This window comes from Cylas formicarius, unplaced genomic scaffold (genome assembly GCF_029955315.1).
Source record: "Cylas formicarius isolate icCylForm1 unplaced genomic scaffold, icCylForm1.1 PGA_scaffold_3__17_contigs__length_32017465, whole genome shotgun sequence".
In the NCBI taxonomy this organism is placed as follows: domain Eukaryota; kingdom Metazoa; phylum Arthropoda; class Insecta; order Coleoptera; family Brentidae; genus Cylas; species Cylas formicarius.
This window is the reverse complement of record NW_026844326.1, coordinates 26164023-27317455: the sequence shown is the minus strand read 5'-3', so window position 1 is coordinate 27317455 and position 1153433 is coordinate 26164023. Positions and strand designations below refer to the sequence as shown.

Genomic DNA, 1153433 nt, shown 5'->3' with positions numbered 1-1153433 from the left:
TGAAGATGCCAAGTGAGATTTTGGCGAAACGTCTGCAGGATTCCAGTCGGATGCAAGATTTGCAGGATTCCAGTCGGAGTTCAACGAGCGAACGGATGATATCCCGGAATATAGTGTCATCACATTTTTCCATCCGTGAAGCAATACGTGAGAATATATATATATATATATATATATATATATATATATATATATATATATATATATATATATATATATATATATATATATATATATATATATATATATATATATATATATATATATATATAAAGATCTTACTTTTAGACATAAATTAGCGATTTCTACGGTTTTATGTCCTGCAGTAGTGATAATAATAAAATTTCTAAATTGATGGGCAAAAATATTTCCTGGATGTGACAAAAAAATCATAGAATAGGTGCATCAACACACACACACCACTGAGACAAAATGGGTTAATTATTGAATTGAATATTATCGTGGAATCCGTAAAAATCTTTGAAACCAAAATGTTATCGTCGGCACTTTGGGGCGATCAAAGGCTTTTACGTGATGAGCCGACACCCGTCTGTTTGAAATCGTTGTTTGCGCAAACACACGAGAAGCGAACACGCCATTTTAGCAACATAAATACAGCCAAAATAAATTTAAGACCGACATCCTAAACTCAAATTTAATTTTCAAGATTAAGAATCGTCCAATATTCATTCATTTAAATATTTGCAAAGGTAAGGATTATCAGTCGTTATAAAAAAAAATTCCACCATACTTAGAGGGTCATCCGTCAATAATAAAACATGGAAAGTGTAGTTATATGTTAAGGTTTCGTGCGTTTAAATGCAATTTTTCATATATATTTTTTAAGTTCTAATTTTATTTTATTTCTCGTGGAATTCTTTGCTAGCATGATATTTGTCATTTAATGATTGGCCAAATAGTTTTTGGCCAAAGAATCTAAATTTTTGTCGGTAAGGAACAAACATAGCAAACAAATTTTACAAAACAAAGAGAAGAGAAGAAGAAAATATAAAGTTGCGTAATAATTTGTTACTGTGTATATTATTCTTGATGATATTTATTTTCACCCTATTATAAAATATACAGGATGTTTCAAAACAAAATTTTGAAAAGTTATTATAGGTCAATAGCCAGCCAATACAGTACAGTACATCGCGCTACAAACGTGGAACGCACTTAATTAATTTAGACCACCTCTTAACTGAATTTACCGAAAACTTTATTCAATGAAGTATAAAAACATAAGGCTGGATACATGGATTTATTGGAAACTTTTCTGTCTTCTGTAATGAAACGGTAAGTATAGAAAAAAAATGCGGGAGACAAAACTTTTCAAATAAAACCTAAATAAAATGTGGTAGTTCGCGCCGACAATTTAAATACTTCTGTTTCTTGTTACCAATCGTCGTTTTAGATAATTTAACGATGCTTTTTCCAAATTTAGTAATCTATCAGTTAACAATGCATTGTTAAATCTGATTTTTAACTCAGCAATCATATTTTTGCTCTTATTTTCGCTAGTAGCTTTGAAATTTGCTTTGTGGATTTTGTGGTAAACCAAAAATGGTTTTGTAAATTTCATGTAAACATTCTAGCTTTTAGGAAATATGGAAGATCAATAAGTTTACAGGTTATTTTCATTTCAACGAATATTTAAACAATCTTTGGCCGGATTTCTGAAAATTGCCGCGGCAGTCAAGGTGTTAAGATGAAAGAAACAGAAACAGATTTTACATACCTCCTATTGCTATCGTTTAAAGTCTTAACAACATTGTTGTTTAACCTTGTAGAAACAGATCTGATTATGTTGATATTTCGAGTTTTAAAACAGAAGAGGTAAGAGAAAGAAGGAAAGGACGACGACGGATAACTTTCGGTAAAAATATATATTTTTTATACTTCCGTAATATTTTATTGATCTATTTTGTTCGTTCGTTCGTTTTTAAGATAAAAAAAATATTTTTTCGTGAATATGGCACTATATCACCACCCCAAATCTAAAGCGCATGTCCATTGAAAATTTAGGCACTAGATTTAAACCAAAATAATATTATATTCAGCTTAAAGGTTTTTAGTTTTTATAATTCAAACGGTATATCAAATAAAATGTACGAGGTTAGCGTCAAAATTTCCAGGCCTGACATAGATGCAGCTCCAGTATCACGATAAAACTTTGTTTTCTTTAAATATATATCTTAATAGTTGTTTATTGACAGCGTTTCAAGCAAGACGTGTCCGAAAAAATGTCGCAAATAACCCAAATTGAGTAGAGAGCAGTCATAAAGTTCTTGGTACAAAAGAAGAGTTACCACCTAAAATTATTAAAGAAAGGCTGGATGGTGTGTACGGCCAAAGTTCTCCTTCGTATTCTGTAGTGAAAGGCCACTAACCAAAACGTTTTCGAATGGGGCTTGAAAATGTTTCAAGAGCTGATCGACCAGTGGATGTCTTAACGGAAAAAATTGTTGCGATTGTGGAAGAGATGGTATTGGGTGATCGACGTTGAAAGGTCAAGGAAATCTGAGAAATTACTATGCTTTCTGATATAAATATTCGTCGAATCCTGCATGATCATTTAGGTATGCATAAGGTTAGTGTAAGATGGGTTCCTAAAAACCTTTCAGCTATTCAACAACAACGCCGTGTCGAGTGCGCGCGGTCTCTTTTGGAACTCTGTGGGATTGAGTTGTTATTAAAGAGATGTAATAAATGTATTGAAGTAAAGGGGGATTATATTGATTGATTATATTTAGAACGGGAAATTTTGGCGCTGCCCTCGTACAAGAAAAAAAAAAAGAATTTTTTAAACTTGTGGAAATCTAAATACTGGTTTCATTAAGAGTTAAAAATATTTGCAGAGTTAAGGCTAAAGTGACGATCATTCCCGCGTGTTTAGTGTCGTTTAAAAGGAAACGTATTAAAGAAATTAAAAAAAATCAAGTTCCCTATTGTAGTCGTTCTCGTTTTGAACCATAGATAAAGTATAGGTCGTGCCGTACGGCAACGGTTACCGACCGAGCGAATAAACGAACGAGGGACAAAAACGCACAATCGCGGCCCCCTCCCGCGCTAAAAAAGTGCAACCCGGAGCACATTCGACGTCGAAAATCGTTTTCGAAGGCGTGGCCAACGACCGAGCGTCGTCGCGTTTATAACAAAAGGCCACAATCGGACCACCACACCACCACACGTATACATAAATTTAATTAGTTCTAAGTGACTTGCGATTGCGTAGATCGGATAATCATTTAACCATTCCGTCTGTTAAGAATTCAATTATAAAGTACAATAAAATATGCATGTGTGTTGCAACAGGTCCTTCGAAAAATTTTTCCTCTCTCCCTCCGCAGGCACGTCTTCGGGTGTATGGGCGCGCTCGCGTCCATCCACGTCGCGATTCGTCCGCCGTCGCGGCCCAATTAAATTTCAAAAACTAAGATTTCTAAAATTTTAACTCTTCTTTCGTTTTCTAATTTTAACGGACGTAATTGAGAGTGCGTCCCGTATACGTAGTCGTCCTGTGGTGTATAAGTAACCCTTATATAACATTGAAAATTTTTAACAATGTGTGTCCTTAATAATACGTGGTTATTATTGTGTCCATTTTTTGGATGCACTTGCAGATTTCCGGAAAAATATGTGTGCGGAAATGTAATTAAGCAATTAATCTATACGAATATTAGTCTAGGATATTTAGAAAATTAATAATAATAATAATAATAATAATAATAATAATAAAAACGTTTATTTTATCAAATACATGAAAAGCGCAAAGTATAAATTGTTACTCTCTAATAAATATAAGAAAAGCGCTTAATATGATCCAATCTTTCGTTTTAGTTTTAAACCTTTGAAAAGATTTTGTTTCCTTATAGAAGTTGTGTGTTTTGTAACTAACTGCTAATATTAACTCTTTCTCTTGTATGTTTTTGCTGTCCAAAAATAAAGTGTGTGTTGGATAGCATCTATCTTTACCATAAATAATTTTGAAAAATTATTTTTGTATTAGGTTTAATTTGCGTAGGTGTTTTTCAGAAGACCAATCAAGAATTTTTAATTGTTTGACATGAAGGAAATCTTTTAAATACGCAAAGTTTATCAGAAAGTTATTCATGTAGATTTTGTTATTTCATAATTATCAAATTTTAGGCTTCCCAATTTTGGAAGGTTATTTTTGTAACTTGTACTTTGTTTTTTGTACGTTTAAAGCCAATTGGTTATGTTGGTACCAGTTCGTTAGTTTTATAAAATCGTCCTTTATTTGTATCGTAAGATAGTCCCACAATTTTGTCTTCGGTAAAACTTATTATTGTGCCTGTAAGCTGCAGATTTAACATATCATTTATATAAAAAGTAATAGTATTAGTAATGATATTAGTAATAGTATTATCATCAAATCTGGCAACTAAAAGAAAATGGATGCATGCATGGATGCAATGGAGATGTAGAAGAGCAACAGGAAAGTCAAAATTGGAAAGGGTTCATAATGACATAATTCGTTCAATCATGGAAATAGGGCATCCAGTAACCCACGAAATAATAAGAGAGCAACTACGGTGGTATGGGCATGTCCAAAGGATGAATGAATGGGCACCTAAAGGGCTCCAAGACTGAAAATTGCAACGAAAGGAACTCTCCCAGCTCGTGGTATAAATAGAAACTTGTCTCAATTACAACGACAAAAGGTAACACCTAGCTGAGGAACATGGTTAAAAAAGTTATCGAAGATGTGAAGCAGCTCGTTTTTCTAATCCAACAGTGAAAAAAAATATAATATTTACAAAAATAAATTATTCTTTTGTACCTATAGCACTCACGAAATTGGAGGCTACCTTGGTTTCTTTGATTGGGTGAGTGGCTTTAAAAGTCAATTTGAGGTAGATTGCAAAAAAGTATCGGATTCTGTTGGTGCTGCGGATTAAAAAAAAAAATAATTGAAAATAACACAAGACTTTTGAACCCTTAAAAATGTTTCCGAAGTTTTTATAGAAAATTTCACTCATTTCGAAATAGAACTGGATTTGTATTAATTATTTTTAAAGAAAATTATTTTTAAAGATATGTTTACAGATAAAAGACACAATTTTTTTTTGGGGATTTTTTTTTTTAATATTAGTATTACTATTATTATTATTATTATTCGTAAATTCGTATATTTTCGTTGATAAAATATCACAGAAAATAGCAAAAAGTAAATGAAAAATGTAAATTTAGAAGGCAATAAAAAAAATTATAATACAATACTTCATAGTTCTTTTTATGCTTTTTATAAAACTTCTGGATTCCTCGCGCGTCGGTATTTGTTGACTCGAACTTGCTAAAGTTTGATGTCAGTTTCAGTCAAGCTCTGAAGAAGCCAACAAGATGATTGGCGAAACGTTAGCAAGTTCGAGTCACCAAAAACCGACGCAGGAGGAATCCAGAAGTTTTATAACAAGTATTACAGTAGCCTGTGTTTCTCTGAAAAGAAAAAAATATTTCATAATTGTTTCTGAAGCAATTAACCTGCTAAAACCTCAAATAACTCTAAAATCAGCTAGTTTTTGACTTAAGACAAGAATATTCTTTTTTAGCAATTTTGTCAACAATATTTTTGCCCTAAAAAATTAAAAATATCCCCCAAAACAAAAGTTCAGTGGCAAAATAAGTGGCGTCCCCATCTAGCGACGCGCGTGAACAAAATATTAAAATTTTGGTCTAAATTTCTTAGGTTGATTATTAAGAGAATATTTTGTTCTGAAGAAGAGCATTGTAATTTAAAAATGTTATATTGGTAACGGTGTGAGATACATGCTAACCGAAACGTTGAGATATAACTCAAAATAAAGGCAATAGAAGTCCAAACCAACTGATTTAACAACTCTTCGCCGACTTCCTTCAAACAGTCATAACGGAACACTGTATTTTTTCAGGCATCAAAATTACATCTTGTGCGGCAATTAAAGCAAATCATTTTTAATAAATAAGATGAAATAAATAAATTTCTTTTCAATCTATTTTCTTTTAAAATTACGTCGGTTTTGTACACCCAGTTAAAAAAAAATTCTATTTCGGATATTAGATTTTTGTTCAATTGGGCCGTGTTTTCGGCACGCCTCGTATACGCAAACACAAATTTTAGCAGTTTATACACACGTAGACACACTGTAATTAACTTGACTATTGACCACGCCTTATATATTCGGCGTCCGTCCAAGAATACCTTTAAGTCGGTCTTTACGAAATCTAATTAGTAGGTGTGTAAACAATATTTATACGCTCAGTTAAAGAGCAAATCACGCAAGCCGTACGAAACTTATTTGGTCGACAGCGAGGCGGGTGTGAACAAGCACTTAATTTTAAATTTAAAATTCGTTGTCATAAAATAAAATTATACATTTTAACTAATTTTGATTTTCTTCAAAAAGGACTGATAAGTTTTCTCTTTTGTTTCTTCACACCCTAGTCGCTCTCCATGAGAATAGAAAAGAAAATCATGCATTGCTTTATTTTTCTACAGATAGTATTATTTTTATCCCGCAGAATGTAATAAGGTAAATAGACATTGCGTATATTTATTACAATCAATTTTCTTTAATCTATGTATTTTCATGACAAAATATTTTTGCAACGGCATCAAAAATGTATTTCGTTAATATTTAATTGGCAAAATTAGAATTTATTGTGTTGAAGATTTCATATTCTAATTTAACCATATGATTTTTATTAATTTTATTTTTATTGCAAAAACAAAACGGTATATCATCCGTTCGCTTGTTGAACTCCGACTGGAATCCTGCAGACGTTTCGCCAAAATCTCACTTGGCATCTTCAATGCTCGCGCGCGAGAGGAACAGAGATGAAGAACTGAAGAAAATTAGTACCTGTCTTCGACAAAACGGATACCAAAGGCGCATCATCAGCAAGGCAATCAGTAAACAACAACAGCCGCAGCAGGGAGTGCGAGACCCAACGAAGATCGATCGCTGTCCTGCCATACATCAAGGGGGTTACTGACAAAATCGGCCGAATATTACGGAAACACGACATATCAACGGCATACAAACCTGATCATACCATCGGAGCAATACTAAGAAACCCAAAACAAAAAATTACTCTGGAAAACCAAGGAGTATACAGTGTAGCATGCGGATCGTGCAGCCTGATGTATGTGGGACAGACCAACAGAAGGATTTCAGCCAGGCTCGAGGAACATCGTTTAGCCATAAGAAACAAACAAACAACATCTGCTTTGTTTCAGCACCAACATCAGGCAGGCCATAAAATTGATTTCGGTACTTGCAAACAAATAGCTAATATTCCAGATTTTAAGACTAGGATTATACGAGAGGCCATCGAGATAGAAAAGTCCGGACATCTGAATACGAGAGACGACGCTCTGCATTTATCCATTACGTGGAGAACGATAATCAAACAGCAGAGCGATACGCAGCAACCAACGGGGACATCGCAACTACGATCGGGCGGAATTAACAACGCGACAATTCGGGGGGCGGAGCCACCACCCCTCCGGCACAAGCAGCACCGTTACCATCTCCGGCGCAGGGTATAAATACCACACGCACCGCCGAAAACCTCCCAGTGTTCGAAATGTTTTCGGAGCGCTAGCATTGAAGATGCCAAGTGAGATTTTGGCGAAACGTCTGCAGGATTCCAGTCGGATGCAGGATTCCCGTCGGAGTTCAACAAGCGAACGGATGATGTCCCGGAGTATAGTGTCATCACATTTTTCCATCCGTGATCAATACGTATTGATTCACGGATGGATAAATAAAATATAAAAATAAACAGATAAACTTTAAAATTGAATATATAGTGAAAACTCTACATAAGTGTGTTAAATGCCACTTACACAAAGTATTGTATAGATATAGTTAGGCGGCTTTGCTTTTGAAGATGATTTGTCATTGAGAAGTTGATAACCTGTCTCATTTTTCCACACTAAGTCCACCTTTCAACTTCAGTTTCATCAAGGCAGTTAGTTCTGTCTTCGTTGTCTCTTCATCGTCAGTTTCCACCATCAGTTTCATCTTCCTCTAGCGACATTATTTTGTAAAAATCTCTTTTGACAGTAATCTTTTTCGCTACATGTATTTGTCACGGACAAATTCTAATAACAATAATAATAAATTTGATTGCTGAACAGTTCACACGAATTACAGTAGAATGTGTAATAAATCAATCGCAATAGAGATTTCAAATACAAAATACTCGCTGAAACGCGACATATGCAAAAGAAACGACAAGAAAAAAAAGAGAAAAGGAAAAATACAATGATGATGATATTAAGCAAGACTTCTGTAATATTTGTTACATATTAATATTAATTTAGGTAAGCGATTGTTAAAAATATATCGATACAGGGGGACCTACGCAGATTAATTTGAGCAAGTAAGTTCATCGAATCAACACGATCCTGCAACAATATATATTAAAATAATTGACCAGCCGTAAGCCGCCTATGATCGAAGACTGAAAGTAAGAAATTATACCAAACATACTCAAGAGACCGAATATGAGTTAAATAAATTAGTTTCCAGATTATGCAAGCGTATTCAAGCTTCGATCTAACCACTAAATACTGAAAATAAAAATAAATCCTAATAGATTAAGAGAAGAATTGACTATAATATCAGTAGCTACATCTGGGTAAAATATTGTTATTGGTTTGTAGAAATATAAGATAGTTGGAAGATTTCGGGCACATGAACAGACATTGCACCCTGAACCGACATAATAAAGGAAAGTATCGTCAGAAAAGATAGTAATAGTTCAAATATTTTTGAAAAATATCGTATTGAGTTATTGCAAACAAAATGGCTTATTTACTATAAAGAAAAGAAAACAACGCGCACACGACTCTAAAGAGGGATTCGTTTCAAACAATTTGTTGAAATTTTAATAAAAATACCTTCGAAAATCCGAATGATATAGCAAAATGCCAACTTTTTTTCACCCTCTCAGAGTCGTCGACATGCATCCGTCCTTGGGTGCGAAACGTATCGCTATAACTGCTGCGAACTTGCTCTACCTTTCCATTTCTTAATAAGTTACCCACGAAAAGTTCTGTGGGTCCTCCCCCATAGAATGCGATGGCCTCAGCTGCGCGTTCGTCATTTTTTTATGTCTCCATCTCAAAGCAAAGCAAATAAATTGGTTCCCAGATTCAAGCTCAGATCTAACCAGCGCCGACAGAGAATGCTGAGCAGTTCTGAAAAATAAATTCTAAAAATTTAAGAGAAGAATTGAACAAACGAAAGCTGTCAATCGAAAGTTACGAACAAACAACTCATAGAGCTACATCGGGGTAAATTTGAGTTATTTAATTTGTATAAAAATAAGAAAGTTTGAAGATCGAGAACGATTTCCAAAATTCATTAGATCAGCTTTCGTTGATTCAGTGGCTGGACAATGCACGTAAGATTAAGTGGAAAACAACCAAGGAATTTCCACCCAAGAGACTTCTTCGTCAAATAATTGTTTACTTCAGGGATAAACTAATATTGCTGCTGGAAGACTGAAATTTCAAAAGTATAATAATCTAGGTCGTACTGTATAGACATTTGCGACACTTTTCTACATTAAAAAAATGTGCAAAATAGCCTTTAAACCGTTGCTTTCATCCAGGACAGCCTGTATGTATCGCTCACATCTCGCCTCTTCCTTTTCCCACAGCGTCGACAGGAAAAAATCGCACCCGATATTTAAACTAGAAAATGGAAATTTTGTACGCGCGTTTGTCGTCGCATTGTTGCGTATAATAAGTGACCGTCTTTTCGCGGAAATGGTTCTGCGCTCAGGCGTTCGATTTGCGAGTCGCGATTCGACGCGCTTCGAGCGATTTTTTTACGCGTACGCCCATGCACCTAAAGGTGTCCCTCGACGCGAAGCTCGTCGTCGACCATCCAAAACGAGCGTGCTTGTAAGATGCGATTTACCGTTCGGTTTACTTCGAAATTGGCCAGAAATAGCCATAGAGTACGTTGGGATTTTTTGGATTTTTTGGAGTTTTGAATTTAACGCTATTTTTTTATTAATATAAATAAATACTTGTACAAGATAAAATAAAATATAGGTTTGTTGTGAGGAAAATTTGACATATTTCTTAATATATACATACATAAATATTTGTTTATTGAAATATTTCATGCAATATTAACAAAATAAAATAGAATTAACGTTAACAGAACGGAAATTGGTACTAACCACTTTGTTGCAACACGGCTATGTGCGCATTTGAATTTAATGTTTTTCTTAAATAAATAAATAAATAAATATTTGTTTAATGACATGTTGAACATTATTATTATTACTGTGACAAGTGGGGAAAACAGTAACAATTCGAGTTTTTTTGTAGGAGTATTTTTTCAATTTGTTATAGTAAGTTTATATGTAATAATCTGAACACCTTTACTTAATAGTATTTCGATTTAGGCATTACCCGAAATCCATAGATTCACTTGAACGTGGTAAACAATAATTCAGTAAAACTATATCCATACATAGATACAAATACAAATACAATATTCAGTAAAAATGAGATATTGTCTTGTCCATTGTCCTTATTTTTAGTTTACACGTCAATGAAGTCGGATCCAGTGAAGGGTGGAGTTGTTCCGCTAGGACTCCAACATTGATGATCTGTATTAAGGGTTACCAAATTGTAGGTATTTCCAAGCTTGGATTGCTTTCCTTAAACTTGCGCTTTTTCCAACAACCCGAGCTTCAGGCAATTTGGTGTGGTGTTGTATGGTTCATACATGTTCAGCGATGCCCCAATGCCCTCATTGTATGTTTTCTATGTTCTTCAACTCTAACAGCGAAAGGCCTTTTTGTTTTCCCAATATATGCCTCTCCGCATTCGCAGGGTATTTGGTGGATACACTCTCTCTCTTGAGTCGATATTTTTGGTTTTATTCTTATAAGTATGCTCCCTGGATCTGCATTTTTAACTTTGTATTGTTTTTTTGCTGAGCTTCTCTGAGATTCCCTTCACATTGGGATGGTCAAGAGAGAGAGATTTGCTTGGTCACTGCATATTGTGCTCTTTTGCAGAGTGTTTGTATGATTCCTAATTTAGTTGTTTGAGAATGGTTAGACTCGAAATTTAAATTCGGTCCGCCATGTGTGGGTTTCCTGTATGCAGAGGTGCTGATTGAGCCATTATTTCTACTTACCAGGACATCTAGAATAGATAGGTAGCGGTTCTTCTTTTTCTCAGCAGTAGAAAGGAATCTAGCTGTCTACCGGAAGTTATCGTCAACATATCGAAGCCAGACCCTAGTTTTAACAGTTGCTGCACCTATAGTATAAGTTTAAAACCTTTACATGTATATACTCGTTCCCACCGATGAGCAAGGAGTGCCCATCGATAGGCCATCATCTTGTGCTTGAAAGTTATCATTGACTTGAAAATAAGAGTTATGGAGACCGCATCTAAGGAGCTACAAGTGTTGTATCATTCCTCAAGCAGGCCTCGACAAACTTTAACGATTCCTCCAAGGGCACGTTGGTGCATAAACTTTCCTCTTCAAATCAAACAAACTTGTCTGACGTTTTTTCTACAAAACACCCGGAATCCTTTACCAAGAAGGCGTTTGTCCCGCAAGGGACAGTTTCTTGTATTCTCCTAAATGACTTTATTTCGTTCCAATAACCTAATTTGTTCTTCAGAACTTTTTTGGTACATTTACCATAAGACCTAAATTGTACGATGCCTGCCGTACATTTATTTAAACATCGAGATTTTTATTACCAAATCACGTTAATTATCAAATTCTGTTTTGTATTCAGCCTAGAAATATTGAATTCAGTCACGACTTCTCAGTAACACCGACCTTATGTTTAGCGATACCGAACCAATAGTAAAGGTTTTTTTTACTTTCCTAATTTAAAAAATGAATTTTTAAAACCGACAATTTTGCAAACTTCATTACTGAGTTATGAAAAAAAAAACAGATGATGACAGACGTTTTTTGCCCAGTGCCTCGACTTTCTTACAATTGCGAAGATAGAAGACTTAAAAAAAAAACATCAAAAATCGAAACCTTTCGAGTTCCAATAAAAATAAAAATAAATTTGAACAAATTTCAATGTTAAGATTTGTTTGTTTGGTCGAAACAACAGTCACGTGACGTCGAAATAAACTGACATTACATTGCCAACTGCAGTTTCAGAACGACGTTACGCAGATAGACAGTCCTCTACTGCAGACCAACTGGAGGCGGTATGGGCACCTTAAGCCGCGTCGCAGCTCGCGGAAAAGATAGTTTTTTTTTTTTTCTAAACGCGAATTAATTAAATCAATATGGAAGGGCGTTTGTTTTTTCGAGAACGATTTTATTTGCGGATAGCCTCGCCTTCTTCAGCCCGGCCGCAATTGCTCGGTGAAAAACAGAGGCCCCTCAATTTCGAAACCGTGGAATGCAATCCGAGTAAATATCTAACAGGCAATTTTGTCGATAACGATGTCGATCTGTGCGCGGACCGTAAATATGGCCGCATCGATTCTCGGATTTTTCAATGATCGAAAAAAAATTGACAGTTTGCTCAAATACCTTCTTATCATGCTATGAAGTCGTTCATATTTTTTTGAGGTATTTAAGTATATATAAGTTTATTATATTATATTTACATATAATAATAATAATAATAAATAATATACTTATAACATGACGGCTCTAATTTCAGAAAAGATTTATTCCTACCTTGAAGACAATCACATTTTAACAGAGGCACAGAAAGGATGTCGAAAAAAAATTATGGGATGTAAAGAACAACTCACCGTAGACTGTGATTCTAGAACCATCGATTACCGAAAGGCCTTTGATTCCGTTCCACACGATTGGCTGATTAAACCCCTGGAAATATATAACATTGACCAAAATATATCGAATCTACTAAAACATAACATGAAGACATGGAACACAAAATTGAGGATTGTGACTGGAGCGTCATCAATAGAAACCAAAAGCATAGAAATAAAAAGAAGAATATTCCAGGGTGAGTCGTTATCGGCTTTATGGTTCTGTCTATCCCTCAACTAAAGCACTAAACAGAACGGGATACGGTGCCACCATAACAACTGGGAGAACAAAAGAAGTTATAAATCATCTATTTTTCATGGACGACTGAAAGATATACACAGCTACCAAGAAGCAACTTCAGATAGTCCTCGAACTAACACAGAGATGGAGCCAGGATATGGGTCTGAAAAAAACTGTTGCAGGCGAGAAAAAAAATTTTTTTTTTCGTTGGTTTCTGAACGGTTTTAAGGATCTCAATTACAATACGAGTCGCCCACCCATTTTGTTAACGTTTCGATTTTGTGTCCTTTTAAGCTGGTCGAAAATCAAACACCTCGGACAATACTATACCGGCGGTGCCGTTCAGGTAGTCGGGATGGCGGCGTTTGATTACAAATAGCCGATTAATTCGGACGTTTCGGCGCGTGGGCGACGGGAACTTGGCCGGTAAGTCAGGCGGGGTCCCCCGCCAAGGCACCCGGACTCTTTTTTTTTGCTCCCTGTCAACGGTCTTGTCGATTTTAATTACCGCGCCGACGCCCGGTCGTGTTCTACACGCTCGCCGGTACGCGCGAAACGAATATTGGAAAAATAATTAGATGTTAACATCTTCGAAGTGGATTAGTTGCTGATTTATGGTCGGGAGGGGGAAACGGTGAAACACGGACTACAACAGAAGATCGGATTTTTAAGGCTGCGTCCCTGGCAAGGGAGTTTTAAATGCAGACCTTTCTTTCAAAAATTACATATTCAATACAGCTCTATTGGAAATTTGGACAATTCAATTGATTCAATAAATTAAGCTTCCAATAATCAAAATTTGAGATTTTCACAACGTGTCTTTATCAAATCGATAAAGACACGGTGTTGTCGTTGTGTTGTGTTGTCATGTGAAAATACATAATTTCGGGAAAATCTGCACTTTTTGTTCTTATTTATTTTGTTAAATGGATTTTCATCAGGTAAGTTCTAAAATAGTAATCGACTTTATTAGAAATTAACAACGTTTAAATGTAAGCAAAATATAAATATATACAGAGTGAAGTCTAACCTAAGACTATTCGAACTTCACCCTGGTAAAAGAAACTGAAAGCTAGTTTCATGTAGATACACCAATTAACATAATTTATGTGTTAAAAGGAAGCTAAGTGTCTCATTATCTACTTTTCCCAATGCAATAAGCGTAATAACAAATTGGTGCCTAGTAACAGAAAGTAAAAAAAAAAAAAAATGACACCGCATCCGTGCATAAAGCCGTAACACTCTAAATGCTTGTTAAATAAACGGAAAGGGCTTTGCATTTTTCAACATTATGTAATTTTTTATAAGCCGCTGTTCTGTGCCTCGGCAGTGTTTTGCTAAACCATGTACAAAAACATCCTTCGATAAAACGTACTCAACCACTGACGTTCAAACGTAAAACGCAAAACGTAACTTTCATTTCGGTCCTCAGAAAATGACGACCGGAGTAAAATTCTTCGGTAAACAGTAAATTGGAAGCACGCAAGGCACCAAGATCACGTGCCGTCTCACTAAACATTAAATTCTGGCCGTCGATACTGATTCTCAAATGCGACAATAGGAAATCCATTTGTCTTCTTACCAAATAGCAGGAGGCGGAAAGACCCTTTAGTAGATTTTGCACCTTGCCTCGTTTAGTACATTGTAGATTCTAAAGAATAGAGGAACAAGTACAGATTAGTGCAAAAACACCGTGAACCAGAACTTTTTGAGACTTTTCACAAAAATAAGAACTGACCAGATTCAAGGACCCATTCTCAAACACATATTGAATAAGTTTTGATAATAGCCGACGGCGGTCAAAGGTTAAAGATGGGATTTTGTTGTTATTAAAGTACAATTATATTTGAGAGTATGGTTATAATGCGCATATCTTTGGTGTTTTGGTTTTGGCCACGGCCTACAGCCTACGCTATGTAACGGGTTCAATTTGTCATTAGGTACTTCGACTTATGTTTCTCACAGGTAGGTTAATAATGCTCGGAGACTACATATCGAATGTTTTATTCTCAGAATTACACACTGTCTTAATCATCAAAACTACTGGTATTGCTAATTATTCTTCACTACTTCATTCTGTTCGAACACACTGTAACTGGTTAATTGCTTGGTGTAGTTTGCCCGCCCTAAAATAAATGTAAATAAGTGTAAACCGGTTGAATTGCACGAGACGATCGTCCTGTATTCCTTCTTATTTCCGAACTAACGGCAATTCCTATTCTTTTCCCTTGCTTTCATTTATTTACACTTGTTGCTTTTTGGAGAGGTTATATTTTAATCCTCTGTCATCGCGAATGCACCCGGCCGTTAGTACAGTTAAGCACTCAACCTTTGGCCCACGTTCGTCTTCGATTTCCTAAGACGTTACTGTATAATCTCGTTTAAGGTTGTGTGATAATTAGTTATTATTGATAATAGCGGGTAGTAGTTAGGTAATATATATATATATATATATATATATATATATATATATATATATATATATATATATATATATATATATATATATATATATATATATATATATATATATATATATTATATATATAGTATATATAAGTGTTATCGACTTAATGAAATTTGGAAAAATCATTATCACAAACTGTTAAAAATTAGTTTCCATTAAAAGATCATATTATCATGTACTGAATATCGCGATGTATATTTTTGCTACGGAAGAGCAAATGGAAATCCAGATCAATCACGGCGGCTTTATATCGAGGCTTATCTCAATGGAAACGTTCCATCTGCTAAGATATTCATCAAAGAGGATCATTCAAACCTGAAGATAAGAATAAAGGGAAACCAAGGTATAAAAGAACCGCTGCAAGAGAAGAAAGAATACTATGACTATTGTTGAAAACAAACGCTTTAAATTTAAATTTTTAAAATCGCCAATTGTTTAATTTTCCCTAGTAGCCCAGAAACCACAGGTAATAGTCAAAATTTGATTACCCAAAAATAGGTTTGAGATGAATTTCCCACCAGGACACATCGAAACAACCGAGAGTTTGTTAAACGCTCTAAAAATGAAGAAGCCGTCAAAATTTTGATACAAACGCAACCAAAAACCTTAGTAAAAACCAGCACACGGCTATCGTAAACTTCGAAGTTGCCCGGCGGGGTGAAAAACTCCTCGGCCTCCGTACGGTCCCGATCGAAACCCTATAGCGCGCTGGCGGACAATTAAACCTCTCTCGCATACCGATAATACAAACGGCGTAATAGCGAATGACACCGAAGGACTGTATTATGGCGGTTGTTGGTCGTTCGCGAGGCAATGGTACCCGCGAGATCTCATTAGAACCATCTGATGGTCACAATCGTTGCTTCGGCGGCGGCGTACCACAGAAAGGAGATGCGGAAAAAATCGGAGCAGCGTGCACTTTTGCTTTGTAGTTCTTTGACAAGATAAGGAGCAATCGTTGCGCTGCGACGTTGCCGTTTTTCCGAACGGTTATGGTCTGTTCATAAATACAAGAAAGTGACCAATTGCTTTTGAATGGGATTATCCAAGGGTGGTCATTAACATACAATGCAACATATTACCTAATTCCAACATCAACTGCATGGAAAATTATGAATAACCCCATTTCAGCGAGGAAAAAAAGAGGCGATGCTGACATTTTCTCGAGTGAAGTGATCAAGATATAATACGGCGTAAAATTTACCAGTTAACAAAGCGTGCCTACATTAGATATCTTAATAGCGATAGTGATACTGATATATTATGTGAATAATTTTAAATAATTTAATTAGGGAATAAAAATAATTTGTAATTTTATTTTTGATTTAAACATAAATACATAAATAAATGTTGTTTAGTATCTTTCATAACAAATCCCCAAATAATTAAATTCTAAGCAAAGTACGGACCTGTTACAGCTTTACACACACTTTACCCGTATGCAGAGAAAAACGAACCCACAGAGAAGCGGAGGCCAATTTTAATTGCCTTGAGTTGACGCATATTCACGTTATTGCACTGAGATAAATAATGTCATTTATTGCAGTTATATGGTGGACACCAAAGGCAAAATGAAGACAATCTTGAGCAAAAATCACCTGGTCCTCCAGGTTGGGGGTTGGAGTATTAAGGTAGTTCCATCCATAAAAAATCTGGCATTATTAAAAAGTCCATCCGAAGCCTCGGGACTCAGGACAGATTTGAAACAGAATCTACGAAAACGGAAACTAGAATACTGAAGGAATAAACGAAAAATACAACGAAAGTTGCCCAGCATATCGTACATTTGGGGATCTAAAGAATGTTAATCTCACTCTCTTGTATGACCAATTTTACAGTCGCTTCAGTGGCGAAACATATATGATATTGATGATATGATATTGACGATAAGGTAACATTTTCCAGTGATAATATTCACACGTTAATGGATCTGCACGCACCTTTAAAAACCGTCATTTTCCATGAACCATATAAACCGTGGATAACAGACAACATCAAACTACTTATATGAACCCGAAATAAAGCCAAAAGAACTAAAAATGTCGTCCTTTTTGAACAATACAAAAGTCTCAGAAATTTTACAAGTATGACAGACAATTAAAAAAGAAAAAAAGGCCTGTATGCAACACGTGTTAAATCATAGCTCGAAAGAAGTGTGGAAATATTTAAAAAACATTAATATCATTAGCACGAAGGAAAAATCAAATATTCCACCTCAACTCCGTAAAGGTAATGAAATCAATAAGTACTCCCTTAATCCAATCCCGGTTTCACCCACCTCTAGTACGGATATCATATCGGATTATTATCATAACCCAATTGTCTTGACTGGTTCGAAGCTGAAATTTTGTCCTATCACAGCGACTGATGTGTCAAAATTTTTATGCACCATTACGTCCGGAGCAGTGGGAGCAGACAGTTTACATGTGAACCTTCTAACCTTTGTTGTCCATTTATTCTTAAATATATCTGCCACATCGTTAATTTTCGCATCAATAATTTCGTTTTTCCTTCCGCGTGAAAGATCGCACATATTATGCCTCTTTCTAAAACTAAAAGTCCCACAAGTTATAGTTAATTACGCCCTATTAGCATTTTGTCTGTAGTTTCCAAAATTCTGGAAAATGTCATTAATACGCAACTGATTGATCGTTTGGAGAAAAATAGTGTTCTTGCTGAAACTCAGCCTGGCTTCAGGAAGGGGCACAGTTGTGCAACTGCTCTCCAAAACGTCACTGATAATTTATGCCGCACAATTGACGAAGTCAAATGTACCATTTTGGTCATGTCGGATTACTCTAAGGCATTTGATACGTTGAATCACCATACTTTGCTAACTATTCTAAAATACATAGGGCTTGATGAAGGTGCTGTCGAATTTATGGGCAACTACTTACAAGGTCGTAACAAAAAGTGGTTCTAAATAGACAGCAAACAGACTGCCGCGCTATAATATCTGGGGTGCCTCAAGGCTCCATTCTGGGGCCAATTTTATACTGCTTCGTTTCCTAGTTTTATGCAGGATTGCAAAACCCAAACGTATGCAGATGATATACAAGTTTATTACTCATACTCGGGAGACAAAATTTTGGAAAGCTATCAAATCATAAATAATAACAGGGTGTCCCTTGAACATTCACGCAATGTTCTTTGGCAGGCCCGTGGATGTTGATCGATTATCGCAACTGGTTGAAATAAAAATATCGAATGTGTGCATTCCTCTGAAAACGGAGACAAAAAACCTTGGGCTTATGCTCGACAGTAAGCTAAGATTTAATGGTCACGTTACACAATGTATTAAAAAATCTATTGCCCACTTAAAATGCTTATATGGTTCTAAAAATATTTTAAATCAATAATTAAAAAAGTCCTGTGTGATTCGATAGTTTTATCTTATTTTAAACACTGTGATGTCGTCTATGGCCCATGTCTGACAGCGGCTCCCTCAGAACGGATTAAAAAAATCCAGAAATACTGTCTAAGATTCATTTTTGGGATTAAACGCGGCAGGCCTGTTAGTCATAAACTGAAGGAAGTCGGACGGCTTAATATGAAAAATCGACGATATCCCCATAAATCTAATATTTATCACAAAATTATAAGATTGAAGTCTCCACGCTATCTTTTCAAAAAAATCAGCGAAAGCACAGTTAGACTATATCAGACAAGATTAAATGACAAATTAGAGATTACAAAACAGGAAACGAAGGAGAAGATATTACAATCAAATAAAAAATTGTATCCACCAAGCCTTGGGTATTGAACCGCAAAAGAACAGTACCAAGAAGATTTAGAATAAGATATAGAAACCACGAGAGTTATATCGGCAGAACGGACATTGTAGGACAAGAAATGTAAATAAATTGATAGGCATCAGTAAGAGGTCTAAAAACAACTGAGGCATGGAAATTCATCAGCAAACATAGAACAACCCAGAAAGTAAGTCTTCTACTCAGAATTATACCAATGCAAAACCCGGTAGACCATTATAAAAAGGTGTTAAAAAGGGACAGTAATAGTAATAGAAGGAGAGGAAATAGAACTGGAGCAGGGCGAAATAGAAAAATTACTTAAAGCACTGAAGACCGGAAAAGGGTCAGATACAGGTGATATACGTGCAGAACTCATAAAATATGGCTCTACGAAACTATTCTCAATAATAGCGGAACTGTTTAACATGCGTATTAATGGATACCCCGTTCCCTAAGAATGGATGACCGCTTATGTAACTTCTATCTACTAAAAAGGTAAGGGACCGGACTACGACTGTAGTGGCCTATGTGCGACGAGTACATTTGGTACACTCTATGGAAGAGTCATCAGAGACCAGGTAGAAGCAGAGCATATCCCAAGCGAAGAGGAAGAACAATTTGAAAATAATAAGAAGATAAAACTGTGGTTCGAGTATCAGAAATGGCGCTAGTTCTAAATACAGAGAAAACCTATCGATAGGAGCAGAACCATCTGACATAGAACTAGAAGATAACAGTGTCATAGGCTCATGAATATATTATTTGGAAGCGATCTTTAATCAAAATGAACAAAATGACAACAAAGAAATCAGAACACTAGTAAGCCAGGCAAGAAAAATTATTGGGCATTTCAATGGATTATTTTGTAGTAAAGAGCCTCTTATATGGGTCAGAAGCATGGCGATTGATGGACTATAAAGAAAAAGACGACGGCGAAGAAAAACCAGCGAAGTAGTTAGAGACAGATTATATTGAAATCAAACAACCGATTTGGCATGGACATGTCAAACTGATCGACAACACAGGACAATGGAAAGATTGAAGGCAATGGAAGGAGGGCATCGGACAATGTCGTAGGACGTTCTAAAACTGATTTTATATTCTTTATAATTTTTTGTTGTTGTCACAGAATCATATTTATAATAAAAGTCATATACATACACACACACACACAGTCACATACCGTTATTTAGGGAACCATTAAGACACCAGCATAGAAAAGGAGCCAGTATTTATGTTGTATTTATTTATTTTTCGAACACAAAAATTTAAAATTAGAAACGCAACGAAGTACATCCGGCAACGTTGCGTGGTGTCAGCGTCGGGCGGGTGGGGGAGAAAAGTCTAGTTTAAGCCACGATATGATTACGATCGCCCGGCGGTACGGTCTTACTGCATATATCACAACGGCTATTATTATTATTATTGCTATTTGTTACTAATGACTGTGTGTGCCGGGGAGAATCGGTCGTGCTTCGTTACTCATTAATATGGTTCGATTTGATCTTCTCGCGGGAACCATGAGAAAAAGATGAGCGTCGTCTTGTTCGCCACACGGTTTTGTGGTTCTGTTACTGGAACTTTTTTTTAATCATAAAAAAATTACGAACAACCGCCGGTTCATAATAAAAACTTGTTTCCCGTAGCCGAGCAAAGCCAACATTGTCTTTTTTAATAGCAATTTTCCCCAGGAAGGAATAAAATTAATAATGAAAAGGCAGGTAATTTGTTTTTAAAAAAGTTAAATGCCGGAATAAGTTTAAAATGGGAAGCGTGAAATAGCATTATCTGCGCCCAAAGTAAAAATGATGTCGCTAACAAATAAACTATAAAGCAAACCGACTAATAAAATCGGGACATCTCTACCTTATTTTTGCGGAAAAACACTTTAAGATTAAAATTTTTCCTAATAAGCAAATTGTAAAGCAAACAAAACAAAGCTAACCAATAACCAATAACCAACACGTTCTCATCTCTGTGAACGCAAAAACTACTTTGTGATCAGTTATGAACGATTTGGATTTGAAGATAGAAAACCAAAATGCAGCGGCGATATTATTGGGTTATACGATAAGTCGAAGCACATTTAAACTAATGCAAAAATAATGAAAGAGGCTTTATAAAATAGTAAAGTGTAAAATATAACTTTATAATAAAAGTGAAATACTGCAATGCGAATATGATCAGTTTACAGCAACAATTTTGAACACATACACATATTTTTCGAACACATTTATTACATAAATACAATACAAATATTAATAATACAAAGCGTGTCTCGCGTTTTGCTGCCTTCGGGTAAGTTTGTGTAAGACGTGATGTTGGAATCATCCTGTATATCGCAGAAATTATTATTTTACAGAGATCTAGCACTCAAGATATTAAGTACTATATACTAGTACCCAGCAACATGAATCTAAATTCGGGGCAGTGAGTCGGAGAGTGTTATGGGAGAGAAAAATTAAGCAATATATAGGTTGCTTAATACTTTTAATACTAAAAAAATCAAAGTTAGATAGATATTGCTTTAAGGCTTTCTCTTTTTACATCTAAAATTAAGGTTGCTAAAAAGTTTTTTTTTTGGACACTCCATCGGATCGGTATATTTGCGCTAGATGCAGTGGAGTATTCCAAGATTGATCTGACGACGCTATGATAAATAAGTGTGTTTATATGTGTTATACAAATAAAAATTTCTCAACCTTTTCTTTACAACATTTTCTACATGTGCTTCAAATGTTAACTGAGAATCTGAGTCTGAGGAACGTTTTTAAGTTTTGTATTATCTAAATTTTAAGTCTGTGAGACAGTAAATCTGTCGAGATCATTCTGGAGTTCTCAAATGTCCAATTGAGATTGGATTTTTTTTCTCACTTTTAAGTCATCTATAGGTTAGGTAACTTTGCAACAAATGGGGTAAGTTGACCTTCACAATTAAGTTTTCAAGCTTTTTTATCAGAGTCGGGTGATGAACCTTGTGGGTTATGGATAAAAGAAATTAGTTTTTAAGTACCGCAAGTGCGAAATTCGTGTTGAAATAATGTGTCAATAGTGTCAAAGGCCTTGGCCAAATGACAGGAGAGAGACGGGACCATAATTCCTCTTGTGTGACATCACCAGACTTCAGGATTGGTACGATTTGGGCAACTTTTTAACGTTTTTTAAATGTACCCTGTCCTAAACATTTATAAAAAATAATATGAAGACGCAGTGCCCAAGTTTTAATTATATTTTTTATGTTTCGGTCAGATTCATGAGTATTATTAGAACACGTTACTAAAATAGTTAGAAAATAGTTGGGAGTTCGTTCGTTGTTACGTTAGATACGACTTGGTGCAAATCTGGAATCAATTTTATGTCCAAATACGTCATTTATTAAACTTATTAATTAATTATATTAATTATTGATTAAATTTTACAATTAACAGTCGACGCGATAAGTTTCTGAATGCTATTTTTTGCGCCTTTTTTGGACAAAATATTGAAAAAAAGTTCTAATGTCTGAAAATTTTACAAACATTCATATTTTTTTTGTGTTTCCTTCTTTCTTTTTTCTACATGTTTTTTTTATAACAATAAATTCGAGAATCTTTCTACAGAAGTCAAAATTTACCGAAATTTCTGAACGAACTAGCAAAGTTATCTAGTTTATGTAATCTTAGCAATTAAAGTTTACAAAAACAAAATAAATTTCTTCATTCAATTAAAATTGTAAACTTTATAGGTTACTATTGTTTAAGGTATTAATATTTTTCTGCCAGAAATTACATTACCTTATAATTTTTATTATTCATTTAATAACATCGTTTATAAATATTCGGTTATATTTAAGCAAAGAACTTTGTATGCAGGTCAGTAGTTAGTCCCGTAGTCAAAACTTTAAATTCAGTATAGTTTTTTCTCCGAACATTCTATTTTAAATACAATTCATATGTTCATGAGATGTACAAAACGTACCTTTTTCATTTAAAATGCAAAAGTTCGGACCTTATTGGAACAATCATACTTAAAAACTCCGGTGTAACGCAGATCCTTCAAAATATTAACTTGTTGCTGAACGTATTTTTAGTTTCAAAAGTTTTTTTTTACAATTTCGATGATAAATTAACATCAAATACTCCACTGGTGCGCCGTACGATACGTAGAGCCAACCATGATCAGACCAATGATCTACTGCGCTCGCGTATGCGATGGGAATCCGGCATGGAATTCCGCCAATAATAACGACCGCACAACGCTCATTACCGGCTATAATTTCATTATGCAACGCGGGCAAAAGAAGCGCAACCAATGACGAAAAAACTCAAACAAACGAAACGAACCTATTGACAAATTTCTGTGGGAACCCGTTCGATTTAACGGTAACGTTTGGCTCGAAATTATTCACGATCTCGCGTGGTGGGGACGTCGAGAACAAAAAAACAGTTGACATAACATTCGCGGCTATCGTCGATTCGGAGTAATAATTAGATTTGGAGGCATGGTATCCGATTATTGGATACTGTGAGAATTTCGACGTACGAAACGGCGAAATTGGTAGTTTCGATATACCGTAGAAGTGTCAACCGTAGACTTTTTTATGTACGACCCAATTGGTGGACATTGTATAACGATAATATCAACCGTAAACCAAACAAATCGAACAGGCTGGTTTTTCATGTTACGATTTGTTTTATTGTTGTTTTCTTTTTCTTAAAGCTTGGAGGAGGAGGAACAACGGCTACAATCCGTCCATTATAGATAAAATTATAATTAAAAAACAAATCCAGGCAACAGTAAACTATTTATCCAAAACTTAATACAGAACACGAACAATTTAAAACAATTACATACATAGGAGAACCCGGTGAAAAAGTTTCAAAACATTTGTCAAAATGTGGTTTAAAAATACCTTTCAGAACTAACAACACAAAAGGAAAATTTTTAAAAAACAATAAAACGAAGTGTCCGAAGTTTCAAAAATCATGTCCTAAAATTTATATTGGACAAACAGGTATCCTTCAAGAAAGGCTTTAACGAACATAAAAGAATGTTTAAAACCAACAGTCTAGATTTTAGACGACAATTTTGATATTTTACATACGGTCACACAAAGCAGAAAATTAAATTTATTGGAAGGCATGGGGATTAACAAAATGAAATATTCAAATGTATTGCCTAACGATCAATTAGATTTAAATACCTCTCCATTATTAAAATTAAGGTTTTATGGTCATTTTTCCGTATATATAGTAGCATGTAGTTTGTAGATATTATATTTGATAAAGACACGTTGTAGTCGAAACAATTGTTATGTGAATATATATAATTTCGTGAAAATCTGAACTTTTAGTTCTTATTTATGTTGTTAAATGGATTTTGATGAAGTAAAAGCCACCTCACTTCGATTCAATTCATTTTATTTAGGTATAAATCTAGGAATCAATTTACTAGCGAAGATTTGGCACATATAAATTGCCTGTAATCAATTTGGGGTTAGTTTAGAACAAATTTAGCAACAGTAATGCACCACTTTAATTTCAAATACAAATTCACCGATTTTTCATAGTTTTCAAATCAAAAATCGATGTCATTTTATTTTCTGAATAGGATTATCGTTAATATGTCATATCGCTTTTTCAAATTCTTTATCTTCATTACTTTTTCTGGTGTGCGTTTTTCTTTTTTGTCTTTTCTCTTCCGAGTTTACTCGCATGAAACACATTTCACTTATAGAAGAAGTGTCATATGTTACTTCAGAAGCTTGCGATAAGTTTCGTCAGGGGCTAGAAATCTTAGAATTACCAACAGTTTAACTGCTGTACCCGAAAATGTGTGTTAATTTTCTCTATCTGGGCTTTCACGCGACTTGTATTTTAACAAAACTCTGTTTGAAACGTTTTGTAGCCAATTTTAGTCCCCTTTTAAATTATTTTTTCTTTCGACGTTATGTAACAAAAAATTATTATTATTAAATGGAAAACCCTGTATATTTTTACATTTTTAGATTCTGCGAAACCTTTTGGAATTTTTTTATGTGACATTTACCATACCCACCTTGAACATTTTTGGAAATAAAAGATAATTTTTAAGAAATTTGGCATCAAACACCCCGATATAAAAGAATATTTTTTTCGCAACCCGTACAGCTAAGCACTTGAGGTTTTGGTTGCGGTTCCCTATTAAATTGCTTTTTCATAATATAGTATAAGACTAAACTTATCGTGTACAGGGCATTCATAAGATGGGGACCAATTGGCAAGATGTAAAAATCTCTATAAAGCTTATTTATGTCAAAGAAAAATGTGTTTACAAAAAACGAAATGTAATTACTTTAATTCGCTTTAATTGCAACATTTTTTTTTGTTTATAACTCGAAAACCAGTAAAAATAAATGGCAAATTAATTGCTCATTTGCACTGTTTTTATTGTGACATGTTGATGATAGATGATAGATTATAATTTAGGTGAAATAGAAAGTAAACAGGACATACGTTAAAAACATTTCCTTAAATGTTATCCATAGGATAACAAACAGTTCTTTTTTTAGCTATAGCGATGCGGCTTGCACCAATATAAGGAGTTTCAAATTACAATTTAAAAAATGGAAAACGTCGATGCCATTGGGACCGGACAAATCGAAAATAGTAGTTTATATGGCACGCCATCCGAGCGTTACGTGTGGGAACATACGTATTTGACAGGTTTTTGCCGCGTTCACTTTTTCGAATCTCGCGTTTCCACACGAATCGAATACCACCGTTCGGTTCACCATCAGACGTCATTGGTTCCGCTTTTTTTTCAAACGGCAGGTTCGTTGTGAATGAACCAGTTCATTCTTTATCCATGAAGAGCACTGGTAATAGTATTGTTTTTCAATATCGCGGCCGATTCGACGCGCCCCGGTAGGAATTTTGTAATTTTCGACAAGGACGGCGCGAGACGATCGGTTTTACATACGTGCCCGGATTTATTTTTTCGGACGGCCAAGCCGGACGGTTGTGGTCAGATGATTTTATAAGTGTTATAACGGCCGCTCATTCGATTAATCTATCAAAAAAAAAATGTTTTTTGTGAATGCTTCATTAATTACGCAGGTCTACAGTGATTTTGATGTTTAAAAGCTGTTTGATTATTTTTATATTTTTGGAGGCGTTTTTTCCAAAATACGTCATTTTTTTTATAGCGCTCTATATCTTAAAAATGTTATTTTATTAATATAACACATTAATTAATGAAATTAAATGCGATTTGGCAACACTGGATAATATTAGATTCCTCTGTAAAGCAACACAGTTGGCGCAGAATTGTAACATTTTATGCGCAGTTTGGTTGTATCTGTTGTCTTCGTTGTTGCGTGTTTTTAGTGTTCTGGAACGTATAAATATGGAAATAAGACATTAGGTGAACATTACAAATAACTTTTGACATTTGTGGTAGGCAAAGGTATACTATATTATAACTTCTTTTGTGAAAAATGTATACCATGCCTATTTTGGTGTAAAAGTTTGGCGATCAAGACAAGTACTGGGCTACTCATATTGTTTATTCCGTTTGCGATAAAACATGAAGAAACTGGCAAAAAGCTAGGAAGAAAGGTTTAAGCTTTCGTGTTCCTATGGTATGGCGAGAACCTAGTAATCACAGTGACGATTGTCATTTTTATGCGTGTAATGTAAGGATTCATAAACAAAAAAAAAAACAAATTGTATATCCCAATCGTGACTTTACTATTCGACCAACGTCATATTTCAGAGAGAAGTCACACCAGATTACGGAGAGCCCCAAGTGTTTACCCAGGGCGAATTAAATGATTTTTAATTAGAGATTTGCATCTTCCAAATGATGCATCCGAATTGTTAGCGTCCAGACTTCGGGACAAGCATTTATTGGCACCTCGCGTCACATCAAGCTTTTATCGGCATCACGAACAAGGACTTCTTCTGAAGAAAATAAACTACCAAGAACATCGGTGGATCCTTTTGGTAACCTTAAAGTGTGGTGCATGCTCCTAGGACAACAGAGGGGTTATCAAAAATTTCGATGCTTTATTTGTGACAATGACCAATGTCGAGAAAAACATTGGTTTCTTGGGAACTCTAAGGGCGAAAACAATGAAAGTATTGTTCAAAATACCAACTTCCATCGTCTGTTTGTTTTCACACTTGAACTATTTTCCTCATAATCTTGGAGCAGTTAGCGAAGAACAGGGAACCAGGGTCTAACTAGCCCATTAAGGAAATATAAATATGCCCTTAAAAACACATAGCCGAATGTTGGGACAAAGCAGCTTTCTGGAAAAAGACGAAGATTTCATTAAAAAAAGTAAAGTTTTTTAACTTTTTTAAAACTAGGATTCCACTTTTGTACTGAATAGAAAAATAAATTGTTTCAGAAATATCGTTTTCTTTCCTAAAATTTGTCAAATAATCTTACGTGATCAAAATTATATAAAATCAGTGTTCAAAATAAAAACATATGTCAAAACGTTGAATTTTGTAGACCTGTGTTATTTATATTATTATATTATAAATTATTATAAAATAAAGATATCAGCAAGTAGCTGCAAGAAAAACGGTATAATACAAAAAATAATTGCTCAGTCTAAAATCTGACTTCAGGTAGGATTCAGAGGAGGAAGAAGAGGAACAAAAAGGCTGGTGCTTTAAATAAAATACTAAGGCTTTAATTATACCAACAGTAATGTACGGACGGAAACTTGGGTGATAAATAGGAAAGAAGAACATAATTTAGGAACAGTAAAACCTATGTAGCTATTAAAGTAAATGAAACGAAAGTGAAGAGGCAAAGGCTCCGCTGATTATTGAAAATCTAAGAGAGAAGAAGCAAAACAACATGGACAAACAAAATAGTAATAATAAGTTCAAAAATCAAAAAGAAAGTAATGTAAAGTCACTTTGACTAAAAGGAGGAGTATAAAATAAGAGTGGAAAAGTGTAAAATTAAAGAGTTATAAACATGAAAAGATTAAAACATCAATGACTTTCCATTTATCAATCTTCACAAAAGCGTCAATCTCTTTGAGTGTGTAGAAATGTATCGCTAAAATGTAACTCGTCCAAATTTCACTTAAAACCATATGTTGACGCACACATTTTTAACTTATTTCTAAATTCCAGTTCACTTTTATTTGTAAAAGTAAAAACAAATAATTTTAACGTAAAAACTGAAGCAGCAATTAAATTTCTGTGTCTTAAAAACTCCTCTACATGATTGTCTGTAGGGAATATTACAAAGTATTCTTACTATTCGCTAATGAATCCCAAACTCCCTTAGCCTCTCTAGATGGACCCCATAAAACTATATTATAACTAATTAGGCTATGCACGGCACTATAGTATACGCACTTTAGTCCATTTATGCCAAGAGAGTTCCTTAACTTCTTTATTAAAAACGCACTCAATCGTTTGAATATAGTTTTTTTTTTATTAAATGACTAACTTTTATAACACCTAATAGCGCTGTAGAAAACAACAACAAAAAAACATTCTTAAGAATAATTTAAAATTATAAGAATCATATTATATTGAATTTGACGGAGACGCCTGCAGAGAAAACGAATATCAAATTGTAATCATCATCAGCAGGACCGGTAATTTTTAACAGGCTACCTGCAGAAATAAGACACGTCAATCGGAAAGAAACTTTAAGTCAAAGCTTAAGAATTGCTTAGTTAAAAAATGGTTTTCCAAAGTTGAAAAGTTTTTATGATTTTACACATTTTTCTTCTCTCTCTCTTCTATTGAAGTCTTTGACCTGGCGATTTCAATTTTAGTTCAGACGCTCAAATCTGCACCATATTACGTTAATCTTCATTTCTTATCCTATCTCCTAATGCACTTATCCTTCAAAGCACAGTCTCTTAATAGGTGTTATTTTTTCCGTCTGGTAAGTCATAACTGGTAATACCCATTGATAAAACACTCCTTCTCTCTCGCATATCACTTTTAAATGTAACTCCAAATGTTGCATCCTTGCATTCTTTCATTCTCTTAATTTGCAAAATTGATGGGGCACACCTTGCTTCATCAACTTTGCCGTATTGACGATACCTATATCTAATCGCTATATAACTCAAAATACCTCCAATACCTACGTGGTGCAATTTAAAATAAAAATGTAGCTGTCATTCCAGCTAAACTTAAAGGTCTGTTTAAAATTTTAAAATGTAGATTAGAAAAATTGTAACAGAGCGTTAAGGTATGAAAAGTCCTTTAAACAAATGCGATCAAGATAATAACGCATACATATTTAATTAGATGACGATGGAAGAGAAAAATTTTTATACATCAGTAAATACATAAAAAAACATAAATAAATAAATTAACATAATGATTGAAAGGGTATATATTTAAATTTATGTTTTAGATATTTTCTTTATTAAAATTCGTATCGCTACTCTGTATAATTTAACTCTAATAGTTTTTATTTTACTGGATGTTCATTTCTATTTGTACAAACAATATGGTGCGAATTTTTGTCTAATCAAAAAAAATATATATATGAATACAGTGACCTCTTATTATTTTTATTATCGTTATTAACATATATTGAAGAAATTCGGGAACCTGGAAATATGGACAAAGCATTTTGTTTCGAAAGCGACCATTTTCGGAAAATAACATTTTAACGAATTAAATCATAGGTGTGTATATTCTAGAACGATGTTCAACAAACTTATATCGTTTAAAAGGCCAAGAGAAATTTTTTCAAATTTTAATTATATCAGTCGGAAACAGTCGAATTTAGTTAAAATAATACTTGCTCGATGGTGTTACGCCAATGGACGCTACGTCGAATTTAAAATAAATAATACATAGGAGGCGTACCGATTCGTTTGACAGAAACGATTCGAATCGGTTTCGTCGGTTTCCATTTTCTAGTGTGCGAATATTACTTAATTGAATTAAATCTCGGTGTATCGGATATGGCCGCCCGTTTTTCTATTATATCGTCGCGGCGCGTTTTGATTGTCGAATATTTTATTTGTTTTTTTTTTCGCTTATTTTTTTTTCCCGGTTCGCTCGAATCTATCTTCCATCCATCTATCGAATCGGAATAGTTCCGGTTATGCTTGATAATATAGATTTTGTGAGGCTAATTTTATTTATAGTGGGACGTGTAAGAATGGGAATTACTTTCTTTGTCGTTAGTACTAGCGACAGATATGCCCAGATAGCACACAATATCCCCAGTATATGCGGTTAATGTCCCATTTAAGTCCCGGGACATGTGGAGGATATTCTTAGGATATACTGTAAAATACAGCCCAGGGATATCCTCTGAATGGATAGCTTGCGGATTTACTGTACACGATATAGCACAGATATCCTCTAAATAGATGGCCTGAGGATATCCCCTTGCGCCATAACGGGGACATTAGAATAGAAACCCAAAAAGTTAAATTTTGAACAACTGAGAAGGAAATACTTTTTTTTACTTTTTTTTTAGATTTGTGGTGTTGTGGGAGACATTTTATTGACAACGTTTTCGTGCACATCTAAGTCCTAAAAAAAAACTCTTTCTATATTGTTTTTAATTTCATCCACCTTAACAATGAATATAGTCTGTTTCAATCTTCATCGTGCTGGTTTTTGCACGCATTTATGGAAGTTACCAGCCGACGGCAATAAGACTCGTGTCCGGTAGAAAATAAAGGACAGAACATTAGGAACAGACTTTCAAAGGTTTTAGTAAGTCCTAAAATTTTATAACGTGCTGTACCGAATTTTTGCAACTCTCAATTGCATGCTGTATGCTGTTAATTATATTTTTTATCAAATTTATAACACACTTATAACACGAAAGATTGTTTCGAAAATATTTTTTAAAAAGTTCGGCACTTGTATCCTCATGATAATCCAAGCTAGAATACTTAATATTCTTTGCGCACAACAGCAAGCACTTTGGGACATATCCGTTTTCTGACCCAGTGTATATTATGGTGATGCGTTTTCCTTTATTTGAGGGTGCTTTCGTCTGGCAGTTTTGAGTGGAATCAATCCATCCCTTGGAAACAGTGTCGTGTGCATGGAACCACGTTACATCAAGGTAAATTATGGATCTGTTGTCTAATTTATATCTTTTAATTTCTTGATGTCTCCAAAGCGTAATCTATTTGATTCCATTACTATATATGGAGGGTTATATTTATATTGGTTTCATCTTTTTCTAGCTTCTTTTTCAATTTATCCAAGGTGGGAACAACTTACCTTTGATAAAGACGATATTTTTTCATTCTTAGCAGATCCTGGTCACCATTGTACATATGGTGAGTTTGAAAATCACTACGTTCATTCCTTTTCATTAATTTTTCACTATTAATAATATCTTCTTCTTGTTACGGACTAAAGTTTGATACACTCACTCACAACATTCAATAAATATATCTTAAAGTCAGAAATATACTTGGCCCACTTCTGCCTTGTCACTCAAGTAAGAATACATTTTTTGTTAACGGCTTTGACACAGAGACAAACTATACAAACAGTGAATACCAAACGAGAGCAAATTTGGCGAGAGTTTCTACTTACTTACTAGGAAAATAACATAAAAACTTAACTGCAGTTGTCTTACCGACGTCAGCAGCTGGCCTAAAATCGGACTGGTGCTCTGCAAGTATGTTAAGGCGTTTTAAATGTTCCCTAATTGGACAATTCATATTTTTTTCTGTAACTTTTGAAAGGACTGCTAATATGCTAATAGGTCCCAGTTCACTATACTGATCAGGATCTTTTTTTTTTAGTTTGTGTCGAATAAAAAATAAAATTTGAAATTTTGCTATGTACTTGTAATAATAAAAACAACATAAATGTTATTGGTATATATGTATAAATTATTGAATTAAATTTGAAATATTATTATTATTAATATTATTATTATTATTATTATTATTATTATTATTATTATTATTATTATTATTATTATTATTATTATTATTATTATTTTGTTATATATAATACTAAATTTTTACATGTAATATGTTTATTTGATTTTTTTCCATTTTGAAGAAATATAGTTTTTATTTCACTGTAAGAATTTAGGTAAATAAGTGTGTGTGTGTGTGTGTATTTTCAGGAGAAAGATAAGAGGCAACTAGCCCCTCTGTTTCGATTATAAAAAATTGGGTTCACTTGCCTAAGAAAATTGAAATTCCATTTTGAATCGAGGTCACTGAATATTTCTAGCCACGTATCTCTAAGGGGTTGCGGGTGAGGGAAGGGAGGGTGTATGGTTTCCTCGCAAATATACGTCCCAGCTATTAATATAAATGGCGTCCGTCCGTGTGTCGTTTCCGTCAAAAATGGGTCGGTAATGTGATTCGGAAATTGGATTTTCATTTGTTTTCCGAGTGTGTGCTTCGTTTCGCTTTTACGTAACTGGTAAAATAATGATTGTAAATGTTGTGGAAAAATTGAGCCCGCATATAGCAAATGGAATCAGAACTATGCCTTTCTTTTTTTATATAAGGTTTTTAGTTTCCATAGAGTACGAAATAAAGAATAATACAAATTTTTAAATTTTTGACTGCTAGCTATGGAAATATCGCCATGTATTGCCCGTATATGCTGCCGACCCACAACAACTAGAAAAATATGGAGCAACTTCGTACGACCTCAATCGTTTTGTTTTATGTGAAACTCGAATTATTTCTGATGATGCATGCCTATATAACATACAGGCATCACTTTGTCAAGAGTTTATAGTGGCCAAATTCTTCTTTGGTTAGGTGTGTAAAATATTTCAATTGAATATTTAAATCTCGAAATATTTCTGACGATGTCAAAAACAAAATGCATGTGTAATACACGGGCATTACCTTTTTAGGATTTTGAGCACCCAATTCGCAATTTTTCAATATTAACCCTCGCACTATAGCTCCTTCTGGAATAATAATTAAAGATATGCCAATCGCCATTTGCTAGAAACCTAAAGTTATCAGTAACCTCACTGATGCCAGGAAACTGTTGCCATAGGTAGTGTTTTGCTTTGATATATGAGCTAATTTGGAAAATAAACAGTGGAAATCACTTAAACTCATTCTATTCAAAAATCATCCTTTATCAACTCTATTGTTTACAGAGCCGTAGAACAATCTCAAGCCAGAATTAAAACACCTTACACCTGATTTTCTGATTAGGCGTTCCATCACAAATACACTTCTCGACAACCTTTCAAAGGCAATGAGTCAATGAGTCCGAAAGCAACCCCATTCTGGCCAATGTTGTTCCTCCTTACATTCAAAACATCATTCACAATTTCGCGCCGGGTCTCCCACGTATTACTGATGTAAAATTTTCCCGATCGGATGAGTGATTTTGGAGGAAAAGATATTTTTCTGGATGCCAAAATAACCACAAAAAAAATCACAAATAAAAAAAAAATACATCGCGTTATTTTATTGCTCCCAATTTAAAGAGTCTAAATGCGGGTCCAGACTTCTACTTCTCTCCCAAGTCTGAAGTCGGTAGCTGCAAATTTGGAGTTCTTATTATGTTTCAACGGAATATCGCGAACACCCTGTACAATACTTAAAAACCGTAAATACAAAAGTTTAAGCTGTCTATATGGGCTATAATGTCACGTAAAAGAAACTGAGATCTAAAACATTGAATGAATGAATTTGCGGCGCCCCCTGTATATTCTTGAAAAATTGTCGCGAATAAAAATTTATAAAGCCGTATCTTCTGCTTCTTCTAGTTCAAGAATTTTTTTGGTCTCGTAAACAGTTTTTGAAAAATGATGTTTTTTGTAGATCCTTGCACAGGCGATTTTTTATTTTTTTAGAATACTTCCCGACCCCCAGCCTCCCCATTTTCAATAAGTTCCGCCACGAGGCAAAGCTGCCAAATATGAGGTCGATTGCTTCAAATTTCGGACACTTATCATGTTTCATAGGAAGGTTCAAAAAACAGTCGAAAATCGCGAAAAAAAGATGGATACCGGAGTCGGATCAGGGCCGTTTCTTATGAGCTTATATGCCTCGTGGAGGGTTAAAAAGGAGGCAAATTTAAATTTTGTAGCTCCAATGGTTCGAAAGTTATTCAGGAAGAAGCAAAAGACGTGAACGAAAAACAGAGAACAGGCAAACACAAAAAACATTTTTTTTCTACTGTGACCATTTCTGTACCAACGGCGATCCCATAGGACCTACCGTTGGATAATCCCTCGTATCATTCGGCCCAAATCACAAAAATTCCAAAAACTTCTTCAAATAAAGAAGAAATTAAAGAATTTCTGTAAGAAAATGATTTATATTTTGAAGAGAGCTACACGAAAAAACAACTTCTGGAATTATTAAAAATAAAACATTTTAATAAAGATCGATCGAAAATCGATTCGAGATTACCCCCGTATGTCTAACCCGATTGAGATGATTTCGTCTGAGTTGAAAGCGCGTATAAGAAGAAATAACACTGCACTAAGTGCTAGTGATAGTATTATAAACGTAAATCGGCAAGTGGTAGCTAAAATACCAGTACAAAGCTGGTCTGAGTGTGATAAACGAAAAATAAAAAAAGAAAATATTTATCTAGGGCGATTAGTGATCATTGAACTAGGTGACGATAGTAACGATAGTGATGATTTTTGAAGTCTAATACTTTATTATCATATTTAATATTTCTGTATATTAATAAGGATACTGTGTAGAAATGTAATGAAATAGACCGGGTAAGGGTCTGCTGGGTAAGCTGTTCTATAAGGGGCTGAGGTTTTCTAGTAACAAACAGTAGGCAAAGTTAATCACGGGGTCGGTTGTAAAGGCACTATATTTCTGGTCGAAGTATACAATTATCTTGATTCCTCGATTATCTGTCTCATATTCAAAAGGTGTTCTCGCGCACCTCTGCCTTTGACAAATCCGGCCTGCTAATCTGGCATTTCTGTTTGGGCCTTGCATTGGTTTATTGAGGGTAGATAGCCTTCCGTTTATGATAGACTAGGCAAGTCATCACAATTTTCGGGTATTCTCTTTTTCTTCGTTTGTATAAGGACGAGTCGCGGTCCCAGGTAAGTTCCCTGCGGAACACACACACACACACGCCCAATATCGTTCTCCGTTAAACGACAATTTGTTTAGATCGCGCGGAGAGCCGCGCATTTCCTCGTCGTCGGGGGCATTAAAAAGCAAACAAGCGCGCATCGGATGTTCACATGGTTGTTTCGCGGAGGGTCACGTACCGCTGAACCGGAACGTGATGGATCCCGTCCTATATTAGATTACACATCACAGATATCTGCTCGGACACGACGCTAATTACCGATGCCCCGTTCCTTTATGTCCGCAAATACACATTCTCTGCCACCCCCGTCGCCGCTGCCCCCGGTCTCCGGCGATCGCCGCTGCTGAATTCGAAATTTACGGTCCTCCACCTCCACGGACGTGAGGATTTTCCGCCAGCTTTCGGAAACAATAAAATAAAAAATCCACTCCTCCCGCACCACCTTCTGTGTAGCACTGCATTCCAGGTAGAATTCTATTATCGATATCCACGACCATATCGAAGTCGACGATGTCGTTTGTCGACAAGCATAGCATCCCTTTTGTAGGCGTTTATCTTGGAAATTTCATACTTCGGTCAATTAAGTACAGTATTTGTCAGGATGAATATAATTAGAGATGATATCGAACGATAAGGGGAGTTAACCAAACAAATGCTTGCACGTCACCAACTCAAACGACAACCGACTGGTCCCTTCTAAGGGTAATAGTATTCAAAATGTAGAACTCTTAGCGGTCGCGTATTTTTTTACGAAGACCACACACACACAGGCGCGCACACATGATCGGCTTTCCTCAAGAGAAACCAAAGGCCGTGTAGCAACCAAACCAGCGGGGATTCCTCACGGACTCATTACCGATACCCGACGATCAACGACCGCCAACTTGGGCGACGTGATCCTAATATTATCGAAAAAGACGCTCACAAACTGCTAAAGACATTACATCCAACGCCGACCCCAGCGCGTGATGTTCTTTGATGGTGTGTAGGGATTTTTGACATTTCGAACCGGAACACTGGTGTACGCAGGTTTAGTTAGTTCTATTTAGCATTTTTTAAAATTCGTTATAAATAAACAATAACAAAAGGCAGTAAAATTGTAAAGTAAACGAAAGGAAACGTCTTCAAAGACTTATTTGCAGTCTGCGGAAAAGGGGCATATACAAACATACCCCCGAGGGGTGTGACATGTAATGCCGATAATAAACTTTTTTTACCTTGCATTCATTTTATATGAAAAATGTTTTTGGTGAATTTCGTACTTACAATGTGTGTCCATTTGAACATTTTTAAAGGGAATTTTTCCTGTCTCAATCAGTGTCTTCTTACGTAATCGCAAAGATTAGAAACGTCGGTGAGGCAAGACGAGCTATAGACCGGGTGGTGGATGGAGCGGGTGCAAGGGGGGGGGGGCGCTGTGTCTGGCACGTTAACCTCGAAAGGTATTTTTTTCCCGCGTTATCACATGCAAGCATTTAGCCGTTGTAGCTCGTTATCTACGAGACTTTAATATGATTTTGTTATATATTAACACGAAGGTGCGAAGCTTTCTTTGTTTCGAGGAGCCTCAAGTCCCGAATTATTCATATTTCAGCGCGCTTTACGTGGATACGACGTATATAAAGTACCCGACAAGACAGATACGGATCTCACATTAGTTACGTTTTGCGCTTGTTGTGTGTGTTTTATTTTCGAAGCTATTTCGAGAAAAGTTATTAATTTTATTATATTTTAACTCATCGATTGCTAGTTTAGCAGTGCTATTTACTTCTAAATTTCGTTTATGTGAGCATATCTTTGAAAAATATACATTTTAGATGTTTAACCTTACTCTGTTGAAGAGCCCAACCTATTGTGTAATGATTTTTTTCCAAACTAGCCGATTCTTCTAGGTCAATTTTTAAATTTCACATTTAGCGGTGCTTTTTGAGTGCAAAATATACGCCGTTCACATATTTTCAAGGAAAAAGCCCTAACAGATTGTTAAATTCGCTGTCTGATTTTAAAATTCGTGAAATTTCTAATTATAATTTTGTAAATTTTCCAAAAATTCAAATTTTGTGAAACTTTCTCTTCAACCTTACTAATTAGCTCTTAATTATCGTAATTTTACTTTTCTAGTTACATACATATCATATCAGAAATTTCCAATTTTAATAAAAAGAAATCTAAAATCTAAACTTCAGATAAAGTCTTAACAAATTAAATTTTTCAATTGAATGGTTTTAATTCTATTCCATATTCCCAATTCTTTTTCAACTTTTCTCCAATTTTTCAGTTTTATTTTTCTAATTACCTATTATATTTTCGAATGTCGAAATGTCAACCCTACTTCCGAGTATATTTCTCAATTCAATTGTTTTTATTATTAAATTCCGTATACAGATTTTAAAATTCCCCTGTAAAATTTTCTAAATATGTTCATATTGAAACTTTTCATTAATTCTTTCATGTGAAATGATATTGTTTTAATTGTAAAATGTGTTGCAATATTCCGATTTTTCGAAATTTCTTTTCAACTTTACTAATTAGTATTTTCCAATTTTGCTCTTCTATTTTTCGAGACTCCCCATTTTTCACAATCCATTGTCGAAGATACTAATCTTCCCCTTTCAAGTATATTTTTCAATTCAAATGTTTTTATTATTAATTTTTAGAATTACCTTTAAAAATTGTGTAAACACGTTTTCAAATTCGCTGCCTGTTTTGAAATCGTCTAGTTTTAATTAAAAAAATTCCCAACTATGTTTCACTTAAATTGCTTTAATTATGTTCCATATACCCCACTTTTTTTCAACTTTTCCAATTAGTTCTGCAACTTTTCTATTTTACTTTGGTAATTACATATTAAATTCTAGAAATGTGTTTCGAAATGCTCGATTTCCCTAAATCAATTTTCAAATATACTTCGAGTACATTTCTGAATTCGATTGTTTTTATTATTAAATTTTTGAATTGTCTTTGGAAATTTCGTAATTAATTAAATGAAACATTTAATTAATTCTTTCGTCCCAATTTTTCAAAATTCTCAAAATCCACTTTCAAACTTTCAAACTATATTTTACAATTCAATTGTATTTATTATTAAATTTTCTTTAAAAATTACGTAAAAAACTAATTTTTCGAAACTTGTTTCGAAATTCAATTGTTTTTATATTAAATTTTCGAATTGACTTTGGAAATAGTAAACAGAGTTTCGAATATTCACCAGTAGTAATAAATAAATAAATAAATAATATCTAAAGAAACCAAATGCCGATAGGAAGACGACGACATATCGCGGACATTTTTGTTTTTAGACGAGCAGCTGCCGCACTTACCGGCTCTCGTTAAATAAATAATTGCAAACGGGCGAAAGCAAACGCCAATTTTATTGCACTCGCTCGTTCAGGACGACGGACGGGACACTTTACGACCGCGGGGAGCCGGGAGGACGAGGTAAAAATCAATCATTTACTGTCGTCGATTAGAGACGGTAACGGCCAGTACGACTACTGTGCCAAAGAAACCACGCGCGATAAGTGCCTTTTACTCACGGTGAAATTTTCAATGAATTTTAAGCGACGACGGTGTCCGTTTACGGCCCAACGGACGATGCATATTCAGCGGCCATTTTTTTCGTTTCGGACGGGTCGTTTTTCGCATGCCTCTTAGGGTTGCCAACCATATTGTTAAAAACAGTACTATGCTTGATTTCGCTTTTTAATACAGTTTATTGGTCTTTTAAAAAACAATATACAAAATACGTTAATTGAATATTTTAACAACCAAACTTCGTGCCTTTGTACGCCGTCGAAAAAAAAGAAGACGCAACGCGACAGAAAGAACGTGAACCTAACCTTGAGAGGTGAAGCGAACATAACATTTTCGATGATTCTGCTGTGAACAATGCACATGGCAGGTTAAGCCCCGCTCCGTCCCGACCGAATCCTCTGTAATCGTCCCCAAAAAACTTGAAATTGGTTCCATTGTGTGAATTTAGTGTTCTAAGTGTTTAGTGAATGATATGTTTTTTGTCTTTCACGCGGGGGAGGCCGTTTTTTGCTATCGGTTAAATGTTTCGAAGAAAGAAGAAATTTCGAAAAAGAAGAAGAACCTTTTCAAGTCATTGGTTTGCATCAGTTTTTTGTACTTTCGTTGTTGGTTTCCGAGTTTTAAGTATTAATTATGTGTCTTTAATGCACAAAAAATGATCCTCGAAGGGATCATAATGCGAAATATAAATTATGTGCTTTATGCTTTAATATTTCTCTGTCTCAGATGGAATTTTTGTAGTCAGCTAATTACGAAATGAGTTAGTAACTCAGTACCTTTTTTGTACTTAAGTTGTTAACATCTGTAATTTAGCCTGGTAACGTATATTATTAGGGAATAAGATTGATTAACTACTTGGATTTTGGGTTGGTTTATAAAAATGTTTCGTTTGTTTTGGTTTAGGTTATGCAGCATGCGGACAGCAAAAAAAAACACAAAAAAATGTAAATGAAGAAATCCAGTGAATTGTTGCATAAGTCTTTCCCTATAAAACATCTGCTTCGGGATCAGCTTCACTTCACACTGTAGTGTAATATGAAATTAAACAAGGATGAGCTTAGTCGGGTCTAAAGTATAAACTAATATAAGATTGGCTAGGACAAAAATGGAGGCATTGGTAACAAATGTTTTTGGACAAAATTCTGTGCAATTACTAATTGACAAATAAAGATGAATTATTGTATTGATGCCTTCAATAAAAAAACATAAAATTGTTTCCTCTGGTGGTGCAATATTTTATCTCACAAAATGGAATTCAATAAAGGTTACTGGAATTTTATGAAAATGCAAATGAATCTGCAAATGGCATGATTCCAGTTATCAAAAACTCTTTAGAGACCCTTGGACTTTCTTTAAGTCAAGCGGCTGGTCTTACATTTTGTGCATAATTGAGTGAAACATGCGATGACTATTTTAAAATATGATTGGTATTATTATTGGTATTGGAATTAAAGGGGGGCGCCCTCGCGGGCGTCCAAGCACTTAGGCCACCAGATGGGTCTGTTGTACCCCCAGGCCGCTCTAGAGGGCGTCCAGAATGCCGCCCCTCCTATAGAAGGTCAGCAACTCCTTTAGCCCAATACGGTACACTGAGTTCGGATCGATCAGGGCCGTTCCGAAGACTCCCAATCTTGCCCATGTCAAGGCAGGGCACTCGGTGAGCAGATGATACGGGGTCTCCTCCCCTTCCATGCACCACCTACACTCCAGGTCGTCTCCAATGCCTAGCAAGCAAAGATGCCTCCTAAGCCTGCAATGTCCTGTGTAGGCCCCTGTTAGTGCTCTACACTCCCTTCTGGTCAGTCTAAGCAGCTCCCTGGTCCGAGGAAGGGCGGGCCCATCCATCATAAGCCTCGCCTGCCTCATTCCCGGAGCAACTCTCCTGCCCCCCGCGGCCCGGTCTCCCGCCCAGGCTTCGAGAGCTCCCCGCCTCACACACGGGGCGATCCCCAAGCGGGGCTCTGGCCCTATATGCCTATGCGAGGAGCCCTCCCTGGCTAAGGCGTCCGCTGCCTCATTGCCCCGGATACCGGTGTGACCCGGGACCCAGACCAACGTGACCTTTCTCTCCTCAGCCACCCTCCTCAGTACCCCTTAAAATATGATACTAAAAAGATTATTTTAAAAATTTTAAAATTGTTCAATTCCGCGACACTTGGCACTTTGTTTGCGGGCATAAAACTAACTCTCTCTCTCTCTCTCTCTCTCTCTCTCTCTCTCTCTCTCTCTCTCTCTCTCTCTCTCTCTCTCTCTCTCTCTCTCTCTCTCTCTCTCTCTCTCTTCCTTCTTCTTCTTCTTCTTTTCTTCTTCTCGTTCCTTCTCCATATTATCATAAAACGACGCAGAACACCTTCGATAAACTTTTTAACTCACTCGTTTATTAAACACTTGCTCCGCTCGTGTCAAATAAATTTGTGAGTCAAATGCCGTTTACCGCACTTGTTGTATAATATACTATGACGGCTGGTTGGTGGCGATACTAGTACTCAAAAATGCAAATAAATATCCATAATCCTGTTAAAGTGTGTGCAATGTGTAATATTTTGCTTTATCTTCCAGAATTTAAGTGTTTATTGAAATTTACAAAAATTCCCAATCTACGTATATAATGTTTTAACTAGTTGGGATTAAAATTTTAAGAAATTAATAACTATCACTAATTTTTAAAAACTTATTTTGATACTTTTAGGTATTTCGAAATTGTCGATTTTTCAAAATTTATTTTAAAATATTTAAATTTCTTTTATACCCAAATTGTATTTAGTGCTAGTCAGTTTTTAAAAGCGGTGTTTAAATTTTTTTTTTTATTTTGCATAATCTATTTTCAAAGTTATCTACTTTTCCGATTTTGAATCTTTAAGTATTTTTGAATCACAAATGTTCCAAAATCTATTTTCCAGCTCTTCAACTTTCTGTTAAACTTCTCCAATTTTTCAAAACGACAGTGATATTTTCTGGTGAACTTTAGCCATTTTTCAATAGTCAATTTTAAATTGTTTCCAACTTTTAAAAATCTATTTTGAAATTTAAAATTTTCAAGATCTTTAAAGAAACATCCAATTTATTATTTTTTCCAAATCACTTTAAACATTTTGGAAATACGTTCGTTTTTCAAAATCTGTTGCCAGAAGGCGAAAAGTAACACAGGTCATTTATATATCATGCGAATAAAATGGGATCCAGTACGGATCCCTGTGGAACTCCCTGATTCACATGTTTGATATCAAGGAATTAACACCCCCTATGCCACCCTTGTTAAATTTCCGACTTTACTCGAGTCATCTTCGGTCTTGTTTTTAGGTTCCAATTCAACCTGTATATATCTAACTGTAGTGGAGGCATTGTGTACGCGTGGACACAGGAAGAGCCACGAGTACCTCGGTACTCCCACGACAACGGTTCTGTGAATAATAGTTAAAAGCCGTAATACATGTTAAAACTATCCGCTTTGAAATGAAAAAGAAAAAGATTGCGGCGAAGATGCACACGCGTGTGGGTGAGCGACAGACAATACAAGGGCGTATTCCGTACCTGTTGTGTGTCGAATTCCTCGACGACGGCAACTTATAGGGACGGGAACGCGACCAAGTCGATACGCTGCCGCGATCGATATCGATTCCGTATCGATTTCAAGTTCGCGATAAATCGAACGCGGTTTTCGAAAAGTTTTCAAATATCGAGCCCAATATATTTGCAATTTCCCCTAGGAGTGAAATTTCTTGACATCCTCCAACTTTTTTACTGCTTTATGATTTTCTCCGGTTGTTTACGGAATATTGTTCGATTTTTTGATTTTAAAAGAGCGCGAGACTTTAACGTTTATATTTATACTCTCCGACTCCTCAGAATTTATTTTCTGTAAGTTTTGAATTTAAACCTGTATTTTGATATTTAGATTTTTGTCTTTGTGGTGCCATTTTTCAAAGTTTCAATATATACATTCCCTGACTTAAATGTTCCTTCTCGGGTATTTTAAAGTTTTCCTTTCAATTAGCTGTCAGAGTCAAATTTTAAGGTCACTTTTAAGTTCTTTATTTTCTGAGACACGACTCTGCGATCTTTTAAGGTCTCGTGTGTAAATTTTTTGAAGAATTATTTTCAAAGTCTATATTTACATAATTGCGAGAATAAAATATTTTAGAAATTTTCAATTAAAATTAATTAAAATTCGACGACTATTCAGTGACCTTAACTTTGACATTTTAATGTCTTCATTAAATTTCCTGACTGCTTATAGTATATTATGCAACAAGTGCGGTAAACGGCATTTGACTCACGATAAACGAGTGACTTAAAAAGTTTACCGAAAGTGTTGCATACTATACTCATTCTACGACCGTTAGTTTTTGACGTGACGTGGTAAAGTGACGCTTCCCGCACACTAGATCGGTCAGTAATTACAGAGTATTTTACAGACGGGACTAGAAAAAAGATTTTAAAAATATTTTGAATGTTCAAGGTCTAGTTTTCATTCTGTGACTACTCATCTACATTTAAATTTTCTAAATGACATGTTTAAATGTCTAGACATTTTTGGAGTTTTATATTATCTGACTTTTTAAGTTGTTAACTATGGGCACCAAATAGGTTCGAAATTTTCAAGCGTTACATTTACAGTTAAAAAAATCTATAAAATCTTTAAAAATTTCAAGGTCCAGTTTAAATTCTGAGACTATTCAGTGTTTAATTTTAACTTTCTAACTAAACAAAAGATCGTGTTTAAATATCCTGACCTTTTGAAGATTTGAATTACCGAACATCAAAGTTATATTTGATTAAACTGGGGGAATGAAAAGTATTCTACATTTTTAAGGTCTAGTTTAAATTCTGTGACAATTGTAGGTCTAGCATTTAAATTCTCCATCTGACTTTTGAACGTTTATACTTACATTAACTGAGACACCAAAATGTTTAAGATTTTCAAGGTCCAGTTAAAATTCCGGGACTATTTATTGTTTATATTTAAACTCTCAACTTCAGAAGATGGTGTTTAAATATCCTGATTTTTAAAGATTTAAATTACCGGACATCAAAATTATATTGAAATTAACGAGCGACAGCAAAAACATTCTGTATTTTTAAAGTCTAGCTTAAATTTTCACTTTTCAAGGTTTATATGTAAATTAACTGAAGGCATCAAAAATATTTTTATTTTTAAAATTCCGGTTTAAATATCCTCATTTTTTGAATATTTAAAATATCTCAATTTTCAACGTTTACATTTACTGAGGCTGTAAAAATGTTTTAAATTTTCAAGGCCAAGATCAAAAATGACCTTGCCTTTTAAAAATTAATTTTTTAATTTTTTTAATAATTTAATTTAATTTATTGATTGAGGGCCTAAAAAATGTTTAAAAATTTCATGGTCCAGTTTAAATTCTGTAAGTATTCAGAGTTAATATTTAAATTTCCCAACTTTCCATTATCGTGTTTAAATATCCCAACTTTATGAAGATTCAAATTAATTAATTAAATTAAAAATGTTCTACATTTTTAAGGTGTTGATTAAATTCTGTGACTATTCAGACACCTAGCATTAAAATGTAAATTGGCAAGGAAGTGTTTAAATATATCGACTTTTTAAAGATTCTGTCTGACTTAAAGCTTTATACTTAATTTAACTGGAGGTTTCAAAAATGTTCTAAATTTTCATGCTATAGATTAAATTCTGTGACTATTCATGGTCTAGCATTTAAATGTTTGTAACTTTTGTAACTGCCAAGGTAGTGTTTAAATATATCTACATTTTAAAGATTTAAATTATCTGACTTAAATGATTATATTTAATTTAACTGGAGGTTTCAAAAATGATTTAAATTTTCATGGTGTAGATTAAATTCTGTGACTATTCATGGTCTAGCATTTAAATTTTTATAACTTTTGTAACTGCCAAGGTAGTGTTTAAATATATCTACTTTTTAAAGATTTAAATTATCTGACTTAAATGATTATATTTAATTTAACTGGAGGTTTCAAAAATGATTTAAATTTTCATGGTGTAGATTAAATTCTGTGACTATTCATGGTCTAGCATTTATATTTTGTAACTTGCCAAGGTAGTATTTAAATATATCTACTTTTTAAAGATTTAAATTATCTGACTTAAATGATTATATTTAATTTAACTGGAGGTTTTAAAAATGATTCAAATTTTCATGGTGTAGATTAAATTGTGTGACTATTCATGGTCTAGCATTTAAATTTTTGTAAGTTGCCAAGGTAGTGTTTAAATATAACCACTTTTTAAAGATTTAAATTATATGACTTAAATGATTCTATTTTTTAACTGGAGGTTTCAAAAATGATTTAAATTCTGATATTGTAGATCAAATTCTGTGACTATTTTTGTAACGTGCCAAGGTAGCATTTTAAATTAAATTTTAAATATACTTTTTAAAGATTTAAATTATCGGGCTTAAATTATTATATTTAATTTAACTGGAGGTTTGAAAAGTGGTTTAAATTTTCATGGTGTAGATTAAATTCTGTGACCATTCATGGTCTAGCATTTAAATTTTGTAACTTGCTAAGATAGCAAATTATCTCACTTTTGAAAATTTATATTTATATTAACTGAGGGCTTCAAGAATGTTTTCAATTTTCAAGGTCTAGTTTAAATTCTGTAATTATGACTATTGAGTGAATATTTGGGGTTTACATTTAAATTTTCTGACATTTTCGGATTCGCAAGGTTTACATTTAAGTTTTTGGCCGTTACAAGGCCTATATTAAAATTATTAGGTTTTTGGGTTTTCCGCGGGCTACTTTAGGTTTTTTGAAATCTCTGCATAAAATTTTTTGATTTTTTTTTTGCAAGTTCTTCTTTTCGACATCCATATTTAAAGTCTCCAATTTGTCGGACTGTTTCGTGTTTCGCAGTCGACACGCACTGAGCATCGACACTCCCCCTCCTCCCGCCCCGAAACGGAACCGATTTAATAATAATTACGCCGACTTTGACCGCGCGGCGGCCGCGGGCACAGCCACCTACTACAAACATTCGAAAATAAAAGCGGGCGAGGCCTCCGCGATCGCTAGATCGAACAACGACGCAAACCGGCAAAAACAAAAAGCGATCGTGCTGATTTGTTCACGCGTGCATGTAGGTAACGCCGGGGCATTACGGAATTAGTTTCGAATAGATAATCGATGTGAAAGTCGAAGAAGAATCGCCGACCCGCTCCCGTCCCCCGCGACCCCGCGTAATTGCCCGGCGATTTGTTGTCTGGAAGGAGACCGATTTAAGACGGTGGGAAAGGACGGCGCCCCCCCTGCCCTTTCACTGTATATACGTGCGTTAACGGCTTCGCGTGCCAAATCGGTAAATCGAGGTGAACGCTTTGGAAACGGTTTTTTTCAGAAAATGCATGCTAAAACCCTAATCCTCCAAAAATTAACCAATTTTTTTTTTCATTATTTTATTTGTAAATTCTGGTTATTTGTAAATTTTTAACCCTTTGCGTAATGCCAGGGACAAAAAAAATCTAGAAAAAAGCTAATCCATATTATTTAACCCAATCAAAATCGGAAGTTTATATTTTTTTGATAATTCTACGGATTTAGCCTAAAGCCAAAGCTTCTCGAAAATCTTATAAATACCAATAACAAATTTTTTAATCGATAGTAAAATAGTTACTAATCAGTTTTTCTTTTATTAAATACTTTTTAATGAATAATAATGATTATTGTATATAACATTATAAATAGGGGCACGACGGCCAGAAGCTTCCCCAAAATTTGGGTAAATTGAGTCTAAAATAAATCGACTTGATGGTTAAAACCAGAAAAAATAATAAAAAGGTTAAGTGGGCCGCCTTGCCTCCCCCCACCCCCTTCAATTCGTTTCGCCCATTCTTTCCGAAATTTTTCTTTTATTTTGTTCCAGCCGATACTCCCATATTTTTAAAATATCAAATATCCAAGACACCAATTTCAGCTTCATTCAAAAATTGAATATGTAGATCACCGTCGAATCTCCCGCGGATTCGTACGAGTTGAGAACCACTGTTCCAGTCTAACTAACTAACTAACCAAAGCTATCCATTGACTAGTTTGGTCAAATTTACCGGAACTAATCAAGATGCGTTGGATCGAATCCGATTTTGTTTTAAATTCGACAGAATGTTCGAAAATTGTTTTCTTTTCTGTAGTTTTTCTAGTCAAAACCATCTACATTGTGTTTGTTGTAGCCTAGCTATCCAAAACTATTCAGACCTAGTCAAATTTCGCTGAATCCAAATGGTTTTTGTTTTACTTTTGCAAAAATTTTCAATTTTTTTTTATTTTCCTTGTTTTTTGCCCCCGACGGACCAAAACTCATCAAGACTAGTCTAATTTTGTTGAATGGAAACCCATTTTGTTCTGTACCTTTCCTAAGCAAAATTGTCATTTTTCTAACCTATCTAACCAAAACTAGCCTGTATAAATAAAACTAACTGAAGCTAATAAAATTTCGATTTTGTTTTAAGTTTGCCAAATTTTTTATATTCTGCGATTTTTCTAGTCATACTAGCCAAACTAGTTTTCTTCGCCCAGCTGGCCAAAACTAATCAAAACTAGTCAAATTTTATCGAATCGAAATTGAATTTATCTTCGTTTCGCCAGAATTTTCGAAATTTGTTTTTTTTTTTCTGTTTTGTACCATCAAAACTGATTTTCTCTTGATTTATGAAATTGTTTAATCAAATTTCTATGGTTGTTCGGGTTAAAATAAGATTATGGCGTTTGTAGCCCAACTAACCAAAACAATCTAACGTTCATTAATTCAAAGTGATTCAGTTACGGTTTCTCCTAAACTAGCCTAATGTTTCCGCTTACGCTTTCGCAGTACCTATTTGAGATGTTTTCTTTTCATGATGTGCTTTCAAGTTCCCTCATTCGTTGAGGCAAATTTTCAGCGACCATTTATAAATTATACAACTTTTTGGTGTCAATTATCTGATATCTTAAAGATACGTTGAAATTATGTAATTTTTCTAGAGGTCTTATTTAAAGTTGTGTGAATTTTGGATTTTCTTACTTTGATATTTTCTTGTCTGCAACTTTCATACGCATATTATTTAATTTTATAACAATCTATTTAAATTACTATCCAACATTTGGAAGTTAAGTAAATTAATCCATTAATGAAATTTTACTTTGTAAAGGTGATTTTTTCTAGTTTTCATTGCCTTCATTGTTATGGTCTACTTATATTCATGTCCTTCAACTTGATAATTCTTCAGTTTTTCAACTAGTATTTGAAATTACCATATTCTATTTCCTCATATTTGCTTGATAGCATTTGAGGAATTATGATTTAAATTCTCGTCTTATTTAATTTGTCCAATTTTTGAAGATCTATACAAATTTATATTTAATATTTTAAGGCATATATCAAAATTCTAGTTATTTTAAAATTTCCTCCCAGCATAAGGCGAAATACAAAAACAATAGAAGTATCGAAGAGGGTTTTGCCCGCCAGCGCCGTTCGGCGGCCAACTGCGGCGTTAAAGTTGTCCCGCCCAATCTCGGAGCGCGGAAATCGACCCCCCCACGCATTGTCAAAACAAAGTCCGGTCCAATAATGGACGGGTGCCGGACCTCGTAAGATATATGCAAATTAAGCCTCGCGTGCGATGGGCGGGGGGGACGGAGGAGAGGCGTCTTGACGTGGCGACCGGTCTTATCTCTGCCTGGCTCGTCCGCTTGCTAGTGTTATCACCTCGTTTAGTCTGGACCCGCCGCTGGTCACGTCACCCCCTCGCCCCTCCAACATTCCTATTGTGTGTCGGATAGTACGCGAAGTAAGGGATGTTTAATTATTCCTTAGAAAAAAGTTTAAAAGTTTCAACATGATCTCCTTTTAATTCCATACATTTGCCGAAGCGTCTTTCCAATTTTTTAAAGTCATCTAAAAAGTTTGTCAAAGAGTCAATCCTTCCTCCTTAAACGTGATCCGCCATGCCATTTCTTCAAATCTGGAAATAGTCACTGGGGGTCAAATCTGGTGAATACGGCGGCGGATGTTATAACTTCAATTTTTCAAAGAAACTTCCACAGGCTACTGGAATACTATTTACAAATCTTCTGGATTCCTCCGCTATCGGTTGTTAATAAATCGAACTGCAGTTTCAGTTAAACTCTGAAGAAGCCCGCGGAATGATCGGCGAAACTTCAAATTGGAACTATCGCAGGTAGGTGTGCAGCAGGGCCAGGGTTCTTCTTTTCCAGATGAGGACCTTTTTCGTCGATTTCTTTGTTCAGCCATTCTCATAATGCTATCGTTGTTCCCTTTGTCCAGTAATCTATCTAATCGCAAAAGACCGTGACCATAACCTTAGAAATAAAAATAGAACTTTACTTATCGGGAACTTTTACAAGTTAAGGTTTACTGACCAACTTGACCATCTTTGCTATTAGGCGCAGTTTGATTAGTAAATCAACTCAAATCATATCGTGGATTTTGTCATTCGTTTTCGGGATAGACACTTCCACATGTGTCATAAATTTCGTCCAGCATTCAGCATTGATTTATTTCTACGTTACCTTTTCATATGCAAGTGTTCATTCGCTGCTCGTAATTCACTTTTATCCATTTTGACAGACAAATGAAAGTTGTTTACTTCAATCGACAGCAACAATGAAAATATGTGTTGGGTGCAGCTGACTATTTAGGAGCGCTACTTTATGGCATGGCGATATTGCGACCGCCGTCTCCTGGACTCTCGTGGCATAAAATGGCATCACGTCGATTTTTATAGTTGGTAATAGCTAATAACAAAGTTAGAAGCAAGTGCGGTAAACGGCATATGACTCACGAGTTAGATTAGACGATTAGACATGAGCGGAGCGAGTGTTTAATAAACGAGTGACTTAAAAAGTTTACCGAACATGTTGCATACTATACTTTTTCTATAACCGCTAGTTTTTGGGTACATTGGTAACACAGAATTGACAAACGTCATAATTAAAGGCGTGGGAAACATCTGTGAAAACATCCGATTGGTCCCAAACCCGTTCGGTAAAGTTACCCTTTCCGCACGCACAAAGTAATATCAGATATAAAAAAAATAAAAAATCCCTCAAACTATTTACGAGGTTAGATGCAGCTCCAGTATCACGATAAAACTTTTTCTTCTTTTAAATAGTTTGTTATTGACAGCATTTTAAACAAGACGTGTCCGAAAAAATGTCGCAAATAACGCAAATTCAGTATAGAGTTTAGCACCTAAAATTATTAAGGAAAAGCTGGATAGTATGTACGGCCAAAGTTCTCCTTCATATTCTCTAGTGAAAAAATGGGCAAAAGGTTTTCGAATTGGGCAGGAGTGCCTTGAAGATGATTCAAGAACTGGTTTACCAGTGGACGCCATAACGGAAGATATTGTTGCGATTGGGGAAGAGGTGGTATTGAGTGATCGATGTTTAAAGATCAAGGAAATCTCAGAAATCACTAAACTTTCTGATACAAGTGTTCTTCGAATCCTGCAGGATCATTTAGGTATGCATAAGGTTAGTGCAAGATGGGTTCCTAAAAACCTTTCGGCTATTCAAAAACGACGCCGTGTCGAGTGTGCGCGGTCTTTTTTGGAACACTGTGGGTCGGAATCGAAGCCTGTGATAGAAACTATTATGAAGGGAGATAAAACTATGGTTCTCTATTATGACCCTCTATCGAAAAACAAATCAATGGAGTGACGTCGTAAGGGCACCTTCAAAAAAATTCAGAGTCTACCAGTCAACAAAAAAGGTGATGGCCACGATCTTTTGGAATTGTGAAGGAATTCTTTTGATAGATTTTAAGGAAACTAATACCACTGTCAATGGTAAATATTACGCAACATTATTACATAAATTGCGAGACTGCATACGTGTAAAACGTCGAGGAAAACTGACCAGAGCCGTGCGTCTTTTGCACGATAATGCACCTGCCCATACTGCTGGTATTGCACAAGCTGCGATTTTAGAGTGCGAGTTCCAACAGTTAGATCATCCTTCCTATAGTCCAGATATGGCCCCCAGCGACTATTATTTGTTTGGATATTTTAAAAAGGAATTAGCTGGACGGCGACTTAACGACAAAGTTGAGTTAAAAGAGGCTGTTTTAGCTCTTTTTGCAGACAAACCAAAAGAATATTTTTTAAAGGGATTGAGTTGTTAATAAAGAGATGTAATAAGTGTATTGAAGTTAAGGGGGATTATTGTTACTCTACTTTGTTTCTTTCATATTCAGGCCGGGCAATTTTGGCGCTGCCCTCGTATATGGGTTGAAAGTCCAAAGTAAGTAAGTGTCTGTATCTGTAAGTGGCAGAGACCATTGTGCTTCCTGCGTGACAGAGCACTCCGCCTTGCATCAAGCCTAGTGACTCCAGGTATGCGATGTCAGCTCCAAGAGTTTTCTTTCTATTTATCGCAGGCGATGGACATCTTGCCCTTAACCATCATATTGTAAGCTTTCAGGGATTTGGAGTAAACTGCGCATCTCGATCGTGTTTTACTCTCTCGTTGATGAGTATACTCTATTAGTTGAATTCGTTGCAATTTTTCTATAATGTTTAATTTTGCGTGGTTTTTTGTTTATGCTTTATGTAATATTTATTTATTAATATTATTAAATTTATGAATTGACTTTCCACAATTGTAATTATTACATTAAATAAAAAAAACGACAAAACCGTGATTTTTTTTTACAAAACTTCTGGATTCCTCCTGCGTCGGTTTTTGCGGAGTCGAACTTGCTAACGTTTCGCCAATCATCCTGCTGGTTTTTTCAGTTTCAGTCAATATCCGAAGAAGTTTTGTAAGAAGTATGACACAACCGTGGTCGAAAATTAAACAAAAAAACATAACAAAACGTAATGATGGGAAATTTGCGATATCGAGCGTGACATCCCGTCACACATGCTCCGATCCCCTTCAGGGGAATCTCCTCGACGCCGCCGGGGTCCAGAATTCCGACCGTCTTGATATTCCGACATGTCAGTCCGGTAAACATTGTTCCGGGGATAATTGGAATACATTATGTCATGTACAGCTGAGTGACCAAGATCCGGAATACATTATACGACTTTGCTTTATCCCCCGAATCTCCGCGCATTCCCCCAAGAAAGGGCTGATACAAGAGACAAAAGCGCCGCGAATGGCCGGCAACGGTTACAAAGGCGGCCAGCAGCGTCGGACACTGGACGGTGTATGCATATATTCCCCCTGGGGTTTTATGTAGTCCGGGACTTCGGGACTGGGCCTGGCGTTTCGCGTCGCCACCTTTGACGGCGAATTTCGAGATGCGGCCCTCGTACTTGAACCTCACCCAGACGATGTTCTTATAGTGAAAAAAAAAAAACATTAACTTCCTCGAGATCTCAAGACCATCCAATAGCTTTTAATCCAGTTTCAGGTAAACTAGCTTCTATATCTATCTATTAGCATTTTGTCTGTGGTTTCCAAAATTCTGGAAAATGTCATTAAAATGCAACTGATTGATCGTTTGGAGAAAAATAGTGTTCTTCCTGAAACTCAGCCTGGCTTCAGGAAGGGACACAGTTGTTCAACTGCTCTCCTACCATTTTGGTTATGTCGGATTACTCTAAGGCGTTTGATACGTTGAATCACCATACTTTGCTAACTATTCTAAAATACATAGGACTTGATGAAGGTGCTGTCGAATTTATGGGGAACTACTTACAAGGTCGTACACAAAAAGTGATTCTATTTATTTTGTATGTGTATTTTTACTGCCTAGCGCTGCTACCCTCTTCTTAGGATAGGTTTAAAAACGGAGGCACAAAATATCTTATTTTGCCCGTTTCATTGTATATCAATACGTGAATAAAAATAATAATAATAATAATAATAATAATAATAATAATAATTATATATATCAACCATCGCTTGTAGCTCCGTTTCTTTTTCTGCAACTATTTTTCTTCCATTTTAAAGAGAGGTTTATCGATGTTTTTTAGCCTTTTCATTGTTTTTGGTGTCTGTGAAAATGTTTTAACTTCAACTTCTTAACTACTGCGTTTACGTTTAATTTCTTGTAAAAACTTGTTAAACTTTATTACATTTTTATATAAAAATGTTAAAGGACCTTGGTTACTAGCTGCTAATTACAACGGTTCTTTTTCTTTATACTACACAACATTCTTATTCAAAAAATACACAACCCACTTTGTTTTTTTTATTACGTTTATAATCTTTTACGTAATTTGACTGACGGAAGAGAATCGGGAGCGCTGGAAGAAGAACCAACCATATTAAAAGACTAGGTCAGAGTCGCACTAAAGAAATTGAAACTAGACAAAACCCCAGGAATAAACAACACACTAAAAGAAGTTTTGCTCGATGTGTTCAATGATAGGCTAGAAGTTAACATGAAAATAGATGATTTGGATAATTTCTTTAGAATTGTAGAAGAAAAGAGACATGGGAAATGCAGACCAGTTTATTAGTGAACTATGTAAACAATATGAAATTAAAAATGCCAGAAAATTGAAAAATTCTGGGATAAGTGTGACACAAGAAAAAGAACAGAAAACTCGTGGTTGAGGCACTACAAACACTAAACAAGGCAGAGTTCTTGGAAACAATCATTAACAGATGATCCCTTTTTCGTAATGCAAGTCCATCCTCTACTCCAACGACAAATAATTCGAGGAAAGATTATTTTGAAGATGATGTAGATGACGAATTTAGAGGTGTTTGAGGAAGAATCTGGAATAGATACCCTAAAGCAGCAAGTTATAGAGGTATCAGAGGAGGGTAGACCATCGATCAAGACCAGAAAAATAAGAGAAAGACATTTGAACCCCCAATTGGAAGAGTTACTAGACTGACTTTGATCAACAGTCCCGAAGAGTTCCTTCACAAAAAGGTTAATTCCTTTTCCTCCGTGCACCTTTTATTGCTTGTTTATTTATTATTTTTTTCTTCTTTGTTGTCATGAAGCTGGGTCACTTAAATGTTCGATCAAACCTTTTAAAAAGAGATTCAAGAATCAGTTCTTATCTGAGAGTAATATTCGGTAATTATATAACAACGTTGTTTTTCTTAGGATTATCGATACGGTTTAGTATATATTATTTTTGTTTCGGTTAGGTTAAAATAATAATAATAATAATAATAATAATAATAATAATAATAGTAATATCTATCGAAGTGATAAAAGCAATAGGAGCAACCGGATTCTGGTCCAAAGATTGGACCACATCAGTAGTTATTCCACTGTATAAAAAAGGCTTTAAGGCAACTACAGAGTACAGAATCTTATTTTCAAATACTAGCAAAATCTTCTTAACTATCATTAACATTACAATGACAAATTCCACCTGGACAGGCTGGCTTCGCAAAAGGCAGGGGAAAGCGAGAAAACATTCTAAACATCAGACAAATCATAAAAAAGGGATAACTGCTGAGCCGTGAGTGCACCAGAGTACAAAGATTTTTTGATAGAAATTCCATCAGGTCTTTTAGCTCAGAAAGAATTTTTTCACGTCTTCTTGGTCAAAGCGAACGTCTTCTAAGAAAATTAGATTCACAGGCCCCTCATAGTATTTCTAATGTTAGGGAGGGATACCCTAGACGATACGTGCTGCCTGATGTAGGAATAAAACGTTTTGGGTCGATTAAATGTGGAAACTACAGATTACAGAGTCCTATATTCACATAATAGCAAAATATTAACTATCATTAAAATTACAATGACAAATTCCACCTGAATAGGCTGGCTTCGCAAAAGGCAGGAGAACGCAAGAAAACATTCTAAACATCAGACACATCATAAAAAAGGGATAACCGCTGAGCCGTGAGTTCAACAGGGACCAAAGATTTTGTGCTGGAAATTCCATCAGGTGTTTTAGCTCAGAAAGAATTTTTTTAACGTCCTCTTGGTCAAAGTGAACGTCTCCTTTGGGCCGATTAAGTAGATTATTTTAGAAAACTATTAGAAACTTTTCTGCGTAGAACATCTAAAGAGATGTCCAATTAGCCAAGATTTTTCAGAATTTAATTTTACAAAATGAGTTTTGGCGCTTATGCCTATGTAATATCCCAGGTTTGATTGGAAATGTGTCCAGGTGTTATTAACGTTGTTATCAGAAAAGTTGGGGCCCGAGATGAATAGAAGGTCAATGGAGCATTGCTCCTCCCTCAGAAGCGTTTTTTGAAAAAAATAAGGAACAGGTATTCTATGGAAGTTACAGCCGCCAGCAATACCCTGTATACCTGAATCTGTAGATTCGTAATGTCCATTAGGAAATAGTTATGTCGGAAATCCTCACTTGTTTCTCAGACGGTAGTTCTATACGCGTATTCTAGCGACTTCGATTCCATTATTATCGGCGTTTTTTTGCCCAAATTAAATGGACACGGAGCACCGTTCAATCGTTCTCGACCGACCGTCCGTCGTCGGTCGCTGCTGTGCGAGAAACTATTGTTTTTTTTTTGCCCCCGCGTACAGCCTCAAAACCGCCTTTTTACATTACCGTCTTTTTTTCGCGGTCCGGCCGCCATTGTGTTTAATCAAACGACGTTATTGTTCGCCTAACTGGTGGCTAGGTATTCAAACATTATTTGATAACTGTTTCGATTTCCATAAATTAGGTTCGTTGTTACGGGATTTTTGTGAAACGACGTACAGGATGGTTCGCGATCGATCGAGCAATTTGATCGGGAAACGCGAAGGTTGTTCAAAAATTTGCGTTAAAGTAATAATGTTGTTATTTTAAAAGTATTTTATTTATTATTTTATTTACCTAAAACATGTATATAAAAGCAAGTAATAAAGATGTATTTCAACTATAAATGAATAAAATTAAAATTTAAAATAAGGAATTTTATTATTACTAATTAAGTAAATAGCTTTATGAAATTACGATGTATTTATAAATCTATTGTTAGAATGTCAATTACGTATGCAGATTATAGTTAAATAAAAATAAATATACAAAAATAAATAAATAAAAGCAGTATTATGTAGATTTAACTTTTGAAATAACGGTTTTGACTAGTCACTCACTCGCTGATGGAGAAAATGAAAATAAACTTGCAAGAATTAAAAATAAAGAATAAAATTTTAACTTTTGAAATAACGAATTTTGCTACTCACTCGTTGATGAAAAAACTGAAATGGAAAAATTGAAAGTAAACATACAAATATAAAAAAATAGAAGCAATAATATGTCGTTTTAACTTTTTAAACAATGGTTTTGACTAGTCACCTTTTATGGAAAAAAAAATAAAAATAAACATACTAGAATAAAAAATAAAAGTAATAATATGTAGTTTTAAATTTTGAAATAACAGTTTTGACTAGTCACCCTTTGATAAAATATATGAAAGTAAACACACAAGAATAAAAAATAAAAGTAATAATACGTAGATTAAACTTTTGAAATAACGGTTTTGACAAATCACCTTTTGATGAAAAAAATGAAAATTAAAATACAAGAATAAAAAATAAAAGCAATAATATGTACTTTTAACTTTTGAAATAACGGTTTTGACTAGTTATTTTTTGATGGAAAAAGTTAAAATAAACATACAATAAAAGCAATAGCATATAATTTTTTAAATAACGGTTTTGACAAGTCACTCTTTGCATTCGATGGCCAAAAGTCTGCTGATGCTAACTTGAGGGTATTAATTTATCTGTTTATGAGTGTTTTTCTCTTGTCATCCCAATTGGTTATCGGTCTAAACAATTCCTTTCCAGTTTCTCCCCGGTTGGAATACGGAACAGAGTTGCACTCTGCTTTACTGATCCATAGTATAGTTATTCTTGAGCGTCATTGGTATCTCATAAAGAATTCGTTTCAGAACTGATGTACATATATTAGGTTTAAGGCATCGTGAATATATATCGCCGCCAGTCCATAAAACTGTTTTCTATCAGAGATCCTTTTCTGTGACTGTGACTTTTATTTACTATTAAATGAAATTATTATTATGAGGCAAGTATTATCTTAGAGACTTTTCAACTGTGGTTACTTTTCGCTATGGATATATTAAAATTGTTAATACTATTCCTACTAGCTTTTTTAAATTGACTTGCAGCCTTCTTTTTGCCATATATATCAAAACGTATAACGTATTGTCGTAAACCAAATGTTGGCAAATAAACGTATTATTATTATTATTATTATTATTATTATTATTATTATTATTATTATTATTATTATTATTATTTTTATTATTATTATTATTATTATTATTATTATTATTATTATTAACATTGTTATTAACACTGGATATTAAAAAAACATATTTACATGTTTTAAACACTGTAACTTGATGTTTTTGTATAATTGCAATCAACCATAATACAGAAAAATCAATATTGATAATTTAATAATAATAAAACAATACAATTTCACGAATTATGACTAACTCTCGATTATAATTGCTTACAAAACTCTCTTTCTAAAAGAAGAGCGTTCGCGAGGAGACCCTATAGAATCACACCTAACAAAAGAGATGGTTCTGCCATGGCCTATAGAACTAGAATGTAGAAACCTAGAAGGCCACGAAACTGAGATATAAAAAAATTAAATTAAAAGTTGAATATTATAAGAATAATAACTCAATTTGTTATTTCGTATCATATTACTGAATGGGAGCTTATCCCAAGGAAAACAAAAGGGGAAAAAAGAGACCTAATCCCTGTGGTGGAGTTGCCGTTTGGGGGAAGTAGAAATTGCTATTAAAATTGAATTTAATTATTCTGAAAGCACATTTGGACTTTAGTAACTTTGTGTTGGAAGATATTTCTAATTTTTTATCTCACTTTCTGCATAAATGATATGCGAAATTTTAAAATTTTAAGTATCTCGAAAAATAACGATTTTCCCAAAGAGTATGTAATTTATAAAATGTTAGAGACTCAAATCGAATTTTTGGATTAAATATTAGTATTTTGAACTGAGGATTCAGCAGCTCATGAATCATTCTGTGCACTCCGACTTTGTCTGAAACGGTAGTAAATTTCGGGAGTTTTTCGAAAATGCGGGGAGTCTAATACCAAATAATTTCTTGAGGTTTCAACGATAATTTTTTTTTAGCTATTATTTAGCCAAGTTAATTAATTTTTCAATTTATTCACAAAGCAATTTAAGTTCGCCTAGAGCTAGTGAGCAGAGCCCATTTGATTTCTAGACAATTAATTGGATTAGTGCATTACCAAAGACTTCTTAATTATTTTTATTGCCCTCTTAGTCGATCCGGCCCGTAAGTGTTCGTGACACCCGGTAACTACTAACTACGTTAAACGTTTTCTCGTTTAGTGTTTTTTCTTCTCGGGCCCGTCGAAACGGATTATTATTATTCAATGAATGTTTAACGCTCCGGAATCAGGTGATGCTGGTTAATTTTCGGCTTTTGTGATTCAAAATAGTGTCACGTCCGTCCATAGAACACGCACCGGCCCATTGTGTTCGTCATACGTGTGTGGCTGATTGAATAGAGCCTGGCCAAGATGGCTGACTAAAAATCGACCGATTCGAGAGAAAAAAAAAAACTGTGAAACTATTTAACGTCTCACGGGAAATTCCTTCGATATTACTTACGAGGAACGTTCGGAAAGGATAGTTCCTGGGTGTGATAACCGATTAACCCATTTTGTACCAGTGGTGCGTTAATGCACCACCTATTCTATGATTTTTTTTGTCACATCCACATATACACATAAATTTAGAAATGTCATTATTATTACTACTAAAGGATGTAAAACCGTAGAAATAGATAATTTATGAGTAAAGGAAAGGTCTTATATATGACTTGAAAAGTTAACAAAAGCGGTACGTAAATTTGTATCACATTTTCAAGTAAATCCGAAATAGTAAAAAAAAATATTTTGTATTGCCAAAATTAAAACAGGGTGTTACCAGTGGTGCGATCACACACCATAAAATGTTATATCTACTTTTAGTTGTTTTTCTATATTTATATATAAATGATATGTTACAGCTTATGTGCCCCAAAACGTTATTTAATGTTTTTTCCCAGTGGTTCGTTTACGCACCAGTATTTTTTGTAATATAATGTATTCTTAAGTGCAACAAAATAAATAATTTCGGAACAAAAAAGTATTTTTTAATTTTTTTTATATTTGGGAAAATTTGGGTTCATTCACAACAGACCGATATTAATCCGTACAGAAACGCTGGTTAAATTTACACCTTAATATCAGGATTTGTGAAGAAGCTGCTAGCGCTAGAAGGTCGAAAACTGGTATTGCGAAAAAGAAAATATTGGGTCCTCTACTACAAATGGAGACACAAGAGTTCCACTGTCACCGAGAATCATGAACAATATTCTGCGGAGTTAGTTTCAAAACTGAGCGACATAATCACAAAATGAAGGCAAAGACGGTGTGCTGTTTCATAAAGACGACGTCCCTGCATTCAAGAGCTGCCATCGAAAGCCGTAACGCTAGCTTTGAATAACAGAAAATACGAACGCACAAAGGAAACCTATTAATCAAAACTATCCCCTTTCTCCATAATTTTTGTGTTCCATAATATACTTAAACAATACAGATACACTTTTATCGGATTTTCAACATTTTTTTCTAGAGAATTGAAGAATACGACAAATAAGAAGTGAGAAGATCACCACTGTTGTGGTTGCAGTCGTATTTAGAACATAGACCTCAAGCAATTACTATTAAGGATCAACAACAAACCTTTCTTCTGAAACTCGTCTTATCTGGCACGGTGTGCCGCGCGGTAGCATTCTCGAGCCCTCGTTTTCTATCATTTATTTAAATTATTTCCAATCTATTCCTCTGCAAAATGTCATTATCAATTACCCTTAGGACACTAATATATTAGCAAGAAATTGGGAAGAAAAACTAGTTTCAGGAAAATGGCCTGCTTTTCAATACCGATAAAACACAAAGCATCATTTAAAAAAAAAAGGAATTAATTAAACAAGAAATTCCCGAAAAAAAATAAAATAAATAATACTGAAGTCAACAGAATCAACAAACTATCTACATCTTGTTATAGGTCGAGAACATTAAACATATAATGGGTGTTTTTTTTCGATGTTGGCATTACTGTTCAAGACGGCGACCGATTTAACAGCTGTCAAGTGATTTATTCTCAGTTTGGTTGGGCAATTCATCATGAATTCATCAAGTAAGGCGTAGATTCGTCGAATGGGCCCAAAACGAGATTGCCGTTGTTCTCGATTTTCATAAGCGAATTTTGTTTAGCGATGAAGGGCACTTCTGGTTGAATGGCTACGTCAACAAACAAAACTGCCGCATTTGGAGCGAAGCTAATCCTCAAGTGTACGTCGAAACACCGTTACATCCAGAAAAACTGACTGTTTGGTGCGCTTTATGGGCTGGTGGAATCATTGGTCCGTACTTCTTCAAATACGATGATGGCCAGAACGTTACAGTCAATGGTGATCGGTATAGAGCTATGATTACTAACTCTTTCATTCCTGAATTGAATAAACATGATGTCCAGGAGATGTGGTTTCAACAAAATGGCGCAACATGTCACAGAGCTCGTGCCACAATCGATTTATTGAAAGACACATGGTGACCGCCTAATTTCACGTTTTGGACCTGTGAATTGGCCTCCAAGATCTTGTGATTTAACACCGCTAGACTACTTTCTGTGGGGCTATGTAAGGTCATTGGTCTATGCGGATAAGCCACAAACGCTTGACCATTTGGAGGACAACATTCGCCGTGTTATTGCCGATATACGGCCACAAATATTGGAAAAAGTCATCGAAAATTGGACGTCCAGATTGGACTACATCCGCGGCAGCCGTGGCGGTCAGAACTCATATTTAAAATGTAATAAAATTATAAATAAAATTCATGTCAATCGAATAATCTATCGTTGTTTTGTTGCAACTTAAAGTTCTATACATAAAAAAAAACACAACTTATTTAAGGGTTGATGATTCTCGCAAGCCATATAAAAATGTTTTTTTCTCGTTTTTGAATGTGTATGTTTACTAGTGTATTTTGAAATTAATGAATCTCTCTCTTTTTCTCGAAATTATCAAAAAAATGTTTTATTCTCCAGATTTGGTACCAGGACCTTCCAAGACAGTACGCCTTTTTTCTGAGAGGCCCCCGTATCGGTTTTATAATCGGCCGACATTCGACACGCTTTTTACTTTTCGAAGTAGAAAACCCGATAGACTCGTTTTACGTCACCGCGACGGGTGACAAAATCGTCGCTATCGTTTTACTGTTAACGAGGCGTTTCGGAAATTAGGTACACCGCGTCGACCACAAAAACTCCGATGATGGAGTGTTTCACAAGGGAGACCCCACGAGCACCACGCGGCGATATTAATCAAGATGAAACGAGACGCCGAACTTGATCAGATGTTACGTAAGACGTGGACATGTTGAGCCGATATTTTTGGTCACGCAAGAAAACTGCCTACAATCGCTAAGGGTTGCCGCTTAGATAATGGCCAACACATAGTCATACCTTTTCCATACCTGCCAGTTTCATTATGGATTTTAATAAATATTAATGACGCTGTCGTACTTGCTATGAATTACAACATTTTCCGGAAAAAGCTGAAAGAGCTAGTTAGGAACATGAACTTTAGTGGACTTAAACTACACCTTAACTAAACTAAACGAATGCGGAGGAGCAAAACCCAAAAACTGGTCAGACATTCAATAGTAAATAACCAGTTAAATCAATACGCTTGTGAGTGGAACAACAATCATCTCAAAATGGAATCAAACCAATCGAAATGCGTGCTGTAACTAGAAAAGCCAGAGCGACAAAAACCTACACTTCCCATGTGTTCTATACAGTTTCACTAATGAAAAAGCTAGAGGTATTACGAAAATAGAAGTACTGCACCTAATGAGACATGACAAATTCCATTTATCGCACCTAAAAATCCATTGAAAGCTATAGAGCAGACGGTGACCAGAAAGAAGAAGATATTCGTGACGCTGCAATCTAAGTCACTGGTTTGGATTGACATCAGTCCAATAACTCTTAAGTGTGGAAAAGGCAATTAGGATTGCCTTCAGGCTACTCGACTTTCGTGATGAATGAAGAGAGTGATCTAAACAAATCGCTTAAGAGACAGTAGTTATCAATGCATTGTGAGAACTTATTGGAACTGATACAATCGATTGTCCTAATTGTGGGATCTCAGGACCAAAAGGCGGTTCGCAGGCAGCAAGCTTGGCAATCGCTTGGCATCTAAGAAAGCACCATAATACCGACGATAGCACATGTAGATTGTGTTTGGAAAAGGAGGAAACTCCGATTAATCTCCTAACCAGAGTAACAGAAAAATTTATTAAGCCTGAGAAGTGACTAAGTAAGTGAGTACTTTATTGCCAACAAGGTCTATAGAGAAACAAGTCTCTACAAAGAACATTTTTACTTGAAATCACCTCAGCAACACACTGCCATGCCATGCAGTCACGTCGTGGGACACCCTGTACATATCAACCAAAACGTGTGGCATATCTTTTAACGAGCACGCTACCAGAAATCCTTAACAACGAGTTAGCAAAAATACGAAGACGTAACGTGAATCGAGGCGGAGGTCCTTTATCATACCCGCTGTCCGTGACACGTTCTCAGATAATACCGCAGGGTCGGGGGAGAGACATCACGTCCACTCTGTATGGGTCGGACGATATATAACGTCGTCGGTGTGGCAGCGCGGGGAACAGGGGGCAGGGCGAGGGGGTCGCTCGGTGACATTAGCAAGCTAAGACAGTGGTTAGCGGGGTTGCAGTAAGACATCGGACACGAGACGAGCAATACTTAGTCTGCAGTGCCCCGATAATTAATCATACATTGTAATTAGTTCCTATGGGGGACCCAGGGGGGGGGAGGCGGGGGATACGCTTCCGTCGCTGCATGTCTTGACCCCCGTTCGTCCCCGCGCCCGTGTGGGGGCGGAAGCCTACCGTTTCGGTGCTAGGCCGGCGTAAATTGAGTTTGGGTATTAGTCGCGTCAGGTGGTGGTAGTCGTATATCCCCTCCGCCTCCCGGAATTTTATTTCTCTTTTATAATTATGACAACGTCCTTTTGGTCGATACGTAGGAAAAGAAGAAGTAAATTTTAAACACTTTCTATTGTTTTGATATTTACCAATCGTACACAATTTTGTTTAAAATTTGAACTGAGGTGGCTTTTACTTGATGAAAATCCGTTTATCAAAATAAATAAGAACTAGAAGTTCAAATTTTCACTAAATTATATATTTTGACATGACAATTATTTCGACAACACCGTGTCTTTATCAAATGTAATATTTACAAACTACCTGCTACTATATATACCGAAAAATGACAATAAAACCTGAATTAATGTTGTTGCGAGAATTTAAGTTCAATAAAGGGAGGTATTTAAATCTAGTTGATCGTTAAGCAATACATTTGAATGTCTCATTTTGTTGATCCCCATGGCTTCCAATAAATTTAATTTTCTACTTTTTGTGGCTGTATGTAAAATATCAAAATTGTCATCAAAAATGTGTTTTTCTGTGTTTAAGTATGTAGCATAATTAGAATCTAGACAATTGTTTTTAGATGCTCTTTTATGTTCGTTGATGCGTTTCTTGAAGAATCTACCTGTTTGTCCAATATAAATTTTAGGACAAGATCCGCATTTCAACCTGTAGACACCTGAATTTTGACATTTTGGACATTTCGTTTTATTGTTTATACGGTGAAACTAGCGTCTTAGCCTTAAAAATTTATTAAACTAAAACGTTTTTTTCATTGGTTAAGATAATTTCATCATTTCACTGTAACCTAAATATTCGTCGACGACATTTCATAACTGTACCTAACCACAAAAACACTTTTTTAAAAGTATTTTTAATTAATGTTCATGAAATAAATAATTTTGCTACAGCCATTTAAAAAAAATGAAGCGCCAATTTAAAATAGGAAAATACGTGGACATTTATTTGGCTGGTAGTTCACTAATGTTAGTAACAAGATATCTTTTTCCTTTTTTTCTTGGAACTTCCCATTTCTCTCTTTTTATCCCTATGGAAGGAAGCTGCGAAGCTATTTTAAAACAGATATTTCCAAGTTTTTCAAAGAAATTTGCAGAAAACGGCAACGTATTAAATGCTAAAAAAGTATACCGAAATCATAATGTTTTAAATGAGGAAAATAAGGCAAACATATAGTTTTTTCTAGTACGAGAGTATATGAAAAACTAAGTGCAGAAAAATATCAAAAAAGGATTCAGTTTTGTTTGAATTATTTTAAATACTCATAATGAGAACAATAATTTTTTGAAAAACATTTTATGGGCGGATGAAAGTTTGTTCACTACAAGAAAGGGTTCTGATAGACAAAATACGCGATACGTCTTTAAATAATCCTATACAAATACACGAAATACAAATCCAGGGATACCCATAAATATATCAGCCTTGATTTTATGACAGTAAGACGGTGCCTTTCCTCACAATGCTGTGCAAGTTAAAAATTTTCTTAACACGGAATATCTCAGGGGTTGGTTAGAGAACGGCAGAACTATGGATTGGCCAGCCAACAGCTCCAACTTAACTTAAATGTGTTAAGGAAAATGGTTGTCACATACAGCAGCAGTATTTAGAATACTTAAAGAATTTTTTACGTTAGTGTGTCTTGTTATTTTTAGTGTTTTTGTTCTACTTTCATTTGTAAATAATTATAAAGAAAATATAAAATATACAGGGTGTTCAATTTAAAAAAAAAGATGCAGGCTTGTATGTCAAACAATCGATAGTGTTTTGGTTATACCTCACTTGGAAAAACACTTGGTTACTAATCCCACGTTTTATTTTTTTGTTTACCTTAATATCTCTACGAACAAAAAAGTTACAGTCAATTAATATGTTATCCATTTAAGAGAATTGACAGACTTTTTTTTGAGCTTTTCGGTATTTCCGCCGTTGCTCCTGCAATGATGGAAATTATTTTTTACAGAGTCCATATTTATTTATGCGATCCGTAAATTATAATTATTATTAACTTTTCAAAGAAACATCTACAGGCTATTGTAATGCTATTTACAAAATTTCTAATGTATCTGAAATGTTGTTGAGAATTTCAGGAATACGAACTTACTTTGACACTAATGAAGAAACCAACAGAATGATTGGACAAACGTTAGCAATCCAGGAGTTTTGTAAATAGTATTATTATTGTTATTATTATAAAACCGTTATAAAGGAAATGGAAACAATCTATTTTGCTTTTTGTCTAGTAACCAACCAATAACCAAAGACTGTTCGTTAAGGAGGAGGAAATTAAAGGACACGCACAAAAATCCTCCACCGGGAAAGTTTTCCGGGTCGCCGGATAATTTTATTATCCGCTTTGATTTTATCGAGAGGCAGCGCGGACTTTCGTAAAAGTTCGTAGCCGCCTCCGGGGGAGGCGAGATTTTAATGCGTATTTCCAATCTCCCCGGCCCCGCGCGGCAATTAGACAACGCACGCCATTTTTTTTCCCGTTTTCTAGGTCGCGCGCGACGTCGTCAAATGTCGCGAATCGAAAGGTCAGAAGTGGGATCGAATCGGGTGCGGGAACGTGCGGCGGAGGGCGTCGCGGGTGGGATGCTGGCGGGTCCGGCGACGGCAGCACGTGCGTGTTAACCGCACTCTACCATCTCTCCGCGTAACCCTTGTAAGGAAATAACGCAACTGCTATGTCTAGTTCCCGATGTGTTGGGCGGCGGCGCCGCTTGCACCAGAAGCGCGCTCAGCGCTGCCTTCATAGGGATTTAATACACAAAAGTCTCTAAGAAAAAAACAGTCGATTATGAATCAGATAACAGAATCATTTAAACAAAGAAACAAAAATTATAAGCTCAAACAATTTCACACTGGAAATTCCCATGTATTAAAGCAAGTTTCAAAGAGTCAAAAAAGCAATACAACAATTTCGATATTTAATAAGATATAGTCCATAAGAAAAATGAAAACTTTAGTATTTACATATATTATTAATTGGTGATTTATAATGGTATATAACGGTTTATGTTTTGCCTTTTAAGATGCATTGCGCATGTAAGGGCGCAGTTTATAGGGCACGACAATGGCATTTTTTGATACGCCTTTTCCTTTTTACTTCGACCCGTGGCGTTCATGCAGACTTGTATTTTAGGAACCTCCACTGATTTCTGAGCAAATCGATGAGTGGCGACTATTTCAATTTCCCCCCGGACGTACGTGAAGGCTTCTTTAAATATACGAGCCCTAACAGGTATGTGTTGAACAAGCAGAAATCCTTTAGTTTAGATTTTAATACGAGGGCTACCTTTTATATTTTGTAATAAAAAACTACACGCTACCAACAAATATGAGTTTATTGCTTCTCAAAACATTCACTCTGATGATCAATACACTTTTGCATTCGATAAAACCAATCGTCAAAACACTTTTCTCACATCGAGTCCGGCACTTCCAAAACATGCTTTTTAAATGCATCAATCGCTTCTTCTGGTGCGAAAAATCGTTGCCCGCGTAATTTATTCTTAATGTATGGGAACAAAAAGAAGTCGTTAGGTGCTAAATCAGGACTATATGGTGGATGGCTCATCAAATCAACGTTTTAACGCTCAATGCTTGGTTTGCATCGCCAGCATTGTCGTCGTGGAGAGTGAGAGTTTTTCTAATTTCTTCGAAGACTTACGACAAACAAATGGTTGTGTACCATTCAGAATTGACTGCTTTACCTTTTCACCAAAGAACCAGTTACAACGTGACCAGTTTTCCTGAAAAAACAGGCTGCTATTTGTTTCAACGTGCTTCGAGCACGAACAACTTTTGTGGGTTTTGTTTCATCCTGAAAGAACCACACAGTCGACTGCTCCTTAATTTCAGGTTCAGATCCATGATTCATCATCTGTCAAGATATCATAGACATATTTGGAAGCACCGCGATCGTATTTTTTTAGCATTTCCTTCGACCAAACAACACGACCCTTTTTTTGAGCTTTTGAGCTTTTACTGTCATATTCTCCCACCCATTTTTTGTTAAATTTATTTAGCCAAGTACTGTTGCTATAATTTATTTATTTGTAGTAACACTGAAGATTGTAATTATTAATACCCAAATGACGCGTGATAATTCTTAATGAGGAAAAGCACAAGGTGTTCCAATATTTAATTATCAATATTTTCCGATTATCAAACAATTAATTAAATAGGAATCAACATCAAATATATAATTAAAACATATAAATAATTTCATGCATCGTAAAACATACTTTTAAATTCATTTGAGAAATTTAAATAAAAGAATTTTATTCGCAAAAATCGCCACTTTAATTATCAACAAAGGCGTCACTTGTAGTGAAGTAAATAAGCAAAACGGAAATGAAAATCGGGATTTCGCGGTGTTATGGTGCAAACAAACTTGCGATACTTTGGCGGGGTGGCCTATCCGAAGGGGGACCGACAAGGGGGTAGTTAAGTCCGGGCGCCCGCTTATACTAATAGCGGCAACACACACGCACATACTAACATCTGGGATGGAATCGATAATCCACATTACCGCCCGGAAACAATGCCCCTCTCCTCAGACGCGGTAATTTCTAGGAATAACCCCCCGATCCCTGGCTTCAAAACCGTGTTCGAATCTTTCCCGACGTTGAAATTGAAACTAGGGGGGGTCCTTTTTTTGCGACTCTGTGACCGGGATAGTTGCCAACATTTATTGGGAATTAATTTTAGAATGAAAAAAAAAATGTTTTTCTTATTTCAATGACACACCTTAACGAATTAAAAAGGCTGAAATTCGTGATACTATCTGAAGCGAAGCTCAAAGACTGGTTACCCCCCGTATCCGTAACGTAACGTCTACGTAAAACTTTGCCCGTAACGCCCGCACTGAGACGTGAACCGCCATTGTTTGCTCGGCTGAAATTTAATCTTTCCGATAAACAGTGTATCGCTAGTAAACTATTAGACCAGCTTCCCGGATCACGATGGATCTACACATCGTGTGGCGTATGGATTTCCCGGAGGAAAAGCTGCTAATAATAACCGCTGACCGAAGGGCCACGTTAACGTTAATACTCTGATGTAATATTCGATATACGGTAATATAGGAGGGTCTCATTTTTGTAACTGTAAATTTGTTTCGCCGAATTGTTTGATGTTATTATATGTCAAGAATGCCTTAAAAAAGAGAGGTGGCAAGAAAAAAATCAGTGCTTCTTGATAAAAATGAACTTCTGCTAAATTCATTATTGACTATCCGATCACTAGAACCATGATGTCACACGAAGTACTCTGCCAGACAGTGATTCTGTAAAATAGCGAACAAAGTTTCCTTGTTACATAGATCTTCTTCTGCTGCATATCCACTGATGGATTGTTCTCAGTCTTGTTCACTGTCTGACGTTGCGCAGCAATGACATTCTCTTCATGCCAACTACTCTCTTTCCTTCAATCTTTCTCTTCAATTATGGTTTGTTTTTCTTGTAGTCCACGGTATCCTCAGTATACGCCGATAAATCCACATCTCGAATGGCTCAATCTTGTAGTACAGACCAGACATAGTGTTTTATAAATCTGTCCCTTAGGCTAAGATCGAAATCAACATTGGTGAGCACTTTTACGAATTTCGTGAACGCATTCAATTCAATTCAATTCAATTCTGAATGGCTTTCCATTTTTCAACAGTCACGTTGACTGATTTAGTCTTCTTGGTGTTCACACTAAGAGCCATGTTCTTACTGCAATTACAGACCATCTTGAGTGTATTCTGCGAATCTTTTATTTTATCTGCAATATTGTTGACCCAGGGGCGCCCTGAAAGATATTTTCATAATACAAATTGAAGCGAATTGGGTAGAGGCAAAGGTGTGCGCCTGTCTAATCTACGTAATGGGTTTAATAAATTGAATACCAAAAAAAAATTTCGTTTGAAAAGAGTCTGGATAAAATCTATAGACACCTCTGTGCAGGAGTGCAAGTGCAGTACGTACGAAGGTTTGACCATAAGAACTCACCAACAATTAGAGGTGTCATACGAAAGACTCTTCAAATGGTCCACGCAAGGAAAGATCTGAGCACACGGCTTCCCGATAGAAAGGAACTGGTAAGATATCGGAAGAACCGACGATCCGACGCTAGAATTGCTATGGATGGAATGAGAGAGATACTTTTTTGACATATGAAGGACTCTTCCGTACCAAAGTCGTAAAGAGTAGTAATTCCCCAAAAACCGCCAAGGAAAACCGATAAAAGAAATTGAAAAGCAAAATAAATCTTTTCGTTTGACAAAAATAGGAAATGGTGCAAGCAGGAGATGATAGGAATGGGTCATCAAATTAAACTTCTATTACTTAAGGACGAGTAATTTGTCAAAGCGGCAAAGGAAGTTTAGTTGTTACATAAATCTGACAAGATCTGAGTGTAGTAGATTTTCGAGGTCTGACCACAAGAACTTATTAAAGGATAGAAGAGAACAATGTGCCTCTCCGATGGAAGCATTTAAAAGCAAAAAAATTAAAAACGCTATTTCTCTACAGACATAAACTTCTGTAACATCAAAACGACTGCCGATCTTGCAGCTCTAGGGATAAATTGAGAGACAATAGCATTGGTTGATATAAAGAGTGGTAATTTGCCAAAGCAGCATAGAAAGTTTACCAATTATTACACGTACATACATATTAAGGACTTTTCGAATGGTCCAAGAAGGTTTTAGTAATTCCCCAAAACAGGGAGGAAAGTTTCCTTTATATATATCTGACAAGATATGACTATATCGCATCTTGAAAAATATTTTCGTATGACAAAAATATGGACAAAACGTACGACAAAAATTTCTTGAAAGGTAGAGGAGGCATATGAAGAATCTTCGAACGGTCTAAGCAGGGGAAGATCTGACTACAGTGCTTCTCCAAAGGAATAAACTTTTGTCAGCTTGAAAGGACCAACGATCTTAAGCATGAATTTCTATAAAGGTAGTGACAGACAATATGTTTCTTTGATATACGAAGGACTCTTTCATGCAAGGTTTTAAAAGTAGTAATTCGTCAAAACAGCCTCTGTGATAGTAAAAATTTAAAAGCAAAAGAAATCTTTTTGTTTTTTATGAATTTGGAATGATCCAGGCAGCGGGAGATCTGACTACAGCGCTTCTCGGTTGGAATGAACTCTGTGATTGAAAGGCTAGTAATTTGCCAAAGTAGCAAAGAAAGAAAGTTCAGTTGTTACATAAATCTGACAAGATCTGATTAAAGTACTTCTACGAGGTTGGACCACAAGAACATCTTACAAGATAGAAGTGACATATGAATGGCTCCTCGGACTTCTAAGAAGAAAGTGAGTGAATTTAAAAAGCAATAGAAATCTTTTGCGTTTTACAAAAATTTGGAATGGAGAAAGCAGGAAAGATCTGACTACAGCGCTTCCCGGTGATCGTAAGTACTGACGATCAGGTCGCCAGAACCTCTATGAAGGAACTGACAGGAAATATCGTTCTATGATTTAAGAATTAATAATTCGTCAAAGCAGAAAAGATCTAGGAAGTCGGAACACACTTAAAGGGTATAGATAACTCTTCAAATGGTATTTTGTTCAAGATCTGACCACAGGGCTTCTCGGCACAAAGTGTGTGAAAGCGAGAGAGAATATCCTTATTTGACATATGAAGGATTCTTCTGTACAAGGCGTTAAAGGGCAATAGTAATTCTCCAAAACCGCGAACGAAATTCGTGGAAAGAAAAATGAGCCTCCGTTAAAAGAAATTCAAAAGCGATCACGTCAGGTGTTCCGCAGGGTTCCAATCTTGGTCCAGTGCTGCATCTTTTGCTTATTAATGATTTGGTTTGCTGCCTAAAACTTTAGCAAATCTTACAGAGAACACGTGACTGGGCTATAAATTGAATACTGATAAATGTTTTGTATTTAGCATTGTTAGAAAGAAAAAACAAGTGGAATTTCAAAATACTATTGAGGGAGCAGTGTTGGCCAGAGTTGTGGAGATGCGAGATCTTGGTGTAATCTTTGATTAATAGGGCTTTATTTCCAATGACCAAATTACAGGAAATATTAAATATCAATCATCCAATATATATTTACCAGGGGACGTACAAACTAATCTTATATCTACTAATCATATAACTAAAAAAAAAGAAAGAAAGAAGGAGAAAGGAAAAGATAAGACTTATCGGTATGGATAACCCGACCCCAAAATGGAATGAAAAGTCAACTTGACCTTGCTTGTTCAGGGAGTCACAAGCAAGGTCAAGTTGACGTTATATACACTGACTTCCACAAAGTGTTTGACCAGATAGATCATCACTTACTGATTGAAAAAACGTTTAAAAAATTTGGTTTGTCCGATTCGCTGATTACGGGTTCTATCTGATGAACCGTCGACAGTTCGCTGAGATGGAGGGGTTTAGATCAGTTCTTTTTCTTCCATGTGCCTCAAGGTTCTAATCATAGACGACTTCTCTGTGAAATTGTAAGGATTTTATTTTAATCTTAAATTGTCAGAAGCATGCTTGAATATTGTTTATATGGAGTTCTTTCTATGACACTCATGAGCATATCATGAAAAAGGTTGCAGCAGAGTGCTTCTAGAGAGGAATGAACTTTTGCGACATAACATCCTTCTATGATTTAAAGACTAGTAATTTGCCAAAGTGGCAAATTAAGTTGGGTTGTTACATAAATAATAATAGTAATAATAATAATAATAACAATAATAATGATAATAATAATAATAATAACAATAATAATAATAATAATAATAATAATAATAATAATAATAATAATAATAATAATAATAATAATAATAAGGGGTGATTGGGGGTAGCGCTGTAGAGGTAGTACCTTTTATCAAAGACGGTGGCACTCAACGATATAATCGGTGAGTGGTCGGCGATAACTGGTCCTCACAGGGCACCCAATTCTCACTTATGGCTCCACGTGCCACACCCCGGAAACTGCTTCCACCGGCAGGCTAAACTAAGTGAGGATAGCCAGATATTGGCGAACAGCGACTGTTCTCCAGGTTAGGAGCGGCTGAACTCAACCCTGTTATACAGGACCCCATTAAAACATGATGGAGAATCAAAATAATGATGCCTCGGATGAACTTTATGGTGAACGGGATTTAGGCAGAGGGTCCCCGGAACCCGAGCTACAGTCTCCTGCAGTCGGTGGTGGACCGAGTGGCGCCACCCTTCGAATGGCTACCACAAGACACAATGGCGGCAACACTTCAGCAAATGCAGCAGATTCAGAAAATGTTCCTCCAGCTCTAGAGCAGGGGGCCATTGATGAAGAAAGGCACGCTGTACCTACAGCACCTCGAATGCGCAAAAAATGGACTAATGAAATAAACACATTTCTTATGCGCATATACTACAGAATTACTAACCTAGAAACAGATATGCTAAGATATAGAGATGAACTACATCAAGAATTCTCTACCACATACCCAGAAATGAACGCTAGTGCACAGAGACTTTCAGACCAAATACGTGCAATCAAACGACGGAATCTCTTACCTTCTGCAACACTTAACAGCATAAAAGATGAGGTCAGGCGAGAAGTAGAAGATCATATTACTCATCAGAAGGAGGACCACACAGAAGAAATGACTCCTATTGACGATTCCCCAAAGCAGCTAATAGTAGACCGCACAAATATACCAAACCGTCAGATCGATACTAGTGCTTTGAATGAATCGCTTAAAACAGAATTTCATACTGCGCTGATCCAATATAAAGATGTAGAGCCGAAATATAGACCTAAGATACCAACACTACATACCTCTGTGAAACTATCTCAGATTGTCGAATTATTAAATACTGAAATTCTCCCCTCTGCCCTACTTGACGCAAAAAATATTGCGCAAGTTCACGCCGTAGTCTATTGCTCCGCAGTTGCAACGGCTAGAGCGATGGGATTTAAAGTTACGTCCGACTCTAGAGTGGTGAATAAACAGGGCGAGCCGGCATGGAAGAAACGATTAAGCCAACTTATTGACACACTTAGGACAGACATCGGTAGGCTAACGAGCTTCCAGAAAAAATCCCACAACACACCTAAATTACTTAAGCAAGTTCAAAATATTAGGGAAAAGTACGGACGCCACGGAGAAGTTCCTAACCTTAACGACCAACAAATCATGGACACTATGAAGCAGAAGCTTTCAGTTTACTCAGCCCGATTGGCAAGATATAATAAAAGCTATAAACGGAAAACCCAAAATCATCTATTTAATGTAAGTGAAAAAGCCTTTTACCGTAGCTTAGATAAAAAGAAACACGAGTGTAATGAAGACCTCAAAATAACACCCCAAGAATTAGAAAATTTCTGGGCCCCAATATACACAAACAAGGATGAACATAACCAACAAGCAACGTGGCTATCTGAAATCTCTTCTACAATCGCAAATCCAATGGAATACTCCAGGATAACAGAAACAGACGTTAAAGCAGCAATATCTAGGACAGCCAACTGGAAGGCTGCAGGTCCAGACAAAATACAAAACTTTTGGTGGAAACGACTGTGGGTCACACATGCGTACCTAGCCGAGCATTTCTCCAAAATAGTGTCTGATCCAGAGTTACTACCGTCATTCTTTACAACAGCCATAACTCATCTTATCCCTAAGGACACAACGAAAATCAATGATCCGTCCAAGTACAGACCAATAGCATGCCTCCCCACTATATACAAAATACTCACGGCATGCATCTCTAACAAAATCTACAACCACCTAGACAGAAATAGTTTGATCGCTGAAGAACAGAAAGGGTGCATTAGAAAAGCGTATGGCTGTAAAGAACAACTAGTCATCGACTCAGTCATATCAAACCAGGCAATAAAAAGCAATAGAAATATTCACATGGCTTACATCGACTATCAAAAAGCATTTGACTCTGTGCCACATTCCTGGTTGAAATATGTACTGAAACTCTATGGTATCCACCCCCAAATACGGACGTTTCTTGGTCTTTGCATGAAAAAGTGGAATACTGACCTAACACTCCACCACCAAGGGAAGTCGCTGATTGTACCGAGGATGAGGATTAAAAAAGGAATTTTCCAGGGCGACAGTCTGAGCGCTTTATGGTTCGTCATGTCAATAAACCCTCTCAGCCTGCTTCTGAATAACAGCCGATACGGCTTCGAATTAAAGACTCCTAATAGATCCCATAGGTTAAGCCACTTGCTCTATATGGATGATCTCAAACTTTACGCATCTTCAAAACAACAACTTTCAAGTATGATCCGGATAGTGGAAATGTTTAGCACGGATATCCGAATGAAGTTTGGTTTGGATAAATGTAGAACTATCCATATAAACAAGGGAAAGTTTTCTAACGTGGTGAACATACAAGAATCAGAGATTCAAAACATGCAAGAGACGGATCTTTACAAGTATCTTGGAATTGAGCAGGCGCGAAATATTGATCATGTTGGCACTCGAGAAAAACTCGAGAAGATAGTGTACGAAAGAACGCGCAAAATAGCCAACAGTTGTATAAATGGTCGAAATATGAGCAAGGCACTTAATACCTTTGTTATTCCAGTACTGACCTACTCTTTCGGCATTATAAAATGGTCAAAAACCAGCATCAAGCTAATAGAAAGCAAAATGCGTTCAATATATAGAAAACACGGTCACCTCCATCCCAACTCGTGCCGTGAGAGATGGACTCTTCCAAGAAGTGAAGGGGGAAGAGGAGTAATACACCTACTCAATATGCACAATAAACAAGTGAACAAGCTACGAGAGTATTTCTACAATAAAGATGCTGCACTACATAAAACCGTAATAGAGGCAGATAAAAAATACACTCCATTAAACATGGCAGATAGAAACGCAGTATTTCAAATTGAAATAAACGATGAAATCTTGCATCAATGGGCTCAGAAGGCGGTCCACGGCGGGCATTTTTCCGACCTGCATCAGGAAGATGTTGACATTAAAGCGTCAAACAAATGGCTGAGCATCGGAGACTTGTACGCCGAGACCGAAGGCTACCTGCTGGCTATTCAGGATAGAGTACTACCAACAAGAAATTATAAAAAATATATCCTTAATACCCCTCACACAGAAGATAAGTGCAGAAGATGTGGCCAAAATGGAGAAACTATTGAACACATACTAAACGGTTGTTCAACTTTAGCACCCACAGAATACACAATAAGGCACGATAATGTAGCAAAAATAGTTCACCAAAACCTTGCAGTTAAACATCACCTTCTTGAACAAAAGTGTCCTTACTTTAAATATTCACCTGAAGCTGTTCTGGAGTCAAATACCCATAAACTGATGTGGAACAGATCTATCATAACAGACAAAGCAATTCAACATAATAGGCCAGATATAATACTCACTATTAAAAATGAAATGATAACCTACTTAATCGATATCGCAGTACCTTGGAACAGAAATCTTTCAAATACTCACAACCGTAAAATACAAAAATACTCTGAGCTTGCTAGCGAGATCAAAAGAGTTTGGCGCCAACGGGAGGTTCATACAATACCAGTGGTCCTATCTTCTACAGGACTAATACCCAAAAAACTTCATAAGTCACTTCAGTCTCTCGGCCTTCAACAATATCTCTATATGGAACTACAAAAAGCCAGCATACTACAGACTTGCCACCTGGTCAGAAATTTCTTACAGTAGAAGGAGTATTTGTCTCAGACCGTACCTTCTTACTAAAAATAAAAACCGACAAAGTCGAGCTAAGGAATATAATAATAATAATAATAATATAATGTATTTATTTTCGAAAATAAATTTTACAAATGAATTTGCGAGAAGTAAGTAAACAAATATTCAAAAAATTGGCAAAGTTCAGATGAGAAACTCACAGGAGTAACTCCCTGATCCACTTAACCAAGTAGGAAATTAATTAATTTTTAAACTTAGCCTAGGCCAGAAGTGTACTTATAATATATAAAAAAAATGAAAAAAAGTAAATAAATAAAAAGCTCTATATATTGCAGAAAACAAACTAGAAACTATGCATGTATGCATTGCCAAATATAATTTTTATATTGTCGTTTAAAATTCGAGATAGACAATGCCTGGAATGAGTCTTTGAATGAGTTAAAAAGTCGGGCAATGTTAAAGGTAAAACTACGGTCAAACATTGCCGTCCTATGAAATGGCGAAAGAACATGTGTTCTGAATACAATGCGTCTGTATAAGTACGTAGGGCATTTGAAGGGCAAGCATAATGTAATTCTCTCCTCCTCTAAATGCTAAGCCACCCTGTTTCAAAGAGTTTGTGTGAAATTGGCTGGTAGTTTCTTATTCCATGAATAAGTTTAAGACATGAATTTAACTGAATGTTTAAACAATTTGTGTAAACAACATCACAGTAATTGAATAAGGATAGTACAAGAGAGTCGCAAAGTAAAGTCTTTACCTTTTTTGATATAAAGTGACGATTACTATATATATGTTTTATTCTGACAAGCTCTTCGACAACAACTATTTATATGAGCGGTAAATCCAAGAGAACCATCAAATACTCAGCCGAGATTACGCACAGTCTCCTTTATGGAGAACACAGTATCCGCGATTTCAACCCTTATATTGTCCTTGCACTGTCAAAATCTGACAAGATGTAGCTATAGTACATCTACGAGGTTTGACGGAAAGAACTACTTAAAGGGTAGAGGTGACGTACGAAGATCTTTTCGAATGGTCCAAAGTAGGGAAAGTAATAGGAAGGAATAGAACTTCTTGAAAGAAACGGATGAAACGAGTCCGCTTTGTATGGTAGTGCGACGTTATGGGAGGTGAGGAAAAAAACCGCGACGGTGACCGGCGGCTTCCCTGTCCGCGGAAGCGCAAAATATTTACCACGAGAGATCGAAGCGAAGGTAATAAACACGAACGCTGCGAGAGCAGGGCCGCCGCCGCGTTCCTATCGTCGACAATGCATCAGTAAATATTGGCTTGAAAACCAAACAGAAAAATTGATTTATCTTAAATGAAAATAAAATACGGGAATGAGGCGTTATCGCGTAGACGTGATCCCGACGTAATAATAATAATAGTGCCTGTGACGAGGCGCGAGTTGACCTCGGGCCCTTCCGAGATAGTTGTCCGGGCCGTGTAATAGATAAAAGCGAATATGGTTCTAAAAGGACGTCCATTTAAATTCTTTCACACTCCGCTGTGCTGCAACGGTCTCTTGCGTTACGGCGACGGCAGGTTCGATAAACCGCCGATGCCGAGGATGAACGTCCTGACGGATGTATCTCTCTCTCTGAGCGTGTTGAACGAGAGCTACGGGTTTTACCAAAGCGATGGTTTGCTTCCGCGTGGTACTGGTATTTAGAGTTACGATTCCGCGGGCCCTTCGCATGTCAGGACTTTTAGCACATTCTTCTGCCCTTCTGAGCACGTCTAGTAGACGAAGTAAATTACTTTTGAGGTATTTTTATAGAACAGAAGTTCGTTATTATTCTTCTGTGTGAAAGAGAAGAGTGCAGGTCTTTGCAGTGGTGGAAAAAAGTATGGAAAATTTTAATAATGTTGTGTAGAGTTGCTACTTTGGGCGAAAGGCTGCGAGGCGTATGGTGCAATGTTTGACAGGGCTCCGTGGAGGTGGTGTCACCGCTTAGCGGAAGGGACCCTTCGACTTGGGCCGAGTATAAAAAGATGGCGTGTTAGTAGGTCAAGGCGAGCAGAAATCGTTTTGAACAAAAACGCCATAATTATCACGTTATACGCTGTTTGCTCACCTGGTTATTCTATGGACTAGGGCTAGGACTAGGACTTGAGCAAGGTCGTAAAAACCCTTTTTTAAATATCGATTGGCTTATATGTGAAACCTATATATTAGGAGTTATCAGTATCATTTAGAGGAGTAAATTTACTGTGTTTTTATATGTTTTTTGGTTTCAATTAATAATTTGCAAATAAAATTTCTAGACGAACTCTGTATCAAAGGTTTGACTCTTTTATGTTTTTTTGCATTAGTCAGTTATCAATGTGTTATTTTAAAACTAAAAAAAATCTAAGTTCCACTGAAACAGTTTAATTAAAATAACATCGGAAGGTTATCAGTTGTTTTTCTTTCTGCGTAATCCGATACCATATTTCTAGCCACCTAGAAAAATTTATAAAACCGTTTAAAATAGAACCTGTTCCAAGTCGCAGGCTTCAGTACCAACATAATTAGGTGAAGGCTTGGTGGCGCCCCAATCATTCTACAGAGAGCGTATCGAACTCGACTGTAGTCGAACAACGACCGAAAAGCTCTAATAAAAGACAGAAGTTGCCCTTTCTTTATTTAAGCCCCGTTTAAGAAAAGTGTACGTTACAGTCTATATCGTTAATGCTTGAGATGCTACTGATAAACTCTTTTATCACGGTTAACGAATGTACAAGAATGTTTTTTATGATAAGCGATTTGTGATTGGAAATAAGTACGGGAACTGTTTATTATTACTCAATAATAATTATATTTCAGTAAAGATAATACATTCAAAAAAATACGTCAAATGCGCAATGAATTTGAGAAATTTGAGCGTGCATTTATTCGTTCATATTAATATTTAAATTGAAATATTAAATTAAAGTTATCAAATTAAATCATATTATAAATTTATCAGCCTAATTTTATTCACAGTTAATTTATCACTCCCAGAATGTCATAGTTAACACTAAACATCCGGGAGTTATCAAGCGTCTTAAGTTTTGTATATTCCCTATTTTGCAAATATATTGGGGGCCTACAAGGGCGTTATTTATTCTATGTGCTGCAAACACAAGGGTCCTCTCCACCGAAATAAATTTTACCATCGGTACTGGTATGACCTGATTTGATACAAAATCTGGTTTTTACTGAACGGCTGATTCTTTCTTTACGAATTTTGTTAAAACTTAATAGACTGTTGACTGTTTTAATGTAGATGTTGTTGAGACAATTCCTAAGAAGAGTATGGTTTGTTTTTGAATAATATTGCTGCAGCACCCGCAGCATCCCAAACACATATACCATTAGATAAAATTGATTCAACCAAAGACGTATACATCCTAACTATTTGATAAACCTTGACGTAATATAAAAAAATTATGAAGATCTCATTTACAATTCGTGCGATAGCCTGGAGATAGTGTGGAGCACCAGCTTTCGTTATGGAATAACTGATGAATTACGGTCTCTCTAAATGATCTAGCCATTTTTTTACCCGACTTAGTAATTTTTCAGCATTTGCGACAGTTTCTTCCATTCATATTCATATATATTGTAACCAAGATTGGCCCCAGAACCGTGCCCTGTAGCACACCATACCTTACCAGAAGGGAGCAGCTCAGGCTGTCACCTAGTTTAACCTTTTGCACTCTATTTTGTAGGTACGATTTAACCAGCTTTTTTTACTAGCCCTCTTCAAGTCTATGCGGCAAGATATGGGACGACATAGTGTCGATTGCTTTGACCAAATCGATAAAAACAGTAATATACTTTTTCTGTCATTAAAAGATCGAACTACCGTTGAATAGGGCACTTTTTTCTAAACACTGTTTTAATCTAATTAAGCTAAGCTAATTAAGTTAACCAAATATAGTAGTGGCGTAGGAATATATTCTGATTGATGGTAATTGCAAATATTATGTAAAAATGTCAGCAATGGCAAAGTTTTTAAAAATGTCCAAAAGTAATATGACATATTACAAAAATATGAAAGGAAGAACCGAAAGGAAAGAGCTCATCTGTTTAGGTGAATTGAATGCGGAGTGATGAAAGCAAATTTTCCCTGTTTAAATCTGATATTAGACAATACCTAAGAAAATCAGTTGGTGCAATGCAAAGTGCCAAATTCCTACTATAAAACATAAAAGAAGGAACTTAATGGTCTAGGCATGTGTCACGTAAAGACAAATATAACCGTACTTGAAAGACCACCCAAATCGCCAGATCGGAACCCCCCAGATCAGAAGTCTTGGATCGGCGTATTCTCATGCATTCCCAAGTGAAAAATCAATAGGACCTCTTAAGTTGATTAAATCAAAGTGGCGACAGATCCATGAGGAAACCTCACCGTTTCTATAATTCTATGCCTAGAAGGTGCCAAGCCGTCTTAGATGCTCGCGGCTAAAAGTTCCATACTTTTCTTCCACTTTTTGTTTGAAATTTCTTTAAAATATGAATCTGAACGAAAATAATTCTTTGTAAAATAACCATATAACCAATAATTTGCAGAAACACATATGTTTATGGTATAAAAAAGTTCCTATACTTTTTTCCATCGCTGTATATATAGAAGGTAAGGTAAAACAGCTCTTAGGGATATTAATCTTCTGCTGTGTAAAATTTCACTCACTTGCTGTTTTTGGTTGTTTTAATTCAAATTAATTTCACAAAAAAAACCTTTCCACGTTTGCGCTGCTGTCATTTATAGAGAAAAAAAATCGATTTCATCTAACGAATGAAGAAAGAATACAAAAAATATTTTCATTGTGTTTTCTATTTATTCAAACATATGAAGGCATCAGATAGATTTAAGGAAGTATTAAGCACAAATATAAAGTGCCTGGTTTTTAAAACTTAATTTATTGTTTACATTTCTGTAATATTTTTTTTATTGTTTCTTTAACATTTTTATTCACTTTCCCTTCTTCCTCAAAATCGCAAAAGTTTTCCATTTACTTTGGTGCGGAAGGGAAAAACCAGATCAGACGAATCAAACGGAGGAAAGTAGAGAAGAAGTTAGAAGATACCGACACGTGCTATACTAAAAGTTGAACCGAAACTTATCTTCCTTGCTTCCTTACTATATACGAGGAGGACGTAGTCGACGTACAATCAATCGCAAAGGACCACCGGAGTCGCGACATCGAACGAGGGCTCCAAACGAGCGTTTATTATACAGATCTAATGCTAATTACTGACACGACGACGTTTTGATGCCACAGGTGCTTAAATGCTCGAGCCGTTTTCGCGAATATCGGGTTAATTATGGGACGCGAGCTAATATTTGCCGGGGATTAAAAGTTGCCGCGCAGAGACGAACGCGTTTTGTCACGTAACGGTGCTGTCTGTTTGTTTGTGCGGATAGTAACAGGGTTGTAGCTCCGCCACTGAGTCCGTACAATTGTTCAAGCCGTTATCAATCTTCTAATCTAATCGTGAAAATGAAATGTATACAGGGTGTTTTAAAACAAATGCGAGAAACTTAAGGGTGTGACTCCTTGTTGAAAATAAAAGCTAGTTTACCACACAGGGTGTCGAAGTAATATATCTCGTTTATTATTTGATTCAGAGAAAAACGTTAAATGCGAAAGTTATAGATGAGATTAAAAGAAATAATTTAAAACTATTTTCAAATATATCGCCCCCTGAGTATATGGTCTATTCAGAGCGTTTTCGGATTTATGGTCATCGGTTTCGTCAAAAAAATTATATTTGAGATTTAAACGAACATAAAATTAGGAACTGAGCAACTTTGGAAAAACAACTTAAACATTAAAAATGCCATATTAATATTGCTATTAGTTCCAAAAAAAAACACTAAAAGTAAGAAAATCATGCACCATCGAAAAATTCATGGTTTAGTTCCAAGTAAAGCAACTAACAACAAATTAATTAAGAAAACTAACACAAAATTGACAGGTTTCATGGCTACATTTGCACTGGAAGACGGGTTCTGAAAACATTATTCACAGTTTAATAATATTTTAGGCTTCTAGAAAGACGGAATTTCTATATTAATGGAAAGAAACGAAACATTTTCTTCGCAAAATTAAAAATTTACTTATTTTTTTTTTAGTTCTTCTTGGTTTACTGCGATATTTTCTCATAATTTAACAAATTGTCATTTTGTTAGTAAAAATGTGTTAGTAAATATGTTTAGACGATAGACCCTACAACCCTACATTGGGTGATGAAGTATAGAACCGAGTATTATACAGGCTGTTCCATTTAAAAATAGAAGTTTAGTTTCGCATATATTTAGGAAGCACCCTGTATATTTGATTATAATTTTAAATTGTTTCTTTTAGTCTTTTCTATAATTTTTTTGTTTAAAATTTTTTTCTAAACAAATAATAAGTGGCTCTGACACTCTGTTTGGACACCCTGTATTGACGTTTGGGCAACAGCTGACCATTAGGAAGATATAGCGCTACACATCTGCCGCAAAAACATTTTTTTTAACTTAAAAACGAAAAAAGATAGAACGATGAAATTGAAAATGAAATTTTGAGGAGGCATTATTTTTGTAAAAACAAACCTACTGCAGATTATTTTTTATTGTTTCAAAATGGATAAAGGGGGTTGAACTAGACTACACCCATCATTCCCCTTAACTAAATTTGAAGACAAATGATATAAAAAATAGATTTTTATTTTATGTTTTATTTAGAAATTTTTTTGTCTACTCCTACATATTTTTATATAATACTTAATTTTTCCAAATAAAAAAATAAAATAAACTAGATCAAAATATCAGTAGATTACAAAAATCTAGCGGGCTGACATCACACTTTATTATTGCTTTATATGACAATGCTACCAACTACTAACCAAAACTAATAACATTTTTTATTCAATAATGTCGAATTGTACTAATGCAGAAACGACGGATATGCATTTTATGTACGGGCGTGCAAACGAAAATTCCTTGGAAACTTGTCGTCTTTATCGTACCCTAATCGTGGACCTCCTCATCGCGGCTGGTTTGGCAGGCTTATTCAAAAGCTACATGAATTTGGAAGTTTCGAAAAAAGGAGTTTTGATACCGTGAAGTTGGAACATCCGGATTAGAAGCTGCTGTACTGTTATTGAAGGGAAAGCGGAAACAAGTGCCAGGCAGACATTTTTAATCATTACTATCATAGTATTATATGCAAGTGTGGCAAACAGCAATAGAGTCACGAGTGCTTAAAAAACGAATGACACAAAAAAAAAGAAAACTGACACTGAATGGAGTAGAGAAAAAATTGTATTTTTAATTTGGCTTAGGTGGCTTATTTATTTGTTGTGTTTTTATTTGAGTTAAACGAAAAAACAAAAAGTAACCTAATAATCCCTTCCATCGAAATTAATTCTATTTTTTTGTCATGTTTTCATGAGTTTTTACTTAAATTTAATTAAAAGGGGTAGTAGCGCAATTCAATTCATTTGAAATCCCAAAAGGTTGTTTTCAGGATAATTGAGAAATGAAATATTCAAATGTTGATTTTTTGAACAATACTGCGTCCTTTATACAATCCATTACAATAAATTGGCTTAAATACAAAAGCATGTTCGGATGTTGAGTTTTAACCCAAGCATATGGACTTTAGTTTTTGGTTAGTGACGATACTTTTTATTCTATGAGGTTACGCCAACAACAATATATTCTTTGAACCTTTGAATTTTGCTTGTGGTATGATTAACAGTAAATATTTAAAAGACATCCAAAAGATATCCGCTGCTGGATCTCCAGGAGTTGTACAAAAGTGATAAGTTTCCTATCTGGAATTAGTGTAATAAAACATTATACTTAAATTATTGTATGTATTTCATACAGTTACTTAAAAAATACAAATTCTGGTCCGAAATTTTAAAACTTAAATTTATTCGATTTTTCGACCAGAGAACAAAATATTTCGTCAAGCCTTGTAGGCAATACGTAGATGACCCAACTGTAATATCCCGTATTTGAAAAAAGTAAATTCTACAAGAGAGTCAAAATATTATTCTATTTTTTATCGACCATGGAGGCAATAATTTAATTTGTTGGTAAACAGAAACTGAAAAAAATTATTTGGCAGTATATTGGGCAGCCCAAAAAACATAACGCAATGAAAATCGCAAAATATAAAGCAACTATGAAAAAAAATTGAGAAGGTCCATTCAACATGCGCATGCCCGAGATTTAAAATCTTGATGCCGACTAATGAACCTGCCGCATTCAAAAACCAACATGGCCGTTGACAGTTAGTCAATAAGTTTGGATGCGGTATAATGGAAATCGCAGTTTAGAGAGAAACGGGCGCAAAGTGCATGTTTATTGTCTAATAGCAGTCGGGTCATCGATATATGAAAAGTAAAACTTAATATCGGGCATGTGAAACGCGAAGGCAATAACTTGAAACAGGTCCCCCCCACCCCCACCCCGAAAACACTGTTTGTAGTTTTAGTATTCCGTATCTGCGTTACTCGCGGCATTAATAACGTAAATACCTTGGGCACGATTAATGGTATCGGGACCGGCTTGCGGGGGGGACCGAAAGGGGACGGGCGGCGGGACGATCCCGGAACGGAGATCTAAGACGGGGGATGAAATTTACATACGAACGGCCAGCGCGGGGACGCCGGGGGGGACGTGTCGGCCGGGCAAGCTATTCGGCATTAGTCTTCGAACTTTCCTCACCGCGGTGTCGTGCATGCACGTATGCTGGAAATTCATTCCTCTCCGTCGTCGACGTCTTTGCAAATTGGATTCGGTGTAGGGGGGAGAAGAAACTAACCCAACTTCCCGAATGAGTAGAAAAAAATGAAATCGGCTGATTTGGCAAAGCCGCGTCGCTTTTGTATGAGGCTTGGTCTACATTGAAAACTATTTGATATATTATGGTGGTCTTCTTTCTTTTCCTCGTGGTTTCCTCTTTACCAAGTTTCGTTGGTATCCAGAATGGAGTCATTGCTCTATCCTTGAATTTCTATTCTATTATATTTTACCTGCGGTGCATCCCTGACCTTTATGGCCAGGGCGCTGCATTCAGACCTTTCGATCGATTATGCCCGAAAGCCTTCACTCCCGCTCCTAGAATCCCTGTATTCTCGTGGAAGTACGCCTTCCTTCGAGTGGAACTCAGTTGGTGACGAGATGAATGAGAGTTTTTTCCTCTTCTAGGCACAGCCTGAATGTACTGTCGTCGCCCACCCTCATGCCCTGTACCCTGCTCTGCTCTTCAGCACGCTTTTGTCTGAGGTCATCCTCACAGAGGTAAGAGCCTAGACTGCCACTCCACTGTCACTGTCTTGCCCGAGCACCCTCTGATGAAGTTCTGAGCGCACACCAATATCGCCTGCACAGTTCTTTGGTATGTATGGTCTTTAGGTGCAAAAAGTAACCTCAATCGTGTCCCTATAAATAGAGAAGGCATCTTGATTCCCGCCTGAGACACGTGTCAGTTGTCGGTGCACCTCTGTCCCTGGCTTCCAGTTTCCCAGAATCTACAACCTAGTTTAGTCCCAGGAGCACCTCCATCGACGCATTTGGCGGTTACCATTATGCAGCCCATTCTCTCCATTCTCCCTAGAGCTGCAATGATAATGTGTCTCTCATTGGAACTCCACCATACCAAATCAGCGTAGGTAACGAGTGGTCCGGACAACCAAAAAAGCAATTTGTGATTGAAGTTCTATTATTTCTTCTATAGTTATCCATTTCTAGAGGCAACAATCGTTCCTTCTTTTGTTTTGCTAACCCCCAGTGCATATTCGCTCAATGATTAAGTTGTGCATCATGTGTTCGGTCCTTTTCGTAATTCTGTCACTCCAAACCAGCGAGTTAGGTTGTCTCTCTGTTTCCTAGCCAGATTTTACTTTATTTATCTTCATTGCTTTTTCCACCTTAAATATCAAGATCGGTCTGATCGTTGTCACTAATTATGCGAAGTTTTCTTTGTATTGATAACTGGGCCGTAATCTTCGAGTCGCTATTTTAAAGCCCTTGGCATATAACAGGCACCGTCCTTTGACTTTTGACCATTGGCTTTCCTCCACGTAATATATTTTAGAAACATTGCTGTACTGCGCTGACATTATGTCTGAAGAGACGAACTTGTGAAACACGAATGAAACCTAATACTCTATTTGTTTAAGAAGAATGCATTTTACATTATAAATTTCCAAAATGGTAAAAAATGTAAAAAACCAGATTTAAAAGTTAATGAATGAAGTATAAATAACACATTCAATCAAGAAACAGTGTCTGTTTAAAAGACGGAGACCCGGAGATTTTATCGTATAAGTCCCAAAATTGACATGGACTAGTCCGCCTTAGACAACAGAATACGAGGTGTGTTTAAAAAGTAAGGTGACTTTTGTAATTGGGCGGATAAGCACATCTTCGATATTTTTTTTATTGTGGGTACGTATGTCCCTAACATGTAAAAGAACCCAGAAGAACCACAAGGTCTAACTTTTTGGCCAAAAACAAGGGAGTGATGATAAGAGGATAACATGGTTGAAGCAAAACCCCATGGGGAAATACATTTTATCAAATCAGAAAAACTTAAGAAAATAAAAAAAATTGTAAAAAACCTTTTGAACATTTTATTTTTTAACCTCTTATTTTATTTAGTTCTTCATACGTAATGATCTAAAATTTAAGATGGTCGGTCGCTGTCTTTTAAACAGACACTCTGTCTTGTGTGAATGTATGAGTTATTTTTCTTTTGGGTTTTTAGTTAAACTTGTTTTGGTGCACTATTAAATCACATTTAGATGAAGAGGCATTCTTGTGAAAAACCATAACTAGAGCTCTCTTTACAATTTTATATGGTCGACTACAATATCGGCGTTATAACTTCCTTGTTAAGGATTATATTATCGAACCGAGCAAATAGTAATCGAACGCACAATGGCGGTGGAAGATAACTTGCTTTTTTTTTCGAGAACACCTTTATACCATCACCGGATCGCGTTGTGTATCTTCCAGCAGCGACCGGCGTAAAAATCGCCGGTCTTATCTTCATCCACGCATCGATACCGATCACGATCTGTCACGCTATCGATATCGACGTCGATGATCGTTCGGCTACAAAAGGGTCGTTTCTCGAACTGCGCGAATAAATCAAGCGAGCCGCGCCGAACAATGGACGAACCACGGCGCGTACGGACATACAATCACACGTCGCTGACATTTTATCGACGCCCGGTAAAAAATAGCGGCCAGCCTAGGTACTTATACGTCACTAATAGGCCGGTTAAAGTCATGGACCTTGGCGATTCTTTGGGGTCCTCCTGATGGAGTCCCGCCTGGGTCCTTAATTATCCTTTTTCTACTATTACTACTTCCTACCCAATTATGCATCGGCTTGGTTAACCACGGTAGTGAGTCACTTTGGACGCGTCCTCCACAGCTGCAGAGGTACATCTGGGTCTCTCTGATTAGATGTCATAGCTTCGATATTAACTTCTCGGTGTAGCTCATTGCATCCGGTATGGTTACACCTTGATATGCCTTCACATTTGGTGTGGATGTGTCTTAGTTCTTAGTTGGTTTGCTCTTAACAACTTAACCCTGGTCATGAGAGCTATTATAATAAGAACGGACAGTGTTTTCTGCGTTTACTTCTTTTATTTCCCGTTTTTATACGATAGGCATCATTTATTATTATTACCGTTTATAACGAATTTTCCTCGGGAACAACTTGTCGACATGAAATATACTCTTTTAGCCTCCAGAATATGCGCTCACCATTATCCTCAAAACGCAATTGCTAAATAATAATAATAATAGAATAGAATAGAATAGAATTTATTGGCCATTCAGATACGTCACAAAAACAACAAATGGTACGTCAAAGGTTAACAATACAAAAGAATTTATATATATAATATAAAAGGTTGTACAATTTTTGAGAACTAACACACTAACGCAGTGGTCTATTCAAGTGTAGTATGTTTGATCAACTCCAAGTATTCATTAATATCATAGAAAGGATTATCAGTAAAAAAACTTTTCATTCTCTTTTTAAATTGTCTGTATGGTAGATTTTTTATATTATTTGGGAGAACATTATACAGTTTAACATTAATCTTATTGTTTTGTGAGGACGTCAGTCTGGAGTGAGGTGGGGTGATCATGTCAACATACCTAGTATTATACTCATGTCTATTGCCAAGTGTCCCATAGACATCCGCGTTTTCGTGAATATACAGGATGGATCGGTATATATAAGTAGAAGGCAGCGTCATAACCTGGAAGTCAGAGAAAATGGGCTTGCAGTGGGCAATCGGGTTGGCACCGCAGAGGACCCGCACAGCCTTCTTTTGCAAACGAAAAGCTCTTTCCGTATATCCAACCCCACTCCAAAGCACAATGCCATAAGACAGCACACTATGAGAAATAATAATAATAATAATAATAATAATAATAATAATAATAAAGTATTGTCTAACAGATAAAAACATCCATTTATAAGACAATTTGATAAATATTAAGCCAAAAATTCCAATTCAACTAAGCAAATGAAATTAAATTTAAGAATTAACCTATAAAAAACACATACATAAAGCATATACTAGCACACAGTACATAGCATATATGCACTAGTAGCATACATAGGTGAGGGTGGGGCGAGGCAGCCCCCCTGGGGCAAGGAGGACAATTTCAAAAATTAACCAAAAAATGTTTTCTCGTTATTTTAATGATAAATTCTGTTAATTCTTTTTAATAAATAATTAGCTTCGCCAAAATTTGGGTAAATTTAGTTAAAGTTAGTCAAAAATAAATCGACTTGATGAATAAAAGCCTCAAAAAATAATAAAAAGCTTACCCTCCCCTACATACATATAGGGAGTAATGGTATAGGCGAGCTTGCATCTAATATAGTTAATCAATGGCGTTGTAAGAACATCAATATTAGTCAAGTCTTTGGTATTGTGGTAAATGAAGAGTTTTGGGAGGCTTCTTACATACATTTTCAATGTGGGCTGCAAAAGATCGTTTAGAGTCATACAGGACGCCAAGATGTACATCGTATAATAGGAGGTATCATCAGTGAAAAGTGCGCAATGTGCTTTATTCGTCAGCAATCAACAGAGTAGAGCTATCTCGTTCACAAGCAATAGGAGAAGGAAAATATCAACATACCTATCCGACAAACACTATTTGAAAAAAAATATATTAGTGCGTCGTTGTGTGTCCCAAGCCTGATCTGTATACTGAGTAAGATTTTGAATGCTAAAGAATCCATTATGTTTAGATGTCATACTGAGTTTTACTTGCATACTTCCTTACTCATAAATAGATGTTCCAAAAGACGAAGGTCAATAAGATAGAAATAGGTCTATAGTTAGTGATATTGTTAACATTTCTATAAGAGTGGTTCGAGCAGCGCATGAATGCAATCCTTGGCGAAGAAACATGAGACATTATTTGGTCCCTCGGTAGCTTTATTTTTCAGTATATTTTCCATATCGAAGATGGTTTTATCTGAGAGGCTGTTAACTGTAATATGAGAGTTGAGACTGATTTGGAGCTTTTCAAAGCAATCTTGATTCAAACATTTTAAGAGTCGCTATTTTTAGCACAGTTTTGAAATAAAACGAAACATCACAAAAAGTAAAAGACATACTCAATCTATTTAAAACCAGCGAGATGTCGCTAATTTATTTTTATTTAAACATAACCTATATTATCTCTGTTAAAAATTGAGTAGAGTACAGTACAGTCCGAAAATAGAAAAAAAACACATACATCAAATATCAAATGACGAGTCGACATTTTAAAATATATAAAATTTAACCATAACTATTTTTTCAAACACCCTGTATAACTAAAAATAAGTTTAACTTCTAAATCTTTATCAATCTTCGAACTTTGGTTAAAAGATCACTTACCGTTTTTTGCCATGGGCCTTGTTTTGCTCTGACTTACTTGAAAACTTTTTCTTATCATCCTGGATTGACAAACAAATATTTTAGAAGAAATTGTCATTTCACAAAAATAGATTTTAAAAATTATTTATCAAAGTGATAGGTGTCAATAGGTGTCAACAATACAAATTTGTAATGAATCGGGTACGCTCCATGCAAGACAACTCCATTTTCAAAAAAGTGCTGTCCAAATCTTTTTCAATAAAATTCAAATTATAAACACCCTTACTCAACCAGAAAAAAAAACCAAGCCACTGTCAAGCCTAAGGCATCTAAAAAAATCTATAATTATCTTCAAGGCGATAATTGGGTATAGTTTTAAGTTGACCAAGTAGTTTATAGTTTATCTAATAGTATTCTGGGGAAGTATTCACTATGATCTTTTTTCCACCTGCGACGATACTTTTCTGGAATGAAAACTGTATTTGTTGTCTTCGTGGGATGTATTGGCTTTGTCTTATAACATTGTATTTGTATGCTATATAATAATAATAATAATTCACGACGAACTTTCAATGCTCCAGGTTTCTTTATATCCTATCGTAAAACTAAGGTACAAGAACAGAAGAGTTTTGAGTAACCACTTTCAATATGAAATATAGATAGATAGACGATCAGATCATTGAAACATTCTAGTTCTCAAAGTTATATTGCATTTTTACTTTGTATGCACGCATCTTTGTTTTAACATCGGCTATGTGGACTCTAAGGATATCGGTTGCGGTTGAAAATTTTAATACTCACGATGACGAACGCCTTACTTACTTACCACCACCCCCTTTCTTCTCCGAGGGGGTGGCAGACTGTCGTGACGTCTTTGTTCGGTAAGTTATAAGCCAAAATAATTACATGTAATATTTTACGTCGTTCTTTGTAATTGTAATATAACGCTCCGGCATTAAGAATTTGAAAATCCCAAATCCTTTCTCATTTCCTGTTTAATTCGTCTAAACCCCGATGGAAATCAGAATTAAAACACAGTTTTCTTGTCGAACTCGGCTAAGGGTTCCGGCGATTTCCGCCAACGGTGCGGTCTTCGCATTCGCCATAGTTTCAAAAAGGCGACTGGTTTATAACATGCAAAACGAAAAAGTACTATTTACTATTTTAATTCCAAATGAGACGCATTTGGTTGCAACAAATAAAATAATCTTTGATTCTTATTCGGAATTAATTTTGCAGTTTATACGTATTAAAATAATAACATAATATTAACTTTTTTAAATATTGTGGGGATCCGGCTCGAAGGACCAGAATAAAGCGACCCCGCGACGAACTGTCGGAACGACGGTCGACGGTACCGTCGGGGCAAACGCCGTCAACCCTCTCGGCACCCCTTCCGCCGTCTCTCGCCGCCCCCCGACCCGTTCTCCTATTTAAAACATCTCGCTTGTTTTATAATCTATCTCTGTCCTGTATTCTTAAATCTATCACAATTCTGCGTGAGTTTTATCGCTGGAATTCCAACAAATTACTCCCGGGGGGGCGGTGGCGGCGCGAGTGCGCGCGGGGGCGGCGGCTAGCCCCTTTTTCTCTGCCGCCGCGAGACAGAAGAGAAACTCTTGGCGCGGGGGAGGGGGCGCCGTCGGGTGGCGGGGGGTGACGCGGGCGGGAGAATTTTACGAAATTAATGTTTATAATTGCATTGTTTCTCCCCGTGCGCCGGAGAAATAATGGAATACATTGATTAAGTTTCTTAAGACACTAATGAGTATTTTCCGAAACTAAGACATACAAATTGAATCGTTTCGAGTTTCGGGAAAAGTTCGGGCGATTAAAAACGTCCGGGCGTAGACGTAGAAAGCGCCCCCTCTCCTTTCCCCCCGCTCCAACAGCTTTGGGCCCTTTTGTAACCGCAAAATTTAAAAATACATAAATCGAAAGGGTCCGAAAGTAGCACAGCGGTGTGTACCGATCTTATCAATGTACGAAGTTTCTCAATCAACTTGTTCATTAAAAGTTTACTAGAATTATTACATGTTCAGATTCGGCATATGGTGAATCTACTTGAGCAAAAAAAAAAGTGGTACAAGCTGTTCCAAGATGGCCGAGAGGACGCCGATGACAAACCTCGCTCTGGTCGCCCCAGCAAGTCAATAAATGATAAAAGCATTGAAGAAGTGAAACAAATGCTGTTGAAAAATCGTCGAAATAAAGATCTGAAGAAATTGTTTAATTTTAAATAAAAGGACCGCCGAAGGAGCATCGCATAAAACCTGTAGAATTTATATATATATATATATATATATATATATATATATATATATATATATATATATATATATATATATATATATATATATATATATATATATATATATGTATATATATATATATGTATATATATATATATATATATATATATATATATATATATATATATATATATATATATATATATATATATATATATATGTATATATATATATATATATATATATATATATATATATATATATATATATATATATATATATATATATATATATATATATATATATATATATATATATATATATATATATATATATATATATATATATATATATATATATATATATATATATATATATATATATATATATATATATATATATATATATATATATATATATATATATATATATATATATATATATATATATATATATATATATATATATATATATATATATATATATATATATATATATAATAACCATATAATAAGTCCTTTGTTAATATTAAAAAAAAACTATTTATGAAATATATCTGGTACTATGAACTGAATTTGTTAAAAATGAAATAAATGAATAAAATGCTGAAAAATTAGCTAGCAGCTCTGATAGCAAGTTTTGCTGATCAAGACTATCAAATAGTATAGTGTATACACTGCACGGAATACTTGGTGCGAAATGGGGACATGGTGATCAAAGTTTTAATAAGGTAAAAAAAGGATATCAGATCAGTCGTACACCTGTTTCTTTGATATGAATGGTGGTGGTCCTTAATGGTGGTAGCTGGATAGTGCAAGCAGCAAACAGAGACAGTTATTGTAGTTTCAAAGTAACAGGAGGAATGGTAATATCTTTGGCTACCAGGGGAACTCTTATCCCATCCATAAAGACCCATATTACTAAGGGCAATTGTTTTCCAATCTAACAGATATAATTACAGAGGAATATCTCATACGGGAGCTTCTATTAAATGAATATGAAAATCCGAATCTCAAATCCATAATATACATAAAATCATCCATAAAACGGAAGTCGAGCTCCAAGAACACTAACTTCCAAGAGATGAGAGATGGCTCGATGTTTAACAGAAATATTGGAAAAATATTCGGCCCCAACATACTCGGAAACCGTCCATAAAAAGAGGTATTATTCATTTTTAGATAATATAACCAGATCCTCTTGTCAGCTCTTGAAGAAAATTACCTCGTAAATCCACGAAACCATTTGATCACAAAGTTCTTGCTATATGTATATGTTTATAAATCATAAATTTTTAACGATTAAGCATTATTCTTTGGCCCACTACGATGGTCTAGTTATTACAAATGGCCCGTCTTAAAAAAAGTTTTCCCACCACTGACCTAAACCATGCTAAATGTCGTGGGTGTGCGTCGGAAAAATTTCCTAGTCCGCCGTCTTAACCGTTTTCTTTGCCGAGTCCGATTCTAAAAGACTCATCGGATGGAAGAAAACGATCGCGCGCGGGTGGGGGTCGCGCCACCCCCTAGCCCCGCGCGGAAGCCCCCGCGCGAACCCTCGGCCCGGCGTATAAAACCAAAAAGCTGCCTGCAATGAGTTCGTCACGTAGCAATCGATAAATGAGGGAAAAGTGCGCGAATACTGCGCGGTGATTAGCATTTCTTTCGCGGCGGACGGCCGTCTCGAAGGCCGGGCCGACGCCGACGTCTTCCACGACGGCATCGAATAGACCGCCACGGCAAATGAAGTCACGCATCTGAGCTGACATTATTTATTTATTTATTTGGTCAAAATGGACGGTCTGAAAAAATGGAAATGGTGGTTTACGTTTAAGTGCGAACGCGCAATATATAGAGCGAGTCAATAAAATTGTCAAGAGGCACAATATTAATTTTACGTTTACATCATATTTTTAAATTTTCTTTTGAATCCCTATTAAAATTCTTCAACATTTTAAAAAAAATAACACACATCTAAACCTAATAGTTATGTCAATATTTTAATTATTTAATAATTTTTATTTTTAATTTAATTAAACATATTTAATATTGGCGGTATTCGAACTTAACGTAAAAGATATATGGAATTTGAACTAGATGGATTTTAAATTGAAAAAACTCGATTTTATTAAAAAATCAATTTTTTTCTGAAAGATATTAAAACAACCTACTACTTTTATTAAGTATGCCAAGTATACAAGTACTTTTAATACTTCATCGGCCAATTAATTCATCAAATTTGTTGTGGTGCCATTAAATTAGAAAATAAAGTAAGTGTGGATTTTCCAAAACCCAAATTAATTCATATGATTTATATATTGAGTGATGCGGAAAAACCAACAAGGTTGGCAGCAAGACTTTATAGGGCGATGTACACCGTGCGCCAAATAAAACGATCCACTATACGATACGATAATCTTATATTTTTGTTGGTACAAGGTGCCCCAAAAGTGTCCCGACATCAACTTTGTTATTTTAAATAGAACACCATGTATCTTTCGACATTTTTAGAATGTTTGGTTAAAATAAAGGTCACTTTCTTAAGAAATTGCTATTCGAATTTTGCATAGGTTAGGCCGAAATTGGGGTTATGTGTTTTTTTTTTTTTCATAATTTGATTGCCCGAAAAAATTTTACCACAGACTAAGGAGATGATGCATTACTCAATTAGTTTAACAGATCCCCTCAGCTTATACAGGGTGTCCCAAATAAGTGGTGCCGTTTTGGTGAATTGAATTAGCAAAATCTCAAGATTTTCAAATGGAACTTCTTATATTTTTGTTCAGCTATAAATTCTAGGACAAAAAATAAGGTAATGTATATTGTTTTTTTCTGATATTCTTGTTGAATTTAGGACCCTTGTTGTTAATATTAGATATTTTTTAAATAGCAAAGACATGATTGGAGACAATAATTTGAAAATATATAAAATATTTTTTTTTGTTTTATAGATTTATTTATTCAAATTTTTTCGAATTTTACTTCAGGTTCAAGATAATCCTCGGTCCAGTAGCTAGCTCATGTGATACATCCCCATCTGCCGTCGATCGCACTACTAGAAAAAGCAAATATCATCCCTTAGATATGGAACTACACCGAGGATATCAAAAGCGCGATTTTCAATAATGGGTAAACTTCTACGCTGTTTTTTGTCTGAAATAAAATGTTTTTCTATGAAGCTACTTTTCGCACTAATGGTGCAGTTGATTGGTATAACTTAATACATTCGAGGTACGGAAAGTGCAAAACCGAAACTATTGGTCAATTAGTGTATGCCGAGGAATAAAACACTTTAAAGTTATTGGACCATATTTTTTTCGCGGATCACTTAACTAGATATTTAAACTTTTTGCGGAACGAATCACCTCAACTTTTTACAACTTCTATACTATAGCTATAGACTAGCGACTAACACATCCAGAGCAGTATAACGAAGACGTCGGAAACTTGATAAAAGTTAAGAAATTGTTTTACCAAAAATTGAATTATGTGACTTAACAGCATTAGATTTACATTTGTGGGGATAGGTTAAAGATCGTGTTTATGTGAATCCCCCTACAACACTATCCATGTAGAATAAATAGTTAAAAATAAGATAATTTTTGTTTGTTTTTTTATTAGGTATTGAATATGATTTACTTTTTTAAAGAATATTTTTTTAAAGGGATTGAGTTGTTAATAAAGAGATGTAATAAGTGTATTGAAGTTAAGGGGGATTATATTGAAAAATAATACAAAATTGTTACTCTACTTTGTTTCTTTCATATTCAGGCCGGGAAATTTTTGCGCTGCCCTCGTATATCGGGGAGGCAAGTGATTCCCAATCCGGTTCTCTTATCGCCAATGTGGGTCTAAAATGTCTACATAATCCTTAAGATCACCCACCTCAAGGCTCTTCTTGGGATCATTTTGATTTCACTGAAAATACCAAATTTCACGTGTGTATATTGTAGAACAGTATCATTAACTTTACCAGCAAAATAAATTTTAGTGTATTATAATTATACTATATTACTTTCAGACTGATATTTCATTTTTCATTTCAATTGAAAAAATTATAACCAATACAAATCATAAGATACAATATCTCAGACATAGTTCCACTATTATATTTCATATACTTATGAAGTTCTTGATGAAAAACCTTAATACAAGCCTTTAATATTAAAATAAATAAAAACAACCATAAGTAATGTCCAATTAAATAAAATTCGAAAAGAGAGTTAATCTATTAGCCGTTACGGTCCTGTTCTGGTTCGAATTCGCTGGCCGAGTCGCCAGATAAGGAAGTCAAAAATTTAATAAATATGCTCGCAAGTTTCTTGATAATGCTTGATGCCATTGTTTCAGTCGTTCGGATGTAGGTAAAAGAGTAAGAACGACGAGAGCTAAAAGCGGCTTTTTGATTTTTATTACCCAAGTTTTTCTATACCCCTTTATGAGATATTGTTCAACGATCGATCCATTGTGTTTTGTTCGACTTGCGAAGTTGGTTGTTGTTTGGATTAGCGCTGCCGTGATGCGATGGAAAAAAAAATGATCTCACGCACCAATGAAGTAAGTGACAAAAGATTGGAGGGTACAATTGTAGACTTTACGGTTTTTACGTTTGTATACAATTATCAGCACTATTATATCTACTAACACTATGCTGTACTATACTAGGACAAAAAAAGCGATTCGTATATTACCTTGCATTCTGGCCTTTATTATTATCAATAATAATTTAATTATTATTATCAAGGAACCATCACTCGTATATGTGTATATGTGTTTATCGATGACATCAAACTTCACGCGCAAAATCCAATTCAGCTGAAATCGCTGCAAAATATAGTAGACGACCTTTAGCTCTGATATTAAAATTTCATCTGGGCTGAAGAAATGTGTTAAGATTCACCTAAATTTTGGCGAAATTGCCTAAGCCAACCCTTATAAGTATTTGGGTAACCAAAAGAATAGACGTATACTATACTAGACTCAAGGCAGAATTTAATGAAAAGTACAGAGTCAGCCTAAAACTCCGGACCAGAATACTTCGCTGTTATTTCTTTACCGTTCTTCTGTACGGATGCGCGAGTTGGACAGACGAACGCTGCGAATATATTGGACGAAACATAAGACAAACATAAAGGTTCTGCAACAAATCGAGAAACATAAAGAACTCCTCACGACAGTCGACGAGAGACAGCTGCAGGACCTGGGACATATTATGAGAGACGAGCGATATGAGATTTTCCGCCTGATAGTACCAGGGAAGATTGAAAGAAACCGTCAGTCGTGGCTATTCAATCTGATACCATCGATTAGGATCTGAGAGGACTTGACAGGCTAGCCCAAAGAAGCCTTACGAAGTTCAGAACGCACCAACGCAAAGGTGCCACGGATAGAATATACCTACCTTAAAAAAAAGGTGGAAGAGGGGTGATTAATATTCAAAACTTGAGCAAAATATGAGACCATAATGAGGTAGCGAAGCTAGTGTTAAGAATTAACTACAACCTCCTGGAAGAGCTTGCACCCTACTATAAATACTCATCTACTGCCGTCCTCGAAACAGAAGATACTTTAATATATTGACATTGCACCATATTTACTGATAGGAGTGTAGATTACAACCGATTGGATTTAGTGATGGTAAAAAAGAGAGAACGAAAAGCAGTTCTAGAGAAGATCAGGAAATACCAGAACTTGTGGATCGACATGGAACATACCTAAAGAGGGGCGAGTGGTTCCTTTAGTGATTTCGGTTACCGGGATAATAACGTGAACGACTCTTGATAATTTAATGGGGAAAATCAGTGGTCTGGAGGCAGTAACAGTCCAATTGCAATTTTCTATAAAAAAAATAGATTTTAGATATTTCTATGTACCTGGAACAACAAATGAAATAGCAAAAACTAGAAATTACTCCCGATGGAATTCTTAGGAAGCAAACGAACGTACGATGCTGTTTTCTTGTGCAAATATCTTACCGCTCGCACACCATTTCAACTCGGAATTGAGCCCCAACCCTTCACGCGTCTGCCCGGCCGACGGAATAGCCCCACGCCGAATTTCATCCCTTTCGGTGTGGGGGCGGCGGCGGAGGGCGGGAAAGGGTCGCCCGAGTGTACGTAGGCCAGGAATCGTTTGCTCATCGCATTTGAAGTTTGATGTACAGATCAATACGACGTACATATATGGAATATGAATATGTATACGGTCCCTATGCAGATGGATCTAATAAGTTTAGTTCGACGGCTTTGGGTCCCACCATAACAACTCCCGACAAGATTTCCAGAGTCCGTGCTGCGTGTGAATTAGGGTTATTTGGTTTTGTTAACTGTTACTTTAAACGAAGTAAAATAAATGTGGAATTCACGATACAGAAGAAGGAAAGAAATAGGTGAGGATAAAGTTGAACCAATCTGAAAAAACCGCACTGGTATAACAAAACATTCTTCATCTATATTGTTTGCAGGGGCACTCCTTCATGCTTCATGTTGATGCACCTTCTTCAGCTCCTGAAGAAGGTGCGTCAGCGATATTTTGAATGTATGGAAGGACAACAGTGGCAAGTGTGGGATTGCTGTCGGTTTCATTGCTATTGGAAGGTTGTGGTGAAGTGTATTTTGTGATGAAACGATTAATATCTTTCAGGTTTAATGGTTGCGGCATCTCAAACGAAATTTTGTCCTTGAGAGTTCGAAGTTGTTAAGAGAATTTTAGACAAGTGGTAAACTTTTGATATGTGGTCAGTGATCACACTTGCCACTGTTGTTATTCCTTTCATTCATAACATCAGGGATCACATATTACATGTCTTAAGAAATCTATAGTTAAAAGTAGATCTAGCACTTGTCCAAAAACCTCTCGACATCTTCAATCCGTCAAAGACAAAATTTTGTTTCAGATACCAGGAGTTTGCAGCATACTACACAAAAGAATATAGATGCAACGTTCATGTATAATATATAAACACGTAAACTTATGTTCTGAAGAAGCGAACAGGATGATTGGTGAAACGTCATCTTGATTGGAGGCCCCATATCCTGAGAGTAATCCCTAAAAATATGAGCAGTTCTTTTTGGGGGTAACTATGATTTTGGCTCGATTTTCTTTCTAGGCAAAAAGTGTATACGTAGTGTCTTTGGAATGATATATCGCGATAGGTAGACCTGTTTTTGTGTAAAATAGTATCCGACACTTGCTGGTGTGTATGTTCTTTTATGTTTGTGTTTAAATTGAGAGATCTGTTTATTGATTCGGTAAATAAACATGATTATGTAACTAGATGTAAAAAAATCTATTCTCAGAAAAATGTCAACGATTTCATAACTGCAATTTATAATAGTTTCCCAGAAATGATTAGTAGCATGTCTAAGAACAAAACGAAAGGTATATATAAAGCAAAAGGCCTTTTATTCATTGATTCATTCTTTAGCGATTACAATCAATCCAATTTAAGATTATACATTGCCGAACTATTTGTATATACAGATGACCTTTAACAAATGCTTTTAAAAATGCTCTGTTTCTTTTTCAAGCCTTTTTTTTGTTCTTTTATGCTATTGTAGGCTATATTCCATGCCACTGGGCTGTGTTTTGTTTGCTTTTTTTTGGCGAAATTTTGACTAAATAAAAAACCTTTCATATATTAGTTTTTCTTTGTTTTAGCATGTCTGTCAGCTTTAGATCTGTTTCTTTTTTACCAATGAATATGGGGAATTGATTTTCTTAAGCATTACAAGTCATTGCGAATAACTGCATAATAATAAATAATTTCTCTAGATTCGTTTCATCAATTGGACAGCTTCGATACTAGTTAACTTTGGTAAGTTCATGACCCTCTTGGCAGAATCCACATTCGGGCAGTTCTTACAAACAAAAGGGTGATTCAATAAGGGTTTCCACATTTAAATAATAAAAAAAAATCGGAAGAATATAAAAATATACAAACATTTTTATTTGCCATTTTAGATTAGTGTATTACAATTAGGTATGAAACATGATGTCATTCAAATGACCCCCGCGGCTCATGTGGCATGACGTAAATCGTTTATTGAAATTTCCTATCACTTTTTGACACAATTCAGGTTCTATGCCGGCTATTTCGCGTCTAATCTCCTGTTTCAGCTCTGGAATAGTGTTTGGTTTATTTCTGTACACTCTGCTTTTTAGATACCCAAAAAAAAAATCTAGGAGAGTAAGACCACATGATCGCGTCGGCCAATTGATATCGCCGTTACGTAAGATAACCTGACCAGGAAACTTGCCCCGCAGCAATTGCATTCTTTCTCTGGATGTGCGACAAGTGGCTCCATCCTGTTGGAACCATAAATCTTCAATGTCCATACCTTCCAACTTCGCCCAGAAAAAATCAGATATCGTGTTTCGATAGCGAACACCATTAACCGTAACAGCGTTCTCCGCATTATCCTCGAAAAAAAAAGGACCAATTGTTCCTCCGCACCAAAATGCTCACCAAACAGTCAGCATTGGTTTTTGGACAATCTCTCTTGGATTTTCTAATCCCCAAATAGGAGCATTGTGTTTGTTTACAAAGCCACCAACGTGAAAATGTGCCTCATCGCCAAAGATGATTTTCTTTGAAAAATGAACCCCTTGTTCTCGTATCCATTCTGCAAACACGCGGCGCTGTTGATGATCTCGAGGTTTCAACACCTGAGTTATTTGGACTTTATACGGGTGTAAATGCAAGTCTTTTGTTAAAATTCGCTGTGTGGTTGAATACGTAAGGCCCAATTGCTGCGATCGATGAGGAATCGATGTGTTTGGATCTTCGGCTACACGTTCGCGAACAATGGCAATATTTTGCTCTGACCGACTGATCGACTTTGAGGTTAGTTACAGATCCAGTTTGCTCAAATTTTTGAACCACATTCCAAATTGTCCTTTCAGAAGGTCGATTTTGCGCGTAGAGCCTGAAATGCATTTTTTCTTTGTCGACCATTTTCATAATAGACTTGCACAATTTTTACACGTTGTTCAGTCGTATATGACTAATTTTGTTTATGTTTTGAGGTTAGATATCTCATATGATAATACACAAATACAGTGGCGTTTCAAAAATATTTCAGATTGTAATTTGGAAACTCTTATTGAATCACCCGTTAATAGTATTCGATGCTTCACTAACCATCGGTATTCTCATGGTCGTCCTTTTATGCTCTAGATATGGTTCGCTATTGGCTTGACAAAACTGTATTCTTTTTCTTGGCCGAATGTTCGTTTAGTATTTTCTTCCGCCATCATTACAGTCAGATAGATGTCTCTTGAGTCTGCAGTGCTTAGTTTGGGAACTTTACATTCATGGGTGAGGAAATGTTTCACCTGCCTTTCATTCGGCCTTTCACTCGTCCATTTGAAACGCCACACGATCGCCGCGAAATTTGTTTACTATGGCGTATACAGGCGTTTGAAAAAAAAACTAGCCATCGGGACAAAAAGGCGCGAAAGAGTAACATCAGATCCACGACCGGCCAATTATAAAAAGCGAACGAGGGTGATATCTCTAGCCGAGACCCTCCGCAACATTTTACGCCGTTATTACCGACCCATACTTGCACCAACTACCCATTACATTAACCTTATCGTCGATCTCGCTTTGTACACTCACGCCCATTGGCGTGCGGCACCGCGAAACGGCCGTATAACAAATGGAAACACCGAAGAGTTAGGCGACATTAGCCGATTTACTTTGCAGATGGTTTTTATTCGTTTTCGATATTTTCAGTTTGTTACTTTTGTTCGAGTAATGGTAACAAGCCACCATAACAGAACAAAATACCAGTAAAAAAAATTAGGAAAAAATGGAATGCTCATTTATGGCAATTAATTGAGCTGATTATATTATTCTTTATTATATAAAAGGATTCTTCGATGATTTTTTTGTTAGAATAGAAGAGAACTTTATTAACCACTCAGATAAGTCACAAAAACAACAAAGAGTATGGCAATTACAATCAAAGTGCAAAAATATATAAAATAAACAATAATAAAGTACAAACAAATTGTACTAAATTATACAAAATTAATAATAATACCAATAATAAAGAGTCTTTACTCATCCAAGACAGAGTTAATCCTTGCCATTGACGAAAAAAAATGATTTGAACAAAGAGGGGAAGTATCACCCAAACAAATATTTTTGTTCAAAGAAACTTCCAGGAGCTACTGTTCTATGCTACTATTTCTAAATATTCTGGATTCCTCATGCGTAAATCGAACTTTCTGATACATTTCGTCAATCATCCTGTTGGCTTCTTCAGTTTTAGTTAACCTCTAAAGAAACCAAAAGGATGATTAGCGAAACGTTAGCAAGTTTGATTTATAAACAACCTAGGTAGGAAGAATCCAGACGATTTGTAAATAGTATCATTTTTCATAGTATTTTAGGTCATTTTATAAGTAGCTCTAAATTTTAAAAATATGGCTAACAAATTACGGGTTTAAAAGGTAACAAAAGAATGACCTCTGTCAAGAGTAAAATATACGTGAAAATTAAACAATATTAAAAAAATTAACTCAAAACAATGTTTAATCGCAAGTGAGTAAAGAAACTCAGCTCCACGCACCTCTAATGGAAAACTAAACATTCTGTTTATCGTTAAGAGAAAAGCTTCAAATTATTATTGATGTCTAACTTCTCTTGATTTCATAGAATTAATACATCCATGAAAAATATTTGACCATTTCAAAAAGTTTCAACTTGTGACGTGTCATAATTTACTATGACACGATGTTTCATTCCAGCTTTTGAAATTAATCAATATATTAATAGAAAATAAGAAAGCCGTGAATAAAGTCTGCTTACAGATTGCATATTACAGGTGAGAAAGTTGCGCGTAGCTGATATGTAACTACGCCCGAAACGACAAACTAACTGTTTCATTTTATTTCTAAATAGCGATCTTCAAACCCCATACTCGTTTTCCCTGCACCTTTAGCGAGATCTGGGAATGTTTTGAGAAAATGCTGTCACAAAAATTCTAGAATATTACCTGAAACTTGTCGAATTGCTGAAGTGTCAGCGGCCATGCCCGTTATTAAACGTTGCTAGGTCTTATTGATGCATTTGAAATGGCATATTTTTTCACCTTCGCTTCAAATATATTAAGTATTATCAGCATATGCTAAATATCTAGTATCTATATGCTTGCTTGGCTTAGACCGTGGTTCTTTTTAAGTTCAATTCTTGCTGATTGAATTTGCTTGTTGCCTTCATAACTCGACGCTTGGTGTCTCGTTTAATGTCTCTTGGCCATTCTTAGATGTGATTTAGCTGGATTGCATACCTAATTTGGTACTCCTAGGTATGTGGTATGGGTGCTTTTGGAAGCAATCCCCTTACACCACAGCACACTAAAATTTTACCATTATCGTCGGTAAGTGTAATTAATAACGTCAAAGTGTTCATATAAAAGCAGCCGGCCACGCCAATGGTCTCGTTGTCCATACCGAAACAATTTTACCAGACATATTACGGCACCATGCATTATCGCGGTTAAAACCGTGTATTTCGCCTCTCGGGGGAGAAAAAAGCGCGAAGCTTTGCGAAAATTCCCATTTAAAGTGTGCTATTTTCTAAGCGATTGATTTATAATGGGCGCATGGGACGCGGAAAGACGGTTTTCGCTACAAACTCGACGCGGACATGTGCGATACCGACGAGGGATATCGGACAGGGGAGGAAAAATCATATAATCATCTCACCTCTCCGTACTCGTAGAGTACCCAGGCATAATTCGATCGATTTATCTTGGCGGGCGGGTCAAAAAGATGAGATTAAGGGTTTAGTTGCTTCAAATTTGTAATGGTGAATAAAACATGGCACTCACAAAAACGAGGTCTAATATGTCTAAAACTATACCAAAATACTATCTTTTCTACGACCGTTAGTTTTTGGATATATTTTTGCAAAACAACACGAACACATTCACTAATATGACCGACAGAATTGACAAACGCTTTGGGTAAAGAAACTGACGTAGTTAAATGACACTTTCCCTACGCTCGATCGGTGTATATTTAGATGTTTTAGAGAAGGAAAGATTTTACAAAGTTATAAATATTTATCTTAATTTGTATGAATGATTCGCCACCATTGGCTCTCTTATAGCCCTGGGGCGACTATATCTGCTTACGTCTGCACCCTGTACAGTTCATCTGGTGTCTTGTGTAAGTAACATTTTCTAACCCAACTATTGTTAAATTTAAATAAATTTATAAATCAAAGGTTTAAGTCATACTATTTGCTTATATTTGTTATATATACCGGGAGAGTAAACTATAGAGTAAAGTTCATTATCTCATTTCAAAGGTTAACACAAAGTGGCTCAAAAACGGATGACAAATTAAACGCACCTATTTTTCAATTTCATATTTTTAATTTTGTTTGGAATTCGGAACTGTTGTTATATTTAAATAAATTTATAAATCAAGTTTCATGTTATAATATTATTTGTTATTGTTGTAGAATGGACAGGATAAGTCAACGACAGAATACAGTTCATTATCCCATTGGTTTCAAGGGTGTATACAGAGTGGATCAATAAAACGCAACGAAAAAACATATATTTTTCTAAATAGAACAACCTATTATTAAATTTTGTTTTAAATTCTGAACTGAATTTATAAATCAAAGTGTTTATATCATATTTTTTGTTATTTGCGGAGAATCTACAGGGTGAGTCAATGATGGAGTAAAGTTTGTTATCTCATTGATTTCAAAAGTGTATACAGAGTGGTTCAAAGAAGCGCGACGAATAGACTTTCATTTTTTAAAATAAAAAACTTAGTTTTGAATTCCTTTTTTTCAACTTTTTTATTGATTATAATGCATACCTAAAGCTAATAGTTTTTCCAATATTTTAATTTTTCTAAAAAAAATGCTACTTTTCGCACTTGAAAAAAAAACAATACTGCCAAAACATATATGCAACGGAATTTGAATTAGCTACTACGAGATGTTTAAAATAAACAATTATATTTGGAGATCATTTTAAATTGAAAAATCTCGATATATATGCTTCTTGCCGCGTACTTTCGGTACCAACATTACCACCAAACGTCATACGTCCGAGAGTTGCAGGACGCGCCAGAATAAATCCGGTTTGTCCGACGAGCGTCTTAACCGATATCGGTGGCGGGTCCCCCAGGAATCCCCTCCGCTGCCCCCTCCCACGGCGGCAGGACAGCGTATATACATATTCAGCAGAAGCGTTGTTGTACAATCAATTCCTTATTCCACTTCTCCGCTGGCCCCTTCCGTTCCCCCCGCCTCCGCCGCCTCCGCCGCCGTCGCCGCAGCCGCCCCCACGACCGGCCACCCCCGAAATCCGTGTGTGTGCATGCAGATATGGCCACAGTGTTTCAATCTATTGATTACATTTCTATTACAAACGCAGGACCGGGCTCGGTGCCTCACTAAGTGCTTTGGTAGAGGGGGGGGGATTTATATATCCAAAAATTGCCTCGATGCAGATCGTAGTGACAAACAATTTCGGCGGTATATATGTGGAACGCTGTGGTTTTTATTTACAGCCCTTACCTGTTCACTAGGTATATTTAACAAAAAAGTTTCACATAAAAGTGATTTAAACTCAAAAAATAACAAACTACCACTGTAATTAAGTGCCGTGTGAAGGTCGAAATGTTTTAATGTAAACTCTACAGTATTTATTAGAAGAAAATGGATAAGTTTTGCATAAAACGCTGTTTTATTTGCTTTAACATTAACGCGTTTCCTACACGCCCTGTAAATACATAGTGTCCCCAAAATTAAACGTCAATATTTTAGCCGCGTAAGTTCATATAAACTAAGGTCCAAAACGTCTTACTTTTTAACATACAGAGTGTTAAATTTGAAGAGGTGATGGCGATTTTTTGTAAATATTTTCGAAACACGTGAATATTTTTAAACAAAACTTGGTACAGTTACTAAACTTTTTAGGTTTTAGGCAGTCGTGGGAAAAATTTTATTTTAATGTTTACTCGAAATCATTACTAAGCCTTGGAAGTTAATGACGCGTTTCATTTGTTTGTGTTGTTGGGTAAATAAAAATTAAATGTCAATTACTCGACAACTTTCGACGATAACACGACTAACACTGTTTCTGCTAACTAACGTCAAAGAAAATATACGAAAAAGATTAAACATGTGTTTTAAAGTAAAAGGGCCATGCCCCATAATAATACTGGTAGTAATAGTAATGTAGTAATTTTTCTATGAATTTAAAATTTGGCCGTTGGTTTCGCCAAAATTGCTAAGAACTGCCTGTCGCTTTACCTGAGTCTCGAACAAAGCTCTTTCTCCTATCAATTTTTTAAATCTTAACAGAGCAGTGTGGCTGTCATGGTCAGCTAATATAATAGCAAAAGCAAAGCAACAAGCAAAAATTAAAATAAATCGCAAGGTATTAAAAATAGATACATGACATACACAACAAAAGTTGTTGAGGAAGACCTCGATGGAGAAGAGTGGACAAAACTGAACGAGACTTGTCCAAAGACGCACCGAAGAGAGCTATTCATGGTGTAAGCCGTCTGCATGCCTCTCTATCCTCTACGGTTCTCATAACATCTGCTACTGACATGTTTCTGTCCATAAATCTAACTGGTAAACTGCCTCTCGTTCTTTTGCCGGCCACTTTCCCTTGGATCACAATCTTCTCCATACCATCTTTCCGTATCACGTGACCAAAGTATTTTAATATACGCTTCTGGATTGTTGGAAGTAACCTTTCATGATCCCGAATATTTAGTTTACTACGTATAGAAGTGTTTGTTCTGTGGGCCGTCCACGGGATCCTTAATATCCTGCGATAGCATAACGCTTCTATCCTCCTGCGGCACGCTGCATTTAATGTCCAAGAACTCCGACTCATCAGTTGCGATGGAAAATATTAGCGCTTTGAGTAAACTCATTTTGGTCTTTCCAGATTTTAGCCAATCTATCCAAAGTTTCTTTTGCCATCGCAATCCTTTGTCCCAAGATGGATGACAGTGTCCCTGGTTTCTATATTATGAATGTATCGAAGTGGTATTGGGATTTTCAGGTCTATCCACAATCCGCAGACATCATTTGGAGCTATTCAGACGTCGACCTGATTCCAAACTAGCAGTTTCCACACGTTGAAGGAGTTCAAATATTTCTTGTTCAGTTTGTGCCACAACTATCGTGTCATCCGCACATCGTAGGTTTGACACTTTCTTCCCGCCAATAGACACTCCGCCATTCCAGTTTTAACATCCAAATGGCTCGCTATGCTTGCGTCTACGGTTGAAATACGAAAAGGGTTGAATCATTTCCCGTTCTCAGCCGGTCGGTATGGAGATTCGTATGTGTAACGGGAGGGGGGCGCGGGGCAATCGATGTATGCGGGCATTAGGGGCGACGTCCTAAGATTAATGAGGGCCGCCGCGACCCCCCCGAACTTATCTTGTAATGAATATCCGAAATTCTAACGTCTTAGGCCCGCCTCGCTTGTCCCCTGGATTAATTATACGTCCTTTCTTCGGTGTCCGGGCCCGGGCGGACCGGGGGAGGAAGAAAAAAGGGCGGCATCGAACCGGTTACGCTTGATCCGATAAGAGCCTCCTGACGTTTAGTAAAGACTCGCGCCCTTGCCCTAAAAAAATATTGAACGTCCACCCGCAGCGTATCCGAAAGAGTTGCAGTTGTCTTGTCTTCTTACTTGTTTCCCTTATCAAGTGAATAAGTATACCAGATTAGGCATACTTACCCCAGAAATATAGTGCTTTTACAATCGACCCAGGGAATAACTTTGCCCAAGACCGTAGCCCCTTATACCTTACCCAGCAGGCCCCCACCCGTAATCATTCCAGGACCGTCCTAGAACTTTATGTGTAGGTAGGTATGGTCTGTTCATAGATATAAGAAAGTGACCAATTACATAACATACAATGTAACAAGATTATTACCTGAAGTTTCGGAATTTAAATTCAGGTAAATTGTGGTCCGTAATAGAAAATAATTTTATACCTACCTGTGTTTAATAATCTCTGGTTTGGTATACTACTTAGTTTAAGTTTATTAGTAATCAATCTTATTTCGTGTGTAATACAGCGTGTGTTGAATCGTGTGCGAATTATGCAAAATATGTGCGAGTCTAGTGTATCTCAAGAGATGCTCCCGCCCAAGTGTAGAAAACACTATTCTGTTGAGACTAAGGAAGTTATAAACAATGTTTATTTGACTCTCATTGAATGTGGTGCCAGCAAGCAAGCATCTTTAGAAGAAACGGGCATATTGACGAAAATTCCAATATCAACTGTATGGAAAATTGTGAATAATCCCATTTCAGCGAGGAAAAGAAGAAGCGATGCTGACATTTTCTCGAGTGTAGGTGAAAGTGATCAAGATATAATACGGCGTAAAATTTACCAGTTATACGAGGAACAAAGCGTGCCTACATTAGATATCTTAATTAGGAGGCTTGAAAAAGATGAAACCGGTGTTAAATGTGGCAGAACTACCTTATGGAAGTGTATTCAACACATGGGTTTTAGATTTTAAAAAAATTGCCAAAAGGCAAGTTTTAATGGATCAAACCTGGTTCGACACTTATGATACCCCGGAAAAGGGTTGGGTTGATTCAACTGATAAGTGTAAAACAAACGCGCCATCAAAAAGAGATAAAAGAATCACTATTTTGCATGCTGGCTCTAAAGATGGTTGAATTCCAAATGAACTTTCACTGTCTGCGAAAAATATTAAAGATTGTTTTCTCGATTACCATGAAGACACCACCGCTGATTTATTTGAAAGTTGGATTAAAAACAAACTAGTTCCAAACATTCTTAATAGGGTAATTGTAATGGACAACAAATCTACATGTATAATAACGACATTTATTTTCACGAAGATTATATCAAAAAGCAATTAATTGAGGTTCTACAAAGCTTGAACCTACAAACGGAATACGACTGTGATAATTATGCAAAAAATCTAGGGCATACAGTTTTAAGGCTTCCACCTTACCACTATACAGTGTGTCCAAGATAAGGATGCACAGCATGGGGATCTCGGAAACTATAAGAGATACAGTGTCGGTTAAATTAGACAAAAGTTGCGCATTTTGATACCGAACAAGATCCCGTTTTACAAATTTGAAAATTCCAAGCCGTTCCGGAAATATCCGAGAAAAACCGAAATATTGCGATTTCGTTTTTATTATTTTTTAAAGCTATTTGAAAAGATATGAAAAAACGGAAAACACTTTTCCATTGGCACTTTTTAATCTCTCCAAATTGACGTTAACAAATTTTCATTACAGCGTTTCGATTCCATGGAACCACCATCAACTTTGATTTTTCTTATGGGACGGAAAAAAAGTACACACAGTATTAGGTTGTGCTTTTCATTGCGAATTCAACGATGTACGATATAATACGGTTACTTATGTTTTTATCCAGAAAAATGGATTTTTAATACATTTCAGCATTTAAATGGAGTAGGCCATGACAAAATGACATCCAGTCAATTTCAATGACACATTAATGTTATTTGTCTTTGTTATCAGTCGATCATAAGTTTATTCCTTTAGTTATTGTTTTTGTATTTTTATTGTTGTTGTCTTTTTCTAATTTATTTTGTTCTACAATGGAGGGAGGTAATTTTACAAACGAAGAAAAATGTGATATGCTGTCTTGCTACATCTGATGCCAAAGAAATTGTGTGGAAGCCGAGCGTATATATTCTAACAAATACCCAGAGCGGAGACAACCTGACAAGAGTATTTTTCGGCGTTTGTTATTTAATCTGAAAGAATATGGATCATTTAAGAAGCCTGCATTATCCCGACAAAAACCTTCCAATGAAGAAAACCAATACATTGTTCTACAATCTGTTATCGAAAATCCACAAACTTCTACCAGAGAAATTGAAGACCAGAATGGGGTAGCTAAATCTACAGCTCAGTTTATTTTAAGGAAAAATGAATTTAAGCCTTACAAATTCAGAATATGTCAAGGATTAAAACCGGGTGACGACGAACGACGTAGACATTTTTGTGAGTGGTATACCAGGATGTGTGATGAGAGTTTTAATTTTCCATATAAAGTGATTTGGTCTGATGAAAGTAGGGTGACCAATAACGGTATTTATAACAGGCGCAATACACACTATTGGTCGCAACAAAATCCACGTGTTAATAGACTATCCAGACATCAAGTTCGCTTTGGGTTTAATATTTGGTGTGGGATTTTTGGTAGCAAGATTATAGGCCCTATTTTCTATAATAATTCCTTAACTTCCGAGCGGTACCTTGACATCTTGAGGCACGATTTAGAAGATGCCTTAGATGATTTACCGCTAGGCGCTGTGCAAGGCTGCTGGTTCCAACAAGATGGTGCCCCAGCCCATAACTCCAGAGAAGTTCGCCAATATTTAACTGAACGGTTTGATGGAAAATACATTGGGACTTACAGTGAAACACCTTGGCCTCCAAGGTCCCCGGACTTAACTCCCTTGGACTTTTTCTTATGGGGCTACATAAAAAATGAGGTATTCAAAGAATGTTTTGACAACGAGGAACAATTACGTCAATCAGTACGAGCAGCGTTTAATAAAATTACTCCTGAAATGTTAAGTCGTGTTTTGGAGTCTACCGTGAGACGGGCGTACTTATGCCTAGAAAATGGAGGTCATTTATTCGAACATTTGTTATAGAATTTGTTTTTCATTAACTTGTTGGATTTAGTTGTTATGTTAAATGAACAGTTAGAGTTAGTAAATAAATAAACACATTAACTCGAACTTGTCAACCATTTTCTTTTGCCTTTCATCGTTCGGATCTCATGGCCTACTACAATAAAATACTAGAAATGTATTAAAAAGCCATTTTTCTGGATAAAAACATAATTAACCGTATTGTATCGTACATCGTTGAATTCGCAATGAAAAGCACAACCTAATACTGTGTGTACTTTTTTTCCGTCCCATAAGAAAAATCAAAGTTGATGGTGGTTCCATGGAATCGAAACGCTGTAATGAAAATTTGTTAACGTCAATTTGGAGAGATTAAAAAGTGCCAATGGAAAAGTGTTTTCCGTTTTTTCATATCTTTTCAAATAGCTTTAAAAAATAATAAAAACGAAATCGCAATATTTCGGTTTTTCTCGGATATTTCCGGAACGGCTTGGAATTTTCAAATTTGTAAAACGGGATCTTGTTCGGTATCAAAATGCGCAACTTTTGTCTAATTTAACCGACACTGTATCTCTTATAGTTTCCGAGATCCCCATGCTGTGCATCCTTATCTTGGACACACTGTATATTTAATCCCATTGAACATGTTTGCCACCAACTGAAATCTGCCATTCGTCGTAGCTATGTTTTTCTCCGTGTTAACTATAATTTTCCTAAAACGTACCTCCACAAATTTGGCAAATTCTGTTAAACATATAGAAAAGCAGAACAATCGTACATCCATATTGCAAATAATATAGAACAAATAATAATTAGAACAGGCGATGATAGCGATAGTGATACTGATATATTATGTGAATAATTTTAGGTAATTTAAGTAGGTAATAAAAATAATTTGTAATTTTATTCAAGATTTAAAGATAAATCCATACATAAATAAATAAATATTGTTTAGTATCTTTCCTAACAAAACCCCACATAATTAAATTCTATGCAAAGTACCGACTTGTCCGGCCATATTTCATTCTTACAGCTTGCCCGGGTCTTTCCATAATTCGTATCAGTTAATCACTTTCTTATATCTATGAACAGACTTTACCGATTGGGGCTCGGTATGGAAGAGTAAAACTATAGGTACGCTCGTGAGCCACTTTGAGGATACTGATTCCGTGATGTGTAGCCTAGCTACCGAGATATTCATGTTCCGCTTAATAATGTACGTCTTCCGAGATCGCTGCTACCGGCTACGCGGATCTGCATTGTAACACGCTTCCGACACTGTCGGACTAATATCCCGAATCTGCGGTGGGACTGTGGGTCATATAGAATTCTACTTATCGGCCAAATTCTATACGACGGAGGACCATCAAAGAACGAGGCGTTCGAAACATAAAATAAATACGTTGATTTTCGTTCGACTACGAAAATATTTTGCGTCAAGGTAAAAAATCTGTAATTCTTTTTACAAAACTTCTGGATTCCTCCTGCGTGGGCTTTTGTTGAGTCGCAATTGCTGACGTTTCGCCAATCATACTGTTGGCTTCTTCAGAGCTTGACTGAAACTGTTTCAGTTAAGCTTACAGTAGCTTGTGGAAGTTTCTTTGAAAATTAAAAAAATCTGTTTTCTGTAAAGGGCGGATGTGGTTTTTCGAACGGTTCGAGTTAGGCTGCTCAAAAATTACCCTTTCTTAATGCTACAGTGTCCGTCGGAGGCTATTGAAATCGGCATCTTTTATTGGCGATTTATAGCCGTTTTTCGAAAATCGCTTCGAGGTAAAGTTTGATTCTGAGGTGTGTCACTTATGAGTGAAAATTCCAAATTGCCTTTATAGTTTTACGAGGGTGGTTACAATATTTGTATTCAATAAATTCGTATATTGTATAGTATATTGCAGTGTACAGTAATGGAGGCTTGCGGTTTGCGGATCATGGTGCTACTTTTTTAGGAAACTAAATATGCCGTCAACAGAATACTTTTTTACAATTGGAGGATGATTTTGAAAATTTCACCATTACCGGCATTCCTTGTATATCCGTTACTATCTAAGGTCTCTACGTCTATAGAGATTTTTTATTATTATTTTTTAAATCATGGCATAAAGTTGTGTATTTTTAAATGGAACACCCTATATAATTCTGACTATTTGTTTTCCATTCAGATCTGTATTCAATATTATATTTTAGAGAAACCTCCAGATGGAACTTGAACACCTAAAAACTGAGTTCGAGGCAAATGGCTACAGTAAGAGGGAGATCGAGAGATCAATGAACTCAAGATCATCAAGATCACGGGATACCGAACAACGACCCTCCACCTCCCACGCATATCTGCCGTATATTCCGAGTGTCACCGACAGGATTGGCAGAGTATTGAAAAGACACGACATCAAAACAATCTTTAAGCCAACAAAGAAGATCCAGCAGACCATCAGGTCAGCGAAGGACAAGAGGGGCTCACTTTCAGCTGCGGGAGTCTACCGCATTCCGTGTTCATGCGGAAAGGTCTACATCGGAACTACCAAGAGATCAATGGGAACGAGACTTAAGGAGCATAAAGCGAGCTGCAGGCTAGGACATACAGAGAAGTCTGCAGTGGCTGAACACGCACTGGGCAGCGGGGAACACAGGATACACTTTGAGAGCTGTAAGTTACTAGCATCAGTCAAGGGCTATCACAACACAATTTCAACCGAAAGGAGGAGACCCTTAGACTCAACCAAATCTGGAACCCGATCCTTAGGAACGCCCGAGCAGTACCGATCGATAGCCCGAGACCAACCGAAGCGGAACAAGCCCCGCCCTCCACCAATCGGCATAAATACAACCTGCGCAGGAGAAATCGTCAGTCTACGTCCAACATCGGAGATGGAAGGACCTCTGAAGAAGCTCGCCACTCGTGCTAGCGAAACGTTAGGAAGTAATTCCAATCGACGACGGCCTTTAAACCCGAATGAAGATAATAGCTTATTATATTTTATTATTGCTTTTTATGGTAGGTATGAAATGTAAATAATATATTATTGTCATTTTATACATTTTACAAATGGTTGTAGTTCATTAACATTAATTACTATCTAATACCAAATTATTCTTTTAACTTAAAAAGTTTATTCAAGAAGTACTTTTACCCTCGTTAATTATTTTTCTCTAGCCGAATTAGTTCCAAAATTGTATTTCTTGGAAAAAAAAATTAATCTAAACGTAAATCAACACTACTTTGAATTTTTCTACAAGAATTTGTAGGAGTTGTTCTAACTGTCGCCAAAACATTAATTTCAATAATTTCCCAATCCAAGTTCTAAGATCCAAAATTAATAGTTTAGTTTTAGGGCTGTCAAAAATTCTTCCAGTGTCTTCATTCTGGATACCTCTATAACGCATTTGTAAAAGTTACATAAATGTAAAATATACTTTATTATTCGTTACACCTGTGCAATAACGGTTCAGATGCTCACCCCTATTTTAACGACACAGCACAAAAAAAAAAAATTATATTTTTCAACATTTCCAGAATATTAAAAATTGCACTTTAATAACTAAAATTAAAAAGATATGGTAGTGTTCTATTATACAGTTTGAAAGTTCTTTGCGGATATAATAAAATGCCGTAAAATCAACTTTATAACGTAATTAAAAAAAAACTGCAAAAACTGGCAACTCCATTGGATTCTATATAAAAAATATTCAATGGGTGTATTTTTAGTTTTTCAAGACAAGACAAGATCTTGCTGAAATGCTTCATTCGGAAAAAAATTTCTTAATTCAATGCGAAAAAGGAAGAAAATGAATTAATTGTTTTAATTAATAATTTAGTTTTGTGACGGAAAGCTACCTATCGAATTTGAAGCGCTTGAATGCAACCGCTGCTTGAGAAAGAATTACCCACGCCCCGCTAATCAATTAGAATACCAAATCCTCTCAGTCCGGTTAGAATATTCCCCGTGATCCTTTTTTTTACCGTCGCTGATCCCTACAGGGACGTTTTTTAATCCTTTCTATATGCGCGGGAGTAGATTTTATTTAGATTTTCGTTTCGAATCTCCGAAATCGGCATTTTCCAAGGGTCATGTGTATACCGGGCGCGTTTCGTTGTAAGGCTGAGTCAGAGGCGTGCAGCGCAACACTGCACGCAATGAGAACGAATCTTAGGTTATGTTCTAGATAAAATATTTCGAACTACCGATCTGTTTCAAAAATTATTATTATACACAAATCCCTAGTTCATGCTACCAAATTAGACAGAATTCAAGAGCAACATGGGCTTTTTTCTTGAGTCCAACCTGGACTCGCAGGTTCCGGTGGACTCTACCTATACCGATCTCTGTAAGGCTTTCGATAAGTTCAACCATAACACGTTGCTTTATAAAGTACAGAGACCAACAATTTTTAAATTTTTGAGAGTTTGATAAGCATTTTCCTCTATCACGTAAGGTTTTTTATCAACATTAAGGGAATTAATAAATGAAAATCTCTGTTGAATTAAACATTAGTTTTTTTTTTTTTTTAATTTTTTTTTTTGAAAGATCTCTCCCTGCCTGGTCGAAAAACTTTGTTTGGTGGATTTTCTTGTATATTCCATTCCAATTCCATATTCCTTATTAATGCAACATCATTGCAACTTTCCTTCTCCCTTGACACCTGCGTCCCATTTATCCATTCCATTTAAATCTTGGTGGAAGCTCTTACGTTGCTCCTCTCACACCGCACCAAGATTGTGTATGTGTGAGTCTAAGAAATGTACTCATATTGCATCCCATTTCCCTAAACATGTTTTCTGCAATGTTTTTTGTAACTTGGATATTTGCTGTTTCTTAGAAAACCTTTTACATCAGTAAATGAAACCCCTGCAACTTTTTTAGATTCGATCATGGTATTCAAAAGTCTTGATTTTGCATTAATCCCCTTATTTCCCTTTGGTTTTGCATCAGAGAGAGGCAAATTTTCCAAATTGCGGATTTAAAACACTTTAAACCTTTAACGTACTGTTTCATCAGTCCTAATTTAATATGAAACAGCGGTAAGAGAAGAACTAACCAAAACAACGTAAGAGGAATCCAGAAGTTTTGTGAACAGTAATTAGCCATATTTTCAACACATTTTAATTTGCGGCAAATAATTTGCTCTGGAAAAGAACAATTTCCAGGGATTTTTAGATTTTTGTTTGTAATGGAAAAACCTTGTATATAATCGAAAAAAAAATAGTTTTGGAGGAAATAATTTCTTTCTCTAAATCAAAATAACCAAAAAAAAAATTCAAAATTTTTGCGATATGTAAGTGCGGACTTCTACTTCCCTGCCAAATGTGAAGTGGGTAACTGCAATTTGGGGCACTTTTTTGGTACGTTTTTCAATATTGCAAGGAATAGTGCGAACACCCTGTACAATAGGTCAAAACTGTAAATGCAATAGTTTTAGCTGTCGATACGGGTTATTACCTTGTGTAAAAGATACTGACATCTGAAACACAGCTTTTCAGTTATGGCGAATTTTCAATAATGGGGGGATCCTATTTCAGTTTTTTTAAATTGGCGGCGTAACCTGCACATTTTCGAAAAATTGTCAGGAAGTTTGTGGAGCGAAATCTTCTGCGTCTTCTGGTTCGGTTTTATAAACGGTTTTCGAGAAACGATCTTTTCCTTAGACCCTTGAAAACGTGTTTTTTATTTTTTTAATACTTCCCGACCCCCCAGCCCCCCCCCCCCCAATTTCAATAAGTTCCGTCCAGGAATTATACGTTTGCCAAATTTGAAGTCGATGGCTTAAAATTTCGGACACTTCTCGTGTTTCATAACAAGGTTCAAAAAACAGTGGAAAAACGAAAAAAGAAAGATGGCCGCCAATGTCCGATTGCTGCCATTTTCGAATATCTGCACCCAGTGGACTGAAAAAATTAACAAAATTTGAAGCGTCTGGCTCGAACCGTTCGGAAGTTATGGTTGAAAAAGTCCAGGAACAAAGAACGGAAAACGGAGATCAGACAGAGAAAAAAAACGTTTTTTCGACGTTGATTCCATCTGTACCAACGGCTGCGGTTATGGCAATGCGACAACTCAGTCAGCTGGGGGGTGACGCATGCGCAAAATATGCACTATATATGCCTGTTGATATTTAATTTTGGTGATAAATATACAAATATATAAAATAATATAAATAAATAAATAAATAAATAAGTAAATAAATAAATAAATAAATAAATACTGTTCAGATAATAAATATCCTCCTTTGACCCTCGTACGTTTACCTGCGATACAAAATAGAAAGGGCCCCGCACCACCACCCCCTTGCGCGCGGCGAAACGTCCCCGATTTGCACGTTAACTTTTAAATAATTACTCCTTTGATTTAAACCAGCGTCCGATTTAAAAAGGTTCGTTTTAATTGCGATAAAATTATTCTGAGGGTGGACGGGGGAGGGCCGCGATTTAATTAAAAACACATAACATCCGTTTCGCTCGGGGGGTAATTAGGCGGAAAGACGGGAGGCAAATCCATCTTGGGTGGCCGAACGAATCTCCCCTTTTTCGGATTTATATATCTCCCCGTGTCGTAACGTAAATCTTTTTTAATCGGACCGGAAAAAAGGAGAGCCAAATATCAAAAATACTGCTATTAGCACAATATCGTGGGATAAAAGCACAGAAAAGGGGTTACTGACGTGTGTACTCGGTTTATTATTTATTGTTTATTTTTTTGTTGCATTCTGGCAGAATCAGATGATCGATATCTATCTGTCATAAGTTTTCCAAACATAATCTTAAGTCATGACGTAGGTCGTGCACCGTATAAGATGTGGCAATCGGGTCAACCTTACTAACTATCATATCCCATACATCTCCAGTGAGCCATTAGAAGCTATAAAATGAGTGACATTATCTTGATCGAGCAACTTTCTAATAAATAAAGGTAGAGTTGTTGTAGACGACGGGTGGTACCCCAAATCATGACGCCCTAGTTTCTCCACATTTTTGATTGTCAACTCTACGATCATCGTGAGCTCACAACCAAACACGTGACTTCTGATTACGGTAACCACGTTCCAGATGTACACTATGTCTCTTGGTTAATGCCAATACCAACCAAGGACGGAAGCTATAGTTCTAATTGTTCGATTCATCGATCTCATCTATATCTAGGGATCCGTAGCTACCCTTCACTGGTGTACGATCGCGAAAGTCATTTAATCTTAGGAGCTGTTCTTCTCGATCATTTGTTCTTCTAAGGGTTCACTCGGTCTACAATGTATATGGCGACAATGTTCCGATCATTCCGGTTTTAAAAAATAAAGATACAGTTCAGTTTATTTCCATAAGGCAAATTTACAATTTGTGTAGGAATTGTCACAAAAAGGCACAAAAATTCTTAAAGGTCTAGTGATGTTATTATAAAAACTCTTCAGTTTTGTAAAAACATTCTTTAGTTTTGACCTAAAGTTTCTTCCTAATTTGCAATTATTTTTGCAGGTTGGTGACTTGTATGAAATGGTCGACCTCCTGATGTTTACACAGAAGTTTTTCTTACCTCACAGTGTTAAACTTATGTAAATATGAGTTTTTCAGGAGTCAGTTTTTAATTTTTGAACACAGGCATCATGCATCAATATTTTTTTTTTAAGTATGATTTGGAGCTGTCTCTTAATTGTTTTTGGTCAAGTGCATGTTCTAATTTTTTCAAAAGGAATGCTTTTAAATGTAGTGTTGAGACTAGATGATGGCAGTCATATTTGAAATTAATGTTACAGTAGAAGATAAGACCTAGGAATTTAGTTTTTTCGGTATGTATGATGAAGTTGCTATGTATTTTAATTGATAGGTTTGTGCTATCGATTTTGATGAATTGAGATAGAAGCTATGGTTAAAGAACCAATTATTAAGCATGTTCATAAATAAATTGCAACCGTTCACCCGTATTTGTGATCAAAGATGAACAGAATACAGTGTGTTTATATACCTTGTGCAACTCCTTCCGCAATTTTCACTGTATTTGAGTTAAAATTTTGTAGCTTAGTTTTAATGTTGACATTTTTACATACCATTTTCTGTTTTGCTGAGACGATTTAATCAATTCTATGCTGTTGCATGCATTTTCTTGAATTTCTTTAGGAGCCGAAACACGTTGGCCACACAATTCATTTTTGATATGAGATAATAAAAAAAGTCACTAGGTGCCAAATCGGGGCTGTACGGCGGATAACCCATCAATTCGATTATTTGGGTGGCCAAAAATTCCTTTATCTGAGCTGAGGTATAAGAATTCGCATTGTCATAATTAATAATAATCGACTTGATTGATAATAATCAAATACGAAAAATATAAATATATACATGGCGAAGTCTAGTCTAATCAAAAGAAAGTAAATACATAAATTATTCTCCACTGTTTTCAATGCAATAAATAGAAGACTCGATAAGACTCTAGCTGCTTGTTAAATAAATGAATTTTGAAAAGGGCTTTGAATTTTTCAACATTCTGATTTATTAAACAATGTGGCAAAGAATTATGAAGTTATTAAAAAAATTAATTTATTTCTGGTATCTCCGTTATACATATCAGAGATCAGGTTGAATTTATTTCTCAGACCTTCTAAAGTAAGGAAAAAGCTTGTTACTAAACCATGTACAAAACAACCCCGGTAAAAAATGTCCAACCACTGAAGTTCATTAATTTTATGATTTAATTAACTTAAATATCTTACTTATCTGCATCTTTTGAATGCGATATTACCCAGACTGTTCAAGCTTGCATAATTAAGAATGGGAGAGTACTAATGCCTCGCACAACGTAACAACTGGAGTAAAGTTGCCCTTTGACATTAAAAAAACTTTATTTGTGCTAAAGTGACGGCATGGTCACCTTCTTTCATGAGAGATTTAAGGTTATCTGTCAGTCCAAGCGCCTTAGATTTTGTCATTAGCTTGCTATAGCAGAGCATGACAACGAAATTTCAAACGGTTTGACACGATGTTATTCGTTAATTTTTTTTTAATGAAACTTCTGGGTTCCTCCTGCGTCGGTTTTTCTTGAGTCGGACTAGTTAACTTTTCGCCAATCATCGTGTTGGCTTCTTCAGAGCTTGACTGGAACAGTTTCAGCCCTGAAGAAGCCAACAGGATGATCGGCGAAACGTTAGCTAGTTCGACTCAACAGAAACCGACGCAGTAGGAATCCAGAAGTTTTATTACAGTACCCGTGGAAGTTTTTTTGAAAAAAAAAATAAGGTTCGAAAAAATCTATATTAAAATAAAGAATAACGTGTTTCCAAGAAGCGGGAAATATTTCTAGCTACTAAATTTTCACGATCACTTAACATCAATGTGACCTAGATGGTTACTTCTCAAACTTCACAAAATAGTGTCTTCTTTCCTTTTCAGTGCTAACTTATGAAGCCAAGGATTAGTAGGAGACGTATTACAGTGCAAACAGCACTTTTAAGTGTTATGATTAAAAATCTTCAATTTTCTATTGGAAACGTCAGATGGCGCCTGTTACCTAGGCCAAATATACAAATATCAACCCTCGTAATATGGCGACCGACAAGGACAGTAGCCCCAAATCGTTTCCGAATGCGACCCTGTCACCGAACCCCGGCCCTTTTAAACCCCGAACGTCATCTTCGCAATTTATAGTATGTGTGTAAGGATTTTATTGTCACACGTTTAAGGGTGGCCCGTTATATCCCCGTCTAAGCGTCCCGGTGACGACGCTTACCTAAAATCTGAAGGTGTATAGGTAAAGGGACATCTGCCGTGACAAATGAACCCGCCGCGCTAACGAGAATATTCGGGCGAACCGGATCGGGATTTTGACGACTTTTATCGCGACGAAATGTATTTTACTAAGGGCGGGAAACTATTTTCCATAATCGTCGGCTCACAATAGCAGCGAACTCGATCCAGGCTGGCCAGGAATGACGACGGAGCGATAAAAAAGTGAGGCAAATATTACTATAGAGAAACACGACTAACAATGGGAATTGCTGTCTTTCTCTTGCACGTTCGTATTAATGGGAGACTGGGGGCGTTCTCGTTGTGCATGATTCCTTTATTTCCGTATTCTACATACAACAAGATTGTCACAGTCAAAAGTAGTCAAAATACGTTCCAACCGCGTGGTCCAAATGAACGATTGAAATGATTTTACAACGATTTACCCCCAAATTACGAGGTGGGTTCAAAAAGTGAGGTGACTTTAAAGTTTTATCAAAAACTATTTATTTACTTATCAAAATGAATGTTGTCCCCTTCAAAGTAAAAAAAAGATATAATACACTTGTGCTAACGTTTTTTACAATCCTCGAAGCACTTGTGTTAAGCACTTTCTGCTATAGCCTTGAGTTCTTGTAGCGATTTATTCTTTATCTCCTCAATTGTTCCATACCTCCATCCGTTCATGGGAAAGGATCACAGGGGCCATATTCAGTGAATATAGTGGCTGGGGTATGATTGTGGTTTAATTTTTGGCCAAAAAGTTAGACACAAGCAACATTGAGTGAGCAGATGTATTATCGTGACACAATTCCGGATGATTTCTTCGTATTGCCTCTCACAAACAGCCCATACCTTCAAGGTCTTGACCGTATGACCTTGTAATAACTCTTGATGTCACAATAATGAAAGAAATCAGTCAGCAAAACCTTGACATTTGATCGAGCTTGACGTACTTTTTAGGTCCTGTATATTCTGGGCTCTTCCATTGGGACGACTAGGCTGGACAGCTATGAGCTTTTTGAGCATATCAGGATGATCATTGACGTCGTTTAACAGCTGTTGAGCGATGCTACTTCGATGGTCCTTTTGTTCAAAAATTAAGCAGATTCGGAACAAATTTTGCTGCTACATGTTTCATGCCCAAAACTTCGGAAAAAAAATCATGACACAAGCCAATAGAGATGGACGTCTTCAGCCACTTCTCTAATAATGATAAGACGACTTTTTAACACCATTTGCTTTACTTCCACGTTTTCATCAGTTATTGACGTGCTGGGGTGCCCAGAGCGAGGTTCTACATCGGCGTCTTCTCGGCCATCTTGGGACATCTTGTACCTCTTATAAATATATTTTTTGCTCAAAGTAGATTCAGAATTTAGGTAATTCAAATTAAATATTCATTTCATCATCAATTTTAGATATTCATATTAAAAATATAAAATTATTCTATTAAAATAAGCATAATTTATATATATATATATATAGATATATACTTCAAAATATTCATATAGTTGGTTTATATCAAGCATTATGTCAATTCCATCCAAGAAGTGATACCTCTTTTGTTTGATCTTATCCCAGATTTATATTGTGTGTAATTTTACCATGAAAAAAAGAGATATTTGTAAAGTGAATTTTGCTATAATTTTGTTTAGACCATTCTACCAATTGAAAACTTTTATTCTTTTATTTTTTTATTTCGGCTTATCTTTTTACTAAAACATGTCAGTGATTGACCAACGATCTTTGATAATTTTTAACAATTAAAGGTAGTTAAAGATACATTAATAATCACTAGAAAAATACATTTCTACCATTGTTAAATAACAGGGATAAATAAAATTATTAAGAAGCTTAGCCGATATTTACATTATTTGCATTAATTTTATCTAACCAAAACTAGAATTTCTATTATTATATACAGATAATTTTTGTGATCCAGAATGCAGACGAAGAAAGAAATTCATTACCAGCTTTTTCTGTTCAACATATAGCTAAATTCAGGTATATTTGGGACAAATCCCTACTGCCTATAACACACTTAAAAGATGTAGGTAGTAAATGCAGTAATAATAATGTTTTGACTTCTTCAGAATTTAACTGAAACTGGTTCGCATTTTACTGTGTAGCTGCTTATATATTGTTTGAGGGGGGCGGAGCTAAATGAGGGGCTTAAACACCGTCTAGGGTGACTGATACCCATACTGGTGACAGATAAAGATTTGAGTCGCGGCTAGGATTGTTTAGGTTGATTATAGATTCATATAGGGCAGTTTAGCTGGCGCTGCGACTTCACGATCTCTTGCGGCACATTCCAGAGTATGCGCTACCTCATCAGACTCGTAAAAATTTCCTTATTCTATAAGAAGGTACCATATTTTATTCAGAATCCACAACTTAGAGAGTCTCGACCCCCACTTTTTAGTTGAGTTTTAACTGGCGGGGATCTGCAGGGTGTGTGGTTTCATCTTGAAAGCACGACAGTTGTCATCTTTTTGTCCCTAATAATTCTTGAGGTTGGTGTGTCAGATTATATCTATCCCTATTGCTCGGCCATTTTGGATATAATAATTATTTTTTCAAAGAAACTTCCACAGGCTACTGCGACACTTTTTGCAAAACTTTTGGATTCCTCTTGCGTCGGTTTCTGCTGAGTCGAACTTGCTACTGACGTTTTGCCAATCATCCTGTTGACTTCTTCAGAGCTTGACGGAAACTGATTCGCATTTCACTCTGTACCTGCTTATATATTGTTTGAGGGGGCTGATTCCCATATTGGTAACAGGTAAAGACTTGAGTCGCTGTTAAGATTGTTAGGTTGCTTATAGATTCCTATAGATTCTCGGATTTTTTGTTGGTAGAAGAATTGATTACATACAAGAATTTTAGTTTTATAGAATACAATTTTATGTCCGGTTTCGTGATTGTGATCGACAACATATTTGTCTTAGTTCTTGAGGCTATTTCATGTTCTTTGAGCCAAGTTGATATTTTTCGTCCCGTCCCTCCAAAGTATTCTTTATATTTCTTTAGAACTTGATATGTGATCAGTGATTTGGTTATTGTGAAGTGTATTTTGTGATGGAACACTTAATATCCTTAATGTGGAAATTATTATAGAGAAAAGCAGAAGGTGTTTTAATTCAAGGAAGTTGATTATCGATGATTTTTGGACCGAATGGTGATGTGACAATGCATTAAGGTATCGATCTGTGTGTAGGTTTTTTGTAAACACAATGAACCAATGTTAGGTCTGATTTTCTATTGATAAGATTATCTAATAATGGAAAAATTATTAAGGTAAAAATGAATTCTTCAGGCAAGCATTTTTCAATTAAGGTGAGAATGGTTGGTTTTAGATTCCCGGAGTTAATATATCAAAAATAATGTACATCTCTTTAATTGTTCAATGAAGTGAAAGCAATTGAGTATGAAACTACCAGCTTCCCCTGTGATAAAGAAGCTAGATATTTTGCTAGAGAATATGTTGGAAAACCAATGATGCCGACAATAGGTCGAAGGGGTGTAATTCTGATTTGTGAATGTTTGGGAGTCTGCAAAAACGAGGAATTTTAGAGTCATGAGGGGTGGCAAATTTTTTCAAGGAGATTGGTAAGGAAGAAGCCTTAATAACAGATTTAAGGTTGCGTTTCATAAATGACGTAGGATCTTTTTTGAGTTGACGAAATGACCCGTCTTGAATCTTTTCCTCATATTCATTTATGTTAGTTACCATCGTAGCATTCCTTTTGTTTACTTTTAGGATTACGATGTCGGGATTAGATTGTAGAGATTTTGGGGCAATGCGTTCGGACTTTGGAATATTAGATTCAGGAGGTTCTGATTTTTTAAGGATTTTTGCGGTTTCAAATGGAATTTCATTAGCTGTTTGAGATGGCAGTTTATTTAGGATAGCCTCGACGTTTGAAATGATTTCCTCTTGTGAAAGAACTGATTTTTCCTTAGTGTTTGGTAGCTGAGTTGTTAGTTTCGCTAGTTTGTTCCCTTTCAATACTTTCTTAACGGACTCTGGAAGTCCCCAACTATTCAATAGGTCGTCTGTATTTATTGCTCCACAACCCTTACATCTTACGCCGGTAAAAATTGAAACTGCACTAAAAATTCGTATGACCCATCGTATGACACTTCGTCAGGTTTCGTACAGCCACGATATGCGACCATCTCAAGCCAAACAGTACTGTACAATTATATACTATATTGGAAAGTACATTTTAAAAGCATTTTCAAAATCATTGCATCAAAGATATGATAATTTTGAGATACTTTATAGACCTTGAGAATACGGCGCAACCATATTTTCAAATCGAAATTATGTTACATTTTTGTCGTTTAAAACAGAAAGTAGTACATTTTCAAAATAGATATATTGGTTCTCCTTCTAAGTAACATTTTCGAAATAAAGATATGATGCAATTTATAATTTAGGAATAAAAATTTGAAACATTTTAAAAAAGACACTGAAAAATATATCTTTAAAATATTATATTCATTTTTCAAGCCTATTTAAATTTAAATGAAGTGGGAAATATTGAAGATATACGCATACGAATTAAGCATTTGTTTTTTCTGGGTAATACTACCCTTCCCACTCAAGATCAAGTTGACTCACTACTCACACTCACTAGGCGTTGAATACGGACGGCAATCGTTAGCGACTGCGGCGCCGCGACGCGAACGTCCTCGGAATCAAACAAAAAAAACAGGTGGCGCTCACCGACTTCTCGGACGACCGCGACGACGTTTCGGACGATTTAAGATGAAAACTGCGCGCGTTCCTCGACCTAATCCCCCTTTCACAGGTCCGTCGAGCCCCCTTTTCTTCGGATTACGACGAAGCGGCAATCGTCGTAGCCGCGGCGGAAACCAAAATCGACGTCGGGGAAAACAAAAACGCGGACAAAACCGGAACCGTGCGGGGGAGGGAGGCGGAGACCCGAAAACGGCCCTTCCTCGAGAATGGCATCGTCAAGGAAGTCTAATCTACATACAAGGGTAAAAACCGGTTGCTTGGACGGCTACTGCAAACTACCACCGGGCCGAGGGTTGTTTTAGGCTAAGCAATCCGACGGAGAGGTCCATTAATCTTGCCTCATCTTGTCCCCTATTGCATATTCACGTCCACACATCACGGAATCCCCGAGCCGGACCGGATATCAGGGGCGGGCGGTCGAATCGATGTCAGATCGATGAGTGGGAATCAAGATATATCGTATAAGCGTTTAAAATAAGATAACGAGAAATTGTAACATACAATAAATTACTTTTTTGTGAAGACGACACCACTATACGCCACAATCAACAACTTAACAATAATATCTCAGCTACACAACAACAACAAAAATATTTTAAATTACAAAACACTCAATACATTGAAAACCTGACTCCTTCGTTGTGCAGACTATTTAATAAATATAATATTACCATTGCAAATTATGATGTGAATAAGCTTAACCTTTTCTGTACTAAACTAAAAGATAAATACCCATTTTTAAAAAAATGTTGTCTATGGCCTACCGTGCCAGTGCGGCCTCATAGGACAGACGTCCCAAAAACTTTCAAAAAGGGTTGCAAGGCACAGAAGTGACTTCAAAAACAAACCTAACTCAACGAGTTTGAGCAAACAAGTGAATGAGACGGGACACAAGGTTTCCTACGATGAGCTTTCCGTTCTGGACGTAGAGTCGAGTTTGTTCAAGCGTAAATTCATTGAACTGTGACAACAGCATACATTTAAAAAAAGATGTAGAGGGGTTGAGTGTTATTTACACTTATATACTCAGTCAAAATATTACAAAAAAGAATAAATTACCATCATTTTATATAACAAAAGTATAGCGTTATTGTTGAATTTTTCATTTAAATAATAATGAAAATTTTAACGCTGACAAAAATATGCCGGCCACTTGCTTTTGGATTGATAATTTTGAGTTTAAATTACCTGCACATTCTGTAAGTGTCAATAGATTATTAATTTGAACATTAAAAAAGTTTTGTGTGTTATAAATTTTAAGTATCAAAATGTAATATAATGTTTTTCCATATATTTTAGTCTTCGTGATGAAGCCTACAATCCTGGGCGAAAGCTTGAAGCATAAGAACTCCTGAACACTTGAAGTGGGTGAACAATAATTGACGACCTTATGAAAGTTAGTATTCGAGGGTTTATAATTATTAGGCTGGAGGCTGGAGTGAAGCCGCGACTACGTTTTTTTCCTAAGCTAACAAACTTTCGTATTTTAAATAGAAACGGTGTACTTTTACTCCATTTTTGGACTGCCCTTGAAATTGTGTTTTTCCACGATTTATGCAGGAATAACAGAAATTAATTAATGTATAAATCAATGAACTTTTAATTTATGAACGACAAAATTAATGATTTCAACAAATTGGCAAACTCAAGTAACAACCAAAAACCGTTTACAAGCAAAAAAAAAGGACTTATTTTAATTAATGCTCAAAGTGTGGTCCTTCTGTTACTGCCGTCTCTGAATTCCCGTACGTTGTTTTGGAGAGAAAATGTTGCTTGTTGGTTTTGCACAACGGTGAAGATCACAAAGAAAAAAATATAGGGAATATAAATCTGGCGTTGATAATGAAAGTCCCTATAATATTTCCACCAATCATTTCAACCCATACGTTTGTCCCTTTGGGGACATGTGCTCATACTTATTTTTTACAAAATTCTTCTCGCTGATGACCGACTAGAATTATTAGCCCCAGCTAACTGTGTTGTTTAAGTTTGTGTATTTTTTCATACTTGATAATGGAAGATTTAGAACCTCTTCATCGTTCGTTAAAGTTTTTGGTCACGCTATCTTTGAGTGGCCTTTTAAACATTTGGTACCTGAAAAAAAAAACAGACGTGTCAACCTCGTCTATGTCATTATTGAATCCAGCCTAATTAGAAACCCTGTATAACAAAATTTCATGAACTTAAGCCTAATATGGCCATCTGCGCAACTTCTGACTAACCCTGTATAACTAATTGAACCACTCGAAATTCTTCAGGTTCAAAAAATACATAAAAAATAAAAACTCAAATTGCGTGATATTATCTTTAAAAAAAGTTTTACAACAAATATTTACATTTTAACTTTCTAACAATGTCAAAAGTAACAAAATGGAATTGGGAAAAAGTTTGCTTTTGCTTTTTGAAAACTAAAACTGTCTCCTCAAAGTGATTCATAAAAGATGGATAATCTTTACACGGGTGATAAGATGATCAAGATGTTCAGCTCATACAAATTTTGCAAGTTTCGGAGATAATTTTTGTGATTAAATGAGACACTTTTTATAGCACAATAATAAAAATTTGCAGATTTCAGTTTTCTGTTTCTCTAGTTTCTCCGTATTATTTAGAAAAATCGATTCATTTTTTAACTGTCGAATTATATTTGAAAAACAACATAAAAAGTACCCTCGATTAGACAGTCTAATCCTGTCGGTTTTTCACTTATTTCACTTAAGAGCAAAAATGTAGTGGAAGCAATAAAAAAGTAACATTTCTTTAAATAGTACTAAAAAAATAAAAAAAAATCAATTTTCGACCATCTGGCTCGATACATTTAACAATACAGCATTTGTCAAATTTACATGTCACCCTGTATCTTTAAAACAAGCGGCATGTTAAGGTCAATTATAATCTTTTGGCGTCTAGTTTCTTCAGTTTACACATTACACATTATTTCGCCCCGTCCGTAGCAGCAGTCATGCACGGAGCAAAATACTCTTAAAAGCGCTACTGGCTTGAAATGGTCGGAATAAAAATGTCGATATCGAGACCGTCGGATGTCGACCCGGAGGCCCATTCCCGTACAAGACTTCATGCGTGCGGAGTTAAGAGTTAAGACGGAGGACGGCCTTTCTGAGATTGGGGTCTCGAGCCCCGGTTTTAGCAAACGGTCAGGGACTTTCCTAGGGTTAATTAGAATAAAGGGATCTGGTCGACGATCCCGCGCGCCCGGACCCAGAAAAAATTTAATTGGCCTCCCGCCTTAAGTCGCGGCATTAATTGATGCAGATTTGAGGGGGAGGAGATTGGAGAAATACTCCATTTCGTCCAGAAACGTTGGTAATGATGACCGAGCAGGTCGTACGCAACTGTACTAATCGATCGCGAACTTTAAGGAAAAGTGGTCCGGTTCGGCAACAGCGCTTATAGTTACTAGATAGAAGAATAACCAAAAATAACCGATATTCTCAAGTCCCGTTATATATTCAAAGAAACACGAGTTAAATGCGTGTTAGTGTAGTACATAGTAAAAAGAACGAAACTACTTATTAGAGTAAATATTTTCATATGTTTTCTCACTTTCCCTTTTGATAATTGTGCTGGGTGGTATAGTTTTTTCTAATTTCAAACCTGGCTTACTGTAGTTCATGATTTCGAGGATACTGAATATCAATTATTTAATGTATTATACAGAGTAATTTCTCAAGTATTTTTAGGGTAACAATTAATACTCTAATAATGGAAATTTTTTCAAGTAAAAATTAAAAAAACATAAAACAGCAATACCAATAGGAATATTCAGCGCCTGTAGCAATTTTTATTAACAAAAGTATGAGTAAAATCAAAAATTAAAATAAAATTATTTCGAAAACCAGTCATTTTAAACCACACTCTTAGACTAACTTAATGGAATACTTGTAAAACCCTGTATTATTAGTTTTTCATAAATTATTTTTGTAATGATGAGTGCATCGTAACAACATTCTTCTAGACAGAGTTTCGTGTAATTAAAAAATAAACTCTGCTCTCTCTGAAACTTCGCTTTCATGCAAAATTTTGAATGTTTGTACTTTACACACATTTTAATTGGAATAACACTGTATTTAGGTTTTAAATGATAACAGCTCTCTTCTTTTACCTAAAATATTTACACTTTGTAAGAGCTATTTTCTTAGTTCTTTACTTAAATTCACCGTTGCACATTACCACAAGAAAAAAAAATCACTTCCTTTTTTTGTTTAACTAAATATTTACTAAGGTCGAACTTTAAGAGGTTTAGGTAAAAGCCCTTTGGAAAATAAATTTTTTTATCTAAAAATGAAATATGATTTGTAAAAATGGTTACAAAACCGTAAAATGGGGGTTACTTTGCTGTATTACAAATAAAATCCGTATTTTCGTTTCTTTTTTTAAATTCTAACAAGGTTTTTTTTTATTATTTTAGGTTTTAACTAAATAACATTATAACATTATAAGAAAAAGATGAAAGGGAGCCATTACGCGAGATGTTTGGAGGCAGACCTTCAAAGGGCACTTGCTGCCATTAGAGGCGGCATGGCGCAGGCGACGGCAAGCCGAAGGTTTGAAATTTCCCGGCAAACCCTTCAAAACAGGTGGAAGGACATCCTCATGCCACCCCTAGAACACTTTATGCCCGAGGAGGAGGAGTTGTCAGTTAAGACTTTGAGAACACTAAGTGATCGGGGCTTCCTTTGCACTCAAAATGATATATGTGAAGTTTTACACGAATATTTGAAATAAAAAGGTGAGGTAGTAATGGAATTTAAATACAATGTTTTTAGTAACGATTTTTTGAAACACTTCATCCAAAGAAGTCAGTTTAATGTTGTATTGTGCAGCAGTAGTTGTAAAAGCGATTGATAAGATTAACGGACGCAAATCTAAGCCTTATATTTAACGACCCAGGGGAACCAAACAAATCGAAAAGGTTCAGCAACATTCCAAGGCATCTGTGGCATCTGTACACTACATCAACGCAGTAAGAGAGCTGCTTGGGCCTTTATGACAATTTTACTCCCGAAACCATTTATTCAAATACTTAAAGACGTGAATAATCGGACATTTTTGCCATTTAGATAGAAGGAAAAATGGAGGGAAATATTAGACGAGTGCCGAAGTAAGTTAATAACTAATATTTTCCTACATTATCAAACAGATTATGGACTGCTGTGGGTTAGAATGTAAGTAAAAACCTTAAATCAAGTTTTGAAGCTGCAGAGATCTGTTCATACGACCCCCAGAAGTTTTGAACAGGATCCCAGGGGCTCTTGCAGAAGACTTCTTCTTCTTCTTCTGGAAATGTGCCAAGAAAGTTGATCCTGGAAGACAACTTCAATCTATCGATACTTCGGCCCTAGAGAGCAGTGACGACGAAGATCTCAAACTCATAACGTCCAAGAAAACAATGGTGACGATAGAAACGATCGTTCGCTTATAACAGTAAAGAAGAAAAAAATAAATCATAAATTCCAAAGGCCAAAACCACCAAGCTGCCACGCAAGGTGGAAAAACTATGCAGCTCCTGACTGAATTTGTTGCAAGCAGTGTCCCAGTTTGTAAAAATTGTTATTGTGAAAGATAAAGAATGTTTTCGAAATTTAGTCTTATATTTTTAATGGTTAAATGTTTATTTAGTTTCATATTTTATAAATTAATAAACAAATGTTAATTAAAGTTGCGTGTTTTTGGTCTTGAATTACATTGGAGCGATTTTACGAGCTAAAAACTGTCTACTCTGGCGCCTAATAAACATTTTTTTTGCTACACCTAGTTGATGAAAGTTAGCTATATTGGCTTCCTTAACCCCAAAGAATCGCGAGGCACGTAGCAATTTTTAAAATTTCACATTTTTAATTAGTTTGCGGTATACTGTATACTATAGACGAAATCTAAAAAATGCTCAAAATCCTCCAAAAGAACCCTGCTATACGGTGGCATATTATCCAGACCTTTTGGGGCACGAGTCTTTATCAATAAATAAAACATGCGCTTCACCTAAAAATTTGTATATTCCGAAAAAAATCTGACTGTTTCCTTTAAAGTTTTTTGCGTTTTACTGAATAATACTTGATTCATAAAAGGTATACGGAAAAATGAAACGTCCCAACCTTGCATTTATTTGCTCATCAGGAAAAAAAAACGAACGTTATACGCCTTTTGACTGGAATATTTTTTGGTAAGTGGTCGCGCGTCCGGAACCCGGAATCTGCAATCGCAACGGGCGAAACCAAAGAGCCGGAAAGAAAACGAGGGAAAATTCCGAGGAAATTACAAGTTCCCGTTCCGTCTTTTAAGTCGGTCGGACCTCGCAGGACCGACCGGATTGCCAAACTAGACTTATTACCATTTTAATGTCTCCATTATGCCGTCCGCCATTATAATTCGGTTAACACGGTCACGAATCGGGGAGAATATTCGAGTGATAAATTCCCTTCTTCTTCTTCTTAGACGCGCGGCGGAGGATTCTCGCAACCCTTTTTCGCGCCCCCAGGAAAATTACTTTAGTTTTTTATTTCATTTAAAAATTGCCCTCGTATACATAAAAATTTTCTTTCTACTCAAAAATATGAAGACTTAGGAGGAACGCAGCAAATTTCTGGTTTGAATTCAACTTTTTCTAAAAATTCTAAATTTTACACCCAAAGCTTGCCCAAATACTGGCTGGATGTCCTGCAGATGCATCAAAACTAAGGTTGTGTTGTTCTTATGAATTTCTGCAGTTAATTTTTAACATTTTCTGTATGGCATAGCGGGTGATTGATAGGCTACAACGTTGCCGCTTTCAACAACAACATGTGACAAGACGTTATTTTTAAAATCACTGCTATCTTCCAGTTGTTTCTGCTTAATACCTATTTAGTGCAGCTTTCGTTTAGTTTCACTTTCTTTTCTCTAAAATTTAATATTAGTAAAACTTTTGCGCAGCTGTCAACAATAATACTTAGTTTCGTTTTTAAAATCTATATTTTCAAAAAATTCTAAAACCTAGAGGGTGTTCAAATAATGCGCCGGATGTGAGGTTAATAACCTAATTTTTTTAAATGTATACAGTATGTCCACAAATGCATCAAAAACTAAGGTTATGTTTTTCTTATGAATTCTGCTATTAATTTTTAACATATTGTCTATAGCCTGCCATGCCATGATAGGTTGATATATTGTAAATATATTTTGAGCGATGCAACGTTGCCACTTTCAACAATAAAATATGGAAAATTGTTAGCCTAAATAGGCATGCACCACATTTGATCATATTTTCAAATTAATTGTTATCTGCTATTGCTTAATACCTATATATTTTTTTTCTACGTAAATTAATTCTTATAACAAATGGACCAACCTATATATTATTTTTGTATATATATTCATTCCATTTTTTAAATAATTTTATTTTAATATGCAAGTGTATTAATCAGCCACGGAACGCCATGCTGTTTCACAATAATTGCTCAATTATTGTTTTAAGTCATTGCCAGATGCCAAAGTTTTCGCCTTAAATCATGAGTTGTTGCAATTCAGTTGGACGCTTGGGGATACGAGGGCAAGTAATACAAAACATTCACGATGAGTGTGTGAAAGTTTGAGTTGCCTTAAGATTCGAACCAGAGGTCGTTTTGTACAAACTTTCTTTCAATATATATATTTTTTGATTTATTAAACATTCTTGTTGCAATGTTGGGACGTGGTTAAAAATTATTCATATGATATCATTCAGTTCAGTTTTCACGAAATTATATATTTTCACATGGCAATTGCTTCGACAACACCGTGTCTTAATCAAATTGGATAAAGACACGGTGTGAAAATATATAATTTCGTGAAAATCTGTACTTTTAGTTCTTATTTATATTGATAAATGGATTTTTATCAAGTAAAAGCCACCTCAGTTCAATACATGAATTCCTCCTAATTAAAATACTAAATTTTGAAATTTAGTTATTTATTTTGGCTGCGGGTATCTCCTCTATGTCTTTGCCGTAACACTAGGCAAAATGTTTCTCACACACTGGCTTTTTCTATCTTCCATATTTCATTTCGTTTGAGTGATCCCACTTTTGGTTTATGTGCAGTCAAATTTGAATGCCCTGCTCCACCGGTGGGATTTTAATAAGAACTTAAAAAATTCAATTCAAATCGAATAGAAAAGTTTATGAGAACTAAAATTGTTCTTTTCGAAATAATACAGGAACTTTTAAAATTTTCAGATTTTCAGACAAAATTCCGATTTAACACACAAAATTATCACATTTCGAGGAAAATCAAGAAATTTCGAAAAAAAACACGAAAGTTTAGAATTTGCAGGTTGTATACCAAATTTTAGGTTAAAATTTCGGGATACAATACGAAATTTTAATGTAAAATCTCGATTTAAAACACACAATTGTCAAATTTCGAAGATGAACAAAGAAATTTCTATTGAGAACATGAAATTTTATTCTTCCTTTTTCATTTATATTTTGACTTCTTCTGAGTGATATTACTTTTCGTTTAAGAAGTGTCCCACGAAGTGAAATTTTAATACCTGTTCCACCAGTAAATTTTTAATAAGAGGTGAAGTTTGCTTTTCGAGTTAAACCACAAATTTTTAAAATGTCAAGATTTTAACGTAAAATTTCGATTTAACACAAAAAATTATAATATTTCCAGGAAAAAAAGGAAAAGAATTTTAACGTGGTATACCAAATTTTAGGTTAAAATTTCTAAATGAAATATAAAATTTTAAGGTAAAATTTTCATTTAAAACACATAATTTTAAAATTTCAAAGATAAATACGAAATTTCGCCTGGAAACAGAAAATTTTATTTATTTATAATTTGACTTCTTTTGAGTGACCCCACTTTTCGTTTATTAAGAGTCCCACGACTTCTTTTTAAAAATTCGAGATTTTAAAATAAAATTTCAATTAGAGGTCCGAAATTATAAAATTTCGATGTAAAACACTTTTTTTTTTTAATTTTGAGATTAAAAAGTGTAATTTCGAATTAAAACATCAAAATGTTAATGTAATTTCGAGTTAACACGAGATTTTAACATAAATTTTCGAGTTTAAATAAGAAATCTTGGGACAGATTATTTACTTTTGTGGTGGATGTCCCTTCTACTCCTTTGTAGATAAAAAAACACTAAGTGAAGTGGCTTTTCTCCTCACAAGTAAGGCCACTTTATAATGAGAGTTTCTGGCTTTTTTCCATCATTCATATTCATATTTACCAAAGCCCACGCGTCCAAATTTTAAAACCTATTTCCCAGCTGCATTTTTAATAAGAACCGAAAGTTTTCTTTGTTTTTCTCGTCTTTCATTCCGTCCTCTTCCAATTCCGGCACATTTTTTTTTTACGTAATTGAAACGACAAAAACGCATTTATCAAATTTTCCACGCGCCGGCACCGCTCGTTACTCATTATTCAAATCGTTTAACGAGCTTTTTTTTGCGGCCATCAAACGGATCGCTGGCAAAAGTGGTCGAAAGTGAAAATTTTACGGTTTATTTTGCACGCCGTATTTGTTCTAGTTGCGCGTTTACCGCTCCGACCATATTCGCAGGCACTTTTTCTCGGCGGCTTTCCCCCTCCGCCCGGGCGTTCGTTTTCTATGATCAACTGCTTTCGGGATCGACCAGTCCGTGAAGTCCCCACAATATCCGAATAACGCACACATGAATAACAGAAAGCAAATAATATCCCCAAGTGAGAAAAATTTGAAAATTAACAGTGATATATCTGACAACACTGCTTTTTTGAATTAGCTCAGTAATAAATAAAAACAAAATACGGAAATTATGAGACTTTACTTGAATTCAACACCATTTAAAATTATGATAATTCCTCGAATGCTTTTGATACAATCAATCATCAACTTCTAATATCAGAGCTAAAATATTATGGATTTTCTCCTAAATCTTTTACTGTTATGCCATAATATCTGAATAATAGAAAGTAAATAATATCTTTTAGTGACAAATTTGTCAAATTAACAGTGACATATATCACAACACCGCTTTTCAAATTTTTGAATTCTGTATATTCAAAAACCTTTAGGTATTAATTTTTTTCGTTTCAGCTTTGGCAATTTTGGAGATATTATTTAACTATTGCGGTACTTCTTACTGAAAAACCGGTGTTGCCGTACCTCAGTAATTAATAGAAACAAAATATCGAAATTATGAGACTTTACTAAATTCAACACAATTTTAAATAACCACCGTCATTTAAAATAACAAAATATTTAAAATAACAAAATTATGATGATTTCTCGAAGGCTTTTTCATATCTGGACAACGGAAAGCAAATAATATCTTCTAGTTACAAATTTGACAAATTAACAGTGGCATATATGACAACACTGCTTTTAAAATTTATGAATTCTGTATATTCAAAAACCCTCAGGTGTTAATTTTTTTTCGTTTCAGCTTTGGTAATTTTGGAAATATTATTTAACTGTTCCGATATGTTTTACTGAAAAAGCGGCGTTGCCGTAGCTCAGTAATTAATAGAAACAAATATCGAAATTATGAGACTTTACTGAATTCAACATCATTTAAATAACCACCGCCATTTAAAATAACAAAATTATGATGATTTCTGGAAGGCTTTCGATACAATCATCAACTTCTAATATCAGGGCTTAAATATTATGGATTTTCTGCTAAATCTTTTACTCTTATGCCATCATATATGAAAAATAGAAAGCAAATTATATCTTCTAGTTACAAATTTGACAAATTAACAGTGATATGTATGACAATGCTTTTAAAATTTTTGAATACTGTATATTCAAAAACCCTTGAGTATTAATTTTTTTTCGTTTCAGCTTTGGCAATTTTGGCAATACTTTTTAACTGTTCCGGTACATTTTACTGAAAAAGCGGCGTTGCCGTAGCTCAGTAATTAATAGAAACAAAATATCGAAATTATGAGACTTTACTAAATTCAACATCATTTAAATAACCACCGCCACCACAAAATTATGATGATTTCTCGAAGGCTTCCGATACAATCAATCTTCAACTTCTAATATCCGAGCTAAAATATAATGGATTTTCTATTGAATCTTTTACTCTTATTCCATCGTATATGAATAATAGAAAGTAAATAATATCCTCAAGTGATAAACTTTCGGATCAGGCGCAAATACCCTCAGGGATGCCACAAGTGTCCATTTTAGGTCCTCTGTTATTTATTGTGTATACTTTCTGTAAAATTCAAGCGTTTGCCGACGATACACAATTTATTATTGTTTTGATGAATAAAACAAAACGTAAGTCAGGATTTATTACAAAAGTTGAGGAAAAAGTTGCTCGAGTCCCTTGTCTTAATTATTGTAATTTTGTATATGGTTTTTATTCAGAAAATGATATTGAGTGCATAATTCAAAAAGTACATTTCTGTACTTTTTTAATAAAGTCTATAAACAAATAAATAAATAAATAAAACCGCCTATATTTAACAAGACGAAACACACTTCATTTAGTATACCAATATTAAATAAAGAGAACTGATTAACAATCTAGTAAATTTAAAAAATTAAGTAGTCTCTTAGATGTATACGAGAAGCCGCTTTTAATCATGGACATCCTAATTTTAGGTATTCCATACTGACAATTGAAGCGGATTCCATGGCGATTACTACCAGGTTTTCTAACAAATATGAAGGGCATCCAGTTTTGAGTAGTTTGTGAAGATATATTTAACCATTTCAAATCGCGAAGTTTATGACTTGCGTGATCTCTTCGTTTAAGGTTATAAATAATTCGAATACAGGAATTCTAAACTTTATGTAATTTACATTACATGGAAAAATTTACGGTAATTTAGATGACTCAAAAACGGTGTTTCTAATAGCTTTTTTTTAATCTAAAGTTTAGAATATCTTTGCTTTGATAGATGTTGTTGAGATTAATATAAGCCTTTTGGAGAACTTTGGAAACCTGTGTCCGAAATCTGAGTTCATTATCAAAGATGATACCCAAGTTTTAACATTCGTCATCAGTTTTGGGCGGCCCAATACTTAGCTGGCCCAAAATATATTAATGCGGACTTATTCGGTAAATTTAAATTACCCTTTGTTACCCTTTGTTATAACCATGCTTTAAAAAATCGTAGCTGGAATAGGACATCATCAATGGTTCAGTAGAGTAGCTATTTATCTGTATTGTATGTTTGTTAGGTTATTATCTGAAATAAAATTCAAACGAAATTTTGCGAACATTTTTTAAATTTTTTGTTTTCACCTCATCAAGTTTTGTTGTTCTTTGACTTTTGCGCAATTTGGCACAATTAATTTGAAAATACTAACAAAATTCACACGTTTTTACATCTCATGAGGACCTCAAAGTTCCAAAATTTTAAAAATTGTTTACCAAGTGGGATTCATAAAAACATATAAACGCAAGAGTACGAGACGTACTTCCATTTTATGTTAAAAGGTTGTCCAGATCATAATATATAGACAGATATCAGTTATTAAACGATGGTACATTTTCCTACGATTTGGAGACAGTGTATTTTTTCACATTTTTATCATTTACAACGGACGTGATGATTTGGTAGAGCAAAGTTTAGGCGTTTAGGGAATTTTGAATATTTTAAATAGGCCGAGCAAGATTCTAATATTACAAAAAAATTTTAAAATATTAATTTGGTTAAGAGGTCTATTAATAATTTTATTAGGCATTACTTTTCCAAAAAAAAAAACAACGAAGAGCTACTTCAAATTTTCAAATACATTATACTGAATGTCAATAATTAAGGGGGCATTTTTGAGTGCATTTTGAAAAGAAAACTTCATATGAACATATATTCTAACAGTCTTAACTTTTGAGTAAAATTTTCAAAAATATATGTTTTCTAATATCTGTAATTCCACTTTAGATATTCTAGTGAAATTTGCCACAGATGTACTATACATCAAGAGGTATTATTTAGCGTCCCGCAATTTTTTTAAAATACACCAGTGGCGTACGGAATTCCACATGTCTATTTTGGCAGACATTGATGGCACAACACTGATTTCTTTTAAAACAAAAATTATTTCTACAATCTCTGTTTATTTCTTTTCTATTATTATTGTTTGTATCGCCTATATTTTTGCCCGGATAGGTTGCACCAAATATTTAAAATGTCTTAAAAACAACATATTTGACCCAGTAATTTTTCTCTTTAAGATGATATTGTCCACTTTATTTATTATGTTAAGCATTTTTTCATAATTTTGAATTACCTCTACTACGAAAAAAAAAATTCTCCCGACCACGCACCGCGATCTTAAGCAATTTCCGCCCCCCTGTCAGCTTCGCACAGTCCAGGTATTTGTTTAAAACGGGAATAAATTAGACAAGTTGAACCGGGGCGTTGTGCCGGGGGGGCCGGCGGGGGGGACAGCGAACGTGTGGTCGGGGATGTCTTGCGGGACGAGTGAAAAGGGTTGACTAATGTTTTCCCGCGTTTTACCTAGGACTTTTAATTTCGGATATGTTGCGGTCGGTGGTGGTATTTCGGGTCCTGCCCCCCCTTCCGATGTTTTGGTACGGGGCGAGATCCTATATACTCTTGGTCGGACGGACTGCCGAAAAGAATGTTACTCGATTCGCTTGTGCGGTCTGAAGTTTTCCCGTCGGTATCCGCCAAAACCGCGTCGGCCCTTTTGTGTCAAACGGCGCAAGAAAAGTTCGACTGTTTAAACGGTATCCCCCCCTTCTCCCATTCCACTTCCGTCGCTCATCCGCGAGCAATTCCAATGCCACTAAAATCCATGCGCCCATATATAGAGACAGTTGCTGGTCTTCACGTAGAGCTGAGCATGTTATCTAAAGTCTGTTGATAGATATAAGAAAGTGACTAACTGATACGAATTAAGGAAAGACCCGGACAAGCTGTGAGAATGAAATATGGCCGAACAGGTCCGTACTTTGCTTAAAATTTAATTATTTGGGGTTTTGTTAGGAAAGATACTAAACAATATTTATTTATTTATGTATGTTTTATATTACTTGCAATATGGATATACGATTGTTCTGCTTTTTCTATATGTTTAACAGAATTTGCCCAACTTTGTGGAGGGATGTCAAAAACTTCGGTTTCTATAAGTTTGAGGACATTGGAGTTAACACGGGGAAAAACATTGTTATGACGAATGGCAGATTTCAGTTCGTGCCTAACATGTTCAATGGGATTAAATATACAGTGGTAAGGTGGAAGGAAGCCTTAAAACTGTATACCCTAGATCTTTTGCATTGTCCATTACAATGACGCTATTAGGAGGAATGTTTGGAACTAGTTTGTTTTTAAACCAACTTTCAAATAAATCAGCGGTGGTGTCTTCATGGTAATCCAGAAGAGAATCTTTAATATTTTTCGTAAACAGAGAAGTCCATTTGGAATCCAACCATCACAGGTAGGTATAAAATTATTTTCTATTACGGACCACAATTTTACCTGATTTTAAATTCCAAAACTTTAGGTAATAATCTTGTTGTATTGTAAGTTAATGACCACCCTTGGATAATCCCATTCAACAGCAATTGGTTTTAAATTCCAAAACTTTAGGTAATAATCTTGTTGTATTGTAAGTTAATGACCACCCTTGGATAATCCCATTCAACAGCAATTGGTCACTTTCTTATAGCTATGAGCAGACCATACCTAGGAATTCATATTGACTCAAATATAAAGTGGAACTTCTGGCACTTTACTAAAGTATTTCCTAAAATCATTATTTCTTTCTAGTTATTTTTGACTGGTACAATCGCTTATATCTTGGGGTGCTACTGTCTATCACACAACTCTTCAGCCCCTTTACGTAATACAAAAAAGAATTTTGAAAATTACATTTGAGTTAAATCTGCGATATATTTTGTTCTTAATAAAAAATAACTTACTGATTAATTCAAAAACTCACGAGTATGAAACACGCTTTAACCTTGAAGAAGAAAAAAATGAAGAAAAAAATTACTTTTATACTGGTCAAAAAATTTATAACACGTTACCTCCAGAACTGGAAAATTAAATTAAATTAAAATCATTTAAAAAAAATTAACTAAGTGACTTATTGATGCTAAATTGTAACTTAGGTTTCCAAGTGTATTTTCACTATATAAAATCGTTTATTTTGTTTTGGTAGAAGATTATGATTCTTTTTTTCATATTATATAACAGATGGAAAACATAGTTTAATTAATCTGCGTCATATTCAAGGATAGCTGTCAAGTTTTTAAGTTAGTATACCTTGAATATAAGTGTTTTTTGTATTAATATTTGTTTAATGTTTACATTACAATAAGTTGTTAAATTATATATTTTTTTATTGATTTAAATTACTATTATTATTATTATTATTATTATTATTATTATTATTATTATATCAATTTTAATGTTTAAGGTGTCAAAATATAATCAAACCGTGAAAAACAGGGAAATATTCAAAAATTTCAAAAACGGTTCAACAAAGGTACTGGCAGCGTTAATTTCCAAAACGAGTCATTTAAAATTACGTTTTACATAGATCGGTTTCAAAAAATAAATAGTTTTGACTTCCTCCATTTTATCAAATAGAAGAACTAATTATCCACTCTGTAGAATAGTGAGAATTTTAAATGATCTGTAGACACAGTTTATGCTATTCTTTTTTGTTTCATTGTTGATTAAATTAATAATAAGTAATAACAAATAAATAATGGAACAATCAAGGCGTCAAAGGTTTATAATATGGAGTCAATCTACACTTATACCAAGTTCGTAAAAAATTACCATCTCCAAAACTCCCAAAGCTCGAATGACAAAGTTGAAGACGTGGGTGTTTTCTAACGTGCAGGAATCAAAAAACAGCAATGTTGTCATATTTCGCAATGATATTTACAATTCTGCTCATCTTTCACTGATACACTTCTAAAGTTTGCCATGTTCAAAAACTTCCAAAATTGACAGCGATATATCTGACAACACTGCTTTTAATATTTTTGAATTCTGCGTGTTCAAAAACCCCCTTTTTGTCGTTTCAACTTTGGCAGTGTTGGCGATATTATTTAACTGTTCCGTAAGTTGTGAGAATTTTGCTAAATTCAACACCATGACATCCATACGACATAAAATACGACACTAAATACGTGCAATAAATTTGTTTGCGCCGAACACGATGATGATGGAGAACCATCTTAAGGTTCATAAATATTCTAATAATTATTCAAAGGCATTTTTGTTTCTAGGTTTCACCTAATGAAGAACACGTCTTTTCATTTGAAGGAATATGTTTGCGTATATTTTGTGATTATATATATATATATATATATATATATATATATATATATATATATATATATATATATATATATATATATATATATATATATATATATATATATATATATATATATATATATATATATATATATATATATATATATATATATATATATAATCAGAGAAGGGAGAATCTGCACTCGGCACTCGTTTGACTTTTAAAGTGTGAAAATTTTACGCTCAGAAAGGCACACAAAAAGACGGGAATTTTATGAAATCCACACACACACACACAAAAAATCTCAGCAAAATTTATCACAACTTAATTAAATAAAGAGACACATTAACCCGTGAATCTCACACAAACAAAAAGAAAGAAGAAAGAAGAAGAAACGTACATCCGGGCTTCGCATTATTGTTTTGGTTCGTCGTCTTATCAATGTGGCTTGTCGATTTACATATTCAATATCAATCAATGTCTGTTGTGAATGTTGTAAAACTGTAAATTACTAAACAACTATATAGTGAACCGTTGATTTTTGGCTTAAGGTATGTATGTAATCGTAATATAAAAAATTATGTATGTTTTATTGTTGTGCATCTATTTTTATACAATTTTTAATCACTTTGTTTGTTCTATTGACTTGCACTAGTAATTTTTAATCATTTCAGTGCTGACTCCTATACAAATTTTTATCTATGTTTTAATTATGACCAGGAAAACAATGCTATAAATAATTTTATTTAAAAACACATTTTTGTAGGTTAAAATTAAATGTCTGAAGAAGGTCTTGAAGGCCGAAACGTCACAAAAAATAAAATGTTTCACAAGTAACGGAAACTTATTTTAATTTCACTAAAAAAGGACCAAAAAAAACCCAAGAATCATTTCTTAAGAATATATATATATATATATATATATATATATATATATATATATATATATATATATATATATATATATATATATATATATATAATTATTTTTCAATAAAAGAGCTGAATTTAGTAAATCCAGTGTTATTTAAATAGTCATAAATAATTTTAATAATACCAAAATATGTATACTTAAATAATAAATAAAGAATAGGTCAATATTGACCTTACTTTGATGATCAAAATTTTCTAGTTATTTCAGTCAGGTGAAGGTTAAGTAACCAATTATAAACAGTTTTTACAACTTCCTTGGCTTCTTCTTAAATAAAATGAGTGAGAAATTAAGATTAAATTTTGAATAACATATAAGCATTTCTACGTAGTTTTGTCGAATAATTCTTTTAGCCTGGCCCATGTCATAGTCCGTAGGTTTACGATTGCAGATGGCAAAACCAACTATTTGTGAAAGTATTATATAATACAGACATTTCCGATACTTTTGAAACGAGTTTGCGAGCGATCGGATATTTTTGGAAAATTTTAGCAACAGATCGTCGTTCGATTTTTGTCAGTTCTGATGGTTACGTCTAAAATAGCCGATACGATAATTTCCTGCAACGACATATTTCTGGATACGCGACCTCAAACGGCACCGTCAAAACACCAAGACGAACCGTTGATTAATATGGGACGCCTCAAAGTGAATATTACGAGGTAAAACACGACGAGTATTGCCATTACCTCCCGCGAGGTGAACCGATTTGATAGATGGGGCAATTTTAGGCCATTACGCGAATATATGAGTCCCGTGCGTGGCAGTTAATCACGTGGATTCATCGTCGGCGGGCACGCTGGCCGCATCAGCCCCTTCGAGAGATGAAGATATTTGCCAGCCAATCAATAAAGAATTTTGCACGACAAAAATATTGCTAGAATACCGTTCGCCCATTTTTCTATTGAAAAAAAAGTAAAAATATAACATAGGCTTCTTTTCTAGTCGACGTCGATCAAATTCCAATCAAAACTATGTGGTATCTCCAGTTATTGATTGCCGCCAAAAACCAACCAATCTACAAATCAATTATTGCACAAAATTTTGTCCTACAAACTATCTCGAATCTGCACTTTTCAATAAAAAAACCTCATTTTTTAAGTTGAACGCAAACTCTAAAGGAGGATTTTTGACCGCCGGTCAAATAATTGTCTTACAGATTTTCATCGTGATTGTCCCGCATTATTACTATTACTATTATTGTGTCTCTATTATCCAAAAAGCAAGGAGTTTAACAATTAAATCAGGTCAAATTGGCGGTTTAAACATAACTTTTTTTTATACAAAGAAAACAAAAGAACAAACATTCATGAGCATCAATCTAAATAATAAAAACACATTGGCAGCCGTATGATTATAATAAAAAATCTTTCTCGTTTTCAAAAATAAATATTTTTAACATTTTTTTATAATTAAGTAAGGTTGAATAGTTTCAAAAATCTACTGATAATTTGTTGGTCAACTTAGGAGCAATATATGAAAAAGATCTTTTAAATAACAAAATGTTATCCCAAGCCAAAAGTATCAACTGCTTTTTTTTTGTATTAAAGCTATTTCCCTCCCTAAAAGCTTTTTAGACAAATAGGTGAGGAGAACGTGAAGGTATTTCAAAGATTTAAGCTTTAGGCGTTTCTGCCTGAATGTAGTGCGACTGATACTGCAATTTGCAAGAAAATCTGAGGTAAGCATTCTGAAGTTTCTGGAGTCTGTCACTATCTCTCGCCGCTAAATAATCGTATATTGACCACTTATATATACAAAAACATATTTTTGAAGTCAGGAAGAGTATAAACAAGATAAATATATTACACATAAACAGTAAAACCGGTGTAACCAGAAAATAAAACTTTGTATATGTAGGTACACTCTAAGAAAAATTAATTTACAAAATAAACTAGATCTCTACTGCGCCTGAAGTGTAACAAATCCGTTTATAGAATAGAAACAATGCTCTTCAAAAAACTTTGCAAGAGTGTTTGCAAAATCTAGATTAAGTTTATTTTTTTGTGTAGTAGACAACCTGCGATATTCAGTATGAGCCGGAAAGACAGACAAATTTCAATGGATTTCAATTAAAGTTTGGAGAATAAACATAACTGGTATTTTTTAATATTTTCAATTTTTTGAATATTGGGCGGCAGTGGCTGGACGGCAGAACACCCCCAAGAATCCGAACCGCAGATTTCTGCAATCTAAAGGCTATCTCGGCCTCCGTCGCGTTCCCCCACAATAGTAGCCCATATGGTAATACACTGTGGAACAGTGCAAAATAAACTATACGGAGAGTGGTTTGCGAGATGGAACATCGTAGTTGTCTCAGAACAAAAACCTACCGCACAGGTAGTCTGTATGAGGCGACCACGTTGACAACGCATCTAGGTAAACACCAAGGAGTTTGATCGGTTCAGATTTTTTACTTCTTCTATTGATATAGACAATTAGAGTCTTCGTTTCATAGGAATTTAATTTAAGTTTAGTTGCAGAGAACCACTGCTCAATCATGGAGAGTGTAGTGACAACCTTTTTATTTAAATTATTTAGATCTTTCTCCGATTCAATCAATAATGTGTCATCTGCATAGAGTATACTGCAAGCAGCATTTGTTGCAAATACTACGTCATTATTGTATATTCTACACAAAAGTGGACCAATGATGGAACCCTGAGGCACTCCATTAGTAATGTCCAACAAAGTAGGTTCCCGATCATTCCAGACAACATATTGCGGTCAAATAAGATTTTAAAAGGGCTAGGGTATTTTCACGAATTCCGTAGTATTCAAGTTTAGAAAGAAGTATATTAGCTGGACCATAAACTGATTCAGCATACTAGAACCTGGTTGGAACTCACTAGATAGGAGTATTGACAGAGGCGATTGGCATGTTTGATGAATCGTATGTTAGTATCCATCCATAGCTCTAGATTTATTGCTTCTGTTTAAAGACTTATTGACATTTAGCACGGGCTGAAGATATATCGAATAGACAATTTAGGTCATCGTTAATCTTTATAGCTGCATCAAATACTCCGAGTAAAGCAGTTTGCAGAGATACATGCTTCAAACCAGAAGGAAAGTCAGAGATGTATGTTGAGAAGAGCAGAAGTCTCAAGATCGCGTCTTGAGGTACTCCCTGTAGCACAGAAAGCGTGGTACATTTACCATCGTTGCACACAACCTGTGGCCATCGTCTATGAGAGTAAGAATAAATTAATTCATCAAAAAATTGACACAAATTTTCAGTATCAGCAGTATATCGCTCTGCTGTAACCGAAGAAGAGAATAGGAAAGAAGGATTTAAAAGTAAGATAAATCTTACCGATGAAACTATACACAAATCAGTCAACTTTCAGCATCTGTATGCAAAAGTACGGTTCTGGAACGTCATTGTGAACTTGCGAAAATTTGCCAAAGTTAAATACCGAATTTTATGTCGTCAAAACGGTATATCGTACGTGGAACTCTATGTGGGATGACCTTGTTCTTCAATGAAGTCTCATTCTAAAACCTTGGATGGAGTAGGTAAGATACTGCGATGGCATCATTGTCTTCTTTAACGAGTAACCTGCTGGTGGTTAAAAGGAGGAAACCTTCTCTATTGAATTCGCCTCGAGGCGCGCGACCAAAAAACCGGAGCGACGACGACCGCGGAAGATAATTCGTGAAATTAATCAGATGGGGAGCGTGGTCGTATCTGTACGTACAACCAGTATTAGAAGTATCCTTTGTTAAGGATAACGCGGGGTCACGGGTTCACATATATGACGCTGAGCGGCAATTTATTATTTCTTAACGTCGGACCGTCACCGCTACAATGCGCGGGAATATTTTCTTCTCGACCGACGACGATGCCAGATGATCACCAGATCCGTAACGGGAAGAATAAACAAATATTTTACGAATTGTAACCAAACACTCTTCGCGATAGACCTATTGATAGATTTTAAAAATTTTAAACCTGAACAAGCTGTAAAAATGATCAAAAAAACTTGTTTGTTGTCGACTTGCATTCGAAAGGGCGTATAGCAGAAAATGAGATACGTGTTGATAATGTGCTCAGTTTTTCACTTTAGGACATATGTCTCTGCAGATTTCTCTCACAATCTTAAAAGGAGTTAAAGTGGAAATAAAATTGGTCGAAAATTTAAAGAGTAGTTTGTAAAAGGAAACAAAAAGGAGTACCTCAATTGCGCCTTTTTGCTAGCTATATTTAGTCAATTGTTGCTGAGTTACGCATTAAGTTATGAATTATTTGAATTAAATATCACCTTTTCGTCTGCACAAGGATTAAATTAACAACATTTAGTGAAAATATAAGCAACTCTTGGTGTTAAATTAAAGGATACCTACTTTTTTTATAATCATTTATAATAGGTTGTGCAGAGTGCAGTGATTCAAATTCTGACCCCTCTTTGGCAGTTAATAAAAAAACAAAAAAAAAGTCAAGAGAACACATCGACTAAAACTTAAGCTAGGGAATAGTGCAGCATCCACTGAAAAGTTAACGTGCGACGCAGTTCAAACTACAGGAAGTGCCGTTGCGGCCAATTTAATTATATTAGAAAATGATTACGTAAAATAATATGCTGTGAGACACGCAATGCAAAAACATAGTTTCATTAGAGTCGCATCTCACCACTGTCGGAAGCTCAGATTTGACAATTCCTTGTACCATGAAATGAAAATGAAAAAGGTAGTATACATACGTATCGACGTATGTTCAAGAATATGAACTTATCAATACATAAACCTATGCATTACTTATAAATAGGGAGACGTTACACAAAATTTAAATTGGAAGAAAGATAATAGGAACACATGATAAAGCTTTTGCAGACCAATCAACTTGCAACAAGTCTATATCTATAAAGAGTGCCTTGCGATTTCAATATTACAGCATACAACTTAGACACCAAAGACTGTTTCTGCTTCACGTGGTCTGAAATTTCTACATGCGTTCTAAGTTTTTGCTATTGATGCTATTATATTTTATCACTAATATTAAAAACGTTGAGTGAGTGAGTCTAAAATTTTTTGAAACTTTTCAAGGGCAAAGTAAACTCATGTCACAGCACAATTTCTCAGCAATATCTGATTCAAGAAACATGTTTGTGCCATTAGACAATATTGTAGACAACCTAGAATTTACAGATTTTTATGCTTTCAAGATTTTAGTAGAGACAATAACAAAAACAAAGTGAACTGGACAGATATCTCGACGTTTAAAGTTGAAAACAAAGACACTAATACAGTCTTCTAGAAGTTGTCACATTGTGATGAACTCCACAGAAGCATTACCTTAATAAGAACAAAGGAAAATGGACTTAAGAATTTTCGTCTATTATAGCTAAATTGGTATCTTAATACGTCAGATAATATTGCCAAATTTGAGATTAGAGTGAATATTTGATGAAGTGTTAATAATAAAAATTAACTGTATCTTGAAAATAAAAAAATAAAAACAGGGTATTCCTGTGTTTATTTATTTTTTAAATATCAACACAGACCACCAGAGGTGAGGAAATCAACCCCACTAATAAAAAAAGCGCTTTCACAAGACATCGCTAGATATAGTTACATCTGCAAACGCCATTTTTGACCTAAAATTCAAAATTTGTCAGAAACTGTAAGACATTATGACTTTATGTACGACACAAGTTCTGGATTTTCGCAAGAATTAAAAAAAAATTATAAAATGCTTTAGCATTATTCTTAATTTGTTTTTTCACATTTTATTAAAGAACAATTTAAATTTCTCAAGAGTATTGTAAAGTAATCAACCTGACTTCAATTTCAACTACAACTTACCTATGTACATATTAATAGGCCTCTTGCACATATTTTTAGATTTATATAAAAACTTTTTAATTACCTTCTAAATAAGTTACAGTACAGAATAGTTTTCCTAAAAGCAAACATATATTTACGCTGTAAATAATACTAGAAAGCTCATCCGCTCCCTTTAATTTTAAACACAAAAAAGTTACTCCATTAGTTGCGACGTGACGTCACGAGGTTATGTAGGGATATTGTGCGTTGCAAATTTTAACTCTGGGGACAATATTATTGCTGCTTAAATTGTTATATTTAAATAAATACATGAACACCTTCACGTTACCAAAGATAAAGTTTTAGATGACATGAATGATACGAATATGAGGTAAGCTTCCAGTTCTAGTTTCTAGTCCACAAAAAATTCATGAAATGTATGATGTTGATTTAACACTAAATCAACCTGAAAATACTGAATTTGAATTTTTCCCGCTTCGAAACCTACACCAATCTTAAACCTAATAGAATTTGTTGTAAATTTTCGAAAATGAAACATAAGCGTCCACATCTATTGAACCTTACGTTAATTGATATCGGTTGACCTAACCTTTCCTACGTGTGTGTTTCTTATGATCGACATGATCACTTAACGAAGAATATAAAAAGTTTATGTCAAGTTCTACCAACATCGTAAACATATATTCAAAGAATACTTGAGCAATAAACATAAGAGGGTAACATAGCAACGCTTGATTTTAGATCAAAATTAGTATCAGGCTCTACTAGCAGTAGTAGCAGATCGAGCCTCTGCGGCCTAAACTCGCAAAACAAAATTCGATTACGGCCCTGCAAACCATTAGACTAACAAAACACGTAAAAGTAATGGCATACAATTTGTCTGGTTGCGAAATATTTTCGGTCACGAATCGTGTGTCCCACACAGCGAATATGAGGCATGCATGATCTCGAATTAGTGAAACGGAGCTCTCCGTGTGTTTGGGAAAGGCGGCCGCTTTTCGTCATCGAGTTTGCGCGTGACGCGAGATTCAGCGCCGCGTGACGTACACGGCAGCACTTCGCCGTCCTACAAGATTTCTGCCAACAAAAAGAAAATCCGTAAGTGTCGGCCGGATATAACGTAGGTACGCTCGTACTTACACCTTAAGTTTATCGCAGAGATCCCCCAGAAGTATCACACCACACAAATCACCAACGCACTACGTTTTCCGTCATTCTACTAATGACAGAACTCGTACGAGCGAAATCTAGGTGGCCGGGAGACGCGTCAAAGGTTTGCGAGTGCTCGACGAGGCAATAATTTTTATCGGGGTAGGCCGTGTACCACAGACCGCTGACGGACAACGCCCGGCAGGCAAATAATAATCATTGACGTTTGATAATAATTAGCAACGCCGTTCTGTGGTAAATTTTGTTGACGGTGCGGTTCGCTCGCAAAGCGAACTCGAATTAAATTGACCTACTACAGCTCGGCAAATTTTACAATAGGAAATATTTTTGACACATCCATTTAGAAATTTTATTATTATCACTGCTAAAGGACATAAAACCATAGAAATCACTAAATTATGGGTAAAGGAAAGATCGTATATATGACTTCAAAAGTTAACATAAGCGGTACATAAATTTGAATCACATTTTCAAGTAAATCCAAAATAGTAAAAAAAATGTGTTTTGGATTTGTATTGCCAGTTTTGTTAAGTCTATAGCATATAGATTACATCGCAAAAAAAATGCGTTGGAAATACTATACTGATTATGCTTTATTTTTTGAAAATATTTACTGGTGCGTGAATGCACCACTGGTTTTATCTTTCATCCAACAATTAGCCTGTTCTTTAGTATTAGTTTGTACCTTGTACAGTGAACGTTACATTTCTTAAAGAATGGCATTTCCGAGGTATTTGACTCAAAAGGAATTAGAGGCGGCCATGGAGGAGATAGTGATGGATGAGAACTATAACAATGAAAGTCGTAAGTATTATTTGGACTTACGTATTCTTATGTATTGTAGCATTCCATTCCCAGTAAATTTATGCTACAAACAACGTGAAAAAATATTTACAGAACATATTGACGCGGTCTATATTCTACCCGACGTGGATACTTTGACTGACGAAGAAGATGTTGGGGAGTTTGGGGAACCAACTGATATAGTTGGAACTTGCGAGTTACATACACCGAATGATACAGCTGTCCTTCAACAGTCCTGTAAAGATTGAGTACACTCACACACCTATATCCGATGAATTTAGATCATGTGTGGAACTAAAAAATAGGCTTTCTGGAAAAACTCCGCTTGAAATATATTTTTTTGTTTTTTGATGATGAAGTGAAGGAATTGATCTTATAAAAAAATGTATGAGCCGCAATAGCTTTCAATTGATAAAGCAAAACTTGCACTTATCTGACAATAATCTGTTGGATAAAAATGATAAATTTTTTAAGTTAGACCCTTCTTTGATGTAAAAAATAAAAACAACCTTCAGTTTGCCATATTTTCGTTCAACTTATCCATAGATGAACCAATGGTACTTTATTTTGGCCGCCATAAGGAGTAAGCCAGTTCGTTTTGGCTTCAAGCTTTGGTGCCTTTGTTCATCTGATGAGTACCTATTTTATTCACTTCCATATAGTGGTGCTCAAAATAAACCACTTTCTGACCTTGGTCTTGGCAGTGACGTTGACATGAGTCTACTTTCTGTTGTAGATAAGCCAGTAAATTATTCTTTTTTCGATAGAGGGTCATAATAGACAACCATAGTTTCATCTCCCGTCACAATAGTTTCTATCACAGGCTTCGGTTCCGACCCACAGAGTTTTTAGGAACCCATCTTGCACTAACCTTATGCATACCTAAATGATCATGCAGGATTCGACGAACACTTGTATCAGAAAGTTTAGTAATTTCTGAGATTTCCTTGACCTTTAAACGTCGATCACTCACCTCTTCCACAATCGCAACAATATTTTCCGTTATGGCCTCCAATGATCGACCAGTTCTTGAATCATCTTCAAGGGACTCCTGCCCCATTCGAAAACGTTTTGCCTCTTCTTTCACTACAGAATACGAAGGAGAACTTTGGCCGTACACACCATTCAGCCTTTCTTTAATAATTTTAGGTGCTTCTTGTTTAAAATGCTGTCAATAAAAAACTATTTGACGCCAGACTTCAATTTTTTTTTCGCAGCCTACTAAGATACATATTTAAAAGAAGACAAAAGTTTTATCGTGATACTGGGGCTGCATCTATGTCAGGCCGGGGAATTTTCTCGCTAACCTCGTATATATTTTAATCACAAAATTTCTTATTTGGGTCTGTGTGCGTTGGAGTTGATTTCTTTTTATGTGCATGTTTCTAATTTATATAAGTTGTTTTGTTATTTTAAAAAGTGCTTTTATAGGTCGGTTGATGTCACATTTTATAAATAATCATTTTTGAGACTTCGGAGTTTTAATTGATTCTTTATAGTTTCGTTAGTCGCATTGAGGATGCCCGATTCGTAGTATAAATGATTTCCTCCCAAATACTCAAACAGGTAGAAAAACTAGGAAATAATTATAATCGTCATAGAAGAGAATCGACGATACCACTCGTCTCACTCTAAATAAAATTGCCATCATAAAATACGTAGAGTCTACTGTTGGGGTGCAACGCTAACCTAAATCGGAGTCTCGAGTTCAGCGCGAGCAGAAAAAAAAAGGTTCGAATCGCGATCCCAGTTCCCCGACCCTTTCGATTCGATGAATGGACAACGTAATGGTTCTTAGGAAAACCGCAAGACGGGCTTATATGAGAAACGAATCTCACCGCGCATCAGATAAAATGGCAGAATGATAAACCGAGGTTTTTGCCGTCGTGAAACGGTCTAGTAAGCACCATAATTTCCCTGCATCGCGAAAGACGAAAGAAGAGTGGTACCAGGTAATCGCCGCGAGTACCGGGACATTTTTCCCGTTTACCTTCGCGCTTATTCGAATCTGGTGCAGGCGACTTAACTTAAGGGTCGCTTTTAGACATTGCACGTAGAAAAGGACAAAAACATTTCCTCAAATACGGCGTTACCGAATCTATCCGAAACAGATTCGGATCTTGTACAAAATTCTGTTGTTAATAACAACGGAAATATTTTTTTAGAAAATCGGGAACAATATATGTTGCTTAGGTTACTCAATTCATAATGATGACTATGCAAGAAATTATATTTTTGTTATAAATGTCCTCCTAAGAAATGCTAACTTAAGTTAAGTTATTTATTAAGTAAATATTTTAAAAGACAACTGCGAGATAAGGACGTTATCTCTGAATTTCCGCCTAAATGATCCTGAATTCATTTCAGTTGATTATTCTCTCATAATTAGACATTAATCACAGATGGTTAAGTCGTATTTGATCTTTAATTCATCTGAGTTGGTTATTTGGTTCAGTTTGTTCTTCACTGGCTCCTTAATTGGTCCTTAGTATGATGCAGACTATCCAAAAAATGACCCTTTTTCTATTAATATCCGCTTGATAAACAATTAGGCAGCCCTAATTTTATTTAAGCTCTCCTAAGAGTAATTTAAGATTGGTAGACGATTTTCCTTAGTTAAAGCTTAAGTTATTTGTTAAGAAAAACTTTTTAAAAACAACTGGGAGATAATGACATTAATGGATTCCTAATTAATCCTTAACTCATCTAATTGGAGATTAATTCAACTGAGTTTCTTTTGTTATCTCAGAATTAGATCTTAATTGATCCCTAATTGATCTCAATTGGTTCCACTGGAACTGAATTTGTTCCAAACTGGTTCTTAATTCCTCTCAGTTGATTAGTGGGCCCCATTAAGTCTAATTTGATCATTAATTCATCCGGGTTGGTTGTTGTTGAGTTGTCTCCTTAATTGGTCTTTGATATGATGCAGACATTCCCTTAACAAATAACTTGGCAGCCCTAATTTTGTTTATATTCTTAAGCTCGTAATTTGCGATTAACAGATGATTTTCCTTACTTATAACTTACTTTGAGGTTCACAGACAATTTACCTTACTTAGCTTAAGAAAGATGAAGACATAGACTATTAATTAACACTTATTCGTTTTAATCAATAATTCATTTCAGTTGATTAGCTCTAAATTGACTCCTAATTGTACACTAATCCATCTAAGACGGTTTTATTAGCTCTGAATTGGCTCTTAATTGACCGTTAATTTATCTCAATTGATTCCACTGGTTCTGAATTGGTTCCAAACTGATTCTTAATTCCTCTCAGTTGATTAGTAGTCCCCATTAAATCGTATTTGATCATTAATTCATCTGAGTTGGTTAGTTGTTCCCGGTAGTTGCAAATTGTATCCTTGATTAGTCCTTAAGATGATGCAGACATCTCCTTAACAAATAACTGGCCAGCACGAGATAAGAACATAAACTGACTACTAATGAAACCTTAATTCACCTCAATTCCTAATTGGTTCAATTATCTCTTAATTGCATCCTAAATCTAACTAACTAACTCATATCAGTTGATTAGTGAGTCCCATTGGCTCTAAGTTGACTCCGAATTGGATATTGACTCATCTGAGCTGAGTTGGTTAGTTGGCTTTAATTGATCCTTGGTTCGTCTCAATTGATTCCACCGGCTTTCAATTGGTTGTAAACTGGTTCTTAATTCAGTTGATCAGTGAGTCCCATTGATCATTAATTCAAGTTGGTTAGTTGGCTCGGTTAGTTCTTAGTTGGCTCGTAATTGATCCTAAAAGTATCTCACTTGGATAGAAGATCCCATTTGGTTAATTGGTAGTTATCTCAATTGGTTCCACTATGCTTCTAATTGATCCTTAATTCACCACGAGTAATTAAGCGTTTTAGGAATTTAATTTCTTTATAAAAAAACATGACTTCTCGTTTTAAATTTCTTCTTTCTTTCGTCTATTGGTCTAAAAACGATGAAAACGACTAGTGCGGCTCTAAAATTTCGAGCAATTAGCACTCGGACGGCGAGCGAGAGAGAAGAAGGACGGAGGGGGCGGTAAAATCGGTCGGACCGGACAAGGAAAAAACGCCGATTACGTTCAGTGACCTCCGCGACGAAGAAGACGACGCCTGACCTTTCTCAAGGGTTGGACGATTGCGGAACGGTCAGTGAAAAAATAAACGAGCGTGTTGGCGAAGTTTTACCTGCCGCCGCCGACGCCGCCGCCGCAACCGCCTCCGAAATTTATCAGATCTCGAGACCGGTTTCTGTCCCGTTAGGTCGCGGGGGGCGGCGGGGGGGCCAATATCCTACTTTGAAACTACATATATGCATAATGTAATGTAATGTAAATAATACGATTAAAATAAATGTAATTGTTTTTTTATGTTTTTAGGCGTGTCGTAAAGAGAATGTAAATTGAGTATACAAAATATATGTGGATGTTTTTTTTTTGAAATTTTTGAAATTTCAAAAATACAAAAAAATTGAAAGCGATTGACCAGAAACTAAAAAAGGAAATATTTATCTTATTTCCATAGTGGAAAATCGAATTTGAAAAATATCAAAAGTATTTGCGGAGCACTTATGCAAATCCGATAGCCAATCCTATACAGTGTCCAAATAGTGTGCGGAAGTAATATATCTCATTTATTGTTTATTTTAGAAAAAAAAGTTAAGCAAAAATTATAGGCAAGACTAAAACAAACAATATACAAGGTGATTTATAATATAACATTGAGTTTTCAGATTTATGGCCAATTTTTTGACAGGGACATCCTGTACAGTATACGCTTAGTAATATCCCCTAGTAATTGTGCACATTACGATTGTATAATATATTCTATACCCAAATCTAATAGTTTGTGAGATAAGGGTCACTTGTAAAGTTTTTTTTTTTATATTTTTCTACATAGACTCCTTGGAACTCTATACACTTCTACCAACGATGCTCCCATCTCTCTAATACGTCCAAAACAAACAAAACAATTGTCCACGAAGGTGATTGTCTCTTCATTCAAAAGGAAAATCAAAAAGAAGTCGCTTAGGGCTAGACCTGTGTTAAACACTCTATATTTTTGACGCCATTTCCATTATGCCAACGATCTAACAAAGTGGTACAGTCATTCATCCCGTACTTGTCTCGAAAAATATTAATTTTCATGAAAAAATCAAAAGGACAACCTGTAGATTATACTTCCATTAATTAGTCATATTCAACTTTATTATGGATTCCGTATACCTAAACTAAATATTTTTTGTGGGATGCACATTTTTACGAACAAAACTTCGAACATTTCTCAAATTATGAAAAAATATCCCAAGAAGTCAAGAAAAAGAAAAATGAATATCTATATTTTCAATTTTATGAAAAAACGTTTCCTTGCTTTCCGCTAATTTAGAAATTCTACCTTTCTTAGATCCCACAATATGTGTTCAGATCGTGCCTTTTAGTGCAGAGGTAAGTCGGCCATGCAAATATAAGTTTGCCATGCAAATGTAGGTTGGCCATACAAATATAAGTTGGCCGTGCAGATAAATAATTAAATAAATTAATTAATTTAATTAAATACATAAAGAAAGTAAAGCTTAACAGTTCTGTTTTGTTTTGCAGGCTTATTCTTAGTTTTTTTAAATGTTTTTGTGGAACTATTATCAATATTGCATTGCATTGCATTTTTAATATTATTGGTATATCAATAAATTATGTTTACATTGGTTTTTGTTTTGTATCTCGGATTTAATAATTAATTCCTCATTACATTTTCATTAAACATGTAACGAATGCTGTTATGTGGAATAATTATCCATAATTCGTCGCTATAGACTTTTCATGTTATATACCTCAAAAAATTGAAAGAGCATTAATAAGAGCAATTAATGGAAGTATAATATACAGGATGTTTCATTTCATTTTTTCAAGAATATTAATTTTTTTCCTTTCGACTCACCCTGTATAAACGATTCGAACTAGCCTCAAGACAAGTATATCATTACCGACACTTTATAAAAATTGTTGGCATAATACAATCACAGCTGTCGGCAACGGCGTCAAAAATATAGGGTATACAACCCAAGGCATTATTGACGTATATTATAGACAAAACAGCTCTACAATGGGTGATTTAATGTAAAAGGCAGTGTCTATTGGTGGCACAATATAAATATATGAGTTTGATTTCCCACATATTTATGAATCACCCTATAGATTTGAAAATTATTTTGAATAGTTTCTTTTGGTCTTATCTATAACTTATGTATTTAACATGGTATGAACGGAAGGCCCTTTAGGCTCAATAAAAAAAGCAATAAGGCAGTAAAAAGCCGATTTACAAGTACAGGGAGGTATTTATATTCTCGTACTATCGATACCATTATTAGACCGTTAAAAAAACAGTCCACGTGTATTATAATAATAATATTTCGGAAACTTTACCATAACAAATAAAAAAGCCGACTAATAATTTTAATATTTTTTAATGCGAATAGAGATTTACTAAAAAGGAAGGAACTATGCTATAAAGGCATAATGAAAGTGTTTTAGGAATGTATGCTATTTATATCACTTGAATCATTGCAATATAAATTTAAAGAAAAAGGTCGATTTACTGGCACTCGTGAAACATTTTACTGATCTTTGCACAAAATCTTATTTAGGTTTAAAAGTATCCCACCCGATAGCGTGGTAGTTTATGATAATGTTAGTTATCACAGCACTAAAAAAGTAGCAGCACGAACTTTAGTTTGAAGAAAATAATTTAAAAAAATCTGACTGTTTTAAGAACTAAATCGTACAGCAAACGAGGGTGCATTGGTAATTTAAGACTATTAGTTTAGCCTATTTTTAGTAGTATTTTGATTGATGGTAGGGGGCAAACACGAATTTAATTGTGGCGTGACTAAAACTTTTTTATTATTTTTTTATTTGATGTATTTTCGAAAAACTTTAATTTCTATAAAACATTAACTAACCGAGTTCAAAGCAATCGACAAACATTCGGTACCACTGGGCGTTGGTTGGTGGATTTGACAATTGAATTAAAAAATAAAACTCTCAGAGGAGGTGGACAAATTTTTAATTGTTAATTAAAGAGATGACAATACCTACATAAAGTACTAGTTAAAATTTCTAAGAAATCAAAGATGAGGATAATTAATTAATAATTAATACAATAAACATAATTATTTGCCCATTTTTATATAAATATTCTGTGAAGATTTCTCAAAATTCACGATTTTAAATCGAACTTGATAATGCCTCGTTTAAAATACACATATTAAAAAAAAAAACAGAGTTACTAAGAATTTTACGTAATTCATGTATTTATGAGTTTATCATTTAATTTGATGTATTTACGAAATCAAATTTTTCGCATTTCTCATGCTCCTAGCCATAACACGAACTTTGCTGTATCCAATGTATCCAACACACGTCACCAATTAATTTAAATGCAATCGACAAACATTCGGTACCACCTGGTCGCAAAATTCTTTCCTTCGAAACGCGACGCGAGTCCAATCGCGAAAAAACGACATCGTTATCGCTGAAGCCCCGCCCACCGCTAATCTTAACGCGTGGTGACAAAACCTTCCGTGGTCGCTGTCGCAGACGACGCTGCCGTCGCCGAAATTGAACAATCGAAGACGCGAGTGGAAGTAGTACCGCGCGGCCAATACAGCTCGTCCGGAGGCGGTCTCTCCTTCATAGCCTCCTCGATCTTCTAGGCCCACTACCGTACGGTACTACTACTCACTAACGATCCGGTACTTGGCGTACGTACAGTACGTCAAACATTGCGAAGTACGGTACCGCAGACCGAACGAGTGTATGCGCGTCGTGCGTCCGTTTCCACAAACACGATCGTACTCGGCGTAATCGGGTGGTACTGTGACGAGCCCAGAGCTTGCTTAGACATTTGGCATAATAAGTTGTTATTAGTGGTGGTGACTGTTGGAAAATCAGCGGCAGTGACGGGGAACGGATTTCAGTAATTACCGAGGTAGTACCTACCGCGCGAGGTACCTGGAATTTTTTCGCCTGGTAAGCGACAATTGATACTGTTAAATAGGTTACCTTATACCTACTTGGTACGGTACTAAAGATATGGTAACCTGGAGTAGTACCCCATAAACGGATGTGGCTGCTCAGAGTTCTAAATTTCTAGTGTTCAAAGCTTTAATTGCACCAAAAAAACGCTTCTTTAGACACTTTTTAGTTTTCATGAGTAAATTCATATTAAGGTACCACAATAGCTTGAAACGGCTCAATAATTAAGATCCCGCGCGCTGCAGTACCGCATCAAATTCATTTTTTATGGATATCATTACCGGAGAAGACGCACATGCTGCAAAACCTATTTAAAAAGGTTTAAAAAAACGCGTTGATGTAGGTTGGTATCACATTATCCCGCGTGGTACCTATGCCACACAGTAAGTACCTTTGCGGGTAAAATTGCAAATTTTCCAACCGCGCAGCGAGATAATTCTTACGCATCCATCAAAGTACGGGCGCAGAACCGCGGGTACGTTAATGGTACCGGTCGTAATTGATAGCTAATGTGCTAATTAGCGGTTGCGGCAAGGTAAACACCCCTCGATAATTGCCGGAGATTTAACAGGCAGATACATGCGTACGAAAATTACAACTTTTTAATAAGCACGGATTATAGTACTTAATGGTAATGGCGGACGTCTGACGTAATTACGGCGAGCTTTCTTTGTTTTGAGGCGTTCGACTATTCCGCGAAGAGTTAACAATTAGTACTGGCTCGGAGGTCCGGATGAGGCCGCGCGGTACCGTTTCAACAGGATGCTGGACGCTGCCAAGAGGAAAATTGTCCATGTCAAATTCGGGAATTAGTTTTAAACGGAAAAACGCTCATTGCTGACGTAAATAATGACAGGTTTTCGCGCAGCTCTCGATGATAGTGCAAAAAATTTGCATACAATCGCGATTCAGTAGCCGCGGGTTCGCGTTAAAAAAATGGTACCACCTCGATTTTTCCAGTAGTTAAGTGTGCGTTTAATTTGCACGCGAATAGGTACCATTTTGCGTCGTTGATGGTAACACCAGAATGTATATGGTGGCTATCGGAAATTATTAGCCAAACAAAAAAGAAACTTCCGAAAATCTTCATTAGTGAAAAAGTTTCAACTAATTTTGGTTTCGGGTTTGAGTTTGAATCTCTTGCAAGGGGAATCTTGTAATATGCCAGGCGTTGAAGTTTTTCTAATTCAAATAAATCCCTAAAAAATCCATGCGATCCTTTTTTTTTCTTCTTCATAGTGATTCAATTGTATTTTCTTCTTTTTTGGTCGTTGTTGAAATAGTATAACTGTACCAGTTATTAATTATTATTTTTAAGATAGGTATAGCTTTTCCGCTTCCCGCTTCTTTATTAATCCTTACAATCCTTAACACTCACACACTAACAAAATATATTTTCAAATACAGGTAGCGCACGTCACCCATAACAGAAAAAAGTTTTTCTAAGAATAAGTATAAGAATTCGTAAAAAAAAAATTGTAAATGTCAAATTACGACAGACTGATTTCTTTTTAATGGAGAGCGTCTTGTGCATAGTTTTTCATTGTTTTAGATTCGTTTTTTGCAACATTTAATCCATTGGTTTTGGAAATATATAGATGGAAAATAACAGAAATGTTTAAAATTACAAAAAAATCTAAACCTGCTAAATTTGACCTTTTTGTTAGAAAATTCTGACGACGGTTTGAAATTTTCCTAATACTGACACTTTTTTGTTACTCATATGGGTGACCCTTTAAGTAAGGGCAACGAAGGCAGTGAAACGGACCATTTTAGAAATTTAAGAAGAAATCGATCGAAATAAAATGCTAAAAATAATTTCAGAGTTCGAGAAATTGCCCTCAGGAGGCCCCCTTGATTTTTAGTATTATATTACCACATTATTAACGATAGTACGACGATAGAGTCCCGTTTTAAACCTGAGACGAAGTCAAATCTTTTGGTTCGAACATTTTTGGAACTAAATGTCGAGAACCCCGAAAAAGAGCAAAAGCATATAGTTAGAAAGGGTTTTTCTCATGAGTAATGCGATTGCGACTGCTTACTTTGCCGCCAGATGGCGTTTTGCAGAATGACAAGGAATAAAATTTTCTGAAATAAAAAGCGAAATGGCCTTTTTACATCGTTACTTTGCCGCAAAAGAGCCCAATAAACCAGTAAAAACCGCATCGTCAACTAAAATATCTATGAACTAATATAAAACTCGAAAAAAAAAGGAATTTTGTTGTTAATGTCTTATTATCCCTAATTTATCAAATGAAACGATTGTTTATTATTTACGATGCCAAGAGACTTTTAAAAACTAAATAAAATTTCATTATGTTTTTCACATGTTTTTTCGTTAAAAATCATGTGACTTAAGCAAACAAATTTTACAGCAAAATAATATTCCACTTTTAGTAATTTTTCAAGACCCGGGAGAGAGGATTTCTCAACAGCATTTCCACCACTTTATTATAATTTCTGTAGTAAATTAATTAAAAGAATTGCAACGGAGTCTGTTTCAAAATATGTAGTATTAACTATTAAATAAAATGGATACAAGAAACAGTTTAGTTAAGTTAGTGACTACACCCACATGTTGTTCATCCGAAGGCTTTGTTAGTATAAATGAAAATGATTGCTGAACTCGAAACTGGAGAGTTGGGGATATTTACTATTTCACCCAAAACACCATCGATTTTAAGTTATTTCATAGCGTGATATATGAACAAACTTCTTCACATATATACACATATAATCTAGATCCAAAACAAAAACCACGAGCAAAGTCACAACAAAATGTATGTATAGAATTTTAGTAAAGGCAAAAAAAATTTTTAAAATCTAAGCTTATTCTCTTATAACTCTCACATTTAATTTTGAATTACTGGTTGACAAACTCATCATTGCCAAATATCATAACACACGACTTCTCTCGATTAAGCTTCAGGTTGTGATCTTGAGACATGTGATTTAGGGTTCTGCATTCTTTGTAATTATCAAAAACAAACAAAAATTAGGAGAACTTAGAATATCGAAAGTGAAAATGGGAAATAAAGACAAAAGACAAAAAAAAATAAAATTTATAGGTTATAAATTGACTTTGTCCTACATTCCTATCATTCGCCAACATAGCAGCATTCCAACTGGAGAGTAAGAATTTCCCTGTTTCATTAAATAAATTTTTTTATAAAATACATACATTTTAACATTCTACTGAAACACGGCACTTTTGGCTATTTGGCCACATAGAAATTTCTATTTCTTGATATTCCAGTAAGTAAGTTGGTTACGGTCCTAAACTATAATAATGATTTTGGCTAAATATTAATTTAGTAATAAAAATATCGTGACTAACATAAAAGACAAAAAAAAATCATATTTTTAGGCTAAAATTTCACTTTTTTACTACATTGCCTTTTTTCAGCGCCAACAAAGTAGGTTTCTACCTGGATAGCAAGAATGTTCCTATTTTATTTAATAGAAATTTTGCAAAAATACGTACGCTTTTGGCTATTTGTTCAAAGACAAATTCTTACTTCATGACATTCAGGAATAGTGACAGAACGTAAGTTTATTAGTCCTCCAGTATAATTACGATTAGCGATAAATATTAATTTAATAATAAACATAAAAGACAAAAAAAAACAAGTTTTTAGGTTATAATCTGAGTTTTCTTCACCATTGCAATTCTTCATCACCAACATAGCAATAGTTAGAATTTTCCTATTTTATTTAATAGAAATTTTTCAAAAATACTTACATTTTAACATTATACTAAAGCACGCCCACTTTTGGCAATTTGTCCATAGACAAATTACTATTTCATGACATTCAAGAACAGTGACCAGTACGTAAGTTTGTTAGGGTCCTCCAGTGTAATTGCGATTAGCGCTAGATATTAATTTAGTAATAAAAATATCGGGAATAAACATAAAACACACAAAAATCAAATTCTTAGGTTATAATTTAAGTTTTTTCCTCTATTGCTATCCTTCACGGCCAACATAGTAAATTTTCTACCCGGAGAGTAAGAATTTCTATGTTTTATTTAATAGATTTAAGAAAAAAACATACATTTTAACATTCTACTGAAAAAGGTTTTCCAGTAACATAATAGTAATAAAAATAATAATAAAAATATCGTGAATAAATATAAAACAGAAAAAAAACAAATTTTTAGGTTAAAATTTGACTTTTTTTCTCCATGGCCGCCATAGTAGATTTCTACATTGAGAGTAAGAAAATCCATGTTTTATTCAATAGAAATTAAAAAAAAACGCATGCACATTTTAACATTCTACTGAAACACGCTCACTTTTGGTTAGTTTCAGAGAGCAATTTCTATTTCTTGACATCCACGAATAATGATCAGTACGTAATAAATAAATATAAAACATAAAAAAACAATTTTCATTACCGACATAGCAGATTTTTACACGGAGAAAATGAAATTTAAAAAAAAGCATGGATTTTAATTTGACGATAAACATATGGTGAATAAACACAAAAAACAAATTTTGGGTCATAATCTTGGCTTTTCTATCAATCACTATCGACGGAACAGATTTCCGCTTGGGCAGTAAAAATATCCCCCCCTTTTTCAAAGAAACGCTTAATTTTAAAATTGTAGAGAAACACGCCCACTTTTAGCTATCTAGCCACAACATTTCTGTTCCCTGAAATCCAACAATAGCGACCCTGGTGGAAATAAACGGCGGGATATTTTTTTAACGACGCGGCAGCGCCAACAGAACGATGATTTTCAACAATTAAGCAATACGGCGGTAATTAATCGTTACTAATTTATGGGAAGGCCGCGGCCCGTTTCTAATGTGTTGCATTAATTTAATTAGTGTTCAAATTAAGGCAGGTACAAATTTGTTCGTTCCCGCGTAAGTATATGGCCGTCGCCATTTGCATATACAAATAGCGGGCGTTCACACGTCCCGGGGTTCTTTACAAGAAAACCAGTAGTCCTTTGTTCCTCACGCGTGAAATTAAAGTTCTCGCGATGCAAGAGCGATTTTTGTTGTGGCGTTGCGTTGATTTGCGACCGCCGTAGCCGTTTTGTTTGAATCGTTTCGGAGGAAACTTACGCGGCAAAATCGAAAATCCCCGTTCCGGCCCGATTATCGCGGAAAAAAATCACACCCACCCGAAACCTGCCCCCAAAGTTAGAATAACCAGGGAACGTGGCGTCTAAAATGTCAAATCAGTAGTATTATTTGAATAGACATGCGAGGTGTGTTCAAAAAGAATGCTAACTTCCAAGTTTTATCAAAAAGTACTTATTTATTTATCCAACTTAATATTGTCCCCTGCAAAGTAATCCCCTTGAGACTTGTACCAACGTTTTTTTCCAGTCATTGAATTGTTCCAGTGCTACACAGGGCGTTTCAGGTTTCTTAGAACTTTTAGTATTTGGGGAAAAAAAATATTGCTCAATTTTTCTCTCAAAATAAAGAAGGACTAAAAGTTCAAATTTTCACGAAATTAAATATTTTGTTTGGACAACACCGTCTTTATCAAATTTAATATTTACAAACTACCTGCTATTATATATAGCGAAAAATGACCATAAAACCTTAATTAATGTTGTGAGAATTTAAGTTCAATAAAGGAGAGGTGAGCGTTAAGCAACACATTTGAATGTCTCATTTTGTTAATCTCCATGGCTTCCAATAAATTTAATTTTCTCCTTTTTGTAAAATATCAAAATTGTCGTCAAAAATGTGTTTTTCTGTGTTTACCTAAGTGTGCCGCATAATTAGAATGTTGACTGTTGTTTTTAAACGCTCTTTTATGTTCGTTAATGCGTTTCTTGAAGGATCTACCTGTTTGTCCAATATAAATTATAGGACAAGATCCGCATTTCAACCTGTAGACACCTGATTTTTGGGATTTTGGACATTTCATTTTATTGTTTTTTAAATATTTTCTTATTGTGTTGTTAGTTCTGAAAACTATTTTTAAACCACATTTTCACAAATGTTTTGAAACTTTTTCACCAGGTTCTCCAATGTATGTAAATTGTTATTTATCAAAATTAATATTGCCCCCTTCAAAGTGATCAGCCCCAGATATAATACACCTGTTCCAACGTTTTGTTCCAACGCTACACATGACGTTTCAGGTTTTTTGGAACGGTTAGTATTTGGGGAAAAAATGTATTGCTCAATTTTTCTCTCCCCTACTATTTTCTGATCCATTTTGAAAAATATTGAAAAAATATTTAGAAAGCTGAAATTTTGACCACACTTTACTTAATATTGTGAGTACTGGTTTCACGTAAAATAATAATTTCTGCCATATACGTCACGTCTTACACAAAATTGCCCCAGTTTCCTGACAACATCGCTGTTGCTAAAATGTTCGATACAAATTGAGGGAAAAACATACAATACAAAGATATCAATAAATTCCAGTTTTATAAGAACGTTGCATCAAGCTCGAGACACCCCGTATATTGTTGATATTTGTGTTGGAATTGAAGTTAAGTGCCGATTTGGACTGTTCAAAATTCCAAATAAAACCTCAATACGTTCTAAATTTGGGATGCAATGATAATCAAAATACATGAAATATATATGAAAACGAAAAATACGAGGTGTGTTCAAAAATTAAGGTGACTTTTAAGATTTATTTAAAAGTATTTATTTATTCAACAAAGTTAATGTTGTGCCAACGTTTTTCCCAATCTTCAAAGTGCTTCTGGTAAGCACTTTCTGGTATAACCTTGAGAGCTATTTTTTCTTTACCTCCTAACTCGTTCCAAAGCTCCTTTCTTTTATGGGTTTCTTGAGTTTTGAGAGCAGAAAAAAGTCGCATTATTGTTAAAGTCGATGCTTATTAGTTTTAATTAATTAACATTTTGAGTAGTAAATTGAAACCATTAAAGAAATTAAGCATCGCACTCATAACACATTTGATAACCTGTGATCTGTTTAATCATCTGAGTCTTAAAGCAATTCATGTTGATATATCGGTCCTCCGAAAAAAAATATTTATTTATTATTTTTTAGGGGGCGTTTGCCAGTTTGCCAGTTTTGAATCTGATCAGTTTGAAAAGTTTGGTTTCTTCCAAAAAAGTTTGTTCCACACCCCCCGCCTATAAAATGTATAAATACAGCGAAAAAAGCTACTATAATCAACGACGTTACCTAGTATCTACCAAATTTAGTTTTTGTTCCTTTTTCCGTTGAAATGACTTCATTTTATGTTATTTCACTTTGTCAAAAACATTATATGATTCCTAAAAAACAATATCAGTTATTTGTTACAGTGTTATTTTTTTTTGTTATCTAGTATATAAAAAAGACGACTTATTTTTTAAGTGTTTTTGAAGCTGTTTATAACATTAGTTGTGCAATAAAGGCTCATATCAAAAATACTTCACAGTGTTTTACTGTGTTAATGCTTTTGTTTGCTTTTTATGTATGCACAAATTTAATACAGTAAAAATGTAGTATGTATCTTTGTTGTTAAAAAAAATGGAAAATATGAATTTCAAAATTCAATACACAGCAATATGCATTTTTGCCTAAGAAGCTAGTTTTTGCTAAGTCCACTCAAATTGGAATCTAATATAACTAATATAACTTAATTAACTATTTCCCCGTTTAATGTAAATGAATATAAGAAAACTTATATTAATTTACATTAAACGGGGAAATAGTTAAATAGTTAAATTTTAATCGTTATAACAAAGCAACTTTTATCCTCATTTTCTCAGAATAATTTGTTTTCCCTTGGGACAGGCGGGCACAGCTTAAAAAAAAAATAGACTCATTTTCCAAAAATTTTTGATTTACCTTGAATAATTTACTTCCGACAAGAACAACTAGATATTTGAACATAACTAAAACAACCTGTAGGTAAAAGTTACAAGATAGCCAATTAGGTATAGTATAGAAACGATTTAAAGAAATATACGACAACTTGGCACCACCGCACACTCAAAACTGTCTCGACAGTCCGTCGCTGCTAACAATTAAATTCGAGCCTGTTGGCGGGAGGGGGCGGTTTTTCCACGGCGGCGATGCTCTCGGACGCGCAAAAAAAAATCGAAACACACGGTGAACCGGCCATCCTTTAACCGCAATCGTCGAGCTCAATACGCCATATTTATTCTCGATACGGTCGACAAAAACGCGGAGATTTTTAACGCCACAACTGTCGGTCACGTAGCCACCGATGTCTGCCGTGGATTTTTTCCCCCCTTCGGCGAAGACGTGGAAATTACTTCTTCGGCGGATGTGACGGTTTACTTTGTTCGAGTGCGATACACCACGCGAGAAGTTCCCACCGATCGAATTCGATTCGCTTGCCCTTCGTTTTCTTATTACCCAAAAATGTTTGAAAATCAGAAACCGACCTAAACAAAGCGCCCCATAGAAATGTCTGACATTCAAGAGAGTGGGGAGATGAAAATTTTAACCAAACAGATATTCAGGCCTATTTTGTTTCTACATTGTTCACACTGTAAACGTTAGGTATGTAAAATTGTATTCTGTTTCTTTTTTTATCTCAATTATAATAGCAATAAAACAAAACATTAATGACATTGCCATTTGGTTAATGAACAAAAGAAGAAGAATGCGACAATCTGCATTGAACATAACGTACTAAAGATAACCTACGTCCTGACCGCGTTTCATTTCTATCTTTATTTTGTTATACCAGTAAGTAAAATGAGAATTCTTAGATTAGATCATAGAGGAACGAAAAAAAATTAGGGGAGAAGGTGAGAGAAGTTAATACAGGCAAGGGGTGAACCGATATGTGGACATTGCTTTGAAAAATTTCTGACTTAATAATTCTGCTAATTCTGTAATGAAATAGTAACACAGACTGTTCAAGTATTCGTTGAAATGAAAATAACCCCAAGAATTACCGAGTTTCCACATTTGCTAAAGCCGTTTAGAAGTTTACGTAAAATTTGGCGACTGCCAAAGCGCAAAAATCTGATTGCCAAGTTAACAACCAGCTTTAACAAGGAATTGTTATCTGGTATTTGAGGTTGATTGAATTTGAAGAAACAGAATACGGATTGTTAGGCATCATCGTTACTTGGCAAGAACCTTTAAGTTATCAATAACTACGATTGCTGACTAGACACAGATTATGTAGCCCCGCTTTTATATTCTGTGATGATTCTGTCGTGAACATTCTACTTGGCGCTCGGTCGGTTCAGAATCGCTTATTTCATTTTCAAAAATATTCATATCCATCTGACTTGAGTCGTTTTAGTTTTTCGTGAGTTTTATTTACGTATTGAAAGTATAAGTATAATTAACGTCAGTTGGACGCCGAGCAGAAGCCTTTTCGTTTGGTATCGGTCCAAGTACATAGGTAACAACTCATGTGATAGTGGAGGAGTTGGTTGAGACTGTGAATATGTGCCGGTGTGTGACCGAACTGTTAAAAAACTTCTTCGATGTGGGCAATGGGCAAGTGGCCAGAGTAGGGTTGGCCACCTTAAAAAATAAAGAAGAGAGATATCTGACATGCTTTTTTCTTGTTGATTGTGCGGATTGCTCAATCATTTGCTATACAATTGTTACAGGCGACAATGGTTTTACACGGTACATTGTGTACAATGAATTTTATAAAAATTCCACAAGCAATCAAAATTTCGAAAACACTTGCTGAAAATTTTATGAGAAGTGGAACTTCTTATAATTGCGGATTGTTTTCTTGTCCTCCACGTTTATGCTATGGACAGATAACAGTAGTAAGATATTATTTAAATTATTTTCTAATTAATTTCCTTTTTGGGGTTTTTGGTCATAACGCGCTTGTTAACGAGTACTGTGTGAAAGCACTTCCATGGTTTCTGCTTCTTTGAACTAAGTGGTTGTGAGATATTTTGGACGGTAACCACCTTCTCTATGTAGAGTATCTACTGCTACTAGTTATTTTGATGCCGGTGTTAACGAATGAACAATTCTTTAAAATGTCCTGTGTTAGTGTGTATAAGTATAACCGACACATGAAATTTTATTTGTTGTAATTAAAAAATGAAGTCATTACTTAATTAATAATAATAATATATAAATAACTATATAAAACAAATTGTTAATTTTAATTATAATGTTCATAAAAAAATTGCTGTTTTTTAAGAAAAGTTGCTGAAAATTTTTCTCTTTTTTAATAAATAGAAAATATTGGTACATATCCGGGAAAAATATATTTCAATTTTTTGAAAAATAAATTTTCCAATATATTTTTTTAATACTTCTTACTTAAATATTTTAAATTTGTAGGTATATCATTTGGTATGGGTCTTTTTTAGAAGAATATTTAAAGAAAAGCAGTTTCGTAATTAATTCCTTTCACTTCATTGAACAATTAAAAAGCATTACATTAGAAACACAAGATATTCTGGTTAGTTTCCACGTAGAATCCTTCTTTACTGAAGTTCCTATTCCTGAAACTCTCGACATCATTTCAGATATATTAAAATCCGAGAATCTGGAACCAAACCTTCTCAACTTGATTGAAAAATGGTTATCGGGTACATATGTTTCTTATAACAGTCAAGGTTTTGAACAAACGTCGGGAACAGCTATGGGTTCTCCACTATCATCAGTAATCGCGAATATATTTATAGAAGCTTTTGAGAAGAAAGCTCTCGACACCTTTCATCTAAACCCAAAATTATGGAAACGCTAGGCCGATGATACTTTTGTTATTTGGCCTCATGGTCAGGAAACCTTAGTAGATTTTCTTAGACATTTAAACTCTATACACACTAACATACGTTTTACCATTGAGTTGGAAACTAATAATAACCTTCCATTCTTAGATATTAGAAGATGAGACCTAATATTGGGTAATTGTGTTTACAGAAAACCTACGCACAGATACAGATACCTTAATGAATGATCACATCACCATCCGGCCCAAAAATCATCGGTTATCAACCCTCTTGTTTACAGAGCCGCAAAACTACCTCAGCCCGAGTCACTGAACCCAGAATTAAAACACGTTACACCTGCTCTTCTCTCTAATAATTTCCACATTAAAGATATTAAGCGTTCCATCAAAAAATACACTTGACCACAACTTTCCAATAGCAATGAGGCCCAAAGCAATCCTACACTTGGGTATATGTATAGTAGCTCCATAATTACAAGAGAGTACTAGAAAATCACAAAATCACTTATTCCAGAATTATAAATTTTATTGACTTTAATGAGTAACACATGACTCAAGTTTGCTATAATGCAATGATTATTCTTATTATTATACTTAGAATTAGTTTATTTAGAAAACGCAATTGGAAAAGAACTATACAGAAAGTTTGTCCTCCTCCCCCACACCCATGGGTGTCAATGTCGGCCATTGGCATTGAACGACAAAACAAGCCGTCGAGAAAAAAAGGTAATAAACTCCCAAATTTCGTTGTGTCAATCTGGTCCGCCTCGGGGACGGGGAAAAAGGGAAAAAACGGGATTTCCTGCGCCGTTCCGGGAGAGGACGTGTGGAACGTGGGGATAACCGGGACTCAACAGGTGGGCCGCTTCAGCGGCGGGTATAGAACCCGAGATGATCGGCAAATAACGGCTCACGAGATGCAGCGAATTGCAATTTGTGTCATTAAAGTTCAAAATATAGAGTGTTCTAAAGTAACTTGTCAATGTTGGCACATTTTGTAAATGGAATTTGAAATATACGCGTCGCAAATTTGTTGGTTAGTTTGTTAAGTATTAAGTATAAAAATAAAGCCATATTTTTGACAATAAAACTAACGCCACTGGATTTTTTTTCCACCAATTAGCTGCCAATCTTTTCTGTTTCTTCCAAATTTTTCTGTATTTTGCGTTTACATACCAGACATCGTATAAATCGCCAAAAAATGGTTATAATATTGAATGCTGCTGTTCTATCTTTTCAAAAATATTTTCCCAATAAGCATGTGACTGCAATTTAGAATTAGAGATTGTTAAATTAATTTTCATAATATGCAGCGCAGATTATACCAGTTGATTTTTTTCTCAAATTGTAGATATCTTTTCGATAATTAAGAAACGTTATAAAATTATTACTATTTACTATTTTAATAACTTATTAACAACTTAATTAGCATTTAATTTAAGTTCTAATTTTTCATCGTTCATTCGCCATACTATATATATGACAAAGTTACATTTTTAGATTTGTTGACTTTTCAATACCAGACAGGCCTATATATAACCTCGAAACCGATTGTTATATTAAAGATCTGAATACAAAAGTTGTTTCCAGCAAAATTATCCTTAATATTTTTGTGTTAATTCAATTTTCTTTCCATTACATACAGGGTGGTCAAATAAACCTACCTTTTTTTAATGAAAAACCCTAAATTTTTTACATGTTTAAATACCTCTTTATAAAGACGATATATAGATATATAAATATCTATATAAGGCACCGTTATTATTGAATTTCTTCGCGATTCAGGTTATGTTGGAAAGATTTTTATTAAGTTGCAACATTTTTCCGTGTAACATATTTTAGAAAATAACACATTTTTCCAAAATTAAAATATTTTTATCAAGTGCATTGCGATCTTTCACACAATGTTACTTTTCCCAGTTTTAAAAGTCCTTAAAATTTTACTATTGCCTTGCTCCAATCCTTTGGCATTACTTCTGTTTTCTAAACCTCTTTTGTAGACATTCTCCTCCATACTTTAAATTTTCCGCTGCAATATTATTTTCACCCGAATTTTTATGGTTTATGGCCTCGTAGGCTCCGTGGTTATATTATCTTCTTGTTCCATTGCCATGTCCTTCAATGACAGCGTCAAAAAATTCTTTCCACCTTTCTAGTATAATTTCTTCGTCGCCGATTAAGGCAACTCCTATATTTCTACTCACAACAGCTTTCAGCACTTAGATTAACGATTAAACAAATATGTTTTCTAATATTTTTGGATTAAATCTACCAATTTTGCTCATAAATAAATAAATAAGAGTACATAAAAATCTCTCACCAACAACTTGCAGCATTATATATATATCAGCTTTTTGACAGGCCATTTAGGCCTAGAGCTGTGTAATCTTCCTCCATTCGATTCTATCTTTTGCTTTATTTCTCCAATTAATAACCCTTCTTTCTGTCTCTCTTAAATTTTCCTTCACGGCTTCTGTCGATCTTCTTCCTGGTCTAGCTCCTTCCCTCTGTTTTTTTTCAATGCTGCATCCTTTACTTCTCTACTAGTTTTCCATTTTGGTGAGGTGTCTTAGCCATTGTAGTCTCCTTGCTTTGGATAATTTCCAAATTGTTCATAGAGTTCACTATTTATTCTTCTCTCGCAGCCAGTTTCTGTTGTTTTTTTTCTTTTTGAGGGCCAATGTCCCACAACAGTAAGTTAAAGTCTTTTTGTTGCCCTTGAGACCTAATTTGACATTAGAATTTGTTGAGCCCCCACAGACAATTATTACATTTTGCAGATCCACTTTCTTGTCCTCTTCACATTTGTTGGTTATTAGTACCCCCAAATAGATATACTCATTTACCTCTTCATATTCGTATATATTGTTAGTCCCCACTTGTACTTGTAGATTTCGTTTGCTTTTGCTCCCTGCACCATTCTTGAGCTCCATAAATTTGGTTTTATAATGGTTAAATTGGAGCCCAAAAGTTTCTGCCGTTCTTATAAGCTGTTTGCTGGTATTTTCGAACTCCGTTCTACTTCTTGCCAACAGTACCACATTGTCTGTTGATCCTACTTTTTGAACAAGTTTTTTCTTGGATTTCCTTGTTAGTTTACTGCAGTTACTGTTCTTTGGAGTGTTATTTTCTTAAATCTTAAATTTGTTTACAGCTTTAATTAATTTTACTCTGCTCACACTACCATATCAATCTACAAATAACATAAATGTAGGAATATTTTGTTCATGGCAACCCATTAAAACTGCTTTTTCTGAATCCTCCTTGGTAATCTCCTGATAATCTTTCCGAGTATTCTTCTATTTTCTTCTTTCATAGTGTTACCAGGACTTTATATGTGAGGGCTAGAATATTTTGGCATTACTTCCGTTTTGCAAACCTCTTTTGTAAGTTCCATTATCCGCTTTTGTAGGAATTCTCCTCCATACTTTAAAACTTCCGCTACAATATTTTTTTCACCAGGGTTTTTATGGTTCTTTATGGCTTTTTTAGAATGGCTCCGATTTTCTCAGTGCTAGGCTCCGTGGTTATATTATCTTCTTGTTCCATTGACATGGCGTTCAATGACGCCATTCTTTCCACCTTTCTAGTAGCATTTCTTCGTCGCCGATTAAGGCAACTCCTATATTTCTACTTACAACCGAACTTAGATTAACAATTAAGCAAATATGTTCTCTACCAATTTTGCTGATGCACAAAAAATAAAAGTGCATAAAAATCTTTCACCAACAACTTGTAACATTAGGGTGGCGATCATCGTCAGTTTTTAATTGTCGGTCCGCCACTGCGAGAAAACGCGACGTTTCCAAATTCGCCGTACTCCCGCGAGACAAAAAAGAACGCTCGAATTCCGCACGGTATTTCTCATGCGCCGAAGGTGGCCCAAATACGACGTTACGAAACGTCACATAGCGATTAGCGTTGCAGCAAGAATCGACACAAAACCATATTCACGGCGTATCAAGGGACAAAAAACAACGGACGCAGCTACTGGAGCACGAATTGTTTTCGTAGGTACCCGTTTTTTTTTTGTTAAATTGCCTCATCGGTTTTCCAACCAGATGGGCTAAAAACCCGTCGAATACAAATAAATCCGATGTTTGGCCCATTCCGAATTCGATCTCGGGTCGAAATCAAAGAAACGATACCGTACGATCTGCGCGAATCTGATTTGTCACGTTATCCTATTTGGTGACGGCGCAACCGGCTTTTACATTGTCATTTGTTTAATAAAGTGTTTTTTTAAGTAAGGGTCAACTTCAAAGTTAATTTTTACTCGAACTGCTGATTTTGAAAAATGTTTTGTTTTTAATGGTAGACTAGATCTTTAGAAATAATGTTATGCAACGCGTTCTGAGTTTTAGTTATGTATAGAGTGCTCAAACTAACAATTTTATATTCAATGTTTGTCACATTCTGTAGGAATTCCCGTCAATGCTGTTGTCTCGGCATCTTGTCTTTTTGTCCAGGTCTCTATCTCAGTTATTAAATAAAACACGTGATTTAATGTCACACGAATAACCCAAAAAGCACAAGGACGTCCGTAAAACATCCTCGGGATATCTGACGGGACATAGGACATGCGACTTAAATAGGACATTGACCGGATATACTGGGGATATTGTGTGCTATCTGGGAAGTTTGCCTGATTACAAGAGGAGTTTCATATCTCAAGAATAGTACTAAATTATTTAAATGAGGCGTATATTGAGACCTTGAACTGACCTCCACGTAGTACAGACCTCAATCAAATAGAATATTTGTGAGATCAAATGGGTCGAGATCATCGACACCCATCTGCCTCCTTGGAGAATGTAGAAAACATTACCAGGAAAATGCAAATACGAAAACACAAATTAAACGTCTTTTTCAAAGTATGAGTCGCCAATATCAATTGGTAATATAATGGAAACACGCGATATTGACTTTTTATTTGCTTAATGTTACTGGGCATAAAAAAAATTGGCTGACTTTATTTTGCGATGCAAATAGTTGATTTTCGATTTTTATTTAAGCATTTATAATTAGACACGATACCCTAAGCATATTAAGAATCTCGTTGCTTTGCACCATTTTTCTGCCGTCCATTTGGAAACAACAGACGGAGGGGCCATTTCAAATTTCCCGCCTTTTTCGAAGCGAACGTCAATCGCGTCTTTTAGGTTGCGAAACGTGTGTGGCGACGCGCGTATTCCCAGTCGCGATTCGAACGACTTTTAATAAAAAAAAAACTAAAGCAGATACGTGAGTGAGCACAATGCCGGCACAATTTCTCGCTAATAACGAGCCCGGTAATTACAATGTACCTGCATTGACAGCCTTGTAACAATTAATAGGCTAATCTTTTTTATATATCACTCCACCAAGCATTAAACGCTTTATCTCTGACCTCCATAAAGAAGTCGAGTCATGTGATATGAGAGATAAAATTGTTGTAACGTCATATAAAATAAACCGGAGCGTAATTATTAATACTTAATCACGCTGAAATAAAAATCACAATGGTAAAAGGGGCCTCGTGCAAAGTCGCAAAATCGTTAAAATTCAAACCAAATCCAGGAAGAATTTTGCAAACCTACTGGTTCAGATGTGCCAGCCTATTATCAATCTTCACAGAAAGTCAACTTATCTACAGATGCTCAGAACTAAAAATCAAGATTCAAAGTGATTGATGTGATATATTTTAAAGCGGACTTACGTGAAAAAAATTATTTCGTTAAATAAAGGGTTCATTACTATGGAAAAAGGTGCATTCTTTTGGTATTAGTGGCAATCATTTTTTATTCCATCATAACGATAAACGGTAGAGATGGGGTTAACCGAGACATTGATCTAAACATTGAGTTCCCTCATGGCGAATCCTTAAATCCCTTGCTTTTTGACATATTTATATCACACATTGGCTATGTTAAGCTCTGAAGAAGCCAACAGGATGATTAGCCGCAAGTTTGATATATAAATAAGCGACGTAGGAGGATTCAACAAGATTTGATAGTAAGTAATAGCATGACACTCGCTTGCCTAGGAAGTAACCACTTCCACCTCTCAATTTTAAGCTAGAAAATTCTGAGCAAAATATGGAACATGAATAATGTGTAGGGTAAAGGAGCCTAATTTGGACCACCTCTCAATATTTCTTTTTTCTTTTTAATTACCACAATTTTATGCAAATGTAAATCTATCAGAATATTATACCAATTATATGTATTACCAAAAAGAAAACACAACATTCAAAAAGAAATTATAAATCACATATTTTCTGGAAAAATATAATTGGACTGAATATAAAAAACATAAAATACTTTAACCGATCATGTCTATGACACTATTTTTTTCACGTATGGCACCGTACCAAGACTCTTTATCCTCTTGAACTTTTAGGAGTTCATTTGTCAAACCTAAGTTTCGCTTGAATGTCGTTTTCTTTTTTGATGGACCTGCTCTTGATTCTTCTGAATCGTTTTTGAAGGGAGAACTGGTTAATTCTACTGCCTCATGATTTCTTGCCACTCTTTGAGAAACTACTTCTTTGCATAGTAGCAAAGGAGAAGTTTCTAAGATAGATTTAAAGAAGAATTAGAGACTTCCGTTGTTTTTGTTCGTTTCTTCAGAAGAGCGAGGGGAATGTCATCTTCACTAGATGAATCCATATTCCTACCTTCACGATAAAAATATTAAATTCTCTCTCTCTCTCTCTCTCTCTCTCTCTCTCTCTCTCTCTCTCTCTCTCTCTCTCTCTCTCTCTCTCTCTCTCTCTCTCTCTCTCTCTCTCTCTCTCTCTCAGAATTCTTTTTAAATTTGGTTGATTCTAGTCTGTGAATCGATTGGGAGGAAAGAGGAAGTTGGTTGTTGGTTGCCTATGAGTTTTTTTAAGTCTATAGTGAATTGTAAGCAAAAATTACTTGAACCTATCGTTAGGGGATAACTTGCCCCACTGACGCACGTTCCCAACTCGATACTAATTAAATCCCCCACGAAAAAAGTTATACCGATAAATTTGGCATTCAATCATGTATGAGCGATAATAACATGTCATTAGACAATCGGAATTGGTATGTGCGGACGCGGGGGAATCGATAGGACGCAAGTAATAGCCGCGATATATTCTTCCCTTGATTAAAATTGTTTGCATGACGACTCGTATGAATTAAAAACGAAGCCCGGCCGACCGGCCACGTTTACACCGGACACTGCTTGGATTTTGAACCTGAAACCTCAAAAGAATCAAAACTTTGTACAAATTTGTTAAATTCATAAACTTCTAATAGGTTACACAAAAAAATCTGTATTTGATCTTGCAATTAGGGAAGCGTCATAGTGTTGGTAATAAAAATTACTATCGATGACGTCACTATAAATTTTTATATAAATATCTGTGTATAACTTGCTCCGACGTCTTTTGATATCCAATCTCCATCTCTCTCTGAAGTTCCACAGATGGTTCTCTAGTTCTTTTCTCTCACTTCCTGATATATACCATCTCTCCGGCTCTTTCTTGGTATGCCTGCACTTTTCTATTTCTTGGTTGACGATTTATAATTTGGTTCTGGATTCGTTCCCTTCTTGATATTCTTGCTACTCTTCGTCACACATTTATCGTTTTTTCCTTAAATATTTGCAAAAAAAAACCTTACTCGATGATTAGAAGCTTTCGAGATGTATATACAGAAGAATACTGCGAATTTCATGAGTACAAAAGGTCACCAACATTGAAGTTCCAAATCGCATGCGCAAATCTCTCGAGTTATTGGACACAATAAAACCATAAAACAGAGAAAGATTCGGTATTTGGGTCACATTATGAGGAGCGAAAAATATGGATCTCTGATGCTGGTAATAGAAGTCAAACTAAAGAACTGATAAGGTGGTTTAACCGCTCATCATTAGAAATATTTGGGGCTGCAGTTTCCCCAGATTTGGATCGCTTCGTAAGGAGAGGGCGTAGTAAAGCACCCTCAAAGTATATTTTTCATAAAGTTGACGACGAACACCATCCCTGTTATAGCCCTTTTAATGCAGTGAAACATGTTGTTATTTGGTTTGATCTTCATTAACGGTTGTTCATATAGACTTTTCGCAGTTCTAATCAGTTCCACATTGATAATAAAGACTAAGTCTTAATACAGGAACGCTATCGCAGGCTTTTTAAGTCGATAATGAGCAGCTAGCTATTAGTTAGGTCGAGCAAATATTGATCTTCCACTTCCATATCCTGGTACTCTTATTCTATTCCATTTTTTAGAACTATTTACTGGGGTGGTAACCCCGATGACCCGATAGTTCACACATTTTCTCCTTTTTTATAAATATTACTTATATTTGAGATTTTACATATTTGAGAAGTTCTTCTGGGACATTTCCTGGACTAGATGATTTTCCACTTTTGGATTCTTTGAATACTTTCTTTGAAAATATAATATTCTTCTCATTTTAGCGGAGGAATCGATTTTCTGAACTTTGACTTCCTCCCAAATATGTGTCCATCATCTGATTCATTTCTCATGATTCTTATCGTAACAACCCTTTAGTCGTCACGAAGACGCAACAGTTCCGCTATGGGACCATGGCTGAAAGCGCCGGTGTAAACGCGGTCGCTTATGGGAACCGGAGCATGTGTGCAAAACCAACATTTATTAGACTAAATAACTGATTGTCTTATTACCCCGGACGGGTGGAGGGCGGGTGCGTAATTATTAACGACATTTCGGACGGGAACGAACTTGATAACGAAGTTCGAACTGCGTACATATAAATTTTATTTGTCGGCGTGTCCGATATTTTTTTATACCCGTCGCTCGTCCCGCAGCGAGATTTTATCAGTTACGGGTAAATTTTGAAAATAATAATAAGACGAGGCTACTCTTGAAATTCGATTTGCTTTGGGACAATTGCAAACGAAAATTGTATTTTATTGATTTATTTTTTCGAATTTTCGGCGACTTTTTGGGACCTCCTGTATCCTCAGTTTCGATAAGAGTTATTTGGAAACGAATTTCAAATTTCAAAAAACGACTGAAAATGGTCAATAAAAGATGTCCGCGTAGGTTGTTTTTAAACGGCTTCTGCGGACCGTAGAGTATTAAAATAAGGTAAAATTTGAACGCCCTGTCTCTGACCGTTCATAAGTTACCGTAATTCAAAATAATTACCTCCGTTCTTTGGAGAGCGGAGCAAGCTCTAACTGACATCCGAAGTTTTTAAAGTTCAGGAAGTATTTTATTAATGTACCTCTCTTTATCCTCGCCTCAATTATTACGTTTTATTTGAAAGTTTCTTGTTAAGGATGGACAATAATAATGAGTGACTATTTGCGACCTATTTTTTAAAATCGAAGAAAATAATCAAGTGAAATACTGCTAGTTTCAAAATTTTGCAAAATATAGTCCACAGCACAAATGAATTTTACTAACCACAACATTAATAATGATTATAATAAACACATTTGTTATTTTTCAGTAGTAAAACAATAATACAAAGGAAAGTATAAGTAAAGTAATAATACAAAAATTGACGTCGCACTTTACATCTTATGCCTGCCCCCCATAAACGAAAAGCAGTTATAGTAATAATACAAACAAATAACAAACGGGAGGTGAGAAAAAAAAAGTATATAATGAATTAATTATTTTTAAATTCTCCTTACAATTAGAAACAATAGTGTACAGTGAGTCAAAGTTAATATCGCACCAGCTGGTAATGTGGTAAATTTTAGACTTATTTGATATATTGGTGATCTATCACATTAATATTATAAAAATGGAATTTAAAAAGGAATTCTCGTCAGTACGCAACTCCGTTTAAGCTTGTCAAACAGTCGAAGTGACAAAATTTGATCAAATCTTCTCGTATTCAGAATCTTAAACGACATAGTAAAATTGAAAAAAGTGGCGCCTGTGTGCGGAAATTTCATTACATTTCCCAGTTTCTTGCATTATAAAATCTTTTATGTCCAAGAAAATAGTATTGGTTTAAGTAAAGTAACTAAACATTAACAAGATTACAAATAATTCAAAATAATAACATATTAGGATAAGATTACACAGTAAAATAGGGAAATTAAAAGTTAGCAACCAGCCTTCAAAAGAAATTGAGTTGTGTAAAGACATACTGATTCATTCATATTGGCATAAAAGTCAGGGTTTTCCTTAGATTAGGATTTTTCTTCAATAACCAGAGGCAAATAATGTAAAGAAAGAACTGGCAAGATGTCCAGCTGTAATCGCATGCTCAGAAGAACCCCAAAACAGTATCCTAAATTAAATCCAAAATCAACAAGTTCAATAGCTAGAGTTCTAAACATCTCTTAGAGCCTCGAAATAAGTGCACAAAAACTGTTTAGATTTGAGCGCAGAGAGTTTAAGGGATCCACCGAACTAAGTGTTTTGTCCTGAAACCTGTTTTACCTATATTCAACTATCCTTTGAGAAGAATAAGGGTAAAATTACAAAATATATAATATAAAAAATAATAAATCTTGGTGAAAATAAAATAATTTTCAAATTTTACAAAAAATTTTACAAATTTGCTAATGTCGTGTAGAAAAATATTAGTATTTGTATATAATAAGTATTTCTCTTTAGTGGCCCCCTCCTTGGTGACATTCTATTTTCAGATATTATTTTTAAATTAAAAGCTAATTTTCCTTACCAAAGGAGTTTATGGTAAATGCTTTGTTAATTAGGTTTTAAATGGAGCATAATTACCAAAGTAAATAAAGTTTGCCCAGAAGGTGTTTTATTTGTATTTTCAATTTTATCAACCATAAATATGCAAAGTTTTCCACTATATTATTCTATACCATTACTATTGTTTCTACACACAGTGTCTTCTTCAGATGGTTATAACGTAGTAAATTTAAATTTTTATATTTTTACAAGGTATTATTGTTCAAGATATCGCGATGCACCATTTATTAAAATGAGACCGAACGACTTTGGAGGCAAAAATCCATTGTGTAGATTGTCATTTTATATTTTTTTTGTATAAACTTTGCAAAATTCACTAATAATTTCGCAGAAAATAAAAACAAGTGAATATGAATTTCAGTATTTTGTAAAGCATTATTATTTCTTCATAAATTTCGTTCGAAAACGCATTGATACTAATTGCAAATACATTCTTTTGTATATACGTATTTTTTGTGGGAAATTTAGTAAATATGAACAGAAGCTAGAATTACACAATGACAACTTTCCTAGGTCTGTACATTGTTCAAAATTTTCTCTGTAATAGAAGTGCAAATACAATATTTCTTATTTTTCAAACAACAAATAAGAAAATTATAAATTTTTCTTTGAAAAAAACTTTTTTGTGGATTTTACAAACTCATTTTTAGAGTGCAGATACGTGGTTCCGTGAGCTGCTCCAAATATTGATACTGATGTGTTCCCCGTTTGGTTTCGATTATTTTATAAAAATATTGCAAATCTGTCTTTTTCTGTCTATATCATTTAGTTCCATAGTCCACGTTTTTGATAAATCCTAACGGTCTGCGCCGGTTTAAAACCCAACGGGTCGCGGCGTTACCGTATAACATCCACGCACTTCGCACAATTATCGTCGTGTAAGGCCATTAAAAAGCAATCACACATATATACATGAGGCCGGCCAATTTTTTTTTTAATACGTATTACCCGTCTTTTGTTATACCGAGAGTTCCTTCGTATCAATCTCGTAATGGCGTGAGAACGAGCTCGTCGCCACATTAATAACCGTACCCCGTTGGTCGGAGTGCTTTTATCTTGATTTTACAAATCGCCTTTTACTTTTACGACATGTAAAGTGCGGAGGCATTTCGCCCCGGCGCGCGCGCGGGGGGGGGGGGGGTCGAAAAAACACCTCGGCAATCCGTATCACCTCTTTCTTTCGGACGTACGAATTAAATCGATTTTCTTTTTCGTTAATAGAATGAGCCACGCCGACCATGACGTTTAATTATTTAATTTTGTTTTTCGACTCCCGCGCGCCAACGCCGACGTTTCGAAATACATTGTACGATTGATTGCTAATGAAATTCGGTCCTTTTTTTCGACGCTGGACATTCCCGCGTCGACGCCGCTGCGGGCAAACGGACCCGGCGTAGCACTCGCGAAAGTTTAATATTTATTTTCCCTTTTTTTTAAAGATCCAAAATATCCGAAAAACTTGGTGGTTATTGGCTTTTTATGCTTTGAATAATTGTCAAGCTAAACCTTACGAAAACCATTGTAATCAGTTTTTTGTTCTTCGAATTAGTACAGGATGAGTCAACGACAGAGTAAACTAAAGAGTTATGAGAACATGGTCAATACTAAAGTATACAGAGTGGCACAATAAATCATACATTTTGTTAAATAAAACACCCTTTTTTAAATGTTGCTTTGAATTCGTGAAATTCTTCGACTTTTTAACTAATGGTTATAAGCTTTGTTTTGTTGTGACATGAAGGTCTTGTTTATTTGAGTGCTTTTGTTTTCCATTACATCACATTATATTTTTAATTTTTATTTGAAAGCTGTAAGTTTTTTGAAAAAATCGCAGGAGACAAAAATGTTTCTAATAAATCATGAAACAAAAAAATATATTTTTTTATGTCATTGCATTGTTTATTAATTACCCCCTTAAAATTTTTGCTTTGTTTTGGTTAGTCTAGAAGAAAAAAATCTAAAAAATATCCTTTCAAAATAGTAATACTTGCGTAATATTTCATTGTTCTGTTTTAGTTTAAAAAAAAACATTATTGACCCAACATTAATATAACAAACTACCCTTTATTAATTACCCCCTTAAGATTTTTGCTTTTGGTTTTGGTTAGTTAAGAAAAAAAATTAAAAAAATATGCTTTTATAATAGTAATATTTCACTGTTCTGTTTTAGTACCCTGTATTTTCTGAGTGAGTGAGTACTGTTCTTTGAGGTGCTGGCATTTTTTTTTCCTGAAAATCGGACGATCAATCAAGCAAATTTTTCAGAAAATGCACATTGAAAACCGCCGCTTCCGATTAAAGCAAAAGAAAAAAAAATTCAGCGGAAACGAGAAGAAGGGAAATTAAAACTGTGTACCTAATAGCGGAAAACATGAGTCCTGGGAAAAGTCGAGTAGGCAGATAATCTTGTTATTGAGTCGGGAAAATAATGCAGATCTCGCAGATTTTGCAGTTTAATAAAATCATGTTTAAATTCCGCCATCTCCGTCTCCCTCTCCCGTTTCCCACCCCCCGTCACCCTATCTCTCTCGGCCTCTGCCGCCGCCGGAATATACATAATTACCCGGGATACCGACGTCATTGGCGAACTTAATTTGCGATGAAATTATTTCCTTCGGTCTGGGGGATGTATATTTGTACGAGTGATACTTCAGGGTTTTTCCGCGCGGATCTGGAGAGCGCGTGCATCGCAGTTTTTACCGGCGATACTTCTAAAATGTTTAGACTTTATTTAATGCCCGCGCCCATTGTCGACGACGTAGTAGAGGAGGCGTTAGTTGGTTTTACCCGATTATTTTATTTTATTTCTAGAAAAACGACTCGTCAACTATATTAATTGGGATGAAATATTCGAACTAACTGACGTTAATAAAATGGTGGAGTTTTTTAATACCAACTTACTCCTCGAAAAACTGCGAAGATAACAAAATCTAAAGCACTGTCTAAGTATAAGAAACAGAAAACCGAACAATCCTAGATTGAGAAATCTTGTAAAAAAAGTTTTTTTACAACACTTTCTGGCATGTACTCAGATATCTTCGGATGCTAATGACCTTAATCAATACTTTTTTAAAAATACCCCTCAAGCAGACTTAAATAATGATAATATTAACCAACTCTACAATAAAAACTCTTTAAATTCACGAAGAACTGATGCCGTGTTATCCCGCAACTTTTGCCGCATATTACGTATGTTATTAATTACTGCTTCCTGTCCCCTCAATTCCCACCTATTAGTATTCTCACTACTAAATCTAAAGTGCTAGAAAAAGTTGTTGAGAAGGAGTTTGGAGATGTTATAGCTCGGCAGAAAATTCTACCCCCAGCGCAATCGGGTTTTAGATTATGGTACAAATACAGCTCTTTTAAAATTTTGTGCCCACATATGTCGGGCAAATGATGTAGGCCTGGATACCTGCTTAATTTTGCTTGATTATAGCTGGGCTCTTTGCTAAACCGAAATACTTTGGTGTACAGGCGGCAGTGCAGAAGTTTTTTAAGTTACTTCTCTGATCGGTGTCAATATCAGCTATTCTAATTATGTTCTGCTCTGTTCTGCGATGCTCTGTTCTCCTTATACCTCCGACTTCTGTAATTTTTTCAAGCGTTGTTACTTCTATCAGTACGCAGACAACACTCAAGTTTATTACTCTTTTAATTACTCTTAAATTAATGCCGCCGTTAATAATATGACCTACGTGCTCTCAGTGATATTTCTAGTAAGTAAATAACGAAAATAAGACGCAACTTATAATTTTTGGTAACGGCAATGAAAAATTAATTAATCTAGACGCGGCCAAAGTTTACTTAAATGACCTCTTACGACCGATTGCCGAATGCAAAAATATGGGCATTTTGAAGGTCACGTAGCTTCATTGATCCAGAAATCTTTTTACTAGCTTTGGATTCTGTATGGTAGTTTACTGGCCTGCCATACTTGAAAAGGACAAGGTTAGTCTCCCGCGTCTTCAGAATGCCTGTCTCAGATTCTCATACAACACTCGTAAATTTGATCACACATCTACTAGCCTAGAGGATTCTCGCTGGCTAACATTAGACGAACGTTTTAAAGCGCAGCTTTTAGTCTTAATTAAAAAAGTAATATTTCTTCAACGTCCGACGTATCTTTTTGACAAACTTGCTCGTGGATCAAATATTCATTCGGTTAAGGCTCGCCATAGGGGGCTGTTGAGATCAATAACTTCATAAACTAGTAACTATCACTTGGCACTTGGCAAAAATGATAATACGCATATGTGTTCTGTAGTATTTAATTATATTTTATACACATTTTTGAACATCTACTTAGGAACATTTTATATAAATATTTAAAAACTACATTTAATGTTTCAAATAATCGGTAATTTTCTTTTGAATTTTTTTAGTATGCCAATAGGTATCTCGTACTTTAACTTAATATAACTTAACTGAATATAGGGCTTGTTGAATGGTTTGTGGTGGTCCCAGATCAACTTCTTCATCTTCTTCTTCCTCTTGGTGCTCTTCCTCACCCTTTCTTGCTGATTGTAATATGACTTCCTCTGTCAAGTGTGCTGTTGTAGGAAAATTCTGGTTTATCACCATAAAATCTTGCAACTCCTCACTTGTAAACGTAATTGTTTTTTGCAACTGCTTTTTCCACTCGGTTAGTGGCTGATCATCGTCCAAGTCCTGTTCGCATTCTGTCTCGATAATAAGCCTTTACTAATAAGGGATTTGGTGATGAGGAATTTGACAGCACCTGCCATAAAAGGGCCTCTATATAAACAAAGGTGTAGTCTTTAGAACCTAAAGCTATGACTAAAACTAATTGAAAAGGATCATCAAGCATCCTGAAGACAGAGAAAATACCATACACCACCAATTAATGAAAACCCTTTTGGGGGGGCAAACGTTGGGGGGTGATTATTTCGGTTTATGTTCATAAATGTGCATAAAATAACTGGGTACCACTACTGCGGCTTGCCTCAGCCTCTTTAGGTGAGAGATGTTTAAAGGTTGGTGTCAGTGTCCTTTTAGGGAACACCCTTTTCTTTTTTTTGTGTGTAATTGTGAGAATAAAACATTTAATAGGTAGTCTCCGAGCATTATTAACCTACATGTGAGAAACATAAGTCGAAGTAGCCAATGACAAATTGAACCCGAACCCTACGTAGCAATCATCATCGCTAATATGATATAATATGCTAATAACATAAAATCGTATTGGTAGATATAGTGAAAATCACTAAACATAACAATTACGTCACATCGTAAATTGGAGACTGAAAACCCGTCCTGCAACTTTATCAAACGTACATGAAAATACCAAAGGGCTTAACAATGGATGAGCGTGGAATTTTCCATTTCCAGCTTGAATTTGGTAAATAATCATAACTCGCAAGTTAACATCATAAATGTCACTAATTTTAAAATAGTTAATTAATTAAAAATTCACTTAAATTAATACTAAAATTAATTTAATTTATTATTTTCAAATGCGTTGTAATAATCATATTTGTCAAATAAATATTATTTCACAAATTGAAATATACATTGAAAGTTGAGAAAAATCAAATTTTATTGCACTGTGCCTCGGGTGCTTTCGTTATTTTCCAAAATCTTTAGGGGCGGCCATTTACAGCCCTACAATGTATCAATCGGCAAAATCTACAAATGCTTTCTTAATTTAAACTTCGAAATTCGAACTTAAACGCCCGGGCCATAAACCGACTTTATTGACGATCTTAAACATCCCGAAATCGCAATTATAGCATTAAAATGGCTTTGTTTTCCGCAACCAACCCCTGCCCCCTACCGCAATCATCCCGCGCTTCCCCGAAACCCGAAAAAAATACATCCCCGCCACTCTCCTGAAACGTCACCTCCCCCGACCTGAGATTAGGGCAATAAACGTAGCGGAGGCCCACAAATTACGCATATTTAGCCCCGATATTTTGCCTTATTCAATTAAAATGCGCCTGGCGAGCGTCAAAAATAATGTATTTTGCGTGCCTGGATGCGTAGCGTATATATATTTTCCGGGCAGACGGTGCCGGAGTAAGCCATGTGTGGCTCCCGTGTCCCGGATCCGGCCCGCCGCCGACTGGATAAACTCTCTCCCGGAAAATCCTTAAACATTTTATTGCTTCGCGGGCGCCCACGTTTTCCACCGACGGTTGTGTCGAGCCACTATCAACAAGTTAACGCGGTTTATCTTCAATCTGGATAATTTTTTTTATATTTGGTTCATCGTCCACCTAAACACTTATTTACATTAAGTAGATGTCTGCGAAGCGTTAAACATAATGCTTAATATATTTTTATGCTTTTCCCTGACCAAATTCGTAGCATTCAAAGTTTTCCATTGCAATTTTCTACTTATCTACTACATGCTACTACTGTTATTTGCTTTATAAAATGAGAAAAATGTATTTTTTTTAATCACGTATTTTGTGACATCATCAAGAAATTTTGCTGGTCTTTCTAGACTTTTGGGAAATTCCACTTGACTTTTCTTTCATCCAATAATACAAATGCCAAATCCCAGTCATTCTTCAATTTTTTCAATATTTTCTTGCCCTTAGTCAGCGGAACTTTTGTTAAAACTCTCGAGTCACCAGAGAGAAATACAGAAAAAAAAAGAAACTGCAAAAAATGATGATGAGGACTGCCATCAAAAGAGTAATAGAAAAGACCTTTCTCGGACAAAATAATATCTGAAATAAAACAGGATGATTCCATTCGATTCCACGGGTAACGAAAAATTGTCAAAAACTTTGAAGGAAGTGAATTTTTGTTACGAAAAAATTCAAAACTGAAATTCACTAGTAGAGTTCGGAACATGATGACTAAAATTTGATTTGATTTTTTTTGATATTATGCTATTTATTACAATTTATTTATTTTAATATTATTCTTACATATATATATATATATATATATATATATATATATATATATATATATATATATATATATATATATATATATATATATATATATATATATATATATATATATATATATATATATATATATATATAAGAATGATATAAAAAAATAATATATATATAAACAACATAATAAGTTTTTATTTAGTTGATCTCAGAATAATCAATATCTCAATTATTTGACCGTATCTATGATTATAATGTAGTATATTTATTATCATATTTATTATTCTAATAAACTAGCTATGGAAATTATTCTTTCTATTCATTATATTTGGGGATCATTAACATCATCACTTTGTGTGGTCCACCTGATTAATGATCCCTAGTGATATTTTGGATTCAAGAAAAAAACATGTTCTCAAAAAGCATTTAACCGATTATGATAAAAAAGCTACCACGTGCATGAATATTGCGTTGTTGCTTAAGAAGAATATTATTGTTTTTGTTGTTGCTTCTGGATATTAACGAAATTTGTCTTATTACTTACCCGTTAATTAACAATGTGATTTACTTTAAAATTAGTGGAAAATTAGTGGCATGCCAGCAACTAGGGAGGTCACGAAGTGTATGAGCACCTTAAGAGAATCGCAGGTAAAGTCTGTTGATAGATATAAGAAAGTGACTAACTGATACAAATTAAGGAAAGACCCGTACAAGCTGAATGAAATATGACCGAACAGGTCCGTACTTTGCTTAGAATTTAATTATTTGGGGTGTTATTAGGAAAGATACTAAACAATATTTATTTATTTATGTATGTATTTATGTTTATATCTAAAATAAAATTACAAATTATTTTCATTACCTATTTAAATTGCTTAAAAATATTTACATATATATCAGTACCACTATAGCTATCATCGCATGTTCTAATTATTAATTGTTCTATATTATTTGCAATATAGATATGCGATTGTTCTGCTTTTTCTATATGTTGAACAGAATTTGCCCAGCTTCTATAAGTTCATGTTCAATATGGGATTAAATATACACTGGTAAGTCTTAAAACTGTATGCCCTAGATTTTTTGTATAATTATCAGAGACGTATTCCTTTTGTAGGTTCAAGCTTTGTAGAACCTAAATTAATTGCTTTTTGTTATAATCTTCGTGAAAATAAATGTCGTTATTATACATGTAGTTTTGGATTGTTGCTTTTGTGTCACATGAGGAAGGGGTTTTAGTCAACTGTCTGCTGTGATAACTTGCATTGTCCTTTGCAATTACGCTATTAGGGGGAATATTTGGAACCATCTTTAGCACCAGCATGCAAAATAGTTATTCTTTTACCTCTTTTTGATGGCGCGTTTGTTTTACACTTATCAGTTGAGTCAACCCAACCCTTTTCCGGGGTATCATAAGTGTCGAACCAGCTTTCATCCAAGTAAATAATGGGCCTTTGTCGTTCTCTGTAAATCCTATTTTTTTCTAGATATTCCAGTCGCCATTTCCGAATTTTAAAAGATTCCATTAAAACTTGCGTTTTGACAATTTTTTAAAATCTAAAACCCATGCGTTGAATACGCTTCCATAAGGTAGGTCTGCCACATTTAACACCGGTTTCATCTTTTTCAAGCCTCCTAATCGTATAATTGGTAAATTTTACACCGTATTATATCTTGATCACTTTCATCTACACTCGAGAAAATGTCAGCATCGCTTCTTTTTTTCCTCGCTGAAATGATTATTCACAATTTTCCATGCAGGTGATGTTGGAATTTTCGTCAATGTGGCCGTTTCTTCTAAAGATGCTTTCTTGCTGGCACCACATTCAATGAGAGTCAAATAAACATTGTTTATAACTTTCTTAATCTCAATAGAACAGCGTTTTCTACATTTGGGCGGGAGCATCTCCCGAGCTACACTAGACTCGCACATATTTTGCATAATTCGCACACGATTCAACACACGCTGTATTAAACTAAGTAGTATACCAAAGCAAAGAATATTAAACACTGGTAGTTATAAAATTATTTTCTATTACGGACAACAATTTTACCTGAATTTAAATTCCGAAACTTTAGGTAATAATCTTGTTGCATTGTATGTTAATGACCACCCTTGGAAAATCCCATTCCAAAGCTATTGGTCACTTTCTTATATCTATGAATAGACCATACTATCTAGACTGGAACCTATTTAAGTGCATGATGCTTACCTGATGTTTTTATAACTGCAATATTTTTCTGTCTCCAAAACTAACCTAAATTGGCGTCCTCATACAGAGAAGATGGCAAAAAGAATCTCATAAAACATTAAGGAGCTGATGACTATATTAGAATGTAATAGAATTTTATCGTTCATTGGGCACAATTAATATTCCGTCAGCCTCGAGTATTCAGAAGTTAAAACCTTCTTCGTGTTATCGTCGACCGATGGCGGAACTTTGATCCGTCGATTCAAATCGGGGGTGAAAATCATTTTATTTCGAGATAAACCAGACCCGCGTAAAGTTTTAGGGGGGTCGGGGTAGGACATTTTACTTATCGCCGTCATGTTGTTGTTGTCGTACGGCGACATTTCGTGCGGGACAAAATCGAAACATTTTTTTCACCACGCGATGGACTTGCGATTCGCCATAGTTGACCATAACGAGCGCGCGGGAACAAGGACGCGTACAAAAACAATTTTATGCATCATAATTACAGAAATGGGATTTTTAATTGTGCCGACCGCAAATGCGCAGTAAATTCTTATATAGTAGCGTGTTAATTTTTTTTTTTCGGCAAGGACTCGAAAAATAACGCCTGACCTTTTCGCTTAAACAAATGATTCGCTTATTTAACAAAAAAAAAAAATCGTTTCTGTTGTATAAGCGCGGTACGTGAAGCCCGATAATGAAAATCATAAAACGCACGAAAATAAATTGGTGCACGCGCGAAAGGGTCCAACGAAAATGGCCGACCGCTTTCGGAAGTCTGAGATTTTATCGGCAGAACGCATTCTGTGAAAATTTCGACGAAAAAAATTTTTTTTTACATGTTTTCGGTTTTTAAGCCTTTTTTCGAAAACCAGACGCTTAAGGGATATTATTGGACATTTTCCAAGTTTTGGAATAACTTTATTAAGAAAATAACAAACAAACAGCAACAAATGTGGAAGTAAATTTTTGATTATTCTTACTTGCCGAATTTATTTTTCTTTTAAATTATTTAAAATTGAAAAGTTTGAATTTACACCTTCAAATATCAAAATAAAAAAAAGAGATGTACACGTAAACTAATCAAAGCTATTAATGGTGTCAAAACTTTCCTAAACTCGTTTTTACTTTAAACACAACTCAACTTAAAATGCGCTTTAGATACTGCTTAAACGAAAAACTTTTGATTTAATTTATTTTTGCAACGCTTGAAATAGCAAAATAAAAAGTAACAATGCATATGTAACTAACCAAAACTATTGATGGTACCAAAACTTTCCTAAGCCTGTTTTTACTTTAAACACAACTTAACTTAAAATGTGCTTTAGACACTGCTTAAATGAAAAACTTTTGATTTAATTTATTTTTGCAACGCTTGAAATAGCAAAATAAAAACTAACAATGCATATGTAACTAACCAAAACTATTAATGGTATCAAAACTTTCCTAAGCCTGTTTTTACTTTAAACACAACTTAACTTAAAATGTGCTTTAGATACTGCTTAAATGAAAAACTTTTGATTTAATTTATTTTTGCAACGCTTGAAATAGCTAAATAAAAACTAACAATGCATATGTAACTAACCAAAACTATTAATGGTATCAAAACTTTCCTAAGCCTGTTTTTACTTTAAACACAACTTAACTTAAAATGTGCTTTAGACACTGCTTAAATAAAAAACTTTTGATTTAATTTATTTTTGCAACGCTTGAAATAGCAAAATAAAAAGTAACAATGCATATGTAACTAACCAAAACTCTTAATGGTATCAAAACTTTCCTAAGCCTGTTTTTACTTTAAACACAACTTAACTTAAAATGTGCTTTAGATACTGCTTAAATGAAAAACTTTTGATTTAATTTATTTTTGCAACGCTTGAAATAGCAAAATAAAAACTAACAAAACTGTTAATGGTATCAAAACTTTTCTAAGCCTGTTTTTACTTTAAACACAACTTAACTTAAAATGTGCTTTAAATACTGCTTAAATGAAAAACCTTTGATTTAATTTATTTTTGCAACGCTTGAAATAGCAAAATAAAAAGTAGCAATGCAGATGTAACCAACCAAAACTATTAATGGTATCAAAACTTTCCTAATCCTGTTTTTACTTTAAACATAACTTAACTTAAAATGTGCTTTAGATACTGCTTAAATGATAAACTTTTGATTTAATTTATTTTTGAAACGCTTGAAATAGCAAAATAAAAACTAACAATGCATATGTAACTAACCAAAATTATTAATGGTATCAAAACTTTCCTAAGCCTGTCTTTACTTTAAACACAACCTAACTTAAAATGTGCTTTAGATACTGCTTAAATGAAAAACTTTTGATTTAATTTATTTTTGCAACCCTTGAAATAGCAAAATAAAAAGTAACAATGCATATGTAACTAACCAAAACTCTTAATAGTATCAAACTTTCCTAATCCTGTTTTTACTTTAAACACAACTTAACTTAAAATGTGCTTTAGATACTGCTTAAATGAAAAACTTTTGATTTAATTTATTTTTGCAACGCTTGAAATAGCAAAATAAAAAGTAACAATGCATATGTAACTAACCAAAACCATTAATGGTATCAAAACTTTCCTAAGCCTGTTTTTACTTCAAACACAACTTAACTTAAAATGTGCTTTAGATACTGCTTAAATGAAAAACTTTTGATTTAATTTATTTTTGCAACGCTTGAAATAGCAAAATAAAAAGTAACAATGCATATGTAACTAACCAAAACTATTGATGGTACCAAAACTTTCCTAAGCCTGTTTTTACTTTAAACACAACTTAACTTAAAATATGCTTTAGACACTGCTTAAATGAAAAACTTTTGATTTAATTTATTTTTGCAACGCTTGAAATAGCAAAATAAAAACTAACAATGCATATGTAACTAACCAAAACTATTAATGGTATCAAAACTTTCCTAAGCATGTTTTTACTTTAAACACAACTTAACTTAAAATGTGCTTTAGATACTGCTTAAATGAAAAACTTTTGATTTAATTTATTTTTGCAACGCTTGAAATAGCAAAATAAAAACTAACAATGCATATGTAACTAACCAAAACTATTAATGGTATCGAAACTTTCCTAAGCCTGTTTTTACTTTAAACACAACTTAACTTAAAATGTGCTTTAGACACTGCTTAAATAAAAAACTTTTGATTTAATTTATTTTTGCAACGCTTGAAATAGCAAAATAAAAAGTAACAATGCATATGTAACTAACCAAAACTCTTAATGGTATCAAAACTTTCCTAAGCCTGTTTTTACTTTAAACACAACTTAACTTAAAATGTGCTTTAGATACTGCTTAAATGAAAAACTTTTGATTTAATTTATTTTTGCAACGCTTGAAATAGCAAAATAAAAACTAACAATGCATATGTAACTAACCAAAACTATTAATGGTATCAAAACTTTTCTAAGCCTGTTTTTACTTTAAACACAACTTAACTTAAAATGTGCTTTAAATACTGCTTAAATGAAAAACTTTTGATTTAATTTATTTTTGCAACGCTTGAAATAGCAAAATAAAAAGTAGCAATGCAGATGTAACCAACCAAAACTATTAATGGTATCAAAACTTTCCTAATCCTGTTTTTACTTTAAACATAACTTAACTTAAAATGTGCTTTAGATACTGCTTAAATGATAAACTTTTGATTTAATTTATTTTTGCAACGCTTGAAATAGCAAAATAAAAACTAACAATGCATATGTAACTAACCAAAATTATTAATGGTATCAAAACTTTCCTAAGCCTGTCTTTACTTTAAACACAACCTAACTTAAAATGTGCTTTAGATACTGCTTAAATGAAAAACTTTTGATTTAATTTATTTTTGCAACCCTTGAAATAGCAAAATAAAAAGTAACAATGCATATGTAACTAACCAAAACTCTTAATAGTATCAAACTTTCCTAATCCTGTTTTTACTTTAAACACAACTTAACTTAAAATGTGCTTTAGATACTGCTTAAATGAAAAACTTTTGATTTAATTTATTTTTGCAACGCTTGAAATAGCAAAATAAAAAGTAACAATGCATATGTAACTAACCAAAACTATTAATGGTATCAAAACTTTCCTAAGCCTGTTTTTACTTTAAATACAACTTAACTTAAAATGTGCTTTAGATACTGCTTAAATGAAAAACTTTTGATTTAATTTATTTTTGCAACGCTTGAAATAGCAAAATAAAAACTAACAATGCATATGTAACTAACCAAAACTATTAATGGTATCAAAACTTTCCTAAGCCTGTTTTTATTTAAACACAACTTAACTTAAAATGTGCTTTAGATACTGCTTAAATGAAAAACTTTTGATTTAATTTATTTTTGCAACGCTTGAAATAGCAAAATAAAAAGTAACAATGCATATGTAACTAACCAAAACTATTAATGGTATCAAAACTTTCCTAAGCCTGTTTTTACTTTAAAAACAACTTAACTTAAAATGTGCTTTAGACACTGCTTAAATGATAAACTTTTGATTTAATTTATTTTTGCAACGCTTGAAATAGCAAAATAAAAAGTAACAATGCATATGTAACTAACTAAAACTATTAATGGTATCAAAACTTTCCTAAGCCTGTTTTTACTTTAAACACAACTTAACTTAAAATGTGCTTTAGACACTGCTTAAATGAAAAACTTTTGATTTAATTTATTTTTGCAACGCTTGAAATAGCAAAATAAAAAGTAACAATGCATATGTAACCAACCAAAACTATTAATGGTATCAAAACTTTCCTAATCCTGTTTTTACTTTAAACACAACTTAACTTAAAATGTGCTTTAGATACTGCTTAAATGAAAAACTTTTGATTTAATTTATTTTTGCAACGCTTGAAATAGGGAAGTAAATTTTTATTTATTTCTAGTTATGATCACACACCGTAATTGGAATTTTTTTTTTAATTATTTAAAATTGAAAAATTGGATGTCACACCAGCAAATAGCAAACTAAAAAGAAACAACTAACTAAAGCTTGTTTTTGCTATAAACACAATTTAACTTAATATATGATTTAGATACTGCTTAAATGAAAAACTTTTGATTTAATTTATTTTTGCAACGCTTGCAACGTAGAAGTAAATTTTTATTTATTTCTAGTTACGCTCTCAGTTCGACTTTCAGATTTTTTTTTTGTTCAGAGGGAAAACTTATATTTGAGAAAATTTTGATAATTGGAAGGTACGCACAGCAAAATATTGCGGAGAGCAAATGTGCGTAGACAGAGACACTTTTTTATTTTTTTAAAGAAACTTTCACAAGGCTACTTTAATACTATTTACAAATATTCTGGATTCCTCCTGCTTTAGTTGTTTACAAATCACACCTGATGTTTTATTTAAACTCTGAAGAAGCTAACAAGATGATTGACTAAAAGTCAGCAAGTTCGATTCATAAACAACTTACTACAAACAAAATTCAATAAAATTAACGCAAATATATTTTTTTCTCATATACGATATTCACGGTTCAGTAAAGCTAGCTGCTGTTTGTGATGAACCTCTTCTTCGTAATGGAAAGAAAGTAATTTTCAAAAATTTTTGGTTAGTTAGAATATTCCATTCACATGTATTTTTGGTTTTGTTTTATACATATTTATTTTTTTGGTTTACTAATAAGTATTGTAAACAGCAGACGCATATGCACAGCTTCTTTTTACCGACGCTATCACATTAATTGGAGAAAGTATTACTGCTGAGGCATTTAGGTACAAGAAGACCTAAAATTATTTAAAAACGAATAAATGAAATTTACATCCGCAGTTGTCAACTTAAAAATACAATGCGTGTAAAATATATTAAAGATATCAATTCCAAGCATGTTTTTGAAATGTGTTCTCAATCAAAAATCTAGCCTTAGATACTGCTCAGATCAAAAAATGTGGAAGTAAGTTTTTATTCATTTCTATTTTTTCTTTCAAACTTGCTGACGTGTCGCCAATGATCCTGTTGGCAGGAGGAATCCCGTTTTGTGAAAATTATTATTTATTTCCAGTTATGTTCGCACTTCGTACTTTCAGAATTTAATTTTTTTGGCCACACAAAAACTCACCTAAAACAAAATTCAATCGAGTAAAAGCAAAGTAACTTTCATTCTAAACATGATACACAGAGTTCGTTAAAACTACCTACTATTTGTGAATGTATACGTAAACTAACCAAAATTATTTATTTATTTCTAATTCTTTGAATACTTTCAAAAAAAATTTTTTTTGCTTATAGGGAAAGCTCATTTTGATAGCTACTCACAGCAAAATATTGCAGAACGCAAATGTGCACAAAAAAAGAGAAAATGAAAAAAAAAACAATCAAATGAAAACAAAGTAACTTTTAATAATTTTCTGTGCAAAGCTATGAATACAAAAAAACAACAACGTCACAAATGGCGCAGAAAAATATGCAAATCACAAAATAAATCCATACATAAATTATTTATCATATCCACTCTGAGCTTTGTTACATACAAATTTCGCATTATTCAGTGGTAAATAATTCCTCCAAGAACAACGATTTGAGGGCCGCTATTGGTTCGATTCTCGCACTTGGGATTTTCAAACAGGCGTATTTTGACAGATACATTATGAGTAACATCTGCTGCAATACCTACTGACACTACAGCTTAATAAAATAGATCGTTTTATATGCCTGCGCGGACGAAGAAAACCAATTCCCACTAATCTAATTTTTCTAACCTAAAAGATCGCGAATTATTCAAATTAATAAATCTCCTCTCCAATTATGCAAACCGAAGAAGACGACGGTCGAAACGAGATCCAAACACGAATCTCTCGGTCGTTCCGCTGTTCTAACTCGAGTGTGCACACCTACCGACACTGTTGGATTTACTTCTCGCATCGGGTCATTTAAATATCGAGTGTACTTTTCGCAATAGAGTACCTGCCCATTCTGCTCGCCCGCGTGCTGCATATACGGAGGTCGATCATTAATTTCTCAGTTCGAAACAACTTCCCAGAATGACAGTCTATGGGAGGACACATAAGTGTCCCTCGCGGTTGCGTAATTAGGCCTATACTATTTGTCGTTAATTTATTTTATTTATTTATTCATTTATTCGAAATCAGAGTCAGTACTGACTATCTGATTCTTCGCAAAATCAGTACACTTCTACCAGAAAAAGCCTTAAAGAAAGTATGAGTTAAATAAAAGAAAAAAAACAATTATAATAGAACAATACAGGTACATTCAAACAATCCTAAGTAAAGGTACTGTAAATTAAAATAAAAAAAAATCATTAAGTAATAGAAACTGTAATTATGCAGTAGTTATGATTTTTTTAAAACAAATTGCAAACTTCATTAAGCAGCGCACAAAAGCTGCTGGCCGAACAGCCTACTATGGGCCACCGGAACGACTCATTAGGTGACAACCATGATCGCTAACACCAACTTCCATAAATGTTTGGATATTCTTCTTAACGAGCTTTAGTTAACCAAATAGAGGTAACTGTAACCGATAGAAGTAAAGCAGATAGCTCTAATAATTTTCTTCTGCACAGTCAGTAGGTTATCACCTGAGCTAACAACACCATAGTTCAAAGCTGAGTGAATGAATGCAAAGTAATGGGATAAACATATCAAAATACACAAGGACTTGTGGATTAAGGACACACGCAAGGCCAAAAATTTATAGCTCATCATCAATCAATGAGACGAGTTGCAAAGAACAAAATCCTAGTCTTTAATATGTTTGTAGTAAGGTCATTAGCGTTAGTGTGACCTTTTGCTCATGTAGTTCATCAGAACAGGTCCACACTATGTGGTCAAGTTACTTGAAATCTTTCTATATACTGTTTACTTCACATCATCCGATAGCATAGCTTTCTTGGTGACACAAATGATATTTTTCATTTTGCAGTTTGTTCAGGCACCAGTAGGTTACATATATTTTCGTGGGGATTTTGAAAGAACCATCCCTTTAGTTCTATGAGTTAGTAGCAAGAATTAGAGTCCACTCCATACCCACCCTTTTCATATTTATTGGAAAAAACAATCTAGAGCAATCTATATGAGTAAGTTAACAGAGAAAAATTTTGAGGTCGTCTTGGAAACATCAGTTGTGCAAGTAGAAGAGGTAATAACGGGATGGAGGGTTTCTTGGAAAGACCGGTCATGCATATACTCAACAGAAAAGAAAGAGATCAGCAGAAAGACCAGTTTTGACGAAAAACGACGCAGACTTCAAGGTTAATGGTTAAAATGGTCGGACCTCGTAGGTGCCGCGTTGCGACACCGCGGATAAGTTATAAAAATAGCGAAAACAATCTAACACAAAGTGAAACAATAGATCTGGTTTGCCATTGTGGGCAACGAGTAATATCATCTCCAAGAAGAAGGGAGCGGCCTTTCTCTTTCCGCGGAGTTAACACACGCCGCCCGCAGGGTGCATACAATAATATATGTTATAAATAAAACCTCGGCGTCTCACAGCGTCGAATGGCGTAGAGTCCTGGGTAGTACCTAGACTTGCTGGTGTCGATAGTGTCTGAGCGACCTTATCATTAAATGTTTCGATGTGTCTGTTTTTTAGGCTGAAAACAAACGTAAGAGGAGAACTATAAAATCAGCTTCGGAGCAAAAAAAACTACAAACATATATTGGAGGTGCCAAATAAGGAACAAATAGAAAAAAAACCTCAAGAGTGACCTAAGGATGGCGTAATAAAATGTTGATACTTACAAAGATGAAATTCTAACCTAAATCATTAATGTCAACAACACGTTCTTGGTAAAAAAACTAAAAATTCAAATTTATGCATGTAAATCTATATTGCCACCTTCAAAGATACTCCCGGAATTTTTTGATCGAGGGGTTAATAATAAATTGTCTGGCTTAAATGATTTTACTCTAACACCATGAGCTTGTTGACTTTTCCTGTCTCCATAGAGACGAGAAAGTAGGCGTTTCTTTGAGAGTACTCTCATATGAGGGGGTTGTAAAATGTCTCATGTAAATATGGGAATATTTTAATTATGCTTAAAAGAACGAACAATTTAAATTTAAACTTTCATCTTATATTTAAACGTTTTTAGTTTTCCAATATTTCTTATTTCAAGGATTATACCAAGCAAAAAATAAATTGTGGTATGTGATACCAAGATTACTCTGACAAGATTTGTTTAACAGAAAATGCGGGATACCCTCTTAAGTAAAGAAATTATTTTTAAACGCAGGACGAGTATGGAAAAACATAACCTTCAAAGAAAAAAAGGCTGATGCTCTTCTTCTGGTTTGGTACTGGCATTGTTAAGTGTCAAAAAAAGGATTTTTTTTGCATCTAACTAGTTGCTAGTTACCTCTAAAAAGTGCTTACCACGTATGAGTTCTTAATATTAATGGGGAGATTATCATATATCATATATAAATAATCATATCTTATCAATAACAGATAGATGAGGAAATTGAACGCTCTGCAAAAATAAAAATAATAATAACAAAAGTAACTTCTGCTTCTGAATTGTGTGAATTATCGTGAAATTATTCAGTTATTCTTATAGAAAATTTAATGCTCTACAAAGACGGGGTCTGTTGTAGTTTATCGATTATACGAACCATTTTGAAGACATTTGGAATCAGAATGGGTACTCGTCAATTTATTCATTAAATTGACGAGTTTTCACAAAATTCATTCCTTTCAGTTTATTTTGACAAAATAACATTCTTTTTGCCTGGGGATTTAGTTTTGAAAAATTGGCAATTCTGTTATTCATTCATTTCTTGAACTGTATGCGCCATCTGTGGCTTTATATCGTTTCTATGTCACTTCTTATATTTCTATATTGCGTACAAGTTTTTGAAGCTTCTCCTTGTGTATTACTGTAATCAAATAATTTACCACTAAGTTTTAATATAATTACCATAATTGTGAAAATTCTTGAAACGAAATTACAAACAGTGAACGAGGTTATGTGTTTATTTTTCTATCAACTTAATTTCCTGAAGTAATCCATGAAACAAAGTGGTAAAAATGTAGCATGTCAAGTTATCGAACTATGGAAAAAATAATATTACGACTTCTGGTGCTGGTAATGTAGTGAAAAGAATTCTCAGATGTCAGAACAAATGGCAAAGAATTAAAAAAAATCGCCATCTTCATCAAAAAGGGAATTAGCATTTCAGGATGGACTTGAAATATTATTTGATATTTGATGTGTATGTTGGCTTAATGATCTATTGGTGATAAAATATGATTTTTTATATATGAGGCTCAATCTAAAATGCAAAACTGTAATGAGGATAACCTTCCCATTAATATTGAGAGCACATACGTGGTAAGTAATGGGTGTTCTTTTTCGATGTATAAAACTTTAAGTTGGCATTACTGTTCAAGATGGCGACCGATTTAACAGTTGTGAAGTGATTTATTCTCAGTTTGGTTTGGCAATTAATCATGAATAGACTCACGCCTGAACAACGCTTGCAAATAGTGCAATTTTATTTCGAAAATAATGGTTCTGTACGGAATACATATCGCGCACTACGTCCATTTTATCGTCGACAAAATCGTCCATCAGAGCAGTTAATTCGATTAAGCATGGAACGTTTTCACACCACGTTTACTCTTATTGATAACTCGCATCCCCAGAGACACCGTACCGTGCGTACAGAAGAAGCTATTGCTGCTGTAGAGCGTAGCATTGAGGAAGACCTGAATGAGTCCATCCGCCATCGAGCACAGGTCCATCCACTTTATGGAAGATTTTGCGGAAGGATCTTGGTTTAGGTGCTTACAAAATCCAACTCGTGCAAGAATTGAAGCCAAACGATCATCAAGTAAACGAGATTGCCGTGGTTCCCGATTTTCATAAGCGAATTTTGTTTAGCGATGAAGCACAGTTCTGGTTGAATGGCTACGTCAACAAACAAAACTGTCGCATTTGGAGCGAAGCTAATCCTCAAATGTATGTCGAAACACCGTTACATCCAGAAAAACTGACTGTTGCGCTTCATGAGCTGGTGGAATCATTGGTCCTTACTTCTTCGAAAATGATGATGGTCAGACCGTTACAGTCAATGGTGATCGGTATAGAGCTATGATTACTAACTCTTTCATTCCTGAATTGAATAACCATGATGTCCAGGAGATGTGGTTTCAACAAGACGGCGCAACATGTCACACAGCTCGTGCCACAATCGATTTATTGAAAGACACCGCCTAATTTCACGTTTTGGACCTGTAAATTGGCCTCCAAGATCTCATGATTTAACACCGCTAGACTGCTTTCTGTGGGGCTATGTAAAGTCATTGGTCCATTCGGATAAGCCACAAACGCTTGACCATTTGGAAGACAACATTCGCCTTGTTATTGCCGATATACGGCCACAAATGTTGGAAAAAGTCATCGAAAATTGAACGTCCAGATTGGACTACATCCGCGCCAGCCGTGGCGGTCATACGCCAGAAATATTAAATGTAATGCCACAAGATTATCTTTCGGATAAATAAAGTTCATGTCAATCCAATAATCCATCGTTGTTTTATTGTAACTTAAAGTTCTATACATCGAAAAAAAAAACACCCCTTACTTTCTACAGGCAACTAGCAACTAGTTTTTGTGTGTCCGTTCAAAAAAAAAAAAAATTGACCCACCGGAGGTATTGTATTCTTCTTCTTTTTTTAATGCTGTATCTAATAATTTTTTCTTTACGCTTTTTTCTATATATCCCACATTGCAAATTTAAGATTAAAGCTGACTGCAACAATATAACATGATTCAGCTTCACTTATGCGGACGCTTAAAAATAATTTCCTGATTTAGTTAACAAAAGCGGGGTCCGGCAAATAAAGTCATTAAAGTTAAAGAGAAAAAACGCTACGTGCAACAATAATTATTTAGATACGCGGCCAGAACAAAATGCGGAAGGCCTTTGCAATAGCAGCCGGTTAATTAATCAGTCGTCGGCTGATTGATTTGTGTGTTACGTTAATCGATTGGATATTAATAACGGATCGGTATAAAAAAGTCCGCTTTGTTACAATTTGAGTGCCGTGTCCGTTGATCTCTTTCGTCCGCTTTTACTCTTCTCTTAACCTAAACTTTTAAAATATTATATTGCTATAGATATATGAATGTTGGTTAGTTAGGCAATTTTAAATACCTACACTTCTTCTGCCATATTTTTAATGTTTCGCTTATTACAGTGTCGAGGTCTTATTTGGTGAATCGTCGGCAGTTTGTTGAGATTGAGGGGTTTAGATCAGTTTCTTTTGTTCCAACTTCTGGCGTGCCTCAAGGTTCTAACCTTGGACCTCTTCTTTTCAATATATTTATAGACTATCTCATATCTTTGATCATCTGCAACAAGCCTGCCTGTGCGGATGACCTAAAGCTATATGAATGCATTGAAACTGGCACGGACTGCATGACTCTCCAGGACAACATCAATATCGTCAGTCAGTGGTGTACCAAAAATAAATTGCATCTTAACATCAGCAAGTGCAATGTGGTTTCTTACCACCGCACGAAAACTCCCATAGTCTTTAATTACAATATGGATGGTACTGTCCTGACTAGACTTGCCACTGTAAAGGATCTGGGGATTTTATTTGACCAGTACCCACATTACTAAAATGGTTTCCAGTGCAATGCAAATTTTATTTAAATTGTTATTTAACTGTTACGTTAGGTCCAAGCTTGATTATGGCTCGCTGATATCGTCACCAATTTATAACTGCCACACTCAGTCCATTGAGAGTGTGCAGATAAGGTTACTAAAGTATCTAATGTTCAAGGAGGACGGTTCCTGTCCTGAGAGGGGAGTTGATCACGATCTTCTGCTAAGAAGGTTCGCTATACTGCCCCTGAGCTTGCGCAGAGACTTGCAATCTGTTTCATTTCTCTATAAGTAAGTTCATTACGGAGTCGATTGTCCGTTTCTTCAGGAAAAATTACGCTTTCATGTGCCGCGCCTGGAAGGGAGACATCACTCAACTTTCTTAGCGCAGTTACCCAGGTCCAATATCCATTTTCAAAACCCTATTTACAATATGTGTGCTACCTTCATCTATCATCGTACTGTGATTTATATTATGATGGTCTCCAGGCCATACTTCAGCAACTTCGATTGGCGTCGGGTTATCCGTACCGATAAGACTTATCCTTTTCTTTGTCATTCTTTCCTTCTTCATTCAGCTATGTATTAATCCACTCTGTATAACGAATTTCTCTCTATACCGAAAGAAAAAAAACTAACCAAAACTAAACGAGTGGATAAAACAGTATAAAACAACAATTACGTTTACAAGTGAGGAGTTGCAAGATTTTATGGTGATAAATCAGGATTTGCCTACAACAGCAGACTTGACAGAAGAAGCCATATTACAACAAGCAAGAAAGGGTGGGAAAGAGCAACAAGAGGAAGAAGAAATGAAGAAGTTCATCTCGAATAAATGTTGAGAATACCAAAGTGCCAGATTGTCCAAACTGGCGATTATTTTCAGATTATTTTCTTCTATCGTCCCTATACGAAACTTCATCTTTTTCGCAAATAGAATTCGCTTTTACTATTGGGCGAAAAAATAAAGTGAAAAATCACGACCGAGGGTTTCGTAACAAAAGGTGGGAAAAGCCTCGGGCACAAATGCGTATATATGAGTCGTGATTTTTATCGAACGTTTCTATAGATCGTCCTACGCCAAGGCGATGCGATTGTTGCTCTTAATTACGCTGCTAAAAAGTCTTGCAGGCGAGCGTGGCTTCTAAAATTATTCGAATGGGGAAAAAGGCGGTGTGGGCAGCGCTCTCACCTCGGGCTACCAATGCGCGGAGTAGCAACCAACCTTAACGTCGTGTTGCGATCGGAAAAATGACGAACAAAGCCGGATGGATTATTTCGGAGATGTGTTTTTCGAAAAAAAAAAAATTATTGTTCGTTCTCCAAAACCATTTATGGTATGCGGTGTTCTTTTCGTTCAGATTTTCAGTTAATTTTTCCAAATTCCTAAATTTTCTACGCATATGGAGTGTTTTACACTGAATTACAAGGAAAGTATTGACAGTTGCCGCTCTGCTGGGAAATTATTAGGATTTTTCAAAAAGATTTTTTAATATTTTTTTACTCTGTAATGTTCATTCATTCAAGTCATTTTCACGAAGTCTGACACTGAAGGAAATTTTAAGGATATTTCAATTTGACTTTTTTATATTTTTTTGTACCGTAATGTTCATTCACTGAAGTCATTTTTTTTGCGTCAATAACAATTTTCACGAACTCTGCCATCGCAATGAAATGCCATTTGGCACACTTGTTGCATAATATACATTTTCTAACGTTACAACAGCACCTGCATTTGTAGTTGAAAGAAACTACAATCCCGGCCATTTAACCCATTGTGTTGTTACAATCGTATTTAGTTCTTCTTGTTAGGGTGCCTGTCTGTTACGAACGTTGGCGATCGTTCTGGCTATGATAATGATAATAAGAATACTCTGAAGTAATTCATATCCTTTGACGATATTGACTATTTCCACATAGATTTACATTCTCCGCAACACTTCTAGGTTCATGGTATCTTCAATGTTCTCGTGTACAGCCAGCATTGAAAGCCTTGGAGTTTGGACATGGTTTCCTGTTTTAAGGTCCATGTCCTCTCAACAACAACCGAGTACACGTAACACTTTAGGAGTCTTTTCATTATTTTCAATGATAGGTTGTGGCTTTTTAATACTTGACCCATGGCTAAGAAAACACTTTTAGCCTTTCCAATTCTGCACCGGATCTCTTGAGAATTGTCTCACTATTCATTAATTATAGTTCCCATTCATATTATTAGACTCTTTGGATTCTTGTTTGGCTTGTTTGATCCGTTAATGTCTTTCTTACTTATCATCATAAGTTTGGTGTTACTGTATTGAGTTACAAAAGGAAAAATATTAAAAATTGAAACATAAAAGAAGATATACAAATATATACATGTTGTCATTATTTTGTATTTTTCATTTTCCTTACTTAGTGCCTTTTTTTGTGCTTTCTTTTCTACCTATCCTTTTTTGGGAGATGTTGTATTGGAGCGACTGAGTCGTATACTGCCTCTTTATCCATCTGTATTAGACATTGCCACTGTGCGAAGAAACAAATAATTTATTATTACAATTATGATTATTATTAAATAAAGACACCATTCTATATTTTTTTCTCGATTCGGCGAGTCGACCGAATATACCAAAATAAACACGGCTCGTCACGTTTAAAAAAAAATCGGCCGTCTGTATTCAAGGATTTCGTCGACATCGGGGTTTTTTTCCGCACACCACGGTGTCCCGAATCGATTAAGCGCGGTTTAAAACAATTAATTTTTGGAAACTTAGACATGGTACGACGCGTTGCTCAAACGCGGGCCCGTAAAAAAGCCGTTCTCCGTACGTATTCTCTTACACGCCGAAAAACAAAAAAAAAAAGCCGCCATCTTGCGACAGTTGCGTCTCACGCGCCGCTGGCTACGTATGGGCTTTACGTAAGACGGACGCGTTTCGAGTAAAACGAAGTAAATTTTCGACGATCGTTTCGTAAGGAATTCAAATCGAACCGTTTTAATTTCACACCTCAAAGCAACGCATCTGATTTGCTAATTGATACGATCGGAGTGGGTTTTTGTAATGTTTCGATTCGGGGTTCACGCCTTATTTCAGACCCCGTAAAAAATGCCAGAAAAACTTACTTGCATTTACTACTAATTTTAAAATACGTTATTGTTATATACCGCGTTTCCAAGATAAGTATGTCTATCACTAGGATAATGGAAACCATAAGAACATCTCAGTCACTTCAAGATGTCGGGCAGACATCCTTCTCTTGGACACACTGTGTATAGAATATTCGTGTTTTCGTGGACAAGTAGGAGCTTTCTTATTTTAAATAAAACACTATAAGGCATTTCTTGAAAAATTTTAGACATATTTTATATATAATATCCTATACTCGTCTTACCGTTTCTGACATATTTTGAATTTTATATCAAAGACGTTTTTATACGTTTTGGGGTCTCCTTTAGTGGTCTGTGTTGATATTTTAAAAATAAATAAATGCAGGATAACCAAAAACTAATATTAAAAATTTAAATAAAAAAGTCGCCTAATTTCAACAAATTTAAAATGACGGCTTTTCATAAGGTTAAGTTATTAGCACAAAACTTATTAAAACATGGAACAAATTTTATCAAAAACATTTTGACATTTGACAAGAAACAATTAATAGAAGCGTTTTATAAAATATCTAATGTTTATATATTTTTCTGAACATTGCAAATAATAAACTATCCTATTAATTCGTTTCATTAAATATTTTTATTATTTTTTTTTTTAAATGACCAAGGTAGGTATTTTTTCCTTTATATTTTTAATATTTAATATTTACTTTTGATCACACTGTATTTATTTGTTTTCAAATATTAACACAGACCACTAAAGTATGATGCAATATCCATATTCAATATGTCAGAAACGATAAGACTTGGGTAAAGAATATTATATATAATAATTACATAAAATAAGAAAATTGCAACTTGTTCATTAAAATACAAACACCCTATATATATATATATATATATATATATATATATATATATATATATATATATATATATATATATATATATATATATATATATATATATATATATATATATATATATATATATATATATATATATATATATATATATATATATATATATATATATATATATATATATATATATATATATATATATATATATATATATATATATATATATATATATATATATATATATATATATATATATATATATATATATATATATATATATATATATATATATATATATATATATGATGACACTATATTCCGGGATATCATCCGTTCGCTCGTTGAACTCCGACTGGAATCCTGCATCCGACTGGAATCCTGCAAATCTTGCATCCGACTGGAATCCTGCAGACGTTTCGCCAAAATCTCACTTGGCATCTTCAATGCTCGCGCTCCGAAAACACTTCGAACACTGTTTAAAAGTTTTACAGGTTCTAAGAGTTTCTCACAATATTCAAACGGTTCTTGTACGCCTGTCAAGTTCGAGAGGAATTCTAAACTAATCTTTATCTTCGAAGGTTGTTATTTGGGACATTATGCACATTCTCAATATACTAATCTTTAATTAAAAAAAAATGTGGACATTTTTGTTTTAACCCAATAACAGAATACAATCAGTCAACAGCTAGCAAACAAAAAAAAGAGAACACAAGCGTAAGGTAAAGAGTTTCGTCTATGTACTAAAATAATAAATTAACATGCTACTTTTTAATAGTTAATTAGGCTATAAGTTAAGAAATAAGTGTAAACTGGTAAAAAACAGAAAATAAAAAAGAAATATGAGCAGATACAGCGATATTGGAGTTCGTTTTAAATTGTAGTTCGAAAGTTGCAGAAACACTAGACAGTGTAAGTGTAAGTTCTAGGACGTTCACAACTGATATTATTCCTTGTTAAATATGTAGGCACAATAAATCTTAATTCACTAATTAGAAAAAAACAATCTATTTTGCCCCAAACCAGCTTATACAAAAATATTGCTTCAGCAATTTTCCGTCTTTTTTAATATCAAATATCATACTTCTTATAATAAGGGCACCTCAAAAACTTCTTCTGAATCTTTTCTAATTCATCTTTATATACAGAATAGTACGGACTCCGATAATCGAACAATATTCGAAAATACTCCTGTCATATGCATTAGACAATAGATTTAGCGTTTCCTCATTCTGAAAACGGGAAGAATTTCGAACCACAAAGCATAACATTTTGTAACCTTTTTTGGTTATGCTGCCTATATGTTTATTAAATTTTAATTCGGAATCAAAAAGTACACCAAGATCCTCCATTTCTGTTTTTCGTTCTATTATAATTTCTTTCATTTTATATTGATACACGATATGTATGGACTTGATTTTCTGCTATATGTCGTGACACAACATTTGCTGATATTCAAATTTAGTTTAATTCTTTCTGACCATTCGATTACTTCATTTAAGTCCTTTTGCAGAAATTCACAGTCTTGTCTACATCGAATTTTTCGAAAGAATTTATAATCATCGGCAAAAAGAAGATTAAGTGAATTTGCTGCAGATTGTGGCATGTCATTGATCAAAATGTCAAAGAAGAGTGGTCCAAGGTTGGAACCCTGCGGTACCCCCGCGTGAGGAGCAAATTGCTCCCTGTATACCACATATTGTTTCCCTTACCTTTACAGTTATCCATACGAATCATGTCAGAGTAGTGACAAAATATATTAACTTGAGCCCTAATTAACATTCCTTTATCAGGAAACGGGATAAATTTCATATTTCCTAAAATGTAAAACACGTCACGGTTTTATTGTAATGTATCAAAAAGCTATGATGTCCTAAATACGCTAGCATCACTTAGTCAAATGTAGAAAAATTAATTTCCTAACCACAAAGTTACTTTAGGTGCCCAGCAAACCAGAGGAAAATATAGACACTCTTGATGGGTGTTAATTTTTCATGAGGTCCCATCTGCCATTTATAGTATGCACAAGCTTCGTACCTAGTAGTATACTCCTCAATTACATTCCTAGTCACTCGAAAGTGCACCATATATTCAGTTTCATTAACCTGGGGCATAATTTCCTTCAAAAAATCTCCTGTTTTTCTGGACTTTCATTTTAAAATGTCCACAAATTTAGTTTTTTCTCTGTTCTGCACAAGTGCACATAAATTAAAGATGTCGTTTCTAATACCATCACTCGTTTTTGTCTAAGTGATCGTGCTTTGGTACAAATCCCAAGGAATCAGATCGGGTCGCCCGGCCGGTCGATACCGGCGAAAAAAAAAGTCACATTAACGCCCTATTGTCGACAGGCCTAGACATGTGAATACCGCTGCTTTTTTGCCGATTTATGGTAATTGAATTTCAGAGAATTGAAAGTTTTGCGTTGATCGCTTCTTTGTGCACCGGCAGTCTTCGGCGGAGTGCAGAAAAAAAATGACGTCGCTGACACGGTAAAAGTGGAACGAGGAAGTGCATTGCGAATTTGACTACGAATCGGGTCAGTACGGGATATACGATCCCGTTCACCGTAAAATTTCGACGGACTAAATGTAGGTCCTATCTGACGGTGTGATCTTCCTTCCCACACGTCACGTATGTAATCGTGTGACTCTTTACACGCTTTGAGACAGATCGCCCGGGATCGAAACAATGGAACGACACGCTTAGTAGGCTAACGACCGCGCTCTTTTGTTTTCCGCTCTTCATTGACGTCGTTTTTTGAAGAGAAGGGCCGGAAGAGGAGAGACCCTTCGACAGATCGACTGAAAAAAATAAGATTGGGAACGGAATTAATTTTTTTTTGTTGTGCGACTAAAATTTGCAGTACGTACAATTTTATGAGAGATTTACAAATTTATTTTGTCGCTTTTAGAAATGAGTAAGATCACGTCAAGTGGACCTATTTTCCACTTGATCATAAAAAATTAATCTATGTATATTTTTTATAAGTACTCCAACGATTTTTTAAAATTTTGACTTTAACAAAAAAAATTTTGTAATGAAAATTTTAAGCACTTTTAATTAAAAAATGTATAAAAAATTAACCGTAAGAAATAAATTTATGAAATTTTCGGCATCCATGGTCAAATGTCTACACTTTAAGTATATATTAGCGACTTAAAATTATTTGCTTATTTTCGTATTAACTTTCAAGTTAACAAATAAAAATTTAACTGATTTCTTGGTAAAAAAAATCATGTTTTTTTTATCGGTCACATGCTTTACAGATTGAAGTCTAAGATTTTGGAAGAAAATTTGACTGCTTGTCATTAGTATAATCAAAATGAATTTATTTTTTTTTATTAGCGCCTCTTATTTGGTTTTATCAGTGATAATTTGAAATAATAATACAAAATGTTATTATAAAACAAATTTTATTATTTATGTTATTTTATTATAACTATTATTAATAAATTTTTATTTTTTTTTAACAATATTAACAAATTTTTATTTCTTTTTAACAATATTAACAAATTTTTATTTTTTTTTAACAATATTAAAATTTTTTATTTTTTTTTAACAATATTAACAAATTTTTATTTTTTTTTAACAATATTAACAATCAAAATATACTGAATAGAGCAAACAAGCTGAAATAATTAAATTGTAAATTTGTCATTTTTTTACTTTTTTTTAAATAAATACTTTTTCATCTTCTGAAACGAGCCTGCATACTAGTGAAAAATTTTCCATTGTTTTGTAATAATGAAATTGAAGAGTATTTTTTGTTGTAGTTAAGCGTTCGAATCGTGGTTGTTATTTTTTTTAAAAGAAATGTGGGCCTACTGAAGAATGGAAAGTGGGATTGTTATGTGTTTTTTTTTTATCACGTTGGAGACTACCACGATAAGCTTGTCTTTTTACAGTCCCTGCTAAGCCATCACAGGCTCCTATGCCGTGAGATGTAGCGAAAAATGTCCAATCAGCATCCGCACCAAAATCATTTCTATTATTAACTAATTTGGCAAAATTATATTCAAATAATAATTAAACCTAATTTTTGAATCACACAATTTCATAATTCACTCCGCCAATTTTAAATCACAGAAAATATTATTATTACATTTAAAAATTATAATACTAAAATATTAATTAATAAAACACAATTCAACAACACTTCATCTTTTATTTTTAATAATTAGTTCATGCTTTGCGTATAAAGTTATGTCACGAATATGCAGGAATGACTTCTAAAATGATTTTGTTATTTACTAGGATACGCGAAAAACAAATGAAAATCGTAACTGGTAAAAATAATAAAGAAATTGATAGTATTCTTTATAACATTGGTAAAAAAAATAAATTTTATTAATAATAAATATCTTAAAATAACACAAATAATAATAAAATTTTTTGTTTAATATTTTAAATTATCACTGTTAAAACCTTCGATGCAGTTCGAGACGCTCGGCGCACGGCGCGCTATCATAAATAAATTCATTTTGTTCAAACTAATGACGAAATGTCAAATTTTCTTCCGGAATCTTAAACCTAAATCGATAAAGCATGTGATCGATAAGAAAACATTTTCATGATCAAGTGAAAAATGGGGGGTCCACTTGACGTGATCTTACTCAAATGTTATGTATAGTATATCAAAACTGACGTTCGTCAGCCATTCCCGTGGAAACCTTAGCATTATCATAACCAATAACAACAACGTTAGGATAATGCCCTATCAATACTGGATTCTGCATCGACGTAGAAGCTTTTGCTACCAAATCTTCAACCAGTTAAGTTCTTGTGTTGATAACGCACCGTTCGTTTTGTCAATTTTGAAGTGTCTGTTTTCCAATTTCCAGTTACGCTGCTCAAAAACTTTGTGAAAATGTAAGTAACAAGTGTTTAAAAAAGAGTTTCATTTATAAAAAGAAAGAATTCGAATTTGTATTGAATAAAATCTATATTGGAGCCCATGTGAGCAGAATCGTAAGTGAAATTCTTTTTTTTTATATTTATTACTCAGTCAAATTTTTCAAATTGCTGCATAAAAATCTTGAATACACAGAACTCCATAGTTCTTTCTCCACACACGCATATTAACTGAAAAACTGACTAGCGTATCATACATTTATTTTTTTGAACTGAGGTGGCTTTCACTTGATGAAAATCCATTTATCAAAATAAATATGAACTAAAAGTTCAGATTTTCACGAAATTATATATTATGACATGACAATTGTTTCGACAACACATTTGATAAAGACACGGTGTTGGCGAAACAATTGTCATGTCATAATATATAATTTCGTGAAAATCTGAACTTTTAGTTCTTATTTAATTTGATTTATTTTTTTATTTTTTATTCATTTTTTCTTAATTCTGTCACTTCAAAGCAGCGATTTAAGTCGTTGTACAGCTAATCTTCCTTGCTCTATTGTATTTGAGATATCTTGGTTAGTTGCTCATAAGATTAAAATTGACAGTGACCCTGAGTTCTATTTTTTCATTAAATAAATAATTTAACAAACAAAGACAATTAAATGGCAACAAGAAGAGTCAAACAAAAAGCAAAACGCGTTATTGTTAAATATTTATTATTATATTATAATATTAAATATTTAAAATTAAAATTTTATGGTTCTACATCTACAATTTTGTTTGTTTATAAGTAGTCTTTTTGAAGCACATCTCTTCTTGTCTCCCGCTATTACAACTTGACCGTCAGCAAATAAGCATCTGATCTCTTATTAGTAAACCCATTCCCTCACATGATTTTCCATCCTTAAAGTAAAGGAGCATTTATATAGGCTTGTTTGTTACGTTTTTCTTTCAGTGCTTATTGAATGGCAGAATATCATAAGTCATTCAACTCTTTCTTCTTCTAAGTTATTTAGTGTAAAAATTCCATCAATACAAGAATGCCGCTTTGTATCGCATTATCATTTCTATTGATTCGAAACAAAAACCGAATATGAAAGCAAGTACTTCATTTAAGGATAAAGCTTCCACATACGATACTGTTTTAGTACAACATTTGAATTTTTGTGTGAAATGACAGTAGCGTAGACAAAATTATCTTCAAAATTCCGGACGTAAAATTTCCACGCCAGTCCAAACAATGACAAGATCAAAGGTTCGTCCAAGAAGGTAAATTATTATTTATTATTAAATGCTTGACAAAACATCTATAATTATTTCAGCAAAATTAAATCGACTTCACAGCGTATCTGCATTTTGTTTTGCAATAATGAACAATTATACAAACAATGAAACAACACGAGTGAAACAAAAAGCGAAAGAACAGACACACATAGGATAATAACCAAGAATGTATTTAAAATTACATTTTGAAGCAACTTTTAAAAACTTGAAAGAGTTGATATCACTTATCATTAATAAAGTGAACTAAAGGTTCTGGTCGTACTGCTTTGCTATTAATTGTTTTCACATTCTACACTTAAATTGTTATTACATATTACCCAACTCACTTTGGCTTTTAATTGGCGCAACAAAAACGAAAACGGCCAGAATTGACAGAAAGTGAGACTTGATAAATCGTGGTTGCTTTCGGACCATGAAACGACCAAGTTTGGCTGCGTGTCGCTGGACCCGCTTCGCTTGTCTACTTGTACGACAGTTCTACGTCGCAAAGTGGTTAAAAAAGCGTCAGACGCAGCTTAATTGGGTCACGGAATGACGTCGCCACTTATAAGCATAGACACGGGCCAAGTGCCGCAGCGTTCCTTTATTTGCCTGATATAAATTACCGTAAGAACGAAGGGCGGTCAGCCGTACGTGGAAATGTCACCGACGAAATTAATTGTCGTTAACCTCTCGCGTGGTCAACTATACACTCCACGGACGTTTGCCGCTTGCCAAATACCGTCCGGTTATATTTAGCTTTTGTCGTTCGATATGATGCGATTCGGGAATGAGAAATTTTATTTTCGACTTTCAGTGATTAATAAATGTCGATAGCAGTTAAGAAAATAACAGTGTTTAAAGAAACGTTGATAAATAAAATATAAATCAAAGGATATTCGGAAAAGTAAATATTTATTTAAAATATGGGAAGTGTGATGTGACAATGCATTAAGGTGTCGGTCTGTGTGCGTAGGTTTTCTGTGAACACAATGACCCAATGTTAGGTCTAATTTTCTGTTGATAAGAATATCTAAGAATGGGTGGTTGTTATTATTTCTATTTCAATGAAGAAGCCAACAGGATGATTGGGGAAACAGTAGCTAGTTCGACTGAACAAAAACGGACGCAGGAGGAATTCTGCATCCCCCCCATTTTAAACCACCCACACCCTCGCACCGAAGAGCGAATGTCTTGAAAAATATACCCGGTGTGTCCGAAAGTTCCTTTAAAAAATGAGGCCTTTGACGAAAACGTTTAAATGGCCTCCCTATCGACAAGAGAACAAGCGAATTTCAAATGCCCCCCGGCAATACGTCTCATATAACGTGTATCGCTGTTAAGTTGGAAAGAAAGGTTTCTTAATTAGTGAAGCTGTACATTCGCCAAGTTTTATGAACGATATCGCCCCAGGGATTATTTATCGACGTTATTAACCGTACCGAGTTCGGTCTACGTTATTGAGACCACCTTTCAGTGAACGGCCATATTGTATAGCATGAGAACCGCATCTCTCCTATGTGCTTTGATTTTTTTCGATGCCGTTTAACTACTTCATTGATGTTGAATTTGATAACGACACTTTAATCAGGAGTTCTATTAGTCAGCAGTGGAGCGGGTGCTTAATAAAAGAGAAACCATTAGTTTTTGGGTATATTTTGGCGACATAACACGAATACATTCACTAAATGATGTGTGACGTCACCGTCGGAACTAACAAACCTCCAATCCCGTAACTAAATGCACCAAGTGACGAGACGAGAGTGTTTAACGAGTTCTTAAAGTGACACTTTCGACATGCCTGATCAGCCTGATGCCTGATTTTAGAGTAGGCAATAGAAAAAAGTAATTACCCATCGTTGAAAATTATATACTCTCATTTTTTCTGGTATTTTTTCATTATTCTTGGAGGTCGAAGCCTCCAAAATAGGATAATAACCAAAGTTTCCATAATCAGAGCCCAGCGGACATGTGTAAAGCGAAGCAGCTCAACAAATTTCATTTTTAGTAGGTCTCTAATTGATCATTTTCCCAATAAAAACGCAAGTGCTGTTTGGACACGCAGAAGCAAGCATTAACTCTAATAAAACATCAAGAGAAGAGGGAAAGACTGAAATTTATAATTATAGTAAATGGGACAATAACGTATTTACTTTACTAACAAACTGCAAAAAATAGTTCAAATCGATTCGAGCATTGCATTTGGAACAAATTGAGAAAATACGTGAAAAATTTTAATTATTTGTTCTTTTCGAATTTGTTACTTCTATAATGTTTAGTGCAATGTACGATAAATCCATAGCTCTCTGAGGCATCTGCCTATACCTTATTAACATGGGGAACAAAGGATAATTTCTAGTAGAATATTACTCCCAAAAGTGTTACAGCGTTGAAAGGATTTTACCAAAAAGATGATAGTCATATTTAACAGCTACACCCATGGTAGTAAAAGACACTGCATCACACTTGGCTGTTTTAAGCTGAAAGTTATTATTTAGAGATCAATCCTCTAAAAACTGGATTTTTATAAATGTCATTAACGAAAATGGAATAATGGCCCAAGTATTGAGCTTTGAGGGATCCCTGAAAAAGCAACTATAAAGATACTAAGTGCGATTGGACCATTTTGAAGAAAACAAATTCAGAGACGATTCAGAAAATCCAAGAGTACGAAGGTTGTGGATCGGAATTTCATCGATAGCCTCAGAAATATTTTGAGATATAGTAGTGAAATTGTTAATGGCAGATCTCCCTTTAAAAAGTCTATGTTGTTAAGGGACTATTTGGTTCATAACAACATGAAATATTTTGTCATTTAGGAGGTATTTTAAAACTTCCCAGCAGTTGCAGATAAGGAAAATAGTTTGTTACAAGCGGTTTAACCAAAACAAAACAACATTCGTATAGATGGTATATGGCTTTCAAATTATTGGAAGATCCCCCCGTTAAAAAATGACTGTCTAGAACACAGTGCAAAAAAGTTAAGTATGTCTTGCCGTGTATGTAGCTAAGTATCATTAAAATTCATATGGTTTCATATAGACGAAAGGATTTTCTTACTGTCACACTCAATTTTCAGTAGATAGTTTGTATATATTATTTGAATTAAATCAGGGAGGGCACTTTTTATTAGCTGCCTTTCCACAACGAGGAACATATGTTAATAATTTTTGGTAAAAGAAATGACCGATCCAAGTTTAGAAACATAGCGTACATTAGCAGAAACTTTGTGGATGATTTTGTTGTTTCCATTTCTGACCAAGTTACTCTGTGAGAAGCCGATTGATTGGCATTCATTTTCTGTACCAGTGTAAAACGAGTCCGAGATGTTGAGTCTTTTTCTCTCCTGCCCAAAACGCAAGGAATGTTTTTTCTCTAATAGTGCAATTTTCTTTTCGATCTCGCAAGACAAACTTTTTCAAGCTGTCAGCCTGCATGGTTGCAATCGTTCAATGATATTTACCTCAATAGCCCACAGCATCGCTGGAAGTGCTGTAAGAAGAACTTTGCATTTGCATCATCATCAATAACGTTTCACCACGTAGACTTGGTGAAAAGTGTTGCTGATTATGTCGACCACAGAAGAAGAACTGGCATGTCCGCACGCGAATCCCGAACCTCCGACTGCAAGACTCGTATCTAATTATATCCTTGAAACGGAATAATGTGTAGCCCCGCGGAAACTTATCCACACCTGCCGATTGTGTAAATAATTATTATTGATTTCCGATAATTGTTTATAGACTCGCGTTTTGAATATTCATTGTACGACCGCGGCCTGTTCTCATTTTATTTATTGCTTGGTTGTTTTAAGTGCGGGGCGCGTTAAGAAAGGTCGACGAGAGTGCACGGTATCGGATATTGTTTTGAAAACGCCATTTGTATTGTTAAATTGCGGCCGCTAAGGAAAAGGGGACGTGGCGTTTGATGGCATAGAACTCGAAGATTTTCTATGGGTATCACCTGATTTTGAGATTATGTTAATTCCATGGAATTCACTGATGGAGTTAAACTTTAAAAGAATTAAAACATTATTGTTTAAATGTTTTAAAAAATAAATAAATTTCTTCTTGGTTCATTATTGATACTTCGCTCATGAACCCAATCAAATATAGCAGCATTGTATATGTATGTATGTATATGTATAAAATATCTGATGTTTATAATGATGCTCAACCGTCTTTTCGTCAAAGGGAATTCGAAAACATTGAAAGACATCAAACATTTTTATTATGATTGTCTTAAAAAAATAACAGCAGAAGTTTAGCAAGTTAAATATTTGATTCTCAAAGATTCAATATTCATCTAAATGTCAGTGTTATAATGCAATAACTGAAATCTGGCAAATAGTGGATTTCTCGCCAGCTATTTTACTTATGAAAAAGAGAACAAAGAACTCAAGATATCCGTTATATATAGATAAAAATATCAACAATAGATACACTATTCAACAACAAAAATTTGCAGCTATTCAGATTCTGCCACATAGATTGCTGGAATTTCAATTAATTTATTTTCTTGAATTTAACTTCCACAATTTCCTTACGATATTTATTTGAAAAAACTTACGAACTGCCTCGGGGAATTCGGCACGTTTCCGAGAATTTTCCAAAAATTATTTAAAAAACTTGTTTCAAAATTAAAATGTAAATTTCCTAAATCTATTTCTTTACGAAACTGGAACTTATTTTCATTTAGAATTTAGCAAATTCTATAGTCGGAAAAATCAAAACATTAAATTTCCACAGAAAAGTTTTCAAGGTCACTTCCCAGCTTTCCAAAAAAAAAACGTAAATCAAAGCGACCAAAAAATACTTATTAATATCGCAACAACTCCCGAACTCGTAACTCCTTCGACGTAGATCCGAATCAGGGGGGTAACCCTCTGACTTTAGCCGCCTGCGTCCAAATAAACTTCCGGAGGCCTCACATATTTCACGCGGGTTTACCTACATCGGCGCCACGCAGTGTGTGAGCGACGTTGCCACCTCCTCCCGCGTTTTCAAACGAAAATAAACAACCTAAAGCGTAATAAAAGTTTGAGTTAAGTTTTTTAAAGTTTTCTAACAAGATAAACAGAGCTAGTGGTTGCATTCGGAGGACGTAGCAAAGCGCTCCCGATACGTACGTTATGGTATCTTATTTTTGTTTAGGTGTTGCTGATTTTGAGATTTAGATTTTTTCGAAGGTATATCTTATTCAGCGTTTGTGTACAGTGCTGCTGATTTAACAAGATTGCTTTCGAAAAATCATCGCTGGGCGGGGCAAAATCGATGTAATTTAATTGTGCCTGCACCCTGTATAAAACGTCCTTCACATCTCGTCGTACTTCAAAATTGCAGCAAACATCGGTAAATATTAAAATTTGCACAAATGATTGTCGAATGATATTTTTTCAAATATCTCGCGGCCCGTATAATTGACAAAACCTGAAACTCTCTCTCGATACAGTTTATGATACTGTCCCAATAAAATTATCCCATCTTTAACGGTTTTCCATTTATCGCAAATAATTTACCCACAGAAACGGAAATTTTTAGGATCTTTTAGATTTTTTGCCCATAAACGACACATATGATTCAAACAATGTTCCAAGTAGAGGTTATAGCCCTGGATCTTCCACGTTTTCTGGTTCAAGAACTTTTTGAAAATAGTTAATGGTTTTCGAGAAAATATTTTTTTTTCTGAAAAAATGCAGTGCGCCATAATTTTCAATGACATCTTGACAGTCGCGGAATAACGATTTCAATATGGATTTTTTCAAATATTCCGAGCAGCTTATGTGTGAAAAACGCAAATACAAAAATTGTAGCCTATAATACTGTTTAAACCAATTAGCCATATTTTTTACGAAGTTTGATTTGCGGCTAATATTTTACTCTGTAAAAGAACAATTTTTTAGGTCCTTCAGATTTTTGCCTATAATTTGAAAACCCTATATATAATCGAAAAAACTAATGAAAAAAATATTATTGCGCTGGATCTTCCCCGTCCGCTGGTTAAAGAATTTTGCCAATAAACGATTATGGAGGAAAACATATTTTTCTGGAAGAAAAAATTACCACAAAAGAAAATTTCATTTTATATTTCGTATATATTAATATATAATAATATTTACCTATCTATTTTTAAATTATTTTTCTAATATTAATAAATATACTTTTTATATAGTTATAAATATTAAAAAAAGAAACACTTTAAATAATAATATATAAATTTATTATATGATAAATAATATATATAGGGATACAAATTATTTAGAATTATTATTTTAAATTATTATTTTAAATAGAAAATTAATATTGCGGTTTTTTTTTTAATTTTGAAGGCAAATTTCTATGTTTAATTAGTTTTTTAATAATCTATGTGAAAATCTATTAAGTGGGGTTTTATGATAAGTATAATTAATGACTCTAGAAAAAAATAAATTTCAAAAAAAAAAAATTATGAAAAATTCATTTTGAAGGTAAATTCGATCCGAAATTTTAAAAATTAAATTTTTTTGGATTTTCACAAATTTTAGTGGAGTTTTTTGACCCCCCCCCCCCTTAAAAAAACGCAAAAAAAAATCACCCTGTATATTTTTAAAAAATTGTCCAGAATAAAAATTTATGGAGCTGTATCTTCTGCGTCTTCTGGTTTAAGAAATGTTTTGGTCTCTTAAAGGGTTTCTGAAAAATGATCTTTTTTGTGCAAATGACGGAGGATAATTTGGTCAAATGGCTTTGAAATTAGCAGAACCAATTCGAATATTTGAGGAAAATGAAGGTGGTAGGTGTCGAATACCAAAATATCAGAAGCATTACGAAGACCGTAAGGAGTTATGAAGGGAGCTTATTCATAGAATTTTTTCGAGGCCCACATTTGTAAGCTTATAAGAGGTCTATTTTAGAATTTACCATATCAAATACGTTTCGGAGCAGCGAGACATTTGATTTTTTTTTAACGAACGATAATCCTACAACCGAATGACATTTTTCATGACCTCAATATTGTTCTGGCATGGTGCAAACCCCTTTATAAATAAATAAAACAATAACCTTATTTTCTGACTATTTTATGACACAAAACCAAAATGTAAGGGTTTAAAACTTTGAAACACATTTTTTTGGGTACTCAACAATACGAATGTTGTGTTCCGGGAATAAAAACGGACCACATTCGCTGGATCTCTCCCTTCCCCGACGTTCAAGTATTGAAGACCTGGTGTTATCCAAAATCTTATTGTACCGTTTCTGAAGTCGCGAACGCGTAAACGCGGCAACGCTGCACTAATTCAATCCCTCGCCCTCGAACGTATGTGGCAGATTTCGCTTCTCCCGCATCCTGCCGCGCTCATACACGCACACACACACACGCGCGCGAAGGACCTACGCTGCGTCGTATTTAATTGTTCTCTCCCTTAATTTACGGCCGCAGCTACCTTGGGCGCGCTTATTGCTACGCCATGGGCCGTACACACCGTCGGTACGCATAATCGGCACCGACCGAGCGCCGATTAAATAAATCAGGCGCAGTCGGTAGGATATAATTTCGTCCGAAAAAATCGCAAACAGGGCGCGGAACGCGAAGCGGAACCCCAGCGGGGCAGGGCGGGGGGATGGTCGACGTGGTCGTTTTTATTTGCACATCTTTAAGAGAAAAATAATTAAAAGGGCCTCCTTCTCGTCTTCTCGCCTCACGTATACAGTAATCAATTTTAATTTCGGTACGGCGGTATAGATTCCGACAATGTTCGGGAGTGGGGGGGGGGGGGGGGCGAGAGGGTACGTCTGCACATTTTCTTAATCGCGCTGCCGCTGGGGCGGCGGGGTGGGGGGCGCGAGGAAATGAAAGCAGCGGCGCGCCCATAATCCCCACACACTAACATTTCTTAGGGAATTCGAAACATAAACAACAACAACAAGGTCTTATAAAAGAAAGTAGATCATGGTGCAATATACAGGATGTCAAAGTTAAATTTTTTTTATAACTATCTCCTTTGTATTTCGAGATATCTCGTTGAAATTTGGTTAGTCTGTCCCAATCTTCATCGCGTTCGCTTTCGCCGGCCTTTAAATATGTTATTATCTATTGTTATTTGGTAAAGCCATTAACAAAAAATTTATTCTCACTTGAGTGACGAGGCAGGGGTGGCCCAGGTGTATTTCTTTCTTTCTGATATATTTCTTGAATGTTGACCATCTGTTCCAGTGTTGAATACTCGTTTTACTGTGCGTATCGAAAAAGTAATTTGACGAGAATATAACAACGGCGCGTCGATGCAAAGCAGGTTGTGAAAAATGTGTATGAAACTTTAATCATTAGCGGACGTACTCAACAAGGAGAAGAAATCTGTCTGGTGATTTTCAAACTCACTATGTAGACAATAGAGATGAATACCTAGTAAGAAGGAAAATATATTGTCGTTATCAAAGCAAAGATGTTCCTGGATAGACTGAAAAATCACACAGATTACGTGGTTGGAGATTTAATTACCTTCAAGAAATTAAAAGATATAATTTACATTTATGAAACATAGCCCACCGCATCATCATAATACATGCTGGGTGAGAAGACAGATTTGTCCTAAACGGCTTGCTATTGTCTACAAAGAATATTAAGGCTTCTAGCTTGGACTATCATCAGGTTCCAATTGCGTAATTTTTTAACACCAACTTTTAACTTTTTCGTCACTTTTTAAATTTTGATTTGAATACTCTTTTACGAAATACTTTAATATACGAAATATTTGGTTACAGGATATGTTTGATTCAATTTAAAGATCTTTGGTTAAATAAAAATCCCATTTAAAAGAAATTAACTTAAACTTTGACACCCTGTATATTGAAAGCAAAACATTTATATAGAAAATGACAAGAGACAGGTTATATTATTTTAGCTAACACGTATAGTTGCATTGGCCAACAGGTTTGTAACAACATTAACTTTGAAACGCAGTTACTTATATCCAAAGACAATTTGACCACAGGAGTGACCGCGTTATTGGTAAACATCCACTTTTGCGAAGATGCCGGATTTAACTACAACTATTTTTTTAAAGTAATCCCAGGGAGGTTATTCCTTTTTCTTGTTTTTTGCAAAGGTATTCCGAAAATAGATTACCTGCGTGTACATGGTAAACATTTTTCGTGGAGGTCTACTGATTTAGGTTTTCGTGAAAATTTGTGGCGATAATTGAAAAACTGGCAACAAGGCAAACGCCACAATTAATAAAATAATAATACCAGTTAATAAAATATCAAATTAACCTCTACCTACATAGTGTCAAGAGAGTTATTATTTAAAATGAAATTTTCTAAAATTTTAACGACATTCCAATAAGGAATATATAAACTTTGACAATAATAAGCGCATTATCATTTGCGCTCGTTTTCTTGGCAGCACACCACTGAACAAATAAGAAATACGTAACACGCGTTCCCGACTCGAATAAAGAAAGCGGACGGCACTGTCCTCGCGTTTTCTTTTCTCTCCCCTTTATCACATACGCGCTTCTTTCCTCTCCGCGTGGCACCCCCCTACTCAGCGCCCGGCGCCCCCCCACGGCCTGATTGTCATTAGGGCCGGGGTAGAGGGAGAGTTTTAATAAGAAAGTATTGATGTTTTACGTTTTTAATTTATGCATGTATTCTTATACCGCTCCGATTGGAGACGCGGCAACCGCGCCGCAGATGTCTCGGCGGCAACGTCGCGCGAGATCGTGGATGTTTTTGTTTCATTAGGCGAACATTTTCGGGGCCAGAGAGACACTAATTGTTAACGGGAAAAGTCTAGAGTAAAATAAGACGCGAGCTCGTGATGGCTATTGAAAATGGCAGGTGGAATTCTTTTTCTATAAAAAAAAAAACTAAAATCTGTGAAAACAAAAATAAAAACTCGAAAGGTGGTAACCCTAGAAGCCTTAGATAGAAAATTGGTCTCTGCGGAATGCGGATATTTATTTTGGGCAGCATATCAATTGCAAGACCTGGCGAGGAAATAAAAGGAACGATAGTAATATAAAAATTAGTTAAACTAATTTATTGCCCAAATATGTGTAACCAATACATTTAAAGTTGTCAATATAGTCATCTAAATAAATAAAGATACAATATGTGTCAATGAATATAAAGAGAGGCATAGCATTGCAAACATTAAAAAAACATTAATACTTATTACTTTTATTAAAATATGTTAATTTAATTTATTGAAGATTGAGATTTGTTTACATGATAATGAGGATCACACAGATCATTTTTATGTCTGGTATAATACATGTGAAAGTAATATTGGTGTTAAAAGTATCTGCTCGTCATCTTAGAAAATGGCAAATGTCAAATGACATTGACACGACATGACATACACTGAAAGTAAAAAAAAAACATCACACAAAGGTTTTATAAATTCGGACAATATATAATATGATTTTTTAACAAGGAACTGCTTGAGTTTTAATTTAGTTTAGGATCGAGTAGATACAATTTGTTTAATCATTTAAACCATTGTAATCCGTGTTTTGTTGTTCGGGTATTATGACTGTGAATTTCATGCCTCTGTAACAATTCGGGTTCATTTTTTAAGTGTGTGTAATAAGACAGCACACGTAAAGAGACGTCAGCGTCAAAATTTGTACAGAACCAAAAAGTTCTCTGTATCGATGTCAGCTTGATACTCTTGCTATGGCCGTGATTACTGTATTTTGTGCAATGAAAACTTGATATGCATCATACGTTTGTCCTTAGAAAATTATACCGTTGGGCGTTGCTGGTTCAACAAGCTCATAGTATTCCAACTTTAACACTTCTTCAACAGAAACACTCGCATGCCTCTCCCAAGTGATGTGACATTTTAATCTTACTTTTGATAGATAGTAAAAGATTATATTCATTTATTTGGAATCATTTTTGGTGAGTTTTGGTGATAATTAAGCAAAATTCGTCTCCTTCAAGTAGGACCTGCACATGTAGTGACTACAATAAGCTAAACAAAATGCCCTTCCGAGGTTACCGATTAGGGACTCCTTTCTCACGCGTCAGCATCCTCTTCTGTTTCTTCTGTAATATTGAAAATTGGGTATGAGCTAATGATTCTGAAAAGGCGTTTATACAGCAAAAGAGGCTGCCAAAACCACAACTCAATCATATGTTTCATAAAATGTCCCTAAATTAGAATTAGCTGCCTCAGAGTCTAAAAAATTTATCAACAAATGCTTTCTACACCCAGAAATACAATTGACATCATTCAAATGATCTGTTTTGTTTGAACATGAATGTTTATCATTTTGATGCCAACGCATTTGTAATATTCGTCTTTTATTATACGAAACCTCCACTGCACTGGTTCTTTGAGTTATCTAGCTCCCTTAATATTACCACTCTTCAAACATTTTCTTTGTTGCACTCGAAATTTTGCAAGAAATGAAATGAAAAATGGGGTGGAGGTTTTGATCAGCAAACATTTTTGAGTTTTCTTAGCAGAATTCCTAAAGCGCTGTAAATATGTATATCATTCCATATTCAACCAGGAACCTTGGGCTCTCTAGAGAATACAATCCTGCTAGAACTAGAAGAAAATTTCCCAACAATCCTATCAACTAAAAAAATGCAGAAACAGACTATGAAAACCGTTTGATCTATGGTTCCAATGTGACCTAGTTGCCATGCGAGTATTCATTCTGCCCCACTCCTGCACCTACCGATCTACCGTTCACATTCCATTTTTTTTTCGTCGTGAATATCGAATCGTTTTTCTAAAATCGACGGATTAATTAAATACCCAATTGAGCTCCTTTTTTGTCGATTGAAACCGCTTTTGTGTATTGGAGATAAATTGGGGAGGGTCAGAAGCATAAAGGGCGCGGGAAGATTGAAATATAAGAAATCGCGTTGAATCAGAAGTAATCGCGTGGAGTCAGAAGTGGGATCGAAAAAATTGCCGGGCATGGGCGAGTGGCCGCCACTGGCGCGCGAAGCTGCGACGGAGGGGTGCGGGAGCGACCGCGGGGGTGGGGGTGCAATCGCTGCGACGCGACGTGCGCTAAGAATAAGAATACGTGCATTAAAAACGAACATCAATACTTCCCTTATTAAAACTCCCTTATAATGACAATCAAGACGCGCGGCGGAGGCAGCGGGAGCTCCCCCGGCGTGTGTGGGGCGTCGGCGGCGGCGGCGCGGGGCGCACTGGGACGATGACGCGACGGGGAGGGTTCGATATATTTTTTAATTCTAGCGTCCTAGTTTATGGCGTTTTAAATTAGGAGACAAAACGATTTATTTTTTTCTGGGGGGTGGACGGATTTGAAACTCGTCGAATCTTTTTTAAAATTTCGAAAACAGAAAAAAACATTGAATTTTTGATCCCTCAGGGTTCACTTTTGGGTCCTTTGTGATTTGTCATCTACATTAATGATATTAACTAATAGTGATAGTAACAAACTTGTCATAGACTTAAATTAATCGCCTTTGCAAATGGAATTTTCACGTTATTCGTTTTTAACCATTTGGATAGCGTTTAATTGTGTTAGCTTGATGCATAACTACACTCACTGCAAGAAGCCTCTCAAGTTATAGATTTAATCGAAAGTAGACTTCGCCAGCGAGCTGTTGCTCGACAACTGGATGAGATACGCGCAGCAGTTCGAAGAGTATGATGCCCACGGTGTAAGGAGACTAGGCGCCCTGACAGAAGGCGAACTACAACAGCTCGTGTTGTGTCAACAATAATAAGAAATCTCCACCTTAATGCGCTTCAAGTGCAACAAAAGCTCCATGAAGTTCGAATAGTGGCTATTAGTCAGTGGATAGTGAGAAGAAAATTGAAGGAAAATAAGCTGGCCCCAAAAACAACTGCAAATGGTCCAATGGTCATTGTTAAAAAATAAATGTTGAGTTGTTAATTGTCAATAACCCTATTTATTTTTAGTAGTAAAAAAAAAGTTAATTTTACCATGCTAAACCCAAAAAGCAGAAATAAATTTTATTCAATTTAATCTCGTATGTTAAATTGTTTTTCAAACAGTATTTTTTTGATCTGACCAGTAGTATCTAAAAAAAAACTGAAATAAAGTCAAAAGTTCACAATGGGCCGATTTCTATGCACGCAAGTTTAAATACTCCAAACCCAACACCGATGACTGCAACCTTATAATGTGTATCTTAAAGCCAATCGTCTACCGTGTCTGGCCACTGACTTTTAAATGATTTTTAAATGTTTACAGCGGAAGTAAATATAAATATTTTGTCCTCAATTTTTCTTAAATCGTTTTTTAAGCAGAAAATCTATCGCTTTCAGTCTACCTATTGCAAGATGTTTTTTGAATAGTCAATTAAGATTTGAACACTAAAAATAATAGTGACAATCACCTGCGTTTAGAGGGTTAAGTAGATGTCGTTCTCCTAACAGCAGAGTTGACGAGACGAAAAAATGAGGCGGCGCCGCCCCTGGCGTTCAAAGACGCGGGGGCGGCGCGGCGGCGGTAAGGAGAGAACCTTCGTTTATGCACGGCGGTCCGCGATAACGATTTTTTTGTTAATTATCAAGTCGCGTATGAGACATTGAAGTGAGGCGGGTTGGAGGAGAGCGGCGGCGGCGGCGACGACGGCGGCGGGGACGAGACGGACGAGCGAGGGGCGGCCGCGTCGCTCCTGCGGGTTTCCTACGTCCAGGAGCGGAGAGAAAAAATAAAATAAAACGGAATGCGGTACGCGGAAATACTAAGGACGTCTTCGACGACCTTTGGAGTATTTAAATTGGTCGTTACGGGCGTCGTTGGCGGTTTTCAAAGGGGGCGGCTGGTGGGTCGTCGCTTTTTTGCAATGGTGATAGATCCGGAATCGACGCCGCTCGCAATATTTTTTTGTTGTTAATTTGTATGGACTTTTATTTTGCTGTTATATAAAACAGGGCTGACAAAACATCTAAATCTACAACTAAAGAACAGTAAGACAATTTTTTTAAATTCAAAATTATTAGTTGGGTGGCCATTTTCCAAAACCAGATTCGATTTTACGTAATTTTCGTTACTTTTGGGGACGTTTATTGAAAATTTTTCGAAAAAAATTCTTATAGCTTTAAACCTTTACAACACTGATAGCAGTGCTTTTTTGAAAGTCACAAAACCTATTTTACATAGTTTTAATTATTTTAAGTTATATTTCAGCTACTTTATAACGGTTACAATTTCATTTTTACATGACCAGTGCTACCAACGTATTGTAGCAAAAATTAAAAATACAAATGGAAACAAACACTCTAAATTTTCATGGACGGGTTAAAAGAGAGTTAATAAGAATTATAAAATAAGTTATGCTGCATAAGACTTTATATCGGTTATAATTTAATTTACATTATTTTTATATTTTTTGCATAACAAATTTTTATCACTTTACCGTACGTAACATTAAAAACACAAATTAAAATAAAGTTTTTTTATGATATGTGATAATTTCATTTACATTATTTATACACATTTTTTTAACCAATATTATCACCGCACTAAGAATTAGAAATACAAACGTAAATAAATTGTTTAAATTTTGCTTGATAGCTTCAAACCTAACTAATAAGAATATAAAATAGGTTACATGACAATTACTTTATGACGGTCAAAATTTCAATTATATTATTTTTATTTGAAGACGTAAATCAAAAATTTTAATTTTGATTGGTTGTCTAAAACCTAATTAATAGCAACTATAAAATAAGTTATAACGGTTATGACCAATGTTATTACCGTATTGTAACTGTTTCAATTTTGTTTGTAGGCTTTAAACCTAAGAATTATGAAATAAGTTACATGGCAATTGCTTTACCACAATTACAAATTCATTTACATTATTTTTATATATTCTTTTTACATTATCAAAGTTATCACCGTTCTGTAGCAAAAATTAAAACTAAACAGTTTAAATTTTGATGGATGGCCTAAAACTTAATAAAAATGTTATCATAGCGTAATATATGAAATTAAAAATGAAATTTTTCAATGACTTATTATGAAATAAGTTACACGGAAATTACATTATAACGGTCTTAATTTCATTTACATTATTTTTATATATTTTTTTACATAACCAACTGTACCAAAATTAAAAATAAAAACTTAAATAAATTTTCAAAACCTAATTATTAAAAATAATTAAACAGGTTATATGGCAATTATGTTATAATTATTATCCGAAAGCATAACAAATTTGTGTGAACGGAATGTGATCGTGCAAATATATAAAATTCATAATTATTATTTTAAAAAAATCCTATTCCAAAACGAGATTCGATTTCACCTAATTTTAGTTTTTTTTTTTAATTTTATGCCATCGTTGCTGTGCGTACATTGTCTCCCTATTTTGCTATACACCTATTTTTATTAACTAGTTCAAAAGATATTTGCAATTTTTGATATTTACCGTAGCAGACGCTGTGCGCAGCATAAATGTGTAGATAAAATTTTATTGTCATTTTTTTCATACAAAATCAAGTTGGCTACGACACGAGGGGACACAGCAACCTCGCACTTTGCAATAATTACCAACACTAAAATAATAAACGTGAATAAAATTATTTCAAGCAAATTTACATTAAAACATTAATATCTGTATCTAACAAGCTTCTTTAATTCTAAAACAAATGCTAAAATTGACGCCCGTTTTCTTGTAAACATATGCTAAATCTTCTCTTGAGAGAAGTTCTACTGCACGAAGCTGCCTGAATGCAGTACGAAGTGCCTCTTCCAATTCCATTCTAGTAGTTGGGCGATTTCGAAATGCAAGGTCTTTGATTCTCCCCCCACATAAAAAAGTCGCAAGGCGCCTGGTCTGGAGATCTGGGGGTCAATATATAGTACCTTTATTTCCGATGCAGCATTCGGCAAACACATTATTTAGCATTGTGAGGAGGTGTTTTGCTGAAGTGGCAAATTGTCGATAAATGGAATTACCTGCCCTTCTAGATTTTGTTGTTATCTTTCGTCATTTAAATTTCCACCAAAAATATATGGCCCAATAATTTGTTCTGTAGATGCCTACCCATACCCTAAAACTGAACCTTCCCAGATTCGCTTGTTCCGTCTTGGGGCAAAATTTCGTTGCCGTAATTGATGCATCCATCACGAATTCCAGTGTTTCTCTCCATAGCACTGGTGGAAGTATTCGGTTTAATTTCTATTTCTCCCAGAACCGTTAGTTTTTCCAACTCTCTATCTCTGGCTACGTCCTAGGCCGCGGTTTTGTAAAGGATCCGTATTTTTGTAGATGACGTTTTAACTCCAAAAATATTTTTGAGCTAGGTTGCCTTCTTTCCAGATATCTCTGGAAATATAGATTCGACGCCGTCTGTCGATTTTCGATACTTTCAATATAACATTTTATCATGTCGCACTTTGCAAAGTTTTCAAACATTTTTATAGCTACCTAGATAGATACCGTAAAACTGCATAGGTCAGAGTTAAGCAGAGCCTACTATGGTAATTATTAAAAATTTCAGATATCTTTTTAACAACTTAATAAAAATAGGTGTATGGCAGGAAATATTATTAGAAAACTATTTTTTTTTTAAATTGGGGTATTCCTTTTAGGAAATAAGTAACTATGTGTTATATCTCGGCTTTAAGACAAAATCGCTGAAACAGGTAGATTTGCCCCTAAAAAATCTTCAAATAATGTTTTTAATAAAAATCTATATCTTGACAAATAACAAAGTTACACCCTGTAGCTCAGAAACGCTTTGACATATCATGATGCGGTTTTTAGTTTTCGACTTCATAGAGGCCTCTCGAATTTGGACCATCTTGTACGTGGAAGTGAGAGTTATTTTACAACTGACCAAACTATGACTTTTTTTTTTATTTAAATTGCAAAAAATGTCAGCGTGAGAGCATATATAACCTCAAAACAAACATGCCCGACCCTTAGCGGAAGCCAGGACGTTTTCAATTATTGATAAAAGAGCTATTTACGCCATCGTTAATATAAAACAAATACACACGTAAGTAGTAGTCGACGCGTATTTAGCTTATCAAAAATTCATCGAGGACCTCTCGAAAAATTGTCAGTAAAAAAATGCGACCCCGGTTGAAGCTACTCGCGTATCTATTAACTATTAAAGACCCGTTTAATTTTTCAGCGGGGCGTGAAATTTTTTTTAAGGACCGCTCGTAGGGGGTTTTTTTAATTATAGGGTAATTAACTACCCCAATTAAGGACCGGCCGGAAAAACCAAATCATAGGTTCGCGATTTTCCAAAATTAGACTGCCACGTCATCGCGTGTCCAGGGTGGGAACTTCGGGATATACGAATTCACTTCTTTTTTTTTTCGACAATTTGAAGACGCCAGCGGCGTACTTTAAACTTTTTTCTTGTTAAGTACGATATAAACTCATGAGAAACTGTAACTAAATACTTTTATGCATAAAGTTAAGCACCAGAATTCTCACCTAATTTAGGACGAAAATACAGTGAATTTTTTTTTGAACTGTCGCTTCGTTTTCCAAATATAGGGTGGTGAAATAATAATTCTCTATGCTTTTTTTTATATTATGGCAAAAGTTTATTTGCATCCATTTTAAACTTTAATTAGTTTCCTGGCGTAGAAAATGAATAATACTATCCTGTTCAGCATTTTTCCCATATATCTTGTGTTTTCAGAGTAACCAATCGTTTTACTGCTCATGTCACTTTAAGTACACCGATAGTATTTGCCAGTATTTTGATAAATTATGGACAAAAGTGTAAAAAATGCTCAAAACGCATATTATTTCCTAAATGAAAACGAATTGGGAAACATAGCTTAACTTAGATAAATTCGAGAAAAAATTATATATTTTTATCATTTTATATGTTTATATTCGTTCAGTTTATATTGGGCAGTAGTTAAAATTATCCTTTTTTTATCCTTACATAATTCCTACTACACTAAAAGTATTTTCAAAACAATTTAACAATAAAAATAATAAGTAAACAACAATAGAAAGTAAATAAATATGTATATTTCTAACAAACCTAATATCACTTAATTAATGATGAAGAATGAACTGATTAAGAATTTCAATATAAGTGATATGCTATTAAGGATTATTCTGTTTCAACGTTATTAGTGTAATGTGTAATTTCTGTAGATTATTAATTTCGATACTGTTCATTAATAACGGCAATGTCTAGCAATTTTTTGCATGTTATTATCTGAAAAGTATCGCATAAATGGAAGACGAGTAAGCACTTTTATTTTTAATATTTAAACATTTAAAAAATGGTTGATTTCATTAAAAAAAATCAAATATAATGGTCGAAAGTAATTAAAATAATATTTATCCCAAGAAAACAAATTGCAAAGATAATTTTAGTCATCTGTCATTGCCAACTCTGACTTTAACTCTTATGTACTCCAAGTTGAACTATTCTCATTCTTCTCTTAAAGCATTTTCCTGCTCATCAAAGTTGTCTAGAGCAATATTACGAGCTCTAGTGCGTATTCCTAGGTAGCTTCGCACATGTTCGATGGGGTTTTGGTGTGGACCAACAGCTGACCAATCCAAAATTTGAATAAACGTATTTCAGCAATAAATATTAACCAAGAATCTCTCTTACATACCGATCAGCTGTTAGAGACCCCCTACAAAACACTACTTACTCTTTAAGAAAGAATAATCGAGCTACTTTCAAAATTTCTCGCTGTTCTTATGTTACACTCCTTCCAGACTCCAGATCCGACCCCGTAAAAAGAATATCAGCCCAATCGTTAACATCCCAATTAACATCTTCTCTTGCGATCCTCAAATGTGCACAAATTTTCTTAATCTATTTCCAACCGAAATGATGTAAATAGCGGCCATCTACATTGTTGATGCATCTGGGACCTCAGTCATTGGAAGGTTGTGGTGAAGTGTATTTTGTGATGGAACGCTTAATATCTTTAATGTGGAAATTATTAGAGAGAAGAGCAGAGGTAAGGTGTTTTAATTTTGGGTTCAATGCCTCAGGCTGAGATAGTCCTATAGAGGGTTGATAACCGATGATTATTAGCCCGGATGTTGATGTGACAATGCATTAAGGTATCGGTCTGTGTGCGTAGATTTTCTGTGAACACAATAACCCAATGTTAGGTCCGATTATCTATTGATGAGAATATCTAAGAATGGGGGCTTGTTATTAGTTTAAATGTCCAAGAAAATCTACTAGGGATTCCTGTAGTTTTTGATGGAAGGTATCGAGAGCTTTCTTCTCAAAGGCTTCCATAAATATATTCGCGATGACTGGTGATAGTGGAGAACCCATAGCTGTTCAAGACGTTTGTTCAAAAATTTAACGGTTCGACTCAACAAAAACCGACGCAGGAAGAATCCAGAAGTTAAAAAAAAAAATTCATAAATGAAGTTCTGCTAAAAAATATTGCTAAGTTTTAACAATTTGTATTTTACAATTTCATCAGATCTTGGAGCATTGAGTTGTAAGAAAAAGTACTACTGTACACAACTAAGTAAGAAACTAAAAATATTTTATTGTATTTTGTATTTGTCTTTTATATTATCCAATAAACCATTTTTTTATGACGAGCCATAATAACATCGCCGTGTAGGCTTTATGGGGGTCGGTAAGTCCCTCGGAGACAATAGGGAGAATTGCCGAGGCTGTCACGTGTACAGATAACATCAATCGTCTACCTGAATACGTCGCCGACTAGTAGTCCAAGAATTGTATATCAATCGGTTATGCCTTTCAGTGAGACATTTGGGAAAACTCCCATATGTCGACGATTGGGTACAGGTATAATGCGGTGAAATTTTTTCCCCGGGCACCACCGGCAAGTTGTGGTGTCATCGTGCGGAAACGCTTTCATGATATTGACAGTTCTTGAAATATACCGAAAAATGCGTTTGAAAAATAAAAATATCATATTGAGTATTTTATTTATTCACTAAGTGAGTACGATGACCTCAGGACTGAACCCTGCACAGCTCAATATTCATTTAAACTGAATATATCTCTCAGATAAGAGTGGAAACTGGAAAAACACTCATCGTTTAGATGATAGTGTGAAAAAAATACACAAGGCGACACAGTAAATTATATGGTAATATACTAAAAAGAAATTTCACCTTAGAACTAATAATGTTAATTTTATCAAAAAAACCAAGAAGAAACAAACACAACAATAAAGGCAAGTGACAATACGTGAAATCAAAATGTGAAGAATAGGAAGTATTACGTCGGAAGAAGGAAGCTCCAAGAGCAGAGGTCAACAAGGTAAGAAAGTAACCTGTCCGCTAAAACCTCTCTTGTGGTCAAGTAAAATATCCAACCAAAAAAAAAACATATGGTACTGAATGCTGGCAATTTGCTCCAAAAGAAAGAAGGTCCAAAGTCGGACCGAATATCAAGGATGTAACACGTCACAAATGAGGAGATCAGACGAAGAACAAGACGGGTCTATAACATGCAGAAGTCAAAAGAATGGGTGAGGCGAGATGACCAAAATGGACAATGGAGTATTGTCTCCAAAACAGAAGGAAAAGGACACCTGCAACTACGTGATTAAGCGGAATGCACCAATAGATGAGGCAGAATGACCAAATGCGGAGGTTCAAATCCAGGATGCGAGAGAAGCTGTAGGTTAAGCAAATATCACAATTATTGTTAACTGCTCAACACCAACCTAATTGATACTCATCAGTTATGGTGGTTGTGACAAGATGCACAACGATGAAGAATTTTCTTCCGATCTTAACCAATGAAAATCCGTTTTGGATCTATACAACTTGCAGTATGTATAGATCCAAAATTCGAAACAAAAAAAATTTAGCTTCAAAACCAGATTGTTCGTCAAAAATTCAATTTTAAGGAGCACGTAAGCTTCCCAAAGCATTCTTTTAATATTATAATTAGTATAATTTGATATAAGAGTGTAAGTAATATCAAATTGTGTTAATAATTAACATTATTGTAATGAAATACATCTTTTTTTAACGGACCTCGGTGAGTCACAAAAAAAAGCCACTGGGTACAACACTTTCCCTAAAAAAATTCATCGTCCTTCATTAAACCCATCGCGATATTGCGGCCCCCTGGAAACTCTATCCCGCCTCGCACACACACGCACTCTGATTACAATCTGTCTTTTTTCGCGTGGCCCCTCTCGCGCCCCCCACCAACCCTCTTCCCGGCGCACCCCCGCCCCGGCTCGCTCCCCACTCCTTCAACCCCTTCGGTACACTCACCAAAGAAGATTCTCAATTATTAATCGAAAGGAATTTTTAATCGATGCGAGGCTGTTTTAACTGCGCCCTTTTTCCACCGGCCAGGGTCGTACTCGCGAATTTTTTTTCCAGCTTATTTGTAAAATGTATATGCGTATGTCATGAAGACGTTTCGCAACGTCGTAATAACTTTCTTGTGTTGTTGCCGGTATTTATCCAAATATAATTATAGGGCATCTTCTGGGAAAAAAATATATACAGAGCGGTCGACTAAGAATGTCTCTCGACTATTTCTCGGGAAGTATTAGTATTCCGCGTTCTAAAAAGTAGCTAACGTATTAATTTTTGTCAATATCAAGATGAAGTTTTCGCAGGCTTTTTAAGTTAACATCCCTCTTAACTGCTGGCTAAAAATGCAGATACCATTGAATCTGAAACTTTTTGAAAAACGTTGAATGTTTGTTAAGTTGTAAGACGGCGCTCCTAGCGTTTACTGTCAAATGTATATGACGTAGTTCATTTGATTCCGATTGCCCATTCCAATTAAATAGAAACTGATATAACCCCCTCCCCACATTATTTTAGAAAATAGGGCAAAACAATGATAAAAAAAAATCTGGAATGTACTGAAGACTATCATGGCATTAATCATGACACCTCTTTCTTAAGCTAAATTTGGTAAAAATACATTTTCTAATTTATCATAGACGTTGCGCCATCGAACCGACACTCTAGGGACTTGAAAATAATGGTAATGGTAATAATTTATTTTTTCCGGAATGCATGTCGGTCGGGACGCCCAGTACATCATTCCATTAATTATTCTTTTTTATCGCCGAATTGATACGCCACTGTTATTAAAGAAGACATTCGTTTGCAGCGGTGCCAATTTATAATGGAAAGGGATGCGAGTGGCGAGTGGTGCGAAATATTTTTGATTTCAGTAAGAACTAAGAAAGGTCTTTTATAATATTTTTGGAAGCAAGAATTACTAAAAAAGGATAGATAGTATATTATGCAACAAGTTTTGCAAACGACACTCTAGTGACTTAGATCGCTATCATGTCTGGAGCGTTTAAAATGACGAAATTTCGCAGAATATCGCAAATGGAATCTAATCAAAAATGTTCTGTTGAGGTTAAGGTTTTTTGGCTCGTTTTCTGGCTGCAGCTTTGATGTACACAGGGGTCCAAAAAATGTATTAAGTTCATAACTTGCAAACAAATTGACGGAGTTGGTGAAATTGTAGCTTAAAGTCCAACTTAAAGATACCATTGTGTGTTCGAAATGGTCATCGTCAACATCCACACACACATTTGCGCATGCATGTACCATGGATCCTCGAAGTTCATGTAATTTGCGTGGCTTTTGTTCCCCACAGGTAAAAGTCCAGAGGAGTTAAATCTGGAAAACGTGATGGATACTCGATGGCACATCTACGGTCTATTCATCTCCCTCGTACATTTTCGTCGAGATAAGCCCTAACACGACTGCGGTAAAGGGTTGGGGCACCATCTTGTCGAAAGTAAATTCTTCCGTCTCCATAAAAATCTCGGACAGCATGTAAAATGGATGCTTGAAGCATCTGAAGGTACATCTCACATTTACTCTTGACAAATTCACAGCTTTGTGGCGATTTACTGTATCACTGAGTTTGAAGTGTGCCTTAATAGACCATACAATCATTTCTACAAACTCTTCATCATTGCGCACTAGCCACTGTCATCTGACAAAACAAAACAACACAATAGAACGCTTGTATGCAATCTGCGAGGAAACGCATTTGAAGTCGAATTTAATATCTCCACTTTTAGCTCTTTGACAATACCACGTTTCTTTGCAGAAGAGCCATTTTGTTCGGAAACCTGGGGTCGTGGAAACAATATTACATTAATTTTGGATATAAAACGACCCCCTGGTAAATTCAAAAACTCTAAAAATTTCCGAGCCCGTCCCTTATAATGTACACTCTTCGTCGGTTCACGTTCTCTTTCTTTCTTTCATTCTTTCTCCGACGTCGCCATCCCCGCGGGCTCCACCCCTCTCATCTAACTTCTTCTTAGCGAGCAATCAATGTTTTCTTATGCCGGAGCGATAATTATTCCGGGGTGGGTCCGCTAGTGTTGCAAGGACTGAAATATATAAATTATTCTCATTTATATGCGGGCAAATCGGACCGAGATTGTTTGCGTTTCTTTTTTTTTTTGAGTCTCCTCGCTTCCTAGAGGGTCCATCTCGCCTCGTCACTGACGGAGACGTAATAATTTTTCATTAATTTTTGTTAAAATCGTATATATGTTAATTAATTTATCCTAACAGTTGATTCTGCAGGTTGATTATTTTTGTTTAAAAATTAAATTTCTCTTTCGTCAGTCCATTGATCTTGCAAAATTGCATTTTTTTATTCAAAATCCGTCTTAATTTTTGAGATATAGGTTGGTAAAATTAAAAAAAAAGTGGTAGAGCGCAGCGCCAAAATTTCCCGGCCTGAATATGAAAGAAACAAAGTAGAGTAACACTTTTTTATTATTTTTCAATATAATCTCCCTTAATTTCAACACACTTATTACATCTCTTTCTTAACAACCCAATCCCTTTAAAAAAATAATCTTATGGTTTGTCTGCAAAATGAGCTAAAACAGCCTCTTCTAACTCAACTTCGTCGTTAAACCGCCGTCCACGTAAGTCCTTTTTTAAATATCCAAACAAATAATAGTCGCTGGGGGCCATATCTGGACTATAGGGCTCTAAAATGCACAGTTGCATTATCGTGCAAAAGACGCACGCCTCTGGTCAGTTTTCCTCGACGTTTTACACGTATGCAGTCTCGCAATTCATGTAATAATGTTGCGAAATATTTACCATTGACAGTGGTATTAGTTTCTTTAAAATCTATCAAAAGAATTCCTTGACAATCCCAAAAAATCGTGGCCATCACCTTTTTTGGTGACTGGCGGACTCTGAATTTTCTTGGAGGTGCTTCACCCTTACGACGCCACTCCATTGATTCTTATTTCGATAGAGGGTCATAATAGAGAACCATAGTTTCATCTCCCGTCACAATAGTTTCTATTACAGGCTTCGGTTCCAACCCACAGAGGTCCAAAAAATAGCGCGCGCACTCGACACGGCGTTGTTTTTGAATAGCCGAAAGGTTTTTCGGAACCCATCTTGCACTAACCTTATGCATGCAATGATCATGCAGGATTCGACGAACCCTTGTATCAGAAAGCTTAGTAATTTCTGAGATTTCCTTGACCTTAAAACGTCGATCACTCAATAGCACCCCTTTCACAATCGCAACAATATTTTCCTTTATGACCTCCACTGGTCGACCAGTTCTTGAATCATCTTCAAGAGTTTCTTACCCATTCGAAAACGTTTTGCCCATTCTTTCACTACAGAATACGAAGGAGAACTTTGGCCGTACACACCATACAGCCTTTCTTTAATAATTTTAGGTGCTAACCCTTCTTTTGTCAAAAACTTTATGACTGCTCTATACTCAATTTGCGTTATTTGTGACATTTTTTCGGACACGTCTTGTTTAAAATGCTGTCAATAAAAAACTATTTGACGCAAGACTTCAGTTTTTTTTGTAGCCTACTAAGATATATATTTAAAAGAAGGTAAAGTTTTATCGTGATACTGGAGCTGCATCTATATCAGGCCGGGATTCTATGCGTCAGGAGGCAGTTTTGGACGCATTTGTTTCTACGTCCACCAGCGGCGCTCAGGACAAATAATTGGCTTGCATGTTTCGAAAAAAAAAAAAATGTTTTCGCAAATCTATAAATCAGTAATGGTATATTATGCAATAAGTTTTATAAGCAATACTTTAGTCACAAATGTATGTACGAAGAAGATGATTATATTTTTACTACACATCCACGAGGATGTATATATATATATATATATATATATATATATATATATATATATATATATATATATATATATATATATATATATATATATATATATATATATATATATATATATATATATATATATATATATATATATATATATATATATATATATATATATATATATATATATATATATATATAATAATATAAAAGACTTTTTTTATATCAACATGGATCCTATTCTGATTCGTTTTGCAGGGTGTTAAAGAAGAATTTCCAAACTTAAAAACGAATGAAAATTGAAGGATTAAAGTTATTTAAACTAGTACCTATACTGTAATACTTTTCTAAAAAAAAAACTTTGCCCCACTTTTAATGTTTTTCAAAATTTATTTCAGAATCAAATTTTTGGAAAACTGATTGCCACGTATTAAAAAAAATAGTTAAGACCAGTTTTTCAAAAATGGGTTAAAACTGAAGTTAAAAGAGGAAAATCATTGTGTTAGCAGTATATTACAAATTTGTAATTTTGTAATAATTTGACAAAAGAACCAATTTCATTTTTTTTTCACACTCAAGGTGTAAGTGTAAGTGTTATCTCTCCAAAGCAATAGCTATGATAACATAAACTTCGATCTGAAGAATTAAAGAACACTTTCAAACAACGTCTTCAAAGGTTCTAAGATGTCTCATATACCTATAATACAATAATAACATAAATGCCAATACGTTAGCTATCCCAAAAATCAAATAAACGTAAATGTAATTAGAAAAAATAGAAAATAAATGAAAAAATAAATAAATTTTAGTATTATTGTTGCTATTCTAACACTTTACTAGTTTTTTAGTTACCGTTGTTGTTTAAAATGTCCTTTTGTCATTATAACTTGTCTGAATTAACTGACAATTGACAACTATAATTTATTAACACATTAAAATACCGACGAACTGTTCCAGTTGATGAGACAGTTCTCAATGCAGCTGAAGTACTAGAATCGTTTCTAACCAAATGAGAAACATTTCATAATGACAATCATACAACTACATTGGTGTTCAAGAACTTTTACCAGTTTATGGGCTTGCTTGCCACATTTCTCGAAGCATCATAGCGTACATAGCTGAAAAACCCCATTTACTACGAGTAGCAAACTCGCGGTATCACTTCTTCGCCAAATGTTTGGGCTGGTATTATTGGAGATGAAATTATTTTACCGCATAGACGGAATCATGTTTTATATTTAAATTTTCTGAGGAATGATTTGCGCCATCTATCTGTATTAGTGAGAAATATAATGTGGTTCCAATTTTGCTGTTCGTGTTCGGGCGTAATTTTTGCCAACATCCAGTAGCCCGGCCACCAAGACTACTGACATGAATCCTATAGCCACTTGAACACTTGAAGAAAAGGTAGGTCGCATGGAACTAGCATTCGTAAAAGACACGACTGTGGGCTTGTAATGAAGCTGCCAGGTAGCCATTTTCATCACCTAATTTTATTTAGAAACGCTTAATTAGAGGCAGTACATAACACAACTTATTAGTATATTGTAGTATAGTATATTATATTATAGTATACTATATTATAGTCTATAGTATATTATATTATAGTATAGTATATAGTATAATATAGTTATATTATAGTATACATATAGTATAGTATATAGTTATATTATAGCAAGTGCACACTATAGCATGATTTCGTTCTTATAGAAAACACTCGGTATAGGCGTCAGGAAGCAAAGAAAAATTTTCTGCCCCGTTTTGCTAAGCGTGGGAGGAAACGGCAAAGGAGATACAGGGAGAGAAAGAGCACGCGAAAAACGACTATAGAGATAAATAATAATCGAGTTATTACTTTTGCGTCCCGGCAATTTTTAACTAAACGTCCGTGTTAAGAACTCGCCGAGATCTAGGCGGCCGCGTTATCGTCATCGACTCGCCGAGAAAGCGCGCCCCACCCCCCTGCGACCACCCCCCCCCAACTCCACCAAACGGAAGATGAAAAAGTAATGTAATCAGAATTCCGCTGCAGCTATATTATACATCTGTGCTGGGCGCTGATTTTTCCTTATACATTAATTACATGCAAATTCTTTCCGAGAATGTACACTCCGCCATTTTCTAACTCGATTCGCGTCTTGAAAGGGTCTTATTCCGTTCCTTTGTCTCATATATACGTATATACTTTCTCGAGCTCACGCATTTTAAACATCGACCCCCCTTTTCTTTCGTATTCTTAATTAGTAATCGTCCGTCTCGCTCGGGCCGCGTTCGTCGCGACGTCGCCTGTCGCCGTCGCACCCGCATGCAAAATCCGGGACGGCGGTGGCGAAGCGCGCGGGCCGGGGGGGGGACGACGACGGGACCGGCACGAAATTAAACTTCCCCTTCAGCGAAAACGAAATTTTCTACACCCGTGCAGGTCTTTCATTACACACATCTACGCCCGAGTCTCTCTGTTTCTCTTACAATGTCGTTTCTTAAATATTCTACGTGTATCGGGTACGTTCGTTAAGGTTTCCAGACCTCAACTCCTATTGAATAAATTCCGGCGGAACAGGGCCGTAGGGTTTCGTAGATTAAATCCGACGACTCGCTCGAGAAACTCCGTGCGCCACTGGTTCGTTCCAGAACCGCTGCTTCTCGTGGTGCTTTTTTTTTGTTTCTCTGGGCATGGTCTGCTCATAGATATAAGAAAGAGACCAATTGCTTTTGAATGGGTTTATCCAAGGGTGGTCATTAACATACAATGCAACAAGATTATTACCTAAAGTTACGGAATTTAAATTCAGGTAAAATTGTGGTCCGTGATAGAAAATACTTTTATATCTACCTGTGTTTAATATTCTTTGGTTTGGTATACTACTTAGTTTAAGTTTATTAGTAATCCTTCTTATTTCGTTTGTAATACAGCGTGTGTTGAATCGTGTGCGAATTATGCAAAATATGTGCGAGTCTAGTATATGTCAGGAGATGCTCCCGCCCAAATGTAGAAAACACTATTCTATCGAGACTAAGGAAGTTATAAACAATGTTTATTTGATTCTCATTGAACGTGGTGCCAGCAAGCGAGCATCTTTAGAAGAAATGGCCACATTGACGAACATTCCAGCATCAAGTATATGGAAAATTGTGAATAATCCCATTTCAATGAGGAAAAAAAGAAGCGATGCTGGCATTTTCTCGAGTATAGATGAAAGTGATCAAGATATAATACGGCGTAAAATTTACCAGTTATACGAGGAACAAAGCGTGCCTACATTAAAAAGATGAAACGGGTGGCAGAACTACCTTATGGAAGTGTATTCAACACATGGGTTTTAGATTTCAAAAAATTGACAAAAGGCAAGTTTTAATGGAATCTTTTAGAATTCGGAAATGGCGACTGGAATATCTAGAAAAAATTAGGATTTACAGAGAACAACAAAGGCCAATTATTTACTTGGATTAAACCTGGTTCGACACTTATGATACCACGGAAAAGGGCTGGGTTGACTCAAGTGATAAGTGTAAAACAAACGCGCCATCAAAAAGAGGTAAAAGAATAACTATTTTGCATACTGGATGGTTGGATTCCATGGATCTGTTCGGCCATATTTCATTCTTACAGCGTGCCCGGGTCTTTCCTTAATTCGTATCAGTTAGTCACTTTCTTATATCAATGAACAGACTTTACCGTCTAGTGTTCAGGTTGTCGACTTGGTACTGTCAAACATCTACTGAACCTCCTCCACCTGGGAAAGAGACGGTTCACTCTTTCAGACCTCTAGAGAAAAATCTCAGACTTCTGAGACACGTTCACTTTAGATGGCAGGCTAGGATACGCTTCATAGGTCAGCCAGACAGGCAAATTAATTTACTACTCCTAGCGTAGTGTGTCAGTCAATGGGCTATGTTCTGCTGCTTACTTTCATATTGCTAATTTAGTTATGGTTCTCGTCCTCTATCTAGAGCTCTATTGTCGCAGTTGATTAATTATTATGAATAATTATGAAACACTCTCTCCCTGGCGTTTTTGTCTCAGTTTGATGTGAAGATACACCTGAAACTTCCACCTCTATTTTTCTAGATTCTTTACGGTTTTCAAATTGTTAGGTAGTAATTCGAGCTGGTCCAGATTTTTAACAGTTCCTTTCCGATGCTACGGCCACTTTTCGTGTGGTACGGATATTGTGAAATAATCAGAACCTAGGATAAGGGGTCGAAAATCTGGAAAAAGGAATCATCTGTGCTTGTCCAGTCTTTTAATAATAATGATAATAATAATAACGTCAAAATAAATAAGAACTAAAAGTTCAGATTTTCACGAAATTATATATTTTTACATGACAATTGTTTCGACAATACCGTGTTTTTATCAAATGTAATATTTACAAAATACCGGCTACTATATACACCATGAAACCATAATTAATGTTGTTGTGAGAATTTAAGTTCAATAAAGGAGAGGTATTTAAATCTAATTGATCGTTAAGCAATACATTTGAATGTCTCATTTTGTAAAATTTAATTTTCTACTTTTTGTGCCTGTATACACCATAAGGTAGTTCTGTCACATTTAACACCAGTTTCATCTTTTTCAAGCCTCCTAATTAAGATATCTAATGTAGGCAAGCTTTGTTCTTAGTATAACTGGTAAATTTTACGCCGTATTATATCTTGATCACATTCATCTACGCTCGAGAAAATGTCAGCATCGCTTCTTTTTCTCCTCGCTGAAAATGGATTATTCACAATTTTCCATACAATTGATGTTGGAATTTTCGTCAATGTCGCCGTCTCTTCCAAAGATGATTGCTTGCTGGCATCACGTTCAATGAGAGTCAAATAAACATTGTTTATAATTTCCTTAGTCTCAATAGAATAGTGTTTTCTACATTTAGGCGGCATCATCTCCTGAGATACACTAGACTCGCACATATTTTGCATAATTCGCACACGATTTAACACACGCTGTATTACACGAAATAAGAATGATTATTGATAAACTTAAACTAAATAATATATCAAACCAAAGAATATTAAACACAGGTAGGTATAAAATTATTTTCTATTACGCACAATTTTACCTGAATTTAAATTCCGAAACTTCACTTAATAATCCTGTTGCATTCAATGACCACCCTTGGATAATTCCATTCAAAAGCAGTTGGTCACTTTCCTATATCTATGAACAGACCATACCTGATCATGGCATGCGACTTCCTGCCATGGACCAAAATTACCTGGTTGTGTTATATTCTCGTTTTCTTCAAAATGCAAAAATGGTGCACATGTGAACTGAAGTTGTTGAAATATATACATCAACATATATAAAATAAACAGCTTACGATGGTATGTATAAAACCTGCTGTAATCATAAGACATGGTGCCCCCTTTTAGGCGGCATACCAGCGCAAAGGGTTAACAGCTACGGACCACACAGCACTTTGCCAAGTTGTGCACTTCACAGCTTTGAAACAGTCGATAACCAAACTTCACATTAGATAGTACCGTCTGAGTTTTCTTTTTTTTTTCCTACCAAGTCAAACGGCGTTATCCGACTATCGAACAAAAGCGTCCCATAAGTCGGAATTAATTACAACTCTTTCCGTTCGTTTCGAGCCCGTATATTTAACAAGTTAAATTATTTCCAGAGCTAAGTTAAATTGAAATTAAGGCGACCGAGGCACGGCAAACATCCACGACACATTCGAGGATCTTATTTCTGCAATTATCGCTAAATTTCTCGTACAGCAGAAAACGAACAAGGGTCTGCCTGCCGCGTCCCTTCTGTTTCCGTATGCGTGTGTGTGTGTGTGTGTGTGGGAATAATTTTGCGATATTAACTCGGAATTGATAATAATTGATGAAAAGGTTGCCTCTACTGCCGTATAGTCCCGGTCGCAATGTCACGCGATTAAAAATATTATATGTAGTAATATATATATATTATATATATATATATATATATATATATATATATATATATATATATATATATATATATATATATATATATATATATATATATATATATATATATATATATATATATAATATTAAATGATGATTGTCAACGCTTTATTACTAATTGTCACCCCCTCTACTCAAATGTCATTCCGACTTAGAAAATTTGTTGTTAACATGGCGTTAACGTTTTTTAAAGAAATAAAAAACTATTTTTAATCTGTGACCATCCCTCTTAGTGTTGTTGTTGGTTTAAGTTGTTGTTGTTTTAAATTGTAATGTAATGATGACTGTCTATTAGTTTAAACTGATCTTTTATCGCTATATTTTAAATAATAACGAAAATTTTAATGTTGACAAGAACATGCCGGCCATTTGCTTTTGGATTGATAATTTAGAGTTTAAATTAACTGCACATTAATTTTCTTGCTTAATTTGGGCAATGATATCAATTTTAAGTATCAAAATGTTTTCCATATATTTTAGTCTTCCTGATGAAGCCTACAATCCTGGACGAAAGCTTGAAGCATAAGAATAAAGGCTAGTTGTGAAAAAAGCACCTAAGATCTTTTAACCTAAAAAAAAGGGATATCCCAGTGTTACGTATTCGACTACGATATATATATATATATATATATATATATCCTCACGTATTGATTCACGGATGGAAAAATGTGATGACACTATATTCCGGGATATCATCCGTTCGCTCGTTGAACTCCGACTGGAATCCTGCATCCGACTGGAATCCTGCAAATCTTGCATCCGACTGGAATCCTGCAGACGTTTCGCCAAAATCTCACTTGGCATCTTCAATGCTCGCGCTCCGAAAACACTTCGAACACTCGAAGTGTTTTCGGAGCGCGAGCATTGAAGATGCCAAGTGAGATTTTGGCGAAACGTCTGCAGGATTCCAGTCGGATGCAAGATTTGCAGGATTCCAGTCGGATGCAGGATTCCAGTCGGAGTTCAACGAGCGAACGGATGATATCCCGGAATATAGTGTCATCATATATATATATATATATATATATATATATATATATATATATATATATATATATATATATATATATATATATATATATATATATATATATATATATATATACAGAGTGTTAAGTTATAGAATGTAAATAATGGATGGATGGATTCGGAAACAATATTTTGTGAAGTGCAATTCGGATTAAACACGATTATTTTTTGTTTCAGAGTGACAACTGGAATACACTGTCCGGCAAATACTCGAGGTAAATATTTTATGCAAATTTGGATGAATCTTTTAGAAAATATTTGGTTGCATGATAAACAAGTGCTGCTGGCTGAAAATCCAGTGGCCGGACTAGCATTTTGTACCAAACTTCTCGGACTGTTTCTCATGAAACCGCAGTTGCGATTCTTATAACAAGTATTTTTCATGTGCCCCTTCAGCCTGACACTTGCTCGTCAAATTGCAAGACGCGAATTCCATTACACCCTGTATAGGAATTCAAGATTTATTTAATTAAATTAATCCATTTACACCATATTGCTACTAGACATATATGGTCCCTGCCTATTCTGACCCATAAGACCTTGCGGCTTTCAACAAACAACATGGCCGCTGACAGATAATCTATGTTTGTATGCTGCATTTATACGGCATTATTTTCCCAAAATTTATCGAAATCCTATTAAATTTTCATGCAAAAAAGGAGTTAAGGACTAGAAGAGCAGTGCAGAATTGTAGCACCCGCGTCGGTGTCAGTATAATTTTGTAATTAATTCGGCGTTTTTGTTCTTTAAGCCTTGTAGATACGAAGCAATTTCTACATGTATTTTTTCATGTAAGCCAATTGTTCCTATGTTTGTACTTGTAAATCGGTGTCGAGCGTTAGTTTTCATAAACTAATCGGTTTAATCTCTATTAAAATGACTTTGGGATGCTAGATATCGCATAAGAAACATCTAAGTGGAAAAAATGTTCAAGAAGCACTTCCTATAGACAGTAGTTGGCAATGGGTATTTCTTGTGCTTGTTGTAGAAAAAATTTAACCTGTAGCTTAATTGTTTTCTTATATTTCCTGGAATTCTTGTACACTAAAACATACTACCCAAACATTCTTTGTAGCTATTTAAGTTTATCTAAAATGTAGGGAAATCTGTATAGTAATTTCTGTCTATTTTACAGTTTGTTAAATGTAAAATATATAGGAATCACTGTTTCTCTTAGATCCTATTAGGATATTTGCCACATTTACACAAATTACACAAGTTTGTGAGGACGGTACGGAGGTAGTGACACAAAAAATGAAAATTATGGCAATGTAGCAACTCAGTCATTTGGGGGGTTACGCATGCGCAAAAGATCCATGCCTTCTCTACGAAAATATCATAGCCACCTGCAGCGTATCAATTTTTACCGTAGTAGGGCCACTATATTATTTTATAGCTACATGATTTAAATACACAGTTTTGTAAACTATTATAGTACTGTTTCCAGTTTCCAATTTATATTTAAGACACGAACTCCATAACACCCTATCTTGGAGTGCAAAATTTATTAAATTAAATTAATAGATTTAGTGCCCGACATATAAAACTGAAGCAGATTGATAGAACCTGTTAAGGAGAGTCTTGTATTGTAATACTGTTTCCAGTTTCAAATTCCAATTCGATAACACTCTGCAATTATAATATTCAACACATAAAAGTGAAGAAGATTGATGAAAGAGTTTTATTATTGATTGTATCGCGTAATTGTATGCAATTTGCAGCTCAATATGTTTAACTTTATTTGTCCACTTTTGTAGAGATTGGTCAAGATAAATTTTAAAAATTGTTGATGATATGCAACTATCCTGTGGTAGACCTTTGAAGATACCAAAGCTCATGTGAAATGTCTGCTTCTTATTCTGATTGAGTTTTCTTTGTGCAGGGATTGGAATGCCTTGATGAGAGCTTTCTTAATTTCGAGTTGTTTTAAGTAAGTTCTTGAAGTAAGTAAGCCTTCTCTAAATTCACCACAGCAATATGGACTTGCCTATTTCTCTGGATTCTTTTCTCTGTCGGTTTATTTCATTTTCCAATAAGTCTAGTACGAAATAGAATCACCAGTGGTACAAATAACAGCGACACCCCTATAGTTTTGTGTCCTTTTTTGTACAAGAGGTTAACCAATCCCAAGTTTTTCGAACAGTTCTTTGTACTTGATAAGTTCCGGTTAAATTTCTCTTCTTTAATCTTAATTTGTTGAATTGCTCTTTTGACATTTTAGATCTCAAGGCATATTTTCTTCAGTTAGAAATATTTAAACTTATTTGCTCCACTCGGAGGCTAATGGAGCCAACAACACTAGCAATAAAAGACACCATTATGGCAAGTGATGCTCAGCAACATCGTGAAAAGTAGAGGACCAAGGTTAGATCCTTGCGGCACCCCGTGCGTGGCTTAAAACACCTCCGAGCAGTACCCACTATGAAACGTTAAAAAAAAATTATCGATATATTATTGTTGATAAATAATAATCGTCGAGTGACGAAAAGGCACATATAGGAGCAGACTATGCGACGTAAATTGGCATTTAAGTTTGAAGTATGTGTATGTTATGGCTTGGCATTTGTACAACAGCCAATGACAATGATACAAAAGCTTCGCGTTTAAACGTTTCGAATGCTCTTGTGTCAGGCGTAAGAGTCGGGTTATTGTAACTACGGAACGCTTCTCGTTTCGAGAGCTTAAAGTTGTCTAGTTTCCCTACACTTGACGTCTGTATATATACCTGTACGGGGCGGAAACTTTAACTAAAAAAGTGTACAACTAGGAAAAACCGTTCGAGCTGGGATTTTCGTCGGCCAAGTGCTGAGTGCAAGGAAAAAAAGTGTTTAGCGGTGATTCCTAACCCCACTTTAAAATTTGACCGGGAATTGCGAATAACTGTTCAATTTGTTAAAATAACGCTTGACACGTCGAGTAATGAGCTTTTTGGAATACCACATATATTTGAATAAATATAACTGAAACAAAAAGCAATTCGTAATAAAACATTCATAGTTACATAACCTACGTACGTACGTACATACATATCTTGTCAAAGAAGATCCTTAATTGGGGTTGCTCAATTTTTTAAGTGGTATATTGGCTCCAAAATATTATAATAAAATAATATTATAACAAAAACATGCATATTTGCTTTTTTACTATATGCTGGAAAGAAAAATAAATGTGCAAATATGGTTTATACTTATAATTTTCAAACAAGCTGTACAAAACAAGTTGGTTACCCTATAGTGTGTGCTTGTCCTGAGTAATTCTATAAGTCTTTTTATATTTATGAAAGCAGTAAAGTGTCTCATTGTCGTGTGATGTCGAAAAGGGCCAGATAGGGTTCGTATTTGGCAATAAAACACAACAAAGTCTCTATTATTGGAAAAAAATCATGTTTTGAACTGAGGTGGCTTTTAGTTGATGAAAATCCATTTATCAAAATCTCTTTAGTTAAATGACATAAATAAGATATGCCCATTAGACCAGTCGTGTCTTATGTAACAGCTCCAGCAGTTAAACTTTATTATTTATTAATTAGTCAACCGTAGCAGAAAGCTTCCGACATAAGTACGAAGGACGCTTATGTCTGAGAAGCGTCAAGACAGGCGAAGTATACTGTACTACAAAAGATTTTTGGAGTTTCTTTAAGAAGTAACGTCTGGTGTTATTAAGTAACATTAGACAGATCTTAGTCTCGAACTTATATATTCCCTGAAGCGGTTTTTTATGTTCAAGCAATATAAAATAGCAAAATGGCATCGTCACATTTCACTTCTGAACTGTTTTTAACATGTGCAACTTGAACTTGAACTCCAAAAACGATAACCTATGATTTATTCAGATTGAGTTGAACCAGATGTCCTACAACACTGAGCCAAATCTGAGATAATTCGGTTTGATGCGTTCCTTAAATTCTGTTCAGTAAAATTCCCAATGTTTTTACTTATAGCACACCAACTGATATAGGCAATGGAGCAGAGTACCCCACATTTCAAGAAACTTGCTGATCTTCTGATCGTCTTCCCTAAACCCTACATAATATTGTGCTTAAGCCAATCAAATGCTTTATGCTTTAACACATATCATACTTTTAAGCAGGGACTTAAGTTCAGTTAAACAACGATCTAATTAGTTTATAGATAATCTTTTGAAGAATTATTGATAGAATTGGAGGTAAAAGCTATTTTTTGGCCCGTTTTCATGATGAACTTAAAATACATTCCTTAATAATTAATGGGACTGGACGACGCAAGTGAATCATAGTTATATTAATTTTGTTAGTCCCAGATGCTTAGATCTTATGTCTTTTATGATTTTCAGTATCTACCATGAAGAACCCTGTTTAAAGGATTAAATTATAAACATCGCATCCTAATTTCGTTATTTGGTACTATGAAATGACGCGATTATAGCGAAAGGTATAAAGAAATGTTCCTTTTTTGGCGGCAAAATTTGTGACGTATCAGTCGAAAAACATTGTTGGTTTTTCAACTACGGTTACGGCCATTCACATGAGAACCGATTACCGCAAATCTGGAATTCGTAGAAAACAGGTTTTGACACCCGACTTAGAAGTTAACCGCCGATACGAATCCATTTTGGATTGTTTACTTTCTCCCGCGGTTTTTATCGAACTCCGCGTCTTTGCCCGACCGAATTCACCGCCTCGATTTTCGCCGACCGAAACGTCTGCCGGTAGGTTTTTTTTCACGACCACAGTGTTATATCAATGTTGTATTAGGTGCGTTTTAATTTTTTTTTTTTAATTACTTAACCTTTCTACTTTGGATAAAACCGCGAACAGATATGTTAAGCGTGTTAATTATTTTAAATATTGGGTTGTTCGGAAAGTCATTTCGTTTTTTTTGGGGAACATGAAAGACAGTTTTCGTATAATGAATAAATATTTTATTAAATTATATATTGGCCGTTCTGGTCCAACACCTTTTGCCATCTTTCTGGCAGTAACATAATTCCCCTCTCATAAAAGTTTTGGTCCTTGCTGGCAAAAAACTGGTTCGAGTGGTTTTTGACATCTTCATTTGAGGTAAAGGTTTTGCCATCCAAAAAATTTTGCAGGGACCGGAACAAATAGTAGTCGGAAGGCGCCAGATCTGGAGAATATGGTGGATGTTGCGGTACGTCCCATTCAAGCTGTAAAAGTTTTTGGCGAGTGACCAAACTTGTGTGAGGTCTCGCATTATCCTGGTGGAATACTACACCCTTCCTGTTGATTAATTCGGGCCTCTTCTCTTTAAGTGAATCATTCAATTTGTCCAGTTGATGACAATAGACTTCTGAATTAATCGTTATATTGTCCCGCAAAAGCTCAAAAAAAACGATTCCTTTGACATCCCACCAAACGGAGAGCATCACCTTTTTTTGGTGAATGTTGGCTTTTGACACGCTTTGAGTCGGTTCATCTTTTCTGCTCCATGACCTCTAGCGTTTAACATTGTTGTATACAACCCATTTTTCGTCCCCAGTAACAATCCGCTTCAAAAATGGATCATTTTCTTGACGTTTGAGGAGCGAATCACACACGTCAACGCGACGACACAAATTTCGCTCCGTAAGGACATGGGGCACCCACACATCGAGCTTCGAGGTTAAGCCCATGCCTTTCAAATGGCCATAAACAGTCGAATTCGACAAATTTAATCTTTCACCGATCTCTCGTGTGGTTATTCGCCGATTTGCATCAACTATTGCCTTTATCGCATCTTTGTCAGCTTCGACCGGCCTTCCAGACCGTGGTGCATCTTCGACATCAAAATTGCCGGATCGAAATTTTGCAAACCAGTTCTGGCACTGGCCTATTGTTAACACGCCTTCTCCATACACATCCGTCAATTTTTTTCTCGCTTGGACAGCATTTTTACCTTTTCTGAAGTAAAAAAGTAAAATATGACGAAAATGCTGCTTATTGCTCTCCATATTTAAAAGGGCACCAACCAAAAACTACTGCGTAGAATTAATAGAACTTTTTCACACACAAGCCTTGCAATATCAGCTCTAAAGACATATAATGGTTATGCGGCTTAAGTGTGAAGTTGGTTTCGAAAAAACGTAATTAAGTCCTCTGACGGGAAAAACGAAATGACTTTCCGAACAACCTTATAGTTTGTTTTGTAACATGACACACGACTCAATGTAGAATATTGAACATGGAACATAGAAGGCCTCAAACCTTCAGGCCGCTCTTAAGAACGGACTTTCAGAAAACACAAAAATGTACTTTGTTGTTTTTACAGACGTTCAAAATTAACCGTCCCCGTGATCTTTTACTTACTGGGTTATTCATTTTTGCATTATTAACGAGTAGCTCGAATTTTGGTTAGAGAAATTGCGTGGAGGAACAAACCTTAACAAGGGAAGTAAAGTGAAGATATATAAAACTCGACAAATGAAGAGAAGAGTGGAAATGACAACAGGGCAAAATGCTATACGCTAGAATGCATGAGGCAGAGATCTAAGTGTGCAAACAATAAAAAAAAATGTAGTAGCCTTTTACAGGCTTTCGATCTTGACAGGAAAGAGTAGTTCCGTAAATTCTCACAGTCCAAAATTTGATTTTTCTACTCCCGTCTGTAATAGTATATTATGCAACAAGTGCGGTAAACGGCATTTGACTCACGAGTTTATTTGACACGAGCGGAGCGAGTTCTAATAAACGAGTGAGTCAAAAAGTTACCGAACGTGTTGCGTACTATACTTTTTCTGCGACCGTTAGTTTTCGGGTCCATTTTCGCAAAACAACACGAATACATTCACTGACATGACCGTCAGAATTGACAAACGTCAAAATTCAAAGCGTGGAAAATATCTCCGAAATGTCCGAAGTGACGCGGATTCCTGGGAAACGAAACTGACGTGGTAAAGTGACGCTTCCCACAAGCTAAATCGGTGGTTAATTAGCTATTTTACAGACGGGAGTAGAAAAAATACCTAATTACACACCCATCTGGCGTGCAGGAAGCGTCACTTTACCGCATCAGTTTCGTTTCCCACGGATCCGAGCCACTTCGGACATTTCCGGGATTTTTCGGAGATACTTCATGTCAGCGAATGTGTTCGTGTTGTTTTGCGAAAATGTATCCAAGGAAAAGGTATAGTATGCAACACGTTCGGTAAACTTTTTAAGTAACTCGTGAGTCAAATGCCGTTTACCGCACTTGTTGCATAATATACTATTTTCTACTTCCTTCTGTAAAATACCCAGTTACACACCGATCTAGCGTGCGGGAAGCGTCACTTTACCACGTGACGTTTGTCAATTCTGACGGTCATGTCAGCGAATGTATTAGTGTTGTTTTGCGAAAATGTATCCAAAAACTAACGCTCGCAGAAAAAGTGTGGTATGCAATACGTATGGTAAACTTTTTAAATCACTCGTTTATTAAACACTCGCTCCGCTCGTGCCAAATAAACTCGTGAGTCAAATGCCATTTTGTAGTTCTAAAAGAAGATGTATTAACGGTTTTCTCTGGTCCATGTCAAAATAACGTGCCCTTAAAGACAAGCATTTGTGGGTTTTACAGAAAAATATAGCGTAAAGACACCATCATAGAAAACACCGTTAAAGTCAATAATATGGCGGTTAAGTGCCAAAAGCCTAAAAAGAAGATAGGCCGATAACTACGTGCGCACTTTTAGCGAGGTAATACAAGTGGTTAAAAAAATTATATTTAGACAGTGCCTCTTGTCCCAGTCTCTGTGAAAAAGACCAGATTACTTTCAAAAACTTCATAAGATGTTTAAAAAAATTTTGCTATAGTCTGTTTTTCTGGATTATAGAGTAATAAAATCGTAATCGGGCATGCGAGAGACGTCGAGATGACCTGAAACTTGTGCAGTTTGCTTCATTCGTTTTAAAACGCGTATCTCTTGTCGATTGCCGTTGTTATCTAATAATCAACACTACCGACCGATTTAAATCGCTACATTGTATATAGCAATTACTTTCACAATTTATTATGTTAATCAATATATACATAATAATAGAAAATGACTAATGGTTTATGAATACTTATGGTTTAAAAATGCGGTTATAATAAGAATAAAAATAATGGTAATAATAAGAATCTTAATGATTCATTGAAACTATCATGTGTGTTTAAATAATCAGCTTTAGTGATCATTGTTGTTGCTTAGCAATAACAATTGAGCTAGCTGTAACACTAACCGAAACGTGTAGCTAAATTCAGTTTTAGAAGCTTCAAATATAAAATTGGGCTTTGGAATCAGCACTAGTCCGATCTTAGTTATATTTCAAACACGAAATTTTGTAAAACTTCATGGGCCTAACGACCGGGTTTTGTTTGCCATATTAAAACTGTATTAATCAATATTAAATGAGACCGAATTGATTACCGAAGATAATGAGAACACATTAGAGGGAATTTCGTCGGGGAAACTAAATAATTTGTTTACTCGGCATACACGACCGTCGTTAAAGACGAAAGTCAAGGAATCGAAAACTGTTTTATAACTTATACACGTTAATAGTTTTAGATATACAAATTATTGTCCTTTTTATGTTCGGGACGTCCCAAAACCATTAGGCGAATATTATCAAAAGGGACTTTAATATGCACAATTCTAAACAACTAAGTTGGGTCATTGTATTTGCCGGTCGTTAAATATTACTGACACGGTAATGATGAAATTGTCGACAATCGGGGACGTTTAGAAGGGTAGCCGACTTACGATGTGGCCTATAATTAATTAAGGCGAAACGATTTCATTTAGGAGTATTTCCCTGCCATATTTATCAAAATCTGGTTATTATAAATCCATATTTCTTTCAATCTAAACAGCGAAAGAAAAACAATGCTAATAATTGTTTTAAATTCAGTACTTCAACTTAATATATAATTTAATACCCATAAAAGTCCTTTCCGTTCTGTCGGACAATATAATTGTATGAAACATATATAAAGCAGGGAGTGGGGATTAAATTATTATTATCTTTAGTGCTTTTCAAGATAAGGAATAATGAATTGCAATTTGCTGGATACTATGCATCTTATAATTAATTATAATAATTATAACACCATTTTAACAGCCGTCAATGAAATTTTTATAAGTTTCGCTTGCAATGAATGACATTAATTCAAATTAAAATATTTTTATTTGTCAAATCAACACGCAGGCCAACAATCTTAAAACTTTTGAAAGTTGATTTTTAGTCCAGATGTGAGTGTAAAAAATGTAGTTTTATACTCATATTGAATCTCATTTCCTCATATCTTTCTCATGTTTACTACAATGTTTTTGTAATTTGGATATTTGTTGTTTCCTAAAAAACCTTTTATAACGTCAGTAAATGAAACCCATGCAACCTTTTCAGTTTCAGTTCTTTTTCACCCAGTGTCTGTTTCTACTGTCCCACTCACACAAAACAGCTGACCTAGTAGAAGTCTCACAATTTTTAAGTCGCCACAAACCATCGAACTGTGGTCCTGGTATTTGATTTTCTCAAACAGTAGTTCCGATTTTCGTCGCATTCCTTCATTTGCACAGATTGAGCAACAGGTACAGAAGCAAGAACATGTTAATTTATACAAAATGTATGCCAGTGGCGTAGCAATTTCAATTTCTAGAATGTTCTGTAACAAAAATTTTGCGTGATAGAAACAAAAAACATTGTTTTTCTATAATTATATTCCCTATAACTCCAAAAATATGAAAAATGCCAAATCGCACAACCTTTTTTGATCTAATATATATATAATACACTTGTGCCTTGAAGCACTTACGGTAAGCACTTTGTGGTATAGCCTTCAGTTCTTCCAGCGATTTTTTCATTAGCTCCTGTATCGTTTTCCTTTCATGGGTTTATTGAGTTCTGGAAACAGAAAAAAATCCCAGGGGTCATATCCGGTGAATATGGTGACTGATGCATGATTGCGGTTTTATTCTTGGCCAAAATGTTAGACATAAGCAACGATAAGTGAGCAGGTGCTTTACCGTGATTTTTGTTTTTTTTTTTGCTGAAACTGTCAACATTTCAAGTGTTTTGCAACACTGTACAAAAAAAATTATGCAAATTCTTTGTTGCATTTTTTTTGACAGTAGAAAATCGCTGAGCACACAAAACACGTCTAATGCTTCTATCCCACAAAAAAAATTAAACCTGGAAACTGACTGAAACTGTGAATATATGTGACATGTGGGGACATGTGTACCAACATTTACCAAAAATATAGGGGATCGAAATATACGTAGCCCGCCCAATTACAAAAGTCACCGTACGTTTTAAAGACACCTCGTATGTTATACGGATTTCTTGATCAGAAACGACTTCTCCTGTCGGCCCTCTGAGTTTGAACCACTACTTTTGTCAATTTTAAATTATCTTCGACCCTTAACCCCAAACCCGCCATTTTTTTAAAGGTACTTTCGTATGATTCCGTGACACCAAAGTAATATGAAATCGATATTTTAATAATTAAAAATACATAAAATCGCAAGAAAAACGAGAGAGAAGAGCCGACCCCTTCGCGGTATATACGTATATATATATAGGAGCTCCCGGCGACCCAAATTTAAATTACCAACGAATCGAGGCGGCGTGGGGGCATCGGGGCTTAAGTTTAGGACTTTTCCCTCGCCATTTTCGGGGAGGAAACTCCTCCAATCGACCATCGAACCCGCGCGGAATTTTAAAATATATGCGCCCGTGCGTTAACGAACAAAAAATATGTCGTAATTATTCGGTTCGCCATTTTTTTTTTTTGGTCTTAATGATAATTTCTTCTCACCTAGTTACTTAATTTGTGTCATAATTATTGTAATGCTGCCCATTACGTTTAATTTATTCCTTATACTAATAATACTAATAATAATAAATAAATAAATAATCAAGGAAAATATCCCCAGTGACCGATGCCGAAAGTGCAATGAGAACCAAGAAATTATAGAGCACATACTATCCGCGTGCCCCTACAAAATATTTGGAGAGCTACAACAAGGGTGCTGCAATTATATACCTGGAAACCCTCAGATCCCTAGAAATCACTCCTCCAAACGAAGAACCATACTATTCGTATAAATCCCCCCGTGTCGTTGAAAAGGGACAGATAAAAATCTACTGGGATAAAGCTATTATTACAGCTGTTAACAGTAATAAATAAACAGACAAACTCAGCAATGCTAATAGACATATTTATACCCAACAACAATAACGTTGATACTAAACACATAGAAAAAGTAGAGAAATATACTCACCTTAAATGGGAAATCCTGGAGATGTGGAGCCTCGATGAAGTAAAAATAGTACCAGTCATCATGTCATCCACATGCTTGGTTCCTAAAAATTTGAAAGAAAGCATTCAACAAATTGGCATTCCAAACTGATGCAGAAGTCCGTCATATTGGATGCCACGCATATCGTCCGATCATTCTTGGAGGAATAACAAGCTTTGCAGTCCTGCCTACGGGTCGACTGTAGAGTATACTCCCGTTCACAACCAAAAAAACAAAATAATAACAGACTTTAGACTTTATTGCAAAGTCAAACAGACATTCTAATAACAATCATAGAGAGCAACAGAATTAGCAGAGACTAAACCTCCAAACAAAAATTAACTACAAAAATTCCAATTTGTACTACGCAACGCGGACCTATTCGAAATGCATTCTACAATGGAAATTGTTTTATTATTTAATTTTAATTAATTAATTAATAATTTCATGTATTTCAGGTCCTTAACACCGGTTGATTAGTTTATCTAACTTGATCTATCTATCTAACTATCAATACTAAGTTGATTTGGGTTTCTAGCCCGGATTAGAAGGATTGTATCATTAGAGTAGAATATAGCACTACATCTTCTTCTTCTTCTTAAGGTGCCTCATCATTTCGAATGCTGGCTATTAGCAAGGATATTCTAATCTTGTCGACTGCATCTTTGAAAAGTCCTGTGGTTGTAAGAGAGAACCATTTTCTCAGATTGTGGAGCCATGGGATCCTCCTCCGTCCTGGGCCTCCTTTTCCAAAGACCTTGCGCATAATGTGCCCTAAGTACTCCAGTTTCCGCTTCTTCCTTGTCCATCGTTGGTGGTTCTATCAACCCAGAAAATTTTCATTATACGTCTTGCACTCACTTCGACATACTCCTGTCCAGGTAGGAGCGCAATAATCTATGAAACACCCCTGACGCCATATCACTCGAGCTTCTACATCAGCACTCTATGATCCACGAAATCAAAAGCAAAAGGTGGACCTTCCTCTCCTAAACCTGAACTGTTCATTGTACAAGAGTTTGTGCTTTTCAAAATAGTTCAGTAATCGATTTTTTTAAATTTTCTAGACGATCTTACCTATTATAGGAATGATTGCAAGAGTTCTATAATTTGAGGGGACGTTGGTAAATCCCATCTTGTGTAGTCTCACAATCCTGTTAATTTTTAACTTTTCTAGAAATATTCCACTATAGAATATCTGGTTAATTAGATGAGCTATGGGGTTATACTAAATATGTTGCGGTACACTCAAATGTAGAATTTTTAAACTAATTATAATAACCTTGTCATATAAAGCATTGGTTCCTTTTTTTTTATTTCGGCAGTAATGCTCGATACCACCTGAGAAAAATATATGTTGAACTTATTAAATTATACTATAATTGTTATAACCGCAATTAAGGTTTTTCTGACCATTAATAATAGTAATTAAGTTCGTTAATTCAAATTTTATAAGTAGTAATGAGGATCGTCGTTTCTCTTGTTCTTCATATAAATGAGATTGGGGTCTTCTCTTTGTTTAATCACTTTATTTAACGAAATACTTAATTCTGACTGAAATTACGTACACATTATTTTGTTAGTTACTTACATATTATTTTGTGATTTCTGATATTTTCTTAAAATCATTATAAAATAAAATAAAGTAATATAACTCTTCAAAAACCCTTCGAGAGCTCAAAAATTCAAAACATTTAGTTTCGCTACGTTTAAAAAAAATGTAATGGTCAGAAATTGATGTTATTCCAAATAAAACTTAAACTGTAAACGTATTTACCTAAATACGTATATTTAAATAATATTTTTATATCTTGATAAAGGGAAATTTTTGTTTTTGAATTTCAAAAATTGAAGAGGTAGTAAAGTTAAGAAATAATCATATAAAATCCCATATTCTACATCCCCATTACTACAAAATTTTGCTCAGAAATTCTTGCTTCTTTACTGCGCAGTATCCTGAGTCTCACAGACTGTATCTTACTCGCGGGGATCAAACTTTATATAGAAGAAAAAAAAAGATCTGCAATACGAGCTGTCACGATACACGATCGATCGAGTTACGAAAAAATCGATAATCGCTTACGTTATACGTTCTGTACGGACACGCTAATTACGGGGGATCGCGGAATCGTTCTACGTCACGCTTCGACAATCCCAAATTTAAGACGCTACCCATTGTTACCGTTTTTTTTGTTAAGTCGTATTGCCCGTGTCGTTCTTTTTTTCCCCTATCTCTCTACAGGACGTGACTTTTATTTTAATTTCGGTTGAGGTTATGGAAAACACGTGGTCTTGAAGGTACCAAAGAACAAAAATTTTTGGTTGGTTTCTTCGAAAAATCATTAGTAATTATGATTGTACGAATTCATTACATTTTTTTCGAAACTTTTATGAAGAGCAAAAGAAAATGGCTATAGCAGTAGAAGGGTCACATAGCAAGGCCACCCGCCTAGGCTGACTGAAGCTCTCTGCCCCAAATATACTTTGAGGTTGCCAATTACAAATTTATTTATTAATTAACACAATCATTTATCTTTGGTTTTTTAGTTACTTCATTTTAACATTAACAAGAAGTTCCTACTTACATTTATTTTTTATTGTCCTTTTTACTTTTTTTTTATATTTTGAATTTCTTTTTTAATTTTGTTGTCTACTATTGTTCCACGCACTGGTTCAGTAGAGTAGCTATTTCTAAGCTAGACTGCCCCAGTCGACAGTACAATTAATTGGTCTGTGCATTTTATGTTTGTTATACTATCGATTATAAAAGTCGTTTATTTTGAGCGACAACATATTAAATATCGTGGTTCGAATTATAATGGAGAAACTTTCAATTTTGCGAAAAATATCGTTTTTTCGTATTCATAGATTGACAGAATTTGCTTTCAAACTTGGTAGGTATTATGGCCATTTTGTCCCACTAGTGGCGTTCGTAAGACCGCTTTAAGTATTTTAAGTAATAATTAGGTGCACATGGAACAAAAACAGTTCGTTTTAGGGAAAAAACAATTTTGGTTTATAATTTATCACGATATATAAATTTATCAACTAAATTTCGATAAACCATCCGTATACCCCCTTTTTTATTATTTAAATGAATTAAACCAGTTCATTTATTCTATTCTATTCTACCTACCAAATTTGAAAGTAAAATCAAGAAGAGATTTATTTAAAAATAGCGATATAATAGGCATATTTCAACACGAAATAAACCAGTTTAGGACATAAATTTCTATAAACTTTTCAATTTATTTTTAGCTGCAGAGTGCTTAGCAAAACTTTCTCTGTATAATGTAGGTCCCAAATATTTCAGAAATTCACTTCTAGGCTTGTATTTGCATCTATTCGTAAAGCAACGAATTGTATACACGTATAGCGAGCAAATGTCTATAACTTTTTCCGTATAGAGAAGATTTCAGTTGAAGTAAAGATTCTATTGTGAACCACACTGGATAGGCTCGATGCAGTGACGTGGATGCCATTATTTCATACCGCAAAATCGACTCCATGATTTAGGCATTGCCTTCGAAATAGAATTTGTACGAGATGTGTTCAAAAACTAAAGTGGCTTTTGTGTTTGGGAGGGCTACGTCCATTCGATCTTCAACACTTGAAATGTTGACAACGGCATATGGTGAATTTACTTTGAGGCAAACAAAATGTTTATAAGTGGTAAAAGCTGTTTCAAAACGGCCGCTCTGGACGTCCTAGCATGTCAATAACTGATGAAAGCTTTGTAGGAGTGAAACAAATGATGGTGAAAAATTGTCGAATCATTATTACAGAAGTGGCTGATGACGTCGGCATTTCTATTGGCTCGTACCATACAATTTTTTCCGAAGTTTTGAGCATGAAACGTGTAGCAGCAAAATTTGTTCCGAAACTGCTTAATTTTGAACAAAAGGACCGAAGAAGGAGCATTGCTTCAGAGCTGTTAAACGACGTCAATTATGATCCTAATATGATCAAAAAGATCATAACTGGTGACAAATCATGAGTATATGGTTATGACGTCGAAACAAAAGCCCAGTCGTCCCAATGGAAGAACCCAGAATCGCCAAGAGCAAAAAAAGCACGTCCAGTTCGATGAAATGTCAAGATTTTGCTTACTTGCCACAAGGTCGTACGATCAATAAAGCGTATTTATTACCTTGAAGTTATGCGGCGTTTTCGAGAAGCAATACGAAGGAAACGTACGGAATTGTGGGAAAACAATTCACGGATTTTGCATCATGATAATGCACCTCCTCACTTATCGTTGCTTGCTAACCTTTTGGCCAAAAACAAAACCACAATCATGCCTCAGCCAGCTTATTCACCGGATATAGCCCCCGGCGACTTTTTCTTGTTTCCAAAACTCAACAAACCTATTAAAGGAAGCAAGTTTGGAACGATACCAGAAAGTCCTTACCAGAAGCGCTTCGAGGACAACATTAATTTACTATTGTATAGTATTTACTATTTGAAAACACCTCGTATATTAAATTCCTTATTTATTTGCTAATGTGACTCTACCACTTAAAATTGCGCTTTTGCTCTTCTTAAAATGTGTTCATTTGAATTTAAATTATATTACATTTTCGGGCAACGATAATGATAAGTTTCTATTACTAATAGCGAGCGTAAAAGTTAGTGCAAACATAGAGCCAACGTTTTTGCGGTCATTAACAAAACGAAAACGTATAGAGGTCGGGTATTTGCGACGATATGGCAGGTAAGAGATCGTTCGGGAATCCGCAGTCAGCATGTTAACCTGTCTCGGTGATGCATGGTCAATGGCTGGCGCCACCACCTTTCTATGTATTAGCCACCCCATCGTGTCGACACGTAGGATTGCCGTTTTCAATGTCGTTGGCGAACTACAGGGTGACACGAATCGGCAATTGCTTGAGCCTGGTTTGTGGGTGCGTCGAGCCTCGTTCTGGACATTTTCGAAAAATCAGTATGAGCAAAATTCGAGAAGAACTATTTTTAAAAGGCTCTGTCAAAACGTCAAACTGTCAAAAGCAACATTGACTAGTTGAAGAGAGAATTAATTTCTTTTCTGTTATTTGTATTAATATTAAAAAAAAACTATTATAACTTCTGTGAGATTTCTGTATTATATGATAGCGTACGTGCGAACGTGACTGGAACATAAACTAAATTTTCACAGAACAGATTGGCCATATCATAGTTACTGAAAAACAATGTTAAATATAAAATAACAATTAATATAAATATAAATTTTGGGGAAAGATAAAATAATTTTTATTTTATTTTTGCAAAAGGTCACGATAATTCTTGTCATTTTTATCCAATTTCCATTTCTTTCAATCCACACACCTACAAAACTGCTGATTAAAATGAACTGTAAGAATTGTTTCATGCTTTCAGGAAGTGGTGCATGTCGTATATTTCTAGAACTAGAACTGCTTCTTAATAGAAATTTATGCTAAATTTCACAAATTTCAAGAGATCTGTTGAATGATTTGATAACTAGATAGATTTCTTTATTAAATACAATACAATTGTAGCAAGTCATCAAACATATAAAAGTTAAATACATAAAAAAAAACAAAGTACAACACGTAAAAAGGAAAAAAAAATATCCAGTACGAATGAAAACCACTACTACGCTATAAGGCATAAAGTTTACTGACAGTGTCAATCTATGCTCGCACTGAATAAAAACAATGCCGCTGTAGGTATGTCCAAACCTAGGTCCTCTAAGCAGATCTCCAGAACGAGTCGAATAAGTGTGGAAATCGGAATTAGCTGCAAAGTCACCCTTCGTTCTGTGGATGTCTAACAATTGATAGTAGATAAAGATGCATCACTTAAAATTTTTGAAAATAAGCTTGCCAATGGTCTATTTTGAGAACGACATGAATGGCTTTCTTCTGCATTCTAAATATCTGAACAGCAGCTAAGGAATTACCCGACATTAATGGGAACGCAACAAGAAAAAATACATCATAAGAAGAGTTTTTGCACTAACCAAGACTTTTAGGGTCATAAATATGGTGTTTCCAATTCAGGTTGTCATCAATCAGAATACCAAGCAATGTAATTGATTGCCCGCTATTTGAGATACAATTGGAGGAAAACACAACTTTGAGTTTTATCCAAATTTAGTCTTTGCTTTATTCTCCAACATATTTGTTTTAAGAAGAAAAAAGTTAGGAGCCAAGAAATGATAAAGGTCATTTATGCAAAGTATAAACAGCAGTGGGTCCAGAACAGAGGTCTGGGGTACACCGCTGCTGCACACAAACTGCTGTCCCGCATAAGATCCAAAGCATGGCATACCTACATAATTTTTTAATAAAAAGCTGATGAGAAAGCAGTCTAAAGCAGAGGTCACCCTGAGTTAGGTCAACCAACAACTCAACCACCCGACTCACCTCTTTGGACACTCGTCGGACATCCTCTCCTAAATCCAAACACAAAGACATTCAATTTTATTAATACAAGAATTTAATAGATTTTTCAAAACAAAGATATAATTGAAATTGGTCTGCTATCGGTATTATTTTTATCACCCGCTTTATGACCAGGAATTACTTTGGAAATCCGAAACCAACACCTGCGTCACAAGTTCATTTATTAAAGCACTGTTAATGTCGTACGCACTACGACATAAGCAATTTTTCTTTAAATTAGGGTCTATAGCTGTAGCATTCTGGACTTCTAATGTTCCAAAAAGTTACAAAAAATAAATTAAATATTATCAAAATATTTAATTACATATAAAAACCGTAACAGAGTAGAATGTACTTCCAGGATCATCCATATAGAGGAATCTAAACATTTTAAACACCACAACATGTCCCATAAGTTATTATAAGTATTATTATAAGTATATTACATATATCAAATGAGTTAAAAAAATACAACAATACAAAAAGAAAATTCCGAATCCGTTAATAACGTTGATAATATGCGGTTGTAGTGCAACCTGCACTAAATCAGTCGTTCTTCAATTTGAAGTAAGCATCTGTGTCTTTTCTTTATCTGTGGTTGATAGTATTCAGTAAACATGTTTGTTGTTGAACGCATCTCACCCTGTAGTTTTCTTCTGTCGTGCGTCCGATTTAATCGTACATGAGACCGACCTACAATCTACACTCGAGCCGGAGGTAGGTGGATCGGACTACACAATTCAGGCACGAGCCGCAGGTAAAGTATTTCTAGCTGCCTCAGATTAAGAAGTTCGTTTGGTGGGACGTCTGTTTCCTTGTTTTCACTTTTCTTTTTCCGAATATTTGGCATTTATTTTCAAAGGATTCGTTTGAGCTCACAAATTTGCAGATCAAAAAATTGTAATGAAACAGAAATAATAATTAAGGCATAAAAGTTAAACAGCAGAAGAAAGAGTTAAGGAGAAATTATAAGGATTGCAAAAAAAGGGAGAGAACTCATCGAGCTTTATCAACCTGAGGCCCGCAATAGAAGTTGAACAAGTTGATGAACATCTGAAAAAGAGTTTTTCCGAATTTGGAAGAAACCGCTGGTGATTCCTCAGTTATTTAAAAAAAATCATATGAACGTGGACTTGCGTTTGGGATGCAAGGTGCTCGAAATTCGAAGAAGATCAAAAAGCTTCTTATAATTGACCTAACTTTAATAAAAAAAAATCAAAAAAGAAATTTGCATACCACATTGTTAATCATTGTCTCGTGCTTTTTTTTTTTAAACACAAACACCAAAAAATATCCTTACATATTAAAAAAACACCCAATCGATTGTTTCGAATCCTTTCTTGAATCTCCAGTTTTTATTTGATGCAATTGTTTATCTTTAACAAATTGAACCATTAATGGACTCCCGTCAATAAACCTCCACTTCGCGCCGTTCTTCTTCTTCTTCCTATCCGACTGACGGGCTATTTTTATTTAAATGCAATCCTGTATCGATTAAAAACGTTCGCCTTCGCCCCGTTGCAGAGGCACGAATGTTTTAACAACCCCTTTTAAAGTTCATGTGGAGGAATTAAAGTTGTTTTCTGCTTCTTCCGCAACATGCCTTATACTTAATTAAACAGCTTTTGATATATATAGAGAGAGAGAAAAGGAAAAACTTCGTTCCCGGCGAAACTTTGACTAATTTATTTTGCGCAAATATTCTTATTTATTAGGTTCGGGGTTAAAACTTTAAAACTAACGCTCGAGCCTGGGTATCGGGGCAATAAAGCGCACCTATAGCGCGGATACTTCAACCTGAGACGTTGGTAACAAAAAAGAGGATAGTAGATATCAAGGTATCTGATCATTCGTCCTTTCGACGTGACCAAATCATTTCAACCATTTACATTCTTCAGTTTCCAGGATCTCAGTATATCTCACCGTGTTCATTCATTTCCATAGCGTTTGTTTTGGAGGCGTCTTTTTTATTTATCACCCAAATCTGTGACTCATATGTTGTAATACTTTCAATGATACTTTTATATATGCTAATTTTTGTGTTCCGAATGATGTGGTTATTTCAGAGCATATTGTTTAGTTGTCATATTGCTGTATTACCTTGTGCAATTCTGGTTGCCATTTCCTTTGTTATTCGTACACCAAGGTATTTGCAGCTGTCAGCGTTTTTAATTTGTATGCCTCTTTATTATAAATGTCGACCTTCATTTCCCAGCTACATACTTTGATGGGTTAATTGTTAAACATCACATCTTCCTCATCTTCTGCAAATATTACTTGATCATCTGCAAAATGAAAGCTGTAAAGCTTATGATCTGCAATTGGAATACCCATCGGCTCACATTTCCTTTTCCAGATTTCCAAGGCCCCCTCCAAAAGAGTTATGCAGCAGCCTTGTCGAAGTCCTTTAGTCACCTTTATCTTTCTGGTTACTTTTTGCCTAATCTTAGCTCCTTCACTGCATTAATATATATTATTGGAATTTTCTTGTCTTCTAACACTTGCCACAGCTTAGTTAATAGGACGCTATCGTAAGCTTTTTGAAGATCGAGAAATACCATTGCGTTCCAATCGCTATTCTAATGTTTGTTTTAGGCTAAACACGTTGTCTATACAAGAACGCCCAGCACGAAACCCGTTTTAATCTTCAGCGTCCCCCCATCAATGTTTTGGTCGAAAAAGAAAAGTAGTCATCTTGGTGTCTTTTAAGATCAAAAATTAGTGTGGCACATCCATGTTGAAAGCTTAGTTCAAGTCTGTTTTTTGAATTAAGAATATTTGTGATGCTGTTCCAGATCATCCATTTTAAATTGCGATATTTTGGGCTGGTTCAAACATTTATACCGTATACTGGACAAGCAAGTCCTTTGATGGTTTTTTTGCTCATAAAAATAGATATATGACTAAAATAGATAGAATAACATCTAGCCAATATTTTTATTCCTCAATCAAGATGGAACAATCACTACAAATGTGTACAGGTAACATTAATGATATAGTTGTTCTAGAGGGTGATTTCAATGTACGAAGCAAGATGTAATTCAGAGTTAATATCAGTCATTAAATCATTTAATGTATTGTACTGATAATATATTAACAAGTTTCGAGGGCAACATGACACACGAAGCTTTCATTCATTTTAGATCACACCGGAGAAACTAGATACACGTGATTACGTAAACAAAATAAATTTTAGTACAGCCAATAAAATAAAATTTAAAACAGCATTACAAAAAATTCATTGGCAAATATGGCTTAAATATGCCCTGGTTGTCCCAATCTTTAAAGAAACTTATCAGAACACGCAAAAATATCGCGCAATAAGTCTGCTCCCACCTCTCATGTCATCGAATTTCAAACTTTATGATCGACAATTTACCAAATAATATACATCATGGATACTTACCAGACAGAGCAATTCAAACAGCAGTATTTACAACATATGTTTTAGAAAATGGTGAAAACAAAAGCACTGTATGAAATGAGAGGCGTGGCTTTAAGCAACTTGTGATGGGTAGCAGCTATACAGCAGGGCAGTGTGATAGGGTCAACATTATTTATTTTGTATATTAACAACATACCATTATAAAATAATTGTAAATAAAGATACCAAGCAAAGCTAAAAAATGGGCTGAGAGACTCATGATGGGAGCGGATAATTGGTTTATTAAGAATAGATTAGTTATTAATAAGGCTAAGACTGCGGAGTAACAATATTTAGAATAAATAGATCAAGAATAAAATCATGTAAACAATTAGGGTTTTAGATAGGTATGGGAAAAGGAAAAAATAATTTATCACAGTACTGAGAGATTTAAAAATGTTCGAGAGAACAATTTTCAATTTACTCGTAGAAATAGAACCGGAGAGTGTAGAAGAATACCATGGATTTATTCGAAAACAGATAAAGGTGATTTATTATTATTATTCATATATTAACAAATAAAAAACACAAAATCGAAAAGAGATTTTGGCATTGGTATTTGTGGTATATTGGTAACAGTCAGTCAACAAAATCCGCTCTATCTTTTGGGGGAGAATGCTCAAAAAATTAAATAAATTAACTTCTAACTTTTAAGTTAACTTTAAAAGAGCCTTTTATTTCATTAATGATGCTTTATTGCAGAGCTTTCCTGAGGATTTTATAATAATGCTATAGCGATTTAATGGAGTTAAAAATTAATATTATTGATGTTATTATTCATTATTGATAATGCGGTTTGAATTCTGGAGGCGACAGAGACAAATAATGCTCTTTCGCAGTACCTTGTCATATACCGGTACCCGTTTTCATAAAAAGTATTAAACAAAAGGTCACCATTCGGGGTGTGGAAGGGATAAAAACTTAGAAGCGATCCGTCGCAGAAAAATAAGGGAAACAGATTATTTAAACATAAATCCAAAAATCCAAAGTTATTGAAATACAGTCGAAACTCTATATAGCGAAATTGCATGCAGACTTGTTTACCTTGTAAGTGACCGGCAAATGCTTGATGTTCTTTTACAATTTTACAATCACGACTAGCTTCCTTTTTTCTCTCCCACTCATATTGGCAGCTACTAACACTGTTATAAGTTTTCCACCCACACATTTTTACCAGTTTCGTCAGCATTAAAAATGTCGTCAGCAGGATACTTTTCTACTAGTTTTGGCAACGTCTTCTGCAGCCGATCAGTGACGTTTCTGTCGGCATCACTGGCTTCGCCACTTATCTGTCCATAATTTATACCATGTCTCTGTTTGAACTTCCCCAACCATCCTTCCGAAGCCTTGAAATCGATAATGCCAAGCTGTTCAGCAAGCTTTTCTGCTTTTAGTTTTACGATAGGTCCAGGGGACGTTGCTGTTGAAACCACGGCAACATTGCCCGATCCAAATCTTCAAATTTGGCTTTCTTAGTTTTTTACTACAACTGCCTGCCGCTTCAGCATAAATGATTTTTTCTTTGCACTTCCAAATCGTGGATACAGTCGACGGTGTAAGACCGTATCGACGTCCCACATCACTTTACTACCAAAATTAAGAAGTTCGCCCGTCTTTTATGGGCCTTGTATCGTCATAGCTGGGCGGTTCGCAGTTTCAAACTAGGAAGACGATCACGAAAGCAAGAAACGCGCGAGCGCGCGTGGGACGCGTATTCTTTCGTGAATTAATTGCCACACGTAGTTGTTGCCCCTATACCTGCCTACCTACGACCTGTCGTCGGGATAAAATCTACATTTAGTTATTATAAACTTTCCACACACCGTACGCGAGTACCGGGCATTGTAATTAAGACAACAAATTAAAATCGAACTGTCAGCGTGAATACGCGCTCTGACACTCTTTTTGTTAAGAAGCATTCGACGTTATCCAGCAACTACTAAGTTTACTATAGTCTTTTTGCTTTTTTTGAATGCAAGTTAGATGCCAAATGGTCACCTATGGAAGACTATGTATTCTACTGCTACAAAAGACATCTACAGGATGTTCGGAAATTGAGTCCGGAAACTTGGAGGAGAGATTTAACGTGGTAAGATAATAGTAATGGTAATATTTTCCGGGTCAAATTTCATTTTTTTTAATTCCATTTTTAACCATACAATATTTTATATTTTTTTTGAAAATAGTAAATGGCTTTCGAGAAAATAAGTTTTTTCCGAAACCATGCACTGGGCCGCAATAATCAATGACGTCATCGCGCCTTGCTAGCTACCGAAATAGCGATTTCAACATGGATTTTTTCAAATATCCCGAGCAGCATATATGGTAGACGAAAACCACAAATACAAAAATTGCAGCTCTTGATGCGGCCTGAGACACTGTTTGAACCTATTAGCCATATCTTTACGATTTTTAATTTGCGACTAATAATTTACTCTACAAAAGAACAATTTTAGATTTTTGCCTATAATTTGAAAACCCTGTATATAATTGAAAAAATGCTAGAAATAGATGTTATTGCACCGGATCTTCTGCGTCTGCCGGTTAAAGAATTTTGCCAATCGGATGAACGATTACGGAGGAAAACATATTTTTTTCTAGAAGCTAAAATTTCCAAAAAAAAAATCAAATATTTTTAAAAAATACTTGGTAAAAATTGATTGCGCCCAATTTCTAACGTTTAAATGTGGACATGGACTTTTACTTCTCTGCTAAATTTGAAATCGACATCTGCAAATTTAGGACACTTAACACATTTCTCATTTAGCACGGAATATGGGGGACACCCTGTACAATAGGTGAAAACCTTAAATACAAAAGTTTCTGCTGTCTATGCGGGCTATATCACAATGTAAAAAAAGTGAGATCTGAATCATAGTCTTTCAGTTATAAGCAATTTTCAATAATAGGGGGACCCATTTTTCAGTCTTTGAATTTGCGGCGCACCCTGAATATTTTTGAAAAATCTTCTGCTTCTTCTGGTTCACGATTTTTTTTGATCTCTTAAACAGTTTTTGAAAAATGATGTTTTTTGTGGTCCGTTGCACGTGCGATTTTTTATTTTTTTAGAATACTTCCCGACCCTCCAGCCCCCCAATCTTCAATAGGTTCCGGCACGGGGTAAAGCTGCGAATATGTGCTAAATATAAAGTCGATTGCTTCAAATTTCTTATCGTGTTTCATAGCAAGGTCCAAAACACAGTTGAAAGTCACGAAAAAAAAGATAGATACCGGCATCGGATCGGGGCCATTTCTTATACGCGCATGTGCCTTGTGCAGGATCAAAAAGGAGGCAAACAGACAAAAAAAATAATGTTTGTTTCGACCGTTACCGAGATTTAATATTTTTATACGAGCGCAGATACAAGTTAATCGATAACGAAAAATAGAAAAATTGTTAACGTTCCGTAGGTGATTCCTACGTCCTGTTATCGATAAGCGCCATCTTAGATAGTAGGGTGAAGAAATAGGAAGTGATTTACGTACAAAAACCGCCTTCAATTCGGAGCTAATCAATGAAGTTTATTTTCAGGGATACCGTCATATATTATAAGCCTGGAACTAAAACCACAAAAAGCATTCGGAGGCTTCTGTAACCGATTCTTAGACAGGACTAAAGATTCACATATTTTTTTGCGAAATTTGAAATTTGTAATGCTTATGTTTTGATATAGGGATCGTAGAGCAAAATATGGCATTTGCAATAGCGAGAACATGCATTAAGGCGAGTTTTATAGTTTTCATACAATTGGGAAAATTACTCTATCTATAAATAGGGCAAGGTTAATATTTTGGAAACCAATTCTATTTTTCTGGGTGAACCCGATTGCTCATTTATTTATTTTCAAATCGTTATTTATTTTTAAACAAGCCTGCTCAATGTTCCCAATGTCAAACGAGTGAAGTAACTGAGTGTCATCTGCAAACCCAACTCTTGAAACACGCCTGATGTTATGCTACATACATCCGACTCGTCCGCCTCCAACACTACTTTCTGAGTTCCTTTGAAAAGGTGGTAACACTGCGTCACAGTAACCTGGTTCATTTTCAAATGCCGATATTATTTCACTTTTGCGAAACGCTGACTGCAAATCGAATTTAATATCATTCCATATAGAGTACTCAGATAACTCATGCTGAACAACTCTTTCCAGTACCTTGACCAGTGATGGAATCAGAGATATTGGTTTTAAGTCATATGCTTAATATGGTTAATTAAGGATAGCTTCCGCTGCAGGTGTGTTCAATACAACAATTTTCAATATGCGTTATGTGCTTAAAAATCGCCGGTAAACATAGGTTCAGCATAAGCGCGGACACACCATCTTTACTAGTTCCATGGGACTTTAATTTAGAAATAATCTGCGAATAAGCGAAAAAGACCAATGATTTTCGAAGAGTTTTGTAGTTATCCCAATCCGCTACCAAGCGCGTACGTTTATACATGCATAGAGCTCTCTTCTGTTCTGTTATTATCTTTTTAATATAGTAGGTAAACCCTGGACTGTAAAGGTTTGTTAGACCCGATGTTACATAAGGTGCTGGTGATTTTGATTTGCCTTGATAATGCTTTCCCCATGTTTCTCGCCCATATTTAAAAAATTTGGATTGGAATGCAAGAAATGCATTTGGGTTGACATGTGACAAGCCATATTTTGCTTCCTTTACGTCCAGATAGTTGTCGCTCTTTAGATTGACTTGAAATTCTCTCCAAGAGTTTTTTTTTCATTCAACAGGAAGAAGAGGATGAAGTTTTTTCATTTATTTACTAACAATAATAATGTCAAGCGGAGACATTTTCTCAGGTGAGGAAGAACGTGACCCTTGTTAATCTGTAATAAATTTTATACTATGTATACTATTCTAGAATTCTACAGGGTACAGGGTTTCGATCATATTTTGCCATCCTTCACACCACACATAAAATAGCGAACGGTCATATACCCTATATCATTTGTATTTGCCATTTCTTAATATAAACCATATTAAAGCCTGTAAACTGTGTCAAAATGTATATCTGCTATCTAATATGTATCTACAAGGCTTGGGTATAGAATGACAAACGTGCCTCTCTTCAATTGTTTTTTTTTTTTTCATCAAAATTACTGTAATTTTTTTTAATTTGGTTGATTTAATTTAAACTGGTGTTATATTTTCTTCAAATTTCCTGATAGTTAGAAACCGAAGTTGAAGCACTCAAAAAATGTACCAAGTAGATATAGAAGTTGGCGGACAACTTCACAGCACACTGTGATTTGTTCGATTCCTTCTCTGTCAGGTTTGCATACGCCGATAAGCTGTAAATAAATATCTTGGCAAGCTCGGCGCTTTACTAATTCGCCAACCTATTATTCGCACGCGATAACGCGTGAAAATGTAACAGTAAAGAAACTACGAGATCGAGGAGCGCGACAATGGCGACTGCGTTCATAGCCCAATTATTTATTACAAAAAGGTAACTGTAAAATCGACCGTTTGGTGGAAAAAGTGCGCCGCAGAAGTGCCGCCGATTTGCTTGCCATGCGACGCGTCAAATTTAAATGCGATTTCACAACGTGGCCGGTTAAAATGTAATCAAAAAACGATCAATTATAAAACTAGTGAAACATTAAACGGTAGTAATTAATTAAATAAATTAATAAATAAAATAAATTAAAGTGAATTCTTTTTTTTTAATTACTGTTACAGTATAAATAAAGTTAATATTACTATACAGGGTTTCGGAAATTGTTTTCGGAAACTTGGAGGAAATATTCAACGTGGTAAAATAATGGTAGTAAATAATGTAACAAAACTTAATATTGCCCGAGGTATAGCTTGTCAAAATCCATTTTTTCAAATTTCATTTTTAACACAGTAACACGTTACAAAATAAAAGTGTTTCAGAAATCTGTCGCTAGAGGGCGCTTTACCAAGAACACGTTTTTTTTTCTTACTCTTGTTTCAAGTCGATAAGTGTTATCGTTTAGCCACAAATCGACTTTTTTATTCTCGGCCGAATACCCAAACACTTCTAATTTACAAAAAGGTGATACTGGATATCGCGATATGCATTTCTGTTACGGAAAAGCAAGTGATAATGCAGGCCAGCATTATTGACAGCAGACAACGTTCACAACATTTTTCAAAACAGTATGCTTCAAATTAAAAAAGCGATAAGTCAATGCAATAACATGTTTAATTTAAGTAACATTAATATTTAACATTTAACATTTTTTAAAATAAAAAATTATTAATACACAACTGGTACTAGAATTTTAATGACCACCTCCCACAAAGGTATCATTAAAAAGATCACTTAGAGAACTTTTAAACACTTAGATGCAACATTTGACACGAAACTGACCTTTAGAAACCACATTGAAATGTTGCATTTCATAGTGAGGAATTTTAGAGAATTTGCAAGCGAGCCCACTTAAAAATTGTTATACGTGGACTCGAATGGTTCAATGGTTCAACAATATGGCAACCATTGGTATTGATATTGGTATTGGTATTAAAAGGGGGCGCCCTCGCGGGCGTCCAAGCACTTAGGCCATCAGATGGGCCCGTTGTGCCCCCAGACCGCGCTAGAGGGCGTCCAGAATGCCGTCCCTCCTATAGAAGGTCAGCAACTCCTTTAACCCAATACACAATATGGCAACCAAGTACTTTCCTCAAATTGAAAACACATAGAAAGTTTCTAAAATGACTCCACTTTTATATAAATTATCTCTATCCTGCCTGGGGGCTGCCACAAAGTGTTATTAGAAATGATTTTCAAGACCTTCAAGGACTGTAAGAGCCTCTTGAATTTATGAACTAATAACCCCAAAAAAACAATATTTTGTTCAAAGGAACTTTCTATCAGTCGATGAAATTATTTAAAGACATAATATTGAAGTTTTCTTTCTCTGTTTCTTCGTATTAATTTAATTAATTTATAATTAATTTAATTTTTAATTATTTATTATTTCTATTGAATAATTATATATTCATAATATCAATCATTGTACATTATATTAAAATATATCATGTGCCTTAGTTACATCTTATTCTATTTTCTTTTTTTAATTATTTTAGTTATGCAATTTTCATTTAATGATTGCTTTGCTTGCTGACTTTTTTTGTAAATTCATTAACATGACCAGGTTCAAGGCAGTAGCATACGCACCCGATCTATGCGTTATGTGTTATGTGCGAAACAAAGGAAGGTCTTAAAATCCCATAGACAAAAGGAGAAAAAGAATAATGCTAAAAGTTAGTGAAGAGAAAACTAGATACATGAAAATAGACTGCAACGAAATAAAGAGGGATGTAGATCAAACTACGGAAGATGGCGCATTCGACAGAATCAATTAACTCAAATACCTCGGCACACATATCGATGAAAAAGAAGGAGAAGAAGAAGGAAATACAGCACCGGGAATAAAGCTTTAGCAGCTCTTAAGACTTCACCACGACCCCGTAATCTACCCAAAAAATTAAAGCTCAAGATATACAAAGACAAGAGTTATGGTTGTTTTGTGTGGATGCGAAGCGTGGACCATAACTCTCAAGATGACAAGAGAGGCTGCTGCCCTTTGAAAATAAAGTTTTAAGAAAAATCTGTGGACACATACAGTGTGTGTACAGTGGAGAAAACGCTCATACGATGAGATAAAAGATATACAACCAACCCTGGGTTACATGCAATGGACTACAAGCAAGAGCCAGACGGCTGGGATGGACAAGATACGGGAGGAGTCAAAGAGTCAAATATTTAGGAGGCTGACTACTCCAACGCTACAAAGGCAAAAAATGCACGAAAAAAGAAGCTGTGTTGACAAGAACAAAATATATAGAGATAGTATTATTTGAAAATAATGAAGCAATTGAGTTCGAACATGAGCTTTACTTGATAAGAATCTAGGTCCTTCAGTTGTATTTAAAATAGATCAAGCTACTTTGAAGGTTCGGTTAGGAGCCCAATATTTAAAAAAAGGAGTAAACCCCAAAACAACGTTAGCCAGCTGTTGCTTGTTTGAGATGAAAGAGCACCTTTCTTAAATATATTTCCTTAGGTTTTAATTTATTGAATATGATCAAACTACTTGTGCCAGTTATGTTGAAAAGAATGCAGAGTCGGGCTGGGCAAGAAAAAGGATAATACTGGCAATGTTATTGAAATTATTTTAAGAATTTTAGATGGTGAACCGAATGTTTCCAAATATATACACATTTTTTATTAATTCTACAATACTAGCACATATACTTTTCATATGCTGAATGCTTTTCAAATTTGTAAAACCTCACTCACACTAATTTTTTTGCCTAATTTTCTATTATTATAACACTATTCTGAGGAATGTTAGGTAAAAGATAACCCTTAAACCACAGTTCCAAACGTTCTGCAGTTTTATCTGCGTCATTGTCCATACATGGAGTCTTTAATGTTTCTACAGCCAAGGCACCAAGCATTTCAGGCCCAACCCAAATTGTTCCTCTTTTCTCTTTGTCAAGGTAAATGATCGAACACCTTTTCAAAAAAAACTTTCAGGGCTACTGTACTACTATTTACGAATCTTCTGGATTTCTCTTGCGTCGGTTATTTATAACTCGAACTTGCTGACGTTTCGCCGATAATTCCCGTTGACCTCTTCAGAGCTTCACTGAAATTAAAAAATGATATTGAAGCAGATAGTGGACAAGACTTTCCAAAGACTAGTTACTAGTGTAGTTGCAAGATAATTTTCAATTTTTCTCGATAGAGGCGGATCGATTTGAAAAGAAACGAGGTAGGAGAACAGCAAAACGGCCGTTGTGTACGAAATCATTCCTACACAATCAATTCGAGCTTAAAATAACATTCGACCGGTTTAATTGCTGAAATAGCTAATTCCCGAACTCGTTACGTCCCGCGGGTCGGCGTTCTATCTTTGTCCGACCCGCAGTTAAAATAAAGAAGAGGGTCGGCATCGCGGAAGACATGCGATCAGGCCTGGCCCGAGTTAGATCAGCATATTCGTTCATTTCCCATAGAAATTAACCTTTTCTGTCTAAATTCGTTTAAAACATGCAATTATCAGTGCGGTGCTTGGGGCCTCCTGGCACCTCGTGCATGCCCGAGTCGAGCCGCCACCTCCCCCCCGACCGCACGGCCATATATTAAAAAGTTATATGTGACTCTACGTAACCGCGGACCGCCATATTGATTGTGGCGTTAATTCGGCCCAGAGACGATAAAACAAAAAGTGAATAACGGATTTTGCGCTCATATAATTTAATTATTACTTACGATTAATTAATTAACAAGGAAAACCTTCATTTGTATTGTATGCAGTTTTTGAAAAAGCGTAGAACAAATATTGATTTATGATTTCTTTATTTGATTAAATCTCCTGTGGTTTTGGAAAATTATACTTTTAGTGGAATCTCTGTATTCTTCGAAATAGGCAAAAGTTCGCTGTATCTAGATATCATCCAAACTACTCGTTTAACTCTCCAATTATCAAGAAAGTAACCAATTGCTTTTGAATGGGATTATCAAAGGGTTGTCATTAACATTCAATGCAACAAGATTATTACCTAAAGTTTCGGAATTTAAATTCAGGTAAAATTGTGGTCCGTAATAGAAAATAATTTTATACCTACCTGGGTTTAATATTCCTTGGTTTGGTATACTACTTAGTTTAAGTTTATTAGCAATCATTCTTATTTCGTGTGTAATACAGCGTGTGTGGAATCGTGTGCGAATTATGCAAAATATGTTTGAGTCTAGTGTATCTTAGGAGATGCTTACGCCCAAATGTAGCAAACACTATTCTATTGAGACTACGGAAGTTATAAACATTGTTTATTTAACTCTCATTGAACGTGGTGCCAGCAAGCAAGCATCTTTAGAAGAAACAGCCACATTGACGAAAATTCCAACATGAACTGTATGGAATATTGTCAATAAACCCATTTCAGCGAGGAAAAAAAGAAGCGAAATTTTCTCGAGTGTAGATGAAAGTGATTACGATATAATACGGCGTAAAATTTACCAGTTATACGAGGAACAAAGCGTGCCTATATTAGATATCTTAATCAGGAGGCTTGAAAAAGATGAAACCGGTATTAAATGTGGCAGAACTACCTTATGGAAGTGTATTCAACACATGGGTTTTAGATCTAAAAAAATTGACAAAAGGCAAGTTTTAATGGAATCTTTCAGAAATCGGAAATGGCGACTGGAATATCTAGAGAAAATTAGGATTAACAGAGAACAACAAAGGCCAATTGTTTACTTGGATGAAACCTGGTTCGGCACTTATGATATCCCGGGAAAGGGTTGGGTTGACTCGACTGATAAGTGTAAAACAAACGCGCCATCAGAAAGAGGTAAAAGAATAACTATTTTGCATGCTGGCTCTAAAGATGGTTGGATTTCAAATGGACTTTCTCTGTCTGCGAAAAATATTAAAGATTCTTCTCTGGATTACCATGAAGACACCACCGCTGATTTATTTGAAAGTTGGTTTAAAAACAAACTAATTCCAAACATTCCTCTTAATAACGTCATTGTAATGGATAATGCAAGTTATCACAGTAGACAGTTGACTAAAACCCCTTCCTCATGTGACACAAAAGCAACAATCCAAAACTACATGTATAATAACGACATTTATTTTCACAAAGATTATACCAAAAAGCAACCTACAAAGCTTGAACCTACAAAAGGAATACGTCTGTGATAATTTAGCAAAAAATCTTTAATCCTTAATTCGTATCAGTTAGTCACTTTCTTATATCTGTGAACAGACTTTACCTCAAGATTTTGAATTTGCCTAGAATTCCATTTTCTGCGGTAATAATTTCTGTAATTTTTGATCAACCGAAAGGCAATTTCGTTTTCGCTAAGCATGATGACAAACTAAAACTTTCCTTGAGGTTTACAAGGATTTGCAATTGTCAAGGAGTATTTATTGTGATATTGTGAAAACTTGCAGCTTAATTGTTATCTTATATTTCCTGTAATTCTTGCACACTAAAACATATTACCCAAACGCCTTTCTTATGTAGCTATTTAAGTGTACCTTGCAGTTTGTTAAATCACTCTGGTTTGACTAAGATCCTATTAGGTCCTTATATTTGCCACACTTGAATTTCGTGAAGGAGCAAAACAACAATGGCACAGACTGTTGGTATTACCCAGCTCGGCGTTGCCAATTATACTCGGATTTCAGCGACTGATTTTGCGTTCTTATAAAAATTAGTCGAATTTTTCAGAAAAATTACGGCAATGTGACAATTCGGTTAGTTGGGGGTGACGCATGCGCTTCTCTACGGAAATATCAGCCACCTGCGGCGCATCCCTTTTTACTGTAGTAGCGCCACTATATTTTCTTATAGCTATATGGCTGTTATAGAAAGAGAATAGGTCAACATTCTTAGGAGACGTAAGTCGTGAGTAAAAAAAAATTATTGGATGTGTTAAATTGACACAGGAATTTTGTTTGTCAGTTTTTTAAAGATGATAGTAATATAGAGCTAAGACATGCGGATCCTTTTTCCCCCGTATAACGGACTCGTGATGCATACGTTTATGTTTATGTAGATCCGAAACGAAACTGTTGTAACTTCTTCACGCAACGCTGCGTCATGCATAATACGTATCGTTTTGAGTGCGACGCCGGTGCTTCGGCATTAACGACAGCGTATAGTTTTAGAACTACGAGGGAGGGCCAAATAATCACTGTCCGTACGTCGATCGTAAATCGAAATCAAATTGCCCGGTTCCGAGCATATGGGTATTCCGTCCGGATGGGTATAATCATCAAGCGCCTTGTTTGTTTTTGCAAAAATATGATAGACGACGCGGTATATAATAAGGAAGACGTCGGGCCAGCGGGAGGAGGGATAAAGATGTGTTTGTTTTAGCGACCGATATGGCGGACTCGTTAGAAAATCGGGACCTGTTTAATGGACGACTTAAATGTTTAACGGTTATGGATTCGCGTATAGTGATTATGTGTGTTTGAACATTGTTGCGTAATGGCCGTTTGCGCTTATCAAATTAACCAACCCGTCCCTACACTTGATTTCGACTTGATATGTAGAGACATTTCCTGACCTGTGGTGTGAATAGGCATGTCAGTTGATCATTAGTCGCATTCAATGACACAGGTCTACAGTGATTTCGATGTCTGAAAGCTGTTTGTTTATTTGGATATTTTTGGGGGCCATGTTTTTGCTCTATCACGTCATTTTTTTATAGCGCTCTGTGCCTTAAAAATGTTATTTTATTAATATACATACCTATGACATGAATATGTTTGTTCCATGTTAGGCATGATTTTTAAATGAATTGATTTTTATAAAATTAAATGAATTTGGCAACACTGGATAATATTAGATTTCTCTGCAAAGCAACAGGGTTGACGCAAAATACAGCGCTTATGCGCGGTTTGGTTGTATTTGTTGGTCGTCTTACTGTATTCGCGGCTGTTGCCTTCTTTGTTACGTATTTCTAGAATGTACGAGGGCAGCGCCAAAATTTCCCGGCCTGAATATGAAAGAAACAAAGTAGAGTAACATTTTCTTATTATTTTTCAATATAATCCCCCTTAACTCCCAATACACTTATTACATCTCTTTATTAACAACTCAATCCCTTTAAAAAAATATTCCTTTGGTTTGTCTGCAAAATGAGCTAAAACAGCCTCTTTTAACTCAACTTCGTCGTTAAACCGCCGTCCACGTAAGTCAAATATCCAAACAAATAATAGTCGCTGGAGGCCATATCTGGACTATAGGGAGGATGTTCTATCTGTTGGAACCCACACTCTAAAATGGCAGCTTGTGCAACACCAGCAGCATGGACAGGTGCATTATCGTGCAAAAGACGCACGCCTCTGGTCAGTTCTCCTCGACGTTTTACACGTATGCAGTCACGCAATTTATGTAATAATGTTACGTAATATTTACCATTGACAATGGTATTAGTTTCTTTAAAATCTCAAAAGATCGTGGCCATCACCTTTTTTGTTGACTGGCAGACTCTGAATTTTCTTTGAGGTGCTTCACCCTTACAACGCGACTCCATTGATTCTTTTTTCAATAGAGGGTCATAGTAGAGAACCATAGTTTCATCTCCCGTCACAATAGTTTCTATCACAGGCTTCGGTTCCGACCCACAGAGTTCCAAAAAAGGCCGCGCACATTCGCCGAAAGGTTTTTAGGAACCCATTTTGCACCAACCTTAAGCATTCCTAAATGATCGACGAACACTTGTATCAGAAAGCTTAGTAATTTCTGAGATTTCCTTGATCTTTAAACATCGATCACTCGATACCACTTCTTCCGCAATCGCAACAATATCTTCCGTTATGACCTCCACTGGTCGACCAGTTCTTGAATCATCTTCAAGGGACTCCTGCTCCATTCGAAAACGTTTTGCCCATTCTTTCACTACAGAATTTGAAGGAGAACTTTGGCCGTCCACACCATCCAGCCTTTCTTTAATAATTTTAGATGCTAACCCTTCTTTTGTCAAAAAAGATTTTCTCAAAGTTATGACTGTTCCGGAAAGTAAAGCTTGGGAAAGTTTTGTATTGGTAGTCTAAAATTTCCTAGGTAATCATGAAGCACCAAATTATGAAGAAATTGTGCAAAATATGCTGATCAATTTTGAGATTTCCGGATAATTTAGGGAATTATAGTGAAGAACAGGGAGAGCGGTTCCGCCAGGATCTAAAAGTGATGGAAAAACGGTATCAGGGTCGCTGGGATTGTCACATGATGGCAGTTTATTGCTGGTCTTTAAAAAGAGATTTTCCAAAGAAGAGTTATAAAAGAATATCTAATAAAAGGGGTTTTATGGAAATGTAGTATAAGTTTCTAACATTTTTTTCTCTATTGCTATTTTGTGTGTCAGATCCAAAAAAAAAACCTTTTTTTTACCCACCCTAGTAAATATTCTTCATTTTTGCTTAATACTGTTACAAATACTGCTTAAGTGTGGCTTTTTTCCCTTACAGTTACTTTAACAATTATGTAATATTACGGAAACATTTTGTTGGTATGCGTTTTACTAATAAACTTTAATGCATGTAGAACATTATTTGACTTTGGAAGGTTTCAAAGCGTTATTTTTAGCAACTCTCCGTTCTCCTTCAACTTGAAAAGATGAGAGGATCGTTCGCGTTTTCATTCTTCCCCGGCTCTTCTTCACACGACCCGGCTAAATCTACAGCACAGTTCAACGGCGATTAATAAACATCGGCTTGTCAGCTCCTAAATCGATACGTCACTCAGACGCGGATAAAGCCGTAACGAAGCCTCATCTAAAAGTTGAAAGGATCTCCGGGTCCGAGCAGCTAGCTAGTCCTCGCACAATTAGTATTCAACAAATACCCCATTAAATCCGACCACGACCGTAAATAAGTCGGGCGAAACGATCGAGAGTGGCGAGGAAGATCCGAACACACGGTACACGCCGGCTAATGCCAGCCTTACATGGACCGGGCATCTCTTGGGTCTCCACGCTCCGCTAACCCGGCTACAAATTGTGTCCGCTCGCTTTATGCATACATGAACTATTGTTTATTATTTTTCTTCGCTTTTTTCTTCTCTTCTCGGCCCTGTTTCGCTCTCTCACTTTGTCTCCGTCTTGGTCGAATATGAATTATCGCGGCCCGTACCGGGACGACCTGAGAAATACTCCGGGATGTCGGAGTGCGTTCAATTCTTCTTCTTCAGTATTGAATTTACGTCGTAAATATTTACCTAAAATTTTCTCTCTTTCAACAAATAAATCTGGAGCAATTCTGTAAATTGCCCTAAATCCAGGCACATGTTCGATAAATCCAATTAATGAAATTACCACAATTCCTTAGAAATTTTCGATAAAACAGAGTAAATCGTCTTTATTCTTTCATGTCGTTGGTCTTAGTTGTGCAAACTATAAACGTAAACAGCTGATTTAAAATATTAAGTCCAAAGTAATCCTGAATAATCTGTAAAAATACAGTAAGTATAAAATTTTAAATAAACAAGCAAAATCGTCCTATTTCTTTCAGCTAGTTATTCACAGCCCCAAACAAAGGCAGGCCTAGCAATAACATGTAACGAGCCAATAAAAATTAAATATTCAATAAACCATAGCAAATCCTTGAAATTATTCAATAACTCAGAGTAAATCACGTTAACGCTTTTGGTAAATCATCGTAAGAGTAGTTTTTGTTAGTTTAATCACCTTAAATGACCATAAATTATGTGAAATAGTCAATAACCACAGGTAAATCACGAAAATTCTATTGGATGCTTAGTTAGGAAGCAAAACACTGATAACATAATGTCAAATTATCGTAAATCGCCGTAATTCTTTCAGAGGGATAGTCACCGCAATGAAACCAAAAGATTGACACGTGCGAATAATTTGAAAAGAAGGTGATTAAAATTGTTTCTAAATCTATAAAAAATGGTCGTAACTCGTAACGTAAAGCACTAAAATTCTATCGGATACTTAGTTAGAAACACGTGAAAAACTGATATGAAACGTTAAATCATCAGCAAATAATTCACAACAAAATTCCAAATTATCGATAAAACACCGTAAACCCAACCCGAAATTTTCAATAAACGAGCGTAAATCGCCACAATTCTGGCAGCAGGGAAGTTACCTAGATGAAACAAAAATATTGACCCGTGCTCGTAATTTGAAAAAAAGATGATTAATATTCTTTATAAATTAAAAAAAACTGTAGATAAAACAATGTAAATACAAAGACATTCAAAATAAACCAGCGTAAATAACTACAGTTCTTTCAGCAGGATAATTTGGGAGACAAACAAACACGTGAAAATTATTTGAAGAAATGTTAATTAAAATTCTGTCTAATTAAAAAAAAAAATTTATAAAACATCGTAAATCCAACCAAATTTTCAATAAAACATATATAATAATAATAATAATAATTCTTTCACCTATATTCTTGCAAAAAACTTTAAGAAATTATCGATAAAATATCGGTAAATCCAAAGAAGTTTTCAATGAAAAAGCGTAAATCGTCAAAATAACTTCAGTTAGATAGAAAATTGATGCGTCGATGTGATTTGGAAAAATTCTTTGTGTGAACCTAGACTGAATTATGCTAATTCAGCAACAATCCCCCAAATCAATTCAATTATTCTGTCAATGTATTCAATCTAGTTGCGTAATTTACCTCCGGTTTGAAGCCATTTTAACGGGTACAAAATCAATTCCAATAAATAAATCAATAAAACCATAAATCTAATAAAAAACAGTGTAAAACATCATAATTCTTTCACTTACTTAATTGCGGAGTCGAAACAAAGATTGATAAGTTGAAGTAATTTTAAGAGAAGGTGATTAACATCCCTTCAAAATCTTTTAAAAAATTATAGATAAAATGCCGTAAATCCAACGAAATTTTCAATGAATTTAGCTTGACAGTTACCGAGATGACAAAAATATTGACGCGTGCAAAGGAGATTCAAATTCTATATAAATCTGCAAAAAACTTTTGATAAAAAATCGTAAATCCAACGAAGTTTTCAATAAAACAGTGTAATTCGCCAAAATTATTTCCGCTAGTTAGTTATAGAGAATAAACAAAAATATTGATGCTTGCATGTAATTTGAAGAAATTAAAATTCTATCTAAATCCTTAAAAAATTGCCAATAAAACACCGTAAATCCAACGAACCCGGAATGAAACATTAAAATACTTTCTGTTTAACAATCCCCAATAAATTATCGATTTATTTTTGTTATTTACTACCGGTTTGAAGCTATTTCAAGGGGTACAAAATCAATTTTGAATACGAGCGATCGGAAGACAAATAAAAATTCGACCAAATGTCAAGTGCGAGCCCTTTCGGTGCGCCCCCGAGCTTGCGCGAAGAACAACAAAACTTAACCGACCGTGTTGAAACAAAAGAAAACTACATAATCTACGACTAATCCGACTGATTTATTCGAGGTGCTGATTGCACCGCGAGTGCCGACGTTCCGCATCGCCTAACAAATATAATTTAAAGTAAATTTAAGTTTTTGAACGGCACATTCGGATACGTAAGCGAATCTTGATCCAATAACGTTAACGCGGCGTATTTTTATGCATATTATTAGCCGCGGCTGTTACGTTTTACGGTCGATTTCGCAGCCGCCGCCGCCGCCGCCCCCCCGAACAAAACCAGAAATCGGTCCGGTGCATGGGAACTGAAAGTGCATCAAAACGCTTAATTGATTTCGTTCGATTTCGGAATTGATTTTCTGTGTAATTAAAACGATGCTGGGGCAGTTTTTGCCGTCTCGCCGCTGGATCGCATCGGTTCAAATAGCGCATTTATTTGTCTAACCATTTATTTACCTAATATCGTTCACATAATAGTATATTGTGCAAAAAGTGCGGTAAACGGCATTTGACTCACAAGTTTATTTGGCACGAGCGGAGCGGGTGCTTAGTATACGAGTGAAATAAAGAGTTTTACACAGTAATTACACACCGAACTAACGTGCGTGAAGCGTCACGTTACCACGTCAATCTCGTTTCCCACGGATCCGAGCCGCTTCGGACATTTCCGGGATTTTACCGCACAATTTTGGGAGCAATCGGATGTTTTCGGAGATATTTCCCACGCCTTGAATTTTGAAGTTTGTGAATTAAAAAGTAGTTTATTTAAAGAAAAAGACTGTAGTTGGTAGAAAGGAGAGAGCTTTTAAGATGATTAAATTTTTAATATCGTATAAGCAAGAAAAAGCAGGTCATAAACTTCAATTTTGTTTTGTTTGTACCGATGAGACATGGATATTTGAAAATGTTACAATTGGTCTTGGCAAGATATTAATATAAAACTGTAAAAAAATCTAAAATTCATGCTAACGGTACTTAGGATCTCTGTGGTAAACTTAAATTATAAATGTCACTTTACTTACCGACTAGTCCACTAGATTTTAATTGTAGCTTATAGCAAGTAGTATTTAAATTGTCTGATGTATGGCATAACGTTTTTCTGTGAATTAGTTTTTGGGTACATTTTTGCAAAAACGTCAAAATTCAAACCGTGCGGTAAAAATCTCCGAAAACATCCGATTACTCCAAAACCCGTGCCGTAAAATGTCAGAAGTGACTATACTGTTTCTACGACCGTTAGTTTTTGGGTACATTTTTGCAAAACAAGAATATATTCACTGACAAGACCGAAGAAAGAATTGAAAAACGCCAAAACTCAAGCCGTGCGGTAAGATCTCCGAAAACATCCGATCGCTCCCAAACCCGTGCGGCAAAATTCCCGACATGTCCGAAGTGGCTCGGATCCGTGGGAAACGAAACTGACCTGGTAAAGTGACGCCTTCCGCACGCTAGATCGGTGTGTAATTAGGTATTTTACAGATGGGAGTAGAAAAAGGTATATTATTAACATTAGTAGATACTTTGCAAGGAGTATGGGACAAATTTCGTGAACAGGGAGTTTCAAAAAAACATGTACCATCGCCGGAAGGGAGATTGATCACGTAAAAATCACACTTTCGTTTTATCAACATCCTATTCTACTTGGTTTCGTAGCTACAAGGTGTTATTTCTTTTTATTTACTCCAAATTTATCCAAACAACTGCAACAAACATGTTTTTGTATTAGTGAATATCAAATTTGGCAGTGTTGTTCACATTTTAACAAAAAAAGGTCCGTCATCTACTTTAAAAACAAAATCATTTTTCGTTTATATTTTGACACCCACCAGCAGAGTTCGTTTTACATAAAAGTTGTATGTTTTTTTTCTATTAGCTTCTGAATGTAGAATTTATTGATCAACACTATCATTGCCTTTTAAATCATTGTTTATAAGTTTGGTGGCACCCTGACAGATATTAATAGTGCACGACCACTAATTATAATTTCTAGAAACACTATTTGTTTACAATATTGGTTTGATGTGGTCTTGGAATTCCTTTTTATTTTACACGAGACACTTGCTTCCTGAAATCCAATACGTTTAACCAAACCGATAACGAGAACATTCTAGCAGTCAATCTCGACTAGATGGTATTATTTATTTTTGTAATTATTCCTGTTTCAAATAATGTTACGTTTGGACTCGAACTTGCAAGTTGCCTTACAGGGGATTTCATTAACCGATAGTGCCAATTTCTTAATTTAGTCAAATCGGAGAGATCACAAATAAAAATTTCACTATCTCACTCCAACCTCTGATGTACTGAACGCGTCCTAGTTAAAAATTTTTCCGTCTGATGATTGGCTAGATCCCACATACAACTACTTGGGAAATCAAGGCTACTCCCACAGGGCAACTCAAACATGTAGTCGAAAACAAACAGGTGTCGAAATCGGTTAACTTCGACCCAAACGAAAGGAGGAACAAGGCAGAAGAAAGTGAAAAAAAATCCTACAGTAAAGAATTATTTAATGTCTAGCCAGAATATCTGAAAACGGTAGCAAACTTTTCGAGGTTCTGTCAACTAAAATACGACTAAAAGACCTAGACAGGTCGCTGTTTGTTCAAAAGGCCCAAGATAAACTCAATATATCCTGATGGACAAATTCCACATTGGAAAATTTAAGATTTCCAACAGCGTCTTCTTGACAGAACTTCTCATGTTATCGTCAGGTCATAGATAAAGTCAAAGTCGAAAAGTGAACGACGTATCAGACCAGGGAATGTTCAAACAAACACTCAACTTTAAGTTAATCACTTGTAAAAGCGTGGTTACACGAATAACCAACTTTTGTTTTACTTTGCCTGTCGATAACTAACCATTAAACACACTATGCCAAGATAACCAAAGATGGTTTCGAGAGATGAATTAATTGAATTATAAAATGAAAATTGAGGAATTTATTAATTAGATCGTATTACAAAAATACACTCGGCTCCAAGAGATATACGAGGAGAGTTGAAAACTAGACTAGACTTTTATTTTGTTTACGTCTGATTTTAGATTTGGAACTGGGAAGAAATTAGGAATATAGTTTTACCGTTAGTTCTTTGAACCACGTATTATTATTCCAATTTTTCCAATTCAGTATTGCCATTTGGAACTTTTTGAAAGATTCATTTTCTTCTTCATTTTTTTCCCCCGTTTTTAACCGAAAATGTCCAAGCTTTTCGGTCAAAGGGACCGACGACGTCGTAAAAATCAATTATTTTCAAATTTGCCGCCGCTCGAGCATACAGGCGCGCGCACCTGCGCGCAATCACCCTGTTTATCCGACTGTGAAAAACGGGTCCGGCAAATTCGACGCGAGGGAGGGAGCGAGACGGATAGAGTCCCGTCTTCTCCGAAACCGCCGAAAAAAACGCGTAAACCCAATTCCGATCTGTGATGCGAGATAGCCGAAGCGTATAATGGTCGTCACACACGACGGCCTCACGTATGACCGTGCGTTTTAAAGGCGACCATGCGTGACGCAAATCGGGACGACTACGAGACGTTCCGTTTAGTACCTGTCAATTCGGAGATCGCGATTGGCTCCAAAGAGACCCGAAAAAGAAGAACCACGCTCGGATTTTTTCATTTCCGATCGCGTAGATAACGACGGGCCATTCGAATAGGCGCGTGTCGGTCAGATCAATCAGCGCCGTTAATTGGATCGTCCGCGAGGAGGAGGGGGGGAGAAGTCGAAAAAATGCCGTCTAATATCGGAGCAAAAATGAAACGCCTAAACGCACCGGTCTTTGTTACATAACGTTCCGACCAAAAATTCGATCGGATCCACGAAGAAAAAGAATCGTAGCAGATTCAGGCACGTGCTGGGTCGTACGCCGATTGTGTCAGTTGGAAACGTTGCCGCCAAAGCTTCCGTTAACCATAATTGACCATTCGCACCGCCTTCGGAAAATGGAATAACTTGGGAGCAGCTTCGGGACAAACCAAAAAAAACTGAGTCTTCTCGACAAACTTGAAAAATCAATTTGACTTCTTTTAAGCCGTGCACGAGGTACACAAACCAGTAAAAATGAGTCTGATCAAACCAAGGCGTCCATTTCTTTTTAAGATTTTCGTCTGTTTTTTGGACTTTGCGATGAAACACGATAACTGTCCGAAATTTGAAGCCATCCACTTGAAATTTGCATATATATATATAGAGTTTAGCTCTGTAACGAAGTTTATTGAAACTGGGGGGCTGGGGGGTCGAGAAGTTTTTTTTTTAATTAAAAATCGCACTTGCAGGGTATCAAGAAAAAAATCATTTCTTCAAGACGGTATGTACGATCGAAAAAATTCTTTAACAAAACGACGCGCAAGATCCGGATCAAAAACCTTTATTCTTGATGATTTTTTAAAAATGTACAGGGTGCATCGGTAATTTGCAAAAAACTGAAGATTGATCTCCCTTTGTAATGATTATTGACAATAACAAGAAGGCTGTGATTCTGTTGCCAGTTTTTTTTTTGCATAGCTTGTATGGACAGCTTAAACTTTTGTATTTAAGTTTTCGCATACTGTACAGAGTGTTCGGGATATTCCGTGCTATATTGAAAAACGTCATAAGTGACCCAAATTTGTAGCAATCCTTTTTAAATTTGGAAACAGTAGAATTTGAGCGTAGTCAAGTACCACCAAATATATTTTTTTAAATTTTGAAAAAAATTTTTTTTCGATTGTATTCAGGTATTTTCAATTATGGACAAAAATCTAAAAGACGATGAAAATCGTTCTTTTCGCTATTAAATCATTAACCGTAAATCAAAATTCGTAAAAAATATGGCCAATTGGTTTAAACAGTTTAAGAAGCCACATCGAGAGCTACAATTTTTGTATTTACGGTTTTCGTCCATCACATACTCTGTTGGACATATTTCAAAAAATCCAAATGAAAATCACAATTTCTCGCCCTCAATCGAGACGCGATGACGTCATTAATTATTACGGCGTACTGCCTGGTTTCGGAAAACAAGCATTTTCTTCAAAAACACTTACTCTATTGGAAAAAATCATACACCAGGAAACGTGGGAGATCCAGGGCTATCACCCCTATTTCGAACATTGTTAGAATTATATACAGGATCTGTCGATTATTGGCAGAAAATCTAAAAGTTCCTTAAAATTTCTGTTTTTGTGGCGATAAATGAAAAACTGCTAAAGATGAGATAATTTGATTTGAACAGTATCGTAAACTGTGCCGAGAGAGTTTCAGGTTTTGTCAATTATACAGGGCGCGCGAGATATTTGAATACTTACCGAAGTTTGCCGCAACTTAGAAGTTCGACGAGATGTGAAGGACAATTTATACAGGGAGTATTCACAATAAAATAACATTGATTTTGCAAAAGTTCCATAGTGGTCCGCAGGAGCACGATAGAAAAGCAATGCGTCCCTCAAGAACAAAAACTCCGAATTCTTGTTGAAATTAAAATCTGGTCCGCGCTACACTCTCCGAATTGTGTATTGCGATACACGATTAATGGTCATATACTTGCACCAGAAATATAGTGCTTTTACAACCGACCCCGTGATTTGTTACTCCAAAACCGCAGCCCCTAATAGAACACCCTGCCGAGCAGATCCTTACCCGTAACCATTTCAAGACCGTAATAGCAATTTGTCTAACCACACTAACAAGCGGGATGTAAGTATGTTTTCAATCTTTTTCGCCGAGTAATAAAATAATTAGTACAAAATAACCATTTATTACGTTCTATTTTAGTACATTTCTACACAGTATCACTATTAATATACAAAATATTCAATATAATAATAATAAAGTATCAGTCACTTAAAAAATCGTCACTATTGCTACTATCGCTACCCAGTTCAATGATCAATTCAGCCACTCAAGAAGAAGTATTTGGAATTTTTCTAATTTGGGCTTAATGATACGAGGCATTATCCAACACAATAGCAGTATTTGGTGACAGTTTGGGCTTATTTTCACACCAGTCCTCAAATATTTCCGCGGTCATGTTTTCATGGTAATCTACACTTGAATTTTTGACGTTTTTTTGGACCCAGCATGAGGAATTATTATGCGTTTTCCATGCAAAAGCGGTACACACTTGTTGCTGCTATGACATCATCCTTTTTTTACTGTGTCGTAAGTGTCGAACCACGTTTTTTCTACATGCTGTTAACGTTTTTATCTGCCAATGTTCAATTCAAATGGTCACGTGCAAAGCATAGGCGTGCTTGTCGATGAGCTGGGGTAAGTCAATATTTTTTCAAGGTAATCACTGTGTATGAGAACTTTTTTGTGAAATATAAAATATCTCTCTAAAACAAAATATCTAATTTTTAGTTACCAACTAGTTTTTCTTCAAAACAAAAAAATTAGCAGACTGTTACAGTCGCGAAGCTTTTGGCACCCAATCTTCTATCGCGTAACAGTGTAAAGTAGAAACTCTTTTTTCTCTAGAGACAGGTACACGCAAGTAGGAAAAATACAAAATACAACTTGTGCATAAAGTTGGGAGAGAAACACAATTCGTGTCGTCAAACTGGTAAAGAACCAGGTTAGTCTTGAAAAAAAAAGTTTTTAAAACCTTTAGACGTGAAAATCTTCCAAAAATTGAAGACATACAGAGTCAATATTGTGGGATTGCAAGTTCCCTTGCCTATAACTGGAAGGAAAAACTTTTTTAATAATAAGTTTACAAAAAGTGCAAAAATTGCTTTAACTTACACAAGTTGTAGTTTCTGTACGTATTTTATTGATGTTAAGTTTTTCCTTCCAGTGATACCTAAGTAAGGGAATTCTCAATCCCGCAAGCTCTTTTTGTCTTCAGTTTTGAAAGTAAGTCCACGCCCTCTTTATCAAATGCCTGAGGATCCTCCCAGCAGTCAAAAAAATCTTCAAGACTGACCTCATAAACCGTTAGTTCTTCTGTAGTCGTGAGAAACATGTCTCGATTAAAAACTGGCTTTACAAGTTGGTGCAGAAGGCTGAGAACTTTCTTTTGGTTTTTCCTTGCGCTCCACTGTGTGAAAATGGACAACTTTATTTGAAATTTAAGCTTCAGTTTGTACTACTAGTCGCATTTTTGAGTTACTAGGCAAAATATAATTACGAACTTCATACCTATTGTTACTGGGTAAACCGGAAACCAGTAATTTATTCATAGGCAACGGATTAGACGGGAGAGTCAGGTAAATGTCGACCACTTGGCAAAGCTTCTTAAGATCTTACGAAAATTATATATCACTAATTTTTTCGTTATATCGCGTCGATAATTGTGGAAAATGTGTATGAATGTTTAAGAAGTAGTGTATTGTTAACTGTTGAATCAAAGAAAAAAACGTAGCGATTTGGATAAACTGGAAAGGAAGCTAGATTTAATTTAATTCTGGGCGTCCACAACAGAACCAGCGTCTTAAAAGTGCTTTATTTTCGAGAAGAATGAAACTCCAGTGGCGAAAACCAAAAGCCAATAAAACTCGAAAGGAAACATACGTAAGTAAATCTTTGCCATTAAAAGGAGCATACAACAACGGTAATTACTGAGTATGAGTATGATTATGAGTAATTATGAGTAAGAAGGAGAGATTATTTCAGTAATGGAGCATTTTTAAACTCTGTAAGCGCTTTCGGCTACGTACGGTGAAGCCGAATGTATTTCCGAACTTCATGGGAAAAGATCGCTAAGAGGTTCTCTCTAAAAAACGCATCCGTTACACGTATTTATATATTTGGTTTGTTTTGAGCGTCGATTATTTAACTAGTTTATTCGAATATGCCAAAATTAAGAAAGACACGTCGGTTTGTTTTCACAATTATTTAAGAAGTTGGAGTCAAAATAATTTTTTTTTAATTTAAAAGCGTCTGCGTATACTATTATGTAATGATCTTGTGTTATGTAAAACGTTAAATTAGTTTCTGCTCCTGCAATATTGTAGTTTTATTTTCTGTGTTAATATTTGTTCTTGATAAATAGTTTGCTTATGAATGTTTTTTTGTGGGCAATTAAAAAATAATGAAAATTCTACAACGTACTATGAGTTCAGATTATTTTATTGTATAAAATATCTATTAACAATTTCTGACCTTAAAATCGCAGATGAATAAATAATTCTGCCAAATTTCTCAGGAGTATAACATAGTTTGCGCTCCCCATTATGCATGCAAATCGAGTTTTGAAAACACCAATTCATCTATCCACAGTACTTCAGGTTTGTCACAAGTCATGACTCAGGGTTGTAATGCATATCCTGAATCCCTTAACTACCAATATATGCCTTTGACATCGAACGAAGGAAACAAATATAATTAAAATATACCTCGAAAGACATAGGTTGGCAAATAAAAATATGTAGAGCTTTCCTGCAGCATATTGAGATTCCAATCACCAAAGCACGTCAGTTATTAATCCATCACGTCCACTTATTGTATGCATGTTTTCTGCTGACATAGCATAGCATCATGATCACACCGCATGAAAATGCGGTGTGATGGTTACTATATGAGTCTTATCTATACAGCCAATAATTCCTGAAAATTCACCTTTTCCATAAAAGCTCTTTTAATTTGAGCATTTCCTTGTTCAGTTTGGAGAAAACAGATCCAATGATTAGACAGTTGTTGCGCAATCAGTTCTTGTTTGGTTTGGAATTTTTGAATTCCTATTACTATTTTCCATGTGCTAACCGTTAAATAAATTGAGACCTTATTCAGCAGAAACAATTCAATGAATCTCTCCTCTCTTGAAAATGAAATCTATCTTCTATCTTTCATTATTTTTTGCAATTTTTAGATTGTCTCAAAACAAGATACATCTATAATTTAAATTTTTAAAATTGTTATGTCCTAAGAGGATTCAGGTTAGAATACGAACATAAGAAACCTGTAATGCCTCTATTTTGTTCTATATTTTATGATAATTTTAATAAAATTAAATGTGCAAAAAGGAACTAACAAAGATTAGTGAACCAAAATAAATAACGATTTTTGGTTCGGTTGGGATTTTCTTCATTATTGTTTCTATGTTTTCTATAATTATCCGTCTCAGACTGACGAAACGAATCTTGGCGTCTAGAGGAATGGTTAGGGATGAATCTCGGCATGTAACGACTGTTTCCCTTCGCATCCGTATCTCTTTCGCTTAGGAATATGATACAAGTTGCGGAGTTTCAATAATTCTAGATCATCCTCAAAAAATCCGGGCTAAAAACAGTTTTCTCACACATTGAGTAACTTAGCACTTCAGTAGTCTAGCACACCACACTCTAACGTCCGTGTGGCATTACTATCCATTTTGGGTCCTTTGACGTCAAGCTCTGCAAAACATACAACTTTCAAAAATGTCATAAAAAAATAACGCCAATTTCAACGCGTGGCCATCGTCTTCCTATTTAGTTCGACGTTCGAAAGCTACGTAAATATTAATCCAAATATCACGGAATATTGTGATCGGACATCGACGACAGCCTTGGTTTACTTTCGACCGGGTAATAACAACAACATCAACCAACGTGAAGCGTCGAATCAACTTCGCGAAATTAGATCTGTTTTCTTTTTCTATTTGGCAATAATACTAAAGGTCGTTGGGTGCGTTTCGCAACTTGGGTACGACGTTCGTCTTTTGTGCAGCATGATTCGGCACAAACCCGCCCGATTATGTTGTTAATAATAACGATCTGCGTGCGCTGTGAGGGGGCCATCCTTTAAGATCTGCCCCACCGATGAAGTGGATCTTCCACCCGGTTCACCAGATCTGCTTCCCGCTTCGAATTGTACCGTTGACATTTTGACCGTCGCTCAAACCTAACTATCCGTTCTTCTTAATTCCTGCATCGCTTCCTGCTATTATAGTCCGTTTCTAAATGAAATGAAAACATGAAAATAAATTGTTGATGATAAACGGCACTGTGGTCACGAGTTTCAATTTGAGTTTTATCAACGTGTCACTTACTGTAAATATAAAAGCTGAAAAGATTATTAGGATGCACAATTTAAAATAATTTAAAAGTATACAGGTTGGCTCAAAATAGCGTGACGAATAGTGTGTTCAAAATAAACGGATATATTTGGATCATTTTAAATTGAAAAATCTCGATTTTTTTTTAAATATAACATATATGTAATTATCTTTTCTGAAACAACTTTTATTTTACATTCCATTCCATTACCACGTTCAAAAATGTAATAGATGTCTGAAATTTGTAACTATCGACTTCAAATTTTGCACATCCACATCTAAACCGTAGAAACTGGGAGCAATTAAGGCTTGCTTGGTATTCTTTTTAATTTCTTAAATTTTTTGTTTTTGTTATTTTTTCTTCCAGAAAAAACAAAATTTCTGGAAAACTATTAACTTGATCGGCAAAAGTATTTTACCAGGAGACAGGGAAGATTTGGTACTATAACTTCTATTTCAATAATTTTTTCAATCATACACAGGGTTTTTCTATTATACGCAAAAATCGAAAAGAACCTAAAAATTGTTCTTTTTCAGAGTAAATCAAAATTACCAAAACAAATGGCCAAATGTTATTTAAATGGTATTGTACAATGCATCAGGAGCTACCATTGTTGTATTTACGGTTTTCGTCTAACACATACACCATTTCTCGCCCTCAATCTCGACGCGATGACGTCATTTACTATTACGACATACCGCGTGGTTTCAAAAAACAAGTATTTTTTGCAAAACCATTTGTTCTATTGGGAAAATTCATATACCAGGAGAAATGCGTGATCCAGAGGTATTACCTCTATTTCGAACATTGTTTGAATTATATGCAAGCCTTGTCGTTTATGGGCAAAAGATCGTATTGGCGATAAATGAAAAATCTTAAAGATGAGAGAGATTTATTTAAACACCATCGTAAACTGTGCCGTTAAAACCGTAAATAAACTAACAAACAAAATAAACGGCCATATTTTAAATTGACAGAAAAAGTAAATGATATTAGATACCTATCACTACAAATGAACTTAGCTTATTATTAAATATCATTATGGCGCCATAAATGTTCTCTGTTGCTGTTTCATGGACGTTCCTTAGCATACATGATGTTATTCTTCTGCACAAGTCCCGAATCCAATTTTTTTTGCTAGTTATACTTCCACGCCGTGTTTGAAAAAAACAAGTTTCGTAGAAATTCATTATAGCCGTTTTCTTTGCTGATAAGCAAGCCGACAATGTCTTGTGAGTTTTCACCTCACCTCCAACGCGTACTAGCCTTCTTTCTCTTGTAGATGGTTTGGGTCTGTCTTCCATGAAATTTGGTATCACATACAAATTGCTTTACAGTTATGTCTTTCTACTAATTAAGTATAGGTTTTCATTCTAACTTTAAAAGAGAAAGAGAACTTTGTTTGCATCATAATCAAGCGTTTTTGCTTGTCTTCCTAGATTTTTCTGAAAGATTCCACGTCTTACCTGGTATAATTTAAATACTTCCCAATTCCAATCGTACTGTGTGCGCGTATCATAATGATAATCCTGCTGCCTATACTATGATATACATTTAAAGCAACGACTTTGTCCTTCACTGCATTAAGTTTATGGAACAAATGTTCCTAATTTACAAATATGGTTGTTACTGTTCACCGTTAGGAATGTTTATATATTTTCATTACCTGAGGACCCTTAAATTTAATCTTTCCGCAATATTATACGCAATACGATACATTTTTTCTATCCATTCCGTTTTTCTTTCCTTCAATTTCAACTCCAAGACACTATAGACATGTATATGTATAACACTCAATTTAAATTTGATTTATAAATATTTTTATTTATATAAACTACGTAGTGGTATAAAACATAGACGAACTAAACTGATGATTGGGCGCCACAAGCCCTCCCGATACGTTTTCCACGTGGTTTGATGCGACTCGGAGTTGATGGTTAAGGTGCCCCCGTATAATTTTCGAACTAAACGCGTCAATTATGGAATTCCCGCACCCGAGGTTAAGACGCGGGTGTGCCCCGACTCGACACCATCAACCGTTCAACCATGCAGGTAACCCCTACTTCCTGGTAGCTTGCAACGGGCTATTTTTGACAGTGGTAAAAATAAAATTACATTTATTATTTATCATCCTAGTACATGGTAGGTCCCGCTAGAGATTCGCAGTTCAGTAAGATCACGTCAAGTGGACCCCCCATTTACCACTTGATCATAAAAAATTAATCTATATATTTTGATGGAAAATTGATCCCCCAAAACGATTTTTTAAAATGTTTATTTTAACAACTTTTTTTTATAATGAAAATTTTAAGCACTTTTAATTAAAAAATGGATTAAAAATCAACCGTAAGAGATAGATTTATCCATGGCCAACTGTCTATACTTTAAAAATATATTAACGACTTAATATTATTTGCTTATTTTTGTATTATTAACTAACTTTTAAGTTAACAAATGAAAATTTAACTGATTTATTGGTAAAAAAAATATTTTTTTTTATCGGCCACAAGCTTTGCACATTTAAGTTTAAGATTCCGGAAGAAAATTTTACTGCTCGTCATTAGTTTAAACAAAATGAATTTATTTATGACAGCGCGCCGCGTTGCCGAGCGTCTCTAACTTCATTGAAGGTTTTATCAGTGATAATTAAAAATAATAATACAAAATAATATTACAAAACAAATTTTATTATTATTTATGTCATTTATGTCGGAAAGTCATTTCGTTTTTTTTTGGGGAACATGAAAGACAGTTTTCGTATAATGAATAAATATTTTATTAAATTATATATTGGCCATTCTGGTCCAACACCTTTTGCCATTTTTCTGGCAGTAACATAATTCCCCTCTCATAAAAGTTTTGGTCCTTGCTGGCAAAAAACTGGTTCAGGTGGTTTTTGACATCTTCATTTGAGGTAAAGGTTTTGCCATCCAAAAAATTTTGCAGGGACCGGAACAAATAGTAGTCGGAAGGCGCCAGATCTGGAGAATATGGTAGATGTTGCAGTACGTCCCATTCAAGCTGTAAAAGTTTTTGGTGAGTGACCAAACTTGTATGAGATCTCGCATTATCCTGGTGGAACACTACACCCTTCCTGTTGATTAATTCGGGCCTCTTCTCTTTAAGTGAATCATTCAATTTGTCCAGTTGATGACAATAGACTTCTGAATTAATCGTTGTATTGTCCGGCAAAAGCTCAAAAAAAACGAATCCTTTGACATCCCACCAAACGGAGAGCATCACCTTTTTTGGTGAATGTTGGCTTTTGACACGCTTTGAGCCGGTTCATCTTTTCTGTTCCATGACCTCTTGCGTTTAACATTGTTGTATACAACCCATTTTTCGTCCCCAGTAATAATCCGCTTCAAAAATGGATCATTTTCTTGACGTTTGAGGAGCGAATCACACACGTCAACGCGACGACACAAATTTCGCTCCGTAAGGACATGGGGCACCCACACGTCGAGCTTCGAGGTTAAGCCCATGCCTTTCAAATGGCCATAAACAGTCGAATTCGGCAAATTTAATCTCTCACCGATCTCTCGTGTGGTTATTCGCCGATTTGCATCAACTAATGCCTTTATCGCATCTTTGTCAGCTTCGACCGGCCTTCCAGACCGTGGTGCATCTTCGACATCAAAATTCCGGATCGAAATTTTGCAAACCAGTTCTGGCACTGGCGTACTGTTAACACGCCTTCTCCATACACATCCGTCAATTTTTTTCTCGCTTGGACAGCATTTTTACCTTTTCTGAAGTAAAAAAGTAAAATATGACGAAAATGCTGCTTATTGCTCTCCATATTTAAAAGGGCACCAACCAAAAACTATTGCGTAGAATTAATAGAACTTTTTTACACACAAGCCTTGCAATATCAGCTCTCAAGACATATAATGGTTATGCGGCTTAAGTGTGAAGTTGGTTTCGAAAAAACGTAATTAAGTCCTCCGACGGGAAAAAACGAAATGACTTTCCGAACAACCTTATATTATTAATAATTTTTTTTAAACTATATTCACAATCTTATACTGAATAGAACAAACAAGCTTAAATAATTAAATTGTAAATTTGTCGTCATTTATTTTTTTTTTAACTTTTTTTTTTAAATAAATTTATTATTATGAAGTGTTTTATCACGTTGGAGACTAGCACGATAAGCTTGTCTTTTTACACTCCCTGCTAAGCCATCACACGCTCCTTTGTCAGGAGATGTAGAGAAGAAAGTCCAATCAGCATCAACACCAAAATCATTTTTATGATTAACTAAATTGGCAAAATCATATTTAAATAATAATTAAAACTAATTTTTTAATCACATAATTTCATAATTCACTCGGCTTATTTTAAATCACAGAAAATATTATTATTACAATTAAAAATTATAATACTAAAATATTAACTAAAAAAACACAACTCTACAACACTTTATTTTAATTTTTTTTAATAATTATTTCATGCTCGGCGCCCGGCCCGCTGTAATAAATAAATTCATTTTGTTTAAACTAGTAACGAGCAGATGAATTTGTTCCTGAATCTTAAACTTAAATGGATAAAACATGTGACTGATAAAAAAAAAACATTATTTTTCTTACCAAGAAATCAGTTAAATTTTCATTTGTTAACTTAAAAGTTAGTTAATAATACCAAAATAAACAAATAATTTTAAGTCGTTAATATATTCTTAAAGTATAGACATTTGACCATGGATGCTGAGAATTTCATAAATTTATCTCTTACGGTTGATTTTTAAAGTGCTTAAAATTTTCATTATAAAAAAAATGTTGTTAAAATCAAAATTTTCAAAAATCGCTTAGGGGATCAATTTTCTATCATAAGTATTTATAAAATATATATATAAATTAAATTTTTATGATCAAGTGGTAAAGTGGGGTCCACTTGACGTGATCTAGAAGAGTAGCAAACTTTTGCCTGCTTCGAAGAACGTAAGGATTACAGTTTACAAAGAAATAATAAAAAAAAGTAATATTTTCCGAACACTGCATACTATACACTAAAAAAAACTTCTTTCTCTATTTAATATATAATTTATAGCATTTATAAATGTTCGTTGTACACTCTCACACGAGTCTGACAAGACTGTAAAGAGGTGTTATTAAAGTGTTATTAGTCACCCGTAAAATTAATCCAAGATTCTTTAGAGCCTTTTCCCAAAAAGAAGCCCCGAATCCAATGTAATTCCCAGGTCCTTTACAGAGATCGCCTTTAATCTGCAGTTGCGGCAATATTTTGTAACCTGTTCAGAGAACAATATTCTTCAAAATTTGACAATTCTCTCTGCAACAAAACTTAGTCTGCCGCCCAGTGAACCAACCAACGTACAAGGAGTATGTAAAAAGCACTTTGCGATGGCAAACAATAAGGGACCCAAATGTATTTGTACTCTGCACCAAGGCATATTAGTCTTTTTTACGATATATAAAAAATATATATTTTTTATATCCGCATGAGGAAGTTCATATACCGTTTGACGTTTGACTATATTTCCTATTTTTTGACGTCACAATACGGCTTTACTTAAATGTCGATCTTCATTTGCCATATTCTCTAGACACGCATCGTTTCCGGAAAATGATTTTACCCGAAGTGAGCATCGCTCCGAGTATATGGAGTGCGTTCTTGCGAGTCTAAACTAGCGTGCTTAGAGCCTATCCCCTCCCCCTACTTTCTCTATCCAACAGTTTGAGCCCAAACAATAGATGAGAAGGCACAATTCGAAAGTAAAAACTATATAGACGTGGAATGACATGCGGAGTAGTTCACGCTCGGCGATTTCCATTATAACGTATAACAAATCTTATCCACGCCGTAGAATTTTCCAATCTTTAAAGGCACAATGGCGTATCAAAACGATCTGATCGGGAAGCAGGTGAATTAAAACCGTGCGGCTTTCTCGACCGCGTCCGCTTGTCGTTACTTGATCCGCAGGACGGGGTAACTTTTTCAAAATGTTTTGATTCGCAGTATTTGTCTCTTTCCGATACAGCTACTATTTGATTGATGAAAATATGCTACAGGTTGTGGAGAATGCTTGTCTCCGCTTGATTAGTAATTAAAGCGATATACCGGGTTAGTAAAAAGTACCGAAGAAAGAAATATCTCCAAAACTGCCGAAGCTGGAACGATATAATTCAATTCAACAGCAATGTTGTCAGATTTCACTTACACTGATACACTTATAAAGTTTGCTATGTTCAAAAACGTTCAAAATTTGTTTTTAGCAGTGGTAAATCTGACGGCACCGCATTTTTGAATTCTGTATGTTCAAAAATCCAGGTATTGAATTTTATCGTTCCAACTTTGGTAGTTTTGGAGATATTTAAGCGTTCCGGCAATTTATACTGAAAAGGCGGCGTTGCCAGCTCAGTAATTAAAATTAACGAAATTTTGAAATTAAGGGAACGAGGGCATTCAATTTAAAAGAACAAAATTGCATTCAGCATGTTAAAAAAAAAACAGATATTGAATTTTATCCTATGATACGTTTGGAGATATTTTAACTTTCCTAGAATTACGAGAATATCTTCTACCAAGGCAGACTCGTTGATGAATGGGTGGACCTGGTATTATTTTTAAATTTTTTGGGAATTTTTAAAATATTTTCTATTTTTTTTTTTAATTTTATCGTTCCAGCTTTGGAAGTTTTGGAGATACTTAAGCTTTTCTGTTATTTTTACTGAAAAGACGGTGTTGCCTTACCACCGCAATTCATAGAAACCAAATTTTGAAATCATAAAACCGTAATAAATTCGACATGCGCGTTTGGTAAATCTGACAACATTTCTGTTATCATTATTGAAATGTTCAAAAATCCCCAAGTGTTGAATTTTATGCTTCCAACTTACGTAGTTTTGGAGATATTTAAGTGTCCCGTGGCTTTTTTAATTCTTTTCATTCTTTTGCGTGATTTGTTTAAAACGTTCTACCCGATGAATATCCGGTATAAAGGTAAATACAATTTAGTACATCTTTATTTACAAAAATTATAGTTTAAAATTTTGTTTCCCAGTTTTCTTCCAGACGAATTCAAAGATTTTAATTTTCCTAAAATTAAAAGAATATCTTCTACCAAGCCAGGCTTGTTGATAACTGGGTTGACATGGTATTATTTTCAATTTTTCAGAATTTTTAATTTTTATTTTCTAGTTTTTTTATTTAGTTTTACACTGGACAATTAGGGTTAAATAACTATTAATTTTTCTATGTCTATAATTTCCCGTATTCCTTGATTCGCCTCTTTTTGGTTAAGCTTCCATTTATTTTATTGATTTTTTTTCTAATTATTTAATGTTTACAATTTTTGCATTATTCTTATTATTGTACAATTTATTTATTTTTCTTAATTCTATGGTGAATCTCCCTTTTTTTTTGGATTTAATCTCATCCTCGGTTCACATTTTAATCTTTTTTATAAATTTCTTTTCTTTATTTTAACGTGTGGTACCAATACTCAGCGAGAAGTGGGCAATTTTTTATATTTTGTTTTTTTTTTTACTTTTATCATAAAATTAATAGACACATTCGTTGGAATTCCCCTTTCTACTTTCAATCTTCATAATTTTCTTGTTCTTCCATTATACTTTTACTTTCACATAGGTCTTTTCTCATATAGGTTAAGCAGTTAAGTTTTATGCGGTTTTCTATATTTTTTGTTCCAGCTCTTTGTTACGAGAAAGAAGCATTTTTTTGAAAATTTTTTGCTCGCTAGGATCTTTATAAGAAGCTATTCTACATACCACACATAATTAGAGTAAAAACACCTTTTCAAACTTTTAATCTTTCACTTTTAGACCGGCGGCTGATTTTTTCCCGATTTCCAGCCTTAAAAAATATTATGGCCATGTTTTAAAGACGCTAATTTTGGAATGTATACTTACCAGAAGCTTCCCGCTTTGCGTGATAATTATTCGGATCCGTATACTCACGTGGAATCGTGTATCACGCTTTGTATGTCAAAGAAATCCGCTGGCGAGGCGATTATTACAATCCGCGTGGATTTTTACATAAAAGTAGAGGGGGCCGTTCCTATTCAAGGGACCATCGCGTCGTGATCGTTCTCGTCTGAGAACGAAGGCTTGTTTGACTTCTGTTTGTCCCGTTTGACAATAAAATTAGGCGGTATTGACGATGATGCATCCCACTCCCCCAAATTCGGACGGATATCGTGGGAATTCGCGTTCTTTTTTTGCATGTGCTCTACGTCTATCTAAGATAAATAAAGAAGAGCTGTCCACAAACGAAAAACCTTGCAAGCTACGAGATATGCCGGGTATTCGGGAAAATGTGGAAAGTCAGTGGAATTTAAATTCAACACGAATAAACATGACATGTTATTTTTTTTAATTGCATTCTCGTAAAAATTCAGGAAAAAAATTACTTATATTTTTTAATAGTTTATTAAAAATGAAACGTTAATTCTATTTTTTTTTCAAAAATAGTTCATTTTATAGATTTTTTTTTTCAATTAAAAGCTCCAGGTACCCAAAATATGTTTTGAGGTATTTATTATACATCGTGTTTACAAATTAGGCGTTCGACATTACAACTAATTCCATTCCTGCTAATTAAACTAAATACACTGAATATGTTTCAAGAATATCATTCTAACGGGTGGTCATCATTTTACATTTTGATTTAATTATGTCAAGTACTTAAAAGATAATCAATTACAACCATCTTCCACAGGCTCACATCTCTTCCATGAAAAAAATGTTATGAAGGGTCATCCACTAGGAGCACGTCATTTCATATATCACTTCCAAACACTGAAACATGTTATTTCGACCAATGAGATTCTGTGGCGTTCACCAGTCAACATGGCCGCTGACAGATCGTCGTTAAAAAGAGTAAAATCAGATTGGATCTTATTTTTTTGCAGATCTCGTGTCATTTACAGAAAGTCCACTTCACAATGCAAGGCAAAATTTTAATTTTTTTCAAATTGATATCGTAAAAATGTCACAAATCGTCTGAGTTTGTCGACATTTCCAATGTTACTGGTTTCTTAAAAAGGTGTCTTTTTGAAATTTGGAAAATATGCAGTGTCTTTATAGCTACTAATCGTTATACGAGGTGTGTTCAAAAAGTAAAGTGACTTTTGTAATTGGGCGGGCTACGTACATAAAGAATTTGCATAGAATTTTGTTTCAAAGCAGTGCTGCAAAACACTTGAAATGTTAATAACTGCATCTTGAGCAAAAAAATGTGTATAAGTGGTGCAAGCTGTTAATTATTTGGGGTTTTGTTAGGAAAGTTATTAAACAATATTTAATATAGTGTTTTCTACATTTGGGCGGGAGCATCTCCTAAGATACACTAGACCAAAGAATATTAAACACAGGCAGATATAAAATTATTTTCGATTACGGAACACATTTTTACTTGAATTTAAATTCCGAAACTTTAGGTAATAATCTTGTTGCATTGTATGCTAATGACCACCATTGGATAATCCCATTCAAAAACAATTGGTCACTTTCTTATATCTATGAACAGACCCTACTCCGTAAGCGTTTCTCTAGACTTCTCGGCTATCATTCGCCAAGATTCGTCTCGTCGGCCGTTCACGGATAATTATACTCCGCGTTTTAAAAACATAGAAACAATCATGAAGAAAATCCCAACCTAACCAAAAATCGTTTTTTATTTTGGTTGACTAATGTTGGTTAGTTCGATATAGAACAGAAAAACCGCATTACAGGTAAGTATTGTTATGTTCGTATTCTATCCTGAAACCTCTTAGGACATAAAAATTTGTCTTCATAATCCCCAACTTAAATTACAGAGGTATCTTGTTTTGAGACATTTACTGCATAAGGAGGAGAATCGACGACGGATCTCAAATCTAAAAATTGCAAAAAAGTAATGATCTATCTCTCATTGATTCATTTAATCTGCAAGAGAGCAGAGTTCTTAATTTATTTAACGAATTGCTCCCACACGTGGAAAATAGTAGTAGGAATTCAAGAATTCCAAAGCAAACAAGAACTGATTGCGCAACAACTGTCTAATCATTGGATCTGTTTTCTCCAAACTGAATAAGCAAATGCTCAAATTAAAAAAGCTTTTATGGAAAAAGGTGGATTCCCAGGAATTATTGGCTGTATAGATAAGACTCATATAGCAACCATCATATCGTGGACGTGATGAATTAATAACTGACTCATTTATATGGCGTTCTTTGATGATTGGAAACTCAATATGCTGCACGTAAGCTCTACATAATTTTCTATATGTGATATATCAATCATTGTTTTTGAATGGATATAGTAAAAAATTTGCACTCTTCGGCAGTTACTTTATTTTCATGCCAACCTATGTATTTGGAGGTATATTTTAATTATATTTGTTTCCTTTGTTAGAGGTCAAAGGAATATATTGGTAGTTAAGGGATTCAGGATATGCATTACAACCCTGAGTCGTGACTTGTGACAAACCTGAAGTACTGTGGATAGATGCATTGGTGTTTTCAAAACTCGATTTGCATGCATAATGGGGAGCGCAAACTATGTTATACTCCTGAGAAATTTGGCAGAATTATTTGTTCATCTGCGATTTTAAGGTCAGAAATTGTTAATAGATATTTTATACAATAAAATAATCTGAACTCATAGTACGTTGTAGCATTTCTATTATTATTTTTTAATTGCCCACCAAAAAAAAACATTCACAAGGAAAGTATTTATAAAAAAGGAATATTAACATAGAAAATAAAACTACAATATTGCAGGAACAGGAACTAATTTAACGTTTTACATAACACAAAAGCATTACATAATAGTATGTGAAAACAAACCGACGTGTCTTTCTTAATTTTGACATATTCGAATAAACTAATAAAATAATCGACGCTCAAAACAAACCAAATAGATAAATACGTGCAACGGAGAGAAAGAACCTCTTAGCGATCTGTTGCCTTGAAGTTCGGAAATACTTTCGGGTCCACCGTACGTAGCCGAAAGCGCGTACAGAGTTTAAAAGTGTTCCATTACGGAAATAATCTCTCCTTCTTCGCATAAAACGAATTACAGAGTCCCATCTCTGTTGCGCTGAGGCGACGATATTATCTAAGCGCTATATGCCTACTGGAGAAATGAGCGACAGAAAAAAATAGCTGCCTGTATAGGAAACAGAACGGCAGTTCTACTTATTCACCAAAAAACCAATGATGCAAGACCCGATATCCTCCAAGTCACTGAAAATAACAAAGGCCCGAAATCTACCGAGTCACCGACATTCATTCGTAGTAATAACCGATCCGACCCGTAAATCGACATACGGGTTTTCTTCTGGGCTATTCAACGGGAAAAATACCTTAGCGGGTTAATTTATGCTCCGCCACAGATCGTACCGTAATAATTACCGCAAAAAAAGAGATCAGTTTTCGACCGCGGAACGCGGACAGGTCACGGAAGATTCGTTTTTGGTTAGTTGAAATGTCGCCAACATACATCTTATTATGATCAAAAATTTTTTCTAGATAAAATTAAATATCGCGATTATTTTCAAAAAGTTGTGGTCCTCAAAATAAATACGCTTTAATATGCGCTACAATGCTAAGAATTTTGTCACAAACTTAAAGGTTCTTCTTATTCTTCTTCTTTACTTGTATCGGCCACTACGAACTTAGAGGTTAGAGATTAGTTCTTCTTCAGTTTCCCTTTTAGTTTTTTGCACGGTAAACCATAGAACAAATCTGGTGGTATCCCGCCGCTATGTGGTTTATCTTGCAAACTACCACATACTAGAAATAAGTAAACAAAAAAGTGTTCTATATTTCCATTTCTATGAATTTTGTAATATGAAGGGAAATTTAGAATTTGAACTAATTTTTAGTAGCAAACAAGGCACTTTTTAGACATTAATTTAAAAAAGAACGGTTCCTTCCATTTTTTTGGAAACTGTGTTGATGCGACATACGCATTCTACAAATAACGCGGCATTTGGCGGCGAGGGTTGGAATAATTATTTTGCCTGCAAAAAAAAATTAGCTGCAAGGAGCCCATTTGGGGCCGTTCTAGGCATCATAGGACAGGGAATTATGTCAGACAATAAACTCCGAACTTGCTTCGTTGGTAGAAAAATTACTTTCAAGAATTTTAGTTTTATCGCATTAAATTTGATGTTAGGTTTCATGATTGTGTTCGGCAACTGCCGAGTTTATTTGTCGTAGTCTTAAGGCTCTTCCATGTTCCTTGGGCCTCGTTGATAATTTTATTTATTTTCGGTTCAGTGACTCCTGTTGAGTGTAAACACAAGAGTTGATAACCGGTGATTTTTAGGCTGGATGGTGATGTCACAATACAGTAAGGTATTGGTGTGTGCGCGTGGGTTTCTGTAAATAGAATGACTCAATGTTAGGTCTGATTTTCTATTGATCACAATATCTAAGAATGGGAGATTGCAATTAGTTAAGGTATGTATGTGTATGTGTGTGAGTGTATTCAGATGTACAGAGTTTAAATAGATAAGAAAAGCTTGGGGGGATTCCTGACCATGAGTATCATCCTCAAAAGTATCATCAATGTTGCGTTTTTTTTTTTGGTTTTAGATATAATGTCTCGATTGCTTTCTTCTCAAATATATTCATTGTTTAAAAAGTTTATCGTTATAAGAACAATATGTTCCAGGTAATTATTTTTCAAGATGAGATGAGAACCAGATCTAATGTAATGGGTTTTAAATGTTCAATAAAATGAAAGGAATTAAGTACGAAACTATCAATTTTCCCTGCAAAGGGTTTTAAAATAGAAGCTAGATATTTTGCTACAGAATATGTTGGAGAACCAATGGTGCCGATCATAGGTCGAAGGGGTAATCCAAGTTCGTGGATCTTTAGGGGTTCGTAGAGACCAGGAATTTTAGAGTCATGAGGGGTGGCAGACTTTTTCACGGATTTTGATAGAGGAGAAGCCTTAATAATAAATTTAAGGTTATGTTCCATAGATGATCTTTTCCGTCTATAAGAATATCTTGAATTTTTTCCTGTTGTTTACTTGTGGTCATGACCATCGAGTTTCAAATCGAATTGCATTCGCTGTTTGAGGTGGCAGGTTCTTAAGGATATACTCAACATTTGAAATGGAATGACGATGTGCGATGAAGTGCGATGAAGTGCGATGACACAAACCTTATATAAGCAAGCACAGAGTAGAATGCGAGTCAGTTTCAAATTCGCTCTGAAGAAGCCAAGCAAGTTCGATTCATCAACAAACTACGCAGAAGGCATCCATAGTAGCCTTTGGAAGTTTCTTTGAAAAATTAAAAAATAAACAACAAACTGTTTTAATTTTCGACCCTGGCTGAATAAAATTTTGTCATGCGAACTAAAATCGTTTTTTTTTTTTAAAATTGCAGCCAATTTTGCAGACTCCGCGTATCTAAGTCCCTCGTTAACGATTCGGAAACTTTGAACGGACGCACCCACACACGCGCATCCCACAACGACAGAAGTGAACGCGTATATATCATATGTGTCGTTTTCCCTAATACCCACCTTCTATTTCTCTTGTAAATACCACCTGAGAGACGCGTCACCCGCACGGAGTGCAACGTGCAACGCGCCAACCCAGGGGCTATTACGTCGTTCCAGTGGCGTAGCTCGGCGTGACCCGAAGCTTATTCGGCAGACTGTAAATTTAGGATAAATACGTTTTCCGCAACCGTTAGCAAACTTGGTCGAAATTCAATTCAAAACAACAACAAAGTTATTAGTTTTCGGAGAAAAAAATAAAGGAAGATAGAGAATACGATCTGGCCTCCCGGTGTATAAACTTGCAATAAGACGCTTGCATGAATTTTAAATTACAGGAAAAAAATCATACATTCTTTTTTAATGCCTATTTTTATGACGTTTCAAATAAAGATCACAATATTTCAATATAAACAATAAAAAATAAATACTGAAATGTGAGTATTATCAAAACTTCCAACACTTTGGAGATAATTGTGCTCTTAAAAACTGACGCGAAGATAGTTCTATTGTTTTTCTTTAATTTGTGCTTTATCTCTTGAATAACAAAAGTACAAACAATTTCCTTCCACTTACGACTTGATAAAAAAATGATTCTGATCACAGTTGACGGCGTCGATGGACTCTTTTCATTCTTCGACTTCGACTGCAGCAGCAAAAAAAGCACTTTTTTTTTTCAACAAATTGAAAACCTTACCGAGCGTATAACGGAAACTATTACTTTAATCGTGGTGAAATAAGAGTTTGTCCTTATAGCCCGTGGACTAGAAAATGTTCCACCAGCTGATGTCTCTTGCCAGCCACGATAAAAGAGACAAAAAAGTCAATCGATTTTGGTTAGATCAGAAATCTGCAACGCGGCTGTCTGCTTGGAAATAGAAACCTCCATCCACGTAGCGGTTCATATCAGCAAAACTTCAGTTTTTTGACAGTAATTTTCAATCTTAAAACGGAATTAAAACTGACAGGATAATTAATATGCTACTAAAATTATAAACATATGAGTACTTCATTTAATAATTCACATTCGGCTTACTCAATCGCTCAGCGATTAAACAAATATCTTTTTCTACTCCCGTCTGTAAAATACCTAATTACCCACCGATCTAGCGTGCGGGAAGCGTCACTTAACCACGTCTGTTCCGTTTCCCACGAATCCGAGCCATTTCGGACATTTCCGGGATTTTACCGGACGGATTTGGGACCGATCGAATGTTTTCGTAGATATTTCTCAGGCTTTGAATTTTGACGTTTGTCAATTCTGACAGTCATGTCAGTGAATGTATTCGTGTTGTTTTGCGATAATGTACCCAAAAACTAACGGTCGTAGAAAAAGTATAGTATGCAACACGTTCGGTAAACTTTTTAACTCACTCGTTTATTTAAAACTCGTGACTCAAATGCCGCTTACCGCACTTGTTGCATAATATACTATTTTCTACTGCCGTCACACCGATCTAGCGTGCGGGAAGCGTCACTTTACCACGTCAGTTTCGTTTCCCACGGATCCGAGCCTCTTCGGACATCTCCGGGATTTTACCGCACGGGTTTGTGAACAATCGGATGTTTTCGGAGATTTACCGACGTTTATCAACCCTTTCTTCGGTCATGTCAGTGAATATATTCCCGTTTTGCAAAAGTGACGGTCGTAGAAAAAGTATAGCCACTTCTGACGCACGGGTTTGGGAGCAATCGGATGTCTTCGGAGATTTTTATCGTGAATGTGTTCGTGTTGTTTTGCAAAAACTTACCCAGAAACTAACATAAAAGACTATGGTATGCAATACGTTTTAAGTCACTCGTTTATTAACCAAAACTAACCAAAAAAACTCGTGACCCAGAGATCCAAAGTTACCGACATTATTTTTACAAAATTTAATAGGACTATTAAAGAGGTTATAACAAACTGAACAAGTGTAAGGAAGAAACACTAAATTTCATTACAATCAGCATCGCATTATACGCTCATATAATAATAATAATAATAACAATAATAATAGTAATAATGGTCTATATTAAAATATTTTTATTTCTTGCACTAATTTTTTGACAAAATTACTTAATTATTAGTCTTAAGATTTTGATCTCAGCTGCTCAACATTTCCATGTTGTTTCGAATATTACCGTAATTATTTCAACCACAATTAATAGAGAATAATAATTGTATATGATAGCAAAGAGTTTTTCCTTAATATAGAAACTCGTGTATGGATTCAAAATATTTATTAAGATTATTACAAAGTTTAATCGCATTATAGAGTTCAAATTTGCAAGAATGTATTTTGTCCTCAGAAGAGCACAGTGCATTTCATACCAAAACACAACTATCAAGTACGTTGGTAAGGAATATACATAGCCTTAAATGCTAGTAAAAATGGAAACAGTTTTGAGCTATTTCACTTCCAATATTTTTTCTGATATGCGACCAAACCTTCCCAAACTCCAAACGAATCGGACACAGTACAATAGAAGGTAGTATGTAACTTTAGATACAAATATAATTTTATTGTTTCTATTCACTTTTGCATTGGATGACACCAATCATTAAAGCACTCTTTCCACATCGAGCCGGGCACTTCCAAAACATGCTTTTTAAACGCATCAATCGCTTCTTCCTAATGTTTGGGTATAAAAAGAAGTCATTGGGTGCTAAATCAGGACTGTATGGTGGATGGCTCATCAAATCAACGTTCTTAATGTTCAAAAAGTTCTTTGTTTGCATTGATTAGGCTACCATTGCTTCGAGGTGCTTCGCTAACGACCAATGTATCACAAAAAACACAAACAACACTCTTTCGCCAAAACCTAACTGAGTAATCCTAACCTCAAAATGTCAAACTTCCCTATAAAAACGTTAGTCGCCAAATTGCAGAACTAGTTTAAGAAAATCCCGAAATATAAAAGACAGCCCTCGTATAATGCGACCATCACACTTAAGTTTTTTCATTTGTGCGCTTTGCGAGGAAGTATGGTCTGTTCATAGATATAAGAAAGTGGCCAATTACTTTTGAATGAGATTGTCCAAGGGTGGTCATTAACATACAATGCAACAAGATTATTACCTAAAGTTTCGGAATTTAAATTCAGGTAAAATTGGGGTCCGTAATAGAAAATAATTTTATACCTAACCTGTGTTTAATATTATTTGGTTTGGTATACCACTTAGTTTAAGCTTATTAGTAATCATTCTTATTTCGTGTGTAATACAGCGTGTGTTGAATCGTGTGCGAATTATGCAAAACATGTGAGAGACTAGTGTATTTCAGGAGATGCTCCCTTCCAAATGTAGAAAACACTATTCTATTGAGACTAAGAAAGTTATAAACAATGTTTTATTTGACTCTCATCGAACGTGGTGCCAGCAAGCAAGCATCTTTAGAAGAAACGGGCACGTTGACGAAAATTCCAACATCAACTGTGTGGAAAATTGTAAATAATCCCATTTAAGCAAGGAAAAAAACAAGCGATGCTGACATTTTCTCGAGTGTAGATGAAAGTGATCAAGATATAATACGGCGTAAAATTTACCAGTTATAAGAGGAACAAAGCATACCTACATTAGATATCTTAATTAGGAGGCTTGAAAAAGATGAAACCGGTGTTAAATGTGGCAGAACTACCTTATGGAAGTGTATTCAACACATGGGTTTTAGATTTTAAAAAATTGACAAAAGGCAAGTTTTAATGGTATATTTTAGAATTCGGAAATGGCGACTGGAATATCTAGAAAAAATTAGGATTTACAGAGAACAACAAAGGCCAATTATTTACTTGGATGAAACCTGGTTCGACACTTATGATACCCCGGAAAAGGGTTGGGTTGACTCAACCGATAAGTGTAAAACAAACGCGCCATCAAAACGAGTTAAAAGAATAACTATTTTGCATGCTGGCTCTAAAGATAGTTGGACTCCAAATGGACTTTCTCTGTCTGCGAAAAATATTAAAGATTCTTCTCTGGATTACCATGAAGACACCACCGCTGATTTATTTGAAAGTTGGTTTAAAAACAAACTAGTTCCAAACAGTCCTTCTAATAGCGTCTTTGTAATGGACAATTCAAGTTATCACAGTAGGCAATTAACTAAAACCCCTTCCTCATGCGAAACAAACGCAACGATCCAAAACTACATATATAATAACGACATTTATTTTCACGAAGGTTATACCAAAAAGCAATTAATTGAGGTTCTACAAAGCTTGAACCTACAAAAGGAATACTTGTGTGAGAATTATGCAAAAAATCTAGGGCATACAATTTTTAATCCCATTGGACATGTTTAGCACCAACTGAAATCTTCCATTCGTCGTAACAATGTTTTTCCCCGTGTTAACTCCAATGTCCTTAAACTTACAGAAACCGAAGTTTTTAACATCCCTCCACAAAGTTGAGCAAATTCTGTTAAACATATAGAAAAAGCAAAACAATCGTATATCCATATTGCAAATAATATAGATCAAATAATAATTAGAACAGGCGATGATAACGATAGTGATACTGATATATTATGTGGATAATTTTAAGTAATTTAAGTGTTTTAGATTTAAACATAAATACATACATAAATAAATAAGTATTGTTTAGTATCTTTCCTAACAAAACCCCAAATAATTAAATTCTAAGCAAAGTATGGACCTGTTCGGCCATATTTCATTCTTACAGCTTGCCGGGTCTTTCCTTAATTCGTATCAGTTAGTCACTTTCTTATGTCTATGAACAGACTTTACCTTTTATTTCGTTATTACGTATTTAGACGTATTTGTTTTTCTTTTGTTTTGTGAGTTCAATCTGCTCTAAGCAATATTTATTTTTAGTTTATATAGAGTTTTTTTTTATAGGCGATTCCGAGGGCTACTTGGTATCATTTTTTGGCACGCAGTAAACCGCGAGACTTTACGCGATTCAACATCGAAATTCGTCGGAAACACCAAAAACGACGTGAAAAAGAAAGTGATCGCATCGAAATCGAATTCGAAATGACACGGACATCATTTACTCCCGCATTATTTCGTAGTCCTCTAGCAATTACCATTCCGCACGGCCGGTAATCCGAACCATACGTAGCGGGTCCGCAATCACATGGCAGAAAGGCCTACGGGGTAAAACCTGGGCAATAATAAAACACAATAATATAATTCCCATCTTCCGAGAATAATGTTTTGTCTACCTGGGTACCGCGTCGTACTTTATTATCCGACCACGTACTGCGACAGTACTACGTACACACACACACAGAGCAACGACGCCGAGGCAATTTAATGGTTCCCCGGAAATTTATCCGCAATGTGACCTTTTTTGCGAAAAACATGCAAATGAGGGTGACGCGTTGTTGCAGGTCTTCTCACGACCAGACCCGTTTGCAATATGGTCGCTTAAAATTACCTTACAGCTAACAACATACAGCATCGGTTCCACGATTGTAAGCCAACCGAAATTCGTAGCAAAAACACATAGTCGGTGATCATTAACATACATAGTATATGATGAGCTTAGAGATACACACATAGGAAATACAGTAGAGTAGGGTGGGGCAAGCTTTTTATTATTATTTGTGGTTTTAACCATAAAGTCGATTTATTTTTGACTAACTTTAACTAAATTTACCCAAATTTTGGCGAAGCTCCTGGTCGTCGTGCCTGACTCTCCCCTATTTATAATGTTATATATAATAATTATATTTATTTATTAAAAAGTATTTAACAAAAAAAAACGTTACTGATTTTTCTAGCGATTATTGTTATTGATATTTATAAGATTTTCGAAAGCTCTGGCTTTAGCACTAATAATATGGAATAGCATTTTCTAGAATTTTTAAGCGGTTCATTTTATCCCTAGTATTACGCAAAGGCCTAGAAATGTACAAATAACCAGAATTTATAATTATTAGAAGAAAAAACGAAAATAGAAAATTTGGTTAAGTTTTGAGGTTTTGACCTGCCTCGCGGGAAAGAAATTTACCATTAATTGCAGTCGACTTCATGGGTGGTACTTGATCGAAATTTTTTTGAATTTGGATTTCAATTCATAAATATATAGATTTCTTGTCCATTCAAAATCGTCAAGTTCCGGTTACAGAAGTAAATATATACAATATTTATTTCCAAAAGGCCAGAGCCCACCAAGGAAATTGGAACAAGTAAATAAAGCAAATCTTACAAAAATCAAAATTATATGAAGTATAGTATAAAAGATAAATCAAAAATTACTTAAACTTCAAATAAAACTACAATAAGTTCTAAAACTAAAGCTAAAGGGACCAACCAAACAGATTGTCCAAGTTTTTTAGCAGATCCTCCCAAAATTTGTCGGAAATATTCAACTTCATTTGTGTTGTTTTTTATAATTTACATTTCATTAATTCTTCTGATTACATTCTAGTCTCATCATTTTTTTGACAATATGTTTCCAGGGATGTAATTAAGTTTCATTTTTCTAACATTCACTATTACTTTCGTCTTTTTTATTTAATAGACACTCAATTTCAAAGCTTGGCGCCTCGTAAACTGTTTCTTTGATTTTCATGTTTTTTTTTTACTTGGAGATTAATTCTTCACTAAATATTTTTTGTTTTAATCAATACATTATCTCTGTTTTTATTGGAGGTACACTATTTAAAAGCTGACGTCTCGAATTGAAAAAAAAACCATCACTCTGATGCGTTAAATAGAAAACTAAAAACAACATACAGGTTTAAAAAATCTGCTTTAGTTTATAGGCGATTGGTCTGTCGTCATCTCTGCTCATCACATTGCTATTCCTCTTTCAAGAACTATGTTTGCTATTTCTAATCTTTTCTGTTATTTTTGGTAATTTTTTGGTTGTTGTCGTTTTTATTAAATATGCATCACTTTTTCGTTGGTTAGTTGGTAAATGCTTGACCATTTTCCTCAACATGTTTGTTATAAATTGTTTTATCCAAAGCAAATGATTCTTATTGTATTATTAGTTAAAATTACCTTAAAACGCCGAGCATTAACGAAAGATTCAAATTCTGGAGTAAATTAGAAGAAACAAAGTTTAAAAGCAGTGAAATAAAGTTCTAACAAATTCCCTAACCTTCTAGTGACTCCTACAAAAGATACAGAAGTTCTAAAAAATGACGATATTTCTGAATAATTTTTCTCTACCAAAAAATAACTAAATTAAGTCAAAATAGTAGATTTTGACAATGGGTTTATATGTTCCTTAATTTGCAGTTGCTGAGGAAAGGTCTGAACTATCTATGCACGGAACTAAAACATCGTCCACCCTTAAATCGAAGTCGTGACGTTTCAAACCGGAAGGCACTCCGACAGAACAAGTAATAGTCGGGGATGATATGCCGCAGTGTCCGCATAATTACCGCGTGTATAGCCAGGGGTATTTTTGATCCCCATAAGTCATGCAAAACTTGGCGCAAAAATATAAACCATCGGTAGTTTGTAACACACAACACCAAGATCCACCACGTTGCTGATATGAATTCCATTATTGTAAATGATCAAAATTATAGAACAGATTACCGAACTGCTTGAAACCAAACGAATCAATCAATTAATACCAAATGAATAGAAAAAAGCCGCAAATTAATAAGCTTTTATATAACAATAAGATTAGTAAAGTTCATTGCTACTAATGAGCCCTTAAGCTTCCTTTCAAAATTAACATTAGTGGCTCAACAGAAGAGACACTGGATTTAGAAATAATCAGAAAATCCAAGACACTATAATGGATAAAAAAATGTAAAAGCTGTCAGATAGGAAAAACACTTTAAAAAACCCCTTTTTGTGTACAGGTTAGTCTTTTGTTTATATTCTTCTGTAACTGGTATACAAATCTCCAGCGATAATAAGCTCACTTTCGCTCCGATTGGAGTTCCAAACGTGTAATTAAAAAAAAATCCCCCGTAGTTTTTAAGGGCGATATTATTGCCCCTTGGAAATTCTTTTTCTTGCGACGGCGATTCCGAAATAAAAAGCATAAAAAGTTCGCGTGACTCCGGAAAATTACCAATCCTTTCTTTCAGATCGGCTATTTGATGCGAACAATACGTCTTAATCGGTTAAAAGTGAAGGGAGGTCCCATTTATACAGGACGATCGCCCTTCGAGACGACCGGAAAATCATCAGGTGGAAATGGTTTTAACACACCTATCCTCCGGCATATTTTATACCCGTAATTTCTTTGTTTTCTTTCGCTGGGACGTGTAACAAAAAAAAATAAAATGACGGGGCCTCCAGAAGCAGTGTATCCTCAAGATTGTGTTGCCCTGGATTATTGGTAGAAAGAAGGGAGGAGAAAGTGTCGAGAGAAGAGTGAGCAGAGTTATAGAATGAGAGGGTGAGGATCGGAGAAACGAGGATCGGAAAGGAAACAAAGAAGTTTTTGAAATTTGTTTTTTTTTGTTTTGTATTATTATTATTTTATTTATTTAAAACAGCCTACCTAACGAGCATGAAGACCAACTGACACATAGGTTTAGGTTATTAGTTTAATAATTAACTCAGCCTAAAATCTGACCTAACATAGGCATTAACTCTAATAAAGGAGAATATCAGAAAAGGAAAAGGCTGAAATTTATAACTATTGGGGCAATAACATTTTTACAACTGTATAGTTTATACGGGGAACAAAAAATGTGGTCGCAATCAAACAAGTTATTTAAAATTATAAATAAAGTCTTTGAATAATGATAATCATGGCGATCACTAAGAGACACATAACCTAACTATTTAATATTTATATTGTAATACATATTTCAAAAACTTATGCTGAATTCTCTTCAGGCTATTATTGTGACAATTGTGCCCAGGAGACCAAACCACTGCTGCATACTTTTTATAGTTTTATCAAAAAGATGATAGTCGTATTGATGCCCTTGGATGCATTAAGCTGCAAGTTGACAGTGAGGCAATCCTCTAAAAACTGCATTTTAAATTTTTACGTCGTCAGCATATAACAGAAAATTGATCAATATGTCATTAATGAAAACGTTGAATAATAATGGCCCCGGTATCGAGCCTTGAGGAATGCAACATATTCATCGGAGCTGTGACCATAGAGATACATGTATCAAGTGCGATTCAAAAATTCCGAATGTACGAAGCTTGTGGATTAGAATTTTGTAATCTATAGAATATATCGAAATATATTACATCCACTTGAGAACCTTGAGAACGATAGTCTCAGAAATATACTGAGACATAGTAGTTAAATTGGTATTGCTGAATCTTCCCTTAAAAATCCACAAAATAGCTCTATAGTTTGTGTTGTGAGATCAATTTTAGACATTTTCTATATACCAGGAATGGTTTGGTTTGTCAGACATAGATTAAAAAGTATTACAAGCGGTTTAACCAAAACAATGCGGCAATTATGTATAAGGAATGTCGGAATGTTGAAACCACCCCCATAGGAAAATAGCAATCTAACATACAGTGCAAAAAGTATCATTAAAATTCATATAGCTAGGAACATCTGAGATTCCTCATCTGTTTTTATCTTTGACATTTAAAATTTGGTAATTCAGAGAGACTACCCTTACTTCCGAACCTTTTGTGACATCCTGATTTCTCTTTGATATTGAATATAAGGTTAGTATGTAATATTAGCTGACTTTGCAAAACGAAGAGGAACACATATGTTAAAAATTTCATACAGGTTGCCATAAAACAAAGAACACACAGACTCAAGCTCCGATTCTTGGCAAAGAAAACATATCGTACATTATCAGAAAACTGGCTTTTTTAGAATTAAAATTATGACATACTAAATTCTTGTTTTTTATTTGTGTAACACATGAATAGCAGGATGGTGATCATCTTGCTATTCACACGTTCTACAATACAATTGTTGATCGTGGACTAAAACACTAAAAAAAGGCATGTGCTCGATACCAATGTAGAACCGATGACATATCTCGTTTTGCATGGATCCTTTCACACCATTAACAATTATTTGAAATTATCTATCTGTTTTTTCAAAAGCCTGCGAAAGAGCACTGCATTCAACACTTTCAGAATTTTTGAAACGTCGAGACCTTTTTTCCGGCATGCAATTTGGTTTTCGAAAAAAGCGAACAAAACAGGATGCCGTTCTCTCTTTATATAAGCATATTCTTGGCAAGTTAGAAGAAAGGCAGCAAATAGCATACATTTCGCCCATACTTACTTTTCCCTTTTTGCGGATGTTGCAGTTTCCACTCTTTCTGCAGCATCGTCTGAGCAACATAGCATTGCAACCAAAAGCTGTTGAGCAAATGAAATATTATGCAGATATCAATAAATTGATACTAAATGAAAGTAAAACTAAGGTAATTGTGCGCTTCAATGAAATCACAATCCAACAAAAACGTGTTGTCAAATTCCTCGGAGTTTATGTAGATTCGAGACTCTCCTGGTTCGTTTGTTGCTTTGTCATATAGATCCTCCTCCATCAGGTTTCGTTTCCCTTGGTCAAAATGTACTATTTTTCCTATCTCTATTCTTGTCTTAACCACGCCCTGATTTGTTGGGGAGGTTCCCCACGTGAGGGGCAAGCCTTGAGGAATTTCCACTGCACTCATTTTTGACACCATGTACATACTAAACTGTGTCCTTTCTGTAACAAGCAACTCTGCATATGCTCGCAAGAAATTCAGATACTCAGTACAATCTATTAGCGAATCTTAACATACAAATATCTAAACACCGACTGCCTCGTATATCAAATAGTCCTTAAAAATTTATAATAAATTGCCTATCGAACTGGAGGAGATAGCCAGTCAAACCAAACTCAAATACACTCTCGAAAACAAATTGCTACACCTCGCGTATTACAATATTGAGGATTTTCTTTCTTGCGATACCTTTTAATACGTTTTCGTTGGTTGTTATGGGCTATATATTATTTACCTAACATTATTAATTATTATTATTATTAATTATACTAACACAATTTTTCATTATTTATATTTGCATTATATTGACAATGTCCAACACTTGCAACTCAAGTCTAATGAAAATAAAGCTATCTTTATATATTTAAACAATTTTTTTTTCTATTTCTGACCAAGTGACTCTGTGATGGGTTGGAATCAAACATCACTTTAGATTTAGTAATATGGATAGTTGAGGGTATCGAAATTTTATCTTATTTTTTTTTTTTATTTTATTTTCGCTTTTCTTCCCGCGCCAGTGCCGTCCGTCGGTCCGACTTCGATTTTGCCGCGCGTTACGAAATTAAGAGAAAATCAATTCGATAGACTCCCGTTTTAATGCAATCGAACAATCCGTCGAGAGACCGCAACCACACACATGATACAAAATAATTGAAAATCGCTTGCCCTATTATTATTGCCGCCGCCTTTCACTCGGCAAAGGTCGGCCCACAGTGTAACGTTTTAGTCGACACACGAAACGTATCATATTACGGTGCGTCGCGTGATATACCCCCCAAATTTGTTCGCCGTCGAATCAATAAAACCATTTAGGCTGGAACGTGGTACAAACTGAAATGGATAAAATTAAATTTGTTTGCTCTATTTTCGGGGCGTTTATAAGTGTTTCGACCGAAGCGGCCCCGAAGTAGGACCGCGGTGTTCCCCGCGGTCCGGTCACAAGTAATAATAATGAGATATTTCCGTTTAAAAATAATTATTATTCGATTTTATGTATGATAAAAGAGAATATCGTCAAATATATCAGCGTAGAAGAGAAGACCTGCTTATAAGGTAAATTATCATACTCTTACGACACTTGACATCATGACTTTGAGTTCTACTTTCTTAATTTTTATATTTCATATTTTTTTAGAAAATCCTGAACATTCTTCCTCAGTATAAATAATTTACTCTGAAGATCATTAGTTTTGATTAGTTATCAAAAGCAGAACATTGTTAAAACAATTGTAAGCATAGATAATATGGTTGCTATCAAGGCAGACTTTACCATTTTTAAACAATATGAGTATTGTCCAGAAATCGAATGATAAATTATTTTTATACTGAAATATCTCAAAAACGTCTAAATGAAATGTCAATGAACTGCATATTTTTGAAATCAGGAAAAAAAGATATACGATTTAAGCTAATAATACATAGAGGTATTACATTTAAAAAAATGATGTTGCTGTCATTTTGATAGTTTAAGATAGTCGTCGTTGGATTTCGGGAGTTGAATTTTGAAGCTGCTAGTTCAAGCCGAGTTCAGACGAGAAGCAGAACGACCCGACTTGAAAATGGCAAATGAGATCAGCAAAGGACTGCCTCCACTTGGAGCCAGTCAGACCAGAGTAAAACCAGGAAGAATTTACAACACACATATAAGACCCGCGAAAGCCTAAAACAAAACATATATATATATATATATATATATATATATATATATATATATATATATATATATATATATATATATATATTCTCACGTATTGATTCACGGAAAAATGTGATGACACTATATTCCGGGATATCATCCGTTCGCTCGTTGAACTCCGACTGGAATCTTGCATCCGACTAGAATCCTGCAGACGTTTCGCCAAAATCTCACTTGGCATCTTCAATGCTCGCGCTCCGAAAACACTTCGAACACTCGGCGGTGCGTGCGGTATTTATACTCTGCGCCGGAGATGGTAACGGTGCTGCTTGTGCGTGGGGGGAGGTGGCTCCGCCCCCTGAATTGTCGCGTTGTTAATTTCGCCCGATCGTAGTTGCGATGTCCCCGTTGGCTGCTGCGCATCGCTCTGCTGTTTGATTATCGTTCTCCACGTGTTGGATAAATGCAGAGCGTCGTCTCTCGTATTGAGGTGTCCGGACTTTTCTATTTCGATGGCCTCTCGTATAATCCTAGTCCTAAAATCAGGAATATTAGCTATTTGTTTGCAAGTGCCGAAATCAATTTTATGGCCTGTCTGATGTTGGTGCTGAAACAAAGCAGATGTTGTTTGTTTGTTTCTTATAGCTAAACGATGTTCCTCGAGCCTGGCTGAAATCCTTCTGTTGATCTGTCCCACATACGTCAGGCTGCACGATCCGCATGCTACACTGTATACTCCTTGGTTTTCCAGAGTAATTTTTTGTTTTGGGTTTCTTAGTATTGCTCCGATGGTATCGTCAGGTTTGTATGCCGTTGATATGTCGTGTTTCCGTAATATTCGGCCGATTTTGTCAGTAACCCCCTTGATGTATGGCAGGACAGCGATCGATCTTCGTTGGGTCTCGTCCTGCACACTCTGCTGCGGCTGTTGTTGTTTACTGATTGCCTTGCTGATGGTGCGCCTTTGGTTAGTTATATCCCGGAATATAGTGTCATCATATATATATATATATATATATATATATATATATATATATATATATATATATATATATATATATATATATATATATATATATATATATATATATATATATATATATATATATATATATATATATATATATATATATATATATATATATATATATATATATATATATATATATATATATATATATATATATATATATATATATATATATATATATTCCGAAATTCCAAGGAATTCGGGTTTTTACATGGCGTCGTAAGGATCAATGGACATGTTTTTCTAAGTGGAAAATTATGAGTTAATAGCTATTGTGATCAGTGACGTTATATGCGCGATAAGCCCTGAACTGATAAGCCATCGTTCTCCTTATAGAGAATCAATTAAAGCATGTACCTACTTCAGGTACTAATTCGCTTAATAGGGATCGTTGGCAGGCCAAAATTGCCTTTTAAAAATCTTATTAATATGCACACCGAATACGGAGTTTGGACCAAATCAAATCTTCGACAGCGTTCTTCTATAAACGATTCGTCACGTAGATTATAGGAGTGCCAGAGAGAATTAGTTAATAAAACCAGTAAAACAAAACAAAAAAAGTTAATAATAATATGCAGCTTTCTACAAGCATTAACAGTAACGTTCCGAATACTTAAATACGCAAAAAATTCGTAAAAGTATGACTAACGAAACCTTTTAAAAAATATACATTTAGTTAGGTAGAGGATGATGTCAACGGTTATTTCGTGAAAAAATAGTCGATTAAACTTATAAGCATTTTTAAAAATATTTACAATTCCTTTTCGCCTACAATTTTTGTCTTACGTTTTGACGTGTCTGTGACATGTTTATCACAATGTAGTCTTTGGCCATCGTCTGACTTGGTCTTCATCCAGACTGTTCTTTATTTGTATTTAAAATAATACTTCACATGAAGCAAATAATTTTTAATCTAAGTTCCCTGCATGTACACCATATTTCTGAAAGTGCCCTACTGTTTTTGGTCCAAACGTTCGTAATGTTTAATGCGTAAGAGTTAAGGTTAATTAGTACGTTGTTTTTGAACGTACTGAAAATAGTATAGGCTGGTTACCCTATGGCAAAACAAAACAAACAAAAATAAAAAGTCAAACATACAAAAAATAAAAAACATATAGCACAACCCGAAAATGTTATATATTATTATTATTAATTATTATATATATTTAAAATTTGTTATTAATTAATAGTTTTGGTTAGGAATGAAGTAATGATACAGGAATGAGAGATCGAGCAATCAACACAAAACAAAACAATATTAATATAGAAATGTAAAAATAATATCGTAAAAGTAACAATAATAATCAAAAATTTTTTTTAGAATGACAAAAAATAAAGACGACGAAAGTACGATAAAAATATTGAATATTAGAATAATAATAATTATAATAAAATATTTTGATAACAATTAATATTCAGCAGATTTTTTTTAGCAAATTGGTCCCGTATTTCTTAAAGGGCTAAAGCGATAGTTATAGGTTTCTATAAAATCAAAAAAAACTTTTTGTAATACCTGGATTTTTTTTCCAAAATTTTACCTTTTCTTTTTGTAGCATGGTAAGCGTAATGTGTAATTAGCAATATTAACGATTACATTTTGTTTCGTGTTCTCCAAAAAAAATTTCAAAAAACTCAACTCAACTAATAAATTTTTTTTCTGACCAATAAATTAAATTTGTTTTTGTTGTTCTTTAGCAGTTTGTTTATTTATTTATAATTTATATTATATACAGTACAAAGAGACAAAAAATCATCACCGTTCTATCTGAAAAATATAGGTTCACAAGTAAATCTAAATAGCATTATGCACATAAAGACTACTACATTTATTCTTGAATTAGGTTGTCCTACATCCTATTATGTCCTAGAAATTACTTTTCAACTATCGTTATAAAAAAAATTATGAAAATTATTACTTCGAATAAAGAAAATGTTGTTCTTCCTTATATATAAACATCAACAAAATATGACGATATTCTTCTCGTTCTACTTAGAGGATTTTGCATTTCGATTTCCTAGATATTTATTATATGGAACTAAAAAGTTTGTTTTCTTCCCAGCCACTGAGTTACTTGCAAGGAATTTCGATGTCTTTACCATTAACTTTTCTGCCAGTGCTTCTAGATTTTTTGATTACATTTCTCTGTTAGTTATCTGTATTCAACACCTGATGGAGTCACAAATATCGCCAGTAAAATACCCCTACAATTTTAAAAACCAGTCTCATGGGCTATTTAGATCATCAAAAATCTCAAGGCAAACATAGAAACGGTTCATTTGGACCGTAGGTTATCAAAACATTATGAAGCGCAAAGAGAAGTCGATAGATTTTAATTCCTTAACATTGACTAATCGACTAAAAGAATATGAACTAGTAGCTTCATATTCCTCTAGGCTCTATGATAACCAATAGGTTGATTCGTTGTCTAGAGTGCCTTGGACAGCTTATCGTACAGACAAACTGGATTATCATCAATATATCTCCAATGAGTCCAAAGATAACCCAGAGAGACTGATCATCTCCTGGAAAGATATCGAGAGGAGATCACCTACCAGGTGGGCTCAACAAGTTCAACAGCAGGCCGCTTATTCTTCCAAGTCTATCCAGATGCAGAAGACATAAAGATGTGAAAGGAGCTGGTGGAATATATTGGGGGAAATGGAGGACCTTAATAACGAGAGAGATTACCAGAATCCTCGTACTTTCATTGGAACTAGAAATAGTGTAACATGAACATGGGTGAAAATTTCTTAATATGACTAAATTGGTGAACTACGCAGTACCTTACGTAGCAACGTAAAAACTTCAGCGAAGGAGGTGGCTGTCCCGTATACGTCATCTCAGACCAGCGCTAATCCTCCTCCCCTCCTCGAGGAAAAGGGAAATTTCTGCCCGCACTCGCAGACGCAATTATTCATCGGGGCTGGGGGGGACGGCGGCAGGGGGGCTTATAACATATTCGTATTTTAATCCTCGCGTCTCTCTTTATTTATCGACCGCCGGGGCGAAATGAGTCCGTTTCTTTTCAGAAAAGGCAAAAGTTTTAATGACCGCCCCTCCGTCCCCCTCGGCGCGCCCCGTCATGTCTTCGTCCCCCCCATCCCAGTCGCCGCCGTCGCCCCCCTACCACCACGTAAGTGGAAGAAGGACGTTTTTCTCAATCAATAATTGTCACGGGACCGGGCTACATACACATTCGCATGCATACATTAAGCAGGGAAATCTTTTCTCTCTCCTCCGGCCTTCTTTTCGGGATCGCCGGGCTCGCGCGCCTACGACGCGCCTGACAGGCCGTTGGACATTCCGAAGATTACCAACGTTGCAAAATGACAGTTCTGCCAATTGTTACTCGCACGGAATAACAATATTAAGGATTTTGGCAACATGCACTTCAAAAACTCTGCAAGAAACAAGAAATTCCAACTAAAACTGCATGAAATACACAGATATCAACTCAAATGCTACAAGGAGCATTTTTCACGAAAAAACATCCAAAAATAAGTAGAAAATCTATGCTCTCCAGTAGATTTCGACGAAATTCCAGTGAAAATTAGATTTTCGCCACTTATTGTAACAAAAACTTTATCAAACTTGCAGGGAACAACCCAAAGCGTCACTTTTTAGGTGGCTCCTAGTTTCGAAGACGAACAATTTTTTGAGTTTTATTATTTTGTTATTTGTATCAGCTTCGTCCCCACAAAATATATTTTAAGTTTATTAGTAATCATTCTTATTTCGTGTTTAATACAGCGTGTGTTGAATCGTGTGCGAATTATGTAAAATATGTGCGAGTCTAGTGTATCTCAGGAGATGCTCCCGCCCAAATGTAGGAAACACTATTCTGGAACGTGGTGCCAGCAAGCAAGCACCTTTAGAAGAAACGGCCACATTGACGAAAATTCCAACATTAACAATTAATTGAGGTTCTACAAAGCTTGAATCCACAAAAGGAATACGTCTGTGATAATTATGCAAAAAATCTGGGGCATACAGTTTTAAGGCTTCCACCTTATCACTGTATAATTAATCTCATGTCCTCAAACTTATAGAAACCGAAGTTTTTAACATCCCTGCACAAAGTTGGGCAAATTCTGTTAAACATATAGAAAATGCAGAACAATCGTACATCCATATTGAAAATGATATAGAACAAATAATAATTAGAACAGGCGATGATAGCGATAGTGATACTTATATATGACGTGAATAATTTAAAGTAATTTAAGTAGGTAATAAAAATAATTTGTAATTTTATTTTAGATTTAAACATAAATACATACATAAATAAATAAATATTGTTTAGCATCTTTCCTAACAAAACCCCAAATATGTAATTAAATTCTAAGCAAAGTACGGACCTATTCGGCCATATCTCATTCTTACAACTTGTCCGGGTCTTTCCTTAATTCGTATCAGTTAGTCACTTTTTTATATCTATGAACAGACTTTACAATAGTCGTACACCTTTGGTTCAGCTGTTTGATTCCAAAATAGTTATTTGGATGTTATTCTTGTCGATCCCAATCTCCCGTAGTCTTGTTAGAACGCATCATCCAACGCTTTGATCATAACATTTGTACACATTTCTACAGAAAGTAAGACTTCCTTGTTCCCAGTCTTTTCTCCACATTTCTTCACACTTCTACAGATTCTATGGCCTTAAGTGCTTCAGACTACTACTTTCAGCAGTTTGCCGGAGTCATATATTTTGTTAAACCGATGGGTTAAATTCTGTATATTAACTTGTTTTAATGTCCTGCACTTTTACCATTTTTCCTGCTGTATTTATCACCGTGGTTCTTCACTAACCGACGCTGTTCTATTAAGCGTATTTACTAAAACATCGAGTTGCTTATGGCTCCATCTAAAATGTCGTTTTTTTAGCAGGTATCCCAGTAAATCCCTTTTTCAAATTTTTACGATATAACTCAATGCACCGAATTTAAGAAACGGATAACGTCAATATCCATTGTCGCATTATCTCCGAAGCCTCCGATATATCACAACAAACCTTCTTGATGACTCACCGGCCGGGGGGTGGGGGGTGGGTTCTTCAGTATTCAACCCCCGCAGGCCCCTCGGAACGGCCGCTCAAACGTTAACGTCAACAGGCGTCTCGAGATTCCTTAATTACCCAACCCCAATAAGGGAAAGGTACCGATTTATTACGGTACTTCTGCGAAGGTGTCTTGGACGGTACGGGGTGGTTGTTTTGGTCAGTCCAACACGACAGGTTACGTACGTAGGACGTGTAGAAAACATCGAGTACTCTGAGGACATAGTGTTTTGTGTGTTTATGTGTGTATTTTTTTGGGATATAGTGTTCTTGGTGCGGGGTGAGTAAGGGTCTTGGGACCCAAAATTATGTTTACATTTACCTATCAATTTATCATATTCTAAGACGATTTCTGTAGGTTCAGTTGACGATTTTCTTTGAATTCCCGCGCTTAAGATAAATTTTAAGAAGCACATTGTATTGGCAGTATTCAAGTAGGTTCATTTCTATTTCTTCACATTTGTGTAAAACTGAAATAGAAACAAAAAATTTTAATAGGTAAATTTAAATGTTTAAAAACTGTAGATTCATTTATTTAGTATTTTTGGTGCACAACTATCCCCAGGATCAAAATTCATTAGATAAAGTATATGATGCAGACTTTTGTAGTAGAACTGTGTGATGAGAAACTGCTGATTTTTACACATGCATCCTTTGGTTATAATGATACTCATTGATTATTTCAATCGACAATAACAAAAAACCAACACCCAACAATGCACCAAGAATCTGTCAAAATTAACCTATTTTTCCAATATATTTTATAAAAAATTAGGTTTTCAAAAATTTGTAGGTTGGTATATTTATTATTTTTGGTGCACAAACTGTCTCCATAATCAAAAATTGCCAAAACCCACTAATAAAGAATATTATTCAGACTTCAGCAGCAACACCGGTGATATTTACGCAGTGGTCATAGAAATTGGTTAAAAAATAAGTATGTCGTTTTGGCTTTTGATAGACCCTATCTCATACCTTATGTTACAAGGGAATAAGGTTAGATGTGTCTACTGATATCAGTGGCAGTGTGGAATAAATAATATTTGCTTTAAAAAGATATTTATGTTGATTTCAGTGACAAGAAAGGGCAACTTTTAAAAGTGTTAAATTAATATACTATTTAAAAACAATATGTAGGTGATAATTTAGCGAAACAGGTCGGACATACTGTCTTGCGTCTAATATATCCATTGAGAGTTCAAAAAAATGCACTACACCAAAATCTTAAAGATGAAAATTCTTACATTTGCATGCAAATATAGATCCAGTTGTAAAAAAACTCTATGGCGTCTTTGAGACAGGCATTGTCAAGAACTTTCTCCTACCACTTTGAATGGGCTGAATGGGATATTGTCAAAGTTTGGAATAATATACAATAATCAATATTCAATGGAGGAAATACCAATTTTCAATTATTTTTAGTTAAAGCTAGAATAAGAGTGTAACTTAATTAAGACATGAACATTTTTTATGAGTATTGTGAAATTAAAAAATGCGTAAATTTTGCTTAACTAATACCAACACAAATCGATAAATATGATAGATATGATATAAATCGATATGATATAAATTGTTAATGTTGCAGCCAGTAAATAAAAAATTAAAATTTAATAATTAAATAACAGATAGGTCATGCGGTTAGCGACAAATACTGGATGTTATCTGTCAATTAAAATAAAACATAATATTTTGACTCCAGTTTGATAATTCATGTGCACTATCTCAAAAACTAAAATTGTTTTCACAAATAAACAAGAGAGAATAAATTGTGCAAAGTCAATAAACAAACAATATAAATTTTAAAACAATTGGCGCCTATGGAAGTTTGGGGGATAATGTTTATATCTTCATTTCGGTTTCCCAAAAATTAAATAAGCCGATTCAGATGAATTGGATCTAGCGAGGTCCTCTGTTAATTTATTTCGAGCTCAATCAACTTCGTTCGTGTTAAAAGAAATATATAGTTGTCTGTCGTCCGCATATAGATTAATCTGGCAGGGATTTATAGAATTAACTATGTTACAAGCTTTGAATTAGCAATTAAGGACATTAACGATGCTAATTTAAGCAAACATGTATTAGCGAATATAATAAACTCTCAATTAATAGATAATAACAAATACAAAGAAATTTCTCAAATGTCACTAGTTAAAACTATCAAAAACAAAGCTTCTGAAAATAACATAATATTTGCACGTGCAGATAAAGGGGAGACAGCCATAGCTATGGATCTCCCAGAATATATTTCAAAAACCAACAATTTTCTTACACCAGAACTTTTCCTTTGTATCAAACACGATCCAACTGAGTTATATCAAAGACAAGGATGTAATTACTAACTCCACACTATTTAGTGACAAAGTCAAATATTTTTTAACAATTATGAATCCACAACCGCCTAAATTATATTCTTTAGTTAAAAAAGATATGCCCATTACACCAGTGGCATCTTATGTAACAGCACCAGCAGTTAAACTCTCTACAAAATTAGTAAATATTTTAAAGTTTCACACAGATTTTAAACCAAAATTTGCAATAAATAATTCTTTTGAATTAATCAACAAAATTAAAGATATCAAAATCCCTTCTAACGCAACCCTATTGTCTTTTGATGTACAAAACTTATTTCCCAGTATTCCACCTATGGATGTGGTAGATTTAGTAGATTTCACCCTTGATTTTAATGGACAGATTTATATCTCTAAAGAAGGTTTGATTATGGGAAACCCACTTAGTCCTTTGTTTGCCGAGATTTTTATGGATAATTTAGAAAATATCATACTAGAACATCCTTTAAGTAAAAGTTTTTTATGGTGGTATAGATATGTAGACGATGTCTTTGCTTGTTTTGTTGGAACGGAAATTATATTAACCCAATACATAATCGTATCAAATTCACTATCGAAATTGAACAGGATAACTCTATTAATTTTTTAGGCTTAACTATTACGAAAGTGCAAAACAAATTAGATTTTTCAATATATCATAAACCTTATACCTAACCTAACCAAATACAGAACACGAACAGTTTAAAACAATTACATACTTAGGAGAACCTAGCGAAAAAGTTTCAAAACATTTGTCAAAATGTGGTTTAAAAATAGCTTTCAGAACTAACAACACAATAGGAAAATATTTAAAAAACAATAAATCGAAATGTCTAAAATCTCAAAAATCAGGTGTCTACAGGTTAAAATATGGATCTTGTCCTAAAATTTATATTGGACAAACAGGTAGATCCTTCAAGAAACGCATTAACGAACATATAAGAGCGTTTAAAAATAATAGTCTAGATTCTAATTATGCTACACACTTAATCACAGAAAAACACATTTTTGACGACAATTTTGATATATTACACACAGCCACAAAAAGTAGAAAATTAAATTTATTGGAAGCCATGGAGATTAACAAAATTCAAATGTATTGCTTAACGATCAATTAGATTTAAATACCTCTGCTTTACTGAACTTAAATTCTCGCAACAACATTAATTAAAGTTTTATGGTCATTTTTCGGTATATATAGTAGCAGGTAGTTTGTAGATATTACATTTGATAAAGACACGGTGTTGTCGAAACAATTGTCATGTCATAATATATAATTTCGTGAAAATCTGAACTTTTAGTTCTTATTTATTTTGATATGTTACAAGCATAAATACAAAATAAAAGCGGTCTCGGAATGGAACCTTGAGGCACGTCAAATATCTGCGTTTCCACATACGCGGAACTGATTGACAGTTTTTTTATAATCCACCTTCTGCGCCGTTTAACGCGTTTCTAATTATTTATTATTTGTATTTTTTATTTTGAATAAAATCGTAGTGATTTAGGCAATTATTGATCATTTGTATATACCAACATAATTTGTTTTAATACTACTACTAACAATAATAAGAATAATAATAAATAGCCTTTATTAGCATTACATGGGCGAAGTCTGGCACCACACTTAACCCATTTCTAACTACCACTACATATAAATTACAAGTATGTATGAAATTAAAAAATAGAATGAATGATATACAACTAACTATTCAAACGCATTATTTTACATTAACTTTAGTAACTGTTTTTTTAAATGTAAGCTAAAATTTTTACGCGAACAGAGTAATTTTGATTTGAGGCCGCTATTTAAGGAGAAGCTTACAGAATCATATGTAATAGAACATTGAAATTTTTTTGTTTTGTGCAATAGCATAGTGAGTGATGATTGGTGTTTTAGATTCAAGACGTGAATAGATTTCCTAAACACTAATTTGTCATTCAAATATTTTGGAGTGTTGGAATTTATTGGATGTTTCAAACAGCATAAAAATTTGTATTTGAAAACATCTTTGATTTTTAACCAATTCAATCTTTTGAGAGCGGTGGATATGTGGTCAAACTTGCGTAGGTTCAAAATTAAGCGACAAGTATTTTGGATTTTTTGTAGACGATAACAGGGGTAATACACAATGTTACAATAAGACAAGCGAGAAAGGATAAGACTTTGACACAACTGTAGTTTCATATCGTAGGACAATTTTAAACTAATATAACATTCTAGACCCAAATTTTTAACAAATTCCACAACTTGAATAAGATTGTTGTCAACGTATAATTTCATTTTGGACTTCAAACTGTTTCTTTTCCTCTTAGGGGCAAAAATAACGACACTACACTTTGACAGATTTAAAAATATAAATTATGACCCTCCGCAATGTATTTTTTTTTTTTAAATATTTTAAAGTCCCACCCTGACGCTCAATATCGCACAATACCGACTGATCAAGTGCATTATTGCCGTCGGCAGATTATTTCGACAAATGCCCGCCAATTTTTTTAATTTTTGTTAATTCGCTGCGTCAAGGAGCGTTGCGACGTCATCCAAATCCAAAAAAAATACCCCCCGACCCCTCTATTCCTGAAAAACGAAAACAAACGGATTATTCGTAAGAAAACGCCTCGCGGCTAATGTTTCAAACTCGCGGCTTTGTTTCCGTAAGGGGCGGCGGGTGGGGGCCGCGTGGGGCGGCCGCGGATGTGTGTCGCGCACTTCCCCAAAACCGAAAACTTCGCCTGCAGTCGCAAATAAAGACGCTCTGTACGTGTTAAAATAAAGGGAAAAGCCGGAATTAAGGCGAACTGTCTGCGAACGATCAAGTTTCTCTTAATAAATATGTTTCGTGTGAGGGGGGGGAGTCCGGGTGGGTTTCGCGGCCTTTAATTATTAGAAACTCCGCGCGATGGCTACCGAAACGCGATTTTATCTACGGACCTTATTAATCTACCAAAGAAAACTAAATAATTACGGAATTATGCCGATTTGACGAATCCATTTAATTCTGAAAAAAAAAAACGGTTAACAAATAATTAGAAGAAGTTGGAATAAAAAAAACTGTTTGGCGTGGTTCAAGGTTCCATTCTGGGACCGCTTTTATTTTGTAACATAGTTAATTCTATAAATTACTGCTAGATTCATCTATATGCGGACGACACATATATATATTTCCTTTAATAGGAATGAAGTTGATTGAGCTCAAAATAAATTAATCGCGCATCTCGCTAGATTCAATTGATCTGAATCGGCATATTTCATTTTTGGGAAATCCAACCGAAATGAAGGTATAAACATTAAACACTATCTCCAAACTTCGATAGGCGATAATGGTTTTAAAACTTATATCGCTTAACAACTTTGTTTATTGACTTTGCACAATTTATTCTCTCTTGTTACTTTCGAAAATCGATGAAATCGAATTTTTCGAAAGTATCTGCGCTCGTACAAAAATTTTATATCTCGGTAACGGTATGTCCTACGGGATCGCCGTTGGTACAGAAATGATCACCGTTCGACAAAAAATTTTCGTTCTCCGTTCTCGTCTTTTGGTTTTTCCTGAATAACTTTCGACCCGCTGGAGCTACAGAATTGAAATAACCCTCCACAAGGCACATAAGCTTTTTTCGCGATTTTCGACTGTTCTTTGGACCTTGCTATGAAACACCATCTATATGCATACATATATGCAGTATTGTCCCGTGACAGAACCTATTGAAAATGGGAGGGGCTGAGGGGTCGGGAAGTATTCTAAAAAAATAAAAAATCGCACGTGCAAGGGTCTACAAAAAACATCATTTTTCAAAAACTGTTTACGAGACCAAAAAAATTCTTGAACCAGAAGACGCAGAAGATACGGCTCTATAAACTTTTATTTTTTACAATTTTTCAAAAATATGTAGGGTGCGCCGCAAATTAAAAAAAATTGAAAAATGGATCCCCCTATTATTGAAAATTGGTTATAACTGAAAGGCTCTGAAAAACTTTTATATTTAAGGTTTTCACCTATTGTACAGGGTGTTCCCGATATTCCGTGGTAAATGAGAAATGTGTTAACTGTCCTAAACTTGCAGATGTTAACTTCAAATTTAGCAGAGCAGTAAAAGTCCGTGTCCACATATAAACGGTAGAAATTGGGCACAATAAAATTTTTCCAAGTATTTTTAAAAAAAAAAACGATTTTTTTTTTTTTTTGGTAATTTTAGCTTCCAGAAAAATATGTTCTCCACAATCGTTCACCCGATCATCAGAATTCTTTAGCCAGCAGACGCGGAAGATTCAGTGCAATAACCTTTATTTTAGGCATTTTTTCGATTATATACAGGTTTTTCAAATTGTAGGCAAAAATCTAAAAGACCTAGAAAATTGTTCTTTTACAGAGTAAATTATTAGCCGCAAATCAAAAATCGTAAAAAATATGGCTAATTGGTTCAAACAGTGTCATAGGCCGCATCAAGACCTACAATTTTTGTATTTGGGGTTTTCATCTATCGCGTACGCTGCTCAAAATATTTGAAAAAAAAAATTTTTGGAACTTTGAAGTTCGACGAGACGTGAAGGACATTTTATACACAATTAAATTACATCGATTTTGCGAAAGTTCCATAGTGGTCCGCAGGTGTTTCACCACCAATGGTTATTAGTAATATTAATATGCACACCGAATACGGAGTTTGGACCAAATCAAATCTTCGACAGCAAACAGAAAACAAGCTTGTTTATTTATGAAAACTATCTTAGTTTTTGAGGTATTGCACATTAATTACCAAACTGGAGTAAAAATATTATGTTTTATTTTAATTGACAAAAACAGAAAACATCCAGTACTTGTCACTAACCGCTTGACCTATCTGTTCTACTCATTCTGGAAATATACGATAATGAAATAAATTACGACATTTTGAAATGAAATTCATTTTACCGTTGTAACATTAACAATTTATATCATATCACGTAGGCTACTGATCTGTGTGCAGGTATTAGTTTAGCAATAATTAGTTAATTTGTTAATTCGAATGCCTATAACAGATGTAATAATGAAGGTAATAACAAAAGAGAAAATTGTTTTGAATAAAAGCACGGCAGCGACTATTGACCTAAATTACTCCAAATTTGGAGGATATCTCGAGTAAGTCAATTCAAAGTGTAAGGTGGGTTAGTTGTCTGTCCCAATTGAATTGGTTGGGTACTGACCATTTCATAGTTTCAATTTCTCATTACGCGATCTGAGCAACATGCGGTCAAACATCATCTTGTTGAAACAAAAAATTCTCACCAAAGTAAGGGTCAGTACGAGCAGTTAAGCTCAGTCCTTCCTAAAACATAACTAATCTTTAGTTAGTTTAGTTTAGTTTTTTAAGTTTGATTGTTACTTTTTTTTATCTTCTGCTTATCGTAGATATAGGTAGGTACTTACTTATAAGTTTTACTTTTTTAATTAAATAATGGTATAATTGTTAGTGTGTCCTTGTAAATTGTGAAGTTAGTTCTTCATCTTAGGGCACCTTTGTAATAAATAAATAAATAAACAAATAAAATAAATAAATAAATAAATAAATAAACATATCTGATACATATAGGTACTTGCTACATAACTTCTAAACATCATTACGACTGGATAACCTATAATGAAAGTGATACGTTTCACCTAATGTTTTAATTTTTTATAGGTGTATAAAAATAATATATGTATTTCACTTCTTTTTACATTTCTTAGCTGATAGTAAAAAGAGATTAGAAAAACGCCCATTCATGTAGATATTAGTCTAATATACATTATAAACTATTCGTGTTGAGGTCTTTGTTTATTTATTTAAATAATATATTATGGGGTTAGAAACACCCAAAGCAAAATATTTAAGAATATTATTGATAATATAAAAAACCAAATGTAATCTGGTGTGTTGGAAATTACATTGGTCATACCATTCGGTCTTTGATAAACTCTTATACTGGTATCTGTGTTGTAGTTGTGCCATCGCACCAAAGAACCCTTTCCAGTGTTCATCAGCCCAATCGATGTGTTCTCTAGCAAAGTTGAAACTTAAAAACTGTATAAATTAGTAATGTATGTACTCTAGTAGCTATTTATTATTTAGTGGTGCCTTAATTTCACTGGTCAGTATATAATATAAACATACACTTCAACTTGGGCGTTGTTACTTAAAAGAAAAGACGAGAGAAGAAAAAATTGCAAACAACAAAAGAAAAAACCTACATACTAAAAGAACAGTTGTTGCTTGGTTGGAAAAAGTTTTATTTATTCCGGAAGTATATATTATTTTGCTTCATGTAAAGCGAAGTCTCCGTACAGCTGCATCGTTCTGTATTGTAAGTATTGTGTTTAGTACGTTTTCGTAGAATATTGATTGGTTGGTGACACTAAACCCCACCTTAACTTAAAATGCCGTAATTAAGCATTGCTTTGACTAAACCGCTGTAAGCAATCAGTATATGATGTATAAGTAAAAAAGTTTTCTAATTTATCGATAATTTATCGACACTATCGTTTTTTTTTGTCACCGAGTCTAGAAAAAACTTAATTGAAAAGTAGTACGATGCGACGCGTCAATGCGCGGCGTTTAACGCCTCCCTAATTAAGTATCACCTATAATAATAACTTGGTGAACGCTTTTTCGCGTCTTCTAAATTCGTTCCGGCGAAGATCGTGAATTTCGGACCACCACCCCGCGCCATTTGCATTTTCAATTTACGCCGGTGCCGTTTGAAGTGGCGTTTTTTCCACCCGCGGCTTTTGTTTTTAACGAATCGATAGAGATTTGCATCCGATCTATTAACGAATCGATCGACGACACGTACGCAAAAACGTTGTCGACGAACGAGGCGGTTAATTTTCGAAAAACGCGTGGAAAAAAGTCCGCGGCGCGACGTCAACCGGCCGGAGGCCGACGAGACTTTTTTCCAGGGTCCGAAATAATTAGACCTTTTACCGTTAGGACCTTTTCGAGTTTGACAAGTCAACGACGGTATAAATCGTTTCGGATTTTTCGCAGATCTTTTAGTCGTGTAAAAGGTGTCGCGTCTCGGTTATTGTTATTGCACGCGACATCTCTCCCGGAGTAATAGCCCGGAAAACGGTAGCTTTCACAGATGACATATATCGATCAGTTGGGTTTCGGTTAGTGATCCTTATCGATAATATATCGATCTGGTTCCGTATATGTGAAAAGTGAGTGAGCGATTATTTTTTTAAATGTACTCGGGTCATCTTCCACGTGATATGGAAACGAGACAACCTAAGATCCATAGAAGCATATTTTGCTTGTTCACCAAATCCGAAACATCTTGTATCGAAAAAGTTACATTCGTGAAATATTGAAAAATATCTCTGGCAATATATTCAATTGTTATTGAAATTAGGTAGTTTTGATTAATTTCTTTAGTTTACTAATTCTGCTTTTTTAAGTGTCACTGGAACATATCGTATATTAAATATGAAAAATATCAGAAATTCATTGGTTTAACAATTCACCACCTCCCGAAAATAAAGGACATTTACCGAATATAGTTACCGAATAATTAACTGCCTTTTCCGAACATTCCATGCCTTTAGTTATAAGTTTACACCGGCAGATTTGTCGGAGAAACCCATATTTTAAATATAAATTGCGACTTATAAATTTGCAATTATTTTATTTTATGTTTTGCTTTTTGCATCCTGAACAGAAATTGTAACATTTTTGTACAGAATTATATAGAAACATTATAAAAAACTCAAAAACTATCACCTCGAAAAAAAATCAGATTCAGAATATATGTATATGCGACCCCTACAATTATGAGCCGCACATTCTGCTTTTTTAAGTATCACATATCGGATATTAAATATGAAAACTATCACAAATCTCTTGGTTTAACAATTGACCACCTTTCGAAAATAAAGAAGACTTTTCTTCAATAGGTATTGAAGAATAATACTTTTCGAATATTAAACTGCCTTTTCTGAACGTTCCATGCCTTTAGTTATAAATCCATTTTAATTCGAAACAACGTTAAACAAAATTTACATTGGCAGATTTGACTGAAAAACCCTTATTTTAAATATAAATTGCGTCATATAAATTTGCAATTATTGTAGGGCGATTTACTTGCACATTTACAGTCGCAAAATTTACAGCATTTTTTTTTTGCTTTTTGCATCCTGAACAGAAATTGGAACATTTTTATTTCAAATTAAACAATGGAATAAAGAAATATTTAAAAAACTCAAAAACTGTCACTTCGAAAAGAAATAACTCAGAATAACGTGTCGAGAACTTTTTTTCGCAGTTCATTTACTGATATTTGATACTCCACAGGATATCAGGAAATTTTAAAATTTAGGCTTTTAACATGGCATTTCAAAATTTTGAGTTATGAGTCTAAATTTTCACCCGAAAATATTAACTTAATTTAACGATATTTGCCAAACTGGGGTGTTTTATCAAGAAATTTTAAAATTTAGACTTATAAAAACGAAATTTTTAAGTTATGAGTCGAGTAGACATTTAAGCCCAAAATGAGAAAACAGAAACAGAAATTTTAACGTTTAGATTTATAACACCAAATTTTAAAATTTTGAGTTATGGGTCTAAAGTTTTACCCTAAAATTTACCGATATTTGCAAAACTGGTATGTGTTATCAAGAAATTTTAAAATTTATATTTATAATACGAAATTTTAAAATTTTTAGTTATGAGCCGACATTTAAGCTTAAAATGACAACTTAATTTATTGATATTTACCAAAAAAGAATTTTCAAATTTTGAGTTATGAGTTTAAAATTTGCCAAGATCAAAAATTTTTAAAATCTTGAGTTGAGTTGAGATGTTTTTCATAGTTCTAGTTTAATCGGTAAAAAAGCTACATAATCTTTTTTTTAATTGTGTTTAGGCGACTTCCGACCCTCGGCGTGCCGCCCCCACAGATAAAAACTTGGCAAAACAATTTCCCTAAAATAGGAAAAGCAGAAAAAAACCGGTATTGAAAATATAAAGTTGTGATTTAAGCGCGCGTTCGTTAAGAAGACGGGGGCCGGGGGAGCGTGCGTCCGGGGGGCGACGGCGGGCGTCGGCGGCGGGAAGGGGTTGCGAGTTTTGTTTAGCGAAATAAGAAAAAGGAAAGAGTGTACGACGAAGGGCGAAAAAGAAGGGCGTCTCGTAAAAAGAAAGAGCCGCGGCGGCGGGGGGAGCACCGCCACGCGGACGATTTCTTAGTGCATTTATGCAAAGCGGTGCGACGGAGACGACGTCACCCTCGCTCCGTCCTCGTTTCGAGTAATTAGTGGTTGACGAGTCGAGAGAGAGGGTAGCGGGACCGTGTGTGATTCTAAATACACGCCGCCCCTTAATTTATATCTAAGGGTAAAACAGTAAGAGTAAAGACGGCGGCGGCGGCGGCGGAGGCGGCGGTGGGGGGCGATCTTAGGAGAGGGGAAGGCGCTTGCGTCTTGGCCGTTCACGAGGCTTTGTCTAATCGGATTCATTAACGGGCGAAACTGGAATTATGCGTCCATTGCTAGTCGGCATATTTTTGAACACAGTCGGACTTACGACCCCTCAAAGAAAACGTCCCTCGTCGTCGTCGTCGCGACGCCGTCGTGGTTCCAGGCAAAGGTGCGCGTCCACCACACACACACACACACACACACGCCGCCACCCCCCTCCCCTTTCGCGTGTGTGTGTTGTGCACGTATATGTGTGTATCTGTGTGTCTCGTGTGCGTCTAAATAAACTCGTGCGGAATATGCGCCCTCCGGGGCTTATTCTTCGTTCCGCTCTCTCTTTTGGTGTTTTAGTGGGTGACGTGGTGCTGCAGCAACGCACACACACGCACGATGCGACCCTTTGCAACAATAACAAACCGGCGTCGCGACGCCATTGGTCGAGCGACACGTGCCTCCCGTCGCGGGATATTTTTCCGCTCAACGTCGCGCGCGCCAAGGGTCGCAACGTGTCGTGTTTTTCCCGTTTTTTCGATCGCCCTGTACGTATTTATTTTTGAAGACCCGACGGCCGACGTCCCGCCGGCCCGCGGGGGACGCTGGGGTAAGTGTCGGTGTGGGGGGCGGTTTTTTTCGGGCGCCAAATTTGGGGCTCCGGTGACGGTTTGAAAGTGCAAAGTGATCGACAATAAAAAGTGCACCGATGAGCGCAAAGAAAGTTGATTTATCTACTGGAACTGGATGTGTAATCGGTTAGAGTTATTAATAAGAACGAAACCATAAATATTCGTATTTTCAAGTTCGACACTTTTAAAAAAGTGGGCTACGAAGCTTACATTATGTAGCATTATGCACCCTTTTATTCATTAAACTAAAAACTTGAAATTCTATTTTAAATTTTAACAATTAAAGATATTGTGAAAAAAACCTATTATGTCTTTCCCGGTTTGACAAATTCAGTTTTTATTTTCTGGTAAAATTTCGACCCGCAACTCAAAACCTTGTGAGTTACAAGTCGAAATTTAACTCGACATTTTAAAATAAAAATTTCAACTCATAACTCAAAATTTTAAAATGTCATGTCAAAAATGTTTAAATTCATATATTCATATTTTCAACTTCCATACCTTAAAAAAAGTAGGCCACGACGCTTACATTATGTAATTATGTACCCTTCCATTTTAAATTTTAAAAATTAAAGATAATATGAAAAAAAAACCTATTATGTCTTTCCTGGTTTGACAAATTCAGTTATTATTTTGTGGTAAGATTTCCACTCATAACTCAAAATTTTGTATGAATTACAAGTCGAAATTTAACTCGACATTTTAAAATAAAAAATTCGACTCGTAACTCAAAATTTTAAAATGTCGCATTTTTTTACGACTTATAACTTAAAATTTTACGGAAAATACCAGTAGCGTGTATCCAGAGTTTGGTTAGTTTCGATTTTTTCGCAAAATGATTTTAATAAATGTTGCATGGATAGTTTTTCAATTTTTAATAAGAACGTTTCAAAAAAGTCGGTCACTAAGCGTGCATTATGTAATTATATACCCTTTTTTCACTAAACTAGAACTAGGGAAAACATTGATCAAAGATGTAGTATGCAGTATTGAAATTAACTCAATCATTAGTTTCTTAAGCGTCAAGGCAATATAAAAAAATCTTTATTATTTCTCTGCCGTTTCGTGATAATTCTAAAATTCGGACACGCATGGGTTTGAAATTTTGTGCTAAAATTTCGACTCATAACTCAAAATTTTAAATTGTCACGTTTTTTTAGGACTTCTTAGGAAATGTAAGTTTCAATTTGTTTGGGAGATGATCGATTCTAACTGATTCTGACTGATAAGTTTTTCACTAACATTTCTCATATAGCCTTTTTTTATTAAACTAAAACTAGAAAAAATGATGATAAAAAATGTAGTATACATTATCGAAATTAACTCAATAATTAGTTGCTTAAGACTGAAAGTAATATAAAACAAAAAAACAATTATTTCTGTCAACTTTCGTGATAACACACGCCACGTGAGCAAATATGGGATAAATTGAGTTATTATTAGTTTAGGATAAAATTTTGACACACCGGAGGAGCATTTTGTTATAACATTTCGACTCATAACTTCATTTTTTTTTATGTGGATAAATAACAACTCGATATTTTAAAATAAAAATTTCCACTCATAACTCAAAATTTTAAAATATCGTATGTTTTTGCGACTTACAACTCAAAATTTCACGACCGCAGTGAAATACTTTGTTACCATTTCCTGAGAGAAGTTTTCCGAAACAACCTTGTCAATGTCACTAAAGGTCTAAGATAATCTAAACGTGACGTTTCGAACCGACGTGTCCGAAATTTTTGCGTTTTACAGTTACTGTAGAACAGTGCAAATTACGCCAGTTACTAGTGATATCTAACGCAAGGCTCAACGTCACTTTCCATATAAGCATAAACGTTATATTGTGACATTAGAACCAAAAATATTGCACGAATGAATGAAACATATGCCCAAGTTTCGTTAATAAGAGGGTAGTTGACTTAACCATTTTTATTGAATGTTACTTACAACTCTTTAATCGCAAGTGTAATACGAAATATACATACGAGGACAGCGCCAAAAATTCCCGGCCTGAATATGAAAGAAGCAAAGTAGAGTAACAATTTTTTATTATTTTTCAATATAATCCCCCTTAACTTCAATACACTTATTACATCTATTTATTAACAACTCAAAAAATATTCTTTGGGTTTGTCAGCAAAATGAGCTAAAGCAGTCAATCTCTTTTGACTCAGCTTCGTCGTTAAACCGCGGTCCAGGTAAGTCCTTTTTCAAATATACTTTAATACGTCGCTGGAGGCCAAATCTGAACTATAGGGAGGATGACCTATCTGTTGGAACCCACACTCTAAAATGGCAGCTTGTGCAACACCAGCAGTATCGACAAAGACGCACGCCTCTGGTCAGTTTTCCTCGACGTTTTACACGTATGCAGTCTCGCAATTTATGTAATAATGTTGCATAATATTTACCATTGTGGGTGATATTAGTTTCTTTAAAATCTATCAAAAGAATTCCTTCACATTCCCAAAAGATCGTGGCCATCACCTTTTTTGTTGAATTTTCTTGGAGGTGCTTCACCCTTACGACGCCACTCCATGATTCTTTCGATAGAGGGTCATAATAAACAACCATAGTTTCATCTCCCCTCACAATAGTTTCTATCACAGGCTTCGGTTCCAACCCACAGAGTTCCAAAAAAGACGGTGCACACTCGACAAGGCGTTGTTTTTGAATAGCCGAAAGCTTTCTTGCACTAACCTTATGCATACGTAAATGATCATGCAGTATTCGACGAACACTTGTGTGTGTATTAATTTCTGAGATTTCCTTGACTTTTAGACGTCGATAACTCAATACCACCTCTTCCACAATCGCAACAATATCTTCCGTTATGACCTCCACTGGTCGACCAGTTCTTGAATCATCTTCAAGGGACTCCTGTCCCATTCGAAAACGTTTTGCCCATTCTTTCACTACAGAATACGAAGGAGAACTTTGGCCGTACACACCATATAAATTTTCTTTAATAATTTTAGGTGCTAACCCTTTTTTTGTCAAAAACATTATGACTGCTCTATACCCAATTTGCGTTATTTGCGACATTTTTTCAGACACGTCTTGTTTAAAGTACTGTCAATAAAAAACTATTAAGATATATATTTAAAAGAAGACACAGTTTTATCGTGATACTGGAGCTGCATCTATGTCAGGCCGGGAAATTTTGGCGCTAACCTCGTATATACATTTTTTGGCAACTAAAAATTATTATAAAGTGCTGTTAGTAGTTATCTATTTAAGATCAGTTGTACCCAAGTCATCAGTTCCTCACGAGTGCTTTTGTTATTAAATTATAAATTATGCAGTAATCTTATTCGTACATGTTACATCTCAAACGAAACTTACTCATTTCAATGCAATGGACACCTCAGTAAACATGCTATCCAGAGCATACTAGTTTTTCTGCGGATAAATTGAAAAAAAAATAGTCACAAGTTTTATAAAATTGTATTAAAATATTCAAAATCTGTCTGTCTGTATCTAAATAAAATAAAACAAAAATCAACTCGCTACATTTCGGTAAAGCAATACTTTATTGGTACGCATTCACTTTAATGTGTATAAAATGCCGCCAGAACCGATTTAAAGAGTGTAACCTTGAGTTACATCCAGCGCATTGCTAGGTTTAGGGGTGTTTTTAAGACAACGCAATCTAACAATTGTTTTTCCAAGAAAGTTAATTTAGTGATCACCCAAGGATCTCTCATAGTTTTTGATTTCTTTTCTACAAGATTTTACGCAATCGTTTACGCATTTACATATTTCAGAACTTTGACGTAACCACACGACAGTTGGTAAATTAAAGGACGTTGTTTTTAAAACGGGGTAACTTTTGCGTTATCGTACACGAAAATATCCGGGTCACCGGTGGAAACCAATCTACCACAATCAAAGTTAATGAAAAAAAAAACGGCACCTTCCCCCGCCGCCCCGCCATGCAAAACAAATGTGGAAATCGCATGACACGTAGAAAATTCCCCGCCGTCACTGCTACGTAGTGATTTGTGTGAGCGTGTGTGAGTATATCGCACGTGCACACGTATGGACCTCGCGTATCGAAAACAAACGAACCTCCTTTATATTTGGAAAGGAACACGCGAAACGAACGTAGATAAAGGGGCGCGATCGTTGATTAGGGGGTCGCTCGCTTCTCGTGGGGCGGATGTCGATAATTTTTTTTTATAAATATAGAGCCGAAACAACAAAATTGTCAATTATAGAGTGATAAAACTACCAAAAATACTGCCATCCTAAGTCGAGATGTTTCATACACATCGTAAATTAACTAAAATTTAAAAAAATAATTAAGAAATGGCCAATTTTAAACAGTTTTCTAGTTGAAGATACGAAGATACTTCGTCAGATAAAGTTTTGTACGCAAAATAATCACTCTCCCGACTTTAGAATCGAAACTAACCAAAACCCTATCTCCATATAGGAAAAAATGATTTTCATTTCTTTGTGTTTCTGCTTTTCCTTCTAGCAAAATATTTCTCTTATATATATATCGCTCAACCACACGGTAATATTGAAAAACAAAACAATACAAACCCGCTTATTATGTAGCCAGCGATCTATTGTTTATTTTCAAAAGTAATAGTTAGGGGGTCCTCGGGACACCACTGGAATTCTCAGTTATCATCTAGTTGCTCATAAATGAACGTCTGATCACAGTTTACAGCCACTGCAAATTTCAACGAAATTGCCAAACGGAGCTTTTGAAATGTTAATAAAAAATATCCGTAAAGCTTCAGTAAAAATAACGCCTGCTAAGCTAAAATTTGTAATTTGCAACGCTGTTTCAGCAAAACTAAAAAATATTTTTTAATTGACAAATATGACGTCTAAATCGTAACTTTTCCCCTCTTCGATGGCCGACTTCAAACGCACAAATGGCACTGAAAAGAAAGCATGTTAGGTTTTAGAGAAAAAAAATCGAAGCCGTGAAGAATTCGGCGCGAACGCCACTGACATTATTTAGTTCGTCATAAAAGTTTTATTTTTGACTTCGCAAAAAATATTTTGCACTTATAGAGCGTCTGAAAAATATTATTCATTTTTAGACAACAAAGTGTTCAATTATAAATTGATCAAACTACCAAAAATACTGCCATCCTAAGTCGAGATGTTTCATACACATCGTAAATTAACTAAAATTTATAAAAATAATAAGAAAATTGCGAATTTTAAACAGTTTTCTGCGGATTCTACAAAAATATCATTTTCGTCAAGGGAGATTCCACGATTTAAGATTCGATATGGGAACTTTGTCAGATAAAGTTTTTACGCAAAATAATCACTTTTCTGACTTTGGAATCGAAACTAACCAAAACTATCTCCTTGTGGGAAAAAATGATTTTCATTTCTTTGTGTTTCTGCTTTTTCTTCTGGCAAAATATTTCTCTTATGAATATCACTCAACCACACGGTACCATTGAAAAACAAAAAAATACAAACCCATTTATTATGTAAAAAAAATTCGTAAATAGCCAGCGATCGATAGTTTATTGTCAAAAGTAATCGTTAAGGAGGTCCTCGGGACGACACTGGAATTGTCAGTTATCATCTAGTCTGATCACAGTTTACAACCACTGTAAATTTCAACGAAATTTCCAAACAGAGCTTAATATATATAACTAACCAAAACTTAACGCCTGCTTAGCTAACATTTGTAGTTTGCAACGCGCTTACAGCAAAACTAAAAAATATTTTTTTTAGTTTAAAAATATAACGTCTAAGTCTTAACTTTTGCCCTCTTCAATGGCCGACTTTAAAAGCACATATGACAAATGGCCCTGAAAAGAAAGCGGCGCGCCACTGCCACTATTTAGTTCGTCATTCTTTACTATTTCAATGGCGTTCGTGGGCTACGTAAAAGTTTTATTTTTTACTTCGGAAAAAATATTTTGCACTTATCGAGCGTCTGAAGAGTGAATAATGAAATGCCGTAAATGCCTTAACGACGTTGAAACTTAAACACGAAAACTGAGAACGATAACTGAGAAAACCCCACTGTTTCTAGAAATTTCTAACAAATTCTTCATTCATTCACAAAAAAATCCCAATAATTAGTTTTATAGTACCAATGGTATAATATAGAGAATAATACATTTTATAAACATCTTGGAAGTTGAAAGCCTGTATAAAACTGAAAACTGATCCATAAAAGCAGCTCAGTTTCTTCACAGTTTCAGTTTCTTCACAAAGATCTTCCCCTAGTTTACTCATACTTCATCATCACGTCATAATTAATGACTTGCAAGTAAGGAAATTTGAAATTGAGCATTTTTTTTATTATTTTCTTTCCGCATACGTTACACTCGACATATGAAACGGCCATATTTGCTTTAAAATAAACCTGCTTTAAAAGTCCTAGTTTCACAAAACTATAAAGGTTCAAACACACCCATGGGATTGCACATTAAAATAGCTTAGTTTCTTCACGAAGCGTAAAACTCAAGTGTTTCATCATCCCGTTGACGGCTATTGAAAACTACATCCCAGAAATGGTAAGGATGATTTCACACCTGGTTTCACAAAACTGTAAAAAATTAAACACATGAAAATTGTACATGAAAATAGTTTCTTATTGAATATCCATTCTGAAGCTTTCACTAATTCCATCAAACATCGTTATCGAGTCATAATTAATTAATTAACTAAAATTACAAGTAAGGAAATTTGAACTTGAGAAGCATTTTGTTTATTATTTTTTGTCTCTAATTTTAACACATGAAATTGCCATTTTTGCTTATATTGAAAATTACTCTGAAATTTTAAATACAGTACTGTGTCTGTAGTCTACAGGTATCACCAAAAATCATAAAAAATGTTTTTTTAAGGACTTACGAATTATCTCTTAGCTGGCTTCTGTTTTTATATTTATTTAATGAATTTTCTGTTCAAAAGTCAGCCTTGATTTTTTGTTCTTGGACAAAAATGGCAAATAAACACAAGACGAGATGTTACAATAACTTTAAATTGTGCGTTGTAACACTCTTTACAATATTTGTATACGATGTGTGTTCAAAAAGTAAGGTAAATTTTAAGTTATTCATCAAACTTAATGTTGTCCCCTTCAAGGTAATCCAGCCCCAGTGAAAACGTTTTTTCTAATCCTCGAAGCACTTCTGGTATAATTTTGAGTTCTTCCATCGATTTTTTCTTTACCTCCTCAATCGTTCCAAATCTCCTTCCTTTCATGGTTTTCTTGAGTTTTGGGAACAGAAAAAAGTCGCAGGGACGTCTCCGGATTCTGGTTTTGTTTTTGGCCAAAAAGTTAGACACAAGCAACGATGAGTGAGCAGGGGCAAAGTGATGCAAAATCCATGAATGGTTTTCCCACAATTCCGGACGTTTTTGTTCGTACTGCTTCTCGAAAACGGCGCATAACTTATTCAAAGAAAACAGTAAGCAGAACCTTGACATTTGATCGAATTTGACGTGCTTTTTTCAGTCCTGGCGATTCTGGGTTCTTCCATTGGGCCTGACCATGACCTTTGACGTGTTTTAATAGCTCTTAAGTGGTGCAGCAGTCCTTTTGTTCAAAATTAAGCAGTTTCCGAACAAATTTAGCTGCTACACGTTTCACACCCAAAACTTCGGAAAAAATTGAATGGCGCGAGCCAGTCGAGATAGTGACGCCTTCAACCACTTCTCTAATAGAGATTCGACGATATTTCAACACCATTTGTCTCAGCTTTCCAATGCTTTTACCACTTATAAACATATGTCGTTATCAATATTTCAAGTATTTTGCAGCAGTGTATTCCATTTTTCCACAAAATTTTATGCAAAAAAAGCGAAAAAAAGTAAAAGTGGAGACTCGCTGCAACATTATTACAAAAGTCACCGTATATTTAAAATTTTGAAACCACTGAGAATGAACTTTTCTCTATCGTTGTCTCACCCTGTATAAACTCATGCCTTTGACGTCGTCGAAATATTTCTTCGCTCCCAAAATATGTATTAAAAACTCGAATATTTTGGGTTATAGGTAAAATTTCCCCGATTGTTAATTTTATGACCTCTTTTACAAGGGTGGCCGCTCGCCGACCGTATTTTTATTGCCGATATAAACGTCCCGGTCCGGGGAAGGAATTTTGAAAAAAAAAAAAGCCGCGAAACTGACAGTCGACGTCGAAACGATCGCGTCACTTAACGCATTAATAGGCCCTTAATTCCGTCCCCGTTCTATCCCACCTTCCCTGTCAAAATCTAAAGCGGGGGTTAATTTATTTACGTGCCATACACACCTCCGATTTAATGCGGACGCGTTAATACTCCCGCCCGGCGGCCTGGGGTAAGGGGGGACCGCTTTAATTATAAACAAACGTTTTTGCGAACTAAAGTTTTTGTCCCTCGAGGCGCGTTTTTTTTTATATCATTCGTGCGTACATGCATGCATTCTCGCCTTCGACAAATTCGTGTTCAAAGTGACGTAGAGGAAGTATAGAGACGGTATAAGTGCGCGGACGCCACTGCCAGAACGTAAGTACCCACCGAGACGTGAGTTTTGAAGGGCAATAAGTCGGCATAAACAAGCAAAATCGTGATACTCAAGTCGCAAGTTAACGGTTATAGGTATAGTCTGTTCCTTGCGGTGTAGAGTAGCAAAAATAAGAAATTGTGGCAAATATCATATATTTTATATTTGACTTATCGCTAAGCTGATAATCCTAATAATTTATTTGACACAGTTATTGTTATTATCGTCTGTTTTCCTTTTGATTTGGCGGATGTGCTGTTTTTTCGCAATTATCGGCAGCAGGAGGATGAGGACTCCTTATTGCAAGCAGATGTTAAGTATTACTGATTTTCGCATATCTGCCACTAAACCTGCAGAGGGACACTGTTTTGTTAACCGAGTTTTTTTGGATTCTTTTCTGTATACTATGGTGTTGGGAATGACAGTATCTACTATCATATTTGGCCTATTGCTGTCGATAATGACATTCCTGTTCCCGCATAGTTTAAAGATCTAATTTACCAGGATATTCTCAGTATCTGTAATATGCGTATCTTGACAGCTTACCGATTTTTTCTTATCTGCCACTAAGCCTGTAGAGGGACCCGGTTTTGTTAACCGAGGTATGGTCTGTTCATAGATATAAGAAAGTGACCAATTGCTTTTGAATGGGATTATCCATGGGTGGTCATTATCATACAATGCAACAAGATTATTACCTAAAGTTTCGGAATTTACATTCAGGTAAAATTGTGGTCCGTAATAGAAAATAATTTTATACCTACCTTTGTTTAATATTCTTTGCTTTGGTATACTACTTGGCTTAAGTTTATTATTAATCATTCTAATTTCGTGTGTAATACAGCGTGTGTTGAATCTCAGGAGATGCTCCCGCCCAAATGTAGAAAACACTATTCTATTCAGACTAAGGAAGTTATAAACAATGTTTATTTGACTCTCACTGAACGTGGTGCCAGCAAGCAAGCATCTTTAGAAGAAACGGCCGCATTGACGAAAATTCCAACATCAACTGTATGGAAAATTGTGAAGAATCCCATTTCATGTATAATAACGATATTTATTTTCACTAAGATTATACCAAAAAGCAATTAATTGAGGTTCTACAAAGCTTGAACCTACCTGTTAACTAACCTGTTAATTATGCAAAAAATCTAGGGCATACAGTTTTAAGGATTCCACCTTACCACTGTATATTTAATCCCATTGACTGAAATCTGCGATTCGTCGTAACAATGTTTTTCCCCGTGTTAACTCCAATGTCCTCAAACTTATAGAAACCGAAGTTTTTAACGTCCCTCCACAAAGTTGCAAATAATATAGAACAAATAATAATTAGAACAGGCGATGATAGCGATAGTGATACTGATACATTATGTGAATAATTTTAAGTAATTTAAGTAGGTAATAAAAATTATTTGTAATTTTCTTTTAGATTTAAACATAAGTAAATAAAATATTGTTTAGTATCTTTCCTAACAAAACCCCAAATAATTAAATTCTAAGCAAAGTACGGATCTGTTCGGCCATATTTCATTCTTACAGCTTGCCCGAGTCTTTCGTTAATTCGTATCAGTTAGTCACTTTCTTATATCTATGAACAGACTTTACCACAGCAGTAGCACTTATTGTCCCGCCCCAGCACAGTTTAAAGCTGTAATTTACCAAGATATTCTCAGTATCTGTAATATGCGTATCCCGATAGCTTACCGATTTTTGCATATCTGCCACTAAGCGTACAGATGTTTTGTTAAGCGAGGTACCACAGCATTAGCCGACATCAGCAGCATCAAGCGCCAGATCAGCATACTTGGCCAGTTTTCTTTGCATTCTATTATATTATTGGAGTTGGGAATGCTGGTCTTTACCACGACATTTCGTCCATTGTTGTTATTGTCCTTTTGACAGTCCAGTCCCAGCACACTTTAAAGCTGTAATTTTCCCGAATATTCTCAGTATTTGTAAAGTGCGTCTCCCGAAAACCTACAGAATTGAATCGATCGCAAATGTACAATTGGTTCTTCGGGGCTATGGAGATCTAGATTTTGATAAATTGTCGTCCATTCGCCCATGGTGGATGCTCTCTGTTTATTGCATTTGTCATCCAGTTTCGAGAAATAGAGGTCCATTCACTAGCCAGAAATTCTTATTAATATTATTATTAACTATCAGAATCATAAAAGGGGTAATTTTCGCGGGTCGCCAGTACGTTAGACTATATCCAGAGTTCATTCCAAACAGATATTGCAAAGAAATTTGAGGAAACCGGTAACGTGTTAAGTATTAAAAAAATGTATAGGAATAAACCTGATTTAAAAATTAAAACAAGTTATATGGGGTTCTTTGGAATACATCCGGTTTCCTCTTTTTCCGCAGCCGCATTTCAATCCTCACTTTTCATAAATGTGATATATATGATTACACTAAATTTAAATGTCATAAAACGCATAAAATTAATGACGAACGATGCCAAAGCAAGATGCAGTTTTATTTGGATATGTTTTTTGAAATATTTGACCTATTTGTGCCAAAATATCGAAAGATTCCATTTAAATTATTATATAATAGGCTATTATCTCAGAAAATTGTTGGTGTCTTGTTTAAGAAAATTGACTGCGAATCCTACTTTTCGCTTTTTTATTTTCCTCGATATCTTCAAAAACATAAAAATTATTGCCAATCAAAATGCAATCAAGATAGATTGAATGTTCTTCTACAATTTCTGATAAACTGAACTCTCTAATAAATTTATACTTTGGTGTCGACAATTTTACCTTAAAAAATTCCCCATTATTGACCCAACCTGCCAAGCTGTTGGCTACCCATAATTTTTAACGCAGCTTGTATATACCATCTGAAAATACCCATCATACCAACTGCCAAATCGTAAGGCAACTATAGGTTGGTCTGGCTAATAACACCAGAGCTGTAGTGGAGTTGAAGTAGTTTTTTGTCAAGTGAGGTAGGGGTCAGTTGGATGTAGTTGGTACCCGGGTTGGGTACGCGGATTGTTATGGACTCTGCAATTCCTGAACAGAACCCGTTTCTTGATAAGATAAGATGATAAGAGAAATTCATCTGGGCGACAAAGACAATGCATTGCCATTATCTCTTGATATAAATGCATCCATACGATTGCCGTTATCCAGACAATTATGTATTGTCGTTCTTGGAGGTTTTTATGAAATTGCTTATAAACAGTTTATAAATAAATTAATTTCTAAACCCAATAATTTAAAATCGAATCATTCGACGTTTATTATAGTTTATTGCCTCCTTAGAAACAATGTGGAGACCTTAGATCAGCTGAGATTTGACGTTCTATATATTAATTGCGCCTTTAAAATGGTTTTGCGTTGTTTGATGTGGAGAAAACCCAAAATAAGTTTAGTTCTCATACGTAAGCTAGACCTGATGGTGACAACGCACACCAAAAGCTGAAAGCTTTGATATTGATTTGAAATTTAAACTTTGCTTGAGAATGATGCTGCATGCCCGCAAATCATTGGCAGGTTAGCGCCGATTTCGATGGTCCTGCGGAACTGACAAGGTGATTCCCGTATTCCTCCCCTAAAGGAGTGACAATTACAAGATGGTTAGTTTTGGTTAATGGGTTAATATATTGCACTTATGTCATGATTAATAGTTTAACTAGTAAATAAAAAAAGTCTTATATTAATATCTAAGGTTTATAAATCCTTAACTATGACATGATGGGCAGATGTTCTCACAAATTTCAATGGTTCAATAAAAAAACTCCAAAAAAACTCCCATGAGTGCGGTACGAGTGAAAAAGAGCATAAATAAAATCGAGGAAGAAATTACTTGCCTATTAGCTACAATTACTATGATTGTATAAGTCCTATAAAATTATCCTTCAATGATGTCTTGTTATTGTTGCCAGTTCTTGCATCGTGTATGCAATATGCTGTTCTATTTATACCATGCTACTTTTGTTGCCTGATCTTGGCAATATTATTTCATTATGATGATGGTTATTAATAAAATTAATCATTTTCGAGCAAAGCCCGGCGTCAACAGCTTCGAACCCGGCTTTTTCCCGAAACTTATGTCCCACACGTTGAGTAAACACTATTTATCTAAACTCCAATATAAAAGCAAATATTAATATTGCGAAGTACAAGAACTACCGACGATAAAACGCTGCGCGATTTCAACTCCTTGCTTTTCGCTTGTCAAATATTTACTCTGCCGATTAATTGCTTCTTACAGATCATCGCGAACTCTTCCGATAACTTTCGATGCCTCCCTCCATGCGACCTGGGCGATCCCGCTTCTGAAGTGTGACAGCGTGCCACGTAGAATTCTATTATCGCGTTCTGCTAACCAATGTAAAAGTTTACTTCGTAGCTAAGCTGTAGTGGGGTTCACGGGGGAAGGTAGAATGTTATGTGGCACGCGTTCCCACTTCTGAACCTTACACGCGTGTGTCGTTCGTATATTTTAATTGTGACGGTTTCATTAGGCCGAAACGCGGGCCTCGTTGTCGTAACGACCGCCACAAATCATGCAAATCAATTAAACGATCAAACTCCGTACGGAATTAGAAGAAATAAAACAACGTATGTAGTCACGAAGAACCACCCGGCACACGAGCGTAGCTTTAACAACCCTACGAAAGGAAAACAAAGAAATAAAAAGTGTCGAATAGGACAGATGAAATAGTTAAAAGAGAATACGTAGAAGTTGTTCAAAAATAGTTCTGAAGTAATATTGTTGTTTTGTATAAACTAAGACAGAAATCGCGTTTTATTTTTGAAAATGTATTTAATATAATCTGTAATAGAATCAACCATAGACGTACGAACAACAATTCAATGGAAATAATTTAGTGTTTAGGGTTATTTGGACGTACTCCCATGAGAGCGTTACATTTGCAGTACATGTTTAGATTCCGTTAGTTTGGGTTCGTTTGAAACTCGCAATAAACAAGCAATTGGGTCTAAGTTATTAAAAAAAGGTTAGCCTTACTCTCTAGGGTAAACAGAATAATAAAATAAAATTATAAAAATAATATAATAATTAATTCCATAGCAGTACTTTCTAATTCCATAGATAACACAAACAACAAATTACTAATTTTATGGAGTTTAAACGATAGTACCTTTTTTGGGTCACAAAAACACTTTTACCCAAAAAGTAAAAAAAATTCACAATAAAAAAATTACTAAACCAAACAACAGTTTTTTTGATCGAAATTTCCTTTAGGTACATTAAGCTGCTTCAAAAATAATTTTAATAAAAAAACGAGTTTTTTTGGGGGTCGAAGGATGCGAACGTTTTTTGAAAAATATAACGGTGGAGCCGTCGGGTCAGACGCGCGCCACTGGGATCGGGCGTCGTGCAAATTTGTTTCTCGCGTGCGTATGTGACATATTCCGGCCGAACACGTACGAAAACATTTAGAAGGCTGGGAAAGGATCAGTGCAACGTAGTCGTTACACTGGGGGCCTGGTTGGGGCGGGGGATGGGATACCGTGCCAGTCCCACGAAGGGTTCGCCTTAAATTCGGGGGATAAGGATTCCTTTATAATAATAATAATAATAAATACAATCAATGACAACTGAACCATGCAAATACCTAGGAATACTACAGCCAAACAGAATTGGACACAAGAAAATAAAAAACATGCTTACGAAAGAGTTCCAGTGCAGCATATTAAAAAGTAAGCTAAACTCAAGAAATATAGTCAAAGCAATAAATAGCTACGCCCTCCCAATCATTACAATTTTACTTAGGGGTAGTTAAATGGTCGTACACAGAGCTTGACAATATTTATAGATCAATACGCACGAGTCTCACGAAGCACCGAATGCACTACCCAAAAGCAGATGTAGAACGCATTACAATCCAACTATAAATTACCTGAAGTACATATTCGAGGAAAATATTACCAGTGACCGATGCCGAAAGTGCAATGAGAACCAAGAAATTATAGAACACATACTATCCGCGTGCCCCTATAAAATATTTGGAGAGATACAACAAGGCTGCTGCAATTATATACCTGGAAATGCTCAATTCCCTAGAAATTCTACTAGGATAAAGCTATTATTTCAGACAAAACAACATCGCATAACAGACCAGATATAATAGTAATAAATAAACAAACTCAGCAATGATAATAGACCCAACAACAATAACGTTCATATTAAACAGTTCATACTGAACAGTTCAAGCCGAGTTCAGACGAGAAGCAGAACGACCCGACTTGAAAATGGCAAGTGAGATCTTGCCGAAACGTTGTCAGCAAAGGACTACCTCCACTTGGAGCCAGCCAGACCAGACGCGGAGTAAAACCCGGAAGAATTTACAACATATATATATATATATATATATATATATATATATATATATATATATATTTATATATATATAATTTCTGCAAATTTAGTTTATGGATTATTCCTTAAATGGAGAATTAATAAATTTATTCCACACTTTGCGTATTTATTTTGTTTCGTTTTACTCCGTGTTAGTAATAAAAATTCGCGCAACGTCGTCTAAAATCCGTCCGTTTCTTTCCAGAAACTCAAAATTCAAAAAGAAAAACGATGGTAGCAGCGTGACGCGCCACCACCAGCAGCATGACGCAGTCGCACTACTCCCTGAGATGGAACAACCATCAGTCCCACATCTTGGCCGCGTTCGATGCTCTCCTCCAATCGGAAACCCTAGTGGACGTGACGCTGGTGTGCGCGGAGACCTCTGTCCGAGCCCATAAGGTAGTTTTGAGCGCCTGTTCGCCGTTCTTCCAGCGTGTCTTCTCGGAGAACCCCTGCAAGCACCCCGTCATCGTGCTGAAAGACTTCAGCGGTTGGGAGGTCCAAGCGATAGTCGATTTCATGTACAAGGGCGAGATCAGCGTAGTACAAGAGCAGCTGCAGAGCCTGATCAAGGCTGCGGAGAGTCTCCAGGTTAGAGGGTTGGCGAACCAGGACCCGTTCGGGGTCGACAAGGAGTCGACGAGTATCATCAACCAAACGCCGACCCCGTCGAACTCTCCGAACGACTTCGAAAGGGGTTACATATCGAACGGGAAGTTTCCGACCCCGGGGGTGACAATTCGTACTCCTGGCGAACGAATCTCGCCTTTCTCGCCTATCCAGAACAACTACGAACCGCCGGTGAAGCTACCTCACATGCCCAGACTGACGTTCCAAGAGACGCTGATGCCGAGACAAGACTGTCAGTCTCCTATGCCGAGGAGGAAACAGGCGAGACCACGTAGGAGATCGGGAGAGTTGTGCGGCGCCCAAGACCTCACCACCAATCAGACGAAGCAACCGCTTTCTCCGCCAGGAGAAGAAACGGCGGAGAACCTCTGCATCAAGAAGAAGGAAGAGAAGGTGAAGGAGGAGAGGAAGTCGTGCACGCCTGAACCTCCGGAGATGGACTTGAGCACGCATAGCAGCGGTAAAGATTTTCGGGGCTCCCCTATCGCCGCCACCCAACCCGGTCTCAGTTTGAAGCAGGAGATTGACAGTCAGTCGTTGCCGTTCCCGCCTATGCCTGCGGTATCGGCACTCGCCATGACACCTCCGCATAGTAAGTGTAAGTATTCAAATTTTTCAGCAAGATTTATAAACAACCGACCAGGAGGAATCTAGAAGATTTGTAAATAGTCATTGTTATCGGGTTTGCAGGAAAGTAATCTTGTCTAATTCGACGGCATTGGCCAGACTTCGAAAGCTTCTCTGAACTTGCAGCTGTTTCAACCTTAATGCATTTCAATTATTCATTAAAACCATTTTTTATTAAATTTTACTCTAATAGATATCAAAATAAAGCTGTTTTTATTAATGTTGACTATTTTCAATTTTACATTAAGATTTTTTTTTATTTTATCCGAGTTAATACAAACTAATACAAAAACAAAACACGAAATGTGATAATCTGGTCCAACAGTATGCAGATTTTACTTACTTACACCCTGGCTCGGTAAAAGCGATATCAAACAATAGTTTTCATTTAATTACTGTAAAATAATTTTTTTGTGTAGGAGCGAGCATTATGATATTCTTCAAACAACTTACCATACGCAACTTCTTGTTTCAAGTAAAAAAGGTATTGACGGATGGAATTGATAAGTTAAGAATATTAATTTCGAAATATAACTAACAATAAGTAAAAATTATTTTTTAAAATAAACTAAACATTTTTAAATTTGTCTTTTTTTCGATTATACCCCGCATATTAGGGAGACACGCCTACTTTTGCGTCACCTCTTATTACTATCTTTGAGCTTAATCGAGCCTCTGTTGCGTCTGTAAAGGAGTTGCGTATATCGTTATCGTATATTTTGTTATCGAGTCCGGCCCTGAGCCGGAAAAGCTAAGCGGCCCTTTGAAAAATCGGCATGTGAGTCATGCCCCCGGACGGTAATTATCGCAGAGCGCGCATGTCAAATTTGCATAAACCATTAATGGCGCGGTGTTAACAAGAACCTAAAAAAAAACTCCGGTTGAGAGGTTAGTTTAAAAATCGCTCGGCACGCTTCCGCTTTAAGCCGACTCATCCCGCCTTTAATTTGTCGGCAACTTGGTCTTACCATGTTCAGGTGTTTCGACGAAAAAAAGAAGCGTCCCGTCCCGTACAGGGAGTCCCAATTTTTAAAGATCATCGAAAAAATTCACCAGTCCTGTAGAGTCTCACGAACTAGGCATTAATGAATCACCAATCACCAATTTTGTTTAAAAATTCCCATCATAGCGTATGACGAACATTTAATTGCAAAAAGCATTTATTTTTTTATTTATTTTGTCTATTTCTGAAAGTAATACGGAAAAAATAAGGAAAAGGAAAAGTCGGTAATCCCAAATGAGCATTTTTTTCTTCTTCATTTGTCCTGGCATTTGTGCGTCTTATTTCTATGTTTATTTAATTAAAAAATTTTAGAATAAAGTTAAAGGTACATTTATACAGAATCCGGGACGCTCCTAACTTGCCTCCTAAAAATTATAGAATTCATTGTACTGGAAACGATGGGTTCCAGGTCGATACTAAAACATTTCTCTTTTCAAAAATACCACCTCAAAATTTATGCCAAGAAAAACTTGTGTGATTTATTCATGTTAACTCTGAGCCACCTTGTAGAGTTTGTTCGCGTCAGCTTCCAGTCGCAACGTATTGGCCGAAGTGAAGTAATTATTATTGAATAATGATAGGTCGGCATTTTTCGTACCCAACGTACAACTTTAATTAACAATATTCCATACAATATTCACTACGAAATTATTATCGGACGGACGTACCTATGCCTCTAATTACAGCGGTCTATTATTTATGTCGTTTTGTTATTAAATAATTGAGGCGAACATCCATTTTGAAACACGGTTACCACTTATATAGTACGACGTTAATTCGTGGTTGCCCTCCGGGCGGTTTCAGTTTTCGGCCTCGACTCTCCATTGGGACTGTTTCCACCCGGATTGGACGGATGTAGGAACCCCCTGTTCGACATGACGGACCCCAGGGCTGCGGTCGACACCCCCATGTTTATCAAAAAGAAAAGTAAGAGCGCCATTAAACAATACTAATCAAGAATGGATGGTATGGACGCTTACTGTTTCATTTACAACTTTCCATTAGTTCAAAGCCGTAAAGTTCCATTAAAAAATATTCCGCGTTTAGGGAATAGTATCATACGTTTTCTGTTTTATTCCCTTTTAGCCTAAAGCCGAAAACGTCCATGAAAAATTACCCCATTGCACGGGAATTGTCTTTGAGCGGCTCTACGATATCATATGATTCCCAAAATTCCGTAAAGTTTCATTAAAAAATACTCCATGTTTTCGGAGTTTTATATTTTGTTCCCAACATGCAAATAGTATTCACCCATAAACTTCCATTAAAAAATGCCGCATTTTGCGCCGGAATAGTCTTTCAGTAGCTTTACGACATGCTATGGACAGAATAGCAGCTTCTCCATGATCCATCATACGTTTCCACTTTTATTATTTTCAACTTCCTATTAGCCTAATGCCAAAGGGTCCATGGAAAAATACTCATTTGAATGGGACTTGTCTTTAAGCAGCTCTACGAGATCCGAATATCAGCTTTTCTAAGATCAATCATACGTTTGCTATATCATGTTCAACTTCCCAATAGCCCAAATTCCTAAAGTTCCCTTAAAATTAACCGCACTGCTCGGAAATAGTCTACCAGTAATTGTAAGATATGCTTTTTTCCCATTACATGCTTCTTTATGTTCAATTATGCTTCTATCTGATTTTCAACTTCCCATTAGCCTAATTCTATAAAGTTCAATTAAAAAATACACTATTGCTTGGTATTACGTTACCAGTAGCTCTACGATATCCTGTTCTCCCAATACCAGCTTCTCCATGTTTAATCATATTCCTATGTCATTAGCGCAAAGCTTTAAGACGGAATATTAGCTTCTCCATAACCAATCATACGTTTCCTATTTCATTTTTAACTTCCCACTAGCCCAAGTTTCATTCGACTAGTAATTCTTAAATATACCATTTTCCGAATACCATCTCTCCATGATCAATCATACGTTTCCTCTTTTATTTCCAACTTCCTATTAGTTCCATTGAAAAATGTCCCACTGCTCGAGAATAGTCTACCAGCAGCTCCTGTTGTCCTAATAACAACTTCTCCATGTTCAATCATACTCCTATATTATTTGTAACTTCCCGTTAGCCTGACGCCGTAAAGTTTCATTACAAAATACCCCACTGCTTGGGAATAGGCTGCCAGTAGCTCCACGATATCCTGTTTTCCTAATACCGGCTTCTCGATGTTAAATCATACTCCTATTTTATTTTCAACTGCCCATCATCATACAGCCGTTACAAAAAAAATTGTTCCGTTAGAAAACGAACACATTTACTCCATCTTCTTAGGAATGATCTTAGGTCTTCTAACTTTAACTCTTGACAACCAACAGCAATCTTTACAATCTTCCAATGATGTAACCAACATTTTTGCAGTGGGCAGACCGAAAGGGCAGCACTCGGCACCCCGAGGAGGTCCGCCCCGCTCGTGGACCAACGCCGAACTCACCGAAGCCCTCCAGCACGTGTGGAACAAGAAAATGACCACCAGCCAAGCGTCCAGGATATTCGGCATACCGTACAACTCGTTACTGATGTACGTGCGGGGCAAATACGGCAAGAGCCTCAAGCTAGAACAGCTCAGAAAGGACTGCATAGGCGGTCCCAACGCGCCCATGGACATGCTGTCGATGGCAGGCAGCAATAACAACAACAATTCGATGAAACCGATGGAAAGGGAACCGGAACCGATCCAGCCCAATACAAGGCCTTCGAGTACGGACCAAGAGCCGATGCCGCAACCGCCGGTGAGTGATTAAGTGATTGAGGACGTTAGAAAATTTTAAATATTCGGTCGTTCTTTTCCAGGTGTTTAACCCCTTCTCGCACAACTTCTATCCCGATTTCGGCACGGGATTTCCCATCCCGGTTAGTATGATCCACCTGCTGCCGCAAAGCGAAAAGAACCGGGTGGATCACGTCCCCTACGGGCAGACGACGTTACCTGACGACCTCGACTGCAAGGAGAGGGTTAAAGACGGCGAGGAAGAAGGTCAGCAGGAGTTGTTCAGGCCGCAGGCGATGGCAGTCGACGATAGGCGCGAGCTGGTGCAGCAAAACGGGCAGGATTGAGTATAGACTGCCCTGCGGAGGATGTTCTTTGGCGAGTAGGCAAATCGTATTGTCGTATTGTCGCGGCTATCCCCATCAATATCCCGCGACGTTGCCAAAGAGCGTGCTCGGCCGGTGATAGCGTTAAGTAAATAGGGGCAATATTAGACTAGGTTCTAGGGAAATTTGTAAAAAAAGATATATATGCGACGTCTCTGACGACGACTCTTTCGTTGAGTTGTGTTGTTGCGTAACCGATTACATAGATTAAGCTGTCTGTGCTTCCTGGGGTCCCGTGGCGGCGGAGGGTCACCCCCTCCTCCTACAGGATTTTTCAGATTAATTAAACGTCTCATCCTCGAAAGGGTCGAGCCGGAACGGAGTTGTGTAAATGAAATTCGTTCGGAATTAATTTCTATAAGACTGATATATATCATATTGCCAATATGTTCCGATGTAAACGAGACGATGACGGGAAAGATAGAGAGAAAAAAAGAGAGAGAGAGAGAGAGAGGCGACAATTTTATTTTTTACCGATGTCACTATATACAGTTCCTCAGATATATACAGATTTTTTACCGAGATATTTACTCGTTATTCTATATACAAAACGGATTTTGTTGTTAACGACAAACCTAAGATGCGCGCGCACGCGCGCGCATGTCACACAATAAATTCCACATCTGCGATATTAGGATTTTCTAAAACGCGACTACAGTTTGTACAGTATACAGTTTATTAACGGTAATTATTGTCGATACCGCTTTTCCGTTTCTCGACGACAGATTTTATATTTTCTTAAACGCCGTGTTATACATGTTTCCTAATTTTCCACCATATTTTTATACCTCCACGATACAATAGCGATACCGATATAGGTTATAATTATAGATAAACTATCCAGTTGTTGACTGACGTCACGGGCGACGCGTCTGGAAGAAAAATCGCGTACTTTCCTCTCACTTGGAGTTTTTCACGTGCACGTGCACGTGCACAATTTAATAACACCCTGTATATCAGGCCACGGAGGATCCGGACGCCATCTTTCCCGGCCGCCCCCGTGATTTTGTTTATACTTTGACAGCAATAATTCAATCGTATTTCTCAACCGAACAGTATGCACGTACTGCGATATGTTTGGCAAAATGATCACGAAAACTAAGCGGTCTTGGTTCATTGGGCAAGTGAAAAAAATTCGACGGATTATGGTGTAAAAATTTATATATGCAAAAAAAATTGTACAGTCCAGGAAAATGTGTTGGTTCGTGTAAAATAATCTTTCGACTAAGGAAATCATATTTATTACAAAAAAAAAAAACGTAGTGGTTTCGTGTAATGAAAAAAAAAGGTAAAGGAAATTATTGTGTAAATTTGGGTAATTTTAGGCAGATATTATAAAATAGGTATACGGTCAAAAGTAATGTACAAATTTCTGAACACTTTTTCGGCTGCATCGACTAATCAACCAATCAACAACCGCTTTCACCGCAATTTTTGTGATACTCGTAACGGACGTGAAGCCGGACCTGGCGCGCACCTCGTGTAGTGTAGGCACCGTTGGTTTTTCTTCGCAGCGTCCCCATTTCGGTTTGATTTTTTCGTACATCAATCTACAGCAGGGTAAAAGTGAGTGCAAACTTGCGTTTAAAACTAGAATCTACAAAGTTAAGACACATCATTAGAGTGTAACGAACGTTTCCCTTTACTTGAAGCCGCAGGATATTGCTTTAGGGTAATCTGAAAGTTTATGTATTTTTCATTTCCATCGAATATTATAAATATATATAAATATTACATAGTAAAGTAAATAGCACCGAATCTAAAAAGTGATGGGCTTAACTACTACCCCCTTACCCGTACCAGTTGCGGAAGTTCCCAAAACAACAAATTCGTTAATTTGACTTCGCAATCTATTTTTAAACTAGGTTCCGGCTTAACCGGATCTTCTTAAGCTTTGAAGTTCCTGTCAAACCGGAACTACTTACTACACGTTAAAGAAACCTGACTTCCGATTTAAGTTCCGGTTTAACCGGATGTCCGCTCGAATTCACTTCCGGTTCGGGAGAAGGCGTCGTCCGTCACTTTTTAACCCTCGGCTCGATGTATGGTGTACATTGATTAGAATTTTTGCAAATGTGATATACGGGTTGAGGCCCCCTTACTCCCCCCCCCCCAAAAAATAGGGGCGCCCATCCCATTTGTTAGGTGTTAATAATGTTAATGAGCGAACTGTTTTGTACTTAATTCCGTTTACGGTTAAATTCCGCTCTGTTCTGTTAAGTGAGATGAATGTGAGTTACCACGATTTTGTTTTTTTTTAACTTATTTTTCGAACAAAAAAAAAAGTTTGCGCACTCGTCGATATTAATCTCGGTGCTTTTATTTAATTGTGCTTCTATGGTTCCTTTAGTTTGTTAGACGTGTTTTTTTTTGTTTGTTTTTATAGTCCCAGGTATATCTATACAGTTAAACATGGTGCTGGTTAAATAGCTAAGTTTTTAGTTGGATGTACAACAACACGCAGACATTCCTATGAAAGTATTATTAGTTGTGTAATAATAATTATTATTGTTCGTTTAATTTATTCGGATGTGTTTTACGCACAGGCACAACATATAGACAATATATTGTATAAAATAATTTGTGATCAGGGTAGTTGGCAGCGCGCCCTGCCCCGAGGCTGGGGGCGATGCCGACATTATATCTAACGAAGGGAGAGACGTAGTACCGGTAATACTCAAAAAAAAAAAAGTTGCGTGCAATATTTTTAATCGTTTCTCTTTGGTTGTTTCGATGGATGTCGTGTACATTTTCGGGCGTTTCGTCGCCCACCAAAAAAAAAAGGAACGCACCCCTGGCATTATCTTGTAAAAAAAAATGAAAATTAAATGTTGCAGTTCTTGTATAAAAAGGAAATCGATAGTAGGGAATTAAGGAGATGTAATTTTTAACGTGAAATTTTTCGGACCACCTCGTACATTTTTTTGCGAACACACAGGGTAATGGAGTCCTTCAGACCTTTTCGAACTCATTCCGAAACAAGTGTATACCGTATCAGCAATATCCGATCAAACGTTCCGAACTCACCGAAGTTTCCGTTGCCTTGTACGGGGTGCAATCATTTTATTGTCGTGCAAAGAGTAGCACCTATAAGTATCTAATAAGAACTGTATTATAATGATGATTAGTCTAGGTATATTATTATATACGAAAATAGATATTTGATATTTAGTTACTAGGCTTAGTTTTCGATGATGTTAAATAAAATTTAATAAAGCTTGGAGAAAATACTCTCTATGCGCCTCTTTTCACTTTCCCATTGCCCTCGAAGAGAGCAAAGAAATTTTTAGAAATTAAATAGAAATAAATGAGGTATACAACGCTGAGAAACATTTTTAAAACTTGGATTTGTACAAACAAGTTGTGATTATTTTTTGTGGTTGCAAAACGAATAGTTGAAAATTTAAAAAATAACCATGGGTAGGTAATCCGTCAGGTTTGAACCGGCAACCTACTGGTGCATCAATATCAAAACTAGCGCCTTAACCTCTAGGCCACCAAAATCTGTAAGCATTAAGTCTTTTTTGTTCTTATTCAAGTGAAGTGTGGTATACTGCGTTACAGTGTGTGCGCTAAGTGTATTGCTGGTTGCGTCCTCAAACGAAGACTGTTCTGTGCTGTCCTCCAAGTATACTGATAATTAGCCTAATATTCCATGTTTTTACTGCACACTGTTAACGCGTTAAGGGCCATATGCCACGATAATTAAGATTTTATCGTGCGACACGCGTTATTGAGCAACAGCGGCGTGATACGATTGCTGCCGAGAGAGAATCCCGTACCCGAAGTACCAAACGCCGTTCCCTCGTAAAAAAACTCGCGCTACGCCGCTGGTGCGTGTGTACTCAGGCGTCATTACACAGTCTGCCGAATGTCGTTACAGATATAACTATTTTCGGATTATAAATAAACACTGGAAATCAATCACCTGGATTTGAAAGAGATTATCGTGGCGTGGGGTGGGGGATGCTGCAAAACTAACCAAAACTATAAGATTTCGCCGTGATTAGATGACGATTTGCATGATTTGCCAGATTTTATGGGGATTTATTGGTGAAACATGACGCTTTATCAATTCGGACTAGAGTGCTTAAACATATTTTTGAAATAGTTACAGAAAAAAATGATTATTACACATTTTTCTCTGTAGTTTGAGGTAAATTAGATTAAATATTTAGATATTATATTATATATATTAGATATTTAAAAATTAATTGAAATACGAGAGGGCCTCCCAAAATTGCAAATTTTGAAAATTTTGTTTGCGGCATCTTTATTTTTACGAAAAAGCAGCACATTGTTCTCAAGTTCTCAAAATATGTACATCTGCTAATAAAAGAAAGATGTCAAATATCATATTCAATATATGCATTATACAACGATTCCTTGTTAAAAAATATGAAAAAAATATTTTTAATGTATAACTAATTTTGATTTTAGATACAATAGAATAAAATAATTAAGTCCTGTTGAGATAAAGTATACTGCAATGAACATTGAAAATGTCCACCATCCAAGAAGAAAAAAAAATGTCAAACTGTTTCTTTTTCTCGAAAACTAAGTGAAATACGAAAAAAATACAAGAGTTGTTACACAAAAGACAGTGGCGTGTATTTTTTGCCAATAATATTCGCTACGGTTCCCCCGGGAATTATTATAATCTGTCAGGGCTAATTAGCCTCTTAATACACTGAATAACACTGCCATATTTCAACAGAATTGAGTGTATATTTTTTCCAATTTAATACTCCCTGCATTTGTATATGTATGGTTCTACTATTTTTTATTGGTTTCTTTTAACAACTGTTCTTTTCAATTTTTTTGTTGTCTGGAGAAATAAAAAAACATTATCAACCATGTAAAATAAAATCGAGGGAGAGTCGTCGCCCCGCGAAACACCCTGTACCGTGACAATCGACAATCTACCTCGTCCTTATCTCAGCGCACGGCAGATCGGTCGTTAGCGAGAAAATGTTTTCCATTTTAATGACGTACCACGCGTTCCGGTATTTAACATGATCAATCAATTAGTCGTTTAGCTGCTGCTGACGACAATGGGCTCAGGTGGTTCGAAGGTACGTAAAAAAAAAACGCGAAACCAAATCGAATGATCAACGAAATTTTTAACGAAGATAGACGACGGCAACAGGACCGTCGTAACAGACGAGGCGCTCAAATCCTCGCCTTATAACAAGCCGCTATACTTCTGGATCATCCTCGTCATCACCGTGGTTGCCCTTGTGGCAAACCTGCTCGCCATCAAGTCCATACTGTACAGGTAAACACTGAGAAGCGAAAAAAGTTCCCTACAGCCGTCCGCCATTATTCCCCCAGGAAGACGAAACGTCTCCAGAAAACCTGCATCATATCTCTAGCCCTGTCGGACATCTTGGGAGTGCTGATCTTCGCGCTCAACTACTTGGACATGCTCTCCAAAGAGCTCATGACCTGGGTACACCACCTCATTGACGCGTACTACCGTTAAAACTTATCGGTTTTAGATTTACGGGGAGTCCATGTGTTACTTCGTTCCTGTTGGTCAAATTCTGGGTTCCACGGCCAGTTCGGTGGCGCTCTTCGTCATAGCTCTGGACAGGTACCACAACGTGTTCTACGCCCTCAGTAAAAGATGGGATCCTGAATGGTGGCTTTGTCTGGGAGGCGCCTTGATCCTCTGGGGCGTTTGCGCCGCCATCTCCTATCCCATGAAGACGTACTACTACTACCTGCCCATCATAGTTAACGATAAAGACGAGTACCTTTGCACCGCATCGCCCCTCACGAAAAACGAACTCGCCCTCTACTACATCATCACCACCATCATAGTTTTCCTGCCGATTTGCTGCATGTTCCTCTGGCTGTATTACAAGATCGCCATCTTGGTCTGGCACCACAGGAAACCCGTGACGTCGAAGAGTATCTACCAATCAGACGACACCTCCAACACCAGGGACTCCGACCAGTCCACCACGCCTAACCTAAAGCCTATCCTGACCAAGAGCAAAAACGTTCAGGTGGAAAGAAAGATCCGCACTTTCAAAATAGTTCTCGTGCTCATGTTCAGCTTTATGGGGTGCAGACTCCCCCACGCCGTCTACAACATCGTGAGGACCGCATCTTCGGTATCTGGAAAGTGGAACTTGAACAATTCCCTTATAGCCCTGTACATGACAAACTACGCTTTGAATCCCTTCCTGTATACGTTTCTAAACCAGACCATCAACGCGTGGAAAAGGTTGAGCGATTTCATGTGCGAGGTCTGTTTCTGTTGCTGCTCCAAGTCCGAGTTTGAGAACTTTGAGCGCGAGAACCCGTTCGAGAAGGTGCAATGGCCTAGGCAGAAGCCCGTTGCCGAGGAGCCAAGAGTTAGCAGTAGTCATAGAGTAAAATTCGCGGACGTTAATATGCCCAAGTACACGCCCAAGGAAAGGTTTTAAATAAAAATCATGAGTACGCGTGAGAATTTTATTTGCCCTTTTCGGCCGACAGGTCGATCTTGTTCCTGCTGACGAACTTTTCGAACTCTCTGGCGGACGACTCCACCAAGCTGACGAGCTTCTCGCCGGCCGGAGAGTTCTTCTCGTCGGAAAGCATAGCCACCGCGTTCTTCAGACAATAGTCGCACTCCTTCAACATCGAATTGATCGACTTGACCTTGGTCTTTATGCCCAGATCCCATTTTCTCTTGATCAAGATCATGTTGGCCAAATATAACTCGTGTAGTAATACTCCGGAGTACAGAGCTAGTCTGAAACGTGAACGGAAGCTGTAGGTGCCTATTGACTGGAAAAAAAACGCTCACCTCGAAGTGGCCGGGTCAATTTTCTTATTGATATCCAACAGTTCTCTGGCCATTGCCGCTTTCTTCGCTAGGCAGTCGTCGGTTAACTGATTGGGCAAATATCCCTGCTGGTAACCGTACAACTGCACCAGAGAATGCTTCACGGAATACGCGTGGTAGTGGTTGGATTGAACGAAATTCAACATCTTTGTCAGCAACCCGTCGAGGTCTCTAACTGTTGGGTTGGATAGCTGAACGTGGTCCACTTCCTCGCCAATCTGGTTGACCAGGAACGACACCTCAGCATTGCTGAGCTTCACATCGCACTTGTCACAAGTCCACTCGGTGTTGTCGTCCAAAGGGTCCACTGGCAGCTGGATTCCTACAGTTCCATAGTGTGAACCCGTAGAAATCTCAAAGTTAAAGCATTACCTCCGCAGGGTTCCTCTTGGTTCCCGATGCACTTCAACGCGCTCAAGTACGACCCGAGCTCAGTAGGATCCCCGCATCTCCTACACTTGCAGGTGAAATATTTGGTTTCTTTCAGGTGTTCCCTTCTAGCTTGGGTGCCCCACAGGGTGTGGGTATACATCGTCGATATATGGTCCCCTTTGGAGATGGGCACTGAAGCCTTCACCGTCAGAACGTACCCTTTCTTGGCACTTTCAAAAGAATGCCTGGTGTTATGGACACAGCTGTGTTCCATCAGATAAGCGTTAGGGTATAGGGCGGTCACTTCCGAGTCTTGGTTGATTTCCAGCGCGTTGACGTCCAGAATGCCGCAAATTTTGTGGATCGTCTGCTTGGAAATATCTTCTAACACTTGTCTGCCGGATTTGCCTTCGAGCATTCGCATAGGGACGAAGAAATTGTCGTTTAGGTAATCGACCACGCGACTATCGATGTCCCTGAAACGCAAACGGATCAGATCTTAATAGCCGCGGTTGTGGGCGGCAGTACCGGTAAATCTCGGTGTTCTCGCCTCGTTTTTCTAGGTGCGACTCCATCCCCATGAGCTTGGCGAACTTCTTCGGATGTCTGTTTTGCAAAAGGATGCACCTCAGCGGCAGCAGCGTGTCCTGCCTGTAGAAATCGTGAAGCCCGTTGATGGCTTTGACGTCTCTGAGACCGAGGATCATGCACTCGTGACCGTGGACCTCCATGTCCTTCAGGCCGGGACATTCGGGGTTGCAGACCGGGAAATCGCAGCCCTCGCATCTAGCCGCCCCTTCACCGATGATCAATCTTTAATGGGAGAAATTAATATTTCGTATGGTTAAGGGAGGAGTCGGGTCGGTACCTGCAGCATCCTGGACACGGTACCGGACCTTCCTCCACCATATGGGGTCGGGGCCCGAAAACCAAAGGGTTTTCTGTGAGTATAAGGTCGCCAGGCTTTAGATCTCTTGTCGCCACCAAGCATCGTCCTATGTCCGGATCAACTACTATCTGCAACGCGCGCAAATCTCATGTTTCGTAATTCTCAGATGGATTTGCAGATTTTATTCCCGTTTTCGAGTACAATGAAAATGAAATAAGAACAAAGTCGCAAAAATAAGTAAGCAAAATTAGTTGGGAAAACTTTCTTAATAAGTATAACTTGATTTTCCTTCAATTTTTTGTGTTTCGATTGTCAATATTGGGTCGGACACATGAAATCGTCTTGATCTCGGCTCAACTTACCTCGAACGGCCTACATACCGCCCTGTGATCTTTCCAGTGACTTTTCTGGTGCTCTTTGCCGCAATACGAAGCCAACTTGCACGCGGAACACTTTAGGGCTGCAGGTTCACCGCATTCCGCGCACTTACACGATTCCGCGTCGGCCATTTTCCCGGTTTTCGCGGAACGGGCGCATTTTTAACGCCAGAGTGGCGAAAAATGAAAATAGAATGCGTCTGGCACCGGTCCAAACGATAACGATGACCCAAATTTTATATTTGATGCGGGAAAAGCGTAAATAAACTACGCATGTGTTGGAAATCCGAATATATATATTACTTTACAACGTTTCGGCTCCGATTGAATTTAACCAGCTCTTGAAACGCTCCTCGCTCAGCTCCAGGAGCTCATGGAGCTTGGAGCCGGCGTCGGATTGGAGCTCGTAGCGAAGCGCCATTTTGGACTGGAGCAGCAGTTTCAAAACGTTTTGGATTTGAGACTCCCAGGAACCTATGTCGTTGGGTTCGATGGTTCTCGTTAATAGTTTGCTCTGGGCCTGGTATTTTTCGTACAGAAGCACCGCCAAGTACAAACCTAACCTAGAAAATAATTGTAGGTTCTGGCTTTTAATTTTGTAATTTTAATTATTCTTTTAATGGTGCGTTATTGATTAATTTGGTTATAAAAGTGGCTCAGTAACATTGGTAAAATATATTTATACTTTTCACAACACTTCTGGATCCCTCCTGAGTCGGTTTTTCCTGAGTCGACGTTTCGCCAATCATCCTGTTGGCTTTTTCAGAGCTTGACTGAAACTGGCTCGCATTTTACTATGTATGGTCTGTTCATAGATATAAAAAAGTGACCAATTGCTTTTGAATGGGATTATCCAAGGGTGGTCATTAACGTACAATGCAACAAGATTATTACCTAAAGTTTCGGAATTTAAATTCAGGTAAAATTGTGGTCCGTAATAGAAAATAATTTTATACCTAACCTGTGTTTAGTATTATTTGGTTTGGTATACTACTTAGTTTAAGTTTATTAGTAATCATTCTTATTTCGTGTGTAATACAGCGTGTGTTGAATCGTGTGCGAATTATGCAAAACATGTGCGAGACTAGTGTATTTCAGGAGATGCTCCCTTCCAAATGTAGAAAACACTATTCTATTGAGACTAAGGAAGTTATAAAGAATGTTTGTTTGACTCTCATTGAACCTGGTGCCAGCAAGCAAACATCTTTAGAAGAAACGGCCACATTGACGAAAATTCCATCATCAACTGTATGGAAAATTGTGAATAATCCCATTTCAGTGAGGAAAAAAAGAAGCGATGCTGACATTGTTTCGAGTGTAGATGAAAGTGATCAAGATATGATACGGCGTAAAATTTACCATGTATACGAGGAACAAAGCGTGCCTACATTAGATATCTTAATTAGGCTTGAAAAAGATGAAACCGGTGCTAAATGTGGCAGAACTACCTGTATTCAACACATGGGTTTTAGATTTACAAAAATTGGCAAAAGGTAAGTTTTAATAAATTCTTTTAGAATTCGGAAATGGCGACTGGAATATCTAGAAAAAATTAGGATTTACAGAGAACGACAAAGGCCAATTATTTACTTGGATGAAACCTGGTTCGACACTTATGATACCCCGGAAAAGGGTTGGGTTGACTCAACTGATAAGTGTAAAACAAAGGCGCCATCAAAAAGAGGTAAAAGAATAACTATTCTGCATGCTGGCTCTAAAGATGGTTGGATTCCAAATGGACTTTCTCTGTCTGCGAAAAATATTAAAGATTCTTCTCTGGATTACCATGAAGACACCACCGCTGATTTATTTGAAAGTTGGTTTAAAAACAAACTAGTTCCAAACATTCCCCCTTATGCGTAATTGTAATGGACAATGCAAGTCATCACAGTAGACAGTTGAATAAAACCCCTTCCTCATGTGACACAAAAGCACAAGAAGATTATACCAAAAAGCGATTAATTGAGGTTCTACAAAGTTTGAACCTACAAAAGGAATACGTCTGTGATAATCATGCCAAAAATCTAGGGCATACAGTTTTAAGGCTTCCACCTTACCTCTGTATATTTAATCCCATTGAACATGTTTGGCACCAACTGAAATCTGCCATTCGTCGTAACAATGTTTTTCCCCGTGTTAACTCCAATGTCCTCAAACTTATAGAAACCGAATTTTTTAACATCCCTCCACAAAGTTGGGCAAATTCTGTTAAACATATAGAAAAAGCAGAACAATCGTATATCCATATTGCAAATAATATAGATCAAATAATAATTAGAACAGGCGATGATAGCGATAGTGATACTGATACATTATGTGAATAATTTTAAGTAATTTAAGTAGGTAATAAAAATAATTTGTAATTATAATTTAGATTTAAACATAAATACATATATAAATAAATAAATAAATATTTTTTAGTAACATTCCTAACAAAACCCCAAATAATTAAATTCTAAGCAAAGTTCGGACCTGTTCGGCCATATTTCATTCTTACAGCTTGCCCGGGTCTTTCCTTAATTCGTATCAGTTAGTCATTTTCTTATATCTATGAACAGACTTCACCTGCTTATATATTGTTTAATGAAGGGCATAAGCATCGTCTCGGATTACTGATTCCCATATTGGTGACAGATAAGATTGTTAGGTTGCTTATAAATTTCTAAATACTCTCGGATTTTTCGTTGGTAGAAGAATTGATTACATGCAAGAATTTTAGTATTGCGATTGTGTTCGGCAACAGCTGATGAGTTTATTTGTCTTAGTCGTAAGGCTATTTCGTGTTCTTTGAGCCTAGTTGATATTTTTCGTCCGGTCTCGCCGATGTATTCTTTGCCGCATATGCATGGAATACTGTAAACTCCTGGTGGCATATCAAATGGAATTTTGTCTTTGACGGACCGAAGATGTTGAGAGATTTTTGGACAAGTCGTAAATCTGGTTTTGACGTTATATTTCTGTAGAACTTTTGATATGTGATCAGTGATGTTTTGAATGTATGGAAGTGCCAAGTGTAGGATTGCTTTCGGCCTCATTGCCATTGGAAGGTTGTGGGGACGTGTATTTTTTGATGGAACGCTTAATATCTTCAATGTGGAAATATTAGAGAGAAGAGCAGAGGTAAGGTGTAAACAAGAGAGTTGATAACCATGGGCCGGATTGTGATGTGACCATGCACTAAGGTATCGGTCTGTAGGTTTTCTGTAAACACAATGACCCAATGTGAGGTCTGATTTTCTACTGATAATAATATCTAAGAATGGGAGATTATTATTAGTTTCTAATTCAAATGTGTAAGAAATGTAGTAGGGTTTCTTGACCATGAGGCCAAATAACAAAAATTACATAATTTTGGCTTTAGATGAAAGGTGTCGAGAGCTTTCTTCTCAAAAGTTTCAATAAATATATTTTTGCGATGACTGGTGATAGTGGAGAACCCATAGCCGTTCCCGACGTTTGTTCAAAAATTTTACTGTTATAAGAAAAATATGTTCCAGACAAGCATTTTTCGATTAAGATGAGAAGGTTTGGTTTCAGATTCTCCGATTTTAATATATCTAAATTGATGTTGAGAGTTTCAGGAATAGGAACTTTGGTAAAGAGGGATTCTACGTCGAAACTAACTAGAATATCTTGTGTATCTAATGCAATGCTTTTTAATTGTTCAATGAAGTACGAAACAGGATGATTGGCGAAACGTCAGCAAGTTCGACTCAGCAAAAACTGACGCAGGAGGAATCCAGACATTTTGTAAAAAGTATTACAGTAGCTTATGGAAGTTTCCTTGAAATATTAAAATATATTTGTTTTAAAAAATCTTACCTCGCGTTTCCCGGATCAATTTTCCTCGTGAGCCAGATGAGATCCTCGCACATCTCCAGCTTCGTCTCGAGAAACCCCCGCGATATCTCCAACTCCCCTTCGGTCTTGTAGAGCTGCACCAACGAATGTTTGACCCGGTACACCAAGTAGTGGTTCGGGTGCAAAAACGTCAACAGCTTGTTCAAAAAGTCCTCCAGCTCTTCCATCTTGGGCCTCTTCTCCATCTGCTTGTCGACCTCGTGGCCGAGATGACGCACGAATTTTACTACGTCATCGTTGGGCAGTCGAATGCCGCACCTGTCGCAGACCCACTTGGGATTCGACGTCGTCGGCTGATCCGGAAGCTGGAGACCTTTGCAAGGTTCCTGTTCCGTGCCGAGACACACCAAACCGCTGAAAAAGGTTCCCATCTCCGTGGGATCTGAGCATCTCTCGCAGGTGCAGGTGAAATATTTGGTCTCTCTCAAATACCGTTGGCGTTCCTGCGTGCCCTTGAGCAAATCCGTGTAACAGGCTTTGATGTGAGCGCCACGGGCGATCGCGGAGGCCGCCCTGCAGGTCAGCTTGTAGTTGTCGCTCTCGTCTATCACTTGGAGGCAATTAGGCACGCAACTATGTTCCGATATAGAGGCGATGGGGTACAAAAGCTCCAGGACAGCGGAACCGGTTAATTCATACTCGTTCACGTCCAGTGCGCCGTAGATTTTGTGGACGATATCGTTGGAGACTTGAGGGAGGACGATTTGACCGGTGGACTCTTCGAAACGTCTCAGCGGCGCGAGGAAGTTATTTTGGATGTAGCACACCTTTTGCTGTACGTCTCTGAAAATCAACTCATTGGCTTTGCGCCCATAAGTCACATAGAACGTCTCACTCAAACACTCCGGTTCCTGGTCTTCTCTCCTCCAAATGATCTTCCAGGCTCAAAAGCGTCTTCCACTTTTTCTGATCGGTTTTTTGCAGGAACAAGGCCCTCAGGACGATCAAAACGTCCAATCGACAAAGAAGTGGGTCCGCCCCCTGCAACTTGATCACTTGGCACTCGCACGCATGCAGCGAGGGATTTTTCAACCCCTCGCAGTTTGAGGCGCAAGCGGGCCAGAGGCATTCCGGGCAACGATGAATCACGTCCTTGAGCAACCTGCGATGAGACACCATTAGTTTATCGGAAGCCCCCACACGTGCCGTCGCTTACTTGCAACAACCCACACATACTAGGGGAGCGTGTTCGTCTCGTTTGGGGCCGACCACTAGGGGCGAATCTACGAAAATCACATCCCCAGGCTCCAAATCTCTCTTGGCTACCATGTAGCGGCCCAACTCCTTGCAGTGACGTATCTGGAACGTATTGTGGAGTTAGGAATGAGCAAGGGGATGGGCTAAGGCTGACTCTTACTTCGTACGAACCACAGTCTCGCTTGTGCGCGGACCAGTGGTTCCTTTGGTGCTCCGGAGAGCAGTAAAAGACTGCCTTGCAGCCGGAACATCTGCGCTCGGTGGGGGCGTGGCATACCTCGCAATTGGCCGCGACTTGCTCAGCCATTTCCATAGAAGTTCAACTAAAAGTTACCAGCTTAAAGCCTCAAAGACTTTGGAACCAAGTAAAATTTAACTGACTCCAAAGAGTCCTTCCATGCACGGTAAGAGTCGGGGGTTATTTGAACTGATGGATTGCACGCAATTACATCATCGAGTACAAGAGACAATACGTTCCGACTCTGCGGCATTTTGAAAGAGTTAGTGTGACAAACAACGACGATATAAATGATGGACGAAAACGACATTTCGACAAATTGTTTTATACCAGCGGCAGCGAAGCGTCGACGGCGTGCTAATACCAACCGAGTTCCGGTAGAAAAATAACGCGGACGAAAATAAACTCGCCCACAAATTGCTAGCAAATTGCTGCATCGACGCATCCCGTCTTAAAATAGAACACCAAATGAAGATAGAAACAATTAGGGATGACGTATAACGGCCCACTCGATTCAAAGATTTGGTGTTGCTCCGCAACTTGCATTGTCTATTCTCTCTCGCCCTTTAAATATATATTTTTTTAACAAAACGACGAATAAATAACCCTCACGTGTCGGGCTTCCGTGTGCGGCTACACACGCGACAGGGTGAAAGTGCAACAAACCCGCAACTCTAATCGACAAGTAATTTTTCATCAGTGCTTCCATGGCAGTCGGTCGACAAGAGGACTGCGGGAATGTCCGATCAAGTCGCCATGTCTAGCGTATCGTGCGTCTCCGTCACCACCCTCGTGGTGGTATCCCTCGCCAACTTGATTCTGTTAATCGTGATGCTCATGGAATCGAGGAAGCACTGCAGAGAGGACTCCGAACTTGCGGAAAACTATCGATACAGAGCGACTAACGGTCGATTGTCTTCGCTGGTCGGCGGCAAAAATCACAGGGAAGACCCGAAATTCTTAGCGGCGCTAGTGGTACTCAAGTCGAACCAGATGGCGCTGATGTGCGGTAAAGACGATGACCGTTTTCCGTCGTCTGTGACAAACGGTCGAATTTTTTTGCAGGTGCCACGATCGTGAGCAAGTTTTGGGTATTGGTGACTGCGCGTTGCTGCGAGAAGGCGGAAGTTTACCCATTCGAGCGACTCAAAGTCTCGAGCAATGCGGCGAGGTGGACAAGAGGCAGACAGCACAGCGTGGAAACCCTCGTGAGGCACGTGAATTACACCGCAAAAAGCGCCAGCCACGATTTGTGTCTCGTAAAAGTGGGATCCCCGTTCAAGGACAAATTTGAAACGCCCGTTGCGCTCTCTAGCGCGAAATACGAGCACCGTTCCGATACTCTGGCGACCGCCGTCGGATGGATATCGAGAAAAACGTCCACCGAAGACCAAGTTTACTTTCTGAACGTCAACTTGATCGCGTTTCAGACTTGCAAGACGCTGATCAAGGTCGAAAAAGTGGACGACACGATGATATGCGCCTACAACGTCGACGGTATCGACTGCAGCTCAGATTCGGGCGGCCCGCTGCTGCAGAACAACGTGGTGATCGGTATGGCACCCTTCGAAATCAATTGCGCCGCTAGGACTTCGCCGAGGGTATTTACCAGGATCGCACACTTTGAAAAATGGTTCCGCTCGGTCGAAAATCAAAACGGAGTCAAAATTGACGCCATATTTAAGCCGTAGCTCGTGAAATTCTAGGGTTTTTTCTACGGCCCCGTGTGCAATGAGCCAAAACTTAAAAGAAGAGGAAGTTCTTCGTTTGTGGGTAGGATTGCAGGTTTTGGGTTTTGCTTCTTTGCAACTATTATATAAAGTTGCAAAATATTAATGGCGATTATTACTAAGTGTGATTAAATGTTAAACTATTGGATTTCGGTTTTCCAATCTCATTCATACCTGTGTTTTACATATGAATAGAAATATATATTAAAAAGAAAACTACTCGCGTTTCATTTTTACTTTTTATTAGTCGAATTCAAACAAAAGCAACACAACACAACTGGACTTGATACTAATTAAATCAACAACACACAGCGCAAATCACAGTAAATTGCAGTAATCACGCGTAAGTATTTGGGCTGAAGCTTCCAATCAAAGCTCAGATCTGTCTCCTCCCGCTGTATATTTCTTTTTCTTGTCTTTCCAAGCGGCCGGAGGGCAATAACACGCTTTAGTCTGCGAATCAATGTAGGACTTGCATCCTAACGTCAACGTGCCCGTGAAAAGAACCTTCGCTGCCGCCTTGCATCCTAGGAGATAAATTATTTACAAATAAGGCGGATGCGCCGGACACCTTACCTTTAATTATTGTTTGTCCCGCAACAGAATTGGAATAACTGTCACAATATTTGTAAAGACAACGCTTAAAATCAACATCGCACACCTCCTTGTCCTTGTTACACGTGTCGTAACAGATATCGTGTTCATTGCAGCACTGCTCCATAGCGGCAACTGGCAGATAGTCGCTGTGGATTTTCAATCCCAACGACCCGCAGCCGTCGGAACTTGGAACGTGGAAACGATTTGGCTTCGGAATAGCACCTAGGAAACAGTTCCTACATTTATGTTGTGTAAAACAGTCCACATTTATGAAAGAAAAAAGGGAGATGCTGAACTATTTCTATGTCAAAATTGTGAAAATCGTTATTTGGAAATCTGTAATCTGAAATAAACACCTACCGTTTGGGCATTTGAAAACGCATTCTTCTTCGACGGCTCGGTCGAATACGTCCTGATAGCTGCGGAACTTTTGAGCGATTTTGACGACATTCTTAATGGCTCCGCCGAAAATAGTTTCCGCAGATAAAATGGCGTCTCGCAGGTTACCCAACAGCCCGGAACCGTACCCGGAATAAATGTATCCGATAAAGGTCAGCACGTACACCGCAATTTTCCCATAGGGCACATTCATCATGAAACGGATTCGAATTTTGAGGTTATGTTTACCGATCAACTATTCCTCCATTCATTGACGTGTCACTGCGTTTGAATTTTTATATAGATAAGAGCAAACAAAAACGTGCGATTTCAAATGGATACTTTATTTGGGAATCATCTTGAGCTTATCTTTACAATTGCATTAGGTTTAAAATTGTGGATACAGTAAAATAACTTAAGCCACTACTTTTTGCAGTTCCCCTTTTTCATAAAGCGCTTTGACATCCGATCCTCCTCCTAAGCAATTGCCTTTTACAAATACCCTTGGAACTGTCCTGGCTCCTGTGATCTCTCCTAAAATGCTCTGAATTTCATCACCGTCATCGCGTTCATCCAACTCAATGGTAGTGTACTTCTCTTTTAGCTTGTCAAACACCTTAAAGCAAATAGAAATTTATTACACAATACCAAGAACATTCAAAACACAAACCTCTTTAGCCAGTTTGCAATAGGGGCAATAAGTCTTTGAAAAAATGACCACCTTATCACTTCCAATAAGGTCTTTTACTTCTGCGGCTTTCGGCGATGCCATGTCTGCTGCCACTCTCGATCTGAAAACACCTATCACATTGTTCAGTAAGTAGCTTATCATATCTAGAAAGAACCAATAAAAATCGCTCCACCGTAACATCTTTTCGATTTATGACTAAGTGGGTAGCAAAAATTCTTTTACCTCCGCTTAATGAAACAGGTGTTAAAGTTCAAGGTTTCCGTTGCCTGTCTCGACAAGAAACGGGATTTTAGTTAATTAGCAAAAGTAAAAGTAATTTTCTCAAAAAAGTGTCAAATGGAATGCACAGAACATCGATTGTAAAGTTTACTTATCTTTTGCGAAAATCGAAATCGTAGTGGCAGTGGCCGCGTGGCCTATTGCAGTTTAGCCTGAGTCACTTTAATTTTGAGAAACAAGGAAAATTGATAAACACGAGTGGTCATTGCGTTGTCGCATTATATGCGTTTGTTTTTGAAAGGAATTCTAAAAATATACAAAGTAGTTGGGACAGGTAGAGATATATTTGATCTTAGACGGTGATTATGCGCCGTACCCGGTCGCGTATATTTTATTTTGGGGTCCTAATAGCGTACGAATCTCTTGTTTTACATTCTAAACCTTTTGGAAAAATTTTTAATATGGCGCAAATCCAACTGCGGCGAAATTACATTCTTCCAGTCACTCTAGAATTTGCGAGAAATTCACATGACTAACAAAATCGATTACCCGACTGTTCAAATACATGACAGAAGCGGTGTCAGAACTTGATCTGTTATTAGATTGAAATTTTTGTGGTGGAACTTAGGAAAATGACCACGCATAAGGTAGAATTGTACATATACGATCTTTCCAGGGGGTGTGCGCCGAGTGTTTCTCAAAAGCTCTTAGGTAATTCCCTTGTTTTCTTATAAATAATAAAGTTTAAGGTTATAATGATTTTGCGATTTTAATTTTTTCTTAGGGAAAAGGATCGATGGGATATGGCATACTTCGATAGTCGTATACGATCGGGAATACTTTTTCGGATCATCCGGTGTCGAAAGTTGTAATCCGGTAAGACTAACCTCAAAATTTTGCGCTACCGAGGGAGAAACCATGTAACCAATCAATTTGTTTTGTTTCCATCGAGAAACGGAAAATTATTTAATGCTGGCACGTGTTTCTTTTTGATTCCGCACTAGGAACGCTTAAATTGCCATCTATATTTAGATTACTATTTTTAGACAGGGAATATCAGGAGTAGGGTTACCTTGTATTTGAGGACCGCGCGGTTAGTCGCTACAAAAGAGTTTGAAGTGAAAAATGCCAAGTTTGGACAAGTGCTAAAATTAGATACTCCGCGCGGAAATTCGCGAATTATTTGCAAGGTTGGTTAAAGGAAACTTTTTTCAGGGTGCCACCGCATTAGGACCCCCAAAGGATATTAAGTTGCTTGGAGAGACTCAAGTGACTCATGCAATATTCTTGGATTATCTGACGGGATTATCGCAAACGAGCTACTCGTAAGTTTGACTAATAACAGTTCTATAAATGGCATTATGTGGGTGTTAATTGTGATGCATCATCAGCAGTCACAGTGAATGAGTTATTGTTTTCTTTTGCAGTCCCTCATCCTACAACTTACTGCATCACAACTGCAATAATTTTTCCGAGGACATTGCGCAGTTTCTGTGCGGCTCGAGCATCCCCAAAGACATCCTCGATTTGCCGAACGAGGTGTTGAATTTGACCCTGGCCGCAGCAATACCGGCTTTGGTCAGTCAATTAGAGAAGAGTGCGCGCCCTATCTCGGAAGAGCAACAGCAATTTTCAAGGGAATTTTCACCGGATCTTACTAGGGAGATCGAGGACGCAAGGTCAGGCAGTAAGGTTAATGGGGTGCCAGAAGGAGATAAAAAAAATAACTAACTCTATTTTTGCCTTTAAATTCTACTCTTCGACATTCGCTATTTATTAGACAATTAGTACAATTTAGCTTATATGTTGCAAATTTTATGTAATAAACGTTCAGGAATAAAAATGTTTGGTGTGTGCTTTTCTTTGCTTGGGTTTTACCTAATATTGGATGTTTGCTTTAATTAACCTCATTTTTTATATTAGTTTCACACGCGTGTTTATTGAGTTGTTTTGTTTTGATTTGATCTATTGTTATTTCCAAAAACTCAGTGTGATATGCCCCATAAACGTGCTTCAAGTGATGCAAGTCATTAATTTCACTCTTTGAAAAATTGTCTCATAAGGCTGTCAGCCATCAGTCAGTACTCGGTTACTTAAAAAATGTATCCGACGTGGTTCCTTTTTTTTTCTCAATTAAAAAAGTCGCCTTTTGATTTGCTAAAAGCTCATGCCGAGATCTTTAATTGTAAGTATCCTGAGATACACAAACATGGATTAGTTCCGGACAAACCTCTTTCGTCTGCAGATACCAATCGTTCCTGCTCCAGCAAAGAAGGAAAACTCAAAAAGAAAAGGACGCGAAAAAGGAGAGGAAGAGAGAGAAGAAACGCAAAAAGCTCCTAAAGGCTGGCCTACTCGTCCCTACCGACTTAGAGGCATGCTTCTTGACGATCGTCTTTACTTTTGTTTAAATCTACGTCTGTAGGATATAAAAATGGCCGACACAGAAGCGGTGAACGGTACTGCCGAGGGCCCGCTGCCGTCGGAACAAGCATTAGCAATGGAGGAAGAGGAGAGACGCGAGGAAGAAGAGAAAAAGAAAGCCCGAGATCCGCCCATCGTCTACAAAGATCTTTACGACGTCAAGGAGGAATTCGACGCGTTGGTGGCCCTAATAGACGGGAAACTGTCGCCCGAAGAACAAAAGGCCACGGAAGAACTGCAGCAGTACATTATCGGCGACGAGGGTAGTTGGGCGTTGAGCGACGGCTTCCTCGACTACGTCAGTAAGTCACAAGGAACGTTGACGCGTGCGCGCGCATTTTATACCATTGCATATAGATAGGTTAGTAAACGATGGCGAGTTACCGGTCGAAGTCAGAGTTCGACTGTTCAAAGTACTGTCGGCGGCGGCTTTGAAAGATGATGTTATTCTCGTGCTCCACCAGGATCGGAAAGATCACATACTGATGAATTACGCTTACGAAATCGACCGATTAACGGCCGACGAGCAGGAAGCGGTCGCTTTATTTGTAAATAAATGTCGTTTTGGAAGTTATGCGCCACTATCTTCACGACCATCTTTATAGCTTACGAACTTGTTTGAGAACTTGAGCTCCTCGGAGTGGTTGCTTTATATTTCCGAATGGACGCACAGCAACCAACAGATCAGCAACATCAGGGTGACTACCAAAGTGGCCGTACACAGTCTCCTGTCCGATAACGCGGTGCTGCAGGAACGGGGCGCCGCCATCATTCACAATCTGGCAGCCAAGGAGGTAAAAACTGTGGTCTGTATCCCTTCCACTAACTTTTAAGAGGTTGCAGGCAGATTTTGTAGGTTAAGGACTAACCTGTCCGCGTCTTCGTTCGCACGGCCGCCTACTTAAAATTAAAAAACACGTCATTCGACATTTTTTTTGCAAAGGTACTCTGTCGCCATTTTCATTTCAGAAAATGTTCAAAAATTTCCGAATCCGTCAGATCTTACCCAAGGGCAGTTTGTCAAAGGTAGCTTTCAGTGGAAAAGTCGCATATTGTTGTTCGCGTTTTACTAATCTCAATTTAAGCGCTGACTAAATGAATAATGATACAAGTTATACGCTGCTTATACCATTAGAAGGTTCAACAAACCTTCTTCTCTTGTAAACATGTTTGCCATTTGCATTAGGTTATGTGTGTAAGAATGGAATTATCGAACTTCGTAATCTTTTCCGTAATCAATTTGAGCTAAAACAACTGTCCATGGGGTGCATGAAATATGTAAAAATGGTCGCGATCAAACTTCGGCGTCCATCTGTTTTTTTCGATTTTCGACCGTTTTTTGGACGTTATTTGATCCCCTTACGAAACCTATTGAAATTGAGGTGGCTGGGGGGGTCGGCAAGAATTCTAAAAAAAAATGAAAATCGCGTTTCGGATATCAGTTTCTTTTACATTACGATATATCTCGTATAGACGACTAAAACTTTTGTATTTCAGGTTTTCACCTGTTGTACAGGGTGTTCAAGATATTAAGTGTTATAATGAAAAATTAACAGTTGTCTTAAATTTGCAGCTATCGACTTCAGGTTTGGAAAAAAGTAGACACACCCGGATTTCAATTGTTGAAACAGGACTCACTTAAATCCCGCAAAGTATTTTTTTTAATATTTAAAAATGGGTTTTGCTTCTAGAAAAGAACATTTTTCTCGAAAACTATTTAGCCGATATTTTGATTGCACAGTAATTTGAGAAAGTGGGAGGTCCAGGGTAGAACTTTTACTTCGGTCATTTTCTAAATTATGTGCAGGGTATGGGTAAAAAAAAACAAAAAGATGCTGAAAATTGCCGTTCTCGTGGGTAACTGAAAAACTATTAAACATGGGATAATTTGGTTTAAACAGTATCGTAAACTGTGTCGAGACAGAGTTTCAGGTATCGTTTATCATACAGGGTGCGCGACATATGGGGAAAACTGTCATTGGAAATCGCTATTATTTGTACAAATTCTTGTATTTCTCAAAGTATGCCGTGACTTTGAAGTTCCGCGAGACGTGAAATTCACTTTATACAGGGTGCATGCACATCAAAATTACATCGATTTTGCTCCCCTCTAGGACAAGGAACCGCAAAGCGGCGTATTTTTAGAGTTAGAAATAAAAATGCGAAGTTCGGTAATCCCGACCTAAGCGAAAATCCCGTTCGAATTTATCAAAACTTATGACGTAAGTACCCCGATAAATGTGGTCGAAATTTCAATATTTCAATGGTCTCAGGTTTTTGATGACGTGGCGGTCGAGTTAACCATGGCCGTGCTGCAGTACTTCAATCAAAAACCCCCCGAGGAGCAGTTGTACAGGTGTATGAAAGCTTTGGCCCGGTTTGCCGAAATATCCCGGCAAGAAGTACCTCAACTCATCCAGATGATTGGGCCTGATCCGAAATCTTTTAAAGGCACCAGCGACAGAATCGACGCCCTCATCGATCAGATAAGTTCGAGGATCCATTGAAGGCTGTATTTGTTTCATATAATTATTTATTTGTAAATTTGTGTTGTTATTTAATGGTTTTACAGGATAGTTATCTCATTAAAAATGCATTTTCGGTTTGTGTACAGTTTTTAGCTGTTTTGTATTTATTTTATGAGAATTAAATCTTTCCACGCGATAGAGACTTTTTTTTACTTCTAATTGCCACGATTACATAAGGTCATTCGGCCAGCTTACAACAGCTAACAATTGACAAAAAGTCTTAAAGGATGCCTTCGTTATGAGAAGGTCCGGACTAATTAATTATCCTCCAGGTGTGTTAATATATTCATATAGCAGAACAGCTTCTAAATAAATAGTTATAAAATGACATCCGATCCCATCGGGCCTGGTTACCAGCGTGAATATAAGACATCCGGAAACCGTATTAAGATATACATAATGGAATAACATATCACAAATCAATATACATCCGCTTACGACGAATACTATTTCCCAAATTTATAGGCTCTGCGCCTGTATCACTTCAGACCACAAATATACACAACAATATTTTAAATCAAATGACACCTGGTAGTCGTGCCCAACAGTTTTCTGTGAAACGCATCATTGAATTGAAATGAAATGACACTAATTTCGTCCGATTTCTACATTTTACAGAACCGGGCAGGAGCATCGTCCGCCCTCTTCTTTTTTTCCCGTAGAAAGCAAACCACACATTTCTGAAATCAGGCTACCAGTACCAGTCTGAGATTAAGTATTTTTACGACAAAATATTATATTCTGTCTTGAACTGTCCTTGTATAAGCAAAAAGATAATGTGTTTTCCATTTAAAGTTAGGGAAGTCTGCCAGGGTGATTCGCGCTGCCATAAAAAATAGTCGCATTTTATTTATGGTCACTGTATAAATGCCATTTTGTTTCTGTTTTTGACAGCAAAAACTGTCGCGATCAGCTGTCGGCAAGGTTCTTTGTTTGGTCAGTTAAATCTACAGCAAAACAAAAAAACTTCTTGTTTTGCTTTCGCACTTGTCGTTTGACAGGTCTTTTCTCAGAACATTGTTGAAATTTCTCGACGTCGTCTCGCAATGTCGAAAGACAAACCGATCGTGAGTTCCGCAGTATTTTTCATGGGGTTTTGAATTCCATATTAGCTTTTGTCTTTTCGTCACTCATTAAAAATTAATTGCACATAACCTCAAATCTGCAAGCGATGACAAAGGTTTATTTTTAAAAATTTCGGTTGCAGGTGCTGCGGGTGCAGTCACCGGAAGGCACCAAGAGAATCGAACTGAGCCCCTCGTCGGCGACATGTCAACTATACGAAACCATACACAATGCATTTGATCTCAATAGTTTTGCTTTTGCTTTATACAAGCAAAAGAACAAAAAGGACGAGATTGCCAGCAGCAAGACCAAAACAATAAGAACCCTGGGCCTTCGTCACGGAGATATGATCTACCTCTCACCATTAAATGGATCCGTTTTGTTTAATAGCGTAAGATTTTCAATTGCACTCACGTATTAGCAATCTAATCACTGGTTACCATCATAGAGTAACAGTGTGTCTGGGGGCGAACCCATCGCGGAACCCGGCCCTTCCTCAAGCTCCACGGGCAGCGCTTTGAAGCCTTTGGCTACCTCGAAGTCTAATATTAAGGAAGATGAGGTTGATCTGGTGTTGTGGAAGCAGGATGGTAAAATTGAGAGACAGAAAGATGATAAGTTGTGAGTTATTTTTTCAATGTAAAAACCATGACTAACATACAAATTTTTTTAGGTGTCGCCACAACAACAATTCGAAATGCGTCCATTGTTCGCCCTTGGAACCTTTTGACGAGACTTACTTGAAAGAGCAAAACATTAAACATTTGTCGTTTCACTCGTATTTACGCAAAATGATGTCGGGCGTAGACAGAGGCAAGTTTCTCGCTTTGGAAGATGTTTCTTGCAGCATTCGAAATGGATGCAAGGATCATCCACCGTGGCCGAAAGGCATTTGCTCCAAATGTCAACCGAACGCTATCACCCTCAATATGCAAACCTATCGGCATATCGACAATGTAGCATTCGAAAACACAAATTTGGTTGAGAAATTTTTAAACTACTGGCGTTTGACGGGACATCAAAGAATCGGGTACCTCTACGGCACTTACGAAATACACTCCGACGTCCCGTTGGGTAATGTAACACACTCATTCCATGGTGAAGCAGTAAAACTATTTTAATTGTAGGTATCAGAGCTAACGTCGTTGCAATTTACGAACCGCCGCAGGAAAGTTCACGAGACTCCATCCGTCTGCTGCCCGACGAAAAAGAAGAAGTCGTAGATCAAATCGCCCAGCACCTCGGACTAAGAAAGGTCGGTTGGATTTTTACCGACCTGATGCCCGACGATATCCAGAAGGGCACTGTGAAACACACGCGGAATGTCGACTCGCATTTCCTATCGGCCCAGGAGTGCATAATGGCCGGCCATTTTCAAAATCGTCATCCTAACGCCTGTCGTTTCGCATCGAGCGGATATTTCGGCTCGAAATTCGTGACCGTCTGCGTCACAGGTTAGATTTTTTTTCTTCGGTCCGATTTAATTTTTTTTTTTATTTGAAGGTTATAACGCGTTTTCCTTTTCTATAGGTGATAAAACAAACCAGGTTCACATGGAAGGTTACCAGGTATCTAATCAATGCATGGCGCTGGTGAGGGATAATTGCCTGCTCCCGACCAAGGACGCACCTGAATTGGGCTACGTGCGGGAATCTTCCGACAAGCAGTATGTCCCGGATGTATACTACAAGGTAAGTTTATCTAAATGTCTCCCCAACTCTCATTGGACTAGTTTTGTTCATTCTTCATTTTTTTGTTCAATTGGCCGCTGGACCCGCCAGGCCCTTGGATCTTTTTATACTCCGTCACATTACTTTATACTTTATTTCTTATTTTTTTTGGTCTTTCTTGCAGTAGGCCCGCTTCTTAGGTAATAAGTTTACTCTAAATGTTGGTCCAAGTCTCACTGAATTGTCTGTTCGACATGTTACTCTTTTGGATGTTTAAATACTCCCGACATTATTATATATTTTGTTTCTTGCCCTCACAGTTTTCTTTCTTATTTCGAATTATTGAAGTAGACCCTCTTATTATGTAATAAATTTACTTTAGATTTATCTAAAGGACGGCCCAAGGTTCACTGGATTAGTTTTGTTTGTGTCAAAACCCTTTTTTTTGTTCGATTGATCACTCAATATGTTACACTCCGGGATCTTTAAATACTCCTCATTTTATTTTGTATTTTATTTCTTTTTATGGTCTTGTTCTTTCTTATTTCGGATTATTCTAGTAGCTCTTCTTTTACGGTAATAAGTTTACTCTAAATGTATCTAAACGTCGGCCCACGGCTCATCGGATTAGTTTAGTTCATGTCAAAATTCTTCTTTTTTTGTTGGATTGGTCGCACGACCCATTACACCTCTGGCTTTTTAAATACTCATTACATCATTTTGTTTTTTACTTCTGCCAATGGACGCGTTCTTTCTTATTTCGGATTATTGCAGTAAGCCTTCTTCCTAGGTAATAAGTTAACTCTCATTTTATCCAAATATCGGTGCAACCCTGACTGGATTAGTTTTGTTCCTGTCAAAATTGTTCTTCTTTTTCATCCATGGGCCGTTCGACATGTTACGCTTCTGTGGCTTTAAATACTCGTCACATTTTTTTATATTTTGTTTCTTTCTATGGTCGCCTGTCAAAATTCTTCGTCTCTTTGTTCGATTGACCGCTCGAGACATTATCTGGATCTTTAAATTCTCGTCATATTAGTTTATATTTTTTTTGTTTATGGTCGTGTTCCTTTCTTATTTAAGATTATTTTGGAACGTGTTGCTCTTAGGAAAATAAGTTCACGCTAAATGTCGGTCCAAGGCTCTTGAGTTTTTTATTCTAATGGCCACTACTACTAAAGGTCATTGGGCCAGGCTATAAATATTGGTAAATATCATTCAAAATTCATAGAGAAAGGGTCTGGACTACTCCATCTTCCTCAGGTGTGTTAACATATTCATACAGTGGAATAAACTTGTAAATAATTAGTCATAAAATGACGGTCGATTCATTTAACGGCCCCAGCAATTATCTCACACGGGATATCCGATCTCATCTGGCCTGAATACCAGCGTGAGTATGAGACATTCGGAAACCGACCAATACAGTAAAAGCACTACGCTTCTAACAATTCAATTAAAAGATAGACTAATCAATTTTTTTTCAACCGACATAACTTTTTTTGGAACCAGTCTGGAACAAACGTTTGTCATGTACAATGGTTCCTTACCATTTTCGATTCCTAAGGTTAGTTTTGTTCCTGTCAAAATTCTTTTTTTTTCGCAAATCGGCCGTGCGACACGTTACGCTCCTGGGTGTTTCATACTCCTCATATGATTTTATGGTTTGTTTCTTTCTATGGTCGTGTTCCTTTCTTATTTAGGATTATTCTGGTAGGTCTTATTCTTCGGCAATTAGTTTCCGCTAAATTTATGTCGGCCGAAGACTCGTCTGATTAGTTTTGTTCCTATCAAAATTCTTCATCTTTTTCGATGATCGGCCTTTTCACACGTTACGCTTCTGGATCTTTATATAGTCATCATATTATTTTGTAGTTTGTTTCTCGCTATGGTCGTGTTCGTTTCTTATTTAGGGTTATTCCGGGAGGCCTTGTTCTTAGGTAATTAGTTTACGCTAAATGTATCTAAATGTCGGCTCAAGGGTAGTTGGATTAGTTTTGTTCCTGTCAAAATTCTTCTTTTTCGGCCCTTCTACATGTTACCCTTCAGGATCTTTAAACAGTCGTCATATTATTTTATATTTTGTTTCTTTCTCAGGCCGTTTTAGTTTATCATTTCGGATTATTTTAGGTTCTTAGGTAAATACGTTTACGCCAAATTTTTCGTCGATCGGCCTTAGATTAGTTTTGTTCCTGTCAAAGTTCTTCCTCTTTTTCGTCGATCGGCCGTTGTACGCGTAACTCTTTTGGATCTTTAAATAGTCGTCATATTATTTTATATTTATTCTAGTAGGTGTTGTTAAATTTACTCTAAATTTGTTTTAATGTCGGCCGGTTCCTTAAAATTAAAATTAAATTAGTTCTTATTCTTTTTCGTCGATTGGCCGTTCGACACCTTATTTATTTCTCGGCCGTGTTCTTTATTTTTTGGGGTTATTCTAGTAGATCTTGGTATTAGGTAATTTTTCTTTACTGATCTTTTACTTTTACTTACATCCACTCTGGGGCAATGGCTGCTTTCAGAATAAAAGTGGCGGACGAAGTGCGCAAATTAAAACACAATTCGTGACGATTACAGATGCGGAAATGTTTATTTTTGAAATCTAACGTGTTTGTGTGAGGTGGTAGGTACTCGGTTTTTATCACAAATATCGAGTCGGGTTAACAAGGCACGTACACTGGCATCTACTGTTGAGTTTTCTTCGCGAGTCGACAGAGCGGCGGATAGAGACAGATACGGGGTCGCTTACATTTAATCGTGATGGGAGCGTTTGGGTTTACAGAAATCGTAACCGATTTAAAATACAATTACTAGCCTAACACACATAAACGCTTTAACATCTATGATATACATTCTTAAAGTATGGACACTAGCGAACGTTCGTTACACATATTATGTCTAAGGGATGGGTAATGTATCTGATATCCATTCGGTACGGAGAGTTTTCATAACCTCGATTTGTCGGCGGAACTCGTCAAGGTGGCGGCGGTTCAACTGTCAAATGTCAAACTTGCCGCGGCCAACTGGACAAATTTTCCGCTCGTCTTTATTGTCGGTTGAACGTTTACAAACAGAAGACGATATACTCCCTAATTACTTACATATTAAATACGATTTAATCTATCTTACATTGATTTTGCTCGAACTGGGTCGCCTAAAAGCACACTGATCGAGAGGTGATAACTGAACCGAAATCGTTTTGCAGTTTACGTGATTTAGAAGTGTTTTGTGCCGAATCCGCATCACGAGTTACGAACGTTTGTACTTTTTTTTTTCATTTTTGTCGTGCGAAAGAAACACAAAGTCGAGTTGACGTCGTAAAGTTCTAGATAGCTTAAATACTAAGGCACGAAACAATTTAGACTCGCAAAAAATATGATCATCGGTAAGAAAAATGATATGCTTTTTGGCGCGTGTGTCGACCTGGCAAAATGAAGACGCTTCGTTGTCGGGTAAAAGAATTGTCAGAGTACCGTTCCGTTATCTGTTTTTGTTTTCCTTGACGTTATTAGGCCCTGCCGCGCACCTGAGTTTCCACTTCGAAAGGTAAACGATGCATCTGCCGTCGTAAGTATTAAAAAGAAAAAAAAAAGGGCGTCGGCCATGGAGTCTGGGGAGAGTGGATGGTAACTGTGATTTTTGACTTAACTAGTTTAATTTGATTATCGGGACTTTTTGCACCTCTTAAAACGTGCGCGCTTGATAACAAAGAACGTTTTCCCTTGTTAAGCGATAAAATTCAACGCCACACTCGATAAGTCTCGAAAATAGCAAATATTGTGCGTTGCGATAACAAAAAATGCTTTTATTTCATTGTATTTGAACTGTTTAAATATTTTTATTTTACTAGTTTTTTCTTTTTTATTCTAATAAACATCTTATGTATCAACAACGTCTAATAATTTCTTTATAACAAACAAAGAAGTCGTTTCTATGGTTGTTACATATAGTTGTTAAATTTTTGCGGCAGACATTTTTTTTTTCGAAAATGCAAAATATTGGAAAACCTGGTGCTGCTGCGGGTGGCCTAAATGATTTGGGGTATATAATTCAGGAAGGTCCCTAACATTGTTTCTAAATTAAAAGGTCTGCCTAAAACCTCATAATAATGCTTCTTTCATGCCAAATGCTCTTCTGCATACCTTAAAACATCCCCAAACACCTTTTCCATTGTGACAAACACAATTTTTTCTTTGAAAAAACGTAATAAACTCGGAATTAATATAATCCCTTAACCACAGACGTCTAACTGATTATTTGCTCTCTTAATGTAACGTCAACGAAATCTAAACATGATGAACTAATATTTCTAGTCACATAAGGGTGAAATTTCATACGAGGTGCAAAAAATCCGTTATATTTAATGCTATTGATAGTTTTGACTGCCCGGTTTTGTCAACATCCCGCGGTCATGAATAATTAGTAGGGAGTGTCGTAATTCATTTCTTAGGACCACTTCCTGTAGAAAACTGTGCTCGTTGCGAGTTTTAATCGGTTATTGAGCCTTTTCGATTATCGTTTAGTGGTGGTAAAACCGTGGGACAGGGCGGAATGAAAAAGGGAGCCGCGAAAAAACAAAATAAAATGCTTCCAAAGGTATTTATTTTCGTAAAAAGTCCGTTACGTCACACTACGACTTCGTTTACCCAACGAAACCGAAACCTGACGGGGGTTTCGGGGGGATCCCTACAAAAAACGACGTGCCACACACAACTTTGGTTAATCGCGGCGATCGGGGCGTCCAGAGCGCCGATACGGGGCGGCCGCGGCTTTGGAGGCGCCGATCCGTTCGCGCCGCAATACAATTATCATTAATTATACGCTAAACGAAAAAAAAAAAGCCTAATTTATAAGACAAAAACAAACCGTAGTCGGTGCAAAATGAAAAAAAAAAAACGAAATGCATTATTATTGCACTCCTTCTTATCTACGCTCCTATAAGGTATACAATACAATCGTATATCGTAAATCATTAAAAAAAAGTAGGGAAGCATGTTTTTTAAGTTTTTTTTTAAACTCGCTACGAACGCTATACACCATTGTAAAAAGGAAAGCGGGTTTATTTCCGATTCAAATTTCTTCGGCCAAATCACGCGTTAAACTCTGCACCTTTAACGATATTCGTCCCTTCCGTCGTCGTCGTCGTCGAATATAACCTAAACGTTTCACAAGCGCGCGCGCGAAAGTCAACAATAAAAAATATCGGTCCATTAGTTTTTTTCTTCGATAGTTTCACAATATGAAAATATAGTTATATATATGTATCTCGAAATTCGTTTATTTCTTTTTTTTTTAAATATACGGGCTGTACGCTATTTCCTCTCGAGTTTTTTCCTGACGAAGCTACACATAAAACACCTAGTTTGTATTTTTTTTAATACGTTTTGCATTTTTTTTTGTTTAAGCTACGGTTATGATGCGTTACACCGAACAGAACTTAGCCTAGATCGTAGGGTACTTAAATAACTACTTTTATACGGCGGAACCTCGATAAACACCGATCGACCGCGTAAAATATACACGCATGAGTTTAAAATCGGACGCGACGTGACGTCACGTATCACTGGGAACGCGCGAGAGTCGATCGAAATCGAAATTAATTTCTTTCCGGATTTGTTTTCTCGTCGGGCCCGCAGACCTGGATTCTCGAGCTTGCGGCGAGCTAAAAAAAAACCATTTTTCGGTATTTAACGTAAATAAATAAATAGTCTTCGAACGGGTCAAAACAGATTCCGGCAACGTGGGTCGCGTTTTTGATTATAAACGGTTGGTCCGTCGGGCGATCGAGGCGCCGCCGCGCGTGCGTCCGATAAACGATTTTGGCAAACATTCTCCCTGTCCTATTTCCCTCCCCTCCCCGCGGGCACGGGGGCGTTTTGATTATGTACGTTCTACCTCCCCCCGCCAAAAAAAATCCCGCCTTTTATTGTCGTAACGGCGCGCATCGGTTACTGCAGCTTACCGCACTTGACTATGAGAATGTTTTTGGTGGGCTTCCCCGCGGTGTCGCCGTACGTGCTGATCTTCTCCACCAGTTCGATTCCCTCGACGACGTGTCCGAATATGCCGGTAAAGCCGCGCATCTCCTGCAGGATGATGCGAAATTGCGAGCCGACCATGCCGAGGTTGTCGTGACGTTTCTGGGTGCGTCGCATGCCGACGGTGCCTCGCGACGCCAGCAGTTTCGTGTCGTCCGGCAGAAAGTACGACTCCTCGAATATGGAACGGCCGCCGCGGCCGTTGTTCAACTCGAAGTCGCCGGTGATGACGCTCTCGCCCTCCCAACACTGAAATATCTGGCAGCCCTTGTATCCCATGCCCGCCTCGCCGGTCGTCAGCACGCCGAAATTCTTCGCCATTTTCGGCGCCACGTCCGCCCTCACCTCGATGACGATGCGTCCCATCTGGGCCCCGTTCACCTCGATGTTGAAATAGTACAGGGGACACATCGCGGACGGGTTTCGTATCTGCGGCGACGGTATCATCGTCTGCATCATGAGGTTGTTGTCCTGGTAGATGTTTTTCGGAGTGGCGAGCACCAGGTGCTGCTGCTGCTGTTGCTGGTTGGTGCCGCCGAGGTAGGCGGCGTTCTGGTTGTGGTAGTCGAGGGTACCGTTCACGGGCTGTTTGGAGACGACGTGACGCGAGTACAGCTGCGACATGCAGTAGTTGGCGAGGAAGAGGATCGGGTTCTGTTGCGAGGGCGCGAGGACGCGCGAGTTGCTCGGCAACACCGCCTCCCCGTTGTGGATGTTGTTGAGGGCCTGCTTGAGCAGCTGGAAGTCGAACACGACCGACGAGTTGCGTATGAGGTCGTCCAGCTGACACTGCAGGTACATCTCCTGGTAGCGCACCTGGAGACGTTGTTTCTCGACGTTGACGCTGGCGAATATGTTCTGCACCTCGGACAGGTTCTCGGCCATGGACAGGTTGAGGCGGAGCTTGGCGAGGAGGTCGCGCGTCTCGCCCAACTCGAAATGCGACGTGTTCGTCGTCAGGTCCGCCTCGACGTGGGTCTTGAGCGTCACGCACGCCTCGAGTATCTTGAGGAGGAACTCGCGTTGCTGCATCGCCAATCGCTGGATCTCGGACAGCATTTTGTTCATAGACGCGAGATCGATCTGCATCTCGGCGACCAATTGGTCCTTGGCCTCGTTCTGCGACTTTATCTTGTGGTTCGCGTGGTCCGCGGTGTTTGCGCACGCGCGGCACACCGGCGCGCAGCACGTCTGACACCAGAGCGCCAGCGGCATCGCGTGCGTGTGACAGTTCTCGGAGATGACCTTGGCGGAGGCGGCGGCGGCCGCAGCCGCGCCCCCCGCCGACCCCTTGTCGGGCGGTTTCAGTCCGAGGTTCAGCTGCGCGAAGTTTTTCGCGAGGCAGAGCACCGGCGCGTACGTGGGCAGCGATTCGGGCCCCAGGTCCCCTACCTCGGTCCGTTTCCAGCAGTACACGCAGTAGAGCTCCTGGCCCTTGACGAGGTTGGTGCGGGTGCACTGCAGGCAGAAGTAGTGCTTGCACGAGAGCAGCTTCGGACTCTGGTCGGTGTCGTTGAATTTCTGCTTGCAGAAGCCGCACAGCATCAGCTCTTCGAAGTCCGATACGACGGGTTCCATTTCTGAAAACGTCCGAGATTTTTTTTTTCGTTTCTCTTTCCGCGTTCATCTTTGACTTTAAAGGCTAGCGCCCGTTTTTTTTGCTAAATCTCCCCATAAATCCCGCCAAAATCGTCTGAATATATAGACACACGGTAATCCGGATTGACGCGAAGCTTAAATTACGTACCTTGTCATCGGTTCCTACTTGTATTGCCGCATTGTTTTTATTAAATTTTTAATTTCAAAGAAAATGTTCGGCTCGTCAACAAACGAAATGTAGCGTCCATTTTTAGTCGTATGAGTTTTTTCAACCCAAATTTTACCATCCAAAAATTCCCGAACAAAATTAAAGATAAAAAAAACTGTGTACTATATTTTCCCTAATTGGATGCCAATTAAAATGCATAATTTTTTATTTTGAAGGTTAATTGCTCGGTAATGATTAAAAGAACGTTTAAAAACGAAAAATAAAAGTTTTTATGTTGTCCTTTCACTCTACTGGGTGTTATTTAAAAAAAAAAACCAAATGGTCCATTCGGTATGTTAACAAAAAGCGTTGATTTTTTTTCCAGAAGCTCATTTGTTTATGTAAGCGTTTTTTTGTACTATTTTTCATTTTTATTGTATCGGGACTGGAAAATCTATTTTTTCCGCAATAAAAAAAAAAACGCTGTTTACACTAAAATTATTGAGATTTTTATCCGACTTCGAAAAAACTTTATTTGCTTCACGAAACTTTCAAAATTTGAGTTTGTTCGACATTTCCTTAACTTCTTTTTCGGTTCGGCATCTTTATACCGCATTATTTCGAAAAAAATTTCGAAATTTGAATTAAGATGGCGCGCGACACTCGGACGCGAAAGATGGCGGACAATTTTTGCCAATTTTTCTCGCAACTCGAGGCCGCCCGCGCGCCTCATTACCCTCGGGCCAATTAAAAGGCCCCTCCCGCAGCCGAATTATTTGGCAACGACCGGTTTTACGTGTTTGCAAAGCCCGGTGGTCGTCGCTGTTGACGGCACGGCCACTGATAAGGAATTGTTATTGCAAATTATTGATTCGGCCCGGCCTTGAACGTTTTACGTCCGCGACATTTTCGGCGGCAAACGCGAAAAAAAAATGCGTGCGGACAAACACACACTCTCTCACATCAATCGATCACCACACGCAAGCATACATACTCGTGATTCATTGATACAGCCAGCCGCTCGAGATGTGTGCAAAAACAAAGCAGAAATCGCGCACTTAATCTCCCAAAAGGACTTACCGACATATTCGGCCGCCTCTCGACGCATCTTTTTTGTTCGTACGTATATTTTCGGCGACACGCCGTTGTTGACGCGTCTCCTAACCTAAATCTGTTTCCGAACGAGCCAAATAAGAGATCCCGTGTGTGGGGGTATTTGTATTTTATTTCTGGCCGCACGATTTGTTGGTTAGGTTCGCCTTTTTTATCGCGGCACGCACACACAGACACGCGAGAGGATCCGGAGTCGTTACGATTTGCCGCCGCCGCTCGTCCACAAAGGAAAACGGACGGACGACGCGTTATTCGGGGCCACGCACGGACCTGCGATCGATCGTTTCGAGAAAAACGATCGCTTGGCGCCAAAAATCGCGTCCGGGAAACCGGGAACGCAGGAGGGGACAGCGTACAAACAAGTGGCTTTCTGCGTCTTACATCACGTCAAAATCGTAACCACACCGTCTCCCGTTTTTATCGCACATATTTCCTTACCGTTAAAATTATACGATGTGTAACACAGCCTTTAAATGTATATCCGATAAAAGAGCGATACGTTTGTATTTGGTCGGTTTCGCTAAAAAGAAAAAGAAAAACACGCAGTTTTCGTCGGGTTATACGCTTTTCTCTCTTATGTTTTCGGGGTTTTGTACTTGGTTTGCGGTCCGGGATAACGTAAACGGCGTACGATGCGCGTACTTAACGATGTGTACATTACATAATATTTGTTTAGCGCCGACGGGTTTCGGCCGGGTTTTGTTTTTTAATACGAAAACGAACTTAAAATTATCGGTGGCCGCTACGCGATGTGCCACATCATGTTGACGACTGCCTTGAGGCCGCGCGGAACCGACCGAGTTTTACCGTTAAGTTGGCCGCAGAACGCCACCGACCGCGTCGTTCCTATGTTCACGTCGGTGTCACAGTAGAGCGGGACACGGAACGAACGAACTTATTGGAGCATCAGGACTCTCGTGCAAATGGATGCTATTGTTTTTTTTTTCGCATAAACTTGTGCATTGGCTGCATTTTATTTAATGTGGTTTTTAAAATTTACAAAACGAGAAATTCCGTGTAAAAAAGTGTTCTTGACTATTCATCGGCTTGACAGAGGTAGGATTCGTATTAATTGCCCAGCTCTACTCGGCCCACGTTTCTCGGAAAGAACGCCGATCGATGATTCGTCGGCTTGGCGGCCGCTAGCGCCATCTTTGACTGACGCTGCGAAAACGACGACTTAGTACGCGTGCGTCGAATATATTAACGTATGGTGGGAGCGCGGGGCCTCTATCCATATTGATTCGAATTTGAAATTAACGTCCGCTTTTCCCGATTACAGGAAAAGGACACCTACGGCAACGAAGTGTCCCGTTTAGCAAGACCGCTACCGGTCGAGTACTTGCTCGTGGATGTGCCGGCTTCTTCTCCGGTCAACCCGCAGTACACGTTTAATACCGACACATCGAAGCAGCCATTCCCGGTGGAGAACCGTCTTATCGACGGTCACATCCAGGACTTCAACGCGCTCTCCACTTATCTGTCTCAATTTGCCTTCGACGAGTTTTACAATTCGATCAACGACTTTCATTTGCTGGTGTACGTTGCCACCATGGACATGTTGCCGATGCGGGACTATCTGGACCCCCTCCTCGATGCCTTACGCCGTAAAGACCGTGCCGCGGCCATAGAATGGTCCAGGTCCGACCATTGGGCCACTCTGGAGCAGCTGATAGCGGCCAGCTCGCCGCCGCCTTCGAGGTAAAGTTTTTAACCATAGAATTAATACATTCTATGATTCGATTGGTCCTGGCAGTTGAGGGGCGACCGATCCCCGTGGAGACTGTGGTGGAGGCCTGGATATTTCATTAATGGTTTTGTTACAATTACAAAAACTGGGACTTAGTTAAAAAATCGATAGTGTGCTATTTAATCATATAAATTCATAGGCTTATGCATACTTACTAAATTGATACGTAATATGATTTAAAGGAACTTGTAAGAAAAGGAATTTACTATAAATAATTATGAATTAATGAAGAATTAGAGGGATAACATATAGTTGCTTAAAATTGATTTTTAACTGTCACAGCATCGAGAGTTTTACTTTCTTTTTGTTTTTCTTTTTTTATTATTTACATAACAAATGAATAATTGAACTACAAAACCTTTGGTTTGGACCTTCCTTAAGAACAGATAAACTCAACGTCAAGATTTAAAATCCAGCCAACTGGTTGTTTATTACCTTACCTATTGCGCAAATATATTTGTCCTTATAGTTTCATGTGCTAATAAAAAAAAATAACTGATTAGCTTTTTCCCAGACAAGAAAATCCGTTGTTTATGCTCATCAGTTAAATAACTTTTCAATCGTACAACATGTCGAAATAAAAATGAAACAAACTCATTCATAAAACTCATAAAACGCCCTCGTGACACGACGCATCAAATTATGCAAAACCGCTGTCAGTGAGTACGTGCTGTGGTCATTTTTGTTGTGACTTCTATGGGTTTACATTAGTGGGTTTCCTTTAGCGATTTTTGTAGAAATGCCATCAATTAGACGTTGTTTTTTGTGTAACTATAAATTTGATCCAAAAAATCCTTAAATTAAGTTTCTCATAGAGCATATCGACTGTATGATAACAGTACGAAATTTGAGGTTATGTGTGGTGTTTTTTAGGCCTGGGAGTGTGGCATCGGGAAGTATATCCGCCTCGACGAATACATCGAGCGGCCAGAAGTGGACTTGTTCCCGATGCACGTTCCTTAACGACGCCGATAGACACAGCTGCGCGATATGTTATCAGTCGCGATAATAACGTCGGCGTTATTCCTGTGTTGTTTTCACACGATTCGTCGTTTAATTTGGAGTTGTTTTTAGTTGTAGAAAGGGTAAATTCACGCACGCATGCGCGAGAATCGCGACAAGAATGATAAAGCTGGTTTATTTGTTGTGTAAATATAATAATGTATCGGTTTCATTTTATCTAATATTCGTACCGTTTGAATGGCAAAAATTTAATAAATGCTACGGAAACGCAGTAAAACCGGTGTCTTTTTTTATGAATTTTTTGATTCTTCTGCTTTACTTCTATGGCCACGACTACCAATTTATTGGTTAGATTAGAGAGATCTTTAAAGTACCAGGTTGCCGAGTTGTAAAACACCCACGCTTCTTAATCGTCCACGACTAACAAAATTACAATTATTACATAAGATATTAAATTATTTCAATTAAAACTAATTACCTGATAACTCGTATCCGACGATTGGTATCGGGTATCGTCAAAAAGCGAATGGCCAAAACAAGACGTGACGCCACTGCCGATCGCAAAACAACACTTTGTGCGTTTAAATTTTGTCACCACCGGGGGATGGGAAGGAGTCAATTTTATTCGAAAACAAAATTGGAGGGACCTATGAACTAGGCAGTTCAGATTTAGAGGCACGGGTGTTGCTCCCGAAACTTTTCAAATTCTAGTGGTTTAAAGTGATTTACCAAACTACTAATGTAAAGTGACTGAAGGAATGTGTTGGTTGCCAAACTAGATTTTTCTGAATTGAAAAATACAGTGGAAGCCCTCCACGCGGAAAATATTAAGCTTAAACAAAAAATTGCATTTCAAGATAAAATATTACAGAGGAAAAATGTTCTTTCAATTGGACTTTCTGAGGAAGAAATTGTACCACTAAATGATGGATGTTTTCAATAACAGGGTAGAAGTTAGCATAAAAATCGGTGATCTGGATAATTTCTTTAATATTGGTGAAAAGAAACACAGACAAGTTTTAGTAAAGTTTATCAGTGAACTAAGTAAACAATCTATACTTTAAATTGTCAGAAAATTAAAAAAAGCGCGTGACACAAGAAAAGAGACTGATAAAAAAAAGTCCATCCTTCACTACAACGACGTAGACGACGGATTTAGTGTGTTTTAGTTGAGAAGGATGGGAAAGAAAAATAAAAGAAAGACAGGCGAACAGAAATCAACCTTTGGTATTGAAACCCCCCATCTAAAGCCTGACTTCGGCCAACAATCCTAGAAAGAGGAAAGTTTCTTCACAAAAAGAATCAGTTGTTGAGAGCGACATATTTGTTTATTTGAAATGAAACTGATACTATTTTAGGTTACATATATTTTTTTTCGATACAAATATACATATACTAACTGGCATGTACAAAAAGTGTAGTAGCACACAAAAACGCAAAAGACATGTACCTCGATCGAGCCTTAACCGTATTTTATGTACAAAGCTCAAAAATATGATGTCGGGGCGGTGGTGGGGAAACGAAAACGACTTTGCGCATGCCCCCGCGGTAGTTCAAATGACCGATGACGCAAAACGACGCCCGCGTTGCGCCAAACGGAGTATACCGCGGGGTACTTTAAACGTTTCACCCAGCTAGGGAGTCTTCCAACATAAAAATAAATAGCTAAAAATTACCCTCCATGTAATATACTTTTGGTAACCTAATTATTTAACGTCAAATTAAACAAAACTTTTCCTATTACATTATTATATACACACGCGCGCGCTCTCCTTTTCGGCTTATCTACTTAAAAAACTAACCCTAAAAATATTGTTCTTTTATTAATATTAATAAGAAAAAAGTAATTTTCGTTTAATTTTTTTTTTCGAGTTTTCTTTTTGATATGTTAAAATGTTACACGGATCGGTTCTCTCAACAGACGATTTCTGTTTCTGTGTCAAACGCCCGGCAGAGTCGCTCGATCACCGCGTGCAAAAGAAAAATAGACTGATACAATGAAAAAAAAAAAAGCCTAATGTCCCGCGAAATAAAAAATTGCGTCCTCTGCGGTGCGCACGGCGACGTGGATCAGGATTATCGTGAAAAACATCAGCCTGACGTGGACGTCGTGCGATGCGCGGCCTCAGTCGCTGTTTTGGGTCAGTGGCGGGTACTCTTGGTCGTCGCCGAACTGGAAAGCGTCCTTGGGCGGGGACTCGGTCGCTTGCGCCATCTCTCGCAGCTTGTCCGACTCTGGGTATACGGAAACAAGGACATCAGGCCGAGCGGTGCATTTTTAACCGGTAAACATTAGCGACGGATATACTTTAAAAGGGTTAGTCTTGAGTTAAGTGTTAAAATACGGCAAGCCCGCCCCCGGCCGGGTTCAAACGAACCAAAACGCGATCGAGTAGTTCAAACGCGCGGAGGGCCAAAAAAAAGAAGATATGTTGATAACGACTTCGATGGGCATAAAGTAAATACACAAGCGAATACCTGTTGGGAATTATTTTTTACTACATATACATGACTAATTCCCGACGCATTTTGCTTCTTCTGTTTAGCCCTCCGTAGTTTAACATCCGATTTTATGATTCTCCAGAAATTTAATAACCCAGAAAGGATAATGATAATGAAAAAAAAAAAAAGGTTCAGTTAAATATAAGGAGTTCGTTGTTCTTTTTACTTTTACTCTACATAATTTATATATAACATTCCTTATTTAATATAAGACATTTCCGAATTATGGGTTAAATCATCCTAGATGATTATTTGGTTAGTAAGTGAGTTAACGTAGCTCAACGTAATGTTTGCAGGGTTCGAGACAATTTTTAAAACTTTCCTTTTATGCACAAAACAGAATAAGGTCTAACGAACGTCACCAACGCAAGTTAAAAAATTGTTAAATAATAGCTTTATACTTATTAATAAGTGACAGCAGTTTTGATACGCGATCAACTGGAAACAAAAAGCAAAGAAAAAAATGCCTGTTAGGTTTATTATGTAATTCACTTTTAGAATTTTTGAAATTAAGGTCTAAAGAGTAACAGATGTCACTTACTGTAATATTTCGAGCAACTGTAATTCTTTGTAACACTAACGGTACTCAAAGGTCAAGTAAAAGTGTAGGTTAAATAGTTGTAGTTGTAGTTGTAGGAAGTAAATATTGCCCCGCGATATTATACTTGTTTATGCTTATCTTGAATTTGATATTTTTTATTCTACCTTTTATAAACTTTCTTCCTTGATTTTAAAAGTACTATCAACTTTTGAAGTTCTGTTGTAAATATAAGTGAAGCTACACAAGGCCGAAATTGCTATAAAAATGAAACTAGGAATTCGAAAAGAAATGAGATCAGAATCGGTATAAGACTTAGCAATGAGGTTTTGCCGAAAGGAGTTCATATTTTTACTGTCTTTTCATTACAATAAATTTTAATCCAGGCAGTAGTTCAAATGAACTGGGTCAATAAACGTTGGCGTTCCTACTGCGCGGAAACGAGCCGGTTTCTGCGCGCGGTAGCGATAGTTCAAATGAACCCGGTCAGCGAACGGATAACTACGACGTTGGGGGGACAGCGAGCGTCACCTTGTTAGTAAAAAATCAAAAATTCGAACCATGCAGGCCGATTAACAACTCGTCTAGCGGCACACACGCACAAAATAACGTTACAAAAGAAACCCATCGGACGGAATCGCTTAACACCGGCGGGGGATCCATCGATCGGTTCGTACGTATAAGAGGCCGATGAAAACGTTTTCCCAAATGTTTTCACGACTCCGTACACGCGTGACGTCACGATAACGCGTCGACGCGTCGCTTGCCGCGCGTAATTAAAATTTTAATACTGACCAGTACCTGACATTTGGCCGGACGGGTTCCCTTTCACGATGCCTGCGTAGCTACCTAGAAGGCCTTGCGTAACAGAGAGAAATCGTGTATTGGTCGGGTAATTGGGTAACGGCGTAGCGCTACTGTACACGGGTAAACGGAGGGGCGGGGGGATGGGGGATGATCGACTCTCTGCGAGAAAACCATTTTTTCCATTTTTTTAAAGGTTAGGTCGCGCTCCCGACGGCCACCGCCACTGCGCAGCCGCAAAGCACAATCGACCTTGTTTGGATTCAATGATGTAGTACGCAAATAATATGATTCAAGAAGCAATATTAATGTGGATGACATTATTGTCAAGATAAACGAAATTAATATTTTGACGCGTGAACTGATGTTGGTCCAGGTTCTTGGGCTCAGTGGAGCGCGTGGCCGTCGGACACGCTTCGTAAACGGGAGAAAATCAATGTTAGAAAATGGGGGGGGGGGACAAAAAAAGAACACTACAGCACTGTCGGCACTATCGATTTAACGAAGGAATCACCAATACGGATTCCCCCACACTCTCGAGTGCCCTTACACTTTAGCAAGTACACGCGACTCCTAAAAAACTCAAACTACACATCACGTTAACAAAAAACGGGAGGAAGCAGCACGTTTCGGGCGGGAGGCCGCCACCTCCCCCATCAGCGCGCGTTAGACTTACCCGCTGCCCCCGGGATGGCTTGGGGCTCGGCGTTTGCCGGGGGCGATGCTACCGCGGCGGAGTCCGTCGAGTCGGACGTGCCATCCTCGAGTTGGTGCTTTTTGTAGAGCTCGAGGTCGCCGCCCTCGTTCGAGTCGAGGTTGTAAATATAGAGGGCGCCGTCTTCGGTCGCGACCAGCACCCTCAAACACCCTTGGATGCTGCAAAAGGTCGACGTTATATGATCACCGACAAGAGGTCCGATGTAAAAAAATCTAGAGAAAATGTTATTCGCCGTCCTTACGCGACAAATAAAAAAGTACCATAGAGACACATTTTTGGAGACCCAACTTTACATGACACAAAAGTACAACGCTTTATATAGTAAGTGAGTAAGTGAACAGAAAAACCTAGGTGTTCTAATATCGGAGTAAAACATGCCAACACTTTAATCTACATGATACGACGTGTTTTCAAGATGCCCCAAGAATTTTTTCTTAGAGCCTATAAAAGCTTCGTCAGACCATCCCGGAACATGATGTAGTTGCGCGGTCTCCATACTTCGAAAAGAACATAGATCTTCTGGAATGGGTTCGGAGGCGAGCCACAAAGATCTCACCATCTTTAAGGAACCTTCCATATGAAGATCGATTAAAATGTCTTCTTAGAATAAAGGAGAAGAAGATGGGACTTAATTGAATGCTACACAATCCTGCATGACTACTACTCGTGTGATTTTTTCATCGAAATGACAATAACCATTCGTTAAAATTGGCTACACTGAACTCTGTCATAGACTTTCACATCAAAAATGTAAAACAAACCGTGTTGTAAATGAGTGGAACAGTTTATCAGACGATATTCTGACTGTACCTACCCTGAATAGCTTTAAGAATAGACTTGATAATTTTGTCGACAGTGAACACTGTGTGACATATGTGATTTCTGTATATAGTGAATATACATATATTAAAGTGCAATTTTTACCGTCTTTGCCGCCTACTGCTTAACAATATAATAATAATAATAATAATAATAATAAATCACGAAGCAATTGCATACACCCGACTAATTACACTGCCGAAGGCTCCAGATGCGCCTGATGGTATGCGAAACTTACAAGACTATCGAAATTACGCTCCTCACGCCGCCGTAGGGCAGATAAGCCGTGGCGAAGGCCCTACCCTGGGTGAAAACGTCCGTCACCTGGGTGGGAAGGTAATTCGTCAGGTAGCCCATCCAGCTGGTCTCGTCGACGCTTCGTCGCGGACTGAAAGAGTATTTAATCACAGAAACGGCGAAAATTTAAAGTTTTGGTTACATTCGGTTTGACGGTAGTTCAAACGCATCGTTTTTTAAAGCACATGGAGGAAATCTATTTAAGCCATTTCCATATCTATCCCATTGAGGTTTTTTATTTTTAATTTTTTCACACTTTCACAAATAAAAAATTAAGCAAAACTGATAAAGTAACACGAGATTACATACTCTATAAGCGATTTAAGCTAGCTCACATATACTTGCCAAGAAGTTGGATTTGGTCAACTTCTTAATAGATAAGGACAGAAACAGACGTTTCAGAAGTTCACAGGAGACAACTTTTTTAATTTTTCGCTGAATGCTCATCAGTTTGCAGATGACCAACAATAATTATACTATTTCTTCTCCTTAGTTGCGATTGACCTCTTTATCGATAATATCAATACGTCAAATATATAAGATATGGGTGCGCAGTTATTATTTTATTTTGTTGCTTTGTTTATTTCTTTTCTAACGCAAGATTGTGAAAATGTAACTGTCATTTACTTACCTTTTATGTTAATGTTTTAATGAGGTCGTTAAAACATGACTTTATATACTTGCAATAATAATAAGATAATTATACTTCTTCAAGTGACCCAAAACCTTCCATCGTGACAAAAAAAATCATCTCCACTTACCTGTCTTTAGACTCTTCCAATTTGAACACGTGAATTGTCTCCGTGTTGCTGCTGGACGACAAAAACTGCCCGCACATGCTGAACGCGAGACACGACATGGCGACACACCGCTTCACGCCGCGCCTGAACTCGAACAGCTTCGACCCGTCACCGATCGAAAACACCCTAATCACGGTACCCTTTTCTGAAGCCGTGGCTATCCGCAGACCGTTCGGGCTGAACGCTAGCGCCGCCAGGGGGCTGTCGTGGGCGTGGATCATCGTTTTCGCGCTAAGATGCATCGCGTCGAATATCTGGACCTCGCCAACTGTAGCGGAGCCCGGGTACGCCAGAAAACAGTTTTCACTGTTGGTGCTCAACGCGCAGAGACCGGTCGGGTTCGGCGGCGTGTCCCGTATCGTGTGCAACACCTTCATGTCTCTTATGTTGTGGATATACAAGCTTTCTTCCAGGCACACCACCAGCCTCATCCTGAGAACAATCCGCGTGTCTCTCAATCAAAAATCACCGATATAGCAGTGTCTACCTCTGTGGTCATATGAGGACAAAGATAAAACAATTTTATTTGGTGACCATTAAATTTAGTTATTCCGCTAGTTTTTAATCTAACCAGCTAATTTGAAAGACGCTGTTATTTTGGAAAAACCAGCCAATTGCCACAAAACAGCAATGAACAAGGGATGGTTTAGAAACTAGCTGGTTAATGTACAAACAACAAACAAATTTGTTGTTGATTACTACTTTCCTAAAAAGAACCCTAAGAACTAAGAAGTCTACTCACTAATTCATCATAACATTATATCTCAGTCTAACTAAGGCTATGATAAACGTGCACTTTTAACATTTAATAGCTATTTCATAAAAATGTTATACATTCAAAAGAAACCCCATGGAGACTGTCAAAAAGGATAATAAGGTGCAAATATATAAGACAGTTCAATAGTACACAAACTATATGAAATATCTAGTTAATATAAAAGCAATAATCTCAAATAATGTACCAATTAACCAATGGAAATTGATACTTTGCCATCCACCATCCACTAATTCTCTACTAGTTTGTGGACAACGGCTGATTCCCCCAAAATAACTGTTCATTTACTTTGTAAATGAGCCGTATAGTTTGAAAACTAGGAAAGTAACCAAATAAGCCTCAACATATATACTAACAGTCCTTAGAGATAGATTAGGTTCGGTTTATTGCTTGTGTTTGGGAGTTTATTCTACCTCTAACCCGCAAAATCAAACTTTACCTGTTCAGTTTAACGGCCAGTATCGTGTTGGAGTATGAGTAATTACATATTTCCGTGCCTTTCTTGAAATGGCACACCTTCAGTTTTCGGGGGGCCGCCAGAGAGACGACCGCGACGAGGCTACTGCTGAACAGCCTCTCGACGATGCACGAGTCCTCGGTACCATTGCTGTATATTTGCTCCAGGTAATCGACGGACGTGAGAGAGTAGAGTTTGTAGCCGGTCTTGCCGCCGACCGCTAGGGATCTAGAACATAACTCTATCAGTCCGGCAACGCGGCTCGTAGCAAAAACAATAAACAATTAATAATAAATGTTTATCGCCGGAAAACAAAGCGTAGTTTCGAGATAAAAAAAAACGGCAAACAAGGTTCTGCGACGTTTTGTTTGGACGCGTATGAAAATACCCGCATATCGCGACGACATTGTTCGCAACCGCCGCGAAAACGTTGGCCAATGACTCAGAGAGAGACCCGCTTTGTTTGATTTCGACGACGACAACAAACGCCGTCAGCTATTGCAAAACGATCGCGTAAAAATCACGTAATGTTATGTTAAATTTTTTGACATTGAAATTCCCTTTCTCTCCCCGATCCACAGACTGTGTCAAAACCTTGGATCCTTTGTTCTTTTTCGTAAAGGTTCAAAAGGTGAAAGTTACTTTACGCGGCACGCCTAAAAATGGCATATTTACTGCTAAAACTTACGTGCTGTCCTGGTTAAAGTTCACGAAATAAGTTTTCGAGCCATTCGTATCCGAGGAACTTGCGCTATTCATGGGTACTACCGCTCGATGACAATTGACGTACTTATCTGCGTGTCGCCTGCTCGTCTACTGGATCACCGAACCTGTTCAAAACGGCTCGAGATGTTTAGAAACCGCCGTTTATCGAACACTTTTCGCAGTAAACACAAACACTACAGCCGTGCTTCCATATTGTATCGAACAGCTGATGGGGAATCGGACGCGCATGCGGTCCCGAGTCGAGGTTGCCGCGCATCAGAGAATAAACTGCTTTTTCAAAGATTTTGAGATTTTTGTCAAGTTTTAATTTGCCCCGTCCTTATTTTCCTGGTTTTTAGTACTGAAAAATGTGAAGCGTCCCGAATTTGGTGGACAAATCAAAACCACAGAATACCTAAGTGTCAGTTACGCTAAATATGTCACTTCTTTTCAAGGCGCATACAGTGGACAAAGATGGAATAACTGTTATTTTTAAAATGGCAAAATTTAATGCAAAATATACTTGACCGAACTACCGCCCGAAATCGAAACCAATCAAAATTTGTAATTAAGGGTTGGCTTTCAATTAATGCGAGATTACGTTTTTTATCCATCCGGATCTTGCTGAGCTGGGGGAGAATCTCCCGAGAAGACGAATAAATACGAAATCTAATACAATGTAAGAAATTGGATTCCTTTGAACCGACGACCCAGGGGCGCGCTTTTACGATTTAAACGAGTTCGATCGCGTTTAAAATATTTGAGGGTATTTTTTTAAACAGTATTATTAATTTACGTCCCCCATCGCGAATATCTACTCAGGCGAAACCGTTTGTTTTTGTCGTTGATTTTAAAAATTAATTTTTATTTCCAATGAAAGTACAATCTTATTACGGAACTAAAATGGGTCAGAAATTATTCAAAAATAATCATTTTCCATGAACTATTAATTAAATTAAGGATTCGCGGAGAATATGGCAGAGACTATTTAACGGAGTTCGTTGTCATTTACCAATAGCGTGCTATTCAATTATCGTTTTGTAAATATTGGAGCAGGAAATGAAACAACCAGTTGGATTATTTTAATGACAATCAAGACATGCCCTACAAATATTTGTTTCCTACAACAGACACCACAATCAGATAGCAAAATGCATTTCTTTTAGATTATAGGTTATATTTTCATTTAAATACAATATTTGTGACTGTATTAATAGAAAAGATTTGCCCCGTAATTGGTTATAGTTGTTTGCTAGACAATCGAGTATAGAATCTATAGTTTATAGAGTTAGTCTTGAGATTTTGAGAATTTTAAAAGTTTTTGTTGGTTTCGTTTTGAAGTTGTTTTGGCTAGTTTGGTTAGTTCCATTAATACATTACCAATCAATGAGCTAAAATCATGACATGTTTCTGCTGTTAGAAACTGTCGCCTTAATCGATGTAATTCAATGAAGACCGAAAGGCACGAGTCATTTTTTTCATTGCGTTGTGAATATGAAACATGTGTTTGTTTATTTGCACAAAACTTTTCAATTTTGTGCATATATTTACAAGATTTTTTAAAAATGGAAATTTTCTGCTCAAATTGGCCAATATCATTATTATAAGTTGAGTAGCACCCAGTTTATTTAAATTCTAAATGTTGAACCATATCACAGCTTTAGTGTAGATATTATATTCAAGAGTAAGAATGTCTCACTCTCCAGACAATCAACATCAATTATAGAGAAACCAATAAAATGATTTTTTTTAAATATTCTTTATTCACTAATTGACAATTGTATTTTGAAATGGTTTTCACAGTTCTTTGTTCATAATTGATTGATGCTACAATTATATACTAACTAGAGCCTATCGTTAACAGAAAAGCGGCATAGATTTTGCATTTGCTTTGATTTCCTTTGCAAAAAAGGTACTTTTTTTAAACTAAATATTCAGTAAAATTTAAATCCATATATGGATTTATATGGAATTAAATTTTATTTATTGAAATGTTTTTATTAAAATGCTAACTTTTCATTACGAAGAGAAATGATATTGTGTTGGCCAATGCAAGTTGCTTTTATTAAAAAAAAACCAAAAAAAAGTTCAACAAAGTTCAGACCCGCCATTTTCGCTTTCAGCCTTGTGCTAAATAGCCGGCTTGACACGGGATCGACTCCCCCCACCACAAACACGTGAACCTAAACCCCGGGGGGTTCACTTCCGTCCCCTGCGGGGATCAGAAACCTTACGGACGCAGTGATCGGCCCTCCCAGTCAGCATCTTAAATATTTATGCTCTTTGTTAGGTCGTAAGTTCTTAGCCAAGTAGCACATGTGTTTGGTGGGCATATCGAGCTGACGGCATAAATATTTTCCCTTACGTCTTCTCCTCCCTCTTCCCGTTGGCAGCGAATAGAATAGAAAAACGAGAAACATCGCGTGATACACAGACCACACAGAAATGAAAACGCCGCTGTCTCAGGCAACAACACACACTACGTGAAAACCGCCATTTTGAGCATTTGAATTTGAAAGCGAACAATAATAACATGTGTAGGAATCATAGGACCTATTTTATATTATTTATATTTATTATATCCTACTCAATAAAAACATAAATAAAAAAGTTTCCATTTTTCTTATAATATATAATCTTATTAAAAAAAAAATAATAAGATTCTAGAGAAGGTTCCACGAAAAAGGCAGCGCATTGTTTTTTCTTTAAATTATGTTTAAATAATTTATTGAATAAAAATGTTTCGAAGTAGCAGGGATGTCAAGTGTTTAATATTCTTAGAATTTTTTCTAAAGAAAAACAAAATAATTAAAATACAATAATTATTAAATTTACTTATTTACATGTAACCAGCTTCTTTAAAATAAGATTGGAATTTTCTTATATACTAATTTTAATTTAAATAAAACATACAGAGCTTTTTTCAACAAATTAAAATTTGTTAGTAAAATATTTGGTACCTCGAAAATATTTACTATCAAATAAAAAATTTTAATATTGTATCTACATTTTTAAGACATATCTAAAACAAACAAAAGGCCAGAAATTAATTAACGATAATGAAATTTTAACATATTTTACTAATTATTTGTATGAAGGCACCCGTAGGCTTACAGGTTCCATTCCATTTCATTATATCCGTTCTAATAGAGAAATCATTGCCAATAAATAAAAATATGTTTTCCATGTTCTATTGTCCTTTTGGTGCTGTGCATATTTTTTCTTCTACTTTCTTCATTGATAACTGCCACTGGTTGATAAAAATATTAAAATCTTCGTCCTCAAGATCTTCTGCCCAATTAAAATAATACGTTAGTTTTGGTTAGTTTAGATATTTCTCTTGTCACTGATCTGGGCAGCCCCATCACTGGATTTTGCGGTTTCTTCTTTATACATAATTCTTCCTTATTTTGTCTCTGGAAGGGAGAGTTTTCTCCGAAAGTTCTCCTAAAATCGTCTACAAACCTCATGCATGCGTAGCAAATGTACATTTACACAAGATATTTTTTGCAAACCCGAGAGAATAGTGTCTACATTCACTTTCGCATACTTACCTTAAACTAGCATCATTGAACGATTTTACTTTGCCATCTGTGCTTTGTTTTGCTTTTTGTGTGCTTTTATTATGATTCTGTCCTGATAATTATTAACATTTCCCCTACCAATGTCCTTTTCCACTCTAAACATTAAACTTAACCTAACAAAAATGTCATGCTCATGCCTGAACGCGATGTTTGACGCAACCACAGATCAATCGAACTTACTGAGTTCGGCAATAGGTTTATAATAAGAAGCTGGTACGAGAGAAAAATGAACGAACGAATCGCAAGATCGGGTATCGGTTCGAAACAAACGACGTAATGGGTCGAGGACGTTTTCACCCGACCCGTGGCAATAATACGACCCTATATAAAATATTTTACGGCGGTTTAATGCTCGTCGGAAATATTAATCGCGCCCGATTGTTTATCCCGCTTATAATGCGGTCGGTATCAATTAAGCCGTATACATTAAACGGCGCTATCGATTTTGTAACTCGGACGCGAACAACAACGTCAATTCACAAGATTAAAGAATTATTCCTGGCCCTTTGGTCTCCTCACGTCTTCCTTTTTGATTAATTAGGTAGTGGTGCGCGCAGTTTCCTTCATATCCGGCGAAGAAGTAGCCCTCGGATTTTTCGCTACCGTTGTCGCGGCAACGCGGCTAATAACGGAATATTCTCGGATTAATTTGTCGAAAGAAAAAAAGCTCTTCCTTCAGCCATATCGAATCGTTTCTCGACCAAAGTTTCTGTCGTCATCGAAGGCAATAACAAGTCCTTCCGAGAAAACTTCGAAATAAAGATAACACCGCTATATATAAGGACAAGAAATACAAGTTATTTTAGTTTGCCCCACAACCGCTAGTGCCGCAACAAATGAAAACGTTGTACTCGAGCATGAGCGGTTTACATGACATTTTTCTTAGGTTAGGTTTATTGTTTACAAATTAAAACCTCTGTAAATATAATTTCTCCGGTTTGGTTGGACACCTAACCCACTAATTTCTGTTCGTTAGAACGAACGATAATCTAGTGGAAATTATTATTGTTCGTGTATAAAAACTGTGCCAAAAACCTTTGAAATAGTAACAACTGCAGTAAACGGCATTGTGAGTTTATTTGACACGAGCGGAGCGAGTGTTTAATGAGCTAGTGACTTAAAAAGTTTACCGAACGTGCTGCATACTATACTTTTTCTGCGACCGTTAGTTTTTGGGTACATTTTCGCAAAACAACACGAATTCATTCACTGACATGACCATCAGAATTGACAAACGTCAAAATTCAAGGCGTGAGAAATATCTCCGAAAACATCCGATTGCTACCAAATCCGTGCGATAAAATCCCGGAAATGTCCGAAGTGGCTCGGATCCCTGGGAAACGAAACTGACGCGGTAAAGTGATGGTTCCCGCATGCTAGATCGGTGTGTAATTAGGAATTTTACAGACGGGAGTAGAAAATCTATTTTACAGCAGGAAGTAGAAAAATATATTCGTTAGAAGATTTTTATATTGATGTTTATTTTAAAAATTCATAACACAGTGTTTAAGTATACAAATAGAAATGGTCGGTGCATTGGTTAGTTTTTCTGAAATAGAGACCGCCGTAGTGATTGACAAGTGCTGATTTCATAGATTTTTACGCAGTTTTTTTGAAATTTAAATCAGGCGATATGTAAATTTAGCTTCCATTTCTTAAATGGTCTATTATTCAAATACATATTATTCAAGTCAGTAATAAGAAAAGAACTCTTGTAGCAAAAGTCACTAGAAAATGAAAAAATGGTATATGACATATACCCCACTTGTCGAAAATAGGGAATATTTTTTTCAAACTATTTTAATCAGCATTTCGATTGAACGAATTGGAAATTCCAATGAAAGCATGTGACACCCCGAAAAATATTACAGGAATTATAGCGTATACCAAAATCATTTTCCTGAAATAAAATGAAAATAAAATTTTGCAAAAAGTATTATATTGCAACTAATCTGTTCCGTTTTTGTAAAACATTAGGAACATGCTTTGGACTGTCAAAACTATGTTATTTAAATTGTTTAACACATATAATTGTAGAAAATAGTAGTTATTACGAAGAACGTATTAAAAAAATACACAGGTACGGATTAAGTTTTCCCGCTTATAAACAAAACTAGTTCTGCAGCAGCAAATTCATGTTTAGGCGATCAAATTTAGTTCACGCTCCAATCACCTTGGCAGCACAGTAGAGTAACATATTTTATCTATGAACCACGTCGTACGTCAAAAAGACAATTAGCAAACCACAGAACAAATATTGGGCGCGGCGATTAAAAATCGCTGCCGTTTAGACTTGCTGATGGCGGGGGGCCGTCGATCCCCCGTCGCGACAATTTTCGCCGAATAGACGTGTCCCGGGGCCTCTTTTGCATTTAATAAAGCGAGTTCGGCAAGTCATGAATTTAAACGGCGGGAGGGGGGAACCGATAAAATATCGGAGTCGCATAAAATAACACGCAGGCTCTGTATTTTATATTAGTTTATTCTCAGTGATATTACTTACAGTACAAAGTGCATGTATCTACCTAATCGTAACGTTATACTTAATTATTCCTATTTGATTATCGATTTTTACACTGGAACTGTTTCTCGTCTACGGTTTGCTTACAAATCGTGTGGCAGTTATGCAATCGTCGGGGATTATTTTAAACTCTATATAGTCTCGGTTTCACATTTTTCAACTAAATTAACCTGTACAAACGTTCCAAAGCGTTTTCGTAGAGGGGCCAACCGATCTCGCGCCGCTGGCGGGTCTCATCTGGCAAGAAATATATCGTCTAGGTCATCCGTTAAGTCTTAAGTGTTATTTATTTACAATTAATCTATTTACAAACTCAATGGGCACGGTATAAACCCCCGCCGCAAGCCTGCCAAAGAACGCTCAATAATACGCGTAATCTGCGTGTCGTTTCCTTTATCAAAAATAACGTCTTGTTATTTTATAAACCATACTAACAAACCCAATACCTCTCTTGATCCGCCATCGCAACTCAAAATTGGAAAATTGTTATTTTTTTTAGTGTCCGCGCCATCTATGTGGCTATAATTAGACCAAATCGATCGGTCGTTCGATCTGTGATCTGTTGGAGTGCCCAACCCACTATACGTCTCTGCTTAGTTTCGGTGTCTATTATAAAGCATCCCATAGAAATAAAAAGAATTAAAAAATGGAAAACTGCAGTTAAGTCACTTCATTAATGAAATGATGGTAAATGGGAGAGTGAAAACCTTCGTGTTTGTTCTGAACATTAACAGTACATGAGGGCTCATGCAACCTTCATTTGAGTGAAGAGAAAAGCGCTAGAAGAGACCATGTGATAGGGAACAAAAAGTGAGATTTCAAGATAATAACTGGTATAACGAGCTTACCTGATATCAACTGAATCAACCTTAAAATATGGGCGCGAAACTCCGATGGGTTATATCCTCGTTAGCGTTCTAGATCACAAAGGAGCCCGATACGAGCTTGTTCTTTTAATATTGAAAATAACAAGAAAACAAAAAAGATTTCATTGGTTGAGCAAAAGAATCCAAACGGTTGCGACTCTGGTGACTTCCGGGCGAATTGAACGTTATTGATTGACATTTGGCTTGCGATCGATTAAAATATTTTCGTCTATGAAAGATGATTTTTATTGGGGAAAAAAATCCAACGCAGCATGACAACGTAGGTAAGTGCTTTGACTTTGCATTTGTTTACATTGTAGTTGAGATAAGTAAGAATTAAATTGGGATTCCGATCCCTACCCCATTTTGAAAGTACGACCAGTGATTCCGGGACAAGGTAACGCAAGTAGTAATTTAAATTTGCTTCCAAGCGTAGTTAATGTTAAATATGTCAGAAATTTGGATTGGAAACCTCGATGTCGCCGGTGAAATTAAACAAAACCAATTATTATGAACACCTAACTGAATTTAAGGTACAAAAATTGTACACCAGTTGAATACCGATAGTATCCCTAAACTGATTTATAAACATTTTTTTTTTTAGTGTTTTACTGGCGCTTGCACTATTTGTGGTTGGAAGGACGAGAACTAAAGACGAGACGTGAGCTTGAATATAGAGGAGATGAAACTAATTACCATCCCTTTCATATTTGTACTATTATTTGTACCTTTCAAAATTATGTTAATTTTCTGATTTGGGGTAAATCTAGCCTGTAACATTCTGACAAAAAGACGAAGATTTCATTCAAAAAAGTTTTTTTTTTCAACTAGGATTCTACTTTTTTGCCGAATAAAAAAATAAATTGTGTTAGAAATATCTTTTTTTCTTTAATATTTGCAAAAAAACCTTATGTGATGCAAATAGACGCGTACAATTTTTGACGTCAGCCTACCAAACTTATATAAAAACATCTGTCAAAGAGTTTAATTTTGTAGAACTGTCGTGTGTATTCGGGTCGAAACGAATCAGCCGAGAGGACAGCGGTCGCAACAATCAAAGACGAGCGTGCCGCGGAAGAAAACGGGGGAGCACAAATCATGTTTAAATTTGTCAGCGGATTTATCTAAAGGCCAATATTTCGTCGGGGAGATTGGCCTAGCAGCGTTTAAGGGGACGCGCGATACCACGAAATCCCTCAAAGGAGGAAGAAAAGTTTCGAGTGCCATAAATATCGCGCGCGTCCGACGGTGGTTTTACGGGTGTCTCGTGTAAAAGTTCGCGTCGTTAAATATGGCGGAAAGTTCGGGACGATCTTTCGAAAAATAGTTCGCCGTGGCCACTCGATATTTTTCGGCAATTTAAAAAGTTTTCATTAGCGGGGGGGAGCACGCGAGTGATGGTACGTTAGTTTCGAATCTTTCGAAGTTTCGCGGCTATTTACGACCGGCGGGGGCGGCCTCCCCGAAAGAAATATTAATAACTCGTACGGAAAGGGTAGGGCTCGGTCGAAATTGCCGACGAACTTTGGAGCACAGACTGAGAAGAACGGTCGTGACTTCGAATCTTGCGAAAATTTAACGGAGTTGGACTTGAGGTCCCAGATGAATTTTTTCCACGTACAGCGTCCTCCAGAACTTAGTTTACGGTTGTGAACGGTGAAAACTCGCCTGTGAATATAACCTCTAGAGTCCCCCAGGGGTCACAATCGGACATTTTAGAACTTGATCTCGATGGTGGTGATAATATAGTAATACGAACGTATGCCAGCCCAAATGACAACCTCACACTTCTCGCGGTGCACCCTGCTGGACAACTAACGAGGTGCTGTCGATCGAGTGACTGCCGGAATAAGTAGTCCACTTTTATCGGCTAACAGCCACGGATGGAAGAGCCATGAAGAGAAAAGGGCACCTTCTTGTCCTAGGATTGAGAAATTGATATTAAAGGCGAATGAACTATAGAATAGTCAACGGCATGGAGATGCAGAAGGCAACGGGGAACCACTGCATTGAAGACTCGTAGAGTGCTCCTAGTAATAATCATGATAATGGCTGCAAACTCAAAAAAAATGGCCCCTAGTACGGGTGTCTCTTAAATGGGGCAGGGGTGCAAAGAATCTTCTGGCCAACCAGTATGAGATATAAGTAATACGAGAAGTATGTATGAAAGTGGAAAACTCAGTAATACTATCATGAATGAAGAGATTAAATATATATATATATATATATATATATATATATATATATATATATATATATATATATATATATATATATATATATATATATATATATATATATATATGTTTTGTTTGGGAGACAGGTTTGATGATGGTCTCAAACGGGAACATTAGTATCAGACGAACATGTACTATGTTGGAGATGAAAGTACAAACCACCGTAATAGTGAATCTAATGAAATACAGAAGTCAACAGGCTACAAAAAAATTAATTCAGAAATAAGAATGAAAATTAGACATGCGAAAATGGTGTACTTCTCGTACTTCTCCAACGAATGTGCAGAGATTGAGGAGTATGACTTAAGGGTACATAAGAAAGTTAATGTAATTACAGGATAGAACCATAACAGTGTGAATACAATAATGGACAAAAGTGGAAGCTTAATCGTAGAAACAGGGAAAAAACTAAAAAGATGAGTAGAGTATATTGAGGAGCTATTTGAAGAAGAGCGAAACGCGGATCATAGCGTACAAGAAAACATAACTGGACCACCAATTACTAAAGACGAAATAGAAACAGCCATTAAATTAGAAAAAAAATTGCATTATTACTTAAGTTGTTTAGTTTAAGCGGAGGTTTGTCCCGATTCCTATATCAGCAAAGGCTAGAAATTGCAATGAACACCGCACCATAAGTCTGATGAGTCCTCTCTTAAAATTATTTCTAAAAATAATAAATCAAAGAAATTACCCCAAAATTGAGGAAAACATTGAAGATACTCAGTTACTCAGTCTGTTCAACATTCAAGATATGAACTGCGATGTATTTATGTGCTTCATTGACTTCGAGACAGCGTTTGACAGAGTGCAACAGGACAAAATGATTCGAATACTCAAAACAAAAAGAATTGATGGCAAGGACTTGAGAATCATTGCCAACCTCTTGTATCATGTGAAAATAGGAAATAATATCACTGAAAGCATCTCAATTAAAATGGGGGTAAGACAGGATTGCAGTCTGTCAACATTGCTTTTCAATTTATACTCCAAGAAATAAAAATCAATGGGGTAATAAACAACAATTTAAGATATGCAGATAATTCCGTTCTACTGGCAGATAACATTAAAGAACTTCAAAAACAAGTAGTAGACCAAACTTATGGCTGTAACTAATGAACCAAACCTACATGTAGCACTGTGGACCGGCCAAAGTTAACAACAAAGTAAGAGTAAGAGTAAATGTCTGGGACAACTATACAGAGAGGACTGGAACCATTCACTGGGCATGAAATCCAGAATTGAACAAGTAAGAGCAAGGTTCATACCTATGAGGAAAGTGGCGGGTGGATACGAACCAAAAATTTAGCTCAGAATGAGAATGGTTCGATGCAACGTGTTCTCAATCCTGTTAGACTCTCGCAGACGCATGTTGTCATGAAGTCATGAACAAAATAAAGAAAAATAATGGAATCATTGCTAACATCAAGGATAAGAAACTCTTATACTTCGGCCATGTTATGAGACATCCTGAAACATACAACATCCAGAATTTGATCATTCAGGGCAAGATTGAGAGAAGACAAGGCCCAGGAAGAAGAACATCTTGGCTGAAAAACCTGCGACAGTGGTTCGGACAATTAACTAATACGCTGTTTAGGACAGCGGTAAATAAAGTATTGATAGCAACATGATTGCGAACATTCGGTAAAAAACGGATATGACACATCAAGAAGCAGAAGCAAAAATAATAGAATTTTTTTTGCAAGCAAAAAAGAACCTATTAATATTGACTTCAAATTAGACAATATAAAATTTAAGAGTCAAAAATTTAGGCATCATACTGGACTCTGAGTTAACATTTGAAGCATATGTAGAAAATATTGTAAAGAAGGGCTTGAGAAATTTTGGTTTTTGAATTCCGTAACACCAAAGGCTTTCGCATCCACAAATCAGTCATTATAATTTATAATACCGTCATCAAATCCATCTTGGAATACCCATCCACCGTATGAAGTCCGATCTATCGCAAGTACGTCGATCTGATAAAGTGTGTTCAAAAAAAGCTTTTTGGAAACCTTAATTTTAGATATAATAGAGACAGGCATTACTTTTCGTATGAAAATAACCTATACAGTTTTATAAATTAAGGTCGCTTGAAACACGCAGAAATTGTTCAGACGTAATTTTTCTTTATAAAATTGTCAAATTTTAAGTACTTGGACATAGAAATCACGGGAAATGTTGATGTTGACGCGGATGTAAGGGCAACAAGAATAGCAGGATGACACAGCAAAAACTAGACAGTTACTGGAGACAACCGAAATAGGACCACTTCGTAGAACAATTGGAAAAATGCTTTTGGACAGGGAGAGGAGGATACAAAAAAAATTTCCATGCCTCATAAATCATAAAAAAAAATCCCATGCCTAGCAAACATTAAGGGGGAGATTATATACCGCGAGGTTTAGGTTAAGTAGTAAGTAATAAATTTTAGGAACTGATCTATCTACAAAATTAAAGTTTCAGTCGCAAAACAAGTCGCATAGGAAGTTGGCAATTCCTAGTCATATTTTATGATCAAGGATGCGGCCATTTTTTCGGATACCGGGTCCCTTTGTAGCCGGGGGATCGTAGCTTCCCAGCACCCTCGCCACCCCCCGTGGAATTTAATATGTTTATTTAATAACAACGGGAGTTGCATGTAAAATATTCGCTATACGCACTATTTAAAAATAAATGGAAAAATAACAAACGCAGCTATTATTCTAAGCGTGCTCGCGTTGCACGGCTCATTTTATATTGACGAAGGAAAATAGATTACGGCCGTTTGTTTTCGTAATGGACCAAAAAAAAAATGTTCTATAGCGTGAAACATTCTAAACGCGATTGTAAAATGCGTATCGATATTGAAAAGGTATTAAATTTCGGAAATTTCGTTTTCATTTTCAAAACTTTTTTCATAATTTTACTACACCACACTACCAACATCTTTTAATTCCTATCATACATTTGTTTATGTATAGAAATAACACATACCAAAAATCAAAACTCAAAACCCAATATTTAAGTTGCAATAAATAATTTAATTCAACGGCACTAAATGCTTGGGAATGATCGTGACGTCGTACCGCTGCTTTTCGATCGATACAACGACATGTTACAGTGTTATTCTCAGGTTATAGGCCGAGCCCTATATTATTTACGTTTATTTTTGGCTAGTGTACAGGTGTATATTTGTGCTTAGTGTGCCTTCCATGATAATAACTGAAACAACACAAAAAAAACGCCAGATAAATTTTTTATTCACCTAACAGAAAATGAAAGCCGTCGTTTCTTAAATTATGTCACTTTAGCCTTAACCGTGCATACATTTTTAACAGTCTCTATAGGAATGGCTTCCTGATCTATATAAAATAAAGAACGCTTTAAGTAATCAATCAAAATTCTTCTCTATGCTACCGTCCGGTTGGCGCGTAATCTTACGAGCGAATTGACGTCACAACCAATGATAGCGCATTTCAAGCAGGATCGAAATTTTACAATTTTTAATTGCTTATATTTGTTACATAGAACTACGAAATTATTTTTTTGTGAACTGTGGTTCTTTTAATCGTGTAAATTTATTTTTTTAATCAATATTTTTTAAATTGAAATTTTGTTCCCTATTCTGAGTCCGTGTAAAAATTAAACAAATCAGCTATTAAAAACAATGATTTCTTAAACTTTCTATTAGCAATATTAGAAATTTGGTACATAGATTTTTAAAAAGCGCATGAAAGAACATCCCCCCCCCCCCACAACTCACGTAATAATATTGAGGGTATTTAGTAAAGGTAAATATAGTTAATCAAATACCTCTACAATTTTTCCTTTCAGTAGTCTCTAATAGTCTCTAATAATTTCCTATTCTATTTTTCTATGATTTTGCTGTTAATGTTTGAAAATATTTTGTTTAGTTCGATTGTGATTAAATTTTGAAAAAAATTATATACAGTGGTATCGGAATGTAACTTTTTTTTCTCACTCGCTTAGCCGACTCGAGCCGACTTTGCCCGACTGATTGACGCCTCAGTCGCACTTCATAATAAAAATTCGGGGCGTTCCCTCTCGTATGCGGCGGGGATTCGCTACGTCGAAGACCTACCCTACTGGAGACACACATAACGAGCAACACTTTGTCCAAAGATAAAACGTAAACGTAACAGTTTCATTTATAGATTACAACGTGAAAAATAACAATTGTTACCGCTCAGGCAGGTGAAACTACCCCCTCGCCCGTCACGAACGACCGCCATCTTATTGCGTAAATTCCGATAGCCCAAACGTTATTGCGAATTAATTAATGGCGTCTTTGTCTTCGGGTGATATTAGATCCACTTATCAGGGCCCGCGTGGTGACAAACCGACGTATAAACTGAATCAATTAACATTGCCTCGTCGATTATTAATTACGCGGCCGTGGGGGGCGACTGCGGAAACATGTCGGTCGTCCCCGGGACGGGGCGGGGTCTCTATCCCGGTCTATATCACAGGAAACGAAAATTAAAGTGAAAAATCTAACGGCGGTCTGTTCATCCCGTTTCGTACACTGCGTCGCCGATTTAATTCGTTACTTGTCCGTTTCAGCTTATTTGGCCACTAGGATTGTCTAAATTTACACCCAGAGCTACCTCGAATCGTCAATGGGCGGTGCCGTCCTTTATACCACGCCCCATTTATTAAATGGGAAGGTGGAGGTAATCGTGGGCGGTGTTTGCTACTACTTGAACTGGCCGTTGTAGGATTTGCTTGACTAATCTAATCAAGGAAGTTCGAGCGGGTTTGGAAACCCATTTGAAAAAACATAGACGACAGGCTAAACATCAGGGATTTCCAGAAAAACGCAATCAAACTGGCAGTGGAAAATAAGTAATTAAATCGTACCGCGGAAACGACCCATTGGAAAACAAAAACCAAAATTTATAACCCCCAGCTCGATTAACATTTTTGCGTCGTTAGTCGCGTGTTTATCTCCCGTGGCTCCGCCGAATAATCAAATCCCGGTTGTCGGGAGCCAAATACGGGGGACGGGGTATACTGAGCCGTTCTTCGACGCCACTATCCCCGAAAAAAAAAAACGATGTTCCAAAAAAAAAAAAAGAAATCCGCGACTCCGTTCGATTCACAATCCCGCTTCTGATTTTGTCAAAAATCAAAGCCAGACGCGCGAAAGTTATCGCCGGATGGTATGCAAGCGCGCCCGCCCCCCGTATAAACCGAAACGGCCGTGTTTCGTACTTTTGCATACAAAACGCCGAATTAGTCCTCACTTGGGACGACGGCCCGGTTAAAATTGCAAATTTCGCGTTAATATTTGTATTCGTTAATTACGCGGACCGGCAGGGTGAAGGGGGATGAATTTTTATCGATTACTGGCCGCAGATTATGACGTACCGCCCTGGCCGCTAAATTTGAACCGACATTGTAATCGGCTTATGCGACATTATCCGAGTTTTTCTTTAATTGGAGGTTGCCGTGGTTTTGTTGAGCGGCCCGGTACGGAGTGGCTTATGCAAAGGACTAATGAGAATATACGAGGGCGAGGCACACCTGTCACCGTCTTAAAGATACGCTCTAATATTATTTTTGATCGTGGCGTGGCTTAAAAGAGGGAAAACAAACATCCCTGCTGATCAATTGAGGGCCAGACGAATGAAATGGAAGGAGCGAGACGAAATGGCTTTTCAATATCTTCCACCTTCCACCGTGAAGAGCGTGGCTTAAACCAATGACACGCCTCCTGGAAACGTAGAACACACATTCATACTGTGATTAAGCGCAAATGAGGAAATACTATTGGAAAAACTTATTAAAAACAACTCTACAATTTACAATCCATCTAAAGTTTTAAAGATACGCCCTTTTTAATGACAACCTTGTGGGCGCACAAAGGCTCCCCAATCCTGAAAGGGGCAACATAACTATAGTGAAGTACAAAGGAGGAAAGTCTATTGCGATGGCGCATAAAAAAAACTTTAGTTTTGCAAATCACACACCCTGCAAACTGGCTTGCATAATCGACACGCCTACCCATAGCTGATGAGCGCATGGTGGCACGTATAGAGGGGAAACAACGGGGAAGACTAATAGTAATAGATGTGGCTTAAGTAACAAGCGCCGCCCCGAAATTTTGCGGCGATTCGTAAGGTAGGTAACGCACTAATCGGTCGAGTAGCGGAAACGCGAGACGCTCGAGGGATACATTCGTAAATCACTGAAAGGCACCGGTAGATAACAAGTGAGCGTAGGGACGGACGAACCGACGTACTCCGTATCTCATACGGTCGTTTCCCGATCGACATGGATGTACTCTACGGGTGGCTTGTGTCAAGAGTTTAAGTCCGGGTCTAGGAGTCGCGGCCCGGTCAACAGCTTCTTCTTGGCGAGCTTTCGGCGGCGACGCGCGCGGAACCTGTGCAGCGTGAGACACATCAGTAGGAAGAGTGACGCGAACACTGCGAATCCTGCGGCGATCGCAGCCATCGGTAGTGAATTCAGCAGTTTGGAGGTCGCTCCGCACCTGACCTCCGATTCGTCGAAACCGGAAGGGCAATGGTCCTTGCCGTCACAGAACAACGACGAACTGATACACGCGTCTAATTCTGGACACTTGAACCCGCACTCGAGGTCGGTTTCGTTGGCGCTGACGTTCGTAGGAACTTGGAGTTGGCTGAGTAGCGAATGACGAGATCTGGAGATTTCTAACCAGTTGAACGCGGCCAAGCCTGGTTCAACCCCGATCCACTCGACCACGAACTGGGGCGGTCTTTGGATGAGGTGAGCCACCCCTTCACCGCGCCACTCTTCGCTGAACACGTGAATGGCTAATAGTTTAGCACCCGGTTCGGCGGGGCATATGGCCTTTACGAGTTTCGACGGTCTTCCCGAGTAGACCAAGATTCGATTGTTGGTAGGGCATCGCGTCGACTCGTCGGCTCTGGGTTTCAGCGGCAAGAACGCTCCCCAACTCAACAAGAACAAGCTCTTGTTGTGTCTCGCCTCTACGATCCACGGCAGTCCAGTGCACAAGCTTTCCGTTCTATCCGCAGGCGGGTTGCTAAATTGCACTTCGCCACCGTCTCCTCTCAGTCTCTGAGTACGCGGACAGTCCGACATTTTGACCAGCTCGAACAGGACGTGGAAATGTATCACCGTAAAGTCTTCGGTGATTTTCATGTCCTTCGCAGTGAGGTGAAGTTCTAAAGTTCTCGACGACGATACGAATACAATCGGTTTACTAGCTAGCGTCGAGTTATCACAGATACAAGCTTTCGGAGTACGCACGCCTTTCCACGGCACTTCGAATACGCTCAACTCCGCGACGTTCCCTCCGGGGTAGTACTCACACGTGTGTCTTCCGCTGTGCGAATCCGGTACCGTTTCGCATGAGGGGTTCAAGCCGAACGAGGCGTTGTTCACGATCAGCCTCACCCTTTCGTCGCTTCCCGCCTCGAATCTGTAGACGCAGTGCAAGTCTCTAGCTCCTCCTCTGCCGTAGAGGAAAACGTTGCGTGGACCTGTAACTTCTCCTACGTGCTGCTTCCTATACACTCTATGACACGATCCGGCTTCCTTGTCGGGCTCGCCACCAAGGCGCGTGTCGACAAACTCGTACTTCAGTTTGAAAAAGGCGGGGTGTAAAGCGGTACCGTCTTCGGTGTGGTGTTGCAGTACGAGGTTCCGATCGGACGACAAGTAGCTTTCCTCCAACGTGCAAGGTCTGGTGGTTCTGGTGGCGTTGCTCAGTGCGCTGTGATCGCATATGAGCGGAGGCTCGTCGCACTTGTCCTCCAACACGGTCTGGTTGTCGAATATGCGAAGCCTGGTGGCGCATCCTCCTCCCATCGAGCTGTTGCCAAGTAGCGCGTGACTCTCGCCTATCAGAAGAGCCCGCTGACTATACGATATGAAACTGACCCACACCAAATCGCCAGCGAAGCCCCGAAAGTTGTACGTACAGGTGGTGTTTGGTGGCAGTGAGTGTTTCGGACTAACCAGTCTACCCTTGCGCCCCCTACCGGTCCATATTTCGTCGCTGTCGGGACTGGTAGCGTTCACGTCGAACTCGCACTTCAAACTGTGCCTGGAATAGTCTAACGAGTCCGAATCGGCAAATATGATGTCGACGTCGAGTTCGAAACCTCTGAGCGGAGAGTGAGACGGTGGCGAGTGCAGCGGTATGCTAAACGGAGATGAGTGGAAAGCGACCAACATCTCGGGTCCGCGCGATACTACCCTCGGAAGCCAATCGCCGCCGCAGTACTTGGCCAGTACCGGGTCGTTGGTGGAACCACCATCGTAGAAGATGAGATGGTCGCGTTCGCCTGTACAGTCTCTCCAAGCCCTCAACGCTTTCGCGGTCTTGTTCAAGCCGGCTACGTTGATGGATCGTTTCATGTGCATCTTGTGCGACGCCTCTTGTCTGACAGCTATCATGGCGTGCTTGCAAGTTGGTACAAATTTCTGTCTAAGACTCCAGTAGCACGAGACGTTCCTAGGGTACATCCCCGGGTAGTTGGGAGACTGCAACCTGCACGGTTTCCTGTAACACTCCTCGAACTGTCGGGTGCAGTAAGTACCCGGGGCCACTTGTCCTCTCTCCAACGGTGACGCTGGTGAACCGAAGCGTACCACTGCTTCTCGTCTAGAGACGAATCTGTATCGTAATCGGAAAGCGAACGGGATCTGAGGCGAACCGAAGAGTTTGACGCTAACCGTCACCGTCGACGTTTCACTATAATAAGCAGCAGGACCGGATGACGAGCCGCACCACGAGCCTCCGGTAAACGGACGTCCCAACTCGCTGAGCTGCATGTATCCATCAGGGCAGCCGTCCAGCGCTGACGCTTCGTAGCGACCCACTTTGAACTCATCGAAGATTATCTGGAACAACGAGATAGGGATGTACATTTCGAACGGCAGGGAACGGTGCGGAAGGGGGCCGACTCTTAGAGGATATCGATTGTCGTAGTGCAGGGGGAGACTAGTCGTAAATCACCCGCCACAGGAAAAATTTGCTTGCGCGGCAAAAAATCGCGGGGGCACGGAGAATCTTGATTTAGAGATATCGAGCGGACAGCGAGTGGAAGGCGCGGAAAAAATGGAGAAGAGCGGGGCCCGCGGTTGACGTTTTGGCCATTAGTCGGAATAAGAGCCCGGCGTCGAACTTGACAAATTTTCGGCCGGCGCCGACGGGATGTGCTCTTTTTTTTCGGGTTCGAACGGGGATTTACGGTATCGACGGTATTTTGGGGTGTTAAAGGTTGTTATAGGGAGTCGAAAAAAATTTTGAATCATAATCTCAAATTGAGAATTTTTTTATTAATTTGATGAAAATTTTATTTTTAGTAGACATGGTACAAGGGTTCTGTGTTCGGTTGTTTTTTTTTGGTCTCTTTCTCGAAACGTTAAAACGTTAAAAATTTCGAATATATTATTAAAGTAAATAAGGTTTATCCAGTATGCACGGTTTAAGGGAGTTACGAATCTCAAAAGTGGTCTTTCGGACGTAGAGTATGGGGTTTTAAGTTATTGTAATTTTGTTTTTATTAGGAAATATATTTTTTAAATTATATTATCTTACATCATACATACTGAGTGCTTCGAACCACGTTGAACTAATTTATAAATAATGTTACTTTAGTTAAGAAGCATGGGCCCGAATATACCCTCTTTAAAAGGTACTTTATATACTCTATAGAGTTCCAAAAATCTTTTTTTTTTAATTTTTGAAATGGTTTAAGATTCCTAAATAAAATTTACTACTACAAAATGTAATTGCAGAATATTTTAAAATATTTTTGCTTCATAGTTATTTATAGTTTTGGTTAGTTTGTTAATTTTTTGCTTCCAAATTAAAAATGTCTCTTAGCGATGATGTTTATAAAATATTAAAATTTTCTGGACAGTAACTTTTACCACCCCATTAATTTATTGATGGTCAAAATTTTATTCAAGAAATCTTGTGAAGGAGGTTTATTAACCAAACTGACGTAAATTTTTAATATTCCATTACATAGAAATTAGAGGAACATATTTTAAACACCCTGTAGAATGAATATTAGGAATGATTCATTCAAATTCAATTTTTTACCAAAATTTCTCGCATACTGATTTGCCACTGACGATTTGGGGCGAAAATTAATTTTTAAGTAGATATATTAGACGGGTTCGTTGGTCTGCATCGTGATTCCCAAATATTGTCGGATTATTTATGAATTAAAATCAATATATTTTTTTAAAATGCCGATGATGGTGATGACGTTTCATCCTACGCGGAAGCCGCGTCGCGGCGCAAACAAAAACCTTAATAACACGGTCATGGCGTCGGCGTACGGCCTAATCAGGACCCTCTTGAGAGAACGAACGAAGTGAAGGAGAGATTTGCATATGAATGCGATGACCGAGCGCTCGTGCGACGGACAAACAAAGCGGTTTTTGCGAAACGGCCGACGAATGGGGGTGCGTTGGGGCGGGGGACCCAGAACGAGCCTCGACCGGATTTATACAAGCTCGAGGAATGGCACGTTTGTTGCATAAAATGAGGCGAATGGGCATGGCAAAGGAATCAAAGGTCTCGAGAAAACTTTTGCATAGTCCGTAGACACAGTCGTGTTTTATCGGACGAACATGGAGTAGTGACGGACTTAAAAGATTATTTTAAAGAAATAGTTCCTCAAAGTGAAAGAGATCATTTGGTGGTGGACGCAGGGTGTATGATGCAGAAACACAGAGACAGTGTCTATTATTATTCAGTATAGTCTCTCACTCTCCCTCTCCCTCTCTCCCCCCCCCCTCTCTCTCTCGCCATATACTTTACATATAACGAAGTCTGGGGATATTTTGAGAAAATACTGCCGAAAATGGTACATGTAAGTTAAAACCTGTCGAAATGACGAACTGTCAGCGGCCATGTTGGTTGTTAAAAACCCATTTCAATATCTTTTTCTCCTCTCCTCGATATCTATCTAGTAGCTATATGGGGAAAATGAACCACAAATTAATAACAAATAAATGACTTTGGATCATAAAAGTTACTAACGACAAAATTCTATTTTATTTTCCGTAGGGATACTGAGCAAAAACGATATTTTTAAAACTTCTAGTTATTGGTCATGCAGATATTTTAACTGATTTTCATACGTCAGGATAACTACCTCAGGGAATAACGATTCTTTTCAGAGATAACTAAAAAATAAAATTACTGTAATTTATTTTGTACTAAAATAGTCAATTAACCACTGATCAGGAGTGCGCAAAGTCTCACTTTAAAACATCAGCTTCGTTAATAACTGCCACGAGCCACACTTATAAAATTTTTGTCGACGCCATAGTGGATATGTTAGGGAGGTTCTGGAAAATTTCCTGCTGCACGCGTTTCCCAGCTTCGAGAGAAAATCAATTTTAAATCTCAAATATTTTCCTTCATAATAGAACATATTAAGATTTTATGCGGCGCAAAGTCTTTTAATTTTAGTTTATGAAACCATCGAATACGATATTTTTTTGGATATAAATCAATTTTCATTAAGTTTTGCATTGCCCAAGGGTCTTTGAGACATAACCAATCGCGAATTTCACAAACTCCTCCTCGTTGCGGTTTGTCGTTCGCACCGACAAAGACGCCAAAAAATTTTCGCCAAATAACGAACGCACGTCCCGGGTGCAAACAAAACCGAATCGCCGGGATACGAAGTCGTCGCAAGACAAAGAGAAAGAGAGGGAGAATGAGGAGGAGGCGGCATTAAATTTTGGGCGAAAACACAAATAAGGGACGAGACCGAGTGCCTTGAATAAACTGCTCCCGCGTAGAGAAAATGTTTGGGCAGAGCTTGATTCGATATTTACCCAAGACTTACGCCGGTTAGTACCCGTTTGCTGACCTTAACTTTTGGCAACAAAAAGATTAAATAAGGCGGGTTCTTTTTCTATACGCGTGGTGATTTTTTTCTCCTTTCCCTACCCAGGGGGATCGTGTTGATTTTGGCTTCACCCTCCGCCGGTGTCAACGTAAATAAAACGAAAAAGCTCGTCTTCGTTTTCGCTCGGTTGACCTTTGCGTATTTCAATAAACATCGCGTCGGCTTTGACGCGTGATAAACGACGTCAGGTCGCGTCACTTCATTAGGCGTTCGCGTAAATCCGTTTTGATGTCGCGTCTAAAATTTCAATATGGAAAAAGGCGGGAGCGTACAAAAAAAAAAAGCCTTCCTCCCCCGGGTTTGAATATTTCACGTGTCACGCACCTTCGGTAGAAAAAGTCGACGTGGAGGTGGGCTATCGGCGTTCCGCATGCTGAGCTTTCGGCTGTTTCATTTATTTCTCTTTATCTCTTCCGAGACGTCAATTTAGGGACGGGACTTTCGCCTCTGTCCCCCCGGAGGGGGTCGGCGGAAACTGATTGCCGCATTTTAAAAGCAAACTCTCGACGCTTGTTAAAAGAAACAAAGAAACGACCCGCGCTTTTATCAAATCTCCTTATCCGACGTCTGAGAGGATGGGGGACAGTTTAACCCTATCGCGGGGTAGTAGTAATCCTCTGGAGCTTTGTTTCGCCCGCGTACACAGGACATCTTTTTCTTATTTGCGTTGCTACGGTGTCGATGACGTTTGCGCGATTTTCCCGATGAAATACGGTAGCTTTTATCAGCTGTAGTATTATTATTTAGTTTTTTGTTTGTTTACTTGTTCATGATTTATTTTTTCGTTCCAAATAAGAGCTTAGTGAAAACTGTATCTTAATATATTTATCCTAAGCTAAAAAATGCATAAAAGAACTTTAAAGTTGGAGCTAAGAATTTTTTTAATGGTTTGGCGCCGAATATAACTTTAACAGTGATATACATAATCACGATAAAAGAAAAAAAAATTAACTTAAGACCTAATTTCATCATCAAGCAGCAAAACTGTTTAATAAATTACCAGAACAAAGTTCAAGTTAAAAGAAGGTCAAAGATTATGTAATAAGAAAACCTTCTATCCCAATTTTGGTTGCTGTCTGTTCGTAATTGTCTGTAATGTCAGTCTTTGATGTACTACCTCAAAACAAACTGAGGCTGTCGAGGATAATTGTTAGGTGGAGGATTTTATTTTTGACGTGGCGACAATAAGCAATTATTAATGTTATTGTGGATTTTTTCATAAGTTTACTTGTTATTGTGGATCTTTATATAAGTTTGCTTCGTCTTAAGCTCCACCATATATAATTTACCGAGTGCACTTCATAGACCTAGGATAAACTTATACATTGATCGTAATTTTTCAATGTGAGCTGTTTTCGGCAAGACGGTTTTCTCCGAGCTCAACAGGTGGTTTCTGGAGACTTCTTTTATTGCTTTGCATATACTGTTTTGTTGATCCTATCACTATTCGGATGATTTTGGTCTTCATACATTCAAATTCTTGCAATCTCCATTTGCAGTTTTTTTTTGAGTGATGTTGTAGTCTGATGGGATTGGTCCATCTATTAATTGGCAGATTTTCGCAATTCTGTCTATCAAGTTTATTAGCCTGAATTGTTCGGCCCCTGTGGCTTCGAGTATCCCATAGCATAATGATTTTATTTGTGACCACCACTGACATATTTTGCCCATCTTGAGAAGTTTGGTCGTAAGGTTGCAATTGACTGTTCTTGGCATGCAGTGACAAGCTAAATCTATTTCCAAATTTTAGCCATTCCCATGACTTCGGACTCTTTCTCTGAATCTTTGAGTATTTGTCGGTGCATTTGTTTTTCTGTTCATTTGTTTTTGTTTATTTTTTCTTCCTCTCGTTAACTTTGTTTAATTTTTTTTCATTTTCTCTTTCATTTTCATGCACATATATTTCTCTCGTTGTTTCACCTCCAAATATCGCGGGAGACCTTGAGTCGCAATCTCGTAGTTGGTCTATAGTCTGTCTACATCGGATCTTGTGGTAGCGTACCATGCTAGTTAGCAGTTTTCGAGTTTCTATCACCTTATTGCCAGAGTCCACTTTATTATTTCAAAGTTGTATTGTACAACCTGCACTGCTTTAAGGATTTGTCTCGTTCTTCTGATGTATTCTTGAGTCAGATTTGTTCATATTTTTGTGACTTATTTTTTCATTGTTTCTCGACTGCTAGATAGTTATAGTAAGGATCCTATTGCCATTTTTTCGTTTGATCATTTATATTATTATTATTCAGTTGTCTTACCCTTTATTATTGTTATTTTGGCAAATTCTTTTAGTTCAAATTCTATTCGTAGGTCGTCACTGAAAATTTTCACTATCTTGAGCTGTGTTTTGGGTTTACCATTCTTCTTCAATGCATAGGGGAATACGGATCTTTGTGTTTTGATTCCTATATTAATAACCAGTCAGCGATCTGTTGAGTTGTCAGCCAGGTGGGATAAGTGCTAGACGGAACAGCATCCGAGAGATATTCTTAAAACGATAGTGGTTAGGTACACATAGACCTTTTATTGTTTCGTTAGTGTTATATATCGTTATGATGATAGTTATAATTAGAAATGTTATTATTTCATAAGTTAACGTTTAATTTGGTAAATTAAAGACAATTAGAGATTAATAGCAACCCGTAAAGTGGAAATGTTTGCCAAAATTTCCTTTCAAAGATGAAGCAAAGAGTATAAAAAAAACTCTCTCCCTAATTGTGTTTACTATAAGTTTCTTATGTAGAAACCGAGTTTTTAACATTAGGATGTTTATTACGCCCCCCGGTTTTAATATATATTTTTTCAAATTTCCGTTTCTCTAACATTTGTAGCTCATTGCTGTTATTGGGATACCCGGTATGTAAACATCGGCGTCGATTTTGCAACACTGTTAAATTAGGAAGAAAATACATGATAAAGAGCGTCGACCGACAATCCTCCTGCGAAATGGCGGCGACGTTCAATCCCGCTTGCGTCGTCATCCCTCGACGCCGCTCCCCGCTTTAACCCATAAATATTGCAGCCAAATTGAACGTGTGTGGTTCCCTTTACGCCGCGATAAATATTAACGCGGGGCTGTTAAACCGGGCGGAAAAAAAAACGCTGCGAAACTTTGTTATAAATATTAACCGGGTTCGCTACCCCCCACCCCCCCATGCTCTCGGCCCCCTCCGGCACACTTAACCTGATTATTAGGCTCGTTTCCCCCGAAAAAAAAAAAAAATAAAACTTCGTCGACCGCCATGATGTTGATGAAGCCGTTTGTCTTTTGCGACGAGTTCTGCGTTGGCGGTATCGCGATTCGTTAACCCCGCTTTGTTCCGGAGGCGGCGAGGAAAACAATTGAAATAAATCCGGCTTAATTCGGTGTTGATTTTGCGGGAGACACGCGAGTCTCTATCTCGTGTATAGGAGAGCAAGTTTTCGGTGGGTTCTTTGAGTCGAAGTCTGGCATAAAGCGGCCGGCTTCCGACGGCGTGGGTTAGAGGGGACGTTCGGCCTCCTTACACTCCCCGTACCCCGAACGCACGCGAACAAATTCTTCTTGTTCCGGCGTGAATGGCAGATTTATTGTTCGAAAATATTGGGCACTTTTATTGTGTCTTTCTTCGCTCATAGGGCTAACCTTTATTTCAAAAATAACAATTTTATTTATAAAAACCGTTTTCGTGTAAATTTTATTAATATAAAAATGGATATCTTACTACCTCCGATCGCATAATATTTTTCTCTTGTTTATTTTTTAATAAGAATTGAACTTTTAATTTTATGCGTCATAAACCCTTTATAATGAACTGCTGAAGACTATTTGGCTTTATTTTTCTTAAAAAAATATATATTTAACTCAGAGCCTGTTGAATATGACACCTTGTGACGTCACGATGCCGGCTGGAATTACTAAACGAACCTAAACTCTTTTATCTGTGGACCCTATGGTGTTTTTGTCGTCGAATTTAATAAACATGTAATTTTTCGAATTTTACATTATTCGTTACTTTCGCTGGTTCCGCGGCTAAAAGACATGTCTAGCAGCAAAAAAAATAGATGCAAGTAGCAAGTCTATTAAACGAAATAAGTTTGGAGACTATACGACCCGGAAACCCATAGGAGATAGTAAAAAAAGTTTCGTACAAAAGTTTTTTGGACTCTCCTGGAGATTAAAAAAAAAATTGATACAGGGTGTCCCAAAAGTGTCCCACCCGACATGAACTTTGTTATTTTAAATAGAATACCCTGTATATGTCGACATTTTTGGATTTTTTTTGATAAAATACAGGTCACTTTCTAAGAAATTCCTGTTTTGAATAGTTTAGGCAGAAATGGAGGTTATGTGTATTTTTTCATATTTCGATTGCCCCATATAAAATTGTGTTGTGACGCTACTGACCCAGGGATTGCAACGAAAATTTAACCACAGGCTAAAGAGATGCTGCACTACTCAATCTGTTTGACAGATGTGCCTCAGCTTATGCAGGGTGTCCCAAATATTTTAAATTTGATAAATGCATTATTTTCGTAAAAATAATAGCTGAAAAAAAGTTTAAAATGTTAATAACCAATGATAGTTTAATCTTAAGAGGAATTCTGAAGTTGACCGTTAATAAGTTCAAAACGGTGCATCGCAGATCCATACTCATATATATTGTTGAATTTGTCTTTGACAGGACTCTCCAAAAAAGCAATAAAATGTAGGGTGTTCTATTTAAAAAAATGTAACTTTGTTTTACCGCCCTGTATATAAAAAAGTGACGATTAGGAAAATTAAAAAACAACAACAAACAACTTTTGTATTTAATTTTTTTTTGTGACCCCGTAGGTTTCCAAATAACGTGTAGGCCCTTCTTAAACGGGGCACCCTGTACATAAATGGCAAAGTCACTTTTCATTTGCAAAATAGTTTCATCGAGTAAAACATCAATTTAGAGGTCGAACTGCCACCCCGTGTTGAAAATTCAAAATCCTTTTTTAACGAATCAACCTGTCAGCGTTCCCTCGCGTTTCATTGTCACTGCGACGCGTTTTAATGTTGTCCCATTTACAAAAACGTATTCCTCAAAGCTGCGACATCCTCCAGGTTCGAATTGTTTCCGAGTGCGAACCCCGAACGGCAGCTTAATGGTTGCCATTACGCATCCCTCCCGTTAAATCGTTATTAATTCGCCCTCGAATCGTAAACAGGGGGATAAGCCGTACTCGGGTGGCCCTTCGAGCCGATTGCGACAACGAGGGCCCTAAACAAGATGTCCGGTACTTGTCCCGGCAACTTCTGAGTCGTGTTCCGTCGTTATTAATGCCGTGTAAACTTGGGCGGTCGATATTCGATTGGATACATTATGCGATCGGGCGCCATGTTTGTTGTTGCGGCAGAGTGGTATGACGACGAGCGGTTTGTGACATCCTACAAGCATTGGATGTAAAATGAAGCTATGATTACTTTGCTATAAATAAATAATGTGGCCTATCGTGAAATGATTTATAACTCACTAGAGAGTTGCAAGTCAAGTTGAGAGCTCTCTCTCTTTCTCTGTACTTGTTGCCATTCAATAATATAAGTCTTTTCGATACTTTCAGAAGAGCGTGGTGTTACGATTAGCTGAGTTTGAAGGAGGGGTATGCAGGCAACTAGTCAGAGGTGTGGGTTATAAGTTAATTTAGGGATAATTTCTAACTCACTACTGAGTTATCGTAATCATAAATGTTGATATTGGTCTTACATATAATATATGATCTATGATGCGCTGCTTGGTTGGAAGAGCGGAACCATTATGGAGGTGGTTTCTGCATGATATCTGGGGCAATTTCTATGGACGCACGAAGCGACCTTGTTTTCATTCGTAGAGGCGGCCGTGGTTAAGGGGCAGGAGGTTTAACAGGTGCTAGGTACATCGAGGATATTTATATCGACTACATTGCAAAATAATTCATTTTTATGTATGACAATGTTAGGCCACACACCGCAAGGATCGTGAAAGATTAAATTACAGAAGTCGGTTTTCGAGTTATGGAGAGGGCTAGCATGCAGTCCCGACTTGATTCGAGCGAGACTTCGTACCCCAACCTCGATCCCAGAGCTTATTGTGGCAGTAGAGAAAGAGTGACTTAACATTCCACAAGATACAATAGTCAACTTGATTAGATCTATGCTTAATCGGGTAAGATATGTTATTAGAGCAAGGATCCATTATTAAAAAATAAATGTTGAGTTGGTAATTGTCAATAACCCTATTTGTTTTTAGTAATATGAAAAGTTAATTTGACTCGTGCAGTTATTATAGAAAAAACTTTTAATCAATTTTAAGACTCAGTGATCTTTTTATGGGTAAAATTTTCCTAAACAAGCAATATTGATATCGTTACTATTATTCTAGAAATTTTGATTGAAAACAAGACTTAACGTTTCCATCCAACGCTTGCATAAAATAACACTATGTTTTCTTTGCTTTAAATAAAAAATGTCTATAACTCATAGAGAGTGTCAAGTTCCTCCCTGTACTTGTTGCCTGCAAATAACATAAGATCCTTTCGAGACCTTCAGAAGAACGTGTTGTTAAGTTAAGCTGAGTTTGGAGGACGGATATATTGACGGGTGAGGGTTGAGCGAGGGGTGAAGGTTGAGGGTTGTTTAATGCACATAGCTACATTGTTTGGTGTGGGCTATAAGTGAAGTTAAAGATAATTTATCACTGCTGGGTTACAGTAATCATAAATTTTATATTCTATTTAATATCAGCTGCTTTGTTGAAGTGGTTTCATTAACAGCAGATCAGTCGTTCGTACATCGAGACGATCGTATGTAGATACCAAGCACAGGGGAAGACCTTTTAACTTCAATAAAAATTCTTTTCTGCTTTCTCCCGCTTAATTTCCGTCTTTGATCGTATCAAGTCGATCTCCGGACAGTTCCGCAGCCCTGCAAATCGATATTACCGTCCGATTCTGCGTAAATTTGTTATTTTTTCGTCCGTTATCTATCATCATCGTTCCCCGACGGCCGAAATGGAAACCGACACTCTGGGCACTCCTCCCCTCGCCGCCGCCGCCAAAATCGCTCTTAGTAAAAATTATCCTCCGTAATAAATTACCCGCCGGGACAAAAAGTTCCCCAGTGTTCGGGGCGAAAACAACAGCCCGATAAAACATCCACCTTGTATTTTGGGAAGATGGAGTCGAGGTGGTGGGGGGTCGTTTTCAAAAAATTGCCAATAAATTTGAGATGAGGCGACGACGATAAAAATAACCTCCTCTATCCGCTCGCGTTGCCGGCCACCGTTCCCCCCTTGCCCCGCAGGGTCGTTAATCAAACGCGGGGGGTGGTTGGAGGGGGATACCGACCATCGCAAAAACATTAACAGATTTCGGGGGAATTAGCGAGGCAGCAGTTATGCTGGAGAGAATCTTCGGGTCGTTACGCTTGATAAACGACGGGACAATTATAATACAACGTTCGTCCTGGGAGGAGGGGGGCGTCGAGGGGACCGAGCTATCCATCAAGGGACGCCAGGTACGACGCTGGCGAGGGTGTCGTTTAAATTATTTGTTTAATAACACCCCGGTGTAATTACCCGGCAGGTTCGGGTACAGTACCATTAATCAAGGCGAGGGGCGAAAAAAACGCGGAGGAATTAAAACGCGAGAGGGAAGTTACGGCTCGTAAAGTTTCCGGCCGCCCCGCGGGCCTCCAAGGTTTTTTCCTGCCAACCCACCTTCCCCCCCCTCCAGAAAATAGACGAGCTAATTTAGAGATGGATCATTAATAACAGTATAATAAGGTCGGAGTGCGCGAAGTGTACAGTTACGCTTATTCAAAAGGTCTGAATGAAGTGCCCTGCCGCAGCCTACAATAAATTGTATCGGCATTCTTGTTAAATGGTAAGTGATTTGTCATAGATCACTCTTAACCAAGAGCTTATAGTTTTAGACTTACAAGTCAAGGATGTTAACAGGTAGACCAAGATATATGTATATATGTACAACCGAACTATCGACGTGTGTTTTGCATGGCAACCACCTTAAACTCTATCCAAATCATTTTGGAGTAAAAGTATATCTTGCTGATTCTTTCTTTCCCTATACAATTTAAAATCGTCAGCAAATAATTTACCTTCAGAACCTCTACTGTCATACAAAGAAAAGTGATCCTCGCTAAATCCCTAGATCTGCTTTTATTGCAAACGACAAATTTGTTCCTAGGCGATAACTACAAGGGGACCTGCAAACTTTAGTAAATTCTGTAAGAATAACGTCTAGTTGACTATTCGTTAGGTTGTGCGACATATGCATTGTATCGAATTCAAAAGATTTGGTGTTGTACATCTAAACGAGAGGTTTCTATTTATTCCACATCCCTAAATCACTTACGTACATAGTTTCTCGTGGTAGAACGTAGAATATGTGATTTATTCATCTCCTAATTTTTTACGGAATTGTTTGTTTTTACAAATTATTACCATTACTTTAAGTAAAAAGCTTCGTTTCTTTTCGCTTAGAAAGCAGTAATACATGATCTACAATTTTCTCGAAGACTGTGCTAGGGGCACAAACAAGAGCTGCCAGTGGATGGTTTTTCCACGTTTGACAAACTTTGTGCCCTTCTATTAAGTGGGACATGTATTTGTTTAAAGTCAGAGATTGAGGCCTTGATAGAAATTGTGGCCAACGTGTGACATGAAATGACCTTACTTGGTATGGTGAAATTTCTCTTTTTTTTGTTATTCTGTTCTTCTTACGGCACTTTGAATGTTTTCTTTCCACGATCTGTGGCGCCGACCACACTTTCTGTTGAAGGCATGTCCTAGAACTCTCTTTGACTATCTACTATTAAGCACCATCTTTATTAAACATTATTTGCAACTTAAATAACCACAATATCGTGTTTTGGCGAATATCGTTTTCTCTTTGTTAACAGTGTAAAAAGAGGATCGGTTTGCATCGAACGCCCAGCCGAACCGAAGCACAAAGCTTCATTTAAATGAGCGCTTAAAACTAGCGGAGCCAAGCCCGAAAAAGATTATTCTGCTGCCTCGAGACGGCGGTAATTGGAAAAACTTTTTTCGTCCAATTAAGCACGCGTATTACGAATGCACACGATTCGTTATAAAGGGTCGGAAAACGCGTTCTGAATTAAAACCTTAAAAATGTATAAAATAAACCGCTGTCACTTCGTAAAGATGTGGGGCGTTCCTCTCAATATCGATCGGCAAAAGCAGCTTGATTTTTTTATTCCTTCAAATATATTAAATTTAAGAAGAAACGCTTTCTTTTTAATGAGGTCCAAATTTACGCCGTTTGAAAAGCAATTTTTTTTTTCGTTTCTGCAAAATGGATCAGCAATTTTTGTGAAACAAAACCTTTTAAGTGTGCCCAAGAAAAGAACATTCCAAATATATCAATTTTTAGAAAAAACTCTTTCTTTTGAATAATGGTCCAAATACAAATCTTCCGTTTTCAGTTTCAATCGTCGCCTTTTTGCATTGCTGAAAAGCCAATTATCAAAAGATAGTATTATTTTTAAAAACAGTGTAGCGGAGTTATAAAAACACAACGTGGCAGGCGTTCCATATCAAATCGGAAAAGCCCAAGAACTTTTTTTTTCGAAAAGAAATATTGAAAAATAAAACTCTCCTTTTAATAATAGCCCCATGAAGAATTTCTTTCTCAAGTTTCGTTGTCTCTGTTTTTCTTTGCTGAAAAAGTCATAAAAACCGAAGTCTTAGGAGTGCTTTTTTAAATATATAATATATATTAAATAAATATATAAAACATATAGTTAAAAAGACCTTTTGCTTGCCTAAATTTGCCAGCACGTCTAGTTTTCTGACATAATCGCGAAAATTAATTTTGTGAAAAAAGAGTAAGTGCAACGATACTTAAATAGGGGCCCAGCAGCCCAGTGAAACCGGCATCTCAATATTTTTAGCCTATGCTAAAATACAAACAAAACAAAGTAAAAATTAAATTCTACTTCACAGGTTGGTGCTAATGTACAATCAAACCAGTTTTGAAACAACAAAATTTAACCAATTTAAGTGATTTACAACGGAGGGCAATCAAAGGACTTTAACAATCATCAAATAAAGACGTGAAAGATGCGTAGCCTGTTTTCATCTTGATACAGTGCCACCTTAATAATCCGGATCTCAGGATGACAGGTAAAAAATCAGAGAGCTGTCAAAAATGAGAACATACCTGTTGAATATAAATCATCTGCCAATACATCGATCACCACAGCAATTTTCATCACTCTTTTATTCGTCAGGTCAAGTCATTTAAGCAGCCTCAATTTGCTTTTGCTGCTAATTTTCGACAATTTGCCACCATATTTCTTCCACCAAATTTTACAGCACTTTTGCAGGCTATAGACCAAAATGCCAAGACGAAATTTGAAATCCATCAACATGAAGGACGCTGTATGTCTGCATTGCTTGGCAAAAAGAGACCCAGGAAGTCTTGGTGAAGTGCACAATATTATGGCTCACGTTGCAAATACCAAACCAGGCACTGAAGATCTGATTCCTCTTAATGAATTCCGACGTTATTTGCTTTCCTCTGATGAAGAGGTAAGAGGTAAAAAACGTTTATGTTAATTTTGATTTATTTTTCGGTTACTTCTTGTTTTTGTTAATTCGTTAAAAAAAAAAAACAAAATTCACCATGACCCATCTTTTGATGAAATACATTTTGTTTTCTCTCAAACCGTCCGATTTGGCGAGGAAAGCGCCCAGACGTAATATAACAACCTCGAACCTCCGAGGGATGGTTTCGCTAACGGGACAGAAGCATTTCCAAAAAATTGAATCATCCGGGAGACGTCAGGCAAGAAGAAACAACTTTTACTTGCCTGAGAAAGGGGGCGCGCGACGCGAAATTTCAATTCAAATATCAAATGTGATATTAAACGTCCCCTTCCCAAAGCGAATCCCAAGTGGCAATCATAAAACTTTCTGTCGACACTGTTTCCCGATGTAAAATGGAATTTCTACGTCGAAAAACTACGCGAAAGGTCGCATGTTTAAAATTTTGCCCATTTGAATATTAGTTTTTAATTAAACAAACCCTTTTAAGCAGCCGAAATTTTATATGGCACTTCAATGGAAACCCCTTTTTCTCGATTCCGACGATCTGAGAATTTTGTATTTTTGCATCTACATAGAGGCATGAACGGGAGCGTCCAGTAAGGCTACTATTGCAAATTAAAAGTGATCTCGACCTAGGTACCTACAAACTGAACTTTTCGGACTCTGTAAAGCACCTGGGTATTACATTGGATTCGGCGCTTCTTTTTGAGAGTCTCGGATTTATTTATTTGTCTTGAACTGCTGGAGAGTGTACAATGAAAATTTGTAAATGCTTAATGGACTTAATAGACAGAGATATTTTTTTAGTTATAGTGAAAACTTTCATTTCTATTGTATGCTTGGCAAATCGTAGAATAAATTTTCATTTATTATTTCTTTATAAAGTTGGAACCAATTTCGTTTCGGCAAAAATATACTTTAATTGTAATCCCCACATGTCTGTAGGAAATACTTGTTTATAAATAAATAAATAAATACAGGGTAGAACAATTAGTATCTTGGCTACTTTATCCAAGGCTCTAGAAAAAAATGTGCATACATTAATACGAGGCTTTTTATTCGACGACAAGATTATCCTGGATAAACAGTTTGATTTTCGTGAATCTTACTAAAATAATTGAGGACTTGCTTTGTCAGACTGGTGAAAATCAATAGTGAAACTGTTGATACTGAAATTGTTTGTCAAAAGTTCCTTTTTTATTGGTTTGCAAGATAGATGTACTAAATGAATGAGCTCTTACTCAACCCTTTCTGTGAGACTCTTCTTCCTTGATTTTTCTTTTGTTTTGAGATATGTTTGTAATTACGATGACGATTAGCAACTGCTTTTATTCATTCCAAGCAAACGAAGTCTTTACGAACAAGGATTTAAATTCGACAAATCTTCAGCTTATAAGCTTAATGCAGTGGCCATTTTATTAGAACCACAAAAACTTGAAGCAGGGCTGTCAATACAATAATGTTTTGGTTAGAAAAGTCTACCCAAATCGTAACCCCAATTCATAACGCTTGTTTCAGAGTTTCTTACAATATAAGAAAATATGACGCAATACGCAAACAGATATGTATGAAGCTTAAATCTTAAATCTTAAAGATACGTTTACGTCCTCCATGTTACTTACAAACCGTTCAAAACCTATCAGCTGCCTTATTTGTCAAAAGAGCTTGTATTTTTTCGGAAACTGGTGGTACTAATACGGTTGCTACTTTTATCTTCACATAACAAGGCATTTTATTTATTTATATATTTATTTATTTTTATTTATTTATCATACGGTTTAACCAATTTACAAAACTGTTACATATATTACAGGCAAAGAGAGAGAAAGACAGCAGTGTAACAGCCAGAAACCAGCCAAAAATATAATGGTATGGATGGTAAGGTATACTGAACAATGAGTTATCACAGCTTCTGTAATATGCGTTAAATTGTATGCTATGTAAAAGAGCTGGACAATAATACCAACTGTTCAGAATCTTATGGAGAAAAACTAAATCACTCTGAAATCTTCCGGTTTGAAGAGAATCAATGTACAATAAGTTGATCTGATACCCATTATAGATATTGATATGCGCCTTATAAGTCGAAGATCTATATGGCTGGCACCATATGGAGACCATACCACAGATGCATACTCCAGTCTAGAGCGGACCAAAGGGTTATAAAGGAGTTTAAAGCAATGTGGAGTAAGTTGGCCAGTATTGCGTACAACAAAGCCAAGAACATGGACCTGTTTTTCTTAAAGATCTTGCGGTAGTTATAGTGATAGTAACAAACTTGTTATAGACTTAAATTGATCGCCTTTGCAACTGGAATGTTCACATTATTCGTTTTTAACCATTTGGATAACATTTAGCGAGCTGTTGCTCGACAACTGGATATGACACGTGCAGCAGTTCGAAGAGTACGCCAACGGTATGAGGAGACTGGATCATTTGCTAGGCGCCCTGGAACGTCACTTTAATGCGGTTACAACAACAGCTCCATGAAGTTCGAAGTTAATTAGTTAGTGAACAGTGAGAACATGACTAAGTGAAAATAACCTGAGCCCAAAAACAACTGCAATTGTTCCAAAACTTACTCCAGCTCATCGACAAGCACGATTACGCTTTGCACGTGATCATCTGAATTGAACAGTGGACCAATGGGGGTCTGTTCTGTTCTCAGGCGAGATCAGAATATGCCTTTTTGGTAAGGACCGACGAAAAAAAGTGTACCGAATGATGCAATGAAGAGCCGGGACCTTATGGAAGCTGTTCCTGCATAATATGGGGCGCAATTTCTATGGATGCACGAACCGGCCCTGTTTTCATCCGTAAGGGTGGGCGTGGTCAAAGTCCATTTAGAGCCAGAATGCGAAATAGTTATTCTTTTACCTCTTTTTGATGGCGCGTTTGTTTTACACTTATCAGTTGAGTCAACCCAACCCTTTTCCGGGGTATCATCCTAGTAAATAATTGGCCTTTGTTGTTCTCTGTAAATCCTAATAATCTAATCTAATAGACTCCATTAAAACTTGCCTTTTTTCATTTTTTTTAAATCTAAAACTCATGTGTTGAATGCACTTCCACAAGGTAGTTCTGCCACATTTACCACCGGTTTCATCTTTTTCCAGCCTCCTAATTAAGATATATAATGTAGGCACGCTTTGTTCTTCATATAACTGGTAAATTTTACGCCGTAATTTTACTCGAGAAAATGTCAGCATCGCTTCTTTTTTTCCTCGCTGAAATGGGATTATTGACAATTTTCCATACAGTTGATGTTGGAATTTTCGTCAATGTGGCCGTTTCTTCTAAAGATGCTTGCTTACTGGCACCACGTTCAATGAGAATCAAATAAACATTGTTTATAACTTTCTTAGTCTCAATAGAATAGTGTTTTCTACATTTGGGCGGGAGCATCTCCTGAGATACACTAGACTCGCACATATTTTTCATAATTCGCACACGAATCAACACACGCTGTATTACACACGAACTAAGAATGATTACTAATGAACTTTAACTAAATATTATACCAAACCAAAGAATATTAAACACAGCCAGGTAGAAAATTATTTTCTATTACGGACCACAATTTTACCTGAATTTAAATTCCAAAACTTTAGGTAATAATCTTGTTGCATTGTATGTTAATGACCACCCTTGGATTCAAAAGCAATTGGTCACTTTCTTATATCTACAAACAGACCATACAAGGTACATCGAGGATATTTTATCAGATCACGTGGTACCACATGACGACTACATTGGAGAAGAATTCATTTTTATACATGACAATACTAGGCTGCAAATTGTAAGGTTTTTTGTACTTTGGATAATAAAAGGACAATAATAATAAAAATAAAGTCCGACCATTTAGAAACTCCGGTTTTGGCCGGACGCCTCTGGTATCCTCCGGAAGTCCGAGAGAGTTTCATCAATCAGTGCGCGGAACTCCCGCAGCCCTCGCGGACTTAGCTCGCTGAAAAATGAACGACTACGAGGGTCTTGTTAAGATCTCTTTCTGGAGCGATAAAAACCTTTTTGCTCGCACGAATAGAGGGCTTGTTTTTCCTATAGCCAACTAGACGTGGCGATATCTCGACTTGAGTCTGTCAGCCGCGACCGCCTGTAGGGCGAGTCTTGCTGTTTCAACGCTGCAGACATCCCCGTCCGAATTTCGTAATATTTTTGAATTTACGAAGATACTTGTAGGTGTCTCTGCGAGTAGGAGTGGGTTCCGGAATAACCAAAGAAGAAGTTAAGCAAGCAACTTCAAAAGAACGAAAGAGCTGTAGGTCCTGATAGGGTGCATGCGGAAACCTGATTACAACAATATAAAACCCAGAGTCGTAATAATACGGGCTTCATTTTTGTAACTTTGAAAAATAAGTACAGCGTATCATAGCGTGACACGTCTTAAAAATATTCTCTTGCCGATCACTTATATATGTACATAAAGTTGATGAAGTTGGTTGATCGTTCGTAATTTGGCTTTAGGAACGGAATGAGAACCAAAGAATCTATTTAACATGATAAAAGCTTTTGACTGCCTGTCACATCCTAAAGCCCACCGAAATCGTTGCAAGATCATAACGGAACTGTAGGGTTTTAACAGTCCGAATAGACAAGGATGTGTGGCAGTATTCGCGGAAACTCTGCAGTTATAAAGATATAGTGGTAATAGTCAGCAGAGTACTAGAATTTCAGTCTCTATAGAATATAGTGAGGGATTCTGTCTTTGTATGATTACGTCCAAGTTCATATTCTGAGAGACACAAAGACAAGTCAACAAAGGCTTCATGGAGAGATCATTGTAGGAGTAGAGAGTAGGACGCAAACAAAACCATGAAGTGGGCTTACCAAAGAAGAAGTTATGTCAGCAATTTAACTTCAAAAGAACGAAACAGCTCTAGGTCCTGATGCGGAAACCTAATTACGGCCATATAAAACCTAATATGCAGAGTCGTAACAATACGGGCTAAGAATCATTTTTGTAACTTTGAAAAAGAAGCGCAACGTATCATAGCGTGACTAGTTTTATGTCCCACGTCATAGAAACATCTTCTTCCAGATCCTATATATATGTACAAAAAGTTGATGAAATTGGTTTATCGTTCGTAATTTGGCTTTAGGAACGGAATGAGAACCAGAGAAAATACAAATTCAGGTATAAAGATAACGATGATACCGTGGTAATAGTCAGCAGAGTACCAGAATATCAGTCTCTGTGGAATATAGTGAGCAATTCTGTCTTTGTATGATTCTATTCAAGACCAAACTATTCATATTCTGAAAGACACAAAGACGCGTCACCATGGAGAGATCATTGAACGGAAAACTCTGAATTACATGAGGACACTTTTGATAAACGGACGTACGACCATAGTTATTGGGATCGTAGAAAGACGGTATCATAAGAAGAAGAGGAAGAAGAGGATAGAGGATATGCATTATGGTCGTTCTGAGGGAGGCAGTTGTGGGTGGAATACATTTTAAAGAATCCAGCGAGTGGGGCCGTCCAAACCATTACTTAATCTGCTACCCCGTCCTACTCGAGTGTAGGACAGGCGCACTTGAACGTAATGGGGGGGGGGGCAGATGGGGAAAACGATGAATTAAATCAGGCCGACTGGGAAATCTAATCCTAAAACGGCGATTAAGTGTTTCGAAACGTCGTCCCGTCGTCATTGTATTTGTCAGGTTTTGTATAATCGGCCATTTTTAACGGGCCCCGGCGCGGAATAAATTCAACGAGATTAAGGGCGTCGGCGTGGCACGGGGGGAGGGGAGGTGCCATTCGTTTTCGCGCGCGCGGGGGAAAAAGTGCCAAGGAAAGGCCTTGCGAATACATTAGGGCCATTAGCAGAATCTCTGGGCTCGAATTGCGACTTGTTTTTGCGATGGGGAACTCGGCAATTTTTATTTTTGCATCACTAATATCGTTCAGTCAAATCGAAGGGCGCGTGTCCCTCGTGTATGGTTTCTCAAAGTCAAAAAGCAACCCCATAAAAAAAATTTAGGTTTCGCGCGTCCTGAAAATATTTTTAATCCCAAAGTTGAGTGACGGTGTGGAGTTCTCGTGTTTTGACGTTTTAAGCTTATGTTATAGAACGAAAACCAATAATTTTATGGGGTTATCTGATATATTAAAATAAATTTATAAAATTAAAACCGATGTAGAAAAATTTGACATCTGTCGGAATTAATGTTGGATTACTTAGACTTGTAACTGAGACTTCAATGACTTTAATCATTTACAACTAATACATGTTCTAAGTTCTAATTTACTTTTAAAAAATTAACTAATAAAATAATAAATTATATTATAACAATAAAAAGGTACATTTTCTGTACATCCTGATAGCTTAAGGTTATTAGGTGCAGTTTTAGTTATAAATATTTATAATAATAATAATAAGCAAATTTATTTTCAACAGGTTTACTTTCAATCACAGAAAATATGTAAACAAGAGAAAAATATTGAAAACAGTAAAAAATACAAGGAAGCTCTGCTCATAAATGAAAAAACAGTGCACAATCTCACGAAGTTTATCCGCATTTAAATCAAACACCACACATAAACAAATTTAGCGACTGACACAAAATATCTGTCCTAATTGTAGGAAGGCTTAAACCTGCCTTCAATTCTGGGGACGTTAAATGGTACTTTCCTTAAAAGCCATTCAGAGTTCACCGTACCATGTAAACGCCCAAACAGAAATTTTAAAGAATTAATGTACCTGTAGATCTCACGTTAGAACAGTAGAGTTCTAATAGTTGAAGTATTATTATATATATTATTACAAAACCCAACGCTCTTGACGCTGATAGTAGTAATTGCTCAATATCAGGTATCAACGTAAGTCTGGAATAGAAGACAATCCCAAGTCTTAACTTCACTTAATCGAAATTCAGGAAGTGTACACGATTTGATAATGGTATTGAATATGTGAGTAAGAGGATATGCGAGGACACTAATACAGTCATTAACAAAGAAGCTAGGGGTGCCATCAGTACCGGGTGGTGGTTTATCTTTCAGTTTTTTGCTGACGTTAATAACCTGCCTTTCGGTAACTCCAACAATAACAATGTGATCGTGTGGTGAAAAAGACACATCACACCTGTATAATTCTCATCAGAGAGAATATAAACCAAACCGAATATCTACCAAACGCATCTACTATGACTTGGGATTCCTTAAAAGATTTACCGCCATACGACATCGAGCCTGGAATTCAGGGCTCTTCGATTGAACATATAACCAAAATTTTGAGGATGATCTCGTATATTTTGTTCGATATTGCTTAAGTTTTCACTATTTGAATTTTGATTTGGCGCCTAAGTGCAACAAGGGATTGCCTTTATTTGTGTAAGCAGGAAAAAGTTTCTCCGTCTCAAAGATTTGTATAATAATATCGTCAGTATACCAGACCGTGAATCGTCGGCATCTTTTAACTTTAAGGGGAACTCATGATTGGAATAAGCACTCATAAATGTCAGTAATATCACAAACAGGTGACCAATCCAGTCTCAACAGCTTATCATACATTTTGATAGCCGCTACTTTAAAGTATTTTACACAATACTTCTCTCTAGGCCAGCGTTTCATAAGCAATGTTTAGATATGTGATCATTTGTTTTATTCTGCCTAGTATTGAAATAAATAATTTCAAAAAAACAAATTCAAAATTAATAATTGCAATACTCATATTTTTTTAATTTAATTTTATTGTGACGTATTTCTGCAAACACCCACCACCCAGAACCTGTATGGTGTCTGAGAACATAATTCGATTTGGTCAAACCTCTTGGCTCTAAACATGTTTGCACCTACTTAATATGTTCGAAGTTTTTAAGCAAAAAAAAAAAAAAACGAACGCCAGTTGCTGTTCGTATATCTCGAATTATAAAATCAGTATTTATAAACTTGTTATGAACTTATGTGTAGAAATGCTATGAAAACCCGGGCTCCGGAACATCCCTCATTATGTGTTCCTTATGTTCTTCAATTCTAATGTTTAAAGGTTCTTTTGTTTCTCCGGTATATGACTCTCCAAATTCGCAGACCATTTGGTAGATGCACTCTTTCTCTTGAGTCGATGTTCCTGGCTTTGTTCTTGTAATTATGCTCCTTAAGTTCGTCCCGAACTTGAATATATACCTGAAGGGGTATGGAAAGAAAGAGTATCTATCTCACATCGTTTTGCTGCCGCCTTCACTTTACAATGTGATAATGCTTTGGGAATACATTTTTGAGTGTAGCATTCATGAAGCCAATCCTTTTTTTATACTACTTAATTGTATATCTAGCAATTGTAATTGTGATTGCAGAGTGTTTGGATGATTTTTAGTTTGGCTGCTTTAGAATGGTTAGTTCACTTTTGAAAAGGGCCTTAAGGCCCTGCAGCATAACACAAGGTTATCGAGAAGAACTCAAATACAACGAGTACTCTAAACACCTCATTGAAAAAGTTCAGGCAGCCATCGGTTCAATTCGTCAACATATCGAAGCCAGATCCTAGGTTCAACAATTGTTGTACTTATGTAAGTAGCCTGTATCTGCCTGTAGCAAGTGTCTTCTCAATCTTGTAGACCAAGTTCGCCGATCTCTTAGTATTTGCATTGAAACAGTCTCTACCTCATTCAAGCAAAGACTTAGGTGCTGCTGAAAGGAAAGACTAAAAATTAGTATGGTGTAGCTACTCCAAGTAAGTTTCTTGGTGATTTAGCGCACAATTCAAAAGTCCGGCGAAGTGGGGAGACGGGGAAACGTTTTAATTACCCCGTCGTATTCCGGTTTCGCTTGGGCGCGTAAAATCTTCCGGGCGGGCAATATCTCCCGGTCGAAAGTTCCTCGTCAACTTCTCGTGCAAGTTCCGTAAAGTATACACACACGGGCGAGCGTGTCGTCGCGAAAAGAACACCCGTGGATGAACAATTTCGACTAGACGCCCTGTTTCGCGAGATAAGTTAAATTGAATTGCCAAGTTCGCGGAGTTAATGCGGCGAGGGGGCGGGGTTTCGCTTTGAGGGCAAAAAAAGTCGCATTTCCGTTTTGTACACGCCCAGCGAACCGTCGTCGGGAAATACGCGTGGCGGCTCAATTTTGCGCACTACGCGGAGGCAATCCATCAATTTACAGCGTGATCTCACCTTGTACGATCGCGTCTAGACTGTGTTCGATAAAAATTTTATATCGCTATTGATAGAGCGACCGAAATGAAACTCATCAATCTTGCGGGTGCAAAATACTGACGCCGCGCCGTTTACTTCATTAATTATTGTTTTTGGTGTGATCGATAACGATAGGGGCTGGGGGAGGGATATTTGGACCTTGCGATTTCGATGATTTCTTATAATAATAAAATGTTAACTATTAAGGGCGTGAAGAAACATCTTTCTTCCTTCTTCCTGCAGACTCTCTCAACCGTAGACCTCTGAAAAATGATTTGAGCTCTCTCCAAGTCCACTAAATCCAGCGAAAAACCTATTTTCATTTATAGTTTCTCTATTTGGGAATACTTGATGCATTCAATTTTTGTAATTAAAGAAATATAGTTTCTTTTTTTAATATTGCGAAAGGAAAATCTTTTCCATTCCAAACTATCGTGTTACATGATAGTTTTGTTGATTTCTTCGTCAGTACTTAGAGAAAGAAAAGTTCTTTTTCCTTACTCTGTACGTCTAGTGTTACATGAAATTTTGGTTAGTTTTTTTATCAGTTCGTTGCGAAAAGACACTTTTTTCAATAATCTGTAGACCTAGTGTTACTTGACGGTTTGGTTAGTTTCTTCATCAGATTTTGCGAAAGACACTTTTTCAATAATTTTTTTTCAATAATTTTTTTTTCAATAATTTCAATAATTATTTTTTTCAATAATTTTCAATAATTTTTTTCTTTGCAAATGCAAAATATCTTTTTTCAAAACTCTGGTATGCCTAGTTTCCATTGAATTTGGGTTAGTTTCTGCTTCAGTTCATCATAAATCAGAAAATATCTTTTTTATTAACCTGCGTGCCGTGCCTAGGGTTGCATGAACTTTTGGTTAAACAATTTTTTTTCGTTTTAGCTTCAAATATATATTCCTCAATAATACTTGTCTAGTGTTTTCCCAATAAAAAAAATTCTCAATCATGAAATATAAATCATTCCACGAGCTGATTCTAGACACTCAAGACAGGGATGTGACGATGTAGAATTGACCACTGCATGTTTTAGTATGGAATAAAGATTAAATAGAGAAACTCAACTGACTTTGACTGCGAGTCATTAACAAATAGCTTAAGCTAGATGGTTTCTTGTTTGTGCAAATTATCAGGCAATAGTAGAGAGTGTATTTGAGAAAAACAAAGGATCCGCTCCCGATGGCCTCCCACCATATCTTATAGTGTCATATTTTCTAGACCACTTTATATTATCTTTAACCGATCTTTAAAAACGGGAACTTTTCCAAGTTGCTGAAAATCAAGCTTCATTACCCCTATCCTTAAATCTGGCGATAACTTGCAAGTCAACAATAATTGTTGCTGAGCTGTATTCCTAAAGTGTTCGATAATTTAGTCTGCGACTATTTATCTGCTGGACTGAAAGGTGGATTTCTCCTCCATCGCTCCACTGAGCTAAACTTGCTTACATTTACAGATTTTCCGCAGGAATCATTGGAAGAGGCGTCTCACGTTCATGCCGTTTACACAGACTTTTCAAACGCATTTGATAGGGTAAATCATCAAATCTTAATTAGAAAATTGCAAAACATTGGAATCCAGGCAAACCTTTTGAAATGGTTAACATCGCACCTTACTGAAGGAGTGCAGATTGTGCGCGTCCAGAGGATCACACCTGGGATCCCTACTCTTCAATGTCTATGCTATGTCTATGTCTACATTATACTTACAACACAAAAGGGTCACCGTTATTGCAGGCCTCCGTAATAAGGGATGTTGGAGTGTTAGTCGATATAAAATTGACTTACACACACTATGTTTCACCTATTGCGTCTAAAACACTTCAGATTTTGTGCTTTACAAAGCGTTGTACAGTAGACTTATAGAGTATTCCGTCTCTCACATTACTGTTCTGCTCCCTCGTGCGTCCACCTGGATTATTATTCCTGTGTGTGGTCACTTTCGTATAAAGTCCACATACAGGCCCTAAAAAGAGTGCAGCACAGGTTCCTGCGGTATATAGCATTTGAGGATCACCAAGGACTTATTTAAGGAAGTCCATACTCGGAATTGGAAATCTTTCTCCAACTTACAACTCTCTAGATTCGTCGCAAGCATAGGGATCTCACCATTTTTTATCATCTACTGCACTCAAATTCTCAAGGACCTGAGCTGTTATATAAGATTGGGCTTCGCGTTTCCCCCCGAGAGACCAGAAAAAATCACTACTTCCATCGTACTAACCACGGGCAGAGTTCTTCTCTTACTAGGTCAGCGGCATTAGCAAATCGCTTCTCCCACCAACTTGACTGCTTCCAGAGTGCAAAATTATTTAAGAGAGAACTAAAAGACTGTCAGTGTCTATGTTCTACTGGCCTAAAATTTTCAATATAGCCTCGAGAGAAAATATAGGACGAATGTATCTATCTCTAAGAGCGGCATGGAGAAGCTCAAAATCCAGGTTAAAGTGGTTTAACTAGCTTGGGGTCTCACGAGGATCTCGCCGAGTGTTGTCCGGCCCGTCGATCGTGCAAAATGGCGCTCGTCCGTCCTCATTAAACAACGCGGAGTGCTTTCGGAGAGTTGGTCCGAAGAAACAAACGCGCGGATCGATCGTTTATTTTGCGAACAAGGGCCCCGCGCAAATGAGAAATGTAAATCAACATTAGCGGATGCGTGCTGGAGGCGGCATCGAGTCGCTTTATTGCGTAACACAACAAAAAGCCTCCCCGCCCACCGTCGTGCACGTATATGGAGTACGCTAGGTTGGACTATTAATCTCCCGTCCGATGGGATATACAATGAATAGGTCCAATATTACCAGTTGAAACGCTAACCTGCGTTAAATTAGTTTTGTATCGGGAATAAATCATGTTAATTCCGTGACGTTAGATAAATCACCGCGAGGAGAACGGCAAGCAATTATAATCCCCCCGCCCGCGACCGCCAGCCACTGCGGTCGCCACCCCTCCCGGACGATCTAAGCGACGGGAGGGGTGTGTCTCTGTGTCGCGGCCTTTAGCGGTGGTTTTATAAGAATTCGAAGGGTACTTTTCTATACTATAACTTATCATTGAAATTATAGCGAAGTACAGAATGATAGGAACGATGGAGGAGGTTGTTTCTAACGCCGTAACGTCGCGAACTCAAAAAAACTGACAGCTTCTGGAAATCATTGATTGAAAATGTATCCCAGCGAGACCATTGCAATTCTGTTTTGCAGTGAAGAAGTTGGTAGTCAAAATGTTCCATTTTATCTTAAAAATTCTATAGCCCTACAGGAGGGTGGGTGGCTCGACTTTCTCCAGCGTTGAACGCCATCCGTTCCGGTCATTTGCAAGGAGCATCCAGTTTGCTGCACCAACATTTGCATCTCCATCTTAGCTTCGGTCTTCTTGCTTCTATTGCCTTATGGTATGCCCTCTACGTTCCTTTTGGTGGGCACAATGTAGCCTGCCAATGTAAATACCTGTTTCTAGTCTCGCGCTCTTTCGTGACAGCCATCCCATATTCTTTGCGGCGTTCTCAAAATTTACGAAAGTTTCTTTTGGTTTTCTGGGGATTCCAGAGGTCATGTCTATTGTCGTCTGCGTATTCATGCGTCTGTGATGACTTATTAAAAAAACATACAATGCAACAAGATTATTACCTAAAGTTTCGGAATTTAAATTCAGGTAAAACTGTGATCCGTAATAGAAAATAATGTTATTTCTACTTGTGTTTAATGTTCTTTGGTTTGGTATACTACTTAGTTTAAGTTTATTAGTAATGATTCTTATTTCGTGTGTAATACAGTGTGTGTTGAATCGTGTGCGAATTATGCAAAATACGTGCGAGTCTAGTGTATCTCAGGAGATGCTCCCGCCCAAATGTAGAAAACACTATTATATTGAGACTAAGGCAGTTATAAACAATGTTTATTTGACTCTTATTGAACGTGGTGCCAGCAAGCAAGCATCTTTAGAAGAAACGGCAACATTGACGAAAATTCCAACATCAACTGTATGGAAAATTGTCAATAATCCCATTTCAGCGAGGAAAAAAAGAAGCGATGCTGACATTTTCTCGAGTGTAGATGAAAGTGATCAAGATATAATACGGCGTAAAATTTACGAGCTATACGAGGAACAAAGCGTGCCTACATTAGATATCTTAATTAGGAGACTTGAAAAAGATGAAACCCGTGTTAAATGTGGCAGAACTACCTTATGGAAGTCTATTCAACACATGGGTTTTAGATTTAAAAAATATGACAAAAGGCAAGTTTTAATAGAATTTTTTAGAATTCGGAAATGGCGACTGGAATATCTAGAAAAAATTAGTATTTGCAGAGAACAACAAAGGCCAATTATTTACTTGGATGAAACCTGGTTCGACACTTATAATACCCCGGAAAATGGTTGGATTGACTCAACTGATAAGTGTAAAACAAACGCGCCATCAAAAAGTGGTAAAAGAATAACTATTTTGCATGCTGGCTCTAAAGATGGTTGGATTCCAAATTGACTTTCTCTTTCTGCGAAAAATATTCAAGATTCTGCTCTGGATTGCCATGAAGACACCATCGCTGATTTATTTGAAAGTTGGTTTAAAAACAAACTAGTTCCAAACATTCCTCCTAATAGCGTAATTGTAATGGACAATGCAAGTTATCACAGTAGACCAGTAGACAGTTGACAAAAACCCCTTCCTCATGTGACACAAAAGCAACAATCCAAAACTACATGTATAATAACGACATTTATTTTCACGAAGATTATACCAAAAAGCAATTAATTGAGGTTCTACAAAGCTTGAACCTACAAAAGGAATACGTCTGTGACAATTATGCAAAAAATCTAGGGCATATAGTTTTAAGGCTTCCACCTTACCACTGTATATTTACTCCCATTGAACATGTTTGGCACCAACTGAAATCTGCTTTCGTCTTATCAATGTGTTTCCCCGTGTTAATTCCAATGTCCTCAAACTTATAGAACCGGAAGTTTTTAACTTCCCTCCCGAAAGTTGGGCAAATTCTGTTAAATATATAGAAAAAGCAGAACAATCCATATTGCAAATAATATAGAACAAATTATAATTAGAACAGTCGATGATAGCGATAGTGATATGTGAATAATTTTAAGTAATTTAAGTAGGTAATAAAAATAATTTGTAATTTTATTTTAGATTTAAACATAAATACATACATAAATAAATAAATCTTCTTTAGTATCTTTCCTAACAAAACTCCAAATAATTAAATTCTAAGCAAAGTAAGGACCTGTTCGGCCATATTTCATTCTTACAGCTTGACCGGGTCTTTCCTTAATTCGTATCAGTTAGTCACTTTCTTATATCTATGAACAGATTTTACATAAAGCTTGTATTAAAAACGTGACTGTCATTTGATTGATTGCAATTGAAGATTCCATCGGTTTTTATAATTTCAGATATACCTTTATCAGAAAATAATATTATGAATGCTTTAAAAAAAAGTGAAAACTTCTAATTTTGCCCATGGCGTGGAGCACTGTGCGGCGACGTGAAACTTTCCCTGGGGCGCATGTATTATGCATCCCGGTAAAATCCGGGCGTCAAAACAAATACCAAACTTCCGCAATTTGCTACCATCCCGGGAAGCCTTAATTCGCGGAGTAATGCAAATTAAAAGTTGTTTGTCTTTTACGACGACGCGAGCTAGCGAGGGGCGGGGGAGAGTCACGGGTTGTTACCTGGACGATGTCTCCGTGGCTTTGGCCGTTGGCGGTGAACGTCAGATGGCAGAGGAAGGGGAGACGCGCCTGCGGACCCTTAATTACCCGCAGGTCGTAGGTCTTGCCCACGTCACCGTAATACGTCCGGTTGCAGGCTGGAACAAATGGGGCTTGCGTTAATAATACTTTTCTCGACGGGGGAGGAAGAAGGAGAATTAGAAAACGAAGCCGGACGCGCTGTCCCTCCTGAACGAGAGAAAAGAAAAAATTAAGTCCAAATTAAAGGAAACTTCATCCCGAAGGAAGAGGATATAAAAGTTAAACGAGTTTAAGCGGCAGTAGAAAAAGATAAACCTGCGTCAGGCTTAACTACTTCTAACGTGCGTTCAATTTATCCTGATAATATTTTAATTAGCTGTAACTCTTTTGTTTTTAGAGATATCAAGGTAAACAGAAAAATAAAATGTGGGGTTAATAGCTAAGTTTTTTTCCGAGTGACGTATAAAACAAAACACTATCAATTTTTTTACATATAATCCTATATCATATATTTTTAAATGGAACACCCTGTATATTATATATGCATTAAAAGAGTGCCCTGACTAACAAATACAAATATGTTTATGTTTGACATATTAGTGAATAACGTTGATGGTTGAATTATTGTCCAAGTCATTATTGCTAAGATATTTTTTCGAGAAATTTAGCATGAGCGAAATAAGTAAAGACAAATAGACAAAATACGCGATATTAGCCTAAAAATAATCCTAAGCAAATTTACGAAATAAAAATCCAGGGGTACTAGTCAATTAATGTATGGTGTGGTGTCATAGACGGGCATATTTTGGGTCCGATACTTATAGTCCAAAATTTAACTGGAGACCATTATTTGCAACTCTTAGGGCACCAAATAGTCCAATATATATAAAATTTACTCTTAAATACATCAGCGCTGATTATATGGCAGCAAGACGGTGTCTCTCCTCACAATGTTGTGCAAGTTAAAAATTTTCTTAACATGGAATATTCCAGAGGTTGAATAGGAAACGGCGGAATTGTGGATTGGCCAACCAACAGCCCCGACATAACATTAATGGATTTTTTTCTTTTGGGGACACATAAAAAATGACGAGCACAGAACTCGTTGTAATAATATCGTGGAACTTCGGCAAAGGATTTCAGAGGCAATCAGTGTATGAGAAATGTGTTCAGGAAATTGGGATCACATACAGCAGTTTTTAGAATAGTTACACAATTTTTTACTTTAGTGTGTCTTGTTATTTTTAGCGGTTTTGTTCTAATTTAATTTGTAAATAATTATTGTTGTTGCAGTCAATGAAATTATAAAAAAATCCTATTTTTGCCTATTTGTCAAAAATTCTATATATTATATACAGGGTGTTCCATTAAAAAAATATTATGTAGGATGTATGTCAGAAAATTGATAGTGATTTGTTTTATACGTTATTTGGAAAAAAGCTCGGCTCCTAACCCTACATTTTGTTTTCTTGTTTACCTTGATATCTCTAAAAACAAAAAAGTTACAGCCAATTAAATTGTTATCAAGATAAATTGAAGGCACGGTACACACGTTAGAGGCAGAAATCTTGACCCCTTTTTTGGTTAATGTTTTAACACTGAATTCCGGTTCAATAATTTTTGTTTTAAATTTAACGAATTTTTTAATTTGAATTTATATTACTCGAGCGCCATCTCCTCGTTTCCTCCATTCGGTCTCCCGGTATTGGTCGTCCGTTTCTCAGCCCAGACTAGAGTCGCAAATGTCTTCTGCAATCCCGTCCGCGGAACCCGACACACACAATGTAAAACTCATCCAATTTTGGAGCGGAGAAAAAAGGAAAACTAATTCCGCCCGCTGCTCAATACTCGTCGACTTTCTAAAACAATTTCGACAATAATCCTCGTCGGATCGCCTTTTAGGACGAGACTCTATCGAAATTCGAACTAGCAATATCGACGGTTAATAGTAATAAGCCGATCCCGGCCAGAATTGGCTTATTACTTTCGGAAAACGATTAACTTAAACGGTTTTGCGCGGAAGATATGGGAACGCTCTCCCTGCCAATACCAACCAATTATCTCCTTGCGGAACACTACAGAGACCCACGATGCCCATGTGAACGCCAGAATTCAAACTTATTTTAAGTACCGTAAGGTTCAGCGCTTTCGAAGTGTTTTTTTTTCCAATTGATGATCAACAATGGTACGAGGTTAGCGCCAAAATTTCCCGGCCTGACATAGATGCCGTTTACCACACTTACTCAGTGCACGGTATTGGGCTAAAGGAGTTGCTGACCTTCTACAGGAGGGGCGGCATTCTGGACGCCCTCTAGAGCGGCCTGGGGGCACAACGGGCCCATCTGGTGGCCTAAGTGCTTGGACGCCCGCGAGGGCGCCCCCCTTTAATACCAATACCAATACCACACTTATTCCACTATAAACTGTTATTTGCGAAATTTTTCGAAATGAACTTAACAAAGAAAATACATGGTGTGCTATTTAAAAGAACATGTCTAGAACTCTTGTACAAAATCTTAAACTTTTAAAACGCCCTGTATGATCCATCTAAAATGGCATGCTAGGAAGGAATGCCTCAGTATGGCTTTCCGAGTATTTAATTAATTAATTGTATAGCACTATTTTGAATGTTTAAAGTCTCTTCTTTTGTTTTGTTGTTTGCTTGTTCGGATAGGTTAATTTTTGATTTAAAATTTAATGAAAGGAGAACCCAGGAAGAGAAATACATTTTCTCTCTTTATTTTTCATTAAATATTTTCCAAATTACATTACGTCGAACATAGTAAACCAATCAAAACTCCAGAAGGATCGAGAATTAGAAACAAAGTTTCCGATCCCTCTCGTATATGAGGGGAAAAGAATTTCCGGGATTACCGGAAACGGAGATCGCTAACTAAGTCGGAGACTCTGCTGTTTTGGGCGCAAAAATTTATTTTTATCTGTCTATCCGGGCGTAAGATAAAAGCCCCTTTTCTCAGTTTTATTTTCCTTCTTTCCCCCCCCCCGCCGATATCCCCGGAGTTATTTGGCCTATCGCGGAACGACCTCGATGGCGCTAGGAAATAATTTGCTGACGCAAACTTTCAAGCAATGATCCGGGGTCTCTCATTACGCTGTTTTTTTTTTATATAAAAACACTATGTCCCTCGTTATTATTAAAAACGGATTTGATAAATTACTTAGGAGCGAGATCGAAAGATGTCTGCCGTCGAGCTCCAATTTTCGTATTGGCATGCCGCAGGGTTCTGTGCTGGGGCCGCTGATGTTTTACCATTTATTCATGACTTCAGGAAAATAACGATATTACTATTGTAATAGATTCTTGTTATGCTGCTTGTCAAACTCAACAAGCAGAATACAAAGTAAAAAATCACAGTAATAAAACGCAAAACGAGACACACTGACATATTAGACAGAAACCGTAAGACATTTTTTATTACTGTTTTGAAAGCTATAGAATGAAATCAATTTTGTTCAGTCTATTAAATTATCATAAAACGCAATATGAATTGAGTTTTGCGTTGAAGTTGGCAGCCTGCACCAAGAATGTGTTTTGAAACCGTCAGACCGGCTATGAATTTCTAGAAGGGTCTGTTAAACGAGAATTGAAGATAATGTCAATACCAAATTTTTAAGGATATTCCTGAAAGTACAGCACCGTAACTAAGGTGTTAATGGAAAATTGTATGGTAAGATGACATTACCATATTAAAAGTTTAATTACTTTTTAAAGTTTTAGAGAATTTGTAGATAGTTTGCCAAAGTGTTTTAGGACATCAACAAAATGAATACTTAGTTTTATTATACAGCCGTATTGTAGGCCACAGTCAAAGAAATAAATATTGTATAAGGCGGCACTAGTCGGTTTCATATAATGCTGAAAATCAATTTATGTATATGTCGGGTGGGAGTGGACCAAGAACCGGATCTTGAGGTACTCCGGCACTATTTACCAGAATGTAACAGTCGTCAATACAAATCTCCTGCATATGACCGTATAAGAAAGTGTGGCTTTCCCCCCACTTCGTAAGACAAAAAGGATTTTGTGAGAAGCCATCGAAAGCCTTTGTTAGGCTAGGTTAGACAGAAATAATCGAGACAGGCACTGTGTTGGGGCAACTTTATTACCAGGTCACTTTAATAAGTATTTTAGTGGAATTCCCAATAACATCATAAAAAATCTTCCAAATTCAACATTGGGTTGCTCTTGTTTTTTTTAAAATAGTTTGAGGGCACCAGATTGTTCTTTTTACTTGTTTCCTACGACCCCTGAAGAAGTTTTTTCAACAATAATGAACTTAAAGAGTTCATCAGCGCTTCATGCATTTGGCTTGAATAGCAGAATACTCAAGGAGACTGCGGATATTTTGGTGGAATCTTTGACTAGTTGGATAAATTGTTGTTGTACTGAAGGAATATTCCCAAGTATTTTTAAAATTTCTAAAGTAACGCCAATATTTAAAAACGGAGACCCTCAGATGGTGGATAATTATCGTCCTATCTCTATCATTGTTGTTTGTTCTAATGTTTTTGAAATCCTGTTAAAAGAGAGGCAACTAGAATTTTGATGAGGGTGGTGGAGGACATAGTCGGGGACCTGGAAAGGGGAGAACACTTAATGACATCACAGTGCGACCTCTCAAAGGTTTTCGACTGTGTTTCTCATCAGATTCTCTTGACCAAGCTTGCATTGTATGGAGTGCGTGGTGTTCCACTCAAACTTTTTAAGTCCTATTTAACAGATAGACAACAGTTTGTGAGCGTAAAGAACAATAAGTCTGATTTGGCTTGTGTTGAGTTTGGAGTACCCCAGGGTTCCGTTCTGGGACCCCTCCTTTTTATTATATACATAAATGATATCTGCCAGTACATAATTGTTTGCTGACGACACAGCGTTTATTAATTCAAACAGGAACATCACTATCCTGAGTAATATTGAAACATATACTTTATCTAAGGCCAAAGCATGGTTTTCAGCAAATAATCTACAACGTAATGAAGCTAAAAGGAAGAATTTATTAGTGTCTAGTAGCAGTAGGTTGACATGTTGCAAGGTTCTGGGCGTTACCTTGGATGACACTCTGAATTGGTCAGAACACGTTGGCGAGCTAAGTAAAAAGTCAACTTACTTTGGTTTATTTTACTCGCGCATCAGCTATGCCACTATACTGTGGGGCACGTCCTCTTATGCCATTAAAATATTTAGGATGCAAAAAAAGGCACTCCGGAAAATTAGAAATTCAAATTTTAACGAACACTGTAAGCCATTGTTTATTAAACATAAAATAATGAGGGTTCCATGTATATTTATGAGATACACTCCAAGACCGATAGTTTGAAGAGGAGTTCTGATTCTCATAGGTATGACACCCGGAGTGCAAATAATCTCGTGCTTCCGAGATGCAGGTTGCCGAAATCAAAAGAAAACTCTCCTTGCATTGCCACAATCTTTTAAACTTTTAAACGAAAAACATTTTAAATATAAAATTGAAAGTTTTCTTCTAAGTAAGAACTATTATAGCGTTGTTGTCCTGTTAGGTTTTATTGTGAAGTTATATACATTGTATATCTAGATTAAGTATATTTTGACGTTATATACAATTTTAAGTTAATATATATTTACATATATTCAATTTAATTTTTTTTCCTTTCCATTGTATGATGATTTTTTTTTGATTGACTAGTTGCCTTTACAACGTCCTTTTCAATCACCGGTGACAAGAAGTAATAAATTGTGAGATTTTTATGTTTCAGGTATTTATTATTTTGGTTGCTATTGACCAAAAATGATCATTAAATATACGGGATATTTCGCGGTTGCGGCGAATGGTCTGCGATGTTGCCGCTTCTTCGAAGAAGTAGCATCAACATTGAAATAATACGTTCCTACCCTTCCCATCTTCAGCGGTTTTCGAGAAAATAATTATTTTCCGTCCACAAAATTTTAGATATAGCTTATGGGATAGAATTTCTTAATATCGAAATCAGTTCTACACGTTATACAGGGTTGATTTGCCTACCAGATACAGAAATGGTGAAATATGCATCTTTTAAAAATGGAACAATCCGTATATTATCATATATTATAAAAGCAAATTAAATTCTTTTTCGAATGATATACTAACACCAGTGAGAGCAAGGAACAGTTACGTCACCGGATTATATGATGCTTTGAACAAATAGACCCATCGGAGATAAAGAAGGCTACTATAATCAGTCCACTTCCACGGACTTTAAAGTGTTTAGAATGCAATGGTGAACAGTTCTAAGTTCGAACACCTAATGTAAAAATTGGAATCATTTTTCTGTGTGTAATTTTTATATGAAGTTTGTGTAAAATAGTTTGTAAAGCTTTTGTTAATTTTGGAAAATTTAAATGAAATGTTCTGCATGTTTTCGGCATAATGTGGTTGCATTGTCCATACTTAATAAACCAAATTCATTAAAACAGCCTTAGAACACTCGTTTCCTTAAGAGAGTAAATCTTTAGGTATGGGCACATGATACATCATTCGAAGAGGACTTTAATTTGCTCATAGAATATGTGATAATATACGTGTTCTGCACTTTTCACCATTTTTATATCTCGTATGCAAATCATTAGTTTTGACCAACCCTGTATGATACATTGTATATCTAGATTAAGTATATTATGACGTTATATACAATTTTAAGTTAATATATATTTACATATATTCAATTTAATTTTTTTTTCGTTTCCATTGTATGATGTTTTTTTTTTGATTGACTAATTGCCTTTACAACGTCCTTTTCAATCACCGGTGACAAGAAGTAATAAATTGTGAGATTTTTATGTTTCAGGTATTTATTATTTTGGTTGCTATTGACCAAAAATGATCATTAAATATACGGGATATTTCGCGGTTGCGGCGAATGGTCTGCGATGTTGCCGCTTCTTCGAAGAAGTAGCATCAACATTGAAATAATACGTTCCTACCCTTCCCATCTTCAGCGGTTTTCGAGAAAATAATTATTTTCCGTCCACAAAATTTTAGATATAGCTTATGGGATAGAATTTCTTAATATCGAAATCAGTTCTACACGTTATACAGGGTTGATTTGCCTACCAGATACAGAAATGGTGAAATATGCATCTTTTAAAAATGGAACAATCCGTATATTATCATATATTATAAAAGCAAATTAAATTCTTTTTCGAATGATATACTAACACCAGTGAGAGCAAGGAACAGTTACGTCACCGGATTATATGATGCTTTGAACAAATAGACCCATCGGAGATAAAGAAGGCTACTACAATCAGTCCACTTCCACGGACTTTAAAGTGTTTAGAATGCAATGGTGAACAGTTCTAAGTTCGAACACCTAATGTAAAAATTGGAATCATTTTTCTGTGTGTAATTTTGTGTAAAATAGTTTGTAAAGCTTTTGTTAATTTTGGAAAATTTAAATGAAATGTTCTGCATGTTTTCGGCATAATGTGGTTGCATTGTCCATACATAATAAAACAAACTCATTAAAACAGCCTTAGAACACTCGTTTCCTTAAGAGAGTAAATCTTTAGGTATCGGCAAAGGATACATCATTCGAAAAGGACTTTAATTTGCTCATAGAATATGTGATAATATACGTGTTCTGCACTTTTCACCATTTTTATATCTCGTATGCAAATCATTAGTTTTGACCAACCATGTATGATACATTGTATATCTAAATTAAGTATATTATGACGTTATATACAATTTTAAGTTAATATATATTTACATATATTCAATTTAATTTTTTTTTCGTTTCCATTGTATGATGTTTTTTTTTTGATTGACTAATTGCCTTTACAACGTCCTTTTCAATCACCGGTGACAAGAAGTAATAAATTGTGAGATTTTTATGTTTCAGGTATTTATTATTTTGGTTGCTATTGACCAAAAATGATCATTAAATATACGGGATATTTCGCGGTTGCGGCGAATGGTCTGCGATGTTGCCGCTTCTTCGAAGAAGTAGCATCAACATTGAAATAATACGTTCCTACCCTTCCCATCTTCAGCGGTTTTCGAGAAAATAATTATTTTCCGTCCACAAAATTTTAGATATAGCTTATGGGATAGAATTTCTTAATATCGAAATCAGTTCTACACGTTATACAGGGTTGATTTGCCTACCAGATACAGAAATGGTGAAATATGCATCTTTTAAAAATGGAACAATCCGTATATTATCATATATTATAAAAGCAAATTAAATTCTCTTTCGAATGATGTACTAACACCAGTGAGAGCAAGGAACAGTTACGTCACCGGATTATATGATGCTTTGAACAAATAGACCCATCGGAGATAAAGAAGGCTACTACCATCAGTCCACTTCCACGGACTTTAAAGTGTTTAGAATGCAATGGTGAACAGTTCTAAGTTCGAACACCTAATGTAAAAATTGGAATCATTTTTCTGTGTGTAATTTTTATATGAAGTTTGTGTAAAATAGTTTGTAAAGCTTTTGTTAATTTTGGAAAATTTAAATGAAATGTTCTGCATGTTTTCGGCATAATGTGGTTGCATTGTCCATACTTAATAAACCAAATTCATTAAAACAGCCTTAGAACACTCGTTTCCTTAAGAGAGTAAATCTTTAGGTATGGGCACATGATACATCATTCGAAGAGGACTTTAATTTGCTCATAGAATATGTGATAATATACGTGTTCTGCACTTTTCACCATTTTTATATCTCGTATGCAAATCATTAGTTTTGACCAACCCTGTATGATACATTGTATATCTAGATTAAGTATATTATGACTTTATATACAATTTTAAGTTAATATATATTTACATATATTCAATTTAATTTTTTTTTCGTTTCCATTGTATGATGTTTTTTTTTTGATTGACTAATTGCCTTTACAACGTCCTTTTCAATCACCGGTGACAAGAAGTAATAAATTGTGAGATTTTTATGTTTCAGGTATTTATTATTTTGGTTGCTATTGACCAAAAATGATCATTAAATATACGGGATATTTCGCGGTTGCGGCGAATGGTCTGCGATGTTGCCGCTTCTTCGAAGAAGTAGCATCAACATTGAAATAATACGTTCCTACCCTTCCCATCTTCAGCGGTTTTCGAGAAAATAATTATTTTCCGTCCACAAAATTTTAGATATAGCTTATGGGATAGAATTTCTTAATATCGAAATCAGTTCTACACGTTATACAGGGTTGATTTGCCTACCAGATACAGAAATGGTGAAATATGCATCTTTTAAAAATGGAACAATCCGTATATTATCATATATTATAAAAGCAAATTAAATTCTCTTTCGAATGATGTACTAACACCAGTGAGAGCAAGGAACAGTTACGTCACCGGATTATATGATGCTTGGAACAAATAGACCCATCGGAGATAAAGAAGGCTACTATAATCAGTCCACTTCCACGGACTTTAAAGTGTTTAGAATGCAATGGTGAACAGTTCTAAGTTCGAACACCTAATGTAAAAATTGGAATCATTTTTCTGTGTGTAATTTTTATATGAAGTTTGTGTAAAATAGTTTGTAAAGCTTTTGTTAATTTTGGAAAATTTAAATGAAATGTTCTGCATGTTTTCGGCATAATGTGGTTGCATTGTCCATACATAATAAAACAAACTCATTAAAACAGCCTTAGAACACTCGTTTCCTTAAGAGAGTAAATCTTTAGGTATCGGCAAAGGATACATCATTCGAAAAGGACTTTAATTTGCTCATAGAATATGTGATAATATACGTGTTCTGCACTTTTCACCATTTTTATATCTCGTATGTGAATCATTAGTTTTGAAAAACCCTGTATGATGAAGAACTAATTTCGATACTGAGAAATAATGTACAGTACTTCCCTAAGTTAAGTCCAAAATAAAGAAAATAAGTAATTTTATGAAAACCGATAAAGTCGAGTATGGGAACGTAGCATTCAAAAACACTCATAAAGTACTACATTTAACATTTCAATAATGACCTCCGTTGTCATTTTAGATAGGTGCAGACTAAATGCAACGATATGTTGAGCAACGTCAGTAATGATTTGTTTTTAAATCCCGATAAGACAACGTTTTTAAGATCCACCATCATCAGAAAATATGTTCTATAATCATTTTGAAGATAGATGATTGTCCAGTACCTCAGTCTGAGAGTGTTAAATTTTTAGGTATTGTAATCGATGAGAATCTTAACTACAAAAATCGCTGCGAGTTCTTGATTTCTCGGATGAAGTAGAATATTTACATGTTGAGGAATTTGCGCACTGTGCTGTCGGAGTCACAATTATTACAAATATATTACTCTCACATTGAACCTTTTCTACTTTTCTACGATACGGAATAATACTATGGGATTGCTCTACACAATCAACAAAAGTGTTTTTAGTACAGAAAAGAGCGGTTCGTTATATTGCTGGGGTATCGAGCTCTCATTCTTGTAGAAATTTATTTAATATATACGGTGATCTTACTAAGTTTGTTTATATTTGAGCTCTGTATATATGTATTCAAAAATAAAAACAATTTTACTCAAAATAAAGATATTAATTCTTTTAACATCAGACAGTAAAGCAAAATTCATATACCTTTTACCAAATATAAAATTTCGTCTAGTCTGTATATTGAGGCTGCAAGTTTTTAATCGCCTTCCTGATGAAACAAAATGTAACTTTTCAACAACTTGTGAAACATAATTAAAGCAAAAATTTTTATACACCGCAAAGAGTTTTTTTTTACATAACCTTTTGATTACGTAATTATATGTATATATTTTGTAGTGCCTTTATACATTTGGTCTGTACTTTTTATTGTTATTATTATTATTGTTAAATATTTTTTCGCTGTAAACGTCTAAAGTACCATCAACGGTGAAACACCCTATATAAGCAATGGATAGACTACTAATACCAAGCATCTCCGCATATCGTTTCACTATGCAGCTGCTTCACGTCCAGCGAATGAAATCACAAGCAACGCGATACGTTTTTAATAACAATAAACAACAACACTATCAACCTACAAGTCGATCAAGGTCAAATTAATCGCCGACAATTAGGTCGCTACGCACTCAACAATCGCTCTCGACGACGCCGACGCTCCGCAGCTTCCCGATGCACTCGCAGTCGATCTTCCTGATACCCGTCACGACGACCTTCGAAGCCGCTCGCACCAGGTCCCGCGGCACGCACCTCAACGGCCTGTTGGAGCGCGCGTAAAAGTTGTTCACCCTGACACTTGCGAACAAACCCTCCGGCACCTCGGTAAGGTTGTTCCTCGATAACTCCACGGTGCGGATCATCTCCAGGTCGGAAAACACCGTGGGGTCGATCTCTCGGATACGGTTCCTATCGAGGTACAGCTGGCCCAGTTTCCCGAGACCGGAGAACGCTTTGGGGCTGATCGCGGTGATCTTGTTGTTGCTGAGGAGTATCTTGGTGTCGGTAACCTCCTTGCCATCGACCAAGTGCCAGCCGTGCACGTGTCGGAACGCGTAATCCGGTAGCTCTTCCAGCAGGTTCCTTCGAAACGACAGGTGGTTCAACGAAGGGGTGTTTTTGAACCAGTTGGCGTCCCAAACGGCCAGTTTGTTGGAGTTGAGTTTGATTTTCGTCAGCGTCGGCATGTCATCGAAAGCGTCCCCGTCGATTGTCTTTATTTCGTTCTTGTTGAGAAAGATTACCGAGAGGTTAAGTTTGTTGAACACCCCCGCGCGCACGTGCTCTATAGCGTTTTCTTTGAGGTTGAGTCTCGATAGGGAGGAAACGTTGAGGAACGCCCCCGGTTCCAAATCTATGATACCGCACGAGGATAACGTGAGGTCCTGGAGGTTGCGAAAGTCGCGGACTCCGGCTCGATGCAGTCTCGGTATCACAGCACTTATCTTCAGATAATTCGAGTCCGGGATTCGTCCGGGTTCGAGGGCCTCCACGGAGGTGATCCTCTCCTTGCGTCCCTTCTTTCTGGTCTTGTACGCGCCCTCCCGGAAAAGCAAACAGTCGCCCAGCGCGACGAGTACCGCGCACAACACCAACAATCTGCCGAGCGACATCGCGATTTTTTGAGGTTAAGATCGGAACGCGCTGGGGTTATCGCGTGGCGTCTTCAATTAGCGGAGCTCGATCGGGCACTTTGTACGAAATTAAACTGTTTTGTTTATCGTCCGTTAAATTATCGGGTCGATTAGCTTTTTCGGATTAGTCTGAGAGCGGTGGGGCAATGGCGGCATCGAATTTGATTTCAGTTAATTGATGTTTTCTAACTGTTAGGGTTGCAGGAGCATAAGATTTACCGCTTTATAATAATAATAATTAAGGTTGAACTGAATTTGAATTTATTCAATTCATATTTTATGAGAAATCTAGACATGCAGGTGTAGTGTAGTTCTTTTTAGAAATTTTAATTGATATTTACTATAGTACGACCAAAAATATAGTGCATTTATTGCTTTGACGTTTTAAGTATTTTAAGGTACCTTAACCGCAAACCTTCGCATTAAGTGGGTATTGCCTGAGATGGACCATAATGTATATTTGTAGAAACTTGAAAATTTTATTTGAAACCTAAATGGAATTTTGATGGAAATTTTAAGCACTTTTAATTAAAAAAAGGGATTAAAAATCAACAGTAAGAGATAAATTTATGCATCCATGGTCAAGTGTCTATACTTTAAGAATATATTTTTGACTTAAAATTATTTGTTTATTTTTGTTTTATTAACTAACTTTTAAGATAACAAATGAAAATTTAACTGATTTTTTGGTAAAAAAAATCATTTCTTTTTTATCGGTCACATGCTTTACACATTTAAGTTTAAGATTTCGGAAAATTTCACTGCTTGTCATTAGTTTAAACAAAATGAATTTATTTATGACAGCGCGCCGGGCGCCGAGCGCTGCGGAAGCGCCGCGCTGCCGAGCGTCTCGAACTGCATTGAAGGTTTTATCAGTGACAATTTAAAATAATAATACAAAATATTATTATAAAACAAATTTTATTACTATTTATATTATTTTATTATAATTATTATTAATAAAATTTTATTCTTTTAACAATATTAACAATCATAACGTACTGAATAGAACAAACAAGCTTAAATAATTAAGTTTCATTTATTTTATTTATTTTTTTGAAACTTATTTTTTTTCAAATAAATACTTTTTCACCCTTTGAAACGAGCCTGCATTCTAGTGAAAAATATTCCAATGGTTTGTAAAAATCAAATTGAAAAGTATTTTTTATTGTAGTTAAGCGTTCGAATCGTCGTTGGTATTTTTTTAAAAAGAACTTTGGGTCCACTGAAAAAAGGAAAGTGCGGTTGTTATTTGTTTGTTTTTATCACGATGGATACTAGCACGATAAGCTTATCTTTTCACATTCCCTGCTAAGCCATCACACGCTCCTTTGCCATGACATGTAGCGAAAAATGTCCAATCAGCATCAACGCCAAAATCATTTTTATGATTAACTAAAATGGCAAAATTATATTTAAAAAATAATTGAAACTAATTTTTTAATCACATAATTTCATAATTCACTCGGCCCATTTTAAATCAACTCAACAACATTTCAGTTTTATTTTTAATAATTATTTCATTCTTTGCGTATAAACTTATATCACGAATAGACAGGAATGACTTCCAAAATGATTTTGTTATTGCGGTTTTTCTTTTGTTAATTAAAGATGGAGTATTGACTAGTAAATTTAAAAATATTAATTTACTAAATTACCTAGAAAAAATAAATAAAGACCATAACAGTTTTACAAATTTAAAGTTGAATATTTTTTTCTAAATTTACGGTGTTTAGTAAAAATAATAAAAAAAATTGATAGTATTCTTTATAACATTAAAAAGAAGATAAAATTTTATTAATAATAATTATAATAAAATAACATAAATAATAAAATTTGTTTTATAATAATATTTTGTATTATTATTTTAAATTATCAGTGATAAAACCTTCAATGCAGTTCGAGACGCTCGGCAGAGCGGCGCTTCCACGTAAATAAATTCATAGCAAATTTATTTTTATACATTTTTAATACATTTTTCAATTAAAAGTGCTTAAAATTTTCATTAAAAAACAAAATGTTGTTAAAATCAAAATTTTAAAAAACCGTTTTTTAAAAACCTCAGCAAATAAAAAACGAATCCATTTTTTGGATGTTAAACAAATTGTTTTGATTTTTATAATAAATTCAGAAGGGGAAGTAGGAGCAGCAATAAAAACAAGTGACATAGAATATAATAAATTGTTACTTTGTTCTAATTTTTTTATGTATATGTTTCAAGAATTGCTAGGCGAAAAAGATTGAAAACATACTTGCTTGTTAGTGTAGTTAGATAATTATGAAAATTTTATTTTATTTTAATTTTTAATTGTTAATCGGACTTTCCAACCAACAAAAACTTCTCGAGGGAAATATGAAACGGTGAAACTGACATTATACGCGCAAGGAATTTCTCTCGATTTCAGAAAAAACGATAAAATTTCAATTTTGTTATTCCCGTGATTGGGCGGAGTAAAAATTTCCCCAATTTTTTTTTCAAACCCCCGTAATGCTTTCCGAAATAAAAAATGTCAGCCCGTTAAGCGGTTCGTGTCCCACCTAATTTAGACAAAATTTAATTGAAAATGAAATCTGTATTGAAAACGTTGTTATGACTTTTAAGTGGATCTGGCAACGGTGCGGACGTGTGAGAAATTCTTAAATTATAAATCACAGCGTCATACGTCCTCAGTTCTCTAGATATTTACAATATTTCACTTTATTTTAGAAACTGGTCCACATTCTATATGGTCTATCCAAGATACAGATGTCTATCATGGAGCCTGTCAGTTTTATTGGTGACCATACTATTGAGTTGGTGGCGACTGGTGGGAAAAATTTGAAGATGTTCTACAATTCTTGCGAAAAAATTTATCTTTACCAAGAACGGAGAGTTATTGATTTCCTCAATTATTTGTTCATTAACAGATCATTCTGAATTTCTTTGGAAGTGCTATTAAATATCGAAGAATTTTTTAGGTGCTCACGTAGTTCAGTTCATTCATTTTTTGGGTAAATGTCTTTACTAAATTTCCGTGTATAGCTTTTTCCTCTACTCACACTAGCTTACGTTTGCTTTTAATATTGAAAAAATCTCTTCACATGAAAAAAATTAAAGACTACCTGCATAGTTTATGGTGAATATAAATTGCAAGAAAAAGCATACGTCCTCTATTATTATTGTATTATTGTACAAACTGCGAGACTGTCCTTTTTAAACCTCGGCTGTAGTTTAGACCATCGCGGAGGTGGATCATTATGACTTGTGATGGGTAAATACCCAAGATTTTTACCCAATTTGGATATTATGTTGGTTTTTTCATTAAAAAAATGTATTTCATTCATTCATTCGCATTCTCATTCTCACTAGCTGTTGAGATATCATTTCTCATCTCGCCTATCTCGCTTTCATTTTCACCATGATCATCGCTGACGTGATTGACGTCAGTGATCAGTTTGGCCTGCTGTTAATTCGTCAATTTCATGGTTACCTTTTTTGTTTTCGTCAAGTAACTTCCAATTGTGAGCCAAATATGTAATTTTCTCGACCTTAGTATTTGCCAAAGATTTACGTTCTTTATTGTGGATCCAACTGTTGCTGCCAAGCTAACTGGATCTGCTAACATGCAACAACTTCCAACAGTTTTTCATTTACCGCTCATAATTTACCCACTAAAATGGCAATTTTCAGGATCTTTTTGTGTTTTTTTAATCACAATCAACACACCCTGTACATAATTCAAAAAAAGTTCGAAGACTTTGGTTTCCTAGAAAATTCTTGTTTTTTGAAACCATGTTTTACACAGTAAAAGAGAATGAGTATAGAGACAATCGCAGGGACTTTTTCAAATAAATAGAAAAGTGTGTGCGATAGACGCAAACCGTAAATACCAAAATTGTAGGCCTCGATGCGTCCTTTATTACTACGCAAACCAATAAATTTACTGCTAAAAAAGAGAACAATTCTCGGGTTCTTTATATTTTTACCTATAATTAAAAAACCCTGTATATAATCGATAAAATGCTTGAAATAAAAGTTATGGTCCTGAAATATCCTAAAACAATTTTCATTAAAAAAAAAACATGCTTTGTGATATTTGAATGTGTCCAACTTTTACAGCTTAGATGTGGGTATGGACTTTTACTTCCTTACCAAATTTGAAGTCGATACCTGCGAATTTGAGATACCTATAACATTTTTGAATATTGCACAGCATATCCCAGACACCCTGTACAACATGTAAAAACCTTAAATGCAAAGGTTTTAGCAATCTTTACGGCCTATATTTTCATGTAAAAGAATCTGACAACTTCTACATAGTATTTTCACATTTTTCGGTTTTTACGAAAAAACGACACACCCTGTACATTTTTCAAAAATTATAAAAAATAAAAGTTATTCGCGTTTTTAAGGTGCGCCGACAGAGAGAAGAGATCAAAGAACGGAGAACAGACAAACCAAAAAAAAATCATTTCTCTACCAATGGGGGTCCCCTAGGACCTACGGTTGCGAAGAGCGCTTGCTTTCGAAAAATTCGATTTCATCGATTTAAAGGTTAGTAACGTGGTGTTCAGAAAAAATAACTGTCACCTGCCATTTTTTGAGTTATTGAAATCGAAAAAAATATTGGATTGTCGTACTTAAAATCTTGCAAATCAGAGCTCAAAAAGTGGCAACAATAAAAAAATAAAATATTTTTTTTTTATCCTTATGTTGGACACCATATATTTCTGAAAACGGAGAACAGACAAACCAAAAAAAAATCATTTCTCTACCAATGGGGGTCCCCTAGGACCTACGGTTGCGAAGAGAGCTTGCTTTCGAAAAATTCGATTTCATCGATTTAAAGGTTAGGAACGTGGTGTTCAGAAAAAATAACTGTCACCTGCCATTTTTTGAGTTATTGAAATCGAAAAAAATATTGGATTGTCGTACTTAAAATCTTGCAAATCAGAGCTCAAAAAGTGGCAACAATAAAAAAATAAAATATTTTTTTTTATCCTTATGTTGGACACCGTATATTTCTGAGAACGGAGAACAGACAAACCAAAAAAAAAATCATTTCTCTACCAATGGGGGTCCCCTAGGACCTACGGTTGCGAAGAGAGCTTGCTTTCGAAAAATTCGATTTCATCGATTTAAAGGTTAGTAACGTGGTGTTCAGAAAAAATAACTGTCACCTGCCATTTTTTGAGTTATTGAAATCGAAAAAAATATTGGATTGTCGTACTTAAAAATCTTGCAAATCAGAGCTCAAAAAGTGGCAACAAGAAAAAAATAAAATAATTTTTTTTTTATCCTTATCTTGGACACCGTATATTTCTGTTATATTTCAACCCTCTCACCCCAGCTTCGAGATTCGAGGAAAGTTTTCCGAAAATTTCCATCTTTTATCGCCCTCGACCGGGCGAAAAATTCCATAAATTTACGACTTAGGCCTAAAATGCGTCGAACAAAAAGGCTAATCCGGAAAAGGATGGCGGACCCCCAAAACTCTTTTAAAAAAACATTACCGACCAAAATCAGCCCCCGCGCGCGTATTTTAAACGAACCTCTACTTGGCGCGGGCGGCACAGAATTAACTCCCTCTTAACCGGGACTAAGAAAATGCGCCCTCACCCAGACGAAAACCCGTCCCGGACGTTGATGGAGTGCGGAAGTTGCGTGCTTTCAAAGCTCAGGGGAAAATAATCTAAAATTCGACGCCAGGCGTCGAAATGACTTTTTAATTTGAAAATGGATTTCGCTTTGTCCGTCGAAAATAAACACTTACGAAGATTTCGCAACGTCGAAATTATATAAACGGTTATCGGACAATTGAGACAGGGATGATAGTTAAGTAAATTCATTATTAATTGTTTCATGGTGTTTCAAAATAGTCTTTTTTATTACTTCTTTGTTAAAACTAATATAAATAATAATACCAAGTAATAATAATAATAATAATAATAATAATAATAATAATAATAATAGAATAGAATAGAATAGAATAGAATTTATTGGCCATTCAGATACGTCACAAAAACAACAAATGGTACGTCAAAGGTTAACAATACAAAAGAATTTATATATATAATATAAAAGGTTGTACAAATTTTGAGAACTAACACACTAACGCAGTGGTCTATTCAAGTGTAGTATGTTTGATCAACTCCAAGTATTCATTAATATCATAGAAAGGATTATCAGTAAAAAAACTTTTCATTCTCTTTTTAAATTGTCTGTATGGTAGATTTTTTATATTATTTGGGAGAACATTATACAGTTTAACATTAATCTTATTGTTTTGTGAGGACGTCAGTCTGGAGTGAGGTGGGGTGATCATGTCAACATACCTAGTATTATACTCATGTCTATTGCCAAGTGTCCCATAGACATCCGCGTTTTCGTGAATATACAGGATAGATCGGTATATATAAGTAGAAGGCAGCGTCATAACCTGGAAGTCAGAGAAAATGGGCTTGCAGTGGGCAATCGGGTTGGCACCGCAGAGCACCCGCACAGCCTTCTTTTGCAAACGAAAAGCTCTTTCCGTATATCCAACCCCACCCCAAAGCACAATGCCATAAGACAGCACACTATGAAAAAGCCCAAAATAGGCTATCCTAAGGGCCGCCGGGGTTAGACAATGGCTGAGATGTCTCAGTAGGAACAGTCGCCGAGACAACGTTGCACAGAGCTCATGAATCTGGCCTGACCATGACAGAGTCCTGTCAATTACGAATCCCAAGAGGGTTATATTATTTTGATACAGATAGTCGACTTTACTGCAGGAGAAGGTAAGTTCTTGAGTTTTTTGTTTATTGAGGACTAAGTTATTTGCAGAAAACCATTGCTGGAGAACATTTGTTGCTACGCTGACATCTTCACTAAGCATTCGTTGATGCTTAGCTGTTAACAGAATGGCAGTGTCGTCAGCAAACAAGGTGACATTCGCATCTGGCACGGACAATGGCAGATCATTTATATAAATGATGAAGAGCAACGGCCCAAGAACCGAGCCCTGTGGGACACCGCAGCTCATTGGAAGAGCATCATCACTCGACACTCCACCAAACTCAACATACTGAAACCTGTTACTAAGATACGATTTTATTAACTTTAGAGGAATACCTCTGACGCCATAAAATTTTAATTTGTTTAAGAGCACATCGTGATCGACGCAGTCAAACGCTTTCGTAAGGTCGTACAGAAGTGCCTTTGATACGTCGCCAGCATCGAAACCCCGCACCACACTGTTCACAAAGTGCATAAGTGCATGGGTCGTGGATTTCCCCTCACGAAAGCCAAACTGCGATTCACACAGAAGTTTATTTTCCTCAAAAAACAGTGACAGGCGAGCCTTCAGGGCTTTCTCAATGACTTTACCGAATATAGGGGTAATTGCAATGGGCCTAAAGTTATTTGGTGTATGTTGATCGTCTTTTTTGTGAATGGGAATTATTTTTGAAAGTTTTAGATCCGAAGGAAATACGCCACTCGAAAACACTGCGTTCGTTATGGCTGCCAGGGGACCCACGATGTACTCAATGGTGTGTTTCAATATTTTTGAATTTAAGCCGAAGCAATCGGTAGAACTTGAGTTGTTTAGACCCATAATAATGCCATACATCTCACTCTCAGAGACCGGGCTTAAGAAGAAAGATTTAATAATAATAATAATAATAATAATAATAATAATAATAATAATAATAATAATAATAATAATAATAATAATAATAATAATAGAATAGAATAGAATAGAATAGAATTTATTGGCCATTCAGATACGTCACAAAAACAACAAATGGTACGTCAAAGGTTAACAATACAAAAGAATTTATATATATATAATATAAAAGGTTGTACAAATAATAATAATAATAATAATAATAATAATAATAATAATAATAATAATAATAATAGAATAGAATAGAATAGAATTTATTGGCCATTCAGATACGTCACAAAAACAACAAATGGTACGTCAAAGGTTAACAATACAAAAGAATTTATATATATAATATAAAAGGTTGTACAAATTTTGAGAACTAACACACTAACGCAGTGGTCTATTCAAGTGTAGTATGTTTGATCAACTCCAAGTATTCATTAATATCATAGAAAGGATTATCAGTAAAAAAACTTTTCATTCTCTTTTTAAATTGTCTGTATGGTAGATTTTTTATATTATTTGGGAGAACATTATACAGTTTAACATTAATCTTATTGTTTTGTGAGGACGTCAGTCTGGAGTGAGGTGGGGTGATCATGTCAACATACCTAGTATTATACTCATGTCTATTGCCAAGTGTCCCATAGACATCCGCGTTTTCGTGAATATACAAGATAGATCGGTATATATAAGTAGAAGGCAGCGTCATAACCTGGAAGTCAGAGAAAATGGGCTTGCAGTGGGCAATCGGGTTGGCACCGCAGAGCACCCGCACAGCCTTCTTTTGCAAACGAAAAGCTCTTTCCGTATATCCAACCCCACCCCAAAGCACAATGCCATAAGACAGCACACTATGAAAAAGCCCAAAATAGGCTATCCTAAGGGCCGCCGGGGTTAGACAATGGCTGAGATGTCTCAGTAGGAACAGTCGCCGAGACAACGTTGCACAGACCTCATGAATCTGGCCTGACCATGACAGAGTCCTGTCAATTACGAATCCCAAGAGGGTTATATTATTTTGATACAGATAGTCGACTTTACTGCAGGAGAAGGTAAGTTCTTGAGTTTTTTGTTTATTGAGGACTAAGTTATTTGCAGAAAACCATTGCTGGAGAACATTTGTTGCTACGCTGACATCTTCACTAAGCATTCGTTGATGCTTAGCTGTTAACAGAATGGCAGTGTCGTCAGCAAACAAGGTGACATTCGCATCTGGCACGGACAATGGCAGATCATTTATATAAATGATGAAGAGCAACGGCCCAAGAACCGAGCCCTGTGGGACACCGCAGCTCACTGGAAGAGCATCATCACTCGACACTCCACCAAACTCAACATACTGAAACCGGTTACTAAGATACGATTTTATTAACTTTAGAGGGATACCTCTGACGCCATAAAATTTTAATTTGTTTAAGAGCACATCGTGATCGACGCAGTCAAACGCTTTCGTAAGGTCGTACAGAAGTGCCTTTGATACGTCGCCAGCATCGAAACCCCGCACCACACTGTTCACAAAGTGCATAAGTGCATGGGTCGTGGATTTCCCCTCACGAAAGCCAAACTGCGATTCACACAGAAGTTTATTTTCCTCAAAAAACAGTGACAGGCGAGCCTTCAGGGCTTTCTCAATGACTTTACCGAATATAGGGGTAATTGCAATGGGCCTAAAGTTATTTGGTGTATGTTGATCGTCTTTTTTGTGAATGGGAATTATTTTTGAAAGTTTTAGATCCGAAGGAAATACGCCACTCGAAAACACTGCGTTCGTTATGGCTGCCAGGGGACCCACGATGTACTCAATGGTGTGTTTCAATATTTTTGAATTTAAGCCGAAGCAATCGGTAGAACTTGAGTTGTTTAGACCCATAATAATGCCATACATCTCACTCTCAGAGACCGGGCTTAAGAAGAAAGATTTACACGGAGAGGGTGTTTTCGTAAGGTACACATATGGGTCACTGGATTTCCCAATGGATGATACTAGGTCATTTACTACATTGGAGAAGTAAGAGTTAAATTCGTTGGGTGTGATTGAGTTGGGTATAGCCTTTGAGGCTCGGTTAGTTTCATGGTTAATCAAGGTCCAACAACTTTTACTCATGTTGCTGGCTCTAGTTATAAAATTGGCATATGCCTTGGATTTTGTTTCTTTGATCATTCTTTTGTAGTTAGCATTAGCCAGTTTATACTCAGCCCAACTGTCGCGTGGGGAAAATATTCGACACTTGGCTTTTAAAAGCATCACGTGATCCCTCATAAGTTTGAGGTCACGATTGAACCAGACCACGGGGGGACGGAAGGAATTACTGCGCTTTACGACTTTAAAGTGATTCTGGATATTGGCGGTGAAGATATGAAGCAGTTCTTTTGTTGAGTTGGTCGGATCGGCGTTAGTATTAATAAAAGGTTCCCAATCGGTGCTCTCAAAACTTGTGCAGAGGTTATTCAGACCCGCCTGGGTAATTGGTCTGAATTGAATATGGTCATCGTGCACAGAGGAAACATCAAAGTGTAATTCCATAAAAACAGCGGAATGATCAGAGAATGCTGGATCCTCACTGCCCGCAGTGAACAGAGTGGGGGATATATTGACAAGGAAATTATCAATGCAACTTGACGTAGTTTCAGTTATACGGGTATGGTCAGCGACACTAGGGGAGATTCCAAAGGTGGCAAGTAAGTTGACAAAATCCATCGTTAGAGCATTTGAAGTCAGGTTGAATTTGATATTAAAGTCACCTGTAATAATAAGTTTTCTCTTCTTAGAGTAGAGGTCATTTAAAAGAAGTTCTAGCCTGGATATAAATAGATAAGGGTCGCCGTGGCTCCCCGATCTATATACATTGATAACTACGGTATTTTTGTGGGTTAATTCAATGCCGCAAAATTCGGCATGGATGTCTAGTGAGTATTTATCTAAATCTAAAGTTCTACAGTTGACTTTGTGTTTACTATAAATTGATACGCCCCCTCTGACCGCAGTCTGACGGCATCGAAAGCTTTTCAATAGAAAATTATTTACACATATTGATTTTAAAAGTTCTTCATCACAGACAAAGTGTTCAGATAGACAGAGAATATCTACATTTTTATCCAGCAAATAACCGTTGAGTAAGTCAATTTTACTAGAGAGACCATGAATATTTAAGCTAAGAATACTTAGAGTACCTTTATTACTTGGGTTGCTGCCCCGAAGCACGCCAAATGGAAGGATTAAGAATCTTCCCTGAGTCAGCGTCCAACACCGTGCACTTGAAAGATGCATAACTTTCAGGGAACATGGATCGAATTTGCTCCACTTGAACCTCCGCAACCATAGGCTTCAGATATTCTTCAATGTCACAGGCTCTAGTCGTCGGATGCATCTTGGAGATGTGGAACTGTGTCCTTCTGGTTGCTACCTGTAACTTACAGGACGCAGGGTCTTTAAGACTGCCCACTATCGGCTGAGGTCTGGAAGTGAGCTTGGGACGAGGTGGTCTCTCCACTTTTGTTTGGGGTGGACGGAGATCACTGGCAGGACCGGAACCAGGAACAAGGTTGTCGCTGGAGGTCAAGCTGATGATCTCGCTGCACTTATTCCGCACTGTAGCCTCGTGTAGAGCACCACCAACAGTCGATTCGGTTAATCTTTGTTGTGGGGCTGTAGTTCTCCTCCACCCGTCAGCCGGCACATCAAGTTTAGTGCCTGGATTACGTGCCCCGCCGACAACAACGGGAAGAACCGGGCAGACATGGGATGCGGACTCTCTCTTTAACATAGCCATCTGATCTTGAAGGGAATTAATAACCATTAACTGGTAACGTATTGTTTCATCTTTTTGTTTGAGCAGCTCTTTCAGATACCGTATTTCAGTGAGATGGTTACTGGATATGTGGTCAGCCAACGGCTGGTCGCTGGTATTCCCTGCGTCCACAGTGGCGGATTCAGTGGAGGCGGTGGAGGGCCCAGCGGTCTTGTCGACGACACGAGGGTCATATGTGCAGCAGTCTATTTTATCATCCTGCAGAATTTTAACGAATTTACATATTTTGGCACAAGACTTGTGCATTAGAACACCACAGACGATGCACTTCAGACCCGTGCCAGCAACACCGTCACAGCGCTTACAGGCTTTTTGCACCATTGCTATACGTCAGTTTAAGTTATTTAGCACAAAACCGAAAAACAATCGGATCCGAACTGTACAATAAGTTTTCTACGAACCGTGGGCGGAAACAACCTTTTCACGCGCTCTCCGAAAGGCAAAAAAGGTGGGTGATCCTAAGGAAATAAACCGATCGGTTTATACGCGTAATAAAGAATGATTTCAATGACACCAATAAGTACTGTAGTTCACACCACACTTATGTTATTAGCAAAACACTTTTGAAGATTTAATTTGAACTTTAACTACGATTTTAAGGAAGACACGTGGAGAGAGCACTCAGTAGCTTGTGGTCCGCTTACGCCAGCGGTAATGAATGAATGAATGAATAATAATAATAATAATAATAATAATAATAATAATAATAATAATAATAATAATAATAATAATAATAATAATAATAATAATAATAATAATAATAATAATAATAATAATAATAATAATAATAATAATAATAATAATAATAATAATAATAATAATAATAATAATAATAATAATAATAATAATAATAATAATAATAATAATAATAATAATAATAATAATAATAATAATAATAATAATAATAATAATAATAATAATAATAATAATAATAATAATATATATATATATATATATATATATATATATATATATATATATATATATATATATATATATATATATATATATATATATATATATATATATATATATATATATATATATATATATATATATATCGTTTATTGACCATTTATTGACCATTTACAAATACAAAACGTATTTTTAAAGTCAGCAAAAGAATAACAATTTATAAAATAACTTAAAATAATTTAGATCTACTGTGCCCGATAAGTAACAAATTCGTTTATGGAATAGAAACAATGCTCTTCAAAAAACTTTTTTGATAATTGTTTGAATTTTTTGATGGAAAGTCGTTTAATATCAATATTTTTGGACCGAAAAATAGTGTTTGCAAAAATATTATACAATTCTAGATTAAGTTTATTTTTTTGTGTAGTACACAACCTCGATCTTAATGTTTTGATATTGTCAGCTGTTCGCGTCATGTAACTGTGATATCCACCATGAGTCGGAAAAATAGACAAATTTGAGTGGATTTCAACTAAAGTTTGGAGAATAAACATACATGGTAACGTAAGTATTTTCAATTCTTTGAATATTGGGCGGCAGTGGCTGGACGGCGGAACACCCCCAAGAACCCGAACCGCAGACTTCTGCAATCTAAAGGCTCTCTCGGCCTCCGTCGCGTTCCCCCACAGTAGTAGACCATAAGATAAGATACTATGAAACAGTGCAAAATAAACTATACGGAGAGTGCTTTGCGAGATCGAACCTCGCAGTTGTCTCAGAACAAAAACCTGAGATGACAATTTACCGCACAGGTAGTCTATATGAGGCGACCACGTTAAAAACGCATCTAGGTAAACACCAAGGAGTTTGACCGGTTCAGATTTTTTACTTCTTCGATTGGTATTGAAAATTAGAGTCTTTGTTTTATCGGAATTTAATTTAAGTTTATTTGCAGAGAACCAGTGCTCAATCATAGAGAGTGTAGTGACAGCCTTTTTATTTAAATTAGTTAGATCTTTCTCCGATTCAATCAATGATGTGTCATCCGCATAGAGTATACTGCGAGCAGCATTTGTTGCAAATACTACATCATTGACATATATTATAAACAAAAGTGGACCAAGGATGGAACCCTGAGGCACTCCATTAGTAATATCCAACAGAGTGGATTCCCGATTATTCCAGACAACATATTGCTTTCTTCCGGTCAAATAAGATTTTAAAAGGGCTAAGGTATTTTCACGAATTCCGTAGTACTCAAGTTTAGACAGAAGTATATTAGTATCCACGCAGTCGAATGCCTTGGTGAGGTCGCACATCGTTACCGAAGTCGACAGGCCCTCCTCAAACCCATCAATCACATGCTCAATCACTGTGTATAAGGCACGGATGGTGGACCTACCTGACCGAAAACCAAATTGGGAATCTGTTAACAATTTCCTTCCCTCAAAGTAAGCAATAAGTTTATCTTTTATTATCGACTCAAAAATTTTTCCAATGATAGGAACGATTGCTATTGGTCTAAAATTATCTAAGATATTAGTATCCCCTTTTTTATGGAGTGGAAGAATTTTTGTCACTTTTAATTCATCCGGAAAACATCCCTCTTCAATGCTATTGTTTATTAGTAACGTAATAGGTTTCATAATAATAATAATAATAATAATAATAATAATAATAATAATAATAATAATAATAATAATAATAATAATAATAATAATAATAATAATAATAATAATAATAATAATAATAATAATAATAATAATAATAATAATAATAATAATAATAATAATAATAATAATAATAATAATAATAATAATAATAATAATAATAATAATAATAATAATAATAATAATAATAATAATAATAATAATAATAATAATAATAATAATAATAATAATAATAATAATAATAATAATAATAATAATAATAATAATAATAATAATAATAATAATAATAATAATAATAATAATAATAATAATAATAATAATAATAATAATAATAATAATAATAATAATAATAGAATAGAATAGAATAGAATTTATTGGCCATTCAGATACGTCACAAAAACAACAAATGGTACGTCAAAGGTTAACAATACAAAAGAATTTATATATATAATATAAAAGGTTGTACAAATAATAATAATAATAATAATAATAATAATAATAATAATAATAATAATAGAATAGAATAGAATAGAATCGAATTTATTGGCCATTCAGATACGTCACAAAAACAACAAATGGTACGTCAAAGGTTAACAATACAAAAGAATTTATATATATAATATAAAAGGTTGTACAAATTTTGAGAACTAACACACTAACGCAGTGGTCTATTCAAGTGTAGTATGTTTGATCAACTCCAAGTATTCATTAATATCATAGAAAGGATTATCAGTAAAAAAACTTTTCATTCTCTTTTTAAATTGTCTGTATGGTAGATTTTTTATATTATTTGGGAGAACATTATACAGTTTAACATTAATCTTATTGTTTTGTGAGGACGTCAGTCTGGAGTGAGGTGGGGTGATCATGTCAACATACCTAGTATTATACTCATGTCTATTGCCAAGTGTCCCATAGACATCCGCGTTTTCGTGAATATACAAGATAGATCGGTATATATAAGTAGAAGGCAGCGTCATAACCTGGAAGTCAGAGAAAATGGCCTTGCAGTGGGCAATCGGGTTGGCACCGCAGAGCACCCGCACAGCCTTCTTTTGCAAACGAAAAGCTCTTTCCGTATATCCAACCCCACCCCAAAGCACAATGCCATAAGACAGCACACTATGAAAAAGCCCAAAATAGGCTATCCTAAGGGCCGCCGGGGTTAGACAATGGCTGAGATGTCTCAGTAGGAACAGTCGCCGAGACAACGTTGCACAGACCTCATGAATCTGGCCTGACCATGACAGAGTCCTGTCAATTACGAATCCCAAGAGGGTTATATTATTTTGATACAGATAGTCGACTTTACTGCAGGAGAAGGTAAGTTCTTGAGTTTTTTGTTTATTGAGGACTAAGTTATTTGCAGAAAACCATTGCTGGAGAACATTTGTTGCTACGCTGACATCTTCACTAAGCATTCGTTGATGCTTAGCTGTTAACAGAATGGCAGTGTCGTCAGCAAACAAGGTGACATTCGCATCTGGCACGGACAATGGCAGATCATTTATATAAATGATGAAGAGCAACGGCCCAAGAACCGAGCCCTGTGGGACACCGCAGCTCACTGGAAGAGCATCATCACTCGACACTCCACCAAACTCAACATACTGAAACCGGTTACTAAGATACGATTTTATTAACTTTAGAGGGATACCTCTGACGCCATAAAATTTTAATTTGTTTAAGAGCACATCGTGATCGACGCAGTCAAACGCTTTCGTAAGGTCGTACAGAAGTGCCTTTGATACGTCGCCAGCATCGAAACCCCGCACCACACTGTTCACAAAGTGCATAAGTGCATGGGTCGTGGATTTCCCCTCACGAAAGCCAAACTGCGATTCACACAGAAGTTTATTTTCCTCAAAAAACAGTGACAGGCGAGCCTTCAGGGCTTTCTCAATGACTTTACCGAATATAGGGGTAATTGCAATGGGCCTAAAGTTATTTGGTGTATGTTGATCGTCTTTTTTGTGAATGGGAATTATTTTTGAAAGTTTTAGATCCGAAGGAAATACGCCACTCGAAAACACTGCGTTCGTTATGGCTGCCAGGGGACTCACGATGTACTCAATGGTGTGTTTCAATATTTTTGAATTTAAGCCGAAGCAATCGGTAGAACTTGAGTTGTTTAGACCCATAATAATGCCATACATCTCACTCTCAGAGACCGGGCTTAAGAAGAAAGATTTACACGGAGAGGGTGTTTTCGTAAGGTACACATATGGGTCACTGGATTTCCCAATGGATGATACTAGGTCATTTACTACATTGGAGAAGTAAGAGTTAAATTCGTTGGGTGTGATTGAGTTGGGTATAGCCTTTGAGGCTCGGTTAGTTTCATGGTTAATCAAGGTCCAACAACTTTTACTCATGTTGCTGGCTCTAGTTATAAAATTGGCATATGCCTTGGATTTTGTTTCTTTGATCATTCTTTTGTAATTAGCATTAGCCAGTCTATACTCAGCCCAACTGTCGCGTGGGGAAAATATTCGACACTTGGCTTTTAAAAGCATCACGTGATCCCTCACAAGTTTGAGGTCACGATTGAACCAGACCACGGGGGGACGGAAGGAATTACTGCGCTTTACGACTTTAAAGTGATTCTGGATATTGGCGGTGAAGATATGAAGCAGTTCTTTTGTTGAGTTGGTCGGATCGGCGTTAGTATTAATAAAAGGTTCCCAATCGGTGCTCTCAAAACTTGTGCAGAGGTTATTCAGACCCGCCTGGGTAATTGGTCTGAATTGAATATGGTCATCGTGCACAGAGGAAACATCAAAGTGTAATTCCATAAAAACAGCGGAATGATCAGAGAATGCTGGATCCTCACTGCCCGCAGTGAACAGAGTGGGGGATATATTGACGAGGAAATTATCAATGCAACTTGACGTAGTTTCAGTTATACGGGTATGGTCAGCGACACTAGGGGAGATTCCAAAGGTGGCAAGTAAGTTGACAAAATCCATCGTTAGAGCATTTGAAGTCAGGTTGAATTTGATATTAAAGTCACCTGTAATAATAAGTTTTCTCTTCTTAGAGTAGAGGTCATTTAAAAGAAGTTCTAGCCTGGATATAAATAGATAAGGGTCGCCGTGGCTCCCCGATCTATATACATTGATAACTACGGTATTTTTGTGGGTTAATTCAATGCCGCAAAATTCGGCATGGATGTCTAGTGAGTATTTATCTAAATCTAAAGTTCTACAGTTGACTTTGTGTTTACTATAAATTGATACGCCCCCTCTGACCGCAGTCTGACGGCATCGAAAGCTTTTCAATAGAAAATTATTTACACATATTGATTTTAAAAGTTCTTCATCACAGACAAAGTGTTCAGATAGACAGAGAATATCTACATTTTTATCCAGCAAATAACCGTTGAGTAAGTCAATTTTACTAGAGAGACCATGAATATTTAAGCTAAGAATACTTAGAGTACCTTTATTACTTGGGTTGCTGCCCCGAAGCACGCCGACCGAAAAAACGATTCACGAGCACTCCAGTGGGCCAAATGGAAGGATTAAGAATCTTCCCTGAGTCAGCGTCCAACACCGTGCAGTTGAAAGATGCATAACTTTCAGGGAACATGGATCGAATTTGCTCCACTTGAACCTCCGCAACCATAGGCTTCAGATATTCTTCAATGTCACAGGCTCTAGTCGTCGGATGCATCTTGGAGATGTGGAACTGTGTCCTTCTGGTTGCTACCTGTAACTTACAGGACGCAGGGTCTTTAAGACTGCCCACTATCGGCTGAGGTCTGGAAGTGAGCTTGGGACGAGGTGGTCTCTCCACTTTTGTTTGGGGTGGACGGAGATCACTGGCAGGACCGGAACCAGGAACAAGGTTGTCGCTGGAGGTCAAGCTGATGATCTCGCTGCACTTATTCCGCACTGTAGCCTCGTGTAGAGCACCACCAACAGTCGATTCGGTTAATCTTTGTTGTGGGGCTGTAGTTCTCCTCCACCCGTCAGCCGGCACATCAAGTTTAGTGCCTGGATTACGTGCCCCGCCGACAACAACGGGAAGAACCGGGCAGACATGGGATGCGGACTCTCTCTTTAACATAGCCATCTGATCTTGAAGGGAATTAATAACCATTAACTGGTAACGTATTGTTTCATCTTTTTGTTTGAGCAGCTCTTTCAGATACCGTATTTCAGTGAGATGGTTACTGGATATGTGGTCAGCCAACGGCTGGTCGCTGGTATTCCCTGCGTCCACAGTGGCGGATTCAGTGGAGGCGGTGGAGGGCCCAGCGGTCTTGTCGACGACACGAGGGTCATATGTGCAGCAGTCTATTTTATCATCCTGCAGAATTTTAACGAATTTACATATTTTGGCACAAGACTTGTGCATTAGAACACCACAGACGATGCACTTCAGACCCGTGCCAGCAACACCGTCACAGCGCTTACAGGCTTTTTGCACCATTGCTATACGTCAGTTTAAGTTATTTAGCACAAAACCGAAAAACAATCGGATCCGAACTGTACAATAAGTTTTCTACGAACCGTGGGCGGAAACAACCTTTTCACGCGCTCTCCGAAAGGCAAAAAAGGTGGGTGATCCTAAGGAAATAAACCGATCGGTTTATACGCGTAATAAAGAATGATTTCAATGACACCAATAAGTACTGTAGTTCACACCACACTTATGTTATTAGTAAAACACTTTTGAAGATTTGAACTTTAACTACGATTTTAAGGAAGACACGTGGAGAGAGCACTCAGTAGCTTGTGGTCCGCTTACGCCAGCGGTAATGAATGAATGAATGAATAATAATAATAATAATAATAATAATAATAATAATAATAATAATAATAATAATAATAATAATAATAATAATAATAATAATAATAATAATAATAATAATAATAATAATAATAATAATAATAATAATAATAATAATAATAATAATAATAATAATAATAATAATAATAATAATAATAATAATAATAATAATAATAATAATAATAATAATAATAATAATAATAATAATAATAATAATAATAATAATAAGAGCTAGTACGAGCGGCTAGCTTCTTCTGAGGTGCTTCCACTTCCGATGTTGGATGTAGACTGACGCGCTCCTGGCCGTAAGTTGTATTTATGCCTGGGAGTCATGGAGGGGAGGGGGCGGGGCATTTTAACGTGGTTGTGAGTACCGGGGCTGTCCTTGTGTTCCTTAAGATGGGGTTCCAAATTTGTTTGAGCTGCAGTGTCTCTTCTTTTCTATTGAAATGATTTGTATGTTTATCGATTTCAATTGCTTCTCGTACGAGGCGGGCATGATAGCGTCCCGGAAAAGGTAATTTTTAACAGCAAATTTGGAGTGGGACAAAATTCGTAACAGAAAAATTTTTTAGAAAGAAAATTTTTTGTTTATAATATTTAAAAATGTTTTTGTACTCCCGTCTGTAAAATACAATTACCCACCGATCTAGCATGCGGGAAGCGTCACTTTACCACTTCAGTTTCGTTTCCCACGAATCCAAGCCATTTCAGACATTTACGGGATTTTACTGCACGGATTTGGGACCGATCGGATGTTTTCGTAGATATTTCCCACGCTTTGATTTTTGACGTCAGTCAATGTATTTGTGTTGATTTGCCGAAAATGAACCCAAAAACTAACGGTCGTAGAAAAAGTATAGTATGCAACACGTTCGGTAATCTTTTTAACTCACTCGTTTATTAAAAACTCGCTCCGCTCGTGTCAAATAAATGCGTGAGTCAAATGCCGTTTACATAATGTACTATTTCTGCTCTTTAGCTCTGGGTAAAGTGAATTGAATACTCTAAGACCTACATTCTAAAGTCAAAACTTGCGGAGCTACAGGGTGATAAAAGTAGTTATATTTTTTCGTTTTTTATTATTAACGGTCACAATTTTAAGTATAAGCCCAAAAATTTGCATGCGGCGGTTTTCGAGGATGAGAGATAAGATGGTGTAATCAGTTTGGCGATAACTTGCAGATGGCGCCACCTGTACACACTTTTTGCAAAAATACCATCACATTTTTTTTGTATATTCTCAAATTTAGTTTCTGATAAGACGGGGTAATTTTTTGATATTTTCTAAGTAAAAAAGGTAATATTGTTCAATATCTGTATTTCAAGCAGTTTTCAAGATATTTAGATTTTTTACCTAGCAATGCAATCCAATGCGTTTTTTGCCAATGCATTTGTACTCCCTTTTAGTGTCCGGCAAGTGTCATTTTACTACATCAGGTTTGTTTCCTATGGCTGCGAATACATTTTGGGGATACTGCACAGCTTTTGGAGCAACCGAATTTTTTGAAGATATGAATTTTGGCGTTTGTCAATTATGACGGTCATGTCAGGTGAACGTATTCATGTTATTTTGCAAAGATGTAATTATAATGGTCCTGCTGCCCTTTGTTCAGGAAGATGTTTCGTAACATTTATGACAGACAGAATCTTTTCGTCAAACAGAGCACAAAGGAGGACGTCCAAGAAATAATGCACTAGATCCACAAACAAGTAGTCGTTGGTTTAGTGGTGCTGCTATCATTTCACAAGAGTCCTTGTTCGAATCCTGCAAAATGAAGATCCTAGTTTTCTTATTAAAATATTATTTACTGATTATTTTTACTTTTAGAGGTAACTTTTAATTTTCATAACAGGAATTAGAAATTTCTCGAATCCTGCAAAATGAAGATCCTAGTTTTCTTATTAAAATATTATTTACTGATTATTTTTACTTTTAGAGGTAACTTTTAATTTTCATAACAGGAATTAGAAATTTCTCATTTGATATGGGAAAGACACTTGAAGCATGAGTATGAGATCAATGTGTGGGCAGGCACAGTAAACAATTATGTACTAGGACTATTTGAATTACGTTCTAATCTTGATGTAGCGACGTTTTTACATTTTTTACAACACGACGTCATAGATGACATCATAGATAGAAATGACATGACACCTTTGTTTGACAAGGGACCACCTCTTCTTGCCCTAATTTTTAAGAATTTGTTTTAATGTAAAAAAAGAAGTCTGCTTCTTGAATAGCCGGCACGTAGTGCGGATTTTGATCCAGAGGACTTTCGTTTTTGTTACTATATTAAATCAGTGGTATACAAAGCAGTCGTGAAGAACTTTGATTTTTTGTGATAATTATTCAATTAGTTAATTAAATAAAATTGGATTTGATTACAAGTATGTCTAACAAAATTTTCCTCATTTTGGTTTTTCATTCGTGATAGTAATAGAAAATACAATATGTCGTTTTTTTTGTTCTTAAAAGTCTTATTTAAAAGTAATATTTCCAATAATAAATTAATTGTCGCCTATTAATTGGTCAACATATAGTTACACAGCGAGTTAAAAATGTAAATATCTTGAAAACAGTTTAAAATGCTGATGTCGCAGATATCAAATTGGAGAACGTGTTAAAAAAATATGATGGTATTTTCGCAAACAAATGTGTGCGGGTGTCGCCATCTTGCGACACCACATGCGAATTTTTGCGTCTATATTCCTAAAATTGTAAAGGCAAGTAACATCACCCAGTATCTCTGTATTGTAATTGCACATATTTTTAAAGAAAACTGACAATTTTTTAGCCAAATTCACAGATTCTCCATGTTGTGGCGGATGCGCTCGCGAGGGACATTTTCTAAGATACGGGATACAAGATGCCAGATTTTATTAACTACGTTTGACAATAACGTAATTGTAGCTAGTCAAAAAAAGGTACAATATAAATTAGATAAGTAGATAGGTACATTTAAATACAGAGATAAAGTATGAAAAATAAAAAACCAAATAAGAACTTCTCCTGTTATCGTCAGGTCAAAGGTGAAATCCAAATCGAAAAGTGCAAGGTCAGATGCAATATTGGTTGGTATCAGACCACGGAATATGAAGAGAGTATGATAAAACATTAGCTCTGAGTCAACCACTAGTTAAACCGTGGTTACATCAATTACCACCCTAACCCTTTCGCTAGAATGAATATTGATGATTATATTAATCAGATCGTCTTATAAAAATACCTCTGCTCGGCTTCAAGAGACATACGACATGAGTTGAAAACTCGACTCCACGTAAGACATGACTTTTTATTTTGTGTATTTCTGATTTTAGATGTAGAACTGGTAAGAAATTTCGATGTGATTAACATTTCCATGGATAACCAAGTAGTATTATTAAAATAAAAAAAAAACATTTATTATTTATTTTGTAGGAATGAAAAATAAAGTTTTTTTCTCCTTTCAACGTTATATACCATGCGTGTTGAGACACTATCGAAAGTTGCATTTTTCAAAATGAACCGAATCTATCATATTTGCCTAAGTATCATTTAACCCAGTTTCTATAAGCGTTCTGGCGCGTACATTTTTGAGTTAAAATTGAAAAACGATTTATTGCCTGTCGAAACGTACCAAATTTGCGCATCATTTTCGTGCAACAAAACGAGACGGCAACACCGTGTTGTTCGCCGAACCGCGAACTTCGTTGACGTTTTCTATTTGGTTGTTGTGCAGCCCTACGACAACCGGGATAAAAATTATCGACGGTGCAGAATAAAATATGGAAAAGTTCGAGATGAAATTCTTGGCTCGAGGTGTAATTTAAAACAGCTTTGGATGGACCGAAGGAAATGGAACCGTCGCCATCCCGATACTCGATCTGCTTGACATCATCGAAACATTAATAGAGAAGGAAAGAATTGCATTGATGAAACGAATAATAACAATACAGGTATCATAAATTTAATTGCATTTTCAACAGTACCTGACGGTACGTTGGATCCTACCGACTGAGCCAGTTAAATTCGAGCAACGATGAAATGATATTTAGCCGAATTGATTTTGTTTGGGACAGCGAAAGTTAGACAAGAAGACAAGAAGTTAGATTCGGATTAGGATTCGGATTTGCGAATATTACAATGGACCAGTTCGTTATTTACCTTAATTAAAAAAACTTATTAATTAACCACGAAAATATTGTAAGGGAACAACTCGCAAAAAATCTAACGCTCTCCAAGAGATTTAATCAGACAATTGAAAAACCACTTAGGAGAGCTTCAAAATAATGTAATTATTCAACCACCTTGAAACAGTCGGGAAGATATAAAACTACACCAATTATGAAATACCCAAAAGTTGTTTATATTTTTTAGCAATCTCAAAAAAATCAGACTAGACTGTTGAAAAGCCACTTTATAGAGCTTCAAAATGATGTATTACTCAACCACCTCGAAATCGTCGGAAAGATATCAAACTACCCTAATAATGAAATACCCAAATATTCGTCATATTTATTTCACAATCTCAGAAAAATCTGACGTTGTCCCAGACAGCTCTCAGAACGATTTTAATTTTAAAAACACAAACTGCAAGAATCAGAAATGCTTCAAATTTCCACAGAAAAATCTAATTGTCATAATATGAAACATAAACAATTCCACTGTTTATTCCAAAATTAACAAAGCAGCTCAACGCATTGAAAAGGTTGGCCACCACGGAATTAGACCATTAAAGAGCCACTTAGGAGCGCTTCAAAATGATGTGTCCTTGGAACCATCGGGAATATATAAAACTACTCCAATTATGAGATGCCCTAACATTCATTTTAAAATGGTTGTCATATTTAAAAAGGTGTATATGCCTGTCTTTTTTTGATTTTGAATTATTTGAAAAAAATGTCGAATATTAACGTTCCCTATACTGGAAATATTTTATAATGAAATTTTAATTAACGGCCTAATAAATATACAAATGAAAAGTACGAATACAATTAAGAAAGTCTCCTCAATATAGCGAGCATCCATGATAGATGGATGTGTCTTTGGGGGTAAATTTCGAGTCAGAAACCAAATCTCTACTTTGATAATGGCGAATTATACGGTATTATTGGGGGTAGTTTTAAATCTTTCCGACCGTTTCAAGGTGGTTGAGTTAAATATCATTTTGAAGCTCTCCTAAGCGACTCTTTAATAGTCTAATGGAATATCTGGGACGTCAGATTTTTTTGCAACAGCGAAATAAATATTTCGAACTTTTGGGTATTTCATTATTGGGGGTAGTTTTATATATTCCTGACTGTTTCAAGGTGGTTGAGTAATACACCATTTCAAAGCTCTCCTAAGGGTCTCTTCAGTGGTCTAACTCAATATCTGGGACAACCTCAATTTTTTTTGCGATTGCGAAATAAATATTTCTAACTTTTGGGTATTTCATTATTGGGGGTAGTTTAATATATTCCTGACTGTTTTAAGGTGGTTGAGTAATACACCATTTCAAAGCTCTCTTAAGGGTCTCTTCAGTGGTCTAACTCAATATCTGGGAAAACCTCAAATTTTTTTGCGATTGCGAAATAAATATTTCGAACTTTTGGGTATTTCATTATTGGAGGTAGTTTTATATATTCCCAACCGTTTCAAGGTGGTTGAGTAATACATCATTTTAGAGCTCTCGTAAGTGGCTCTTCAGTGGTCTAACTCAATATCTGGGACAACGTCTGATTTTCTTGAGAATGCGAAATAAGTATGACGAATATTTGGGTATTTCATAATATTCAGGACGAGGTATTGAGTAATACATCATTTTGAAGCTCTCCTAAGTGGTCTGGTTGAATCTCTGGGTTAACGTAAGATTTTTCGAGATTGCGAAATATTAATTAAATTATTATTTGGGGTTTTGCTAGTGGAAAAGGGGTTATTTTCTGTATAGCAATATTGGATATGGTTTTTGGCTATTGGCTACTTTCCCGGCATGTCCAAAGGAATATGTTTTTTTAATTAAGATAAGTAACGAACTGGTCCACTGTAATATTTTCAAATCCGCAGGAAAGCAGGAAAATAAAAGAAACTAAAAAAAGCATAGACGTACCGGTACAGTACAGCGGCTCGTCGGACATGTCACCGCAGTCGTCGTTACCGTCGCAGTATCCGTTGAGGCGGATGCAGCGGCCGTTCCTGCAAGGGAACTCGCTAATCCTGCAAGCCGGACCGGCGATGGCTTCTTGGAGCGCACCAAGCAGGATTATCGCGGCCCACGACCACAGCAACATCCTGCAAGGAGCAGATAAAATTTTAATTGGGCTCGGCGAAAGGTTAACGACTTGGGATGGGCGGCAGCGGTGGGCGGGGGATGGGGGATTATTTTTCGGGTAAACAAATTTCGATTACTTCGACGCTGGCGGCGCGACGGTCGTCGGATATATATCGCGTCGTCGTCGGATTTGCCTGGTTCATTTTTCAGACCCGCCGGGAAGAAAACGTAATTCAGAGCGCACGCCGCCGCGTGGCGGCGCTCGGGGGGCGGTTTTCTTCGCGATCCGCCACTCACCGTAATTAAATTTGAGACGAAAAAGACCCGCGCGCGTCTCGTATACAGGATGTCTGCAAACGGGATGTCCTCGCATAAAAACTTCCAACTATCGCGAAAGATTTGGAAAATATTAATATATATAATTTCTATCTACAGCTTGCCCAGTTTCATAATGTTTTCTTTTACTATCCCCTTGGATAGAGTTATTTTGCATCTCGGAAATAGCAATGGGAACATCACTTTGCCGAAGATAGGGAGGAGTTTCTTTACCTCACTGTTATTGATTTTTAGTCCGTTGTTAGTGAAGATAGAGCCTTGCGTTTTCGCAAACTTTTGGTACTTTTTTGTGACACGACAGATGACGTTAACAAAATTTCGTGCTTACTTTTTAAAATACAGGGTGATTTTGGAAATTTGAGGTTTTGCGGCACCCTTCGCATGTCGAGAATCCGATAAAATGGCAGTTTTTTTCGTCTTCGTCTTCTTGAAAAAAAAGTTTTAATCGAACACCTTATATCTTACAGACCAGTTTGGTTCCGTTTGGTATATAATAGAATGGGGTTCTTTGTACAAATATCTTCACAATTTTTTTTTTCAATTTTTATGAAGATATTTGTGGTAGACCTTGGAAAAAGCGAATTATTAAATATATAAAATAGTTACCTAATTTATTCCTGACAATAACGTTTATAATTTACATAAAGCCAACTTAGTTTAATATTAACAGTTTATCTGTAACATTTCAATCATTTCTTTAATATTTAATAAACTCTCAAGGCAAGGAAATTTGAAAAAATCTTCATAATTTTTTTTAATCGTAAATAATATTTTGTCACTGTAAGATTTTTATTTATTCATTTTTTAACACAATCTGTTCAACAACTTCATGTTTGACGCTAACTAAGAGTAAATACTAGGTAAAATGACCGACATTCAGCGCTATTGGGAAACTTGGCAACATAGAATACTTTCTCCCTGTTTCATTTCTACGCCCCGATTTCAGGAGTAGGGGGTTTTTGATTCCCACAGAAATTTTTAGGAAATTCGCATTTTAAAATATTCCAGTGGGTAATATTTTTCAGTATTTCAATAATAGCGGCTGATTCTTGCTACTATGGCAACGTCACGCATTTTGATTTATTTGTCCTGGGCGCTGTCAGTAAATTGTAAAATACGGGGGTCGTTTCAACGGGGTAGTCAATAAATCGTCTTCAACAGTTAAAAATTATTTTTTGCAAATTTCCAAAAAAAAAACTTACAAAAGATACTTCTAAAATAAAGTGGGGAAAACAAATAATAATAATAAAGTAAATTTTAATAATTTTTATGACTTTCGCATCCTTGTTTGAAATAAAAAAATACCGAATTTGTTAATATACGTGTTAAATAAAGAAGTAACTTTTGGTTTGATATTTAAAACACTTCATTGGAAGTTCTTGTATTTGACAAATATCAAGTGACGCCCTTTCTTTTGATTTTAGATTCACTTCGATATCTTTATTTTTCAGTAGATACGATTTCTTTAACAACATGAATGATCGACATTATATGTTTGACGGCATCGACCCATTTTTCTCTATATGCGAGCAACCGCATATTTCCATATGGCCGCCTACGGTGTCGATCGTCTCGTAATTGCGGATAAAAAGTCGAAGATGCCGCTCTCAGGTTAAGCTAAGACACCCACCCCACCCTCGTCTTTTTAGAGAAACTCCGGTTACAAAACGACGGAGGCTCTCCTTTGTTTCCGTTTTATTTTTATTTTCGGGGGCAATATTGCCCCGGCTCTCGAATAAAAACAGACAAAACGAGACAAAAAGGAGCCGACGGGAAAAACGTACAAACAACGTTCCGGCCCGGGGGGGCGGCCGGGGGCAAAACCATTTTCCCGACTCCGAAAAGTAACTGTTTTCACGTCAGTTAAAACCGACGTGAAATATTTGCAGGTCCGCCACATTTATTTGGCTCTCGGCCTCCTCCCCGCACACCCCACGGCGTTTAGTCAATTAATACCAACGCTGCGGTTGTAAACGGGGCTCGCGGCAATTTGGGGCCCCCGTAATTCTTAACGAGCGGCTGCTTTGCGCCACCGGTGAAAAATACGCTGCAATGATCGCGATCAAAGTTGGCGCAAAAAGTAAACAACAAGCAGCGGAAAATTATATTGAATATTAAGCTAACATAGGTTGGAGGCTAACAAAAACCGAATTGGAGTGAAGTTGGGGTAGTTTTTGTCACGTGAGTATGCTCGAACGCCTCCGGACTTTTACAGCAGAATATCAAACGTAAATATAAAGCAGTCGTTTTTGCATTTTTTTTTTGAAGCTCCCGAACAGAACTAGTTTCATGTTTCATCGTTTTTAATTAATAATGAATAGTAACTTAGTATTTGTGCCTCTGAGGGGCGAACATAATGAAAATATCAATGAAATTGAAAAGTAGTCCAATCCCTCTCTCTCCTTTCTCCTTACATAAATTTACCCATATTTAAAAGATTAATTGACCCTAAAGAGCTTTGTTGAAGTTTACATGTCAACAAAAATATAAAAGTTTTAAAAATCGTAATACAATTGTTCCTTCCGTCCGTAACTACCAAATGCAGAAGGAGTCACTGTACTTACGTCAAAAAGTCAAACGAAGAGAGTCTGTCCGGAGTGTCACGCAGTACATCATAACTAAATCCCAGATTGAGTATGACTGAATTTCGTCTGTAATACTTGACTTATGAGGTCCTGCTATTATTATTCTTGTCGCAAAACTTGAAATAGTTTTATTTATGTACATTAAAACATTTACCACTAAATGAATATACTAATATATTATTACATCACTTAAATTCGCCATTGACTGAGAAGCTCCAAACCAAAAACAAAAAGCATCAAACTAAATCAACACAAATCTGTACATGTAGATGTCACATAAACGTCATCCCTATTGGATCCAACGTTGCGGATTCAGCAGAACGCTTGGGTATGAATGTAGACCCAAAACTTCACTGGAAAGTCCATGTGAAAAAAAGAGCTTATGTGATCTACATCGGGACCTGCAAACGGACTCAGTTAATCAGACCATCACCAAAGTCATCAGCAAAAACTTCTCCAACATGTCACCATCGAGGCAATCTCAGAAGACTCAAGATCACAAAAGCCTTTGAGTTACTATAGTGACAATAAAAAGCGATAGTTACAGGTTAGTTTTATTAGTGTAATTTAAGATATCAGAAACTAAGGTAGGTTAGATCAAATTTATTATCAGAAAATATTACACTGAGCGACAAGACTTATAAGAAGAAGAAGGGGAAGAAGAAACAGTTTTTCGAATGGAATTTCTGGAATGCGAGTGTAGCGTACGGACACCAATCAGCAAATATTGAACGCCATAGTTATGTACAATGATTTCCACGTAATAAGCATAGGACACCGCGAGATCTGCGATGTCAGCATTTTGCCACGATATATGAAGAGACCTTAAGATTCACATTGTCAGCTTTTCGGATGCGAACCTATAAAGTTTTAGAATTAAGCAATATGAAAGGATTCTTAATTTTCGATTGTATTTTTGAAAATAAAGTTTTTAAAAAGTCGTCTCGTCCTCGCTTGAACATAATTGGCGCAGTCGGTAGGATGAATGCACAATTCAATTGCTTGAAAATCAGCCTATAGGCAACTGTCGAAAACACCACATCGAACTATTACAACCTCTTGCAGAGCAAGTAACGTAAGCAAAAGTACGTATTTCACCTCTCGAAAATACATTGCTCTTTGCTAAGTGTAAAATCGATCAATACTTTAAGATCGATATTCCAGCACTTATAGAAATTCCCGCTGCTTGCCAAATTACCTTGGGTAAGACAAGTTATTACAACGATGGCATAATTATGAAATGAAAGCTTTTGCTTTTACCTGAAGTCTATTTAGAAGAATTGAAACCAATTACGTCACACAGATTAGCGAACATCAGTCAAATTAGGTTGCTAGCTATATCAATTAAAACAGATAGCAAATGAACTGTAATCGATTGAAGAAATTGTTTAGTTTTAAGTAATTTGAAAGGATTCATGTACCTGTTGCTGCAGAAACTCTTAATTTTCGATTGTATTTTTGAAAATAAAGTTTTTAAAAAGTCATCTCGTCCTGACTTGAACATAATTCCATGGTTATATGGTTATAGTATATTATGCAACAAGTGCGGTGAACGGCATTTGACTCACGAGTTTATTTAACACGAGCGGAACGCAGCGGAGCGAGTTTTTAATAAACGAGTGAGTTAAAATTTTACCGAACATGTTGCATACTATACTTTTTCTACGAGCGTTAGTTTTTGGGTACATTTTCACAAAACAACACGAACACATTCACTGACATGACCGTCAGACTTGACAAACGTCAAAATTTCATAAAGCATGGGAAATATCTACCAAAACATCAGATTGCTCCCAAATCCGTGTGGTAAAATCCCGGAAATATCCGAAGTGGCTCGGATTCATGGGAAAGGAAACTGACGTGGCAAAGTGACGCTTCCCGCACGCTAGATCGGTGGGTAATTAGGTATTTTACAGACGGGAGTAGAAAAAAATATTATCTGCGCAAGAGGCCTGAAATGCTTCCATCCAAAACTTAAATTTTGTAGAAAGAAAGTATGTTACTAGAAAAACGACCAAGCCTGATCGGACATGACTAAAACGTTCGGTGGGTATAGCATAGTATAGAACTATGGGGCTTCTTCAGGACCAACACGGCAAATCAACGCAATGAATCAGTCGGTCGGGGTTGAAAACTTCAAAAACCATTAAAAACCTCTGGATTAATTAGAGGAAAAGTAAACTTCAATTGGTCGACGACGACGACGACCCAGGTGGCCCCGCGGCGAAACCATAGACGTCGCTTTGAAGTTTTCCTAATTACTTGGCCGTTTTTTTTAGCGCACGACTTTACGGCTTTTCGGACCCTCAAAGCGCCGCGCTTTGCCCGGCATTAACCGCCGGTGTTGCTCGACACCGTCCGAATTATTATACGCTCCGGGCGTATAGTAGTTTTCAATTAATCCCGCTTCTGACGTTAAACGAAAACACGATTTCGAACGACCGGAGCAAAAAATTCGCGGCCACCGCTTTTCGAATTAGACAACAACAACGACACGGACGAAAAAAAGGGTACGGTTTAATTAAAATCAAATGGCGAGGGCCGATGCACAAAGCGTTCGACGGCGAGACGTTATTTAATTAATTTCGACGCCTTAAGGGTTGTAAGGTCTGTCCACAGTCGCGACAGAGGAACAAAGAACGTCAGTTGAGCATACGTGATATCATGAGAGCCCTTTTTCAAGTATTCCTCAATATCAACCGGTTGTGTGGTTGGATGCATCTTCGAGATGTGAAATTGAGACCTTCTGATGGCCACCTGCACGACGAAAGGTCGTTAAGATTGCCCACTATCGGTTGGAGCCGGGGGATGAAATTGGCTCGAGTTTTTATTTGCGGCGGCCCGGCATCACTGGCAGCACTGGTCCCAGGCACTGGGGCGCTTTCGGATGTCAGACTGATGAGTTCGCTGCATTTTTTCCTGGCTGCAGCTTCATGCAGAGCTCCAGCAATAGTCGGTCCGGTTAGACTTTTTTGTGAGAGTGTAGTGCCTCTCTCATTGGATGCATTACTGGGCTTTATAGTAGGTTTGATTGGCTTATTTACCGTGCCGGAAGGAGCCAGGCCGATATGAGCTGCCGACTTATTCTTCAATATTGCCATCTGGTCATGAAGAGAATCAATAACCATTGCTTGGTAGAGTATAGTTTCGTTCTTTTGCTTAAGTAGTTCAGATACCGGATCTCAGTAAGGTGGTCGACGGTAGGGCAGCCTGCCAAGATGTGATCGCCTGTGTTCATTGTCTCCGCTGGGGACGGTTCAGTGGATGACCCAGCATGCTTTTCGGCGTTGCGAGGGTCATACGTACAACAATCTATTTCGTCATCTTGAAGTATTTTGACAAATTTGCATGTTTTAGCGCAAGACTTGTGCATTAGTATACCACCAACGATGCACCTCAGACCTGTGCCCGGGACACCGTCGCAGCGTTTGCAGGCTTTTTGCACCATTGCTGTCACTATGCGATATTGTAGCTGTTATACAGTGAGAAAAATCGGTATTCAAGAACAATAGTTTATTTAATTCCGACCGTAGGCGGAAACAACTTTTCACGTGCTCCCCGAGCAACAAAAAAATGGTAGGTGTTGCTAAGCTGACAAAACGACTGCCTTATCTGGGTTACTCACGAAGTGTTCGTGGTAGCTAATACGTGCCACGCACCACACTTATGTAACTAGCAAGTCACTTTAGAGTTTTTAAATTGCACTTTAACTAAGGTTTCGGGACAAACACGTGAGGAGAGCACTATGTAGGTAGTAGGCCGCGTACACCAGCGGTAATCAATCAATCAATGAATAATAATAATAATAATCAGCCTTTATTATTTCAAAAAAAAAAAACAATATACAATATTAATATTTTTCAAAACAAAGTAAACAGATAGCTCAAAAGCGGCGCAGTCTAGCTTTAAATAGCTACTCTACTGAGCCGCCAAAGAACTAATTATATAATTAATAAATTGGGCACTATTTATTGAAGTAAAAAATGGATGGACAACAAATAAAATATGAAAAATACCTGCAAAATCGGAAGGACAACATAACTCTACTACACAATACAGAAAAGATAAACAATTTGATAACTCAATATAATGCCTTGCTAATAACATAATTAGTAACACATTATTAGGAAAACTGTATGTGTAACAAATGATCTTTGTACCTTTTTTTAAATGAATATAAATTTAAGTTACTGAATTTCTGTGACAAAGAATTATAAACACGAATTTCGTTGAATGCGAAAGATCTACGAAACAAGTCACTCTGATGATGTGTACCTGTATCTTATATTCACAGAATGGGTAGTACTCCTAGGAGTAAGCCACTCTCTCAGTAAAGTGGGTGAGTCGACGTTATGGATAATTTTCTTAACGAATATGTTGAAATGAAGAGTTCTTCTTTGTTCCCTTTTAAGCCAGTTAGGTTGACGATATGCAGCAGATCATGGTCATGTTTTCGAAGACCCATAATAAAACGAACACAAGCATTCTGTAACCTTCGAATACGGCTCTTACACTCGTTATCAATAAAAAAAACCATACACTACATCACAGTAGTTAAAACGTGAGAGAACAAGTGACCCACATAATTGTTTCCTTAGCCTAAAATTTAAAATATGCTTGTTACTATATAATATTTTTAGTGGGAAATCTGCCTTTCGAAAGATATTTTTTAAATATTCACGAATCTTAGATCACAACCTATGATCACCCCCAAATTTTTAGCTAATAATATAATCTAACATTATATTAATATTTTGTTTAAGTTTAGCTTTAAATTATGCATCCATGCAGCTGCATCCATGCTACTATTAAAATCAAAACAGCAATATAATTGAGTATTGTCGGCATATGCCTGAACTTTGCAAAAATTTAAAGATTTTAACATGTCAGAAGTGTAAATAAAAAAAAAATAACGGCCCTAAAATGGAACCTGCACCCCAGAGAAAATTTCAATATCTTTCGAACATCTGCTATCACAGTATATTTTCTGATATCGATTTGAAAAATAATATTTAATCAGCGCCCGTGAATTAGAGGAAAAACCATAGAAATTCAGCTTGGAAATCGATAGGTCATGGTTCACCGTATCGAATGCCTTCGAAAAATCCAAAAGTATTAAGGCACTCATTAATTTTTTGTCAGTGACTAGGACAATATCATCGATGACACTTATAGGAGCATTATATAGGTTATATACATTTGATTAAAAAGAACTTTTTCGTATAAGAAATGCGAGAATACATAAAAATCTCTAAACATCCAAACAATTTTAATCGCGACTGAGATCTTTCATCAATATGGATATCAATCAACCCAGACGATGTTCATGTCCCTCCTTTAGACATTGCTGACAAAAAGGCCAGTTTAATTGATATAACTATGGAAAATAACAACAATCTGAGAAACGTAAATATAATCGAGGCTGTGGTCCCAAAAAAATCTAGTGAAGAACATCAAAAACCTCACTGCACTTGCAGATGTCTGTTAAATTCTCAGCAACACGTATTGTTGGAAAGTTTATGGAACGAAATCCGAGTAGAAATAACCCACAGCCAGACTGAAACTCAACTCCTTTGCTATCTGAGATGTCTGGGATACGTAAATATCCCGTTAAGAGAAGTTCGAATGCCTTTTGGCGAAAAATAACGAAATTTACAAAATGTTTTATATTTTTAATAAACGATGTTATAATGGACAATTTTCGAAGCACATTCTAGAATGTAGTTTAATAAACATTTGTTTATTCTTATTATTTTATCGAAAGCGATGTAATTTATGCCTGTGCTAATTTGCTCTTCCCACTCTAAATAAAAATTGCCTCACACTAAGCATCACCGGTTTGATATACGGAGTTCAAAGGTCCTGAGTAATATTGATCATTTGAAAACCATAATACGTTACGAGCTAGGGCACATAAAAGCGCTTTCGCTTGATGTTAGCCAAGGGTCTGTTTCGTATTTCATTACAGATATGCAGTGGATCGAATAGGGTTCTGTTTTCCTCTTTCTATAGTTCGAACAGATCGCAGATAAAAATCTGTTTTGGGTACATTTTTCACGTTCGTCGTGACAACTGTGCGAACGGTCTCAATATTTCACGTCCCTTGGGTAAGGAATGATAAATTCTACGGGATCGTCTTCGAATTATTTTCGTACCCGTGCCTAATCTTTACGCCGCCCCCACGCGTCGTGCGGATCACGAATCATCTAATGATGTTATTTTGTGCGTGCTTTGTTGCTGTAGGAATGAAGAAGTTATCGGGACCTGCGTGATTTATGGAACCGTCGAGAAAATTGCTTTCCGCTTGGTATACGTCAGGTTCGTCTTCTTTTTTTTGAGTTGCAGGGCAAGCTTACTAGGTCCGTTCGCCCATAACAGGCGTGAGTCTTGTGATGTCATTGATGTTACATTTCGACCAGGGATATAGCGCTTTTACAACCGACCCCGTGATTAACGTTGCATACTGTCGCCCTCCTCAGTTCAATTTTACAAAAATGATTATTTTCAAACTTACCTGTAAGATAGAGTACCTTTACCATTTGAACTATCCAGTGAAAACAGCTTCGCAGGATTAAAGCTCGAGAATCAGGTACATAAATACGTACTTGCTGGAAGGATCACAGTCAAATACCTCCTTAATATATACGAACATATTGCAATTTAGATTAAACTCTTAAGAACGATACATATCACGCAGCATCAATGCTTAATAAAATTTAAAACGTTACGCTTCAAGACATACTTAATGCTGAACATGTTGGGATGGGTTTTACCACAGTCCTGCAAAGGTCTGCGGTTAAGGTACTGTAAAATACTTAAAACGTCAAACCAATAAATGCACTATATTTTTAGTCCTATAATAACAAACTTGATGTAAATGCTCACAATTAATAACTTAATGATGCTATTACTGACAATGAAATTAGTCATTTGTCATTTGAAATTTACTAAGAATAATGAAACCGACACCTCCAAAAAAGTGAAAAAAGTGAAAAAGTGAAATTTTAATTTTTTTTTTCCGTAGCATCACAACCCTTCGTGGGTCTTAGCTGCATCTACGACTCGTCTCCATCTGTCCCTGTCCAACACAACCTCCGTCCAGTTCCGTACTCCCAAGATTTTTACATCCTCTTCGATATTGTCCCTCCATCTGAGCCTTGGTCTTCCTAAGGGTCTCTTTCCTGCTGGGTTTTCTTCCCATATCCTCTTTACAAGACGTTCATTCGGCGATCTCTGCACGTGTCCAGCCCACCTGAGCCTTTGTGCTTTTATTTCGTTTACTAAACTCGGTCTTTTGTACATGTCGTTAAGCTCCGCATTCGTTCTTATTCGATATTGACCCGTTCTCTCATCTATTGTTGGTCCAAAGATTTTCCGCAACATCCTTCGTTCAAAGCGTCTTAACACTAGTTCGTTCTGCTTTGTCATTGTCCATGTTTCCGAGCCATACATTACGATTGGCTTGATTACTGCCGAATATATCCGTAGTTTTGAGTTCCTAGATATCAGTCGGGACTTAAACAGGTTCTGCAAGGCGAAAAAACATTTATTGCCCTTTTGTATTCTTGCTTTTATTTCGCTGGTGATATCGTTATCCGAAGTTATAACTGCTCCTAGGTACTGAAATTGGTTTACGCATTCAAAATTGTGGGTGTCCATGGTTATGTTCTGTCCTATTCTGCCCCTTCCTGTTCTCCATCCGGCCCACATATATTTGGTCTTGTCCTCGTTGATCATGAGTCCTACCTTCTTGGTCTCCTTCTCTATGTTCATGAACATTTCTTTTGTTTTAATCGTACTGCTTCCTACCGTAACAATGTCATCGGCATATGCCAAAATCATTTCTGGGCCCTTATTTGTAAATATTTCCAAGCCAATATTCGCTTCTTTGATGGCCATGTCCAGCACTATGTTGAAAAGCAATGGTGAAAGTCCATCGCCCTGTTTTAGGCCATTGTTAATGGAGAATGCCTCGGTGTTGTTCTTTCCTACCCTAACTTTGGCTTTAGAGTTTTCTATGCATATCTTGGTTAGCCTTATGATCTTTTTTGGTACCCCTATGCCTTCCAACGCTTGCCAGACACTTTCCCTGGTGATGCTATCATATGCTTGGCGGAAATCTACGAACAGTTGGTGAACCTCTCTGTTAAACTCCCAGCTTTTCTCTAGGAGCTGTCTTATGGTGAATATTTGATCTGTTGTTGATCTCTTGGGTCGAAACCCGCATTGGTAGTCCCCTAAGTTGTCTTCTGCGTATGGGGATATGCGTCCTCTTAATACATTTGACAGAACCTTGTATGTTATATTTAGCAGGGTTATTCCTCTATAGTTTTTACAGGCCATCCGGTCTCCTTTCTTATGAATGGGGACGATGGTACCCTCATTCCACTCCTTTGGTAGGGCTTCTGTTTTCCATATGTTTTTCAACAGCTCTAGTATGGCAGTATCTAGATGTTCCCCTCCAAATTTTATGCATTCTGCCGTAATGGAGTCCTCACCCGGGGCCTTGTTATTCTTTAATTGGTTTATTGCCCTTTTAATCTCCTCTAGCGTGGGTTCTGGCATATGCTCCTCCGCACTTTGGTATACCTTCTTCGTGTTCCCAGTTACTGTATCTATGTTTAATAGGTTTTCAAAGAATTGTTTCCATGCTTGCATTACTTCTTTTATATCCGTTATGAGCTCGTTGTTTTCATTTCTTAAAATGTTGGTCTTTGGTGTGTAACCTTTCCTTATACTTTTCACTTGATTGAAAAAGTTCCGGCTGTTTGTTAGCCCAGCTTCCTTTTCTACATTCTCTATTGTTTTGTTGTAAGCTTCTCTTTTTTTTTTTTCTTATCTTTCTTTTTGCCTCCGCTCTGAGGTCGTTGAATCTTTGGACGTTTCCGTCACTTGGACACTGCAACATTTGAATTCTGGCCTTGTTTTTGGTATCTAAGGCCTTCTGGCTTTCTTCATCATACCAGTCTTTTCTTCTTCTATTCTTTGTGTTCTCGCCTAAGGCTCTTTGTGCAGCGTTGATTACTGATGTTCTGATCTGTTTCCAGTGCTCCTCTACATCCGACGCCTCTTGGGTGACATTTTTCTGTAGTTGTGTTTCCAGCTCTTTTTGGTATTCGTGTCTGCATGTTTCATCCTGGTTTAGTTTATCTGTGTTCCACCTTTTTAGTGCTGATGTTTCTTGACTTGTTATGGTTTTTTTAATCCTTGATCGAACCTTTACCCGCACCAGAAAGTGATCTGTTCCTGCATCCGCCCCTCTTTGGCTCTTCACATCTATGATGCTCCTAACGTGTCTCGCGTTTGCTATTACATGATCTATTTGGTTTCGCGTTTTCCGATCATTGGATATCCATGTCTCTTTGTGGATGTTCTTGTGTGGGAACATTGTCGAGGCGATCCTCAGGTTATTAGCCGCTGCCAAGTTGATCAGTCGTTGGCCGTTGTCGTTTGATAGCTCATGGAGACTATGTCTTCCAATATGTGGTCTAAAAGCTTCTTCTCTTCCAACCTTGGCATTAAGGTCTCCCAGAATGATTAACATGTCCTGTTTAGGTACCGCACTTATGGTTTGCTCCAGTTGTTCGTAGTACTCGTCTTTGACTTCTTCATCCTTATCTTCGGTTGGTGCATGCGTCGAGATAAGTGTATAGTTGTACCATCTATCTCTAATTCTAAGGGTGGATATCCTGTTATTTACGGCACGAAAGTTCATTACCTGTCCCAGAATCTTTCCGCTCATTGCAAAGCCTGTTCCAAATTCGTGTTTGTTATCCCTTGTTCCGCCATTGAAAATGGTGTACTTTCCCATGGTCTGAGTACTTTCCTCCGGTCACCTTATTTCCTGAAGGGCAACTACATCCATCTTATAGATCTCCATTTGTTGTATCGCTCTTTTGGCTGCGCCTGCTCTACACCAGCTCAGTACGTTCCATGTTCCAAAATTCGTATTCCTGTTTCGTTGCTTTCGTCGTCTATTCTGATCCGTCCCGCTCCGAGGCTTGTCGTTCTGCTTCGTAACAGTAGGTTTTTTACAAGGCAGGGTTGTTAGCCCTACGCTTAACCCTCCTCCTTTGTCCGGGCTTGGGACCGGCAACGGTGTTTACTGGGCTACTCCATCCACCCAGTTACCACCGCAGGCGAATTGTGTATTGTGTATTGCTAGCAATCAAAATTAATTAGAAAGATGGAATTTATATATTTGGTCCTTAAATTTTGTGGAACGAGAACTGGCACATTTCAAAATGACGTGGTTCAAACTGGGTTCATCCCAGTGACGAATTTTTGACGACGCTCTGTCCGCCTGAAATCTGGACTTTAAACCGATAACGACAAACGACTCACTCCCACTCGTTTACCTCAGGACGTGACTGAGGAGGTTAACTTGGAAAACTTTGCGCAAACTTTTAACGAACATACACCGCGAAGTTTTAGCGGAGAAATTGCGAACCGATGGATATAATTAGATAACTTTTTTTTAAACCGCCATGTGCTATGCTTCCTCCTCTTTCTCTTGTACATAAGTTTTGTTCCCCAAAAAGGTCGCGTTAAACTTTTAAATAACTTCATGCTGGTGGGAAAATGACTTCTGTCTTCTAAATAACTCAATTTCAATGTAAAAAATTATTGGAATATACACCCGATGACTAACAAAACGAGATAGTAATTATAAAAAGAACTTTTGAAAGGCTCTGATAGAGATTAACATACTTTGAAGGGGAACTCTGTTGATATAGTGTTCTGGTCTTCCGGTTTTGATCTTTGAAGTGTTTGCCCAAATCCCATTATGACCCACATCTTCCTATTCAGATTCCGCCAGAACCACTGTGTGGTCAGCGGATCTTATTTTGACAGCTTAGCGACATTCCTGCAGTGATGTTCGATTGTGTTCCGAATGTACAGGGTTATTCATTATATTTTGACACCCACCTACAGGTTTAATTTTCAAAGATAGAAAAAAAAGTTTGAAGATTTTGCAAGCTGTCAAAATGACAGTAACATCACTTTTTTTAAGTGAATAATAAATTATAAAATAAAATATCTTATGTCATTGGACTCACGCTGCAGATCTTTAGTTTTGATTAGTTGTCATAAAACATTGTTAAAACAGTCGCAAACATAGATAATATGGTTGCTGTCAAAATGAATGATAATTATTTTTAAACTGAAATATTCAAAAACCGCAAAATGAAATGTCAATAAACTATATGTTTTTGAAATCAGGAAAAAAGATCTAAGATTTAAGCTGATGATATATAGAGCATTACATTTGAAAAAACTAATGTTGCTGTCATTTTGCATAAGATAATAGAGCAAAAGTCTTCAAACTTTTGTATTTACACTTTTTTTTCTATCTTCCAATATTAATCCTGTAGGTAGATGAGTGGTTAGGTGGATTCCTGCAGAACAGTATAGGCCAAAATCTTTCTTTATACTTCTAAATATCTTTTCCTTTTACGTTACCTTCCTAAATCCATATTGGGATCAGCTTAGCTATTCTTCACACCTGTCATAGATGTGGTTGAAAATGATTCGCATAAAGATCTTCGTTATGTTTTCTTCGTGAGTGTTACATACTTGGACGTCAACCAAGCCTTACGGCAGTATGTCGGGTCTGGTTCAGTTTTAACGCTTGCGTTCTGTATCAGCAGTCAGTCTTAAAGTTTCTTTTTATTTAGTTGAATGTTTAGCTTTATTAAATCTAAATTTAAAAAAAATCGACGAGCCTGGATTTTTATGTACCCCGGACCAATCAGCCGCTATACGCCTTGGATCGAGTTCAGTTTCCTGCGCGAAATATTTATTACCCTCCCAAAAACGATCGCTGAAAATCTAACGGCCGGACGCTTAACGTTAACGCGAACGAAAATATAGCAGTAAAATTTTTAATTGGCGTCGTAAATCCGGGCCTCCGTAGCCCGGAGTTAATATACCGCCGCGCTAAACTTCTAGGAGTAGTAAATACCGAACATCACTCGGAGAAATAAGTTTACAACCGGCGGCGTTTCGGAACATCTGCTTTACGAATCCCGGCTCGTAAAATCGCGAGCCTTAAATGCGATTTACATAAAAATATGAAGAGGCGCGGCGGCTACTGGCCCTCCCGCCCCCGCTGGAAATTAATAGGACGAACGCAAGAGTTCCGGGGGTTGTAAATATCGATCGCCCTCTCGAGATAGGTCATTGCGTCACTGCGATACGTCAAATTGACCACGGCTTAAACAAATTCAATTGATTTGCGCTAGACTTAATCCTCCCAGTCGGTAACACCAAATACCAACGTTCAAATAATTACGCGCGTTTAACCGCCTTGATGTTTGACGTTATCTGACAACTTCATCTTCGTTCGATGTTTACCGCCAATTACGAACCCAACCCTTAGTCATTCCGCGAAATCTTGCAAATACCTCTTTTAGCAATAGAAGAATTACATATGAATTCCCATGTACGAACTATACTATAGATATGACCACGTCAATACGCGGCTGATAACTAACTAAACTATCATCACGTTCAACTCTTACAGAAATATTTACACTTGATAATTTCGTGGACATCATATTTTCACAAATAATAAATGAAACTAATATGTTAGGTCCGTGGAAGTCATAGTCTCGTCTAAAATGAACACAGCTCCAATTCCTCTACATAAGTTTTGAACTCAACTATTATAGTAAGTAAACCCTGGCCATCGTGTCCACGCTGGTTGTGAAATGCTCAATATCACGCACATAAATGCGGATATGAGTACAATACCAGGCGGATAACAGACATTCTACTATCAACTATCAAGTTTTACCGCTATATAAGTAGCTTCAGCCATAAATCACCAAATAAACTCGTGTTAGTCATAGTCTCATAAATTACGAAAGCTAAAACTCAACAGGCCTCATAGCCGCATCAAAATGCGAAACCCCAGTGTAGTTCCAGATGCTCTACAATAGTTTTGAACTAAAATTTTTTACTAAGTATACCCTGGGCTTTGGGTCCACACTGATTGTGATTAAATTACTCAGTGCCACACCCATAAATGCGGATATGAGTACAATGATCAATACCAGGCGGATAACTATAATATTCTACCGTTAGGTAAGTATCTACAGCGAAAAATCACTACACAAATTCGTGGGAGTCATAGTCTCATAAATTATGAACGCTAAAACTCAACAGGCCTCATAGCCGCATCAAAATGCGAATCCGCAGTAAAATTCTAAATTCTCTGTGATAGTTTTGGACTAAACTTTTACACTAAGTATATACTGGGCATTGTGTCCACACTGATTGTGATTAAATTACTCAGTGCCACGCCCATAAATGCGGATATGAGTACAATGGTCAATACCAGGTGAATAAATGACAACCTAAGCTTAACTATCATATTCCACCACTACAGCGAAAAATCACTTGACAAATTCGTCATAGTCATAGTCTCATAAATTATGAATCTACAGTGTAGTTCTAAATCCTCTAAAATAGTTTTGGCCTAAAGCTTTACACTAAGTATATCCTGGCCATTTGGAGGATTGCTCCGGGAATGAGGCAGGCGAGGCTTATGATGGATGGGCCCCGTCCTCCCTCGGACCAGGGAGCTGCTTGGACTGACCAAAAGGGAGTGTTGAACACTAACAGAGGCCTACACAGGACATTGCAGGCTTAGGAGGCATCTTTGCTTGCTAGGCATTGGAGACGACGCGGAGTGCAGGTGGTGCATGGAAGGTTAGGAGACCCCGTATCATCTGCTTTAATATGGGCAAGATTTGGAGTCTTCGGAACAGCCCTGATCGATCCGAACTCAGTGCACGGTATTGGACTAAAAGAGTTGAACTTCTATAGGAGAGGCAGCGTTCTGGGCGCCCTCTAGCGCGGTTTGGGGGCACAACGGGCCCATCTGGTGGCCTAAGTGCTTGGACGTCCGCGGGGAGCGTCCTCCTTTAATACCAATACCAATCCTGCGCATTGTGTCCACATTGATTGTGATTAAAATACTTGATGTCATGTCCATAAATGCGAATATGAGTGCAATGATTAATACTAGGCGGATAACTGACAACCTAAGCTAAACTATCATGTTCTACAGTTACATAAGTATCTCCAGCAAAAAATCACTTGACAAATTCGTCATATTCATAGTCTCATAAATTATGAAAGCTAAAATTCAACAGAGTAAAGGTTTCGAAAAGGATTCTTTAAATGTTACATTTGGTAAGCGCCTCATTACGGTTTAGAGGGCTGGACACTAAAGGCGAATACAATTGATAAATTCGAGGCCTTCAAGGAGAAAATACTTTGGACAGCTAAACTAACAAATGAAGAGGTCCCAAGACGTGTCAACAAACAACGTGGACTGTTTGAATTGATTAGTAAAACGGCACATCTCGGACAAATAATGCGAGAGACGAAACACCAATTCTTGCATCTGCTGATCGAAAGCAAGATCGAAGGAAGAAGAGGAATCGGAAGGAAAAAAAATTCTTGGCTACGAAATATCACACAGTGGACAGGGCTCCACGATGTACAGTCGTTAATATATATCGCAAGGGATAGAGAAGCAATGGAAAACGTTACCGCAAACATCCATTAGTGGATACGCACTTGAAGAAGAAAAAATCATGTTTTAGATCCTTAGACGTCATAGCCGCATCAAAATACGAATCCGCTGTGTAGTTCTAGATCCTCTACAACAGTTTTGGACTAGACTTTTATTTTGTGCACTGTGTCCACACCGACTGCGATTGAAATACTCGATGCCACTTAGCACCCATGCGATGTTAGGGTCGAGTGAAAAAGTTACATATTTCATGGAAAGTTTAAGACCGTCTGACATAAAAATAAATAGCGATAAATTTGTGCGCATCACTTCTGAACGCCGCAGTAAGTAAAAGTGCATGACTACCTGTGCAAAATTAAGCTTATTCCCTAAAATATAATTGTAAACACATGCCCCCATTAAAAAAGTACGCCTGAAAAATGCTGACCGTGGCCATTGAATGAAATAATAGTCCAGCTTTATTATTGGCCTATCCTTGCATATATTCTCCCTTCTATTACTCGCTCATATTTTCTTTGTTTTTCCATACATAATCCGCAAATTATCTGTTTTACACTATGCTTAGTGAATGTCAATTTTTTGCAGTCGCAACATTGTTGCCTGGACTTGCGATCTTTCTTTCTATTAAACAAATAACATCGTCCAGAAACAGGTCATTCGGGTTCTTCCGAATGGATTTTATTGTGCTTTTCCAATTCTAGAAACATTTCTAGCACAGATGATTTGACACTGTTGGGAATTCTTGGTTCTGTTTTGAATCTTCTTCTGACATTTTCCCTAATCAATCACTCTCCTAAGTCCAAAAGAAATTGTCTTCTGCTGTTTTTGCTTTTTAATTTTTCGTCTGGAAAGTTTGCACTCCATAAAATAAATGCAATTAGTGCCGCGACGTCTAATAGCTGTCCAAAAATTGTCATAGGCCATCCATTAGCAATTCGACAAGCTGAATATTCTTTTACCATTTTATCGGTCGTCATCACCCCTTGTTTTATTATAATGAAGTATTATGTCACGCTTGTACTTCATATTTTCTCCCGCAATCAGAATCATGCTCCGTAGACAACATAAGGACAGCCTTATTCTTGCTAGGCACATAGGACACAATTGTATGTTGTTTACGAAAACCAAACATTGGCGAAAAAATGGGTTTATAAAGTTTTGACAAGAGTTCTTAGGGAATATAAGATTTATTTTTTCGTAATGTTCCGCAAAGAGTCATTTCTTTCTCTAATAGTTTACGTGTTAGCGACAAACTTGTGTGTGGTTATGCCATATCCGGTTTCTAGATCTCCGACAAGATCTAAGACGACTCTTTCGCATTCATTCTTTTCTGCTGTATTATTAACTTTTCCCAAGTATGGTTGCATATTTATGCACTATCTGCTGCCGCCCAAATTTTCAGACCATATTTATCTGGTTTACTTTTCATATAAACTCTAAATGAACAACGACCTCTAAATCCAACTAGTTGCTCGTCTACTGTAGTATGGCTTCCGGGATTATAACACTTTTTGAAATTGTCCACAAACATGTTGAAAACTGCTGTTACCGGTGCAAGCTTATCAGTTTTCTTTCTGACTTCCCGTCAAAACGAAAAAAACTCTTCAACAACTGAAAACGTGAGCGAGACATAGTTGCAGGAATAACTGGTCTAGTGTAACCTCTCTTGGTACACCACAACATTACTATCGGTTCCTTTGAAGCTTGAAGGGCACCTAAGATCAAAATGAGGCCAATGTATGCCTTTATTTCAACAGGATCTGTTGCGTTGTGGAGGTTGTGTTTGATTTGGGTGTTTTTTATTCCAAAGTTTGAAAGTAAGCGAATAATGCCATATATAATTCGATAACTCTGCCTGTTCTGCCTTGTCATTAGTATGTCGGACAATTATTTCTATAATTTTGTCTGTCAGAAGCAGTCTAAATGAATCAAGTTTTGAAGCAATATTGATATTGTGTTGATTTAGTCCAGACTTTTTCCTAATCATATTTGCAACTGTTCGTCGTTTTTGTCTAAGTGGCATTTTATACAATTTTGTGTTAACTTTGGTTCGATAAAATAATCTACCTTTTTCTAAGATTTCTTCACTATCGTTAGTCTCCATTACACTGCTCACAGCATAATTCTTCTATAATCACATATTCAGAAACCATTTCACCGTTCTATTATATATCATCTTCAGAATCTATCATTTCCTGAGCATCATGACTATCTTCTTCACTATTACAGAGTTCTTTGTTATTTGTTTTTTATCAGACATTGTGTAACATTTCACGCTAGCGATATGATTTCAAAAATCAAAAATGTCTGACACCGGCTTATATCGACTGTATTGCGCATGACCGTGACTAATCAAAATGAGTATCTTGGCATACCATACGGGGTACAAGTGTACCCCACAATACAAATTTCTTTTTTGTTGACTTTTTTGATGCACGTCATAACTAAAATGACAGTAAATAAAATTGCGGAACCCTTGTGTAAAATTTTAAAAAGATATAAGAAAAATTGCGTTGTACGACGAAGGCAACCGGGAGGTTGGTGTTTTTTTAAAGAATTGGCGTTCGAAGCAATCGACAAATTATGCTTTTGGCAGGTGCGCCGAACAAAAATCGACATTGGCGTCCGGAAATTCAGCCAACGGAACAGGAAATCGACTTTTAAGCCCACCCCATCGATCTCGCTCCTTCCCGCCTAAGGGGAAAATATGGAGTAATTACTTTGGGGGCCAGATTAATTTGATTATCGGGCAACAAGAAACGGCGAGTTTTTGATGGAGCTGGGGATCATGTTTAATTGAGATACTTAATACCGTGCGAGTAAAAATACAGACGTTTTTAAGTACTTTTGACTATGTTGTAGCACAAGTCGCAACTTTATGAGAAAGAATAGTTTAAAAATATATCTGAATTAGGAGCATGGAGTAAACAACCAGTGGACAATCGAACATGATGATTGCATAAAATTCCGTGCCGCCCGAATTTAAAACAACGATTTTATTCCGGCCGCAAAACACGGGTCCCCAATTAACTTGAAAAGGTTTTTTGTGTCTCGCCCAGCCCGGATGAAAATTTCAAATAAACAGTGTCGCATTAAATATTAACTCTCCCGTCGCCGCCCCTCTCCGCTTCACTTTTATTCTTCCCATATATAGATGTATAAATCAAGCCCAGCTTAAACGGCTTTCCGAATAGTGCTAACGTTCGGCTCGCGAATCGGTACATGTACCTTAGAGGTGCTTTTTAGCATAAGACAGAGAAACACGGAAAATACGTTGAAAATTTATGGGAGCTTTTTCCGTTTTTTTCATCTTTTCCCGGGCGCACGGACTTAACTCCTACAGGACATTGTGCACCACCTGCATCGTCATGGATATTTTTCAGAGTCGATTCATCACGAAACAGATAGAGGTCGGTATAATTATTGCTATATTAAAATATAAATATAAAACCAGTAAGAAAAATGTTATTGACGTCGTAAAAAAATGCCGAGATGAGAAAAATAACATCTAAAAATGATGACACTTCACTCACTTATAATTGGTCCAGAGAACAAGAACACTTTAAATTATTAAAAATCAAAAATGAGATCGCAATTATTACATTTAAAACAAGATAGTTTTCGAAAAACCCTGTATAAAATGTCCTTCACATCTCGTCGAACTTCAAAGTTACAAATAAACATCGGTAAATATTAAATTTTGCACAAATAATAGCATTGCCGAATGATAATTTTTCAACCATCTCGCGCCCTGTATAATTGACGAAACCTGAAACTCTTTCACCACACGGTTTACGATACTGTTCAAATAAAATTATCCCAGCTTTAACGGTTTTTCATTTATCGCCAATAATTTACCCACTAAAGGGGAAATTTCTAGGATCTGTTAGAAGTTTTTGGCCACAAACGACGTACCCTGTATATAATTCCAACAATAGAGGATATAGATCTCTATCTCCTTAGTTTCCTGGTATCCGAATGGAGTAAATGGTTTTCAAAAAACTGCTTGTCTAGTAAATAGTAAATGACGTCATCGCGTCTGGATTGAGGGCGAAAAATAGTGATTTTCATTTGGATTTGTTGAAATATCTCGAACAACGTATAATAATGATAATATTATAATAAAATATTATTGTAATAAATCGTTACTTTGGACGAATTTTTTATGTACATGTTTCGAGATTTGTTCGGCGAAAAAGATTGAGAAGAGCTCAGTAAACAGGGAAGTTTTTGTATAATTTTTTTAGCACAGGTTTTTTTTTTTAAATTAAGTCGCCCATACGTGTTGCGTTGTAATATTTTCTTACGTGAAAAATATGTACAGGGTTTTCAATTATATTTTGACACCTACTAACAAAGTTTGTTGGGAAAAAAATTCTCTTTTGCCTAATAAACTCGGGGTTATTTTAAAAACTGCTTAACCAAACATCGACGCGTTCAACATTTTTGAAATGGGCTGGCAAAGGACTTTCATCCTCAGTAAAAATATGCTATATGAAAAAAGCGACGTGGCTCTTTTCTTCAGGCAATAGAGAAAAATACCAGTTTTGATAAACTCCGTGGGTATATCTGGAGTATTATATCTTTAAAAGTAGTATCATTTCTTTGCTATTTAAAAAATATCTAATATTGCCAACAAGTTGCCTAATGCGGGTAGCTTTAAATTCAATAAGAATTTATACAGGTGTTATTTTAAACCTCGAATATCTCAAAAATTAAGGAAAATTTAAATATAAGATGGATTACAAACTTATCTTATTTTTTGTCGTAGAATTGATATCTGAATAAAACTATATGATGTTCTCTTTGAAAATCTTGAGATTTTGTTAATTGAATTCCCCAAAACGGCACCACCTATTTAGGACACCCTGTATAAGCTGAGGCGATCTGTCAAACTGATTGAGTAGAGCATCATCTCCATAGTCTGTGGTTAAATTTTCGTTACAATACCCGGATGAGTAGCGTCACAACACAATTTTGTACAGGCCAATCAAAATATGAAAAAAAAAAACATAACCCCAATTTATGCCTAAGCTATGCAAAATTCGAATAGCAATTTCTTAAGAAAGTGTAATTTATTTTAACCAAGAAGTCAAAAAATGTCGAAACATAAAGGGTATTCCGTTTGAAATAACAAATATGATATCGCTGGGAACACTTTTGACACACCCTGTATCAACAAAATTGTTATGAACCATGCGAAATGTCAATACTATCAATTTCACAAAATAAATAAGAACTAAAAGTTCAGATTTTCACGAAATTATGTATTTTGATAGTATTGATATTTGACATGGTTCATTACTTGATGGATTAAAATCGTTTCTCCTATGGGTTTCCAGATCGTATAGAGGATCGTTTTATTTGGCAGACGGTGTACTTTTAACTACCCAACTAAAAGTTTTTAGAATTTTGTGATTTCGATGCCGCACAACACTCTGTAGCGACGACATTGTAGCGCGGGAACGCGGGAACTTGGTCGAAAATGCCATTCCGACTAATCCGGGTTCATAAATAACCGCGTTCGAAGTTTGTTTTCAAGTTATTGCGTCGTTAAATTTTCACGCGCAACACACATTATTTGGTCGGTTAGTGGCGGGTTAAACTTTGAAAATTTCACGGGTAAATTAATCGCTCCTCTGTCGCATCTTAGCGGCCTTCGTCCTACCGACTGCGCCACCCTGCACAACGTACCCGTTACGCTCGCACGAAACGGGTGTTAACACGTAATTAGAATGGACGGACTACGGGATCGCGCGTGCTGCCATTTATCATATTTAATCGCATCAATAATTGCTCGTAATTAAAACACCGACAGTTTTTGCGGGGAAATAACGAACTGCGGCCATCTATTATAAAACGCGTCAACTATACCAGCTTTCGAGGGACACCCAGACATTTATTATTTTACAATGACGCTGATAAATAAACTTTAATTAATTGGCGAAATTTGTCCAACCGGATATAACGAATCGTATAAGCGCTTGCACATTTTTTGAGTTAATTAAAACTAGAAATAATAATTGAGGATAACAACCGCCCTGCCAACCAACAGAATAAAATTGGGATTTGGATTTCAAATATATGGTGGTCATTCGGTACAAAATTGAGTTTATTGATTTAGTATTATTGCAGTCACCGTTGAACTTAAAAAAAACTGTTTCTCAGAACTATTTTGCTTTGTTGTTTGCAAGTATTTGGGAGTAACTCGAAATTTTTTTGGCCTATTTATGTCATCAGATGAAATCCCAACTGAGATACTAAAAATATTGGGAGAGAAAGCAATTAGTTAAGTTGTTTTAAGCCGACGTTTATCCCGATTCCTAAATCAGCAAAGGCTAGAATTTGCAATGGCTCATGTCTTGACATTATTTCTAAAAATAATACATCAAAGAATTTACCCAAAAATTGAGGAACGCATTGAAGATACTCAGTTCGGATTCCGCAAGGACCTAAGTACAAGAAAGGCTCTGTTCAGTATTCAAGATGTCCAGATATGAACTGCGATGTAATTATGTGCTTTATTACTAATACTAATACTAATACTAAAAACAACAAGAATTGATTACAATGACTTGAGAATTATTGCCAACCTCTACTGACATCAAAATGCAAATGTGAATATGGGAAATAATATGACTGAAAGCATCTCAATTAAAAGAGGGGTAAGACAAGGTTGCCACAACAACCTCCTCCAATATTCCAAGAAGCTTCAGAAAAAAGCGAAAGTGGAATAAAAATAAATGGGGTAATAATAAACAACTTAAGATATACAGATGATTCCGTTCTATTGGTAGATAATATTGAAGGACTTCAAAAACTCCTAGATCGATCAAGTAGTAGTTTGATGCAACCATTACGGTCTTAAACTCAACATCAAAAAGACCAACCTTATGGCTGTAACTAAAGGACCGAATATACATGCAGAACTGTGGATCGGTCAAAGTAAACTTGAAAGGGTCAAGAGGATTAAATATCTGGGACGACTATTAAGCGAAAACTGGGACCATTCACTGGAAATAAAATCAAGAATTGAACAAGCAAGAGCAAGGGAAGTGATGTGTGGACACGAACTTAAAGTTGAGCTCAGAATGAGAATGGTCCGATGTTACACGTTCCCGATCGTATTGTATGGAGTAGAATCTTGGATTCTCACGGAGACAACCTTAAAAAAGCTGGAAGCTTTTGAAATATGATATAGGGTCACTAACATAGAAGTTATAATCAGAATAAAGAAAAATAAAAAAATCATTGCTAACATGAACCATAGAATATTCAGCATTTCATCTCAAGGTAAGATTGAGCGAACACGAGCCTCAGGGAGAAGAAAAACATCATGGCTGACAACCTACGATAGTGGTTCGGACAATCAACCAATACGCTGTTTAGGACAGCTGTAAAGAAAGTATTGATAGCGAACATACGGTAAAAAACGGATATGGTGCATCAAGAAGAAGAAGAAATTTGGATAATGACATCAAAAGTTGAAAGTTCAAAATCATTATGGTTGTGTACCTAAGTATCACTCTTGAGCGGAATTTAAATACTTTTAAGACACCACGGACCACTTATGACACCGTTTGAATCAATTAGCCATATTTTTTACGATTTTTTTTCTTTTAGATTTTTGCCTATAATTTGGAAACCCTGTAATCGAAAAAATACCCGAAATAAATGTTATTGCACTGGATCTTCTGCGTCTGCCGGTTAAATAATTTTGCCGAACGGGTGAACGATTATGGAGGAAAACATATTTTTCTGGAAGCTAAAATTACCAAAAAAAATCAAAAATAAAAAAATATACTGGGTAAAATTTGATTGCGCCCAATTTCTACCATTTAGCACGGAATATCGGGAACAATATGCGAAAATCATAAATACAAAAATTTTTGCTGTCTATGCGAGCTATATCGCAATATAAAAAAAAGTGAGACCTGAATCATAGTCTTTCAGTTATAAACAATTTTCAATGGACCCATTTTTCATTTTTTTTTAATTAGATTTAATCGATTTTCGAAAGTAACAAGTGACCATCGTGTCACGACTAATTATGGGCGTGCAAAAACTTTCAGCCGGGAAAATACCCGCTTAAATAACAACCGTCATTAATCCAATTATCTTTGCGAATACGTTTTACCGACTGCGTATAATTGCAGCGACCCTGAATGCGTCGCTAACGAGACCGCGGTCGCCATCTGCTTCGCGTCGACAAAGTATCACAACAATGTACTTTTAAAGAGCGTCCGTCGAGATAAACCGTTTAGGCGCGCTTTGAAAAATTTGCCCCCGGTGCGTTGTCGCCGAAGAGTGGACGGGTTAATAAATCCATGGCACGTAAAAAATCCCGCGCGACCAATCAATTGCCCGGCCAGATAAGGCAATTACGATTTTTCAAAACGTCCGACGAACCGGAATTAAACAAGGAACGTGCCGCGCCATCTTAAATTGTTTCCCCACCGCTTCCGCGAAGTTGTTGTTCGCCGCGCTATCTCGTCATCGCGGAGCTAGTTGAAAGTGACAAATTGTTTCGGATATTTTTAAAGTATCCGCGACGATGATGTTTACAGTGTGAACACACTCAAATCGACGGAATTGCTAACTTTGCGTTCCATTTTCAGTGAGGATTAAGTCTTACATTAATTATTTATTTTTACTTGTTACTTTCGAAAATCGATGAAATCGATTTTTTCGAAAGTGTCTGCGCTCGTATAAGAATTTTATATCTCGGTAACGGTAAGTCCTATGGGATCGCCGTTGGTACAGAAATGATCTTTTTTGAACATATATGCAGCTTAACCCCGTGACGGAACCTATTGAAAATGGGGGGGGGGGGGCTGTTTAACACCGATATTGCTTGCGTGCGGATAATATTTATTTATTTAGTAATTTCTCTTTCCTGTTTTTTAAATTAAACTTTTAATTCCTCCTACGAATTTGATCTGAACGCTATATTGAACAGAGTATGGAACTGGTTGGAACAGTTTTTAAATAAAGGCTTTGTTTATTATGTATTACGTAGTAACTATTTTCAGTTCTATATAAGATTTGCTGTCTTCGTTTCACCATAGATCTTTATGTCCCTAATCAGAAGGTTTGATAACTGTTTAACACCGATATTGCTTGCGTGCAGATAATATTCATTTATTTAATAATTTCCCTCTTTCCTGTTTTTTAAATTTCACTTTTAATTCCTCCTACGAGTTTGATCTAAACGCTATATTAGAGAGCTATGGAATTGGTTGGAACTGTTTTTAAATAAAGGCATTATTTATTATGTATTATGTAGTGACTATTTTCAGTTATATATAAGATTTGCTGTCTTCGTTTCACCGTAGATCTTTCCAAGATTAAACGATTTATTCCAGTTCGAAATAATATCGTCAGTTTGTATGCGCGGTCGTTGGGGTGGAACCCCACCGCCAAAAGCCAAACGGTAAAACGAGGTGCGGGGACATGTTTACAACGACGTGCCGTCTACTCTCTAATTAGTAAGGGGCCCGTTGTTATGCATGCAAACGGTTCCTTTTGCGGTACGGCGGCAGGGGCGCGAAAATATTTCTCGCGAATATGCTCCCCCGGAATCTGGCTCGGGCGTTTGAATCCGGGAGACTGTCTCGGTTAGGTTGTTTACGCTTTTTGCTCACTTTCGCCACACGCAGGCCTTCCTTTTAAATTTTCTTCGTGCGTCGCGAAACAAACTCGGAATGGTGAACACAAAGCACGGAGCGCAAAGATTCTGTTTTCACCCCCGTAGACTTGTCATCACACGGGATACGGCAGGCGACGTTGGGAAGGATTGTTAAAGCGAGACAGTTTCACCTCTTCGGTGCACGACCTCATTAGACTCAGGGAGTGTTGATTAACAGCGTACGTGCAGACGCGACAAGACGTTTGACAGCGTTCCGCGATTAAGGGTGGTTTTATGCAAATTTTGAGACGATCGCGATTGTTTAAATAATCCCGTACGATTGGGGCATTTATTTTGAGCACGGGAAGAGTGTAGGTTGACAGGGAGGCCCATTATTTGAAGCTAAGTTCACAATAATAACGATGATGAACAAATGACTACCGTAATTCAATAAGTTTTCATTTCATTGTTTAATTTCTTCATTGTTCATCGCCGATAGAAAAAAAACTTGTATCACCTACTGTCAAAATTGATTTTAGACAAAATTGTTAATGAAAATAGTCAATTTTTTAAAATCGTTCTTAAATGAAATGACATGCAAAATTAGACAAAGACTAGACGGTTGCAGCCACGAAAAAGTGAGAATCGTAACATCATAAGTTGTGGAAAAACTGAACTGACAAATGAACCTGAACTGGAACGCCATATTTGAACAATATTAATAATAGAATTGAGATACGTACTATACATAATACACAGTATACAATACTAAAATTTCTAAGGGCGAAGTCTAGCTGACTAAGTCAGCTATTCAACATTAATCCAACACAATTAATCTATATATTATACACCTTTTTGACAATACAGTTTATAACAAGAGAACCCCTAGTAAAGAAAAATGTAATATAAACAAAAGACAAAGAAAGTCTGTAATCTTAGAAATATTTCTGTGATTAATTAAAAGACGAAAAACCCAATCAGCACTTTGTTTATGTAATAACACGCCTTTAAAGTTTTTTCGAAATAGTTTTAAAGAAGACAAGGTAAATAAATGTCTGCTCGTAAAGAGCAGATCTGTGTTTATGCACAGTTAGCGTATTCTAACTAATATTTGTATTGTGTCTTTTACAGCCAAAAATTAGCTCTTCTTTCAAATGGGGAGGGCTAGAAGACTTTAAGATCTTGTATATTAACAGAATAGGTACTCAAATAAATCCTCAACCACTGTAACAATTTAATTTTAGGGAATACGTGGTCATATTTCCTTAAGCCATACACAAACCTACAACAGTTGTTTTGTATTTTTTGAATGCTTCGATGATCAAGGAGTGTTAAACATGAGTAAAACAATACGAAGCAATATGACAATGCAAACATAATATATGACTCAAAGAGTTCAGGTAAGTTCTTTTACTTAAATTTGACGTGTGCTCACTAAATCTTAACGATACGTCCACCGTTACTCCTAAATTTTTGGCCTTGGTAGCAAACGACAAGGGTTCCCCATTTATTTCAATGTGCAAGTATTTTTCCAACAAGTGCATTGCAGAATCGGGAGCAAAGAGTAGCACCTGAGTTTTCGCCGCATTTAACCTTAATATCCTACTTTAGATCGAACAACGGATCAAAAATAAAACAAGCTGGGTATCATCAGCATATAACTGAGATTGGCAAAATTGCGGCGCGGTCCCCAAATAAAATTTATACAGTAAAAAGAATGGCAGCTCCAAGATTGATCCTTGAGGCACCCCTGATACAAACTTTCGACACACCAGCTGTCGCCTTAACAACTTGTGTTCTATTTTGCAAGTAGTTGCAAAAGAAGGTCAGTGGACCATCAGAGAGAGCAATATATTGCAAGCGCATAAAAATGAATGATATACAATCCAAAGCTCGAGAAAAGTGTAGTGAGTAGAATTTGTATGGTCACAAGTTTGTCATCTAAGCTCTCAAAAAATTTAATCTGTCACATTTAACAATACTGTTGCAGTACCGTGTTTCGGAAGGAAACCCGATTGAAAAACAGATATGATGTCAGTATTTTTAACAAATTCGTAGCGCTGTATACTTACTACCTAAGCTAATCGGCCCTAGATCATTAAGCGATTCAGGAGAATTTACTTTAGGAATGGGACACACAACAGCTGTCTTCCACTACTATGTGGGTTAAATGGTTCCGTATTATGGGCAAACTCAAACTTCAAAACTTCAAAACTTCAGAAGTGAAATTGCACCAACCCTCGAAGCATTTGATCTAAGACTATAGATAGCTGACTTTATTAGGGAAAGTGAAAGTCAGTAGCGTTATGTCGCGTAGTCTGAAAGCAAATGGTAAATTCAGCATAGGATCATAGGGTTTACAATTTAGTTGTTTTAAATCAACGCTACTTGTTCATTACGGGAAAAATATTTTTATTCCTGCAAGACAACAAGATCTTACATTGAAAAAAGATCAAAATGTAATAAATAATTAGCAGAGTTTTGAATGCTTATCGAGTGTCTAGGAATATAAGTATATCATATCTAGGAGTATTTTAAAAACGTATGTGTCAGATTACGGCGCTTAAACCGAAAAGACTTTAATTACGGAATAATTTCCGTGGGATTCCTCAAGCGAGTCGTCTTAAATCCGAGCTAATGAAGTAAGTTCATAATTACGGTTGTCTTTGATGTATCTACCACTCGCGGAGGACGCCCCCATACTGTTTACCGTCGCGAAATTCCTCGACCAGCCGACCGAAAAATCTGCCGACTCTGCAAAATGCCCTCGCTCCTATACTTTTGCTACGCAATTTGACGGGAGGGAGGAGATTCTTGTGTTCGGTTCGGTGCATTTTGTTTAATAACGGCGGAGTTTCGTGGTAATTTCGCGGAGGCGTTTTTCGACAAGGTTAAGGGGCGGAGGAACGAAAATATTCGTATACCGTAAACGGTGGCAAATAAACCTAGCGAAATAAAGGACGTGAATAAAAGGAATGCGTACATTTCGAGGGATAAATCTGGATTCCTCTTGCTGCGATGAAAACGAATGTGTGTGTGTTTTTTTTATTATATTTAAAATACGATTTTGTAGTATGCTGGGATTATGGCCGTTTTACTGACCAATATGTCGCTAGTGTCAGAACGTTGATAGGATATCTACTATAATGTTTAATCGAATTCCGAATATTATTATGACTTTTGAATCAGACTATTATCAGTTTTAACAAAGATAACATTGAAACTAGGAAGCATAGTGGGAAGCTGTATTTGTGCCCTCGGTTTTTAAGTTTTCCAGATTTTTAAAATGGACCTATATCTTAAGTCGGACGGAATATAAAAAATATGATCACGAGGATAGAATTTAAATCGATTCAAAAGGTAGGTTATATTTCGAGAGATAAATCTGGATTCTTTTTGCTACGCCGAAAACTAATGCGTGTGTTTTTTCTTATTGTATTTATAATACGATTTTGTAGTATACTGGAATGATGAATCTTTTACTTCCAGATATGTTGCTGGTATCGGAACGTTGATAGTATATCTACTATCATGTTTAATCGAACTCAAAGGTTGTACCACCTATTTTATATTATTATGGCTTCTGAGTTAGACTATTACGCATCAGTTTTAGTAAAGATGACATTGAAGCAAGTAAGCATGGTGACAAACCATCATTCGTCCCCTCTATTTTAAGTTTTCCAGATTTTTAAAATGGACTTGTATTTTAGTCCGGATTGAATATAAAAAATCTGGTCAGGATAATAAAATTTAAATATATTCGAGGGATAGCGTACATTTCAAGGGGTAGATCTGGATTTCTCTTGCTGTGTGTTTATTATATTTAAAATAAGACTTTTGACTGTTGATGGATGATACCTGTTTTATTGCCAGAGGCATTTTTTGTCTCAGAATGTTCATAGTATATCTACTATCACGATTAATTTAACTTAAATATTATTTATTATTTATTATTATTATTAGGTTTCTAAGATTGATATGCATCACATGTAGCAAGGATGATATTGAAGGTAGCAAGCAAGGACATCATCATTTGTGCCCTCTATTTTAGGTATTTTAGTCCGGATTGAGTACAGAATCGTGAGAGGTAACCTACATTTCGAGAGGTTGATTTCATCATTAATGCTACAGCTTTAGAGAAGCGCTTCGATTTTCTCCAGCCTCTAAGAGCCATCGAGCATGTTGTACCAATCTTTCCAGCATCATCGAAGAACCCCGTCTCTCCATCTCAGCCTTGGTCTTCCTCTGCCTCTAATGCCTGTTTGTATGGCCTCAAAGTTCTTTTTTGTGGGCACGTTCTGGATTCCATTTGCTGAACCAATAAAGCGAGTGTTTTTAAATTTATATTTAAAATATTAATTTGCACTGTGCTTGGATGGTATCTGCCTTACTGCCAGAGATTCTGCTGCTGTCAGAACGTTGATAGCATACCTACTACAATAATAATAATAATAATAAACGGCTTTTTTTTATTACTCAAATAAAAAAAAATACATACACAATATAATACAAACAATTCCGACTGAATCAGGGCGCAGTCTAGCCGAACGGGCTACTCTACTGCACCCCAATTCGTCGGATTATTGCCCAATTTTTTTTTTAAATTATATGAGAAAATTAAAATATAATGTTGTAAGATAGAGGTATAACGTTACTTAAGATTAATACAAAAAACAACTATATACACTGACAGAAAGTGGGAGCTACAATATTATTCTTTCAAGAGAATCTGTATAGGAGAAAAAGAAAAGTTCATGTAAAACAAAAAAGCATATTTATGGACATTGGCGTTGTACACTAAACAGGTACCTCTCATATCGTTTCTTAAATATTTTTTCTTCAAGGGTAGTGAATTCCTTTCGGTAAAGAGTTATAAAATTTAATACCGTTATAAGTAAACGATCTCTGAAAGATGGCAGTCTGGTGACGTGGCACAGTAATTTTATTAATGAATCTGACATTCCGTGCGTGTACCGTCTCCCGAAAAACAAACCTATTACTTTAAGATAAAGGTAACACAGGGTTCGTTTAAATGTGTGCGAGATATGGCCATATTTTCTTAGTCCTAAAATAAAGCGTGAACATGTATTTTGCATTTTTCGAATTCTATTTTTGTCTGCTACATTAAGACAAGGGCCATGAATAAAATAACAGTGGTTGAAACCAAAAAGCACAAGAGATTCACAGAGCATTCTACGTAAAGGAGAACTAAGTCGATGTCTACTGTTTTATATCATTTTTTATGAAATATATGATTTTTGAATTAGGATTTTAATAGATATATAATACCCAAATTTTTCGCAGAGCTGATACCATCAAGACGAATATCCACATTATCATTTAGAAACTGCTTATTAATTTTTGGACAGAAAAGCATTAAATTAGATTTAAGATGATTAAGATAAATATATTCAGGCCCTCGTTTATTAACCTGGATGCATTTTCGTAAGTGATTAAATTGAAAATAAATCTGCGTATTATCGGCATAGGCCTGGACTTTACAGTGCCGCAAGGCCGTCAAAATATCAGCTGTGTAAATAATAAAAAAACAGAGGCCCGAGGATAGAGCCCTGCGGAACACCTGACAAAATCTGAACTCGCTCTAAAACCGCGCCGCTACACACAATTTTTTGAAATCTGTTAGAAAAGTAGGATGTTACCAGATCAGTCGACTGTTGCAAAGGTCCATAACATTCAAGTTTTACTAATAGAAGTGCATGATTAACGGTATCAAAAGCCTTTGAAAAATCCCAGAGTAGTATCAATATTATTTTCATAAAATATTTGATTCCACTGAGTTAAATAGAAATCTTCTAAGAATAAATTAATATTAAAGTTAGCATAGTCTCTATGAGTAAAAACTTTTACTCTATAAGTAATAACTAAACTAGACAGTGATCAGAAACTTCACCCACTGATATAACTTCGGTACTAGCAATCATCGATTTATTAGTCAAGAAAATAGGATCCAATAAAGAAACAGTTTATCTGGACATTCTAGTGGGCTCCCTAACTATTTGAACAAAGTTTTCAATTTTCAAACAGCTTAGTTAGAGGATTATTATCATATATCACCCCCCCCTACTTGCTCTATCTTGTGAAGAAATCTATAGCCAGGAATGTCAAAAACATCAACATCGTCACCAGCAGAAAGCCACGTCTCTGTAAAGAATAAAATATCAAAATCGTGCTCTACCACTATGGATTTAAACCCAAGGAGATATGTAAATATTATACGTTAATTTAAATGTCCCACTTTAAGTTTTAGGTCACTCATTTATACGTAAACAATCAGTAATGTTTAATCGACCTCCAAGGTTGTACTATATTATTATTAGATATCTGAACTAGACTATGCATGCAAGACAGGACACATAAAAAACCTGATCAAGGCGATAAAACTCGAATCAATGATTTAAAGAGGTAGCGCGAGGGTCAGATAAGGCGGACGCAACATAATCATGAAATAAAGGTGACAAAAACGCCAATATCGGGAAATCAAAAGCTTACATCAGATCATACGGAGGTTGTCTAAAAGAAATTGAATAGGAGAAAGCTTTCAAATGAAACGTTATTTCTTGTAAATGTCCACTAATAGTAAATCAATGCTAATCAGTTGCAGTATCTTTTTAAACAGCTTTCCCAAAACAATTTTGCTGATTCTTGAGTGCGGAACCTTCGAAGACGACTAAAGATCACCTTGTTATAGTTTTTATTGATTCCTTGTAGGGTGAGGGATTTCGTCTACTTAATCCTACCGTCTTGTGTTGGAAGCAAACAAACGCCTCCGTTCGACAAATGCAGATCGCAAACTAAGCGTATTACCTCCCACCCCCCGCCGGTCTCCGGGAAAAACAGATCGTATCGCTGATTGCCTGTCTTCTACAGGAACGCCCGAGGTGAGCGGCGCCTCGTCTCCCCGCCTTAGTCAATCAGTTAAGATATGTCGTAACTCAAATTGGTTCCGAACTATATCTTTGTTTACTCCGGCTTCTCCGGCCCGGAGTTGGTAAATATAAATCGTCTGTACGGCCAAACTTCGGATAAATTATGCAATTCGAAGTTTTGTTTTGCAGGACGTGGTGGCGTGGCCACAATATCAAACGTCGTTTGATGTGCGGAGGAATACGCCAAGCTGGTCGGTAAAACGTTTGGCGCACAGCCAAAGCGAAGAATCAGTAGAAGAGAAAGACCTACCGGTCTGCGTAACTATCATCCAAATACAATATACCGGTGGAAGCCGAAATAGAAAGTCTATACTGTGGATTGCTAACTTTGAAAGCTGCTCTACAATAGTTTTGTTTCAATGAACTCACAGTGGTTGGTTGTATGGTTCCTACTCTTTCAAGTAAAGCTCCATGGTAAGATGCCATTGGTCAGCGTGCCGAGCCGTATGCGAACCTACTTGTAGGTCTGCAGGTGTATTAAGAGGACCTACTTTTGTATTCGAAGATCCACTGATCTGTTGATCTACCCAAGTAACGATCTTCTGAAGCTGAGAATCCAGTCTATTGTTCTATTGGAATCCTCAGCGCAAAAAAGTTTTTTTTGTCTTTAGATTCAGTGTGTGTGAACTTGTTCCCTCATTGTTTATTCATGTATTCTCGAGAAAGTATCTCTTTCATTGTAATCTTGGAGAATTTGTTTGTTGTTGGTGGGTGGTATGGTTCGCCCTCCTTTAAATCATTCTCCAGAATACTTTACGGCGCCCCTAGTCGCATGCGAACCTCTTTGTGGTTCTGTGGTTCTGTTGCTAGACCGGTCTATTCGAGGAATGCTAAATGTTAAACGCTGCTCTACCTGATCAAAGGTTAACAATAATAATGGAAAAGGTTACAGGAGTATAACAACACCTACTTCAATCGTCATAGAGACGTATACAAGTTGCCACAGGTACACACAGGTATTCTCTCTTGTTGGAAAATATGTCCAGATATCTGCCGATGGACTGCATCAGAAACATTGAGGTTTTATTAATTACACAAGTAGGGCATTGCACACTTAAGTCTGTCTTGATTTTATCTCTATGCATCATTAGTACGAAAGTCGCTGCTTGGGAGTCCACCGATTTCAAAGCAGAAAGATGTGATATTTTGAAGAAAGCAAAAAGCAAAACTATCCTTGGCCCATTCTTTTTTATTATTTACATTAATGACCTTTTTAAATATAAGGTAATTTTATAAAATGCGTAAAATGGTTTAACAACAACAAATTTATGATATACATAATTACATTTTTATTCTAAATGTCTAAATCTAGTTCTGTTTCACAATCAGAGTTGTCATGGAGATAAATTATAATAGGATTTATGTTGTTTTGCATAAAAACGGAAGAGTCCTCAATTTTTATAATGTGCTGTACTGAATTTTTCCAGCTCTCAATTGATACGTTATTAATTACATTTTTTATCAAATTTATAACACTGGGACTAAATAGGAGTATCATGACACTGTCAGTCAAGCTCTGAAGAAGCCAACAGGATGTTTGCAGAAACGTTAAGTAGTTCGTCTCAACAAAATCCTACGCAGGAGGAATCCAGAAGTGATCTATTGTATATATCTTCGTTTTCTATATTTTTCAGTAGGCCGAGTGGTTTATAGTTTAGTATAATAATATAGCCTCCTGGGAAAGTATTCATTATGTATGGTCTCTTTTACACTTGTGGAACGAAAACTCAATTTATTGTTTTGGCGGGAAATATTGGACTCATAGGGAAAAAGAGGTTGTGCGCGCACCTCTTCCATCACACTTTAGTCCTGTATTTTCGAGAAAGTGTCTCTTTCATAGGATTCTTGGTGAATTTGTTTGGGTCCAATGAATTTCCTGTACGCTCATGCTTTTTCCTTTAAGTAAAACTCCATGGAGTGAAGGTATGTACTTAAGTGCGATGTGTTTGGTCAGAATACAAATTCAGCGTGTTGCAAAAGGAGTTCCAAAACTTGAGTCACTTTTTCAGATCAGAATTTCTTCGGTTTAGACGTTTTAATTTCGAGAATCGATCGGTTAAAAACGAGCAAATCGAGACTAAACGACTAAATCAACGACGAGAGCCGGCAGTAAGATGAAATTTGTCCCGAATTTTAACAAGTAGCTTCGAGGCGGAAATGAGGTCGCCGCCACTTAATATCAAATTACTGGGGTCGGGGAAGCGCGGGGTGGTCGATTTTGCCGGGCCCCGCCTTCGAAATCGCCATTTCCTCACGCCAGACAGTCCCTCGCCGGGTAATAGGCAATCGGCTTTTGATTTATTTTGATGAATCTGCGACCTAATGCGGAAGCAAACGCATCTCCAAAAACCAACACGCAACAATGGCCGGTCGTAAAGTTGTCCGGCTAAAGATTTATCCCGGAACCAAGGCAGATTAAATTAAAATTTTATAGACCTGCGGGGAGCCTTCGGACGAAGAAGCCTTAATTCTCCGGTTCAAAAAACAAACGGGGAAAACGATGAATCAAGATAATGTGAGCGGCCGTAATAGAAGGAGAACATCAAAACATCTTTTTTTTTACTCCGTCGGTGGATATAACGAATTTAAAATTTTGGCAGGGGTCCTTACTTAATAATCTTCCTCCTCGGAAACGGCAGACAAAGGCTTCAATCTCAGTATTCTCTTCAAATTACACATCGCGTTCTAATGATCGAAAAATATCCGGTTAGGCGTTATTGTTGTTGCCACTCGTTTCCAACCATTTAACGCCGTTTTAATATTTAAAAAATTAAAATTTATAAGAAGTTTGTTACCAAAAAATAAATAAATAAATAAATAAATAAATAAATAAATAAATAAATAAATAAATAAATAAATAAATAAATATATATATATATATATATATATATATATATATATATATATATATATATATATATATATATATATATATATATATATATATATATATATATATATATATATATATATATATATATATATATATATATATATATATATATATATATGATGACACTATATTCCGGGATATCATCCGTTCGCTCGTTGAACTCCGACTGGAATCCTGCAAATCTTGCATCCGACTGGAATCCTGCAGACGTTTCGCCAAAATCTCACTTGGCATCTTCAATGCTCGCGCTCCGAAAACACTTCGAACACTGCCAGTGTTCGAAGTGTTTTCGGAGCGCGAGCATTGAAGATGCCAAGTGAGATTTTGGCGAAACGTCTGCAGGATTCCAGTCGGATGCAAGATTTGCAGGATTCCAGTCGGAGTTCAACGAGCGAACGGATGATATCCCGGAATATAGTGTCATCACATTTTTCCATCCGTGAATCAATACGTGAGAATATATATATATATATATATATATATATATATATATATATATATATATATATATATATATATATATATATATATATATATATATATTACTCACGTATTGATTCACGGATGGAAAAATGTGATGACACTATATTCCGGGATATCATCCGTTCGCTCGTTGAACTCCGACTGGAATCCTGCATCCGACTGGAATCCTGCAAATCCTGCATCCGACTGGAATCCTGCAGACGTTTCGCCAAAATCTCACTTGGCATCTTCAATGCTCGCGCTCCGAAAACAGTGTTCGAAGTGTTTTCGGAGCGCGAGCATTGAAGATGCCAAGTGAGATTTTGGCGAAACGTCTGCAGGATTCCAGTCGGATGCAGGATTTGCAGGATTCCAGTCGGATGCAGGATTCCAGTCGGAGTTCAACGAGCGAACGGATGATATCCCGGAATATAGTGTCATCATATATATATATATATATATATATATATATATATATATATATATATATATATATATATATTATCTATCTATTTTTTGGCATTATCCTTCGAGTGTTAGGTTAAGGATTAGGTTATTGTGTGTGGTTATTCAACCCTCGTATGAAGTCCGTGATTTTGTGGGCCGGTTTGTAAATTAGTACGTAGTTCTTAGAATTGAAAGCTCTGAAAAAAATGTTTATTGAACACTCGCTCCGCTCTTGTCAAATAAACTAGTGAGTCAAATGCCGTTTACCGCACTATTAACATTAATTAATTCGTGTTGTTTTAAAAAAATCTATTCAAAAACTAACGGTCGTAGAAAAAGTATAGTATGCAACACGTTCGGTAAACTGTTTAAGTCACTCGTTTATTAAACACTTGCCCAGCTTCGTGTCAAATAAGCGTGCGAGTCAAATGCCGATTACCGCCCGTGTTGCATAATACACTATTAATATTAACTGCCGATTATATTTGTTTTATGTAAACTTTTATTTTATTATTTCAAGTCATAAATAAATTGCTATAAATTATATACAAAAACGTATCCCTGTGGAACTTCGTATGCTGAATTATAAACCACATGAACAAACCCACAAGGCCAGATCTCAAAATTTACGTGCTTTGTCTTGGGGACCATAAAAGATACAAAACGTCAACTTAAACATGCAGACCCACACACACACACACACACACACACACACACACACACAAATTTGGGGAATGTCGACACGCGTCGATGTCGAATATTCACGCAAACAAAGATAACGTCACCTATGGAGTGACGTTAACGTCTTTCGCTATCGTTATAAACGAACATTCTTCAAGTGTCGATTCGAACCGCTACGCGGCCCGACCGTTCCGCGAATATTGCGAATTTCTTTGCGAAAAACACCCCGCGTCGAGGGCCCTTCGCGCTAAATATTCACGAACCCTAAATATTTGATAAAAGTATGAAAATATCGCCATTGTTAACCCGGGTACGTATCGCGGAGCCAAATAAAGTACGCGAGGGTTGTCCTCGGCACTAATAAAATTTTTATTTTGCCACTTTCGCAACCCCCCTCGACTACCATCATGAATACGTAAGCGTGCGTCCCGAAAATGTCGGCATCCGTCGACGCGCTTGCTTTTTCACTGACGTGTGACCTTGACGCTAGCGAAAATCGCCGCCATTCTCTAAACCGCGGGAAACGTAAATCTGGCAACGCGGCATATGGTATATTAAATTATAGGCTAAACTGAAAACTGGCATTTTACTCTGTACCTGCTTATATATTGTTTGAGGGGGGCGGAGCTAAATGAGGGGCACAAACATCGTCTCGGATGACTGATTTCCATATTGGTGACAGGTGAAGACCTGAGTCGCGGTTAAGGTTAAGGTTGCCTATAGATTTCTATAGACTCTGGGATTTTGAATTGATTACATGCAAGAATTTTAGTTTTATCGAATAAAATTTTATATCCGGTTTCGTGATTTTGTTTGGCAGCTGCTGATGAGTTCATTTGTCTTAGTTTCAAGTCTGTTTAATGTTCTTTGAGGGTAGTTGATATTTTTTGTCCGGTCTCTCCAATGTATTCTATGCCGCATATGCGTGGAATGCTGTAAACTCCTGGCATCCCAAATTGAATTTTGTCTTTGACGGATCGAAGACGTTGAGCAATTTTGAACAAGTGGTAAATCTGGTTTTAACGTTATTTGTTTGATATGTGGTCAGTGACGTTTCGAATGTAAAGAAGAACAACAGCGGCAAGTGGGATTGCTTTCGGACTCATTGCTATTGGAAGAATGTGGTGAAGTGCATTTTGTGATGGAACGCTTAATAACTTTATTGTGGAAGTTACTAGAGACAAGAGCAGAGGTAAGGTGTTTTAATTCGAGGTTCAGTGACTGGGGCTGAGATAGTCTGTGTGCGTAGGTTTTCTGTAAAACAAGTATGTAACGGAGTATAGACTTTAAATGTCTGAAAATCTACTAGGGATTCTTGACCATGAGGCCAAATAACAAAAGTATTATCGACGTGGCGTTTCCATAATTTTGGTTTTAGATGGAAGGTGTCGAGAGCTTTCTTCTCAAAGCCTTCCGTATATAAGGGGTGTTTTTTTCGATGTATAGAACTTTAAGTTGCAATAAAACAACGACGGATTATTCGATTGACATGAATTTTATTTATCCGAAAGATAATCTTGTGGCATTACATCTTAAATATGATTTCTGGCATATGACCGCCACGGCTGGCGCGAATGTAGTCCAATCGGGACGTCCAATTTTCGATGACTTTTTCCAATATTTGTGGCCGTATATCGGCAAGAACACGGTGAATGTTGTCTTCCAAATGGTCAAGCGTTTGTGGCTTATCCGCAAAGAGACCAATGACTTTACATGGCCCCACAGAAAGTAATCTAGCGGTGTTAAATCACAAGATCTTGGAGGCCAATTCACAGGTCCAAAACGTGAAATTAGGCGGTCACCAAACGTGTCTTTCAATAAATCGATTGTGGCACGAGCTGTGTGACATGTTGCGCCGTCTTGTTGAAACCACATCTCCTAGACATCATAGCTATTCAATTCAGGAATGAAAGAGTTGAGTTAGTAATCATAGCTCTAGAAGTACGGACCAATGATTCCACCAGCCCATAAAGCGCACCAAATAGTCAGTTTTTCTGGATGTAACGGTGTTTTAACATATATTTGAGGATTAGCTTAGCTCCAAATGCGGCAGTTTTGTTTGTTGAGGTAGCCATTCAACCAGAAGTGCGCTTCATAGCTAAACAAAATTACCTTATGAAAATCGGGAACAACGGCAATTTCGTTTTGGGCCCATTCGACGAATCTACGCCTTAATTGATGATCAATTAAATTCTTGCACGAGTTGGACTTTGTAAACACATAAATCAAGATCCTTCCATAAAGTGGATGGACACAGATCCAATTCCTGTGTTCGATGGCGGATGGACTCATTCGGGTCTTCCTCAATACTACGCTCTACAGCAGCAATAGCTTCTTCTGTACGCACCGTACGGCGTCTCTGAGGATGCGAGTTATCAATAAGAGTAAACGTGGAGCGAAAACGTTCCATGGTTAATCGAATTAACTGCTCTGATGGACGATTTTGTCGAGGATAAAATGGACGTAGTGCGCGATACGTATTCCGCACAGAACCATTATGTTCGAAATAAAATTGCACTATTTGCAAGCGTTGTTCAGGCGTGAGTCTATTCATGATGAATTGCCAAACCAAACTGAGAATAAATCACTTGACAGCTGTTAAATCGGTCGCCATCTTGAACAGTTATGCCAACTTAAAGTTCCATACATCGAAAAAAAAAACACACATTATATTCGCGATCACTTGGTGATAATGGAGACGCCATAGCAGGTCCTGATGTTGAAAAATTGACCGTTATAAAAAAAATATGTTTTTCAATTAAAGTGAGGAGGTTTGGTTCCAGATTCTCGGATTTTAACATATCCGAAATTATGTTAATAGTTTCAGGAATAGGGACTTTTTAATTGTTCATTGCAGTAAGGGGAATTAAGTTCAAAACTATTAGTTTTTCCTGTAAAGCGTTTTAATAAAGAAGCTAGATATTTCGCTAGATAATATGTTGGATAACCAATGGTGCTGACAATGGGTGGAAGGGGTAATCTTAGGGAGTCCGTAGAGACGAGGAATCTTCAATCATGAGGGGTCACATACTTTTTCACCAAATCCCATAGAGAAGAAGCCTTAATAACTGATTTAAGGTTGCGTTATATAGATGACGTAGAATATTTTTTAAGTTGACGACATGATCTGTCTGTAAGAATATTTTCAATCTTCTCCTGATATTCATTTGTGTTCATAACCAACGTAGCATTTCCTTTATCTCTTTTTAGGATTACGATGTCGGGATTGGATTTTAGAGATTTTACAGCAATGCGTTCAGGCTTTAGAATATTAGATTTCGGAAGTTTTGATTTTTTAAGGAGTTTTGCGGTTTCAAATCGAATTCCATTAGCTGTTTCAGATGACAGTTTGTTTAGGATAGCTCGACATTTATCCCCCTTTTTGGGATAACACGCGGAGCAAGGACGAAGTTGGAACCTTTTGCAAGAACTGATTTTTCCGTGTCCAAAAGTTGTAACTAACAATAAAATAGGTTTTAAAACCAACGAGGGATTGGAAAACTAACCCCAGAGAAAAGAGCTTTCGTAGTTAATATTAGAAACGTATTCCCAGCGTCATTGTAAGCTACGGGCTTAGCTAACTTTCTGCGTTAGAAGTTAGTTTGAATAAAATTACAGAGTAAATATAAATGCCACGCTTCGAAATTAAATATGAGACTCTACAAAACGCAATAAACTAATATGATCCAATAGCAGCGAAACTTCTACTAGCGGTTTGTTTCGGTTCAATACCGGCGTTTCGACATTCTATTGTCTCAAAACAAGACGTTTCGGCTATAAAGTATCACTAGCCGTTATCAAGTGAAAACTGAGCGCTACGATCGAAGTTACCCGCATTTATACGGTGTCAGGTAGCGAGAGAGCCACGTCATAGGTTGGCGGGCGTTGACGGTTGGGGCAGGTCAAGGTTCCTAACTCGTGACAATGGAGGTTGCCACAGAGCTGGGATTTCTACGCTTAAATGACTAAGAATATTGTTGTTGCGTTGCTTCTCTTTTTCCAGTGGGTTTCCTTTTGTAGAATTCTGGTGTCTGTCCATTTGATTCTGTGATGTTCATTCCAAGTTTGCTCCGCGAGACCACATCTATTTGCTTTTCCGTCAATGGATTGACAACTGGGGACTACATTGTAGTCAGATTTTTAACTGAAAGCAATCGAAAAGTGTGGCCTGATATTCACTATGTAGGTCTAGTCGAAGCCATACACAACAATGAAAAATGTTCTGTCAATTTTATGAGAGGAAGAGGAAACTTAATTTTTCCAAGAAAATGAAGATAAACTGGATAAGTACATATGTACATAGCTTCATATTTTCGCAAGTGACGTTTCCAAACTAATAGTGTTCTATTTCAAATTATTTCCATGGATTCTATAATATTTGCTCTACACGATAGGGCTTAATTAACCGATTAATTTGATTATTAAAATGAAATAAAAATTCAACATTGAAACACACACACTGAATAAAACAATTCATTGTGATCGATAAAAACCTAACCGACACAGCTAAAGACAAACGTACATGCTGATTAGGAGTCGCTCTCTTTTTATTAGTTTTCTCCATCGACGTAAGCGGTGGTGTGTGACCCTCGTGCCAACTCACATCGACTTAAATCTAGACCTAACTCCAGATCCGCGAGCCGACGTCATTCTATTCGTTGATTTCGTTTCATACCCGGAGGAATACGAGAAAAAAAGAACGCCAAAAAAGCTCACTTCGTAATTGCCTCACTGGTTGTATCAAACGTCGCCGTTCTGCCATTCAAATACCTTCGATACCCGCTGCTCTCGCTCGCAGTGAGGCAACAAAGACTTCGCCTCGTTATTTTGATGGCGCGCAGTTGGCAATCCCGATACAAAAGCATTTCTGGTCGACTCGATTCCGATTCGAAGGAAACTATTTCGCAGTCGCCGCTTTTGTTTTCCCTCCCCCTCCCGCCCCGCTCGTTTTTTTCCCACATCTTGCGATACATTGCAACTGCAACGGACGCCACCCGATGATGTGTTTGAGCGTGGAACGTAAATTTTTAAATAAATCGACATCGTTGTTGGCACGTGACGTCGCTTGTTGGCGACGAGGCGTGTTGTTTTTGCAGAAAATTGCGCTTTGATATATATTTATATCGACAGGACTAGCTGACAGCTCGATCTTGTGGGGCAGGTCAACAAAAGAAAGAGCAACAATAATAAGATGTGAGTAATTAAAATGTTGGTAGTACCACTAAACTACCAGTAATATTATTCGGGAATAGAATTAAATAGATAGATAGATAGATAGAGAGAAAAAAATATCGTTACTAAATTTCAATACTAATAATAAAAAAAAAGGAATCTCAACGACGGTGTGAGTTGCGCGACGATCAAACCTGGTGGTAGCCTGCCCTGCTGATGTAAGCGGCCAGTAACAGGGTCGTCGTTAATAACTCGGACGAGACGACTCCGGAAAAAAGTAAACTCGAGTGTCCAGAAGAGTCTCGGTCCGCGACGGGTCGATTACGTAGTTCTACGAATTTTTACTGATCTGTCTCGCGATATAAAACCCTTAGAGAAGAACCCGTTACACGGGTTCTGATTTTCTGGTTAATCGAGAAACCCGTCCGAAGTTTGGTGGCTTAATGAAGAGGAATTATTGGACTTCAATCGTTGTCGGGCTTAATATTTCCTTACGGAAGGTTGTAGTGCTGAAAGGAACGGCAAAGCAAACTTAAAACGCAAGATAAGGCACAACGACCAAATTAAAAGCAGCATATAGGTTCCAAATCCGAGAAGCGTGATTTAATTAATAAAACCCAAATACACAGGTAATTCTTTACTTTACTGGAAATATGACCTAAGGTAGAAATAAGATAACAGGGGTTTTCTGCATAATTTTGAATAGGGAAGGGGTATTTGAAAAAATGACAGATTATAATATGCAATTGTTAGTAGACGTTCGCGTTTTTTAAAAAAAAATTAAATACAACACAATGTTTATTTTCCCTAATAGCAAACAGAAATAAAATCTTAAAAGGGACATAAGTTGAAAACTATATCATTTTTGAAACACGATATCAGTAGCGCTTATAATTATGCTAAGTCTAAGAAAATGCGACAAAGATACAATTACTTTGATTTTGATCATAATTATGCCGTATGGATTCTTAAATAATAATTACAACGCAAGAAGAGGTAGACGTTGCGAAAAAAAATTGAAATAATTTCTTCAAAAGTTTATGCAGTTGAACTGTTAATTATTTGGCACTGTGTCCAGCAAAAAGCATCAATACCAAAATGTACCGCAATAATATTAACTAATAAAGCATTTTACAGTAATCAAATGATACAAAACAATGCTAAAGCAATCAATATCTAATGACACGGACTTTAAAATATTAGTTTTTTTTCCAAAAAAGTATTGGAACGTTTTTTATATTTTCCGAGAATGGTCATAATGAAAAGCGAGCTATTGATATAGTAGTCAAATTTTGCTCCTTGCTGATGAAATGCTGGTGAAGTGTGATCGACTATGTGTCTCTGCAGAATGATTTAGAGATTATTGCTTCTCGGGGTGTTTCTAATAACCTACCCCTGAATACAGATAAACGTTTTGCAATGGCATTTTCAAACAAAACTGATTCTATAACTTTTAATTACCATGTTTATAACGTATTATTAAGAAAATGTGACAATTTTAAAGATCTGGGTGTAATGTTTAACACAAAACTCTCTTTCAGAGATCATGTAGATGAAGCCTGTAGAGGTGCACTCAAAATGCTGGGATTCATAGTGAGAAATTATAGAAATTTTCCAAGGGAACATACTTTAAAATTATTATATTATAGTTACGTGCGCTCGAAACTAGTAAATGTAAATGTAAATGGTCTATATCCAGCTAGGGGCTGCCACAGAGTGATTTATTACTAATGTTTAAGGTTCCCTCGCGGTTGAATCATAGAAGGTACCTTTTATGTTCCTTCAATGACTGTAAGGGCATCACCTGTATTTCACCTAGTAACTCCAAGAACTATTTTTTTGATTAAAAGTCATCTCTATCAGTTGATGAAATTATTTACAGTTTACCACAATAATTAAATGTTAATTTGAAATACTACAATGGATTGTATGTTTCACTTTTTTGGAGTAAATATAGTTGACTACTTATTATAATTATGATTATAATTCTTAAGATGAAATTGACTTCTAAATGGTTGTTAATTATACCAAACTTTTTCTAAAAACCCCCTTGAAAATATATCTTTAAATTTTAACAGTAAAGTTGCGAGTCCGTATACATATTTTCAAAAATGCAAAACAACTACGTCGAAGGAGGTTTCAAATAAAACTAAACAAAGACGCGCGCGTCGCGAAAGCAAACAATCAACGAATGCTGGTTCCAAAGGAAGTACTCTTTTTTCCTAGTGGAGACAAAGTTTGCATTGTCCTCAGTATATAACTCAAACGTAGTGTCAATAGCGAAAAGGGTTTACATAAACCAGGCGAACCCGTCGCTTGCGGCGTTAGTCCTTAGTGCATTTCCATTGTCCGAGTTTCTTTTGATAAAAATGCTATTCTTACTTAACCGATTTCAATTTCTTTGTGATTCACCAATATTAGATCATCTCAAAAGATATGCTACTATAAGATTTAACCAACGAAAGGCAAGCTCGAAACTCTGTCAAATGCGACATTATTAGGTTGAAAAACGTTTAAAAAAACAATTACTTATTGCTGTTCCTAGTAACCGTGTGATTTTTAAGACGACATTTAATCCTAGCAGTCCAGAACATGGTTTACGTTTACATTATGAACATACTTTGCTATTTTAGTAGCATTAAATAACTTCACAGCACTTCACATTCTCACGTCGAACAATACGTCGAAAGAAATTACGCTGGACACAAACATCCCCTCGAGATTTCAGAGAAAACGTATTTCTGTTTTCGCTAGAGCGCGGATTTTTTTTCTATAACAGTCGCCGGATTTTAGTGACGTTTACGTTCTGTCGCCGGCTCGACTCGGGGTTCGTTCGGCGCCGTTTCCCCCCCGGCCAAATAGGAATTTCCAGGCGGCGTCTTTTGTTTAAAATAATATTGTGTATTGTCGTCGTTAAGCTGCGGTTATTTGCTTTGTTTATTGCCTGCGAATATCGGTGTTTGTTTTGCGATTCTGTTCGTGAGTTGTTTTTGTTTAGAGACGACACGGTAGCGGAGAAACACGTGATTGACATTTTGCGCGAGACGATTTACGAGCCTTTGTGCCGGGACTCTAAATTATACGCGTTTTGCAAGTATCGTTCTTATTTATTCGTAATTTTTATTACGATTACGATTGATCGGGACATAACTCGACAGACTACGATTGGCATTTTGATAATTTTTGCATCGGCGTAAGAAAATTTAGTTTTTACTAGGTTTTTTTACTCTACGACACACAACTATTAACGCATCTTTCACTAATGTAGCAAGAACAAAAAAAATTGAGTGCGTAGTAGAATAACTGTTCAGAAGAAGTTGAAAAAGTTTTTGATATGTCTGATTGAATGCATGCATGTCTGATACTTGTAAATAGATTCTGCTGATTTGAAAAGCACCCTCCAAATCTGTTTATTGTAAAAAGTGGAAATGTCTTATTGTCTATATTTATATATTACACAGGTCTATGGTGATTTTGATGTTCAAAAGCTGTTTGCTTATTTGTATATTTTTGGGGTCTTTTTTTCAAAAAACAATATATTTTTCCACCATCAAATTTTTTGTATAGCACTCTATATATTAAAAATCTAATTTTATTGATATATATATATATATATATATATATATATATATATATATATATATATATATATATATATATATATATATATATATATATATATATATATATATATATATATATATATATATATATATATATATATATATATATATAAATATCCATGACTTAGTATCAAAATTAGGAACTGAGCCGTATATAAAAGAAAAATGGAGCGTTTTATTTCAAAATGATAACGAACCGGCCTCGTTTCCTGTGGCACATTCGGTGCCTTTAACAGAAACGCATGAAAATTTAGGATTTCTTTTAAAGAAAATAAACTACCAAGATTATCAGTGGATAATTTGTGGCGACCTTAAAGGGCTGTTTGTAAGTGGGATAGTCCGGCAATTGGACTCAAATAGAATGGCCCTCTAGAACAAGCCTTACACCTGGTAGCGAAAATGTATTAAGAGGTGGCTTAGTTGGCCCCCAAAAAGTTTTACCGCCTCTTCACATCAAACTTGGTCTGATGAAGCAGTTTGTTAAAGGCCTAGACAAAAATAGACAGTGTGATGTCGTTTAATATTTGCAGGAAAACCTTACTTGATAGAAATAAATGCATAGAATTTTTGAAATCGGCATACCAAAATTACATTAAATCAGTTTTCAAAATAAAAACATCTGTCAAAAAGTTTAATTTTGTAGAGTTGTGTTATTATTTTATTTTTAATCACAAATACAACATTTTTGAATTATTTAATGTTCCATATTGGCAATATAACTTTTTAGCACATGTGTCATGCGCTGCATGTAGATGGATCAATTTTCAGTTCAAGTTCAGATTTAAGTAGATATACTTCGCGGGTTCTGCAGCAGACCTGTTTTTCAGGTGACCATACGTCGAATAACGCATTTATCGCTCAACTAACCAACACTAATCACTTAGCGTGTATTCTCTTTACTATAAGTAGAAGCAAATCGGAAACATAGAAGAATGAAGATAGCGCTGCTCTAAAATCACCATGATTTTAGGCGAAATTTGGGGGGAAGGGGTGCATAAGATCAGATCTTATCCCCATCTTTATATAATCCGCTGCAATTGTAGCAAGCGAACCAACGCCGTTATAATCCCCGGCGATAATGGCCGTTTTAGTCGAATCGATGATAATTGGTAATTACCGCTGGAGCACTAACGAAAATCCCCACGGAGTATCAACGTAATAATCCGCGGAATTGTTAGTTACATGCGATACGGGATCCGTTAAGACGCCGTCGCGACGCGTCTGAAAGTTAAGCGTTTTTAAATCGGGAAATTAATAACCTCGCCGCCGTCCTTCTCCGCCGCCCGCGCCGAAAAGTAATATAATAACCCCCGTCGCAAAAACCGGGCAGCTAATAATTAGCTCGCATTCGCGGTTTAATCTCTGCATTCATTAAGGGATTTTGCTTTGCCTCCTAGAAGATACCGCGCCATGAATTTTCATCGCGCGCGCGGGAAAAATTCCAGAGGGCGCATTTCCATAATTTTAATATAAATTTAAAAAGCGGCGCACCGGTAAATCCCACCAGCTCTTATTAAGGCGGAATAAATTGCGGTCCGCCGTTACCGACGATATTCACTTAGCACAACACGATAGGTTTTCGAAAATTTCGGAAATCATTAAAGATTTCAAGTCGCTGGAAGGGGCCACTAAAAATACTGAATTTTTTTCAGGCTTTGGTACTGTTTATTATGAATATATAGACAATTAGGTTACATTTTCAAGAGATTGGATATTATTAATAATAATAAACTTCCTTAAAAATTAAAATATTACAATATAAGTTGTAATACAAGAGTGGCGCGAATTGCGCTCTTCCATGTAACCAAAAGATCAACCAACGTACATCGTAAGTATACTTCGACCAGAAATATAGTGCTTTTACAACCGATCCCGTGATTAACATTGCCTATCCGTTATGACTTCAAAACTGCAGCTCCTGGCGAGCAGACCCTTCCGTAACCATTCCATTACCGTCCTAGGAACTTATCTACCCAGACTAACAAACGTTCTATTACTAGTATCATAGTATCATTATTAATATACAAACTATTAAATATAATAATAATAAAGTATCAGTCACTTAAACCGTCACTACCGCATTTTCTTCAAACGCAACGACTTTTTGGCACAATTAATGCTTAGGCCTGTCAGTATATTGTTATGCTAAGGTTAACACTCTTCGCTTTATAAGTGTCGTAGATTATACGCGTAATTAGATCTGCGTGTTGCTCTTTAAAAACTTGCGAAGTATCAGCATCTTCTCTCACTTTCCTCTTAACTGTCCCATTTTCAACAATTTTACAGTTGACTTCGGCACTTTGGTCATGTCACTTATTTTTATCGCTGCTCGTACTTCCCCTTCTGAATGTATTATAAAACTGTAAACATTCAAAACAATTTGTTTAGCATCCGAAGACAAATGGATCCGTTTTTTCATTTGGTGAGGTAGTCCGTCTTCTAAATTATCGACTACCATCTTCACTTCGTCTTCAAATTCTGCGTTGTTTTCCATGTCTTCTTCTAACAGGGGAACATCTGCTTTATTCGGCGGTCTCCAATGTCTCAAGTGTTAAAAAACAGGAACCTTCAAAAATATTTAATTGTTAGATTGTAATAAATATTTATCTGTATTCCTATGACTTTATGATCCACCGCGAATATAATCTATAGTATTGAAAAAGACTGTTGTTGTTCACAAATCGAAGAAGAATGTAGAAGACATAAAAATGCAAGGAGAAGATTGTTGTTAATCGACAGGCACAAAAGACATTGTCGCTGAACCCAGAATTAAAACAGCTTACCTCTGCTCTTCTCTCTAATAACTTCCACATTAATATCTTTAAAGATATTTATGAATATACAATGTCCTCAACTTATTGAAGGATTTTTGTAACACCTAACCAACATGCTTAGAAAACCGCAAGTCACCGTCAAACCATCAAGGCAGGTAGTTAGAAAACTTTATATAATACGTCAAAAATCAGAATCCTTTATAGTTTGTTTGACTTTAGTGAAGATGACCACACACAGAAAACGATGGCAGAAGCAGAGAAAATCTAAAATTTAAAAAGGAAGAAGTTCCTCATATTGGAGTGCTAAAAATGGTAATGATAATAAAAATTGCAAATGTAATTAACTTATGGTGAATTGTTCGATGTGATAATATTTAATGCAGAAAAAACTATACTACCAATGTAAGTTATTTAATGTCATCTCTGCTATCGATGCTATCGCCAGGATTAGAAATTATATTTATAAGTGCTATAAAATAATAAACGCAGTTGTTAAAAAAGAGGAAATATTAACTGGCGCCTAAAATAGTGATAAATATCCATATCAATGTTCGACCAAGATTGGACTACTTCATTTTATTAAACATTTTTGATATCGCGGTTGCAAATAATGCAGTTAATTTTCGAAACTTTTCGATAACATTCAAATGGCATTCCGTGTATTGTACGTGTGAAAACCACATTACGCAGTTTTGGAAATTTCAATCCTCGTTATTAAATCATTTTCAATTTTGCTCGTTTATAACAAACAAATGATCTCCAGTGACGTGTAAACAAAATGAACGTGCCATTCGCATAGTTTATAATGATATTTGTGACATAAAAATCACATAAAATATTTAACAATTTATTATAAATACTTCAGAAAAATTTTGCCAGAATTAAATGAAATTAAGACAGTGGAGGCATCCTTTTTTTCAAGTAGAACTTTCCTAAGTCAGCGTTTGCTCTTAGTTCTAGCAACCGCGTCTTGTATAGGATCACACATTTTCCTTAGGGTGATTTGTTCAAAACGTTCAAATATGTTTTACATTGCGAACTTTACTATTGTTGGGTACATTTTTATCTATAAGTAATTACTAACTCTTACTAACAGCTAATACCGCTTGTGGCGACATCCACCGGGAGAAAAGTTACACATAGGATGAGTTGAGTATTAGAGACCTTCCTGGGTAAAAAAATAACCTAAAATTGACAGACCGTTTAAATTATGTTCTCCCAATTAAATTCTGACAGGGTATTGCCGGCCCGATGATGCCGATAATCTCCGCCACTAAAAGCTTAAACCCGATTAGCTAGAGCCAATTTTTTAACGCGCTTATTTGTTACGGAAGAACATCGGGTTTCGGGGTGCCCGCGTTGATGGTCGAATCCCGACGAGTATCGTCAGTAAAAATTTTATGTCCGCTTGTTTTCGTTCTGCTACGTAAACCGAACTTTATTTGCACGAAAGCTACTTATTCGAATGTCTGTATTATACGAAATCCATAAAATAAATTTACATTTAATTAAATTCGGCCGGATAAGTTCGTTACAAAAAGTTTTTAGTGCGTATTTTGCATATATCCAATCCCCCTCTCCACCCACACACCGGACTAGTTCAAAAATGTCGAAAAATGTAAATGAAAGATTTATTGAAATCAGTTTTAAGGTCTTTTTTTAATGTTCATATGTCTAATAAATTTTAAAAAAGCTATTACGAAATTGTATTATATTACTAGATTATATAATACACTGTTGTATAACTAAGAATCATTTTAAATTTAGGGGAGAGTGGGGCATGGGAGCCCACCTAAGCTTTTTATTATTTCTTGTGGCTTTTAACCATCATGTCGATTTATTTTTGACTAACTTTAACCAAATTTACCCAAATTTTGGCGAAGCTTCAGGTCGTCGTGCCCCACTCTACCTTATTTATATATATAACAATTAAAATGACTTATTAAAAAGTATTTAAAAAAAAAACAGTACTTATTAGTAACTATTTTTCTATCTATTAAAAAGTTTATTATTGGTATTTATAAGACTTTCGAAAACTCTGGCTTACGGCTAAATTCATAGAATTATCCAAAAAATAACAATTTCAATAAATTAATTTTGATTCGGTTGAAATAATATGGAATAGCTTTTTTTTAGAATTTTTAAGCGGTCGATTTTACCCCCGGTATTACGCAAAGGCCTAAAAATATACAAATAAAAGTTATAATTATAATAACGAAAAAAATTTTTTTTGGTTCATTTTTGAGTTGGGACTCCTTGCTTTGCTCCATCCTCCCCTAATACTCATAATTTCAACAAACCAAACAATATATGTTTTTCATTTAAAAGTTTTTAAATATATTGTTTTTTTTGTTGTTCGATCTCAGAGCTCTGCGGCCTTAAAATCCATAACTATCACAAGCGTTGCGCATCTCATAACCAAAATGTTTAAAATGAGGCAGACGTCTCATATTGGACATCATAATAAGGAAAAATGACAGAAAAATACTCAGTTTCAATTGAATGAAGCAAATAGCAAATGCCTGTCTGTAAACTCCTAAACTCTGTGAAGTCGACAGAGGAAAATATATATCAGTTTCGTCCAGAAAAATTTGTAGAATTTGATATTACGATATAAGAAACGTTAGCAAAAAATAATAGTCCGAGGGCAAACCAATTTTTAATATACCATACGGGAGATCGTTTTTTTTTCTAAGAAACTAATAATAATAATAATAATAGTCTTTATTAAGAATTGAGGTACATAATATACATAATACATAGTACACGATACTAAAATGTCAAATAGTGAAGTCTAGCTAACTAAGTCAGCTACTCAACATTAACACACAATTAATCTATATATTAAACACCTTTTTGACAATGTAATTTGTAACCAGAGGACCCGTAGTAAAGAAAGATAAGATATAAACAAAAGGAAAAGAAAATAAGTAATTGTAGAAATATTTCTGTGATTAATTAAAAGGCGAAAACCCCAATCAGCACTTTGTCTATGTAATAACACGCCTTTAATGTTTTTTCGAAATAGTTTTACAGAAGATAAGGCAAAGAAATGTCTGCTTGTAAAGAGCAGATCTGTGTTGAGGCACAGTTAGCGTATTCTTCCTAATATTTACATTGTAGGTTTCACAGCGAAAAACTAGCTTATTTTTTGAATGGGGAGGGGTAGAAAACTTTAAGATCTTGTAGTTACTCAAATAAATTGTGGACACGTCATGAGAGGAGAAAAGTACCAACTACTCCAACTGATTTTACAAGGAAAAATTCAAGGAAAGAAAAGTGTACGTGACTGGTTCGGGTGCACCACAGACCAACTATTTCGGTCGGCTGTGTCACGAATACGAATAGCACTGATGATTGCCAACGTTCGCAACGAAGACGGCACTTAAAGAAGAAGAAGAAATAAATTGTCTATTCACAACCACTGCAACAATTTAATTTTAGGGCACATGTGGTCATATTTCCTTAAGCCATACACAAACCTAAACCAGAAGGAGTGTTAAACATGGGTAAAACAATACGAAGCAATATGGCAATGCAGACACAATATATGACTCACAGAGTTTTTTCCTAACTTTAAAGTATGAAATATAGAATCTTAGGTAAAAGGTAAGTTCTCTTACTTAAATTTATTGATACGTCCAACGTTACTCCTACATTTTTGGCTTTGGTAAGATTCCCCATTTATCTCAAGATTCAAGTATCTTTTTAAGAACTGCACTGCAGAGTCTTGAGCAAAGAGTAGCAACTGAATTTTAGCCGCATTTGACCTTAAAGCATGTCTCTCACTATAAGTAAAAACCTGCTGCAGAAATTAATATCTGCTTTAACCTCATCCTAATGGAACAGATCCAAAATATAAACAAGCCGAGTATCGTCAGCATTAGACTGAGATTGGCAAAACTAATGGCGGCCCCAAGATTGATCCTTGAGGTACCACTTCACCAACTTTCGACACACCAGCTGTCGTCCTAACAACTTGTCTTCCATTTTGCAAGTAGTTGCATTTTGTTACAAGGGGAATTAACAGCTCTCTTCCAGTAGGCTAGAAAGTAGCCATTCTCGATGCATTAATTTACTATGTGAGTTATATGGTTAAGTAGTATGGGTAAACTCAGTTTTAGCATTAAAAGTGACATTCCACCAATTCCCGAAGCATTCGATTTAAGACTATAGATAGGTGACTTTATTTCGTCAACTGTAGGGAAATCCATGTCCGTACGTTTGACGAAAATTTCGGCGAAATCGTCGACGGCAATCACAAACAAGCCCGCCCCGCCCTACGGATTTTATTGCGAATCTCGCATATATCGACTCGGGGAAAAACGAATTAAATCAAGCTAAGCGCAGACTATATTATAACTTGATGGATTTTCTCTCGGTCGAAACCGAACCCCTTGTGTACTTTGCTCGAAAGCATTCCCGAGACAGGTGTATTATCCCGCGCGTTAAACAACGTCTCGAATTTCCAAGTCGCGTTTTCGTTTAATGGAATCGGGAATTTAACGTTGTCTACCGTATTATATTGCCCACAGGATAAGACGGTTGATGATGTGACGAGTTTTTCCTTATACGGCTTCTGGCGAGCGATTTAATACGCGGTGGGTAGCCCCAAAAATCTTAAGATATTGACACGTGCGGTCATTGAATTCGGAAAGTCTGATGGTTGGAGAAGAGTTCATTAAGGTAGGAATCACAGTGACGAACCTGCGAAAGGCGGTACTGAATTCCACAATCACCTATAGGAGTTACATTACAGTTACACACAACGAATTCCTGATTATGCATATTTCAAAAATCCCAACATGATATTCCTTGCACCCGATAACAACCAAACTCGTAGCACTTGAAATTGCTCATCATTTTCGGCAATGTTTACTTCCCCTCTGGTGGGGCCGATTGATGATGATGATGATGACGCAAGAAGGCAGTCCAGGTCTGAAAAAGGTAGGAGACCGGTTGGATGAATCCGCAAGGTTCACTGACTCTCTAGTTTTCTGAGTTTACGGGCACTTAGTCCTTAGTACTTAGTTACTTGTTGCGTGAAAATAGTTTAAGCTCAGATGACGCCCAGACGCTAAACTATTGTTTGTTTTTAATCACCATCCTTATTTCGTTATTTGTGAGTACCAATGTTGTAACCAACCAGGCCAGACAAGCATTATCTGTGAAGATATACATCACCCCATTCACCTTCGAGTCAGCGAGTCACCCCCTCTGCGGCGGGGTAGCTACATAATCAGGAAAAGCGAATTATTATATTTACTTCCGTTTACCGCGACATGCTGACAACGCATCGTGACAATCTGATTTTAATTTGTAGCATTTTGAGTGGCATTTTCTGTGACGTTTGTTCACTCTCCCTAAATCTATTGTCCGCACCACTGCACCACTTTTTGATGGTACACGGGATGAAACCTGTACAGAAACAGAATTTTACGTCTGCTAGCTCTTCCACGGGCTAAAGAAAGACCTCTATGATAATGGGGAAGGAAGTTGACTCTCACCGAAGCGTTAAATTGGGGTTGGTCAGACTGTAATTGCGCTCGGTGGTTCACTACTCGAAAGTTGTTTAAAATTGCGGAATACGTCCTACTTGTGCCCTGGCCACCTGGATGGTGAGGGGGGTGGGTGGGACATAAGTAAGGTTAGAGAGATTTTGCCGTCACCCGTTTTTCACTGGACGTAGCTCCCCGCATAGTGCAAAACTGATTATCAGAAAACGGGAAAGAAGGAGTATTAGTTAGCCTAGGCCTGAAGTTATTAGCAGACGTCTATTGTTATTAAACAAAATCTCCAAAAAATTGAAAAAACGAAAGTACGAGGTTGGTGCTGTATAAAGTATAAATTACTCACAAATACCAAATTTTAGTGTTGTTGCTCTGTTTTTCTCTGATGGATGTTAATCAGCATGACCGTCTAAAATGGTCTAGAATGGACGGTCCCAGTTTCAAAGGTTCTTGAGACACGTACTTCACCTTTCACCTTGGGCGACCTTCTTGGAGGTATTGACAAAAGAAAATGCCTATCGCTGGTTTACCCAATGTACTCAAATCCACAAAACCTTATATCCGCGTTGGCGTTTTAAATAGAAACAAGTCCGATACGAGCATGTTCTTTTAATATTGAAAATATCAAAAAAACTCAAAAAAAAAATCATTTGTCGAGGAAAGGCATCTAACCGATTTGATATTTCCTGGTAATGACAGACGGTTGCGACAGTGGTCATTTCTGGGTGAATTAAACATTGATTGATTGACATTTGACTTACGATTCGATCAAAATATTTTCGTGTTTAGCAATTTGGATTGGAAACCCCTATGTCTCCAGTGAAATAGAGCAAAACCAATTATTATTTATTTAGATGACCACCTAACTGAATTTGAAGTAAGTGGCTGCGAAAATTGTAAAGTAGTCGAGTGACCGATAAATATTCCTAAAACTGATTTATAAACATGCTCTCTCTTAATTTTTCAAAGAAAGTTCCACGGGCTACTGTAATACTTTTTACAAAACTTCTGGATTCCTCTTGCGTCGGTTTTTGCTGGGTCGGACTTGCTGACGTTTTAGTCAAGCTCTGAAGAAGCCAACATGGTGATTGGCGAAACGTCAGCAAGTTCGACTAAGCAAAAACCGAAGCAGGTGGAATTCAGAAGTTTTGTAAAAAGTATGTTCTCTCTTTTTTTTACTGCCGCATGCACCATTTGTGCTCAGAAAGACGGGTACTAAGGACGAGATGTGAGTTGGAATATAGAGCAGCTGAAACTAATTACTATGCTTTTCATATCTGTGTGTATGCCTATTATTTGGTACCTGTTAAAATCGTGTTAGCCAATATTGTAGATTAAATTCAGCTATCTAAAAAAAATAAATTTTTTGATTTCGGGTAAATCAAAATTGTAACACCGTCATACCTAATATACCTGTAGACAAAACATGTTTCCCAAGTATACCGGTGACTTAACATTACTTAAAAAGTAATCCTTTACAAGCACAAGCGCCTTTGCCTATTGAACATTTAAGTTTTCTAATCACCTGAAATTTCTAAGAAAAGCGATAAACCACGATATTGTCTTGTAATACATCAATCAATGCCGCAGGAAAGCGATGGCCTAGTTCAAGTTTATCAAAACGATCCAGGAAACACACTAAATTTAATTTGTTTACTTTTTCAAGAACGCGAGGCAACTTACACAAACTTTGGTAAAACCGGTGATAGCGGATTTCATAACTTCATAACTTACCTGGGTACGATTCTCAGCGATTAATTTCGTAGTCTGTCATTACAGAAACCTTAAAAATGGTTGTAATTTTTCGCGACTATTACGAAAATGCACTGTATAGCGAGAAAGCTCTCTAGGGCGCAGCAACATCGTTAACGCGCAAATTAGACACGCCGCATACGTACGTCTGAATCAAAATTGCAAATTCGCAATTTCGTAACGTCAGCGCAGCTCATATTTCTGTACACAGATACATATACGCGTTTGTTTAAAGGAAGACGGTTTTGCATATAATTACAGTCGCGATTTGCAACGTACAGGCTTTACGAATTAACCACTTAAGGCCGAGAAGGGTGTAGCGGGTATGAGGTGTGTGTTCCGAGAAAGCAGCACGGTTCAACGCGGTTGTTTACCTTCCAAATCGGCCGGTTGCACTTGCAAAGATAACGTTTTCCTGTTGACGATACGATGGTTTGATGTTTCAAATTTTAAATACACCAAGTATTTTTTAAATACCTAGCCAACAGGAAAATGCTTTTTTTCTCAACTTACACAACGTAACACTTACCAAAGAAGAAATATTGGAATAAATTTCCAGCTTTTAGTTTACCAATGCTCCAAAAGACATCCTAGCCTAAAACTTAAATTTGAAGTTCTCTATACCTCGTTTTTAACAAATTTGATTCGACAAATCGTGGCTGTGCGAATCGTCTGCTTCGTATTATACGCTTCGCAGTCTATCAAGTCACTACGTAGCTTTATATTTTTTATTTTGTCCGGTAGCGAAGCATTATTTTTCTACCGTATAAAATCAGTGTAATTTTATTGTGCATGCACCCTGTATTAAGTCTTGTCCACCTCCAAAGTAACGGCAAACTTTGATACATATAAAAAATTGTACAAGCAATAACGATGCACAATGATATTTTTGCAAGTATCTCGCGCACCCTGTATAACAGACGAAACCTGAAACTTTCCCTCCTCATAATTTACGATACTCTTAGGACCAGATTTTCCCACGTTTTATAGTTTCTCATTAACGGCTAATAATTTACAAACGAAAACCGCAATTTTCGATATCTCTGATTTTTTGCCGATAATAGTCACACCCGGTACATAAATGAAAACTTGCCAGAAGTAGAGGTTATAGCCGTGGGCCTCTCACATTTCCCGGTCCAAGAAGTTCCAATAGAGTAAATGGTTTTCGAGAAAATATTTTTTTTCTGGAACTATGCAGTACGTAATAATAGTCGATGACGCCATCGCGTCTAGACAACCCTAAGAATACCGATTTTCATATCCATTTCTTCAAATATCTCGAGCAGCGTGTGTGATAGACGAAAACCCAAAATGCAAAAATCGTAGTTCTTGATGCGGCCTATAATACCGTTTAAACTAATTGGCCCTATTTCCTACAAATTTTGATTTACGGCAAATAATTTACTCTGGAAAAGAAGAATTTTCAGGGTTTTCTTGCATTTTTGTCTATAATTGAAAAACCCTTCATATAATCGAAAAATGCTTGAAATAGAGGTTGTAGTCCCGGATCTCCCGCGTATCTTGATTCAAGAACTTTGTCTATTGGTTAAATAAACACCAATAAAATATTTTCAAAAAATTAAAAACAAATATTTCGTGACTTTTGATTGCTCTCAACTTCTAAAGTTTAAATGTAGGTATGGACTTCTACTTCCCAGCCAAATCTGAAATCGACAGATGCAAAGATGAGACACCTATTATACCTTAGAATGCAGCCCGGAATATCCCGAACACCCTGTACAATATGTAAAAACGTCAAATACAAAAATGGGAGCTTTCGGTACTCTTGGTATAGCTAAGTAATACAAACTGGCAATTGTAGCATAGTCTCCTAATTATACTCAATTTTCGTCAAAACAAGAACCCAGTTTTTCCTTATATATTTTAAATTTGGATTTTGTACATCTTCCCGTTCAAAAATTTTTTTGACGTCTGTAACCGGTTTTGAGGAAAAAATTTTTCCTTGGACCGTTGCAAAGGTGGTTTTTAATTTTTAAAACATACTTCCGGTCCCCCAGATTTAATCGATTTTTCGAAAGCAACAAGCAAATATTGAATTCCTTACTTCGAAAAAAGTAGGAAAATTAATGATGCACTTTAATATATCGGTCGATTAGAAAGTAAGATTGTTTTTCTAGTTTGAAGTCACAGGGTTTCCGAACTTACGTTTTTGCGACGTATTTAAAAAAAAAACGCCCGGTACATCGGCGCTCGCGGCCGTCGTCGCGGGGAAAAAATATCGGAAAATCCAACAAACGCGGAGAATAAAGATCGGGAAAAATTTAGAACAATAATACGGGAAGTAGGTCGTGTACCAGGCCTTTTGTCTTCGATGTTATTTCGTTCCCCTTGCGTCTTTTGATCTCGCCGCATAATCGACTTCCGTTATGCACTTCATCTTCTGGGGAAGTAGTTCGAATTGATCCTCTATCTCAGTTTTCCTTTTTTTCGCACCGACGAAATTCCATCTAGCATTTATTAAGTTCTACATCGACGCTGGTCTTTAAGGACTGTACTGTACTCGTGTTGCAAACTATATATTATATTAATATTTATTTTAATATTTCCAGAGTGGCCAATGGCTGCGCTAACTGGTTAGATAACATTATTATCAACATAGACAAATATCGGTTTTACACCAAGGTAATCGATCCTTCTTTATAGGATTATAGGGCCCAGACTATTCATATTGAGTCTAATACTCTAGAAAAAATTATGGAAAATTTAATAGGTATCAAAAATTCGTAGTATAGCGGAAATTACAAAGGATCCAGATGATTTTTCAATACATAAAAAATACAAAAAGGAGTATCAAAATGAAATAAGAAAACACAAGAAAACTGGCTTGTATAAACTATATACAGTTATCCAAAAAAAGAGCAAAGATTCTGGGCAATTCATTAACACCGAGAGGTGTAGCACATGAAATATACTTTTACGAAAGATTTATCCCCTGATATTTCGGAAGGAGGATCTGAGACGTTGTTGGGGGTGGTACTGGATGATAGGCTCCATTGGAAGGACGATATTGCTTCTTTAAAAAAGAGCGATCAGAATTATATCCGCTATTATAACCGCTGTTTTAGAATCTTGGGGTAATGCTACTGCCATCGGTATACATGTATCACATGGTATTAGAAATTCATAACGCAAAAAACATGTTTTCAGTACACCCAGATATCTTAAATACCACATATCCTCCTCAAATTTGCTTCGAACTAGGAAGTTTAAATACACCGAAAGCATGAAAAATTCTCTTGAGCTAGGTCTATACAACTTAATTCAACATCCAGTCACAAACTTGCTATTTAAATATTTTTTAAACCAAGATAAAATCTTTTTTTTTTTTGAGCGTTATTTTTACTCAGATTGATAGATAGATAGAGCGATTTTTATTTGAATGAATGAATACATAATATGTTTACAGCACTTCTAAGTACAAAAGTTGTGGATTTTTTTCTCTTTTGTACTTAGACGTGCTGTGAACATACTATAAAAATTTATCTATCTATTTTATGACAGCACCAAAATCTCGGAAAGCGATAATAGACGAGAAATATTACAACCAATTGAGAAACTAATGAAAATTGTAATAAATACTAGGGAAGAAAGACTGCACTTGTAAGGATCACTGCAGTGGTTAGACAACGGTGGAGTTTATTACCCTATGTACTATATGAATAGGAAATTGAAAAAGGAAATAGAACCTGCAATGAGACTGAGGCCGCTTTGGCAATACACTAACACATTGATATTTGGGAATGAGTAAATTAATCTTTTGAAAAATTAAAAAAAATACATAAGTACAAGTACAAGATGAAAGTACGACAACATGCAACCTCCGAAATCTCAATATAGAAAGAATATATAAAAAAGAGCATATAAATTTAAACGCTATCCCCGCATCGTCGATCTACGCACTGCGCTACGAAATAGAATGAGGGAGGCAAAAAGAAAAAAAAAAAAAAAAGGAACCTTTGGTTTATTAACGTCGAAAAAAAACTAGATTTATCACAGCTTTCAAATACTAGTCAACATCGGCGTCTTCGGGGATTATAGTAACGAAAACCTTAAGGGACACTGGTCCTAGAATGATAACGGGGGAACCAACCTTTGATCTACAACGCGGAATATCGCTACACATAAGGCCCCATCTGGAGATTCATTACGGACGAGAAAAAGTTAGCACGTAGCTAAGTAGTTTAGACAACTAATCACACGGAAATGCTGGAGTTCGGAAAGATTCGAGGAAAGAAACGGCACCACTAAGGGAACCCTGTCCTGTTGGTTCTAAATTTCCCAGGCTGATTCATCATTTATTATTACATTAATTGCTATATCCCAATTATTATGGATATTTTGGAATAAAATTTCTAAAAATGGTGGCGTTTTCTCTTTCCTTTGGTATTGTTGTTTTTCTGTTATGAAATAAGGGCACTTGCTTTGCGCACCTCCGTAAAGCAAAAATTGAACTTTAACAAAAATCCAGACTATCGTATCTCTATGGAATTAAGAATTTAACTCTATAAGTCGTTTCATTAATATATCAATAAAATACCCTAACCTCAAAGAATTTATCACCAAACTTCGCGGAGAGAGAGATAGAGTGTGTTTTCTTCCAAGCGTACAACAAAGTCCAAAATTTCGCGGAGGAATTTTGTCGCGGACAGAAACCACTGCGCAGCGCCCCAATTATCCGCGTCCATTTCCGGAAACTCCGGGAGCCGTAACGAAATTTACTGGTCCCGTCCGGGGTTAAAAATCTTGGACGCGGATATTGCCGACTCGCACAAATTCCTTTCAAAAACAAAGTTACTGTCCTTTCGGATTTAAACTCGAACGAAAAACGGGACCGCCGTTCCGGATACTTTAAGTCCGAGTTAGATAATGTCGCCGTTACGCGATTCCGAAGGTTTTTCCATTAAATAAGAGCAAAACTTCCGAGGCCATCCCGTCGACCCCCTTCTACTCCACGCATTTATCTAGACGTCACACGCGCCGCCGGATAGACTCGGTTCCGTTTGTATTGTCCGTCTTGTTTTGGTCGCCAGTCAACTCACGCTTTCATTTAAGTAGATAAGTTCCGCGTGTTCCGCGCACATTCCACAAAACTTTTTTATCTGTTTTTTTTTTGTTGATTTTTAAATTCCAATTTGATTGCCCTACGTTGGTTTTATCGATGATTACGAGTACCGAATATGGATATATTAGATCTTATTTGGAGGAACATGTTTTGTGTGCGTTATACCCACTCATCTACGTAACGGGTGGTGTGTTAACATTTAGCTTTCTTTTGTTTTGTTTTTCTTTCAAAACTTTAAGATGAACCTAACAAGTGACAATAGTTTTTTAAACCCTTATAATAATTTAATCCCTTAACCGATCAAAAAGTTACCACTTGGACCGGAGTCTTCCGTTGAAATAGCTGAAATCCTTTACGATTCGGTGCCAAAAGTGGGCTATTAGTGAGAGTTGTGCCCGACTATGAACCTCTGAAAACGCTAACCGGACCATGTCATCTAAGAAGAAACCTTCATATCATGGGCGTGCGAAGGAAAATCCAATTCATCTCCTAACTAGATTAAACCCGCTATGGGTTCAATTCATTGTACGGTGCAATTAATCTTGAGAACATTTTAATTGACGGTAACTGTGTTTTTAGAGATATAAAGGAAATAAAGAAAAGTAGAGTTAGTATCAAGTTTTTTTCTAATTGACGTGTAAAACAATGCACTACCAATTTTCTGAAAGTTTTCATCATATTTTTTTAAACAAAACTGCATCCTTCTTTGACATTGTTCTGCACTTAGTTTTTGAATTTTACGCAATTTATGCATTATATTTATTTTCCTTCAAAACTGAGCGGATTGATCCCGTATACTCTAGTAAGAGAGAAAACTGGATGTGCTTCATAGAATCCTAATACTATTTTCTTTATTTAAAATATTATGATTCCGGCATACCTTTTTAGCATTTAATAAGTCATTGCCAGCCTTGGAAATATCTGTTTTAAAGGAGCTCGGCGTTCTGGATAAAGTCTTATAATATACTTTCACCCACTCATTTCACGAATGCTTTCGCGAAGAACCATTTTAACAATAATGACTTGGACAATAATTCAATCATCGACGTTGTTTACTAGTATGTCAAACACATATTTTTATTTGTCAGTCAGGGTACTGCTTGAAATTAAATAAAAATGTCCTATTTTTGTCGAATTGTCAAAAACAAGTGGACTAAAATATATAGTGTGTTAGATCATTATAATCGGAATAAGATATTCTATTAAAAACATATATAGTATGTTCCGTTTAAAAAAATTGGAAGTAGGCTTATACATCAGAATATTGATAGTGTTTTGTTTTATACGTCACTTGGAGAAAAATTTGGCTACATTTTGTTTTTTTTGGTTTACCTACATATCTCTAAAAACAAAAAAGTTACAGCTAATTAAAACGTTATCATGATAAATGAATGAATGAATCGGAAGTTCTAAATGTAACGCACTGGCCGGTGTGCCCTGTCACCGCAGATCGCATAATAAAGGAATTACCACGAATAGCTTCGAAGTTACGATAACATATTCTTTATTTTCAATACAAATTCTCCGTCAAAAGTCAATGGTCACTTAACTCTCCACAGTTCTCCACAGCCCAGTCATTACGAGAATGCAATGTTTTGCGCTTTACTATATGCGTGTGCTATTGTTTAAAATTTCAACATAATAATAACAATATCACCGTATGACTTCCATATCTCAGTCTGCGACAACAGCAGCATTTTTCTAGGTAACACGAACCGCTAAACGCGAAAAAAAACTATTAAAACAATGCCATTTATTGCCAAAAAATGTAGTCTGTGTGAAATTTTGCGAAGCATGCGTCTGTGTTGCGGCGATCGTCGTGATGCGCAATAATAATTAAACCTTCAATTTTAACGTTGCTATGGTCATGGCCGTTCCGCCCGAAAAGGTTTTTTTTAGCTGAAAAGCGCCAACATCCAGAGATATCCGCCGGCCTAATTAAATTGATGGCTTTAATGTGAGCATGAATAAATAATTTCCGAAATTCAGTAATTATCCAGTCTGCGGCGAACCGGCAAAAAATTGATTCAATCGATGCTGAGCGGTAAACAAAGCTTACTTATCGGCTTATCGTTAATTTACTATTTAAAATGGTCGTCAAACCATAGACGGGCTAGATTTTAGTCGACTAACCGCGACTGCTTATGTGAACAAGATGTCAAATAAAACAAAGAAACTAAAACTGTATGTTATTTTTATTTTATATAAAATGAGTGATCACATTAACGAGTGACTTAAACAGTTTACCAAACCTGTTGCATACTATAGTTTTTCTACGACCGTTAGTTTTTGGGTACAGTTTCGCCAAACAACACGAATGCATTCACTGACATGACCGTCATGATTGACAAATGTGTGAGAAAATGTTAAATTTAAAGTTGCACAGGTCCATGAGATACATAACCTACAATTATCTTTCATGTAATGTATGTAATGTAAAGTAATGTTGTTTCTTATGGATCCTGCTATATGTTTCTTCATATTTGAATTATACCGTTAATTTTAAACACATTTTATATAACATGATACCATGGCAAACATGAATTGCAAAGTAGTAGGGGAGATACGACCAAATTTTAAAGCATCATATCTCAATTTTTTAAAATATTTTTTTTTTATTTTACGCTGTTACTTAAATCAAATGGCAAGTTACTAATAAATCTGTTCTTATAGAGAGAAGTTATATGTACCCTTTTCTTGGATATTTAGAGAGAATAAGTTACTTTGAGCATTAATTAGTTAATATTATGGCTGCTGAAGGAAAAGGAAAACATTTAGTTGCAACGTAAAAGGCACGAGTGTTCCATAAAAGAGTGACTTAAACAGTTTCCCGAGCGGGTACACTTTTGCAAAACAACACGAACACATTTACTAACATGATCGTCACAATTCAAGCCATGCGTAATATCCCCGAAAACATCCGATTGCTCCCGGTAATATCCGAAGTTGGAAACGAAAATGACTTATTAAAATCACACTTTCCGCACGCTAGATCTGTGTATAATTAGGTATTTTACGGGAAGGAGTAGAAAATCGCTATTTGAATCACGAGTTTATTAGGCACGAGCGAAGCGAGTGCTCAATAAACGAGTGACTTAAAGAGTTTACCTACCGTGCTGCATACTATACGTTTTCTACGACCGTTAGTTTTCAGGTACATTTTTGCAAAAACAACACGAATGTATTCGCTGACATGAAACACTAAGGTGTTGATGTCCAATGCCATTCTGGCACCAGTACCATCTATGAAATGTAAAATGAGATTTGTATGTTTGGCACAACAATAAATGTATTATTATATCATGGTTAATTAATAAAGAGTCTAAAAAATGGAAAAGCCCCAGGTCCTGAAGGCATTTACTGTTACCGAAATCCAGTTCCAGAAGCATGCAAAACAGCAATTGGCCCCAATTTGCAAAAAAGGCAATAAGAAGCATCGTGAGAATTACAGAGTGAGTAGTACGATGAGTAGGCTATATGAACGACTATTACGAGACTTGATACTGTCAGAAATTAACAACAGTAAAAGAAACAACAACAAGAAGAACAAAACCAAAGTGGGTTCCGTGCTGGAAGGTTTTATATAGGCAACAAGCAAATCATTGAAAAGAAAATGATTACGATACAATACCGCCATCAAGACTTTGGAAAATCCTAAAGGACACAGACATCAATCATATTCTCATTGCTGCACTGCAAGAAGTATACAATGGAACAACGTCTTGGTGTGTGAAGTTAGGGAAATATGTCACCAAGGAATTCCCAGTAAATAAAGGCCTCAGACAGGGATAGTGTATATCTCCCAGATGTGGCTACAACCCTAAAGCAATGGAAAATACACGGAATGGGGATTGAACTTAATTACTTTTATTTATGCCCCTTGCAGTTTGTAGACGATCAAGCAGTAATATCAGATGAAAAAGTAGATATGGAGTTAACAAAAAATATGAAATATTTATGTATTATTGGAGAACCTGGTGATCTACTATTAAACAAATATCTGGGAGTTACTCTTGATACAACAGGAATAGACAAGGAAATAGAAAAAAAATAACTACAGCCAAAAAAGCAATAGCGTGTCTTAATGGAATACTATTGAATAAAAATATAACAAAAAAAAAAAAGAAAATGTAATATATATGAAACATTAGTAAAATCCAGCCTGATGTATGTACTGAAAGTTGAAGACTTGACTATGGAATGCGTAGGTCACCAAAGATTTCTCGAAGAGATAGAGTCAAAGAAATTAAGGGCAACGAAGGAACCGTTGTATATGATATTGAGAGGAAACAATCAATTTGGTATGGACACTTGGAAGGCTTCCCAAAAAAGCAATGGAATGGAAGCCTAAAGAACATCGTAAAAGAGGAAGATCAAAAACCTATTGGAAACAGGGCGTCACAAAAGCGTTTAGTTGTCTTTTCCCGAATTGTACATCCCATACGTCAATCTTGCCGTAATAAAATTTGATTCGGCGTAACGCGAGACGATACGGTCAATTAACGGGAAGACAAAAGATTCTTTTCGGCGGCGGGGTCCGAGATAGATCGGCACCCGGCCTCACAATGCCGGCAAATTACCACCAAGTGGACAATGAGTCCAGGCCACGGTTCAATTTGACCTTTTGTCCGTCAGGAGAGAAAATTACGTCGGTCCATTTACGGGATTTCGCGCGCTTTTTTTGGTCCCGTTTCAGTTTCCGGCACTGCGAGGGAATTTTTGTGAAATCTACCGGAAAAGTGAGCCAATCTCTGTGTCCGTTCTCTAATTTGGCCGTCGACGACGCGCCGTTCGAATCGATATCGATGTTTGTTCGTTTACGCGAAACGCGGGAAAAAAGAATTAAACGAGCTATGAAAATATTTCGGTCGTGCCTGTACCGGTGCCCGATTTTGCACGGGAGAAAAAACAAACGTTCGGGGAAATGGGGGGTGACGTTATCAAATAAAACGTACCCGGAGCTCATCCGGGCGTGACGATGTGTACACGCGATGATGGCACGAAACTTTCGGTGATGTTTTTTGAGTATTGAAATGTAAATTGCGTTTAAATACGAAAAAATATCATCTTTGGTATTTAAATGTGCTAAAATTAGTTTGCCCCCTATATTTTTGGATTAACAAATACGACAGAATATTCCATAATATTAATGAACTCCAATGGTTAAATCAGACCAATCTATACATTCACTTTATGTCGTTATCTCTCAGGGTGTAAAAATTTATTTAAAATTGTAATTTATTAATTGCTATCTACATAAATAATTTTATTTCTACATATTTTTTTTTATTTGTGGTGGTTCTGATAGGGTTGATTATGAAGAGCGATGGGCGATACTTCGTCCTGACGCTAACATCCGAGGTGCGTTAAAAAAGTAAAGTGACTTTTAAGTTTCATCAAAACATTTTTAAGTATTTATGTCGATATTTATCAAAATTAATGTTGTTCCCTTCAAAGTAATCCCCTGTATACATAACTTGTGCCAACGTTTTTTGAATAATCGAAGCGCTTCTGGTGAGCAATTTATAGTATAGCCTTGAGTTCTTCCAGCGATCCTTTCTTTAGCTTCTCAATCGTTGTAAACCTCCTTTCTATCAAGAATTGATCTGAGGTGGCTTTTACTTGATGAAAATCCATTTATCAAAATAAATAAGAACTGAAAGTTCAGATTTTCACGAAATTATATATTTTTGCATGACAATTGTTTCGACAACACCGTGTTTTCATCAAATGTATTATTTACAAACTACCTGCTACCATATATCATATATAACATATATGCATTTTTTTGCGTTTGGTAGTTTGTTATGTTGACTTGAGTAGAAATAAAATCATTCAAATTACACGGTACTATTATATGGAAACTTCAAAGTAGAATTGAACATATTTTAAAAATACCAGTATTAGTAGCCCAAAAAAATCATTGTATTAAATGTTTAAGATATCTAGTTTTTTGAACGCACATTTTTTGTAGTCTAAGCGACTTCGGACATTTCCGGGATTTTACTGCAAGGGGTTTGGGAGCAATCGGATGGAGATTATTTTACATCACTGCTTGAATTGTGAGGTTTATCAATTCTGACAGTGACAGTGATGTGCCGTGTTGTTTTGCGAAAATGTAAAGAACAGATTTATTAGTATCATTTGATTTCAGTAACAGTGTAAAATAAAAAAATAATTTAAAAAAAATTGAGACCTGATGCTTTAAGGTTTAGTCGTTTCTCCCCAATACACTGCTTACTTTGCTATTCATATATGCTAGGGCATAATGTTGCATAAAATGTGTTTAGAATTAACGGTAGAATTGAAACATGAAGAAACATATAGCTGGCTCCATATGAAACATTACTTTACCGTATACATGAAAAATAATTGTAGGTTATGTATCTCATGCTCCTGTGGACTCCACCGGAACAACAAATAAATATTGAAATTAATAACACCGCCATATACTTGGGTAGAGAAATCAAATCAAAAGGCCCATTGACATAGCTAAGGCGTAACGTGCTCTGTAAACCAGGTCTGTAAATCAGAGTAAGACTGAGACACTGAAGTGCTATGTGTGGCCGTTTCTTTTATATGGAAGTGAGACCTGGACGGAAAGATCTCAGGTGGCGAATGCTACACACAAGCTGGACTTCTAGAACGCCCAAGGTGCAAGTGCTAGCTAGAATGGATACCCTCTCCCAGATAATAGACACAACAAAAATCAGAAAAACAACCTCGATCATATAATGTGACACGTAGAATATGAAAAGCTACAACTAATACTGCATGTGAAGATTGAAGGAAGACGGGGTATAGGAAGAAAAAAGAAATCGTGATTGAGAAACATACGAGACTGGACACAGACGGCACCTAGGAGGAGGAGGAGATGGACTAATTTTATGGCTAGGCCAAATCAAAATGCAGAATGGCGAATGTGTGTCGTGGGATATTTAAAAGGAGCAAAATTTGAATACTTTAGTTCAAACTGATTTCATCGATTTTTCGAAAGCGACCAGTATTTTTGCCATAGCTTTTATTTCGATAACACCCTGTATATAACTACGCATCGAAGCGGTAAAAGGAAAAACGACAAATTTAATTTACTTCGGTTCTGCCGGATCCGGGTGGGGGGAAAATTTCTGAAAAGAATAAACGATGTAGGTAATAATTGGATCGGACAATTAAGCCGTAATTACGAGTAATTATTCAGCCCTCCACCGGCGTCGACGAAACAATCGGCCGGCAATTCGCGAGCGCTGTCTAAACAAAACGAATCGTCGGCCATTAACTTCAAAACATTGGTTAATCCGACTCGCGATTAACTCGAATAATTAAACATTCCTTTCGCTAATATTAGGTTAAATTTGTTAAATTCAGTCAACGGCGGCGTGTATTTGCGTTGGACACGCGCACACTCACGCAATCTCCCAATGGATATGAAATATACGGAACGCGGGGTGCCACTAATGGACAGCCGCCATTGACTTTTGCAAAAGAAAACAAAAACGTAATTTTATCAAAAATATATAACAAATAATAAATATAATATAATGATTTTAATTAAACTTAATTTTATTATTATTGTTATTATTATCATTAAAACAATATAATAAACGCGACATACTTTAATCCTTCTTATATTATTATGTATAACATTTTATAAATCAAATTAGTACGTTATGATGGAATATGTGTTCGTAAACGTTTAAGATTGTAATTTCAACGGTAAAATTAATTATAATATATGTATATTTTAAATTATAAAAATAAATATTTCGTAAAAATAAAATTAACGTAAATTTAATGTATAAGGTAATTTTATATAATCAACTCAGTATCATAATAATTATATGCTACGATTACGGTATGCTTGTATAAAATATTATGGTAGTAAAAGTATTTGATATAATACATCATTGACTGGAAAAATATATTCAATTACGTTAGTTTAAATGTTATGAATATTTTTATAATTCAACAATATTCTCTAGATTTTGTGTTGTTTATTTACTCTTTGATGTATTGATTAAAAATTAATATAACAATAATAACATTCAGCGATGATAAATCAAAAACGTAAATATTTAATAGAAAAATGCCCTTCCTTGTTGCCATAGAATATTTTGTGGTGGAAAATGCACTCCGAAAAATACCCTGCCAAATATTTAGCGGGAATATCCGGAACGGTATCCTGCATTTAATGCAAAACAGTTGAAAACTAGAACCAGATTTAAATGCGGGACGCGACTCGTCGCTTTACAAACTTTTGAAAGCCGTCAAACAATTTTTTATTTAAATACCGATCGCTGTGCAACAATAGATAACCATTATTGACGTCAAAAAAATTCCTGACGCCGTATCGTAGTTGAATTAGAAACAAATTTAAAAGTATCGGGGTACCAAAGTGAGTGTTAAAAGTCGTAATATTTTTCTGTCCTACTGTGAATGATAGCTTCGTATTCATACAATGTTGATCAGTCTGTTTTATGAGCCGCATCACATCAGTGCACAGTTCTAAAAGAAGTTTGAAATGCGTTTTACTGCACAATGGTAATAAATTTGCATCTATTCCAATTGCCCATTAAAGAAAACTCAAAAATGTAAAATTAGTTTTAGAAAAAAATTAAACACTTGGAACATCAATGGCCGATTTGTGTACATTCAAAATTGGTTAATTTTTTACTCGGGTGACAGAGTAGATACACGAAATACTCGTGCTTTATTTGTATGTGGGACAGTAGAGTAAAGCAACATCATTGGAATCAAAATGTTTGGCCTTTGAGAGATTTTTTAACTGTCGGTAAAGCTAATGTAATAAAATAAGAGAGCCATTGGTAAGCAGAGACAAAATCACACTCCTACCATTACATATTAAGTTAGAAATGATCAAGTAATTTGTAAAAGCATTAGACGAGGACGGAAACTGTTTTAATTACATTTGCAGAAAATTTCCTAAGCTTAGTATGGAAAAGTTGAAAGCTGGAATATTTGATGGTCCTCAAATACTGCAAAAACACAATTATTGAGCACTAAAAAGACGAAAATTTAAATATAATAAATACTATTAAAAATATTTTAAAAATAAATAATTTTCCAAGAACTATGGTGATTGCTACCCAATATGCTTAAAAGTTATTAATTAAAGTGCCTCTGTCATTTAATCACATTAATTAAATTTATTATTATTCAATTGATTTAATTAATTACATTAAATTACGTTTTTGTATTATCCCGGTGAACTTCAAAGTTATTGAAGCACTGCAAAAGGATAATATTGAGTGGTAGTTTTCGACTTTAATCACACTTTATCATTAATAATAACATATTAATAGAAAATAAGGGCGTTACGAATTAAATTAAATCCGGAGTACCGCAGGGATCCGTACTAGCACCGACACTTTGGAATATCTTGTACAATGACGTTTTTAAAATTAAACTACAGGGACGAGCAAGGGTAGTTGATTTTGCAGATGATATAGCACTCTTGGTATGGGCAGATGAAAAGATCATTCTTATGTACAATACAAATGAAAACCTGCTAAGGATAAATGAGTGGATGAATGCAAACGAACTGGAGCTAGCGCCAGAAAACACTGAAGCTCTGATTATCAAAAGAAAGGGCGAGGGCATAAAATTTCAAATACAAGGGCTAGATATAACACCAAATACCTGGGAGTCTTTTTTGATAAGCATGGAAATATTGTGGAACATGTGAGGAGGATTACTGCAAAGGCTGAGGATAGACTTGGTAAATTAGCACTAGTGGGAAAAGAAGGGTACTATGTGGGGTGGTGCATTCAATCCTATTGTATGGAGCACCCACATAAGTAGAAGTGAAAAGGAACTACACACTCATGGAAAGAACCCAACGTAGGACCATAATACTAGTGACTGCTGCATTTAAAACGATCTCAGCTGTGGCACTGCAGGTTATAGCAGGAATACCACCAATAGATCTGATAGCAAAAGAGAGGAAAACATATGCCAAAGAGGGCAAGGTGAGACTTACTCGGACGTAAAAGAGAGAAGAATAGAGGAATGGCAGGTGAGATGCAACAATAACAAATCTTAAATATCCCCATGAACCAGGGGGAATACGGCGAAGCCTTACGTCCGAACGTACGTACCATACCCGATCCGGTAAATAATTCAAGACGTATTTTGCGTATTTTATTGCCCGTATGAAAAAAAAAATCGCGGGAAACGATTTAACATTTATATCCACCCCGAGATTATATTTCTTATCTCGGTTCCCTCCTTCGCGCACAATACGAACAACCGCCGGAGTCTGGATACCTCAAACATATCGTCTCCGGGCGGGGATCCCTCCGGAAAATTTATCGCAGCGCATTTTTATAATAACGCCCCCGTTTAAATCCTGAAATCTTCTTTTCGCCGGTCTCACGTATAACCCACTTTAAATTTCAATATATCAAACGTCAAAAATGTGTAATAAATCTGCTTTATTATAAAATATCGAGATGTGGGGGGGGGGGAGTGGGGGTAGTTTTGTGCGGACAGCCTTCGTTTTGTCGGATGGTTTGAGTCTACCGCCCCCATTCTCAACCCCCGCTGCGCGTAAGCTAAATATAGTTTCGTACTTACTATCAAAACAACGTCAAGACTCATAGAAGAATCTGCGCAAACAGGAACTTGGACCTTCTTCTATGGATAATAGAGATTGTATATTTTCAATGTTTAATTCGTTCTATTATTTTGTTGTTTTGCATTCTTTATTCATTTCTGGAGCTGGGCAAAATATGCAAAACAGTTTTACATTGCCTACACGACTCAAGGCTTTCATCAAAGACTTCTGGAAATTTTATGACATCATTTTTACTATAATAAAAGAAGAAACACAAGAATCGTTTTGTACTGGAGAAAACATCCAAGTCTTACATTGCCTGCACCACCAAATCAACATTTTTACTCAACAACAACTGGAGCTTTAGAAGATTCATGTATCACAATCAAGGTTTGACTTAATTACCCAGCAATAGGAGCTACTCATGAAGAAGTGAACAGGTAAGACATTGAAGCACGACCTGCAAGACTTTAACCAAAGACCTCAGGGAATTTGACATCAAATCAATATTTGTGCTCAACGAAACATTAGTAGATTCATATATCACAAGAAACGATCAGTTGAAGAGAATAGAAATATAAAAAGAATCTAAATTTTGAAAATGAAATTAAAGTATTTTTGATTGCTCTAATATAATTATATTATTATGTTAGTTTTTTTAAGTTGAAAGTGGTGTCAACAATGCATTGTTTAACTTTTCCTCTTACAACTTATATTTTACACAGGGTATTTCATTAAGTGTGACCACCGGCCATATATTGCAATCAACTGCATCTAGACTTTCAGGATAACAAAATATTATTATTGTTATGATTATTAGTTTAAATACCGCACTTGGTAGCTTGAAGTAAAAAGTAAAAAATTATAGAGCAGACATTTTTTCGAAATAATGCTTGTTTTCCTGGTTTAGTTTATAAAGCATTTTATGGGATTTTGTGTTAAATTTTGTAAATAAACACTAATACTTAAAGTGCCAAAGTATTTCGTGTTAGCAATGCTGCAAAATTTCAAAAAGCTTTCTTGCTTAATTAAATGATCAAAACTACTGTTTATAAATTGTTCACTTATTATTAATCAATTAATTATTCTAAGAATAGATATCCCAAAGTGTCCTTACCATTGGACATAAAATTTATTAATTAATTTGGTTTCGTTTGACGTGGTGTGGTATGGTGTAGAGTTGCTAACATTTTGAGACGAAATACAGTATTTTAATAATATTTAAAATGGTTTTATATAAAACCCATCGCATACATATGTATTTTTATTTTGAATTTATATGTTTTTTTTTTCTAAAAAAAATTTAAATGCCTCTCAACCAGTATTTCTTAAAAGTTAAAGTTGATCAATTGCTAATATGCCCTCCATTTTAAGTTCCATATCAAAAAATTCTGTCCGTAAATGCAGATATGGCGAGAATAGAAAGAAAAAATGCAATAAATTTAAGCAAATCAAAAATCGATTGCCTTATTTGATCTGTACTTCTTGCCATAAAAACAGCGGAATTCTTTATCATTAATCATTAATGACAAACTAAAGAGCCGCAGTCCAGCAATGCATGTATGCATAGTTCAGTGTTCAGATGAGTGCGTTCCAAAATTAAATTTTAGTTTTATATGTGATGGACGTTTCACGGCAAGAATGTAGTATTTTTGCTACATTTTATATAGTATATTCTACGATAAGCTAAAATAGTGTGTAATATAGTACGGTTGGCAAGTGAAAGGGTCGACAATAAGGGTCGACGTCTTACTCGAGCATCGAACACGACTCGGACAAACTCCGTAACGCGGTCCAAAGTAAAATAGAAGTTCGTTGCTTATCTGGATCGTTTATCGAGTTGGGACGCGCAGAAGTATGCTTCCCGATGGGAAGAAGGAGATCGCGATTTTATCGCGGAAAACGACAACGGAAAGCGCAACGAAAACTTGGGGTTTTTCTTACGAAACAAAAAAGTCGGCAGCTCGTAGTTTTTGTTACTAAAGTGGCTATTTTAAACAGCCTTTATTCGTTTTAATCTCGCTGACTTGTCCCGCCGAATGTAAACCGCTATAAAAAGGCATAAAAATCAACTACCCGAGCTTGTATAATGTCAGAGTGCAAGTCTGGATCGTGCAACATTAATCGCTAGGTCTGGCTGGATCGAAAAGCCTAGAAACCGCCGAAGTTTCGATCGGTAGTAACGTGAAATCCATTGTGGATATTCCTTTTAACAATTTTTTACTTAATATATATCTGAAATTGGAAGTCTGTCTGCGTTTTGAAAATTAAATTAATGTAAGAATTACTGCTTATAAACCTGGATTACAAATAAATAAGTTTTGTCCATTTCCATTCCATTTCATTGTGTAATAGTATATTATGCAACAAGTGCGGTAAACGGCATTTGACTCACGAGTTTATTTGACACGAGCGGAGCGAGTTTTTAATAAATGAGTGAGTTAAAAAGTTTACCGAATGTGTTGCATACTATACTTTTTCTAACACAGTTAATTTTTGGGTACATTTTCGCAAAACAACACGAATACATTCACTGACATGACTGTCAGAATTGACAAACGTCAAAACTCACGGCGTGGGAAATACCTCCGAAAACATCCGATTGCTCTCAAACCCGTGCGGTAAAATTAAGGAAATGTCCGAAGTGGCTCGGATTCGTGGGAAACGAGACTGACGTGGTAAAGTGACGCTTCCTGCACGCTAGATCGCTGCGTAATTAGGTTATTTTACAGAGTGGAGTAGAAAAAATTATTTAACAAACTATACTTGATAAACCCTTAAAAACTCATAATGCTACTTCTTCAATATTTTAAGAAGAGTGAGTTTCTCAGTTCCCATCGCGTGGGTAAGTTTTTTTTAATTACCCCGCCTGTGAAGCTGTAAAAAAGGTTCAGCACATTCTAGATATTCTAGAACATGACACGAATCTTCAACCCAAATCCTAATTTGTTTAGAACTAATGAAAACAGTTTTTTTAAGACGGATTTTGTGAGTGACCGCAAATTTGTTGTAAAGCTGGGCACATTTTTGCACATGGAAAGTTTCTTAATTATTGATGTAATATATGTAATACCCAGTCTGCTTATTCAAAAATAAGTTAACTCATTTACATGAATCAATCATGGCAGGATTAATAGCCTTTTTACCTACTCCAAGTTTATTAAAATGCGTTAAGCGTTAAGCACAAAGCGTTAAGCACAAAACAGTGTTTTTAATTTAATTAATATAATTTAATGTAATTAATAAATACAAAAGGGGTCCCACCAAAGCTTTTTATTATTTTTTGTGGCTTTTAACCATCAAGTCGATTTATTTTTGACTAATTTTAACTAAATTTACCCAAATTTTGGCGAAGATTCTGACCATCTTGCCCCACTCTTCCTATTTATAATGTTATATATAACAAATAAAAAATATTACTGATTAGTAATCCATTAAAAAAAAGTGTTATTGGTATTTTTTAAGATTTTTGAAAGCTCTGTCTTTAGGCTGAATCCATAGAATTATCCAAAAAATAACACTTTCTATAAATTAATTATGATTCGGTTATAATAATAACCCATTAATTTATTTCTGAAAAAATAAACGTAAATTTATGACACGATAATATGTCACCATCCAAATAGGTCGTTCACTGATGTTACTGAAAAAAACATCTTTTTCTTCCCTTCCTTTTGTTAACATTTCGTTGTTTTCTTCCTCATTCAAATTCCGGTGTCTCTTTTATTAAGCCATTAGTGTCAATTTTTTAATCTTGTTGACTTCATCAGACCAGACATACCACTTTGTTTCTATGATAGAGCAAATAGCATTAAACAGCAGATTTGAAATTAATTAAAAACGTAGCCACTATAACTATGACCACTTAGATACTTATCTAATGCGCCTACGCTACGAGTATATCACTTTTGTGTGACGAGCGGAGGTATAAATCAAAGAGAGACAGATGACAAGTCGTTGTCGACGGCTGTGCCATCTTCTTAGTTGGTTTCTACTCGGCCATATATTACTCAAGGAGGGTTGGTGAACTGCCCGGCCCCAAACTGTAACAAATCCGACGCAAAACCTGCGAGCGACTTAACGCCGGGACCTGTCCGATCCAACCGGGTCTTTTCTCAACTGCGGGCCCCCGGAATCTTTATAGTTATGTCCGGGCGTCATCGTCCCTGTTCCGCCGTTTGATTTTATGTGTGTGTTTCCCACTGTTTCAAAACGTTAGCGGACAACATGCCGGCAATTGTCGTTTCCCGATTTAAGAACCGGAGTATAAAATAAAATTATCGTCCGGGTTCGGCGAGCGACCCTCCGCCACGATTTATATCGACCCGACCGCCGGGAGTTTGATTAAACCCTTTGGCAACCGCGTGGTATGTTGTCGAGTCACTCGCAAAAGTCTTTACGATGTCAACGTGTGTATTAATTTTGTATATGTGTCAGTTCAGACAAGTGAAATTGCAAATAACTTACTAGTGAGTTAAATGTCATTAACTAGTGAGTTTTACCCCAAAATTTACCAATGAGTGGTAAATCATTCCTGACTAGTGAGTTATAAGTATTATGGGGATTTATAGTGAGTTATATATTGTTAACCCTAAATTAATTGGTTTAAAAAAAATAATATGGGCATGACTAACTACGCAGTTGTATTCAAAAGTTAGTTATGTCATAATTCGTTAGTGAGGTGTAAGTCATAATTCACCAGCGAGTTATAAGTCATAACTGGCCAGTAGTAAAATATTATAACTATATTACTAATAATAATAATAACAATAATAATAGCCTATCTTTATTTCAAGGCATAATTACATGGAAATAGTGTAATTCATTGTCATGTCATAGTATTCTTCTACACTACATGGTTCTATCTCTAATAATTTTAAATTTGTAATTGTTTTTATGTTCTTCGGTAACCTATTATAAAACCTAATACACTGATAATACGCACCCTTCTCAGTCATAGTCAGTCTGTGCCTCTGTGGTGTGCCTCATGGTTCTTGTACTATTTATTTCCTGGCATCACTAAATTCAAAAAGTTTGCTGTACGAAAATTGCAGCAGCTAAGGTAAAAGTTTTTTTTTCTTTAAATTTACATGACACTTGAAAATGTTGCTGCAGTATAATTCTCATCGCCAAGTAAAAATTCTTTCTAAGATTCTGCAATTTCCATACCTAACAAGGCCGTATCTCATATGAGACTTAAAATTACTGCGACAATACATATTTTTAAATTCCCATGAAATATACCTAATACTCTAAAACTACATATTACTTTATTTCATTTATCTACTACATTATTTACATGATTTTCCCATAATAAGGTGCTATCCAAAAACATACACAAAAACATTGTACAATCGCTTAAAACAGTTGTTTAAATTCAACGTTTGCATTGTTGATCGATTTGTTGTCTGAGCTTTATTAATAATTCATTTTGTGTCATGAATCTCTCAGTCCCCCTTTCTGAGGTTTGCGGCATCTTTATTTACAATGAGAACATTAGTATCATCGGCGTAGTTAGTGATTTTACAATTTTGACCAAGGTACGATTCCACCCACCTTAAAGTCACTCCTCTTATTCCATAGATATATAGTTTATTCAAAAGTATTTCATGGCTTGCAGTATCATAGGCATTTCACTATTTTAAACATCAAGTACATGTTGCAAAAAGGTGAATACTGCAGTTTGAGTTGATCTGTTAATGGAGTTGGAATTTTAGAGAATGATACTCGTTATACTTTTTCAAAGTATAACGAGTATATCCCAAAATTTTTTTCATCCACTGGTTGTAGAACTATTGCGGTTTGATTAAATATATGGTTAGAACTAAAAGGTATATTTTTATTTAATTCTTTTATTAGTTTTCATTCATTCCATTAAAATTATTTACTAAAATCCCTTTGTTACTTTGAATTTCTACGTCTTTATTCCCATTTTTCCCTTCAATTTCATTTGCTATCGACCATGCACATTTGTTTTTGTTATCTGAGGTTTTTAATCTACCCGCACAATAATGTGGATAGTGATTTGTACTCCATTTATGCACTAGTTGGTTACGTCATACTTTACTGGTGAGTTGTAAGTCATAATTTATCAGTGCGTTATACATTTTTCTTCTAAATCAACTCAAATATAATCATACATATATACGCTATAAGATCGCTAGGCAGTTGTAAGTCATTATTCACTAGATAGTTAAATAAGTTATTTATTTAATTGATTTGACTGTAATTCTGAAATTAGTTCAATTTACTAGTTAATTGAGAGTCTGCAAGAGTTGGATAAATTATTTTTTTTACTCCCGTCTATAAAATGCCTAATTACACACCTATCTAGCGTGCGAGAAGCGTCACTTTACCACGCCAGCTTCGTTTCCCACGAATCCGAGCCACTTCGGACATTTCCGAGATTTCACCGCACGCGTTTGGGAGCAATCGGATGTTTTCGGAGATATTTCCCACGCCTTGAATTTTGATGATTGTCAATTCTGACGGTCATGTCAGTGAATATATTCGTGTTGTTTTGGTTAGTTTTGAAAAAGTATAGTATGCAACACGTTCGGTAAACTTTTTAAGTCACTCGTTTATTAAAAACTCGCTCCGCTAGTGTGAAATAAACTCGTGAATAAAATGCCATTTAACGCACGTAATGCATAATATACTATTTTAGTGTAAATGGGTGAACGATTTTTAAAAATATTTCTCATTACATTCTTTACTTCTGTTGGATATAAGTAACACAATTTTAAATTCTGCGTGTCATTCTATTTCTACTGACTGCCTAACTAGTCTGTTAATCTTAATAAACTGAAATGTATTGTTCCTTTTTTCATTTCGTGTTTCCATCGGTGAAGAAATTTGACAAATTACTGAGCAAATAGCGTCGAGCTCGAGCCCATGGCGCGTTGAATCCGCACCAATCTCGACGAAATACGGAAAGAATATTTCGATTGTGCTCGTCACGAAAGCGATTCGAATATTTTCCCGGTCGTGAACGCGTTAAATATTTAACCACCCTCAGGGTAAATCCGCGAGGTCTATTTACCGGTTGCCGTAAACTGCTTCGAATAATTTTCGACAGGGATCGAGAAGGCGGCGTGCCGTAAAAAATTGAATTGTTATTGCAGGTCGGCGAAGCAATCCGAAGGGTCAAAAATCGCCGACGAGGGCGAAACCAAGGAAAAAACCGCCCGTTGGTCATTTACTTTGCCGTGAAAGTTTTCAGTTTGTCCGATGCGCAAAACTCAGGAGCGTACTAGTTTTTTTTTATGAGCGTTACCGTATCGTTAAAATTTTTGTATGGCGGTTCTGAGACACGAATTTGCCCACAATTATGAAACATTTGCGTTGGGAAATTAAAAAGTGAAAATATCAAATTAACATTAAAAAATGAAGATTTATAGTAAAGTCTTAAAAACTGCTAAAGACAATAACCATCGTCCTACTTCAACTTCATAATAGACTTTAGCACCGTAGCGTTGCTTTCCTAAACCACCAAATACGTAGTACGCCCGAAGTAGTGATTCTTAGAGCCTATACGTGGGCGTGTCCGAACCTGCACGCCCGTGTCCCCTAAACGTTTGACTCGGGCTATGGTTTTACGAGAAAATATACGCTTGACCTTTTCTGGTAACGAGTTTTTCCGAAGACCCCTGCGTTCCCGTCGAAACGCCTCCGAAATAATCGTAAATAAACGGAACTTCGCAAATCAATTTCTTCAAGTTTTTCTACGAAATTTTTAGGTCGCAACGGTTTCACCACAAAGTCCGTATAAAAGCGTAAATTTACTTTTCCGCCAGGCTTTACGATTAAAGCGTTTTTTCTCTCTCTCTCTCTCTTTCTCTCTCTCTCTCTCTCTCTCTCTCTCTCTCTCTCTCTCTCTCTCGGTCGCAGTTTAATTTCTGTTAGGGCGACTGCCGAAAGTTGGAAAATGGATCTAAAACATTGGAAGTCTAGACCACAACGATATAAATTATTTACAGAAAACTATTTTGGTTGGTCTTCCGCCGATAAAGCTGTATGAATCAATTTCGACCGCGTTTAATGTGAACTGGTCAATTTTCTAATCAGAAACTTCACAAAACAGCATGGGCTTTAAAGATACTTTAATCAGAGAGCATTAGAGCATGTGATTAAGATGGTTAAAAAAGAAAACAGTTTTAGTGTGTTTCGCTAACAGGCACGATATAGGATCCTCTCTTTTATGAACCTGAATAAAACACCACCAAGGTATAGCAGCGTATAGCGTTCAGTTTATCTTGATAACATTTTAATTGGCTGTAAGTTTTTTGTTTTTAAAAATATCAAGGTAAACAGAAAAACAAAATGTAGGGTTAGTAGCCAAGTTTTTTTCAAGCGCCTATAAAACAAGACACTATCAATTTTCTGACATATTCGTCATTCGTCAAATTCGTCATCATATATTTTTGAATAGCATACGCGTTTAATAGAATATTTTGTTCCGATTATAATGATGTAACACACTTTATATTTTAGTCCATTCGTGCCGCGACTGACTGTAACAACAATGATTATTTACAAATTTAAGTAGAACAAAAACACTAAAAATGACAAGGCACACTAAAGTAACAAATTCTTTAACTGATTGATTGCCTCTGAAATCCCTTGAAGAAGATTCACGTCAAGGAGTTCTGTGCAGGTGATTTTTTTGTGTCCATTTTAAATAAATTAAAGTTAATTCGGGACTGTTGGTTGGCTAATCCATAGTTCCACTGTTGCCGATATAACACCTGGGATATTCCATGTTAAGAAATTTTTTAACTTGTACAACATACTATATAACCAGCGCTGATTGGTGCTCTAAGAGTTTCAAATAATGATCTCCAGTTAGCTTTTGATGTATAAATATCGGACCCAGAATATGCCCATCTATGACACCGCATCAAAAATTAATTGAATGGTACTCCTGGGTTTCTATTTCGTATATTTGTCTAGAATTATTTAAAGACCAATATCACACATTTCGACAATTACAATCCTTTCTTGTAGTGAACGAACTTTCATCAGTCCATAAAATGTTCTTCAAAAAAATATTATTCTCATCATATTTAAAAAATCCAAACAAAACTGCATCCTCCTTTGACATTGTCCTGCACTTAGTTTTTGAATTTTACGAAATTTAAATTCATTATATTTATATTCTTTCAAAATTGAGTTGGTATTGATCCTCGAGAAATATCTGTGTCTTCATATACTCTAGTAATAGAGGATACCGGATGTGCTTCATTTAAAACATTATGATACATTACATTATATTATACCTTTTTAGAGCATGTTAGATTCGCGAAAAAACATTTTAACAATAATGACTTGAACAACAATTCAACCATCAACGTTGTTTACTAATATGTTAAACATAAACATATTTTCATGTGTCAGTCAGGGCCCTCATTTAAATTATTAAAACATTTCCTATTTTTGCCGATTTGTCGAAAACAAGTGGACTAAAGAGTGTTACATCATTGTTAATCGAAATAAGATATTCTATTAAAAAAATATGATGCAGGCACTATCAATTTTCTGACATATAAATGTCAGAAAATTGATAGTGTTTTGTTATATACTTGGAAAAAAACTTGGCTACTAACCCTACGTTTTGTTTTTTTTTTTTACGTTGAAAACAATTAAAATGTTATCAAGATAAATTGAACGCACGGTACTATTTTTATAAATTCTAGAAGAAAACAGAAGTGCCTGGAAACGGGTTGTTATGAAAATCGTACTAAATTTATTTTTGTTTTTATTTACATCTTACACGAAAATCTGTCAAGAGGTCTATAACGGTTCAAAACGAAATAAGCGAGAACCAAATCCTAAAAGTTCAAAAATAAATTACTCAAACAAGTTTACACCCCTGTGAATATTGACGAAGAGCACAATACCTAATAAATTCGTCATTGTGTGGCCGTGTCCTTGAAAGAAAACGCGTCTGTTCAATAGGATTGTTTGCAGTGCTAATTAGACGGGAACGGAGCGAATCCCCACCAACCGAAACACTATTTTGATTGCACACTTCGATAAAGTGGCGGAGCCCGGATACTTTAATGATATAACTCCATTGAAGCGCGGACCTTGATAAGTCTGACAATAGAAAATCAACGGTTGTTTCCGCATTGTGTTTCTCGGGCAGATAATAAACTGACTCCCCGTTTCGAAATAATATAAGGACTAAAAGATCGGAGTCGGATGATAGCTTCAACAATCGAACTTTCCAGCGACATGATAATTCCGCGAATAGCTTTTAAGAAATAGAAAATAAATGATGTGGCAGGTATTGGCCAGGCTTACCATAATATTTGATTGTTTTCTTTAGAGAAGATTCGATGAGTAATGTGAAAATTTACCGCTCTATGTTCTTTTATAAGGAAAATATGATAATGATAGATACTTATCAAATGATTATGATTCTCATTGTCATTCTAATCGATACTTTGAAAAACTTTGTCAATCATTGCAGACATTTCCCTGTATTTCATTAGCTTAATGTTGGCTCCTGGTTGGCTAGTTGTTCTAAAATATAAAAGTATAAAAGTTTAATTTACCTATGAAAAATAAAAAGGCTACCTTTAAAAACCGGCCTTGTAGGCTAAGTATATATTTCTACCTACGCAAAATACGACAAATGACAGCCAAAACAGAGAACAAAAAAGCCCCACTATTTACTAAAACTTTAGCAGAAGAAGTAAAACCTACCGGAATATGTGAAGAACATCAAGGTTGCAGAAATAACAGATGTGGTATAGATGCGATATTTATAATTCGCGAAATAACTGAAAAAGCCACAGAGTTTAATAAGGCAGCTTTTATGTGCTTCATTGATGTCACCCAAGCATTCGATAGGGTACGCTTAAATAATGTCATAACTCTACTAACAGAAAGGAACATTCACCCCAATATAATAAGAGTTATCGAAAAACTGAAAATTATACTTTTGTGAGAATGGCAAATGAATTGGGCAATAAAATATCTGTGGAAACGGGCATCAGGCAAGGGGATAGCCTAAGCCCAATCTTGTTACTTTCGAAAATCGATGAAATCGAGTTTTTCAAAAGTATCTACGCTCGTATAAAATCTCGGCAACGGTAGGTCCTAGGGGATCACCATTAGTACAGAAATGATCACCGACAAAAAAAATTGTTTTTGTTCTCCGTTCTCGTTTTTTGGTTTTTCCGGAATAACTTTCGAACCGTTCAAGCTACAAAATTAAAATTTGCCTCCATTTTAACTCTCCACGAGACACATAAGCTTGTAAGAAATTGCCTCGATTTCACCCATCTTTTTTTCGCGATTTCCAACTATTTTCTGGACATTGCTATGAAACATGATAAGTGTCCGAAATGGGAAGTAATCGACTTCATATTTGGCACATATATGCAGCTTTACCCCGCGACGGAACCGATTAAAAATGTTGGGCTGGGAGGTGAGGAAGTATTAAAAAAAAATAAAAAATTGCGTGTGCAAGGGTCCACAAAAAACATCATTATACGAGACCAAAAAATTCTTGAACCAGGAGACGCAGAAGATACGGTTCCATAAACTTTTATTCTTGACAACTTTTCAAAGATATACAGGGGAAGGGAAGATATACTGAAAGACTATGATTCAGATCTCACTTTTTTTTACATTGCGATATAGCCCGCATAAACAGCTAAAACTTTTTAAGGTTTTCACCTATGGTATAGGGTGCTCCCGATATTCCCCGCTAAATTATAAATGTGTTTATTGTCCTAAATTTGCAGATATCAACTTCAAATTTAGCAGAAAACTAAAAGTTCGTGTCCACATTTAAGCAGTAAAAATTGGGTGCAATCAAATTTTAAAAAGTATTTTTTAAAATTTTTTTAATTTTTTCTTTTGGTCATTTTGGCTTCCAGAAAAATATGTTTTCCTCCATAATCGTTGACCCGATACCATACAGCGTCATAGACCGCATCAAGAGCTACAATTTTTGTATTTGCGATTCCATTTTAAAATAACTATTTCGGGTAATCATTCAAGAAGCGATGACGTCATTGATTATTACGGCGCACTGTATGGTTTCAAAAAAAAACTATTTTCTATTTTGAATAAATTGGACCAGGAAACGTGGAAAATCCAGGCCTATAACCCCCATTTGCGGAATGTTTTCAATTATCTACAGGGTGCGTCAATTATTATTAGTGGATACATTATTAGCCGAGAGAGAGAGAGAGAGAGAGTGTTTCAGGTTTCATCTATTATACAGGGTGCGCGAGATACTTGGAACATTATAATTAGAAATCTTTATTACTTGTACAATTTTTCATATTTATCAAAGTTGGTCGTGACTTTGACATTCGGCGATAAGTAAAAGACACTTTATACACATCGATTTTGCAAAAATTCTCTCTATATCTAGGGATATACATACAAGCAATAGAAACATAAAGAATGAAGTAAAAGCGCAAACAACAAAGACGGCATTAATTTTAGGATACCAAAGAGATTAATTTGATGAAGTACGAGAAGTAAAGTTAGAATATATAAAACTTGCGTAATACCGGTCATGACATGCGCCATAGAAACTAGAACTGAGAACACAACTACTAAACGGCTCTTAGGAAGAACGGAAATCATGAGATCAATAGCGGGACATACGTAATCCGATCGGAAGAGAAATGAAGAAATAAGGAGCATGTGTAATATAATATGGGCCAGGAGTAACAGAAGAGAATGGAGAGATCATGTTGACAGAATGCCAAATGAACGATTAGCAAAAATTGCAAAGGAACAAAAAGCAGACACAGCCTGACCTCCTGGACAACCACCTAAAGGATGGTATGAAAGCTGGTCCTCAGCATCCCAAATACTCCTGCCAAACCTCTTATGAAAACACAGGACTCATTCTTAACGTAAATAGAAAAAGAAGAAGAAGGCCGCAAGGTGTCTAATAACGGCAGCACTTTTTATTAGATGGTCATTAATTTTGAAGCAATTCATCACAATCAAATCAATATAAGGCCACTTGTCAAAGTTATATTATATTTCATCAATGGAAAAATATATGGATGTCTTCTTTTGAGTTCATTATCATAAAAAATATTGAATAGTAACTTTATTAAGATTAACAAGTTAGTCAGTGTAATTTATCTTTATCTCTAATTCTCGAAGAAGTTCGTTTAGAGAAAAATGTCGAGAAAAAAGTTAAAACAAAAACATTTCGACGAAAACTCCACTTTGGGGCAAAAGAAACATCGGTTTATGCCTAAGGTGCCCTTTGTCGAACTAGGTCGTCTTCTTTGCCGAATAATTTCAAAGCGGCTGGCATTTGCGATTCCATTTGAGCGGAGGTTGGCGTTTTTTGCTAAAGCCCGAGCGAGACGAGTACGTATATCCTTCGACGTACATTTCTTTTTTGGGCATTTTTGATTACGTACCGTCGTTCGAAATTCTATCGGTTCAAAGATCGCCGTAAATTTTTCTGTTCGACACCTGCAATTGTCGTATTATAAAATTCCAATAACCGTCGCTTTTGTTCGAATGAATGATTCCATTCGGAGAAATAAATGGCAAATGGAAACTGTTCCGCGGTACGGTCGGGGTTTTGATGGAAAATAGCAGCCGTAATCTAAAGTATAAGCAAGCCGCTTCGTCGGAATGTTCTTTGTCTGCGAGAATAGAAGCAGGGGTTAGCGATCGAATTTTAAACGGTACAATTTTTTACTTTCCTTTTCGCCCACAGGTATCCGCAACGATTTTAAACTAAATGTTGAATGTAAAATTTTACATTTTCCATTAAAAACGCTCTTGTTTGAAGTCTCTTTCATCGTAGATGTAGTCTTCGTTGTCTCTAATTAGTGTACAGGGACTTTTTGAAACCAATCAAGAATTCAAATTAAATAGATTTTATTACCAGCGCTAATAAAATTCTGTAAAGAAAAAGTACCTAGCACACTTATACAGGGTGTTTGGAAATCAAGTTCGGAAACTGGAGGAAAGATTCAACGTGGTAGTAAATCATGTAAGAAAAATTCGAAAACTTAACATATGAAGCTGGTATTTTACACACAGCCCTTATTTATTAAAAGTCATCGTTAGTTAGTTAGTTGTTTCAGAAATCTGTCGCTAGAGGGCAGTTTAACATTTTGCCTAAAGCGGAATCACAAATCCTCAAAAATTGTTACTCTTCCTTGTCAAGGGTGCAAATAGCACAATAATGGTCAATAAAGTGTGTAACCGGACATAGAATTCATTTGTTTCAATTATGGCACACCTCATACAATATTTAGATACGAATGGACAAGATCCTATAACTAAAGACATTAAACGTGCTCATCCCCCAAGATTAAAAAAGAATTTGAATCAATGACGAAAATATTATGTAGTTCCGTTCGTCATCGATATAAACCGTCCGTAAAGTCTAAACATGAGTTGTGACTCTAGGACAACAATGTCATCGTGATTTAGGCTAACCGTGAACAACTTGTCTAACGATCGTGGCTTGTTCGAGAACTCGAGCGTCTAAAACCGCCATCCAAAGTGTATCGTAAGAGGGCAGCGCCAAAATTTCCCGCCCTGAACATGAAAGAAACAAAGTAGAGTAACAATTTTTCATTATTTTTCAATATAATCTCTTTATTAACAACTCAATCCCTTTAAAAATATATTCTTTTGGTTTGTCTGCAAAATGATCTAAAACACCCTCTTTTAACTCAACTTCGTTTGTTAAACCGCCGTCCACGTTAGTCCTTTTTCAAATATCCAAACAAATAATAGTCGCTGGGGTCCATATCTGGACTATAGGGAGGATCTATCTGTTGGAACCCACACTCTAAAATGGCAGCTTGTGCAACACCAGCAGTATGGGCAGGTGCATTATCGTGCAAGAGACGCATGCCTCTGGTCAGTTTTCCCTCGACGATTTACATGTATGCAGTCTCGCATTTTATGTAATAATGTTGCGTAATATTTACCATTGACAGTGGTATTAGTTTCTTTAAAATCTATCAAAAGAATTCCTTCACAATCCCAAAAGATCGTGGCCATCACCTTTTTTGTTGACTGGCAGATTGTGAATTTTCTTGGAGGTGCTTCACGTCACTCCATTGATTCTTTTTTCGATAGAGGGTCATAATAGAGAACCATAGCTTCATTTCTCGTCACAATAGTTTCTATCAGAGGCTTCGACTCCGACCCACAGAGTTCTAAAAAAGACCGCGTACACTCGACACGGCGTTGTTTTTGAATAGCCGAAAGGTTTTTGGGAACCCATCTTGCACTAACCTTATGCATACCTAAATGATCATGCAGGATTCGACGAACACTTGACCTTTAAACGTCGATCACTCAATACCACCTCTTCCACAATCGCAACAATATCTTCCGTTATGACCTCCACTGGTCGACCAGTTCTTGAATCATCTTCAAGTGACTCCTGCCCCATTCGAAAACCTTTTGCCCATTCTTTCACTACAGAATACAAGGAGAACTGTGGTGGTACACACCATCCAGCCTTTCTTTAATAATTTTAGGTGCTGACTCTTCTTTTGTCAAAAACTTTATGACTGCTCTATACTCAATTTGCGTTATTTGCGACATTTTTTCTGACATGTCTTGTTTAAAATGCTGTCAATAAAAAACTGTTTGACGCAGGACTTCAATTTTTTTTTCGCAGACTACTAAGATATATATTTAAACGGAGATAAAGTTTGATCGTGATACTGGAGCTGCATCTATGTCAGGCCGGGAAATTTTGGCACTAACCTCGTACGTCACGAACTCGTCTTTGTTAACGAGAAAAGAACTCCAACGAAGACCAAAGAGTCAAATTGTGTTTATTTTCCCGAAAGCATTCGTAAATTGGTTGCGGGTATACATATTCCGTCGCCATAATTCTAAGAACCGCCGCGACAGGTTCAACTCTTGTATTAAAATGCAAATTTTACGGTACCATAAATTCCCGGAGGATTCTTAATAAAATATGATCAGAGCGGAACGGCATTAACCGGCGGGTTGCGTAGACCGTTGCCAAACATTCGAATTGAAACATCCGCCCTTCTGCTTTTTTTTTTTGGTAAAGTTTCTGATTTATGTCGGAACGCAAAATCGACACCCGGGCCGAAAGTTTTTCTCCAAGATTACTATTTTTTTTTTATCTGGTCGTTCAGTAAAACGGGCAATTTCGAGTGGGGACGGTCAAAAAAGACGGTAAACGTTTAAGCACGTACAAGCACTTGGAGTATACGCCGATCGTGTCTGATAACCGTTTTCTATTAGGAGTCGATAGGATGACGACGCCGCAGAGAAACTAAAAATTTAGCCGACCCAATTACCGCCGCAATAAACGTTTCGGGGGTGCCCGTCTGCCTAAAAAACAATTTATAATCGTTTTGACATCGGATTAAATTAAAAAGCGCTCAAAGTTGACGCGGCAATTAAAAAAGTTGCACGCGTTATAAGCGACGTCGGTTTTTTCCTCTTCGGTTTTAATTACTCGCCAGATCTAGTCTCAGATTACATGTTAAATTAAAATTAGGACTGGCAAATTGCTCCGGGGGCTGCTGCGGTCTCAAAATAACCGCGCCATGAGTGCACTTTGTAATTTTTCTTTGAAAACGTTTCTTCTATTCCCAGCCAAATTCCCATTACGTAATCTAAATTAGAAAATTATTATTGTAAATGCATAGTTAAATTCAAATTTACTTAGTGATATTTACAATAAAACAATTGCTTTCACACGTCAACTACATTGTATAAGATATTAAAAGATATCACAGTCTACGCATCACATATTATATTAACTAATAAATAAGCAAATACAACTCATCAAAAGTATAAAACACAAGAATTGTGACGGTTTCATATTTCAATGGTAAAATTTAGCATTTTTAAAGTACAAGTGCTGGCACATTTGCAAAGTACCAGGCTTATTTTGTTAGTACCTTGTAGAATTAATTGTACTGTCCATTTCCTTCACCTTTTGCTGTTTGGCGAGTGCTTCTTAACAATTAAAATTCTTGTTTATTAGGTTCATATCGATTTTGCGATTTGAACACACGTTCTTTTGTAGACTCGGTTTCTGTAGTTTCGGAATTGTACTCCCCGACCGATTGTGTTGCCGAACCATAAATATTTTATGCTGCAACGGTTGTGTGCGTGGCCCCTTGTTCGCTTGGTTTTCTCTTAAGTGACGCCGGTTTACTGAGAGATACTAATGCAAAAAACAGAGTATTAGTTGCGCATTAGAAGGAGTCATAATCATTACCATCTGTCACCCTATGAGACTAGGGACCACATTTGCTTTTCATTGCTTCGGTATTCCTTGGCGAGCCTAGTAAACATTGTTTTATAAATTGGTTAAGGCTTTCGCGGCCCGTTGATAAGCTATTATCTTCATTCGGACTCAGTCTACGTCCAACATCGGAGATGGAAGGACCTCTGAAGAAGCTCGCCACTCGTGCTAGCGAAACGTTAGGAAGTAATTCCAATCGACGACGGCGTTTAAATCCGAATGAAGATAATAGCTTAAACATTGTTTTGTTTCTTAACCTATTCTTCCTCGATTTTCTGTGACTGGCCGTCCCGTCGCCACCATAGATAGCGTTCGGGTATTTCGATCTCGTTGACGCAACCTCGATTCTTTGGCACGGGCCATACGGCCATCACCACAGGTATAGTTCGGTTGTTCGTTCTACTGGCGGCGTACCGTCGACTAGGTTGGCAAGAGTGGCGTTTTCCCTCAAATTTTTTGTGCCCGTTTAGCCTTTTAATAAAACTGGTTGCCTGAATCGTCCGGCATTTTGTACGCTAGCTTTTGAAGCTTGGGGTTGTGGCAGGTTTTCTCTTGTGTGACCGATTTCTTTTTGAGCCGGTAGTGCTACCCCAATAAGACGGGGATATGTAAATTGGTCACTAATTTATGATTTCCCATACTTTTGGATCTATTTGGAGTTTGGAATGGGAATCTTCCTCAACGAGGGATTTTGAAAAGAATTGTCATTGCCCCACATTTCCAGAAAACCCTCGAATCGAGGTAAGTTACCTTTTCGAACTATTTCGCCACCTAATCAGTGTTCCTCAATTTATGCCGATTTTATTTTAGGTTTTTTTTTTAAATTAGTATTGTACGTATTGTTGCTCCCTTTCCCGCAAACCTTCCACGTGGTTTCTTCTTTCACCGGAATACCAGGCCAGACTTGGTGTCTTGCAGTGTATGCTGTCTCTGGGGTACATGTTTAGTTGTGGAGTTTCCCCTATCGAGCAGCCGGCTTTCCGGACGGACTTTGCTGGTTTAACTGGGACTGCCCACCTGCGGCTGTCCCATTGAGCCACCATTTCATCTTGGCTTGGTTCCCGGGATAGTGACAGACAGCTGTGTAACGTTCCGGACAGCTTGAGGTTTGGGTAGCTTAAGTGTCCTGTTCTCTTCAAGAACGGTTTGCGGAACTTATAGTCTTAAATTATAGTGTCTTACATTCTTTTGCACCGCCAAAACTTGAAGGTGAGATTTGACACTCACACCTACCACCAGGTTGGAGGAAATAAATTATTGTTCGTGATTCACTTGTTTATTTCCTTTACGGGTTGGAACCTCGGGTTGATAAGTTTACCTTTTTTGAATCACATGGCGCCTATCTACCACCTTCCGGGACATGACCGAGGTGCCCTTCATCGCCTTCCAACTTGGCTTTGATTTAGTATTTTTTTTCCTACTTTATTAATTTTTCTTGATTGTTAATGAGCTAGCCTAGGCATTGTCTTACCTCACTATTAAATTACGAATTTGATTAATTAATGCGTTTCTTTTTCACGACCCTGAGATTGAGAGGTAAGAGAATGTATAAAACAAATTAATAAAAACGACGTTTAAACAACACTATGCCAATCCCAACCACAAACCCTACCTTATCAACCCAAAATTCACATTTCCAAAATCAAACTCGAGATATTCTTGTATATTGTAGAAAGCCCTTTCAAGTAGAACCTTTTAAATAAACGCATTCAAACTTAAATCCCTTTATTTGTTGGGTAATTTATTATATAAGACAGGACCGTAATAGTTATGAAAGTACCTGCTATGATTCAATCTTGTAAAAGGCAATCTTATATCAGTTGTATCACGGGTGTTATGTTCGTGGATTTTATTATTTGTCGTGTAGAGATTAGCATTTTTCTTCATGTAAATAAGACACAATAAAATATAATGACTTGGCAACGTCAAAATACGGAGGCCAATAAAATATCCTATTCCCGACAATACTCTTACCAATCTCCTCTGTAAAGAAAATACGCGATATGTATGAGCAGAATGGCGCCATATAAGTAAACCGTTAACTATAATAGCGATGATAAACAGTTGATTATCGCAATTCAATAAGTTTTTATTTGATTGCACAATTTCATCAATGTTCAAATTCATGGTCCATAGACAAAAAATCATATATGCAGCTAGTGTCAAAATCATTTTAGACAAAAATATCAATGAAAATTCTCAATCTTTCTTAAATTCAGTACCAAAAATGAAGTGACATCCAAAATTAGGCTATTGACGATTACATATTGAAAAAGTGACAATCATAATACGACAAGTTGTGGAAAAATTAAAATGGATATAATTGTTTTCTCTTTTGAACTGTGTACGTTAGACAGTGAGAGATGTATTATTGAATATATCATATAAATAACGGAATAAACACAATTTTAAAACGTTATCTTGTTTATTTAACTTTTACAACTGATTATTAATAGTTTATTTAAAAAAAAAAGACTGCAATATGAAGAAACATCATCCAAGGATCATATAAACAAGAAAAAACAGGTCCTAACCTTCAATTTTGTTATGTTTGTACTGCTGAGACATGGACATTTGAAAATCGTACAATTGGTCTTGGCAAGATATTAGTTAAAACTACACGAATACATTCACTGACATGACCGTCAGAATTGACAAATGTCAAAATTCAACCGGTGCGGTTAAATCCCGGAAATGTCCGAAGTGGCTCGGATCCGTGGGAAACGAAATTGACGTGGTAAAGTGACGCTTCCCGCACGCTAGATCGGTGTGTAATTAAGCATTTTACAGACGGGAGTAGAAAAAATTTTCGGTTACTAAAAGGATTCAAAAAATAAATGTTCACACAAAAAAGTTTTGTCAATTTTTGGTGGAAAACCATTATTTCCGAGCTTACATTTATATGAACTTTTTTCTTTTTTTTTTTTCGATACACCAAGTAAATATCGACTCTCCTGACTTTCACGACAGTGACGTCCCGTTTCGCCAGCTGGATCCCTCGTAATCCGTTTTTACATTTATTACGTCGCAACGCTTCGCGGCAAGTGAATCGCGAACGCTAAACTCCCATCCACGGGCCGCATCAAAATTACAATGGGGCCGGAATCCTGCGGATTCCCGCCGGGGCCTGTCCAGATGGTATTAATTGATGACACGATTGTTTTGTTGGAACAAAACGCGGCAACGTTTCCCGACGGACGTATAATAAATTAACGTTGCGTAGCCTCGTTGTAATTTGTCTTATAATAATTAATATGTTTCCCCCGCGACCGGCGCTGCTGCATTTTTGCCGTCGTCGAAGTACGCCCGGCCCGTCCGATTCAATCCAGTCACGACATAAAATGGCGGTAAAAATCGATGAAATCGAATTTTTCAAAAGTATACACGGTTGGCAACGAATCATATCTCGGCAACGGTAGGTCCTACCCGACCGGCATTGGTCAGAATTGATCAGCGTAAAAAAAAATTTTTTTGGGAGGCCCCGAGAAGTATTTTAAAAAAATTAAGTAATTTAAGTAGGTAATAAAAATAATTTGTAATTTTATTTTAGATTTAAACATCAATACATACGTTTATGAGTTCAACGTTGTTTTGACGTGGGACGCGTCGTCCGTAAAAAAAATACCTCCAAACCGATTCTCCAATTTACTGAAAGCGCCGATGAATCCGAAATTGCTCCGGATGTTTAGAATTTTTTTTTTGCGTCCGTCACTCGTCGGCAACAAAAACTGTGCCCCCGTTTTCAACTATCACGCAAACTTTTTTTAAAGTTCGCGCAAACCGGAGTCGCGATTGAGTTGATTAATACCCGGAACGAACTCTTCCCGTTCGGTCAGGTACCAACGGTTTTTAATGGCACCGATGCATTCTACGGTCAGCGTTTTTTTTTTTATTGCAAATAATGTCCGAAACTGATTGAATTTTTTAATGTTTAACGTTAACGTTTAATGTTAACGTTTAATGAAATTGAGATCTCGGCAACGTCAGATCGAAACAGATCGAATAGTTCTGTGTTCGAAGCAAACACGATAATTTTCGTGAGTTTGCATGTAAGAAAAGTTAAAAATGGACACGATCCGATTTTGGCAGTTTGGGTCTTTTCGTTTCCTACGAAGAAACAAGTGGCAGTTTTGAAATCTCGTCCCCAGATGGAAATTATTGAAACTGAAGGGGACCAGGCAGGGGAACACTTTTTACAAAACTTCTGCGTCGGTTTTTGCTGTGTCAAACTTGCTGACGTTTCGCCAATCATCATGTTGGCTTCCTCAGCGCTTGACTGAAAATGAAGAAGCCGACAGGATGATTGGCGAAACGTCAGCAAGTTAGACCGATGCAAGAAGAACTCAAAAGTTATGTAAAAAGTATTACAGGGCAGGGGAACATTATTTTGGGATTTAAAAAATTTGTTTCTCGAAAACAATACGATTGAAGAATCAGGAAACGCGGGGGACCTAGCGATTGCCTATTTGAAAAAATGCCACTGTTGTTCTTAAGAATTATAACGTCAACACCAGATTTACCACTTGTCCAAAAATCTCTCAACATCTTTGATCCGTCAAGGACAAAATTTCGTTTGAGATACCAGGAGTTTGAAGCATTCTATGCATATGCAGCTAATTTTATAACTTTTGCAGAGAAATTATCATATAATATGTGGAGATATAAACGTAAACATGCTATCAGAGGGAGTCGACAACAACAAGGCTACACTTTTAAATAGTTTGAGATGATATGGACTCATTCAAATGGTATTGCAGCCAACCCGAATCTGTACAAGGCATGGTGTATAGATAACATATTTGCAGATGTTAATTTCCTACAAGTAAAACTAAGAAGCTCATCAATGTAAACCCTTCTGTGAACCTATCGACATACGATACACTCCATGTTCGGTCCTTTTCAAAAGGAAATATTGATTTTTTTGTGTTAATTTAATAAGTGAAGTAGATTGGAGCAATCTTCTTACTAGTACAAATAATTTAGACAAATATTTTGATCATCACGAAAAATTTATTGAAAATTTTCCACCAGGAAACGAACAAAAAAACAATTTTCTTGCCAACTAAGCTGAATTACCCAGGGAAATATCCACGACTAGTAAACATTACTAAGATACAGCTTATAAAACTCGATACCTTCCAATAAAAAAGTACTACAAAAAAAACTCGCTATAAATAAGAAAACCATTAATAACAATAAACTTGCCAATGTCAAAAATCTTAATGAAGAATGTTGGAATGTTGTTAATGAAAACCGAAATAAAACAAAAAAAAGTTATCAAGGTAATCATAAATGAAAATGGTGAAAAAGTTTTGAACGTGAAGCTTTTGAAAGTCTGACGTGCAGTTACTCTCAAAAAACCAAAATGGCTTTCGTATGAATAAATCAACTAGTACTGCTCTTGATCAAGCCATCCTCGGCCCATTTTTTGATCTTAGTAAAGATCTTGCTTGAATTTATAGGCATAAGAGGTTCCGCATCTGACTGGCTGAGTTCGTATCGACAAGAACGCACACAACTGCTTGAGATCGATGGTATTCGCTCTACCGTCCGCTCTGTTAATAAACGTACACCTCAAGGCTCTTGTCTATCACCTACACTGCTTAATATGTTTATCAACGATCTACCGTTAAATTTAGAAAACTTCCACGGGGTACTGTAATACTTTTTGCAAAACTTCTGGATTCCTCCTGCGTCGGTTTTTGTCGACTCGAACTTGCTAACGTTTCGCCAATCATCCTGTTGGCTTCTTCAGAGGTTGACTGAAACTATTTGAGTTTTATAAAGAGCAAAACATGTCCTGAAATTTCAAATAAAAGCGCTGAATCCGTCAAAGCGATGCAGCGACAATGACTTAAATTTGAACTCGGATAAAACCGTATCCATTGAAAGTAGTACTAATCAATTTTAGAGTGGATAGCAGTGTTTTGATACGAGTGGCGAACAAATCAATTAAAAATGTATCAATTACAAAGTTTTGAGGAATTAAATAGACTTAAAATGATCAAAAATGCTATTTCAATAGAGATTCTTAAATTGGTGTATTTTGGTTTGGTTGCAAAGATCGACAAGAGCTCGCATCGCTAAATGTTACTATACAGGAGAGGAATTCTATAAGACTCACCTCGGTAGGAGATACGTATATTAAATGTTAATTTTAAAGCGTGTTAATTAAATATATCGTATAATTTTTGTGTGCGTATTTATAGTAATATTTGTTTTTTTGAATGCCTATATTTATGGAGACAAAAGTTAAATATAAAAGTTTATTGGGGACTTACAAACCTTTAATTTATTTTAATTTTGTATATACACGGTGTTTTATTTTTGAATTCTATACAAAATTCTAGACATATTCTGTGTATAATGTCCCATACCTAAGTCTAACCGTTTTTGACATTTTCAATTTTTTATTTCAAGACTTATAATATCTGCCAACGAATAATATCCTGTTGCCATATAAGTTCAGTTAGTGTAATTGGCTATGACGGCGTTTAAACAAAACAAATGCTAGAATGTTGCTTGCATTTTATGTTTACCAGAGAAGAAAAGATTGATATGTTAGAAAGTTACATATCGAACAATAAAAACCCAACGCTACTTCGAGATTGTATTAGAAAATTTCCATTAAGGAGGCGCCCAGAAAAAAAGATCTTCCACAGGATTTAACTCGAAATGCGTCAAGTCATTTTTCACTTTCAAAATTAAAAATTTTAAAAAGATTAGACTTAGGTATAGGTCGTTATGCACAAAACATGTCTAGAATTTGGTGTAGATTTTAAAAATGAAGTAATATACTGGGCGATCTATTTAAGATAAGAAAGTTGATACTCACACCCACGAAAAATGAAACACTCTGTATATCCAACATTAAAATAAATTGAAGGTTTAATACCCCAATTAACTTTTGTATTTAACTTTTTTCTGCATCCCCTATAGTTTCTGAGATAAGGTGGTGTCCCAAGATAAACGGCCCACCCTATACAATCTATGTGTCGTCATTGACTGTAACATTCAAATGCGAAATAAACAAGAAACAATACACTGGAAAGTGTTATTGTTACCCGAACCGGAATTTTTGGAAATAATAGTCATTAAATTAAATCCATTTAAATTTATGATCTAATTACGTTTAAAAAAATATTTTCTTATTTGTTTTTACGTTCTATTCTTCTGTAAGAAATAGAAAGATAGAAAATGTCAAGATCGCGATGCTTACCTTGCGGCCGATGATTCCATTTTCATTAGACGATGTCGACCATATCGACCTGGAAAAAAGTCGCAGTGATTATATCTCGAAAACAATAAAACGGTGGTTGTGTTACTTAAAAAAACCAAACTCAAATTAAGTGATTATTTCATCCGAACGCGGTGTCGCAGTACAAAAGCTTATTAGATTAACCGACGGCGCCCTATTGAAACAATGTCGTCATCGTATTTTTGGGCACCCTCCCGGTCCTGTCCCGAATTTAATTAAAAACCGCAATTTAACGCTGGCCCGCCCGCAGTATTTCACCTTAAAATTTTGCGCGGGTTTCGAAGAACCCGGACTCACACACACATACATAAGCGGATTATATCTTTTGGATTTATTAGTTAATCCGGTCACATTACACATAAAAATAGTAGTAGTGGATAGAGCTCGATTTTGGAGATCATGGGTACACCAAGTTATTGATGTAATGTATAATATACAACAATATAAGGGGTGTTTTTTTTTCGATGTATAGAACTTTAAGTTAATTTTATTTATCCGAAAGATAATCTTGTGGCATTCCATTTTAAATATGATTTCTGGCATATGACCGCCACGGCTGGCGCGGATGTAGTCCAATCTGGACGTCCAATTTTCGATGACTTTTTCCAACATTTGTGGCCGTATACGGCGAATGTTGTCTTCCAAATGGTCAAGCGTTTGTGGCTTATCCGCATAGACCAATGACTTTACATAGCCCCACAGAAAGTAGTCTAGCGGTGTTAAATCACAAGATCTTGGAGGCCACTTCACAGGTCCAAAACGTGAAATTAGGCGGTCACCAAACATGTCTTTCAATAAATCGATTGTGGCACGAGCTGTGTGACATGTAGCGCCGTCTTATTGAAACCACATCTCCTGGACATCATGGTTATTCAATTCAGGAATGAAAGAGTTACTAATCATAGCTCTATACCGATCACCATTGACTGAAACGTTCTGGCCATCATCGTTTTTGAAGAAGTACGGACCAATGATTCCACCAGCCCATAAAGCGCAGTCAGTTTTTCTCGATGTAACGGTGTTTCGACATACACTTGAGGATTAGCTTCGCTCCAAATGCGTCAGTCTTGTTTGTTGACGTAGCCATTCAACCAGAAATGCGCTTCATCGCTAAACAAAATTCGCTTATGAAAATCGGGAACAACGGCAATCTCGTTTTGGGCCCATTCGACGAATCTACGCCTTACTTGATGATCGTTTGGCTTCAATTCTTGCACGAGTTGGATTTTGTAAGCACGTAAACCAAAATCCTTCCGCAAAATCTTCCATAAAGTGGATGGACACAGATCCAATTCCTGTGCTCGATGCTACGCTCTACAGCAGCAATAGCTTCTTCTGTACGCACCGTACGGCGTGTCTGGGGATGCGAGTTATCAATAAGAGTAAACGTGGTGCGAAAACGTTCCGTGGTTGATCAAATTAACTGCTCTGATGGACGATGTTGTCGACGATAAAATGGACATAGTGCGCGATACGTATTCCGCACAGAACCATTATTTTCGAAATAAAATTGCACTATTTGCAAGCGTTGTTCAGGCGTGAGTCTATTCATGATGAATTGCCAAACCAAACTGAGAATAAATCACTTGACAGCTGTTAAATCGGTCGCCATCTTGAACAGTAGTACCAACTTAAAGTTCTATACATCGAAACAAAACACCCATATATATATATACATCTAACACCCACACACATATACATCTAACCTCTTCGCAGTTGACTTCAACAAGCGTATTTCCTTTGAAATGTTATTTTTCACTTCTAAGATAATCAGCAAAATCCTCACATCTGTTGATATTTAGGTTATTTTAGCATTTAGTGTGTGTGACAGATATACCACCCTTCTGCTGCGAAGCTTGGAGCTTTGAATACATACCTAATACGTGGCTCTGCCGTTCCATCATCAGATCAAACACAACCGACACCGTCATCATTGGCGAGACTAATGCGCATATGGTATTTAAGGCTGCAGTACACTCCTAAGAGAATTTTCCGTATGTTTATTGCTAATGGGATTTCGATCATGCATTTGTTCGTATGAACTTATATCACTGTCTTCGAATCGGCTATTCCTCAGTAATTGCACCTTTCAGTCGAAAGTGTATTTCTTATAATAAATACGAGTATTCACTCGTAGAGAGAAGTACTATTAAGAAAACGTAATTAAACATTAAACATTACTCGCCCTTCTCGATATTTGACATTAAATATTAGTCGCAGTTAGCAATGACTTCAGGTTGATATAATAAGAAACATAGGGTTTCAGTTCATTTGTTAGAGACCTATCCAAAAAAAAATAAATATCAAAATCAAACCATAAACAACGATTTTACGAGGTGTGGAGGTTAAGTGAGACACATTGTATGAACTGCTTGACTAAGTAACTCCAAAAAACTTGCAAAATCCCGAGATCTCATTGGGTGTAATTGATCCCTACGAAAATTATAAGAACCATTTTTGTAGATAATTTCCTTCTCGAGAAACCGAATACTTTGACTTTGAATCATATTTCTTCTGGTATAGATAGTGGTGGGTGGAGCGAAACGGCTTCCCTGGGGCAAGAAGGTCCACCTCAAAAATTAACCAATTTTTTTTCGTTATTATAATTATAAATTCTGGTTAATTGTACATTTTTAGCCCTTTGCGTAATACCAGGGGTTAAATATTCTTTAAAAAAAGCTGTTCCATATTATTACAACCGAATCATGATTAATTTATTGAGACTGGTATTTTTTGGATAATTCTTTGGATTTTGTCTAAACCCGGAGCTTTCGAAAATCTTATAAATACCACATTTTTAATCCATAGAAATATAGTTACGAATCCGTAATGTTCTTTTTTTTATTAAATGCCTTTTAATAAATAATTGTAACTATTATATAAAACATTATAAATAGAGGAGACTGGGGCACGACGCTCAGAAGCTTCGCCAAAATTTGGGTAAATTTAGTTAAAGTTAGACAAACAAGTCGGCCCTTGCCCCTCTCTCCCCTATATATATTTTTTTAAGTTTATAATAACGTCCATTAAATTAAAATCCATAGCCCTCAATTAAATAAACAACAGGTATCGTTAAAAAATTAAAATTCCATTCTTAACTTACCACTTAACCATACAAAGAGTGAATCAAACTTTAAATAATAAAAACAGAACGAATTTAACGAATAACTTATACTTATCCCAGAAGGTAACAGATTTAAAAAGAAAAAAATATATTTCTATACTCTTGTTCTTCTGAGTTTCCGGTAAAAACTGCTTGTAGCTTATGAGGCACGTATATATACAATGCTTACGTTAGTTTTTGGCTCCGTATCGCCGAATTCCCAAAGCATATCAACTTTTTACCACAATAAAACACTTTCAAAAAAAAATATAATCGATGAATCTCAGAAGAAACTCTCCCCTGAATTTTATTTTTTCAAAATACTTTCCACTGCATGAGCTTGTCGAGAGTTTCTTCTGCATTTCTTCTGCTTATAAATATAATAATAATAAACCAGTGTAACCAGAAAGTAAAACTTTGTATCTATAGGTACACTACAAGAGTAATTAATTTATAAAATAACTTAGAACTACTGTGCCTGATGTGTTAGAAATTCGTTTATAGAATAGAAACAATGTTCTTCAAAAAACTTTTTTGATAATTGTTTGAATTTTTTAATGGAAAGCCGTTTAACATCAATATTTTTGGACCGAAAAAGAGTGTTTGCAAAAATATTACACAAATCTAGATTAAGTTTATTTTTTGTGTTCTACACAACCTCGAGCTTAATGTTCAATACATTTACACACAGCCTTCTTGACACAATTTTCAAAAGTTAAATGAAAATTTTAAGAATAAAAAAAGAGAAAAACCGTCCTATCCTAAGTAGAACCGTCTCCTGAATCAAACAATGCAAAAAATATTGGTTGCGCCATTTAAAATTCGAAAGTCACTGTCGTTTCCGCTCAAACCGGAAGTGCAACCATTGACTACATATTGTCAAAAAATTGGACATTCAGCCTATATTAACCCTTCCAAATTTAAAATCGCTATCTCAAACCGTTAAGCTTAAGTCGCCTCCCCTAATGTCCCCAGCAAAATCCAGCTCTGTCGGAATTTGCGTTATTTGGGTGCATATTGTCCTTTCAAAAAACATACAAATTCGCGAAAAGAACAAGAAACTCGAGTAGCGACTCCATCAACGCGGCCTGATTGAGGGCTGCCAGACGACCATCATTAAGTTGACAAGCGATCTTTGTGTGCGTTAATGAGGAAACGGGTTTCGATGGGAGTTAAGCGGGGTATGCAAATGCAGGCGCACGTTCATTGGATTAGGGAGTAATATAACGGGGACGTGACCGCGGTTTTTGATCTGCCCCCGCACCGATGAAGGGTAGCGATCCCCAAAACCCCGCATTCCCGGCTAATAGATTTAACGTGGTCGAAACAGTGTTATTACGGGATTACGTGAGATAAAAATGCCCGGGCATTAGTTATTTAGTTTGCTAATCGGCTCTAGGATTTTGGGAGGTTGATCAATTGCGTCCCGTTTAGCCTTTTCCAGCATTTATATAATAAGTTTTTTAGGCTCTTCAGACAAAACTAAACTTGCGTGCATAGAAATCGGCCCATTGTGAACTTTTGACATCAATTCCTTTTTTTTTACAAGAACTATAGTATTCAAAGGAAAGAAAAACATTTTTTAACTTGACCATGTACATTAGATCTGATAGGAGACAATGGGTATTAGGTCTACAATTAAAAAGTAATTAAAAAATATTATCTCCGTAAGGCACCAGGAGATGATCAAATAGTAGCAGAAGCTATTAAATTAGAAGCAGAAAAAAAGTTATTTAATTCAAGTTTGAATCAAAGCATTATCCTCAAAACCTAGAACAACACTACACTACACAAAAAATGAGATCTTGAAAATTATAGAACCGATAAGCCTGTTGTCTCAAATTTATAAATGATTTAACAAAATCATCACAAAATTAGAACTGAAAATAGATTTTTATCAACCCAGAGGGTAGGCAGGTTTTACATAAGTTTACAGAACAAATGATCACCTACAAGCTGGAAAAACTATGATTGAAAAATGTATCGACTACAATAAATCGCTGACCTTGATATTTGTGGATTTCAGAAGACCTGTAAATCCAGTGGAACTGTCTGCAATACTAAAAGCAGTTGAAAACACCCGCATAGACTGTAGATATGCAAAGTTGTTGGAACAATGCAACAGCCATGATTTTTTCATGGAGAAATACAGAATTGAAAGAAGCATCAGGCAAGGGGATACATCTCTCCCAAATTGTGTATGACAATCCAGGAATATGCTTTAAAGGAACTGGATAAGAAGGGAATCTGTGGCGAATGTTATTACTGCCGAAAGTATAAATGAAGCCCTCCAAACTGGAAGCAAAAGGCACAAAACGGAATAGTGTGGAGGATAATGGAGAAGACCTATGTACAACTTTTTTACATCTCGATAAATGCGAAATAAAAAGAACCTATTAATACTGACATAAAATTAGACAACACAAAACTTAAAAGAGTTACTCAAGTGAAAGATTTAGGCATCATGCTGGACTCTGAGCTAACATTTGAAAAATATTGTAAAGAGCTTGAGAGGTCTTGATTCTGTTTTACGTAACACCAAAGGCTTCCGCCACCACAAATCAGTCATTCTAATTGATAATAGCGTCATCAAACCCATCTTAGAATACCTAACCACCGTATGGAATCCGATCTATCGGAAGTATGTCGATACTATAGAGAATGACTAAAAAAAACGTATTAAACCCTTAATTTTAAATATAATAGAGACAGGCACTACTTTCGCATGGAAATAACCTATAATTTTAATAATCTATATATGTTAATATTTTTAGGCTAACTTTTTCTATAGAAAGACTCAGATCTAACTATTTCTTAAACTCTCCGCTTACTCAACAAAAATACGACCTTGTTTAACTTAAACCTACATGTGTTTAAAATAAACCTGTACAAAATTTTGTAACATTCTTTTAATTACTGTCTACTTTTGTATTCCCGACCATGTGTAATCTTATGTTTAATACGCGCTATCCTTTAATCGGGCAGCCTCTTCTTCCTGTTGGTTAGCGTTTGGATTTATAAAGTAAAATAAACAGTGGATGCAAGAGGTTGGCAGACGATGATGATGATGATGAAGGCATTTTTCCTAGCCTTCAGTAGATAGGCTAAGCTGCTTCCACAACAAATGTAGTCTTATATATATGTAAATTACAAATAACATAATTTAAGGTCCATCGTGCTAAAAAAAATATTTTTATGAAGGGCATTCGTAGTTCATAATTCAAATCGACGTTCAACGCCGCGTTCGATCCTTGTTAGACGCGAAAAAAATAAAACATCATCCTAACCCGTGACTAAAGTACGGAAACGCTCGATACAGTGTTAAAATGACACTTTGCGCAATTTTGAGTAATTTAGAATAGGGTAGTGAGTGTTTCGTTGACATACATTTAAAAATACATGCCTCTTACAATTCTCCTTGCCTCGATTGGAAAAGGGCAACTTCTATTTCGTCTGAAACACAGCCGAAGCACCTCAATAATTCCCATTAAAATATTAGATAAATTGCAGCCGCGGCCAAGTTCTAGTTCGATGTACGCGGGACTCGCAACTCAAACCGGGACAACAATAACCGACGCAACAATGAAATCAAACTGTTTATTATAAAGTAATTATCGGCAAAGAGGCGAATTCGGCGAGCGTTTCCCGGAATATCGTTAAAACTGGCGCCCCGTACTCGGGATTAACAAACAATGCGAAGCACCGCGAGCATATTAAATTATTGGAAATTTCTATACCGCCAATGCGGACCAATAAACTTCGTGTCGCGATAAGAGACCTGGCGGAATTTATAGAATTTCGTCCGGGTATCCGTTTCGTATCATTTAAACCGATATTGTACGCTCGCGATTTGAAATTTAATGAACGTCGGGGTCAGTAAGTGGTCGGGATCTGAATAAAAATGAAACCGAATTATGGCGTCGTTTCAGATCGCACGATCAAAGCGTTGACTGAAAATGTGACGGCGTGGGGTATTTGATATTAATTTCCTGACGACAATTGTTTCTTAAACAAATATCTTTTAAAAACTTTTTAAATGAAAAGCGGGTAACAATTTAATATGGAAGGATGAACAAATCTACATCTGCATTATGAACGGTGCACGGTGAAGTTCATCGTAAAAAGGAGGGAAAATGACACAATAATGTAAGAAGACGATTACCTAATTCATTTAATAATAGTATTGACTATATCCATGTGCAATAGCGTAAATAAAAGCAAACGATTAACCCAAGCTCGGAAGGTTAAAATACTAACAAATAAGCAAATAAAATTAATAAATAGTACGATCATACAACATACAGCGTACAACTATAATTAATTTAGATATCAATAAACCGCACCCATCGTGCGCACGCGAGATCACATTTTATAACATTTTCATCGCAACAACATACACATACACGTAAGTTAAATACCATAGGCACAATTAATTACGTAGTAAATAACAGGTCTAGCTCTATCAACGCCGTCTTATGGTCAGACATTCGACGAAAGCCTCCACACAAACGAGTTCCTGTCCCGCTCCAAATATTGGAAAGAAAAGTAGAGAAGACAAAAAAAATAAAAACCCAGCAATCAGTGCAAGTTATGTACCACATGTATACCCAAAATGAACTCCTTACGTCTTCAGTCGGATGGTTAGCCCAAAATGCGTACAGGCAGCTTAGTGAGAATAAGATTTCCCTAAAAGGTCGCTTGTTTTATTCATCCAAAATGTGATGGCGGAAGGTTTACCAACGTATAGTAGCAGAAGGGCTCCCCAGAACAGCAAAACAGCCAACTAACATGAACTCTCAAAGTGAATAAAAATCCCCAAAGGGCACCTAAAATCCCACAAAAATAATATATCTAAAACGATCACCTGCAACAAATCTCCCTTCACCGTCTCCCCACTGTTCTTCCAGGCAAACGTGACCATTCCGAGGAACGACCAAAGCCCAACTCACACCCACATAGCGAACACTATTCGAAGCATGTTAAAAATACCTTTTCCATAAAATATCGCCCTCTAACAACCTTGGTCAGCTCTGAACCGAAAAGAGGTCGATAGTCTTGCTTATTGGTATATAAAAATTGGTATCGTGTAGTAGTTCTTCTCCCGGAACACAAATGGGCAGTGCCAACAGCGACTACCAATATCTAACCAAATATCGGTCAACCTGAAATATCGATCGCACGTCCATAATTATACACCCGCGAGAGGGCAAGCCCCACTCATAGAAATACTATTGTTTACTTTCCGGTAAGAGTCCACTCTCAAAAAATAGATCCTCCCCAGTCAACGCCGATTACTCGAAGCAGAACATAATTCAGCTAACTATGAAACCGTCCTGCATAATAAAGAGAGCACCATGTGATTACAAGTAAGTCATCGGATGGCATTGTGACGACCCACAAACAAACATCTCTCCTAATGGAAACCCAACGTAAATTTTCTGGACGCCACCAGAAAGTTTTAATGGCAAGAGTACTTTTATCAAATAAATCTAATATCAGACTCACCAATCTGCTATACATTTGAGAACAAGGAGTGAAATTCTTTGGGTTAGGTGACTATGCCTTTACATAACGTTAATTCACAATAACGCATAAAAACTTATACCTTGAAGAGGGGATTTTAAGTTGACACGATTATATACCAGGCTATTGTAACAGTACAGTACTTATTCGAAGTTTATGAAACAAGAATATCCTGATTTCCTCTCTGCTTGTATCGAAGACGGATTGTTAAAGTTGACGGTTTTCTTTAGAAAGTTCTACGTGCAAATCCAGGGTACCTCAGTGGTCACATCTTAGTCCATTTTTCTTTAGTTCATTTATGAATGCTTTGCAGTCTGCCTTTTTCTGCTGTTTGCTGACGACCTCGAGCTGTATAATTAGATTGGCACAAACTGCAATATTATCTCTTATACACTGATGTCATAGAAATGTCTTAGATCTCAAGCCTTCTAAATGTGAAATTGGTTCAGATTTCCATTATCAGTGATCTTAGAGCCATTAGGAGGAGTGCCCAATGCTTCAACAACATTTCAGCATTTAGAACCTTATATTGGGCCCTAGTACGGCCCATCTGGTGTATGACTCTTGCATGTGGCCTCCCTTTAATGGTATACTTCAACGGGTTGAAAAGTTTTTGAAACTAATAGCAAATAAACACGAACTTTCTTAATAACTTTAATAATGGCGAATGTTCTGCATCGGGGAGTTGGGAGTTTCAACTATAGGAATGCATTCGTGTTCCACCTAGAGCAACGTTTTCACCTCCAGAGCCAACGTATGGGTCTAATATTTTTCTTTCTAGATCAGCTTGGCTTGCTGATGGTCATTTTTTTGCTCCCTTCAGCATCTTCCTGCTTCAGGTCCTCTATTCTTTCAAGGAGATATATTTAGTTATCATTACCAGTCATTATTTTTTACGTTTGTTTTAGTTATCTACTTGTTGAGTGTTAAGTAAGTTAAAGTTTTTTTTTTTTGTTACTTAATTTGATTTGATTTTTATATCTTTACCTTATCTTTATCTTACCGTATATTTTAGGTTTAGCATGTTGTTGAACTGAGATGGCATTTACTTGATGAAAATCCATTTAACAAAATAAATAAGAACTAAAAGTTCAGATTTTCACGAAATTATATATATTCACATTACAATTATTTCGACAACACCGTGTCTTTATCAAATGTAATATTCACAAACTACCTGCCACTATATATACCAAAAACTGCCAATAAAACCTTAATTAATGTTATTGTGAGAATTTAACTTGAATAATGGAGAGGTATTTAAATCTAATTGATCGTTAAGCAATACATTTGAATGTCTCATTTTGTTAATCTCCATGGCTTCCAATAAATTTAATTTTCTACTTTCTGTGGTTGTATGTAAAATATCAAAATTGTCGTTAAAAATGTGTTTTTCTGTGTTTAAGTGCGTAGCATAGTTAGAATCTAGACTATTGTTTTTAAACGCTCTTTTATGTTCGTTAATGCGTTTCTTGAAGGATCTACCTGTTCGTCCAATATAAATTTTAGGACATGATCAGCATTTCATTGATTTTGGAAACTTCATTTTATTGTTTTTTAAAAATTTTCCTATTGTGTTTTTAGTTCTGAAAGCTATTTTTAAACCACATTGTGACCAATATAATAATAATAATACATTTTTTGTTATAACCATCAAAGTTACATAGAAATAATTACATTACCAAAGTTAAATAAGTGAAAGAATGGTCAACAATAGGCCTTGTTAGGGCAGCCATCTAGAAGTTCTAGATACTGTTCAAGCCTCAATTTAACAGCGAAAATATAATAATAATAAATTTCATCGAATTTATTTGAAAGCGCCAAGCGTAGATACACATAATTCTAAAGAAAAGAAAAGAGAAGAAATGGAGGGGGAAGGAAAGGAAAGGAAAGGGGCACATGTTTTGTAGAAGAGCTTAATATTAGTGCGTACGTAACAACTGCTTTTTGAAATTATTCCTAAACGTTGAATTGGACTGATTAATATTAAAATTAGTAATAGAGTTAATGCAAATGGCTATATTATAGGAATATGATCTTTTAAATAATTCTTTGCGGTGACGGGGTATAACTAGACGGTGTCCACGCAGATTCAAATTGTGTATTGATATGTATATAGAGAATAATTTTTCTGTAAAGATATAAAGGTAATTTTGTTTTAAGAATGTTGAAATAAAGAGAACTCATTCGGAATTTGCATCGAAGGTGCATATTAAGCCAACCCGACGCAGCAAGATACGGGAAGATATGATCTCTCCTCCTTACCCCATAAATTAGCCTTAGACAGGAGTTTTGAACCTTCTGGACACGATAACGATCGGACGCATCCAGGCACGGTCCGTACACAGCACTGCAGTGATTAAATTGTGACAGAACAAGTGATTGACACAGCAACTTACAAGCTCCCTGACAAAGTACATGTCTATTGCCATAAATTAATTTTAAATTAGCATAGTCAACCCTTAGTTTATTAGTAAGGGTTAAGCTTTAGGAGGTGATCTGTTGCAATGTTAAAAAAAATTGGTAAATCGGTATTGATGACATTCTCCGCGGTAGCTATTTCTTGAGGAAAAAATGAGTAGTAAATTTGAGTGTCATCCGCATAAAAATGACAGTTGCATTGGTGGAGGGCTCCAATGAAGTTAAAAGTAAAAATAGTGTACAACAAGGGACCAAGAATGCTGCCCTGTGGAACACCCATGGGAACTCCTAGTAACGATGACTGCTGCTGATTGTAGACAACCCGTTGTGTCCGACCTGACAAAAAGGAACACAGAAACTTTCGAGCACCTTCGGAGAAACCAACGTAATGGAGAATGGCCAAGAGAATTGAATGATTTATCATATCAAATGCCTTACTGAAATCCAACAATATTAAAGCCGTAATCCTTCCATCGTCAGTCGCTCTAAAAATGTCATCAGTAATGTCCAGCACTCACAACTGTGATTAGGTCTAAAACCAGACTGTTTCTCTGGTAGAATATGATTAGAATTTAAAAAGTTTACCATTTGATCGTTCATAATTCTTTCAAGAACAGGCAATATGCTAATTGACCGCAGGTGACTAAATTCGCTTGGATTGTTTATTTTCGGTGTGGGAATGACTTGTGCCCGGTTCCATGTTGACGGAAAGTACGAATTTAAGATACACTCATTCATTATATGCGAAATGTATGGGGCAATATATGGACAGCAAAGAAGTATTAATGATATATTTATATCATCATGGCCCGCAGCTTTAGATTTTATATTTTTCAGAATGTTGAGAATCTCATCGTCCGTGGACAATACAAAGTCAAAGTGATCCGTTCTGTCATTTAACCTATTATTATAATAAAAATTTAGCAGTTCTTGATTGGGGCTATCATTATTTTCCACACCGTTTATAAAGAAATTATTAATTTGATCGACATTATCGATCGACAAATCTTTTGAAACTTTTTCACTAGGTTCTCCTATGTATGTAATTGTTTTAAATTGCTCCTGTTCTGTATTAGGTTTCGGATAAATAGAGTTTACTGTTGTCTGGATTTGTTTTTTATTTATAATTTTATTTTTGTTTTTTATTTATAATTTTATCTATAATGTTGAGAGTCTCGTATTGAGAAGTCTGTGTATGGAAGAGTGAAATGCAGCCATTTTGTGTGTATAAGGGCGATTTGAGCTGTTATGTATGACTATGTCCGTGTGTGAACGTTTATAATAAATAGAAAAATCTAATTTCTTTTGCGTTTTCGTAATAGTTAAGTCTAAAAAATTAATACAGTTATCCTGTTCAATCTCGATAGGGAATCTTATACGATTATTTAATGAGTTAATGTAATTTAAAAAAGAATTCAATTGTCTGTCCGTTCCAACAAATCAAGCAATGGCATCATCCACGTATCTATACCGCCATAGAAAACTTTTACTTAAACGATCTTCTTGTATGATATTTTCCAAATTATCCATAAAAACCTCGGCTAACAAAGGACTAAGTGGGTTTCCCATAATCAAATCTTCCTTAGAGATGTAAATCTGTCCATTAAAATCAAGGGTGAAATCTACTAAATCTATCACATCCATAGGTGGAATACTGGGAAATAAGTTTTGTACATCAAAAGACAGTAGTGTTGCGTTAGAAGGGATTTTGATAGATTTAATTTTGTTGGTTAATTCAAACGAATTTTTATTGCAAATTTTGGTTTAAAAAATGTAAAAAAAAAACTTTAAAATATTTACTAAGTTTGTTGAGAGTTTAACTGCTAGAGCCGTTACAGAAGTAGTAGTTTGTTAGCATTTTGTATTACGATTTTTGATTTTCGATGAGTTTTATGTCGTTAATACCCCGGTGTGGGTGCAAAAAGCGTAGACACGAACCCCACATAAACGCGACGAAGTAAACGTATTAATATTCTACGACGTGCTAGACGCGGCAGCAAGCTGCTCGTAGTTTGTAACTCCGAAATTAATTATCCATTGATAGAAGTTACTTGCTTGTACCTTCGAGCAACAGCGTCGGGAGATTAAGCAATCAAATCTGTCCGAAGCAATGCGCCCGTTGCAAAAGCAAACTTTGCGTTGCCCGAAAATTTGTTCGTTTACGTTAGACAAACTGAAGAACAACAATCTGTTGCGAATTATTACGAGCCACCTGATTAGGATCAACGAGGGCGAGTTGCGACTTTAGTTCGTGCTTTCCCCCCCCCCCCCCCCTCGAGTGCAGTAAAAAAAATCATTTCAAGCTCCGGTGAACCGCCAATAATACACCCCCAGGAACCGAACAAATTCGTGTAATTTATTTTCAATTTCCAGTCCGTGCTTGAAATGTTGTTATTTTACAACTTGAGGAGGATAGTTTTTAATCTTATCGCTATCCGTTGAAACATGATCAATTTTCATCGCCACAAACCACGGTTTACCAGTAATGGACGTCTCTATGGGAGAGATCAAAAATAAATTAAAATCTACGAAAAAAAAATGGAATTCCAATAGAACTTTTCATACATGGTAGCCTTAAATTGTACGAAATACTGGCCTATATAGTTAATTATTTTTTGAGGAGAGACGAACTTCCATTATAGTGGACGACAACATATATTCTCATTCTCCACAAGAAAGGCGATCCTAAAGACAATGTCGATTATAGAAAGTTAAGTATAAACTTCACGGTAAAATTATGAAACTTAGAATAAAATATCAATTTGAAGACCTGGAAGCACAAAATGGCTTTGGAGGAGAAAGATTTTGTGTGGATAATACGATAAAGCGCTGTTTAGCATTACGATAGCCTCCCTGCGTTGGGTTTTCTTGTCTCATCATTGAGGGGGCATCAAGTTGTTTGTTGTCAATTATTTTCGATAAATGAAAATCCGTTAAAGATGAGATAATTTTATATGAACAGTATCGTAAACTGTGTTGAGAGAGAGTTTCAGGTTTCATCTATCATGCAGGGTTTGCGAAATATTTGAAAAAATATCATTGGAAATCGTAATTATTATTCAAAATTTTAATATTTATCAAATTGAAAGACACTTTATACAGAGTGCATGCACAATAAAATGATTTTTCAAAATCAATATTGTTACTTTCGAAAAGTCGATGAAATCGATTCTTTTCGAAAGTATACGCGCTCCTCCCTAAACTCGAGATCTCGGTAACGGTAGGTCCTAGAGGAGCCATTGGTACAGAAATGATCAGCGTCGAAAAAACATTTTTTTGTCTGTCCGTTCTCCCCTCTCTGTGCCAGGGTTTTTCGACGATAACTTCCGAACGGTTTGAGCCACACGCTTCAAATTTTGCTCCTTTTTAACTGTCCATGGGGTGCATAGGATATGTAAAAATGGTTGCTTTCAATCTTCGGCGTCCATATTTTTTTTCGATTTTCGACTGTTTTTTGGACGTTTCTATGAATCACTATCAGTATACGAAATTTGAAGCTATCTACTTCAAATTTGGCAGGCAAATAGCATTTGGGGACTAAACGGAAGCTATTGAAATTGGGGAGATTGGGGGGTCGGGAAGTATTTAAAAAAGGTTAGAAATTGCGTTTGCAAGGGTCTAAAGAAAAGATCATAGAAGATTTGGGTGCATGAACTTTTATTCTTGACAACTTTTCAAAAATGTATAGGGTGCGCCGCAAATGAAAAATGGGTCCCCCTATTATTGAAAATTGGCGATAACTAAAGGACTGTGTTTCAGATATCAGTTTCTTTTACATGACAATAAAACCAGCTAAAACTTTTGTATTTAAGGTTGTCACCTATTGTACAGGGTGTTCAAGATATTCCGTGCAATATTAAAAGACGTAATAGGTGCCCCAAATTTGCAGCTCCGACTTCAGATTTGGCAGAGAAGAGAAGTTCAGACCCGCATTTACTATTAAAGTCGGGCGCTATTAAGTACCGCAAAGTATTTTTTTTAAATTGACTTTTTTTTGTTATTTTGACTTCCAGAAAAACATGTTTTTCTCCACAACCATTCACCCGATCAGCAAAATTTTTTAACTGGCAGACGAGGACTATCTTATATACGGGCTTTTTAAATTATAGACAAAAATCTAATCCAGAATAAATTATTAACCGCAAATCAAAAATCGTAAAAAATATGTCTAATCGGTTCAAACAGATCATGGGATGCATCAAGGGCTACAATTTTTGTATTTGCGGTTTTCGTCTATCACAAAAATCCATATGAAAATCACTATTTCGGGGGCTTATTTTCTCGAAAACCATTTATATATTTTATAAAATATCTTGGACGTTGAGGGCTATAACCTCAATTTCCGGATTTTTTTTAATATGGATATGTCGATTGCGGGTCAAAAATCTAAAAAATGGAAATGGAAAAATGGGAAATGCAAAACGGAATTAAATAGAAGAAATTCTCTAAGGATGCGAACATTGGAGGAAAAAACGATGAGTCCAATCGGAAGTATACAGAACAAAGCAGGATGACTTAGGTACTGCTAAACGAGATTTGGAAGGGCTATATAAAACAAGGAAGACGAGGTCACTAACCTAAGCCTACATTTTAGAAAGGCAAAGAAGCTGATACGAGCTTCTGAATGAAACTAGAGTAAGAGGTGAGAAATACATCCAGGAAAATAATAAAAAAACATAAAAACATAAGAAACATATTTCCCTTATTTACATAAGCTAAAGAAATAAAACAGAAGTCCATGATGTGGAAAAAGGTAGGAGAAGGAAATGCATAAATTGTTTGAGGACAAATACCTGAAGATTTTATAGAAGCGATACTACTGCTGGAGGGACAAAAGTAATTGTCCGAATATATAAAGATTAAAGTAACTATGAAAACGGAACATAAGGTCGGGGAATACCGATGTGGCTTTAGATTACGACGAAGCGCCGTAGCCCGAATATAACCAACGTGGCTGCTATTCATTGATTTTAAGCAGGTTGTCGTCATTCATATATCAGGATTAGCGTATCAAAAAAATATATCAATAAACTGGGCTAGAGAAAACAGCAACAAAATTTGGATTATATATCAATCAGGAGAAAACTAAGTGCATGAGAAATAAAACCTACATATTGGAGGGAGGGGAAGAGTATAAGTATCTTGGCAACTATGATCACGAGAAACCTCGATGCGACGGAGTAAATATAGAATAGACGTATGGCAGGAAACCGTGATATATATGTGTTAACGAATGCGGATCCATTGTTACTTATGGAAGCGATATATGAACACTTAACAAGGTTGAGCAGAACAGATTGAAAGAACAAACAAAAATGAACCTGAAGCAGTAGAAATTGTGGGAACAAAAGGCAAAGAAGGCAAGAATCGGGACAACCGCATGAAGAGAAAAAGCAGCAAATAAGAGAATATGGAAAAAACTGACCGCACAAACCATGGGCGTTCTTGAAATGAAGACAGAATTTTTGTATTTGTTGTATACGTAATACTGATGTATATCATCTTCGAAAGAAGTATACAGGGTATGGATTGACATTCACAACCGACCGTGGGGGATGAAAAAAATGCGTATTTAGCGTCCCACCCCGACAGCAGATGGGGTGGGGGGTGTTAAAGAAAAAGCTTTTCTATGCTGACAGGTGAACGAAGGTTGCGCGTAAAAAACCGCTCGTTAGAATTACAAATCGACTCGGGGCCGTTAGACAAATGGGAGGACGCGTCCTGACTGGGACCTCTCTGTGGGTTTTTAGCCGTTCGGGTTTGGGTCACGGCTCGGCACGGCATAATTTCTATCTGTTAGCCGTTCCGCAACTTGTGAATTATTGAACGCCGCGTCCGACAAAAACCCCCGGTTAAAATAAACCCGGTTTATTAATAAGGGTACGGGAGAAATTTCGATCTACGTCACGGGAGTTTTTCGCTACCGCGCCGCAGAGACAACAGACTGCTGTTTACTTTGTCTCCGCTTGATATGCCCGTCTAGTAACCGGGACTCATTCTTTTATTCCCGTAAAGATAACAAGCGCGACAAATTCGAAACGCCTCGACGTGAAATTCCCGGTTCCCGGACCGACGGGGATGTTGTTTTGTTTAGCAACAAACGCGACGTCTTGATTCGCGCTAATTTGAATGTCGAACCGCAAACATTGTAAATCATCCCGTCGAATTATTCCGATGCGACGGGGTCCACTCGGGCTGCCTTAATAACACCACCCGTTTGTTTTAGCATTTAGGTTTGCATAATTGTCGAGGAGACGCTTAAAAGTCACCCGGAGCGAAGACAAACGCCTCGAGTCCGGGAAAAACAACGCCACGAGCGTCCTCTTTGTCCGGAAGCAAAGGGTCATTCGTGCCATTCAAAATCGGTAGCACTTCTTCTTTGCCTTAACGGATCGTGTTACCAGCGAGATAGACCTGGGCTGTTGTAACTTAAATAGTATATTATGCAACAATTGCGGTAAAAGGCATTTATTTGACTCACGAGTTTATTTGACAAAAGCGGAGTGACTTAAAAATTTTGACAGCATTTTAAACAAGAAGTGTAAGAAAAAATGTCGCAAATAAAGCAAATTGAGTATAGAGCAGTCATAAAGTTTTTGACAAAAGAAGGGTTAGCACCTAAAATTATTAAAGAAAGGCTAGATGGTGTGTACGGCCAAAGTTCTCCTTCGTATTCTGTAGTGAAAGAATTGCGCAAAATGTTTTCGAATGGGGTAGGAGTCCCTTGAAGATGATTCAGGGAACTGGTCGACCAGTGGAGCTCATAACGGAAGATATTGTTGCGATTGTGGAAGAGGGGGTATTGAGTGATCGACATTTAAAGGTCAAGGAAATCTCAGAAAATACTAAGCTTTTTGATACAAGTGTTCGTCGAATCCTGCATGACCATTTGATGATGATGAGATGGGTTCCTAACAACGCCGTGTCGAGTGTGCGCGGTCTTTTTTGGAACTCTGCGAGTCGGAACCGAAGCCTGTGATAGAAACTATTGTGACGGGAGATGAAACTATGGTTCTCTATTCTGACGCTCTATTGAAAAAAGAATCAATGGAGTGGCGTCGTAAGGGTGAAGCACCTCCAAGAAAATTCAGTGTCTGCCAGTCAACAAAAAAGGTGATGGCCACGATCTTTTGGGATTGTGAAGGAATTCTTTTGATATATTTTAAAGAAACTAATACCACTGTCAATGGTAAATATTACGCAACATTATTACATAAATTGCGAGACTGCATACGTGTAAAACGTCGAGGAAAACTGACCAGAGGCGTGCGTCTTTTGCACGATAATGCACCTGTCCATACTGCTAGTGTTGCACAAGCTGCCATTTTAGAGTGTGCGTTCTAACAGATAGATCATCCTCCCTATAGTCTAGATATGGCCCTCAGCGACTATTATTTGTTTGGAAATTTGAAAAAGGATTTACGTGGATGACAGTTTAACGACGAAGTTGAGTTAAAGGAAGCTGTTTTAGCTCAATTTGCACACAAACCAAAAGAATATTTTTTTAAAGGGATTGAGTTGTTAATAAAGAGATGTAATAAGTGTATTGAAGTCAAGGGGGATTATATTGAAAAATAATAAAAAAATGTTACTCTACTTTGTTTCTACATATACTTCTACTTCATACATTCACTGACATGGCCGTCAGAATTCAAATTCAAAAAATCTAATTCAAGGAATAAAATCCCGGAAATGTCCGAAATGGCTCGGATCCGTGGAAAATAAACTGATGTGGTAAAGTGACGCTTCCCGCACGCTAGATCGGTGTAAAATTTGGTATTTTACAGACAGGAGTAGAAAATAGTATTTGACTCACGAGTTTATTTGACAGAGCGGAGCGAGTATCTAATAAACGAGTGAGTTAAAAAGTTTACCGAACGTGTTGCATACTATACTTTTTCTACGACCATTAGTTTTTGAGTACATTTTCGCAAAACAACGCGAATACATTCACTGACATGGCCGTTAGAATTGACAAACGTCAAATTCAAGGCGTAAAATCCCGGAAATGTCTGAAGTGGCTCGGATCCGTGGGTAATAAAACTGACGTGGAAATGTGACGCTTCCCGCACGCTAGATCGGTGTATAATTAGGTATTTTAGAGACAGGAGTAGAAAATACTATATTATGCAACAAGTGGGGTAAACGGCATTTGACTCACGAGTTTATTTGTTTATAAACTAATAATAATTTTAATTAATTAATTAATAAGTTTATAAATTTGTGAGTTAAAAAGTTTACCGAGCGTGTTGCATACTATACTTTTTCTATGACCGGGAGTTTTTGGGTACATTTTCGCAAAATAACGCAAATACATTCACTGACATGGCCGTTAGAAGTGACAAACGTCAAGTTTAAGGCGTAAAATTCCGGAAATGTCTGAAGTGGCTCGGATTCGTTTGTAATAAAACTGACGTGGAAGTGTGACGCTTGCCGCAGGCTAGATCGGTGTATAATTAGGTATTTTACAGACAGGAGTAGAAAATACTATATTATGCAACAACAATTTTTTAAAAAGTTTGATTTGTTTAACCAAGGATTGACTTGAGATTAAAAGGTATTTTCATTTTCATCTGAGACCTGAGTAGATATGAGAAGTGAATTCCAAATGAAAAATGTGCATAGTGTGTAGTAGACGTAGAGTAGAGAAAGGAAAAATAAAGTAACATTTTATTTAGTTATTTTTTCGGATACATACCTATTTTTATTTCCTGTTAGGGTTAAAGTATTTCTGTCGCATTTGCTATTAATAAGGGATTTGTTAGAATCGCTCCTTTGTTACTTTCTCTATGCACAAAGTTATTTTTTTTCGACGTCCCCGTGAGGCAGAGAAATAAGTCCTACTCCCGTGCTTCGGCTCGCGAAAATGCATGTTTATAAATTTTAATAACGCTGGCACATTATGTTTGCACACTTCATCGTGCTCTCGGGGACCAACGCGGACGTTTTACGCCTTTCGGAAAATATAAGGGCGACGCGACGCGGGCGACAAAGGAATTTTAAAATCTTCCACTAAGGTCCGTAAGCACCCAACCTACGATAACTAAGGTTCCCTCCAACAAGTAATTAAACAATAAGTATATTCTTAACTCAGAGCTAATTATATCTATGTCTGAAATATCTAGAAAATATAGGAAATTATTACATTACATTACATTATATTTACAATTTGTAGATTAAATGGATGCAATTAATTGCAAAAGGAATCCCGAACTTGTCCTAGAAACAACGAAGGATCATACACCTCAAAAAGAAAGGTTATTAAAAAATAGTTGTAATAATAATAATAATAGCTATATTGCTCAACAGAAAACAATCCATACAATGCTCGTTATGTGGTTCACGAATGTAAGTCTTTGATCGAAATGCACGAACAGATCTTTAGTATCTGTAACAGGTCGGAGAACAATATTTGAGATTGTATATTGAAAATCGATAGTTACGAGTGAAGCTTAGAACTTTACGTTTATCTACGTTAAGACTCAATTCAATTGAAATACACCAGTCAAAGAGCATATCTACTGATCCCTGCAACGTAACACAATCAGCAATACTGGAAATGGAAGTATAAATTTTTAAGTCATCTGCAAATAACAGGTTCTGCGTATCACTGAAATTTGAAACAACTTCATAAATAAAAATTAGAAATAGTAATGGTAGTATTGTACTGAAGTAACAATGATGAAAAACAAAGCGAACATCAAAGCACAAATTTACCTAAAACAGCAAATATAATTAATTATTTTCAAAGAAAAGCGTCTTAACTACCAAGGATACTAGATTTTCCACTAACTATCATAACTTGTTGAAAAATTCTGATCCAAGTGGTGATTGTGTTTAGCGAATTGGACGATTTAGAATGTTTTAACATACCTTGCCTCGTATGTTGAACAATGTTTCGAAGCCGACTGATAATACGAACAAGTCATTGCCCATGAAAATCAAATTTCGATAGAGCTTAAATTATACGACACTGGATCATTTCAGTTACACCTTGGCGACCATTTTCAAATATCTCAGTCAACTTTTCATGTATTCATAAATAGCGCATCATTAGGACCTCAAATCATTAAAATACCTCGAATTAACAATTAGAACAGTCATGGTAAATTTTCCTGGCCTAATAACAGGCAAACGTAATTTCACTTTTACATCTCAACTTCATTGAACCAAATCGCACGCGCTTTGTCGCACTTGTTCCCCAACTCGAATAAAATTGCTTCTACAACTGTAAATTACTTTTAGTTCTGTTTCCTAACTTACCTTGCGATCGGCGAAATGATCTTTTTATCAATCTTATATTATAAGTAAAAACCGTTCATTCTGATGTAAAATTGCATGGATATTAATGCATTTGTAACTACTGGATCTACCAAACGTCAACTGCAATAAAATAATAACTTTTAAAGAGTAGCTCAACAGTTCGTCAAACGTCCCAGAATGTTAAAATTTCTTTTTCAACTTGTGAAAAGTTTGACAGACGGTTTGAAAATAATGCCACTATTTTTAATGAAGAACACGAAATGTTTGTAACCGCTTATTTAATTGTATCAATCTGGTAAATCAGGAAGATATATTGTTTTAAACTAGTATAAGAAAATGAGAGTTATGTAAAAAGATTTCAGGATAACATCTACGTGAATTTCTTGTTTTGTCACCACTAAATATGGTATAAGGACAATGCATCGATAAGTCTGATAATAGACGCAAACAGACGCTTGAAAACTTATGTCAGATGGCATTATATTTCATAAACTTAGGGATCTAAATTGGGTTGGTATTCACAATCGGCGTGTACGGAATAGATAGAAATAGATGTTTATCTATCTTAGGTGCATAAACGTAATATTTTTTCATCATCATGACGCCACCATAATTTGCTTTTGTTGTATTGCCTCAGTTGTTAGAATTGATTGGATATCACTTCAGTAAAATTCTCACATACTACGCTGTGCGTTTACCTTATTCAGTTATTTTTCTTCTCGTCCTCTCTTCTACATATACTTGCATGGTTACAGCGGCTAGTAAGGTTACGAACATATACGTTTTCTCATTATCTACACCTATTTAAATTTTTATCGTAATATTAGTTGCTGAAATATTTTATTTTCGATGCTGCGAGAGCAAAAGTAACTCTTTTTTCTCTATTGGGTTAATAAATCTTTAAATCTAGGGCAACACGGATTTAAGAAACTCGTCTGGAACCTGAAATGATCAGGAACTGCCTACATATTATCATTCGTATGCTCTTGATTTTTAGTTAGTTCCAACTCATCATGCAGTACTATATAGTGTAGAACATGTAAATTCGTACATTTACCACCATGAACCACTCTGACTAACGTAATAATTTAATCCCATACAATTTTTGGTTTTCAGTTTTATTTTTGTTTTAAATATGTTGCCATGGCTATAACTATAACTATATTAAGCACCCGTGATAGTGGCTTACTGGAGAGTCAGTTTAAAAGCTAAAAATTGTAACTTACTTGTTGCATTGTTTTACCGGACAAAGGCAGCGTGTAGTGTAAGTGAGTCAGTCGCAAAATGTCATGACATTATGTCTGAAATATCGCCGGTATTTGATTATATTATTGCCACTGGTAATAAGCAATTTGCAGTTGGTTGGTGTGTGGTTGTAGTGAAATTGATACAGATTTCATTTCAGATCATAGCTTAGTTGTTTGTGAGTTATATTTGGAGCCGACCGAGTCCAAGTAAAAATTGTACACATTTACGTCTTTTAAATACTTTAGAAATGACGAATTCCTTGGGTATTAACTGGGACTTTGTTTATTATATTAATAACATTGATGAAAAAATTAAGATTCTAAGAAGCATTATTGTAGCCCATTTTGACAATCATGCCGCAATTAAAACAGTTAAGCTGAGCAACCTCTCTTGAGCCATGGCTTACGGATGCAGTAAAGAAGATAAGAAACGAGAAAAATAAAGCATTTCAAAATAACAAAACTCTCGTCGAACACTGAAATAGATACAAAAGTCTACGTAACTATGCTTTGTCATCGTGAAAAATTGGCATATTTAAAATTTGTTGCCTCTGAAGATGCTGCTACGATCTGGAAGCGTTTAACAAATAAATAACTTAAAATATCTCCATAATAATATATTATGCAACAAGTGCGGTAAGCGACATTTGACTCACGAGTTTATTTGACACGAGCGGGGCGCAGCGGCAAATCAAAACGTTCGAAGTGGCTCGGATCGGTGGAAAATAAACTGATGTGGTAAAGTGACGCTTCCCGCACGCTAGATCGGTGTATAATTAGATATTTTACAGACAGGAGTAGAAAATAATATATTATGCAACAAGTGCGGTAAACGCATTTGACTCACGAGTTTATTTGATAGAGGGGAGCGAGTGTCTAATAAACGAGTGAGTTAAAAAGTTTACCGAACGTGTTGCATACTATACTTTTTCTACGACCGTTAGTTTTTGAGTACATTTTCGCAAAACAACACGAATACATTCACTGACATCTCTGTTCGAATTGACAAACGTCAAATTCAAGGCGTAAAATGTCGGAAATGTCCGAAGTGGTTCGGATCAGTGGGTAATAAAACTGACGTGTTAAAGTGACGCTTCCCGCACGCTATATCGGTGTATAATTAGATATTTTACAGACAGGAGTAGAAAATAATATATTATGCAATAAGTGCGGTAAACGGCATTTGACTCACGAGTTTATTTGATACGAGCGTAGCGAGTGATTAATAAACGAATGAGTTAAAAAGTTTACTGAACTATACTTTTTCTACGACCGGAAGTTTTTGGGTACATTTTCGCAAAACAACACGGACACATTCACTGACATCACTGTCAAAATTGACAAACGACAAAATTCAAAGCATGGGAAGGAAATATCTTCGAAAACGTCCAATTGCTCCCAAACCCGTGCGGTAAAATCCCGGAAATGTCCGAAGTGGCTCGGATTCATGGGAAACGAAACTGACGTGATAAAGTGACGCTTCCCGTACGCTAGATCGGTGGGTAATTAGGTATTTTACAGAGGGGAGTAGAAAAAGAATATTATTACTATTATTTGTATTACCTTCCTAGTCCAAAATTGCAGCTAAATGACAAAATCACCAACCATTGGTTGGCGATTTTGCTGGTGGACCCTCAAGAGACTCAGCGTAAAAACAAACATCTCAAACAACCGTGCTACAGCAGTAAGTCATTGCATTATGGGCGTAGAAAATCCATAACTGCCCGCGACTTCGAAAACAAAACGGTTTACGACAGTGCGGACGAAAAACGCCGACCGGAAATTCCGAAACTTATCGCGGAATACGAAGTTTCGTTGCCAAACACAATATCCTTATTGTATTACGGCTGAATTCGCCCCGCTTGGTTTATTTCGTTGCCGTCATATTCGGGTCATCAAGAAAATATAATTTTCGACGCCGCAGAACAATTTTCTAATCCACCCCCGTAACTTTCCGGTTGAAGGGAGCGGAGTTTCCGCGCTATGAACTTTATGGCCCTCCATCGCCGTTTCTTAAATTTGACTTCGGATTTTCACACTCTGTCGGTCCTTCGATGGATTGCAAATCGGGATATGGGGGCGGGTTGTTATCGTACGTGACGATGAAATCTCGCGTACCGGTTGCCGAATCAAAAGAAAATCTGTTCGTTAACGAAAGACAGTAATGAAAATATACAAGGAAGTGGTAACAGTTGTTTCTTTTATCTTCAAATTCTATTTCTAGGAAGTAGTAGAAGTTCGTTACTTCTACATACATCATCCTCTGGGGATATCTTCAGCTAACGACAGTACAGATTTCCAATCATACAGAGGGTTGCAAAAAAGAATGCACTGTTGGACAGTCCATAAGTTGCAAACTAATTGACATAGTTGTCTCATTTCTGGTAGTACAATAGTTTGTATTTCCGTCAATCGTTATACAAGCGTTGTATTGCATCAGATGTCAGTGCCCAGATAGTTAATATTTTATTGTTAGTTGTATCTTGCTACTCGAGGAAATATGGTTGGCGTAAAGTTCACATTCGATGAGAGAAAGTCGGTTTTGAAGTGGTATTTTAAGTACAAAAACATTAATGAACCTGCACGACCTGTAACAGTAACAACTCCATCTAACTCCACATTGGAGAAACTTCGAGAATCCATCGTACATTCATAATCCAATCAAAATAGACATTTGATCTAACTAAAATTCGCATAGGACTAAAAATTGGCAGAGACGTTAAATACACCATTAAACATGAAATGTCAATAATCCCCTTCGATTCGACTTGTGCAAAAAATTTTATTCAACGTCACACGTACAAAATTGAGATTTTTATTCTCGAAAATGTTAAGTTTTATCGTGAAAATGGGTTTAACAAAAGTTGTAGATCATACAATTCTCTACAAAAATAGTTCAGGCATTTTTTTCTTACCATTCGTGGGATATCGCGGTTTCAACTATTAAAAAATTCATATTTTATACAATATGTACTTAAACGCAACCTATACACAGAATTTAAACAACTAAAGTCAATAAGCATCCTTCCTGCTCTTTCTAAAGTGTTACAAGAAATTATTGATAGGCAAATAAAATTCTAAGCCCTTTTTGACATATTAGCTACAAAACAATTTGGGTTTTGAAAAGGTTATAGTTCTGAGAGTGCTTTTATCCATATTACTGATGATTTACTGCAGGCATCGGATGAAGGCAGAATTGGCACCCTAATTTTGTTAGACTTTATCAAGACTTTTGACATGATCAATTATAAATTGCTTATTTCAATTTTACACAATATTGGATTTAGTAAAGGTGCACGCGCGTTTTTAAATTCGTATATTGTAATTATCACCTATATGCTGACGACACTTAAATTTACTTTTCTTTTCAGGAACATGAAATGACGCAGTCTGAGACTAAAATTAACACTGATTTAAAGAACTTTTATAAAATTACATCCGATCATCTACTGCAGTTAAATCCAACTAAGTGGTCGGTGTCAAAAACAAAATGATCATAAAAATTAATGGCACTTCTATACCATACCATACCATATGGATACATCGAAAAGTTTAGGATTGATCTTGGACTCTAGACTGAAGGATCACATTACAAACAAATTGAGAATTGCTTATGGGAATTTACAGATTTAAAAATATTTTCTTCCAATTGTTACAAAGAAACTGCGTGTGAATCCATGGTTTTGTCACAGTTCAATTATTGTTGTGGTGTGTACTCAACCTGCCTGGACGCTACCGATCAATATCGTATCAAGAATATACAAAATCCATATTTGCTGCTTGTTTATAGAGTTCGCCTACAGGATCATATTTCTCCATAGTTGGCTGTTTCGGGTTGGCTTAACATGGGAAATAGGTATAGGTGCTTCATTCCATTCTAAATTAATTAAGTAAAAATCTCCTAAGTACCTTTTCAACAAAATCACTTTTCGTATAGATATTCATGACTAAGATAAAATTATATATTGAGAATACCACAACATCGAAAACAAATGTTTAAAAGGCCATTTTCTTACAATAAATATTTTAAGTCTTTTCCATTTAACAGTATCATCCAAAACTCTTAGCAACCGGTATAAAATAAATCTTCTATATTTAATGATTAATGTATCATAAACTCTGTGTAACATATTTAATTTTATTTATTTTAATTTTTTTTCTTTTTCTTAGAGTAATTTTGTTTTGCATTAAATTGAGGTTTGTCTGGCATTGCTGGATGTTAGGATTTTTGTTTGCCTAAAATTTGGTACCGTCTAAAAGTTTGTAGTAATATGTATATTTGGCAAAGCAATTAATGTATTTATTTATATTATAATCATTATTTTTATTTTTATTATACAAGTACATATAGCTCTCGGACTATCGCACAGGACATGTCGTTAAACATTTTATTACTCTTTCGTCCACAACAGGCAATAAATCCGTTCACTCTTTTAAAGTGTGACTCGTTTGAAACCCCCATCTTGTCGAATCCCGTCTCGCCCGTTGGCATGTGTACGCATTTTAAATCCCGAAGTACCTGTTACCAGCGGCGGCGGCGGCAGCGCCGCCGTCTTCGAGCGAAATGCAATATTTTATGCAAATTGAAATAAGATATATCGAATAAATCTCTCATTTCGCGAAGCCCTCCAACTATGGAGTGAAATCCCGGGCGCCGTTCCTTGTAAACACGTATATCCATAGCGGCGGTCCCTTGTACCAATAAAGTGAGGCGAAATGACAAAATATTATCTGGATCCCTTTTAGCTAGCACGGGGGTCGATAGTCGAGCGTAATTTAACAACCGGAGCGGAAGATTGTGCGTGACGCGCATACAAAAATGTCCGCGGCATTGAACTAGTAGGACTTGTGACGACGGAGGTAGATGAAATTAGTTATGGAATAGGTTCAATGGAACGCTTTCAGTTTCGAGCTTCCCGTTTCATTTTTATTGTTGAGTCGTTGAAGTTTGCGATGACGAAATATCCGAATGTCGAATCGGCGGCATTGTTCCGTATTCTACGTCCATCGATTCGACGTGGATTCGTAGCGAGATGATGGATTTTTATTTCGACGTTCGGAATATGACCCTTTTTTGGCAGTTCGATTGGTTCTTTACACGGTTCCTCCGGTTTCTATGTTTCACGCAAAACGTGAATTTAACTCCGAAGGAAACAATGTAAGTTCCGTTTTTCCTAAAAATTCTCTGGTTGGTATGATGAAATTTTGAAAAACTGTTATAAATAGCACACAAATAGGTATTTTAGCAAGAGAAATTGATATGGTTTTTCGTATTGCTGATTCTACGATAGAGATTTAGTTTAAATCAATTTCAAGCTGATGATGGACATGGAATGATAACTTTTGTGGTTTCAGATATTTATAAAAAGAATTCAACGTTGTGAGCTCGGCAATATGGGAATGACATTAAAAGTAACACAGCGTCAAATACACAGAAGGATATACAAAAATTATGCAGAGGCTAGAGGAGCAATATGAACGAAACAGTAAACGATCTTTCAAATAAGTCGTAAAGTAAATTTCATTAATACAAGAATTGCGCATAAAAATTGGGTATTTAGCAATTTGCCATGTTTGAGTTATTTGAACTCAAATATTTTCTTCTTGTTCATTTCATTCATTTCATGTCGTCAAAACAGTCAGATTCATCATCAGCGTAGCTCACATCGGAATCATTCGAATCTTGATCTACAACATCAAACTTGCTCCTTATTTTACATTGTTATCTTTTCTTAATCCAGTCTATCCTTTTCTGACGACGGAGGCAGACGAAATTAGTTATGCCGTTTCGTTCTTATTCTTAATCGGAGGCATTGGTCAATATTTTACGTCCATCGATTCGACGTGGATTCGTAACGAAATGATGGATTTTTATTTCTAGCTCGTAACGGTCGGGCTATGACTCTTTTTGTCAGTGCAATTGGTTCTTTACATGGTTCGTCTGGTTTCTATGTTTAACGCAAAACGTAAACTTAACTCCGAAGGAAACAATGTAAGTTCCGTTTTTTCTTAAAAATTCCCTGGTTAGTACGCTAAACTTCTGTAAAATTGTTATAAAGAACAAACAAATAGGAATTTTAGCAAGTAAGACAAATCGATATACTCCTCATTGTTGATTCTACGATAGAGATCTTTTGAGATTTACTTTAAATCAATATCAAGCTGAATATCAAATGTAATGATAACTGTTAAAGTTTCACATACCTATAAATAGCATTCAAGGTTGTGAGCTTCAGCAATATGGGAATCGCATTAAAAGTAAAAGAGCGTCAAATGCACAGAAGGATCCGGAAAACGACATCGAACTCCCGAAGTATCGACATATTTTATAAGCGTTCAAATTTACAAAAATGATGAAGAGTAAATAATCTTTGAGGTAAATGGTAAAGAAAATTTTATAAATACAATAATTACGTATAAAAATTAGAGATTTAGCATTGAGCCATTTCAACTCAAACATTTTTATCTTACTCATTTCATTTCATTAGAACAGTTAGATCCATCATCAGCGTAGCTAACATCTACGGAATCAAACAGTTTATTTTTTTCTTTGAGATCTTTTCTTATTCTAGTCTATTTTTTTCTGGCGTCTCTGTTGGAAGTCGCGATTTCCAGGCCGTCTTCGCCGTCTTCCTTTCAACTGTGGCTTCTGAAACCTTTGAAACTGTTACTTATGCAGAAACGAAGTTATCTTCTTTAAAAATACCTTTATGAAAAGTCACAATACCGCATTTTCTAAACCCAGAACACATACATATTGGTCAGTGTAAAAATTCTCTGACACGTTTTTCCTGACAGTTCTGCAATTTGATAAATGGACATACTTCTTCCAGGATGGTTTAGCAATCAAGAATTGAAAGCTTCCATTCCATTCTCTCTACAATATAAAAATATTTCGACATTGGACATTGGAAAATCCGCTGCAGTTTCCCTCACCACAATGAGCATTTGGATCACCAAGAGAGGACGTAGTAAGACAAAGGTTACTAAAGTAAAATTTTTAAGTCTGATTGTGGGGGTTAAGTTGAGCTGAAGTGATCACAAAGGCCAACGAAGTGACAAAATTATTCAAATGATCCCAGCAGTTTTAAAAAATAGAAGCTATTTCATATCATTATTTGACTTCAAAATTACAGTGATAATTAGTATTTTGTATTAATAAGGAATTTAGCCTATTAACTTGAACGCGAAATAACAATTAAAATTTTATAAACAACTGGATAATTTAAGTTACAATTACCGTAATATCATTAATATTACCGCACACTCCATCTATATGTTATGTTCGTTATTTAAAAAAAAAAAAAAAAACTCCTTTTCAAATTTTTATTAATATAGACAATTCGGAAAATCAGTGCAATATGTTTTTAAAACTCACAACAAATGTTTAAACCCTTTAATTCTTTGCTCGTTTCTGATTCGTCAAAATTTTTTCAATAATTATTTGGTATTTTCATTCCCTTTGGTTTAAATTTAGTTTTACCTTTAGGCAATTGTTTTACGTCGTTTTGAAAATAATGAACCTCACATACGGAAAACTAGAAAAGAAAAGATTCTACGAGAATCAGGTTGGAACCTTCACGCCAACAACGTACGGTCACCGCGGTACGCTTTTACCCCAAACGGAATGACGAACAACTTTGCGATAAAAAACGGCCTATTCTACAATCCGTAATCTCTGCCCCCGAGACAATTACGAAAACTTAATCGCCCAAACACGCATGGCCGACCCCATCAATCAAGATTCTCGAAGTTTCTTCGAGGGAGAAAGCGAATTAGGAACGCCGCACGGGCCGCCGTTTCGCGCTACTGGGGCAACATGGCGATTATTAATTGGATTCTGTTTTTGAAGCTCCCGCATCATTCGAATTTACATGCGGGCCAAATTAAAGTTTCGTCCGCGGAGTTGCCGCCTTGTTTTCGTGAATATTTATGACCGGGATCGCCGCCGGATATGGAAGTTGATTCGCCCGTCGGTCGGACAGCTTGCCCGGAAATTTGCCTCATCCCTACGTCCGTCAGATTTCGATCCGCTCTTTATTTTATCTTCGTCATCGTAAACTGTCTGCCTGGTTTTTAAACTAGCGAAAAATGCTACCCCGTTAGTATTTCACACTTTTTTTTGTTTTTAAGTGCTCATTTACTTTTTCCAAGTATTAGGTGAGTGAAAATTGATGCGGACGAGTTTTCGTCTCCCTCCTCTTCGTTTGAAATCCTACTAGATTAGAGGAGAAGCTTTTAGAGTTGGCCCGTAGAGCTTTTGGAACAAGATTTTGGCAATGGAAACTTTTAGATACCTTTAGTGCTTAAAGCGATCTTTTGGATGGAGCAGCTTTTGGAAAGCGAGATTTTAGAGCGAGCATTTAGAATGAGCTTTTAGAGTGAACGTTTGGTGCTTTCGAGAGCGAGCTTTAAGAGGGGCAACTGTACGAAAACTTTTAGAACTTTTAAAGCGACGTTGTGAAGGCAGGAATTTTTAGAAAGATAGCTGTTAGAGCGACTTTTGGAAGCGAGCTCTTGGAAAGCGGGATTTTAGATAAAAAAAAATTAGAGCGAATTTTTGCTGGAGGGATTCTTAGAAAGGGAGCTTGTGGAAGCTTTCGAAGTGCGAATTTTTGGAAGGGGAAATTTGAGCGAGATTTTAGGGAACGAACTTTCAGAGCCAGCATTAGAAGGGAGAAGCTCTTGAAGAACGAACTTTTAGAGCGAGCATTTGCAAGGAGGAGCTTTAAAGTCAGGGGGGGGGCTTCTAGAGAGGGAGCTTCTGGAAGGCGAACTTTCAGAACCAGCTTTTACAGGGAGCGTTTTAAGAGAGCTTTTAGAGCAAGCTTTTCGTGGTTCCAAATCTACAAGACCAAAAGTGCTAATTACCCAAAAAACGAGTTCTAAATTAATTCCCTTTTAAAAACTTTTATTTTGAGCATTAAATTAGCGAAAAACGGGGTTCGGCCGAGTTTTCTTCCACGCTCAATTACCGGGCAGTCGTAAATCCCGCTTGGAAATTTTCCCCGTTCGCGTGGCTCCGCGCCGCGCCTCCGGAATACTCCGGTGAAATATGTATGGAAATGTGTAACAATTTTTACGTAATATGTAAACAAAACGGATAGGTCGGAAACATTATTACGGGGCGAAAATAAAGAGGGGAGCGGGGGAGGAAAAAAGAAGCTTCGCGCGTAACGTTTTCGTAATGGTAATTTGAATGCGACCGGATAAAAAGCCGGAATATCGTGTGACGGCGGGCGGGCGGAGTGTAGCGCCAGCGGTCGACGACGTAGACCGATATATCGACTTGAAATTATTTGCTTTTTATTTTTACCCGATTTTGTTGTTTATTTATGGCTTTAGAATATTTCGAAACGACTTTGGAAAACGCGGCAACGTGAGTATGTTAAAAACGTGAAAAATCTGATACTTTTACTTTTTAGTAATTATCCCTTACAATAACTAAAAAAACGTTTTCGGATAAGTGGCTTTTGAAACGCTTATTATTAACCATTTATGCCTTGATGTCTGTGACACTTTTTTCAATATGGCTACGGGCGTGAAATTGATCTAGTTTCGAGTACAAGTCAAAATTTGGATGATGAATTATCCTCAAAAGTGATCTACTTTACCACGAAAAAAGTGGACGAAATCGTTAGTTACTAATTATAAAATAGTAATATGTAGTAATTCTGATAACAAATAGAAAGGTTTTTAATAAGCGCCTGGAAAATATATATTAGTATGTAAATTGAAAAATAATTTGCTAATTTTGACCGAGACAGAACTGAACTTCGAATACAATTGAGAAATTAATTTCCCATTCGCTTAGATAAAAAAACGATAAGAGAACACGGCGAAGTACCAAATACTCAACCCCAGAAGAAGTGGGACCTAACCGCACATTTTAACGAAAAGCTTTGGCAATTTTACAAACAACCATTTTTTCTTTGCTTATGAAAGTTATTCATTAAGGTAGTCTTCTTTTTCATTTAACTGTCGGTTATAAAAAAATTCTAAATATATAAAAATAAATTAATTCAAAAATAGGATCTACGTGGGATTTTCAAAATTTTGCTTGCTTTGTATTGCTTCAATTTAAACAAAAATCGCTCCTTTACTGTAAATGCATTACGCAATGAATACGAAGTTTTTCAAAAAAATATGGAGATTTGGTTGTAGAAGCTCATAATCTATGCAGTGAGGGACTAAAATATGGAACAACTTCATTTGCACATTTTTGGAGTAAGTAGAAACCTACTGGGTGGGTCAAAAAGTAGATGTCAATACCACATTCCTTCTTTAGATGCAACGCAATCCTTTTAAATTCATTTTAGAATTCTGCGTTGAATTCCGCACATAATTCATATAGCACACCCTAGTTTTAATGTTACAATAACTATTATTACAGAAATGAAATTTTGATTTTCAATGGATATGGAAACAAGACTAGAACTCAATAAGTTTTTTATTTGTTTAAAGCAGAATATACAGAAAGTGCGTAAAATTGAAATAAAATTTATAGAAACCAGGCGTGTTAAAGATCGTCTACAACCAGGTAGTCCAAAAACTTATGTCATGAGAACACAAGAAACATTTTATTAGCAGTTGCGTATGTGCCCCATCTTCCGAGGTAACATCATATAATGATATTAACAAGCGAACAGCTTTACGTGTACCAAAAGAAAAAATGTATCATCCGTATAAGATTACATTGCTACACAGACTACAATTTTGTTGAAATTTAAATCCATTTTTTTAACGTCAGATACCGTTTTGCGATAAAGCCAATGTATGTTTAAATGGTCAATAAACAAAATTGTAGGTGTTGGAGTACAAATAATCATTATAATCATAATAAGATAAAAATCATACACAACATCCACAAAAATAAATGTTTTAATTCCGACCCTAGCAGTTTCTTTCCCAAATCCAAATCAGCCTCACCTGCCCGTCAGACAGATTTAACATTTTGCTCAACAAGTCTGTCCCTATTTTCCGGGACATTGCTAGAAAAGAAATCGATAGAATGGCTTGCAAGATCTCCAGATATTACTCCACTTGACTTTATCCTCTGAGGATATTTAAAAAATAAGGAAAAGTGACCAAATTCATATGTGACGTATTTGTTGTGTGGCCATTTTACAAGGAGGAGCTTTTGAAATTCCTAGATCATCTGAATTCCATTCACCCAAGGGTTCAATTTATAATAGAACTTGAAGAGGATAACAGTCTGCCCTTTTTAGATGTGCACATCACAAGGACCGAAGACGGACATTTCGAACACACTGTCTATAGAAAACCAACACACCCTAATAGATATCTGAACGCTAAATCCCATCACCACCCATCACAGATACAGGCAGTGGCAAATACATTAATTGCTCGGTCCTTCAGGCTCACAAACGAGAGGAACAGAGATGAAGAACTGAAAAAAATTAGTACCTGTCTCCGACAAAACGGATACCAAAGGCGCATCATCAGCAATGCAATCGGTAAACAACAACAGCCGCAGCGGAGAGTGCAGGACGAGACCCAACGAAGATCGATCGCTGTCCTGCCATACATCAAAGATACTGACAAAATCGGCCGAATATTCCGAAAACACGACATATTACCGGCATTCAAACCTGATCATACCGTCGGAGCAATACTAAGAAACCCAAAACAAAAAATTACTCTGGAAAACCGAGGAGTATACAGTGTAGCATGCGGATCGTGCAGCCTGACGTATGTGGGAGAGACCAAAAGAAGGATTTCAGCCAGGCTCGAGGAACATCGTTTAGCCATAAAAACAAACAAACAACATCTGCTTTGTTTCAGCACCAACATCAGACAGGCCATAAAATTGATTTCGGTACTTGCAAACAAATAGCTAATATTCCTGATTTTAAGATTAGGATTATACGAGAGGCCATCGAGATAAAAAAGTCCGGATACCTGAATACGAGAGACGACGCACTGCATTTATCCAATACGTGGAGAACGATAATCAAACAGCAGAGCGATACAGCAGCCAACGGGGACATGGCAACTACGATCGGGCGAAATTAACAACGCCACAATTGGGGGGGCGGAGCCACCTCCCCTCTCGCACAAGCAGCACCGTTACCATCTCCGGCGCAGGGTATAAATACCGCACGCACCGCCGATAACCTCCCAGTGTTCGAAGTGTTTTCGGAGCGCGAACATTGAAGATGCCAAGTGAGATTTTGGCGAAACGTCTGCAGGATTCCAGATGACCTTCTAAGATTGTTATTATTTATTTTTAGTTATTTAAATTTAATACAATTAATCATTTAAATTAAATTTAATAAATTATTTAATTTAATTAATTTTTTAATATTACTCTTTAAGATGTAGCGTAGGCACAAAAAAAGAGAAACAACCAAAACCGTTAACCTTATTTAGAAAATGACGTCATCTAAAATTAATTAAGTAAGTTTTAAAAATACCGATAAAAATGTATGCGTGACCTTTCCTCATGCCGCTGCTATTTTTGTTTTCTATAATGGTAGGCGTTAAAAAAAAACGTCCCGCTATCATGCCCGTCGGCGGTTTTCGAGCCCGATAGATTTCCAATACTTTCCGAACCGCTGGCGACAAAACCATCCGTCCGCGAGTGCGCGGTACGACCACATGTTTCTTCCGCCTAAACTCCAGAGATCGCAGTCACAAACGAACATGAACGATGAGCAAAGACCCGAAAGCGGATTGCGTGTGCCTCAAAGCTTCGTTTAGGGTTTTCGCAAATTTGGCGGGCCGCCTACTTAGAGAACTACTGGACGTCGCCTACAAAATGTGCTTCTTTTGTCGACGCGGATGCGCCCGCGGCAACCGCCGAATCGATCAAGACGACGACGTCGCTTCCGCCATCGGTGAGTGTCCCTTCCCCACCATCCCCCGCCACACGGGTTGGGGATTTTCGAATATCAATTTCCTTTCGAACGGGACATGGATACGTGAGAATCGTATCGCGGTTCGCTAAGAAAATATTTATTTTCAGCTTTTATGATACTGGGTGTTATCGAAATGACATCATATAATTTAAGGAATGGATCTCAGGGTCGGAGGATAAATACAAAAAAATATTCGTTGAGACGATACCTGGTATTCCAGAAAAATTGCTCCAATGACGGCGATAATAAGTTCAAATATGAAAATGCTGTTTCAACTGACTTATTGTACAGTTCGCTCATTTTATCTCGGTAACATTTTAATTGGCCTTAACTTTCTGATTTTAGAGATATCAAGATAAAAAAACACAATGTAGGGTTAATAGCCAAGTTTTTTTCCAAGTGACGTATAAAACAAAACTATCAATTTTGTGACATATAAGACTACATCATAATTTTTTAAATGGCGTATGTATTTTATCAATGTCTTGATGTAACACACTTTTTCTACTCCCATCTGTAAAATACCTCAAACTCTTGACTGGAACCTTCGGCACTGTACTAACACACAATAACTCGTTTTACCACAAACCGAAACTCAATTATACGTACTCGACGAGCGTTTCGCCAACCAAGTTGGCATCTTCAGGAGAAGATTAAAACTGTTTAACGATTAATGGGTACTTTAAAAGTTCTATTTCTCGATAGGTGTCGATTTTAATTAAATAATAATAAAAATCTATGCAGTTTGTAAACAAAACATAACCCTAGCCATAACAAAAACACCCGTAAACGGTGTTGTTGTTTTGAACCATAGCCATGTACCATGCCCAGGATAAATAGACTAAATAGATTTTCCAGGATATTAATGAAAAATAACATGTTGCGAGCAGTTGTCAACGTTGATTTATTTAATAGGTATTAGACTGACAATCGCGATACCAACTACCAGTCCATAGACTTGCTGTTAAGTCAGAATAGGTTACAAAAAAATTGCCTTTTTTATTCAATTTGGAAAGAACAAAATATCAATTCCACATCAGAGTAGGATGCAGATCCACTTATTAGAATATTTAATGTCATTTCAACAACCTGTATACAGAGTGATTACAGATTATAAAGTTTGACTTTAATTTTTATTAGAAAACTTCTTCTAGTACTTACCACAAAGTAAGTAAATTATTTCTTTATAAAATCGAGAATTCTCCGTAAATAATAAATTTTTCCCATCAATAATATAACAGTTTTCAGTTCTTTTTTTTTAAAGGCAAAATGAGGGCACGCCAATGTCGATAACAAAAGATCTCCCGCACGGTACCGCACAAAGATAAGCCGCCCCCGCGAGCGATCCATCATCGAGCGTCCAAATCGAAACTTTCAACTCCACAAATTCTAGAGATAAATTACACCCCGAACCATCCAGACAGTCAGTCCCTCAAAACTAACGGAAATTTAAAAAAAAAAAGGAAAAAAATTAAAAGTTCATCCCGACGTATAGTCCGGTCCGGATTATACCGGCGTATTACGTCACGTGTTCAAACCGCAATAAATAAGTGCAGGACCGACTTTGAAGTACTCTCGAAAAGGAAAAGGTATTTACAAGTTTCTATATAAATATAGTGTATATAATATAAAAGATTTCTCCAATCAGTATAGAAACATTCATTGTACGCTCTGGTTTTAGTGCAATCTCAACATTATAGGGCAAATAAATATATATAGAAGTCGTCAACTCCAAATATGAAAACGCTCTTTAAAGTGACTTACTAAACAATATTTTCAAGGGCTTTATTTTGTATATTTGTGTCTAAGTTTCTGAGGATATGCTGTGTCTCAGGTCCCAACAAATTGCAGGATTTGCGGAGCACTTTCCACCTATTTTCCACGTTGTTTCAGAAACTTCGTTGTTTGGAAAAGAAGAATGACTTTAAAGTTTCTCAGGTTTATTGAACCGACTTTGTCTCTATAATTTTTATGCTACAAGCTATAACATTTCGAAAATGGCTTAAGATATATAAGATAAATAAAAATATAAAAAATCGTATGTTTGACTATTTGAATTAAATTCTAATTCAGATTTTTTACTTTTGAAAACGCTTCGTATTTTTCAAGAAAAATTATTGTATATCTATTTATTTGAATTAAAAAAAAATGAATGCATTGAAATATATAAAACAGTTTTTATTTTTTATTAATCTGATGTTTAAAGGTAAAGTCTGTTCATAGATATAAGAAACTGAATAGCTGATACGAATTAAGGAAAGACCCGACCAAGCTGTAAGAATGAAATATGGCCGAACAGGTCCCTACTTTGCTTAGAATTTAATTATTTGTGGTTTTGTTAGTAAAGATACTGAACAATATTTATTTATTTATGTATATATTTATGTTTAAATCTAAAATAAATTTACAAATTATTTTTATTACCTACTTAAATTACTTAAAATTATTAACATAATATATCACTATCACTATCGCTATCATCGCCTGTTCTAATTATTATTTGTTCTATATTATTTGCAATCTGGATATACGATTTTTCTGCTTTTTCTATATGTTTAACAGAATTTGCCCAACTTTGTGGAGGGATGTTAAAATCTTCGGTTTCTATTAGTTTGAGGACATTGGATTTAACACAGGCAAAAACATTGTTACGACGAATGGCAGATTTCAGTTGGTGCCAAACATGTTCAATGGGATTAAATATACAGTCGTAAGGTGGAAGGAAGCCTTAAAACTGTATGCCCTAGATTTTTTGCATAATTATCCCAGACGTATTCCTTTTGTAGGTTCAAGCTTTGTAGAACCTAAACTAATTGCTTTTTGGTACAATCTATACGTCTATTTGGAATCCAACTATCTTTAGAGCCAGCATGCAAAATAGTTATTCTTTTGGGCGGGAGCATCTCCTGAGATACACTAGACTCGCACATATTTTGCATAATTCGCCCACGATTCAACACACGCTGTATTACAGACGAAACAAGAATGATTACTAATAAACTAAAACTATGTAGTATACCAAACCAAAGAATATTAAACACACGTAAGTATAAAATTATTTTCTATTACGGACCACAAGTTTACCTGAATTTAAATTCCGAAACTTAAGGTAATAATTTTGTTGCATTGTATGTTAAAGACCACCCTTGGATAATCCCATTCAAAATCAATTGGTCACTTTGTTATGTCTATGAACAGACCATATCTGTAGAATTTTGTTCTCAAGTAGGGCCCAGACTCTCATTTGAAAATGTCACATTAAAATGTCCCCCTAAATTGGCTCTAGTTTGCAAACAATAATGGCTTCTCGTTGCCAATTTATTTCTTAAAAAATCCCTACTAGTAATTCTCTCTTCCCACTCTTTTGTTGAATAGTCTCAGTTGGCCATGACTTTAAATTGAAGCAAGTTTTAGTGCATTTTTCATTAACCCATCCAAAAAAAAAAATCGAAATATAACTATAAATAAAGATTTTACAAAATTTCGTCTAGATCACCCTATACTGGGGCTACAACTCACCATCGTGATGGTAATGCAAAAATCTTAATTCACTGTAAATAATTTTTGTTACTTATCCTTTTGATTATGTGATTATAGATATTTTTTTTGTAGTGTCTCTATACATCGAGTCTGTACTTGTTATTGTAAACTTTCTTTTATTTGACAATTCCTATACAAATTGTTAAAACATTTGACTGTATGGAAAATAAAAGTATTATTATTATTATTATTATAGTTCACGATGTAAAAATTTGCTTCTTTTGGAATGTATTCTATCAGATCCAGCGACGCAATGGCAATTATTAGTTTGATTTATTAAACATCTGTATTTTTTGAATTTACGTTACGTTTTATCTATCTTTCTCTGTGTCCCAGTAAACAACGTTGAATTTATGATAAATCGGATGATTTTGACGTAACTGGCTCGGTGCGACGTCGACGGTATATTTCGGACCGCACTATACCCGCGTTTTACATTCGCAGGATCGATCGGGGGCTCGACCGTCGACGAGGGTTTCTACAAAGAAGTGACGCGCGAGACGGCGGAAAAAATGCTGGAAAACACTCAGAACGGGACTTTCATCATGAGACCGTCGCGGTGCGGCGAACTGGCAACGTTGTCGGTCGTGCAGGACACCAAGGTGTTCCACTTGGGGGTGAGGAGGAGACGCGCGGACGGCCTCGTCGCCCTCGGCACCGAGAAATTCAACGAAAAGTGCTTTAAAAATGTAAACGGTATGATTAACTACTACGTAAGCAACTATTTAGTCTTGTACTCCGACGGGAAGAAAACCCTGACCCTCCTACTGCCCTACAGAGATAACGGACGGCGGCGCGGCGCGGAGTTTTAATTAAAACTTTTTCCGGCCCTTAATTGAGCGGTTTTCTTTGTTCCGTTTGTGAAGGAGAGTTCTAAAGAGTTTTTAAACGAAGCGAAAATTTTTGGGCCATTTTATTTTTGTTCGGCGCTAACCGGACGCCGCCATTAGATAAAGACCCGTTACCGACTGTTCCCTTATCGGCCCCGTTTGCCACCCCATTTTTTAATTTGTAAATAAATTTGATTGCTTTTTCGATATACGACCGAATTTAAGAGTTTCGATTTTTGAAAATTTCCTGTATTTAAGGCTAAATTAAAATAATAATAAATAGATACTACCCTTTCAATGTGGACTTAAGAGAAAAGAAACAACCTTGTCCTCCACATTAGTTTTTCCCCAAAGGAGGCCTAACGTATAGTGTTATTGTTTATTTTGATGTATAAACTTTTTCCAAAAATATCCAAATAGAGGAATGTCCTCATTATTGTTATATTATTATGTAATTCTTTTCTACATGTAGATTTATAACCAGTGCATAGAGGAAAAAACGAAGCAAAATTTATTGGTCCAGATTACCATATTACTGACTTTATACTGATTTACTCGATTTTCCATACTTTGACTGTATTTTCTTAATAAATATATTGTAAAAACTGATATTAACTTTGAATGTTTTGAGTATATAAATAATATAAACTAAGGCGGATAAAAATTAGTTTCTTGACATTTTTAAAATGAAACAATTCTAAAAATAATAATAATTTCACGTTTCCTTGTTCTTCGACCCCCCTGTATAATATTTTCGTATTTATAATACGTCATTCTTAATGACCTGCTGAAGTCTACCGGGTAACTATTTTTGTTGAAAACAAGTTATTTCTGTTAAAATAAGGGACTTAAAGTTCACCCAGGGCTCTTCAAATACGAGGTCACACGAAAACGCCTTGCCACGTCACGATAAATTAGATCTCAGCCGATGTGAATTGTTTAACTGACCTAAATTCTTTTATCTACGGATTCTGTCGTATTGCTGTGATTGTATTGAATAAATGTTCACGGTTGATGACTTTGCGTCACTTCAAAAAAAGATCCGTATACACAACTTACAGATTTTCACTTTATGCGAGCTATAGGTTATAGCATGGTGACGTCACATCGGATTTTATCGATTTTCGCAGGCTCCACGTCAATATAAACTTCGAACCAGTGTAAAATTATTATCAATATAAATTTCAAATAATCTGCAAATAAATGTTTCTATAAATGAACAAGTTACGTCTTGTCCGCTCTATGCGGGGACACACGGTATAATAATGTGACAGAACAAACAACTCAAAGTTATCTCGCCAACAAGACAATTCAACGCTTTTAGCCATTTTTCTTTTTTTCTTTCATGGTCATCGAGATCCCAATATAACCGCCTACAAAATGACCCACCCTGTATATGAGCGAGTTGTGATTTCAAATATTGATTGAAATTTCTCGTCCAAGAATTTTTTCGATTGGACAAGCGGTTTTGGAGACGTGTACCGTGCGTTCAATTTATCTAGATAACATTTTAATTGGATGTAACTTTTTTGTTTTTAGAGATATCAAGGTAAACAACAAAACAAAATGTAGGATTAGTTTCTATATATATATATATATATATATATATATATATATATATATATATATATATATATATATATATATATATATATATATATATATATATATATATATATATATATATATATATATATATATATATATATATATATATATATATATATATTCTCACGTATTGATTCACGGATGGAAAAATGTAATGACACTATATTCCGGGACATCATCCGTTCGCTCGTTGAACTCCGACTGGAATCCTGCATCCAACTGGAATCCTGCAAATCCTGCATCCGACTGGAATCCTGCAGACGTTTCGCCAAAATCTCACTTGGCATCTTCAATGCTCGCGCTCCGAAGTGTTCGAAGTGTTTCAAAATTCTGTCGAATTTCAAAACGTTCGGTGCAAAATTCGGACCTGTGGCGCGTTCCATGGCGATTTTCGGAAAACTGAAGAAAATTCCCGAAAAAAAATATGGTTTCTGCGGACCGTGGAGTGTCGAAAAGTGGCAGACTTTGAACCCCCTCCTTCGAACCGTTCAACAGTTTTAAAGACAGATAATCAGTCCGTAGAAATAAATTGCGTTCATCTGCGAAAATAATAGACAATTTTTTGTCGCGGGCAACTCCGGTAGCGAACAAATCCGCGCGAGTTGATATACGCATCCCGTCGAATGAAAAACTGCCCCGGAATATGCTCCGGGTTTTTCTCCGACCGAAAACATTAAAAAGCGGCCCGTGTTTACGACCCCCCGCGATCGCAATCTCCTTAATGAAAGTCGAAAAGGCGAGCGCGGTCTGGTAAATTGAATCGACGCGTCTCCCCGAATGTTCAGGACCGCCATGTCTGAGAGAAAAAACGGGTAGTGACTTTAATTATCCTAAGGAATTGACTTCTACGTTTAACCGATTACTTTATTATCGATAAAAATCGTACGTCCGGACCTCATGACATTATTGTACTGCTTATTTATTTATTTATTAATTCACTTATATACAAACAAGTCTTTGCTACAGTAGATGCAGGAAGGAATGTCACAAAAAAGAGATACTTTGTCAGTGGACTAGTTTAAATTATTACAGCTTTTTATTACAATATGTTACTTGGTATAATTGGTCTTAAGTGTCGGCTTCAAAGCTCAGAGTAAATGGGTCAATATCTGGAAACGCGTTCTCTACCCTGTCATAAGTACAGGTATGGTCTGTTCATAGAGAGAAAGTGACCAATTGTTTTTGAATGGGTTTATCCAAGGGTGGTCATTAACATACAATGCAACAAGATTATTACCTAAAGTTACGGAATTTAAATTCAGGTAAAATTGTGGTCCGTAATAGAAAATAATTTTATACCTACCTGTGTTTAATATTCTTTGGTTTGGTATACTACTTAGTTTAAGTTTATTAGTAATCATTCTGGTTTCGCGTGTAATACAGCGTGTGTGGAATCGTGTGCGAATTATGCAAAATATGTGCGAGTCTAGTGTATCTCAGGAGATGCTCCCGCCCAAATGTAGAAAACACTATTCTATTGAGACTAAGGATGTTATAAACAATGTTTATTTGACTCTCATTGAACGTGGTGCCAGCTAGCAAGCATCTTTAGAAGAAACGGCCACATTGACGAAAATTCTAACATCAAATGTATGGAAAATTGTGAATAATCCCATTTCAGCGAGGAAAAAAAGAAGCGATGCTGATATTTTCTCGAGTGTAGATGAAAGTGATCAAGATATAATACGGCGTAAAATTTACCAGTTATACGAGGAACAAAGAGTGCTTACATTAAATATCTTGATTAGGAGGCTTGAAAAAGATGAAACCGGTGTTAAATGTGGCAGAACTACCTTATGGAAGTGAATTCAACACATGGGTTTTAGATTTAAAAAAAATGACAAAAGGCAAGTTTTAATGGAATCTTTTAGAATTCGGGAATGGCGACTGGAATATCTAGAAAAAATTAGGATTTACGGAGAACAACAAAGGCCAATTATTTATTTGGATGGAACCTGGTTCGACACTTATGATACCCCGGAAAAGGGTTGGGTTGACTCAACTGATAAGTGTAAAACAAACGCGCTATCAAAAAGAGGTAAAAGAATAACTATTTTGCATGCCGGCTCTAAAGATGGTTGGATTCCAAATGGACTTTCTCTGTCTGCGAAAAATATTAAAGATTTTTCTCTGGTTACCTTGAAGACACCACCGCTGATTTATTTGAAAGTTGGTTTAAAAACAAACTAGTTCCAAACATTCCTCCTAATAGCGTCATTGTAATGGACAATTCAAGTTATCACAGTAGACAGTTGACTAAAACCCCTTCCTCATGCGACACAAAAGCAACAATCCAAAACTAGATGTATAATAACGACATTTGTTTTCTCGAAGATTATACCAAAAAGCAATTAATTGAGGTTCTACAAAGCTTGAACCTACAAAAGGAATACGTCTATGATAATTATGCAAAAAATCTAGGGCATACAGTTTTAAGGCTTCCACCTTACCACTGTATATTTAATCCCATTGAACATGTTTGGCACCAACTGAAATCTGCCATTCATCGTAACAATGTTTTTCCCTGTTTAACTCCAATGTCCTCAAACTTATAGAAACCGAACCAAAGTTGGGTAAATTCTGTTAAATATATAGAAAAAGCAGAACAATCGAATATCCATATTGCAAATAATATAGAACAAATAATAATTAGAACAGGATATGATAGCGATACTGATACTGATATATTATGTGAATAATTTTAAGTTATTTAAGTAGGTAATAAAAATAATTTGTAATTTTATTTTAGATTTAAACATAAATAAATAAATATTGTTTAGTATCTTTCTTAACAAAACCCCAAATAATTAAATTATAAGCAAAGTACGGACCTGTTCGGCCATATTTCATTCTTACAGCTTGCCCAGGTCTTTCCTTAATTCGTATCAGTTAGTCACTTTCTTATATACATGAACAGACTTTACATCTGATAATTGGAGAATTGGAATAGTAGTTTGAATGACATAGATATAGCGAACGTTTGCCTGTTTCGAACAATGTAGAGATTACAGTTAAAAAAATTTTGCAACTTTACAAAGAACTAATAAATCAAAATTTCTTCTAGGATTTTCAAAAACAATAGAAATGAAGGTTGTCACTATATCTAAAAAATTAAATTAAATTTATAATTTAGCATTTATAAATTTTTGTTGTACACTCTCCAGCCGTTCGATTTATTTAAAATACCTTGGATTCCGGACTGGCGTAACATATTCCAACTGGGGTCTGGCAAGAGTGTAAAATAATATATTATGCAACAAGTGCGGTAAACGGCATTTGATTCACGAGCACGAGCGGAGCGCGATGAAATCAACTTTATGGATTTTTCAAATTAGGAATATGTGTAACCTAAATTATCATTAATTAAAAATAACTCAACTATAGGCGTTGATTAAAACGATAGAGAAATGCTGACAAAATATTCTTCAATGGGATTGAATCAATTTTAAGTATTTTTCAAATTGAGAAGAAGTGTAAATAATCAAAATTAAAATCAATAAAAATATTTTTGAATGAGATTGAATCAATTTTACGTACTTTTCAAATTGAGAATAAGTATGACTTATTACCATCATTAAGAATGACCCAGTTACATACATGATTAGTTCCGGTTGCAGTTAAAACGGTAGTAAAATATTTGCAAAAGAGTCTTGATTGGGATCAAATGAGAATAAGTATGATTTATTGCCATCAATGCAAACGACGCAATTATATGCATTGATTAGTTCCGATTCTCATTTGCTTAAATTTTAGTAAAGGAAAAGCTAAAACGATAGGAAAATGATAACGAAAAAGACTTGAATGGAGTTAAATCAATTTTACGTATTTATAAAAATTCAATGAAAAATAGCTGGCAAAATGTTCTTGGATGGGACTGAATCAATTTTACGTAAATACTTTTCAAACCACCGAATTACATCCGCCGATTAGTTCTGCTTCCTGTTTGGTGAAATTCAATTAAAGAAAAATCTAAACGATAGAAAAATGTTGGCAAAATATTCTTGAATATACTTTCCAATTGGGAATAGGTATGATTTATTTACATCAATAAAAAATGACTTTTCAAATTGAGAATAAGTATGATTTGTTTCCATCAATAAAGGGTGACAGAATGACATGCGTTGATTAGTGTTGATTTCTGTTTGATGATATTCTATTAAAGGGACAGCTAAAAAGACAAGGAAATGCTGGAAAAATATTTTTGAATGGGATTGAATCAATTTTCCGTACTTTGCAAATTGACAATAAGTATTACTTATTTCCATCAACAAAAAATGACCCAATTACATGCATTCATTACTTTTGGTTCCTGTTTGCTGAAATTCCGTTAAAGAGAAAGCTAAAAAGATAACGAAATGCTGGAAAAATATTTTTGAATACTTTTCAAATTGAAAATAAGTATGATTTACTTCCACCAATTACAAAAAATGACCCAATTACAAGCGTTGATTAGATTAGGTTCTAGTTTGCTGAACTTATATTAAAGAGAAATCTTAAACGAAAAAAAAAGATAGAAAAATATTGTTGAACGTGATTGAATTAATTATCCGTACATTTCAAATTGAGAATAAGTATGATTTATTTCCATCAATTAAAAACGACCGAATTACATGCGTTGATTCGTTCCGATTCTAGTTTGCTGAAATAATATTAAAGAGAAATCTTAAACGATAGAAAAATGATGGAAAAATATTCTTGAATGTGATTTAATCAGTTATCCGTACTTTGCAAATTGAGAATAAGTATCAATTAACTTCCACCAATAAAAAAATGACCCAATTACATGCGTTTCGGTTCTACTTTGTTTCAATTCTATTGAAGGTAAAACTGAACCGATAGAAAAATGCTATCAAAAGAATCTTAAATGAGATCGGACCAAATTTCCGTATTTCTCCAAATTTGTGGCTCAAATCAATCGGATTTATTTTTGCGAAAATAAGATATTTTGCCAACAAAATTAAATTATATAATATGGATCCGGCGATTCTATAATGACATTAGCAACGATGGGGTGGTTGAGGAGGGGGTGGAGTTGATGTCCCAGGGGGACCGTCAATACGTCTAATTGCGAATTCGGGCCGGTAATCGAGTCAAACTTGGCAACAAGTGAAGTTCCGGAAAGCGCGGGCCCTCCGCCACCGGCCCCCCCGCCCTAGACTAATTAGTTTCAAAGTTTTTGCAACTACGCGGACGTAGTTTGTTCATTAAACGCCGATAGCGCAACAAAAATAAGCAGCAAGACCAATCGCGAAACGGCGGAAAATAAATCTACCAAGTTCTGCGAGGCGTTTTCTCGAACTCGTCAAAATAAATTAATTTCGAATTGGAATTTGCAACTAACCGGCAGTAGGAGTCCGAAGACCACCGCCGCCACCCCCCGACGCGCCCTACTGCGCCAAACGCATTTAATTGTATACCGGGCGTTCCGCGGGCGAAGAGGGAGTTAATTAATTATTTCAGCGGTGCGCGAATCGGCGAAAATGCGACACGGCCGACAAAGACGAAGTTATAGAAATGTTAAGTTTGAAACTTAAACCTGAAATCAATCATAATAGAAAATAATAAAAAACAACACGAAGTAACATGAAGGCCCATCATCAAAACGCTAAAGTATGAGTCATCACATATCTGGTTACATGGAGTTGATAATATCCTGCACCTTCAGCAGAACAAAATATTAATCAATAAAAACAAGCTTTGATCAGAAGAAGTGTTTTTAACTTGGCTGATCGAGCTTTCAATTTTATGGGGTTGAGAAATCAAGCTCACATTCCATGAAATGATTCAGATTAGAATTTTTTAGCTAGCAAGCACATCTAATTGTAGTACATAGATTCGAAAGGTACCTACACTAATCGAAAACTTTTCAGTAAGACTGTGTTGTTTGATGGAACAAACGAATCTTCTCCTTTTATTACCTCAATCCAATTTTTCCGCAATGCCTCCGCTTGAGGGAACAAGAAAAGTGCCACTTTTTATCCCTTTCAATTCGGAATTTGCTGCGTATTTACCATCAACACATCATCGTGAGTACTCATTGATTCTCTTCGTCATATTCTGTACTTTTTAACAACATTAGGCACATCAGCTAGGCATTTGGGTCATATACTATGACTTAGTTTCACAAACAAATATACTGTGGTTTCAATTTGAAATATGGACTGATACCAAAAAAAAAAAAAAAACAGGACCGTAAAACACGTAAACTCTGAAAACAGACCACAAACACAAACATACCAAAAGATTTCTACCGAAAACAGCTGATTCTGCAGAGAGCCGACAAGGAACGACCTGATCGCACATAATCCCAGCATAGAATCTTATCTGTCATTGTAAGGTATTGTTACAAGTGAATTCTTTTACCTGCTACGTCATAAAGCTTTGACACCATTGACCGTTAGGCGAATGCGTGGTCATTTTTGTAAATTTTTCAGTATTATATAAAATTCTTTTTTATGACAAAGGTTAAGTTGTCATACATAAGTCATAAATACCATGCATGAAATATTAAAAAATGGGCAAAAACAAGACATTTAGAATAGAATAGAATAGAATAGTACTTGGAACTGAATAGAAACAAATGTCTATCACTTGGAAGTTCCACATTAGCCAGCAATGACATGAATGAAATTATGTCGATCACTTTGCAACTAAGCGCATCCGGGTCATTAAGTCACCTCGCGTCCCGCGAGGTCCCTTTAGAACTAAGCGAAAAATACAGCGTCTAGTGAAACTCTTAAAGTTTCGTTGTGTAATTGTCAACAAAAATGCTTGCCGTCTCAACTGGGCTTTTAGCGCAAAGTTAAATATTTATTTGCCTGAGGAAACACCGAACAACGCGGTTTAAAAACTAACCCTTATATGACGCATATTAAAGCCGGCAAAGCGATTAAGGAAGCGACTTTTACGCGGGGCGGGGACGGCGAACGCGGTGCCGCCGAAAAGCTTCGAAGTTTACCGGTGCGCCTAGTCTCGTGTTCCCTGAATATCTAACAACTCCGGCTTCAAAACTTGGGAGTCACTTTGCGGGAAAACTGCTGCTACCAACACGCTGCATAATGAACGCGGTTTGCTCTTAAGACGATTAGTATTTTCATATACTGGACGTTGTATTAAAATTACCTAAAAATATTGTTGATGAATTTCATTCTTCTTTGACTGACTATCCATATTATTACATATAGTGGTTATTTTTCTTTATGTGCTCCTTGTAGTTAATCATCTTCTCAGTCCAAAAAAAGAAAAGAAGAAATGGAAAACTCCAGCATAGGAATGTTATGGAATTACTTCAAAAACAAAGTGAGGGACATTACCAAAGAAATATGTGGAAGTAGTAGGGAAAACAACAATAGAAAACAAAGAACCTAGTGGTCGAAAGAGATTAAAGAACAAATAAAAAGGCAAAAAGATACATGAAAAACACATCTTAGAAGCAGAACGGAGGAAAATTATGATCGTTAAAATAACGGAAAAGAGTTAGGGACTTGGACTCCATAGCAGAAAAGGTTAAATTTTTCCTAGAACCATTAGGAGAAAAGGAAGATAATGATGGACATGAATTACAAAAAGAAACCACGCGAGTATACCATACAGATAAACAAGATGATGATGACAGAGGCATAAATCTCGTATGTGCGAGAATGAAAATATATTAACAAGTCCTGCACAGAGAGATAAGACCGGTGATAGAAAATACTGAACAAAAATCTCGAAGTGGAGAGGAAAGAAGCATAGAGGATCACATATTCGTAGTAAAACATATAGCTGATAGATCAAGATAATGAAATATGTTTGGTATTGACTTTTAGAAAGCCCTTGATAAAGTGCCAAGAGACAAACTAAGCAAAAATCTACTTTAAAGGGTGTTGAAAAATATATTTAAAGAAAATATTAACTATGTATGTACCAAAACAAATATTCAGAACCATTCACAACCAGGACAAGAAGGGGGACTAAGATGAAATAATAACGAACTACAGGGGAGCCGCAAGGAAATATAATGTGGGCTATGAGAACTTTTAAATAATTTGAAGGAGTGCATGTCGACAATCTAGTAGTAATAGCTGGAAACATAGAGATTTACAGAATAGAATGACGATCTGAACATTTGGTTTGTGAATGGATACTGACTAATTAACAAATAAGCCAAGTTCGCGCCCTAGAGATGAAATACCTGCGAAAAGTGAAGAGAGTCACAAAAATGGGCAAAATAATAAAATATGTAAATAAGAAAAGACGTTGAAGTATAAGCGACGCTGGAATACATAGAAACACGACAATTGAGCGGGTTGGGGCATCTATAAAGGTTACAAAACACAAGACAAGTAAAACAGGTATGAGAAGAAAAAAAAGAAAAAAAAGAAAGAAACGTGGAGGACCAAGACAAACATTATCAGAACTCCGATCTGACTGCAAGTTTTGCGTAACTCTTTCAAGTTGTCGATTTTGGATTCTGATTGAGGTGTTGTTTACTTAATTAGGTTTAGTTTAGTTTAGTTTTATGTATATGAATATTTAATCCAAATTCTTCGCTCACGGGAAATAATCGATTGGACATTTTTCCAAGTTCTTCACCATCGTTTTCAATCAGTACAGTATCCTCAGCATACATGAGTTTGATTACTCACTTTAAGAGACGAGAGTGCCGAGGGGGGCGGTGGATGCAGAACATAGGCATCTCTCCTACTGACCACTGCCTAGATGTTTAAGAACAAACTTAACAAAGAACACACTTTCCTAGCCGATTTTGTTTTAAATTTAACCGTGGTGTTTACAGCAGTAAGGAACTAATTTAGTCCCATTTATATTAAAAACATTAACTTCAGTGGCTTCCCGGAGTCCCTGTAATCTTTAACTAATTAACATGAATTAAGAAAAAAAATATCAAACCAAATATTTTCAGGTTGTTTAACTTTTAGAATTAACCTCTCCATCTCATTTTTTATTCATAAAATTGTGCAAGTTTTCTTTTTCGGGAACCATAAGATTATTATTTCGCCATCCGTCTGGCGCTGCGACTGAAGGCAAATTTGGACCTCCGCAGATGCTCGGATAAACTCGAAAGAACAACGAACGCGGCGCCGTGTTGTCTGCGGCAAACTTCGCGATTTCTCTCGCCGTTTAATTTCCCAGAGTAAAACTTAATGAAATTTGCGCGGGGTTTATTGAAAACTCGCGTTCACTTCCCCGTAACGAAATTACGTTAATACCGAGAAACCGTGTATTAGTTCCATCCCCTGCCAGACTACTCGTTAATCGCACGTGCGTAACGCTTGTCGATTAGGAGTCACTTGTTCGACATTTATATCCGAAGGAAACATTACAAGCCCTGAATGTTTATGGAACCAGCGTACAGATCACGCCTGAGCGGCACGTTAGTGCTATTAATGTCGAGTGTTCTTATTAATTAGACGCCTTTAAAAAAAAATACTTTCTCAAATTCTGTGAATCCATTGTTACATGCAAAAAATTTAGTTTCGTAGAATGAGATTTGATGTACGGTTTCATGGTTATGTACGTCAACTGCCGATGAGTTTATTTGTCGTCTTCAAAACGTTACCGACCACATATCGAACGTTCTTAAGAAATATATTATCAAAACCAGATGTACTAGATTAGCGCCAAAATTTCCCGGCCTGACATAGATGCAGCTCCAGTATCACGAAAAAACATTGTCTTCTTTTAAATATATATCTTAGAAGGCTGCGAAAAACAAATTGAAGACTTGCGTCAAATAGCTTTTTATTGACAGCATTTTAAACAAGACGTGTCCAAAAAAATGTCGCAAATAATGCAAATTGAGTATAGAGCAGTCATAAAGTTTTTGACAAAAGAAGGTTAGCACCTAAAATTATTAAAGAAAGGCTGGATGGTGTATACGGCCAAAGTTCGCCTTCATATTCTGTAGTGAAAGAATGGGCAAAACGTTTTCGAATGGGACAGGAGTCCCTTGAAGATGATTCAAGAACTGGTCGACCAGTGGAAGATATTGTTGCGATTGTGGAAGAGGGGGAATTGAGTGATCGACGTTTACAGATCAAGGAAACCTCAGAAATCACAAAACTTTCGGATACAAGTGTTCGTCGAATCCTGCATGATCATGTATGCATAAGGTTAGTGCAAGATGGGTTCCTAAAAACCTTTCGGCTATTCAAAAACAACGCCGTGTCGTGTGTGCGCGGTCTTTTTTGGAACTCTGCGAGTCGGAACTGAAGCCTGTGATAGAAACTATTGTGACGGGAGATGAAACTATGGTCCTCTATTCTGACGCTCTATCGAAAAAAGAATCAATGGAGTGGCGTCGTAAGGGTGAAGCATCTCCAAGAAAATTCAGAGTCTGCCAGTCAACAAAAATGGTGATGGCTACGATCTTTTGGGATTGTGAAGGAATTCTTTTGATAGATTTTAAAGAAACTAATACCACTGTCAATATTACGCAACATTATTACATAAATTGCGAGACTGCGTACGTGTAAAACGTCGAGGAAAACTGACTTGAGGCGTGCGTCTTTTGCACTATAATGCACCTGTCCATACTGCTGGTGTTGCACAAGCTGCCATTTTAGAGTGTGGGTTCCAACAGATAGATCATCCTCCCTATAGTCCAGATATGGCCCCCAGCGACTATTATTTGTTTGGATATTTGAAAAAGGACTTATGTGGCCGGCGATTTAACGACGAAGTTGAGTTAAAAGAGGCTGTTTTAGCTTATTTTGCAGACAATCCAAAAGAATATTTTTTTAAAGGGATTGAGTTGTTAAAAAAGAGATGTAATAAGTGTATTGAAGTTAAGGGGGATTATATAGAAAAATAATAAGAAATTGTTACTCTATTTTGTTTCTTTCATATTCAGGAGGGGAAATTGTGGCGCTGCCCTCGTACCACTTGTCCAAAAATCTTTCAACATCTTTCTTTGAAACCTTCAAAGTCAAAATTACGTTTGAGACACCAGAAATTTACAGCATTCCATGCACATGCGGCAAAGAATATATGGGAGAAACAGGACGAAGAATATCTAGGCTAAAATAACGTGAAAGAACGTTAAAAGTACGACAAATAAACTTATCAGCGGTTGCCGAACACAGTCATGAAACTTGACATCAAATCCATAATCAAAATCAAATCAAATTCACAGAAATCTTTAATCAGCCAGTCAGACTCAGGTCTTCACCTTTTACTGGCAAGGAAATCAAAATCAAAAATTGCAAAATTTAAAAATTCACCAGATTCAAGAGCGCCGCTTTAAAAACCATTAGTGAAAAAGCAGTTGGAGGAAATAATTCTAAAAACTGAAAACATTTGTGTTGACATTTTTGTATTATTTAGATTAAGTACGTAAAAAAACATATTCTAAAACCACATTTAATATTCATTTTTTTGTTGAAAATATTGGTTAAAGGAATTCGGGGACGCCAATGAAATTAACGTTTTTAATATAAATGGGACTGAATTAGTCTCTTACTAGAATAAACACCATGACCAAATTTAAAACAAAATGGGCTAGGAAAGTGTTAAGTTGTTGAGTTCGTTCTAAAACAGAAGGAGTGGTCAGTAGTAGGGATGACTATATTCTGCATCCCATCCCCCATGACCCTTTGGCATCCTCCCTACTACCTTCGTCTCTTAAAGTAAGCAATCAAATTGAAGAAGAAGAAATCACAAATATCCACACGATACTGTATTGATAGGCAAAGATACTAAAGAACTTCGAAAAATGTGTAACTGACTAGGCCGCGTAAACGAAGAATTTGGATAAAATAAATATACACACTCAATTTATGATAATCAGCAAAAACAAAAAAATAAAATATTTCTTGGACTGTAAAAGTGATTGACAACGACAAAGGCCCCATAAAGCAAAATAAGTACTTACCACTAATATGGATAGGCAGTCAAAGAAGAAGAATCAAATTCACAGTAAACCAAAAATAAACGCAATGGAACTTCGAAAATCTCTCAATATTTCTACTGAATCATTGTCTACCACCTTCTTAAGCAAACGGTAGTATTGTTTTTTAATAGCATGTAACTGTAACTGGATTCAAAATAAATCACTTTGTAACAAGCATTCTTGAACTTGAGTTTTGTATTTCATAAATGTCTAACAGCAGACCGTGATAGCTTGCGTTATCCATTACAGCGACAGTATTTTACGGAATATTTTTTAAAAGAGAATTTTGGAACCAGATTTCAAAAATTGCTCCACCTGTATTTTCATGACAGTCCAAGCAGAACTTTTTAATATTCTTCGCAGACCAGAGCAAGTACATCCGCTGCCGTAAACATTTCCTAAATATTTTTAACCCAGCAAAGGCCTACGCCGTGGGTACATCGAATTTTGTGCGACAACAAAAGGTACATCTCAAAGCGAGACAAATGATGATTATTTGATGACGGCTGTGGCATCATCACAATTGCTTCGTGATCTGACTCTTCACGCAGAGTCTTCCGGCCGTACACAATGAAGCCCGGGCTAAAATTCAATCGGCCGGCTTCGGGGATTCTGCGGTTAGTTAATTGAAATTGATAGACCGCGTTACATAGCCTGCCAACCATCCCCAGTTTAGACACGGAGTGGTAAGCGACCCAAAGATTTGACCCGCAGGGTCCTGAGATTTTTCGCGTACACTTCTAATTAAAGTATTAATGGCAGAGACGGGGTTAGAAGTGCTGGAGTCCCCGGAGGCGAATAATGACCCCCGGAGTTGGAGCGACGACGAAGTTGGATGCCCGGGCCCAGATCTGCGGCTACCCCTTTGGGCATCAACACGCGGCAACCTAAAGGAGAATCTCTAATAATGCAAAAAGTCCCCCCCGATGATTATGTCCTAATTATATGAAACTGTTCGGAAACTTCGCAGAAGTTTACGGTACCTTTATTTTAACGTAACGGAAAAAGTTGGACCCGGATAATGGGGGCGTATTTTTTTTTTCAATATTTCATGTCGTATGAATTCCCCGTAAATTATTCGTCGCCGTGAAAATAGACGATAAATCTTTTCAAGTAGAGGGAAACACGCTTGTCGACGATGATGTGATCGCGATTAATTCACATGAAGGCCGAAGAGTGTGAATGTTTTTTTGTCACTTTCTGTCTACAAAGATAAGTGGGAAATTTTGTCATATTTATTTATTTACAAAGTCGAACTACAAGTTTCAACATTACTCCTTGGAACTAAAGCCTTTGTAATTTTTTTTAATGTTGCTTATACTACGAAAATTTTGAATTTTAATATTTAAAATGAGTAGTAGATATCAGTTAGCTTCTTGGTCAGAGAATCATAAATTTGAAATCTCGTGACGTTGGAGATCTTGAGATGGATGGAAGTAGAAGTGGCTGACGTCTACTACTATTGGACAGTGCATTCCAAATTTACTGTCCCCCTAAAGGATTATCTTAAAAACCATTAAAGAGACACTTTTCTGATATTGGACTTCTTTTTTGAGAGAGAGTGACAGGAACTCACACTTGGATATATAAATTACATACAACATTATATTACATTATAAACGACATTTATTTCATTTAAATTTTAATTTTAAAAGGTAACTAATCTTACCTAAATAGTTTTCTTCGATTTTATTAAAATGGAAGCTTAATCTTTTCTCCGACGATGTGATCGCGTGATTCACACTTTGTAGAATATGTGATCAACTTGTAATCAATGCCGAAGGGCGTTGTCATTTCTTTAGTCACTTTTCTACAGAGTTTTGATTAGTTTTGGATAACAACAAAGTTGAAAGGCGATTTTCAAAAATGTATCTAAAGACTCATAAAAAACTTAATTAAGCCTAAGATGACAATACTTTGATTAACGTATATCATATATTATCACATATAAATCGCTATCAGCTAGTACTGTGAGAAATTAGACATTTATTTATATTATATGCAATATAAAGAGACGAGGATCCATAACTACAAATTATGGCAGTAAGCGTATTACTGCTTCGCAAAAAAGTTTACCTGCGGTATATACCGCATCAAAAATCTCTGATTTTCTATATTAATTTTTATTTGTAATGGAAACCACTAGAATAAACAAAACAGCATTAAATTATTGTTACATTTTGTAAAACTATATGACATAACTATTACAACAAATGAAAAGAAATGCACAATATTTACAATACCAGGAGATTATTTTATCAATATCATGACATATTTCTCTTTCGAGTTGGCTGTGATCATATCCCATAAAACAAAACTCTGGCGGTCAACCATTTTGATTCTAAAATTTGACGTTTGCAACAAGTTTGCAAGTTAATAATAATAATAATAGCACTTTATTTCCAACAGGTAACATGACCCAATTACAGGAAATATTAAATATAAATCATCCAATATATATACTAGGGGACGTAGAAACTAATCTTAAATCTACTAATCTTATAACTAAAAAAAAAATGAAGAAGGATAGAATGAGAAAGAGAAAGAAAAGGATAAGACTTAACGGTACGCATCACCCGACGCCATTCGAAGTTGCTGAAGTATGGCCTGGAGACCATCATAATATAAATCGCAGTACGATGATAGTTTGTTGATGGTAGCACACATATTGTAAATAGGGTTTTGAAAATGGATATTGGACCTGGGTAACTGCGGTAAGAAAGTTGATTGATGTCTCCCTTCCAGCCGCGGCACATAAAAACGTAATTGTTCCAGAAGAAACGGACAATCGACTCCATAATGAACTAACTTATAGAGAAATTAAACAGATTGCAAGTCTCTGCGCAAGCTCAGGGGCAGTATAGCGAACCTTCTTAGTAAAAGATCGTGATCAACTCCCCTCTCAGGATAGAAACCGTCCTCTCTGAACGTTAGATACTTTAGTAACCTTCTCTGCACACTCTCAATGGACTGAGTGTGGCAGTTATAAATTGGTGACCATATCAGTGAGCCATAGTCAAGCTTGGACCTAACGTAACAGTTAAATAACAATTTAATAGTAGCTGAGCTACAAAAATGCCTGCAATTTCTTATTACGAATCCTAAAATTTGCATTGCACTGGAAACCATTTTTGTAATGTGAGGTACAAAAGAGAACGACTGGTCAAATAAAATCCCCAGATCCTTAACAGTAGCAAGTCTAGTCAGGGCAGTACCATCCATATTGTAATCAAAGACTATAGGAGTTTTTGTGCGGTGGTAAGAAACCACATTACACTTGCTGATGTTAAGATGCGATTTATTTCTGGTACACCATTGACTGACAATATTGATGTTGTCCTGGAGAGTCATGCAGTCCATGCCGGTTTCAATGCTCTCGTATAGCTTTAGGTCATCCGCATAGGCAAGCTTGTTGCAGATGATCGAAGATACGAAATCATCTATAAATATATTGAAAAGCAGAGGTCCAAGGTTAATAAATAATAAATAAAACAAACTGCTGTTGCTTAAATGTTTTCGTTATTTTCCAGCACAATTTCACGGACAACCTCATATTTTAATGAAAGAAATAATTCAAATACTATTCCTAAGTCCGCGGGCCTCAAACCAAAGCCGAAATATCCTACATAAACATTTCCCGGAGAGCTATTCCAAGGGGGTTAGTGGGTTAATTAAAATAATTATTAATATTATTTTCCCAAAGATAACTACAAAATTGTATAGGAATAGTTAAAATGCTGTGTATAACTAACCAAAACAATTCGTCTAGACTATAAAATGTCTTGGATAACAAAAATAAATTTTTAATCGTTTTTTAAATAGATAAAGAATTTGTCTCTTAACTCCAAACGCACTTGGTTTAAAACACGAATACCCAAATATTCAGGTGACCGCTCTGTCTTGTAGGCTTGGAATGCACGTCACCAACTAACGTAAAATTCGATAAAGACTTTAACATTCGTTTTAAAACCAAAAATACTTTATCGGCATTTGCAACTGTGACCTAGTTAAAATCTAAGAACGATTTATAAAAAGATAATTTATACTATTTAGAAGTATCACAATGAGACTTCCAGTTTAATCATTCGTCCAAACTCAATGCCTTTACGTCACAATATCCCTACTTGAGATAGTGTCATTGCCAAAGCAGATATTAAAATTATAACATTGTTCCTAATAGTTATGAAACCTTATAGTTTGCGTTTTGCTTAGGTTGAAATGTAGATTAATTTTTCCAAAATTTTCAATGTATAATTCACATATAATATGAAGAACACCGAGCCTATAACTGAACCTTGAGGGGCACGCATCTCTATGAGTTGACTAGCTGAATTGACACTCTCAATTCTCTCACCGTTATAAAACTTGCGGGATACAAATTGAGAACGATCTTCTAAAAAACTTCTGACCTAGTCTACAGACCCTTATACTCGAAGCGTGCAGAGCTTCCCCAAGTTTCGTCAAATCAACACAGTGAAACGCCCGACTTAGGTAGCAAAAAAATCCAACAAAGATATTATCCTAAGTAAATACGAATAAGCAGCAGTTGAATCGCTTCTATTTCTTCTGAAACCATGTTGGATATCTATAGTAATGAGACATTTAAGAACAAAAGATATTAATCTCTCTATGAAAAGAGACTCAAATACTTTAGAAAAACTATTCCACTTTTCTGGTAACTGGCCACTGTCTTCTTAAAGACTGCCAGAAAAGACAACTTTGCCAAAAATGTTAGCGGACGTATTATCAATACTCTTTTTAATAAAAACGTTAGTATGCCATGAGATCCATGTACCACATGCCTAATAACACTCAGACCAAAATTTTTGTCATCCAACTGAATGGAACTAACAATATTTTTGGGAGCATCTATAAAATAGTTATTAAATACAATACACAACATTAGGCTCATTTTCGATTTTATTGCTCTGTTTATTCATTAAATTAAAATTCTCAACACTGGACCAACATTCAAGCAGCACTATAAGGATCGACAGAGTCCGAAATTTGTCGCTGAAAGAAGGCTAATTTTTTATAGTTCTTACGGGCCTCTGTGAATACCCTGCTCAATACTGGATTGCACTGGATTTAAATTAGCACTATACCCCTTAATTTCATTATTACGCCATTTTTGATTTTTTGACGACGCACTAACATACAACCTTTTTTTCCGGAAAATGTTAATTAAAACAGTACAAAAAAATACATAAAAACTATTAAAAGCACTATCAAATAAATATGAAATTAATCTTCCAGAAGAAAAGATTGTTCAAAATTTTGAATTTTTTACGACTGCGTGGTCAATCACTGTGCTTATAAAAGTAGTCACCCTAGTAGGCCATTTTATAAGGGAAACAATGTACAATTATATGGTAGAAAAGAAGCCAAGAAACCTTTATTTTCTGCGAAAAATGGAGCTGGCTAGGGTTGCATTCGCATAAAGGCATATCAAATGAGCTGCTGCTGGCTGCAGGAAAGTACTTTTTGAATTCCGACAAAATGAGACGCATCAGGTGATCTGTAAATCAGCATTTCCCAAGCATGTAGGAACACAACTTCAGTAGTGTAGAAGTAGTAGTAGTGGTGTAGTTTCGTTGGTTTCCTTTTAATTCCTTTAACACACATCAAGTCATGTGCAAAAGTCGTTCACACAAAACGATGGTGATAGAGTTTTAAACTTATGGAAAGAAGAAGAAATGAGAATACGAACCGAGACATTTCCAAGAAAGCAAGTGTTGAATACAATTCTAGATGTTTGGAGACACCAGAGAAGTTGATCAACTCGATACCAAGAAGATGTGGTAGTTATTACTCCTGTAAGCAATTCAAAATGGTATTCTAGCTACTTTAAAGTGTTTGAAATATTGTAAATTCTTAATTTATGAAATCAATCGATTTCATCATAGACAATAAAAAATGTTGTAATACTTTTGTTACTACTGATTGTGAAAAAGTTCAATTTCCACTTCTTTACTGTGCGTATTGCCTTTAATCCTGACTATCGTTGACTAATCTACAGAATTTTTTGTGAATTTTTCAATTATTACGTGCAATTTGTCTTTATGTTTAAGCCCATCGTCTCGATCCTAACCTCCGAATAAATCTAATAAAATTTACTCGGCGGTACCAACATGCTAAAAGCGAAATTCGACGGTGGCGCCCCCGGCGACGACCGCATTTTATAACCGAAGCCGCGCGCGGAATCAACGCAACTTTATTCTAGCTTAATTCCGTCACTCCCGCCTCGGGCCGCCGCCCCCCCCCCCCCCACCCCTTCCGCCGACGGAAAATCTACAAGAAATGTACGCAGCCGTATACATGCGGGTGCAATTTTCCATAGCGTCGTCGTCGGCGTCTCTATTGACAGAATCGAATTAACTCCGGGGACGGCGTCTCCGAACGTTTGACGTATGTTGCAGTAACACTTAGGAGTAATTGTTTCTGCGGCTCCGCCATTGTTTGTCGCTCCATCTGCATCGGTAACAATCCCGGGACGGAACAATACTGTGTTATTAGGCGAAGAACCGCTTTGTTGGTAACGTAGTCGCTTACGTTAACGTTTTGTATCGCATTTTTGTTAAGTCTATAGCATGCAGATTACGTCGCAGAAAACATACATTGGAAATACTATATTGATTATGCTTTATTTTTTGAAAATATTTAGTGGTGCATGAATGGACCACTGGTTTTATTTGTGAAACAAAACATTGTTATTGCAAATCTAGACGAGCATGTAGAATAAACATCCAACAATTAGCGTGTTCTTTACTATTAGTTTGTGCCTTGTGCAGTGAACCTTACAGTTCGTAAAATATGGCGTTTCCGAGGTATTTGACTCAAAAGGAATTACGGTCGGCTATGGAGGAGATCGTGATGGATGAGGACAATAACAACGAAAGTCGTAAGTATTATTTGGATTTACATATTCTTATGTATTGTAGCATTGCATTATTTGTAAATTTATGCTAAAAATAACTTGAAAAAATGTTTACAGGACATATTTACGCGGTCTATATTCCACCCGACGTGGATACCTTGACGAACCAAGAAGATATGAACGATATCATAAATGTACCAGAGTTTGGGGAACCAATTGATATAGTGGGAACTTTGGGAATGATACAGCTGTCCTTCAACAGTCCTGTAATTCATCAACTACTGAACCTGAATGGGACTCACTCATCAGATGATGAAACCCTTAAATTTGATAAAACCCTTAAGACAGGTCAGATTAAGTACACTTATACACCTATATCCGATGAATTTAGATCATGTGAGGAACTAAAAAATAGACATTCTGGAAAAATCCCCACTTGAAATATTTTTTATGTTTTTTTTATGACGAAGTGATTGATTTGATTTTCGGTAAAATATGCTCAAGACAATAACCGCCATGAATTATCTTTGTCAAAAAATGAACTTTTTGTAGGCATTTTATTGTTCTCGGGTTCATTGTCACATATTTAGCATTATTGGTATACCGATGAAGACAAAGCAATTGATCACAATAATATGTTGGATAAAAATGATAATTTTTCAAAAGTTATACCCTTCTTTGATGTAATAAATTAAAAAAAAAATAAGTTTGTCATATTTTCGTTCAACTTATCCATGGATGAACAAATGGTACCTTACTTTGGCCGCCATTCCTGCAAAATGTTTATAAGGGGTGAGCCAGTTCGTTTTGGCTTCAAGCTTTGGGGCCTTTGTTCTGATGGGTACCTATTAGTTTCATTTTTCATTTGCTTATCGAAATTCCAAACTGGCAGCGGTTTTTGTTTTTTTATATTTGCAAAATGTCTTGTTTTTTAAACGTTTCATATTTTTTATTGTATATGTGAGTCGTGGTGGCTTCTTCGTATTTAGACTTGCCTCTTTGATGGACGCAAGGGTGTATAAAATATTAAGAACAAAATCGTTTAGAAACATGACGTTATCGTTTACTGAGTTCATGTAAAAAATATTACATTGTCAAAAGAATCAAAAAGTGTTTAAGAATTTATTTATCACCATTTTTTGAATTTAGAAACTTAATTTTTCCAGTTGGTTCCTCACACTTTTCAGAAATAGAGCACTATGTCAGAAAATGATCATATAATGCCTCCTCAATATCAATATTTACATCTCCGTTCAACAGCAAAACAACTTCCAACAAAGTAGCCCTACTTTTGGTAACTCTTGTTAGCGCCATTATTACTTAAATTAAGTGAGGAGCTAATGGTGTGGCGATCCGTTCAATTCAGTAAATTTAAATTAATATCTCCGCTACAAAAGATTTCAGTCTATAAAAAACAATTCGAATCTCCTTAAGCGCATTGTCCCGCAAAACATAGATGTTTTTTGTATAAAATGCTACGGCCTTATGGGATGACCAGTTTAAGTCATGACAAAGGCGATTGGAATGATCAAGGTTTGGGTCTCTGTTGTGTACAATAGAAGCCATCAGATACTCTCGAGCCTTCACTACGTTGCTCTCGGAAATTTGAAATTTCCTACGGGTTTACATTAACAAAAACGGTAAACAGTAAAAACACCAAAACAGAACCATAAACTCATGGATTTATTTCTGTAACTCCTGATAGATAGATGGTTTTATTCACAAAGCCCAGTATGTATATAGTGGATGTTTCGTCAGGAAACGAGTACATAGAGTAGTATAAAGATACATGGAATTATGTATATAAACAATACTATAACACACATTTAACAGTACAGTATAGAACAGTTACAAACGGATATACAAAGAGTATAAACATATTGACAAAATGTAGAGAAAATATCACTAAACTCATCAGGGCACTCCTGTAATATATGTTTCAAATTCTTTTAGGTAGTAGAAAGCATTGGTTGACAGAAGCTTTCTGATGCACTTTTTAAATTGTCTTGTAGATAATGCTTTTATGCTTGTAGGAAGCAAATTATAATAATAAGGTCCTGCGTAATTTAACGACTTTTTGTAGAACATGTGGTTCAGTCTTGGCTTTAGAAGGCGTTCTCTGTTTAGGGTATTATAACCGTGGACATCCGTGTGTTACTTGTGACAGCCTTTATTTTTATGAACGATGATGAATAATTTAAATAAATATATGCAAGGATCTGTTAGTATTTTATACTTTATAAATATATCTTTGCAGGATAGCTTCGACGGCAGTCTGAAAATCAACCTAAGTTCCGTTGAACCTGCTGACTTCGATCGAAGGTGTATGATTGATTCAATTTTAGATATGCTCTTCTTGCACTATATGTAAAAAGTTTTCCTATTATCATCATTCATAAACTTTCGAAAAAATGTCTTGTAAGACCCTAAGGACTACCTTCGTAGTCGATAAGTTTCTCCGACAACCAAACTGAGACTGAACCAAAACCCAATTCTTCGATTCGAGTGCAGTAATTTTGGAATATTGGAACAATGCTTATAGAGAAATGTACGTAGATAAGTATTAACTATTAGACATGCGAAGCAAGGCTGCGATTCATTTCTCCTATTCTACGATTTGACAGGTCTTCTTTGGATATAAAGTAGTCGGGATGACCCGATTACCGCCCCCTAAAGTCGCCCCCGTCCTAGCCATTTCGGCGAAAGACGAATAATTATCGATAACTCCCCCGGTAATGTCAGGGTGACAAATTGGCTTTGTTCGCGGCCCTTTTATGTTAAGCAAACCGGGGATTTTAACGGCAATTTGGTCGAAATTGTTCGTCGACTTGCCTAATTACGGCGTCGTTAATACCGCCGCCGAAAGAATTTCGGTATTAATCCCGCGCCAGAACGCGGAAAATTTTTAGCTGAGCGAAAAATTAATAGGCCGAAACGTCGCCAAAGTTTCGAACTGTGTCGTAACTCGGCAGATTTAAAACGTTAAAATTTTAAGACAATTTTAGATGCCTATTTTTCAATTGATCTAACTAATTTTCATTTTGCTGGAGAATTTTTGTCAACAGAAATTACTATTACATGTAAATATAATATAAATCGGAACCAAACGAAATATTTTTCTAGTTTTCCAGGCATCCAATTTTTTCTTTCTCATAAAGGGCAAATTTTTTAAACATTTTAAATAAGCCAGTGAGTTTACAATAGGTGCAAATAGAGACACAAATAAAATTTCATTTCAGATAATTTGCTTGCCCGAAGGTGCTTATAAATTGGTTTAAATAATTCACTTCTTTAAAATATATTTTACAAAGTTTTCCTGACAAAACAAGAAGAACAGAAGTCAAAAATCCTCAACCGTTCTTGTCTGTTGTAAAATTTGCCTTACTATATTAGTCAGTTATGTACTATATTTACCCATATAATTATTATCCTATGATCAAACAGTATGTCCAAAAATCTAACTTCTTAAAAAACCTCAGAAAAAATCGCATACAAATTAATATAAGCAGAAATTCAAAATATTCGAGTCTTTCCTCGCCTTTTCAAAAATGCATTAGTCAGGAAATACCAGTATGTATTTTTCATCATTTATGTATTAATTTTTGTGGTGAATCGGTAATTAATATATATTTGTTAATACAATCATATTCATACATTTTATATATAGTAACTAGATTTATAAAGCAATAGGTATAAATGCTTTAATTACCCAGAAAAATAACCCATCCACATACAACACAGGAATCTACTATTTTAGAAAATATTTATTTGATGTGCAATGACATAAATACTTTAGAAGAAAAAATAAATGTTGTTTGGAAGGACATACATTACTGCAACGATGTGCTGCCATCTATCTATGCGTGTCAACACTTTGATGAGTTAGGAATCTGTAATTTCGTTATTCTGTGATCTCCCCGAGGGTCGGCGGACGCAGAAGTAATTAATACCTACTACTGTAATTTAAAAATTAATCTTAAAAAAGTTGATTCATTAACACTACTAGGAAATTATTAGCACGCAGTCTACATATAAAAGTTTCTAATAGCCAAAAAACCCAAGTAGGTATAGTCTGCCTCAATCTTCATCGTGTTGGCTTTTGCCCGCAGTTATGGAAGTTACGTGCCGCCGGCAATAAAACTAGAGCCCGTTAGGTAATAGTCCAAAACATTGGTGACGGACTCTCGAAGGTTTTGGTAATAATATAATTATTTTTAGGTGAATATAATCTTATTAAATTACACTTTTATTCTAAATGTCTAAATCTAATTCTGTTTCAATATCAGAGCCGTCATTGAAATTAATTATACTAGAATTTATGTTGTTTTGTATAGAAATGAAAGAGTCTCCAATTTTTATAATGTACTGTACTGAATTTTTCCAGCTGTCAATTGGTATGTTATTAATTACATTTTTTATCGAATTTATAACACTGGGACTTAAAGTTGGTGTAACAATTTCTGCTCTGACCATTAATTTTACTTGGTTCCACAAATGCTCTATGGAGTTAAACATGCATTCATATGGAGGAAGACGTAAAACGGTATGCCAAACTATAGCATATACAGTGTTTTTAATTGCACATGAAGTTAGGACTTATAAAAGTTGCGTAACTGATTTCAAAAGAAATATCTTTTTCAATTCAACATTCCTGGATTTAAGTTTTTGAACTCGATGAAGCAAGGGGTTCGGCACTTGTACCTTCATGATAGTCCAAGCTAAAATCCTTAGTATTATTCTGACCCGACGTATTATGGTGATGTGTTTTCCTTTATTCGGAGGTGCTTTCGTCTGACAATTTGAAGCTGACTCTACCCATCCTTTGGATACAGTGGCGTGTGTATCTAACCTTGCCTCATCAAGGTAAATTATGGATCCGTTTTCTAATCTATATCTTTTAATTTCTTGAAGGCAATTAAATCTTCAAGTGCGTAATCTGTGTGATTCTATTATTATTTGATTTTTGTCAGTGGTTTTATATCGCGGCAGTTTATACATGGAAAATTATTTAGGGAAACTCACCCAAGGTGTCTTACAGCTTCAAGAAGCGTTAGGGACTTTAAACATTAAAATTAGAGAAGAAGATTCAAATTTAACTGCTTGTAAAAATCAGATTCCTAACGATATTTCTGATAAATCTTATATATCGAACTGGAGGGAGCTGGGGGTAACAGCATTTTGGTCCGGCGGGAAGTTGCACTCTGGTGCATTTTTAAATATATTAAATAAATTGTTCGACGACCTGACACATCAAACATTACATAAGCTATTTCATGTTTGCAAAGCCCAACCTGGGAATGGGCTATATGAAAAGAAGCCTCTTTTAAAACTTTTCATGTTGTCAGCTGAGTATTTGTCCTCTATTTTTCCAGTCCCTTGTTATGGTTTATAAATTGGTCGGAGTGTACGGTGTGGTGGTGATGTGCGCAGCGCCCTCTATTGCCAATTGTCGTAGGCGAAGTCGGCGAGTGGCCACTTCCTTTTTAGGGGACGAACTGTGTTGACGTACTATTTGTTGTTTGTTGGATTTTAATCGGCTGGACTAGAGTCGGTAATACCAGTCCATGCAATTCGTACTTTTCTGTTTTTTCAGGTATAGTAATACACTTCATTAGTATAGTATAGTGTGTGTATTGTTTTCGACGCATCTGAACCCGATGTGCTTCGGTAGAAACACATCCATCACACCCTGTGCGCTCGTTCCTTGCTTTTTATCAATACAATAGTGTGCTTCGAGAACCATAAGGGATATTTCTGTTCTATTACAGCAATGTATTTATAGTCTTTACTGCATGCCTATTTGTCATCCCCACTTCGATAAATCAAGACGAAACGAAAGGTGAAATCGTCACCCTCTCGAAAACGCCACCTCGGCAGATTTTTATTAGCCGGTTAAATTCTAGGAAACGAGGGTGGGGGTCGGCTGGTGTCGGAATTACCGCACACCGACCTTACGGAACACGTGTTGTTATTTCGCCGACAATGTAGTCGAGTAAACAAGCAAGCTTTATGCGTTTCCCGAGAACATGGCGACCGTAAACTTTCGAACGTTACGGGCGGTGGGGGGAAGTGTTTCGGATTTTAAGCCGCGAGCGGGTGGTTTATTTATCACCCCCCCCCCCCCAACCCCGTTTGATTTGGCCCATTAAATATTCCGCGCCGCATTTTTCGTTATTTATTCGGCCGCGTTGACGAAACGTCCGCCACAAAATGCATTATGCGTAACACAATTTGCCCGCCCGCTCGCCCGCCGGCCGTATTTATGCAACAAACATTGCGCGGGACGCCGCGAATTTATGCAAACCGCAACGCGTCGGGTCGGACGCGGTTTGCACCGGTCGGTATGCCGTCCGATTTATTGGCCGCGCGATTTTTCGCGCGGTTTGTAAAGTCCCGCGTCGTTGAACCCGAATATATAACACATACAGGGTGTTTTTTACTTTAATTTCAATAGTTAATTGGGCGATATTTGGGTCCATTTTAAAAATAAAACTTCTTTTTTTTTTCAAAAATAAAATATATTTTCTCAATATCTGTGATACCTGTGTGATATTTTAATGAAATTTGATACTACGTATAAAGAGGCATTTTTTTTAACTACACCAGTGGCGGGCGTACTGAATTTCACCTGTCTTACATTTAAATAAAAACAAAATAAATAAATACCTCACACAAAATAAAAACCTCTTCTCCGCACGGTCATAACAATATCGTTAACCTTGCAGAGGTGGCGCCATCTCAATCTCACCGCACGCACGAACGGTTGGCGGTAAAATTTTCAGTAAAGTCTGTTCATAGATATAAGAAAGTGACCAATTGCTTTTAAAATAACGACATTTATTTTCACGAAGATTATACCAAAAAGTAATTGAGGTTCTACAAAGCTTTAACATACAAAAGGAATACGTCTGTGATAATTATGCAAAAAATCCAGAGCATCCAGTTTTAAGACTTCCTTCCACCTTACCATCGTATATTTAATCCCATTGAACATGTTTGGCACCAACTGAAATCTTCCATTCGTGGTAACAATGTTTTTCCCCGATGTCCTCAAACCTATAGAAACCGAAGCTTTTAATATCCCTCCACAAAGTTGGGCAAATTCTGTTAAACGTATAAAAAAAGCAGAACAATCGTATATCCACATTGAAAATAATATAGAACAAAAAATAATTAGAACAGGCCAGGATAGCGATAGTGATACTGATACATTAGGTGAATAATTTTAAGTAATTTAAGTGGGTAATAAAAATAATTTGTAATTTTATTTTAGATTTAAACATAAATACTTACAAAAATATTGTTTAGTATCTTTCCTAACAAAACCCCAGATAATTATATGGGGTATATGACATTCTTGCAGCTTGCCCGGGTATTTTCTTAATTCGTATCAGTTAGTCACTTTCTTATATCTATGAACAGAGTGTATTTCAATACCTTCGTACAGCGGACAGTATTATTACGTCTACGAGTTAGAACGGTCGTGCTGTTAGTTCTCAAAAATTATTACTGAAAAGTTTCTTCGAACTTGCGGCGCACCTTGTATATTTTTGAAAAATTGTCAAGAATAAAACTTTATAGAGCCATATTTTCTATTTATTCTGGTTCAAGAATTTTTTTGGTCTCTAACTTTATTTTTTGAAAAATGACGTTTTTTGTGCACACGCGATTTTTATTTTTTTAGAATACTTCCCGACCCCCAGCCTCCTCATTTTTAATATGCTCCATCACCGGGCAAAGCTGCATACATGTGGCAAATATGAAGTCGATTGCTTCAAATTTCGGACACGTATCGTGTTTCATAGCAAGGTCCAAAAAACAGTCGCAAATCGCGAAAAAAAGATGGATATCGGCGTCGGATCATTGCCATTTCTTATAACCTTATGTGCCTCGATCCCATGGGACCTACCGTTACCGAGATATAAAATTTTTATACGAGTGCAGATACTTTCGAAAAATTCGATTTCATCGATTTTCGTAAGTAACAAACAAGTGACCTGACCAAAGGTCCTAAGTCAACTGTAAGAAAAATTGTTGCAAATGGGATAGTCAAGAGGAAAGTGAGAGAAGATGCTGGTACTTCGCTAGCTTTTAAAGAAAAACAAGCCGATCTAATTAGGCGTATCAGCAGTATATTCCTGGTCGAAGTATAACAAAATCATCTTTTAGAAAAACTGTGCTCCGCCGCCGCCGTCGTCAAATCTCAGTTTGCGTTTCATTTAAACCACTAGTTTAAAGAAAGACTTAAGGGTGGGAAACACGGACGGACGGGCGGACGACGTCGAGGGCCAATCGCAATAACACGTCTCGGTTAAGTGAAAATCAAACACTATTGTCCCATTTCCACGCTCAATTTAGTGTCGCGCGTGTAAACTGAGTGCTGCCCGGCCCGGTGAGGACACTAATAGTAATAAACGGTCGCCATTACCGAAGGAAATTGCGTCTCTTGCGCCGTGAACGGTTGTAGCAGCAATAAATTTTGATCGGGTGAGACGGTCGACGGCCTTGAATCGGCCCGAACGATTTGAATAGCGAGGAGGGGTTAACGTGCCGCGACACTAACTTCAAAAGATCGCGCTAGAGGGCACGCCGCGCAGGACTTTAAAGTGAACAAAAAGAGTTCACATAAATATAGCCTAGGTTTATAAATTCGGTGCTAGAAGCTTTAAAAGTAGGGTTTTAAATTACTAAATAAGGTTTTAAACAAATATCCATATATCATGAAACTATCGCTTAAATGGAAGCAAAGTAGCGTAGGTGTGTGCCAAAAAATAATCTAGCTTTGTTTTATTTTAAATCCATACCCTTATGATAGGAACTGAAATATTCAAACTTTGAGGATATGGGTATACTTCGACCAGAATTATAGTGCTTTTACACACCAACCTCGTGATTAACTTTGCCTACTGTTTATTACTACAAAACCGCGGCACTCATAGAACACCCCGCCAAGCACATCCTTACCCGTAACTATTCAAGGGCCGTCCTAGGAATTTATCTACCTACACTAGTAAGCGGAATATAAGTATGTTTTTAATTTTTTCGCCGAGCAATTCTTGAAAAATGTAAACAATTAATACAAAGTAACAATTTATTACGTTCTTGCTCCAACTTCCCCGTCTGAATTTCTTATAAATTCGTAAAAATTAAAAAAAAATTGTTTTTGCTGAGGTAGTTCGACTTCTAAATTGTCATTAAGTTCAACTACCATCTCCACTCCGTCTTCAAATTCTACGTCGTTTTCCATGTCGTCTTCTAACAGGGGAATATCTGCTTCATTCCACGGTCTCCACATTTTAAAGTGTCTAAAAACAAGAACCTTCAAAAAAATGTTAAATTGTAAGATTCTAATAAAAATTTATCTGTATTCTCATGGCGTGACCTTATTTATCTATATAATCGATTGTCTTAAAAAATACTGCTGTTGTTTACAAAACGAAGAACTATGTAAAACACACAAAAATACAAGAAAAAGAATGTTGTTAATCGACAGGCACACACGACAAAAATGATTATTTTCAAGCTTACCTGTAAGACAAACAGAGCACAGTATCTAGTGAAAACAACCTCGCAGTGTCAAAGCGCAGATACATAAATACGTACTTACTGGAAGGATCACAGTCAAATACCTCCGTAATATACACGAACATATTGCAGTAAAGATGAAACTCTTAAGAATGATACATATCACCTGACGTTAAAATAAACGCTTTCACTTACTCAAAAATAAAACGCAGCATCAATGCTTCATCAAGTTTAAAATGGTCCACTTATGTGTCAAATAAAAATTTCAAGTTTTTACAAATATTCGTTAGGGCCCATCTCAGGCAAGACCTACTTAATGGCTTAAGTGGCTTTTACTTGATGAAAATCCATTTATCAAAGTAATTAAGAACTAAAAGTTCAGATTTTCAAGAAAATATATATTTTTACATGACAATGGGTTCGACACACCGTGTAATATTTACAAACTACCTGTTACTATATATACCGAAAAATGACCATAAAACGTTAATTAATGTTGTTGTGAGAATTTAAGATCAATAAAGGAGAGGTAGTTCAATCTAATTGATCAAATTTAATTTTCTACTTTTTGTGGCTGTATGTAAAATATCAAAATTGTCGTCAAAAATGTGTTTTTCTGTGTTTATGTGTGTAGGATAATTAGAATCTAGACTATTGTTTTTAAACGCTCTTTTATGTGCGTTAATGCTTTTCTTGAAGGATCTACCTGTTTGTCCAATATAAATTTTAGGACAAGATCCGCATTTCAACCTGTAGACACCTGATTTTTGAGATTTTGGACATTTCGTTTTATTGTTGTTCCTATTGTGTTGTTAGCTCTGAAAGCTATCTTTAAACCACATTTTGATTTTGATTTTTGAGATTTTGGACATTTCGTTTTATTGGTTTTTAAAAATTTTCCTATTGACAGACAATCGAATTTTTTTTTTAAATCGTATAAAATTCACTATCGAAATTAAACAGCATAACTCTATTAATTTTTTAACTTAACTATTACGAAAGCACAAAACAAATTAGATTTTTTGATTTATCATAAACCTTCACACACGGACACAGTCATACATAACAGCTCAAATCACCCTTATACACACAAAACGACTGCATTCCACTTTTTTATACACAAACTTCTTAATACGCCACTAGCAACAGAAAATTACAACATAGAACTTAATATCATTAAACAAATTGAATAATATAAGAATAATAAGAATAACTATTTTGCGTGCTGGTTCTAAAGATGGTTGGATTCCAAATGGACTTTCTCTGTCTGCGAATAATATTAAAGATTCTTCTGTGGATTACCATGAAGACAAAACCGCTGATTTATTTGAAAGTTGGTTTATGAACATACTAGTCCCAAACATTCCTCCTAATAGCGTCATTGTAATGGACAATGCAAGTTATCACAGTAGACAGTTGACTAAAACCCCTTCCTCATGTGACACAAAAGCAACAATCCAAAACTACATGTAAAATAACGACATTTATTTTCACGAAGGTTATACCAAAAAGCAATTAATTGAGGTTCTTGAACCTACAAAAGGAATACGTCTGCGATAATTATCCAAAAAATCTAGGGCATACAGTTTTAAGGCTGTATATTTAATCCCATTGAATATGTTTAGCACCCACTGAATTTGCCATTCGTCGTAACAATATTTTCTCCGTGTTAACTCCAATGTCCTCAAACTTATAGAAACCGAAGTATAAAAAAGCAGAACAATCGTATATCCATATTGCAAATAATATAGAACAACTAATAATTAGAACATGCGAGGATAGCGATAGTGATACTGATATATTATGTGAATAATTTTAAGTAATTTTAGTAGGTAATAAAAATAATTTGCAATTTTATTTTAGATTTAAACATAAATAAATAAATATTGTTTAGTATCATCCCTAACAAAACCCCAAATAATTAAATTCTAAGCAAAGTACGGACCAGTTCGGCCATATTTCATTCTTACAGCTTTCCCGGGTCTTTCCTTAATTCGTATCAGTTAGTCGCTTTCTTATATCTAGGAACAGACTTTATCTTTATCCGCACAAAGTTGTGTCCGGTAGACGAATATTTTGGTAACGAACTTTACCGGCACGTACGGTTCAAATATGTCGGCAATTACAGCATGGTTCGCGTTTTCTTTACGCTGCCATTTGTCGCCATTGTGCTGAGGGAATTTATGGGCTGGCCGCTGCACGTTTATCCCGCGTCACAATGGCGCTCTATTACGACTGTTTTACCACATCGCCGGAGCCTCGTTCTTTTACCTAAATAGTTTTATCGTCGACGCCATTTTGGGCTGCTTTAATGAACGCGATATTATGGATTTCGATTTGGAACGACCGATGTAAGATACGTAAAATAAACATACAGGTTTTGTAATTGAATTCCGTTTAAAGAAGAAAAGTGAATATGAACGTATTTTTGAAATCCCTAACATTAAATTAGAAATTACACCGCATAAATTCAACGACTGAAGTTGAAAAAAAAAGGCTCATCCCTTATTCTAAAGGATCTTTCTGAGCAACACTTTTAACACAATTACTGCTATTTGGTAAGAAGACAAACAGAGATTTCTTAACGCAAGTTTGAAAATCAGAATTGACTTCCACAATTTAACACTTAGTGAGGCGGCACGTAACCTTGGTGTCTTGCTTGATTGCAATTTGCTCTTTAACAAACACATAAAAATTCTTACCCAAAGGGTATACATCGCACTCAAGCAACTTAGGCAAGCTCTATCTACGGCTCCTGTCTTCGGCAGTCGAAGAAATATAGCATTCAAAATGTACTGTCGTTTGATGTTTAACTTAATGAACTCCAGTGGTTAAACATGTTTCATCGAAGGATTTATAAATTGGGTTGTTTTGTACATGGTTCACCAGAAAGCTTTTTTCTTACTTTAAAAAGTCTTAAAAACAGATTCAAGCTGATAAGCATAACAGAGATACCACAAATAAATTAAAATGTTTAATACAGAAGCACAGAACAGCAGCATAGAAAAAAAATCTTACTTATAACTTTATAATTCTTCATAATAATTTATTTAACAAGCGGGCAAAGTCTTATGATTTTTGTACAGAATTTAAGTTAATTATTGTTATAAGTTTACGCGCTATCAACATAGACTAGATTTTAGTTTGATTTACCAAGGTTAAGTTTGGATAGCCCTTGGTTAGACGTCACCCTCTATATATTTACAATTTCCGTACATTTTTTATCATGAGTATTATGAATAGAGTTGATTACTATTAATATTATTATTATTATTATTATTACCCTATTAAACCACAGCATTCCTGGGATGCCATCAGATATGAGGCCTCAAATATCAATCACAGACCTCCCCTATGAAATGAACCTGTGAAGCAGGAAAGAGTGGGCTGCAACTAATGGGGATTACTAAAGCGTAAGTACACGTGATTGACATATTTTCATAAAGCCAGGCGACAGTGAAGACTTTAAAAACACCGCAACTCTCCCCCAAGACCCTATCCATGTTATAATATCGTAATAAGGTGATACCAAGACGTAGTGGACTGGAAGATAACGAAAAAGTCAACCTCCGCGAGAGGCAGAAACGTCACCAATAGGTCTACAGCCGATGCCCAACAATGCACAAGGAATGTAATCAAAGAAGGAAATGATAACGAGTGCCTAATGTGCCTGAAAGATGAGAAGACGGCACAGCACATACTATGAAGCTGCCAGGCGGTGGGAAGAACCAAGTACTCAAAAAACCCTCAGACTTGAGAACCTGAATAAGTTACCTTTATTGAACAACGGAGTCTGTACGAGGGCTGAGTTGGATCGGAGAGACAATGCTTGAGATTGTGCGCAATAGATCATCATGTTGCAGAATCCACATAATTTTTCTAGTCTAATAACCGCACCACCCCAAATGAAAATTTACTGCGCATTATCGAATCAAACTTGCAGGGCAGCTAAAAGTATCCAAAACTAAATATCAAAATACTGTCCACTAAATTTGTATTCCATAATATCCTTTGGGAATTTAATAAGTTGCTAACCAAAACCAACCAAAATTAAAACAAGTAAATTCTTTTGATAATAAATTACTAAAAAAGTTTTGAAGGTGAGTTTTAAGGGTTTTAATTGTTTACAAGAGCTGAAGGTTTCTAGGCATTTTAACAACGACATGTCGGATATGCTTCGCGTATAATACCATAATGGCGTTCGGCGCCCGTTATTAACCCGAGATTAACCGATTATGATGTCCCAGCACAACTCTGCGCAACAACGCTCAAAGCAAATTGCCAAAGTTCGTCTGCTTGGATCTTTATTAATTGCACGCATACTGTTTAATCTGGGCCGCGACGCCCACGTACCGTCCCAGTGGCGCCCCCCCCCTCTTTCGGTCCACGATGCATAACAACTTCGTTTATTCTCGGCAACAAAATAATTATTCGCCCATTAAAGGGGCTCGCGACTTAATTTAATATTCAACCTACTTATTAGTGGGGGTCTAGGCGCTCTGACAGAACTAACCCAAGAATAATGTTACCGCGCCCGTCAGTGAGCGCCGTCTATCGAAATGAAATTATTCCTGCGACAATTAATGCTCAAAAACGGAAATTTGTAGGATATTTCAGATTTTTTGCACATAAACGACACACCCTGTATATGATACAAGTAGAGGTTATAGCCCTGGATTTTCCACGTGTCCTGCTTCAAGAATTTTTTAAAAATAGTAAATGGTTTTCGAGAAAATAAGTTTTTTCTGAAACCATGCAGTGCGCCGTAATAATCAATGACGTCATCGCGTATTGACAGCCCCCGAAATAACGATTTCAATATGAATTTTTTCAAATATCCCGAGCAGCGTATGTGATAGAGGAAAACCGCAATTACAAAAATTGTAGCTCTTGATGCGGCCTATGTCCCCGTTTGAACCAATTAGCCATATTTTTTACGATTTTTGATTTGCGGCTGATAATTTACTCTGTAAAATAACAATTTTCTAGGGTCTTTTAGATTTTTGCCCATAATTTGAAAACCCTGTATATAATCCTGAAATAAATGTTATTGCACTGGATCTTCTGCGTCTGCCGGTTAAACAATTTTGCCAATCGGATCAACGGCTATGGCGGAAAACATATTTTTCTGCAAGCTAAAATTACCAAAAACAAAATTTCAAACATTTTTAAAAAATATTTGGTAAAATTTGATTGCGCCCAATTTCTACCGTTCAAATGTGGACGCGGACTTTTAATTCTCTGCTAAATTTGAAGTTGACATCTGCATATTTAGGACACTTAACACATTTCTCATTTAGCACGGAATATCGGGAACACCCTGTACAATACGTGAAAACCTTAAATACAAAAGTTTTTGCTGTCTACTCGGGCTATATCGTAATATAAAAGAAAGTGAGACCTAAATCATAGTCTTTCAGTTATAACCTATTTTCAATAATAGGGAGACACATTTTTCAGTTTTTTTGAAGTTTGCTGCGCACCCTGTATACTTTCGAAAAATTGTCAAGAATAAAAGTTTATAGAGCCGTATCTTCTGCTTCTTCTGGTTCAAGAATTTTTTTTGTCTCGTAAACAGTTTTTGAAAAACGACGTTTTCTGTAGACCCCTGCACACGCGATTTTTAACAGTAAATTCAGATGAACATTGGTTCTAAATTTAATCTTACACACTAAAACATAAACATTTTTTAAAATGATTTATAGATTAATAGTAGCATATGGCCGCAGTAATACAGTTAACGGCTTAAATATGGGTAATGATAAAAACCACAAATTTAATTTTTGAATAAAAAAATAATTGTTACAATTAAAGTAAAGAAAGTGAATATGACGCGAATAAGTGAAACTCTCTGAAATTTTAATTTTTATTGGATTTGAGGAAAAAAAAGAACGCAAGAAGTTTTCAATTTGCTTAACGCAAAATATCCAGAAAGACCCATTACAAGACCCACAGTTGGTAAAATTGAGAAAAAAAATATACAAACGGGGCATGTCCATCAAGTATCATTTGTACAAAACTACTTTACTACAGAAGCTGATGATCCTCACCGCAGACTACAGTCTTCTGACACTATGATGAAAATATGCAACTTAAATCTTAATAACTTAAATAAACAAAATTGTAAGTATTGGAGTGAAAATAATCCCCGATAGATGAGAGAAAATCATACACAACATCTACAAAAAATTAATATTTGTTCAGTGATTTTAATAATAAAATTAATAATAACAATAATAATAAATGAAGTATATTCTCAGAAAAATAATTAGAACAAACATATTTGTATAAATTATATATAATTATCCGCAAAAAGGGACTGATGGCAAAACTGGTCAAATTTCAGTCACAAAAGTATGTATAATCGGAAAAAAAAAACAGAAGATGTCCGCAAAATTACATATCTAGAAATAAACAGAACAACAGAAAAAAAATAAAAATAAAAAATAACATAAGATTTTAAAATTTAAATTGAACATACTGTTGTGTATTTTGCAAAGGTTATAAAAAAACGATCTTTCATAAAGTGAGGTATAGTGCGGAGGAGGCAAGATGTAACCCTAAAATCTTAAGTTCAAATTGTGAATGTCGGTTTTGTATTTAATCTTATTTACTAGATAATTGATTACATATAATTCCTTGGAACAAAACCACAGAATGCAATTTACGTCGATTTTCCATAGAGAACCATTTAGTTTCCCGTAACTTATGTGAGATTGACATCCTTCTGTTATGTACAAATCGTGGACATGGTTTTTGTACCCTCTGAATTCTGTATTTTTCTATTTTATCCAAACAACTAAGTCACAAAAACTAAACTGGCTCAACATTAAAGAGTCAGAAAAATTAATTTTTTGTTTTTTCGTAAGTAATGTCAAATGCAGTTTCAGTATTATTCCTATGCTTGCTAAATACCATAACCGATGATTTGGCTCCACTTAACTGCAGACCGTGGCTCTCGAAAAATGGGACTAGGCGTATTTTATCTTCATTTAACATTTTTTGAGCAGCTGCTGTTTCACTAGGTGGAAAGGAGATATAAAGCTGGGTATCATCTGCGTATAAATGCACAGTACTATAACGTAAACAACTACTCGAATTGCAAGTGTAAATAACAAAAATGGATCCTTGCGGTATCCTGCAAGATGATATTTTGTTATCGCGCTCCTCGAGAAGCCAACAAAATTATTTAACATATCAAAAGCTTTAATCCAACAGCACAAGTGCAGTTATCTCACCAACATCAGCAGCTGGAAATATACCATCGGTTATGTTTAACAATGCAGTTGCACAACTATATTAAACACTTTCAAGTGTTCCCTAATTTGACAATTCATATTTTTTTGTTCAACTTTTGAAAGGACTGGTAGTATGCTAATAGGTCTAAGACAACGCAACATCCTCTAATTTATATGCATGTGCAAGAGAAAGATGGCAATCCACTTTGCTGGCCATCTTTTGCTACTGTAAAATTTGCCTCATATTTGCGATTGCCATTCACTGACGTTTGTGCCAGATCTATCATCGAAAAGTGTATTTAATTTTAGATTACTTTGGTTAGTCTCTTTTCGCAACATCTAATTTCGCGTTGTGAAAATTGTGTAGGATCCTGAAACATTACAAAAGGCTGGATACAATATCATCGACGAACATGGCGCCGAAGCAACGTCAGACTTTCTATGTTGTTTCCCCAGGTGTGCGGTGGGGGTATCTAACGCGGTCTGATTGTTATTCCGTTCGACGGCCAACGTTCTAGTCAATTAAGTCCTCTCTCTTCTGCTGGTAAGCCTTATTTTCGTTCATTTCCCCCGTCGTAATCGTCCCCCCGCATCTACCGCCCCGAACATTTGTTCGACTGCGGGAACTTTATCGCTCCGACGTTAATTTCCCGGGGATGCCTTTAAACGAACGTGGGGTACATTTGGAAACTATCGCGCAGGTTTATTCGACAAGATCGTCGAGGTTGTCCCCCCACCCCTCGGCGGGCACGCTGGTGCGTAACGATTTCAATCGTCCGAGTGAGAATAACAACATACCTATACCACATGGCCAATAGAAGTAAAAGAAGAAGAAGAGCTTATACCAACACCCGTCTTTGTCGGTGGATATCGTATACGGTTTAGCATTTATTTTAGAGTCGTCCAAAATATTTGATTTATAATACACAGGATTTCAAAGTTTAAGAACAAAATCGATCTTTATACAATTGTCAAAGATCAGGATTGGCGATTTTGATACGACCTTAATTAGTCTGTGTCTACCTTTCTGTTGATTTATTTAAATGGAATAACAGACTTAGACCAATATACTACCCCAGATTTCAGAAGAACATACCGGCTTTACGAGTATGCCGACTAAGGGTACGAGAGAACAAACAGGAAACGTACGACAACTAATTGAAAAAGTCACAGAATTTAACATAACAATGTACGTCTGTTTTGTCGGCTACTCTAACACCTTCGACTTGGTAAGATGGTCAAAATTGCGGTAAATACTCAAAGAAATGGGGGTCCCTGACCACTCAATAATAATTATCCGACAGCTCTATGAACACAATTACGGTCTGATAAGAATCAACGATGTCACATCAAACAGGTTTCAAGCGAGCGCCTTTACTGTTCAACATATACACCGAATACATAGGGTCACCCAAAAGATGGATAACCAACCAAAGATCTTATCGCTGCTTCAAGAGCATCATAGTCACTAATCCCTTCTTAGGGAAATGAAATGGACTAAAGAGAGAGATTTATATGGAAAAAGTCCAGAAACTAATATCAATATTAAGGTAACCTGTACAATGTTATATATATTCAAAAAAAGCGAAAAAAGCAAAACAAACATCTTTACAGAATCCCTAAATTATCTTTAAGTAAAGTGACCAACTACACTCATTTACGAAATTTTCGCAAACTTTTCTCTATTCAAAGCCTCATTTGTATAATTTTATACTCATTTGTATTTGCAAAACATTTTTTCAGATTATTTTATTTCAATATTATTAATTAAATAATATTTTGACAGTGATTTGAATTTAGCGCGCATATATGGCTGCCGTTTCCGACACGTCAGAGGACAGGGCAAACACCCGACACCAATTTGACAGTGATTTGAATTTCGCGCGCACATATGGCTGCCGTTTCCTGCACAATTGAGAGGCCGAATTATGTACCTGGAGAGATAGATAGATACTACAGACCTCTTTTTCTAACAACGTCATAAATACATTTATGAAAACCTGTGGATATATCTATCTCTCCAATATTTGTGTCATCCCCACGCTGATCTTTGATAGGCAGAATGTACGCACTTCGGAGCGCGAGCATTGAAGATGCCAAGTGAGATTTTGGCGAAACGTCTGCAGAATTCCAGTCGGATGCAGGATTTGCAGGATTCCAGTCGGATGCAGGATTTGCAGGATTCCAGTCGGATGCAGGATTCCAGTCGGAGTTCAACGAGCGAACGGATGATATCCCGGAATATAGTGTCATCACATTTTTCCATCCATGAATCAATACGTGAGTATATATATATATATATATATATATATATATATATATATATATATATATATATATATATATATATATATATATATATATATAAAATTTTATGGGAATTCCGTTTCTGTTTAATTAATTTGAAAACCAACAATTTCGTGCTATTTATTCAGGTTAACAAGATTTGTGGCGTACAAAATAAAATAAAATAGTGAAGGTGAAGATGCATTTAAGTATTTATATTATAGTTTCATTTTAATTTCACTTATAATATTAGATTATAATATTTATTTAAAATTAAAATAATATTAGTAGTATAATTTTTGGATTATTAATTCAAATATGAGCGATAACAAAAGAAGGAACCGTTTTAAATAGTTTCCGTTTATTGTAGTCAAAAATCAAAATGACGACTCCTTGATTAAATGCACAATAAAGGCAGTTATGGAGGGTACTTTTGCAATTCACACAAAGTTATTTTAAAAGAATTTTGACGAAAAGTTTTCTTGTGCACGAACAAAATGTGAGTCTATCGTCACCAGCGTCTTTAATGAATACTGCATAAAACTTTATCCAATTTTACTAAGGTATTTGGATATTATGAGCGGTATTCAAATTAAGTTTAAATTTGGAGTCAATCGAAGGGGAAACATCAGACATTTTGTCTAATCACTTAATTCGAGTTATAATAGACAACAATTTCAATAAAAACATTTTGGCGCTCTCGGCTTATAACATAAATACTAATTTTGGAGGCCGCACCCGTAAAGATGTCAATTATGTGTACACAAAATTACAATATCTTCTGAAACGAAATGTTTTGGAAATTGGTTGTAATGCTCACATTATATCAAATGCCATCAATACAGCAAGTAATTGTTACAAATTTTGAAATATTTTTATATTTCAATCGCTTTACAGTACGGCTAGCAAGTTTAAAAGAATTTTGTGAAGAGGCTGGTGTTCAATACAAAAAGCTGCTTATTCCAAAGTCCCAAAATGTCTGATATTAGAACGCGTTTTGCAGTTATATGATCCATTACGTTCATATTTTTTAAGGCTTGATAAATGTCCTACAATTTTGAATAAATTCTTTCAAAATGATATATCAGAACCATTGCTTCATTTTATTCAGTCAGGCGTCGTTGTTTCATAAAATGATTCTACAAATCGAAGGAGATAAAATTTCAGCAGCAGAAGTTTGTATTAAATTGAACGATTTTATACTGCAATGTAAATCAAAAAAATTAACGATGGATCTAATTGTAAAGAATAAACTGACCTTTTTGGAAGATTCCAATCCCGGAATAAAAGACGAATTTTTAAAAGAAGTTAAATTTTTTTATACAATTTGATATGAATATATCGAACAATGGATAGTGAACTTTAGGGCATTAAATAGTAAAATTGAATGGAAAAAAGTTTCTTCAGCAGTTGAATTTGTAGTGAAGAAAGTAAAAGATATTGTTATTAATGACAATTTTCTCTTTGAAGAAATTCGAAGAGTAAATTTATATTTAAATGAAGAAAAATTAGAAAATATCCCACATGAAAAGTTTTAATAGACATTTCCTTATGTATTTTCACTGGGGATTGATTATTGGAGCAGAAGTTGCAACTTTCTGTAAAACCATTGTCTACCGCCTTAACAGTCAAATTTAATATTCAAAATGAAAGTTGTAAGAATGTGGCTACATTATTGGGCGAACATCCCCATTTAGAAAAAAACACTCCGAAGAAAAATATGTTTTTCTACTCCCGTCAGTAAAATACCTGATTACACACCGATCTAGCGTGCGGGAAGCGTCACTTTACCACGTCAGTTTCGTTTCTCATGAATCCGAGCCACTTCGGACATTTCCAGGATTTTACCGCACGGGTTTGGGACCAATCGAATGTTTTCGGAGATATTTTCCACGCTTTGAATTTTGACGTTTGTCAATTCTCACGGTCATGCAAGTGAATGTATTCGCGTTGTTTTGCGAAAATGAACCAAAAACTAACGGTCGCTCGTGTCCAATAAACTCATTAGTCAAATCATACTATTTTAGAAGAAAATAAAGTTTTTATCTTGTTTTCTTCTTTTTTTTCACCTATAAAATACTTGCAAAGTTAGACATAGTTGGTCACCTTACTTTAAGGCACATTGAACAAATCAATTTTACAACCATTTTTAGGCTCATATCGAGTGAGCACTCTTACCATTATTTTCGACGCCGCCACTGGCCTTTTAAAACTTTTATTTAATTAATTTTTTATTCTTTTTACGTGCGAACTGCTGATGATCATAATCGAAGCTACGGAGGGAAAAACGGGGGAGGGACGTCGGAGGTCGCCCCCACTCGTAATCTCGGGCGCCGGATATTAACCAGCGCCCCGCGCTTGTTGCTTCGCGATTCATTTAAAGTTGCGAGTGTTATATATATTCCGGAAATGGCCGGAATAGTTGTGCTGGATTTGGGGAAGCTCTCCCGCAGCTTAATAATCGGTCGTAAGTGTCGCTAATTCCGACTCCCGCGCATTTTCCCGCCAAAGCCTCTAATTAATTAACGTTATTGCCACTTCAACGTAATTAAAATCTCTTAATTAGGACCTGCCTAATATGCCAAAAAAACTTTTGACGGTTATGTAGTTTGAGCGGTGTTGGGGGGACGGGGGTGACCTTCGACGAATCGATTTCCTTAAATTGGAAAACGGAGAGATAAGCAGTAGATCTAGTCTAGTCTGGATCACTTAGACACTGAAGATTAACATAGATTATACAACCACATTTGGAGCTTGAGAAATATAAGTATGTTTTCAATCTTTTTCGCCTAGCAATTACAGTAACAAGTAACAATTTATTACGTCCTATAGTGTCATTATTAATATACAAAATCGTCACTATCGCTGCTGTCGTGACCTAGTTCAATGATCGACTCCGCCACTAATCGTTGTCGATAAATATTTTCTTCTTTTATTACTCGTTTTTCACAGTTAGACCAGCTTTGCACTGATATTTTGACTGCCTATTGCCAAATTAGGTTCATGGTACTATCATTAAATATCGGTGCAATGTTATTTCTTCTTTTATGTGCTTTCAACCCAAACCATCTCAATCGGATTAAATCTACAATGATAATTGGGGCTGAATACGAGGCATTATAACAGAATAACAGTATTTGGCGTTAGTTTTGGCAACAGTTAATTTTCAAACCAGTCCTCAAATATTTCCGCCGTCATGTTTTCATGCTAATCCACACTTGAATCTTTGACGTTGTTGACAGACAAAAATAAAGCATCTTCGACCATTTTCGGACACACCATGAAGAATTATTATGCGTTTTCCATGTGAAGGCGGCACGTGTAGTACAAACTTGTTACTGTTATCACATCATCCATTTTTACTGTGTCGTGAGTATCGATCCACGTTTCGTCTGGCCTATTTTGCTCTCGAAATTCTTTGAGATTCCATTCCAATACTTTTTACATACAGTCAAATAACTCAGTAATATAAACGAACATATTGCAATTCAGAATAAATTCTTAAGAACGATGCATATCACCTGATGTTAAAATAAATGCTTCTACTTATTCGAAAATAACCCGCAGCATCAATGCTTAATCAAATTTACAACGATCGATTTACGTTTCAAATAAAAATTTCAATTTTCTAGAAATATCCGTTACGGTCCATCTCAGGCAAGATCTACTTAATGCAGAATAAACATCTGTTGCGATAGGTTTTACCACGGTCCCGCGAAGGTCTGCTGTTAAGGTACTGTAAAATACTTACACTATATTTTTGGTCGTATTACATACCCATTACCGTTGTTATTGTTTCAATAGACTTTCTAAAAACCGAATCTATTAAAATTACCCTCAAACTGCCTATTTAGTTTCTATTATTCCTAGAATAATGCTTGTCTTTCTCGCTTTGCTTTTTGGAAAAGTCGAAATTAAAATGACAAACAACTTTATCGGAAAAATATCGTAGCAAAACTAGACTAAAAGTTCTGTGAAAAACGACTATTTGATGCATCCTATATTTAGATTAATCAAGTATATTATAATATTAGATTTAATTTCTGGATGCCTTGTATAAGGTGCTAGACATCGTTATTACCAGCACTTCTTAATACAATTTTTCAAAAATCACTGCTTCGCTAAAGTGATCCAGAAACCCCTTTTTTGGGTTGAACCATATAGCTCTAAGGTAATATAGTGGCCCTACTACGGTTAAAGGCGATGCGCCGCAGGTGGCGTAGCGAATGTGTGAATCTTTTGCCCATGCATCACTCCCAACTAATTGAGTTGTCAGATTGCCGTAATTTTTCTGAAAAAATTTTCATAAGAACGCAAGACCAGTCTCTGAAATCCGAATATATTTGGCAACGCCGAGCTAGGAATTGCTATTGCGGTCCGCGATCTAAGAGATTGTTATTTTTCCTGCATAATTTGTGACTGAAAATTTTCCATCCTGAATGTAAGAGAAATTTCTGTCGATAGGGGGGCGTTTTTGGGCTTTATTTCCAACAAGTCAAAATAACAATTTCTTTTGTAGGTAGAACTTAGAGCAGACACCAGCATATCTTTAATCTCCAATGGTAGTCAAAACAACATTACAACTTATAGAGAAGTCTGGGACAGAATAACCATCAGTTTTTAAAAAGGAACTTAACATATTGCTAACAAGTGCTTCTGAAGTTTTGTTTCGAGTTTACAGTTAATGCAATTTTTGCTGTAGTTTTTCTACTAATAATTAACAATATTTCAATGTATTATAAATGTACATTTTCTTTATTGCTTTCATCTTCTTTTTTGCAATTTTTAAAGGTGCTGATTCTCTCAAATCAAGTAATAAGTTCCTTGAAAAAAGTAACACTGAAACATCTTACGTCGGATGCCAAAAAATGCAAGCACGTATTTTTATTTAATTTCTTATTGTGTCTATAAGCAACAATGTATTTTATTCTTTTCAATAAAGGCCTCATTAAATAATTCATGTGTTTATTTATACTAACCAAAACGAGTTAATAAAGCACTACATAAAATGCTGTTATAAATAAATATAAGTCGTAGTTGTGACATTAACCACAATTTTGTCTACAAAACCAGTTTGAAGTGTGCATCTGGAAAAAATATTTCTTAATGCACATCTTCCTTTTAGAATGGGAGCTTACACTTTTAAAAAATCCCTAGCATTTCTGGAAAAGTAATTTTTGGTTATTTACATTTGAATGCAAATTGCAATAAAATATAGCTAATTTATTGTGTGAATTGATACTAGTACCTGATTGATACTAGTATCTGAAGTAACTAAAAAAACAATTGCTGTTAAATATTTTAAGGGATTTTTTTTTGCGGTAGCCAACTTGCAATTTTTGCTAGCAAAATGTTTTTTTTTAATTTTGAGAACAATAAACAACACTTTTTAGGGTTTGATAATATTAATTCTGTTACATTTAGGGCTAATTATTTATTGACTTGTTTTATACTTGTTTTTAAATTTCTTGGTTATATTCTCCAATACCTACATACCAAACGACATTGTCCACTGATACTTTTCATAATAATATATTTGGGAGGCGAAACTTTCTGCAATTACTTGACTTGCGATGAAAGAATGAGCACTCTGTCTATACGAAGTGCTTGTTGAACATTTTTTCCACTTAAATGTTTACTAGTTTACTAGATATCTAGTACCTCAAAGTTATCTTTACACTTTTAGGGTCGCATTTCGTGAGCTAAGTTTATAAAAACAAACTGTTTGTGTCGATTTACGGGCACAAATTAGGGAAAAATTAGCCACCATCGTGTCTATACCGCTTAAACAACCAAAATGCTAAAATACGTACAGAATTACACTAAGGGCGCCGAACCGTCTGCTGCAATTCAGCATAATATTAACTCTGCACTTGTCGCTAATTTTTTTTACACCTTAATTCCTTTTTTTGCCCTAAAATTTAATGGGATTTCAACATATTTTGAGAAAATACTGCCGTAAAAATACAGCATCCAAACATTGACGACCTGCCAGCGGCCATGTTGATTGTTGGAAGCCACAAGGCCCCATGGGTCGAACGTCAGAAAATGCAATTAGAGCTGCCACTGGTTAAAAACGAGATTTCACATTTCGCGCATGCGCATATTGGACGGAACTTCTCAAAATTTTGTTACATAGTTGCTTCACGAGTTCCTGTACTATATGTCTTGTAGCTATATGGGTTAAACACATCATCAAGTCTTTCAGTTTCTTCTATATAAAGCGACCCGCTCGTCGAACCAATTAAAAACACGAACGTTCTCTTTCGAGTCGATCTTATTAACCGGAAACGATCATGACGGGAGAGAAAAATAAATTTCGACCTCTCTCGGGAACGGGGCGAAAAGAAAATAATATAGACTGGCGCGCACTATTAGTCATCCCTCTTCCGTCGAAAGCCGGGAACACTTGCATCGAATAAACCCAATCAATGCAAATTTATCGTTCCCAATTTAGTCGGTAACCAGTGCGACGTTAAAAGTTCTTACGTCGCGCCTTTGACTGCGTCCATTATATGCGACGCTCGACATAACTAGACAGCGCGGGTCGTTTTTTTTTAAGCGAAACGGGGATGACTGTTTTGTCAAGGAGGTGCGAATTTTTTAGAAAATTTTATTTGTTTCGTTTATTAACATTTGAGCCAAGCTAACTATAAGAATCGTCATGCTCTAATTTGCGAAACAGAAGTAACAATTTAATGTATCTAAAACAATATGTAAGGAGTAGTAGTGAGTAGTTGTAGTTGCAGTATAATGAAATTTTCTCATAATTTTTAATTGCTCTCCTTGTCTTTCTCACCCTTGCACAGTGGAATGACCTTATGGGAACAGAGTGACATGAGGACTTTTAATTGAAACTTTTAATCTGGAAAAGCTAGAAATGAATTTTATACGCAGTTATATTGTACAAAAGGCAACGTCTTAAATTCAAAAAAAAAATTGTTACTTTACATGATTTAAACCAAATATAGTGCGTTTTACAAAAACCTATCTTTTTTATATGCATATAACTTTGCTTAAATGTCATCTATATTTTTCGTCTTGAATTTTTTGGAAAGAAGTAGCTTTCAATTTTATTATAACAACATATTTTTTTATAAAACAGTAAAAACCTAGACAGGGTGTTCAACAAAAATGAGTCTTTGACAATCGTTCTTTACTGACATATTTTTGTAGAATTTTCATAATTTTAGTAATTAAAAAATTGTCACCTCCGACATTTCATAAACAATTAAGATGGCTGACAATTTCTGCAGTTGCATCTCTAATAAAATTATATTGATATTTTGTTAATTTTGCGGTGACTGGAATATTTAATGCTTCTTCCTTACTAATACACTGTTGTTTTGGCTTCTCCAAAATAATTTTATATTTTTGGCATATTCTGGATGTTTTCCTAAAACGTCTGCGACAAACTTTAAATTTCAGTTGTTTTCCTGCAGCAAAACGTACATGTTCTTCTGGAAAATTTCGGACATAATTCGTATTTATCCATTTTTGGCACTCACCTAATAATATCCCTTTTATTTAGAATTGTAGGGAATTTTTTTTTAGCTGAAACCCATTACCTTCCCGAACATAAAAACGATTTTTTTCTGTGGAAATGCACTACATTTTTATTTCAAAATCATTTATTTCAGTTGCACAGAAAGTTAAAGTAATTTTACATTCTAAATATCCGTATAAAAAACAAAATTGCGAAAAGACATCCAACCCAATGAATTAAAATTAAAAAGCATTTCCACAGAAAAACTTCATTATTTTCTGTTAATCAAGACTTCAAAATACTACTATAATAGGATCAATCGTAAATATATACTACTATAAAATAATAATACTAAAAATATAAATATTTTTTTCCTAACTGATCTCAGCTAAATGAAAGTTGAGCCTAATTATACAGGGTGTCCCAAGTGCCATGGGCCACTATGGTTATCTTGGTAACTATGAGAACTACAAAGTTGGTCAAATTAAAAAATTAAAAAATACCAAATTGAAAGACGTCAAAAATACAAAAAAATGTTCCTTACAAATTTTTTGTAAAAATTATACTTTTTGAGATTTTGGAAAAACCCGCGTAGTTCCGAACAATTTTTTTTTCTTAATGTGAAACCAGATTTTTAATATACCCCAAAAACTGTATATTTTATCTCATTTGAACAACCTTGTAGTTCTTATGGTTCTCGAGATAGCAATAGTAGCCCATGGTATGGCAATTGGGACACCCTATATATTAAAGTTTGACTACCAACTATCTCGCCAACGTTTAGATGGTCGTCCAGCAGGTCTTCTGCCATGGCGTACGTTGTTGCGAATTATTATGGCCATTTTGTCGGGACCCATTCTACTGACATGCTGGTTCAATTCTCTTCTTCTCTGCCTTATCCATCTGACAACGTCATTTGTTTGGCACTTTTCTCTAATGTCTACATTTCTCTGTCTGTCCCTCAATGTGTATCCAGTTATCATTCTTAGGGTCTTCATTTCAGTAGTTCGTAGGATTTTCTTTGTTACTGATGTTTCAGCTCTGGGTTGCGCACCATATGTCATCACTGGTCGTACGCAGGTTTTGTATATTCTTGACTTACATTCTGCACTCAAATGTTTGTTTTTCCATATGGGATATTTAAGATGTCCTGATATTGCGGCAGCTTTGTTGGCTTGTTTCCTTACTTCTTCTCCCAGGAATCCAGAGCTTGTAATTTTGAATCCCAGGTATTCGAGTGACATTATCTGATCAATAGTTTTGTTTTTTATTACCAATTTGCACCGTAGAGGCTCCTTTGCAATGGTCATGCATTTGGTCTTATTTGTAGAAATTTGCATGTTAAGTTTTTCTGTCTGTCTGTTAAAAGCTTGTAGCATTCTTTGGAGGTCGTCCTCTGACTCTGCAATAAGTACTGCGTCATCGGCATAGCATACTATGTTTACTTTATGTATTCCCATTCGATATCCTAATCCAGTATTCTTCACGGCTTTTATTAATTGGTCCATGATTGTGTTGAATAGCAGAGGGCTGAGACTGTCGCTCTGGCGGATACCAGTTGTAGTTCGGAGATGCTGCGTTAAGGTAAAGTTTGTTCTTATTTGGGTTGTTGTGTTTGTGTTTAGGTTGTCACTGCCGGTCCCAAGCCCGGATAAAGGAGGAGGGTTCTTAGGTAAGACTAGCAACCTGCATAAGGTAAAACACGCACATGCTCAAAGCACCGGTAATACAGCCTCGGTAGCAGATCGTAGTAGAAAAATGTTATATTTTCGTGATCGCAACACTCCAGCAATTATATTGAGATAATTGGAAAAGCGAATCCTGTCGAATATCGAATTTTGTAAATTCAAAAACTTAGATGTTGATATATTTTTGCATAGTTTGTTCATTTTATTATTATATTTCTGATAAAAAAGTCGACTTATTTGGGTAAAAATTTCAAAAAACCATTAATCAGTTTTAGGCAATATAACAAAAATATTAAAAATATTTACTAAAGTCGACATTTTATACTAGATTTTTTTATATTTGCTTTTCAGTGGCATTTCATTTAAATAGTAGTCAAATTTGTAATTAGACGCGTTTGAAGCAAAAAATTAAACGCATAAAGATATCTATCACCCAAAATCACAATGAAATGATAATAATTGGACTTCTTTCTAAATAATTGTATCAATTTAATTCTAAAAATATAAAGATTTTTTTTTTGATATTATACTACGCCCTGCCTGCGAGAATTTGTTATTATACAGACATTGCACTACATTTCCTCAAGATTATTCTTCTGGCCAGTATACAGTCTTATCCTTCAAATGCTCAGCAGAACTGACGCCTCACGCCTTTTTCGGCTTTAAAGCCATCTTAACTATTTTATTAGGCCTCGTTCGAACCCAGTCATTTGTATCGTGTGGTTATTCTATTTGCCATCGGCCACCGATACCATACCCTGAGATTTTCCGTTATTTTTCGCTCTGTAGGGAAAGGAAAAACTTTGTTTGTTGTGGTTAGAAAATGTGGTGCCATCTGTCCATCATTAGTGAAACTTTGTGTAGTTCTGGTTAGTTATCTGTAATTTATTTGGCTGGTTAGGAATCTGTAATTTCGTTATCTCAAGATCTGTCCCGAATGCGAGAGATGCAGAAGTTACATCTACTACTTGCTTGAAATTTATATAATAATATAAGAAATTTATATGCTTATTATATTATATTATTATTATATTATGCTTTGCTAAATAAACGCATAGTCCGCTATATGTTTAAGAATTTGGGTTCACACCAATTGACTTATTCTGGTGCTGACTTGATTGACGGGTTTTACGAAGACTTTTTTCACTGCGCGTCTGAATTTGAGTTTTTTTATTACTCGCAACCTCAACTTTACTCCCTAATAATCGGCCAATTGAGTCGCGACTCCCCATTTACGGTCTTTTAAGTTCCAATAATGAAATGAGTGTCATTTTGTAAGTTCCATAATAACGTTTAATGTCATTTCTAGATCGAGGCTGTCGCTAGAACTTTTTAGAGAAAGTCTGAAATCATCCTTTGCCCTGACCATAATGGAGCACGCTAGTCGTTTCGACGACACCGTTAACTATGCACGAACCAAATCGACGTAAATATCACCTCCGAGATCTCACCGAAGCGGAGTATCAATATTAAAGATACGAGAGATACCGCCAGGGCCCGTAAATACCGGCCGCATCGCCAGGCATCTCTCCTAAGGCGAACATTCGGACTTAAATATAACTCCCCCGATTCGCAGGCCCGCATGTAGCCCCGTATAGGTTTGCAATTCACCTGATGGACGTTCAAGCTGTCAGGGAAACACGTTTAATTTGGAGAGGGCGCGTCGGTCGAAGCATTGATTTTTATTGAAATCTTGTCACGAAGTTTTGGGGGGCGGCACGGGCTTGGCAGGGGAAGGCGGTTACGTGCCCGGAATACCGCAGTCCCGTGGCACTTTATTTGTTCCGGACGGTCTAGGCGTTTACAAATAAAATTTCACGATTTGATCGGGCAAATAGAGGTAAACCTGCGACCCTACACACATCGATTTATTAATAACTGGAACTATGTGAAAAATAAAAATTATTTGCGTTCAGTACTTTAAAACGGAGAGAAACTGTTTCGCGGGAATTTTAAATGGAACACCCCATATTTTATATTGGTACGTAAATGAGCAATTAATTTGCCATCTAAAAGTACCAAACTATGGTATATATATCTTCACATGTCTAGATGCACTTGAATTTATCATTTTATCGCATTTTCATAGTTAAAAGTTGCATTTATTTGAGAAATAAAATAATTTGGAAACGTAGATTGAACTTGTTTTAGATTTATGGTGAGTGTCAAAGAATTGTTTCAAGAATGTGCAGAAGATTTAATCCGCATTTGTCATCAATGTATGACAATGAGTTTAATCTTGAAGCAAATTTTGGAAACCTGCGAAAAAGGCAATTTTCAAAACCTATTACAAACTCAAAAAAAAATGAAACCAACGTTTTAGCATATATTCCGAGTGCTAAAGATGATTCAGGCATATCTTTTTCGTCCATTCAACGGATACTGGAGAAACCTAATATGCATAATTACAAAATAATTACATTGCAATTTCTTCTCCCTCTTTTTAATCATTTTCAGTCAACAGAAAATCCAAACTATATTATTTGAAATATGGATATGCGATTGTTCTGCTTTTTCTATATGTTTAACAGAATTTACCCAACTTTGTAGAGGGATATTAAAAACTTCGGTTTCTATAATAATAATAATAATAATAATCAACTTTATTTCACATTGTTTCATAAATACATTACCTAAACATAATATACCAAACACAAAGGAAATCGGCGTCATAAAAGGAAAAAGCACCAGATATTGTTACAAATTTCAATTACATCGTATTTACAATTATTTAAATTTTACAGAAAAAAAATCTTCTATGGAGTAAGGTTCTAACTCTATCAATAACTTTTTTATTGTATATTTAAAGATTTTTAGAGTTGCAATTGTTTTTACCTCATTTGGTAATTTATTATACAATCTCAGGCACATATAATAAGGACTCCTTTCAGTTAAGGTTAAACGGTGAATAGGGTAATTTACATTTAGGGTTCTGGTATTATATCTATGAAATATCTGTGGTTCGAAGTCCTTTCGATTTTTAAAGAAGAATATCAATGCTTCATAAATATATAAAGCATATACAGTAAAAATATTTCAGTCTTGAACACCCCTCTACAGCTCTCTCTAAATTGCATTTTTTTGACAGTCCGAAGAGTTCTCTTTTGAACCACGAAAATTTTCTGTAGTTGACCACTACCCCCCCAAAAGATAATTCCATACCTCATGCGCGACTGAAAGTTTGCAAAGTACATAATTTTTAAAGTTTCCTTATTCATATAATTTGCAACAACTCGAATTCCATAACAAATTGAATTTAATTTATTTAGCAGATAATCAATACGTTCAGACCAATCAAGAAATTCGTCAATTTGTAAACCTAAGAATTTAGTGTTATTTACAATAGTAATATTTTCTTTACCTAACCGTATTCTTAATGGTATTTCAACTCTACATAATTTAGTTCTAAACATAATTAACTTCGTTTTCTCTTTGTTTAATATCAATTTATTTCCTAGAAACCAGTCATGTGCCCTTGTAAAAATATCGTTGCCTTTATCACTAACGTCAGTGAGATTATTTCCACCTATAAGCAGGTTGGTATCATCCGCATAGCATATTATGCTCTCTTCTTCTGACTGTGTTACTAAATACAAGTCATTCACAAAAATGATAAATAAAATTGGACCAAGAATACTATCTTGTGCTATGCCCAGACTATATTCCTTAATATCCGAAAAATAACTAGTGCCATTTTGGGTTATTCTTACTTGTTGCTTCCTTCCTATTAAGTATGATTCAAACAATTTTAGAACATTACCTCTTACACCATATAAATCCAATTTTTTGAGCAATAAATCCCTGTCTATACAGTCGTATGCTCTAGAAAGATCTAAGCACGTACCTAAAGCTATTCTTTCGCCCTCCAAGTGTTTTAAAATTGTTTTTATAAACTGAAATATAGCGGTTTCTGTTGATTTATTAGCTACATAACCATGCTGATGATTGTTGAACATTTTATATTTATTAAAAAACTCTAGGAGTCTTTTGCAAATAGCCATCTCAAATATTTTAGAAAACCCGGGCAAAAGGCTAATTGGTCTATAATTGGTAATTATTTCCGGATCTCCCTTTTTATAGATCGGTTTTATTAATGCTGTTTTAAGTTGGTCTGGGAAAACGCCATTTTCAAGTGATTCATTAATCAAAAGACACAACACTTTACTTACATACGGGACAGAAATTTTTATTATACTGGTTGGAATCTCGTCTATTCCACTACTATGTTTATTTTTAATTTGTTCAGCCAAATGACAGATTTCATCTGGTGTTACCGGTGTTAAAAACATGGACTGTTTACGGGTATTTTATTGGAAAATGGCCTTTTTTCTAGGTTTGATTAGGATCCTCACTCATACCAATGTCAGCCCCTAAACTGTTTCCACCCAAAATCTCATTGCATATTGACCACATGCATTTGGTCATAAGTTTGAAGACATTGGAGTTAACACGGGGAAAAACATTGTTGCGACGAATGGCAGATTTCAGGATTAAATCTGCAGTGGTAAGGTGGAAGACTTAAAACTGTATGCCCTAGATTTTTTGCATAATTATCACAGACGTATTCCTTTTGTAGGTTCAAGCTTTGTAGAACCTCAATTAATTGTTTTTTTTTATAATCTTCGTGAAAATAAATGTCGTTATTATACATGTAGCTTTGGATTGTTGCTTTGGTATCACATGAGGAAGGGGTTTTAGTCAACTGTCTACTGTGATAACTTGCATTCTTGATTACAATTACGCCGTTAGGAGGAATGTTTGGAACTAGTTTGTTTTTAAACCAACTTACAAATAAATCAGCGGTGGTGTCTTCATAGTAATCCAGAGAAGAATCTTTAATATTTTCCGCAGACAGAGAAAACTCATTTGGAATAGAGCCAGCATGCAAAATAGTTATTCTTTTACCTCTTTTTGATGGCGCGTTTGTTTTACACTTATCAGTTGAGTCAACCCAACCCTTTTCCGGGGTATCATAAGTGCCGAACCAGGTTTCATCCAAGTAAATAATTGGCCTTTGTTGTTCTCTGTAAATCCTATTTTTTTCTAGATATTCCAGTCGCCATTTAAGAATTCTAAAAGATTCCATTAAAACCTGCCTTTTGTCAATTTTTTAAAATCTAAAACCATGTATTGAATACACTTCCATAAGGTAGTTCTGCCACAGTTAACACCGTTTCATCTTTTTCAAGCCTCCTAATTAAGATATCTAATGTAGGCACGCTTTGTTCCTCGTATAACTGGCAAATTTTACGCCGTATTATATCTTGATCACTTTCATCTACACTCGAGAAAATGTCAGCATCGCTTCTTTTTTTCCTCGCTGAAATGGGATTATTGACAATTTTCCATACAGTTGATGTTGGAATTTTCGTCAATGTGGCCGTTTCTTCTAAAGACGGCACCACGTGCAATGAGAGTCAAATAAACATTGTTTATAACTTCCTTAGTCTCAATAGAATAGTGTTTTCCACATTTGGGCTCGATCGTATAGATATATCTATACACCGTACTAGATTATGCCGAATAAACGCTTCTGGTTACTATTAGGTGCTATTATTTTTTAAGATATTTAAGCTGCACAACTGCAAAAAATTAATAGTTCTGCATTTAAGATTCTCATGCTGGTTGTGGTCCAAAATCCATGTATATTTTATAGTTCATAGTTCAGAAACTACGGGTGCGATTCAAAACCCGATGATACAGTTTTTCGAGTTTCAAAAAGTAATTTGCAACATCATAACGAAATTGCAGTCATACTAAATACTGTACGTCGCTGTTTGCGTAGACTTGGCAACTTGAAGCTCGTTTTTTACAAATCACTCTGCGAAAAAAATTAAAGAACTTTGGTCTACAATATTTTAATTTTTTTTATAAGGGACTGCAAACTAGAAGTTGGAATGTCCTGTATATTATTTTATAAATTTCCTATGGGAAAATAAATACAATAAACAATAAGACGGAAAATTTGTACCTTCCGTATTCGGTCGGTGAGCTTTAAAATTTAGTTTCAAAATGTACTTGAAACGTTCAATGTGAATTTCGACATAGATCAGTATACATCAAGGTAGCGACTAATAACCACGAATTAAACGCTGCTCACGCATACCGTCGCCTTCCTAAATCCACAACTTTATACTAATAACCCCCCCGACGTATCCGCACGACCGAATTATTTAAGCGAACTCATGAACTCCCTCAGCAAACCTCAGAATCTCATCTTACGGGATAAGCTCGCCGGATACGTCCCTTTTATGGATCTACCCCATCCCTCCCCGCGAAATCCGCGAACCTCACCGTTCCGCAAACATTTATCCCCGACCTCTTACGTGCCTGAGACGCAGTTCCCGCCCGATGGGACCTTCGGGTTACTTATACAAAATCGAAAGGGAGGCGCGACATACTGCGGACCAACAAAACTCTTAATGCATTCGAACATTTCGAATGGTTTCGCATACTAAGGACTGGTTTTTCATTGTAAAGTTAACCTACAAATTGGTAGAGTAAAGACATAAGGACGTTTTATTTTTAACCTCTTTAATTCGGACATCGAGAGATCGTTGATAAAGTCCACGATCAAAAGGCTCAACTTTTCCCTAAAGTCTCGATGGCAAAAAAAATTGTAAAATTTCGAATGTGATTGTTGTGTTGGTTGCATAACAGTTAATGCTTGTCTGGTTACGCTTGGATATGACGTTAATTGCACGAACCGACGATAGAGCTCGGGTATACGGCCGTGGTGTCAGGTGTGGGATCTAATTACCTCGACTAAAGGGCAGTCGAATCGCGATTGAGCCGGATTGCAGTTTTCCGAAACGTAAACTTCTGCAGCCGCTGTGGATTTTAATGAGCGCGCACTGTTAGTTATTTTTAAAAGTGCAACGAATATCAACAAACCGGTCGACTTTTCGGAATAACGAGTGGCAATGCATGCGAAACAAAAGCGGCAACAGCAAACACTGCGACAACGTGAAGAAAACCCGACGAAATATCGCTAGAAGACGTTTTCATACGATACAAACGAATTCACGTGAATTGCATATACAGGTTAACGACGATGCACTCAAAAGCAAATCGAAGAAAATTTGTAGACAATTAACTGGCGAAATGACAACAATGGAAATAGCTTGATACCTCGAATAAAATTATAAAAACAAGAAAACCACAACATCTAAGAGACAATAATGGATTTCCGTTATTACCGACCGAATCGAAACAAATTCGATCTACTTTCGAGCTAAAACGGTAAGATTTTGTTTATGGACTCGCTATTTCTACACATTATGTGTCAGTTTGACGTCCACAAACTCGTACGGCAATCGTATTGCCATTCCATCACGCCTTATAAAACATTACAGAGAGCTAGATTCGTTCAGCCGGAAGCCGGTGGTGGAAAACGCCCTTAAATCTTCTCCCTTTGTATTCCATAACGTAAGTATTTCTCCTTAACGGTTATGGCGGCTCGAAAGCGAGTGCCGAACGAGAAGATAACGATTCAAATATCGTTACGTACAAACGTTTTGCTGTTTAATATAAGCTTTTTATCTTAAAACCTGAGACTCTAAAGTGGCTGGCACAGCCCTAAACAACCCCGTTCGGTTTCCGCGGACGGAGATACGACGCAAAGAAACGAAACAAGGCAAAAAAGTTTGATATACGACGGACGTTTGTTTTGTCCGGAATAAATCTCAGCGTCAAAACGACTCTCACGTAAATTATACTCTTAATCCCCGGGCCGTAATTTTCTATGACGAATTAGCGTAAAAAAGCAAACGTTATCGTTTTTCATGCGGAGTCCGCGTCCGAAATAAAAAGGCCCGGAAGACAATAAAAGGACGATCTGGCATGCGGACGAGTGGGAGTACCAGACGTTTGGACCTTTCCGGTGACATCTGCGTGTGCCGAGCACGGTTAACGGGGAAACGTACGTTTCCGGGGAAAATGATAAAGCACGCCGGTTAAGGAAGGCCGCAATATGGGCTACCTGTTTCGGGTTGGGTCGGATTGAAGGCGATTTCCCTTAATCGCGCAAACCTAATAGTCCTGCAAGGATTATTTTGGGGAGAGGGGTCTACCGGGTCTCTGTATTTTCGTGACGTGATGCGTGACTGATTATCCTGCTATCCCAAACTTGACTATAATTGAATGTTATTGCGAATTCGTCGAGAATTTATATAAAATTCTTGGTATTTGAGTTTTCTTTCAACGAAGTAAATATCACTAACCAAAGACCTCGTTTCTCTACTGTCAGTTCGTAATTGTGGAAGCAGCACTGCTGCAAAGCCTGTAGTGGTTATGAAAAATGGAATACAGAAATGCGAGTCATAGCCACGTGAATTATGTAAGTTAGAAAGTATTCTTTTATTCGTACGTACGTACTTTTTTATCTCTCCTCTTAAAGGTTCGATTTGATGCGTCTGCTCTCCACCACTGATTTCATAAGTTTTTCAGCCACGAAGTGCGTCTTCTTACCGCACTTGTTTTGCCTTTTATTATTAATTGTAGAATGTGGTCCCTTTCTCCGAGTAAACGTGACCCAGGTAAGCAAGCTCTGTTTCTGTTTTCATTCGCTTTAATATCTTTTCATTTGCAACTTTTTCCGTTAAAGAAACTCTAAAATCATCTTTGTTATCCATGGCTCCATTCCGTAGCTTGACTTATTCTGGATCTTGTCCGCCAGTCTTGTTCAATGTGATACCCAAGTATTTATAACCTCGTTTGACACAAAATGCGCCTCTGCATAGCGGGGGCCACGAGGACGGCACCCACGAGGGCCCGAGAGGCTCTGGTGGGTCTGCCCTCTTTGGCGGATCGGGTGCGGATGGAAGCGACCAGGACTGCTGTAAAGCTAGCGAGCTGCGGGCTCTGGAGAGAGGGAACCTTCGACCCTGGCCCGTGCAATATTTTAAATGGCCGGCCCGGGGATCGCGATGTCATGGACACACCGAGTGACGTCATGACTGCCGAGATGACCTTCTTTGACAAAAGGAAAGAGTGGAGAGAGGGCAGAGTGGGCTCCTGGGATGGATGGGAAAACGGGCCGAGGCTTATGATGGATGGGCCCGCCGTCTCTCGGACTAGGGAGCTGCTTGAACTGCCCAGAAGGGAGTGTAACGCACTAACAGGGGCCTACACAGGACTTTGCAGGCTTAGGAGACATCTTCGCCTGCTAGACACTGAAGACGACCCGGAGTGCAGGTGGTGCATGGGACTGGAGGAGACCCCGTACATCTGCTCACCGAGTGCCCTGCTTTGACATGGGCAAGATTTGGAGTCTTCGGAATGGCCCTGATCGATCCGGATTCAGTGCACGGTATTGGGCTAAAGTTGTTGCTGACCTTCTATAGGAGAGGCGGCATTTTGGACGCCCTCTAGCGCCGTCTGGGGGCATAAATAATATGGTGGTCTAAGTGCTTGGACGCCCGCGATTGGCGCCCCCCTTAAATACCAATATTTTGAGTAATTCATCGCAGGTTTTGGCTCTTCCAGGCAAAAAATCGTGGGCTGCAGAAATAAATTAAGAAACTAAAATGCCTAAAATTTAAAAGAAATTCGGCAAGTCCCAAAATGAAATAACCCGTATTATGCAGAAGAACGCTTTTAGATTCGTTCTTAAAGGTTTGGTTAGTTTTCATAAAATTTATATTGTCCTTCGTTTTATGCGAATTTTCATTTTCGCGAGTGGTTTGAGGTGACGCAAGACGCATAAATCTTACAAAACAAGAAGAAAAAAGCACTAAGAAGTAAAACTTGACCTACCAGTTGAATTTCGTATTTTCATTCAAATAACTCGTCATAATTCACTAGAATAGTGCTCAAAAAGTAGCACCATTTATTTATTTCATCTACTCCAGCAACAATTTCACTCTAGAAACGCGATTAGTTGTATACATATACATGGCGGAGTAAAATGAAAAACCAACTTCCCGTCCATTCGTGTTAGAATCTTATTTGTACCGAGCGCGTTATTAGAACGCCAGCACTTCGTAGTCTCGAGTCTTAAATTGTTACTAAAATTGCTCGACTCGATTAATGCGCGCTTTCAATCGCTGCAGCGCTGCCAGTAAAATAAATGAAAGCAATTCCTCTCAGTCTCTTCGGACGGAGAAATATATCGTAGGTGTGGGTGGTGGGGAATTGATACGAACCTGAGGACTTGTCTCAGTGTCGAAATAAACCCATGCGAGTCACAGCCTCACGAGTTATGTAAGCACGGCGCTGTTTGCGTGGCCAAAACAATGCGACATATCGTTCCAACTATTTGAGCCAGTTCTCAGCGTCCCACTAATCCCCTTATAACGCCCAAAGTTTTCGCCCGAAGATTTATGCTGATCCTTTTATTGATGGCACTTATCGAAGTCGACACGCCACTTGGCGATAGTTGCTGCAAGCCTTGTCTAGCTTTCTTCGCTTTATACGTTTGTAAAAATAATAAGAAAATTAAATTTAAACTACATTTAAAGGTTAGTAAGCGTCTGAGTGTACAATATGCAACGACATTTATTGCGTTGTATTCAAATTTACGTCATATTTTTAATTGGAACGTCCTGTATATTATATTGATGTTTAATAGAATATCTTATTCCAATTACAATGATGTAACACACTTTATATTTTAGTCCACTAGTTTTTCCCAAATCGGCAAAAATAGAAAATTTATATATAATTTCTAAGAGTGCCCTGACTGACAAATTAAAATACGTTTATGTTTGACATATTAGTAAACAACGTTGATGGTTGAATTATCGTCCAAGTCATTATTGTTAAAATAGTTTTTCGTGAATTTAGCATCCACGAAAGGAGTGAGTGAGTGCTTCAAGTATACTTTTTGAATAATAAAAGTGCAACCGCAGCTCCTCGTCAGCATATCAGACTTTATCCAGAGCGTCGAGCTCCTTCAAAACAGACATATCCAAGGCTGGCAAAGAAATTTGCAGAAAACGGTAACGTATTAAATGCTAAAAAGCTATGCCGGAAGCATAATATTTTAATTAAGAAAATAAGGCAAACATATTAAGACTCTATGAAGCACATCCAGTTTCCTCTATTACTGGACTATATGAAGAAACAGGTATTTCTCGAGGATTAATCCACTCAGTTATGAAAGAATTTGAATAGAATGCATTTAAATTTCGTGAAACTCAAAAACTAGGTGTAGAACAATGTCAGAGGATGCCGTTTGGTTTGAATTTTTCAAATAGACATAATGAGAGTAATAATTTTTTGAAAAACATTTTATGGACTGATGAAAGTTCGTTCACTACAAGGAAGGGTTATAATAGACAAAAGACGCGATATTGGTCATTAAATAATCCTAGACCAATATACGAAATAAAAACCCAGGAGTATCAATCAATTAATGTATGGTGTGGTTAGTTAACTGGAGATCATTATTTGCAACACTTAGAGCACCAAATGGAACAATATATAGAAGATTTACCCCTAAATATAAAAGCGTTGATTATACGACAGCAAGATGGTGCCCCTCCTCATAATTTTGTCCATGTTAAAAAAAAATTAACATGAAATATCCCACGGGTTGGATAGGGAACGGCGGAACTATGGATTGGGCAGCCAACAACCTCAACTGAACTTTAATGGATTTTTTCTTTTAGGTGCACATAAAAAATGACGTGCACAGAACTACTTGTAATAATATCGCGTAACTTCGGAAAGGATTTCAGAGGAAATCAATCAGTTACAAGACATCATACAATTAGAATGTATGAGAAACGTGTTCAGGAAAATGGTATTTAGAATAGTTACACAATTTTTTATTTTAGTGTATCTTGTCGTTTCTGGTGTTTTTGTTCTACTTTAATGTGTAAATTTGTAAAAAAAAAGAGTGGACTAAAATATATTGCGTGTTACATCAATGTAATCAGAATAAGATATTCTATTAAACACATGTAAAATATGTCATAAAATAATATTGTTTTGTTTTATACGTCACTTGCAAAAAAATCTTGACTACTAACCCTACATTTTGTTTTTTTGTTTACCTTGATATATCTAAAAACAAAAAATTACAGCCCACTAAAATGTTATCAAGATAAATTGAACCCACGGTACACGATAATTGTTCCTGGTTATAATGCCAGTGTCGCACAAAATGGCGGACTTGTTTTTCCCGGCATTGTTTGGGTAACTGCATTTGGTTGTTTGACGATAATTACTAATTTATTGCTGCAGGCAATAAGTTCATGTTTACCGGATTTCATGTGCTATTTATTACATTAATAATAGTATATTATGCAACAAGTGCGGTAAACGGCATTTGAGTCACGAGTTTACTTGGCACTAACGGAGCACAGCGGAATCAGAGATTACGAAACAAGTGACTTAAGAAGTTTACCAAACGTGTTCCATTTTTGCACAACAAAACACCCATGGCACAAGAAAGTCACGTGGTAAAGTGACGCTTCCCTCAGGCTGGATCGGTGTATAATTACGTATTTTACAGAAGGGACTAGAAAAAATAATTAATTGGCTGCTAGCTAACAACCAATTACTTCTTAACTTAAATCTTTTTTAGCAGTCTAGGCGACTTATCCAGACTGTCATTTTTTTATATGACATCCACACACGTGTCGAAATAAAATAACGCGAGCCATAATTAGTATAATATGTAAACGTGATATTATTTTCGTAGTCAAAAGAGTCGATATATTATGACGGAGTTCGAGCCGGATCCCAGAGCCTCACTAATCCCTTATAACGTCGAAGTTTTCGCAGGAAGATTTATGCAGATCCTTTTATTGATGGCACCTATCAAAGTCGACACAAGTGGCAATATATTTCTTCTATTGACCGATCTCGAGAAACACTGCTCGTCGGATTGCGAGGGAAGGAGCGTGACTGATTTATTCAGTCCGGCGTCGCGCCATCTCCGACGGCCATCTTTCAAACTAAAAACGTTATACGCGCCGACTATGAAGACGTCACAATCAACTCGTACGTTTTTTTTTCTCCATCCCGTCTGTGGATTTTTTCCGTGAAAAATTTATATATTTCCATCGGGTGGTGTATGCTAATACGGATCGGAGGGGATCGACAGCTGAATCGAGAGGAAGAAAAACGGCGCGATAGGATAACACGTAACCCCTTCTATTTCCGTAATGGAAAAGATCTGGGAGCGATACATCACGCCTCGAACGTATTTAAATTAAACATAAATTGGCGTTTGAAGGACCAAAAAATATTCTCCCGTTAGCGGCGAATGTTTTACGGGCGGTGGTTGTAATTCGTTTTATGTCTCGTCGTTCTTTTTCTAAATACAGAAAACGGCTGTATACGCCACTTTTATGACTTTATGAAGTTTGAAAACGTTTTACGACATCTCGAAGGACACTGGGGCGTCGAAAATAAACGTTGCTTATCGCGCTTCTAATTTGTCAGTGGCGCGAAAGTTTCTATCGTCATAATTGAGCTTATTCACCGAACAAGGGAAGAAAGGTCACTCTGAGGAGGCCTTATTTTTATCGCTTGTTGCTTTGGTTAGCCGGTTAAGTCAGTCAGTCAGTAAAAATAATTAAATAACTTTTTACCTTACTATTATGTTGACTATTGTTTAAAGATAAAGATAGCTTTATTTCCTTAAGACTTGAGTTACAAGGGTTGGATATTGCCAGTACAATAAAAAAATAAAAATATAAAATTATCTAGGTATAATTAATTAATTAACAATAATAATAATTATTAATTATTTTAGATAAATAATAAATACATTAAGAATAACACACAACTAATACGTATTAAAAGGTGAAGGTAAAGAAATCCTCAATATTGTAATATATGAGGCGTAGCAATTTGTTTTTAAGAGTGCATTTGAATTTGGTTTGACTAGCTATCTCAGATCGATAGGCAATTTATTAAAAAAAATTACAGTCAAAACAAAAGGACTATTTGATGTAAGAGACAGTCGGTGTATAGTCATTTTTATATCAAGATTCGGACTTCACTTGTACTGAATATTTGAGTTTCTTGAGAGAATATAAAGATTAGAGCTGCTTTTTACATAATTGCACAATTTAGTATGTACGTACTACGAAGTGTCGATAAAGAGAGTCGTGGAAGTAGATCTCGACAAGAAAAAATCCACGGCTTAAACAGTATAGTCCGTAAAATGAGTTTCTGTATCTTAAAGACTTGCTCCGCACGTGCGGAACCTCTCAACAAACCAAGGCGTAGTTGTAGTATATCGAATTAACATTTATTTAAAGTACAACGAGTAGTAATGGAGATTAATAGATAATTTTTGAGATGTACATTGTTGAATACGGTTGGTTTATGTTTTCTGGTAAGTAAAGTAATTACATCTAATGCGTATTCCATGATCTAATTTTGTTTTAAAAATAAGTAATAAATTATCCAGCAATTATATAAATAAAACACATACTTAAATATGATGAAATAAATAAAGTATTCCGATTTAATAACGAAAATTGTTGATAATATAAATTTGTTTAATTTAATTTAGTTTAGGTTAGTAAGGACATATTTAGGTAAATACGTGCGTATTTTATGTCGTTTTGGAAATAATCCCCTTGAATAATACATACTGATATCGACATCGTAATCATTATAACGGTGTGGGCATCATCGTGAATGAAGAAGTGAAAGGGGCGATCAAAGCATTTGCTCCAATATCCGATAAAGTGATCTTACTGCAATTGAACGCACATCCATTTAACGTTAATATAATTCAGACCTACGCACCGACCTGCGATCACTCTGATGAAGAGGTGGAATTGTTTTACAAGCATCTAGACTCGGCAATGGAACTGGTTAATAAATCCGACGTTACTATTGTAATGGGTGACTTTAATGCGAAAGTCGGGAACAGACCGAGAGAAGGTATAGTTGGCGAGTACGGTCTTGGTATGCCAAATGAACGGGGCGATAGACTGGTGCAATTTTTTCAGGAAAGGGAGCTCGTGATTACAAACACTTTCTTCAAGCTGCCTTCCCGCCGCTTATACACATGGAGATCAAACGCGGAAACCCTGGATAGAATTGTACGAAGCCAAATTGACTTCGTGATGATCGGGAAGCGTTTTCGCAACAGTGTTTGTTCAGCGAAGGCATACCCTGGAGCGGACTTGAACTCAGACCACAACCCCGTCATAGTGTCTGTGAGAATAAACCTTAAAAAGTTAAAGACCAAAACAAAAACTAGGATGATCGATACATCTAAACTTAACAACGAAGAACTTAGAACGGAAGTCAAAGAAATGCTCAACGAAAAGTTGCTAAATACTAATACTAGGGAAGAAGACATAGAAACATCATGGAATGTAATTAAACATGCCTTAGTTGAAACTAGCAAAGCCAAGCTCAAGACAGAAACCCGACGTAAGAATAACTGTTGGATGACGGACGAGATCTTAGACCTGATGGAACAACGAAGGCTTTTAAAAAACAAGAACCAAGAAAAGTACTCTCTGCTTCAGCGAGAAATTAAAAGGAAAATCAGACAGGCAAAACAGGAATGGTTGTCCGGTCAATGCAGTGAAATCGAAAGTCTGCAAGCCAAACATGATTTCTTTAACATGCATAAAAAGATTAAAGAAGCGGCCGGATTATATAAACGCAGGTCCACAGGATTACTAATGGACCAACAGGGGAAAGTCATCCTTAATACCGAAACAAAATTAAAGGAATGGTGCAGTTATATAGAGGAACTTTTTGGGGACATCAGAGACGGGCTCATGGACTTGCCAGGAGAAGGACTTGATATAACCAGGCGAGAGGTGGAACATGCAATACGCCTTGCAAAGAGGGGCAAAGCGCCAGGACCCGACGAAACACATTCTGAACTCCTAAAACTACTTTTAGAAGAACAATCACTTAACGTTGTGGTAAGGCTATTTAATTTAATTTACAGGAGTGGTAAAATTCCCAGAGATTGGCTGCTTTCGACATTTGTAACAATACCAAAGAAACAGAACGCCAAATATTGTAGTGATTACCGCACAATTAGCCTCATGAGTCACGTTTTAAAAATATTCCTGAAAATCATTCATGCCCGTATTTACAACAAATGTGAAGAGAATATGAGCAATACACAGTTCGGCTTCCGAAATGGGATGGGTACACGTGAGGCCTTGTTCAGCATGCAGGTGTTGGTGCAGAGATGCCGGGATGTGTCCGTAGATGCGTTTGCGTGTTTCATAGATTATGAGAAGGCTTTCGACACCGTCCAGCACAGTAAACTCATTGAAATACTAAGGAAACAAAACCTAGATGAACGAGATATACGAATAATAGCAAATCTATATTGGCACCAGAAAGCAAAATTAGTAGTGAACGGAGAGATGTCGGATGAGGTTCGAATCATGCGTGGTGTGAGACAGGGCTGCGTGCTGTCGCCTCTGTTATTTAATCTGTACTCCGAAAGCATTTTTGAAGAAGCATTATACGAGAAACACCAAGGTATTATTCTCAACGGTACAGTTATAAATAACTTCAGATACGCGGACGATACTGTGCTTCTCGCGAGTACGCTGGAGGACCTGCAGGAACTTTTGAACTGCGTGGCAGACAGAAGTAGGGAGATGGGACTCAAGCTGAACATCAAAAAGACTAAATGGCTAGTAGTAAGCAAACATGGAGATGTGTGGGGTGATTTGGAGTACGACGGAAAACCCATAGAACGCGTCCAACATTACAAATATTTAGGCTGCATACTTAACGCAGAGTGGGACAACACACAAGAGATAAGATCCCGAATAGAGCAAGCCCGGGGCGCCTTCGTTAAAATGAAGGCCGTGTTATGCAGCCGCGATATCGATTTAGCTTTGAGGATTCGCATTCTCAAATGCTATGTCTTTAGTGTGCTCATGTATGGGGCCGAATCGTGGACGCTGACCGAAACCATGTGCAGAAGACTGGAGGCTTTCGAAATGTGGACATACAGACGCATGCTGCGAGTCTCGTGGGTTGACAGAGTCCGAAATATAGACATATTAAATCAACTAAACAAACAAACAGAAGTCATACACACTATCAAAAAGAGAAAACTAGAATATTTCGGACATATTCTACGCAACACAAAGTACCAAATACTCCAACTCATTATGCAGGGCAAGATAGATGGTAGGAGAGGCCCAGGCCGTCGCAGAACTTCCTGGTTGAAGAATCTGCGGCAGTGGTATGGTGTTAGCGCCAGGACACTTTTTAGAAGAGCGGTGGACAAAGTCCAGATTGCGCTGATGATCGCCAACGTTCGATAGGACAAGGCACGCTAAGAAGAAGAAGAAGATATCGACTGGTCAATACATTTTCTAAAACTTTAGGCTTAGCTGTTTTGAACTTAACTTTTCTTTCTATTGGCGTCTATTGGTTTTTGAATCTTTTGTGAACCGGTACTTTGTGAAATCATTTCAATGGTCTATCCTTCTTTGAGTTTAGTGGTTGTAATATATTTTGATGGAAATGAACTTGTGTATGTAGAACACCTACTAATAATATCATGTTGGTACAAGTTAATACGATTATTTTATGTTTTCGGTTAAGCAAAACTTTTACACTATTGCATATTCCATGACCTAAATTTGTTTTAAAAATAAATAATAAATCATCTAGCAATCGACCGCAAATAGCAAAAAAACTCGGAGTACGACACTCATTTCTCCACCGTTTCGGTAAAAAAACATCCCCGCAGCCGCGAATTGGAAAGTGCCTGGTGGCTCGGTGCCGCGGACCAGATCGAGATAAATTGCTTTCATTAATTTCGAAGAGGCGGCGGTGTTTCCATCGAAAGGAAGTAATATCGCGGGCTCTCGCGATTCCCCGGGTCTCAATTCAGACATCAAACCGTCCCTTATTTCATTATTAGGCGACGCATTAATCGGTAGAGTAATTTTCCTCCGCCTAGGTGAGCGGATAGTTTTTCCAGTGTGCCGTTTGCGGCTCATAAACGTCATCCGGAGGACGAGTAATTCGAGCCATTACGTCGATAAACAGTGGCGCAAAACAAACGCGATATTTACTTTATATTCGACAACGCCGGAACGGCACTTTATTACGTTTTAACGTCGCAAATAAAATCCGCGTTTGTGTCGTTTATTTTTTCGTCGGCGTTTATTTAACCAATCAATTCGGACGAATTCGGACGAGTGGGAAAAAGGACCTTCGACGAAAAATAAAAACGCGGAAGCTGCTAAACGTGACGGGGATGCCAAAAAAAAGGAAGGCTTTCTCGTTCGATTTAAAGAAAACAATGGCGTCCGAGCGCGCTGTCAAAATGATTTTCTTTTGTCTCCCTCCCCTCGCGCGACTGACGGACATTTGGGTGAACTTTTACGTAAGTTCCTAAAGGTTTCGAATAAAATATACGATATGATTTGACACATATAGCAACATTATTTTTACTTAAGTACGTATAATAATCGTGTACATCCATCAACTTTAGCATGTTAACATGTTTGTCTATCCATTGCTTCCGTGGCGTATCCTTGATTTTCTTTACTTGGTCTATCCATCTCCTCCTTCCATCTTTCCCTGTACTATCAGTTTCCCTAGGTTGTCGCCATCTCGTCTTGTGGTGTGTCCAAAGTATTTTACTGTGGACAGTCTGTCTTTGATCTTCAGCTCCCTGAGTATAGATTCATTGGTACGTTTCTCCGTCCATGAAATCCGTAGCAAACGTCGCCAACACCACATCTCAAAGGTGTTTCCATAGTCCAGAATTCCGCTCCATACAGAAAGAAATTTTCATGTTTCTTGTGATGTGTCGACCTTTCCTTATCCTGGAGAGGTTGCCCATGACTCCTCGTGCCATTGCTATTAGTCTTTTCATTTCCTTTTCGGACCCACCCTGGTTACTTGTTAGGGATCCCAGGTACACAAATTCGTCTACATTTTCTATGTTTGTGAAGTTCGGACGTGGAAGTATTCCCGCTCTGACCCACTTTCACTTTCACTAAGTGGAAATCGATTATTCTTAGGAGAATTTTGCTGGCGTGCGATATCAAAAAGATTGTTCTATAGTTTTCACATTTTTTGGTAGAACCTTTCTTATGTAAAGGGATAAATATGGACATTTGCCAGATCTTGTTGCAAATGTCCGATAGTATGTCTATCCCCGGTTCCTTCAGTGCCTTTAGTATTTCGGCATTTATGTGACTTATTTGTCTTCAGATGTTGTATGGCTTCTATCACTTCAGACTTTAATATATTCGGCTCTGTTTCCTCTTCCTCGTATTGTTCTGAATATTCTCCTCCTAGGTCTCGATTGTCACCGTAAAGTTCTTCGCAGTACTGTTTCCGTCTATTCAGAATTTCAGAAATGGTCACATCATTGTAATCGGAATAAGATATTCTATTAAACACATATAAAATATACAAAATGTTCCGTTAAAAAATATATGATGTAGGCTTATATGTCAGAAAATTTATAGTTTTGTTTTATACGTCACTTGGAAAAAAACTTGGCTACTAACCCTACATTTCGTTTTGTTGTTTCCCTTGATATCTCTAAAATCCAAAAGTTAAGACCAATTAAAATGTTATCAAGATAAACTGAACAATTTTTCAAAGAAACTTCCACAGGCTACTGTGAACGAACTTATTATCGCCGTCAATGGAGCAATTTTTGTGGAATACTAGGCTGCACAATTTTCACAATTCTTTACTTTAGTGTGTCTTGTCATTTTTAGTATTTTTGTTCTACTTTAATTTGTAAATAATTATTGTTGTTGCGGTCAGTGAAATAATAAAAAAAATCCTATTTTTGCCTATTTGTCAAAAACGAATAAACAAATATATAATATACAGGGTGTTCCATTAAAAAAAAAGATGTGAGCTTATATGTCAGAAAATTGACAGTGATTTGTTTTATACGCCATTTGGAAAAAAGCTTGGCTACTAACCCTACATTGTGTTTTTTTGTTAACCTTGACATTCTTACCTCTCAATCTCAGGGTCGTGAAAAAGAAACGCATTAATTAATTAAGTTCGTAATTTAATAGTGAGGTAAGACAATGCCTAGGCTAGCTCATTAACAATCAAGAAGGATTAATAAAGTAGGGAAAAAAATACTAAATCAAAGCCAAGTTGGAAGGCGGTGAAAGGCACCTCGGTCATGTCCCGGAAGGTGGTAGGTAGGCGCCACGTGATTCGAAAAAGGTAAACTTATCAACCCGAGGTTCCAACCCGTAAAGGAAATAAACAAGTGAATCACGAACAATAATTTATTTCCTCCAACCTGGTGGTAGGTGTGAGTGTCAAATCTCACCTTCAAGTTTTGGCGGTGCAAAAGAATGTAAGACACTATAATTTAAGACTATAAGTTCCGCAAACCGTTCTTGAAGAGAACAGGCCACTTAAGCTACCCAAACCTCAAGCTGTCCCGAACGTTACACAGCTGTCTGTCACTATCCCGGGAACCAAGCCAAGATGGAATGGTGGCTCAATGGGACAGCCGCAGGTGGGCAGTCCCAGTTAACCCAGCAAAGTCCGTCCGGAAAGCCGGCTGCTCGATAGGGGAAACTCCACAACTAAACATGTACCCAAGAGCCAGCATACACTGCAAGACACCATGTCTGGTCTGGTATTCCGGTGAAAGAAGAAACCACGTGGAAGGTTTGCGGGAAACGGAGCAACAATACGTACATTACGTACTAATTAAAAAAAAAAACCCTAAAATAAAATCGGCATAAATTGAGGAACACTGATTAGGTGGCGAAATGGTTCCAAAAGGTAACTTACCTCGATTTGAGGGTTTTCTGGAAATGTGGGGCAGTGACAATTCTTTTCAAAATCCCTCGTTGAGGAAGATTCCCATTCCAGACTCCAAATAGATCCAAAAGTATGGGAAATCATAAATTAGTGACCAATTTACATATCCCCCTCTTATTGGGGTAGCACTACCGGCCCAAAAAGAAATCGGTCACACAAAAGAAAACCTGCCACAACCCCAAGCTTCAAAAGCTAGCGTACAAAATGCCGGACGATTCAGACAACCAGTTTTATTAAAAGGCTAAACGGGCACAAAAAAATTAGGGGGAAAACGCCACTCTTGCCAACCTAGTCGACGGTACGCCACCAGTAGAACGAACAACCGAACTATATCTGTGGTGATGGCCGTATGGCTCGTGCCAAAGAATCGAGGTTGCGTCAACGAGATCGAATTACCCGAACGCTATCTATGGTGGCGACCGGACGGCCAGTCACAGAAAATCGAGGAAGAATAGGTTAAGAAACAAAACAATGTTTACTAGGCTCGCCAAGGAATACCGAAGCAATGAAAAGCAAATGTGGTCCCTAGTCTCATAGGGTGACAGATGGTAATGAATATGACTCCTTCTAATGCGCAACTAATACTCTGTTTTTTGCATTAGTATCTCTCAGTAAACCGGTGTCACTTAAGAGAAAACCAAGCGAACAAGGGGCCACGCACACAGCCGTTGCAGCATAAAATATTTATGGTTCGGCAACACAGTCGACCGGGGAGTACAAGTCCGAAACTAAAGAAACCGAGTCTACAAAAGAACATGTGTTCAAATCGCAAAATCGATATGAACCTAATAAACAAGAATTTTAATTGTTAAGGAGCACTCGCCAAACAGCAAAAGGTGAAGGAAATGGACAGTGCTATTAATTCTACAAGGTACTAACAAAATAAACCCGTTACTTCGCAAATGTGCCAGCACTTGTACTTTAAAACTGCTAAATTTTACCATTGAAACATGAAACCGTCACAACATATCTAAAAACAAAAAAATTACAGCCGATTATCAAGCTAAATTGAACGCACTTTATATCTTCGATAGGAGAAGCGTACATAACTCCGAGGGATCCGACACGCACCGCGTAGTAGACATAATACGCAGTCACATTTCATTAATCCGACGCTCTCATAAACTACCCCGAAAACGGGCCAAAAAAATCCGGGCCTATCCAACGGCGGCGAAATGATTTATATTATAAAACCGGACGTTTTTCTCGTATATCGCGGGGGATTTCAATAAAAATCAAAACCGTCAGCCCGCGGACGTCGATAAAATATTTGTATTATTTCATTTCGCGTGAGAACCAATAAAGGCGGGTTCACGCACGTCCCGGCTCGATCTCGCCAACATGAAAATGATAAAACCCAATATCGTACCTTTGAGATTCCTTTGTGGCGTTTAGAGAAAACCAGACGATTTAAATTTTCCATATATGTCGGGTCCGCTCTTTATTTCAAATACGTACACCGTTGACGGGTTGTCTAATCCACCTTTGGGATATAAAGGGACCGTTACCACCCCCTAATCAAATGCATGAAATTGAAATACATACATCTGCGGAACACGACTAAGGGTGAACGGTTGCTAAAAGGACCTTATAGATGCACCGGGCCCCATATTACTTGCTAATTCGCAAATTGCTCCTTTTGTCTGGTCTTATTCCGGAATTTCAATTGGCAAATGGTAACTTAGACCGTTGCCAGATGTCCTTCGGAATGTCCGAGTGGCTTATCCATATCGGGCAGATGCCATGAGGAAAGCTTCAATCGGAAAAAACTTTTTAACCTAATTCTCATTTACTAAACTTCGTTTGTAAGTTACCAGTTACACGTTAAGTTTTTGATTCTCTTGAGATTTTACTAAAATCTGCCAACAGATTTGGATAGATAACCAAGTTATACGTTGTTATTGATAATTTTTTGACTTTTTTTAAATTAAGGACATTTGATTTTTGGGCTGGGAGTACTTAATCTTAATCTATCCATTATCAAACAATGTTTAATATACTACTATTTACAAAACTTCTTAATTCCTCCTGCGTTGGTTAGTTATATACTGTTTGAGGAGGGCGGAGCTAAATGAGGGGCATAAACTTGGTCTCGGACGACTGATTCCCATATTGGTGCCACCTGAGTCACGGTTAAGATTATTCGGTTGCGTATAGATTTCTATAGACTCTGGGATTTTGAATTGATTACATGCAAGAATTTTAGTTTTATCGAATGAAATTTTATGTCCAGTTTTGTGATTGTGTTCGGCAACAGCTGATGAGTTTATTTGTGTTAGTCGTAAGGCTCTTTCGTGTTCTTTGAACCTAGTTGACATTTTTCGTCCGGTCTCTCCAATGTATTCTTTGCCGCATATGCATGGAATGCTGTAAACTCCTGGCATCCCAAATTGAATTTTGTCTTTGACGGATCGAAGATGTTGAGAGATTTTTGGACAAGTAGTAAATCTGGTTTTGACGTTATATTTCTTTAGAAATTTTGATATGCGGTCAGTGAACAGTGGCAAGTGTGGGATTGCTTTCGGTTTCATTGCTATTGGAAGGTTGCGGTGAAGTGTATTTTGTGATGGAAAGCTTAATACCTTTAATGTGGAAATTATTAGGGAGAAGAGCAGAGGTAAGGTGTTTTAATTCTGGGTTCAATGTCATCATGTCAAAACCTCGTCCGCTTATAATAGCAATTATAAAAGCAAATAGATCTAATCGATAAGACTCTTGAAATTGCTTCCATCTTGTCCCCACCCGAGTTCAATACACTTTCAAACATGATTCATGACAAGGCTTTAAATCTCCGTTTGTCTTCCACCCAGAATCATAATCAGAAATTTGAAAAACTAACGTCAACACTGTGGAAATCATCATACGCTTCTCAACTACCATGATAAATTCTTTCGCAAAGGGAAAATTCAGTTCTTTCAAAAGGTTCTAACTTTTCCTTGCCCCACGTATTATCTCAAACCCTAAACAAACTACCATCTCAAACAGCTAATGAAATTCGATTTGGAACCGCAAAAATCCTTAAAAAATCAAAACCCCCTAAATCCAAAATCCCGACATCATAATCCTAAAAGCAGATAAAGAAAATTTTAAAAAAATATCCTACGTCATTAAGGCTTGTTGTCTATCAGACTCCGTGCTGACGAGTTTATTTGCCTTAGTCTTAAGGCGCTTTCGGGACGGATCGAAGATTCTGAGAGATTTTTGGACACGTGTTAAATCTGGTTTTGATGTTATATTTCTTTGGTTAAGTTCTGAAGAAGCCAACAATAGTAAGTTCGATTCAAAGAACAACGGACGCAGTATTACAGTAGCTTGTGGAAGTTTCTTTGAAAAATTAACGTATTTAATATGATCTAAATGCAACACCACACATTTAGTAGTAGTAGTAATGGTTGATTTCGCCAACGGTTTGTCTTAGGACTTCTAATTTCTAAAAGTTGTCTTGACCTTTGAGCTCCCAACTCCCGACTCTGTAAGGTCCGGATTGTCTCTGGCCATCATCGCTTGACTCGATGGAGATAATCTTGACTTCCGACTCCTGGCACCCCTCCCTTTAAGCACCAGTAATGCCGGTAGGGTTCGCACTTATATATGAAACGTCTAGGGTCGCTCTGAAAGCTACCCAGCCAGTTATTGCCTCATAAATCGCTCAATATGGTGAAAAAACTGACCCAGTAAAACTTTTATAAACCTCATATTATCTTTGAAATTAAGAACGCTTTGGCGTATGACGATCCGATTTGGTACATTGGAACAGGGACTAAACCTTAGAATTTCGATCGGCAAATTGCACGCCGGTTGTTGTGTCTTGCTGGCGCGATTCTAATGGGATACGAAGCAACGCCAATCCGGAATACATAAGCCACACGAGAAATAGAAAACGGAGATCGTACGAGAACGCCGATTGAAGGACGACGACGTAGATTATAGCTTCGGATAAAAGGAACGATAGTAATAACCTCACTTTTTTTTTTTCGATGCGCTTATTCTGCAAAGATGCTCGGCAAGCAGACGGTTTTAGAAATTCCATCGGCATTTCGTGTCACGTACCTGACCCAAAAACAGTTTGTCGCCAATTTGGCACCCGCCCTGGGGGGCGGGAGAACGATCTCCATTATCGCAAAATCCCGCGTCCCCGAAACTTATCGGATTATGGCGGAATCATTAGAAAACAATTCCGATCGGCGAGAACTCAAAGGAACTTCGATTTTATCCGGCATTTGTTTTGCCGAAACAATGTCGCGCCGCGATTTATGTCGCGGCAAATATCGTGATTTATTTCTTTCTTTGCCGGCGAAACAAACGCGCTTAGGGAAATACAAACACGGGGGGAAGAGGAAGAGGGAGCGAGTTGTTCGGGTCCGGACCAAATCGCATAAAGCGAAAACTTTCGTCACTTTTTTACATACGAATAGAAATGTTTTCCCTACCCGACCGCCCCAAAGCTCCCGCCGTTGTTATTTTTACGGATACGTGGCTGTCGTACCCACTCGCATTGTGTGCAAATTGACATTTCATGAAACTCAAAATTCAAATTAAAGAATAATTATTAAAAAATTCAATGGAATGTGTGGAAGATTATAAATAATACGCAGCGACTGCTAGATATACAGCTCATACAACCACATTTTTTCCATTTTTGCCATGTTGTGCAAAAAACCCTCAAATCAATAATATTGAGATATTTGTAAATGAACTTTTTTCTGAATAAGAAAATCAGCAACCAACACATACAAAACTGAATACAAAAAAACAGTACAAGTATCGTCTTACTTTACAGTATATCAGATTTTTTTTTTCAAAAATACCCAAAATTTTGTGGCTTGGTAGGGTTTTGCAAGATGAGAAAAAGCAATAGGAAGTTTCAACAAATTCTAATATTAAAGAATAATAAAGGAAATATAAAATTCGGTAACTTAAGTAAACTAACTGATACGAATTGAGGAAAATTATTTTTATTACCTACTTAAATTACTTAAAAGTATTCCCATAACATATCAGTATCACTATCGCTATCATCGCTTGTTCTAATTATTATTTGTTCTATATTATTTGCAACATGGAAATACGATTGTTCTGCTTTTTCTATATGTTTAACAGCATTTGCCCAACTTTATGGAAGGATGTTAAAAACTTCGTTTTCTATAAGTTTGACGACATTGGAGTTAACACGGGGAAAAACATTCTAACGATGAATGGCAGATTTCAGTTGGTGCCAAACATGTTCAATGGGATTAAATATACAGTGGTAAGGTGGAACCCTTAAAACTCTATGCCCTAGATTTTTTGCATAATTATCACAGACGTATTCCTCTTGTAGGTTCAAGCTTTGTAGAATCTCAATTAATTGCTTTTTGGTATAATCTTCGTGAAAATAAATTTCGTTATTATACATGTAGTTTTGGATTGTTGCTTTTGTGTCACATGAGGAAGGGGTTTTAGTCAACTGTCTAATGATAACTTGCATTGTCCATTACAATTACGCTATTAGGAGGAATGTTTGGAAATAGTTTGTTTTTAAACCAACTCTTAAATAAATCAGCGGTGGTGTCTTCATGGTAATCCAGAGAAGAATCCTTAATATTTTTGGCAGACAGAGAAAGTCCATTTGGAATCCAGCCATCTTTAGAGCCAGCATGCAATTATTTTACCTCTTTTTGATGGCGCGTTTGTTTTACACTTATTAGTTGAGGCAACCCAACCGTTTTCCAGGTTATCATAAGTGTCGAACCAGGTTTCATCCAAGTAAATAATTGGCCTTTGTTGTTCTCTGTAAATCCTAATTTTTTGTAGACATTCCAGTCGCCATTTCCGAATCCTAAAAGATTCCATTAAAACTTGCCTTTTGTCAATTCTTTTAAATCTAAAACCCATGTGTTGAATACACTTCCATAAGGTAGTTCTGCCACATTTAACACCGGTTTCATCTGTTTGAAGCTTCTTAATTAAGATATCTAATGTAGGCACGCTTTGTTCCTCGTATAACTGGTAAATTTTACGACGTATTATTATTCACAATTTTCCATACAGTTGATGTCGGAATTTTCGTCAATGTGGCCGCTTCTTCTAAAGATGCTTGCTTGCTGGCACCACGTTCAATGAGAGTCAAATAAACATTATTTATAACTCAATAGAATAGTGTTTTCTACATTCTACAGGGAGCATCTCCTGAGATACCCTAGACTCGCACATATTTTGCATAATTCGCACACGACTCAACCCACGCTGTATTACACACGAAATAAGAATAATTACTAATAAACTTAAACTAAGTAGTATACCAAACCAAAGAATATTAAACACAGGCAGGTATAAAATTATTTTCTATTACGGACCTCAATTTTACCTTAATTTAAATTCCGAAACTTTAGGTAATAATCTTGTTGCATTGTATGTTAATGACCATCCTCTACTCCACCTCTGCTTCGACATGGAAATCTAGATCATCCACGTCGAATTCATATACATCTTCAACCATACGTACATCAGAATTTAAGCTGCTATATATGCAGAGCTTATCCCGTTATAAGATGCACCATTTCGTTTAAGTTCTTAAGAGATTGGTTTACCACTTGCCCACAAAGGCACTAGAGAAGGTGGACTAATAGTTGTGCATGGTCTTCCTCTTAGATTTTTTTATATTTATTGCCTTTTTGCTTTTGCAATTTAATCGATCTAAGACGTAGCCAATTTAATTTTCCTCCTGTTTCCGTTTGTCGTCTATTCACAATATACTTTTTAATATTTCAAACCCCATAAAAATCATTCGATTTTAATTTTGTTACTGCAAATATTTTTTTTAAGGCAGTTCGCCACAATATCAGGCGACCTACCTAGAAATAATCTAGTTCTCTCGTGGAATGCGTCTCTCACGGCCTCCAAGAGACCTAGGTAGTCCTTTAGCATTTCGCAGGAAGTGTAGAAGTCGGTATTGGCTTGGTCCAAGTGGAGAGATTCGACCTTTTCCTCGGTGTCGGCTAGTTGTGATATTGCCCTAGACAACGAATCTTCCCAAGCGCTTAAGATGGCCGCCGACCTAGAAGCCCCATTGGTTAAGATCGCGAGTTCTCTCCTGTAGGTAACCGTCCCTTCCCCGTTAAGGTGCAGTTTTCAGAGTTGGGTTTTCATGTGTCTCGATGTGAGCTAACTTCTCTTCGAACCAATGATCGGTCTCGTCCATGGTGATTTTGTTTGCGGTTCCGCCTACTTTATTAAACAGCCTCATGATTCCGTCACTGCTCAGTGCCGATGTGTTTATCGCTTTAGGCAGTTCAATATCGTTTTCCTAAAATTTCCTAAAATCGGAATCCAATACGAGCACTGGATGAAGGGCGGTCGTCTTCAAATACATCAAAAAAGAGGAACGCTTTCTTTCTATAAAATCGTGACCGTTTGCGGAATTTCCTTCGGTGCTGCTACCCCTTTTGATTTTAGTCATGACGATAACGCTTTTTTCGGGTGCAGGAGGTATATTTCGACCCAGCTTCAGATATTTCTCAATGAGTTTATCGTGAAGCCCTAGAAAGTCAATAAACTCACAGTCACAGTCACAAAAATCACAGTAAACTCCCTCTTTTTAAATATGGGCATGTTAGTTCTTGTGACTACCTTTTACAAAATTACTAGATTCTTCCTGACGTTTCGCCAATCATCCTGTTGGCTTCTTCAGAGCTTGACGAAAACTGGCATTTTACTCTGTACCTGTTTATGTCATTATGTTGATGTGTGATAGGAGTGGAGCTAAATGAACTAAAAACCGTCTCGACTGATTCCCATATTGGTCACAGATCTGAGTCGCGGTTAAGATTGTTAGGTTGCTTATAGATTTCTATAGACTTTCGGATTTTTCGTTGTTAGTTTTATCGAATAAAATTTTATGTCCGGTTTCATGAGTGTCTTCGGCAACAGCTGATGAGTTTATTTGTGTTAGTCGTAAGGCTCTTTCGTGTTCTTTGAACCTAGTTGATATTTTTGCTGTAAACGCCTGGCATCCCAAATTGAATTTTGTCTTTGACGGATCGAAGATGTTGAGAGATTTTTGGACAAGTGGTAAATCTGGTTTTGACGTTATATTTCTTAAGAACTTTTAATATTTTGGTTTGTGATGTTTTGAATGTAAGGAAGGACAACAGTGGCAAGTGCGGGATTGCTTTCGGTTTCATTGCTATTGGAAGGTTGTGGTGAAGTGTGGGAATCATTTAGCTCCGCCCCACTCAATATATAAACAGGTACAGAGTAAAATGCGAGCCAGTTTCAGTCAAGCTCTGAAGAAACCAACAACCGAAACAATTGGCGAAACGTCAGCAAATTCGACTCAGCAAAAAGCGAGGCAGGAGGAATGCAGAAGTTTTGTAAAAAGTATTAGAGGAGCCTGTGAAAAATTCTCGTTACTATTCTGTATGCGTACATATTTCGCCGATCGGTCGAGTATCTGGAATGTTGATCTCTAGAAAATCATCGCCTTCTTCAGCTTCAGCTCGTTCCACGGGATTTTCACACGAATTATCAATTGTAACTGTTTCCATTTTGGTTGTTATCTTCGGCGGAAAATCAGTAACCTTCCATTTAAAATTTTGTGATCCCTATCTATTGTTGCTTATTGTGATCCATATAAACTCGGTATGCAATACTGTCGCCGACCCCGTCCCCGCGTTCCGTCGAAAAGCCCCTCGCCGACGGCCGATTAAATTTTTTTCATCTCGAAATCCGAGTTTGTTTTCAGTAGCAGCGGGACTCGTAAAATTGAGAAATTAAAGCGTAATCAAATTTCTCGTCGGGGTTCTTTGAAACGGCATAAAACAGAACTGCTAATAAAATTTAGCGGCACACAAAACCGAAATTTGCTCTCAGCGCCGAGCGATCCGCTTTTAAATCGCGAACGGAAAATGTAAAAGCCGAAAATGAAACGACAATACGTGTGTTTGCGGGGACGGTTTTGACGTCCGACCCCCTTCGTCATTAGGGCCGTAGGGTGAGTTTTGACAACCGATGCTCGGGCATCTATCGTGCGAAAAACGATCGCGGGAGTCGGGAGTATCAAGTAGATATTCCGGTTTTTGATATGTTCCTAGTAAATTAGGAAGCACGTATACCACGTTTTTTTTTTTTTTTGAAAATTGAATCAATAATATAAAAAAAAAAGTTTATAAGGATCAATCAGTAAAGCAGCGAAATTTATGCCCTAGTATGGTCTGTTCATAGATATAAGAAAGTGACCAATTGCTTTTGAATGGGATTATCCAAGGGTGGCCATTAACATACAATGCAACAAGATTATTACCTAAATTTTCGGAATTTAAATTAAGGTAAAATTGAGGTCCGTAATAGAAAATAATTTTATACCTACCTGTGTTTAATATTCTTTGGTTTGGTATACTACTTAGTTTAAATTTATTAGTAATCATTCTTATTTCGTGTGTAATGCAGCGTGTGTTGAATCGTGTGCGAATTATGCAAAATATGTGCGAGTCTAATGTATCTCAGGAGATGCTCCCGCCCAAATGTAGAAAACACTATTCTATTGAAACTAAGGAAGTTGTAAACAACGTTTATTTGACTCTCATGGAACGTGGTGCCAGCAAGCAAGCATCTTTGGAAGAAACGGCCACATTGACGAAAATTCCAACATCAACTGTATGGAAAATTGTGAATAATCCCATTTCAGTGAGGAAAAAAAGAAGGGATGCTGACATTTTCTCGAGTGTAGATGAAAGTGATGAAGATATAATACGGCGTAATATTTAAGAGTTATACGAGAAACCAAGCGTGCCTACATTAGATATCTTAATTAGGAGGTTTGTAAAAGATGAAACCGGTGTTAAATAGGACAGAACTACCTTATGGAAGTGTATTCAACACATGGGTTTTATATTTAAAAAAATTGACAAAAGGCAAGTTTTAATGGAATCTTTTAGACTTCGGAAGTGGCCACTGGAATATCTAGAAAAAATTAGGATTTACAGTGAACAACAAAGACCAAATATTTACTTGGATGAAACCTGGTTCGACACTTATGATACCCCGGAAAATGGTTGGTTGACTCAACTGATAAGTGTAAAACAAACGCGCCATCAAAAAGAGGTAAAAGAATAACTATTTCGCATGCTGGCTCTAACGATGGTTGGATTCCAAATGGACTTTCTCTGTCTGCGAAAAGTATTAAAGATTCTTCTCTGGATTACCATGAAGACACCACAGCTTATTTATTTAAAGTTGGTTTAAAAACAAACTAGTTCCAAACATTCCTCCTAATAGAGTAATTGTAATGGACAATGGAAGTTATCACAGTAGATAATTGACTAAAACCCCTTCCTCATGTGACACGAAGATTATACCAAAAAGCAATTAATGGAGGTTCCACAAAGCTTGAACCTACAAAAGGAATACATGATAATTATGCAAAGATCTAGGGCATACAGCTTTAAGGCTTCCACCTTACCACTGTATATTTAATCCCATTGAATATGTTTGGCACCAACTGAAATCTGCCATTCGTCGTAACAATGTCCTCAAACTTATAGAAACTAAAGTTTTTAACATCCCTCCGCAAAGTTGGGCAAATTCTGTTAAACATATAGAAAAAGCACAACAATCGTATATCCATATTGCAAATAATATAGAACAAATAATAATTAGAACTCATCGCCTGTTCGTAGCGATAGTGATACTGATATAATATGTGAATAATTTTAAGTAATTTAAGTAGGTAATAAAAATAATTTGTAATTTTATTTTAGATTTAAACATAAATACATAAATAAATAAATAAATATTGTGTAGTATCTTTCCTAACAAAACCCCAAATAATTAAATTCTAAGCAAAGTACGGTCCTGTTCGGCCATATTTCATTCTTACAGCTTGCCCGGGTCTTTCCTTAATTCGTATCAGTTAGTCACTTTCTTATATCTATGAACAGACTTTACCTAGTAAGTTAACCGGAGAGTAGGGGTGTGTTATTGGGCGCCACTGGTCTCGGACAGAATGTACCAGAATTCTCCATGTGTGGTATTGGGTTTCTCTTATACACCTAGACCTACTGATATTTATAATTAAAAAAAAAAGGAGAGGTAAAACCCAACAAAAAATATATCGACAGGACTAGCTGTCATAAATTATGAATGTCACTTTACTTACCGACTAGTCCACTAGATTTTCACTGTAGCTTATAGCACGTAGTATTTAAATTGTCTGATATTTTGCATAACATTGTTTTGTGTATTAGTTTTTATTAGTAAAAAAAGAGAATGCAAAGAAATATTAAATTATGAGCTGGTAATAAATGGCACGAACAGAGTTATGGCATTTAGGGAGCGAAATAAAACTCCTCCTCTTCCTCCGATCATTCAAAAACGCGCTTTACTGGTTGCCTACTAGACGTAGCGGTAACCAACGAAGAAGGTCGCATACCGGCTGATTGACGTATGAATAAATAACCTCTCACACTTACCACCCAAAGATTGATTTAGAAGCGCCGTATGTAAGTAAGCAATTTTGGTTAACTGCCAGTGAAGCTTCAAGAACAGTTGCTGATTCTAGAGTATTTGGTCAAAGGAATCTTTTCGGTATCGTCGGTATTTATACATATTTATATCTGTAACTAGCAACTGATTTATCTTCCCAGGCAGAAAGAAGAAAGCAATCAAGATCATAAATTAAGATCGATTTAAAAGAATGTAATTAGGACGAAAAGCGTGATTCACTTAATAAGACCCTGATACACAGGTAATTCTTTACTTTACTGCAAATATGAACTAAGGTCGAAATTGGAACGTAACACACAAGGAAAAATTTGTTAATAATGATAAAGCAATAAGATTTAGCACTTTATGCAATGGACTGAGAGTTCCAAGTTTCGTACCTTTTGATTAAACAGGCATTCTCAGGCAGAAGATTGTAGGTTTCGTTAGTTATATGAAGAGAAGTAATGCCGCACCAATCATATATATCTCCAAATAATGGAAACAAGCAACTTTTAGAACCACCACGCTTAATGTAAAAGGAAGCTCAACTACCGCTTAATATCTACCCCGAAGTCACCAAACATAAATTTAGTTTAATTCAAAAAAATGCGGATGTTGAGCGAATACCGGACTAAGGTGTATATGTAAACGGGTAGAGTTAACTTGGTCTGCATCGTCGGCTGTTTCCGCAGCGTAATTATGAAAGTTACAGCCTGATACGGTGGATAAAGGTTTATCCAGAGTGAGGAATTTGAAGGGCGGGTTTTTGGCGGGGTTCAGGTAATAGTTGCTCAAACTAACCCCCTTTACCGACCTTTGTCGGGACGCTACCGCGGGGTATCTAAATATTCGACCGCTTGTCGGTTTGATTGTAACTCACAACACGTGAAAATGAACTATGAACTGTACAAAACTAAACGATAGAGTTACGAATCCCTCGCTTCACAACCGGAAATGCGGAAAACTATTTCATTTTTCCAAAAAATTGAGGATAAAAATTATTTTTTCCATTTCTGTATTCTTCTTCTTCTTCTTCCCATGTCTCATCCGTTTCGGCGATCATCATCATCGTTATTCAAACTTTATTGACCGCACATCTGCGAAGGTTTGCCAATCAGGAGATTCTCCTTCTACCCGGGCCTCTTTTTCCTTTTTCCTTCTACTTTGCCCTTCATGATGTTTTCTAATAGGAGATATTCATTTTCGTTTCTCATGACGTGCGCAAAGTATTCAAATTTACGTTTCTGTTTCTGTTTCTGTTCAGGATGTCATTATTTATTGCGATTAGTCCAAGGTATCTTCGGGATTCTTCTATAAATCCACATCTCAAAGACATTAATTCGTTTCTCCATAGCCTCCGATATTGTCCAACTTTCCACTCCATACACTGCTACATAAATTTACTATTCGTTTTTTTTTTCCTGTCCAAACTGATGTCTCTCTTGGGGAGTAGTTTTTTCATTGTAGTCAAAGTGTTTCTAAATAACCGAATTTCTCAACCCTTTCGACGACTTCGTTATTGATGAGCAGTTCTGTACATGTTTGACTTTCAGGCATTAAGTTCTAGACCATACACCTTGCTGGTAATATTAAGAGACCTCACTAGTTCTTGTAGGTTCTCCAGACAGCTATATTTTTTCCTTACTACACTAATTGTTCTAAAATATTCATAGGATTGTGCATTGGACTTTTTTGGTGGGGTAACAAAAGTGGACATTAACCATTCATCTGAAATAATCCCAGTATTATTTTTTTTCCAAAAATTGTGCGAGTGTTCTGAGACAATCTCCTTCCATGACTTTTAGCAATTCCACTGGAATGTCGTTAGGGCCCAGTACTTTTCCACTTTTTGCCGTATTGGACCTCTGAAATGGTTATAGCTGGACCTTCTGTATTTAAAGATACTCTTTTGAATAGATTCATAATCTAGTTCTGTCACACTTTTAATTTTTCCTCCACTTCATAAACTAAGTCGCCACTTTGATCTTTTATGTTTCCCGGCGTTCTTTTCTTATATGTACGCTTCTTTTTTTCGTGTCATCTATTCCTCTTTAGCCTGCAAAATTTCTTTTCTGATGTTTCTACGAAGTCTCTAGCAGAATTAAGAGTTGTGTGTTTTAGCCATTCATCTTTATTCCATTAAGTTCAGGATATGTTGTGTCATCCAAGTGTTTTTGGCTTGATTTTAAGTGTTCATTAGGGTAGGTTCAGAAGTGTCTCTCTCAAAACGTACTGTGGAATGGAGAATTTGCACGCATCATCGGCTGCTACCTAGTGAAGAGCATCTGATTGGGAGATGAATTGGCATTAAAACTGAAAGTTCAGTTATTCAGCCATTTATTCAGCTCGCCCTTCAGTAATAATTCTTTTTTTTTAATTTTTTATATTGTTTGCTTTTCTTAAATAAAATTTCGTATAATATATAACTAACTAACAAATGGAAACTCACAAACATAGTTTACAAACAACTGTTTCATTTCTTATCATATTTCTTATTTCGCAAAGAAATTTTGCTAATATTGGCAACGCCGAAGTAACGTCGAATAGTCGACAATTTGCGTACATATTATTTTACGTCACTGGGAGGGGAAATTTAATTAGAAAAGTTTGTCAATCTAAAAGCTTTTGTGTTTTGCGGGACCGTTCGCACCGACGAAATTGCACTCGATTGTCTTGGACGCAAAATTCGAAGCGACTCTCCTCTCTTCGCGACAACGTGGCGGTCGTAACCACCAAGGTTATGGGGCGGGTGCGGCACGTCAAAACTTCGGCGCATAAAATTACAGTCCGCGGGTGCGAGACGTGGCCCGCGTCGCAACTTCCGGGTTTATTAAAACGGATAAATTAAAAAGGCAATTCGAAACGGTTAATTGAAATTCTACCGAGTCTATCGCGGTTCTGTATTTATGGGCTCGGTACGAGTGCCTTTAATGACACCTTCGGAGCAGCGGAGAAAACGATTTTATTTTCAGAAAAAAAAAATGTATTCGAGTCGACCTTAGTCAAAATTACGGTCTGTGGAGATGCATTCATCTCCATTTAAAAATTAAGTTTTATACTGGGTCTTGTTCGTTTATGAGTACATAAAGCTTAGAATAAACAGTTAAAAAAAACTAATTGATTTCTGATGATAACTGAAAATACGATCAGAAAATATGACTTTGTAAAATGGCACCCAAAAATTTTATTCGATATGATTTTGCATATATTTTTTCTTTACAGTTGTTGGAAAATATATTCGACCAGCATTACTTGCTAAAACCTCAGAAGCAAGGGTTATAATCTACAAAGTTGTTTTCTTTTTGTTTTGTGCGTATTAATTATATTTTCACTACCAAATAAATATCTACAGAAATAATAATGAAGGACCTTAACCAATTTGCGTACTGCCGAGATATTAGCAATGGCGATTTTGAGCACGCTCTGGAGGAGATGAGATTGGAATATTTGTGCCTATTCAAAAAAAATCCTTTCAGATTTCTAACAGAAAATATATTCAGCTATTTAAACTAACAAAACCCCTTGTTCAACAACTTGTGGGTGTGGCCAGCATTGGTATTTGAAGCATTTCTGTTATACACTAGGTATCTTGAAACTGTAATAAAATATAATAGTGGCAGTACTTATTTTATTCTCTGATAGGTTCAAACCATGCACACTGTTTTGCTCAGTTTCAAAAATACGAGATTTATTAACCACTCAATCCCTTTAAAAAAATATTCTTTTGATTTGTCTGCAAAATGAGCTAAAACAGCCTCTTTTAGCTCAACTTCTTTGTTAAACCGCCGTCCACGTAACTCCTTTTTCAAATATCCAAACAAATAATAGTCGCTGGGGGCTATATCTGGACTATAGAGAGGATGATCTATCTATTACAACCCACACTCTAAAAGGGCAGCTTGTGCAACACCAGCAGTATGGACACGTATGCAGTCTCGCAATTTATGTAATAATGTTGCTTAATATTTACCATTGACAGTGGTATTAGTTTCTTTAAAATCTATCCTTCACAATTCCAAAAGATCGCGACCATCACCTTTTTTGTTAACTGGCAGACTCTGAATTTTCTTGGCGGTGCTTCATCCTTACGACGCCACTGCATTGATTATTTTTTCGATAGAGGGTCATAATAGAGAACCATAGTTTCATCTCCAGTCACAAGAGTTTCTATCACAGGCTTCGATTTCAACCCACAGGGTTCCAAAAAAAACCGCGCACACTCGACACGGCGTTGTTTTTGAATAGCCGAAAGGTTTTTAAGAACCCATCCATGCAGGATCCGACGATCACTTGTATCAGAAAGTTTAGTAATTTCTGAGATTTCCTTGACTTTTAAACGTCGATCACTCAATACCACCCCTTCCACAATCCCAACAATATCTTCCATTATGACCGCCACTTGTCGACCAGTTCTTGAATCACCTCCAAGGGATTCCTATCTCATTCGAAAACGTTTTGTCCATTCTTTCACTACCAAATACGAAGGAGAACTTTGGCTGTACACACCATCCAGCCTTTCTTTAATAATTCTAGGTGCTAACCCTTCTTTTGTCAAAAAGTTTAGGACTGCTTTATACTCAATTTGCGTTATTTGCGAATTTTTTTCGGACACGTCTTGTTTAATGCTGTCAATAAAAAACTATTTGACGCAAGACTTCATTTTTTTTGCAGCCTACTAAGATATATATTTAAAAGAAGACAACGTGATACTGGAGCTGCATCTATGTCAGGCCAGGAAATTTTGGCGCTAACCTCGTATTTAATGTTCATACTATTTTTCTACTTTGTTGCATTCAAAATTTTTGTTTTTAAAATCATCAGTCGTACTACATCAAACGAATAGCGGATAGGCAAATACATCCGGCAACGGAAGCAGGACGGAGAGAAGGGGGCAGAGTCCTCGACGTCCAAATTACCCCGGAAACTATCCCGAAGATAGACGCGGCGTTAAAAATTTATGCGGGCCTTAACGTATCGGCCGTACAAATTACGAAAGTTGGCAAAAGACGCTCGCTCTCTCCTCGTCTTCGATCCGATTTAATTCCTCGGAGCCTTTTATCGCGAACTTTGTTTCTCCCGTTCGCCTTTTTTTTTTCCTCTCGTACCCCTAATTTCCACGTAAAAAGTCCAAAACGACCTTATTGGCTTTTACGAGTTTTTCCCGGTTCGCGGTAATCCATTTTTGAAAGTTTTTGTCGGCGCGGCGGGGCCACCGCTTCGCCGTTATTAATTAAGACGACGTGGCGGGGGCGGCGGCGGGGAGCCGTTGATTTTCCGCGGATATCGATTGCGAGGGCGAAATAGTTGGGCGTGCATCTGTACACGTTGATTTATATTTATTTAATTACTTTAATTAAATTTTAATTATTTTTAAATTTAAAATAACTCAATGGTAACGCGAAACCGTAACATAACCGCGAATGTAACACGAAATGGCGACAATGGAGAACAAAACGAAGTAAAACTTGTTTTTTTATTTCCCCAGATTCTTGTCATGTTTAATTATAATTTAATAATTAAATATAATTTAATTTAATTTGTTTTTCTTCACAAAATAGTACAGCTTACTGCGTTATTACTAACGGCAACATCAGAATTAATAAGAGGAGGATTCACAGAAGGACCTCAGTGAATTAAACTTTATTCAAATTCAAATTTAAGAGTTTACCTTATGTTCGGACTAATTTTCTAATTCTCAGCTTTCAAAACTAAGGCTATTGCGCTAAATTTCTGTTTTTAAAATCGTCAGTTCTACTATAGGTTACAAAATCGGAAAATCCGAGACATTGTCATGTTAATTTTAACGTAGTTGCATGGACATCTATTGAAGATTTAACCTGTTATCCGCCATTTTAAATTAGAACAATTAAAAAAGTTGAATTGAAAATTGAATTAGAATAGAAAAACTTTGGCGATTATTATTAAAATGGGAAGATAAGATTACTTCTATCTATTCTTACTGCAATTATTTACATATTATTATGTAGTGATCAAAAAATATTTTCTTTAAATACATAAAAAAAATGCTATTTTTTGAAATTAAAAATATTCAAGTACTTTTAAAGTTTAAAAAATTAGATTTGTCAGAAAATAGCACCATCATTAGTTTAAAAACTTTTTTTAATTCCCTGAATGAGGGAAAAGTTTTACATTTCTTTTTAAGTTTTTATAAGAACTAAATCAATAGATAAAGAATACAAAAATACCGATTTATTACAAATATAGGAATATATATGTATGTAAATATACCTAAAAAATATAGAATATAATCAAAATGAAATAATTTATTGCCCGAACATATATAAACAACACTGTTGAGTTCAAAATTATGTAAATTGCTTTTTAATTTTGTTTATCTTAAACATGCCCGACATTTCAGTCAATGTGACAACAGGGCGTTGCACGCCAAACCGGCAAGGTCTATGTTTCTGCTAGACCAGTAACAATTTTGTAGCGTTATGGGGTAGACGGTCGCGACGTCGCCGCAAAGTGAGATACAGTCCATTTATAAAAAAGAAAAATTCAATAATTTTGTTTTAAATTCAATCGGGGAACAGTTGTTTTTTAATAACAATAATAATAACCTTTATTATCTAACAGATTAACATCCATTTAGAAAACAATTTCATCTTAACTATATACTATAACTATAAAAAGTATTCAACTTTATTCATTTACTCCAGCAAAGTAATAGTGAAACATGCATTTCAAATTTATGTTTAATTAGTGTGGTAGACTGTGAGCCACTAAGACAAAAAAACGTGAATATCAAGAAGTCATTCGTATATGATTAATGAAGTTACTAAAATAAAACGTAGGAGCCGTCTCAAGAGTTGCGAGTTAAATAAGTTTTCAAATCTGAAATGTAACTTTGTTTCATCTCCCAACCAGCACATCTATTAAAGTTCTACCCAAATTAAGTATCGTTGTGTCTTCTGCATACAAAGAATTTATATATGATCTTATATTCAAGGCTAAGTCGTTAATATATTACGAAAAAAAATGAACCCAGTATTGAGACTTGTGGCACCCCAAGCGAAACAAATAGTGGTTCAGAAACATCACCATTAAGTAACGTAACGACTTGTTGTCTGTTGTGAAGGTAAGTTTGTTTACAAAAAAAATTCTTGAAAAACACAACCGAGAGCCTTCGAAGATCCAACAGGGTCATACAAGAAATAATCTTACCATCAATATGCCCCGAAACCATTGCTTTCAATGTTTGATTTGCCCGAATGCTACCCAAACTGACTCTCTACAAAAACAAAGATTTTGGAAAATACAGGCAAGTAAGCAATAGGAGGAAAATTGTTTGCAGTCTCGCCATTACAATTTTGCCGTATGCCATCTTTACAAACTTTAGGGCATCAGGAAATACGTTGTGTTCAAAATATCTATTACAAATCAGAGTCAATGCATGTAATACATAACCTTATTAACCTTAACATTTAACCAAGTTTCGGATCACCCTGTGCAACTTGTGGGGTATATAAAAAAGACTCTAAAGGAGTGGTAAACGACCTTGTAAGGAATTCCTGATAGTTACGATCCGTGTCGCCTTTTGCTAAGACCGTTTTTCTTCGTTTTCATTCGATTTCATTAAAGTTTTTATTTGACGTTTTTTTGACCAACTCAATAGATTGTCGATAATCCCTTTACAGCAACTTTAAGAGCTCGCTAGTCTCTGCACAGTTTCTCAATTTCTTAATTACATTTACCGCTTCAATCTTCTGCCTCATATATCGCAACTCGTCGTTAAACTATTTTATTTCTGTGATATTTTTTTGTTTAAGTTTTTTCTCCGGGAAATGGAAGCAAAAATTGCCCGGGAACAGTTCATAGAATTTGTGGACATACGTGTATTATGTGTGTCATAATACTACATTATATTATATGACATTTTTGGTCTGTATTAAAACGTTCCTTTTTAGAAAATTTTTCCTTTCGATTTATGCAATTATTTATCTATATATTTATTATAAGTACGATTACATTTATGAAATAAAATCAGATCATGTAATATGCAATATATACAAGAATTTGTCAAAGGTCAAAAATGTCTATCAATTATTATTATTAAATAACACATGATATTATTAATAAGTAGTCTACTTAGGCAAAAAATTGAAATAGCTGCTTTAAGAAAATGTAGTAAAGACATTTACTCAAAAATGAGTTGTTTTCCCTGCTTACTTTTTGGCGGAGATAAAACTTGGCCGGAAATAGGTGGTCACGTTGAGTTAAGTTTGAAACTGAAAAGACTTGAAAATTCTAATAATTGTCTGGAGTTTGCGTTATTACGGTCAACCATTGTTAGGGCTCAATTAGGTTGAATATTGGGGAGATACAGTGTGTCCCACTTATGTACACTGTATACCCTTGTAAAATCTTTGTTTAAAACTTCATGGCTAACTGACACTATTTAACAAGAGAGAGAAAGGACAGAAATACAATACAGCGTGTTTGAAATATCGTTTGCGTCCCACTTAAGGCTGTACATCGCTGTAAAATCTTTGATTACGGTTTGATTGTTTTTGTTGGTTATATCTCTCAAAAACCCATTAAAACCTTATGTTTCTTATTATATTAACCTGAAGTCATGGCTAACTGCGACTAATTTTGGATGTCAAATATCGAGCAGGGCTATTTGGGATCTCTTTCGAAAGGGCCACATAAATATCACGGGCCTAGTTTAAGCATTGCTCCTATAGAGGGTTAGATATGAACTAAACAGATTTTACAACGCTGTATTTTTTTAATTGATAATGAAAATAATGAACGCTAACATGCTGTTGTTTTACGATGATACTAAAAAATGAGTGTCTCTTAAAAAGTCTTTTTTATTACTATTTTTTTATCATTATTTTCTTTTTATTTATAAGGTTTGCGATATTTATTTCTTTAAAACATTAAAAACTTTGGTCACCGGTCTAGTTACTTTTAGATAGTCCAGAATACAAATCTGTTGTCATCTTCAATTTGAAAAAATCTCTAAAAGTACTTTAAAAAACTGTCAGCTAGCCCACGACTTTAGTCGATGCTATACGAAAAAAACCTTTTCAATTCTCTTCAATAAGATATATCCAGAAAAAAAGAATTATCAAAATTGAGCCATAAACAAACATTCCTAATCCCTAATATTACTCCCTCTTCTCTACGTTTTGTTGAATAGTCCCAGTTGGAAGTGGCTTTAAGTTGAAGCAATAAACAAAACAATCAATCCAACAAAAACAAATACCAAAATCGATCCATAAACAAAAATTTCTCAAAGGTGTACAGTTGTTAAGTGGAACATATCGTATATAGAAACATACAGAAAATATGTGAAATTTTAGGGGGGGCCTATGAATTGAGAATCCCGGGACATTTTGGTGACTTTCTAATTTTTCGGCTGAGTTAAGTAAGCATCTAAAAAATTCATAGATATTTAAGGGCCCTTCCACAAAAATTCAAAACGATCTATTACATTTCATGCTTTTTAGTTGAGGTATGTTTTTCTGCAAGAATTGCTCTCGCGTTAAATAAAATTTACCTCACAAAATCGTCATTGCCGGAACCTATTCTGGCGCGCTAGATTGAGTTCGCGGGGTGATCACATCTCCCATTTATTTATTTAAGATTTCGCCGCGGCTAAATAACTTCGCTCTCGAGACGTCGCCTCCGAGGTTTATTATGGTTCACGCACAATACAAACGGAATTATCCTCGCGGGCTAAAATAATCCATTAACACCTATTTAATACAGTTGCAAACTTTCACTTCGGGCTAATCCGATCGAGGAGCTTTAGGGGAACGTAGGTGGGGGATTAAAGTTTTAATAAATCCCTTTTACCTGGCTTGCAGTTTCGCCGAAAGCATTTACGAAAAAATCGTTTGACCAACCCGATCGAAAAAGCCCGAATTAACCTCGATCACCGTGCCGACCGCAAAAATGACCAAAATTTAACTGTATACTTTGCGCATAGTACGCAATTCGAATGCTAGGCGAGAAATGTGGATATCGACTGACCAATGCAGTAGTAGATTTTGTTTTCAAAGAGGATCCGGCAGGATATCTAGAACACAACATATACGAAATGAAAACATACGACGAAGAACAGAGCTAGTATACAGGACTACAGAGAGAATACAGACAACACCATTACTATGGTAGGGACATGTGATGAGTATGAAGCAGAACAGGTTGCCGCAAAAAGCACTAGTATACCAACCGCTAAATAGAAGAAGAAGACTCTTAAGAACCAAGAAGGAAAATATAGAACAGACAATGAATGACAGAGCTGTCCAGGAAGACGAGTGGATGGAGAGAAAAGTTTGGCGTACGAAAGGCGGGATGCGGCAAAGAAAGCTGTAAGGCCCCCGCTGTGTATATATACGAAACTTTCACAGAATACTATAATACCAATCCGGAAACTCTTAACATCATTTCAGATATATTAAAATCCGTGAATCTGGAACCCTACCTTCTCACCTTAATTGAAAAATGCTTGTCTGGAACTTTTTTTTCTTATAACGGTCAAATTTTTGAACAAACAAGTCTTAATAGCCTTATATGTGAAGGAGCTGTGAAACGCAGCCGTATATATTTGGGAACATAGAACAGGTTATGTATATCACTACCCCTGACCTGTCTATCATAGAGATACCGAGGCTTTTCGTACCTAGTAATTTTATACACTAACGTAGACAGATTTAACCACTGAGAATCCTTGAGTGCTGGCGTTATATGATGAAATTTACGCAAACCATAGCTGAATCTCAAACAGGCATTTTGCAATTTTTGTAACCTGTATTGAGAGCCGGCCAGTATACAATGTCCGCATATAACAATAGAGAGAATATAAGAGAGTCACAAAACTTAAGTCTAATCTCAGTAGATAAGTAGTCTTTATACATGTAAAGTACTTTCAGTTTCCCGTAGGACTTCTGCAGTAGATAAAATAAGTGAGAATCAAAAATCAATCAAATCAAGAAATTTTTTACATTTGTCGACAAATTCAAGCGGAGCACCATACCAAAGCTTCAGATCCTTATACTGGATAATTTCCTCCCTTTTATTACCAAAAAGAACATTGAATCATTTAATTTCAGACCATGGGCTTGGGAGATTCTAGAAATCGCTTCAAAATCCTCATTTACGCCATTGTAAGACAAAGCTACATCTTTTACCTAGAATGAAAAGTATATTTACATATATAATATAATATAACATCAAAACCAGATTTATCACTTGTCTAAAAATATCTCATCTTCGATCCGTTCCATTTGAGATTCCAGGAGCATATGCGGCAAAGAATGCATTGGTGAGACCAGATGAAAAATATCAAGTAGGCTCGAAGAACATGAAAGGAGCCTTAAGACACACACACACAAATAAACTCATCAGCAGTTGCCGAACACAATCATGAAACGGGACATAAAATTTAATTCGATAAAACTAAATAAAATCCTTGCACGTAATCAATTCTTCTATCAACAAAAATTCCGAAAGTCTATAGAAATATATAAGCAACCTAACAGTCTTCACCGCGACTCAGGTCTTTACCCGTCACCAATATGGGAATCAGTTATCCGAGACCAAGTTTATGCCCCTCATTTAGCTCCGCCATCCCTCAAACAATATATAAGCAGGTACAGAGTAAAATGCTGTTTCAGTTTCAGTTCAGCTCTGAAGAAGCCAACAGGATGATTGGTGAAACGTTAGCAAGTTCGCCTCAATAAAATCCGACGCAGGAGGAATCCAGAAGTTTTATAAAAAGTATTATAGTGGAAGTTTCTTTGAAAAATTTGAAAGTTTGAACTACAAGTGCATTTGTTAAAAAATATGCTGCCTGTAGCTTTAGTGTCTCATCAAAAAAGCCACAATTTTTTCCTTTTTGATCATATGAAGCTCAAAGACAACATAAGGAAAACTGGAAGAGGTAGAATTTACTAGGAATATTATCACCAGGTTGATGAAATACATAGGGAGGACAAAACAGTTTATCCTTCTAACCTAATAACCTCGACAGGAAAAAAGCCCCTTGCCGAAAATAAGAAAGACCGACTTGCTATCCCAGTGACTTCGCAGATGGAAACCACTCTAATCAGAGCAACACCTGTACCCCCCTGTAGGTTAAGTTTTAACATTTTTTTTATTGGTATAATTACAAAAATTAAAGGGTTATAACATGTTTTCATTTTAGAAGTACCAAGACTAGGGAGTCAACGAGTGAACTGTTTTATCTACGAAGAAGGTTGACAAATATCGAGGAAGGAGTACAAGAAATTAACCTCTTACGAAACCCTATTGAAAGAAGCAAGAAAATCCAGGAGGAAAGAAATAAAATTTAACATTTATTAAGTGAATTACAAAAAAAAGAGTAATTATTCAAAAACATATTTTTATTTGTTATAAAAGCATCAATTTCATCTCATTTCCATCTTCATCTGCAATACCTACTTCCAGGTGTGGTGCTAGATGTGGTAAATTCCAAAATACACTTTTAATAAGTTTACAAATGTAGGTCTCGAAAATGTTCTAAAAATAAGTTCCCTTCATAACTCCTTACAGTCTTCGTAATACTTCTAGTTTTTTGGTATTGGACAGCTATCACCCTCATTATCCTCAAATATTCGAATGGGTTCCGCTAATTCCAAAGCCACTTGGCCAAATTATCCTCCGTCATTTCGTTTTGAATTAAAATATCCATAACGTCTACTAGAGCACAAAGACGTTGCCACTTCATTAACACATGTTAAATCAGCAGCACTACACACAAACATTGAATAAGATATACCTTCGAAAAATTATCAATCCCAGAATCAACATCTAAACAAAAATGAGACACCATAACCTCTACATACACGTTCCCAATATATTTCGGCGGTGGTATCGGTCTTCTCTCTCCTACCTGACGCAGGTGTTTTTCGCTAGTCGCGGCCCTATTAGCGAACACCGAGTCATATTTTGTACGCGCAGTTAAAGTTCGGCCGTTCATTTTCATATGGAGCGTAAATTCGACTCTAGTTTCGAAAATAAACACCCCCCCACGCCCCTTTTTACATCTATGCATACACGGAGCCCGGGCGGCGATTTAATGCCATCGCCGGTTCGCAGCGCTCGGACAAATAGGGGCCCCGTTTACCGAACTATTTAAACTGCAACTACGGAGTCTAAACAATGTGTGTTTGTGTATACAACGGCAAAGATTTATTTAACTTTAAAACTTTCGACGGCCTTTTGCGAGACTTTTGCGGGCTTTTAGCAGATATATACTTGCTTTAATGATGCACTTGTTTCGCGAGAGCGCCGAACCACAGTTAAAGAAAAAAACGAACAGTCTCCGTTTTTACCATTCGGAGAGTATATCAAAGAGTTCGACAGCTGATAGGGGATTTCGAAGGCTCCGACCAATCGGCATTGAAAATGCCAAGCGAATCGCGATATTTCAATCGGAATTCAAGAAGAGAACAAAAGAACTATATAAACATTCTTTTTAATTTTCTTTGGCCAGAGAAACGGCGTTAAGAGAGAAGACAAGATATTTATTCATTTTTAACACAATGTGTACAACTTCGTCCAAACAGCAAGCATTATAAATAGTTGGTTAAAGATTCTTAAATCTCTAAGATGACGAATGAAGGATGTTTTGAACGATTTATGATGGGAATTGCTTCCGCATCCACCTTATTTCCCCGATGATTATCACATCACAGTTTTATTTACGAAAAAGATATATCGAAAGAGACTCCTCATGAAGACGATTATCAGTTGAGACCACATTGTTTGCATTTTTTTGGTATCTCTGAGTCATCGAAATGACCAAATTTGCTGGTATCATCTACTGAATGTATACTCAACATTACAAAGATCATTGACAAAAACAATAAACCTTAAAGGACCCAAGATGAATCCTTGGGGTACTTCCGAGATGTACTTCCATTTTCTTTATTTGAGAAATAAAACATTACTTCCAACTGTTTCGTAATCACTTCACTACTTCAACAAACCTTTATACTGTTATAATGCTGCCGGAAATAAGCTTTTATTGATCATTGCGCCTCGTATGCCCATTGTCATCTTATCTTTCAACATACGATCTTCGTTTTCTTGGAAATGAGCAAGATCACGTCAAGTGGAGCCTCCATTTACCACTTGAGCATAAAAATTTAATCTATAGGTATATAATTTTTATAAGTACTTATGATGGAAAATTTTAACAACATTTTTTTATAATAAAATTTTAAGCACTTTTTATTAAAAAATATATTAAAAATTAACCCTAAGAGATAAATTCATGAAAATTTCAGCATCCATGGTCAAATGTCTATAATTTAAGGATATATTAACGACTTAAAATTATTTGTTTATTTTCGTATTGTTAACTAACTTTTAAGTTAAAAATGAAAAGTTAACTGATTTCTTGGTAAAAAAAACATTTTTCTTATCGGCCACATGCTTTATGCATTTAAGTTTAAGATTCCGGAAGAAAATTTCTCTGCTCGTTATTAGTTTCAACAAAATGAATTTATTTATTTATTTTATTTATTATTTATTTATTTATTTATCACATTTATTATTTTCGCTTAAAATTAATCAAATGTTTCGAACTTTTCCTTAGCCGTATCGTTGAAAACTAATGTTTTCGTTGCTCTATTTGTTTTTTTTTTGTGCCTTCATAAGACGTAGATGTTTTCATATCCTCATCCTTAACATTAATACCTACTGCTTTTTCAAACCAATTGAAATATAGGAGCCATATATTAAGGCCGTTGGGTGTGGTATCCAAAACACTTTAACCTCATTGTATCGAGTCATCGTTGATAAATGATACACGTAGTTGTGGTGTTGATATTTTGCAACTTAAAGCTAAAACTAAATATTACATATAGTCTGTGCTGTTGCACACAATCAACCATCTAGAAACATTTGAAATGTGGTTACTTGAGCGAATGCTAAGAATACCATTGATGGCCATGCAGACAAATGAACCAGTCTTAACCAGGGCAAATACGGTGGGTGAACTTTTGACAACAGTTAAGTGACGAAAACTGTCATACTTCGGTCATTCTCTCAGATCAAGGCGTTACCACACTCTAGAACTTATAATGAAAGGCGAAAAGGAGGACCTCAGGAGCGTACGAAAAAAACTAACCTCCTGGTTAAGGTATCAGTTCGCCATCATAATTGCCAACTTCCGGGGGGCTTGACAAGCCACAATAAGATATATATTTGGTGGAGTAGCACTTATTTGAGTTGCTAGAACTGCAAATGTGTGCTTTTGTGCTGTTTGAAGTTGGAGCTGTTTCAGCTGTGCTTAAAGGTGATCAATCTCTTCTTTCGAGTCTTCTAGTACGGACATGACGATCGTTGATCTTATTGACATAGAGTAATGATGTTTAATGAGGTATTTGTATATTGTCAGATCAATATTATAAATGACATGACATGCACCAGACAATTTATATCAGAATCACAAGATTCAAAGTTTTCCCAAAATACTTCTCGTCAAGGTGTACCCCACATACGAATGTCCTGATTGAGTAAATCGCAGAGCTATAGAACTAGGAGCAGCGAGGCGCAAGACCCTTGGCTCGGACATGTCTCTTCCATGAATACCAATAATCGATCGGTGGTAACGTGGCCATTAAGTCCGCTTTTGTCGACCAAGCCGGCTCGCGTTGAATGTTTGGATACTTTTTCAAAGCGCTGATCGAACAGACTCTTTGTGCTTTGCACCTAAAAAGGCCCTAAATCTCATTTGCCGGCGCAGTAGGCTTTATGGGAAACTTGTGTGTGGAAAGTGGGTCGCAGTGTTTGAGGCCGAGGATAACCTCCGCGTTCATGACTTTTTTTTTCGACTGCCGAACTTTTCGTTTTCGACAAGGACGAACACAATAACAAGCGTTAATTGTGACAGCATTAGATAGATCGCTCGAAATGTATATATGTACTTATAGATAAAATCTTTTATACATCTGAAGCGCTACCCGGTTAAGAGTTTTCCGTATTGGTTTCTACAGGATCTCAAGAATATGATAATTGCTAAGAACACTGCGCACAGAATATTTAAGTGTACTGAATCATATTCTAATTATATTAAGTTTTCTTCATAATATAGTGGTGTTGCTATAGATATTATGTATTAAATACAGAACAGGCATTGCAGAACAGCTTGAAACATTTTTGGAAATATATGAATTCAAAAAGCAAAGCACCACAGATTCCTAGTGAATATGTTATAATATCAAATGTACTTTAAGTTATGAGATTCTATATTTGTTTGTTGAGTTTTTTTCTTAAATGTTTAGCAAAGTGGACTGTCACATTCCAGATAGTCCATCAATACGTTGATAATTCATCGTCTCTCCGGACCTCTACATCCGATATCTGTACTGGTCTTTCCAGGCTGGACCAGGACTGCCTCCATGCCTACTGAAGCTCTGCGGTGTGATCTCAGATCAGCCATTCTTATATATGTAATTTGCTTTTGTGCAAGTGTGAGTCTGAGTGTCAGTGGTGCTCAGGTGACTAAAATCATATCTGGATCGCTCTCTAGTTGTGAGGGTCAATAATTATCATTCCATTAAAATAAATATATCATCGTGCTCGCAGATCATGAAGATATTCATGGGTCTTATTCACTATCCACTATGCAATTGTTCGCCCTCATCTTGGATACGGGTCTTGGTTTTGGTCACCCTACTATAATGTGTGTACTTGAAATATTGAAAGATTTCAACACAAGTTGAGGTACGTCGCATACACATTGAATGTCCAGGATTATAATTACGAGGACCTGGAAGCCACCTTAAATGTGAATGTTCTCGAAGTCCGTCGTAAACATAGAAACCTACAAGTGTACCTAATATGTCCGCTCTTGCTCTCGCGAAAATTGGAATACATGTTCCAACCAGCAATACAAGACACCCTGTGCTTGGGCTGTAAGTCATAAATCTCGAGAAATCGAGAAATCAGACGGCAACCAAAAATACACGCGTGCCAAAGATGAACGCAGCGCAATCGATAAGGGGATGAATTATCTCGGTCGCGCGTCGCGACGACGGCCGCCATGTTATTCTCCGCGAAAGAAGACGACGACAAAGAGCTCTTTATTGGATAATAAAGAGAACGGACGCTCGATCGGAAGTCCACGCCGATCACGACGTCCGCCCCCTTCCCGACGGTTAATGAGATAAAGATAAAAGATGAAACTCGTATCTTCTTCGACTTTGCGGTCGGCCTATTAATACCTTTAACGAAGTAGAATTTATCTGTTGATGGAAGTGATCGTTTATGGTTTTTGCATTTGTTTTTTTAGGGTGTTGAAGTGGTTGAAAATAACAGGATGTGAATGTAAGACTGGGAAATCATAGAGTATAACTAGAATCGTGCATATTTTGTGTGAAAAATAGAATATAATCGTATTCGCCACTTCCATAGCCAAAAATACCAATTTGGAGAACTAAACTTTAACACCCTCTATCTCATCAATGAGACACATTTTGCTAAAGCAAATTTGGCTCAGTATCATTATTATTCATTCCGGACCACCCTGTATAAAAATGTATTTAATTGTAGAAAAATATTATTGATGTCGTTATTTTTAATAATAATCCTAAAACAATGGTCACCTTTTGAACATTATTAAAAGTCAACTAAGATTTCGATTCGATATCTTGAAAACTAGGAAAATTTCATTGCAGGCATCTTAAGTTTCATAAAAAAGTAGTAAAGTCTCGCAAAAACTGCTCTCTATACTTAAAAATAATGGTATGCTATCTCCATGCAAAAGTGTCATTACAAATAAAATTACACACAAATTAAAATGCTTGTCGTGCCGCAGCATCTTTCGGAGGGATGAATGACAGCGATGATCTAGGCAATAAGTTTTGCCACGATGCCGGGTTGCCAAATTGAGCAAACTCACGTTCAAACGTTTCATTAGTTTTTAGCACGAAGAATGTTAATTGCTAATTCAAACCACAAAAAATTATTTGTTTCAGTATTAGTGGAAATAGGATTTCGGGACTAAGTTCAAATATGAAAAAAACTGATTAAGAAATCTTATTATTTTGTCTACTGACACTACCAAGGATTCCCGATTAATTGTTAGCGAGAACGTTGACTATCTCATAAATCCAAACCAAAAAAAAATAATTCGCGTTGGATTATTGGATCTTTACGGCTCGTCTCTGCTTTCACTTTACTAGATAATAATTCGCCCTTTAGAATGTAGATCACCCCGAAAAATAATAAAATTAAACCGCATTTCTTCACAAGTACGGTACAAGTGTACTCTCCTCTCCTACGATTCATTAAGATTACATTAACTTTTATATTTGTTAATAAGTAATACGAAATAGTTTAATTTTATTCGTTTAACAGTTTTAAACTAACCAAAAATCCTGGCTCTTGGGTCAAGTATGTCCATAGATCATCTTATTTGTTTCGTGCCCAATAAAAGTAAAGAAGAAGAAGAATCTTATGTGTTTACTGGAATTCTGTGGTGGAGCATTGCACGCGGCGGTTTAACCTCCGTTCGCTCCCGACAGAATCCCTTGTATTCGTCCGCAAAAGTTTGATATCAGTTTCCACTGTGTGGACCGATTTTTTTGGTATCGGTCAAAATTATTTTTTGCTAGCTGACCAAATATTGGTTATATTTCTTCTTTGCACGTGTTGGTCATTGACCAAAAGCGAAAATCCTCGACGGAAGTCGGCAATGGGCAAATGATCCTAGCAGTCGAGCCCAAGAGTTATTGTGAAACGCATTATTGTACTTGGTATGTGTTTACTGCCTCTTATTCTTTTAATTTAATGTCTCCCATACTCTTATTTCATAGTTTTCTTATGATTCAATAAACACTAATGGATTGTTTATAGTGTAATGTGCTAGAAATTACCGACATCTTTAAGCGATATTTGGAAAAGATACATTATAAAATTCCATCCAGTGTGTTGTAAAATATGAATCTCTGAAGATTAATTTTGAACCGCATACCTTGTTCGCCGCCCGACCTAATAACCATCTAAGACGTTGCTCCTTGTCTTAGCAACAACTTGCATGTATGGATGAAGTTCTTCTTCTCCGCATTTTAGGTAGGCTAATCATTTAAGGCCACCCGCCCATTCCCGGGCCGGGGGTCAGGCCATGGCAGTTATTATTTTTTATTCAGAACGTTGTACAAAGACACAGCGCGGGATGTACATGTACCCGAAATTTCTCCAAGACCCACCCCCTCCACGCAGTATAAACTCGGAACGTTATAAATGCCAACCAGCGCATATAAACCGAGTGCTCGGTTATGGGAATCTAGCGCCGGATGATATATACGACGGAAATAAATTCTACCTCAACAATAAAGTGGAATGCGAGGTTGTGCGCCGTCATTTTGTATGGACTTATTACATTCTTCTGGTGCGCCATGCTCCGCAGCTAATAGCGCGGTGTATCATTCCATGCCCGTGGGACGAAGTCCCGATTTTAAAGTTGCCCCGAGCGCGTACACACGCGGTACATGATGTTACGACAACACTTCAAATTTTATTTTATTTTTTTATATTTCATAGTTTATTCATTCATTTCATTTACTTATGGGTATAATGTTCGGAGTGATCAGGTCTCTTCGGTTTTCCAGAAGGACTGTAATTGGGTGCATTATATTCATATAACTATTCGGCATTCAATATTCTGGATTCATTTTACAAAATTCAGTGTGATACGATAGGAGATCGGTCCTTGCAGGTCGAAACATTCACCTCACCCCAAGGATGTTGCGGAGTTTTGTCAAAAATTCAGGATTTCGTACATTCAAAATAGGGTAACATTTTAACACCAAAATATTGTTTTCTGCAACTCAGCCAGTCGCGTTTTATTTTTTGATAACTTATTGCGTATTAGGGTGTTTCATTTTTAGGCGATATTTTTTTTTTCTCTGTGCTACCTCAAAATCTGATACATTCTCCCCGACCAACAGCTTTTAAGTTATAGAGCTGTGAAAATAAATGTTCATTATAATTGATATGAAATCATTTATAAATTAGGATTTATTATTTTTACATTAAATAGCAATTAATTATATTCAAGTTTCTAATTTCCAAAATTATTTTGGAATCAAATAGAGAAAATTAAAATTCAATTATTAAAAAAATATTAATTATAATTAAATAATAATTAATTATAGACATTTAGAAGCCATTCATGTTTGTAATCGAGTGACCACTCTAAAATTTAGTGAACGAATATAAATTTTAATTAATAAATAATGATAGGTAGAAGTGTAATTTTGTATGTTATTTTGGAGTTTTTATTGACTCAATAGAACCTCCAAAATAACATAACAAATTACACTTCTACACTATCATTATTACACTTACACACTATCATTATTTATTAATTAAAATTTATATTCGTTCAATAAATTTTAGAGTACTTACTGGATTACAAACATGAATAGTTCCTAAATGTCTATAATTATTATTTAATTACAATTAATATATTTTTTTAATTTTTAATTTTATTTTTTTCTATTTGATTCCAAAATAATTTTGGAAATTAGAAACTTGAATCATATAGTAACTCAAATAAAGCGTTCTTTTGTTTAAAATTCATTGCTATTTAATGTAAAAAAAATGAATCCTAATTTAAAAATTTGATATCAATTATAATGAATATTTATTTTCACAGCTCTATAACTTACAAGCTGTTGGTCGGGGAGAATGTACGCATAGGAACGTTTTGTAGCAAAGTTTATGCGCTACAAAAACTATTTTCCCAAAAAAAATTTCTTCACGTCGAAAAATCAAGTGAAAACCGAAAAAACATTTTTTTCTGTGTTATTTAAATAGGAAAATGAATTTTTAAATGAGCTAAGCCGCTATTGCACTTAAAGCCTTTTAGCCAGTGGCATAATTTTTTATTTTCTATAAAGTATCAGATTTTCAGGTAGCACGGAGAAGAAAAAAATCGCCTAAAAATGAAGCACCCTGTTGCGCATTATTTCTGTCAATTCCTTATAGTTAGGTTGACAGTTTGCTTTTTTTTATCGTATATAATTTGAATTTGAAAGCTCTTTTAGATGTATTTACTTATCTGGCCCTGTGTTTTTTTTACGCTTTAGTTGAAGCAAACAACACAATTCGCCATACCAACAACCAATATTTGCAAAATCTTAGGTTAAATAAAAACAACCAAAACTAATTAAAATATAATAAATAAATAAATATATTTAAAACACTTTGGTACAACCAGTTCAAGAAAAATTCTCTGACGTTTTCAGTTTTTCCACGAGTATGTGTTGCTTTGTTTCCAGGCGACAAAATTTCAAGTACCAATAAACCATTAACAATAAATATGTATTATTTAAAACCCACTGACACTTATAATTATAAATTCCCTGACCTTAGATTTTCCAGGAAATTTTATTGCTTTCTTTAAACACGATGAACTTTCAATAAAATATTAATAATAAATTTTTATTGTATGACGTTTTAGGCTCAGAAATTGCTTGACATATACATATTTTCCAGCATTAAAGCAACCCTATCAAAACACCCACCACTGTGTCGTTATAAGTAGAATATTTATAAAACCAAAACAAAAATTAACCAAAACCTGCGCTGATCGGTACCTGATCTCTGGCGAGGAAAAGCGTGGACACGGTTCAGGAAATCTTAACCTATACCACCCGACAACTAATCGGGGTCACAGCTTCGATACGATCGCGGCAGCACGCGCCGAAACAACTGACTGTGAAACGTCAATCGCGTCACGTCATAGCTCTGACGTAACCGCGCACTTCTAGGCAGGATCAGCGCGCGGACCCGGAATAACAAACCTCCACACCGGAATAAGGACCGAAGCGGACTGTACGGCTCCGGGCGGTCGTCTGTCGAGCGCGGAGGCGGGCCGCCTGCGCTCCGCCATCGATTTTACCGGACCCAACCTGTATTATATATGACACACTCGAAACGCGAGAGACGAAGCGAGTTATGATCCCTGATCTGACGAGAGAGCTTTCCTCGTGGAGGAGAGCGCGCGAGTTTTTACGAATTCCGGGTCCCCCTTTTTTTTTTCTCGCGCGCTTTTTTTCTTTCGTTGTTTTTTAAATTGGCGCAAAGCAAACGTCGTTCATAATTGATGGGCTCGCAGCCTCGGACACGAATCACTCACAGATATAGAAGCGAAATTACCGAAAACGGCAAGAAGTAACCGAATACGTAGTATGTCGTTGCGTTATTTGAGCCATGTCGTATTATTTATATTTATTTCGTTCATCGCGTCAAGTGCCATCTTTGTAATACTGCATTCTGTGAAGTCCGTGATTTGTTGTCTGACTTTTGTCACGGACCACAAAGCCTGGCTTAGGCGACATAAAACCACCCTTTTACAATATACCTAATTGTTTACGCAAAAAATCCCCCTACGCGGTCACAGTAACGCCGTGTTTTAGTTACAACCGAGTCGGACGCGACGGAAGCTTTTTACGTAGTTTCGCGGTAATCCGCAGAAATCCGACCGAACCTCGCAGCGGCGATAAAACTTAATTTTCCCGATATTCAAAGCCGTGGATTACGCGAAAAAAAAAGCACTCGATTTCGCGTAATTGATATAAACAGATCCGCGATAAATTTCCCGCGTCGGTAGGAAAAAGAGCGTCTCGGTGCGATCGGAACAATCCGCTCAGTGGCAGTCCGCTTTAGTTTCGGGCAAAAAGTTGACGGGTATTTGCCTCTAACGAATATCTTTCAGCTGGTTCTATGGTCTGTGGCTTGTACTTGTCGATATATTAAAAAAAACTCTGCAAAGCGATTTAAAAGGAAGACGCGTATCCAAGAAAAAATCTCGTGATACGCCAGTGGGCGCGCGTTTCTGGACTAAATTATTTCCCGTAAAGGGAAAACGGAAGCGAAGCTAGTGCAACATTTTAATAGTTTTCCTTTGTGCGCAATCGATACCGCTCGTTCGTAGCATGAAAGACTCAATTAGGAAGGGTATCATTTGATGCGAAATACTCTGTTTAAAATAATTGTACCGACTTGAATTGATGGCGACTCGATCGGGCGTTATTTATATCTGTGGTCTCTGCGGTGTCGTACCACCCGCACCATATCCGCCCGTTTATGGACCGTATACGTACAAAAATTCCAGATTCAGTAACCGTATTACGAATAACAAAAGTAATCATATTTCCGGATCATCGGACAGCAGCGGCTGCAATAATAGGATTACAGGGGCGGTAAAATAATGTTTATTGATTCGAAACGCGGGCCTAACTGCATTGTAGACTTACAATTTCGCGACTACAGAGAGGCCGCCGTACATTAATAATGACGAAGCACCGTTCCGAATTAGTCCGTAACGCGGTTAGGACCGGGCGAAGCTTGCTGAAATTAACGAATACAAAATAAACGCAGGGTTAAAATAATTACGACGGAGGCGTTTTACATAAACGCGGAATTTTGTTGGAGAAAATTCGGTTTTCACATACGCTCCCTGCGTTAATAATTTCCTGTCATCTAATTTTTTCAGAAACATTCAAAGACAATTTTAATATTAATGCTTTCGACGCTGCCGAACATTTTTGCGTATCATTTTAGTGATTATACAATCTACCGTTACATTGTTTTATCCCAAAAGAAATATTTTGAAACACTAATTTGCCGGCGACCTCTATGAGAAAGAAAGTTTATCAGCCATTCCAAGAACTCTGCATTTATGAACGACAACTGCCAAAACTTGATCTCGGGTCACAGTTGTGTTTTCCCGCTTTCGAAGCACCGCCGGCTGTGTCTGTATCGATTTCTTTAATTGTTCGTTGTGAGAAGATAATTTTTGTTTCTTACGTTGCATTGACTTTACGGGAGAATGCCGAAAAAAAACAAGAAGGAAGAGTCTTCGTCGGATTCCGATTCCGGCCCAGACGATGTAAGTTTTTAACCGTTGTCAACTACTAACCTAAGTTTGTTTAGGTCCTTTTTTTTGTAAGTTTCATTCGTGGTGTATATTTTCAGAGGGAACCAGTGAGAAAGAAGCCGAAAGCGGATTCGAATTCTTTCCGAACCAACGACGAAGAACCTACATGGGATTTGGGAAAAAATCGGTTTGCCAAGGTTTCCGAATTTAAAGGCAAGATTTACATCAACATCCGCGAGTTCTACAATGCCGACGGCGACTTGAAACCTGGCAAGAAGGGCATCATGCTCACCCCTGAGCAGTGGAACAGACTTAAGGTGTCGGTCGAAGAAATTGATGAAGAAATCAAGAAAAGGGCATAAATTGCATTCTTCAGCTCAAGTCTGCATTAGTTTAATGTTGAGAAATTTTGTATGTTTTTGTTTCTTAAATTCGATTACTTAATAAAGTCACATTGAAAACTGACTTTGTGTCTAAGCAATGAAAAGAAAACAATTTATTAAAATTTATTCAGCATCTTCTTTCTTAGGAGGTACCAAGACTAGTTTTATCCTAACATGGCTCTTAAAAGTATTTTGTAAAGCATCCTGTACAGTCTCTGTCATTTGCCTAAGTCGACCCTCTGAAGCACCACCTATTAGGGTCTTTACCCTCTCTGATGGACAATGAATTAATACAACTGTACTAATAATGCCTGAAATATAAAGAAAAAAGGTAAGCAGTGTTGTCCATTACACTCAAAACTGCAACCTGAATATTATTTGTTTCATAACTTAAAAAAAGTACCTGTTTTGCTAATGTCGAAAAACTCTATTTCACTTTTTAAACGATAGGGAATTTCTTGAGGTAAGTAGTCAAGCAAAGTTGCCTGAACTGATTTTGAAATTATTTCTTCAGCAGACTGATCAGTCCATACATTTTTTGGGAACATCCATTCTGATGGCTTTGCTTGTTTCACCAGATAGTTTTTGACAGAAGAAATCCCATCTCCTGTCAGTGCAGACACCATGAAAATGTCTTGAAAATATGGCCAACCCCTGTAATCATGTTCACATTTCTTGGTTTTTTGGGTACCAGCAATGGGTTTGCCATTGATGCAATTCTCAGTTAACAACCTTGTCAGATCCAGTAACTTTCTCTTGGACTTGAGTAAATCCACCTAAAAATGCAAAGTGTTCATTAAACTACTCAATACACACCAAAATGGACATACCTTATTAAAAACTAAAAAACTACATATGTCTCGATGGCTTTCAAGTAAGTTAATAATTTTTATGTCCAATTTATCACGCAAAAAATGGTTGGAAACATCATGTATTACACCTATTATGTCAGCCTCCATCAAAACATCCTTGGAATCTCTAACAAAAGTAGACTCCAGTTTATACCTAAAATTAAATTAACTACTATTATGCATACAACAACTATGCCTTGGTTCACACCTTTTTCTTTCACTATCGCTTACGAGCCCGGGAGTGTCGAGAAACACTATTTGCGAGTCCTCCTCGGTGAATATAGCCATGGTTTTATTCCTAGTTGTGTGAACTTTGGATGAAGTGGGACAAACCTGAAATTGTATACAATTACACAACAGTAACCACCTGGAACTCACAACAAACCCTTCTGTCCATGAGGTTATTGATAAATGTGCTTTTTCCGGCGTTAGGCAGGCCTAGGATTGCCACTTTTAATAATTTTGACTGTGCCGTCTCGACACATAATTCTGAATTTTTTAACTCGTTGGCAGCTTGTGTACAAAATCTCGTAAACAGAAGGTCTTTGTTGAAAATGAACAGGTGCCTGCAAGACTTAAGAAACATTTTTTTGATTGTTCATAAATTGTTCTTTCGCGAATAACCTAACTTTCTTCTTTTCAATTTTTGTAAATTAACCTCAAAAACACAACTCAATAAGAGACTCCCGTACGTTCTTTAATACCACTAGGCTACTAATAATAGCTTTATAACGTGTTGATTTGTAACATAATAAGTAGCATCACCCCAAGTTTAATTTCATAATGCGGCTCTGCGTGTTAGGCATACAGACCCAAATACATAATCATGGTGACCAAAACCAAATATTTTTATTCTTTGGTTGTGGACATCTGTTTTTGTTCTACCGCCAAGTAAATTTTTCGAAGGTGTTAAACCGCATTTTCTTGTACGTTTTCATTTTCGCCAAATTAGATTAATACATTTAGGTGTTATTCGTTAGTCGGATTAGGCATTGGCCAGTTAGTGCGACTGCCAGGGGACATCAAAGCGAGTAACACACAAGAGAAAACTACAGCCAGGGTAACGGTTTTTTTTATTTGCTATATAAATTAAATTTTCACATAACATCGAATTGTTAGGGAGTTACATTTTTAACATTAGACTAATTTAAATTTTAGACCGCGTATTTATTTTCAAGGCATGTTGTTTACTTGCACAAAGCTCCTGTTCCCTCTTTTTGCATTACCTAGATGTCAACTAAAAGGTATTTTTACGTAAATATTCTGTTCAAGCCTTATTTACATTTTTTTTACGAGACCTATGATGAAACAGTGTAGTTCAATGGAAATTCCACAAAATTGGTCAAAAATATTATTATTAACGGGTTCCGTCATAGGCCTGGATATTTCACTAAGCACGGGAGGTAAGGACGGTTCTGAAAGTTAATTTTCATAAGTTTGTTTCGGTATTTGATAAATGTGATTGGAATCTAATCGCAGCGAAGGACAACAATATTTGAGGTTAAGGCAAAACTAACCAAAACTACTGATCTTCTTTTAACTTTAATGCCTCCCTAATTAAAACGGTTATTTCATTTCTTAAAATTACACATTTTTAACTGACAAATTCGGTTATGATTGTTTAATTTAATACCTTTTTTAAATATTATCCTATATCAATTGAAAAACTTAAGGAAAGTAATTGCGAATACGCTTGTGAAATACGGCATCAAAAACGTTTTTTTTTTGTCTTTACCTTGTATCCACACACCGTCGATTATCTAAATATATTGTTAAAATATGCTCTTTGAAAATATGTCATATCGATAGCTAATTGTTAAATTAAAACGTTTAAGGTCACTTGTAAATTATATTGACTAAGCGATAGCCGTTGAGAATAAAGGGTTTTTTTAGTCGCGCGGGCGCGTAACACTAAGCGATTGTCACCGATGCAGGTGGAGAAATCGATCAGCCCTTGTCAAGATATTTTGATGCGTGTAAATAAGTATTGCGTTCTTAAAGGCACGAATATAATTTTGAAATAAGTCCGCGGCATGCGATTCCGCGCGGTTCTGATATAACAATAAAAAAATATACGAGTTTGTTTCTTTTTTTAAATATTTTTTAAAAAGACTGCGGAAGAAATTTGATGAGGCTACCCACACCAGAGGTGAAGGAAGACGTTTTTGTTAAAGGAAAAAACGCGAAAACCACAGAACACCCTTCCAGAGGTTTGCGGTGCAATCAATATCAACCATCGTTCTGTCAGTTTAGGGTGGCTGCAAAACTAAAACTCAGACCCATCTGTGTCAGTTAATCATGCTCGATATCGGATTGAACCTCATAATTTTGCTCAAGAGTATCCAGAGTACGGATGTCATGACGCACAACATAACCCCGCCCCACCCCAAGTCCAGTGACCATGAAGTGGTGAAAATACGCGCGGGTAATAATTCGACGATTTTCCTCTCCGCCATCCGAGCCGAGTAGGCGAGTATGACCCCGTCTATGGTCCCAGAATGTTCCTCCGATTTGGGTTTGATGTGGAGCCGCTTGAAGTGAATAATGGTGAGGGTGAACAGAGCGAAAGAAGCTGAAATCGAATCAGAAGGTGCGGATGAGGTTATACCGGCTTTGGGGGGAGGACTACCTGCCAGCAAATACATGACGCCGGTCACTAGGACGGCACTGATCTGATGTTGGAACACGCCGAAAGCGCCTACGAGGGCAGCGCTACCAAGGATTATCAGGCAGACTAGGGCGCAAGAGATGGATAGGTTTTGCATCCCTGGGGAAAGGAGGAAGAATACGGCGCGGAAGTTGTCTTAAACGGGGCGCCAAAACTTACTGTGTTGCCAATCGGTCCGGGACTCGAACCCTCGGATCGTATATGGCCCCCCGGCTAAATAGTTGACGCACGGTTGAACCGGTGGGAATCCGACCCTGTTTAACAGGACTATTTCTTCCTCTGCAACAGAACGCTTTCCTCTAAAGGACGCGGATGAACCTCCAGTGTCTACTTACCGCTTATGCTAAGACAAAGCGTCCATATTCCGCCGTGCATCGGCACGAAAAACGCCACCGTTCTCTCTTGGGCGTCGTTCGTGGTCACCTTGACCACCTTCTTATCGAGCAACCACTGCAACCGAACAGTGCCGTTGGCAAAGGCGTCGAGACGCTCCACGTCCCACGTCACCTCTTCCCAATGGTCCGTCATGATGGCCGCGCAAAGCATGCCGGTCGCGCAAGTTGTCAAAACCAAAGTCCCTAAAAACGAACAAAAATGTGATCTAAACTGGTGGAGCAACCAACATGGATTTTTTGGGTGATTTAGAGGATCACGGTAGTAATGGGTATTCTATTTTTTGTCATACACGTTAATAGAAATAGCTGGTAAGTGTAGTAAGGGATTGTTTTATGTTTTTATCATTTTTTCTACCTATTAGTTAGTAGTTTACCCTTTTTTGAAGTAAGTGGTTGTGTTGAATGTTTTTGACGGTGACAATCTGGTATTAATTAATAAACATGTTTCTATATGGTAAATCCTTTTGTTTCATATGGTTGCAGCAATCTACATAAAATCGCATAAAAAATATATATATATATATATATATATATATATATATATATATATATATATATATATATATATATATATATATATATATATATATATATATATATATTTTTTTTTGGATAATAACTCGTCGAGATAGATAAAACATGTAAAAACGAATTTTTTTTTAATGTTGCTTCATAAGTTCCTATATTATCAATACGGGCAGGACCTCTATATATATGTTTTTCTACTCCCGCCTGTAAAATACCTAAATACCCACCGATCTAGCGTGCGGGAAGCGTCACTTTCCCCCGTCAGTTTCGTTTCCCACGAATCCGAGCCACTTCGGACATTTCCGGGATTTTACCGCACGGATTTGGGAGCAATCGGATGTTTTCGGAGATATTTCCCACGCTTTGAATTTTGACGTTTGTCAATTCTGACGGTCATGTCAGTGAATGTATTCGTGTTGTGTTGCGAAAATATACCCAAAAACTCGATCCGCTCGTGTCAAATGCCGTTTACCGCACTTTTTGCATAATATACTATTACTGGTTAATTTAGTTGTCACAAAATATATAAAAGAAAATGTAAATATTTCCCTTATTAAAGAAATACAAAGTGCTGTTTTTAGGTACATATATATTTTATTTTATTTTTTAACATTAGAAAGAGTCAAATATTTTGAATTTTGCAATATATCAATTTGTATACGCTTTTTTTCGAAACTTTTTTGAGAAGTTATAATTTTTTTCCCAATATTTAAATGAAATATTTTTTAATCCTCAAATAATAATATGTAAATGAGTTGGGAAAGAGAAGGACAAGAATGCCCATTACTAGCTGTCTTTTTCTACCCATTGCTACCTTTCCAATCGAGTTCTCTCGGCCGCGTAACCGCTGTTAACGCTTGTATATGGAATATATGCAGAACATGCATATAGAATATGCTCTATATGTGGACAGGGTAAAGCGGTTCTGGCCAATCCCGTTTTTTGATTTGGTGACTGCTTCCCACTCGTATAGGAGTATCATATAATCATCATATTTTTTATTATATTTGTTCTTTGTTTCATCGAATTATTAAAGGCCCCTTTGAACATAATTTTATTGACTTGTGCCGTACTCTCGAGTGTCTAACCCCACCCTGAGTTACCAGGCAACTGCCATACCTAGCAGGAAAAACACGCTGGGGTGGACGCTGCAGTTCCAGGTGGCGTCGTCGTCGACCTCGGCGCCGACAGAGGTCGCGCCCGCCGTACCGTCCATCACAAACGGGTCGTAGTCGACTATGAGGAGGTTGTACTCTGGCCGGTGGTTGATGTTACCGGTTAGCGTGACGCCGGCCTGGCCGACGAACCGCCCCAAGTAACGTAGGGATTGAATGGTGGTGGCGGCGGCGGCGATACGGGTCAATTTCAGCGCATGGAGTCTGGGGAAACGTGCGGGGGGTCGTTGGTCCGATCCATGGTCGATTATTAACCTCCCTGTGGTCGCTTACCGATAAAATTAAGTCAGTTGTCTCGAAAACCTTCGAATCGCCCAAGCCCTTACCTCTATATTGTTATATGTAGCTATCAGCCCGCACGAGTACCGAGCTTTAGGCCGTAAATTTTGTTTTTTGTGCGCGCATTAAAGCAACACTCTCGACCCGCAACGTTGAAACACATCACGACGCCATGCCGACCTTATTTCACCCGGCGACGCGTTTTTCTCCGTTTTGGAAACGTGGAAAACGTCGGCTGGGTGGCGCGGCGTTGCCGCGTTGTGCCACTGCGTCCCACCGCGGTTAAACGCGCTTACCCAATACAATCGATGAGTCATCACAAAAAAAATGAGTTGTTTTTTATTGTTTAGAAAAATATGCACAATAATAGGTATTTGACGCTGAAAAAGTGATAAATTAAAAGCCGTAATATACCAAAAATGACAATTTTCTCAACAGCTAAGTAAACATCGTTTAGTCAAATTTGGTTTTTATTTTTTAATTTCAAAATTTCTCAAAAACATGTTTATTTTGTGTTGAAGCAATACAAGTAAATTTAAAATGTTTTTATACGTTCCAGTAAAAAGAAAAAAAAAACAACAGTCCTTAAAAGTGAAAATTTACTAATTTATTAAAAGTTGAGAGGAAAACTCAGTTAGGATACTTGTGAGAAACGTCCTTGTTTTGCAGCCTATTATTTTCCAAATCAATCATTAAAAAAAATAATATTTTTAAAATACCTATGACCAGTTTTGCCTATTCCAAACAACTAGAACGTATTGTTTATCCTCTTTCACCAACTATTATGAACGCCATGCAACCAGACATAAATAACAACGTAACAACCAGGATAAATAGCGGATAGCGGCAACGTAGCGGCGGCCGGGCGCGTCGATATTCGACGACGTCACCAACCCTTCGGCGTAAGTTGTTTACTATTCCGGTAAGATTGCGTAACCGTGGTCCCGTTTTTGCGGGTTATTTTGTTCGTATGTACGATTTAAGGACGTATTTAGCATTTTTATGGTAGATACCTATGGCTCTTTGAAATAGTTAGCACAAAACCGGAAATAAAACCACACAAATGTACAAAATATTCAAGAAAATCTTAAATTAAAAAGATTAACAACATTAACTTTACGCTTGTTCACACTGACAGATTTGTCAGCCACTGCAAAAATGCTTATTTTTTGCAAATCACCAGAGTCGATATTATCATACTATCTGGCAGATCCACAATGCTACAATTTCTACGCACTCACAGTAAAAGTGTCATAGAGACGGTTTAAACTTTTCGTGTCATGAAAATTAATTTTTTTCGCCCTTTTTTGGTACAAGCATATCATCCAAGTATTAATTTATTAAACTGTATCGTGCGTTTTAATCTTCGTGGTCCCCGATCATGTGCAGCCTCCTAACAAAAAAAGCTTTGGCAAACTGGCGTCCGCCTCTCTTTTTTTTTGCGCGCCTTTTTTTGCGCTGCGTTTTTTTCTTTATTCGCCGTTTCTTTCGTGTCGGAGCGTATTTCGAATTTCAATTTTCTAGATGGCGGACGTGATCGTGGACTCGGAGAGCACCGACTCGAAGGAACTGCTCGCCCAGGGTATCAGGGCGTTCTATCTGCAGGACTACGAAGCGGCCGTCGTCGCCCTGAGCCGAGCTTCCGAACTGATGGTCGCGGAACACAGCAACGATCAGCACGAAGAACTCGCCGAAGTCTACACGTATTACGGCAAATCCCTGCTGGGGCTTTCGCGACAACAGAACGAAGCCCTCGGCGACGCGGTGCCCCGAAACGTCGAAGAATCCGACGAGGACGAGGGTAAGGCCAGCTCGGCGGAGGACGAGGACGAGGAGGCCTCCAAAGAAGGGGAAGCTGCGAAGCAAGAAGAAAAGGAAGAGGAGAGCAGTAACGAACGAAATGGTACCGGCGACGAAGCTAGTACCAGCAAGGGGGACTCGACCGACGACGGCAAGGGCGACGACGAGCCCACCGACCTGCAGGTCGCTTGGGAGGTGCTCGAACTCGCTCGCAAGATCTACCAGCGGCAGGGCGAAAGCTCCAGCAAGAACCTCGCAGACACGTTGGTCGTGCTGGGCGAGGTGTCATTGGAAAGCGAAATCTACGACTCCGCCATTAATGACATGAAACAAGGTAGGTGGGGGAGCCCATTCAAAATATTGTGATACTAGAAAGAAAATTTTGAATATTCTGGATATTTAATCAGAGTACCGCGGGATTCGCGGCTGAGTCCAACATTTCCAACATATTTGCACCCAAAAAAGATACATAGGTTTCGTCAAAAAGATCTACAAATAATTAAAAACAAACACAATACGTAATTAGAGAAAATATAAAATTTCCCTCACTTATACATTCGCTCAGCACACACATTCTCCTGAAAGGAGTATATTGTTTTATTTTCTAATAATTTTTGTAGTGAGTTTTTAAATTTGCTTTCGTTGGTAATGGAGTCTGGCAAGTGATTATAAATTTTAATAGACATTACGTAGCTGCTTCTTATAGTATGAGTGTTCTAGTAATATAACTGTAAACTTTAGCAGATGTTAAAAAGTCTTGTAAAGTTTTTCTTACATAAATGGCACAATGCTAAACAATTAATGAAATCACAGTAAGTACCTTTAGCTCCCTGAAAAAAAGCTGTAAACGATAAGGTATTATTTTTAAACAATTCTTTTTTGGGCAATCATTATGTGAACACTGTGAACACAATCCTATGAGACCATATGATAGTGTGGAGTTAACATGTACATAATAAAAGGATACCATAACCTATCTATTTAATTTCTCACTGGAAAAAACAGTACTTATTCATTTTGTTAGTTACAGATATGACATGGCTCTCCCAAAATAGGTTAAAATCTAAATTTTTACCCAAAAATTTTACTACTTTACTCTGCTGAATAAAACCACTGTCTGAGGTTATAAAAATACTCCTATCCGGTTGTCTATAAGAGAAAAGAACTTCAAAACTAGGCCATTCTCATCACGGATGGACTGCATCTTTGCACAATCAGATGTGGAACCATTCAACTGATGAATATCAGAATTTGTCACAAGAGCGATATCATCTGCACATAATGATAGCTTGACCAATATATTCAGGGGATTATGTGGAACACTTTTTTCAATTACACGCCACTCTTGAGTGTCGCCCCTCTCATAGAGTCTATAACTACAACTATAACGCCTACCCCTCACTCCACATTTAATAAATTTCCACTTTAAGATTTAATTATTAACCATTTGCTCGTGAGAAATCAAAAAACAAGCCAGTAGCTTTATGCTTTTCATCCAATTTCAGAATGATAAAGTTTACTATGTTTATGATAGAGTCCTGTGTAGGCTGGCCCCTTTTGGAAACTGAACTGCCCCTTAAATCAGTTATGAAACTTAATAACAAACTCAATAACTTTGGTGTAATTAAGCTTTTTCTATAAATTTTAGAGAAAAACAGAGCAAGGTCCTACAACTGTCTATTTTGTCTCGATCGTTCTTTTTATATATAGCTATTTCAGTGAAAGAATCTAAGTAGTTATTAAACCTATTAGATGCTGAGACTAGTTCTTGAAATTAAGTTCTGTCTTCAGATTTCATAAAAAATAATAATGTAATGTTTAATTTAAAAATTGATGAGTCCATTCTCTATTTAAACCCATTTAAATGTAGTCTTAAAATTTAAAGGATTTCAAACTTATGCTGTGTGTTAATATTCTTTGTTTTTTCGTTTTGGGTTAGTATTAAAAATTCAAAAAAAAAGTGTTTTTTTTTTTTTGAAGGTTTGGAGATCCAGAAGCAGCTGTTCGGCGACGACAGCAGAGTCGTCGCGGAGACTTATTACAAATTGGGCGTGGCTTACTCGACCAACACCCAGTTCGACGAGGCAATCGAGAGTTTCCAGAATTCGTTGCAGTACCTGCGCAACAGGATCAGTAGCTTGCAGAAGGTATGAGCGTCATGAACCACTGCGTCGTCCCCCGAATCCGGTAAAGCGTCGCCATTTTAGGTAAAGCCGAATACGGACGCCCAGAAGGAGGAGGTGGAGGAAATCGAGGGCCTGATCCCGGACATCGAAGAGAAGGTGGCGGACATGAAGAACTGCAAGGATGAGGTATGTGTTTGCCAAGATGTTATCGCACAGATGAGGTCAAAATTGAAACTGGCGTCGGTAAATAACTCCGAAGTTAACAGGCTGGAGGTTAGGAGGAAACTGAAATCCGACGACGACGACGCCAAATAATCCGTTAATTTTTCTGCCATGTATTTTTTTATTTTTGTAATAAAACTGATTCACCCCACGTGGAAGTTGGGTTTCATTCGCGCCTCTCGTTGTATTTCAGGCGATTAAAAAAATCAGCGAGGCCGTGAGGGAGGTAACGAGATCGGCGGCGCCCGCCGGGCAGGCGTCGGCGACGTCCCGTCCGGCGTCGGACATCTCGCACCTCGTCAAACGGAAACGCAAGGCGGAAGACGATCCCGAGGATCAGACCGCGGCGAAACAGCCGTCGATGTCGTGAAACGCCCAACCCCGCGCTGATCGTTTTGACAGACGTCAAAAATGACGTTTCGGGTTCTGTCAAATTGTTTTTTGTTCGATCCCTACCGCGCAAGCGGGGACGTGGGAGTTTATTTATTTTGTACCCTATATAGGAGTGTTTTTTGTGTCAAATAAAAGGACTGAGGTTTTGGTCTTTTTTTTTATTTTACGAGCGTCAATACAGGTAGTTTGCCTCAATAGAGAAGAGCCCAGTGACGTCATTCTTCGATGCGCGAAATAAGCGCGATATCTCCTCGCGTTATTGCGTTCTGTATCGTGCAGTGGCGGCAGTTATTTCAATTACGTGTATTTTATTGTTCAATGTCTGGTGCTTTCACCAGACTTTTAATACCCATAATGTTTATTATTCTAGTCCATTGTGTTAAGCTTTAGTTCGCTATAACTGGAAATTTTGGGTAAAGGAGTACAGCTAATAATTTGCATAATCTTCTTTATTTTTATGAAAAACTTAAACAATTAAATCAGCTTTAAGCATTCAAGCATAGCAAATTTCATGTCATACATTTAAAGTCTCTTTTTCTCCACTATATAAAAATTATACACCAGTTCCCTGATATATTTTATTTGACTAGGAGTTGCTAAGTCAAGTTTTCTAGAAACCCTCCGTCGGTTTTTTTTTGTGGAGTGCTGTATGAGCAACTGGAGTTGTCTGCAACCTTTGACGTTTCTTTTAAAATCCTTTTGAGGATAGAGAGGGAAACCTTTGTAGCTGCCAAAGTATGTTCTCTAAAAAGTATACATCTATTATTTTAAGCCAACAAATTTTAAGAGAGATGGATGTTTGTTTTAATTACATCTGACATAAAGAAACAAAATTATTTACCTGTGATATTTTAAAGTCTGTTTCCATATGCATAAAATAAAAGGGATAGGGACTATGGACCACTTGTCCCTTCCTTTCAAGTTTCGTTAGTACTTAAATTTAATTTAAAAAAAAACTGTGACAAAATTACAAATTGCTTGAAGCACTGGTTCCGGCTTATGTTTTAAATTGATTTATAAAGAAAAACATATTATGTTTACGTCCTAATTTTATGCAAAACGTGTATACTACTGCTAATAATTAAATCTTTGTGAAATTTAGCAAATATGGTCGCCATCTGGCTTATTAAATTTATTACATTAAAGTTGTACCGTTGTTGTATTATTTCATTGAAACACCTTACCTTAACAAACAACCAAAACGAAAATAATAGTCTATAAAATAGACGAAATATAAGCACCGACTGAACACAGCCACGGAAAGTAAACAACCGGAACGATTTGATCCACGCCAATGGTGGCCGCATTTTCGGACGACAGCTGCTTGCCGTTTCAAATTCGTCTTCTGCGCATCTGACGTAATGGGCACTTGTCTATTGAGACAGATCTTAAGTGATGGATGTATTAATTCCAAAATAAACGCGCACGCGTAAAATTTCTTGTGACAGGGCAAAACTATCGTCGCTTTTTACACACACAAATCACTTCTTCGAGATAATACGATAACTAGAGGAATATACCATCTGTGCAAACGATTTCTTCACTACGAGGATCGGTCGGAGACATCTGTGCAAACGATTTCTTCACTACGAGGATCGGTCGGAGACATCAGTCAACTTTTATAATAAATTTATACGAGGGGGTACTTGTACGAATATTCTAATTTGTGCATTTCTGTATTCAATTAATATACATGAAAACAAATAAATGTTATTTTGGGTTAGATACATTATTTTGCTTATTGTATGTAGGTTGTTAAGTTAATTTAAAACGCTCACTTTCACAACAAAGTCGATACTGATGGTCATTTCTACAGTATTTTACTCGCCTACATCTGAATTAACAATATTTTAAATTCCTCGTTAAAAGATTTTTTGGCTACCTTTACTCTTAGTTGATTCAAACTACGTCCGATTTGTGATATTGTTTCATATCTTCAGCCTTTATCAGAAATGAATTTCTATTTTCATCATCTATGGAGTCAGGCAAATTTTAGTTTGCTGTAACCAGAGATCTAGTTGCTCATTGTTTAAATCTTAACAAACAATCTTTTGCAACATTTATAATATAAAAATATTACTTTTTAGTTTTTACTTTATGCTCTCCTTATTGACATACAACTAGTAATATATATTATTATTATTTTGCTGATGAGATTTTGTAGAATGGCAAAACATTATTTTTTCCGATTGTTTAGTAACAATATATTCGCTACTGTCATTTTTAAAGACCAATTAAATGAATTCTTCTGAACCAAATTGAAGTTTGATGTAAAAGCAGTTTTTATACTTCAATTCAATTCAATGATGCGTTTCACAGATAGCTGTTGGGCACGACTACCTGGATCATTCGCCCATTGCCGAAGTTTTTATACTTGTTTGTGCTCCGATAATGACTTCTCAAGACTCCGTTAAACTTAAGCCAGACTACATTCGACCAACACCGCCATATTCAATCAATTTGGATGAAAATATATCAGATTCGGAAAGATTAAGAAATTCAAAACAAAACCGAATTTAAAATAAGCTTATGTCGTCATGTAGGTGCATGCGCAGTTGATGGAAAAGATATTCATCTCGTTAACGCCTCATTGCCCGAGAAGCTGAAAAGGCATCACCGACTGTCAAAACTTCAAAAATCGCAATCCCAAAAAAATACATGATTAAATTCTCAAATCCAATTCGAAATTTATTCACAGTTTGACATCGCGTCGATTAACAAAACATGAAATAAAAACAGAATACACCAACATTGATTTTCGAGTTCTTCGGGTATCTTTTGCGAACCCTATGTTAAAATGGGTTCGGTTATAAATAAGACGAGTTTTTCCTGATGATTTTTTTACGACCACACCTACTCACTCGACGAACCAGTCAATTGAGCAGTTCCTTTTCCAACTTTTTCCGGTACCACAGGTTGGTCGACAGTTGCAATGTCCTGACCGCTAAAATGGCGCGCAAAACTGAAACGAATGCACACGTCGCAAAACCAATCTTCACCGGTCGGAGCGTATACCAAGTCCCAAAAACGATATGCCGATCGCTATCCACGCCAACGACGAGACGTGACGTATCGACCGCAGTATCGACAACATCTGCACGAGACTTTTGTACTGGTTGTAGTAAATACCGTATAGGGTGAACACGAGCCACGGGACTATGAGGGCGACATTCCTCTGAAATGATAAAAAGGGCAAAAATTTTCATGGCGGCACACACGAGAGAGTAAATCTAAAAGCTGATTTCGAGATTTACCGATCCTTTGCCTACATCTGAACGGTTACGTTACTCATGCCGATTTTTTTTGCACGTTGGCTAAACTGCCTAATCCTCCGTCGGGTGGTACTACGATACGGAAATAATTGGAACTTGAACCGAACGGACATGCGTCAAGTGCATCTTTTTCATTGGTCCATTAAAATCACTCGTCCGCTCATCTGTGATATTTTGTTGTTTGTGCAGTGTGACAAATGGATAGTTTCAGACTAGTTTTATTGTTTGTTTTTATTCATGACGGCGCAGTTGTTTCGGCGGAAACAACTCAAACGGTGAAAGCGGTGAAATGACAGGTGAGGTGAGTTATTACGAAAACGAGAATAAATGCCGGTCGCTCTAAGGTTATATGTTCGTTTAAACGTTTTGATTGAGGCATTTGATACTGAAAAACGTGTGAATAGTTATAGTTAGAATACCAGTCTCTTTTATGTGTGCGAGATAATACCTAAATATTTAAACTAAAGATTGTGTCTTTCATAATTATAAAACATCGTGTTTAGTGTGTTTCTATCTTTGGGTATATATTCTAATAAACGCTTGCTGTGTTATGAACTGTAAGGGGAATTGTAAGTATGTAATTGTAATATGCTGCTGGTTCGGTACTCCTGTTTTACTGCCAACGGCACGAAAAGTATTATTTAGTTTTCTGTAATTATTCTTAATAGGTGCCTGTGAAAACAACGCCACATTTAAAAAGGTCTGGAAATGCTTCTTAAAATTTAATTGTATATTATTTAATCCTAGTAAAATAATTTTGGTATCAAAAATATGATGGATTAATAAATAAAAATATCTATGCACCACCTCTGTATGAATTTCTAGACCATTTTGACCTATTCTATATATTTGTACTATATTTTATCCTCTTTCACCGATATTTGATATTATAAAGTCCATATGCAACCAGATATATCGCTTCCTTAATGTGATGACTCATACTTCAGCGTTCCAGGGCTTTGTAATGTGTCCAATTGGACATGCACCAAGTGGCTTCATTTTGTCCATTAAAACCACCATCTCATCACCTGCGATTTTTGTTTGTGCTGTACGATGAAAAGGTTAGTTTCATATAAGTTATTACTTGTTTTTATTTTTGATGGTGCAGTGTTTTTTATTTATTAATTTATTTAGATACGCTGTTCAACAGGATAAACCCAACTACAGAACAGGGACATAAGTGACAAATTAAAAACAAAATACAAAAGGACAGCAAAATGCTAATACAACGTAAAATAAAAAAAAATTATATGCCATTCCTTAAAAAAACATGTTTTAACGTCACGTACAGAAGAAGAAAATATACCAAGCTGGAAAATTGCCGGGTTGGACAGAACATTCTGTGGAAAGGAGAGAAATATTTGTACGCGGCGCAAAAAGGTAAAAGGTTTGATCTACTCTTGAGGTAACCCTGAAAACACCAAAGTTTAATTTAATAAGAGACCCGGATCAACAACCTGATTATGAATAATTTTGTATACCACCGAATGAGTTATGCCTATTACGAAGCGAAGTATTGCTTCTATCAATTGGGAGATATTTATTATAATGCCTGAAAGACAAGAATTTCAAAAATTTTCGTTGTACCGATTCCAACTTCCTTGAATGGACTGTTAAGTCTCGAGAGTTCCGTGCTATAAACTCGTACATTTTATTCGCGGCAGACACAGGGGAGTCAATATGTGGAATAAAAGAAGGTTTTGGGTCAAAAGTGACACCTAGACCAACAAAAGTAGCTGGACGCTGAAGTACGATGTCATTGATTTGATTAATCATATCTGATATTCCTTTTAAGGGATGGGATTTAACCAAGAATCGTAAACCTAATAGGATTGCCCAATCCCATAAGACATACGTTCGCCAAAATTATCGATCGCACGTGATCGGTTGTGACGTAAGCGAAGTCCTCTAACGGTTTTTGTGTATTCTATCAATGGATTTGAAGGCGTATTAAACCGTTGTATTTTGTGTTCTTTGAACAATTAAAATAATTTAAACTAGTGAGTTGTGCGCTTATGTTTGCGTTAATTGTATTTCTGCAAAAAAAACATGGACAAAACAGTGTTTTTAAACTTTAACAAATACTTTAAAATTGCTTGAGTGGCGAGAACTGAGAAAAAAAGTATTTTTAACGTTAAACAAAGACTTAAAAGTTTTGTGTTCGTGCTGCTTATTAGCGGTGTTGTTAGTTAGGAGGTAAGCTCAAAATATTCCACATAATAATATAGGTAACACCGGATATATAACAAACTGGCGCCGATCTTTTAGATAAGATGAAAACAAATTGATTAGAAGGATAGACAACATCAGTATCAGATCGCAAGTCTCGATTTTCAGCTATAACTTGAATGTATTGTATGTTTAAATGATGTTCTTACTGTTGATAATCCCCTGTGTAACATCCATGACGTGAAGGCGATCAAAAGGACGTCCTGCATGTTAAAAGTGACGGCGACGCCTGAAAAATCGTCTCAACGACTCAAAAGTTCCTCGACTCGTACCTCGGACACCTTACCCGTCATGTTGGTGAAGAACTCGACCTTCGCGGCCGAGTTTATCGCCGAGAACAGCCACAACGACGTCAGCAACAAAGTCGGCGTATCGTGCGGGTCGGGTTTTTGATACGGTTCGGCTTTAGCGCCGCTCATTTTCGATTTCGCGCGAGTTTAACAAAAATTTTGACCGGGCCGAGTTTGACGGTCGCCGCGAGTGACGTTTCAGACGTTCGACGGTCGAGTTGTATTTTTTCACTTTGGAAAAATTTTTCATGGAACTCGAAGAACGCGGCCGTCCAAATTTAAAATATGTTCGCGTTGGCCGCCAGGAACATGAAAATTCCGTTCCATAGCGTGTTGGGACCTGTGCTGACCAAGAACAAGATGCACATCAATAAAATTTGCTCGCATCCGATTTTTGGGTTTGTTCCTGTTTACGTGGGCGCGTTGGGCATCATCGGGGTGGTAAGTGTGCGGGAACATAAACGCCGCAAATATCAACGAGTATATATACGTAGGTTTTGAGTATATTTGACATAATAAGGATAATACGGTGCGGGTCGATTTTGCCTGGTTACTTATGGAGGGAACGGATTAAAAACGGTCAGTTTATATCGCCAGAGGTGGAACGCGATTGCAAAATGATATCGCTGGTCATATCCACCGAGTACTACCTTTTTCTTCTAGTCGGTCTCGTTACGGTAAGGCTTTTTAGCTGTAAGCACGCGCGGGCCCTGTCAAGCGAAATGTAATCCAGCGAAATTGAGTTGTTTACTTTATTTTTGATACTTTTTACAAAACTTTTGGATTCCTCCTGCATCGGTTTTTGTTGAGTCGAACTAGCTAACGTTTCGCCAATCATCCTGTTGTTTTCTTCAGAGCTTGACTGAAACTGGCTCGCATTTTACTCTGCACCTACTAATATATTGCTTGAGGGGGCGGAGCTAAATGAGGGGCATAAACACCGTCTCGGATGACTGATTCCCATATTGGGGACACGTAGAGATCTGAGTCGGGGTTAGGATTGTTAGGTTGCTTATAGGACGACAGGACGGAACATGGGTCTAAAAATGAATGTCGCTAGAACAAAATTTATGGTATTCAGTCGCCAGCCATACGCCGATGTATTCCTACATATAGATCAGCAAAACATCGAGAGAGTTACAGACAAGCATTTTTCAATTAAGGTGACGAGGTTTGGTTCCAGATTCTCGGATTTTAATATATGAAATGATGGTGAGAGGTTCAGGAATAGGAACTTTAGTAAAGAGGAATTCTACGTCGAAACTAACCAGAATATCTTATGTGTCTAATGTAATGCTTTTTAATTGTTCAATGAAGTGAAAGGAATTAAGTACGAAACTGTCAGTTTTATTAAGGAAGCTTGATATTTTGCTAGAGAATATGTTTGAGAACCAATTGTGCTGACAATAGGTCGAAGGGGTAATACTGGTTTGTGAATCTTTGGATGTCCGTAGAGACGAGGAATTTTAGACTCACGAGGGCTGACAGATTTTTTCACGGAGTCTGCGTTTCGTAGATGACGTAGGATCTTTTTTAAGTTGAAGATATGATCCGTCTGTAAGAATATCTTGAATCTTTTCCTGATATTCATTTGCGTTCATGATCAAGAAAGCCAACAGGACGACTGGCGAAACGTTAACTAGTTCGAGTCAACAAAAACCGAAGCAGGAGGAATCCAAAAGTTTTGTAAAAAGTATTACAGTAGCCTGTGGAACTTTCTTTGAAAAATTTATTTTAATTAATTAATAATTATTATTATATAAATTCGATGTGACAGTTGTTAAATTGTAAAACGTGTTCCTTCTACAAGAATTGACAAGTGGAACTCGCTTGTTTATCCTTTAACGTAAACGGAAATTCATATATCAACAGTCTTTACCAGCGAGGTTTCTCAGGTACAACCCCGGTGTTGGGAATTTATACTGTGTTCGATTTCTTAATGCGAGTGAGTTATAAATCATTATTGAACTGTAAAACTCTAGTCGTCTTGTTCTACCAATGTTGATTGTCAAGGTCCCGAGAGTGGCAGATAGACGGACAAGTAGTCGTAGCCAAGTAGCCTTAGTGTTTAAAATTAGAATTATAGTTACTTTCCGGTAGTTGTTGGCAAAGTTCGTTATTGTTGTTGAGATACGGATTCGGTGTTCAATGCTCAAATATGTTCAAAAATGACTTGAGTTCTACAGTCAACAATGTACCGAGGTGTGCACGTCACCAAAGAAAGAAAAACTGTAATAAATGAGGACGAAAAGACTGCTACTTGTTTTACTTAAAAAAAAAAGAATTGTCCACCTTGGGCTAAATAAGGTCTGAAATGAATAAGGATGATTTCTTTCCACCATAAGTTATTTTCCGGCAGTTTTTGGCGAAGTTCGTTCTTGAAAATGGCTAGCGTTTCAAAATTTTTTGGTGATAAACGAATTAATAAAACTGCGGTTTATAAAAATGAGAAAATTACTATTCTCTAAGTGTTCGCTACCAAAACTCAATATTCGGAGTTGCGAAAATAATTTAAACGTGTTCGAATATGACTGGAGTTGGACAGTCAACAATATAACGAGCTGTTCACCAGGTCACCAAAGAGAATTACAGGAAGAAAAGATATTAATAAAGGAGGATTAAAAGACTGCCATGAAAAGAATAATGAAGTTTACTTAACAAGAGAAATATATTTTTCTTCTTAAGTACAATGTCCTTTCAAAACGTTGGTAACTATAATTGTCCATCTTATCGCATACTAGTATAAATATTTAACTGAAATTCACCCCATACCAGTCTCGGGAGATTTTTCATCGAGGATGTCTTTGTTCTGCCTGAAGCTCGCCTACCTGCTATCTTGCCTTGCATAATATTTTATAGTAGACGTAACGTAAGGATTATTTCATTCTACCCATGGACATATAAATATAAATTTTGGTTACAAAAAAACACAGAACCGAAAGCAACTTTTAATAGACAAAGAATAGAGAAAACACTTTTAAATTGAGGGATGTTGAAATCTTCCTATCAGAGGGAATAAAGTCAGTGTATTGTGAAAAATGGAGTGTGTCGAGCATGCGATTAAAATAGAAGAATGGGGGAGCTGATAACATGATAGAAAACACTGTAAAGCCCCTAATTATTTCGCTGGACTCCAACGACTATAGTTCATCTACTACTAATAAAATGATGATGATGATTGACAAATGAAGTTGTATTGTAAATAGCAGATTTTTTTAAATAATATTTATTATTATGTATCTATTGTCATATTATTATTATTTTGCTAATAAACTACCTATTTACAAAAGTTCTATATGTCTCCTGCGTCGGTCGTTGTTGAGCCGAACTTGCCAAGTTTCGCCAATCATCCCGTTGGCTTCTCCAAGCTTAACTAAGAGTTTCAGTTAAGCTCTGAAAGATGATTGGCGAAACAGTAGAATGTAGAAGTTTCTTTGAAAAAAAAAAATGTACCTCTAGTAACGCCGCCTTTACTTTCATTACTTTCATTTTCAAACTCGTCTTTCTATTGTATACAAATTAGTGAGACCCTAAAAGACCTACATCTTAAAAACTAAAATGCAGAATTCGTCGTAAACTGTCATTGCAATGTATCTGAACTTTCGGATATAACCATTAAGTTGTCCACCCTGTTTAATGGTTCCTTTCTTCGCAAGTTTATATTTTATTACTCCCTCGCATTAAGAAACGCAATATAACGACAAATGGTGATCGGCCAGAATGATCTGACAGGAGTGCACATGCGGATTAAAGAATTGGAATTATCGCTTGACATGGCCGTTCAGGCAATATCTCAGCTTACAATTTTTCAGAACAATCCCGTCTTTTACATGCCCTATTTAGCGCTGTACTCGCTCATAATCACGTTGGAGGTGATAATATTTCTTACGAAAGTGTTTGTCGATGGCGTCGATTTTAAAAAGTGCGGCCTGGTCATGTCCCTGTTTATGGTGTTCAATTGGACGTCCGTGTTCTGCACCCTCGCAAGGTCAACGTCGTGTTGCGACTTCTAATTTAAAATGTACCGATTAAAATAAAGGTTTCAGGCGTCTATCCAGTTTATCGTCAAGTAACGCACCTGGTTTTCACTGATACTAGCTAAAACGGCCCTCTTTTTTACCGAAACGCCCAATCTACCGAAACCCACTAAATTTGCAGGAGTTAATAATTTTTCTCGTTCAATACACCTCACAATAAATACTGCGTGATACACAAGCGGGTCCCCAAAATACACCAAAAAGTCTCCGCCGAACTTTTCCCCGTTTGTTATGTAATAGCCCCGTTCCCACAAATCCCTAAACACTTTTATTTTAAGGTCTGAAGTGAATTTGCACACTACTTCGGCGCTCAGCGATTGGCTTTCGGATTCGCCATCTCGTTTTAAAAATATTGGCCATATCATATTGTCTCTGTTGATTTGACTGGACTTTTCGAGCTCCTCCTCGAAAATTTCTTCTTTCGAACGAAGGTCGCCTATTTTTCTTCTGTTCTGCACTATCTTATCTATAAGCGATTCCAGTTGCACTTTCCTAACCTGTTTGTATTCAATTTGTTGCTGTTCCAAGAGTTTTTGCTCGAAAATTTTAAATCTTTCTCTATCTCTCTTCATATAACGAATCTCTTGTAAAGTAGCAATATTTTTGTTCAGCAACAAAAATGCCTCTTCTGGTAGTAATTTCAAAGGAAGTGAAGGAATAAATGAAGTGCTGCCCACGACTTGGCCTACTATTCTGTGCGTATTTCTGATTTCGCACCAGTCATCCACATCGAAAACGAATATTGCTCCCTTTTCAAAATGCAACTTAATCATTTCTAAATTTCAAATCTCATAAACGTAACCTCAAAATAACTGAACTTTAATTCAATAATGCGTTTCGCTAATTCAGTTGGTAAATAACTGAACTTGTTCGCACCATGGTATGACTTTTTTATAACATTGCGCAAGCCGAGTAAAGACACTGGCCCATTACTACTACTTGCCGAGGGTTTTTTTTTATTTCGATCATAAACCGACATATATGAGTTCTTATTACATGCAATTAAGGTCTGGTTCCAACTTGAATCGTGCGACACGAATTTACACTCATACAAACACTAGGCGCACAGCAATTACAAATTAAAGCATATAGGTAACAAATCAACTTAACTGATTTCAGCGGATTAGGTACATTCTATCAGGTGCAATGTTTCCCACAAAATTTTCATGGTAAAAATACTTTAGAGAAGTCATAGTACAGTCTCGAATACTTATCGATGAAATGTTTTGTTGTTGTGCTTATGAGCACATGGGCGAATAAGCTCCGTAAAATTGCCCAATACATTTATGGTCCAAGCAACAATTCTTAGCGCCCAAATGTGACGTTTATCCGGTTTATAGGTTAGAATTTGTGTTTTTATTTTGAAATTGTGTTTAATAAAAGAGATGCTGCCAAAGGATCGTAGACGATTGATTTAAGTACCTCACATTTTTTTTTTTGCACAAACCGCAATAATGAAGGATATTTCCGATTATTTCGGATCTCCTAGGTCTACCAATTGCCATGACATCTCTGTTCAACCAAAAATGCATAAGAAACAAAATCAGTCCCACAACAAGAACGAAAATGCCGACTTATTGTCCCCACCACAGGAAAACACGGAGCAGAGTTCCTTAACTTTATCGGAGGGAAAGATTGAGTTGTTGGAAAATCATGAGACCTCCTGTAAATCCAAAGTGAATGCTTTTTATATATTAATGGATAGCAGAAATAACATCATCGGGCAAAATTCTGGCGGTAAAGTGGTTGAGCATAAAGAAAAATCACCAAATATGCTGGAAGAAAGAAAAAAGCTGGAGTCTAGGAAGAATGTATTTGAAAACTGGGCTGAACAGAAAGGTGCATCGAAGAGGAAAAGAAAAGAACTGGAAATTGACAAACATATAAATGGAATTTTGGAAAAGAGGGCAAAAAAATTGAAAAAGATGCTCCATATAGCCGATAAAGGTGAGGAATTGGATAAAGGAGTAAGAAGGCATAAAAAAAGAACTAGGAAATTAAGCTCTACAGACTCTGAAGCAAGTAATTCTTCCCAATCAGATGAAAAGACCAAAAGCAACCGATTCTTGCAGATAATTGAAGAGAATGCTCAAGATTGTACTGATCTAACTACCATTCAGAATTCGAATGAAAGCCAGAAGAGTTTAAACAGCTTTTTTCAAAAATTTGAGACTGATGAATCTAGTCAGGATTCACAGACTCTTAAAAATCTAAGGAACTGGAAAATGAAGATCAGATTGAACGCCAATGAGAAAAATGATAAAATCAAAAATCACACTGAAAAAATTATTAATATCGAAGAGGAAGAAATTGTTTTGTCAAGTGACAGTGGTGAAGAAAGCAGCATTCCAGATACAGTAATCTCAAAAAAAGTGGCCCCAATTTTTCTTAAGAGTACTCCAAAACCAAAAGTAGATGAAAAGTTTGAAGAAGCCAAAAAGCAGTTCTTGCTTAGTGGAGTCCCAGATGCCTTAAAGAGAACTATTGAAAGGAGAAAGAAGTAAGTGTTAGCTTATAATATTATGTTTTTGTACTTGAATAGTGAGTCACTTTTAGCTTTGAAGAAAAAAGTTTTGAAATGTTTCCCAGAACTAGTCACGTGCAGCAAAAATGCAATCACAGTTTTTGGAATTTGCCAAGTAACATTACCAAAGTGTCTTATCTGGGTGATACAGACTTCTGCACTCCAATTTTAAGTTGCAGCGGTTTGATATCTAAGAGTTCAAAACCGGCAAAGTTGACCAAAATGGTCGATAGAGTTAAAGATTTACACTCGATCATAAACAAAATAAAGCAAGAGAATCCTAATTATCCGGTTTTCAAAGCTTTCAGACAAATTTATGAGAGGAGCGGTAAGGCTGGTGCCGAGGTTAAATCTGATAAAAAATCTTCCAGAAGACGTTCTCGCAAGTCCTGCGATCGTCGTGAGTTTCAATTTTGTAAGGATTACGAAATGTGGACTGACAAGTACAAACCACGCACCTCCGATGATATTTTCGGCAACCATAAAGGTGTAGCTGCTCTCAGACGTTTTTTGGCGAGTTGGGCGAACTACAGCGACGAAATCAACTTGAGAAAGAGACTTAAAAGGGGTAATTCTGATAGCGAATCTGAGTTTGAATCAACGGATTGTGACAGTAGGGCCAGTACTGATTTGCCAGGGAACACTATGATCGTCGGAGGTCCCTGTGGTTCTGGAAAAACGAGCGCCATCTACGCCTTGGCTAACGAATTCGGGTTTAATGTGTTGGAGGTCAACGCCAGTACTAAAAGAACAGGTTAGGTTACCTTTGTAGCTTTTCTAATGGCGTGAGTACAGCTGTTTTTTATTAACTCATTTTTTGTAATGCCGTCGCTGTCTTGTTAAAGTTGGTTACTTACTACTGCCCTCAAGACCTACTTTAATTTTCTGAAATACTTAACTGCCAAAATTTCATTTTTAATAAATAAAGCCACAAACATTTCTGGCTTGCAAAGTTTAAATGGTCTGAGATATTTAGGTAACTCGGTAGTGACGTCACTATTTCACTGTTATAGAGTGTTTTTCTCTATCATATTTTGTGCTGTCGTCCCCCAAGAACAATGACAAAATGGCGGCCTTATCCGCGAAATGTAAAAAGTATCTTTACTTACTCTTTCATTGTTTAAATATATGTTTACTAAATACAAGAACAAAGAGAAAATAATTGTTTCAGGTAAAAGACTTGTTCAAGAATTGCAAGAAGCCACTCAGTCTCACCAAGTGAGGAAAAATGATATTGCGGCGGCGCTAAAAGGGGGCAAGTCGGAAAAAGCGCAGGGTCATGAGAGTAGACATAAAAAGCTGTGCATTTTGCTAGTTGAAGATATAGATTTGGTGTTCGACCAGGATGACGGTTTTCTAACCTCACTAAATCAATTAATTGGTACAAGTAAGAGGCCGATCATAGCGACTACCAATGATACGAGTCCAGTTCACGTCCAGAAGCTGCTCGTCCAGCACGAGTTCGTATTATTCGCGCCTTTTGGATTGACCACCCTGTCGGTGTGGTTACAGATAGTTTGTCTGGTAGAGGGTCTTCTGGTCGATAGGGGCGACATCGGTTCTCTTTTGGAATACAACAAGGGTGACGTTAGAAAGACGCTGCTGCAGCTGCAGTTTTGGGTGCAAAGCGGGGGTCAATTAAACCGGGTAGCATCTTTGCCGCTCGTAAACGGCGACGATTGTTTTTCTAACCTCGAAAACAGGATTACGGATGAAGAGCTGGTGGTGACCTTAGGAAATGCTGGGAGCGGCAAGCGTTGCTTCGTCCACGGAAACCTGCTCGGTAGTTTTGATATTTTTAGAGAAAACTGTAACTACAACGTGCCTTATCACTTCAATTTGGGCACTTTGTATTGGAACGCGGCGAATCTATTGAGTTTGTCCGACGCTTCCAGGCGCAGAACTGATCCAGGCGGCTACAAGTCTGTCAGTGGCGACGAAGCGATGCCCTTAGGAAGTTTGGAGATGGCTTTGAGCTATTATGAAGCTCTGGTAACCACCGACGTGTTGTTTACATCACAGGCGTACTCAAATACATCGGAACCAGTGTTGAAAAATTGGTCGGTGCACTTAAAGGACAGCCTAGAGTTAACTGAACGCCCAAGCACAGAAGGTTCGCCAGACTTTGCTCACGATCTCGCGCACACATTGATCAACAGCTCACTCGAACGTTATAAGAAGTGTTCCAATACCGCCAGCGCTCTTAACATGGCTTTGCCCGACGCGAAGGAACGCCGGTGAGTTAAAGTTCAAACTTGCTAAATGAAACATTAATTCATCTGACACGACGACAAATAATAAACCACTCTTTAAAGTGGGTGGATAACGTTATTACAGAAGCGACAGTTTCGTCTTTGGTGGCTTTTACTTTTAATGTTTTAATATTAACATAATTTAAAATAGAACAAAAAATGTTTAGATTTTCACAGTTATTTATTACTTTATGACAGCTGTTTCGGCAACACCGTAACTTTATCAAATACAATATCCGGATACCTATATGTATAAACAGGTAGTAATAGGTTTTTATTGACGGGTGTAGGGTTATAAATTTAAATATGAAAACGAAGACGCATTTAAATCAAATTGGTCATTATCTAAGAGATTCGAATATCTCATTTTATTAATTTCCATAGCATCCAACAAATTTAGTTTTCTGCTTTTTGTTTCATATGTAAAATATCAAAATTATCGTTAAACACGTGTATTTCTGAATTTAAAGGAATGGCATAGTTAGAATCCGAACTTTTATTTTTATACGCCTTTTTATGTTCGTTAATGCATTTCTTAAATGTTCTACCTGATTGTCGGATATACATTTTTCAGAGTTATTTGAAACTTCTTTTTAGTTCTAATCTTATCTGTCAAAAAGGGGTAACCATTGTTCACAGTTATTTGTTTTATAATATTTAATTGTTTTAAAATTTTCTGCAGAAAGTGCTATATTAAGTAGTCTGTGGATAAAAGCAGCCATTTTGGGTGTGTAAGGGCGATTCGAGTTATTATGAATTATTGAGTGTGAGTTTAGTTATTGTTAAGTTTATGGTAAAATTTATACGGCTATGTATGGAGTTAATATGATGAAACAAGGACTGCAGAGGTCTTTAGGTTCCAGTGAAACAAGCAAAAACATCATCTACGTATCTATACCGCTAGAGAAATCCTTTACTCACAGGAAATTTCTGCAAGGAGTGGACTAAGTGGGTTTCCCATAATAATATAATATAAAATTGACTATTAGATCCAAAATAATTTTGGTCTAAACAAACTATTAAGCTATCTAGCAAGTTTTGTTCTATGATAGGGTTGATTTGTCTCTGAGTGAGAATATTGTCTGTTATGTTTATTACGTCAATTGGTGAAGTGATAGGAAGTAGAGTTTGGACGTTAAATGGAACTAGAATTGCCCTAGGAGGAATTGTAAATGTCTTTAACCTTGTTAATTAGTTCGAACGAATTTTTGATAAGATATCTAAGTTTAAAGGCAATATGATATTCTAAAATTTGTATTAATTTTTTTGAGAATTTAACTGATAGTGCTGTTATAAAAGAAACATCACGTTTTTTGATCGCTTTTGTATGATGTTCTGTGATTCGACAACGGCAAAGTAGTCCTCAGTCCATAATTGTTGTCTTCTTCGTAGGTGGCGCGCGAATCAGCACGCCTGCGAGGAATTCCTCACTGGCGCCATTTCTGTGTCGGCCACTCTAGAGCGTACTTCCGTAGCGCTAGATTATTTGCCGGCTCTCAGGGCCGTGACCCGTTCGGAAGAGTCTCGGGCCGCCTCGAATACGAAACGGGGCAAAAGGTTCAGGCACTACTTGAAAAATTTCAACGTTTCGTTCAACGAGAGCTTATGTAAAATGTCCGCCTCGGTGTTAACGTCGGACGACTTGTGACACCGACCCACAGAGAGTTTATATATTAATGTACTTAGTATATCGATTTTAGTTCGGTGTTTTATTCGGGCAAACAAAAGAAAATGCCGACGGTAAAAACTCAAGTCTTTATTTCAAACAGTTTCACAGATCTTGACAAAATATTTGTAGTCTGCAAGGGTGAAAAGAAGCCGCCGACAACATGGGATGGAAAATTACACTCCCGCGTACGAGTCCCTACACGTTCACTGTAAATAATCGTCACAAAATTTGGGGCAACGCTGTGGCCAAAAAAGTTGCGTAACAAAGTCTATCGTTTTTTTATTTACAAAATCCTAGAACAAACCGTTCAGAATGCAAATTAAATTTGCTGCAAACAATGCAAAAAAAATTATGCCAGAAAAATAAACATTTGCCAAAAAAAAATCTTTCAGTCTTCGTATGGTAACGCTTCGCGTATATTTCCCATAAAAAAGTCACACGCCTTCCACTGTCTGAATGAAAAAAATTTTAAGATCCCAATAAAGGAGCAAAAATAAAAACTAAAAGGTTTTCTACGACCGCGAAAACACCTGATTGGTGTTCACCCACGAAGCGACCCGTCATCAAAATTTTACAAATTGTCTGCGGCGCACAAATATAAAATTAAACTATTCCATTAGCTCCTACAGACGCTGGGTTTCGCAATAAATTGCCCATTGGGGTGCCAGGAATAAGTGCGTAAACTTATTCCGACCACAAAAGTTTTTTTTGTGGGGTCGAAAATAAACTTTCCGTTAATTGTGGCGACCTTACCGATCCGCGCCACAAAAAATATCTTGTGGCGTGACACAGACACAACACCACAATAAATTAATTTTTAGTTTGGAAGCAGAAACATGTCCCAGAAAACCGAAAAAAAAAAACATATTCCCTTCCGTATTTGTGGCAGCGATTAAAAATGCTTTTGCAAGTGAAACAGGAAATAAGGTGCGGCTTGCGGTTGGGTGGAGCAGAATTATGACGAGTATATGTAATCTAGCCATAAAGTTTTTTGTAGTAGGGGTGGAATATAGTTGTTTTGCATACTGTTTGTGGAGCAAAAAATTATATGGTTGGGAAAATAGATCTGAGGCGAATTACGTTCCCTACGAGTTAACAAGTGATGACGTCATCGGCGCGCGAACGGTCCCACAAAAAAAAAGTCCAGGCGAAATTTTACGTGGCGGTGGCGTCTTGAACTTTGGACTTTCTGTGGTCGTAATTGACGAGGCGCTGTCCCACCAAATACTTGTCGTTCTTGATGTGCTCATAGAGTTTCCGAAACTGTCTCACCTGGAGGACGACCACGACCGTCACGACGCCGGCGAGCAACAGGAACGGGTACAGGCGGCGGGCGATCAGGTTCCTCGCTTGCAGGTTCGTCACGAACATCGGGACAAACGTGTAGGCTATGACGTAAGGTACCGCCAGGGCGAACCCGAAACTAACAATAACCGGGGCAGCGAGCTCTTTAAATATGAACGTCAGGTTCATGTCGCGGATCCCGTCGCGATAAGCGCGCTCTATCGCCGCCCGTAGGAACCAATCGGGACCCATCATCGTGATCGCGCACGCTATTTTCGTGTACAACACGCCCAACGCCCAATCTTGCCAAATAAACAGTATGGGTGTCTGGTGGATGGGTACACGCAGCGGTATGACCACTACCAGCTCCAAAAGAAGCCCGAACAGTAACGGGATTATTCCCAACAGTATGGTACTCGCGATTATCGTTTTCAAACCCAGGAGGCACCACTGTTTCAATCTGTCCATCATGGCGGCGCGGCCTTGCGGCAACCAACCGAGCACGAGGGTGACCGCTCGCGCGGCCAGCCAGCACAAGTAAAGGCCGCAAGCGGCCGTGTACAGTTCGTGCACTTTGACCTCGGTCTTTGCTTCTGTCGCGGAGATCTGTGGTCCGGGGGGCGGGGCGCCGACTAACCATAACGCCATCACCCTCCGGCCCAGCCACACCGGGATCGTGAGCGCTATTACCGACGAAACGACCAACGACACGCACACCAGCATCAGCAGCGCCACCAGGCGGGCTATGAAGAAAGATGGCCGCTGGTACGGCTGGTAGCCTAAAAGTAAACGTTAATTTGCTAGTAATTGATGACCTTCAAACGATTTTAGAAAAGAGCACCAGTCATACAGGGTGTTACGGAAATTACGACATAGAATCTAATGCGCCCACGTTTTGTTTGGTGGAATTCGGCTTAAAAAATGCTATTTCATCTCTGTGGCGTCGGCTTAACCTGTGAGATTACTCTTCTTAATTCTATTAGTAATTATCTGTGTTTCTCATTTCACGCGTTTCCCCGCGTCATCTAGTGTCGCTTACGGCCAGAAGTGAGCGACATTCCTCAGTACACTTGTGATTCACATGAGAGACAAGATCTTTATTACCGCTTTTAGCAAAACGACGTGCGTTCGTTCCAGATCTTGATTGATCAACTTAACATAAGATTTTTGTTGCTTGGAATCTGGTTACTTTTGGTTACATTTTGGTAAAAAAGGATGGAAAGTTGTAAATTGATATTAAGCCTGATATAGATATATGCATGAGAACCTAGATCTCTAGTATCAAAATGCATGCCTGTTCTCTATTCAAACGTGCCTAAAAATTATACCCACAAGACACATCATTAACCCATCCGATTTGCTTGCACCGATCTTGTTTTCATATATTATATTTTATATCCCAGTAAAACCTCAACACCAAAAATTTCTATTAATGTTTCATCAAGGCAAGGTACTCCTATTCAAATGCCAGTTTGGCCCTTCAACGGCACCTCTCACCTTTGCCAAAGTATCAAATTGGTTGGCTACAGAGCTTAGAGAAATGGGCATAAGAATAACTGTCTATTTAGACACTCTGTTTTATTCTTCTTCCTATCGTATCCTCCCAGAACATTAGCGATCAGTCGCATGATCTTCAAATTTGTCCGCAGCAGATCAACCACTGACGAAGATTTTTGAGCCAAGACGTTCTTCAGCGACTAGGACCACGTTTTCCCTCTATTTTTTTTATTTCTCATTATGTGGGTAAAATACTCCAACTTTCTTCTTTTACTGGTATTAAGTACCTCTCTTTCTTTCTTCATATGTTGCAGAACTGCTTGATTCGTCACTCTGTCCACCCATGATATCTTCAACATTCTTCGGTAAGCCCACTTTTCGAAAGCCTCAATCCTCTTACACATTGTTTGAGTGAGGGTACACGATTCCATATATTCTTAAGTTATTAGGTCCCTCTAAAACTCTAAATTGATGCTGCCAGAGCTGCAACCCAGTGTCTGGAGTATTTAGGCATGGTTTGGGACACAGAAAACAACAACTTTCACCTTGCTTTAAAGAAAATAGCCTCAATAAGAAATTCCTTTAGATAGATGGCACTTATCAAAAGTTTCTGAAGGGAATCAAGGTTTTATATACTGGACCAAATTTATGGTCAATTTCTCAAGAGGGAAATAAAAGGAAAAACTGCCCTCTCAAAAATACATAATAAATTTACTCCAGACAACATTAGATCCCTATCTTCAAAAAGGTACAACTTCTTGATTTGATTTTAAAGAACAGGACTGGCGTAATGATCGTAATATTATAAAACGTTATTTTAAGGAAATTGTTAGTGTTCCTTCTGTGGCCAAAGATACGTCCGTTAAAGCCGTAACTTATCGCTTGTTCTAAGGTTGTTTGATTTTTTGGTTGACTTAAATAGACAAGAATGGATGTCATCTCTTTCGGGCTGGAATGTTTTTTCTTACTACCTATGTACATTCTTACACACTTAGAATATTTAATGTAATACATTTTGATTTCTCCATCTTCACAGTACGCTTCCCCGCGTAGTCTACCTCTCGGCACTCTGATTGTATTGTGGTAGTCATCGAGTGTTTTTATTTGAAATTTTGTGAAAAAATAAAGAATGTCTTTATGCAATATTTTTTTCCTTGAAAACGAAAGTTAACCCCGTCAAGTTATCGCGAATGAATTGTTGCATAACTCACCGGTGGGCGGTTCCATGACAAACAGGGCTTGGTGCACCGCCCCGAGGTTGCCGCCCGGCTGGGGCTGGTTCCCTTGTCGTGCGGCCTCGTTGCCTTCGGCGCCGTCATCACGTTTCTCTTCTTGATCGCCCAGCAGGTAAGAGTGAAGGTCCAACAGCCAAGCCATCACGCGGCACCAATTCTTAACGAACGCCTTGAGCCAGACGCGCGTGTGAGACTGTTCCAAGAGCGCGGGCAGTATCACCTGGAGCAGCAGCAGCTCGAGCGACAGCTCGTTCACTTGGGTGTCATTGTTCAGGGATACTGTGTAGGGTAGAAATGAGGGGAGGATGACCTTGATGATGCGGATCGGCAGCCAGAGCATCAGGAGGACGGCGCTACCGAAAACGACCGCAGAAACGATAAGTTTCCTGATGTGTTCGAGGATCGGCAGGTGGATCATTTCCTGTATGGGACTGAAGTCTGGGTCGTTGAAATTGCGCAAGAACCACAAAACGCCTGGCCTGAGTATCTCCCTGAGCAAAAGTACGAAGGAAGCGAAATAGTAAACATACACCATGCCTATTAGCCAGTGAAGGAAGATCGAGGTGCCGGGGGCGGTGCTAAAGCTGTGCTCTCTGTCTCTCAAAGTGGCCTCGAACATTGCCAGCGAACAAATGTCGAGCCACCACCCGCATACGAGCGGTAATATGCCGATCTCTATGACGGAAAGCATGGACACCTTAACGACCACGTAACACAGACCGAGTACCCGTTTAGCCTTGAAGAACCCTAACCAACTCGATAATCGGTGCAGTACCATGAACCAAAGCCCAACGGTATTGTAACCGACCAACGTCGTCAGTAAGCCCTCGAAGTGGCTCTCTGAAGCGTACTCTTGCAAATTGAGCAAGGACAAGGTCAGGACGCCCATGTGGTAGGGCCCGTAAGCGAAAATAATGATGAATAGGGTATTTAGAGAGATAACCCAAAAGACGTGCTCGAGAAACATCAAAGAACCATCAAGACCAAGCAACCGCTCCCATGTGATCTCTTCCGCTGCGCGATCCCACTCCATGGGAATCCAGTTGTTGTCCTCGCCGACGTTTCCATCTTGGTCGGGCTGATTCGCGTTCTCATTCGCTTGTTCGCCTGAGGAAAAACAAACGCGTACGATTTTAACACGAAAATCTTTAGTATAGCCAAAAAACTGACCCCCATCTGCCTGTTGGATGTTCTCTTCTTCATTCTCGTTAGGATCTTCGGGGATGTTATGAAGTACCCAAGGTGCTTCTTCGCCAGCGGGCACAATATCGTCCCGTTGGAGCCAATCGGGCCCGCCGCCATGAAGAATCTGTTCCCTGAGCCAAACCAATCCGGCGAAAGCAAACAAAGTGCAACATACCACAAAACAACCCTGGAAAATATCGGCAGCAAGATTTTCAGTCGATAGCATCTCGAACGGTAAAGTTAAGATGGCGTCAACGGTTCCAGTGAATAAGGCGCGATAAATTCTACAAGCAGTCAAAGGGACGATTCCCAACCAAGCGATAGCGACCAAAGTATAGTGGAACCAATACTTCACGGCCGTAGCGATTGAAGAGAGCAATCCCGCTGCTAGGTCTTTGAGGGGCAACCTTCTCGGCATATCGGGAGAGTATATGGGCGTAAATGAGAATCTATGACCGCAGAGTTCGCAGTACTCTTTACGAGAATACCTCATCCATTGCATGAGGCATTCCTGATGGATCCATTTGATACTACCCGTGCAAATGCAGGGATGGAAGAGGGGCCGTTCGGAGGCACCCTCGGACCTGCACACGCGGCAAATGTCCGCGCTGGACAGCTCCGAGTCCAAATCGCTGCGAAACGACGCAAAAAATTCAAAAGGGTTCCGCGTCAAAGACAAATCTACTAACCTGCTCATGTTGTTATGTGTTTTTTTAGGCGATCGAATGCATAATCCGCGAATAATTCCCGAACAGGACGTTGATTCGCGATGAAAGTGCAAATAAATAAATTATTCCTCTATTCTATTTTCTACAGTGCTATTTTTTGAGGCTGACAGCGACAGCTGACTCGGTCACAGAACACCGAGATGGCCAAGATTTACGTTTTAGACGATAGTGTTACTTATTAATCGAAAATAAAAAAAAAATGCCCAAACAAAATCGAAAAATTCACTCACTCGAAATTGATTCTACGCTGTGCGTAGCGTATATTAACTTGAATTTATTAAATATTTTAGTATTCTAATTTAGAACTGTTACACACTGACGCGTCCCTAGGTTTGTACAAACCGACATATTTGCAATCGTCAAAAATTGAAAAATGTAAAATGGAACGCACTGCATTTCAGGTTTCTTTGACAACGTACTGCGAATGAATATAAAAGAAGGTGGTAATTGTTCTACCGTCGTCCAATTGCGTAGAAATAATCATTTGGTTAGTTTCTGCTATTCTGCTATGGAGTTAGGGCAAAAAGCCTGTATGTAATTATACTATTATTTAAAAATACATACATAAGAAAGAGTTAAAAATTGACTTCAGTCAAACATTGACCGCAGTCTAATGTAAATACATTAATTTATGTTCCCGGAATACTATCAAAACCGCAGTGTCCGCGCGAGTGTGTAACGTCATTTAGTCCAACAAAAAAAAAGTATTTGGACAATGGTCGGATAGACTGCGGAACTGTCAGGAAAATATCTTTGTGAAGAATTGTTTGTATTTTCCGGCGATTTTTTTAGAAACTAAAGGTAGCAATGTCGTGTTTGACAAGAAATGTGCGTAATTTTGCTCGGGGCGCGAGCTACCTGAGGTCCTTGACCACAAAACCAGCATTTGTAACCTCACTCAAGCTGAACCGCCAGCATTTAGCGCCCGCGAACAACCTTTCAGTAGTCACAGCGACACAGGTATCTTTTAACGTTAAAGTTTATATTCGTTTCAAAATTTGCACCGATTACTTTTATTTTTTTATCCGAAAACGCGGAACCTAATTACATAATTTGACATAACCTCTTCTTTCTCAAATGCTTGTGCAGCCTAGGTTTTATTCGCCGGAATTCATTAAAGAGAAACCTACGGAGGAGGAAATCAAGCAGAGAGTTCTTAAAGTGTGTTCCTCGTACGATAAAGTCACAGCCGACAAGGTACTTAGGGGAACCTAATATGCTATTTTTTTTATTTCAGAGACTCATAACGCCTCATGAGCGAAGTTACAGTTCCAAACCCCCGCTGTCGTTAAAACTTATCTCCGACCGGGTGCTTTTAGTCTTAAAACTGTACGACAAAGTAAATCCTGACAAGGTACAGTAATTTTGCTTATGACAATGATATTGTTACATTTGTCCACATATTTGCCTTACATTTTAGGAGTAACAATATCATTAGGCCTGGTCTCTGTTAATAAATTTTCCATGATAAATGAAAGGTTTAAATTAATTTTTTATTTATTTTAGTTGTCCTTGGATTCTCATTTTATTAATGACTTAGGATTAGATTCTCTCGACCATGTAGAAGTAATAATGGCCATAGAGGATGAGTTTGGTTTTGAAATACCAGACGTTGATGCTGAAAAACTTCTTAAACCATCTGATATCGTAAGGTAATAAAAAACTCCCTGTTGTGTATGTACCAGATATTTCGCAACTTATTTTTTTCAGGTATGTTGCAGATAAAGAGGATGTTTATGAATAAACTGTTTAGTTTGATATTTAGCTTAAAATTAAGAGTGTGTTTGCAATGACTACACTAAGCAAAAAAAAAAGCGGAAAATGTAAACTAGTACATTTGAATTTATATATAAATTGTATTAATTTGTTTTGTTAAATAAAGTTTCCCAGAACATTTGTCACCGCTTATTAATTTCATAATTGGGTCACATAATGTGATCTAGTGGTAAATAACTTTTAAAATGGTGTAATATCAACTAGTAAATATTTTGTTTGAGTGATACAAAATTTAGTAATCTGGTGTTTCATTATTTTTAATTTATTAAATTATAATTTGGTCACGGTCGTAAAAATTTTTTAAGTCACTAGTTTATTAACCACTCGCTCTGCCCGTGGCAAAACAAAACTCTTCACTAAAGTGCCTTCTCATTTATTATAAATAAAAAGGATCCGTTTTATTGATCCGCGACCTCAACCGTCTTTTCATATGCGGTAAATACTGTTTTGGAAGTGAAATTATTGATTTTTCCCTTATAATCGCCTAGAGATTACATTTGAATGGCAACAGAATACTATACAAATTGTTATCTGTGGGCAAATTCAATACAATCGTTATCCATGAGAATTTGGTTACCTTACCCCACCAAACCAGTCCGTTTCGTTCTATTTATAATCCGTGGTTTTATAAGGTCTATGGTTCCTTAGCTACCGGTTCTGTCTTCTGTCGTTTGTTTATGCCTGTAATCGTCTTTTAAAACTAGAGATTTTGTTTATGATTTGATTTGTTATCAATAATGAAAGTGATTTGGTTGATATTCTCTGACAAATAGAAAACGTTATTTCAAATGTACGGAAATATGTACAAGTAAAAGCAAGGCTTATTGAAAAATCGTAAACCAAACAAAATGCTCCGAATTGTGATATGTTCGTGAATTTCTTACGCGACTAGTGATATGAGATACAACAGGATGTATAAATGGTACGTACGCGGGAAAAAAACCTCAATTTCGCTAACCGGACGCGTTTTAAGGCAAACAAACAAGCACTGCCTTATGACTTTATTTTCGGGCCTAGCCATAGGGTTCACTATAGCGTATGTGGCGCTCACGCGCGAAATATCTTTTTCGGACCCTCACACGAGCGATGAGATGAAATATATGGAAGGGCCTACAGTAGATCCCGGTAGTCATTCGCAATATGAGGAATACCATCTCATGGAGGATAGTACTGTGGCCGATAAGCTTCATAAAGAGGTGCGGGTGTTGTGTTGGGTAATGACGGGTCCTAGTAACCACGAGAAAAGGGCCAAACACGTGAAAAACACCTGGGGCAAGCGATGTAACGTGCTTTTATTCATGAGCTCACAAAAAGGCAAGTTAAATATTTGATCATTGGTTAGTGTAACTGAAAGGAAGCCAGATAAATTCTATTATCTTTAAAATAACAGAAACTTGTGGAGGCGTCGTTTATCTCACTATAAGTTGTGGGTTTGACTGGCGTTTTTATCAATGATGATTTAAATTCCAGAACAATGTTGCCTTATTTACCCAGTAAACCAGTGATAATTTATGTGGAAAGGTTAATTCCCAATTGAACTTCCTAGGCTTGAATCAGTGGCGTTTTCTTTTTTTCAATTTTTCGTTCAATGCAAATAAATAGTTTTTCTGCTCATTGCGATTTTTAGATGATAATTTACCCGCGGTAGCTTTACCGATAAAGGAAGGGCGCAAATACCTGTGGGGCAAAACCAAAGAGGCATTCAGGCATATATATAATAATTATTTAGACAAAGCGGATTGGTTTTTGAAAGCCGACGATGATACGTAAGCGCGTAGCTATAAAGGGCGTCAACAAAAAAATGGAATATAATTTTTTTTTCGCCAGCTACGTGATATTAGAGAATCTGCGGTACATGTTGGTGCCATACAGTTCCGGCGACTCGATTTACTTCGGTTGCCGCTTCAAACCTTACGTAAAACAGGGCTACATGAGTGGTGGCGCTGGTTACGTACTCAGCAAGGAAGCGCTGAAGCGATTCGTGGAGGTGCGAACGGTAGTTCAAACGTACCGCGTCGATATTCTGTCGCTTTTGCATTGCAGATTGGTTTGACTAACTCAACGGGGTGTTCGAAGAGCGATAGCGGCGCTGAGGACGTCGAACTCGGTCGCTGTATGGAAGCGGTCAACGTTAAGGCGGGAGACTCGCGCGATTCCCTGGGCCGAGGCCGGTTTTTTCCCTTTGTTCCGGAACATCATCTCATACCGGGGCACGTGTCAAAGAGTTTTTGGTACTGGCAGTACATATACTACGAAAATAAGGAGGTTGGTTTGACTCCAAGTAGTTTTGAACTGAAGTGGTTTTTACTTGGGTGAAAATCCATTTAACACATATAAATTAGAACGAAATATGTTAAGATTTTTACGGTTATTTATTACTTTATGACAGCGGTTTGGTTATCAAATACAAAATATTACAATATTCCCACATCTATATATACAATCAGGTAGTAATAGTTTCTTAATTAGGGGTGTAAGGTTATAAATTTAAATTTAACAAGAGAGTCGCATTTAAAGCCAATTTGTTATTAAGTATCCATATATCTCCATTGCTTCCAATAAATTAATTTTTTTGCTTTTTGTTTCATTATGTAAAATATCAAAATTATCGTGAAATTGATGTATTTATGAATCTAAATGAATGACATAGTAAGATATATCAAACATTATTCATGTAAGACAAAAATCCAAGTTAGACAATTTAATAGGACCTATTAAAAAGCTGTCTTTTCTAATAATAAATTTTACAATTACAATTTAACTGTTACTACATTTTCTGAGAAAGAGTCCGAATTATGAATAGCATTTAACAATGGTTATGAACCCTCCTTCATAGATAAGATTATAACTGAAAAACAGTTTGAAATAACTCTGAACTCTATCTATCCCATATTAAATACCAAATCCACAATTTATAAAATAAAGCACAAAAAAAATCGAAATCTAAGATCCCTTTTAAAATGAAAACACCATGGGATATTAAAAAAAAATAGTACTAAATTACGAAAAACTCAAAAATCACGAGTCTACAAGTTGAAATGTGGATCATGTCCCAAAATTTATATCCGACACACAGTAGGACATTTAAGAAACGGATTGATGAACATAAAAGGGTGTATAAAAATAAAAGTTCGGATTCCAACTACGCCGTTGATTTCAATTCAGAAATACACAAGTTTGACGATAGTTTTGATATTTTCCATAATGAAACAAAAAGCAGAAAACTAAATTTGTTGGATGCTAGGGAGATTAATAAAACGAGATATTCAAAGCTTTTACTTAATGACCAATTGGATTTAAATGCGTCTCCGTTGTTACATTTAAATGTATAATCCTACACCGATAATTGAGAATCTATTACTACCTTATTATAGATAGGTACAGATGTTGGAATATTGTCATATTCTGTATTTGATAATCTGAACATATTTTGTTCTAATTTAATTGTGCAAGGAGTTTTAATGAACCACTTTTTTTGTTTTCTAGTAACAGTTACCGAGATTTGTTACTTTTTTTAAAAACATTCCAGCGGTAGCTGATTAGTTGGAACAGATAAACAGATCTCGTAGCGGTCTGCTAAGTTTACTAGCCAATCCTAGATGAGAAATAATTGTTTTTATGACGATTAATGATTTTTTTTTTGCTTTCAAGTAGGTTAAACAATTTGTCATTTATGTCATTCGCTTAAGGGCGTTCTAATTAAAAACAGAAATATATGAGAATTATTAGTGGCTTGCTGTACACAAAATGAATCCTCACTCCAATAGTAGTAGAAGTAGTTCTAATGAACCTCAACAAATTGGCGCCTATAAGAGTGTTGTACGTATCAAATGGGTTTTCAAAAAGCATGCTTTGTAGTAAGTAATAATATTCAAATATTCCATATTATATCATGACATTTTCGCGGTTGTTCCAAATGCGAGACGATTTAACTCCTATAATAACTGTTGTTTTTCTATATATAGGTTTTATTCGTTGTTTTGCGTTGCGTTCTGTTCCTTTCCGACATTTTTAAGTAATTTCTTTACAAATGCATAAGTAGTAGTTCTAATGAACCACAAGATTCGCGACACATTTTTCCCTACTTCCTTTACGGATTACAGTTGTCCCCTACGAGTATCATCATTCACTGCACACAAAAAAAATGAAGCCCTTGCGTTCCAGGGTATGGAGTGCTGTTCCGATAATGCTGTATCGTTCCACTATGTCTCTCCGAACCAGATGTATGTGCTCGAGTATCTAATCTACCATTTGCGGCCGTACGGGATCTCTTTCCACGTAGAGATGCCCCCGAGCTTCACGACGAAGACGGGCACAGACTGAGCGATTACGAGAACATTACCGAACAAATCAGCATCCCTCAGTTATATCAGATGCCATTTTTTATGTCGTATACAAAACGTTTCGTCGCAGCATTGCGACCTTTAGTCTTGAAAAGCCAAATGTATTTTATTTATATTGCGAAGTTTAGGTTTTAGGTTAGAGAGCGCAAATAAAAAGACGGACCTTCTTAAACGGTTCCTTATTTATTTTTTACCCTAGCCGATTATTCATATAGAATCATTGACCGAAGTGTGTTTCGGGACTTGAAACGCCTCGCGAATTGACTAGAGTTCCGGAGAAGGAAACGACAGAAAAAAAAAACGTCTTAGGAATGCAATTTTCGCCTCGGCCCCGCCCACCTCGCGTCCGTTTACATGAAAACCGACTCCGCCGACCTGGACAGGTGTATGGGATGCGAAGGGCTGCGCGCGAGCTTTTTCTTGGGCAGCTTCTTCAGAAAGTCCAAGATCCGGATAAAGTCGGGCCGGTTTTCCTCGCGGTACTGCCAGCAGAGCATCAGTATGTCCTTGACCTCGCCCGACGCCTGGAGGTTCGCCAGGGGTTGCTTCATGCCCTTCCCCACCTGCCAGATGACTGATTCGGGTGGTTGATCTTTGAACGGCCACTCGCCGCATAGCAGCTCGTACCAAACCGTGCTGGAACATTAAAGAGTAAGAATGGTGGAGAGAGGGGGCGTGGTTGCGGTATTACCCGAACGCGTACACGTCGGAGGCTTTGCTGAACGGCAGCTCGTTCTCCTCAAAGATGTGGGCGTCGAGGCAACGCATGATCTCGGGGGCGAGATAGCACAACCAGCCCGGCGGAATGCTGAGGCTTTCGCTTTTTCTGCGAAACGTCACGCGCTGTGAGGTGAAACGTTTCGGTCCGGGCATTCGCTACTTACCTGTGACCGAAACAGAGCTTGGTGACGCTGAACAGGCCGAAATCGGCGATCACCACTTTGCCGTTCTCGAGGAATATGTTTTTGCTCTTTAGGTCCTTGTGCACGATGCCCTTCGCGTGCAAGTAACCCATGCCCTGAGAGAACGTCATCGGTAGTTCTAACGATCCAACCGATACCACTGGTAGTTCTGATGAACTACTATTTTAGCTTATGATTGCATTTATTATTATTCTTGCGGTAGTTCTAATGAACCATATAATAAAATCTTATAGTAACAACCCCTTACATTTTTTCAGCTTACGTAAATGCCAGTCCTCCCACAAAACTAACCAAAAAGCAACTGGAAATTTTTTAAAAATATTTAATTTCCTAGTTACTATTTTAATTAGCAGATAATGATACATATCGAATCTATCCACTATCAAAAGAAAGAACAACACTATACAATATCTTATAAATAGAAATCTACTTTGACAGATTATCTTTGGATAATGGATTGATTATACATAAATTTATATTTTTTTTGTAAAAAGATGTGAGCTTCATTTTCTTTATGTTATTTTTTAGTTATGGCGTTGGGAAAATAAGACCTCTATATAGAAGATTCAAAAGGTGGGCATCTGTTTGGTATTTTCTTTTTTTAAAGAGATATGGGCGACAAGCATTTTATGGAAATAATGCACACAACCCGTTAATTAAAAGTGTATTTAGATGTAATTTAGAAACGCCTTACAGTTTAAGGTGTCAAGTGTACTTCTTTTAAAAAAAATTTCAACGTCCTCTCACTTTCATTAATTGAAATAGTATATTATTTTTATTTACTTTGTGTAAAATTATACACATATTTTATGTATGTCCTATAACTTATGTCTAACCGTTTTCCAAATATTTAATTTTAGAAAAAAAAGTGTGCCTCCAGCTTAATCAACTTTACAAATTTTTGTAATTTCTGAAAATTTGATCTTGACATTTGGCAAAATGTTAAAAAGAGGCTGTGTATGTGTAATGTATATTAATAATAGTAATAACTGTTTTTTTATAGCCAAGTATGTGAAGGGAAAATGTCCAGCCGGACAAATATGACACTATCAAAAACCTTGTTATTTCGAATATGGTTCAGAATTAGAATATTTTGACATAGTCCAGTTGAAAAAAAAAAAAAATGCGGCCTAATTTTGGACACTATATAAAACTAGACAACAACAATAACAAAAACGTGAACTTAAACCTCCCTTATAAGATTTTGCCAAATATGAGGATTAAATTTTCAGAAATTACAAAAATATGCATGCTCAAAGTTATATTACTATATTATGTTATACATAGAGTATGTTTAGAATTGCGTACAGCAAAATGTAATAACATACGGGGTGTTCCGTTTGAAATAAGCAAGTCGACAAAACGTTGAAAATATTTTTAAAAAGTACACTTTGCACTCACCTTAACCTCAAAAACTGAACAACAAATTTTTTTACCTCTTGTCAACTTAATATTTCATAAAAACCTGTAATTATTAAACCACAAAATTTTTAGTCACAATTAAGGCAGTATAATAGCAGTTCTAAGAAATGAAAACAGCTTATCTCTGGCCATAGTGGTTCAAATAAATCGCATGCCGTGGATCGATGGTTTCATTGAGACTATTTTAAATTGAAAATGACTTTTTTTAATACGCTTCTTAAAAAAAAAGACTCCTGCTAGGAGTAGTTCAAACGCATCAACACAACCCCCCCTCTACCTGGCAAATCTGCTGCGCGATCATCGTCGTCCGGTCCATGTTGAACTTGTCCTTCCTGAGGTGGATGTGCGTGTACAGGGTGTTGCCCTTGCTGAAGCTGGTCACAATGGCGAGCTTGGGCGGTTTCATGCACGCGCCCATAAACAGGATGAGGTTCTCGTGGCGCGTTTTCCGAAATATCGACACCTCCATCTTGAACTGCTCCAACGTCTTCTCGTCTTTCAGGTAGCTGACGTTCAGCAGCTTGACGGCGACGTCGCCGTGCCAGTAACCCCTGTAGACGGTACCGAAGCGACCGGTGCCAACCGGTTTAGACACCTTCAGTTCGTCGTACGGAATGTCCCATTCGCGCATTGACAACTGCAAAATCGCGACAATTCTCCAACAAGTAATAAATCCTTGGTGGGACATACGCTATTTTGTCGAGGCCACCTGTGCCCGTCCGATATAGTCTCCGTGTCGGACACCTGACTGTCTTGGCTGTCCAATCGGACGGGCGTCCTGTCCGAGTCCGTGCTGTTGCTGTTCGACGTTTGGGACGCGGTCCTGTCGCTGTCCTTCGACTGCTGCGAGCTGACCAGCTCGCGCCGTGGCGAATTTACCGACGCCTGCGTCGGGTGGCTTTCGGTGGTCGTTTTTTTCGCGGGATCGGCATGCGTCGTCGTCGCGTCTGCGCAAACGCGCGAAACGTCAAACGACGCGCACCATATACATAGGACGGCGCAATATCGTAGCAAAGTACCGTATCTCCCTTATTTGTCACTATTTTCGAAAAACGTTTTAATAAATGTTCCATAAAATCGAAAGAGCGCCCATTTTAACAAGATCCTCAATTATACGGAATGTTTCATACAAACGTGGCAATACAAAAAAATATTTTTACCACCCTTTAGAATTGAAAATATTTTTTAAATGTGCATAACAGTGATAAATAAGGGAAATATAGTACTATTACCTTACTTTCTATGCACGGCTTAGTATTCAAGAAAATCAGTTCTAAAAATTTGGCTGGATCAATAGCCAACACTAAGACTATAAAAACAATTGTTACGGGATCCTTTAATATAGTTCATAAATATATTAAGTATAATTTTATAATGGTTACAATAGTGTTGGGTTCCAAAGCGGAACTAATACAGAATGATACCGTGCACGTTAGTTTCTTTAAAATATAGAAATTTCGAGGGCGAGGGTTGCATGACTCATAAGCAGGTATGGTCTGTTCATAGATATAAGAAAACGACCAATTGCTTTTGAACGGATTATCCAAGGGTGGTCATTAACATACAATGCAACAAGATTACCTTAATTAATAATTACCTTAATTAATAATAATAATCTTGTTGCATTGTGTGTTAATGACCACCATTGGATAATCCGTACAAAAGCAAATGGTCACTTTCTTATATCTATGAACAGACCATACCCAGTTTTATTGTTTGAATGCCTTGTTTGTCGCCACGCATCAATCGATAATTGGCCTCGTGGATTTCGGCATAATAATAATAATGGTATTTTAAGGACAGAATAAAGTACATTTTCGAATGGTTCGAAGGTTTTTACTTTCTCCTCGGTAATATTTCAGAAGTGGGACATAGATTTTTTTTTCTCTCATCCATTATACCGCGCCTTATAATAATTAGACTAACAATTGGAGTGAATGTTCTAGTGAAAATTGCGGTAAATCGTCGAGGTATCGTCGAAGTAGACATTTGAAATCAATGCAGTTAGAGAGGAATTTGCCCGTAAATGACGAGGATAATACTAAACATGGCAAATGCTCATCAAGCGATAAAGGTGACATTGAAGCCAGCCGGCGAAAAGTTGCTAAGAGGCGGAGGATTAAAGAGCTTATAGCGGCACAAGTTAGTGAAATGCTGAGTCAAATGCAACTATTGCTACCGGACGTAAATGATCTAAATAATTCGAGTCAACAAATAATAACATCAATTTATCCAACCGAGTTTTGATCCCCTAACACAACCTACCTGGAAAATGGAACTGGGACTGTTTCTGGCTCGATAGCGTCGTCATCGTCTGAATGGCGGGACTGCTCGGCGTCGAACTATTGCAGCTCGACGTGTTAGAACTGCTATCTGGAGGCTAAGGAATCGCATTATTATTTTTTTTTTTTTGGAAAAAAATTTGAGATTAGGGACTCACCGGAACGTTTACCGGCGGCTGGGGGTGCGAGTTCTTCCGATGCCGCCCCCGCGTCAGCGAGTTCATGATGTTGTTCGTCTTGCTTGACCTCGATGCCGTAGGCGACGGGAATACCTGACCTGGAACGAAGAGGTGAGTTGGAAAGTTGGAGTTACAGCTTTCTATGTTTTTATTTCTTAGTTTGGTTTTAGATGCAAGTGTCTTTAAGCTAATAAATATGCTTAGATACTGTTATAGGAAAGCGGAATAACCAAATTAGATTTTTCTTGTTTATTTAATTTGTTTAATGTTATATAATTTTATACATATCAAGTTTGATCTGTAAGTATGTTGCGTCGCTTTTTTATTAGAAAATGTGGTGAAAGGGAAGAGGAAGTATACGAAAGGTAAGAAAAAGCTTATTACTACTTTTTAATGTACTTATGTTTTATCTTTATTATTATTATTTAATTTTCTTAAATTAATTTTTTAACAATGATGAAATTGTTATTTAATGCAATATTTCATATTATTATTGCAAAACTTTTTTTCCAAAAATGAATTAAATCAATGAAATAATAACTTAACATATAAGTCTAGTACGTCAACGTCCAAGGTATGACCAACAAGAAATAGAGGACACATGCTGTCAGTTTATCTTTTAAACGTCTTACAGGATTTCCCCGTATTTTTCTATATTTGATATTTCATTATTCTTTTTATTTAAAATTTTGCAACCGTTGCCCTGCTAATTCCAGAGGAGAATCTGGGTATCTTTAAACTATTTTTGTTTTGTTTATCGTTTTATTTATATTGTTTTTAAAATTTAATTTTCTGACCAAAGTTATTGCAAGGTAGATTTTCTCTCTACAATTAATTTATATACTGTTAATTACTTATAGCTTATAATGTATCTTTTTAAATAATGTCCAACTTGTTGCCATAGAGCTTTAATATGCATTTTTAAAGTAATTCCAAGATGGTCCAAGCAACTTTAAAGATAAATTAAGGAAGTATCTGAAGGTAAAAACATAACAAACAATTTAAAAGTGGCGTTTTCAAAATTATTAAAGAGCTACTCTTTTATTATTAAAAACTACATATAGTTTTGCTAAGAAAAAACGTTAGATTAGTTATTTCGCCGCGTAAAAACATATTTACTAAAATATACGTCATGACGCATTTAGGCAATCAGTTTCGGTCACGTAACGGCAACTTAATGGAAATTTACGTTACTCCCTGCGTCTCGGAGCATTTTATCGCCAGCTTAACCTAACTACGCAATTTCCCATGATATCAATGGACACAGTGGAGTGAAAAAACAAAAACTTACCCTCGACCGTCTTCTTGAACTCGTCGAGGTACTCGGGCGGCAGGCCGCAAGAGGGCGCCACCTTTTCCTCGCACTCCCTATGGCACGTGTACTTGCACTCCTTGCACTTGAGTCCCATGCCGAGGATGGGACGTAGGCACAGTCCGCACGAGGTCATCAACTTGAAAGTTTTCGTGAACCGGTGGTTGATCTGGTGCGTCATTTTTTTCGGCACTTGCAAGCTGATAGCTGGAACCGTTTCCCTTTAAGCACGCGAGACGGGAAGGAAAGTGCGCTACGCTCGATTATACGGGGTGTTTCGTTTCGTTTACGTAAAGATGACATTGCTGAAATGCACTTAATTTCCGCGAAGCGGCGTTGCCGCACTTCTACGACATAGCATAACCTTTGATTTTGCTTTCCAATAATAGAGATATAAGTTTGCCATTAAAAAACACTTCAAAGAACTGAGAGTTTTAGCAATACGCTGCATATATTGGATTGCTTCGAACATATATGTGATTATGAAACACTTTTACTCTTAAAATACTGATGATTTATAATAATGAAGACATAAACCCTGAATTTCTCAGATTGGAAAAATCTAAGGCTAACATAAACAAACTCCCTCCTAAATTCTTCAATAAGTTATTAAATAATATTCTTTATTTTTTTTTTATTATAAAAATCTTTCTATACTGTTAAAGATTTCTTACACAGTGTGATATACCTACTTGTGTATTCTGAGCAACTTAAATGTGATTAATCTATATTAGGGATAGTTTTAAGTCCATTAGAAAATTATGACCTGTGATAAAATACTTTACATTTCGAAACGGCAGTAAGCTTTACTTCACTTCACTTTCATAAGTAATATGTTTGAATATTACTAGGTATAAATAAATTAAATAAATAAAATTGTACTACAAAATGTACTACTATCCAAAGAAAAAATTGTAAAGAACCTCGGTACACCGACTCATAAATGTGGTTCAATATGCTAATAGGGTGCTCAGCTTTTTGGTATGTAACTGTCAAGCTTTAGCAAAGTATATGTATATGAAATGTAAGTATGTACAATGTACAATCTTTTGTAGTTTTCAATAAAATTTTCAACGAATCACCCTGTACAAATTATTAGAGGTAGTCTTATAATTACATGTGTAGCTGCTGTCATCACTGTCGGTGCCAGTGCTGTTATAGGGAGGCGACTTGACGGGGCTCGTGAGCACTGGGCTCGTCAGGCCCATCGTTTCGGGACCGGGCTCTGTGGGCAGCCTCGCCCGCTTCACAACCATCTTCGTCTCACTTGAAACAAAAAGTTACACCATCTTCCCAATATCTGTGTAGCTTACCCGACGCGGTCCTTGTTTTTTGCAGTTAATTAACAATTACAAAAATTCCGGACTAATAATGAATATATAAAAGAAAATAGAAAAATTATTCAAAATATCTTATCAATATTTTAGATGTATTTAAAATTCCACGACCTGTCTAGGTGTTCCTGTGTTGTACTATGAAGTAAGGCAATTTTTTTTCAAGTTACATCCCAAAATTACGTTTTTTCCAACATTTTGCTTCGTTAATATAAAAATCATTATTATTATTTATTTCAAAATCGGTCAATGCTTTTGTCAATTTTGATTTTTGATCCTTTACATTGAATTACACCAAAATTTGTTCCTAAATATAATAGAAAATCACGTGACAACGACAGCGTCAAGTTTATGAATATGGCGAATAAGCTGTACAAACCTAATATTGTTGAGTTCCGTATTGCTTTCCGCTTTGCTCGCGGCCAACTGCGACTCGTGCGACTTACTTTTGGTCAACGGGAAAGAGTCAGGTAATAACGCCGGCGCGTTGTTTGTCAAGTGCTTCCTACGCGCGGGCGGAGTGGTTGGAAACTTTTTTTCTGCAAAAATACATGTAAAGAGGAGTCAGATCTTCAACGCAACCACAGAATAAGAGCATACAGAAGCGACAAAGAAGGTGGGCTTCCATGAGTAACCCACGTTTTTGTCTGCTTTGGTCGCTTGTAGTAGTACTTATTCCATGTAGTGACAACTCCTACCTTTGCCCCGCAGCGTTTGAGGACTGAATGTGGCGGATGCGGCTGCGGGTGGTGTTAGGGGCGGTCCCAAAACGACACCGCCCGCGTTCAGCGAATTAATACTGGACACCGACGGCGAGGAAGTGATGGTGGCCGCCGGTTTGTTATTGTTATTGAAGAGATTCTCCTCGGACGGTACTGAGGCTCTTGTGGCACGCGATCGAGCCGCCCTCGGCGACAGTTCCGATTTAATTTTCAAGTAGTGGTGGCGGTCCCACGAGTCCCAAGACAAGTTCGAGTCCTGGGTACCATCTTGTGACTCGCCCCGTTTCAAAACGTCGGTGTACTTTTTTAAACTGTGCAGAGCCCGGCAGAGTCGGCTCGCTTCTTCCGCGCTGGCCGCCAGCAGTGATTTCAATTCGTGTTCGGATTTTTCTTGCAACTCCTCCACCTATTCGCAAGGTAAAGCATTTTTCTAATAAAACTTTCTTACGCCCACAAATGTGTGCAGCAAAACAGATATTTATTTTAAAAAAATAACAAAAAAAAGGCATTACCGACGATATTTTGAGAGACAATGAAACAATACTGTCCTTCCCAAGTCCGACAACTTGAAGCCATTGTTTCACTGAAGGCACCGGTACCTCAATACCATTTCTTAATTTTAGCTTGGTAACAAGTTGTTGCGAGAAGAGTTTTATCAATTTCCCCTGAAAAAGGTTTTGAAAACAACGCTGAATTCCGCGGAAAACACTTGGCGCATCAGCAACTTTTCAATGTCAATGGCACCCAATATTGACAAGTGCTACCCTTGAAAACAACATCCCTTAATAAACATACCTCTAACGTGCGTATTTCTTGACGGGTCAATTCGGCGCTAGTAGCACACTGCGTGCGAAGCCCCTCTAGCCTTTCGGCGGACACATCAATCATAGATTGCAAAATATCCAAGTTTTTCCTTAGGTCTTCCTCCGACGAGTCATTAGCCATTACATTTATCACAGCAGAGTTTTCGGAACGATATTTACATCTATATACGCGCTGTTCCCTACCCTAATTATTTACATTGTACAAACTTTTATTTTTTTCTGTACAACTCGACAGCGTCAACTATTTCTTAGTTTCGACTGTCATCAGCCATGTTTGAAATACTAGATCTTGCCGGTAAAATAGCGAGTGACATTTAAATGTCAGTGATGCCTTTTCGCTTTTATGCCATGTTGATAACTATTATTATTTGTTTACAAACTTATGTTTTATTAATTATTGATCAATATTCTCAAGGGCGTTCAACACAATTAGAGACAAAAAAATAATATTCATAAGAAAAGTATACAAAATTACAAATTAATCTTTGTTGTTATGGCTACCAGAAGTAAAAGAAGAAAAAAACAATAATGAAAATGAAGATAAACAGAAACCCTAACCTTTTCGGTTATCCTAAAAACTTGTTTACACGTGTGGAGAAGAACATTATGACTAAAAAAACATTAAAACTGCAAGAAAATGATCCGCCAGCTAAAACAAAACTAGGCAAACATAAGAAACAAGTCGGCGAAAGTAATATTGGCAAAAAAGTTAAATTTGAATCCCACAGTTCGAATGAAGAACCGAAATTGGCAACTAGTAAGTCAAAATTTTCAAATATTAACAAAAAATCGGACCACACGAGTCCAAAAGTCGTCAAACCTAAGAGGTTGCTTGACAAAAGCAAAACCAAGCAAGACAAACAAGGGGTTCTTGAGAAAGTTGATGACTGGAATGAATTTAAAAAGAAAAAAAAGGAATTAAAAATTAAGAGGGTGCAAGCTAGGACCAAGGATAACTTTGATAAAATTCAACAAGCCAAAAAGATGGGGGAGAAGTTACGTCTTAAAACCCTTAGTATTGAACACAGAAATGTTATTATTAATCAGTTAAACAATCTTCTAAAAGGAAATTATGCAAAGTTTGTTCTCGCCCATGATACAGCTAGGATAGTCCAGTGGTTGCTGAAATATTCTAGTGATATTCTGATTCATCAAATATCTGAGGTAACTATATAAGTGTATAAGTGTAGGGCTTTAAGAATATAAGCTGTCTGTTTTTAGGAGCTGATTCCAGTTACAATCAGTATGATCCAGTCAAAATATGGAATCCATTGTGTAAAACGTTTATTAAAATATGGACAAAATGACATACGAACTGCAGTTATAGATAAATTTCAAGGACATGCTGTAAAGTTGGCTACCCACTCAGTCAGTGCATCTGTTTTGGAGTATGCTTACTCTTACTGGGCTAGTAATAAACAAAAGCAGTACTTAGTACAAGAATTTTATGGAGATCTTTACAAAAATTCCAAGGACCCTAATGTGAAACATTTAAGAGATGTTTACAAGGATAGTGAGTCTATGAAGTCTGCTACACTGGGAGCATGTAAAGCGAACATTAAAAAAGTTTTAAACAAAACCCTGTTGGACTCTGGTTTAGTTCAAACTGTGCTGAATCAGTTTTTGCAGGAGTGTTCAACAGATGATCGAACTGAGTTAGTTACCGAACTGGCACCTCACATAGTGGTTATAAGTAATAGCAAGGATGGTAGCAGGGCCGCCATGCAATGTATATGGCATGGGTCGGCAAAATTGAGGAAGGAAATCATGAAAGCCTTAAAAACACATTTAGTGGACCTATCAAAGCATGAGTTTGGGCATTGCACTGTGATTACTTTACTAGATTCAATAGATGACACAGTTTTACTGCACAAAATCATTATATCAGAGATATTAAACAATGCCAAAGACTTGGCAGTGAGTGAATGGGGTAGAAAAGTCTTGTTATGGCTAGTAGCTCCAGCGAACAGTACAGTGTTCCATCCAAAATTTGTTAATGAGTTAAATGAGGGCAGGGAATCCTCAACAAGTAAAAAACCGCAAGAAGTGAGACGTAAGGAGATATTGGCCTACTCTATCTCAACTTTACTTCAGCTAGTGAGTGAAGATTCGAAGTTTTGGCTATCGAGACCTTCAATTGCCGTTGAAATTTTAGCAATCTTGAAAGCTGGTAAAACATACCTATTTATTTTATTGTGTTCAGGGGTTGTCTGATATTATTTTAGGATCTGGAGATGACCTCAGAAATGCTTTATCAAAAATTGTTGATACAGTTACTGATTCTGATTGGAAAATTCAAGTTGGGGACACTGAGGTTTTGGGGATAGAAGACGCTGGTATTCACATGACTCTGAAAAAATTGGCACAACATGATAAAGTTGCCTTGGAAATGAATAACCCTACCTTTGGTCGATTTCTTGTTGATGCTCTTAATGATGATGTGGTTGGTTTACTACTAAGTAGCATTAGTAACATTTTCATTGACCAATTTTTATAATTTTAGCTTCAGAAGTGGATTAATATCAATCGTTGTTGTTTTATATTAATCGCCATTTTTGAAAATAATGAAGAAATTCAGAAAGATCTCAAGAACAAGTTGAAACCACATATTAAATCGTTAAAAGTTCAGGGTAGTACCGGTTCCAAAATACTGTATAAAAAAATTAAATAATGTTGAGTAATATAAATTCAATCATACTAACGGCTTTTTTTTTTCTTTTCTAAAACAATTAAGAAAGAAGAATTAGGTTAATATGTCAACCCCTTCTTCTTAGAACTAAAAGTAGTTTTTGATTTTATAAAAAAGTGTTTTCAAATAAATATATGAGTTATCTTTAATTTGAGAACAAGATACCTACATTTATTGTATTAAGCTGTATTTGCTAACGAAGTGTTGGAAAACGTGAAACAGATGTCGCTTCAAAATTATGTCAATGGCGTAAAGAGATGTTTGAATTTTGGGCACAAAACCAATGCCATTTATTTAGGTTTCTAGAAACAATCCGTCCAGGAAATCCTGAAAAGTAATGCCGGTTCGCACATTCCAATCAAAAAGGATGGATGAGTAATCCTTAAAAAATAAGCAGGGTATAAGATACATCAAGAAAAATCTTAAGACGCAAAATTCTAACCAGGAATTTCATGTTTAAGGATGGAATCGGACAGACTATTGGTGGCCGCGGGTCTCACCGCCGCTGCCGTCGTTGGAGCGTTCGTGTTTTGGGGTCCTGCGACTGGTTCAGGCAGCAGAAGGAGCCGTTTGGCGGGACTGGTCAATTTGGGACGAACCTGCTTTTTGAACGCTATTCTTCACGCTTTGGCTGCCTGTCCAAACTTCGTAGCTTGGCTGGAGAAAGACACTACAGCCAGAGAAACGAGCCTAAGAAACACCTTGGCAACTGTGTTATCTGTAGTCAATGGAACGAACAAATCTGTACAAGACAGCTTCGCCCCGGCTGCTGTTATTAACGCCCTGAAGCGACTGGGTTGGGTTATACCGGCTGGAGAACAGGACGCTCATGAATTGTTGAACGTTATTCTGACAACTTTGGACGAAGAAACACAGAAGATGGGTAGGAAGGCTGGTTGTCTTTCGGACGCTTTGGGAATGAATGAATTAGAGTTGGATGACGCTAATGATGCAGAGAGCGAGTATAATTCGATGGGGAGCGTTATGTCGCTCAATGAGCTTTGCAGGCCAACCAGTTGGCGCGGAGGAGCTATCAGAAGAAACAGGTGGATTTCGAGATCGTGTCGGGCTGTACAAATGACCGGGCCTCCCGCACAACCCGTCTCTCATCCATTTACAGGCACGCTTACTAGTCAGTTACGCTGCACGGAATGCAGATACAAGGTAGGTAAAATAATGTATGCCCTATTCCTTTCAACCCTTCTCGATTCATTCCGAAATGCTGCCAGGTTGTGGTGAAAATATGGGCAACAAACGGGAGTTTTAAAGTTAAATGATAAAAGTGCTTTATTTATGTTAACATTTGATTAAAAGAAGCAATTAAGAAAGTTATGTTGGAATTCATGAGTGACTATACTAATGACAAGTACATGGATTATACCTTTTGGTTAGTGGCAAAGGAACGGAAAAAGGGCCGCTATTAATGCTGTCATCTTGTTGAGCGACTTAACGGATCATTACCCTACCCTGAAAAGTTTATAGAAAGAACACCTTTATATATCAATCATAACCTGCTTTCTGAATACATGCAGAAGAATGTGTCTACAAATATCTTTATTGCAAAGTATTGGTAGAGCAAAGGTAACTAGAAAAGTGATCATTAAAAAAGCTAGATCAAAACCTTGGATAATGCGTTTTGAATAAAAATAATTGAAATATTTTAAACGATTATAAAGAATATAGAAGCGAATTATCAAAGTTAATAAAAAAAACCAAATATTTGCACTCTAAAAAATTACTGATGTTATAACTCGAGAGATTCTTAGAAGATATGGAAAAATTAAAGGAACAAACGATCAAACTAATAAATCTGAAATCAAACAAATTGAAAAAACTGACAAAAAACTAATAGTAAATGAATTTAACTCCTACTTCTGTAATGTTGGTAAAAAGTTAGCGCGAAAAATATCTAATTCTAATCGGGTCAGTCCTATCCTTAACGAGATAAGAAAATCTAAATTCCTTTTATTTTACACCTATTAACGACAATGAAATTTTGGATCAAACAAAATGTTTCAAAAATGGTGTGAAAGAGGGTGAGGGTAACATTAGCTCTGAAGTAATAAAAATAAATATTGTACGTCTCTTAAACCCTTTGAAGCATATTGTAAATTTGGTATTCAGTATAGATTGCACTAATAAGTACTATTAGTAAAACAATTGAAATGTGTATGAAGTATAACCTTTCAATATATCTAAAAAAAAATAATTTATCGGTTTGACTTTAGAGAGGACTCCTAATTTTTAGTAATCGGCCTTATTGGATGTTTTAGTCAGCTGTGCGGTATGACAAGTTCGAAAGCCTGTCGTTAGCGCTGCCGAGCGGCGCCGGCGACTTGGGCTGGGGACGCCATAAACTGCACCAGCTGCTCTCGAATTTCGTAACGCCCGAGGTGGTGCAGGATGTCCAGTGCGACGGGTGTAACAGGGACCGGGATCCGTCTCTCCCGCCCTTAATGTCTAGGCAAATCAAGATTCTGAATTTCGGGAAGCTACCCGTCTGTCTGTGTATACACATTTCGAGGAACACGTGGCAGCCGGGCGGGATGTCCAAGCGGCAGGACTACGTGCAGTTTCCGATGAGACTGTCGATGTCTGCCTACACGTTCGTGCAGGTCCATTATCAAAGAAAACTGGCGGGTTCCGTAAGTACCACCAAACAACACAATTTATTCACATCAATAATCCGGATGGTGTTGAATTTAAAGTAAAAGTACTATACCATGTTTGTTTTATAAGAAAATGTAACTGTTAATAAAGCACAATAGAGAAGAACAAAAATAGCATTTAAAGGAGTTGATTTTGTACTGATTTGTACTACAAAAAATATTCCAAATTTACTCGGTCCTCTACTTGTTTTATCACAATACATAATTTTGGTTCGAAAGTTATTCTACGAGTTGCTTTCAACATATTGTTTTTATAATTGGTATTTTTTCCTTCCCCTTATTTTCTATGACACAATTTCAAAATACTCGTGCAAAATTGTTAGGCTGCAAATAACTTTTTAATCATGGCAAACGACGCTGCTAGATTTGTCATATACGAGATGTGTTCAAAAAGTAAGGTGACTTTTGTAACTGGGCGGGCTACGTACATCTTTCTTTTTTTATGTTCCGAAACTGCTTAATTTTAAACAAAATGACCGTTGAAGCAGCGTTGCCCAAGAGCCGTTAAACAGGTCATAACTGGTGACGAATCATGAGTATATGGTTATGATGTCGAAACCAAAGTCCAGTCGTTTCAATGGAAGAACCCAGAATCGCCAAGACTGGAAAAAGCACGTCAAGTTCGATCAAATGTCAAGGTTCTGCTTACTATTTTCTTTGATTGTCGTGGCATAGTACATCAAGGGTTCTTACCACAAGGTCGTACCGTCAATAAAGAGTATTTATTACCTTGAATCTATGTGCCGTTTACGAGAAGAAATATGAAGAAAAGTCCGGAATTGTGGGAAAACAATTCATGGATTTTGCATCGCGTTGTTTGTGTCTAACTTTCTGGCCAAAAACAAAACCAAAATCATGCCTCAGCCACCATATTCACCGGATATGGCCCCGCGACTTTCGCCTGTTCCCAAAACTCAAGAAATCTATGAAGGGAAGGATTGAGGAGATAAAGAAAAAATTGCTGGAAAATCTCAAGGCTCTACCAGAAAGTACTTACCAGAAGTGCTTGGAAGATTGGAAAAATGGTTGGCATAAGTGTGGGATTGCTTTTAAGGGGACAACATTAATTTTGGTAAATAAATAAATACTTTTTGATAAAACTTAAAAGTCACCTTATTTTTTGAACACACCTCGTACGGCTCTCGTACACGAATCTCAAAATGTTCAGTAGTCTAATATTTTTAACATAGGACAACGACACCCATTAATAACAAAACGATTCATTAATTGATCGCACAAATCTCTTAAAATTTTATAAGAAATCCAAAAACTAAAATCGTCTCCTCAAAAACAGTGGGTATGGTTTGTCCCGAAGTATATCGTCTTGGGTTTTGACGGAAAACGTGACGGAAGCTCGAAAAGATACAAAAACGCCAATATCTTCTATAAAGATCATTGTTAACAGGGAATTATCAGAAGAAAGAAAAAACGTGGTGATTTTTAATCTCACCGTCTTGACAATAGTGAACAAGATATAATAAGAAGGAAAATATATTTCCCTTTATTACATCCAGTTTGTTGAAATGTGAGAGCAGAAAATGTTATTCCAAGTGTAAAAATTTAATTAAATATTGTAATTAATCTAAATGACAACTTTGAGAGTGGACAGAATTATATTTAGAATAAAAACGGACTTATTATTAATCACTTGGATATATTTAGTGTCCACGTATTTTCTATTAGTACTAAAGTGATTTTATTATACATAATATAATATTTAAATATTTTAAAAGTCCGTCCCAGATTCTCTGTCTTACAATATGGACGGGCAGAATTGCCATCAAAAGCCATATTTTGAGACAGACCATATAATACGAATCTGTTTTGCCGTATGTTTAAACAAAGATAGTAGGGGAAGGAAAGGAGTGGTATATGGAAAGTTGACTTAGACAGAAAGACAAATATCGTTCCCGTGCTAGTGAGATTCAGTAAGTCAACGTAGGTGTTTCTACTTAGTAGTTTTTGGTCCACACATTGACTGCAAAATTTAATGCAAGCTAGCTGCTAGTCTTTTCCTCTTAAACGCCGCATCAATTTTTTTTTCCTTTGGTGGTATGAATTAGTACAAAATACGGTGAATAGATGTGACCCCCTATTTAAAGGCAGATGGCGCGGAACCGACGAAATCTTTTACATATTTTAGAGTTACACCAGCACGAGTGAAGGAGGGAGCCCCTTGTCTAGTAGCACGCCCCTGTGCTGGGCCGGCAGTTCCCTAAACGACATGGGCGGCGAGTTCAGGAACGTTTATCAACTCGCGGCAGTGGTGGTGCATACGGGCGACGCGCATTCCGGACATTTCGTTACCTATAGAAGGGGCCACCAGAATAATAGGTTAGTTTAAATTTATTTTTTAAGGTCGCTAATGACATTTTTGTATTTTTGTAGGTGGTATTATACCTCCGACGTCGAAATACGGGAGGTGACGGTAGACGAAGTATTGCAAAGCACCGCCTATATGCTTTTTTACGAGAAAACTTCGACGTTGGGCGTTTATTAAAGTTAAGTGTTTTTCGGGTTCGACCGAGAGTGAGAGCTTTTCCGTTCGGGATGGACCAGAGCGATCGTTACGCGTTTGAGTTGCATTTATCGTCCTAGTCGTAGGGTTCACGTTTATTAATGTAGCCGAGGAAGAAAGCATCTTTAATTGTTCGTTGATTATTGTTCGAAAATTTTGTTTTTCTAATAAATACCTGACAACTTTGCGAGTCTCATTTCAAAAATTCAGCTGCTCCCAAAAAGCTCCGCATCTCGTGAGAAAAATTCTACACTGGAACTAATGGAACTATCAAATAAAAATGATGTTAAGAAACGAACAAAAAGCAAGAATTTTTTTCACGTGCCATAATTATTAGGAGACACCAGAAGGGTGTGGTTAGTTAATCAGGGATTAGAATAGGATTTTTTCTCAACAGAAGGATATAGAGTGAGCATCGAATCATTTTTCTTCATATTTGAGTAGCAAGACTAAAAAAAATGACAATATGTGTTTCCCTGCAATATAATGTAATGAAAGTTTTTCATTTTATAAAATTGGCTCATCTCTCTGAATATGTTAAAAATGAGTCAATAGATAAAAATAATCTTGCGCAGTTGTCATAGTTCTACAGAACCAACCAAAAATTTTAATGTGGAACCATCGAAAACTATTTTTGTTTTTGGGTTAAACACACGCGTCTATGGTGATAAAAAAATGTACATTTTTCCCAAAATGTAATATTGTTGAAAACATATTTTGAAACCGAGTATGATTGCTTCCAATAGATCCCAAAAATTCATAAAATAAATACTTCCTTTTTCTTTTCCCTCTCTGTACAATACAAATTGAAAATATTTAGCTGCTTTAAAAAGCAACCGTTTTTTTTTTTGCAAACCCTAAGTAGATAATTGTAGAATCTAGAGTAGAAATTCCAAATGTCATTGATATATAGTTTCGGTTAGAATAACCTTTAGTTCTCGAGAACATTTTATAGAACCGCTCAACGTAACAATAGTGCTGTTTTTGAATTGTTGTATGTAAGTATCGTTATTAGCATCATAACAGGACAACTCCCATTAATTCAAAAATAAACAAATATACCAAAAAACTTACATACTGAAACGAAGAAACTGATCAGAAATCACTTACTAATTTATTGGGATGGCTCAGCACAATGTCTTAATGATAAAACAACGATTAAAAATTACAATTTAAAGTAAATTGCCTATATAAAAAATAGGTAGGATTGGTCATTATGCACCGGTCACAGAATAGTGCCAGCCATGATGAGTTAACAACCAGCGCCACCTAGGTATTACTAGTATTACTTGATTCTAAGAAGCACATGTGCGTGCCCATGGCAACCATTTCGTTTTTATAATTATGTAGAACTACTAAATGTTTTCGTGCAGTTTTGGTTAGTTATAAGGTAAGCGGAAAATCAAATCCCTTCGTTTCACAATAACCTACAATTAGTTCATATATAAACAAATTTCTTTATTTCGTCTTAATAACAAGAGGGGTAGGTTAAATGATATCTTATTGGTTGCCGTTTCTTTTTTGGCATAGTTCATACTGTTCCGGAGTCCACGACGGTTCGATTCCCCGCTGTTTCAGCTGAGCGACGACGTCGAACAGGTAATCGTAACATTCAGTCATTGTTTTCGCCTGTTGCCACGTATCGCCCCACACGTAAACCTGCAAAATCGGGAACACGTTAAGAAATAAACGCATCTCGTTACGCTCAAAACTACCCCGTGTCTTCTAACGAGCACGGCACACGTATGCGGATACTCCCTGATGGCTTCTTCCAAGCGTTCCGTGAGATCTTCTTCGAAGGGCGTGTTTTCGATGATGGGCACCACCAACTCTTCGTCGTAGCGGAAATTCCGCCCCAGCTTTTGATTCTTGATCCCCTTGATCATCTCCAAATGCGTGCACTTGAACTCTTTGCCGGGGAAGATCATGGTGGCGATCAGGGCGGCCTTAGAATGCGTGTGAATGACGGCTCCGGCACTCCTGCGGGTATACGCGCACATAAACAGTGGCGTGCACTGGCTCTTTTTCAATTTCTTCTCGGGCGGCGGCAGTTCCAAGTCGACGCCGTTGATATTCTGGACGAACATGTCGTCCGGTTGGAGTCTCTCTTTCTGGACGCCGGACGGTGCGATATAGATCTTTTCGCCGTTTTTAATGCTTATTCCTCCACCTAAAATCGTTCTTTAAACTTAAACAAAAAGTGTGTGCGCGCGGCACTGGCGTACCTGTCCCTGTGACCCAGCCCAGGTCGTAGAACTGCCTGCAGAGTTCCGGGATTAACCTCCGCGGGTGTTCCGGATGGGTTTCCGGCAGTTCGTCGGGCATTTTATAGTCGCGTCTCTGAAAAAAATACGCAACAATCGGTTTTATAGCAAACAGTAGGTCGGTTATCTTATCGGAAATTGCTGGAAGGTCAAATTAACAGCGCACGACCGCAAAGAAATGTTTATTCGTTTAATATTAAGAGAGTTTAAAAAATAATAATGGACCGGATTTTTCCTCACACGTAACCCTAATGGTGATTTCTAACCTCACTTTAGTCTCTCCCTTTCTGTGGCGTCTTCTTAGACGGAAGCATGATATTTGTTCTAATTATTTAATTACCGACACATCAGGAATGCTAACGCATGCGCATTAGCGAATTGGCGCTCAGAGTGTACGAGGTTAGCGCCAAAATTTTCCCGCCTGACATAGATGCAGCTCCGATAAAACTTTGTCTTCTTTTAAATATATATCTTAGTAGGCTACGAAAAAAAAAATAAAACTTGTGTCAAATAGTTTTTTATTGATAGCATTTTAAACAAGACGTGTCCGAAAAAATGGGGCAGAAGTCCCTTGAAGATGGTTCAAGAACTGGTCGACCAGTGGAGGTCATAACGGAAGACATTGTTGCGATTGTGGAAGAGGTGGTATTGAGTGATTGACTTTTAAAGGTCAAGGAAATCTCAGAAATTACGAATCCTGCATGATCATTTAGGTATGCATCAGGTTAGTGCAAGATGGGTTCCTAAAAACCTTTCGGCTATTCAAAAACAACGCCGTGTCGAGTGCGCGCGGTCTTTTTTGGAACTCTTTGGGTCGGAACGCCTGTGATAGAAACTATTGTGACGGGAGATGAAACTATAGTTCTCTATCGAAAAAAGAATCAATGGAGTGGCGTCGTAAGGGTGAAGCACCTCCAAGAAAATTCAGAGTCTACCAGTCAACAAAAAAGGTGATGGCCACGATCTTTTGGGATTGTGAAGGAATTCTTTTGATAGATTTTAAAGAAACTAATACCACTGTCAATGGTAAATATTACGCAACATTATTACATAAATTCCGAGACTGCATACGTGTAAAGCGTCGACTAAAACTGACCAGAGGCGTGCGTCTTTTGCACAATAATGCACCTGTCCATACTGGTGGTGTTGCACAAGCTGCCATTTTAGAGTGTGGGTTCCAACAGATAGATCATACTCCCTATAGTCCAGATATGGCCCCCAGCGACTATTATTTGTTTGGATATTTGAAAAAGGACTTACGTGGAGTGCGGTTTAACGACGAAGAAGTTCATATTTAGGCCGGGAAATTTTGGCGATGCCCTCGTAGAAGTACTTAAAAATTCTCTACCTGGAAGAAGTGTATTAAATTTCGAAGTCATCGGGAAAGTGTCCCACAAGTTCTGAAACCTTCAAATTTATTGGTTTTGATTGGATGTGTGAGGTTTGTGCAGAGAGTGGGAACTAATTTTATTTAACTAAATTAATGGGAAGACAAGAATAATAGTTAGAGGTATGATGTAAAATTTGTTTATTTCAGCAATTACAAAATATAAAATACACATTGTAGCTAATTCTAGATTATATTTAATATTCTAACTTGTTTTCTGCCATTTTTATGTAAATTTAATTTTAAAAAATTTCAAAAATTTAATTTCTTGTTCAACCTATTTTATTAAATCTAAAACAAGATAGGCTGACAAATCGCAGACCAAGAACAACTTTAAAATCAGACTTGTGTCAGTTTTTACATATTTGAAAAATATTTACTACGTATTACTGTGACGAATTTAAAAAAAAAGGGTCCGATAACTTTTTAACCTGACTCCGTATACTTGCAGAACAACACTGAATTCTACGCAAAAAGTTGACGTACATTTAAAAAAATTCCTCGTATTACTCAGAAGCTACTGCCGCTACTCAAAATCCGATTTTAGAGTGCGCGTAATTTCAAAATGGGACAGCACGTGGCTATTGCTATTGTGGCTGCGGTCTATATTTTGTGTTCTGCTTTACGCCTGTTTATTTTACAGTTTGTTGATTTTTAGTATGCTGTAGTTTGTAGGACACAAAATTTTTCGTAATTTTAAAAAGTTTTAATTTAAATAATTGATCTCAATTTAATTTCAAATTTGTAAAGTGTGTAACGGATTTTGACCTATCAGAAAATACCCAAAAATACCTTAAGGAAAATAATTCTAACTTCAAAACTCGCGAAATCGGGCAAGAATAATTTTTATTTTAAGAAACATCAGCGGCACGCGTATTTTTAATGTCAAGGACGTTAAAATAAATAAGTGAATCTCTGCCATAGGACTGTCAGACATGTAATCTATCTAAAACTACGCATTATCGAGGGAAAAAGAAAGAAAATTTATATGCTTTCCGTACAAACTAAAAACAAAAAGAAATTTCTCGTGTATTTGGTATAAGACAATTGGACCGTCGCGTACGCCACAACATTCATTTTCATCAACCGCGAATCCGGCTAATATGATAAACGCGCAATGTCGTCCGAACGTCATGGACCATAAAAAGTAAACTGGAAAATATTTGTGCGACAACCATCGCGTAGAAAGATGCGACGCATCGACAAACTCCGCTTTATTTTCGCGCGGCAGTGGCGTACGCGCAATCTAAAAAGAAGGTAACAAATTTTAGCTTCTAAATTCGCAGCCCAATTGAAATTAAAAATAATATAAAATTATTTTAGTTAATTTTGCGAGTCTGTCGACTGTTTTGAAACAAAATAATGCGAAAATCCAAAAAGTGTATTAAAAATTGGAACTCGATATTTACCATTATTTTTTCCACATAATTCAGCACTCGATATAGCAAAAACGCAAAAAGTAAATTGTACATAAATTACTACAAATGCCTAAATATAAACGAGTTTGCGAGCAAGAGGGAACTTAAACAAAATTTTAATTTGAAAAATATTGCTTGTAAAAGTTCGTTTATACTATTAAAACACAGCAAAAAAATAATTTCGTCGTTCTATGTATCAAACATAAGCAATTAAAAATTGTAAAATTTAAATCCTCTTTGAAACGCGCTGTCATTGGCTGTGACCGGTTGTGACGTCAATTCGCTTGTAAGATTAGGCCGGACAGTACCATTTTAATTTTAGTCTTGATAATGTCGCTTGCTTTTCTTATCTGCTAGTTTTACATTAATATAATAATGTAATCAGCCTAAAATTTTCGAGATTTTAAAATTCAAATGGTATATCAAATAAAATGTAAATTATTCAACATAAAAACAAAAAGGACTTTTTTTAACTATTGGAAACGTAAATACTGATTTTAAAGTATATTGGCATTGATAACTTAAAGTGTTCTTTATTTTATATGGATCAGGAAGCCACTCCTATAGAGACCGCAATAGGATGGGTGCACATTCAAAGAGTTAAAAATGTTTGCACGATTAAGGCTTAAGTGACGCCTGAACATAAAACAACGGCTTTTATTTTCTGGTAGACGAATCTACAGTTTATCTGGCGTCTTTCGGGTTGTACTCAAACACGATGGTATGATTTGTCATATTGGTTTTATGTTGTTTCTGTTATTAACACGTAAAGCGCACTACGCATCAATACAAACTGGCGTAGATCAAATACAAACACACCTTTACACGAGCCAAAAATAAACGTAAATAATATAATTCTCGGCCTATAACCAGAGTATAACATGTCGCTGTATGGATCGAAAAGCAGCGGTATGACGTCACGATTATTGCCGTGCGTTTAGTGTCATAAATTGAATTATTTATTGCAACTTAAATGTTGATATGCGTTATTTTTTTCCACTAATTTTGAAACAAAATTAAGCAAAAATGCAAAAAAGGTTTATGTAATTTTTTCCATTGTTTTTTATACAAGATATAGCAAAACGCAAAAGAGGAAATCCGACAAAATTAATTCTTTTTTTTTCAATTTTTGCAAAAGTGCAAAAAAGTAATAACATAAAACGGATTCGTTTATTTTCGGACTTTTTTTGACATAAAATAAAGCAAAAATGTCAATAAAATTTAAAATTAATTATAGTATTCTTTATTTCTATTATTATTAATTTAACATTTTCACCGTTTTTCGTAAAAAAAGAATGAAAAAGGAAACGAGAGGTACGAAAATAAAAAAAAATAGCGTCGGGTCCGGATTAATTTTCTATTCCGCCCGGGACGTATACGGATTCGACTTATCGCACTCGCAAAAGGGAAAAATAAACTCGCGGAAGACCGTTAGGGAAAATCCTGAAAAATGGTCCCGCAGACGCGCCCGCCTTCCATTGTTTATCGGCGGTCTCCGGCTCGTTTAATGTTCCCGAAACGTCGGGGGAATGTGTCTTCGTTATGACAGATTTCGAAACGTTGGCGACCGCGTATTTATTACGAACGGTCCCCGCAGATCGCGTCACGGAGCTTTCCCAAAGCTCGATACATTAGTCGTAAGCAGAGAATTTTTCATTAGCCCAACAAATTAGTCCTGAAAGGATCGCGTTAAACACAGTCGTTATGCCATTTTTTCCGGAATCTGAATATGTTGATAATTTTCCCTATCGAGTTTAATTCAGTGTTTAGAAATTAATTTCGTTGTAGAAGTGAATTTGGGCTTTGCTAAAGCACAATATATAGACAGTTTTCCTCTATCGAAATTAAATCAGCTTTTAGCAATTAATTCCGTTTTAAAAATATATGGTATTTTTTTATAATTTTGTCAAATCTGTAGCTTGCCGGAAGCTGAGTATGTACAGAATTATACTCTAGCGAAGTTAATTCAGCTTTTAGAAATTTATTTCGTTGCAGAAATGAATTTGGGCTTTGCTAAAGCACAATATATAGACAGTTTTCCTCTATCGAAATTAAATCAGCTTTTAGCAATTAATTCCGTTTTAAAAATATATGGTATGTTTTTATAATTTTGTCAAATCTGTAGCTTGCCGGAAGCTGAGTATGTAGAGAATTATACTCTAGCGAAGTTAATTCAGCTTTTAGAAATGTATTTCGTTGCAGAAATGAATTTGGGCTTTGCTAAAGCACAATATATAGACAGTTTTCCTCTATCGAAATTAAATCAGCTTTTAGCAATTAATTGCGTTTTAAAAATAGACGGTATTTTTTTTATAATTTTGTCAAATCTGTAGCTTGCCGGAAGCTGAGTATGTAGTGAATTATACTCTAGCGAAGTTAATTCAGCTTTTAGAAATTTATTTCGTTGCAGAAATGAATTTGGGCTTTGCTAAAGCACAATATATAGACAGTTTTCCTCTATCAAAATTAAACCAGCTTTTAGCAATTAATTGCGTTTTAAAAATAGACGGTATTTTTTTTATAATTTTGTCAAATCTGTAGCTTGCCGGAAGCTGAGTATGTAGTGAATTATACTCTAGCGAAGTTAATTCAGCTTTTAGAAATTTATTTCGTTGCAGAAATGAATTTGGGCTTTGCTAAAGCACAATATATAGACAATTGTCCTCTATCGAAATTAAATCAGCTTTTAGCAATTAATTCCGTTTTAAAAATATATGGTATTTTTTTATAATTTTGTCAAATCTGTAGCTTGCCGGAAGCTGAGTATGTACAGAATTATACTCTAGCGAAGTTAATTCAGCTTTTAGAAATTTATTTCGTTGCAGAAATGAATTTGGGCTTTGCTAAAGCACAATATATAGACAGTTTTCCTCTATCGAAATTAAACCAGCTTTTAGCAATTAATTGCGTTTTAAAAATAGACGGTATTTTTTTTATAATTTTGTCAAATCTGTAGCTTGCCGGAAGCTGAGTATGTAGTGAATTATACTCTAGCGAAGTTAATTCAGCTTTTAGAAATTTATTTCGTTGCAGAAATGAATTTGGGCTTTGCTAAAGCACAATATATAGACAATTGTCCTCTATCGAAATTAAATCAGCTTTTAGCAATTAATTCCGTTTTAAAAATATATGGTATTTTTTTATAATTTTGTCAAATCTGTAGCTTGCCGGAAGCTGAGTATGTACAGAATTATACTCTAGCGAAGTTAATTCAGCTTTTAGAAATTTATTTCGTTGCAGAAATGAATTTGGGCTTTGCTAAAGCACAATATATAGACAGTTTTCCTCTATCGAAATTAAATCAGCTTTTAGCAATTAATTGCGTTTTAAAAATAGATGGTATTTTTTTTATAATTTTGTCAAATCTGTAGCTTGCCGGAAGCTGAGTATGTAGTGAATTATACTCTAGCGAAGTTAATTCAGCTTTTAGAAATTTATTTCGTTGCAGAAATGAATTTGGGCTTTGCTAAAGCACAATATATAGACAATTGTCCTCTATCGAAATTAAATCAGCTTTTAGCAATTAATTCCGTTTTAAAAATATATGGTATTTTTTTATAATTTTGTCAAATCTGTAGCTTGCCGGAAGCTGAGTATGTACAGAATTATACTCTAGCGAAGTTAATTCAGCTTTTAGAAATTTATTTCGTTGCAGAAATGAATTTGGGCTTTGCTAAAGCACAATATATAGACAGTTTTCCTCTATCGAAATTAAATCAGCTTTTAGCAATTAATTGCGTTTTAAAAATAGATGGTATTTTTTTTATAATTTTGTCAAATCTGTAGCTTGCCGGAAGCTGAGTATGTAGTGAATTATACTTTAGCGAAGTTAATTCAGCTTTTAGAAATTTATTTCGTTGCAGAAATGAATTTGGGCTTTGCTAAAGCACAATATATAGACAGTTTTCCTCCATCGAAATTAAATCAGCTTTTAGCAATTAATTGCGTTTTAAAAATAGATGGTATTTTTTTTATAATTTTGTCAAATCTGTAGCTTGCCGGAAGCTGAGTATGTAGTGAATTATACTCTAGCGAAGTTAATTCAGCTTTTAGAAATTTATTTCGTTGCAGAAATGAATTTGGGCTTTGCTAAAGCACAATATATAGACAATTGTCCTCTATCGAAATTAAATCAGCTTTTAGCAATTAATTCCGTTTTAAAAATATATGGTATTTTTTTATAATTTTGTCAAATCTGTAGCTTGCCGGAAGCTGAGTATGTACAGAATTATACTCTAGCGAAGTTAATTCAGCTTTTAGAAATTTATTTCGTTGCAGAAATGAATTTGGGCTTTGCTAAAGCACAATATATAGACAGTTTTCCTCTATCGAAATTAAACCAGCTTTTAGCAATTAATTGCGTTTTAAAAATAGACGGTATTTTTTTTATAATTTTGTCAAATCTGTAGCTTGCCGGAAGCTGAGTATGTAGTGAATTATACTCTAGCGAAGTTAATTCAGCTTTTAGAAATTTATTTCGTTGCAGAAATGAATTTGGGCTTTGCTAAAGCACAATATATAGACAATTGTCCTCTATCGAAATTAAATCAGCTTTTAGCAATTAATTCCGTTTTAAAAATATATGGTATTTTTTTATAATTTTGTCAAATCTGTAGCTTGCCGGAAGCTGAGTATGTACAGAATTATACTCTAGCGAAGTTAATTCAGCTTTTAGAAATTTATTTCGTTGCAGAAATGAATTTGGGCTTTGCTAAAGCACAATATATAGACAGTTTTCCTCTATCGAAATTAAATCAGCTTTTAGCAATTAATTGCGTTTTAAAAATAGATGGTATTTTTTTTATAATTTTGTCAAATCTGTAGCTTGCCGGAAGCTGAGTATGTAGTGAATTATACTTTAGCGAAGTTAATTCAGCTTTTAGAAATTTATTTCGTTGCAGAAATGAATTTGGGCTTCGCTAAAGCACAATATATAGACAGTTTTCCTCCATCGAAATTAAATCAGCTTTTAGCAATTAATTGCGTTTTAAAAATAGATGGTATTTTTTTTATAATTTTGTCAAATCTGTAGCTTGCCGGAAGCTGAGTATGTAGTGAATTATACTCTAGCGAAGTTAATTCAGCTTTTAGAAATTTATTTCGTTGCAGAAATGAATTTGGGCTTTGCTAAAGCACAATACATAGACAGTTTTCCTCTATCGAAATTAAATCAGCTTTTAGCAATTAATTGCGTTTTAAAAATAGATGGTATTTTTTTTATAATTTTGTCAAATCTGTAGCTTGCCGGAAGCTGAGTATGTAGTGAATTATACTCTAGCGAAGTTAATTCAGCTTTTAGAAATTTATTTCGTTGCAGAAATGAATTTGGGCTTTGCTAAAGCACAATACATAGACAGTTTTCCTCTATCGAAATTAAATCAGCTTTTAGCAATTAATTGCGTTTTAAAAATATATGGTATATTTTTATAATTTTGTCAAATCTGTAGCTTGCCGGAAGCTGAGTATGTAGTGAATTATACTCTAGCGAAGTTAATTCAGCTTTTAGAAATTTATTTCGTTGCAGAAATGAATTTGGGCTTTGCTAAAGCACAATACATAGACAGTTTTCCTCTATCGAAATTAAATCAGCTTTTAGCAATTAATTGCGTTTTAAAAATAGATGGTATTTTTTTTATAATTTTGTCAAATCTGTAGCTTGCCGGAAGCTGAGTATGTAGTGAATTATACTCTAGCGAAGTTAATTCAGCTTTTAGAAATTTATTTCGTTGCAGAAATGAATTTGGGCTTTGCTAAAGCACAATATATAGACAGTTTTCCTCCATCGAAATTAAATCAGCTTTTAGCAATTAATTGCGTTTTAAAAATAGATGGTATTTTTTTTATAATTTTGTCAAATCTGTAGCTTGCCGGAAGCTGAGTATGTAGTGAATTATACTCTAGCGAAGTTAATTCAGCTTTTAGAAATTTATTTCGTTGCAGAAATGAATTTGGGCTTTGCTAAAGCACAATATATAGACAATTGTCCTCTATCGAAATTAAATCAGCTTTTAGCAATTAATTCCGTTTTAAAAATATATGGTATTTTTTTATAATTTTGTCAAATCTGTAGCTTGCCGGAAGCTGAGTATGTACAGAATTATACTCTAGCGAAGTTAATTCAGCTTTTAGAAATTTATTTCGTTGCAGAAATGAATTTGGGCTTTGCTAAAGCACAATATATAGACAGTTTTCCTCTATCGAAATTAAATCAGCTTTTAGCAATTAATTGCGTTTTAAAAATAGATGGTATTTTTTTTATAATTTTGTCAAATCTGTAGCTTGCCGGAAGCTGAGTATGTAGTGAATTATACTCTAGCGAAGTTAATTCAGCTTTTAGAAATTTATTTCGTTGCAGAAATGAATTTGGGCTTTGCTAAAGCACAATATATAGACAGTTTTCCTCCATCGAAATTAAATCAGCTTTTAGCAATTAATTGCGTTTTAAAAATAGATGGTATTTTTTTTATAATTTTGTCAAATCTGTAGCTTGCCGGAAGCTGAGTATGTAGTGAATTATACTCTAGCGAAGTTAATTCAGCTTTTAGAAATTTATTTCGTTGCAGAAATGAATTTGGGCTTTGCTAAAGCACAATATATAGACAATTGTCCTCTATCGAAATTAAATCAGCTTTTAGCAATTAATTCCGTTTTAAAAATATATGGTATTTTTTTATAATTTTGTCAAATCTGTAGCTTGCCGGAAGCTGAGTATGTACAGAATTATACTCTAGCGAAGTTAATTCAGCTTTTAGAAATTTATTTCGTTGCAGAAATGAATTTGGGCTTTGCTAAAGCACAATATATAGACAGTTTTCCTCCATCGAAATTAAATCAGCTTTTAGCAATTAATTGCGTTTTAAAAATAGATGGTATTTTTTTTATAATTTTGTCAAATCTGTAGCTTGCCGGAAGCTGAGTATGTAGTGAATTATACTCTAGCGAAGTTAATTCAGCTTTTAGAAATTTATTTCGTTGCAGAAATGAATTTGGGCTTTGCTAAAGCACAATATATAGACAATTGTCCTCTATCGAAATTAAATCAGCTTTTAGCAATTAATTCCGTTTTAAAAATATATGGTATTTTTTTATAATTTTGTCAAATCTGTAGCTTGCCGGAAGCTGAGTATGTACAGAATTATACTCTAGCGAAGTTAATTCAGCTTTTAGAAATTTATTTCGTTGCAGAAATGAATTTGGGCTTTGCTAAAGCACAATATATAGACAGTTTTCCTCCATCGAAATTAAATCAGCTTTTAGCAATTAATTGCGTTTTAAAAATAGATGGTATTTTTTTTATAATTTTGTCAAATCTGTAGCTTGCCGGAAGCTGAGTATGTAGTGAATTATACTCTAGCGAAGTTAATTCAGCTTTTAGAAATTTATTTCGTTGCAGAAATGAATTTGGGCTTTGCTAAAGCACAATATATAGACAATTGTCCTCTATCGAAATTAAATCAGCTTTTAGCAATTAATTCCGTTTTAAAAATATATGGTATTTTTTTATAATTTTGTCAAATCTGTAGCTTGCCGGAAGCTGAGTATGTACAGAATTATACTCTAGCGAAGTTAATTCAGCTCTTAGAAATTTATTTCGTTGCAGAAATGAATTTGGGCTTTGCTAAAGCACAATATATAGACAGTTTTCCTCTATCGAAATTAAACCAGCTTTTAGCAATTAATTCAGATCTAAAAATATAGGTTATTTTTAATAATTATTTCAAATCTGTAGCTTTTACGAAGCCGAGTATCTAGAGAATTTTCCCCTAGCGATGTTAAAAAACAGTAACTTAGTGACGGAGTGCTACGCGAATAAATAAACAAAAATCGAGAACGCGACGCTAGATTTACTTTTGAACGTTTGATAATTTGAGTGTGTCACTTTTTTGAAGTTGTTTTTACGAATTTCGTATTATTTTTCCGTTTTCCATCATTATATTTTAATATTTAAACATTAGGGAACACTTAGTAACGAATCCGGTGGTTATTTGAAAGACATATTCCACAAGCGAAGTTAATTCAGCTTTTATAAATTAATTCCGTTGTAGAACTGAATTCGGGCTTTCCTAAAGCACAATATATAGATAGTTTTCCTCCATCGAAATTAGCTTTAAGCAATTAATTCCGTTCGAAAAGTATATGGTAGTTTTTACAACTGTGTCAAATCTGTAGCTGAAGCTGAATATGTAGAGAATTTTCCTCTAGCGATATTAATTCTGGGTTAGGAATAAATTTAGCTTCATGAAAGCTCAACATTTGATAGGTCAAATCAGTAGCTTTCCGAAATTTCAATATGTAGCGAATTTTAAGTTTAAGAAGTAAATTTAGCTTCTTGAAAGCCAAATTTACTTTACTTGAGTTTTCCACTCCAGAAATTAGCCTCGCGTTGAATGCGATCGTTATAGAGATGACAAATGACAAATCAGTAGCTTTCCGAAATCTCAATATTTAGAGGATTTTCGACTAGCGAAATTAATTCAGCTATTAGAAATTAATGCCGTTTTAGAAGTAAATTTAGCCCCTTGAAAACTCACTAAATCAAAAATATAAGAAAATAGGACTATTAAAGAGTTTTCAACGCTAGAAATTAGCCTTTAAAGTTGTGCGTTGAATGAAATCGCTATAGAGATATTCGGTTTTTTATAAATATGTCATATCAGTATCTTTCCGACATGTGTAGAGAATTTTCATCTAGCTAAATTAATTCAGCTATTAGAAATTAATGCCGTTTTAGAAGTAAATTTAGCTTCTTGAAAACTCAATATATAAACAATCTAAAAAAAATAGGAGTTTTAAAGAGTTTTTCACGCTAGAAATTAGCCTTTGAAGTTTTGCGTTGTGATTGTTATAGAGATATTTGGTTTTTTATAAATATGTCAAATCAGTAGCTTTCGGAAACGTCAATATGTGGAGAATTTTCCTCTAACGAAACTAATTTTTAGCTTTTAGAAATTAATTCGCTGTTAGTAGCTGCAGGAATTTTTACGTGAGAAGTTAAAATTTGAAGTTGCGTATTGAACGCAGTTGTTATATGCCGCCTTTTTTTATAAATATATCAAATCTGTAGCATTCCGAAAACTCAACATGTTGAAACTTTTCCTCTCTGGAAATTAGGAGAGTTTTTCATTCTAGATATTGGGCGTTGAAGAACGGTAGTATGTTTTTTTTTATAAATATGTTCAAATTCTATCTTTCCGTATATACAAAATTTTGCTCTCTCGAAATTAATTCAGTTTTAGGAATGAATTCTAAAAAAATATTAATTGCAGAGAATTTTCCGCTCTAGAAATTAGCCTTTGATCAATATGTCTAGCTTTCCGATGAATTTTCCTTTATCGATATTAATTGAGTTTCAGACATATGTTTAGCTTTACTAAAGGTGAATAAATCAAAATTCTCTTAGATTTATATTTTACACATTTTTAGTCATTGTAATTAGTGGTTGTTGAAGTTTCGAAATGCCTCTTGGAGGTAGCTTTCCGAAAGTTCATTAATAAATATTCTTAATAGTTCTAATTAGTATAATTGTTGAAGATTCGCATTCAAGGCGATTACCGTCGGGGTTTGCAGTTTCTTAAATTTAAAAAAAATCTCAAAGTGCTGCAATTTTCCGAAAGTTGTGGGGGCACTGCTCTAGAAATTTAGTTTCTTAGAAGTTCAATGAAAGTTTTTCAGGACTTTGCGGTCTAGAAATTTGTTAGCTTTTCAAACATCCAATCAATGTTTTTAGAGAACTTTCCGTTTTACATTGACTAACAGTTATCAAGTTTTTAATACATATATCAAAAAATATCTCGCCTGCTCGATATACCAAAGTTCTAGATAATTTTCAGCTCTAGAAAGTAATTGATTTTACGAAAGGTCAATATACAAAAGTTCTAGAGAATTTTCGCATCTAGAAAGTAATTGATTTCTCGAAAGGTCAATATACAAAAGTTCTAGATAATTTTCGCATCTAGAAAGTAATTGATTTCTCGAAAGGTCAATATACAAAAGTTCGAGAGAATTTTCGCATCTAGAAAGTAATTGATTTCTCGAAAGGTGAATATACAAAAGTTCTAGAGAATTTTCGCATCTAGAAAGTAATTGATTTCTCGAAAGGTCAATATACAAAAGTTCTAGAGAATTTTCGCATCTAGAAAGTAATTGATTTCTCGAAAGGCCAATATACAAAAGTTCTAGAGAATTTTCGCATCTAGAAAGTAATTGACTTCTCGAAAGGTCAATATACAAAAGTTCTAGAGAATTTTCGCATCTAGAAAGTAATTGATTTCTCGAAAGGTCAATATACAAAAGTTCTAGAGAATTTTCGCATCTAGAAAGTAATTGATTTCTCGAAAGGTTAATATACAAAAGTTCTAGAGAATTTTCGCATCTAGAAAGTAATTGACTTCTCGAAAGGTCAATATACAAAAGTTCTAGAGAATTTTCGCATCTAGAAAGTAATTGATTTCTCGAAAGGTCAATATACAAAAGTTCTAGAGAATTTTCGCATCTAGAAAGTAATTGATTTCTCGAAAGGTCAATATACAAAAGTTCTAGAGAATTTTCGCATCTAGAAAGTAATTGATTTCTCGAAAGGTCAATATACAAAAGTTCTAGAGAATTTTCGCATCTAGAAAGTAATTGACTTCTCGAAAGGTCAATATACAAAAGTTCTAGAGAATTTTCGCATCTAGAAAGTAATTGATTTCTCGAAAGGTTAATATACAAAAGTTCTAGAGAATTTTCGCATCTAGAAAGTAATTGACTTCTCGAAAGGTCAATATACAAAAGTTCTAGAGAATTTTCGCATCTAGAAAGTAATTGACTTCTCGAAAGGTCAATATACAAAAGTTCTAGAGAATTTTCGCATCTAGAAAGTAATTGATTTCTCGAAAGGTCAATATACAAAAGTTCTAGAGAATTTTCGCATCTAGAAAGTAATTGATTTCTCGAAAGGTCAATATACAAAAGTTCTAGAGAATTTTCGCATCTAGAAAGTAATTGATTTCTCGAAAGGTTAATATACAAAAGTTCTAGAGAATTTTCGCATCTAGAAAGTAATTGACTTCTCGAAAGGTCAATATACAAAAGTTCTAGAGAATTTTCGCATCTAGAAAGTAATTGACTTCTCGAAAAGTCAATATACAAAAGTTCTAGAGAATTTTCGCATCTAGAAAGTAATTGATTTCTCGAAAGGTCAATATACAAAAGTTCTAGAGAATTTTCGCATCTAGAAAGTAATTGATTTCTCGAAAGGTCAATATACAAAAGTTCTAGATAATTTTCCGCTCTAGAAAGTAATTGATTTTTCAAAAGCTTAATATAGAAAAGCTTTAGAGAATTTTATATTCTACAAATTTTCGAAAACTTAATATACGAAAGTTCCAGATAATTTTTCATTTTAATTTTAGAAAATAATATTTGAAATAATTCTAAATTATTCAAAGCACAAAATTATTCGTTGAGATCGACGGGGCACGCAGTCCCATCGCGTGAATTTCCACGCCAAAAATACGAGTCTTTCCCGCGCGTTCGTAACAAATTAATTAGGACGGAGGGGTGAAGGATTTTTCCTCGCCCGCGACAATGGAGGAAACCCCGCACAAAGTCCGGAGGCGCATTAAAAACACATTTAGCCCCGTTCCGCGGTATATAAAACCGGAGGCTCGCATTTTGTTTTACGATGACGTTTCCGAAACTTTGGATCATTAACGCGATGTTTTCGCTGATTCGATTTCACCCTTTAACCGTTTTACGACTGACGCGGAAAATGTCGTTTCCGCGACGACGGAAATGTGGTCTATATGGTCTGTGACCTTTTAAGATGTTTCATTTTTTTTATTACCGATGGTGTGTGGGATTTAAAGTCAACTACTTAATTATAGTTTTTATTTTTGTTTTCGGAACCATCTGTAAAGTTCGAGAGGTAAGTATTTTTGATCGGTTGATAACAGTGACGAAATAAGTGATTTTGACCGGAATTTCACCAAACTCTACAAGGAACAGCGGAATGTCATTTATTTTTTCGTCAAAAATCCGCCCTGGAGATACTGGTCAATCCAAAAACTGGTGGTTTAGTTTTGATTAGTTTTCCTGTAGGTCAATTTTTTGTGTCAATTGACTGAAATAATTTTCAAGATACCATGAAATTTATATTTATTTATTTATATTGTGCGTTACGCCGCTGTACAGTAGTCTACAGCACACTTATTTTGGCCAAAATTATTTATTAATGTTTTTTATTGTGAATCAACTTCCGAAACGTGTTTTGCGGATACTTTTTATAGGTTTTCGTGAGTTTTGGTGAGGTTTTACGTTGATACCTGTAGGTTCGATGGGTTTTTATTACAATAAGTGATGAAAAAAATATTTTGAGACGAATTTTATCGAAATATATTAGAAAGACTGGAGTTTCGTTTTTTTTTGTAGTTTTAATTAAAAATGCTCATTGGAGCTACTGTTCGACCCAAAATGTGAGTTTCTAGGTTGATACTGGCTGATTCAATGATGGTTTTCATTATAATAAGTGTTGAACAAGCTGATTTCGATAGGAATTTAATCGAAATCTAGGTTTGATATTTTAAAGCTTTCGTTACAATATGTAGTTGACTGGAATTTCATTGAAACTTACAGGAGTGGAGTTTTTCTCACTTTTCATTGTTTTTTTGTCAACAATCCTCCCTGGACGTATTGCATAATCCAAAAAGTGAGGGTTTAGTTTTGATTAGTTTTTCTGTAGGTTCGATCTAGTTTTCCGGAGTTTTGGTGAGGTTTTACGGTCGATATTTGTAGGTTTAATGGGTTTTCATTACAATAAGTCATGAAAAATGTGAGAGTTTCGCTTATTTTTTGTTGTGCTTTCGTTAAAAATGCTCCTTGGAGCTACTGTTTAACCCAAAATGTGAGTTTTTAGGTTGATACTTGCAGATTATATGTCGGTTTTTGTTACAATAAGAATTGCATCGCAATCTACGACGAAGAGTTGAGTTGAACTCACTTTTTGTTGTTTTTTTCGTCAAAAATCCTCCTTGGATCTACTCTTCAACTCAAAAAAGTAAGTTTTAGGTTGATATTTGTAAGTTTTCGTTACAGTATGTGCGGTTAACTGGAATTTCATAGAAATTTTCTAGAAGGAGTGGAGCTTCATTCACTTTTTGTTGTTTTTTCATAAAAAATACTCCTTGGAGCTACTACCAAAATATGAGGTTTTAGGTTGTTACGTGTGGTGGATGTTCAGCGATATTAAGGCACATAGGACTAGAAATACTTTGTTGTTAATATACCGGTTTTCGAACTAAACAAAAATTATTTCGAATACCTTTTTTATAATTTTAACCCATTTTCTCCCAGTGGTGCGTTATTGTATGATTTTTTTCTCACATCCAGGAAATATTTTTGCTCATCCATTTAGAAATTTTATTATTATCACTACTAAAGGACATAAAACCGTAGAAATCGCTAATTTATGTGTAACGGAAAGATCTTATATATGACTTCAAAAGTTAATAAGCGGTACATAAATTCGTATCACATTTTCAAGTAAATCCAAAATAGTCAAAACAAATATTTTGGATTTGTATGGCCATTTTTATTAAGTCTATAGCATGTAGATTACATCGCAGCAAACATACATTGGAAATACTATATTGATTATGCTTTATTTTTTGAAAATATTTACTGGTCCGTGAACGCACCACTGGTTTTATCTGTGAAACAAAACTTTGTTGTTGCAAGTCTAGAGAAGTCAGCGCATGTGGAACCCAACAATTAGCGTGTTCTTTAGTATTAGTTTGTGCTTTGTGCAGTGAACGTTACAGATACAGTACAGTGGATTTATGTATTCTTATGTATTGTAGCATTCCATTCCTTGTAAATTTATGCTAAAAATAACGTAACGTGGATACCTTGACTGACGACAAAGATATGAACGATAACATAAATCTACAAGAGTTTGGGGAACTAACTGATATAGTTGGAACTTTCGAGTTACATACACCGAATGATACAGCTGTCTTTCAACAGTCCTGTCATCAACTACTGAACCTGAATGGGATTCATCAGTTGATGCAACCTTGGAATTCAAAAGAAGACGTATGCTTTCTGCAAACGACAGGCTTGCTTCTACTGTCAAATGGAAGACAGGTCAGATTGAGTACACTCACACACCTACATCCGATGAATTTAGATCATATGAGGAAATAAAAAATAGGCTTTCTGGAAAAACTCCGCTTGAAATATTTTTTTATGTTTTTTGGTGACGAAGTGATGAAAATATGCCCAAGACAATAACCGCTATGAATTCTCGTTGTCAAAAAATGATCTTTTAAATTTTGTAGGCATTTTATTGTTCTCGGGTTATCCTTCATTGCCACATATTTAGCATTATTAGACAAAGGAATTGATTTTATGATATCAAGGTCACCTCATGAGTGTTTATGCTAATAAAGCCCGAAGGAGATGTAGAATCTGCCACAGCCACACAACTTACGTTTGTAATACGTGTATTGTGCATTTACGTTTACATTTGTTTTGTAAAATACCACCAAAAATGAAACATTATTTAATGTTTTTTCTCAGTGGTTTGTTTACGCACCAGTATTTTTTTGTATGTTTCGATTTTTTTTTTGACACATGTAATGTGTGCAACAAAATAAATAATTTGAGAGCAAAAAGTATTTTTTATGCTTAATATCGGTTAATATCATCGCATTACGCAAGTAAAAAATTCTAATTTTTGCCTCTTGATTTTTTTTTCGTATCTTGTTTCGTTTTGTAGATAATAAAATTAGAATCAACTACAAAAACCATATAAAAAACCATATTTTATCGTTGGTATAAAATAATGGTTTACTCTACCTTGAAAAATAATAGCGCTATCGTAATTTTTTGCAAGTTTGAAAACTAGTTTTTTTTAGAAAAATTAATATATTGGAAAAACTATTAGGTATAGTGTGTTTCATTTAAAAAAATGTATATTTTATGCGTCACGCATAAAATATACATTTTTTTTTACCATTTTTTTTATAACTATACCTATACTATCAGCTACGTAAAGTCTCTATCAAATTTACCAATTAGTAGGTAATATGTATAGGAGGATCAAAGATAACTCATGCATTTATTCGCCAAAGCGCATTCTTTTTCAGTTCGCTCCATTTTCGCCGTCGTATACCTTAAAATAAAAAAACGTTATTGAAATTCTTTTCCGACTGTGTATAACACGGAAACCTTTTGAAATTCTCGCATCTAGATATTCGACGTTCGAAATAAAACTTTATGGGAAGGCAAATCCCGCGGACAATCTAGTCGATTGCCCCAGAGTTCCGACGTCCTACTACAACGGGGATTTTATTTCGAAAGCAAGTCGCGCAGAGATTTTCCGGTTTTCCTCCGATACATTTTACCGTTCCCGGTTATTTTCCTTTACGCGTGGGATTGATTCTTCGCCCGCGCTGCACGTCGAGATTGAAACGTTATTCGCGGGAGAGCATATTATCGTCACTGCTATAAACGGAGGGGGTTGTTTTTATACTAGATCCAAATAATATTATCGTGGTCACGTCTGTCACAGAATTTAGTAGCGGTTAGTGGTCCGTGATGTCCGTCGTTCTTCTTTAATCCGAACGCGCCCGCGCCTACTGGATATGTGTCACACTATACAATAGAAGAAGTACTGTGGTTATCGCAGTAAGCTGGGTATAAACTGGAAGGCAAAAGTTTTACAATAGAAAGATTCTGGCCTTTCTGTTGCTTATTTATATAAATCGGAGGATAAGGTAGTTGTTTTATTACTTTATTTGCATATAATGAGTAAGATCACGTCAAGTGGACCCCCCATTTACCACTTGATCATAAAAATTTCATGTATATATATTTTTTATAAGTACTTATGATGGAAAATTGATCCCCAAAAGATTTTTAAAAAAATTTGATTTTAACAACTTTTTTTTATAATGAAAATTTTAAACACTTTTAATTAAAAAACGGATTAAAAATCAACCCTAACCCTTTTACTTGAATGAAAATCCATATATCAAAATAAATAAGAAATAAAAGTTCAGTCAATTTGATAAAGACACGGTGTTGTCGAAACAATTGTCATGTCAAAATATATAATTTCGTGAAAATCTGAACTTTTAATTCTTATTTATTTATTTTTTTAATTATTTGTTCATTTTCGTAGTGTTAACCAACTTTTAAGTTAACAAATGAAAATTTAACTGATTTCTTGGCAAAAAAATAATGTTTTTTTTTATCGGTCACATGCTTCACATATTTAAGATTCAGATTTTGGAAGAAAATTTCACTGCTCGTCATTAGTTTAAACAAAATGAATTTATTTATGACAAAGCGCCGGGCGCCGAGCGATGTGGAAGCGCCGCGCTGCCGAGCGTCTCGAACTGCATTGTAGGTAATTTTTCAAAGGCTACTGTGACACTTTTTACAAAACTTCTGACGTTGCTGACGTTTCACCAATCATCCTGTTGCCTTCTTCAGAGCTTGACTGAAACTGACTTTTGGCTTTTTTTTCTTTTCTGTATATATTTTTGTAATGTAAAATTGGTATACTAAATTTAGTTGTATGTCTTGTTACATGCTCGGTTAAGTTAAATTATTTATTTAAATAAAGATCAATTTCGGATAGATATGCTGAAAAGGGAGCTATTGGAGATTGTAAATTTGAATCAACCTCTTTGTACGAAATTGATTGATGACTAAAATTTACGTTACAATTACATCGTAAATATCAGATTACTTATGTAATATTATTTATTATTTAGTTAGTATTATTTAAGTTATTCAACGCCAATTCAGAAAAATGGTGACAGATGCAATATTAGTAACTATAGAGGTATATGCATACAATATGTCATTCCCAAACTTTTTGATGAATTATTCGGTCAGCATTTTTCCTGGTACTGTAAAAAAATTATGTGTGACAACCAGCACGGGTTTTCTCGAGGTAGGTCCACTGTGACTAACCCGCTGACTTATTGGCTGGATCTGTTGGATGCTTTTGAGAAGTCTAAACAAGTCGACAGTGTCTACACGGACTTTTCGAATACGTTTAACAGAGTAAGTCATGAGCATCTTGTTCGTAAGTTTCGGGCCAGGGGACTGGGTGGTACTCTGGTTGAATTTTGTCACAGCTTTTTAACAGGGCGTACACAGCAGGTTCGAATCAGGGTTCACACATAGGTCCAGTTTTATTTAATTTGTTTATAAGAGATCTTGCCTTTGCAGATAATTTTAAATTTTACAAAACAATTCAATCATTTATGGACGCTCAGCTTCTTCAGAGCGATCTTAATAATGTCAGTTCGTGGTGCGGAGAAAATGGTCTGGATCTAACTGTTGGAAAGTGTTTTAGTATTACTGTTTCTCGCTTAACTAACACTCTTCAAAATAGATATATTATTAACAATACAACGATAGAGTGTGTCACCAAAGTTAGGGACCTCGAGGTCATCTTTGACAGTAAACTGACCTTTTTGGATCAGCTGGAGGATATTGTTAACAAGGTCATGAGAGGTCTGGGTTTTATTACCCGTAATAGTACACTGCTCTCATCCGACTGTTTTAAAACTCTTTATTGCTCCTTAGTTAGATCTACACTGGAGTATGCATCAGTAGTGTGGTCTCCACATTTCAGATGTCACATTGATAGATTGGAGACTGTTCAGAGGGCATTTCTGAGGTCCCTAGCATATAGAGCGGGTATAAATATCTCCAATAACTTTCACATCAATTATGTTCTGGTATGTGGGCCTTTTGGGATAGATGGTCTGGAAATTAGAAGAACTGTCTGTAGAACTGTGTGTAACTGTCCGGCTCTCCTCCAGTCCATTGATTTTAACATCTATTAAAGACATCAGAGCTCCCAGACATCACGCCAACTATGGCTGTTTTCCTCCTTTAACTCGAACCTTGAGGTTATTTAACGGTTGCTCTCTTGGTCCCTTTGCTGGCGGTCTTCGACTATTTAAGACAAAATTAAAACAGGTGGTTGAATGTAGTTGTAACTAGTTTGGTATGGTTTGTTTACTGTTTCTTACTGTTTTTGTGTTTTTATATGTTTTATATGGCTATTTAAAAAGCTTGTTACTTTCGAAAATCGATGAAATCGAATTTTTCGAAAGTATCTGCGCTCGTATAAAAATTTTATATCTCGGTAACGGTATGTCCTACGGGATCGCCGTTGGTACAGAAATGATCACCGTCAAAAAAAAATGTTTGCTGTCTGTGTGTCCGTTCTGCGTTCATCATTTTCGTCTTTTGTTTTTTCCTGTGTATTGACGATCAAATTACATCGATTTTGTGAAAGTTCCATAGTGGTCCGCAGGAGCACAATAGAAAAACAATGCGTCCCTCAAGGAGAAGAATCCGCGAAGCGCCTTCTTTTTAAAATTTTAAATAAATAAATAAATTATCTCTTTTCATATTATTCTTATTTCACATTACTTCATTTGCTAAACTCTCAAAACTCTCATTGCAATTTATCTGAACTGTACGACATAATCTTTAAGTCTCCCGCATCAAGAAAGAGATATAGTTTAGAATACTGGATACATATTTAATCCCACTTCTGATTCCAAATTGTGGCGTCCGTCCTTGTATTAAAGGCATAGGTGGTCGAACATTTCGATATGTTTTTCCGCAATGAGACATTGCAGTTTATTGGCGTAGAAGTCAATATACGTAAGAAGTGGGAATAAAATAAATTAAACATAAAAATAAATACATCAAATTGACGATGATTGGACTTTTTTTTTTTGATAAATGGTATTTGGAAAGTGAAAATTCAAGTAGACCGAAGCAGTCGAATACATAATTTTTGTTCGTCAAGATTGCGACGCAGACGGTTCGCTACAAGGGGGTCGCCTGATGTCGGTAATTGTGCGTCTTCTCGATTTGTTATTGCTTCGGTCGAGATTGCAAATTGAACCCCCGACCGACGGCGACAGACGTTGAAGGGGGGGGGGGGACTTAATGAAAACATCCAGCGCGTATGCGGCCGATGAAAAAAAATTCCCGACTGGTAAGAGTAAGAAAAACTTTTACTACCCAAACTACCTTGTTACTTTCGGAAATCGCTGAAATCGAATTTTTCGAAAGTATCTGTTGGTACAAAAATGATCACCGTCGAAAAAAAAATTTTTTTTTTGTCTGTTTGTCCGTTCTCCGTTCTCGTCTTTTGGTTTTTCCTGAATAACTTTCGAACCGTTGGAGCTACAAAATTAAAATCTGCCTCCTTTTTAACCCTCCACGAGGCACATAAGCTTATAAAAAATGGCACTGATCTGACGCCAGTATCCATCTTTTTTTTGCGATTTTCCACTGTTTTTTGGACCTTGCTATGAAACACGATATGTGTCCGAAATTTCAAGCAATAGACTTCATATTTGGCACTTAGCTTTGCCCCGTGACGGAACCTATTGAAGATTGGGGGGCTGGAGGGTCGGGAAGTATTCTAAAAAAATAAAAAATCGCGCGTTCAAGGGTCTACAAAAAAAAAACTCTTTACGAGACCAAAAAATTCTTGAACCAGAAGAAGCAGAACTTTTATTCTTGACAATTTTTCAAAAATATATAGGGTGCGCCGCAAATTCAAAAAAACCGAAAAAAGGGTCCCCTATTATTGAAAATTGGTTATAACTAAAAGAAATAAGAACTAGAAGTTCAGATTTTCACGAAATTATATATTATGACATGACGAGTGTCTTTATGTGTTGTCAAAACAATTGTCATGTCATAATATATAATTTCGTGAAAATCTGAACTTTTAGTTCTTATTTATTTTGATAAATGGATTTTCATCAAGTAAAAGCCACCTCATTTCAATTATAACTAAAAGACTATGATTCAGATCTCACTTACTTTTATATTGCGATATAGCCCGCATAGAAAGCAAATTTAGCAGAGAAGTAAAAGTCCGTGTCCACAGTTAAATGGTAGAAATTGGGAGCAATCAAATTTTACCAAGTATTTGTTAAAAATGTTTGAAATTTTTTTTTGGTAATTTTAGCTTTCAGAAAAATATGTTTTCCTCCATAATCGTTCATCCGAATGGCAAAATTCTTTAACGGGCAGACGCAGAAGATTCAGTGCATTTATTTCGGGCATTTTTTCGATTTTATACAGGGTTTTCAAATTATATCACATACGCTGCTCGGGATATTTGAAAAAATCCATATTGAAACTTATTGTCTCGAAAACCATTTACTCTTTTCAAAAAACTCTTGAACCAGGACGCGTGGAAGGTCCAGGGCTATAACCTCTACTTCGAACAATGTTTGTATCATATACAGGATGTGTCGTTTATGGGCAAAAAATCTAAAATATTCTAAAAATGTCCGTTTTTGTGTGTAAATTATTAACGATTATTAAACATGGGATAATTTTATTCGAACAATATCGTAAACCGTGTCGTGAGAGAGTTTCAAGTTTCGTCAATCATACAGGGCGCGAGATATTTGAAAAAATATTATTCGACAACGCTATTATTTGTGCAAAGTTTAATATTTACCGATGTTTGCTGTAACTTTGAAGTTCGACGAGATGTAAAAGACATTTTATACAAGTTGGATGCACAATTAAATTACATCGATTTTGCGAAAGTTCCATAGTGGTCCGCAGGAGCACGATAGAAAAACAATGCGTTTCCTTTTATATAAGGTTGTTCGGAAAGTCATTTCGTTTTTTCCCGTCAGAGGACTTAATTACGTTTTTTCGAAACCAACTTCACACTTAAGCCGCATAACCATTATATGTCTTGAGAGCTGATATTGCAAGGCTTGTGTGTGAAAAAGTTCTATTAATTCTGCGCAGTAGTTTTTGGTTGGTGCCCTTTTAAATATGGAGAGCAGTAAGCAGCATTTTCGTCATATTTTACTTTTTTACTTCGGAAAAGGTAAAAATGCTGTCCAAGCGAGAAAAAAATTGACGGATGTGTATGGAGAAGGCGTGTTAACAGTACGCCAGTGCCAGAACTGGTTTGCAAAATTTCGATCCGGCAATTTTGATGTCGAAGATGCACCACGGTCTGGAAGGCCGGTCGAAGCTGACAAAGATGCGATAAAGGCATTAGTTGATGCAAATCGGCGAATAACCACACGAGAGATCGGTGAGAGATTAAATTTGTCGAATTCGACTGTTTATGGCCATTTGAAAGGCATGGGCTTAACCTCGAAGCTTTGTGTCGTCGCGTTGACGTGTGTGATTCGCTCCTCAAACGTCAAGAAAATGATCCATTTTTGAAGCGGATTATTACTGGGGACGAAAAATGGGTTATATACAACAATGTTAAACGCAAGAGGTCATGGAGCAGAAAAGATGAACCGGCTCAAAGCGTGTCAAAAGCCAACATTCACCAAAAAAAGGTGATGCTCTCCGTTTGGTGGGATGTCAAAGGAATCGTTTTTTTTGAGCTTTTGCCGGACAATACAACGATTAATTCAGAAGTCTATTGTCATCAACTGGACAAATTGAATGATTCACTTAAAGAGAAGAGGCCCGAATTAATCAACAGGAAGGGTGTAGTGTTCCACCAGGATAATGCGAGACCTCACACAAGTTTGGTCACTCGCCAAAAACTTTTACAGCTCGAATGGGACGTACTGCAACATCCACCATTATCTCCAGATCTGGCGCCTTCCGACTACTATTTGTTCCGGTCCCTGCAAAATTTTTTGGATGGCAAAACCTTTACCTCAAATGAAGATGTCAAAAACCACCTGAACCAGTTTTTTGCCAGCAAGGACCAAAACTTTTATGAGAGAGGAATTATGTTACTGCCAGAAAGATGGCAAAAGGTGTTGGACCAGAATGGCCAATATATAATTTAATAAATTATTTATTCATTATACGAAAACTGTCTTTCATGTTCCCCAAAAAAAACGAAATGACTTTCCGAACAACCCAATAATATTAAGCTGCTTCGCGCTACGCGCTACGAACTTGCCCTGCCCAGTGACGATTTTTTGAAAGCAATCTTGCTTGAAAACTGACGTCTTTTTTTTATGAAAGCTACTTCATTATAGAAAAACACACTCCAAGGACAGAAAATACTTGTAAAACACTAATTTTTTATTTCATTAGAGCAAAAACACTCATAAACCTAAAAAATATTAATTTTTAATAACATACATACATTTCTTGATTCGTGGTGTTTTAGTTTTTTAAGTTGTCGTTGTTTTTTTGTGGAAAATTTTACTATAGGAAGAAGCATTTGAAGAACAAAAAAAATTCGAAGAAAATTATTTTTCAAATTATTTTGTCACAGCAAGCGAGCAAAGAATTTGTAAAAAAAAACACATTAATTTAGAAAACATTTTTGGTTCGTTAATTTTTGATGTTGTGGTTAGTAAATGTTTTAGATATTTAGCTGCTTAATCAATGAAGAAGGGCACTCAAAAAACCGTATGTATAAAAAAAGTAAGATGTGTTAAAAATATAAATATAATTTTTTGGAATACATTTCATCAGAACTTATTCGAAAACCGAGAATATACATTTTCGCACCGCTCGAGACTCAAATGCCGTTTACCACACTTGTTGCATAATATACTATTAAAATTATTTTTCTTAACGAATGTAAATCCAAATTAATTATTGCTTTTTTGCAATTTATCGAGGATCAGCATGTCAAATCAGTAAAACACCAACTCAAAGGGCGAAAATTGCAGCAATGAGGGTAACCCTCCCAGGAAACCATGCAATATTGTCTTGAGGGAAATTGTACTGAAGTGGCTGTTACTCGATGAAAATCCATTTATCAAAATAAATAAGAACTAAAAGTTCAGATTTTCACGAAATTATATATATTTACATGACAATTGTTTCGACAACACCGACATTTGATATAAACACGGTGTTGACGAAACAGCTGTCATTTAAATATATTTAACAACAAACACTCATAAACAGTCTTGTTTTGGTTAGTTTCGGGACATAACTACACACGATGTATCGTATGTAGGGAACCAAAATTAACATGAATTAAGTTTTGATCATTTGGCAACGCTGGGTTGTTTGATAGATATGTACCTCTTTTACAATAAATTACCTTATAATATAAAACAATAAACTGTTTTTACAATACTAAGGAGTACGTAAATTTCAAATTTTGAACCTGTGTTATAAATTTATTTCGTGTGTTTTGAACTTTTATTCATGTATTGGTTTATTACCCTTATATATATGTATGACATTTTTTTGACTTGCTACACATACATTTTGTATTCTGTGGTTAAATAAATAAACCTGAACCTAAACGTAAGGTGACGACAAAGCTTTCTTATTCGATGTAGACCGTCGCAGGTGGCTATGATATTTTCATAGAAAAGGTGCGCTATCAATCTCTGAAATCCAAACATTGTTGTTTTCATTTTTGGTGTCGGTATCAATACTTTGTTCTTTCACGAAATGAATGAAATATGGTGACCTAATAGGATCTTAATGATGCCTATATATTTCACATTTAACAAACTGGAAAATAGATATACAAATATTTCCATGTGAATTTACTAAACTTCACTTAAATAGGAAGTTTGGGTAATATGTTTTAACAAGAATTAGAGTCATGTGGGGCAAGAGTGCGCTTTTTTTTTTCTATGCTCATAAAACTGTAATAATTGTACAAAATAAATTGAAATAAAAGTATTTATTTAAAGGATTTATTGATTTAACAATTACGTAACATGAAATTCAATTTACTTAATTGTAATTAAAGAAAAAAAATAAATGTTAGTCAGAATGCGCACACTTACCCCAATATTGGGGTAAACGTGCGCAGCACTGCGGGTAAGTGTGCGCATTTGTAATAATTTAAACCATAACTTGTTACATATAGTTACACCATATTTAATGTTATAAATATTATTTATTATCAATACTTATCATTTTTTACTTCATTTTTTATATTTATATATTAAATATATAATTTTTGACAAATACTGTTTAACTTGATTTTTATCGAGAATAAGGCTTAGAGTAGTTAACAGTTTTGAATAGTTGCTTCATGAGTTTCTGTGCTGTCAGCGTAGGCAAGGCCTCTATATGTCTAGTCATTTTAACTAATCTTAATTTTAATTTTAACGCCCCTCTATCCCGCCCTTTGCTTTTCCGATAGAAAAAGCTGGTTGTTTCGCGCGCTGGTCCCTTCGCGTTGATGTACCGGATTCGTTGTCGCCGTCGCCGCCCGCGATTTTTAAGAAACGGGAAAGACTCGCGCGTTCGGCGCGTTTTCAGCGACACTCGCCTGCAACAACGTGCGGCGAAAAGATCGCAGCGTGCCGGGCTCCATACCCATACGAACGACACACGCCGTTCATTTGTTTTTGTCGGCGACGCGCTGACATCGAGCACGCGCCGGACGATGACGATGATTGACGGGCAGCCGGGTTTCTGATCGGACAGTAGACGCGGTTATAATTTTCGGCCGTCCGCGATGGACGGGCAAGAGGCGAAATTCAGCGAGATTTCGGAAAATATCACGGGTGACGGTGACGCCGCCAACGTGACGATCGACTCGTTTTATTTTTACGAGGTGAGTGGTTTTTGGCGATTTTTTTCCATTCGTAGCGCCACGATAGAAAATATATATGATATGAAAATATATGATTATTTAATTTTTTTACAATTCTCTCATTGTTTGCAAAGTTAACGCTTTAAAAAAGAAATAGTCGAAAATGTGGTTTATTTAAAAAGCATAAGCTTTTCAAACAATTTTGTGATTGATTTTTTTTCCGCAACGCCATGATAAAAAATAGAAAACAAGTAATTGAAATTTCAAAGAAAAAGATAGGTAAATGATTTTTTAATATCTAAATTTAAAAAAAAATGTTATTCTGTTTGACGAAGTAACCTTCTTTAAAAAATATAGTATTTTTACAACGCTCAAGGGATTTTATGTAGTTTAAATAATTTCTTTGCGAAAAATATTTTTTTTACTTTATTATTATAAATTTTATTTCCGAAACATTTTTATTTTTTTAATTTTTTATATTTAGTTTTTCGTGACAATTTTCTCATTGTTTGCAACGTTAAAGCTTTTAAAAAGAAATAATCGACAATGTGATCTATTTGAAAAAATATAAGCTCTTCAAACAATTTCGATATTTTTTCATTCGTAGCGCCACGATAAAAAATAAAAAATAAGTAATTGAAATTAAAGTAACGTTTAAAGAAATTGTGTTTTTGGAATGATTCAGGGATTTTGTAGTTTAAATTAATTTTGTTCCGAAAAAAAAAATTTTTATATTATTATATTTATTTAACACTTTTCGTGACAACTTTCTCATTGTTTGTAATTGTTTTAAAAATAAATATCGACAATATGATTTTTTGATTGATTTTTTTTATTCTTTACGATAGGGTAAAAAATAAAAAACAAGTAATTGAAATTTGGGAAAAAAAAGGTAAATGATATTTTTATATTGAAATTGAAAAAATGACATTGTTTGACGAAGTAACTTTGAAAAAAAAGGTTTTTTAGAACGCTCAAGGGATTTTATGTAGTTTAAATAATTTTTTTCCGAATTTTTTTTTTTTTGCGTTATTATTATATATTGACAATTGACAATAACGTCACGAAAAAAAATAAAAAATGCGTAATTGATATTTCGAAAAAAAAAGGTAAACGATTTTTTAATGTCTAAATTAGAAGATCAATTGTTATTCTGTTTGACGAAGTAACCTTTAAAGAAATATAGTATTTTTAGAACACTGATGGGATTTTATGTAGTTTAATTTTTTTTTTCTAAAAATATTTTTTGCGTTGTTTTTTGGTTTTCGAATACTTATGAAACATGTAATTTTTTAAAAGCTTGCAATATTGGCCAAATCGGAAAAAATAAAAATATATTTTGGCCTACTTTTCATGTGCTATAAACTTGAAGAAAATATATTTTATTTTCTTATAAAAAAAACATCTAAATTAGCCTCTTGATGGGGTAATATCTTAAATATTTTGCGCTCGAAGTAAATTTCGAAAAGCGAATAGTAATGTGTGATTTTTCTACAAAAAAAAATTAACGACAAAACACAAAATATTAAAAAATCGATCGATTTATCGGTATCGATTTATGTCAATGACAATCACAGGTTTAGATTTTCTAATTTTTCGAATTTCAATAATTTTACTAAATAATTAAAAGGAACTTTTCAAAGTTTTTAGGAATAATATGTATTTCAATTAAATGAATTAATTTAATTAATATATGAATAACGGAGAAAATCAATGGGGTGATTTTCATCAGATGGGCGGTAATATTGGCGGTGTAGTCGAATAGAATCTAGTGCAATAGGAATTTTAAATATATAAGAACTCATTGATCATCTGTTTCCATATCGTTTTGTTTTTATATACATATATCTGTCTAGGTCTAAAAAATAATCGCTCTTCTACTAGACAAGCGTAATTGTTGCAAATGCGTATGTACAGTCCACAAGAAGTTTGTCGCCTTTCTATCTGCAATTATTCTCTATTGATACCTTTATCTCTTAACATCTCGTCCACTACTTTAAGAAAGCCCGATAATGCTGGAAAACTCCTTTGTTTACTATTGAAGATTAGAGGAAGCAATGAAAGATGGCAGATGCTCCGCCCAAGATTGTATACTTATACAGGAAGGCAAAAATATGGAAAAACCACCAATTCCATCATCGACTGATTTTTCAAAGAAATTTTCACAGGCTACGTCAGTTGTTTATACAAACTTGCTTGGCTTCTTCAGAGCTTAACTGAAATTGATTTTTTTTTTAAATTTTTGCACTACTTACAGAATAGTGTAGTTTATGCTCTAATTAAATGATGGAAAAACCACTTAATAGATCGCGTCACCTGCATTTTCTTGTTAGTGACATATTTAAGGTTTAAAAACGAAAATTGATCAAATTAATTAGAAACATATGGGATTACACCAGCTAATTATTAGACTTCACACTAATGTCAACTTAAGGACGAAAACAATAACAATTTGATAATTAATAACGTGATGGTATTAATGATATTTTTTTCGTCTTTTTTGCGATAATATGGCAACAAAAACGCCTTTTCTACTAACATCACACTCTAAATACGCGTTTGTTTTATCTTCTCATCTATAGCGCCATATTTATATTTATTTCTCCTCCCTCCAAACATCCGCATAAGCGATTCCGGAGCAAACGCTTTTGTCTAGTTTATTGCGTTTTTATTAAATTTTGTTTATATTAATTTCGTTTTGTTCCAGCTCAAACCGCTCAAACAATTTTTACTTTCCACGGTGTTCTAATAACAAAAAAAAGTACCGAAGCGAAGGCAAAAACAGACGCGATTATTACAAGCGCCGGAGCGAATTTTCCCCAATTTTCAAAGTTTCTCGTCTTTTGTTGCGAATGGGTTAGGACCCGATAAATTTTTCGCGAAACCATAAAACGCGGCGATGCGGCTGGTGATAGTTTTTCGGAACCCCCGGTCCGTGTCGCTATTCCGACAAAGTTGATGATTAATTGCGATTTTATACGTGACAAACGCTCTGGATATACTGGAATATCGGGGTCATCGATAGATACGGGGCGATTTCCAGTGTCTGGACTGTATTTTGTAGATACAGGGTGTCTCACGGTCGATGGAACATTTGACGTTTTGCTGAAAATTTAGGTTTTTGAATCCGCTCTATCGATATAAAATATTTTCAGTATCGCAGCGTTGCCGCTTCTACTGAAAAGTACCGATAACTTTGATATTTCAAATAGGACATCCTGTATATTGTTGTTTTCGTCTACGCTACCTCTTTTTGAACATTTTTCTATAATATCTCCCTATTTCGAGATATTAATATTAACAATATTAATTCATTAATGGGGTAGCCGACTATTATGGAAGCAGTTTGCCAACGTCCAGAGGACTAGTTTCCTGTAGAAGAGTACTTTCTAAGATTTACATAATTATTAATTGAAAAGTGTATAATGAAAAAAAAAACGTTACTGAGTAGTAATTATTTTTCTATCGATTAAAAACATTGTTATTGGTATTTGTAAGGTTTTCATTAATACTTTCAATAAATTAATGATGATTCGGTTATAATACCCCTGGTATTACGCAAAGGGCTAAAAATGTACAAATAACCAGAATTTACAATTATTAAAAGAAAAAAACGAAAAAAAAAGTACCCATACCGTAGGTTTTGCCGCAGCCAGGTCTAAGTTTTTGTAAAATTGCAGCTGCTCGCATAGATCGCAAAAAATTTCATAAATCGCGGGTGGCGCTTTAAGATGTTTTGTTTCATTTTCGCCAGTGCCAGACGATATGCAGGGTGTTACAAAACCATGCGTCAAACAGCGGGAGATTCGTCACCCACAGGGTGTTCAAAAGTAACTCGAGTTAAAAAAGTTGAGTGTTTAGGGTCTTATTTAAAGTAAATAACAAAAATTCCAAAAGCGTCACTGGTGTACCGTGCGTCCAATTTATTTTGATTGAACATTGTAACTGGCTGTAACTTTTTTGTTTTTAGAGATACCAAGGAGGAAAACAAAAAAACAAAATGTAAAGCTAGTAGACAAGTTTTTTCCCAAGTGACGTATAAAACAAAACACTATCAATTTTCTGACATTAAGCCTACATCATATATTTTAAATGAAACACCCTGTATATTATATATGTGTTGAATAGAATATCTTATTCCGATTACAATGATCTAACAATAATTATTTACAAATTAAAGAAAAAAAAAAAGCACTAAAAACGACCAGCCCCACTAAAGTAAAAAATTCTTTAACTATTCTAAATACTGCTGCATTTCTCATATCTCCTAAATGATTGATTGCCTCTGAATTCCTTTGCCGAGTCCCCAAAAGAAAAAATCCATTAAAGTTAAGTCGGAACTATTGGCTGGCCAATCCATAGTTCCGCCGTCCCCTGTCCAACCCCTGGAATATTTCATGTCAAGAAAATTTTTAACTTGCATTTATAAATATCGGACACGATATATGCCCACTTATGACAACACACTATACATTAATTGATTGATATCCCTGGGTTTTTATATCGTGTATTTGTTTAGTATTATTTAAAGACCGATATGGCGTATTTTGTCTATTACATAAAATGTTTTTCAAAAAGTTGTCTATTTAAAAAATCCAAACCAAACTGCATCCTCCTTTGACATTCTTCTGCACTTAGTTGTGGAGTTTTATGAAATTTAAATGCATTATATTTATATTCTGCCAAAACTGAATGCATTGATTTCCAAGAAATACCTGTATACTTAAAGCATATCATTCTTTTCACTGATGCTATAGTCGCGAAAAACCATTTTTAGAATAATGGCTTGGGCAATAATTCAACCATCACATTTGTCAACCATTTGTCAAATATAAACATATTTTTATTTGTCAGTCAGGGCACTCTTTGAAATTTTCCTAATTTTGCCGATTTGTCAAAAAAGGGTGGACTAAAATATAAAGTGCGGTACATCATTGTAATAAGAACCAGAATAGAATACTATTCAACACATATAATATACAGGGTGTTCCAGAGAAAAAAGTATGATGTACGCTTATATGGCAGAAAATTGATGGTGTTTTGTTTTATACGTCACTTGGAAGAAAACTTGGCTACTAACCCTACATTTTGTTTTTTTTCTTTACCTTGATATTTCTAAAAACAAAGAAACAATTAAAATATTATCAAGATAAATTGAACGTACGTTACATCATATATAAATATGTACAATATATAACCTATTGCAAAAAAAAGCGTTTTCATTTTGCAGCTAAGTATTTTCGAATCGACTGCTATGTGAACCGCCAGCGCTGGCGTATGTTTTTTGAAACGCCCTGTATATACGGGGGTCGGATTTTAAATTGTCGTTCGGTAAATATCGCGCGCGCCGCGGACCTTTTCCAGCGGGAAATTTTTTCGCCTCAATTTTCCCGCCAAGATTCCATAATTTATTTGTACAATTAACGCGCTAAAGTGTAATGCCGAAACACTTAACGATTTAATAGCACCACAGCGTTGATTTATCCTTGACGATCTCGATTTATGGGTTTCGGGTGGATCGAGGTTTCATTGTTCGAGTATGAAAGTGTTTTGGTTTTTTTTCCGATTTATTTTTCATTTAAATTTAAATCGTAGAAATGTAACTTTAAAATTCAAGTTGGCAGGATTTTTGAAAACTCTTAATAATTTCGAATAAGTTGCAAACAAAGTCGGATTAAAATTGAAAAAACAATCACAGTGCCATCAAATCATTTCTTGGCAAAATCGTAATATGCAAAAATTGATGACTTAGATGAAATATATACCGGGTGGCAACGAAACTACTGTCTATTTTCAAATGGCTTAAGATAAAGATCAGTTGATAGAGTTGAACTTTATCAACGTTTGTAGCATAAAACAATGGAATGTCGTTTCAGGTTATACCTTTACCTTTCCGGTTTAACTTTGATCTTCTTAAATGAAACACCCTGTATATTTGTATTCGTTTTACTCCCCAAACAATTCTAAATAACTTTCTTCTACCATATTTCACCTCTTTCAAAAATATGCCATAAGGAGCAAGTAATCGTAATATTTTTGGTTATGGCCTGCTTCGTTTTGTCATAAAATAAAAGAATCTTAGATTTGTAGCATTTCTTTGAACGGCCCTATTTTAAAAATTATTGATTTTTAGCATAAAGTTGTTATAAAATTAAAAAAAATAAAAATTATACAGGGTGTTTCATTGAAAGTAACAAAGTTGAGGCTATTTCCGGTGAAAGCGGAAAAGCAATTCGATTGTTTTTATGCTACAAATGCTCCCAGTATTCAACCCTATCAACATAGGAAATTGCAAATTTTCATCTCAAGCCATTTTAAACAGACATAAGTTTTGTTGTCACTCAGTATAATAAATAGATTGTTTTTTTTTTTCAAATAAACTTCCAGAGGTTTATAAATCAAATTTGCAGAGCTTGACTGAAACTGTCTTGCATTTTACTCTGTAAAGTCTGTTCATAGATATAGGAAAGTGACAAACTGATACGAGTTAAGGAAAGACCCGCGCAAGCTGTAAGAATCAAATATGACCGAACAGGTCCGTACTTTGCTAGGAATTTAATTATTTGGGGTTTTGTTAGGAAAGATACTAAACAATATTTATTTATTTATGTATGTATTTATGTTTAAATCTAAAAGAAAATTACAATTTATTTTTATTATCTATTTAAATTACTTAAAATTATTCACATAATATATCAGTATCACTATCGCTACCATCGCCTGTTCTAATTATTATTTGTTCTATATTATTTGCAATATGGATATACGATTGTTCTGCTTTTTCTATATGTTTAACACATATTGTCCAAATTTGTGGAGGGATGTTCAAAACTTCGGTTTCTATAAGTTTGAGGACATGGGAGTTAACACGGGCAAAAACATTGTTACGACGAATGGCAGATTTCAGTTGGTGCCAAACATGTTCAATGGGATTAAATATACAGGGTAAGCCTTAAAAATGTAGTTTTGGATTGTTGCCTTTGTGTCACATGAGGAAGGAGTTTTAGTCAACTGTCTACTGTGATAACTTGCATTGTTGCAACTTGCAATTATGCTATTAGGAGGAATGTTTGGAACTAGTTTGTTTTTAAACCTACTTTGAAATAAATCAGCGGTGGTGTCTTCAAGGTAATCCAGAGAAGAATCTTTAATATTTTTCGCAGGCAGAGAAAGTCCATTTGGAATCCATCCATCTTTAGAGTCAGCATGCAAAATAGTTATTCTTTTACCTCTTTTTGATGGCGCGTTTGTTTTACACTTATCAGTTCACTCAACCCAACCCTTTTCCGGAGTATCATAAATGTCGAACCAGGTTTCATCCAAGTAAATAATTGGCCTTTGTTGTTCTCTGTAAATCCTAATTTTTTCTAGATATTCCAGTCGCCATTTCCGAATTCTAAAAGATTCCATTAAAACTTGCCTTTTGTGATTTTTTTTAAATCTAAAACCCATGTGTTGAATACACTTCCATAAGGTAATTCTGCCACATTTAACACCGGTTTCATTTTTTTCAAGTCTTCTAATTAAGATACCTAATGTAGGCACGCATTGTTCCTCGTATAACTGGCAAATTTTACGCCGTATTATATCTTGATCACTTTCGTCTACACTCGAGAAAATGTCAGCATCGCTTCTTTTTTTCCTCACTGAAATGGGATTATTCACAATTTTCCACGCAGTTGATGTTGGAATTTTCGTCAATGTGGGCGTTTCTCCTAAAGATGCTTGCTTGCTGGCACCACATTGTTTATAACTTCCTTAGTCACAATAGAAATAGTGTTTTCTACATTTGGGCGGGAACATCTCCTGAGATACACTAGACTCGCACATATTTTGCATAATTAGCACACGATTCAACACACGCTGTATTATACACGAAATAAGAATAATTACTAATAAACTTAAACTAAGTAGTATACCAAACCAAAGAATAGTAAACACAGATAGATATAAAATTATTTTCTATTACCGACCACAATTTTACCTGAATTTAAATTCCGAAACTTAAGGTAATAATCTTGTTGCATTGTATGTTAATGACCACTCTTGGATAATCCCATTCAAAAGCAATTGGTCAATTTCTTATATCTATGAACAGACTTTATAAAGATAGAAGTAGTGAGTAAGAAGGCGATGTAGTTTCAGAAGAGGACATATAAATTCCGCAATGTCAGTACGCTTATGCCGTGTCGAGGCACGACACATTGGAAGCCTGTCCTTTTGGGCGGCCGTTTTGCATATAATGGCCGTATCGGCGTGTAAATCGCGGCCTAATCCAAAGTGGCTCCCTCTCTGCGAAAGGAGGACAAAATGGACCGGCTTTAATCTCGACCGAGCCGCCCGTCGATGGCACGTAAATGTCTTCCGCCGTCCGTCCCGCCACTTTGCCGAGATTAAATATGGGGCGGGACACAAGCGTCGGCGTCGGGGACGGTTGATTTGATTAAAACGCGTCGCTATCCAGGAAGCTCAGAGCTCAGCTGTCGCACGCGAATTAAAGGCGTATTTTTTGCATGGTGACCAAAGTAAAGCTCTGGGTTCATGGTGCTGCTGCGAGTACGAACCAGGGAGTATCGGCCAGGGCCACCAAATCGTCAGGTTTTGTACCATCGAGAAAGTTTGAGGCGGTCACACTCTACCTACAGACTATCAGCGAACGAGCAGTTATAGATAAAGATACAAATATAAAGATGAAGATAAAGAGCTATAGAAAGATATATCGTTCGCACATACTTCGGGGAGGCAGAGGAGACGTAGATAAACATATAACTAAAGAGATGAAGATAAACAGCTAAAAAAATATGACATTCGAACATGGCAGAAAAGCATTTATTCCGATTAGAAAGGGAGACATAAAGATAGAAATTGAATGAAGAACAGACGCCGATGTTAACTAGTATTTGAACGATATTGACATGAAAACTGTTTGGTTCAAAAAATAACAGTTTAAGCTGATATCTGCAGTTTCTATCAACCCAAGAAAATTTGTTTTTAAGTATCTGAAGCTTTAATATCAGTCCGGTAAGTTATGGAAATGCTGCTTTTAATTATGATCTGCTCGAAATCTGGGGCAATTATTTGCCCCAGAAATAAGGGTTTTAAGATCATATCTGCACTTCTAATGTAGATTTCGGTACAATAAGAGGCGAAAAAGCAGATTCTGAGTGGAATCTAATCGAAATCTGCAACTATTTGACCCAGAAAGGGCGGTTTTACGTCAATATCTGCTGGTTTATTAACGTTTTCTACTATTAACCCAAGAATATGGGTTTTTAAGAAGTTATCTGCAGCCTTAATCTATATTTCAGTTCGGCAAGCAACTAACCAAAACTAACCAATTATTTGCTCCAGAAATAGGGACTTTTAGTTCATATCTGCATTTTTAAGGTAGATTTCGGTACAATGTGTGTATTTTCGCGAAAATCTCAAATCACGGGAACATTTTCTTGACAGCTTGGCGTATGAACCGTCATTTTAAAAATTTTCAGATTTGCTCTGGGTACTTCTTGCAACTTGTTGTAAAGAGGCAAGACTGAGTGATTTTAGGGCAACAAATATAAGCAATTTTAGTTGTTTAGATGTCAAAAATAAAATAAATTTTAAAAAATCAAAAATTTGTTTAGGGTGTCACACAATAACACAATTGGTTTCTCCGCTGCCCTCGAGGCTCGTAAGTTTTTTTTATCGGGAAATGATGTATTCTCCAGATTCTAGGGCGATAGGCAGATTGAAGTTATTTTATTACTTACTTATGGCCTATATGCCATCGCGGCTTTCCGATCTGTATCAAAGTATCAAAACAAACCGATAAACGCGCAGTCTGTCAAGATTTTTCTTTTACGACTGTTCTTTTTTATTTTATACGTACTCGGGGATCGCTGATTAATGGCCGCCAGTTGTTTTGATTCCAAATTTATATACGTTCTGGCTTTTGGAAGGAGAGATAACCGTGTCAGAATGTGAAGCAGTGCAGTTTTGAGTTATATTTATTTTTATTTAATGCCAGCAAAAAAAAATGAGTCTACGGGATGGCCCTCATTCCAGCGTCTAAACTTGAACGACGTATTACTCTGAACGTCTAAAATAGGCCCTTAGTTTCCTGTATCAACAAATGATTTTGTGAAATATAGGATGTTAAATTTTTTGTTTTTGGAATTTGACCATACCATCGGCAACTGTAATTGAAAAGAGATTTCAAAAAATGTTCTATTTCAATAGGAACAGAAGGCATTTTTACATCCCAAAATTACGTTTTTTTCCCGATATTTTGCTTGGTTAATATAAACATTGTTATTATTATTATTTATTTCAAAATCCGTCCATCCTTTCCTCTATTTTGATTTTTTATATTTCAGTTTACGTTATTAAAATAAATATCATCCTTGCGCTTACGATGCAAAAAATAATTACACAGGCGCAGCATCTTTCACATCGAATTACACCAAAATTTGATCCTAAATATAAAAGAAAACCATGTGACAACGACAACGTCAAGCTTATAAATATGGCAGATATGCTAACGTGACGCACAATATAAATAAATAAATTAAAATTTCATGGTATTTTTTAAACTATTTCGGTCAATTGACGCAGAAAAAATTAACCGATCTGTTCTACAACCCTACTTATAATGACGCAAAAATGTAAAAAATAGTATATTATGCAACAAGTGCGGTAAACGGCATTTGAATCACGAGTTTATTTTACACGAGTGAGTTAAAAAGTTTACCGAACGTGTTGCATACTATATTTTTTCTACGACCGTTAGTTTTTGCGTACATTTTCGCAAAACACGAATACATTCACTGACATGACTGTCAGAATTGACAAACGTCAAAATTCAAAGCGTGGGAAATATCTCCGAAAACATCCGATTGCTCCCAAACCCGCGTGGTAAAATCCCGGAAATGTCCGAAGTGACTCGGATTCATGGGAAACGAAAGTGACGTGGTAAAGTGACGCTTCCCGCACCCTAGATCGGAGGGTAATTAGGTATTTTACAGACGGGAGTATAAAAAAAATATAATTAGCACTCATTGACAGCCTAGTTTAAGCATTAAGTCTCTTTCGATTTTTTTCCGAAATCTGGTGGACAGAAAATTTCCCAGCATTTCATTCTGCGACTCCCGGTACGCTTGTCAGTCAATAAGGATGCCTTCATCAGGTATAACGGCGTCCCAAACGATCCCCGCTCTTCCCGCAAATCCGAAGGCGTCGTCACGTGGCCTGCTCGTTTAACCAGACACTCCTCTAATAATACCTCGAAAAATGCCGGTCCACGCTTGAACCGCGTGGCTCGAACTCGGAAGTTTTACTTAAAATGAATCTCCATTATCTCCCGGGTCTCGAGTTAATCGGGCGTTTTCATTTTGCCGTCTTTCGTTAAGTGATCCCCCCGCGTTTCGGGTTTAATTTTCTCAAGGTGACGTCGGTCGGCACTTTCTGCAACCTCTTTGCCAAAGTTGCCGAATTAAACGCAGGTCGCGTCGCGGCGGGTGGGCCGGACGAAAATAATCGATCGCTTTGGCCGGATTTTTTCCCTTGGGACTTAATGAGTTAATTATTTCGCATTCCCACACTGCTCGTTCCGTTTTGAGGTTAGAATTTGCGAAATGACGCGATAGTTTTAGACTTTACAATCATGTTTCAGAAAAGTGTAGAGTAATAAAATCTCATAAGGTATAGAACATTAGGTAGAGTTCACGCAACAATATACCGTTTTATTATGGTTTTGACTTTGGAATGAGTTTAAGACTCGCTTGCTGTAAAGCGGAAGGGACCATTCTTTTCAACACGTGTACCACAAGCCAGGGCCGTATTTAGGATGTTGGCCGACAAGAACTGTGCCGTACCGACTGTTGTATTTTAAGAGTAGGAAAATTTTCTTTGATTAAACGGTTGTATTAATTCATATTGGTGTGCTTTTTATAAATATTAATAAAACAATCCTTACTTAGATCTATTTAAAGTTAAGGATTTAACATAAGGACTCTAACATATTTTCCTAGGAATGTTTTCCCAGTTTGGTATTGGTTGATTTGTGGGGGTGGATGAAATCGGAGTACGCCGTCAGTTTTATGAAACAGTATTTTCTTAGCCGTCGAAGCTTTGGACTTATTTCTATTCGGTCTTGGTTTTGTAATTAGTAATTACCAACTTGCTGTTATTCAGTAGTTTTTCACGACTCAGTGTTCCATTTTTAAAAACGAAGAAGAACATGTTTACAGAAGTCGACTAGTGCCAGAATTAATTATTAGAATGTGGAGGACGAGTCCAGTGACGATAGTGATAATACCGAAGTACGGTTCTGGAACGTCATCGTGGAACTCAAGCGAGGCAGGCCTTTTGGTAAAAACGGTATATCGTTGGGAAATGTATACTCTTATTTTTTATTAAACATTATATTGAGTCCAATCGGTTTTATTGTGGTGAATGGAAAGAGCTCTGATGATACTTTTGGTGAGCTTACTTACAGTAATGACAGCAGCGTGGTGGATCTTTGTTTTGCAAATGTCGCAGGTTTATATTTACTTAAGGACTTTTCGATTACATTTGCTCCAACTACGCCTAAGGATAACTGATATATTCTGGCATCAATGCAACTTTCAGGGAGAACAAAAAATGTGGACTTAAGTGTTTAAAACTTTAATAGAGCAGTAATCTAATGCGCGCGAAATTTAGGTCTTGCCTCTGTCCTTCTATTAAAGGAAAACCCATTAAAAAAACTACCCAATTCCTGATTTGACAGTGAATGTCGTGATTCAAAGAAGCGACTGAATTAATTTTTTAAAATTTATTTCCAACATGTATAATGATCCAATTACAGGAAATATTAACTACAAATCATATAATATATTTATAGAGGAAGTAAAAACTAATATTAAATCAACTAATTTCATAACTAAAAAAAAAGAAAGAAGGAGAAAGACGAGGATATGACTCTTCAGTGCGGATAACCCGCCGCTAATCGAAGTTGCATGAGTATTGTCTGAAGACCGACATAATATAAATCACAGTGCAATGATAACTTGTTGAAGCCAACACATATATTGTGAATAGGGTTTTGAAATGGATATTGCAGCTGGGTAACTGCGGTAAGTCGCTGAACATGAAAACGTAATTGTCCTAGAAGAAATGAACAATCGATTCCGTAATGAACGAACTTGGAAGTACAGCGAACCATCTCAGTAGATCAAAATCAACTCCCCTCTCAGGATAGGAACCCTGCTCCCTGAACATTGAATTTCGATTACTTCAGTAACCTTCTCTGCACACTCTGAACTGAGCGCGGTCCAAAAAGATGTGCAATAGTTAAAGGAACACTTAAGAAACAGGGATTACAATTAAAATTTCTCTCTGTTAACTTTTTCTTTCTTTTATACTAAAGCTTCGGTGTGAGTTTGTTGTAATGATTTTAAGTTTGGAATGAAACAGTTGATCTTAGTTTCAATTTTACTTGCTTTGTGTAACATCAAGTTTATTTATGTTAGTGATGTCCCATGTCACAGCACAGCTCTGCAGTGGTTTTGATGTTTGTAAACTGCTTATTTCTATATTTTTGGGGGCTCTCTTTCTAAAAAACTATATTGCTCTATATCTTTAAAATGTTACTTTATTAATGACGTGAATATGTTTATTTCATGTTATGCATAATTTTTAAATAAATTGATTTTTATGAAATTAAATATGATTTGGCAACACTGGATAATATTAAATTTCTCCGCAGAGTTGGCACAGAAGCAGAAGCACACTACGTTGTAACCTGCTTATGCGCAGTTCGGTTGTATTGGTCGTCGTGCTACCATGTTAGCAGCTGTTGTCTTCATTGTTGCGTATTTCTAGTGTTCTAGAACGTACATATATGCAAAGAAAACATCGTGTGAACAATACAAATAACTTTTGTTATATCTGTGGTAGTTATGTGAAGCTTATTTTGGTGTAAAAATTGGCGACCATGACAAGTCCTGGGCTCTTCATTTTGTCTCTTCTATTCGACCTACCACCCCAAAAGAACTAGAAAACGTCATATCATCAGAATCAGACCCAGATGACTCAAGTTTCACACCAGATTTCAGAGAGCTCGAAGCAATTAACCTTTGCACCTTTTAAGTGATGTTTCCGAATTGTTAGCGACCAGACGTTGTGACAAACATTTATTAGGCCCTCTCGTCACATCACGCTTTTACAGGGATCGCGAAAAAGAGTTATGTCAATATTTTACTCTATGATATGCACTATGATAACGAACTAGCCTCGGTTCCCGTTGCATAATCGGTACATTTAAAAGAAACGTATGAAAATTTAGGACTTTTGAAGAAAATAAACTGCCAAGAACATCAGTGGAGTGCTCCTGGATAACAGGATAACAGGGGGGCTATATAAAATTTCGGGCATTGGACTCAAATAGAATGGCCCTCTAGAACAAGCCTTACACCTGATAGCAAAAATGTATTAAGAGATAGCTTAGTTGAAAGCAAAAAAGTTTTACTGCCTCCTCTTCATATCAAACTTGGCTTGATGAAGCAGTTTGTTAACCGCCATAGGCAAAAATGGATAGTGTTTCAAATATTTGTACCAGAAATTTCCAGCCATATTTTATGCCAATATGAAAGAAGGTATGTCGAGAAAAACGCCTGGGTTTCGTTTAAGGAAGTAATTGGCAAAATCTGAGCAAAGTTTTTTTTCACTTCTTGTAACTAGGATTCCACTTTTTTACTGAATAGAAAAATAAATTATTTTACAAATATCGTTTTTTTTTAATATTGGGAAAAAAAACCTTACTTGATACAAATAAATGCATGGAATTTTGGAAATCAGCCTACCAAAATTATATAAAATCAGTTTTCAAATAAAGACATCTGTCAAAAATTTTAATTTTGTAGACCTGTGCAATCGACTGATTCCCGCTATTCGCTAATTAGGTCTACGTACTGCCGACTCTTTCCAAAGCACATTTAACATTAAAAAGAAAAAAATCACAAATATAAAAAATGTGACTGTAGTTATTTTTTTAAACTAAAAGCGTTTTCGTTGGACGGCCAAAAGTCTTCTTTTTTTTTCCTCGGTCACTTGTTCATCTAACTTGTTGCATAATTTTAACTTAGTTTTGGGAGAAAACTTTCAGAAAAGTGCGTGGGCAAACGTAGACTTCAGTTATACCTGGACCAGAAATATAGTGCTTTTACAGCACCGTCATAGAAATTTATCTACCTGCACTAACAAGCGGGATATCACTACGTTTTCAATTTTTTTCACCGAACAATTCTTGAAACATGCACATAAAAAAATTTTCTACTCCCGTCTGTAAAATTCCTAATTACCCACCGATCTAGCGTGCGTCAGTTTCGTTTCCCATGAATCCGATCCACTTCGGACATTTCCGGAATTTTACCGCACGAATTTGGGAGCAATCGGATGTTTTCGGAGATATTTCCCACGCTTTGAATTTTGACGTTTGTCAATTCTGACGGTCATGTCAGTGAATGAATTCATGTTGTTTTACAAAAAGTGTACAAAACTAACGGTCGTAGAAAAAGTATAGTATGCAACACGTTCGGTAAACTTTTTAATAAAAACAAACACTTGCTTTAAGATTACTACACACATGTTTATTGCTTTCACAATTGTTTCGGTACACTGTACCTTTTTCAGAAAGAATCTCCATACTAACTATCACAGGGTTGATGGCAGACTATCCATACAAACGATGTTAAAATATTACATAGTCAAGGCAAAAGCAAAAAACTGAACTTATTAGAAACCATAGAAATTAATAAACTGAAATATACAAGTTTGCTACTAAACGATCAAACCGACTTAAATAATTCTCCCCTTTTAAACCCTTAGATAAAGATTCTATCTACTGTATGGATAGTCTGTAATCAACCCTGTGATAGTTAGTTTAGAGATTCTTTCCGAAGAAGGTACAGTGTACCGAAACAATTGTCAAAGCAATAAACGTGTGTGGTCACTATCCCATTTGTCTATTAAAAACTCGCTCTGCTCGTGTCAAATAAACTCGTGAGTCAAATACCGTTTACCGCACTTGTTGCATAATATACTATCGTACAAAGTAACAATTTATTACGTTCTAGTTCATTACATTACTATATAGTATCAATATTAATATATAATATACAGCACTTTTCTATACAGTTCTTCTGGGGTTAAAACACTTGACTATTCCATTTGTGACAATTTTTCCTACAGTTGACTTGGGAACTTTGGTCATTTCACTTGTTGTTATTGCTGCTTCTACTTCCCCTTCTGAATTTATTATAAAATTATAAACATTGAAAACAATTTGGATCCGTTTTTTTATTTGCTGAAGTAGTTCGTCTTCAAAATTGTTATTAGATTCTAGTACCATCTCCACTTCGTCTTCAAATTCTGCGTTGTATTCCATGTCTTCTTCTAACAGGGGAACATCCGCTTCATTCTACCGTCTCCACATTTTAAAGTGTTAACAAAACAGGAACCTTCAAAAAATGTTTAATTCTAAGATTCTAATAAATAGTTATCTGTATTCTTATGACGAATATAATCTATAGTCTTGTAAAAGACTGTTGTTGTTTACAAATCGAAGAACTATGTAGAAGACATAAAAACACAAGAAGAAGAATGTTGTTAATCGATAGGCACACAAGACAAAAATGATTGTTTTCAAACTTACCTGTAAGATAAATAGAATACAGGGTACTTACCCTTACCCTTTGAGCTATCCAGTGAAAACAGCCTCGCATAAATACGTACTTACTGGAAGGATCACAGTTAAATACCTCCGTAATATATACGAACATATTGCAATTTAGCTAAATTCTTAAGAATGGTACATATCACCTGATAACGCTTCTACTTATTCGAAAATGCCCCGCAGCATCGCTTAATCAAATTTAAAACGGTCCATTTATAAAAATTTCAAGTTTCTACAAATATTCGTTACGGTCCATCTCAGGATGCAGAATAAACGTCTGTCGGGATGGGATTTACCACGGTCCTGCGAAGGTCTACGGTTAAGATACCGTAAAATACTTAAAACATCAAAGCAATAAATGCACTATATTTTTGGTCGTATTATACTAATCGAACCCGTTGGGGGTGGGAGGTTGGATAAGCGCTTATTTTTAATAACGTCTACGTCTTGGCCAGAGGGTAAATGCAAATAAGAGCGGGAACTTTGTTCGGAATATTAATTAAGGTTTTCGCGTCGGGCCGTCGATTTTTCATCCCGAGGGACGCGCGGGGCGGGTATTTAAAAGGTCTTTAATCGAATTAAGCGGCCATTAAAGCGTAAGATGAATATTTTAAAGCGCAAAATGTCGGGCTTTCGCGAGTTCGAGAACAATAACGTCGAGTTAGTTCGTCGGCTCGAGCTTGTCCGCGTATAAACGGAACGGGATTTAATTGCCGTCGATAAGTAGCGGAAGAAAACAAATATACAGCACTTCGAAAGTCGGGTCCGCATGGAAATGTTTCGATTTTCTCCTTTTTCTGTTTTGAAAAATTAACTTTTCCGTCTGGTCCTCTAAAATTATTCAAATTCGACCACGCCACTGGGTACCGTAAAGAGAAACCGCCATTATTTTTATTAAAAAAGTGTTCATTAACAAGAAAGTTAATTTTGGAAACGAGTTATTTAAATCTAGACTGGAGACAAATTAATTAAGTGGAAACGCGACAAATAACAAACAGTGTACAGGGCGGGTAAGAATTACAAGTAAAAGTTCGATACGAAAGCTTTGATTTATAACTGCTGCTGCAAATTAAAAAAAAAATGCGAATAAGAATGCTCCGGTGAACATTAAGTACCATAATATGTCGAAACCGCATGTTATACCTTCTACCCATGGAATTTTTGAAATAATGGTACCTAGTTTTTTGATTTAAAATAAATTCGCCTATTACATTTGTTTTATTCGAAGAAGAAACTAGGTTGTTATTTTCTTTGACGTTTTCTTCGAAATTTCCGTTTGTTTTTTTTTGTGTTTTTTCGGGATCCTACTTTTGACGGATTTTGTTGAAGGGTTAGATATCGTTTATATTGGAAATTGTGACAATAAAACAAACAAAAAATAAACATGGACTGGAGCATTGTCCAAATAATAAGTAAGTCACTAAGATTGAAAAAAAAAATACAAACGGTCATCTATAAATACAATACAATATCTGCAACATATTATCTTAATTTTGATTTATCGTTGTAGCTAAAAGGCCTTTTGCATTATGCTTTTCGCTTTTTTCTCAGTGCCTGCTATGAATATTTCTTGAGTATATAGAAACATAAAATAATCCAGTACATACATACCAATTTTCCACACAAATAAGTCTACAGCACTCGCCATTCCAAAGACACACTTTTTTTGTAGAAATTGAATTCTGTCAAAAAGATTAACCCCAAAACAAAAGTCTATATTGAACAAAGGCATTTAAGAGAATATTTAATATTATTACACTTGCCTGTATTTTATCAGCGTATTCCCCACTAAAACTCAAGGATATATCATCCCCATACAATACAGTATATTTACCAGTTATAATACAGAATTTATTTATGTACATGAAATACAACAGAGGCCCAGAATAGAGCATTGAGAGCATCCCCTTTACCACATTGGTATTGGTATTGGTATTAAAGGGGGGCGCCCTCGCGGGCGTCCAAGCACTTAGGCCACCAGATGGGCCCGTTGTGCCCCCAGGCCGCTCTAGAGGGCGTCCAGAATGCCGCCCCTCCTGTAGAAGGTCAGCAACTCCTTTAGCCCAATACCGTGCACTGAGTCCGGATCGATCAGGGCCGTTCCGAAGACTCCCAATCTTGCCCATGTCAAGGCAGGGCACTCGGTGAGCAGATGATACGGGGTCTCCTCCCCTTCCATGCACCACCTACACTCCGGGTCGTCTCCAATGCCTAGCAAGCAGAGATGCCTCCTAAGCCTGCAATGTCCTGTGTAGGCCCCTGTTAGTGCTCTACACTCCCTCCTGGTCAGTCTAAGCAGCTCCCTGGTCCGAGGAAGGGCGGGCCCATCCATCATAAGCCTCGCCCCTTTACCACATGCACCACATACGGGAACGCTTAAATGTCTCCAAAACCACCAAAGCTGGTAAGATAAAATTCAAAATCTGGTTGTTTTTGTAACCTTTCGCTGATGCGCTTCTAAAGTTACAGAGGTGTTTATAAACCTCCAAACTTCAGAGATGTTAAGAATTTTTTTGTTACCAAGTTTGTTTATATTTGAGCTCAGTATATATATATATATATATATATATATATATATATATATATATATATATATATATATATATATATATATATATATATATATATAAAATAAAAACAACTTTACTGAAAAGAAATATATTTATTCTTTTAACATCGGACAGCAAAACAAAATACGTATACCTTTTGCCCAATATAAAATTCCGTCTAGATCACCCTGTGTAATGGGGGTGCAACTCTTTTATCGAAATAAAATGTCACTGTTTAACAACTTTTAAAATAACATTAAAGCAGTAGCTACTGCAAAAATACACTGGAAACAGTTTTTTTACACAACCTTTTGATTATGTGATTATATATATTTTTTTATAGTGTCTGTATACGTTTGGTCTTTACTTGTTATTGTATTTTTTATTCAACAATTCATATACAAATTGTTAAAACATTTGTGTGTTCTTTTTGTTATTGTTGCTGTTATTTCTATTTTGTTATATTACTGAGTTTCGACTTTACAAATACATGTATTTATAGGTGGTCAATAAACGATATCTATCTATCTATCTATCATTATTATTATTATTATTATTATTATTATTATTATTATTATTATTATTATTATTATTATTATTATTATTATTATTATTATTATTATTATTATCTGACAATAATGCTGTTAACCTTTTTGAATTTTGCATGTTCAAAAATCTCCCGATATTGAATTTTATCGTTCCAGCTTTGGCAGTTTTGGGAGATATTTGAGCCGTCCCCTACTTTTTACTAACCGGGTACGTCTGCCATAAGTATCTGTTCCAACTATCTGCTAAAAACGGTTATCAAGATATGATCCAATCAAATGTAAGACATCTAATTTTAATAAAAGTGTCTTATGACGTACAGTGTAAAAGTTTTTGACAAATACACCCACATGGCAAGAATTAACTTTTTATCATTAAGTAGTATGCGGACAAGAGCCTGATAAATTGCTCTATTGGAAGATTCACTCTTTCTAAGCAATAGTCGATCATTTATCGTATATTCAAAAATTTTTCTGATATTTGAAAGAAGAGAAATCGGTCTACAATTTTCTTCTTCGCCTGGATTCCTTTTCTTTTCTATACTGCTTTGATTAAAGCATTTTTTAAAATGTATAGAAGTGTGCCAGTTCTAAAACATAAATTAATACAGTACGAAAGAGGCTTCAAATTAATACATTAGGTAGTAACCGAAATGGTTTTTTTTTTATGAAATACTGATTAGTACGCCCGTATGCTCATTTGAATGCATAACAGTTTCAGAATATACGCATCGAAATGAACAAAAAATGGAAATATGCATTTTTTATGTGGAAAACTATGAGCATTAACGTTATTTTAAATAAAAATAAAAAATAATATAATTAAATCTGTTCTTCAGAAATCTTATAATTTTTACCTATTCCACAGGACTATTTGAATAAATATAAATCAAATAAAAAACAGAAGTTTTTTATTCACAGATACGAATTTATATGAAAATCTAAAACATTAAAATTTTACAGTGTCAAAAAATTATTGGCGGTTATTTGTTTTTACTTTTAATCGTATTTTTTAAATTTGCATAAACTAAAAAAAAAACAAATTTTCTTCTCACCGGAGTATTTTCATTTTCCTTTTTTTTTACTAGTTTATTCAATAAAATTATTAAAATAATAAATTGTTCAGCCTATTCTTTACCTACTAAGAAAAAAAAGTTATAAATATTTAATTAAATTTATTTTAAATTCTTGGATCAAAATTATCTTAAGGCTTTAGATTTTGTATACGCGGTTAATGTAACGATTTAATTATTAAGTTTTAACACAATATCGGATATTTTGAAAAATTTGACTTCGAGCTCGCCCGAAAAAAAAATTATTTAACCCATTTTTTCGGGTGTCTTTAAATACAATAATATTTATCTCTTTTTAACGAGTTCCCCAACTGCATACGATCAAAGCCACGCACGCCATTATGCGGCCGTATAAATTTAAGGGAGCGCAAAATTTACCGTCCATAATATTTCTTTCGCTCGGCCACATAATAATATATCACGCCTCGTATAATAAACAAAATATTATCTAATAAATAAAAAATTTTACGTTGTTTTTATGGGAGTTTATAATTTGGCAAACTGCTTTTTCTCCGTTCTATAGCCGGCCAGATCAAAGCGCGCGCGCTCATCTAAAAATAAAAATAGTTATAAGCGTGACCAGCGCGGAGAAAAGACCGATTTAATAATCCCCTTAATTCACGTCCGTGCTCGACAAAATCGTTTCTCATTTTTGTTTTCCAAATTCTCCGTCAAATCTTCACTCGCCTCACATTCTAAACGCAACTAAAAATGTAATTAATTTATGAAGTTGTCGCTTGCTTTAGAAACTAAAAATATGCGACGTGTGTCAGTCTAGTATTTTTCGTGAATAGGCTAATAAAAAAAATACTCCGACGATGGCCGATAATAATAATAATAATTTTGATAATGGTTTTTATCCGACCATTTTGTTACTTAAGTGTTACTACCGAAGCACTAATGGTCATAGAAAAAGTATAGTATGCAACACGTTGATTACTTTTTAACGAACAAAACGACAAAGGTATAAATAATCCAAATTTTGTTAACATAAAACTTACAAAAAAACGTGTTTATGCAAAATAAAAAAAATAAATATATATAAAATTATTTTTTTTTTACTCCCGTCTGTAAAATACATAATTAAACACCGATCTAGCGTGCGGGAAGCGTCACTTTACCACGTCAGTTTCGTTTCCCACGGATCCCAGGCATTTCGGATATTTCCGGGATTTTACCGCACGGGTTTGGGAGCAGTCGAATGTTTTCGCATATATTCACGCTTTGAATTTTGACGTTCGTCAATTCTGACGGTCATGTCTGTGAATTCGTGTAGTTTTGGAAAAATATACTCAAAAACTCACAGTCGTAGAAAAAGTATAGTATGCAACACGTTCGATGAACTTTTTAAGTCACTCGTTAACACTAGCTCCGCTCGTGTCAAATAAACTCGTGAGTCAAATGCCATTTACCGCACTTGTTACATAATATATAAGGTTGTTCGGAAAGTCATTTCGTTTTTTCCCGTCAGAGGACTTAATTACGTTTTTTCGAAACCAACTTCACACTTAAGCCGCATAACCATTATATGTCTTGAGAGCTGATATTGCAAGGCTTGTGTGTGAAAAAGTTCTATTAATTCTACGCAGTAGTTTTTGGTTGGTGCCCTTTTAAATATGGAGAGCAATAAGCAGCATTTTCGTCATATTTTACTTTTTTACTTCAGAAAAGGTAAAAATGCTGTCCATGCGAGAAAAAAATTGACGGATGTGTATGGAGAAGGCGTGTTAACAATACGCCAGTGCCAGAATTGGTTTGCAAAATTTCGATCCGGCAATTTTGATGTCGAAGATGCACCACGGTCTGGAAGGCCGGTCGAAGCTGACAAAGATGCGATAAAGGCATTAGTTGATGCAAATCGGCGAATAACCACACGAGAGATCGGGGAGAGATTAAATTTGTCGAATTCGACTGTTTATGGCCATTTGAAAGGCATGGGCTTAACCTCGAAGCTCGATATGTGGGTGCCTCATGTCCTTACGGAGCGAAATTTGTGTCGTCGCGTTGACGTGTGTGATTCGCTCCTCAAACGTCAAGAAAATGATCCATTTTTGAAGCGGATTATTACTGGGGACGAAAATGTGTTGTATACAACAATGTTAAACGCAAGAGGTCATGGAGCAGAAAAGATGAACCGGCTCAAAGCGTGTCAAAAGCCAACATTCACCACAAAAAGGTGATGCTCTCCGTTTGGTGGGATGTCAAAGGAATCGTTTTTTTTGAGCTTTTGCCGAACAATACAACGATTAATTCAGAAGTCTATTGTCATCAACTGGACAAATTGAATGATTCACTTAAAGAGAAGAGGCCCGAATTAATCAACAGGAAGGGTGTAGTGTTCCACCAGGATAATGCGAGACCTCACACAAGTTTGGTCACTCGCCAAAAACTTTTACAGCTTGAATGGGACGTACTGCAATATCCACCATATTCTCCAGATCTGGCACCTTCCGACTACTATTTGTTCCGGTCCCTGCAAAATTTTTTGGATGGCAAAACCTTTACCTCAAATGAAGATGTCAAAAACCACCTGAACCAGTTTTTTGCCAGCAAGGACCAAAACTTTTATGAGAGGGGAATTATGTTACTGCCAGAAAGATGGCAAAAGGTGTTGGACCAGAAGGGCCAATATATAATTTAATAAAATATTTATTCATTATACGAAAACTGTCTTTCATGTTCCCCAAAAAAAACGAAATGACTTTTCGAACAACCCAATACTATTAGAGCAGTATTTTGGGGTAGATAAGATGATTTTTTAATAAATTGTAATAAATTATCTTTTGAAAAACTTGGCATAGATAAAGATAGAATAAATAAAAGAACAATGTATTCTTAAAAAAACTGTAAATCCGTATCTAGAAGAAAAATGAAAATAATAGTAATAATAATAATAATACAGTAAAAACAGTTATAAAATATCGAAAGAATAGTCTTCATTTTCTTTTTCTGTCATCTCTAAAATATCATCTTTTTTTTAGTGCGTCTGGCTTGAATTTGCTTTCATCAATTTTCGATTCAGTTGAAATATCTGAGATACTTCGTGAAAGCAAAAATGGAGGAAAAAAGATTTCTGATATAAATAAAAAAAATAATTTTTCTACTCTCGTCTGTAAAATACCTAAGTACACCGGTGTAGATCGGTTCTAGCGTGTAGAAAGCGTCACTTTACTACGTCAGTAATATACTAGCTAAAACGAAGGCTTTGAAGGTAGTGTTAACGGAAACAACGAGAAAAGGAGCAAGTGGTGTTGATAAAATAAAATATTAGTATGATGAAGAACGACATTTTAGTTGTACTTTGGTTAAAATCTATCGTTAACATCGAAGCTCATAATAACGGGATAAACTTTTTTTTTGCCCCAATAGGATCTTTATAAACCATAAACGGCCCAAATTACATTTTCGTCACCGTTGTTGAACCTACCTACAGTGTTTACAAAAAAAGCTTCATCTTTCATCAATCGCTTCCTATCTAATTTACTTGACATCCTTGTCATTGTATTCTGATGAATGGAGACTTTTTCTTGATGACTCAAAGGTAAGTTTGAAAGCCGTTTTTCCCCATAATGGTAATAAGTACCCCTTATCAAAATACTCAAAAGACAAAACTTGGCCGCAAAGAAAAAACTTGACTCCTGGACTGAAAAATATATCTCATAAACTTTTACTGCCAACTGACAAAACTTTTCTGCCACCACTACACATAAAGCTGGAACTCGTGAAAAACAATATCTCAAAACAAAATTTCTTCTAATCAGTGACGTAAAATTGAAAGAAGGAATTTCTGTGTCTTTTGCTTCCTGAATAAACATTGGAATTCTGAAAGTCCCATTATTGTTTTCACTACAATATTCTTGTAATTCGGCCGCTATTATTTTGTGACGTAGTGAGCTGAATTAGCCCGTTTCAATTTTCAAAGTTGAACAACAGCAGCAGCAGAAAAAACAGCTTCGGTGGCTAATAATAAAGCTGACAACTACCGACAAATCAAAAAAAAAATTTTTTTTTGCAAACCAGTGAAATTTGCGATATAACATAAAAATGGATGCCACGTTCGCACCCCATTTTCAAGTTTTATTAAGACACCAAAAAGAATTTTTATAAAAACTTTCGTAACCTCTATGAAACTAAAACTATAATAAACCTTCTTTGCTGATTTTTGTAGATTCTGTTTGTCACAATAACACATCTATGACACAAGCTATATGGTATCAATGGCAACTTTAAACTATAATACTATAAGGAAGTTATGCGATAATGCTTCAGCCACTGTCAGACCCTCTGATCGATTTTCAGAGAAGATTGATATCACATCCGAGGTTCATTAAGGGTAATCTTTGATTCTATATTTTTTCTTTATATTTCTCTCAGTCACTTTTGACTTCTTTAAGCAACACGGTCTTCATCAACATTTCTTTCTATTGTCTTAGTCTTCCGTATGACACTATTTCGGTCATCAAATTGTTTAATTACATTTTTAATTGTATTTATTGAAGGAACTCTTCTACCCCGATATATTTGTCTCGATACTCTGTTTTAACCCTTGCACCGTTTGAATAATATAATTTTATTATTTGGCGTTTTTATTCCTTAGTATATCTTAAGTTATTTAAGTTACGCTGCAGATCTTTAGCTTTTATTAGATGTCAAAAGTGGAACAAAATAAATAAGAACTAAAAGTTCAGATTTTCACGAAATTATATATTTCCACATGACAATTGTTTCGACAACACCGTGTTTTTTTTTAAAAATGATGTTGTTGTCATTTTGACAGCTTGCGATCGTCGTTTGTTTTTTTCTAATATTTGCATAAGTTTATAGAGCAAAAATCTTCGAACTTTCGCATTTACACTTTTTTCGTAACTTTCAAAATTTATCCTGTTGATGGATGTCAAAATGTAATCGAATCGAACATCGAATTGAAAGAATCAAGAAATAAAATTTGTTTGGCAGTGACGAGAGATTGTAACAATAATTTTCATTTTAAGAGAAATCAGTGGCGTATCATAAATGTATGCCACAACGGACATGTGAAATTTCGTACACCCGCCACTGGTGTATTTAAAAAATATATATTTTTGCAAATTTCACCACCCTGTATCTCAAAAGTTAAGACGTTTTCTATTGAACCAAAAAGCGCACTGACATTCAATTAGAAAACCTCCTGTTAAGAACTGCTTAGAGATATTTGTTAAAACACCAACATTGTTAAATAAATTTTAATAAATAACTCTCGGGCCTTTCTCGACTATAGAGCTTCCATCGCGTCGTCGAATTGGGAAAACATCGAAGTCGGCTGGCGGCGGTTTCCGTTCACTTTTTTTTTACGGGAAAAACGGAGCGCGTGGCTTTGGAAGTCGCGTTTATGAATGGCCGTCCCCCCCGGTCCCCACGTCCTTCGTCCAGGAAACATTATTTACGCGTTTCGCGCGGACCGAGCCCCGTTTTTCGAACGGATCGGCCGTAATATAAATCGACCGCGTATAAAATAAATCGCGAGTCGCGCGAAATTTACGTTACGACGTAGTTTTCGCGTTTTTCTATTTTTTTTTTAAATATTTTTTCATTTTAAATAAGGAGTCGCATTAAATTGGATTTATGTCGACGGAACGCGCGCGTAATTTGAAAAACTGGGCGGGTGCGGGGCGCAATTAGGCCGACGCGTCCGCGTTTAACGTATCCACATTTTAACTAAAATATATACAGGGGGATTCGTTAATAATTTGAAATATATTAACTGTAGAGTTCTGACCTCAAAATATTAGCTTCTCAGTGATTTGCGAATTTTTAAAAATTAAAAAGTTACGTATTTTTTGTCATACGACGTTAGCGCCAAAATTTCCCGGCCTGACATAGATGCAGCTCCACTATCACGATAAAACTTTGTCTTCTTTTAATTATATATATCTTAGTAGGCTGCGAAAAAAAATTGAAGTCTTGCGTCAAATAGTTTTTTATTGACAGCATTTGAAACAAGACGTGTCCGAAAAGAAGCTGCAAATAACGCAAATTGAGTATAGAGCAGTCATAAAATTTTTGACAAAAGAAGAGTTAGCACCTAAAATTATTAAAGAAAGGCTGGATGATGTGTACGACCAAAGTTCTCCTTCGTATTCTGTAGTGAAAGAAAGGGCAAAAGGTTTTCGAATGGGGCAGGAGTCCCTTGAAGATGATTCAAGAACTGGTCGACCAGTAGAGGTCGTAACGGAAGATATTGTTGCGATTGTGGAAGAGGTGGTATTGAGTGATCGACGTTTAAAGATCAAGGAAATATCAGAAATTACTAAGCTTTCTGATACAAGTGTTCGTCGAATCCTGCACGATCATTTAGGTATGCATAAGGTTAGTGCAAGATGGGTTCCTAAAAACCTTTCGGCTATTCAAAAACAACGCAGTGTCGAGTGTGCGCGGTCTTTTTTGGAACTCTGTGGGTCGGAACCGAAGCCTGTGATAGTAACTATTGTGACGGGAGATGAAACTATGGTTCTCTGTTATGACCTTCCATCAAAAAAAGAATCAATGGAGTGGCGTCGAAACGGTGAAGCATCTCCAAGAAAATTCGGAGTCTGCCAGTCCACAAAAAAGGTGATGGCCACGATCTTTTGCGATTGTGAAGGAATTCTTTTGATATATCTGAAAGAAACTAATACCACTGTCAATGGTAAATATTACTCAACATAATTACATAAATTGCGAGACTGCATACGAGGAAAACTGACCAGAGGCGTGCGTCTTTTGCACGATAATGCACCTGTCCATACTGCTGGTGTTGCACAAGCTGCCATTTTAGAGTGTGGATTGCAACAGATAGATCATACTCTCTATAATCCAGATGTGGCCCCCAGTGACTATTATTTGTTTGGATATTTGAAAAAGGACTTACGTGGACGGCGGTTTAACGACAAAGTTGAGTTAAAAGAAGGTGTTTTAGTTCATTTTGCAGACAAATAAAAAGAATATTTTTTTAAAGAGTTGTTAATAAAGAGATGTATTGAAGAGATTGTATTGAAGTTAAAGGGGATTATATTGAAAAATAATAAAAAATTGTTACTCTACTTTGTTTCTTTCATATTACTGTATTAATTACCGATTCATCACTCCAAAGTTATATTCTTTAATTAAATTACACACACAAACAGCATGTCCCAATCAGGCATGTAGTTTCTTTTGTAACAGCGCCATTAGTTAAATTTTCAACAAGATTAATTAAAATTTTAGAATATAATACTGCCTTTAAACCTAGATATATGACATTAAAGACATAAAAATTCCTACTAAGGCAATTCTAGTTTGATTGGATGCTCAAAACTTATTTCCTAGCATTCCACCAATTGACGTAACAAACATAATAGACAATATTCTTGCGCAGAGACAAGTTATCAGTTTGTTTAGACCAAAATTATTTTGAATTTAATGGTCAATTTATATTGCTAAAGAAGGATTAATTATGGTAAACCCACTTAGTCCACTACTTGCATGGACAATTTAGAAAATATCATACATCAACATCCTCTGAGTAAAGCATTTCTCTGGTGGTATAGATATGTAGATGATGTTTCACTGTAACCGAACGACAACTGCAGTCCTTTTTGAATCATATTAATTCGCATAAAATTTACCATAGAGACTGAGCAAGATAATTCTCTAAACTTTCTGGACTTAATTATAACTAAACTAGAGAACAAGTTAGATTTTTCCATTTACCATCAACCGTCACACACGGACACAATAGTACATCATAACTCAAATCACACTCACAAAATGTCTGCCTGTTATGCTTTTATCAACAGACTACTTAATGTACCATTTTCTACAGAAAATTTTGAAAAAGGATTAAATATTTATATTAAACAAATGATAACTAAAACGCAGTTGCAAAGAACTCTGAACTCTATCTACCCCATATTAAACATCGAAAACAAAATTTATAAAACAATAAAATACATAAGAGAACCTAGCACCCGATATATCTATCCAAATTTGGTATTAATATTGCTTCTAAAACTGAAAACACCATAGGACATTTTTTAAAAAACAAAAAACTAAATTACGAAAAACTCAAAAATCCGGAGTCTACAAGTTGAAATGTGGATCTTGGGCCAAAATTTGTATCGGACAAACATGTAGGTCATTTAAGAAACGCATTAAGAAACATAAAAGGGAGTATAAAAATAAAAGTTCGGATTCTACAACGCCATTCAATTAAATTCAGAAATGCACAACTTTGACCATAAGTTTGATATTTTACATGCTGATATTTTATATATAAGTGTCGAAATATAGTCATATTTTGTATTTGATAAAGGCACGGTGTTGCCGAAACAGCTGTCATAAAGCATTAAAAACTGTGAAAATCTGAACATTTTTGTTCTAATTTAATTTGTGTTAAATGGATTTTCATCAAGTAAAAAAAAACCTTAGTCCGATTCTTACTGGATTATGCAAAGTAAACGTTTCTAGCTACTACCACAGACTTACGAAGGGTAAAGTGCCCGATTCCTGCGCCACTGACAGAATTGGCGTATTAGTACACAATCTTCCTTTGTAACGATAAAATCGCTAATTTTGGAGATGTTCGAAGCTAAACATAAAGGTGCACAATTATTTTGGCCCTCAAAAGAACCTAAATAAAAAAAGCAATTTTAATAACACGGAAATATTAAGAAACGCATTTGGTCTATGCGATTTACAGTTAAAATATTTTAGATTATTAATGGATCACCCTGTGTATTATTAACGGCTCAATTCATTTAAAAAGTCGACTACATATCTCAAGAATTATTATTAGACTGAATTTGAGGCAATTAGGGTGAGGCTAATTAGACTGGATCATATAGCGACTAAACATATAGAGGCCCGATAATAGAGAGGTCCATTCAACATGCGCATGCGCGAGATTTAAAATTTCGTTTTTAACCAATGAACTTGGGACAATCAAAAAATCAACATTGCCGCTGACGGATCGTCAATAAGTTTGCATGCAGCTTTTTTAACGCAGTATTTTCTCAACATATGCCTTGATCTCTATATATGTTCTGGGAAAACGAGTTAAATCTGTTAATATCGTTGTTTAGAAAGAAAATGGCGCAAAATGCAGGTTAGTGCGCTACAAATCGTTACCTTCCCTACGAAAATATTTGTATTGTAGTATTATCTAATGGGTATATGGGCCGAATCCAATGGTAACATAGACGCCGTTTATGATTTTTTTCCCTAAGCTACCAAATTTTCTTATTTTGAATTTTTGGATTGATATTAAAAAGTATTTTTCATGCCCCCACCCTGTTCCCAAATTCGACCGGTTTTGCAGGAATGCCAAAAAATTAATAATGTTTTTAAACGTTACCATCATTTGGATTATTTCATACAATATGCCCTAAAAGAATTCAACCTACAAAGTCAACTGTGAACAGAAATACTGGGTTTGTAAAAGCCCGCCAAAGAACAGGGGTTCTAAGTGTTTTATTGTCTACTATCGATAATTCATAAACTTCGACAATACAATTAGCTACGCATAATAGTTGTAGTCAGTTACGAGTGAGAGCAGTTTGGCCAAAAAACCAGTATAAAAGGTACATTTCCTTAAGGACCTGTCTAAAGATGATCCAGAACGGTGTATGGAATTTTGTGGTCGTGTTATGAATGATTTAGTTTTAAATCCAAAGTGTTGGTCAAACGAAAGTTACCACTGGATTATGGAAAATGGTACCCAACATCCTCAAAAACTAAATGTATGGATTGGAATACCTTGTAGAAATATTATAGGGCCTTTCAGTGTTATTCTCAACGGTAAAAAATATTATACCTTTTTATGGATGCAAAGTTATTCCCCAAGTGTACAAAACCCAACCTTAGAAGAGTGGATAAGAGCCGAAATTCGAAATATAATACCGAATACTCTCCAAAATAATTAAATTAATAAATAAAAAATTAAAATAAAAATCTTTGTTTTTATATAATTTTTATTGTTATTTAAGTTTACCAATTCGTTAAAATCAGGAATTATGTCGGTCACAAATTAAATTCTACTTTATTGATTAAATATGTAATTATTACCATTTTTTGTTATTCATGCAAAAACGGTGATCCATTTGACCTATCTAGACGATGGACATAATTTCAGAAAAGTACTTGAGGCAATAGCACAAAACAATTTCCTCGCAGAGCAACGGCTAAACGTTCCTAGATATTAGTTCCCTCATTAATTTTTAAATCTAATGACACATAGATTTTTTCGAGTTCAATGTCCTACGGGTGGGCGAGTGCCCTCGACTTACTTGCCGACTTGGTAAAACGTAAAAAAGAAGAAGAAAAATGTTCTACGCTTAAGATCGGTAAACTGCCACAGAACAACGTTATTATCGAGTCGGATCCCTCGAAAGAATCGCAGACATTGCCGAATCTTTTTTTTTTCAAGCGACTCGTTGCATAACGGTGGTGTACCAGGCACGTCCGTATATGGCGCCCCGTAGATCACGCCGCGCCCGACAAAAATAAAACCCGAAAAATAAACAATACGCGGACTCCTCTTTCGTCCGTAAATTGAAATATCTAAATAAGGAATACGGCCCATTATCTCTCTCGCGTTTCGCCCGTCACTGATTAATGACCCCCTCCCCCCCTCCCAACACCAACGACGAAAATTGATCCCGAAATTAAATACGAACCACTCGGCCGTAACTCGATCTTGTCGTCGGTTAACTCTTTTTTCGACAGTGTTCATCAATGACATTGTATAAAAAAATCTCCATCCGATAAGCCCTTTTGCGTGTTATGGAGTCGACATGTCCATCATGCTCTAACAGCGCACCGACAGGCATCGCGGATTTTGTAAATTCTGAAGAAAGTTCTTTGACGACGTCATAACACAGTAAACAGATATCAAAGGTAGGGACGAGTTATAGTTGTTGCGTCAGTATTTGGCCGTTAATTTGATTGTTTACTGTGAATAATAGTGATTTGTAATACCAGGGTGCGCAAATACCAATAACGGTACAGAAATAAATACTCGCAATTTCAAAAAAATGACTTGATCATAGAAAATTTGATAATGTGGTGAATATTTCGTTTATTTAGACGACAAAACGACAACTATTTTAATTTTTACTTAAGAATTATTACAAACTTAAAACAAACGAACTTTAATTTCTCTTATTACACATTTTATTTTACGAAGGAGGGCTGATAAGTTTCGGGCCTGATAAGACTTCTGCTGTATTCCTCGACTTAATTTCCAGAAAGACTAAGACAGAAATTTCTCTTTTTCTTTTCTAGTTTATAAACCGAAACGTCCAGTTCCCCAAAATATCCGCTCATCCATCTAACTTCCTCGTGGCTATTAAATCTTTGTCCACCAAGCAAGTTTTTGAGGTTAGGGAACAGAGCGTGGTTGCTGAATACTAAGTCTGGCGTATAAGATGGATGAAGAAGCAATTCGAACTTTAATTTACGAATTTTAGCTGATGCAACTATTGACGAATGTGCTGGTCTCGGTGCTGGTGCTGAAAACAAGTTTCTTTCTGCCTGACGTCGTCGTTTTTGCTCTAGTTCTTTGGTCAATCGATCCAATAAGGTAATCAAGGTAATCGACAATAGTATATTATGCAACAAGTGCGGTAAACGGCATTTGACTCACTAATTTATTTGACACGAGCGGAGCGGAGAAGAGCGAGTTTTTAATAAACGAGTGAGTTAAAAAGTTTACCAAACGTGTTGCATACTATACTTTTTCTATGACCGTTATTTTTTTGCAAAACAAACATTCACTGACATGAACGTCATAATTGACAAACGTCAAAATTCAAAGCGTGGGAAATATCTCCGAAAACATCCGATCGCTCCCAAATCTGTGTGGTAAAATCCCGGAAATATTCGAAATGGCTCGGATTCGTGGGAAAGGAAACTGACGTGGTAATGTGACGCTTCCCGCACGCTAAATCGGTGTATAATTAGGTATTTTACTGACGGGAGTAGAAAATAGTATATTATGCAACAAGTGCGGTAAACGGCATTTGACTCACGAGTTTATTTGACACGAGCGGAGCGAGGTAAAATCCCGGAAATGTCCGAAGTGGCTCGGATTCGTGGGAAAGGAAACTGACGTGGTAAAGCGACGGTTCCAGCACGCTAGATCGGTGGGTAATTAGGTATTTTACAGACGGGAGTAGAAAAAAATATTCCCCTTGCATCCCAATAAACCCTCGCTAAAACCTTGTTAGTTGACAAAAGTTTCCTTTGCTTTCTTTGGGGCTGGTTCACCGGTTGCTGTCCACTGTTTTTTTTTTTATTTTCCTAGTTATAAGTAGGCGTTAAAAATCATAATTATTGAGTGCCAAATGCTCACTTGAAACAGTTTTCCTTATCAACCTTTGCTAAGAGGCGACACCGAGAGCTTCCTTATGTACAAAATATTATTTGAAATAGCTTTTTTGAATTCAGAAACCTATCTTCTAACCATTGAATATGATGCAGTTCAGTGTGTCATCTACCTCCTCTTTAAGTTCTGAAGAAGCAAACATGTTGATTGGCGAAACGTCAGCAAGTTGGATTTATCAACAACCGACGCAGTCAAATTAAGACTAGTTAATTAATTAATCTGAAAATTTATACGTAACCTAGTTAAGAATAACACTGTAGAATGCCATTTATATGGAAGCGTCATTTCTCCATCTACCAGAGACTTATCAACCGACCCTCGCATACCATAGTAAGATAATAATGATAGTATGTTAGCTTTAAATATTTAATTAAATAACTCAACATATTAATTATAATATATAATTTGTCTCAAAATGGTTAATTTTGTTATTGTTTGTTATTGTTGTGCATTCAAATGTACAAAGAAAGCATGCTGATTTTGGTATGTTTTTTTTTTTCAATTTTTTTCAAATTTTTAAAGTTTAAATGGCATACCATACACACTTATATAACAAAAAAACAACAATATGTATATGTATAATTAACACACCACAACGGCGGGTGCTCATAAGTGCCATTGAAGAGTGCGAAATCGGCAACGTTCCGAGTTAAGAGGGAGACTGACTCTTTTTATCCGTGTTGATGTTCAAGTTAGTGGATTTAACGTGACTGGCGTTCACCAACCAAAACTTAGTTGCAAACACGATCATACAACGGAAACAATAGCATCCCCCACCGGAGTTAATACGATTCGTAAACTAAGGCGAAGCGATTTCGCATAATCTACCCCAAATTATAGTTCCGGTGGTGGTGGCGATGATGGGGGGGAGGGGGGACAGGTCAACGGCTCTGGTGTAAAGCGATTGGGGTCAAACACATCGCCCGGAGTTTTGGACAGTGATATCCCCGGCCATTATCCGGGCCGTTTTATATTAAAAAACCCATTTCGGACATTACAATAACAATCCTCTCGTCCGTCGGTTTTCTATCCCATATCCGCGGTTCGTTAAGCCGAAAATGTAAACGGTCCGACCGTTCATCCTCTTTATCGAGAGGGAAGCACTTTGGCGTCACTCGACTGATGCCAGAATGTAAATAAATTGTTACAGAGAGCATAACTAGCCTAATAAAAAAAACAAGGCGACGATAGGAAGTTGTTTCGTATCGTTTCATCCTTGTCTGCTGCGAGAGATTTTTAGGTACTCTTTCTTTCTACATTTATCGTACGGAATCAATCTTTGGATCCGTCTTTTGAAGATCCGTTCCAAGACGCTTTATTTCTTATAAGTTTTTAATTTCGATTATAGTAGGGTTATTACCCTTTATTTTTAACTTGAAAAACACTGCGGAAAATTTCTGCTTTTCGAATATATCAATTAAATTGCCTGCAAAGACACCGTTTGAGATAAACAATTGCTTCGAATCACCTCCTGCCACAACAAACAAGTGTGAGCTAGATTTATAAACAATCTGTATGTGCAAGTCTTAAGGAAAATAAAACAATTAAAGGGAAAAAAATGAAACAAGCACGAAGTTTAAATCGAGAAAGGGCTTTATAGTTCATGAATATAATTTTGTGGCAAATGTTGTATAGGATTTATAGCGCAATGGAATGAACTAAGGCCCATTAGCATACTACCAAGGCACTGTGCTTGTGCCTTTGGATTACTCCAAAGTTTTTGACAAATTAAATAATGAGTTGCTTTTGGCTATCCTGCGCTTCGTTAGTTTCTGGGAAAAGTTATATGAGGAATAGGATTCAGTTTGTACAAGCTAGAGAAATTTCGTTTAGTGGTGTACCCCAAGGTTCAATATTTGGCCCACTTCTTTTTGCTATTTATATCGGGAACATATTATTTCTTCCGTTTAAGGTTACGGTTTCGGGGTTATGCCTCACCTCCTGTGTAAATAATATACAACAATGTTAATAACAAAACTCTAAATCTTATCCTCTTACGCTGTTACTCCTTACTCGTAATCTTTGCTTTTATGTTATTCGTTTTGCACACTACTTCTGTGGTTTCATTAAAAATTATTTGATGTCATCTTAAAATAATTTATCTCAATGGTTTGAGTTTTCCATCCATCTATTACTCTAGGTATTGAAACAGCTGTACTTTGATCAAACCATAAGGGCTATTGCAATTATTATGATCTTTAAAATAATTGAGCACTCTGTATCATTGAAATAAAGCAATTTAGCTTGAACTTTTTCCATAGAGTAAGGCAAAGAATATTGATCATCATGATATTTAGGAACACTCTGCAAAATGTAAATAATAAATATAACAACAATAGTCTTTATTGATATTTTGTAATTTTTTTTTGACAAAATTAAGTTAAGTTAAGACAATAACATCTCAAAAGGTGAAGTATAGCTTAATAGCTTTATACAGGTAGTGCTTATAGCTGTACAGCTTGATCTCAGCTGTTCTACATTAGCTATTTTTCGAACATTGCAATTATAAAAGCTAAATAATAAGAGTCTAAACCTCATACCTGGTAGAACAATAATTTAGGACAGAGAGACTTTCCTAATTTAAACAGACATACCTTTTTTTTTTCTTAGATACTAGGGCGAAATTGGATTCAGAATATTTATTCTGTGCTGTGCTGTGCTGCACTGTGAATTTCATATGGAAACATGAAACGATCCCGGTAAAGAATATTTTATAAAAATAAATACAAAATTTTTTTGGTAAAAATTGAGACAGTCAACTAATTTTCAACTGAAATATTTTTTCTGATATACTAAAACTAATGACATCTGCAGCTTTCTTTGATCTAACTGCTACATATGATACTGCATGGAGGCAATGTGGAATCTCAAAATTTCTACAAACTCTACCTTGCTTGCAGATGACCAACCGACTAAATGAGATGCTTAGCATTCGACTCCTCGAGGTGATTATCCATAATGCAATGAACATACAGTTGAAACTCAATAACGTAGTCCCCCAGGGATCGGTGCTAGCTCTACATTACCGATAGTTTGGATTCACAACAGCACAGCAGCATAGAAATAACAGGGGGGGGGGGGGGCTTCTTTGATTCTTTGATTATCGTGGCATAGTGGCATAGTAGATCAAGAGTTCTTACCACAAGGTCGTACGGTCAGTAAAGAGTATTACCTTGAAGTTATGCGCCGTTCACGGGAAGCAATACGAAGAAAACGTCCGGAATTGTCTCACTCACTCTGTTCCTAAAAACTCCAAAACTCAAGAAACCCACGAAAGGAAGGAGGTTTGGAAAGATTAAAGGGATAAAGAGAAAATCGCTGGAAAAACTCAAGGCTCTACCAGAAATGCTTCGATTATTTTGAAGGGGACAACATTAATTTTGATGACCAAATTAATACTTTTTGGTAAAACACAGTACTTTTTGAACACACCTGGTATATCTTCTATATAAATTAGAAATGTGGCCACATACTATGATAGCACAAAACTGATAGTGAGAAAGTAGAGGGTGTTAAATGAGACACGAATTAGAAATTATTATTATAAAAAAAGAAGATGCCCCAATCCCCTCGCCACAAGTCGCGTTTTTCTCTTTCCCTTCGATGTTGGGCTATTCGTTTCCCATCGAAACGCCGGAAACTTCGATTAACACGCGTGACAATTAATGTCCAGCGCGACGCCATGAAAATTTAAAAGCGTGAGCGACGCGGCCATACGCCATACATTTAAATCGACGACCGGTAGATGTCGCGGGGCGGCGTTGCCAGATCGTCAACCGTTCGCTCTCACGTCACCGAATCGGCCTCTAATTATCGTCGTTATCGATAAAAATGTTGTCGCGCGTTTCTTTGAGTAACTTTTGCAATAACCCGGCTTCGGAAAGTTCTCGCGTAACGAACAAAAGGAAGGCCTTTTGTTTTTCTCGTCCGGAGGCGACGGGCTAATTAAAATCTCCCATTTACGGAATGCGCAATTTGCTTATCAGACGACTCGGCGCAATAATAACGCGACGTTCGCAAAGGTATTCCGTTAGAAAGGCCTAACGCGCGCCCTCCTCCCGCCCACCCCCTTCGCCGCCCGATCGGTTATATTAATTCACGACCACCGTGATTTATGTCGCGGAAAACGGCCGATTGTTTCGCGCGTTCGCGAGCAAAATAACGAACGACCGGTCGCTACGGCATTTTTAATACGTCGCTCATTCGCAGAATGCCGTCGTCGGTATGCCCCGCTGACTAGTAACGCGATCGCAATCGATTACCGGCTCTAAAACTACCCCGAACTATGATTAAATAATAAGACCTGAACTGCCAGTAAGAAAATTTAAACTGACATCGAGCTATATGCCCGAATTTATATTTAAACTAGCACCGAACTAATTTAAACTTACTTACTTACTTATTGGTAACTTAGTTTTCCATTTAAACTGAAACTCCAACCACAAACTGCCATCCAGCTTTATACTAATTCGAATTTGCACTTAAACTTACCCTAATCATTATTTTAATTAAGATTAAACCGAAACTCCAACCATAGGAGGAAAACGTTTAAACTGCTACTAAGCTACTCTAAATTAGCATGCAACTTAATAATAATTCTAACTGACCCCGGAACTACAAAGGAAAAACAGTTCAAGATTTAAACTACTTTATTATTTTATACTAATTCCCACGTCCATTTAAATTGTTCCTAGATTTATTTAAAGTGACAATCCAACTCCCAGTATGCTACTTTAAACTGGCATCCAGCTATACTTTAATTCCAATTTGAATTAAAATTGGTACTGATCGAATACAATCTGTAACCCCAATCATAGGATTAAAAACGTTGAAAATTTAAATAGAGAGTAAGCTACTTTAATTTGATCTATGCACTAAATCCAATTTCCGTTTAAACTGACACTGAACTAACTAAAAAAAATTAAACTGCCAGTAGGCTATTCTAAATTGACATCCAGCTAAACATTAATCCTAATTTGCATTTCTGACGCTGAACTAATTTAAACGGACATGGGATGAAGATTGAAACTAACATTAAACTTGATACAACTATCAATTTGTATTTAAACTAGCAGCCATCTAATTTAAACTAATAATACTGGTAACATACTTTAAAGTAACATTCAGTTATATCCTGATCGCAATTTGCATTTGGACTAACATTAAGCACTGTTTTTTAATTTTATATGATTTAAACTGATATCCAAGTATATATTAATTTCTATTAAAACTAGCACGGTTAATTTAAACTGACACTTATATTATAAAATTCCTATGATTGAAACTATAAGCTAGTTTAAACTGATTTCCAACATAATTACATTAAATACATTACTAAAGGAAATTTCAGAAAACCAATTGACCAAACTGATTCGAAGGACGGAATATAATAAGCGAAAATAATGAAAATTAATGCCAAGACGTCCAACGGACTTATTTACTTTGAGTGTAACGCTCGGTTAGCCCCAATCGAATCCCAAAATCCTGGTCGTTTCAAAGCGATTACAGTGCGACGAGCTCGTTCGAGACGAAAACTTTCCAAATCAAAATCCAATCCAAAACTCTTACGTTGACATTCGGCAAGTTCGCGTATCAGGGGCGTACCCGAGGGGTAGGGATGCACATCGAAAGGCATATAGCCGCGTTGCTTGTGGTCAACGGCGAATAAATTTTTTTACGCTCCCCTTGTAATTTAGAATCCAGCCGACGGCGGTCTGTTATGAAGGACCGGCATAATATTTCAAGCCTTCCGCCCCTTTTCGACCCCCCGGGGGCGGTAGTAAATGCGATCGGGCGGAACTTTTTTTTTGCTTGCTTCGCCCAGCCAACAAAAACTTATTTCTGTGAAATTTTATTGCGCGTGACTTTTTTTTACGGCGCAGTCGGTAGGACGGGGCGGCGCATACCCGCGGCGGCTGAGATAAAACCATGTTTACTCGTCATGTCGCAAAGTGGCTGCGACTCTATTTCGGTGTAGAGATTAGAGAACAAAGATCTGGAAGCACCCGAGAACAAAGAACTCGGGTAATACCCGAATATTCGTATAGGGTTTCGGTAATAAGACAAGATGCGAAGCTCGTAATATAAGTTTTAATAAAATCCCGAAAGTATAATGGGGAAAGGCGTACGCGTGGAAAGTTTGCCCGTGCCGCGTCCGTAAAATAAGGAGAAACGTTGTAATCCTAAGATACAAAAACTGATTTTTTGTCTTGAGATTTGCTTCGCACAGAATGTCGTTCGAAATGTTTTGGTTCGGTAAAATTTTTAGATCCTAATTTGAAATCGTCGTCTTCAAAAATTACTTTAATTAGTAGAAAAATATTTGTGTGTGTGTGTGTGTGTGTGTTTTTTTTTCTTCGGTGGGGTGGAAGGGGAGAGGTGCAACAACTTCTAAATACTGTAAGTAACCCGTAAATCCAAAAACGCGTAAGAACTTAAATTTGTAAAAATAGTTTTCGGAGTCACCCCAAATTAGAAAATCAGAAAAATTATTATTAAATTTGGAAAAAAATCTAATAATTTTTTTTCTAAATTCTACTCCAACCAGCTCAAGTCAGGTAATGTTTTAAATTTTAACGTTTAATAACGCGCTGCTGTCAGTTTACATTTAAACTGACACTGAACTAATTTTAACTGAACATTCATAGTAGAAAAAAACGTTTAAACTCTAAATTATAGCAATACCAATTTGCATTTAGCTGAGGATTATACGGAAAAAATGTATACGATTTAAACCGTCATTGAACCCTATACTAACATCGTGACGTCATGATCCCCGAGATGACCTTCTTTGATAAATTGACCTTTCTCTTCCCATCAAGGGAAGATTGGAGAGAGGGCAGAGTCGGCTCCTGGGATGGACTTGTCTGGTACACGGACGGGTCCAGAATGGGAGATCTGGCCGGAGCTGGAGCGTACTGCGAGACAACGGGATCAAGCTTGTCGGTCCCTCTGGGTCAGTACTGCACTGTGTTTTAGGCGGAAATTTTCGCTTTATTGATGGCGGCCAGAGAGGTGCTTCGGCTCAACTACGGAAGCAGGAGAGTCTTCTTCTGCTCGGATAGTAGAGCTGCACTCATGGCGCTGAAGTCGGTGCGTACGCGCTCCTTGTTGATAAAGGAGTGCAAAGGGGTACTAAGAAGGGTGGCTGAGGAGAGAAAGGTCACGTTGGTCTGGGTCCCGGGTCACACCGGTGTCCGGGGCAATGAGGCAGCGGACGCCTTAGCCAGGGAGGGTTCCTCGCATAGGCATATAGGGCCAGAGCCCCGCTTGGGGATCGCCCCGTGTGTGAGGCGGGGAGCTCTCGAAGCCTGGGCGAGAGACCGGGCCGCGGGGGACTGGAGAGTTGCTCCGGGAATGAGGCAGGCGAGGCTTATGATGGATGGGCCCGCCCTTCCTCGGACCAGGGAGCTGCTTAGACTGACCAGGAGGGAGTGTAGAGCACTAACAGGGGCCTACACAGGACATTGCAGGCTTAGGAGGCATCTCTGCTTGCTAGTCATTGGAGACGACCCGGAGTGTAGGTGGTGCATGGAAGGGGAGGAGACCCCGTATCATCTGCTCACCGAGTGCCCTGCCTTGACATGGGCAAGATTGGGAGTCTTCGGAACGGCCCTGATCGATCCGGACTCAGTGCACGGTATTGGGCTAAAGGAGTTGCTGACCTTCTACAGGAGGGGCGGCATTCTGGACGCCCTCTAGAGCGGCCTGGGGGCACAACGGGCCCATCTGGTGGCCTAAGTGCTTAGACGCCCGCGAGGGCGCCCCCCTTTAATACCAATACCAATAATACTAACATCAATTTGTATTTAAACTAACAGTCAACTGATGTAAAATTTATAAGATTTAAATTGTGAGTGATCTACTTTCAACTGACATCCAGCTATATACTAATCCTAATTTGCATTTCAACTCACACTAAACATTGTTTTAATTTAATTTGGTTTAACTTATTAACCTCATACAGTTATAGGAAAGAAAACTGAAACGATCTAAAATGACATCCAATTATACTCCAATACCTCGATTTGTATTTAAACTAGCAATCATTTCATTAAAACTGACACTCCCGCTAAAATGAAGGAAATTATTATTAAAACTGCTGGTATAATCTAGCTGATTCCTAACTTAGTAGTTTTATCATTTAATTTGCCCAGCCTAAATTTTAAATTGGTTCCTATGATCCTGTAATAGTAAAACAGTATTTTACGCACATTTTGGTTCTGTTCTAGTGGGGCGGATATTTCCACTGACTTCCCTAACGTTTGTGTTCGGGCGATCAAAGTGTATTGTGTGTTTCGCAGTTTGGAAAACAAACCAATAAAGGCACCCCCCGAAAAAAAAGGCGGTCGGGCAAATAAAACGAAAATTAGGAGAGATGTTCCCCGGCTTTGCTGTCGTCGAAATTACCCGCCCATTCTTTATCCAGGTTCGGGGTATTGGAACTATACGGCAGTAAACAAAGGGTGAAACGGTTATACGGGCAATCAGACTGACGTTGTTGCGATATTAAAATGTATAGTTTAATTCGAATTATATCGTTGACATCTTGGCCGCCGTTAAACCCTAATTATCCTTTCGGGGATAAGAGGCCCCTAAATATAACCTTTTCAGAGATGGTTATGTTATTATTATAAGAAATTTGGCCATTTCTAGCAGACTCTGAGGTGCAGTAATCTTTCCCGCGCATTGTTTCGCTCTAATAGGGTTACAAATAAACACTTGTAAAATGTAAAAATTTTGACCAAGAATATCAGAAACCTAAGGATGTAGAGATTAAATTAAATATCTTTCGGTAAGTTTGTGAAATTTTTTTGATACCTGCAATTGCGGAAATATCTGGAAATACGGTACTAAAATCGAACAACAGTTAAGTGGATATAACTTTACAATCCAGTGGCGTGCGATGATTGATTAGTAACAAGTGCACCCGTAACGATGCATCTCCCACTACGTTCGAAAAATGGACGGTCTCGTTTAAATTTTCTTATAATGAATAATGCCCCACCTCAACTGTATACCCTCGCGTCTCCGTGCCCACGAAAGTTGTCTGACTGCCCCGGTATTGTTGGGGGGCGATGGGGTGGCGGTGGTGGGAGGTCGTCGTTCAAGGGGGACCCAGTCCAAATAGTCGCGACGGATAATCAAGGCTGCAATTAAGTTTCGATTTACTTTACGTCTGTCGTCGCACGCACTTCAAGTGTCGATTATTCGACGTTTCCCGACATTTGCCAAACTGTATAATGTATATATACGATTTCCATGGAGCGACGGTGACGGTTATTATTTATTTATCAACGTGTCTAGCCGCATGTACAAATTACAATAGAATAATCAAGAAAAACAACAAGATCTGCATAGGCCATGCCGCTAAGAAAAACATACAAAATACATTTAGTTGCAACATCTAAAGAAAAACTATCATAAAGGAAGATAAGCGAGAGTCCTAACAACTGGTTCATAAAGCGCATAGAAGGTCATCTTTTGTGTTTTCTTCCACAGAAAAACAGTTAGCGACGGCTCCTTGTTTTTACAGTACACTCAAGATGTGAATTCATAAAATCGACACTAGCAATTTATCTTCTGCTACTTTTCCCAAAAGGATGAAAAATCCAAACCTCAGCAAAATACCCAGATTGTATCGGAAAATCTTCTGGAAAAACCTAAAGAAGACAAACTATTATAATAATAAACAGAGATAAGCGAGAGTTCTCACAAAAGATCCACAAGGCCCAAAGAAGCTCATCTGTAGAGCTATTTTAAAAATCAGGTAGAGGCAACCAATTGTAGAGTTGATGATTTTGGGTTTTCTTCGAGAGAAAAGGGTGTGTCATAAGTTGAGTGTATCAGTCTTCTTAGTGCAAAAGAACGTAGTAACAACTCCCATCCATACTCCATGCAATTAACTTCTGTTACGTTTCACAAAAGATTAAAAATCCAAAGCTCAGCAAGGCACCCAGATCCCAGCTTTGATCGCTTAATATGATAAATACAATTATTGATAGCCCTAATGTTGTGGAATTTCATTGTATTTCACTTTGACATCAGAGTCAACCAATAATGCCAAATACCAAAACCGGTTTTTGAAAATGGATTGATATTTCCCCATCTAGAAGTTATACCATGGTGAAGAGTTCTTTTTGATAATACACAATACTGGAGAGACAACCACATAGATAACTTCAACTCATCAGCAGAAATAAATAAAGTAAAAAGTAACATCATTGATGTCAGGAGAAATAAGGTGTGTACCCATTTATTGAAATAACTCTTTTAACAAGGTTCATTGAATAGAAAATATTTTACCCAAAATTGAGGATTGGAGAAACGAAAAAAATTAATTATATCAAAAAAAAACTCCCCACTACGTCTTATGAACCGATGAGAAGCAAGTTAAAGTAAGTTCTTTGACAGCTGGGGCAGACCATTCGGATCTTCCGATGCAATATGCCCACACATCTTCCCTCCTTACCTCCCCTAAGCTGGGAAGCTCGGGGTCAATGAATGATGATGAATATAAGTTTTATCCTCTTTTAAACACTCTGCTCTAAAAGACAGCTCCGGTTCAAGGAACCCTGTATTTACCACCTGCAAGAATTGAAATTGGTGTTTAACTCGCATCCCAATAAACTTTTAACGAAGGGTTCGGGTGAATAACCCCTAGTACACGGAATCCGTTTTGCCGATCAAAATTTGTCTCGCGTTTGGAAAGTTAGCAACTCGACGTTAAGGTTTCGATTTGATTTGACGGACGGAACAACAACGAACAACAAAACAAAAGAGCCCGGAGTTGGTCCGGGACCCGATATCATCATCATCGTCGCCTTCTCGTGTTCTTTGATACTAAATTTACAATTATCTCGACGGCCGTTTCTCCTCAGATAATTAGGAAAATAATTGAAGCCGTCTGACGTAATTAACTTCGTAAACGTAAGAAGTTATCTGCGAGTGGGCAGGGAAAGGGATGGAGAGAGAATCGTAAATCACCCGATAGTCAAACCGGGGAGACGCGAACGTTCTTCCTAGGAAAACGGGAAAATAGACGACGGGTAGGGAAAAACGAGGCAATTAAACGGGTCCCTGGTATGGCCGTTAGCATTCCGCGACGTTAGTTAACAACGGCTAATTATCGAACAATCGCTCTTATGGAAGAAACTAGATTCCATTCGGTTGTGTTACGACACGCGGCTACGAGTCGAAATGCGTGCAAAAACCGTAGTCTTTAAACTGAAACGCGAACTTGTTGAACGTCTGTCTCTTTCTATCTGTTGCTAAACACACACGGAAAGTTTCAGGAAATGTGAACGTTTGGAATCATTAGCTTGGCAACGCCGTATGCGCTTGACATTTGCATAGTTCAAGCACAGCGCCAGTCGATTATTCCACTTTATAATCAAGAAGCAATCACATTTAACGTTCCCTGTCTACAAAAAACAAGCTGAAATAAGCAAATGAGCAAGCACTTGGACTAAGGCCAAAAAACTTTGCTAAGGCCACAAGATGTAAAATAAAAAGAAGAAGACCACATATCAGTAAAAGTTTGCTAACTTTTGGTTAGTGTAGCCGTCATTTGGATAGTTAAAGGCGTGGTGGTTATGTGAACTAAAAAACGTCATACCTGTCAACCAAAAAAAGAAAACTGAAGTTAAGAGGTTAAACAAAGTGTGACCTAAATCCGGTGTTTATGTTGTAAATAATGTTTACGTCGTAAATAATAATGTTATGCTGAGGCAGGACCCAATGGCAAGATTAGTAAATTATTCCTGTAGTTAATAATCACAAGTCACTTTTAAAGACTATACAAATTGAATTGCAATTTTATTTGGAAAAATGGGAAAAGTTTAAGTTGTACACAGTGCTGATTGCGCAATCTAGATGAAAAAAATCGTGGGTAGAATTAATTTTAAGTGAAAAATACTATAGCCTTCTTTTTTTTCCTCTGAGAAGGTTGGCTATCATCATGGTGACTCTCACTTTGGACGCGGCTGCTCAAAATAATTCTATTGATGTACAGTAGTACCACTCTCTTTTCAGACATAAAATGCGTCTTCTCCCCACGCTTCTCTTGCCTTGTATTTTTCCCTGTATTATTATTTATAGCATGTGGTACCTTTTTCCACGCATAAGGTGACCCAGGTAAACAAGTTTCCTTGTCTTTACAGTCTCCACTGTCTCTGTTAGTTTATATACAACATATCTTAAGCTTCTAAATTAATCAACGAGATATATGCTATCACAAATCACACATATGTTATCACAAAATATTAACAACATTAATAAATACATCGTGAGGGTTTAAAATTAATGCTAAGAAGAGGAACTGAATTATAGCGAGAAGAACAGATGTGTAACTCTGCTGAAGAAATCCCTGGAAGCCAATTTTAAGCAACAGAAATATCTCCATGCGCGTCCAAAAGCTTCAATTATAGAAGTTAGAAGTATTCGAAGTATAACCGAATGCTCAAGATAACATGCGTTCAAAACATCATCAGCGCAAGAAGCAAAAAGAAGGTAACCTAATCTTTAGTTTACCTATAAATTTTGATTACTTGCCGCCGTAATTTTTAAAGGTTAGGTTTTGCAAGGTATGTGAGCAAGTTATTTTCTCACATTTCGTTGATTCTCTCGGTTTTACCCAATAGAACGTCGAACGTACTCTTTCAAGGCCGTCGAATTGTCAGAGTTGATAAGAATGACGAAGTTTTTTTAGAGTCCTAGCATAAAAGCTTTCTTGCGTCCTGGTATCCGATTTTGTTGAATCGATGACCATTTGGTAACCAATTACAAATGGTGATGAAATCAGTACGCTTGTATACCTATTTCTTCTAGTATTACGAAGAATAATTGACACGGGACACTTTTATTTATATGTTATTATATTTAGATATTTTCTGCTTTAGAACTAACACACCAAGAATGCCTCTTAAAATTTACCCAATAAAATTAACCAACCAAAGTGAAAATTCCCAATTGCTTTTTTCCGTTTACCCAAAAATGTTTATAATATAAGGTTGTTCGGAAAGTCATTTCGTTTTTTCCCGTCAGAGAACTTAATTACGTTTTTTCGAAACCAACTTCACACTTAAGCCGCATAACCATTATATGTCTTGAGAGCTGATATTGCAAGGCTTGTGTGTGAAAAAGTTCTATTAATTCTACGCAGTAGTTTTTGGTTGGTGCCCTTTTAAATATGGAGAGCAATAAGCAGCATTTTCGTCATATTTTACTTTTTTACTTCAGAAAAGGTAAAAATGCTGTCCAAGCGAGAAAAAAATTGACGGATGTGTATGGAGAAGGCGTGTTAACAGTACGCCAGTGCCAGAACTGGTTTGCAAAATTTCCATCCGGCAATTTTGATGTCGAAGATGCACCACGGTCTGGAAGGCCGGTCGAAGTTGACAAAGATGCGATAAAGGCATTAGTTGATGCAAATCGGCGAATAACCACACGAGAGATCGGTGAGAGATTAAATTTGTCGAATTCGACTGTTTATGGCCATTTGAAAGGCATGGGCTTAACCTCGAAGCTCGATGTGTGGGTGCCCCATGTCTTTACGGAGCGAAATTTGTGTCGTCGCGTTGACGTGTGTGATTCGCTCCTCAAACGTCAAGAAAATGATCCATTTTTGAAGCGGATTATTACTGGGGACGAAAAATGGGTTGTATACAACAATGTTAAATGCAAGAGGTCATGGAGCAGAAAAGATGAACCGGCTCAAAGCGTGTCAAAAGCCATCATTCACCAAAAAAAGGTGATGCTCTCCGTTTGGTGGGATGTCAAAGGAATCGTTTTTTTTTGAGCTTTTGCCGGACAATACAACGATTAATTCAGAAGTCTATTGTCATCAACTGGACAAATTGAATAATTCACTTAAAGAGAAGAGGCCCGAATTAATCAACAGGATAATGCGAGACCTCACACAAGTTTGGTCACTCGCCAAAAACTTTTACAGCTTGAATGGGACGTACTGCAACATCCACCATATTCTCCAGATCTGGCGCCTTCCGACTACTATTTCTTCCGGTCCCTGCAAAATTTTTTGGATGGCAAAACCTTTACCTCAAATGAAGATGTCAAAAATCACCTGAACCAGTTTTTTGCCAGCAAGGACCAAAACTTTTATGAGAGGGGAATTATGTTACTGCCAGAAAGATGGCAAAAGGTGTTGGACCAGAATGGCCAATATATAATTTAATAAAATATTTATTCATTATACGAAAACTGTCTTTCATGTTCCCCAAAAAAAACGAAATGACTTTCCGAACAACCCAATAGATAATAGAAGATAGACTGATGTTATTGTTTTGGTCACGTCTTGTCGCTACTTTGCAATTTGGATTTTTGTCTCGTCCGTCTGATTTTAGTTTCATTTAATTTGTTTGCTAATGAATGTTAAGAATTTTCGGAACACATCGCATTATTAATTATAATTATAAAGTCATTTTTGAAAAGTAATGCAAATCACTCTTGTTGTAGGATTTTTAATTTTTTTCTATTAAGGAAAGCTAGCGCAGGTAGCTAGCGGGGTATTTCCTCGCTGGTGCTATTTTTACGACCCAGTTTGCGAAATTCTACCCTGGCAGCGCTGCGCGTTCTACGTCATTCGCGTACGAAAAAACCAATGGGACTCGAATCCGCCGCGGGGTTCGAGTTGAAAATATGTACGCGATATGTAAATATAAAAATAGTACAATAATGATAACACATGCAGTCGATTACGATTCTGGGTTAAATAAGCCCGCTGGGGCGATATTGGTGCGCGTCCGGATGTTTTCCGACGCGATAAATTGAAAAAACGTGGAGAAAAAATATCAGCGGCGTCCGCTTAACGGTTAATTCGACGCAAAAAAAAAGAATTGGCCCGTTGGCGTATAGGTACGTCCGTTCGAGAAACCCCCGACCTACGCCGCTGGTCGACCGTCAAAGCGAAACGTCGCGAGTCAAGTTATCTCAGTAAACTAATTTACGCGCGGTCATTTGCTTCACCCGGTAACTATTTTTAACGAGCCGCAAGTAGTTTTTACCGAGTAATCGGTTTGTTTGCTTTGGAAATGTCGAAGGGACTTTGTATTTCCGCGCTAACAGTTCCGAATGGGTTAGACTGTTGGACGTTCTAATTCCCAGCTCGAAAATAACCACATTTTGGTAAAAATGCTTGTGTTGTGAAATTTGTTGGACGGCTACATTTCAGATCAACGTTTAATGCATTCACGTTGCTTGTTTTCTGTATCGAACTACGAACCTTTCCTCATTAGCATATATATTATAGTAGCGGCGACGCAGTCGAATTTTAGGGATGACGTAAGAGCAAAGTTTAAAGATCTCCAAATATTAACTGTTCCATGTTATTATATTTATTCAGGATCAATATCTCGCCAGAAACAGAAATTATATGTTGATTAACTACTCAAGAATTGCAAAGACTAGAAATTATAAGAACTATTATGGACCTAAATTCTTCAATCTATTGCCTCTAAGCGTCAGAGGGCTGCCGGAGAGACGATTCTCTATTAAGGTCAAATCACTTCTGCTGGATGGTGCCTATTACTCATTTGATAACTTTTTTTACCAATTTTAATAATGGTTAGCGTTTTTTGTGTTATGTCGCGGTGCCTTTATAATTATACATATATGTAGATTTTGCTCAATGTTTTTGCTGACTTGTGTAAAACCGTATAAATAAATTATTATTATTGTTATTATTATTATTATTATTATTATTATTATTATTATAATTTTCCCCTCATCTCAGATTACTCTGATCAATATATTCAACCTCGGTCCTTAGACAAGAAGGCTGAACTTGAGCAACCATATTCGATTTCAGATACCTCCAAGAATCCTGCGCACTATTCTACATGCACTGACTTTTGCATAGGGATATAAAGTCTTTGGTTTCCAAAACTCAGGGTTTGAAGTCCTTCGTGTAAGCTCTTTTTTTTATTTCATCCGCTAGTGGCAAGTATTTATTGATTTTCTCAGTATACTTCCTCGATATGTTGCTAGGCAATGGTATAGCCACGTCTATGATGAAAGCTTGTTTTCGCAAAGGGTTGGGGGCTCATACAGGTAGTACGGTATCGTATCTTTTAGTCCCATGTACTGCACTCTGATCTCTTGGTGGATTATTTTAGCGACTTGGTTGTGTCTGTCGAGGTAAGCCTTATGACCTAATACTTCACATCCTGCCATTAGATGGTCCAAACTTTCCTCTACCTTTCAGCAAATACGGCACATCACACTCTCCACATTTTGTTTAAGTATTCGGCTTCTGTATGATCTTGTAGCCATGACCTGGTCCTGGATAGCCAAGATAAATCCCTCAGTTTCGGGGAACAAACCGCCCGAACGCAGAAAAGCCGTCCGGTCACCCTCAATCGTCGCTAGGTACCGACCGTGTAGCGCTTTTCCTCTCCAGTGTGCCTACGATGATGTTTCCACTCGATTTTTTGAAAACTGCTTAGCTAACAGATATCAGAGAGTTACCCTTGACTGACAATGTAAGTTCTGAATTTGTCCCTGTCTCATCAGGTGTACCGCAAGGTTCCGTCCTTGGGCCTATATTATTCTTAAATTGTTTTTCTGATATCTATACATCCATCGAATATTTGAATTTTCATTCATTTGCTGATGACACTCAGCTATTTGCGTAACTTATTTCTATATTCTTCTAGGCATAGTTTTCAACTTAACGCTAAAAAATGCAGTGTAATGTTCTTTTCTCCTAAACATTGAACAAGTATCCCAAATGTATTTATTAATTAACATTTGAAAATTGTGAATTGTAATAAAAACCTTGGTGTTATATATGATTGTTGACTTAGATTCGTGAAATATGTATCTTTGTTGGTGAAAGAAAAAGTCTTGTTTGGTTTTGCGCCATTTATACTGTCATTAATTTCAGTTTACGGAAACTTTTAGCGCAATCACTTATCCTTTCGATTATGAACTATGGTTTAGTCAACTTTTCAAAGAAAGTTCCGCAGGCTAGCAAAAGCAAAAAAAGCAAAACAGCTGTTGCAGATTTATTTTTGGCTTGAGTAAATTTGATGGCATTTTCCACAAAATCCAGGAACCTAACTGGCTAAAAATTGACAGTACTTTCAAGTACTTTTTGGCGTCTATGGTTTTCCCAATTACTAGCACATCCAATCCGTCCTACTTACGAGCTAAATTACAGTTTCGTAATGTTCAATCAACGGTGGCTTCAAGGCACCCCTACACACTCTCACTGCCACGGTATTGTTTATCTTTATTCCGCAGATCATCTTCTAATAACGCTGTCGTAATTTTTTATATTATACCCGAATCAGTAAAATCACATTCAATTAAATTCTTTACAAAATATTTCAAGTTGAAACTGCTAACTTCATTTGAGATTTTCAATGTTGTTCTTTTTATTTTTACTTTTAATAACTTTCTATTGTTCCATATTACTATTACATTTATCCATTATACTATATTTATTTTTAAAAATTTAAGAGGTTAAGTGGAGTAGCTACTTTATATTTGTATATATCAATATCCAACAATAAAGGCAATTTATTATTATTATTTGACTGTGATCCTTCCAGTAGGTACGAGATTTGACCCTGCTAGGCTGTTTTCACTGGATAGTTCAAAGCAAGTACCTGTATTCTATTTACCTTACAGGCAAGTTTGAAAATAATCATTTCGCGGTAGATAAAGGGAGGTCACAAGAATACAGATAAATATTTATTAGAATTTTACAATTAAACACTTTTGGAAGGTTCATGTTTTTTAACACTGTTAGAAGAAGACATGGAAAACAACGCAGAATTTGAAGACCAAGCGGAGATGGTAGTCGAACCAAATGACAATTTAGAAGACGAATTGCTTCAGCAAATAAAAAACGGTTGTCTTTGGATGCTAATTGTCTTCAATTGTTTTGAATGTTTACAATTTTATAAGAAATTCGGAAGGGGAAGTAGGAGCAGCAATAAAAACAAGTGACATGACCAAAGTTCCGAAGTCAACTGTAAGAAAAATTGTTGCAAGAGGAAAGTGAGAGAAAAAGCTGGTACTTCGCTAGTTTTTTTAGTGTTTTAACCCTAGAAGAACTGCATAAAAAAGTACTGACAGGCTTCAACATTAGTTGTGCCAAAGAATCGTTGCGTACTTTTTTGAAGAAAATGGATTTTCAGCTCCAAACAATTAACAAACGTCATGTGCTAATGGAATCTCAAAGAATTTCGCAATGGAGGGTGAATTATTTAAATAACATATTTAGACGAAACTTGGTTCGACACTCAGGACACAGTAAAAAAGGACGGTGTGATAATAGTAACAGGTGTGTACTAGACCTGCCGCCTTCACATAGAAAACGCATAATAATGTTTCATGCTGGGTCCAAAAATGGTGGTAGGTGTCTTATTTTTGTCTGCCAAAAACTTCAAAGATTCAATTGAGGGCTGATTTGAAAATAAATTGTTGCCAAAACTATCGCCAAATGCTGAAAATTCACTTGTTCTATGTAAATACAATAACGAGTCTCTCTGCCTCAATTCGGCCACCTTGGCTTCTAACGGCACTATATCCATAAGACATGTGATGCGTATTGGGAATTATTAGGGGACATCTTTTGAATGAAATTATCCCAAGATTATGTTCAAGCAAAAGCCACGGAATTTGGCTCGGTAGAGAAAGATATATTATCTGTCAGAGCGACGCGTGCAAAAAAAAAAGGGAACAAAAACCTTTTGACCAAGAAACCGCGACTCTTTGATGCGAAACCGCCTACTGGATTTATGACTTCCTACACGGTTGCCATTTTTAAATCGCGCAAATCGTTCGGCAACCACTAAAATTAACTCAAAGCAAGACCCCCAGACAACCTTTTATATGATGTCATTTTTGTTGTTTATTCCTTAATATGTCATAAAGTTGTGTTTGCAACATTCATTTCTTTAGTTTTTAGTTTCTCGAACACTAAATGTCTTATAAAAACAGATCACACAATAATTGTTATGTAATATTGGATATTGAAAAATTTTTACCTAAACTTAATGAAAGAAAACCGACAACGCTGCGCGTGTGGAAGAGAATAGAGCCTTCCCCGAAAAATGTTACACGCAAAAAGTTGTAAACTTTTAAAAAAACCTCGTCCCAAATAAAAAAAAAACTAAATGTACATTATAAAATCAACTCAAAAGTTTCGACTCGTTTCTTAAATAGAGCATGAAATTATTGTTTTTTAAATGTTCATTCTGCATTAAGTAGTTCTTGCCCGAGACGGACGGTAACGAATATTTGTAGAAACTTGAAATTTATATTTGAAACGTAAATAGGTGTTTACTTTAACATTGTTTAGTTTAAGAGTTTAATCTAAATTGTAATATGTTCGTATATATTACGGAGGTATTTGAATGTGATCCTTCCAGTAAGTAGGTATTTATGTACCTGGTTCTCGAGCTTTGACCTTGGGATGCTGTTTTCACTGGGTAGTTCAAGGGGTAGGGGTAAGTAAGTAAGCTGAATGACTGATTCCCATATTGGTGACAGGTAAAGACCTGAGCCGCGGTTAAGATTGTTAGGTTGCTTTCAGATTTCTATAGACTCTCGGATTTTTCGTTGGTGGAAGAATTGATTACATGCAAGAATTTTAGTTTTATCAAATAAAATTTGATGTCCGGTTGTGTGATTGTATTCGGCAACTGGTGATGAGTTTATTTCTCTTAATCTTCAGGCTCTTTCATGGTGAACTGAGGTGGCTTTTACTTGATGAAAATCCATTTATCAAAATAAATAAGAACTAAAAGTTCAGATTTTCACGAAATTATATATTATGACATAACGATTGTTTTGACAACATCGTGTCTTTATCAAATGTAATGTTTACAAACTACCTGCTACTATATATACCGAAAAATATAAATATATAATATATATAATAATATAAAATATATAATTTCGTGAAAATCTGAACTTTTAGTTCTTATTTATTTTTACTCTTTCATGTTCTTTAAGTCTAGTTAATATTTTTCGTCCGGTCTCTCCGATGTATTCTTTGCCTCATATGCATGGAATGTTGTAAAGTCCCTGGCATCTCAAATTTGATTTTTGACAGATAGAAGATGTTGAGAGATTTTTGGACAAGTGGTAAATATGGTTTTGACCTGATATTTCCTTAGAACTTTTGATATGTGGTCATAAAGGCTTGCCAATTTTTCAAAAAAAACTTCCACGGGCTACTGTAATCTGATACCTGTTATCACTTTCTTTTAAAATTGATCATTTTTCAGCAAATATTTCCACATTATCTAACCCAAGATCATTCCAACAATAGATGATTTAATGTAAATAACATATAATATTAAAAAAATACAACGGAGTAGGAAAAATAGATTCTAAATGCGGCAACGGCGCATGTTTCCTTATTATTGAGACGTGCGGTCGTTTATTGGGTTTTTTTCAGGCCGATCCGGTAACAGGGCGCGATTCAAAACTCGCCATCTATTGGGGTCCGCGATTACGCGATGAAATTCGGGAATAAAATGAAAAGGCACTCGGTCGTGCAGGGAGTGAGGCTGTCGTTAGGAATTATTATTAACTTGAAAATTACGACCGCTCCAAACGGAAAAGGGGCGCCGATAATTGGATCAAACCGAGCCTCGTGGCAAAGGCGGCTCGAAGCGTGGGGGGGTGGACCGCTAGGGTGTTTGAAATTCAACGGGCGCGCGTGTTTGATATGTCGTATTTTTCGCGCGTCTTTTTCGTACCTTCAGTCGAAAAAATTTGCCTTCCGTTTCACCGTTCAAAAGCTCTAGTAAAATGAAAAATTGAACTTTTCCGGGGTGGTGTTGTCTACAAGAATTAAAATGTCAAGGCATTATTTAATAGCCAATATATATATATATATATATATATATATATATATATATATATATATATATATATATATATATATATATATATATATATATATATATATATATATATATATATATATATATATATATATATATATATATATATATATATATATATATATATATATATATATATATATATATATATATATATATATATATATATATATATGTGAGACATGTTCATCATAAACGTGATGTAAATTCATGTCATCCTGTTTAAACAACGCGACAATATTGCAATTGTCACGTATCAATTGCTTGGGTACCTTGGAGTATGTCTGAGAGAGATAAATAGCGTCGATGGCCTTGTGTCGGCACATCGAAAAATACTCGCGAATTTTATCTTGCTTGTCGCACCACACGTCGTTGAAAATAAACACAGAATTCTCTTTCGCGTCGCGCAGTGTTCGAAGTGTTTTCGGAGCGCGAGCATTGAAGATGCCAAGTGAGATTTTGGCGAAACGTCTGCAGGATTCCAGTCGGATGCAAGATTTGCAGGATTCCAGTCGGATGCAGGATTCCAGTCGGAGTTCAACGAGCGAACGGATGATATATATATATATATATATATATATATATATATATATATATATATATATATATATATATATATATATATATATATATTCTCACGTATTGATTCACGGATGGAAAAATGTGATGACACTATATTCCGGGATATCATCCGTTCGCTCGTTGAACTCCGACTGGAATCCTGCATCCGACTGGAATCCTGCAAATCTTGCATCCGACTGGAATCCTGCAAATCCTGCATCCGACTGGAATCCTGCAGACGTTTCGCCAAAATCTCACTTGGCATCTTCAATGCTCGCGCTCCGAAAACACTTCGAACACTGGGAGGTTATCGGCGGTGCGTGCGGTATTTATACTCTGCGCCGGAGATGGTAACGGTGCTGCTTGTGCGTCGGGGGAGGTGGCTCCGCCCCCTGAATTGTCGCGTTGTTAATTTCGCCCGATCGTAGTTGCGATGTCCCCGTTGGCTGCTGCGCATCGCTCTGCTGTTTGATTATCGTTCTCCACGTGTTGGATAAATGCAGAGCGTCGTCTCTCGTATTGAGGTGTCCGGACTTTTCTATTTCGATGGCCTCTCGTATAATCCTAGTCCTAAAATCAGGAATATTAGCTATTTGTTTGCAAGTGCCGAAATCAATTTTATGGCCTGTCTGATGTTGGTGCTGAAACAAAGCAGATGTTGTTTGTTTGTTTCTTATGGCTAAACGATGTTCTTCGAGCCTGGCTGAAATCCTTCTGTTGGTCTGTCCCACATACGTCAGGCTGCACGATCCGCATGCTACACTGTATACTCCTTGGTTTTCCAGAGTAATTTTTTGTTTTGGATTTCTTAGTATTGCTCCGATGGTATGGTCAGGTTTGTATGCCGTTGATATGTCGTGTTTCCGTAATATTCGGCCGATTTTGTCAGTAACCCCCTTGATGTATGGCAGGACAGCGATCGATCTTCGTTGGGTCTCGTCCTGCACTCTCTGCTGCGGCTGTTGTTGTTTACTGATTGCCTTGCTGATGGTGCGCCTTTGGTATCCGTTTTGTCGAAGACAGGTACTAATTTTCTTCAATTCTTTATCTCTGTTCCTCTCGTTTGTGAGCCTGAAGGACCGAGCAATTAATGTATTTGCCACTGCCTGTATCTGTGATGGGTGGTGATGAGATTTAGCGTTCAGATATCTATTAGTGTGTGTTGGTTTTCTATAGACAGTGTGTTCCAAGTGTCCATCTTCGGTCCTTGTGATGTGCACATCTAAAAAGGCCAGACTGTTATCCTCTTCAAGTTCTATTGTAAATTGAATCCTTTGGTGAACGAAATATATATATGTATATATATATATATATATATATATATATATATATATATATATATATATATATATATATATATATATATATATATATATATATATATATATATATATATATATATATATTCACATGACAATTGTTTGGTGTCTTTATTAAATGTAATATTTACAAACTACCTGCTACTATATATACCGAAAATGACAATAAATCCTTAATTAATGTTATGAGAATTAATTCTAATTGACTGAAATATCATACAAGCACATCTTTTAAGAAAAAGTTTTCTATGGTGGTATAGATACGTGGACGATGTCTTGCTAGTTTGTTGGAACGGACAGACAATTTATTGACAGACTATTAATTTTTTAGACCTGACTATTATGAAAACGCAAAACAAATTACATTTTTCCATTTACCATAAATCTTCACACACGGACACAGTCGTACATAACAGCTCAAATCACCCTTATACACACAAAACGGCTGCATTTCACTCTTTTATACACAGACTTCTTAATACGCCACTCTCAACAGAAAATTACAACAAAGAACTTAATATCATTGAACAAATTGCACTGAACAACGGCTACAATCCGTTCATTATCGATAAAATTATAAATAAAAAACAAATCCAGACAACAGTAAACTCTATTTATCCGAAACCTAATACAGAACACGAACAATTTAAAACAATTACATACATACGAGAACCTAGTGAAAAAGTTTAAAAGTATTTGTCAAAATGGGGTTTAAAAATACCTTTCAGAACTAACTACACAATAGGAAAATTTTTGAAAAACAATAAAACAAAATGTCCAAAATTTCAAAATGATTATTACGCAACAGTTCAGACCAGTTGCCAGAATTTTTTTCAAGGGTTCGATTATTTGACATTTGATTTGGCGTTGACATTATTGTCCGGGTAAGTGAGGTTAGATTATTGAAGTTGCCTATTTCTTTCTATTTTTTTTTTAATATTTTGTGGTTTGATATGGGCGTGGTTCGTGGTTATTAACAATTTAGTCCAATGTCCTGTGAGAAGCACCGCATTATAAAATAATTATTATTATGAAAATGTAATTTCAAACTACACTCTGATTATCACTTCAGTCCCCAAGCCCCGATGGTACAGTTTAATAATCCTGGAGGTATTTGCGGTATTTACACTGGTTCCATATTCTAATTTTTTTTCAGAGTTGAGGTTATGTAGATTAAATGTCCCGCCACTCAACTTAAGTTGACTTGAGTGATCGTCAAATTTTGCGTCTTCTGTCAAACAGTGAGCCGTTCCGATTAGAGCAGTGTAACGGTGTCAACGGTAGCGGCACTTAAAATGCAGCCATTTGCCATTTCCGAGAACGAACTTCGCCAGCAACTGCCGAAAAGGAACTATTATAATAAATTTAAACACTAAGGTACATGCAGGTCAACTACCTGTCCATCTACCTACCACTCTCGAGACCTGTGACAATCATCATAGGTAAAGTCTGTTCATAGATATAAGAAAGTGACTAACTGATACGAATTAAGGAAAGACCCGGGCAAGCTGTAAGAATGAAATATGGCCGAACAGGTCCGTACTTTGCTTAGAATTTAATTATTTGGGGGGTTTGTTAGGAAAGATATTAAATAATATTTATTTATTTATGTATGTATTTATGTTTAAATCTAAAATAAAATTACAAATTATTTTTAAATTACTTAAAATTATTCACATAATATATCAGTAATATATCTGTTTAACAGAATTTGCCCAACTTTGTTTTGTTCTATGAGAGTCAAATAAACATTGTTTATAACTTCCCTAGTCTCAATAGAATAGTTTTGTCTACATTTGGGCGGGAGCATCTCCTGAGATACACTAGACTTGCACATATTTTGCATAATTCGCACACGATTCAACACACGCTGTATTACACACGAAATAAGAATGATTACTAATAAACTTAAACTAAGTAGTATACCAAACCAAAGAATATTAAACACAGGTAGGTATAACATTATTTTCTATTACGGACCACAATTTTACTTGAATTTAAATTCCGAAACTTTAGGTAATAATCTTATTGCATTGTATGTTAATGTCACCCTTGGATAATCCCATTCAAAAGCAATTGGTCACTTTCTTATATCTATGAACAGACCATACAATACTACCCACGCCTTTACGGTGGCTTATAACTCTCAAATTATTCACGATTAAACTTTGTATTTTGATTTTTGTGATTTTTTATTAGTGTGTGTATCAGCCGTTGTGGTCATTATTTTTGGAGATTTTATTTAAAAAGGTTGTTTACACTGTTTGCTGGTATAAACAATCATGTTTTATCATTCATTTTTATATTTTTTAGACACTTGTTATTATATATTTAGTTTTCAGGTTATCTACAAGGTTAGTGAAAAATCGGCCATATATCTCAGGAATTATTAGACTTAAATTTTTAATACTTCTAATGAGACTGGATCCAATGGTGACACAGCCGACGTTGCCATATTTATGGTTTTTTCCCTAATCTACCAAACCATTTTAAATATGTTTTGGATTCGTATTATTAAAATTTTAAGTATTTTTCGTGTAAGAAAAAGAAAAAACCGGAATTGGTAAACCTAAATAATAATAAAAACTATTTAAAAACACAAAAAATTCACTTATTTTGAAAGTGCTCAAACTGACGTTCTGCTTTAGCAAAGCTAATTGGGGGATAAGTTGGCTATAATCTTCTTCACCGATGAGAATGTTGTTATTTAAGTTTACCAATTCGTTAAAATCATTAATTGTGTAGTCCACAAATTACATTCTAGTTTATTGATTAGTTTTTATTACTTTCGTTTTTCATCATTCCTGCAAAAACACTTGAATTTGAACATGCTACATAAAAAATACTTGGAATTTTAAGAGCAATTCAAAAACTAAATAAAATCATACCCTTTCTATTTAAAACAAGAAAGTTTCGGAAAAAACACAAATTCGGCAAAAACGTCGCCTATGTCACTATTGGATCCAGCTCAATTAGAAACCCCCGTGTACCGAATTTCATAAATTTAAGTCTAATAATTCCTGAGATATATTGTTGTATGTTGGAAAATCATAAGATTACGCATATTTTTGTATATTGCAGAGCCGGATAATACATATTAGAAGCGAAATGAAAGATTTTTGTAGACAACAATATCTGTTTTGCTTTAGTCGAGACTCGGATTTCATATGAGATACTGTTTTGGGGTTCTTTCAGTAATGTAATGAACGCTTTCAAGTTACAGAAAAGAACTATTAGGTGGATTCCCAAGCTACATCCCACAGCTTCCTGAAACGGGTATTTTGTAAAGATGAAATGAAAAATCCTAGTTTCTCTCTGACTTTTACGCTAAGCCAATAACGTTAATTGTTTCAACTTTTTCTAAAAGAGATTTGTCCAATCCTAGCGGAATAGTTAGGGTTTAAAACAAACATACATTTAAAGAACACAAACAACTCCCGTCTGTAATATACCTAATTACCCACCGATCTATCACGACAGTTTCGTTTCCCATGAATCCGAGCCACTTCGGACATTTCCGGGATTTTACAGCACGGATTTCGGAGCAATCGGATGTTTTCGGAGATATTTCCCACGCTTTCGATTTTGACGTCTGTCAATTCTTGTTGTTTTGCGAAAATGTACCCAAAAACTGACGGTCGTAGAAAAAGTATAGTATGCAACACGTTCGGTAAACTTTTTAAGTCACTCGTTTATTAAAAACTCGCTCCGTTCTTGTCAAATAAACTCGTGAGTCAAATGCCGTTTACCGCACTTGTTGTATAATATACGATTTTACTCTTTTAACTTTGAATTTTAATGTGTCCCCGACTGGCCGTATGATATATCACAACCTTCATACATTGTCTAACGAACCCTAAAGACGAAAATGTTTTGTTTTGATTGATTGATCAGTTCAATAAATGTGGCGTTCAATGTCAAAAGTTGTTACAAAGATGCCAGATTTCCAATAATTGAAATCAAAGAAATCCGAATTGAATTTCGTATGGTTTAAACCTAATCCATAGATGGCGCTTTCACACTTAATGAATGAAAGCTGAATTTTCTTATTCTTTCTGCTTTTCGAATATCACATTTTATTATCAACGCGCGAAAACAAATTTCACGAAGTGTGCCGTAGTAATTGTTGGTGTTATTCGTCAAATAAAAAGAAAATTCGCGACGCGAGCTGTTCGATCGGATTCGTCAAAGCGATCATTAAAAATTCTTCTTTGTACGAGAGTGTGTTCCGTCGCTTTTGGCACCCGAACATTCTTTTAGCGGCTCTATTTGGCGACACACAAACGGCCGTCGTTGCCTTTCGCGTGTGTCAAAGGAAGATATTTAAAACGCCGTACGTCGAGTACAAGGTGGACCAAACAATTTCCTCATGGCAAATCCATATCTTATTTGAAAATATTAAAAATATTTCGATCTCCGTTTCTGGGACTCGAATTTCATGAAACACTTACCGGTTCAAACGAAAATTGACCAGAGGGCGTAAAATACGAGTTATGTTCAAAAAGTAAGGTGACTGTTGTAATTGGGCAGACGAAGCCCAAAGCTAAGCGAAGATAACCCCTCGCTGACACCGCATCGAAAGCCCTGTTTATTCGATTGTCACATTGTAAAATTGCCAGTCCGAATAAAACTCTATTTTGATTCTGTATAAATAAATGTTTTTAAAAACGCTCTCCCGAATTTTAGACGCGTTTTATGTACTCGGCGATTTTCTGCTCTCAAAAAATGAAACAAAGAATTTGCACAAAACCTTGTGTAAAAAATGGACTACAGTGCTGCAAAACACTTGAAATGAAACGGCATATAGAGAATCTACTTTGAGCAAAAAAAAAGTTTATAAGTGGTGGCACCGGATATGTCCTCCTACGACTTTTTCCTATTCCCAACACTCAAGAAACCCATGAAAGGAAGGAGGCTTGGAACAATTGAGGAGATTAAGAAAAAATCGCTGGAAGAACTCAAGGCTATATCAGAAGTGCTTCGAGGATATCTGGTGGGGATTACTTTGAAACGGACGGATAAATAACTAATTACTTTTTGATAAAATTTAAGTCGCCTTACTTTTTAAACACACCCCGTATTTGCAATTTAAACAACGCCGCACTGTTTATTATGATGCATTAATTAAATATGCAAAAACATTTCCCGATTTACATTTTATACGGGATGTCCCGTTTACAAGTTACTGATATAAAAAAAAAATTTCGTATATTTTAGGTACTTTTGATGTTGGATGTTCTTTCAGAGATGTTTTTAAACATTAGTTATTCAGTGAAAGTTGTTTTTTTGTGATGGAACTGCGTGTTTATTTTATTTTATTCACAACGCAAAAAGAAATTATTAGTTGTGTAAGAAGGGAAACAAACAAACCCGGAAAAGTGTTGCCCTTTTTTTGGGCCCGAAACCCCTACATATGGATCACGTTGTATGTAGGAACGAAAACAACGATAATAAAAAAGTTATAAAAACACCCCCCCACCACCCCCTGATTCTTCATTTACGGGTAATTTGTTCGACTTAAACGCGTAAACGCTTCCAAAACAAACAAACTAGTTCTGGTTCGTAGAGGAGTAGCTATGCCGATTTATCGGCAATATAAATCTATATAAGTTAGATGAGTACAAGTTTCGCCGAAGTGTTTGGGTAAATTGTTTAGTTTGGATCTTGGAATTTATCGTAAAAGTCGTAAAAAGGCAAAGAAACTTCCGAAGATATCAAGCGATAAAAGTCACTAAAAAATTCGTTTAGTTTGGTAATTCCTCAGCTAAATTCAAGGAAACAAACGTAATAAAAATATATATAAAGTTTAATATTAAGAAACAACAAGAAGCACAAATTCAAGGAAACAAACGCTAAAGTATTTCATTTTCATCTTAAAAATTCCAATGCGGTAATATACAACAACTTTGTAAAGAAACGGTAAATTCACAAACTTTTTACGTATTTTTGAAAAAAAAAAGGAGTTAGGACGTAAGGTTACACACAAAGGCCCCAATGCTACGTCCCACCTCATCTTTGTTCCTGACGTTATTTATTCAGCTATGGGCACTTGCCCTTTAACGGTCACAGAACATAAAAGAGGTCTACAGTTGTAAAATCCGATTGTAATATATGTCTAAATCACACCCAATACCTCCCCTCCCCTGGACAAGGACATTCGAGAGACTTCTCGATGAGATTTCAAGCGTAGCACTGAAGAAGCGCGCGGAACGTCGTTCGAAACGTCACGCGGGACCGGTCGTTTTTCGAAATCCGATTTATCGGGGAAATATAAAAGTGACACGCGAGCCGCGTGTGTCGGTTTTACATAATTCGAATTTCCATTTTCATGAGTTATATCGACGATAGTTGTTATTGCAACGCGAATTGCCGCAGTAAATTGGCTTTCCGCGTGGGTATGGGGGCGGGACAATAACTAGGAGTGTGCGATTTTTGAAATAGATTTCTGGTTTATTACGCTCTGTTATTGACATTTTTTTTTAACAATAGTTCAAAAAATATATTTTTTTGTCAAATGGTATAAGGAAAAGATTTTAATTATTATTATTATTATGGATTGAATTTAATCGAAATTTTTGAAGAAAATCGACAAAGTCGTCAAAATTTTGCCCGTGACGAGCCGCTCCCGAACCGAAGTCAATTTTCCTCGTTTTATTTACCGAAACGTATGACCGTTGGTCGCCCACAGCTTTCAAGAAAGCGCCGATGTCTTTATGTCTCGAGAGCATCGGCATATCTTCGAATTTCCTCCGCAATAAAGTGGCTTTAAAAACGTAAGTGCCGCGGCGCGGTGGGAGTGGAAGAGGGTAAAGATGACATTAGTAGATTCGACCCCCTTTTTCTCTACTCCGCTTAGTGTTGAAACAGAAAACTCATTATGTGTCAAATTATGTGCGTCTCTATTATTATTCTTTATAAGTCGCTTCCATCTTGAACAAAAAATTAATCGACTTAGAACCAGATGAAACCCGACTGAAATCATACGAAATAGGTAATTACGACTTTTTTAGTGGTACCGAGTTTTGTAAAATCGAAAACACTGTCAGCAATGCGGAAATAAAAAAAATCACTTTTTATTATTTACCCTCCAATAACTCCAAAACTATCCAACATATCCTAATGATTTTCTATTTGACTTGAAGAGCATACGTAAGCGATGATAACCGAGGCGATATAATTTTCGAATTTTTTATTTTCCATTTTTTTCACGACCTCACATATGAAAATTGGATTTTTTGTATTGAAATTGTCAGTAAGCGAGAAACTTTTTTATTTCAAACATTTTCATACTATATGCTGCGAACGAAATGAGGAAATTTACAAAAAAAAATGCAGTCTTTTATACGCAGTAGTATTCGAAATACCGCGCCATGATGAGCCATCGAAGCAAAGAAGTACGAGGGCAGCGCCAAAATTTCAGATTATTTCGTAATATATCTACTTCATTTATCATCAATTTTATAAATTTTGGCTAATAAAGTACAAAAAAAGTATTTATTTTTATACATACAGTGATAAAATTAATTATAAGTGAGTTAAATTTATGTAAAACTGCGATCGTAATACATATACATCTGACCGGGTAATAGTAAAGATTTTGTTATCTACTGAGCATTTTCAAAACTGTCCGCCATAATGTTAACCGCATGCAAATGGTCTGCCATTATTATTTTTCGATAATAATAATATATTTTAAGATTTCAAAACGGCAGTCGTGGTCAAATATATTTAAAATTCGCCAAAAATTAATACCTGTCTCACCTGCGCAGTACCTGGGTCCACCGCTTTGGGCTTAGTGGGTCCCCACATCATGTATAATAGATATAGGGGCCGCAATGTACAAAAACCCAGGTCTGGTCAAATACATTCAGGTAGCCGCCCACTGGCTCTTAGACTATTATTTAGATTCACGTGTAGGTACTTCGTATTGTCGAGTAACTGAGATCTCAGCTGTTCTGCGGACCAAAGGTGGGGGTCGCTAAGAGTAAGGATCACGTGATGTTTGTATGCGCGAAAAAGTTGTGCGGAAGCCTAATCATGACTGATAAAATCAATTTTTATGAATAAAAAGCTGATTATCATAAAAGTATTTCATATATTCGTGATCTGGACACTTGAAAACATAAACATTTTCACAGATATCCAGGGCAAAAAAAAAATCTTTATTTTTAGAGCTGTGCTATTCGCCAGTCCACTAGCACAAAAAGTTATTCTTTTAATTTCCATAATAATATTCCCTCTATTTAACAAACGATATTCCAAGCGGAAAAACTGTATCAATAATGTTTTTCCAAATTTACTGAGCGGCTGCTTTAAATCCGGAATGATAAACCCTTTCCGTTTCAGGGTCAGGGAAATAAATGTGTATGAATTGAAACCATGATTATAACACGACTAGACTATACCACAGCATAAAAATTGCTGTTATTTTTTCCTATGATTTGCGTTTCTGCTTTATCTTGTTTCAATTAATGAGACTAGAACCTCAATCTTTCTTCTGTGATATCACCAGACATGAACGTCATTCGTACTAGCAAGACAAGGTTTACAACTTTGCTAGAGTCGTTGCGACTCATTGAGACGACTTATTTCGGATGCACTCTTATCACTGGGTTAATTAGAGACAATTGACGCGAACGTTTCGCCCAATGAATCGCGAGGACGCTTCTCGATGAAAATGGAATGCAAAGGGCTAATTAGTCCGGTAATATCCGGAAACATGCAACGAGTTCATACATACACAAACATGTACTTATGTAGTAGCGACGCGTAGCATCCTTATTATCGAAACCTAATTTGCAAATTTTATCACTGGTTATTTGCATATATATTGTTAGGTTTTTAAACCGACTAAAATCGTTTCGGTTCGACAGACGAGATTGTGACATCAAACGTTAAAACTTAACGGAACTTAAAATTTATTTTAGTCCCAAAATAACAAAATCGCTTACAATTTCCTGGCTCTTATTCCCTACTAACCAATAATTTATATAAGGTCTCTATTTGTATCTGTCAAATATTTATATTTGCGCGCTTCGGTTTCTCTTTTCGACTGACCGAAAGGGGTCAAAAATTCGAGCCTTCTTATAGATAGGCGGCGTCTATGATCTCGCACCGATCCCTGCGTACGACCGAGTTCTCGGAACAAAGTCAGGGCCGGGTCGGCCCATTCGACTCGCTAGACATCATTTATTGATCAGCGTTCTGCAAGAAAACCCCTTTTAAAATAAAAAAAACGACATCAATGAACTCGTGTCCGTTATTTAATTAACAGTAACCTGAGGAGTATACCTTAAAGCTGGCTAATGAACTGGGCGTTAGTACTAAGTGGTTGCGATATATTTTGACAATTTTACGGTGTTTATGCACTACGAACGAAAATGAATTCTTGTGATAATGCAGTAATACGAGGTGTGTTCAAAAAGTAAGGTGACTTTTTGTATGCTCGGCGATGTTCTGCTGTCAAAAAGCGGAACAAAAAATTTCCATAAAATTTTGTGTAAAAAATGGAATACAGTGCTGAATACACTTGAAATGTTGACAACGGCATATGAGGAGCAAAAAAAATGTTTATAAGTGTTCCAAAATGGCGGGGAGGAAGCCTCGTACTGAAAAATCGTCGAATCACTATTAGAGAAGTGGCTGAAGACGTCGGCATCAAATGCGTAGCAGCAAAATTAGTTCCGAAACTGCTTAAATTTGAACAAATGGACAGTCGAGGAATTATCGTTCAAGAGCTGTTCATCGACGTTAATGATGATCCTGATATGCCCAAAAAGGTTATAACTGGTGGCGAATCATGGGTATATGGTTATGACGTCGAAACCAACTCCCAGCCGTCCCAATGGAAGAACCCAGAATCGCCAAGAACGAAAAAGCACGTCAAGTTGGACCAAATGTCAAGGTTTTGCTTACTTTGATTATCGTGATGTAGTATTTTGGGAAAACAGTTCATCACGATAATACACCTGCTCATTCATCGTTGCTTGTGTCTAAGTTTTTGGCCAAAATCAAAACCGCAATCATGCCCCAGGCACCACATTCACCGGACATGGCCCCCTGTGACTTCTTCTTGTTTGCAAAACTCATGAAACCGATGAAAGGAAGAAGGTTTGATGCAATTGAGAAAAAGAAAAAATCTCTACAAGAACTCAAGGCTATACCCAAAAAGTGGTTCGAGGATTAGAAACAACGTTGGCACAAGTGGGGCGGATTACTTTGAAGGGGCCAACATTAAAATTTTGATATATATATAGGCCAAAAAAGTTTTTTGGGCAAGTAAAGCATTTACGCCTATTGTATATTATATAATTTTTGTTATAAATAATTTGAGTTCTAATATATTAATAGGATTGTATAAATAAAGAATTGGGTTCCGGCTATTGTAAGATATGATAATCTATATTGCGGGTATTATTTATAAATAAAAAATAACTGACTATTCTGGTTTAAAAAATATTTTTTAAATGTACACATTTAAGTAATACGTACATTTTAATTTTTTAAAGAAACTTCCACAGGCTTTACTTTTTACAAAACTTCTGGATTCCTCCTGCGTCGGTTTTTGCTGAAACAGTTTCAGTCAAGCTCTGAAGAAGGCAACAGGATGATTGGCGAAACGTCAGCAATTTCGACTCAGCAAAAACCGACGCAGGAGGAATCCAGAAATTTGCTAACCAATAAACAACCACTGAAAGGAAATATTGTTCGATTGCAGAATAGTAACAATATATCGGTAAATAAAGTAATCAAACGATGACAAACCCATTGAACCATTGATATGAATGAGCCAAAACAAAGGCAACAATCCCGATTACTAATCTTTTTCTATTGTAAAATTTGACTCACTTTTCTATAACGCCGACCAATAAAAACGTGGACACTCGCATGAGAAAAATAAGTTATTTTCGAATGACCATTAACTTTAGTTGGTCTGCGGTCAAAACCGCCAAAGCTTCCGCGCGACATCTAGCGTCGGAATAAACTAACAATTTTTACGGGTCGGATAAAATCTTCTATATGCAATTTATACGCAGACCTCTGTGCGGACGGATAAAGGGCTATGCTTTTACGCGGATTAGCTTTACGAGCTTTGAGATTATAAATCGAAGTAGTTGGCGTTGAAATTTCTCGTTCATATTCGCCGAACCGCTCTCGACTTTAGCGGCATCGGAAAATCGCGAATGAATGGTTATGAGCGAAAACTATCCGAGACGCCGGAAAAGAAAAAAACAACCCCCCTTCCCGTCTTTCCGCCAATGATAAAATAAACACATAAAATACACGAGATTTATATACCGTAATCTGTGTAAATAAGCAAAATCGGGCGATAAATCAACGCGGCCGCGTCTGGGAAGCGTACAAACCGAAATAGATGGCGGCGACGTCATCGGACCCCCAGACAGTGTAGTTAGTGTTTTTTACCCGTTGCTTGTCTGGTTTCAATTGACCACGTGCTAGACGTGATTTGTCAAGTCAATGGAAGTTTTAAGATATTTACATCCCATTTTTATATTAATTTACTTAGTATCCGGATTATATATGTATTTTACACCCAAATAACCTAATGTTTAGTTTCCGTTCGCTCCCACTACACATAATCCGGTCCTTCAAGCCGGATCCCGTTGAATTTTCAAGAACGCGACCCGGATTCGGCCCGGAAAACGACATTCTCCGGTTTATTTATACACATTCCGAGCCAAGGCAAATGAGGTGTACAGGAACAGGAACCCGAACGGGAGTCGTCCCGGATAATTTCCAAACGACCTGTTTACGTATACGCCCGGATCCGGAAACGGCGATAAAATGTACTTCTTCTTCGTTGCAGGTGGAGCAATTCACGGTGCTATGGATACTGTTCGTAGTGATCGTCGCGGGCAACATGGGCGTACTCTACACCCTCCTGTTCGGCAGGTCCAGGAAAAGCCGGATGAACTATTTCATCACCCATTTGGCTTTCGCGGGTATTTAGTTAGTTTAGGTTTGCCTGGTCGCAACGTGTTGGGTTTTTCTTATAGATTTGTCCGTCGGACTTATAAGCGTCCTAACCGACATCATATGGAGGATTACGGTTAGCTGGAACGCCGGCAACGTCGCCTGCAAAATCATTCGATTCCTGCAGGTAAAAACGCTGGGCAAGTTGTGACTTTTGGTCGAAAAAACCTTAACGTGACAGCCATTATTGACCTAACTGTATTTCGGCACTAGATCAGGATCTTTTATAACATTAAACGTCATACATTTTCTTTCACGTAATGTTAAACAATATACCTACTATAACCAAAGTTTACAGAATTAAAATATAAGTTGCAGCACTCTCTGTCAGACCTTTGATGTGTCTTTGATGCAGTCGTACGGGATATGATATATTTATAAACAAATAATATGACGCACTTAATAAAGTTCTTTTCATTATTACATGAAAATTTTTAAACAAATATACGAGTATATGCTTCTTGGACAAAAATATTAAATTGGACTGATGTGACTTTTACTTGATGAAAATCCATTTACCGCAATTAAATTAGAACAAAAAATGTTCGCATTTTCACAGAAGGATTAATTATGCAAAAATTTTCAGGGACAATTTAGAAAATATCATACATAAACATCTTCTGAATGAAGGATTTCTCTGATGGTATAGATACGTAGATGACTTTTTTGCTTTAACTGAAATGGAAAGACATCTGCAGTCATTTTTGAATCATATTAACTCCATACATAACCGTATAAAATTTACCACAGAGAAGGAACTAGATAACTCTCTAAACTTTCTGGCCTTAACTATAACTAAACTACAGAACAAATTTGATTTTTCCATGTACCATAAATCCTCACACACGGACACAATAATACATAATAACTCAAATGACCCCTATATATATATGCTTTTATCCACAGAGAACTTTCCACAAAAAATTATGAAAAAGAATTAAATTTTATAAAACAAATAGATTTTAACAATGGTTACGACCCCATTTTGATAGATAAGATTATAACTAAAAAGTAGTTTCAAATAACTCTGAACTCTATCTCTCCTATATTAAACACCGAACTCAAAATTTATTAAAAAAAAGGAGAATCTAGTAAGAAAATTTGGAAACATTTGGTCTTAACATTGCTTTTAAAACTGAAAACACCATAGTACAGTTTTTTAAAAACAATAAAAGTAAATTGTGAAATACTCAAAAATCCGGAGTCTACAAGTTGACATGTAGATCATGTCCCAAAATTTATATCGGACAAACATCGGTAGGTAAAAGGGCGTATAAAAATAAAAGTTCGGATTCATTTAAATTCATAAATACACAACTTTGATGGTAATTTTGATATTTTACAGAATCAATCAAAAAGCAAAACACTAAATTTGTTGAAAGCTATGGATATGGAGATTAACAAAATGAGATATTCGAATCTATCACTTAATGATGGAATTTAGTGTTAAGAATAGAAAATTTCTATTGTCAAACCTTGTCGTCGGGTACTGTTTTGAAGAAAATGGCTTTTCAGTTCCAAACAATTAATAAACGTGACGACAATAGCGATATTGACGAGTTTTTAAGCGACTGATACTTTTTTATTATTATATTCAATATTTTGTATATTAATAATGATACTATGTAGATATTTAATGAAATAGAACGTAATAATATATGCCGCTTGTTAATGTTCCTTGAACGCTCCTGGAATAGTTACGGATAAGGGTCCGCTCGGCAGGGTGTCTTATAAGAATAAATAAACAGTAGGCAAAGTTAATCGGGGGTCTGTTTTAAAAGCACTATGTTTGTAGTCCAAGTATAGTAGATAACATTTCGTTTAAGAGTCCAGGTCGAATGTTGCCGTAATTCAAGGTCGCGTAATTTGGTATATTAACATAGGTTGCTATGTTAATATACCATACTTCAGTAGTCTTGAGTCACAGATATTTGAGTAACTCAAATATGTTATGTATATTCTTATGAAATTCAACCAATTCAATTTAAAATCGTCCGTTTATCAAAATTCTGGAATAATATTTATCAGTCAGATATTGTTCTAAGGTGTTGGTGACTTACGGCTCGACTTACGTGCTGGTGGCGCTGAGCATAGACCGATACGATGCAATCACGCATCCGATGAAGTTCTCCGGAAGCTGTGAGTACAAATCAAACTTTCTTACGGTGACCTGTGATCGCGCGTTGGGTTTTTTGAAGCTGGAGGATTGTATTGCAACGTTTTGGCGTGTAAAGCTTTCTAGTTTGAACGTTAAACTCAACCTAGTCTGTCCGGGTCAGATAGAAAACGTTTTCAGAATTTCAGATGTTAAAAAATAACATATTTACGTAGTGCACTCGCGATGAGCGGCGAAAAATCCTGTTGGGAAATTGATTTACATTTGCAAGTCGCGTGCCATTGAGATCATGATAGACGGGGGTTTGTTGAAATGTCGGTGACAGGAAACGATTGTGTCGATGTTTATTTGTGACCCTTTTCAACGAATCCAGATGAACGGTGTCGATTTGTTCGCGTTGCAAAAATATATAAAAAGGTTCAAAAATTAAAAAAAAAATAAATAAAAATTATTTTTGCGTATTTTATCGTACCTAGGAGAAGCAAATGACTGGTTGACTGGTTGACCAGCTTCTATGCTACTGGCGGAATTGCCATTTTTCTTGCCAATACTTTTCATATAAAGAACATACTCTTTATTATGAGCTCACGATTCTACAGTTAAAATATTTCATTGATTAATGAAGCACCATATATATAAGTTACAAAAATACATTTGGAATCATCAACATTTCGCCAATAAAAGGTATTCACTTCTTAAATTTCCAGTATTTTTCGTTCATCAACGTCCTACAGATGTTTTGTAGTAGTTTAATTTTAAGAAAAGGAGATTTTTAAAAATTATTTGTTTAAGAATCAAACTTTTCCTTTTTTCAATCTAAACTGCTAAAACCAAAACCTGCCGGTTGTCTTGCTCGCCCTCAAAAAAATAAACCTTCTTAACCTCCCCTCCTGCGGAAAACATTCACTTAGGGCGAGCCTTTCCGAGTGAAGGGCGTTAAGCGAATTTGGGGGTGAGTTCCAATTAACGCGACGGCTTGTCGCTCTCCTCTTTGTGTTCCAGGGAAGAGGGCGAAGTGCTTGATAATTGCCGCGTGGCTGTTTAGCGTCCTGTTCTCCATACCCATACTGATTTTGTACGAGGAGAAGTCAATACAAAGTAAGTACAACGTGTAGACGTGGGGAGAGCAACCTTGAATTGGTCGCCCATTTTAACGGTAGCTGACAACATAACCTATCTTTTACTAAACGCAAGGGGTTGTTTACTATTTTTAATGCAATCATAAAAAAAATGTCTATCAATGCATAAATATGTAATGATTGAAAGAAATTCTACGATTTCTTGATCATTCAGGGGACAAAGAACCGTTACTTCCTGAGGCTTCCAAGGGTTTTCCCGTTTCTTGCTTTATGTTTTGGAAATTCTTTAGGACACCATGTATGCATACTATATTAAGTGTGCTGCCATCTGTAGATGAGTGGGAAAACTACTAAATATGAATTCTCTGGTTGTCGAGAAATTTTGATATCGCCTAGGAGACGGAGGATGGCAAAGAACGAAAAATACACTACTTACGGTATTAGATTTACAATACAGAGTGGATGATTCTTTGGCACTTGTCAACAATTCTTTCTGGCATAACCTCACTTTCTGGGTTAACCTCAGACCTACCGAATTTTTCACCGGGGAGACTACCGTCAAAATAGAGGCACCACCCGCACATCCCAAGCATTTGATATCGCCTTCTCTTTCTTTCTGTCTCCCCTCGCGTAGACCAACTCCAGTGCTGGATCGAGTTCCAACACCAGTGGCAATGGAAGATATACATGGTGCTGGTTTCGGTCACGCTGTTCATCGTGCCGGCCCTGATAATCACCACGTGCTACGCGGTGATCATAGTGACCATTTGGGCCAAAGGGGCGCCCAGCTTTGCGAGAAACAGGCGCAACGACCACGACCGTCCAGGTATTTTATTTTGACGTCGTGTACAACGAGAGTCGATACTCTTCTTCGATTTTCGTTTAAGGTTCCGACAATTCGCGACGGGCATCTTCGAGAGGACTGATCCCTAGGGCCAAGGTCAAGACCGTCAAAATCACCTTCGTCATTGTCACAGGTACGTACTTTTAGGTTAGTTTTGATCGACTTAATTGTATTGAAAATTTGGTACCGGAACCTTCACCGCATCTTCCATGTTTAATCATATAATTGAACATTAAAATTAGCAAGAAAAACATTGAAAATTTCCTTTCAAACACCGAACTAACCAAAATCTTAAATTCCAGTATTTATTCTGTGCTGGAGTCCGTATATAATATTCGACCTGCTACAAGTCTACGGTCATATACCGAGGACCCAGACGAACATAGCGGTGGCCACCTTCGTGCAGAGTCTGGCTCCTCTGAACTCAGCAGCCAACCCCATTATCTATTGCATCTTCTCTACGCACTTTTGCAAAATGATCGGGTGAGTAAGTACCGTCAAAAGTGTCCTCTTCGCATGCCAACAATATTGCTTCTTTAATTGTAATTTGGTTTAACTATTTATCCTGGTTTTTATGTTCTATCTGTCAATCCTATAGCCAAATGTTAGAATCTTTTACTTCCTGTTGATATTCTTTGAGGCTATCATTGTTTTTTTTTTATTCCCGTCTGTAAAATACCTAATTACACACCGATCTAGCCCGCGTAAAACGTCAAGCAATCGGATGATTTCGGAGATATTTCCCAAGCTTTGAATTTTGACGTTTGTCAATTCTGAGGGTCAGGTCAGTGAATGTATTCGTGTTGTTTTGCGAAAATGTATCCAGAAACTGACGGTCGTAGAAAATAGTATATTATGCAACAAGTGCGGTAAACAGCATTTGACTCACGAGTTCATTTGACACGAGCGGAGCGAGTGCTTAATAAACAAGTGACTTAAAAAGTTTACGGGAAGTGTTGCTTACATGACTGTCAGAATTGACAAACGTCAAAACAAAGCGTGGGAAATATCTCCGAAACATTCCGATTGCTCCCAAACCCGTGCGGTAAAATCCCGGAAATGTCCGAAGTGGCTCGGATACGTGGGAAATGAAACTGGCGTGGTAAAGTGACGCTTTCCGCACGCTAGATCGGTGTGTAATTAGGTATTTTACAGACGGGAGTAGAAAAAGTATAGTATGCAGCAAGTTCGGTAAACTTTTTAAGTCACTCGTTTATTAAACACTCGCTCCGCTAGTGTCAAATAAACTCGTGAGTCAAATGCTGTTTACCGCACTTGTCGCATAATATACTATTTTTAATTATTTCTAACTCACCGTTGTTTGCTAATCTTATATAATCAACTATCTATAAATTCGCAGTCGCTGATACTTCGCCAAAAATACCTTATCCGATTTTCATAGATTGTTTAAAAATTCTCAATCATTGCGCTTTCACAAAAGGTCAAGAACCGTTTTTTTTTTATATTGCTCCAAGTTTAGCTCTCTTTTTGGTTAGTTTATCATTGTTTAATCTATCTTTCCTTTGGATTATCTAAAATTCGATTGTTGCGCTTTCGCCAAATGTCAAGAATTTGGTTTTTACATTTTATTTTATCGCTGATAAGCTTATCCTATTTTTAATTTGAGCTCACATTTCTCATGTTATTTTATTTTGAATATTAGCTTTTGCTCTCTTTTACTTTACCTTTGGTATTGTATTTAACATACACTGTTAATTTTCTTGCTTCTTTTGATTAAATATATTACTATTTTAGCGAAGCATGTCCTGGTGTAAATTTCCTATGTCTGAACTTAATTACTTCCCAACTGTGTTAACTTAATTTATATGTATATATCTATTTTCTACTTATTTAATATTTTTCGGCTTCATTAACGTTCCTTTTTTTGTTATATTTTTCTTTTCTTTTTCTTTTTTAAGCGTTTGTTTCCTGCTTGTCTCTATTTGTATCTGCTACACACTTTCCCTCATTTTAATTTTGGCGTCGACCGCACGCGCACCCTGTATATTCAGGCGGTGTCGTTGCAGCCTGCTGCCGCCGTTCAAATGGTTCTGCGGCAGGAAAAAACGGCGGTCAGGCGATTCGGCTACGACGACGACGACCACCACGACCCAGACGAGCGGCCTGCTCTCCGAGTTTGTCTCCCAGAAACGCAGGTCCGAGTTGATGACGACCGGAACGAAAGCTCACACAGTATTAATCCACGCCAAAAATTAAATGTTAGATGTTCTCCAGTAAGAGTACATGTTTTGGATGTCTTTTACCTGCCCTCCTCAGATCTGTAGGATGTTGTGCCGCCTCCCACGAAACTGCCCCCTCCCTTCCAGGAAACGAGTAATAAACGCGCAAAAAGACTGACAAATTAACGAAATAAAAAAACGAGTCAAATAATGTGTACACAAATTATTTACATGCAAAACGAAATAGACTGTGTTAGTTTTATTTTAATACGTTGTCGTAAGTGTTTTTTAATATTATACAATTCGATGTAAAGTTAAAGAACGGCGGAAATACAAGTCGTTTAAAGAAAATGGCACCCGTGTTTCATTCCCCGTCGATGACATCACTCGCGCCCCAAGAGTTCGTGGTATTTTAACTGGCAAATTAAAGGTTGGATTATCCGCCACATGACGGCGTCCCGCCAGATCCGCTCACAATTTATTCGCAAACACGGAAAAGGAATAATTTTTCCACACCCCCAATCGCGTACCTCGACCTTCATTCGACCCTGGACGCAGCTGCGGCGTGTATGTTATTGTCATGGAAGATTGATTATTTTTTTACGTTAATGTCAATAAAAGACATTACTTAACGTAGACGCCTACATTATTAGGTTAAACATACCGAAGAATTATTAACTACCGAAACAATTAAAACGGTGAAATAAATGTCCAAAAATCTAATCAACTTTTTTTTCGCGCACGCCACTGCCTCAGCGGCGGTCGTAAATTAAAATTCGAGAGCGTCGTGAATTTTAATATATGTGACCCAACAATGTCTGTATTTTTCTTCCCCCCATAAAACGGCTGAAGCCGCCGACTCGAAATTTAGAGTATATCAAATTAGGGAGGCGACATGGAAGGCAGAGAAAACGGCGGGGCTTAGGCCAGCCCCCATTACGTAGCCAGAACAAACGCAAGGTCACGGTAATCAGAGCAGCTCCGCTCTACAATTACGACGTCCCAGTTTTCGACGATAAACGTTCCAACTTTGATATAATTAAAATTCCCCTAAATGCGGTCCTGCACTTCATTTACGAACTATTCACTGTCGACGTTTTATTAGTTTATTACTATCGGATCAGCTGGCGCACATATAATTTTCAACAGCCACAAAGATAACTTTTAACCATTTAAATTCTAAACAAAACGTTTCGCGGTGACACGGCATGTTATTTTAACGGCGTTGCTGGTAGACATGCACCTTCGCATTTTCATTTTGTTTTCTTGCTTGTCGTGTACTGTTTTCTGCGTTAAAGAAGGTTTGTATATTCTAGAAACTAATCTTGGCCAATTAAATTTCTAAAAAGTACATCATGCTTCTGGTGCGAGAAAATAAGGTTAGGTTCGCTATTTTACTGTACAATAAAGAAGTACTTCGTCTTTCGATATGTCAAGTCAACTGCCTCTTAAATAATGTTGGCAACTTTTGCTTCAAAGACCACGGAAAGTAGTACGAGGCGCGACACGGAATATAAAATGTTTATTCTGTGATTTGTGACGAATGTTACAGGCGCGGACTACTGGCGAAATGTGGCCCGTCAAGAATTATTAAGTTCCCTTAAGAGAAAAACCATCGAACGTCCGGCGAAAAATGTAATTCTGTTCGTCGGCGACGGCATGGGGCTGACAACCATCACCGCCTCTCGGATATACTCCAAAGGCGAGCAGGGGTATCTAGCGTGGGAAAAATTCACAAACGTCGGCATACTGAAAGTTTATTCGGCGAACAAGCTAGTGCCAGATTCCTGCAGTACCGCGACGGCCATCTTTAGCGGCGTCAAGGCCAACCACAAAACTTCCGGCGTCGACGCCACCGTGGAATTCGAAAACTGCCCCGCGTCGCTGGTCAAGTCCGCGCAGCTGGACAGTATCATCACGTGGGCCCTCGAGGCAGCAAAATCTACCGGTAAATAATCAAGCAACCGGCGCGAACATTCTTCTTTTTTCTGAGACGGCCGTTTGCCCAATCAGGGTTCGTGACGACGACCAGAGTGACGCACGCGACACCGAGTGCCTTGTACGCGCACACGCCGAACAGGAAATGGGAATGCGAAAGCACCGTGCCGGAAAATTCGAGAGCGTGCAAAGACATAGCTCGTCAATTGGTCGAAGATTATCCGGGCAAAAACATCAACGTCGGCAATGATTGTTTCCATTCCAGACGATTTTCATGTTCCGCGTAAATTTTAGGTAATCATGGGAGGCGGGAAGCAATGCCTCCAATCGGACGTGACCGATTCGGATGCCGATCCGATCGACACGTGGTCGTGTTACAGCAGAGACGGCAGAAATCTGATCGACGACTGGGCTGACGAGAAAAAAACTCGCAACGTGACGTATCAGGTGCTCCACAACAATGCCGACTTGGAAAATCTCGATTTGAACGCTGAATATACCTTGGGTAAATGAGGACCGCGTTGCCAAATCGTCGCGTGGTCCTGCGCTCTAGGGAAAAATTTTGTTTTAGGTGTGTTCGCGAATGGACATTTGAAACACGACTACGAACGGGACAGGGGACCTCAGGGAATGCCCTCGCTCACGAACATGACAGAGAAAGCGATAAGACTGCTAGAGAAGAATGAAAACGGCTACCTACTCATGGTAGATGGAAGTAAAAAAAGAATGTTGTTTGTGGTAATGCGTTCTTCTAGGTGGAAGGTGGGATGATAGATCAGGCGCATCACAGAGGTCACGCAAGGAAAGCGTTGGGGGAGACAGCGAGTCTTAGCGATGCAGTAGGAAAAGCTTTGGAGATAACTAAGGAGGAGGAAACTCTTATTATTGTGACTAGTGATCATTCGCATTCCATGGTGATCACAGGGTATCCAGATAGAGAAGCGGGAGTTCTATGTAAACCTCGAGAGTTGTTTAATTATTTATCTCAAGTTAAATTTATTTCTAGCTTATACTAATTCAGCTATGGACAATCGACCTTTTACTAGCCTTATATATGGTACAGGTGGACCAAATAACTACCAATTTACTGTAGAAAATAACACTGCCGTCAGACAAGATCCGTCTCACAACAACACCGCGGATTTTGATTATTCTCAGCAAGCGCTCGTCTACACCGACGAAGTTACACACGCGGGCACCGATGTGCTCGTATACGCAAACGGTATTGAAACCGTTGTCAGGAAAATAAAAATACAAATATGTTCCTTTCTAGGTCCAATGGCTCACCTCTTTAACAGCCTGCACGAGCAAAATTACGTGGCGTACGCTATAGCTTACGCTACCAGGACTGGGGAATTTAGAAGCGCCGAACAGGCGAGCTCCCTGGACAAGGATCGCTCGTGCAAAAGTCCCGAGCCCTGGTGTTTGATATTTATCGCTTTGATCGCGATTATACTCAGTAACGTGTAAAACATTCGAAAATAAAGGTTACCTGATTCCACAAACTTTTTTCGATACACACAACAGACACTAAATGCGCGAACAATTACAAGAAATTGCTTGTGTTTAAATAATCAAAACGAAACGCGGATCCACCGGCAAATAAATAACTTTTGACAGATGAATAAGCAACAAGCAAATGACAGATGTGTACTCTTTGTGGTCCGTATCCATCACGGACCGTCAAAAACGGATCAAATATTTTCCGTCTTCGTCCTTTTTTGTAAACGAAATATTGCAATGACGTCAGAGTGCCCAAGTTGACACTACCCTTGCGTAATAGCTGAAAACTGTTGTTGCGTAACGAGTAAATATGTATTAAATGTAAAAAGCACAGTAGCTGTAACCTAATTGTAAAAACTGAAAGATTAAAAATCCGTTTAAGTTAACTTTGTTTCGCAATGCTCAATATAAAATATTGGAGATGTATATAATTGAAAGCCCTTCTAGCCAAATATTTTCTTTGTAAACAACAATTAACAAGAAAAAAATGGTTTTATAAACATCAGGGAATGATCTAACAATATTATTTGTTTGTAGAAGTAGTTTGGAAGTAGCCACGATTCTAAATAGGTGTCCCATATTTAAGCGCCTGAAGTGTATGTTAGGAGTGTCCTTTCTTTTGGCCACGCCTATAAGGTTCAACGAAGCCACGTTTTTTCTTTTTTCTAAATAAATAAAAATAGAAAAAGTACTATAAACACTGCACTTATGTCGGATCTTAAAAATTCAAAGTGCCCAAATTTAACCCTTGTGCACCCTCTTACAATGAATGAAAACGGGGCCATTTAAACACCAAGGAATGATGTCAACAATATTTCATATTAGTCGTGCAGCGTCATTTACACACATCATTGGGAGCCACTTCCCTTAATGGGCGTCCTGAATTTAAGCCACGCCCCTTGAGTATCCTCTGCTTTGGCCACGCCTATGGTGCCTAAAGGCACTAGATAAGCAATTTTTCTAAATAAATTAAAATAGAGACAATATTACAAAACCAATTTATTTAAAAATCGAATACAAGAGCACGCGAACAGCATATCATTTACTAAACGACGGGAACCTTAAGAATTGGTAGCCTGTTTAATGATGGCGGCAAGTAGATCGGGATCTTCCTGTTGCGCGCCCACCCACCACATGCAGAGGGCGTTCTCGTACACCAGAGCAGTACGGGAGTGGTGCAACGGATCAAGGGCGTGATGTTGGCCGCTGGCGGTCGCCAATACCGGACGGTACGGGTGCAAACTCACCCCGTTACAGCTGTCGCTGTGCAAACTCATCTGTAAACCGGCCGATCGTAAGAAATTTTGAGCCAAAGGTCGGAACGAACATTTACCGATATGGGAAATATAGTCATCGAGTCCTATTTACGTACGCTTTATAAATAATTTAAGTGATTTTATGCGGAAATAAGAAAATTAATAGTCCTCGATTTAGTTGGTCCCGGGTCACGATACAACTACGTGACAGGATGACCCAAACTGCCTGTAAATATCATCGCTAGCTTTACAAAAAAAACATATCGGAGTACACACGAAACAGTGGTCGATTAACGGGGGTTCTCACTTTTGCGGACTTTTGTGGGGCAAACGTGGACCCCGTCCCGTTTGCTATAACATCCGAGGGGTAAACCGCGTGACTGAAATACCGAGTACCAAAAAAACCTTCCCCTTTAATTGACGTCGTAAGACAATAACAATAATAATAAATAGTAAAAAAGTAATAACAATAAATATCAAGCGTGAGTCAGGGGAGAATAAATTGAACTGAGGAGGCTTTTACTTGATGAAAATCCATTTATCAAAATAATTAAGAACTAAAAGTTCAGATTTTCACGAAATTATATATTATGACATGACAATTGTTTCGACAACACCGTGTCTTTAACAAATGTTTTTTGTTTTGATAAAGACACGGTGTTGTCGAAACAATTGTCATGTCAAAATATATAATTTCGTGAAAATCTGAACTTTTAGTTCTTAATTATTTTGAGAATAAATTGCCTTAGCATTTAGCAATTTGAGAGAGTGATAAAAAGACTGATGAAATGAAGTAAGGAAATCATACCCATCCCCATTGACTTTAAATGGACCACGCCTCTTATGGTGCTTGCATCGATCTAGATACACCTTCTACCACCTTCTTTGCTCTACGCACTTTTACCCACTTTTTAGTTTAACCACGCCCCGTTCGTCACGCGTCATTTTCAAGATATCTTTTTTTTGCATTTCAACTTTTTGGAAACGCACATAACTCAAGGAAAGTGACAAAAAACAACGGAGGGCATTTTTCACCCCCAGTATCAAAAACTCTAGGGTTCATCTTCAGAGTGCAAGCAATTTCGGGTAGCGGTTTACCCCTCAGCATTCATCTTTTTAAACAAAACAAGACCTACAAGAGGGGCACTTCCTCAAAGACGGACTACCAAAAAAGTGCTACGATACTAAAGCCAAAATCAAATACCTGCATATGAACCGTAGGATAACTTTGTTCAGAAACGTTCCAAACTTGTACTTTACCGTCCGTACCTCCGGACACGAGCCACTGCCCGTCAATGGACAGGTCGATGTAAATTTTTTGATTTGTGTTGCACTCCCTGGGCAGCACGAACATTGGCCTACCGGGTACCTTAAAATCATCGCCCGTCAGTCGAAGATTTTCAAAAAAAAGCAAATAATTTCCTTTAAAAAATGATTGTTGATAGAATTCTTACACGTAGATCCCAACAAATGAGCTCTTTGTCTTTCCTCGCGCCGCTGTATAACCTAAAACCGTCCAGCGAAAATGCCATGGTCGTTATACCCCCTTTGTGACCTGTTAACTTGCATAAGTGCCTGAAAGATCCGTCGCTTTGAGAGACCAACTCAATTGATCCTTTTACTGTACCTACAACAACAAATTGAATGGTATACCTGACTAATAGAGAAACTTTTACTACTAACCTATGCCAACAACCCCAGGCTGGGCTTGACTGGTGGCTATGCACGACACCTGATGGGACACTGGGTATTCAAGAAATTCACGACCCGGTCGACTAGTGCCAAAAATTTTAACATTTTTCTTGTATCCACAAAAAACACTCTGTCCGTCCGCCGAAAACGACACACTCATGGCAGCTTCCACTTCGTCCACGCTGTTGTAACCTCTATAGGTGCAACGCAAATCGCCAGTAAATGCATCCCACAGCTGAATAGGGCCACTGTGGCCACTCGAAAGCCAGCTGCAATAACCAGTTTTTATAACCCAACTATGGGCTAAAGTTTTTTAATTTGTTGCCTTATACCATTAGAGAATTGCCAAAAAGGCAATTTTGCAATAAAGTGGTTTACTTTAGTTACTCTGCTAAATGGGGGTCCAGATTAATTTTATTTTATAGTTATATACAGTTTGCTAAATATAAATATGGGATAGCATGGCGATATCCGCAACCCTAGAAAATACAGGATCAGAGATTACGAAATTTTAAAAGAGTTTTATGAGAATCCTAAATCTGCACTCAAAAATGATTCCAACCTAAATCATTTCTGAGAAATTCGGGAAAACGTAAATAACAAAAACATGAATGATGATACGAGGGCAGCGCCAAAATTTTTCGGCCTGAATATGAAAGAAAAAAAGTAAAGTAACATTTTTTTATTATTTTTCAATATAATTTTTAAAAGCATATTATATGTTCTATCTAATAATAAAAATATTCAATACAGCAATGTGTATATGGTGTATCTCCAAGACAAATGAAAAAATTGCTTCCCTTTATGTCATCATATTCTTCTGAAAAGTGTTCCATTGCCCTAGCCAAAATTATGTTGGAAGTATTTTGGGCTGTGCAGACAAGAAGAAAATTGAACTTTTCAAATTTTCTCAAATTTCTCAAACTCGATTCACACTGGAATCAGTTTGTGCACAGATTTAAGTTTCCCCTAAAATTTTTTATAACGTTTCTAATTTAACCTTGTATCTCCTATGGTTTCTGACATCGCCATGCTATCCCATTGGACGCACTGTATATGTAATATTCACTTATGTAAGACCTGCGGTTGTTAACATCGATAAATTATTATTATTATTCAAACCTAAGTTTCAATGTTTATGACCATTCCAAATTCAGATTTAATAATTGAATTGAAATTTAGCAACAAAATAATGAGCGTAATTTAGGAGTTTTTGAAGAAAAGAACAAATTTCTTTAACGTTGAACTTACCAACAGGTAGCTGCATTGCCGCTGTTCATACCAGGGTACCAGGAGTAATCATAAATAAGGCCAGCTTCGGGAACACTGACGGCTGGATTTAGGGCTCCGATTGGTCGACTAGTTAGGACGCTATCGCCAGAGTAAAGATCGCTGGGCAGCTCCATAACGTGCATACCGGCGCCCCTAACCGCCGTCAATAGGCATGTGCCATCAGGCGACCATTTGCAGCCCCTCAGGTAGTGTTGGTCATTGTAGTTTGGCCATTGAGAACGTGCCAATTCTAACGCTGTATTTTCGAAATTATATGCCGCGTACGACACTTGTTCGGCTTGAAAAACGCCCTCGGCGACTTCGGTCATTTTTCGCGGTGATAGAAATATCGATGTAATTAATAGAAAGCAAAGGATTACTTTTACATAGCCTAGCAACGATGAACGTCAAATGAAATCGGTCGGTATATAAATATTTATACACGATGAAATATCCTTAATCAAACTTAAACACTCACGAATTTTGAATTCTAGAAATAATTTAACCCAATACGAAAATAAAACACGCTCGGTTCCCAACAACAGCATAGTACTCCATAGTTAAAACGCTTTGGTTAACTAAACATTTAAATTAACAACGATCCACACCCCCTTTTTTGTCTAGTCTGTGGTGATACACGACGTATTTCTTCTTTTATTTTCGTGTTCTCGTTCCCTTTAATTGGTAAGAAGAAACTGTAAAAAGTTTATTCATGGATAAAATCAAATGGAGCTCGTAACAATTTTAGATTAACAATGAAAATAAACGAAAAGAATTTGTGCGCTTTTGCAGTTTCGGCGACGCCAGTCGACAAAGAAGGTTATTTAAACAAAAGGGGCGAAGTAAACAAGAATTTCCAAAAGCGCTATTTCATTTTGAAGGGCAACTTACTATTTTACTTTGAAAAGAAGGGAGATAAAGAACCGCTGGGAGTAATCATTCTTGAAGGATGTACAATAGGTTAGTGTTGGGCTAGGACGATCTGAAAATCAGCGAACTGCGTAATACTTTGTAGAATTATGTGAGGACGAGGAGCAGTTTTGTTTTAAAATTGAATTTCATGGAACCAACAACAGAAGTTATATTTTGGGCGCCGAAAGTCAAGAGTCTATGGAACAGTGGATGAAAGCTTTAGCATGTTCAAGTTATGATTACATGAAATTAATGGTGGCCGAGTTACAGAGACAATTAGACGATATTGAAGGTAAGTAAAAGTGCTGTTCCTCAAGCCAAGTGTGACGCGATAAACGGATAATATAGATTAGGGAGGCTATATTCCTTTCAAACTGATAAGAATATTTGGTGTTAATTTATCGTTTGATACGGCTGTTATCAGTTTTTTTAACTGACAGTTTGTTTCATAATTTTTTTTAACTAAAACTGGGACAAAGTTTTTGTTAATCTGTGCTGATGATGAGGCATAACATTGACAGCTATGAAAGCGGTCACAGTACGTTTTATGTGGTTCTAGAAACTCCGATTAATGTACCAGTAGCTCAAAACTCTCCTGTACCTCCTCCAAGGACCAGGCACAATCCATTTAACAAGCCGGACAATAATCCCCACCAGAGATCGCACAGTATGAGGTCGTCGAATTCTGGTAAGTTTGGCCCACCCAAAACACCACCCATACAAGCAATCTAGTAACCTTATCCTCATTTAGATTTGGTTCAAAAAACTAAAACAGGTCGTTTAGATGATACACAACGGTGGTCCGAACCACCTAGCACTTCAACTGCGTCAGCGCCCAAGATTAGTATCACGTTCAGGGAGCTGCACAATTCCTACGGTAGGCCTGTACTCAAAGATTTAAATTTGTGGCGGCATCAACAGAAAGAGAAGGCAGAGGGCGCGGTTGAGAATCTGATTAGTTTATAATGATATGCCCGACATTATTTATTTTTAATCTTAATGTGTAAAGAAGCCAAAACTTTAGTATAGTAAAGGGTCGAACCAGGCTATCGGCCGATGACTTGAACGCTTAGTGTCGCACACGCTCCCTTGTCGACTTTTAACGAGGAAAGACTGAAAATAGTTCAAATGTACCAGATACATTTGTCGATAGTATTGACGAATAACAAGCAGATACATTTCATACTTTCGTAGTAGTTTAAGATGTTGATGTAGGTTGAGCATGAGTTGGTTTAGTTGTTTCATGTTCGACAAGTGATATATTTTTGGGTAAATTTAAAAACGAGTAGTAAAAAAATTGTAAATTGCCGCTTAAAAGCAACTAATACATATAAAAAAAATAGCAAACAGCTTTTCCGGCACCTAAGTTGGATAAAAGATTCCAAGTCATTTTCAAAAAAAAATTTCAAAAAATTTGACATTATGGGAGATTTATTTTTAAAACTGGAACGGGACCGATGGCAGTACAGTACAATTTTAAGAGCAAGTCGTGATCCGCTTTGCTGTCATTCATGTTACGTCCCCACGTTTAGCCCTCCCAGGATTTTGGGAGTAGTTGAAACGAACCGTTATTGAACTTAGATTGAAAATGAAACCATTTTATTTATTACTCGTAGAGCAGGTTTATTAATAATACCTAATTTATATGTATATAATTATTTATAAAGTTATTAACATTTCATGTGTATTTCACTAAATCAACTAATGTCAATAAAATATTTACAAATTTATTTAACTAGTTAATATTTCCCCAATTCCCTAAAATTGACATATCATCCTTACAACAATAAACTATTTATTTACAAAGGTTGGGCGCTCTCGGGGGAGGGAACGCGCGTTTTGCTCGTTTAAAAAGAAACACTTACTAAAAACAACAATCCTAAAACCTGTCCAGTTAAGAAAAATATATAATATGCAAATGTCGTTTAAATAAGTATATAAATTATACATATAAAAAAAATACAAAGTAAGGGGGGGGGGAGAAAGACAAAGTGATTTTTTCGCCTTAACCACGTTAAGGGGTGAAACGGGGGAGGGGCGCGAGAACGAAATCACAGCGTCGAAATTGGTAGAACGTGGAAGTACAACGACATCAATTAATCGAAAACAAAAACACGATACATAGAAATGACATTTTTCGAGATAACGAAATACGGGAAAAATAAAACATAAATGCATCCGTCCTTATTTACATAAAACAACGTGTTACGCCTTCGTTTTAAGTTTGATTTTTTTCTGAGCTCTGGTGCATTTTGATGCCTTCTTACAACCCCTCCCTCAACCCTCTATTCCCTTCCTTGTAATAATGCCTTTAGCAGAATAACAGGGGGAAGGGAAAATTTTACAAATGTCTAGAAGAAAAAAAAATCAAATTTAAAACGAACGCTTAATACAACTTTTATGCGCTAAGGTATGGGTAACAAGGGGTCGTGTATGTATGTGTGTGTGTGTGCAGGCCTCTCCTATTTTTTCCTACTAAGATACGTGTTAAAATCTTGGCCCCGGTAATTTACAAATCGGTTTTTTGTTCCGTTTCGTCAAAATTAAAACATTACCCACTAAGCGATTAACATTTATATAAATGTATATATATTTTTTTAATCGTTTATACATTTGGCGGGGCCGCTGAGCCCCGCTAATCTGGTCTACTATATATACTTAACGCGTTGTATGCAACGCTTCGGCGTTTTCTTTCCTTTTTTTTAAAATTTAATAGTTCAAATCTTATGTACAAATTGTTCTAAGTTACCGACGGTATATATATAATATAATTATACTTATTACATCTCTGAACCTCTCGAAACCTCTACTCTTTGGCAAAAACGAGTTAGAATAACGCGCCCCTTGATTCGATACAAAAATCGGTATTTTTATGAATATAAATTGGCGATAATTTTTGGAACCGTTCCAACAACATCGTTCTCTGTCCGACAACAGTAAAAATTCGAGTGCGGCCAAGCCAAATCCTCAATTTTTGAAATAAAAAATACAACATTTTATTGAAAGGTTTGGTTTTGCAAATGGCACCAGAAGAGTCGTTTTTCTTGTACTACTTTGGACATTTTTAACTTATTGACGTAAAACAAGTATGGGAAATGACAAATTAAACTGTTTGAAATAAGTAATTTGAAATTAAATCAATTGTAACCTAAATCTTGAAGTCAAACAAATGTCGGCGTCGGCATTTCGTTAATTTTTTCTTTTGTTATATGTGTTTTTTCCTTTTTTGAATTCTATTTTTGATTTTTTATATTTACTTATATTTTTGATTAATAAAGACCATTTAATATTATTATCATATTAAAAAGTTAATTAAAATTTTTGAAAAAGAAAATGTAAAAACCACACATTAGGACCATATTCAACTTGAAATGAATCTTTGTTGACGGTGCCGGAACGGTTAACTTATTGACTTAAAAACACGTAGATAAAATAAAAAAGTATAAGTATTTAAAAATATTAAAAATTCAAAGGATATTTTGTTAAACAAAAAGTAGAACAGGTTTGTTTATGTCAAAAATCGACCAATTGCACGTCTATCTCTGACATTTTAAAACTTTTACCTCAAAAACCGTGGACAAAATACACATTACTGCCTTTCGGTCAGAAAAAAAAACATGTTGGATCACCAAAAATTGCGACCAGCATACCAATCACCGGGGGAGAGGGCGGGGCTAAAAATGCGGTAAGTACAGTGCTGCGGCCGGTGGGAAAGGGGCTAAAATGGATGCCGTTCGCTAAACCAACATGGTCAATATGTTTTCGCCTATAATCAGTCTATCGGCATCTCTGTCGTTTAATCGTTTCTCTTTCGGTTTGTACAAGTTTTGTATATACACATACATCAACGAAAAAAAAAAAAAAAAAACAAATAAATTACTACACGAAAGCCTCTAACAGGGTCAAGATTACGTCCCTCATTCTCGCACTCACACTCTCGTTTAGAATTGTAAAAACGTAAACAACAACAGAAACATAACAACCCGTGCGAAGCGGCGTCGGGGGGAGGGGGTGCGGATCCGTCCCTCTTGCAAAACGCTGCGTCTACACCATTGTATTTTGGCAGTTTAAAATATACACGCAAACTACCGCGGTTCGGCGACCTATTCTCCCTCTCTGTTTACGACTAAATAAATTATCATAATATCACAATTTTTCGCTTCCTTTATCTTTTGTACAATAAAAATCAACTACGATAAAAAAACGAATCTTTTTTTCCTATTTACAGAGCGCGATATCGCGGTCGATCGTTTTAAAAAAATATCATCTCGCTCGTTCTGAGTATTTTTTTTGTTTGGATATTTGTTTCGAAAACTCTTTGTACCCGCGTTCAAATTTTACCTCGTCAGAGCGATAAAAAATTATCACGTAACACCCGATGAATCGCGACTGCCAACCGAACACACGCGGGTCTTTACAAGAGGGCGGAGGCCGTATGGTACAGCTGAACCAGCACCTGCATGTGCACCGGCAAACAAGAGAGCCGATCTTTGGTGTTTGAGTCGAGTGCCAACCAGGAGAGGGCGTTGTACCCCTCCAAAACGTATCTGTAACCACAAATATGAGGTTAGAAACGGGATCCGCGGGTAGGGGGCGCTAACAAACCTCAACACGTCCGTGGTGTATTGAGAGTCGAGAGGGTGACTGGTGACCTGCGCCGACTGCTGGAACAGATCGTCAGAGCTCTGCTGTATGTTGGGACTGTGAAGGTGCAAGGCGTTCTTCAGGAAGGCGGGGCACACGCCCTCCAAATGGGGACAACTGGCCCAAAACCAGCGCGGCATTTTTCCGGTGGGTGCCGTCGAAACCAGGTACCCCAGCGCGAGGGGCTGTTGCAGCACCACGCCCACCTGAGCAAAACGTAGGGCTTTAACTTGCGAGTAGTTCAAACGAACTGGGGCAAAGCACACATTGCGCCACATTACGACGCATTATTGGAAAGTAATTCCAATATAGAAAAAAAATCTCTATATAGACAATTAGCGACTACCATAGGAAAATAGAAAATGGATTGGCCGTGCTTGATCAGCAAGGAGTCCAGATTTTAACCCTCTGGACTTTTCAATATGCAACATTTAGTATACCCCGAAGAAGCTAATTTCTGCATTAGTTGGGGCAGAAAATACAAGGAGCCGTAAATACCCCTAGAAATGATAGAGAAGTTCTGTTTTATTCTCGGACATTTAATGGAGCTTATTATAACATATTTTGAGGTAGATGGTGGACAATGTCAATATTTGATTTGAAGTTTTCTTTATTTTCAACCGAGCTGGAAATTTTTATTATTATACTATAAAAACTTTCTCAATTAACAAAAAAATTCAGACTAAATTTGAAACTTTGAACGATCTCCGAAACCAGCCGTCATCATATTTTGTTGTCTAGTATCTCCAGTTAGAGGTAGAATACCAATAGTACAAATGTACTAAGGAGTGTCGAGTACAACAGCGCGATAGGCTTACCTCTTCGCTTGGCTCGCCGTTCTTCTGGACTCCGCCCATGAGGGGCGTGCCCTCGCGTCCGCCCATCATGCCGCAGCCCGGACTGTTGGGTCCAGCATCTTCGCGGCGCGGGCTGCCCGTGGGAGATTGGCCGCCGCCCATGTCGGTCCACGAGGAGAAAATGTCGTTGAAGTCGTTCATGCCGTCGATGCCGTCGGCCATGTCGTCATCGAACGCTTTGAAGAGCTCGTCATCGCCGAGATCCGCGCTGATGTGCTGTTCCTGCGAAATTACATTTTTGGCGGCGATTTCCAAGAGAAAAAAACAATGTCCGACTCGACTGTCTCGACGTGGTCAATAAGATGACCTCCTACTGTATTTAAATCGGGTCGTTTTTCTATGCCAGCGGTTTGGAGGTGACGGATCTATCGATCAGAAGCCGCCACTAACGAGCGCTGGTCGCTAAAGGGACGCTACTTACCTGGAAGGCGGTCTGCGACGACTGAGTGGTGGCGCTGGTCGGGAACACCAGAATATGAGTGCAGGACACGTCTTCGGGCGTCGACAGCTGAGAGTTGACGCTCACTTGGCTGAAACGTTCGTCGGGCGTGAACTGGTCCGGCATCAGTCTCAGAACCGAGTCCGGTTCAAGGCTGACGAGGCAGGCCGACAGGATACACGGCACCGAACTCGGATACATCATCGAGCATTGGTTGCAGATCTCTTTCAGTTGTCGTGACGCTTTTAGCAGGTTCTTTTTGCTCAGCAGCCAGCTCCAACCTTTCAATTCGCCGTGACCTTAAACGGAGTTGAAGTTAAAGACTTGACGTTTAACCATTTCATTAACATCACAAGCATAACTCACAAGTCTCTTGACTTGCCGGGAGGTGCCGGTAATGTATGGAACCGTTCGGCATTGAATTGTACTGATCGAAAAAGTGTAAAACAATTTTTAAGATATCTGTACCCGATGAAATACAATATATATCCGTTTATGATGTTATGTAATAAAACGGTTTTGGTTACTTAAACAGTATATGTATATTATAGTAAAAAAATACAACTATGATCTTATAAAGCATATCCATTTTAATGTACCTAAAATTAATTTAAGAATTCTCAATAACTCAAGAGAATAATCTATAAATGTAATGTTTTTGAACAAAAACATAATGCTGACTTGCTTTTTACCGAAATAAAATGACTCCTTTTCTTTTCTGTAGTCTTACTGTTACATTTACATGTAATTAACTACTGCCAGTTTTGATAAAGAAAAATTAAATAAACTTCAAAACTTTGGTGTTTATTCAGAAAGGACACGTTCGAGTTAATCCTGGTGATAAGGAAGAAACCGACATTGTGTCGGTAACTAAAATGACGATTACAAATAAGTGATAAAAACAATTAAATAAACAAAACCAATAAGAGGGGAGAAGGAATTTTAAGAAATGTTATACCAATAAAGTGGAAAGTAAACAAATAATAATAATATCCTCAGTTACAGATTAGAAATCAGCTGTAATACGTTGAGAAAAGTATACAAAGAAAGCATAACAATTAAATAATAAAGCATAATAAATAAATAAATAATAAACCAATTAATAGCGCCTAAAATAAAAAGGTAAACGATAAAAATTCCGTATTAAAGATTAATCGGAAAGAAGTTGTAAACTTTCAAGAAAGGCAGAGAATAAATTTAAAATAAAGGCGAAAGTAAACATATAAACCGATAAAAAAAACAATTATTATTAACGAATAATTGTAATTTTTGTGTATATTTATTTATTAGCTCCTTCATCAGCGATGTTGAACATAGAAGGGGAAACGAGGCACTAACATTAACGAGACGTACCTATGCGGCCGAGCCTCCCCACTACCAGGCGCCACGGTCTGACGCTCTGCGACATCACGCCGAGGATGAACGTCATGAGTTTTTCCAACCCTATACGTCTGGCGGAGGCCTTTTTCCTCCTGCTGCGGTTAGGGATGTCAATGTTAATCGTCACCGTTTCGAATATCTCGCCCCGCTCGTCCGTGCAGACGGCCAACAGCCAACTCTGGTCTTCCGATAGGCAGTAACTGAGGTAAAGCACCGAGGCCTGGTCCTGAGTGCCTTTACCGAATGCCTCTACCGCCTCGACCTTCTCTCGCATCGGCGCCAGCACGTACGGAGGCGTAAACAGCTTGTAAGGGGCGCGGTTCTTCTCCTGCGACCCAAACTCGACATGTAGGCGGACGCCGGCGAAGGGTCCATTTACGAATACTCACGTCTTTGCTTTTCAAGAACAAATCGGCGGTGGCGGCGGTACCGAAACCCGTCAACGACTTGACGTTGTTTGAGTGAATCAGCAATCGTCTGCACTGCGCGAAAATGTTCAACGCCAGCGCCCTCATGTGGTCGCTGTGTCTCATCCGGTCTCTAGCTTTGTTCAATTCGACTATGCTCTCCAGAGAAATGATCTACGACGACCGAAATAAGAACAAGGGGAGTCTGTACATTTAGAGTTCTCCTTTACCTGTACGCTGATGTTGCTCTTGATGGCGTCGGGCACCGCGGCCAGCACGCTTTGGAAGCAACGTAACAAGGCCAGCACCGCGAGCCTCTGAAGTTCCGGCTGGTCGGAGCCAAGCGTGAACGGTTCGACAAGGTACACGACTATACAAGGCGGATCACGATCGTCTTCGTCGTGGGACATGTCGCTAAGGCTGTTGCTGGGTAACGTAGTGTCTTTCATACCGTCGCCTTCTATAAACGATGTAGAAACATCCTTCAGTTACAATGGAAAACCGAGACGCGACGCGGTAGTTCAAATGTACCGGAGCGCATATGGCTGCAAATCGACCGTTTAGCGCCACGTAATTATTTAAAAATGTTTCTTAGCTTCTTGTAATACTTTTTGGGAAAGCTATGAACATTTTTTTCAGTTTTTAATATAATACGTAATGTTTTTGTGGAAATTAACTGCATAAATACATGCAACATTTTAAACTTAATGACGTGATGTTTTAAAAACAATGAGAAAATAATGAAGTTACTTTTTAGCTTCAGATATTAGGTGGTTATATTATAACTTAGCGTAAGTGTGGTGGAATTGTGAATAATAAATATTACGAGAATATTAAAAAGAATTAATTATTAATTAATTATATAATTCTATTAATCACATTTAAAAAAAGGAATTTTGTTGCACGAAAAATTTAGTTCAAATCACGCAGAACACGTTCTAACTTCATTAACTTATTACACCAACACAAAATTCTATCAAATCTAGCGACAACCGGCAATACAATAAGTTAAGACTATAAAACAATATTGGCATTTTATTTGGTTTAATTCTTTAAAAAAAAAACACAGTCAGTTTTTTATGAAATTTTATAATGAGTTTATTACTTATGACTATAGTTTTATCGCGATGATGTATATATTAAAAAAAAGTCTACAGACGTATCGGTTTTGAAAATTTTTTAAAATGGGTCTGCCATCTTAGATTTTAATAGGCATGTACGAAAATACACAAAAATTTTGAACAATTTTTTTTGTACAGTCAATGGCAAGCAAAGAGTCATACTTAAAGGCAAATATGTCTCGAATGGGCACCTATGAGGAGATAACTTTTTAGATTTTTATTAAAATATATTCTACTCTGTATTATTTTGAGGGAAAGCAAACTATAAACCCCGACAAATTTTTTGTATGCTTCACCAGTTTAAAAAAATACGTAAATATAAAAATTTTAGAGGAGGACATTAATATTTAACAAAAATTTATATTCGTAAAACAGTGAGTTTAAGTGCCTTTCTCAAGAACTGTAAATGTATAATATATTTCTATAGGCCCCTTCTCCTTATTAAATCTAGATTCCCAGACGAAGTAAAGAATATTCAAAATCACATTCGGTCAATGGTCGACGTAACATACTGTGCGGCGTCTATTTTCGATTGTGATTTTTATGTATCCTTGTTTAGTATCCCCTCAAGATTGCACTGGATAACACGGTAAAAATTGATGCGCTTTAAGTGACTGTATTTTCGTAGAGATGGGAAAGATCTTCTGCGTATGCCTCTACATTTCATCCACCAACAGCTGATATCCACACCTTCAACTCCTTTGGCCTGAAGATTTAGTGGAAGCCGGAAAAACCTTCCCAATTTTTTTTATAGTTGCTGTATTATCAGAATTAGGCAGACCCTCTATATATCTAGTAGTTATATGTATTATTATTGGGGCAGTTTGAAGTATTGGCCGTTCCAACAAAAGTTTTTATATATAGTTTAACTGGAACTACATCACTTTCTGAATTATTTAACTTTAAGGTTCCTCAATAATAAGTTCAACTTGAATTGCAAAAAGTACAAACGGTAGTTCAAATGAACCAGAACACGAAAGAAATAAGGTCAGTCATGCGCGTTACCGTGGTCGCTTTTGGGCGTGGACGGCGCCTTGTCCGGCGTCGAAGACTGGGAATTAGGGTTGGGATCGGGCGTGCTCGGCGGCGGCATGGGACTCGGCGCCGGTTTGTCGGTGGCGTCGACGGGCGGGTCCAGCAACGTCTTATCCATTGGCACTTGCTGCAGGTACGGCGCCAGATGGTGTTTGCAGACCTGCGCGTACAGTTTGAGCATGTCGCTGGTCTCTCCGTCGCCGAGCAGCGTGAACCACTCCTCGACAGGCTCGTTGCCGATTTTTTCTTTCGCTTTCTTGCCCACCCGCAGGATACCGTCCCGAAGCACCTTGGTGATGGGACTGTGTCGTCCCAACTTGCAAATCTCGTAGGCGGTCGACAATTCCTGCGCAGAAGCATTGGGTCAGCACCGATCGAAATATTATAGGTTAGTTTTCACATTATTTTCAAACTTTTTGGGATGTTTGAAGCGTGCGCTACTGGTGTATATGTAGTCGAAGAGACCTGTCACTTCACAACACTATAAAGATTCAAACACACTCCACTGGTCTCAAAAATTATTATTTTCAAAACGTGACAAGTGCTTAGCCCACATGGACATTATCAGACCTATGAAAGGAATTTTTAAGGAGGTTAACTCAAACGCACACAGACACACAAATTGGAACGAGACCGAATCCGTTTGATTTAACAGAGATCTAAAAAACGAAGTAAAAAATGTTGTGACGGTGAAATAAAATAGCTGAACAAGACTAAACCCGAGGGAGGGAGGGAGAGTTATTGTCGGCTCAAAATTTAAAACGTCATTAAATCAAACAAGGATGGGATTCTTTTTGGCGCTGCTGATTTCTAATTGAGTAGCGAAAGCAGATTTGGTAATGGGCTTTAGAAAACAAACTGCTTACTAGGACCTTCACACATATATGCGAGCAAAGTGACATGTTTCATTAACACTGTCCCTTTTTTAAACCAACATTTCTTTTATAGGTGTGATAATGCCCGATTTTAACAATAACAATTTTTGACACCTTGACCTTAAATTTTTGTTTACACCTGAGTCTGAACCTAGTTTCAAACACTTAATCCGTTATTAACTGATCATTACCAAAAAGTTTGGCACGTGTCTATGTTTTGTGGTAATTTTATTATAAATATTTTCTTTGCAAAAGCGAAAATTTAAGCAGTTTTAAAAAACATATAAAAAATGGACTCTTCAGATAAATATGAATATTTTTAGAAGAAGAAGAATCAGGGATTTTTGGAAGAGATTATGCCCCATAAAATATAAACGTGATAGGATTTGTAGTCAAACTTTCGTTAAGGTTCGGACTATTTGCGTAAACTTTGCTGATAAATTATAATTCCAGAACTTCAAGTATCAACCAACATAGAGAATCTAGAAAAAGTCGGTCGGCTTTTCTTCTTCCTCTATTATTTAAGACAAAGTTAGCTTCATTAAGAAATTATTCTACGGAACCCGTTATACATATAAGTCTACTGTTTTGTTCTCTCAAACTTGACATAGACACAAGTGCGGTTGGAAAATTATATGAAACAAGTACGTGATTTGATATGCGAAACTTTATATCACGAGTCGTTATTAACCAGAGTTGTTACCTTAAAAAACGTCTTGACCCGCGGCAAGATGGCGTCGTTCTCGGGCGCGACAACGATATAAGCGACGTCCCTGCAATACGAATACGGTTCGAGCAGGAGACTTTCCCAGTGTTGAAGCGCGTAGGGCGAGAGACACAGCCAATCCTTGTCGTGGCCGACGATGACGGAAGGTATGGGTTGGGGTTCGCACCTATCGTCGGTACCTACACGGCGGCGATCGATTAGTTTTCGAAGCTCCGCCCCCCTCAAAAAAAGACAAGTTACCTCGACCGGCGAGCCGGTGAAACTGGCGCCACGTCAACGGTCCCTTGACGGCGGACGGCGCCTCCCACAGCCTCGTCTGACACTTCTTTTGGATTGCGTCCTGCAGCAGCGGCTGCAGCGATTTCATCACCCTCACGATGTCCTGATTGCACTGCGGTCCGGGGGCGCGCAGGAACGGCCACCGGTGCACGCCCGTCGATTTAGAACACTTCTCCGTCTCGATCTGGACAAAAAGGTGCGTGTCACGCGGTAGTTCAAATGTACCGATTGCGAAATAATCGACTTTTACGTTTTGCACGTCAACATTTACGCATTTAAAACTGATTCTGTAGCGTGCATGTAAACTAAACGATAGAGAAACAAAATTCTTCGCCGGCTATCGTGGTTCTTGGAAAAATTAATATCTTTGAATTTCCTTAGTTTGGCAGCGTCCGAACCTCCAATTCCAAACAAAATAAAAATTTGAAAGCGTTGAAAGTTGAAATTATTAGAAGTATTAAAGTATTTTCATTTTTAAGTATGTGGCCATTTCCTTTTTAAAATATGTAAGTCATTTCCAGAAAAGTCGTGCTACGAACTAGAATCCATAATTTCCTCTCCTTCTAGTACGAATGTGTTTTTTTAAATATATGTAAGCAATGAGCAATAAGCAAATAAGTTTATTAAAATATTAAATTAAAATATGGTAAGCATGACACCTATAAAAAGTCCTTTTTGTATTTTCTCTTTGGATTCCCAAAAACTTACTATTTAAACAGTTTACATTGTTGGCAATATTAACTGTGACCCGATTATGTTTTAAAAATGTAAACAATAGGTGAGTCACCATGGAATGAGAGAATAAATATCGGTCGCTTTTAACCTTACGTGGTAGATTATCTAAAAAAATGCACAACAATAGGTATATATTTGTGTTTAGTTTTTTGGAGTGTTTGATAAAAGTGGCATTTTTGCAATTCCCACAAGAAAAAATAATAACACTCTGAATGATAATACTACTAATCATCGTGTTTTAAGAAGTATTCCAGTACAGTGAACCGAAAATAATCTGAAACCACCGCAAAACAAAGAAAAATAACACAAGTCAAACGGAATTCAAAACGTAGTTTTATAGAACGCGACGACAGTGCCTCTAGCGTGTACTACGAGTGACTGAATGGCGAGCGGCGTTGCCCGATATAAGCAATTAAATTCTTACGTAGAGCTCTCAAAACTAATTTACACTCATTTTGCACTATAAAAGGAATATATCCAAAATATGAAATGGCGTGAAATAGACAAATATCGTTTAATTTTAAAAGTCAAACAAATTTCGAAAGCAATTTCAATTTTCTTAGAACCGGAATTAATAATTATACATCTGGGATAAGGCTTTTGGGATGAAACTCAGTTCGAAAGTGTCGTTCGAAGAATTTTATTCTACACGAAACTTTTTCATATTAACATGGGTCTGGAAATGCATAGTTTTCAATCTTGCTTTATATATATATATATATATATATATATATATATATATATATATATATATATATATATATATATATATATATATATATATATATATATATATATATATATATATATATATATATATATATATATATATATATATATATATATATATATATATATATATATATATATATATATATATATATATATATATAATAAGACGATACCTACTAATTTTCAACAAATTCTAGTCGGGTATTTCTTAAAATCTTTAATAACTTTTATCCAGATTCCTTGAAATTTGGCAGTTTAATGTGTAGAGAAAGTGTATTTTTTTCTTCTCGAAAATGAAACCCAACAATTTCTCTTGCATAATTTGAAAACAAAATTAAAATTGGTACAGAAGTCAAGGGGGGTGGGGGGCTTTTTTTCTTAAGAATATTCGATCGGATACCTCTGCACTGCATAATTTTAATTTAATTATTCCTAAATGAGCTTCTTGTCACAACAAACAACACTATCAAATTTCGACAAAATCAATTGGCGTATATTTAAAATATTTATTAACAACCCTTTTCAAATGGTTTTTATACATGTTTTAGAATTAACCCTTAAATTATTGGAATGTAAGATTTAACTTGAGCCCAATAAAGTAGTTTAAACGTACCGCACGCATTTATCAGAGCCCGATAATATTATCGCTGTGCTGTGCTTACACCTTGCACATGCCCAGATTCTCGAGCAGATTTCTGCTCTGCTCCAACGCGATCGCGGCGACCTCGTTACTGTCCGAATACTCGAGAATGTGCATGACGTTCGAATAGATGCCGACCTTGCTCTGACGCACGTAGCGCGCGGCCCTCGACAGGGCGTTCGCGGTACTCGGCACGAAAACCAACTGCTCCCTGATCAAATCGAGCAAGTTGTGCGGCAGAGCGTCGAGCTGATCGCGATCGACGCCGCTGTCCGCCTTGATGCAGTTCGACGCGGCCAGATACGACACCAGCGACTGTTTCTTCCGTTTGCCGGGGTCCTCGGCGATGCCGGTGATCTCCATCTCGTCTTCGTAGAAGAGGCCGCTACCGTAGGCCAATCGCCGGTTGACGACGGCGGAAAAACCGCAACTGCAACGGATCTGGTCTTCGTCGCACGAGCTGTGGTGGTGTTGGGGCGACAGCATGCCGCCGTAGGGCGGAGGCTGTCCGAGACCCGGGTACGGGCTGCTCGGTTGCGCGCTCGCGTGCGCCTTGTCCATTTGAGAGTTTAGGAGGTAGATGCCCGCGTCCGCGCCCCTGATGTTGCCGACCACCTGCGGAGCAAAAAACACGATTTGCAGGAGTCGCCTTTACTTACGTTTTATTTCTTATTGTTTATAGATATATAAATAAAGACTTGTTATTATTTATATTATTATTCATTAGGAAAAACGAATGCAAGCGCGTGGTTGGTTTGGAGATTCACTGAAGCTCCGCCTGAAGCTAAAAGTGAGCATTGATAATACAATAAGAATAAAAGTATTTGTTTAAATAATTATTTTATAGACATATATAATTGTTTGTTTGCACCTAAGCACTTTGATTTTGATCTCATCAAACTAAATTTAAATATTTAGCTTACCGCTGATTGCTTACTAAAAACATGGGTCGCCCAAAGTAACTTAAATACATTTAAGTGGGTAAGCAAAATAATTTAGATTACTTTAAAGTAATTTAGAAATGTTTCCTGACTATAAATTATTAACCAGTTAAAGAATACATTTTGCTGTTTAAGGAAATTAAATATGATTTTCTAATTTTTTGTTTGTTCTTGTTAAATAACAAATAAATAATACATATTCCTTATACATATACACAGCAGAACTATACTAAAGCAGAATATAATATTTAAAAAAATATATAAAGAAAACTATCCAACCCGTAAGTCAACCCTGCCTTGGTAGGGTATTTTTTAATAAATATCCCCCTTTTCTTAATTTTATAAACCCGCAAGTAGAACAAATTAGAATAAAATTCCTAACTAACCAAAGCAACGATTCAATTTGAATTTCCCGTGTTAATAATAATAATAAAAAGCATTTATGTTCATAACGCTGGACACTGACCGATTCTACCAACATTTCAAATAAAAAATCATTAAGTAGGTTCCAAACCCACACAAAAAAAATCCAAAATAACCAAAGACAAAAAATATATCAGGATAAGGGTAAGGTTATTGAACTTTTAATTATTTAAGTCGACAGATCACTTTTACCAAGGAATAGAGTTTGTAAAAATATTTAAAAAAAAACAAGTGACATACCTCTTTTGTTCAATAAAAATTCAGGGTCATCTTTACCTACCCCGACGCCAAATAATTTTGTACCCGATAAAAGTGTTTCAACAAAAATCTAAAGCAGCTTCAAAATGAAAATAAAAAAAAACATTTTTTTATTTCAGCCGCGGTTGCGGACATTAATATAACCTTTTTTCCTTTTCTTTAAGGATCGCATCGTATTATCAAATCCTGTATAGCTACACCTCGAAAACGATGACGTAACGAAACATAAATGGAACCCCCACTCTTCCGCCCCCGCTCACCTTCCCGCCGGCATTGCACACGCACAAGGTGCAGCTGTCAAAGTTGTGATCCCTGAATATGTTGACGGCCGTATCTGTAAGGAGTATGTTGAGCACCAGCGAGCTGGCCTCGGGCGTCCGCTGCATCGTTTGGGGCGTGGCCACCGGCTCGACCGAGTTCAGGTTCTTGTTGAGGTACGACGAGGCGGTCGAGTTGGCGGGCGAGGGCAACTCGTACGGCGGAGGCGGCGGCCTGAAACCTGCGGGATGCAGGGGACTGGGCGGGAAAATGTTCGAGTTGTGATGCACGTTGTTCGGTATCGACGGGGTGGGAGTTCGTATCCGACTGTTGACGCTGCCTGGGGCGGAGTTACCGCTGGCGGCACCCTGCTGCGTCTGCTGATTCTTGTTGTTCTCCATGTGTTGCATCCACGACGGCTTGTAGACGCAATTGCTTGGCACGTGTACGGGTTGGATTTGGCTAGGGAGGTTCGTTAGGGGCGCGTACTTGCTGCTGCCCACCATTTTGCACACGGTCGGCGGCTTAAATACGAAACTCCAGTCTTCTGAAACGAAAATGACCCGGTAAACGCGGCAAGGTCGTCGTCGTCGTCCCAGACCTATATTTTCCTCCTGCGGACTGCCCATGTTCGGATAAATCTCCTGTTTGATCTTGACCACGCCCAGATCCATAAAGTCGGGCTGATGGAGGTCGAGGGGTCCGCACGGCGACGCGATCGGGTTGTGTTCCAAACTGGGCGGGGTCGGGAACATTTTGCTCAACTCTTCGGCCCGCGGGATGCCCACGTTCGGGCATCCGCTGCCGCCTCCGTGACCGGAAGACAAACGTTTGTTGTTGACCGTCGCTGAAGTCGAATCGTCATGGTGCAAGATGTGATGGTTGGTGTTGGGACCCGCCGAACCCGGCGGCGTCTGTATCTGGATTTGCGGGAAGCACTGTAAGAAGCCTCGTTTACGTGTCCCGCCGCACACTGCGATATTAACGATATAAAACTGATCGAAAATAAAAAATCAATATGTGTTTTCTCTGCGCTATTAAGCATTTGTTCATCTCAGTTATTTGGTTGTTATATTACGTCAAATCGGAAATCAATTCTCCTTATCAACTTTTATGTATAAATATATCTTTTACATGCAAACTGGATCTCGATTTAGGAACAAGAAGATTATATTACTTTTCCAGGCGCGATCTTTATAAGTAATAATTTCTATATACGTATTACACGGGAAACATTCTAACCTTTTTTTTATGGAGAAAAAACTGGCTGCTATGTTTTGCCCCTTTATGGCAAAAATTTTAGAAATAATTCGTATCTTAAAGAAATACATCCAAAAAATTTATCATCGAAAAAATTTGAGAAACTTTTTACAGAAGCTCAAATTTTACTAAAACTTCCGAAGAAACCAGCAAAATTATGTAATTTATGTAACCTTAGCTATTCAGAATCGGATTTAAATAAAACTGTAAATTGCATGTTATTATTGCTGATGTTTAGTTTATTAGATTAAGCCAAAAAATTGAGTATTTTGTTTTAATGAAAAATATATCGACAAAAAATTGTTTGACCGGAAAAAGGTTTATTGTATTTGTATTTTCATTTTTTTTGTCCCGATCTCATTTATTGCATCAAAACAACCAAACAATTGGGGTAAAAATATTTATCCGAATATATTTTTGTAGGAAATAAAAAGTTCTTGTTTAAAATTTCCGACGATTCCGAAAAATGATGTCTTAAAAATGAATTTTTTTTTATTTAACATTTTGGTTATTTTTGTAACAAACAAATCAATACAGAACAAAGAAACAATATTGATTTTTGAAGGGAACTTCTACAAAAAAGGTCTCCTAATATATAAAATTATTTAAAAAAAAGTTATTCGCGAAAGAACTTGAAAAAAATATATGTTTGTTTTTCGCGATTTTCCCCCAATTTTTGTTGCACTGAATGGATCAAATTCCTAATCTAAATCATCGAAAATTATTATATCGTCAACCGCAACCGTCAATCACTAAGCATAACGTTAAAAAGAACAATTATCTTGCTTTACTACTGAAAATTACTTATTTACAATATTCTACACATGAGCATAATATTTGCTAATGAATTGCTATTTATTTATAACTTTTCACCTTTGACCTTCTAATTGTTTTCAATTTCCTCAACTTATAAAGCTCTATGACGAAAGAAACCATTCTATCGTTTTCCAGCACTCTAACTGCAATTTATATAGCAAAAGTGAAGTTTATCCTTTCAATTTGCATTGCAGTTCCGTGAAGTTTTCCCTAATCGGTCATCTACGCTCCGAACAAAGTCCTTACTTTCATTCCGACTTTAGTTATTTTTCACTTTTCAGTTTTCTAACAATAGAAATGGCAAGGCAGGAAAGTTATATAAATTGTTTCCTTACAGGCTGGAATCTTCCATTTTAAATGAAAAGAAGACAGAATAATTTAGATTTTTATACGCAGACAATTTAAAAATTAACTATAAACGTACGCTATTCACTTCAAATAAAAATGTTGGGCCTATGGGAGGAAAACTATAAACTTGGCATATCATTGGATCAAGCACAATTAAAAATTGGGGTAAACCAAACATTAAGAATTTTGCAAATTTTGAAATATCAGAATGATATTTTTGACTAACCCTGTGTCTAGTCGTCCTTCAAAATATTAAATTGTTACTGATTTTAATTTAAAACGTTTAGAATATTTAAAAATCATCTTCGATCAGAAATGGATATCAAATACGCCACTGGGCGCCGGGGCGCATGGTGGGCGTGGCCGCTTACCGCCTCGTCGCTGCTGGTGTAATCGGAATTGTCGAAAATTTGATCCAGATCTTTGTAGGACGGCTGCAGACCCTCGCTGGTAAACAAGTTCTCCACCTTCTTCTCTTTGGGCTCCTCCTTGATGACCACGCCCCTCTTGAAGCCGTCCAGGTTGCAGTTGGCGCCGCCCCCGTCCTCGTCGAACTCGTAGGGGTCGCCGGGTCGCTTGACGCCGTGCGCCTGCGTTACCGTCTGCGCCGTGTCAAGCTCTGCCCCATCTCCGGGCTCCTGTTTGATCTCCTGCTTGATGTTCACGACCCCACCGAGCAGCTCCTTGCACTGACCAACGACGTTGTGGTTGTACAACGAGTATAGGTCCAGTCTGTTCCGGTTCAGCCTGTTCTCTTTGCCGTCGCCCTTGAATCTCTTCACCGGGTGATTGAGCCACGCGTCCTGCGTGGAGTAATCGTACAGCATGTCTAAGGTGTGCTCCTCTTCGCCCAAGGCCACTTCGTAATCTGCATTGATGAGAACAAAATGTTAAAAGGGGAACAAAGCAATGGAAACGAATTGAAAAAAAGCTTGATGAACGATTAGAGTGGTAGTACAAGATTAGCGCCAAAATTTCCCGGCCTGATATAGATACAGCTCCACGATAAAACTTTCTCTTCTTATAAATATATATCTTAGTAGGCTGCGAAAAAAAAATTGAAGTCTTGCGTCAAATAGTTTTTTATTGACAGCATTTTAAACAATGCGTGTCGGAAAAAATGTAGCAAATAACGCAAATTGAGTATAGAGCAGTCAAAGTTTTCGACAAAAGAAGGGTTAGCACCTAAAATAATTAAAGAAAGGCTGGATGGTGTGTACGGCCAAAGTTCTCCTTCGTATTCTGTAGTGAAAGAATGGACAAAACGTTTTCGAATGGGGCATGAGTCCCTTGAAGATCAGTCAAGAACTGGTCGATCAGTGGAGGTCATAAACGAACATATTGTTGCGATTGTGGAAGAGGTGGTATTGAGTGATCGACGTTTAAAGGTCAAGGAAATGTAAGAAATTACTAAGCTTTCTGATCATTTAGGTATGCATAAGGTTAGTGCAAGATGGGTTCCTAAAAACCTTTCGGCTATTCAAAAACAACGCCGTGGCCAGTGTGCGCGGTCTTTTTTGGAACTCAGTGGATCGGAACCGAAGCCTGTGATAGAAACTATTGTGACGGGAGATGAAACTATGGTTCTCTATTACGACCCTCTATCGAAAAAAGAATCAATGGAGTGGCATCGTAAGGGTGAAGCATCTCCAAGAAAATTCAGTCTGCCAGTCAACAAAAAAGGTGATGGTAACGATCTTTTGGGATTGTGAAGGAATTCTTTTGATAGATTTTAAAGAAACTAATACCACTGTCAATAGTAAATATTACGCAACATTATTACATAAATGGCGAGACTGCATACGTGTAAAATGTCGAGGAAAATTGACCAGAGGCGTGCGTCTTTTGCACGATAATGCACCTGTCCATACTGCTGGTGTTGCACAAGCTGCCATTTTAGAGCGACTATTATTTGTTTAGATACTTGAAAAAGGACTTACGTGGACGAAGGTTTAACGACGAAGTTGAGTTAAAAGAGGCTGTTTTAGCTCATTTTGCAGTCAAACCAAAAGAATATATTTTTAAAGGGATTGAGTTGTTAATAAAGAGATGTAATAAGTGTATTGAAGTCAAGGGGGATTATATTGAAAAATAATAAAAAATTGTTACTCTACTTTGTTTCTTTCATATTCAGGCCGGGTAATTTTGGCGCTGCCCTTGTAGGATGTGTGAAAGAAGAGTGCAAAGCGAATTTTCTTTTGTTTTCATTGTTTTTAACTTTGTACCGACCCTTACTACTCAAAATGGGCCTCTTCAACGTTACGAGACCGCCGTTGACGCCGGCGCCGTCCTGCGTCTTTTTCTCCGGTTGTTTACCGTCCCGGTCCTTGTCTTTGGGGCTGTTCGTAGGGCTCTCGACGCTCTTGAGCGGTTGACGGCCGTCGCCGTCGAGCGGCGTGTGAGATTTCTCGGGTCCCGTGGCCGGCGACGACGTTTCGGCCGCGTGAGGCGGGTGCGGCGACAGCGTCGGCATCGGGACATCGCCGGGCGGTACCGACGCCGGTTGCGAATGGGGCCCGGGCAACGGCGACGGCGCTATCGACGCGGGGCTGCCCACCGAGTTGGCGGCGACGCTCTCTTGAGTGCGGGGATACGAGGGCGGACCGCCCTGAGGCGTATACGAGCCGCCGCAGCATCTGCAAACAGACAGGAGGAGGTGTTAACGATCCGAGGAGATTGCCGGTTTGTCGAGAACCCACACCATCCAAGCTGAAAGAAATTAGTTGTTTGTCTCGATAGAGGCGTCGAAATTGTTGAACCGACTGAATATATACAGAGCGAATTTAAAGAGTTTGTGTGTATATTCTACGGGGCGGCATTGCATGCGTTGAGACGGGTCCCCGGCAAGGGTTCAGGTTTAGCTTACAAAAAAAAAACGCCACACTGTGTTAGTTGTAGGCAAGTAGATTCCGCCAACTAACCAAAACTAACCAGTTTTCATAATGTAGCATTGCCCAATAGGACGCGAATTTTTTTGTTAGTATCGGTAGAGGCGCTTTATCAAATCGAGCCTACCTCTTGGACGGCTCATCGGTTACCGAACAGATTCGTCCCTTAAAATATATACGTGGAGGGCCGCGTTACACAACGCGGGTAAAAATGATCGAAACGAAGGAAGTAAAACCACATCACCCGCAATAAAAGAACCAGAACCACGATTAACGCTCACGTACATATATATTTACACAACAATCGCTAATGATTATAGTGAAAGCGTGAAAGGAGACATAATCAAAAGCGCCACTCCGCGCGAGAGATTTAGTAGCGTTTAGTTGGGTTAAATCCTTCACCTCCGGCGGATGATCATTTTGGAACGTCCGTTGAAGCCACACGGATGCGGGGGCAGTCATCACGAATATGGACGACGCACGACGATGATGGGAAAGTGGTCCGGCGGTGTAACATTGGAATTCGATACCGACGGTGAGACGATATTATTATTAATTCTTGGCAAGATTCCCGTTAAAAAAAGATCCCTTAGAAAGGCCGTTTTTTAAAGCTAATTCTTTTATTATATAATTTTTTGACAAAATAAAAAAAGGAGGAAAATTAAAATTATACTAAACTATACAATATTTCGAGAGGCGCCAGTGTTGTTCATTACCATTTTTTCTAATTAGTAGTTAGATACGAACACGTAAACCCAGAACAAACATCATACAGAAGCGATGAAAGGGCAAAACTGTCAAATCGATTCAGCTGTGTGCTTTTTGCTTTGCAAAGAGAGCGTAAAATATACCTGGAGGAAGTAATTCTAATGCTTTTCGTAACTGTAATAGCAGATAGCGTTACGAAATAACTTTTTTTTTAAGACCCTAGGTAGTGAGTACGGTTTAAGATGTGTATTACGTGTGGAAGTACACGAAAACTCTTGCCGATAAAAAGGAAACTGATTCGTCAAGTTTGACAAAGCGATTTAATAGTGACGGTGATTTTTTTTTATAAATTGAATTTTTAATTTGAAAGAAAAATAATATTAAAAACAATTGTTTTACCTGTAATATGCAAGGTTCCATTTTATTTCCATGTAATACAAAAATTCTACGATTTCGCTATTTCTCCCAGTGTGGGGCAAGCATCGCCTATTGGAAGCGTGACGTCAAACATCCCTTACCCACATAAGCAAGCACTTTTTGTCGCTTCTGTATGATTTATGTTTTGGGATCGGGGTGTCGCCATGTACCGGCAGTTTTTGACAATACAAAACAATGGGGGAAAATTAGGATTGTATTTTATATTTTGCTCAGGCTTCTATTGCAAACTACAGAATATTTTGAGAAGTGCCAACATTTGGTTGTTATTATCTTTTTTCGAATTGAATGTTGAATATTTGATTTAAACACATCGACCCAGAATAAACACCATACAGAAACGACACAAGGACGGGTTCAAAAATGTGTGAGTGGGGGAAATGCGGGGCAACTGTCAAACAGGCCGGTTTGTGCTTTTCATTCGTTGTGTTTATTCTTGCTGCGAAAAGAGAAAATGAAATATACCTGGACGAAGTAATTCTAGTACTTTTCGTGGCTGTAATAGCAGATGCCGTTGCCAAATATCTTTTTTTTCTCTGCAAGACCCTGTCATGTGTGTGAAAGTAAACGAAGGTCTTACCAATAAAAAGGATATTGATTCTTCAAGTTCGACAGAGCAGCCTGTCAGTGACGGTGACTATTTTAAATATTGATTTTTTAAACTTGAAAGAAAAATAATTCTGTTTTACATATGATGTGCAAAATTCTATTATATTTCTCCCGCGGTAAAATGTGGGGGAGTAATGCAAGCGTGACGTCAGAAATCCCTTACCCATGTAAGCAAGCGCTTTTTGTCGCATCTACGTGGTGTTTATTCTGGGACGGGTGTATCGCCATCTAGCGGCAGATGTTGGAAGTTAAGGATCGCGCGCGTTTTACTGACGCATTCTATTATACCCGCGTGTCAAAAGCTCTCCCACCGTCCGGCACCGAACGATCCGACGACACCGCGTCCCGCAAACCAACCGAAAAGAACCAACACCCAAACCAAACCCGGGCGGCGCGAAGACGGACACGGGGGCCCGGGTGGGACCAACCTTGAGTCGGAAGAGGACGCGGGGGGTCGCAAATCGCAGCCCGCGACGGCGGCGGCGGTCCGCGTCCGCCTAAAAGGTACGGGTTCGACTTTGGGCGTCGGAGATCGTTTGTGGAAAGGTACGCGCCTCGACGACGACGATGACGACTTCGACAGTTTCAACGACGGCTGCGTACCGCCGGACGTGGCCTGGAGCGGCACCCTACCGCCGACGTACTTCCTAGGTCTGCGGAGATAGTTGACGGGCGGGGTGTATTTCAAAGTGCGGGTCGGCGAGGGGGAAGCGGTCGCGCGCCGCGCTCTACTTACTTTGAACATGTACAGGGGGTTTTTCGCATCGGATCCGTAAACTCCCAGTCGCCGGGTTCGTTCCTGCCGCCCCCGCAGACGCAATCCTGCCACGCGCGTTCGGGGAGCACCTGAGCCACGCTCGGTTCCCGAGACATCGAGCCGATATTCTCTACGGAGACGGTATACGGACCCGGTTGGGGGACGCGACTGTTGATTTGCACAGGCGAAGGGGGCGGGGTCGGTACCACCGTTATGGGGGACGCGGCGCCCGTTTTCGCTAGTCGATCCGTCGCGACGGCGGCCGAGTCGGCGACCACGCCCCCGCTCAACACCGCCTGATTGACCATGTCGTCTAGGTCGGTGACGAGAACGAAGCACGACGGGTATCGCATCTTCACGCCGCCAACCACCACTTCGACGACGCTGCTGTCGGTTAGGTTGGAGCTCTTGTTCAACGGGTAGAATTGGCCCCAGTCGTCCAGCCAGCGGTCGTTGTTTTCCGGCGAGCGGAAACTTTGGCCGGTCAGGGTACCGGCCAGGCCGAAAGGCGCCAATATCACTGGAAAATTCGAAACGTTAGATGGAACCCAAAACGTGACACGTTGCCCCCTTCCCTAAGGCAATAGCGTTTACTGGGTGCAATAATGGCATATATCAAAAAATTACTATTTTTAGTTAATTATATCATAAAACTAGCACAATACCGGCAAATAGTTACCTCAGTTCCGCTAGAGAGAGTTAGTGCCACTATTGAATTTCCCGCGTTTTTTAAACTATTTTACACGCAAAACCGGCACATAACCCAGTGTGTCCGTGATCGCCGCAGAGTAGAAGCAAAGGTGGCATATTTTATTAAGTACGGCAAATTGGATTGAATAATCTATATTTTTGAAACACAATAGCGGAAAATTGAAAGTTATGTCATTATTGTATGTTTAAATGTTACTGGAACGGCGTGTTTTGTGCCAATCTTGCATATTTCATTGTAGCTAATTTTTTGCTTATTGCTTCAAGACCTGTGTGAGCACGCTGTCAAGCAGGTTACATGTTTAACCACGTACACCATGCATTTAACTTGGCCTTTTTATTTATTTATTTATTTATCAACGGCCCAACCGCCCAATATAAAACAGGATTCACTTAAACAAAATAGTAAACAACAAAATAAAATAAAACAAAATAAAACAAAATTAAAACAGAATGAAACAGACATATATGACAAACATTGGTTTTTCAAAATACTAATATTAGTATAGTTAGTCGACACGACACTAAGCACACTTATAAGAGTAGCGAGGCACCAACACAATGTTATACAATACTATTGCGAAGAAAAGCGGAATAGTTTTACTGTCAGTCTTTAAGTCCTTTCTCAAATATTCTTGCAATCTGGAAGCAGTCAAGTTGGTAGAATTTCATTAGTTGGCATTTATTAATATTTAGTTCCATTAAATTGAAATTGCTCGATAGCGATAGGTGATCTAAATCGGACTGGAGTTTTATACAGTCATCAACATTACAGGCTCTCATATAAAATTTTAAGTAGTCAGCAAATAATAGGAAAAATGCGTGATGAAAACATGAGGCAATATCATTCACATAGACATTGAACAGTAGGGGTCCCAGGTGCGATCCTTGTGGAACACCAGAGGGCACTTTAATTTCGGTGGATTGGAAGCTTTGGACGCGCACAATCTGCACTCTTTCAGTAAGGTACGATGTTTTTCATCTATAAGAAAGACCAGTGCCAGAAGTGTGTGGCTTACGAAAATGCGGACGAAGATGAAAGAAAAACAATGGAAGATGACTTTTTAATTCATCAAGGGGAAAAGAATCTAATCGGAAGAAAAAAAGAGACCGATAAGGAAAAATGTGCTCAAAATTACCAGGTTAGTTGTTTTGACTTGATTATAATGTTACACGTATTTTTATAATACAATGATGTTAAAACTTTGATCTACTGTTTTATTGATATTTTGTTATCAAAATATTGCACTTGATTTGTGAAACTGATGTGTGCAAAAAAAAATCAACAACGTCAAAAAATTTAAAAACTTTTAAAAAGAATCTCAAAAAATATTTTTTGTTTTAAAAAGAGAATAATACATATCAATATACAATTATAAAGACATATCACAATAAATTTAATTTTTAATTTAAATAAATATGAGTTATCTCAATATTTCAGTTTTTATTTTAATAAATTTTAAATTCGTCGGAACTATTATTTGATGGATGTGCCACTATTGCACCCAGTGAGCGATATGGCGTTCATACGACACTGGGAATTAGTTATCCTCTAGTGTCAAAAATAGACCAAGATTATATATAACTAAAAATTCGCATACAAAATTTCTAGGTACAGCACTTTGACTGTCAATTAAAGTGATCCAATCGAATAGACTACGCCTCAAAAAAATTAAATAGTTCATATGTAAGGATATCTTAAAATAATGCCGTTGCTTTATATCTGCGTAGCTTAAACCTTAACCCTAAACCATAGACTAAATATTAATAGACCGTTTATACGCAGTTACAAAACAAGACGTAAATAATCTGTATTTATTCAAATTATTTCTTCTTTTCGGTTGTTATAAGTTTTGTGACTAATAATAAAAAGTACTGCGCCTGATCTACTGTAGTAGCATTATATGAGGGTCACTTGAAAAGTTTGAATGAGGTTAGACATGTTTCCTCGATCTTTTTCTTTTATTTTTCTACATAGTCTCCTCTATACACTCTACACTTCTCCCAGCCATCCCATCTCTCTAACCCGTTCAAATAATACCCAGGCGCTTTTGTTCACAAAGGTGATTGCCTCCTCAATTGACGAAAATCTTGGAAGTCGCTTGGGGCTAGATCTGGTGAGTAAGACGGATGGTCACCGCTGAGGTATGAGTCTTAGTGAAACAGGTTTTTTTTGCAAATTTTCCGCAATTTCTGTCCTCAGTTTGTCAAGTAATGATGGGTAGTATACTCCTGTCGACTCACTCAAAGAACTCATAAACTAACTAACTACGAGTCCAAAATAAACTTTGATAAGTGCCTATCAAAAAGTGCATAACTACGATCATTAGCTTTTAGTACCTAGTGCCGTATCTTCAGGAAACTTTTCGAGTGACCCCCGTATAAAAGAATTATATATCATATATAAGAATTATATATTATATATAATTATATATCCAAGTTAATTTGCCACACTCTGGAATCCATTACCCTTCAGTCCCGAAGTGGAGGCCTGCGCCTGTTGCATATGCCATCGGGTAAGTCGCCTGACGGGTGGGTGTTGCCTGACGTCGACGCTTGCGCAGACCGAACTCTCGCCGTGGACGAAAAACGCAAACGAAAAGGACAAGTGTCCGGCAGATGGCGCCACGAAGTTGCCGTAGCATCCCGGCTGGGTGGTGGCAGAGCCGCCGCCGCTCGGGGAAGGCGCCGCCGATGACGTGGGCTCGAATTTCTTCGCGGGGCCGTCGTACGGCTGAACGAACCACTTGCCCAAGCGGATAAAATCTCTGCAACACGAGACGGAACAGCGGAAATACGCGAAATATTCGACACGGACGGTCGCTATAATACCTGGACAAGAGACACCGCTCGATGAGATTATGGAGCGCCTTGAACAGCAGCGAACGGCATTCGTACGACAGGCCGCTTTCCCAAGAGCCCTGCTCGCAATCTGTAAACGAAAAGAGAAATAAATCGACAGGTTTAGTTAAGTCCGTGACGTCACATATTCGCAGACCACCGAACAACGCAACGCGCTCATTCGGCGCAAACAAAGACATTTAAAGTACATAATAACACAGCAAATCACATGAACATAACCTCACTTAGCCCTTTATCAGACCGTCTCTTTCGTATTTTTTGATGCGATTCAACAAGATTGTTGTAATGTGTTATTGGTGACACTAACAGAATTTTACTTCTTAACGCTTGGTTTCCTAAAAAAGGTTTTTTTTTGTAGTGTCTAGTATTCTACGTAATTCATATTAGATATTTTTCGGTTTTCATATTTAAATTACTCTTGTAGAGCAAATCTGGCCACCTCATCGGAAAGAAAATGTTTTTGCACAAACAGGAAGGGATTAATCCTCCATCAGGTACTACGTTATTTCTTCATCGAATAAATTTTATTCCCACTAACCACCAAAAAGTGTGTTTGTTTATATTTTCCATCTCGGAAAATTTATGCACGTGCAAAACGTTGCTCCGTATTCAAGCCGCGTAAAAGGCTACTTGTAATACCAAAACAGGAAGCTTGTAAGGTCTTTCCTATTTTGTAAAATCGTTTAACCGTCGATTAATAATATAAAAATAAACAAAAGTAAGGTTAGGCATTATGACACCTAATTTATACGCCGTAAAGCATCTGACGTCATAATGACGTCAGGAAGATACCATTTCGCGAACTTCTACGTCATCCTTTAACCGGCAATCAACCGGATTATATTGTTCTACGATTGCCGCGTAAACGACCGATAAAACGTCCGGTGGTAACGGCCGATCAGTTTAGGGCTTCCCCCCAAAAAAAAAGTTACGAGCCGCGATAAAAGGGCCCTCCATTGGCGGCGGGCCTCGCAACTACCTTGAAAACTCGTATTGTTGGAAAACGGCGTCCCGCGCGCACGAGGCAGTATCCCGGGCACTGTTGCCGAATCCTCTCCCGGTTCTTCGCCCTTCTCGTGTATATTAAGTAACTATTTTTATTAAAAACTTTCTTAAAGCTCTTACTTTATTCTTATTTGATTTTGTATATGACATTTTCGTCAAGGTACCAATCCACTGCATAATTTGACATTCGCTGCAGTTTTTCTTTTAACTGCAATTAACTGATACGCCGGTCGATTATTAAAAGCGAACGACGTAGAATTAGTTATCGCCGCGCGAATGATACCCGCACGTTGTTTTGTTTTATAAATAGATTCGAATCAATTGCGTTAAAAATAATGAAATAAATCAGTGTAACGCGACGCTCGCCTTCGTCGCCACCCATACGAATCGCCGATAAGCGTGTGGGCAAAGTGGTCCGTCGAGGAGAATCGGCGAGGCGGCAACGTCGCGGACGAGTCACCTCTGCAAACAAACAATCGCTCCCGACTGTCGATAATTTCACCTTGAGAGGCGGATCGCTCGATTTGATCGAACGTCAAAACGGCGGCAGATATTTAAAGTCGGCTTTTTCGGTATTTGGCGGGTTTTGGGCTGCCTTGTCGCTCTAAAAATAGGCGCCACCTGGCGTTTGCTCCATCTCGCCACCCCTCCGCCTACAACAACGTCGCCACGTCCTCGAAGCGGTTTTACCAAAGATTAAATGAAATAAGGAACGTTGATTTCAGATTTTGTGTGCCAGACACAGTCAGAGACCAGAGACAAATTAGGAAGGATTAATCGAAGACGTGTGTGCCTGTGGTGCAAGCGCTTAGTGGGAAAACTTTGAGCCCAGCTCATCGGACTCAAATACACAGTTGAGACTCGACCGGTAGAAAGTTATCGACGTAAATACTTGTTACTCAGTCTTCCGCCATAACCATATATTTCGTGCGTATTATTTAAATAATCATGATTTAATTTTGAACTACTCCGTAGTTTGTCACACGGTAAACTTTGGTCTGTGACCTCTGGTGTGAAATAACACTAGCATTCTGCAGTTTGTTATGAACCGCCGATTTTATGTATAGAAGCTTTTATTTACCAGCTTTAATTAAAAGTGAAAGTACGCGTCGCGATCTGGTCTAAAAATTCTACTGAAGGCAACGGCTACAGTTTCTTGTTTCATGTCCAATACGAGTGAAATTAAGATTAATAAGCATGAATTTAGCAAAATGCAAAGAACGGCGGTAATTGTGTTAATTCCTCGACAGGTGTGTAAGGATAATCAAAATAAAAATAACGTAATGAAGCAGAATCGAGTCTAATCCTCCCGGTTCGACAACTACGTCTTAACTAACTTATCGTAAACCCAAAAAACATCGCATAATAATACCCTAATTATCTCCTCACCGCAACTTGCCCACCCTGTCCTTTTTGCCTGAGACGCCGATACATTTTACGATCGGCAAAAAAAACAAGGCGGCGCCTCTTTGTTGCGGGGTCTTGTCGGATATGACGTAATAATATAAATATTCCAACACTCGGCCATCCTGACTATTGGTCTGTCCTCAGACCTAATGGTGAAATTTAAACGTAACTTCAATCTTTCAAAACTACAATACCATTCTAGCTTGGTGCCTAGTCTTAATCATTACGTAATAAAAAAAACATAATCAATTGTAGGTAGTAGGGTATCTTAAACATAAGCGACATTCCTTTATAAACAATAAAATAAGCAACATTTGCTTATAGGCAACGTTTGCCAAAACACAAAACACCAGCGACGTTCGCTCATAGGCAACGTTTGCCAAAATACAAAATACGAGCGACGTTCGCTCATAGGCACGTTTGCTAAAATACAAAGCACGAGCGACGTTCGCTCATAGGCACGTTTGCCAAAATACAAAGCACGAGCGACGTTCGCTCATTGGCACGTTTGCCAAAATACAAAACACGAGCGACGTTCGCTCATAGGCACGTTTGCCAAAATACAAAGCACGAGCGACGTTCGCTCATAGGCACGTTTGCCAAAATACAAAGCACGAGCGAAGTTCGCTCATTGGCACGTTTGCCAAAATACAAAGCACGAGCGACGTTCGCTCATAGGCACGTTTGCCAAAATACAAAACACGAGCGACGTTCGCTCAGAGGCACGTTTGCCAAAATACAAAACACGAGCGACGTTCGCTCATTGGCACGTTTGTCAAAATACAAAACACGAGCGACGTTCGCTCAGAGGCACGTTTGCCAAAATACAAAACACGAGCGACGTTCGCTCATTGGCACGTTTGCCAAAATACAAAACACGAGCGACGTTCGCTCAGAGGCACGTTTGCCAAAATACAAAACACGAGCGACGTTCGCTCATTGGCACGTTTGCCAAAATACAAAACACGAGCGACGTTCGCTCATAGGCACGTTTGCCAAAATACAAAGCACGAGCGACGTTCGCTCATAGGCACGTTTGCCAAAATACAAAGCACGAGCGACGTTCGCTCATTGGCACGTTTGCCAAAATACAAAACACGAGCGACGTTCGCTCATAGGCACGTTTGCCAAAATACAAAACACGAGCGACGTTCGCTCATTGGCACGTTTGCCAAAATACAAAACACGAGCGACGTTCGCTCATTGGCACGTTTGCCAAAATACAAAACACGAGCGACGTTCGCTCAGAGGCACGTTTGCCAAAATACAAAACACGAGCGACGTTCGCTCATTGGCACGTTTGCCAAAATACAAAACACGAGCGACGTTCGCTCATTGGCACGTTTGCCAAAATACAAAACACGAGCGACGTTCGCTCAGAGGCACGTTTGCCAAAATACAAAACACGAGCGACGTTCGCTCATTGGCACGTTTGCCAAAATACAAAACACGAGCGACGTTCGCTCATTGGCACGTTTGCCAAAATACAAAACACGAGCGACGTTCGCTCATAGGCACGTTTGCCAAAATACAAAGCACGAGCGACGTTCGCTCATTGGCACGTTTGCCATTAATCCTCTTCGTTTTGTATACTAATCCACTTTTTAACATGGTCTGCGGCTACAACAGTTCTTCTACGTTTGAACCCCTCTCGTAAGTCTTCAACTTGGTATCTGTCATTAAATAGTACTTTTGTGATGCGAAAAGGGCCTTTGTATTTCGGATGAAGCTTATGACTGGCACCCGTAGTAGGTATACTCGTTATTAATACTCTAACTAGGTCACCGTCGTTGTACCTTTTGGAATCTCGTCGTGTTTTATCATAGCGTTCTTTTTGTTTTTTCTGGTCCCTCGATATGTGATCCGAAATTTTACACCTAAGCTCTTCCAGGTCTAGCCTATCGATTTCGTCTTGGATTTCATTCAGAATTATTGCCTCTGCCGCATGTTTTGAATTAGAGCCAATAAGCGCCTTCATGGGGGTCGAATTAATACCCTTATTAAAACTTGTATTAAGTGCGATTTGCACTTGTTTTATCTATTTGTCCCAATCTCTTTCGTCCTTGCCTGCAGCTGTTGTTGATAGCGCACCCACAATGGTTTTGTTATATCGCTCACATTGGCCATTACTTCTGGGCGAAGCAACGGCATTTAAAACGTGCTTAATCCCATAAGTATTACAAAATGTTCTAAAAGTTCGAGATGTAAAAGCTGTCCCTCTATCGCTTATAATTCTGCTAGGTACTCCAAATAGATATATTAGGTCGGTTAAAACCCTAATAACGTATTTACTTTTTTGATTATGTACTGGTTCGATTACAGTGAATTTAGTAAATGCGTCAACAATCACAAAAATATACTTATTCTTCGTTTTGCTTGTCATAAACGGCCCAACATGATCTACATGTAATGTATGAAAAGGAATCGGATGTTTCTCAATAGGGTTCAATTTACATTCTCGTTTAGAAAACGACTGTTTGTAATACATACAACTTAGACAAGCGTTAACATATTTCGTTACGAATTTCCTCATTTTTGCGAACCAATAGTTTTCACGAATTCTTCGTAACACTTTTTCTACATTAAGATGCCCATAATCATCATGACACAAACGACAAATTTACATACGTGCTGCTCGTGGAACAACCCATGCTTTGGTTCCATTTCCTAATTTTTTGTATAATTTGTTATTCCTTAACTCATACTGCTCAAAGTAAAACTTTGTATCGCTATTTTTTATTTTATCGGCTAAAATGTTTCGGATTCTACAAATCTGTTCATCTTGCATTTGTGCGCCGGTAATCCAGTAAGCTTCTGTCAAGTCTATTTGAAAAACTTCAACTTTAAAATTATTGTTCGATTTGGGGTTTCTGCTAAGAGCGTCAACATGCGTCATCTTTTTGCCGGCCCTGTACTCAATTTCGAAGGTATATTCTTGAATTTGCGGCCACCATCTTCCAATGCGCGGGATCAAATCCTTCTTTGATAAGCTCGTTCGCAAGGCATTACAATCCGTAAACACTTTAAAGTTTATCCCCAATAAATAGACCCGAAAATATTTTAAGGCATAAACTACAGCCATAGTCTCGAGTTCGTATGAGTGGTACTGCCTTTGGTCGCTTGTTGTTTTTTTTTGCTAAAGTAAGAGACAACGTGCGTATTACCCTCAGCATCGTATTGAAGCAATATTGCCCCGACACCGATGGAACATGCGTCTGTGTGAAGTTCGGTTTCTAATTTAGGGTTATATATTGCAAGAATTGGACAAGATATAAGCTTTTGTTGAATTTGGTGAAATGCTTCTTTTTGTGGTACGCTCCATATCCAATTCGCACTTTTGAGAGTTAATTTTGTTAGAGGCTCGACAATCATGGAGAAGTTCTTGACAAATTTTCGAAAATAACTTGCTAATCCAAGAAATTGACGCACTTGCTTAACGTTGGAAGGATAACTCATATCCAATACCGCTTGAATATTCTTCTTACCTGGCCTCACTCCTTCTGCACTGATTTCTCTCCCAAGATATTCTAGAGTAGTTGCAAGAAATACGCACTTACTGATTTTTAAAGTAAAGTTATGTGCACGAAGTTGGATTAACACCTTTTTTAAGCGTTCTAGTCCAAGGCGGACGTTTGAATTTGGTGTTATTCTCATGAAAACTATAAATTTCGGTAGGCATGTTACCCACGGTGTTTAGATACGCATAAAGTGCATTGGCATTCTCATGTTGTGCGGCTCTAACAGTTCGCGATATATTATCGTCTTTAATACCGTCGATTACTGCGTCAATCAAATAAACGTCAGGTATATTTATGTTAAGTGCCCTTAATTTAGACATTTTTTTAAAACAATAATCTCCTATGTTTTGTCCCGGCTTAGTTTCGTAATTAGCAGCGTCCTTTAGTAACTTGGAAAATGGAACAGACTTACGGAAATAGAGGCTCATTGATGTTTTAATTTCAATCCAGCTTGAGTCGTACTCCAAGTTCTCGTCGTACCATTGACGAGCGTTACCTCGTAATCGTCCGGAAATTATTCGAAGAATAGTATCATCGTCCCACTGATAACGTTCTGCCAAACTATCCACTTTACTCAACCAATTATCCACCATCACGTCATCCCGACTTGGGTCAAATTTTGGCACTAAAAGTTCGTCTCCCGCGCGAAAGACCGGCTTACGCCTTTTTAAATCATTTAATTCTTTCCTCAAACGTTTTATTGTCCGTTTTCTCCTCGAGCTATTATCGGAAGAGCTATAACTCGAATTCGAACTGTCACTATCACTTCCCGAAGACGAGGATGAACGTTCTTTCCGTGTATTACGCTTTTCACTTGTAACTGTTTTCGATTTAAATCTTCCCATGACGTACAATAATTTTAACTTGTCCGAGAAGAGAAAAAAAAAAAACGAAAACGATTGTAAGTGATTTTAGTAAAATCCCACCGCTGCTTTGTAAGGATAATCAAAATAAAAATAACGTAATGAAGCAGAATCGAGTCTAATCCTCCCGGTTCGACAACTACGTCTTAACTAACTTATCGTAAACCCAAAAAACATCGCATAATAATACCCTAATTATCTCCTCACCGCAACTTGCCCACCCTGTCCTTTTTGCCTGAGACGCCGATACATTTTACGATCGGCAAAAAAAACAAGGCGGCGCCTCTTTGTTGCGGGGTCTTGTCGGATATGACGTAATAATATAAATATTCCAACAGGTGACAGCTTTAAATGTCTGTCAAAAGTGTCAAAACTTTAAATGTTTCAAAACCTCCTGAATAAAAATTTGACACCGAAAACACGTAACAGGAATATCCAGCGGTCCGAACGTGAAAAGGGACAACAATAAAAACCGTGTCCAAACACGATGCTAATCTAGTGTGCTGTGGCGCGCCTTTTCCTCTCTTCTTTTTTTAACACCGGCAGGAAAAAAAACAGCCCGCAGCCGGCTAGATTTTAGTGCGCTCCGTCAAAGTCGATGAACCCGGTCGATAACGGCCGCCGCGTGTTGCATTCGACTGTTATGCAGCGCCGCGTTGCCAAATCGACCGCGTACCTTTCCGAACCCCTGCTCCGCGATGCCTGCCTATTTTCGGAGTTTCACGACCCCGATGGGGTGGCCGCCGCGAATATTGCCGCCACCCCCAGTTCTGACGACCCCGCATAGTCGACCGGAACGCCGCAGCAGCGCGCCACGTGGTGACCCCAAATACGGCAAAGACCACAACAATGCGACGTTGCCGCCGGCTACGTAGAAACGGGGACGATTTTATTGGCGATTCCAGAGATCTATGCGACCCCTAACACCGCTACTATTCAAGGTTAATCGACAGTCCATTTAATAATTTTGAAGCTGCGGAAATATCATCGAACTATAACGGATTACTTAAACCAAAACCAAGGGATAACACCAACTGCTCCGTTTAAAGCCTGGTAGACGCGGATTTCAACGTGCATTTTCCGCGAAAATATTGTAACGAAAAGATTAGCGGCAATCTTTACGTGCCAAATAATTTAGCAAAGCATTGTTTGTTTTCGTAAACTTTAACCTAGATGAAAAATGTAAATGAAGCTGAAAAATGTGTTGGAAAGTGGGCCGTTTTTAAATTATTGAGGGAGTCCGCAGGTCAAATGAAAACTCCCAAGAAAAGTGCGGCCGACTGTCCAAAAGTGTAATTCGAAGAAGTCTACTCTTGTTATTTTAAAATAGAAAACCCACCGTAGATAAGATTTTATGGTTCACTTTAAATAATATGGATTTTGCATGGGAAAAGCATAATCGGAAAGCACTGTTACTGGAAAGCGGTAAAATTGTTTGCTGGCTACGAAAAAACTTGAGAGGTGTAAAGCAGTACCGAAGCGAGTACAAAAAAATCTTTTATCTTGATGAGACGTGGATTAATGAATGATATATGACACCCGATGCTTAGCAAGCTTTCATGGACGGCTTGTCAGCAGGTAATCAAGTCATAAGGAAAATAGGAGACTAATCGTCCATATTGTCCATTTGTTTTTGAATACCATTTCGCTGCAATGTTAAAATATCTTCCGGCTGAATCAGTATCACTTATGGGTAACGAAAAAATCAATTACGACGTATAGAGAAGACTCTAACTTCATCTTGGAGAAAACCAGAAATTATCGACCATAAAAATATTGATTTTGATGATAATTTGGCAAAGAAGAAAATACTGAATGGAGTATAGTTACACGAACATTATTTTTTATGAGCCCAGAGAACTGGAGAACAGTAGTCCAGACTATTATGATTTTTTAAAATATATATATATATATATATATATATATATATATATATATATATATATATATATATATATATATATATATATATATATATATATAATGTTTAATAAAAAAACTGAGTACCTAATATTACTAATATTGCCTGATTTTTATTTTGTTGTATTAAAATTATTTCGTTTTTACGAGTATCCAAATGCATAAATTGACCCAAACCTGGGCCCACTCGATAAAAACAAAGGATTTTGTAGTGAAATCAATGCAAAACAGTGAAAGTGGCTTCAGTATTTATTGGGCCACTCTGTAGTCCCTTTAAATACCTAATAAGGTTTCCTCACTTTACACCTTACTAAAATATAAATAGAATTGACAGTTTTGCAAAACAAAATATGTAATATTATTAGTATCAGGACCCACTACGACTGCAATTATTATAAACCTAGATGAACAACTCTCATGAACCTCTGGCGGAAAAAATTATTACAATCGTTTTTAGTAACATTGGAAATGGGTGCATTGTTTTCCCGCAAGGTTCATATTCGCCTTGCATTTTTTATGTTGATATCGTTTAAAAAAATAGTTTGGCAAAGTTCGCTATTCAGTGCCTTTATGGATTCATCCGAAAGTTAAACATAGAAACAGAGAATAGTTCATTTTCCGCAAAAAATGACAACGGGGCCAACAATAATGCTTTATTGTCGGTTTTGTAGATAGAATAAATTGTTTAAAAGTTCATCTGAAAATTGAGATTCGCGGACATATTTGTTTACGTTCGCGTCGCCACCACCCACAGCTGAAAAAATAGTCAATGTAAATCTGGCAACGCCGCGCGCGCCTCCTTCGAAACGACGACGACGTTGCCATGACGACGACGGCGACGATTGCCGGAGCATCTGGACCCCGCCTCGTTGCCACACCGCGCGCATAAAAAAAAACCTCCCGAATATATTAACAATCGCCCCCGGGGGAGAGAAGGGAATCATCCGATGGCGTCGTTCCTCGCTCGGTGGTGACCTTTAAAAGACCCGTGGGGTCGGCGAGGTGAAGGGGGAGCGAGAGATCGGTGGCGCGCGTGGTTATATGGATCCATTACGAAACGCAACCGTTGTGGGGGTGGGGGAAGCAAAATCGACTGAAATTAGGACAAACCGACACGCAAAATCAATATGGCGAAAAACGACAAACGAAAACCGCCAATACTAAATTACATGCAATGTTATGTCTCGCCAAGTTACCTTATTATTTATTTAACTGGCCGCCGATGGCTTTTCGTTATGTCTCAATGTCGACATGGCGGCAAATTTTTAAACAAAAAAAATAATTCGAATAGTAAAAATTTTAAAGAAATACGTTACGATGTTAACATTCGGCGCAACTGATTCATTCAAATAAGTTTCTTTATGCTGGCTGCAAGTTGCTACGCGTTTAATGAATGGTGGGTCTCCTTTTATGTCATGTCATTGTGTAAACAAATGAACCGGTAGCCTTACCGCTCCGTGTCGCTTTTGCTGGACAAACTGAGAAATTTTGCGGAGAAATACTGGCTGATGATGTCTTATATAACAGGCCGTACCCACAAGTCGTTAAGTTTTCTGTTAGGAACCTGAAATGGATCCGTTTGAATAAGCCATATAGGTACTAGACATAGAGGTCTTGCCCATCCCGATAATACAGGAATTTATAAAGCAACTTTTTTTGCGCATGCGCAATAATTAAAATCCTACGAACGACCTTGCCCATTCAACAACCGACATGGAAACTGACAGGTGGTCAATAAGTTTGAATGGGGCATTTATACGGAAGCATTATCTCAAAATATGCCTAAATCTCGCTAAATATTCTGAGCAAACGAGTTAAGTGTGTCTAAATCGATGTTTAGAAAGAAAATTTTAACATTTATAAAAATAAAATTCAAAACGCTGACCGTGGATGCTAGCTTAACAAACGTTTCTTATTTTGAATTCCACAGCGAACATGCAACTTGAAAATTACTTAATAATAATCGACGGCAAAATTCACGAGCGGCAACATCGCGGAGATCGCGCAGCAACCCAGATAGAAAAACGACGAAATTCGAGAACAAGGGTGAGAGAGATAGAGAGGCAGCCGCCCACGTCACGGTGACGTAGGAGGCCGGTGACGTCAGGCGATCGGTTTAAAGCGGCCGACGCGGAGCGACGTTCCAAAAGATTGCCCAATTTCGTTACGGCGCCATGCCACGCTGATCCGCGGTACAATAATTGCCGGCAACGCCGCGACCGCTTATCGCTCGTTGCACCGGCTCTCATCTTTCTGTGACCATCGTCGCGTCGCATGGGGCGTGCGATGTCGACGATTAAAATCGCCGCCTAAACAGGTTAAGGCGATGCGGTCGCCCCCGAACGAATCCTGCATAACTACGCACCTACACAGGCAGGATATTAAATTAAACGATACCGGGATAACGGGAACGCATATACCCTCATTTGTATTCCGTGTGGCGTCAGCACGGCCAATTACGAGCCCATGATAACAAAAGAAGAAGACTAACCTAACCTGGCATGACGCAAGAATACAACTGCTTACGAAAAAGCATGTTCTCGCAATTCAGGACGTTTTCGTGAAGTGTATAGATTTAAACAGTGTTATTCTCACTTGAGACGAAGACTCGTGAAGAGCAATATTGTATGTTGCTATAAACGATGAAGAAATTTTGAAAAATTTGCACAACTTGAACCGTACACGAAACCTTGACCGAAGTGGAATCAATATTAATAATAGGACAAAACAAAAATAATTTTTACGAAAACTGGAGGGCAGCTCAGACATAATTTTGATGCATGAAAGGAGGAAATTTCTGTCCTGTTGGTTACTGTACTGTATTTTTTTAGCGTGGCGGATATCTGTTTTATTTTTTCCGAGTGTTCCTTGAAAATTCGAAAAAGGTTCATTTTTCATATTTCATTGCAAAATGTGCAATCGAGATGAAACTAACCATGCGTCGGACACTGTGGTCTAGAACTTTGTGAAGCATGTGATTTCGTTTTTTTTTTATTCTCCGACGATGTATAAAACGTTTCACTTGAGAAATATTGTTGCTTACTAGGTACCAAATTCCAATGAATATATTTTTATACTATATTGCCACACAGAGGTCTTCCGTTTGTTAATGTGCCTTGCACCTTTGAAGCCAACGTCAACTAATGACAGTTTCGGTTTAGACTTTTAAGGACTTTGTCGACAGTATTTTATCGAAATAGGATCAGGACCCATTAAATTTTCATGGAAAATCCCGATTGAAGTGTGTAGTGACATCCTTCTAGAAAGAACATGGCGTGAAGTGCACAGATTAATTTGTTCAATTTAGGAGCATGCGCAGTGAGTACATTAATTTTACGGTATTTACGAAAACAAAAAAATAAATTCACGTTAGAAATTTGTGCGAAAAATTACAGCGGCGTTCGTGCTGGACCAAATATAAGAATTTAATATTAATATTTCAGCCAATTTAATGCGTAATTCATGGACCCAGCCGGAAGGCGTCGTTCGCGTCACCAGCGACGTAATCCGATTCGGCCGGCGGCAAATTGCGAAAATTGACGGGCAAATTGAGTCGCCCCGGCCCGGGCCCGGAAAATCCGTTCGGCTGCGCCGCCCCCGGGTATTTTAATCACGGGGACGAAATTGCAAATTATCGCCGGCCGCCCCGCACCCCAAACGCGAAAACTAGGCGGTTCGAAAACAATACAGGGTGTTTTAAAGAAGAAAAAAAAACTTCTCGCACGGGCTCCGCTTCCGGTTCTAAAAAAAATATATTTTTTGTCATAATTTGAATATGGGTATTTCTTGGTACAAATATATATTTTTAAAAATATCACGTGCATAAGGAGTATAAACTAAATATTAAAAAAAAGCGATGCCGCCAGTTCCTCCAACATTATTTTCGAAAAAATAAAAACCATTATCATGCATGAGAAAATGGCCAAAATCCTGGATATTGTTGTTTTATATCTAAAATTAGTTTTTGACTATTTTCGAGAATTTTTAATGAATTTTAATTTAAATTGAATACTAAAAATTACTGACATTTCTTGATCTCTCTTTTTCGTCCTTCCAGCCCTTGCGGACCGTTGCCGCCCTATATAGTGTCCGATTTGACGGTTTGGAAGTTATTTTTCCCTCTAACCTAGTCACGATGTTAAACAAGAATTTTACATTCTACGAGGAAATTTATAAAAAAAAATTATGAAAAAAATGTATTATTAATTTATTAAGCCAAACAAAAATAGACAACCAAAAGAAATGGCAGAACCTATACAGACTCTTTTAATTGCTTATGAGGTGCGGAAAAGTTTCTACTTTCTACCTAAATTAAGGCAAATATTCCAATTAGTTCGTAGCGATCGCTTCAATTAAGAATATATTTCTATATTTTCGAGGTTATTTTCTCTTGTGACGTTTTTGTCTGTAAAATAGTGGCTATAAAATACATGAAAAATATGATAGGTCCGTAGGACCATAACAGATCTAATGGCCTCGTTACACTAGAGCTTTTTTACACTTTCATTAATTTAAAGCACGCTGCAATGCTTCAAAAATAAACCTGTTTGCGTATACACATAAAAAAAGATACGTTGCTGTCGTTTTGTTTGTGTTTTGACTGCGATCATTAAATTAAACCAACATGTAAAAAAATATTTGCATATATGAGAAACATGTAAGCATTTCCTATATATTTTTTCACAAGATGTTTGTCTCCGCTGGACAAAAAGACATTTATTAAAGGCCTAAAGATTTTTTTTCTACTTCCGTCCGATGCCTAATTACACACCGATCTAGCGTGCGGGAAGCGTCACTTTACGACGGCAGTTTCGTTTCTCACGGATTCGAGCCACTTCGGACATTTCCGGGATTTTACCGCACGGATTTGAGAGCAATCGGATCTCGTTTCGAGTCGAACTCGTGAGTCAAATGCCGTTTACTGCACTCATTGTAACTGTAACGGTATTATAAAACTTCTGGAGTCTCCGGTCGAAATAAGTGTCTGCTTTAATAATGTTTACGATCCTAAACTTGAAGGGGTTCCATATTGTAAGCGTTTTGATTCTAATTTGAAAGCCACTTGAACGCAGTTTAAAATTAGAATTAATGCGTCGCTATATTGAAAAGATTAAAATTGAAATCACTCAGTTAATGAATATTTTTTTACGAAAATTTGGATGTCCTTGTCCTTAATATAATACATAATAAAATAAACCGGTTAAAAATGGGCAGTTCCGCTTAGATCTACCTTTTTATTGCTTCAAATAATATTCTTCGATTTAAAATGGCGTTTAATTTGACTTACGTGCATAATTTTAGTTCAATTATGGAGAGCATCAAGGCCCTACACCTAGGGCGGCAATCACCCCGAACAGCCAGCGAGATTGTACGCATAGTTTAATTAGTTACCTTCGTCACAAGTTACAAGAAACAACAACTTTTTTAAATGGCATTCGAAAACAATATAAGAGCAGAAAATGTTAGTTATAACCAGTTTGGGTTTCGTAGGGGAGTATCAACACATGATGCAATTGTTGCTCTATACAATCAAATACGAAGTAATTTAGACTAATTCTTTTCGATCAAAAAAGAGCTTTTGACGTAATTAACATTGATTTGTTGCTTCTTAAGTTATATCATTATGGTATTCGTGGCAACGCTCTAGGATGGTTAGAGAGTTTCCGAAAAGATCGTAAGCAAAAGGACGTCTTAAAACAAAACGATAAGAAATTTTTTTCTAGTGATGTGATGACCTCCAGTGGCGTTCCGCAGTCCTCTATTATTTATTATCTATATTAATGACATACTTTTCTGTGGATCAGATAATAATTATCTATTGGCTGATGATACAGCTGTATTTTCCTGCGGTGCCGACATGGCGCATCTGTCTAAGAACTCTAATCATGATAAAACTGAATTGATTCATTTCTCACTAAGTGTAATAATAAAACGATCGACGAGAGGGGGGTTGCGAAATTTCTGGGAGTTTATTTCGATTCTGGTCTTTCTTGGTCTCATCAGGTGGACTATATTCCTAAAAAAATATCCACACACTGTTTTGTCATTTGGGTCGATTATATTCTTTTATTGCTAGATTATTATTCGTATATCCAGTCCTGTTTAAATTATGCTATTACTGCTATTATTCGTACTTTAAACCGAAACATTATTCCTGCATAAAAATATTTATCGAAACGCAATTTTTGACATTTCCCAGTCTATAATACTGAATTCGGTAACGATGGTTAAATCTAATTATGATGAGTATATATGTATATATGTACGCGTGCAACGAATGAACATTATAGTTTCAGACAGAATTATAACCCAAAACATAAATTAAGTTCGATAGCAAATAGCTCAATCGTCCTTCCTACAAAACTTTTTAATAAATTACCACCTGAGATGAGGCGGATTTCGGGCTGCGGTCAGTTTAAGGCTGAGGTGAAACGATTGCTTATCCAGAAGGCACCTGCAGTGTACTTTTTAATTCGTGTTTTAACCATTTCAACTTGTGTTTGTTTTTTATAACCGTATGTGTTATTTTAAAAATGTTGTGTATTTTTATTGGTTGTGTATTTTGACATTATCCTATACTTACAATGTAAGTCATATGGAAATAAAGTATATTATTATTATTATTAAATCCGAGTTTAATAAATTTAATTAAAAATTTAATGAATAATATATATCTGTTGACAGCTGAAAAAATGACTGCACCACAATTAATCTTAATGTTAATGACAACGAAAGTGACATAGAATTGGATTTCGTGTGTACTTATTTAAGTAATTACTGATAATTTGTATATATTTAGTGTCATCGCATTTTCTATTAGTTCTGACAAGGTTTTTATACGTAAATAAATATAATATAAAAACCTTAAAAGTGCGTCCCCGATTCTTTGCCCTACAATACGAACTAGTCAGCAGCTTATTGCATTGTGGTGTTCCGCAGGGTACTAATTTGCGTCCCTTACTCTTTTTTATTTATTATTTGCAAAGCTTTTAAAATGCTGAATTTTCTGATCAGAACTTGCAAAGAGCTGAGAAATCCCAAGGTAATAAAAATTTTATATAACTCCTATCTGAGATCTAATTCGGAAGAATTATGAATATTTTAATGAAGCAATTGAAAGAATCCAAAATAAATTTGTATGATATCTTCAATTTAAAATGAGTGGAATCTATACTATTGTTTCGTAAAATACAGATTTGATTCGAATACATAATATGACATCTCTCCGGCAGAGGCATTTACTACAATATTGTATGATTGTATTAAAATAATAATAATTGATGATGACTTACTGCTTAATATCATTTTTTTCTGTACTTAGGACGTTTCCTGGGCACAACGGAAATGTTTCTATTTACCTAGGGCCAAAACAAATATAATGTTCTGTTACCCAATTCAGTATGTTGTGAATTTTGTTTATAGACATACTGACTTTCCTACTAATAATCTCGTATTAATTTGGAAGCGGTGTTTTTTTTCTTTAGCCTTTTTATCGTAGGTTTTCATCTAGCTTCGGGAAATATTAATATTTTAAGATTTTTGATCTGTAACTGGTGCATTGTACTGTTGATGAATAAAGGTGTAACTAAGTATAGACAAAGTATAAACCAAAACTAAGGACGGGAAAATACGTACCGCTCATGTTAAGCTCGGGGGCGACCAGTTCGTTGAGGTCGGGCTCCTCGCCGTACCAAAATATCCACAGTTCCTTCGAACTGGCCAGGCTGAGCGGGGGCGGTTGGTGCGACACGGGCGGCGGCTCGAACGCGTCGCCCACCATGTGACCGGCCTGATGGCCGCCGTGGTGGCGCGAAACGCCGCCCGTCCCCGGCACCCGCCTCCACACGCACAAGATGTCGGCCGCGAGGCAACGCGCGTAACTGCGGAGCACCGGGTCGTCGAGGGGCTCGCCGGGAACAGCGTGGTGCGAGCCGAGACCGCCCCCGACGCCCTCGTTCCACGTCAGCTTACGCCATTTGATGCCGGACAGCTCCGTCTGCAAAATAATAATAATAAGTAATAATAGTAATAGCAGTACTAGCAGTAATAGTAATAATAGTAACAATGACAATAATAATAATAATAGACTTTAGACTTTATTGGCCATTAAATACATTACAAGAACAACGAATGGCAAGTCACATCTGTGAATGAAAATGAATTAACACAGTACCAAACACATTCTAATAACATTCATAGAGAGCAACATAATTATCAGATAGACAAACATCAAACATTGAAACAAGAATTAGCTAAAAAAAATAAGTAAATAAATATATAAATAAATTCCCATTTAGTATTATGGAGACACTCGTGACGCAACACGTATGTACTCATCTGCAGTATAGAATGCGTTCTCCAATAGAAATTGTTTTATTATCTTACAAAATTTAGTGAATGGCAGATCCTTGACAACGGTTGGTAGAACATTGTAGTAATTAATGTACGATTTATTCAACTAGGATGCGCGCAGCCTAGAATGGCCCTGGACACAAGACTTAACAAAGCATGCGTGGTGGACCTTCCGCCCCTAAACCCGAACTGTTCTTTGCACAAAAGTTTGTGTTTTTCAAAATAGTTCAGCAAACGATCTTTTAAGATTATTTCGACGCTCTTACACATTGTAGGGATGATTGCAATAGGTCTATAATTTGAGGGGACGTTGGTATCTCCCTTGTTGTCTAGTGGCACAATCCTGCTTATTTTTAACTGTTCTGGGAAATATTCCAGTTTCAAACATCCGGTTAATTAGATGAGCTATAGGGTCAACTAAAAAAGTTGCGGTATCTTTAAGAATTTTTGAATTTAGGTTGTAGACGTCTAAAGAATTAGAATTACTCAAATGTAGAATTGTGTTATAGACTAATTCACCGGAAACCGGATCCAGGAAAAACGACCTCGTGGGACTTGATTGCCTTCTCATATAGAGCATTGGATCATTTTTTTTTTATTTCGGCAGTAATGCTCGATGCCACCTGAGAAAAATATAAGTTGAAATCAATGGGAGTAATACTACAATTGGTATAACCGCGATTAAGGTTTTTCTCATTGTTAATAAGTTTCCAGCAGCTCCGACCAATATTGTCAGTTATTTACAAACTGACCATAAGCTGAACTTTTTTATAGCGCTTATTTAAATTTCTACAGTCCTGCCAATGATCCGGACTGCCACACGCTTTGGCCATGGCCTTTACATGTAAGAGCTTATCATGCAGGCAACTTAGATCGCTATTGTACCAGTGAATCAGTCTCGAACTTGTAGAGTTAACTTGTTTCGTTTGAATAATCTGGTGATAATTGACATTGCTTGTTAGAAAATTTAACAGATATTCCACCGTATCAGATGGGCTTACTGTCAAGGAATAGTAATTATCCCAAACTGTTACCTCAAGAGTCTGCGAAAACTGCTTGAGACCTCGCGCTGACACGGTTTTAATTGAAAATCTAACCTAAAATCAGTTTTCACATTAATGAAAACACCTTTGCTGCTAATTTATAATTGTGAACCTTAATAATATTAAGTAACTCCTCACTATTTACAAAATGTATAATAATAATAATAATAACAGTAATAACAGTAATAACAATAATAATAACAGTAATAGCACAAACGAATGTCTGAGACGAATTGTGGTGTGGATGAAATCGCATAGGCTACAGCTGGCCCCGCGAAAAACAGAAATGCTCATCCTAAAAGGTAAAAGGAAGAGAGACCACATACGAATCAATCTGGGTGCGGTGAAAATACAACCAAACAAAACCGTAAAATATCTAGGTATCACTTTGGATGAACCTTAGCTTTAAACGACATATGGAAAACCCAATAGAGAACGCTGAAGATTGGGTGGCAAGGCTAACAAGGCTGGTGCCAAAGATAAGAGGACCTAGTAGCGGCAAGAAAATGGTGTTAAGGAGCGTGGTGGAGACTATTATCCTGTATGGGGCACCCATATGGTATACAGCATTAAAGCATAACAAATATAAGGATATAATCTCCAGGGTCCGGCTAAAAATGCTAATCAGAGTGGCATCAGCATATAGAACCGTCTCGACCGCCGCTTTACAAGTTATAACTGACGCTATACCAATCGACCTTCTTACTCAGGAGAGGCGATACGCACGCATACGAACAGGGTGCTCACAACCTAAAGCACTCAAAGATGACTGCAAGAACAAGAAGCATACAAACCTGGAAACATAAATGGAAAAATAATTATACAAAAGGCCAATGGACACTTTTCGGCACACTGACTATTATCTAACACAAGCCATCACAGGCCATGGGTGTTTTACGGCATACGCCAAGAAAATTGGAAAAGATACAACTGACACCTGTATATATTGCAATGAAATAGACGACGGAGAGCATACAATCTTTAAATGTGCGAGATGGAGCGTGGTACGAAACACTAGGTTGCATATTGATCGAAATTTAGTTCTCAAAATGGTAGAAAATGAGGGAGGAGCAGTGGAAAACAATACACGATATGATTAAAACCATAATGCGTCAGAAAAGACAATATGGCGAGACAACCGGTTTAAAAATAATCTTAGAAGACTAGACATGATGGCATGTCAAACACGGACGGTTCCATGGATGCGACGCAGGGTGTAGAAATAGAGAGGTTTTAGTGGGTTAGAGTCCCACACTGTTTTGCCCAGATAAAAGACGGCAAAACTCGTGCACAAAAAGAGAACACTTGCCCGTTTAAATATAATAAAAGAAATATAATATTCTGTGATAATTTATTCTTGTAATAAATTATACACAAACAAAACACCATGTTAGGGAAAACTATTTTGTCACAACAGTACGAAAGAACCGAAATGATGACGATGTTAAAATGTTAAAATTAATGAAAATTGAAGCGGGTCCCGCATTTTTCTAGGCGTGCCTAAAATCAGCTGATTTCTTTTTGAGGGATAAGTCTTCATTCGTTCATTCATTCATTTAAAGTTGACGAAGCACATTCACATTCTTCATCCAAGCATCTTCAATTGGGCTCGCATCTAGACATAACTTGACCAATTCTTTTCTGTGGGGTCAAATATTATCATATATATCATAAAATCATTTCCGGTAAAATCAACATAATCCCACACTTGCCATTGTAGCCCTTCAAAACATCACTGACCGCATACGAAAAATTCTTAAAACCAGATTTACAAATAATTTAACGAATTTGACTTATTTTGAAAAGTAATAAATTAAAAATATATAATTTTAAAACCTCTTTTCAAAAAATACCAAGAGTTGTTTCAGCGTCTCACCGGGAACGCCGATCTGATATAGCAACGATAACTAACTTAAATTTGAACATTTAAGGTTATACTAAAATTATTGGGTCCATCCCCGTGATATTTTTAGGATATTAACACTTGCAGTTATACCAGAAGTAAGTGCCTTACTTAGTAAACAATTTTTATATTTGTTGATGAAAAAATTACAATAAAAGGCGGAAATAATTTTGAATCATTACGGTTCAACCAAATGTTTCACCTTAGACGCCAATCTACAAATAACTTTAAAAATATTTATTTAAATATTTACATATTGGCATTTTCTTCATTTTAATTGGTCTATTATTTAAAAAGGCTTTAATTGCTGGAAAACGAAACCCCAAACGAAATACGTTATGATTTTACAAATGTACACCAGATTTCACGCCCTTGCCTTTCCCCAATATGGAAATAGGCGAGACAATGTTCATGTCCCTTTAATTCCGCCTCCTCAAACAGTCCCTGCAGAGCAGAATGCGAGTCAGGTTCTGCTTAGCTCTGAAGAAGCCAACAAGATAATCGGCGAAACGTCAGCAAGTTCGATTCGAAATCCAGAAGGAAGCATAAAATCTTCCAGAATTTTTACTTAATAGACTCTTGGAACGATGTGTGCCTAAAGACAAATTCCAGCCCACGCCATAAGTGGATCTTTCAATTACATCAGCCATGAGGAAGAAACACACGCAAGATTTCGAGGGCAATATTTACAAAAACGTATGGAAAGAAATTGTTATGATATTAAACACAATCGACATTCACTGGTTCATGGTATTTTTTCACCCTTTAATGAAATACTAATCTTCAACACTTTCATTTAAATGTCGGCACAAAAATACGACGACTAGTGAATCAGCAAAGGGGAGATACCAGATTTAGATATCCACAGAAGCATGCAAAAAATTTACGCAGGTTCCAACTTGCAGACTATGTGTTTGATGATTAGATTCGTCGATATCTTTTCTTTAAATATAAGTGTTTTTCTATTTATTTGAATATTTTAGTGCTCTTTCTCATTTTGGTTTAGTTATAATTTAAGATTGATTTTATTTAGATAAATCCATAAGTGTTGGACGTACGCGATTCAACTTATTTGCATTATGGAAACTTTGATAACAATGCAAACGCTATTAAGATTTGAACACTACCACTTGCTATAAATAGAAATGTAAAAGCGAATTGAAATAGTTCGCTTGCATTCTTAACGTAACTTTATACGTCGATATGGCGCTCGTCACACCTAGATAAGGTGATTTAAAAGGAATGTCAAACGATAGTCTAGCAAATTAATTATTAGCTTCCGTACATGTTTACATTAATTGCAGCATATGCAAAGATATACTATCAAAAATATACGTATATACATCCAAAAAAACGACCACTGGGCCCCATTTCAATTTTATTAATGTATAATGCAAGTTACTGCGTACAAGGCACGAGTGGTTAGTGAATATTTGGACGAAGTGGGTATCGAACTAAGGGTTCGGCCAGCTTGCAGTCTAACTAACCCTATTGAGAATCTCCACTACCAACTTTATAAATGCATTATCCGAAAGCTTTTACAATCTGCGAAGGCCACACAGATTAGCCTTTGCCTTTTTTCCTTATTTCTATTCTTTTCATCTCTAGGTTCTTTTAGGTTTTATAATTAAACCTAATTGTTTGCTGGCTTTGTCACAGATTCACAGATTAATCCAAAGCGTTCGCTTTGAAAAAATCCATCTTCAAAAAAAAAAACGTTCAGATAAGATCACGCCTCCGATGGGCAATGGGGCAAACATTAATTTTTTTTAATTTTTGATTTATTTAAAAAATCAAAAGTCATTGATATTTTGCTTTGTTATTACTTATTTTTATTTAAAAAATGTCATTTAATTTTTGTATTTTCTTGCCAAAATTTGAATTCATTCATTTTATTTCTGTTAATGTTTATAATTTTTCGATAATTACTTGTTTTTATTTTTTACGATACATAATAGTACATTATGCAACAAGTGCGGTAAACGTTATTCGACTGGCGAGTGACTCAAAAAATTTACCGAACGTATTGCATACTACACTTTTTCTACGACTGTTAGTTTCTGGGTACATTTTCGCAAAACAACACGAATACATTCACTGTCAGAATTGACAAACGTCAAAACTCAAAGCGTGGGAAATATCTCCGAAAACATCCGATTGCTCCCAAATCCGTGCGGTAAAATCCCGGAAATGTCCGAAGCGGCTCGGATTCGTGGGAAACGAAAGTATTCTCGTGATGAAAAAGTGATATGCGATGGCATAGCATTGCTGATTGTTTAAAGATGTGCGGCAGTCAGTGGAATATATTAATAAAAATCTGTGAAAAACACAAAAACAATATTGACTCGACCATTTACCGAAATGTGTCAAACATTGGGCTTAAACATGCAGCACAAGAATATTTAGGCATTTTAAAACCAATATCAGTTGCTCTTAATATTTTGCAGAGAAAAAACGCTAGTATCTCAGATGCCGTAGAGCAGTGGAAACATTTACAATATATCTTCGAGAATGCTGTAGAATAGAATAGCTTTATCAATAATACAAAAAAATCAGGATCGATATAAGCAGGCACTCACGCCATATCATTTTATAGCCTATAAGTTGAACCCTCAAAAGCAAAAATATGAGTAAATACCCGAAGAAAAGAATCGGGCTTTAGAAACAAGTAATAATTTATATGGACAATGGACTTTTGCCATTAGTAATAAAGTTGTTCTTTTTGTGTTGCGTTCAATAGAAGAAGATTTTGAAAAAACAGGAGTCTAAATCACTTGAAATCAGCCCAACCGTGGACGTGGTTCACTTCAAAATGTCTGCCACCGCTGTTGGATTCTAGACAGACTTCCAAATTTCGGGATAAAACTGCGTCTCATTGTTGCCTAAATTCAAATCTGAAAAAAAATTTCTGAAGAAGCATCGTTATTGCGAATCAATAGCCGATTTAAAAAAATCATCAAAATCAAATCATTAATCATGGTTCATAAAAAAAAACTCCTAAGCGACACCATATCGTGACAAGATAAAAAAGTTTACAAGCTAATAAAAAAAGTAAGTTTATTAAATCTGTGATCACTTTCTGAAAAATTAAGCGTTTTAAATATAATCAAATTGTAGGACACTGAGGCATAGCAAGATGAGGCTTAAAAATCCCTTGTTAAAAACAATTAAAATCGTAAGATATAAAAAAAAACCAATCACAATTAAATTACCTAAACACTAAAGGTTTAAAATTTCAATAATTTTACTGGCTCTTAAAATGCGCTGCCATTGGTTGTGACGTCAGACCGTTGTATTTCGATCACATTGAAATAACACGTAAAATAATCAATACTCATTTAGTTATTTTCGGAGAAAGTTTTGTTTAATTTTGCTTGATTTGGTATCTGGTGGGGTGGTTATCTTAAAGACTGGAGGATTTTTCTCAGGGTAAAGTTCGTGGTGTAAAAGCTAGCGAGTAAATATAAATAGCAATGTACCGCCATTTATAAGGTCAGTTATAGGTACAGAGATTTAAGTTAACATTTAATTTAATTTAAAAAGTTCGATAATTAAAATTTAACGGAGCGTTTATACAAAAATTTAATTTTAAAGTTGACCAACTTTAACTTCACATTAACAGCTTCTATCAGCTGAAAATTTTGAGCAAATATTTCTATGTGTTTTTCATAAGCAAAATTTAAAATTTTTATTTTTAATTAAATGTCTCGATAAAAGCCACAAAAATAAATGTTAAATTAAATTAAATGCTGTATAAACTCATCTTTATATTATTTAAATAATAACGCCTACAAAATGTCAACCCACTAATAATTCTTATTAAAAAAAAACTATATTAAGTATCTAAATAGAACACTGTTTAGAATGAACTCTATAAACACACTATTTCCACACACATAGGTACATATTCCGTATTTTGTATTTAAAAATAGATCAATAAGCAATAGAGGGGATTAGAAAATCTTTATCTAATAATTTATTAATTCATATTTTATTTATTTCATTTTAGGAAAGATGGAAGAGATTCTCATGGAGATTCTGCAGTAGTGTGAGCTTAAGAACGAAGAATCCAAAATATTTGCACTGTCAAATTTCATCTAGATTTTTCACATTTGAAGTCGTACAAAAAGGAACGAGTTTCCATAACAAATACAAAATTTGAACATTAAACACTTAAAAACCGAGACTAACGATGCGAATTTGGTAAGAAATCAACGAGAAATGCTTGAAATGGTTGTTATATTCGTAAAGTCTCGTGTGATTTCCTGCGGTGTGACGTCACAGCGGCTGCAGTGCATTTTACTTTGTTCGAATATGCCCGGGCGGCGATTCCAACTGTAATTATTTATTGTGAACAAATATTTAGTAGTTTATTAGACCCGACACTGAAAATTAAAATTGTGCTAATCTGTAAAAGAAATATTTGTGCAGTAGATTTGTTAGATGAATAACTGTTATCTCTAATATTTTGTTTATTTATTAATACTGTTATAAATAAACGAAACATAAAAACCAAATAGCCTAATTTAAATAACATATATTGTATTAAATAGTAGAAGGATGCCAAAATAAAAACCCAAACCCAACCAGCCACGAAATTTAATAATAGTTGTTGCATATAATTCATTTTTGTCGCCGTTTAGTATATAGTTTTTTTAGTATATATAGTTTAGAGCTTCAAAAAGCCAACTTTGAAATTGAGTTCATTTTTGTTGATGATTGTGTATAATATTAATAACCGTAATCAAAACCCCGCGTCTAGAAGTTTTCCCGGAACCGGGCGATAAAATAAAACCGCCGGCAACGCCGAGGGCCGACCCAACAGGTTGGTACCGCCGGCCGTTTCTAAGGTTGCCGTGGCAACGCCCACCGGACCGCGCGCCTCGCGGCGACGTTGCCAGACACGCGCGTAACGATCGAAAAGGAACCCCAAAGCGCTTCAAAGTTGTTCGCTGTAAAAATGACGCGGCGGCTCGTCTCTATAATGTACGGTATCGCGATGGGTAAACGAAAAAGCGCCTGTCGCGAAGAGAGTCTATAACCCCGCGGCGCGGATTCGGTGCGTCTGGCAACGCCGCACGGGCACCCCGTACTCTAAATGAACCGGCTTATGGAGCTAATCGCGTGGGCCTGGATCAGCTGACAAACGGAACGCAAAGCCCGCTCGACCGATCGCCGTTTTCGGAAGGAAAAACGTCGTCGTCGAGATAAACCAATCGATCGAACGTCCCGCGCCGGGCGTTTCACCCATCACCCGCCGCCTGCGACGCATCGTCGCGGTTGACAGACGGGCGGGAGCGATCTGATCGATAAGCAAAGTCCGAGCCGAAGAAGGCCCGCGGCCCGCCGCGATAAAGTCGACGAAATCGCAACGCGGAGCCGCGACGTACGTCGTAACCCCGTCGAGCGAGGTTGCGTTCCGTTCTGGCCTTGAGGTGACGAGCGCGCGCGCGAGAGAGAGAGAGAGGCACGGAGAGGGTTAATTCGTTTAATTGTGATAGACGAGAGGTAAGTGCGACGGCGGAATTTACTCGTCGATCCCCGACCCGCTTTAAATCTCGGGCACGACTTATTAGCGCGGCGCGGACCGGCCTTCTCCGATTTTGGTGGCTTTTGTTTACGGAGCTATACGAAACGCGTGAACCGACCGAACTGTTTCGGGTTTCGCGATTTAAATTTGTAAGGTTAACACTTTCAATTTTGATTGGTTCCGTTTTCCCATTTTAGGTATTCATATGTAAACGGTGTGGTGAAAACATTTTCTCCAGCACTTTTTTTATACATACACGAATTGAAATAAATTTGAAAGCAAACCAGAGGGGTAAATAAACAACGCATGTAGCCTCTTTATCGAATCATGAATTACAATCAATCACATTTTTTAGCACTTAAAACCGTCTTTATATACTAAACAAATTAATCTAAAAAAATCCAATTTGTGATTAAAAACTATTTGTGAGACACTTTTTGATACCTTTCATTTGCATTTTTTGGGATGTTTGTTTACTCAACTAAATTAAATTCTTCACCTTGATCCTAGAAGATGAAAACTGTAGTTTAGTTGAGTAAACATCCCAAATGAAAGGTATCAAATTGTGTCTCCCAAAACATATATAACAAGGATATAGAAAGAGTCACCGAATATACCTGGGCCTACAAATCGTTCTTAATAGAGATCCAAACGGAAGAAATAAAAAGAACGCGAACACTAGCTTGGGCAGCCCTCGGAAAACTAAGCTGTATACTGAAGACCTAACAAATTCAACTACATCTAAGAACTAAAGTTTTTGACGCATGCATCTTGCCAATACTTACATACCCGGCACAAACATGGACTATCACAAAGAAGAAGATGAACGAACATTCTAGGCGTCACGCAACATGCAGTGGAATGGGCAATGCTGGGAATATATCTTAAAGATAAGAAGAACGAACAACGAAGGACAAGGGTAACCAACGTAGTGCCTTAAGACTGAAATGGGAATACGTAGGACATATTAATTTCGAAGACCCAGGGGCCCACCAGTGAGATGGACGGATGATACAAACAGCTTATGGCAGAAGAAAAATGGAAGAAGGAACATGAAGAGAGGTTTGTTCAATAGTGGATTTAGAAAACGCTAAAAATGAAGAAGAAGAAGACTCAACTAATGATTTACTAATGGAAAAGTTTTCCAGAATATTATCCACCCTTCGTTTGTTAAATTCAACAAGGTATAAGACAAGGCTATAACAAATATTTTCTGTTCTTTTTTTCTATTTGGCTTTTATTGTAATTTTTTATCGCCAGAAAATTACCATCGACATTGTTAACTACAACAGATAAACAATGAAATGAAAAAAAAAATAAACCCGAAGAAAACAAATATGCAACAAAATTTTGAAAAAAAATAGTTTAAAAATATTATGTTAATACTCTTTCCCACTTTTTGGAAAAAGATGTAAATGTATTTTTTATATATTATTATTGTTTTTTAATTACAGAGGGATAAAAAAATTTCCTCCCTTCTGTAAAATATCTAATTATACACCGATTTAGGGTGTGGGAAGCGTCACTTTACCACGTGAGTTTCTTGTCCCACGGATCTGAGACCCTTCCTTCGGATATTTCCGGGATTTTACCGCACGGATTTGGGAGCAATCGGATGTTTCCGGAGATATTTCCCAATTTTGACATTTGTCAATTCTGACAGTCATGTCAGTGAATGTGAAAATATATCCAAAAACTTACGGCCGTAGTAAAAGTATAATATTCAACATGTTTGGTAAAAATTTTAAGTCACTCGTTGATTAAATATAAATAAACTCGTTTACCGGCTTTGTTACATAATATACTATTTCAAAATCGGTGAAAGCTGGAAAATCGTTTACAAATGTATGAGGCCTTTGTGGAATCCGTAACATCTGAAACTTTGTGAAATTCGTGAAATCTGGTGTACCAACTTCGATTGGTGAGTTGCCGCTGGGTTTCCACTAATTCTAAGTAATTCTCTGCTTTATAATTACCACTTGAACAACTGAACACAAAGCGTTAAATTCAGTCTCGTTCATTGATGTGGCGAATTGAACTTGAACAAGTTGCCTTATTTGACAAGCATCGAACTTTTGGTTTTTTCGTCCATCTCCATTTAAAAGTTTTTACAAATTGCTTCAGTCCCAGCTTCATATTCATGGGCGGAAGTAAGATTTTTTTCCCTAGAACCAAAAGTTCGTTGATCACGTTTTCATTTCCTTGAAAAATGATAGCTAATTTATGTTAACTCAGTGCTTATTTTTAACTCCGCTGTCCCAAACGCGCTCTGCTGTCCAAGGAGAAAGTTTACCATCTTGAAATAAACGCCAATTGCACACTAATGTTCTTCGCATTTCATTTTTTTCAAAACTAGTAGAACTGGCAAACCTACTATGGGTGGACTGAGCCATGGGCAATTCCGGGTATATATTTTAAAAACTAAAGCTGATAGAAAAAATCTGGTGGAATTTTTTGTTACCCTGCGTAATCTTGATTTTATCATTATGTGGATAGGCATTAGAAATAAAACCTGTCGTCACAATAAAACATGATTGTGCGTGTAAAATTCCTATTACTAATCGAAACTAACCTACGTCTGTTATCTATGGTCAGTTACTCCGTTTCAGTTCGTATTTAATCCGCGAGTGGGTTTAAAATATGTCGATTAAAAACAAGCTGGCGTTACCGAAATATGGTTTTATAGCGAAAGGCACGTGCGTGGCAGGTTATCGACATCTTCTCGTTCCCGGAAAATACAAATTTAGTAGAAAGTAGAATTCGGAATGCTTGTGTACTGAATTATCAGCGACCTACTTGCCGTCCATCTTTTCCTTGTGTTTTTAATAGTCGTTATATAACACATTGAAAATTATATAGTGTTTAGTTTATTTTTATCGATTATTTGCTAAGAAAAATACGGAAATTTAGATCCCGTTATTCCAGGGTTGGTTGGAAAGTTTTAATGTGCCACCATTAAGTTTAAATTTTTTGAAAAATACCTTGTCTATCGTTCTAAATTACATTATTTAAACATCTTTCATACTTGAATACTGCGTTAGATTTAACTTTTGACGTCGAAACGATATACCTGTGTTCCTTATGAACGAAAATAATGAAAGCCGAACAAAACAGTATATTATTACGTGACTAGTTTCAGAGACGAGTGACTAAAGACTAATTAACGCAGACTACTTATTACAATTTTTTCATTCTTCTCTTATTTATAAATTTACGCATCCATGGCGACCAGAAGGGCCCTTCTATTTCGACTTCATGTTTCAAAACGACTGCATGACATGTTGAAAAACACGCTATTAAAATTAAAACAATTAAAAATATTTGACGAACGCTTACCGCGTCACCATGTTTTTGACACAACCTTTTGGTGTTCTACACTGATAAAAAAAAATAAAATGACGCACTCTCGCATTCTACGTCATATGCCACCCAAGTAAGTGTAAAACTCTCGGTCAGATTACATCTAACTACACATTTTTCAGACGAAATTTTATAATGTAAATTTACCGCTAATAGTGGATTATTAAATTAAATATGTAATTACAATGCTTACTTAGTTTTATAATAATGTAATTACACCATCCACTTAATCTTAAGTTACGTATATCTACATGTTTTATGAACACGTTTTGCATGTTACCACGACGTACATGTATACATTTTTTCCAAATATTACATTGTAATAATATTTTGTAGGAACACAAATTGAGTAACGTTTAATTTTAATGTAAATTTAAATAGGCATAAAGTGTTTTCAGACGAAACTAACCTAAAGATACTTTTAAAAAATGTATCTAATATATATCTTGAAAATATACACTTACTTTCTCGTATGTTAAAATACTTGTTTTTTAATTCTGTTGTATAAATGTATAAATAAATGATTTTGACAGAATAGTGTAATTTTGTATTTTGAATTGTATTGAAAAAAATGTATGCAATTTTTGCCACACAAATAATATTTTCTTAAAAAATTAAAAAATTAAGGTTTTATTGTCATTTCTCGGTATATATAGTAGCATGTAGTTTGTAAATATTATATTTGATAAAGACACGGTGTTGTTATAATATATAATTTCGTGAAAATCTGAACTTTTAGTTCTTATTTATTTTGAGCGTAATTATTTGTCTCGGTTAAGTTTTGTCAATCGTACCCACTGTATTTTTTTGTACGACTTAACTTTTCAAAATGTTTTCTCAGTGTATCAAATCGTTGGAATGTGAATACGTGTCAAATCACGGTCAACAAAACTGGCCCCTTGAATATCAAAGGGACCGACATAACGATTCCTTTTTCCTCTAGTAAAACCATCAAAAATGGGCCACACTGTACGAAATTTTTTGCCGTCGAAGGCCGAAACTCGGATCGAACTTTCCCGAATGGCGCGGCGAACGAGACCTCTCCGCCAGATTAGAAAATCGATTGACAACCAAGGCCTTCTCCGCGTTACGGTCGCCCGCGAGATGAGAACGGTTTCGAGCGATCGAAATTAGAGAGACGCAAGGTCGCGACGCCGAAGACGCGGCAACGTCGCGCGGATAGAAAGTGGCGTGCGGCAGATGCTAATTGAACGTGTGCGCGTCTGTTTGGGGAATGTGTGACGACGTCTGAGCGGATAATGTTTATTTTTAATGGGAGCGAGGTCGTAAACAACGACGGACGTCTCGCGACGAGTAATTGCGTTTTAATAGCCGTTAAAACGGATTAGGCCGCCCCGTAGAGGCACCTGTGGGCCACTAGGTCTCCCATAACTAACCAAAAACACAAATCGTACGAATAAAAACACGGGATTTGGCCTCAAATGAACAGGAAATTAGAAAAACTTAATAGAGCATTGATAATCCTTGAACAATCTTGTCGCTGCGGCAACGTTGCCGTTTCTGCGCGAACTCGGTATAGTAGAACCATGGATCTATCGTATTATTCATTGTCAATACAATCCAGTGGCTGGCCCACTGCAGGCAGGGACGGACTCGTTGCTGATAGAATGATATATTTCACAACTAGGTATTCACTTCTTCTTCTTATTCCTACGGTAAGTGGCTCTGGTGGGGTTGGCCTCTCTGGCGGATCGGGTGCTGATGGAGGCGGCCAGGACAGCTGTGAGGCTGTGAGGGAACCTTCAATCGGGGTCCGTACGACATTTTAGAGGGCTGTCGCGGGGTCATGGGCATGCCGAGTGACGTCATGATCCCCGAGATGACCTTCTTTGACAAATTGTCCTTTCTCTTTCCATCAAGGGAATATTGGAGAGAGGGCAGAGTCGGCTCCTGGGATGGAGTTGTCTGGTACACGGACGGGTCCAGAATGGGAGATCTGGCCGGAGCTGGAGCGTACTGCGAGACAACGGGATCGAGCTTATCCCTCTGGGTCAGTACTGCACTGTGTTTCAGGCGGAAATTTTCGCTTTATTGATGACGGCCAGAGAGGTGCTTCGCCTGAACCACGGAAGCAGGAGAGTCTTCTTCTGCTCGAATAGTAAGGCTGCACTCATGGCGCTGAAGTCAGTGCGTACGCGCTCCTTGTTGATAAAGGAGTGCAAAGGGGTACTGAGGAAAGAAAGGTCACGTTGGTCTGGGTCCCGGGTCACACCGGTATCCGGGGCAATGAGGCAGCGGACGCCTTAGCCAGAGAGGGCTCCTCGCATAGGCATATAGGGCCATTGGGGATCGCCCCGTATGTGAGGCGGGGAGGTCTCGAAGCCTGGGCGAGAAACCGGGCCGCGGGGGGCTGGAGAGTTGCTCCGGGAATGAGGCAGGCGAGGCTTACGATGGATTCCCTCGGACCAGGGAGCTGCTTAGACTGACCAGAAGGGAGTATAGAGCACTAGCAGGGGCCTACACAGGACATTGCATGCTTAGGAGGCATCTTCGCTTGCTAGGCATTGGAGACGACCCGGAGTGTAGGTGGTGCATGGAAGGGGAGGAGATCCCGTATCATCTGCTCTGCTGACCTTCTGTAGGAGGGGCGGCATTCTGGACGCCCGCGAGGCCAATGACTTTTGTTTACTGGGTAATATTTAATCTTATTTGTGATTCTGATTACCAGCTATATTGCCATCTTTTTTGTGGTCTTCCTCTTGATCTTTTCCCTTCGGATTTTCAATCTCTTGTGATCTTTGCTTGCTTTGATCTTCCATTCTCGTTACGTGTTGATTCTAACTTCTTCTTCTCTCTCGTCCCCATCTTACTATATCTTGAATATTACATTGTTGTCGGATACCTTCGTTTCTTACATAGTCTCGTCTAGTCTTTCCTATTAGGCATGTTTTCATTTCAGTTGTTCTTAGCGTTTGTTTAGTTTTTTTTTGTATCGGCTCTGGTTTCTATGGCATACGTAAGTATTGGTCTTATACATGTTTTATAGATTCTTGTTTTCGTTTCTATTCCTAGATGCTTATGTATCCACGCTATATCCCTTAATGAACCTGCTGTGGCTGCTGCTTTCCTTGCTTGGTATATCATCGTCTCTTGGCAAATATCTCGGTGGCTTGTTACATCTACTCCCAGGTATCTTGATGACATTACTTGCTTATTGATTCCTTAGATACTGTAGACATTCAGTTTTCTCTGTTAATATTGCCATATTGTACTCTTTTGCGGTTTTGTTTGTCTTCGCTATTAGATATCAGTACCACATCGTCCGCGTAACATAGAATCGTGATATTTGTGTTTCCTATTTTGTATCCTGTTAGTCTTTTTACTTTTTCTATCATTTTGTCCATAATCAGGTTAAATAGACACGGACTTAAGCTGCCTCCTTGTCTTATTCCTGTGTTTACTTTTATTTCTTCAGATACCTTTCCCTCAGCTTTAATTTTAGTGGAGCAGTTGTAATTGAGTTCTGCTATGATTCTTATTATTTTAGGAGACACATTTTTTTCTTTAAGTAAGTATACTATGTCATTAGGTCGTATTGTATCAAAGTGATGGCATGTTCTTGTCTCCTTTTTTAAATATTAATGTAGTCAAACTTTTATTCCACTCTAGAGGTATCTTTTTTTCTTTAATTATTTTATTGAAAATTGTTGTTATTTCTTTTATTAGTTTTGGTCCTCCATATTTAATTTGTTTGTTTGTGATCGTGTTTTCTCCTGGTGCTTTTCCGTTTTTTCAGTTCTAGTATTGCGTTCTTTACGTGGTTTTCTGTTATTAATCCAATTTGAGCCCTTGTTGCTATATAGTTTGCGTGTTCTTCTGGAGTTTTGCTGCTTCTATATTCACAATTACTTCATTCTTTTTCATTTCATTTCTATATTCACATTTACCCGATATGTACCTGGAGATGCAGTTTTTCAAACTTCGAACAATGGCCCGGGGACCGAGGTTATGCGATTTGCTTTTTAAATGAGTTCGACAAATCGGTATCCATACCATAACATTGAGGTTATTACATTACAATTGAGGAGTCACATACGAACTGTATTTTTTTTAACCTTCCGGAAATAATACTATTTAGTAACTTTTCTTAATATTGGAGGACTCCGTTATTACTGCAAATTTATTAAATTTAACCGGGAGGTAAATTAAGCGTGAAATCGGATTTACCAGTTCAGTAAAATACGTGAAATATTTGTTATCTGTGAAATTTTGTGACGAGTTTTAAATAACATATATGATTAATTCAGAAAATTTGCAGAAAATGCTATTATTGTCATTTAGAAATCTGTGAAATCTGAATCCGGTGAAATCTTCTGGTTCTGTAAAATCCGGTGCACCAATTCTGGATGGTGACCCCTCGGCGTTACCTTACTTCTGCAAAGTGCGACCAGACAAGGCTTAGACCGATTCTGAGCTTCTGCTTCCATAACGAAAGCGCCCCAAACGAGAACAACGCGCAGCTGCAAACAATAATTTCGACAATAGGGAACTTGAACATTTTTTTTAATATACTTTAGTACATTTGTTTATGTGTAGAAATAACGCAAACCAAATCAAAACATAAATAAAATCTAATATTTAAGTTGCAATAAATAATTCAAATTGTGACACTAAACGCGCGGCAATAATCGTGACGTCATACCGCTGCTTTTCGATCGATACGGCGACATGTTATTCTCAGGTTATAGGCCGAGAATTATATTATCTACGTTTACTTTTGGCTCGTGTAAAATGTGTTTGTATTTAATCTACGTCAGTTTGTATTTGTGCTTAGTGTGCTTTACATGTTAATAATGGAAGCAACACAAAAACAATATTACAAATCGTGCGATCGTGTTTGAGTACAACCCGTACAACGCCAAATAAACTTTTCGTCTACCGTACAAACATTTTTAATTCCTCGAATTTGCACCCATCCTATTGCAGTCTCCATAGGAATAGCTTCCTGATCTATATAAAATAAAGAACACTTTAAGTTATCAATGCCAATATACTTTAAAATCAGTATTTGGGTTTCCACTAGTTTAAAAAAAAATCCCTTTTGTTTTGTTGAACAATTTACATTTTATTTGATATTCTAATGGCTTCTCTATGCTACCGCCCGGCCGATACATGGTCTTAGCAGCGAATTGACGTCACAACCGGTTACGGCCAATGACAGCGCGTTTCAAGGAGCATTTAAATTTTACAATTTTTAATTGCTTATATTTGTTACGTATAAATACGAAATTATTTTATTGTGAAATGTGGTTCTTTTAATAGTACAAACTTACTTTAAAAGCAATATTTTTCAAATTGAAATTTTGTTCAAGTTCCCCATGTGCGAAATCGTACCGTATGGAACGCGCGAAACTCGAACATTTTTCAACTTTGAAAAAACAATACTCGGGGAATCGCGTCGCCTATTCGGGTCGATAGTTTTGCCCGCCGCCGAAATGAATGGAACGTCCCACGTCATTCACGAAACGCTTCGAACCGCAGCGGATCAATCGCGCCGACGGTGCCGCAACGAGGCGCGATAAAAAAAACTGTCCCGTTAAATCGAATCGATCTAAGCGGACGGGCCCCCGCAGGCAATTGTTTCCGTACCGCTGCGCGTCAATATTTGCTTCGCAGCGGTAAATATTTCTGCAGCGCTAGTGACGCCCGTATTCGCGAAAAAGCTACGGCATTTAGTTGTTTATAAACAAGTCTTTCCTACAGACGTAGCTGTCCAAGAAACGGAAAACACAAAATGTCATAAAAAAAAAGATACTTAGTCGGTGGACTTGTTTAAATTATTTTTTCCAGGCTAAATGAAACTAAGGACGAATTACAGCTTTTTATTACGGTGTGTTAATTGGTATACCGGCTTAAGTGCCGTTTAAAGGCTTCAAAGCTCAGAGCAAATCGGTCGAGATCTGAAAAAACGTGTACTTTGAGTGATATCTTGATATATATCTATATATTGCCTGTTTCGAAGAATGTAAAGATTACAGTTGAAGTATATTTTTTCCAAGACGAAAGGAGATTCAAATTGTTTACAACTTTATGTAGTCTTTATGAAATAAATACTACTTGTTTTTAATACATTTAATAGTTCGATCTAAACATTACTTGCACGGCGAAGAGTTGTACTGTTACATTCAAAGCTTTTTAGTAACTGAATGACCGAAGCCTAACTTTACCCTTCCGTGGGCCTCTAAAAGTAATATAGAACTAATAGTGTTTACAATATGGGAACACGGGGTTGAGTCGCCGATAAAGGACGCCGACCGTATCGTTCTGTGTGGATGACGCGACGGCACGTCGCTAGGATGATAAAAGGGTGCCGACGGCATTTGGGAAGAAAAAATAAATCAAAATTTGTCTATTAAATCTATAATTTATAGCATTTACAAATTTTCATTGTACCAATCAATAAAGCGACCGTTAGTCATACAACTACAAAGCTGGAAATTATTTTCAGGATCATAACATGGCCGCTAGGGGGCGTAACATCTACTATAAAATAGAAAAAACGTGTTTTTTCAAAAATATTCCATATCATTCTATATCAGAATTAGTATTAACGTAATCTACTCTAGATAAGGTAACTGTTTGGTTTGAACCATTTTCTTCTATTCCGTTTAATTAAGGGTGAGGAATGGTCAAATATTGGTTTAGAAGACATTGAATAACTTTTTTTGGCTAATCCGATTTCAACCAACTTATTTTTTTATTTATTATTTATTTATTTATTATTTATTTAGCAATTGGCTATTTACATAAGCAAGTAAAACTTACATAAACAAAACTATAAACTTCGTCCCGTAAATCTCATCTTGAACACTCTTGGGCAAGACGCGCCCTTAATATTATCCGGCAGTTCATTAAAATTACAAACACCATCGTAGAATAGACTTTCTCTAAATTTGTTGTTTTTACCATAGAAAGATTAAAGTGCTGATTGAAACGTATATTATATTGATAAAAGTTTGACCTTTTTTCCAACCATAATTTAAGATAGCCTGGTTGGTGATCGTGTGCAATTTCATAAACCAACATTAAACTTAACTCTTCTAATGAACTGCCCACATTTAGACAATTTAGCTGGTCTAATATACTCTTTATAGGAGTATATCTATCACAGTTCAGGATGATTCTCATAACCCTATTTTGTTGTAACTGTAACTTATGTAAATCTTCTTTTGTACAAGATATAAGCAATGAACAAACATATGAAAAATGAGGCAAAATTATGCTATTATACACTAATATCCTAGTCCACTGCGATAAAAATCGCGATACACGGTTAAAAAACCCTATTTTCTTACCAATTTTTTTGCATAGATATTCAACATGATTACTAAAACATAATTGTGGACCCAAGATCACCCCCAAAATATTTAATTTCGAAAAAAAAACTCAATTTTATTACCCTGTATATCCACAGAATACCCCGACTTATAAAATTTTTGACAGTTAACCTTAGAACCGATAACCATGCACTTGGTTTTGGAGCTAGTTAATTTCAGTTTATTTTGACACAGCCATTCGTAGAAATACTGCATTTCGGTGTTCAGTTTGCGTTGTTCTTTGCAATCGTTTCCAGAGACTGAAACAAGCGTGTCACCAGCAAATAAGTTAACAATGGAGTTTTTTAAAACCTGGTGCCTATCATTTATATAAATAATAAATAAAAGCGGGCCCAACACGTTTCCCTGCGGTACCCCCCATCTGCTATCCCTATGACTAGAAACATTATTATTAATTTTAGTCTGGTGAGATCTATCAGATAAAAAGTTCTTTATCCATTCTAGTGCAGAGTCTTTAATGCCATATAAACCTAATTTTGTAATAAGAATGTCCCTGTCAATAATCTCAAATGCACGTTTTAAATCTACAAAAACACTCAGAATTTGTTTTGATTCATTCATGTCTTTCCGCCACACTGCACACATATATTGCAACGCAGATTCGCAGTATTTATAGGAGCTTCGACTGGCATGTCAATATCACGATATTAATTATTTTACGAGTTTACTAGTGAGTCAAATGCCGTTTACCGCACTTGTTGCATAATATACTATTTTCTACTCCCGTCTGTAAGATGGCGTCAGTTTGGTTTCAGGGAAAACCACAAATGGTTCAATCTTCAAATGGCCGAAAATCCCGAACGGCGTTCGGTAGCGTTTCGGAAAGTCTCGGCGAGTCTCCTCTCGCGAGGGATCTCGATGTAGCAGACGGTCAAATGGTATACTTTGTAATTTGACAGTCGTTACTAGATAGATATAATCAGAATACGAGTTACGAAAAGGGTGCTTGTTTTAAAGATACAAGACGTACATCGGCTGCTAAATCCGTACAGGACACATGAATTCCTTTACATGCGACCAATTCTTGTTTCCAAAAATATTTAGGTTAATTTGATCGAAGGGTGCGGCAACCCGCATTCAAAAGAATATTTTTTATTAAACCGTGAGTATCTTTTGAATATTTTGTAGTCATTATCGCTCCCTATTTATTACAGCCAAATTTATAAAAATTTTATGAATGACAACAAAATTCATTTTTTAGCAAAATAGGTAGGGTTTACAGCTGATGATGGGAATAAAACTGATTATAGGCTGACTGCATTCGCTGCGCAATTTGTTCTAGCGAGTGAGCCTTGGGATAACACACATTTATGGGCCCCTACCCCCAGCCTACTTTACAAATAAGATGAGGCATTTCCTATGGGCCACATGAGAATCACATAAAAATGTACATGTAAAATACTTTAAATCTACAGCATCGTGGACCTGGTCTCTGGACTCAGTCCCAGAGCGGCGCAGAAATGTCTCCAGTGGTCCCATCAAATTTTTAGTTGTTGAATTGTTGTAGCAGAAAATATTTGTACTGATTGTTCTCTTTTATGATGTAAAACTGTTCAAATGAGTGAAATGAAACAAACATTTTAAGCACAAGCATTTTAATAGTTATTCCCAAAACATAGTATTTCCGCCATATTTATTTCACTCCACATTTCCTTGTATTTGACATACAATACAGTGCCTTGTCCAAGTAACGTCCAACCTCAAATATATTTATTTCAGACTTCAAAAATTACCAAGAAAGGTCATATACCTATTGCCACTTTGATGTATATATTGTTATTTAATATTTATTGGTGGTTCCTATTAATTTATGCAAAGGTAGAGGTTAATTACCGAAAAAATATAATAACAATAATAAATAATAATAATAAATTATAGATAAGTGAAAATTCATTCAAATGGTTGAAATGAAACAAAAATTTTAAGCACAAGCATTTTAATAATTATACCTAAATTCCTATTTCCGCCACATTTTTTCCATCCACATTTCCTTGTATTTGACGTACAATCCACAGTGCCTTGTCCAAGTAAAAGCCTATAATTATAACATTTTTTATTTTTATGACAAAGGTAACCTCTACTTTTATACACCTTTTTAGGAGTTACCAAAAATTACCAATTACTCGAATATACATATATTTATTTACCTTTAATGCCATACATTGAATAAATAATGTTATAAAACACGACGTTTTTGCACTAAACATGCAAAATACTTTTTTTGTGAGTTACTATAAAATGTTAAATCAATTTTACCCCGTTCCGTTACACCTTAATACATAAAGTCGCCGTGAAAAACTATTTGTTAAGGGGTTATGTTCCTGTTCTGCATTACCCTATGAAAGTTTTAAACTTGATATCCATATAAAAATTGCTGGTTCTAATGTAAATATTCTGTCACTCCATCACGTATACGTCACGTCTCAGCTGTTGGCTGTTGGTTAAGAACGGTGGTTACGGGTAAGGGTCTGCTCGGCAGGTTGTTTTATAAGGGGCTGTTTTGGAGTAATAAACAATAGACAAAGTTAATGACGGTTGTAAAAGCACTATAATTCTGGTCGAAGTATAACTCTTAAGGAGGTCGAGCAAAACACCGTGTACACCGAAATTCTCCAGCTTCTCCAGTATTTTATCAGAAACTTTGGAGAAATCCGTGTAAACGGCTCGGAACCCTGCTCCATATTTTCACTGAGTGACGGAACGAACACTACCAAATTTGGTAAGATTGATCTTTTAAGAAAAAAACCGTGCTGATTCGGGTCAAGACGCCCCAATAAAGAATAATTGCCCCAAAACAAGTGTCTGAAACAACTTGCCGAAGTGGCTTAAGAGAGATATCGATCACCGGATTTCAAAATGGGGACGACTTGGGCGATTTTCCAAAGTCCAGGATATTTACCAGTTAAGATGGATTGATTGTATAGCAAAAAGGGGGCTCAGAGCGATCGGGGCATGATTTTAAAAATATCGAAGGAAAACAGTCTGCCCCAGGTCCCTTTTGGAGATTAACAGAGCACAAAGATTTCTTTACATTTTCTTTCGATATTACATTAAAGAAAGGACGGGATGCCGCCAGTTGTTCGAAGCACGCAAGATGTTTAGGATCATTCTTTGTAGCAAACTTTTTCATTTTTTTTGTTGCGAATAAACGACCAAAAAATGTAGTATCTTGTTTAATATTTTATTATGGTGCAGCTATGTATGCTTTAAAATCTTTACTAATATTAATTTTTTACGGTTTTTCTTAAATTCGAAAAAACTTCATAAACTATTTGTCCCTTATTTTCTGTCCCTGTGCGCCCGCCCTTTGCTTTTTATCAATCCAAGAGAACCATAAAGGATATTTTCGTTTAGTTATGTTGTATTATAATATTTGTTGTTTTTTTATTTACTTCATTACTTAAAATTCAAATTCTCTTATTGCAGCCTTTGAAACGTCAACGTGTTGGCAGCTTTTTAATAACTGAAAGACCCAAGCCTAACTTTATCCTTTCGTGGGCCTCTAAAAGTAATATGAAACTAATAGTCTTTATAATATGGGAATAAAGGACGCCGACGGCATCGTTCTGTGCGAATGACGCGACGGCACGTCGCTAAGATGATAAAAGGCCGACGACACTTATAAATTTCGGCATTAAAATAACCCCACAGATAGAAATCAAGTGGGGTTATATCTGGTGACCTAGGAGGCCAAGAAATAGGTTAATTTGGAGAAAAATGAAACACATTCCAAATTTTATTTGCCACGTATATGCAAAAATGTACGCAAACACTCATTTATTGTGTCGTTTATCCAACTTCGCATATTCGAGGAGTCTTCATTCAAAAGCAAACATGTCCTCATAAATTAAATTAGAGAAAAGCATGAAGAATGTATTTTCATTATTTAAACTGAATTGAAGTGGTAAAATTCATTCCGGATTCCGGATGGATTTGTTTTTTCTCGCCAAAATGACTGAAATTAAATCAATTCCAACAATTGTAACAGTAGCATCGTTAATTATTTTCAAATTTGTTATTTATAACCTGAAGATGGCTACTTATATCCGAAACGTATGTTGTTTCAAAATAAAATATATATATATTGGAACAATCTTTGAAAACCTACGTAAACTGAACTGATTTTGAACGATTCTTATATAACGAATTAAACGAACTAATTGTTTAATGAAAGATTGCTTTTAAACCTGAAAAATCCCTGCCGAGGCGTATTTACAGTCCGACCCGGCAGCGCCGCCGACTCGTGGGCCCGAAGGGTGGCCGCGGTTGATTAATAGGCCGAAGCGCGACGTTGCCGCTACGACGCCGGCTCGGCTCCTCTGTCAATAATCGATGTCCGATGCACAAACTGGGCCCCCTTAACTAGGAGTTTTTGTGTTTCTATTTCGCGTATGTGGGGTTTGGGCTATGGTACAGGGTGTGGCAGAGTTTTCGGCGTTACGAACATTATTCTGCCAGCTTTTGTTTCCGATTTACCACTTGAACAGCTTTTTTGAGGATTGACCAATATGTCAACACTCATTAAGTATTAATTTATAAAAAAAAAACAAACATAACCAGTAATAATATATAAATCCGGTCTACAAAATATTCCAAACAACAATATTTTTTAGTACAAATGAAAACATCCGTTCTAATAAATTTCAAATCACACTACTCGTCGAAAATATTTTCAAAAAAAAATTACAGTTTTGTTTCGACGAGAGTTACAAAATGTTTCGTTCAGATAATCTCACATTCTAAAATTAAGGGGTCGTCAACAATGCTCAAATAAAAGGCCTATCAACCAAGGTCACCGGTCTTATCAATATCAGATTAATTCTATAAGGCATGACATAATATTGTGGGCAACGCGACAGTCGACATCAAACAACAAGAAAAAGAGAAGTTTTGACCACTTTTGACAATATTTAAAAAAATATTTACATACTAAGCAATTACACGTACTTACTAACATTTTTAAAACTCCCAAAAGACATTTGGATTTATATGTCTGTCGTTGGTAAATGAGATTTGGCGCCGTCCAAAAATTTGAGGTATCCAAGTTTATCACCTGCGACGACCCAATAAAATCATCAAAATCTGAAAATCGATCACTCATCCTCGTGAGGCAGCGGAACCGGCAACGCTGCGACGAATCGGTACGCGTCTGCGCCACATTCCGAGCGGGCCCGACGACGTCAAGTCGTTAGATATGCGACTCCCGGGGAGCGTAAAAAAAATCCTCGTAAACGCGGTGGTCACTTTCCCGGTACACATTACCCAATTTACAGTTTAATAAATTTTAATAAAATGAAACGCACAAACGACCCAGATGGATGTTAGAAAAAAAGGCTGACGACAAAATAAAAAAAAAAAATCTGTTTTTATACGAAATTTAATTTTGCAGTAAGACGATACGAAAAATAATGATAATATAAAGTGATATTGTATAACCACGATACATTTTGTGTGATTCCTTGGACGAGAGGTATTACTAGAATCAGTTATTTATTAATAGTAGAATTTAAGGAGTCTAAGAATTAGTTTGAATAAGCACCGCATATCTCTCGGTATAACTATTGGTTAACTTAATATTTTTTTGTCGGTATTAGATGAGACACGTTCTAAAACTTGCTTGGTTGAAATGTTATTGCGACCATGTATTATCACTTTGCTGATATTTCCTTAGAGGAAGTTTAATTGATTGGACTGTAATACTGTCAACTAATATTATTTTCAAACGGCTTCTCCAACGTATGACATCCGAGATTAGCTTTGGTGGAGGTGAAAACAAATATATCAACAATATAATAATTGTTGTCGGGGGCTTGTTCCAAAAATTTCGACTTATCATACAAGTTATATAAACTAAAGGCTAGTGACACACTAGTGCTCTTAATTGGGAATGGTCTGTTCATAGATATACGAAAGTGACCATTTGCTTTTGAATGGGATTATCTAAGGGCGGTCATTAACATACAATGCAACAAGATTATTACCTAAAGTTTCGGAATTTAAAATCAGGTAAAATTGTGGTCCGTAATAGAAAATAATTTTATACCTACCTGTGTTTAATATTCTTTGGTTTGGTATACTACTTAAAGTTTATTAGTAATCATTCTTATTTCGTGTGTAATACAGCGTGTGTTGAATCGTGTGCGAATTATGCAAAATATGTGCGAGTCTAGTGTATCTCAGGAGATGCTCCCACCAAAATGAAGAAAACACTATTATATTGAGACTAAGAAAGTTGTAAACAATGTTTATTTGACTCTCATTGAACGTGGTGCCAGCAAGCAAGCATCTTTAGAAGAAACGGCCACTTTGACGAAAATTCCAACATGAACTTGTATGGAAAATTGTGAATAATCCCACTTCAGCGAGGAAAAAAAGAGGCGATGCTGACATTTTCTCCAGTGTAGATGAAAGTGATCAAGATATAATACGGAGTAAAATTTACCAGTTATACTAGGAACAAAACGTGCCTACATTAGATATCTTAATTAGGAGGCTCGAAAAAGATGAAACCGGTGTCAAATGAGGAAGAACTACCTTATGGAAGTGTGTTCAACACATGCGTTTTAGATTTAAAAAAATTGGCAAAAGGCAAGTTTTAATGAAATCTGTTAGAATTTGGAAATGGCGACTGGAATATCTAGAAAAAATTAGGATTTACAGAGAACAACAAAGGCAAATTATTTACTTGGATGAAACCTGGTTCGACACTTATGATACCCCGGAAAAGGGTTGGGTTGACTCAACTGATAAAACAAACGCGCCATCAAAAAGAGGTAAAAGAATAACTATTTTGCATGCTGGCTCTAAAGATGGTTGGCTTCCAAATGGACTTTTCCTGTCTGCGAAAAATATTAAAGATTCTTTTCTGAATTACCATGAAGACACCACCGCTGATTTATATGAAAGTTGGTTTAAAAACAAACTAGTTCCAAACATTCCTCCTAATAGCGTAATTGTAATGGACAATGCAAGTTATCACAGTGGACAGTTGACTAAAACCCCTTCCTCATGTGACACAAAAGAAACAATCCAAAACTACATGTATAATAACGACATTTATATTCACAAAGATTATACCAAAAAGCAATTAATTGAGGTTCTACAAAGCTTGAACCTACAAAAGGAATACGTTTGCGATAATTATGCAAAAAATCTAGGGCATACAGTTTTAAGGCGTTTCCACCTTACCACTGTATATTTAATCCCATTGAACATGTTTGGCACCAACTGAAATCTGCCATTGGTCGTAACAATATTATTCCCCGTCTTAACTCCAATGACCTCAAACTTATGGAAATCGCAGTTTTTAGCATCCCTCCACAAAGTTGGGCAAATTCTGTTAAACATATAGAAAAAGCAGAACAATCGTATATCCATATTGCAAATAATATAGAACAAATAATAATTAAAACAGGTGATGATAGCGATGATACTGATATATTATGTGAATAATTTTAAGTAACTTAAGTAGGTAATAAAAATAATTTGTAATTTTATTTTAGATTTAAACATAAATACATAAATAAATAAATAAATATTGTTTAGTATCTTTCCTAACAAAACCCCAAATAATAAAATTCTAAGCGGGTCTTTCTTTAATTCGTATCAGTTAGTCACTTTCTTATATCCATCAACAGACTTTAATAGAGGTATCAGTTGGGTAATTTGAGCGCGGTGTGCCGCTTGTGACTAATAAAACTTTTGAGGATTTTTAATTTTTCAATAATTCGATAGAGACAGTCTTAAAAAAAAACTTTCCGATGCGAACGCGTTTTTTCAAACCCCCGGAGGGTGGCTACGATACAAAAACTAGCTCCGCATATGACGAAAGAATTGTCGGGGAATTTCGGGCGGACGCGGCAACGTCGCCGGGAAAAATGCACGTGCGGCAAGTATGCGCTCGCATTCCGGAGAAATTGTTGAACGTCCCCGCCCCCGCGCGAGTTTCCGAAAACACGCGCCGATCGTCCGGAACTTTTACGGACTAAGATGCGTCGCCCTTAATATTCTCGGCCGGAATTCCCCGATTCGCCGCCAACGAAGAAAGAAAAAAAAAACCGATGGCCATTTTTTCCCGACCGGGGCGCGCGCGCGCGGAGACTTTCACTCGATTCGCTTTTCGTTAATAATAATTTAAACAGGAGTTATTAGCCGAGTATAAAAAAAAATCGCGGCAGGTTACGTTATTTACCAATGCTCCACCTATACCTACGTACCCACTTCGAGTATCGGTTTTCAAGGCCGAGTCGCCTCGCTCATTCAGATACTCCTCGCTCCGTCGCTGCGCGGCGATCTAGTTTTCGCTTGCCATTTTTTGCAATCCGCCCCAATCGCTGTCGATAAGACGAGATAACAGTGAAGGTTATCTTATCGCTTCCTACGCTCATCATTGTCATCCGTATCCGTGCGATATCGGCCGCAATAAAACGTTTATCGGCCGTTTTCGCCTCTATTACATAAGACGATTTCCAAAACCTCGCAAAACACCTGATCTACAGCGTTGGGGGGGGGGGATAGAAAACGTTCCGCGGCAAACGATCTAGATAGCCACGAGGCAGAACAAGTCGACACCATACGGATTCGCCTACTATTCGTCGTCGTGTCAACCGGCCGGACACGCAGAAAAGAAAACACCACGACCTGTGCAAAAATGTCTTTCTTATCGAGAGGCGCGAGCCTTGACCACGCGCGCCCGCGATAAAATCGAAATTTTGGATTTTCGCGAGCGTTCCCGATCACCGACGACGACACGGCCGACGCAAACAGCAAAAAATATTAACAGGTCCGTGCGCTGAGGTACGGTCAAAAATCTAATTCGCGAGATAGTAGGCTTTGAACACCGTTAGGCGCACGATTTGGCAACGGCGGATCGCGTTCGTTCACACTAGAACACCCGCAACGTTCCCGAGTTTTTCCGCTGAAAACCACCAAGGAAAATCATTGAACCGTATCCTCGATTGATTTCGGGACATGCGAGTACGCGTAGCGACCGGTGGCGAAGCGCCGCGGAGCCCGAGTTCTATCTCACGCAAGATTTTTTTTATCAAGTAAACAATGTTACGTAGTCCGCTTGTTTATAAAATCCGAGGCTAGGAATAGTTGTCGCGGCGACGATAAGTGGATACAAAGAAACCGAATGTTTGTTTTTTTATCGCCTGCACGGTTTACCAAATAAAACGGGACGGTTCGAAAACTTTTTTTAAATGCCTAGACGTAAACACCGTTGAGCAAGTTTCACCCGTACATACGAAAGCAATCGAAAATAAATCGAACGCAGCCGTGTGACACACTTACGTATTCGTAAGTGTTTCTAAAGTGTAACATAGTCGCGGACTTACCAAAGCAAAGAAATTCGTGTGGCAATCTTCTAAACTGGCTCCGTTAGTTTGAAAATTGGGGTGCGTCATATTTGATCCATTTTTAAATGATTAATCCACAGTACGACACAAAACTCGCACAGCACGTCACAGAAAAACCCCGAACCGCACCAGGAAACATCTATATTTACCGAATAATTTCACCTTTCAGTAGTAACTGCAAAATGGCGGCATTAACGACACAACAAGCTGTACTAAAACCGTAGAATACCGAACGAACAGACATTTCAGTGTCTCGCGAGCCGCGCCTATCAACGACGCACGTCCTGTCGTCGTTCTCCGATCGGGTTTGGTAAAATCGCGAGCACGTACGTGCGCGATGGTTCTGTGTTGACAAATCAGTCAAAAATCATGGCGGCGTTTTTCAGGCATGGGGTTTCGAAAGGAGGACAACTTTTAACACCGAAAACCGTAAATATTTGCAATTGTTGATAACCCAGGACACTCTTTGGCACCACCCCACTGTCTGTCGCGGTCGAAATATCACACTTGATCGCGCTGCCTTAGCTTACAACACTGTTAAGACGTTCACTGACTGCGGGACACTTTTGTTGGCATTTTTTCGTGTTTCAGGTTTCTGCAAGTAGTTACGCCACCAAAGCGGAGAAAAAGAAGGGCGTCGACAGGAAACAGGGCCCAAAAATCGACTCTTCGGCTGAATCTTTGGCTGCTAAAGGGTGTGTAACGACTTTACTTCTAACAACTACTGCTCGCGCGGGGAGCCATTGCGATTGCTTTCCCTTTGGTTCGCCTGTCGGTCGCGGGGGCGCGCCACTTCTCAGTCAATATTTTTGAGGCTGCGCGGAAAAATACAAAAAGATTGCTTTTACTCGGGATATTTTCCGCCGGTGGAATTTTTTTACTTCATCTCCGCCGAATACTGATTTTTTTCTTCGTTTAAAATCTTAGTTTTATTAGTGTTTATTTATTTAGTACCTCGCTTATATAACCAAAACAAAGTTTTCTCTGCAGTATTTATTTAACTTTGGAAATAATACAAAACCGTTAAGAATAACTACGAGATCCATAATTTTGGGGAGGAAAAATGTTTTGTTCCGTTTCAGATTTCTCAGACCACAGAAAGAATATATTCCACCACCAGACGTTGAAGAAAGACTTAAGGAAATTTTTGAATCTGTAGTGGGGACATCGCAGGGCGGATATAAAGTGACGAATCTGAATGACAAATTTAAATTGTTTACAAAATGTATCGAGAAATTCGACCACCATGTCCCAAATTCGCTTCTGCATCAAATTGAAACGTTGGCGGAATTGAGGGACTATTATAAAACCCCCGTGGACGTTACGACGCCCCTCGATAAATTACGCAACATGGATCTGCCCGAGAACTTGCACGTCCAATTTGAGTACCACAGATTCAGACCAGGTGGCGTTCATTGTCATTCTGGAATGATGCATTGTGAAACTAAATTCATTTGTTTCAGACGCCGATAAATTTGGAGAAACCGCGTTCCCAGGGAGATCTACAATTGTCACGGGTCTGAAATACAAAAACAAGTACAAAGGACATGTCCAGAAATCAAACACTCCTTGGTTTTAAAATGCTCGCTTTAATGTGTTGGAATTAACTAAGGAATAAAGCAATTGTTTGTACATTTTTACTTTTACTTTGTAATAACCATCCTTAAATTATTAGCAGCTTTTCCTATGATGTTTTCATATTTGCCCCAATTTGAACCGGAATTCTTTTTTTACTATTTCTGTGGAAAATGCCATTTTTGTCTTTGCATTTCCAGCTGTTTTTGACAACCATTTCATAACCTCACTTCCGTAGGCTGATGGTGTTTATTTTGTCTTAGACATGTAGACATCCCAAATTAGAAAAATGAATATGTTAATCCTTTTCGCGATATTGGTTGTGGTGTTTTTTAGCGTCTCTAGACTTTTGCCATTGGTTTTGTCCTGGCTGTTTGAAAAGAAATATAAGGTTCCTCTGAAGATTGGAAAAATCGGGCTTCCCTATTTGACCCTATGTGATATAACGTTATCCAAAAATGGATTTGTTATTGTATTTAGTTTCGCTTCTTAAGACGGCCCTTTTTTGCTAAGAACCGCTTGTTTTTCAGCATATCAGCGAAGTCAGTATCAAAAGCAGTTTTTTAAATTCTGAATTGACAAAACTAATAACCCTTGTTATTAAGGATGTAAATATTAAGGATACGAGACACATTAAGCCTTCTAAGGCCGCCCATAACGTAGAAGAAAAAAAGTTGCTTGATTTTAGGGAGAAGAAAGTACCTTATTTTATTAATAGCTTTGCGCAAGTAAGTTGTATACCATTGCTGTGTGCTTACTTCTTAAATGAATTTTAGTTTATGGCTGTGCATATTTACAATACTTCCTATGTTTCGCTACTAGATGCGGAAACTAGCACTCTGTCCAATACTTTTGTTAGAGAGCTGCATCTGGATGGAAGCATATTAAAAAATGCAAAGTCTCTCTTGGTAACTTTAAACATTATAGATGCCCAAATACATATTGTAGATCAGGTTAGGCATAATCAGCTGGCAGATTTCGGTTTTGCCATTGCAATGGAGACAATTTTGGTGGCACAAGGGCCACTGTCAGTGGAGGCAAGCTTACATAGTTCCCTATATGATTTGCGATGTTTATTAATGGGGTTTTAGAAACTAGATGTTAAAATGTCACACAGCAAAGTGATATTAAGAAGCAACTTTTATTCACTGCTCCAGCAAGCAGACCAGAAACATATGGGAAGCAGTGACGGCAGAAAACAATCATTTTCTGACTCGGAAGATGATGTTCTGGACAGAATTTTGCCTGTTGTACCAAAGGTATGACCTATTATTTTAAAAAGTTGACTCATTATTAATTTTCTCCTGCTTCAGAATTGTTCTTTGCATATTGATAACACATCTTTCAAAGGTTACAATAAATTGGATAAAATAGAGTATGTGTCAGATTTAAAATCTTTGGCTCTCAACTATCGCCCTGTGCAGCAAACTGAGAGAAACAGCGTGCTGTTTAATTTTTATCTGACCGACTTGGTCTTGGAAACCAATTCCGATAGAGCCGTCGAGTTGAAGAGTCTAAATGTGGATGCCAGAGTAGGCGCGTTACTAGAAAACTTCAATCAGAGCTTCATGTCTTACGTTTTAGCTCAAAAACAATGTAATCAACATATATTTGCAACAACACAACCTCATGATCACCTACAACCATAGCGTAATGTGTCGATGGATAACCTCAAATTTTTTGCGCCGCAGTTCTGCCACTCGCGCGACTTCTAACCTCAATCCTTCAGCGATGGTCGCGAAAAAACGCAAATCCATGTTAGAGAACGTTATCAAGGACATCATGATAAACTTTTGCGCCGAAATTTCGAACGTCATGGCCATAGTAAAACTAAAAGGGGACAACACTTCCTCGATCGGATTTAATAAGGTTAGGTTGATGTTGGACCAGGTAGCTGATATTAGGGGAAGTCAGTATAGGTCATACTATGCCAACTTGCTTTTGAACAATCGTCACTGGCAGACGGAGCTGCTCGTCGAGTCGTTTTGGTGGTCTTTCAAAGAGTGGAACAATGACACTCAAATTTCCAAGGTAGTAGATTCAAATAATTAATAGTACTTATTTTATTTTCAATGTACATTCAATTCTCAAGCAAATTCTATAAATTTTGAAATATCCATAGAAAAAAAAAATTGTGGGGCGTGTACGGAGTCGATGACGTAGATGACGTCACGTGCCTGCGAGTTTTCAGCGGGATATTTAAAAACTATTTTAATTCACATTCGCGTTTGGCGAAATTTAGGTTCTGCACGTGTGGGGCACGCCCATTTACCTAGGCATGGCCCTCATCAAATTCTGCACCTCGGAAGACGAGCACATCAAGCTCTATTGCCTTCTAGACACTGTGCAGCTGGAGTGGTCGTTGGAATTGGCCGATTACGCTCTGCTAGCTCTTAAGTGCTGTTTCCGATCTGGGGGGGGTTGATTTTTGTGTACCATTTTTTTAATATTATAGATCGATGATGCACTATCGCATTCCACTGGGCGGGTGGTCTAATAAGAAAGCGACTGACGGTGGATTAACTAACCTCATAAGCAACGTGGTTGTCACTCATTTTAATTGTTTTTTACAATCGCAAAACAACGGCAAGTTTTCAAAGGACCTTAATCAGGATTCGTCGTTTTTTGCACGTTTTCCGTTTTGCAGAATATTTCGTGTCGCGGTTAGACGCGGTAAGCGTCGACACGAGCCTCGAATCGAGCAGCTGCAAGTTCGAAGAGTTTAAACTCTTCACCCTTCAAAATACGGGCGACTACTACACCTGCATAAGGACCGAGGACATTCTCAACTATAAAATTTTCCTCAAAGTCGCCCACTTTAATTACGTCGAGAAAATGATGACCCGGGAGTTCAACTTGTCGCTATTGGACAACATCGTGACGTTTTGGTCGGCCAACTTCCACTTGAAAGCGTTGCTATTGTATAAGTACGTACAGTTTAAGCGAACGGTAACCTAAATTTATCTCGATTTATGTCGAACGCGCGTATTGCAGGGACATTAAGGATTTTTGCACGACTTTTAAAGAGCACTTACCGCAAGCGGAAAACGCGGGCGCGAAGCCAGATAAAATGCCGCTGAACGTGCTCAATTGCAACGTATTCGGCAAAATGGAGTTGAACGTCGACATCAACCGTCTTCACAAGGCAAAGATCACGATAGGTTAGTCGGCGGCGCTAAAAGATATTCTACTACGGTAAAAATTGGTGCGCCGCAGGTGGCATTGATATTTTCGTTGAGAAACCACTCCTCTGACTATTTTTTTTTATAAGAACGCGAAATCAGTCTCTGAAGGCCCCCAGAGACGTCGTTCTTTTTTACCAGTTTTACCCGCACGCGTCAAACAGCACAGTTAAACACGAACAAAGACTTCCCCCCCTCACATACGCGTGGTTTTGTATGTTTCGTTCAGTTTGTTTGAAATTGCGGGCAAAAATCATTGTTGATGGATTTTACGACGACGTTAGCAGTGGCGGCCGCAGTTGCTATTAAAATAAAATATTCTAAAAAACAACGTTCCAAATGGGTTAAACAATGGTTACTCAAGCCAAGACAATTTTCACATGTTAATCTTTTGAATGAATTACGACTAGAACCGGGAGATTGGTTTAATTACCTGCGGATGGACGAAGAAACGTATTTGGAACTGCTCACTTTAGTAGCACCACTGATAGAAAAACAAGATACCTTAATGAGTCTAAGTATTTCACCACATGAAGGAGTTACGAAGATCTTAAATTTTCAGTGGCTAGATCATCCCAGGCCCTTGGGCAAATTATACCAGAAACGTGCAGTGCTGTTTTAAAACACCATTACTTAAAGGTAAGAAAATATGTTCAAATATGCTTGAACAAGGTTCTTTACATGGCTACATGGCCTGTTATTTATAAAATTAGATGCCTTTTTGATCGGTAAGTTTATTTTGGAATTTTCAATATTTAATAGAACCTTTTGTAATACTTACCTCATTGCTACTTGCTTCGTCACCAATATTAGTAACTGTGCTTCCGGGTGTTTCTTGGTCTGTAAGGAATAATAGATAATCGTAGTACCACAAGTGTGGTTTATAGATGTCTTCAGTACTGGAACCAGATTTCTTAGATTGAATGACTTTTTTCAATTCCTTACAGAAGCAACCACGTAAAGAGTCAATTCTCTTTTTCACGGAATCTCTTGTTGCCGAGTTGTCTACTTCTAACTTTTTTATCACATCTTCGTAAGCTTTATTTTTTTTATTTTTATAGATTTAACCTTCCACAGGCACGGATAGTATCTATAGAGTTCTTTGAACTCAATTATAAATTGCTTGTTGTAATTTCTTAAGTCAGTCATTGTAAAACTACAGCAATATATTTTTATTCAACAATACAATTTTAAAATCAGTACTCAAAACTAACACTAATTATTGCTGTGTAAAATAAGTGAGTCGACACTGATAAAAACTGTCCTTAACTGTTTCCCCACCACACACTGACAGACTTGAACGAACGCGTTTAAAACGGACGGTTAAAATCAAGCAGTGGCAGATATTTTTGAACGCCAGCAAAAAGGACAGTTTTTGGCCACACGCTGACCAACTTATCCGCACCGTTGTAACCTGCGGGTCAAATTGCTAAAAAAGAACGACGTCTGTGGGGGCCTTGAAATCGGAATATAATTGCCAACGACGAGCTAGGTTAGTTGCTATAGTCAGAGAATACAACGGTCTGCGCCATTGTTGTTTTCATTTTTGGTGTTTGTGATCATCTTCTTTCAGCGTTTGTTAGTGTTTACTGGACAAACGAAACAAAATGTTTTGGCTAATATACAATAACCTGTGGGTGGGTAAGAAAAACCCATAATTCCAATACTAGAAACAAGAGAAATGAGGCTGTTTGTTAGAAGCGCTGAATTAAATTCAATATATACTAATTATATTAATTTATTAATTCTCTGAAACTGATTTTTGTGCAATTCTCTTACATTTACCGTTAACTGTTTATTGGCTTTTTTTATACTAGTTTTTAATTTTCTTGGTTATAACTAACCAAATTGTTCATAGGCACTTTTCATAATTATACATTTGGAAGGCGAAACTTTCTGCAATTTCTTGACTTGCGATGAAGGAATGAGCATTCTGTCTATAGGAGGTACTTCTTGAGCATTTTTTCCACTTAGATGCATCCTGTGCGATATTTAGTATCTTAAAGTTACATAGAGTCACTTTCCGTGACTTCTACTTTATATGCATTTTTAATAGAGGTTAAATCTATAAGTCTGTGCTATATTTAGTATCTTAAAGTTACATAGAGTCACTTTTCGTGACTTCTACTTTATATGCATTTTTAATAGAGGTTAAATCTATAAGTTTATTTAAACAAACGGTTTGCGGCGATTTACGGGCACAAATTCTGTAACAAATATAGTTGCTATCGTGTCTACCGGGCTCTAAACAAAAACGTCCAATTACAAATTATACTAAGGACGCCGATCCGTGTGCTGTGATACCGCATAATATTATGTATATTATATATTTTGAGAAAATACTGCCGTAAAAATGAAGCATCCAAACATTGACCATGTATCAGCGGCCATGTTGATTTACAATTAGAGCTGCCATTAGTGAAAAACGAAATTTTAAATCTCGCGCATGCGCATATTGAACGGACCTTCTCAAAATTTTAGCATAGGCAGGGCGTCTATGTGTCTAGTAGCTACATGGCGGCGACGTACAGTTGGCCAAGATTATTTGGAAACTTTGAAAAATTCTTGAAAAGCCTAACTCTACTCCTTCAAAAACTTAAAAAAATTTATTGGAATAGGTTGTTCCTTTTTCAGTTTTCAAGAAATGTGCCAATTTTCATTAAAACCCAACTCCTTTTTGGTACTTCCTAATTTATGGAAATAGGAATCAAACTATGGACTAAATGAGCTAGACGGTTTTTCTTAAACATTTGATTTCAAAGGAAATGTTCAATTGATGCAAAGTAAATATGATTTTTAAAACTAAATAAAGTTTAGATTATTTTATTACAATTCGGAGACGTATCAGAGAGTCTTAGGAAAAAATAAATAAATAAATAAATGGACAGATAGATCGATACATACATATTTATTAAATCCCAAAAACTATAAAAAATGTAGAAAAGAACGAGTCATAAAAAAGAAACAAGAAAGGGTAGAGATAAAATTTTCTCAAATACATTCATACAAGCAAAATAAAATAAACAATACGACACTATCCCAAATATGTTTTTTACTTTATTTATGGGCGAAGGAAAGGATTTTTAACACACACACGGGGTCCGAGTTACTTCGAAACTTTGAAAAATTTTGGGATAAGGTTAATATTTTATTTACATAGATAATTTTATACGTCAACAGTTTCAAAATGATGGATATTGTACCGGGGTGTATAATATATAAAATAAATAAAAATAAATAAAGCTTTTTACTAAATAATTGACGAAACAATATTTACAATATTTTTTTCTGAGGAAGATGTTACAGGTGTACTAAAATTACATCTTCTAAGCAAGAAGACTAGATGTAACCAAAAAATTTAATACATTTATTTTTATTATTTATGTTTTTTTTATAGAAAAAAAATTGTCTTTGATTGTCGGTTATTACAGTTATTAGTCAGTAACATTTTCTTTTTCTATTCTTAGATCTGCGTATGATTAAAATAGAAAAAATTGTGCCTTTTTTAATGAAAAAGTAAAGCCACAGGCGGTATATTTTTTAACAAATATATCTTTGGTTGCATTAACACTTTCAAATTTTTGGCGTTAATCTAAATAGCAATTTCCAGCTAAGATCTTTAGGTACCGATGATTTTGAGGCTGACATCCAAGACACAGTGTTGAAAGAAACTTCTTTTTAATTAAGTTTTGGTTCATTCCAGTTTCAAACAAGACCTTTACTTGTACCGAATGTACCGAATAAAATAAAAAATTTTTAAGAACAAGTCAGAATTTCTGTCAACCACGGTAAGATATAAAGACTAATTCATAGAAAAATCTCTAAATAAGAAATACTAAGCACCAAAATATAATGAGTGAGCTGAACATATTTCACGCCCTGTGTTCAATGTTTTAATTTTAGTCAATTTTTGTACTGATTTCAAAAATTGTTATAGTGTTATAATCAAAATTGTCAGTTTTAGGTTTTTTGACGTGACAATTACAAATTTAAAACTTATTTGGACGTTGCTCCTAGATGGCGCTCACTAGTTTCACCATATTTAGATAAATGGAATCATATTTTTCTGAAATAATTTTTTAGCTCTGAAGGTTTTGTGACTTATTTGCATTTATAAGGTTCAAGGTATTTTTTGCGATTTTATTCATAAATACTTAAGAGATGAAGAGGTACAGAGGACAGTAAAAAGCTAATATTTAAAAATATTGATTTCGGTAATAGTAATGAAAATACTTCAAAACAAATGTTGGGTTTCATAATATTTTGATGTCTTAGTACCTCGAGTTTAGAGATTGCTTATTCTTTAACAATGATCGGAAATTTTGACTTGATTTTCGCAAATTGTGACTTTAGTCGGAGATTCTGACTTGTTTCTAAGAAATTCTCACTTATTCCTCCAAAATTTTCCCAATTAAATTCAGTCCTAAAGGCGGATAATTTCCATTGAAGCAAAATTTGGTATGTTTTTTAATGCCGACTTATACTTAGCCTTGTTAGTTTATTATTTAAATTTCAACGCAAATTCAGATAATAGCAACATTTAGACTTACCTGTAAGTTTTTCATTCATTTTAAACGTAATCAAGTGATTCTTGTAAAATTAAAATAATCTATAGTTTAAATTAAAGAAAAACATCAAGCATATGGATTTGAAATTTGGAGGAGGAGTCATTTTGGAGGCATTCCCGCTGCCGCGCTGCAAAGCGCACCGTTACTAAAAAGCAATGTATGATATATATATTTTTTTTACTTTTTCTATGGTTTTTAATTAATTTGGCCCACGGTGTGACGCCTCTTCTTTTGCATCGCTCCGCCACCGTTTTGTTTTTCAGACGACGTCTCATTAACGAAACACTTCGCTTATTACTTGAGCGACTTGAGTTACGCGTTTAGTTCGATCGGAATATCGATAGACGAGTCGGACATATTCGAACTCAAGGGCGTGTCGATCAAGAGACTGCGGAAGGAGAACGCGTACGCGAAAGCGTTACGTCAGGAGCGACGCGAAGCCGGCTGCGCAGACGACTTCAACAATAACACGTTCGTCGTGTTCATAGAGTTGTTCAAGGCCGTGTTTCCGCACGAGCACAATTACGCGGAGGCGGTGCGCAATCACTTCCAGTCGATTTTTAAGTGGCTGAAAATTTTGCACGGCCGGAAAAACGACGGGACGCCCAAGAACCCTCGCTTGATGTCGCCCGATTTCCTCGTCAACGTGAGTCGAAATTCGGAGGGTATCGTCCATGGGGTTATTTTTTTTTTTTTGGATAATACCAAACGGAAAAATGCATGTCGTTCTTGCTATTTGTGACGCAATTAATAGTCAAATAAGTCCCCAACAATCCGTTGAAAATAGCATCTCTATATCTTTATCCTAACCTAAAATATGACTAAAAGAGCTTAACGCCCAAAAAAAGTTGGATTTTGGCGTTATTATAATTATATATTTCATTGAAACGGTAAGCAATCAAAACACTTTGAATAGCATCAGATGGCAACGTGAAAGATGCGGTTGGTCAGATAAAAACCAAATGCTTTTCCACGGAAATATTGATAATTTGAAATGACTTGTTTCTGTCAAAAGATGTTTTATTCATTTTTAAATGGTTGTCCAAATTTTATTTCTTAAATACGTCAATAGTCAATAAAATTATTTCTACAACAATTTATTAGTAACCGGGTTAGCGATTAAAATTAATTTTTGATGAAAAAATAATTGGTAATACTAAATATTTGAAAACGGCGAATTTCGTGCCCTTCGAATGAGACATTAATAATAAATATAATGCCAAAATTTTACTTTCTTTGAGACTTATATTCTTTTAGTCATATTATAGGTTAGGATAAGGACTTAGAGATGCGGCTTTTACCGGGTTGATGGGCGCTTATTTGACTATTTCATGGCAAAAAAGTCCTAGTGATTATTCATTATCCGATTTTTTTTTTTGCGGTTATGTCAGAAAACGCTACCTTGTGGCAACTAACCAATCGGCAGTCGTGTCACTCAGCACTATTTATAGCCTAGGAAAGTTACTTTTTAACCACTCCAACTTTATTCAAATGCGTTAATCCTTTTTGAGATATTCTTGCAGGGATAAAGAGATAGCATTAAACAAAAATCATTTGCAATTGTCTGAGCTTTTAAATAGTAGTTTAACTATGGTTAACGTTACAATTTTTTGTGGAAACCGAGTTTTAAAATTCAAGATAACAATTGCGCCCCCACCAAAATAATTTCTTAGACCGTTCCTCAGCATACCTAATACCGGACGTCGTTGCCTTTAGTGGGACTCCCGGTATATTTAAAAAGTAATCCCAATTTACCGTCTTTTCAAAAAACAAAATTTGCATATGTTAAAAAAGTCAAAAACGAGCAATAATATTATTAAAAAGTGATTTTGCTGAACTATCTTTAGAGGTTTTAGATTTGTTAGACTTGTCCAATGACCTCAGAATATAATAAATGTTAAAAATTAAAACAATATCGTATATACATTATTTAACTATCAAAAAGTTATATCGAGTTAATGTTTTTATTGTTTTTTTTTTAATGTTTAAGTACATGTTACCTGACAACGACTAACTTTTTAATATTTTGGATGCGTGTATAGACAGTTAGTATTAGTATTTTACTTTTGTATACTTGTTCTTACCTTATAATACATTTTAATACACCAGTCCGAGATGCATTTTTAACCATTTTGTCAACCTTTGAGTAAATTCAATAGGAAATTTTGCCCCGTGTGCAACAAAATGTCTGTTTCGTTTTTTTAGGTTAAGGAATTCCTGCTCGAGATGAGCGATGACCCGTTCGAGGTTAGGTTGAGGGACAACTTCGAGCTGCTCGTGGACGAGTACAACGAGAGCGTGAAACGGCAAAAAATGCTGAAAGAGAAGGTAGAACGTGGCTTTTGATTGACTCGCGTCTGAGAAGCCGGATTTTTCAGATTGCCGAATTGCTTAAAACGCATTTGCACATGCCCGCCGGCAAAGTGGAAGAACTTTACGCCACTTTGAAGAAGAAGAACGCCGACATTTACATACAGCGATCGAAGCTAATGTACCAGGCCGCCCCTCAGCGAACTAGGTTGTTCGCGTGGAGCATGGTGGACGTCGAGATCATGGTGCGGGACATTCGAACTACTCCCGCGTCATATGACGATTATTTTATTTTTATAGGTTATGTTGGATTGGAATCAGTTGGATCCCTACGACCGCATCCGGGCGATGGACCCGGACAGTCAGTGGCCGGGGGGCGCGGAGGAAAACGTCGAATTTTCCACGATTTGGTGCAGGCACGCTAGCCTACGCTGCCTCGAGTGGAAATTCCAACTTAGGGACTTTCCGCAGCCCCTGTTGCATATTAAAAAGATTTACTTGTGCGGTCAGATCGCGGGGGCCGAAGAACTCGCCCCGAAAAGAGGTGAGCGGGTTTAAATTGAAACGTTATTTATTAGGATGGCGCAGTACATGTCGATTTAGCTCTCGCCTTCGTCGCCGCCGCCGTTGTTGCCGCCGGTGATGGCCCCGAACGCATCCATCAAGAAACCTATAACGTTGAATATCCATTCTAAGACGGTGCCGATAGGGTCGTCCATCAAGGATAGGTTTTGGCTTTTTGTTAGAGCCGACGTTTCCTAGAAAATAAATGTAGTTTTTATGGGGAAATCTCCCCGGTACGACCCTTTCCTTTGGACAGATTATGACGCGGCGCCTTATAACAAATTTATGACGCACACCCACTATATTTGCTTCTACTTCATTTATTTAGAAAAAGAAGGAATAAAACAGTCAGCTTGGGAATTTATAACGTTAATATCTGTTTCTCTGTTACAGAGTTCTCTGTAAAATGAAGCATTTTGAAATTCATTAAACAAAGAAATGTAGCTTCAAAGTCGTATAAAAAGTAAGAAATCCCCTTTAATCCGCCTCTCTTCTCCGTCACTGTCTAGAGGCAGGTATGGAATCAGTATTATTCATGGACTTTATGAAATGAAGATAAAGTGAGACGGACCTGGTTTTCGAAAATATTTGCTTATACTTTATTCATTTAGGAAAAAAAGGAATGAAACACTCACAGCTTAGGAATTATAATGTTAATGTTTGTTTTTTGTTACAGAGTTCTCTTTAAAATGAAGCATTTTTAAATTAAAAAAAAAAACAAAAAATGTAGCTTCGTGTTAATTTAAAATAATTTTATTTAAATATCATTTACCGACAATATGTTTGCAAATTATTAAAGTCTGTTTCCTTTTCAAAGACCCTGCGCCCTGTATGCTAAACATAATCAATTATTACACTCTTCCCTTAACGCTTCAGTCATATAAAACGTAAGAAATCGTCTTTAATCCGCCTCTGCTCTTCGTCATGGTCTACGGGCAGGTCTGGATTCAGTATTATTCATAGACTTGAAGAAAATTGGAGGCGGACCTGGTTTTCGAAAAATTCAAAATCGTTTGATTAATTTGGGAAGTTAGTCCCTGTCTTTTCATTCCTTGCCGTTTACAGGTACGCGTTCGGGACGAACATGAAAGCGCAAATCAAATGCATTCCCTTCAAACGCCTACCTTTGGTTGCTGATCTTCTTGGCAGCAGCCATCGTCAATTTGGATAAGGACGATTAATATCACCGATATCAGAACCGCAGCAAAGAAATTTGCGAACATGCTCCCTATATTTTCTTCACGAATGACGGTCGATTTTTACACAAATGGAATACGTATGTCGTCGCTCTGGGTTTTCTCGTTATATAATATTATGCAAAATTGCGACCGGGGACATCGTTATCGGCAGCCATCTACATTATTATTGTTCTGCTATTGTTGACACTGATGACCGGAGTAATTAGTTTAATAATATTCACTTGATGACGGTTATTTAGCGCAAATTTTCATCACGGGATGCGTTATGTGATTAAGAGAAGACAACCCCGAATTTTCCAAACCCAATATTCGCATTTTATTTGTTTATTTGTTTTCCGACTTGACGTCACAAGACAGTAAACGGTTGTTAAAGTTAAATGACTTCGTTTATATTGTTCCTCCTTGGGACGTACTAAAAAATATTTGTATGTTTCATTAAATATTATTTACAAGTATTTTCCATTACTAAAACTTTTAATACTTGGATTATAAATAACCTATTTTCCCTGTTTGGTTTTAAGTTGAATTTCCACGTTGTTCTACTGATCATCAAAATGGGTTTTTGTCACAAATTTATTATTATTTTTATAAATTGATTTTTATTTTTATAAATTTAATTATTTAATTTGGCAAACTTAAGTCAATAAAATACCAATCCGCGATTTACGCTTATCAGTTTATTTTTAAAAGTATTCACTCACGGAGCATCCACGATGTCTTCTGACTAAGTACCTTCCAAACATATACTACTCCGTTGGTGATGATAGATAGATAGATGATAGATAGTGTCTTTGGTGTGTCAATTTTGTTTCGCATCTTGTTGGGACACTATAGTACCCTAATAATTTTGTAGTTTTACATTAAGTCTCCTCTTTGCCGGCGTTCCCTTAGGTCTTCAGTCTGTGGTAACGAATGTCGTAGGTGAATTCGTGTTGCGCTCCAGCAGTTTTATATCATTGACATAGTATGGGTTCCATGGATGGTTTTCAAATATGTAAAATTGCAACCAACGAGTAAATGTTACGAAGGATCTTTGTTTACTGGCATGTGACGTCATCGTAAATTTTTGTCAATTAAGATTTTTTTTTCTTGAGATGCGGACTAATGTGCTAATTCTAACTCTAAATTGCCTATAAGTATTGAGGAGTGCGTTTTTATCGGCTTGTTTTCAGCGACCAGATTCGTCACCCTCGATTTGGGCGAGCCCTTCGAGCCGGTCGATGTCGCCCGCAGCATGCAACCGCTTAAATTCTATTACGACTTGAATTGCGAGATCGAGTCTTTCAGTTACGCCTTCGGGCCCTGTTGGGAGCCCGTTATAGCCCAGTGCAATTTGAGTTTCAACAAAATCTCGCCGTTGTCCAGAGATCCCTCGCCCCCATTGACATTCTGGGACAAAATGAGACTGCTGATGCACGGCCGACTCACTATGGTCGTGCAGCAGCTTCAGGTACTGCTGCACGCGTCCCTCGATCCTTACAATACCACCGAGGAGATGGCGCTGACGTGGGAGAAAGTCGTCATGGATTGGACCAACGGTAGCCATGATGAGCCCTATCCGCGTCGAACTACAGGTTTTTTCATTCCAGCAAAACTGGTCTTTAAGGGCGACCTTAACATATTCGTGAGGACCGCCTCTAAATACGACGACGTACAACTGTTGAAGTTACCCAACTTAAAACTGATACTGGGCTTTCAATGGGTGTGCCTGGGCGATCCCAACGACCACCGTAGCGTCGTGTACTGCGCCCCTGACAAAATCCCCGAGTATTCCAGTAACCAGGTTGGCTCCGCCCCCTGTTTAGTCGTTTGCGAAACACGACGAGTGATGTTTTTCAGGTTCACGACTCATTTAGGGCGTTCCGGTCGCAAAACCTGAACCTGAGCATCACGTTGGAGACGAAACCCTGTTCGAGTCAACCATCGAACTCGTGTCCTATCCTACTCCTCTACGGTAGCACACTGAAATGGATCGAAAGCCTCAAACTAATTCTGTCAGGTGGGAGTGCCTCGCAAGTATTGAAATTTGGAAAACGAGATTTGTTTTAGGGGTGACAAGGCCCACACGGAGAGGTCGGATATTCGGCAACCTGCGCCCCAGGAAGCAGCAGCTCAGCCGTCACTATAAAAAAGTCAATCTCCTCGTAGGTTTTCACCAGTTTCAGGTGTGCTACTGGATGTCGTTCGCGATGCATCGAGGCTGCGAACTGTTCGGGGGAAGGCTTTCGTCTAGTTCGGGTGAGTCCCGTGGGTGGAGTACTCTTAAGGCAACGGGTCCGAGCTTCGCCCAAAAAAAAAAATTGTTGTTCTAAAGTGCCTGGGAATAATGTATTTTCTGTGTCTGGCGCCTTTGTAGCCCCAGCAGGTGGTTTGGAGATACAAGAATACGGCTATTAGTTATAGGTTAGGATCGTGATTGTGTCTCTTCTTCTTGAAGACCAACCTGGCCGTCTAGTTTTCTTCAGCTATAAAAAAAATTAACCTCAGAAAAAAGTACACTTTAAAATTACGGGAAAGCGTCATTCATTTATTTATTTATTTAAATTCGTCCCCTTCAGAACATTCTCTGTCGCTGATTCCGATCGACGACGGGCTAAAGCACAGACCGAAGGCGGAGTGGTCCATCGTTTACATGAATTCGGAGCTCAACGACTCGGAGATCTGGTTAAAAAGCGCGCTGGAAGGAGAATCGGAAATCGAAACGCCCAGACTTCAGCCGGTAGAGAAGTGCTACTGTTTATCGGTGGCGAAGGTGTCCTACGGCAGGGAGGCGGTCCTTGGTACCAGTTCGGAGCGTAACAAAGATACCCCCACCCACAGGTTGGTGGTGTACGATTTGCGAGGGGCGTGGACCAAAAGCAACAGGAACGTGGTGTTCGCGTTGTTCGACGCGTTCATGAAGAACCTGGTGAGTCTACCTGCCGGTGGATAAATAGCCAAATTTCATTGGTTTCGCGCGCGCAGAGGATGAAGAAGAACTTATCGACCGAAGCGTTGAAAGGGTTCCGGAAAGACACCAACACAACGCCGCTGAAGAGGAGAAGCGATTCGACGGGAACGCCTACCAACACAGCTATCCAGGCCATCCAGTCAACGACGACGGACACCCCGTCGCCTATCAGCAAAATCCAGTCGGGTCACGCTGCCAACATGCTGCAACAGCTGATCGCCGAAGCCGACAACAATTCGATCGTCTACAGCGACGATTTGTCGGCGGTCTCGCGACAACAGCACTTGCAGGGCGTGCAGGCTTGCCAAGAGGAAGACGTCTTACATAAAAAGTGGCAGAGTAGGTTTTTGGATCGCTTATTTGGCTTGGGAAAAGAAAATTTGAAGAAGGTTTTATTTTTACACTGAGTTTCATACATGGCATTCGTTTCTTAATTGTAGGTTAAGGGGAGTTTCTTCTTCTTTCGGGTGGTAAACAGGCGTTTAACGGAATTAAATTCATTGATTTTTCTATATGAAAGAGCCTTGAAAGGAAATTTGAAATCTGTATGTAAAAGAAACAATAATTTTTATCCAGTTACCATATTTTTCGCCCAAGTGTCGCTTTTAGAGCCGTTAATATAGGTTTGGGTCACGAGTCTTCCTCTACTTGAACTTTGGCAGCGCAACTTTACTGACTCAAGGGAAGTTTTTATAAAACTTTCGATTTATATTAACTGCGACGAATATCAGAGAGTTAAGGTAACATTTAGAAAAAATATGGTAAGGCTCTCCAGTATTAATAAACGGATCTCCAAAACGGGCCGCTACCAGACGTATGACAATTCGATTTGCCTTACAGTTTCCCTGGTCAACGCGCAGGTATTGTTAAAAGGTTGCGAAACGAACGGTTACGTAATCTTAAGCGCCGCTAAAGCCGAGATAGTTCAACGTATCCACAGGCCCGCGTGGAAAGACCGTACCCTCGTCTCCAAAACCACTTGGACCGGCTCGTTGGAGTGCATGCAGTATTACGCGACCGTGAACGCCGGCGATAGCGACGCCGCCAACGGTCAGTGTCGCAACTAATACTCGCGACTCTCCGACATCGTTAACTCGACGTTCTAGAGAACATCATGTGGCTCACCGTCGACAATATACAAGAAAAGGGCTCGGCCGAAATTTCCGAACCCTCCGAAGTGCCCAACATGGTCGGTAGCGGGGTCTCGGTGGGGGCGGTCGTGAGCGACACCGTCGGTCCGAGTAGTTCGCGTCAGCTTCAACGGATCGTCTCGAGGTGTCGCTGCGAGTTCTTCTACGCCGGCTACGGCGACATCAGCGTCGATCCCGAGGGGATTGCGGAAATTCCGCCTCCGCCCCAAGAGGACGTCAGTCCCTGGGACAGTAGGCACAAGGCGGTGGACGCGTTCACTTTGATGCACCACGACCTGGACGTGTGCACGAACTCGTTGCAGTACGCTATGCTGCTCGACGTCATCAACAACCTCCTACTGTACGTGGAGCCGCACCGGAAGGAAGCGCTGGAAAAATTGGCCCGGATGCGGTTCCAGTTGCAGCTCCACAGCGTCGACGACCAGAGGCGGCCGATCCAAGAGAAACAGACACTGGTGCGCAGCACGATGAACAAACTGAGGAGACTCGAGAAGGACACCTACATGGTGAACAAGGCCTTGGAGGAGAGTCCCGAGGATTTGGACCTGCGCCACGAGCTGGATCGGTTGGAAAGACTGGTAGGTGGTCGGCCTGGACGATGTGTAAGTTAAGGCTGAGGTGTTGAGCCGATTGTTTCAGATGCACGACTGCAAAAATCACCTCAACGCGCAGAGCGAGGAGCTGGACATGATGCTGTCCTGCTATAAGGAGACGCAACTGCTGATGAACGCTCGCATGGCCACCACCAGGAGCGACAAACCGCTGACGGTGGTTAGAGCGAACGAGATATGCTTCAAGCACGCGCAGTGGCGGCTGACGGAGGCCGACGGTCAAATCGGCATCGCCGATTTAGTGTTGAGTAATTTTCTGTGAGTATGAATTGCTTCCAACACTACCTTTTACCTTCATAACTCCATACTACTGTTCTAACCTCGGTTATTTCATAAAATCTCACTCTAACCCCAATCATTTTTAAGGGTTTCTCGTCCAGCTGGTTCGCTTATTAGAGAATTTTGCACCTTTTATTTCGATGTTTTTTATTTTATCTCTTGTCTAAAGCGTGCATACTTAATAACGTTTTCCCTTGTTAACCTTTAATGCACTGATCTAATTTCGTCAAGTCGTTTCTATGGTCTATGGTTGTTACATATTTGAGTCAGTTGGCTTGAGTGTACATGTTATGGCAGACATTTAGAGATTCGTTTTTTTTTTTAAATGCAAAATATTGAAACGCGAGTGCAGTTTGACTATAATGACGGCTTAGTGCTGCAGCGCTAAACATAAATATTCTGGGACATGTTCTATCCCTAACATTATTTATTCCCAACTTAATAGAACCTTTCAGTGGAACAACGCCACAAAAATCAAGTTTTATTCCGTAATGACCAATACAGTGACATAAGTATGAAATTTCAAAAGAGGTGCAAAAAGTCCCCATTTTTCAAAAAAAAAAAGTTTAGTAGATAACGCACTACTCTATCAAGCAAACGTTCACCCTAACTTAAATCCTCTCTTCTTTCCGTGCGGTGGTTGATCAAAGGTACACAAAAAATTCGAAATCCGACGACTCCGTCGAACATTTACTGGAATTGGGTTACCTGCGGATGACAAACCTGTTGCCCAACGAAATACACAAAGAAGTCATCTGTCCCACCGAGATCCAATACGATATGCCCATAGAACACAAGGTAAACGTCGCAAGGAGTGAGATAGAGTTTCCCAATGAAAATTTTCTGTTGCAGAAAGTTTTAAGGATCTTTTGCCGGGAAAAATCGCCGGTGGGTGGTATCTCGGTCAAGGAACATTTCGAGATCAACCTGGTGCCCCTCACTATCGGTAACAGTCGAGTTTGTACGTTATTGGTTAGGGATTATGTATTGCGTAATACGTCGTAGGGCTGACGAAAAAATTCTACAACACGATGATGAAGTTCTCGTTTCCCGAAAGGGATTCGGAGAACGCGGATTATAACGATCGGGCCAGCGAAGATGGCGACGCGGAGCCAAAAAACAAGAAGAGCAAGTCTAAGAAGAAGAGCGACTCGAACTTTTACGTTCACATCGACGACGTGGAAAAGATGAAGGTACGTACGCCCCGCCCATGTTGGGTCCTAACATTTAAGGCGCATTTTGGCTATAGGAAAGGGCGGAAAAGAATAAACTCTTTGTGTATATCAAAATTCCGGAGGTGCCAGTGAAGGTGAGCTACAAGGGCACCAAGGAGAAGAACTTGGAGGATCTTCGGGACGTGTCGATCGTCATACCCACTTTGGAGTACCATAACATGACGTGGACGTGGCTGGATTTACTTATGGCGATCAGAAACGATACCAAGAGGGTTATACTGTCGCAGGTTCGATTTTCGTTCCACACTGGAACGAACGGAGGCGTTTTAATTTCGACATTTTCAGGCTATAAAGCAAAAGTTGCAAATTAAACGGAACACGGGCACCGGCGAGGACAGTTCGACGCCCCAGGACGAGGACAAAGCGAAAATGCTACTCGGGTCCAGGCACGTAAGTGACGAGGTCATTTCAAGGTCGATTTCGGATTAAAATAACGTAAAAATTGTTTTTTAGGCGCCCGAAAACAGGAGCACCCGGAAAAAGGTGAGCGGCGTGTTCGGTTTCGGCAAATGACGAAGGGCCGATAAACTATAGCCGGGCGACGGGAATTTTGTAGGTTTAGGCCGCTACGAAACATGAAACGCTTCATAATTTATATTTATTTTCGTAACGATGTGGATAATCGGTATTTATTAAATGTTATTTTTGAGAAATGTTTGGTTACTTGCGGAAAAATTTTCAAAATACGAGGTTCCGGTATTTTTAACCAGATCTCATATAGCTGCTAGATATATAGAGGCCCTTCCCAACGTTGATAATACAGGAATTTTGATGAAAATCCATTTTTCAAAATAAATAAGAACTAAAAGTTCAGATTTTCACGAAATTATTTCGACAACACCGACATTTGATAAAGACACGGTGTTGTAGAAACAATTGTCATGTAAATATATATAATTTCGTGAAAATCTGAACTCTTAGTTCTTATTTATTTTGAGAAAAATATTTTTTAAAATATCTTATTGATTGATAGATCTCCCAACGTTGATAATACAGGAATTTTGATGAAAATCCATTTTTCAAAATAAATAAGAACTAAAAGTTCAGATTTTCACGAAATTATATATATTTACATGACAATTGTTTCGACAACACCGACATTTGATAAAGACACGGTGTTGTCGAAACAATTGTCATGTAAATATATATAATTTCGTGAAAATCTGAACTTTTAGTTCTTATTTATTTTGAGAAAAATATTTTTTTAAATATCTTATTGATTGATATATCTGTCACCCACCAACCTGCACTTCGCATTATTTTCTTTCTAAACAGTGATTCCCACACACTTCACTAATTTTCGCAGAACATTTTAAATTTCGCGCATGCGCATATTCAATGAAGCTTCTCCATTTTTTTTCATAGTTACTTCATAAGTTCCTGTATTATCGGCATAGGTAGGTATCTATATGCTTTCAACCAATAAGACCTACCGCTGTTAAAGAACTAACATGGCCGCTGACAGTTCGTCCTTTGGCAGATTTCAGTTAGATGTTACATTTTTGAGGCAGTATTTTCTCAAGATATACCCAGATCTCGTTATATATTGTGAGAAAACAAATTAAATGTGTGCAGATCGCAGTTTACAAAGACAATGGCGCAAGTTAGTGGGTGAAATTTAGAGACATGCGCGGAGGATCATTCCCATCTCTGATAACTGTATACCAAATCTAATTAAAACTAATCATTCCTAAGAAAAGTGAACACTGTAATGATGAAATTTGTCCTGAAATATACCGCGATTTGAATGATTTATTCTTACGATGATCTCTGAGACCGAATAAACGGGCAGTGCCGCAGATTATGTAATATATTAGTAAAAAACGTATTTTGAAAATTATACGTAGAACTGTTTCGAGATGTCGCCTTTGGCGCATTCGCGAAAGATGTTTCCGTAGCCGCTGCGGTCTGTGACTGAGGAATTACGCTACCAATAAATATCTGACTTACGAGACTTGTGATCTGAACCAACCAAAGTTCATTAAACGAAGTGTAATTTGCGCAGGTAGGTTCGCTGTGATTTACACGAAATTTTCGCGCTCCCGGTATGCAGGCACAGCATTTTTCTCGCGAACATTGTGTCTTAAGTGTCTGGTGGGAATTGCTTGAATAATATTGATCTGGACGCCGAGTTTGCATTTCTTCCGATAGAAGAAAATCGGTAAGTACTTTTATATAAATCACGCAGAGTGTGCAAAAAAATTATTGAGCATGTAATATGTTGAGTGAAAAATTTTATTTAGGGTTTTTGGTTTTTATATTGTTTGTTTTCTTCTTACCAAAGCTATATAAAATCATTTGACTAGCAGGGTAAAATTTATACACGCCAAATAAAATGTACGAATTTATTTGGATACAGGATTAATAATTGCACCAGAAACAACATAATTAAATGATACGGGTGCAAACATGTAGATTCGGGGGCTCTAAAATAACCCTTAATATATTGGGAGACAATCTGGGATATGCGAAAAACTTTATTTATCAAAAAAAAAAAATAAAAAATTGAGCCCCAGGATCTGGTTTGCCATAAAATATAACCAATATACATTGGTGTAAATACATATAACTTAGAAGATTGCTGTACAAATAAAATATTCTTTAGGTCCGGCCATAAATAAGTGAAAATATAAGTATTACGTATATATAATATATAAACATCTAAACTATATACAAATAAAATGGAACTTACATCCCTAGTTTGATGAAAAATCAATACAAAATATACACCTTTCGGATTTTCATGTACAGTATGTCCAAAAAATATGTTCCTCAGTCAATCCGCACCTTGAGACCACATCCACCTGCCCAACATAATAAGGCCCCATTCACTTTAAGGATATATTAGCCCCTCCTACCTGAAGCTGGGCGGTATACCTTTCAGATCTAAAACCCACTGACTTGGACCAAATATGATCAAAAAGGCCAGATATTGCACTTCAATTGTTTTTGAGGATTAAAATTTCAACAATCCGATAGGGTCCCAAAGAACCTTAAAATTCTTATGCCTATCCTGTGATGTACCGAATTTAAAAATTACTTTACAGTCATTCAGGGCCAAATTTAATTGATTTTATATCTTAGACATCTACAAATCACACCAGAAAAGTGAAGTTCAGTGTACTACCGACGAAAGCTGAATCCATTTGTACCATCTGGTCCCTTAGGTAACCTAACTATATTTTCACCTTCTGTGTTTCTTAATTTTATGGCTTCCGGCTCTGAAGCACTTGGCTTGGCTGTCTCAAATTCTGAATTTCTCGGTTTCGCTATACTAATTCTAAATAAGGATTATGAAATCACCACATCCTTTAAATCATAATACTATATACTACATACCTCTCTTCAGGTCGATCTGAACCACTTTCTCCTAAAATTCTGAGTCTGGCTTCTGCATATTCTTGTTCACGTTGCTGTAATGTTTTTTTAGGCACCGCCTTTTTTAAATCCCGGTGACCCTTAGCGTCTTTCGTGGGCCTTTTCAGTATTTTTACTGTGGGTTCAGGTGGTACATACTGAGATCTTAGCGCATCCTCTCCTGTTATAGTGATTTGTATAGGAGCATTGTTAGAAACACCATTTAAACTGCAATGGAAATTATTTAGGGTTTGCTCTTATTCATAAGGACCACTGTTACCTATTGCCGCTTATAGTAGGCATTATTAATTTGCTTAACTTCTTTTCTAAAACCTAAAACAAAAAATAACCTAAAATTACCTTTCAAAAAATTTATATTCAAATGTTTTGTAGCTGGCGCTACTCCTTACATCAGTCTCATCGATTTCCTCCCAGCTATCAAGCTCCAAAATTTCAATATCTTGCTGTTTAGAAGCCATGATGGGACCCATTTGTCACCCACATGTCAAACTTACTGCAAATTTACCATTTTTCTCTTAAATTTTTTAGTTCCCGGACGCTTAAACCGTGCTTCAGAACAATCGTCGTGACGGCATTGTGTTAAACATTACGCGTATCATTTTTTTAAAAAAAAATGTTCACAAAAAACGTCAAATTTTTTTTACCACAAAAGTAGCTTTGCAGTGCGACATAATCGTGTGCATTCCGTGGTATAGAATTCGATACGGACTGTGTATTCTGTGCTGCGGTTGCGGTAACCAACCGTTATTGACAATTGACGTCATCAACTGGTCTTTTGTACTACGGTTAACATGTATTCTTCTTGGTGGCTATAATATTTTTGTAGAGATGGAAATAATTTTCCCCGCATGCATGTACATTTCACACACTAACCTGTAATGTGCGCCATTTTCTTTCTAAAGAGCGCGATCTACGTTTAACTTGTTTTCCCAAAACTCGTAAGGATCTAAGCATATTTTGAGAAAATAATGTTCTGGTCTGTTCAAAATGTCTCCTTTATTATTTCATATATTGAAATTAGAGTTAATTTCATTTGAGGATTTTCGCCGGTATCTGTAGGACAAACAGCATAATAGCCCAGATTAAATCGCAAACTCTCTATTATTACTCATTTGACAGGACGCAAACGCTCGCGTTTTTAACTTAAGTTTAACTTATTTAATTTAAATCATTCTTGCGCGCCTCTCCGGCAGCTTCCACCATAAGGTTCAAACCTAGATCCAAAAATTTGTTCCAAGTCGCAAGTTCTTCATTGGTCATTATCGGCTTAAACATCTCCATCAAAACCTCTTTCAGTTGCTGAAAGAAAAAAAAATGTTATGAGATCACAGACCACAAACGCGATCGCCCCGTGTATTATATACCCAGTAAGCTTTGTCCGGCACTTTCCTTGGAACGTGCGCAACCGCCTGCTTAACCAAAAGCGCCCGAAGTAAATGCGGCTGCTCGATGTTACCTATAATGGAGCTGAACGCGTACATCAGCGTTACACAGTGCGCCTTGAACCGATTGCAGGAGGGTAAATCTTCCCAGGGAATATCGCGGAATGGAAACAGGTCGTGATACTTTGGTTCTTTTTCGAATAGACTGTAATATAAATATCCTAGCTCCCATAGATCCCCTCAATAGGGTTATATCGATGGAGACCTGACAATCGCGATATAGATATAGATTTAAAAGCTATTAATACGCCTTGACGTTTGGCCATAGGCATGGATTTTGACATTTTGACTGTTTTAAAGCATACAAGTGTCATACAGTTTTACGACATTTAGTGCGAGTTGGATCAATTTATCACTGACTTGTCTGGTCTCCTTCGGATATGACGCCATCATTTGCTTCGATAAGCTTACTTCAAAAATATTTGTATGCCCGTGGCAGCACTGTCTTTACTTAGTTTTTGCCAGGTGGATTTTAGTAAGTAGCGATCTCTCGATGTGAGTCCGGTGTCCGGATCGGGATCGTCGGTCCTCCCGTTATTGCGCCAAATCAGACTTGTTATCAGACCCATGTCACGTGTCGTTTTGCATTCGAATCTACTAGAAAGTAATTTTCATATAAGTAACATAGTAAGATATCCTAAATATTTAATAATTTGTAGATAAAATCGGCAGGCACGTATATTTATTAGAAAAATGCCACTTTTTCTTTCCCACAGATACTCGAAATTATTAAGTATTATAGAATGAAATTATACAACTGTTTTAGCATCGATTATTTTATTCACGTCACGAAACAGCCGTTCGCAAAACGGCCCCGTTTAAATAAAATCGCTAAAAAAACTATAACCGGTCCGTATACGAAAGATACACAAAACAGTGACGTCACAAAAATTGTCCGACGAACTAAAATTATTTCGCGTTCTTGATGCCCTCATCGATCTGGGCGAAGGCCACATCCAAAGTCTTGGTCCAGGCCGCTATTTCTTCCTCGTTCATAAACGTCGAGAATAGTTCCACGACGCAGTTTTTCAGACGCTGAAAAAATGAGAAACTTACTAAACTTACAACGCATACCATCCGAAATATTCGAGAAACTTAAATATTTGCCCATGTTCTTAGGCAACCAGGTAATCAGACGGGATTCCGTTCGACAATCTACCGCAAGGGGGCGCTTGACGAGTTCCGTCATTTTACATTGTGTCAAATTATTTGTGTGATTCAAATTGCGTGTTAGTTTCAATTGAAATTGTAGAACGTGCTTTGTGCATTATAATTGAGGCTTATCGAGAACGTTCGGTAATAAAAAGAAAGGTAAAAAAACTTACGCCACAAGTTTAAATTATGCGGACACGACATACAGCAAGATTCAGAATTTTCAGAATAGACCAAGAATAGACCAGTAGTCTCCTGTTAAGAGTAGTCTTTTTAATGAAACAACGGCTTCTATTAACTTCTATTACATTTTGCGACCATACCTGATACGCATTTTGCAGGTTTTTCGGGGTTTTAAAAACTCCACAGTGGTTTAACTTTTACATTTTTGGTACCAGCGGATATTTGAATTGAAATTGTTAATTCTCTTCATTTCTCCAAATAAAAACGAAATATGGATTAGAAACAAAGTTTGGAAGTTAGTGGTGGATTTTGTTTAGGAAACTAGTGTGAATTATGACGTAGCTATACCGTCAAAATGTGCGGAGCTGGGGTTGCCAACCGTACTATATTATCCAATATTGTACTATATGTGTCTGCGTCATCTTATACCGTTTAAGACGTGTGTAGTACGCAAAAACAAAACTGAAATCTTTTTTTGGAACAGGCTTATAAAATCTTATCACTGTACGTTCTTACATAGATTCTCCTAGTTTTGATCGAAAACAACAACAGATAAAAAATTGGAAAACGTTTCCAAGTTTCAGAAAACGCTTTTCCCGAATTGCTTAAATTCATTTTTGCTGTCTATTTCAGTAACATCTTTTGTCCAGTGAACAAATATGGAACCGAATAACAAATTAATAAAAAACATTGAGGTTGTTTTTGCGCGACATATAAAGTTTTGGTTAGTTATTTTGTTGTAAAGTTATTTTGCAATGCAAGTCCGAAAAAAATGTATAAATTTTAAATATAAATACATATTTATGTAACGAGTTTTGTTTCCGAACGTTCTACCGAGGTGTACTATATTTTGTTCCAGTGTACTGTATTATTTTCACTGTTATTTCTCAAAATCTAAAAACGGTTGGCAACCCTGGATGGTCTATTCTCCCTCTTTAGACGTCTATATGCGGTTTCGTGTAGGGTCGGGCACTTACGTGAAAAGCTTCGGGCGTGACTTTTCTGGCCACGTGACTGCTACCGGTCTTGCGCAAGAGGTGTATCAGCAGGTCGTTGTCTCCCAGGGCGTCCACTATGGACGCGAGAGCAAACACGACGCTGTTGCAGTGAGCCTGGAATCGTTTGGCCTCCCGCAGTTCCGAATACGGCACGTCCCGAAACGGGAACAGCTGAATGTACTCGGGGTACTTTTTGAACAACCTGGGGCAGTCAGAAAACAAAAATGCAAAAAAAAAACAATTCGAATTTGGAGCGGCGCCGCTGCGTCACTGGGATTTTTTTATTAATCCTGCGTACGTTGCCGCATTTTTTCGATAAGATAAAAAAAATCGATATGCCTGAAGATTATCGAACGAAATCTTCGTCATCATCTTCCGCGAAGTAAAAAATTTTTCGCTATGGACTTTTTGCACCTCTTTCGAATTTCACCCCGTATGGTGGCGCCGTTGGTTATTAACGGGTTATGGCGTTTTTAGTATTGGCACGCTTCGTTTCTCTATTAAGTTGAAGAGTAGGTTAAAATGTGTTTTTAGTAATGGAAGATGTAGAGGAACGCGAAGCACGACTTTATAAGAAACATTATTTTGCAAAACAATTTTTGGGCAGACCTCCTATTAATGTATCAATTGACCGGTTAAATCTTGATATTTTTCTTTAAACGATAATTTAAACTATCGTCCTATAAATGGTCTTATTGTACAAGCTTTGTAGAAATACTAATACAATACTAAACATTGCATTGAATTTATGGCATTACCGTGTTAAAACTTAGTCGAGAACAGTTTGTAATGTCAGCGGACAAAAAATAAGTCCTCTGAAAGAGCTTTTTCATATTTGAGATTATTAAATCCGACACCATGGCAAACGCTGTTGCCGGATTTATATCTGTCACTATTTCGGAATGTCATGCGGCAACCATTATAATGAGTATTTTTCCTATTTGTCCGTCGACCACGAGATTAATTCTTGAAATAATGTCATTTCGATAGCACCCTGTACAGAAACGATTTCTTTGAAGAAGAAAAAAACTGTCGTAATAAACATATTTAAATGGTGGCAGTTCTATGGTACACCGAAATAAAAACCAAATAATTTTATTTTTACATTTATAACAATTACTATTTGCTATTTTCGCAACTTGATGCGTTGCTACTGGCAACGCCGCCTGCGCTTTAAGCGTTTTAGCGTCGAACTTTATTTCTTAAGTAAAGAAAAACGTCGTTTCATAAAGTGTGCGCGCGTTTCAAATAAGTGGCAAAGTAAAGCAATTCCGAAATAAGCGGTGTGCAAAAACTACCTAATTTTTGTGATGCCGATCGACTAGATCATATCCGAAAACCATCCCTTTCGATTTTTTTCTTAGGAATATGAATGGAGGAATCTAGCAGATTTTTACGTAATATTACAATAACAAAAATTAACTGTTAGTTTCTTTGAAAAATAAAATTTCTACACAGTGCAGTGGCGTGTTAACGTTAATCGAATTAAATCCAAGCCGGAGTTGCCAGGCTGTTATTGAACCCATGCAGGATAATGGCGGATTACTTCTTATTATACTCTGTTTCTCAATGCAAGAGAGTAATAATATATAAATTTGTAATGACGAGGATGATTAAACAGGGTGGACAACTTAAAGGTTATATCGTAAAGTTCCGGCGAGCTACCACAGATAGAATAATAAATTTAATAATACTTGATAATAATTATACAGATTATTCTGAGATAAAGTAAATAAAAACTTATATAGAAGTAAGAATAATATGAAAAGAGATTAATTGTAATAAATATGATAATTATTGAAAATTTTCTGTAAATTTTAGTCATGACGTTTCAAGTAGTCAGATGAACTATAGTCGTTAGTCGTCCAGAAAAATAATAAAAGGCTGTGTAGTGTTTTCTAGCGTGTTATCGCCTTCCTACATTCATAGGGAATTCTTGCTGGGGGTGGAGTTACCGAATGTCACTTACACTCGCTCACTCACGAGCATTTGTTTAATTCTTGTGCTTTTATTCTAGTGGAAGATCCTTGCATTTACCCAAGTTTGTTCCAGATAAAAATAGAAATTTCTGTTTTTCCTTCGAAATCGTCTAACTACTATCAAATATCGTCGCCGCCAGCAGAAAATTTCATCTTTCACTTTTTTTGTAACGAAAATTTATTTTCTTCAAAGTTTTCCACCCATGGGTGGAACGAAATCGCCATTTTTTTTTGTTTTTTGTTTTTTTTTTTAATGTTCCACATCGTCCTTGCCCCACGTATTATCCCAAAAGAGGAAATCATTTCAAATGTCGAGTCTATCCTAAACAAACTGGCATCTAAAAACCTCCTAAATCTAATATTGCAAAGCCTGAACGCATTGCCGTAAAAGCAGATAAAGGAAATTCTACGGTGTTCGTGAACACAAATGAATATCATGAAAAGATTCAAGATATTCTTACGTACGGATCATATCGTCAAAAATCCACATGACTCTAACATTCCTCGTCTCTGCGGACTCCCAATGAAAAAAAAAAACAGAAAATATTCCAGTTAGTTTCGCCGTAGAATCGCTCTTTACTAATGTTCCTATTCCTGAAACTCTCACCATCATTTCAGCTATATTAAAAAATGCTTGCCTGGAACATATTTTTCTTACAACGGTCAAATTTTTGGACAAACGTCGGGAACAGCTATCACCTGTCATCGCGAATGTATTTATGGAAGCCTTTAAGAAGAAAGCTCTCGACACCTTTCATCTAAAACAAAAATTATGGAAGCGCTACGTCGGTGATACTTTTATTTGGCCACAGTGGCAAGTGAAGGATTGCTTTCGGTCTCATTGCTATTGGAAGGTTGTGGTGTGAAGGTGCGCCCTCCTCAAACAATGTATAAGCAGGGACAGAGTGAAATACGAGCCAGTTTCAGTCAAGCTCTGAAGAAGCCAACAGGATGATTGGCGAAAGGTCAGCAATTTCGACTCAGCAAAAACCGACGCAGGAGGAATCCAGAAGTTTTGTAAAAAGTATTACAGTAGTGGAAGTTTATTTAAAAATCTATAAGCAACCTAACAATCTTAACCGCGACTCAGGTCTTTACCTGTCACCAATATGGGAATCACTTACCCAAGACGGTGTTTATGCTCCTCATTTAGCTCCGCACCCTCAAACAATATATAAGCAGGTAAAATGCGAGAAAGTTTCAGTCAAGCTCTGGGGAAGCCAGCGGCATTATTGGCGAAACGTTGGTAAATATATTCGCGCGCTACATTCGCGTTCAATGTTCTGGCACAAAGATGGTCGAATGTCGACCAGGAAGTGTACGCATGTTTTATAGATTATACAAAGGCCTTTGGCAACGTTAAACATGAGAAGCTTTGAAACATCTTACAAAACCTAAACATCGATTATGACGACATGCAAATCATTTCAAACCTTTACTGGGGACATCAGCACATCAGAAGAAATGCAAATCCAAAAAGGTGTCAGACAGGGCTGTATTCTTTCTCCAATGCTATTTAACATTTACTCAAGAGCACATCTTTCGAGAGGCGTTGGAGGAGGAGTCGGCAGGAACCTTAATTAACGGTAGAGCAATAAACAATATTAGATACGCCGATGACACTGTTCTAATTGCAAGCACACTAGAAGACCTGCAGCGACTGGTGGACAAAGTGGCAATCATTAGCAGGGAATATGGACTCGCCATCAATGTGAACAAAACCAAACAGGAAATAACCAAGGGCAATTATTTACAGCAGACTGTTGAGCGGGTGGTGCAGTTTAAATACCTCAGAACAATTATAAGTCAAGATATAAACCATAGGTCTGAAACAATAGCAAGAATAGAACAAGCTAGGAAAACATTGATTAAGATGAAGAAACTTCTTACAGCTAGAGATTTGTCGCTAACTTTAAGAACAAGAATGGTACAGTGCTACATGTTCCCTAGAGGGTTGAACCTTAAATAGCGAAACTTTAAAAAGGTTAGAAGCATTTAAAAAGTTGGTCTACAGACCTGTGTTGAGGATTTCGTGGATGGATTGGTTCACGAATCAAGAGGTTCTGCGTAGAATGAATAAATAACTTCAAGTCTTGTTTAGTATAAAGAAAAGAAAACTTGAATTCCTTGGACACATCTCACGGAGCTCGGAATATGATCTGTTGCAGCTCATAATGCAAGAAGTGTGCGTCGACGTAGGATCTCCTGGCTGCGCAACCTGCGAGACTGGTTTGAATTGTCATCGATTGAACCGTTTCGCGCATATCGAAAATAAGAACAGCCATGATGATCAGCAATCTCCCACGGAGACACTGAAATCAAGAAGAAGAAGAATCTTGACCGTGAGCGGACAGTGAGCGTCCTGTGACTTGAGCGGCTAGTGGAAATTGGACTTAAGGTACAGGTCAATCACTTGTGCGTTTACCTGCCACTCTCGGGACCCTTGACATCACTATTTATAACTCTCCCGCATTAAGAAACGGAGCATGCATTGTTTCCAAAATACTTACAATAAAAGCAGGGCGCATCCGTTGGCCGTCGGGTTCTTCATCACGTTAGCCCAGGAGGTCTTCACCAGGTACTTATCTCTGGACGTCAGACCGGTGACGGCGTCTGGATCGTCGGTCCTGCCCGTGTCCGGGAAGAAATAGCCGTACACGATACCCATTTACGTGCTGAAACGACCACACGACAATCGAGATCGTATGCTATAGCGTCCCGACTTACCGCTCGCGACGTCTTTCGTATTATAATCGACGGCACCAGGTACAAGACCTTCGGAATACGCGTGACGGAGCCGCGATTACCGCGAAATTCGCGATCGGAATTCGCGGAAATCGAATCGGCACGAGACGTTGGGAAAATTCGCGCAATAATACGCGAGAAACTATTTTTGGCGCGCATTCAATGCGCGCGAAATAATAAAAAAGAAGAAGAAGAAGACATACGCTTAGAGATGCGGCTGCGCCTGGGCCCGCCTTCAAGGCCGCTTCGATGTTGTCGAAGCCAATTCGGATGTTATTGTTTTAAGTTCGCTTTTGGTTAACCTCGACCGTTGGGTCTAACGAGGAACGAATTTAATTGGCCGTCCGATTAGGAATACCAATTTATTATTTGCCGGTTGATATTTTTTGTTTTTAGATATAAGTGTTGAGGATATAATAAAATGACGCATCTGTGCGGCACAGACCGTGTACGCTGAGAGAAGAAGCGCAACGGTTTTTTCTCACTTCTGTTGCATAAGTCAGTCACTTCGTCCGTCCTGTGTTAATTAAACTTATGGTGATTTGTGGTCTTCATCGAACAAATTGACTTTGAACTTTTGTTGATTTTTTTACACTCAAAAATGTAGAATTTAATCTCTAATGGTTGCTTTATTGTTGCCAGAAAATTTTTAACTTAGTGATAAGAATTCGTTAGAAAGTTTTTCCTAGCTAGTTTGACAATTTTGGCAGAAAATTTTGAAACATAGACAAATTTCGTTGACATTTCAATGTTATTTGTGGTCATATAGGTACAATTTTTAAGGAGTTAGCAATCACTTCCAAAATATTTCATTTTTTATGTTTCCTTTATAGTTTTAAATAATTAACACACCAATCATAAAACTACATTACTTCAAATTTGACTTTGAGCATTTGTTGATTTTTTTACACTCAAAAAATAGAATTTTATCTCCAATGCTTTCCTCTCCGTTTTTGCTCTAAACAAAAATCCGGACATTTCACGATGTTCCATGACTTTTCTTCCATGCAATAAAGTTGCCAGAAAATATTTAACTCAATAGTAAAAATTCGTTAGTAAGCTTTTCAAACCTAGTTTGACACTTTTTACACTAAATTTTGAAAATTATACAGCACTTCCGAAATATTTCATTCTTTATGTTTACTTTATAATTTTAAATAAATAACACACCAATTTATAAATGTACATAAATTCAAATTGTTCATAGAAGGAACCCGAGCATTTTCGACCACGTTCCAATTTTTCAACTTAACCTAACTAATTCGAGTTGTTTTTATTTGATTAGTAAAACTCCGAGTGATCAAAAACTAATCACAGCAATTATTAATCATTATTTCGTTTAACAAAACGCGAAGCACAGATAAGTGTATATTATTTGAAAAAGAAAATAAGCAAAATTCTTTATTTGCTCTAAAATATTATTTATGATTATTAAAAATTTCGTATTTAATGTAAGAAAAAACAAAAGCAGGATAACATACAAAAAGTTGATTTCAGCATGTCCGAAAAATAATCCGATATTAATCAGATCGATTCGTGTTCTCTCAGTGTACAGTGTTGTGTAAGTAATAAAATAAATAATTCAAATCTCGATCGCGACATTTTTTATTGACGTTACTGTTTAGTTAATTTTACTCTAACCAATAAATTATACGGAAAACCTATGTTGTCTTCATAAATGTAGTTTTTATACATTTTGCTGAGCTTGTGAAAGGACTAGTTTAGAAATGTAATGTGTGTTGCCGGCGACCCTAGTCTCCCACGGGACACGGGGGTCGCCGTTTATCTCAAATTATTCCGGCCACCAGGCGGAACTTAATACTAAACATATAATTTACCGTGAATTTGGCAAGTATGCCGATGAAAAGTGATCCTACTCTAGTTATACGTTACCGGGAAAGAAATCGATGCCGCCTCGCCAAAGATATGTACACTATAAAATGAGTTTTACGCTTTTTCGTTGTTATTAAAATGTGTTCCGCGAAACTTTCGCCAAAACCAATAAACCGAGCGGGTATTTATAAATAGGAGTCAAATAATTTGTCGGATACTAATCGGTAACAAAATACACGCCGGACGATAGTATTTCTATGCACCAGTCTTGTGACCGGCCGATAACCGCGTCGCTCTCAAAAACAAACCGAATAAACAAAATATTGCAACAAGTCGGTTTTATCGAGGCTATTGATTACCTGGAGACGTTGTGCAACGGTGAACGCGCGACGCACTATTGAAAATTATTAAGACACGGTTTCCGGCCGCTTTTATACCTAACTGGCGGAGCCGATTAAATTTGATCTAAAGGCGGGAGGTTTCGGACGATACACGCATACATAAAAGGCACTATCAACGACCTTATACCAAATAAAATGTCATTGGGCACCATATAAAGGGCCGACAACTGCCGATCAGGATGGTGGGTTTTTCTAGGTATGCTATTTTCGACAAATATCACGCGGTTCGGCCGATAAGATCATCTTTGGTACTATAATCTGTTTCCCTGAAGTGTCGACCAATAAAAAAAATGCGTCCTTTAGGGATCGGCCATGGGTGTAACGTGCAATGGAATAAGATCCTTAAATCTTATTAGACGAAATGGAAGCATACTAGTAATAGTAACTAACTATAATCCATTAGCACCGTTAACACTCTTGTGATCTTTTGCATGCCAATGTTTTTTTTATTACTCTAACTTCACGGAAGCAGTCGGTACTACGTATTATATGTACTATAATTGTACCTGGTCAAATATATTCACGCACTAGCCGAAAATCGTAACAGTATTCTTTGGCGGATGACGCGTCCGCAGGTAGAAAAGGTCGTCAGTACCGTTAAAATTAACACGCCCCCGTATTCTAAGCCGTACCGGCTCATTCGCCAAAAAATAGAATCGTCCACGTGCATTAGGAGAATAGAAAAGATCCCTTTAAAGATTGTGGTTTGCATGAATTGCCCGATGCCCTTGCTATAATACTGCTTTTACCACTTTTTCAATTTGCTTCTTGTATATATCACGGACTATGGATAGTCGTGACGCGGACCTTTTTGACAACTGTCAACGGTCTGTCGTCAGATGGGTGATCCTCCGTTCTGCATGCATCATGGAAGTTTTATTGTTTCTTTTGTGTTATTGATTCTTCATCATGTAATGTTTTATTTTCTTTTCCGACATAAATTTAATTTAACACGAATGTGTAGTGCGACGAGTTGAATCATCGTCTACTTTGATTCTGTTGGCCATAACCGCTGGGTTCATTTGGCCATTTCCGAATAGACTATTAAATAGAGAACGTTTTAAAACCGTAGTTTGTTATTTAAAATTTATTCCGTACTGTAGTGTAGGAGCAGCTACTTCTGTTGCTGGCAGCAGTGAATTAAATTGATGAAAGGGGACCAAATGCATAAAAAAAAACATAAGTAAAATCGCGTTTATTTACCAAGTAGTCGTAATATTTACACAATTACTAGAAAAACTATACATTTACATGTCTAAATTCGTCCTTGGTTTAGGCGCCAGTTTTAAATGGTAACGTGAGCGGGCACCCGATCAATATGATTTATACCCTAAATTACTATCAGTCAAAGTAATAATAAAAAAATTATAAGAGACTAAAACATCAAATAACCATATCGTCCCTAAATTGCTACATATTAACATTTTTAAAAGAACCTCTAAGCCGTCTTGAATACCGACGCCTTTTGCAGGAATTCTTGCCTCCTCGTCGCCCTCTCCTCCTCCATCCGCTTCCGTTCGTTCTGTTCCTGGCGTATTTCCTCTTCGAATTTGCTCTTCTTCGACAGTTCGCCGATCTAAAAGCAATCGTAATTATAACACCATCGAGGTAACAAAATTACCGTCGTCGCACCTTGGCTTCGAAAAATTCCTTGGCCCCCGTGACGCCTACTTTCTCGACGTCGACCTCCGCCAGACGGGCCAGCTGACCCAATCCCGATTCTTCATCAAGCTCCCCCGCACGCGCCTTGCGGAACACCATCATGAACTCGTGAAAGGACAACCGCCCGTCGTTATCTTCGTCTACCTACGAAAATGAATTTTCATTGTTTTTTTTTATTAAAATTAAAATACACTAGACGCGCGAACCTCTTTGATCATTGCCTTGAGACCGAGGTGAGTTTGGGGCGCCCCGAGGACTTCCATCATACGTTTCAGTTCGTCCAAGCTCAAATAACCGTCTTTGTTCGTGTTGAACCTGCAATAGAGCGTTACGCATCGATTAGCGCGTGGGCGGCAATTTTTTTTCGAAATATTTTTAGCTTTTTTATCTGTTACGGGAATTTTCGTAGCATAAGCCTAATCAGTCTGGCGATAGATAAAAACGCCGGAAGCGCTTCCCCGATAAGACGAAATATTTGTTTATGCGACGCGTCATTTTTCCCCAATTATTCCTCGAACGACGGACGCGTCGGCAAACATCCTTCGCGTTTGGAAAAGGGCGTGAAATAGGAAATTTCGAAAACCGTGACGTCACGCCGCACGTCCGGCAGACCATAGATCAATAAAATAGTTTGCGTAGGAAAGTCCGATGCGTTGTTGTCAGTTACGTATCCACTAAGACGATCATCATCAAGAGAGAGATGTGCAACCCGTACTAAATAATCAAAGTGACAGCGCGACGGCGTTCTTGTTACGCGCTTTTTTATTATTGAGCAATTATACGGACCACGATCGATGTAAACTAAAATCGTCCTTAACCGCGCGGACAACAGACCACGCCGGCAACGTCGCTTGACGTTTCTCTCCGCCGCACAGCTGATCCGAGACAAGCGGTGGAAATGTTTACGTGTCGCCCGTCAGTTCGCTGACGGTTTTAAGTTTCCCGGAGATAAACAACTCCAAATTATCAGTGGTTTACGCCAAATTTGCCGGCCGAAATGTTATCACGCGTCGCGCATCATGCAACGGCCCGATACGTTACGCCTCCTCGTGTATCTCGCGATACTTAACGTCGGTCTCGCGTTTTTCAACGTGCCTCAGAAAACCGACGAATGTTTCTGCCAATTGAAGGGAAAAATCGACGAGTGCACCTGCACCGTCGACACCGTCGACCACTTCAACAACGTGAGGGTGTTCCCCCGGCTCAGGAGTCTGCTCGTCAAAGACTACTTTCGGTTTTACAGGGTGAACTTAAAGAGGGAATGTCCGTTTTGGAGCGACGACAGCCGTTGCGCGATGCGTTACTGCCACGTGGAACCGTGCGGCGAGGACGAGATCCCCGCGGGCCTGAAGGGCGAACGCCGCCGCGTGAAACGCGACTTATACGGCCCCGAAAATGACAAAGAGTGCACAGTAAACGACTTGGATTATTTAAACAAGACGTTGAGCGAGAAAGCTATCCACGATATGGAACTGTGGGCCGCGCACGACGACGCCCAAGACAACTTCTGCGTAATCGACAACAATGATCCCGACGCCGAATATGTGGACTTGCTGTTGAACCCGGAGCGGTACACGGGATACCAGGGACCTTCGGCCCGTCGCGTATGGCGCAGCATTTACTTGGAGAACTGTTTTCGGCCAGAGAGGAGCCACAGCTTTACGTCATATATACAAAGCGATAAGCTGAGCGACATGTGCTTGGAAGAGAGGGCATTTTACCGTGTCGTTTCTGGTTTACACGCCAGCATCAACATACACCTCTGCGCCAACTATTTACTGTCCCACTCGTCCGGGTTGTCCCTGGTAGATCCGAACGGCGAATGGGGTCCCAATTTGGAAGAGTTTAAGATGAGGTTTTCTCCAGAAACGACCAACGGCGAAGGACCGTTCTGGTTGAGGAACCTCTACTTCATCTACCTCGTGGAGCTCAGGGCTTTGGCGAAGGCGGCGCCGTATTTGGAACGCGAGACGTTTTATACGGGCGACGAGTCCGAAGATTGGGACACCAGGATGGCGATCAAAGACCTGCTGTCTGTAATCACCAAGTTCCCGCACCATTTTGACGAGACGACCATGTTCAAGGGCTCGCGGGAGGCGGAGAAATTAAAGTACGAGTTTACGCGCCATTTTCGTAACGTCACCAGGATCATGGACTGCGTCGGGTGCGACAAGTGCCGCCTGTGGGGTAAACTGCAGACCCAAGGTTTGGGTACCGCGCTGAAGATTTTGTTTAGCGGCAAGTTCGACTACGAGAACGGCGTGTTGTTGAACAAGAAGGAGATGCAGCTGCAGAGGAACGAGATAGTGTCGCTGTTCAATGCCATCGGAAGACTGTCAACCAGTATTTACAAGCTGGACGATTTTCGCCAGATGATGAGGTAACCACCCGAGCGCTCAAGAGGCATCTCTTATTTGCAAAAAAGATTAAGGATGAATTTCAACCTGCTTTAAATACCTCTTCTTAGGTGTGTGTAAGTACTTAATAAAAATAAATGCGTTTTTTTCTCTGTCAATTTTCGGAATAATTCATCCCTTTCACTATTAATTTGGTTTCCTAACAGGCTTTTACTTAATCTTTTAACGCATACGTCCGAGCTTTAAGTGGAGGTTAAATGAAAAGTCTGGTTTCCTCCTTTGTTTTGTTTTTCTTTTTTTAAAATTATGAATGTGTGGTTAGGAATTGGCCAAAAACCGCAAATTTCTCTCTAATTTCCTCTCTACGATTTCCTCTGGTGGGGTTAGACAAGAGTAGACGTCGGAATGTAATTATCAAGATAAATCGGTTAAGAAAAAAAATGTAAAAGTTGACAACCCATCACGTGTTATATATTGATCGGATAAACTTTTAATTCCCTTCTTTATTGTTGCTGCTTTTGTACTATTTTTAGGCTGTACCAGAGATAACAAACTTGATATACAGGATTAATTTTATTATTATATAATTTTATATCGATTATTATAGAGTTTATAGCTGAATTTATTTTTCCTCTGTATTTGTAGAAAAGCGTATATTTTAATAAAATATTTACAGTTGAAAGTTGATTTTTTTCGAGGTATTGTGTTGCGTATTTAAAAAAAGGCTCAACGGTAACCAGTTATTAACAATTATCAGATTTACTTAATCTTTTTTCTACTCCCGTGTGTAAAATACATAATTACCCACCGATCTAGCGTGCGGGAAGCGTCACTTTACCACGTCAGTTTCGTTTCCCACGAGACACTTCGGACATTTCCTGGATTTTACCGCACGGATTTGGGAGCAATCGGATGTTTTCGGAGATATTTTCCACGGTTTGAATTCTGACGTTTGTCAATTCTGACAGTCATGTCAGTGAAAGTGAAAAAGCTAACGGTTTTAGAAAAAGTATAGTATGCAACACGTTCGGTAAACATTATCTCTTAAATTCGTTTTGGAAAATCTCGGAAGGAAAACGAAACGAAAGAAAAATGGAAAATGGAAAACGTTAGACAATAAACCCAATAAACCCATCCTAACGATAGTTTCAATAATCCAACATGAATTGTTTTGTGTGTTTGCGATACGGCATTGGCATAGAAATGATCGAAAAAAAATGCACCGAAAGAAATTTTTTGCACGGCCCCTATGGCAGCCGAATAAAAAAAGGTCCCGTTTTAATTTGCAGCCATTTTAAAACAGACTTACCTCCTATCGACAACAAAACAAAGTGACGATAACAAAAGAAAAACCTGTTCTCGACGTATAACATTCCGAACGGGATGACAAATTTCGGAAGTGAAAAACAATTAAACAGCGTTAATTAAAACACCGTTCGATATGTTTAAATCTATTCGCTTTTTGCCTTTTCCTTTTAACGCCGCCGTCGATGCACGTTTCGCTGAAATCCGATTTAAACGAGTGTAAACACCGGCCCGTGGGGCGAACACGTGCCGTGTTCACAAAACTCCTAAAATTGGAGTCGTTAATTTTACGACTCGAATTTTTATCGGGGCGGCCCTGGAAAATGAGTGACAGAAAACGCGTCAAGCGCGAACTTTCTCGAGTGTTCTCGCCACTTTCGGATCCGGGCCAATTAATTTAATCATAACATAATTAATGCAAACGCGGCGATTTAATTATCACTTTCATATGAAGCAGATTGACTCAACCCCGAGAAATCGATGATTCAAACGTTCATTGTAAAAAACCGTGAATAAAGTTAACCGTCAACAATCGAGCAATATCAATTTGCGATTCGATTGTGTATGCGTCATTATTCCATGGTATGGAGTATCTGGAAAGCGGAGAACTCACTCGCATGATTTTCAACACGGACGCATTCGTAGTAAACATCGTAAAAACAAACATTCTGTGTCATTTTATCGAAAGGCGTTGATTGGTGTTACGTGTCGCGCGTTAATTAAGGCTAATTTCGCTTCCACTTATTTCTCAGCTGGCGATACGCGTCGGTGACAGTGGAAGAATTTCTTTGGTGCGGGATTTTCATGTTTACAATCGGTCTCACAGAACACAAAACAGAAATGACCGTTACGCACACGCATTTCTTAATCGAGTGGTCGCGACGACCACGGATAACCTTAAACCAAATCGCAGATTATGTAAATTGGATTTACCTCGATCGAATAGTAATCCTTGGAAATCGCAATAATCGCATTTAGAGCCGTAATAAGGAAATTCGCACACTGCTTTGCAATGGCCGATTTTGAGACAAAAGCGAACGTTTCCCTCGATAGCTTGACAAGTTACGGCCGCAAAGGTTTGCATTTGCAGGTGCGTTTGCTAATAAATCATCACGCCCCTCGTCGGTGTGATTAAATATAATAATTACGTTACCAAATTGGATTTTGCAGGCGGACTTTTGCCGATTGCAACGAGAAATTAAATCGATATATAGGCGGGGGAAATTGCCGCAGCGGCAGCAGCCTTCTTCGCTATTTATAACGCGCCCGGGGTTAAAACGCCAACCCGATCGATTCGCCATAGATAGTTATTAATATGCGGATTAGGTCAAAAAATAAAGTTACTGGATACATAAAAGCTTTGTCTATGCTGATAATTGAACTAATATAAAAAAAAACGCGACGAAGAGACCATTTAATAAGCACCAAGACCTTGGGGCGTTCACTAATCAATATGGCCGCTGACAGTTCGTCAATCCGGTAGTTTCGGCAATATTTTGTAAAAATAGTCTTAGATCTCATTTAATTTGCAGCGAATTAAGTGTGTAGAGATCGCTATTTAGAAAGCAAATGGAGCAAAGTGCAGGTTAGTTCGAAATTATCATAATTACCTGGGGTGCATCAATTTAATAACTCCTATATTATCTAATATGCCCTTCTAATGAATGTGAGGCGGATTTTTAATTAGTAATGGGGATTAATTATCTTTCGGCCATTTTTGACGGTAACAATCTACCTATTCTCAGCGGTTTTCTTAATTTCGTATTTCCCATAAATTTCAATTAAAACGCAATGTTATTTTTATATGGCATATTTCTGGTTACTTAATAAACATCAGTTTGAGTGCGCCATTTTAAGTTATTTTCAAAGCTGTTTTTTTTTTCTTTATGTATACACACTCCATATATTATTTTATGGTCCGATGCATTTCTCCCTGTTCCTATTTTCAGCGGTTTTCTGATTATTCGATATTTTCGTGAAAAATAAGTTTGTTTATGAAATAAAATGAAATTGGCAAACGGCTAAAATGCATTTATTGTAATTAGCATAGGAAATGAAAACCGGAAAATTGTATTTAGAGAGTAAAATTTATCGACAGATCATAAGAAATAAGATTGCTTTCGAAAAATCGTCGCTATAAAAGGAAAAAACTTCGCGGTTTCGTGTGGTAAAGAAAAGCAATGTTTTTCTATCGTGCTCCTGCTGATCACTATGGAACTTTCGCAAAATCGATGTAATTTAATTGTGCATACATCCTGTATAAAGTGTCCTTCATATCCCGTCGAACTTCAAAGTTACAGTAAACATCGGCAAATATTAAAATTTGCACAAATAATAGCGTTGTCGAATGATATTTTTCAAATATCTCGCGCCCTGTATAATCGACGAAACCTGAAACTCTCGGACGACACAGTTTACGATACTGTTCAAATAAAATTATCCCATCTTTAACGGTTTTTCATTTATCGCCAATAATTTACCCAGAAAAGCGGAAATTTTTAGGACCTTTTAGAATTTTTGCTCATACACACACCCTGTATACGATTCAAACAATATTCGAAGTGGAGGTTATAACCCTGGATCTTCCACGTTTCCTGGTCCAAGAATTTTTTGAAAATAGTAAATGGTTTTCGAGAAAATAATTTTTTTCTGAAACCATGCAGTGCGCCGTAATAATCAATGACGTCATCGTCCGAAATTGCAATTTCAATATGGATTTTTTCAAATATCCCGAGTAGCGTATGTGATAGACGAAAACCGCAAATACAAAAACTGTTACGATCTTTGATTTGCGGCCAATAATTTACTCTGTAAAAGAACAATTTTCTAGGTCTTTTAGATTTTTGCCTATAATTTGAGAACCCTGTATATAATCGAAAAAATGCCTAAAATAAAGGTTATTGTACTGGTTCTTCCGCGTCTGGTGGCTAAAGAATTTTGCTGATTGGGTGAACGATTATGGAGGAAAACATATTTTTCTGGAAGCTAAAATTACCAATTTTTTTTTAAGAATAAGTAAAATAAGTAAAATTTGATTGCACTCAATTTTTACCGTTTAAATGTGGACACGGACTTTTACTTCTCTGCTAAATTTGACGTTGATATCTGCAAATTTAGGACAGTTAACACATTTCTCAATTTCCAAGGAATATCGGGAACACCCTGTACAATAGGTGAAAACCTTAAATACAAAAGTTTTTGCTGTCTGTGCGTGCTATATCGCAATATAAAAGAAAGTGAGATCTGAATCATAGTTTTTCAGTTATAACCAATGTTCAATAATAGAAGGACCCATTTTCAGTTTTTTTGAATTTTTTAAAAATTCTTAAGAATAAAAGTTTATGGAGCCGTATCTTCTGCATCCTCTCGTTCAAGAACTTTTTTGGTCTAGTAAACGTGCGCACGCGATTTTTAATTTTTTTAGAATACTTCCCGACCCCTCCCCCCCATTTTCAATTGGTTTCGTCACGGGACAAAGCTGCATATATGTGCCAAATATGAAGTTGATTGCTTCAAATTTCACTTATCGTGATTCATAGCAATGTCCAAAAAACAGTGAAAATCGCGAAAAAAAGATGGTTACCGGCGTCTTCTTTTCTTATAAGCTTATGTGGCATCCCAAATCCCGCAGTAGCATGTATGATCACTGGTCTTTCTGTTGTGTAAAATTTGCCTCACATTGCTTTTATATCTGATAATTAATATATAGGAGACCGCGAATCGACTTCTTCGCGATATAATATCCAGGCCGTCTTGGTTTTCTTTCAAGGTCGCGCGCAAGCCAAGCATTTTCGAAGCCGTTCCCTCACGTGATTTTAAAAACACTCGTCGACTAATAATCTACGTCTTAACGAGGCAGATAACAACCAGCGATAGCGCGAGGAAATTAATTTAAACGGATGCATTACAAAACTCACTTTTTGAAGGTCGCCTCGTAGTTTTTGATCTCTTTGCGCGAAAACTCGTGGAACTCGGTGAAAATGTTCACCACCCTGTACTTGATTTTGACCTCGTGGCCGCTGTCGAGTGCCTCGTTTATCTCCTGTCGCCGGATGAGCACCGAATTTAGTTCCGAATCGGCCGGCATTTTTTTTTTGCTTTCGCGGCGCGATCACAAATTTACGCGAGTAACGAAAATGGAATGCGTGCGCACCTGCAAGCGGGTCAAAACGTTGTGAGGAGAGCGCTACGCACGTGCCCGATATCGGCCGACCCCACGCGGTCTCGAAGGGTGGGGGGCGGCCTCTGTTGAACAGGTAGAAGAAAGCATCGCGGCTAGAGGGTTAAAAGTGGGTAGATAAAAAAAAAGATCAAGGTAAGGGAAGGTGCGTCGTGTACGCAAAAATGCACTTAGATTTTGGTAAAGTTCGCCCGGCAATATACCGTTGTTACAACCTTTCATGGTTTTCACTTCGGAATGAGTTTAAGAGATGCCTGTTGCAAAGCGGAAGCAACCATTCTTTTCAGCACGTATACCACAAACCAAAGTCGTATTTAAGAAGTTAGCCGACAAGAACTGTGTCGTGCGGACTGTTGTATTTTAAGAGTAGGGAAATTTTCTTATAACTGTTATAATAATTCATATTAGTGTGCTTTTATAAACCTTCGTAAAACAGTCCCTAGTTGCGATCAATCGACTTCAAGTTGAATTTGCCCATTAGATAAGTTGATCACGATAAGGGTTTAACATAATAACACTAAAATATTTTCCTACGGAAGCAATACAAAATCGTATGCAGATCACTGATTTACAATCGATGTTTTTCCAGTTGCTTATTGGTTGATTGGTTGGTGAAATCGGATTTTTATGAAACAGTATTTTCTTAGCCATCGAAGCTTTGAAGTTCCGTCTTGTGTTTGTAATTAGTAATTACCAACTTAGTGTTATTCAATTGTTTTTCAAGACTCGGTGTGCCATTCATAAAAATTTACTGGATTATGTCGTAAAAACGGTATATCTCCACACATCCGCACGTGAATGCAAGAACGTATTGATACTTATGCTTGCAAAATGTTGCAGTTAGTTTTATAGTTTTTGGATAAAAAATTTCTTTTCAAGTTTTATACAAAGTATACACCACAATTGTTTAATAGTACCTCTCGGGTCGTTGTAACTCGTTGGTTTTTAAACATTTGTAAATCTTATAGAATTTGCCAATGTCGAGTCGTGACAAATTATCAGAGAAAGTGATCAATGCATAATCTAAATTCGTAGACCGTCCGAAAAACAGACTATATAGCAAAACCAAACCAGACCGTGGTCGATTGACTACTTCTTAATTATCCGACAATTGACCACTTCTTAATTGACTTGTCAAATTCGGTCAAAATGTTTTAAATAACATCTTGCAATTGTAGGGTGTTATCTATCATTATTTAATAATGATATGTATTTTAAAATTTGAATTGTCAATTAAGCATTTACTTAAAATATTTAACCTTGCGCTCTCCTCCAAAGTTTATCCACGGTGTTGGAAGGAATCCATTGTCTGTCCAATTTTTAAAAGTCGTGAAAGGAATCATGTAACTAACTATAGACCTATCACAATCTTATGCAATTTTTCTGAAATACTGGACGTCGTTCTGTAAGGCCGTATTTTTAACTCTGTCAGAAGCATTCTATCTAAAAGTCAGCACGGATTTTATAACTCCCGCTCTGCAGTTACTAATTTGGTACAGGTTACGGAGTATGCAGCAAGGGTGCTTGACAGTCAGGTACAAGTAGATGTTATATATACCGATTTTAGTAAGCATTCGACAAAATCGCGTTTTGGATTTGCCTATGGTGAGGTGATGTTTCTCAGAACTTGACAGGACAAGGTACATATTTTACAAGGGGTATACATCTGATAGATATTTCACATCAGGGGTGCCACAGGGTTCTAACTTAGGACCATTACTATTTCTAATTTTTGTTTATGAAGTTGTTTCAAATCTCAATGATACGCAGAACCTGTTATTTGCGAATGACTTAAAAATTTATACTTCCATTGTGTTACGTGGCAGAGATCAGTAGATATACCCTTTGACTGGTGTATCTCAAATGAATTGAGTCTTAACGTAGATAAATGTAAAGTTCTAAGCTTCACTCGTAAGGAAGCAACTATCGATTTCAATAAAGATACTAAAGATCTGGGCGTGCATTTCGATCAAAGACTTACATTTGTGAACCACATAACGAGCATTGTATCTGCGGCTAACCGTAATTATGGTTTTATATTATATGTTCGATCTCAGCTTGAATACGCTTCGATTGTGTGGAATCCGATTTACTCTTGTCATAGTTGGGCGGTCGATGGCGTACAGGAAATGTTTTTGAAGTATCTGTTGTTCAAAGCAGAAAACGCATATCCACCGAGAGGCATAAGCATAAAAAGTTTAATATGAATAGCCTGGAATGTAGGCGGAAGTGTGTATCAGTTATCTTTGTTTATAAATTGCTACAAAACATTACGGCTAGTGCGAATCTACTAGAGTATTTAGATATTCGTGTACCACGGCTCAATTTGCGCACCAAAGACACCTTTCACTGTGTTCGGGCAAGAACAAACCTATTAAAAAATTCGCCTACAAATACAGCATGTTCCAATTGCAATTGTGTTTCGGACGTGTGTGACATATTTAACTGTGGACCGAGGGAATCAAGCTAGCTCGAATCAAGATCTATGGTTATTCTAATTTCTTTGGAGCTCACTTTGTCAACCTGGTCGAACTACTCACTAGAATGGGTTAGGTTACGTTATATTACATACTGTTTCTTTTTTTGTTACTATACATTGCTCTGTAAATGGATTTATTATTATTATTATTATTGTCAAGAAGTGGTCAATTGTCGGTCAATTAAGAAGCGGTCAATTGACCAGTCCCAATGCTATACATAAGATCATAAAAAAAATTTTCTCTGTTTTTTTTTCTATTTAACTTTGATAGTAATTTGTTAATTAACAGAAAATTAAGATTTATCGAAACTTCTAACTAAACGTGTTAAACAGGCCAAAATTATTTATCATCGAAGAAAATAGAAAAAAAAAAAGAAATATGAATATGTTAATATTTATGGAATTAAAAAATATATATTGCTTAATTTAACACTGACATTGATAATACACTTTCCCACTTCTTTAAAAAAGGTTTTAAGTGTACATTTTATATATTACTCTTACTGGACGCAATACAGCAATTTTCCACTTAACCTAAAAATATTTTTCAAAATCGACGAAACCGGGAAAATCTGTGAAATCTTCGTGAAACCCGTGAAATCTAGTATACCAATTTTGGACGGTCACCTAGAGATAGGTAATTTAAAAAAAATAGCATTCGATTAATAACATTAATCTAGTTAAAGGCACAGTTGTTGAATTAGAATAAATTTTGACCACCCTGTAAAAGATGGTAAACCTTTTATTACACTTTACTGTAAATTTTCTTAAATATTTCTTATTTAATAAGGAAATTAAAGTTCGACAAAATTCGAATTATTCAAAAAACCTTTAGATTCAAGTATAATAATCGTTAATGAAGCAGACACTGGTTTTGATCGTAAAATGTCAAAAAGGCATACACGGAGCTTCAATTAAAACAACGCAACTTTGATGCTTTTAACACTTTTGAGGCAGTCTCTATGGTATGAACGTAATTTTAAAAAATACCTAACTCGAGAATCCTCCTCCACCAGTTTTGAGATATTGCGATTCGCATTTATGAATGACTAGTCGGCTCTCCCCTATCGTTTGATGTTTTTAGATCGCACGACAGAATATTTAATCGCGACGGGAACCCGTTATTGTAAAATTGCGGTCGTAGTGAGTCACGCGCGGGTTTTTGAAGTGGCCGGGGCGAGGGTCCCGCTTAAATCTATTTATTATTACTCATTCCTGATACGATAACGCGTTTCCTCCATCCTATTTATATATAAGTTGTCCGTTCGTTGTGAATTGTTTCTCCCATTATACAAACTTGTCAAACGCATACGAATCCGAAATGAAACTCACAGGAAAAACGAAGGTGTAAACTATTAACGCTTAACTAATAATAATAATAATAATAATAATAATGATACTGATAATAATAATAATAATAATAATAAATAATAATAATAAATAAAAAAAGGGAGAGCTCGAGAACCAGTGGCGGGGAAAGCAACTACACGGCAGATACCCAAGCTTGCTTGATAGTGCTGACCTTGTGGAGAGGGCCATGAGAATGTTGAGCACCTCATCAGTAGGTGCCGGATACTGGCCCCGAAGGACTACACCACAAGACACGACAACGTAGCCAAGATAGTCCATCAGGAAATAGCCTTCAACCTTAAACTTCTAAAAGAGAAGTGTCCGTACTACCGATACTCACCAGAATCCGTGCTTGAAAATGAGGGATTTAGGATATATTGGGACAGAACTGTTCAGACCGATCGCACTGTCCAGCATAACAGGCCAGATATTCTTATTTATGACAAGGCAAATAAGGTGGTGACCCTCGTCGACGTTGCGATTCCCGCACCTAACAACTTGCAGAAGAAAGAACGTGAAAAAAGAGAAAAATACATACCGTTAGCGGATGACATAAAACAGACATGGCGTGTCGATAGGGTTAACATTGTTCCTATAGTGATCGGTGCAATGGGAGAAATACCAAAGGCCCTCAGAACCAACCTGACAACACTCACCGTAAAACCAGGCGCCTACTTTGAAATGCAGAAGTCTGTGGTACTAGCTACCGGCAACGTAATTAGAACAGTTCTTAATCAACCTCAACTTCAATAGCGCACATTTCATGTTTTGCTACTCACCTAGCCGACATGAGAGGACTCCATCTTCCGATGAGAAAAAAATAATAATAAAATAATAATAATAATAATAATAATAAAATAATAATAATAATAATAATAATAATAATGATAATAATAATAATAATCATAATGTTAATAATAATAATAATAATAATAATAATAATAATAATAAGCAGCAGCAAAAATAAAATCATTGCCATTACCCAGATCGCCTTACCCGTTCTTGAATTTAGTTTTGGAATTATTGACTTTAGATGAGAGTAAATACGAACTGTAGATAGAGGAACAAGTCGGCTATACTCAACTTAGAAGAATATCTATCTAATCAGAAGAACAACAGACAAATATGTAGATCTACTAAGAGTATATGACGAAGAACTGCCTAAAACAAAATCGATAACTATACTAGCTGCATCCTTCAGGATGATACGGAAGAACAATAGAAAAGAAAAATAAAAGAGAAAATATCGAGTGAGCTGAAAACAAATAAGAGAATAACAGTGGACAGTATGCACGACAAAATGAAGACCAAGAAATAAATCCCAGATACACCTACGGATGGCTAACGAAATGAAAACTTAAGGGTCAGACGGAAAGCCTAATAGTAGCCATTAATACTCGATATTACTCAAAAAATATTCTAAAGAACGCTATAGACTCAAAGTGTTATGCAATAACTACAATGAAACAGTGGATCCTCTGTAGCTCTCCTATACTACTAGCAAAAAATGAGTATTTAAAGAGACATGACAATGGGACTAAACTGTTGCACTTCAAAATATGCCAAAATTTTGATATTAACACCACCAGAAATTAGTATGATCACAGAGGCGAGTAGGTCACAAGCAAGGAAGATGTTACAATACTGTGGAATCAACAAATTCAAACAGATAGGCAAATAACAGTAAACACACCGGATATTGTTATTAACTTATGTACGATAGTTGACTTTGCAATTCCAGCCGATAACAATGTTGTGGCGAAAGAAGCCGAAAAATTACTTAAACACAGGGGAAATAGATATAATGTGGAATATGAAGACCCAAATTGTCCCCATCGTATTTGGCGCAGCTGGAAGACTCACAAAGAAGTTTGAAAGATACCTTCACACAATCGACGGAAAATATAACATCATACAGCTTTCAGTCTACGGCATTAATTAAGTGTTCTAGGGTGACCCAAGGAACACGGTGTGTTCTTGGTTAACTAGTGAACCCCCGGTATTAAGAAAATAAAATAATAATAGGTTCATTGCCTAACCATATTAACAAATAGACAATATATCAAGACAACCAGATACTGATGAAGCCCTAATTTCAAAACAAAAAAAATTAAAGCTATATGAAAAAAAGGAAGAAAGAAAGAAGGGAAAAAAGGAAGAGAAGCGAAATACAACTAAAGGGATATTAGGAGCGGGACCGTTGAGGTTGGAGGGCGTGGGTGTAGTGTTTGACGGTGAAATGTATTTACTGCTCAAGTAAAATATTACTTTATTCTGTTCATAAATGTCAAATATGATTGCGAAAAGTCGTGTATATTGAATTTATTTAGAATAACAGCTCTATTATAAGAAAACGATATTGAGGCACAGTCAAATTTTGTTGCACGGGTAAGGCGATGTTTTATACTTAATAATTTTGTATTTTGTAATGTTGCGGAGCCTATATCTGTTAAACGTACTCAGCCAACCAGATTTTTTTAGGTATTCTAGTCTAAGACATGAATTCTGTACTTTCTGAATGAGATATTTTCAACAGTATCAAGGCAGGGCACTAATACACTAATACAATGATTCAGTTTTGATAGCGCTTTTTTTATATCGCGGCGTTGACTAAACTACCATGACAAGTTCTGAGCTTACTCGTCACCGTGTTCCAAGAATTTTAGTTTTGAGTCTAAAATTAAGCCCAAGACTCTTGCAGGAGCCTATGAATGGTAAGATTGGGTTATTAATATTGATTTCAATATTCCTTCGTACATGATTAATCTGTTAGTCGTTACCAAAGAGTATAACCGATGATTTATTTAGATATAATTTTAATAGATAATCCGTATATATACGAAAAAACTTTTTCATGTCATAATTAATCCTATCCTCTGCTGTCTGCAAATCTGCATCGTTAAAAGAATGCTAGAGATTGTGAACAACAAAGGCCGCAACATACTTCCCCAATTTGAATATTTACGGAATAAGATATTATAAACCACCTGCTGAGTCCACTACTAATTTATTACGTTAAATATGACATTTATGTGATATTTTAAATGACACTTAAAACTTAAAAGTAGTTTACAAACTCGTCCGACTGATCGTTTAGGTCAGGCCATTTTCGTCAGATCGCTGCAATCGTAATAGGCAGCCCCCCACATGGGTTTTAAATTTGAGGCAAAATAATGATCCGCTGAAGTCTACCTTTCTTGGAAAGAAATATATTCATTAAAATTAGGTACTTACAAGTACGTCCAGAACCCTTCAAATATGACGTCATACGAGAACGCCTTGTAAACATAAATTCTTTTTTCTACTCCCGTCTGTAAAATACCTAATTAACCACCGATCTAGCGTGCGGGAAGCGAAATTTTAAAACGTCAATTTCCTTTCCACGAATCCGAGCCACTTCGGACATTTCCGGGATTTTACAGCACGGATTTGGGAGCAATCGGATGTTTTCGGAGATATTTCCCACGCTTTGAATTTTGACGTTTGTCAATTCTGACGGTCATGTCAGTGAACGTATTCGTGTTGTTTTACGAAAATGTACCCAAAAACTAACGGTCGTAGAAAAAGTATAGTATGCAACACGTTCGGTAAACTTTTTAACTCACTCGTTTATTAAACTCGCGAGTCAAATGCCGTTTACCGCACTTGTTATAGTCGCATATTCCACTTGGATTCAAAATTCTGCGATAATGTACTTCAGAAATATTTAGCAGGTTCTAAATCTATTAATAAACATTTTTAGCCAATAGTACGTAGCCTATTGCGGAAGGATGCAGATTTACTTCTCTTCGATATTAATAAATGAATGCATGCAAATAACGACCGCTGCTATACAGGGTGTCCCACAGGGAACTTCACCGATCTGGTGTGGGAAAACTTTTGAAAAATTTTGAAAGATTCAGGGATAAATTTACATAAAAAATGGTTAGTATTCCAGGATCGGTAAATCAAGAAATATTTTTAGAATTTCTAAGGGAATCTAAAAAAGCAATAATGTATAGGGTGTTCCATTTACAATAAACAAGTTGACACCCACTTCCGGTATATCCGGATTGTTCCGCTATTTCGAAGATATTTTAGCCGAAATTGTCAACATTTTGCTAGTTATAGCTTGCCTATAACAAACAATGTAATAATAATAACGTATTATTCTTATGCACGTATTATTAGATCGACGAGGTTTCCGTTGGCCCATCCTGTATGGTCACGTTGATAGCTTCGTTGGAGATTCTCAAATCGAAAGCACACCGCAAATATTTTTAATTATATTATTATTTTGCACGCGACAAGTTTCGTAACGCAAATCGCCGCCGCCTTTCCAACTTTCCCGGTCGCTAAGCACACACGTACATATTCTGTGACAAAACCGTTACGTATTGTCTACGACCGACGCGACGCATTAGAATGTTTTTTCAAGGAGAGATTTCGCTTTCCGTTTCAGATTTACGGGTGGAAAGTAATCTTAACACTTATCGCGAATCACACTGCACACATAAATAATAAATCAGCTTTTTACGGAATAACTAAAGACTAGCTTCCAGAGCTTCCATAATTATTCATAGGTACCACATGTAAGTGCGTAAATCTTTTTTTAGCGATTTTTTTTTTCAGTCAAACATGATAATTATTTTTTTTAAATTAACCCGCCTTGTTAATTAGCTTAGGTACGTACCTAAATTAAGTAATAAAAATTGCCGGTATTGTTGAATTTACTACTATCGCCGTATTGAGCCGAGTTTTTTACAAATGACGTCATTAATGCGGCTTCCTTAATTGTAAGGATCATCAAAAATAAAACCACGTAATGAAGCAGAATCGAGTTTAATCCTCTCCGTTCGACAACTACGTCTTCACTAACTCATCGTAAACCCCCAAAGACATCGCATAATAATACCCTAATTATCTCCTCACCGCAGCTTGCCCACCCTGTCCTTTTTGCCTGAGACGCCGATACATTTTACGATCGGCAAAAAAACAAGGCGGCGCCTCTTTGTTACGGGGTCTTGTCGGATATGACGTAATAATATAAATATTCCAACACTCGGCCATCCTGACTATTGGTCTGTCCTCAGACCTAATGGTGAAATTTAAACGTAACTTAAATCTTTCAAAACTACAATAATTTGACTATTCTAGCTTGGTTCCTAGTCTTACGTAATAAAAAAAACATAATCAATTAGTAGGGTATCTTAAACATAAGCGATATTCCTTTATAAACAATAAAATAAGCAACATTTGCTTATAGGCAACGTTTGCCAAACTACAAAACACGAGCGACGTTCGCTCATAGGCACGTTTGCCAAAATACAAAACACGAGCGACGTTCGCTCATAGGCACGTTTGCCAAAATACAAAGCACGAGCGACGTTCGCTCATAGGCACGTTTGCCAAAATACAAAACACGAGCGACGTTCGCTCATAGGCACGTTTGCCAAAATACAAAACACGAGCGACGTTCGCTCATAGGCACGTTTGCCAAAATACAAAACACGAGCGACGTTCGCTCATAGGCACGTTTGCCAAAATACAAAACACGAGCGACGTTCGCTCATAGGCACGTTTGCCAAAATACAAAACACGAGCGACGTTCGCTCATAGGCACGTTTGCCAAAATACAAAACACGAGCGACGTTCGCTCATAGGCACGTTTGCCAAAATACAAAACACGAGCGACGTTCGCTCATAGGCACGTTTGCCAAAATACAAAACACGAGCGACGTTCGCTCATAGGCACGTTTGCCAAAATACAAAACACGAGCGACGTTCGCTCATAGGCACGTTTGCCAAAATACAAAACACGAGCGACGTTCGCTCATAGGCACGTTTGCCAAAATACAAAACACGAGCGACGTTCGCTCATAGGCACGTTTGCCAAAATACAAAACACGAGCGACGTTCGCTCATAGGCACGTTTGCCAAAATACAAAACACGAGCGACGTTCGCTCATAGGCACGTTTGCCAAAATACAAAACACGAGCGACGTTCGCTCATAGGCACGTTTGCCATTAATCCTCTTCGTTTTGTATACTAATCCACTTTTTAACATGGTCTGCGGCTACAACAGTTCGTCTACGTTTGAACCCCTCTCGTAAGTCTTCAACTTCGTATCTGTCATTAAATAGTACTTTTGTGATGCGAAAAGGGCCTTTGTATTTCGGATGAAGCTTATGACTGGCACCCGTAGTAGGTATACTCGTTATTAATACTCTAACTAGGTCACCGTCGTTGTACCTTTTGGCATCTCGTCGTGTTTTATCATAGCGTTCTTTTTGTTTTTTCTGGTCCCTCGATATGTGATCCGAAATTTTACACCTAAGCTCTTCCAGGTCTAGCCTATCGATTTCGTCTTGGATTTCATTCAGAATTATTGCCTCTGCCGCATGTTTTGAATTATAGCCAATAAGCGCCTTCATGGGGGTCGAATTAATACCCTTATTAAAACTTGTATTAAGTGCGCTTTGCACTTGTTTTATATATTTGTCCCAATCTCTTTCATCCTTGCCTGCAGCTGTTGTTGATAGCGCACTCACAATGGTTTTGTTATATCGCTCACATTGGCCATTACTTCTGGGCGAGGCAACGGCATTTAAAACGTGCTTAATCCCATAAGTATTACAAAATGTTCTAAAAGTTCGAGATGTAAAAGCTGTCCCTCTATCGCTTATAATTCTGCTAGGTACTCCAAATAGATATATTAGGTCGGTTAAAACCCTAATAACGTATTTACTTTTTTGATTATGTACTGGTTCGATTACAGTGAATTTAGTAAATGCGTCAACAATTACAAAAATATACTTATTCTTCTTTTTGCTTGTCATAAACGGCCCAACATGATCTACATGTAATGTATGAAAAGGAATCGGATGTTTCTCAATAGGGTTCAATTTACATTCTCGTTTAGAAAACGACTGTTTGTAATACATACAACTTAGACATGCGTTAACATATTTCGTTACGAATTTCCTCATTTTTGCGAACCAATAGTTTTCACAAATTCTTTGTAACACTTTTTCTACACCAAGATGCCCAGAATCATCGTGACACAAACGACAAATTTGCATACGTGCTGCTCGTGGAACAACCCATGCTTTGGTTCCATTTCCTAATTTTTTGTATAATTTGTTATTCCTTAACTCATACTGCTCAAAGTAAAACTTTGTATCGCTATTTTTTATTTTATCGGCTAAAATGTTTCGGATTCTACAAATCTGTTCATCTTGCATTTGTGCGGCGGTAATCCAGTCAGCTTCTGTCAAGTCTATATGAAAAACTTCAACTTTAAAATTATTGTTCGATATAGGGTTTCTGCTAAGAGCGTCAACATGCGTCATCTTTTTGCCGGCCCTGTACTCAATTTCGAAGGTATATTCTTGAATTTCCAGCCACCATCTTCCAATGCGCGGGATCAAATCCTTCTTTGATAAGGTCGTTCGCAAGGCATTACAATCCGTAACCACTTTAAAGTTTATCCCCAATAAATAAACCCGAAAATATTTTAAGGCATAAACTACAGCCATAGTCTCGAGTTCGTATGAGTGGTACTGCCTTTGGTCGCTTGTTGTTTTTTTGCTAAAATAAGAGACAACATGTGTATTACCCTCAGCATCATATTGAAGCAATATTGCCCCGACACCGATGGAACATGCGTCTGTGTGAAGTTCGGTTTCTAATTTAGGGTTATATATTGCAAGAATTGGACAAGATATAAGCTTTTGTTGAATTTGGTGAAATGCTTCTTTTTGTGGTGCGCTCCATATCCAATTCGCACTTTTGCGAGTTAATTTTGTTAGAGGCTCGACAATCATGGAGAAGTTCTTGACAAATTTTCGAAAATAACTTGCTAATCCAAGAAATTGACGCACTTGCTTAACGTTGGAAGGATAATTCATATCCAATACCGCTTGAATTTTCTTCTTACCTGGCCTCACTCCTTCTGCACTGATTTCTCTCCCAAGATATTCTATAGTAGTTGCAAGAAATACGCACTTACTGATTTTTAAAGTAAGGTTATGTGCACGAAGTTGGATTAACACCTTTTTTAAGCGTTCTAGTCCCTCCGCAACCGTCAATGAAGGAATTATAATGTCATCTATATAGGGGAAGGCAAATTCATCTTTTAACGGTCCCAGAACCTTGTTTATTAATGATTGAAAAACTGAAGGCGCATTTGCTAACCCAAAGGGCATCCTTAAAAATTCGTAATGGCCATCGGGTGTTACAAATGCAGTCTTTTCAATGGAATTAGCAGCCATGCGAACTTGATAAAAACCGGATGCTAAATCTAAACTGGTGAAATACTTAAATCCTCCTAATTTGTCGATTTGGTCTTCGATATGTGGCAATACACCACGGTTTTTAATGGTTACTGCATTGAGATGTCTAAAATCAACGCACATTCTATAGCCTCCATCCTTTTTTTTAACAAGTGTAATCGGGCTGGAGTACGGAGAATTGGATTCGCGGATGACTTCATTATCCAAAAGTTCTTGAATCATATTTCGGAGAATACCCCTTTCAACCTCAGGCATACGATAAGGATAACGTACAACCGGTGTGTCGACTATACATTTTATCTCCATCTCTACCGTATTCGTATTTCCTAAATTTTCCATGGAAGATGAAATGCAATCCGAAAAACTATGCAATAAGGAAATACATTTTACTTTATCAGCCTCTGAAATAGGGCCCAAATTTACACTATTTAAATCCATAGTGTCATAAACCTCAACCAAACTCACAGACACACTTGTAATGGGGAATAAGCTGTATAAAACTAATCGATCGTCACGTTTAATCATGATTACATGTTCTTGGTTAATAAAATCCCGACCAACTAATAAATCATATTTAAGGTATTTGTCCGGAAGAATTATGGCACTTACTTGTGCCGAAACCCCTTGTATAGTAGCGGTTATTTTACAAAGGGACCTACTATCTAAAGAAGTGCCCATAAAACTACACAAAGTCATACTCTCCGAATCAATACGTTGCAATCCAAATCTCTTAACGAGGGACTCCTTTATTAGCGTATTTGAACTGCCCGAATCTATTAAACATTTTATTTTTTTGCCAAAAATTCGGGCGGGCTGTAAGAATATATTAGGAAACTTTTCCTTTGCTAACAGATTAACGTGCTGTATTTCCTTTTGTAAAAAGGGACACTTTTCTTTAGTGTGACCTAGTTTTTTGCAATTATTACATTCAAGACGTGGTTTTTTGCAGTTAACTGAAATGTGACCCGGAATACCACAATTGTAACACGTTGGGCGGGACTCAGATTTTCTAGAAAATTCTTTATTATTCGAATTTCCTCGATTGAAGCCAGTCCAAGGCAGACGTTTGAATTTAGTATTATTCTGACGAAAACTACAAATTTCCGTAGGCATGTTACCCACGGTGTTTAGATACGCATAAAGTGCATTGGCATTCTCATGCTGTGCGGCTCTAACAGTTCGCGATATATTATCGTCTTTAATACCGCCGATTACTGCGTCAATCAAATAAACGTCAGGTATATTTATGTTAAGTGCCCTTAATTTAGACATTTTTTTAAAACAATAATCTCCTAGGTTTTGTCCCGGCTTAGTTTCGTAATTAGCAGCGTCCTTTAGTAACTTGGAAAATGGAACAGACTTACGGAAATAGAGGCTCATTGATGTTTTAATTTCAATCCAGCTTGAGTCATACTCCACGTTCTCGTCGTACCATTGACGAGCATTACCTCGTAATCGTCCGGAAATTATTCGAAGAATAGTATCATCGTCCCACTGATAACGTTCTGCCAAACTATCCACTTTACTCAACCAATTATCCACCATCACGTCATCCCGACTTGGGTCAAATTTTGGCACTAAAAGTTCGTCTCCCGCGCGAAAGACCGGCTTACGCCTTTTTAAATCATTTAATTCTTTTCTCAAACGTTTTATTGTCCGTTTTCTCCTCGAGCTATTATCGGAAGAGCTATAACTCGAATTCGAACTGTCACTATCACTTCCCGAAGACGAGGATGAACGTTCTTTCCGTTTATTACGCTTTTCACTTGTAACTGTTTTCGATTTAAATCTTCCCATGACGTACAATAATTTTAACTTGTCCGAGAAGAGAAAAAAAAAACGATTGTAAGTGATTTTAGTAAAATCCCACCGCTGCTTTGTAAGGATCATCAAAAATAAAACCACGTAATGAAGCAGAATCGAGTTTAATCCTCTCCGTTCGACAACTACGTCTTCACTAACTCATCGTAAACCCCCAAAGACATCGCATAATAATACCCTAATTATCTCCTCACCGCAGCTTGCCCACCCTGTCCTTTTTGCCTGAGACGCCGATACATTTTACGATCGGCAAAAAAACAAGGCGGCGCCTCTTTGTTACGGGGTCTTGTCGGATATGACGTAATAATATAAATATTCCAACATAATTCTTATTAGGAATTAACATAGATGCGATTAATGCGATATTTTGAGGGTCGTTCGCGTTGATTAAAAAAAAAAAACACAAATTTTATAGCGAATTGTTTTATTCTTAGTCCATTCCTGTTTTTTTCGACGCAATTCTAGTCGGGACACTTAAGTTTTAGCCCCTCGTAGACTGCCCTCATCCAGATGCCGACGGCGTGAGCTCCCGGATCCGGATAGCGATTATCACCCCGAGTGTCCCTGGCAGACCGTTCGGCTTCCCCCACCCCCATCCCGAACGCGATTATAAATTTCTCCCCCTTCGCCAGGCCCTCTTTTACGGCTTCGGAACCCGCTCGAAATGGTTCGTACATGGTTCCGCTTTTGCCGAATCTAAAATGCTCCTTTTTATATCGCCGTGTCCGGAATAATGCGTGATTCAGCTCACCAAACAATCAGGATCAGGGTCGGGCAGAACCAATGTCCCAAATTTAATGCTCATTATGCGACATCGAGCCGGTTCTGTCCATTTATTAAACTTTCGTCTATACTATTCATCAGTATACTTGGTATGGTCTGTTCATAGATATAAGAAAGTGACCAATTGCTTTTGAATGGGATTATCCAAGGGTGGTCATTAACATACAATGCAACAAGATTATTACCTAAATTTAAATTCAGGTAAAATTGTGGTCCGTAATAGAAAATAATTTTATCCCTGCCTATGTTTAATATTCTTTGGTTTGGTATACTACTTAGTTTAAGTTTATTAGTAATTATTCTTATTTCATGTGTAATACAGCGTGTGTTGAATCATTGAATATGTGCGAGTCTAGTGTATCTCGGGAGATGCTCCCGCCCAAATGTAGAAAACACTATTCTATTGAGACTAATGAAGTTATAAACAATGTTTATTTGACTCTCATTGAACGTGGTGCCAGCAAGCAAGCATCTTTAGAAGAAACGGCCACATTGACGAAAATTCAACTGTATGGAAAATTGTGAATAATAAATGCTGCGATGCTGACATTTTCTCGAGTGTAAATGAAAGTGATCAAGATATATTACGGAGTAAAATTTACCAGTTATACGAGGAACAAAGCGTGCCTACATTAGATATCTTAATTACGAGGCTTGAAAAAGATGAAACCGGTGTTAAATGTGGCAGAACTACCTTATGGAAGTGTATTCAACACATGGGTTTTAGATTTAAAAAAATTGACAAAAGGCAAGTTTTAATGGAATCTTTTAGAATTTGGAAATAGCGACTGAAATATCTAGAAAAAATTAGGATTTGCAGAGAACAATAAAGGCCAATTATTTATTTGGATAAAATCTGGTTATTCACATCACATGGGACACTTATAATACTCCGGAAAAAACTCATACGCGCCATCAAAAAGAGGTAAAAGAATAACTATTTTGCATGGCTCTAAAGCTGGTTGGATTCCAAATGAACTTTCTCTGTCTGCGAAAAATATTAAAGATTCTTCTCCGGATTACCATGAAGATACCACCGCTGATTTATTTGAAAGTTAGTTTAAAAACAAACTAGTTCCAAACAATCCTCCTAATAGCGTTATTGTAATGGACAATGCAAGATATCACAGTAGACAGTTGACTAAAACCTCTTCCTCATGTGACACAAAAGCAACAATCCAAAACTACATGTATAAGAACGACATTTATTTTCACGAAGATTATACCAAAAAGCAATTAATTGAGGTTCTACGAAGCTTGAACCTACAAAAAGAATAAGTCTGTGATAATTATGCAAAAAATCTAAGGCATATAGTTTTAAGGCTTCCAAGTTACCACTGTTTATTTAATCCCATTGAACATGTTTGGCACCAACTGAAATCTGCCATTCGTCGTAACAATGTTTTTCCCCGTGTTAACTCCAATGTCCTCAAACTTATAGAAACCGAAGTTTTTAACATCCCTCCACAAAGTTGGGCAAATTCTGTTAAACATATAGAAAAAGCAGAACAATCCATATTGCAAATAATATAGATCAATAATAATTAGAAGAGGCGATGATAGGGATAATGATACTGTGATGTGAATAATTTTAAGTAATTTAAGTAGGTAATAAAAATAATTTGTAATTTTATTTTAGATTTAAACATAAATACATACATAAATAAGTAAATATTGTTTAGTATCTTTCCTAACAAAACCCCAAATAATTAAATTCTAAGCAAAGTACGGACCCGTTCGGCCATATTTCATTCTTACAGCTTGCCCGGGTCTTTCCTTAATTTGTATCAGTTAGTCACTTTCTTATATCTATGAACAGACTATAATCTCTTACAGTGGTGATTTGCAGTAGACTCTAACCATAACTAACCAAAACAAAATAATTCGATTAAAATTAAATTACAATCACATGCAGATATTTCTAGAACAAAAAAAATGTTTACTCCGACAGCTACTTATTTACTTAAACAATTAATTTATATACGTAGAAATAAACCTTTCAAACTCAACTTAAACAAACAAAAATAATTTCGATTAAAAAGATTTTTCAACTATTGCTATCAAGCATGGTGAAATCAGAGGCCCAAACTAAAAAAAATTGAAAAAAAGTTTAAAATATTTTACTCACAACAAATGTTTTTTTATAACCTGTCTGAATAGAAAAATGAAATAAAAAATAGATAAAAATAAAAACGTTTGTTGCGACACAGTTTCGCTCTTTATTAGTTAGTCATTTTACTTTTTTTTTTATTGTTTGTTTTATATAATATTTGCAGGTTTGTATTTTTTTAATATTTAGGTATATTCCTATTTTTTCTGACAAAACTTTCCTTTGCACTATTAGTGTCTACTATACTATACTCTATGGAGTGTAATTTAAAGCTGCAACCGAAATAAATTCAATTACTCGAATCGCAGTCACATATTAAATATAGTAGTAAAAAAGAAAGTCAATGATGGGGCTACACCCTTTTTGTATTTTTCCTTTATAAACAAAAAAACTGTATTCTTTTTTTGTGATAACAATCTGACCTCAAAATATAATTATGCGTTCAAACAAAAACGTTATTTTTATTAAGATATTTTTCATTTTTTCTTATTTCGCTTTACTAATTTTGGATATTATTCCTACACATAATTCAATTAGTATTTCTGGGTAATTAATTAATTCGTAACAATTTTAGTTCCCTAGGGGTTTAGCATAGATAAAAATAAAAACGTTTGTATTCTGTGACACACTTTCGCCCTTGATTAGTTGGTCGTTTTACGTAATAGTTTTTTTTTTCTTGTCTGTCTTATATAATATTTTATATAATAGGTTTATAATTTTTAAAAATATTTAGCCATATTGCTATTTTTTCTGACGAAACTTTCTTTTGTAATATTGGTATTAGTAATAAATAAATAAATAAAAAATAAATAAACTTTAGTTCCATTTACAAATTTGTGGGATTCTTAGGTGTTTAGCATTTTCTCTTTCCTGTCTATATAGCCGGTAGTATTTTCATCTTGATTTTAGTATTTTCTCTGCAACAATTCTTCAAAAAAAAAAGACAGTAAATAAATAAAACAGCAAGGGAGAGGAGATCCTTCGCAATCCAGAATGACACCTGACTGTTTGGTGAGCCTCACGCTTTCGACATCACCTCCGCAGCGATTCACACGCGTGTCCAAACGCCTCCGACCACATAAGGGCGGTCACCTCGTCCTCTTCTTTATGGGTGCCGAATATTTTCGCCGCCCCTTCGAACGCGACGCCGTAAACTGTCCCCATTGTGCCGCCGACAATGTCCTCAAAGATTTTGCTCAGGCTCAGAAACAACGTAAACGGACAATTCAATATCAGCTTCTTGTCCTTTATTCTCCGTTTTAAAACTTCCGCGACGCGTTTTAATCTCGAGCCGACGTCGCCGGCGCCCCTCTCGGAATCCATTTTGTTTAGCATTTTCTCGCAGGAAATTAGGGCGTCGCTCGCGAATTGAATACACAGCAATAGCACGTTTGCGGCGCCGATTCGTAATTTGGGGCCTTTCGTTGGCGGAGACAGACGACATTTTTGTCTTAAACGCCCCCGTATCAAGATTTCTGATATAGAGTGAGGCGTAGTTTGATTTACTCTAATCCAACCTGCAGATTTGCGAGTGTTTAGAACTATCGGAAGGCAACGGGATAGTCCTCTATACCTGGAACATCGCATGGGGCTTCTAAATGAGTCAGTATTTCTTTATCGAATATTTTTAAGACCGTCAATGTTAAACCTCCGCCGCTAAACCCATTAACGATATAATAACGCGCCACATATACATCGCGTAACTGAAATATGGATCCGATCTCTTTAATAAACGCGTATTCGCGTTCTTTTTTCAAAAAGTTTTGGTTGTTTATCAAAACAACTACAGAAAGGTTCGGTTTAAACGATAGTTTTTTGTCAACTGCGTCAAAAAGATCGTTCGCGACGAATTTCAAATCTCTATCCGCAAGTCCAGTATTACTAGCTTTGCAATTTTCACAATACAAGCATTCTCTATTGTCAATCGTTGGACGCTTGTTAACCGCACTACACATATTGTCCAACACCGCTCGACAAAACGCGTAGATATCTTCAAGAGAGCCCCCACTTTGGGACACTGAACCTGCAATTTTACTTACCAAAACCACATTAGCGGGGCTTCTGTCTCCGCAATCTAATAGCAACACCCGTAGATTGTCATTTATAGCCCGCTCAGCGGCCAGGCCGAAGTTTAAATGGTCTGCTGATATAGCAGGAATAATCAACAAAGTTCCACTATTGTGGTTCACACTTAACTCCCTGATAACTCTTAATATTAATTTCGAACTTGGCGGTAGAGAACTAGAACCTATCCGTATAAGTTTATTAAGCGGGTAATCGGTTTTACTCAAGCCCGTACCTTGTACCGAAGCAGTCAACATCCCTAGCCCTACGTATTCTCCAAAACAAGTGGAGCCACCCGAAATTAACCTCACATTTTTGTTTTCTTTGTAGTTTGTGCTGACAACTACATTCCCGAAATCAAAAAGGGACACTTCTCGATTGAACATTGACAAACCTACCAAATATTCGTCGTGCATGATGTTATTGAGTGGATTTTCCATTAGAATTTTGTGCGAAAAATTCCAAAACAACACAACCACGGAATACGCAGCTTAGTTTTACAGAACCATACCTCATATGTGTGCCGTGGTCCAATGTTGCCAGCCCTTGTTTCTGTCACTCTGTTGTGTTGATATATTTACGTATGTTTACTATTACTTAAAAATACGCATACGGGTGAAGAATGATAAAAAATAGTGTACACCTTACCAACAATGGTGAGTGACCCTCGCAGTTTTGCCCAACGGGATACGTGAAAAGAAGGAGAAGCAACAAAGTCTAGACAGTCAAACATTTACCGCATGCGTACCATAGCACCAAGACATATGATTCAGAAGTATTTTTCTTCTTTTTTGCTTTTGTTGGTCAAATTGTGTGGATTATGCGACCATTTTAGTTCCTTAGTTCTACTCTGACAGATCAGAATTTCGATTACACATCGAAATACATTCTAACATAAATAAACTATATTCCAACTTGGTCTTTAAACAATTCCAAAAAAAAAATGTAATTTTGTCGCTTTTGTCCCTGCCAATCCAGCCTCCAACTGTCATGAATAGCGAAAACCGAGCAACGTAACGTCATTTAATTATGCTCAATTAATTTTTAAAACTTAACTTAAACAATACTGATTATAACGGATCCTACCGAGTGCGAAATAAGGTTGAATCGCCATGTGCAATACTAACCGTTCAGTAGTCTTTGATCCAGGATTCTTCATCTTTTTTTTACTTTTTGCTAGGTATATTGTATCAGGGGCAGTACCCCATGATACGTTTCGACAATAGAATATTTTTAGTATTTTTTATCTAATTCATATCCAACGCTTTTTTATTGCCTTTTGTCGACACTGAGATTATCTATTAGGGGACTCAATTTTTCTGAGTTAAAAAATATAATCAGGCATCATCACTACCCAAGTCCGACTAATTGTTGTCTTTGTTTGTTTTATAGCCCTTAGTTTTAGTTGGTTTTTTTATTAGAAAAATTGAACTTTTTTACGAGATTCCAATTTCGGGGAATCGAATAATCCACGGATTTGGGAGGAGGCTCTACTATCCTTCTTGTTCGGCGAATCAAATAGTAGATTAGAGAAAGAGAAAAAGCAATCTTGTCAAAATCTCGGAAAAGAGGTGACAACTAGCTGATCTCTAACTTCTCCTTATATGGAAAACATAACCGCTTTCGGCGATTATTTTACTGGAGCGTTTTCGGTTTTATTGGCGAAAAAACTTTAGATAAGCGAATTTATATACAATTGAGGTTGTTGTGCGGGCCGCGTCGAGTAAACCAGTCAGTATTATCTTAATTTTCTTCCGTCAAGCCGGATATTCGTCTCTGAAATGTCATATGCTTGCAGTAAGTTGTTTCTTTTTCCGATTTTTGTTTAAATTTTATCCCCGGTTTATTTTAGAAAGTATTTACGCGGCACTCCCGAAAACGCAAAGGGGTCAGCCTCTAGTGTTGGGCGGAGATCCCAAAGGAAAGAATTTTTTATACACCAACGGCAATTCTGTAATAATTAGGAATATAGCGGTAAATACAAAATTATATCACCCCTATAAATAAGCTTTAGACGTGAATCACGCTTACATTGCGAGATTTAACCCATAAGTAACTTTTTTTGTAGAATCCGGCCATTTCTGATGTGTACACGGAACATTCTTGCCAAGTAAATGTTGCCAAATATTCTCCCAGCGGTTTTTATATCGCTTCCGGCGGTGAGTACCAACGATTTTCGATCTGGCTGATGGGTTACGCCGAATTTTGTAGACCAGTCCGGCAAAGTCCGAATTTGGGATACCGTCAACAAGGAACACATTCTTAAAAATGAATTCCACCCGTTCGGCGGGCCCATTAAAGATATCGCCTGGTCCCCCGATAACCAACGTATGGTCGTTGTCGGGGAGGGCCGAGAGAGATTCGGTCATGTTTTCATGTCCGAAACTGGCACTTCGGTAGGAGAAATTTCGGGTCAGTCGAAGCTCATCAATTCTTGCGATTTTAGACCAGCCAGACCATTTAGGATCATTACCGGGTCAGAAGATAACACCACTGCAGTTTTCGAAGGACCTCCCTTTAAATTTAAGATGACTAAACAGGTTAGTCACCTTGAGCTTATAACAAAAGGAGACTCGACCATCTTCTGCAAGTCTTTGCAAATGCACTTAAAGGTTCTAGAAATATTTAAGATTCTAGACTTTGACAATGTATCTTTAGATGGTGGAATGTTAGGGTGGTCCTCACTTTTGGCAGGTAATTCAACTGACAAAATGCAAAAGAAGGAATAACCTGTTATGATTAAATGATTCAGTGCAGTATTTATTTTTAATACACTCCTTCCTTTTGTAGGCGGTAGTCAATAAGTATCTACAGCTTTAAAATTAAGTTTGTATCGGAAACTCAAACCTTTTATTTGTAATTAACTAAATTAAAAGTATCATATTTTTATCTTTTTGAAAAAAAAAACATATTCCTTGACATATTAAAAAGTCTCAAGCTTAGACTACTTGCATCCCCTCCACATCCTATTACATGTTCTCGTCGGGCCTCCTTTTATCATTGCAGTCCTATTTTTACTGATTGTATTTTGAAACCCTTTCAAGGATCACAGCAGGTTTGTACAGGCGGTCCGTTACTCTCCTAAAGGAGACTTGTTCGCGACCGCCGGTTTCGACGGTAAAGTGTTCCTGTACGATGGTACCACCTCTGAGTTGGTCGGCGAGGTGGGTAGCCCCGCACATTCGGGTGGGGTTTACGGGGTAGCCTGGAGTCCTGACGGCAAACAGCTGCTTACCACCAGCGGCGACAAGACTGCCAAGCTGTGGGACGTTTTTAGCAGGGACCTCGTCACTGAATTCAAGCTCGGCAACGCTATCGAAGACCAACAGGTATCGCACTCGGTTACAACCGTTTGTCCGTCTTCCCGTACGCGCATTCGGATCATATATTTTGATCGATTGAACAGAACCTCAGCAACAATATAGCTTCGATTGGTACCGTTTCCTTCTAGCACTATTGCTCAAAATCTCCTGTTTTCGTTTTTTTTTCTCCAGCATAATGTTCTCTTAGAATTTCTTCTCGGTGCCTATTGAGAAAGATGTGCCAACAAAGGATGTTCATTGTCATCATCATCGCCAAGGTTGCTGATTTTTATTAATTGTTTTCAGCTACCGAGTAGAAAGCTCTGTAATGTCAATGACTCACTGGTTAGTCAAGTCAAGATCCGGAACCATGTTTTATTCTACTCGTATTAGCGGACCTGTCATTATTACTAGAGCTTCTTTATATTTGGGGCATAGATGAACAAATTCCTTTGTTTTTGTTCCATCTGGATTCTTTTTTCATACATTTGTTGATGATCGTTTTGGCTAGCAATCGGTTTAAAAGTTCAGGACTATTTTGTCTCCCATGCATCAATGCTGTGTTGTTTGTTATACCAAGCATGAAGGCGTCCATCTGTTTAGGTTTCTTGTCTGTGGCAAGGCGAGCACATTTTGTCGGTGTCCCTGAGCGGATTCATTAACTACTTGGACGTGAACAACCCAGAAAAACCCCTGCGGGTCGTGAAAGGTCACACCAAACCGATAACGGTGCTGACATTGTCAGAGGATCGTTCTTCGATATTTACCGGTTCCCATGACGGCATCGTCACCAAATGGAACACCGCGACGGGCGAGAACGAGAAAATCGACGGGGCCGGTCACGGGAACCAAATCAACGGCATGCGCGCACACAACGGCACCCTCTACACGTGCGGTATCGACGACAGTTTGAAACAAATCGACATCGAGGGTATCGTATTTTTTTTTTCTTCGGAGCAGGCGGGTAGGATATAACGCGCGCGATACAGGTAACGCGTACAGGGCGGCGGATTTGAAGCTCGGCTCGCAGCCCAAGGGCATGGATATACTGAGGGAACAGGGCGTGATCGTCGTCGGTAGCATCAACGAAATCACCGTCGCCAAGGACAATAGGAAATTAAGTGCGCTCAAGGTCGGCTACGAACCGAGCAGCGTCAGCTGTTCGCCTCGAGGTCACGTCGCGGTGGGCGGTACCGTCGACAATAAGGCGAGGCCATCTTTTTTTATGAATTCTCTCCAATGGTTGTTTTAATATGTTTTTCTACCTTTAGGTCCATATCTACGAATTGGACGGCGATAACCTCAAACTGGTCCAGGAATTGGACCATTTGGGTCCCGTCACGGACGTCGCTTATTCCCCGGACGACAAATACCTGGTGGCCTGCGACGCCAACCGGAAAGTCGTCTTGTACGCCACCGAAGATTACAAGGTGAGTGTTTTCGCGCCGCCGTCCTCGCTTGTATCGTTAAAGTGTGTCGATTTCTCATGCGTCGCCCCCGGCATTCTCGGGATCAGTCTGTAAGTAAAAAGGAAGCGTTCCCTGTTGTGCAATTTACACCCGACGTTGCGGGCCACGTTGGATAGGAGCGCATGCGATTTTCTCATTAATCTTTTATGCTCTCGGTCCGTAAATGCGCAATAGTTCAAATGAGTGAATAAGTGAGGTGTAAGCGACAGTTTCTTACCAAGTGTTTTCAACAGTAATCAATGCCGCTGCATCCGCATAGCAGACAATACCTTTTTTCGGTAAAATAGAAAATGTTCCATTCATATATAATGTAAACAAAATTGGCCCCAGAACCGTGCCCTGCGACACACCATGCCCTACCTGAAGAGAGCAGCTTAATGTATCACTTAGTGTAACATTTTGCGCTCCATCTTGTAGGTATGATTTAATCAGTTTTTTTACTAGCTCTCTAATACTTAAATCTTCAAGTCTTTACATCAAGATGTAGTGCGATACAGGTCTCAAATGCCTTGGAGAAATCAAGAAAAATAGTAATACACTTTTTTGTCATTAAAAGATCGGACGGACTATGTCGCCTTGATGAACGCATCTCCCGTGTTGAATAAGGAATTTTTTTCTAAAAATTGTTTTAATCTAATTTCAATACGCTTTTCAGGGACGTTAGCTACATTATGTAGTGCAATTTTGATGTAATTCGACATCTAGTCTCTCGAACCTGATTTATATAGAGGGATAATAACAACGGATTCCTTAAAAATGCCGAAAAATGGAGAATACCAGATTAACCAAATATAACAGCTGCGTAGTATAGTAATACTTAATTTCCATTAGTCTGGTACACTCTTCGTATCCAATATGTTTTGCAATTCGACCGTCGGATGGTGAAGACTTTTTATGTTTAATTTGCTAGTCTCTTCTTGTTCTTCCTCGTCAATAGATGCCCATTTATCTGCTACTATTTCATTTATTATTGGCCAGTGTCCTCCCTTTAGGCATTTTCCGGACTTTATGTTGTGTCCATCACCTTGGCGAACTGCTTCCAGTATTCTCTCCTCAAGGTCCTTTTATCTTGGAGTTGATATGGCTTCTTGTATTTTTTGTATTGTATGTTCTACATTTTTCATACGGTAGGCCTCTGACTTTGTTATTCCATAGCTTTGATATTTTTGTTTGCATTTAGGTTGATTTCTTGACTTAATGTGTTCTCCGAGAATACTTATATAATAACCAAATCTACAAAAATCGCACGCGGCCTTATTCAACGTAACCACAGAATAATAACTTGACCACTTTGCCAGCTCGCGAACAACAAGGAGTGGGGGTTCCATAACGCGCGGGTGAATACGGTCGCGTGGTCGCCCGATTCAAAGCTTGTGGCGAGCGGTAGCCTCGACACTAGCATCATCGTGTGGTTCGTTGACAAACCGGACAAGCACATCATAATAAAGAGTGAGTGATGGTCGGACGTCCCTAGTAGATCAAATGGACCGTGCGTTGTGTTTCAGATGCGCATGCGCAAAGCCAAGTCACGAGGCTCGCGTGGGTGGACGAAAAGACGGTGGTGTCTGTTGGCCAAGACGGCAACACGAAGCTGTGGACGATTACCCCGTTTTAAGTTGGGCGGGGCGTGGAGGGGAGCGTCCAGGGTTTTTGATTATTTGGTCCTATTTCGTTTGCCTTTTTCGCATTTAACCGAACTCTTTTTACACTTTGTTATTTCCGATAGGTTCTTATTTATTTATTTGCGCATTATATTTATATACGATTATTTTTTTGCTCATGGTGTGACGGTTTTCGGAGTTTTTTTTTTTCGGCTTCGTGGGTTATATATTTATCTGTACAGCGAATTTTCATTATAAGATCTATAACAATTTTGCGACGGTTGGCTAATCGAGTGGTTCTATTAGGAATGTTGTATATTTTAAGACTTAGGTAAGAAACTAATGTGCATAACAAAGTATTAATTTCTTAATTAAAAAAAAAGTATTACACATTGTTTTGTTTTACTCATGGCAAGCTAGCTAGCTAGCAATTTTTTTTACCACAGGAAAACAAAACCGCGTTTGACGAGCGAAGTATCGTAAAAGTCACAGGTGACATCATAATCTCGTTTTTAAGCAAAGTTTTGGCACAAAGTTGGCACGCCCGTTGGTGACATTCGCATTGTTCATTGTTTCAATGACACTTCAATGAGAAGTTATATTCCTGGAGAAACCCATAGTACCATAATTTCCATCCAGCATGACTCCATTCACGAGAAGCACCATAACCTAACTTGCGCCACAATGTAAGCTGTACAAACGTGAAAGCTACTACCGGCCCTGTATATCGTGTCGATATTTTTACGAAAAGAAAAATGTAACGTCCTACTAGCATATCACAATTTTATAACGAAAAAAAAAAGGTACGTCAGTGACACGTTCACCTTTAATCTAAATTTGGCCATGTGGTCGGACGGCGCGTTACGAAACGTCCTGGCACCTGTTTGTTTCTCCAGGAAGCCCGCCTATTAATAGAAACTGGCTGGACAAATATCTGGGAACGTGTCGGCCCAGTACGCCAGTTTTTCCCTAATCATGCACACTGACCACCTGAGTCACGTAATGACTGAGCAGCATTTCGTGCTAAAGTGGCACTACCACGAGACGACGCTCATCCGTAACCTGCCGTACCTTCTTGAAAACGACATCTTGAGCGACGTTACCATTTCGGTGGGCGCGCACAACGTCCGGGCGCACAGGATCATACTAGCAATGTGTAGCGTGTACTTTCTACAGCTGTTTCAGGTCGGTATTCCGATTTTCCAACCAAAACGAGCCCAAACCGCTGCGAAATTGTCTTCTAAAAATAGCCGATCGCTTTTTCTGGTATACGGTATTTTTAGAAGTTCGGCTATTTTGAGTGCGGACGCCTATTACAATGAAATTGGCCGCGAATGTAACCGTAACCTCACTTTTACTGAATGCCATTCGTCATCTAATCGCCCAAGTAATTTCCCAAAAAATTTAAGGTGGCCAACATACGCCCCTATAACCTATCTGATTTACATGGCAATACAAGTAATCGGGAACATGGTTTTTCTTTGGGTACTTTCAGTAGTAGTCGTCTATAAAATTTAACATTTCTTCAATAAACGCTTTGAAAAATTATGCATCCAATTGAATTTGTTCTGTTTGTTCTTATTAATATTGCGCAGAAACTTGCAAAATTCACTTTAATAAACAGTGAGCAACCCATAGATAATAGAACTTTGGTTCTTTAAAGAAAGCTACCGAAATGATATTATAGCCTTCTTATTGCGTGAAATTTTATTTCGCAATTGACAATTCCGCTTAGTTTCCGATAAGAAAAATCCAAATTATCCAATTCAATTTTAATCTGAAGTTTATCTCTTAATCTACTTTATTATTGTTCATAATACCTAAAAATAATATTGTAACGTACTTATGTACGTTTACAAAGTTAAAGATGCATATTAATCATATAGCTTACACTTACACAAAAATGTTTAAGAAATGCCCCAAATGGCTTAACTGGTGCTAGCCGTCCTCTTAGGAGTACATTCTCCGTTCCAGTCACGCCCTTTGTGCCTTGGCCAGCAATGTTTGTTAATTTTTACTTCTATTTTTGAAATTTTCATTAGGACCTTAGAAATACGCAACACCCCGTAATCGTGCTACACAACGTTGGTATAGATGACGTCAAAGCGATGCTCGCGTTCATGTACAAGGGTCAGTGTGTGGTATCGAAGGAGCAACTGCCGAATTTGCTGTCCGTTGCCAAACTGCTGAAAATTCAGGGGCTTTGCGATATGAAGGTAGGTCCTAACTCGCTATGGTTACGCCTTTAAAATTTTTGATTATAGTTTGATGCATAAACTTAGAAGCACATTGCTTCAGGTACCCGAGAGGGAAGAGCCCGTCCCCGCCGCGGACACCACGGAAACGTTCCAACTCCCGAATTTTGAAAAAGCACCAGACGCGAGTGACAATTACAATTCTACCAGTATTAACGTCAAAAGGCAAAGCGGTGACGCAGGCAGCAACGTAGCGATCAATTTATCGAGCGACAGCAAATCGGTGCGAAGCTCCACGCCCCCTACCTGGGAAAAACCATTACGAGGTAACCATCAGCAATTTCTATCTACTTTTACAAATACAATTTCGAAATCGTGATCTCGTCAACATGTAGTGATGCGCTCTATGGTTGGCCGCATAACTCTGGCAATCATGCTCAATTTTATAAAAGAAGAAGTTTACGATATAACGTCTAACCTCACTTTGAAAAAATTAAAAATAATTTACTTTTTATTTCTATTAATATATAACGCTGCGAAATTTTCATAGATCTCTTCACTCTCGAAAATGGAGAATCGCTATCATGTTTTCGGTTTAAGAAGAAGTTAATCTCATTTTTCTTTATCACACAATATCGTGGTTAACTTATACAGCATCCTTTCGGAGTATTACTCAGAAAAATCCAAAAAAAACCGGAGTTAATTATTTGACTCTATTTCGTTGTTGCCAAGTTTTACTCTCTCTCTCCCTCTCTCTCTCTCTCTCTCTCTCTCTCTCTCTCTCTCTCTGTCTCTCTCCCATGTACGTATTTTTGAATAATGGTATAAATACGTATATTCTCCACAACAACAGAATATATAATATAGAAAAGCCAACAGTAACGTTGGACCAAGGTTTTATATTTGACACCTGCTGAAATAACCTCTACATTGCGCACAGCACCAATTAAATTACAAAAGACACAGAACGAACAACAGATCACAGATTATATGAAGCATTTGACGCATGCCTAGATCAACACTTTTGTGAGAGGAAATACAGGACATGTCAGATGACGTAATCAGTTTTTGTCTGTTGCAGTAACGCCGGAAAACGCGAGCCCATGCTCACCGGAGGGCGACTGCCCGTATCCGAGTTTGCGCAAAGCGCATTCGAGGGAAACATCAGAGACGTGCAAGTGCTTCCTGTGCGGTAAATACCTGAGTAACCAGTACAACTTGCGGGTGCACATGGAAACGCACGAGGAGGCCTACCACGCGTGCCAGTCCTGCCCTCATGTGTCTCGTAGCCGAGACGCATTACGGAAGCATGTGTCGTATCGACATCCCGAAGAATACGTCACGAGGAAACGAAGAAAGACGGACAATTCCTAGACGCGACCACGCGAACACTAGTCCAATATTCAAAACGGAAGGATTCCAGTTGAATCCCACCTCGTGTCGTGTAATAATTTAAATCCGAGTCTCGAGAGTTTTTTTTTTGTACTGCCGTATGGAAAAAAATGTTACCGTTCGATTAAAGAGATTATTTTAATTGACGCAATTTTTGTTTACTCCGAATGCGAAAAGAACACCGCAAATAAATGTCTTTTGGCAATTACAGACGGCGGGGGACAGGCAAGGACCCCACCATATAGAGTCTATGCAGAACGATAAAGGAATTTTTGAAGCAAAATCTGAAAACATGCGCATGAGCGAGATCTAAAGTCTCGTTTTTAATCAACGACCCCCGTATAATTGCAAACAACCGACATGGCCGCTGACAGATCGTCAATAAGTTTCGATGTAGCTTTTTTACGGCAGTATTTTTTCGAAATATGTACGGATCCTATTAAATCTTCAGACAAAAATGAGTGGTGTGGACAGCGTTGTTGAAAAAATATTGTAATTTCATGAAGGAGCAAACTATTGAAAGTATACAAGTTCTGAGTGGAAGTGCTATTACACCACCTTGTATATAAGGTAACACTTACCCGTGTATAGGCACATTCTTTTATTTACAGTTTTGACTACAAAAACAAGTTTTCCAGTGTAAGCAGATATTCAGCAAAAATTAAAAAAAAACAATCGCACAGATTGCTAGTATTCTGTGACATTACCGACAACTCGGCTCGGCGTTGCCAATATTATCCGTATTTCAGAAACTGATATTGTATTTTTACACATAAATCAATTTAAAAAAAAAGGACAATAATACGTTTCAATTAGTGGAAAGTGACGCGTGCGTGAAAGATGATTCTCGACTGTACGAAAATGTTTATCATCAACGTTTATCTGAGCAGGCCTGCTATATTATCCAATAGCTAAATGTTGGTCACCCTTTCCAAAATCTCCTTATCTGTTGATGAAAGAACAAAAATTGGTTATATAGAAAATAGCCTCCTTGATGGAGTCAAATCCACTTTGTAATTGCGTCATAATTGTCTTCCAGTTTGTCGCAATTTTTATGGAATATTTTAACGGATTTTTCTGCGTGAAACACCAAAATAAGATCAATAACTAATGCTACACGTTTTTATTAGAAAAAAAAAACTAACATCCACAGACATCATAAATGCGTTATTTAACCTCACAAATTTTTGAAAAAAAAAAAAAGTTAAATGGGATAAATCTAAAACTAACCAATTTTTATTTAACGACATAAAGTTGCGTCGATTTGGGATAAAGAAGGGGCAATCATTTTTAACTTTCGCCTGTACATCGGGTCCTCGGCAACTGGGTTGCGTTCCAAGTAAACGGTCGCCAAATTTTTATGATTCGCCAGATTATTGATGGAATTCCAATCGTTTACCTTATTGTCATTCATCTGAAAGGGTAAAAAGTGAATTTCACTTTGGCGTACTTGGTTAAAGTCGCGTGTTTACCCAAAATTCCGCTAAATTTTCCAACGCTTCGATGTTCTCAATCACGCTTATCTGATTTTGACCCAAATCTAAGGTTTCAAGCTTTTTGTTGGAGTCGAGATTCTCCAGTTTCGTGATGCCATTTTCCGAGAGATAAAGCTCAGTCAGTTCAGTTAATTTGTCCAAATTTTCAATTTTGGTCAGCCTGTTACTCTGCAAGCTGAGGCAGGTTAAGTTCACCAAGGAGTCGAGGTGTTCAATTTTGGTTATCTTGTTCTTTCCCAGGTACAAGTAGTTGAGAGACGTCAAACCATCAATGTTTTCAATTTCCTGATACAAATATTGATATTTTAGGAGAAAAACTATTGATTATTTTATTTTACATTTTAGAAAAAAAAACAAAAATGCAAAAGTTGTAGCATTAAGATATAATATTACATATTTACTTATATACAAGTTGGGTCAAAAAAGCATGGTATACCCAAGTTTTTTAAATATTCCAAGTTCCAATTAAAAAAACATATATACATACATTGATATACTTTTTTTGTCACACCTTGTATATAAATAAGCATATAATATTAAATCTACACAATACAGCCTGCAACTTTTGTATTAAACTGTTTTGCCTAAAATTTAAAATAAAAAAGTTAGGAGGGAGTAACATTTATAATGGATCACCCGTTACCCTTATTTTGTTGTCTCCTAGCTCTAACAGTGTCAAGTTCTTTAATTCATTCAAGTTTTGGATTTTGCTGATTTTATTGGAGGACAGATATAATTTCTTCAGGTTAACAAGATCGTCCAAACCTTCTATCTCCCGTATTCGGTTGAATGACATGTCAAGTATTCTAAAAATGTCCGTGTAAATCTCTCACTACAGTGTCCAAACTCAAACTCACTCCAAATTTACCAAAGCACTAAGGTTTTCAAGTTTAGTTATTTGGTTATCGTAAAGCTCAAGCTCTTTCAGGGTGGTCAGCGTGTTCAAATTTTCAATCTTTGTGATCAAATTCCATCTAAGATAGAGCCTTTCAATTTGGGTGAGAGGTTCCAGGTTTTGAATTTTACCAATTCTGCCATGATTTAAGTCTAACTCTAATGTTTCCGGATCGACGACAATTATATCGTTAACGGTAAGGTCGTGACCGTGACCGTGCCTCGAATCACCAGATTCCGATGGAATGGACTCTTCCGGTTGAACCTCATCCACAGCATCCTCTACTGTAAACAAACATAGCTACCAGTTGTCGTCACCGCAAAGAATAATAAACCAACCTTGGCTTTCTTTATTGGGCACCGGCATTTCGCAGGTAAAGCGTTTTCTTATAGTTTATCGTCGTTTATTGTAGTTACAATTAAATAACTGGCGATATTCTGTGAAAACTTGACACTCCGAATGCTTGAGAATGTGTATGTTCATCCGAACTACTGTCGTAGATTGTTTCGGGAAATCCGCGAATTCTATTTATTTACTTATATATTACCTAATAACGTCACGTTATTTAAATATAATATAGGCATACGAAACTATTATTTTCGCCGAAAATTCGGAGACAATAATTTATAGTTGTAGTTCATTTGGACTACCAAGAAAATGACCTAAAATATTTTACTTGAAATATAAATTTTATTAGCGGATTGGCAATTGCAGCATAAAAAAAATTAGCGAAAATTATGATATTCCTAGGTATCGACGGCAACTGCAATAGAATTAGGGTTGAATAAGGGATCGATAATTTTGAATATGGCGGTTTTCCTAGTGTTGTGTGTCACTGACACAGAACTGTCCAACTGTCCCGCGCACGCCCAGATTGCCTCTTTCGGAACAGTTTCCATCTTGATCACATGTGAGTATTAGTTTTTTATTTAATAATCGGAAAAGTGATCAATAAAGGTGATTATTGCGCACATTCAGCGGAATAGCGGGCGAATTTTCTTCTAAATTCGAGGTGTTACCGGCGTTGCAGGAATCGAGTGTTATTTTCGGCGTTTTTTTTTAGGTTGTTTGACAGGGTATGATTTGGCCGTATTCGCGCCATGTTGCTTGGAATATCGCGGCGGTTTTCGAATAAATTCGCGGTAATTCCGCTCGAATTTCGCGTGTCGGCGAATTCTGGACCTCGATAAACGCGGCGCGTCCTATTTAATCGAAACTATAGTCTCGAAACGTTAGTTTTTCACGTCCGGCGAGCGCGGGTATCGGTGCCGCGTGTACAGATTTATCTCGCAGCTTTTTAGCCGCCCCAAGTGGCTAAGGACGTTTGATTTTTGTGTTCGCAGATTATCAGATACAGTCTGCCGGCAGCAAACCGCCCGTATCACGATGGCCGATATCGATGACACCCACTTCGAGACCGGAGACTCCGGCGCCTCGGCCACCTACCCCATGCAATGTTCCGCTCTGCGCAAGAACGGGTTCGTTATGTTAAAAGGCAGACCGTGTAAAATTGTTGAAATGTCCACTTCAAAGACCGGCAAACACGGACACGCCAAAGTTCACTTGGTCGGTATCGATATATTCTCAGGTGAGATTTTTAGAGATCCGTCGTTGATTGACCTCTTCCGATAACGCCGGTCGTCTCTTGGATGCGTTCTTGTCATATTTCTCAGGTTTTCGCATTGTAAGAATATTGACGATTATGTGTTGGAAAATTATTGTTTTATATATTGATTGGTTTTCTGATCTCTGACAAAAACGCATCCGAAATAGGACCGGCCTTGGTGGCCTTTGACTAAAGAATAAACGTGGTACAGAAGCGCCAAAAGAAATTTTTGGGTTTGGAAACTCAAAAAGCTCGAAAATTTTCATTCAATCGCATTCAAAAAAGTATGAAAGGTAGAATTATTTTAGTTGTATTTTGCATTGTATTTTTATTTTTTTACCTTCATCGATTTTCATAATTTGATTTTAGCCTACCATATACCTGGTAGGTTATGGTTTATATAGTTTGTCAACATATTTTGTCTTTGTCCGACAACAAAGCTTAATAATAATAATTGTGTTATGTTTTGACATGCAAAATTCAAATTTGATATCCTTTTATGAGGAGCCTTGGCTGTAAGGGAGAAAACGAAGATTGTGTTATTCTGTGAAAGGTGCCGCATAACCCGGGAAAAATCTTGTATCTAGGTAAAAAATATGAAGATATTTGTCCTTCTACGCACAACATGGACGTGCCCCATGTTAAACGCGAAGACTACCAATTGACCGACATCTCCGACGACGGCTATCTCTCCCTCATGTCAGACAACGGCGATCTGCGCGAGGACCTCAAAGTGCCGGAAGGCGAGGTCGGTGCGCAGCTGCGTACGGAATACGACGCCGGCAAAGACATACTCTGTACCGTATTGAAGTCTTGCGGCGAAGAGGTGAGAGGAAATCTGCCTTATATGCAACGTTCGTTTAATCAATTCCGCGTTTGTGTCGTTTTTCAGGTAGTGATCGCGGTGAAAACAAATACCGCGCTGGATAAATAATGTCATGGAACCCTGGCGGGGGCCCCGTAAATCGAGTACATGAGCGCGGTACCACTACCAAGTCCGTAGGTCCCCGCCGTTAAACCTAAGCTACACTTATATTTGTATTGGACCAGTTGTGTAAAACAAAACAGCTTACCTAAAACAAACAAAAAAATAAATAAATAAAACTAAATAAAAAACGTTGGAGTGCCGCCGCCGCCCCGGTTCGCCCGACCCGGCCTGACGGGGAGTAAGAGGGGGGGGGGGGGGGGGCGGTGGATGTGGTGTTTTAAAAAATAATAAAAAAAAATATCCTTGCGTCTCTGTATACTTTTTCGTTGGCCAACCAAAATAAATAAATAAATAAACAAAAATGCAATGCAACCGCAAAAAAAACAGCTGTACCAGTTCAATAAACTTTGTTTAATTTTAAAAAACGTTTATTGTAAATTTTTTAAGTCACTTTTTTTACCGTCTCGTATTTTAGAAACACCTTTTTCTGCGTGCGTTTTTTTCCTCTTGCGGGACAATCGTTTTTTGATACTTTTTACGTTTTGGATATTTTCCGGCTCAGTTCCAGACAGAATTAGGTGATTCTAGACGTTCTTGTTGACATAATTTAAATGAATAATAAAGTATAGCATTTTTTAAAAGACTTGTTTTTGATATATTGTTTTCGAGTAGGTTGGATTTTTTTTAGGGCCTTTTCGACCGCAGGGTCGGTTTGCGCAATAATTTTTAACGGAAATTGGATGAAAATATAAAAATGACATTCGATCCAGGGTTTTCATTTATCTCTCATGTGGAACATCTACCGACCGTCATTGGACGAACAAGGTACGCAAACATCTAAGTCAACTAAATATTCTTAATTTGCACCTAAATTTTTGCGCTAGAGTCTTCTTAAAATAGTAATTGTTACGCGACATATTATCGAGTATTATGATAAAACCGTCGCAAAAGGAAAATGATAACATTGATAATAATAAACTTTCCATTGGACAGTGCAATGTCCTTCCAGTTCTTCTTTAAATTAAATATTTCACACTAAACAAAGAATGTCAGCACTTAAAACCATTCTTACTGAATATATGACATCAAGGGCTTATTAAATACGATGGATAAAAAAAATTCACCACATGGAATGTTAATTACCTAGATGGTATACTCTTACGTCACGCATATGACGTAACAGCTTACATGGGCAAACCGTAGTTTCCGCATGTCGCAGATAATAGGCCCAGAATAATTTGTACGTTTTTAGAGTTTGATTTTTTCTTTGCGTGCATTTTCTTAAATTTAATAACTCTGTGTAATTGTGTAACTTAAGTAATTAATTTTTATAAAAGCGTAGAACCTTTTTCTGTAGCGATGGTTTTTGAACTAAACACAGAATCTGAAAATAGTTTGGTCTGTGAACTAAATGCGACCGCCCAATGAGCAAAGATTACATTTATTGGAATTTTAGAGGGGCGTAAAAACTTTTCTTATCATTAGAACTGTATTAAACGTGAAACGGATAGCGCAAAATAATAGGCAATATATGACGATCTTATCTAACATACTTGAGTTAGCCACTTAAATAAGTTATGTCTGACGACAGTTTGTAGTACAACAAATAAACGTCGGAAATTGACAAGATCCAGTAAGGATAAGACAGAAGCCGCAAAACGGTTTGTTGATGAAAACTTAGGATACGATCACATATAAATGAAAATTAAACCTTAAATTTTAAAATGTAAATGTTTATCTTACCGTTATTTTCCGATCTTTTGCTTTCTTCGTTCTTTGTAAAATGTAATTAACAGCTCACTGAACTAACTAACCAACACAAATCTAGGCTATCCTATCACAGCATGTAGCTTGAATTCCGTAACATTTTTGTGCATGGTTACTCCGATAGAAACTGCGAATGGGCTTGGTTAAACATACCGCAAAACATCGCATAATAACTCTTGTCAGCCCTCCTGCTATTTAGTTATGGTCGACCATAATAAAAGACTAGGAACGGTCATTTGAAACTAATTCCTAAGTCCCAATCAAATCGAAAATTCAAAAAAATCGGATTTACTATTATCTACTTACCAGTTTTTGCTTTTTTGCCTTTATATCATCAGAGGGACGTCGCAGCAAACAACAAGAGTACAAAACAACACTATTTCACTGTTATTTTAAATCCGATAGTTTCTAAATTACGAAGATGCGGATGCGTTAAAAGACGCGCGTCTGCATAACACGATGCCCATTGCAGACATCTACGTAATAGACTGTCGCTGTTTTGACTCATCGTGCATGGCCCGCTCGAAATAAGGTTTATTCGTAACTTGAATAGAATTTGGATGGTGTTGTTTTGACTCTTAATGCGATAAAACTCCGACCAATTTTCATAATAACGCGACTTTGCTATATGAATTTTGGAGAATAAGAAATGGTCAGCCTACTTGTGGGTCCTCCGGGTAATAATAAAATTCAACACATCTCTATTAAATACTTAATTATGGTTGAACTAGTCATATAATTGAAATAAAATTAGATACACATTTATCACACACACCTTTGTATGATTCGTACTCCCAGCGGTAAAAAACTTACGTATGTTTTTAAAATCGCAACATTAGGGGCATTTTGTCGTCTTATTACCCTTCTTCTGTTTAAACTAATTCCCGTACAGCTGCCTTTGAAAATAAAAAAAAATATTTTCACTCCTAATAATACAAGGATCCTTGTAATAACAATTTTTACATATTACTTGCGTCCTATTCGCACACACAAGTAAGGTTACATATATATATATATATATATATATATATATATATATATATATATATATATATATATATAATTTATTATTTATTTATTTTTATTATTTTTATTATCAACGCTTTGGTGATACATTTTCACTGATGACCTATGAACCTCACAAAAGATATTCGTACGAGGTTAACGCCAAAATTTCCCGGCCTGACATATATGCAGCTCCAGTATCACGATAAAACTTTGTCTTCTTTTGAATATATATCTTAATAGGCTGCGAAAAAAAAAATTGAAGTCTTGCGTCAAATAGTTTTTTATTGACAGCATTTTAAACAAGACGTGTCCGAAAAAATGTCGCAAGTAACGCAAATTGAGTATGGAGCAGCAATAAAGTTTTTGACAAAAAGGGTTAGCACCTAAAATTATTAGAGAAAGGCTGGATGGTGTGTACGGCCAAAGTTCTTCTTCTTATTCTGTAGTGAAAGAATGGGCAAAACGTTTTCGAATGGGGCAGGAGTCCTTTGAAGATGATTCAAGAACTGGTCGACCAGTGGAGGTCATAACGGAAGATATTGTTGCGATTGTGGAAGAGGTGGTATTGAGTGATAGACGTTTAAAGGTCAAGGAAATCTCAGAAATTATTAAGCTTTCTCGCAATTCCACAATGACGTTCCAGAACAGTACTTCGGTACTTCGTGCATACAAATGCTGAAAGCTGACGGATTTGTGTAGAGTTTCATCGGTTATTATTAGTCCATGCAGTGAAAAATCCATTCTTATTTTTAAATGCAACTCTTAAAATACAACAGTCCGCACGGCACAGCTCTTGTGGGCTAACAACTTAAATACGGCACTGGCTTGTGGTACACGTGCCGAAAAGAATGGTCCCTTTCGCTTTACCACGGGCGGGGCTTAAACACATTCTGAAGTCAAAACCATAAAAGGTTGTAAAAATGGTATTTCGTTTGGAGAACTCTAACTATTTTATTATATCTACTATATACAGGTACACACAGGCGCATATCCTCTTTTCGCTCTCTCTATCAACTGACAGTTCTAGGCCGGTAATGTTAGGGACCAGAATACGTCTATTTTGAAGTCGACTATTCAACGTAGCACATATCCTCGAATTGGGGCTCGCGCGCAAAAACAAAAACCAACGCGTTAGAAACTGTTTATTCAATGACTGACGCCCACCAAAATAAAAGACACTTTTTTTTGCGAAACAATTTGTAGGTACGTAAAACATGGCCGACAACAAAATCGGTGGCGTCGCAACCCCGGCCCGGTCGAATTGGCCAGGACGGGGGGGCCGCTCGATACATAAAAATATCGTAAAAAGGCGCCCTACAACTGCAAGAGGTAAAAAAAATCTCCACGGGGGAAAAAATCGTTTTTTTAGTATGACAATAAACACTGAGTATAAGTCTAGACATGCAAACATTACATCTATGTTTTTTTACTTATATTTCTGTATAAGTCCTCCTCACTGGCGCGCGCTATGCCCCCTCCGTGCCGCGCATCGCTTAATACTTCCATAACGGACGAGAAAACGAAAATGCGGTAAGGTTTGGAACCTCCTAAAATTACGTCAACCATCCCCGCCCCGTTCACGCGGTTAAAACCCCGGTCGGCGGGCGGGGGGGGCCTTTTCCATCGTAATAATATATATATTATTCAATGCGGGTCGCACTCTATCAGTTTTTTTAACTCCTTTTTATCATTAACAAATACGATAATATAATCTAAGCAAATTTTTATGATATTGCGATTGACAAATATGTAAAAATTACAAGAAGTAGTCGGGCGTTCGACGAGTGACGTGGGGCTCCCCGCGTCTGGGTGCAGGGTCAAATTGCAAGCTGGGGAAAAATAAATTGGCTGTGAGAAAAGAGCTCTCGGTCAAACTGAATGATTTATGATTAATTGAAAATGTTTAAACGCTAGAATCTCGAGCACGAAATTTTAATCCTAACCTCTTTGTTAAGTTACAGGGTGTTTTATTTATTATCTGAATAGAAAATTTATTAATTTTTTATTACTACCGATTAAAGTAATTTTCAATAGGTTTGAAAATGTCAGACTGGTAGCTTTCAAAAAATCAAAATTGTTTTTTTCCACATATCTCTCTATCCCGCCTGCAGGCAATTCTATTTTGAAACGATTTTTGCTTGCAATTTTTGTACTTAATCCTTCTCGTGCCTAAATTAACCTATGAAAATTTTTCTTGGTACACTTTTTCTAAAAAAAATTCGTGTACTGGAAAAATTTTTCGTAATTAATTTGACGATAAAGGGTAAGTGGAAAGGTGCGAGAACTCAAAATTCTTAACGATATATATTTTTTTAATTTAAAATTGTTGCCAATTCCGTCAGTGGAGTAAAATTTGAAAATTGTCAACTAAGTTGAGATATATAGTCGCCACATTTCTACATTATGTAAAATGTCTTATGGGCTAAATGCAAATAAAAACATATTTAATTTAAAAGTACGAAAAAAAAATACTCTCGGAGGCATGCATCCTTTCCAAAGTTGAGAAGGTTGAATATTTGCGTTAAAATGGCTCAAAACTAAATACTGGTTACAATTTTTACTCGCAATTGTTGTATTTAAGGTTATAAAATATTTTTTAGCAACGTACCTGAAAGATCGTTTCAGTATGAAATTCACAATGCTCCTCTAAAGACGAAATACATACTGGGCATGCCCCAGCATGATTCTTGTAGATTTGAACGCTGCTTTAGCTATAATGCCATTATGCTTTATAATAATTATAATATCTATTTTGAATCCAGCTCAGTTCTAGTACTTCGGAAAAAAAAGTATCTGTCCTAATCAAATTAATATTTTACCAATAATTAATTTTTAGACTCTTATTGTTATTATAGGTTATCGTTCCACTATTATTGTAATATTCGGTTAATGTTGAGTAGCTGAGACTAAGATCTTAAGGTAGACTTTTGAGATGTATAACTAAATAATTTAAATATCTCAATAAAGGCTACTATTATAACTAAAAAAAAAATAAAACAAAAATTAGAATTAATTTAAAAGGAAATTTTAGATCACACCAATAAAATTAGGAATTTCGTTCATATGGGACGATGTAGAAGTCATTTATTTTTTAATGTGCCACCCTCAAACTTTAATGATAAAATCAATCAAATAAGGATTTTGCAATTTGATTTTTTTTTAAATATTTGCTTGCTTAATAATGGTGCAACAAACATGAAATTGGTCATTGCCCATTAAAGATCTATAGTTAATTTTTCCAATAAGTTTGAATTTGAACAAATTATTTAAAAATGCAAATTACTTATTAATTAAAAAAAAAAATCTTCACGCTTTGGTACTGTGACCACCTTTAAATCTAAACAACTTTTCGTAATAGCAATTTGGGGAATTTTATGAACTATCCTGTATACCGTTGTAAGTGCAACAACTACCATCAATAATTTTAGTACACCTATTAATATACCAGTGTGGCACCCTTAAGTGACCGCACTGTCTATCAGCAGCATTCCAGCAATTTTTAAGCAAAACACCCTGCATCCAAAAGGTTCGATGAAAAATCTTGATATTTCGAGATCCCAATTCCAGAGTTTAAATTATTTTGCACTTACAATGAATACTTCAAAGCGTCGTCTAGTTCCATGATGGCCGCCTGGTTGCCGCAGCGGTAGCAATAGTTAGGGGCGCTGAATATGGTGACGACATTACGGTCGTGGCACCAGTTGTAACCCTCCATGACGAGCTGATGGGCGCGAGAGACGAGCGTCAGCCCGTTCGAGTGGTTAAACGACTCGGAAATGTCCTGGCCGAAGGTGTATCCTGCACCGCGGGGGCTTATGCCCCATCCGCCGCGATCGTCTGGGTCGGACCACAACAGGTCACACATGGGGCCCTCATGTGGTACCTACGGTTAACCGTAACAAAAAAATTGAAGCGTTATGGAGAAATATACGAAACAATAAACCAAAGAGAGGGAAAAATATGAAAAAACGAAAAGAAAAAAGAAAAATAAATTTTTGTACATATCCTAATATTTGCCTTTGATTCAACTGACGAACGAAAATGAAAAATATAGAAAAAGGTAGACAAGGGTAGAGAAATAAATCTAGCAAACGGAAAGGCAATAGTAAAACAAACACATCCTTTGGTCTTAAATTTTGCATATTGCATCGAAATATAAAGATAAATATGAAATGCATCGAAAAAAAAACAGACAAGAGTAAAAAAAGGAAAAATATTAAATAACGACAAAGAAAAAGTTATAAAAGCGTCCACAACTGCCAGCAATTATTGAAATAGCTTTAATATTACCTACAAAAAATAAATTTTTGTTTTTCTAAAAAAAAAGGTAATAATAGCTGATAGGACAACTGGACACATTCATTTCATTTTAGGCTGCGAAGTATGCGGTGTGACAATGATAAATTAAATTCCAACAATGTAAAAAAAAAGCAAATGATTTTCATAAAAAACTTATTTATATACCCACACAATTTAAAACTCTACTGTAACTGCTCCCAATCTATTAAGCTTTTAATATTGATATGGAAGTAATTGTTATTAAGATTTATGGACTCTAAAAAAACCAATTTAGGTAAAAAATATAAAATCAATATACAATATACTTGTTTAAAGATCCTCAATTATATGCAAATTTATTTATTTCTTAAAGCAATAAAAAAATTATATATTTTTAATTGGATAAAAACTCTGCCTAATCTTCAAAGATTTTTTCACAATAGATACGTAAGCCAGTGCTTAATTAGACATATATAAAATAATCCCCCTAAACAAACTTGGTGTTCATTTCTGTATTAATTTTTATATTTTCACCAAGTAATAATAATCAGCAAAAGTCCCTATAAACCGCACACAAAGAAATGATTTTTCTATTAAAAAACACTGATGAACAATTCCAACGATATGATGCAAAGTACCGCGAAATATTGAAATAATGATAAGTGCATCACCACTATCTGACCTTGAAACTGACTCATTATTCACCTGCCCCAATCTAATTTTAAAATTTAAATTGGATAGTAGCTGACTAATTACTCTTATCAGTTTAAGAAAAAACGGAAACTAACCTATATGGACAAAATAATCCTATTCGAACAGGGTCACTAATTACTATTAATTGGTCACTTACCTCTTGTAAACGATCTAAAGCGCGAATGTGATCCAAAGTGTCAATACTGGGACTCAAACCTCCGTGCAAACAAAATATTTGGCCGTCAACGAGGGCGGTCAAGGGCAAATAATCAAACAAATCTGTGAAATACTTCCACACATTGGCGTTGCCGTATTTCCGCAAGCACTCATCATAGAAACCATACACTTGTGTAATTTGCCTAGATTCGTGGTTACCCCTGAGAATTGTAATCCTTTCCCTATATCGAACCTTAAGGGCGACCAACAGGGTGACCGTTTCTACTGAGTAATAACCACGGTCAACATAATCACCCATGAAAAGATAATTGGTGTCGGGGCTGCGGCCCCCTATCCTGAACAGTTCCATCAGGTCGTGAAACTGACCGTGTACGTCTCCGCACACAGTCACCGGACATTTTACCTCTTGTACGTTTGATTCTTTTGATAATATTTCTTTCGCCTGAAATGAAAAACAACACGCAATGACCAAGCTGGTTGATTACGAAAAAACCGCGGGGACAAACGTAAATTACACCGCACCGTAGATTACCTTATCGCATAGCGTTTTAACTTGATTTTCAGTCAACTGCTTGCAATCATTTAGCTGTTCAATCCACTGGTCTAGTTCCTTACACGAAACTTTATCGTCCATTTCGGATATTTTCTTGATAAATATGAAAACGAAAACACTTTAACGTCTATCCTAATACGCCAAATAACGATATATTACTAACGAACTAAACGATTAATTTTGGTATGTACTTTTAACTATGATCACAACAGAAAAACGGGGAAAATGGCGTTGGTTCATGGATTTTGACTAACTTGATAAGACATCGCGCAGACGCGAGACCTCCCCAGGGCAGCGGGAAATACAAATCGTGACCGAAATTAGGAAATTATTGCGATCGATTAACGTTTCTAACGAAGCCTTTGTAAATTGTTTTACCTCATCGGTTTTGCCCTCGACATCTACATGTTCTTTTCTCGATTCAGCTAAGGGAATTACTTTGAACGGTGTCGAATGTTCGATCTTTTTCATTTCGGAGATTCCGTTTTAGAATAATTTTGACATAACATGAGATCTTGTCAAGGTCGTTTGGTTTTGAACAGGTTTCGCTTTGGGACGACTTAATAATTATCAGGCAATTTTTATCTACGAGATTAATATGCAGAAAAAGGCGCGAGTAAAAGTATGTTTTCATTTTTCTGTACTACCATTTTTATTATATTATTATTATATATTATATATTAAACAATTATAAAGAAAAAAAACCGAAGACAATAACTTACGAAATCGAAAGGAATACATTTTCAATGTTGATCTTTGATACGTATAAAGAAAATATGTGCATGGCTATTACACATAAGTACGTCACGAATTGTTCAAAGGCGACGAGCAATCTTTGTCAATCGATATTTAGGCTATCCGTGTGAATTTCGTAGTCTATGGAATTTAAGGTTCTAAACTTTTAAGTCAGTACAAATATTCTAAAATTATTGAATTGAGACTTTAATTACATTTATTAAGAAAAAAATTCGACAATGCCAACGGAAAAATCTGACGTCAAACAAATGGTTTTGGCGAAGGCGGTGTATGATTTTATCCAATATCCGAAAGAGTTTAAAAGTCAGTCTGCCAGAAACTGTGCCGCATCCCAATTAGGTGGAATTGATTGTGGGGGACGAAAACGTAATTATGTACCGTTGAAATTTGCGAACTAATAGCAATGAGCAATTGATGCCAGAAACAACAACAACAAATGTAAGACTTACATATTGAATATAGGATCAATGAATGTCGACAGCCCCAGCACATTAAAACCAAAACACGAATTTTACGCTCACAAACGCTAGGCATTGAAATGCAAATATTAGCCAGACTCAAGGTTTTCGATTAGCAGTTGTGCAGAAGTGCATGAATATGGGGTCCTGGGTTTTGACCTGAGCCAAGAAATAACACGAGACAAGTAAAGATAGGACTAGGGGTATGAGGATGAGAAACTGGGACTGTTGAGAATTAATATGCAGGTCACCTGAAAAGCATTATGACTTTTATTTATTTTTCCAATTTCGTTCATTATCCTTTTGACGTTTCTCAAAAAGTGTTCAAAACCTGCGCTTACTTCTTTTGTTTTGTTGGGTTCTCGCAGGCGTTTTAAAATGAAACTTCAAACTTACTAAACGCCATGTATAATATATGTATATCCTCTGAATCTTTGTTCTTTACAATTTTGTTTTTTGGCGTAATAAAGGAATGCGCACAATAATTGTTTATATAATTACTCAAATTATTAAAAAAAATAAATTGGAAAATTTTCGAAGAGTTGAATGTGTGGTTTTATTGGGAAATCCAAATTTGTTCATGTAGAGTAATGCTGTTCGACGCATTCACCAATTGAAAATGGGTTCTTCTTCTTTACTTTTATTGGCCAAGATTGCTAGGATGAGTAGGCCAGTTTACACTAATTTCACCATTGACACAGGTAAGGTTAAAAATTTCAGTCAGCCACATATACTCTGACTTCAAGTTCAAGTATGCGTTTCAAAAAAATGTTGGGCTCGACTGCTAGGATCATTCGCCCATTGCCGACTTCCGTCGAGGATCTTCGCTTTTGGTCATTGACCAACACGTACAAAGAAGACATATAACCAATATTTGCTCAACTAGCAAAAAAAACAAATTTGACCGATACCAAAAAAAACCGACACCCCCCGCTTCCGCCCCGGACCATCCGGGCCCATCCGGCCTTCATACCGGCGTGAACGGGAAAAAACGAAGGGATCGGCGACGATTATCACTTTACAACGTTCACAAAACACTGACAACACTAAATCCACTCAGTGGAGACCGATTTCAAAATTTTTGGACGATTACAAAGGATTCTGTAGGGAACGAACGGAGGTTAAACCGCCGCGTGCAATGTTCCACCACAGAATATACTCTGACTTAATAACACAAACAAGTACTCTGTTCCAACTTGGACTTTGGCCTCAGGTCTCCAACCGGTGTGAATAGAGAAAAATGAAGAACCGTATGACAGGAAAACACTAAAACAAGCACTAGGCTCATAACTAACTTTCATCACTTGACTTGAACCGATAGATAAAATTTTGATTTGATCACAACGGATTCTGCGGAGAGTGAATGGAGGTTAAGTCGCCACATGCAATAGTTAGGACAGAAATATTTTTTAGATTATGATGATCGTAGCACTTTATTTCTTAAATTACACTTAAAACCATACATAAACCAGAAAATGCGACATCAAAATTTGAAAAAATCCAATATATTTTGATCTGAGGTGTCAATCCTTACCACGAATTTTAAAAGAGAACACCTCAGACCACAAAAATTTCAAACATACCATCGTGAATCGTATAAAAAAAATCCTTGAACGTTTCTTTATCTAAGAAACTATTCAGAAATTCAAAATTTACGGAGAAATGGGTAAAGTTATCCAGTAAGCAAATGCCGAAAAACTTCCTCTTGAGACCGGTTAGCAGTATATACGGCGTACATAATGTAAACGGGAGAATTAATATGGCAGATTAACATTCAAAGTTATACAAACAAAGATAGACACCTAGCCGCCCCTCGGGCTTAAATATGTTTACAATTTTTAAAAAGTTATTGAAAACACGAATTAATTTATTACGTTTTAAAAACAAATAACTTGTTTTGCAATTTGCATAGGCGACAAGTAGTTCTCAAGTATAAAACGCAAAGATTTTTTAGTCGTAAACAAGCGTTCGATAATGAAAACATGAGCGAACTAAAGGTAAGTTATCTGCAACGCCTTTATTGTCTAGTTAAGTACTACTTTGATAGTTAAGCTTTAGTGGGTTCGTTCGCTTTGTTCATATTTTGAAAACTTGTTTGCAAAGCCTCTATTTTAAAAACCTCCTAACAAAGATTCTGAAAATGTCGCTATGCTCTTCCAGGATCATAATTATGTTTACGTTAAAAAATGTTGAATTGCTTCATTTTGTAACAAAAAATATATGACTAACACATGCGTTTTAAAATTTTTTAAAAACTAATAAGGTATAAATATATATAATAGCAATTTTCCATAGTTTTTAATCACACTATCCATATTTGGATTATTGGCTTTGAAACTATTTTTTTTGTTTACCCTTTTCTAATTTTCACTATGACCTATCATAACGAATGATGATCACATAGTGCGATGATAATTTAAAGTTGGCAACTTCAAATTCCCAAGAAAACTTTAATGAAACGCTATATAAACATGGTTGCGAATATTAATGGAAAAAAAATCCGTTTTCATTTTACCTACGTGAAGTAACGTTTAGTCGTCTAATCGTTAACGTTCGATTTCAAGTATCTTAGCGGTTTCGGCTCCGAATTCTCATCAGAGGACCCGAGGTGTCCTAACTCGCTGCCCGTGGGCCAAAATAGCCCCCAAAAATGCCCGTACGGACTCTACGCGGAGCAACTGTCCGGTAGCGCATTCACAGCTCCTCGAAACGACAACAAACGTACCTGGTTCTACAGAATTAGGCCGTCGGTGGGTCACGAGCCGTTTTGTAAATTTCCGGCAGGGAATATAACGCACGATTGGTCCGAGGAGGAGCCCGACCCGAATCAGATGCGATGGAATCCCTTCGATTTGCCCGATCGTTCGATCGACTTTGTTGAAGGGCTTAACACCATTTGCGGGGCGGGCGATCCAAAGACGAAACTTGGACTGGCCGTTCACGTGTACGCCTGCAACGTCCCGATGAAGAATCGGGCTTTTTACAACGCGGACGGGGATTTTTTAATAGGTAGAGTACCTTATATGACGGTGAAAAATTATTTGATTTAATTACGATTTTGCGCGCGACAATTGTCAAAAATCAAACTATTCTGCCATGGACTGAAGAAGAATAACTCTGTGATTAATGCGACGTTGTCGAACTTGTCGAAAATTCGGACGCATGTTTCGACGAAAACACTTAAAATAAAAAACTATTCTAAAGACTAGTTAAATTAAACGTGAAACGAATAGCATAATATTATTAATACTCCTTCATGTTCTGAACAACAATCTTACTACGATGAGCAAAAGAAGTTAGTTAAATTACCGATTTATTTAATAATGTCATTAGCACAAGTTGATGCAGTGACGTCACTTGGCCCATTCGAAACAAGTTTCGGGCGTTATTTGTGCAATAGGTTATCACAACGTGATGGCATCAGCTCGTCATCTGGGAAATTTCTGTTTTCAGTACCCCAAGCTGGCATCCTTGTTGTAACTACCGAGTTCGGTAAGATTAAGGTGGCCCCGAACGAAATATGCGTCGTCCAACAAGGAATGAGGTTTTCCGTGGATGTCGAGCGACCATCCAGAGGTTACGTCCTGGAAGTGTTCGGCCGACATTTTACCCTACCCGATTTGGGCCCCATCGGTGCTAACGGGTTGGCTAACCCGCGGGATTTTTTGACGCCCGTCGCGTGTTACGAAGTGAAGAACGTTCGCTACGAAATTATCGGCAAATATCACGGTAAATTGTTCTCCTGCGTACAAGATCACAGCCCTTTCGACGTCGTCGCGTGGCATGGGAACTACGTGCCGTTCAAGTACGATTTGAGCAAGTTCATGGTCATAAATTCGGTTTCGTTTGATCATTGCGTAAGTAAACATCTCTTTCACGGTTAAAACTTCTCCCAGCCCGATCTACGAACGCAACTATTACTTCCCTTTAAAGCACAGCCCATCAAACAATCAGCTATGCAATTCTACGGTGTTTGCTGCGTTGCCAAATTTCGCCACTGTTAATTTTATTTAATTTTTAAAAAAACCATGGTAATAGTTGTGAGAGGGAGCCACTTAACGAAGCTTATTTTATGACCGCTAGATGCCCCGATTTTTCAGGATCCCTCCATATTCACTGTATTAACCTGTCAGTCGGAGAAAATCGGTACGGCTGTGGCCGATTTCGTCATATTTCCACCTAGGTGGTCTGTGCAAGAGCACACCTTCAGACCTCCCTATTACCACCGCAACTGCATGTCGGAATTCATGGGCCTCATATGCGGAGAATACGAGGCGAAAAAAGGGGCATTTCTACCGGGCGGAGCAACTTTACACAGCATCATGACGCCCCACGGGCCAGACTTTAATTGTTTCGAGAGCGCCGCGACAGAGGCGCTGAAGCCCTGCAGGGTAGCTGATGGCACCCAAGTATTTTTTTTATAGTTTTAATCGTAGACGGCTACCTTCTTATTGACTTTTTACAGGCTTTTATGTTCGAGAGTTGCCTGGGTCTGGCAGTTACGAAATGGGGAGCGAAGACCTGCGAAAAATTGGATCCGGATTACTACAAGTGCTGGCGGGGCCTTAAAAGTAACTTCACGGGACCGCACTAGAAGTGCCACTCAGGATCGCAGTACGAACCCAGATTTAGGCGTACGCAAACTGTCGAAGAAACAACAAATTTCATTAAAGTTCTGCATTTGCATTTGTTTATCATTTCGTTGCTTAATTTGTCTTTGCTATAAAACGAACTTCCCTTAAAAGTTGGTATTACTTTTCGGACCAACTCAGCCCCTCCATTTATCAAACTACTTAGCTAGTAGCTGAGGTACATTAAGTGAAACGCACTAATGAAAATTATTCGATTCCGGTTGCACTATCCAGTATTTACATATGTAAAAATGGCCGCGAACACCGAATGCAGCCTATTGCTTGAGGCCGAATAATCCTGGTAGTTGTGATAATAGAAGTTATAAAGAAGAAGAAGTGTCAAATCGTTCATTTCTCGGGGACCGAATCAATCAGTGACCGATTTCGGAAAGTCCGAATCATTTCAATTGTTCATTTCAATACTTTTTGACGCCAACATAAGCGGTAATAGTCACTGAATCCGAATAGTCCGAACGACCGATTCAGATTCATTTTAATTTGAACTATTGTTGTGTCTATATGTTATGTTCTCTGTTCTAGTTAGTATAATATTTATCATGATTTTATCAAAATAGGTGCTACGTATTGGGTTGTACCAGTCATACATAAATTTGCTTAAATTAGATACCTCTGTGGAAATAGATATTTCATTCAATATTCAATTCGACACATAAGCAAATCTACCAATCGAGGTCGCAACTCAATACTATAGAATAATTATAACATTCCTTTTCCGTGGCCTGTCTCAGTCATGCATTTAAATCTTAAACCATTCAAATGAATCGTATTCCGGCGAATTCGATTTGTTTTGGTACGGTCGGTCGTCCTGTATTGGGTCACTTCAGACCGATCAGGACGGCCGCCAGAGCGAACAAGGTGATCGAATCGTTACGAACAAGCGTGACTCGGTCGTTCGATCCTATGAAGTGATTGAATCAAAGTGACCGAATCAATCGCGATTGACACAACTCTAGCGCAAGGGTAAATAGGGACGACATATGTTAATAATAACTTTTTATTTTTCGATACAACAAAAATATATGGGTGATTATATTAAAACAATTACGTAAATGTAAATGACCCATGAAGTCTGATGCGTCGAAAAAATGTATGTATATTTTTTCTTTTTTCGTGGCATTCGAGAAAATGTTACTGGGGTTAGTTTTATATACAAAAAGGTTCGACCAAATGTTTACTCCAACGAAATTATACAAATACGGGCGCCATTGTTTGGAAATGAAACATAAATAAATGAACGACTTTTACGTGTGAAGTTTTATCCAGTCAATAGACTTTGTAGACCCGTGGGTATAGGCCCCGCCGAAGATAACTCCGATTACTAAGAGACACGCCTATTAAAATGCAATAAAAAAATAGGTACAAAAAATTAAAAAAAAAACAAATTAACAAAAAAATACTGATCAAAGGTGCATATATAGCTCATGAGAACGAAATAAAAATTTTAAAAAGTACCAAACAACGTAACTATAGTGTTTTGTCGCAAGCGGGTTGCCTGCTTTTGCGACAGATCACAGGCCAGGCGACTGCCAAAAGTGTGCCGCGTATGGTGTTTCATAACCTCCAAAACCGCTTGAAAAAACGGACTTTTGAGGTTATGAAACTGCTGAACGCGCTGAACCTTTCCGCACCGCCTTGTTAGGACGACCCGTTCCGATTATCCCTCCTACAATAGAAGCCGAGCTCCTTGCACTTTTCGCACAGATGTTGAGGGTGAACCTTCGACTGGTCCGAAACGTCCAGTCCGTCGGGCTTTTCGAGCGGCCGCTGCGAAATGGTCGAAAACTATTTTTCCTTTCGAAATCTCACTGCGCAGCAAATAACTTACCTGCTTGTGCGGATAGACGTTGATATGACACTTGATGCACTCTTGACCCTTGTTTGACCACGAGTTGCCTGACATCCACTTCCTCTTACATTTGGGACATTTGTACTCGCCGAAACATCTCTTCTTGCCTTGGTACGGGGTCATGCCCTCACCTTTGGGCCGAGCCTGTGTTAAAATTTTCATTTATATATCAAGATCGAGTTAATTATAAACTCAAAAACACTTTTACTTTCAGACCTGGCAAAAACACTTTCTTCCAACGAAAACGAACTTAAATGGCATTTACTGTATAACATTTAATTTGAGTTCCAAAGGTTTTAATTAACATACGCTTGAGATTAAAGTCCACTTTTCACCTCTGATAACGTATTCAGCATCTTCTGTATATAATATAGAATATTATGCAATAAGTTATTTGTTATAACTACCAGATATCCTGACACATGAATTGCTTATTGTTCACGAATTGAACGAAAAAACTTCGAGTTATTAATGTTAATACTGTGGTTATGATTGTACTTATGCAGACTGTCCTTGTTTGTACTTTTTACAAAACTTCTAGATTCCTCCTGCGTAGGTTTTTGCTGAGTTGGCTTCTTCAGAGCATGACTGAAACTGGTTCGCATTTTACTCTGTACCTACTTATATATTGTTTAAGGGGGGCGGAGCTAAATGAGGGGCATAAACACCGTCTCGGATGACTTATTCCTATATAAAAAAGTATAACGTCAAAACCAGATTTACCACTTGTCCAAAAATCTCTCAACATCTTCGGTCCGTCAAAGACAAAATTCCATTTGAGATGCCACCAGGAGTTTACAGTATTCCATGCATATGCGGCAAAGAATACATTAGAGAGACCGGACGAAAAATATAAACTAGAAAGAAACAAAGAACACAAAAGAGCCTTACGTCTAAGACAAATAAACTCATCAGCTGTTGCCGAACAAACTCATGAAATTTTATTCGAAAAAACTAAAATTCTCGCATGTAATCAGTTCTTCTACCAACGGAAAATTCGAGAGTCTATAGAAATCTATAAACAGCCTAACAATCTTAACCGCGACTCGGGTCTCTACCCGTGTTTATGTCCCTCATTTAGCTCCGCCCCCCTCAAAAAATATATAAGTAGGTACAGAGTAAAATGCGAGCCAGTTGCGTCAAGCTCTGAAGAAGTAAACAGCAAAAACCGACGCAGGACGAATCCAGAAGTTTTGTAAAACGTATTACAGTACCCTGTGCAAAGTTTCTTTGAAAAAAAAAGTCCTTGTTTGTGTGTGTGTTTCATTAACCAAGCCCATCAAAAAAATGAATTAAAAACCAAATTATATCTCCGCTCTTTTGGCAATAGACCAGATCGTAATATAAATACACTATTTTCGATATCGAGAGGGATAAAAGTGGTGCCATAGCGGACCATATTAGTGGATACTCTATTTGACATGCAGAGGACTGCGCTTTCAGCCAATAAAAGTTAAACATGACCGCTGACATTTCGTAAAAAAGTGACAATTGACAGACGCATAAAAGTCAAATTTGGCAGGTGTAATATTCAACATTCTTCATACAATGACCTTCAAATTACGATCGAGAAGTTTCGAAACGAAAAATCCCGAACTGAATTGCCAAGATGTGACGTTCCACGATCGCGTTTCATCATAAACTCCTTTAAACGTCAAACCATCAAAAATATTTATGCTTATTTCGTTTCGCGAAAACGGTGACGTGTTATTAATATTGTTTGAGATTTATATATCGGTGAAGGCCTTATCGCCACATACCGTACGAAACGGTTCGGCGGCGATGAGAAAAATGCACAGTCCGCAATTTGTTTATCAACAAACGCCGACAGGCGTCGTCGGACAATAAATTTTCGAAAGATATTCGAGACCCCCCGTTCTTCGAGAAGGTAAACAAACCAAAAGCGAATTATGTCTCTTCTGACGGTAAAGTCTGTTCATAGATATAAGAAAGTGACTAACTGATACGAATTAAGAAAAGACCCGGGTCCGTACTTTGCTTAGAATTTATTTCTTGGGGGTTTTGTTAGGAAAGATACCAAACAATATTTATTTGTTTCGGTATGTATTTATGTTTAAATCTAAAGTACTTAAATTACTTAAAATTATTCACATAATATATCAGTATCACTATCGCTATCATCGCCTGTTCTAATTATTGTTCTAAATTATTTGCAATATGGATATACGATTGTTTTGTTTTTTCTACATGTTTAACAGAATTTGCCCAACTTTGTGGAGGAATGTTAAAAACTTCGGTTTCTATAAGTTTGAGGACATCGGAGTTAACACAGGGAAAAACATTGTTAGGACGAATGGCAGATTTCATTTGGTGCCAAACATGTTCAATTTGATTAAATATACAGTGGTAAGGTGGAAGCCTTAAAACTGTATGCCCTAGATTTTTGCATAATTATCACAGACATATTACTTATGCAGATTTAAGCTTTGTAGAACCTCAATTAATTGCTTTTTGGTATCAACTTTCAAATAAATCAGCGGTGGTATCTTCATGGGAATGCAGAGAAGAATCTTTAATATTTTTCGCAGACAGAGAAAGTCCATTTGGAATCCAACCATCTCTAGAGCCAGCATGCAAAATATTTATTCTTTTACCTCTTTTTGATGGCGCGTTTGTTTTACACTTATCAGTTGAGCCAACCCAACCCTTTTCCGGGGTATCGTAAGTGTAAGTTGGACTTTGTTGTTCTCTGTAAATCCTATTTTTTTCTAGATATTCTAGTAGCCATTTCCGAATTCTAAAAGATTCCATTTTGTCAATTTTTTTAAATCTAAAACCCATGTGTTGAATACACTTCCATAAGGTAGTTCTGCCACATTTAACACCGGTTTCATCTTTTTCAAGCTTTCTAATTAAGATATCTAATGTAGGCACGCTTTGTCCCTCGTATAACTGGTAAATTTTACTTTCATCTACACTCGAGAAAATGTGAGCATCGCTTCTTTTTTTCCTCGCTGAGATGTGATTATTCACAATTTTCCATACAGTTGATGTTGGAATTTTGGTCAATGTGGCCGTGTCTTCTACAGATGCTTGTTTGCTGGCACCGCGTTCAATGAGAGTCAAATAAATATTGTTTCTAACTTCCTTAGTCTCAATAGAATAGTGTTTTCTACATTTGGACGGGAGCATCTCCTGAGATACACTAGACTCGCACATATTTTGCATAATTCGCACACGATTCGACACACGCTGTATTACACACGAAATAAAAATTATTACCAATAAACTTAAACTAAATAGTATACCAAACCAAAGAATATTAACCACAGGTAGGTATAAAATTATTTTCTATTACGGACCACAATTTTACCTGAATTTAAATTCCGAAACTTTAGGTAATAATCTTGTTGCATTGTATGTTAATCACCACCCTTGTATAATCCCATTCAAAAGCAATTGGTCACTTTCTTATATCTATGAACAGACCATACCGAGCTTTACGTCAGCCGGCCCCCCATTTTTAGTTTTTAATATTTTTCTTGTTGTAATAAATTGTGCTCGATTAGTGGTTAATTGTGTCAATTTATTTGATTTAAATAACCTAAAAAATTTGAATGATACTGGAGAGACCGTATTGACTAATGGCAATAGAAAATTTAGGATATTTACTTTTTTTGCATCTTGATTTGATGTGTGTTGAATTGTGCCATTAACTTAAAAAAAAAATGTGGCGGATATTAGATATAGGTAGCTCAAAAAGAATTTTATTATTTTTTTTTTATTTATTACGATTTTATAAAGTGTCTTGCCATGTTGTTTTAGATAAAGGTAAACTAAATTGTTTTTTTGATAACTATAAAAATACAATTGCAAATCAAGAAACGCATACATTTACTACACATATTAGTTAATAGAGGACGCGGTTTCTATAAGTGTCAAAAATTGGATTTTCGTTTCTTTCTTTTTGAGTTCATAGCCAACTACGCGACGCATACGATTGATTATTGGCAATTGTACAATTTTATTAATTGTCGTGCAAAAGCATTATTAACAACCTAAACAAGGGTATCTTGTTTCCAATTTTGCTGGAGTTTATGGATGTTCAGTTCATCATAATTGGATGCAGGAGGTTGGTGTGGACAATGGAGGTTTCATTATGGACACATTTTGTTTTTGATGTTTTATTGAATTCCGCTTGGACTGAGGAGTAAGTATAAGCAATACATTTTGTTCTCGCCTACCTACTTCATCTTTTTTCATAAAACAAAAAAATCTTAGAATTGTGGCATATTCTTGACCGCTTTTATTTTAAAAACTAAAAAAAGTATTTCAGCAATTTTGCAATATGAATTTTATCACTCAGCACAACATACATCAAATACTACTACTGGTAGTTTTTTTAAGAACTTATAATACTATAAATTCTATTTCTTTCTGCTATTTATATAAATGAGCAAGAGAAAGACAACAATCCCCATAACTCTATTGTGATCGATAACCTCGAGTACCAAAATGTCTTCTTCTTATTTTTTTATCTCGAGTGACCAAAATTTCTGTCTCTTGTGAAGTATTAGGCTGGACTTTGCAACAAGGCAATTTTCCACCAGGTGTCCCTATTTTTGCAGGTCTCGTTTTCGATGTATGTGAGACGTCCATAATAAACACCCCCACTGCTTTAACACTTTTAAGAAGTTATTATTAATGTAACTCAAACGTTCTACCATATTGGAATCGTGTCATGTATGGCCTGTAAGCACAATCGCACTCGAGGAACTTCACAGACACTACAGATATTTTGCGGATTGACCAGTCAGGTTTTTGAAAATAATTTTTGAACCCCAGCAAAGAACATTTCATTCCGGGCAGATTTTTAGCATAGTATCAGAGTTAAAAACATACCTGAGGGCAATCTTTGATGTAGTGCTTGAATCCGAAACACAGGTGGCACATGTACGTTGGTGGAGGTTGTTTAGTCGGTCTCCTCTCTATGGCAAGATCTCCCAGTTGATCGGCGAGTTCGTTAACCGCAACGGAAGTCGACGGTACCTCCTGGTACCCTCCGTTGTAGATGTTGAGGGCGGTTTGGGGCGGCGACATGGGGGCGTTCCACGTCGTCGGACAAATCTGGTGCGGCGGGAACAAGGATTTTGAAAAAATATAACAAAAAAAACGACGTCTCGCTTACCTGGTACTGCTCGGGGCTGTGGTGGTACTGCATGTAGTTGGGTGAAGGGTACGGCGGGGTGAAAAGCGAGCCTGAAGACCCGGAACTGCCGAAATCGTGGCCCCTGTACCGCCCGTGGGACGTCGACTTTGTCAGGGACGGTTGCGAGAAAATGGTGGCCGACGGGGACATGAAGGCGTGGTCGTCGTCGAACGTTACGTCGAAAAAGTCGCGGATCAAGCTGTCGTTTCGTTTTGGTTTTTTTTTATTTTAAATAATAACTTAATGAGCGAATGAAGTGGATGCCATGCACAATAGGCACAAAAAGGACAACCGACGGCCCAGAAGCCTCTGGAGGTTTTTTCTTTAATTTGTCTTCTTTAAATTACTGCTGAACAACACCGTAAATGTATCCTAAGAGATTTGTTTACTAGAACGTGACGTCATTCTCGACTGGACTGGTTTTTCTGTGACGTCACGTGACGTAACTTTTGCGCAGTTTGTGCGGATTGTTTTCAAACCACATATTTGCGAAGAAGGATATTGGGTTTTTCAGAAGTTTTTCAAATTGGGGAGAGCCTAGGATGGAATAAATTTCAAAAAAAAAATACAAAAGTTTTAAAATTTAAAATTATTTTAAATTATACACGGTGACTCAATATTTAAAAAAAAATACTATTTTTTACACTTGCAAAAAAATTACGATAGCGCCGTTATTTCTGAAGATTACTCATATTTGATATTAGCGTTATTTGTAATATACCATTTTTAATATTTTGCGATTTATGTTCTTTGAATGCAATAACCTATTTTTTAATTTTATTTAGAATTGGTTTGGGAATTCTTCAACTTATTAATAATAAATAAATAGTATTTTTTGTAGGAAAATTAAAATATTAGAAAAACTATTAGGTTTAGGAATGTTTTATTATTACTAAAAAAGTTGAAGAATTCCAAAACGAATTCAAAATAAAATTTAAAAATGGGGTATTGCATTTAAAGAAATGTATTCGTCACGCTTTTTTGAGCCACATTTTAAAACAATTTTAGAGTGTGCATCCTGACAATCTTTACAACTTTTGTATTTATCATTTTCTAATAACTTTTGAAGCCAAAGAGTGAACTTTACTCTATTCTTGACTCACCCTGTACAATTCGGTGAACATTTTTAAACTTTTATCCGGATGACGTTTCATTTTTCTCTTATTGTATCTTCACTGCTATAGTTTTTGTATTAAAAGACGACAACCACAAAACATTTTTTCCTAAAAATGCAAAATGGATTCCTATATCTTATAAGTGCCCCTATAATATAAAATATTATGACGTAGAGACTCAAAAAAAGTTAAAGTTAAAGTTAAAGTTAAATTAAAAAAAATCTTAATAATCTACTACAATGAAAATTAAATAATCTAAATACTGGTTCAAACAATATTTTTTAGTTTTGTTGTCAAACTAACCTGAGGGGTAATTTACGAGTCTATGGAAAAAAATTACTTAAGAAAAATAAAATATGGAAAATTCAATTTAAAGGCAAATTTGATCTAATTATTTGAAAACTCAAATTTTTTGAATTTCGGAAAATTTTAGTGGGAGTTTTTGCCCACCTCCCCCTGAAAAAAAATTAATTAATTATTTTTTTTTTTGGAAAAAAGAGGGTTGATTGTATAGTTTTCAAAGGGGGCAATTGTAAATTTAAAGCAAAAAATCCGGAGTTTCTATATATAACCCCCTCAGTTTACTTATTTCGAGTGTCCAGTTTAGTTGCCTGTAGTCCTTAGAAGGCAACTTGAGACTGCGTCACTAAAATCCCCCCGCTCTCCCAAAGTTAATTTGCTTATTCTATTTTTAAAGCTTTAGATTTTAACGTTTAAATTACCAATTTGAGATACAAACGTTTCGTAGCAAGCGCTAGAATCGTTACTAAACAGAGTTAGTAAAGGCACGGTGTTGCCGAAAAAGCTGTCATATAGCATTAAAAACTGTGAAAATCTGAACATTTTTGTTCTAATTTAATTTGTGTTAAATGGATCAAGTAAAAGCCACCTCAGTCCCATTTTTACTAAACAGAGTGTTTATATTTTAGAAGTAAAGGGTTTTTCGATTGGGACGGGTCGAAGTAGGAGTATCCACAAAAAGTACATGAACACTTTGTGGTTCCAGCATGATGGCGTCACCTGTCATACGGCGGACGCCACGATGGAGCTTCTTCGTGAAAATTTTGAGGGTACGATTATCTCGTACGTAAATTGGCCACCCACATTGTGCGATTTGACTCCGCTAGACCTTTTCTTGTGGGGTTTTCTAAAGTCACTGATAAGCCCTTAAAGTCAAAACAATCCAAGCAATCGCTCAGATTCAGATGGAACTATGAGCAAGAGCAAATAATGGCATTCATAGACCTATCAAATAAAATAAAAATTTAGTTAATATCTCACACACGGCTTGTTTTATTCTATTTCGACACACCCTTATTGAAAAGCCCTTTAGTATAGCGACTTCGAACTTGATCGGGATGGTCCTTCGAGCCGGATTTTTTTTTTGCTCGCGCTCATAGGCCGTCGATTACGATAATGTGCATGCGTGACGGGGCATTTTCCTCGTTCCACCTGTCCCTTTAGCGGAACGGAAAATCCGCCGGGAAGGGGTGCGGAAAACATTATTAATAAGGAAAATCACCTCTTGAGGAATTCGACTGTTAGGGGAGGAATCTCGATCGTGAGCTCGTCCATGGTTAGTAACGGGTTATGAGCAGGCTGAAACTAAAACAGGTTGCAACATATACAGGGTGTCCCGTCGGAGAAATATACCACAATCTATTATGGGAAAACTAGGAAAAGTTTGTGTTATAAGATGTGGTTCATAATTATCGGAAAATGGATATTGAGATGTACATGGTAGAAGTCGTTCTACTCCATTATTTTTCATTGCAAATTATGAAAAAATGGCAATTTTTAAATTAAGAAGATATACTTCGATTAAAGAGATCGTTTTCGATATACTTCGGTATTTTTTCAATATTTAGTACCGTGTTAACATTTGAAATTTTGCAGTTTCCCACATTAGACCGAGATATTTTCCTTTCGACGTTTTTCACATAATCTGACGCCACACCTGCAGGGTTAATATTTAAAAAAATGAGAAAACACGAAATTACTTGTATAACAATAATAATAATGATAATAATAAATTGCTTGTTACCCATAATATAAACCTTTGGGATAAACAAGATTTCGTAATAATAATTAAGCTTAAGTTAGGGTACTTGTTTGCTACAAATCGACCAATCAACTGATCAAAAGGAGGGAACAGGAACTAACCAATTTAATTTGCAAATTTCTTTTAGCTAGCTGTGAACAATTTTCCACTAGTCAATCACATGACTTTTGTCCAATACACAGTATATCCAAGATAAGGATGGATGGGGATATTGGAAACTATGAGATATGAAGATGGTTAAATTAGAAAAAAGTTGCAAAATTTCAAGAAAAGTAAAGAGTTCCCATCACTTCCGATGATATGTTAAAAAAACCTAATTTTGCCGATTTGGTATTATTTTTTCTGGCGTTATTGTGAGATATAAAAAAATAAATGTCTCTTTCTGAGCTCCACAAGATAGTGTTCAGAGATTTAAAAAAAATACACCATGTATTAAATAGCATATTTTTATTACGAATACAAAATGATGATACATTGTTTTAATCACAATAAAGTATAGAAAGAAGACAACGGAGTATAAACATTTTTGAAAAATTCACTACGAATCTTAAGCAGTATGGTGCACGTATAAACCAGTTTAATCCAGGAATAATATCAACAATGAAAAAAAAAGCAAATAATGTAATGTTCGCCGTAACTGAAAATCCGGCAACATCTGTTAGAAAAACAGAACGTACAATTAATGACGAAATCTACTGCTCATTTTATTATGAGAAAAAAAAATCATCCTTTCAAATTTAGAATTACTTAAGCCCTCAGACCAGGTGATACTAGACATGATGGAACTTTCCCTGTAAGTAAGAGATAATGCTCGAGTACACCGAATATCGGTGGACCGAGATTTTTCGAACAGATTCATTAGACCCTTTTATTATAATGGTTTTCTTAACTCTGAGCGTTACCACCACAACCTAGAAGAAGCTTCGGATAGATTTTTTTAAATAGGGTTATTGCAAAAATTGTGTTTACCAGTGAGTTTTTGAGACTGAAGGTCAACTAAGAATAATTATTAAAGGCTTTCAAAACATTAGAACTGATATGTTAAGAAATGTTTTAAATTCGACATTTACAATTTTCAATCTGCGTTTGAAAATTAATGGTCACTTGTTTATAATTTCTTTTTGTAGTAAGTTCATTTTAAGTAATTTATTAATGAATTAATATGTGACATGATCTATCATTTTATGTCATTGAATTTAATAAAAACCCTTTTTGCGATTTAACCAATGTGGAATCGTATTATGTCGTACATCGTTGCGGCCGTTATAAAAAAATCTCTCAACATGTGGTAACGATAAAGTAACTTTTACTTTTTTATATCCCATTAAATAGCACAAGAAAAAATAAAAACGATATCGTCCAGTTTCGGTTTGTTTGGTTAATCTTCGGCGGTGATTGGAATTTTTTAGTTTTCTCAACAGCACGTTCTTAACCTTTAAATATTTAAATCTCTTATCAATCTCCCTTTGATGGACCTCCTCATCTCGAACACACTGTCTAATAATGTTTTTTTTGCAAATGGTTGTATTAAGTTTTTTATAATTTTTGCTCTAGTAAATTGATCATCATATTATCTGCTTGTTAAATATTGAGTTGTTACCCCTATGAATAGGGTTAGTATCTTTGCAATTTACATCATTGTTATTATTATTACTATTATTGGATATACCATTTGGTAAACCCTTTTCGGTATGGGTCGTTAAATTAGCAGACACCTTGTAAATACATAATCCGATACAAGCAACAGGCGATCCTTTGAGTCGAAATACTTCAAATCAATGTTGTTAACAATTCAACACTAATATAGTGCCATAGTTTTCAATTAATTAATTTAATTTAATTGGATTTTTTTATTATTGTCGGGTTTTATAAAAAGACCCCGACACCCCAAAAACCAGAATACGAATTTAAAGAAAAAACAAGAGGGCAAGAATTATACAAAGTAAGGCGAAACGAAATAAGTTTTAGGACCATAGGTGTGCGCGGAGAAAATTTGCATAGGTAATAAAATACAACACACCTGCGTGTTCTGCTAGCTAAGCGCAAGCAACAAAATGTGTGCAATTTAGAAATCTGGCTCGAAAATGACAAATATCTTGATAAAAGCCACTCAAAAACCCGCACCATAAGGGAATGCCCATCTTTTCGATCAACAGAGAGAAATTATTTTATTTTTTTTTCGAGCAAAGCATAGTTTCAATTAAATTTTTAATCCTACGACACTGGAGCCGGTAGAAAGATAAAACTTTGGATTTTGGTTAAGAAGGTAAGTTTTTTTATCGAATGCTCCAAAACATCTTCAAATATTAAATGATTTTCTCGAGTAACTTCGGACCTCTTGGTATGATCTATTCATAGATATAAGAAAGTGACCAATTGCTTTTGAATTGAATACCTGTTTCATATTCTTTGGTTTGGTATAATACTTAATTTAAGTTTATTAGTAATCATTCTTATTTCGTGTATAATACAGCGTGTGTTGAATCGTGTGCGAATTATGCAAAATATGTGCGAGTCTAGTGTATCTCAGGAGATGCTCCCGCCCAAATGTAGAAAACACTATTCCATTGACACTAAGGAAGTTATAAACAATGTTTATTTGACTTTCATTGAACGTGGTGCCAGCAAGCAAGCATCTTTAGAAGAAACGGCCACATTGACGAAAATTCCAACATCAACTGTATGGAAAATTGTGAATAATCCCATTTCAGCGAGGAAAAAGAGGAGCGATGCTGACATTTTCTCGAGTGTAGATGAAAGTGATCAAGATATAATACGGCGTAAAATTTACCAGTTATACGAGGAACAAAGCGTGCCTACCTTAGATATCTTCATTAGGAGTCAACTAACTCAACAACTAACTTATATATATGAACAGACTAGAAGGGGCACCCGGTTAACTATACTGACGAGGTGTCACAGAATTATACGAATTATTTAATGACCATTGGTTTCGACGTTTTGGGAAGTGGGATTGACCAGCAGGATCGCCCGATCTTACGGTATTAGATTTTTGCCTACGGGGTGGGTTAAAGTCACCCGTCTATTTGACATCGGTGCGGATGACATCATTTAATCTGATTTACGGTACGACCTGTTGCCCCGTATGGCGAATAAGTGCGGGACCCATAAAACGAAAATCGAAAAAAAAAAAAGAGCGAAAAACGGCCGAGCGTGCGTTTCGGTTTACATTGACCCAAAGCCAAGCCGCGGGGCTAAGAATAGCACCGGTTTACGGTAATTGTTACGGAGGCTGCGGCGGCGGCGGCGGAAGAGAGCGGCGGCGCGAACCAACAAAAAAATGGGTCAGGAAATACTCCTCGCCAAAAACCCGAAAATACTAACGGCCGCGCGTCGCTCTCCGTTTTTTTTTAATGTGAGCCCGGCCAAAAGCGCATTCTCTGCCATATCATTACGTATATATGCTATAAAGACACGCCTCGTTGACGTCCGCGTCACTCACCTGGACGACGTAAGAAAAAAAAAACGATCCCGAGGGAAAGGGCGTCCCTCGATGGCGCGACGCGAGTATTAAAATCGATCGAGAGGTGCCGCGTCGAAGCCGGTCAATTTCTGGATCTCTGGATGCGTGCGCGGTCGCGCGCGACCAGGTGACGTCACCGGAAAGTGGTGGGGATAGCGACCGCGGCGCTTAAAATAAGTCAGGGAAAACGCCGGGATAGATAAAGTAAACATCCAGTAGGGCCGGCCCGAGGCTGCGTCGGATTCGGCCCCTTCGGATTTTTTCCGATGAACTAAAAATTCATAGCCTTAAGAATGCCTTAAAATGGAAAATTGAAGCGTAAATCTGTCCAGGGCGATAGAATATCTCATTTGTTTCAAAAGTTATGAAAAAATGATAAATACAACAATTGTAACGGTATTTTCATGTATATTTGATTAAGATTAATACATACCCAAATTTAATACTTTTTCTAATATATATTTTAATTTTTGTAAAAAAAAATGCTAGTAGCAAAAAAAATACGGTAGCGCCATTATATTATTATCTTTTACGTCATATTTGAAATTAGCGCGCAGCCCCTGTAGCAACGTAATCTTGTACGGATGATAATTTTCTTCTTTTAATACACGCATCTCTCAAGACAAATTTCCATTTCGAGTTTATTGGGCACTAGCGGAACGAGTGCTTCATAAACGAGTGAGATGAAAAGTTTTTCTACTCCCGTCCGTAAAATACTTAATTACCCACCGATCAAGCGTGCGGGAAGCGTCACTTTACCACGTCAGTTTCGTTTCCCATGAATCCGAGCCACTTCGGACATTTCCGGAATTTTACCGCACGGCTTTGGGTGCAATCGGATGTTTTCGGAGATATTTCCCACGCCTTGAATTTTGACGTTTGTCAATTCTGACGGTCATGTCAGTGAATGTATTCGCGTTCTCTTGCGAAAATGCACCCAAAAACTAACGGTCTTACAAAAAGTAACACATTCTGTAAACTTTTTAAGTGACTCGTTTATTAAACACTCGCTCCGCTCGTGTCAAATAAACTCGTGAGTCAAATGCCGTTTACCCCACTTGTTGCATAATATACTATTACCAAACGTGTTGCATACTGCGACAGATATATAACAGATTATCGAATTACGAAATTTTGTACCATTCAATCAAAATATTTACCAGTTGTCATGAAACCTATCCGTTTAACGTGTCGATCGGTTCAGCTATTGTTGTCTCTTTTTAACTGTATACGTTAGACAGAGAGAGATGTATTATTGGATTTGTCATATAAACAATGAAGTAATAGTATATCATGCAACAAGTGGGGTAAACGTCATTTGACTCACGAATTCTTAATAAACGACCGGTAGTCGTCAACGTCAACGTCAAAATTCAAAGCGTGGGAAAGCGTCCGAAAATGTCCGATTGCTCACAAATCCGTGCGGTAAAATCCCGGAAATGTCCGAAGTGGCTCGGATTCATGGGAAACGAAACTGACGTGGTAAAGTCACGCTTCCGGCACGCTAGATCGGTGGGTAATTAAGTATTTTACAGACGGGAGTAGAAAATAGTATATTATGCAACAAGTGCGGTAAACGTCATTTGACTCACGAGTTTATTTGGCACGAGCGGAGCGCAGAGGAGCGAGTTTTTAATAAACAAGTGAGTTAAAAAGTTTACCGAACGTGTTGCATACTATGCTTTTTGTACGACCGTTAGTTTTTGGTTACATTTTCGCAAGACAACGCGAATACATTCACTGACATGACCGTCAAAATCGACAAACGTCAAAATTCAAGGCGTGGGAAATATTTCCGAAAATGTCCGATTGCTCCCAAATCCGTGCGGTAAAATCCCGGAAATGTCCGAAGTGGCTCGGATTCATGGGAAACGAAACTGACGTGGTAAAGCGACGCTTCCCGCACGCTAGATCGGTGGGTGGGTAATTTTACAGACGGGAGTAGAAAAACACAAGTTTAAAACGTTACGTTGTTTATTGAACTTTTACATTTGATCGTTAAGTACTTTATTTTAAAAAAAAAGACTGTAATTGGAAGAAAAATCATCCAAGGATAGAGCTTTTAGGAGGATTAAGCCTTTAAGATCGTATAAGAAAGAAAAAGCAGGTCCTAACCTTCAATTCTGTTTTGTTTTTACTGACGAGACATAGATATTTGAAAATCGTACAATTGCTCTTGGGAAGATTTTAATATAGAAACTGTAAAAACCGCTGACGTCCTTAAGAATGGTATATAAAATTTCTGTGGGAAACTTAAATTATAAATGTCACTTTACTTACCGACTAGCCCACTAGATTTTAATTGTAGCTTATAGCACGTAGTACTTAAATTTTGTGATATATTTTGTAACATTTTTCAGTGTATTAGTTTTTGGAAACATTTTTGCAAAAACGTCAAAATTGAAACCGTGCGGTGAAATCTCCGAAAACATCCGATTACACCCAAACCCGTGCGGTAAAATGTCAGCGGATCGGAAACGAAACTGGCGTGGTTCCCGCTTCCCGCACGCTAGATCGGTGTATAATTAGGTATTTTACATACGGGAGTAGAAAAAATGCTATTTTGAAGTTCTCGGCAACTGACCAAAGTATACGATTGCCGAGCTGCTAGCTAGATCATACGCTTTTCTTTAAATCAACACCCTGTGTCAGACGTATGACGCATGCGTCATCTCGTGTCAAATGTTCGTGTATAGTTCAAGCGACAAACGTTCGTAGCCTGTCCGCGCTTGCGAATAGTGTGGTTCCTTCGTGGATCGAACGCAGGTACGTCAGTTTCACCAAGTAAAATCAGCCATTTGTGGCGAGGCATCTGTCAATTGTGAGTTGGCGAATAATGCGACTCCTATTGAACAAATTCAAGTCTTATCGATTTGGGGTTTGACCTGGCGAGTGGAGTGATCCCATTTCGCTATCGGTATCATTAGCGTCGCTATCTCGCTCAAATACGGGCTATACACTAAATGTGTCATTAAATATGCGAACGTAACGGTTTGTATAAAACGGGCTGATTGAGGAAATTGCTCTTTACGCATCGAATGCGATAAAAATAGATGGGAATTACAATTCTAACGAGAAATGAGAATGTACAATGTTAGGTGATTAATGCTGTTTTCTATGTCATTTAAATATAAGGGTGGGCCTAATGTGGATCCCTGTGGCACCCCAGATGTAACAAGAAATGAATCTATAATGTTTTTGTTTGTGTTTTGTTACTTCCTTTTAAAAATATTTTCACTTGTCTTTTCACTTCCCGTTCAACCGGAAGTTGCTGCCAACGTAGATTATTACATTTTCAGGTTCAGTGTAAAATTCATAACATATTTTGTGCATGATGTCCAATTTCTATATCTAACAATTTTTGAATTATTTGACATTGAAAAAAAATAGTGCAAAGTTGTTCCTCATACAGTTCTTAGATAAGGAAAATTGACATAGTTTTAATATTATAGTCTTATGGTACTTAGCTTTAAGTGGTCGATACTCTTCCATACTTCGTTTTGTGTGTTATGGAATGTTTATTTTTGACTCGTATTATTTGAAGGCTTTATATAAGCACTGATTAGGTCGGATTTTGAGTAGCTCCGATAGTTTATTTTGGGTTGCAGAGTTCGTGGCAGTCTTTGCAAATCCAATGAGGAATATTTTGTCACTTTTACAATTTTTGCTGTTTTGTTTGTTTGTACAATGTTGCAAGAGTAACTATGCTCTGTTTCCCTCCAGTGGTCATATAAAACCAAAGATTCATTTCCGTTTGACAGTGCCATCAGTGTCAAACGAAAAAGAGAAATTATAGGTGAGAATACGTGGGACATTAATAGAACAAGTTAGTAGCTTCCAGTACTTGGGAATTATGTTCGAAAAAACAGGAGGACAGGACACAGAATTAAATAATAGAACAGAAAAGGCAAATAAGGTATACTATGCATTAGTACGGGGCTCATAAATAAAAAGGAACTGTCTAAGGAAACTAAAATGAAAATTTACAAAAAAATTTACAGACGATCCTTATATATGGCTGGTGGGGCCATTTACAGAAATTGGGCAGAAATTATATATATATATATATATATATATATATATATATATATATATATATATATATATATATATATATATATATATATATATATATATATACTATATTAGATATATAATTAGAGATTTGCATCTTCCAAAGGATGTATCCGGGATCGCGAAAAAGAGTTATGTCAATATTTTACTCAGGAAGGACCGCTAGTGTATTGCAACAATATTCCTGACGATATAAAAGAAGAATGACGTCTGTTTATTGTCTCAAATAAGCGTAGTTTATTTGTGAGTAGGATAGTCGGGACATTAGGCTCAAATAGAATGACCCTCTAGAACAAGATCTTGGTATCAAAAATGTATTAAAGTATCAAGAATGATTAAATGATTAAAAGTTGACGCCAAAACAGTTTTACTGCCCTTCTCTTCATATCAAACTTGGCTTGATCGTGTAGTGTGTTAAAGCCCTAGACAAAAATGTGTTTTGTTGTGTTGATTTTCAAAACATAATGACCAATGTCGAGGAAAACGAGAAAAAGAAGTAATTGATAAGTTTCTTGGGAACTTTAAGGACGAAAACTACGAAAGAATTGTTCAAAATATGTTACAACATCGTTTAGGTTGTAATATAAGTTTGAAAGTGCATTTCCTATTTTCACATTGGAACTATTTTCCTGAAAATCTTGGAGCAGTTAGCGAAGAACAGGGGTGAAGTTTCACCAGGACATTAAAGCAATGGAACGGCGATGCCAAGGCAGATTGAGCATAACGATGATGGCGGACTTCTGCTGGATGTTAAAACAGGGTACAATTTTTTTTTCATATTTTTAACTATGATTCCAATTTTGCACTCAATAAAAAAATTAACTCTTTTTGAAATATCGTTTTTTTTTACTTTAATATATGCATAGAATTTTTGAAATCGACCTACCAACATTTCAAAATAAAAACATCTGTCAAAAAGTCTAATTTTGTAGACTTGTGTATTTAATTAAGTGATTAGATTATTCATTTGTTTGAAGCCAGCGTTGTACTTTCTTAAAATATGTCGGAGAATTCTAACCCTCTGGCGCCTTGTTCGCCATTGGCTCCATGTGGCTGAAGTTAGATTTGGATGTGGATTCGGATTTGCAAATATTACATTGGACCAGTTCGTTACTTATCTTAACTAATTCCTGTGAACAAGCTGGGTAGTTTAGATTTGGATGTGGATTCGGATTGGCAAATATTACATTGGACCAATTCGTTACTTATGTTAATTAATTCCTGTGAATAAGCTGGGTAGTTTTATATCTTCCCGACCGTTTCCCGGTAGTTGAGTAATACATCATTTTGAAGCTCTCCTAAGTGGCTCTTTAATGGTCTAATTCAATATCTGGGACAAAGTTACATTTCTTTGAGATTACGAAATAAATAAAACTAATATTTGGTTATTTCCTATTGAGGGTAGTTTTATATCTTCCCGACCGTTTCAAGTGGCTCTTTAATGGTCGGCTTGAATCTCTGGGACAAATTCAAATTGTTTCGAGATTGTGAAATAATAGTTCCATCATTTTTTGGTGTGATTCGAGCGGAAAAGGTGTTATTTTCTGTATAGCAACATTAGATATCGTTTATGGGAGTTCCCCTACAATATTTCCATGCTTACTTGCCCAGCATGTCGACAAGAATATGTTTTTTTAATTAACATAAGTAACGAACTGGTTCACTGCAATATTTCCAAACCCGAATCCAAATCCAAATCTAACTTCAGCCACATATTGGCTCCCGTCCCCGGGATTCTGTTTTTCTTTTATATCACGATCTCTGGCATTAATTTAAAAAAAATGTCGGGATTTATTGTTTCCGTGTGGGCGCGCCCTTTCAAATCGCTCCCTCTCCGTCGCCGGTGTCCTCACCTGTGGAAAACGCACACTCGCCCGTTAAAAGTTTTCCCCCGCTTGTGGAAACTTCAGTTAGGCGTCGCGGTTCCGTGTGCGAGCGTCATTGCCGTGTAAACGTCAGCTTGGGGGCGGGAAAAACCGAAACGCAAACTCCGACGGCGCCTTAAATAACTGCGACCGTAGTAGTAATAATAATCCGGTTAGCCGTAACCTTTGGCGGACCGACTTCCGGTTCGCTCCGGGTTGACATTTCGGAAGTTGCCGCCGCAATGGAAATTCTCGCTGCGGAGACGCTAGTAAAAAATATCACGGTGAGTGTGTGCGAACGTTATAGTGATTCGATTGATTTTGTCGCGAACGAAATATGGCCGATTGTTTCGAACCACGTTGTAAAGCCGTGGTCACACGTTCATAAAGCTCATATTTTTCTCTTTTCTCATAAAAAAATTAATTAAAGGGGCAAAAATTAGGGGAGGGTGGGGCAAAGCGGCTCCCCTGTGGCAAGGAGGCCCACCTACGAAAATTTACCAATTTTTTTTAGCCCTTTGCGTAATACCAGTCCATATAAGTTATTTCGAAAATCTTATAAATGCTTATCTTATCTTATAAATACCAATAACATATTTTTTAATTTATAGAAAAATAGTTACTAATCAGTAACGTTTTGTTTAATTAAATACTTTTTAATAAATAATTTTAATTATTATATCTCTTTCTTCTCTCTCTTTATTCTTCTTTTCTTATTCTTCTCTGTCTCTAGCGATCTGATGCTAGTTCCGACCGACTGCCTCTCTAATATCGTCCATCCATCTTCTGGGGGGTCGCCCGACACTTCTACAGTCTCGGTCTCCACTGCACTCTACTCTCTTCTGTAAAATACCTAATTAGACACCGATCTAGCGTGCGGGAAGCGTCACTTTCCCACGTCAGTTCCGTTTCCCACGGATCCGAGCCACTTCGGACATTTCCGGGATTTTACCGCACGGATTTGGGAGCAATCGGATGTTTTCGGAGATATTTCCTACGCTTTGAATTTTGACGCTTATCAATTCTGACGCTCATGTCAGTGAATGTATTCGTGTTGTTTTGCAAAAAAATAACGGTCATAGAAAAAGTATAATATGCAACACGTTCGGTAAACTTTTTAAGTCACCGGGAGAATGCAACTGTTAAAAACTGTGGACTTCAGATTGATGGAGATCTTAGGGTTTTTAGGGTGAAACCAAGCTTGCCAGTAGCGGCCCAAGTCTTACGGACTCTTCTTTGAATTTCAGCTTGTTAGTTTTCTATCCCTAGTTTTATTTGGTGTGACCCAGGTAGACGTATTATTCAACCCTCTCAATCATCTGACCACTTATCTGGATTTGTGCGAGGATTTTGGTCTTCGTTAAGTTCATGGTTAGACCTACTATTCCCGAAGCAGTATTAAGTTCCGAGAGCATTCCCCGCAACTCACCCAAGTCACTGCTGATAAGCACAATATCATCCGCAATCCCAAGGCCATTATGGTTCCAGTTGAGCTGCTTGACATCCTCCAGTGCCAGTGTGAAAAGCTTCGGGGAAGCAACCCCCTGGGGCAAGGAGACCCACCTCAAAAATTAACCAATTATTTTTTTAGCCCTTTGTGTAATACCAAGGCTAAATGGACCGCTTAAAAATTCTGAAAAAAGCTATTCCATAAGTGTTGTTTTTTGGATAATTTTATGAATTTAGCCTAAGGCCAGAGCTTTCGAAAATCTTAGAAATACCAATAACAAAGTATTTCTTCTTTCTCTACTATACACTAGGAAGGTTTTCAGGTTCGTCTAGTCTCTCACTGTTCAGCTGACGACGACACCAGCTGTCTAAAGTTGTCCATACGTTCCACGTGTTCATTCATCTCTCTTCATCTATTCTCGTTACCCAGTTTATGACATCTTGGACGTCTCCTCTTAAGGTTTCATTAGTTTAACTCAGGCAGCCAGATTTTCCTACCGGTTTGTTTAATTACTTCCTTGTTTAAATCCTTACAGCTAGTAATAGTGGAACCTTAGTAATTGAAATCCATTTCTTGCTCTATCATAATTCTATCCAGCTCCAGTTTGCATCTAATACGCTCTCTAGATACAGTCTTCATCTTGTTGGCTTTTGACGGACCCTTCCGAATAAAACTTTAACGATGTTATTAGGTAAAGCCATTAATAAAAAAATATTCTTACTTGAGTGACAAGGGAAGGGTGGGTCAGGTATATTTTTTCTTTCTGTTATAATTCTTGTGAGTTGACCATTATAATCGTTTTCACCGTGCGTTTCAAAAAAGGTAATTTACTACCCAACTAACTAACCAAAACAGGTTTTGAAAAATGGGTATGAAACTTTAATCAGTAGATGAGTTATTAAACAGGAAGCCTTAAAAGAAACCTATCTACTCGCAAAGACACCAATATCGTCGATGAGGGATATTATGAATAGTGGAGAATTGAAGAAATAGTATGTTATGCAGCAAGTGCCGTAAACGGCATTTGACTCACGAGTTTATTTGACACAAGCAGAGCGAGTGTTTAATAACCGTGACCACGTGAGAAACGAAGATCAGACGATGCACGAAAGTGGAGGATGTAGTAGCACGAGCTGCCGAAAAGATGTGGACTTAGACAGGACATGTTGCTAGACAGGACGACACTCGTTGGACAATAGTATATTATGCAACAAGTGCGGTAAACTGCATTTGGCATTGACAATACCTTTTCTATGACCGTTAGTTTTTGGGTACATTTTCGCAAAACAACATGAATATATTCACTGACATGAGCGTCGGAATTGACAAACGTCAAAATTCAAGGCGTGGGAAATATCTCCGAAAACCTCCGATTGCTCCCAAACCCGTGCGGTAAAATCCCGGAATTGTCCGAAGTGGCTCGGATCTGTGTGAAATGAAGCTGACGTGGTAAAGTGACGCTTCCCGCACGCTATATCGTTGTGTAATTAGGTATTTTTGCAAACGTGAGTAGAACATAGTATATTATGCATCAAGTGCGGCAAGCGGCATTTGACTTAAAATGTTTACCGAACGTGTTGCATGCTATACTTTTTCTACGACCGTTAGTTTTTGGTTGGTTGGTTTTGGTGCATTTTCGCAAAATAAAACGAATGCATTCACTGACATGACCGTCAGAATTGACAAACATCAAAATTCAAAGCGTGGAAAATATCTCCGAAAACATCCGATTGCTCCCAAGTAAAATAAATCCCAGAAATGTCCGAAGTGGTTCGGATTCGTGGGAAAAGAAATTGATGTGGTAAAGTGACGTTTCCCGCACGCTATATCGGTGTATAATTAAGTATTTTACAGACAGGAGTAGAAAAAGAAATTAACATTGCGATTTTCAAATATTCAAATCAATTGAAAAAAAATTATTAAATAAAATTAATGCGAATTCTATTATTGACGAGTTTTTAATTCCAAATTAGTTAAATATCATTTTTGATAAAAAATATTATTTGTGTATATTTTTGTTTTATTGACTTTAGAGACTTTAGACTTCAGAGACCGTGGAAGGAATGAAGTAACACATGATCAAAATACGCGTTGGTAATGGCCCGTCCACAATTTTCAAAATCGCAAAGACCCAACGAGTTAACGTTAGCAATCTATTTACTGGCATGTGATGTCATCACATTTAGATACCCCTGACAGCTATTCCGTAGTTCAGTGAACATAACGATTCTAGATCAATCGTAAAACCTGTAATCTACGATGGGATTAATAAATTTTACATGATTCTACTTACTCCCCCCGGCGAATTAGTCCTTTGTCGCGTATTGTGCGTATTTTTCGCGAGGCATCCAAAATTTAGGTAGTTCGCGTGTTCCTTGGACCGAAATAAAACATATTTGAACTCTGAACTATACCCGGGATCAATAGGGAGAATCGTACGGGGTTCTCCGCGTCATGAATCAACCGTTCCGGCCTTCTCGTGTGCTCAAGTAAATTATATGGACGATTGTGGGGGTTGATTTACACTTCCATTACGTTGGCGTATTTTTTAAGGCTTTGGGCGAAGGTGTCGGATTTGTTGGCGGACGGCACCTGTCACAAAAAAATAACATGGCAGAGCGTCCCAGCGGGAGTTTATTTTCGACTTTCCTCGTATGCAAAAACGTCATCGAAATAGGCATTCGAATAAAGCACTGGACAGTTTTTTTTTTAGTAATTTTTATATGATATTTTAGATAATGATGGTACTTTCAGATTTGTCAATTCTGATGCCGCGTCACCCAGTCAACGTTTTTAGTGTTGCTTGGCAAAAATGTTTCGAAAACGACATTAAAAGTACAAAAAGTTTTAACTACTGTCAATTCGTATAGCTGTGTCTTGTCTACATAGTAGAGCGTTTAATAAATTTTTTAATTAAATAAATGGACTTCAATTATACGGTTTTTAATATTTTTGGTTAATAGGAGAGGGTGGGGCAAGGCGTCCCACTTAAACTTTTTATTATTTTTGTGGCTTTTAACCATCAAGTCGATTTATGTTTGACTAACTTATTAAATTTACCCAAATTTTGGCGAAGCTTCTGGCCGTCGTGCCCCTATTTATAATTTTATATATAATATTTATAATTATTCATTTAAAAGTATATAATAAAAAAAGTTTAACTGATTAGTAATTATTTTCCTATAGATTAAAAAATTTATTAATAAAATTTTCGATAGCTGAATCAATAGAATTATCCAAAAAATAACACTTTCAATAAATTAATTATGATTCGGTTATAATAATGTGGAATAGCTTTTTGTTGGTATTACGCAAAGGGCTCAAAAGGTACAAAAAACCAGAATTTATAATTGTAATAACGAAAAAAAAATGTTTGATTAATTTTTGAGGTGAGCCTCCTTGCCCCGGGGGCCTTGTCCCACCCTACCCTATGTCGATGTTTCCTGTGAGATTATTATTACAGGAATTATAGGGTTTTTTGAACTCAAAAATATGGTGCATTCACGCTTGCTCTTCATGGGACAAATAATCCGTGGGTAGTTTCAGGTACAAAATACTAGTTCACAGTCCATTTTGTTTCACTAAAAGAAACATTCTATATGAATGTTTTATTTACAAAATAATGAAAAAAATAAAAGTAAAAACTAATAAAAATATTTTTGGCTTATTGAAAACATTTTTTTTATATTTTTTTGGACAAATTGACTTTTTATCAGTTTTTATTTTCCACAATACTTTTCGTTTGAATACTTAACCATTCGCGTTCAAAATCGTCTTTCCTCAAATGTTTGGAACACATACAACGGTATCCTATTTACTATAATTTCTCCTATAGTTCTCCAAATCCAGATTTGTTTAAGTTCCTTATGTTTAGGGAATCGATAAAACGATTTTTTCCCAAACTTTAATGCCTTTATTTTGCTGTTCAAATTTCCCATATCAAAAAAACCCCAAGGTGACAATTTTATTTCAGAAATCGCTATTGTTTAAGTATACAGAAAGAACAAAAAGTAAAATAAAACTTTGCCACCATGTATCGCGAAAAAGAACTAGTGTAGACAATTTCTTAACTCAGAAAAATCTTCTTGTGAAATATCGGACGCTTATTAAATAACACTCTGTATGTTATTATCCTATAATCATATTATTAAATTTTTTGGTCATAATATCGTCATAAAAACTTTTATAAAAAATACGAGGAAAGTCAAAAGTAATTCTCTCTCGGGCAAGCCCGGTACACAATTGATAGAGGCACGTTTATCGCAATATATTTTTCTGTGACGTAATCGATGGCATGGGTAATTTATTTCATTTTCCGAAGTAATCGTTTCCAAATGGACTTGCATAAAAGCCTCGCATATAGTCGTAGAGGCGGCTCGACGTCTCCACTGATTTATCGATGTCGGAAATTTCGGGCCTGGTATATCGCGTGCCAAATCGTCCTTTGGCACTCGGTATGCCTGACCAATGGCCGTTCTTTTTTATCAGAGCCGCACGTACATTCCGCATAGGAAAATGGAAATTCGGGAGATGGAAATCTGAGCGCGCGCGGTCGTCGACCTTTCAATTTGGGGCGGAATTGGTTTTTGCCTCGGTTCAACGCACCTAAAGTTTATTTATTAAAGCGATAGCGTGCGGAGTGGTATATACCCCAATTTTCTAAAAAAAAATACCTGCGGAACCAAATAAAAAAAAACAATTCTTGCAACCCTTTAAAGGGTTTTTTGTTTCCAAATTATGCAAATAAAAACAGTGGTAAATTTTTATATAATGGTTAATCATTTCTTGCCATTTCTATATTCCTCATGTATAGTAGCCCCAGAATTGTAGCAGAGTAGTGAAACTTCATTTAACTCTCAGATGCATTTTGACTAACAATGTCAGTCACGAACTCAGACGTCTAGAATTGAGTCAGGCCAACCAATGCGAAGAGAACATATAAAGGGTTTTATTAAACGTCAATATCGAGAGAGGTAACTCCTATAGTTTTTCAAGCGTATAAAAACCATTTTGCTGAAACTGAACGCATTTCTTTAAAGCAGCGGCGTCCCTGAGAAAAAAAAAACAGAAACGTTTAAGAAACAAAAGAGCTTTATTTTTTATTGCTTAATCTGACTATACAAGGTATACAGGGTGTTTATTAATAGAGGTCCGATACTTAATGATGCCTATCCTCGAGTGATTTTAAGAAGAAACGTTAATACATATCAAAATGTTCCTACAAGTTTAAGAAAACAATAACTTTTTATCCTTACTTTTGCTATCCAAACATTTAATGTCATGCTCACGTGAACGCCCCCAGGGAAAGTAAAAATGTTTGTCCCAAAAAAAAACGAGGTTAATTTTTACGCGAAATTTCCTCCAAAAATGAGCATTTCAAAATAACATTCGTTCGACGTTCCTTTTTAATTAAAACATATTCAGATCAAAGCCAAAATTTAGTAAAGTAGCAAAGCCGTAACTTTAACACCGTATAGCCCCAAAATTGAAGACTGACATTACCTCTCCTTAAAATCATCCAAGGCCTTACACCCTTCAGCATTAATTTGTTTATTACAATTTCCCTATTTCTAAATCCAGTCTTTTATATATTTATTTTAAAAAGGTCAAATTCTAGTATATTTAGAGGCAAAGAATTGTATACTCTTGGTGCAAAATAACCCAAAGAGCGTTATGAAACGGTTTTTGACACAAAGTTGCATCTTGTTGGATAATTATAATTTTTTCCAATCCAATCCAAATTTCTGTCTCTTGAAAAAGTAGATCTGTGGCGTAGTTTCTTCTTTTACCATAGGACCCCAGACGATAATGGGAATGTACTAAGGAGAGATGTTAGCAATGTTAGTTGACATTTTTTAGAAATTCCTTAAGATTTAGACAGCAACACCCATATTTGAACTTGAATAATTTACTCCCTTATGATAGTGGGGCCGGTATATGTCTGCCCAGTGTAACAAAAAATTCGCGACTGCTGTGTCCGAAATCTCACAGGAAATTGTCGTACGTTATTTGCGATGTAGGTCGGTTATATTCTTTGTTATAACATGGTTAAACGCAATTTAGATTTTTCCTATGATCGATAACGGAGCCCAGCGGAGTCTTCGCGAACATGCATCGCTCACGAACCGAAACGATGCCGATAAATTACGGGGACATTTTAATGTCGTTCCGAATTAGACCTGCCGTGTATAGGGTACCGAAACGTCCCCTCCCCGAAAACGATTGATTTAATGGAAAATTAAATTCGAGCAAAATTCACGTTCCCACAGCAGCTGATTCGAGCCGCACGGAACGAGAAGATCCCATAGAACGACGACGATGGACAAATACGAACAGGTATCGGTGGTGGGGGAAGGCTCCTACGGGGTCGTGATGAAATGCAGGCACAGGGACACGGATCAGTTGGTCGCGGTGAAGAAGTTCTTGGAGACGGAAGAGGACGCGACCATCAGGCGCATGGCGCTCAGGGAGATCAGGATGCTCAAAGTAAGTGCGTAACGTCTATTTGATATGCTGCTCACCCTGTATAAAAAAATAATAGGGAAATAGTGGAAATGCTTGTTGGCGTTAAAAAGGGACTGAGACATCCTCTGGCAAATAAACTCATACGTTCGTTGGTTTACGAGCTAACGGAAAATGTACGCATAAAGTGTCTTTAAAATATTCGCCTGGCGTAAAAGTCACGTCAAAATTAGAAAACCCCAACAAGTGTTATAATATTTCCGTTTGAACTAAACAGTTTTTCATTTCCAGCTAATAGCGTAGGCCAATAAAGATTTAAAGTTGTAGGGACTAAACTAATAGAAAAACAATGTTTTTTGTTTCTAGCACACAACATTTTTAATTTTTGAGATGCCATATTTATTGTTTTACAAATGGGAACATTTAGATTACATTCTTAAAATTGAAAGTGCTACGCCACTGGCATACATACCTTTTCAAAACATTGCCACGTCGCACAGTGGTCTCAAAAATTAAATTCTCGGTCAAAAAACTGTCAATGTCTGGGGTTTGACAAGCTCTGATCACTAATATGCTCAAAAAAATGTCATTTACAAGATGGCGGCTGACATTTGTCTAATTTGACAAAAAAAATGCCTTCTGAAAAAAACCATAGTGAAAAGAAATAAAATTTGAAAAATATTTCCAAATTGTGCCTTAATTGTCACAGAATATTCAATTTTTCTTAGGTATCTGGAGGGTAGTTTAAACCTTGACCCTTCTGGCTACCTCACGTACAATTGTAATAAAGATAATGTGATTCAATATATTAAATATATTTATTGTTACCAGAAAAAGTAAAAGACATTTAAGGACTACTTACTAATTATAATTGTCCAATTGACAATAGCGCATTTCCTACTAGTTGTTGCTTTCGAAAATCGATGAAATAGAATTTTTCGAAAGTATCTGCGCTCGTATAAAAATTTTATATCTCGGTAACGGTAGGTATAGGATCGAAATATTTAAAAAAAAAAATAAAAATCGCGTGTTCAAGGGTCTACAAAAATGACCATTTTTCAAAAACCGTTTACAAGACTGAAAAAATTCTTAAGCCATTAGATACAGAGGATACGGCTCCATAAACTTTTCTTCTTGACAATTAACTATTGATTATTCCTCGGACTCGGTCTAGACGCGATGACGTCATTTACATTTACGATGTACTGCACGGCTTCAGAAAAAAATATTTTTTTTGAAAACCATTTAAGCCATTGGAAAAAATCATGAACCAGGAAACGTGGGAGATCCAGAGCTACCATCCCTACCTTTAGCATTGTTTCGATAATATACAGGGTGTGCCTTTATTAGGCAAAAATATCTAAAAGTCGCTGAAAATTTCTGTTTTTGTGGATAAATTATTAGCCGTATATGAAAAGCTATAAAACATGGAAAAATTTGATATAAACAGTATGGTAAATTGTGTGGAAACAAAATATTTGAAAAAATATCATTGGAAATCGCTATTATTTGTACAAATTTTAATACTTACTAAAGTTTGCCGTAAGTTTGAAGTACAGCTACGTGAAAGAGGGTTCATACAGGCTGAATGCACAATAAAATTACTTCGATTTTGGGAAAGCTCTAAGTTCTATAGTGGTCCCCAGGAGCAGGACAATAAACCGCGAAGCGGCTAGTTGTTCAAATATACGCGCTACAAACTTGCCAGCCCAGTGGCCATTTTTCGAGAGTCATATTATTATTATTATTACGTTTTTTTGCGCAGAGACTGAAACACGAGAACTTGGTGACGATGATCGAGGTGTTCCGCCACCGGAAACGCTTCTACCTGGTGTTCGAATTCCTCGAGGGCACTGTCCTGGACGAGTTGGAGAAGATGCCGGGCGGTCTAGGTGAGGAGCGCACCAGAGAACGGATATTCCAGGTGGTCCGGGCGATCGGCTATTGCCACGGCAACAACGTGAGCCGTAACAGAACGCCCCCTATCGTTTATATGTAGAACGCGATTATTTCAGATCATTCACAGGGACGTCAAGCCGGAGAACGTCCTCGTGTCGTCTCAGGGCGTGGTCAAACTTTGCGACTTCGGGTTCGCGCGCTCGGTCAACCTCAGCGGGGAGGCGTGTACCGAGTACGTGGCCACCAGGTGGTACCGCGCCCCGGAACTACTAGTAGGCGAGCCCGTTTACAGCTCCCCGGTGGACGTGTGGGCCATCGGATGTCTTTTCGCCGAAATGATGACGGGCGATCCATTGTTTCCCGGCGAAAGCGACATCGATCAGCTTTATCTCATAGTCAAGATGCTGGGCAAACCGTGCGCTCGTCACCAGCAGCTGATGTCGAAGAGTACCCAACTGAGACCGATAATACGGAGCTCGACGTCGTCGGGCGAGTCTTCGACGAACCTCTACAAGGCGTTTCCGTCGTGGCATCCGCAAGCCGTCGAATTCCTGATTGGTTGTACCAGAATGGACCCGCAGGACCGTGCGACAGCCGACGAACTGCTCCGCCATCCCTACTTCGTTCACGACAAGTTCCCGCAGAGGTTTCTGCCCGCGTTGAGGGAAAAGGTCAACGCGGAGTTTAACGCGCCGCTGCTGCGCAAATTGAGGTCGGAAATTTTACTGTCGACAGACAAAAGGGACGAATGCAGACCGAGGAGGTCGTCGAACGAGGGAAGGTGGAGGACCGGCGAAGGCGCGTCGACCAAGAGGAAATTGAACTGTGAGCAGTACGAAACGGATAAGAACGTGATCACGCTCGCCAAGAGTAGTCAGAGGCTAAATGTAGTCAACGGAAAGGGCACCCAACACCAGCAGGTTCGTATTGCGTCAAGCAGTGAGCCTGCAGTCTAGGGCCCAGCGTCTATAGAAGTGGCGTAGGTATGAAGGTGGCGTGCCCGTTCAGTACAAAACGTTTCGTCATGGCGATTGTGACGGTTTCATATTTCGATGGTAAAATTTAGCATTTTAAAAGTAAAAATACTGGCTCATTTGCAAAGTAACGGGTTTATTTTGTTTGGACCTAGTAATAATTTTCTTTTCATAATATTAATCTTATAAGTACCTTGTAGAATTAATTGTGTTGTCCATTTCCCTCACCTTTTGCTATTTGGCGAGGGATTCTTATTTATTACGTTCATATTGACTTTGCCATATTAACACACATTCTTTTGTAGAGTCGGTTTTCTTAGTTTCGGACTTGTACTCTCCGGCCGATGGTGTTGCCCAACCATAAATATTTTACGCTGCTACGGTTGTGTGCGTGGCCCCTTGTTCGCTCGGTTTTCTTTTAGGTGACACCGGTTTACTGAGAGATACTAATGCTTAAACAGAGTATTAGTTGCGCATTAGAGAGTGTCGTAACCATTACCATCCGTCACTCTATGAGACTGGGAACCACATTTGCTTTTCATTGCTTCAGGTCTTAAGGGGGCCTAATAAATATTGTTTTGATTTCTTAACCTATTCTTCCTCGACTTTCTGGGACTGGCCATCTGGTCGCTACCATAGATAGCGTTCGGGTAGTTCGATTTGGTTGACCCAACCTCGATTCTTTGGTACGGGCCATACGGCCACCACCACAGATAGAGTTCGGTTATTCGATGGCGAACAGTCAACTAGATTGGCAAGAGTGGCGTTTTTCCTTTAATTTTTTGTGCCCATTTAGCCTTTTAATAAAACGGATTGTCAGAATCGTCCGGTATTTTCGTACGCTCGCTTTCGAAGCCTAGAGCTGTGGGGATATGTAAATTAGTCACTAATTTATGATTTCCCATACTTTTGGATCTATTTGGAGTTTGGAATGGGAATCTTCCTCAACGAGGGATTTTGAAAAGAATTGTCATTCATCCACATTTTCTGAAAACCCTTTTCCTTTTTTTTTTCTTGTTCCTCTTTTTTTCCATTTTCCCGCAAACCTTCGACGTTGTTTCTTCTTTCCCCGGAATACCAGAGAGCTTCGCCAGACTTGGTGTCTCGCAGTGAATGCTGTCTCATGTGTTCATGTTTAGTTTAGTTAGACGGCTTTCCTGACGGACATTGACGGGTGTTCATTGAGGCACCATTCCATCTTGGCTTGGTCCCCGGAATAGTAACAGACAGTTGTGTAACGTTCGAGAGAGCTTGAGGTTTGGGTAGCTTAAGTGGCCTGTTCGCTTCAAGGACGGTTTGCTGAACTTATAGTCTCAAATTATAGCCCACCAGGGAATAGATTTATATACCTTTTTTTCCTCATTTACACCTTTTACTGTTGTTACCCTTGCCCGGGGATTTGGAGGAAATAAATTATTGTTCGTGATTCATTTGTTTATTTCCTTTGCGGGTTGGAACCTCGGGTTAATAAGTTTAAAGTCTGTTCATAGATATAAGAAAGTGACCAACTGATATGAATTAAGGAAAGACCCGGGAAAGCTGTAATAATGAAATCTTACTTAAATTACTTAAAATTATTCACATAATATATCAGCATCACTATCGCTATCATCGCCTGTTCTAATTATTATTTGTTCCATACGATTGTTCTGCTTTTTCTATATGTTTAACAGAATTTGCCCAACTTTGTGGAGGGATGTTAAAAACTTCGGTTTCTATAAGTTTGAGGACTTTGGAGTTAACACGGGGAAAAACATTGTTACGACGAATGGCAGGTTTCAGGTGGTGCCAAACACGTTCAATGGAGTTAAATATACAGTGGTAAGGCGGAAGCCTTAAAACTGTATGCCCTAGATTCTTTGCATAATTATCACAGACGTATTCCTTTTGTAGGTTTAAGCTTTGTAGAACCTCATTTAATTGCTTTTTGGTATAATCTTCGTGAAAATAAATGTGGTTTTAGTCAACTGTCTACTGTCATAACTTACATTGTCCACTACAATGACGCTATTAGGAGGAATGTTTGGAACTAGTTTGTTTTTAAACCAGTTTTCAAATAAATCAGCGGTGGTAGCTTCATGGTAATCCAGAGAAGAATCTTTAATATTTTTCGCAAACAGAGTCCATTTGGAATACAAGCATCTTTGGAGGCAGCATGCAAAATAGTGATTCTTTTACCTCTTTTTGATGGCGCGTTTGTTTTACACTTATCAATTGAGTCAACCCAACCCCTTTTTCGGGGTATCATAAGTGTCGAAACTTTCCTTTTGTCAATTTCTTCCGTAAGGTAGTTCTGCCACATTTAACACCGGTTTCATTTTTTTCAAGCCTCCTAATTAATATATCTAATGTAGGCAAGCTTTGTTCCTCGTATAACTGGTAAATTTTACGTCGTATTATATATTGTTCATTTTCATCTATACTCGAGAAAATGTCAGCATCGCTTCTTTTTTTCCTCGCTGAAATGGGATTATTCACAATTTTCCATACAGTTGATGTTGAAATTTTTATCAATGTGGCCGTTTCTTCTAAAGATGCTTGCTTGCTGGCACCACGGTAAATGAGAGTCAAATAAACATTGTTTATAACTTCCTTAGTCTCAATAGAATAGTGTTTTCTAAATTTGGGCGGGAGCAACTCCTGAGATACACGAGACTCGCACATATTTTGCATAATTCGCACACGATTCAACACACGCTCTATTACACATGAAAGTTAAACTAAGTAGTATTAGTAGTATTATTATTCTATTACGGACCACAATTTTACCTGAATTTAAATTCCGAAACTTTAGGTAATAATCTTGTTGCATTGTATGTTAATGACCACCCTTGGATAATCCCATTCAGAAGCAATTGATCACTTTCTTATATCTATGAACAGACCATACCTTTTTTGAATCACGTGACGGCTACCCACCACCTTCCAAGGTGCCCTTGACCGCCTTCCAATTTGAGCTTCAATTTAATATTTTTTTTTTACTTTATTAAATTTTTTTGTTTGTTAGTGAGCTAGCTTGGGCATTGTCATACCTCACTATTAAATTTCAAATTTAATTAATTAATGCTTTTCTTTTTCACAACCCTGAGATTGAGAGGTAAGAAGACTTGTTGTATTTTCCAATAATGCGGGACGATCTACAATATAATAACAAGTTTGTCGAATTAATTGAATCAAAACCATGTTTATACGACGGACTCTCAGAAAAGGAAATTTAAATTTGGCATTTTAACCTTAGCTGGGGAAATATTAGAAGGCAGTCAATCAGGTTTGAGTGACTATCAAAGCTTTTCACCACTTAACGAATCTTCCCGACGCAGTTCAGCTATGCAACAAGTGTACTCTCCGATTAGTTCATCTCCAAATCCACCTAACGAAAACATATTTCGCACCTATAATTCATTACAAGACTTACGAAGTGAGTCACCATGTACTATTCTAACGCTCCAGCTACAACAGTAATACAAATAATTAATTTTTTTATTCAGTCTGTATTACTATCATTATGTGCTAAATAAATATGTTTTGGTCTGAGGCACTTGCTTTATTCTTATTAATAATACTATTTAACAACTTGCCCGATTGTTATTAACAGCCGAGTAAAAAAATCCTTTGACATTCTGTAGAAATTAATGCACCCAATATCGTCTTCTTTGCATACCTATTATTTAAGTGCCCTAACGCAAGTACGTCTTCGTCCTGTGAAGACGACACTTTACTAAATAAACAAACACCTTGCGCCGCAACCATGCCACGCAATAAGCCTCTACCACTTCTGTGGGCGAGAGACCTAGAACTGCCGACTGGCACGTCTTCAGGTATCATTGATGGCAAAAATCGAACTTTAAACCTGTTGGAAAATTTAATGCCTTAAATATATTAACACTTTCAATTTTAATGTTTTATTAATTATCAACTGTATTTTTTTTTTTTTAAAGATGCGCTGTATATTTTTCGATCATTGAAAAGAATTCTCTTGGAAGCTTTGAACTTTAAACAAGTAGGCCTTGGGTGCCGCAACACAGAAAACAAATGAGGTAGTTGCCAAATAGGAAACTTAAACTTTTTTTTTTAATATATATGTTTATGTACAAAAATGAAGCTTACCAAATATCAGAACTCAAAATCCAATATTTAAGTTGCAATGAATAATTCAAATTGTGACATCCGTCCATACTTCTTAAACGACACTAAATGCACGAGGATGCTCGTGACGTCATACCGCTGATTTTTAGTCGATACGGGGACATGTTATAGTGTTATTCTCAGGTTCTAGGCCGAGAATTATATTATTTATTTTCGTTAATTTTGGCTCGTGTAAAGATAAAATTCCAGATTGACTTTTTATTTGTCAGAAAATAAAAGCCGTTGTTTTTTGTTAACATTATGTTCAGGTGCCACTTTAGCCTTAACTCTTCGAACTTACACCAATCCTATTACAATCTCCATAGGAATGGCTTCCTGATCTATATAAAATAAAGAACAGTTTAAGTCACCAATGCCCGTGCATTTTAAAATCAGTACTTTAAAAAGAAACGTTTTGGTTTTTTTGTCGAATAATTCCCATTTTATTTGATATACCATTTGAATTTTAAAAACTAGAAAACTTTAAGCTGATTACAATATTATGTTGGTTTAAAACTAGTGGTTAAATTTGCTATGAACTGGCCTTTTAGCTTAAACCTAAGCAAACGAAAAACTTTCGGTGTTTTATATGCAAGATGTCACCATAAACATATCTAATAAAGGTAAATTATCAAATTAATCTTTTAAAAAATCGGCTTCGGTCATTTTCAAAACATTCTTTTTGATACTAAATACAAGATAACAAATGCAAGCAACAGAATCGAAGCCAAAATTAAAATTAAAGCCACCAAGATGAACTCGTTGTCGTTCTCTAATGGGTTCTCTATGCTACCGTCCGGCTGGTGCGTAATCTTATCAGCGAATTGACGTCACAACCGGTCACAGCCAATGACAGCGCGTTTCAAAGAGGATTTAAATTTTACAATTTTTAACTGCTTATATTTGTGGTACTTTTAATGCTTGCTTTACGAATTAAAATGTTCAAGTTCCCTATTGGGATTTTGCCTGTAAATTCGCTGGGTTTTCAAATAAATTTTAAAGAGTCAACGAAAACCTCGGTTGTTTTTTTGGGGTCCACTTGCACCATGGCAGTTTTCTGGTACTGCGAGGCAAGCCAATCTAATGTTAATTCTTGCTGATCTTGTTGGTGTTTTTAAGATTCCCGTTAACGTTGTAAGGTTATTTTTAACGGCTTCTAAGACCACGTGTAATTCACGTAAAGCTTTTTGGCCACTTATTTTCTTTCACAATATTGCGCCTAGTACAAATTGTTTGTTGCATCCTTGTCCGCTTCCATAGAACTATAATAAGCTATTTATTTGTCTTTTTTTTATATTATGGTCGCTTCTACCCGAAACACAGGTTCAGAAGCAAGTCATTACTGCACTTGCACTCGTTCAAAACGCTGGAGTAAAAATTTTATAACTTAGGCCAATAAATTCTGAGTAAAAAGTTGCTAACCAAGCACCGGCATGAGTTCTCTAGAAGAGTTTACTTTTAAAATATCCATTTTGGACCACCCTGTTCCGACAATTTCCTTGCCTGTGCAAAATTATAAGCGCAATGTATTTAAATAAGAACAATTTGTGTAAAATCTGGTTATTACGGGAATTACAAAATATACTGGATAATTTTTAGATAGTACATTAACTTCAGAAGCATCGGGTTTCTGAAGTTATAAGCTTCAACCTGCTTTCTGATTTTTTTTTTAAATGCAAGAATATAAGGGTTGTATTCATACCGTTTCTGTCTAATCTGTGAGGAGGTTACGAAAACTAGCCAAAACTGAATTTCCTCACTTTATTCAAAGGTAAGATACTCTAATTAATCCATAATTAATATTACACCCACTTTTCTAAGCGTTCTTTATTTGACAAAAAGTATGCGCAATCACGGTTGCATATGGATAAAAAAAATCAAAAAACACTCTAATAATGACATTGAACTATTGTCCCGTCGACCCTCTAAAATACTGAGCACTCGTCGTAGGTTTTATCGAAGCAAACAGCACAACCGGCTCAAACAAGCAAAATCAAAACCTCATTCAAACTGCCGCCTCACACCGAAATCCAGCTACTCGAAAAATCACTTGGGAGTTTGGCGCGGATCAACACGAACGACGAGAATAGGCCGATATCCGCGCGGAACGGCAAAGATCCCAGGACGACGCCGCTACTTCCAGATTCACCTTCGCCGGCACCATTCCAGTCCCTCCATTATTTCGGCCTCAACGATTACGGCAGGTCGCCGCGAGCCCACGCCGCCGTGCTCCACCCTAGTATCAGCAACATCAGCTTCAACAGGGAGCTTCCGAAGAAGTCGCCCAACGTACTTCACAGTCTTAACAATGCTTCCAAACAGACGCAGGTGAGCGTCCTTTTCGATTATACTAATTTAGGTAAACAAATATTCGATTATTACCGACGAGTTGGTTGACAGTTGACAAAAACGTAACTACACTGCGCGCGAATATTTTAGAGGTTCGTTTAGTGGTGGGCTGTGATTTTGTCAAAAATCGGTAGATGTCGGGGGCGCTGTTTATGCAACACACATCACACAAACACAAACATCATGTTTTGTTATAAATTGCCGCGTACACGTTTAGAAGGTTGAATGAAGGGTCTATATAAAGGTTCTCGGTGCGATAAGAATATCGGATGTGAAATTTTATGGTTTATCCCATAGTGTGCAGAGGACTATATTAACATAAATTAAAGTTTAATGTTTATCGTTCCTGTAAAACACCATGTTTTGTTATAAATTGCCACGTACACGTTTATGAAGTCCAATCATAGTCTACATAAGGGTTGTCCATGCCATCAGAATGTTAGAGCTGACATTTATTGGTTTGTTATATCACGCAGTGTGTCGAAAAACAAATTAACCTAAATTAATACAAAATCATTAAAATTTTGTAAATTTGTAACTTTGTACATGCATTGCAGATTCCGGGCTTGTTTTACGTTTTGCACGAAATCGGGCGGTGTTTCTGAGAAAGAAAACGAAGATTTCAAATCTTTTGTTTCGTCGTCGCTTTAAAAATGCTTGTATGGTCTATGGTTGCTATATGATTGAAATGCATGTTTTCAGGTTCCTTTGCTGTCAAATCCGCGGTCGCAGTTCGTCAAAAAGCTTGAACGAAACGTGATGACGGAAAATATTTTCGGTTCAGAGGATCCGGTCAACTTCGGTGGTAATCCCACAACTTGGTTATCTGGTTATGCCTACAATAGCCAAAAGAAGCGGGAGCTACCGAAACACGCGAAGCCCGACGATTTCTCATTGCCAAGTTTGACAGGAGGTAGGTAGCAATAAAAATATCGCAGTAAGAGGCACTGATGAACGTTTTACGGGGCAGTTAGCGGTTCACCGAACAAAAACAAGAAAAAGGACGTGACAGACTTCGAACTTCCAATATCGACGGAAGTTAGCCCGGTGAGTCTATTTATTATTTGATCGTAGTCAATCGTGGTGGCGACATCTGTCGGCTTCTGTAGGATGTATGATTCTGCTGTCGACGTTGTTCACGGATAAGAGAAGTTTGATTAGTTTCGTAGTTTTGCGTTGTGTTAAATGTTTTTTCTACTCCCGTCTGTAAAATAGCTAATCACCCACCGATCTAGCGTGCGGGAAGCGTCACTTTACACGTCAGTTTCCTTTCGCATGAATCCGAGCCATTTCGGACATTTTCGTGTTGTTTTGCGAAAATGTAACCACAAACTAACGGTCGTAGAAAAAGTATAGTATGCAACATGTTCAGTAAACTTTTTAACTCACTCGTTTATTAAACACTCGCTCCGTTCGTGTGAAATAAACTCGTGAGTCAAATGCCGTTTACCGCAGTTGTTGCATAATATACTATTTCGATGTTGCTTTTTATTCATTAGTCGGCTTGGGCAAAAGGAGAAGTTTTCATTTTCGAATTTTCTCTTTGTTTTCAGAGAGTAGAATCGGCAACGTCACAAAACTCGCCCACCATTTAACACGCAAACACCTAGAGACACTTTTTTAACGTGCGTTAATTTTTTTTCGGACGTTTTGTTGTAGGCTTTCAGATACAAGAAAGCGAAACGGAAACGCAACGTTTTGGATATCGCGTTGCCGGTAACCGTCAAAGAAAAGCCTAGTTTTCCATAACCCAGTTGTGCTGTACAAACTTTTTTTTTCTGTATGTTTTACGTTATTAAATGTATATATAAAGGAGATGGAAGTTGTTTATGTGTGCGTTCTGTGGCGAAATAAAACAAACAACGTGAGTAAAAAACTTGGCGAGGGTGAGTTTATGGGACACAAAAGTTTAAAAAAGCCACCTGTTCAGAAATTATCGAGAATAGATTAAAAACTGAAAACTCATGTCAGTTACTAATGGATTAACCAATTTCCAAAAAGTTTTTTACTATCATGTTCATTCTAAGAGTCATGTTTTTCTTTTTAGAAAATGTTGTGTCCCTGACAACGGAACCCGAACCAAAAATATTTATTGCGCAAAGTTACAAACTATATAAAAATACACTTAGGCACATTCTAGAGAATCCGGTTAATGCGAGACATGCAAAAATATAGTCTTATAACTCGGGGGTCCAGAGTGGCCTCACGGCATGGACCTCTGACTGACCGAATAATAACAGCAGTACCACACAAACGCATATATATCCTATGTATAAAAAATGCGATATGTATTTAATTTAAACTACAATAAATCGGTATAAAATCACAGGCCCGTGGACGAGGGGTGTTAATTATCCCCGAAAAGCTCGTCTATCGCCGCCGTCGACGTCCTCGGACAGGGGTGCGCCAATGTTTCTCCACCCGTGAGTGGCTGCGAGTGGTGGTACTTTATGAGATCACCTGCAATTTCAATTCAAAGCTGTTACAGTTTTTTTTTTCTGTTTCTACAATGCGCAACCAGAAAAAAGGTCGCTTCCCGCGACCTTAATCGTATTCGCACATTCACCTACCTAAAGAATCATGTTCCATCTGATTATTCCCTAAGAAGCTATATTTCTGGGTCGCGTTGACCAGGTAGTGCTTGCACTTTTCTCTGGCTCGATAAGAAATGGCGTAACCCCACACCCTTTCAGAGAGCCTTACAAGATACGTGCCGTAGGGCTGGTCCAGTAGCAGCTTTTCCGCCTGTTGCCGCGTAATCAGACCTGCAAGGGACCGGAAAATTACCGATGACGTTCCTCCCAAAGGATAACATAATTAAAAATTGTTGTTTTATCGGTTTAGGATTAAAATAAGACGCCTTACTATTAACCTTATTTATTGTCATGAACACGGACGGTGGTCTGTGTTAACAATGTTAGTAGTGACCAAACGATTTATGATCAGCGTCTATCAAACACACGTATTAATTACAATAACGGAAAAACCGATTTGTGCTATAGATATGGGTTTTTGTTTTTCGGTACCATCACGATTTGTTTACGCAAATTACAGAAAAAACGAACCCTTTTTTTATGTGGTCTGTTACCTGACAAAATTTGTTGAGGTTATTCGCTACGTGTAATTTGGTTTTCGTTATATTTTGTGTCGAAAAATTTTTAAATGTGCCCTTGGTGGGTGTCTTTCAAAAACTGCTAGAGTTGTGACTTTGTTTTGTTTTCCAAAGGATGCGAATCGGTAAGTACCTGAATTTACCCTTTTTTTTCAAATTTTGCCCCCTTCTGATGATATACAATTATTATTTTTTCACCAGAATAAGTACATTACCAATTCACACCAATTAATGATACTGCTTCCAAAAAAGAAATCTAAATTTATGTTGCAACAAAGCTCGTATAAAAGCGGTGTCATGAATAATAATAGATAATGTGCTATCTTCAATGTGATTAACTTTTCACAATGTTTTCTCAGTATATCGAATCGTTATACAAAATTATTTCCCTCAGTTCAATAATGTGGAAACGCGTCATCAAAACGAGTCCTTTAATATCAAAGGTAGGAACACCTTTTGTCGCTTCTCTACAATCTCCAGAACGATATAAACCTAAATCCACCTCCACTAATTATAATCCTAACTTTTATCCTTTTACGCGTCTAATTCGTAAATTAACTGAAACGTTGTGAGCCCAAAAGAAATAAATGATTAGCAAATAGTGGACTCACCGTGGAACCAGGGCTCGATGTTGTTCGCGTCATCCAAACCGGCGCCTCTGTTTTTCTCCCTTGCTCGGTACCATTCCAGTACCGCTTGGCGACCTGGTGGTACCCCTGCGTTCACCGTACCGTAATTGGTATCGATTTCCATACTGGACGTCATTCTGTGCTCGGCTCTTGCTCTCCTCGCTATCTCCCGTATTTGTTGCTCCGCCTGTTTAGCTTTCCGCTCTGAAAATAACGAGTGTTTTTCCTAAAATGGTACCCAAAAAAAGACATGTTTCTGGAGCAAGTTTCCCTTGAAACCAGAGAGTAATGTTACATAACATTGTCATGCCATGGCGTCCTCGAGATTTATATAAATATAATATTTATTTCACACATATTTAATTATTTCTTGTAGTCAGAACTATCACTACGATAGCAAAGTAACCAACTCTTGTTGAGGAGCAGCAAAGGGATCGCCCAAGTTTCTCAAACAACAACCTGCATACCTTGCTCCCTCCAAAGCTGCTCCTTGTTCTTCTCCTCTTCTTCTGCCTCTCGGGCCACCTGCTGGTGCTTCTTTTGCAGATTGCGGAAGATCTCGCTCGTCCTCTCCTCGGTCAGTCTTTTCTCCCACAAAGCCACCCGCTGAGCAACCTTCTGGTGGGTATTCATCGATATTTCCTGCAGCACCTCCCTAGCGTCCACGAAATTGAACTTGTTCTTGTTCTGGTAGTGGTTCAGCGTGTAGTTGGGCGTCGCGTTCATCTTCTCCCTGAGCTCGTCCACCGAACAATAGATGTCCATGTCATCTTCGATGCGTCGATGATGAGACAAGTCTTCTATCTTCGGAGTGAGATCGATGTACTCGGAAAGCTGGGCCTCCATCTGTTTCCTCATCTGTTCCGCTTCCTTCTCGGCGATTTTTCTAGCTTTTTCTATCGCCTCCTCTTGAAGGATTTGCTCGATCGATTTGTCGTCTCGGTGCTCCCCCATCACCCACACCCAAGGTTCGCCGTCCGCGCCTTTGAGGAAACTCACGTTCTTCTTCTTGCCGGAAACGATCCTGGGCTGTTGGTCGCCTAGTTTTTGGTTCCATTCCTGCCACCTGCGCACCTGCTCCTCGCGCATCTTGCAGAACAGCGTCTGCTTCTGCTGCTCGTCAAGCTCCGCCAGGATCTCCGGATCCACGTACATGTCCCTGAGGATCTGTTGAAGCATGTTGCTGTCTATCTGGAATCCAGAAAATTTCGCAGTTGTAGGAAATAAGTGCATGGGTCGCCGCTAATTAAACAACCAGACGTGTTAGTTTGCTTCTACCCTTTTTCTATTTGACCAAGACATCTGCAGAAATAACTGATACACAGGGTGTCAAAAAAAAGTTTTAAATGAGAAGTGAGAATGTTAGTTTACATTGTTTTGGTTAATATCTCTATTATTCATCTTATTTTCGTTTGTTTTGGTACACTTGGTACCCACTAGATTAATATTTTCTAATTAAAGTCGTAAATATATCAAAAAAAGTAATCTACTATAAAAAATAGTTCTTATTAGCTCCGCGTGTGTAGCATATATAGTATAATTTGTAAATAAAAAGGGCTATTATACCGCAGTAACTTTCACCTGTGATAAATCGTCATCTCCTTTGACGTGAAAATTATTATTAATCGATGAATGTATTTACTTTCTTTCGTGCATTCGACAATAAAAGGATAATAAGGTATGTAAGTAACCAGGAATGCCCTTCAAAAAAAGAAAAACTAATAAAAAACAAATGCTGTAAAAATTATCAGGTACATTGGGTACCTTCGTATACTTCAACCAGACATATAGTGCTTTTACAACCAACCTCGTGATTAACTTTGCCTACTGTTTATTACTCCAAAACCGCATAAAACATGTACATTAAAAGTAACAATTTATTGCGTTCTATTTCATTACAAAATATTAAATATGATAATAATAATACTGTCGTCGCTTGATGTTAAAGTAAACGCTTCTACTTATTTAAAAATACCCCGTAGAATCTATGCGTAATTAAATTTTCGTTTAAATTCCGGTAAAATTGTGGTCCGTAATAGAAAATAATTTTATACCTATCTGTGTTTAATATTCTTCGGTTTGGTATACTACTTAGTTTAAGTTTATTAGTAATCATTCTTATTTCGTGTGTAATACAGCGTGTGTTGAATCGTGTGCGAATTATGCAAAATATGTGCGAGTCTAGTGTATCTCAGGAGATGGTCCCGCCCAAATGTAGAAAACACTATTCTATTGAGACTAAGGAAGTTATAAACAATGTTTATTTGACTCTCATTGAAACGGGGTGCCAGCAAGCAAGCATCTTTAGAAGAAACGGGCACATTGACGAAAATTCCAACATCAACTGTATGGAAAATTGTGAATAACCCCATTTCAGCTAGGAAAAAAAAAGCGATGCTGACATTTTCTCGAGTGTAGATGAAAGTGATCAAGATCCAATACGGCGTAAAATTTACCAGTTATACGAGGAACAAAACGTGCCTGCATTAGATATCTTAATTAGGAGGCTTGAAAAAGATGAAACCGGTGTTAAATGTGACAGAACTACCTTATGGAAGTGTATTACATGGGTCTTAGATTTAAAAAAATTGACAAAAGGCAGTTTTAATGGAATCTGTTAGAATTCGGAAATGGCGATTGGAATACCTAGAAAAAAATTGGTTTTACAGAGAACAACAAAGGTCAATTATTTACTTGAATGAAACCTGTTTCGACACACACACACACACACCCGGAAAATGGTTGGGTTGGCTCAACTGATGAGTGTAAAACAAACACGCCATCAAAAAGAGGTAAAGGAATAACTATTTTGCATGCTGACTCTAAAGATAGTTCGATTCCAAATAGACTTTCTCTGTCTGCGAAAAATATTAAAGATTCTTCTCTGGATTACTATGAAGACACCACCGCTGATTTATTTGATAAATCGGTTTAAAAACAAACTAGTTCCAAACATTCCTCCTAATGGCGTAATTGTATTGGACAATGCAAGTTGTCACAGTAGACAGTTGACTAAAACCCCTTCCTCATGTGACACAAAAGCAACAATCCAAAACTACATGCATAATAACGACATTTATTTTCACGAAGATTATACCAAAAAGCAATTGATTGAGGTTCTACAAAGCTTGAACCTACAAAAGTAATACGTCTGTCATAATTATGCAAAAAATCTAGGGCATACAGTTTTAAGGCTTCCACCTTACCACTGTATATTTAATACCATTGAACATGTATGGCACCAACTGAAATCTGCTATTCGTCGTAACAATGTTTTCCCCGTGTTAACTCCAATGTCCTCAAACTTATAGAAACCGAAGTTTTTAACATCCCTCCACAAAGTTGGTCAAATTTTGCTAAACATATAGAAAAACGAGAACAATCGTATATCCATATTGCCAATAATATAGAACAAATAATAATTAGAACAGGCGATGATAGCGATAGTGGTACTGTTATATTATGTGAATAATTTTAAGTAATTTAAGTAGGTACTAAAAATAATTTGTAATTTTATTTTAGATTTAAACATAAATACCTAACAAAACCCCTAATAATTAAATTCTAAGCAAAGTACGGACCTGTTCGGCCATATTTCATTCTTACAGCTTGCCCGGGTCTTTCCCTTAATTCTTATCAGTTAATCACTTTCTTAAATCTGTGAACAGACTTTACTGTAAAATACTTAGAACGTCAAACCAAAAAATGCACTATATTTTTGGTCGTATAATCCCTACATTTGTTTGCTGTTTCTACGTTGCAGAGTATATATGAACAAGCGCAAAATCGTATTTTTATGGACGATTTGCCACCATTTAGAGGACAAGAAATGATTTTATATAGTTTTACATTTATATAATAATAATAATCTAGTGAAAAAATTGTGCTCATCATTTAGAGTTAAATTTTAATCAATGTTGTTAATGTTGTTTACCGGACGTATTGTTGAAAATGGCGGTCCCAGAGCCTGACTAAGGTTTAGCACGGTATTGAGAAAATTTACATACAAAGTGATAGGCTACGTAGGAGGCAGGATGTCAGAACGACGCTATCCGTCTAGCGTTTCAAATCCCGAGGCTTATATACGTCACCCGAAACATATTAATTCTCGCTCGCCGAGTGGTAATAAGCCTGTTCCTCTTTATCGGATTGTTTATTTGCTTATTAAACGAATTTCACGGTCGAGTAGACGCGACGATATATGGCCAGATCCGTTTCCCTTCTTTTTTCTATTTAAAACGCGATCGTTAAAGCCGTTTTAAGAGCCCACTCGACTGATAAAATTATCGGTACTTTCATCGAAGTCGTTCGGATCTCTAATCGCACGTACAATGGCGGCGACGGAATTTTCAGGAGGAGGTAAAACATCGGAAAGCGACATTAGAAACGTCTTTCTACTCGACGGAATGGAATCTGACAAATAGGCGTCTAATTTCTGGCGGACGCGCCGGGCCGTAAAATTTTGAGCCGCGAAATGAAATTATATTTTGTGATATCATTTCAAGAAATGTTGATCCGGTGGAAAATTCTAACTACTGGGTCTTGGCGCGAGGGTCCACTTGACCTAAAAACGCGACGTCTTAAAGGTCCAGTAAACCTCTGTGGGCAGATGGTTTTGTTCGCCATCATCTGCGAGACGGAGACCGTTATATATGTAGATGCTGCGATAGCGGTTGCAGGTCAATGGGGAATCTCTAATTAAGTGGGCAAGCCAATACCCGTAAAGTGGTACGATACTGTAGTAGTCGGAGCCGGCGTAGAATCGCCAATATCTCCACGCAGTGACGGTTACGGTCGGATTGGCAACGCCGCATTGGGTTTGTAATCTACGCACCACCTAGACGTTTTATAATTTGGCCGATTTTTTTTTTTTTCTAATTTCAAATCAACCAAGAATCCGAGATATTAAGAAAGTAAACAATTTGGCAACGCGGTACGTAAACCCACAGAAAATATAATGGAAAAATCAAAGGTACTTCTTGAAGCGAAGTTCGATTTTAATTTTTTTCGTACTCTGTAGTACTCATATTCTCGTGATCATGATTTTACCGCTCAATAAAAACTTTTCCGTCATATTATGGGCCTACGAGTATGTCATCCGTCAATTTACCTAACCAACATCATTCTGTGTTTTTTGGTGTGGAGTAGAACGCCTTATATTAAAAAAATGAAAATATTTTTAGGAATAACCACGTCTAGCTCATCCTATTGAAGTCTCTTTGATGTCTCAGAGAGCGGTCAAGATAATCCTATATCAAAGGAGTTAGAAATGTGACCGAAAGCCGCGCAACAGCCAAATATGCCGTAAATATGCCGCGTCGTAACTAATTGACGATCTGTGTAAGCGGCCATTTATTTATTTATTTATCTATTTCAACGGCTGAGCCAAGTTACAACAAAAAAAGGATAGGTTATTTTTTTTAGTATCACACTAATACTTCCTTGCAATTAATCATTTCTTTTAATTTATCTTGGTCGTATGCCGGTAGCAAAGGGATCAAGACAGCAGTTGTTAAATAACCTGAAGGTCCGAGTTAAAGAAAAATAACCATAGTTGGAGGGGTGAAATGGAATACAAAACATAGGGGAGTTCTGAAGTCTTTCAAAGATATTAAAACGAAGCACATTCAAAATTTTATAAAACCTCAAAATATCGGAGTAGGTCCTTCTAATTTTTAAAGACCATCTATCACAATTAATGTGATAGTTAGGAACCTCAGAAACGCCCTTTGATCAGCCTCCAACCTGTCAATGTGACATATGTAATGTGGAGACCACACTAGCGATGCATACTCAAGAGAAGATCTAACTAAGGAGCAACAAAGGGTTTTAAAATAGTAGGATAAGGATAATAAAACCAAGACTTCTAATGACCTTCGGAACAATGTCTTCCAGCTGACCCAAAAAGATCGGTTTGCTGTGAAACATGACTCCTAACTTTGCTGGCACACTCTTTGGTTGTGTTGTTAATAACATATCTATTTTAAAAACTATTAGCTAAGCGAGAACAATAAAACACTTTCCAACATTTAGATCGAGACCATTTTATCTGCACCACAAACTGACATTATTAAGGTCGCTCTGAAGAATGATTCAATGGTTTTATAAAATTTAAAATCATCTCCAAAGGCAAGATGTTGAGAATACAGAGCCACATCACTCAGATTAAAGAAAACTGGACCTATGTGTGAACCTTGAGGGACACCCGAGTGCATCAGAATTTCTCTAGAAATATAATTGTTGATTCGGATCTGCTGTATACGCCCGTGACAAAAGTCAACCAGAGTGCAACCCAGTCCTAAGATCCTTATGACTGACTCCGTCAAATTCCTTAAAAGCCCGTGTCCACTTGTTTAGACTTTTCAAAAGCACTCAACAGATCCTGCTGATAAGTGAGCAGGTTAGCTACGGTGGACCTAGCCTGAAAACCCCTTGCCGGTTGTCACACATAACTTTTTTAAAATGCCAGGTTAGGATGACAGAATAGCTTATCACAATGTTTGGGAATGACATATTGTATAGTTACTAATATTGCTTCTGTCACTATTTTTAAAAATGAAAAACACCAGACGATAGAGAAGCATTAAAAATCTGGTGGAGGGACTATATACACACACACACACACAGACACACCACATAAAATAGATTTAGTTTGAAGGCAAATGATATTTTACTAGTTGTTCCTGTTCATGTTTTTATCGGCATCTCTAGCAGCCTATATGCCTTCCACCTAAACTGTCATTTCAAATCTCGCTCGTTAGTTCTACAAATGGTGGCTGTGACATTTTATCTACAGGCGATTAATAAGCCATTAAGTTTGTGTGTTTTGATTAGGTCAGTGACGTCATTCAATTGCTCACGCATGTAGGTACGTCATATCTTTTTTTTGCGATTTGTCGGGAAAACTGGGTAACGAACGAGGAAGAACGGGGTTTGAGGTCCGTCGAATATTAGTTCGACTCGCGCCGATCGCGAAACGCGACCTTGAACCACTTTGCTAAATTGTTTTTCTGCTTACGGCGGATCGGGATCACGGGTTGGGAAATTAAGCGGAATTTATTGCAAATGCCACGCGGGATTTATTTAATATTGCGTCAGTTTTACCGAGGCTGATTACGACGAGAGCGCGGGCGGATTAACTTTATAATATTTGAAAAAAAAACAGTTCGCCATTTTATTTTACGAGCCGTTTTAAATCGCGAACCTTTCCGAAGACAAAAGAACACGCACGTCAAGTGCGCGCCGATCATCTCGATCACCTCGCCCGGCCAACCACGACCTTGAATCGTCAAGTATAAACAAAGATGAACAAATTGTCGGGTACAAAAATTTCCTCGTCGCGAACAAAAGACGAACGTTCGGTATGGAATTCCGTGTCGGCTAAGCAACCCATTGGCGGCACTGCATTAATTTCCGCTTTAAATTCGAACCCGCTTCACCGAAGGGCCGTCGGGTTTTAGTTTCTCCGTAAATAACCTCAATCGCCTGGAGTATTCAGATTTTCTATAAATAACGACTCCCGCGTCGCTCTAATTTGTTTTTGTACGTGGATTCTATTCGTCACGCCACCGGTGATAATTAATCAAACCTAGTAAAAGGTTATTGTAACGCAATATGCAATAAGGCACGTATTTAAGCGCCCTGTCTTGTTTTTCGACTATGGGCGAAAAAATACTTAGGCAACCAGCTTAACAATCGTGGTGGCTTGGTTGCAGGGTGGCCAGATAATAAAAAACTATTCGTCGTAGAGATTTGCGGTAAAAAAATTATTATGAATGTGACCCAAAGAAGATCGTGGAAATTAGATTTCCAAGATGGTCGCCAGGGAGTGTATTAAATGTAATTTTTCACTAAAATTCTTCTGGTCAATGTACCAAAAAAAATGTTTTTAAAATCTAAGCTTTATACGAGTAATTTTTGACGTATCTATGTGTTATTTTGTTAAATAAACAGCCACTAAACGACTCAATGGATTTTAACAAACTTGGTCTCATTAAAAAAAGTTTTTATTGCTCTGTCTTATGTCTGCTTCTTAGTGATCTTGCTAGAGTGCGTTCTTTGATGTAATAACAGAAAATTTCAAAATTTTCTAAAAAAATTAATACAGTAATTCGCTTTTTTGTAGCAAAATGATTCCTAAATACATATCTTGATATGTTATTTTTAGCCTTAAATATCAAGAAAGAAATTTTAAATATCATAAAATTTTGAAAAGTCGATATTACACTAGGAATTTTCCTTATTTATTTGTTTTTTTTTAAAGATCTATTCATAAAATTTCATAATTTTATAATTTTGAAACGATAAAGGTATTCTTAGTTCAAAAAAATAAAAGGAAACACGCGTAGGGGCACAGTAGATATTATAATATGCAAGTGCAAAATATGAAGGGTAGGCCATGGAAAAAAAAAACAAATACCTAAAATCAACTTGTCAACAAAGTTTGTATTAAAAGTATATTTATTATAGAGGCCGTGTAAGTAAGGCCTTAAAACTGTCTCGAATAGTATACAGAGCAAGCTAGAGTGCGAAATTTGCGTAATTTTGGAAGCTGTCGATTTCATTTGCGAAAACGATCAGCTAGAGCACCGGAAGTCAATGATATTGTTGATGTCTTAGAACATTTAAGGAGGCATAATAATAAATTTTATGGCATCAAGATACGGGTTTCACTATCCTATTTAGGCATCATTTCACTACATTTTTATTGAAAAAGTCATAATATTGCATTTAAATGTTTAGGGAATTTTACAATTTTCTGTTATTATATTAAAGGACGCGCTCTAGTGAGATCACTAAGAACAAGATGACTTTCGGCAAATCGTCGCTGGGCGGGGCGAGTTCTTCGACGCAGCTTTGTATTTCAAAAAGAAGTGTAAATACAAAAATTGTAACTCTTGATGCGGCCTATAATACCGTTTAAACGAATTAGCCATATTTTCTACAAATTTTGATTTACGGCAAATAATTTATTTACTCTGGAAAAGAAAAAATTTCAGGGAGTTTTATATTTTTGTCTATAATTGAAAAGCCCTTTATATAATCGAAAAAGTGCTTGAAATAAAAGTTATAATACCGGATCTTCTTCAGTTCCTGGTTCAAGAACTTTGACAATCGGGTTAATAGTTTTCGAGCAAAATATTTTTTTTTTATTTAAATTTTTTAAATTAAGTGTGAACTTTTACCTCTCTGCTAAATTCGAAGTCGATAGCTTCACCCTGTACAATAGTGAAAACCTTTAATACAATAGTTTTAGCTGTCCATAAACAATACAATACAATAGTGTTAGCTGGCCCGAAACTGACAACTAAACTAACCACCATAAAGGGACCCCCAAATTTCAGTGCGAATACCGGCCACACCCTGTACATTTTTGAAAATGATGAAGAATAAAGATTTATGGAATTTGATCTCGCAGATGTTGTCGGTTTCCGAGAATTCATTTTTTTCTTGTACCCTTGCCAACGTGATTTTTAATTTTTTAAAAATATATCCTTATCTCTCAGTTCCCCCCCCCCCATCCCGCAACCACAACTTCCTTAGGTTCCGTTAGGGATCTACGCTCTATACGTACGCAAATTTTAATTCAATCGATTTTTCGAAAGTATTACAAGTAACATGGGTTTGATAGAGCAATAATTTTTTTTTAATGAGACCAAGTTTGTTAAAATCCGTTCAGTCGTTTATAGGAGCTCTCTACGACGAATAGTTTTCGAGTTACAGCACGTTGCATTCTTATCTGGCCACGTAGTACAGCGCTTAATTTTAGATCTGGTATTTCAAAAATGTCCGCACTGGTGGTGCTCGAGGGCTGTTCATTACACAGAGTGCTTTATAATTATTTCAGGTTTAAATAATTACCGAACCTGGTTAAAACAACGTTACGAAATTTGGGTAGTGCATTTCCGACAAATTAAAAATGAAAAGCCGAAGTCATTTTTTTTTTGTTCGTCCTGGGGATAACAAAATCGGCAATAGGGAAAAGTAATAAATATTAACTTAAGGGGTGGCGTAAAGCTTTCAACCCTGAATAACACTCTCCCCAAAAACCGTCCACTCAGAAGTGGGATTAAATTAATTAAAGTTTCTTGCCACTGCGCTGTCCCTTTCGAAAGTTCAGGAATAGACACATTATCTCCGTTCGAATTTGTTGTAAGATTCAGCGCTGCACCGTTTGTGCAATTGTCTGCCGCCATTTTCACACTAATTCGTATTGCTTTTGCACCACGGGACTCTGAACTATCCCACTTCTGATGTTAACATAAGGGGAGGCGTAAAAACCAAAGCACTGATTAATTGTACTTGCATTTGAATATACTAGTTAAGCGAGAGAAATGCGATCGTGTTTATGAATTTTTATTTGTTGCATGCATCAAACAACAAAGCAACAGGATTACCAGCAATTATTCAGACAAGATATATTATGTGAGTTGAATATATATTTAATAATTTACATTATGCACTATTGACAAGTCATCGTCTCAGTTCACAAAAAATCAGTATCGATAAAACGCATGAATGTTAAAAGACATTTTGTTTAATGCTTTTGTTAGAACACGAAAAATATAAGTTATAGTAGTTTCTGTTGGCAACTCGACTTGTGTACTACAAATGGGTATAAAAAACGAATAAAATTTTATGTCCGGTTTCGTGACTGTGTTCGGCAATTTCTGTTGAGTTTATTTGTTTTAATCTTACGGCTGTTTCATGTTGTTTGAGCCTAGTTGATATTTTTCGTCCGGTCTCTCCAATATATTTATGTGTTTTGCAGTACTTAAATCCAATTTTACAAACAACTCTACGGAGGGCGGCACGGCTTATATTTATATTGGTGTCATCCTCTTCTAGCTTCTTTTTCAGTCCAGCCAAGGTAGGAACTACTTAGCTTTGATAAAGAAAATATCACTATCACTGATCACTATTGTCTATACGGTGAGTTTGAAAATCACTACTTTTTTTTATTCCTTTTCATCAGTTCTCCACTATATCCACTAATATCCCTTATCGGCGATATTGGCGTTTTTGTCAGTCGAGAGCTTTTATTTAAAGCTTCTTGTTGAATAAGTCCTATAAAGTTTCATACACATTTTTCATAACCTGACAAATGACTTCACGGCCACATTATTATACTTTTTACAAAACTTCTGGATCCCTCCTGCGTCGAAGTTGCGGACGTTTCGCCAATCAGCCTGTTGGCTTTTTCAAAGCTTAACTGAAACTGGCTCGTATTGTACTCTGTACCTGCTTATATATTGTTTGAGGGGGCGGAGCTAAATGAAGGGCATAAACATCGTCTCGGATGACTGATTCCCAAATTGGAGACAGGTAGAGACCTGAGTCGTGGTTAAGATTGTTAGGTTGTTTATAGATTTCTATAGACTCTTGGGATTTTTCTTTGGTAGAAGAAGTGATTACATGGAAGAGTTTTAGTTTTATCGAATAAAATTTTATGACCGGTTTCATGAGTGTGTTCGGCACGAGTTTATTTGTCTTAGTCGTAAGGCTCTTTCGTGTTCTTTGAGCCAATATATTCTTTGCCGCATATGCATGGAAGGCTTACGTTCTCTTATTTCTGTGTTCTGTGGTGGCGTCATAAATCTACCGTCGGTTCGTTACGCTCCTTACGTAATACGCGTTACGTGGGCTTTAAAGGAACTGGAAGTTTTCCACTTTCATGAGCATCTATCTCGTCGAAGAATCGCCGGAAAAAAATGTTAACCCGGCGCAGTTGGGTAATCCCTATCTCGTCGACGGCGAAAATTCCGCAGATGCCGTTGTTTCGTCCCGAGCCATTGGCGTGCGTCGCGTAATTGATCATTAAATTGGCCGTTGTGCGGGGAAATTTGCATCGCAAATGCGAAGGCGTTGTTTGTTTTTTAATGGTGACGATGGGGGCGCACTTTTTAACTCGCCTCCCCCGATATGCGACGTTTCGCCCTAATATACCATATCAGAGCCAATAATTGCGCGGATCTGCGTGAGAGAGCAGCCCATTGTTTATTTATAGAGGTTAACGATACTTTGCCGTCGCTGTTCTGTGTTAAGTGGGACACGGACTCCCGATACACAATGCCATCCGTTTTTTTTTTGCTGCACGAACAATATAAAATTTGTTGCTCGATTTATTCAATTTTCTAAGTTGTTAAAATAAATGATGTTTTCTATCATTTCAAGAATAAAGCAGGGTCATTAGAAAGAAAACCGCGGCACTAATCTAAAATAACGCAAACAATGAGAGTAGTATCTGGAGTTTACGCCATTATTTACAGGATATACGGCCCGCCAAGAACAACGCAGGTACTAAAAATTAAACCAGGCATTAAATTTTTTTGTTTTAGTTTCTGAATGACGTAAAGATACTGTCAAGGTTGATCTTTTATAACCTAAAGAATAGACTGTCAGTTTTATAAAAGCCCCGCCCACACGATGCTATTTCTACATGTATTCTGCACGTATTTTTTCATGTAAATATTGCAACGTGTCTATCACCAAAATGCAAGAAATTTGGCGGATAAAATTACCAGCTATTTTTTCCCGAATTTGTGCGTGAAAATCGGCGCAAAACATTTGTTTTAATAAACTTATGGGTTTAACCCCTATGAAAAATGTAAATAAAGTTGAAATCACGAAAATGACACTTAAAAGTCTAAATATAACTTTATGGGATAGAGTGTTGGGCAAACTTTGATGTTTATTTAAAAAATCAAATATCATTGTTTTTTATTTTAATTGATTTTTATTTTAATTTCATAAGAATATCTATTGCTTGTTTTTTTTCTTTGTAGCAATTAAAAAAATATTTTAATTCGAGCTTTCGGTGCATTTAAAACTTTGAAATAAAAAAAAAAATCACTTATTAAGATCTGGTTATCTAGAAAAACTTTATTAACAAAATGTGTAAATATGTCCATTGACGGGTGTTCATTGCAACAATAACAACTGAAAACTTGAACTGAGGTGGTTTTTACTTGATGAAAATTCATTTATCAAATGTTATATTTACAAACTACCTGCTACTATATATACCGAAAAATTACCATAAAGCCGTAATTAAAGTTGTTGTGAGAATTTAAGTTCAATAAAGAAAAGGTATTTAAATCTAATTGATCGTTAAACATTACATTGAATGTCAATCTCCATTGCTTCGAATAAATTTAATTTTCTACTTTTTATGGTTGGATGTAAAATATCCAAATTGTCGTCAAAAATGTGTTTTTCTGTGTTTAGCATAATTAGAATCTAGACTATTGCTTTTAAATGCTCGTTTATGTTCGTTGATGCGTTTCTTGAAGGATCTACCTCTTTGTCCAATATAAATTGTAGGACAAGATCCGCATTTCAACCTGTAGATACCTGATTTTTGAGATTTTAGACATTTCGTTTTATTGTTTCTCAAAAATTTTCCTATTGGGTTCTTAGTTCTGAAAGCTATTTTTAAACCACATTTTGACAAATGTTTTGAAACTTTTTCACTAGGTCCTCCTATGTATGTAATTGTTTTAAATTGTTCGCATTCTGTATTAGGTTTCGTATAAATAGAGTTTACTGTTGTCTGGATTTGTTTTTTATTTTTAATTTTATCTATAACGGACTGATTGTAGTTGTTGTTCAATGCAATTTGTTTAATGATATTAAGTTCTTTGTTGTAATTTTCTGTTGAGAGTGGTTAGTAAATATTTTAAAGTTCCACACAGATTTGAAATAATAAAAAAATGAATTAATAAAAAATGCAAGCGAAATACAGTGGCGGACATCACAGGAGGATGAGACTGATATTGCGAAACAGCTAGCAATAATAAAACTGTTCCTGTGTGAAAAGGGGGGGAAAATCAGTATTCTTGTTCAAACGATACATCGAAAATGCAGAAACATAAAGTATATATTATTATGTTATTTAAAATTAAAAAATTCCTAGTCAAAATTGCGTGCATTTTTAACAGCAACTTTTATCTGCTCATATACATGCATCGTGTCTACCGGGTTAAAACATTTCGGGTACAATTAAATTCACCAAGTTGGCAACACCGGATTATTCTGGGAACTTTTTCTTGCTGCCGTTAGTAATTTTTAAAATTGTAAATAATAGCGTTCTGTTCTGTTAAAAAATAAATAAAACGTCGAAGATTTGGCACCACTGAGAGGGGAATGTGATTCTCTATGTCGTAAACTGTCAATCGTTTTGCATTGTCACCTTAAATTGAACGATTGCATCGCTATGTCGTTGGTAGTTTAATTTGTTAATACGAGCATTGTTTGTGTCTCGAACATTTTTTCTCGTTGGTTTTGATTAGTGTGTGAAGTGAAGCGAATCGCAACCGTGTCAAAATTATCGCATTTAGTTAACTAAGAATTCGAAAAAATGCATTAAAAACGCCGGACAAATAATGAGAAACTATGAATACGTAATCGTCGTGGGTTGAAGCCCGGTTCGGAGCGATTGTGTTTAAAGTCAGTGCGCAGTCATTTGCACAAGTTTATTGTCGTTGTCACAACGCGTTCTCAAAGTGAGGGTGGTATCTAAACTGTATAAAAATCGGCCCATTGTGAAGTTTTGACTTGAATTTCATTTTTTTTTAGAAACCACTGATCAGATCAAAGAAATATATGCTGCTTAAAAGACAATTTAATATGCTTCAATACGAGTTTAAATTAATTAAAATTTAAAATAAACAAGAATTAAAAGTTCAGATTTTCACGAAATTATATATATACATTATTCAGTATATATAGTAGCAGGTAGTTTGTAAACATTATATTTGACAAAGACAGGGTGTTGTCGAAACAATTGTCGTGTAATAAAAAAATATATATAATTTCGTGAAAATCTGAACTTTTAGTTCTTATTTATTTTGATAAATCGATTTTCATCAAGTAAAAGTCACCTAAGTCCAATAATTAAAATTTACTTCTGCTTTTTAGGTTTAGCATAGTAAAATAACTGCACGAGTTAAATTAACTTTCTTTTGTTACTAGATACATATAGGGTTATTGACAATTGGCACCTCGACACTAATTTTTTAACAATGGGTATGATCCACTCTTGCCCTAATAACATCTCTTGCTCGCTTAGGCATAGGTCTAATCAAGTTCGCTATTGTTTCTTGTGGAATGTTAAGCCACTCCTCCTCTACTACAATAAGCTCTGGGATCGAGGTGGGGGTACGAAATCTAGCTTGAATTCTGCGTTTTAGCTCATCCCATAAATCTTCGATCGGATTGAGGTCGGGACTGCATGCTGGCAACTCCATAACTCGAAAACATCCTTGCGGTGTACGGCCTAGCATTGTCATGCATAAAAATGAATTATTCTCCAATATAGTCGACATACGATTGTTGATGAGCTGGAGTAAGGTTTGGACCAGTTCCAGTTGTTTTTGGGGTGAGGTTATTTTCCTTCAGTCTTCTTCTCACTATCCACTGACCACTCTTCGAACTTCATGGAGCCGTTGTTGCACTTGAACTGCATTAAGGTGACGATTTCTTATTATTGTTGAAACAATAAAGCGGTCATCACGAACCGTTGCGGTGTAGTAGCCATCAAGCTAACACAATTAAACGCTATCCAAATGGTTAAAAATGAATAATACGAAACTTCCAGTTGCAAAGGCGATTAATTTATGTCTATAATAAGCTTATTACTATCACTATAGCTGTAGCTACGCATATAAAGTATCAGCACTCTTGACAAATTTAAACTCATACTAAAGCGTATTAAATTATCTTCCAAATAGTATGTTTATTTTTTGGGTCAGATGAATAGTTTCTAGAAAAAAAATATACTAAAGTGAAAAATGTAGACTGGCTCGATTTCTATGCACGCAACTTTAGTTCCGCTATATTCCGTAATGCTAGAAAAACCGGACGACGACCCGCATTAATTCTAATGAGTTCTTAAAACCGGACCCGTCTGTCCGGTCAATGTCAAAATTCCCCGGCACTAACGCCTAGGTATTTATACTTTCACGCGTTCTCATATAGTCTCAATCTTCACCGGGCCGGATTTTGCATGGAAGTTACCTGCCTACGGCAACAAAACTTGGGTCCGGTAGGTATTAAAGGACATTAGGGACGGACTCTCAAAGGTTTTGGTAATAGTACAAAACTTGTTGTTTACTTAGCTGGGTCTAATTTTACTAAATAAACGATTTTTTTAAATTTTGATTTTAACAACATTTTTTTTATAAGGAAAATTTTAAGCACTTTTAATTAAAAAATGGATTAAAAATTAATTCAAATCAAAATTACTTTAAAATGAAATTATCCTTAAAAAATTCTATATTCTTTTGAATCATATTAAAAAAATAGCCCAAAAAAGTATGTTTGTAATTTATTATATGTTACAATTTTGATAAAGTAACATGTGTGCTGTTCCATTTCATAACAATAATTTTTAAAGAACTTACCGGGTGGGCAAAAAAAAACGGAGAAAAATGTTTTTACCTGTTAATATATTAGGTTGTTCGGAAAGTCATATCGTTTTTTCCCGTCAGAGGACTTAATTACGTTTTTTCGAAACCAACTTCACACTTAAGCCGCATAACCATTATATGTCTTGAGAACTGATATTGCAAGGCTTGTGTGTGAAAACGTTCTATTAATTCTACGCAGTAGTTTTTGGTTGGTGCCCTTTTAAATATAAAGAGCAATAAGCAGCATTTTCGTCATATTTTACTTTTTTACTTCAGAAAAGGTAAAAATGCTGTCCAAGCGAGAAAAAAATTGACGGATGTGTATGGAGAAGGCGTGTTAACAGTACGCCAGTGCCAGAACTGGTTTGCAAAATTTCGATCCGGCAATTTTGATGTCGAAGATGCACCACGGTCTGGAAGGCCGGTCGAAGCTGACAAAGATGCGATAAAGGCATTAGTTGATGCAAATCGGCGAATAACCACACGAGAGATCGGTGAGAGATTAAATTTGTCGAATTCGACTGTTTATGGCCAATTGAAAGGCATGGGCTTAACCTCGAAGCTCGAAGTGTGGGTGCCCCATGTCCTTACGGAGCGAAATTTGTGTCGTCGCGTTGACGTGTGTGATTCGCTCCTCAAACGTCAAGAAAATGATCCATATTTGAAGCGGATTATTACTGGGGACGAAAAATGGGTTGTATACAACAATGTTAAACGCAAGAGGTCATGGAGCAGAAAAGATGAACCGGCTCAAAGCGTGTCAAAAGCCAACATTCACCAAAAAAGGTGATGCTCTCCGTTTGGTGGGATGTCAAAGGAATCGTTTTTTTTGAGCTTTTGCCGGACAATACAACAATTAATTCAGAAGTCTATTGTCATCAACTGGACAAATTGAATGATTCACTTAAAGAGAAGAGGCCCGAATTAATCAACAGGAAGGGTGTAGTGTTCCACCAGGATAATGCGAGACCTCACACATGTTTGGTCACTCGCCAAAAACTTTTACAGCTTGAATGGGACGTACTGCAACATCCACCATATTCTCCAGATCTGGCGCCTTCCGACTACTATTTGTTCCGGTCCATGCAAAATTTTTTGGATGGCAAAACCTTTACCTCAAATGAAGATGTCAAAAACCACCTGAACCAGTTTTTTGCCAGCAAGGACCAAAACTTTTATGAGAGGGGAATTATGTTACTACCAGAAAGATGGCAAAAGGTGTTGGACCAGAATGGCCAATATATAATTTAATAAAATATTTATTCATTATACGAAAACTGTCTTTCATGTTCCCCAAAAAAAACGAAATGACTTTCTGAACAACCCAATATTTTATATTGAGCGATAGAGTAACTTAAGTTTGATTCATGTAAGACAGTGTTATCTATTATTTTTGGCATTTCAATATTGTCACTATGCGATGTCATGCTCTTTTGACACTGAGACTAACTATAAATCAAAACCTTGAATGAACGCTCTTATTACAAAGCAATGGTTTAACTTTTTTAGACCTACGACTAATGCAAAAATTGTAACAAAAACCAGGCAAACTGAATGATACTTTAGATGTATAAAAACCCTGTTATTGTTTTATTTCAAACAAAATTAAGTATTTTTAAAAATATTGAATAATTATTTTTTTTGTTAAATTTTTAATTTTGGGACACCCTGTATCGTTATTTTTTTGTTTACTTAAATATAATTATTACAAAATGTATCTACATTTTGTGTAGTATCATTAAACCGTTTTCATGATTTAATTAAAAACTGTTTGTATATATAGAGTTTTTTTGTGAACACCTTAATAATTATATTGTATTAAAGTTTGGTGTTCGTAATAATTTTTCTTTTTATTGATGTGTTTTTATTAACATTAAGTAAAATTTATTGGCATTACAAAAAAATCGAATTAGTCAAACACCTAGGGTTTCCCTGGCCCACTGTGCGTCGCTTTGATAAAGACAATATATATTCTTTCTTATTAGGTCCTATCACTATTCTCTATAGTTTGAAAATCACTGCGTTTATTCTTTGTCTTCGATTCTCCAATATTAATAATATCCCTTATCGACGATATTGTGCGTTTTTGTAAGTGGACAGGTTTCCTTTAAAGCTTCATGTTTCATAAGCCCTCTTGTTCTATTCTCGTAAAATAACTTTTTCGAAATGCACAGTAAAAACGATTATTCAACACTGCCACACTCAAGAAATATACCAGAAAGAAAGAAATATACCTGGCCCAACCCTGCCTTGTCACTCAAGTAAGAATAATTTTTTTGTTATTAGCTTTATCCAATAACAATAGGTAATAACGTCTTTATAGTTTTATTTTTGGGAGGCTCCCTCGAAAGCCAATACGATGAATATTGAGACAGCCTATACATGTTTTTATTTGATTATTCGTTATCGTTGATGGAGAGCCGTCGCGACATGCTTTTCCAATTCCTACCGCAAAAGGGTGGGCCAGTGAGTCATCGCATCCATGGTTAACTTGATTAATCAATATCGATTCGGTGGCTTTTATTGGGGTTCGCTGTCAACGCCTGTTTTAGTATCTGCATCGGTGTTAGCCTTATATTAATACGTTTAGTACCATTTAAATAACTTCATCCATATTTTAAATAAATTAATATGGCCGACATTTTGTATTTTCATTTAATAGTTACATTTTTGATAGTTGTTACTACTTTTTGTCATACACTGATAAGCTAGTTTGGAGCTGTTTATTAGCAGAGGACATATAAAAAGAGAGGCTAATTCTCCGTTGGGCTCGCAATCGCAAATTTCGAATAAAAATCCAGTTTCTTAGGTTAGAATGTTTGCACCTGGAAAATAGTTTAACTTCGATTTATTCCAATGTAAACGACATTGTGCTTTTCCATGTGTCAAACTTTCAGATAGGAAAATAATACAATTCAGTAAATGATGCTTAACCTCTTACTATTGAATGGTGTCGACAATGCGGTTTATCGTGGCAATTTTGGGATTACAGTTGTCGTAGTCAGCAGTTCCAACAGCCAATCAAGATATGAGTCACGAATGTGAATCATAGAAACGTTTATCGTAGCAGTTTGACGCTTACAATTATTTGGTCCGTGATTAATCCTCTAATTCGCCCAAACAGCAAAAAAGGTCGCCCAAGAATAAGAAAAGGATAGCTGTCCAAGATTACAAATTATAAACTCCAACTCGATCAAACTGGAACGATTGCAATATGGTTTTTTATGGATGAGAATTTTATTTAAAGAGAGAGACGTTTAGCAATGGGCATTATCATACACGTTAATATTTATGGCAGGTAAAGTCTGTTCATAGATATAAGAAAGTGACTAACTGATACGAATTAAGGAAAGACCAGGGCAAGCTGTAAGAATGAAATATGGCCGAACAGGTCTGTACTTTGCTTAGAATTTAATTATTTGGGGTTTTGTTAGGAAAGATACTAAACAATATTTATTTATTTATGTGTGTATTTATGTTTAATTCTAAAACAAAATTACAAATTATTTTTATTACCTACTTAAATTACTTACAATTATTCATATAATATATCAGTATCACTATCGCTATCATCGCCTGTTCTATTTATTATTTGTTCTATATTATTTGCAATATGGATATATGATTGTTCTGCTTTTTCTGTATGTTTAACAGAATTTGCCCAACTTTGTGAAGGGATGTTAAAAACTTCGGTTTATGTAAGTTTGAGGACATTGGAGTTAACACGGAGAAAAACATTGTTACGACGAATGGCAGATTTCAATTGGTGCCAAACATGTTCAATGGGATTAAATATACAGTGGTAAGGTGGAAGCCTTAAAACTGTATGCCCTAGATTTTTTGCATAATTATCACAGACGTATTCCTTTTATAGGTTCAAGCTTTGTAGAACCGCAATTAATTGCTTTTTGGTATAATCTTCGTGAAAATAAATGTCGTTATTATACATGTAGTTTTGAATTGTTGCTTTTGTGTCACATGAGGAAGGGGTTTTAGTCAACTGTCTACTCTGATAACTTGTTTGATACTAGTTTGTTTTTAAACAACTTTCAAATAAATCAGCGGTGGTGTCTTCATGGTAATCCAGAGAAGAAAAAGTCCATTTGGAATCCAACCATCTTTAGAGCCAGCATGCAAAATAGTTATTCTTTTACCCCTTTTTGATGGCGCGTTTGTTTTACACTTATCAGTTGATTCAACCTTTTTCCAGGGTATCATTGTTGTTCTCTGTAAATCCTAATTTTTTCTAGATGTTTTTTTTTAATCTAAAACCCATGTGTTGAATACACTTCCATAAGGTAGTTCTGTCACATTTAACACCGGTTTCATCTTTTTCAAGCCTCCTAATTAAGATATCTAATGTAGGCACACTTTGTTCCTCGTATAACTGGTAAATTTTACGCCGTATTATATCTGGATTGAGAAAATGTCAGCATCGCTTCTTTTTTCCTCGCTGAAATGGGATTATTCACAATTTTCCATACAGTTGATGTTGGAATTTTCGTCAATGTGGCCCTTTCTTCCCAAGATGCTTGCTTGCTGGCACCGCGTTCAATGAGAGTCAAATAAACATTGTTTATAACTTCCTTAGTCTCAATAGAATAGTGTTTTCTAAATTTGGGCGGGAGCAACTCCTGAGATACACGAGACTCGCACATATTTTGCATAATTCGCACACGATTCAACACACGCTCTATTACACATGAAAGTTAAACTAAGTAGTATTAGTAGTATTATTATTCTATTACGGACCACAATTTTACCTGAATTTAAATTCCGAAACTTTAGGTAATAATCTTGTTGCATTGTATGTTAATGACCACCCTTGGATAATCCCACTCAAAAGCAATTGGTCACATTCTTATATCTATGAACAGACCATAACTGTAATATTTCGGAGGAGTTGTCTATAGTTAAATCGTTTGATAACGAGTACTTTCTGAAACTATTTTACCATCGTTTATCTTTTTTTTGAACCAAGTATGGTTGAATAAAGAAAACAAACTAATAATAATTTTATACTGATGTTAATTAATATATATTTTTTATTTTAAATTTTTATATTGTATTAATGTATATACAACCGGCAATATAAATTTATGTTTCAGTTAAGCTGTGACAAAGCCAACAGTAGTGAAACGTCAGCAAGTTCAACTCAACAACAACCGATGCAGAAAAAATCCAACAGATTTGTAAATAGCATTTCTATTGCATATTAGACGATCTGATTTTGTTGCATAAATAAATAATAACTCGTGGACTTGTATAAATAAAAAATATCTCATATGTATGATTGTGTGTATTCTTTAGAAATAAATAAAGTAAATCATTATACTCGTATACCTTTTAACAGTTGTTTTAAAAATTAAAAAATATCTTTTTCTCAGTGTTTCAAAAAATAAAAAATATTGGGTAAATTGCACATATTTTAAGCCCTTTTTAATAATTCTTATAAAATTACCTACTACAATTTTCTAACCAAAAACTTTAGAAAGACAAAAAACCTGCGTTTTTCTAGGAGGTTTTTTAAAGAATATTATAATAATACGTAAGAATTCCTCGCTTCCTTCTTTTTAATCAATCTAGCATCCATATTCAAACGGCATATATATTAGAATTTGGTTAGTTTATTTTTCCGAATACCAATGCTAATAAGTGCAAAGCACTGGCAGAGGGCTTCACGGCAAAAGTCAGCGTTGGCAACCCTGCTTCTTGACAATGCCCCACGCGCCATTGTTTGACTTTAAGTTTCGAGAACACGCGGGGTTACGTGAAAGTACATCTATATACACCGCCTAACCTTTTCCGTAAGTTCACCTTGGTGAAACGTTAAGAACGCAGTTAGTTCAACGCGAGAATACACCCGAACGAAGGGAACAACAAACACGATATTATTCGAGCAGGCCGCGGCGAAATGTCAAAATGCAACGCTTGCTGCGCCGACCGATCATGGCCTACGTTTTCGCGGACAATTAATAATATGTATACGCGTTTAACGGTGAGGTATATAAAGGCCGCATTCCGCGCCTTATGTAGCCGCTACAGTGCCCTCGTAAAAAGCGGAACTGGTGTAGTAGTGCCGTATTATGAGGAGCGGACTGCGGTATATCTCGTTTAATCGCTGTATCATCATCGTCGGCGATTCTTCTTCTTCTTCGTCGCCGTTACACTTTTTACACTGCGACGTGTACAATTAAGCTAGCAAGTAATTGTCGAATTACGAGCGGGGAAGTAGGAAATCGGGTCGCTATGTATCTTAGAAGTACGAGTTAATTGTTGAGATTGACGTTGAACCGCTTTTGAAATTGCTTCCATTCGAATTAAAATGAAAATTGATATACGTGATACATGAATTTAGGTTAGGTGAGACTTTCGTTCGCTATACTACTAAAATCGTCCCTAAAGAATATATAATCTAAGGTTGGCACTAACTTTAAGAGTGTCAACAAGTTATTGCCTTAAAAGTAGTAACTGACCTTATAGAGACCTGTTTCGGCATTCCTACAGCACAAACAAATATAATTAATAAAAATAAGCAACGCGCGTTTTTGGACGATATCAGAGATACGGATCTAGACGACTCATGTTCTCTAAATGCCTTTCACAGAAAGATAAACACATAAAACAAAAGATTTCTTTCGAAAAATCGTCGTTGGGCGGGGCAAGTTCGCAGCGCCTGTATATAATCGAAAAACTGCCTGAAATAAATATTATTGCATTGAGTCTTTCGCGTCTGTTGGTTAAAGAATTTTGCCGATCGGGTGAACGATTATGGAGGAAAATAAATTTTTCAAGAATAAAAGTTTATGGAGCCGTATCTTCTGTGTCTTCTGGTTCGAGAATTTTTTTGGTCTCGTAAACGGTTTTTGAAAAATGATGTTTTGTAGACTCTTGCGCACGCGATTTTTAAGTTTTTTTAGAATACTTCTCGACCCCCCAGCCTCGCCATTTTCAAAGGTTTCGTCACGGGGCAAAACTGCATGTGTGTGCCAAATATGAAGTCGATTGCTTCAAATTTCGGAAACTTATCGTATTTCATAACAATGTTCAAAAAACAGTCAAAAATCGCAAAAAAAAGGTGGATGGCGGCGTCGGATCGAGGCCATTTCTTACAAGCTTATTTATTTCGTGGAGGGTAAAAAAGGAGGGTAATTTTAAATTTGTAGCTCCAACGGTTCGAAAGTTATTCAGGAAAAACCAAAAGACGAGAACGGAGAACGGACAGACAAAAAAAAATTGTTTTCGAAGGTGATCGTTTCTGTCCCAACGGTGATCCCATAGGACCTACCGTTACCGAGATATAAAATTTTTATATAAGCATAGATACTTTCGAAAAATTCGATTTCATCGATTTCCGAAAATAAGAAGAGTATGTGCATGTATGTTAATTCTTCCTAATCCTTTCCTAAGGATTTTTCAAGAATACACTTTTGACTGTTTGCCCACAGTCAGTTCATTACTCCTGCTTTGCGGGACGTTTTGAGTGTATAACCTGAAATTGCGTTGAAGATTGTTTTACATTGACAATAAATTCATGACAAAATTGATAAATTTCTCTACGAAGTTTTTGACGAAGCATATTACAACTTGCTTCGTCAATATTTATTTGACGGGTCAAAACGTCATTTAAGAAGATCAACCAGCTCATAATATTTATAAGTTATGTTGGGCTGATGTTGCTTTTTTCGTAATAATTAAAACAAAGAGTGTCGTCACTTACCGTTATGATTGCCGTTAATAATTTTGTTACTTTTTGACTAATTGACTAATTTTCAAAAAATGTATAATGGTTTTTGGGCAGGTAACAACACGATTTTAAATGATCAGTCCATGATGGTGGAGAATTAAGACTTTTCAAGATCTACTTCAGTTTTAAATTATATTTAAAATACGCTTTGGATATTTCTGCTTGTATGAGGTTCTTCATTTTTAATTATGCTGTCAACGACATCATTTGAGTTCATTTCTGACCCATTATGCTAGGTTTACGAGTTAAGTTCAAAAATTAGATGGAAAAACTAAGAGGATGTGAATTTTATTACTGCACACTTTGAATTGTGAACTTAGAACATAGAACGGGCACGTTTATTAATCACAATTTTGCTATTTCGTGTAATTTCCTGGTTAAATGGAATAAATATAGTAGTTTGGCACCACTGTGTAGCTGGATGTCATTTAGGGACCAATATACTATTGGGTTGTTCGGAAAGTCATTTCGTTTTTTTTGGGGAATATGAAAGACAGTTTTCGTATAATGAATAAATATTTTATTAAATTATATATTGGCCATTCTGGTCCAACACCTTTCGCCATCTTTCTGGCAGTAACATAATTCCCCTCTCATAAAAGTTTTGGTCCTTGCTGGCAAAAAACTGGTTCAGGTGGTTTTTGACATCTTCATTTGAGGTAAAGGTTTTGCCATCCAAAAAATTTTGCAGGGACCGGAACAAATAGTAGTCGGAAGGCGCCAGATCTGGAGAATATGGTGGATGTTGCAGTACGTCCCATTCAAGGTGTAAAAGTTTTTGGCGCATGACCAAACATGTGTGAGGTCTCGCATTATCCTGGTGGAACACTACACCCTTCCTGTTGATTAATTCGGGCCTCTTCTCTTTAAGTGAATCATTCAATTCGTCCAGTTGATGACAATAGACTTCTGAATTAATCGTTGTATTGTCCGGCAAAAGCTCAAAAAAATGACATCCCACCAAACGGAGAGCATCACCTTTTTTTGGTGAATGTTGGCTTTTGACACGCTTTGAGCCGGTTCATCTTTTCTGCTCCATGACCTCTTGCGTTTAACATTGTTGTATACAACCCATTTTTCGTCCCCAGTAATAATCCGCTTCAAAAATGGATCATTTTCTTGACGTTTGAGGAGCGAATCACACACGTCAACGCGACGACACAAATTTCGCTCCGTAAGGGCATGGGGCACCCACACATCGAGCTTCGAGGTTAAGCCCATGCCTTTCAAATGGCCATAAACAGTCGAATTCGACAAATTTAATCTCTCACCGATCTCTCGTGTGGTTATTCGCCGATTTGCATCAACTAATGCCTTTATCGCATCTTTGTCAGCTTCGACCGGCCTTCCAGACCGTGGTGCATCTTCGACATCAAAATTGCCGGATCGAAATTTTGCAAACCAGTTCTGGCACTGGCGTACTGTTAACACGCCTTCTCCATACACATCCGTCAATTTTTTTCTCGCTTGGACAGCATTTTTACCTTTTCTGAAGTAAAAAAGTAAAATATGACGAAAATGCTGGTTATTGCTCTCCATATTTAAAAGGGCACCAACCAAAAACTACTGCGTAGAATTAATAGAACTTTTTCACACACAAGCCTTGCAATATCAGCTCTCAAGACATATAATGGTTATGCGGCTTAAGTGTGAAGTTGGTTTCGAAAAAACGTAATTAAGTCCTCTGACGGGAAAAAACGAAATGACTTTCCGAACAACCTTATAAATACGTAAACTGCAATATTACCAGATTAAACAGTTGATGAGGTGATGCCAAAAAAAGTTTTGAAAATGTTCGAGATGCGATTAGTGTAGAAGATAGAACAGATTTCGAATGTCAGAGTCAACTATTTGCTTATTCGTTGCAAAAGTTTGTGAATTAACATAATGTGACCCTTTAAAGTAGAAAATTGTTTTTTTTATTGCCGCTAATTATATTTATGTTTTCTGGTGGTAAAAAAAACATGCAGATGCGCGTTTATTGGCGTATAGTAATAATCTTGTTTTCCGAATTATTTCAACAACTGACGCAAAAATTCCAAACAAAAATTCCCAAACGACAGCTAGGAAAGGCACACTAAGCAGAAAAGGCGAGCAGTTTGGCTAAGCGATTTATTAACGTTAACGTCAAGAACCGAAATAACGATCACGTACCAGGAAATAATCACACGCCAAATAAGATAAAGACCATAAACTTTTATTGCGCTGGTGTATCTCCGCGAGATTTCTTATTGGGCCATTATAAATTCGCACTATGGAAATAAACGAGGTCGAATGTTTCCGATAAGGTTTTTTTTTTCAACGACGCTTGTTCCCCTGAGCGCGGCTTTTGGTTTTGTACAGGTACATTGTGCAAGTGCGGAAATTTAAATAGTGTGAATGAACCCTTATCGATAGCGATAGGTCTTATCGGCATCGACCCGTTTCGATGCATGGCGTCAGATTGTATACTTCGGCCAGAAATATAGTGCTTTTACAACCGACCCCAACTTTGCCTACTGTTTATTACTCCAAAACCGCAGCCCCTTATAGAACACCCTGCCGAGCTGGCCCTTACCCGTAACCATTCCAGGACCGTCCTAGGAATTTATCTACCTACACTAACAATTTTTGAAACATGTACATAAAAAAATTAGTACAAAGGAACAATTTCTTACGTTCTATTTCATTACATTTCTACATGGTATACAAATATTAAATATAATAACAATAAAGTATCCGTCACGTAATAAATCATCACTATCGCTACTGTCGTCACCTAGTTCAATGATCAACTACGCCACTCATCGTTCTCCTTTTAATACTCGTTTAATACTAATTAGATCTGCGTGTTGCTCTTTAAAAACTCTTAAAAACTCTCATTTTCCTCTTGACTATCCCATATTCAGCAATTTTTCTTACAGTTGACTTCGGAACTTTGGTCACGTCACTTGTTTTTTTTGTTGCTCCTACTTCCCCTTCTGAATTTTTTATAAAATTGTAAATATTCAAAACAATTTTTTTAGCATCCGAAGACAAATGAATCCGTTTTTTTATTTGCTGACCTAGTTCGTCTTCAAATTCTGCGTTGTTTTCCATGTCTTCTTCTAACAGGTTAACATCGGTTTCATTCCACATTTTAAAAATATTTATCTGTATTCTGATGATTTACCTTTATGTACCGCGAATACAATCTAGAGTCTCAAAACAGACCGTTTTTGTTTGCAAAACGAAGAACTATGTAGAATACACAAAAATACAAGAAGAAGAATGTTGTTAATCTACAGGCACACAACAGAAAAACGATTATTTTCACACTTACCTGTAAGATACATAGAGTACATGTGAAATCTGTTCATAGAAATAAGAAAGTGACCAATTGCTTTTGAATGGGATTATCCAAGGGTGGTCATTAACATACAATGCAACAAGATTATTACCTAAAGTTTCGGACTTTAAATTCAGGTAAAATTGTGGTCCGTAATAGAAAATAATTTTATACCTACCTGTGTTTAATATTCTTTGGTTCGGTATACTACTTAGTTTAAGTTTATTATGAATCATTCTTATTTCGTGTGTAATACAGCGTGTGTTGAATCGTGGGCGAATTATACAAAATATGTGCGAGTCTAGTGTATTTCAGGAGATGCTCCCGCCCAAATGTAGAAAACACTATTCTATTGAGACTAAGAAAGTTATAAACAATGTTTATTTGACTCTCATTGAACGTGGTGCCAGCAAGGAAGCATCTTTAGAAGAAACGGCCACATTGACGAAAATTCCAACAACAACTGTATGGAAAATTGTGAATAATCCCATTTCAGCGAGGAAACAAAGAAGCGATTGTAGATGAAAGTGATCAAGATATAATACGGCGTAAAATTTACCAGTTATACGAGGAACAAAACGTGCCTACATTAGATATCTTAATTAGGAGGCTTGAAAAAGATGAAACCGGTGTTAAATGTGACAGAACTACCTTATGGAAGTGTATTCAACATATGGGTTTTAGTGGAATCTTCGAATTCGGAAGTATCTGGAAATTCTGGAATATCTAGAAAAAAATAGGATTTACAGAGAACAACAAACGCAAATTATTTACTTGGATGAAACCTGGTTCGACACTTATGATAACCCGGAAAAGGGTTGGGTTGACTCAACTGATAAAACAAATGCGCCATCAAAAAGAGGTAAACGAATAACTATTTCGCATGCTGGCTCTAAAAATATTTGAAAATTGGTTTAAAAACAAACTAGTTCCAAACATTCCTCCAAATAGCATCATTGTAATGGATAATGCAAATCACAGTAGACAGTTGACTAAAACCCCTTCCTCATGTGACACAAAAGCAACAATCCAAAACTACATGTATAATAACGACATTTATTTTCACGAAGATTATATCAAAAAGCAATTAATTGAGGTTCTACAAAGCTTGAACCTACAAAAGGAATACGTCTGTGATAATTATGCAAGAAATCTAGGGCATACAGTTTTAAACCTTCCACCTTACCACTGTATATTTAATCCCATTGCACATGTTTGGCACCAACTGAAATCTGCCATTCGTCGTAACAATGTTTTTCCCCGTGTTAACTCCAATGTCCCCAAACTATAGGAAACGAAGTTTTTAACATCCCTCCACAAAGTTGGGCAAATTCTGTTAAACATATAGAAAAAGCAGAACAACCGTATATCCATATTTCAAATAATATAAAACAAATAATAATTAGAACAGGTGATGACAGCGATAGTGATACTGATATATTATGTGAATAATTTTAAGTAATTTAAGTAGGTAATAAAAATAATTTGTAATTTTATTTTAGATTTAAACATAAATACATACATAAATAAATATTGTTTAGCATCTTTCCTAACCAAACCCCAAATAATTAAATTCTAAGCAAAGTACGGACCTGTCCGGCTATATTTCATTCTTACAGCTTGCCCGGGTCTTTCCTTAATTCGTATCAGTTACTCAATTTCTTCTATCTATGAACAGACTTTACTTACCCTTACCCTTTGACCTATTCAGTGAAAACAGCCTCGCAGGGTCAAAGCTCGAGAATCTCTTAAGAACGACACATATCACGTGATGTTAAAATAAACGCTTCTACTTATTCGAAAATACCCCGCAGCATCAATGCTTAATCAAATTTAAAACGGTTCATTTACTTTCAAATAAAAATTTCAAGTTTCTACAAATATTCGTTACGGTCCATCTCAGGCAAAACCTACTTAATGCAAAATAAACATCTGTTGGGATGGGTTTTATCACGTTCCTGCGAATGTCTGCGGTTAAAGTACTGTAAAATACTTAAAACGTCAAAGCAATAAATGCACTATATTTTTGGTTGTATTATACTAGGAAAAGGAGATTGTGAGTTAAGGCTCGCATTCTGCGCAGTTAGGGCGATGAAACAGTGGACCAGACGTCATCGTCTCGCCGGTCCAATTAAAAATTTAAACGACGCAAGTTCCAGGCCGTTTTTGTATTAAAACAAAGAGAGTCGCGACTGGCGCCTCGCCTTCACATCGGCGCCGCATGCACATTCGTCGCTCGCGGACAGTGGCGTCCACGCAATGCGCTCAGGAATTTCGCAGTACGACCACAGAATATATAGATTTCGCTCTGGTCGGTGCCAAAAATAGTGACGTCATCTGGCCCACTGGACACCCACAGGAGAGCGGTTTTTAATGCGTATTATTTTATACGAAACGAACAAGTCACAGCAATTTAAAAATAAAATTAAGAATATTGACCAAAACAAAATAAAGTTTTATTAAGTATGCTGAGTACGCTAGCTGTGTCGGGCGACCATACTATGCAATTCACAAGGAAAAAATAGAGCGTGTGCAGCGTAAGTTCCTTAGAGGGATAGGTTTTAAATAGGGAATGTCATTTGAGGAAATAAAGTAAGAGGAGAATTTGAAGCTTTTGGATTTGACATCTTTGGATAGTAGACGCATATTTTTTGTACAAAATCCTTAATAACTTGATGGATGCACCAGATCTTCTGGCATCTGTTGGTTTTCATATTTCTCCTATTAATGCAAGAAATAAGGCTCTTTTTAACATCGATTTTCATAGGACCAACTATGGCGTTAACTCGCCTACGAATCGAATGTGCAAGCTGACAAATATTTTGACAGTAGTTTTAATAAAGATAGATAAATAAAAGATTTGTAAATGGTATTACAGTAATTTGAAAAATATGTCTTATAAAAGTAAGTTTATACGATTAAAAGAACCACAGTTCACAAAAAAAAAAATTAGTAGTTCTATGTAACAAATATAAACAGTAAAAATTTGTAAAATTTAAATCCTCTTTGAAACGAGCTGTCATTGGCTGTGACCGGTTGTGACGTGAATTCGCTCGTAAGATTACGCGCCGGACGGTCGCTTACTTTTGTTATCAAAAAGAAAGTTTTGAAAATGACCGATGCCGATTTTTTAAAATGTCAATCTGACATATTTGGATATGTTTTGACATATGTTTGACATACAAAACAGCAAAAGTTTTTTTTGCTGAGGTTTGCGGTATTAAAGCTAAAAGGTATGTTCACAGAAAATTTAGTCAATATAATATAGAAATTGAAATATCAATCAAAATGTAAATTATTTAACAAAAAAACACAAAAAGGATTTTTTTTATACTTGTGGAAACCTAAAAACTGATTTTCTTTTTTTTTATATAGATTAGGAAGCCATTCCTATGGAGACTGCAGAAGGTTGGTTGCAAGTTCAAAGAGTTAAAAATGTTTGCACCGTTAAGGGTAAAGTGACACCTGAACGTAATGTTAACGCAAAACGACGGCTTTTACTTTCAGGTAGACGAATAAAAAGTTATTTGGCGTTTTACGGATTGGACTTAAACACGATGGCACGATTTGTAATGCTGTTTTTGTGTTACTTCCATTATTATCATGTAAAGCACACTAGCGCATTTAGTGTCGTTTAAAAGGAATGGTCACAACCTGAATTATTTATTGCAACTAAAATATTGGGTTTTGAGTTTTGATATTTGGTATGCGTTATTTTTATACATAAACAAATGTATTGAAGAAATTAAAAACAAATGTTCAAGTTTCAAGATTGAAGTTTTTTGATGCCGCTACATTATTTCCAATTACTTGGTAGACCAAATCCGAAATGTGAGCTAAAAGGACGGAATTTATCCTTAATGTTGGCGGTAAAATTTAATGTTGGCACGCGTGTCGTTCTTCACCAACCACCAAATTTGATCTGTGGTATATTTTGACATCGCTTTGTTTTGATTTGTTGCGTTTGTGGTTTAGTTTGTGCCAATTATACGCGAAAGGGTGCTTTATTTTGGGTCTGCCGTGTGAGTTCATTCGTTGAAATACTGAATAAGTAACGTAAGTTTTCTTGTACACGATCAAAACGCTCAAGAAAACTGCGTCTGCCTTGGCGTTTTTGGGGTGAATAACACAGCCATAGCTATGTAACCGTCTCGGTCGTACAGAAAACAAAAAACCGAGAGCGAGCGTAGAATTTTTTTCTTTTCTTTTCGAACGGTTCAAACGTTCTCGGTTATTACGCCGCATCTGTTTAGAGTTAAACCGGGTCCTTAAAAACATGTGGCCCGTCTGCATCGCTATCAAGTTTAACGCCTTCGCGGCGAATAATAAAATACGACTTTTCGCGCGTGAGGGTCACTCGTTAACAGTGTTGGGCAAACTTTGATTTTTATTTAAAAAATCAGAAATCATTGATTTTTTTTTAAATCATGAATTTTGTTGATTTTTTTAAAATTTCATAAGAATAAATATTTCCCTTTTTTTGTATCAATAACAAGATATTTAAAGCAACTATAGACAATATAGTACAATATACAGTATAAGTATTCAACAGAATTTACTGCGCAAAGATTTACAAATACCAGGCGTCAAAGAGCATGTAGCTCAAATTGTTAAGTATTTTCGCAATAACCATCTAGCTACAGCTAAATTTCGTCAAGCAGGAGGCAACGCTTTAGTCGTTCCAAGTGGTGTGCGATAAAATAGCGTTGCTGATTGTTTAAAGAAAACAAAAACCAAATCGATTCGACCATTTACAAAGACGTGTCCAATATTGGGCGTAAACAGGCAGCACAAGAATATTTTGCTCTTGATCATTTATTTTGCAGAGAAAAAACGCTACTATCTCAGATTCTGTAAAGCAGTGGCAACATTTACAATATAATAGGCATAGTTTTGGGGTGCAGTCACATTTTAAGAAATATCATTCGAGTGTTGTGGGCTGTTGTACACATTGTAAGTACCAAATTATTTATTGATAGATTTCATTTTTTTTTAATTTATAGAATATACCCAAGGAATTTAGTTAAATATCAGCGTGTCCTGTCTTTGAACTATTTTAAACGTTGTTACTTTGTTGATGGAAGTCGGGGCTACTCAGCACTAGTGATTGAAATAGGTACTATGTGTGTTCTGCCTTTAGGACCAACCTAAACTTAGTTCCAGATTTTATGCTATGTCAACATATATATCTGTTATCTGTGATTTCTGGTGATATTAAGTTTGCTCTATTAATCTTAATAACCTTTGGCACTTAGATTATTTTTTTTTAGTTTCAAATGCGAACCGTATCACCTCAATAAAAAAATTAATAAATAGAAGTATAAATCATGATTTTAAATTTAAAAAATCAACCCTGCTCGCTAATTGTAAAAAAATATGCTATTCATACCTAGGTACTGGTTTGTTCAGGAATCGCCAATCGCGCTCTCGTAACGCATCAAGCGGTACACTAAACACCATAAACCTAATATCCCGTTAAACTGCAAACGTCAATATCGTGCGCCGTGTCAAATATTTCGCGGCTATCTAGATTCCGCTCGTAAATCTCGTCGCTCGTAAGGAATTCGTGCGAGTTTGAGGAGGCACCTCTTTTAGGGCGTGTCCTCGGAAACGAAAAATTAGATATCGTTCTAGCCCAATTGCATTGCGGCGCAATTGCTCAATTTTTTTTTATTTAATTACTCTTAATTAACTTTTACTTTATCTTGTACGCGAAGAAAGTCCGCTGATGCATTATGTATCCGCGCGGCAGTTTCGTGTGTAAAAATTACGCGAAATCCATTATTCATCATTGTTTAACGCTGCGAATTATGTAAAATGAGGGAAAGAACGCGTCCCGATGCTATAATTTTACCGCTCGGCGCAAACGAGGCAATTTCATTTTCAAATAGCGTTTTTTTTTACAGGAGGCTGTTACGTGTCAACCTCGTTGTGGTCTGTGTCTACCGCTAATTAATTTGATTTTTATGTAAAGCGCGGTTGTTTTTCTAGCTAGACCGCGCTTTAAAAGCGGATCTGCGATCTGATTTGAATCAATTGAAATCAATTCGAATTTTTAAACTCTGCGTCGATGTCGTATTCGGTATTCTGTGGCGTTTCGCGAACGGCCTCGGCTTGCTGCGATGGTATAACGCGCGCATCGAACGAAGAACCGATACATCGTAATAATGCCTTATTAATATGCGTCGGGCTGCGGTTAACCATATCCTGACGAGAAATTGTTGTCGCGTCGCACATTTTTAATGTCGCGGTAATGAACCTGACGACCGATAAAGTTTGGAATAAGTTTGACGGGATGATACTCGAAATCCCGTCGGACGAACTGTACAAACCTGTATGCGGATTCCTGCGGCAACGGTACACGACACGTAAACACAAAAAAAAACACCGGACCCGGTTCAAGACCCGCTAGCCAGCATCGTCGAGAAATTTCAACAAATCGGAAAATCGTCGGAACCGTCGCGATTGTTTCCGTGCGTGTTCGAAGTCACGCGTTTGCGCACCTGCAGCGAAACCTTCTCCGTCGACGAACCGCCGTTTACTGCTGGCTTATGCCTGCGAAGACCAGCAGGAGTCGAGCGATCAGGATTTGACTTTTCGTGGTCAAGGGCGGAGGTCGGCGATAGCGCTTTCGAAAAAACTGAGGGCTTTTCGATCCCCAGTTGTGTTAGGTAGTGTTGTGTCAATCGCTCATTTTACGAGGACCGAATCAATCGGTGACCGATTTCGAAAAGGACCGAATCATTTCCATCAATCGTTCATTTCAATACTTTTTGTTGCCAGTATAAGCGGCAGTAGTCACTGAATCTGAACATTTGAATATGAATTATTGTTATGTCTATATGTATAGCTGTGTTCTGCTTTTTATTATATCATGATTTTATCAAAATAGGTGCTACGTATTTGGTTGTAATGTCTGCTCATAGATATAAGAAAGTGACCAATTGCTTTTGAATGGGATTATCCAAGGGTGGTCATTCAATGCAACAAGATTATTACCTAAAGTTTCGGAATTTAAATTCAAGTAAAATTGTGGTCCGTAATAGAAAATAATTTTTATACCTACCTGTGTATAATATTCTTTGGTTTGGTATACTACTTAGTTTAAGTTTATTAGTAATAATTCTTATTTCGTGTGTAACAAACACAGCGTATGTTGAATCGTGTGCGAATTATGCAAAATATGTGCGAGTCTAGTGTACCTCAGGAGATGCTCCCGCCCAAATGTAGAAAACACTATTCTATTGAGACTAAGGAAGTTATAAACAATGTTTATTTGACTCTCATTGAACGCGGTGCATTGACGAAAATTCCAACATCAACTGTATGGTTCGACACTTATGATACCCGGAAAAAGGTTGGGTTGATTCAACTGATAAGTGTAAAACAAACGGGCCATCAAAGAGAGGTAAAAGAATAACTATTTTGCATGCTGGCTCTAAAGATGGTTGGATTCCAAATGGACTTTCTCTATCCGCGAAAAATATTAAAGATTCTTCTCTGGATTACCATGAAAACACCGTCTCTGATTTATTTGAAAGTTCGTTTAAAAACAAACTAGTTCCAAACATTCCTCTTAATAGCGTCATCGTAATGGACAATGCAAGTTATCACAGCAGACAGTCGACTAAAACCCCTTCCTTATGTGACATGAAAGCAACAATCCAAAACTACATGTATAATAACGACAATTATTTTCACGAAGATTATACCAAAAAGCAATTAATTGAGGTTCTACAAAGCTTGAACCTACAAACGGAATATGTCAGTGATAATTATGCAAACAATCTAGGGCATACAGTTTTAAGGCTTCCACTTTACCTCTGTATTTTTAATCCCATTGAACAATGTTTTTCCCCATGTTAACAACAATGTCCTCAAACTTATAGAAACCGAAGTTTTTAACATCCCTCCACAAAGTTGGGCAAATTCTGTTAAACATATAGAAAAAGCAGAACAACCGTATATCCATATTACAAATAATATAAAACAAATAATAATTAGAACAGACGATGATAGCGATAGTGATACTAATATATTGTGTGAATAATTTTAAGTAATTTAAGTAGGTAATAAAAATAATTTGTAATTTTATTTTAGATTTAAACATAAATACATACATAAATAAATAAATATTGTTTAGTATCGTTCCCAACAAAACCCCAAATAATTCAATTCTAAGGAAAGTACGGGCCTGTTCGATCATATTTCATTTTTACAGCTTGCCCGGGTCTTTCCTTAATTCGTATCAGTTAGTCACTCTCTTATATCTCTGAAAACAGACTTTACCAGTAATACACTAAGTTGTTTAAATTAAATATCTGTATATAGATATTACATTCAATATTCAATTCAGCACATAAGCAAATCTACCGATCGATGTCGCAACTCAATACTATAGAATAATTATAACAATATTCCCATTCCTTTTTCTTGGCCTGTCTCAGTCATGCATTTAAATCTTAAACTATTCATCGCATCCTTATGAACAAGCGGGATTTGGTCGTATGATCTATGAATACAACTCTAGATTAGAAGAAGAGGTTGAAAACCGCGATTTTGATAACGCAACGGTGCTTCCGTTGCAATTTTTGCTTTCTCTTCGTCGTCTCTCTCGCGTTTTGCAAAATTACGACCGATTTCTAGCGTTTACCTTATAAATCTAACCCGCTTGTTGCATTTATAGAGTGAGAGTCGCCGGCCTTACTTGCATTGCCGAAATATGCCACTGAAAATTAATTTTTCAAAGAAACTATCACGGGCTACTTAATCCCGGTAGACTTCATGTGATTTCTACATGTATTTCTGCATGTATTGTTTCATGTAAATATTGAAACCTGTCTACTACTAAAGCGTTTGTCTTCAGAAACTTATAGGTTTAACTTCTATAAAAAATGTAAATGATAATAATAATGTTTGTTATCCTAAATTATGGTATGTACACCGTGTGCCAAAAAAAAGGATCAGGATAAACTATACGATCTGGAAACCCATAGGAGATACGAAATTTCTTGGACTCTCCTGAAGGTTTAAAATATTATAATTTTGTTGATACAGAGTGTCCTAAAAGTGTCCCCCCGACACCACATTTGTTATTTTAAATGAGACACCCTGTATATTTCGACAATTTTGGAATCATTGGTTAAAATCAATACCCAAAAAATTGGTTTAAAAACAAAATTCCACCAAAATAACTAAGCCCATTATCCTCCAAAAGATTGCATCGTGTCGACCATTAAAAAATTCCCAGTTAAAAATAACAGCAACTTTTATCTGCTAACGATAAATGCAGAAATATATGTCGAAATTGCGTAGTACCTTTTTTTTTTCTTTCTTTGCATTTCACAAAAAGCTGGGCAAAACTACTATGGCCGTTCGCCTATTACCGACGTCCGTCGAGGAGTTTTTTCTTGGTCACAGACCAACAGTTAACAAAAAAGCTATTACCAACATTTGTTCTCAGTTTCTAATATACGACTTTGAAAGATAACAAAAAACGGCCTCCGCCACTACCCCCGCGGACCATCGCGCAACCATATCGGCGTGAACAGAAAAAAACGACGGGGACGAGGACGATTATAACTTTAAAACGTATACTGAACACTAAAAACACCAAATCCATACAGTGGAGACCGATTTCAAATTTTTGGGGCGAATATAAGGGATTCTGTCGGGAGCGAATGGAGGTTAAACCGCCTTGTGCAATGCTCACGACAGAATCTGCATATTACCTACCGGACTTTATGTTTTGGTTATTCTCAAGTTTGGCTCTGCTCGTCAAAATTGCGTAAACAAATGATGATAGTTGCGTCTGGAATATGTAAGTGGTTTTTGAATAGCCTTTTAATAATCTAAACGAAAACTGCCAGCCCCCAAAAGTTTTATTTAACGTACCGATTATAGACATTAAACGATTAATTCGGTCAAAAGCGGTTCGCCGTTTAAGGCAGCCGCGATATTTTTGGCGGTAAGCACGGCCATGTCGTTCCTGGTTTGCACGCACGCGCTGCCGATGTGAGGAAGAATCACGCAATTTTTTAGTCCGAACAGAGGGTGTTCGAGAGGTAGAGGTTCCGGTGTTGTCACGTCAAGGCCGGCGCCCCATATCGTCCCGTTCCGTAACGCCTCGACCAGAGCGTCCTGGTCGACGACTCCTCCCCTGCTCGTGTTTACGAAAACGGCCGTCTTTTTCATTTTACCGAAGGCTTTCTCGTCGAAAAGGTTCTTAGTTTCCGGGGTCAAAGCGCAGCTGACGCTCACGAAATCGCTGTGCGTGAGCAACTCGTCAAAAGTCACCCTCTCGGCCCCGATTTTCGTGGCTTCCACGTTCTTCTCGGATCGGTTAAAGTAGAGGATCCGTTTGGTGCCAAACGGTTTTAATCGCTTCGCAATCTCTTGGCCAATCCTGCCGAAGCCTACTATTCCGACGGTAGAATCTTTAAGTCCCGGACCACACATCCAAAAAGGGGACCACGCCTTCCATCCGCCGGTCTTCGCTTCTTGGTTCGCTTCCAAAAGTCGCCGACTCGTTGCCAAAAGTAGAGCGACCGCCAATTCGGCAGTGGCGTCCGTCAAAATGTCCGGTGTGTACGCCATTTTGATGTCCCGTTTTTTTATTTCGTTCACGTCGAAATGGTCGTAACCCACGGACATGGTGGCGATAATTTTGAGGTTTTTGCCGGCGGTGTCTAATACTTCCGCGTCTATTTTGTCGGTCAGCATGCAAAACAATCCCGATTTGTTTTTTATGTTCTTTAAAAGCTCGTCGCGCGGAACCGGGCCCGGTCCTGTCCACGAAGCGACGTCAAATCTGTCAAAAAAGTGGTTGAGGTTAGGTAAACTTGTTTTAAAATTTTACAAAAACGAAGAAAAGTAGGACAATATTTAGACTTACCTTTCGGTGAGAATATCCAGGGCTTCTTTGTTGATGGTTCTGGTGATGTAGACCGATTTTTTCGACATAGTTCTGCGAGAAACTCCGAAAATTTTAAATTGTTGGTTGATGTGTTGATAGCCTATCGCGCAGGATTGTTGGAATATTCTTCGAAAGTAATGTGTTACGTTCATATGGAGAGAATTATTTTTTTCGTTTAGAACAAAATTGACAGACGTACTAGAGATATTTAAAAAGGTCAGAACCTCTGTTTTCACGATAACATTATTGGCGCTAAATTTAAATTCGGATTCCGGTTACCATGTCCCGGAGCAGTAAAAACCAGTTTCCCGATTTTTTCACCATGAAGGAAGCGATCCCAATAAACGTTACTCCATTAAAATTCGGAAAAAGGCCTTATTGGATGGCCACCGTTGCAACAGAATCGAGTTCTAGTAGTGACTATCGAGATAGGCCCTCCTTGCGACCTTATACAGACAATGACGATGAAATGATTGATTGTGCGGATTTGGACGACAACTATGAAATAACTGTTAACAAGGCCGGCCACTTTACAACATCATTTCATGTTCCATCTAGTTTCTTTTCATTTATTATTGGGACAAGAGGGTCTACATTGCAATCTTTGCAGAGAAGCACCAACACTGTCATCAAAATACCGAGGATCAATGAAAAATGCGACGTTGTCATAACAGGAGACACTGAACGTAAAGTGGCTTCCGCAAGAAACCAGATAGCCATGATGGTTTCTCAGAAAAAAGATAGGCTACCTCCCACACACTTTGTTGGTATCAGGATTGAATCAGATGAAATTACAAAGAATTTTTTGCAGTTTCAAGAATGTGTATTAAAAGATCCTGATAGGGGGGTTACAAAGTCAGTATTTCAGCTACCTGTCAAGTTTCATTTAACATTGATTGTTATGACGGTGTTGGATGAAGAGGAACTGGAATTGACGAAAAAGTGTTTGGAAAATTTTTATAATGAAGTAGTCACTAAAACATTTTCAAAGGACCGCCGTCTCCAAGTCACAGTAAAGGGTCTTGAAATAATGAACGATGACCCCTCATATGTCAATGTGCTATATGCCAACATTGAGATGGAGTCTCTCGAGCTCAGGAATACCCTGCAGGCTATGTGTGACAAGATGCTGAATGATTTTCACAGAGCGGGACTGGCCAAAAAACAATATGACAGAGTTAAATTGCACTTGACCTTAATGAACACAAGCTTCAAGCAACCAGAAGAAGGTCGCGAGAAATTTGATGCTTCTGGCATACTAGACAAATACGGCCACTATTATTTTGGCAAAGCGGAGCTGAAGGAGATTCAGTTGTGTGTCCGGGGTACTACAACTAGCGAACGTGGGGATAGGAAGTTTTATGATTCAGTTTTAACTCTACCCTTGTAAAAAATGTCAACTCCCAACACACGATATTTTAATAAAACATATCGTAAAACATTCATTTATTATAATACTGGGATAGTAAAAAATAAATATGGAATACTTCATGATCGTTGACTTAAACGATGACGTCATTAGCCAAAGCTTTTGCGGCTTTGAATGTATTGTGCATCAACATGGCGACTGTCATGGGACCAACGCCGCCTGGCACGGGAGTTATGTACCCGGCCACATGACTCACCCCTAAAAAGAAGAGTTGGTTATGTTCATAATGCAATCTTTGAAAGTGAAAAAAATGTTACCATCGAAATCCACGTCTCCTACAAGTTTAGTTTTTCCACTTTCTGTCGTGATTCGCGTAATGCCGACATCGATGATGCAGGCTCCAGGTTTCACCATGTCTGGTTTTATTAAATTAACGACTCCTGAAAGGCCGATACAAAATTGAAAATTGTGGAAGTGTGATTTTATATTAAACGTTTTTACCAGTCGCTGATATGATTATATCAGCCCTTTTGGCGAAAAACTCTAGTTCCTCGGAAGGCGTGTGCCTATGGCACAGGGTGACGGTGGCTTCAAGACCTGGACAATCATTTCGGGCATCAGAATGTAGCAGCAGTGCAATGGGGAGTCCAACGTTCTTCGATCGGCCGCATACCACGATATTTTTACCAAAGGTCTTAATGTTTGACCTCTTTATTAGTTCGATGACACCAAGCGCGGTAGCGGGTACAAAAGTGTCCATATTTATTGCTAATTTCCCCATGTTGAGTATGTGAAAACCATCTACATCTTTTCTGGGATCAACGGAATTGCAAACATTCCTTTCAGACACATGTTCAGGGACGGGGAGTTGCACCAGAATTCCGTCAACTGACGGATCTTTGTTTAACTTGTAAATCTGGGATATTATCTCTTGCTCAGAAATCGTGCTTGGCAAATTAATAGTCCTGGAAACAATACCAACATTTTGGGCTGCAATCATTTTATTCTCAACATATTTCTTGCTGGCTGGATCCTCTCCCACAAGGACAGCAATTAGACATGGGGGCCTGTGCCCTTGGCTCACCCATTGATCGATGTCATCCCGTATTTCTTTCTGAATGTCCTGGGCAATTTTTTTGCCGTCGATCAATTTTGACACTTTCCTAAAACAATAATCGATACTTAATTGAAACCTTAAATGAAAACATTAATCCTACGTCCAACGCATTGTTAAGAGGACTCTAGAATCAGCAACCACAAAACTCAAAATTACAGTGACATTGATCCCGTCTGGGAATTGAATTTATAGAAACATCAATATACAAACAAACAAGACTTATCTATTGGTCAATAATTCCAATTGCACAAATTCCTTATTTTGCACGACAAATCACAAGACCAATTATTGCAAAATATTAAATTCAAGGAAAAACAATTCAAATGTGTCGGTTGTCTGTAGTAGGATAATATATAGCCATGTTACCTTGCAAACAAGCAAATTTGAAAAGGTTTCTCATTAACTTGGATAGTGTTTATGCGAAATTTCAGGAATTTTGTTAATATCATCATTTTTCCACATTTTCTTTAGGTTATGCAGTGCTGGAATTTAGCTAGTGACGTAAGTGCCATAAAGAATTATTTTGAGACACATCCTTAAAACTGTTAAAAAAAATTTCTGTGTCAATATCTTTAATTGAGCAATAATGTAAAAAGATAAATCTCTGCGGGAGGCATTGGTTGTGACGACAAATTGACGCAAGGGTCATAGGTTATCTCCTAGAATGCGTCAGTTTTTGTTATTACATCGGTAATGACGGTAATATCTACTAATTACCTCGCACAAATTTTCCCGGTTTTTTCAAGAATAGCCGAATATTAAAGTAAAAAAAAAATTTTTTTCAAAAAAAATATTTTACTTACTCGTTCTCCATAACAAAAAACCAACATCCAAATTCCTAATCAACAATATATATATTGCCAAATACCCCGTTTATCTATAAAGAACCCTGACAAAATATAATAATCAAAGATCTGTCAAATTGCTTTAAAACAATGTAAAAACACGTGTCATAAAATCAAGTACTTTCGAGGTAATAATAAGCATATGTTTTGATTTTTCAACCTTCGGTTAAACATTTCCTAAACTTGCTCAAAGAAACGTATTACGAAAATAGCCCATTTACTATATTTCGCTGTATTTTATTAGAATAAACACCCAAAAACCTTTTTTATTCTTGCAAAAATTGAGTTCTTTTTTAGTAGTCTGTGCTCTGATTGCTATTTACTATAGAGAGCCACGGAAAATATAATTTGCGTCTCTATAATTAATTGTTACGAAAAATTTCTTCAAATAATAAAACACTACGCCAATTTGTTTGTAATGGAAAAAAATCTTCTTCGTTCTCCATTGTAGCTAGTAACATTAAAAAAAGAATATATAGGTTAGGTCCAGTAATGTTTAGGTGTATACTGTTTTTATTGTATAAATTAAAATAGATCATAGGTGATTCAGGATTAATCGGAAAATATGCAAAATGATGTTAATCAATTTCGTTGGTTTGTTTCTACTAGGTATCTAATCTATTATTTTGCTGAAACAGTTTTTCAGAAACTGTGTTTTAGGAGTTCATGGAACTGATGTTCTTCCTGAACCAGAACGAATAATGGAAAGTGAAGCAAATACTGTCCATAATGTTAAGCCTGCAGATATCTTTAGTCCAAATAGCACGGTTCCCTCCGCAAACACGACTACCACAAATAATACCAATAAGGTTGTAAATTGCCAAACTGGATTGAATGGATCTGCAGTGCAATTAGTGAATGATACAGAACTAATAAAACTCTTGGTGCCTGATCCAAAATTATCATCCGATCGGGATGCCTGGGCTCCATGTATTGCTGTGTTGTTTTACTCCAAAAATTGCCCTTTCTCCAGCATGGCTGCTCCACATTTTAATGCTCTGCCCAGAGCTTTTCCAGATGTCAGAATGGTCGCCATCAATGCTATGCGCTATCATTTATTTAACACCCAGAATGGAATTGTCGGGGTTCCAACCCTACTTCTTTTTCACAATGGCAAGTCTGTAGGAAGATACAACTCATCAGAATATACCTTAGATTCATTCTCCAAATACATTACCCTGCACACCGGTATCGAACCTATCACAAATGTGGCGGTAACGTCGGCAGACTTCTCTGGACCCGTTGTCAGCTCACCATCTAAAGAATCTGACATGTTTTGCCTGTTATCCTGGCTGTTTATCATTACATGTTCTGGATACTATTTTACGAAGTCCCAATGGTGGATTTGGATTGTTGAGACTATTCAGCGGAACTGGAGAGACTCGGAGGTACACGCTCAGCAACATGAACATGAAGATTAATTTTGATTTTTTAAAGTTAAATGGTGATTATATGTTACTACCAAACCTTTGTTTTATTGGGCAATTTTAAATTTTCGAATACTGTTAACTCAATGACGTCATCAACAAGCCTTTCACGTTATCTTTGATCGTGATAGGATCATTTGCCCATATCCCACAAAATGTACTCTGTCCAGAGAAGCGCAGTTTTACGCACTTAGTTTCGAAATGAAAAGAAGAGGAAAAAGTTGGTGAAACGAGGAAGTTAGGTTAGGGCTGTATGTTTATAAACTTGGATTTATATTTTATTTCTATCTAATAAACCATTAGTATGGTGCGAAGGTGAGTTCAAATACAGGCGAACAGCACGAATAGAATTGCAACTTAATTTCTAGTGGCGATAGAAGCAGAACTCCGGAGAAGAAGAGGCGGAGATCCAGATCTAGAAGCAAAGAAAGGTCTTCTAGGAGCACCCGGTCCAGACGTAGTCGATCTAGGGATAAAAGAAGGAGTAGATCGAGGGAGAGGTCCACTCGTGATAAGGGTGGAAGAGGAAGGAGTGAGTCAAGGGACAGAAATAATAGAGGCAGGTCTAGGTCAAGAGACAGGGATAGGGATCGAAAACAGTAACTCCGTTATTTTTGCAATATGTTATTCTTTTAAATTTGCGTCTATTTTAGAAGTGATACCAAAGATAGGAAAAAATCAAGAAGGAGATCCAGATCACGTTCCAATGAGAAGAAGAACAATGATTCAGGCTTGGCATTTGATCCGGCCAACTTGGATAAGGTTTACTTCATTGCAGATTCTTAAGGCCCTTTAGTTGATTGTTGTCTATTTTAGGAAGAGGAACAGAAGAAGTTGGAGCTTGAAATGCAAAAGAGACGAGAGAGGATTGAAAGGTGGAGGGCAGAACGCAAAAAGAAAGAGCAAGAGGCGAAAATTGATGCCAAATCTGATAATTCAGTGCCGAACCTGACTGCTCCACAGGAAGCGCAGAAAAAATGGTCACTGGAAGATGATTCTGAAGATGAAGACAAGAATGAGAAACTGGAAAAGGAAGAAACTGATAAAGAAGAGAAAGAAAATGACAAGGATAAGGACAAGGAAGAGCAGAAGCAAGAAGAGGCTCCTGCAGTTAAGGCAAAAGAACCAGAAGTCGTAACAAATGAACCTGTTGCTGATGAAGTGGACCCATTGGATGAGTTTATGATGGGTACAGGTTTATCACAAGTTTAGTTTATATGATTCTATTTCCTGTTTTTTAGGTGTGCAGGAAGAGGTGAGAAAAATCAATAAGATAGATATGAAGAAGCCCAGCAAGGCAGATACCAAAAAAGGTTCTTTAGTGATATTGACTGGGGTTGCCAAGGCGAAACAAGATACCAATAAAGGGGAATTAATCGAGCAGAATCAGGATGGTTTGGAATATTCTTCTGAAGAAGAGGCTGAGGACCTAAAAGACACCGCGGCAAGCATAGCAAACAAACAGAAGAAAGATTTGGCTAGGATCGATCACAATAATATCATATATCTTTCGTTCAGGAAAAATTTTTACGTAGAGGTGCCGGAAATCGCGAAAATGACTCACGCCGAAGTGGACGCTTACAGAGAGGAGCTTGAGGGTATAAAAGTTAAAGGTAAATGATACATAGTTTGTTTCTCATTTGTTTTTATCGATGTACAAACATCAATTCATCCTGTTATTTTATTGGTATTTCTTAAATGAAAACGCATGATTTTTAAACATTTGTATTGAAAAAACTGCTAAGAAAAGCAAAACCAAAGCGAGAATTGCAACAACCCGATCTACGGGGCACCCTGCAACTGCAAGGGAAAGCACAAGAAAAAAGGTAGGCGAACGCAAACGTTTGATCTGCCTTAATCTGTTCAAAAAATATTTTTATTTATGTTTGTGTTATATAATAATAGCACTTTATTTCCAACAGGTAACGTGACCCAATTACAGGAAATATTAAATATAAATCATCCAATATATATACTAGGGGACGTAGAAACTAATCTTAAATCTACTAATCTTATAACTAAAATAAATAAATAAATAAATATAATAAATAAATAAAATAATAATAATAATAATAATAATAATAATAATAATAATAATAATAATAATAATAATAATAATAATAAATAAAATAAATTGGTCCTACAGTTGCAGATGTTTTTTGTATCCATCATTCTGCCGGACTTTAAGTTTTATTCCACCAAAACTAACCGATAGGTGTGCAAAGTAGCGCGATATCGCGTTGAAATCAAAGCTGGGATCAAAAATTTGTTCCCTAAACATCAACCGATTTTTTTTCTTTTTCTGCGCCGATGCTGTATTTATTTTATCACGCGGCGAAATTTAAAGGTTTTTCTCAATCATTTTAAATTTATTCTTTTAATTTCTTATTTGGGAACTCAAAAGATATCAGCTTCACAGAGGCATCTAAGAATTTAAACGTCTAAACGGTTGCAAGCATTTCCATACCGTGTACAATGACTTTTTTGAATTACTTTACGTATTTTTGGGTAGCTCCCAAGTAAGTTCCTATAGTTTAATATTTAACATTATCCTAGAATATAATTCATGGGTATGATGCTATTAGGCAAGGGATGTCCAAAGCCCATCAAAACTTGGGCGCAGTGCGGCGTGTCGACGAAAGAACTGAACGTATTGAAGAAATTGGGGTTCGATAAACCCACTCCCATTCAGGCGCAGGCGGTCCCCGCTATAATGTCCGGCAGGGACCTCATCGGTATCGCCAAAACCGGTAGCGGGAAAACGCTCGCCTTTCTGTTGCCGATGTTCCGGCATATACTGGATCAGCCGCCCCTCGAGGAGACGGACGGACCCATCTCCATAATAATGACGCCTACCAGAGAACTTTGCATGCAAATTGGCAAGGATATAAGGAAATTTACCAAAAGTTTGAATTTGCACGCGGTTTGCGTGTACGGCGGCACCGGAATATCCGAGCAGATCGCCGAACTCAAGAGGGGTGAGTGCTACTTTAGTCTTGTACAGTCGATAGAATGAAGAAGAGACGGGATTCTGGCCGGCCGACAGTTGACAAGTGTTTGCTACTTTTGTTCGATGTTTCAGGGGCTGAAATTATAGTATGCACCCCGGGACGCATGATCGACATGCTAGCGGCGAACAGCGGCAAGGTGACTAACCTCAGACGAGTGACCTACATCGTTCTCGACGAAGCGGACCGCATGTTTGACATGGGATTTGAACCACAGGTTAGTTAGTTAGTTAATTTATTTCTACTGACCACAACTACATAAGGTCATTCTGCCAGCTTACAACAACAGGTAACTGTAGACAAAAATTACTTAAAGTTGCTTGTGCAACGAAACGGTCTGGACTAATCCATCGTCCTTCAGGTTTGTGGACAGTGGAACAACTTTGAAATAATTAATAGGACAAAAAAGGTGTGTGCCAACAGTTTAAATCCAAATTTTCAAATTTTTGCTAGTTGCTGCGACTTGCAGATTTGCGCACAATATCGTTTAAAACAATAAAAAAATTATTAAAAATTGGGCAGATGAAAGAAATACAGCCGTTTTTAAATGTGATATCTGCAAATCAAAAAATTGTAAATCGTGTGGGAAGTGAAGGTATCGGAACTGAATTCTGGTGTAATGAAATTCTACTGTGCTATGTGCAGGGAACACGAGCCTGCATTGATGTTTCAACTTTTAGTGCAGTGTAGAGACAAGTTAATTGACACCAAAGAAGAAGAAATTTTATGAAAAGATCACGTAATTAAGAGTCTAGCCGAACAAACTGTGCATTTAAAAAGGGAAGTAGGAGAAATGGGCAAAAGAAGTGATGTAACTGAGCATGGAGCAAGTGGAGCAAAAAATTAACTACCCCTGCACATAAATAGCAATCAATTCATAAGTTAATGTATAATTATTCAACCCGAGCGTGAGAAGACTTCTATGTTCCTCCAGCGCGACTAGCTATGGCTAGAATGATGTTTTTCACAGTGGACTTATTCAATACAGCCGAATGCCTTCAGCAGTGAAGAATTCAAACTCAGTCAAGTCGTTTAAAAAAAAGTGCTTTATACTGTATATTAATTTATAGCCACATTTGTATTGTATTGTTAGATTAAATTATTATTATTTGTTGAATAATACTAATATACTTGTATCTTGTTAGCAATATGCTACTAATCATTAATAATAATATAAATAGTCATAAAATGCTGACCCATCCTTCTAGCGGTTCCGATCCCATCTGGCCTAGTTACCAGCGCGAATATAAATTTATAGGCACCGCGCCTCTATTATTTCAGATAACAAAAATACAAAACACTGTTTTAAGTCAAACGACACTAATTTCAATCGAATTCTACATTTTATGCAACCGGGTTTTCCCAACCGCGTCTTCTTTTTCATTCGCAGGTCATGAGGATCATCGATAACGTCCGTCCCGATCGGCAAACGGTGATGTTTAGCGCGACGTTTCCCCGCCAGATGGAAGCTCTAGCGCGCAGGATCTTGGTGCGACCGATCGAGGTGCAAGTGGGCGGCCGGTCGGTGGTCTGCAAAGAGGTGGAGCAGCACGTGGTCGTGCTGGAGGAAGAACAGAAGTTCTTGAAGCTGCTCGAGCTGCTCGGCCTGTATCAAGAGGCGGGCAGCATCATAGTGTTCGTCGACAAGCAGGAAAACGCCGACATCCTGCTGAAGGAACTGATGCGCGCCGCCTACAACTGCATGAGCCTGCACGGCGGCATCGACCAGTTCGATCGCGACTCCACCATAGTGGACTTCAAGGCGGGCAAAGTGAAATTGTTGGTGGCGACGTCGGTTGCGGCCCGCGGTCTCGACGTCAAACAGCTGATCCTGGTCGTGAACTATGACTGTCCGAACCATTACGAGGATTACGTTCATCGGTGCGGTAGGACGGGCAGGGCGGGCAATAAGGGTTACGCCTACACCTTCATCACTCCCGAGCAGTGTCGATACGCGGGCGACATAATTCGCGCGTTCGAGCTGGCGGGCGTCGAAGTACCAGAACCCTTGAGGAACCTGTGGGACGAATACAAGTCTAAGCAGGAGGCGGAAGGGAAAAAGGTGCACAGCGGGGGCGGTTTCAGCGGCAAGGGTTTCAAGTTCGACGAGAACGAGGCGGCCGCGGCGAACGAGAGGAAAAAGTTCCAAAAGGCGGCCCTGGGTTTGGCGGATAGCGACGACGAGGACCTCGAGCACGACATTGATCAACAGATCGAGAGCATGTTTGCGACGAAGAGAACGGTCAAGGAGATTAAGGGACCGCTGGGTAAGCCTATTTTTTTTTCGTCGAGGAAAACTGACCAGAGGCGTGCGTCTTTTACACGATAATGCACCCGTCCGTACTGCTGGTGTCGCACAAGCTGCCATTTTATAGTGTGGGTTCCAACAGATAGATCATCCTCTCTATAGTCCAGATATGGCCCCCAGCGACTATTATTTGTATGGATATTTGAAAAAGGACTTACGTGGACGGCGGTTTAACGACGAAGTTGAGTTAAAAGAGGCTGCTTTAGCTCATTTTGCAGACAAACCAAAAGAATATTTTTTTAAAGAGATGTAATAAGTCTATTGAAGTTAAAGGGGATTAAATTGAAAAATAAAAAAAAAATGTTATTCCACTTTGTTTCTTTCATATTCAGGCCTGGAAATTTTGAATTGAAATTTTAACACAAGGTTAGGGGTAAAATTCATTAGAATGAAGTTTTACAAACACTTGTATCTGAAAATTAAAATTATAGCAACATTTTTCAAGAAGCCATTTCCAAAACATTTTATCTTGTGGTTAAATAACAATATTGTTAAACTGATAAGTAGTCTCATCACAAATAAGATTAAAATTTAGAAGTTTATGTTATTTTTGTTGTTGTTTAATTAAATATTTTTGTATACCCTGGCGAGGTGAGGCAACTAAAAGGATCAATTTGTTACAGGTATAATAAATACGACCGTGAGCAGTTCGGCAGTCGACAAGTTGGAACTGGCGAAGAAGCTGGCCTCAAGAATCAACCTCATCAAGTCGACGAGTTTGGACACGAAGTTCATGACGCAGCAGGCCGCGGAATCGATCTTGAAGGGCAGCAGTTCGGCCCTGCCTATTACGGCCAAGACGGTGGCAGAGCAGTTAGCCGCCAAGTTGAACACCAAGCTCAACTACCAGCCCAAGGACGACGACGAGCGCATGGAGGAGGATAACGAGCAGACGTTCAGAAAGTACGAGGAGGAGTTGGAGATCAACGATTTCCCGCAGCACGCGCGATGGAGGGTAACCTCCAAGGTAAATAATCTCTTTTTTAACATACCTTCTTTTTTAAACATTGAGCAATTGCTTATACACAGTGAATTTGTTCAACTTTTTAAATTGTAATATGTAAGTTTGTAAGTTTGGCTATAAAAAATCTTTCGCGCCTCTAATACGCTTACGGAGTACATTTGAACTACTTTGTCAACTTTGCCCATAACATTCAATAACTTTGCTATTGAAAAATATCTCCCGCCTGTAGTTTTGGGTATTAATATTAAGTACATTTGAAATCACAGAACATGTACCGGATGTACAATTCAGAATTGAATTGAATAATTTTCATTTTCCTGCTTCATCGTGTAGTGAGTTAGGGGTAAAAATACATTTGTTTTGAATTCTTGGTCTATTTGAACTAAGTTATAGGTACTTTTTCTTATGGCGCAACTTGAATTTTTTTTACTATGACGATGATGCAATTTTTTGGTTTGTTAAGTGAGAAAGTTCTTGACTATATGGGGAAAACATACTTTTCGGACCAACAGTTTAGTTAGCGCGCGCTAGAGTGTCGCAGCGTTTTTTTGTTGTCACTAAAGTCGAAGTGAGTGGCCCAAACCGCGTGTTTTGCCGAAAGGATTAACGATCGGACTTATCAGTTGATATTTGTTAAAATACGATGTCGGTTTGGTCGGTTTCACATAAAAATCTACTTAACGATGAGATATTTTATTTATTGTACAGTAAACAAAAAAAGAACTTCAAAAAACTATTATGTTTTACAATGAATCCTTGTTACATAAAGAAACGCTATTTCATCGCACTAAAGAAATGAAAGAGTATTTAGAGTATATGAATTTTTGAATTTGGGGTTATTTTTTGAAACCGGTGAGAAACTTTTCTGAGAACATCACATAATCTATCTCTATATGAAACTACTTCTGAGTAATTGCGTGCACAGACACTTTTTTCTATTTTTCACAAGTTTCTGCTTTATAAAAATGCAAACCGAATGGGTAAATTGTATAATGTTTCCCCTTTGTCCCATTCTAACTGCGATTGGTCAGTGTCAAATTTCGTGTACTCTTCAGAGGAGGTTTTTTTTTCGGGAAGTTAATTAAACAAAAAATAGAACGAATTTTTTTATGGTATCATTTTCCCCCGTGGGTGACTATGAATTATTTACGATTAATACTTATAGAATTGTTTCCTTGCTCATATAAAGTTCAACGTTTGACGCAGTGATCAAAATGTATGATTTTGGTCCCAAACCTCAAACAAAATATCACCTTCACGATTATCACGACTTTCACCCGCAAAATTTTCGTATGAAGAATACAAAAAAAATTGTTGGGGCTTCACGGTAATAATTCAAAATTCCAGTGGAAATACGATACTGAGCAGGTAAGGGGACAGCATCGAAAAGAGTGCACCAAATTGGAAAGGGATAAAAGCCGTGACCCAAGTGCGACAGATTTTGCTGGGCTGTCCTTCTCTACTTTTGTGAAAGTTTTACTGATTTAATTTTAAAAATTTGCGTTATTAAAAGTCTATGGATGTTAAAATTATTGAAGGAACGTTCCTAACATCAAAATTAATTTATTACGGGAAGATATTTTATCTCAGAAGCTGAAAAAAAAATTAAAAACAGGCTTTGTTTGTATTGTTATATATACAGGGTGAACACAAACTACTTTATTATTTTAAATAGTACACCCTACATATGGTATTATTTAATTCCATGGAATTACCGTTTATATTTAAAGTTTGAATAAAAAAGTCATTAAATCATTAATGAAAAAAAATATCCGATTTAAAAAATTGCAGATTTCGAAATGTTAATAATAAAATGTTAATATTTAATTGGCCACGAAGATAAGGTCGAAATGTGACGAACAAAAAAAAAACAATAAACTATACAAAAAATGTTTGTAATTAAGTTATTTTCGTAAAATTCCCTATTTCAATAAGTTGCAGATTTCGAAATGTTAAAATGTATAATTATTAATTGGTTCCGAAGATAACGGCGAAACGGGATAGAAAAAAAGCAATCAATATATCAATCATGTCTGGTGATTAAGTTATTCGCGCAAAAGCTTTTAAATTTGTTTGATTTTTAGGCAATAAATAGATTTTGTTTACACAAAAATCTCGTTTTTATACATATATATAAAATTACTTTTACAGATGTTTTTATTAAAATTTTTAATATCACTTGTTGGCCACTTTTTCAGTATTTATTTTTAAAATGTCAACACTGATCACCAAAATTAGATAGAAAATTAAGTATACATATTTATATTTTTGGCATAAAATTAAAAATATGTCAGGAACGGAAACAGTAAATTTTTAGCTGTCCCTCCCTGTACATTTTATAGCAAAGTTGTAATATAACTTTTTGAAGGGTCCGGTCCGGTTTGAATTAATTTTAATAAGCCAGTTTTCAGTTGTTGAAATAAATATGATGGGAAAATTAGAAAATTTTTATAACTTAGGCAATAAATCAAACACCAGTAAATTTTGACAATGACAACACGAAAATTCGTGACAATATTGATTTTTATTCGTGATTGTTGTATGTTATTAAACGCGCTTTAATTAAAGCTAAATTTGCGTTTTTCAATTGAAGAAAAAGTAACCATAGTTAAGTGGTATTATGCCATTTTTCTATAATACGAAAAGCGCTAAGAGCTCCGGGAAGGCGATGAAGAAATAAAATAGCGCTTTGTTTTGAAATGATGGAAAAAGCAAATAATGATAGGGACTTTTAAAAAAATTATTTTACTGATAATATTCAAAACTGTTGGTATTAGAGCCAAGACAATGAATATCTTTTTGTTTTCTTATCGAAAAATAAATGTTATCCTGGGAATTTGTGGACATCTTATTATTGTACTTATTTCAAAATCCATTTGAACTCGCGCTGGAAGAAGTTGTGGATGATGAGATGGATCGTTGTCCCGTCCATAATTACCGTATGGTTGGGGAGTATTTGGAAAATAGTTTTGGCTATTCAGGTCGCCTTATGTCACATTAATGTTATATTTGAAAATTTTAAGCTGTTACAAAACGCTATTTCCTTAGAATATGAACTAGGCATTTTTAGAAATGAATTTTATGATCCCATAGGATATTGTTTAACTCTTAATGGAGGCTTGTCTGAACATTAACTTAAAAAATAATGTTTCTTTTTGGCAATGTTTTGTAGCCGTATTTTTATTTTATTTATTAATTATTTTTAATAAGACTTGAGGGTCAAATTTATAGTCGTTTCTTTTTGTTTAAACCGCCCTGAAGATGGGCTTATTACAATTTATTTAAGCTCGGTCCCTTCAAAAAGTTATTTTGGTATGAAATGTACAAGGGAGCATATTTGGGCACCTGAAAATGTACATGAGATTTTCTATGTTCCGTTCGGCAATCCATCGACAACTGCAAAATTCAAAAAATATTTTAATATGCAAAGTATTCTACTGAAAATGAGGTAATTTAAAATTGTAACTAATTTTGATAATAACTTTGTCTCGAAGTAGACAAAACCCAAAAACGCGCCCTTTTTACAAGAATCAACCATTTTCGGGCATTTTGTAATCGATTCTGTCGGGTCAACGTCGTCGCCGTGCCAAACATCGAAATCTGTTTGCGTGGAAAATGTTTATTTTTTTTTGTTCGATAATTATTTATTTTTACGCGTCCAATCGTGCGTGACTTGTTTACGCAAACACAGCACTAACTTATCTCTTGTACGGCCTGTTACTAAGGCCGTTAACATTGTTTAAAAGTCATCGCAATGTTAATTTCGTTCCGATTACGTTCCCGGTCAAATTTTCCATCGGAAATTTTTTCGTCTACGAAAATAAATCGTTTTTGTTTTCCGCAGGAGGCTCTGGCTCAGATTTCGGAATACTCGGAGGCGGGCATAACGGTAAGGGGCACGTACGTGCCGCCCGGTAAGTCTCCGCCCGAGGGCGAGAGGAAACTCTATCTAGCGATCGAGAGCACGTCGGACATAGCTGTGTCGAAAGCCAAATCGGAAATCACTCGGCTGATCAAGGAGGAGCTGCTCAAACTGCAGACCTCTGGCCACCATATGATTAACAAAAATAGATATAAAGTTTTGTAAAACACACCCACACGCCCATACGAGGTGTTATGTAATTGGTGACCCAAACTGAGGCGTGCGTTTTTTTGCCATTCTTCATATACAGGGTGACGGAGTATTTTTTAAAATATCGTTCTTTTAAACCGACATTTTTCCATCCGAAAAATCGTAGTTTATTTGAAAATGACGTCAGAGTCCAGTGAAATTCTGGTTCCTTTCGAAACGTAGCCAATATGCTTTGACATTGATTACGATTTCTTGCAAAAATGTAGTATTTTGTTGCTAACAACGTTCTGGTCTGGTAAAATGACTTTTTCAAGAATTACCACAATAAAAAAAAGGATTAAAAATGGAATATGCAACTGGTTTAAATTTTAAAAAAATTTAAAAACACAATCGAAAGGAAAAAATGTTAGCGGCTTGCAGTTTTCGGTATATAACGTCCCCGAGACGCTGCTGGACTAAATAGGTCTTTATTAGTCGAAATAACAAGACAAAATAAAATAAGTAGAAAAATCACATCCCGAATTTTAAGACATGAATTGCATAACACCCTGTATGCGGGCGGCATTTTGTGGAATAAAATATCGATTTTCGGCTGTTGTTATTTTTTTTCCAAACCATCGGATGTCGGTGACCCCAGTTGGTAAATCGTCCGGCTGATAAGTTTCGAACTTTTACAAGCGTTCGTCGGAGACAAAATTTAGATACAGATGGATTTTTATCTAAAAAAAAAGCCGGGTAGCGATATTATTAGTTATTCAAAATGCAAAAATAATAAAATTCAACCAAGAGTATGTACGCGTTTTCTCTTCGAACAGAAAAGTGAGGCTAGAAAACACTATCTTGCCTATTTATTGCGGTATATCATGACATTTGACTCACGAGTTTAT

The 1153433-nt window shown here is 36.7% G+C and overlaps 55 protein-coding genes, 1 long non-coding RNA gene and 1 pseudogene across 105 annotated transcripts; 29 read left to right on the top strand and 28 right to left on the bottom strand.

Annotated features, from left to right (window-relative positions):
• Positions 1–71835: 71835 nt before the first annotated feature.
• On the top strand, positions 71836–76705 carry LOC132700100 (uncharacterized). The gene is made up of 2 exons (XM_060667219.1): positions 71836–74796; positions 76538–76705. The coding sequence occupies exons 1-2, from the start codon at positions 71836–71838 to the stop codon at positions 76703–76705; spliced, it is 3129 nt and encodes a 1042-aa protein (XP_060523202.1).
• A 166260-nt stretch (positions 76706–242965) lies between these two features.
• LOC132699847 (protein jim lovell) lies at positions 242966–356024 on the top strand. Of its 4 annotated transcripts, none has more exons than XM_060666778.1 (5): positions 242966–242976; positions 349945–350970; positions 352807–352929; positions 354378–354748; positions 354810–356024. In XM_060666778.1, exons 2-5 carry the CDS (start codon positions 350004–350006, stop codon positions 355071–355073), a joined length of 1725 nt encoding a protein of 574 aa, XP_060522761.1. In that variant the 5' UTR covers positions 242966–242976; positions 349945–350003; the 3' UTR covers positions 355074–356024. The 4 variants fall into 4 exon arrangements, with proteins under 4 accessions (XP_060522761.1, XP_060522759.1, XP_060522758.1 ...); XM_060666776.1 differs by lacking the exon at positions 242966–242976 and adding an exon at positions 334355–334452; XM_060666775.1 differs by lacking the exon at positions 242966–242976 and adding an exon at positions 334624–334884.
• Positions 356025–360166: 4142 nt separating this feature from the next.
• LOC132700098 (orexin receptor type 2) lies at positions 360167–361561 on the top strand. The gene is made up of 4 exons (XM_060667218.1): positions 360167–360187; positions 360245–360390; positions 360447–360564; positions 360614–361561. The coding sequence occupies exons 1-4, from the start codon at positions 360167–360169 to the stop codon at positions 361547–361549; spliced, it is 1221 nt and encodes a 406-aa protein (XP_060523201.1). The 3' UTR covers positions 361550–361561.
• A 9-nt stretch (positions 361562–361570) lies between these two features.
• On the bottom strand, positions 361571–369293 carry LOC132700097 (uncharacterized). Its single transcript, XM_060667217.1, has 12 exons — positions 369218–369293; positions 368810–368972; positions 368609–368751; positions 368288–368554; positions 367414–368235; positions 363900–364154; positions 363577–363751; positions 363194–363342; positions 362854–363138; positions 362326–362801; positions 361915–362275; positions 361571–361860 (listed from the first exon to the last, which is right to left on the bottom strand). The coding sequence occupies exons 2-12, from the start codon at positions 368960–368962 to the stop codon at positions 361578–361580; spliced, it is 3369 nt and encodes a 1122-aa protein (XP_060523200.1). The 5' UTR covers positions 368963–368972; positions 369218–369293; the 3' UTR covers positions 361571–361577.
• A 332-nt stretch (positions 369294–369625) lies between these two features.
• Positions 369626–370788, top strand: LOC132699947 (trypsin alpha-3-like). The gene is made up of 2 exons (XM_060666946.1): positions 369626–369896; positions 369953–370788. The coding sequence occupies exons 1-2, from the start codon at positions 369626–369628 to the stop codon at positions 370576–370578; spliced, it is 897 nt and encodes a 298-aa protein (XP_060522929.1). The 3' UTR covers positions 370579–370788.
• A 60-nt stretch (positions 370789–370848) lies between these two features.
• Positions 370849–371863, bottom strand: LOC132699541 (group XIIA secretory phospholipase A2). The gene is made up of 3 exons (XM_060666320.1): positions 371575–371863; positions 371194–371436; positions 370849–371144 (listed from the first exon to the last, which is right to left on the bottom strand). The coding sequence occupies exons 1-3, from the start codon at positions 371807–371809 to the stop codon at positions 370987–370989; spliced, it is 636 nt and encodes a 211-aa protein (XP_060522303.1). The 5' UTR covers positions 371810–371863; the 3' UTR covers positions 370849–370986.
• Positions 371864–371915: 52 nt separating this feature from the next.
• Positions 371916–372645, bottom strand: LOC132699460 (uncharacterized). 4 transcript variants are annotated; one of them, XM_060666182.1, is made up of 3 exons: positions 372506–372645; positions 372263–372393; positions 371916–372208 (listed from the first exon to the last, which is right to left on the bottom strand). In XM_060666182.1, exons 2-3 carry the CDS (start codon positions 372362–372364, stop codon positions 372008–372010), a joined length of 303 nt encoding a protein of 100 aa, XP_060522165.1. In that variant the 5' UTR covers positions 372365–372393; positions 372506–372645; the 3' UTR covers positions 371916–372007. The 4 variants fall into 4 exon arrangements, with proteins under 4 accessions (XP_060522165.1, XP_060522164.1, XP_060522166.1 ...); XM_060666181.1 differs by having other exon boundaries at positions 372263–372426; positions 372506–372639; XM_060666183.1 differs by having other exon boundaries at positions 372263–372383; positions 372506–372630.
• A 141-nt stretch (positions 372646–372786) lies between these two features.
• On the top strand, positions 372787–377590 carry LOC132699459 (uncharacterized). Of its 3 annotated transcripts, XM_060666177.1 has the most exons (10): positions 372787–373213; positions 373287–373378; positions 373718–373827; positions 373930–374181; positions 374748–374877; positions 374928–375228; positions 375284–375474; positions 375532–375720; positions 375896–375952; positions 377200–377590. In XM_060666177.1, exons 1-10 carry the CDS (start codon positions 373135–373137, stop codon positions 377431–377433), a joined length of 1635 nt encoding a protein of 544 aa, XP_060522160.1. In that variant the 5' UTR covers positions 372787–373134; the 3' UTR covers positions 377434–377590. The 3 variants fall into 3 exon arrangements, with proteins under 3 accessions (XP_060522160.1, XP_060522162.1, XP_060522161.1); XM_060666179.1 differs by lacking the exon at positions 375896–375952; XM_060666178.1 differs by lacking the exon at positions 375896–375952 and having other exon boundaries at positions 375532–375732.
• An 811-nt stretch (positions 377591–378401) lies between these two features.
• Positions 378402–392071, top strand: LOC132698911 (nuclear protein localization protein 4 homolog). The gene is made up of 8 exons (XM_060665232.1): positions 378402–378521; positions 378662–378910; positions 378968–379140; positions 379193–379593; positions 379647–379973; positions 380050–380210; positions 390370–390788; positions 391711–392071. The coding sequence occupies exons 1-8, from the start codon at positions 378501–378503 to the stop codon at positions 391844–391846; spliced, it is 1887 nt and encodes a 628-aa protein (XP_060521215.1). The 5' UTR covers positions 378402–378500; the 3' UTR covers positions 391847–392071.
• LOC132698912 (uncharacterized) lies at positions 382612–390318 on the bottom strand. Of its 2 annotated transcripts, none has more exons than XM_060665233.1 (2): positions 389055–389519; positions 382612–387807 (listed from the first exon to the last, which is right to left on the bottom strand). In XM_060665233.1, exons 1-2 carry the CDS (start codon positions 389080–389082, stop codon positions 386138–386140), a joined length of 1698 nt encoding a protein of 565 aa, XP_060521216.1. In that variant the 5' UTR covers positions 389083–389519; the 3' UTR covers positions 382612–386137. The 2 variants fall into 2 exon arrangements, with proteins under 2 accessions (XP_060521216.1, XP_060521217.1); XM_060665234.1 differs by lacking the exon at positions 389055–389519 and adding an exon at positions 389526–390318 and having other exon boundaries at positions 382736–387807.
• A 795-nt stretch (positions 392072–392866) lies between the features above and the next one.
• Positions 392867–400498, bottom strand: LOC132699527 (WD repeat domain phosphoinositide-interacting protein 2). 5 transcript variants are annotated; one of them, XM_060666298.1, is made up of 7 exons: positions 400199–400498; positions 399493–399738; positions 398240–398710; positions 397420–397569; positions 396321–396520; positions 395636–395806; positions 392867–394035 (listed from the first exon to the last, which is right to left on the bottom strand). In XM_060666298.1, the coding sequence occupies exons 1-7, from the start codon at positions 400267–400269 to the stop codon at positions 393926–393928; spliced, it is 1419 nt and encodes a 472-aa protein (XP_060522281.1). In that variant the 5' UTR covers positions 400270–400498; the 3' UTR covers positions 392867–393925. The 5 variants fall into 5 exon arrangements, with proteins under 5 accessions (XP_060522281.1, XP_060522282.1, XP_060522283.1 ...); XM_060666299.1 differs by having other exon boundaries at positions 392868–394035; positions 395642–395806; positions 400199–400497; XM_060666300.1 differs by having other exon boundaries at positions 392868–394035; positions 395636–395698; positions 400199–400493.
• A 12673-nt stretch (positions 400499–413171) lies between these two features.
• Positions 413172–723887, bottom strand: LOC132698910 (uncharacterized). Its single transcript, XM_060665231.1, has 5 exons — positions 723670–723887; positions 581412–581460; positions 483751–483932; positions 446765–446901; positions 413172–418288 (listed from the first exon to the last, which is right to left on the bottom strand). Exons 2-5 carry the CDS (start codon positions 581435–581437, stop codon positions 415733–415735), a joined length of 2901 nt encoding a protein of 966 aa, XP_060521214.1. The 5' UTR covers positions 581438–581460; positions 723670–723887; the 3' UTR covers positions 413172–415732.
• LOC132699463 (carboxypeptidase N subunit 2-like) lies at positions 457757–458911 on the bottom strand. Its single transcript, XM_060666186.1, has one exon. It carries the CDS (start codon positions 458831–458833, stop codon positions 457853–457855), a length of 981 nt encoding a protein of 326 aa, XP_060522169.1. The 5' UTR covers positions 458834–458911; the 3' UTR covers positions 457757–457852.
• Positions 616681–621240, top strand: LOC132700096 (uncharacterized). Its single transcript, XM_060667216.1, has 2 exons — positions 616681–616867; positions 620873–621240. Exons 1-2 carry the CDS (start codon positions 616681–616683, stop codon positions 621238–621240), a joined length of 555 nt encoding a protein of 184 aa, XP_060523199.1.
• On the bottom strand, positions 694019–721068 carry LOC132700095 (sorting nexin-2-like; annotated as a pseudogene).
• Positions 723888–725786: 1899 nt separating the features above from the next.
• On the top strand, positions 725787–726419 carry LOC132699169 (activated RNA polymerase II transcriptional coactivator p15). Its single transcript, XM_060665730.1, has 2 exons — positions 725787–725966; positions 726053–726419. The coding sequence occupies exons 1-2, from the start codon at positions 725907–725909 to the stop codon at positions 726314–726316; spliced, it is 324 nt and encodes a 107-aa protein (XP_060521713.1). The 5' UTR covers positions 725787–725906; the 3' UTR covers positions 726317–726419.
• A 26-nt stretch (positions 726420–726445) lies between these two features.
• On the bottom strand, positions 726446–727918 carry LOC132699167 (GTPase Era, mitochondrial). Its single transcript, XM_060665727.1, has 5 exons — positions 727574–727918; positions 727397–727521; positions 727168–727342; positions 726741–727113; positions 726446–726648 (listed from the first exon to the last, which is right to left on the bottom strand). Exons 1-5 carry the CDS (start codon positions 727772–727774, stop codon positions 726461–726463), a joined length of 1062 nt encoding a protein of 353 aa, XP_060521710.1. The 5' UTR covers positions 727775–727918; the 3' UTR covers positions 726446–726460.
• Positions 727919–728084: 166 nt separating this feature from the next.
• Positions 728085–736921, top strand: LOC132699166 (protein HGV2). Of its 4 annotated transcripts, none has more exons than XM_060665724.1 (5): positions 728085–728248; positions 733758–734367; positions 736014–736180; positions 736241–736345; positions 736575–736920. In XM_060665724.1, the coding sequence occupies exons 2-5, from the start codon at positions 733758–733760 to the stop codon at positions 736749–736751; spliced, it is 1059 nt and encodes a 352-aa protein (XP_060521707.1). In that variant the 5' UTR covers positions 728085–728248; the 3' UTR covers positions 736752–736920. The 4 variants fall into 4 exon arrangements, with proteins under 4 accessions (XP_060521707.1, XP_060521709.1, XP_060521708.1 ...); XM_060665726.1 differs by lacking the exon at positions 728085–728248 and adding an exon at positions 732978–733135 and having other exon boundaries at positions 736575–736921; XM_060665725.1 differs by lacking the exon at positions 728085–728248 and adding an exon at positions 733106–733155 and having other exon boundaries at positions 736575–736921.
• Positions 728242–732608, bottom strand: LOC132699168 (uncharacterized). Of its 2 annotated transcripts, XM_060665728.1 has the most exons (6): positions 732281–732549; positions 731899–732222; positions 730192–730434; positions 730016–730135; positions 729818–729955; positions 728242–729760 (listed from the first exon to the last, which is right to left on the bottom strand). In XM_060665728.1, the coding sequence occupies exons 2-6, from the start codon at positions 731993–731995 to the stop codon at positions 729477–729479; spliced, it is 882 nt and encodes a 293-aa protein (XP_060521711.1). In that variant the 5' UTR covers positions 731996–732222; positions 732281–732549; the 3' UTR covers positions 728242–729476. The 2 variants fall into 2 exon arrangements, with proteins under 2 accessions (XP_060521711.1, XP_060521712.1); XM_060665729.1 differs by lacking the exon at positions 729818–729955 and having other exon boundaries at positions 732281–732608.
• Positions 736922–739449: 2528 nt separating the features above from the next.
• LOC132699593 (uncharacterized) lies at positions 739450–742712 on the bottom strand. Its single transcript, XM_060666398.1, has 4 exons — positions 742562–742712; positions 742425–742504; positions 739790–739949; positions 739450–739736 (listed from the first exon to the last, which is right to left on the bottom strand). The coding sequence occupies exons 1-4, from the start codon at positions 742692–742694 to the stop codon at positions 739648–739650; spliced, it is 462 nt and encodes a 153-aa protein (XP_060522381.1). The 5' UTR covers positions 742695–742712; the 3' UTR covers positions 739450–739647.
• A 138-nt stretch (positions 742713–742850) lies between these two features.
• LOC132699592 (uncharacterized) lies at positions 742851–746578 on the top strand. Its single transcript, XM_060666397.1, has 3 exons — positions 742851–743006; positions 743060–743242; positions 746378–746578. Exons 1-3 carry the CDS (start codon positions 742851–742853, stop codon positions 746576–746578), a joined length of 540 nt encoding a protein of 179 aa, XP_060522380.1.
• Positions 746579–746607: 29 nt separating this feature from the next.
• LOC132699591 (tRNA-splicing endonuclease subunit Sen34) lies at positions 746608–747706 on the bottom strand. The gene has a single exon (XM_060666396.1). The coding sequence runs from the start codon at positions 747373–747375 to the stop codon at positions 746608–746610; it is 768 nt and encodes a 255-aa protein (XP_060522379.1). The 5' UTR covers positions 747376–747706.
• Positions 747707–747919: 213 nt separating this feature from the next.
• LOC132699046 (ATPase family AAA domain-containing protein 5) lies at positions 747920–753041 on the top strand. Its single transcript, XM_060665505.1, has 4 exons — positions 747920–749102; positions 749159–749880; positions 750298–751363; positions 752771–753041. Exons 1-4 carry the CDS (start codon positions 748057–748059, stop codon positions 753024–753026), a joined length of 3090 nt encoding a protein of 1029 aa, XP_060521488.1. The 5' UTR covers positions 747920–748056; the 3' UTR covers positions 753027–753041.
• A 34-nt stretch (positions 753042–753075) lies between these two features.
• On the bottom strand, positions 753076–759430 carry LOC132699047 (E3 ubiquitin-protein ligase MARCHF6). The gene is made up of 4 exons (XM_060665506.1): positions 758938–759430; positions 758234–758880; positions 757040–758170; positions 753076–755110 (listed from the first exon to the last, which is right to left on the bottom strand). The coding sequence occupies exons 1-4, from the start codon at positions 758943–758945 to the stop codon at positions 754203–754205; spliced, it is 2694 nt and encodes an 897-aa protein (XP_060521489.1). The 5' UTR covers positions 758946–759430; the 3' UTR covers positions 753076–754202.
• A 136-nt stretch (positions 759431–759566) lies between these two features.
• LOC132699048 (acyl carrier protein, mitochondrial) lies at positions 759567–760875 on the top strand. Of its 2 annotated transcripts, none has more exons than XM_060665507.1 (4): positions 759567–759936; positions 760214–760330; positions 760483–760628; positions 760687–760875. In XM_060665507.1, the coding sequence occupies exons 1-4, from the start codon at positions 759784–759786 to the stop codon at positions 760718–760720; spliced, it is 450 nt and encodes a 149-aa protein (XP_060521490.1). In that variant the 5' UTR covers positions 759567–759783; the 3' UTR covers positions 760721–760875. The 2 variants fall into 2 exon arrangements, with proteins under 2 accessions (XP_060521490.1, XP_060521491.1); XM_060665508.1 differs by lacking the exon at positions 760214–760330 and adding an exon at positions 760066–760173.
• A 522-nt stretch (positions 760876–761397) lies between these two features.
• Positions 761398–765267, top strand: LOC132699095 (glycoprotein-N-acetylgalactosamine 3-beta-galactosyltransferase 1). Its single transcript, XM_060665579.1, has 6 exons — positions 761398–761674; positions 761726–762066; positions 762380–762518; positions 762580–762739; positions 762796–763017; positions 764917–765267. Exons 1-6 carry the CDS (start codon positions 761649–761651, stop codon positions 765073–765075), a joined length of 1047 nt encoding a protein of 348 aa, XP_060521562.1. The 5' UTR covers positions 761398–761648; the 3' UTR covers positions 765076–765267.
• A 149-nt stretch (positions 765268–765416) lies between these two features.
• On the bottom strand, positions 765417–774367 carry LOC132699093 (kinase suppressor of Ras 2). The gene is made up of 13 exons (XM_060665577.1): positions 774065–774367; positions 773782–773934; positions 773246–773675; positions 772927–773086; positions 772331–772479; positions 771193–771420; positions 769881–769999; positions 769706–769820; positions 768131–768387; positions 767718–768077; positions 765980–766113; positions 765787–765921; positions 765417–765731 (listed from the first exon to the last, which is right to left on the bottom strand). Exons 1-13 carry the CDS (start codon positions 774212–774214, stop codon positions 765446–765448), a joined length of 2676 nt encoding a protein of 891 aa, XP_060521560.1. The 5' UTR covers positions 774215–774367; the 3' UTR covers positions 765417–765445.
• A 236-nt stretch (positions 774368–774603) lies between these two features.
• Positions 774604–776792, top strand: LOC132699094 (protein penguin). Its single transcript, XM_060665578.1, has 4 exons — positions 774604–775257; positions 775315–776263; positions 776319–776536; positions 776597–776792. The coding sequence occupies exons 1-4, from the start codon at positions 774622–774624 to the stop codon at positions 776762–776764; spliced, it is 1971 nt and encodes a 656-aa protein (XP_060521561.1). The 5' UTR covers positions 774604–774621; the 3' UTR covers positions 776765–776792.
• A 78-nt stretch (positions 776793–776870) lies between these two features.
• Positions 776871–782148, top strand: LOC132699315 (ubiquitin carboxyl-terminal hydrolase 30 homolog). Its single transcript, XM_060665958.1, has 5 exons — positions 776871–777180; positions 777244–777946; positions 779056–779427; positions 781595–781785; positions 781840–782148. Exons 2-5 carry the CDS (start codon positions 777245–777247, stop codon positions 781949–781951), a joined length of 1377 nt encoding a protein of 458 aa, XP_060521941.1. The 5' UTR covers positions 776871–777180; position 777244; the 3' UTR covers positions 781952–782148.
• Positions 782149–783070: 922 nt separating this feature from the next.
• On the bottom strand, positions 783071–889336 carry LOC132699334 (probable methylthioribulose-1-phosphate dehydratase). 4 transcript variants are annotated; one of them, XM_060665986.1, is made up of 6 exons: positions 889194–889328; positions 853793–853934; positions 784195–784309; positions 783685–784139; positions 783452–783628; positions 783071–783414 (listed from the first exon to the last, which is right to left on the bottom strand). In XM_060665986.1, exons 3-5 carry the CDS (start codon positions 784292–784294, stop codon positions 783470–783472), a joined length of 714 nt encoding a protein of 237 aa, XP_060521969.1. In that variant the 5' UTR covers positions 784295–784309; positions 853793–853934; positions 889194–889328; the 3' UTR covers positions 783071–783414; positions 783452–783469. The 4 variants fall into 4 exon arrangements, with proteins under 4 accessions (XP_060521969.1, XP_060521966.1, XP_060521967.1 ...); XM_060665983.1 differs by lacking the exon at positions 853793–853934 and adding an exon at positions 881617–881681 and having other exon boundaries at positions 889194–889325; XM_060665984.1 differs by lacking the exon at positions 853793–853934 and having other exon boundaries at positions 889194–889336.
• On the top strand, positions 786808–886210 carry LOC132699333 (cardioacceleratory peptide receptor-like). 2 transcript variants are annotated; one of them, XM_060665982.1, is made up of 9 exons: positions 786808–786877; positions 879378–879513; positions 879568–879671; positions 881590–881683; positions 882663–882758; positions 883374–883565; positions 883627–883716; positions 883886–884066; positions 885611–886210. In XM_060665982.1, exons 2-9 carry the CDS (start codon positions 879432–879434, stop codon positions 885798–885800), a joined length of 1029 nt encoding a protein of 342 aa, XP_060521965.1. In that variant the 5' UTR covers positions 786808–786877; positions 879378–879431; the 3' UTR covers positions 885801–886210. The 2 variants fall into 2 exon arrangements, with proteins under 2 accessions (XP_060521965.1, XP_060521964.1); XM_060665981.1 differs by lacking the exon at positions 786808–786877 and adding an exon at positions 811289–811567 and having other exon boundaries at positions 885611–886209.
• On the top strand, positions 886889–889187 carry LOC132699332 (alkaline phosphatase-like). Its single transcript, XM_060665979.1, has 8 exons — positions 886889–887064; positions 887316–887711; positions 887777–887940; positions 887996–888206; positions 888273–888406; positions 888457–888655; positions 888708–888923; positions 888975–889187. The coding sequence occupies exons 1-8, from the start codon at positions 887001–887003 to the stop codon at positions 889169–889171; spliced, it is 1581 nt and encodes a 526-aa protein (XP_060521962.1). The 5' UTR covers positions 886889–887000; the 3' UTR covers positions 889172–889187.
• Positions 889337–890188: 852 nt separating the features above from the next.
• Positions 890189–893985, bottom strand: LOC132699944 (telomerase Cajal body protein 1 homolog). Of its 3 annotated transcripts, none has more exons than XM_060666943.1 (6): positions 893404–893985; positions 892144–892421; positions 892024–892087; positions 891915–891966; positions 891665–891829; positions 890189–890481 (listed from the first exon to the last, which is right to left on the bottom strand). In XM_060666943.1, the coding sequence occupies exons 1-6, from the start codon at positions 893751–893753 to the stop codon at positions 890266–890268; spliced, it is 1125 nt and encodes a 374-aa protein (XP_060522926.1). In that variant the 5' UTR covers positions 893754–893985; the 3' UTR covers positions 890189–890265. The 3 variants fall into 3 exon arrangements, 2 of the variants coding, with proteins under 2 accessions (XP_060522926.1, XP_060522925.1); XR_009618579.1 differs by adding an exon at positions 890538–890686 and having other exon boundaries at positions 890341–890481; positions 891915–892087; XM_060666942.1 differs by having other exon boundaries at positions 891915–892087.
• Positions 893986–894119: 134 nt separating this feature from the next.
• On the top strand, positions 894120–898738 carry LOC132700220 (sesquipedalian-1). Of its 2 annotated transcripts, none has more exons than XM_060667432.1 (4): positions 894120–894384; positions 894440–894628; positions 894896–895024; positions 895088–898738. In XM_060667432.1, exons 1-4 carry the CDS (start codon positions 894180–894182, stop codon positions 895300–895302), a joined length of 738 nt encoding a protein of 245 aa, XP_060523415.1. In that variant the 5' UTR covers positions 894120–894179; the 3' UTR covers positions 895303–898738. The 2 variants fall into 2 exon arrangements, with proteins under 2 accessions (XP_060523415.1, XP_060523416.1); XM_060667433.1 differs by having other exon boundaries at positions 895121–895315.
• Positions 898739–898744: 6 nt separating this feature from the next.
• Positions 898745–967217, bottom strand: LOC132700219 (mediator of RNA polymerase II transcription subunit 13). Of its 4 annotated transcripts, none has more exons than XM_060667428.1 (21): positions 967076–967217; positions 937827–938187; positions 921449–921548; positions 921086–921384; positions 917888–918428; positions 917580–917804; positions 914741–915147; positions 912883–913379; positions 910689–911025; positions 910090–910634; positions 908232–908822; positions 906062–906284; positions 905798–906000; positions 904190–904565; positions 902294–902523; positions 902046–902237; positions 901630–901984; positions 900259–900575; positions 899799–900059; positions 898942–899186; positions 898745–898883 (listed from the first exon to the last, which is right to left on the bottom strand). In XM_060667428.1, exons 1-21 carry the CDS (start codon positions 967142–967144, stop codon positions 898751–898753), a joined length of 6507 nt encoding a protein of 2168 aa, XP_060523411.1. In that variant the 5' UTR covers positions 967145–967217; the 3' UTR covers positions 898745–898750. The 4 variants fall into 4 exon arrangements, with proteins under 4 accessions (XP_060523411.1, XP_060523412.1, XP_060523413.1 ...); XM_060667429.1 differs by having other exon boundaries at positions 910090–910631; XM_060667430.1 differs by having other exon boundaries at positions 914747–915147.
• Positions 967218–967393: 176 nt separating this feature from the next.
• Positions 967394–968728, top strand: LOC132700221 (large ribosomal subunit protein mL50). The gene is made up of 4 exons (XM_060667434.1): positions 967394–967525; positions 967688–967791; positions 968179–968501; positions 968560–968728. Exons 1-4 carry the CDS (start codon positions 967466–967468, stop codon positions 968673–968675), a joined length of 603 nt encoding a protein of 200 aa, XP_060523417.1. The 5' UTR covers positions 967394–967465; the 3' UTR covers positions 968676–968728.
• Positions 968729–968902: 174 nt separating this feature from the next.
• On the top strand, positions 968903–987341 carry LOC132699230 (protein hobbit). The gene is made up of 29 exons (XM_060665834.1): positions 968903–969143; positions 969202–969399; positions 969448–969708; positions 969763–969930; positions 969985–970203; positions 970256–970702; positions 970914–971068; positions 971127–971257; positions 971319–971598; positions 971666–971832; positions 976685–977067; positions 978627–978749; positions 978800–978976; positions 979032–979275; positions 981667–982032; positions 982084–982277; positions 982334–982493; positions 982544–982732; positions 983053–983402; positions 983459–983783; positions 984285–984494; positions 984551–985173; positions 985235–985464; positions 986136–986283; positions 986338–986431; positions 986491–986678; positions 986735–986947; positions 987006–987110; positions 987174–987341. Exons 1-29 carry the CDS (start codon positions 968961–968963, stop codon positions 987231–987233), a joined length of 6591 nt encoding a protein of 2196 aa, XP_060521817.1. The 5' UTR covers positions 968903–968960; the 3' UTR covers positions 987234–987341.
• Positions 987342–989401: 2060 nt separating this feature from the next.
• Positions 989402–990796, bottom strand: LOC132698985 (SUZ domain-containing protein 1). Its single transcript, XM_060665342.1, has 4 exons — positions 990488–990796; positions 990358–990410; positions 990060–990305; positions 989402–990000 (listed from the first exon to the last, which is right to left on the bottom strand). Exons 1-4 carry the CDS (start codon positions 990566–990568, stop codon positions 989844–989846), a joined length of 537 nt encoding a protein of 178 aa, XP_060521325.1. The 5' UTR covers positions 990569–990796; the 3' UTR covers positions 989402–989843.
• A 115-nt stretch (positions 990797–990911) lies between these two features.
• Positions 990912–1001386, bottom strand: LOC132698986 (globin-like). Of its 11 annotated transcripts, XM_060665352.1 has the most exons (5): positions 1000491–1000783; positions 998580–998913; positions 998363–998527; positions 993853–994075; positions 992208–992575 (listed from the first exon to the last, which is right to left on the bottom strand). In XM_060665352.1, the coding sequence occupies exons 3-5, from the start codon at positions 998518–998520 to the stop codon at positions 992450–992452; spliced, it is 507 nt and encodes a 168-aa protein (XP_060521335.1). In that variant the 5' UTR covers positions 998521–998527; positions 998580–998913; positions 1000491–1000783; the 3' UTR covers positions 992208–992449. The 11 variants fall into 11 exon arrangements, with proteins under 11 accessions (XP_060521331.1, XP_060521332.1, XP_060521327.1 ...); XM_060665348.1 differs by lacking the exons at positions 992208–992575; positions 993853–994075; positions 998363–998527; positions 998580–998913; positions 1000491–1000783 and adding exons at positions 990912–991397; positions 991463–991685; positions 991952–992137; positions 1001338–1001386; XM_060665349.1 differs by lacking the exons at positions 992208–992575; positions 993853–994075; positions 998363–998527; positions 998580–998913; positions 1000491–1000783 and adding exons at positions 990912–991397; positions 991463–991685; positions 991952–992134; positions 1001338–1001371.
• A 640-nt stretch (positions 1001387–1002026) lies between these two features.
• On the bottom strand, positions 1002027–1010343 carry LOC132698984 (EF-hand domain-containing protein D2 homolog). Its single transcript, XM_060665341.1, has 4 exons — positions 1010073–1010343; positions 1002700–1002808; positions 1002464–1002637; positions 1002027–1002407 (listed from the first exon to the last, which is right to left on the bottom strand). Exons 1-4 carry the CDS (start codon positions 1010240–1010242, stop codon positions 1002270–1002272), a joined length of 591 nt encoding a protein of 196 aa, XP_060521324.1. The 5' UTR covers positions 1010243–1010343; the 3' UTR covers positions 1002027–1002269.
• LOC132698983 (ero1-like protein) lies at positions 1003308–1005543 on the top strand. The gene has a single exon (XM_060665340.1). It carries the CDS (start codon positions 1003513–1003515, stop codon positions 1004875–1004877), a length of 1365 nt encoding a protein of 454 aa, XP_060521323.1. The 5' UTR covers positions 1003308–1003512; the 3' UTR covers positions 1004878–1005543.
• A 14336-nt stretch (positions 1010344–1024679) lies between the features above and the next one.
• Positions 1024680–1029947, bottom strand: LOC132699858 (triokinase/FMN cyclase-like). 2 transcript variants are annotated; one of them, XM_060666798.1, is made up of 5 exons: positions 1029615–1029947; positions 1029452–1029559; positions 1028726–1029400; positions 1028189–1028669; positions 1024680–1024955 (listed from the first exon to the last, which is right to left on the bottom strand). In XM_060666798.1, the coding sequence occupies exons 2-5, from the start codon at positions 1029471–1029473 to the stop codon at positions 1024721–1024723; spliced, it is 1413 nt and encodes a 470-aa protein (XP_060522781.1). In that variant the 5' UTR covers positions 1029474–1029559; positions 1029615–1029947; the 3' UTR covers positions 1024680–1024720. The 2 variants fall into 2 exon arrangements, with proteins under 2 accessions (XP_060522781.1, XP_060522780.1); XM_060666797.1 differs by having other exon boundaries at positions 1029452–1029946.
• Positions 1029948–1030554: 607 nt separating this feature from the next.
• Positions 1030555–1035954, top strand: LOC132699484 (actin-interacting protein 1). Its single transcript, XM_060666233.1, has 10 exons — positions 1030555–1031013; positions 1031069–1031190; positions 1031285–1031375; positions 1031428–1031756; positions 1032261–1032545; positions 1033122–1033449; positions 1033508–1033725; positions 1033790–1033948; positions 1035286–1035436; positions 1035493–1035954. The coding sequence occupies exons 1-10, from the start codon at positions 1030998–1031000 to the stop codon at positions 1035600–1035602; spliced, it is 1809 nt and encodes a 602-aa protein (XP_060522216.1). The 5' UTR covers positions 1030555–1030997; the 3' UTR covers positions 1035603–1035954.
• A 304-nt stretch (positions 1035955–1036258) lies between these two features.
• On the top strand, positions 1036259–1039299 carry LOC132699485 (protein bric-a-brac 2-like). Of its 2 annotated transcripts, XM_060666235.1 has the most exons (5): positions 1036259–1036391; positions 1036485–1036773; positions 1037631–1037804; positions 1037887–1038109; positions 1038865–1039299. In XM_060666235.1, the coding sequence occupies exons 2-5, from the start codon at positions 1036564–1036566 to the stop codon at positions 1039155–1039157; spliced, it is 900 nt and encodes a 299-aa protein (XP_060522218.1). In that variant the 5' UTR covers positions 1036259–1036391; positions 1036485–1036563; the 3' UTR covers positions 1039158–1039299. The 2 variants fall into 2 exon arrangements, with proteins under 2 accessions (XP_060522218.1, XP_060522217.1); XM_060666234.1 differs by lacking the exon at positions 1036259–1036391 and having other exon boundaries at positions 1036435–1036773.
• LOC132699486 (uncharacterized) lies at positions 1037698–1039865 on the bottom strand. The gene is made up of 3 exons (XR_009618511.1): positions 1039757–1039865; positions 1037891–1038089; positions 1037698–1037831 (listed from the first exon to the last, which is right to left on the bottom strand). It is a non-coding gene; the product is annotated as an uncharacterized LOC132699486 (long non-coding RNA).
• Positions 1039866–1040283: 418 nt separating this feature from the next.
• Positions 1040284–1042074, bottom strand: LOC132699649 (protein phosphatase 1 regulatory subunit 7-like). 2 transcript variants are annotated; one of them, XM_060666487.1, is made up of 5 exons: positions 1041905–1042074; positions 1041529–1041847; positions 1041315–1041477; positions 1040648–1040956; positions 1040284–1040589 (listed from the first exon to the last, which is right to left on the bottom strand). In XM_060666487.1, exons 1-5 carry the CDS (start codon positions 1041930–1041932, stop codon positions 1040416–1040418), a joined length of 993 nt encoding a protein of 330 aa, XP_060522470.1. In that variant the 5' UTR covers positions 1041933–1042074; the 3' UTR covers positions 1040284–1040415. The 2 variants fall into 2 exon arrangements, with proteins under 2 accessions (XP_060522470.1, XP_060522469.1); XM_060666486.1 differs by having other exon boundaries at positions 1041529–1041850; positions 1041905–1042063.
• A 292-nt stretch (positions 1042075–1042366) lies between these two features.
• On the top strand, positions 1042367–1044865 carry LOC132699650 (eukaryotic translation initiation factor 5A). Its single transcript, XM_060666488.1, has 4 exons — positions 1042367–1042476; positions 1042910–1043154; positions 1043760–1043998; positions 1044065–1044865. The coding sequence occupies exons 2-4, from the start codon at positions 1042953–1042955 to the stop codon at positions 1044104–1044106; spliced, it is 483 nt and encodes a 160-aa protein (XP_060522471.1). The 5' UTR covers positions 1042367–1042476; positions 1042910–1042952; the 3' UTR covers positions 1044107–1044865.
• Positions 1044866–1047982: 3117 nt separating this feature from the next.
• Positions 1047983–1053328, bottom strand: LOC132699539 (serine/threonine-protein phosphatase 2A catalytic subunit beta isoform). 2 transcript variants are annotated; one of them, XM_060666318.1, is made up of 5 exons: positions 1053299–1053328; positions 1052556–1052669; positions 1052004–1052465; positions 1050466–1050758; positions 1047983–1048704 (listed from the first exon to the last, which is right to left on the bottom strand). In XM_060666318.1, exons 2-5 carry the CDS (start codon positions 1052655–1052657, stop codon positions 1048632–1048634), a joined length of 930 nt encoding a protein of 309 aa, XP_060522301.1. In that variant the 5' UTR covers positions 1052658–1052669; positions 1053299–1053328; the 3' UTR covers positions 1047983–1048631. The 2 variants fall into 2 exon arrangements, with proteins under 2 accessions (XP_060522301.1, XP_060522300.1); XM_060666317.1 differs by lacking the exon at positions 1053299–1053328 and adding an exon at positions 1052955–1053094 and having other exon boundaries at positions 1047984–1048704.
• A 2370-nt stretch (positions 1053329–1055698) lies between these two features.
• LOC132699155 (homogentisate 1,2-dioxygenase) lies at positions 1055699–1058476 on the top strand. The gene is made up of 5 exons (XM_060665701.1): positions 1055699–1055787; positions 1056355–1056799; positions 1057244–1057647; positions 1057891–1058199; positions 1058256–1058476. Exons 1-5 carry the CDS (start codon positions 1055773–1055775, stop codon positions 1058382–1058384), a joined length of 1302 nt encoding a protein of 433 aa, XP_060521684.1. The 5' UTR covers positions 1055699–1055772; the 3' UTR covers positions 1058385–1058476.
• A 953-nt stretch (positions 1058477–1059429) lies between these two features.
• Positions 1059430–1072210, bottom strand: LOC132699236 (zinc finger CCHC domain-containing protein 24-like). Of its 2 annotated transcripts, XM_060665846.1 has the most exons (5): positions 1072099–1072210; positions 1065438–1065657; positions 1065152–1065376; positions 1060268–1060432; positions 1059430–1060224 (listed from the first exon to the last, which is right to left on the bottom strand). In XM_060665846.1, the coding sequence occupies exons 2-5, from the start codon at positions 1065606–1065608 to the stop codon at positions 1060078–1060080; spliced, it is 708 nt and encodes a 235-aa protein (XP_060521829.1). In that variant the 5' UTR covers positions 1065609–1065657; positions 1072099–1072210; the 3' UTR covers positions 1059430–1060077. The 2 variants fall into 2 exon arrangements, with proteins under 2 accessions (XP_060521829.1, XP_060521830.1); XM_060665847.1 differs by lacking the exon at positions 1072099–1072210 and having other exon boundaries at positions 1059430–1060206; positions 1065438–1066741.
• A 2563-nt stretch (positions 1072211–1074773) lies between these two features.
• LOC132699636 (cyclin-dependent kinase-like 1) lies at positions 1074774–1097116 on the top strand. 5 transcript variants are annotated; one of them, XM_060666468.1, is made up of 9 exons: positions 1078118–1078342; positions 1085778–1085994; positions 1087736–1087930; positions 1087986–1088101; positions 1088162–1088789; positions 1094919–1095296; positions 1096020–1096230; positions 1096288–1096364; positions 1096977–1097116. In XM_060666468.1, exons 2-9 carry the CDS (start codon positions 1085827–1085829, stop codon positions 1097064–1097066), a joined length of 1863 nt encoding a protein of 620 aa, XP_060522451.1. In that variant the 5' UTR covers positions 1078118–1078342; positions 1085778–1085826; the 3' UTR covers positions 1097067–1097116. The 5 variants fall into 5 exon arrangements, with proteins under 5 accessions (XP_060522448.1, XP_060522451.1, XP_060522447.1 ...); XM_060666465.1 differs by lacking the exon at positions 1078118–1078342 and adding an exon at positions 1074774–1074885 and having other exon boundaries at positions 1087986–1088789; XM_060666464.1 differs by having other exon boundaries at positions 1085781–1085994; positions 1087986–1088789.
• A 77-nt stretch (positions 1097117–1097193) lies between these two features.
• On the bottom strand, positions 1097194–1133076 carry LOC132699932 (SH2 domain-containing protein 4A-like). The gene is made up of 5 exons (XM_060666925.1): positions 1132854–1133076; positions 1099526–1100249; positions 1099041–1099262; positions 1097888–1098082; positions 1097194–1097777 (listed from the first exon to the last, which is right to left on the bottom strand). The coding sequence occupies exons 2-5, from the start codon at positions 1100235–1100237 to the stop codon at positions 1097665–1097667; spliced, it is 1242 nt and encodes a 413-aa protein (XP_060522908.1). The 5' UTR covers positions 1100238–1100249; positions 1132854–1133076; the 3' UTR covers positions 1097194–1097664.
• A 3314-nt stretch (positions 1133077–1136390) lies between these two features.
• Positions 1136391–1137588, bottom strand: LOC132699532 (glyoxylate reductase/hydroxypyruvate reductase). Its single transcript, XM_060666307.1, has 2 exons — positions 1137416–1137588; positions 1136391–1137331 (listed from the first exon to the last, which is right to left on the bottom strand). Exons 1-2 carry the CDS (start codon positions 1137586–1137588, stop codon positions 1136428–1136430), a joined length of 1077 nt encoding a protein of 358 aa, XP_060522290.1. The 3' UTR covers positions 1136391–1136427.
• A 116-nt stretch (positions 1137589–1137704) lies between these two features.
• Positions 1137705–1138876, top strand: LOC132699531 (activating signal cointegrator 1 complex subunit 1-like). The gene has a single exon (XM_060666305.1). It carries the CDS (start codon positions 1137717–1137719, stop codon positions 1138824–1138826), a length of 1110 nt encoding a protein of 369 aa, XP_060522288.1. The 5' UTR covers positions 1137705–1137716; the 3' UTR covers positions 1138827–1138876.
• LOC132699533 (bifunctional methylenetetrahydrofolate dehydrogenase/cyclohydrolase, mitochondrial) lies at positions 1138843–1140884 on the bottom strand. 3 transcript variants are annotated; one of them, XM_060666309.1, is made up of 4 exons: positions 1140726–1140884; positions 1139307–1139968; positions 1139123–1139245; positions 1138843–1139063 (listed from the first exon to the last, which is right to left on the bottom strand). In XM_060666309.1, exons 1-4 carry the CDS (start codon positions 1140734–1140736, stop codon positions 1138939–1138941), a joined length of 921 nt encoding a protein of 306 aa, XP_060522292.1. In that variant the 5' UTR covers positions 1140737–1140884; the 3' UTR covers positions 1138843–1138938. The 3 variants fall into 3 exon arrangements, with proteins under 3 accessions (XP_060522292.1, XP_060522291.1, XP_060522293.1); XM_060666308.1 differs by lacking the exon at positions 1140726–1140884 and adding an exon at positions 1140289–1140660; XM_060666310.1 differs by lacking the exon at positions 1140726–1140884 and adding an exon at positions 1140023–1140267.
• A 322-nt stretch (positions 1140885–1141206) lies between these two features.
• Positions 1141207–1142233, top strand: LOC132699535 (thioredoxin domain-containing protein 15). Its single transcript, XM_060666311.1, has 2 exons — positions 1141207–1141376; positions 1141428–1142233. The coding sequence occupies exons 1-2, from the start codon at positions 1141340–1141342 to the stop codon at positions 1142186–1142188; spliced, it is 798 nt and encodes a 265-aa protein (XP_060522294.1). The 5' UTR covers positions 1141207–1141339; the 3' UTR covers positions 1142189–1142233.
• Positions 1142234–1142392: 159 nt separating this feature from the next.
• LOC132699799 (probable ATP-dependent RNA helicase DDX46) lies at positions 1142393–1153131 on the top strand. Its single transcript, XM_060666694.1, has 10 exons — positions 1142393–1142509; positions 1142563–1142793; positions 1142848–1142956; positions 1143011–1143383; positions 1143436–1143807; positions 1144780–1145172; positions 1145277–1145419; positions 1146593–1147469; positions 1148134–1148477; positions 1152319–1153131. Exons 1-10 carry the CDS (start codon positions 1142499–1142501, stop codon positions 1152559–1152561), a joined length of 3096 nt encoding a protein of 1031 aa, XP_060522677.1. The 5' UTR covers positions 1142393–1142498; the 3' UTR covers positions 1152562–1153131.
• The last annotated feature ends 302 nt before the right edge of the window (positions 1153132–1153433 follow it).

What these genes read in the sequence shown, in the direction of transcription:
- LOC132700098 (XM_060667218.1), top strand. Translation starts at nt 360,167, where the DNA reads ATGGGCTCAGGTGGTTCGAAG. An exon ending in TGGGCTCAGGTGGTTCGAAG is followed by an intron (nt 360,188 to 360,244) that starts GTACGTAAAAAA and finishes TTTTTAACGAAG; the next exon opens with ATAGACGACGGCAACAGGAC. An exon ending in CCAAAGAGCTCATGACCTGG is followed by an intron (nt 360,565 to 360,613) that starts GTACACCACCTC and finishes TATCGGTTTTAG; the next exon opens with ATTTACGGGGAGTCCATGTG.
- LOC132698910 (XM_060665231.1), bottom strand. Translation starts at nt 581,437, where the DNA reads ATGAAAATGGAATCATCGGCCGCAAG. An exon ending in ATGGAATCATCGGCCGCAAG is followed by an intron (nt 483,933 to 581,411) that starts GTAAGCATCGCG and finishes TGCTCCTTGCAG; the next exon opens with GATGTTGCTGTGGTCGTGGG. An exon ending in GCCACGGAGACATCGTCCAG is followed by an intron (nt 418,289 to 446,764) that starts GTAACAACCCGT and finishes TCGTTGTTCCAG; the next exon opens with ATAATCTTCGATGAGTTCAA.
- LOC132699947 (XM_060666946.1), top strand. Translation starts at nt 369,626, where the DNA reads ATGTCCGATCAAGTCGCCATGTCTAGCGTATCGTGCGTCTCCGTCACC. An exon ending in CCAGATGGCGCTGATGTGCG is followed by an intron (nt 369,897 to 369,952) that starts GTAAAGACGATG and finishes ATTTTTTTGCAG; the next exon opens with GTGCCACGATCGTGAGCAAG.
- LOC132700096 (XM_060667216.1), top strand. Translation starts at nt 616,681, where the DNA reads ATGAGCAAAGACCCGAAAGCGGATTGCGTGTGCCTCAAAGCTTCGTTT. An exon ending in CGACGTCGCTTCCGCCATCG is followed by an intron (nt 616,868 to 620,872) that starts GTGAGTGTCCCT and finishes TTACATTCGCAG; the next exon opens with GATCGATCGGGGGCTCGACC.
- LOC132699858 (XM_060666797.1), bottom strand. Translation starts at nt 1,029,656, where the DNA reads ATGGAAAATCCACTCAATAACATCATGCACGACGAATATTTGGTAGGT. An exon ending in GTTGACTGCTTCGGTACAAG is followed by an intron (nt 1,029,401 to 1,029,451) that starts GTACGGGCTTGA and finishes TTATACGGATAG; the next exon opens with GTTCTAGTTCTCTACCGCCA. An exon ending in GCGTGTGAATCGCTGCGGAG is followed by an intron (nt 1,024,956 to 1,028,188) that starts GTGATGTCGAAA and finishes GGAGCATTTTAG; the next exon opens with ATTCGGCAAAAGCGGAACCA.
- LOC132698911 (XM_060665232.1), top strand. Translation starts at nt 378,501, where the DNA reads ATGTCGAAAGACAAACCGATC. An exon ending in GATCCGTTTTGTTTAATAGC is followed by an intron (nt 378,911 to 378,967) that starts GTAAGATTTTCA and finishes TTACCATCATAG; the next exon opens with AGTAACAGTGTGTCTGGGGG. An exon ending in ACACTCCGACGTCCCGTTGG is followed by an intron (nt 379,594 to 379,646) that starts GTAATGTAACAC and finishes TTTTAATTGTAG; the next exon opens with GTATCAGAGCTAACGTCGTT.
- LOC132699539 (XM_060666317.1), bottom strand. Translation starts at nt 1,053,047, where the DNA reads ATGAAAAAGATCGAACATTCGACACCGTTCAAAGTAATTCCCTTAGCT. An exon ending in TCGAGGGCAAAACCGATGAG is followed by an intron (nt 1,052,670 to 1,052,954) that starts GTAAAACAATTT and finishes ATATTTATCAAG; the next exon opens with AAAATATCCGAAATGGACGA. An exon ending in TTAAAACGCTATGCGATAAG is followed by an intron (nt 1,052,466 to 1,052,555) that starts GTAATCTACGGT and finishes TTTTCATTTCAG; the next exon opens with GCGAAAGAAATATTATCAAA.
- LOC132699649 (XM_060666486.1), bottom strand. Translation starts at nt 1,041,932, where the DNA reads ATGCCGGTGCCCAATAAAGAAAGCCAAG. An exon ending in TAGGAGACAACAAAATAAGG is followed by an intron (nt 1,040,957 to 1,041,314) that starts GTAACGGGTGAT and finishes TATTTGTATCAG; the next exon opens with GAAATTGAAAACATTGATGG. An exon ending in AAAATTTAGCGGAATTTTGG is followed by an intron (nt 1,040,590 to 1,040,647) that starts GTAAACACGCGA and finishes TTACCCTTTCAG; the next exon opens with ATGAATGACAATAAGGTAAA.
- LOC132699485 (XM_060666235.1), top strand. Translation starts at nt 1,036,564, where the DNA reads ATGCACACTGACCACCTGAGTCACGTAATGACTGAGCAGCATTTCGTG. An exon ending in ACTTTCTACAGCTGTTTCAG is followed by an intron (nt 1,036,774 to 1,037,630) that starts GTCGGTATTCCG and finishes AATTTTCATTAG; the next exon opens with GACCTTAGAAATACGCAACA. An exon ending in CTGGGAAAAACCATTACGAG is followed by an intron (nt 1,038,110 to 1,038,864) that starts GTAACCATCAGC and finishes TGTCTGTTGCAG; the next exon opens with TAACGCCGGAAAACGCGAGC.
- LOC132699166 (XM_060665723.1), top strand. An exon ending in CATTAATGACATGAAACAAG is followed by an intron (nt 734,368 to 736,013) that starts GTAGGTGGGGGA and finishes TTTTTTTTGAAG; the next exon opens with GTTTGGAGATCCAGAAGCAG. An exon ending in GGATCAGTAGCTTGCAGAAG is followed by an intron (nt 736,181 to 736,240) that starts GTATGAGCGTCA and finishes TCGCCATTTTAG; the next exon opens with GTAAAGCCGAATACGGACGC.
- LOC132699533 (XM_060666308.1), bottom strand. Translation starts at nt 1,140,374, where the DNA reads ATGATGATATTAACAAAATTCCTGAAATTTCGCATAAACACTATCCAA. An exon ending in CAAATTTGCTTGTTTGCAAG is followed by an intron (nt 1,139,969 to 1,140,288) that starts GTAACATGGCTA and finishes TTATTGTTTTAG; the next exon opens with GAAAGTGTCAAAATTGATCG. An exon ending in AGGAGACGTGGATTTCGATG is followed by an intron (nt 1,139,064 to 1,139,122) that starts GTAACATTTTTT and finishes TCTTCTTTTTAG; the next exon opens with GGGTGAGTCATGTGGCCGGG.
- LOC132699093 (XM_060665577.1), bottom strand. Translation starts at nt 774,214, where the DNA reads ATGGCTAATGACTCGTCGGAGGAAGACCTAAGGAAAAACTTGGATATT. An exon ending in TGATGACAGCAGCTACACAT is followed by an intron (nt 771,421 to 772,330) that starts GTAATTATAAGA and finishes AAACGGTTCCAG; the next exon opens with CTATCAGCTTGCAAGTGCCG. An exon ending in AGCCGCCGGTAAACGTTCCG is followed by an intron (nt 769,821 to 769,880) that starts GTGAGTCCCTAA and finishes GCGATTCCTTAG; the next exon opens with CCTCCAGATAGCAGTTCTAA.
- LOC132699230 (XM_060665834.1), top strand. Translation starts at nt 968,961, where the DNA reads ATGAATATGTTAATCCTTTTCGCGATATTGGTTGTGGTGTTTTTTAGC. An exon ending in CAAGGCAAAGATCACGATAG is followed by an intron (nt 971,833 to 976,684) that starts GTTAGTCGGCGG and finishes TTTGTTTTTCAG; the next exon opens with ACGACGTCTCATTAACGAAA. An exon ending in TGGTGGACGTCGAGATCATG is followed by an intron (nt 978,977 to 979,031) that starts GTGCGGGACATT and finishes TTATTTTTATAG; the next exon opens with GTTATGTTGGATTGGAATCA.
- LOC132699541 (XM_060666320.1), bottom strand. Translation starts at nt 371,809, where the DNA reads ATGATGAATGTGCCCTATGGGAAAATTGCGGTGTACGTGCTGACCTTT. An exon ending in CGTTTTCAAATGCCCAAACG is followed by an intron (nt 371,437 to 371,574) that starts GTAGGTGTTTAT and finishes ACTGTTTCCTAG; the next exon opens with GTGCTATTCCGAAGCCAAAT. An exon ending in GGGACAAACAATAATTAAAG is followed by an intron (nt 371,145 to 371,193) that starts GTAAGGTGTCCG and finishes TTTATCTCCTAG; the next exon opens with GATGCAAGGCGGCAGCGAAG.
- LOC132698984 (XM_060665341.1), bottom strand. Translation starts at nt 1,010,242, where the DNA reads ATGCCGGCCGATTCGGAACTAAATTCGGTGCTCATCCGGCGACAGGAG. An exon ending in TCAAGGCAATGATCAAAGAG is followed by an intron (nt 1,002,638 to 1,002,699) that starts GTTCGCGCGTCT and finishes TCATTTTCGTAG; the next exon opens with GTAGACGAAGATAACGACGG. An exon ending in AGGAATTTTTCGAAGCCAAG is followed by an intron (nt 1,002,408 to 1,002,463) that starts GTGCGACGACGG and finishes GATTGCTTTTAG; the next exon opens with ATCGGCGAACTGTCGAAGAA.
- LOC132699048 (XM_060665507.1), top strand. Translation starts at nt 759,784, where the DNA reads ATGTCGTGTTTGACAAGAAATGTGCGTAATTTTGCTCGGGGCGCGAGC. An exon ending in CAGTAGTCACAGCGACACAG is followed by an intron (nt 759,937 to 760,213) that starts GTATCTTTTAAC and finishes TTTTTATTTCAG; the next exon opens with AGACTCATAACGCCTCATGA. An exon ending in ACAAAGTAAATCCTGACAAG is followed by an intron (nt 760,331 to 760,482) that starts GTACAGTAATTT and finishes TATTTATTTTAG; the next exon opens with TTGTCCTTGGATTCTCATTT.
- LOC132699531 (XM_060666305.1), top strand. Translation starts at nt 1,137,717, where the DNA reads ATGTCCCGGAGCAGTAAAAACCAGTTTCCCGATTTTTTCACCATGAAG.
- LOC132699168 (XM_060665728.1), bottom strand. Translation starts at nt 731,995, where the DNA reads ATGGACGGTACGGCGGGCGCGACCTCTGTCGGCGCCGAGGTCGACGAC. An exon ending in CCGGACCGATTGGCAACACA is followed by an intron (nt 729,956 to 730,015) that starts GTAAGTTTTGGC and finishes TCCTTTCCCCAG; the next exon opens with GGATGCAAAACCTATCCATC. An exon ending in CGTCATGTATTTGCTGGCAG is followed by an intron (nt 729,761 to 729,817) that starts GTAGTCCTCCCC and finishes ATTCGATTTCAG; the next exon opens with CTTCTTTCGCTCTGTTCACC.
- LOC132700219 (XM_060667428.1), bottom strand. Translation starts at nt 967,144, where the DNA reads ATGACGCACCCCAATTTTCAAACTAACGGAGCCAGTTTAGAAGATTGC. An exon ending in CTCCACTTCGGGACTGAAGG is followed by an intron (nt 918,429 to 921,085) that starts GTAATGGATTCC and finishes CGAATTTTCCAG; the next exon opens with TGATATTGGCGCCTTTCGGC. An exon ending in TCCGCAGGAGGAAAATATAG is followed by an intron (nt 910,635 to 910,688) that starts GTCTGGGACGAC and finishes TTTTCGTTTCAG; the next exon opens with AAGACTGGAGTTTCGTATTT.
- LOC132699592 (XM_060666397.1), top strand. Translation starts at nt 742,851, where the DNA reads ATGTTCGCGTTGGCCGCCAGGAACATGAAAATTCCGTTCCATAGCGTG. An exon ending in CGTTGGGCATCATCGGGGTG is followed by an intron (nt 743,007 to 743,059) that starts GTAAGTGTGCGG and finishes ATATATACGTAG; the next exon opens with GTTTTGAGTATATTTGACAT. An exon ending in TTCTAGTCGGTCTCGTTACG is followed by an intron (nt 743,243 to 746,377) that starts GTAAGGCTTTTT and finishes ACAATTTTTCAG; the next exon opens with AACAATCCCGTCTTTTACAT.
- LOC132699650 (XM_060666488.1), top strand. Translation starts at nt 1,042,953, where the DNA reads ATGGCCGATATCGATGACACCCACTTCGAGACCGGAGACTCCGGCGCC. An exon ending in CGGTATCGATATATTCTCAG is followed by an intron (nt 1,043,155 to 1,043,759) that starts GTGAGATTTTTA and finishes TCTTGTATCTAG; the next exon opens with GTAAAAAATATGAAGATATT. An exon ending in TGAAGTCTTGCGGCGAAGAG is followed by an intron (nt 1,043,999 to 1,044,064) that starts GTGAGAGGAAAT and finishes GTCGTTTTTCAG; the next exon opens with GTAGTGATCGCGGTGAAAAC.
- LOC132699593 (XM_060666398.1), bottom strand. Translation starts at nt 742,694, where the DNA reads ATGAGCGGCGCTAAAGCCGAACCGTATCAAAAACCCGACCCGCACGAT. An exon ending in TACACAGGGGATTATCAACA is followed by an intron (nt 739,950 to 742,424) that starts GTAAGAACATCA and finishes TTATCATTTCAG; the next exon opens with AGGAATGTCGCCCTCATAGT. An exon ending in CATATCGTTTTTGGGACTTG is followed by an intron (nt 739,737 to 739,789) that starts GTATACGCTCCG and finishes CATTCGTTTCAG; the next exon opens with TTTTGCGCGCCATTTTAGCG.
- LOC132698983 (XM_060665340.1), top strand. Translation starts at nt 1,003,513, where the DNA reads ATGCAACGGCCCGATACGTTACGCCTCCTCGTGTATCTCGCGATACTT.
- LOC132699535 (XM_060666311.1), top strand. Translation starts at nt 1,141,340, where the DNA reads ATGATGTTAATCAATTTCGTTGGTTTGTTTCTACTAG. An exon ending in CGTTGGTTTGTTTCTACTAG is followed by an intron (nt 1,141,377 to 1,141,427) that starts GTATCTAATCTA and finishes ACTGTGTTTTAG; the next exon opens with GAGTTCATGGAACTGATGTT.
- LOC132699169 (XM_060665730.1), top strand. Translation starts at nt 725,907, where the DNA reads ATGCCGAAAAAAAACAAGAAGGAAGAGTCTTCGTCGGATTCCGATTCC. An exon ending in CCGATTCCGGCCCAGACGAT is followed by an intron (nt 725,967 to 726,052) that starts GTAAGTTTTTAA and finishes GTATATTTTCAG; the next exon opens with AGGGAACCAGTGAGAAAGAA.
- LOC132699047 (XM_060665506.1), bottom strand. An exon ending in CATCCAACAGGCAGATGGGG is followed by an intron (nt 758,171 to 758,233) that starts GTCAGTTTTTTG and finishes GTTTTTCCTCAG; the next exon opens with GCGAACAAGCGAATGAGAAC. An exon ending in TGTCATGGAACCGCCCACCG is followed by an intron (nt 755,111 to 757,039) that starts GTGAGTTATGCA and finishes GTTTACTTTTAG; the next exon opens with GCTACCAGCCGTACCAGCGG.
- LOC132699636 (XM_060666465.1), top strand. Translation starts at nt 1,085,827, where the DNA reads ATGGACAAATACGAACAGGTATCGGTGGTGGGGGAAGGCTCCTACGGG. An exon ending in GGGAGATCAGGATGCTCAAA is followed by an intron (nt 1,085,995 to 1,087,735) that starts GTAAGTGCGTAA and finishes TTTTTTGCGCAG; the next exon opens with AGACTGAAACACGAGAACTT. An exon ending in GCTATTGCCACGGCAACAAC is followed by an intron (nt 1,087,931 to 1,087,985) that starts GTGAGCCGTAAC and finishes CGATTATTTCAG; the next exon opens with ATCATTCACAGGGACGTCAA.
- LOC132700097 (XM_060667217.1), bottom strand. Translation starts at nt 368,962, where the DNA reads ATGGAAATGGCTGAGCAAGTCGCGGCCAATTGCGAGGTATGCCACGCC. An exon ending in GAGAACACCGAGATTTACCG is followed by an intron (nt 362,802 to 362,853) that starts GTACTGCCGCCC and finishes TTTGCGTTTCAG; the next exon opens with GGACATCGATAGTCGCGTGG. An exon ending in CCAAGAGGAACCCTGCGGAG is followed by an intron (nt 362,276 to 362,325) that starts GTAATGCTTTAA and finishes ATGGAACTGTAG; the next exon opens with GAATCCAGCTGCCAGTGGAC.
- LOC132699332 (XM_060665979.1), top strand. Translation starts at nt 887,001, where the DNA reads ATGCACCTTCGCATTTTCATTTTGTTTTCTTGCTTGTCGTGTACTGTT. An exon ending in AAAACGGCTACCTACTCATG is followed by an intron (nt 888,407 to 888,456) that starts GTAGATGGAAGT and finishes GCGTTCTTCTAG; the next exon opens with GTGGAAGGTGGGATGATAGA. An exon ending in TGTGCTCGTATACGCAAACG is followed by an intron (nt 888,924 to 888,974) that starts GTATTGAAACCG and finishes GTTCCTTTCTAG; the next exon opens with GTCCAATGGCTCACCTCTTT.
- LOC132699847 (XM_060666778.1), top strand. Translation starts at nt 350,004, where the DNA reads ATGACGCAGTCGCACTACTCCCTGAGATGGAACAACCATCAGTCCCAC. An exon ending in CATGTTTATCAAAAAGAAAA is followed by an intron (nt 352,930 to 354,377) that starts GTAAGAGCGCCA and finishes ACATTTTTGCAG; the next exon opens with TGGGCAGACCGAAAGGGCAG. An exon ending in AGCCGATGCCGCAACCGCCG is followed by an intron (nt 354,749 to 354,809) that starts GTGAGTGATTAA and finishes GTTCTTTTCCAG; the next exon opens with GTGTTTAACCCCTTCTCGCA.
- LOC132699095 (XM_060665579.1), top strand. Translation starts at nt 761,649, where the DNA reads ATGAGATACAACAGGATGTATAAATG. An exon ending in ATTCATGAGCTCACAAAAAG is followed by an intron (nt 762,067 to 762,379) that starts GCAAGTTAAATA and finishes TGCGATTTTTAG; the next exon opens with ATGATAATTTACCCGCGGTA. An exon ending in TTGAAAGCCGACGATGATAC is followed by an intron (nt 762,519 to 762,579) that starts GTAAGCGCGTAG and finishes TTTTTTCGCCAG; the next exon opens with CTACGTGATATTAGAGAATC.
- LOC132699591 (XM_060666396.1), bottom strand. Translation starts at nt 747,375, where the DNA reads ATGATTAAGTTGCATTTTGAAAAGGGAGCAATATTCGTTTTCGATGTG.
- LOC132699460 (XM_060666180.1), bottom strand. Translation starts at nt 372,463, where the DNA reads ATGTTACGGTGGAGCGATTTTTATTGGTTCTTTCTAGATATGATAAGC. An exon ending in ATTGCAAACTGGCTAAAGAG is followed by an intron (nt 372,209 to 372,262) that starts GTTTGTGTTTTG and finishes ATTTGCTTTAAG; the next exon opens with GTGTTTGACAAGCTAAAAGA.
- LOC132699046 (XM_060665505.1), top strand. Translation starts at nt 748,057, where the DNA reads ATGAAGGATATTTCCGATTATTTCGGATCTCCTAGGTCTACCAATTGC. An exon ending in ACTATTGAAAGGAGAAAGAA is followed by an intron (nt 749,103 to 749,158) that starts GTAAGTGTTAGC and finishes AGTCACTTTTAG; the next exon opens with CTTTGAAGAAAAAAGTTTTG. An exon ending in CCCGACGCGAAGGAACGCCG is followed by an intron (nt 751,364 to 752,770) that starts GTGAGTTAAAGT and finishes TCTTCTTCGTAG; the next exon opens with GTGGCGCGCGAATCAGCACG.
- LOC132699155 (XM_060665701.1), top strand. An exon ending in GGACGGGGATTTTTTAATAG is followed by an intron (nt 1,056,800 to 1,057,243) that starts GTAGAGTACCTT and finishes TTCTGTTTTCAG; the next exon opens with TACCCCAAGCTGGCATCCTT. An exon ending in GGGTAGCTGATGGCACCCAA is followed by an intron (nt 1,058,200 to 1,058,255) that starts GTATTTTTTTTA and finishes GACTTTTTACAG; the next exon opens with GCTTTTATGTTCGAGAGTTG.
- LOC132698986 (XM_060665348.1), bottom strand. Translation starts at nt 992,109, where the DNA reads ATGGGTCTGATAACAAGTCTGATTTGGCGCAATAACGGGAGGACCGAC. An exon ending in GGCATACAAATATTTTTGAA is followed by an intron (nt 991,686 to 991,951) that starts GTAAGCTTATCG and finishes TTTATATTACAG; the next exon opens with TCTATTCGAAAAAGAACCAA. An exon ending in TGCCGGACAAAGCTTACTGG is followed by an intron (nt 991,398 to 991,462) that starts GTATATAATACA and finishes TTTTTCTTTCAG; the next exon opens with CAACTGAAAGAGGTTTTGAT.
- LOC132699799 (XM_060666694.1), top strand. An exon ending in AGGGATAGGGATCGAAAACA is followed by an intron (nt 1,142,794 to 1,142,847) that starts GTAACTCCGTTA and finishes CGTCTATTTTAG; the next exon opens with AAGTGATACCAAAGATAGGA. An exon ending in GATGGAGGGTAACCTCCAAG is followed by an intron (nt 1,148,478 to 1,152,318) that starts GTAAATAATCTC and finishes TGTTTTCCGCAG; the next exon opens with GAGGCTCTGGCTCAGATTTC.
- LOC132699094 (XM_060665578.1), top strand. Translation starts at nt 774,622, where the DNA reads ATGAAAATGAAGATAAACAGAAACCCTAACCTTTTCGGTTATCCTAAA. An exon ending in TTTAGCAATCTTGAAAGCTG is followed by an intron (nt 776,264 to 776,318) that starts GTAAAACATACC and finishes ATATTATTTTAG; the next exon opens with GATCTGGAGATGACCTCAGA. An exon ending in ATGCTCTTAATGATGATGTG is followed by an intron (nt 776,537 to 776,596) that starts GTTGGTTTACTA and finishes TTATAATTTTAG; the next exon opens with CTTCAGAAGTGGATTAATAT.
- LOC132699527 (XM_060666298.1), bottom strand. Translation starts at nt 400,269, where the DNA reads ATGAATAGCGCAAGTTCCTCGGATACGAATGGCTCGAAAACTTATTTC. An exon ending in CTGGCCGTTAAACTGAACAG is followed by an intron (nt 398,711 to 399,492) that starts GTAAAGTTTGAT and finishes GATTGTTCTCAG; the next exon opens with GATGAGGCTGGTGGTGTGCC. An exon ending in AGCGTAATTTCGATAGTCTT is followed by an intron (nt 396,521 to 397,419) that starts GTAAGTTTCGCA and finishes GACCTTTTGCAG; the next exon opens with CATCCAAGGGTGTTTGAGGG.
- LOC132700100 (XM_060667219.1), top strand. Translation starts at nt 71,836, where the DNA reads ATGATGGAGAATCAAAATAATGATGCCTCGGATGAACTTTATGGTGAA. An exon ending in TGCTGGCTATTCAGGATAGA is followed by an intron (nt 74,797 to 76,537) that starts GTACTACCAACA and finishes TTTGTATGGTAG; the next exon opens with TGCGACGTTATGGGAGGTGA.
- LOC132700220 (XM_060667432.1), top strand. Translation starts at nt 894,180, where the DNA reads ATGAAAATAAACGAAAAGAATTTGTGCGCTTTTGCAGTTTCGGCGACG. An exon ending in ACAATTAGACGATATTGAAG is followed by an intron (nt 894,629 to 894,895) that starts GTAAGTAAAAGT and finishes ATGTGGTTCTAG; the next exon opens with AAACTCCGATTAATGTACCA. An exon ending in TATGAGGTCGTCGAATTCTG is followed by an intron (nt 895,025 to 895,087) that starts GTAAGTTTGGCC and finishes ATCCTCATTTAG; the next exon opens with ATTTGGTTCAAAAAACTAAA.
- LOC132699532 (XM_060666307.1), bottom strand. Translation starts at nt 1,137,588, where the DNA reads ATGAACGTAACACATTACTTTCGAAGAATATTCCAACAATCCTGCGCG. An exon ending in CTGGATATTCTCACCGAAAG is followed by an intron (nt 1,137,332 to 1,137,415) that starts GTAAGTCTAAAT and finishes CTTTTTTGACAG; the next exon opens with ATTTGACGTCGCTTCGTGGA.
- LOC132699334 (XM_060665983.1), bottom strand. Translation starts at nt 881,661, where the DNA reads ATGCGTGATTGCATCGTATCGGTCTATGCTCAGCGCCACCAGCAC. An exon ending in ATGCTCAGCGCCACCAGCAC is followed by an intron (nt 784,310 to 881,616) that starts GTAAGTCGAGCC and finishes TATTTTTTTCAG; the next exon opens with AGACGCGACTATAAAATGCC. An exon ending in GGGCTGGGTCACAGGGACAG is followed by an intron (nt 784,140 to 784,194) that starts GTACGCCAGTGC and finishes GAACGATTTTAG; the next exon opens with GTGGAGGAATAAGCATTAAA.
- LOC132699333 (XM_060665981.1), top strand. Translation starts at nt 811,469, where the DNA reads ATGGACGGGCAAGAGGCGAAATTCAGCGAGATTTCGGAAAATATCACG. An exon ending in GATGAAGTTCTCCGGAAGCT is followed by an intron (nt 881,684 to 882,662) that starts GTGAGTACAAAT and finishes TTTGTGTTCCAG; the next exon opens with GGAAGAGGGCGAAGTGCTTG. An exon ending in CACCTTCGTCATTGTCACAG is followed by an intron (nt 883,717 to 883,885) that starts GTACGTACTTTT and finishes CTTAAATTCCAG; the next exon opens with TATTTATTCTGTGCTGGAGT.
- LOC132700221 (XM_060667434.1), top strand. Translation starts at nt 967,466, where the DNA reads ATGGCGGCGTTTTTCAGGCATGGGGTTTCGAAAGGAGGACAACTTTTA. An exon ending in AACTTTTAACACCGAAAACC is followed by an intron (nt 967,526 to 967,687) that starts GTAAATATTTGC and finishes TTCGTGTTTCAG; the next exon opens with GTTTCTGCAAGTAGTTACGC. An exon ending in GAATCTTTGGCTGCTAAAGG is followed by an intron (nt 967,792 to 968,178) that starts GTGTGTAACGAC and finishes GTTCCGTTTCAG; the next exon opens with ATTTCTCAGACCACAGAAAG.
- LOC132699484 (XM_060666233.1), top strand. An exon ending in TAATAATTAGGAATATAGCG is followed by an intron (nt 1,031,191 to 1,031,284) that starts GTAAATACAAAA and finishes CTTTTTTTGTAG; the next exon opens with AATCCGGCCATTTCTGATGT. An exon ending in CAAGCACATCATAATAAAGA is followed by an intron (nt 1,035,437 to 1,035,492) that starts GTGAGTGATGGT and finishes GTTGTGTTTCAG; the next exon opens with ATGCGCATGCGCAAAGCCAA.
- LOC132699236 (XM_060665846.1), bottom strand. Translation starts at nt 1,065,608, where the DNA reads ATGTCCCCGTCGGCCACCATTTTCTCGCAACCGTCCCTGACAAAGTCG. An exon ending in ACAGCCCCGAGCAGTACCAG is followed by an intron (nt 1,065,377 to 1,065,437) that starts GTAAGCGAGACG and finishes CCGCCGCACCAG; the next exon opens with ATTTGTCCGACGACGTGGAA. An exon ending in ACATCAAAGATTGCCCTCAG is followed by an intron (nt 1,060,433 to 1,065,151) that starts GTATGTTTTTAA and finishes ATTTTAACACAG; the next exon opens with GCTCGGCCCAAAGGTGAGGG.
- LOC132699167 (XM_060665727.1), bottom strand. Translation starts at nt 727,774, where the DNA reads ATGTTTCTTAAGTCTTGCAGGCACCTGTTCATTTTCAACAAAGACCTT. An exon ending in ATAACCTCATGGACAGAAGG is followed by an intron (nt 727,522 to 727,573) that starts GTTTGTTGTGAG and finishes ATACAATTTCAG; the next exon opens with GTTTGTCCCACTTCATCCAA. An exon ending in TTTCGACATTAGCAAAACAG is followed by an intron (nt 726,649 to 726,740) that starts GTACTTTTTTTA and finishes TTTATATTTCAG; the next exon opens with GCATTATTAGTACAGTTGTA.
- LOC132699315 (XM_060665958.1), top strand. Translation starts at nt 777,245, where the DNA reads ATGGAATCGGACAGACTATTGGTGGCCGCGGGTCTCACCGCCGCTGCC. An exon ending in GCACGGAATGCAGATACAAG is followed by an intron (nt 777,947 to 779,055) that starts GTAGGTAAAATA and finishes TGGATGTTTTAG; the next exon opens with TCAGCTGTGCGGTATGACAA. An exon ending in AAAGAAAACTGGCGGGTTCC is followed by an intron (nt 779,428 to 781,594) that starts GTAAGTACCACC and finishes TACATATTTTAG; the next exon opens with AGTTACACCAGCACGAGTGA.
- LOC132699459 (XM_060666177.1), top strand. Translation starts at nt 373,135, where the DNA reads ATGACCACGCATAAGGTAGAATTGTACATATACGATCTTTCCAGGGGG. An exon ending in GTGTCGAAAGTTGTAATCCG is followed by an intron (nt 373,379 to 373,717) that starts GTAAGACTAACC and finishes AACTTTTTTCAG; the next exon opens with GGTGCCACCGCATTAGGACC. An exon ending in CGGCTTCCTCGACTACGTCA is followed by an intron (nt 375,229 to 375,283) that starts GTAAGTCACAAG and finishes CATTGCATATAG; the next exon opens with ATAGGTTAGTAAACGATGGC.
- LOC132699932 (XM_060666925.1), bottom strand. Translation starts at nt 1,100,237, where the DNA reads ATGCTTCAACAGATCCTCAGGGACATGTACGTGGATCCGGAGATCCTG. An exon ending in GCAGCTTTGGAGGGAGCAAG is followed by an intron (nt 1,099,263 to 1,099,525) that starts GTATGCAGGTTG and finishes CGTTATTTTCAG; the next exon opens with AGCGGAAAGCTAAACAGGCG. An exon ending in CATCGAGCCCTGGTTCCACG is followed by an intron (nt 1,098,083 to 1,099,040) that starts GTGAGTCCACTA and finishes GGTCCCTTGCAG; the next exon opens with GTCTGATTACGCGGCAACAG.
- LOC132698912 (XM_060665233.1), bottom strand. Translation starts at nt 389,082, where the DNA reads ATGCGTCGAGAGGCGGCCGAATATGTCG. An exon ending in AGAGGCGGCCGAATATGTCG is followed by an intron (nt 387,808 to 389,054) that starts GTAAGTCCTTTT and finishes GGACGTTTTCAG; the next exon opens with AAATGGAACCCGTCGTATCG.
- LOC132698985 (XM_060665342.1), bottom strand. Translation starts at nt 990,568, where the DNA reads ATGGGTCCCATCATGGCTTCTAAACAGCAAGATATTGAAATTTTGGAG. An exon ending in AGGAAATCGATGAGACTGAT is followed by an intron (nt 990,411 to 990,487) that starts GTAAGGAGTAGC and finishes TTTTTGTTTTAG; the next exon opens with GTTTTAGAAAAGAAGTTAAG. An exon ending in TCAGATCGACCTGAAGAGAG is followed by an intron (nt 990,001 to 990,059) that starts GTATGTAGTATA and finishes ATCCTTATTTAG; the next exon opens with AATTAGTATAGCGAAACCGA.
- LOC132699944 (XM_060666942.1), bottom strand. Translation starts at nt 893,753, where the DNA reads ATGACCGAAGTCGCCGAGGGCGTTTTTCAAGCCGAACAAGTGTCGTAC. An exon ending in GGCAATGCAGCTACCTGTTG is followed by an intron (nt 892,422 to 893,403) that starts GTAAGTTCAACG and finishes TGGTTATTGCAG; the next exon opens with CTGGCTTTCGAGTGGCCACA. An exon ending in ATCCTACGGTTCATATGCAG is followed by an intron (nt 890,482 to 891,664) that starts GTATTTGATTTT and finishes GCCGGTTTACAG; the next exon opens with ATGAGTTTGCACAGCGACAG.
- LOC132699463 (XM_060666186.1), bottom strand. Translation starts at nt 458,833, where the DNA reads ATGTCGCTCGGCAGATTGTTGGTGTTGTGCGCGGTACTCGTCGCGCTG.